At 46.9% G+C, this 1,153,433-nt stretch overlaps 1 protein-coding gene and 1 non-coding gene across 5 annotated transcripts; both read left to right on the top strand.

Annotated features, from left to right (window-relative positions):
* Positions 1-225,215: 225,215 nt before the first annotated feature.
* EML2 (EMAP like 2) lies at positions 225,216-736,574 on the top strand. Of its 4 annotated transcripts, XM_069644710.1 has the most exons (22): positions 225,216-225,614; positions 327,039-327,221; positions 422,471-422,600; positions 487,266-487,379; positions 591,243-591,271; positions 594,956-595,085; positions 595,956-596,105; positions 601,047-601,116; positions 601,202-601,312; positions 602,289-602,384; positions 606,796-606,930; positions 623,554-623,653; positions 624,551-624,705; positions 629,341-629,466; positions 637,886-638,017; positions 641,617-641,684; positions 647,234-647,322; positions 674,932-675,029; positions 707,306-707,393; positions 710,767-710,862; positions 720,475-720,605; positions 736,196-736,574. In XM_069644710.1, the coding sequence occupies exons 1-22, from the start codon at positions 225,545-225,547 to the stop codon at positions 736,319-736,321; spliced, it is 2,427 nt and encodes an 808-aa protein (XP_069500811.1). In that variant the 5' UTR covers positions 225,216-225,544; the 3' UTR covers positions 736,322-736,574. The 4 variants fall into 4 exon arrangements, with proteins under 4 accessions (XP_069500811.1, XP_069500813.1, XP_069500812.1 ...); XM_069644712.1 differs by lacking the exon at positions 327,039-327,221 and having other exon boundaries at positions 225,413-225,614; XM_069644711.1 differs by lacking the exon at positions 487,266-487,379 and having other exon boundaries at positions 225,413-225,614.
* LOC138568558 (U6 spliceosomal RNA) lies at positions 671,737-671,843 on the top strand. The gene has a single exon (XR_011302890.1). It is a non-coding gene; the product is annotated as a U6 spliceosomal RNA (small nuclear RNA).
* Positions 736,575-1,153,433: the final 416,859 nt, after the last annotated feature.

Raw genomic sequence — 1,153,433 nt, 5'->3', positions numbered from 1 at the left:
GAGAACATCTGCAAGAGCCAAGTATTAGACAATTAAAGATGCAGAAAACCTAAGTAACAGTGAGTGAGCAAGTCTCCAGAGGCCAAGAAAGGTAATGACACCCAGCTCAATTGAATCAAATAGCAGTAAATAGAAGGTAGAAATGGACACATTTGTGGTCTTCTCACACATGATTCAGAAGTCAAAAACAAGGGCTATTCATTAAGCCCATACAAAGATATTGGTGTGCCTACACTCCCTTGAATGTCCCAGAACAGACAGGCTTTGAGGTCAACTACAATGGAGAAGCCTTGACTTTCGGCCCGACCGATGAGAGACGATGGACTAATTGGGAAAATGGGGAGTAGTCTGACGTTGCTTGTGGCACCTGAGTTTCGTTTTGCTCACGTGTTGCTAACGAGCGGAAAATCCTTGGTTGGGAAAGCATACCAACCAATAAGAGAGTCTATCTAGCAACATGCTATACAATGTGCAAAGACTAACCCGCTGCAATCTTTCCACTATAATCAATATTATACATATTTAGAGGTGGTTCAAGGTGTGCCCACCAGATAAGGGGTAGCCAATTAAGTTATTCATACTTATACATACTTTAGGTACATATGTTCCCGTAACCAATCCCTCCCTTCAATAGGTTCCAGTTTGCCACGTATGATGATGTCATAGATAAAGCATAGCGAGGTATAACACCTTTGTATAATCACATTTGGGTGTGAGTGAATTACTGCCTGTTATTCGCCAGATTGCCCTAATTTATTCGTTTTGCTCACGTGTTGCTAACGAGCGGAAAATCCTTGGTTGGGAAAGCATACCAACCAATAAGAGAGTCTATCTAGCAACATGCTATACAATGTGCAAAGACTAACCCGCTGCAATCTTTCCACTATAATCAATATTGTACATATTTAGAGGTGGTTCAAGGTGTGCCCACCAGATAAGGGGTAGCCAATTAAGTTATTCATACTTATACATACTTTAGGTACATATGTTCCCTTAACCAATCCCTCCCTTCAATAGGTTCCAGTTTGCCACGTATGATGATGTCATAGATAAAGCATAGCGAGGTATAACACCTTTGTATAATCACATTTGGGTGTGAGTGAATTACTGCCTGTTATTCGCCAGATTGCCCTAATTTATTTTTATGCTAATAATAATGTAGTACTTTGCCATATTCTTTGAGTCTGTCCCATTATTTGGGTCCGAGATCATTGTTGGTAATTCCATCTAGCACATGAGACGCTTCAGGGTGCTATAGCACAGAATGTTCCATGTTCAAATGTTCAAATTGAAGCTGAGCTGGAGTGTGTGAAATGGCTCGTGGATGTCTTCGGTTTTCTCTTTAACTGCTAAGTCAACTGAACAACTCAACTGCTAACTGAAGAATAAAGCCTTCCTCTTGTAACACCTGCACCCCGCATCATCTGTGAATACCCCAGGCCTATCACAACACACTGGTTGCCCTGGAACCCTGGGGCTAAGTGATTCGCCTGGACCAGACCTGCAATCATATAAATGGCAGCATAGTTGCAGGTTGCAAGTGCCAGCCAGTACTGTCCACTTGTTGGTGTAGACGGGAAGGACCGTATACACCGCTGGACAAATTGAATAGGATAATTTCTGTTGTTTGCTCACGTTCCCTCAAAATGGTGCTATTGATGCTATTAGTCTGAAGGAGGTACGGTGGGCAGGAGTAACTTTAGAACCTGCGATATTGCAAGGATGGCACCTTTTATTACGCTGGCAAATATTTGTGATTGCTAGCTTTCAGGTGCGCAGTTAATTAATAAACTTGTGTTCCGCTTTGAATTCTGGTTCCCCTGGAGATGAGCTCTCCCACCGCAAAGATGGACTGATATTGATTGAGGTAGGATCATAAAAAAGATGTTTATGCAATGCGGCAATCAGCAATGTTTGCTTTCCTAATCAGTGATTGCTATCGCCCAGAATAGAGCCGACTGTTGAGTCTTGATAAAAGACCAGGGGACCGAATTCGCTAAGATTTTCACTGGAGCCAACCCGGGGTTGCCCTAAACATCTCAGATTTGCTCCAGCTCATGCCAGGATCACAAAAGCTAAAACTAGACCAAATACCTTACTGGCCGGCATATCAGAGATGCCCATCATCAAATCATTGTGGATCACATTTGCACGTGAGCATCTCCAGATGTGCTCCAAAATCCGGCTTTATGACTAAGGTGTGAGGCAGCAGGAGCAAAGCTGAGATGCCCATGGCATCTCCTGATCTGCTCCAGTGCGCATCTTTGTGAAGCAGGTCCACAGAGTCTAACAGTGCTGATATACTGGAATAAATAAGCACACATAGGGCCTGTTACAGAAAGATGTGTTCTGGGGCAAATCTGGAGATGCACTGAGCATCTCATGTGTACTCCAGTTAAATCATACTTTATTCACCAAACAACTCCACGGAGCAAGCCTGGAGCATCCTGGCACAGCTTGGAGATGCTCATGCCCAAGTACTATTCACCGAGGTCTGATAATGGGTATCTCAGAGACGCTCCGGGTAGCTTCAGACTTGCTCTATTGTGCGGCCTTGTGAATCAGGTATGAGGGAGCATGGGAGATCTGAGATGCTCAGGCCATCACCTGATTTGCTCCAGTGCACATCTTTGTGTGTAGCGTGCCCATATTCTAACAATGTGAAGATTCCCCATTGTGAAGCAGAGAGAGACAAATGGCCACACCACAATCTGGACCAACCGTTCAGATCTCTTGACAAAATTGGTGCCGTTAGATATAAAGTGCAGCTCTACGGACACAGTAGTGGGTCGCGTGCCGTAGAGAAGGGGTGGTATGTCTGTGGTTAAGCTGCAAGCGGCACCGACAAGGCAAGCCACACCCCACTACAATGTACTTAGCTATCAAAGCACAAAACTCACTGTCCATTGACTACTTTTCCTCGGAGCAGGTCCCATGGTTTGTAAATCTTGACAGAGTATTTATTAGTCACTCCGTTTGTGGATATTTTGGGACCACATGAAGGAAGAAATAAACCTTTAAAAAAGGAAAGTATGTAGTTAAAAACTTCCACACAATGCAGTTCTTTAAAATATCACTTTAAAATGTGGTACCGTATAATTATTCTTAAATTTGACCGTTGCTAGAGTTTCACCCCAATATCGCCCCTAAATTCCTTCCCACAATTGAATCTGCCCAAATTGGAAAATCGGCTTGGCGGCTCCTCTGTCTGTGCTTTGTTCTCAGAACTGGATAAAGGAAGGCAGAGGCATCTGCTTTGCACCTCATCTAGCCTCTGGCCTCCAGGTTTCTTGACCTGGAAGGAAGTCAGAGTAAAGAAAATCCTGAATGACTCACAAATGTTTAGGCGTGAGAGTGTGCGACTTCCTGCCACAAAAACAGAAGTTAAACGAAGCTTTCATGGCTTGAGGCTTAGTTTGACATTTTGGATCACTGTTCACAATGAGCTTGGTCCTATCTAGGCCCTAATTTGATTTATTCCAAGACATTTGCACACACGCGCCCGTGCTTCAACCCTGCTCACAGATCCACTTAAGCAATTGCTCTGAGGCTCAGACTGGAATATTGGGCAATAGGGCAATACCCGAGGTGAATGCCCAACATGCTGGTGTGGGTACGCTATTTTAGTTAAATTGGCCTGTTTATCGGCCAAAGTGGGGCCGTTCGACGTCTTATTTCACTGTAGAGCTATCCGTTTTTACAATTGTTACTGAACAAATGTTATTTTAAAAACACAATTGGCAACTCATTTTTACCAAAGAAACTCCCCTTTGAGTACTACTCCAATAGTCTGCCACAAAAGGAACGAATTGCCATTTGCAACTTTGGGGCACTTTTTCATCGGATCCCGAGCCAATGTTATGGCCCACAGTCCGACCCTGACTGCCCCTTATTTCGGGGTGTTACTTCTGCACAAGACTGGAAAATTGTTTGGAAGAGAACACACAAAAGCGCTATGTAAATGACAAAATAAATAAATATAAAAGTAGCAAAACAAACCTTCTGAGAGGGGAGTTGGGGACTTGAAGGCATTTAGGAGAGGAGAAAGGGGATACGGAGGAAGAGAAAAATGATGCTTCTTACTTAACTGCATAATGTGCTGGGGCGCGCGCGCGCGCGGAGTCTGCCCGCGTAATCTCGATCGCTTTGGGAGTCGGGCAAGCGGAGTTGGAAATCGCTTCTTAAGAGGTTGCGATTACAGCAATTTGTCTCGACGAGGCGTCCTCCGGGGAGCAGCAGGAGCTACTGTTTTTATGCATTCGTCTTTTTATGGAAATATTGTGAGCGCTCACAATAAATGGGAAGTATTCGCATCTGAAGTGATGACATGCACGCAGGGCCTAATAAATGCAGGGAGATTATGCTCATTGGGTGGGAAAAGAAGGAATAAGTGGAGACAAGAAGAAAGCAAGGCAGCAATAAGAAAAACAACAAGGAGGGAAATAAAAATAGGTATGAACGAGGAGGTGGGGTGCGGGGGGGGGCTAAAGGGGTGAAACAAGAGAAAGGAAAAGAAGGAAAGAAAGGGGAAAGGGAGGTGACTGGATGAGATGAGGAGGAGACAGATGTACAAGGAAAAGAAGGCCAATCTGAAATGGGCAGGAAATAACAAAATGAAAAGAAATTAACAAACAAATGATGAGAGGCCTTTATATTGAAATTAAGAGCGCATAGGAGCAAGTTCAGAAAGGCATGCTTTTTTTTATTAAGGGAGGTCAGCAGAGTGCAGTATAGGACATCGCAGGGTATTAAGCATAGTGCGCCATAGACGCAACATAGTCCAGGGGCCCTTTCGCAGAGCGTTTCAAAGTACATAAAACAGTCACTACACGTGCAACAATAACACATATGATGGGAGTGGGCATGGTCCTTCGTGAGCCCAGCAGCAAGGAAAACGTGTATGGGCCTGCACTGAGTCAAAGGGCGTGGAGAAGGGGGAGTGCTGCTGAGGTTGACTGCAGACATGCCCATCTGGAATGGGGCATGAGCTGGAGGAACATGTGGATGGAGGGAGGGCGCACGTCTGAATGCTTGTTCCAGAGTCTAGAAGAGCACACTGCGAAGGCTTGTTTTCTAGTACTATCTTGTGTATGGGCGTAATTATAGAGGAGCACAGGGGGTTTTGTCCCCGCAACTTCTGTGGCATGCCTTTTTGTCCCCCCATCTTTTGGAGGGAGGGCAGGTGGGCTGCAATCATCAATTATGTAATTGGACAGCGCAAGCCAAGCTGGGATGCTCAGCAAGGTTTGCACTGTCTCATTACATAATGGAGAGATGCCAGGCAGCCGCGCTGCAACACATTCAGGGCTGGGGTGCCCTGCATACCTCAGTCCCTCACCCTGGCTGGCCTGACTCACAGTCAGCAGCCAGGGTGCTGAACTGGGTGTTGCAGGGCCTGGCACCTGTGCTCTCACGCTAGCAGCAGCACTTCTGGGGGCTATCGGCATAGAGCATCTCTTTCCGGCTTCATGTTCATGCGACACACAGACAGGAACTAGGAAGCAGAGTCCCGTGGAGAGTCGCAGTCTGCCCCAGATCCTGTTGTGAGAGGAGCTGCTGCGACCGTTGCTGAGATCTCTGCTTTCCAGATGTTGTCTTCCTGGCCCTTTAACACGGAGACTCCCACATTGAGACTCCACCTTAAAAGGTGCACGCGTGCGCGGAGTGACGCGCAGAGTCCCGTGGAGAGTCCCAGTCTGCCCCAGATCCCATTGTGGGAGGAGCTGCTCCGACCGTTGCTGAGATCTCTGCTTTCCAGATATTTTGTCTTCCTGGCCCTTTAACACTGAGACTACCACATTGACACTCCACCTTAAAAGGTGCATGCGTGCGTGGAGCGCCGCACGGATTCCCGTGGAGAGTCCCAGTCTGCCCCAGTCTGCACCGGGCAGTGAGGAGCAGTTGTAAAGGAATGGTGGGACCATTGACCCGGCAACGCACGCTACTCGAACTGCGTGCAGAAAGCTAAAGCGAAATAGATAGAACTCTCGCTGTGATTGACGAGGTAAGCTGTGAATTGACAATGCCAGAACTGCATCTTAGACCAGTGAAACAAGCTTTGCCCTCGTCCGTCCCTGCGCTTTCTATGTTAGCAAAAATATGTGATTCTGCTAACGGGTTACTGCCTGAACCCACCTTAAACAATATAAACTCTGGGAACTCACTGCGGGTGGAGCCAGTAGCAAGTGTCCATCTTAAAGTTGTCGACTTGCCTTTAGAAACGTCATGTGAAGAAACTGATGAACTAGTAGTCTCATTAAAAGCAAGTGTATCTAAACACATGAATGTAAGCACTGTGGTTAACAGATTCACTGAAGTCAATGAAGTCAATTGCACCAGGCCACCCGAACTTGGTAACGGTAAAAAGACCTGATTACAAACATCGCAGTGAACAGAACTACTGAAGTCAACGAAGTCAATTTCACTACTGTACCTGAACTTGTCAATGTAATTGAAATAAATACAGCTTCATTTCAATCGGCGGACATCACAGACCAAACATTTACAAATTCAAGTGACAGGAGACACAACACGTCATAACATGCTTGTTTTTGTCCCTCCTCTATCGATAGAAGAGGATTCACCAGAAACGTTAAGTGCATGTGATCCATTTTGCAAAAACTTCGAAGCTGGTCCTATGCTGCTTCAAATCTCTGAGGAAACTAAACTAACATCTAAGAAGACATCAGTGCTAAGCATCGATCGGCAAATGTTGCCGGAAACTCATGGGGATCATTTAGAAAAAAGCAGTTGCCCGCAAACTAGCAACAAGATATGCTTACCTGATGCAACAACTGAGAACAACTCATATGTAGCAATGAGTGATCCGGGCGTGGTAAATAGTGCGACGCCTGCTGGAATGCCTGTAATCTCCACAGACTCGAGAAATCTGTCGGCACTGGCTGGTGTGCAGCAGTAATGTGTTTCCTCATCCGTTGATACAATAACATTATTGAAACGTACAACTTCAGATGCTAACCTGCAAGGATTGCAAGGACTAGATTTAGCAGGCCGCGAGGCACACTTGGCTGAGTGCCTGACGTACGACTACCAATTAATTAAAGACAGACTGATTAACAGTTTTGTAACCAACTCTGCCAAAAAGAAAACAACTCAATTTAATCGTGACACTCCTGGGGGCGCCTCGCAGAATCTGTATCATCCTATTTTGGAAGCACGAACCCAGGCTCAAACGAGTACCCCTAATTTAAAAGGATTGACTCCAAGTGAAACAGTACCATCAAATATGGAGCCAAAATCGCCGGGAATATCATGTACTGGTCAGGGAGACTACAGTGATTCCTCGATGCACATGAATACAAGCTTGCACTCTACTACTACACAGAGGAAGCAGCGGCAAGACAGCAAACAGGTACATGAAGTGGATGTGGAGCGTAACAATAAAGCCAATATATCAGTGGCAGCAGGCATCCACATCCATAATAATGTGCTAGCAGCCACCTCACTAGCACTTATTCCCTTTGTTAAACTTTATGAGGATCTAAATGACTCACTAAAAGAACAAGGTGATCAATTAAGTACCTTATTGGCAAAACTTGAGAACGTGGAACACATTAATATCGCCCTACAGAAAAGATTGGAAAGAGAGGCCGAACTTTCAACTCAATGGCAATACCACTTGGGGGAGCTAGTATCAAGAGAACACGCTGATAACGCCACTCTTATGAATGCAGTGCTTGAATGTATGAAATGGTTGAGACACAATGAAAATAAGAAATGTGACCACCCCAAGACACAGCCAATAGGAAATAAACCATCTCCTACATCCACTGTCAATAGTGTGGTCTCACATGTGACTTCACTGACAGCCCCAAATGCAATGCCGATAGTTATAGTGCATTATTCATCCCTGGGCCGCTCTTCTAAATTGGCAGTGTCAAATCAAGATCCACCAAGTTTGTCTGACAGTCAGAGCGGCTTAAACAAGTCTATGGATTGTGAAGTTCAACCGGCACTAGATCTAATAAACAAGCTGAATTCTGCAGAGATCGCCTCTAACAAGCAAAAGCAATTGACTTTTGGAATTTTTACTGGGACTGCAAAGAACCTGATACCAAAGGGGTCAGAACAAAATAAAATAAAATCTAAAATCACCTCGGTCAAGCCACATAATGGTGTCCAAACCACTCTGAAGAGAAAATCATCAAACACCAAACAATTTATCAGGAACTTACGAACTCCCCAAAAATTGGGGCTCTTTGAGCGCAATAAAGAAAAGAAAAACAAGATGCAGATCCAGCAATAATTGCTAATGTAACCAAAGTACTAACTCACATGGACCAGCTGAGTGAAACTAAACTACAGACCGCAAGGAAGCAGGCCCGGTTAGACTCTGATACCCATTCCAGTTTTGCGCAAGAGGGATCAATAGATTTATGTCAATTTACTCAATTGAGTCAGTAAAATCTATAAGCCCAAATCGTCCCTTAAGGTCGAATACTCCATCTCTTGTTGGTCTTGCTTCCATACCGATCATCAGTAATAGGACAAATGATTTGTCACATGTTGATGATGCCCGTAGCGAGGGGCATGGAAGTGTGGCACAAAGATCCCACACACCTGTACCCAATTCAAGTGGTAAGACTGACAATTCAAGTCTCTCTGCAGCTGTGGAGCAAGTGATAAACAAACCAAGTCAAAACCTAAATCCCAAATGACATCGGCACAAATGAGGAACCAGAGAGAAACCAAAACAAGCGCAATTTCAAGGCCCTCTGACGTGAAGAGTTCAGTGGCATGGAAGATTCGGATTGAAAATCTCTTTCCCGAAGACAAAGATATCAACCTTAACAGAAGGAATGTGCTACAGTTACTGCATAATATTCCATCTTTGTGTACAATCACATCGGAGGACACAGTGATTGTTGAATATATATCAGAAGATTTCACAGAAAAAGTATTTCTGCACATAAGATCAACAGCAGTGGAAATAACGCTTGTAGCCGCAAACGATGAATTAATATCCTATGGTTTTGACATACAAGTCGAAAGAAATCAGTTTAAACCCCGAGATGATAGCACTTTGTCCTCAAAAGGAATTAAATCATCAAATGACTTAAGGCGAGAAGCGTCAAGGCAACAATTCAATTTGAAATCGCCCAAGTCTTTAAACGAAACGCGACATCGGGACAGAGATACCAGCATGATGAGAAGTGGAACTCATTCAAGACCACACGCGTAACTAGCACATGCTTGTGGAGAAGAACTGTGCAGGATAACTTCATGGAATACAAGAGGCTTTCACCATCTGTTTGAAGAATATTCGCAACCTTTGTCAAACAATCTTACAATTTGCCTGCAAGAAACTTGGTTGTGGGAGACCCCTGTAAAGGATGGATACACAATGCTGCTAAATGCAGCAGGAAAAAACAAGCAGGGGCGCCCCTTTTCTGGACTACTTACAATGGTGAATAACACCTATGGTTGGAAGGTTATTCAAACCCACAACCCAAACATCTATGTTCAAGGTACCTTGTTAGAAATTAATATAACAAACAAAGAGCAATTGAAACATTTGCTATTAATTAACATCTACTGGAATCCGGTCATGATTTCTACAAAAAGATACATTAATGCAGTGACATCCATGATTGATCCATGCCTAATAACACATTCAGATCTTATAATAGTAGTCTGTGGAGATTTCAATTTTTCGTGGTTTGAGGGTTCAAAAGCAAGGTCAACCTTGATCAATGCAACTGCCTCAAGAGGTGAACTTTGGAAACAGGCTTTAAAAGCAAGAAATTGTGAGATGATAAATGGCAAAGTAAAAGGTCACATTCCAGCCGGGTATACTTGGCAGAGAGAAACAAGTTTAAAAACTTTGGACTATTTCTGGATCTCCTCTTCATCGTGGGCAAAAATAAATTGTCTGGAATACATAAGACCTTCAAAAGTGATCATTATGTATTACAGTTAACTTTGTTATCGCCAAGAGCAGGCACAAAACTAATCTATAATTGCCCGCTTGAAGTAAATCAAGGTGCAAATAGATTAAGAATAAACGACAGCCAAATAAATATGCTGAGCAAACGTCTTGATGAAACTACCAATTCTGTTGCTAACAGAAAAATTACTCACCTTTACTTCAACAATTCTGCTCTACAAAGCGAATAGGGAGGAAAACGGACTAAATAAAGACATAAGACAGTTAAAAAAAATATGGGCGGTGATGTTTCAACACAAATAAGCAAGTGCAGGATGAAATACCGCAACTGGCTCAAATCATTTCAATTAAGAAGAGACCAAGAGCGTGCTGAACTCATTCTAAAACTGATTACTCAACACAGAGTAAGAGACATTTGGACAATTCTTAATAAGGGGTCACTTTGTCAAGATGCAAAACTAGTGAATGGAATCTCAACTTCGGTTTGGCAAGACCATTTTAATTCAGTCTTCAATGACAAGTTGACACTTAAAGAACTAGTAATTCCAGACTGCTTAGTGCTATGAGATGTGAATGAATGATATGATATGATATGATATGATATGGTATTTGTAACGCGCCTATACACAAGTGTTTCAAGGCGCGACGAGGCAGGGAGGGAGGGAAACAAGGGGAAGAACAGACAAACGATCCTACTAGGCCAGGTGTCATTCAGATCGCGCAAGTGCAGAGGTAAGGGGAAAAGGAGAAAGTGCAGGGGGAGGAGGTGGGGGGGAAGTGCAGTACAAGGTAAGTAGCGTAATAAAATAATAAATAAAAAGGGCCAGCTGGTGGCAAGTGCAAGGTAAGTGCAGAGCAAGTGCTGAGAAGTGCTGGGAAGGGGGGCTGTAGGGATACAGTGACAGTCCCACAGTGCAGGGGGAGCCAGGGAGGCAGTGCAAGTGGAGAGTGGCTGGGCCCTGGACCGAGGTCGCTGAGAGTGGCCCAGATGCAGGTTTAGTGCAGAACTCAGTGGGGAGTAAGCAGGTTTAGCAGGGGAGAGGGAGAGAGAAGGCAGAAGCGAAGAGGAAGGTTTTGAGGTACTTCCGGAACCGGAGATGGTTCTCCTCAAGTTTCAGGGAGGCAGGAAGGCTGTTCCAGAGGGAGGCCCCTGCTGCGGAGAGAGATCTACCCCCAGCTCGTTGCTTCGAGAAGCGGCTGACCATGAGGGAGTTGGAGACGGATGAGCGAAGGGCTCGTGAAGGAAGATATTTAGGAAGAGAGAGTTGAAGGTATTTAGGCCCCAGGCCCCAGAAGGCCTTGTGGACAATGCAGAGGGTTTTGAACTTAATCCTCGCAGCCACTGGGAGCCAGTGAAGAGATTTCAGTCCTGGAGAGATACGGTCCCTGGGCTTGAGGCCAAGGACAAGTCTCGCAGTTCTGTTCTGGATAAGTTGCAGAGGGCGGAGAGTGGAGGCAGGCAGATTAAGATAGAGGCTGTTACAGTAGTCCAGCCTTGAGAGAACCAGGGCTCGGGAGACAGTGAGCTTCTGGGGGAAGGAGAGGAAGGGAAGAATACCTCTGAGGAGGTGCAGCTGGTAGTGTGACTTCTTAGAGACGTCAGATATATGAGGAGAGAAGGAGAGTGTGGAGTCGAAGATGACCCCGAGGTTTTTAGCCTTGCAGGTAGGGGCGGGAAGGGGGCCAAGGGAGGCCGGCCAGAGAGCTGCAGGGAAGGAGGGAGTGGGTGTGCCGATGAGTAGAATCTCAGTCTTACTGGCGTTAAGGCAGAGGTCATTGGCAGCACACCATTCCTGGATAGCAGACAGACAGTCGGAGATGAGGGAAGGAGAGGAGGAGGCCGAGGGTAGCCTGAAAATGAGCTGGGTATCGTCCGCATAGCACTGGAAGTGGGGGCAGAGAGCGGCGATGCGGTGGGCAAGGAGTGCCAGATACTGGTTGAAAAGCCAGGGAGAGAGGTTGGATCCCTGGGGGACACCACAGGTGGAGAAAAAGATGTCAGAGAGGAAGGAGCCCATTTGGACCTGGGAGGGTCGACCGGAAAGGAAAGAGGTCAGCCAAGCCAGAGCCTGACCAGTGATACCCAGGTTATCACGGAGACGGTTGAGCAGGATGGCATGGTTGACAGTGTCAAAGGCAGAGGAGAGATCGAGCAGAATGAGAACACAGGGAGTGTTGGAATCGAGGTTAAGGAGCAGGTCCTCACGGATGTTCAGGAGAGCAGTTTCCGTGCTTCTGGCCGCTCTGAAGCCGGATTGATGGTCATGGAGATTACCAACAGATTCAGCATGGAGGTTAAGCTGGGAGATGGCCAGTTTCTCCAGGAGTTTGCCCAGGAAGGGAGTAATGGAGATTGGGCGATAGTTGGCCGGGCAGGAGGGGTCGGAAGAGGGTTTCTTGAGGAGGGGGTGCACAAGGGAGTGCTTGAGGGGGGATGGGAAGACTCCAGAGGCGAATGAGTGGTTGCAAAAGTCAGCCAGGGCAGGAGCCAGGGAGTCGATGTGGTCCTTGATGGTTTTGGAGGAACAGGGGTGAACCTGTTTAGACGAGGCTTTCATAGATCGGACTTGTCTGGAAACCTCATCAGCAGAAAAAGGTGGAAAAGCAGAGAAGGAGGGCGGAGGGGCGGCTGCAAGAGAGCAAGAGGAAGAGCCGGGAAGAGAGGGAGGGAGGAGAGCGGAGGAGAGCGAGGACAGGATGTCCTGAGTTTTTGAGATGAAGTGCGAGGCCAGTGCAGTGCAGAGGGCCTGGGAGGGGACAGGAGAGGTAGAGACTGCAGCAGGGTTGGCCAGCTCCTTGCAGATTTTAAAGAGTTCGGCCGAGTTATTAGATGCCTCAGAGATGCGGGCTTGGATAAGGGCTCTCTTCTTGGTGAGAACGGAGAGCCGGTATTGCCTTTGGAGCAGGCGGCAGGCCAGTTTGTCAGAGGATGAACATGAAGCACGCCATTTCCTCTCTGCCACCCTGCACTTGCGTTTTAGGGTGACGAGATCCGAGTCATACCAGGAGTTACATTTGGCTTTGGGCTTCAGGCGGATTCTCATGACGGGGGCAAGGATATCGAGAGTATCAGATATAGAGGAATAGAGCATGGAGAGGGCTGTGTCAGGGTGGGAGTCAGCCGGGGGGGGGGGAGGGGGCGAGAAGGTAGCAGCGAAAGCCTCAACTGACACGCGCTTCATGGGCCGGATGACCGAGAAGGTGGGTGGCAGTGAAGAGGGTGGCTTTGCCTGTGGGGTAGGGAGGGAGAGGTGGGAGGATAGAAGAAAGTGATCACTCCAGGAGAGAGGAGTGGAGAGAGGGAGGGAGAGGGGAAGGTCAGAAGAGATCAGAGCATCAAGAGTGTGCCCTGCAGAGTGAGTAGGCCCAGACGGGAGAATAGAGAGTGAGAGAGAGTTGCAGAGTTCGCGAAAGAGACCAGTGGGGGGACAGGAGGCATCGAGGTGGATGTTGAAGTCACCGAGAAAGAGGAGTTGGGTGGTTGAGGACAGGAGTGAGGAGGAGAGGTCAGCCCACTCAGAGAGGAAGGAGGAAATTTGACCAGGTGGCCGATAGATAGTAGCCACGGTAAGGGAATGGCTAGGAGAGAGAGAGAGTCGGTAGACAAGACATTCAAAAGAGGAGTAGGTCTGCGTAGGAGTGACAGTGGCAGGAATCCACTCAGGGAAGATAAGGGCAACACCACCCCCTGAACGGTTGGGCCTGGGCACGGAGAGGATCTTGTAGCCGTCAGGTAGGAGTGTGTCGAAGTTGGAGGCAGAGCTGGCAGTGAACCAAGTCTCAGTGAGACCGAGGACGTCGAGGTCCAGTTCCTCAAGAAGGCGACAGATATCAGAGGAGTGCTTGATGGCAGAGCGAGAATTTAGAGTGGCAATGTGGAGAAGGTTGCCACCCTTGAAAAACTTCCGGGGAGGGGTACAGATCAGAGGTACGCCCTGCGGAGGTGTTAGAGAAGGAGTTGAAGAGGGAGCAAGAGAAGGGGCAGGGAGGGAGGGGAGAGGCAAGGTAGCCGAGGACAGAGGAGGGGGGACAGCGGGAGCGGAGAGGAAGTTGATGAGGCATGGGAAGCGTCTATCAAAGAGGTGAAGGTTGGCTTGAGGGCCTTGGACCAAGACGGATCAAAAGAAAATATTGCAATAATGATACAACATCTAAAAAACTCACGTGACGCAGGTCCGGATGGGTTGTCCAATATTATGTTAAAAGAACAAAAAGAGTCCTGGGCTGAATTTATTGAGAAGGTCTTTCATTTTATATAGTCTGCAAAAAAAAAAAATCCAAAATCTTGTACAACATCAGTGATTGTGCCAATATTTAAAAAGGGCAATAGGGACGACCCTAACAACTATCGTCCTATTGCCCTACTGGACATAATAGGACACATTTTTGCTACTTGCCTACTACGCAAATTAACTTTATGGGCTACTGCAACTGGGTTGATGGATTGTTGCCAAACAGGATTCACTAAAGAAATTGGAACTGAAGTGAACCTATTGATATTGAATTTACTGAAGCTTGATACCCTAAAGTATAACAAAAAACTGTTTATAGCTTTCATTGACATGCGCCAAGCTTTTGATACCATCAACCGTGAGAAACTGTGGAGGAAATTATTATCTTGGTCTTGTCCACTTGCTATGCTTCAACCGTTGATGGCATTGCAAAATGACACCTCTACCAGGGTTCGCATCAACACAAGTGGTCACTTGATGAACGAAATAGGAACTTCCAAGGGCATAAAACATGGCTGTCCCTTAGCAGCACTTCTGTTTAAACTGTTCATCTCAGATATCTAAGGAGCATTGGAAAATACTCACAGCTTTCCTCCAAAAATAAATGGCCAACAGATTAGCTGGGCATTTTATGCTGACAACATTGTCTTGTTTGATTTAACCCAAATTGGTCTTCAGCGATTATTGACTAATTTAGTCTCATATTTACAAGCAAATGATCTTGAAATCAAAAATCATGGCAATTGGAACTTCAAATAAAAAATATAAATAATTTTAAGTGGTCAGTAGCAGGTGAGTCAATTAAGTCTGTTTCATCAATTCGATATCTGGGGGTTCAAATAAACAGATCTGTATGTGAATGGGACTGGGTGGCTGACTTGAAACATCGCATGTCTGTACTCACTATGCAAGGGCAAAAGTTACACTTTGAATACAGTAAATTCACGTTAATACTGATAAGGACCTTTTATATGCAGAAGGTCATACCTGCAATTACATAGGGGGCTGAGGCTGGCTGGAACATCAACAGCCGTCTCTGGGCTGTATTAGAGGATCAATTCTGGAGACGGGTCTTGCGATTACACCTTAGCACTTTCGACTGTGGCAATAAGAAATGAATTGGGGCTAGAGTCGATGTATGGAACAGTCCAATGGAAATCGATCGCAGCATTACGTAAAATGCATCTATTGGAAGTTGCTCCAGCATATAGGATTTTTGAATCAACAAGCAGGAATCCTCATTCAGGAAGTCTGCTGCTCTGGGCTAACAAAATCAGGAAGGTCTTAGAGGCAGCTGACATACCCTGGCAGACGGTGATGGCGACTCCACAACTCGCAAAGAAAAAATGAAGACAGTGGAATTTGATTTTGAATTACGAAATACGTAGTAAGATGTCATCGTCCCTTTATGTGGGACTGTCAAGTAATCGTTTAGACAACTTACCAAGATTACTTACAAAATTCCCTTCGCGATTACATCGTAACAAGTTTCTTAGGCTTTGCCTAAATGTATATAAAACCAAAGAACTGATGTGGAGAAGACACGATAAATGGACAAAAGACAATCTCTGTAGATTCTGCTCTATGGCAATAGAATCTTTAAAACATTTGATTATTGAATGTTCCGAAATAGCATCTCAACAATCGCGCTTTTTGGGTAGATTCGCACCTATAGATAACAGCACTGAGGAATGGTGGCCCAGGCTGCTGGCAGGTAATAACATCACGTTAATCTGTGCAGTGGTTGAATTTGTAGAGAAACCTCTGGAACATGAAATACTATCTTAATGGAATTTGAATAAGTGGGTGACATGTCTTTAATGAAATAGTTGTTGTGTCATGGTGAATTAATGACAACAGACTCAGCTTCCTGGTTTCAGTCTGGAGGCACGTGAGTGCGAAGAGGTTAGGTCGGTGTAACATGAGACGTGGCCCGGGCAACATTTGAAAGCAGAGCAGAGGTACTTTTAAAAAAAATATATATGTTTTTAGTTGTGCTTGTGTATGTTTGTTGCAGAGCTCTGTCAAAGCCCTCTGATGCAAAATACATGCAAACTTCCTAATTAGCATATGTATTGCACCAACAGAAGTGACTTCACAGAAAAGGAGATTGGAAGGCGCATCATCAGTCTTTGATACTTGGAAGCACCATGGAAGTGACTTTAGAATAAGTTGCCATAAATAAGCCAAGTGATAAATAACTTTGTGGTGCAAAATACCTAAATTGCACTATTCTCATAAGTGGAGCAACTCTATAGTCATTAGCCTTTTCCATTATAATAGCATGATACATTAACATAAGCTTTGAGGTGAATCAGAATCACTTACAGAGCTGCAGAAAAGGCACATTGTGATTAAATAATTTGCTCAGGAACACACACCTGGTTAAATGGTGAAACTGGGATGTGGACAATTTAAGCGAACATGCACATCTTTCCAGGCTTAGTTGAAATAGATCTTTATTAAGGTTTTGCTTTACATTTCATGTACTTATTATTTATATAATACATATAACATATAATTATTTATAGCAATGCATTGGAAGCAAACCACATTACATAATTAACTAGCCTTTCATAGTAAACTAACCATACACCTTATACATTGTCATAGAAATATGTTGAGCAATGGGAGTATGGCTTTAGTTCCATTCTCCCCATTCTGCATGCAAAGTCACAATAGCATCATGCAGATTAATGTGAACCTAACAAATCCTCCTTGAGTTTTAAAGCCATAGTCATTATTTCATAAAGCACGCAACATTATGCACCCTTCTCACTTCTGATCTCTCCCTCCCATTCACATTTCTAAAGGGACAAAAGTCCCTGCTAATAGTACCCCCCTACCTCCAATCAGTGTCTAATGGCTCACATTGTAATACTCTGTTGATACAGAGCAACGTGAGGAGCCTCTGCTGCCCGGCACAACTTCGGACATTGTCCTGGCAGCAGGACTCCTCTACCATTCGGAACGGGTAAGGTGTCCTGCTGCCGGGACAATGAGCGTGCTGAGCAGGAATTGCTCAGCACACATTGTCCTGCCAGCGGGACACTTTTGCTGTTGGGCACCCTCTTTGAGGTGCCGAATGGGAGAGGTGTCCCAATGACAAATGTCCCGGTCAGGCTCTTAAAAGAGCTACGGGGGGGCAGCATAACCACCCCATTGCGACTCTCCCGCTCGGTACTCCACTGCTTGGTGCCATTTGAACACAGGAAAACATACCTTACTTTTAATCAGTCAGAATCTTGTAGAAAAAATCTATCAGCACGTAGACATACAAGGTGCTGTGCAGGACCCAAGTTTGGAGATATATGGCATTTAAAAATGTATACCAATTATACTTGGTCACCCACTGCACTGCATTAACCAATGGTTTCTGCCTTTGAATGAAAGGAACAATCAGGCAAATTGCTGACATTCCAGTGAATCTGGTCCTTTCGGCCATGGCTTTATAGTTCAGCTAGGTCAAGTCAACATAGCCCAAAATTTCATGTATCAGGGGGTGATCAAGTCTGGTCTGCTCAATGGACATTGCACCACTGTTTCCATGTGTTATTGTAAATGTACATATACATTTTGTGTGCACAAAGTGTATGTCAGTGGAGGTGCTGGGTGCATTTGTGTGTGAGAGTGTGTGCAAGCATATGTGTGTTGACTTTTGTGTCTGAATGAATGATAAATAATGCATTGTTTGTATGTTCTAGTGGAATTAAGTTTGTGAATGTTATGTTGTGTCACTGGGTGCATGGCAAGATGTGTGGGGCCAATTGAATTTTAAAGATACGCCGCCAGTCTTATGAAAGTCATAACAGAGCGTCAGCAATGGACTCTTGTGGTGTAGCAGTTTAGTATTATCTCTCAGGGATTTTGGTTGTTTGACTGACATACAAAATCACGGTGGAATTAACCGTAGTCATTTTCGCTGTGAATACGTTTTTACCTCGGTACAAAAAACCAAACCCATGTCCCCTAAAACCACCAGTACACACATAAAACCCCCCACTTACCTTTTCTCCATCTGCTGGCTCTCCTGTAATCTGCAGCGTCAGATCCATACCTTTAACGTGGGTCGGATCTGAAACCAATGCTGAGGAAACGGGGGACACCCCCGCAACCGCCAAAGCCAAAAATACCGAACATGGGCTTAGGGGGCCACCTCTGCAACCACTGCTCTTCATGTTCGGTATCTTTGGCTTCAAACTAATGGTGGTGACCGAATTTGGTCAAATCTACCCTTCAACCACATTTTCTTTAACAATTTGGCCGAAACGATCCCTCAGAGCCAACATCCACCCTCTCTTCACCCCACCCCTTTCCTTCAGTTGTCATGCCCCCCCAACATTTTCAGCAAAGTTACTCCACTGGTGTTGTGCGATTTTTGAACAATAATGGCTTCTTTCATATGTAGTTCTGCTACCAGTGGTCCTTTTGCCATTTCATAGCACTGTAAATAGCAGATATAATGTAATGGTACAGCACATATTAACATGAGATGATGAAAGACTCCTGGGATTCGAACCTGAGACCTGGAGCATGACCACAGATTTCAACCGCAAGTGCTTAATGCACTGACCACGATTTTGCTTCTAATGGTGCAGGTGCAGGCTCAGATGTCAATTTTCAATTGAGATAATGAGATTATGTTTGCAGGAGCCTGCCGTGTAGACGATGCAGTGCATTTTGAATTGTATGTGAAGAGGAAGCCACCCTAACTTTCCCAGGCAGAAAATACTATGACAACTTTTAACTGGTTCTGCCATTAGGCTGGATCCTGCATTGAGCACCATCTACCAGGGGCCAGTGTTGTATCTGGTAGACTGCTAAAAGGTGTATCACCTCCATGGATGTGGGAAAGGATGCAGGACTGGATGTTACATCAGAAGTTAGACGTCAGTGGTTAGGGCTTCATCTTCTCCAATAGATTTATCAGGCAGCATGATGTTAAGGATAGGATGATGTTAGGGATGCGGGATATGATGTTACATCAGAACTCAGATGCCAGTGGTTAGGGCTTCATCTTCTTGAATACACTTATCAGGTAGCTGATGTTAGGGATAGCATGATGTTTGCAATGCAGGGCAGGATGTGACACCAGAAGTTAGACGTCAGTGGTTAGGGCTTCGTCTTCTTGAATAGACTTAACAGGTAACATGATGTTAGGGATGCAGGTCTGGATGGTGGATCAGAAGTTAGGCGCCAGTGCATAGGGCTTGATCTTCTTAAAAGACTTATCAGGTGCCATGATGTTAGGGATAGAATGATGTTAGGGATGCAAGACAGGATGTTACATCAGAAGTTAGACGTCAGTGGTTAGGGCTTCATCATCTTGAATAGACTTATCGGGTAGTATGATGTTAAGGATGCAGGACTGGATGGTGGATCAGGAGTTAGACACCAGTGGTTAGGGCTTGATCTTCTTGAATAGACATTAGGTAGCATGATGTTAGGGATACCATGATGTTAGAGATGCAGGACTGGATGGTGGATCAGGAGTTAGACACCAGTGGTTAGGGCTTGATCTTCTTGAATAGACATTAGGTAGCATGATGTTAGGGATACCATGATGTTAGAGATGCAGGACTGGATGGTGGATCAGGAGTTAGACACCAGTGGTTAGGGCTTGATCTTCTTGAATAGACATTAGGTAGCATGATGTTAGGGATACCATGATGTTAGAGATGCAGGACTGGATGGTGGATCAGGAGTTAGACACCAGTGGTTAGGGCTTGATCTTCTTGAATAGACATTAGGTAGCATGATGTTAGGGATACCATGATGTTAGGGATGCAGGACTGGATGGTGGCACAGGAGTTAGATACCAGTGGATAGGGCTTGATCTTCTTGAATAGACTTAGCAGGTAGCATGATTTTAGGGATGCAGGACTGGATGGTGGAACAGGAGTTAGACGCCAGTGGATAGGGCTTGATCTACTTGAATTAACTTCTCAGGTAGCATGATGTTAGAGATGTGGGGCTGGATGGTGGATCAGGAGTTAGATGCCAAAGGTTAGGGCTTGATCATCTTAACAGGATTCATTAAGTAGCATGATATGGGATGTGAGTCTGGGTTTAAACATCAGTGGATAGGGCTGGGTGTTCTAGAACAGGCTCAGTTGATAGCAGGATGTTAGGATTATATGGTCACATGGTCAGTAAAAGTGATTTAAGAGGGATGTTAGGATTGTATGGTCACATGGTCAGTAAAGGTGATTTAAGAGTTAATCGGCACGTCTGCACGGTATTAACACAATGGAAAAAAATACCCTTGTGCAAAAATTATATTCTTTGATTGCATTTTTGCACTTGGAAAATTGTTGTCCTAGTGCTGATATGGAACAGTATTAGCACTAAGGCAAACGTGCGCTCAAGGAGCAGCCTTAGAGAAACCTTGCACCAGTGCAAGTGCTATTAGCAACAGGACAAACATTGCCCCAGTGCAAAAAAACAATGTTTCAATCCATATTTGTACCAAGGCAATCCTTTCTTTAGTCCTAGCATTAATGACTATGGCAGTGTTTTCCCTAGTGATAATTGCACATGCAATAATGCACATTTTCTGTAATATGGGTCATATACAGGGCAGGCAGAAAGTTGGATGATCTGCCTGATTGGTTGACTTACTAAAAGGTATAAAGTGCTATAACCACAAGGCAATTAAGTGCTAAACATACATGGATTGTGGAAAGAGACAGAACATTTTTGGGTAAAATAGCAAAGATTACAATCATTGTGAAAGTTTAACAAAACCTTCATCATTCACCTCTCGACAGGAAGCTCGGTCCACACTTTAGAGAGCAACAGCTGAAAGAACCTACCCATACATAGCTCCAGACTATTAGGCCATAAGAGACATAACCACGTGTTTGTTCGCTTATCGTAGGGAACAACTAGGACAATGCCATTTACATTTAGATCTATGTTAAAGAGGATCTGGGCCATGTAGTGCCCTAAAAACAGGATCTCGCAGGCACTGAAAAGCCAATGAAGTTCCCTTAAAATAGGTGTGATATGTGCATGCTGTGGACTCTTTGTAACAGTATCAGCAGTGGTATTCAAAATCACCGGAAGCAGTTTTTGAATTTAGGTTGGATACCCTAAATACAAGACATTACAATAATCCAGCTAACCTCATATAATAGTCCAGGCGATGGTAATACAATTGCCTTGAGAAACAAGAAGTCTGATGTGCCTGAGTAGCATGATTTGATAGCTAGATGAAGAGGCAATGGGACACCATAGTAAGGTATGAGTCTAAGAGAAAACCTAGAGATTGTACAGTGCTTTGCAATTCTACTTTATTAGTTACAATATCTAAACTATCTCAGAGGGTAATACCTCAGTTGTCTTCTGATTTGAAAAAGAGAGCCAGTTGTTGCGCATCCAAAGTACAATAGACCCAAACCCAAACACGTGGTTTACAAGAATCTGATCTCGTGCCACATCCCCAAACAGTACAAAAACTGTTTGGATATGGTTTGCATAGGTCTGAAACATCACTCCGTGTTTAGCTAGAAGATCACAAAGAAGCTTCATATATATATATATATATATATATATATATATATATATATATATATATATATATATATATATGTTGAACCTTTATGGTGATAAACAAGATCCCTGAGTCACACCAGGGTCTCGCTGACTGAAAGGATCCAACGGGTCACCCCAGGCGATAGATTTAAAATATCCCAGGCCCAAGAAAGTAGGAGCCTCTGATCAACTGAAGGCTGCTGATGAATCCATTAACATCAGCATCCCTGCAGAGCCTCTTTCTAGGATACTGAGCAGGCTTTCTTTCACATCTAGCAGGGCAGCCTCTGTACCTCCTAGATGGACGAAGCCCGGATTGGCAATCACAAGGAGATCAGCAGATTCAATGAAATGCTGCAGCTGCTGCCTGGATACTTTGTCCAAGGTCATTAATAAAATGGAACATTTGTGATGGTACGATGGTTAATGGCCACACAAGGGTCTAAAGAATGTTTCTTCAAAAGGGGGGATAGCCAAGCTGATTTCAAGGAGGAAGGTACGAGGCCTTGGCTGAAGGAATTATTTTCTCTAAGCGCGAGGATTGGCGCTAAACTATCAATATTTTCCTTAACCATTTTTCAGTGACAGAGTTTATCAAGGCAATTAGCAGGGATCAGCTTCAATATAATGCCAGTTATATCTTTGGAAGATATATACTTAAAGGTACATCCATTCAAAGTCCCCAGAGAATACAAAATAGTGTCCTTAGAGCCTTGAGCATCTTTCAGTACCACTGAACAGGATAAACAGGGGTTGTTAACACCTAGGTTGTAGTCACCCATCAAGAGAATGGGATTGAACTGATAACTGCGTGAAATGTGCACAGTATGAATGTTGTTATTAAAGATCCCGAGGTAAAGAGTGTCAGCCATCAATTGGAATTTAGTCACTCAGTGAAATCTGAATAGAGGACTTACAAATCTAAGCCACACCACCTCCCCGTGCTGTAGTGCAGTTGATATTAATTATTGAATAGCCTTCAGGTAAGGCTAGTGACACAAAAGGTCCAAATATCCGTAATGGCTCATAACGACAGATTATGCATAGTTATCATATTCAAGATATCCGCTTGCCAAATAGCACACTGAGTATTGCTGAATGCATATTGTAAGATATCAATGTTATGGTTACACTCTATGATTTCTGTTGGCAAGGTGCTCATAGCGTAAGGAGAAGAGCATTGTGCCAGGGCTAGCGGGTACTATCAGTTCCTTCTAACCAAACTGAGAAGGGCAACCAAGTGACCACAGGTTTAGGAAGCCAAACCACAAGATCAACAGTGGTTATACAAGATGGAGGGGGAGGTGCCATCATAATAAGGCTATATTTAGATTCATGTGTTTAATAATACAGTAGTGACATTGACATAATTATTGTAGTTACAGGTTGATTAATACTTGCACTTCACCCTTGCAGCAATGATAATACTAACAACAATATTTAAAAAGTGGCAAGATGATATCTCTGGTACCTATTATTGTACTCCTTGTGATGTATAGAACTGGTATTTTACACGTATGAAAGATGTATACCCTGGCTGTTCAGTATGCAACACATAATGTTTTTAGTATTTGATGTTTATGACTGCAATAATGACTAACTGAATGAAGATTTTTTTTTTTAAAAAAGCTGTGTGTGGGACTCTTAAAACCCCCAAGACTCTTAGTGACTACACTGGGTAGGAGACCCGTATTGGGATTTACAAGCTACAACTCAAAGTGTTAGACCCAAGCAGGAGCTAAGCTGTTGTGGTTGAAGATTTTCTGCTGCATTGATTGTTTTGACTGAAATCTGTAGACAACCCTAATAAACCTTGGTGCAAGTATAAAAAAACATTTAAAACTACAAAAATAACAATAATAGTATCAATCATATCAACAATTAAAATATTGATAACTAGCAGTACCACCCAGCATTGCCCGGGTCTCTAGTTGACATTATTGTGTCATTACTTGCTATTACTGAAAAATCGCAAAATTGACAATCTCCGGAAATCATCTATACTGATAGCACAGGGCCAGACCCTGCTCCACCCCTGTGCAGGGTGAATGGATGGGGTTGATCACATGTCACCATCGCCAGTACACCCCAGACTGGTATGATGGCCTTGTGTCCTAACTCCCTATTTTTGCAAAAGTCGCAAAATCGGAATTTCCCCAAATCACCTATACTGATAGCAGAGGGCCGGACTCTGCCCTCTGCAGGGTGAATGGGTGGGGTTGGTCAGAGTTCACTGTTACCAGTACACCCCAGACTGGTATGCCGACCTCGGGCAAACATTTCAGCGCAACTGTTTTGGGGCTGGAGTCAACAATCGCAAATCGTCAATCTCCCGAAATCGCTGGATGTATGTGATTTCACTGAATCCATTTCACCTAAAGGTGAAATATTCAAATTTTTTCCATGCCCCCTCCACCACTTCCCCCTACCTTATCCTATCCCCCCACCCCACACCCATCTAAGTTTTAAAATGTACCCACTTACCCAACCAAATTCGAAGAATTTTTTTTCCAAAGATTTCTCATTAGGTGAAATAGGATTTGGTGAAATCTAGGTATCCCGAAATCGCCTATACTGATAGCACAGGACCGGACCCAGCCCTGTGCAGGATGAATGGTTGGAGTTGGTGAAATTTCACTATCGCCAGTCCGCCCAGACTGGTATCCCGACCTTGGGTCAACATTTCAGCCCACCAACTGTTATGGGCTGGAGCCAACCCCAAACATACAAACACACTTTCAAAATATATATTACACGGCCTGCGCTAGTGGCCGTGTAGTCATGGTTAAGTTGCTAAACCCATAGGAAGAACACTTTTTGGGTGGCTTATAACTTTGCTTCCCCGGGATGAATCCCCACCAAACTTTGCAAAAGAAGTATACGGCCAGCTGTGAATTATTTTGGCAAGTGTGGTGAGGTTTCGTCAAGGGGGGACAAAGTTATAAGGGGGTCCCCAATTTTTTTTCTTCCATAGACATAATGGAAAAACTGTTGCTCATGCCTACAGCTCAAACTGCTGAATGGATTTTCACCAAATTTGCACCAGGAGCGGCAACTTGGTCCAGAAAGCGTGCTTTTGTAAATTTGGTGTAAATCTGTCCAGTCGTTTATTTTAAAATGACCAAAAAGTAGGTCCAAAAAATGTGTGATATCTGGCTCCACTTTGCAGACCCATTTCCCTGTTTGTTCCGAGGACAGCATCTGATTGGCCTAGAAGGCGACGTGATGTCCACCGACATTGGACACGCCACCTGATTGGAAGGTGAAAAGCGTGAAGTGCATCAGATTTTTGGAAACGCCCACCATGTTGGTTTCGCGGACATTCCGGCAGCGTCCGCGGACACCGCAGTTGAAAATTATAAAAAAACACAACATTGCACTTGTCAAACTTATCAAACAATCTCTGGGTATGTAAGGGGTGATGAGGATGGGATGGGATATGGCCGTAGGAAGCCAAAAAAAGGTGTTTTTCACCCTGAAATTCCGCGAACAGGCCGGATGTTCGAGAACATCTGTGCCTATTTCTGCATTACTTGGATGGCTCATAACTTTAGCGGCACTCAATGAAACTGCATGACATTATGGAATTATATTCTAGACTTGATTCTGAATGGTTTTGGAAAGTGTGGAGCTGGACGGGGTTCCCAAAATATTGTAAAGGCTTATAAATGTGGTTTCATTTGACGAATCTGCACAAATGTTTGCAAAACTATTTAAAATCTAGATATAAATGTTTTTGGAAGGTTCGGTGAGATTTTCTCAAGAGGGGGCTAAATAAAAGCAGGGGTCTCAACATTTTTAGATGGCTTATATCTTTGTTGCTATTTGACGAATGTGCACAAACGTTTTCAGAAAGATTATTTGTATTTGTATTTTATTTATTTATATAGCGCACCTGGCCCAGGGGCATCCGGGCGCATCACTTAGGTTACAAGGTAGGTTGACATACATAATATGCATGGCAGATTGACATACACATAATATACATGGTAATATACATTATAAGGATAGACACAAATAATTTACAGTCATATAAGATTCTATAGTCAGCAAGCAAAACGGTGGTGATGGGCAGTGCCAATCACCAAATACAAAGTATGAACAAGTAGAAAGGTTTGCAGGATATAGACAAAGGCAGCTTTATATTATAGACCCAACCTTCAATGATTGTGTAAAGACTGAATGAATTTTGTCAAGTGGGGGCTAAGTTATATGACTATAGTATGTACATACATTTTGACACTTTGGAAAAAATAAAACATGGGCGGATTTCAAGCAAACACATGTAAGGAGGTTGGCAAGGACCTTAAAGCATGGTTTTGCAAATGTGGCCGTGTTTTATTTTTTGATAAGTGTTATAAGAGTGAACAACCCCAGCCAATCCCATCCAAGATCTTCACCCGCCCGTAGCTGCTACTAGGTACCACTGTGTTGTGGAATTGTCGAGATACTACCAATCAACACACTAACTGAGTTGTGGACACTGGCAGGTGCACTGACCATGTAGGTGGGGGGAGGAACATGTGGGGTTGTTAGGGAGGCTAATGGAAGTGGAAGCGAGACGTGAAAGGGACCTCGAATGCAGGACGGGCACAGCCCTAACCAGAGGCACAGGGTGCCCCTTCACCCCATCTGGAGAGATTACGCAAGCCCAACTCGTGAATTCAGGATAGAGATGCCAAATAACCAATTCCACTAACAATTTCCTCCCCTGCATACACCTCTCAAACTCCAAACCAAACACAACCACAAACCTACAGCACAACAAACTGCACAAACTTCACTACACTGCAACAACAAAACAAAAGAAAAGACATTGGGCCTCATTATGACCCTGGCGGTAAGGGGTAAACGGCGCCGTAAAAGGTGCTGGCGCCGTTTACCCCATACAGCCTCATTATGAGGTCCCCTCGCGGGACCCAGGAAGCAACGCCTGGTCAAACCAGGTGTGCTTACCGTGTCCCGCAAGGGGAAGAGGGAGCAAACAATGGGCCAACTCGTAATGGCCTGTTGTTTGCTCCCTCTACCATTCCCATTCAGACCTATGGGGGCTGAAATGGGAATGGGGATGGACCGGGTCCGGGTCCTTGGAAGGAGGAATTACCGGGCCTTCTGAACTCGGAATGGCCCGGGTATTCTGGTTATGGTTATTCTGAGGACCCGGACGCGATTTCGGCGGCAGCCATGACGCCAATAACGGCATGGCTACCGCCGAACTCGTAATGAGGGCCATAGACTCACACAACAGTACACAACGACTACCGGCCGCAAACACCCCAGGCCCAGCCAATGGACCCAGCGGGCTGAGGCCGCCAACAGCACATCACTGCACTCTTGCATTTTACCAGCCTCCTCCCACTAACTCACCCTCCCTCCCTCTTTCAGAGCCGCCAGAGTGCCAGGGGTCCACTCCGGTGGTGATAATGCGTCATACAAATGCCCTTTAACATTAACATAATTTCGGTACAACAAATCGTGGTATACCTTTGGTGACTGAGGCATAGCTTGTGGACATGGGCAGTGGCCAGATTGTCTGGGTGATGGTATAAGGTCATGACCCGGACAATCTAGCTACTGGCCATGACCGCGAGGTATGGAAAATGATGTTAAAGTGGCCATGTCCATCTGGGACTGGCTATGTGGTAAAGTAATTCAAAAGTAGGATAGGTTTGTAAGGGAAAAACAAAATGTGCTTGTGGTAATGTGGTCATAGGGTTCTGACTTTGCCTTCTGCAGGCTGCCATGGGAAGGGAAGAGTGGCACTGTACGGAGCCCCACCTTCTCTTTCCATGGTGGCCATCTTGGAAAAGGATTTTCCTTCCTACAGCGGGATGCACATGCTTCCTGCTGTAGGAAGAAAAATCTATTTTTTAGCAACCCGGGTTCCTGCTTTGGGAACCAGGGGTGCTAATGGTCTTTATTCACCATTGCAGACACTGCAATGGTGGATAATGGTCCGGAGCCCTCGTTATTTATTTATTTATTTGTTCATAATGCACCAAAGCCCGCAGGCATCAGGGTGCACACAGACACACTTCGCTTGGTCTGATAACTTGGGCTGCCTGGCCGTTATCCCCGTTCCGGTCCCTAGAACAGGGGATGAACGTCACATTATTCACATTAGCATAACACAAAATGCTATTGGAAATGGAAAAACGTATTGAGTCTGTGTACTTTACTGAGAAATATAAAGTAGATGGAGTCTATAAGATTTATTTTTAATCCTGTTTTTTAACTGTGAAAGGTGGTTCGTACAGGAACCTTTCTTTTGTTGTTTTAATAAAAATAATGTTTGCAGGCGAGGTTCGAACGTAAGGTGAGGAGGGAAATGAGGGAAGAGGCACCAAGCACTAATATGGAAGGGCAGATGGAGAGGGGAAGATGTTGCATGTGTGTTACTTCTAAGGTAGTGGGCAGTGTTTCTCATGTTCCTTCATTAAAGCTTCAAACACACATCTAAATTGCTTCCCCTTGCAGAGTGGTGTGTTGCAGTTTATACAGAGGACTGTTGTCTTCCAAAGATATTGATCAACAGCCTCTTTTATTGCTTGCAAGGTAGCTGGTGGGATCTTGTGTCCGACAGAAGTAGGTTGTGTGGTTACAGTATTGGTTAAGGAAGATGATGTCGAGGAAGATAGCCTTCTACTTGCTAAGAAAGGAACAATCTTTCTTAGAGCATTGCGGTAGTGGGATTTGGTGTGGCGGTGCATTGAGGTGGTCCCGTAGGAGTAAGGTCCAGGTTGTCCGCGACTGAGTACAAAGTTGCACTCAGTGCATTTCACCTTTGTAGCATTAGCCTTTGGTACATTCCTAACAGTGGTAAAGAACTGCCACGCCCATGATTCTCTCTGGGTGGTAGAGGTAGGCACTTCCTCTACCTCATTTTCTTGGTCCTCTTCATTGTCTTTGAAAATACTGTGTTTTTTTCATTGTGTGGGTCCTCCAGCTGGTGGTGGCTCTTGGGGAGGAGGGATGGCAATAGCTGATGCCATTTTTAAGATAAATAGCAGTTTTGCTACTTTTCTTCTAAGTACCTGCTTTGTTCTAGATTGTTAATGGATAATGAGTAAGAATAGGTGTAGGAGCTGTGCAAGGGTACATTTTGAGCTTGAAAGTTCCTAGATCAGTAGAAAATGCAGTTCCAAACTGTCCTCGAAGCAAGGACCCGAACGCGAAGTACAAACGCGTTCATGGACACGTCATCATGCCGCACGCAAGCCCATGGTCACGTGGCACTGTCCGGACGGTCCACAATGATGTCAGACGTTCGCGGACGTCAACAGAAGCAAAAAAATTTGGAAAAGTATAGAAGTGTTAAACATTATGCTAGAAGGTGGGAAATGGCATAGTTTCAAGGTGAAACATTGTAAATTGGACATAGATGTTGCTATATTGGGGTAAGTATGATATTAGTAAGTTGCAGGAAAATAGCATGCACTGGAAAAAAAAAGCATGGAATTCTCTGAAAATAAGCTGTTAAAGAGACGTTATGGTTAAGTTGCACCAATACAAATCTATACAATTCAATGAATAAACTTTGTTAAAGGGACTTTATGGTTAAGTTGCACTAATAAAAACCTATAAAGTTCACTGAAAAGCTTTGTTAAAGGGACATTATGGTTAAGTTGCACTAATAAAAACCTATGAAATTCAATGAAAAAACTTTGTTAAAGGGACGTTATGGTTAAGTTGCACTAATAAAAACCTATGAAACTCAATGAGAGAACTTTGTTAAAGGGACGTCGTGGTTAAGTTTCACTAATGTAATCCTATGAAATTCAATGAGAACACTTTGTTAAAGGGACATTATGGTTAAATTGCACTAATAAAAACCTATGACATTCAATGAAAAAACTTTGTTAAAGGGACATTATAATTACAAGTAAAACTGAAAAACTCCAGAAATGTGCCAGTTATGGTAAGCTAAGTAACCATAACTCCACCACCACCGTGCACTACCAAGACTAACACCCAGAACATCAAAAATGACATCACAAATTAACATTAACACGATGATGGCTAGCCCCTGAAACAGCTTATATAACCCCCAGACCATCATGGATGGTCCTTGTACCCCTTGGCATGCCCCCGGAGATGGCACCAGCATCAGGCTTCTCCAGGTCCCTGTATCAGCTCACATGTCAAGCTGTGGTTCAAAAATGCTTCATTGGGCTCTCATCATTAGCATGCAAACATCCTAAAATAGACTGGGAGCGGTCAGCTTTAAAAACAATCAAGTGCAGAGTTTCCTTCATTTGATTTCATGCTGCATAATTATGTTGCATATAGCGTTCAGTTGGCATACGCTGAACTGCTCCCAGGGTATCCTCACGGAGCAATGCGGCTAGCCATGTGTTCCCTGCCTGTAAAACCTGGACAGGCAATGTTGCAAGGATTCCCTCTTGGTAAGTTCTCGTGTCCTGGCAGGTGCCTTATGTAGCCCCCTTCTACATGCAAAACATCCGGGAATTCATTGCAAGGAAGGAATTTCCTTTAATTCATTTTATGGCCTAATCTCCATTTGAGTTACCTCTAAAATAAAAATAAAATATATGCTGTTCCATCTTTTTTTGCATGAAAATATTACATGAAAAACTGATTTTCCTATTCTCCAAAGTGGTAACTCATTCCCATGAATACATGACACGTTACAAGAAACCCATCTTGTCTGCATCATACGTTCTATGCTCCTCCTAACGTGAGTAACATGCACCCATGCTACACCCCCCCATCATATCGCCCCCCTCCCGTATGAATGGGGCACTTATCTCCTCTTTCCCATGCTCTTATATTCCCTCCGTGACATTCCTTTCCACAAACTGGATACCCCTGGCGGGGGCACAATACGCCAACTCTCTGACACACCTAGGCACTCTGAGACTACCACAGTGGTGATTTGGCGCAGTTATAAAACTAATAACATACCAAACCATAGCATGTCCCATGTGTCTCTTTTACTGGATGCTTCAATGCACAGACACATTGAGCTCTCCCTTCAGATATTGGATGCATCACAGCCATTTTCTTAAAGGATTTCTTAACAGCTGTGGTGCAGCTGTGCTGTTTGCCTCATCTCTGAGGCCTGCACTTGGTTGATCCATTTTCTGCTGTTCATAAATACCTCACGCCTGAATCGAGCTCCGCCGGGGTCACCACTGGAATCTTTCCTGCCTCCCCCCTCATAATAGGGAAGAGGAAGGGTACTGCTCTAAAGTCGCTCAAGGTGCATCTCAGAAAAGCACTCTGGATACCCGCCACTCTTTGGTCTTTCTTACTCCCCCACCTCACTTTTATACATTATTCATCTTCTAATGTTTGCTTAAACAGCTATAATCACCTGCCAGGCTTTCAGACCCTGGTGCCAAGAGAGAAAGGGCCAAGCCTCTTGGGCACGTGTGGGGTGGCATCTGATACAGGATTGCACGGGAAGCGTGTATATAATGTTCACTGTCCAGCTTTAGTTTTAGATCAGAAAAAGTACACTCTTAAATAAACTATTTAGGATTCGAGTTTTGGGTAGTTATGTACCTTTGAGGTGCACCAGAAGTCACTAGCACAAACTATTAGTTGGTTCGTCCCTCAAACAGTGTTTACAAAAAAGGTGCAATCTATTGGCCCCAGAGGAAAGAACAGGACAATGGTAACCTGTGTAGTAATGCTATTCTGCAGGGGAGGTTATCCATTAATGTATGATAGACTCTTTTAAATATCGGAAGGGTCCAGGCTAGTTCGGAGATCTATTTTTTGTATGCCTACCTCTCCCTTTGAATTAAAATATTCATGGTTGGACCAGGATGCACATCATGTAGATTGGCAGTGGCAGGAGGGCACTTGGAATGCCTCTTGCAGTGTCCCAGGCTAGTTTTCCTGCTGATCTAGATTACTGAAAAACAGTGATGCTGTGGTTACAGCACTTTGTTGCTTGTGGCGGGAATCACAGTAGCAGTATACGCTGTCCTTCGCCCGTGTTGGTGGCATTGAACATCACGAGTGGTTGGAGAATGATAAGGTCAACACCGGTGCTGTCGTGATTTCTCACCGCACCGCTGGATCCTCTGGTTCAGCATCTGTGGTGGTTATGCTATCTTGGCTAGAAGTGTGGTGGTTGGAAACATGTGTTAGATGGGCAATGGTTTGCAGGTGAATGTCACTGCTGGTCGCCAATACTGATCCCAATTGTGGGGTAGAGGTCAGTTCTGGGAAACAAGGTACCACTGGACAGTGTGCAGGCACATCCATGCAGCCGGGGGGATGCAGGAATCACATACCTCACAATGACTCTACGGCTGGACTTTGGTTGATTGCCTGAATGCGGTTGCGGAAACAGTGGTACTTTCTCTGTGGCTTACCAGATGCTCATCATGCGCTTGTGGTGGTATATTTGACATTTTTAGCTGAGATATGAGGCTTTCTACTGAGGGTCAGTTTCCCTTTGCAAGATGTTGGATACTGTAGTTCAGTACAGAAAGGTTTTGGCTTCTGGACAGCAGACTACTCCCTTCAGGAGGTCACAGTGATTGTATCCCAGGCTGCCCTTGCTCAGAAAGGATTGTGCACTGTGCTATGAGCCACAGTCCAGAAGATCGTTTGTCTTTGGTCCTGGGGGATCGCCAGTGAAGGTCAAAGTACTGATGTAGACCTTCCAGTACCTGTGGTTATTTGGGGGTGGGCAGGTAGGCTTAGCTACAATCATACTTGTGCATTTATTTAAAACTAGTGAGACTTGGTCATAGAGGGCCAAGTGCATCACACCCAAAGATTGCAAGCGTTCATGGAGGCACTCCTTATGTAGTCATGATAGATCGTCCTATATAAAAGCAAGGCGCCATTTCATCAATACCAACTTGGATACATTCTGACCTGGTTCCATCACGGAGCCAAAGAACTGCCACCAAGTAGGCATCACCCCTTTGACCAAGAGGTGTTACTCACCTGTGGACCACGGGGACAGGTGTGCATTATTGATCCAGTCCCACAAAAGCCCTGGATTTCTTGGGTACATATAACAATTTATTCTCTGGCAGGGCTCTGGGATCTATGAGGTTTCTTTGCATTTGTTTTGCCAAATGCAACTTGGCCAAATTGTTTTGGCCGATTTGACCAACTTTCTTTACCACAAAGAAAGCAGGGGGAGAATCCCCGCCTGCGTGCTCTATACCCTAACCTCTCCCTTCTACACATGAAACCCAAACTTAGCATCTGTAGTTTGTTGTAAAACAAAGTGGTAAAAAAATTGGCCAAAAAAACTTTTGCCAAAGTTGAACTCGGGGGAAAAGTGAGGAAGGAATAACGGTATCTGGGGACCACAGGCTGCAAGGTAAGGGTCAGTTAAAGGTAATCAGATAGGGAAATGGTGAATAATGATTAGGGAAATGTCATGCTACTCGCAGTTTAACGATAGTTAAAAGTAGTTAATCAAATCATTTGTGCTTTAATTGCAGTGAATTGCTACTTCTACTTGTTGAATATGTTTTTTACTGAATGCAAGAAACCAAGATATCTTTTAGGTTTCTCTTGTTATTTCAGCAGTTCTTCTTGGGGATGAACGTTTATTTAATTAATTAATTTATATAATAAAAATTGCAGGGAAAAACAAGGCATTTTTGGCTCAAAAATGCATACAAAACCTTTTAAGATTAATTTACAGAGTGGGGAGCAGTGTCCTTAACAATGGTCAGAGGTTGTGGATATAAGATGAGATGATGCTTGGGAGGTATAAACATGAACCAAGGACGAGGACAGTAGATCATGATATAGGAACGGGATAGTGGGTGAAGTGCTGAGTTTTAGGATAAAGTGGTGAGAGATAAGTGCCATGGGGTTGTCGTATAGAGGTAGGGGGAGAGGAGAACAGGGAGATGTGGTGGTGTGGAATGCTATGCAAGTGGTTCTTCAGAAAGGAGGATAACTAGGAGGTTAGGTTTAAATAGAGATAGAGTGCGAGTAGTGAAGAGATGGAGATTAAGGGCATTCCAGAGTAAGGGAGCAAGGAGAGGCAGAAAGCAGAAACAAGAGGGAGTACAAGGGCACAAGAGGTGGCAAGGAGGTGAGGCGAGGATGATCATAGGGTGCGAGAGGGGAAGTGGGGTGCGAGATGGGCTGATAGGTAGGGTGCAGGAAGTCTGTGTATAGTTTTTACGATTATGAGAATGGGTTTATACTTTGCACTCTGTCTCATAGATAACCAGCTTAACTGATGATGGGCTTGGGAGGTGGAGGTGAAGTGGGAAAGCTTGAAGAGTCTACAGACAGCAAAGTGGAGGACTTTGTTGAGAGGTGAAAAAAGCATAGTTGGGTAGGCCATAGTGGAGACGGGCACAGTAGATTAGATTGTAAGAGTACTAAAGAGGAGATTAGGTGCTTAGCAGTGTTGAAGTCTTATTGTTCTGATGTTGAGGAGATATGTCTAGCACAGAAGTTGTGATGGTTTGAAGATGACAGCAAGTCACCGAGCAGAAGCAGAGTGGGGAAGGTAGCCAGGAGTGAAGAATAGAAGCAGGGAAAGAAGAGATAGCCTATTTGGATGGGAATTAAAGAACTTCAGTCCTTGTGGTCCAGTTGCTGCTGGTTGGGGAGGGTGTAAGTGATAAGCATGTGTTTGCTGGTCCTTTAAAATATGTCTGTTTTCTCTAGCTTCAGTCAGGAGTGGGTGGCATTTGACCAATCCACTACTTAAAGACTTAAAGAATATTACTGAACATTTTAGAATGCATTATGGCATTAACGTTTTTACTGGGAACTAAAAAAAAATAGTGAGTTTAAAAAATGTATTAGTTGCTAATCTCGCCAGATAAGAGATGCTGTTGCTTATCATCTAACCTTGTCCCATTTGCAAATTCGTTTCCAAACATATGATCTATCTGCTTTGTTGTAATTAGCACAGATGTTTGTAAAACAAGTTAATTATTTTGAAAAGATTTAATTGCAAACTGCAGATCAAATGTAACATGGGCAGCAAAACGTTCTGATGTTTATGTATAGGCTAATATAGAAAACACCTTAACCAAGGCTGAATCCTTAATTCGGTCCCACTGATAGTCGAAAAGGTTATGGATAAACCATATGTTTTATCATATGGCAGCTTGTTCAAACATGGCAGTTCATATGTAAGTGACTGATAATGACAAGATTGGCTTTATTTCAAATGTAAAGAAGCAAGATAGTTACCTATTCGAATTCTAGCATGAACAATTTGAGAATTTCAGGCAGTGTGTTCATGTTCAGTGTTCATGTTCTGCATTAGATGCTTAGCACTGTATAGTATACTGTTTTTCAAACAATGCTGTTTGGTGGTGCTTGTGTGCTATGCTGATGCGTGATTAGCAATACCATTTTAACCATTTGAGGGCTTCAAGCTTGTAGATTTATCAGACATTTCAAGGACTGTCTGCTTCTAGTGTCATTATACATGACAAGGACTTTTAGCATTATTCCGATGTTAAATGCTATGGCTAAACAAAATTCACTGTGTGTAAGTACTTCATGAATCATTAGTGTGCTGTTGATGTTTGTAACTGTTTTACTATGGAGATAAGGTATTCATGTTTGTACCTGCAATTTCAACTGCAATTTCTTGGGAGATGATTGCCGTGATCTGAGTGTCTTTGATGTTGAGTGTGGCTGGTGTGGAGTGGGAAGCCTCCTGCATTACATTTGGACAGGTTTTACTGGTGTAGGTTGGGATGCCTTCTCCCCCTACTGTTTATAATTTCAAGAGGGCAGTTTCTTAAGTGCAAGTCTTGCATGAATGAATATGTGGATGTTTACATTTACTTATGTGTCATTTGAGGTTTTCCTTCCACCTTTGTGACCACAATGTTTGAAATGCACTCATGCATCAATCATGCATGTTGTGTTCTCTCAGGATTTTGTGATCATCTTATCCTGTGGTGGTGTCTATGATTTAAGCTAAGGACGCCTGCATCTTCCCATTCTGGACTCACATCTATCTCAACCACTGTGTATGGTGGTGTAATTTGATGGTGGAAGTTGAAATGTGTGGTATTAATAGGCCTTGGTAGTTCCAACCTTAAGGATGGTTTGATTGCTGAATACATTACGGTTAGGGTAATGTGGGCCCAGTTCATAACTGCCCAGTTTAATTTGGAATTATTTGTTCTTGACTTTTGCGCATCAGTAATTACACCACTCTTGATGTCTGTTTAATTCACACCTGTGCATTGTCACCCTGACAACAGTTTATCATCTTTTACTGCATCTTTGGCTTGTGCTTTGGTATTAATAAGTTGTCTGACTCAGTGGAGCTTGACTGTAGCCTGGCTGTCGGAAGTTAGTTTAGTCTTCGCATGGTGCAGTAGATTCGGGGGCCACGCCTGGTGAGGGTTAGTCTGTGCTCATACGTGGCAGCTCTTAGACCCGCTGGTGGCAGTGTCAGGTGGAAGGTGCATTGTTCATGTCTTGTTGGTGATTAATGTAGGAGTGTTTAACCCAATGAGGGGCGGTATGTGTTTGGACGATGCAGGTCTGAGACCGGCTGGTGGCAGCGGCAGGTGGAAGGTGCATTGTTTATGTCTTGTTGGTTATGAACGTAGCATTGTTGATGCAGGTCTACTGCCTGCAGGTCAGTCAAGCTGGTTTGGATCTCCAGACCTCTGGTCTTCCCAATGGATGGGAAAGTATGTGGGTCAATGTGGTATGGATGGGGGACGAATGTTAGCCTTTGTGTTAGGTGTCTGTTGTGTTCTCCTCCAGGGCGCACATCCTTGTGTCTTTCCTGCAGGAGCGGGAGGTATGTTAAGTTGTGTCTTCTTGGTCCTTGCTTCATATGTGTAAGAAGGGGAGATGTGTTATATCCTGTCTCAGTGCCTGGATGTATCTGATGATGTCATGGCGTGAATGTTCCCGAGAGCTTGGATTTCCACCCAGCTCAGAGCTGGGGGGAAATCCGCCAAGGCCATGATCTGGCAGACCCTTAAATACAGCAGTACTAGCGCTACCACCGCATTTAAGGGTTACCGCCAGACTCTTGATGAGACTCGTGATGATGCTCTTTATGTCTTCTTCTGAATAAATACCACTAAACCCACCAAAACACTGCGTGGATATTTATCCTTTTTCTTATCTATACCAAAGGAGGTGTGGGCACCACCTCCAACCACCCGTGACCTTGCAACTATACAACTGGACCACCCTAACCCAGAGCGAAGCGCAGGAGTTTTCCAATGCTAGGGCCCACCTGTTTCCATAAGGTCTCTAAAGTGGTCTGCTCTATGAAGGCCTCCTCCGAACAGGTACTCCCCTGCTCCTCCTGAACCATTAAGGACAACATCTCCTCTCTTGCCCCGGCCCTTGCAGACCTCTGTAATCACTCCTTCGCCACTGGCTCTTTCCCTCAATCCCTCAAGCACTCCCTTGTGCACCCTCTCTTTAGAAAGCCATCTGCTGACCCCTTCTGCCCGACTAACTATCGCCCTATCTCTATTTCCCCCTTCCTGGGTAAACTCTTGGAAAGGTTGGCCATCCCCAACTAACCCTCCAGACTGATCTTGCTGTCTGCCTTCATGACCACCAATCTGGATTCTGGGCAACCAGAGGCACGGAAACTGCTAACTTGAACACCCGTGAAACCATGCTCTCAAATCTTGATTCCAACTCTCCAGCTGTTTTCATTCTCCTCGATCACTCCATCCTCATAAAAAGACTCTGTGACACCCTCTGCATCACTGACTGGGCACTGGACTGACTGACCTCTTTTATCAATAACTGCTCTTCCCAGCTGCAATGGGGCCCTTTCTTCTCCTCCACGCACCACCCTCTCGACCTGTGGTGTCCCCAGGGCTCTATTCTATCACCTTGGCTCTTCAATATCTATCTCGCCACTCTTGCTCATTTGATCTCCTCCTTCTATCCTAATTTCCAGTGTTATGCCGATGACACACAACTTTCCTTCAAACTTCCCTATACTTCCCCCGTTCCTCCTCTCTTATCCCCAACTGTCTGTCTCAATGCCATTAAGAAGGAGATCCTCCTAATCAGGATATCTGTGCCCTCTTTTCCTCCTACCCTTTGGCTACCCTTTTTGGACCCTCTACCCCCATCTTCTGAGGCCAATAGAAAACCCAGGGTCATCTTCGGCTCTGCTCTCTCCTTCACCCCTCATATCATGGATCTTACCAAAAAGTCCCACTTCAAGATGCACCTCCTCAGAGGCATTCTTCCTTTTCTCACCTTCCCTCAGAAGCTCAATGTCTCCAGAACTCTGCTCCTTTCCAGGCTGGACTACTGCAACAGTCTCTTTCTCAATCTCCCTATCTCCTCTCTTTGCCCCCTCCAGCTAATCTAGTATAGGGCTGCAAGACTTATCCTTGGCCTCAAGCCCAGGGACTGTATCTCTCCAGCCCTAAAATCTCTTCACTGGCTCGTGGTGGCTGCAAGGATCCAATTCAAGACCCTTTGTATCATCCACAAGGCCTTGCAGGGCCTGGGACCACGCTATCTCTAACTTTCCCTCTCTAAATACTGCCATGCTCAAGCCCTACGCTCCTCTAATTCCAACTCTCTGACTGTCAAATGTTTCTCTAAGCAGAGAGTGGGGGGCAGATCTCTCTCTGCAGTTGGTGCATCCCTTTGGAACAGCCTCTTTGCTCTTCTCAGATTTGAGCCAGAACTCCTTAAGTTCTGGAAACTTCTAAAAACTCTGCTCTTCTCTACCTCTTTCCCTTCCTTGCTAATCACCCCACTGTCGCTGTGACCTGATCCTCAAGAACCTCACAGGCTCTCAGGCCCTTTCTCCCCGTCATTACCAGCACCCCCCGCATTTCATTGCCCTGCGGGCCCCTGCCTGGTGTCTCGACATACCACCCTTGAGAGCTGCTTGTACCAGCACTTAGCCTGAGGTGCTCCTCCTGGCTCCCCTTAGCACTTCCCTCTTGGGCCCTGCTCCAGCACTTGTCCACTCCTAAGCACCCCCTTTCAATTCCCCTCACCCGCACTTCTCATCAATGCACTTGCATGGCCGAATGCCACAAGGCGTAGTAGGACCATGACTGTATATACATCTTTGTTGCTTTTTGTTTCTTACCACTGTTATTAGCTCCCCTGTTCCCTTCCCATTTAGCCTTTTGGCACTTTGAAACACAATTCTGTCATATAAAGCGCCTTACAAATGATCAATAAATAAATAAAGGAATCTCTGCCTTCAGTGTTGATGACGCCACGTTCATCAACATAGAAAATGGACTTAGCCAAACCCCAGCTGTGGTGTGGAATCCTAAGGGCCTCTTTTTTTTTATTAGTTGGAAGACTAAGAACCCACGTACACTCATCATGTGTGCAAACAGCAATAGAACCATGCAGGGTGGGCCAGGCCCCTGTTTTGTCCGTTAGAAGGACAATGAAGTAGGGGAATGGGCAGAGTGACACTCTGTGAGCCATGTGGGGAAATACCTCATAAAAGGAGACAGGGCCAGCTGAAGGTACAACCTTCTTCATTCTCCCTTTACATGCTTCTCTCCCCAGGCTCTCGCACCCCCTCCTGTTCCCCCATCACACCCTGTGCCCAGGTCTTCATTTCCCTCCTATAAGGTCATACTCTGTTTAAGGAGGACTGTCCTTAATCTCTGTCTATCATCTGCCCACTGATTATCATCTTTGTGGGCTACTGCTCTTGCGGTTCTTCTGGCTTTTCGTCGTGCTGTTTTTGTTGCTATCTGGCCTCCATCTATTGTTCTTCCTTTTCTCCTGTCTCTTGCTTTGGGGACGTCCTCTGGGTCCACCTCTGCCCTTTCTTTCTTCTTGGCACTTTTCCACTTCCTGCCCTCTGCCCTCTGCTTCTCTCCTCTTTCTTCATGCGGAGCCAAAGTCTCTCCTTTTGCTTCCTGGCCCTTTCACACTCTTCCCTTTTCACCACGCTTTCTCCTGTCTCTTTCCTATTGGTGTTTCTTTCCCACTATTCTCTCTCTGCTGCGGTTGATCCCTTCTCTTCCTTTCTCTTGTTCTTGTTTATGCTGTTTCTTCTCTTCTCCTCTGTCTTTACTGTGTCCTCTATCTTCTGTATCCTCATCTTCTTATTATTATTTCCCTCTTTTTTGCCTTTTAGTCTGCTTTGTTCTGTGTATAATCAGCACGTCCTCTTGTCCTCTTATTCTCGCAGCCTGCCCTTTCACCTTTCCATCTTCGTCCTCTTTACCACTTTGCGCTTGTTCTCGATGCCTTATTCTGTCTGCTTTCATTACGTGTATCACCATTTTCTCACTTTGTTGAGTGTCTTCCATTTCCTCATTGTATTTGCTGTGTATGTCGTGTACGTCTTTTTCCATTGCTGTGACACCGTACTGTGCGTTTTCCTCTTCCAGGTCGGCGGAAGTTTCTTCTGTCCTCCATGTTTAATTTACTGCCTGCTACCCCCTCTTTTAAAACTGGGTGCGCTCCTCCTAGCTGCTTTTATTACACCCGTACCGACGCAACTTGCACTCTCTTCCATCAGTGCTTCTGGGTTTGCTCTTTGATGATTCCCCTTATCAGGAGGGTGGCTGGCCCATTTTACCGTCTGCTGTACTGCCCCTTTTCTTTGGGCACCAGGAATTGGAGGGAGAGGATGGCCCAACTTTGTTTATTTTATTTTCCCCTTGTCGCGAGATGTCGGGCCGACTGAGGTCCCGCTCGTCCTAGAGGAGGGCAATAATCGGAGGCTGGCAATGGGTGAAGGGTTGTGCTCACTGCGGGCCGGCAGCTAACCGAATCCCAGAGGCGTTGCTGGGGGGGGGGCTTAAGGGGCTATAGCCCCTGGTCTTTTGGTTGTAGCCCCAGATAGAATCTCAGGATCCCTTTCCTGTATGCCTGGCAACTGCTAGGCAGATGGCCCTTCTCCCTTCTTTGGGGCTGCCATCCATCTTCTCCCATGCAGCAGAGTGTTTAACCCAATGAGGGGCGGTATGTGTTTGGACGATGCAGGTCTGAGACCGGCTGGTGGCAGCGGCAGGTGGAAGGTGCATTGTTTATGTCTTGTTGGTTATGAACGTAGCATTGTTGATGCAGGTCTACTGCCTGCAGGTCAGTCAAGCTGGTTTGGATCTCCAGACCTCTGGTCTTCCCAATGGATGGGAAAGTATGTGGGTCAATGTGGTATGGATGGGGGACGAATGTTAGCCTTTGTGTTAGGTGTCTGTTGTGTTCTCCTCCAGGGCGCACATCCTTGTGTCTTTCCTGCAGGAGCGGGAGGTATGTTAAGTTGTGTCTTCTTGGTCCTTGCTTCATATGTGTAAGAAGGGGAGATGTGTTATATCCTGTCTCAGTGCCTGGATGTATCTGATGATGTCATGGCGTGAATGTTCCCGAGTGCTTGGAGTGTTGGTCTGTTGTCATTTGACTGTAGGAGTTCCAGCCAAGGCAGTTAGAACCATGTAGCCTGGGTGGTGGGAGCCAGTGGGCTTTACTCAAGCTCCTGTCCTACTCTGTTCCTAATCGCAATTGTTAGTATGATTTAAAGTTTTAATGGGCCACAATGGCTACATACATACTTGTGATTGTTTGTTGGTAGTTTTCCCATTTTAGAAGATTATGGAAGAGTGACATGTTGCGTATCTACTCAGCTACTTTATTGCTAATATTAGGAACTATATATTGTTTGACTATTCTATTTTTAATAGTCATATATTATTTCTCCAAGACATGTACATAATGCTAAACAACAGAGTGAGAGCATATTGATGTGTTTCTATTTATGAGTATAAAATAAACTATATTGCATTTGCAAATACTTTGTTTTTGTGGTAAAACTGTGCGGGTAAAATATTGATTGCATCTAACGTTTATTATACACACAAGGGTAATGAGCAGTGACACATAGTTACACCCAGAAGGTAGACCCATAACAATATTGTTGTTCAATTGTAAGCCCGCCGGGTACTCAGAGGTGGTAGTTTCTCTTGCACTAAATCACACAGACGTACATTTCTCCAGAGTCTTGCTTTGGTTGAAGCACTATTCTCTGCCCTAAAATCTGCCACAGTCCCAGGTGGGCCTTCCAAACAGCTTTGGGGTGGAGTTTAGGCTCTGGTGCACAGTGTATGATATAAATCATGACAAGTCCACTCTAAAATCTACCACCTTATACTACACACGCTAATCTCCCAAAGGTATAGCCAATACCACTAACACATTAATCCAATGTTAACCAAGCGGTTCTGTTTAGATGTATCTCACTCTTCCAAATGTGTGGGTAACCTTCCCCAAAACACTTTTAGCCATAGAACGTGGGCTCTGCCATCTGGATAACATAGCCCCAAGCATCTCTGCCAATTCCATAGCAACCTACCCGCGCACAGGACCCCTATACTTTATACATGCCAGGTTTTTCATTTGCCTTTCCTGCTATTGCACTAACAGACCCCCTCCCTCTTTTCTTGCAGAGATTCGTGCAGCAGGCTCAACAATATTGTAGAAACACAGTACACAAGACCACTTTACTATACCCTACTCAAGGATTGACAGCAAAAGCTTTGTACGTGGTTGCAACAGACGTAACTGGCAAATAGGTTATTTTTGAAACTTTATTCCATTATAGCTAGTGATTTGTTTTTCTGTTCAAGTTACTTTTTAAAAGAGATCTAAATGGCATTGCATAATCATTCTTAACTTACTGTTCCTACGTAAACACATCTTGACAGAGTCAAAAATAAAGGAAGCTTTAAACTCTTGTATCCTAAAAATGATGAAGAACTGTAGTTGCGGTCTTTTCTCTCATGAAGTACAATTTTAGCGCAGCATTCGGTTAACTAATACACTGTGTTTCATTTTCAACTCGTGTTTCTGCAATTAAGCTCAACATAATTGTCATTTTCATGCACAGCTCGTGCTAAACTAATGTTTATACTCAACATGACATTGTGTTCACCATGCTGAGGAGACGTCTGGAACAAATTCAGGACAGGGTTACCAGACATGAGACTCTCCATCTTGCGACTCTAAACCCCCCCTCCCCCGCCGCCCCCATCAGATCACTTGAGTATAGGAAGGAATCAACAAATAGGCCTGCTTATTGTCTGTCTGTAGATGCGACAGGTGCACATAAAATACAAATAAATATCTAATTAACCAAATAAATAATTTGATGTAGGCATGCTTAGTAAGCGCCCAATAGTGATGACCATACATGGGTGGTAAGGCTCTTTAGCATATTTTCAAATTGCAAATGGAAACTTACCTCTGCAATGCACAATGCCAATGGGATCTGCTTAACTCTATTTGAGAGCCATTTTCCTTCATTTTCACCGACCACGCGTGTGGGTAGCACCAGCTCCGTGGTCTATCTCATTCCTTCATTATGGCTGCCCTCTTCCTCGGCACTGGAGTGCCTCCGAGGGTTGCCAGACCAACAGAGTTCCACTGCTCCTTATTGGTTCGCCTTTTTAGTTCATTGGCCTACCAGGAGCCGGCAGACAAGAAAGCCAGCCCCCAGCACCAAGGCCCACACAATGCCACGTCCTGCCTCACAGCCTTTTCTTTCTGCACGCCTAAGTGCAAGGATCTCTTGAGTACCCCCTCCTACTGCCGGACGCAGCAGTGAGCCCGGAATTCTGGATGGCTTTGAGAGCAATTTCTCGAAGGTAAGCCTATTTGGGCGTTGGTGTGCACAGTGACATGCTGCTCTACTGTAGTATCAATGAAAGCAGTAGAAGACTTCAAATAACCACTGCACTGCTAATTTACCTGTTTTTTCAGCAACCGCACGGGCAGGCAGCACCAGCTCTGTGGTCTATTACATTCTTTCATTATGCCCACCCTTTTCCCTGGCACTGGAGTGCCTCAGAGGGTTGCCATATCAACGTAGTCACGTTAGCTCCTGATTGGCTCACCTTTTCTGTTCTTTGGCCTACAGGGTGCCCGCTGGCGAGAAAGCTGATCCCCAGCACCAAGGCCCACACAAAGGCCCCTGTCTTTACTTTACTTTACTTTATTTATATGGGTTCTGCCAGAAAGAACACGGCCCAGAGGCATATTGGTGCCAGGATCAAGGTCCCCTTGGAGATGTTAATAGACAATAAAAAACACAGACCCTAAACTTTCCCTCTAATGCATTAATGAGGCTTATCTAAATACGCACGTTTTTAGTTTTTTCTTGAAGCACTCCAGTGATTTGCAACTTTTAAGGTCATAAGGCATTGCATTCCAGGTCATGGGTGCTGCCACTCAAAATGCACTTCTTTTGGCCACGGCCGGATTAAATCTTGGCATTTCGAGGAGTTTAAGGTCATTTGATCTGAGGGGCCTAATTTCTTTTGTCTTTTTCAGTCTGTCCGCCACATAGTCTGGATATTGTCCTGATATACATTTATGGGTGATGGTGAGAAGGCAAAACTCAATCCTAGTCTCTATGGGTAGCAAGTGGAGTCCTCTCCAGGCAACCGAGACATGTTCGTATTGTTTAGGCCCATTATGACTCTGCCCGTCCAATTTTTACCACCTCAGTCTGGCCATCTCTCCTTCTCCAAGTCATAGCAATAGGCTACTATAGTAGTCAATATTGGAACCAATAATCGCTCTGGCCACTGTCTCACAACTTTTATGGGAGAGATGAGGTTGAATATGGTGGAGAAGCCTAATGTAGTATGCGGCCAACAAAACCAGACTACTCACCTGTGCCTTCATGGCAAGGGTTTGATCAAAAATAACCCCAAGGGTCTTTATTTTGTCCTTATTATTTCAGTTTCCAATGCGGAAGCTTTTATATTCAGCACAAGGATTTCTCAATCTAGGGCTAGAGCCTACAACCATAATTCCGTTTTATCGTGGTTTGAATGCAAGACCACTCATGCACATCCAATCCTGGATGAGGTTATAGGTCTCGTTCACCGCTCTCGTATGTTCCTTATAACCCCCCCCCCCGTCAATAGAATGAGGCTTTGGGTAGAATCTGCATAATTAGTAAAAGAGATTCCTTTTTCATCCAGCATCTGGAATAATGGCATTGTAAACATGTTATACAAGACTGGGGACAAGCATGCACCCTGAGGCACTCCGCAACTGAGCGACGCCGACTGGCCTTCTGCAATATTGCTACAAACCCTCACGGTTCTATTTCCCAAAAAGGACTGCATCTAAGCTACCGCATGATCGCTAAAGTTAGCTACTTCTTGCAATCTTTTTAGAAGAAGCGCATGATCAACTAAGACAAATGCGGCAGACAAATATAACGCCATGAGCATCATAGTGTGTCCTTTGTTTATGTTTTCCATCATGTTGGACTTTAAATCTAGGAGGGCTGATTCTGTACTTAAGCCTGGTCTGAAGCCATGATGGGGGGTTCTTCAAGTCTTCCAACACTTGCTCATAAGCCACCCTATCCAATATCTTGAGCAGGAAAGGGGAGTTTGTTATAGGTCTGTAGTTAATTGGGATCGTGGCATCAAGCCCCTGCTTTTATAGCAGACGGGGAATCCAGGCACTCTTCGGTCATGTGGGAACATGACCTTCCATCAAGGAGGCATTAACAATTTTGGTAATCGTACAGATCAGATTTCGGAGCATGCCTTAATGGCGGCAGCTGGAAAAATATCTCCTTTACATGGTGAAGGTTTAAATTTGTTCAAAATAATTCTCAACTCCTCTTCAGAGATACTCCTAAAATTAAAGAGTTCAACCTTCAGGTAGACTCTGCTCCTATCCTCTGTACGTGCTCCACCCTCAAAGGTTGTAGGAGCCAGCTTTTTTTAGAGTTTTAGTTTTATGGATGGAGGTCCTGTCCAGAGCTGGAGGGAGCCCAGCTCCTCACCGCAGCTCCTGCAACCTTTCCCCAGCCCACGCAGCACACAGACCAAACTGACTGTATACCGGCATTTCGGCATGATGAACAATGTGCCACTACTGTGCACTGCTAAGCCCACAGGACCACCTGCCCCTGGTCCACAACACTCTATCTGGTTGCCTGCTGACCTATGCTTCCCTTGTCTCACAGCCTGACTGCAAACTGTTTCCTCCTCCCACTTGACATGTGTATTTACTGTACACCTCACTTATAGCCTGCTTTCTGCTGCCTAATAGTGCCAAACCCATATCTCCCCCTTAAGAGTGCCTTAAACACCTTTACCCTCCATTTTGTGCTGTATTAGTGCTCTTTGACAAAATCAAATCTAGGTGTGCTTTTTAAATTGTTGCAGCCTCCATTCTGTGCTGTATTAGTGTTCTTTGGCAAAATCGAATCTAGGTGTGCTTTTTAAAGTGTTGTATCCTCTTTTTGTGCTGTAGTTGTGCCTTTGGGGACATTCGAATCTAGGAGGATTTTTTATTCTATGCACTGACTATATTCCTTTGCACGCCTGCTCCACTGTGCCTGCCTGGCCACTAGGCCACTTGGTGAGTTCCTGTGCACTGTGCAGCTCCCTTGCCTAGCTCTCTCTCCCCTGCTATTCCTGTGGCTCCATCTCCTGAACTCCAACTCTGGCCTTCAAACCGCTGAAACTTACATCAAAGCCACATCCAGGCAGACTTTCACAGACTTCCTCTTCACTGTCCCCTCTTCTGATCTATGGACCCCCTCATCAGGTGTCCCCTCTTTCAACTTTCTCCTCCTCACCCATTAATGGTGGCACTAGATGGGAAGTCCTCCTTGCACACATCTCATCCTCTAGGTGCTTCCTTAATGTCTATCACAATGGCACTATTATGGTCCCTGGTTCTCAACCTGCTCTTCTCCTTCCCGACCGGCACCTACCTTCACTCATAAACTTCATCCCCTCTCTTGCCACCCCTTCTTCCCCTCCCTCACTTGTCCACCACCACCGATGGGAGTACCTCGCCCCTGCACACCTCCTCGGAAAACCTTCAAAGATGGTAACCACCTTCACATAGCTACTCTGAATGCTCCCTCTGCTGTCAAACACTTCTCTGACATCTGTCTCCTTCTCAAAGACCATGACTTGGATGTCCTCGCTCTTAACGAGATGTGGTTTAATGCCAGCTCTGTCACTGCTCTTGACACTCTACTTCTTGAGTGCTAAAAAATCCTTTCCAAACCCAGACCCAACAGGACTGGAGGTGGAGTGGCCCTAATCTTCCCTGAGTGGGTCCCTGCTTCCATCATTCCTACTCAATCCTACTCCTCTTTTGAATGTCTCACCTGTAGGCTGGGGGTCTCCCCCACTTCCTCCCTCACCCTCGCCACTAACTACAGACCCCCTGTCCCTATCTCCCTCTTCCCATCTGAATAGGCCGACCTCGCCTCATCTCTTTCAACCTCTTCTTCCAAACTCCTTCTCCTTGGTGACTTCAACATCCACCTCAACTCTATTGCAACATCCAACTCTCAGTTGCGGGTCATCTGTGACTCCCTCTCTCTTACTATTCTTCCTTCCCCAGAGGTCGAAACACGTGTTGGATGACCACAAAAAAGACTATGGGCCTCATCACGAGTTGGGCGGTAACGCCGGCGCTATTACCGCTGGTGTTATTAGCCCTACCGCCAAACCCCCGGCGCTATTAGTGCCAGATCACGGGTTTGGCGGAACGGTTAGTGCCCATTCCCCATTGGGCCCATTCAGGAATTCCTCATTACCCATTGGGCCCAATGGGGAAAATTTGTGCTATTACCGCTGGCGGATTTCCCGCCGGCGGTACTAGCACCGAAAATCGGCAAATTTGCTGTGGATTTCCACCCAGCTCAGAGCTGGGGGGAAATCCGCCAAGGCCATGATCTGGCAGACCCTTAAATACAGCAGTACTAGCGCTACCACCGCATTTAAGGGTTACGGCCAGAGTCTTGATGAGACACGTGATGATGCTCTTTATGTCTTCTTCTGAATAAATACCACTAAACCCACCAAAACACTACGTGGATATTTATCCTTTTTCTTATCTATACCAAAGGAGGTGTGGGCACCACCTCCAACCACCCGTGACCTTGCAACTATACAACTGGACCACCCTAACCCAGAGCGAAGCGCAGGAGTTTTCCAATGCTAGGGCCCACCTGTTTCCATAAGGTCTCTAAAGTGGTCTGCTCTATGAAGGCCTCCTCCGAACAGGTACTCCCCTGCTCCTCCTGAACCATTAAGGACAACATCTCCTCTCTTGCCCCGGCCCTTGCAGACCTCTGTAATCACTCCTTCGCCACTGGCTCTTTCCCTCAATCCCTCAAGCACTCCCTTGTGCACCCTCTCTTTAGAAAGCCATCTGCTGACCCCTTCTGCCCGACTAACTATCGCCCTATCTCTATTTCCCCCTTCCTGGGTAAACTCTTGGAAAGGTTGGCCATCCCCAACTAACCCTCCAGACTGATCTTGCTGTCTGCCTTCATGACCACCAATCTGGATTCTGGGCAACCAGAGGCACGGAAACTGCTAACTTGAACACCCGTGAAACCATGCTCTCAAATCTTGATTCCAACTCTCCAGCTGTTTTCATTCTCCTCGATCACTCCATCCTCATAAAAAGACTCTGTGACACCCTCTGCATCACTGACTGGGCACTGGACTGACTGACCTCTTTTATCAATAACTGCTCTTCCCAGCTGCAATGGGGCCCTTTCTTCTCCTCCACGCACCACCCTCTCGACCTGTGGTGTCCCCAGGGCTCTATTCTATCACCTTGGCTCTTCAATATCTATCTCGCCACTCTTGCTCATTTGATCTCCTCCTTCTATCCTAATTTCCAGTGTTATGCCGATGACACACAACTTTCCTTCAAACTTCCCTATACTTCCCCCGTTCCTCCTCTCTTATCCCCAACTGTCTGTCTCAATGCCATTAAGAAGGAGATCCTCCTAATCAGGATATCTGTGCCCTCTTTTCCTCCTACCCTTTGGCTACCCTTTTTGGACCCTCTACCCCCATCTTCTGAGGCCAATAGAAAACCCAGGGTCATCTTCGGCTCTGCTCTCTCCTTCACCCCTCATATCATGGATCTTACCAAAAAGTCCCACTTCAAGATGCACCTCCTCAGAGGCATTCTTCCTTTTCTCACCTTCCCTCAGAAGCTCAATGTCTCCAGAACTCTGCTCCTTTCCAGGCTGGACTACTGCAACAGTCTCTTTCTCAATCTCCCTATCTCCTCTCTTTGCCCCCTCCAGCTAATCTAGTATAGGGCTGCAAGACTTATCCTTGGCCTCAAGCCCAGGGACTGTATCTCTCCAGCCCTAAAATCTCTTCACTGGCTCGTGGTGGCTGCAAGGATCCAATTCAAGACCCTTTGTATCATCCACAAGGCCTTGCAGGGCCTGGGACCACGCTATCTCTAACTTTCCCTCTCTAAATACTGCCATGCTCAAGCCCTACGCTCCTCTAATTCCAACTCTCTGACTGTCAAATGTTTCTCTAAGCAGAGAGTGGGGGGCAGATCTCTCTCTGCAGTTGGTGCATCCCTTTGGAACAGCCTCTTTGCTCTTCTCAGATTTGAGCCAGAACTCCTTAAGTTCTGGAAACTTCTAAAAACTCTGCTCTTCTCTACCTCTTTCCCTTCCTTGCTAATCACCCCACTGTCGCTGTGACCTGATCCTCAAGAACCTCACAGGCTCTCAGGCCCTTTCTCCCCGTCATTACCAGCACCCCCCGCATTTCATTGCCCTGCGGGCCCCTGCCTGGTGTCTCGACATACCACCCTTGAGAGCTGCTTGTACCAGCACTTAGCCTGAGGTGCTCCTCCTGGCTCCCCTTAGCACTTCCCTCTTGGGCCCTGCTCCAGCACTTGTCCACTCCTAAGCACCCCCTTTCAATTCCCCTCACCCGCACTTCTCATCAATGCACTTGCATGGCCGAATGCCACAAGGCGTAGTAGGACCATGACTGTATATACATCTTTGTTGCTTTTTGTTTCTTACCACTGTTATTAGCTCCCCTGTTCCCTTCCCATTTAGCCTTTTGGCACTTTGAAACACAATTCTGTCATATAAAGCGCCTTACAAATGATCAATAAATAAATAAAGGAATCTCTGCCTTCAGTGTTGATGACGCCACGTTCATCAACATAGAAAATGGACTTAGCCAAACCCCAGCTGTGGTGTGGAATCCTAAGGGCCTCTTTTTTTTTATTAGTTGGAAGACTAAGAACCCACGTACACTCATCATGTGTGCAAACAGCAATAGAACCATGCAGGGTGGGCCAGGCCCCTGTTTTGTCCGTTAGAAGGACAATGAAGTAGGGGAATGGGCAGAGTGACACTCTGTGAGCCATGTGGGGAAATACCTCATAAAAGGAGACAGGGCCAGCTGAAGGTACAACCTTCTTCATTCTCCCTTTACATGCTTCTCTCCCCAGGCTCTCGCACCCCCTCCTGTTCCCCCATCACACCCTGTGCCCAGGTCTTCATTTCCCTCCTATAAGGTCATACTCTGTTTAAGGAGGACTGTCCTTAATCTCTGTCTATCATCTGCCCACTGATTATCATCTTTGTGGGCTACTGCTCTTGCGGTTCTTCTGGCTTTTCGTCGTGCTGTTTTTGTTGCTATCTGGCCTCCATCTATTGTTCTTCCTTTTCTCCTGTCTCTTGCTTTGGGGACGTCCTCTGGGTCCACCTCTGCCCTTTCTTTCTTCTTGGCACTTTTCCACTTCCTGCCCTCTGCCCTCTGCTTCTCTCCTCTTTCTTCATGCGGAGCCAAAGTCTCTCCTTTTGCTTCCTGGCCCTTTCACACTCTTCCCTTTTCACCACGCTTTCTCCTGTCTCTTTCCTATTGGTGTTTCTTTCCCACTATTCTCTCTCTGCTGCGGTTGATCCCTTCTCTTCCTTTCTCTTGTTCTTGTTTATGCTGTTTCTTCTCTTCTCCTCTGTCTTTACTGTGTCCTCTATCTTCTGTATCCTCATCTTCTTATTATTATTTCCCTCTTTTTTGCCTTTTAGTCTGCTTTGTTCTGTGTATAATCAGCACGTCCTCTTGTCCTCTTATTCTCGCAGCCTGCCCTTTCACCTTTCCATCTTCGTCCTCTTTACCACTTTGCGCTTGTTCTCGATGCCTTATTCTGTCTGCTTTCATTACGTGTATCACCATTTTCTCACTTTGTTGAGTGTCTTCCATTTCCTCATTGTATTTGCTGTGTATGTCGTGTACGTCTTTTTCCATTGCTGTGACACCGTACTGTGCGTTTTCCTCTTCCAGGTCGGCGGAAGTTTCTTCTGTCCTCCATGTTTAATTTACTGCCTGCTACCCCCTCTTTTAAAACTGGGTGCGCTCCTCCTAGCTGCTTTTATTACACCCGTACCGACGCAACTTGCACTCTCTTCCATCAGTGCTTCTGGGTTTGCTCTTTGATGATTCCCCTTATCAGGAGGGTGGCTGGCCCATTTTACCGTCTGCTGTACTGCCCCTTTTCTTTGGGCACCAGGAATTGGAGGGAGAGGATGGCCCAACTTTGTTTATTTTATTTTCCCCTTGTCGCGAGATGTCGGGCCGACTGAGGTCCCGCTCGTCCTAGAGGAGGGCAATAATCGGAGGCTGGCAATGGGTGAAGGGTTGTGCTCACTGCGGGCCGGCAGCTAACCGAATCCCAGAGGCGTTGCTGGGGGGGGGGTTTAAGGGGCTATAGCCCCTGCTCTTTTGGTTGTAGCCCCAGATAGAATCTCAGGATCCCTTTCCTGTATGCCTGGCAACTGCTAGGCAGATGGCCCTTCTCCCTTCTTTGGGGCTGCCATCCATCTTCTCCCATGCAGCAGAGCGGAAGACCCCTCCTTCTCACTTGTGGCAGGCTGCCATTTTCCTTTATTCAGTGGGGCCGATTGCCCCACGTCAGTTACCGGGCAGATTTCCCTTTTCCTTCACTATACGGGCAACCCTTCAGCAGTGGGTGTGGCGATCCGTTTAACTCCATTCAACGGTGGGTTGCTCTTCAGTCACTGGGCGGAGTGCCCTTCTTAGGCCGACTGCCGTTTTAACCTCTTCACCCAGCCGATTGCCCTTCTGTCACTGGGCAGATTACCCCTTTTTAATTCATTGGGTGAACTGCCTTCCAGCATTGGTTGTGGCAGGCTGCCATCTTTACCTATTCCATGGGCGGATTGCACTTCAGTCACCGGGCAGATTGCCCTTCCTAATTCAATGGGCGGACTGCCCTCTAGCAATGGTTGCGGCGGACTGCTGTCTTTTCTCACTGGACCGATGGCTTTGTACACTGGGCCTCATTACGACCCAGGCGGTAAGTTACCGCCTGGGCCGTGACTTTACCACCATGGCGTAAACTACGTTTACGCCATGGTGGTTGGCGGACTTACCGCCCCATTCCGACCTTGCGGGGCGGTAAGTCCCCAATCCCCATTTACCCTTCCCCATTCCCATTTTTGCCCCATAGGGCATAATGGGAGTGGGGAAGGCGTTAATTACGCCACTGTAAATTACGGTGGCGTAATTAACTCCATGGTCCCTTAGCGCTATGGATTTTAACACCCGCTGAAAGCGGGTGTTAAGACCTCCATGGCGCTAAGGGACCTCGTAATTGGCGGTAAGGGGTCGGCGCAGCTAACGCTGGTGTAAACCCCTTACCGCCAGGGTCGTAATGAGGCCCACTGTGTTAGTCTCCCCTCGTCGACAGATGTTTTGGCCGCTAGAAGGACCATTAAGTAGAGGAACTGGCAGCGTGACAGTCTGTGAGCTATGTGGGGAAATACCTCATAAAAGGAGACAGGGCCAGCTGAAGGTACAACCTTCTTCATTCTCCCTTTACATGCTTCTCTCCCCAGGCTCTAGTAACCCCATCTCTTCCTCCCTCTTACCCTGTGCCCAGTCCTTCCTTTCTCTCCTTTAAGGTCGTCCTCTTTTTAAGAAGGACTGTCCTTAATCTCTCGACAACATCCCCTAACATGGGTGACGTGTCGTTAATAGTAGAGCCAACCTGCCCAGTGTGTAAATGTGAATTGGCTGGAGGTACGAAAGAAGACCAAAATGGCTGGGAAAAAATAAGGGGCCACATCACTGTACCTCTGCGATGACTGTCACCTATTAAGGGTTGGCATCGGGACATGTAAATAGGCCCATGGTCTGGCAGCTTCTCCACCATCTTCATCTCCTATGGATGCACATGAGTGCCGGCTCTCTGTCTTTCTGCTGTTCCTACGGCATACATGGTTTTTAAAGTGGATCAAGTGCCCTGAGTGCCCATATGGGAACCAAGCATGTCACATGCTATCGAATTCTTGAAACTTCCACATAGGGCCTCATTACGACCCTGGCGCTAATGGGGTAACAGCGCCGTAAAAGGCAGCAGCTCCGTGAACACCAGCCGTTAAAGTAGGGACCCGCAAAGGGACCTTGGTGCTAAGTACGGTACCGCAATTTGCGGTACCGTACTTAGCGCCTTCCCCATTCCCATTGAGCCCTATGGGGCAAAAATGGGAATGGGGAAGGGCCATGGAGGAAGGGGGAACTACCGCCCCGCCAACCTTGTAATGGGGTGGTAATTCCCCCTTTCTCCATGGCGGAGTCGGTAAGTTACCGGCATGGACCATGGTGCTACTAGCACCATGGTTTTCCGCCTGGGTCGTAATGAGGCCCATAGAGTCCTTTCTGTGCATGGCACAAACATTCAAACCTTAAGTGCGAATTTTGGAACATTGAGGACGGCTGATGTTGCACTTGGTGTTACAATGGTTATGCTGCCACAAGAGGACACCATGGCTATTGCACTTAGTGGTACTGGGGTGGTACTGTTACCATTTTGTGATGAATTAACTTCTGGGGTACCAGTGGTCCAGGGATAAATATCGGTTTCTAAATCATCAATCATCCCCACACCTCTAATACACCAGCAGTGATCCAAACAGATTTGAATAATAAGCAATTTATAAACCTCCTTGTCCAATTTTGGTAATGTGGACGGAACGGCAGGCTTATCTCCGAAAGGTCGTGGATCATGGATTAGTTGCAACACAGCATTGGTTAGTTGCAACACAGCAAAAACAAAATGATTACCCAATGATAAAAGGGACTGTCCAGTCAAGCTTGTATCAAAAATATAGATTTTATTTACATCACAACTACAGTTCTAGCAACACTACGAAATACAACCCACCCTTAAAGGAATGTAGAGGACATACAGTTTCAAAGAAGGAAACGGGATGCTCTCTGGATACTGACAGGAGGGTGGTCGGTATGGTTAATAACCACAACAGTTTAAGGGTTCTTGGCTCCAGCACAAAGGGAGGAATGGGTCTTAATATGTTCTAGCAGCCTTCTAGGAAAGACTAGGGGGACAGAACCACCATGTACCTTGTGCTGTAGGTGTTCTTGGTGCTCGACAGGGTCGGGTTGGCTTCAGGTTGCTTTGCAGGCTTCTGTGACAGAGAATGAGAAGGGAGACACTGCGGGTATCAGGCGGCACAATAGTACAGCGAGCAAACCTGGATGAACAGCTGCAGACTAGCCTACACAACAGTTCAGGGTCAGGAAGCATTGTCTGAGTGCTGATCGGCGGTTCTGAAGCACTGTTTGAGACGTCTCGGATGTCTTTATACAACGGCAGCTTGACAGCAGTCATCAGTGCCATCGGTTGCAGATCGAGGAACTCAACTTGCTTGAAAATGTCCTTTAAGGTGGACGTCGGTAGATGCTTGTCGAGGCACTTCTCCCAGCTACATCAATGGGCTTGTGTCATCCTTTAAGGCGGATGACCCACAGCTGTGGAGTGTGTTGCTGGCAGCTGCCTTGTCCTTGGTTGTAGGTTCAGAGACCTTCTGGAACTTCCTATCCAGGAAGCCTGATGCAGAGCATAGAAGGGCACAATGTGTGCTGGCTGGGTACTGGTTCTGGAGTGGCTGGGGGGCCCCATGAGCTCTGTATCTCCCTCTGTTTCCTGGGAGATGTTTAGGGACGAGATCCTGCTAGGCTCTTTGGATATCCTGGCCTTCCTTCACTGGCGGAAGATGTAAGGCAGACTGTACCTCCAGGCAGGGTCCAAGTATGAGTTTGTCTTTCTGCTTCTGGTGAAGCCTTCAGATGATCTGCTTAAAGAGGGACTCCAGCCCTCTTTGAAATCCAAGTGGGCCACAGTGATTAGTGTAGGCCAAGCTTACCTTAATGAACCAATACTGTGGTCCCTACCAACAATCTCCTGTATGTGTGAGGTCATAACCAGAGTGCTTTGCAACAGGAAAGGTGAAGGGATGAAAACAGGAACATGGTATGCCCCAGAACTAAAATGGCAGAATTCTTCTTTCAGCAGAAAGAGCTCTGGCCACACTCCCTTGTCATAGTAAGTCCCAACCATCTTTCTGTCTGTTGTTCATCAAATAGTCTTTCTAGGTAATTCATCTCTGTGTGGTTCCTGATTAAAGCAGCAGGTCCCCCTTGAAGATCCAGTGAGACCAGACCCTCAGGCTCCTGAAAACCACATTCTTGAACCTTATGAATGGGGTCCCCCCTAGTGAGCCTATGGTAAACAGCAGTCCCAGACATGACAGTTCACTGACATTGATACTGAGGGCGGGAGATGGCTCGAGGTTTTCACAGTTAAATATGAAAGGTGGTTGGGTTTCCTGTCTCCTTAGTTAACCTCTGCAGCCAGGCCCCATGTGGGCCTGTTTGAAGTACCCTCTATTGGTATGTGAATAGCTGCCACCAGCGGCTAGGCCTAAAAAACGAGCAGGCCAGATCCATGGAACCTTTGTTAGTTAATCAGGCTGGCCATGGCAGGGGGAAGGTTTGGTCCTCCCCCTTCCTGCAGATGACATTCCAAATAAATTTGACAGGGCGGACTGTGTCTGTAGGCTGTGTCCACCCAGAGTACAAAGACTTATGCGTTTGCCGTGGTGTGAGCATAGGAAAATGTGCGTGTATTAGCCCCACACATTTTTGTGAGGTTGGTCTACCATCATTCCATTTAATTAAAAACATTTAAAAAGCCCACTGGAGAGCGAACATCCTCACGCGGATGGTCAAATTCCTCACACATTGATTGCTTCTTATGCAGTTGCTTGCATAATTGCACCATGAATAGAATAAGCATGGCATTTGTTAATTGTCTTCCTGGAGGGTCTCCCTCATCATCACTCACAATCAGAAATATAAGGTTCCTAGCATGCCAGTTGCTTAGAAAACTAGTGACAGAAGCTTTTTAGGACACCTTTACACTCTTTGCTCAGGTGTCTACAGTAGCTTATCATCGTACTTACTTGAACAGGGAGAATATGAAAAAATACAGGTGCTCTTTTCCTCGCCATTCCCACTTTATCAGTACTTGCTTCTGTAACACTGGCTGGATATTGGATGGCTTCTTCCATTCCTAAATACATGTTACTGTTCCTTCCCCATATCAATAAGAATTGCAGCAGCAACATCTGTAGAAGAGCCTTTTTTACCTTCATATACTGCAGTAGGTCTTGGATTTTCTGCTGGTGATGAATGTTGAGAACTAGTAGCACTACTACAACTGTTTATTGTGTGAACAGTGCACTGAGATTTTTTTTTGAAGTAATAGGAGATTTTCATCTGAACTGCAGACTCCATTTTTAGTTTGGGCTATTAGGCGGTGGTTATACCATCTATAAGCCAAAACTATTGCATTTGAATACAGATAGGGAGAAATTACATATGAAGATGGACTCAGAGCTTTTAAGGGCCGTTTGTTTATTTGCTCACTCACTGACTGATCCTGGCCATGCTGATCCCTGTGGCCGTTCTCAAACGGTTCTGGCTCATCCCTGCCCAAAACACCAGCTCCTGGGAACTCTTGAGCTTCCTTTAATCAAGCCTTATCGGATTCAAACTTTGGGTATGGGAAGATTCCATTATAGGAGATTTCATCTAATTCGATTCCATTGAATTTGTTCCATCAATTTTCATCATACATTTATGTGGGAGGGTGGGTTACGGTAATAATAAATGTGGGTGATATTGAGGGAGATGTGGGGGGTCTATCCCACATACATTTGCTGTGAAATGTCTTAAACATTTTTTTTATAGATGGAATCGAATTCTTGAAATAGATTTGAAGGAATCACATAGATCCAAACTTTGCTCTCAAGGTGCCTGCCAGTCCTCTTACAGTTATTGGTGGTCATTACGATTTCCCTGGTCTGGAATAAATGCCAGAAACAATTATGGTAATTCTGGCACCCCCATTTATTCTGGAACAAGCGAAGTACAAGTTTGCCAGTGGGGGCAGTGATATACCACTGTATAGGGTATGCCACCCCCTACGCCCTCAACTGAATATAGATAACATGATAGGTAGATCAAATAATGTAACTCTCCCTTCCATCATTGCAGAAATCAGGATTAGATTGCCTTTATTAAAGGTCAAAAGTACACATGGCACTGCACACATTTCAGTTGGGATGGCCCAGGAAATAAAGGGTGCTTTAAATGTTACACACACTCTATACGTGCATAAGGATATAGATGAATAAAGGATAAAAAGTAAAATATGCATATTTAAATAAATAATAGCTCCCTGGAGCGAAATAAAGTGTCAGACAAAACTATATTTCAAAATGGATACTCAAGTGTAAAATGGTTTCCATTACTAAGCCAGCTGTGGAGGACTATGACCCATGCCAAGAGTTTTCAGACAAGTGACTGAGGCTGACACATGGAAGATAGTCTTTTGCAGTATCTCACAGTGAGGTAATTAGGTTTGTTACGTTAAAAATGGAATTTGGCAGTAAAAGCAGACAAGATTATAATAAAGCCAGATAAGTAAGGGAAGTTTTAGATACACGTATCTATGTTCTTATTGAAAAGGGCACAACTTGTGTCATACAGACCATTCTGAGAGACCAGTTCTATTACTTGGCACCATATAATAGAGTATATATGTTTCCCCAACAGTATAAGGCACTAACTAACTTGGCAGGACCACAACAATCAGATAAGAAGTAGACATTGATGCGATTAAGGTGTTCTTGGCAGGAGTTGAGCACTGTCATCGTTGGGTCCAGCCAAGTTTAAAATAAGCTTATCAGTTCCATGCATCAGAGAACATTGTGGATGCCAGCTATGCTAATGTGAGCTTGGTGTACACCAGATAAGCCATCCAATGATAGTGAAGGAATGTTTTGTCTCTAAGGGTGCCTATCGGAAGCATGCTTTGACCATAGAGACTGTGTTTGAGAGTGTGTGTCTTGTTATTACAGCCAATAAAGACGGCTGAAAACTCCCAGGCATCTGATTTTCTGTCTGGATCAGTGAAGTGTTCCTGGATGCCTGGAGCTTGATGGAGGATGGGGACCAGGGCCCTCGGTTCACTGCAGGCCTGACCTGCTGGTAGTTTAGGCCCCTACTGGCAAATAAATACCAGAATCACTGGCACTGGTCCTGCTCATGCCGGTAATTCCGGACATCCCATCCCATGGAGTTCTATGCGATTTCATGGGAATGGGAACTTATCGGCTCTGCGCCACTCGTAATATCCAGGTAACACTGGGATATATCGGGCGGCAGAGATGGCAAATGCAGTTTGCCTGTAGCTGTAAACATGCTACTGGTGTAATAGAAAGGGCTTAACCAGGTCTGCCTTCAGCTACTTGATTAATAAGCACTATGAGTGTCCTTCACTGATGTTCTTTTAAAAACAAGCATTGGCAAAGCCAACAGTTTTGGCTTGTGAATAAGTATTAGCTATTTCTCAGGCATTACTATTAGATGCCCAGGTACTTGCACCGTTTTCTCACCTGCTACCATCAATGGGCACTTAATACCACTATGACAGTGCTTGGCAAGGGGCTTTCACATGCCCACACAAAAGCCCAAACTGTTGGAATTGCCAATGTTTGTTAGTTTTGGCTACAAGGTGGCGCTTTAGTGTCCCCTTGAATCCAAAACTGAGGCATAGGAGTACAGCAAGGGGTAGATGGCATACAACAAGGGACACAATGCTTGTCAGTGTTGTTTGGTTATTTACCCACCCGTTGATTGCCCATGCCCTTGCTCAACTTTATGGCCATTCCCACCCACTTCCAGCCTTCCCCACCCAAAGTTCACCCTACTGGGATCTCTTTGAGCCAGCTTAAGCAAGCCTTAACATCAAAGTTTGAGCTCAAAGTGCCTGCCAGTGTTTCTTCAAAGTAGTCTTCTGTGGATTAATGGTTTAATTGGAGATGTAAACACACTGTTGGTAATAAAAATGTCTTAGCCAGGTCTGCCTTCAGTCACTTGATTTATAAGCAGTACGCACATCCTTCATTGAAGTTCTGTTAAAAACAAGCACTGTCAAAGCCAATAGATGTGGCTTGTGTATAAGTATTAGATAAGCATTTGCAATCATACACCCAGGTACTTGCACCATTTTGTAGCTTCTACAATTAATGGTCAGTTAGTACCATGCATTTTCCATGTTTACACAAAAGCTAAAAACTTTTGGCATTGCCAATGCATGTTTGTATTTTAGGATCTGCCCTTTGTTGGCTGCTCTGTTTCTGTTTGGGATGTTGCTATTTAGATTCCTTGTGCATAAAGTAAATTGTATCTATTTAGTTTGTTGGCCATACCTTCAACGCAGGAATCACAGATACAATTGTAATTATCCAGTCTGAGTTATATAGCAAAAGGAAGATGGTAAAGGTACAGAAAACAAAAGAAGGACTATAACATTGCTGGCTGCCCATTGCTGCTATCCTCCTTTTGTTTCCATTACCTTTGCCCAGAACAAGCAAAATAGTGAATGCTGCAAGCTTGTATCTTCATAACTCATTAATGAGTGCAGCCGTTAGAGTGGTGAGCACATATATAAGACGATCAAGATTATTGATACTGGCGTTGCCTGAGGCCTAGATTTTCAAATGTTTGGAAACATTTGTTTAGTCAAATAACAATGATGTAGTCCCTATCCATCATACCCGCTCTTCTCGCTATAGATAAGTTCCTTGCAGATGCTGCCTGCTTTCAGACTTAAATAGTATTTGTCATTGAAACACACATGTCAGACCTGTCAAATGTCTCTGAATTTCACAACTTGAATTAGTATGGCCATGGGAGGTCAATGAGTGGGGAAATAGTCAAACAACACCCACCAGCTGTGTGTCCCTACTCACATCATCTCTCTCCTATCTGCACTTCCCATGACAATAGTTTTGGCATATAGGCATCACTTTCACGGCCACCTAATAGCCAACATTAAAAATACAAGGCAGGCTAGTGGTGAGTGACTGTTGCGTGGTGTAGCAGTACAATGCAAGAGCGTAGTAGGCCAGTAGGGGATGCAAACTGGATGGGACGCATAGATGTTAGGATAATCGAACGAGCAACCGATTCATACAATTATGAATGAACATGTAGTTGGAAACAGTTTTTGGGGATGTGTTAGCGCCCGCGTTAGAGGTTACGGTAAACCTTGGCGGCAATTACTGGAATGAAGAGGGCATTGTGCACATAGATTTACAGTCGGCTGGATAAATAATGCGACGTATTTTCAAAGGAGCGAGCATCCATGTGCTTTTTTAACTTAATTGTAGCACCTATGGTAATCCATTGCAACATGTGCAGGATCTGAGTAGTATGAGTTCTAAAATAGCATTCATGACGATCCTTGCAGTATTACTTTGGAGCGTTTGTAACTTTTGGCAAGACACCTTGGGGAGTCCAACATAGATTTCGGTGCAAATATCGATCTTAGCTTCCGCTTCAGGTCTCTCACTGGTGCTACGGTTGTCCTGGCTCAAGTAGGGACTAATTTGTTCCTGCAAATATAGTAGGAAGTGCTGCTTCTCACAAACCAATTGATTTGGCGAGAAAAAGCAAGGTAGGATTCAAAGTAGAAGTGAAACAATTCAGAAATGCAATTTTACCAAAGATCTTACATTACACCACATACGGAGGGTTTTGTAATTCCTCCGGTGCTGGGCAGTTTTGCCCCCATACCATCTCTGGTGCAGAAACACTTTGAACTGACGCTTGCACTGACCGACCAGTATAACAAAGAATAGTGACAAGTGTAAAGATAACATGTTTCACCAGTCAGTCGGTCAATTGTCAGAGCATAATGATATGATATGGCATTTATAACGCACTTATACACAGGTGTTTCGGCACCACTGCACAATTTCCCAGCACCCAAACCATTCCTGTAATCTCGCCCCCAATTTTTATTTTAGGACATCAAATTAATTGAAACAAAATCTTGAAATGTTCCAACACTTACTTTGGCTTATTTGGTGTAACTATTAAACGAATCTGTGGAGTAACATTTTTATTTGAAATGTATTTCATTTAAGCAGCCCTACAATCAGTGGTCGAAGTGGGTGGGAGCAATTGCAAGCTTCTCTACTTTTCTTTTTTTTTCTTAAGTTTTACTGTTCCTATACTTTTATTTTAAAAAGAAACTGTTCCAGAATCGTTTTGTTTTAAAATAAAAGTGCAGGAAGATGTTGAAACTTGCACTTTCAATGCACTGCACTGAAAGTTCCCTTAAACAGCTGGCGCATGTGTTTGGCGGTTTGGATTGAGCGTGGGAAGGGGGGCGTGGTGATGGGGTTTGTGGTGAGCAGTGGCAGGCCAGTACGGAACATAGCACACTTCGACCACTGCCTACAATATTCCTTCAATGTTCCGTCCAACGTCCCTGCCCTCTCTATGCGTCTTCTACCAGCATTTAGACAGGAGGGCCAAAAGGAAGCAAAACGCAAATCATCAATGGGGGATGGATATAGTGCTGGCCATGCACGTTTCATTTAAGCAGAAACTGAGAGCAATTCTGATGAAAGAACCACAACTCCCATGTGGCAGTTCACTCTGGATTCTTGGTTCCCTTTGGGCTTCTGTGCCCTATTTAAATGTTGAGGACTCGGAGTGGTATAGCAACAACTTCCACAAGGCAGTACTCTTAGGCTGGGAGCGCACCGGCCATTCATTTATTTGTTCTGTCGGGCTTTAACATCATATCCGTGCATCAGGCAGAGCTAGGACTCCAACTCCCATTAGACAAAAAAACCTATGCTGTTGGTGAATGATCAGATGCTGGACTCTTGGTTCTCTTTGGGCTTTGGCACTTTATTTGTTCTGTGGGGCGTGACCTACCCACAAGTTGTGCTACATAATTTATAGAACATGACACACATGGATGTTGAATAAAATTCCATCTACTTACACAGGACATTTCCAGAATCATGTTCCTGTACATTTGCAGTCCCCAAAGTTACCATTTATGCCCTAAACATGCCAAAGGTTTCAGTGCACTTGAAACTGTGAACCAGTCATTAAGGAAGATTCAATTATCATCTTGGTATGTGCTAAATTGCCCATTTCATCGTCTGCTGTGCAAGGGCTGCTCACTTCTTAATATTTCCTTTTTATAGCAATGACAAATCTCTGGAAATATTAGGAATATTTACCTATGTTAAGAACACCAGTGGAAGACCATGCAGACGTCCTATGCATCATTTTTCTGCTCTCAGGTATAGGGAACTCTGCACATTCACCCCTGCCCCATCCCCTTATTTCAGAGATGTCAAATTAAAAGAAACCAACTGTCAGATAAACAAAACATAAATACAGCAGAAATGATGTACATTTTTAAGTTGGTAGCTCAGGGAATGGATACTTGGTCCTGGTTCATAAAGCGTTTTTCAATTGGATTTTCCCATTGAGAAAAATGTTGTGAATCAGGTCCGGTGTCTCTTAAACTCCCCAAATAGTAGCGCCATGAAACAGCCAGCCATCCTTTTCCCAACCCAGAGCAAAGCAACCTGGTGATAACTACACATTTATGAGCAATGTGAACGTAAAGCTATAATAGACATGATTATTATAGATATACAAGTATTGTTTGAAAGTCCCACTGTTACACTACCTTAGAGTGGGTCTTGTCAGACAGCCAGACGTCATTCAGACTGACCCTTAATGAATGCTGACTTACAAGCCTCCCAAAGTTTCAACGTGGGCAATAAGCTCTTAGCATTTCAACGAACATACTGAAAGAAATACAACACTTTGGTTGTCACGAGGGCCAGCCCACAATGTGTCCATAAACATCGTTCACAATTTCAAACTCCTAAACAGTAACAGAAGAGTCAGTATGAATTATCTACGTTGGGCGGCATTTGATCTCCTCAAAAGTGTTGGGTTTTTGTTGACTGGTCACCATCTCTCCACTGTGGTACCACAGTCTTCTCTTCACAAATTTAATTCAAGTGCTGCTGGGATAACGGGGGAGTGCTGTCCCCTCATCTAGCAGACAAAATAAAAAGAGCCCAAAATCTGTTCAAGTCCAATGCTTAACTTTTTGCCTTATAGAGTCTGATATGTCATGGGATGGGGATGTAGTCTGGGATGTGAGAGGTTCTGAAGCTACCGTGGGGAAAGCAGTGGTGCCAGAGGGAGAGGCAGAGGGCAGAAACATTGCTTACATGTTGTTTTTACACTTATGTAAATGGACAGTGGCTACAGAATGCCATATTATGAAAGGCAGTCCTCAATCCTCCTGGCTCGTCACTGACCTTAGTTTACAAAGGCATTTAGCTGTCATATACTAAGTACTATGAGGAGGAAGGGAGAGCAGGAGGACAGGCGGCACAATTACTGTTACTTGTCAAAAGGTTAAATGAAGCTATTTGAGATTGTGATATTATACAGTTTGTTAAATTATATTTCACATGGTTTGTTTTAATTGGTTTGGATAGGAACCCAATGCAGTATCTATGTACAGTTCAGTTACTGCAAAGGATCATATTTGTTTTGTATTATGTATCTTTGAATTTAAATTTATTAACAACCGTTGGAATTGGAAGTGGGTTTTTCATTTTTACTGCAGTATGTTCTGTCCATACAGCATTTCTACCAAATGCAACTAAATGCAAATGCAAATGGAATAAAACCACAAATTGAATTGGTTAAAAAGGTATGTTGGAAATTGAAAATGCTTTTCATTTGTTAGAGGTACAGTATTAGGCAGCCATTTAAATCAGTAAGAAACATATGTACTTTTCTGGTTATTTTGGAAAAATCATGCTGAAATGTGTGTGATTTTGACAGCGTTTTTTCATAAATGTTCTTGTGGAGGGGGGGAGAACCTCCCGCCGTACCACCCTGGTCAAGTTGAGGCTCGCTCGCTGCGCTCGCTCGCTACATTGGATAATTACATTCATTATGTCCCACCACTTCATAATCCCATTAGCTGCCCCTTGCCAGTCCAACATCCAGCAGTAAGTGACTGTATGGTTAATGTAGCAAACAGATATCTCTCCAGTTGCTGCTTAAATATAATTTCTCAATCGACGCCAAGTCGTTGGCTGTCCTGTCCAAAGGCTTTTCTTTGTCTTATATGACCTCATAAAGTATTACCTAGCACTGCTGGATGAATGTTCAGGTTTTGGAGTGGCAAATCTCCCAAATGAGTATGAGCACTTTGAGCAGTACAGTTGGCAATATTAATGCTTGAAATCGCAATGCGGCGCATGCGTTCATATAATGTAGTTATGTGATGTCCAAACGTGCAATGGGCTCTAGCCCCGGATCTTTAACAAACCTAGCAATGCCCCTGAACTTCAAAACAGTTGCAGACCTCTTAAAAGCATGCCAGTGTCCTTCTCGGCCATTAATTCCATGTGACAACATTCCACAGGCGCATTCAATTTACTTGACATTGTTCCTCTTGGGCATTAACTTCACTTAGAAACATCCCACGGAGACATTAATGTCATGTGATATCTAATTGGGCATACATTGCACCAGAAACCTGCCCTCTTGGAATGCATTGCATGTAGTAGCATCCATCCAGGGGATTAAGGTCATGCCACACACTCCCTCTGTAGCATTCATTTCATGCACCTCAGAGGCTTTGTACTCACGTGGCAGCCACCTATGGAGGGAATGCCCCCAGTAACAGTATCTTTCCTGGGCAGTACTCAAGTTAGGCTGCCTCCCATTGGCTTTGTTAATCGCATGGGATTGCTCCTTGTAGACTCTCACAACCAAAAACGGAGCCTGTCCAAATCAATAGCTACGACTAGTAATTAGCAGACAATTTATGTTTATTGTGTTTAAATAGCGCTTTAGGCCAAAGCATTTTTACCATTAGGGTGACTATTGTGACAAATGAAATGAGCATCAAGCCCAGTTTGAACTGTGTGCTCAAAATAGTTGCAGGCGTACATCACTTTCACAGACACATGTGTCTAAATGAAAAATCTTTGGCCATTTTTATATTCCCAAATTGCTCTTTGATTTTATGCAAAGCATCCTGTAACTATAGTGCTATTCATCAGCATACCCTTTCCCAAAGAAGATGTATTCACAGAATGGGGCATGTTTTCTCCTTGATTGAATTGTTCGTATACTGAGTGAGGGAATACTTTATGTACAAGCAGCAATTCATTTACAAACTGAGCCAGAGAAATGCATTTAATACATGCATACTGGACGTAACCAATACCATTCAGAGTGATCTAAAAACACATGTTTGTAGTGTCTCATGATTTATTGAGTGAGTGATGTATGTGGCTAGGGGTGGGTTGACGTGTGGGTGTGAGCAATGCGTCCATGTGTTTGGCGGAAGGTGGCTGCATTATAGAAGTTATTGATGGTCACAATGCTGTTTTTTGTGTTTCTGCAACATCATCCAATGTGCTATAGCCAGAATTCTGGTATAAATAAAAGTGATTTACAGTTCCCATAACAGCATAGATCGTGGCCGCAAAATCAAAGTGATTTCACTTGGAATGAGGACATGTATTATAGATCCAGCTTTATGAAATGATGTACAGTGGCAAAGCTGCCATACATTGTGTATGCTGCTGTATAAAACTACTTGCAATTGCAATGCTGGCATATGCTGTGGCCTCGGGCATCATGAAACTGTTGCTAATGGCTCCTGTCTACCATACTGGATTTGTTGATGCATTGCCCTAGAGAACGAATTGTAAATCGTATGGGCTTCCGCCCATTTTCTAAAACATGGTGCTGTAAAATGCACCATTTCAACAGATTATTTAAAAATGTTCTTGTGGGAGGGCAACCCAATTCTCCCTGGATTACTCGTGGCTCGGTTTCTGTGCTTGGACGGGGTGAACTGTATTGGATCAGCCACCAAACCGTCAGTTGAAAATATCCCATTGCCGCACTTTCGCAGATATACTTAAGATTTGAGATGCACGTAAAAAATTACTTGAGCATATTAATCTGTACATATTATCACATCATATGTACACACACGACGACTATGTGAACACTCGTAACATACATATTATTGAAATTTTGTATGCCATGAAGACACACATCTGACAACATGCCAGTGCACCTGAAACACATGCGATGAGATGCATGCACACCAGAAAGTGCACATATTAAGGGCAGGCCCACACATGGATGTCACATCAGAGGACTAGAATTAACTGCATGCAAAGAAATATGAGCCTAAAGCCTTTCCTCGGGATTTTCAAAGGTACTTTCAAGGTTTAAAGACTGTGTGATGTGGCCAAGTGGTTGTTGCTTATGTTTGATGCAGGCATGCATTTGATGTGAAAAATATGTGAAGTTCTACAGAAAGAGTACCAAATGAGCACACACCATGAAAGTAAAAGAGACAGTTTAACAAATGTTGTGTGACTCCTGTCTAGCTAACTAGAATGGTATCATGTTTCTTGATTGCCTCTTAACTGATAGTTGGGTCACACAGGTTATTATAAATTGGTTGACAGACTAGACTGGTCGAGAGGTGGTCGACCTGTAAATCTGATCGACTAGTTTATGATAGGAGTTGGAGGGGTGATCGAGGGTTATTTTGGGGACGAGGTGGCGGCAGGGAGCAGGGTAGGATGGGGTGGGACTAGGATAAGGAGAAGGGTTAACTTCGGGATGAGGCACTGAGCAGGGTAAGAGAGGTGGTGCAATTCTGGGGTCGGTGGAGCAGAGGAGTTTGGGGTTATGGGAAGAGGAAAAGAAAGGGGGAAATGAGGGGCGGGGGACACAGACATGGGTGAATGGGTGGGAGGGGTGACGAATATAGAGTTGGGGGAGAGGAAAAAGATGCAAGAAAGCAGGGTGGAACGATGGGTACAGAGTGGAAATAAGAGGAAAAGAAAAGAAGAAAGGATGTAAGTAAGAAATAAAGGAGGAAGGGAAGAAAGGAAGGGAAGAAGGAAATGGAAAGAAATAAAACTGAAGGAATGAAAGAGAGAGCGTGAGCACAAAAAATGAAAAGAAAAGAAGCACAGCAAGTAAAAAAGGAATGAAGAAAGGAACAGAGGAAGAAAGGCAGGAAAAAAGAAGAAAAAGGGAAGGAAAAGGAAATAATAAAAAAGGAGGATTCAAAGAGAGGATATCTACAAATGCAAGAAAATAAAAGAAGCACCGTACGTAATAAAGGATTAAAAAAGGAAGAAAGGAAAAAAAGGCAGACTTAACATTTAAAACTAGACAAACAATATTTTGTAACGACCACCAGGTGGCGATCAGTCACCACCTTTCCATTTGAAATAATACATCTGCTGTACAGCGCACGGTCGATCAGTCTTATGTGAAGCAATTCTGAACGAACATTAGACATAAACCCACTGTAGCTTTGTGTGTACTTTCAGAATCAGGCATCAATTCTTTTTTTTTAATGTAAAACATTTTTTATTGGTATTTCACAAAAGGTCATTTAACGGTACATTGCCTAAATAACCTATTCATTAGTTGTTTTTTTGTGTGCATTTGGTTAAATAAAAACCTTAAGCACGCTATCTCAATAGTTTAAAATACACTACAAATGTATAATGTTAATTAAATATAAATTCATCTTAAAACAAGGGGCTCATTCTGAGCCTGCAGGTCCAGAAACAACGCTGCCAGTAAACTTACCGGCACTATTGTTTCCGGACTGGCATAGTACAGGTCTGAATGCCAGAGCCACAGTGCCTGAAAGGTCGGACGCTGCCGGGAACAGCGGCAATGGTATGCAGACCGTCACGTAAGCACCGGAACTGTTAACAACGTTGCAGGTGCTTCTGTGTCCTATGGGACACTATGGGAATGGGGAATTACAATTTACCGGCGCCTCACTCTCCGGACCGCCGGGGTTGTAATCCCCTGCTGTTACTGGCAAGTCAGGCACCAGTAAATATTTACAGGTCTGGTGGAAACCTGCTGGTAGTGCCGGCACGGCTACCGCCGGACACGTAATGAGGCCCATAGTCAAGTAAGACCAATAAAAGGAAACAACAAAGTTCATATACCTGCTCCTTCAGAACTATCAAGGACAACATTGTCTCCCTTGCTCCATCCTTGGCCAATTTCTGCAATCACTCCTTTGCCACTGGATCCTTCCCCTCTATCCTCAAGCACTCCCTTTTTAAAAAGATTTTCTTGTAGAGCGCCACAACGCCCATAGGCCTCAGAGTGCTTGCACATGAGAAAACAAACAACATAGCACAACAAAGAGGGAGTAGAAACCGCACAAAATCAGGGGGGTGGACATGTCAAAACTACTTAGGAGTTTTATTGAACAGGAGGGTCTTAATGCCCCTCTTGAAATCTGTGAGGGAGGATTTTTGTCGGAGCTCAGGTGAGAGTTTATTCCATAAGGTCGGAGCCTGACAGTCAAACATGGTACCTCCGGAGGTTTTTAATTTAAATCTTGGCTGAAATAGCTTAAAAGGATTGTGGGATCATAAACAACGACCAGGAACGAGAGTGGTAAGATGATTGGATAAATACTGTGGTGCCACTCATTGCGACATTGTGTGATCCGATATTTGACAGGGAGCCAGTGTAGATCTCTTCTGGCCTCTATGACATGATCTTTTCTAGAAAGGCCACAGACCGGTCTCACCGCCCCATTTTGAGTAACTTGCAAGCTCTGGATATTGGTGTTTGCTGTACCCAATAATAGACTATTACAATAGTCAAGCCGTGAGTTAATCAAGGTCGAAGCAATTAAAGAGCAATTTTTTTTAGATATATGGGTGAATATGCTCCTGCGCCTCCTCGCACATACAGACAGAGCAGCCTGGAGCAGGGCGTTTCAGCACCCACACGCAGGCCAATGCAGAAGGTACGTTTAATATAATAATCATGTTGATTGTGTTAGGCTCAGTGGGGCGCAGGGGACAGGGATGGTATCTTTTTACTGGACATCTATTATAGATGTCCAGTATAAAATGTCATGCCTGCCCCCTGGGCCCCCAGCACCAATTGCAAACTGTTTGGCTATTTATCCATTTTTTTGTTAAAAGTATGCTCTACAATCCAACATTTTAACCCATTATTTAAAAAACATTCACAGGGGGAACCCCCCCCAACCCCTTTATTGGTTCTCGCTCCCTCACTATGCTCGGTCGCTATGGAATTTTTGGGGAAATAGTTATGCCCCTCCACTTAAAAAAATCACCAGCCGCCACTGGCCGTCAGACTGTGTTGGAAACATGATGGGGGAACCCAGGTACTATGGTGGGAGCACAATGGGCGGGAACCATAGGATAGTGGTGGGAGCAGAGTGGGGAGAGCCCAGGGTGTGTGATGGGTTGCAGAGAGACCAGGGACTGGGTAGGAGTGGGATGAGGGAGCCCAGCGACTGTGATGGGAGCAGGTGAAGTAGCGCAATACATACTGTCCATTTGGTATTTCTGGGGGGTCCCGACCTGGCCAAATTTTGCTCAGGGGGCCCTGGCCAAAAAAGTTTGAAGACCACTGGTCTACAGTAACGTGAGAATTAATATTACTATTAAGACACAGATTATTTTGTTTGGTAGCAATAGCATGTTGATGTCACTTTGTGATTGAATTCATCATGGATCATTTGACACCAATCGTTGTTTTTATTACAGGAAAGGTTTGGCGGTGAGTTACCTCCAAATTCTTTCAGAATTTGAAAAAGGTCACGAGAACTGGAATCAGCAGATGCGATTCTGTCGTCAAAGCTTTCGGCTTTGGCATCAATGATGGTTTGTTTTATACCAGTTACTGCTTGTTTATAAACATCCAATGTTTCAGGTGGAGGGGATTTTCGCCAGTTTCTTTCCACCTTCCTCTTTAGACGCCGAGAGACTACAATGGTGTTTATAAACCATGCACTCCTAGTAGATTTGTTTTTCACTAACTTTCACCTTTTTGGGGCATGTGTGTCCATAATTTCACTGAGAGAATCCAAAATGTGTTCAGCTAGCTCATCCAACTCAATAAAGGTATCTGCAGAGCGCAGTTTATTTTGTAACTGAGAACACATCATGGCAGGTTTCACCTTTTTTAAGTTGCGTGCCATCACACACTATTTATCCTTACTACTTTCTCTAAACAAGGTGGAAAATGGTATTGCAAGCGTATATATTTGACCAAAGAGTGGTGTGACCATGGACAGACAGTAACTTCAGTGTCCAAGGCTGCTACCTAAGGGATTAGGACCCAATCGAGGGTGTGTCTGTCCTTATCCATGGGAACCTGAATATTTTGGGAATAACCCACTGCATCAAGGGCATGAAGGAGAGAAACTGCATGTGTATCTGCCCATAGGTTGATGTCACCCATGACAATCACAGGGGTGTTGGCCTTGGTCACGGTGTTGATAAGGCTGAGAAATTGTTCTTCAAAGACAGAAGAGGTAGAAGGTGGACGATATATGACAACAACAGTCAAGGAATCATGTGCATGCAGCTTAATTTTTGCTCGTAGACTATCAGAAACTTCAGGAGATGGATAGGTGTTTATTGGTGTTTCAATGCATTTTTTGACAATAATAGCCACACCGCCCCACTGCAGCCAATGCGATCTTTCCTTAGTATGGTGTGATCAGGCGGAATAGCCAATGTAGCTGCATGTGGAATGGAGTCAGCAAGATTCCGCCATAGCTAGAAAAATGCAGGAAGTGTCAGACAAATAATCAAAGACTTCGACCCATGCTTAACCAAAGAGCGAGTGTTAAGCAGAGAGATGGAGGGAAGTTTGTTTATTTTGTTGCACTGTGCATCTTTTAAGTATGGTGGTGAAAAAACAATATTAGCAGGGTCTGCAGCATTCGGTATATGGGGGAGTTCCCCAGTTGGGCTGATACGGATGACTTTACCCTAATGTTGCTGGCGGGGGCTGCACAGTTGGTCACACACTTTTTAGATGAGAAAAAATAAATGTAATTTACAAATGGGGTGCCACGCAGAGAGGACCTTGCACAGCCCTCACTCCAGTATTCGTGACCCAAACCAGAAACAAACAGCCACTAACCGGCTAGCCCTCTCGCACTGGTACTCTCGTGCCTGAAATGCAAAAAAATGGTTCTACAGGACTAGAGAAATGCTGGGGTTTGTAGTTTCAATGGCAACTACAGCTGAAATTAATTATTTCCTTGCAGCTAAGGTCGAGTAGTGCAAAAGCAAGTGGAAACAGGCAAGGAGCTCAGTAGTTGGCAGCATTATTCTAATGCTGAGGTAAAAGCAGAATATATTTTTAAAAACAAAATATTTGATTGGGAAGAGCAATAAAGGGGAAACAGAAATCTACACAGTAAAATTCGGCTGTATCCTGTCCTCAAAAAACTATCCGCTGACCCCTGCGTTCCGGGAAAACTACTGCCCTATCTCCACTACACCTTTCTAGGTCAAACTCTTCGAGACGCTGGCAATCTCCCAGCTTGTTCACCATACTGAATCTGCTGGTTGCCCCCACAACCACCAGTCTGGTTTTAGTGTTGCCAGAGGCACGGAAACTGCTCTCATGAACACCTGTGAAGATCTGCTCACTAACCTCCACACCAGCTCTCCTTATGTTCTCTTCCTTCTTGACCTTTCCTCTGCCTTTGATTTGGTCAACCATGCCACTCTGATAAAGCGGCTCCATGACTCCCTTGGCATCATGGACCTAGTTCTGGACTGGCTGACCTCCTTCCTTTCTGACCTACACACCCAAGTTCAATTGGGCCTGTTCCTTCCCACCATCTCGCTCTCCACCTGTGGTGTCCCGCAGGGCTCTATCCTTTCGCACTGCCTCTTCAATATCTACCTGGACACCCTAGCACATCTAATATCCGCCTTCTCTCCTAATTTTCAGTGCTACGCTGATGACATGCAGCTTTTTTTCAAGCTTCCCTCCTCTACCTCCTCTTCTTAATCTCTCATTCCTGGCTGCCTGTCTGCTATCCAGGCATGGTGCACTAGTAATGATTTCTGCCTCAATGCCAGTAAGACAGAGATCCTTCTCGTTGGGGCCCTTGCTCGCTCCTTCCCTCCCACACTCTGGCCACCCTCCTTGGACCCCCTCCCTTCACCTGCGTGTGAAGCAAAACACCTTGGTGTCATCTTCGACTCTTCTTTCTCCTTCTCTCCTCACATCATAGACCTGGCAAAGAAGGCACACTTTCAGCTCCACCTCCTCAGATGCATTATCCCCTTCCACACCTTTCCCCAAAAAACTCAATGTCTCCAGAGCTCTGGTTCTCTCTAGGCTGGACTGCTGCCTAACTCTTCCCTTCACCCCTTCAACTAATCCAGAATAGGACTGCAAGACTTATCCTTGGCCTCAAGCCCAGGGATTGCATCTCTCGAGCTCTTAAATCTCTCCATTGGCTCTAGGTTGCTGCGAGGATAAAATTCAAGACCCTCTGAATCATCCACAGGACTTTCTGAGGTCTGGAACCACGCTACATCCAACTCTCTCTCCCTAAATACCTCCCCACTAGAGCCCTTTGCTTGTCTAGCTCCAATTCTGCAAATCAGACGTTTTTCCAAGCAGAAGGTGAGGGGTAGATCTCTCTCTTCAGCAGGTGCCTCCCTCTGGAATGGCCTCCCTGGCCTTCTCAGACTTGAGCAGGATCATCTTAAGTTCCAGAAGCCCCTCAAGACCCTCTTTTTCTCTTGTTCCTTCCCCCTCCTCCTTCCCAGCTAATGTCCACTCTGCCTGAGAGTTTGGTTCTTTCACAGCCTTACAGGGTGCCAAGCCCTCCACTGCCCAGTCTGCCTCTTCACTTATTCTCCTCTGCTCCCCCTATCCTCATCCTGCACTTGCCCTCATGGGTCCCCATGCCTACACTTAGCTGGTTAGCCTGGACCCCGTGTAGCCTTCATTCTCTTCTTCCCCCTGGCCATGTCCACCTGGCCTCCCCGGCACTCTCCTTCTCATGGACCCTCCCACTACCTCATTTGCATGATCTGAATGTTGCAAGGCTTATTACGATCGCTACTTTCCTCCCTCTTGTAAACCCTCTCCTCTCACCTCCTGCCTTGCTGCACCTCAAAGCACTTGTGTATAGGCGCATTAAAAATTTACAAAAAATAAATAAAATCTTGATTGTTCATAACAAATACTGCGTGATTAAATCCTGGCTATTTGGGTTCATATACAACAAATATACGCCATGTCTAATATAACCAAGGTCTTGCCAATAAAGTCAGAGCTTGCTTCTATACATTAAAACCCCACACAGCTTATCACTAATGAGTTAGCTCCAAAGAGGGTGCCCAAAGAGGGTGCTCCAGAACTGATCACCGTGAACATCCTCACTAAGTGCTGAAAATGCTTGATAGCCCTTCTGATATTGAAGTTTTAAGCAGGGACAAAGAGTTAGGACATGGTGACTAGTTTCCACGGTTTGATGGCATAACCCACCTAATCTGGCCTCATACAAAAGAAGGCAAAATATTAAGCCGTAAATAAATAATGAATCTTCTTAATTTGCCATCACAGATTTTAGTTAGATATGTGCAAGGTGCATTGACTATTCATTACAACAAAAAAATGGGTTATCAATCCTTCATAGATCATTAGCACCCGGTATGGGGGAACCAGCCAATCAGCTGGCTAGAAACAAGGGCTGAAATCTACAATCTCAGCCCATGTTCCAAGCAGCCTGACAGCTGGTTCCCCTGGCCGCCATATTCCCCCATGCTCCAACCACCCCTCCCCAACCCCACTTACCTGTGTGTTGCGGTGGTGGCCGGCTGCCGCAACAGCTTCCCACCTTCTCCTGACGCTATGAAAATCGAAGAGATCCTCCGTACAGAGCCCCACCTTCACTTTCAATGGCAGCCATCTTAGCACAATGCGCGAGGCGTCCCGTACAATGACTGAAAAGACGATTTTTAGCACCCGAGTTACTGCCTTGGTAACCAAGGGCGCTAATGGCCTTAAGCCCCTGTTCCAAGGGCTTCGGTCGGGCTGTTACGTTGGGCTGCCCGGCCATTACGCCCCCCTTCCAGCCCTTGGAATGGGGGCTTAACACCACATTACCACCCACATCATTTGACATTTATAATCTGTTCATGCATTCCTCCATCTATCCCAAATCTGCTGAAATGTATAGGGACAACCATGAGAATTATAAACATGTTCCTCCATCACCACACATTTCTTCCGCATCGAGGGGTCCTATACTGGCCTCCCATTTTGTCTTGAGATGCATGAACGTTTGAGATGTCAATTACGTCATGGCTTGATATAAAGTAGAGGTAGCTATTAGGGAGGGATATCATGAAAGTCCCTTATGTGGCATTGCAGGACAGTGAGTTGAATGTAATGGTAGAATATGGTCATAGGCAGGTCGGATTTAGTTTTGAGGTCTTGGAATAAAAAAACAAGTTTCCCCTTTTTACAATATCCCCCAAAATAAGAATATTTTTGGGGATCCACAGCGTGGGCGTGCCTATGCTACACCTTTTAGAGAGTTCTGTATTGCTCCAAAGCGGTTATGAGAGTGTGATTCTACCCACCCACCCCAAGCATTTCCTTACTTCTCTCCTAACCTTGACTACTTGTTGTGTTGTTACTGGAAGTATATACATCCCTTTCCCACCATATAGGATTTGTAACCATGATACAACGCCCATCCAGACATATTCCACCCTTCTGTGGGGGAAATGAGAATTGTCATGCAGCCATTATTTGGCCGTTGCTAATTGACCCACCCAGTATTATGTCCTGAGATTAGGGAATCCTATCCCACCCTCCCATAGCAAGTTCAATCGCATTAGTAGGGCAATAGGGGATTGGGAGCCTCGTCAAAGAAGGTCCCTCAATTTTGCATCCACTCAATCAAATTCTGATTTGGGTACAGCAATGGGGGTATTTTGTAGGATGTATACCTATCTGGGAAGCATCAGCATCTTGTACAACATAGCCCTCCCCAGCAGTGTTATGAGCAATGATTTCCAATGTTTAATATCCTGCAGAAAATGGGCAGTTGTTGGTTGCAGAATGTGTTTGATAAACAGCCTCTGGTCCCTGCACATGTGTATACCCAGGTATCTGAATGTTTAATGGGGTATATTGTAGTCACAGTTTGGGGTTGACGCCAGGTCAGACCTTGTAGTAGAAAACAGTGTAGATTTTTGCCAGTTCACTGTAATCCCTCTGAGTATTCCTTTTTCTTGAACAATCTGTGCCACCCTCAGACAGGAGTGAGAGGGGTCTTCCAAGAAGATGAGGAGGTCGTCAGCATACAGCACCACTCTGTCCTCGTGTCCAGTGGGCCATACAAAAGCATTCCACGTTCGGTTGGATTGCAACCAGATTGCCAATGGTTCAATGGCCAGGGTGAACAGTAGCAGAGAGAGGGGACAACCCTGTCTAGTCCCCATCTCCAAAGGAAAGAATCTGAAAGATGTACCATTCACGCCCACCTCTGACACTGGTTTCCTGTATAGCAGTTTAATCCATCGCAGGATGTCAATGCCAAATCCCATGTGTTCCATCTCTTCCCATTGGAATGCCCATAGCAGTGAATCAAATGCTTTCTCAAAGTTGATTGAGAGGATTGAGAGTGGACTCTGAATGAGAGGGGCTCGATCCACTGCCACATGGAATCGCCTAATAGTCATTCGGGTAGACCTGTCGGGTAGAAACCCACATTGATCGGAATGGATTACCAAGGGGATAACCTTTAATAGTTGGCCTGAACCTTGGCCAGGATCCTAACTTCTTCGTTAATGAGTGAATGGATCTATATGAAGAACATTTAGTAGGGGGTGTGTCCTATACCATGATGGTAGCTCATCAAAGGTCTGGGGTAATTTACCCATTTCCTTGATCCTTCGAAGAAGGTATAGTAAAGGTTTCAAGATTGTATTACCAACTTCTTCCATACATCTACGGGGAATACGTTGGGCCCCTGTGATTTCCCTGGCTGAAGAGCAGAGATTGTGTGAGCGATCTCTTCTTCCTTAATATCATGGTCCATATCGCTTTTTTGCTGTTCTGTGATTTGAGGTAGCTTGAGGTCATTCAGAATGTTGAAATTGCCCTGGGTATGTGTTGTGTGGGGTGTCCGGTTGAGTTACTCATAATATTCTTTGGACCAGTCGGCTATCTTCTACCTTCCATCCTCCAATTCTCTATCGTATCTTGATTCATTGTTTCATTTCTCCAGCCATGCCATGAACTTCCCAGCTTTCTCCCCAGCCTCATAAATATGGCTCAGTTTGGCCCAGTGTGCTTGACATGCTGTGGCAAGTGCAAGATTGTGGTACTTCTCCCTTATCTTGAGAAGCAATTTATGTGTGCCACTTGAGTATGTGGAATGAAATTCGCCTTCCAGACATAATTCGCATCCGTTTTTTTTGTTGTGCTACAAGCAGTGCGATTGCCTGGCCCCACAGTACTGCCTTGTAGCCCTCTCAAAGTATTACTGGATTATCAACAGATGCCGTATTGATTGGAAAATATTCATCTGTTTGAGCTGTCAAGGTCTCGACAAAATCAGGGAATCCCAGGTAATAGTTGTTCAGATGCCGGTTTTTTCCCTGATCTAGTCATGACACCCCCTGTCCAAATCAGTAGTGGTGAGTGGTCTGAGATGCCACTGGGTAAAAATCTAGCCGATGTTAATCTGTGTGCCTTGTTGTGCGGAACAGACAAGTAGTCAAGTGTTGACATGGATGGGTGAAGCACAGAGTGAACAGAGAACCCGCTTGTCTGATTGTGGAGTGACCTACACGTATCAGCCATGCCCATTGCCGAGGCAAAGGTATACAGTTTAGTGTGAGCATCCATGCTTCTACCACAGCACAGAGGTAAATGCAGTCCAGTGAGTTTAAATGGTAACCATTTGTGTATCATGGTCATCGCTCCCCTGGTGCCCCTCGAGAAACCTGCATGAATAGTATTCCTGTGGATAGTCCTTCTACAAAAACATACATTCAATCCCGGCTAAGTGTGTCTCCTGAAGTAGGATGACATCAGGCATGTGCCTATTAATGAATTGTAGGACAGTCCCTCTTTTAATCCGGTCACATGAGATATTCTTATTCCAAGAAAGGAATGACAGCTCTCTCTGTCCACCTTCAATCATCTATGTTATCCCATAACCGATGTGCAAGATGAGGGTATTGAATCAAAGTCTAGTGATGATTTTGACGGTGTTAAAGCAACCTTGGTGGCCTCCCTAACCCATAACAAAAACAATGCAACCCATTTCCCTCCCACCCCATACTTCATCCAAACGCAAAGTATTTTTACCCAAACGTATACCGTGTCAGCTAGACTGGTGTAACTAGTAACAACCAGTGTCAAAAGTGACAGGAGCTATGCAGCCATCAAGGGTTTCCGGCTCCAGAGCGAGAACCCTAGATTGAAATTAAATATGACCCCAATATAGAATATCTGCATACAGCCCATCCCTAGGGGGAGGGCCATCATCCAGTATTCCAGGAGGCATGGGCCTCTCCATCCAGTGTATCCACAGATTCTTCTGACAGGGGGGCTTGAGACGGAGGATGTCTGGTGTCAGCCCTGGGCAGATTCCTGCTTGCTCTCTGTTTAGCCCGTTCCCCTTCATCCAGATGTTTTTCCATTCATGTCCATGTCTCCAGTGGGTACGCGAAGAAATGTGTCTTCCCATTCGGATGAATCTTGAGCTGAGCCGGAAATGCTCTTCTGACTCCTAAGCTGCCCCAATCCCTACTGGCTCTCACGCTAGTCTTGTTACCTGTTACGGGTTGGGACAGAGTTGCTGGTTTTTCCTGGGGTACTGGGCTGACTCACCTTGCTTCATTCACTGTGCTCCCTGCTTCGTCCTTGCAGCTCCGCAGTCACTTGGGCCACATGGCTCCGGCACAGTTGCAGGACCACACGGTCCACCTCCTTGAGGTCGCACCACTGTTGGCTACTTTCCCACTGGATCAAAGGAGGAAGAGACATTACCATAACAGTCAGTAGTGTTATCAGGGATTTCTGATAAGGACTTGGTCCCATGGGAAGAGTGGTTAGGGAGTTCCTTCATCAAGTCCTTATCCCCATGAGTGGATTCTCTCCCTGTGAGGTCCTGCTTTCCAACACCGATAGGGGGACTATTGGGTAGCGGCCTCACTTCTCTACCCTCACAGGGAAGTGCTCCCCCTGGGGAGAAGAGACGAGCTCCTGTGAATTGTCACATAACCTTCCCCTAATGGAACTGGCTTCCCCATCTAGGATTAGTGGCTGGGCTTCAGTAGATAGATCTTTTTGACGATGCAGCCCATGACCATTTTCCAATCTGAAATGGGTGGTTCCATTTTGAAACCATCTTTTTCCCAGATATCAAAGGGAGGATAAGGGAAGAAGGTTTATTTAATTTCTCTAATATGTTATTGAAATAGGGAAAATCCATACCGATTATGAATTCTTCAGGAAGTCCTGGAACTACGGTAGAATTCATTAGGATGTTCATGCCCCTAATAGTAAGGGTAACTGGTGTTCTGTATTAAGTTTCTTCATCGCCGTGTACACAGGTTCTACTCACTGGTCTCCCTATTTGCAAGTCCTCCGAGTAAAGTAAGTCTGATCGGACTGCTGTCTGTTTGCTCCCTGAATCTACCAATCCATAAGCTTTGACTCCACTAACCTTTACCAGTGTTTGGTATTTGGAGGGGGTTGGAGCGCAAAAACAGCCGCTCATTGATTCGACTTCCTCTTCATTGATAGACTCCTCATGTTCCCATTTATCTGCTGACATCCACCCTATCTCCATGGGTTCTTCCCATTAGTTTTTCGGACAGTGTCTTGCCAGGTGTCTTTTTCCCCCACAGAAGAAACACGGCTTTAGGGAACCTGGAGGCATTTCAATCACTTTGGTTTCTTTTTTCATTAGTATATTCTCTTCTAAAGATGAAAGATTTCTTTCTTCCTTTTTGCCCCATTCTCTCGAACCTGATTTAATGATTCTGGGAGATGTTTCAGGAGGGATACTTCTAGGATTTGGTTTAATTTCTTTCCTGCCCTCATCCCATTTATGCAAGGCTCCTAGTCGTTTCTATGTGAGCCTTTGCAATCTCTATGGCCGTTTTTAACGTGGGCCTACTCTGTTGTAAAATGGTTTTTTGCAAGTATGGGAGTGGAGCATTGGTGAATTGCTCAAGAGTTAAAATGTCACTTACTTCCAGTAGAGTTTTCTTCCCAAGACATTGGGACAAGGTATTCTGAACCCTTGCACGCGACGATAATGGGTTTTCAGTAGGGCCCAAAGGGATCTTTCTGAACTTTTGTCTATAAAAGTCCTCCACTTGCCCTACTCTTTTCAATAATCCCTGTTTAATATGATTGAAATAAGTGGTGCCCAACGGTGTCAAAGTTTGATACAAGGCTGGATGTTCCCCCTTCAGTAGTGGGGCTAAGTAACAGGTCTTCAGGTTTTTTGCTCCAATTAAACTGTTTGTCCAACCATTCAAAGTTTAGAAAAAAAACTTCCAAGCCCCCCGCCCCCTTACCGACATGGCTGTACAATACCGTGAGGGAGCATGGGTCAATGTTGACTAGACACTGTTCGGTCTTGCCCTTCCTGAAACCTTTCGTCAGCTTGTATTTGGAGTTTGAGCAAGCGTTCCAATAAAGTGTCTATGGGATTCATGTTGCAAGTTAGGGTGTGTGTCTTAAATGGCTCTACTGGGAGGGATTCTTCAGGAATAATACTCCTAACTAAGTCCCCAAAGGTCTCTGCTGTTAATGGAGTCTTAACTGAATGTTTTTTTAAAACTTAGTTTTATTCCCAGCAATCCTATGGGCGATTATTTGTCCTGGGGTCTTGCCATACAATTTCCTTATCTCTCATGGTCCCTCCAGCTTATGTCAGATGGACAAAGATCACACCATATGTGGTGTAGTAGAGTAAGGAGTCGGACACAGGTTTGACATGTTTCAACAAAGTTTTATTTCAGAAATAAAGAAAATAACCTACCTCTCCCTTTCTCTGAAGGGTTATCACCATCCAAACAAATACCAATTTGGGCGCTCGTCGTCAGGATGTTTCTCAAATAAAAAGTGCCCGTCCTCTGTCCAAAAACCTACTCTAATCCTACAACTAATATACAAAAGGGTTCAGCATCCAAATGAAAATAGTATCAGGAGAATAACTCCCTTCTGCTGGTAAACGGGCTCAGTCTGTATCTCTTTTCCAACAAGCCTTTGCTTTAGTTTCTGATCCAACAAAGCGAGTATGGTCAGGAGAATGGCTCCCTTCTCCCAACCCACCTTGTATAGGGTTAAGAGCTGTCTTAAGATAGTCTTTTGGAATAGTCCTCAAAAATCTCTTCATAACTTCCCAAGGGATCCTGAAAGCTTGCTTTACAGTTCCAGCAATTCTTCCCTGTCTTATGACACTATGAAGATTACTTCCAGAAAGCTCTTGTTGTCCAGTATCCTCTTTACTCTTACTTGGATTACTGCTGTGATGAGGGAGGTTCCTCCCGATGCACTCTTGACTCTTAGAAATTTAGATCTTTAGATCTCGCTACTGAGACAAGGGAGATTACTCCTGAGGCTCTCTTGACTCTTGCTTCTCTGGGTATCACTTCTGTGATGAAGGAGATCACTCCCAAGGCTCTCTTGGCTCTTGGTTCTCTGGGTATCACTACTGTGATGAGGGAAATTATTCTCAAGTTTCTTTTGACCCTTGATTCTCTGGGTGTCACTACTTTGACGATGGAGATTACTCCCAAGGTTGTCTTGAGTCTTTGATTCTCTGGGCATCACTACTGTGACGAGGAAGATTACTCCTGAGGTTCTTTTGACTCTTGATTCCCTGGGTGTCACTTCTGTGATGAGGGAGATCACTCCCAAGGCTCTCTTGACTCCTGAGCAGCCCCTAACCCCTACCGGGTCTCCTGCTACTCCCATTACCTGTTACGTGTTGGGACAGCATCGTCGGTTCTTCATGGGGTGCAAGGCTGACTTGCGTTGCTTCAGCAATTCTTGCTTCCTTCACTCCGCTCCCCACTTCATCTTTGCAGCTCCTGGAGAATTAGGGCCACTCGGCTACAGCGCTGTTGCAGGATCACGTGATCTATCGTCCCAGAAGCTGGCTTCATTCACACTCTTCCACTGGTCAGGAGCTTGCCTTACCTCGCAGTTCTCTGCCGACTGTTCTTGGATGCCCCCGCTGCTGGGGATCAGCGTTCTTGCAGCTTCCTGTTCCCAGGTTCAAACTTCCTGGGCTGGGCTGGCTTCACGCTGGCTGTTCTCTCTATTTCCCAGTCCTTTCTCACTCTTTATTCCTTGTGGCCAGGTCCTCCCGAGCATTAAGTCAAAGTCCTTCTTTACTGTTGTTGAAATAATCGTTATGCCTCCTTGGGGCCAACACTTCTCAGTACTATGGTAAGGTAACTTGTAATTACTCTGATGGTTTCTTTGGCTCTTCTTCATCTCAATCATATTAATTAATTGATCAAAAGCAGAAGAGACATTACCATAACAGAGAGTAGTGTTATCAGGGATTTCAGAGAAGGACTTGGCCCCAAGGGAAAAGGGGTTAGGGAGTTCCTTCATGGAACGGGAGTCCTTATATCCATGAGGGATGTCTTTCGCTGTGAGATGCCACTGTCCACCACCCCTGTGGGGACTATTGGGTAGTGGTTTCACCTCCCTAGCCTCACAGGGAAGGGCTCTCCTCTGGGGAGAAGTGACAAGATTCTGTGAATCGTAACAGAAGGCTGAGAGGATCGAGCAGGGAATGACTTCCTGTGTTTGTTTGTGTTTGTGTGCCTTATTTACTGTGGAATAAAATGTATATGGAAAGGTAGAAAGCAATTATTGTATCAACAATAAATGTCAAAGACAATAGTTTTGACATGTGTGCAGTGAAACGCTTTTATTTCTTGCTAATGTAGATATTGAGATCACATTCCCATTTACATTCATGATTTCCCTTGAGCTAGAGTTGCATGTTCAAATTACCATCATTTAATAGGTTTAGCCATGATATAATATATATGATATGTTAACATATGACCTATTACAGGTATTGTCATTATACAGTAAGGAACTCACATCACTGCCAGGTATTCACAAAATTTGCCAGCTTTTGCCATCAGCCAACATCAGCAAGCAAAATGTACTAGGCATTTCAACATATTGGCGTTGTACTTGCTTAATATCATTATTCTTGGGCGATTTCCATAGAGCTTCATGTAGATGGACCACTTCTAAGCTCTGAATAAATGTGCATTATTATAACCCACTGATAGTCCTCGATTCATCATCCTCAGAGTCAAGACGCATCTAGTCAGTGCCCCCAGTGTTTGAAACTTGTCGTACGACATTGCTCCATTCCCAAAACCAGAGCGTTGTACATGAGCGGTCCATCCCGCATGCAACTATTTGCCGGAGGTGCACATTATATGCCCAGGAAACCATCCCATTAGGTAGCTGTTGTCCTCACATGCCAAGGTACTCATGTATTTTCTAGATATGCCATCCTATATTCAGGTGCTTTTCCCTTCATTTAGACAACCAACAGAAACATGAGATGAGAAGGAATTCCTATTTGAAATATTGTTGTATAAATTGTCGATTTATGGATTTTAAGTACAAGATAATAAAACAGTATTTAAATGATTTATTGATTTTGGAGAGGGGGTGCAGCGTGGAGTAGCAGTGGAGAAGCAATGTAGGAGGGGGGCGTATTTGGGTGTTTCCACGGGGTGCAATGTTGTCTAGAATCTGCCCTGGCTGCCATATTGCATAATCCTGTCTACTGACCTTGCTCCAGGCCCCTTCACTGGCATTGTTCCTACTACAACAAGGTAACAGAGCCAGGGGGAGCATGCAACCGCGCTGCTTCACTGAAGCCAGTGTTTTAATTCGGAAGACAACGTTCTGTCTGTTCTCGGTGGTGTTTTCTGAACTTTATCGTATGAAACCAAAACTCCCTGCAGAAGGCACACACCAGACCCTATTATTCCGCTTATCGTGACCTGTTGGGTTTTCCTGGGGAAGGACAGAAGTTACTGCAGGATTTCGAGTAAAGTTAAGAGAGCAGCACAAACACAGCACGACAAAAAAACACAGATGTGTCAGGGAGAGCATTTTTTGTATTTGTATTGCAGTCAGTTTGAGGATAGACAGAGAACAGCGATGCAAATGGCTCAAGGTAATGGGAATATTTTAGAGATTGTTTCATTTAAACCACATAGAATCGAACTATTTGTATTTTTTTTAACTACATCTGTTGTTACGTTCACTCTAAATGGGTTCTTTTAGGTTGGGAAATAGGTGGTTAAGCAGTAGAACGACTAAGCGCCAGGAGGTGGGTGAACAGGAGTAGAAGGTGCCGGTGGGAGGACTCTTGTAGATTGGTGCAGTCCCTAAATGGGTGCATTACTCATAGAGGCAAATTACATATAATGGGATTACTCTTGTCATTGCCGGCCTTAGGGGCAGCAGCGCCCTGTGCGAATTGCCCCCCCCCCTCCTTTTTTTTTCTTTTATTTGTTTTGGCTACACAGTAACCTTACAAAATATAGAAATCTCATAATAAAAGACCATAAAATTGCCATACATAAAATCCAATACATAATATATAACAAAACATATAATATATACACATAAACAGAAAATAATAAAAAGAAGAAAGAAATAATGTTACATATCTGATAACTTTTTTCTTTTCCTCCATGATCCTTCATTTTACATATCTGGTAAGACTTAACATCTTTGTCCTTGATGTAATGCTATATTGCTATATTTTCAAGTTTTCCTTAACACTCAGACCAAATACTCCGCTCGATTGCCAACCAAGATTTCTAACCAGCATTCTTCCTTACAGTTCACATTTAGTTTTTAAAAAACGAAGCACCGCCAATTGCAGTTTAACCCTGGAGCCATGCAACATATCTATCCAGAGCGCTTCAAGATAAACACACTCGGGATTGGGCACATAATTAAGAAAGTACTCAATGCATGCTCGTCTAATTCCCACACATTGAGTCAGCAGATGTTGCAAAGTTACCTCCCTAATGTCTAGGTTGCAAAATCGGCATTCAGCCATTGCGGTAGACAAACATCGCCTTATACTTATAATTTGGCCAGTTGGCAAAACATTGAAGCGAAAACGCATGAATTCCTGTCTGAGCCCTTTACTGGGGAATTTTATGAGATAAGGCTCTGTTGTGCCAATTTTTTTGTTATTACAGACCATATGCGAATACAATTTTTTGCTTTGAGTTAGATTAACTGTCAAATTCCAGTCTGCATGTTGCAAGAGTATCTTAACCTTCGTCGGGTTACTGATAAGTAATTCTTTCGAAACCTCTACTTCTGCAAGGATTTCCTGAACCTCCCTTTCCAATTCCTCCAGTACCACAGAAGAGTCCTGGCCAGCAACCAAGTACCAACCCAGGATTCCGTACAGGTTGGAGTCCTTACCCACAAGCAATTTCCTATAAAGCGCTACTCTTCGCCAGAGTATTATACTTGACAGGGAATATAACCCAAGTTTGTAGCATATTGCCGCAAGTGGGACACACTTCGGGAGGCACCAGACCAAGAACCTTATCAAACGTGCCTCATATTTTGGAAATTCACTCCTGAACCAAGACGGGACCAGTTCCATTCCATAGCAAAACTGTGCAGTGGTCTTGCTGCGGTAACACGGTAACATCGAGAATTTCCCATATTTGTTATCAATTTTAAGGAGTTGGGATATCAGTGGAGTTCTTTTTTTATCCAAGTAAGTCCACAGATTAACCCTGGTTACACACTCAAAGATAGGGTAGCCAAGGTACCGAAAGGCATGACATTTTGAGAGTTTGGCCTGATCTAAGAACCACGCAAATTTTATTGCACTCTTCCTGTAGCTTAATCGCATGATAAAAGTTTTTGAACGATTAATAGCTAATGCATTTCCCACAGTGTATTTCTTAAATGATGACAATACGCGTTACAGGCCAAGAGGGTTAAATCAAACAGTAGTACATCGTCCGCATAGGCGGTCCAAACAATCTTAGTGCCCTCCACATTTGGGGCGGCAAAGGATGCATCTTCCAAATGCGAACCAACATCCGACAGATACAAATTAAAGATCGCTGGTGCAAATATACACCCCTATCTAAGACCATTACTTATGATGATTTCCTTCGAGAGAGTTCCCTCAGTATTAAGTCGTATCTTGATTTTGGTTTCTACATGAAGATGGTATAAGATAGCTAAGAGCTGTGCTGGAATATCTAGGGCAAACCGTTTTCGCCACAACGTGGCTCTATCAACTAAATCAAAAGCGGAGTAAAGATCAATTGACGCCAAGTATATTGGTTGGCTACCTCTTAGCCTGGTCTGATGCCGCATGATGGTCAATAAAAGCCCTCCCGCATCAGTACCCACAGCTTTCCTTAAAGCCAAATTGCTGTGGTGAAAGTACTGCCTCTTCGTCCATCCAAACATGGATGTGTTCCAGGACTAAGGATGCAAAGATCTTAGAGTCAGCATCAAGCAGGGCGATAGCTCTTTAGCTAGATAGTAAAGACCTATTGCCCTTTTATTGATGGGTACAACAAAAGACATGTGCGAAGTAGTTGGAAAAGCCTTAGATATAACAATGTCCTTAAACAGAAGAAACAAAATTTTGGCCCACAGATTCAAATTGCCCTTAAAAACAACATTAGCAAGCATATTAGGCCCTGGAGCGTGAGATGACGAGCATCTAGAAATAAGTCTTTGTACATCCTGCAATGTAAAGGGGATGTTCCATTGACATGTGGAAATATCGGCCGGAATCAGCCAATTTGTGGCAGGTGGACCATATAGGGAACCGAAATGCCCTTCATAAACAGCGAGGAGATGCATACTCCTGGTTCTCTTGCTTGCGTGCTTCCTCTTCTGTTAACCAGGTACCAAACATTTCTCGTGTTAGTTTTGGATAATGCCTCCAATGTACTTTCAGCGTCCTTCTGCACAATGTTTGCTTTTAATGTGCATGCTTTGGATCTCCATTTATTTTTTACTTTTCTAATCGCATCTCCCAAAAGAGGAGTAAACGGGAGTCTCTCGGGAGGAGTAAACGATTCCTCTCTCCTTTGAGTAGATGCATCGTGGGATCAAAAACATGGGTATGAGTGGGACCTACTTTCTTGCGTCTCCCAATCCCTTTGGGCCCGAGGATAACACCCTTGATATAGCAATTGAATTCCCCATGAGTGTACATTATGATTTTTTTTATCACAACCATTTTTGTCGTAATCCTGGAAAAATACCTTGTTCACTTTTTCAACATTTTCCCCGTGCCAATTAATTCTATTCCCAGCACAGTTGTGCTCCATCATCAGTGAGTATACATCCATAGGGGCAGCTGAAATTTGCACCTGCAGGGTCAATTTAAGGACACTGTGATCACTCACCAAAGAGGGAATGATTCTGAAATCAGATATGAAATTAAGTAAAAGCGTGCTAACAAAAATAAAATCTATAGTAGAGAACTCAGATCCATTTGTCCAAGTGTAGCAAGCCACATCCTTACTCAGATAATCATTTACACAAATTAGGCCCCAGTTCTTCAGAAAAACATTCCACTGTTGGCCCTGCATTTGCTTTCTTGATAGGCCAAAGTTCTTGAGGCAAAGAATGGGCTCCCTAAGTGCCCCCTTTGAGCATATACCAGCTTCGGAATTGAAATCACCCGTGACCATAACATTCAGAGTTTGACACAATATTTGGCACTACTGTATAACATCGTCAATCAGGTTGATGAATTCCTTTAAGTCAAGCTCAGGACTCCAATAAACATTGACTATCAGTAATTGTCCAAGAGGAACAGGAGGGAAGAAGTTTAACAACATAGCAATGCAACCCTTGTGAGGCGAGAAGAGCTTAAGACACTTAAAGGGCATGGAATTGCTCACTGCAATAAGCAAGACCCTGAGTGCCTTCCCCTTGATTTTTTTTCTGCTGGTACTTGATGCAGGCAATACCCATCAAGCACCAGAGGAGAAAGTGCCCAAGTATCCTGAAGACAGAAAATACTAGCCTCTGTAAAATGGCTCAAGCTATCAGACTCCATCCTTAGAACTTTCTTTCCCCGAGAATTCCAGGATATCACTGTGAATGGTGGCAAAGTCTATGGTTTTACATTCAGAGCTTGGATCTTGGCTAGTGATTCACTCAGCGTTTGCGCCAGCCATTTTAGATTGGTTCCTGAGGTTTAATTTTGTGTGGTGGCCTCCTCCACCCCCTCTGAGTAAGAATGTGAGCTGGTGTCCACAGGATAGCTTCCCTCTACCTCAACCCCTCGGCTAATCAATCTGTTATTGAATGGTTCTAGATCAAAGCCGAAGCAATGGATGGAATCGATTTCCGAGGCGACTAGTTCCATAATAGCCTGGGAAAAGAATACCAATCTTACGCAGTCAAACCTCAGGGGGTGGATAAAATAGACCAATTTAATGTCACCCGATGAAATCATGGAGAGCCTAGGGATTCCACTGAATAAGGTTAAGATTCTGTGGCGATTAAGTGAAGCAGGACCACCCTGTGAGGACATGGAATATAGCATGATGCTAGGCCAGTCAGTGAAAATCAGGGGGTCTCCAGTCCATTCTATTGTGCAACCTGTTATTTGTGACTTGTTTTATGGACTTATATTGACTGTGCTTCTCCCCCCCTATCAGGTAATCAGAACATGTTTTGTTTTCCCCTTCTTTCTGCGTATCATAACCAAACGCCCGTATATCAGCCATATGAGCCTTACTATTTTCCCCCTCAGAAGAATGCGCAGCTCGTACCAGATTCACCCATTCTTTAGGCAGCTGGTCGTGCATATTTCTTTCAGGAATGTATCTCATTTCATGCTGCTCACATATCTGATTTTGCTGTAATTTGGAGGATTCCTGGCAAAATTGAGTTGTCTGTATTGCCGGTACCTCATTTGAGTGTGTTACATAGGCATGGAGTATGGGCTGAGCATTAGCAACATCCCCATGCCTTAAAGGGCTTCCAGAGCTATGGGTCAGGTTATTTAGTTCTCGGCCCAGCCCTATGGTGGCTGCTGACTCATATAGGTGTTTACCTTTCGTATCACAATCGTGAATAGGTCCAGGTGGTTTGGTGTCCTTATACAATCCTTCTATATTATCCTTTTTTCCAGTTGGATGATGTTACACCAGGCCTACTAGAGTCTTCTAGCAAGTTCTTGAGGGCTTGTTTAACCAAGATTTTAATGTCCTCACTCGGAACCAGGGCGGGTGCCGAAGACAGTGAAGGATCCACCCCGTCGTTCCTTCCCATCATATTTCCTGGGGTATGGGATTCCCCTGCAATTGTTCCCACCCCTGCATTTGTGGAAGACTCCACTCCCCTTAGCACTCCTGTAAGCACTTCCCCAACCTTAACCTGCTCTTGCGATTCAGGGGGTGGATTTCTGATTACATGTTTTGAAGGTGTAATTTGTGGGGCTGGTAAAGTACTCTTGTTCTCCTCACAGCTAAAAAGACAATTTTTAATTTTTGGTGTAAAAAAGAGCTTAATGTCTGTCTTATCATTCGGGACCATTGTTTTTTTGTTACATTTTGTTTTATTTATGGTATTTTTTAGAGAGGACAACACGTCATTACTGTTTTTAGTGCCCTGTGCAGCCTTTCTCCCCACTTGTTTCTCTTCAAGTATTTTTTTGTTTTTATTTAATGTTTTCTTTTTTATTTGTTTGCGAGTCTGGGAGCTTCCCTTGTGGCTCATGGCCTCAATCAGGGTGTCGGATGCTTCTCCATAGTCGCCTTCTTCAGGTTCTAATGAATCTGAAGAACACTGGACTTGATTGGGAGTCACAGCCTGGCTAGCTTTTTTTGGGGTCCCTAATTCTTTCATTTCTAAGGCTTTTTTGCTTTCCTCATCGAGTTGTGACAAATCAATTCCCCCTTCGACAGAAAGTCCACATATATCTGTCAAATTGGCGTTAGTATTAAAAAAATTGAAGGCAGGTAAATTCTTGCTTTTTTTTCCAGGATTTTATTTTTTTAACAACTTCATTTTCTTCTCATGGAGTCTTAGTTACAAACATTCAGGTAAGGAACAGTATACTTAAATCTCAGTATTGTTCTCATCCCTCTTCCCCCCCCTGTCCGTTTTCAAGTTTGTAGTATGTCCATGAGTTTTAACATTTATAACTCCCCTGCTCCCTCTTCCTTCGGATTCCGGTATATTTCCCCTTTCAATCCTCCCTCCCCCCTAAAAGAAAAACAAACACAAAAACAAATTCAACAACAATAGAGCTGGGATCGTTCCGCTTCCGTCCACCGTTAAACAGTTTTGTTACAGTCCGGGCCTTGGCCGCGTATGTTGGCTGTGTGCCCTAGCCGCCCTGTGCCTGATTGCCCTAGCCCTCATTTTTTTCTCCCTTCGAGAGGGATGTTGGTTGTTGTTAGTTGGACATTCTGTGGAGGAATCCCTATCTCTGGGTCTCCTCCTTCCTCCAATGCCCTTAGGAGTACAGATGGACTATCTGTATTGGGGGTAGTCTGCAGGGCCTCAGAGGAGCTTTCACTAATTACCAGCTTCTCTTCTAATCTTGCAAGATATGTGTGGACTACTTCAAAATTCTCCCTTAGACTTGTAATCTGGGCACCATTAGAGGTCACCAAAACTTTAAGTTCAGCCAGACAACTCTGGAGGGCAGACAACGTGTCCTTGTTCCCTTGAGTGAGGGCCTCTGCATAGGATTTGGAGCAAGCCACAATCTCACATTCCGTTTGCACTGTCTGATCATGGCAGAATATGCCACTTTGAGCTTTGCCATGCCCCCCCATCAGAGCACATCTCTCCATCGCCAAAAGATAGCCCACAACTTTACAGGTCTTTTCTATATTAACCAGTAGCAAGGATCTAAGTTCCTGGATATCCAAGTGGGTCCGTTTGTGGCCCTTATCCAGAAGATTCAGAATCCTTGTTAATACTGGAAATTAGGCATATGTTAAGGCCGTATCCTCAGGATTAATGCCATCAAATAGCGGACCTATAAGAGGATCGGTTGTTCCAAATGACTGATTCCGTTTGGTGGACGTAGGGGAAGCAGGGCTAGAGGATTTTATAAGAGTGGCCGCCCTGCTACCCAGCCCCACATTATCCCTGCTATATGGCTCTTTTTCCTTAGCCCCAAAATTGGTGTGAAAGAATTTTTTACCAGACATGGGAATAGGCGGGGGGGGGGGAATTGGAGCCTCCTCAATAGGTTCATGCAAATGTACGTTATCAAAACCCCCTGCTCTGGGCCTAACATGTATAGATGGCCCTTTTGACAGCCTGACCCTTCTGTCAAGTTCTGCCCGTACCACCGTAGCCAGCAGGAACGTGTCGGCCCCCATTTTTGGTGTGGCTCCCTCCTCTATTTGGCCTACTGAGTATCTACCCAGATTCTCATGTACACTTAACAGGCTCTTCTGGGAAGATACAGCAGGTTGGCCTGTGTTTAAATTCTTATCCCCCATAATCTCTTCCATATGAGATAAAAAGGCATCACCCGTACAGTTTGCCATACAATTTAAAGGAGACAGCTGTTCCTTTGATTCACTATAACCATTTGGTCATTTTTTTAGTGAGAGATCAGACTGTTGGCCTCCCACCGAGAGGCTATCCATGTTGAACACAAAAACAGGTTTAGCCAAGGAGTACGTTTTTTTCACCACTTGAATAGGTCTAACAGACTTTCCGTTGCGAAGCGTGCCAACCATGCTCCAGCAAGCAGACAATATAACTGTTCTTGCTCCGTTGGGAGCAGTGACGGCCCGATCCGCAGAGAAAGTGAGACCTTACCACAAGAGGCAAATTTATAGAAACCCACAGGTTCAAGAACCCTCTGGCACCCAATACTTGTTGTTTACATGAGCTTCCAACCACAATTCCTTAAACCATTAAGGTAGCATACACCCCATAATTTGCAAAAAGACACTGGTCACATTACCATCAATTCAGTACTCACCCATGAGTGACTTCTCAAAGGTTTCCTAGATGGGACCAACCCTCATGAATTTCCAAGACTCGGACTCAAAGGTTATCCTCTAACAGTAGTACCCTAGCAGTTTCCTAAAAAGGATTCTTTCTGCTACATAGAGGACAAGTCTAGGTAAGTGCCCATGAAAACCCATGAGGGACAAAAAGAAATAATAACTTCATTTTTCTTTTTAATTGAAGCCCCCAGCGTCCCGCGCCGCGCAGCGTGAACAGTAAACAGTACTTGAGTGTACTTCTGGGTGCGTGCGCAGGTGCGCTTTTCTAGGAGGTTATATCCGCATGCAGAGGGGGCGTAGGTGCCCGGTGGGCGGAGCCAGCACGTCAATACTGGACCTAACAAAATACAAGAAACAGTATCAGCACATGAGGAAGTCTATAATATGTCTCCTAATTGGGCACAAACGTGCACGGCGTGCACAAACAATCACCTTCTTCTATTTCCTTAGTCCAGGCAACAAGGTGCAACAAAAAAAGACGTCCTCCAGACGTTCACTTGAGCAGCGTAGCACGGTTCCCAGCTCCAAGCAATAGATTACGGTGTTCATTGGAGCGTCTGAGGCACACAACACGCCACACCAGTAAACAGTACTTGAGTGTACTTCTGGGGGCGCGCGGGTGCGCTGTTCTATGAGGTTATATCCGCGTGCAGAGGGGACGTAGGCACCCGGCGGGTGGAGCCAGAGCGACAATACTGGACCTAACAAAATACAAGAAACAATATCAGCACATGAGGAAGTCTATAATATGCCTCCTAATTGGGCACAAACGTGCACGGCGTGCACAAACAATCACCTTCTTCTATTTCCTTAGCCAGGCAACAAGGTGCAACAAAAAAGACGTCCTCCAGACGTTCACTTGAGCAGCGTAGCATGGTCCCAGCTCCAAGCAATAGATTACGGCGTTCACTGGAGCGTCTGCAGCACACAACACGCCGCACCAGTAAACAGTACATGAGTGTACTTTTGGGTGCGGGTGCGCTGTTCTATGAGGTTATATCCACGTGCAGAGTGGGCGTAGGCGCCGGTGGGTGAGCCAACACGACAATACTGGACCCTTCTTCTATTTCCTTAGTCCAGGCAACAAAGTGCAACAAAAAAAGACGTCCTCCAGACGATCACTTGAGCAGCGTAGCACGGTTCCCAGCTCCTAGCAATAGATTACGGCGTTCACTGGAGCGTCTGCAGCATACAACATGCCGCACCAGTAAACAGTACTTGAGTTTACTTCTGGGTGCGGTCAACAGGGGGCGGGGCAGGAAGTGGCACTTTGTTTTTAACCTCCTCGCTCCGGCGAGGAGTTAATGATATTAATAGGGTGCATCAGCGCCCTGTTGTTGTTGAATTAGCTCCGCGGGCGCATTTGGTAACAGTGAGGCGCCTGCCATGCCTTCTGCCACTATGCCAGCTCGGGGGAGCCTTTGAAAGACTCCCCCGGGCTGGCATGGTGGGGGGCTAATGGCACCCTTTGTTGTTGAAGATGTCTGCGGTGGGGGGGCACATTTGGTAACAACGGGGTGCTGAGCACTCTAATGTCATTGAATGCACCCACCGCCACGGGTGCATTTAATAGCAACTGCCTGCCTGCCTCTCAGAACAATCCAACCAAATAGTGTCAGGACGTGTTAAGCTGCAGAGTGTTAGTGTTTCTATTTGACGGGTCACCTTCAGCCTCAGGTATAGAGCCTAGAACTAGCCGTTCACTGCATGACAGGCACAATCTGAGCAGCACTTGAGCAAGATAGAGTTGAGATGGAACTCAGCCTGCCAACCAACATCTTAAGGAAGGAGAAGTGGGGGCCCAGGGGTTCATAGCTGAGGCAACTCTTTTTCTGAACCAAAAAGTGAAGTCCTCCCAAAAACCCTTAGCACTTTGCTTAGGGGATCTGAGTGAAGCCCCCATTCTGCCTCTTCCGGTCATCTGCCAATTCCCGGATTCTTAATGCACACAGTGCACAATGTATCTATGTGAGAGATTGAAGGGGAGCGAAAGCAAGAGTGAGAGAGCAAGAGAGAGTGAGCGAGAGAGAGGGAGTAATGAGAGAGAGTGAGTGAGAGATAGATACTGACATTTGGAAAGTTAGAAAGTGAAATTGGACCTGTCTTCAGAGGCCAGTGGCAAGAGTGCAGAGGCAACCAGGGACCAGATTATCTAACATAGAAACAAGAGCAAGAAATTGAGGTCATGGGTTTAGCACTAGTTTTGCTGCTTAATTACCTTGGATTGGAGAATACAGGTTTCGTCCCAGTCATTAATATATAAAACCATTTATTCTAGGGTCAAAATAAATCAGGTAGCTTTTGTTTATTATGTTTCATGCGTAAAATAAAAAAGAAAGCTGTTTACTATATTTCGTTTTATGTTAGGCAGAAAAGATAGCACACAAATCAGTAAAATTCATTTTTGCCCAAATGAAATTATTCTTAGATAATACAGATCAGGGCAAAATCTGTTCGTTCTTTTCTTTATTATCAAGCAAAACTGGTGATCAATGAATTTGCTCAGTCTAGATAATCCAGACCTAGTTATTTGCTTACATAATATAGAATGGCACACACAGGTTTTATCTCATTCCTTATGATCTAAAAATGTTTACCTTAGGGCTTACATGAAGCACACTTTTATGTACTATGTGAAATGTGCACGAAATGAGAAATGTGTTTACTACATGTCCTTTTATGTTATGCAGCAAACATAGTAACTAAACAGCAAACTTCATTTTTATCCTACTGACATCATTTTCGAGAATAAGGATTTGGGCAAAACCTGTTTGCTCCATTCCCTATAATATAAGTAGCAAAATTGTTACTAATTTCATTTGCTCCATTTGTCTTGCAAGGGTATTATCTAAAGGGTAACATTTAGATAATATGGCCAGGGGTTGTTTTATCTTGTTAGAACCTTTTATGTTTTGTAATGAGTTCTAATGCTTTGTTATGCCTTGCCATGCCATTATCATGCATGGTAGTGCCATGTTATGCCTTCTTTCTATTTTCTACCTTACATTATACTGCTCCATCTCATCATCACTTTCTGTCCTGTTTGTTCCACTGTAGTTTTGCCCCTCTGTGCTTGTACTCCCTGGTGTCCCACTTGGATTTTGCCCCTGGTGCTCAATACAGATAGTGCTCTACCATGATTTTACTCCCCGATGTCCATTGCAACTGAATTGTAGTTAGGAAAACAGAGATAGGCTTGAGGGAAATCCCTTCATGCCTAGAAATGGAAGAGTCCAGAAATGTGACACGATACTGATTTATTTAGTAAAAGCAGGGATAAGCATATGGAGTCCACAGCTCCAAATGTACTCTCAGCTCATTACAGGCGGCAGTGAGGTTTTGAGCTGCCGTGACCTCACAACAAAAAGATACATTCCTTGCTCTTAGGCGAAATCGGATTGGTTGAACAGTATAGGCATAATTACAGTCTATAGGGGACAGATCATTTGATTGGTCTGGTTAGATCTGGTGGCTTCACCTGGCACCACCCCCCAGGTCAGTTCAACCCTTGTCAGTTTAGGAATTTTACCAGCATGTGAGCAAAAATGATGGGTGGAGAAGGTGAACTCAGAGCACCGCCTGCTTCCCACTATTGTTTCACCCCTCTGACTTCCCAGACCTTGAGCAAGGAAACTCCATTCTCCAGCTTCATGTTGTTTTGCATATTTTTCCCATCTTCTGACTTCAATTTGATGGGAACAACCTAATCTGTCTGAATGGGCTTTGTTTTCCAGCTCAAGGTTACGTGTTCAGGGACCGTAAAAATGATTTTCGGTGCTGACATTTATGAGGGATTTCAGCCTTTTTGTCTTGCAGGTGCTGTATCCTTTAAGCTGACTCGAGCCCTCTTCCCCAGTTCCCTTGGCAGGGCTGGATATGCTTCCGGGCCTGTTTCGCATCTCTCAGAAAAGTCACTGTATCAGGTCTCAGCCCTGTGTTTTGAGCTTTGCCAATTCTTTTTAATCCATCAGTGGCTTCCATTTTGCTGATAATCACTTTTTCGGTGTGAGCAAGCAGTTCATGTGTGTTGTTTTGCACCTGGCTAATGTCTCTGGAGGTGTGCCCAGCCATGTCGCCTTTTCATGATTACTTTAGTGATGTCATCCCGGTATGGTCTGTGGGGCTGCTTCAGTGGGTGGCATCCACCTACCTGGGGGTATGCTGGGTGGGGTTTGAGACCCCCTCAACAGTACCCCCTCTGGTCCAGCCACCCAGCCAGGCTTTTTATATCTCCCACAGCCAACGGGATCCTCTCTGTCTGTTTCTCGAAGGTATAGATCCATTTTCCAGCCCCCGCAGTAACGGGGCAGAGAAGCTAAATGGAATTATTCTTGTCCATTTGTGCCCAGGGCACATAGTGCGTCCTGCCCATGCCTTTATGCAACAACGGCATCTGGGTACCTGTAATCCTCCCTTATTTACATCCAACACTTCCCTTTTTCCCTTTCTGCTTGCAAATCGTCCACTGTGTCCCATTCGTCTTCCCTCAGCTCACTGCCATGTATCCGATACTTCCCGCCCGCCATACTTCCCGTCCGCCTGTCACTACCTCGCTCCGTCTCAATGCACATCCTTTATTGCTGCACTATCTAACCTAAACATGTCTCCCACCCTCCGTTCATCCATCCCACCCCCCTTATTTCTTCCACCCTCCTGTGTTGCCATCAATTGAGCCAATTCAACCTGCATAGCCTCCACTGCCTCTTCTAACTCCTTCTGAACCTTACTATCCTCGGGCTGGATAGCACTCAGTGTTGGTCTGTAGGGAGGTGGGGCAGTAGCTGGAGTTGGCACATATGTTGGGTTTGTATACCCCGTGCCTGGGCAAGTGGTGAGTGAGTAATGTCCTGTATGTGGGAGAGCGGTTTGGTTCTCATGTGCTGTTATGGACATTGCATCTAGGACGCCCCCTTCCATCAGGGTCCTTCACATCCTCAATCATCTTCCATAGATCTAATATTTCCTTTCTCTTCTGCAGTTGTTCCACCACCCATTGTTTGTGGTACTTCTCTATCTTGCCTCTGTAGATCGGTAATGCACTATACATGTACTCCAATGGCGTCCCCCCATCTTTGCAATTTGCGTGTTCAAAACCCCCAAACTTTACATTCATGCACTGCACACACTTTTATCATGAAAGTCACTAGAAGTTCAACATTCCTGCTTCCCTGTCACTCCTTGTCAACACTTCCACCTCCCCCTCTCCACACATACACACACACACACAGTTACATTATACACTCCCAAAATAAGCTATCACCGCCGGCCCACCTCTGGCCTCCACCTTTTTGTGCAAAAAAGTGTAATACACTAAAATAACAAGCTAAAATAACAAGCTAAAACCACAACCACTACTTCAACAGAGCCCACTAACTATATGGAGCTCCTACTTGTTGTTTTCCTACCTTATCACAAACCAAATGGAGCCATCATCTTCCTTCACTTGGAAAGGTTCCTCGTAAAATCTATTACATTTTCAAAAATAATAATAAAAACTAAATTTTGCCGCGTGGCCTTACCACACTTCTTCTTCATTCATACACACTACACTCCCCACACACCCTACCCCTGGTTGTTATCCCTCGCCAGGGGTGTACTCATGTCTCTGTGTTCATCTAAGCTCCTCTGCCACAGGGTCCCGATAACAGACTGCACTCTCCCAGGAACCGCGCCCTGCTTCAAAGAACAGACAGGAATTCTGTGAAAACAGCACCTGCACATCTCCCTGGGACGCACGCTTGGGACTGGTTGCTGCAGGTGGGCGCATCCCCCTCAGAGAACCGGGCTGGAAGCCTCCGTCGTCACGGGGGTCCCTGGGATCATGTTGGGGTCACCAAATGTAGGAACGCCCCTAGGTGCTCACACCAGAAAAAATACAACCCGCTAGGGAAAATGGCCCAATACACCTCTTGCAAGGAAAACAAGGTTTTTTCCAAAGAAAAATGGAGAGTGCCAACAAAGGACTCTGCTGCCATGGAACGTCCTAGCAAAATATGCAGGAGCAGCACATTAAGGAGTTACACAGCATCATCAGTTACATCATCACATAAAGTAAAACCCTGCGTGGCTGGTTGGTGAGACCATATACATAGGAAGCCTGCTCCATAGGGGATGCCAGGCCATTGGTCGCAGCCCCTTCTGTCCGTCTTCTTCCATGTGGGTGAGACTGCATTTGTCATTGGTCATGAGGTGGCGGCTAATTGGAAATTATGTTCAGGATAAACTTAGATCTCTATCTATGTAGTCGTGCACCTGGTAAAAGCAGACAAGGGCCTGAGGGAAAAGCCGAGACCATACTAACTTCCACACTTCACTCACTCCCAGACAGGCCGGCACCCTTCCAAGGTTTTCCTCCCTCGTTCTGGGCTATAATGTTATCCCTCCCTGCACCTCGCAGCACAAATCATCTGACCCAGACGTGAAGGCAAGAAAGCCCTGCTTTCTGATCTTTTTTCGATCGATCGGGAGTCTAACAGATTTATGATAAGTGGTCTGGGGCTGGCTGGTACCTTGGATACTATAACTTAGCATTGGGACTAGTGGAGGTTGGAGGCCTGTGCCCTCCTTCTCATGGGATCGTATCGTACAAAGACGCTCAGCCCTCTTCCCATGGCCTTGCAGGGCACATTCTTCCCAGAGCGCAAAGGGTGGCAACTTTTAAGACAATGAAGTGTTTATGGATATATGTGGCTCTGGCCTTTCTCATCAATGTCCGGACACAACTTATTCCTTTCTCCTTATTTGCGGTCTGGACCTGTGATGATGGCTGCTGTGGCGTGTTTGCGCCTTGTGTTCCAATATGGCTGCTAATATCTAAGATGATGTTTCTCCCTGCATGTGTACAATGTGTACGAAGCAAGCAATAATATGATAATGTAAAGGACTTTAAGAGCACCCCCCATGATCTCTTATATTACATTTCACGGCCTTTCCCTTATTCAGAACCACTTGGGCGTGTGGGAAGATCGTCCCCCTTCCCAACAGTAGCATAACTCAAGTCAAGATTTTCTTCAAGCCAATCAATCATATTTATTAATGGGGAGCCCCCTAAATGCCAATATATATTCAATAAAAGAGTAGGGTATTTATTAACATAAATGTTGTGGTCCCAGTCAAGTCTGACTACTTGTATACCGGGGTTAGGAGACTTTGGGGGTCATTATGAGTTGGGCGGTAAGGGATACCAGGCACCGGTAAGGAGACCGGTGCCGGTAATCCTTTACCGCCCAATTCTGAGGTCCCTTAGCGGGAACCGTAAAGGATGTGTGGTCTGACCACACGTCCTTTACAGGTCCCTCTAAGGGACCAGGGTGCTAATAACGGGCCTGCTATTCACAGGCCCGTTATTAGCGTCTTCCCCATTCCCATTGAGCCCTACAAGGGCTCAATGGGAATGGGGAATGGTTGGTTGAATGGGGATTTACCGGGTCCGCACAGGTCGTAATGTCCCGGTAAGTCCCCATTCAACCAGACCGGTGCCGGACCAGGTATTGGAGGCAGCCATGGTGCAAATAGCACCATGGCTGCCTCCAATCTCGGAATGAGGGCCTTTAACTCAGTTGCCTCTATAACTTTACCAGAACAAACTCCTAACAATAGTCCCCCTGAAGGATGACCCAGACTTTTTTTAGAAGCAGGAATAAGACAACGCTTGTACCCATCCAGGACTGGTTTAGCCTTAATGTTCTGCTGTTTCATAGTACTAGCATTGTTATACAAGGCTCTAACCAACAATAACCAGCTTACCTGAGAATTATCTTTCCTGTCGCAGGTTGGACGAATTCACCAACACCTGCCTCGCGCTCTTGTTAGACCTCAGGCATGTAATCCTTAAATTAGTGTCCACACCTTGCACCATTGGGTATCCCACTTAGGTAGAGGTGTTTCGGAGCCAGAAGAATTTACTTCCTTCAGGGGATTCCAAAGATTACAAGTTGATTTAGATAGAAGAGCTGAATGCTGTTGCTCCCGTGTAAAGATGGGACTCTCATTCAGAAGCGTTTGGAGATCTTGGGATCCCTCGTTGTTTAATATTGGGCTGTTATTATTCTGCTTTGGAGCTGTACCAGGTGCAGAGGGAACGTAGGTGCTGGGGCCTCATAGCAGGGTATAGATGTTACCTCTTCTTCACAGTCATTTATCGAAATGTTTGCCAGAATAGTGTTTCAATGCGAAGAACCTACCCTCTGTCTCGGATCGTTAGAGCCCATAACTTCTGATAGATCCGGAGTCGGGAGGTTTTTGGCCTTTTTTATTTGTGACTTTTTTTCACTTCAGCGCAGCGGGTGATACAGTGATTTATTCTGGCTCAGCTATAGTAAGGAGCTGTAAGAACTTCCTGGATCCTCTCTTAGAATTCAAGTTGATTTATTTTTATAAATATATATTTGTTTTAAGCCCATCCTTCCCAAAACAGGGACCCCGTCATTGTTTTCTTTTGTAAAATATAGAATAGTTTTCCTGAAGCTCATCAGGAGCCAATGAGGTATTGTTTTGAGAAACAAAAATGAAAGAGGACCCTGGCGAAGTCACATTCTCCAGGCAAAGCGTTTTGAGGCGGCAGTCGCCCCACCAAGACGGAACAGGGAAGGGAGATTAGAGACTTATTAATGAAAAAAGATGTTATTTTAGAATTGGACACATTCCCACCCGCCCCGGCGTTGATCATTTGATATCCTTAAACCTTCTTATCAGGTTGTTGGTTCCACCTGGTTTGGGAGCCGAGATAGAGCCGGCCCCATTGGTGTCCACAGGCCGGCCAGGGGAGGCTGCAGTTAAGATAGAAGGATTTTCTAGTGCGATGACTGCTTCAGCATCAGAAGTATTACTATGAGCATCATCAATGTTATTAGAAGCAGGAACAGATTTAATTTGCAGGGCATACATATCGATAACGTTTTAGAGGGGACACTTACCATGATACTTCAACAGTGCAACGGCCCCCCTCCTGCCCTGGACTGCCCCTGACTGCACCCTCCTTCGCACTCATGTCCGTGCGGCGCTCTGTGCCGGCTTGAAGGTTTTAACTTTCTTGCATGTCAAAGCCAAGTCCAATGCACACAATGAAGTGGATCGTCTTCACTGTTGAGCAAACTGCCCCTGACTGCACTGTCCTTCACACTCATGTCTATGCAGTGCTCTGTGCTGGCTTGAAGGTTATAACTGCCTTGCACATTGCAGCCAAGTCCGATGCACACAATGAAGTGAATCTCCTCCACAGTTGAGCAAACTACCTCTGACTGCACACTCCTTCGCACTCACATCTGCTTGGCGCTCTGCGCCGGCTTGAAGGTTTTAACTTCCTTACACATTGCAGCCGAGTCCAATGCACACAAGGAAGTGAATCTCCTCTACAGTTCAGCAAACTTCCTCTGACTGCACTCTCTTTCGAACTCACACCCACGCAGCGCTGCACGCTGGCTTCAAGGTTTTAACTGCCTTGCACATCGCAGTCGAATCCAATGCACACAATGAAGTGAATCGCCTCCACAGTTGAGCAAACTGCCTCTGACTGCACTCTCCTTTGCACTCATATCTGTGTTTTATTGCATTGGGTTTTGTTTTGTAGAAATGTAGGGCTGACTGGGTATTTTTACATCTTCTTATGCCTGTACTCATTGTACTCCTGCAGATCAAAATCCAATTCGTCACACAGACACCATCCTCTTGGCTTTGTAAGCCAAGCACCACTTCATAGGCACACCTGACTACTTCACGTAGTGTGAAAGGCGTTTCTCCAGTGGTGACAGCAGCCTCTTGGCTTTGTCAGACATGCTAAACATTTTGATTTGACCAGCATTTCTTCTGAGGCTGCACTGGTTTTTTTCTGGCAAACACCACTTCAGAGTCTTGAGCAGCGTTGTTTTGACAGACACATATTATTTCAGAGGCTTCATTCGCCTCTTAGCTTTAATGAGCAATCGATTCTTAAATATTTCATCAGCAAGAATTAATGTTTTCCAGATGCAGTGTGGTCGGTCATCCTGGCTGTCCGTTTGCAATCAATCTCTTTCTCTCCCCATATTTCTTGTTCAATGGAGTGATTCACCATACCAGGTATTCTCGTCATATGACAGGCAACCCACACAATGCAGTCCTACACCCCTGTACTCACACCATTTCCCATTTTTCTCGCTATCTTATGCCCAGCCACACACAGAATTTCTAATGTATTACCATTATTTTAAAAAGTACTCGCACCATTTGTGGGCTTTCGCCATAATATGAGTAAGTGCTTGGCCCAGTTGAAAGGTATTGACATTCTATGGCAACATAGTCATGACATTTGCCACCTATTGACAATATATACTCTGGGACTGTCATCATTTGCCAGGTATTGGAATTCTATCCCCAGGAACTCAGACCTTTTATCCACTATTGCTGCCACATGTCCAGGTGCTCACATTCTCTCTCAGGTATTACCATCCTTTACCATGGTACTCACAACATTTACTTGCTCTTGATATCTTTGCCCGGATACTAAGCATTGCCATCCAAGCCCAGACACATGCAACATTGTGCATGTTTTTGCTATTGTTTTCCAAGATATTCACACCATTTGTCAACTATTACATCGTATGTCCAAGTACCCACTTTGTTTGTCAGGTATTGCCATAATTTTCATATGTACAGGTTTTGCAATCAAATGACCACATGTTGACTGGCCACCAGGGGGCACGCGGATGTGGTCTGACTTCGCGTGGGCTCCGCTACTTTGGGTCCCTAGGAAGGATTGAGCCCCCACTTTGACGACCCCCCCAAGACTCTACATCGGTGTGCTGCCAGCAGAGGACCCCCCCCCCTCCGTTCACTCGAAAACCCGATTGAAAACGACCCCTGCAAACCGGAGATATACCTCCCTCAAAAAGACACCACACATAACGGCTCCACGGCCCGCTCGCAGGGAACTGCGCAACGGTCGGAGGCGGACCCTAGGCCTGCTGAACGAAGAAAGCCTGAAAGACCCAGAACCCTGGCCACGGAATTCGCACTCCCGACGACGTTCGTCGCCGCAAAGGGGACGGGACAGCCTCGGTCGAGTCGGCAGAGCTCCCGAAGAGCGGGACCTGAGACAGTGCTGAGCGGGGAGACGGTAGGCACATCCCATCTACCCCGTGAACAACGGCGCCATCACCGCGCAGCAGCGGTTCGGACCCCTCGCGCCCTAAATGTTTCACCTTGCACAAGAGGAAAACACCCCCAAAGCGTCACCGGACCTGAAGGGCACCCCGGGTAACCCATACGCGTTACTGAACCGCCTGCACCATGGGCATATGAACAAACGCACGACGGACACCCCTCCCAACGCCTAACTTACAGAGAACACCGACGTCGAAGTGCAGAGGGTAGGGCCCCCGATCCAGGGGCATGTGCCTCCTCTGACCCCAACTCCATCTCCCCATTGAACAGCATTGGTGACACTAAGAAACTTTGGGAGAACCAATGGACATTACGGAGAAACTAGCCACATTCTCCTACGTCTCGACTTCTGCCGAAAACTGTACCCATACCAAGGCGAACCCAAATCCCTCGGAGAGTGAATCAGCAGTCACCAAAGGGGACATTGCCGCCTTGCTGGGCGAAATAAAGAATATGGGCGCCAGCATTGGCTCCAAAATTGACAAGATTACCCAACGTCTAGATACCATGGAGGAGAGGCTTGAAGGGGTCGCGAACAATCAGGCATCCATAGACACTCTTGAAGCGCAACTTGACCAGCGGATGACAGAACTGGAGCAACGAGAGGAGAGCTTCAAACTCAAGCTTGATGACTTGGAAAACCGGAAGAGGCGGAATAATCTGAGGATTTTTGGAATCCCGGAACGAGAAGGGGAGACGGAGAGCAATCTGAAGAATACCCTGCACGACATCATCAAACTCTTAGTTGCCGATGATGCAGCTGATGAACCTAAAACGGAGAGGATACACAGAGCCAGAGGGCCCCCAGGCGGACCAAGATCTGTCCTCGCTCGATTTCACTGCTTTCAGGACAAAACACGGATCCTCAAGAAAGCAAGAGGCAGTGACTCAATTACCCTCCAAGCATCCCGAATCTCGATATACCAGGACCTATCATCCATGACCCTGGCACTCCGACGCATGTGCGGGCCTATCACCAAACATCTGAAAGAAAATAACTTAAGATACAGGTGGGGTTACCCCTTCTCTCTGTCCTTTGACTATAACGGAAACAAAATCAAGCTAAGCAGATTTTGCTAAGGGGAGATCAAGGCGTACATCTCCGAACTCCTTGGATCAAGCGCAGAGGAACACGATCGGGGAGACCCACGTCACGAAGAAAGAGGATGGCGTAAACAGAGCCCAGAAGGAAACGTGTCAAGGGATCAAGGAAATTTCGGAGAGGTAATACCCCCCCAGGGGGGGAGAACTGGTGAACTACAACACTGGTAAGACAACATATACTCTAATACATATGTCCATGGCCTGAACTGTGTAAGGATGTCTAGGCTCAAAAAAGATCCAGACCATGTAAACAAAGATGGGGGTGAATGGGGGCTCAATCAAGATTATGATGTTATAATGGTCTTGGAGACCCGAAGCAATGGTCCCTAAAGGTGGTTCGATGCAGGACCAGTGTCTTTACCTGGGTCCGCACGGACGCCGTCAATGTGGGAAGGGTGGAGGGTGGGGGGGCTGGGCAGACGAGAAATGTACAGTGGATGAAGCATTACCGGCAACATAAAGGATCACTCAAGACGACGTGAGACCTTATGACCAATATATTTGCTTGACACGGGTCTCGGATCCACAACCGAAATACTCTGATAATGGCGCCAATTAAAGAGCAGAAGGGTAGGGAGTCCCTAAGGATAGGAACACTTAACGTGAAAGGCCTCAACTCGCTGACCAAGAGATCACTAGTGGCAAGGGAATTCCGTAGATCTCAAATAGACATTCTCCTTCTACAAGAGACAAAGTTTGCCAAGGGGGAGGAGAGAGGAATACTTGGGAAAAGAGGGGGAAAGGAATTCTGGGGCTCAGGCCCACTCAGGAAAGGCGGAGTCGGAATCCTGATCAAGAAAGGAATCAACTTCGAAGTGGATAAGACCTGGTCCGATGTAAGCGGGCGGGCTCTCCTGATATCTGGGACAATCGCAAAGGTCAAAGTAACAGTCGCAGTAATATACTCTCCCAATGCAGGACAAGCCAAGTTCCTAGAAAAGACAATACCCAAAATAATGTTGGAAGCATCCAGCCAGGTTGTTCTTGGAGGAGACTTTAAACAGTGGGCAGACCCGACCCAAGACTGGGAACCAGGCAACCCAGAGATAAGAAGCCAAATGAGAAGTGAACGCACTGGACTTTCAGACATAATGGAGATATATGACCTGCAAGATGTGTGGAGAATTAAACATCCTGATGAAAGGGGCTACACATTTTACTCCAATCCGCACAAAACATTCACCAGGATTGATTACCTGTACCTCACCAAGGACCTCCTTGACACCACAACGCTATCAGAAATAATTCCGATGACATGGTAAGACCATGACATGGTCCTGTCAGATATAAGTTGGGCACACTTACCTGTTTCATGAGGGAAGTGGCGCTGTAATGAAAGCCTGTTGAAAGATTCAGTATCTAAAATTGAAATGGCAACTGAAATTGAGGAATACTTCAAATTAAATAACAATGGGGAAGTCTCCAAGCAGACAATATGGGAGGTGGGTAAAGCCACCTGGAGAGGCATCCTGATACGAGAAGGATCTACCAAAAAAGAGAGAGAAAGATCATTGAGCACAGACTAGGTCCGAAATATGCCAACTGGAGAGCGAGAACAGGGAACACCTGGGCACGGACTGCGACAACATCAACATAGCACAATGTAAAAGGGAAGAACTAAAACTATTGGAGCACGAACAAATTGCACGCAAACTCTGATTCCTCAAGCAGAAAATCTATGAGAAGGGGGACAAGGCCGACACACTATTGGCAGCCAGACTCAGGGAACAAAGGGCAGAACGGAAAGTCAAAGAGATAATTGAAGAAAACCCTACGAACCCCACAACCCCCCACACTATCCGAGAGAGTTTTGCCAACTTTTATGAGGCGTTGTACACCTTCGAAGTCACCCCAGGGCGATCAGATACAGAACACTATCTCTCCCAGATAGATATGCCCAAAATCTCGTACCCCGAAACTGAGCTCTTAGAATCTCATATATCCGAACCTGAGGTCCAAGAGGCAATTAAAAGACTAACTGTGGGTAAATCCCCTGGAGAGGACGGTTATACCGCTGGGTTTTATAAAACCTTCAGCAACCAACTAACACCATTCCTGACAGAGCTCTTTAATGAGATATTAGAAACAGGGACGGCCCCCAACTCCTTTACGAAGGCGCTCATAACAGTGATCCCAAAGGAGGGAAGGAACCCCAAACTTTGTGCTTCATACCGCCCAATTTCATTGCTCAACTTGGATGCAAAAATTTACACCAGGGTACTAGCCGCTCGATTAGAAGTACTGATCCCTCACCTCATACACAATGACCAAGTCGGATTCATACTGGGTAGGCAAGGGGCTGACACCATGCGCAAAACTCTTCATCTCATCCACTCATCACCAGAACTACCAAGTGACCCTGCCCTACTGTCAATAGACGCACAAAAGGCCTTTGATAGAGTGGAGTGGGAATTCTTGAGGGCAGTCCTTCGCAAGGTGGGGATAGGGCCGAGATTTAGGAAAGGGATACAAGCAGTATACTCATCCCCAATGGCATCTATCTCTGTTAAAGGGGAATATTCCAGATGGTTTGACATGGGACGTGGTACTAGACAGGGGTGCCCCCTCTCAGCTATACTTTTTGCACTCTCCCTAGAACCCCTTGCCCAAAAGATACGATCCGACTCCAGAATAGAAGGCATACGATTGGGAACAAAAGAATATAAGATAGCACTCTATGCTGATGATATACTTTTACACATTACCAACCCCTCTGTATCTGTCCCTCATGATCTCCAACTATTAGAAGAATATGGCAAACTCTCCGGGTTTAAGGTGAACAAGACTAAATAAACATTGTTCCCTTTGCAAGGAACGAAAGAGGAAAACTAAACCAAGTTCTTGCCCTTAGGCCTCAAACTCGAACACTCTGCCTTTAAATACTTAGGCATCCAGATCACCAAAAACATAACGGACCTATACAAAGCCAACTTCCCTCCCCTCCTCCAGTGCTTCTCGGCCGATCTGAACAGGTGGGACAAACTCACGATTTCGTGGTTAGGGCGGATTAGCGCTATTAAAATGGTATGCCTCCCCGATTCCTGTACCCTTTCCAGATGTTACCTATCGAGATACCAAATGCGTTTTTTGATTAAGCTAAAAAACTTATGCTTAGGTTCCTCTGGCAGGGAGAGAAGGCAAGGATTGCATTCAACACTCTAAGGCTCTCCAAAGACAAAGGAGGAGTAGGTCTCCCCGACCTGCGAGCATACTACAAAGCCTCACAACCACGCATCCTTATCCCACACTTACGTGATCACAACCATCTACAATTGGTCCACATGGACAACCATTACTTCTCGCCGGCCACTGTGTCAGAATGGCTATGGACCCCTCACAAAAGGATACAACAGAAGATTAAGGGCCATCCGATACTGAGTACCATCTGGAACATCCGGCAACCAAGCAAAGCAATGAACAAGATCACTACCTGGCCGTCCCCACTTAGCCACTTATGGTTCCCTGGTATAAACGATCACATACCTGAGGTAGGAAGATTCCAATCCTGGTACGAGGCGGGACTCGAAAGGGTAGGGCAACTCCAGCAGAAGGACAAATTCATTACTCTCCCAGACCTAACTGATGCCCTAGGGATAGGCCCATTGTCCACCTTCCAATACATCCAGATAAAAGGAGTCCTCACAAAATCTGCATGGAAAGAAAAACTGCAGAGAGAACTCACCCCATTCGAACAACTCTTGGATTCTAAGTCTGAAATGAAGGGTTTGATATCGGCTATGTACCAAGAACTTATCGAAGCAGGCACCGGGTCCACGGAACATCTTAGAAGCAGATGGGGGAGAGACTTAGGAGAGGAGATAGGCCCAGAACAATGGGAAATGATATGCAAAAACGCATCCAAGACGTCCTTATCCAGCCAATATAAATCACACGCCATCAAACTCCTACATAGATGGCAATACGACCCACTCAAATTGTCCAAGATGTTTTAGACTCTGAGCCCGAAATGTTGGCGAGAATGTGGAGAAACTGCCGACTATTGGCACACGTGGTGGAGCTGCCCACACATTAGAGTATTCTGGGAGGAAGTCCTGGCATGGATTAAAGACATAGATGGCATACAAAGAGACGTTGATCCACGTTTGGTTCTCTTTGGAATGGAAAAGCACGAGGATGAATGGACTAGGTCAGGGGTCTTGCCCCACACCTATTATTAACAGCCCGTACGCTGCTAGTAACAAAATGGAAATCCAAAAAGGTTCCAAGTAAGAAGGAATGGATCAATTTGTCAACCAACATTTATACAATGGAAGTGATCACGGCATCCCTGCATAACAAAGCATCGCAATGCGAGACCTTATGGTCGGAGTTTCGAAGCAAACACCTCTCCGAGACGACGGACTCCCAACCCGAAGACACTACAGGATCTTAAATGAACCAAGAATCCCAAAAACATTTAATACAGGACAGCTAAGACCCAAGAATCAAGGAAACCTCACAATAGTGAACCGAACATTACCCGCTATGAACATGTCAACAGAGAAAAGATGCCGTAATGATGTCTGCCCAACCATGGGGACGGAGAGGGGTGGGTATGGAGAATGTTATTCTGATTGTTACTACTAGAGATCGGAAACGAACACAAGGACGATCAACTGTATAATGAGACTCTAGTTTTGTTCTTTTGATGTAACCATATGCTAACAGAGTTGTAACAATTGAAACACTCAAATCTTTTGTTCTTTTTTTGTTTTTATTTTTATTTTTATTTCAAAATCAATAAAAGCAAACTTAAAATAAAAATGACCACATGTTCACAATGTTTGTTCCAGGCATTGCCAACATGCACCCAGCATTCTTGGGATGTGAGATGCTGCCAAGGCTGCGAGTGAACATGGACACATCTCTCCACCAGCAGCAGGTGATAACATTAATGCCCCTGCTTACCCCTTGCCACTTCATGCACTTCAAACATACTAAGTGGTAGAGAGGCTGCTCAGTCAGGAGAAGTAGGTGTGGGGTGCAGGAGCCCCTTGCCTCATTCTCCTGTCAGCTCCCTCTCAGGCGAACCCCTCTTTCTCACACTGCCCACGTCCTGGTATGTCAGGAGCAGTGGGAGTTGCATTCTGTAAGCAGAGGCTCCATGTGCAGAGATGAGAGTATGTCTGTTTCTTCATGGTCATGGAAAGGGAAGACAGATATTCACAGTTTTGATAGAAAGGAACACCAGAGAACAGCGTGGGTCTAATGCTCCCGCAGTAGTGCTGGAGGCGAGGGAGATCTTTACGATAGTGGTGTACTTTAGCATAGGCATTTTATTTTTAGGATTATGATCAATTAGTATCTACCCACAATAGTGCACTCAGTGCCCTGTCTAATTAATACCCTCAATGATGAGTAACACGTGATTGAGTGTGTTACCACTGGTTGGTTTTATTCAGTGTTCTAGGAATATTACCACATATTCCATAGTTACAGACATTTTGGTATGTGACTTGGGTAACAGGTTACATGCAGTTCATGTGCATGAGCCAACAATTACCTTTGGCACACGTGCCTCTATGTTTTGCCAATCCTAGGGCTTTTTCTAGGCTACATTTATCAGTTCCTCTTTGTTACAGCAATATTGAGGTTAATATATTGATATGTTGCACTAATTTATCTCGGATTTGCCTGTTCATTAAATGCATTTAACATTTCATTTTTAGTATCGTGTTAACACATTCCAATACATAAACATCATAAGTAACATGTACAATGGGATTCCATCTGTTAACTGACTGTTACCCCTCTTTGTCTCCGCGTGGAATTCGGGATAGGTCTCAATCTTGTCCCTTTCAGTGCATGAAGAAATAGAGGACCTTCAACATCACATTTTTTAGACAGAGACCAAATGGCATGGGAGTACGAACCCCGCCAAACAAGTAGCTGGACAGTTTACCAATTAATCTCTCTGGTTACTCCCCCACAATTGAAGAAGTCTCAGTATTAGAACAAGGATTAGGCTTCGTACCAACGACTGCGTACGATAGTTTCACTACTAGATTAGAGATGCAAGTACTAATGCGTAAAATACATCTCAAACAATATTTCAAAGACAACCCGTTCGAGGTAGAAAATCATAACAGTGGACTACACAGACCATCATCCTTTAGTCTTCCAACCACAAGCTATAGTCCAGAATCGATAGTATTTGAAAATAGAATACTGTAAGAATTAAATACACTAGAAGCAAGATTAGAGAAAGAAGAAGGCTTTTGGAATTTCTCAAAGAAAAAACATATAGCAATTAAATCACTGAGGACTAATAATAGATGAGATACGGATGAGCGCGTAGTGCGGATGAACAAAGGGCTCGATGTGGAGTGCATGGAATGAATTGGATTGCATAGAATGCGTGATTTACATGTAATGGTTTTGAAGTCCATAAATCGCTTGAAAGAACACTGATATGAATGGTTTTGAGCGCTTGAAATGGTCGTAAATGCGTAGAACAGTCTGAGTACATGGAACGGATGGCGTACATGGAACCATTGGAGTGAGCTTGACCACAAGCACCTAGGATTAACCACCATATCACATCTCCACACTTACTCTCTTCCTTACACCACCACTCATCTAGAACACAGCGATACTATGACACCATTCATTATAGCTGTTCTCATACCATCATTTTGCCTCATACTTCCCATCACCCTAACTAAACACTGCTGGTTATACACCTTCCAGCCTAGGCATTCTCCCCAGGCCTAACACAGCCAGTATCGGTCTGCATAACAAGCTGCCAGAACGAACACATACTCTTGATCTCTCAACCACCACACCTACCACTAAGAAGCAGCTATGACACGAATATCACACCAGCTGCACACATATCTGGTGCTCGCATGTACCTTTTCACTCCCTCTACCTCTCTCTACTGACTTGCACTTCGGTTCCCGAGGGCGTTCAACCTACCAGCACCTTGAGACCATACCAATGGTACATAAGGCGCTATATAAATGCAAAATAACATAGCATAACATAAGAAGAGCAGATAAAGGATAAAGGAGGAGCCATAGTGCTACACAACCGTGCAGATTATATTGATGAATGCAATAAACAACTTAGTGATACCTCCTTCTACAAAGTGTTAGATTTAAATCCGACTGAGAAGCTACAATCATTGATATCTAATAAAGTCTAAAAAGCATGTCCTCGTCAATGGATCACTAAAAAAGAAGCAGAATATTTAATTATGATTAATCCTAGTATACCTACATTTTACACCCTATCAAAAGTTCATAGAACTCTGGTGAAACCACCAGGTAGACCAATCATTTCAGGCATAGGTTCCATATTAGAATCACTAGCCAAATTTGCTGACCATTTTCTTAAGGAATTTGTTGTTGAAATACCCTCTTACATACAAGATACTACAAGTGTAATCAATGTAATTGGAGAGTACCCGTTTGATAACCAAAAAGATATACTAGTGGGTCTAGACATTATTATTATTAAACAAGAGAGAAGAAGGAATGACTCCCAATTCGTTTATAATGTGGTGTACGAATATGGCCCTGACAGAAAATTATTTTCTGTTTAATAATATCTTCTATCAACAGATTCATGGAACAGCCATGGGATCGGCTGTGGCTCTGACACTAGCCAATCTATATGTCGAGAGCTTAGAAAGAAGTCAAATCAGTCAAATCAGTTTTCTAATGATTTGGCACAGAGATGATACAAGTCTACAAGCATTTTTTGAATGGCTCAATATCCAAAACCCGTTTCTGAAGTTTACTAGCAATAACAGTAAAACGAAAATAGACTTCTTAGACATTACTATTTATGCGGACACTGAGAATAAAGTTTTGAAAGTCAAACATTTTCATAAACCTACCAATAAGAACTCTTTGCTCACTTACAATAGCTTTCACCCCAAACACCTATGTGATAATCTACCTTTTGGTCAATGTTTATGTTTTAAAAGTAATAGTACTAATAAGGTTGAATTTAACAATGAAGCACTATCAATGAAAAGCAACCTAAAGGATAGAAGGTAACCAAAGAAGCTTATCAAAAGAGCATTTAAACGTGCCTCCTATAACCATTGTGGAGCTCTATTAGAATAAGCAAAACAAAGGGGGGTCTGGGAGTCTCTCTACCAGCACAAACACGGCCCAATGACCTGTTCTTGGGTGGATGGCCCCTGGGAGAGTCTCAACAAAGTCTTTAGCTCATTGTCCCTTTCACAGAGAAGACATATCCCTGCATATACTGATATGCATTTTGGTGCTGGACTGCTCCGGGGCAGGACAAAGACTGCTTTGTCCTGCTGCGGGGCAGTACAGCACCGAAATGCTAGGCAATTCTCCTCTGAACAAGAGTACCAACAGAAACCCCATACACATGTTTCAGCCTTGTTGGGCATCATCAGTGAGGTGGAGCTGTGCCTCTCTGAGAACAGTGAGCAAAGGGTCCACGTCCGGATTCCCCTGGTAACTTAGGGTGAGACCCAAAGTTACTAAATATGCAAAACAAAGAGGGGCCTGGGAGTCTCTCTACCAGCACAAACACAGCCCAATGACCTGTTCTTGGGTGGATGGCCTCTGGGAGAGTCTCAGCCAAGTATTTAGCTCACTGTCCCTTTCACAGAGAAGAAATATCCCTGCATATCAGTCTTTGTCCTGACCAGGGGCAGTCTAGCACCGAAATGCTAGGCAATTCTCCTCTGAACAAGAGTACCAACAGCAACCCCATACACATGTTTCAGCCTTGTTGGGCATCATCAGTGAGGTGGAGCTGTGCCGTGCTGGTAGAGAGACTCCCAGACCCCCCTTTGATTTGCATATTAAGTAACTTTGGGTCTCACCCTAAGTTACCAGGGGAATCCAGACGTTGACCCCTTGCTCACTGTTCTCAGAGAGACACAGATCTGATTTTGATTTTAACAAGGAGCTAATTGAATCCTTTTTCTCCTTTACATTCAATTTGTATGGCTCCCTGTACATTAGAGTGTATACATTTGGTACTTATATACCTTCATTGAGTTTATCTAACTAGGATTGACCGTAGTGTATTGTAACCTGGTGTCCCCCTTTATATTAGCTTGCCAAACTTCTACCAGCAAGTATTTCTTTCCCTCCCTCGTGTATTACCTTGGAAACTCTCCTCTCCAAAGCATTTCCTCCCTCTGGCTTAGGGTTTTGGTCCGGTTCTGATATTCTCATCTGCCAGCCAGAGGTCGCCACCCTGCCCTCATCCCCTGCCCCGGACCAAAACATTCAGCTCTTTTCAGGCCCTTATTTTTCGCTATAGTGCTATAGTCTCAGCTTTGAATATGCCCTCCCTACAGTAAACTCTGGCATTGTATTGTCTTCCTAATTGATCTTGTCACTCTGATTCCCTGTTCTGCTAGCCTCATTTCCTGTTTTTGCCCATGTTTTATCAGGTGTTTGGTTTTCCATTATAAGGATCCCAAGCTGGCAGTAATCACTCTCCCTTGCTTGGTAGCAGGGTCCAATGATCACCTGTGGTGCCAATTTGGCATCCGGTGGTGGAGGTGTTGCTGAAGCTGCATGGCTCTTTGTGCAATATTCTACTTGGGCAATAGCTCTCCCCGCGGTTATTGTCTGGTGCGAGCTGGCTCGTTGTTTGCATGAGCAGGAATGAGGGCTGGAGAATTGCATAGCGCCTGCGTGCACTTTCGCTACCTGTTACTCTACCAGGCCCTGTGAGACAACACTTGCTTCCGTATGGCACAACACTTGCTCTAACAATGGAAGGTGGGTGCACTGGGCGACTACCTTAGATAAGGAGCAGCTAGGAGGAATGGGAAGGCCGCATTGAGGAAAATTAGGGCACAACCATTTCCTGGGTCTGGCCTGACTTACCCGAATTAAGTTTGGGAAGCAAAGACATCCTTTCCTTTTCTCCTGCCCTTGGCCTTGAGTGTGTGAATACAAGTGCAGGGCATACATTCCAGACTTTACACCAGGCCTTGGGAAATGTGGAAGAACTGATGGAGGGGAGTTGTCGGATGGGGAGGGAGGGCCGGTGTACAAGTATCGGGTAGCACTTCACCTAGCTTGTGGTCGTCTATGGTCGTCAGAGTCCCTCAGACTGCCCATGCAATCATCACAGCTATACATTTCATGACTGCAATCTATTTTTCAGGTGGATTCCAGGGAAGGGAGAGACATCTTTGCACAGATACAATTAAAATAACATTGCATATTTAGGAACACAATTTTAGCCACAACCGCTTTTGGTAAAATCCCATGAAAACCTTATATACAATAATGTACAGCCAGTAACATGCATTTTGTAGCCACATGTTTTAAGCTCTTGCTTACCATCTAGAATACATTGATTATCTCAACGGTGGTGGCCATATGGGAGTCATGCAATAGCTGAAATGTTGGATATGTATTTGCACCATTAGTCAACATGTTACACTTGGCCTCATGTATTGCAAAACTATCCCCCCATACCCCCTCCCAGGCAATAAAGCCACGAGGGCCACTTCAGTTCAATACAGTGAGTGTAATACTGGCGTCATAGCACTTAATGAATACAGGGTGCTGGCACTTGGTAGGATAAATTGCACCTGAGAGGCAGTGACCGCCAGAAGACCCCAGCGGTTGGAGTTCAGATGAAAGATCAATGTTGGCGAATTTCCCGAGGGAATTCTCAGCTGTGATCTGCTAGAAGAAGCCAATATCCACAGCAGAAGCGATGTGCACTCTGATCCATGTACTGAAGGATAGCGCATCGACGCACGGGCAACATTCACAACAGAAATGTTTATGGCAGAGAATGAACTTTCAATTTTCGAAGCACTTCACCAATGGAGTGCTGCATATAAGGAACTAACATCAAACTGGCTTCAAGACATTCTCTGAATAGAGACAGCTTCCAGGAGGGATGTGAAACAATGCAGCAAGCCAGGCGTTGTCCAGAGTTGCTGCAATGTGTACCACCTGGCAGCAATCTAGAAACTAGCATCAGCCATTGGCTCACCTAGGCCTCTGCTGCCTCTCTGTGCTCATTCCACATATGAATGGCATTGCAATATCTTCTCTCCTTTCATTTTTCACACAGGGGACTTCTACTGCCAAGGGCCTGTATTTTCGTCCTGGATTACACAGACAAGTAATTGGGCCTCATCACGAGTTGGACGGTATCCCGGCTGTAATACCGCCCAACTGTAATAGCGTTAGTGCCCTCCGATCACAGGCTGGGCAATAACTGTAAATCCCCATTTCCCATTGGGTTCAATGGACCCAGTGGGGAATCTTCAGCGCTAATACTGCGCGCTAAAACAGCTGGCGGTAATACAGGGCGCTAAAAGGGATTTTCACCTCCAGAAAAAAGTTGGAGGTAAAACGGCCCAGTTAGCGCCCACATTTTGACAGGGCCAGCCCTTAAAAGCGGCGGTAATACCTTTACCGCCGCATTGAAGGGTTACCGCCCAACTCGTGATGAGGCCCATTGTAAGGCCTGAGTGATCCCTGCAAATTATTTCTTTGCATTTTGGGTGCAAAGAAAGGGGTGGAATTGTCTATCCACTTGAATAGCACAGTGTAGCGGTACTATTGTCCTGCGTCATGCAATGGGAAGTTAGAAAACCCCCAAAAAGGACCAGGATCGATGTTGACGTGTGCAAAAGGTAAACATCATCTTAACTCCAAAATATAAAATCTAAAAATATCTTTATTGAATCATCTACAATGCAAAGGCACATAAAAACATATTTTTGCTAAGAAATTACAAACATTTCACCAGTCATATATTATTCACACACCCACACATACTCAGTTAAACTTTCTCCATGCGAACAGCGACTTGAAAAACATTGGATTGACGGTTAATAAGGCACATACACCCTTCCTGGCTACAAAACATAGAATTAGATAAGCAGTGTCATGGAATTACATTTTCTCCACAGGTTGCATTGAATACAAACACATCCTAGTAATTTACAATGTGTATAGGTTTTATGATGTGGACTTTTATGCATACAATAGAGTTTGCATATATGTAAATCTGGCTTCCTTATAAAGATTGTAAATTACTAGGATGTGTTTGTATTGAAGGCAACACGTGGAGAACATGTAATTCCATAGAATAGAATTGTGAATAGAATTAGCATAGAATTGTGAAACCAAATAGCTTCTGAATTGGGGTGAAAGGAGCATCTAATGGGCCAAAGAAAGGTAAAATAACTAGCCAGCCTCTTGGACTCATAGGAAGTGGGTAGGGGGTTGACAGTCCAATGGGCTAAGGGTCCCATTCACGACCAGCTCTCAAAACTGTTATCCAGTCACCCCAAAATTCGGATGCTGACTCCACTCCTGCCTGGATACAAGTAGGGATGTCATTTCATAAAAATGCCTGGGGTAGCGGAAGTGACCTCACACGACCTTTGACCTCTGATGACATCACAGGAAGTGATGTCATTTGACCCCAACCCAAAGTGATATCATTTGAAACAATGGAACACAACATTTCACCCCTTGACAAAACAGGAAGTTTCATCGAAAACAATTGGTCGACAGGACATTTGGTTGACGTAATTTCGTCGAAAACCAAATGGTTGAATTTTTTTTTTATTTATATATATATTTTTAAGGTTGTAGTTTAGGCAAAAAAGGGTTTTTTAAGAAAAAAAGGGGGTTGGGGGGGACCCCCCCCCAAAAAAAAGGGGTAAAAATAAAAAAAATAAAAATTCGACCATTTGGTTTTCGACCAAATTGGTTCGACCATTTGTCCAGTCGACCAAATGTCTGGTAACCAGATTTAGCAACATTATTTTATAAGTGGGGGGCCAACGACTAGCCATACCTCTGTCTGCTCAGCTTCATCCTGCCCTTCTGCCCTCCCTGCAAGATTACCGGACTAGTTCTGATGACGACTGCCTCACTGGGCAGCCAATACACTTACACCTATTCAGACCTATCACCTCATCCCCACCAAACATGTTGCTGGATGGCCTTTCTTGGTAGCTTAAATGGCCTTAAATGACATACAGTATAATTAAATAATGAAATTAAACACTGACAAAAAGCACTCACCCCCCAGCCTCCCACTAACCCCCTGATAGTCCCGATACTGTGAAGGTGGTTAACCATTATCACAAGAACAAGAATAGCCGTAACAAATCAATAATATAACACTACTTTCATGAATACAAATGAAAGGTTCAAAAAGACCATATTGAAGAACTACCCAGAAATCCTCAGGGCCAACATGTGCATCACCCTTAAAGCGGTTGTACCGGGACTGCACAATGGCGCGTCTTGACACTTTCATGAACTGCCCGTTCACTTCAAAAATCTCAGAGATTCAGTGGTGGAGGGGCGCAACTTGGACTCTGCGGGGCAATTCCTGTACCAATAGAAACTTGCCATAAGCTTGTATTGATGACTGAAACCTTCCAGAATTTTCTCAGATATTCCGCAGTATACAAAAAACTAGAAATAGTTTGGTTTCTACCCTTGGCCTAATATCTTAGAATCTTACATCTGTAGCCACAAAGTTAGATCAACTACCTATAGCCCCTAGTGCGAAGACCACCTTTGCAATCGCACACATTTCAACAGCAGAGTGCTGCCCAATGTCAGCACCTTCTGAACGATCCCCTCAACCGCCATCCAACGCGCGGCAGAAGTTCACACCCACAAATCAAATCTAACCCGGTAAACAAGCCAGCCCAGTCTGTGGAGCATGTTCATTACTCAAAAGGACACCAGTTCTCAAAGGAAACTGAGATTAAACGCTCACACTCTATTCACAAACAAAGTCTCAGTAGAGCCCCAAATCTGGAGATATCACCCTCCACCTATCAAATCTTTCCGCCCCCGCACCCCCATACCATTCAAACCTGATAAGACACCAAGAGGTGAACCTCTGTGGCTGAGCCATTCCACATGAGTAATAATCATTGGTATTGTATCGACACTGTGTATGCTTCAGATTGTGAAAGATAACATGGCACACGGACGGCCACATTGATATAACTGTTAAAGAAAGATCAAACTCTGTTGTTCATGGCAGAGAAACCCGTCTTAAATCCACTCTTCCTGAACCAATAGACATTATGGCTGCACCTGGTTTTTGCAATTTTGATCATGAGAGGGGTCCCTTTTGCTTCCTGGTAACACCTTTTTCTGCACGCAATGACACTACCACTAAGAAGGTGCTTTCAGTATACCTCACCTATTCTGCACACATAAGTATGTAGCACGTGATAAATCTTGCTCTATGGTCCAGTATTCATTCTCTCATGTTTTGAATGTCACCAAATTCCACAATTCTCTACCATTGCAAGTCAGCAGCTTTGGTGGAAACAGCAGCTAGACTAGACAAGTCAGGTCTTCTTTGAACGTTACCTTAGGAGCTATCAAATTCTCATTGTTTTTGCATTTCTTTTGAATTGTTATTATGGTTTGTCAGGAAACCTTGCAGAGCCAAATGAACACATTAACATGAAATAGAATACATACAAGAAATTGACCAAATCCATAAAACAAGATACCCCAACAGAATGATTTCAGTGTCAATGCAAAACACCCAGAATCTCATCAATACAATGTAATGCAGGCATGGTCAAAGAAATCTGTATTCCAGCTAACATTTGTGACCAAAAAGAGTCATGATTATACAACCGGAATCTATCTAAAAATGTATTAAAATGTGTATATCTTATCGATGACGTTTGAGGACAAATTAGCAGCAGATGTTCCATGGTTTCAAATGAACACTTGTCATTACAGAAACTACAGACCCTGCACATTCTCTCAGTTCCGTTCCTAGCCCCTTAAATCTCTATAACGGGTAATAGGTTTAGGCGCAATCTGAAGAATTTAGTTCTCCACGTGGGTGAGGGGAAAACTCATACAGGGTAATTCATGGAATTTCGCACAAAAGTGTTGCACGCGGCTGGCGCACAGCGTGCCCGTGCGAATGTCTGCGCCAGCCGCGTGCGCTAAAATCGATTTGCGCGCACAGCGTATTCATGGATTTTCACATCCAAAACCAGCCGTGGCGCAGCGTGGCGCAGCGACCCTGCAGCAGCGCCAGTTACGCCCCCAAGAACGCCCTCGCGCAAGGAAAAGCCTTCAAAATCCCCAAATAATCGCAAAGGGCTGCGCTAACCCTGGACCAGTTCACAGGGCTGGCAAACAGCAAACGCCAAGCGGGGAAGTGTATTTCAGTGGTTCGCGGGAAGTTCCACACGCGATTGTCCTGTGTACGTGTGCATCAGGGGTGCGTGGGAAGTAACACACGCAAAAGCAGCAGGGTACGTGTATTTCAGGGGTGCGCGGGAAGTATCACACGCAAAAGCAGCAGGGTACGTGTATCTCAGGGGTGCGCGGGAAGTATCACATGCAAAAGCAGCAGGGTACGTGTATCTCAGGGGTACGCGGGAAGTATCACACGCGATTCCATCAGGGTACGTGTATTCCAGGGGTGAGCGGGTAGTATCACACGCAAAAACAGCAGGGTACGTGTATTCCAGGGGTGCACGGGAAGTATCACACGCAAAGGCAGCAGGGTACGTGTATTCCAGGGGTGCACGGGAAGTATCACACGCAAAAGCAGCAGGGTACGTGTATTTCAGGGGCGCGCGGAAAGTATCACCAACCCAGCCAACCCACATGTCACATTGCACTACTGCCCACCAACGCATGTCCCCCTGCACCCCCAGCCACCAGGGGCAGCCTCCACCAGGCCCCCACTCATGTCCCCTAACCCCCCACCCCCCAGCAGTGCAGGGGCAGCCTCCACCAGGCCCCCACTCATGTCTCCCACCACCCCCACCCCCCAGCCACCAGGGGCACCCTCCACCAGGCCCCCACTCATGTCCCCTATCACCCCCACCCCCCAGCAGTGCAGGGGCAGCCTCCACCAGGCCCCCATTCATGTCTCCCACCACCCCCACCCCCCACCCACCAGGGGCAGCCTCCACCAGGCCCCCACTTATGTCCCCCATCACCCCCACCCCCCAGCAGTGCAGGGGCAGCCTCCACCAGGCCCCCACTCATGTCTCCCATCGCCCCCACCCCCCAGCAGTGCAGGGGCAGCCTCCACCAGGCCCCCACTCATGTCTCCCATCGCCCCCACCCCCCAGCAGTGCAGGGGCAGCCTCCACCAGGCCCCCACTCATGTCTCCCATCACCCCCACCCCCCAGCAGTGCAGGGGCAGCCTCCACCAGGCCCCCACTCATGTCTACCATCACCCCCACCCCCCAGCAGTGCAGGGGCAGCCTCCACCAGGCCCCCACTCATGTCTCCCATCACCCCCACCCCCCAGCAGTGCAGGGGCAGCCTCCACCAGGCCCCCACTCATGTCCCCTATCACCCACCCCCCAGCAGTGCAGGGGCAGCCTCCACCAGGCCCCCACTCATGTCCCCTATCACCCCCACCCCCCAGCCACCAGGGGCAGCCTCCACCAGGCCCCCACTCATGTCCCCTATCACCCCCACCCCCCAGCAGTGCAGGGGCAGCCTCCACCAGGCCCCCACTCATGTCCAACTCATGTCTCCCACCACCCCCACCCCCCAGCCACCAGGGGCAGCCTCCACCAGGCCCCCACTCATGTCCAACTCATGTCTCCCATCACCCCCACCCCCCGGCAGTGCAGGGGCACCCTCCACCAGGCCCCCACTCATGTCCCCTATCACCCCCACCCCCCAGCATTGCAGGGGCAGCCTCCACCAGGCCCCCACTCATGTCCCCCAGCCAACATGTCACCACAATCTAGATCCCTGGCCCTTATGGTCAGCCTCCAAATGCCAAACACCCACCCGAGTATTGCATCCACCAACTTAGAAATGGCAAAAACATGATAGAACCACAATTGCAAGTTTGCAAATGAACACATGTCCCTCACATACACCCAATGGGTATCAGTGAATGGCAAAACCCATATCATGATATGCATGAAACCAATGAGATGATACTACACATTAAAGTTTGAAGAAAAAATATGTATTAAACGCAACAGAAATTGAATCAAAAATAAAGAAACAATAATTGATTTTTTTTAAAAATAAACCAGCAGCTACGTGAAAAAATGCAAAACCACAAATCATAATGCAAACGAAAGGTGTCCAAAGTCACAGTCCACAAAAGTTAATCCAATGGAAAATTAAAATCGAAAACCATTGCTCCATGGTGAAATCATTAAAAAAAATGAAAATCCAAAACTCAACTATATACACATAAACAATTCAGGGTCCATGATCCCAACCGAAGAAATGAAACCTATCTATTAACACTACCTAAAAAAATAAACTATATACAAAAATGTGGGCCATTGTCCAAAAGGTCCAAAAAAAATGCTAAACCAAAAGAAACCTAACACTAACTACAGAACTATTTACAAGGGCAGCGGGCTAGTCCGATGGCTCACTTCGAGATGTTCCGGGCCAGGGCATCATCGAACTCCTGCTCAATGTCCCAGAGGCGCTCCTCCTCCATGGCCCCGAGAGTCCGCAGGGCCGTCCGCATGTTCCCCCCAAACTCCCTGCGGATTGCCTCGAGGCACTCCGCACGCCTCAGGGCCCTCCGCATGGAGTTCTCCGCCCTGACCATCGTGAGCCGTGCCCCTTCCGTACGCTGCCGCTCCGCATCTATGGCGTGGCCCAACCGCTGCCACACGGAAGACACTTCCCGTCCTGGGTCCTCCTGCCCTCCGGCCGATGCCTGCCCCTCCGATGTCGAAGGCCCCGAGCCATCATGGCTCCCACCACGTTGCTGCTGCTGCTGCGCCTCTGCCCGTGCACTGCCTCCTGCTGCCTGCACATCCTCCGCTGGCTGGGGTGCAGTCGTTGATGTGGCCACCCCTGCTGGACGTCCGACTCCCAACTGTGGCAGGGATGCCTCCTCCACCAGCCTGGCTGCACCGTCAGAGGCAGCTCCACAGGGCACCCAGGTGACTGATGGGTGGGAAGATGGCACGGAGGACGACTGGCGCATAGGGGGTTCAGTTGAGGAGGGGGTCTGAGCAAGCCCCATCAAACGGAGGAATCCTGCCTGGGTGACCTGTCCCAGTAGGCCGACACGGTCAACGAGCCATTCAAGATGACGTGCAGTCTCCTCATGAAAAGACTGCAGGTCACCTCGCATGGCCCGGTGACGCAACGCCACACCAGTCAGGACAGGCTCAACCCGGACCCGGATAGCCACGTCCGCAGGCAGAGGAAGGCCAGTTGTCGTGAGCTCATCCCCTGCCTGAAAACGGGTCTGGACGTAGGCATCCCTGCTGGTGCAAGATGATGCAGTGACAGGATCAGGGACAGGATTGCACACAGGCACCTCTGCGGCGACCTGTGCTGCCTCCTGTCCCTGGTCCTGCACTGCACCACTAGCACCAGTGGAATCCCCACCTCCAGACCCCATCTCTGTTGCTTGCACGTCCTCCTCCTCAACCAAACCCCCCACCAACCTGGATGACTCCGTGCCATCTTCCCCCGTTGAGCCCTGTGGGGTCCCAGCTGCCCCTTCTGCTGTCGAGGAGTCAAACTCCGACCTCCCCCCGGCAGCTGCGGCCTGGGACGCGGCACCGGACTCCTCACTCCACGACGAGATCACAACCTGGGAGGGGAGCCGGGCCTTGCGTCTCCGGCTGGCGGTGCGATCCCCGCCCCTGTGCTCCACAGCACCTTCTCCGCCCTCTTCATCAGTTGACGCTGCAGACAGGGAGAAATGAAACACAGGCATCAGGGCACTGTACAATGGACACATACACACATGACAGTTGCACATGAGTGGCATTGGCAAACCTCAGACATGGCATCACAATCGGCAACACACATGTCATTTCAACTTGCACAAATGAGCCATACCACAGCCACATCGCAACTGCCAGCACCATCCATACACATACAACATCATGAGCAGGCAAAGGCGAGCCAGACATCACATGCAACACAGGGAGTGCACTACACATGCACGCACACCACCACACTTGCATGCATGTGTACACCTCAATCAACTGTCGCAGTGTTCCGATGGGCATCCATGTCACATCTGCCAATCAGGCTTCCACATCCCGCTGTCACATGCATCCATGTTGCATCACTGTTGCACCCTTGTCAAATACACACACATGCACATGTACACAGTGCTGCTGAAAACAACATACATGCGTGACATCACGACCCTGACCACTTACATACACATTCATCCAAACATGTGTGCCCACGCAACTGCATTTGGCATGCAAGCTTACACACACAAGCACCATCCATGTCTCACACATGACAGCCCTCGCATGTGTTAGCCGCACGGCCCTGTACACCCCCATCCATACTCGGCCCCATACAAACATATGTGCAACCGGCACACTACTGGCACATCACCACACACACAGCTTACAATCATGATGCATGTGCACTTACCGCTCGACTCCAGACGAGTCTGCCTCTCAAGGACCTGGACGTGGAGTGCTGGGGATATGCGTTCCAGGACCCTCATCTGATCTTCCGACAAGAGGCCCCGGCGCCCCTTAGCATCCGCTGCCTTCAAGAGGCGTCGGGCCTTGTTCAGGGTCCTGGACCTGAAGTCCTCCCAGCGCTTCTTGACATGTTGGAAGTCGTGGACTGCCACCCCCTGCGCGTTGATGGCAGTCAGGATGTCCGTCCAGATCCGAGTCCGTCCTTTATGTCGGCGCGCACACTTCCGTAGAGGGCATCATACTGCCCCAGGACTTGCTCCACCAAGACACCAACTTCCCTGGCACTGAAGCTGGTGCCCCTCTGCCTCTCTGGCCGGGAGTTGTCAGTGGTGCCAGATGTTGCAGTGCCCGACATGACAACCCCAGAAGCAGGAGTGGGTGGGCAACTGGGTCCTGGGGCTGGGCTGTGGAGCGATGGAATCCCAGTCGGGAGTCTTCGGTTCCAGCAGGGGTGGTCACAGCAACAGCACCCCTGGCTGATGTGCAGGCAGCAAATGGCAGGGCATGTGGGGAGCAGGCAGTCAGGCAGCAGCAGATGGCAGGTGGGAGCGAGCTTGGGGCTCTGGGGGGCAGTAATTCGGCCTTGTGGGCAGGAGCGTGGTCTTCCGTGTGCTTACGCGTGGCCAGCTTGATATGGAGTGATTTTGCACGTGAAAATCTTGCAAGTCTGCTTGTAAATCGAGGAAAGGCCCTTAGTGCGTATGCACGTCAGCACGCATATGCGATTTCATTGGACCAAAGGCCCTTAGCGCATAAGCGCGTCTGTGATGTGACGCACGCGGGTGTTTCCCTCATTACACGTGATGACAGAGCACACGTGGATTTCCACCAATCGCGTATGAAACTTCCTGCGCACCCCAGAAATACACGTACCCAGGCCAATCGCGTGTACGCTCACTTCCCTCCGATTACACGCGATGACACTCGGACGTGCAGTTTTACCACGTGTGCTCGCATATGCGATTTCATTGGCCCAAAGGCCACCATGCGCAGCTGTGACGTCACGCGCATTGCCGTAGAGAATGGCGCGTGTAAAAATAAAAAGAGATACACGTCCGAGTGTCAAAGCGCGTAATTGGTGAAAATGGCCTCATCGCGTATGCGCGTCTGTGACGAGTGTATAAAAGGTACGTGTAGAATGCCATTTCCTTGTACGTGCTTTTCGTGGAGAGCAAGTCGGTGAAATCTGTACTTCTTGTCGGTTCACACGCGATTTACTTCACGGCGTTTCCAGTTTGTACTCCCTGTTACCTCTGACAGCTTTTTCTCTTTTCCTCTTTTTCCTGGGCCTGTTTCCTCAAACAGCGTTCCCTTCTACTGTTGTCCTGTCTCCTCAGACAGCGTACAATTCTTCTTTTGGCGGGGGTGTTGCCAACGCGCACACGCGCATATTTTTCATGCTTTTGTTCCTGGCAGACGGTGAGTCGCGCATGTATTTAACATCTGTGCTTGCCCCGTGTGTCGCGTACCCCTTCAGAGGTCATTCTAGACTGCGTGTGACACGCATACGTTCATTCTTGTGTTTCTGGGTGCCACAGCGTAGAGCAGGTTTATTTTTACACGCACGTGTTCTAGGAGGGGTTGCGTGCACCTTACTTCCCTTTTTTGGGGTGCCTGTGCGTTGCGTGACCCGTCATCTTTCCCCAGGGGTGACATACAGCCTTGCTAGAGCACTAGGGTACGATTACCATCTGGTGCCCATCCTCTTTGACCCCCAATTGCCCAGGACAATAGTTGACACCGACTCCCATACGCACAATAACATCAGTGCCATGGCTGGGAGGCGAACAAGCCGTAAGGGTGGCAAAGGTGGCCGAGCCCCAAGTGGTGGCCGTGGTGGATCCGGTAGGGGACGTGGCCGTGACTTGCAGGGTGCCCCTAACCCCCCATGTGTGGAGGAGCAATCAGGGACACCCATGCTCCCCCCGGTTGAGGTTAACGTGGCTGACACCATCCATGCTCAGCCCTTGTTGGACCAGCCCACTGTGGAACCAGACCTGACACAGGGTGACTCCATGGCTGACTTCCAGGTCAACAGGTCTAAGCCACGTGCGCCGGTGAACGTTGGTGTCATCAGGCCACGTGGATCAGGGGCAGCTAGGTCATCTGCTGCCCCACGTAGGCAGGCTGGGGAGGCTGCAGGGGCAGCTGCGGCTCCATCCACCCCACCTCTCACACACCCAGCCAGGACAGTGTCGGTCCAAGTCCATCATGCTGACATTCCCCCTGACACCATCACACTTGAGCTAATGCCTGCACCAACTCCCATGCTGAGTGTGCAATCCCATACTCCTAGTATAGAGTCCACTGGGGCTCCTGCCCCTAGTGTCCAAAGCGGCGTAGGACACTCAGGATCCCCACCACCTTCCAAGCGGAAGAGAAAGAGTGCTCGTCCAGTAGAGGGTGATGCCCCAGACACGGCTACACATTCCGGCCCGTCAAGGAAGCCCAGCTTCAATGAGGCCGAACTGAATGTACTTGTAGAGTACGTGTCCGCACATGACCGCGAAATGGTGATTGTTGCAGGATCCAAGACCACACCTGCACAATGTCAGGCACACTGGCAGACCATTGCGGACATCATAAGTGCCCTTGGAATCGTGAGGCGCACAGCTACTGAATGCTACAAGTGGTGGAATGACCTGAAGCGCAGGGCAAAGAATAAGCTGGCCTCAAGTCATGCCGCAACTCTAGTGACTGGAGGTGGGTCTCCAGCAGACGACATACAACTCACTCCACATGAGCAGGTTGCTGGGACCTACGTCACGGAGGAACAGATCCAAGGCGTGGGAGAACTGGCAGATTACGAGGCATTGTCCGGTGAGTGCACATGCATGTGTGTGTCATCCATGTGCATGGTGTGTGTGGGAGGGCTTCTGTTTGGGTGCCAGGTGAGGGTGTGTGTGCCTGAGTGGTTTGGGTCACCCATGTGCCTCTTCCTATATATTCTGCGCACCAGCATTTGGGTATAGCAGCACCCCTTCTGCCAACATTAGACATCCAGCCCAACACCACGCCAGTTGCCCTTGGAGTGTCATCTTGCCACAACATTGTTGCTTATTTACCTCTGTTTATTCAGGAAGATTGTTTGCATACCACCACTTTTACTCGGGATTTCTCAGTCCTATTGTCACATGTCTGACATGGCTATGGTACAGTGGACTGGCTTAGTTTCCTGGACATGATTTGTTTAGACATGTCCCTGTGCTATAGGACCATTTTGGACTGGCAGCTGCAGGTTAAACATTTGAACCATTTCAATGAAAAAATCAATTACATTAGCAAACTGGACTGAATGAACAATTGGTGACCTCCTCTCCATCTTCACTTCATGGCTAGGGTACATGCCATCTGTGTGATGGCATGTGTATTTGACCTGCCAATCACTGGCCAATGTGTGATGCCACTGCTAGGCAGCATGCAGCAAATGTGTTCATCTTCCATCTTGGTGTCATCAATGTGTGCCATTTGCCTCCCCTTCACACGCAGTGACGGTGCATGCATGGGAGGGTTTTAGTCATGTGGGACATGTGTCAATCAAGTACTTTTTCTGTAGCCTCTCAGCCCTAATTGTGTGCCATAGTGCTAATGCCTGTTTCCATTTGTTTTCTTTTATGTCTTTGCAGGGGATGACGCACTTGATACTGCTGGGGTTGTGGAGATGGTGCCGACCCAGGAGGGGTCTGCGGGCTGACCGACCACCAGTGAGGGACGTGGTGTGGTGGTGGGTGAGAAACCACAACTGCTGCAGGTCGTGCTCTCAAGGGGTGTCTCTGGCTGCACCTCCCCCGAGCTGTATTCAGGTGTCGATTCGGATGATGAGACCTATGTGCCGTCGCAGGTGAGTGTTCCTGGGAGGGATACTGTTCTGTCCGACCCACCTGCACCAGGGTTAGAACCCTCAATGGGGATGTCAGTGTTGGCAGGTACGCCTTTGGTGGTTACGGATGCAGGGTCACACTCCGTGACATCTGATCCTGTTCCTGGGCCAGCAGATAAGAGGGGAAATGCAGTCCTGCAGCCTCAGGCAGTGCCGGCACAGCAAAGCGTAGTTCGCCTTGCCCCAGACAGGTGTGGTGCCCGCCGAAGTGGTGGCCGTCAGCCACCTGGCAATACCGCATGGGAGCAATCCATATAAGGTATGGCAACCCAACAGGCAGCATCATCAGAGATGATGGCTCAGGCCATGGATAGGGTGGCCACTTCCATTGTCCCCCACGAAAGGCTGATGGAGCGACTACAGCAGGCAACCGACTCCATCTGCCAGTCACACAGGGAGGACATGTTGGCGTCCGACAGGGACAGGCGGGCGGCACTGGCCACTCTGCAGGAAGCCATTTCCATAGAGTCCCAGGGCCACAGGGAAGCCCTGAGGGTGGAACTCCTTCACCTCAGGACGACTCTTGTTGAGCTTGAGGCTTCAACAAACAGAAGGACAAAACAGCAGCTGGAACGTCTCACACGTACGCTCTCAGCTGAGATGCAGGCAACTAGGGCGGAGGTCCGGGCATCCCGTGAGTTGTTGCATGGGGACCTCCGCACACTTATCCTCCAGAACGAGACCTACCACACCCGCATGCTTGCAGCCATGGAGGAACAGACTAGGGCTTTGCGTGGGCTGCCTCCCATAGTGCCACCACCTCCTGATGCAGCTGCAGAGGGTGAGGAGAGTGACAGCAGTGATACTCCCACAAAAGGGTAGCCGTGTAGGCCATGAGCCCATGGAGGTGTTTTTTTTTCGCAAGATCCACACAGGTGGGTTTTGGTGTGCACCCTGTCCTCGGAGCTCCTGGGTGGCCTCCCCCACCCCCCCGGGCCCATTGATGGCCATTTTTGATTATATTTTATTTTATTTTTTTTGTGACAGTGTGTGCCTTGTGTTGCTCCCGTGGGCATACGCTGCATTGTGGCTGGGCACATGCAGGCTTGTCATGAATTTGGTTCAGATGCTTGGGTTTTTGTGACACACACCCCTCCTGCTTCCCGTTTCCATGGGCTTGCAAAGGGTGTGCCCAAGTGACATTGACGTACATGGTAACATTGGACTCCCATGAGCTGTGTGGGCAGTCTGTAGTCAATACTGTGTATACATTCATAGTGCATATTGTTGTTGTATTATACACTGCATGGTGTATTGATATGTGCCTCTGCATCCATCTCATCCTCCTAATTTGCAGGTCCATTCCTCATGTCTTCACAATGCGGTCCACCTTGGAACTGGAGTCCATGTTGTAAGCAGTGCACCTACACTCTTGCGTGGCGCTAACACTGTATACTTGGAAGTGTTCGGAGGGCTGGCATCATCAGGTAGTGAGGCTAACAAATTTTTAAGTCTGTAATGTCATGTTTAAGGTAGGTTGGAAGTTGTGTAGGTGATTGGTATTCTTGGTAAGTATTTGGTAATGTGTGTTGTAGGTCCTGCATTACTGTGAGCATTTCATGTGTGGACATGTTTCCATTAGGGACACTGTAGCTGGTGACACTTGGGGCATGTTGTGGGGATTAATTTGTTTCCTCTCACATTGCATGACATGCCATGGTGTGTTGTGTGGCCGTGCTGGGGAGGGGTTGGGTGACATGGCACTGTTTTCATGTAGTATTTTGCGAGTGCGTATTCATTTCTGCAGCATGGAAGTGTCTTTTGATGACACTGCATTGGTGGTGTTTGTGTAGGTAGGGATGCACACATTGTGACACTTCCACATGAACAATCTCAGGCTGCTATGGTTCTGACAGTTGACTGTCCCTTTGTTCGTCTTAATTGTCAGGTCGAGTCATCATTGCTTATCAGATGGTATGTGCCAGGGCTGTGTCCACTCCACTGGGGTGTGATTTCTATGTGAAGTAATTAGCCACCAGCTGCGTACGGGCTGCCTCACCCCCTGCCGTCTCCCCTCCCATGCGCAGCGGGCGTGCATGTGGTTGGGGATGTGGGGGCACCAGCATGTCCACAGCCAGGCCCCGGCGTGTTGCAACATTGTGCAGGACACATGCTGCCACTATGATCCTGCACACTACTGGGGGCGCATATAACAGCTGCCCGCCAGAACTGTCAAGGGACCGAAAGCATGACTTGAGCACTCCGAATGTGTGCTCCACTATGCCCCGGGTTGCAATATGGGCTGTGTTGTATCTTACCTCTGGAGGCGTGATGGGGTTCCGAATTGGCGTCATCATGTGGGTGTTCAGAGTGTAGGCACTGTCCCCTGGTGAGGAGGTGATGGGTATCATTAGTGGGGTAGTGACATAACTCTGCATCTGACATGTATGCATGTGCAGTGGCATTCATACTCACCAAGCAGCCATGTATCGCCATGCCGCCCAGCTTCTAGGTCCCGGCTTAGGGTAGACATTCGGTAAATGAAGCTGTCGTGGGTGGACCCTGGATAGTTGGCATATACTGAGGTGATGATTCCCTTGGCATTACATACTACCTGCACGTTGATGGAATGCCAGTGCTTGCGGTTCCTATAGATGTGCTCAGATGCCCTGGGGGGGACGTAGTGCCACATGGGTGCAGTCAATGGCACCTAGCACTTTTGGGAATTGTGCCACACCCTAGAAATCGAGGGTGGCAGCCTGCCTTTCTGCAGGTGTCCTGGGCAGGTATATGTGCCTACGGACTGATGGGTGTGCAGTGATGATGTTCAAGACCTGGTGTAGGCAGCGTGACTACTTGGCCTGTGACACCCCACCCACTATGGCACTTGTCCGCTGAAATGATCTTGTGGCCAAGAAGTGCAGTACATTGAGGACCTTCTCCAGGGGGCTGAGTGCTTGGGAGCAAAGGGTGGGTTATGTGAGGTCATCTTCCCACTCACTGACCAGGTCCAGTATTATGTGTGGTGGAAACCTGTACCTCCCATACACCTGGTCATCAGGCATCACAAAAAGGCTGGTTCTGGGAGTGAAAATTCTGGCCCTCACTATCCTCCTCCTCCTCCTTTGGTAACCCACGGCCACTGCTGCTAGGAACGGTATATTCATCCTGGCGTCTGAGCTTGTTTGTTGTTTGCACGCACTTTTATGCTGCGCGGGTCGACGTATGCCTGCTTCATGCTGGCGTACGTGTTTCAGGATTGGACCATTTATTTTTTGGCACGTCGTAGGCGAACGTGTGAATCTTCCCGCCCACCCCAGGAATACACGTAGCACGCTCTCCCAGGCCCAGTCGCGAGTAAAAATTCCCGCCCACCCCTGGAATACACGTACCCCACTATCACAGGCCCAGTCGCGTGTGGAAGTTAACGCGCACCCCGCAATACATGTACCCAGGCCAATCGCGTGTGGAACTTCCCGCGCACCCCGAAGTACACGTACCCAGGCCAATCGCGTGTGGAACTTCCCACGCACCCCGTAGTACACGTACCCAGGCCAATCGCATGTGGAACTTCCCGCGCACCCCGAAGTACACGTACCCAGGACAATCGCGTGTGGAACTTCCCACGCACCCCGTAGTACACGTACCCAGGCCAATTGCATGTGGAACTTCCCACGCACCCCGAAGTACACATACCCAGGCCAATCACGTGTGGAACTTCTCGCGCACCCCGAAGTACACGTACTGTGGACCAGCCCACTGTGGAACCAGACCTGGCACAGGGTGACTCCATGGCTGACTTCCAGGTCAACAGGTCCAAGCCACGTGCGCCGGTGAACGTTGGTGTCATCAGGCCACGTGGATCAGGGGCAGCTAGGTCATCTGCTGCCCCGCGTAGGCAGGCTGGGGAGGCTGCAGGGGCAGCTGCGGCTCCATCCACCCCACCTCTCACACACCCAGCCAGGACAGTGTCGGTCCAAGTCCATCATGCTGACATTCCCCCTGACACTATCACACTTGAGCTAATGCCTGCACCAACTCCCATGCTGAGTGTGCAATCCCATACTCCTAGTACAGAGTCCACCGGGGCTCCTGCCCCTAGTGTCCAGAGCGGCGAAGGACACTCAGGATCCCCACCACCTTCCAAGCGGAAGAGGAAGAGTGCTCGTCCAGTAGAGGCTGATGCCCCAGACACGGCTACACAGTCCGGCCCGTCAAGGAAGCCCAGCTTCAATGAGGCCGAACTGAATGCACTTGTAGAGTACGTGTCCGCACATGACCGCGAAATGGTGATTGTTGTAGGATCCAAGACCACACCTGCACAACGTCAGGCACACTGGCAGACCATTGCGGACATCATAAGTGCCCTTGGAATCGTGAGGCGCACAGCTACTGAATGCTACAAGCGGTGGAATGACCTGAAGCGCAGGGCAAAGAATAAGCTGGCCTCAAGTCATGCCGCAACTCTAGTGACTGGAGGTGGGTCTCCAGCAGACGACATAGAACTCACTCCACATGAGCAGGTTGCTGGGACCTACGTCACGGAGGAACAGATCCAAGGCGTGGGAGAACTGGCAGATTACGAGGCATTGTCCGGTGAGTGCACATGCATGTGTGTGTCATCCATGTGCATGGTGTGTGTGGGAGGGCTTCTGTTTGGGTGCCAGGTGAGGGTGTGTGTGCCTGAGTGGTTTGGGTCACCCATGTGCCTCTTCCTATATATTCTGCGCACCAGCATTTGGGTATAGCAGCACCCCTTCTGCCAACATTAGACATCCAGCCCAACACCACGCCAGTTGCCCTTGGAGTGTTATCTTGCAACAACATTGTTGCTTATTTACCTCTGTTTATTCAGGCAGATTGTTTGCATACCACCACTTTTACTCGGGATTTCTCAGTCCTATTGTCACATGTCTGACATGGCTATGGTACAGTGGACTGGCTTAGTTTCCTGGACATGATTTGTTTAGACATGTCCCTGTGCTATAGGACAATTTTGCACTGGCAGCTGCAGGTTAAACATTTGAACCATTTCAATGAAAAAATCAATTACATTAGCAAACTGGACTGAATGAACAATTGGTGACCTCCTCTCCCTCTTCACTTCATGGCTAGGGTACATGCCATCTGTGTGATGGCATGTGTATTTGACCTGCCAATCACTGGCCAATGTGTGATGCCACTGCTAGGCAGCATGCAGCAAATGTGTTCATCTTCCATCTTGGTGTAATCAATGTGTGCCATCTGCCTCCCCTTCACACGCAGTGAGGGTGCATGCATGGGAGGGTTTTAGTCATGTGGGACATGTGTCAATCAAGTACTGTTTCTGTAGCCTCTCGGCCCTAATTGTGTGCCATAGTGCTAATGCCTGTTTCCATTTGTTTTCTTTTATGTCTTTGCAGGGGATGACGCACTTGATACTGCTGGGGTTGTGGAGATAGTGCAGACCCAGGAGGGGTCTGAGGGCTGACCGACCACCAGTGAGGGACGTGGTGTGGTGGTGGGTGAGAACCCACAACTGCTGCAGGTCGTGCTCTCAAGGGGTGTCTCTGGCTGCACCTCCCCCGAGCTGTATTCAGGTGTTGATTCGGATGATGAGACCTATGTGCCGTCGCAGGTGAGTGTTCCTGGGAGGGATACTGTTCTGTCCGACCCACCTGCACCAGGGTTAGAACCCTCAATGGGGATGTCAGTGTTGGCAGGTACGCCTTTGGTGGTTACGGATGCAGGGTCACACTCCGCGACATCTGATCCTGTTCCTGGGCCAGCAGATAAGAGGGGGAATGCAGTCCTGGAGCCTCAGGCAGTGCCAGCACAGCAAAGCGCAGTTCGCCTTGCCCCAGACAGGTGTGGTGCCTGCCGACGTGGTGGCCATCAGCCACCTGGCAATACCGCATGGGAGCAATCCATATACGGTATGGCAACCCAACAGGCAGCATCATCAGAGATGATGGCTCAGGCCATGGATAGGGTGGCCACTTCCATTGTCCCCCACGAAAGGCTGATCGAGCGACTACAGCAGGCAACCGACTCCATCTGCCGGTCACACAGGGAGGACATGTTGGCGTCCGACAGGGACAGGCGGGCAGCACTGGCGACTATGCAGGAAGCCATTTCCATAGAGTCCCAGGGCCACAGGGAAGCCCTGAGGGTGGAACTCCTTCACCTCAGGACGACTCTTGTTGAGCTTGAGGCTTCAACAAACAGAAGGACAGAACAGCAGCTGGAACGTCTCACACGTACGCTCTCAGCTGAGATACAGGCAACTAGGGCGGAGGTCCGGGCATCCCGTGAGTTGTTGCATGGGGACCTCCGCACACTTATCCTCCAGAACGAGACCTACCACACCCGCATGCTTGCAGCCATGGAGGAACAGACTAGGGCTTTGCGTGGGCTGCCTCCCATAGTGCCACCACCTCCTGATGCAGCTGCAGAGGGTGAGGAGAGCGACAGCAGTGATACTCCCACAATAGGGTAGCCGTGTAGGCCATGAGCCCATGGAGGTGTTTTTTTTTCCGCAAGATCCACACAGGTGGGTTTTGGTGTGCACCCTGTCCTCGGACCTCCTGGGTGGCCTCCCCCACCTCCCCGGGCCCATTGATGGCCATTTTTGATTATATTTTATTTTATTTTTTTTGGGACAGTGTGTTGCCTTGTGTGGCTCCCGTGGGCATACGCTGCATTGTGGCTGGGCACATGCAGGCTTGTCATGAATTTGGTTCAGATGCTTGGGTTTTTGTGACACACACCCCTCCTGCTTCCCGTTTCCATGGGCTTGCAAAGGGTGTGCCCAAGTGACATTGACGTACATGGTGACATTGGACTGCCATGAGCTGTGTGGGCAGTCTGTAGTCAATACTGTGTATACATTCATAGTGCATATTGTTGTTGTATTATACACTGCATGGTGTATTGATATGTGCCTCTGCATCCATCTCATCCTCCTAATTTGCAGGTCCATTCCTCATGTCTTCACAATGCGGTCCACCTTGGAACTGGAGTCCATGTTGTAAGCAGTGCACCTACACTCTTGCGTGGCGCTAACACTGTATACTTGGAAGTGTTCGGAGGGCTGGCATCATCAGGTAGTGAGGCTAGCAAATTTTTAAGTCTGTAATGTCATGTTTAAGGCAGTTTGGAAGTTGTGTAGGTGATTGGTATTCTTGGTAAGTATTTGGTAATGTGTGTTGTAGGTCCTGCATTACTGTGAGCATTTCATGTGTGGACATGTTTCCATTAGGGACACTGTAGTTGGTGACACTTGGGGCATGTTGTGGGGATTAATTTGTTTCCTCTCACATTGCATGACATGCCATGGTGTGTTGTGTGGCCGTGCTGGGGAGGGGTTGGGTGACCTGGCACTGTTTTCATGTAGTATTTTGCGAGTGGGTATTCATTTCTGCAGCATGGAAGTGTCTTTTGATGACACTGCATTGGTGGTGTTTGTGTAGGTAGGGATGCACACATTGTGACACTTCCACATGAACAATCTCAGGCTGCTATGGTTCTGACAGTTGACTGTCCCTTTGTTCGTCTTAATTGTCAGGTCGAGTCATCATTGCTTATCAGATGGTATGTGCCAGGGCTGTGTGCACTCCACTGGGGTGTGATTTCTATGTGAAGTAATTAGCCACCAGCTGCGTACGGGCTGCCTCACCCCCTGCCCTCTCCCTTCCCATGCGCAGCGGGTGTGCATGTGGTTGGGGATGTGGGGGCACCACCATGTCCACAGCCAGGCCCCGGCGTGTTGCAACATTGTGCAGGACACATGCTGCCACTATGATCCTGCACACTACTGGGAGCGCATATAACAGCTGCCCGCCAGAACAGTCAAGGGAGCGAAAGCATGACTTGAGCACTCCGAATGTGCGCTCCACTATGCCCCGGGTTGCAATATGGGCTGTGTTGTATCTTACCTCTGGAGGCGTGATGGGGTTCCGAATTGGCGTCATCATGTGGGTGCTCAGAGTGTAGGCACTGTCCCCTGGTGAGGAGGTGATGGGTATCATTAGTGGGGTAGTGACATAACTCTGCATCTGACATGTATGCATGTGCAGTGCCATTCATACTCACCAAGCAGCCATGTATCGCCATGCCGCCCAGCTTCTATGTCCCGGCTTAGGGTAGACATTCGGTAAATGAAGCTGTCGTGGGTGGACCCTGGATAGTTGGCATATACTGAGGTGATGATTCCCTTGGCATTACATACTACCTGCACGTTGATGGAATGCCAGTGCTTGCGGTTCCTATAGATGTGCTCAGATGCCCTGGGGGGGACGTAGTGCCACATGGGTGCAGTCAATGGCACCTAGCACTTTTGGGAATTGTGCCACACCCTAGAAATCGAGGGTGGCAGTCTGCCTTTCTGCAGGTGTCCTGGGCAGGTATATGTGCCTACGGACTGATGGGCGTGCAGTGATGATGTTCAAGACCTGGTGTAGGCAGCGTGACTACTTGGCCTGTGACACCCCACCCACTATGGCACTTGCCCGCTGAAATGATCTTGAAATGATCTTGTGGCCAAGAAGTGTAGGACCTTCTCCAGGGGGCTGAGTGCTTGGGAGCACAGGGTGGGTTATGTGAGGTCATCTTCCCACTCACTGACCAGGTCCAGTATTATGTGTGGTGGAAACCTGTACCTCCCATACACCTGGTCATCAGGCATCCCAAAAAGGCTGGTTCTGGGAGTGAAAATTCTGGCCCTCACTATCCTCCTCCTCCTCCTTTGGTAACCCACGGCCACTGCTGCTAGGAACGGTATATTCATCGTGGCGTCTGAGCTTGTTTGTTGTTTGCGCGCACTTTTATGCTGCGCGGGTCGACGTACGCCTGCTTCATGCTGGCGTACGTGTTTCAGGATTGGACCATTTATTTTTTGGCACGTCGTAGGCGAACGTGTGAATCTTCCCGCCCACCCCAGGAATACACGTAGCACGCTCTCCCAGGCCCAGTCGCGAGTAAATATTCCCGCCCACCCCTGGAATACACGTACCCCACTATCACAGGCCCAGTCGCGTGTGGAAGTTAACGCGCACCCCGCAATACATGTACCCAGGCCAATCGCGTGTGGAACTTCCCGCGCACCCCGAAGGACATGTACTCAGGCCAATCGCGTGTGGAACTTCCCACGCACCCCGTAGTACACGTACCCAGGCCAATCGCATGTGGAACTTCCCGCGCACCCCGAAGTACACGTACCCACGCCAATCGCGTGTGGAACTTCCCACGCACCCCGTAGTACACGTACCCAGGCCAATTGCATGTGGAACTTCCCGCGCACCCCGAAGTACACATACCCAGGCCAATCACGTGTGGAACTTCTCGCGCACCCCGAAGTACACGTACTGTGGACCAGCCCACTGTGGAACCAGACCTGGCACAGGGTGACTCCATGGCTGTCTTCCAGGTCAACAGGTCCAAGCCACGTGCGCCGGTGAACGTTGGTGTCATCAGGCCACGTGGATCAGGGGCAGCTAGGTCATCTGCTGCCCCGCGTAGGCAGGCTGGGGAGGCTGCAGGGGCAGCTGCGGCTCCATCCACCCCACCTCTCACACACCCAGCCAGGACAGTGTCGGTCCAAGTCCATCATGCTGACATTCCCCCTGACACTATCACACTTGAGCTAATGCCTGCACCAACTCCCATGCTGAGTGTGCAATCCCATACTCCTAGTACAGAGTCCACCGGGGCTCCTGCCCCTAGTGTCCAGAGCGGCGAAGGACACTCAGGATCCCCACCACCTTCCAAGCGGAAGAGGAAGAGTGCTCGTCCAGTAGAGGCTGATGCCCCAGACACGGCGACACAGTCCGGCCCGTCAAGGAAGCCCAGCTTCAATGAGGCCGAACTGAATGCACTTGTAGAGTACGTGTCCGCACATGACCGCGAAATGGTGATTGTTTCAGGATCCAAGACCACACCTGCACAACGTCAGGCACACTGGCAGACCATTGCGGACATCATAAGTGCCCTTGGAATCGTGAGGCGCACAGCTTCTGAATGCTACAAGCGGTGGAATGACCTGAAGCGCAGGGCAAAGAATAAGCTGGCCTCAAGTCATGCCGCAACTCTAGTGACTGGAGGTGGGTCTCCAGCAGACGACATAGAACTCACTCCACATGAGCAGGTTGCTGGGACCTACGTCACGGAGGAACAGATCCAAGGCGTGGGAGAACTGGCAGATTACGAGGCATTGTCCGGTGAGTGCACATGCATGTGTGTGTCATCCATGTGCATGGTGTGTGTGGGAGGGCTTCTGTTTGGGTGCCAGGTGAGGGTGTGTGTGCCTGAGTGGTTTGGGTCACCCATGTGCCTCTTCCTATATATTCTGCACACCAGCATTTGGGTATAGCAGCACCCTTTCTGCCAACATTAGACATCCAGCCCAACACCACGCCAGTTGCCCTTGGAGTGTCATCTTGCCACAACATTGTTGCTTATTTACCTCTGTTTATTCAGGCAGATTGTTTGCATACCACCACTTTTACTCGGGATTTCTCAGTCCTATTGTCACATGTCTGACATGGCTATGGTACAGTGGACTGGCTTAGTTTCCTGGACATGATTTGTTTAGACATGTCCCTGTGCTATAGGACCATTTTGGACTGGCAGCTGCAGGTTAAACATTTGAACCATTTCAATGAAAAAATCAATTACATTAGCAAACTGGACTGAATGAACAATTGGTGACCTCCTCTCCCTCTTCACTTCATGGCTAGGGTACATGCCATCTGTGTGATGGCATGTGTATTTGACCTGCCAATCACTGGCCAATGTGTGATGCCACTGCTAGGCAGCATGCAGCAAATGTGTTCATCTTCCATCTTGGTGTCATCAATGTGTGCCATCTGCCTCCCCTTCACACGCAGTGACAGTGCATGCATGGGAGGGTTTTAGTCATGTGGGACATGTGTCAATCAAGTACTGTTTCTGTAGCCTCTCAGCCCTAATTGTGTGCCATAGTGCTAATGCCTGTTTCCATTTGTTTTCTTTTATGTCTTTGCAGGGGATGACGCACTTGTTACTGCTGGGATTGTGGAGATGGTGCAGACCCAGGAGGGGTCTAAGGGCTGACCGACCACCAGTGAGGGACGTGGTGTGGTGGTGGGTGAGAACCCACAACTGCTGCAGGTCGTGCTCTCAAGGTGTGTCTCTGGCTGCACCTCCCCCGAGCTGTATTCAGGTGTCGATTCGGATGATGAGACCTATGTGCCGTCGCAGGTGAGTGTTCCTGGGAGGGATACTGTTCTGTCCGACCCACCTGCACCAGGGTTAGAACCCTCAATGGGGATGTCAGTGTTGGCAGGTACGCCTTTGGTGGTTACGGATGCAGGGTCACACTCCGTGACATCTGATCCTGTTCCTGGGCCAGCAGATAAGAGGGGGAATGCAGTCCTGGAGCCTCAGGCAGTGCTGGCACAGCAAAGCGCAGTTCGCCTTGCCCCAGACAGGTGTGGTGCCCGCCGACGTGGTGGCCATCAGCCACCTGGCAATACCGCATGGGAGCAATCCATATACGGTATGGCAACCCAACAGGCAGCATCATCAGAGATGATGGCTCAGGCCATGGATAGGGTGGCCACTTCCATTGTCCCCCACGAAAGGCTGATGGAGCGACTACAGCAGGCAACCAACTCCATCTGCCAGTCACACAGGGAGGACATGTTGGCGTCCAACAGGGACAGGCGGGCGGCACTGGCGACTCTGCAGGAAGCCATTTCCATAAAGTCCCAGGGCCACAGGGAAGCCCTGAGGGTGGAACTCCTTCACCTCAGGACGACTCTTGTTGAGCTTGAGGCTTCAACAAACAGAAGGACAGAACAGCAGCTGGAACGTCTCACACGTATGCTCTCAGCTGAGATGCAGGCAACTAGGGCGGAGGTCCGGGCATCCCGTGAGTTGTTGCATGGGGACCTCCGCACACTTATCCTCCAGAACGAGACCTACCACACCCGCATGCTTGCAGCCATGGAGGAACAGACTAGGGCTTTGCGTGGGCTGCCTCCCATAGTGCCACCACCTCCTGATGCAGCTGCAGAGGGTGAGGAGAGCGACAGCAGTGATACTCCCACAATAGGGTAGCCGTGTAGGCCATGAGCCCATGGAGGTGTGTTTTTTTTCGCAAGATCCACACAGGTGGGTTTTGGTGTGCACCCTGTCCTCGGACCTCCTGGGTGACCTCCCCCAACCCCCGGGCCCATTGATGGCCATTTTTGATTTTATTTTATTTTATTTTTTTGGGACAGTGTGTTGCCTTGTGTGGCTCCCGTGGGCATACGCTGCATTGTGGCTGGGCACATGCAGGCTTGTCATGAATTTGGTTCAGATGCTTGGGTTTTTGTGACACACACCCCTCCTGCTTCCCGTTTCCATGGGCTTGCAAAGGGTGAGCCCAAGTGACATTGACGTACATGGTGACATTGGACTCCCATGAGCTGTGTGGGCAGTCTGTAGTCAATACTGTGTATACATTCATAGTGCATATTGTTGTTGTATTATACACTGCATGGTGTATTGATATGTGCCTCTGCATCCATCTCATCCTCCTAATTTGCAGGTCCATTCCTCATGTCTTCACAATGCGGTCCACCTTGGAACTGGAGTCCATGGTGTAAGCAGTGCACCTACACTCTTGCGTGGCGCTAACACTGTATACTTGGAAGTGTTCGGAGGGCTGGCATCATCAGGTAGTGAGGCTAGCAAATTTTTAAGTCTGCAATGTCATGTTTAAGGTAGGTTGGAAGTTGTGTAGGTGATTGGTATTCTTGGTAAGTATTTGGTAATGTGTGTGGTAGGTCCTGCATTACTGTGAGCATTTCATGTGTGGACATGTTTCCATTAGGGACTCTGTAGCGGGTGACACTTGGGGCATGTTGTGGGGATTAATTTGTTTCCTCTCACATTGCATGACATGCCATGGTGTGTTGTGTGGCCGTGCTGTGGAGGGGTTGGGTGACATGGCACTGTTTTCATGTAGTATTTTGCGAGTGGGTATTCATTTCTGCAGCATGGAAGTGTCTTTTGATGACACTGCATTGGTGGTGTTTGTGTAGGTAGGGATGCACACATTGTGACACTTCCACATGAACAATCTCAGGCTGCTATGGTTCTGACAGTTGACTGTCCCTTTGTTCGTCTTAATTGTCAGGTCGAGTCATCATTGCTTATCAGATGGTATGTGCCAGGGCTGTGTGCACTCCACTGGGGTGTGATTTCTATGTGAAGTAATTAGCCACCAGCTGCGTACGGGCTGCCTCACTCCGTGCCCTCTCCCCTCTCATGCGCAGCGGGCGTGCATGTGGTTGGGGATGTGGGGGCACCACCATGTCCACCGCCAGGCCCCGGCATGTTGCAACATTGTGCAGGACACATGCTGCCACTATAATCCTGCACACTACTGAGGGCGCATATAACAGCTGCCCGCCAGAACAGTCAAGGGAGCGAAAGCATGACTTGAGCACTCCGAATGTGTGCTCCACTATGCCCCGGGTTGCAATATGGGCTGTGTTGTATCTTACCTCTGGAGGCGTGATGGGGTTCCGAATTGGCGTCATCATGTGGGTGCTCAGAGTGTAGGCACTGTCCCCTGGTGAGGAGGTGATGGGTATCATTAGTGGGGTAGTGACATAACTCTGCATCTGACATGTATGCATGTGCAGTGGCATTCATACTCACCAAGCAGCCATGTAACGCCATGCCGCCCAGCTTCTAGGTCCCGGCTTAGGGTAGACATTCGGTAAATGAAGCTGTCGTGGGTGGACCCTGGATAGTTGGCATATACTGAGGTGATGATTCCCTTGGCATTACATACTACCTGCACGTTGATGAAATGCCAGTGCTTGCGGTTCCTATAGATGTGCTCAGATGCCCTGGGGGGACGTAGTGCCACATGGGTGCAGTCAATGGCACCTAGCACTTTTGGGAATTGTGCCACACCCTAGAAATCGAGGGTGGCAGCCTGCCTTTCTGCAGGTGTCTTGGGCAGGTATATGTGCCTACGGACTGATGGGCGTGCAGTGATGATGTTCAAGACCCGGTGTAGGCAGCGTGACTGCGTGGCCTGTGACACCCCACCCACTATGGCACTTGTCCGCTGAAATGATCCTGTGGCCAAGAAGTGCAGTACATTGAGGACCTTCTCCAGGGGGCTGAGTGCTTGGGAGCACAGGGTGGGTTATGTGAGGTCATCTTCCCACTCACTGACCAGGTCCAGTATTATGTGTGGTGGAAACCTGTACCTCCCATACACCTGGTCATCAGGCATCCCAAAAAGGCTGGTTCTGGGAGTGAAAATTCTAGCCCTCACTATCCTCCTCCTCCTCCTTTGGTAACCCACGGCCACTGCTGCTAGGAACGGTATATTCATCCTGGCGTCTGAGCTTGTTTGTTGTTTGCGTGCACTTTTATGCTGCGCGGGTCGACGTACGCCTGCTTCATGCTGGCGTACGTGTTTCAGGATTGGACCATTTATTTTTTGGCACGTCGTAGGCGAACGTGTGAATCTTCCCGCCCACCCCAGGAATACACGTAGCACGCTCTCCCAGGCCCAGTCGCGAGTAAATATTCCCGCCCACCCCTGGAATACACGTACCCCACTATCACAGGCCCAGTCGCGTGTGGAAGTTCACGCGCACCCCGAAATACATGTACCCAGGCCAATTGCGTGTGGAACTTCCCGCGCACCCCGAAGTACACGTACCCAGGACAATCGCGTGTGGAACTTCCCACGCACCCCGTAGTACACGTACCCAGGCCAATCGCTTGTGGAACTTCCCGCGCACCCCGAAGTACACGTACCCAGGCCAATCGCGTGTGGAACTTCCCACGCACCCCGTAGTACACGTACCCAGGCCAATCGCGTGTGGAACTTCCCGCGCACCCCGAAGTACACGTACCCAGGCCAATCACGTGTGGAACTTCTCGCGCACCCCGAAGTACACGTACCCAGGCAAATCGCACGGCTGGGGGCTGGGGGTGATAGGGGACATGAGTGGGGGCCTCGTGGAGGTTGCCCCTGCACTGCTGGGGGGTGGGGGTGGTGGGAGATATGGGTGGGGCCTGGTGGAGGCTGCCCCTGGTGGCTGGGGGTGGGGGTGCAGGGGGACATGAGTTGGACATGTTTGGGGGCCTGGTGGAGGGTGCCCCTGCACTGCTGGGGGGTGGGGGTGATGGTAGACATGTGTTGGTGATCAGTAGTGCAAGGTGACATGTGGGTTGGCTGGTGGGCATGGCCATGGTGGATGGGTTGCCTGTGGGACATGGGCAGGGGTGCAGGGTAGTCCCCTGTGGTGTGGGCTGCCTGCAGGGGCCGTGGAGGGTGTAGAGGGAACACCTGGGAGGACCCACATGGCCAAATCACGTGTAGCATTCCCCGGCACCACCGAAATACACGTACCCTGCTGAAATCGCGTGTGAATCTTCCCGCGCACCTCGGAATACACGTATCCAGGCCAATCGCGTGTGGAACTTCCCGTGCACCCCGTAGTACACGTACCCAGGCCAATCGCGTGTGGAACTTCCCGCGCACCCCGAAGTACATGTACCCAGGCCAATCGCTTGTGGAACTTCGCGCGCACCCCGAAGTACACATACCCAGGCATATCGAACGGCTGGGGGTGGGGGTGATAGGGGACATGAGTGGGGCCCTGGTGAAGGCTGCCCCTGCACTTCTGGGGGGTGGGGGTGGTGGTAGACATGGGTGGGGGCCTGGTGGAGGCTGCCCCTGGTGGCTGGGGGGTGGGGTGCAGGGGGACTTGAGTGGGGGCCTGGTGGAGGGTGCCCCTGCACTGCTGGGGGGTGGGGGTGGTGGGAGACATGGGTGGGGGCCTGGTGGAGGCTGCCCCTGCACTGCTGGGGGGTGGGGGTGGTGGTAGACATTGGTGGGGGCCTGGTGGAGGCTGCCCCTGGTGGCTGGGGGGTGGGGGTGCAGGGAAACATAAGTGGGGGCCTGGTGGAGGCTGCCCCTGCACTGCTGGGGGGTGGGGGCGGTGGGAGACATGAGTGGGGGCCTGGTGGAGGCTGCCCCTGCACTGCTGGGGGGTGGGGGTGATGGGAGACATGAGTGGGGGCCTGGTGGAGGCTGCCCCTGGTGGCTGGGGGGTGGGGGTGGTGGGAGACATGAGTGGCGGCCTGGTGGAGGCTGCCCCTGCACTGCTGGGGGGTGGGGGTGGTGGGAGACATGAGTGGGGGCCTGGTGGAGGCTGCCCCTGGTGGCTGGGGGGTGGGGGTGGTGGGAGACATGAGTGGGGGCCTGGTGGAGGCTGCCCCTGGTGGCTGGGGGTGGGGGTGATGGGAGACATGGGTGGGGGCCTGGTGGAGGCTGCCCCTGATGGCTGGGGGGCGGGGTGCAGGGGGACATGAGTGGGGGCCTGGTGGAGGGTGCCCCTGCATTGCTGGGGGGTGGGGTGGTGGGAGACATGAGTGGGGGCCTCGTGGAGGCTGCCCCTGGTGGCTGGGGGGTGGGGGTGATGGGAGACATGAGTGGGGGCCTGGTGGAGGCTGCCCCTGCACTGCTGGGGGTGGGGGTGGTGTTAGACATGGGTGGGGGCCTGGTGGAGGCTGCCCCTGGTGGCTGGGGGTGGGGGTGCAGGGGGACATGAGTGGGGGCCTGGTGGAGGCTGCCCCTGCACTGCTGGGGGGTTGGGGTGGTGGGAGACATGAGTGGGGGCCTGGTGGAGGCTGCCCCTGCACTGCTGGGGGGTGGGGTGATGGGAGACATGAGTGGGGGCCTGGTGGAGGCTGCCCCTGGTGGCTGGGGGGTGGGGGTGGTGGGAGACATGAGTGGGGGCCTGGTGGAGGCTGCCCCTGCACTGCTGGGGGGTGGGGGTGATAGGGGACATGAGTGGGGGCCTGGTGGAGGCTGCCCCTGGTGGCTGCGGGGTGGGGGTGGTTGGAGACATGAGTGGGGGCCTGGTGGAGGCTGCCCCTGGTGGCTGGGGGTGGGGGTGATGGGAGACATGGGGAGGGGCCTGGTGGAGGCTGCCCCTGGTGGCTGGGGGGTTGGGGGTGCAGGGGGACATGAGTGGGTGCCTGGTGGAGGGTGCCCCTGCACTGCTGGGGGGTGGGGGTGGTGGGAGACATGAGTGGGGGCCTGGTGGAGGCTGCCCCTGGTGGGTGGGGGGTGGGGGTGATGGGAGACATGAGTGGGGGCCTGGTGGAGGCTGCCCCTGCACTGCTGGGGGGTGGGGGTGGTGGTAGACATGGGTGGGGGCCTGGTGGAGGCTGCCCCTGGTGGCTGGGGGGTGGGGGTGCAGGGGGACATGAGTGGGGGCCTGGTGGAGTGGAGGGTGCCCCTGCACTGCTGGAATGTGGGGGTGGTGGGAGACATGAGTGGGGGCCTGGTGGAGGCTGCCCCTGCACTGCCGGGGGGTGGGGGGGTGGTAGACATGGGTGGGGTACTGGTGGAGGCTGCCCCTGGTGGCTGGGGGGTGGGAGTGCAGGGGGACATGAGTGGGGGCCTGGTGGAGGCTGCCCCTGCACTGCTGGGGTGTGGGGGTGGTGGGAGACATGAGTAGGGGCCTGGTGGAGGCTACCCCTGCACTGCTGGGGGGTGGGGTGGTGGTAGACATGGGTGGGGGCCTGGTGGAGGCTGCCCCTGGTGGCTGGGGGGTGGGGGTGCAGGGAGACATGAGTGGGGGCCTGGTGGAGGCTGCCCCTGCACTGCTGGGGGGTGGGGGTGGTGGGAGACATGAGTGGGGGCCTGGTGGAGGCTGCCCCTGCACTGCTGGGGGGTGGGGGTGATGGGAGACATGAGTGGGTGCCTGGTGGAGGCTGCCCCTGATGGCTGGGGGGTGGGGGTGGTGGGAGACATGAGTGGGGGCCTGGTGGAGGCTGCCCCTGCACTGCTGGGGGGTGGGGGTGATGGGAGACACGAGTGGGGGCCTGGTGGAGGCTGCCCCTGGTGGCTGGGGGGTGGGGGCGCAGGGAGACATGAGTTGGACATGTTTGGGGGCCTGGTGGAGGGTGCCCCTGCACTGCTGGGGTTGATGGGAGACATGTGTTGGTGATCAGTAGTGCAAGGTGACATTGGGTTGGCTGGTGGGCATGGCCATGGTGGATGGGTTGCCTGTGGGACATGAGCAGGGGTGCAGGGTAGTCCCCTGTGGTGTGGGCTGCCTGCAGGGGCCGTGGAGGGTGTAGAGGGAACACCTGGGAGGACCCACATGGCCAAATCACGTGTAGCATTCCCCGGCACCACCGAAATACACGTACCCTGCTGAAATCGTGTGTGAATCTTCCCGCGCACCTCGGAATACACGTACCCAGGCCAATCGCATGTGGAACTTCCCGCGCACCCCAAAGTACACGTACCCAGGCCAATCGCGTGTGGAACTTCCCGCGCACCCCGAAGTACACGTACCCAGGCCAATCGCGTGTGGAACTTCCCGCGCACCCCGAAGTACACGTACCCAGACCAATCGCGTGTGGAACTTCCCGCGCACCCCGAAGTACACGTACCCAGGCCAATCGCGTGTGGAACTTCCCGCGCACCCCGTAGTACACGTACCCAGGCCAATCGCGTGTGGAACTTCCCGCGCAACCCGAAGTACACGTACCCAGGCCAATCGCGTGTGGAACTTCCCGCGCACCCCGTAGTACATGTACCCAGGCTAATCGCGTGTGGAAATTCCTGTGCACCCCGAAGTACACGTACCCAGGCCAATCGCGTGTGGAACTTCCCGCACACCCCGTAGTACACGTACCCAGGCTTATCGCGTGTGGAACTTCCTGTGCACCCCAAAGTACACGTACCCAGGCCAATCGCGTGTGGAACTTCCCGCGCACCCCGAAGTACACGTACCCAGGCCAATCGCGTGTGGAACTTCCCGCGCACCCCGAAGTACACGTACCCAGGCCAATCGCGTGTGGAACTTCCCGTGCACCCCGAAGTACACGTACCCAGGCCAATCGCGTGTGGAACTTCCCGCGCACCCTGTAGTACACGTGCCCAGGCTAATCGCGTGTGGAACTTCCCGCGCACCCCGAAGTACACGTACCCAGGCCAATCACGTGTGGAACTTCTCGCGCACCCCGAAGTACACGTACCCAGGCAAATCGCACGGCTGGGGGCTGGGGGTAATAGGGGACATGAGTGGGGGCCTCGCGGAGGTTGCCCCTGCACTCCTGGGGGGTGGGGGTGGTGGGAGATATGGGTGGGGCCTGGTGGAGGCTGCCCCTGGTGGCTGGGGGGTGGGAGTGCAGGGGGACATGAGTTGGACATGTTTGGGGGCCTGGTGGAGGGTGCCCCTGCACTGCTGGGGGGTGGGGGTGATGGTAGACATGTGTTGGTGATCAGTAGTGCAAGGTGACATGTGGGTTGGCTGGTGGGCATGGCCATGGTGGATGGGTTGCCTGTGGGACATGAGCAGGGGTGCAGGGTAGTCCCCTGTGGTGTGGGCTGCCTGCAGGGGCCGTGGAGGGTGTAGAGGGAACACCTGGGAGGACCCACATGGCCAAATCACGTGTTGCATTCCCCGGTACCACCGAAATACACGTACCCTGCTGAAATCGCATGTGAATCTTCCCGCGCACCTCGGAATACACGTATCCAGGCCAATCGCGTGTGGAACTTCCCGTGCACCCCGTAGTACACGTACCCAGGCCAATCGCGTGTGGAACTTCCCGCGCACCCCGAAGTACATGTACCCAGGCCAATCGCTTGTGGAACTTCGCGCGCACCCCGAAGTACACATACCCAGGCATATCGAACGGCTGGGGGGTGGGGGTGATAGGGGACATGAGTGGGGGCCTGGTGAAGGCTGCCCCTGCACTTCTGGGGGGTGGGGGTGGTGGTAGACATGGGCGGGGGCCTGGTGGAGGCTGCCCCTGGTGGCTGGGGGGTGGGGGTGCAGGGGGACTTGAGTGGGGGCCTGGTGGAGGGTGCCCCTGCACTGCTGGGGGGTGGGGGTGGTGGGAGACATGGGTGGGGGCCTGGTGGAGGCTGTCCCTGGTGGCTGGGGGGTGGGGGTGCAGGGAGACATGAGTGGGGGCCTGGTGGAGGCTGCCCCTGCACTGCTGGGGGGTGGGGGTGTTGGGAGACATGAGTGGGGGCCGGGTGGAGGCTGCCGCTGCACTGCTGGGGGGTGGGGGTGGTGGTAGACATTGGAGGGGGCCTGGTGGAGGCTGCCCCTGGTGGCTGGGGGGTGGGGGTGCAGGGAAACATGAGTGGGGGCCTGGTGGAGGCTGCCCCTGCACTGCTGGGGGGTGGGGGCGGTGGGAGACATGAGTGGGGGCCTGGTGGAGGCTGCCCCTGCACTGCTGGGGGGTGGGGGTGATGGGAGACATGAGTGGGGGCCTGGTGGAGGCTGCCCCTGGTGGCTGGGGGGTGGGGGTGGTGGGAGACATGAGTGGCGGCCTGGTGGAGGCTGCCCCTGCACTGCTGGGGGTCGGGGGTGGTGGGAGACATGAGTGGGGGCCTGGTGGAGGCTGCCCCTGGTGGCTGGGGGGTGGTGGGAGACATGAGTGGGGGCCTGGTGGAGGCTGCCCCTGGTGGCTGGGGGTGGGGGTGATGGGAGACACGGGTGGGGGCCTGGTGGAGGCTGCCCCTGATGGCTGGGGGGTGGGGGTGCAGGGGGACATGAGTGGGGGCCTGGTGGAGGGTGCCCCTGCATTGCTGGGGGGTGGGGTGGTGGGAGACATGAGTGGGGGCCTGGTGGAGGCTGCCCCTGGTGGCTGGGGGGTGGGGGTGATGGGAGACATGAGTGGGGGCCTGGTGGAGGCTGCCCCTGCACTGCTGGGGGGTGGGGGTGGTGGTAGACATGGGTGGGGGCCTGGTGGAGGCTGCCCCTGGTGGCTGGGGGTGGGGGTGCAGGGGGACATGAGTGGGGGCCTGGTGGAGTCTGCCCCTGCACTGCTGGGGGGTGGGGGTGGTGGGAGACATGAGTGGGGGCCTGGTGGAGGCTGCCCCTGCACTGCTGGGGGGTGGGGGTGATGGGAGACATGAGTGGGGGCCTGGTGGAGGCTGCCCCTGGTGGCTGGGGGGTGGGGGTGGTGGGAGACATGAGTGGGGGCCTGGTGGAGGCTGCCCCTGCACTGCTGGGGGGTGAGGGTGATAGGGGACATGAGTGGGGGCCTGGTGGAGGCTGCCCCTGGTGGCTGGGGGGTGGGGGTGGTTGGAAACATGAGTGGGGGCCTGGTGGAGGCTGCCCCTGGTGGCTGGGGGGTGGGGGTGATGGGAGACATGGGGAAGGGCCTGGTGGAGGCTGCCCCTGGTGGCTGGGGGGTTGGGGGTGCAGGGGGACATGAGTGGGTGCCTGGTGGAGGGTGCCCCTGCACTGCTGGGGGGTGGGGCTGGTGGGAGACATGAGTGTTGGCCTGGTGGAGGCTGCCCCTGGTGGCTGGGGGGTGGGGGTAATGGGAGACATGAGTGGGGGCCTGGTGGAGGCTGCACCTGCACTGCTGGGGGGTGGGGGGGGTGGTAGACATGGGTGGGGGCCTGGTGGAGGCTGCCCCTGGTGGCTGGGGGGTGGGGGTGCAGGGGGACATGAGTGGGGGCCTGGTGGAGGGTGCCCCTGCACTGCTGGAGGGTGGGGGTGGTGGGAGACATGAGTGGGGGACTGGTGGAGGCTGCCCCTGCACTGCTGGGGGGTGGGGGGGTGGTAGACATGGGTGGGGGCCTGGTGGAGGCTGCCCCTGGTGGCTGGGGGGTGGGAGTGCAGGGGGACATGAGTGGGGGCCTGGTGGAGGCTGCCCCTGCACTGCTGGGGGGTGGGGGTGGTGGGAGACATGAGTAGGGGCCTGGTGGAGGCTGCCCCTGCACTGCTGGGGGGTGGGGGTGGTGGTAGACATGGGTGGGGGCCTGGTGGAGGCTGCCCCTGGTGGCTGGGGGGTGGGGGTGCAGGGAGACATGAGTGGGGCCTGGTGGAGGCTGCCCCTGCACTGCTGGGGGGTGGGGGTGGTGGGAGACATGAGTGGGGGCCTGGTGGAGGCTGCCCCTGCACTGCTGGGGGGTGGGGGTGATGGGAGACATGAGTGGGGGCCTGATGGAAGCTGCCCCTGGTGGCTGGGGGTGGGGGTGGTGGGAGACATGAGTGGGGGCCTGGTGGAGGCTGCCCCTGCACTGCTGGGGGGTGGGGGTGATGGGAGACACGAGTGGGGGCCTGGTGGAGGCTGCCCCTGGTGGCTGGGGGGGGTGGGGGTGCAGGGAGACATGAGTTGGACATGTTTGGGGGCCTGGTGGAGGGTGCCCCTGCACTGCTGGGGTTGATGGGAGACATGTGTTGGTGATCAGTAGTGCAAGGTGACATTGGGTTGGCTGGTGGGCATGGCCATGGTGGATGGGTTGCCTGTGGGACATGAGCAGGGGTGCAGGGTAGTCCCCTGTGGTGTGGGCTGCCTGCAGGGGCCGTGGAGGGTGTAGAGGGAACACCTGGGAGGACCCACATGGCCAAATCACGTGTAGCATTCCCCGGCACCACCGAAATACACGTACCCTGCTGAAATCGCGTGTGAATCTTCCCGCGCACCTCGGAATACACGTACCCAGGCCAATCGCATGTGGAACTTCCCGCACACCCCAAAGTACACGTACCCAGGCCAATCGCGTGTGGAACTTCCCGCGCACCCCGAAGTACACGTACCCAGGCCAATCGCGTGTGGAACTTCCCGTGCACCCCGAAGTACACGTACCCAGGCCAATCGCGTGTGGAACTTCCCGCGCACCCCGTAGTACACGTACCCAGGCCAATCGCGTGTGGAACTTCCCGCGCACCCCGAAGTACACGTACCCAGGCCAATCGCGTGTGGAACTTCCCGCGCACCCCGTAGTACACGTACCCAGGCTAATCGCGTGTGGAACTTCCTGTGCACCCCGAAGTACACGTACCCAGGACAATCGCGTGTGGAACTTCCCGCGCACCCAGGAACACACGCACACGCTATTTTTCACACAGCGGGTGTCCGTGTTTGTCGGTACCCCTTTGCACCTCATTTGTTCTAGAGGGCCACTGTATGGCCCATTCATCATGGCTGTATATGGGTGCTTTTTGTTAGCGCACATTTTGGCGCACATTTTTTTCAGTCGCAGGGGCGCTACCGCCTGCTTTCTTGTGGCGTACTTGTTTGGCCCTGTGCGCGTCTTTGACCGTGTGCTGGTTTGCCCTATTCGATTCCATGAATACGGGTTGTAGGCGAGCGTGTGGGCGTTCCGCGCACTTGCCTCCTGTACTTCCCCCGTGACGCCCATATTTTCACGCGTTTTTCCCCATTCCGAGTGTTACGCACCGTGTTCCGCCTACTTTTGCGATGTGCGCCGCGCTATGTGCGATTTCGCAGTGGCCGTGGCGCACGCTGTTGGATGACCTGTGCGCCGGCGTGCGCGGCGCACATTTTTAGCGCACATCCAATGTTTTTCTCGCGCACGGATTTCCATGAATCGATGTGCGCTGGTTTTCCTGCGATTTTCGCACTTGCACTGCGATTTTCGCACTTGCACTGCAAATCGCACGTTTTGGTACCTCTGCGCGGGAATTTTCGGCGCACATTATTTCCATGAATCGACCCCATAATATGTAATTCAGGGACTGACACAGATTCGCATTACTTCTGTCTGGTCTGCAGGTAACTTCACCGTTCCCGACTTGTACTAAGCCTTCCGCCATTCGTCTAGCACTATTCATCATGAGAAGTAAATGGGATGTAGAGCATAGGTTAAGGAATGGAACAAACCCTGTGGTTGCTGACAGGAACCTCTACAAGGGCCACCTAATAAGGTAACCAGTCTTATAACTGGAGTGCAACTGACTAACATTAATGGCAACGTCATTCAGCTGTGAGTTGTTTCTGCAAATAGAACCATCACTACATACCTGCTGACAAGTTTGATCTGCAATATCAAAACACCAGGTGAAGAAATGGAGTAGGGTATGGCCTGCTATAATCTAAGGATTTCCTCAATGAACAGCTGCTGGGGAACTGTGATGATGTGGAATACTGCCCGTAGATCTCGCAGAAGGGACAAAAAGAAACAACGCTTGTTCGTAAGTACTCCAACTGGAACTGCCAACACGCTCAGACATATGGAGCCATCGCAGGGATTTAGGCACCTACCAGCTGGATTCTCTCTCGACCGTGGGAAGAGTGTCTATCCATAGAGATGTCTGGCAGACTAAGAATGACTCAGGGGCCAGCTTGTTCATCATTAGCATCCCAGATATAACACTGGATGTGTGGCTAGGTCTTGGAACTGTTGGCAGCTCTGGCCCTTGAGCCTCCCCTACTTCAAAGCATTTAGAAATAGAAGCCATGTCAGATAGAAGCAGTGAGGGAAATGATATGTTGTGATGGGTTAGGCCATTGGTTTTCATTGGATGGGGCAGAGTTAGTTAGTGCAACTCACAGCTGTGTATGAGTAAGTGAGATGCTTTCCTGAGATATCCACTTTACACTACAAACATGCACCAAGACGCACATCATCTATTGTGCCACTGAGAAGAAGAGGTTGGTAGTTCTTGTTTGTAAAATACCTTTTAACTGGACATCCTTATCTCACAAGATTTCCTGAATCTACCCAAATCATGTCAGAAATACAGCAGATTTCAGATATTGACAGGCACGCGCACATTATAGAGGCAATCCATGATACTGAGAGAAATGCTAATGTTGGGAAGCGGGGGTGATCGTCCCAGGCTCCCCAGAGATTCAGGGTAAGGCGGAGGCCTCAAAGTGTGTTGTAGATGCTTGGGGAGACTGTAAGGGGGAGGAGGGTGTTAGGTAAGAATTAGTGCAGTCCAACTGGTATGGAACTACACAAGACTTATCTCTTGGTATTAGCTAACCCACCTTTTAATATACGCCTGCACTACACAAGTTGGTAGTTTGACTGAGCAGCCAGGCTTATCTTAAGAGGGCTATTGTGAGCTGTAGAGATATATGATGAAATCAGTAAATACAGGTATCCAAGTAAACACGTACACACTTAAAGTTAATTAATACATATATATATATTTATAGAAAAAGATATTTAAAGCAGTCTTTAAAAAGCAGTAACTAGCAGTAACATTAATTCGAAGTTAGGATTCAATTCAAAAAGTGAACAATAAAGCAGCTGAGTAATTTTTCATATGTTACACATTTTCCAATACCAAGGGTGGCATCATTTGAGGTCAGTATAACACACATTTTGTATCACCTTTGCAGTATTGAGTTATTAAGGAAGGAAATGTTAGGGTTGTATCAGAACAGACTGATATTCTGTGAAAACAGATTCACCCAAAGTATTTTATTCCAGCATTAAGAGTTTTCAACAATTAGAACCTGTAAGGGAACAAGCACTACCAAAGCCAATAGGTTCAGAAGGAGGCCTTTAGTGTGCCAGGACAGCCAAAGTCAAAGGCCAAAGTCAAAGTTTTGAAGCTTTTCTTCTTAGAAGAATTTTCTTAAATAGTGAGAATTCAAAAAGAATTCACAGCAACTCAGGAGGAGTCAACTTTAGAAAGCACAAGCTGGAAGGCCAGTGCAGGTGAGTTGAGGTAAACTCAAAGTAGGGTTCAATACCACTCCCAAAGGAAAGAAGGACCCCAAATGGCAAAAGGATATTGTACCCCAACCCCCACAGTACCTTTGGATTGAAGACTTTGTTCCAGCTGCATGTCTCCTGGTTGCAGTGCAGCAGACCCTTATTCCTGGTCCTTGGTTGTGGTAACAAAAGGGAGGATGTCTGGCAGGCTCCTGCAGCAGCACCCGAGAGAGGGACTCAGTAGCAATGGATTTCCTTCGATTCAGTGGCTCTTTGTGGTTTGGGTGCCTTTTTCTCAGTGCCAAAGAAGAACAAACAGCTAAGTTTAGAAGTTACTTGATCCCTCGGTCCAGGACTTAGTTAAGGGGAGTCTAGATGTGTATATCCTGCTTCTGTAGGGTTCTCTGGATGCACACAAAGTTTTGGCTGGATTCACACTTCAGAAGAAAATGCACACATAGATGGTCGTGGTACGCTGTGTATTGGGATTCTGCAGCCTTGTAAAGTTGCAGCAAGTCGGGGGTTGTGCCAAATAGAGTTTGTCCTGAGGTAGTTGGTTCTACCAGCCTAAGGGAGGAAGCCATCATGCACGGGCTTTTCCTGTAGATTTGAAAATTGGGTCAGAACTGCTGCAGGGCTTCACTGGGCACTTTGCGGTCTAGGAGTGTGCTGCTGGTGCCTTCTCTTGTCTTCTGCTTTGGATGTGGTCCTCCATTGGTAGACTCTGCATCTCATCCTAAAACCTTTGCTTTTTATGAAAGTTCCTATTCATTCACAGCCCTAGGCTGTCAAACACACAGCAGGGTGGCTCTCCTCCAGGACAGCCAGCCGGCAAATGGAAAACTTGGTTCACTCAGGCACACCTTGAGACAAAGGACAGGGAAGTTCCGGGACCCTGCCTCACTTCCTGCCTTTCCAGACACACTGGAGCCTGGGCAGGTTTCGGGGCTGAAGCCTCCCAAATGCAAAATAAACAATGGACTCAAACCTGATTCAAACTACAGAGTAAAAGCCTCGAAGAAACTAACTGATAAGAAATGGCGAAAAAAGAAGACAGGGCCATTTTGTGAAAATGGTCACCCATGGGTGCTGTACTGCAGCTGAAGTATCAGCCTCCAGATACATGTCACCAGGTAGTTAAAAAGCAACCACTGCCACCAGCCATTCAAGTGAGTTAGTGTAACAAAATGTTATATGAGGAATGGGTTAAAGAAGTTACTATGTTACCCCCCAGCACTCCACATAGGGAGGTGTCTGCTGGGCCCATAAAGTAAAGGTGTGTAAAACTGGGGTCATCTTATCATCCTACTATTCTTGGGAACAGTAGTTCACCCAAGAAAATGTTGTTAAACATTAAGAGAAGTTCAAGGCACATCTCAGTGGCACTGCATAAAAGTTGTTGTGTGCCACAATGCAAAAAGCAGATGCCTATGGAGTTTACCAGACTACATATAACAGTGAGAAACATAGAAAATCAAAGTCAGGAAAACACACAAGTGAGTGTCAAAAAGGTCCCACTCACTCAGGAGTAAAAATTAAAAAGCATGGAGTCCAGTAAAAGAGCTGGGGGTCTCTAAGGTTAAAGGAAATTGGCACAGAAATGAACATTCTCCCTAGCAGGGGGTTCCACTAGAAACTGCCTCATGGGCAGGTTAGTCCATGTGTCGGTTAAGGGTTTATCAGGAGTAAACTGCAATTTAAGAAATAGCAGCCATATTGAAATCGAGGCCCAGGCCAAGAACATGGAAATAAACGTGTGTATGCGGGAATAGGTTGTAGCATGGGTAAGGGTGAGGAAAGCCAGAACTGCATAGATTCATAACCCTTCTATCGTCTCATGCTGCCAGCATTCGTATCCCAGGAGGAAAGCGCCCTGCAAGGCCATGAGGGGGCTGAGAGGTCCCAGTGGAAAGCTATCCCATGAGAAGGAGGGCACCAGCTTCCGAACTTCTCCAGTCCCAGCATTAAGTTATGGTGCCCAGATGACCCGTCCCAAGACCCCAGTATTGCCAGTATCACCTAGTTCCAGACCACCGACCATAAAACTGTTAGACCACCAATAGATCAGAAAGGATCACATAGCAGGTATGGCTGTGCCCCCCACTAACACATGTGATTTGTACTGCAAACTGCCGGGAGGGGCAAAGCAACAAAACCTAAAAACCAGAGTGGGGAAACTTGGAAGGGCGCTGACACATCTGGGATCGAGCTGGGGTTTGTAATTTCTAGTGACCTTGAAAGTATCCTCCGCGCCCATGTCTGCAGAACCAGGTGCACATTACCTTAGAGATAGAGAATGCATTGTTTTCTTGTTCCTAATTGCCAATTAAATGTAATTCTGCACCCGATGAAGTACCAGACAAAGCCAAGGTGGAAGAAGATGGACAGAAGGAGCTGGGACCAATGGCCTGGCATCCCATATGGAGCAGGTAGCCTATGTATAGGGTCACACCAACCACCCATTTGGATTTGCAACCTATCTCACTTATGTCACTGATGATGCTGTGTGCCTTTTTAACATATTGTTTATGCTGATTTTGCCAGAGTGCTCCGTGGCAGCAGAGTCCTTTGCTGGCGTTATTTTTGTCTGTTTTTGGAAATAAAGCTTTGTTCTCCTTGTAAGAGGTGTGCTGGGCCTTTTGCCCTAGTGGGTTGTATTGTTTTTCGTGTGAGTGTTGAGGGGTTTCTCTACATTTTTGGTGACTGCAGCGTGTACCCAGGTTATCCACTAAAGCGGAGACTTCAAGGCCGCATCTCTGGAGAGGCGGTGCCCACCTGCAGTGACCAGTCCCAAGCACTCAACCTGTAGTAGTGTACAGGAGCTGTTTTCCTGTCTGCTCTTTTGAGCAGGGTGCGGCACCTGGGAGGGTGCAGGCCATTTTTGGGACCCGTTGATGGAGGAGCTCAGGTGAACATGCAGATGTAAGTACACCTCCTGTGAGCGACAACAACAAAGGGCAAGAGTAAATTGGGAATTGTGGCAAGTTTGAGAGAAAGGAGAGGGCAAAAGACCACGTGGCCATTTTGTATTTTTTCATGTTATTATTGTTCCAAGGATAACAAGGGGAGAAACAGAAGTGTGGGATTCTTTCCAAGCTAGTGGAGAAGGTGGCACCATATTTTTGTTGTGATAATGGGATACAAAAGTAGGAGCTATGTATAATTAGAGAGCTTGGATTTGTGTGCCCAATATATTTCGGGTGGGGGAAGGAGATGATGTAGTGGTTGTTATTTTGGTTTATTAATTTCGTTTGTTGTTTTGCTGTATTGAAATATTACTGTGTATTAGGTGGAGGTTGAGGCAGGGTCTGTGGAAATAGCGTTGGTGTTGGCTGTGAGGAGTAAGAGAGTGTGCACGGGGTGGGAGTGTGAACAGGGGGTGACTGGGAAGGGGGAGCGGAGGACTGGTAGTGACACTATGACAAAATTGTGCATGGTGTATAATTTAAGAGTATTTGAGCATAAGGATTATGAATATGGGAGTAATGTTTCAGTTGGAGTAAATTTGCAGTGCTTTGCCGCTGTATAGGAACAAGATAGAAAACTGTCATAAGCAGTGGGTAGGGGAAACGAGGGGAGGGATGTCCCGCCCATGGCCTGTGCAGGAACAAATGACAGGGGGATATCGGAACATATGATCATGTTTCTGACTGCCAAATACAAGGGTAAACAACTTCAGAAACAGAAAGAGATTCTAGATTTATGGATTTACCCAACATATGTGTCCTCACCCACCACCACTGCACCACCTCCACATCGACCAACATCCAAAACCACAACAGCAAATCACAGAAAGAGTTAGTGAAGGCGTTAGAAGCGAGGTAAGTAGAACTGGCACGGTTTAGGGCATTAAGGGAAGCAGAGGGCAAACAGGGGTGTGGCTTGGATGAGTGGAGGGCTGGAGACATTCTGTTTAGGTTAGATAGCACTGCAATAAAGGATGTGCATATTTAGAAGGGGAATAGTGGTGACCAAGGAGTAGAAAGTGCAGGATATAGGGCAGTGAGGTCAGATACATACGCAACCAGAGACTCGTGTGAAGGAGAATGGGATACCATGGATGAGCTAGAGGAAGAGGACGAGGCTCAGGAGGCACCAGAAATCACACCAAGTGTAGAGGACTTGTGGGGTCCGTGACTGCAGACTAGATTTAGGCAGTTAGCAGTGGCTAGGAAAAAGGGAAGTGAAGGAAGGAAATCACACAGTCGTCGTTATTACATGAAGGTCCTGGGTGGGTGCATTATGTCTCCTGGGCCCAGATGGGCAAAAACAACCTGATTAAAGTGCTCCATCCTCTCACTGTGGGGGCTGGGAAATGGATATATGGATTCGAGAAACTGGCAGCTGGGATCCCTTTAGCTGTGGGAAACATGAAGAGCCTGCTTGTGCAATTGTAGAAGATCAGGATGGGGACGTGTGGGTTAAGGCTGGGTATCCATGAGTGAAAATAGGTGATGATGCACACGATGGGAGACCCTTCAACAATATTAGAGAACAAGTGTGGGATGCGCTGTAGCAGGACTATCACAGCACACCGGACTTGCAGTCCATAATGTAGTACATCATGGGGGATGATGAAGACCCTGCTCAGTACATTTTTAAAGTGCAGGAGATGTGAAGAGCAGAGGTGGGAGACCCGTGTGACTGATCAGTTCCTCTTTTCTATTGTGTTATTAAAATTGGATTACCCAAAGAGGTGCAGAAGGCGCTCAAGAAGATAGTGGGTATCGAAGCGAAGGGGTGGCCCGGGATACAGACTATATAATTATACATCACTGTAAGCAGATAAAAGAGAGAGAGAGAGAAGGAAACGGCACAGAGGCTGCAGGCAGAGGAACCAAAACTGGTACAGAAAAAGGTGGCAAAAATAGCAGTAGAAGGGGCTGTAGCGACAGTTACTCATACAGAGGCAGTGGAGCAGGTAGCAGTGTGAGCAGAGGTGAGAATCGCTGCACTTTGGCAAGGAGGAGGACAGGGGCAATTGAGCGGTGGAACTCAGCCCCGATATTCTGAGTGGCATCAAGGAGGTTAGCAGCAGGGAAGAGAGAATTTCATAAGGGGGAAGAGGAGGCTGAGATGGGAAACAGGACCCGGTCTGTGCTGGAGCTGCAGAAAGTAGGTACACTTTGCATGAGAATGCAGAAGTAGATTGGGAGCAGGATACAATCCATATGCCCTTGCTGGTCTCATACGACAACAACAACAACAACAGCACTTCCCTGTGCCCCCAATAGCCACTTCCATCCCATATGAAATACACCAGGCATACACATAGTTACCACCACAATCCCCATGTATGCAACAGCAGGCCCCTTCTGGCACCCCAAACCAGACCACACCAACAAACCAATCGTATGGTGCGCACATGCCCGGAGGCAATGCCGTCCCCAATAGAATGGTGGCTCTGTACAGAGGGCTAAGTGTCATGGGAGGTAACCCCTTCACCTTCCCGGGAACCAACACATATCCTGATTAGGACAGCCCACAGAGAGCTCTTGCATGCCTGGTCCTGTCCATGACTACCTACCCTGACGAGGAATCCTTGGTGTGTGCTGAGATAGGAAATAAACAGTTAATCTTTATGGTCGACACAGGGACCTCTAAATAGTGCTCCGTGAGGGAAATTTCACATTATCAGGTGAAATGCTCAACACACAGGGATTCTATGGGGCTCTAGTGATGGTTCAATATACAGAAGAGGTAGCTCTCAATATAGGAGGAAAAGTGGCACGTGCACCCTTACTAGACTCAGAATACTCCCCAGTAAACTTGCTGGGATGTGACCTCCTCAGCAAGTTGAATATGACCATTTCTTTCACAGATCAAGGAATAGTGTGTGCTGCCCTGGGGATGTGCGCCATAAGGGTGATGGAGATAATACATGCGATGGAAGGAGAGTATTGCTTGACTCAGTGCCTCAGATTGGTAAGGCATGCTGGAGGGTACCATCTGATTTAATCTTTCGGCTCGCTGCGACCCGAGAGCTTGTGGCTGGGACAATTTTTCTGTTTGATCTGCAAAGGTTGGAGGTGTGTGCAAAATGGATTGTCATAGTGGGGACTGACTCAAATGGGTGTGAGTGGCACACTGTATTGTGTATTGAGCCTACGGTGACAGATGCACAATTGTTTGAGGATTGAGCTGATGACGGAGAAATTGTGTTGGTGATCTGCATCCCCTGTGAGATGCAGTATTGTAAGGTGCAGTGTTCATTGATGGTCTTTGCCACCCCACCCTCATTTATTGAAAAAGATCTAGAGCAGGTCCCAGAGAGGCTGTGGACAACCAGTGCCCATGATGTTGGGCTCCTGCCGGGGGTGGCCACTGCACGAATAACACTCAAACTTGGTGTGGTGCTGCCCCGAGCAAAACAATACCTACTGTCGAAAGAAGCAGAGGAGATGCCATTTCCATGCTCCTGAATCAATGAATTATTGTCCCCTCCACCTCCTCATGAAACACAGCGATTTATCTGATAAAAAGGCAAAAGGGGGGAGCTGGAGAATGATACAGGATGTCTGCCCCCAAAATGACATTGTACAGGCAGAATTTCCTGTAGTTCCTAACCCTGTGATAATTCTGTGCAGCATCCCCAAACAAGTATCATATTTTACAGTCGTGGATTTAAAGAATTCCTTCTTCTCCATACCTCTGCACCCAGACGCACAGTATCTCACCACGTTCACACATGAAGGACATGGTTCGAACACACAAGGGTACTGTGAATCCAAGTGCACAGTGCTATCATTCAGTATGTTGATGATCAGCTAGAATGTAGTGACAACGAACAGCACTGCCGGAAGGACTCTGTCACTCTCCTGCAGCTGTTAGCATACAAAGGCTACAAGATCGACAAAGCTAAGCTGCAATATTTTCTCCTAGAAGTGCTTTACTTGGGCCAAATGATATCTGTTCATGGTAAGAAAATCAAACCAGAACGTGCTGCATTGTTGCGCAATGCCCCTTCCAGCAACCACTATTAAGGAAATGCAGAAGTTCCTCAGGCTCTGCAATTACTGCTGAGCCTGGATTCTAGATTATGCAGCATACACTATGCCCCTTCTACAAGGCATCAACGAAGCACAAAAAGATAACATGGACAGAGGACATGCGGATCAGTTTCAATGACCTAAAGGAAGTCATATACCTAGGCGTTCTCCTCAGGCCTAACACAGCCAGAATCAGTCTGGTATCACCCTGCCAGAACGAACACATACTCCTGATCTCCCAACCACCACACCTACCACTAAGAAGCAGCTACCATACAAGTGCCACACCTGCTGCACACATATCCGGTGCACACACGCACCTTATGGCTCTCTCTCTCTCTCTCTACTGACTTGAACTACGGTTCCCGAGGGCATTCAACCTACCAGCGCCTTGTGATCATACCAATGGTACATAAGGCGCTATATAAATGCAAAGTAACATAACATAACGTAAGCCCTGCCCTAGTATTAGCAACTCTTGACTACACACAAGAGTTTGACTTGTTTTCCCATTCCATTGAAACAACAACAATAGGATCCACTATGCTATAAAAATTCAAATGATTTAAAGATATTACAATTAGTTAGAACCTATTTATATGCTGAAAACAATCGAGTAGATAGTATTTTATGAATTTATCAATTTTATTAAAAATAGAAAAAATAAATTGTTATTAAAAGTGAAAAGACATTTATCAAGGAGACCCAAACATGGAAAAAAAAACTATTTTGTGAACATAAAAAAACAAACACAATTATCATTGAGCAGATAAAAATAAAATATTAGTCAACAATGAAGAACTAGTGAAAATAGATAGATCATAAAGTAGAGAAAATTAATCAAACCCAAAAAAACTTGATGTTCAGATGCTACTAAACAGAAAAAAAGAAAGAAAAAGTTTCACAAGTAATAATGCTTAAATTGCCACTTTGTTCGTCAATAGAAGCATTTTCTTAGTTTGAACAATTATTTGTTTTTAGTATGTTTCATAAGCAGGTCTGCCGATGTGTTAGTGTAAAAATAATATGAATACACATCAGAAAATGTATCGCAAATGTAAGACAGCCCAGCCAGAACTCCAGGATGGTTGTAGGTGATGTCCCCGGCCTTAGAAATCCATTTACCATGTGAGTGTACAGTCCCCAAGGACAGCGGCAGCTACAGGGAGCCCCTTCAGGGTCCCCTTCCCTCCCCTGAGGGAAATTCTGTAACACAGTCCATCCAGCGCTTCAGGATGGTTGGGGTGATGTCCCTGGCCTTGGGCAGCTGCTTCCCATGTGGTTTGACCGTCCCCAAGCCCAGCAGTGGGTCCAGGGAGCCCCAGCAGGGTTCCCGGCCTTTCCCAGAGGGAGAAGCTGTAACACAGGCCAGTCAGAGCTCCAGGAAAGTGGGGGGTAATGTCCCTGGCCTTGGGTGGCTGTCTCCCATGTGGTTTGACCATCCCCAAACCCAGCAGGGGATGCAGAGAGGTCCGGCAGGGTTCCCGGCCTTTCCCAGAGGGAGAAGCTGTAACACAGGCCAGTCAGAGCTCCAGGAAAGTGGGGGGTAATGTCCCTGGCCATGGGCGGCAGTCTCCTATGTGGTTTGACCGTCCTCAAGCCCAGCAGCGGGTCCAGGTTGCCTGGGCAGGGTCCCAACCTTTCCCGGAGGGGGAAGCTGTAACGCAACCCAGCCAGACCTCCAGGGTGGGTGGGGTTCGTATCCCTGGCCGTGGGCGTCTGACTCCCAAGTGGTTTGAACGTCCCCAAGCCCAGCATTGGTTCCAGTGAGGCCCGGGACATTCCCTGTCCTTTCCCAGAGGGAGAAGCTGTAACACAGGCCAGCTAGAGTTCCAAGAAAAACAGTGGTAATGTCCCTGGCCTTGGGCGGCTGTCTTCCATGTGATTTGACAATCCCAAGCCCAGCAGCGGGTGCAGGGGAGCCCAGCCGGGTTTCTGACCTTTCCCAGAGAGTGAAGCTGTAACGAAGGCCAGCCAGAGCTCCAGCATAGTCAGGGGTGATGTCTCTGGCCTTGGGCGACTGTCTCCCATGTGGTTTGACCATCTCTAAACCCAGCGTTGGTTCCAGGTAGGCCCGGGACAATCCCCGTTTTTTCCCAGAGGGAGAAGCTGTAATGCAGGCTGGCCAGAGCTTAAGGAAAGTCGGGTTAATGTCCCTGGCCTTCGGTGGCTGTCTCCCATGTGGGTTGACCATCCCCAAGTGCAGCGGCAGTCCCAGGGAGCACCGGCAGGGTCCCCCTCCCTTCCCGGAGGTAAATTCTGTAACGCATCCCAGCCAGACCTCCAGAATGGTCAGGGGTGATGTCCCTGGCCTTCAGCACCCGTCTCCCATGTCTGTCAACAATCCCCAAGCCCAGCAGCAGTTCCAGGGAGCCTCGGCAGGGTCCCCAACCTTTCCTGGAGGCTGGGCTTGGGTATAGTCAACGCACATGAGTAACGGGTGCCCAAGGCCTGGGACATCACCCTGACCATCCTTGAGCTCTGGCTGGGTTGCATTACACCTTCTCCCTCTGGGAAAGGATGGGAGACCACCGAGGCTGCCTGAAACCGCTGCTGGACTTGTGGATGGTGAACCCACATGAGGGATAATCACCCAAGGCCAGGGACATCATCCCTGATAATTCTGGAGCTCTGGCTAGGCAGCATTACAGAATTTCCCTCGGGGAACGGATGGGAAGCCTCCCGGGGCTCCCTGGGACTGCCGTTGGACTTGTGGACGGTCGACACTTTTTCTTTTCTGACTAGGTAGGTGCATCCACACATGTGAGGTACTGTTTTCATCCGGACAACTGTGGGAATGTGGAAAGGTAGGACATGTGTTGTTGGTGGCATGTTTCAGTAGTTTCCAGGTGGGAAATGTCTGAAAATTGTGTTTTTTATCTTAAATTTGGGAATTTACCGGGGCTTGTGGGAAATAAATTCTGGGGCGATTTGCGCAAGTCAGTCCTCTCTGGATTTCCACGGTTGTCCTAATTTCTGAAATGCATGGGGTACCCTGTTTTACTTGGTGGCTGTGACACCCCAGGCTCAAATCTGTAGGTTGTCTCCCCAAACCCTTTGGGGGATAGCAAAGTTTTAGTCTTTTCCCTTTGCGCCCAGGTTGGTGCACCCACACATGTGAGGTACCGTTTTCATCGGGACACATGTAGGAATGTGGGAAGGTAGGACGTGTGCTGTTGGCAGCGTGTTTCGGTGGGTTGGCAGAGGGAAATGTCTGAAAATATAATTTTTTCGCCAAATTTCAGACTTTGCTGGGGATTGTGGGTAATACATTCTGCAGCGATTCGCGCAAATCAGACCTCTGTTTATTCCCACGGGTGTCTTCTTTTTGGAAAGGCATGGGGTTCCCTGTTTACTTTGGTCACTGTGACACCCCAGTCCCAAATCTGTAGGTTGGCTCCCAAAATCCTTTGGGGAATAGCAGTGGTTTAGCATTTTCCCTTTGCACCTAGGTAAGTGCATGTTAGGAAGAATTCTCCTTCTAGGGCTAATTTCCCTCACCTAGTCAGTCCCCCAGCAGCTTTGCTGGATTTCTCGGAGTTTATTTTTTCCACCCGGTAAGAGTGTACATCCTTTTTCCACTCTTACATGTGTTTTGGCCTATGTGGCTTTATTCATTGTGAGATCTTGGGCACTGGAGCACACCACTCCAGGTGCCCCTGTTCTTGTACGGGTTACACAGCACCTTTAGTGTAGTAACCCAGGGTTGTCTTTAAGGCTTCCCTCTGACTCCATTTCGCTGGGGCTGACTACTGTCCCCCAGAGAAAGGTAAAGTTGCTATTTCCGTAATTTTTTCCACAGACCCAGTACACCCCATTTTACATGGAGTACTGGAAAGGGCTAATCTGTACCCCTTTTCTGTCTGTACCTCCCTGAGCATTGTTTTGCTCTTTTAACATTTAGACTTGGCTGGTGGCAGTGGTATCTACCCTAACTTTTCTACCGTGATTATATTAGATAAACATGTGGTACCTTTCTTGGCTATTATATTAGCCTCGAACATAAACCCGCTTGACCAAATCGTCTTTCTTTTGGCTACGGTTGGGTTTATTCACCATTTCTTTTTGTTAAAGTCCTTCTTGTGTTTTACTTTGTGCGGCAAACTAGGTTCGCCTTCTTTGTTCACTGTCTTTTGGCGGGATTCTGTAGAGAAGCCCTCCTCTTGGCGCCGGGGTGTCTAGGTAGACTGAATGTGGGGAAGGGGTGTAGTCACCCCCTGCACAGGGTATCCTAGGAAACCCAAGTAGCACTTTGCCATGATTGGCTGAGGTGGTCTTCCCGGCTGGACAACCCCCCTGCTGCGTGATTGACAGCCAGGCTGTGTGAATGGGGGTTTTGCGCATTAAAGGCAGGTCTATTGGGCTAGAAGTCAGAGTCGCCTCTGGAACTACAAGGAATCGAAGAGAGGCGGAGAGAACGACGGCTGCTGCAACTACCCCGTCCCGGTGAAGCCCTGCTGCAGTCCTGAGCTATCTTCCCTTGAACGACTAAGAGGAAATCCAGTCCGGACTCTTCTTCCCTTGAGCCTGGTGGGGATAACCAGCTCGTCTTCTTCAGCCAGAGATCTCCGCCGTGGTCGAAATCGCTGCACACTGCTGTAGTGGTCATATAGCCACCTGCTGAGCCTCTCCTGTTTTTAAGGTGCACACCTTTTCGTTGTCGCTGCTGCCGGCTTCATCCCTGCGTGGTGCAGACCACCTTCAGAGGTCCTCCTTCACAACAAAGCTCCAGGAATCGTGGGTCTGTGGGAAACCAACAGGAACAACTGCCAGGGCACCAGCTGCATCGTTGGAATAAGGTACTGTGTCCTACTCAAGGAAACCGGGTGAACCCCTTTTCATCATCTTCAAGGCTCGTCCTTGTCTTCCCTCCTTCTTATAACTTTTGCTTCCGAACATTTGACAATATCCAAGTACTTTTGGGCTACGCTGAATCACAAACTGTCTAACGGTGTGATCTTCGGCACAGGTCTCCGGTGTCACCTAAACTTGACTCCGACCCTTTGACTTTTGAACTCCTGTTTCTGAGTGTTTCTCGATACTGCCTGCCTAACCTAAATATTGCCTGTGATTTTTGCCTCCAACTCCCTCTGAGTATCTGAGGTGCTAAGTGTGCTTTTGCCCCGGTAGCATTTCATGTCACGGATACGCGTTTATTAAGTAGACCGAACTGTCAAAAAGTGACCGCAACCGTATCTGCGGTATCGTGTTTTGTTCATAACACCGGTTCATTCAAACACAGGGTACTTACCTTGAGACATACTGTACAAAGTGAATTGGTTAGTTATAGTATATTTAACGTGTGGTTTTGTTTAAAGTTTAATAGAGTTGTTGTGTTTATAACTGATGGTGTAAAAATAAATGTACTTATATTTTTTACCTGAAACCTTGAGTCAGTGTTTGCTTGAGTCAAAGTAATTGTGGTCCCTTTGTGTAATCTCTGCTACTGCTCATATATTCTTGAGATAAGCCTGGCTGCTCTGCTACTGCTACCACTATAACTTAGTAGTACAGGCTTGTACCAAAGGTAAACTTGTATTGCCACCTGTGGTCTTAATTGTGTGTAGTGGTCCCTAAGGGCACTGCACAGGATTCTGCCTAACACTGGTGTACAGCGGTGAGGATTTGGAAGTAGAGTGATTACACTTACAGGCCGATTCATGGAATAAATGTGCGCCGAAAATTCCGGCGCAGAGGGGCCTATACGTGCGCTGCGCCGAAAAATAGCGAAAAGCACAGGGAAACCAGCGCACGTCGATTCATGGAAGTCCGTGCGTAAGAAAAGCATAGGACGTGCGCTGAAAAAGTGCGCGGCGCACGCCGGCGCACAGGTCAACCAACGGCGTGCGCCACGGCCACTGCGCTATCACTCCGAGCGCAGCGCACAGCTCTAAAGTAGGCGGAACACAGGGCGGGACACTCGGAATGGGGAATAAAATGGGGCACAACACTCGGAATGGGGAAGAATGTGGGCGGCACGGGGAAGTACAGGAGGCAAGTGCGCGGAACGCCCACACGCTCTCCGGCAACACGTATTCATGGATTCGAACAGGGCAAAACAGCGCTCGATCAAACCAGCGCACAGGCCCAAAAACGTACGCCACAAGTAAGCAGGCGGTAGCGTCCCGACGCACTTAACGAAAGTGCGCCAAAACCTGCGCCAACAAATACCACCCACATACAGCAATGGGCCATACCGTGACCCCAAAGGACAAATGAGGTGCAAAGGTGTACGCCATTAACACGGACACCCACTGTTCAAAAATTCGCACGTGTGTGTACAACGGGTTGCGCGAGAAGTCACTCGCGCGATTGCCCTGGGTACGTGTATCCCGGGGTGCGGGGAAGTCCCACACGCGATTGCCCTGGCCACGTCGATACCAGGGGTGCGTGTGAAGTTCCACACGCGAAAAGCCAGGGTACGTCAATTACAGGGGTGCGCGGGAAGTTTCACACGCGAAAAGCTAGGCTACGGGAATTCCAGGGGTGCGCGTGAAATCCTACACGCGAAAAACTAGGGTACGTCATTTACAGGGGTGCGCGGGAAGTTTCACACGCGGCTCCGCTGGGTGGGTCCTCACAGGTGTTCCATTCACACCCTCCACGTCCCCTGCATGCAACCCACACCACAGGGGACTACCCTGCACACCTGCTCATGCCTCCCACCACCCCCACCCCCCCGCAGTCAGGGGCACCTGCCAGAAGGCCCCCACCCATGTCTACCACCAACCCCACCCCCCCCCCGCAGTCAGGGGCACCTTCCAGCAGGCCCCCACCCATGTCTACCACCACCCCCACCCCCCCAGCAGTCAGGGGCACCTTCCAGCAGGCCCCCACCCATGTCTACCACCCCCCCCACCCCCCCAGCAGTCAGGGGCACCTTCCAGCAGGCCCCCACCCATGTCTACCACCACCCCCACCCCCCCAGCAGTCAGGGGCACCTGCCAGAAGGCCCCCACCCATGTCTACCACCACCCCCACCCCCCCCGCAGTCAGGGGCACCTGCCAGAAGGCCCCCACCCATGTCTACCACCACCCCCACCCCCCCGCAGTCAGGGGCACCTGCCAGAAGGCCCCCACCCATGTCTACCACCACCCCCACCCCCCCAGCAGTCAGGGGCACCTTCCAGCAGGCCCCCACCCATGTCTACCACCACCCCCACCCCCCCAGCAGTCAGGGGCACCTTCCAGCAGGCCCCCACCCATGTCTACCACCACCCCCACCCCCCCGCAGTCAGGGGCACCTGCCAGAAGTCCCCCACCCATGTCTACCACCACCCCCCCCCCCCGCAGTCAGGGGCACCTACCAGAAGGCCCCCACCCATGTACCATCCATGTCCACCTTCACCTGGGTCACAACCCCACACAATCATGACCGTAATGGACAGTCTGCCCTGCAAGAATTCCCAAACAACTATCCCATCCACCCACATATCAAACACAATGGCCCTCATTACGACCCTTGCGGAAATCGACTGACCGGAGCGCCACAGCGTAAATAGCGTTTCCGCCATTGCACGAAGGAGCAAAGTGCGGCCCATTCCGACCCATCGGGCACGAGCACCACGGCATGGCGGAAGTGCAAAGTCCGCGATGGCGGAAAAGACCCCAAAACGGCCCACACCGCCGCCGTACGGCGCCCCAGGTGCAATACCGCCACCACTCTTAGCGGTCACCGCAGTGTGCGCCTACCGGAAAGTACGGTGGCCGGAAATATACGGAAACGGGAGTTAAAACACGGGCCCGGAACGGGAAACATCCCGGCGTACACCTATAAATACACTAAAACCACACAACCACTAAAAACACTACCCTGAGACACACCCCACCCCGTCAACCACCCTAGCGAAACCAAGAAAAATGGGAAAAGCAGCGAAGAAAGCGTGCGACCGCAAGCGGCAGGTCCACTTCTCCCGTGAGGAACTCACCGTGCAAACAGAGACCCTCCAGGAGAATGCTGCCGTGGTCTTCTCCACGCAAATGACCAGGACGGCACTTGCAAACAAGAAGGCCATATGGGCTCTGGTTGCACAGCGGGTAAGTGCGGCGGGGACCGCACCCCGCACCCCACAGCAATGCCGCAAGCGATGGGACGACCTGCGGATACGCGTCCGCAGCATACTCTCTGCCAACCGCAACATTGCCACAGCCACCGGGGGAGGTCCTGAATCACCCATCAAGTTGACCCCCTGGGAAGAAATCTGTGCCTCCACCATCGGAATGGAGAGCATTGAGGGAGTCGGAGGGATGGAGAAAGGAGTGCAGACATCCGAAGATTCAGGTAGGTGGGCCAGATAAAACAATCCACACAGTCCATCCATGTGAAGTACCATGCGTCCACATAGTGCAACAGAAACACATGTCCAGGAGAACGTCCACACACATCGGCCTGATAGCGCACGTTAAAACCCACAATAAATACATAAATAATTAAAAACCCCTAAAACACCCACTACATGTGCAGCAGGCACACCCTAACTGCAGGCTGCCAAACAACTGCACCCTCACTCCACACACAAATGAAAGCACCTCCAAGGCCCCGACCCAAATCACCCTCAGGTACCACCCCAATGCATGTGATACAATGCCATTCCAATACCCACAGACCCATTAATAACCCTCGCCCTCCTTTACTCCACCACAGGGTCCGATCCAAACGACGAGCATCAGGACACCCCTACCAGCACACCTGCAAAGAGGGCCAAGACCAACGGCCAAAGACCCTCCACCTCAGCTGCACGCATCAAGACACGGCAGCAGACCAAATCAGGTGGCAGCACAGAGGAGGGAACATCAACAGGCACCCCAGCAGCCAGCATGCCCACAACACCACCACCACAGGTCCCCCCAACGGATGCCACAGAAGGCACTGCCTCTGGTGGCAGCAGCACCATAGGTGACACCCCATTGATGGCAGCATGCTCCGACACAGAAGACGGGGATGTCGAAGTCAGATCCATCCATGACCTGTCCCAATCCCCCTGTCTGTCCCATCCCGTACAACATGAGGATACCACGCAGGGGCACCCACAAGACGACGACTGGCCATCCCCCACAAGCCCTGTGGCAAGGCAACATGAGGTCAACAGCCCCTCTGTGACACCCCCGCAAATGGCCATGGCCCAGCAGAGGCAACAGTCCCTCGACCAGTTAATCGTGCAACAGCAGCAACTGGCCACGCTCCTCAAGGACCATGCCGATGAATGTGGGGGCACTAAGGCAGACATAGAAACATCAACTGAGACACTTAGGGCAGAAATGGAGAGAAGTACAGAGACACTAAGGGCACAAATGGAGAGTAGCACCGTGAGCCTGAGAGTACAAATGGAGAGTGGCACCGAGAGCCTGAGAGTCCAAATGGAGAGAAGCACCGAGAGCCTGAGGGGGGAACTGCATGCGACGTCCAAAGACGCATGTGCCGAACTTGCCGCAGTGCGCCGTGTGCTCACTGAGCTCTCACAAACCCTTAGGGACATGCATGGACGTGAGCAGGCAGAGACATCATCCGTTGCAAATTCCGTCCAGGGCAGCACCCAACGTAGATCTGGGAGGAACCTGCGCTCCACAGGCAGGGGTGCCCCTGATACCCGCAGAGGGGGCTTGCAATAGCGACAGCCCACTGACAATGAGCATCTTTGGACACTGGTGTTCGGGGGGGAGGTAGGAGGGTGGAGGGGGTGTGTTGGGCTCACTTGGGTGGCGGGTCGATAGGGTGTTCAACATGATATCACATATGCCATAAACAGTGCACGATCAACCAATGAGATGTGTGGACAATGATCTTTGTGTACTAGGCCATCATAGGCGTACAGTCCATATTGTGCATGTACCAGACACACACAGTGCCACGAGTCCCGTGTCCATGTATCAGCCACCAGGCATGAGTGCTAGAAGCATACATCAATGAGATGCTGACGAATGTCACGGGCCTCCTGTGCCTCGCAGACTCCTTGAGGTGCTGCCACATCCCCACCCTCATCATGACCATCATCCGGTGCTTGCAGTTCTGCGTCAGGGGGCATGGGCACATTTCTACGTACGCACATGTTGTGGAGCATGACACATGCCATCACCATCTTTGCAACCTTCTCATGGCGGTACAGGAGTGCCCCGCCAGACCTGCTGAGGCAGCGGAAACGGCCCTTCAGTAGGCCGAATGCCTGCTCAATGACTACACGGGTACGTGAGTGGGCATGGTTGTAGTCCTCCTCATGCTGGTCCCGTGGGTTCCGGACTGGTGTGAGGAGCCATCTCTTCAGTGGATATCCAGCATCACCTGTATGTGGACGAGAAACGTAGGATGTGGGATGCCATTGATACGTACGCACACCCCCCCCCCTTCCTGCCAGTACATTGCCAAATCACATACCCCACATCATCATGCATGCAATGAGACTCACCGAGTAGCCAGGATCTGTTCCCTGCGTGTCGCTCCATGTAGCGTGGTATGGTAGAATTCCTCAAGACCATGGAATCATGGGCTGATCCAGGGAATCGGGCACAACAATGCGTAAAGATCCTGTTGGAGTCACACACCATTTGTACATTCAGGGAATGAAATTGTTTTCGGTTGCGGTACTGGGCCTCCATGGCATGTGGCACGACCAATTCAACATGGGTGCAGTCGATGGCACCAATGCAACCCGGTATGCCGGCAAGTGCATGGAATCCCACTTATGTGTTGGTTATTTCCTGCTCCGAGCGTGGTAGGGAGATGTAGTCGTCTGCGTGCTGCAGGAGGGCATCGAGCACTTGGAATAGTGTCCGTGAGAACAGTGGCTGAGAAATGCCATGCAACTGTCCGACTGTGTGCTGGTAGGTGCCTGTGGCCAGGAAGTGGAGTACAGACACCACCTTCAGTAGGGGTGGGATTGCGGTTGGGCTATCTATCATGCTGACTAGGTCAGCCTGTGTCATGTCCACAATGGCGGCTATGGTGTCCCGGTCCAGACGGTAGAGGGTGTGGATCTGCTCATCAGTGAGGTTGAACGGATGTGCTCGGAGGCGTGGGATTGCGGGCTGCCTGCGTGGTGGTAGTGGCTGTGCTGCTGGGCCTTGCTGGCCCTGCCTTGGCCTCCTCCTCCTCCTGCGTCTCCTCCGTGCGGCTGGTTGTAGTTGTTGTTCGTCTTCTTCTTGGAGTCGGAGCACTTGCAGTGCTATCAGGTCCCCCAGGGCCAACATCGCGAGTCCTGCCGGTAGCATTTCGCTGTGGTTGTGGGAGGAGACTGGGTGTGCAATTTATGTGTTTCCAGGCTGTATGGCCTCCACCTGTGGTGATTGATTCCACCTGTGCAAACTGCTCTCCCCTTTGGCCGAGCACGTCCCGCGCACTACGCTGCAATTCGGGGAATGGTATCTTGCTATTGCAATCATGTATTTTTACCCGATGGGCGTGTAAGATTGGTTGATATGTTCATTCTGCTGTGGTCCCATTGTTTCCCATACTATCTGTGCAGTCGCGAACGGACTTGTGAAGGGTCAGTGGAACGTAGTACTCGAGTAACGATGGGCCCTCATGCATCACTGTACCGAGTTGCAACGACGGGCGGGGCGTCCCATTTGTGGGTGAAGGCAGTTGCCATTTTCACACACAGCCGCACTCGATGGAATAATTAGTGATTTCAAACGGCCACAGATGCCTTCTCGACGTGATGTTGCAAATGAGGAATTCGAAGGGCGGCGCTTTCGGTTTCCAGCTAGCGGCGAGGAGATGCCCACAGGTCTGACTGCAAATATAACGTTCTATTGTTCTATGTCCTTGAGACAGGGCCCATGGCGAGGGAGCAATGATTGATATGAATAGTTTGGAATGCGCAATAGCTACGTGGGCGATGAGGCCGGCCATTCCCAAATACATGTTACTTCACAACACTGGATTTACGGGCTGGGGCACTGTGGATTTAGCAGGCTGCATTACGCACAGACTCAATGGACGTTTCTAATGTCATGTGAGTAATTATTCAGGCGTTTTGATCCCGGGATGTGGGAATGATGAATGGATGCATGGGCAGGTGATTTGATGCAGAGTTTGCCATGTACAGGGCTTCTTGGGATCTATCCGCCTCCCCTACGCTATGTGATGCAGGGCTGCCATAGTGGGACCATCGTCTATCTGGCCTTGTTGAGCCCTCCCTGTCTCGACGCGCCCTCAGACACTTGTGTCCATGCACGTTAACATTCCCATCTGATGGGTTCTGTTTTGGCAGACGCATGCACAGGTACACTCGTTCGTGATGGTGTTTACACCTAGGTATAGATGGTTATGAGTCGCAAGTGGCTTTGGGGTGGTGATGATCCTTTGGAGTGGGCTAGCATGCATATGGCTGTGGATTTCGTGTGCTCATTGAAGTGAGTTGTTCGAATGTAGTTCTGATGGCCATTCTGTTCTTGTTCTTTTCTTTTGGTTGACAGGTATCTCCTCCCCTTTTGCCACTGCCATCTGTATGCCACTCCTGCAGATGGATTTTACTCCCGACACCTGCTGCTTCGTGTTAATCGGTGGAGCAGCATTACGATCTTATGGGACGATCGCCAGTGGCCCACATGCCCTTACGCAGTACTGGTGGCTCGGAGCAACATTTCGGCCTTTCAGCTGGACTAGTGCCTCCCCATTGGGACGGCCCTGCGGTTGTGTGCGCTTCCTTTTTGCCTTTTCGTACGTGATTGTGGCTCTGTGTACCATGATGGGACAGGGCGTCACACAAGTAGTGGCTGGTCATTTCTTGCGGATGCAGCCCACAATGGTGAAATGTGTTTTGGAGTTCATGGCCTGATGGCTGTATGGGCTTGGTGATTTTGTTGTGCATTAAATTTCTATTCTGATTTGGCCCGTGTAGCGTTTTTCTTTGCAAGTGATGTGGCATGTGCCTATATGTGGGGCGATGTATTGTGAGGAGATCTGCATTGGGTTCCTGCTTCGGGGTTTAGTTGCGTGGTACTGTGCTGGGCGCGTTTGCCTACTGAGCCCGTGAGGTCAGGGATGGGGGCTGCCTATATGACAGTTTGGATGTTGTCATGCTCAGGGGCGGGGGATTGGATTTTGTGTGACAGATGGCGGTCAGCCAGGTGGACTGGTGGAATGATGTGATTTTCGGAATGTTGCTGGTCACAGGTGCCTGTGTTTGCGTGCGTTTCTTGGTGGGGGACTGTGGTCATGTCCATTGGGATGGCTTCTGTATTCGTGCCATCTGTGACCTGCAGCTCCCATTGGCCCCTCTTGTGTTGCTTTTGTTCGTTGGCATGCATGGGTGCTTTGTACATTTCACTGGTTGCATTGTGACTTCATTGCACCTACAGGGAGTTGTACTTTGTGGGCAGGGAGCGGTGTACAGGCACTCAGTGGGGCCGTTTACGGTTGATTCGCGATGCCGTACTTCTCGCCATGGCGGAATGGTCCATTCCGCCATGCCTGATGGCGTTAGGTACATGTCCGCTGGGGTCGGAATTGGCGTACCGTTGCACCATGGTGGTGTTTGCGGTTTGGCATGGCGCGCGCGCGCGTGCTTAGTGCAGTTAGCGTTGGCGTTCACTACGGTGTCGCTAATGGCTTCGTACTTTGCGGTGACGGGTCATAGTCGCACCGAGCGCTATTCGATGGCGGTATTGCATTTCCGCCATCGTTTTCCCCTTTCCGCCAGGGTCGTAATGAGGGCCAATGACATGTGACACACCCAATGTAAATCATATGAATGAACACATGTCTGTCACACACAGATGTTGCAAGTGAATGTCCAAACACCCCACATGTCATGCATGAAAGCAATGAGATGATACAACACATTGGCCCTCATTACGACCCTGGCGGATTTTTTCCGCCATCGACGGACTTTCCGGCCATGGCGCAAAGTCCCTTTACGCCATGGCGGATGGCGGACTTACCGCCCCATTCCGAGGTCGGCGGGGCGGTAAGTCCCCATTGACCCATTTACCCTTCCCCATTCCCATTTCGGCCCCATAGGGTATAATGGGAGTGGGGAAGGAGTTAATTACGCCACCGTAAAATACGGTGGCGTAATTAACACCAAGGTCCCAGAGCGCCATGGATTTTTCCGCCCGCAAAAAGCGGGCGGAAAAATGACCATGGCGCTCCGGGAACTCGTAGTTGGCGGTAAGGGGTCGGCGAAGCTAACGCTGGCGCAGACCCCTTAGCGCCAGGGTCGTAATGAGGGCCATTGAAGGATCAAATGAAAATGTATTAAAAATAAACAAGGATGGTAAAAATAAAAAATAACAATAAACATGCAATGCAAACTAAATAATAAAAAAGTACAACCAAAAAAATCAGGAACACTAATTAACAAAAATAAAGTAAAATAGGGGTCCAAAGTCAAAGTCCAAAATTAAATCCAAGTACAAATGAAAGAAGAAACACATTGCCTCATGTGAAAAATTAAAACAAATATTAACATCCCTCAAACTATCAACATGATGATCCGGGTCCATGAGCCCTAATAAATGAAACCTAACTATTTACACTAAGTAAGAAAATGTCTATATACAAAAATGTGGTGCATTGTCCTTTGGCAACCAAATAATAACATTAAAACAAAGGAAACCTAACTACAACTAAACTGCAGAACTATATACAAAGGCGGCGGGCAAGTCCTGCGGCTCACTGATTGTTGTTCCGGGCCAGGGCATCATCGAACTCCCGCTCGATGTCCCGGAGGCGGCCCCGTTCCACAGCCCCGAGGGTCCGCAGGGACGCCGATGTACCCACCTCCAACTCCCTGCGGATGGCCTCGAGGCACTCGGCCCGCCTCGGGGCCCTCCGCATGGAGTTCTCCGCCCTGACCATAGCGAGCCGCGCCTCTTCCGCCCGCCGCCGCTCCGCATCTATGGCATGGCCCAACCGCTGCCACACGGAAGCCACTTGACGTCCAGGGTCCTCCTGCCCTCCGGCTGATGCCTGCCCCTCTGATGGTGATGGCCCGAGCCATCAAGGCTCCCACCTTCTTCCTCCTGCTGCTGACGTGCTGGTGCCGGTGCCCTGACACCTGCTGCCTGCACATCCTCCATTGTTTGGGGTGCTGTTGTTGCGGTGGCCACCCCTGCTGGACTCACGACTCCCGACTGGGGCAGGGATGTGTCCTCCACCAGCCTGGCCCCATCGTCAGAGGCAGCTCCACAGGGCACCCAGGTGACAGGTGGGTAGGAAGATGGCACGGAGGACGACTGGCGCATAGGGGGTTCAGGTGAGGAGGGGGTCGTAACAAGGCCCAGTGTATGGAGGAACACAGCCTGGTCTCCCCGAGAATGGGTCCGGACGTGGGCAACCCTGCTGGTACAAGATGATGCAGACACAGGACCGGGGACAGGATTACACACAGGCACCTCCGCGGCCTGTGCTGCCTCCTGTCCCTGCCCCTGTGCTGCACCACTAGCACCAGTGGAATGCCCACCTCCAGACCCCATCTCAGTCCCTTGCACGGCCTCCTCCTCCACCAAACCCACCACCAACCTTGATGACTCCCTGCCATCTTCCGCCGCGGAACCCTGTGGGGTCTCAGCTGCCCCTTCTGCTGCCGAGGAGTCCAACTTCCTCCTGCGCCTCCTGGACCTCCCCTCGGCAGCTGCGACCTGGGACACAGCACCGGACTCCTCACTCCCCGACGAGATGACAACAGGGGAGGGGAGCCGGGCCTTGCGTCTCCGGCTGGCGGTGGCATCCCTGCCGCTGTGCTCCACAGCACCTTCTCCGCCCTCCACATCAGATGACGCTGCAGGCAGGGAGAGACAGGAGACAGGCATCAGGACACTGTACAATTGACTCACACACATAACAGTTGTACAAGAGTGGCATTGTCATACTCCAGACCTGGCATCACAATCCCCAACACACTTGTCTCCTCAACGCACACACATGAGTCATTCAACAGCCATATTGCTACAGCCCGCTACATACATTCACATACAGCAGCATGAGCAGACAAAGGTGAGCCACACATCACATGATACACATGGACTCAAATACACATGCACACATGCAAAGCACACATCCAAGCATGTGTACCACTCCGCAAACTGTCAGTCATGAGATGAACATCCATGCCACATTTGCAATTCACTCTCCAACATGACAGTGTCACCTGCATCCATGTAGCAACACTGTTGCACCCTTCACAACTACACACACGCACACGCTGCAGACTAATGCACCTGGAATCAACATCCATGTGTCACACCACAAGCATGCCAACTCACATGCACAGTCAAACACATGTGCCCACACACAAGCATTTGCACTGCAAGCACACACACACACACATGCACCATCCTTGTCTCACACATCACAGGCACACATGTGCTTGTCTCACAGCCCTGCACACACACATTTATACATGGCCACACAAAGACATGTGCAACATGCACACTCCTGGCACACCACCACACACACAGCTTACAATCAGTATGCATGTACACTCACCGCTCGACTCCAGACGGGTCTGCCTCCCAAGGACCTGGACATGGAGCGCTGGGGATATGCGTTCCAGGACCCGAAGTTCATCTTGCGACAAGTGGCCCCGCCGCCCCTTGGCATCCACTGCCTTCACGAGGCGCCGGGCCTTGTTCAGGGTCCTGGACCTGTAGTCCTCCCAGCGCTTCTTGACTTGATGGAATTCTCGGACTGCCACCCCCTCTGCGTTGATGGCAGTCACAATGTCCGTCCAGATCCTGGTCCGTCCTTCCTTGTCGAGGCGCATCCGTCCGTAGAGGGCATCATACTGCCCCAGGACTCGCTCCACCAGGACACCAACTTCGGTGGCACTGAAGCTGGTGCCCCTCTGCCTCCCTGGCCGGGGGTTGCCAGTCGTGCCAGATGTTGTGCTCCCTGACATGGCAACCCCAGAGGCAGGAGTGGGTGGGCAACTGGGTCCTGGGGCTGGGCTGTGGAGCGATGGTACGGCTGTCGGGAGTCTTTGGTTCCAGCAGGGGTGGTCACAGCAACTGCACCCCTGGCTGATGTGCAGGCAGCAAACAGCAGGGCACGTGGGCAGCAGGCAGTCAGGCAGCAGCAGATGGCAGGTGGGAGCGTGCTCGGGGCTCTGGGGGGCAGGATTCCGGCCTTCGGGGCAGGAGCGTGGTCTTCCGTGTGTGAACGCATGGCCAGCTTGATACAGAGTGAATTGGCACGTGAAAATCATGCACGTCTGCGTGGAATCCGAGGAAAGGCCGCGTAAGCACGTCAGCACGCGTACGCGATTTCATTGGTCCAAAGGGCCAGGCGCGTAAGCGCGTCTATAACGCACGGCCGTTTCCCAACCCGCGTGATTGGTCCAAAGGGCCAGGCGCGTAAGCGCGTCTATAACGCACGGCCGTTTCCCAACCCGCGTGATTGGTCCAAAGGGCCAGGCGCGTAAGCGCGTCTATAACGCACGGCCGTTTCCCAACCCGCGTGATTGGTCCAAAGGGCCAGGCGCGTAAGCGCGTCTATAACGCACGGCTGTTTCCCAACCCACGTGAAAAAAATACACGTGCCGCGCGAGCGCGTCAGCACGCGTACCCGATTTCATTGGTCCAAAGGCACACAGCGAGTAATCGCATATTCAACAGCGCGCGTGAAAAACGCCCGGTTACCATTTACATCTGGATACAATTACAATATTAATAACGTACATTTAACCTGGTAAACCTCGAGCATGTAGTCACACACGCTCGGCCACGACACGTGCAAAATTACAACAGGCAATACGGAAAGACGTACGCCTGCAGGAAGCAGGCGTACGTGACCAGGCACGTCTAAATATTCACGTGAAAACATCCTACAAGCTCAGTGCAAAGATGAACATACCGTTCCTAGCAGCAGTGGCTGTGGGTTACCAAAGGAGGAGGAGGAGGAGAGTCAGGACCAGAATTTTCTCACCCAGAACCAGCCTATTCGGGATGCCTGATGACCAGGTGTATGGGAGGTACAGGTTTCCAGCACACATCATACTGGACCTGGTCAGTGAGTGGGAGGATGACCTCACATCACCCACCCTGTGCTCCCAAGCACTCAGCCCCCTGCAGAAGGTCCTGAATGTACTGCACTTCTTGGGCACTGGATCTTTTCAGCGGACAAGTGCCATAGTGGGTGGTGTGTCACAGGCCACGCAGTCACGCTGTCTACACCAGGTCTTGAACATCATCACTGCACGGCCATCAGTCCGCAGGCACATATATCTCCCCAGGACTCCTGCAGAAAGGCGGGCGTGCATCCAGGAATTCTATGGTGTGGCTCAATTCCCCAAAGTGCTTGGTGCAATTGACTGCACCCATGTGGCTCTACGTCCCCCCAGGGCAACAGAGCACATCTATAGAAACCGCAAGCACTGGCATTCCATCAACGTGCAAGTTGTATGCAATGCCAAGGGAATCATCACATCAGTATATGCCAACTATCCCGGGTCCACCCACGACAGCTTCATCTACAGAATGTCTACCCTAAGCCGGGACCTAGAGGCTGGCCGGCATGGAGATACATGGCTGCTTGGTGAGCATGAATGCCACTGCACATGCATGCATGTCAGATACAGGGTCATGTCACAACACCACTAATGATACCCATCACCACCTCCGCAGGGGACAGTGCCTACCCTATCAGCCCCCACATGATGACCCCAATCCAGAACCCCACCACGCCACCCGAGGTAAGGTACAACACAGCCCACATTGCAACACAGGGCATAGTCGAGCGCACATTCGGAGTGCTGAAGTCACGCTTTTGCTCCCTTGACCGTTCTGGCGGGCAGCTGTTATATGCTCCCCCACTAGTGTGCAGGATCATAGTGGCAGCATGTGTCCTGCACAACGTTGCAACACGCCGGGGCCTGCCCGTGGACATGGTGGTGCCCCCACATCCACAACCACATGCACGCCCGCTGCGCATGGGAGGGGAAAGGGCACGGGGGGAGGCAGCCCGTACGCAACTGGTGGCCAACTTCTTCACCTAGGAATCACAGTGCTGGCTAGTGCACACTGCTCTGGCACATACCATCTGACGATCAATGATGACACTACCTGACAATGTCACAAAATTTCTTGACAATAAACTGTCAGAAACACATCAGCCTGAGATTGTTAACATGGAAGTGTCACTATCTGTGCACCCCTACCTACACATACACCAGCAATGCATAACTATGAAAAGACACAACTCCATTCATCAAATATGCATTGGCACAGGCGAATAGCTACATGACAACATTGCCATGTCACCCAATCCCTTCACAGTCCCGCCACAGAGGACACCATGTCATGGTATGTGAGAGCAAACAAACTGACCCTCACAACATGACACCGGTGTCACAAATTGCAGTGCCCCAAATGGAACATAGCCGCACTTGAACAGCTAACCGTGATGGAGGCACTACTACACACCTGTGTAAGAGTCATTTCAATCAAATTACACACCAACCCACCCTGAAGCCCACCAAAACAAGACACAATGCATGTAATCAATGGTAGTCTCAATACCTGATTGTGCTGGTATGTCCTCACCGTCCAGATGTACAGTGATGGCGCCACGCAAAAGTGTCACTGCACATCTACCGACATGTAGTCTGACTCCAGAGAGTATGCCCGTGTGAAGAACTGTGTGAAATACCTGCAAAACATGAGTAACATATGTAAGTTGAGGCACATATCAAACCATCATGCATAGTTAGGTGCAACAACAATGTACACTATGAATGTCTACACAGTATTGACTATGGACTGCCCAACAGCTCATGGGAGTCCAATGTCACCGTGTAATTTGCTGTCACTTGGGCACACCCTTTGCAAGCCCATGGAAACGGAAGCAGGAGGGGTGTGGATGCCAGGTACCCAAGCATCGAAACCAAACTCAGGACAAGCCTGCATGTGCCCAGCCACAATACAGTGTATGCCCAGGTACCCACACAAGGCAACACACTTGAAAAAGAAAAATATGATAAGAAAAAATGGCCATGAAAGGGCCGGCGGGGAGGGGGGGGCCACCTATGAGGTCCGAGGACAGGATGCACGCCACAATCCACCTGTGTGGATCATGGGAAGTAAAAACACCCCATAGGCTCGTGGCCCACACGGCTACTCTGTTGTGGGAGATGAGTCGCTATCGCTCTGGCCAGACCCTGCAGCTGACTCAGGAGGTGGGGGAGCTGCCTCAGAAGATGGTGTGACAATGGGAGGCAGCCCACGCAAAGCCCGAGTTTGCTCCTCCATGGCTGCAAGCAGGCGGGTCTGGAAGGTCTGGTTCTGGATTATAATCATGCGGAGGTCCCCATGCAGTAACTTCCGGGATGACCTGACCTCCGCACGAGTTGCCTGCACATCAGCCATCTGCAGGCGTACAGTTGCTGTGTCCACCCCTGCTGGAACTGAAGACTCCCGACTGGAAGAACACCACTCCACAGCCCAGCCCCAGGACCAAGTTGCCCACCCACTCCTGCCTCTGGGGTTGCCATGTCGGGCACTGAAACATCTGTCACCACTGGCAACCCCCAGCCAGAGAGGCAGAGGGGCCCCAGCTTCAGTGTCACCGAGGTTGGGGTCCTGGTGGAGCGAGTCCTGGGGCAGTATGATGCCCTCTTCGGAAGTAGCCGCGCCAACTATGAAGGACGGACTCGGATCTGGGACGACATCGTGACTGCCATCAACGCGGAGGGGGTGGCAGTCCGCGACAACCGACATGTCCGGAAGCGTTGGGAGGACTGCAGGTCCAGGACCCTCTCAAAGGCCCGGCGCCTCGTGGAGGGGGGCCGGGGCCACATGAGTTCGATCCAAATGAGGGTCCTGGCACGCATACACCCAGCGCTCCACTCCCAGGTCCTTGAGAGGGAGACCCGTCTGGAGTTGAGCGGTAAGTGTGCAGGCATTGCTGTGTGAGACAGTGCATGTTGCAGTGTGCTGGTTGTGTGATGCTGTATGTGTGGAATGGGCCTTGTAGGCATGTATGTGTGCAGTGTTGTCATGGCGATGCATGTGCGACCAGTAATTTGTGGATCACATGGTTGTTGTATGTGTTGCTATGCAACCTGAGGAGGCCTATGCAGATTGGACACATGTGAGCATGCAAGTGTATGTTCGTGGACATGGGTGAGGGATGGATGCCGATGCCAGGTACATGTATGGTGTCGAGGTCGGTGTACTTGACCTGCATGTCTGTGACTTTTGAATGGCATGGATGCATGGCACATGTCTGTGACACTGTACAGATTCACTGATGCTGCCTAATCATCCTTGTATCCACTGTGTTTGTGATGTACGAGGCCACATGGATGTGACAGAGGTGAAGTGTGTGCGTGTGATTTGCATGACCAATGATGCATGTGAGTTCCATGACATCGTACTTTAGAAGAGTGCAGTGGACATGTATGTTGATGTGCATGCCATGGACCATGGGTGTTGCGTGTGTGTATTGCCTGACCCATGTGTTGTGGAGGGACATGATAGAAGTGTACTTTACCATTGCCAGTCATCTGATATTGCTTCCTGTGTAGGGGACCATTGTACAGTGCCCTGATGCTTGTGTTCTATGTCTCCCTCTATGCAGCGGCTAGTGATGGAGAGGGCGGAGACGGCGCTGTGGAGGTAGACGGCGGGGATGCCCCCACGGCTGCGGCGGAAGGGGTGGGTGAGCCCCCACAGGGGCCAGCTACAGCGGAAGAGGGCAAGGAGCCATCCAGGTTGGTGGTTTCTACAGAGGAGGAGGCGGCCGAGACTGAGGCACACCTGAGGCCTGGTGGGGGCATCCCTGCTGGTGCAAGTGGTGCAGTCCAGGGCCAGGGGCAGGAGGCAGCACAGGTCGCCGTGGAGGTGCCTGTGCATGTCGCTGTCCCTGACCCTGTGAGTGCACCACCATGCACCAGCATGGATGCCCCGTCCCAGGCCCGTCCGCAGGTGGAGGGGGTGTCTATGTCATCTGACTCCCCTCCACCTGCGGACGAGGGGACCCGTGGGCGCATGGAAAAGGTCCTGATTGGGGTCGCGTTGCGCACGGGGGTCATTCGTGATGACGTGCGTGCTTCCCGGGAGGAGCACGCACATCATCACGAAGAGCACCGTGCCGACGTGGCCCAGTTGGGATCTGCCATTGGTGCGGGTTTTCTGCAGGTGATGGCCAATGTGTCGGGCATCTCCTCCTCTGTGGAAAGTATGCGCCGGTCGTTCTCCTTGCCGTCTTCCGGCCCAGTTGACACCAGGGCCCCCTGTGGACCTGCCCCGACCAATGCAGCCGGCTCAGTGGGGATCCCATCCCTGCCACAGTCGGGAGTCGGTGGTCCAGCTGGTGTGGACACCATGGCAACTGGACCCCTGCAGGTGGAGGATGTGCCGGCATCATCAGGCAGGGCACGTGCATGACGGCGTCGGTGGATACCATCAGCCTGGATGCCGTCGTGCTGGCAGAGGCAGTGGCTGCAGAGGCAGCGGCAGCGACGTGGGAGGCGTCATGGCTCGGGGCCATCAACATCGGAGGGGCAGCCATCGGCTGGAGGGCAGGAGGACCCTGGACAGAATGTGTCTTCCGTGTGGCAGCGGTTAGGCCACGCAATAGATGCGGAGAGGCGGCGGGCAGAAGAGGGGCGGCTCGCTATGGTCAGGGCGGTGGACTCCATGCAGAGGGCCCTGAGGCGTGCCGAGTGCCTCGAGGAGATCCGCAGGGGCTTGGAGGTGGACACTGCGTCAGCCCTGCGGGCCCTCGGGGCCATTGAGGATGAACGCCTCGGGGAGATAGAAAGGGAGTTCGATGATGCCCTGGCCCATAACATCTCTCAGTGAGCCGCAGGACTGGCCCGCCGCCTTTGTATATAGTTATGTAGATAGTAGGTTTCCTTTATTTTTATTTATTATTTGGGTTGATTGGACAATGGCCCACGTTTTTTGTATATAGTTAGCATTAGTTAGGTTTTGGGTAGGTTTCATTTTATGGTTTTTAGGGATATTGGACCCGGACAATCATCTTTGTACATAGTTTGTGGATATTTTCGATTTTATTATTTGGACCATGGGGCAATGTGTTTGTTTTTGATTTCCATTTTGATTGACTTTGCACCCGTTCTTTTGGATTTCACCTTTCATTAGATTTTTTTTGTTTTTTACCTGTTACTTTGTGTATTCATTTAGGTGTTTCTTTTTTTTTCCTTCTTACATTTTAATACATTGTTCTTTTGATTCTATTGTGTGGACTTCTCTCATTGGTTTGTTGACTGTCACAATCTGGGTTTTCACAGTCATGTGTTGCCATTGTGTGAGTCTGACGGACTTGGACTCATGCGCATACTGCTCATTGGTTATGTATCATGTAATGGGTATTTGATTTTTGAATGGATGTGTACCTTGGATGTGTGTATGGACTGGGGTGACATGGGGTGGGATGTGGTTGCCCATGGGATCCTGGGATCTGTATTGTGATTTCCTATTGGCAGGGGAACATCTGTGTGGGCCTGGTGGAGGGTGCCCCATGACTGCTGGGGGGTGGGGTTGATGGGAGACATGACTGGGACATAAGTGGGGGCCTGCTGGCAGGTGCCCCACAGTGCTGGGGGGTGGGGGTGGTGGGAGGCATGAGTGGGACATGGGTGGGGGCCTGGTGGAGGGTGCCCCATGACTGCTGGGGGGTGGGGTTGGTGGGAGACATGAGTGGGACATAAGTGGGGGCCTGCTGGCAGGTGCCCCACAGTGCTGGGGGGTGGGTGTGGTGGGAGGCATGAGTGGGACATAAGTGGGGGCCTGCTGGCAGGTGCCCCACAGTGCTGGGGGGTGGGTGTGGTGGGAGGCATGAGTGGGACATAAGTGGGGGCCTGCTGGCAGGTGCCCCACAGTGCTGGGGGGTGGGTGTGGTGGGAGGCATGAGTGGGACATAAGTGGGGGCCTGCTGGCAGGTGCCCCACAGCGCTGGGGGGTGGGGGTGGTGGGAGGCATGAGTGGGACATGGGTGGGGGCCTGGTGGAGGGTGACCCATGACTGCTGGGGGGTGGGGTTGATGGGAGACATGAGTGGGACATAAGTGGGGGCCTGCTGGCAGGTGCCCCACAGTGCTGGGGGGTGGGTGTGGTGGGAGGCATGAGTGGGACATAAGTGGGGGCCTGCTGGCAGGTGCCCCACAGTGTTGGGGGGTGGGGGTGGTGGGAGGCATGAGTGGGACATGGGTGGGGGCCTGGTGGAGGGTGCCCCATGACTGCTGGGGGGTGGGGGTGGTGGGAGACATGGGTGGGGGCCTGGTGGAGGGTGCCCCATGACTGCTGGGGGGTGGGAGTCATGAGCAGGTGTGCAGGGTAATCCCCTGTGGTGTGGACTGCATGCAGGGGACGTGGAGGCTGTACAGGGAAGACCTGTGAAGACCCAACGATCGGAGTAGCGTGTTCAACTATCCACGCCCCCCTGAAATGGACGTAGCCTGGGATTTCGCGTGTGAAACGTTCCCGCGCACCCCTGAAATGGAAGTAGCCTGGGATTTCGCGTGTGAAACTTCCCCGCGCACCCCTGTAATGGACGTACCCTGGCTTTTCGCGTGTGAAACTTCCCGCGAACCCCTGTAATGGACGTACCCTGGCTTTTCGCGTGTGGGACTTCCCGCGCACCCCTGGTATTCCCGTAGCCTAGCTTTTCGCGTGTGAAACTTCCCGCGCACCCCTGTAATGGACGTACCCTGGCTTTTCGCGTGTGGGACTTCCCGCGCACCCCTGCAATTCCCGTAGCCTAGCTTTTCGCGTGTGAAACTTCACGCGCACCCCTGTAATGGACATACCCTGGCTTTTCGCGTGTGGGACTTCCCGCGCACCCCTGGAATTCCCGTAGCCTAGCTTTTCGCGTGTGAAACTTCCCGCGCACCCCTGAAATGGACGTAGCCTGGGATTTCGCGTGTGAAACGTTCCCGCGCACCCCTGAAATGGAAGTAGCCTGGGATTTCGCGTGTGAAACTTCCCCGCGCACCCCTGTAATGGACGTACCCTGGCTTTTCACGTGTGGGACTTCCCGCGCACCCCTGGAATTCCCGTAGCCTAGCTTTTCGCGTGTGAAACTTCCCGCGAACCCCTGTAATGGACGTACCCTGGCTTTTCGCGTGTGGGACTTCCCGCGCACCCCTGCAATTCCCGTAGCCTAGCTTTTCGCGTGTGAAACTTCACGCGCACCCCTGTAATGGACGTACCCTGGCTTTTCGCATGTGGGACTTCCCGCGCACCCCTGGAATTCCCGTAGCCTAGCTTTTCGCGTGTGAAACTTCCCACGCACCCCTGTAATGGACGTACCCTGGCTTTTCGCGTGTGGGACTTCCCTCGCACCCCTGCAATTCCCGTAGCCTAGCTTTTCGCGTGTGAAACTTCCCGCGCACCCCTGAAATGGACGTAGCCTGGGATTTGACGTGTGAAACTTCCCGCGCACCCTTGAAAATCGCATGGGCCGCTTGCCGTGATGGTCCAGGGTTAGCGCAGCCCCTTGCGCTGGTTTGTGATTTTTATGAGATTTCCCAGCGCAAGGGGCGTTCCTGGGGGCGTAACTGGCGCTGCAGCGAGTCGCTGCGCCACTGTGCGCCACGGCTGCCTGGGGAAGCTAAAATCCATGAATACGCTGTGCGCCGGATTCGGTTTTGGCGCACGCGGCTGGCGCAGACTATCGCACGCGCACGCTGTGCGCCAGCCGCGTGCGCTACTTGTGCGCTGAATTCTATGAATTACCCTGTTAGAGTGCTGCTATTGCTTGGGTTCAACTAACCACAAGGCTAACACCACTAAATCTATTTCATTGAGAAATCATGTCAAATATGGAAAACTACACTGAAGAGAGTCTTTTACTCTATACTGCTGAGGTTCTTAGAACCATGTGTAGGAATAAGAATCTCTCTGGTAAAGGAAAGAAATCTGAACTGGTTGCAAAGTTAATGGGAAAACGTCTGGAGAGTGGGTCAGAAGGGCCTACCACTCCAGCCAATGTGGATTTTGATGTTTCTGATTCTGAGAGTGTTAATTTAGAAGAAGTTTTTGAGTCCTTGCTAGGAAACCCTACAACTCATTTGCCTGCTCAGAATGCACAACCTCTGTCCACAGGGACCCCCACAGGTCCTACACTTACTCCTGAATTTATTGCACTTGAGAAAATGAGACTTGAATTAGAAGTGAAACGTATTGATGCACAAACTGCCATGAAACATCAAGAGTTAAGGCTCAGAGAAATGGAGCTGAATCATGAACTAGAAATGAAGAAACTGTCTCTAGAAAATGCTTCTCTCCCAGAGTCTTCTAGGTCTTCCAGCCCTAAGAGACCCCGTATGCCAAAGGAAATGATTGGTATGTATGAGACTAAACGTGATTTTTTGGATTGGTAAGTAGCACTGTTTGAGTACAATCATGGGATTCAAGGTATCTCAGGGAATCAGTTATTCCTTGGCTTTTCTCTAGGCTTCCCCCTGTTGCAAGTGATGCTGTAATGGAGTTTGGGGAGGAGGATAAGCAGGATTATGAGTGTGTGAAGCTAGCATTAATAACTAGTTTTGGGAAGACCCCTTCCCAGTATCTTAAGAGGTTTAGAACCCTCAAAAAGCATGATGGTACCCTTTGGGCTACCTGGGTGTGTGACTGTTTGAAAAACTTAGATGGTTGGGTTAAGGGTTACAAAGTGAACACTTATGAAGGTTTGAAGAATTTTGTAATGTTGAAGTCTATTTTTGATGCCTGCTCTCCTGAGCTTAGACAGCACATGGCTGATTCAAAGGAGATAGATCCTAAGAAGTTAGCTAAGGCTGCTGACTTGTGGGTTGCCAACAGGGCTACTCACAAGGATTCTGGGGCAACTCAGAAGAAGGAAGACGGAAAGCAGTCCAAGAAAGACAACAAGGAGAATTCCAATAATTCCAATCCAAAAGAGGGCCCCAAACATAACCAGGGTAAGCCACAAGGTAGACCGAATCAGGCTAGTGTCCCATCTGGTTCCACACCAGATGCAGGTCAGAGCAAGCCCCCATTCCAGAGAGCATTTGGGAAAATGCTTTGTTTGTGGGTTGCCTGGCCATGTGAAAGGAGATCCCAAGTGTAAGGGTAAACCTTCAGGGATCAACACTGTCTCCTTAGCCTTCTCCCAGGTGGATGAAGTACCTATGTCAAGTGGAAACTTTCAGCTACTAGCTGATGAGCCCATGAGAGTCTCAGATAGTGTTTCTTTAGTGTCCTCGGGTCTTTGGGAACAACAGAACTTAGATGTCTACATCTCAATCCTAGATAATACTAAAGAGTATTACAAAGATAGTGTTCTTGTTAATGGTCAGGAGACCCCTGCCATCAGAGACACTGGAGCCAGCATAACTGTGGTTGGTGAATGTTTTTTCAAGGTGGAGGATGTTGCTAAGGCACCCAAACACCTAACCAAGTTAGCTGGAGGCCCTGTGCAAATGGTTCCCCAGTTACCAGCTCTCATCCAGTGTAATGACATGACTGTCAGGATACCTGTAAGTGTGCAAAATAACGTACCTGGGAGGGTTCTGTTGGGTAATGACCTTAAAACTCTTGGAGTTGTGTCCAGTACCCCCAGGCCCCCCAGCAGAAGGAAGCAGGAGCTCACAAGGTCTGCAAGGGAGAGAACCTTAAGAGGCTCTCCTGGGGACATGATAGAGGAAGCTATCACCCCAAGTCCACAGGACTTACTTACTGCCATTGCAGGGCAGGGAAAGACAAAAGGGAAACCTAAGTCTGCCAGCAAGAAACCAGCAAGCACTCCTGTGCCCAGGAGGACATCTCCGAGACTGTCCAAAGTCACACCTGTGACTCCCACACCAGCTGAGGCTGAGTGTGAGGTTCAACCCTGTATGGTCAAACTAGATACTGAGGGATCAGATCTAGAAGAGGATCTTACCTTGGTAGGAGATCTTGACCCTGTTGACCATCCTGAGCTGCAGTCTTTGCTGGCAGAAGGTGGACCCAACAGGGAGGATTTCAGCAAGGGACTAAGAGAGTGTCCTACCTTGGAAGGTGTTCGCCAACAGGCCACTTCTCAGCTCAATGGGACTGAGCCTGGGAAGTATAGGTTGCACTGGGAAGATGGCCTCTTCTACAGTAAACCAACTGAGTCAACCCCTGGAGACTACAAAAGACTGGTAGTACCTCTAGTGAACCGACTCCAGTTTCTGCAGTAAGCCCATGAGGTACCTTTGGCTGGTCACTTAAGTTTTAAGAAGACCAAGGAAAGGCTATCTCTGCACTTCTACTGGCCTAAAATGGGTACAGAAGTAGACAAATTCTGCAGAAGCTGCCACACTTGCCAAACCTCTGGCAAGAGTGGGTCCAAGAATGTGGCACCCTTAGTGCCTCTCCCAGTGGTGGGAGTCCCTTTTGAGAGGGTGGGGATTGACATTGATGGTCCTCTTGACCCTCCCACATCTTCAGGAAACAGGTTTATCCTGGTTGTAGTGGACCATGCCACTAGATTTCCTGAAGCCATACCTATGAGGACTGTTACGGCTCCGGCTGTGGCTAAGGCCCTACTTGGTATTTTTACCAGAGTAGGTTTTCCTAAGGAGGTGATATCTGACAGGTGATCAAATTTTATGGCCCACTGTATGCAAACCATGTTGAAAACCTGTGGAGTTACCTACAAGTTCTCAACCTCCTGCCACCCCCAAACCAATGGAATGGTAGAGAGGTTCAACAGAACTATGAAGAGCATGATAGGTGCTTTAGAAGAAACCCTTAGAAGAAAGTGAGACCTTCTAATGCCATGCCTTCTCTTTGCTTATAGAGAAGTCCCTCAGGAGGGAGTAGGATTTAGTCCCTTCGAACTTCTCTATGGCCATCCAGCCAGAGGTCCATTGGCCCTGATTAAGGAGGGGTTGGAGAGTGCTCCTTCCCCCAAGCCAGTCAGAGTGACTGGCTATGTGATAGGTCTCCAGAGGAGAAGGTCACACATGATGGCAGAGGCAAGTGATAACTTGAGGGCTGGTCAAGCTCTGGTCAAGCATTGGCATGACCAGAAGGCTAACATGGTTGAGTTTACGCAAGACCAGCTTGTTCTTGTTATGGTCCCCACAAGGCAGAGGGCCTTGCAGGACAAATGGATAGGACCCTTCAAGGTTGTGGGTAACCTTGGAGAAGTGAACTATCTGGTGGATTTAGGCAACCCTAAGGAGGCTCCCAGAGTCTTTCACACCAACCATTAAAAGGCTTATGTCTCTAGACCTGACATAGGAGCTCTGCTTCTAGCTTCAGCTCAGGAGGAGGAGGAGAGTGAACCTCTGCCTGACCTCCTCAGAGGCTTACCTTTAGATGAGCAAGTGGAAGGAGTTAATCCCTCTTCCAATCTCACATCTGACCAGCAGGATGAGTGCAAGTTGCTGTTAAATCAGTTTTCCTCCCTGTTCTCACTTTCACCAGGCTTGACCCCTTGGGGCCAACATGACATAAACACTTGTGACTGTTTACCTGTCAAAAGCAGGGGGTACAGAATGCCAGCCAATATCAGATCCCACATAAGGAATGAGGTCAACAAGATGCTTGAGCTCGGGTTTATAGCGCCCTCTACTAGCCCATGGTCTAGCCCAGTTGTGCTTGTACCAAAGGCAGGATCCAAAGAGTTCAGATTCTGCATGGACTATAGAGCTCTAAATGCAGTCACCACGACTGATGCCCATCCTTTGCCTAGGACAGATGAGCTGGTGGATAAACTTGGTGCAGCCAAGTACCTCAGCACATTTGACCTAACGTCAGGCTATTGGCAAATAGCCCTGACAGACCATGCCAAGGAGAAAACTGCATTCTCCACTCCAGCTGGCCTCTACAAATTCAAGGTGATGCCTTTTGGATTAAAGAATGCACCTGCTACATTTCAGAGGATGGTCAATCAAGTTCTGAATGGGATGGAGGACTTCTGCATGGCATACTTGGATGACATTGCAGTGTTCATCCCTACATGGAAAGAACATATTGAACACCTAGGTTATGTATTGCAGGCTCTGGAACAGGCCCATCTGACCATAACGGCAAGCAAATGTCAAATTGGTCAGAGTTCAGTGGTCTACCTTGGGCATGAGGTAGGAGGAGGTGAAATAAGGCCATTGCCTAGCAAAGTACAACCTGTACAAAACTGGGCCACCCCTACTACTCAAATCCAAGTGAGAGTCTTCTTGGTCTCACTGGGTATTACAGGAACTTCATAGAGAACTATGGGACCATAGCTTCTCCCTTGAATGTCATCTCCTCTCCCAAATTTCCTAAAAAGGTCAGGTGGAATGAGGAGTGCAATCAAGCCTTTGAAGGACTAAAAAAAAGCCCTTTGTTAAGCTCCAGTCCTAAGAGCTCCTGACTACCACCAACCCCTCATTGTACAAACTGAGGCTTCTAATGTAGGTATAGGTGCAGTCCTTAGTCAACTGGATGAGAAAGGTAGGGAACACCCCATTTGTTTCATCAGCAGGAAGTTAAAGGATCCTGAAACAAGGTGGGCAACAATAGAAAGAGAATGCTTTGCTATTGTGCGGTCACTGAAGAGGTTTAGACCATACTTGTATGGATCTACCTTCAGCATTCAGACTGACCACCAACCATTGAGATGGCTGATGCAAATGCAAGGGGAAAACCCAAAATTACTCAGATGGTCATTCCGCCTAAATGATTTGATTTTTCCCTTGAGCACAGAGCAGGAAGTCACCACCAAAACGCTGATGGTCTCTCTAGGATGTTTGTAACTGACTAGAGGTATGAGATCCATCCAGGGGTGGATTAAATCCTCCTGTCCCTTAGTCTGGGGGAGGCGAGTGTTAGGGAGAATTCTCCTTCTAGGGCTAATTTCCCTCACCTAGTGAGTCCCCCAGCAGCTTTGCTGGATTTCTAGAGTTTATTTTTTCCACCTGTTAAGAGTGTACATCCTTTTTCCACTCTTACATGTGTTTTGGCCTATGTGTTTTTACTCATTGTGTGATCTTGGGCACTGTAGCACACCACTCCAGGTGCCCCTGTTCTTGTACAGGTTACACAGCACCTTTAGTGTAGTAACCCAGGATTGTCTTTAAGGCTTCCCTCTGACTCCATTTCGCTGGGGCTGACTACTGTCCCCCAGAGAAAGGTAAAGTTGCCATTTACTTTACATAGTCATTTTTTCCACAGACCCAGTACACCCCATCTTACATGGAGTACTGGAAAGGGCTAATCTGTACCCCTTTTCTGTCTGTACCTCCCTGAGCATTGTTTTGCTCTTTTAACATTTAGACTTGGCTGGTGGCAGTGGTATCTACTTTAACTTTTCTACCGCGATTATATTAGATAACCGTGGTACTGTTCTTGGCTATTATATTAGCCTCGAAAAATAAACCCACTTGACCAAATCGTCTTTCTATTGGCTCCGGTTGGGTTTATTCGCCATTTCTTTCTGTTAAAGTCCTTCTTGTGTTTTACTTTGGCGGCAAACTAGGTTCTCCTTTTGTGTTCACTGTCTTTTGGCGGGCTTCTGCAGAGAAGCCCTCCTCTTGGCACCTGGGTGTCTAGGTAGACTGAATGTGGGGAAGGGGTGTAGTCACCCCCTGCACAGGGTATCCTAGGAAACCCAAGTCGCACTTTGCCATGATTGGCTGAGGTGGTTGTCCCGGCTGGACAACCCCCTGCTGCGTGATTGACAGCCAGGCTGTGTGAATGGGGGTTTTGCACATAAAAGGCAGGTGTATTGGGCTAGAAATCAGAGTCGCCTCTGGAACTACAAGGAACCGAAGAAAAGCAGAGAGAACGACGGCTGTTGCAACTTCCCCATCCCGGTGAAGCCCTGCTGCAGTCCTGAGCTATCTTCCCTTCAACGACTAAGAGGAGATCCAGTCCGGAGTCTTCGTCCTTTGAGCCTGGTGGGGATAACCAGATCGTCTTCTTCAGCCAGAGATCTCTGCTGTGGTCGAAATCCCTGCACACTGCTGTAGTGGTCCGGATAGCCACCTGCTGAGCCTCTCCTGTTTTTAAGGAGCACACCTTTTAGTTGTCGCTGCTGCCGGCTTCATCCATGCGTGGTGCAGACCCCCTTCAGACGTCCTCCTTCACAACGAAGCTCCAGGAATCGTGGGTCTGCGGGAAACCAACAGGAACAACTGCCAGGGCACCAGCTGCATCGTTGGAATAAGGTACTGTGTCCTACTCGAGGAAATTGGGTGAACCCCTTTTCTTCTTCTTCAAGGCTCGTCCTTGTCTTCCCTCCTTCTTATAACTTTTGCTTCCGAACATTTGACAATATCCAAGTACTTTTGGGCTATGCTGAATCGTGAACTGTCTAACGGTGTGATCTTCGGCACAGGTCTCCGGTGTCACCTAAACCTGGCTCCGACCCTTTGACTTTTGAACTCCTGTTTTGGAGTTTTTCTCGATACTGCCTGCCTAACCTAAATATTGCCTGTGATTTTTGCCTCCAACTGCCTCTGGGTATCTCAGGTGCTAAGTGTGCTTTTGCCCCGGTAGCATTTCATGTCATGGATACGCGTTTATTAAGTAGACCGAACTGACAAAAAGTGATCGCAACCGTATCCGCGGTATCGTGTTCTGTTCATAACACCGGTTCATTCAAACACAGGGTACTTACCTTGGAACATACTGTACAAAGGGAATTGGTTAGTTGTAGTATATTTAACGTGTGGTTTTGTTTAAAGTTTAATAGAGGTGTTGTGTTTATAACTGATGGTGTAAAAATAAATGTACTTATATTTTTTACCTGAAACCTTGAGTCAGTGTTTGCTTGAGTCAAGGTAATTGTGGTCCCTTTGTGTAATCTCTGCTACTGCTCATATACTCTTGAGATAAGCCTGGCTGCTCTGCTACTGCTACCACTATAATTTAGCAGTACAGGCTTGTACCAAAGGTAAACTTGTATTGCCACCTGTGGTCTTAATTGTGTGTAGTGGTCCATAAGGGCACTGCACAGCATTCTGTCTAACAGTGCACCCACACATGTGAGGTACCATTTTTGTTTGGACACCTGTCGAAATGCGGGAAGGTAGCATTTGTGATGTTGGCGCGTGTGTTAGTGGGTGGGCAGAGGGAAATGTCTGAGAATTGTGGGTTTTTTGCCAAATTTCGGACTGTGCCGGGGATTGTGGGTAATACATTCTGGGGCAATTCGCGCAGGTCAGAACTCTGTGGATTATCATGGGTGTCTTCTTTTTGGAAATGCTTTGGGTTCCCTGTTTTCCTTTGTGGCTTCTACCCCCTATGCCCAAATCTGTAGGTTGTCCACAACAGCGAAGTCCCGCAAAATATGCTCTGCCGAAAGACTTGAGATGACCAGTGGTTTAGCCTCTTCCCTTTGTGCCCAGGTAGGTGCACCCACACATGTGAGGTACCGTTTTCATCGGGACACCTGTAGAACCCCGGGAAGGTAGGATATGTGTTGTTGGCAGGGTGTTTCGGTGGGTTTGCAGAGGGAAATGTCTGAAAATTGTGTTTTTTTCACCAAATTTCAGTCTTTGCCAGGGATTGTGGGCAATACATTCTGGGGCGATCTGCGCAAGTCAGACCTCTGTGGATTACAATAGTCTCTCTATTAATAATGTTGATCCAAGATCACTCTACTACTACTATAGGAAACATATTATTTTATTCTAAAATGCGCAAAATAATTTAAAATCTGCCTTTATTCTCATGTTACACTAATCTGTCTCATATATATTTCATGTCTATCCCTCCTCATTCCTATGCATTTTGATCACATGTTCACACATTTTTACTTTTTCTGTCTCAGATCACACGTTTTAAAATAGAGATTCATCATCATGTTTTCCTTTTTTGTTAACCGTTTTTTCTTCCTTATTCTTCACGTATTTTTAATGCACATATATATATATATATATCTCCACCAGTCACCTCCTACCTTATTTAAGAATCCATTGTTTACTTATACATATCATTTTCATTACAACCTGCATTTTTCCGGAGCCTTTAACACCACAAGCTTCTTAATTCAAAGACACTTATCATTTCTCTAAGCTTCCCATGTTTTTGCTGGTGACTATAAAATAATGTCACTGTTCGAAAAACAGCCCCAAATTAAAACCTAAATAATACATTTAGGCTAAAACTACATGCATAATACTTTACCTATCTTTTGCTGAGATATCATAAAACATTTAAAAATGTCATAATTTCATGGTCTTCATGGCTCATGAATAACTAAGGTGCAACTGCTCTGAGAACAGAGCTACCTAACTCATACTCTGCGTGTCTCTTGTTTTTTTTTCTCAAAAGCTATGCAAGCTGTTCTGGTGTCTGCGAAGGCTAATCACTCAATCCTGCTGGCTGACTCTTATAATTTCTTTCAAATTGTATTCTGCATCCCAGCAAGGAATGCTGTGTCTTTTGAAGTGTTTGTAAACCGTGCACTGCAATATGTGCATGTTTTTTGTCAAATGTGCACACATTGGGCTTTAAAATAGATATTATGTATAGCTCTATTTTCCTTTCACTTTAGGGCATGTCATGTTTAAACTAGCTTTCTTAGTTTATCCAAGGGAAGGTAATATCACTGTTATTTCTTCAAATGTAACACACAACCCAGCCTGGGTAGTGCTTTATCTCCTATTTGGCACAAAACACAGAACAGTATGCTTTCATAGCCAGAAAATGCTCGCAAATAGAAAAACCCATTTGCAGACTTTTCCACTCCCTTCTGTTCATGATCCACTCCCTTCGTTTGTACTTTCTGTCAGTCAGATTTATATTGTTCTTGGTTGTCTAGCATCTTTAGAGTCTTATCTTCATTTGTATATTAATTTTATCTACTTTTAACCCCTTACCTGATGTCAATCCTTTGTTTAAAAGATGTAACAAAATTGTGTTTTATTTTTTTATTTTGGCTGTCTTTTATATTCTATTAATTTAAACACACAAAAGCTTTACACAAACATATACATGGACACAGCAATAACTTATGACTGGCACCAAGCGTTTACTACAATTTACTTAAACAACTTCACAGTTTATCACATTTCATAGCTTCATACATCAAATAATAACACAATGCATATTAAGAACCCCCATGATCACCTCCTCTATTCCCTATAATCATTTGGAGTAAGTGGTATTCTTCCTTCTCCTCCAATTATATTTCCCCGTACAGAGTTCAAGACATCACCTTCCACGGTCCTGACTGTGGGTATCCTCTCTCTTACTTTTCTGAGTGGAATTTGAGATGAAGTTTTCTATCTCCCTTGAAATAGGATTACCTAGGTGTTCCATAATCTACAACAAATTCCTGTTACCCCACTTATTTAGCCGGTAAGATAGCTGAGCAGGTTGAGCACTCACTGCTGCGATTTAAGTGTGATCTGCAGTTCGCAGGTTCTAATCCCGACAAGGCTAACTCAGCCTTTCATCCTTTCGAGGTTGATAAATGAGTACCAATTTCGTTTGGATGATATTGTATGTAAACATGTGCTCTGTACAGTGCTTTGGATTAAGGCGTTATGTAAATAACAAATTAATATCATTATTTACATAAATATATATCTTTTTTTTCTATCTCTGTCTTCCATATTATGCATATATATTTACCAGAATCCATGTAGGTAGGCTTCATATCTCCACGTGCATTATGCTGACGAGCATGAGAACATACTCTGACAAAATTAGATCACACTGCAGGTTATCACTCATCTATCACTTCTCCTGGAATCTCCCCTGCTCACCAGCACTCTGCATGTCAAGAGAAAGGGGTCTTGGACTGTTGTCCCTGTAATCTTATGAAAGACCTAGGGCCCTACATTGGGCGCCAAATTGAATAGGGCCCCCCCCCACACACCCCACGCCTCCATCAAACATCCCTGGATTCTCATGCTCTCATCCACTAGGCAGAGACAGGAAAAAAATAGAGGCGCCTGGGAGCCCAAACATATCTTTATTCATCAGAGAATAGAACACAATCAAACGCATGTCTGCATCCAACCTATCTTTATCGATGTTCCAAGATTATGTAACACTTCTATGCAAATGAGCAACTTTGTGAATAGTAGGCTTTGTTAGGGCAATTTATTAAGGAAGTGTTTTTGTGGGGCTAGCCGCAAGTGCAACAAGACATTGGGCCTCATTACGAGGTTGGAGGTAGCCTTGCCAGTTTTACTGGCAAGGCTACCTCCATAGTAGCATTAAAAAAATGGCACCCACGAATGGGCAATTACTGGGGTATTCCGGCACCACCGCACCCCGTAATTGGCCATTCGCGGGTGCCGGTGCCGGTGTATCCCCATTCCCATTTCAGCTCTATAGGGTTCAATGGGAATGGGGATTCCTGTAGCACCAGCACCATTTATAACAGTGCCGGTGCTACAGGCTTAGTGTGCTCAAGAGGTGCCTTTCATTCTGCCAGGGCAGACCTGGCGGAATGAAAGGCACCAGTGGCACAACTCAGAGTTTGCTCATCTGGTAACAACAGTACCGGCAAGCATAACGGTACCGTTGTTACTGGACCAGCAACCTCGTAATGAGGCCCATTGTACATTCCAGACCTCAGAAAAGGGACTGCTTCTGTGGTGGATAAGTACTGGGTCTGTTGTCAGCAAGCGTTTTTGCACCTCCTGCTACTATGGAAAGGCACTTGCTTGCTGGCCACATTGCACTCAGCTCTCGTTGTGGTCCCTGAAGAACACCTAATAGAGTGTCTAAAGGGCTTCTCCACCTCATCAATGGCATCAGTGACAGATGTTCCTGCAATGGTTCCACCACCACCACCCAGATTTCTTGTAGCTTAGGTACATGGTGCACCTCACAGTTACAAAAGACAGTGCCATCCAAACAGATGATCCTGACAAACCATGCATGGTCAGTGCCTTCATTCACCAGGCACCACCACAATTCCCCTACCAGACATCGAGAACTATGTGGCGCACTGGGTATACATAACAGGGGATGGAGGGTATATTTATATGACATGTACCCCCGAACAATATGCACAAGCAGGGGAAAGTTTACTGTCCATGTGTAGAGCATGGGTACCAAAGGAGGGGACACCACCATATTTGGAGGACGAGATATTGGAAAGTGAAAGGATAGAGAAGGAGGGGAAAGAGAGACTTGCCTGGGAGTTAGTTAATATGGGATTAAAGAAAGGGGGGAGTGTAGAGAAGTGGGGGCGATCGTCCCAGGCTCCCAAGAGATTCATGATAAGGCAGAGGCCTCAACGTGTTTGGTAGATTCTTTGTTGAGACTATAGCGGGAGGTTGGTGTCGCTAGAAGCTTCATCATGAGGAAGTTAGTACATGTGTGGGTTTAGGGTTAATCAGGGGTAAACCGCCAATTTAGAAATAGCAGCCATATTGAAATTGAGGCCTAGCGCTGCGCTGCAGCCGGGGAAGTAGTCCCAGGGCACAAACAAGTGTGTGGATGCGTGGAAATAAGTGTGTGTATGTGGGAATGGGTTGTAACATAGTCAGCGGTGAGGAAAGCCAGAACTGCAGAGATTCATAACGCTTCCATTGTCTCATGCTGCCAGCATTACTATCCCAGGAGGAATGGGCCCTGCAGGGCCATGAGAGGACTGAGAGCTCCCGGCAGTAAGTTATCCGAGGAGAAGGAGCAGCTTTAAGTTATGGTGCCCAGATGCTCCCCTCCCAAGACCCCAGCATTCCCAAGTACCAGCCAGTTCCAGCCAGTTGAAAGTATCCTCTGCGCCCATGTCTGCAGAACCAGGTGCACATTTGGTTAGAGAAAGAGAATGCATTGTTTTCTTGCTCCTAATTGGCAATTAAATGTAACTCCGTGCCCAATGATGTACCAGGAGGAGCCCACGTGGAAGAAGATGGACATGAGGAGCTGGGACCAATGGCCTGGCATCCCTTATGGAGCATGTAGCCTATGTATAGGGTCGCACCATCCAGCAATTTGGATTTGCAACCGATGTAATTTACGTCACTGATGATGCTGTGTGCCTTTATAACGTGTTGTTTGTGCTGATTTTGCCAGAGCGCTCCGTTGCAGCAGAGTTCTTTGCTGGCATGACTTTTGTCTGTTTTTGGAAATAAAGCTTTGCTCTCCTTGCAAGAGGTGTGCTGGTCTTTTTTCCCTAGTGGGTTGTATTTTTTTCTGGTGTGAGCGTTGAGAGGTTTCTATACACTTTCAAGCTGTGCGTGGGAAAGCCGTCTGGTGCAGTGTTTCAGACTTAACAAATGCTATGATGAAGGAAATAAAGAAAAGGCCATTTTGCTGCGTTGGAACAGTCTTGATGATAATGCTTATAATAAATGGCCTTCTAATTAACTGTTGTTGTAAGTGATGTCATAATAAAGGATCACTTCATGTGTATTGTACTACCACATTCCCAGAAACTCCTGCTGTGAAATCATTAAGTATAATGTCAAGAATTCTGGTAATAATGAATTTGATAACATCACGCGAGGACCTGCTTCGATCCTATATGCACACCCAAGATCAGCGCACGGTGAAAACCGAATTGAAGCTGCCAACAGTACACTAGCTCTGACATTCCTACACCCGCTTCACCCACTAACCCACCCCCCACCTTTTTCTTTACAGATCCGCCTGAGCGCATGGACACCAACTCCGTTGGGGATGGTGCACTATATAAATACCTTTAACATTAACATTAACATTTCAAAATTGATTATCTGATGAAAATAAATGTCTAGTCACAGTATTAGTAAAGGACAGTCTGCATTGACCCGGTTCGCATAGATATGAACTTCTTCATTATAGGGCATGAAAAAAATGAATGAAAAGTCATTTTGATGTGTAATAAAGTTGGTTGCACAAGAAGAACGTGAGGGGCACTGTGGGGATATACAATCAAGCTTGCTTTTTACATGTTTTATGCAAAACTGTGAACACAAAAGACAGAGATAATATGAAGCATTGTGATGAGACCTCAGCTGTCAGGGCTGCTGGCACAATGAATAAGATGCTGACTCTGTTAGAGTGACCTTGCCACTGGTAAGCAGTACATGGTGGACTTCAGCCCCCATAAGCAGGACAAAGGTGGGCATAGCATTTTTAGAAGTATCGCCTGGCATGTGTTATGATCTGAGAAAGCAGCAGATAAACCTCTCTATTACTGCTCACATGGACCTCCTTATGATGGACTAAGTCAACTGAGCTACATGAGCATGGACAACGGACAGGTGGGAGAGCACTCCCTAAAGCAAGGAGGAGGAATCTTCCCAGGATTGTAACAACTCCAAAGCCTAAGGGATAAGGGAGGTCAGTGATAAGAGGCCCAACACCAGCGCCTACAAGAATATATAACTGTGTTTTAACATAAGGGACAGTTATTTATTCAGAGGCTCAGGAGGGGAAATACTGCTGGCTTTTGTATTGCCTTGCAATGTAATAAACTGACACTCCTGCTAGACTTGCAAATGTTGTCTTGTGGACTCTATTTTCTTCCACATGGCCCGCTAACCTGCAATTTGTGGTAAAGGGGCCACATGGTCTGAACTCAGATCAAGCCCAGTGGATCTTTCAGGTGGCTTGTGGCACCTGGGGCATTGCTGAATGACATGCTCTAGCCAATGTGCTATTGAGCGTAGCAATACTGTAAATAATTAAAGACAATGGAAATTCAATGAAAAAAAAAACATTGTTGAAAGGGAGTTTATGGTTAAGTTGCCCTAAAATAATTAAATAACTATGGAATATCAGTGGAAAATACATTGCTCAGCAGAGGTTGTGGTTGCAGCGCAAGAAAACAAAACCTTAACAAACTTTCCAGGTGTAGTTTCTAAAGCAATCATAGCTGTGCCACCGACATTGAAAATAAATTATAACTCAGCCACTGCCTTGCACTGCTAATGACGTCATATATGCTAATAAATCAGCTTTTTACTAACCAAGGATAATTAATGTGGGAGACCAGAATTTCCAGTACCAGTGGCTGTCGCGCTTACTTTGCACACATGAACTGAGAGCATGAGGCAGGTTTGGATGAGAAAAGCACTGGGCAGTATAATGCATATTATAGGTGGGAGCAGGAATGCACCCCAACGCAACAAGAAATAATGTTTATAGTACTGTATGAGTAGGACTAACAGTAAAGTAATTTAAGTAATCAGGGCAACGTGACATGTCTTTAATATGCATGTGTGATGACATCAACTGCTCTTGGCCATTGTTTGAAACATGCATGTGTCTTATTGTTATACCTGGTGTGAATCCAAGTTTCATTCTCTGAAAGAAATGTACACATTCAGTGAATTACAATTTCAGACTTTGAAAGTAGTTTGAGGTTATAACTGAATATATTTTTATGAGAGGTTGGTCGATGTTGTTATCAAGATGAGGAGTGGAGATTGTTGTTGTTCAAAAAGAAAGAAAATCACAGAATCAGCAGAAGAAATAACCTTTACAAAGTCGGTTGTTTAACAGTCTATACAGCAGGAGGATATTTCTCTCTGGCATGTTAATGTCATTGCTTTTCCTGCTCTTGGCTCAAGTAAATCACTGCTGCAGAAGCCAGAGGAAACAAAGTGAAGGTGAAAAGCAGCTCACAACAACTCAACCCGTACAAGCCATGGCTCATAGTTTAGTGTCACTGGGCATGGCACCTGCCAAATGGTTTTTTCTAGGGGGAGGACAAAATGTTCATCCTCACCCCCATTGACTGAAATTCTGTGTCCTCCAAAAAGGGGAGGGCATGCAGGTAGTTTGGAACTGATTAGAAAAGCTAGATTTTCAAATACAGAAAGTGTGGGGTGAAATAGCCCTGAACACCATAAGTAAAGGCCGGAGTCAGTATGAGGGCTCCCCAAAATGAAAGGCCTGCTTGACTTGATATTGGAAATAAGGCGTTGCAATTTCAAAGTGAAAAGGAGTAAATTAAGGCTTCAAAACTCGGAGAGGCTTAAAAATGTTCATGGCCCTACCAAAGGGAAAGTCATGAGAAAACAATTGCAAAAAGTCTCAGATGGCTGAGGTCCTGTTGTTAGAAATGACAGCATCAGGAATGTCAATAAAAAATGACCACATTGTGTGCAAGCCTGCGATGCAGAAAGGAGCTTTCACTGTGACAGAAATAATTCTATATGTAAAAATGGATTTCTCCCTTTCAATTAAAGATATGCTTCTTAAAAAGGTGTGCAAGAGGTGCAACACATGAACTGGAGTTCTAATCATAAGGAGCTCATAACAGAAGACTCCTTTAAGTTACAAGAATCTACAAGGAAATGTGAAATTGCAAAAGAATGAAAGGTTTCACGGCTGGAACTTATCCCAAGTAACATTGCAATTGTGTTTATAACATTAACATTCTAAGCATTCAAAGGTACAGCTAAAGTCTTGACATATATATTTATGTTGCCCTTCTGTCACCACTGTTTGCAGGTAACCACTGTGCGAGGGTCTTACATGTTGAAATTGCACAATTCTAGGAGTTGACTTAAGAGTAAAAGGCTTAGCATGGGGGAAAGCCTTTGTCTTGGTTTCACTTGTGCTGTGGGTTCTTCAAGTGTGAAACTAAATTCCAAAGGCCACGTTATCAGGGGGACGAGATGAGCAATTCTCCTGCTTCCCCAAGTTTTATGGCTAAAACCACTCAGGCCATCATAAAACTGGTCATCAGCCCTTTGAAGTTATGGGCTACTCTAAACAACAGAGGTATACTATAAAAGAGCAGGGGGTCCTCTTTTTAATCGGTACTGTGTGGATGAGGACCAGAACACATAGGCAATAAACGGGTTCCACAATACAGCTACCCATCTTTCACACACCCAGGTCGTAGGTGTCCACACAGGAGAAATATAGAGCTCTGTCTTAAATAATTTAGACATAGATACAGGATCCAGTGAAAAAATACATATTTTAATCAATATACACAGAAAATACAACAACAACATAATAAAAACATGTAAAATACAAGCAATATGTCTAATTGACAGGGATACTGTCCAATTCGCATATCTAGCTTGTCAGACTGAGATGAAAATAGAGAGGGTTAACATATTTATATTTGGTTGCAAATGTGCTCCTTACTTTCAGTAATAACCTCACTTCCTGTCCCTCTCTCCAGGAATAGTTGACCTATAGAGGTAGATATGCGAATTGGACAGTATCCCTGTCAATCAGACATAATGCTTGTATTTTACATTTTGTATTATGTTGTTGTAGTATTTTTTTTTATATTGATTAAAATATGTATTTTTTCACTGGACCCTGTATCTCTGCCTAAATGATTTAAGACAGATCTCTATATTTCCCCTGTGTGGACACCTGCAACCTGGGTGTGTGAAAGTTGGGTAGCTGTATTGTGGAATCTGTTTATTGCCTACTCTAAACAACAGCCTCCCTCTTGACGTCAGAGCTAAAACCAGATCTCTTCTATTGGTGGGGGCAGAGTTAAGGAGGAGTTTCTCACCCATTGCACAGAATATGAGATATGTTGTTTAGGAGACAACTGGGAAATATTAATCACACATGATTCATGTTCGGATTTCAGAAAAGCGGACAGTGAGGTGCTTCTAATGAGCCAGAAATGATTTTGGTGAGACCAACATACCAAATGTTAGGAGGAAAAATGTGATTGTGATCTCTGTATAAACATGTCAAATGTGATCAATATTCTGTCCACCGTTTGTCGGATTTTTCATTAACATAGTTTGGGAGAAAATAAGAAAATACTGTAGCTTTGCATCAATAGATCGCACCGACATCAAACAAGGTTAATGCAATTCCCTGAAAATTGTAGTATTAAAACATTCTGACATATGAGTCATAATATGATCAGAAAGAGCATTTGTCATACAGTGAGGTTTTCATGTGCAAAAACCTGACCCAGCCCCTTGTCTAAATTAGATGATGGATGGGATATCCTCCCTTGGCTTCCCAAAACACGCCCACATTCTCTGGACCTATCGGCCCACAAATGGGAGGGATCCCTTGACCACTGACCAATCAATTCTGCGAGAAGTATGACAAATCAGTGATGTCATTTGCCTTATAAACAGGTCACTCAGCCTCAAATCAGGACTCTCCCTACCAGATCTTGAGGTGAACAGCTGACCAAATTTGGAACCATCCTTGCAGAGTTGGGCCTAAGTCTTAGAGTGAAGCCAGGATCTGGAGTGGGACCTTTTCGGAGGTAAGAGAGGCCTTGACTGACCCCTTGATTGTCCCAGCCGTGAGGTTCTGGTGCCCCCTTGATGTCCATCTAGCCCTCCTCTGTAAGTATATACATCCCCAGAAATAGATGACATAAGCCATATATTATTGAGCATTGCCATAGAGATTCCCCCACGGAAAAATCCCCTATTTGCTTTGTGTAAATCAGTCATTTTTACCATGAAAAGTATTTCACTTGTCTGTGCATTTTGGTAATTGCTCCCATTGAAAGTCCTTTGTTTGCCTGTATATTTAAATCTTTATCCTTTTGCAGAAACCTTTGTATGTCCATGCATGTCAGTCATTTGCCATTGAAAGAATTTCAGTTGCTTGTGTTGATCCCTAGCATATTTTGTTTCAGTAAATCAATTAATTCCCACATTATTTCACAGGATTGTAATAGTTGGCATTCGAAACTATCTATTCCTTCCCAGTGCGTTTTGAGTCATTATAGTTTTAAAGGGTTTCCCCAAAGAATCAAATTCATTGCACGCTAAAAATGAATTTGTCTGTATGTTTAAAAGGTGTTTTTGCAGAACAAATTTATACTTGCATAGGTCATTTCAAGCCCAACCCGTTTCCTATTATGAGTAATCCTTTTGCCCAGTGCCTACCTGTTATGTGACTCTGTCATTTTAACTGAAAACCGATTTTCCTATGTGAGTTCCCCATTGCTTAAAGTGTGGCTGTCATTTGCAGCCATAGTAAAAACGAGTGTCATTTGCATTTTACTTTTCCTGGAAACATCACTTAACCTGTATAAAACCATTTTATCTAGTCAATCCCTCTTCCCCTACCATGGTTTGATAATGGATTTACAATTGCATTCACTTTTTATTTTTTCATGTGTTGCATGCATTAATATTGAGTTTCCTATTGTGTGCTAGCTAGTCTGTTTTGAAGCCCTATTTGTCCCCTAAATGCAAGCAGCATGAAGTGCCCTTGTGTGCTGTCCCATAGCAGTTGGCCCAATAAAGTAAAAACCCATTTACCTGCTGCAGAAAAAAAAACTGTTCCATTAATTGCTGGCTTCATAGTGTTTCTGAAAACCCCATTCAAAATCCAATTTTAACCTGGTGTTCTCAGTCCTTGCCACTGTCTTCCCTCCCAAGCTGAGAAGCCTAGTGGAGGACTAGGGGGGTGAGGGATGCTGGGACTCAAGAATCTTTTGTGTGCGCATCCACTTTCTGGTGGGTTGCATTCATTTCATGTTTTGAATTGTTGATTGTAGTGCTAAAACCCATAAAGTAAATCTGTGTGCCATTCCTGTTTTTGTTGTCTTAGTGTGTCATTTGATTAAGAATACTCTGAAGTTTGTGTTGCCGCCCCCTAGCGGTCATTGTAACTGTTGATTAAATCTCCCATTAATAAATAGAAGATTAATTGACAACAAAACGGCCTGGTCTATTGTGAAAAGGGGTGCTGGTGGAGGTTGGGTGCGAGACGGGTTGGAGGCCTCCTTAAAAAGGAAATTGGGATTATGAGAATAAAATGAGGTTTATAAAGAGATCCCTGACTTGCTTGGGCTGCATAATATATTGTGACAAACATGGGTGCTCGTAATCCAAGATTAAGAAGTGTTTTCACCCATTACAGTGTAGCACGGCAGACTAGCCCATTGAATATAGTGTTACATTTAGTGGATAGTAAGCTGTGTGACATTGTGAAGGCACCAGCCAAACTTGTACCTTAGAGGTCAGGGCAGTGTGTCTAAAGTAAAAATATTGGGAGCATAAACTAGGCAGGAGCAGGGTCGAGATTTTGCCATTGCATAGATAACTCATCAGGTGCAGAACACTTTTCACAATGAGCACTGTGGAAATGAACATGGCTAGGAAGCACCTTCTGTCCAAATTGTTCATTAAAGGAGAATGGGCAGAGCAGGGACATGAAGCCTGGCAATCTAGTATGATGAAAAAGGTGACCTTCATAAATAAAGATGTGTGGCAAGACAAGCGGCCTGTTACATTAAGCCCAGACAGATTTATACATGACGCAGACCACCAACGATGAGCAAACCAAAATGGTCCAGCTCACTGCCTATATGTACTTCCACATTATGATCATGGAAGAGAGGTACCAGGAGAGTGTAGCCTCTGTGCAAAATCAATCAGAGCTTTTAGATCAAACACACAGAGAGTTAAGACAGGTAGAGGAGAAAGCGCTACAGAGCAAAGATTCTGAGTTAGAATTAGGAAATACCATTCAGCAGCTAAAGGAAAAGTTGGCAGCACAGCAACAAATGAATTCAGAGTGAGAGTCCCAATTCTCTGCACTGAAAGAGGAGCGCCAAGAAGGGGTCCAGAACCTGAAAGAGAGTCAATTAAAATTGAGTGAACAGGTGACGCACAATAGAGCCTGCTTAACAGACATGTGCACCTTTCAAAATCAGATCCTGCAATTGGAAGAGGAGAATAACCGGTTGATTATTAAAGAGGTCCATTCCCAAGTGGATTTTGACCAGGAGCGCCAGAAGTTGAGCGCTATGAAACAGCAAAGAGATCACCTCAGTGAAAAGAATAGCATGCAGTGTCAGGAAAAAGATGCCCTGTGTCAGGAAGTGTGTCAGTTGAAGGCAGACCTGGAGAAAGGTGAGTCATGTTTTCAGGAACTGACTGACATAAAAGTACAAAATGAAGAATTAATGGGACTCATGAAACAAATAGAATTTGACCTAGAGCAGATAATCCAGGTCAAAAATGCACAGAGTGAGGAGATTAGTCTCCTGCAAAGGAAGAGGTCTGAGTATTCCCAATCAATGCAGGATTTCCAAAAAGAAAATGAGGCTTTTTGTGAGGAGAATAAGGGACTCCAGGGCCAAGTAGTAGCACATGGTCAGGTCATAGAAGCCAGACAAGCCCTGGTAGCAGAGTACAAAGCTCAGGCCTCTGCATACTACCTGGAAATAGGGGCTGAGAAAGATCAATTAGAGAGATTAGAAAAAGAACAGGCTAGATTTAATCAGGCCTTAAGGAGCCCCGAACAGATAGGGAATGGAAGGGCAACCTCTGATTATGGCGGGATGCCCTCTGTACGAGGGGCCTCAAGCCAACTCACCAACTTGTATGCGCAAGGCACTGCTAACTTCATGCCTATGAGTTCACAAGAACCAGGGAATTTGAGGCAGCTGGACTCAAATAGGTCTAGCATGATTGAGCCGGCAGCCCAACCCCATCAGAGATTGATGAACATGCCTCATTGCTTGGGTTTCAAAATATTTTGGCAAACATATCTGACCAGGAGGACTCTTATGAAGAGGAGATCAGACCAGCAGAGACACAGGTTATGAAGGGACCATCTGGTCCACTTTGCAGATAAAGAAGCGTCCTGAAAACCTCCACCCATTCAGGGAGGTGGGGGGAGTTCTCCACCAACCCCAGAAGAAGGAAAGCGTCAGATGAGTACTCCCGTGTGCAAAGAGGGAGCCCAAGGGAAGTGACCCAGAGAGCCCACAATAAAGCAGGGGAGAAGGGACTAGACCCTGTCATTCTGGGAGAGACTCCCAGTCTCAAAGAATCAGGGAGTGCATAGAGGATAGGGACGCAACAACAAATAGTAGCAGCTCTGAGTCTGAGGGTGAATGGACTCAAAAAAAGAAGGCTGCCAAACAAAAGAGAACTCTGGTAAACAAAACAAAAAAACATCCGACAAATAAAACCCATCAGAAGTTTCATGACCCTGTACCACAAAAATGCCAAGTACTCAGTCTGGAAGCATATAGAGCTGCATGACCAGATAATGACATAATTTGGCATTAACAATGACCATAATTCCATGGAGTTTGTCAAGTGGACATTCTCCCCAGAATACTCCAGCTTCTTTGCTGGTCTGGAGGATCAACATCATTCAAGATGGTCTACCTACAAGACGGCCATCTTGAAACACTTCTATGTGCACAGGAACCCCCAGGAGGCTCACAAGGTGGCCTACAACCTGCAGTGCGGAGACGATCAGGCACTGACAGAGTTTGTGCAAGAAATGAAGCAGGCATTTGCCCAAACCTCTAGATGGTTGCACACAAACAGTAGGGAGTTTATTAATACCTATTTTCATGCCCTCCCGAAATACATCATGACACAACTGGTTAGGGACTTCTATGATGGAAGGACCCTGGATTGGGTAATAGAATGGGCTACCCTGATCTATAAAGTCCAAAAGCCAGTGGAAAGTAAACATTCTCTAAAGAATCCTAAACAAACCAACGCCCCGCTGCTGCCAAGATGGCAGAGGTAAAGAATACCCCCAGTTTGGGACTAGAAATGGGGGGGCTAAATATACTACTAGCTCTAGCAAACCAAACGAGAGGCAGAGAAGACCCTCTTACCAGTCTCAAGCAGGTGGTAGCCAGGCAGGGTACCCCACAAATGGGTCACCTGACTATGACAACTGCATTAGCCCAAGGTACAAGGGGAACAGACCCATCTTGGAGTATGTATAGACTCCCCCGGCTCAAGGTGGGTGATCCAATCAAGTAAGTATGACACAGTAAATTTTCCTCCAAACTTTCCCCCACACTTACCACAAAACTTCCCTCAGGAGGGCAGTAATCTTCCACCCTCCAGTTTAGGTTTCTTCCCTAGGTACCCTCCAAACGCCAACTTCCAGAATAATCTTCCTCTTTCTCCCCACTTTCAAGATTCTAGACCCCCAAATCAGGGAGAACGGAGTCCAAGGATGGAGGGCTACCAGGGAAACCCTAAATACCCAGGCTACTCTGGGATAAGGGATAGCTACCCTTCCCGAGAGCAGCAAAGGTTTGATTCTAGACCCCCATATCAACCTGAGAGAATGTCACAACTGGAGCACCAGGTCCAAAGCTTGACCCAAAACCTGAGTCGCATGTTGAGGGCTCAGGAGACTCCTCACCAGCCTTTGCAATACCTCCAAAGTGACAGAATCCAGGTGGGGAACGTGAGTAATTCCAGAATTACTTCCTGGATTCTGTCCATGCAAGGCTTTCCTGTGGAGGTCAGATATGCCCAAAACAAGAAGAGTCCCCTTGCACAAGGTTTGACTGACTTGCATGAATGTGCTCAGGAAAACTGTCTCGAGGATGAAAGTCTAAAAACCCAAGACAGCAAAGAGGCATACCTGACTTCCCCGCACAAAGTCTATGAGGAAGACACGTGCCAGGGAATGCCCACAGTTTATGTGGACGGGTGCTCCTACCATGTTGATAACAGCGGAGAAAAGGAACGGGTGATTGGCGTTGGCAATGCCTGGGTGAATGATGCCCCAGAGCCCTCCGCTGGGTACAAGATTGGCCCTGAAATAGTCAGTTGGCAAAGTTGATGGCGGTTCATCAGGCCATCTTCACTGCCATGCAACATCGACTCCACAAAATGGTAATAATCACTGATTCAGATTATGTCAGGAATGGGTTCGTGGAGCATATGATAAATTGGAAAACCAGAGGCATGCTGTGTCCAAACAATAAACCGCTTCAGCATGGCAAACTAATACAATCCATTGATGATCTGGTCACCTCTAATGAGAATACCATCTACTGGAAGAAGATCAAGTGTCATTCCAGAATAGAGGGAACAGACAAAACTGGAAATGACCTGGCTGACCAGTTTGCCAAAACCGGAGCCATCCATGGGGATCTCATAGAGATCGAGTCCCTGTTGGGGGAAATCCAGGTCGCTGTCACCTGGTCCCAAACACTTGCCCAAAATGAACTCTCAACTGCCCAGTGGAGTAGGGAAACCCTGAATGCTGATTTGATTATGCCACAAAAAGGGGATCCGATTATTGGGAAATGTTATCAACACATTGAAGAGCCTGTGAATTTTCCTATAACTGAAACTGATTACATCGGGAAAGAGGACCTCCTGGTGTTGATGAAGTTTCCCAAAATGTTCCAAATCCAAGACGGTTTGTTGGTATGGAGATCCATCTCTGGATGTGACCAGTGGGTAGTACCTACCTGATTCCGAAGCCTGATGTTAAGTCACACCCATGACACGGCCACAGCAGGTCATCGGGGGTTTCATACTACTTTGTAAATCTTGAGAGAGGTCGCATACTTGCCACACATGGGTCTGGACATCGACCAATACTTGAAGGAGTGTCTTGTGTGAGCGCAATTTCAGCCACGTTCCCTCACACAACGATCTCCCCTACAGAAAAGGGGGATGACACTGCCTTGGTCAGATTTACCAGTAGATTTCATTGGGCCCAATAATTGCTCCTCTAGAGGAAACAAGTAAATGTTAACCATGACATGTTTGTTTACCAAATGGGTGGAATGTCTCCCAGCCCCAAACAGCAGCTGCCTTGATGATCAACCATATATTCTCGTGTTTCGGCCTTCCCCAAAGGATTGAGTTGGACCGAGGAAGTCACTTTACCAGCAAAGTAATGACAAAGATGTGGGAGATACTTGGGGTATAGAGAAAACTCCATATTGCCTACTGCCTAGCCTCTAGTGGGGAAGTTGGGAGGTACAACAAAGTTTGTGGCAGACTCTGGGCCTAGTTGGGACATCCGACTACCACTTTTCCTGATGGCCATCAGGTCTACTCCATCTTCTGTGACAAAAATGTCTCCATGCGAGCTAATGACTGGATGAAAAATGGTGCTACCTAAGCATCTGCACTACAGAACGCAAGAGCAGACTCTGATTAACGCGTCCACGACACATGAGTATATTGAGAATTTGAGAAAACACCTTCAGCATGCTTTTGTGTACGCTCAACGAAATCTGGAAAAATCGGCAGATGGGATGAAAAGCCACTATGATTTAAAGACCACCAAGAAAGAATATCAAGCAGGAGACATGGTCTACTTGTACAATTTTCAAAGAAATCAGACCAAGGAGCACAAGTTCCTTCCCTCCTATTGTGGCCCCTTTGAAATTGTAGATAAAATCTCACCTGTCGCCTGTAAGATCTGAATCCCTAAAGGAGAACAAATGGAAGGGAAATAGGTGCACATCAATCAGTTGAATAGCTGTCACCCCAGGCAGAACTTGCAACTGATTGAAGAGCCCAGTGAGGGTAGAGCCCAGCAATTCTCAGAGGAGTGAAGGTAGGGAATTGGAACCCGGATAAAGAAAATCATACATTTACAGGGAGTAGAACAATTATTCTTATTTTGAAATGTTTATTGGCAATAGATATGTAAAACAAAAGGAGTATTTGCAATGGATATGTAAAACAAAAATGTGTGTTTGCAAGGTCTATGTCATGAAAATGTGTGTGCAAATGTATATTTTATATGTATCTCTCATGCTGTTTTGTTGTCCATTTTCATGTCCCTACCAGGGAAAATGGTATTAAATGAAATACTTAATCTCTCCGTTCCTATTGGCAGATCTATTAACTCCTTGCCTCTACAGGCCAGTGGGAACCCACCGGAAGGGGAGAGTACCAGGACCCAAAACCTAAAGGAAATATCAAGATGTGAAGAGAGTGGGGGGAAAACCAGTGCACCACTCCATCAGGACCAGGAATAGAGCAGATGTGCTCTGGAGGAGAGTCCTGGAATGAACCCAGGAGCAGGCGCGCTCCAAAAGAAATCCCTGGGTCGAACACAGGCCATCATAAAATGAACACCCCACTCTCTCCTAGATCTTCTCTATGAATAAAGTCACGATAGAACTAGGAGGGGGGAATTTGTGGGGTGAAGTAGCCCTGAACGCCATAAGTAAAGGCAGGAGTCAGTATGAGGGCTCCTCAAAATGAAAGGCCTGCTTGAATTAACATGGAAATAAGGCCATGCAATTTTGAAGCAAAAAGGGGCACATTTAGGTGTCAAAACTCAGAGATGCCTAAAAATGTTGATGGCCCTACCGAAGGGAAAGTCCTGAGAAAACAATTGCAAAAAGTCTCAAATGGTTGAGGTTCCATTGACAGAAATAACAGCATCCAGAATGTAAACAAAAATGACCAGATTGTATGCAAGCCTGCGCTGCAAAAAGGATCTTTCACTGTGAGAGAAATAATCCATTATGTAAAAATCTGTTTTTCCTTTCAATTAAAGATATGCTTCATAAAAAGATGTGCAAAAAAATTAACTGGAGTTCTAGTCATAAGGAGCTCATCACAGAAATATCCTTTAATTTACAAGAATGTACAAGAAAATGTGAAATTGCAACAGAATGAAAGGTTTCACGACTGGAACTTTCCCCAGTAACATTTCAATTATGCCTATAACATTAACATTCTAAGCATTCAGAGGTACAGCTAAAGTCTTGATATATATATTTATGTTGTCCTTCTATCAGCACTGTTTGCAGGTAACCACTCTGCGTGGGTCTTACATGTTGAAATTGCGCAATTCTAGGAGTTGATGTAAGAGTATAATGATTACAGTGGGGGGAAAAGCATTGTCTTGGTTTCATTTCTGCTGTGGCTTCTTCAAGAGTGAAATTGAATTCCAAAGGCCCCGTTGTCAGGGGGAGGAGATGAGGAATTATCCTGCTTCTCCAAGTTTTATAACTAAAACCACTTAGGCCGTCATAAAACTGGTCATGAGCCCTTTGAAGCTCTGCGCTACTCTAAACAACAGCCTCCCTCTTGGCGTCAGAACTAAAACCAGATCTCTTATATGGATATGGGCAGAGTTCAGGAGGAGTTTCACACCCATTGCACAGAATATGAGATATGTTGTTTAGGGGATAACTTGGGAAATATTAATCACACATGATTCATGTTTGGATTTCTGAAAAGCTGACCGTGGGCTGCTCTATTGAGCAAAAAACGACTTTGATGACACCAACATATCAAAAGTTACGAGGAAAAATGTGATTGTGATCTCTGTATACATGTGAGAACCATGGAAATTAGAAGAAACATGTAAAATGTGATAAATATTTTGCCCGAGGAGCGCCTGATTTGTCATTACTATAGTTTGGGAGAAAACAAGAGAGAAAAAAATGTGGTTCGCATAGGTCGCACAGACATCAAACGAGGTTTATGCGATTCCCTGAAAATTGGAGTATTAAAAAATACTTCAAAAACAGCAAGCTTTGCTCACCCCCTTTGGTGTTTAATATCCACTTGACAAAGATTCGCAAAAAACTGTCAGATTTAATTTAGACGGAGGTGCGTAGACTTAAAAAACAATACATATTTTAATCTTTACACATACTAAAACATACAAAAAAACATGAATATAAATCAGTCTTGTATAACAGAACACAATGATGTGCAAATATGAATTCATACAATTCTAGAAATAGAAGTGAGGTTAGTACTACAGAAATTAAGTGATATAATCGAAAGCTCTAAATTGTCTTTCTCAATATCTTTTGAGACAAATGTGTTTCAATGCCTTTTGAAACAAATGTGTCACCTGGTATATTTTGTTTCAGTAAATCAATTAATTCCCACATTATTTCACAGGATTGGAATAGATGGCGTTCGAAACTAACTATTCCTTTCCAGTGCCTTGTGAGTCATTGTAGTCTTAAAGGATTTCCCCAAAGAATCAAATTCATTCCACGCTAAAAACGAATTTGTCCGTGTGTTTAAAAGGTGTTCTTCCAAAACGTATTTCTACTTGCATCTGTCACTTCAAACTCAAACTGTTTTTCCTATTGTGAGTAATCCCTTTGCCTAGTGCCTACCTGTTATGTGCCTCTGTAATTTTAACTGAAAATTGATTTTCGTATGTGAGTTCCCCGTTGCTTAAAGTGTGTCTGTCATTTGCAGCCATAGTAAAAACGAGTGTGAAACCCATTTACCTGGTGCAGAAAACAAATTGTTCCATTAATTGCTGGCTTCGTAGTGTTTCTGAAAACCCCATTCAAAATCCAATTTTAACTTGGTGTTCAGTACTTGCCACTGTCTGCCCTCCCAAGCTGACAAGCCTAGTGGAGGTCTGGGGGGGTGTGAGGGTTTCTAGGACTAAAGAATCTTTTGTGTGCACATGCACTTTCCGCTGAGTTGCATTCATTTCATGTTTTTAATTGTTGATTGTGGTGGTAAAACCTGTAAAGTAAATCCGTGTGCCATCCCTGTTTGAGTTGTCTTAGTGTGCCATTTGACTAAGAATACTCTGAAGTTTGTGTTTCCGCCCCCTGGTGGTCATTGTAACTGTTTATTAAATCTGTCTCGGGTGCGAGACAGGTTGGAGGCCTCCTTAAAAAAGAAATTGGGATTGTAAGAATAAAAAGCATTTTTATTGTGCGCCTCATTCATTTGCAAGGGAAGGAGATTCCTGACGGATGAATGCGTGGAGCCGACAAATACATAGAGCAGATGAGTGTGTGGAATGGATGGACACGCAGAGCAGACGAGTAGTATTGTCAAGCCGACGAGCAGTATGTTGTGCCGATGAGTGGTTGGACCGGATGAGTGTTGTGGACTGAATGAGCATCTAATCTGGACGAGTATATAGACGCGGAAGAATGTATGTGGTGCTGTTGAGTCTGTGGAGCGGATGAGTGTACAGAACAGATGACTGTGTGGAGCGGACGAACGCATGGAGCAGTTGGATTTGTAGAGCGGGTGAGTATGCTGAGCGGAGCAGTATGCTGAATGGATGAGTATGTGGAGCTGAGGAATAGTATGTTGAGGGTATCAGTGGGTAGACCTGATGAGTGTGTAGATCAAATGAGCGTACTGAACAGAGGTGTATACAGAGCGGTTAAGTATACAGAGCCTACGAACGCGTAGCCAGTCAAAAGTACAAGCGCGGGGTAGACTGGAGTGCATGTGCAAGGACAGGAGTGCATATGTATGGAACACATGAGCATGCGTGAAGCTCACTGGAGAATGAAGGACAGACTTGAGCACGCAAAGTGAACCAGAGTACATGAATATGTCGAGCAGACATGAATGTGTAGGACAATCCTGAACACCTGAAATGAACAAAAATGCATAAAACGGACCTGCCCGCACGGAACTGGGTGACAAACATAATATGCTTTGGAATGCAGGGAACGTTTGAAAAAACATACATCATACCACACCTCACGCTTACTCTCTCCCTTACACCACCACTCAACTAGAACACAGAGATACTATGACACCATTTGGTATAACTGTTCTCATATCTACATCTCCCGCTCACTCCACATCATTCTAAGTAAACATTGCTGGTTTCACACCCCACATCCAGGCGTTCTCCTCAGGCCTAACGCAACCACACTCGCTCTGGATAAAACCGGCCAGAGCGAACACATACTCCTGATCTCTCAATCACCACACCTACCGCTAAGAAGCAGCTGCCACTTGAATTCCGCACCAGCTGCACACATACCTGGTGCGCACACGGACTTTTTGGACTCTCTCTACTGACCCAAACTTCGGTTCCCAAGGGCGTTCAACCTCCCAGCGGCTTCAGACCATACCAATGGTATATAAGGCGCTATATAAATGCAAAATAACATAACATAACATAACTTGCTTGGGTTGCATGATATATTGTGACAGAGCCGGCCCACTAAAACATACTTGGAGATCCCAAGGTTGTTTATGAACCTAGTGCAGACTGCAGCTGCCTGTGCTACCTTCCTTCTAAGTGACCCTTGCAGTCTGTGTCTCTCTGAGTGAAGGACTGAGCATCCGCAGAGATAAAGAGACTCATTATTTCGGGGTGGGAGCTTTTGGGGGAGATGTGTTTGCAGAGTTATCTGTTAGAAGACGTTTGGGAGCCTGTGTGGGTACCAAACTCTGCCCATGCACAGGGTGAGAAAGGGGAAGTATACTGTGAAGAAAGCATAGGGCATGATCAAGAGTTTAGCGGTAGTAGTCGTAAAACATTCCGTATTTTCGAATACCATCTGTTTTACTACTTGAAACCATTTTGAGTTTCGCTACTAAAACTAATGTGTCTGTTTTCTTTTGATTGGAGGTAAAAATCTCCTCACAAAAGCAGTACTGTATGCAGTAAACTACATTCTGCAAATGCAGATGCCCATGGAGTCATATGGACTCTGAAATTTGGATAATAGCAGAAAGGCCTGCTTGACTTGGAATCAAGCGGACCGTTCTGTGTACCTGGTATTTTCTGTATTCCATAACTGTAAAATAGTTTGGCAGTATTACCAAAGGTAATACCGACAAACTCTTAATTAGGCCCATAGATGGGAAAATCTGTTTGGGATGTCCAACTCCAGGCCTTGAGGGCCGGAATCCTGACAGGATTTCCTTCATTAATATTTATGAGAAGAAAATTGCAAACATTAGAATCATTGCAAGAAAATTGATCTCATGAGTATTTGGGAGGGGTATCCTGAAAATCCGGCATGTTTCCGGCCCTCGAGTCCTGAAGTTGGAAGGGTATCTACCCTATGTTCTTTTATGAGGTAACAGGGAGAAGGTTATGTTGTATTACAGTTCTGCTTGTTATGGCCTTAGCACTGCATTTATCTGCTTGTTAATTCACAGGGGGAATAACACTTTTTAGGCATTTTAATAATATGCACCCACCAGTGGTTAAACAACACACTGTGGTGATGGTTAGATCCACAATGTTATTAAATATTTGCTAATTGATGCATTTGGTTTCAGGGGGCACCTGGGGTTTGCCCCTATCACCTCAGGTGGAGATACTCTTACGCTGAGTACTTTTTCCCATTTAATATAATGCCCACACACCCAGGTAGACCACCTAAGGGACTGTATAGCCTTTCTTCTGTTTCCTAACTGGTAGCTTCAGACACATCAGACGCCATTGATATTTACCATAGGAAATCATCCAAGGGCTCACATAAACACATAGAAAGGCTGTAAGCATTGGCACCAGGTAATATTATGATAATTGTTCTTTTATAGCGGGCTTAATACCGGAGACCAATTTCTAAACACCAGACTGGGATTTGAATCTGTGTTTCTATGTTCTTGCTTCCAAGACAAACACGTTGCCCCTGAACTACCCTTGCAGCCTAAACATAGGCCTGTGAGTCTAGATCCGCACTAACAATGCATTCTCTAGTGCTTGAGTGGCTGTGGCAGTCAGCCTTGAAGCCAGCAGAGCCTGTGTGGTGCTGGTAGGGTAGTGCAGGGTCTCCAGTTTGCTAGCACAATCCCCAGCGCTAAATGCCACCTGGCTTGGACCTCACACCATCCGGCTGCCCCTCTCCCTTTGCTGGAGTGATGTCTCCTCCTCTTACACTGAAAGGTGTAAGAACAATGTTAACTTCATGGTGGCCTCCATAAGGAGCCTGATTAAAGCTCTTCTGACACCTTGCTTTGTAGATCAGAGAGTACTCCTGCCAACATGATCCAGCCCCCTACCCTGACTTTACCAGGCCTCCCCAAAAAATGCTTTGGCCTGCCTGCTGTCTTTGATTTACAAATGGGGAAAATAAAGGTGCATAATGTTTTTGCTTAATATGTTTTTAGAATGTTTTATATTGTGTGAGGATTGTTTATTATGTGATTTTTAAAGTCAACTCTAAAAAGCAGAATAAGCTGAATATTAACAGGCATCACCATAAACTATGTGGTATGTGCAAAAATGCCTACACTGCACACTAGGATCAAATCCTATCTTCACCACTCAACCAAAGATTGCCATACTGGGTAATCATTTAATTTTACTGTGCCTTATTTGCAATGTATAAAATAGCACTGCCCTAAAAGACAATGGCCCTCATTACGACCCTGGCGGAAATCGAAAAACGATGGCGGAAATGCAATACCGCCATCGAATAGCGCTCGGTGCGATCATGACCCGTCACCGTAAAGTACGATGCCATTAGCGACACCGTAGTGAACGCCAACGCTAACTGCACCAAGTACGCGCACGCGCGCCATGCCAAACCGTAATTACCACCATGGCGCAACGGTACGCGAATTCTGACCCTAGCGGACATGTACCTAACGCCATCAAGCACGGCGGAAAGTACCATTCCGCCATGGTGAGAAGTACGGCATCGCGAACCAACCGTAAACGGCCCTACTGAGTGCCTGTACACCACTCCCTGGCCACATTGTACAACTCCTCGTAGGTGCAATGAAGTCACACAATGCAACCAGTGAAATGTACAAGTCATCCATACCTGCCAACGAACAAATGAATCTAGGGGCTCCAAGTGCCTTGTGAGTGGCCATCCATAATTGCCATGGCACCATTGCCGCACTGATGCAGCACAGGCATGTGAAGGGTCAAGTCCAGCAACATGAACAGAAAAATGACACAAACAAAAACAGGCCCCCCCATCGACTGACACCAGTGTAAGGCAATATCCAAAGCAGTATCCTGAGTGAGACTGCACCAGCCCTGTACTCCTGCCAGTAAACAAACCAACCATCAGCATAAGCATGTACCACACAAGTGGGCAGAGTGACTGAGCAGCCAGGCTCATCTCAAGAGGGGCCAATGGGAGCTGCAGGGCACAGATGGCACGAATACAGAAGCCATTCAAATGGATATGACCACAGTCTCCCTCCAAGAAACGCACGCAAACACAGGCACCTGTGACCAGCCATATTCTGATAATCACATCATTCCACCAATCCACCTGGCTGACCGGCATCTGTTACACAAATGCTAATCCCCCGCCCCTGAGCATGACATCATTAAAACAGTCATATCGGCAGCCCCTATCCCTGACCACACTGGGCTTCGTAGGCAAACGCGCCCAGTACAGTACCACGCAACTATACTCAGAAGCCGGAACCCAATGCAGATCTCCTCACAATACATCGCTCCACAAATAGGAATATGCTACATCACTTGCAAAGAAGAACGCTACACGGTTCATATCAGAATAGAAATTTAATGCACAACAAAATCACCAAGCCCATACAGCCATTAGGTCATGAACTCCAAAATAGATTTCATCATTGTGTGCTGCATCTGCAATAAATGACCAGCTTCTTCTTGTGTGACGCCCTGTTCCTTCATGGTACACAGGGGCTACATTCACGTTCAAAAAGGCAACATGGAAGCGCCTAGAACCGCAGGGCCGTCCCATTAGGTAGGCACTAGTCCAGCTGAAAGGCCGAAATGTTGCTCCTAGCCACTAGTACTGCGTAAGGGCATGTGGCCCATTGGCGATCGTCCCATAAGATCGTAATGGTGCTCCACTGATTAACACGAAGCAGCAGGTGTCGGGAGTAAAATCCATCTGCAGGAGTGGCATACAGATGGCAGTGGCAAAAGGGGAGGAGATACCTGTCACCCAAATGAAATGAAAAAGAATAGTATGGGCATCCGAACTTCATTTGAATTACTCACTTCAATGATCACACTAAATCCACAGCCATATGCATGCTAGCCCACTCCAAAGGATTATTTCCACCCAAAAACCACTTGCGAATCATAACTATATATATCGAGGTGAAAACACTATTACAAAGGAGTGTTTTTGTGCATGCGTCTGTTAAAACAGAATCCATCAGATGGGATTAGTAACGTGCATAGACACAAGTGTTTGAAGGCGCGTCGAGACAGGGAGGGTTCAACAAGGGCAGATAGACGATGGTCCCACTATGGCAGCTCTGCATCACATAGCGCAGGGGAAGTGGATAGATTCCAAGAAGCCCTGTACATGGCAAACTCTGTATTAAATCATCTGTCCATGCATCCATACATCATTCCCTCATCCCGGTATGAAAACGCCTGATTTCATACTCACATAACATGTGAAATTTCCATTGAGTCTGTGCGTTATGCAGTCTGCAAAATCCACTGTGCTCCAGCCCGTAATTCCAGTGTTGTGAAGTAACATGTATTTGGGAACGTCCGGCCTCATCGTCCACTACGCTATTGCGCATCCCATACTATTCATATCAATCATTGCATTCTCGCCATGGCCCCTGTCCCAAGGACATTGAACAATAGAACGTTATATTAGCAGTCAGACCTGTGGGCATCTCCTCGCCGCTAGCTGAAAACCGAAAGCGCCGTCCTTCGAATTCCTCATTTGCAACATCACGTCGAAAAGGCAACTGTGACCGCTTGAAATCACAAATTAATCCATCTAGTGCGGCTGTGTGTGAAAATGGCAACTGGCTTTACTCACAAATGGGACGCCCCGCCCGTCGGTGAACCTCGGTACAGTGTTGCATGAGGGTCCACCGTTACTCGAATACTACATTCCACTGACCCTTCACAAGTCTGTTCGCGACTGCAAAGATAGTATGTGAAACAATGGGACCATAGCAGAATGAACATATGAACCAATATTACACTGCCATCGGGAACAAATACATGATTGTAATAGCAAGATGCCATTCGTCGAATTGCAGCGTTGTGTGCGGGACGTGCTCGCCCAAAGGGGATTGCAGCTTGCACAGGTGGAATGAATCACCACAGGTGGAGGTTATACAGCCTGAAAACACATAAATTGCACACCCAACCCCCTCCCACAACCACACCCACTCCGAAATGCTACCGGCAGGACTAGCGATGTTGGCCCTGGGGGACCTGATAGCACTGCAAGTACTCCAACTTCAAGAAGAAGACGAACCACAACTACTACAACAACCGGCCGCACCGAGGAGACGCAGGAGGAGGAGGAGGGCAAGGCAGGGCCAGCAAGGGCCGCCAGCACAGCCACTACCACCACGCAGGCAGCCCGCAATCCCACGCCTCCGAGCACATCCGTTCAACCTCACTGATGAGCAGATCCACACCCTCTACCGTTTGGACCGGGACACCATAACCGCCATTGTGGACATGACACAGGCTGACCTTGTCAGCATGATAGATAGCCCAACCGCCATCCCACCCCTACTGAAGGTGGTGTCTGTACTCCACTTCCTGGCCACAGGCACCTACCAGCACACAGTCGGACAGTTGCATGGCATTTCACAGCCACTGTTCTCACGGACACTATTGCAAGTGCTCAATGCCCTCCTGAGGCACGCAGACGACTACATCTCTCTACCACGCTCGGAGCAGGAAATTACGAACGCAAAAGTGGGATTCCATGCACTTGGCGGCATACCGGGTTGCATTGGTGCCATCGACTGCACCCATGTGGAATTGGTCGTCCCACATGCCATGGAGGCCCAGTACCGCAACCGAAATCAATTTCATTCTCTGAACGTACAAATGGTGTGTGACTCCAACAGGATCATTACACATTGTTGTGCCCGATTTCCTGGATCAACCCATGATTCTATGGTCTTGAGGAACTCTACAATACCACGCTACATGGAGCGACACGCAGGGAACAGATCCTGGCTACTCGGTGAGTCTCATTTCATGCATGATAATGTGGGGTATGTGATGCGGCAATGACCTGGCAGGAAGGGGGGGGGGTGCGTACGTAGCAATGTCATTCCACAAACATCCTTTATTGTCCACATACAGGTGATGCCGGGTATCCACTGAAGAGATGGCTCCTTACACCACTCCGGAACCCACAGGACCAGCATGAGGAGGACTACAACCATGCCCACTCACGTACCCGTGTAGTCATAGAACAGGCATTCGGCCTACTGAAGACTCGTTTCCGCTGCCTCAGCAGGTCTGGCGGGGCACTCCTGTACCGCCATGAGAAGGTTGCAAAGATGGTCATGGCATGTGTCATGCTACACAACATGTGCGTACGTAGAAATGTGCCCATGCCCCCTGACGCAGAACTGCAAGCACCTGAAGATGGTCATGATGAGGGTGGGGATGTGGCAGCACCTCAAGGAGTCTGCGAGGCACAGGAGGGCCGTGACATTCGTCAGCATATCATAGATGCATGCTTCTAGCACTCACGCCTGGTGGCTGATACATGGACACGGGACTTGTGGCACTGTGTGTGTCTGGAACATGCACAATATGGACTGTACGCCTATAATGGCCTCGTACACAAAGATCAATGTCCACACATCTCATTGGATGATCGTGCATTGTTTATGGCATATGTGAAATCATGTTACACACCCCATCGACCCGCCACCCAAGTGAGCCCCACACACCCCCTCCACCCTCCTACCTCCCCCCCGAACACCAGTGTCCAAAGATGCTCATTGTCAGTGGGCAGTCGCTATTGCAAGCCCCCTCTCCGGGTATCAGGGGCACCCCTGCCTGTGGAGCGCAGGTTCCTCCCAGATCTACGTTGGGGGCTGCCCTGGACGGAACTTGCAACGGATGATGTCTCTGCCTGCTCACGTCCATGCATGTCCCTAAGGGTTTGTGAGAGCTCAGTGAGCACACGGCGCACAGCGGCAAGTTCAGCACATACGTCTTTGGACGTCGCATGCAGTTCCCCCCTCAGACTCTGGGTGCTTCTCTCCATTTGTACTCTCAGGCTCTCGGTGCTTCTCTCCATTTGTGCCCTTAGTGTCTCTGTACTTCTCTCCATTTCTGCCCTAAGTGTCTCAGTTGATGTTTCTATGGCTGCCTTAGTACCCCCACATTCATCAGCATGGTCCTTGAGGAGCGTGGCCAGTTGCTGCTGTTGCACGATCACCTGGTCGAGGGACTGTTGCCTCTGGTGTGCCATGGCCATTTGCGGTGGTGTCACAGAGGGGCTGGTCACCTCATGTTGCCTTGCCACAGGGCTTGTGGGGGATGGCCAGTCGTCGTCTTGTGGGTGCCCCTGCGTGGTATCCTCATGGTGTACGGGATGGAACAGACAGGGGGATTGAGACAGGTCATGGATGGATCTTACTTCGACATCCCCGTTTTCTGTGTCGGAGCATGCTGCCATTAATGCAGTGTCACCTATGGTGCTGCTGCCACCAGAAGCAGTGCCTTCTGTGGCATCCATTGGGGGGACCTGTGGTGGTGCTGTTGTGGGCATGCTGGCTGCTGGGGTGCCTGTTGAAGTTCCCTCCTGTGTGCTGCCACTTGATTTGTGCTGCTGCCGTGTCTTGATGCGTGCAGCTGAGGTGGAGGGTCTTTGTCCGTTGGTCTTGGCCCTCTTTGCAGGTGTGCTGGTAGGGGTGTCCTGGAGCTCGTCGTTTGAATCGGACCCTGTGGTGGAGTAAAGGAGGGCGAGCGTTATAAATGGGTCTGTGGAAATTGGAATGGCAATGTATCACATGCATTGGGGTGGTACCTGAGGGTGATTTGGGTTGGGGCCTTGGAGGTGGTTTCATTTTTGTGTGGATTGAGGATGCAGTTGTTTTGCAGCCTGCAGTTAGGGTGTGCCTGCTGCACGTGTAGAGGGTGTTTTTAGGATTTTTAATTATTTATGTATTTATTGTGACTTTTAAAGTGTGCTATCAGGCCTATGTATGTGGACGTTCTCCTGGACATGTGTTACTGTTGCACTATGTGGACACATGGTACTTCACATGATTGGACATTGTGGATTTGGCATTGTTTTATTTGGCCCACCTACCTGATTCTTCGGATGTCTGCACTCCTTTCTCCATCCCTCCGACTCCCTCTATACTCTCCATTCCAATGGTGGAGGCACAGATTTCTTCCCAGGGGGTCAACTTGATGGGTGATTCCGATCCTCCCCCGGTAGCTGTGGCAATGTTTCGGTTGGCAGAAAGTATGCTCCGGACGCGTATCCGCAAGTCGTCCCATCGCTTTCTGCATTGCTGTGGGTTGCGGGGTGCGGTCCCCACCGCACTTACCCGCTGTGCCACCAGGGCCCATATGGCCTTCTTGTTCGCAAGTGCCGTCCTGGTCATTTGCGTGGAGAAGACGACGCCAGCATTCTCCTGGAGGGTCTCTGTGAGCACGGTGAGTTCCTCACGGGAGAAGTGGACCTGCCGCTTGCGGTCGCACGCTTTCTTCGCTACTTTTCCCATTTTTCTTGGTTTCACTAGGGTGGATGACGGGTTGGGATGAGTCTCAGGGTAGTGTTTTTAATGGTTGTGTGGAAATTGTGTTTTTATAGGTGTACGGCGTGCTGTTTCCCGTTCCGGGACCATGTTTTTACTTCCGTTTCCGTATATTTACGGTCACCGTACTTTCCGATTGCCGCTCATTGCGGTGACCGCTAAGATGGGTGGCGGAATTGCACCTAGGGCGCCGTACGGCGGCGGTGTGGGCCGTTTTGGGGTCATTTCCGCCATCGCGGACTTTGCACTTCCGCCATGGCGTGGTGCTCGTGCCCGATGGGTCGGAATGAGCCGCACTTTGCTCCGTCGTGCAATGGCGGAAACGCTATTTACGCTATGGCGGTCAGGTCAGTCACTTTCCGCCAGGGTCGTAATGAGGGCCAATGACAATTTCCTGCATGGAGCAAATAAGCATGCTTTTTAGCTCATTTGAATATCTGTGAAGCGTTGCTGTGTGGCTCTGATCTGGAGGTGAATGTGTGGTGAATGCTACTAGGAGGTGCTGTAGAGTCTGTCTTACTGGCTAAATTGGCGTATTATACATTATAGTGTAGAACTGGCAAAGTCGGCAATCATGATTGTGCGAATTAATGATGTTTTCTTCTTTGGAACATGTTCACCATTGAAATAAATACTTGTTTAAATGTCTTGGCCACTTTGGGGATCTTTGTTGCAGTCGCTGTTGTTGTCAAGCTTCCAAGATGACAGAGGCACGCCGTATAAAACCACTCTACATTTTTTTTTATTTATTGTGATATTAGTTTAAAAAAGTAAACCTTAAACAAAGACAGTTACTAAAAGGTCAAATAGAATACAAATAAAATTATCTATAGTACTTTATCAGACTACAGCAATTAATTTTCAAGCGAATAGATTATAGAAAAATTGGGAAATCACATTAATAAAGTGCTAGTGCTATTGCAACATTCTACAAAGTTTCTTAATCTAGAGTAGATCATAAAAGCACATGCCTAAAAAATATATACCAATAACAAAAGTAAAAAACAAAGCACTGTACCAGCTAATAACAATAAGATTAATTCTCTGTAAAAAGGTTAATACTGCAATTGTTAATGGAATTTCTTTCCCACTAGATAAACGTAACCAAAAGTCGTGTTCCAGCAACCAATCCTCTGAGTTAACAAAAGTCCTGAATAATGTACTGCCTATATGGTGTAGTCTAGAACACTGAATCATCAGATGTTTTCAAATGTGGATAGTATTGGGTTGCCGACAGAAACAACATGTTTTTTCTCCAATGTAGGCAATTTGGAGCATAAGGCCAGAATTTCTCACGTTGGAATGAGGTTCATTCTAAACCTCTAAAAATGAGAACAACTAAACCACTTTACATTGCATGACCTATAGCCGACTGGAGTGTCAGTGAATTAAAAACTGATAAAAAAAATATACCTACGCTCTGTATTGGCTGAAACAAGGCTATTGGATCTTATATTTTCAATTAGTATGAAGCGAGGGTAGATTAGATTGTAACTGTCAATCTGATTGGCTCTTGCCGGGTCGTTTCCCGCCGCACAAACACGTACCTGCTGCCGATAAGCACTGCATCCTGTGAAGTTCCTTCCATTACTCTGACTGGCTGTCGGCTATGTGTAGTCCCTTCGCTTCATTCCATGGCGGCCATTTTCATTGTTTAAATTTTTTTTTTAAATATCTTTTTCATGGCCCCGATGGAAAGGGAGAAGGGACTACGTGTTGTCCCTTCTTTCTGATCCATGGCGGACATTTTAAAAAAAAATCTCGAGTTGCGAAACGGTTTTCACGGCGTTTGCCAACTCTTGAAAAAATACTGTTAGTACCCCAGTAAAACGTGCTGGAGTACTAATAGCAATATTACACGGGCGGGGGTGCATTCCGGGGACTGGTAATGCCCCAGGGCTTCATTAAGGCCCCCACTTAAGGGCGTTACCTTGCAAGGTAATGCCCCCACCCTGCCTGTGTAATATTGCTCAATTGAGAGTAAAATTGACAAAAAATAGATAACAAAGCATCAATAAACTCTTTTGTGGCAGAACGTCAAGGCAAGTGCACTTTCATGAAGATGAGATAATGAACGTGAACTCTTGTTTGCATTATTTTTGTCTGATTTGTTATGTCTACGTATTACTTTTAGGTACTTTAATTACAAGTTAATAAAACCAGCTATTGTTTATGCTTCAGCCATGTTATGTTTTGGCAGGATTGCAGTCCAATGGGAAGGAACAGGGATGGAGTGGCAGGGTCCGGGGTCAGGCCAACAAATGGGCTATTTACGAGGAGCAGGCCGGCATCCTGAATGTGTGAATACATCCTGAATTCCTGCAAATCTGATTGGCTTGGGCAGATACTCCAGGCACATCCCGCCATTTTGGCGAATTCATGTCATTGGGCCTCATTAGGACCCTGGCGGATTTCGCGGTGCTAAATGCACCGCGAAGCACGGCGGAAAGCCGTCGATAGCGCCATGGGGGTTGGCGGATTTACCGCCCCATTCCGACCTTGGCGGAGCGGTAAATCCCCAATCCCCATTCTGCCCTTCCCCATTCCCATTCTTGCCCCATAGGGTATAATGGGAGTGGGGAAGGAGTTAATTACGCCACCGTAAAATACGGTGGCGTAATTAACAACGAGGTCCCGTAGCGCCATGGTTTTCTCCGCCTGGTAAAACCAGGCGGAAAACGGCGCCATGGCGCTAAGGGAACTCGTAGTACGGCGGACGGGTCCGCCGCGATTAGCGCTGGCGGAAACCCACTCCGCCAGGGTCCTAATGAGGCCCATTGCCTGAGCCCCAACAAGAGATTTGTGAAGTTGGCACCCATGTCTGTAAGTGATACACACAGATATATAGTTTCAGACAGAGAAACGCACATATTGGTACTAGACACACTGATATACAGGTACACATAGCTATACACACCGACAAGCGTGTAGAAAGAGACACACACAGAAAGTGACACCCAGACATATTCACAGGCAAAATGACACCCCGAGACAGTGCCTGGGGTAAACAAACATACGGCAACACATAGATAATGATGGGGGAATTGACACACACATAGAAACACACTTACACAGATAACCACAGGCAGTGTCACACAGACATGCACTGGCAGTGACTTAAAGAAGCACAGTGAAGGAGAACGCAACACTGTCAACCTCAAACTGACATGCAAAGATGCAGACCGTGAAAGATACTGTACGTACAGAGAGATAAATAGACGCTGACACCCTGGCGGACACATAGTGACACACTGACAGACACATGGTGGCACAGAAAGACCCTCAGAGACAGTGAGAGATACAGGCAGTGACGCACAGAGACACGCTGACACACTGGGAAATATATAGGCATGGACACACGCAGACACATTTCTAGAGACACACGGACAGTCAAACGCACACCGTGAGTGGAATACAAATAAACAGAGGGAGACGTAGACAGTGTCACGCTGACAGACATATAGTGACAACATGAGAGACACATACTGGCACACTCCTTCAGAGACAGTGAGACATACAGGCAGTGACGCACACAGTGACATTGAGGGACACTCTTTCAGAGACAGTGAGAGGTGCAGGCAGTGACGCGCAGAGACACACTGACAGACACATAGTGACACACTGGAACACATATAGGCATTAACACACCCAGACACAGTGTTCGAGACAGAGGCATGAAATAAACCGAGGGAGACACAAACGTCACACTTGCGGACACACGGTGACACACGGACAGCCATACGCACACACTGCAGGAAGACACTGACAGCAGTACGGGAATGGACATTGACGGAGATAGAGAGTGACAGAGTAAGGAGAAAGGAGAAATATTAATGAGATTAGACCAAAGGAGCGTCTTTTCTTTGACTGACTCCTCCCACTGCTGCCTCTAGACATTCCCTCCTACCGGCACCGTCCCTCCCCCATCCCTTCACACCTAATTGGCCAGCAGCACACTTGGATGCCCTCTCACTGGCTAAACTCGAATGCTTTCTTCTGTGGTGTTCATTCATTGGCTCCCTGCACGCATAATCAGCCAGCGCTCCATCCATACCGAGCATCATAGACACAGGGACCAGAGAAGAGCAGCTGGGGGTGGGAGAAATATTCTGCCCCCCACCCCCCAGATATCAGATGGGCAGAGGGGTAGTTTAGGGGGTCCTGCCGGACAGGCACACCCTCGGGCAGTGGCGAGCCTCAGCGGATGCTTCTCAGCCTCGGACCCCTGAGAAGATGCATCCGAGAGGCGGTTGCTATGGCAACGGCAGGCTCGTGAGGACCAGAAGAGTGGAGTGAGGGAGAGAGGGGTTGTGCGAGCAGGTGAAGGAAGGGTGGAGAGGTTCAGAGCCGAGCAGGGAGGGGAACCGAGTCCGGGTGCTGAAACGCATATGATGGCGGAGCGGACCCCCGTTGCCGGTGGCATCTATGACACCTCTCCGCTGCTACAGTACTGCAACGGTAAGTTAACAGCTGCTCCCCCGATACATGTCAAGAGAGGCGCCACCCTCTGCATCCAAATAACAGTAAATTAAGTGTACCCCCATTTCTTCATTAGTCAACAATCGTAAAATGTAAATCAGGAAAGGCTCCCGCTTCCCGACGCTTACAAGTCTAAAGGCAAGATTGGCCGAAGTAAAACAGCTCAGTTGGCTGAGCACCTGCTGCAGGGATTCCACCCTAGCCCTTTATGCTTTGATGAAAGCCATTGCCAGTGGGTTCGCTGTGAGTGACACCTATTGTCTGAGTGGCACCAGCACCCCATGTTTCGGGGTGTGTGCCAGGTATATGCTTCGTGCCATGCAGAGAAGGCAGTGGCCCTTGGGGGCCAGCTGCGCCTGTGATCCATGCGAGACTCGCAATGCCTTGCTCCGGACACCCCCACCGTATTTCAAGATCAGTTGTTCCATTGTTTGGCCCGGCTTCTGCCCGCCCACCACTGTGTGCGTGCCAGGCACCGGACTGGCTTTGAAAGGTGACGAGACGGTTTATATGCTATTGGGTTTCACTCACACACCACTTCCAGCTCTCGTGCCGCTGCTGGATCTGCCAGGAAAGCGGGGTGGGTCTTTGTTAGTAGAGACTCAGGGGGGCAATGCAAGATGTGCAGAACATTATCACCCAGGCCCTGTGTGCAGGTGTGTTTCTATGGGCGGGGGCCCTTATAGCACTTACCCCTACCGCCCCCACCAGATTGTTTCTCTCTCTTCACTGCACTTGCACGATCTGTATGTTACAAGGCTTAGAAGGACCGTTGTCTTGCTGTATAAGCACCTTATAAATATCCAATAAATAAATAAATAAATAGGTGATTTGTGTGGAGGGCACCCAGAAGGGAGCCCGATGTCCCCAGTGCGAGGCTGGATGGACTGGGACTGTGCTGTGCAAACTGATTGGAGACATTGGAGAGTTCTAATGATTTCAGTGAGTATCAGTTAGGGGTGGTCAATAGTGTGTGTAACTTAATTGATAATAAAGATATGGTGGAAAATATGAATTCCACAACATTAAGGAGGCACAAAGGCGGTAGAGATACCAAGGAGCGTTCCAAGTACCACAGCCCAGATCAATTCCACAAGTGGGGGAACACTCTGGAGCAAATCACAGGGGGACCCTTAGAAGCAGATTACAGAGGATTGTATTTAGGAGAGTATCACAGTGGGACACCTAGGAGCAAATCACAATGGGTACAGAGATGGTCACCTAAAGCAAAACTACAGTGGGGGAACACATTGGAGCAATCACAGGGGGACCATTAGGAGCAGATTACAGTGGGTTGTATTTAAGAGAGTATTACAGTGGGACACCTAGGAGCAAATCACAATGGGGGAACAGATGGTCAGCTAGGAGCAACACTACAGTTGGGGAACACACTGGGCCAAATCCCAATGTGATTACACACTGATGCAAATCACAGTGAGAGCAATGACAGTAGGTTGTACTTAGTTGACTATCACAGTGGGGAACACCTAGGAGCAAATCACAATGGGGAAAAGGGGATCCTCTAGGAGCAAAACTACCATGGGGGGAAACACTGGACCAAATCCTAGTGGGGGAACACCATGAAGCAAAATTACACCAATGGAGCCCGTTGGAGCAAAATCACAATCCCGGAGCACCCAGGAGCACATCCTAGTGTGGAACATTAAAGGGCACATTGCAATGGGTTGCACTCACAGTAGATACATTTGACAGCATGGAAGAAGAGTGGGGGGATTCATTTAGGACGATGTCCCCTACCTGTCAAAGCAACGCCCTGTGTCTGTTCCTAGGAAGGGTAGCAGGTCAGGGTGTTGGCGACAAGGCAACACAGGTGCCAATCTTATCTGTTGCAATTTGTCATCTGTTCTGGAAATACTATGCTGAGAGGCCTAGAGTTGTGTGAACTTCTGGGTCACGTGGTCTCCGTCATGCTCAATAGGCGTCGTGCATCACAAAGGCGCTGGGTAAGGGGAGAGCGCCATGAGCTGGATAGAGGTTCCTGTGGGAGCACGGGACTTTTGCATGAAATAAAACAAGCACTGGCAATGCCAACAGTTTAGGCTTTTGTGTAGGCATTGGTAAGTCACTTGCCAGGCACTGCCAAAGTGTCATGAACTGGCCATTGTTGGTAGCAGTCTGAAAATGGTGTGAGTACCTGAACTTTTAGTAGCATTGCCTGGCAAATGCCAAATATCTATACACAAGCTAAAACTGTTGGCTTTGCCACTGCTTGTTTTTAACAGGACTTCAGTGAAGGACACGCATAGCACTTATAAATGGTGTGTCTGAAGTCAGACCTGGTTAACACATTTTTATTCCACCAGTTGTGTGTTTACAGCTCGACTTAAGTCATTAACTCACTCTCAGAAGACTGCTCTGAAAAAAATACTGGCAGGCACTTGAGCGCAACGTTTGATGGTAAGGCTTGATTAAAGGGAGCTCAGAGTTCCCACGAGGAAGTGTTTTGGGAGGGAGTGGCATGGGCTGGGTAGGAATGGTTATAGGGATTAGTATGGCCATGGTCAGTCAGTGGGAGGGCAAATAGCCAAACAACACCTTCAAGCTTTGTGTCCTTCCTCATATGCTATTTCTACCCATTTGTACACCAATGCAATAGTTTTGGATTACAGGTGGCGCTAGTGCCACCTAATAGACAAACAAATGAAAAGAACAATGTTGTAGATTACAGAGGAGGCAGGTCTTTAATCGTTACATGTGCGGTTGGAATGAGGTAAGTGGGGCAGTGAATAATTTTGGTGGTGTTTGCCAGGGCTCATCCCTGGCACTTATTTTTGAGCCCCGGTACTTATTGTCTCAGACTCACTTTAATTATGAAGTGGTGATAGTCAGTGCATCCATCAACCACAAAGAGGCGTTGAGAGCTACAGTGTAACCCCAAATATGTCGACACTGTGGGGAGCAGCTATTTATTTATTTATTTACTGGACATTTGCATGGCGCCTATACACAAGTGTTTCTTGATGTCAAAAGACAAAGGGGGGGGAGGACACAGAGGAGAAACAACATCAATAAAAGGTCCTACTAGGCCTTGTGACATTCAGACCATGCAAGTCCAGTGACAATAAGTGCAGGGGGAGGGGATAATGGGAGGAGGGAGGGGCGTAATGTTGGAAGGCTGGGGCCCCAGGGGCTGGACGAGTGCTGAGGGGAGCCTAGCAAGGCGAGTGGCAGGGGAAGCAGGTGTAAGAGTCAACTAGTGAGAGGATGGGGTGGACCAGATTCCAGCTAGTCAGGGAAGGGTGCCTGAGGGCGAGTGCTGGTTATGTGGTGCTGGGGTAGACTGGATGAGGAGGGCCTGGCCCCTGTAAGGCACATAAGGGACCAGGCACTAGTCACAGCAGCAGATGGACATTAGCAAGGGAGGGGGAGAGGGAAGGAGGAGAAGAAAAGGAAAGTCTTGAGAAGTTTCCAGAATTGAAGGAGATCCGGCTCAAGTTTGAGAAGGGCAAGAAGGCCGCTCCAGAGGGAGGCTCCTGCCAAAGAAAGAGATCTCCGTACATTCACTGCTTGCAGACACGTCTTATTTGCAGAGAGTTGGAGCTGGAGAACCGAAGGACTCTAGCAGGGAGGTATCTTGGGAGAAAAAGTTGGATGTAGCTGGGGCACAGGCCCCAGAAAAACCTTGTGGATGATGCAGTGTTTTGAATTTGATCCTTGCAGCCATCAGGAGCCAGTGGAGAGATTTCAGGGCTACAGAGATGCGGCCCCTAGGCTTGAGACCAACAATAAGCCTCGAAGCCCTATTCTGGATTAGTTGAAGAGGGTGAAGGGAGGAAAGAGGCAGATTGAGGAAGAGGCTGTTGCAGTAGTCAAGCCAGGAGAGAACCAGAGCTCTGAAGACATTGAGCTACCGGGGAAAGGTGAGGAAAGGGAGAATGCCTCTGAGGAGGTGGAGCAGAAATGTGGACTTGTTGGACTTGTTGGCAAGGTTTGTGATGTGAGGGGAGAAGGAGAGAGAGGAGTCGAAGATGAGCCCAAGGTTTTTTGCCTCACAAGAGGGTGAGCGCAGGGGGCCCAAGGAAGGTGGCCAGAGAGTGGGAGAGAAACAGGGAGCAGGTGTCCCAATGAGAAGGATCTCGCTCGTACTAGCATTAAGGCGGAGATCATTAGCAGAGCATGAGGCCTGAATAGCAGTCAGGCAGTCATGTATAAGAGAGGAAGGAGACGAGGTAGAGGAGGGAAACATAAAGGAGAGCTATGTGTCATCAGCATAACACGTGAAGTGAAAAGAGAAGGTGGTGATCAAGTGGGCAAGGTAGATATTGAAAAACCACGGCAATAGGATAGAACCCTGAGGGACGCCACAGGAAGAGAGTGAGGTGGCAGAGAGGGAAGGGCCCAGTTGCACATGGGAAGGTTGGTTAGAAATGAAGGAGGTCAGCCAGGCCAGAGCTCGGTCTGTGATGGCTAGGGTATCACAGAGACGATTTATGAGGATGGCATGATTGACAGTGTCAAAGACAGAGGAAAGATCGAGAAGGATCCGAATGGAGGGAGAGTTGGAGTCTGGTTTGAGAGCAGGTCTTTACGGGCATTCATGAGAGCAGTTTCCATGCCTCTGGATGCTCTGAAGCCAGACTGGTGGTTGTGGAAACAGCCAGCAGATTCGGTGTGGTGGGTCAGTTGGGGGATGAACAACTTCTCAAGGACTTTGCCCAGGAAAGGGGTGATGGAGATAGTTAGCTGGGCAGAAAGGGTCAGGAGACAGCTTTTTTAGGAGAGGGTGCACACACAAAGGAGTGCGTGTGGGGTTGTGGGAAAGAGCCAGTGGCAAAGGAATGATTACAGAAGTCAGCCATGGCAGGGTCGAGAGAGGAGATGTTGTTCTTGATAGTTCTAGAAGAGCAGGGGAGCACCTGGTTGGAGGAGACTTTCATAGAGCGGATCTCATCTGGTGCAATGAGAGAGAAGGAGGGGAGTATGGGGGAGGGCAGGACGGGGGCTGCGGGAGGCAAGAGCAGTGTTGGGGGGGGTGGCAGCAGTGGTTCCCATCCGCAGTGGCACAGGAGTTCTAGAACATTTCTGAGCCCTGGCACTTATTCTTGTATAAAATAAGCACTGAAGCTGAGGTAGACCTTGAAGATCCCTGTGCCATGTGGGCCTGCCTGGGCCAATGGGAATTGAGCAGAGGAAATGATGCAGGTAATGCTTGGGATAAAGGATGGGAGAGTGCTAACGCCAGTTTCCTAAATGTGGCTTCCAGTTGGGCCAGGAGAGAAGGATTTAGAAGTGCTCAGGTGTACCATCCAGGAGAGGGGGCAAAGAGTGGTATTCAGGAATGTTGACCATGACACGTACATAGTCGAGTGGATCAATACTGTTAATGTAGCTCAGTGAGTCAAGCACTCACTCAGACTAGCAGTCTGGGTTCATTGTACACGACAGAGGGTTGACTCTTGTTAGCGCCAATTCAGACCTCTCACGAGGTTTTTAAATTGCATCCCATTGAAACAGAACCTCCTAATAGCTACTAATAGAGTGCTTAGAAGCAGCAGGAATCCATCAAGTAGCGTAATATTAATCCACTATATAACTAATCGAGGGGCATGTAGGAAGCCCATTGTAGAGCTCCAGGAGCCACAGCTAAGAGAGGGTGCCAGCACAGACCCGGGGAGCGTCACAAGAGCCGGCACCAGGTGTAATGGTAGCACTCTGACACCCTCTGGGTTGAGCCAGCGCTGTACAAAACTTTATATATATATATATATCTAGGGAGTGTAGGCACGTGCACGTTTTGCCCAAGGCCGGGTGGCAGTCGCACTATGCAGAACTCTAAAAAGAAAAGGAGCCACATGGGTCGTTATGGAAAATGCTGGAAGAGAGAGCACTTTCCATCACGTGCCCACGCCCACTTCACCCTGGGCAGTCTTCAAGCAGCCCAGGGGGGTGTTGCTGCCAAAGGGCCAGTGCTGCCAGACTGCCATCATTGCAATGTCTTCTATTTCTGCCAGGCTTTCTATCCCTGTCATAATCTCCCAGGAGCCCATTCCCAGAGATGGCAGACCCCAAAGATCATCATATACTGAGGCTGGCACAGACACTCTGCATCCCTCTGCTAATCCCCTCATCCTAGGCATGCCAGGCTCTTTATCCATAAAACTATCCCCTTATCCTATATCTGGGCTCTGAAACCTGCGGCTCTCCAGATGTTTTGGACTTCGACTCCCACGATTCTTCACCATTGACTATGCTGGCTAGCACTGATAGAAGTCATGGTCCAAAACATCTGGAGAGCCACATGTTGCAGAACCCTATCCTAGGGGCACCAGGCTCTGTATCTATACGACAATACCCTTATCCTAGGGGGGATAGAGTCTCTATCCACAAGACAATTCCCTTATCCTAGGGAACCAAGCTCTGTTTCCATAAACCAAAACAAACTATCCTAGAGGTGACTGGATCTGTATCCATAAGACAATCCCCTTATCCTAGGGCAGGGGTCTACAACCTGAGGCTCTACAGATGTTTTGGACTACGACTGCCACGATTCTTCACCATTGACTATGCTGGCTAGCACTGATAGAAGTCATGGTCCAAAACATCTGGAGAGCCACATGTTGCAGAACCCTATCCTAGGGGCACCAGGCTCTGTATCTATACGACAATACCCTTATCCTAGGGGGGGTAGAGTCTCTATCCACAAGACAATTCCCTTATCCTAGGGAACCAAGCTCTGTTTCCATAAATCAAAACAAACTATCCTAGAGGTGACTGGATCTGTATCCATAAGACAATTCCCTTATCCTAGGGCAGGGGTCTACAACCTGAGGCTCTACAGATGTTTTGGCTACACATCCCATGATAACTCACCATTGACTATGCTGGCTAGGGCTGATGGGAGTTCTAGTCCATAACATGTGGACAGTCAAAGGCTTCAGACCCCTGCCCTAGGGGCACCAGGTTCTGTATACAAAAACAATCCCCTTATCCAAGGGTCGACATGATCTGTATCCATAAGACAATCCCCATATCCTAGGGGGACAGAATCTGTTTCCATAACAAAATCTCTGTATCCTATGAGCACCAGGCTCTGTATCCATAAGCCAATCCCCTTATCCTATGGGTGAAAGTCTCTGTATCCACAAACAAGCCCCCTTACCCTAGAGCATTGGGTTCTGCATCCCCATGACAATCCCATTACCCTAGGGTTGGCAGGCTTTGTGCCCAAGTGCAAATACTGTTATCCCATCGATTTCTAGATGTAACAGGCTTAATATACCAGTGTCAAAACCCATATGCCCAGGGTGACAGGACACATTTCTCTGTGCCAGTCTACGTGACCCCTCGATTAGTAGGGATTGCACGTTCTCTATACTTGTGCCAACCCCTATATCCTTGGGGATGACAGGTTCTGTATCTCGATGGAAACCCCCTTGTCCCATACATTAGTAGGTATGGTAAGTTCTGCATTCCTGTGCAAAAATTCTTAGCACTCTATTTCTGGTGGTGATAGCATTTGGATTCCTGCCCGGACTCCTGTGCCAATCCTGTATTTGGGTTGTTTGATCGAAGTGCAATTATTCGCGGCGGAATTGACTGTAGTCAATTTTGCCACAAATTGCTTTGCACTTCTGCCAAACTTACCCTAATTTCCCTTACAGCACCCCACTCCTAGCCCCACTCCCCTACTTACCTGCTTGATTGCCTGCGTTTCCACTGTGGTGTCAGATCTGTCCCTCTAACGTGAGTCAGATCCCACGCCGCAATGTCCCTTTTTCTTTTTTTCCTTTTTTTCTTTTTTTTTGTGGGTACCCCGCCTCCAATGTTCGGGAAGTGGGAGACACCCCCGTAAACCCCCAAGGCCAGAAATACTGAATATGTGGAGTGGGGGACACCCCCGCAAATCCCCACTGCACATGTTTGGTATTTTCTTTATAATCGATCGAATGGTACTGGCCGAATTCGGTCAATTGTACCATTCGATTGATTATATACGTACAAATTGGCTGAGACCCCAACCCTCTTACCACATCCATTTGTAGAGGCATCAGATTCTGTAGCCCTGTGCCAATCCTCTTACCACATCAATTACTAGAGGTGTTGGGCTCTATATCCCTGCGCCAATCCTCGCATTACATACATTAGTGGAGGTGGCAGGCCTGGTATCTCTGTACCAATCCACTTACACATCCATTAGTAGAGGTGGCAGGCAATATACCCCGGTGACAATCCTCTTATCATATCAATTACTAGAGGTGCCAGGCTCTATACCAATGTGCCAATCGTTTTATCACATCCATTAGTAGAGATGTCAGGCTCTGTATCCCTGTGCCATTTGTCTTATCACATCCATTAGTAAAGATGTCAGGCTCTATATCCCTGTGCCAACCCTCACATTACATCCATTAGTAGAGGTGGCAGGCTCTATACTCCTGTGCCAATCCTCTTATCTCATCAGTTACTAAAGGTGCCAGGCTCTATACCACTCTACCAATCCTTTTTATCACATGCATTGGTAGAGATGTCAGTCTCTGTACCCCTGCGCCAATAATGTTATCATACCCATTAGTAGAGGTGTCAGGCTCTGCATTCCTGTGCCAATCCTCTTATCACATCCATTGGTAGAGGTGTCAGTGTCTGTATGCCTTTGCCAATCCTCTTGTCATCTCCATTAGTAGCGGTTTCAGGCTCTGCATCCCTTTGCCAATCCTATCACATCCATTAGTTGAGGTGCCAGGGTTTGCATCCCTGTGCCAATCATCTTATCACAGCCATTAGTAGAGGAGTTAGGGTCTGAATCCATTGTCAATCCCTTTATCACATCCTCTAGTAGAGGTGTCAGGCACTATAACCATGTACCAATCCTCTTATCACATGCATTAGTAGAGGTGCCAGACTCGGCATCCCTTTGCCAATCCTCTTATCACATGTATTAGTAGAGGTGCCAGGCTATAAGTCACTGCACCAATCCTCTTATCACATCTTTTAGTGGAGGTTTCAGGCTCTGCATCCCTGTGCCAATCCTCCTATCACACCCATCACTAGAGGTGTCAGACTCTATATGCATGGCCAATCCTTTTATGACATCCTCTAGTAGAGGTGGCAGGCCCTGTATCTCTGAGCCAATTGTCTTATCACATCCATTAGTAGAGCTGTCAGACTCTGTATCCCCCTATCATTCTCCTTAACCCGTCCAGCCTTGGGTTGACACACTCTGCATCGTGTGCCCATCCCCCTAGTCCAGCACGTCATATGGAGTACATTACCTTTTTGTTGTTTATTTTTTACCACAAACAGGTATATGGTACGCTGGGGTAAGGTGTATAGTGGGGTGGTGAGCGGTGGAATGGGTGGATCGCGGGGACTCCACCACTGTTTGTGGTGAAAAAAAGAGTCAAAATCGGCCCCAAAAAATCAGAGGAAGTTGCCATTTGTCAAAAAAAACACAGCAATCATAGAACCCTTACAAGAGCGTGATAAATATTTTCAAGGGAAAATAACTTCTAGGATCCTTGTCTTACATGTTTTTTACCATCATTAGAAGCAATCGAAGAGATCTGGGGGTTATTCTGGCTATCCAGGTTTTGGCCAACTAAAATCACGCAAATACAAATTATTCTGTACAACAACTCTATCCAGCATTGTGAGCTAGTTTGTTTAGAAGTTTCTCATTATCTGAACCACATAACACTCTCTTAATATAGCGTTAATAACTGATCCGGCAGACCAGGTCGGGTTTTATCGGCACAGGGCCTGAGCTAAAGACCCGAGCAAAGCGAGGCCTGCCGGAGAGGGTCTTAAGGCTATAAGCACCATGGGCTTCCAATCCGAAAAACTCGGGGTGTTAAAAAAATGTGTATTTTCATTCAACAAACAGGACGAGTGGGGGCATCTCGTTCATTGAATTAAAATACGGTGGCAAGATGGCCACCATGGATGTGAAAGGCGGGGCTCCATACAGAGCCTCTCTTCCATTTCCATGGCGGCTATGGAGCAATAAAAGCAGCGCCGCGGCGGAGGGTGCGCTCGTGAAGAAAAGTGATAACTATGGTGGGGGAACCAAAAAATAAAGGAGAGGGGAGGGTGGGGTGAAGATGGCACGGCAGGGCCGTGAAGGCAGCCTCCAGGGTCCATGGAACATGGCTGAGATCAGCAGTTTCGGCCCGTGATCCAAGGAACGTGATTGGCTTCTCCCCCCACCCTGGGTGCTAATTGAGTATAATCTATTCACAGTAACTGCATATAATCGTGCCTGCTGTGAAAATATATTAGCTCTCGAGGGAGAGGCACCAACCAATTAGGTGACCAGGAATGTGGCTGCAATCTGACAGAATCTGCCTGTACTCCATCCAAGCTACCTCTTCTCCCATACCTGCTGAAGTTCTTATTCTCCGCTGGTGCCCCAGTGGCTCTAGCTGCATTTCAGCCTCGGCAGGCCTCCCGCTCGCCCCCGGAAGCACCCTCCAATGTCCAGCAAATGCCCCCAGTCCTGTATCTATTCCCCCGAACCTCAATCGCCTGCGCGGCTCACTGCTACGTCTCGGGAGGATAGCTTAGGGGCAACGTGCTCGCCTTGGAAGCAGGACGACACGGAGCAACGCAGGTTCGATCCTCCGGTCCGCACTTAGAATCGTATGGGTATTAAGCGCGCTATAAATAACATATCATATCGCATGGCTGCCCACTTCCTGGCAATCAAAGCAGTAAAGACATTGATACATATTACAATGATTCGTTGTTGGACATCTTGGTTTGTAGCTTCTTTAGAGAAATGATTGGGCATGTGTGATCAGCGCAGCTGTGATATCATTAACAGAGTATTAGCACCCCAGACGAAGGCTCTGGGATGCTAATCACCGCCCTATTCAGGGTGAACTTTGGTGGAAACATCCCTAAACCCTCTCCCAGGCCCTCGATTTAGGCTCAGGGTGGTGGCCCGTTACCTCTCCTGTTTGCCCCCAAATGAGGGGAGTCCTCGCTATAGTGATTTCTGCAACATCTTGCCTACACGTTCGACTTGAACAATATCCTAGGCCGCAGAAGAGCTGCAAGGATATCCACGAGAAAGGGAGGGGCAGCGTAACCTTTCATTCCCATTGCACGAGAGCTCAGATATCGAGAAATTTTACCAACAATATGTATTTTTGGCAGACCAAACGGTTTTCAATTGCTAAAAGGTGTAGATGACGTCAACTTTAATCGGTTGTCTCGGGCCTTGTAGGTTAATTTTACTCCATGATGTAATTGAGAAATCCAAGACTGTACTGGGGATAGTGTGAATGTCCCACAATGCCACGAGTCGAGTTCTCGCCACCATTTGAAACAGTAGGGCCATATCTCCCAAGATTCATAGCAAGGTGTCGAGTGTCTTACGCTTGATTTAGATTTAAAAATCATGTGTTACTAGATTTGAATAATTATCCAGCTTTATCTGTCACTGGTAAGAGAAAGGATATATTCTATGAAGGTGCAGTTCTCAAGCCTTTTTGCTTCGCCTTTATGCCATTACCAAAAATAAAGTGTAAAATGAAGCAACTGCAACCCCCCCCAGATGCTGTGGTAATATTAGGAGATTTGGAAGTCACCCTGATTTCTGTGAACCCAGAGTAAGCTACTAGTATCCACCACACCTGCTGTAAAAGTCTTGAAGTCATATGGAATGGGGAATACACTTCACCCGGCCCATTTTAACTATACTCTTAATGTAAGGTACCATATAGTTAAAGCAAGAATTCTGCTTGTGAAGTAGTGGTCGAGTGTAACTTAAGGTTTAATTTGCAGTAGAGATGGGGGAGTTAAAGAATTCAAGAGTAGAGCAGACCCGGAGCGATCGAGCTGGCTTGGGTTTAAGAGCCAAACACGAGCTCACAAAAGATGTATGCCTGGCCTCCTGATTCTACACCGACAAATACAACACTCACACCTTTCATTTTGCCTCTTCAACTGCCACATTAAAAATCCCAAATAACACCTGGCATCCTCCTCCCTGCGCCCACAAATCCAAACCTGAAGTCCTACCCCCCCCATAACAGAAAAACAGTAGGTGGCAGCTCCGTTTTGAAGTTAAGGCATAGTAAATTTAAATTGTTTGTCCATGATTACATACTTTCAGTAAGATGGGATGTGAGAACATTCTGCATTTTAAACATTTGAACATATATATTGTAATCTCTCTCTAATATAATGTGCGTTTATGTGTGCCGTTAAGGGGATCAATTATGCTGTTCCATAGAGATAATTTAAAACGCCAGAAATCACATTATAAACCAACATGAAAAATATATAAACCTTTCTTTAAGTAAAAAAGAGTGATTATAGCGTTATCTTTATTTTCAAAATCCTGGATGTAACTCTGCATATAGCAGAATGCTAAATATTGTCGCCATGAACAATTCCCTTGTTTTGCCACTGTACTCACACTACTTTATCACAGAACAAGAAAATGGTGTGAAAATGTCAACTACTTGCAGGCATTGTTTCACACAGATGTCGAGCTTTTTATTGTGCACAGCTTTTACCCGGTTTAAGCGCAAAGGGATCTATCCTCATTCTCTGAGAAGGCATCATTGGGTGTAACAGGCAGCGCCCACGTGCCCTGGATGGTGGGAGAGTGAGACGAAAAACGAAAGGACTATGTGTTAGGTGGAAAGCCTCGTGCCTAGGGAGGCATCCCCCGTGCCGAAGACCAGTGTGTCCTCCCTCCCACCATTCCGTTACAACTAGGTAGTAGGTGGAGTCCATGTTTCTGGCAGACTCCTTATGCAGTAAAGAAAAATGCCCCAGGCAAGCCTCTTGGCCACAAAAATGTGCAGTACATTGCATATTTCACTTTTACGTTAGGAGAAAAATAGGACTCAATGGTGATAGAGGAATGAGGAAGTTAAGGCACTCTTCAGTCTGTGGTGTGCGGCACACAAATAATTCATATTTGCAATAACTTTGGAGCAAACGCTGTAGTTTAATTATATATATATATATTGTGATACAGGACTTAAAATATGCAAGAAAAAGGAAAGACAAAGGGCCTCATTACAACTGAGGCGGAACGGGTTAACGGGCTCCGCTAAAGGAGGCGGCCCCGTTAAACCCATTCTGCCTCATTACAAGCTCCCCTCGCGGGACCCGGTAGGGAACGCCTGGTCAAACCAGGTGTCCTTATCGGGTCCTGCGAGGGGAAGAGGGAGCAAACAACGGGCCGCTATGGGGGCTCAAATGGGAATGGGGAAGGTCCGGGCCCGGGTTCCTGGAGGGAGGAATTACCGGGCCCTCTGAACTTGGAATGGCCCGGTAATTCCCCATTCCGGGGACCCGGACCCGATTTTGGCAGCAGCCATGCTGCCAATAGCAGCTTGGCTGCCGCCAAAGTCGTAATGGGCCCAATATGTCAGGGAAAGATAGGATTGCACTACAGGAACTACAAGATCTTCATAACTGCATCATCAAACCCTCTGACAAAGGAAGAAATATAGTTTTAATGAATCAAGCAGACTACATAGCAAGGCATATAAGCAACTAAATGATAAAAAGTGCTATGAAAGAATCGATGCAAATCCCATCAAAATATTGGAAAACAAGTTAAAACTGTTCCTTGACAAATGGGAAAAGGAGGGAATCTTGACGGAAGAAAATGACAAGTTCCTGCTGACTACAAACTCCACTACACCAACGATTTATTTCCTCCCAAAGGTTCACAAGAACATGCAGAAACCACCTGGGAGGCCAATTGTGTCCCTTATAAGTTCGGTCTTTGAGAATATGTCAAAATATATAGAAAAAGTCCTGTTTCCGTTTGTCAGTTCTCTTCCATCATATATTAGAGATACTACTGATTTCCTAATGCACATTAATGAGACACCATGAGAATCGCATTATATGATGGCGACTATGGATGTTGTAACTCTCTATACATTGATAGGTCACACATTTGGGAAATCGGCTTGTCAGCATTTTTTGAACACCAGGTCGCTGAACTATCTTAAACACACGCAAATGGTCTTACAAATGATAGATTTCTATTTGACGAATAATGATTTTCTTTTTAATGATGAGTTCTTCCATCAAATCCAGGGAACTACCATGGGCACTACATTTGCGCCATCATAAGCCAACCTTATGATGGGTGCCTGGGAGGAATGTGAAGTATGGTCAGTAATGCCCCTGTGGCTCAGAGCTTATTGCTTAATTGTTGTATTCATTGAGCGCGGGCATAACCTGGGAAGCAACAGAGCAAGTCATAGTGGGATGGACCTATGCTATGTTCATTGCAGGTGCGCTTTGCGTTTTAAGGTTCTCTTTTTAATTGCTGTTAGGTGAAGATGTTGACACTTTCCCTTTAAATGACCATTATTAGTCTTGTGGTAGTACCACCCAACAGAAATAACTCCAAACAGAATAAACGTTAGACAATGCACTAAGTGAAGGGTCAACAAACTTTTGATTCATGTGGCCCCTTCTCTTAGCCACATTTTGGAGTTCATCGTATTCTGTTGAGGACCCAAGTTATTACTGCATGTGGTAATGCTTTTGGGGGGAGGAAGTCTCCACCACATAAAAGTAGCCAGAAAAGAAGAATTTCTGAATGGAACTTGGAATTTCTCAGCATGATAAAACTTGTAGTCTGTCCAAATACCACATTGTTTAATCACTATCGCCAAACTCGTAATGACCTCTTTTTCTCTGGTGTTGTTGGCAATGTCTCCCCATGAAGCCTGCTAATAATGATGGGAAGGGAGGTGTCGACGTTCATAATTTACGTTATTGAAAAAAAAAAACATTGGCCAGGAGGCCCAGAAAAAACTGCAACCAATTAACAATATACCGGATAGATTTGTGTTGAGAAAAGTAACTGACTGCGTTGGTGGTGTCAAACTGCATTTGTTCTTTTTCTTTGTGCCTTTTCCACCAGTAACATCTGATCAAGACGTTGACCAATGGATTGTGCATTCAAAGAAGAGTTTGGATAAATCTCCAGCCTGATAAAAACATGCAGATATAACATATCAATGATATGATGTGTTATTTATAACGCACTTAATACACAGAGGTCTCTAAGCACGGACCCAGGGATCGAAACTATGCTGTTCTGTGTCATTTTGCTTCCAAGGTGAGCACATTGCCTCTGAGCTATCCTCCCGAGACAAGGATTTTTCAATTTTCATGGCAAGCTGTCTCAGTTTTTCCCTGAACATTACATAGACGACATATCCTGTCCCCTCTACGGATCTTGCGTAAGGGGCCAGTTGATGCTAAGACTGGGAGTTTGTTTGCTCTAAGTAGAAGGCGGAATCTGCCTAACTCAGGAGATGGGCACATTTTCAAATATCTCTCTGGTACTTCTAATTTGTGCACAAGGTACTCACAATAATTTCCTTACAGTTGCTTCGTGTGGCCAGATGGCTATAATTTGCAGACCAATCCCAGAACTCCAGTTTTTCTACCAATCGCTTGCTTAACATATGATAATCTTCCGTCCAGTCAGGTTGCCAGTCTATTAATTCAAAAGTCTTATATGCTAGAGAAACAAGCCCACTACGTACATTAGCGTCGTTTCTCTCTCCCAGTAAGTGTATTAGAGGGCAGATTAGTGCGGATCTAGCTTTTAAATACAATAAATAGCACCTCTTCAGGATCAGAGCGACTAATGAGGTTAGGCCCATTTCCAATCTGATTATTTCGATTGGCTCGCTGGGGCCAAGTTCCAGCATCCTCCTCCAAAATGTGCCTTCAATGATTTTCAACCATGATAGACCTAAAATACATAGCGTCTCCAACCCATGTAAAATGGACGCAGAAAAGAACTGTTTATAAAGGGTCACAATCCCATATAGGCTATAGCCTGAGGCTTCCCTAATACATTTAGATATCATGTGTGCCAAGGCTATAGCTGATCGCTTCTTCCCAGTTATTGCTGCTGCATAGTTACCTCTCGATGTTAGTTCCAGGCCCAGTTATTTAAAGCATTCCACGTACTCAATACGTTTCCCTGCCAGCTCCATCCTAGGAGTAGTGGTCTGTTTGCAAGCAACGTGCATCAGCTTGGTCTTTTCATAATTGATTTTTAGTCCGAAGCACTGTGCATCATTTTGCAATTCTACTAGGGACCTTCTTAGGCCAGAGAGGGTATGGTCACACAGCACAAGGTCGTCAGCGTAAGACAGGCAAAAAACCTTTTCGGCAGAAACTCTCGTCGGGCATAGATTTACGTGGCTGAGATATTCAGGTAAATTGGCCAAATATATATTAAAAGTAAGGGGACCATTGCGTAGCCTTGTTTCACACATTTGCCTATTCTCATAGGCGCAGAGATGGCACCCCTACTACCCAACCTAACCTGGGCGGATGCATTCTAATGCAAGCCTCGAACTACCGCAAGGATTTCTTCGGACAGCCTAAATCTTACATTTTTGTCCACAGTTTGTTTCTGTCGACAGTGTTGAACACTGCCCGTAAAATCAATCATAGCTACGCAGAGCCTGGGATGTTTATTGTTCTAGCTGTCCTAATAAGAGTGTCCATCCACCAGAGGCAGTGGGTCATACTCGAGCCCCTCCAAAAGCTCATCTGGAAGTTGCGCAGCAAGTTTGAAGAGCAGGCCCACTTTTCCAAGTCATCCAGAATCAATGTCACCGGCAGGTTTCATGGCCTCCCATACATTCCCCATGTCCTGGGCCTGGGGTACCGCTCCACCATGGCATCTACCTCATGCCCAAGGTCATAGTATCTACTTTTGCACGATCTCACCATGTTGGCAGTTGCAGCAGTAGAGCAGACAACTCTGCTAACATTTATACTGGGTATTTTTGATCGGTTTAACGTATTCAAAATCTTTTGTGTGCTGGATTCTCAAGGGTAAAATCTTACGGATTGTGTGTAATGGGATTAGTGTTGACCGCCCTCTAGTGGACGCTGATTGTATTGCAGCCATATCTTAAATTATTGTACAATTGCCTCTTTTTTCATGTATTTTTCTCTTTGACTTTTTTCCATCAGGCTTGTTTCTCCAAGTGTTTTTGTTAGACTGTTAACATTCCGAAACAGACCTTCCTTTGCAGAACAAAAACGCTAATGTGCAACCCCGGCCTTCCCATGTTTACATGTTCTTATAAGGAGAGACAGGAAAACACCATGGCGTTTATTTCCTTACTCTCACATGTACATGCTGCAGTGGTGGTGTGCCTGGCGCACAATGAAACGAACTAAAAGTCTAAGTGTAAAAACAACGGGCAGTGGTGTTAATGACAAAAGAACGGAAAAGGGCAGTGCAATCCCGGTGTGCTGTACAATCGGGGAAGTTTGAAGAGCAGGCCCACTTTTCCAAGTCATCCAGAATCAGTGAGGCAAAGATTTTGCCTGAAACATCGAGCATAGCAAGAAGCCTAAAAGTGTTGCGCAGAGATCTCTTGCCCCTCTTATAGATGGGGACAAAGATAGAGCTACGTCAGGATAGGGGAATGTTCCCCTCTTTGCAAATTTTAGTACAAAGTATATGCAATAGTTTTGCCTGCCATGTGGGGGTGCTCTTCAGTACCGCATTAGCGAGGCCATTAGGGCCTGGTGCTCTTGATTGCTTGAGTCTGTGAATGTTTGTTTGAATGCCCCCCAAATCAAAAGCAAAATTAAATCGTTCCCTGGGGATATGTTCTCCTGCCTCAGGCTCTCTGGACGCCTTAAATGTGTCGCCTTGTCCTAATTTTTTCAACATATTTTATCCAGGCATTTTCCCCTGTTACTTGTTTAGCCTTGGGGGAATTAAATGACTCAAGCAATGGCCACATTTTTCTCGTGCCTTTGGACATGACCACTGAGATTATGCATGGCCATTGGGCATTTCTATGTGAGGAGAGCCAGCCCGTAACCCATCTCCTGTACCTACGGTTTACTTGACGTATAGCTTGCTTTGGAGCATGTGGAGCGGGATTGGTTTTCTTTATGCATCGAATCTCGCCCCTCATTACCCTTTTTGCATCTCGTACAGTTTTATCGTTGTGCAATTGACCATTGTAATTGGGGCGATATGTGTAGTATCCTTTCTGAGGGGTCAGTTTATTCATATTACTCTGCTGTACTGACCTGTAGCTCTGTGACTATGTAACTGTAACCTTGTAACTTGTATGTTAGCTAAAAGTATTCTTGTCTTCGCGCCCTGATACCTTCGGGTCTGGCGCGCGCTACAAATAAAGAAAGAAAGAAAGAAACAAACAAACTCTTCATCCTTCACACTATGCGATCAGCGTCTCGGCCAGATGCCTGACGCATCAGTGCTGCAGAGTCTGAGAAGGCACGTTTCCTTTCTAGATTTTGCTCTGTCCAGGCTGGGGTAGACTGGGAACCAAAAGAGGCCCTGGAAATCATTTTGAAAGTGGCCCCATATTACATATTTTCAGCAAGCCCAATGCTTTTCCTATGGGAACTTTTGGAAATACCACTCAAAAGAGGCCCAGGGTGCAGAGGCCTAATGAGACCTCTCCAGAGTTCCCTATAGGCCAGTCTACCCCTGCGTCCAGGTAATTCTGTTACCTCCAGCGTCAATTGCACGGTCCCCAACAGAACGTGAATCGTTCTGCGGATTTCAGCCTTCCCAAGAAGTAATCTAATGTGGATAGCTTAGGCCCCTTTTTTGCAAGTGTATTTGCCCGCCATATCCCGAGTCAGACATATAACTATTCCATGCATTCAGCGTCTCAGTCCATGCATTACCCTTCTGCGTGGCAGTGCTTCCAATTTCAATTTCCGGTCTCACCGTTTTGTCCGTTATTCTGGATCAGCCAGGACAGGACGCCCGTGATATTTTCTTGTAATGACGTTTTCACTCTTTTCCTCGCTATGTCACCGGCAGGTTTCATGGCCTCCCATACATTCCCCATGTCCTGGGCCTGGGGTACCGCTCCACCATGGCATCTACCTCATGCCCAAGGTCATAGTATCTACTTTTGCACGATCTCACCATGTTGGCAGTTGCAGCAGTAGAGCAGACAACTCTGCTAACATTTATACTGGGTATTTTTGATCGGTTTAACGTATTCAAAATCTTTTGTGTGCTGGATTCTCAAGGGTAAAATTTTACGGATTGTGTGTAATGGGATTAGTGTTGACCGCCCTCTAGTGGACGCTGATTGTATTGCAGCCATATCTTAAATTATTGTACAATTGCCTCTTTTTTCATGTATTTTTCTCTTTGACTTTTTTCCATCAGGCTTGTTTCTCCAAGTGTTTTTGTTAGACTGTTAACATTCCGAAACAGACCTTCCTTTGCAGAACAAAAACGCTAATGTGCAACCCCGGCCTTCCCATGTTTACATGTTCTTATAAGGAGAGACAGGAAAACACCATGGCGTTTATTTCCTTACTCTCACATGTACATGCTGCAGTGGTGGTGTGCCTGGCGCACAATGAAACGAACTAAAAGTCTAAGTGTAAAAACAACGGGCAGTGGTGTTAATGACAAAAGAACGGAAAAGGGCAGTGCAATCCCGGTGTGCTGTACAATCGGGGAAGTTTGAAGAGCAGGCCCACTTTTCCAAGTCATCCAGAATCAGTGAGGCAAAGATTTTGCCTGAAACATCGAGCATAGCAAGAAGCCTAAAAGTGTCGCGCAGAGATCTCTTGCCCCTCTTATAGATGGGGACAAAGATAGAGCTACGTCAGGATAGGGGAATGTTCCCCTCTTTGCAAATTTTAGTACAAAGTATATGCAATAGTTTTGCCTGCCATGTGGGGGTGCTCTTCAGTACCGCATTAGCGAGGCCATTAGGGCCTGGTGCTCTTGATTGCTTGAGTCTGTGAATGTTTGTTTGAATGCCCCCCAAATCAAAAGCAAAATTAAATCGTTCCCTGGGGATATGTTCTCCTGCCTCAGGCTCTCTGGGCGCCTTAAATGTGTCGCCTTGTCCTAATTTTTTCAACATATTTTATCCAGGCATTTTCCCCTGTTACTTGTTTAGCCTTGGGGGAATTAAATGACTCAAGCAATGGCCACATTTTTCTCGTGCCTTTGGACATGACCACTGAGATTATGCATGGCCATTGGGCATTTCTATGTGAGGAGAGCCAGCCCATAACCCATCTCCTGTACCTACGGTTTACTTGACGTATAGCTTGCTTTGGAGCATGTGGAGCGGGATTGGTTTTCTTTATGCATCGAATCTCGCCCCTCATTACCCTTTTTGCATCTCGTACAGTTTTATCGTTGTGCAATTGACCATTGTCATTGGGGAGATATGTGTAGTATCCTTTCTGAGGGGTCAGTTTATTCATATTACTCTGTTGTACTGACCTGTAGCTCTGTGACCATGTAACTGTAACCTTGTAACTTGTATGTAAGCTAAAAGTATTCTTGTCTTCGCGCCCTGATACCTTCGGGTCTGGCGCGCGCTACAAATAAAGAAAGAAAGAAACAAACAAACAAACAAACTCTTCATCCTTCACACTATGCGATCAGCGTCTCGGCCGGATGCCTGACGCATCAGTGCTGCAGAGTCTGAGAAGGCACGTTTCCTGGCTCTTTCTAGATTTTGCTCTGTCCAGGCTGGGGTAGACTGGGAACCAAAAGAGGCCCTGGAAATCATTTTGAAAGTGGCCCCATATTACATATTTTCAGCAAGCCCAATGCTTTTCCTATGGGAACTTTTGGAAATACCACTCAAAAGTGGCCCAGGGTGCAGAGGCCTAATGGGACCTCTCCAGAGTTCCCTATAGGCCAGTCTACCCCTGCGTCCAGGTTATTCTGTTACCTCCAGCGTCAATTACACGGTCCCCAACAGAACGTGAATCGTTCTGCGGATTTCAGCCTTCCCAAGAAGTAATCTAATGTGGATAGCTTAGGCCCCTTTTTTCCAAGTGTATTTGCCTGCCATATCCCGAGTCAGACATATAACTATTCCATGCATTCAGCGTCTCAGTCCATGCATTACCCTTCTGCGTGGCAGTGTTTCAGAGCAGCACTGACGCGCAATTCACATAGTCAGTTTCCAGAATGGCCGGTTTACTGCAGCACTGGGCATTGAAGTTCCCGCCTGTTATTATTGACTTCTGAGCCCCACATGCATCAACATCACAAATTATTTCTGCACCAGAATCCATGATATTCTCAGTGAATTCGAGGCAGGGGTGGGAAGTTGGGGGGGTGTAGATATTCATGGTAGTAACATTCATGGCAAGGTTAGGGAGGGATACTTTCACCGCCAACATAGATGGGTTTCCTCTTGTGGGCATGATTCGATTAGCCTTAATACAGTTTTTCACACCAATGATTAAAAAAAACCCTGGGAGGAATGCTCAGGGGCAACGTGCTCGCCTTGGAAGCAAAACGAAAGAGCACCACAGGTTCGATCCCCGGGTCCGCACTTAGAAACCTCTGGGTATTAAGCGCGTTATAAATTACCTATCGTATTATATCATATGGGCGTCCTCTGGGGACTTTTTTTGGCTGTAACCTGAAACATTTGAAACCCATTTATGTTAAGCTCCGAGAGCAACGGGCACTCATGCAGCAAAAACACGCCATTCTGTACTACTCATTTTAACGTACACACGTGGTCTAAGAAATGAGTAAACCCTCGTGTAATGCAAGACCTTAGCTTCCAATTTCAATTTCCGGTCTCACCGTTTTGTCCGTTATTCTGGATCAGCCAGGACAGGACGCCCGTGATATTTTCTTGTAATGACGTATTCACTCTTTTCCTTGCTATGTCACCGGCAGGTTTCATGGCCTCCCATACATTCCCCATGTCCTGGGCCTGGGGTACCGCTCCACCATGGCATCTACCTCATGCCCAAGGTCATAGTATCTACTTTTGCACGATCTCACCATGTTGGCAGTTGCAGCAGTAGAGCAGACAACTCTGCTAACATTTATACTGGGTATTTTTGATCGGTTTAACGTATTCAAAATCTTTTGTGTGCTGGATTCTCAAGGGTAAAATCTTACGGATTGTGTGTAATGGGATTGGTGTTGACTGCCCTCTAGTGGACGCTGATTGTATTGCAGCCATATCTTAAATTATTGTACAATTGCCTCTTTTTTCATGTATTTTTCTCTTTGACTTTTTTCCATCAGGCTTGTTTCTCCAAGTGTTTTTGTTAGACTGTTAACATTCCGAAACAGACCTTCCTTTGCAGAACAAAAACGCTAATGTGCAACCCCGGCCTTCCCATGTTTACATGATCTTATAAGGAGAGACAGGAAAACACCATGGCGTTTATTTCCTTACTCTCACATGTACATGCTGCAGTGGTGGTGTGCCTGGCGCACAATGAAACGAACTAAAAGTCTAAGTGTAAAAACAACGGGCAGTGGTGTTAATGACAAAAGAACGGAAAAGGGCAGTGCAATCCCGGTGTGCTGTACAATCGGGGAAGTTTGAAGAGCAGGCCCACTTTTCCAAGTCATCCAGAATCAGTGAGGCAAAGATTTTGCCTGAAACATCGAGCATAGCAAGAAGCCTAAAAGTGTCGCGCAGAGATCTCTTGCCCCTCTTATAGATGGGGACAAAGATAGAGCTACGTCAGGATAGGGGAATGTTCCCCTCTTTGCAAATTTTAGTACAAAGTATATGCAATAGTTTTGCCTGCCATGTGGGGGTGCTCTTCAGTACCGCATTAGCGAGGCCATTAGGGCCTGGTGCTCTTGATTGCTTGAGTCTGTGAATGTTTGTTTGAATGCCCCCCAAATCAAAAGCAAAATTAAATCGTTCCCTGGGGATATGTTCTCCTGCCTCAGGCTCTCTGGGCGCCTTAAATGTGTCGCCTTGTCCTAATTTTTTCAACATATTTTATCCAGGCATTTTCCCCTGTTACTTGTTTAGCCTTGGGGGAATTAAATGACTCAAGCAATGGCCACATTTTTCTCGTGCCTTTGGACATGACCACTGAGATTATGCATGGCCATTGGGCATTTCTATGTGAGGAGAGCCAGCCCATAACCCATCTCCTGTACCTACGGTTTACTTGACGTATAGCTTGCTTTGGAGCATGTGGAGCGGGATTGGTTTTCTTTATGCATCGAATCTCGCCCCTCATTACCCTTTTTGCATCTCGTACAGTTTTATCGTTGTGCAATTGACCATTGTCATTGGGGAGATATGTGTAGTATCCTTTCTGAGGGGTCAGTTTATTCATATTACTCTGTTGTACTGACCTGTAGCTCTGTGACCATGTAACTGTAACCTTGTAACTTGTATGTAAGCTAAAAGTATTCTTGTCTTCGCGCCCTGATACCTTCGGGTCTGGCGCGCGCTACAAATAAAGAAAGAAAGAAAGAAACAAACAAACAAACTCTTCATCCTTCACACTATGCGATCAGCGTCTCGGCCGGATGCCTGACGCATCAGTGCTGCAGAGTCTGAGAAGGCACGTTTCCTGGCTCTTTCTAGATTTTGCTCTGTCCAGGCTGGGGTAGACTGGGAACCAAAAGAGGCCCTGGAAATCATTTTGAAAGTGGCCCCATATTACATATTTTCAGCAAGCCCAATGCTTTTCCTATGGGAACTTTTGGAAATACCACTCAAAAGTGGCCCAGGGTGCAGAGGCCTAATGGGACCTCTCCAGAGTTCCCTATAGGCCAGTCTACCCCTGCGTCCAGGTTATTCTGTTACCTCCAGCGTCAATTACACGGTCCCCAACAGAACGTGAATCGTTCTGCGGATTTCAGCCTTCCCAAGAAGTAATCTAATGTGGATAGCTTAGGCCCCTTTTTTCCAAGTGTATTTGCCTGCCATATCCCGAGTCAGACATATAACTATTCCATGCATTCAGCGTCTCAGTCCATGCATTACCCTTCTGCGTGGCAGTGTTTCAGAGCAGCACTGACGCGCAATTCACATAGTCAGTTTCCAGAATGGCCGGTTTACTGCAGCACTGGGCATTGAAGTTCCCGCCTGTTATTATTGACTTCTGAGCCCCACATGCATCAACATCACAAATTATTTCTGCACCAGAATCCATGATATTCTCAGTGAATTCGAGGCAGGGGTGGGAAGTTGGGGGGGTGTAGATATTCATGGTAGTAACATTCATGGCAAGGTTAGGGAGGGATACTTTCACCGCCAACATAGATGGGTTTCCTCTTGTGGGCATGATTCGATTAGCCTTAATACAGTTTTTCACACCAATGATTAAAAAAAACCCTGGGAGGAATGCTCAGGGGCAACGTGCTCGCCTTGGAAGCAAAACGAAAGAGCACCACAGGTTCGATCCCCGGGTCCGCACTTAGAAACCTCTGGGTATTAAGCGCGTTATAAATTACCTATCGTATTATATCATTTGGGCGTCCTCTGGGGACTTTTTTTGGCTGTAACCTGAAACATTTGAAACCCATTTATGTTAAGCTCCGAGAGCAACGGGCACTCATGCAGCAAAAACACGCCATTCTGTACTACTCATTTTAACGTACACACGTGGTCTAAGAAATGAGTAAACCCTCGTGTAATGCAAGACCTTAGCTTCCAATTTCAATTTCCGGTCTCACCGTTTTGTCCGTTATTCTGGATCAGCCAGGACAGGACGCCCGTGATATTTTCTTGTAATGACGTATTCACTCTTTTCCTTGCTATGTCACCGGCAGGTTTCATGGCCTCCCATACATTCCCCATGTCCTGGGCCTGGGGTACCGCTCCACCATGGCATCTACCTCATGCCCAAGGTCATAGTATCTACTTTTGCACGATCTCACCATGTTGGCAGTTGCAGCAGTAGAGCAGACAACTCTGCTAACATTTATACTGGGTATTTTTGATCGGTTTAACGTATTCAAAATCTTTTGTGTGCTGGATTCTCAAGGGTAAAATCTTACGGATTGTGTGTAATGGGATTGGTGTTGACTGCCCTCTAGTGGACGCTGATTGTATTGCAGCCATATCTTAAATTATTGTACAATTGCCTCTTTTTTCATGTATTTTTTCTCTTTGACTTTTTTCCATCAGGCTTGTTTCTCCAAGTGTTTTTGTTAGACTGTTAACATTCCGAAACAGACCTTCCTTTGCAGAACAAAAACGCTAATGTGCAACCCCGGCCTTCCCATGTTTACATGATCTTATAAGGAGAGACAGGAAAACACCATGGCGTTTATTTCCTTACTCTCACATTTACATGCTGCAGTGGTGGTGTGCCTGGCGCACAATGAAACGAACTAAAAGTCTAAGTGTAAAAACAACGGGCAGTGGTGTTAATGACAAAAGAACGGAAAAGGGCAGTGCAATCCCGGTGTGCTGTACAATCGGGGAAGCCTCCCGAAATAACTGTACACAAACACATCTAGGGGCCACAAATGCCGAAGGGCAGATACCGAAAAGAAAGCATACATTAAACAAATGTGCCGTTAAACACAGCATACCATTTTTTTTTCTGTGAGGAAAGACGCACGGTGCTCATCTAATATTCCCATTGGGGAGCAGTTTGTCAGTGGCCAGTATCATGAGTGTGTGTGTGGTTTCCATATAATGCCATTAGCAATTGCCTCTCTAGTGATCTCCTTCTGTAGATGTTCAGTCTCCTCCTATCTCCACTGATAAAGGCTTCGGGCTTGCTGTTCCCAACTAGTCTCTTCCTCTTTAAGGCCTTTCTCGCTTTCATGCTTTCCACTATTCTCCCGCCCTTCCACATTACCCCTTTCTGTCGTATTCCTGATGCTCTCTCTGGTCTATGTAATCTTAGTCTCTTAGGTCCCTGAGGACACCCCTTACTTCTCTCTCTATAGTGGTATCCTTCTCTCGTTCTTCCTTCCTAACCAGTTGTTTTCCCTTTTCTTCCAATACTTCACAGTTCCCTTCTGTTTCCCTCTCTTGCCAATTTCCTAGATGGTACCACTTGTTTCTTTATCCAAGGTGGTACCCTCTCACTCTCTTCCCAAATAATCTCTTCCCTTTTTTTGAATATTCCAAAGCTCTCATCTGATCCACTTAGTCCCTATTCCCTAATTTACTCATTACATGTCTATTTGGCAATCTCAAGCCTTCTTTATTTGTCCACACTTCCCACAACTTACCACTCACCAGGGGTTCTTCCCTGCAGAATGCCACCATTACACTCTCTTTTCTTTTCTTTTAATGGGCCTTGGTACAGGGCTCCCAGTGTCTGCTGGTTTCTTCCTGTTGGCTCTCCCCTACACTGGTAACACTGGTAACAGACACATGCCTGCTGCCTTTTAAATGGCATGCGCTCCTTCCCTTCCATGGACTCCTGCATGATCGCCTGCACCTGTGCAGATAGGGATGAGCTGTTTCCTGATTGGGTCATGTGCTCATTGTCCTGTGGCCTGCCATGGGACTGTCCTAAAGTAATATCAGGCACACCGTCATTTTGGATCCCACACTGATCTGAGCTGTGTATGTGCTTTCCTTCCACTTCACTAGTATCTCTTCTGAGGCTATCTGCTCTTCTGTGGGTTTTTTTGTGAACCCAGTGGGCGTTTCACTTTCACAGAAACCTTCTGGTAAGTTCGGTGAAAGGTGTGTTACATGTTTACACTCTTCCAGGTTTTTATGGAGAGCCGTGCCACTATTTTTGACCAGGCAACCCTCACGCAAGCATATTCTGCGGGTCCCTCAACGCTTTGCATTTTTTCATTGAATATCACAATGGCTATGGCAGGGGACAAATGTCAAACTGCCAGCTACTAGCCTGGGATCAAAGTCACTTGGCTTCTCAGTGCTCCACATGCACACAGCACGCCATGTCTTACTCAATGCAATTATCACTAGCCAATAGTTAGTGGCTAGTGGACATGTTGAGGCCTTGTTATGGATAAGGAGTAAGGCTTCAGGAGAATCCTTCTGCGAGTCCAACAAGAAATGGCCTAATATAAACAGAGTTAGGGCTAGGATCAAACTAAGAAGTGATGAGCTTTCTACTTGACTCCCCACTTCTTTTGGGGCTGTAGTCTGGTGTCTGTGCCTCTCTTTCCTTGGTCAAGTTCATCTCCCTATGTAGTTCAAACAGTCACTCACAGTCTCTGGGATGTTATATCACTCCCAACACTTCGTTCGGTCTTGACCCAGGATATTTCTTTGCTGGACCAGGATCATTCAGGCCATATAGAGATGGTCTTCTTGGACTCTGCTACCAGCACCACCACTATGGCACCCTTAGTGTGCCTGATAAGGGGCAGGTGTCAGACACTTCATGAACAACTGGATCCAAATGTGCTTTCTTATTACCTTTCTCGCAAAATGTGTTTTTGGTAGGCCCTTTATAATCTCAGACAGCCCTGATGCTTGTTCCTTTGTTTTGCATTGTACTGTTTATAACTGGAATTATGCCTACCACCTGCTATGCCAAAGCTGGAGCAACCTTCTGGCTCATGTGCTTCAGCCAAACTCCACTCCCTGTACTCCTCCCTTTATTCTTTGTTCATATCCTTCCTCTACATCTCTCCTTTGTACTCCAGATGTATTCCTTTCTCCACATAGAGCACTCTACGAATTATTATTGAGTGTCTGTCACTTGGGGTATTTGTTTTCCGCCGGCTGCAATGTGTGGCTCAGGGAGTCCTGGGGACAGTAGCGGCTGAGACTCTCCTCTTGGGCCAGACAGCTGACCAGTTCCTTATCCTGCCTCAGCGGTCAGCTCTGTGATGCGGCAGTGGCCCCAGCTTCTGCATCATTAGGGGACCATCTACTAGCCTCTCACACATAGTTTTACAAAGGTAGCGGGCGCCCCTCTCTCGCAAGAACAGACATGATAACCTGTTCAGTGGTTATTAACCACTTGAGAGTTCGCAGCCACTGCTTTTACTCACTGTGCCTTTCACAGATGGGTAATATCCATTTGCATATCAGTCTTTGTCCTGCCCAGGGGCAGTCCAGCACCGAAATACAATGGCAATTCCAATCTGAACGAAAGTACCACCAGCAACCCCATACACGTGTTTCACCCTTGTTGGGATCATCAGTGAGGTGAAGCTGATGCCTCTCTAAGCACAGTGAGAGGGAGACCACGTCTGGTTGCCCCCAGGAGACCTAGGGTTACCAATCCCAGGTTCCTTAACAAATAGTTTTACAAAGGTAGCGGGCGCCCCTCTCTCGCAAGAACAGACATGATAACCTGTTCAGTGGTTATTAACCTCTCACACATGCCTTTGTTACACTGTGTACTAATTTATGGCATATGCATTCTAATACTATCCATATATTAAATGATCGACAATATCTGGACTTGAGTTTTAATCAGCTTCCTAACCCGATTAAGCATGTTCATCTACAGTGTTGTGGTGCGCACATTTCTGGAATAGGGACTGACAGTTCTCAAGGCGCAAAAAATAGATATGCTGTAAAAAATGGTGTGAGAGTAAAATCCCCCGTATCCTGCTTTATTAGTGGAATGGTCTTCAGAAGTTGGTGAACATGGTAAATACAATGTGGAAAGCATGTTTTAGATTAGGAGGTCACTCCCCATCGAAGCAATATGACTAGAATTGGTGCTAGCAAACACTGAATATAAGGATTATTAATATAGGTTGCCAGAAGCATGGCACACTTTGTAGAAGGCCTCCTGGATCTCCTGCAATTACAGATAATGGCGAGGAGAAGTAATGCTGAAGTAAACATTGCCAGATTATTCTGCATGCTTAGGGACAAAGCTGATATTACACATGGTACCGTTTTGAAAACCTTAAAAGATGTAACCACAACTGCTAGCCTGGTTGAAACACAAAATGATCTAATAGATTATATGATAAAGATATACAGTGATTTTATGTAGCTTGGGTCCGAAGAAAAGTAATATTAGGAGTCTGGGAGAATAAACCAAATGATGACAGAATATGCCCATATAGGCGTATGACCATAACCATGCGTTCCTTAATGTGTCCTAGTACTAGCCTGTTCCAGAGGCGTTGCTAGGGGGGGGCAGACATTAGCTTAGCCCCTGATCTTGTCCAGACCTAGCAACACACCTGGCCTGTTCAGTTATAATAAATATCTCTTGAAACAGGTATTTTTACATTCGCGAACTTGCACTGATATGATGTCCTAAATGTGTTCTATACAGCACCAGACAATATATCTTATAAAAATGAAGCCTACTTTAGTAATGTTAATCATATGATCAGTGCTGTAGACAAGATACATCCAGAGAGCTAAACTATATTCATTATTTAGTTTTGATGTTTAGAATGTAACTTTTTCCTAGGATCTTTGTTTTTAACATTAGTAAGGTTTCTGTGCAAAGCACAAAGAATAGAAACTAACTGCGTCCAACGTATCATACGCTCATCTACCACTCTTTTTGTCTCCCTCGTTCTCGCTCTGTCTCTCTCTTTCTCTGTGCTCTCTGTGTTTCTGTCTCTCTCTGTCCCTCCCTGGCCCACCTCTACGTCTCTGTCTCTTTGTACTGGGGTTAGAGTCGTGCTGCCGGGAGCAGATTTGATTAAGCCATCCCCTCCTGTTGCTGACAGATACGCAACCACAGGAAATATCTTGAGGGGGCGTGGCTGCATTTATTTGAGTTAGTTATTAAGAGAAAATTAAAAGGACATGTTTGTAATTATACTAACAGTGAAAACTGGCTCTATTAAAATTTTACAATGCTTATTTCTGATACCCACTTCCAGTACATATTTCATTCATAAAATGAACGTTGTAATTGTCTTACTGAGCAAAACATATTATCCAAACCTAAAATAACCAATATGAACAATTCTCTTATAGGAGGTTATGATTCCAAGATGGACTGTCTGGTACACTAATATCGGATTCTTTACCACTTTGAAAATGGGGAATGGGGCAAATAACACCAGTGTGGGTTCTAGCCTGCTTTGCATGAAATCAAAGAGCATGTTGGTAACATAAACATTACCACAGATTTTCAGAAGTTGATGATGCACACTGGGCTTGGCACTCATTTCATTGTCCACAACACTCACTCGTTCAGTAAAAGGTTTGTAACATTGGACCACATATGCTGATTCTTACAGCTTCTGAATTTGGATGTGAGGATAGAATGGACGAGACATCAGTTACTTCTCTTGGGTCCACAGGCCCTCTGAAAGTAATGTTCCCTTTCGCTGTTCAGAATTGTGGTTCACTGGGTAAGGATATATATCATATGGGTAGTTTTGAACTGAGATAACAGGCAAGGGCCCTCATTACGACCCTGGCGGAAAGGGGTTTACGCCGGCGTAACCCATGGCGTACCTCTCCGCCCGACTACGAGTTCCCGTAGCGCCATGGTGATTTTTACGCCTGCTTTTTGCAGGCGGAAAAATCCATGGCGCTACGGGACTTGTTGTTAATTACGCCACCGTAATTTACGGTGGCGTAATTAACGCCTTCCCCACTCCCATTATACCCTATGGGGCAAAAATGGGAATGGGGAAGGGTAAATGGGGATTGGGGACTTACCGCCCCGCCAAGGTCGGAATGGGGCGGTAAGTCCGCCACCCCCCATGGCGGAGTTGGCAGCTTTGCGCCATGGACCATGGTGCAAATTGCACCATGGTCCTCCGCCAGGGTCGTAATGAGGCCCAAGGTGTTTCTATTCAAACCAAAACTATTATATGTTTCATGTTCAGACTGTAGTCTTTGGAAGAATAGACTCTGATTACTCTTTTGGTAGTCTATATCCCAAGGATCTACAACTGGCCAATGCACAACGCAAGTCGAATTTTTCCATCATCGCAGAATTTCTGCCTTTTCTTAGAAGATTGTTCTTAAGTTATGTGGGTGGTTCGGTTTAACTTTACTGGACCGCCTTACAGAATGGGAAAATGCCTTACTGCCAGTGTTCTTTTACAATGGTCCAGATGGTTGGACGGATACACTGACATATTTCTTGCCTCAGCCTATTCACTGCACTTTTCCTCCAATTCTTCTAAATCCAATGTTCTTAACCAAGATCAGGAGAGAGGATGCAAGTGATCTTAGTATTTCCATATTGAAAAACAATGTCCTTGTCCTGGTTTCTTCTTTCACTCCAGCTGCCCCCAGTGCCCTCCACTCTCAGGTCTCCTCTCCTCTCAACCCAGTTAGGGCAGTGGCCCCACTTTAAGTCTAGAAGTTGCAAAGATAGGAATTTGGTGGCTAGGTCTTTCCAGAGATTGGATTTATGTGGTCCAACATTCCTGATGTTCTTCTATGCAGAGGCCCAGCATCCATCACTGGTCTATATGTAATAAGTGATGTGATAGCAAGGGCAGTAGGCCTTCAGATTGTGATTCATTGTTGACTCTTCACTTTACATAGGAAGGTGTTAAGTTGGAACTAGCCATTGCATACTGAAAGTACTATGAGAAGGTATAAAAACTTTTGAGGACGCCCCGGAAGGGTTATGTAATGTTATGTCATATCAAATGTATGTGCGCTCACACTTACGTGCTTGAAAAGACACCTATGCACTCGCTAGATTTAGACTTAGGACAGCGGGTGAGGGGCTGATTACTTTAAGGCATAAAAGATGTGTTTTTAGGAGTTCCCTGAATTTCAAGGAATTCCAATCCATCTGGGTTGCCAATCATCAGTGTTTTCATGTTAAATAGAAAGGCTCCATTGCCCTTCCTTTGGTTCTGAGAGTTTTGTAGCATCCTCCTGTTCAGTTTGCAATTAATGGAAGTCTCCTTGCAGTTCTCCACACTGAATGTGTTTGCTCTCGGTTGCAATTGTATCAAGCAGCCATCGTGTGGGTTTGGGGGACTTTTTCATAAAGAGTCCCTATTTTAGAGAGAGTTTAGTCCTTCAATTAAATCCCTGCTTTCCGTCAGCAATTTGTCATTCTTTACCGTTCAGCAAGGAATTATTTGCAAAGCTGTTCATCTAGGAAACACACAGCCTTGACTCCAGACGGACATTGTGTGGATTTGGCTCACATATGACTTAGACATAATGGCATATCCAGTTATTTTTACTTAGCCCTCGATGATGCGACTTGTTTAATGACCCCCCTAATAGATCTGTTGCCACTCAAAACCCAAATTAAGAGTTGCAACATCTAGCGCCAAGTTATACATTATGCATGAAGGTGCTGTGTCCAAGCTTCTGCCCTCCCAGGTGTATTCTGAAACTGTCTCATCATGATGACATTGACGGAATAGGCCTAGGGATTGTGTTTCAGAGGGCTAATCTATTTATGGATGGTTGCTGAACATTTCCAATAGTGTAAAAATAGACCTCTCAATAGCACAATCTATAATTAAAAAAATGTTTGTTGATGCACAAGGAGTTTGTCACACCTTCTGATAATTGGTTTGATGAATACATTCCCTTCAGTCAGCGTGTTCTCCCAACATAGAGGAGAGTTAGAGAGTGGGCATCTCCAGTTTGCACTCCCCTCTTTTAGTGCTATTTAATCCAGTGGATGCCAAGCTAGGGCCCCTGGGGCATATAGTGTGTTTATAAAATAGGTCTTAGTCTGTCACAGTTGTGATAACTAATATTAGCACCCAGGGCGGGGGGAGCAACCAATCAGGTTCCTCGGATCGCGGGCTGAATCTACTGGTCCAATCCTGTGTTCCAAGTAACCCGATTGCTGCTTTCCCCGCCTGCCATCTTCCCCCACCCTCCCTTCCCTTCTTAATGTTAATGCCCCCAGCTGCATTTATCTGATTACTGCAGCTGCTTCCTCCTACTGGTGTCCCTACTGGCCGCCATGGAAATGGAAGGGCTCAGTCCTGAGCCCCGTCTTTCTGATCCATGACAGCCATCTTTAGAGAGTATTTTGCCTGAATGAAAGGGACGCCGTGAGGCATCCCGTTCATTCAAACTAAATACTTTGTTCTTACCGCATTGGTAACCTGAGGTGCTAATAGAAATAATCACCCGTCCCACGGGTTGGAACGGGTGAAGAACGGCATCGGGGACCCTTGTTAAAGGCTTGAGCACACTCTGGCTCTGTGCCGTTATCCCCCGTTCCAGCCGTGGAACGGGTGATTATTGCTATATTGAAATTCTGGTTGAAATTAGTTTTCCTTTTGAAAGGAATTGGACTGAATGGAGATTGTGTCCATTTAGCAACAATGCATTGGAAATGCTGATAAGACCCTTCACTTATATATATTTTATGAAAACTAACTGGTGCGTGTGAAGGCCTGGTTCTCACTATGGCGCATCAGCACTCAATGGTCATGCAGCGATATGCAGAGACTGCTACGTGCACGCGCTTCAGTCTCTTTCATTCAAGTTGCCTGATGATGCAACAAGCATCAGTACTCTACCTAGCAACACAACATCGCTTCTCAACAAAACAGACTGAAAGTCTCTGTCAACATTTAAACTTGAATAACATAACTGTTACTACATCTCAAGGTAACCGTTTTTGGGCGGCAAAGATGGAAATGATACTTTACTCATACGTCACAAAATCTTTGAACCGATGGGGTAGTTCTCTCTCTGACCTCTTCGGAAACCTGGAGATCCCCAAAGTTGCTGATAGGCCCTCAACCAGAACCCTGATGGTATTTCAAAATGAGCATCGCAGTGATTATGATCAGTACCCACGGACTAACATTGGCATCCTGCCAAAATTCTTGATTCAACACCATAACTTTCTTCCGCAGTTGGTGTAGATCAATGGTATTCAAACCTTTTTATGCAGAGCCCCCCCTTGAGTAAAGGTATTGCTGATGAGCCCCCCTCTGCCCCTGATGCCATAGCTGCTATATTTTCGGTATTGTACAAAAGGACAGAATACCAAAAGTTCGACTCCCTAAAGTCGGACCCCCAATTTTCTGCATATATATATATATGTGGGGGGGTAAAGTGTATAAAGAATTTATAGGGGTAAGGTAGAGGGCTGTGGGGGGTCTCCCCCCACATATATATTTGCGGAAATTAAAAAGAAAAATAAACCTTTGGGAGTCGAACCTTTGGGTTCGGTAAAATCACACAGATCCATATTTTCTATTATAAGCAGTCACCATGATCCCTTTGTGAAGAGGCTCACCTCACGCCCCCCCCCCCCCCATTGGGCATCCTTCGGGTCCTCCTATGGGGGCCAGCCCAGTTTGAAGATCACTGGTGTGGATCAGACTGCTGGAAAAAGAGTATCATCGCCAGAGGTTGTAATGTTTCTGATGCAACTGCAGTTCCCCGTTATGTTCTGACATCCTTGACCTGCTGTGATCATGAAGCCCTTTATCAAGATTGCTGTTCACGGGTTCGTTCCTTAAGGCAGGCTTCATGTGCGTGTGCTGTGAAGTTTCTTGCTTGGAACTTTATCCCCTAACCAAAGACTTCCTTTTGCTTCTGATGCATCTCATGATCTGTAGCAGCAGCGGGGGATGTGGTAGCAGCCCTGTCACTTGTCCCCACATCAGCTGTCGCAAAGCCCATCGAGGGGTGAGGAGTCATCCGGTACTCCCTCGAAAACTTGATAAAACGTCCTTTTCATTCTGAGCCCATGACCCAAATGTCTTGTTCAATGTTCTAATTGAACCCTCAACGCGACCATTGGCACTCAGCCCATCAGGAGTAAGCCACTTCTGCGTGATATTCATTTGAGTAGGACAATCAGTCCCATCCCTGGAAGGGTGGCCCATTGTCTGTCCAGGTAGACCCCAGGCTGCCATGGGCCTTGAACATTTTCTCAATTACTATTATGACTGCTGATGCCGTGACTGAGGCCAAAGATTCAACGTCTGGGTAGCTAGACCATTCCTCCAGGGCACTAGACATTGTTTATCTAAGTGAATAGTGTCAAACTCTATACAGACACAACACCAGGGTGCTCAGCTTATTGTTGGCGCCTGAATCAGCGGGAGTCGATTTCGTGGGCTGGTCGCCCGGCAGCATGCGCATTTCTTAATGACTTTGCCTAGGCATACTTCTATGTCAGAAAACTAGAGTTACTTGCTCAAGCGTGACACTGATTTTGCTCGTCGTTGATGCCCAACATGTGCAAGACTAATGACCCCTATCTATCAGGGTGACTGGTGCCACTCTTCTCTAGTCTGCCTTCTGGTGAAATCGCGAGCTCCGTACAAACTCTTCATAGACATTGTATCATTCTTCTTGCTACATTCGTGCAATTGAACTGATATTGGAGTCCTCCACTATCCTGAGCTAATGGTGTCTTTCACCAATGTAAGAGATTCACCATCCAACTTCCTCTGTTTCCTCAAGGGACATTGAGACTGGAATGACGACTCTGGTGAGCATCCTTGATCGTCTACCATGGACTCCCAGCCTCCTTTGTGCTCTTGTGGGTGTCATGAAAGGTAGTGCATGGGGTTGTCACCTCTTAGGACATACTTTGGTGTTAGGTCATACTCCTGTAATTGGAGGAGCCAGCACTTAATTCTTGCAGGCCACATGAGTGCTGTTCCACCATGATTCGAGATTATACGTTTGCAATCATAGTGATTGCATGTCCATATATGTGTACATACAATGGCAACAGCCTAATAGGACTGCCAGCACGTCCTTTGATTTGGGAGTACCCTTGTTCAGTGTCTGATAAGGCCGTGCCTCGGTTCGCAACTGGGCGAGCCATTCCTAACGTCTCTATATGCACTAAAACAGCATCCAGCCAATGTGGGCTTGCATCTTTCATGATTTTCATCTGCCTGAATGGATCACAAAATGCCATTGTGGTGTCCACATTAAGTGCTGCTTTGGTGCCTTGAAACACCTGATCTGCTGCCACTGTCCTCGCCTGTGCCGAATCGTTCTCCGTAATGCGATTGAGAGGCTCTACGATTGCATCAGGTGGGACACCATACTTAGAAAACCTCAAACTTCAGAGGGGTTTGTGGAGTCTGTCCTGATTTAACATCCTTCAGTTTTTTAGGGTCCAACCAGAGACCGTCCTCCTGACAAATATCTGAAGAACTCAATCTTTGTGGTCAAAAGGTCATACCTGACGCTTTTCAACATGAGGCCATGAGAGTGTAGTCTTCTGAAGATGAGCAACAACCGATCCATTTGTTCAGCCTCCAAGCTAGCATACAGCGGGATGCTGGTGTTAACATTCAACACATCTGAAAGTCTGGCCAGCACACTTCCACAACAAATGACATGGCAAAACTGAACCCTGTGTGTCGGTACAGGCCATTGTGTGTGCAAAATGTGGAATTGCAGCTTGAATCAGGGTGGAGCATCACCTGATGGTAGTCTGCATTCAAGAATCTGATTGAAAACATCTTGCCCCCATTTCAGTCCAATAGAGCCTGGCTGTTTTGGTTTTGTAGCCACTACTATGGGAGATCCCCACGGTGTGGGGCCAGACACCTTTTCAATGATGTCCACTTTTTCCAGAATCTGCGGTTCAATCTCTACCTCTTTCTGTAGACGAAGCACAGGCTCGGGCTGGTCTAGAGGGAAATAGGGCAATGTCCGAACCAAAAACACAAAATGCTAGTGTGGGGCAGTTTTTTGGTCAAAGTGGGCCACTATGTTAGACATTGCGGGCCAGTTTGATAACTTCACTATGTGGCTGGTAGTTTTGACCATTGTTGCTGAATAAGTATTCTATAAATTGCACAATTTGCATCACATTTGATCAGAAAACCTTTTATCATAAAACTGCACTACTATTCAAACAGACTGTCACAAAAGGAATGAATCGCCGTTTGCAACAGTGGGCCACTTTTTCATTGGTGCAGAGAGAATTATATGCCCCAGTCTGACCTTGGGGAAGTGGTATGCGATGACGCCAAAATGCTACCAGCTGCATGGTGCCACTGATGTGGGGCCCGACTGCCTGTCCCTTTGAGCAGTCCACGCCCTGACATAGCATGTGATATATTTGCAGCATGATGATGCGTCCTGGATGTATGCTCCAAATATGTCTGTAACACACATTAGGGGCGTTTCCTTCCCCATCAATGGGACATAGAATCTTGCTTGCACTCAATTGCTTTCATGAGTGACCATTGCTGCAAACACTCCTTCCCGTGGTATAGGCTTTGTTCCCCCAAACGTGAAGGGACAGACCTTTTGTGGAAGTCATTGTCTAACAGGGTGGTCTGGAAAGAAAATTACTTTTGGCCTTCATGTTCACTGAGGCTCTGGTATCAATCAATACGTGCACTGCTCTGCGCTATATCATCAAGCCCCATCTGGGTTGATAGTGCCTTCTTGGTTTAGCCATTGGTACAGTAGAGATGAAGAATACCTCTTCATCTTCTTCCTCCATTTCGGCCTCCAAAGTGTCAGTAGGGGACATCTCCACCAGCGTGACTGCCCCTGTTGTGTGCAAGACATGCATTGAGGGTCTGGTACCTGCAGACAATGGAAAAGTGATTTGGCTTCTCACATCTGTCACAAGACTTTCCTTTTGAGGGATACCTTCTTGGATGTGAGGGTGATAACCCACTTACATCACAAGCGCCTGATGCTCTTTAGGGTGTCAAAATGAAGCCCACTTCTTTCACATAACGTGCCAGGCAAATTGCGGTACCGTTATTAGCTCCTTCCCCATTCCCATTGAGCCCTATGGGCGCTCGAATGGGAATGGGGAATGGTTCCCGGAATGGTGTTCTAACAGGGTGTTCTGGAAAGAAAATGACTGTCGGCCTTCATGTTCACTGAGGCTCTGGTATCAATCAATATGTGCACTTCTCTGCCCTATATCATCAGACCCCATCTGGGTTGAAGGTGTCTTCTTGGTTTAGCTGTTGGTACAGTAGAGATGAAGAATACCTCTTCATCTTCTTCCTCCATTTCGGCCTCCAAAGTGTCAGTAGGGGACATCTCCACCAGCGTGACTGCCCCTGTTGTGTGCAAGACATGCATTGAGGGTCTGGTACCTGCAGACAATGGAAAAGTGATTTGGCTTCTCACATCTGTCACAAGACTTTCCTTTTGAGTGATACCTTCCTGGATGTGAGGGTGATACATCACAAGCGCCTGATGCTCTTTAGGGTATCAAAATGAAGCTCGCTTCTTTCACATAACGTGCCTTCAACGATGTTTGCATGTAAGGTCCCCTTACCAAGTTCCAGAATAAGTTGCAAGGTGTTACCCATTTCCCCAATAACTTGCCGCTGTAGCTTTGCTGAATAGAAATCCTGGGTGAGTTGGGTCAGAACTTCATGATTCGCATCTATGAGGGTGCACATAAATGCTAGATTTCATACGCATGCATGATATGCGTGTGTGGAGACATTGGGCCTCATTACGCGGTAGGCTGTAAGGGATTACCGGCACCGGTACGGGCACCGGTGCCGGTAATCCCTTACCACCCTATTCTGAGGTCTCTTAGTGGGTCCCTTCCTTATGGAAGGGACCCGTTAAGGGACTTCAGAGCTAATAACTATTAGCTCCTTCCCCATTCCCATTGAGCACTATGGGGGCTCGAATGGGAATGGGGAATGGTTCCCGGAATGGGGATTTACTGGATCCTCCAAGGTTGGAATGACCCAGTAAGTCCCTATTTCGGGAACCCGGACCCGGAATGCGGTAAGGGGGTAGCCATGGCTCTAATAGCGCCATGGCTACCGCCTACTGCGTTATGAGGCCCATTGTCTTTTTGACAGGCTTGCTGCAACTGAAAAGGCTCGCTCTGGCCTATAGGGCAATAGGCCCATAGCCGAATCAAAAACATTTGGGCCAGTTTGATGAGTTAATTCAGTCTGCGGCTAATAGTTTGACCAGTGTTACTGAATACATATTCTTTAAAATGCTAAATCTGCATCACGCTTTATCAGAAAACTCCTCATTGTTTACTATTCAAAGCATGTCTCAAAAGGAATGAATAGCCATTTGTAACTGTGGCCCACTTTTTGATTGGTACCCAAGACAACAGTATTGCCCAGTCCGAACTTGAGCTGGAACCTGCCACAGTCTGCGTTGATGAGCAATGAGAAATATTCTTAGAAGGAAGTCTTTACAATGACACATGAGTCATTTGCTGGGTGTAATGGCTTGAAACCTTTCTGTACCACCTTACTAGCCACATATGACTTCTTTGCTTTGTCGTTGTCCTCTCTAGCAGCCACAAAGTACATCTGCAACCTCTCAATTCATAAATCCCACCACAGTCCTTTACTGGATGAGCCCCCGAAATGTCAAAGTCCTCATTGGCGATTTGTGGAGCCTCAACCCCATTGCACGTGCCATGCCTCTATTCTGTAGTGAAGATGTAGAGTCTGGCTACATCATTGTCATCACGCGTGTTATATGGTCACTTCTGATATATATCGCAGCATACTACTAGCTTTGTAAGCAACACCCTTTCCCTGTCACACAAGTGTTCTCAGCAGGAGGGCTGCCAGCTGTTTGGCTGCAGAAACCTTTTAGTGTGGTCTCGGACATGGGTCTTCACTAGGGTCAAAGGTCATGCAGGGCCTTCGGCATAAGCACACCACATTAGAACCGCTGGCCTGTCCACACCATATAATATTCACCAGAACACCCTTCTGCAGGCTTCCAGGCAGGGATGTAATTTCACCAAAATTCCACGGGTAGCAGAAGTGACATCACACAACCCTTGGCCCCTGATGACATCACAGGAAGTGATGCCATTTGACCCCACTCCAAGTGACATCACAGGAAGTGATGGCAAATGCCCTTCAGATTATTTAGATGCATCTGGCACCCGTGTTTCCAGCTGCTCTCATTTCAGCCAGATATAAGAACCGAGGCACAGAGGGAGGCATGATTTGTCCGCGATTACACTTTTGGGGAATGCCATTTTCCAGAATCGACGTGGGGTCTATATGTAAAACATCCATAATGAGTATTTCTAACAGGGTAACCGAAATATGTAATGCAGGCTACAGCTAGTGTATGAAACATCTGTAGATCGATTGGCACAGAAGTATGTGTTATCTGTGGCGTTGACCTGGGGAGGCGTGCACTGCTGTTTAACCAGGAGAAAAATGTTGCACGAGCAACGCCTGAAAATTAAATCATTGACCAGGATTTAGTTTCAACAAAATTCCCTTGTTATAAATGTACATATGATTCACCTACCTAAATCTATTAGATTGGTCTGTGTGCACAGAGAGGAGTGCACCTGATAATGTTATCTTTGCTGCAGTATAATACCTGGGAAAGGTTCTTTCAATATACCCAAGACCCCCCATAGTTTTTATATCTAAGCGTAATACTGGGTGCCAGATGTACTTTAAAAGAAAAAACATTTAACGTAATATCACTGCTGCAAACATAAATTCATAGCACCACACAGTTTTTTCAAATTGAAAACACCCACAAGTTGCTTCTCACCCGGGGACTCCCTGGCAGACTTCAAGGCAGGCACTGCACACTACCCCTTTGGTGTACCCAGTGGTGCCCAATGGCGTAGCACACAATTTGGAAGCTCCCCCCAACCCTGAGCTCCTTAACAAAGCACAGGGCACGCCACACCCTGGCCCGGTCCGGACCAGCACGTGTGCGCAATGTCCATGATGATTATGCCGCTGCAGGGGCATGCGCTAAAGCAAGTGAAAGAAGTAAAAATGTTTTTCAATCAAAGGTTAAATCTTTAACATAACATAGAGAGAAGGGGGCGGTGCCCGGTCGGCAAATATACCAGCCACCATTGGTGGTTAGTAAGTTGTTTTTGGAGGGTGTAAATATTTGCCACAAGTATGTGATTGTGACTGAGCATAGCGAGGGAGCCCGAACTAACGAAAATGGGTTGGGGGGAGGGTCTCCGGGGGATTCTTCTCCCCCCCCCCCCAGAGTAAATGTTTTGAATAATGGGTTAAAATGGTGCATTATACAGCACACTTTCTGGGAAAATGTGGGTAAAAGGCCAACCATGTGGGTAAAAGGCCAACTATCGGTTTTGTAGGGTGTAGGGTAAATCATGAAAAAACGTACAATAGATGCAAGTCATCAAAAATGCACAGGGCATTTCCCAATGCATTACCATGCTGGTCCCTGCAACATATGCCAGTTTAAAAAATATGTGTATGCTGGCTGTGCCCATACATTTCCATGCTGGCTCCACCAACATATGCTACTATTCCCATATGAGACCATATTTATGTTTGTTTTAAGACGTTTTTCTGTCAATATATGCCATTACTCCTATGTAAGTACATACCCCCGTTGGTTTGGCCATTAAAAGTGATGTCACAATAGGAAAACCTATCCAAACTGGTTCCAATGTAAGCCAGTCTAGACCCATAAGAACACTTATCTTGCTTAATTCATCATAGATGCTGAGTTTATAAAAAGTCAAGCTGCAATGACGAATATACAGGCCGATACACCAAAGCATCAGTCTAGCGAGGTAACGCTACTTATCATTATTGCTTTTTTAAAGATGCTGAGCTATAAATGTCATGCCACAGTAAGCAATGGCTAGACTGACTGCACCAAAATGCCAGTCTAGCCAGGGAATGGCACACATGAACTTGCCTTTTGCCCAAAAATACCAGTAAAACATGTAAAGTCAATAAGGGATGTGGCAAACATGCTCCAGTGATCTCCCAGGGCCTTACACACACATGCATCCCCTTTCACCCACTGGTCCCTCACCCATATATCTCCTTTTGCACTCACTCACACTGGATTCACCACACAGGCACTCACCAAACCCCACCCAGAACATTCAAACACACACCACCACATGTATGCTCATTCACTCACCAGTCACTCACACACACCTTCTATTACATGCACTCATTGCATTCTCTACACAGGCACACATCCACCCACCCACCCACTACATTCAAAAACACCCATCACATCACTTCTCATTCAACCACCATTCACATACATACATCTGACACACACTTCACAGATGCAAAACACACATCAAATTACAAAAAAAAACATTCTTACCTTTTTCTTGCAGCTTCGGTCTGTCCTTCCAGGGCCCCTCGGCTCCTCCGTGCTGCTCACATGCAGGAATTAGGAAGCTGTGAGAACTTCCTGGTTCCTGTATGTGAGCTGCAAGGAAGCCGAATGTCACAATCAGCTCCGACCCTTACTGAGTGTCTCCCCGTCCCAGCCTTTACCCTGATGGGTGATGACTGTGCCGGGACCCACCAGACCCTGTGTGGCGGGGCTCCCCGTGCTGCAGGAGGGCCCCCTACACCAGAAGCACCAGTTTTTTTGGCCAAATATTTTTTTTTAATTTTTTTAAGTTGGGTTTGCAAGGGCGCCCCCAGGGGTTGCAACTGTGACCCCCAGGGGTCTCCATTGCGACCCCTGGCAACCCCCAAATGACGTCCCTGCTTCCAGAGGTTCCACGTTAGGCTGCCAGGCAGCAGTGTGGCAGTCAAACTGGGGCACACCTGTAGGGAAGAACAGTTAAGGTGCAGCTAGGAACCCGTTGTTTTGGGCACGGATGAGGACACTTGGCGGCCCAGTCCGGAGACCTTGCTATAACACAACAGCGCTTATTCAATGATATCGCAGTGCCTCTAATGCTTGCTGACGGCTGGCAGCAGGCAAGAGTGCCCCAGTGTTCATGGATATATCCCATAGCACGCACAGTCCCCAACCTCAGTCGCATCCCGTTAGCAGGCTCCATGTGTGCGCACTGGCAAGTACAGGCAGTGGTCTGCATAGCAGCCACGTGGCCTGTTTATCCCCGGTTCGCCAGAGGCAGCACAAGTTCGGGTTCACTGTGTCCCACCTCCAGCTGGACCTCAGAGCACCGTACCTCCGCATAGGGCAGGTTCACGTCACGTAACGTCACGTCGTGTGTAGAGGCATGGCTCGAGATGCCTCGTTGTGGAGAGGATGGGGACCGTGCCGGATGAGGGATGCGTCCGCATGCGGCGCAATGGTGGGGGTGCTGAGGTGACCTGGCGCCCGGCCAAGCCGCGGAGGCAGGGAGCCGCGCAAAGTCACTCCGTCAGGGGATCTCCCTGACAGAGAGGCGGGGACGCTGCGGACTGGACGGCGTTCAGGGAAAACAGGGCGACGGCGCAGAGAGGGTAGGAAGCGAGGCGGGGAGAAGATCCGAGAGTCCGGGAGCGTTCCAGAAAGAGATTGGCAGAGACAGCGTGAAACAGGCACAGAAGACTAGACAGATCATCAGAGGGCAGAGGGAAGGAGACTGCAATGTGGGGGTCACCCGGAAAAAAGAGAGAGGAGACTGAGGGGGAGATACAGAAAACAAGATAGGAACAAATAGAAAAAAAGGAGCGGGGGAGAGGGACAGACGGGGGAAGAAATAGTTAAAGAGCAGTGGTGCCGAGTGATGGCGACACATAAAGTGACGGAGATCAGGATGATAAACTAGACAGGGGTTGTACCTTCAAAGCGAGCGAACGAGAAGAGAGTGGGTGGCGGCGAAGGAAGAAAGGTGGGCACCTGTAGTAGCAGTGAGAGGAAGGAACAAACAGGAGAGGAGCTAGCCTACAGTGTTGCAGTTAAGTCACAGCAATGGGGAAAGTGACCGAAAAAGGGAGACGGTAGGAAAAGGAGAGACAGAGCGAAAAGTCAAGAGAACTGTGGGCGCGAGGAGCAGAGACAACAAGGCAGACCAGTGGAGGGAGAGTGAGGGGCAGGGAGCTAGACAGGGACTGCTGAAAGATAGAGGTGGGGAAGAAGACATTGGCCGGATAAAAAAAGAGTACCGAGAAAAGGGAGAGCTTGATGAAAGGCGGACCATGCAAAGCAAAGGGGAAGGAGCATAACACGAAATAGAAAGTTACCAGGGGGGCAAGAATATACATATAGTCCCAAAAGGAGGTTCATGAAGCACATGGAAACACAGGCCGAGGGGGCTGCTTGCTCCACGCTCTGCTCCAGCATGACAGGTAAGTCGTGCAACTAAACACCATTTCATGCTGGTGTTTCTGATGGAAACCGCAATATAGATGTAATACCGTTTTACTGCAGCGCTAAAGATTCACGTTTTGCAAAGGTTGGGGCTGGGCTGTACCACAAGATGTAACGAGTTCTGCTCATTTCTTTTTTTTCTTGGGTAGTGGGGTATTCATATAGTACGCTGCTGGGTAGGCGGGGCTTGCTTGCATCAGGACACGATCGTGTGCAAGTGCAAGGTGCAGTAGTGCCCAGCCGGTGCAGACTCGCACTGCAGCGGTCCACCGAGAATGCAGGCTCAGATCCCAGCAGTGCAGAGGTGGCAAGTGCAGACTTCGCTGTGCAGCCAAGGTGCTCAGACCGTTGCAGAGCAAGGGCAACACACGCGCAAACTGCAGCGGTGCAGGGAGGGCTCAGTCCACAGCAGTGCAGAGTGCTAGCGGGCTCTGACTGCAGTACAGCACAGCCAGGGCAGGCTCTGGCTGCAGAAGGGCTGATTCAGACTGCAGCAGTGCTCAGGGAACAGGCTCGGATCGCAGCAGATCACACAGATGGCAAGCTCAGGCTGTACATGCTAGGCGAAGGCAGGAGTGTTTGCAGTCGGCAGGTTCAGGCAGAGGCGGTGCATAGCAATGGCAGCCTCAGACTGCAGCTTTAGGAGGAGGCCAGTCCCATGTAGCAGCACTGATAGGATATGGCATTTATAACGTGTCTGCACACAAGTGTTTCTAGGCGCTGCACATATATGACAGGCGTTGACAGCAGTAGCACACAGATATCAGGATGAAACTTCAGCAGAACACGGGATGGAAGCACACATACTGCTGGAGTGTATCGAGTGCAGTTTAGTGCAGTGCATTGCAGCAAGCACATACATGGAGCCAGCTGGAGAGTGCACAGCGTACAGGGTAAACATACTTGAGAAAATACTGTAAACTCAGACTGATTGGCAGTGCATACATTTGAGACTCAGACTGCAAGATTAGAAAATGAATACTCAGGTGTCCCCCACCCCCGAGAACATTTGTGGGTTAAAATGGTGCATTTTAATGCACACTTTCATGTACAATTGTCTAAAAGCCACACGGTTTGCAGTTGGTTTTGTATGGTAACACACGAAAAAAGCCAATGGATGCAAGTCACCAACAGTGCACAGGAGCATTTTCCAACTAATGTTCATGATGGCTTTGACCCCAACATATTGTCATGCACCAGCCCTGGAAGATCTTGAGTCATTGGAAATACTACTAACATGGTCCTGGTGGTTCCATGTTGATGGTCTAGTCTATTTCCAATATGGCCACCGTAACCTATAAACAACAGTGCAAACTGGTGCTCGGCTCGTTGTATCAGTAATTGTTACGTGCGCTGCCAGTTCTTGCCCACGCGACTTGCCTTGCAGAGATTTTCTCCCTTCTTCTTATCCTTCCTACCTGTCTATAAGTTCTCCCTAATTTTTCCACACGTTAGGATCTTTCAGGTTTTCTGATAAGGTAGTGGGAACTTTTTGCACTATTCTCTCGTGCACGTAGCGTTCACTATCTTTGTTAGAAATGCTACCTCCGTTTATGTGTCTTACCTCGGCTATCTCCCTTAGCCTCCTCCTGCTCTGTTCTATTACCGCCTTCCTCAGTAACGTGAGTCTTTCTGTTTTTGATCAGTTCTTTCATCTCTCCGTTCTTGCTTTCTGGGTTTATATCTTTCTGTGAACCTTTTAAGCGAATTGTTACCGGCTCGCTGGGTAACAAAGACTATTCAGATTACTGCCTGTACTGCTGATCCTCCCTATCACCGGTTCTTAAAGTGGAAGTGTCCTTTCCTGATATCCATGACCACTCACCAAGTTTGAAGAAGAACGGAAACATCACTCAGGGTTTTTTAGCCTTTGGCTTTTTCCCTGTCCTAGGGGCGTGATCCTCGGGTATCCCCAAGATCTGTATACAATCCAGATCAAGGTGGCCACCTAGGGAGCGCGTCCCTACTTACATCAGAAAAAAGAGAAGAAGTCAATAGAAACTAAAAGACCCAAGAAGAAGAAGGAAGCAGCGAAGTTGGAGGAGATACTAGAAGATACAGGTGAGGAGGAGTTAGGGGAAGGGGATTCAAGACATGACACATATGCCAACATAAACAGCATTTTCATGCTGGCTGTGCCAATACATGTCCATGCTCCCTGCACCGATGAATGGCCAGTATTACTATTTAAGAATATACTCCTGTTGGCTTTGACATAAAAAAAGCCATGCCACAGTAAGAAAATATGTCCAGACCAGCTGCACCAAGGTATGCCAGTATGACCACGATAGAACACTCATCATGTTTGCTTTACTCATGCCATCAGTAAAAAAACACATACAAAAAGAGGTCAGGGTGCCCTGTGCAAGAAAGAACACAACATGATAACCTGTACTGAGGGAATGTACCCACTCAGAGTCCGCAGCCACATGCTTTAGCTCACTGTACCTTTTGCAAAGGAGGAATATCCATTTGCATATCAGTCTTTGTCCAACCCACTCGAGCAGTCCAGCACCGAAATGCTATTGCAATCCTCCTTTGAACAAGAGTAGCAACAGCAACCCCAGTACGTGTTTCGGCCTAGTCGGGTCTCATCAGTGAGGTAGAGCTGTGCCTCTCTGAGCACAGCGATCAAGGGGTCCACCACTGGATAACCCTAGGTAACTTAGGGTGACCAACCACAAGTTCCTTTTACACACAAAAAGAGGTCAGGACACCACTCTGCAAGAAAGAACACAGCATGATAACCTGTTCTGTGGGAATGTACCCACTCAGAGTCCGCAGTCACATGTTTTATCTCACTGTACCTTTCACAAAGGAGGAATATCCATTTGCATATCAGTCTTTGTGCCGCCCACTCAAGCTGTCCAGCACTGAAATCCTATGGCAACCCTCATTTGAACAAAAGTATCAACATCAACCCCAGACACGTGTTTTGGCCTGGTTGGGCCTCATCAGTGAGGTGGAGCTGTGCCTCTCTGAGCAGAGTGAGCAAAGGGTCCACGTCTGGTTAACCCTTGGGAACTTAAGGTGACCAACCACAAGTTCCTTTTACATACAAAAAGAGGTTAGGGCAAACCTCTGCAGGAAAAAACACAGCATAACCTGCCTCAGTAAGATAATGTATCAAGACTGGCTACACCAATGTATGCTAACCAGACCACGTTTGCTTTACCCTTGACGTCCAGTAACAAATACCATGCCATAGTAAGATAATATATACAGACTGGCTGGACCAATGTAGGATGGTCCAGCAAGGTAACACCATATCTTTTTTATTTTTGTATTTAATTGTTTATGGTACGTTACATATCGTTACAATATTACAGGGTGCTTTATTGTTTCCACACTATGAAATTCATTACAAAACCTGCACTTTAAATAATCACTTGATAGCATTGTCCTTCTAACTAGGACTTCCCATCTGAAAAGGATATTTAAACAAAACATTAAAAACAAATCTCTCCCTTTTCGATTCAGGAACACACTTATATATTTTAGCCTTTTGATGTTCAAATCTAAGGTTTTCCAAAGATGAATAATTATGGACCTTCTCAATTGTTTCACTCCAATCACATAGAAACAAGGCTTTTTAATCAACATCCATTTTGATGGAATATCTTCCAATAGATAGATGAGTTGTTCAACCATTGTAGTAAATACATTTCTAAATTGGGTCAAAGTTCTATTAGAACCTTTTCCCAACAAGAAGCCCAAATCCTTATATGAAGAATTTTCTATTGGATCCAAAAGTCTCTACATTAACAATAGGTATTTCCAATCTAACCTTGCTTGTAGGGAAATTAAACCCAATTCATATCTTAAACAATGAATTGGTACACTGTTTGGAATATTCAATGTTTTCCTCCAAACTGTAACTTCCACACGTCCCAATTTCTCATACACCCATTATTGCAATATTTTCAAACCTTATGGCAGTTTAGGGACCACTTTGCCTGCGTAGAAAAGCACCAAGGATTTAGCTCAAAACATGCCATATTTCCTATTGAACCAACGCATCTGCGAGCCAAGGGACTCTGCCTTCTTTTTCAAATAATAGAGTATCTGACAGTAGAAGGTTTATTATCAACAGGGTTGCCTAGATAAATAAAGCTATCTGAAACTTGAAATGTTTGCTTATTTAAAAACCACTAATAATATACAGATTTCTTAATGATCTTCATTTTGCTGAGGTTAATAGCCACATCATTTTTCCTACAATGGACCGCAAATGCAGTAATTAGTTTCTGCAAATCCAATTGGGTGCAATAAAAGAACATGATATTGTCTGTATACGCCATCCATGTTTGCTTTACCCTTGATGCCCACTAAAAAGGACATGATAATTTGTTTCTGCAAACCCAATTGGGTGCAATCAAACAACATGATATCATCCGCATACACAATCTCATGTTTGCTTTACCCTTTATGCCCAGTAAAAAATACCATGATATAGTCAGAACACATGTTCAGGTTGGCTGCACCAAAGTTGGCCAGTATAGCCACTTAATAACACTTATCATGGTTGCTTTACCCCTGACGCCCAGTAGAAAATGCCATGCTACTCTAAGAAAATATAACCAGAATGGCTGCACCAATGTAAGCCAGTCTAGCCATGTAGTAATACTTATGTTTGCTTTACCCTTGTTGCCCCGTAAAAAATGCAATGCCGCAGCAGGAAAATATACCCACACTGGCTTCACCAATGTAGGTCAGTCTCTCCATGTTATAACACCTATCATGCTGGCTCATGCTAGCTTTACTCTTGATACAGATAAAGTATGCCATATCATGCCACAGTAAGAAAACATACCCAGATTGGCTGCCCCAATGTAGGTCAGTCTAGCCACATAATAACACTCATCATGTTTGAATATCCTCGAAGCCCAGTAAATAATGCTATGCCACAGTGAAAATATAAAACCATATTCACTACACCATTGTAGTCCAGTATAGTAATGTAATAACACTCATCTTGTTTGCTTTACCCTTGACTGGCTTCACCGATGTAAGCCAGTTTAGCAACAGATTAACCAACACTCATCATGTTTGCATTACCCCTGATGCACAGTACAAAATGCCATGCCACAGTAAGAAAACATTTGTCTGCACCAATCCAGGCAGTCTAGCAAAGTAATAACATTCAACATGCTGGCTTCACCCTTGATACCAGTAAAAAAATCATGCCACAGTAAGAAAATATAAATTTAATAGCTTGTTTTAAATATCGGTTACAAATAAACAATACAAATTAACCAGGCTGGCTACAGTTGCCAACTGTACAAAGGTAACATGCCTTCCCACCCCAAATCAGAGGCCTGCTCCCTGGCACACACTCAACAAACAAGCACACACATTTATCTAGCTTCCTTACAAATTCACACGCACACCATTACAGCATTAATACATTATCTTTCACCCGCACACCCGTCTAACATTCACTCTCTCTTTCACACATGCGCTCATACAACATAGACTCTTTCATTCACACGCACACCCCAATAAAAATACACTCATTCATTCACACTTAGCCATGCATGATGCACACATCCACACGTTTGTTTCCCTTACATGCAGCCCTGGTTGAGAACATGTTCTGTCTCAGGCTCCAAAGACGGCTCTTTGAGTCCCGTTCAGCACAAACATAAAGCAGGAAACAGGCAGAGCTTCCTGGTTCCTGCACATTCGTGAAGGAGTGGTGGCGGCACTCCCAGCTTAATGTCCCAGGCCCTCTGAATGTGTGCAGAGGAGCAGGACTGCCCTCCTATGCACCTTCAGACCCGCAGTACACAAGCTGACATCCCAAATGGACCATGCCGTGCTAGGGAAGTAAAACGCCACCATATTTGCAGGGCCCATTGGACATCCACGCTGGACTACGAGAACTTTCTATCAACGTTAAAAAATACAATAAAAAAAAAACAATACAATAAACCACCAATACAAATTAAGCAAAATACTTCTGATATTGTAAATGCAAAGTCCTATACCTAGTTTCTAGTTTCATGCTTTATCAATAGTTTTAAGAAGTGCCAACCGAACCTTCCACAAATTCATAAGTGCTGTGGTTAAGGTAGGGGTATTCCCCAACATACACCTGCCCCTAAAGGAGGGATTCTCTGTTATACCACAGTCATGGACAAGGCAGCGTGGCAAACCTCACCGGTCTGGTCTTATTTCCGGATACATGGTAAGAACATGCTTAAGTGTCTGGGCTTCATAAGGGTCGAGGCAAAGGCGCAATGCTCCCTCTATCCCTGGAATTTGCTGCCGCGCACCCTCCACCACGTAACAGGGGAGATGGTTAAATCGAACCTGCATGAAAAATCTTCTTAGATGAGGACTAGGGCACTTCAGCAAATAAGGCTGGGCTTTGCTGAACCAACGACGAGTAGTTAATTACCTGTTCCAAGTTGGTGCGAAAACTCCAGAGCTGGTACTTTCTATAAAATTAACAATCCTATGTGTATCCAGAGATACACGGACCTCACATTCTATTCTCGTGGCAAAGTTGCTTATGTATTAGCAACAGGTCGCTAAGGCTGAAGCCACCACTGCATTGTATATATAGCATGATTGCCCCAAGTTCCTGACGAGCCTTCAATTCTATAGCAGCCATCATTGTGTGCGTAGAAGAGATTAAACTGCCCAAGTAAGTGTCAACTGTAGTCCACTCCACTGTCACATTGTCAACTGCGTTTACTGAGTGAATTCCTGTCGTGGGAAAGTGAAGGTGAACCAATTTGTGACGTCACACCAAAAGAAACATGTAAAATTAGTAGATTTCTAATTCAAGAATCATCCACTGTATTCAATTTTACTCTCCTGTTTTGGACTGACTAGTACCCAAGGGGGAGTTTTTTGATGAAATGGGATGCAAAGTGTGCATTTTAAAGAATATCTATTCAGCAACACTGGTCAAAACTGTTAGCCCTATAGGCCAGTCCGAGCCTGTCCCTGACACTGCTGCCATGCACAGAGTATGCAAGCATGAGCACACTTCTGCGCAGAAAAGCAGAAGCAGGCAGCGACGCGACTAAGAGGTTCTGCATAGGAAGCACCACTAGGTTACCTATAAAGTTGCCTTTGCTGGTCTTACCTTGATGCGTTATTTGTGCCATGTGCCGGCCAGGCTGTTTAACTGGCCTATTCCGCTGCGATACATTATGGTGAGAAACACTGCATCCATCCTCCACCTCGTCTTTTAAGACTACATTAGACTCTGCAACTTAACTTTGGGCATGCAGACAAATTGACATCGGGAACAGCCCAGTGGTCGTAGTGAGCGGGAACGATCGGGAGCAGCATTCCACTACTTTTATTTTTTATTGGTAATAGTTCCACTACCGTTTGCAACCATTTTCACCATTCCAACTGTTCTTTGTGAAGTTAAAGCACACTTCTCCACTTTACTATTAGATAGCAGTTACAGCTCAACTGAAATATGTTTCAACTTAATTGGCTATCAACCAGCATGACTGCAACCCTTGAAAACTGGTTTGCGCATTGCTCCCTTCCTGCTCCCTTCCTGCCTACTCTCCCCCGCCGGGGCACAGCTCCACTACTTTTTTATGGTATCCTTCTCCCACTGGAACAGCCCTTTAGCTCTTAAATTCTCGTGAAATACAGAATGTACACAAATGTTGTCGTGTTTATGGCAGAATAAATGGGCACACATTAACCCCATGTTTTCCCAACTTGCCCCACGTCTCCACACACGGAACTCCGGCGATTCCCTTGCCACAGCAGCAACAGATCATCATCCCCGAGCACCAGTGACTGCCAGTCTCAACACCTGGCCCACTCCAGCTGTTACATGTTCAAAACGAAAACAGCAGCAGGAGCTCCAGGTACCTGGCCTCATTATACTAGGGGATCGCCCTTTAGAAAGTCTAACACCACGCGTGCAACAGACAGAGACTCGGAATCCCATTTCCATCGGCTGCTGCTTGACATTTAAATGGAGCTCGTGCAGATGTCTTCATTTATTTCATGGGGATAAGACTTAAAATGGAGACCAAGTAATGATCGTCCAAAGCAGGAGTGCAGACGAGGCCCGAGTACATGCAATGTAAATCAAAACTCCGGAGTCACGTTTCAACATTATTGGTATCACGTGTTCCTCACAAGTCTACGAGGGCAGCATTGAAGGGAATAACAACCCCCTCCTTCCTGGCATTGAATATCAACAGAGTCTCTCAGGTTTCCCCAGCTCGCGTTTTAATGCGTCACCTTCCTTCCCCGAGTGGATAAAAGACTTCCGGGTGAAGCCTGCACTCTCCTCTCGGAGCTGAATACACACTCGCTGAAGCCCGAAAGCCTGCGATGCACAGAACACAATTCAATTCTGTGACAATGGCTGCTGACAGCTGCCAATATAGGCTGCAGCGCGTACCCTGCCACCTTTGCCACCACTGGCCACAATGCAATATTTAACTGCCATGAGAAGGGCATTGGAATTCATGGGTCGGCCCTATCCCAGTGTCGGTCCTTCCTAATGAACCACACAAATTAAGTTAAGCTGAGCACCCTGCACTGGATGTCCAAAAATACCACCTGCCCACTTATGTGAACATTACCCCTCGCAAACATCCCCTTAATCATTGCAAGGTCCTCAGATGCCAGCAGAGGCGTTCCTAGACCCGGGTCTTTTGGTTGTAGCCCCGAACAGAAGCTCAGGGGCTACAACCAAAAGGCTAGCTAGCCCTGAGTTTCTACACTCCCGACATTAGCGTAGCCCCAGATCTTTTGCAGACTTAGCAACACCCCTGGACGCCAGCATGATTGGAACCCACAAATGGTGTGTAAGCAGACGACACCCCGGTCCGTCTTAATCTTCAAGAGAGATGGGGGAACCTTCATGTAGCCAAAGACTGCCTGAAACTTGTGCAGCCGGGAATATGTCAGAAATGGCTCTGGGTTACTGAACTGAGGCTGTAGATCACACGTCTGGGATAAGTGGTCAACTCCTGTTCTATGCTTACTCATTATGTAGCCCTCCAGATGTTTGGACTACGACTCCCATGATCCTTCAACATCGAATAGGCTGGCTAGGGATCATGGGAGTTGAACTCCAAAACATCTGGAGGGTCATTTAATTAGTAACCATGTCCTATGCCCTTCAGTTGTCTTGAGTCTCAATGACCACGCCCCACATCAGTACCAAAGGTAGGCAATCTGTGAGTACCCTGTGTTGGCAATTTCGTCTTTGACCTGAATATAAATGCAGGTACAGAAACACCTTCCAGCAGCTATGCCCTATCCGCGGGGGTGCACCGCCTACTGCTGTTATACCACAAAATAGTTTTGATCCTAGCAATGATAAATCGCTGAATACTATAATGTCTTATACACTCCTGGCAAAAAGTCTGTCCAAGCTGTATAAACCTGAAATGCTTTGACCATATCACTCCTACACTATGGGCCCTGCACATGCTATTAATCAAGGAGCAGGTGCATTCTAAGACCATGTGCTAGGCAACATGGATGTACATGGTCTCCACCGAGGCTAGCTCTCCATAGTCTGCCAGCCCAAGTAGAGACCCTGGAACAACATCAACAGCTTCCTTACAATCCACCAATCCAAGGATGGCAGCAGAGCCCTTCATGCGAGGTGCTCAAAGTTTGGGAATGTCCTGCCTTTAAGAAAGGTTCTGTACATCCAAGAGTGGCTCAGAAACCCGTATGTTCTGTATAGCCTTCGACCCAGAAGAAGAATGAATCGCCATCTCTTCTAACCCCGGGCATGTCAGTCCTTGGTTACCAGCCCGCAACAACTTATGTTCAAGACCAACTTCGTCACCAATGCCTGATCCTTCCGAAAAATATGTAATTTGTAATTTTATTGGATTGTATAAAGTGCTATACGCCAAAGCATTGAACCAAATTTAATAACCGAAGGATATCCCTTCAAAATACTTCCTCTTTCAAAGAGTTTTTTTGCCTGAAGCATTGACATGCTCTCCTGTCTCCATGTCAGAGTATTAGACTCGACTCAGCAGACGAATAGTGACACTCCCTCAAAGGCTTCCCCCACTTTTCTTTCATCCCCACCTAGCGCACTGAAGCATCCAAAGAGTTGCAAGACGCGCTTCACAAAAAGTAAATGAAATAAGTAACAGGTGGTACAAAAAACACACTTGTTCGCGCTCAATTGAGGGACCTCTGAAGAATCAAAGTCTGAGTTAGACAAGCCAGTATTTACATCTATCACCTGGAAGCTGATCATGGTACTATTCAGCCGTTGCATTAACCTGCTCAGTTATCTCACAGACATTGTAGGCATATTAATTGATATATATCAAGTGTGCCATTTGGCACCTTACCATTTCCAGATCAATAATGAATATATCTTTCTGCTTTAAGGAAATGGCCAGAACGTGTCCATCAGAGCCCAGAACCATGTTTGTAATCCTTTCCCAGTTACTTATTGCAATGGGCGCTGCTCTTTAAAGCTACCAGGCCCTGGCATCCACTGTATTCGCATACACATGGTTTTCTCTGGGTGTGTTTTGGACACCCATGCAGGGGTGAACATGTCAGGCTGCAAGCTACTAGCCAGCCATTAAAAGTCACACACCACCTCGGTTGTATACATACAATACAGCACACCATTACCAGCCACTAGCTAGTGGCCGGTAAAATAGCTCAGCGGGTTAAACACTCGTTGCCGTGATCTGTGTTTGATCTGCAGGTCGCAGGTTCAAATCACGGCAAGACCAACTTAGCCTTTCATCCTTCCAATGTCGATAAATGACTACCAATTCCGATTTGGTAAAGATAGTAATGTATGTAAACATGTCCTATGTAAAGCGCTTTAGATTAAAGCACTATATAAAATATAAATTGTGGCAAGTGGTTTCTGAAGGATAGATCAGGGCCAACGTGCTTGGCTTGGAGGCAAGGTGACGCCGAGCAACACAGGTTCGATCCCCGGGTCCGTGCTTAGAAACCTCTGGGTATTAAGCGCATTATAAAGAACCAGTTATAATAAATGCACATTTTGCAGCCTCATTGATGTGTGTTATGGTAAGTTATGATTTGTTCTGAGATTTGGGAAAGCTTGAGTCTACCGAAACTCCCAATGTTCAAGTGATTTGGAATGTGACCGACTATGTTTGCCTAGGCCTTTTCAGAACAGCGGTCATACATGAATATGCCATTTGTAAAGTTTCTCATTAGGCTGTAATTATGAGGGCTGATTCAAAAACTACGGTAACAGAAATGCAGTGTCCCAACTGGCCATTTGATCAGCAAGGAAATCTCCAGCGACAATGATGTTTGTACTTGGAAATTGAGAGATAATTAAAGGGTGAATGCTCTAGAAATCAGGGATGATGCCTATCAAACCAATAGGACTTTGCTGGTAGACCTCTGGAACTGTTAGATGCCTATTAACAAAGCCTCTGGGAACCAAGTCACCTGACAAGATGATATGCGAATGAGGATTACTCCCACCCTAAAAGTGGCAGTCCAGACCGAACTGTTAGGTCACTTCCTGTCTTCACAAGACCACAGACACACCCAGACCTCTTTCAGCTTTCATCAGTGAACTGTATGTTGGGCATCTAGGAACAGCATGCTTGGAACCCATGTCTGGGCATACGTACCACTCAGAGTGCCATGCAACTCTGAAGAGTGATAGCTTGAAGGTTTTACGTTAATCCAGACCACTGTCATTGCAGTGGGCAGCCGTCCAGACCATAATTTGTATGCCTACCATGCCATTACAGAAGGGGGGAAACCATATGCAAAGCAGGCCTCGTTCCACCCCCAAAAGAGTAAGTCCAGCCAGAAATGTTAGGTCATATTTATGAATTTGATGCATGGAAAAACATACAGTTCAAACATGTTTCAGCTTTATTGGGCATTATCAGGGGGGTGTAGCTATTGGGTTTAGGGACAACAGGTTCAAAACCCGATGTCCAGCCTCAGGTAGCTTCACTGGCTGCCCCTTCAAACATGCTGCATGCCCAAGACAGCCTTCATCACCTATGAAGCAGCCTCAAATAAAACACCACTCTACATGGCCGAGAAACTCTCCATCTTCGGCCAGCGCACCACCAGAAATCACAACATCGTTGAGCTGGAAAACTAGAATTGCTCGAGGGAAAAGGCAAATAACAGACCTTTTCCTGCTACACATCATGCCTCTGGATCAAGTTACCAATGCAGATAAGACTTGCCCCCTTCATCCTACACTTCAGGAAGGACCTTAGGACCCTATTCTTTAAAGAGCATCTCACCAATCGCTGATCGCTCCACTCAACCCTAATTCTTCCCCTATGGAGCTCCCCACTCTCCTGATCTCCCTGTCCATCCTAGCATTTCTGTTACCCCAATATCCTTATTGCTGCACCTCTATGTTCAGTGATCCGTTGCTTCCCAGCTAGGCTTGCTCTTTATAAATCCCACACATTTACACACACATGCAGCAGTTGTTATGTTTTCACTGTTCGTGTTGCTATGCTTTGACAGAACCACGCGTACATGTTTTGTCAAGGTGTTTGCGGAGTTATGCATCCTTTGTACTAATGATAAACTGAAAAGTAAAGCGAGCTCATATTCTGGTCTGGATTGGCTGGGCAGGTGCAATCAACACAAATAACATGTGTACAACAAGAAGATGCAGTGGCCCAAAAAGCATCCCATGTGGAACCCCCATCTAGGTTATGGGGAACTCAAGAAGTGAGAGTTTGCCGTAATGTATCTGATGGAATCGTACGAGGCTTGTACAATGGCAATCGACACCGCTGGCGCACACCCTGTGTTGTGTTGTGTTATGTTATGTTAATAGGCCTTTACAGTGCCCCACATCACCACTGTAGTAATTTCAGAGTAACTAGGCTTGTGTGCGGTGTGGCATACTGTGCCCACACTAGGGGCAACCAGACCTTAGTTTGCTGGTGGAAAGAAAAGGAGCAAGGAGAAGAAAAGAGGATGGGGAAGTGGGAAATTGATGTTAAAAATAAAGGGTGTGTGGAAGGCATGAGGGGAAGGACAGTTTGTGGTAGCATGGGTGCATGTCTGTCCTGTTATGTGGACCATGGTCCTGCAAAAGTTAGGAGGTGGGTATGCCCTAAAGTGTTGTAAAGATTGGGTTGTGTTACCAAGGCAGATTTGCAGAAATTGAACTTAGTAGACAATGTAATGTTGGATGCATGAGTCGAGGTGACTGTGGGGAAAACAACAGACCCAGGCCCCAAAAAGAAAGTGGCTCACATTCATGAATTGCAGTTAGTTTGTGAATGTTTACAACAACTTGTTAGAGTAGTAGCTAGGGTGCATTCCTGCGCACATTAGTGGGGAATGGTGCATGTCGCAGCCTACTGGGCCAGTACCGTTGGTTAAAACTACCAGCATCACAGTGCATGGACTGAAGAAAGTGGCCCGCATTTGTCCATAAAACCAGCCCACACTAGCCTGTCTCAATATGTCTGTTCAAGTCTGTTTACCAACAAACCATGGATACTGACAGCATGCAAGAGAGTGGACACGAATAGGAGGGAAATGGTGGACAGGCGCTGAGTTCATGCAGAAACACGGACAGGCGACTGGCCCTCTTTATTCCTTCTGCAACGGGGTACAACATCTGCCCATACCCGTGACTGAGCCTGCATCACCTTGTGTATGGCGGCATCGTCCATCATGGCCGCCGCTATTTCGAGCAGCTGATTCACCTCCCATAACCATCGGGAGCTCCATCTGATTGGCCGCCTGCAAGCTAAATTGCCCTTGGCCCAGGTGCCGGCAGGTGAAGACGGCCCACTCAAAGGGCCCCTACAAGGGCAATCTGCAAGCCCTGTCTGGGCCTCTTTATTCCTTCTGCAACAGGGTATAACATCTGCCCCTGCCCGTGCCCCAAGCCTGCATCCACCTTGTGCATGGCGGCCACGTCCATCAAGGCTTCCGCCATTTGGAGCAGCTGATTCACCTCCCATAACCACCGGGATCTCCATCTGATTGGCCGCCTGCAAGCTAAATTGCCCTTGGCCTGCGAGCCGGCAGGTGAAGCCGGCCCGCTCAAAGAGCCCCTACAAGGGCAATCTGCAAGCCCTGTCTGGGCCTGTCTGGGCATGGCAGGGCCCCCTGCCCTGCTCGCTTCTTTCCAGAGCTGCGATTTGCCATTGTTTGGTCCATCATTCCATGTTCGGGTAAGCACCTTCTTCTTTCCCCCTCTTAAAATGGCTTGGTGGGGTATAATCAGATCCCCTTCATCTCTTGCCCGGTCTTCTGGCAAGATCCCCCCCCCCCCCGAGACGGCCCCTTTGCCCTCTGTCTTGCTCCAATCACTGCCTGCAAGCTATCTCCGCTCTCCCGTCTTCTCGCAGCAGCAGGTAGAACGGAGTTCTTCCACCTAGGCAGTCTGGCTTCTCCTCGCTCCTCCTTCGATGCCTCCACAGTAACTATAATCTGCCCTGCACCGCCCCATTGACTCTTCTACAAGTCTCACTGCTACCTTGCTTTTTTGACTAACTGTTCCTGGGTGGTGCTGCCCTCACCTCTGAGTGCGCAGAGGCCTGGACCATCTATCTATTATATTGCCTTCCTACTTATTACCTATCTTTTATCCTACGTGCTTGCATTGCTGTGCAATTCCATTGCGGCCTCACTTGCACTATCCGTAACCCAATACTTTGGCCAGCAAAATGTGTCTATCTGTGTGCTACTGACAATTGCGTGCGATTCTGAATCTGTCAGGCCTCTTCCGCCTCCACCTTTATTTTTGAAGTCAATTCTTGTGCTTTGCAGTTGCTGCTGTGCTAAACTATCTATGCCTTCTTCACCCCTCTTTTGAAATTCAATCCTGGGTGTTCTGACTCTGCTTGCTGTGCTTAAAGGTAGTCCCTTAACCTATTCTAAAAGTCAAACCAACTCCTTCTACCTCGCCTATTGCTAATTTACTGGCAGTGTCAAAAAGTATGCTTTTTTTCCTCACCCATTGGATTGTCAAAACTGTCTTATCTGCTAACTGCTGTTTGTGTTAAAAGTATGCTTTTTTCCTCGCCTATTGGAAAGTCGAATCTGCCTTTCCACGAATTGCTGTTTTTTGTTTAAAAAAGTATGCTTTTCCGCATCTATGTGAACCTCAAAGTCGAGTGCTCCACTATTGCTTCTGTTTTAGCCTTTGACCCCTCTCCCATCCCTTTCCTCTCTTTCCTCTTCCCTCCTCCAATCGTACTCCCCTTGTTACATGTGGTAACCCTAGCCTCACCCCTCACTCTTGGCCTGATCGTTGCATTGCTGTGAGTGAGTTCTCGTGCTCTGGCCTCTCACCCCTCTCCCCCTGTCCTTCTCCACCCTTTTACCCTCAATGGCCCTCTCTATCTCCCCCATTGTTATACTAAAGAACGTAATGGAAGTACATATGACAGATTCACTAACCTGGATCAGCTGTAGCTAGGCACTGCCATAGAGAAATCCTCCTCTGGGCCCGGCGCCTCCCCTGCTGATAGACAGCAAGTGAAAGGCCAGTACCCCCAGGGAAACCCTCTGGGGAAGAAAACCCTGGTCGAGTGTAGTCTTCGGTGGTGTTGAACGGGAGGTTGTGATGTGAGGCTCTGGAGCTGAACAGGACAATGGGCCTCATTACAACCCAGGCGTTAAGGGGTTAACGGCGCCGTAAAAGGTGTCGGCGCCGTTAAACCCTTAACGCCTGATTACGAGGTCCCTTTGCGGGTTGCACTTTAACGCCTGCTTTTAGCAGGCGTTAAAAAACCAACCCGCAAAGGGACCTAGGAGCTAATTAAGGCACCGTAATATACGGTGCCGTAATTAGCGCCATCCCCAGTCCCATTGAGCCCTATGGGGCAAAAATGGGAATGGGGAAGGGCCATGGCGGCATGGGGAATTACCGCCCGCCAACCTTGGAATGGCGCGGTATTTCCCCATTCCACCATGGCGGACTCGTTACAACACCGGCACCAACCATGGTGCTAATAGCGCCATGGTTTAGCGCCGGGGTTGTAATGAGGGCCAATTTGTTCAAAGATGCTGGAGGGATGATGCTGATTTCCCTGGATGAATAGAAGAGGGGACATTTTAACAGGTGTATGCTTAATAGGAGTAACAGAGGGATAAATAGAAGTAAGTGCACCCTGGATGAGGCTTGTAGTATCCTGGATGACTGATGCTAATCAGAAGGGCCAAGTCCTTGAGGTCTGTGGGAGATACTGCAGGATTAAGCATTCAGGTATAGCAACCGGAGCGTGAAAAAGGAATGCAGAGAAGAGAGAGTCCTACCTTTGTAAGGCTAACCCAAGATTCATGTGTAATATCCCTCCGTGTTGTTGGGAGAAGGCAATAATGGATTCCGCAGTTACTGTAAGCTAAGGGAAGGGGAAGAATCAAGATTCGATACCGGGCATGCTTGATTGTAAAGAAGGAAAGAAAGCTGTGCCATACCCTTTCCAAGCGCCGGAGCGTGAAACCCGCTTTCTTCTGGAGATTGGCAGAAATTCTGGAGGTCTGGCGTCGGCAAAGAGGTGGATCTGAGAATGTAATGAAAACTCATAAGAGTGTTCATATTTGATGCGTCTTTCTATCACAAGAGGTAAGAAAGTTTGTACCGTTGCTTGGAAACGCAACAGCGTTCCAGGAAGTATGTGTTCCAGGATCTCGTGTGTGAAGAGAATGTAGTGAAAGAGTGCCAACGGGCTGAAAAAGATAACAGTTAGATAGAGCCAGGATGTTAGAAATATAGAGGGAAGCAAGGTGTACCTAGTGCACAAACTTACGAAGCGTCCTCTGATGGGAGTAGTGACGCGAGGACCGCAGGACTGCCTAGCCTCAAAACAGCTTCCTGGTAGTGAAGTGGGTGGAGCCAGACTCCCAGGAGGAGTAGAAACTGGAATGCTGCAAACACACAAGGGCGCCATGTTGGGGGGACCATAGATAGCCATACCTATCCTTCTCCACCGCCGGCAGAGGGACCAGCGGAGCCTGCCAGTCCTAACACCCATCTTCTCTAACTGTTTCTCTATCATCTATCCTACCCCTCTGTCAAAGACCGGAATGAACATGTTCAAGAAGGATCTCTTGGTCTCCAATCCTGGACTTCCCATCGCTGACACCTATGTCAATGCCTCTTCCAGGCAGACCCTTGCTGACATCCTCTTTGTCGTTCCCTCTTCAGATCTTTGGATCTCCCACATGGTCTCTGTACTCTCCCCATTCTCTTCCTCCCCCATTAATGGTGGCACCCGTTGGGGGGTACTCTTGGCCTCCTTCCTTTCCTTCAGGGTCTACATTAATGTCTATCAGAATGGCACTGTCATGGGCCAGGGCTCTCAGCCCAACCTCCTCCTTCTTGATAGGCGTCTCCCATCTCTCACCAACTTCCTCCTCCCGTCTCCCGTCTCCCCTCCTTCTGTCATTCTCCGACATCTGCCTCCTCCTTGAGGATCTAGACCTAGACATACTTGCTCTCACTGAAACATGCTTCATGGAAAGCTTTGTCAAGAGTTTCAACACTCTCCTCCCTGAGGGTTACAAGATCCTCTCCAAACCCAGGCTTAACCGTCCCAGGGATAGAGAGGCCCACATCCTCCCTGAGTGGGTCCCTGCTACTATCATACCCACTGAGACATATTCCTCTGTCAAAGGACTTGTCTGCAGGCTTGGTTTCTCCCCTGGCCTCTCTCTGACTCTGGCCACCATCCACAGGTCCTCTGGTAAGGTCTCCCACTTCTTCTCTGAGTGGGCGTACCCCTCTTCCTCTCTCTCCTGAACTCCCCCACCAAACTGCTCTTCCTCAGAGACTTCAACTTTCATCTTGACTCCTCTGATGTAGCCTCTGGTTCTTTCTGCAACCACTGTGACTCTCTTTCTCTATCCATTCTTGCTTCCAGCCCGATGTGCTCTGCCGGACACACCTTTGATGCTCTATTCTCCTCTGACCTCCCATTTCCATTCCTCTTGTTACTCCTCTTTCCTGGTCTGATCATTCTCTCCTGTCCTCTCACTTGGACATCCTTAGTCCTCTGGTTAAGTCAATGCCCACGCTGCCAGCCTCCTTTTCCTTCATTCCACAAATGAAACAAGTGCCTGCTGCCGGTTTTCAAACCACCTTCATTCAACCACCTACCGCTTCCATTGACTCTAACTCTGGCACCAAACTCTCTAACCTTTAATTCTCCATTAACAACTCTCCGGACACCCTTGCCCCTGCCATGAGGATCCACATGAAGCCTGCCTCCAAGTGCAACTCCTGGTACGATTCCAATTTGGTTGTTCTGAAACGTAAGTGCAGAGTGGCCAAGTGGAAATGGCAGGCATCGAGCACATCCTCTGACAAACTAACCATCTGCTCTAAGAAGAGGGTGTATATTCAAGCCTTCATCTCTGCAGCCACTAACAACACGCCAGACTCTTCAAAAGTTGCAAGGAACTCACAAACCCTAGTGCAGTCTCCACTTCTCCTCTGTCTTCCCTTGCACTCTGCACTGCTCTGGCCTCTTAGGTCATCTCCAAAACTCATGACATTGTCTCCAAAACTCACTGCTATTCCACAGCCTTCTTCGTCCACCTTCCCTCAGGCCGCCTTTGCCCCCCTCTGCTGCCCTCCTCTACTCCCCTCTTTTTTTCCTGTAACACCTAATGAGTTTTCTAGATATGTCTGGTCTACGAAAGTCTCTTCCAAACAGGTGGTCCCCTGCTCATCCAGAACAATCAAGGACAACATTGACTCCCTTGCTCCCGCCTTGGACGATTTCTGCAATCACTCCTTTGCCACTGAAACCTCCCCCTCACTCCTCAAGCACTCCCTTGTGCACCTTCTCTTCAAAAAACCTTCTGCCAATCCTTCTTGTCCAGCAAATTACTGCCCTATTTCCAGCACCCCCTTCTTGGGCAAACTCCTGAAGCAGCTGGCCATCTCCTAGCTTGTCCGCCACACCAAATATTTTGGTTGCCTCCAAGACCATCAGTCTGGTTTTAGAGCTACCAGAGGCAAATAAAATGCTCTCCTGAACACCTGTGAAGACTTGTTCACTAATCTCGATTCCAGCTCTCCTTCTGTGCTCATCCTCCTTGATCTCTCCTCTGCCTTTGATAGGGTCAATGATGCCACCCTGCTGAAGTAGTTCCATGACACTATAGCAATCACAGATCTGGCCTTGGACTGATTGACCTCTTTCCTCTCTGACCGGCACTCCCAGGTTTGACTGGGCCCTTTCCTCTCCACCATTTCACTCTCCACCTGTGGTGTTCCTCTGGGATTTATCCTCTCGCCCTGGCTTTTCAATATCTACCTTGACCCTCTAGCCCATCTGATCTCCACCTTCTCTCCTAACGTTTAGTGTTATGCTTGTGACACGCAGCTCTCCTTCAAGCTACCCTCCTCTACCCCATCTTCTCCCTCTCTCATTCTTGACTGCCTAACTGCTCTGGTGCACTACTAACGATCTCTGCATTAAAGTCAATAAGAGATTCTTCTCATTGGGAACCCTGCTCCCTCTTTCCCTCCCCCACGCTGGCCACCCTCCTTGGGCACCTTCCCCTCACCCCCCTGCAAAGCAAAAAACCTTGGCGTCATCTTTGACTTCTTTCTTTCCTTCTCACCACACATCATGGGCCTGGTCAAGAAGTCCCACTTTCAGCTGCATCTTCTCAGAGGCATTCTACCCTTCCTCACTTTCCCTCAGAAACTCAATGTCTCCAGATCTCTGGTCCTTTCTAGGTCTGACCACTGCAACAGCCTCTTCCTCAATCTGCTTAATTACTCGCTTTAAACCCCCTTCAACTAATCCAGAATAGGACTGCAAGACTTCTCCTTGGCCTCAAGCCCTAAAATCTCTCCACTGGCTCCCGGTTGCTGCGAGAATCAAGTTCAAGACCCTTTGCATCATTCACAAGGATATCTGGGGCCTGGGACCCCACTATATCCAACTCACTCTCCCTAAATACCTCCCCACTACAGCCCTTCGCTCATCTAGCTCTAACTCTCTGCAAATCAGACACTTTTCCAAGCAGAGAGTCGTGGATAGATCTCTCTCCTCCACAGGTGCCTCCCCCTGGAATGACCTCCCTGCCCCTCTCAGGCTTGAGCTAGAGAATCTCCTTAAGTTCCATAAGCTTCTCAAGACCATCCTATTCACTTCCTCCTTCTCCCTCCTCTCCCCTGCTAATGTCTCCACTGCCTGAAACTGGTGGCCTGGTTCCTTCTGAGTTCATACATGGCACCAGGCTCCCCTCCTAGTCTACCTCTGCCCTTCTCCCGTGACCCTACCCCCACCAACTCTCAACCTGCACTTGTCCTCCCAGGCCCTTGCCTACACTCCCAGCTGGCTTTTAGTCCTTGGTGCCACTCCATACCCTAACTTGCACTAATTTGTGGTTTCCCCTTCATTCTCTGCTTTCTCCTGGCCCTGAGCACTGGGCCCCCAGGCACTCTTCTTCTCTCATGAGCCTTCCCACCCAACTCCTGCACTTCCCCACTTCTCTTCCCCCATGCACTTCACGATGCATCACTTCCACGATCTGAACGTCGCATGGCCTGCTAGGATTGCTACCTTTGTTCGATCTGCTCTTCCCAACCCCACGCCCCGCCATGCTGCGCCTCGAAATACTTGTTTATAGGCACATTACAAGTGACCAATAAATAAATAAATAAATCAGTCTCGCCACCTGAACGGGAGGCAGTGCTGACATGTCGTGTCATCAGATGCCAGCCAATTGGATAAGGCTGCTGGGCTGCTTTCCATTAATTTGCATAGTTCAGTACTTAGAAAAGTCTTTACCTTGGCTTGCCCCGTTACATCCAGGCTGTCTCACAGACAAAGGGGAGGAATAGGGGCCAGGCTCAATGGAAGAGGTACGGCGCATGCAGTAACATCACGTGCATGCCTCGCCCCACTAAAGCTGCCTCTGAAAGGTGCAGCTCCTCCGTGCCAACTCATGGACGTCTCCCTAGGCCCCTATGTGCATAAGTGGGACCCTTTTCCTTGTGCCATTTAAAAGATGGACTAAGTATGTAAAGTCCTTCCCCCAGCACCGCTGAACAACATCATGCACGATCCCCATTGGACACAACCTTATGCCCCAGGGCTAATCTCATGTCTTCTCCATTCTCCCCAGGGAGACTCGACCAATTAAAGTAAGGCAACGTGGGGACTAGAAAGTGCCCAAGATTAAGGCACCCCCACCGCCTTCATTTCACGCTTTTGTTCTGGAACCTGCCAGTACCTCAAATGAACATCGTGCTTTCTTATTCCTCCCTCAAATGCCCGCCCCCTGTCTCATGTCAGCTATCGATAATGACATTGGGCCTCATTCTGAGATTGGAGGTAGTCATGGCGCTATTTGCGACATGGCTGCCTCCAATAACGGTACCGGCACTGGTCTCGTTCAATGGGGACTTACCGGTGTAGTCCGACCTTTGCGGGACCGGTAAGTCCCCATTGAAAAAACCATTCCCCATTCCCATTTGAGCCCCCATAGGGCTCAATGGGAAGGCGCTAATAACGGTACCGCAATTTGCGATACCGTTATTGGCTCTGAATTCCCTTAATGGGTCCCGTCCATAAACCAGGTGTTAAAGGAGGGACTCGCTAAGGGAACTCGTAGTAGGGCAGAAAGGGATTACCGACACCGGTCTCCTTACCGGTGCCCGGTATCCCTTACCGCCCCACTCGGAATGAGGACCATTGTGTTTGCTGTTTATAGATTCATGCGTTTATGATATGTAATATGTCTGCTGTAGATCTGTGAGAGTCAGGGAATTCCGCCGTAGGGCGGAGAAGGGCAGAGCCTGGGGGTCTGGCCTGGCTCTTAGGGGCAAACCAATCCCTGCAAAAGGCCTGTGTCAGGGCCTGTGGGTCAAGAAAAGTGGGCTGGGGCAATAAAAGAAGCTAAAAGTGACTGGGGCGTTGGAAGGGGCTAAAGGGTGTTTGGGCAAGAGAAGGGGGTAAAGAAGAATGGGGTGTAGAGACAATGCTGGTGTTTTGGGGAGGGCACAATGGCTGGGGCAGGGAAAAGAGATGTGGCCCTTTGGGAGGGTGGGGGGCGCTTGTGTATTTGGGATGGGGAGGGGAACTGAGACAGAGAAAAGAAGATGGTGGTACTTGGGGGGGGCAGGGACAGCGCCAGCGTTTTTTTAATGGTGAGGGCACGGTAGATGGCAAGCAGAGTGAGAGCAGAGGAGCACAAACAGATGGTAGGCAATGCCTACCACCTCATACTTGCCAACATTTTGTGTCCAAAAAGATGTAGGATTTTGCAAGTTTCAGAAATAATGCTGACATCACAGGAAAATACAAAACATACATTGTTGGCACCACTTGAGGATTCTAAAATACACAACCATACAAACAACACAACATGGAAAGATCTACACATGTAAAAAAATGTATGCTTCTGAATGGTAAGTTAACACCTAATTCAACTACCTAACTTCACAGAAGGTTATCACACAGAGCTGGTAGGCAACATTTGTCACTGCTCTGTAGCAGTAGCCTGGGAGTACATACACTGAATGACAAATAGGCAGATGCTGTGTTATGGTGGTACGCTACAACAAACTGATACCCTCCTCCGTCTGATAGGCAGATGCTGTGTTATGGTGGTACGCTATGACAGACTGATACCCTCCTCCGTCTGATAGCAGATGCTGTGTTACAGTGGTACGCTATGACAAACTGATACCCTCCTCCGTCTGATAGGCCGATGCTGTGTGGTGGTGGTACGCTATGACAGACTGATACCCTCCTCCGTCTGATAGGCCGATGCTGTGTGGTGGTGGTACGCTATGACAGACTGATACCCTCCTCCGTCTGATAGGCAGATGCTGTGTTATGGTGGTACGCTATGACAAACTGATACCCTCCTCTGTCTGACAAACTGATACCCTCCTCCATCTGATAGGCAGATGCTGTGTTATGGTGGTACGCTACAACAAACTGATACCCTTCTGATAGGCAGATGCTGTGTTATGGTGGTACGCTACGACAAACTGATACCCTCCTGCATCTGATAGGCAGATGCTGTGTTATGGTGGTACGCTATGACAGACTGATACCCTCCTCCGTCTGATAGGCAGATGCTGTGTTATGGTGTTACGCTATGACAGACTGATACCCTCCTCCGTCTGATAGACAGAGGCTGTGTTATGGTGGTATCCTACGACAGACTGATACCCTCCTCCGTCTGATAGGCAGATGCTGTGTTATGGTGGTACGCAACGACAGACTGATACCCTCTTCCGTCTGATAGGCAGATGCTGTGTTATGGTGGTACGCTACAACAGACTGATACCCTCCTCGGTCTGGTAGGCAGATGCTGTGTTATGGTGGTACGCTACGACAAACTGATACCCTCCTCCGTCTGATAGGCAGATGCTGTTTTATGGTGGTATGCTACAACAAACTGATACCCTCCTCTGTCTGATAGGCAGATGCTGTGTTATGGTGGTACGCTTTGCCCGTTGCCTTCACTGGTGGTTCACGGAAAGTCATTCCCGGCAAGAGTGCAGGGCAGAGTCACGTACGTAGCTGTCAGGTCAATGGAGTCATCTGAGCCGATTACACCGCACAGAGAGAGAGACAGACAGACAGATGAATGTGCTGCATGCTGTGTCCTGTGCGTCTCAAGCAGCCTGCCTTAGAGTCACATACATTAACGGCCCCTGTAAAAAGCAGTAGGATCTGTCACCTAAATCTGTAGGCGGTAGGACTGCTTAAAAAGCAGTAGCCTACTGCCTAAATCAGTAGGGTTGGCAAGTATGCCACCTCTTTGTGCTCACTTATCCTAAATTCGCCACCAGCCGTGGCTACATAATCTCTCCGGGAAGAACTTCTGTTCTGTCCCAACCAATCCATGGAAGTCAGGCGGGGAGTGGCTACTGGCACTTACAGGAGTGCATTTGTTTCAAAATTATTTTTTAAACACATTTTTTTTTTTCGGGGTGAGAGGCAGCCGGCAGGGCTCGTGGGTGGCCCCTGCTTTGCACAGGCACTGATGTGAGAGGAGGGTCAGGCTACAGCCCCAGCTGACCTGGGCCACTCGAAACCACACTGGGCTCGCCCAGCTCTAGTCTGGTGTACCAAAGACCATCTGGCCGAAAGGGGTTTTAACAAAACTCAAACTTTCCTAAGAGTGCTGGAAGAACGCAGAGTGAGGGCTCCAGAGTGTATCCAGTTACACTGTTTGTGCAACACGAAACAATCTTTGACAGAGGACATAGGTATGGTTTCGAATAATGTCAATACCCAGTTGGGTCCTTTCAAATTTTTCAGTTGAAATGGGCCCCGAAAGCGGCCCCATTTTGGTAGTCTTTTGACTCAGAAACATACAGGGTAATTCATAGAATTTCGCAGAAAAGTGTCGCAAGCGGCTGGCGCAGAGTGTCCGCGTGCGAATGACTGCGCCAGGCACGTGCGCTAAAACCGATTTCCGCGCACAGCGTATTCATGGATTTCAGGCTTCCAAACCAGCCGTGGCGCAGAGAATCACAGCGACCCTGCAGCAGCGCCAGTAACGCCCCCAAGAACGCCCTCGCGCAAGGAAAAGCCATCAAAATCGCTAAATCATCGCAAAGGGCTGCGCTAACCCTGGACCAGTTCACCGGGCTGGCAAACAGCAAACGCCAAGCGGGGAACGTGTATTGCAGGGGTGCGCGGGAAGTTCCACACGCGACTGGCCCCGTGCAAGCAGGGTACGTGAACTTCAGGGGTGCGCGGGAAGTTGCACACGCGATTTCAGCAGGGTACGTGTATTTCAGGGGTGCGCGGCAAGTTCCACACGCGATTTCTGCAGGGTACGTGCATTTCAGGGGTGTGCGGGAAGTTCCACACGCGATAGTCCCAGTGCGAGCAGGGTACGTGTATTTCAGGGGTGCGCGGGAAGTTCCACACGCGATAGTCCCAGTGCGAGCAGGGTACGTGTATTTCAGGGGTGCGCGGGAAGTTCCACACGCGATTTCATCAGGGTACGTGTATTTCAGGGGTGCGCGGGAAGTTCCACACGCGATTGGCCCAGTGCGAGCAGGGTACGTGTATTTCAGGGGTGCGCGGGAATTTCCACATGCGATTTCAACAGGGTACGTGTATTTCAGGGGTGCGCGGGAAGTTCCACACGCGATTGGCCCAGTGCGAGCAGGGTACGTGTATTTCAGGGGTGCGCGGGAATTTCCACACGCGATTTCAGCAGGGTACGTGTATTTCAGGGGTGCGCGGGAAGTTCCACACGCGATTTCATCAGGGTACGTGTATTTCAGGGGTGCGCGGGAAGTTCCACACGCGATTGGCCCAGTGCGAGCAGGGTACGTGTATTTCAGGGGTGCGCGGGAATTTCCACACGCGATTTCAGCAGGGTACGTGTATTTCAGGGGTGCGCGGGAAGTTCCACACGCGATTTCATCAGGGTACGTGTATTTCAGGGGTGCGCGGGAAGTTACACACGCGATTGGCCCAGTGCGAGCAGGGTACGTGAATTTCAGGGGTGCGCGGGAAGTTGCACACGCGATTTCAGCAGGGTACGTGTATTTCAGGGGTGCGCGGCAAGTTCCACACGCGATTTCTGCAGGGTACGTGTATTTCAGGGGTGCGCGGGAAGTTCCACACGCGATTGGCCCAGTGCGAGCAGGGTACGTGTATTTCAGGGGTGCGCGGGAATTTCCACACGTGATTTCAGCAGGGTACGTGTATTTCAGGGGTGCGCGGGAAGTTCCACACGCGATTGGCCCAGTGCGAGCAGGGTACGTGTATTTCAGGGGTGCGCGGGAATTTCCACACGCGATTTCAGCAGGGTACGTGTATTTCAGGGGTGCGCGGGAAGTTCCAGACGCGATTTCATCAGGGTACGTGTATTTCAGGGGTGCGCGGGAAGTTCCACACGCGATTGGCCCAGTGCGAGCAGGGTACGTGTATTTCAGGGGTGCGTGGGAATTTCCACACGCGATTTCAGCAGGGTACGTGTATTTCAGGGGTGCGCGGGAAGTTCCACACGCGATTTCAGCAGGGTACGTGTATTTCAGGGGTGCGCGGCAAGTTCCACACGCGATTTCTGCAGGGTACATGCATTTCAGGGGTGCGCGGGAAGTTCCACACGCGAATGGGCCAGTGCGAGCATGGTACGTGTATTACATGGGTGCGCGGGAAGTTCCACACGCGATTTCATCAGGGTACGTGCATTTCAGGGGTGCGCGGGAAGTTACACACGCGAATGGGCCAGTGCGAGCAGGGTACGTGTATTTCAGGGGTGCGCGGGAAGTTGCACACGCGATACCAGCAGGGAATGTGTATTTCAGGGGTTCTGGGGAGTACTACACGTGAATTGGCCGTGTGGGTCCTCCCAGGTGTACGCTCCACAACCTCCACGGCCCCTGCAGGCAGCCCACACCACGGGGGACTACCCTGCACCCCTGCTCATGTCCCGCAGGCAGCCCATCCACCATGGGCATGCCCCCCAGCCAACCCACATGTCACCTTGCACTACTGATCAACAACGCATGTCTCCCACCACCCCCACCCCCCAGCAGTGCAGGGGCAGCCTCCACCAGGCCCCCACTCATGTCTCCCACCACCCCCACCCCCCAGCATCCAGGGTCACCCTCCACCAGGCCCCCACTCATGTCTCCCACCACCCCCACCCCCCAGCATCCAGGGTCACCCTCCACTAGGCCCCCACTCATGTCTCCCACCACCCCCACCCCCCAGCAATGCAGGGGCAGCCTCCACCAGGCCCCCACCCATGTCTCCCACCACCCCCACCCCCCAGCAGTGCAGGGGCAGCCTCCACCAGGCCCCCACTCATGTCTCCCACCACCCCCACCCCCCAGCAGTGCAGGGGCAGCAGGCAGTCAGGCAGCAGCAGATGGCAGGTGGGAGCGTGCTCGGGGCTCTGGGGGGCAGTAGTTCGGCCTTCCGGGCAGGAGCGTGGTCTTCCGTGTGCTTACGCGTGGCCAGCTTCGTACGGAGTGATTTGGCACGTGAAAATCCTGCACGTCAGCGTGAAAACCGAGGAAAGGCCCTTAGCGCGTAAGCGCGTCAGCACGCATACGCGATTCTATTGGACCAAAGGCCCTCAGCGCGTAAGCGCGTCTGTGACGTGACCCGCACGGGTGTTTCCCACACAGCACGTGATGAGAGAGCACACGTGGAAAGACTGCACGTCAGAGTGTAATCGCGTGTGATTGGTGGAAATGGCCCTACACGCAGAAGTGACAAAGCGTGTAATTGGTGGAAATGGCCCTACACGCAGAAGTGACAAAGCGTGTAATTGGTGGAAATGGCCCTACACGCATAAGTGACAAAGCGTGTAATTGGTGGAAATGGCCCTGGCGCGTACACGCCGCGTAAGTGACGCTGGACGTGTGGGCCTGTATAAAAGGTACGCGTAGAACACCATTTCCTTGTACGTGCTTTTCGTGGAGAGCGAGTGGGTGAATTCTGTACCTCTTGTCGTTTCACACGCGATTTACTTCACGGCGTTTCAAGTTCGTATTCCCTGTTACCTCTGACAGCTTTTTCTCTTTTTTCTCTTTTACTGGTTTACCTGGGCCTGTTCCCTCAAACAGTGTTCCCTTCTACTGTTGTCCTGTCTCCTCAGACAGCGTACAAATCTTCTTTTGGCGGGGGTGTTGCCAACCAAACGCGCTCCTTTTTCACGCTCTTTTACCTGGCAGACGGTGAGTCACGCACGTCTCTAACATCTGTGCTTGCCCCGTGTGTAGCCTACCCCTTCAGAGGTCATTCTAGGCTGCGTGTGACACGCATACGTTCATTCTTGTGTTACTGGGTGCCACAGCGTAGTGCAGGTTTTTCTTTCTGCACACGTGGTCTAGGAGGGGTTGCGTGCACGTCATCTCCCTTTTTTGGGGCTCCTGTGCGTAGCGTGACCCGTTATCTTTCCCCAGGGGTTACAATCAGCCTTGCAAGAGCACTAGGGTACAATTACCATCTGGTACCCAACCCCTTTGACCCCCAATTGCCCAGGACAATATTTTACAGCCACTCCCATACGCACATTAACATCAGTGCCATGGCTGGGAGGCGAGGATTCCGTAAGGGTGGCAAAGGTGGAAGAGCCACAAGTGGTGGCCGTGGTGGATCCGGTAGGGGACGTGGTCATTACTTGCAGGGTGAGCCTGTCCCCCCATGTGTGGAGGACCAGTCAAGGGCACCCATAATCCCCCCCCTCCCGTTGAGGCTGATGTGGCTGACACCATCCATGCTCAGCCCTTGTTGGACCAGCCCATTGTGGCACCAGACCTGGCTGACTCCATGGCTGACTTCCAGGTCAGCAGGCCTATGACACGTGCGCTGGTGCACGTTAATGTCACCATGCCACGTGCATCTGGGGCAGCAAGGTCATCTGCTGCACCAAGTAGGCAGGGCGGAGAGGCTGCAGGGGCAGCTGCGGCTCCATCCACCCCAGCCCTCACACACCCAGCCCGGACAGTGTCGGTCCTAGTCCATGCTGCTGACATTCCCCCTGACACCATCACACTAGAGCCAATGCCTGCACCAACTCCCATGCTGAGTGTGCAATCCCACACTCCTGATACAGAGTCCACCAGGGCTCCTGCCCCTAGTGTCCAGAGCGGCGCAGGACACTCAGGATCACCACCACCTTCCAAGCGGAAGAGGAAGAGTGCTCGTCCGGCACAGGCTGATGCCCCAGACACGGCTACACAGTCCGGCCCATCCAGGAAGCCCAGCTTCACGGATGACGAACTGAATGCACTTGTCGAGTATGTGTCAGCACATGACAACGAGATGGTCATTGTTGCAGGATCCAAGACCACACCTGCACAACGCCAGGCACACTGGCAGACCGTTGCGGACATCGTAAGTGCCCTTGGAATCGTGAGGCGCACAGCCAATGATTGCTATAAGCGCTGGAATGACCTAAAGCGCAGGGCAAAGAGTAAGCTGGCCTCAAGTCATGCCGCAACTCTAGTGACTGGAGGTGGGTCTCCAGTAGTAGACATGGAACTCACTCCACATGAGTCAGTCGCTGGGACCTACGTCACGGAGGAACAGATCCAAGGCGTGGGAGATTTGGCTGATTACGAGGCATTGTCTGGTGAGTGCACATGCATGTGTGTGTCATCCATGTGCATGGTGTGTGTGAGGGCTTCTGTTTGTGTGACAGGTGAGAGTGTGTGCGCCTGAGTCGTATGGGTCAGCCATGTGCTTCATGCAATACATCCTGCGCAGCTGCATTTGGCCATAGCAGTATCCCTTCTGCCAACAGTAGACATCTAGCCCAACTGCACGCCAGTTTCCCTTGAAGTGTCACCTTGCCACAACATTGTTGCTTGATTTTTCACTGTTCATTTAGTCAGATTGTTTGCATTCCACCACTATTACTAGGCATGTCGCAGTCCTCTAGTCACATGTCTGACATGGCTATGGTAAAGTGGAGTGACTTTGTTACCTGGATATCATTTGTTCAAACATGTCCCTGTGCAATTGCACCATTTCGGACTGGCAGCTCCAGGTGAAGAATCTGACCCGTTTGAATTAGAAAAGCTATTACATGCGGGAACTGGACTGAATGAATAGGTGCTGCCCTCCTCTCCATCTTCACTCAATAGCAATGGTACATGCCATCTGTGTGATGGCATGTGTGTTTCACCTGCCAATCACAGGCCAATGTGTGATGCCACTGCCAGGCAGCATGCAGAAAATGTGTTCATCTTCCATCTTGGTGTCATCAGTGTGTGCCATTTGCCTGCCCTTCATACGCAGTGAGGGGGCATGCATGGGAGGGTTTTAGTCATGTGGGACATGTGTCAAACAAGTACTGGTTCTCTTGCTTCTCAGCCCTCATTGTGTGCCATGGTGCTAATGCCTGTTTCCATTTCTTTGTGTTTATGTCTTTGCAGGGGAAGACGCACCTGATACTGCTGGGGTTGTGGAGATGGTGCAGACCCAGGAGGGGTCCGAGGGCCGACCAACCACCAGTGAAGGACGTGGTGTGGTGGTGGGTGAGAACCCACAAGTGCTGCAGGTCCTGCTCTCAAGGGGTGTCTCTGGCTGCACCTCCCCCGAGCTGTACTCAGGTGTTGATTCGGATGAGACCTACGTGCCGTCGCAGGTGAGTGTTCCAGGGAGGGATTCTGTTCTGTCTCACCCACCTGCACCAGGGTCAGAACCCTCAATGGGGATGTCAGTGTTGGCAGCTACGCCTTTGGTGGTTACGGATGCAGGGTCACACTCCGCGACATCTGATCCTGTTCCTGGGCCAGCAGATCAGAGGGGGAATGCAGTCCTGCAGCCTCAGGCAGTGCCGGAACAGCAAGGCGCAGTTCACCTTGCCCCAGACAGGTGTGGTGCCCGCCGACGTGGTGGCCGTACGCCACCTGGCAATACCGCATGGGAGCAATCCATTTACGGTATGGCAACCCAACAGGTAGCATCATCCGAGATGATGGCTCAGGCCATGGATAGGGTGGCCACTTCCATTGTCCCCCCTGAAAGGCTGATGGAGCGACTAGAGCAGGCAACCGACTCCATCTGCCAGTCACACAGGGAGGACATGTTGGGGTCCAACAGGGACAGGCGGGCGGCACTGGCGACTCTGCAGGAGGCCATCTCCATTGAGTTCCAGGGCCACAGGGAAGCCCTGAGGCAGGAGCTCCTTCACCTCAGGACGACTCTTGTTGAGCTTGAGGCTTCAACACACCAAAGGACAGAACAGCAGCTGGAGCGTCTCACCAGTACGCTCTCAGCTGAGATGCAGGCAACGAGGGCGGAGGTCCGGGCATCCCGTGAGTTGTTGCATGGGGACCTCCGCACACTCATCCTCCAGAACCAGACCTACCACACCCGCATGCTTGCAGCCATGAAGGAGCAGACTAGGGCCTTGCGTGGGCTGCCTCCCATAGTGCAACCACCTCCGGATGCAGCTGCACAGGATGATAATAGCGACAGCAGTGATACTCCCACAATAGGGTAGCCGTGTGGGCCATGAGCCCATGGAGGTGTTTTTTTTTCCCAGGATCCACGCAGGTGGGTTCTGGTGTGCATCCTGTCCTCGGACCTCCTGGGTGGCCTCCCCAACCCCCCCGGGCCCTTCAATGGCCATTTTTGATTATTTTTTATTTTTATTTTTATTTTCATTTTTATTTATTTTATTCCCAATTTTTTTGGGACGATTTGTTGGCTTCCGTGGTTCCTGTGGGCATACGCTGCATTGTGGCTGGGCACATGCAGGCTTGTAATGTATTTGGTTCAGATGCTTGGGTTTGAGTCACACACACCCCTCCTGCTTCCCGTTTCCATGGGCTTGCAAAGGGTGTGCCCAAGTGACAGTGAATTACACAGTGACGTTGGACTCCCATGAGCTGTGTGGGCAGTCTGTAGTCAATACTGTGTATACATTCCTAGTGCATATTGCTGTTGTGTTGTACACTGCATGTTGCATTGATGTGTAACTCATCTTCTGTGTCTACCTCCCAATTTGCAGGTCCCTTCCTCATGTCTACACAAGGACCTCTAGTCTGGAGATGTGGTCCATGTTGGCAGCAGTGCACCTACAACTCTACATGGCGCCAACACTGCACAGTTGGTAGTGGTGGGAGTGCAGGCATTTCCAGGTGGTGAGACTACTAATATTTAACATTAGTGATGTCATGTTAATGGCAGTAGGTGCTCAAGTTTGTTGTTGGTCCGGCATTACTGTGAGCATTTCAGGTGTTGCAAGTTTCTCATAGGGACACTGTACATTGTGACACTAGTGTCATGTTGTGGGGATTACTTTGTTTACCTGCAAATAGCATGACATGGCACGGTGTGTGGTGTGGCGGTGCTGGGGTTGGGTTGGCTGACATGGCACTGTCCTCTTGTTGCATTTTGCAAGTGGGTATTCATTTTAGCTGCTTGAATGTGTATCTTCACAAAACTGCATTGGTGGTGTCTGTGTGGGTAGGGTTGCACACATTGTGACACTTCCAGGTGAACAATCTCAGGCTGATATGGTTTTCACGGTTCTTTCTCCAGACATTCAGGGTCAGTGTCAGGTTGAGTCATCATTGATTGTCAGATGGAATGTGCCAGGGCAGTGTGCACTCCACAGGGGTGTGATTTCTATGTGAAGTAATTAGCCACTAGCTGTGTACGGGCTGCCTCCCCCCGTGCCCTTTCCGCTCCCATGCGCAGCGGCTGTGCATGTGGTTGGGGATGGGGGGGCACCACCATGTCCACGGCCAGGCCCCGGCCTGTTGCAACGTTGTGCAGGACACATGCTGCCACTATGATCCTGCACACTACTGGGGGAGCGTACAACAGCTGCCCTCCAGAACGGTCAAGGGAGCGAAAGCGTGACTTCAGCACTCCGAATGTGCGCTCCACTATGCCCCGGGTTGTAATGTGGCCTGCGTTATATCTTACCTGGGGTGGCGTGGTGAGGTTCCGAATTGGCGTCATCATGTGGGGGCTGAGAGGGTAGGCACTGTCCTCTGTGGAGGTGGTGATTGGTATCATTGGTGGGGTTGTGACCTTGCTCAGTATCTGACATGCATGCATGTGCAGTGGCATTCATACTCATCAAGCAGCCATGTATCGCCATGCCGCCCAGCTTCTTAGTCCCGGCTTAGGGTGGACATTCGGTAAATGAAGCTGTCGTGGGTGGACCCGGGATAGTTGGCATATACTGAGGTGATGATTCCCTTGGCATTACATACTACCTGCACGTTGATGGAATGCCAGTGCTTGCGGTTCCTATAGATGTGCTCAGATGCCCTGGGGGGACGTAGAGCCACATGGGTGCAGTCGATGGCACCTAGCACTTTGGGGAATCGTGCCACAGCGTAGAAATCCAGGGCGGCAGCATGCCTTTCTGCAGGGGTTCTGGGCAGGTATATGTGCCTGCGGACTGATGGGCGTGCAGTGATGATGTTCAAGACCTGGTGTAGGCAGCGTGACTGGGTGGCCTGTGATACACCACCCACAAAAGCACTTGTCTGCTGAAATGATCCAGTGGCTAAGAAGTGCAGTACATTGAGGACCTTCTCCAGGGGGATGAGTGCTTGGGAGCACAGGGTGGGTGATGTGAGGTCATCCTCCCACTCACTCACCAGGTCCAGTATGATGTGTGGTGGAAACCTGTACCTCCCATGCACCTGGTCATCAGGCATCCCGAAAAGGCTGGTTCTGGGTGTGAATATTCTGGCCCTGACTATCCTCCTCCTCCTCCTCCTTTGGTAGGCCACGCCCACTGCTGCTAGGAACGGTATGTTCATCCTGGGTCTGAGCTTGTTATTTTTTTAGCGCGCAAATTAATGCGTTGCGCGTGTTGTAGGCGAGCGTGTGACCCGCGCACCCCTGAAACCCAGTACCCAGTCCAATAGCGTGTGGAAATTCCCGCACACACCGGGATACAGGTGCGCTGACGTACTTGCGTGTGTAAGTGTCCGTGCACACCTGATATACACGTACATAGGCCAATCGCATGTACGCGCACTTTTGTCCAATTACACGCGATGAGACTCTGACGTGCTGTCCAATTACACGCGATGACACTCTGACGTGCAGTCTTTCCACGTGTGCTCTGTCATCACTTGCTGTGTGGGAAACACCCGTGCGGGTCACGTCACAGACGCGCTTACGCGCTGAGGGCCTTTGGTCCAATAGATTCGCGTATGTGTGCTGACGCGCTTACGCGCTAAGGGCCTTTCCTCGGTTTTCACGCTGACGTGCAGGATTTTCACGTGCCAAATCACTCCGTACCAAGCTGGCCACGCGTAAGCACACGGAAGACCACGCTCCTGCCCAGAAGGCCGAACTACTGCCCCCCAGAGCCCCGAGCACGCTCCCACCTGCCATCTGCTGCTGCCTGACTGCCTGCTGCCCACGTGCACTGCCATTTGCTGCCTGCACATCAGCCAGGGGTGCTGTTGCTGTGACCACCCCTGCTGGAACCGAAGACTCCCGACTGGAATTCCATCGCTCCACAGCCCAGCCCCAGGACCCAGTTGCCCACCCACTCCTGCCTCTGGGGTTGTCATTTCGGGGCAAACACCATCTGTGACCACTGACAACCCCCGGCCAGAGAGGCAGAGGGGCACCAGCTTCAGTGCCACCGAAGTTGGTGTCCTGGTGGAGCAAGTCCTGGGGCAGTATGATGCCCTCTTCGGAAGTTCCCGCGCCGACAAGGAAGGACGGACTCGGATCTGGACTGACATCGTGACTGCCATCAACGCGGAGGGGGTGGCAGTCCGGGACTTACAACATGTCAGGAAGCGCTGGGAGGACTTCAGGTCCAGGACCCTGAACAAGGCCCGGCGCCTCTTGAAGGCAGCGGATGCCAAGGGGCGCCGGGGCCACTTGTCGGAAGAACAGATGGGGGTCCTGGAAAGCATATCCCCAGCGCTCCACGTCCAAGTCCTAGAGAAGCAGACCCGTCTGGAGTCGAGCAGTGAGTGTACATGCATCCTGATTGTGAGCAGTGCGTGTGGTGATTATTCGGCATTGTGCCGGTTGCACATCTGTTTGTATGGGGTCGAGTATGGGTGGGGGTGTACAGGGCCGTGGGTCTGACACATGCGAGGGCTGTAATGTGTGAGACATGGATGGTGCTTGTGTGTGTGGGCTTGCATGGCAAATGCAGTTGTGCGTGCACACATGTTTGGATGAATGTGTATGTAAGTAGACATGTCCGTGATGTCAGGCATGTATGTTGTTTTCGGCTGCATGTATGAGCACTGTGTACATGTGCATGTGTGTGTATTTGTCAAGGGTGCAACAGTGATGCAACATGGATGCATGTGACAGCGGTATGTGGAAGCCTGATTGGCAGATGTGACATGGATGCCCGTCTGAACAGTGCAACACTTGGCAGAGGTGTAGACATGCATGCAAGTGTGGTGCTGTGTGTACTTGTGTGGTGCACTTCCCGTGTTGCATGTGATGTCTGGCTCCCCTTTGGCTGCTGATGCTGTTGTATGTGTAGGGATGGTGGTGGCAGTTGCGATATGGCTGTGGTATGGCTCATGTGTGTGAGTTGCAATGACATGTGTGTTGGGGATTGTGATGACATGTCTGAGGTTTGCCAATGCCACTCATGTGCAACTGTCATGCGTGTATGTGTCCATTGTACAGTGCCCTGATGCCTGTGTTTTGTTTCTCCCTGTCTGCAGCGTCAACTGATGAAGAGGGCGGAGAAGGTGCTGAGGAGCACAGAGGCGGGGATCCGACCGCCAGCCGGAGACGCAAGGCCCGGCTCCCCTCCCGTGTTGTCATCTCGTCGGGGAGTGAGGAGTCCGGTGCCGCGTCCCAGGCCGCAGCTGCCGGGAGGAGGTCCAAGAGGGGGAGGTTGCAGTTGGACTCCTCGGCAGCAGAAGGGGCAGCTGGGACCCCACAGGGCCCAACAGGGGAAGATGGCACGGAGTCATCCAGGTTGGTGGGGGGTTTGGTGGAGGAGGGGGCCGTGCAAGCACCAGAGACGGGGTCTGGAGGTGGGGATCCCACTGGTGCTAGTGGTGCAGTGCAGGACCAGGGACAGGAGGCAGCACAGGCGGCCACAGAGGTGCCTGTGTGCAATCCTGTCCCCGATCCTGTCCCTGCATCATCTTGCACCAGCAGGGATGCCTACGTCCAGACCCGTTTTCAGGCAGGGGATGAGCTGACGTCAACTGGCCTTCCTCTGCCTGCGGACGTGGCCATCCAGGTCCGGGTTGAGCCTGTCCTGGCTGGTGTGGCGTTGCGTCAACGGGCCATGCGAGGTGACCTGCAGTCTTTTCATGGAGAGACTGCACGTCATCTCGAATGGCTCCTTGACCACGTCAGCCTGCTGGGACAGGTCACCCAGGCCGGATTCCTCCGTCTGATGGGGCTTGCTCCGACCCCCTTCTCAACTGGACCCCCTACGCGCCAGTCGTCCTCTGTGCCATCTTCCCACCCATCAGTCACCTGGGTGCCCTGTGGAGCTGCCTCTGACGGTGCAGCCAGGCTGGTGGAGGAGGCATCCCTGCCACAGTCGGGAGTCGGAGGTCCAGCAGGGGTGGCCACATCAACAACTGCACCCCAGCCGGCGGAGGATGTGCAGGCAGCAGGAGGCAGTGCACGGGCAGAGGCAGAGCAGCAGCAGCAGCAACATGGTGGGAGACATGAAGGCTCGGGGCTTTCGACATCGGAGGGGCAGGCATCGGCCGGAGGGCAGGGGGACCCAGGACAGAGAGTGTCTTCCGTGTGGCAGCGGTTGGGCCACGCCTTAGGTGCGGAGCGGCGGCAGGCGGAAGAGGCGCGGCTCACAATGGTCAGGGCGGAGAACTCCATGCGGAGGGCCCTGAGGCGGGCCGAGTGCCTCGAGGCAATCCGCAGGGGGTTGGAGGAGGACACGGCGTCGTCCCTGCGGACCCTCGGGGCCATGGAACTGGACCGCCTCCGGGACATCGAACAGGAGTTCGATGATGCCCTGGCCCGGGACACCACGGAGTGAGCCGCTGGACTTGCCCGCCGCCTTTGTATATAGTTCTTTAGTTTTAGGTTTCCTTTCTTTCTTATTATGATTTGGAGTCGACGGACACTGCTCCACTTTTTGTATATAGTTGATTTTTAGGTAGGTTTTTTAGTAGGTTTCCTTTGTTCAGTTGGGCTCATGGACCCTTGGTAGTTTTTTACATAGTTCTTTATTGCATGGAGATTTTTTAACTTTTGACTTTGGGCAAATATTTTTTGGATTCTGATTTGCAGTTTTGTGTTTTTATACGGACATGCAGCTTTTTTTTTCTCATTCACATTGTAGTTCGTTTTCTTTCTTTAGCATTCTTTATTTTATTCAATACAATTTTGTTTCCGTACTTCACTGTGTGGTATCATCTCATTGGTTTCATGCATGTCATGTTGTGTGTTTTCCCATTCAATTGCAACCATTGTGTGTGACGGACATGGGTTCATTAGCTTAATGAACATTGGGGGTGTAACATGTGATTTCCATTTCCATGTGGGTGAATGGGTTACTTGGTAGGGCTTTTTGGCTGTGGAGGCTGTCCATTACGCACATGATTGGGGATTGTGAGGACCTGGTGGGGGCTGCCCATGGTGGCTGGGGGGTGGGGGTGGTGGGAGACATGAGTGGGGGCCTGGTGGAGGCTGCCCCTGGTGGCAGGGGGGTGGGGTGGTGGTAGACATGAGTGGGGGCCTGGTGGAGGCTGCCCCTGCACTGCTGGGGGGTGGGGGTGGTGGGAGACATGAGTGGGGGCCTGGTGGAGGCTGGCCCTGGTGGCTGGGGGGTGGGGGCGGTGGTAGACATGAGTGGGGGCCTGGTGGAGGCTGCCCCTGCACTGCTGCGGTGTGGGGGTGGTGGGAGACATGTGTGGGGGCCTGGTGGAGGCTGCCCATGGTGGCAGGGGGGTGGGGGTGGTGGGAGACATGAGTGGGGGCCTGGTGGAGGCTGCCCATGGTGGCAGGGGGGTGGGGGTGGTGGTAGACATGAGTGGGGGCCTGGTGGAGGGTGACCCTGGATGCTGGGGGGTGGGGGTGGTGGTAGACATGAGTGGGGGCCTGGTGGAGGCTGCCCCTGCACTGCTGGGGTGTGGGGGTGGTGGGAGACATGAGTGGGGGCCTGGTGGAGGCTGCCCATGGTGGCAGGGGGGTGGGGGTGGTGGTAGACATGAGTGGGGGCCTGGTGGAGGGTGACCCTGGATGCTGGGGGGTGGGGGTGGTGGTAGACATGAGTGGGGGCCTGGTGGAGGCTGCCCCTGCACTGCTGGGGTGTAGGGGTGATGGGAGACATGAGTGGGGGCCTGGTGGAGGCTGCCCATGGTGGCAGGGGGGTGGGGGTGGTGGGAGACATAAGTGGGGGCCTGGTGGAGGCTGCCACTGCACTGCTGGGGTGTGGGGGTGGTGGGAGACATGAATGGGGGCCTGGTGGAGGCTGCCCCTGCACTGCTGGGGGGTGGGGGTGGTGGTAGACATGAGTGGGGGCCTGGTGGAGGGTGACCCTGGATGCTGGGGGGTGGGGGTGGTGGGAGACATGAGTGGGGGCCTGGTGGAGGGTGACCCTGGATGCTGGGGGGTGGGGGTGGTGGGAGACATGAGTGGGGGCCTGGTGGAGGCTGCCCCTGGTGGCTGGGGGGTGGGGGTGGTGGGAGACATGAGTGGGGGCCTGGTGGAGGCTGCCCATGGTGGCAGGGGGGTGGGGGTGGTGGGAGACATGCATTGTTGATCAGTAGTGCAAGGTGACATGTGGGTTGGCTGGGGGGCATGCCCATGGTGGATGGGCTGCCTGCGGGACATGAGCATGGGTGCAGGGTAGTCCCCCGTGCTGTGGGCTGCCTGCAGGGTCCGTGGAGGTTGTGGAGCGTACACCTGGGAGGGCCCACACGGCCAATTCACGTGTGGTACTCCCCAGAACCCCTGAAATACACATACCCTGATGAAATCGCGTGTGGAACTTCCCGCGCACCCCTGAAATACACGTACCCTGCTGAAATCGCGTGTGGAACTTCCCGCGCACCCCTGAAATACACGTACCCTGCTGAAATCACGTGTGGAAATTCCCGCGCACCCCTGAAATACACGTACCCTGCTCGCACTGGGCCAATCGCGTGTGGATCTTCTCGCGCACCCCTGAAATACACGTACCCTGATGAAATCGCGTGTGTAACTTCCCGCGCACCCCTGAAATACACGTACCCTGCTGAAATCGCGTGTGGAAATTCCCACGCACCCCTGAAATACACGTACCCTGCTCTCACTGGGCCAATCGCGTGTGGAACTTCCCGTGCATCCCTGAAATACACGTACCCTGCTGAAATCGCGTGTGGAACTTCCCGCGCACCCCTGAAATACACGTACCCTGCTGAAATCGCGTGTGGAACTTCCCGCGCACCCCTGAAATACACGTACCCTGCTGAAATCGCGTGTGGAAATTCCTGCGCACCCCTGAAATACACGTACCCTGCTCGCACTGGCCCAATCGCGTGTGGAACTTCCCGCGCACCCCTGAAATACACGTACCCTGATGAAATCGCGTGTGGAACTTCCCGCGCACCCCTGAAATACACGTACCCTGCTGAAATCACGTGTGGAAATTCCCGCGCACCCCTGAAATACACGTACCCTGCTCGCACTGGGCCAATCGCGTGTGGAAATTCCCGCGCACCCCTGAAATACACGTACCCTGCTGAAATCGCATGTGGAACTTCCCGCGCACCCCTGAAATACACGTACCCTGCTGAAATCGCGTGTGGAACTTCCCGCGCACCCCTGAAATACACGTACCCTGCTGAAATCGCGTGTGGAAATTCCCGCGCACCCCTGAAATACACGTACCCTGCTCGCACTGGGCCAATCGCGTGTGGAACTTCCCGCGCACCCCTGAAATACACGTACCCTGATGAAATCGCCTCTGGAACTTCCCGCGCACCCCTGAAATACACGTTCCCTGCTGAAATCGCGTGTGGAAATTCCCGCGCACCCCTGAAATACACGTACCCTGCTCGCACTGGGCCAATCGCGTGTGGAACTTCCCGCGCACCCCTGAAATACACGTACCCTGCTGAAATCGCGTGTGGAACTTCCCGCGCACCCCTGAAATCCACGTACCCGGCCAAATCGCGTGTGAGACTTCCCGCGCACCCCGGTATACACGCACACGTATTTTTTGTCAGCGGGTGTCCGTGTTTGTGGGTACCCCTTTGCACGTCATTTGTCCTGGAGGGCCACAGTATAGGACATTCATCATGGCCGTATATAGGTGCTATTTGTTGGCGCACCTTTTGGCGCACATTTCTTACAGCCGCAGAGACGCTACCGCCTGCTTTCTTGTGGCGGTCGTGTTTGTGCCTGTGCGCTGGTTTGAGCGTGCGCTTTTTTGCCCTATTCTATTCCATGAATACGTGTTGTAGGCGAGCGTGTGGGCGTTCCGCGCACTTGTGCCCTGTACTTCCCCCGTGACGCCCACGTTTTGGCAAGTTGTTCCCCATTCCGAGTGTTACGCCCGTGTTCCGCCTACTTTTGTTGCGTGCGCCGCGCTATGTGCGAATTTCGCTGTGGCCTGTGCGATTTTCGCTGTGACCTGGCGCACGCTGTTAGATGGCCTGTGCGCCAACGTGCGCCGCGCACTTTTTTATCGCACATCCGCTGGTATTCTCGCGCACGGACTTCCATGAATCGACGTGCGCTGCTTTTCGTGCGATTTTTGCACTTGCACTGCGATTTTCGCTATTCCACTGCGATTCGCACGTTTTTGCCCACTTGCGCCGCGCTAATTATTCCATGAATCGGCCTGTTTGTGTTTCAGCTCTCCACTGGCTGGCTGGCTCTGGTGATAATCTGCAGCTATTCTTTTAACTTACTTATAAATGTAAGTACCCCATAGGTGCCTTGGATTCTTTTTACACATTGTTGGGCAGGGGGCCTCCATGTTGAAATGGGTACCCACCAGCACCAGCCCAACACATCTTCAGGAAAGAATTGGGCCAGAACAAGACAAAACACAAGCGGAATGCCCTTCCAAAACAACTGCCCCCATGTTGCTAGACAGCAGTCTTATAACACATAAATATATTCCTTCCTATATTACTTTCATTCTGGAGCTTTAAATGTGCGCTTTTCAGCACTCGCTTTACAAACTGCGTTTGCTGGACCCCTTCTGTCTGTCACTTCCCTCAGGGTATACAGAAGTGTTCTTATTACCTTGTTGCCATTTAACACAGATTTTTCCACATCAGCCACTTGCTGACAAAGAAGGATGTATAGTTTTCTGTGGGCATTTAGTGTTTCAGCTCTCTCTGGCTGGCCGTCTGGTGGTAACTGGTGGCTATTAAACATTGGGTGTATTTCTTTGTCTCCATTATAATGTATGCACCCCACAGGCTGTTTTCCACTCTAAGTAAGGGGTCTGCCAACTATCATATTGAAACAGGCCCCCATAGATCTTCAACCAGGCCTGATGATAAGTTATCACGTGTCAAGAATGGCATGGCATTTTTAAAGACAAAGCTAACAGGACTGTTTTATTAGGTGGGGATACTGCCATATATTGGCTGAGCCAGCATGGACATGTTTTCCTACAATATCATTACTAGCAATATGCGCAAAGCAAACTTGAGTATGTTCTTATAGTTCTTACACAGGAATACTGGCATATATTGGTGCTGCCAGAATGGAAATGTGTTTGTTCAGCCAGGATGAAGTTGCTTTTATACTGGCATACATTGTGTTATCCATTTTTACTGCATAGTGCGCCATTTTAACCCATTATTCAAAAAGCTTTTGTGAAGGGGATCTCCCCTCCCCTGATGAAACCTGCTTTTGTTGGTGTGGGCTCCCTTTCCATGCTCAGTCACTTAGGCTTATTCTTAGGGAATATTTACACCCCTCTAATGAAAGAACTCACCAGGTGCCACTGTCAGGTTCAGTGTGCTGGTCTCCAGGTCAAGCCTTTTAAGCAATATAAGTGCTGTCAGGTTTTGATGTGAATACAATGTGCATAGGGTGTGCTTGTGATGTGAAAGTGATTAAGGTGTGGTTTTGGAGTAAGTGTTATATGAATGGGATGTGATTCTGATGTGGTTGTGATAGTGATGTGGACATGTGCAGGCTTGAACTACACTGGTGCAGGAAGGAACGGGATATGCCTTTGAGCTGGGGTACCCTTTTATTGCTCACGTTGTAGAACCATTGGAAAAGTAGCATGTTGGTACTGCTGCTGCGCCAATGGTTGGTATAAGCATGGACTGCAGGACCTGATATTCTGGGGGGTCACAGCAGGCCAGTGGGTATGGCGACCCTGCTCACAAAATATTTAGGTTAACCCTTGTATACCAAAGCAGAGTTAACCAAATCCACTCACACTAATTTGCTGGAATACTAGGGGTCATTCACATTTTATACATATGAAAGCTGGTCTGACCAATCTAATCGTGACTGATATTTTCATGTGACAGGAAATGTGGCTTGCTTCCACATTCGTTCTATATGCATATATGTGTCTTAATAGACTGGCCACTAAGTGACGGGTTAGCAGACCTATTGCAGGTTTGATTATAGGTGTTAGGAATATAATGCAGGGCCAGGAGTTGGGTGTTGAGAAAGCGTGTGATGTTGCGTATAGATTTGCCACATGAAGGGTTGTGCTGGGCACCGCTAGTTGAGACATAGGAACAGCGTGGGCTTCGCCTAGCACAACGATTGCCCTTTAAGTGAAAGTTATACATTCATCAATATTGCATGTGTGAATATTTTTTATAATTACACAAAAGTTGACAGATGTACAAACAAATATATATATATTATAATTGATGTTCTTAATGTAGTCTCTGTATGTTATAACTCACACAGGACTACAAATGGTTTCCATGATGGCTACAGGGTCAGTTTAGTACCATGCAATTTGCCAAAGGGAAAATGCATACAGCAAATACAGGTGAATACCCGAGGAGGCCATAAAAGTAGCCGGCCTTTCCCAGCATTACATCTCTGTACGCTACGCAAGCAGGGATTGTCCTTGTAAAAATGACTTGCAGAAAACGGCAGAGTAGTTGTTCTTGGTGTTTTATTGCGAGTAGTGACATATTCGTCAGCCTTAAGTGATTTAAGCATAATAGGGCTTGGGGAAAATGCTATTCTACAATACCTGAAATGTTGAGGTTGTCTGTTTTTTTCTAGTACACTGGGTAAATATGTCAATTAGTAAATGTAATATAAATCCATTATTCGGTCAAGATATAGTTAAGTGCAGTTGAACCTTCAATGCACTAATCAAATCGAAAATAAATCCAACCAAAACTCAGCAAATATTTTCTCAACATTAAAACCTTAAATAACTCCAACAAAAATATTGAAACTATAGGTTTACATTGTTTCCCCAATATTTAAATCCAAATAAATCCAGTAAAAATGTGTGGCTGGCAATTAGTGTTACTGGATTGTATTTACAGAGAAACACGTTGTTAAAATTCCACAATAAATCTTCCAATTTAAGACAAAACAATCCTTGCTTTTAAAACAAATCCCAAATCAATCCAGTAAGAACCCATGGCTGCTAATTGGTGTTACTGGATTGTTTTTACCAGAGAAACAGTCGTAAACAATAAATAAATCCTAAATAAAGCCAAAAGAAATACGAAACTTGAAAAAAAGACAGAAGTAATCCAAAAAGTGGATTTTATTTCTGCTACGGAAATGCTCCAACAGAGTTTATCTTGCCTGATCACTGCCCTGTCTGAACCCCCTGACTTGCTAGCAGTCTGCAAGATCTGCTCTGGAACTAATCTAGTGCACTCTGTACAGATAACCTGCCCAAGCGAACTAAGTGACTTACCAAAGAACCCAAGCCTCATATGCACAAACATGCACTGTTTTCTTTTAGGGGGAGGAGTTTGACAAAAGAAATGAGCATAGCTTAGTATGCATTATTTACTAAAAGGGTTTTATCCCTGAAGTACTGTCATAGTCATATTTTAAATATAAAATGATGTGGTCATTTTTATGTTTCCAAAATGCTCTTTGCTTTTATGCAAATCACCAGGGCTCAGTCACTTGTGTAGGTGCACCACACCCCCAACTGCACTTGATTCAACCCTCAGCCCCGCTCACAACAACGACCATTCAGGAAGGGGGAAAGGGTTCCCACTGTACATCTTATCAATTTCCAGCACTGGCACTGTATTAGAGACACAGTATACCACAGAGCTGCTGCTTGTGGCACCATGTAAACGCCAAATCAATGTTATTGGTGGCTTCCATGGATTTGTGAAAGCAAACACTACTTTGGCTAAATGCCTTTGCAAATCTGTGTGATCTATCAGATAGCCAGGCATGGGGGGCGGAGGTCAGGGGGTGCCCCACTTGTGCATTGTTCCTGCTCTCCTCTTGAATCCCGGCACCCTTTCAACTCGCACCACCAGCTCTGCCCTAGCAAGGGGGCAGGAAGCCAGGTGGCGCAGGAGAAAGGGAAAGGGACACTAAGCTTCTCGCGTGTTTCTGGCACCTTCCGTGAGCTGGGGCGCAGGAGAGGAGTACCGTGTCTCTCTAAACGGCAGGGCTGCCCCAGGCTTGGGGAAGCCCGGGGGCAAACATTTGGTGCTGCCACTTTATTATTTTTTGCACTGGATCAGTTATGGGTACAGAAAGCTGAAATTGGATTGGTACTATGATAGCAAATAAAACTATAGCAAGCCATATTCAAAGCATTAAAGGGACAGGCTACTATTTGCATAGAAAAGTCAATCAATTAAAATCATCAGCCACCATTCAACACCAATACATTGGTGGAATTTTAGCCAACTCTGTGTCTCCATGGCAGTGCAGAAGATGCCAAAAACCCACATGCCACAAAATGGATCCAGTAAAAACAATGTGTAACTGGCTGTTAAAAAGAAGACTAGAGTCTCCAATGGAGTTTTCACTTGAGGGCCATGAGTGTGTGACGTTCCAGCCACGCAGATCACTTGACTCCTCACTGTCTATAAGCAGTGCCATGCACACTTACCACGCCTATTAAGAACCCTCCTTCGGAGCAGACATACCCTCCTCTGCAAGATAAGTGTCCAGAGGAGGCATACATCACATTTGGACCACAAATATGCCCACTGCTCACTCAGAAGTATCACCATGTTGGACTCTTAACTGCCCTGAATCTGCTGTCCTTAGCCACACTGTGTTGGTGCTACATAGCACTGTAATTGAATATGGTGGAAACAGACTGACCATTGACCGTAAGCTTCATCACCATGTGTAAGGGTTGGATGCCTAATGTTATTGGCAGATTCCAGCCGATGCCAGGCATATTTCTGCCAGAGTAGCTTGCTGGCATGTTCAAATCCTCGTACATGGCATGGCGGTTCAGGTCACATTTCTCAATGAAAATAATTGTCTTTACCAAGCATGATGGAAAGGTCTTCATAGGGTGTGTGCATGTGTGTCATTTTCTATGTACAGTCTGGCATAGTTTAGGGAGTCTCCGTGATTATCTAACACTCTCTCTGGTCCTAGCGTTGCAGCCAGGCATCCTTGAAAGGCAGTCATTTGACCGCAGTCACTCTGAAATGATTCCATATAGACACTTCCCTGAATTTGACGCAATCTTGGTGGACATTTCTGTTATTTGGTTGCACATGGTCTCTACTGAATCCCGCTGTGGCAGCTATTGCTTTGACATTGGACCAAGACAAAAAAACAAGGAGACTTTTAAAACAAACTGAAAAAGCGCACACACAACATAGCCCACGACAAACCATGGCTTGATTGGCTTTGCCGCCTTATTTTAAAAAAAAATGTATTCATTTTTATTTTATTTTTTATTTTATTGTATGCATTTTATGCTGAATTTTATACAAAAATACCTGCAGGACTCAACTAAGTTAAGATCACAATCAAGAAACCTTTATTAAACCAGGAACTGCAAAGATTTTAAGAAATTATATGTAGGTAAAAAGTTATGTCTTCCATAATGTGCATTTTGAATGTACATGGAGACTGAAAGTGATATTTTTAAATATTAATTGGCTCTTCCCTGTGAAATGCTAAAACCATAACTGTGAACTCCAGATGCGCTTTTAAATGTGCAGAAACGCCCACTGAGTTGCGCAAATGAACAAAAGAGCGGGGGAAGGGCATCTGAATGAGCGCATCTCAACACTTGCTCCCAAAAAAGATGTGAGAAACTGTCCCATTGTGTCCAGGGAGGCAACTGCTAATTTTCCACTCTGGCGTCAGAACCTGGCATATGTCGTGATTATCCAGGGAATGATAGTCCCCTCCCCCAACCACATGATGTGAGGTAATTGATGATTTAATGGCATTACTTGGCATATGTTTTATGTACCTGGCCTAAGAAGCTACAATCTGGCAATTAGTGTGAGCACCTAGGCAGTCGGCAGCAAAAGGGAGTAAATGCAAATATCAATCCTGGGTACATGGTGGCAATAAATTGCAAAATGCATGGCTATTTGGGCATACGATGCAATTGCCTGGCAAACTGAATCTCTAAATGACATGTGATGCTAGCAATGAGTGACAATAGGTTACCTAAACTTGTGATGGCAAAACCTGGCATATGATGGCAAGGTCTTGCAAGTGATAGGGCTGCCTATCCATTTGATGGAATAACATGCATGTGATGTACATAACTGGGCCTATCATGAACTGGAATAAAAGTGTGGCTTGTGGTGGGAATGTCTAGCCATATGATGTCAGAATTTGCCATATGATGTCTGTACATGAGTTTACAATTGGAACACCTGACAATTGATGTTAGTACACAGGCATATGAAGGCAATAGCAATGGGGGCGTGGCTTGCTGCGATGCCGTGAGGAGCCTCTGATGTGAGCTCCCGAGTACGATCCTGCAATAGATGCACTTTTATCAACGTTTCACTGAAGATTTTTGAATATAGGGTGTCGAAAGTTGTTGTGCGCAGTTCGCTGGATTCCATTGCTGTTCTGTGCATCCTACGGCGAGGTATTTCGAAAACCCATAGCCACGTGGGCATCCAACATGGCGACCGGTGTCGGTTACTCAGCGGCTGATGTGTGACTTCCAGTGGCGTCCGATACATGCGCCCAGGGACTGTGATAGCGTACTGGGGCTGGCCACTGATACTGTGAACATAGATCTGCGCACTCCATGAGACTGAACAAGCAAACCACTATACGCCCGCATTTGAACTGCAGCACTCGCCGAGGCTGCCTGGGTGATTACGTGGCAAACCGGCATGCTGGCTGGAGCACACCACACTTACTCGGGCCATGACCGCGGAGGCAAATGATGGCGTGGTCGCTATGATCTCTCTGTGCTACTGAACACTGTGGCACATGGCGTGTTGCAGCTGCAGTGCACCAGCGGCGGGGGAGAGTTTTGGAGACACACCGGGTTGGAACAAAGAGACTGGCCCTGTCGCAGGTGCCGAAATTGCTGCAATTGGATCATGCGACCCCAGGGAAGATGGCGGACACTGTGCCCCACAGTTCACACATGGTGAACAGGTACATGGGGAAGTGACTGAGTAGCTGTTGAGGCGGCTCTGGCGAGTGGAAGTGCCTGTGCCTCTCTGGAACTACCTGAAAGTGCCAGGTCACTGTGCATGACTAAGAGGAGGAGGATTTTGGTTTCTACCTGATGTGGCGCTTGGCGAGGTGAAGGGCTCACCAGATGAATCATTTGGCGCTGACATAACTGCCCATTCTGATAGTGGGCTAATCTGGGTGCCCTTGCTGAGTGGTTGGTGGTCATGTTTATGACCATATGGCAACACCAATGCATATGGATGGTTAATGCTGTTATGTGGACAGTTGACCGCCCCTATCCCCTTATACGCTGGACTGTGCATCTGTGCTATTACCTGAGTTGAAGCCACCACACTACTTTTCATGAACCCTTATATTGGGCATAAACATTGGGACACCTGTGGCTGATCTGCACCTTACCACAACCCTGGGCTGACTAGGGATCCTGGACTGCAATCACAGGGACTTTGGTGGTGTTCTGGGATGAACGAAATGCCCTTGCTATGCCAGACACCAAGATGAAAGGATCCCAGAAGAAGACTATCATGGATTTATTTGGCCCTAAAACCTCACAGGGGAACCCCCCTCGGGCTCCTGCTGATACAATACAAAATGAAGTTACGAACCCGTTAGAACAGGAAGACAAGGTCTTGGCTGCAATTGCGGCACGGCACACCTCCCTTGACTACAAAATAGAGGAGGTTAAATTGATGTTAACCTATTGCAACAGGATGTCATAGCTTTATCCTCCAGGGTCGCGGATAACGAAGAACAACTCCTGACTGTGAAAACTGACACCGACACCCTGAAGACCACAGTGCAAGACCTAGTGTGCAGAAATAAAATCCTGGAGCAACGAGCTGAGGATGCTGAAGGTAGGTCCCGCTGCAATAACGTACACATAATGGGGCTCAATGAGGGGGACGAAGGCCTGGATCTGACACGGTTTATTAAAAACCTCTTGATACAAGAAATAGGCGCTGGACAACTCTTTCAAGGGTTCACAGTTGACAGGGCGCATAGATCACTCGCCCGCAGCCCACCCCTGGTTGCCCCACCTCACTCAAAGATAGCTTGCATATTTCAATTCCGGGACTTGGAGATTACCCTCAAGTTTTCCACAGAAGGAGGCTAAATTAAGCATGGCGCATCTCAACTAGCTATCTATCCGGATTATACTCCACTGATACAGAAGAAAAGAAACATGTTTGCACCAGCCAAAGAGGCTCTGCAATCTGGGCCTAAAATAAATGCTACTATACCCGGCGAAACAATAAATAGCTATTTTGTTAACATCTCAAGGAGGGTAATCTATGGATGGATGAATGCAGCACGGCACCTGGCCCAGAGAGGAGACAAAAGGCTTCTGGGGTTGGATGATCAATGTTTGGTAACACCCTCAGAGAATACTGTTCGCGGTACATGTATCTGTCACCCTGGTCAACTTTGTGAACGTTGCTACTAAATTAGTGTGATGTAACACTGCTTCGGGTGCCTGCTTTGAGGACTCATACATGACACTCCGATTGCTTGATACAGCTCGGTGACCACTACCCCGAGGCAGTTATGCCATAAGTGGAGCCTGATATGAAGCTCTCCACTATGCCCGCGGACCCATGGTGCACTAGTGCTCTTGGGGGGTGGGAAGGCTTGAACATACTTCTGTTGTTGAGCCACATGTTCTGGTTTGTGGTTACTTGGGTTTAAATCTGTTTCCATTGGGCGGGACTAGGGTGGAGATGCTTGGAGGTCTACTGGGATGGAGTGCATGGAGGGAAGGGATGGTAAGATGATGGATGGGAGGGATAAGAATGTGGAAGTGTTGGTTGCATTAATAACGCTTGGCTGTCTCAGGCCTGGGAATGGGAATGGTGTCTCCCCTTTATTTAGGAGCAATGTCACACTTTAGGATTGTGTCTTGGAATGTCCGTGGAATATCCTTCTACTGGAGGCGACTTCGGATCGCTTCATATTTACAAAGGAAAAGATCTTCATAGCATTATTGCAGGAGACTCACTTATTGAATGACAAACTCATGAAAACCATTTCAAAGTAGGGAGGGGTTGGTTAGTGTTCACAATATTCGAGGTACGCTAGAGGCGTTATGGTTTGGGTGGCTGGAACGGTACCATTTAAAGTGGTCAAGGTGGAAACAGACAACATGGGTAGATTGGTAATAGTACGAGGATTTGTTGCACAAAGAGAGATTTGCATAGTGAATTCTTACACCCCTAATAATGAGGCCACTACCTACTTCTGCACACTATGTACTAGACTGACCCCTGTTAGGGATTTGTTTTTGATTTGGGGGGGGGGTGAATTCTACTGTGCAGTGGACCTTGTGCTGGATAGGTCGGATCATACATTTACACTGCCCTCCCCATCTGCCAAGTCCCTGTGTACCTTGCTGCAGGACCTGTCTTTGACAGATGTGTGGCGAGCTATGCATGGTAACAGATGCTGCTACTCCTTTTATTCCTCACCACACAAAGTCCACACCAGGATTGACTATATATTCTCCAGAAGGGAACACCTAGATGAGTTTGTAAGTGCAGAATATGCTGGTAGGACTATCTCTGACCACTCACTGTTGATGGTTATTGGGCCCCTACGGGCTCATTGGCTTCCATCCTGATCTGGCACATGCCAACGCATGCCCTCATGGATGATATTTTTCAGGGACATCAGGCTGATGCAATACAGAATTATCTGGAGGTGAATGTGGGTATCGTTGATAAGTGGAGTACGACATGGGAGGCCCTTAAGGTTGTAGTGCGTGGTGAGGTAATAGTTAAAGCGGGAGACATCAGGAAGACTTTGGCCTTTGTATTGGGTGAACTGGAAGCTAAGATACAAAAGATTGAATGGGGGAGACGAAGATGACCCACTCGAAAAGATTTTGCTTCCAATGCACACCAAATGCTCCGAAGCATGGGGGCACCTTAGAAAATTCTACTATGCAGTATACACCTTTAGAATGCATGGGGAAGGTGACAAAACGGGTAAGATGTGGTGTGGCTATGTAAAAGCAAACAGCCAAGGCACATGATTACTGAGGTCTTGGACAAATGCAGAGCGGTTTGGAGATACCAATGAGCTATTAATGATCTTTTCAGCAACTTTTATCTGGGAGTCTACAGCGCTAGGGATGGAATAGATACTGCTAAAATCCAATACACCTTACCACACATTACCCTGCCTAGAGTTACAACAGAGCAAGCTGCAGCTCTGGGGGCATCCATAACTGAGAACGAACTGCGCATCGTTATACAGTCCCTAGAGGCTAGCAAAACACTGGGGGAATATGGATTGATATTATATGATATAATAATTCATTTATAACGCGCCTGTACACAAGCATACAAGTTTACCAGTTGAATATTATATGTCCTATATTGACACCTTGGTGCCGGTACTCCTTCGAGTATGTGGAGAAGCATATGAGTCTGCCTCCCACCCACTAGTATGACTGAATCTGTGATCTTGCCAATCCTTAAACCTGGCAATCCGCTCTATTTGTGTGACTCATACAGACCATTGGCAATGTTAAATCAAGATGTGAAGATCCTGATAGCTTTGATTGTTAGGAGAGTTAAACTGGTCATTGGCTCTATAATACACAGTGACCAGACAGGGACCGTACCAAACAGGAGCACATCGTCCAACCTACGTAGGCTCGAGGCCCCCTATGCAGTGATATCCTTAGATGCAGTCAAGGACTTTTACGCAGTCTATTGGCAGTGGATATGCGCAGTCCTGGAAGGCTTTGGTCTTGGTGATGGATTCTCTCATTGGGCCAGACTGCTTTATGATACACCTGTGGTCAGGGTGCGCACTGGCAAACACATATCTGCAGCCTGGAATATTGGTAGAGGTGTTTCTACATAATGAGTTTGCAGAGGCTGGCATACTGGTGGATGGGACACGTCACTTGGTGTTGCTGTATGCTGATAATTGCCTCTTATATATAAATAACCCTGCAGAGAATCTACCTATACTATTAGATGTACTAGACAACTTTGCAAAGCTTACTGTCATCACCTTTAGCAAGGAAAAGTCCTAAATTGTTCTGCTTGCTGCACTATGTAAGATGAGACCAGAAGACCTACCGCGGTTAGGAATCAAACGGGAAACCCAGTCATTTAAGTACCTGGGGGTCAACCTACGCACCTGCTTGCCAAATGCATGCAGACAACACGATGCGTGCTATGCAGGGGATGGAGGCATCTAAGAGTTTTTAAGATCGACTGACACTTTCATTGATGGCAAGGGCTGCATTGGTCAAGATGGTGGCACTCCCAAAACCGCTATATTTTTTCACTAATATTATGTACATGATCCCACGCTCCTTCTTTAAGTCATTAAATTCACTTGTAAACAGATTTCTCTTGGGACAAAATCGCCACAAGATCGTGCTCTCCATGCTGCAACTTAGACATGTGGACGGTGGAATCCAAATACCTTGGTTCAAGTTATATTACCTGGCGGCACAAGCACAGCATGTAACTAAAGCTAAGTGGCTGGCTGAAGAGGAAACCCTGGACACCGCGCTAATGCTAGGCGCAGTATAATCAATACTTCTGAAGGAGTATTGTGGATTGCAGAGTGCTGTCTACCGGATAACCACATATGTTAGACCTAGGGAGGAAAATATGGAGTAGGATGGGAAAGATATTGGACATGGGGCAGGCATACTCTACGAACATACCCCATAGCGGCTACAATATGTCAAAGCAGATGTGAGTTACCTATATTTCGGAGGGGGGAAAGAATGGGCCTTGTTACCTGGGGAGATATTTTCAGAGATGGCATCATCAGAGATTTCACTGATGTGATGGAGGAATATGGGATCCAGAAAGGGCACTTCTTGGGATATATGCGACTTACTTACTTTGATAACAAATGATGGCCTTGATGGCCCGAGGAACCCAAATGTGAGGAAATGTTGAATACACTGTATGAAGTAGATGATGGGTGGAAACCTGTAATGTACCTGTACCAGAGTTTGCTCGCAAGAGTGAGCACCCGGGTAATGTGAATAAAGGGCACATGGGAGGAGGACTTGGGATGTGTGATGGAGGATAGGCAGTGGGACTCAGCATTGCTGTTTGTAAAGAAAGTCTCTAGAAATGCAAGGTTTTGCCTGTTACAGTTTAATATCCTCTATAGAACATATATGACACCTCAGAAAGTGGCAAGCTTTAATAAACAGACACCCCCTGGATGCCCATGGTGTGGGTGAGAAACAGAATGTAAGCATATGTTTTGGCTGTGCCCTAAAGTTCTCTCCTTTTGGCTCCAAATGCAGCTAGCACTGGAGAAAGCTGGGGTAAGGAGATACGATTGGACCACTGTGGAACGCTTGCTTGGCATTTACCCAGGTTTGGACACGGTTAAATATATGCTTAAAGCTATGGACCTGGCTTGTGTTCTTGCAACATGTAGACTTGCCATGTCATGGAGAAATAGCTCTGGCCGATGCTATGCAACATGGTGGGGAGACTGGCTGAGATGGTCTATGGTGGAGACGACCGATGGGGGGAATCCCGCTCGGATGATAAACCTCCAGGTTCTTTGCCCTGCTCTTGCCCTGTATGTTGTTTAATTGTATTGTTTAATGTTTTTGTTTATTTGCATCTTCATAAAATAAAATAAAAGATTTAAAAAAGAAAATGAAGGCAACAACAAGAACATGGGAGTACTTGGCCACTTGATTGCAATAAAGACATTTTCAGCATAAAAATCACAAAGTATTGACTTTGCCCATCTTGTTTTCATCAAGTGCTTAGTGCTGCTACTTAAGCATAATTTAAATGCTGAACTATTTAAATCATCTGCTTGATGTTTGCAGACACATCTACAAACTGGACTGAAAACTAATCTCCAGGGCATCGTAATATGTCACATGTTGCCTCCAAGTACTTCGGGTCATGCGGCCTGTGACATAGTTCCCCTTCATGTGAGCCCCTTATTACATCACCTTTTGTCTGTCTGAAGGAGGCGATGCTTGTTCTAGCCAGACCTATTTCTGGGTGTGCAGCAGCATTCACCGATGGCAGCAAGCAAGGCAACCACAAGAACGTGCAGTCTAGCAGAGGAAAGCACGTGCCATCAGGCTTTTGGCCTCAATGAGGTATACTGTCACGCAGCTATACACAATTCAACATTAAAAATGGGCAACCACGAAAAACACCCGTTGCACCAGAGAAGGTTTACATGTAGAAGTCACGTAAGACCTCCATTCTCCCCATGATAGACAGTGATGCCATGTGTGGTCTGCTCTGTCACCCACAGAAGCACACATGCTATGATAGTGGGCAAGGCTCTAATCTGTGTCCTATTTGGAGATATCTTCGCGTTGCATCCCTCCGAGGTTGGTGCGACGAGCACCATTTTTAAATGGTTAATTGAGGTAGTGCATAAAAAGATATTGGGCCTCATTACACGGTAGGCGGTCAACCATGGTGCTATTAGCGCCATGGTTCATGCCGGTAAAATACCGGCACCGCCTTGGCGGAAAGGGGATTTACCGCCCCATTCCAAGGTTGGAGGGGCGGTAAATCCCCCTTCCACCATTGCCCTTCCCCATTCCCATTTTTGCCCCATAGGGCTCTATGGGAATGTGGAAGGCGCTAATTATGGTACCGCAAATTGCGGTACTGTAATTAGCTCCACTGGTCCCTTTTGCGGGTTGGTTTTTAAGGCCTGCAAAAAGCAGGCGTTAAATTCCCCAACCCGCAAAGGGACCTCGTAGTAAGGCGGTAAGGATTTACCGGTACCGGTAAAATACCGGTACCGGTAAACCCTTACCGCCTAGCGTGTAATGAGGCCCATTCTGTCTAAATCACTTTGTATGAAAATGATATATAAAGAACTCATTATGACATTGTTATTGGCAAGTGACTTGTTTTGGACACACTTTTTTAGACGGGCCAATACAACTGCGTACAAACAATTTATTGGCTTGACACTTCTGGAAAAATGTCAAAATAAATAACAGGCTTCTAGAAAGGGATAGATAATTTGCAATTTTCTTTGCTGCTTTTCCAGGCAGTTTCTAGGGCAACGCTGCATTTCGTATGTGTCTTGTTTATTCAGGTGACAGATATAGACTATTTTGCTCCCCTCTGCTGATGCTGCAATTTCCTGAAAGATGAACAAGGCTTTTACTCTTTTGCTTTCTGTCGAAGTCTTTTTCTTCTTCATAGAACACACAGAGGTATTTTGAAGATGTTATGTTGGGCAGCGCAGGGAAAATTGCCTCCAATATTTGTTATCTACCATGTCATATTGGTGGCCAAGGCGCTTTTCGCTAGTAAACCTGTGCCAAACCCTGAATGACATGGATGTATACTGTATTCAGGATTCACTGAGTCTATTGAACGTTTAAGAGATTCGGGTGCTCCGGTTTGGGCAGCCCAATTCACCTGACTAAATGAGGACATTGTTTCTGGAGGTCTTGGTCAGCCGGGGGATCTTTCAGAGAGGAAGGCAGGCGATATCCATTGCTGTTTGAGAGCTGGAGCATGTTACTTTAGCCAGGGGCTTTGACATATTGATTTTAGGGGTGCTTTTAGGCATTGCAGAACAGAATATCATTTTATTTTTAGCCGTGCTAGGAATTTGGGAATTTATTTGAGACAGATTTCACTTTGTCTCGCAGGCCCATCACCAATTAGCTTGCATATTGTGTGCTCCGGCGGCTTGATTGAAGTCATGCTCACACGTGGTTTGGTTTAGTGCAATAGCTGACACGAACGCTCGATCTATTTCATTATTAGCACACTTTCACAAAATAGGACACGTATTTGGTGTCTGCAGGGAAAATATTGTTTTCAGGGTCTTGCTTGTAACTTAAGCAGTGGCATTAGCGGCAGGGTGATCGGGCGTGTGATGCAACACGCCACCTGCAGGGTCTTGCTAATCACTCAAGCAGCGGCGTTAGCAGCAGGGTGATCAGGTGTGTGATGCAACACACCACCTGCCTGGATGGAGGAGGAATTTGAGCTGGGGTAGCACAATAGCTGGCATGAGCATGTGAATTTCTTTTATATTTATTAGCAGAATTTGAGGAAAGGTGAAAAATGTTTGTGCCACACTTGGGAAAAAGGTTTGGATGGTCTTATTAATCACCTAGTTGGTGGCATTAGTGGCAGGGTGGTTGGATGTGTGATGCGAACCACAACCTGCCAACATGGAGTAGGCAGTGCTCCAGATGAAATTTTGGAGTGTGAGTTTTTTACTCCCAATTTTTTAAGTTGGGAGTAAAATGATTTTTAGGGAGTATTTGATAAGCTAGTAACCATGTTATAACTGTAAAAAAGAAATGTTTTGTAAGAAATATTTCTTTTTTTGCCCAGTTATGTAAGCACATTAAAAGATATATTTTTACCTTTTCAGATCTGGCAGTCATAATTGTAGAGTTTCTTCTTGAGGCAAATCGTTCCTCTACGGATCCAGCTTTATCCATGGAGCTGTGAGGGTGAAAGCAGAATGATAGGATCCTATGTGTGTTTCCTATTTTTGCTGGGAGTATTTTTACTCCCTAATTTTATTTTTTGGGAGTATTTGCCTATTTTTAGGGAGAAAAAGTGACTGATACCCCCTTATCTTTAAGACTGGGAGTAGGAATGTGCTTTAGTGTGACGTGATTGACCTCACGCTCACTTACTACTTACTTTAGCGCAATAACTGACACAAGTATATGAATTCCTTTCATTATCAGTGCACTTTGAGGTAAGGGTAATGTGTAGGAGGCGTGATAGGAACACACTCTTTGTCGAGTCTTGCTAATCACCTATGTGCGTTCAGCCTGCCTCACTTTCCTGCAGCCAAACCCAACCCATGAAGGAAGCAGAAAGTTGCAGGCTCCTTACCTATGCGTCCAAACTCACTTTCCAGCTAAGAGCTCACTTGAATCTCACCTGAACATTGGTTACAGCCAAAGAGTTGCACACGCAGTGAATCTTGGCACAGGCTTCCCGATCTCACCTAAAAAGTGCAAGCGTCTGGATTTACGCACAGGCTATAGTAGAAGCACCTCAATCCAGCTGTTGAGCCTGCAGGCATTTGGGGATGGGTTTTTGGAAGATTCAGCCCGACCGATTCCGTAGGTTTTCGGTCCAATCTGTTTGAGTCTAGTCTATTGGTACTCACATTGTATTTGTGGATCTTCCAGTAGTTTGCGGTATAAACCACTGAGAGGTATTTGTCTGCTGGCTCGGCACTTAGAAATTGAGCCGTCAGAGATCTTTGGTGGCATTGGTTATTTTGGCCTTTTGTAGCTGACCTTGTAGAGGGTTTAGGTCAACCCATCTTGTTATGGGCCAAGGGCTTGAAGATGCACCATGCATAGTGAGCTGCAGCGGGATTCCCCCATCCGGCACACATGGTTTGCATAGTTTGTGTGCATATAACCTGGAGCTGTATATTATCTTTGTGCATTTTGTCCCATTCTGTTCTCTTTTGGTTTAAGGCCTGAAGTCCCATGCAATAGGATTGTAAAAATCATGACATCAAATAATGGTATATTCCTTTGACTGGTGTAGATAATATACTGAAAGCTTGTTCGGGTAACGGGTATATTGATTGTTGGCATGTTCCTCTTGTGCTTAACCTGAGCCTCAGATTAGCATCTTCATGATGAGTTCGCCTTCTCTGCCATCAAGAAAGAATTACAATTTGTTTTTTGCATTTTTGTTTTTTCTGAAAGAAGATCAGTTGATTTCCTTTAAGAGTCCACGTTTTGCATTACTCGTCTGGGATGTTCTGGTGGTGGTCGGTCCTCCCTTGGTAGCCTCTGTGATGCCCCAAGTCATCTTCATGGAACATGTGGTTTATTCCTGAGCAATTCAGCATCAGCTCTGAGACCAGGGCCTGGGATTCATGTATCAGGTTTTCTAGATAATTGAAGTAGATGTTGAACAATACTATGTTGGCACCATCTGGTTTCATGTTCTCATTTGAATCCCTGCCTTGTGTGTCCACTTCACCTGGCAGCTCATTGAGGCCAAATGGTCGGACCATGTTTCCTTCCTAGAAAGTGCAAGCCCAGAATTTGATGTAGCAGCCGTGGAACAGGCAGCTGAATGAATACCAAACTACGAACCTGCCCACCCTGACCTCAATGTGTCCCAAAACCTCAAATATTGTAAATTCACCCTCAAATGTAGTGCTAATGATGTTAATACTACTTGTATGGCTGCTGGGGCACCAGCTTGGACCTGCCCTTACTGTGACCCCAGAGAGCTAGGAACCGTTGTGCAAGTGTGTCCATTGAGAAAGTCTTAGAGCGAGCTATATGCCAAGAACTGCCCCCTTTCCCCATGATAAACCATATGTCACAGTAGAGACTCCATTTTGAAACTTCGTGTCTCCAGAATATCACTCTGAATGTGGCTGCTGGGCCCAGATTTGAGTGACACGTGCACCTGGGTGAGATGCACCAGTGTGTGAGGCAGGTCACACACGCTGTCGCCTTGTCTTGTCTTGTGTTACACTAACTACTAATGTGAACCGTAATTTTGCCATATCTCTAACACATCTTGTTTATACCTTGGCAGCAAACACAGTTGACAGCAACCAGGGTTTTTAACTGTCTTGTTTTGTGTCTGTCTTTTCTTCCCTTCCCACCATGCCATCCACATGTCTTTTCTTTGTGGCTCTCACTTTTGACTCATTTGCTTTACCTTCATCATAACTGTTCACCTGCTCACTCTCACCTTTCCCATTTATTCCCCCTTGCTTCTCTCTCAATCACTTACTCCCATGATTCCCTCCTATCTGCCTCTCTCGCCCCAATTCCTCACCCCATCTCTCCATCTCCCTTCATGTTTCTGTTTCACTGCCCCGTTCCACGTCAATGACCTACACTCATCTACGTCATCACAATGCATCGCCATTCTCGCCACCACTGCCTCCCTCCACCCCAGATGATAACCTGTCGGGTACCAGTGGGATGGAAGTGGACGACCGCATCTCCTACCTGGAGCAGCGGCTCCAGCTGCAGGAGGATGAGATGCAGGTGCTGAAGGCGGCCCTGGCGGACGTGCTGCGGCGTCTCAGCGCATGTGAGGATCAGGGGGCGGTGTTGCAGAAAAAGGGTTCATCTAAAGGTAGGTGGGGCGCACACATGTGCGCTCATGAGTTGGCGCGTAGTGAAGGATTGTTGCCATTCCCAAGTTTCACTTGCTATTGTTGCAGTAGGCTGTTCCCCAAGTTTGACGTAAATGCATTTACGGTGCCCCAAATATGCTTCAGTGCTGGACAATGCTATTTTATATGGAAAAGAGGGAATAGTCTTCGAACTACTTGCAGTTACAATAGGGCCTCTGACCTCTTTCTCTTCTGGTCTTATTTACTACATCTCCCATGAATCCTCATCATTGACCATGCATGGTTTGAGCGGAGCTTTTTTACAAATTGCAGTAGATCTTAAGGTTGCAGATCCCTGAAAAAGCAATCTATCAAGGACCATCCTTATCCCTTTGACTGTGATGTGAAATGGTCTTAATGTCGTAAGCAAGTTCGATGGGATATCATTATCTATTACACACACATCGAGACAGTGTATTTTGAAATAAACAATTCGCAATCAATGGTACCATTAGTTAGATATCAAAAAGTCATTTTTTTATAAAAAATGTTAATTTAGTATAATACAGCTAGAGGTAGCTTTGTATACATAGTGGGCCTCTTTACGACCCAGGCGTTAAGGTGTTAACGGCGCCGTAAAAGGTTGTGGCGCCGTTAACCCCTTAACGCCTTACTACGAGGTCCCTTTGCAGCTCCCGACCTTAACGGCGGGTCTGTACCAGCCGTTAAAGTAGGGACCTGCAAAAGAACATTTAAGGTCATTTCGGTACCGCTAATTTGCGGTACCGTGATTATCGCCTTCCCCATTCACATTGAGCCCTATGGGGCAAAAATGGGAATGGGGAGGGGCCTATGGTAAATGGGGAATTACCGCCCTGCCAACCTTGGAATGGTGTGGTAATTCCCCATTTCACCATGGCGGATTCGGTAAATTACCGGCATTAACCATGGCGCTAATAGCACCATTGGTTAACGCCAGGGTCGTAATGAGGCCCTCTGTGTTAGGTCAGAAGAGGGACACAGACTCTGATTAGACATTTCACTGGTAAGTTTATTAAAGACAATGGGCCTCATTACAAGTCAGCCGGTCCGGAAAGAACGGTGGTGGTAAATCCACCACCACCGTTCTTTCCGGATCGGCGGATCTCGAGTTCTGCAGGTGAGAGGTGTCACTCCCGCCAGGTCTGACCTGGCGGGTTTAACACCACCCGCCTGCAGGCGGATGTGGAAACACCGGCACCATTACAGCATGGTGCCGGTGTTTCCGCTTCCCCATTCCCATGGAGTCCTATGGGACTCCATGGGAATGGGGATGTACCGAATTCCGCCTCTGAAATTACCGGGTCACCGGGGTTGTAATGCACCGGTGATTCTGATAATCACGGAGGCGGAATGGTAATACGAGTCCGGGGGTAACCTGTTGGTTTTTCCAGCTCGGTTACCGCCGGACTCGTAATGAAGCCCAATGAATAAAGCCTAGCTTCCCCTAAACTATAAGGCATCCTGCTTAACGAAACTAGCTAAGGTGCTCATCAGTCGTCAGTGAATGTCTTGAAATCAAACTGTCCATCGTCCACTCTATGCCTGTCTGACCCTACCACTATCTTAATAGCTCAAAATCAGGAGAATGTCTTCCTTGCCCTGAGGCGTGTTGGTTTCACACCAATTTGTTTCGATAGATGATCTTAAGATAGTCTTCAATGACAATTTTATTCAGTTCGTAGAGTTCATTCCCTATTGTATTGTGTTTTTGTCTCTTCTCTAGTTTTCCTTTTGAAAGAATGGCTCTTTTCTCTTTCTATGGTAAATTTATCAAACAAGTATCTTTGATTTATGGAGTATTTCTTATTCTTCTGAACAGTTCACAGCCTTTGGTTTCTTCCTGTTCTTTGCCTTTATATAGATTTACTATGCTCAACTTGTTCTCAGGTTTCTGTTTTAGGACTTGGCCCTCTACTTTGATTAGGCCTTCTTGGCCTTGACTGATATAAATGGGGTTACTCCCACAATATTTCTCATTCACTCCTCTTTGTACATAATTTTCAATAAAATTCTCTCAACTGAGACGAGTATGAGTATTCCAACACTGCTTCTCATTCACTCTCCTTTCTGATCTCGTATTAGCTTTCTCTTGACTTTGACGATTATGAGCATGCCAACAATGATTCTCATTCACTCCCCCCGGTCTCCTGTTGCCCCTATTACCTTCCTTCTTAGGGATAACATCACTGGGGTTTACTGTTGTTGAGGGTCGGCTCGCCTTCTCTCTAGTTTGGTATCTCAGGCATTTCACCAGCTCCTCTTCGATCTTGGCGTCACAGATGACCATACAGTATTTCATATACTGGTTTGTTCTGTGTCTACCGTGACAGAATGGTTTCAGCATTTTTTCAGCATTGTTTCAAGGGCCCTCTGTCCACCACTAATGTCCCCTGGTCCCGCCACCACTCTCAGGCTCTTTCTCTCGTTCTGATTTGGAACGCCAATCATCCAGCTCCACCTCTCCTGCCTTTCTCGCTACAGACTGTAGCACTTCTGTCAATTCTTACCCTCGTACGATTGCAGGACGTGGCGCTTCTTGCCTCTGCTTCTCCTTGGAGTAAGTGTCTGAGATCTTTTGTAATTCATGAGCTCTTTCTTCGCAACTCCAGGCCCCTCCCCTATTTTGAAATTACTTAGCCTATGGGCTTCCCCTCCGCAAGTCGGTGTTCCTTTTTCTCTTTCCCCTGTGGATTCTCTTCTCCTCCGTATATCCTCTTCTTTGTCCCAGTGGATAGTGAATTTAAAGGGAGCTCTTCTATTTCCTTTTGGCAATAGCACATACTGGTTTTCACTTCACATATATTTTCAGGAGAAAGGTTTGAAGATGTTATTTTGGGAGGTCTTCCAGGGAGTTCATCACAGGAACGGGAGTCCAAGTCCCCAAAGGGGATGTCTCTCCTGGTAAGGTCCCACTTGCCTCTACCCTTATTGCAGAGCAGGCTCACCTCCCTAGCCTCAGAGGGGTGCTCAACATTGGGAAGAAGGGACACATTTCCATGATTCATCATAATAGATACAAAAGTACAAACTTATTACACATAAAGGAAAAATAAGACAACGACAAAATACAAATATATATACATATTACATGGATTGGATAATCGGCTTGCGTCATGTCCGCGGACATATGACATGTTCTTTGATTGGCTGGGATGAAGCGTGAGGTGCGTCAGATTTTTGGAAACACCCACCATCTTGGATTCGCGGACTGCGGCCGGTTTCCGCGGACATCGCAGTAAAAACATTAAAAAACACAACATTGCACTTGTCAAACTTATCAAATAATCTCTGGGGAGGTGAGGGGTGATGAGGATGAGATAGAATATGGCTGCAAGAAGCAAGAAAACAGGTGTTCTCGCCACAAAAGTCCACAAACAGTTCGGATTGTCACGCACAGTCCTGTGAAGTTCGGGGACACTTCTGATATTTGGGGGCAGTTTTTGGATGGCTCATAACTTTGGCGCTACTTAATGAAAATGCATGAAATTTTGCAATTATATTCCTGACCTGATCCCGAATGAGCATGCATGAGTTTGGTGGGATTCTGTCGAGAGGGGGCAAAACTAGAGGGGGTGGGGGGTCCCAAAATTATGTAAAGGCATATAAATGAGGTGCCATTTGAAGGATCTACACTTAATTTGGCAAACTGATAATAGATCTAAATATATATGTTTTTGCGAAGTTTAGTAGGATTTTGTCAAGATGGAGCAGAATTAGAGGGGGGGTCCCAAAATATTGTAAAGGCTTATAAATGTGGTGCCATTTGACAAAGATTATAGATCTAGATATAAATGTTTTCGTAAAGTCTGAATGGATTTTGTCAAGTGGGGGCTAGGTTATATGACAATTGTATGTGTATACATTTGACACTTTTGAAAAAATAAAACATGGGTGGATTTCCAGCAAACTTGTGTAAGGAGCATTGGCAAGTACCTGAAAGCCTGGTTTTGAAAATGTGCCCGTGTCATAATGTAAGTACAAAAAAAAGTGATATATCTTTGGTGACGGGTGTGGGCAGTGGCCAGATTGTCCAGGTCATGGAATAAGGTCATGATCCGGACAATCTGGCTACTGGCCATGACCATGAGGGACAACACATGGGGTTAAAGTGGCCATGTCCACCTGGAACTGGCTTTGCGGTGAAGTTATTTGAAATTAGGATAGATTAGATAGGGAAGAAAAATGTGCTTGTGGTAACAAGGTCATAGGGTTCTCTTTTTGCCTTCTACAGGCTTCTATGGAAAACAAAGGGGGGCCCTGTATGGAACCTGCCTTCCCTTTCCATGGTGGTCATCTTGGAAACAGGCTTCCATGGAAAGCGAAGAGGCCAGGGCTCCTGTATGGAACCCCGCCTTCCCTTTCCATGGTGGTCATCTTGGAAAAAGATTTTCCGGCGTCCGGGTGTGTTAGTCTTATCAGTGCACAGTGGTGGCGCGAGTTATGGTTGCTTAGCTTAACATAACTGACGAATTTCAGGGGGTTTTCGGTTTTACTTGTAACCATAACGTCCCTTTAAGAAAGGTTTTTAATTGAATTTCATAGGTTTTTATTAGTGTAACTTAACCATAACATCCCTTTAACAAAGTTTTTTCATTGAATATATGTATACTCATCAATATAACTTATTATTTAAAAATCAGAACAATTTCATTCCACACTCTACAAACTAAATCAATAAATATTTCTGCCCATGCATTTTCTTTCCTTTCATTGTCAAACAATGGCACATAATACTCTCTTCATAGTGCTTCATACACATGGAGATGGTCTGATTACAATATAATAATACATGCTTTTATGTCTCTATTACTCCAGTCTTACAAATGTACATTTTCATGAGGATAATGGTATTTTGTGCCTTGCCCCAAACACCTCCATAATCAGGAGTTCATTAAATTTCATACTTAAATAGGTCCTTCTAGCTTGTGCATTTGTGCATTAGGAAACACATTAGCATACAAAGGGAGTACCTTTAGTGGAGGATAATGAGCAATAACGAGGATAATGAGCAAGACATTCATACAAATCAGATTTAGTGGCGATATCTACACCAGCCTGTTCATAATTAATCACTCCAAACAGATTTTTAACACTGTACTTAAAGCATAAATCTGATCTGTCATGCTCCCCATCTGGGTGTAACATCATCCAATGATTAAGTGCAATACAATTGACCCCAAGTAATAAACACATATCCTCTGTTTAATGCTATTTAGAAATATTGTCCTACAGTCGTTATAAAGGTAAGAATTCAGGTGGTAGTTTTTGTGATACAGAGAATAGGTTTTTAATACAAACAGTATCACGACTACAGGCTTATTTAATTTTTTTAGGCCCAAAATGTCTGCCCCATAGAGCGTAATAGGGCCCAGTTTTGATTTGAAGATATCAATTAAATGTTTCATATTATATCCACAATGCTTATGAGAGAAGATCTTCATTCCTGCCAGTGGTTGTTTAACACTATATTCTATATTTTCAAAATGAGATGTCCATATAAGCTTGCTATCAATGATTATTATAATTTCCTCTGTCATTTTCTCTTGACTGTTCTATTGTTCCTCCCTGATGTTTGATCTTCCCATCTCCCTCTTAACCCCACTCTACTATTTCTACAACTCCTCCATTTGTCCCTTGTTTTCTCTGCATGATATTCCATCTCCCCTGCTCTTTCCTCTCTGCGCTGGCTTCCTTTTCACACCCGAATACAAAAAATTCAATTTTCTATGTCTGTTTTTCAAATCTCTCCGTAATCTTTCTCCTCCTTATCTCTCCTCCTTGCTCTCCTTCTACTCCCCATCCTGCTCTCTGTGCTTGCAATCCCTCTTTCTTCTCACTGTCCCTCCTACCGTTGTGCCAGTTCCGCTCCCGCTCCTTTACTCATTCAGCCCCTCTCCACTGGAACGCGCTCCCACTGGTTCGCCTCTTTCTTCGTATCTCTGTTTCGAACCTGCCTTAAATAACATTTTCTTTCCTCATGATGACTTTATTTTGAACTGGAGGCTCTGTCCAGCCCTTTAAGATGAGTAGCAGTACCCTGGAGATAGATGGGGATGCAGATTGTATTCATACATCAATAATCAAGAAGACACAAATAGTTTGGCAAAAATGTGTCTGTTTTTATATCAAGTATCTAAAACAGGGAGTACAACGAACATCAGCAATCGCTCGATACTCTCACTCTAACTACTTCATAAAAAAGCTGGGTTGTTATACCCATAACTGGTCATCATTGACGTTTTGACGTGGCAACCTACAAAAACCTATCGGGAGGTGGGATTGGTTCTAAGTGAATACTAAGCATAGGTTCTATATCTGTATGGAGTAACAGAAAGAGGTAATTGGATAGTTAACATCAGGTGGGCGACTAAGCCCTCCCTTCAAAATGGCCACTATGAACATCACTAAATGTACGACGTCCAATTGGCTACACACACTATAGACCCCAACTACATGGTCCCCTACAATTGGTTGGCTTCTAACCCCCGTCAGTATGTTTCCACCTACGTGAGCAGCACGCAGACTGAACAACCAGGTGTGGGTGAGCTCGTTTTAGCACCAGCTTTCCACCAATTAAAATATCATCCATCATCACCTTAATGGTTCAGTGTCAATTAGTGCTTTGAAGTTAGCCTTGAGTTTGTACTGTTCTCTGAGAATTTTTAAGGAGTATGGGCATTAGCCTGCCCCCGCGCGTAGGTGTGATCATCTCGCTCGTCCAACTTCCTTCTATCACATGACTGGACACCATGAAGTTGAGCCTTTTCGTGTATTCGATTTTATTTTCAATAGTCCTCTGACGTCTTTTGGTTTTGCTTGACCTCTCTGAACAGGAGCTTCTGTTCTTTCACGTTAATTATAGCCAATGTCAGCCAATTCCAGTTTGATAAGACCTTGGTTTTCTTGGCTCAGTCAACTCCTTAGCTGAGCTCTTATTTTGTTTAATTCATTTGCTTTTCTTGACTGCGACACTGAAATGAGGCCTTCTGTTTTGTTCAATACTGCTTATATACGTAGCGGAAACATCCATCTTTTCTTAGTCCATATGTCTATACAAGTATATATGTATATGTTTGCGCTTGCCGCGGTCTATTCTATTTAAAAGCATGTGGCTAGCTCCATGATTGCTTTGCTTCTTGAGTTTCATTGCATCTGTACACGTTTTAACAAAGTAAGTATCTTCATCAGGTCTGTGGCATAAGTCTTTTCATCTTGATCCCAAGATGTCACTTATGCTTGGTACTTCTTTGTTATTTATAAATTGTCTGCCTTTCTGGTCCACTTATCTTTCTATATGGGTGTCGATTCACCTTTATCTGACGTCACCATTCATCCTTGTCATTTAGTTTCTTTGTTTCTTCAGGAATCTCGTTCAAATGGCCATCATATTGTCTTGGATGCAAGTATGGTTTCCTCAATGGGTACTTTACCTCCCATATTCTCTTAGGTATAGGTATTCCTATGGGTACTGTACAGAGTCCACGTTCTTCTCTTTGCTGGTTTAACTGCTCAGTATGCGTCACATACTTTGGTTCATGCGTTTCAGGTAATGTAGTCGGGGCAGTTGGAGTGGGGGTATATGGCTCCTCCTCTACACTCCCCATTCTGGGCGATTTATCGACCACACTCACATCATCTTCTATATCTAGACATCCTGGTCTGAAGAGATGCTTCTTAGAGTATCCATATTTGTATAATAATAATAATAATAATAATAATAATAATAATAATAATAATAATAATAATAATAATAATAATTTAGCATTTATATAGCTCTATGAACCCTCAGGTATCTGAGCGCTGCTTATTATTACCCACAGTGTGTGGTGCTCATTTATCAACCTCGGAAGGATGAAAGGCTGAGTTTGGTCCTGCCGGGATCCGAACCTGCGTGAGCAGGCTCTGCACATATGTCAAAGCGAGCGCTGTACTCGCTGTGCTATCGGACCAGCTATGACTCCCTTATTACTCCCTTCAAGCATCCAGCTGTTTTCACATGCTCATCCTTGTTCCATGTCATGAACATGCACTGTCCACTTGGACTGCAATAGATCCATCTTCCCACATATTTCTTATGGTCCTTTGGATACAGGAACTTTGTTCCCTCAGGTCCATGGATACTGGCCTTTACAAAGTCTCTGATTTCTTCATCAGTCTGATCTTTAGGCTACCACTCTGGTTCAACATCAGTCATGATCTTCATCCCTATGGCTTTCTTTGCTTTCTTCTTGCATTGTGAGATTATTATTATGGTTTCCTCAATGGGTACTTTACCTCCCATATTCTCTTAGGTATAAGTACTCTTATGGGTACTGCACAGAATCCACGCTCTTCTCTTTGCTGGTTTAACTGTTCAGTATATATCACATACTTTGATTTATACGTTTCAGGTAATGTAGGCGGGGCATTTGGAGTAGGGGTATTTGGCTCCTCCTCTACAATTTCTTTTCCCCATACTGACTTTTGATTAACTGTTTTTATTGTACAGTGCATTGGTGTAAAGCACCATATCTAAATACAAATAAAAAACAAAATTCCTAAATATGTGTAGTTGGACACTACTTCCACATCAGCATTGTTAATATGCCAACAACATCTTGTTTTTTTAATTATACAATGAAAGGCCATACTTTCTGTCTTCTTATTGTAGTTGATTCTGAAGGCCTTTAAGGGTGCAGTCAAGTATCAACAGGTTATCGGCATAGTCTCACCATTATAGCTTAGTATTATCAACTCTAGATGAAAAACACTCAGTCTATTTAAGAACTAAGTCTACATCTGCCAAATGTACATTAAACAGAGTGGGCACCAATACACAACCCCGTTTGAAGCTTGTATATGTATGTATGTTGTCAGTCAAAAGGCCACTCCGATTGACCTGTGCAGCCACAGTTATATCATCATGTAGGGATATGATCATTCATAGTAATCCTTCAGGGATCTCCCACCTACTAACTTTAGTCCAAAGTACTTGCTGATTGACCGTGTCAAAGGCAGCACTAAAGTCAATGAATGCTGCATAGGTTGTGCAATTATGACCTGATATGATATGTAATTTATAACGCGCCTGTAGAGTGTTTCAAGGCCACTTGCCTTGGTCCATTCTATCACATCTGCTGGGGCTAGCACATGTCCTTTCTTTACAATATACAAGACCCCACACAAAGTGGTGGAAAAGACATCACACATGTCTTCCTTGCCATTTCCGGGATGTAGCAATTGTTGTTAAGAGGGGAAAGGGTCTGTAGTAGAATTTACAACCATGTAGAATTCTGCCATGGCCAACATCAGATGCTCATGTATGTGCTGATACTGTGACAAATCAACTTCCAGGGCACCGGTGGTCCACGGATGAATATTGGTTTCTAAACCATCAATCAGCCCTACACCTCTAGTACACCAGAGGGGACCTGAACAGATTGGAAACACAATCAAATTATAAACCTCCTTGTCCAATTTTGGTAACGTGGACAGAACAGCAAGTTTATCTCTGCACGGCCATGGATCGTTGATTAGTCGCAACAAGGGTGAAAATACAATTATTACCCAATGATAAAAGGGACCATCCAGTCAAGGTTGTATACAAATATCTACTTTATTATTATCACAACAGACAGTTCTAGCACACTACAAAATACAACCCACCCTTTAAAGCAGGCTTGTCCAACCTTTTTGAATGTGGGGCCGAAGCATTCACTTTTTGTCACCCGGAGGGCCGGCGAGCCAAAACTGAACACCCTGACCCAAAGCAGTATATTCAAAAGCGATGGTGTGTGACCTTTCACACAATAGCATCAAAGGCATAGCCATGCAGTCCCAAAGATAGCTTTTGGGGTCGGGGGCAGTGATGAAAGGTTAGTTTCTTGTGATTTCTTCCAGTGTGTATGTGTTGATATTTCTCGGAAATAGTGGGGGCGACCGAGCGTAGCGAGGGAGCTATAACAATATAGGGAGGGTTTGGGGGGGTCTCCCCCCCCCAAGGTTTTTTTTCCATATATGGGGCTGAAATTGTGCATTTTACAGCAGGAAAAGTGACCAAAAAGCCATACGTTTACAATCAGTTCTAAAGGGGAACATGTACATTCCATGTCACTAACAGCAGACAAGAACATTGTAGAACACAACACATTTTAATGATCAATGTGTCCACAGTGTTAAGACAGCACTGTCACTGATGTAACACATTGACATGCTGGTTGGGCCCAAAATATGCCTCTGTAGCAACATGTCTGTGCTGGCTGTTACCAATTTAGGCCAGCATTGCCCTCTACAAAGCATGATTGATGCTGCCTGAGCATGTGCAGTGTGCCCAATACATATGCCAGCTTATCTCTGTAATACACATTCATTACTTCTGTGGTAATGAAAGAAGCATAATCCAATTCCAGGGGGCACCTGAGGCAGTAAAAGTCCTCTGCCACGGCCCGGTTTATTGGTCGGACCCAACATTGCAGAAATCAATTAAAAACATTGAATAAATAAATCGGGCAGGGGAGCCGACTTATGAATTTACCAGGTGGTGCCCAAATATAGGAAGTGACATAACCAGCACTTATATGACCGCATTTGCACGTAGTCGCCAACTTGGTGCTGGGGGGACGGGGGGTGCAGAACAGTGGAAACATTGGCTAGCATGTATTGCATATACTAAAGGCAAGTAAGAAGGAGGTTTAAGCCTTCCGGTTGCATCCCAGTAGGCCAATACTGCCCCTACTCCACCCCTCTATAATCATCCAGGTTGTAGTAGCCCTCAAAAGGCAGAGCAACACAACTAGGATAGAAGAACGAAATGCCATCCCATCCTGTGAGTGTGTCAAACCTCAGAGCAAAGACTGTGCGTGTGCCTTGGAGCACAATCTCACTAATTTGGTGCAATTCGCGCAAGTGGGTGCATGCGAATGCCATGCGTGTGTGTGGGCTGCATACCCCGGATCACTTGCTCACTTCTTCACTGTGAAACTCTGTCCAAGGCAGTACTGTCCCAATGGTGAGAAGTGTCATATTTTCACATTAACTATGCTTAAGCACTTTGGGTTATTTGAAGTGCTGCTACATTCGGAGTAATTCCATCCCTTTAAATATATTAGCTCTTGTATAACCACAACAGTGTTGATTTATTCTGATGATGATGAAGATGATGTTAGACTTGCTCAATAGTTCTGGTTCTGTATCATTAAATGTACTTCAGATCTTTGGAGTCTCGGGAGGATAGCTCAGGAGCAACACAGGTTCGATCCCCCTGGGTACATTATACCTCTACATCTGTGCACCCCTCTTACCAAGAGGGGTGCACAGAGGGGTGCACAGATGTACAAATACACCCAACCCAAAACGATTTTTAGAAATTGAGGGACAGACTTGCTTTGCATCTGTGCCTCCATTTCTAAAAATCGTTTTGGGTTGGGTGTACCTCTACATCCGTGCACCCCTCTTGCTAAGAGGGGTGCACAGATGTACAAATACACCCAACCCAAAACGATTTTTTAGAAATCGGGGGACAGACTTGCTTTGCATCTGTGCCTCCATTTCTAAAAATCGTTTTGGGTTGGGTGTACTTCTACATCTGTGCACCACTCTTGCCAAGCGGGGTGCACAGATGTACAAATACATCCAACCCAAAACGATTTTTAGAAATTGAGGGACAGACTTGCTTTGCATCTGTGCCTCCATTTCTAAAAATCGTTTTGAGTTGGGTGTACTTCTACACCCGTGCACACAGATGTAGAAGTATACCCAAACCAAAACGATTTTTAGGAATTGAGGGACAGATGCAAAACAAGAGCATCTTGCTTTGCATCCTTCCCTCAATTTTTAAACATTGTTTTTTACCCGGCTTTTACCCGGGCCGCCAGAGAGAGGCACAGTATGGATGGAACAAAGGACCATCCATACTGCGTCTCTTCTCTCCGGCCTGGGGGGCCGGAGCACCCGCATACTCTGCGCCCTGGCCTGTAACTGCCTCTGGTGCTGGAGGCACCAGAGGCAGTTACAGACCACGGCCCGGTTTATTTGTTTATTTGTTCAATGTTTGTTGGGTCCGTGGACCCGATTAATTTATTTATGCAGAAATAAATAAATTAATCGGGTCCACGGACCCGACAAACATTGAACAAATAAATAAATAAACCGGGCCGTGGCAGAGGCAGTAACAGTCCTCCGCCACGGCCTGGTTTATTTATTTGTTCAATGTTTGCCGGGTCCGTGGACCCAATTAAATTATTTATTTCTGCAATGTTGGGTCCGCCCAACATTGCAGAAATAAATAAATTAATCGGGTCCATGGACCCGACAAACATTGAACAAATAAATAAATAAACCGGGCTGTGGCCTGTTACTGCCTCTGGTGCCCCCCCTTTTAGGGGGCACCAGAGGCAGTAACAGTCCTCCACCACGGCCCAGTGTATTTCTTTTATTTGTTGCTTGTACAGCCTCGCGGGCCACATGAAATGGCTTGGAGGGCCACATTGTGGCCCGCGGGCCGTATGTTGGACAACCTTGCTTTAAAGGAATGCAGCTTACAGCTTAAGAAGGAAAAGGGATGCGCTCTGGATACTGACAGGAGGGTTGTCGGTAAAGTAATGAATCGTAATAGTTCAAGGATACTTGATTTCAACTCAACGGGAGCAAAGGGTCAAAAAATGTCACCAGGGCCCTTTGGAGAAGGACCAGGGGGACAGAATCACAATGTACCTTGTGCTTGTAGATGTTCTTGGTACGCGACAGGGTCGAGTCGGTTTCAGGGTGCTTTGCTGCTTCTGTGACAGAGTTCAAGATGGAGACAGCTTCGGGTATTAGGCAGCAGGCAGTTCACCGAACATGGCTGGACTGACGGCTGCAGGCTGGCCTTCATGGTGGCTCTGGGTCAAGAATTGCTGTCTCAGTGCTGGTCGGCGGGTCTAAAGCACTGCTCGATGCATCTCGGATGGTGTCAGCAACTGCGGCCTAACAATAGTCAGTGGTGCAGTCGGTTGCAGCTCGAGGGGCTCGACTGGCTCGAAAATGTCATTTAAAGCAGACGTCGGTAGATACTTGTCGATACACTCCTCCTAGCTTCTTCACTGGGCTTGTGTTGTCCATTAAGACAGATGGCTCAAAGGTGAGGAGAGTGTTGCAGGCAGCTGCCTTGTCCTTAGACTCTCTGGCCCTTCCCACCTAGGAAGCTTGCTGCAGAGCCAAGCAGGGCATGCTGTGTTCTGGCTGGATACTGGTTCTGAAAATGCTGGAGGGTCCTCTGGATTCAGTATCTCCCTCTGTTCGCTCAGAAATGGTTAGGGGAGGGATATTGCTTCCCTCTTGGAGGTCCTGTCCTTCCTTCACTGGCGGAATATGTAAGGCAGACTGTACTTTTAGCCAGGGTCCAATGCTGAGTTCTTCTTGCTACTCCTTGCAAAGTCTTCAGATGATCTGCCCAAAAGAGGGGCTCGGCCCTCTTTTAAAGCCAAATGGGCCACAGTGATTGGTATAGGCTAAGCCTACCTTAATGGGTCCCAACCAACAATCTCCTGTATGCATGAGATCATAACAAGAGTGCTTTGCAAAAGAAAAGGTAAAGGGGTGAAAACATGTAATATTAAGTCCCACCCATCTTCCTGTATGTTGTAGATCAAAGGGTCTCTCTAGTTCATGGAGCTCTGTGGTTCCTGATTAAAGTGGCAGGTCTCCCTTGAAGCTGAGCCGAGAACAGACTTTCTGTCTCCATCAATCCACATACCCGTACCTTCTGAATGGGGTCGCCCTCCAGGGATGACTACTGTAAACATGCAGTCCCAGACATAGCACTTCACTGCTTTTGATACTGAGGGGCGGGAGCTGCTTCAGGTTGACATAGTGCATTTCAAAGGTTGTTGGGGTTTCCTGTCTCTTTTGTTAGTCCTGCGACCAGGCTTCCTGTGGGCCGGTTTTAATTAACAATGATTAGTATGCAAAGCTGCCTCCATCAGAGTTAACAAAGGACAGGGCGGATCCATGGAGCCTTTGTTTGTTAATTAGGCTGGCCATGGCAGGAGGAAGGTTTTTCCCTCCCCTTCTGAGATGCCTTGATATACTCCTGGCTGTCATATCCCAACTAAATATGACAGGGGGCAGCGCCTGTAGACTGTGTCCACACAGAGTACACAGGACTATGTGTATGTCATGCGGTGAGCATAGGAAAATGTGTGCATATTATCCCCACACATTTTCCGGAGGTTCATCTACCATCATTCAATTTCTTTAAACATTTTAAAAAACCCAGGTGAGCGCACACCTACCGTGCGGATGGTTGAATTCCTCACAGATACTGTCATATTTAATAATTAACCCCCCTCTAATAATTCCATTCTGTTGCCAGGACTGGACCCTAAGGGGAGGGAAGGCTGGCAGGCTAAAGATGTATTCTCTATAGGTTTTGTTGGGGAGACATGCATGAATAGCTCAGTGATGCGGCAAAAAGTAAGGATGGAGAAAATGGTTATGTTGATGAGTGCAGGTTAAATGTGTGGCGGTAGGAATTCTCTGTGTTCAGGGTAAGAAAGGATGCTGGGCAGGTACCCTATATGGGAAACCTCAGGATTTAAATAGCTGCAGTGGATGTGGTGTGAGTGTTAATAGTAGCAGGGGAGGGTAGGGGTCTGTCTGCGTTTTAAACGCTAGGCTTTGTGGGCCATCTGATAGTGAATGAGTCTGGTATAAAACATGCAGCATGTTGTCAGCGAAGGTGTTATTGAGGTTGGAAACATAGTGATGCGCAGAAACGCTATTGGGTGCTCAGCAGTATTTGCAGACGCAAGGTGCTGTCCTTAATTGGTTGAGGTCTGTCCATGAGATTGTGGATAGGGATTGTGGATTATGGATAGGGATTATGTATGATAAGATATGCGAGTTGTGGCCTGCCCATGAGAAATATAGTAGACCAGCTCCTTGCACAGCTGTGGATAGGTGGGCTTACCAGTTGTTTAAAGAGCCATGACTTGAGCTTTTTCAGAAAGATTGGCGGTCCTCTTCGAAGTGAGATTGATTGGGAAGTGAGTTTCAATATTTGGTGGCCATTAAGGAGAAAGAGGAAGATCCCTGCCTTTTCCTACTGAAGCTATAAACTACTTCAGCTGCATTACTGGACCATTGAAACCTCAATAGTGTGCAGTGTTAGAATTTCCTTATAAAGGAAACTGGACCATTTCAATGGTAAATGCAGGAGAGATGCAGAGGATTGTGAAATATACGCTTTTTCAGAACCGGGAGGCAATGGCGAATGCACAGCACCGGGGTAATGTGTTCAAAGCGTTTCTTTCTAAAGAGTAATCTGACTGCTGCAATTTGGACTTGCTGAGGTTTTTCCATGAGGCAGAGAAAGAGGCTACTTGTGTAGTTCTGTCTTGAGATAACTAGTGATATGTTGTTATAGATTATAGAACAGACAATGCATGATGCGTCATAGAGTGCAAAGTTGGAAAACTCAACTTCTGGCAGTGGCTCTCACCTGTGGCTCAAGAGTGAGACTACTGTCTATTGTGGTTCTGATGATCTTTAAACAGAACAATGGTACTGTGCATTGGCTCATCTTGGCTCATCTTGTCGGACCAAGGGATTGTGGGGGTGTTTGATGCTGATGCACTGTGAACCATGAGTTCTGTTTTGATGCTTCTGCACTGTGAACCATGAGTTCTGTTTTGATGCTGCTGCACTGTGGATCATGAGTTCTGTTTTGATGCTGCTGCACTGTGGATCATGAGTTCTGTTTTGATGCTGCTGCACTGTGGATCATGGGTTCTGTTTTGATGCTTCTGCACTGTGGATCATGAGTTCTGTTTTGATGCTTCTGCACTGTGGATCATGAGTTCTGTTTTGGTGGGGTTCAGTGTTATTCTGTTGCCATTGATGCATCCATCCGTGCAATGCATGCTTTTAGGGCTGGTGACTCTATTGAGAGGTTGTTTGGGCGTTTGTAGATGCTCTGTGTGTCATCTGGGTATTTTTAGCAGGTGAGAAGAGCCAGGCTGGTGAGATCCAACAAGTCAGGCATGTAAATGTTGAACAGGAGAGGGGAAAGACTGAATCCTTGAGGTACTCCACAGGTTAGTAGACAGGTTAGTAGACATGGGTGGGATCCGTAGGGAGCCATGATTGTAGTTTCATGTTTCCCTTTGAGAAACTAGGCGAGCCAGCACAGCACAGATCATGTATTTTATTCCCATGTCCTCTATTCTCCTTAGAAGAGTTTCATGGCTGATGATGTCAAATACTGCCGAGATTTCAAGAAGGAGCAGTGCTCCTTTGGAGTTGTCATCTATGCAGTACTTTAGTGTGTCCCAGATCAAGCAGAGGACTGGTTGTGCCTCTCATCAGCCTAAAATCACCTGAGCCTCATGGTACAGCGCATTGTTTCTATTTAGAACTAGAGCTTGTGGTATGTACATTTTTCCTGAACTATTCCAATAGAAGGAATGTTTGAGATGGGGCAGTAGCTTGCAGGTTCATTTGAGTCAGTCGTGAGCTTTTTGAGAAGTGGCCTGAAAAAAGCTGACTTCAAAGCTGGTGGAACACATACAGTAGTGATGGAGCCATTGAGGAAGGATCAGATGACAGGTGTCAGCTCTTGCTCTTTCATGATCGATTTCTATAAGTTCAGGGGCACAGGTCTTCTGAGGATCCCACTGGGTTGCACGAGTCAATAGTTGGCAGTAGGCTTTGCATGCAGAAGAGGTTCTACCATGTCAGGGAAGGGGTGCTGGATGCAGTGGGTGTTGATTCTTGGTCAGATGGTGTGGTAGTGTTCCTTGGATATCCAAGTACTCTTGGGTTTATATGATCTTCTTTTGGAAATGCACAGCAATTTGGTTTCAGAGTTCTTGGGTCAGTGTTGGGGTTCTGTTACGGGCTGCTGGCCCGACGAATTCTTATATGATCTTAAATATTTGCTTTTGGCTGTGTTGTGACTCTACAACACGTACAGAGTAGTATGCTTTCTTGTCTTTGATCAATTTTGCTTTCTAGAAATGTAACCGCTGGTGTTAGACAAGCCCATCTGCTCATGGGTTGTTTTTCCTCCAGATTTATTCCAATGTTTCATTTACTTTCTTCATGTTGTTTCATGTTGGAGTGACCCGTTTAGCACATTTTTTCTTTTGTGAACTTTTAAATGGCTTATTTGGTGCTATGCTGTCCAAGGCGAACTTTATTCAGCTGTGAAGGCTGCGGAGCTGCTCTTCTGGTGTTGTAGTTTGTGGATACACTTTAACGGTGAGCTTGTTTCCTACAATTGTATCCATTGGGATGTTAGGTCGCTTGGTTTCCCAGGGTCTAATTAGGACTCTGGGTCCTTCTTATACCATGAGTGGGGGCGCCTTTGTGAACATTGTAAATGGGATGGATTGCTGATCTCCCCCAAAAAAGTAAACTTGGTAGCAGTTTATGATGATGTTCTCAATGCAAAGATGACATCTAATGTGTGACCAGCTATGCTTAATCATTCGCGTGGGATGTAAAATGGCGACGTTTACTGTAAGTTACCTTGTGGTAGGATTGTCCTCTTCCTCAAACCAGATGTTGAAGTCTGAGTATAATGTGAGTTCTTCGCCATCCAGCGATAGTATTGCAAATCCATCTGTAAGTTTGTCTCCAAAGTTTGGTCTCTAGGACGTGATCTGTACATGAGAAAGGAGCTCAGTTATGAGGTCATGTAGATTAAGAGAATAAGGGCGAGTGTTTTGCAGTCTGGGATGTTGTTGATAGTAGGCGTTGAGACTTGGAAGAAATCTCTGTAGACTAGTGCTGTCCCTCCTCCTCTCCCATGGGCACAAATAGAGCTTTTCACCTTATAGTTGGGCTGGATGTTTTCGTGACTAACTGATGAGCGTTCGTCAGAGAGACAGATCTCTTTGATGAAGAGTAGGTCTTCTTGGCCCTGGGGGAGGAGGATGACAATGTTAGCGGGGTGTTTGACAATTGAGCGAGTGTTTATCAAAAGTCATCTGTTTCTTAGCATTTTCTTGTGTGTCTTGTTGGTGCATTGTGTCCAATTGGTTGATAGGTGGGGTCTTTGTGACAGGGCTTGTTAGAATAATGCTGTGACTTGTTGCTCCATGTGCTGTTTGTGGTGACCTGCTCAAAGTAGCATTTTTTGGGTGGGTGTTTCAGGAGTTGTCTGGATAGATAGGCTGTTAGTGGTCTTTGAATATGTAACACTGGGTCACCTCTGGCAGTCCTTGTTGGCTGATCTAACAGTGTTGCGATGGTGTGTTCCATTGTGTTCTTTCTCCTTTTGCTCTGATTATACTGTCTTTGCAATGTCTTGGCATGCTTGATGCGTCTTTGGCTGAAGCTGCTTGGTTTAGATGAGGTAAAGCCAAAATACGGTTGGTGGGGAGTGGGCTGGTGAGGTGGTAGGAGTGGCTAGTACAAATGGAAAGGTATGGACACAAATATGTGGACAATGTTTGAATTATTTATAAAAGTAAATAATTATTTTATTAAGACGAGAACACCCTACCATAGTAGCTATAGAAAAAAAACAATGAACATAGAAACAATATAGTTTTACGGTAACAAACTGTACCCATTCATGCATTTTAGTTTCAACCGTTAAAGTACAAAGGTTTCAGGTACAACATATATAGAAGTATATAGTTGGCCTTACTTTACCATTGGGAAGCTGAGGTGGTCCTTGCCTCTATTAAAAATAATGTCACACAGAAGTCGAAGGCCACTCCCAGATGTCCCAAAATATTCATGGGAATGAAGGAGGCCCGTGTTAGTCAACAACGAGTCATTTTAGATGAAAAAAGGACCGTCCCTCGACAGGGCGTTTTTAACTGAGATAAACCCTTTAAGTCGGAATTACATTCTGAGTGCCCAGAAAGGGGGTTTAGCGTGCCGTGCCACTTTACGTGGCCAGAGAGGAATAGTAAGTACCCTGTAGGAGTGTTGTAGTTTCTTGCGGGGGCTAGCAGGTGACCATAGAAAACAGTGAAATCAGCAATGCTACCCTTTAGCCCTTAGCTCCTTAAAGCGGCCCTCATGGTGCTGATCCAGGAGGTCCCACATCACAAATGGAAGTTTCCAGAAATAACCTTTTTGGCTATAGAGTAGCAAAGTAACAGGATATAAGGGAGTCAAAGTGCCCCTTGTGCCCTCTGTTCGATCAAAGTGTTGCACTAGCAAGCTGGCACCTTTCCTGGCTCCCAGGTCAATGTGAACAGGCGTGTTTGGGAAAGCAATGGGTCTAAGGCTCTGGCAAGAGGGCTGTAGTCTTCAAGCAAGCTGCAGCAGCCTGCACGTGTAGCGCCTGGAGGCTTAGTACATGGTTGAGAGTGCTGTGCCACCGAGATGCACCCCCTGTCTATTGACCATGGACACAATGTTACTGCATTTTCAACTACTGCAATGGTGGTTGTTAATATGAGGGATTGTGCTAGCCCCCAAGATGGGGAGCCGTATATACCCTTTAGCTGCAACTTCCCTAACATCTGGGCACACGTACCCCTGGGAAATTCATATATTGGCCCCATCCTTGGTAACATCAGTGCCGTCCTAAGCGCAGACTAAAATCATCTGCTCCATATTTTGCCAGGACAAAGCATGGTCTCATGTGAGCTCACATCTGGACACAGGAGGGGTGGGCGCTGCAGGCTGATTAAACAGAAATCAGGGACATTGTGTCCTTGACAAGTCTCCCAGTCCTTTGAGTGTTCAAAGAAACTAAGTGGGTTCATCCCTTGTTGCCCAAAACGTTGCCGCTGAGCTCTTCCAGGCCAGCGCTGCATATTCTACCGTTCAGGTCAGAATCAGTCCTCTAGGATGTGATTGGGATGGTTAGTGTCCTCACTGGTTGTACTGGCCTCTGGTCCTTCATTATGAGGGAGAAACCCCCAGCCCAAGTAAACTACCAGTCTTGTCTTGGGGGAAAGGTGAGTGACATTATGGAACACACTAAAACCTATCTTTTGTAAAATATCCCCCTCCACCCCGTCCCCCAATCCTTGTAGGCGTCTGAAGCTATGTATTTCTCAGATTAACTCACCTCTTCTCTAACGAGAGTAGGGTCAGCAGAAGACCCCTCTTTTTTGACAAGCCATTATTGAGATCCGAAATCTACAATGGCCACCTCAATTGAGAAAGGAACCTCACTTTTTCCTCCAGGCATAAAGACTCTGTAACAGTTCTTACTTGACACCATCTGGCATTCCTTAACCGTGTGAGTGCCTTGGCCCTTGGGTAGTCTAGAATGTTAGGCCTAAACAAAATGTGCTGCCCTGAGGTCCACAGGACTACACGCCCCTACTCCCCCAAAAAGTTAAGACACACGAATGTGCCAGATGTGAAAACAAGACTACTTGTTTAGGGAGCATACATATGTTCTGATGGCACTCAAAGGGTTCATTCTGCCCATGAGACGCCTGCGTGGGCAGTTTCGGCAGTCCCAATACTGCCCACTAACGTAGCAATGTCCTGATCTTCTACAGGTCTGGGCCATTAGTGTAATGTACCAGAGCAGCCTGGGCCTGTACTATCAAGGGCTAGGAGCTGTGTGTGGTGGGAGGGAACCTCTTACAAGCACACCAGTAGACACAATAAGACACAAAAGCTTTTCTAAGAGCAAAACACACTAAAAAGGTAGGACTCGAAATATCAGAACAATCAACTCATATGTAAACATGGTTGCAGTCTCATTCCAGACTGAAATGGTTTAGTTTACCTATGAATTAAATGTATTGCCAACAGTATGTGTGAAACAGTGGTGTTTGTAAAAAAAGAGTCAGTTACTTTAACCATTGGTGTGGTCTGTGACCCTCCCCAGTGTGTTGCCCCTTTAAGGGAATGTGTCCCTCCCCTGTGTATTGCCCTTTTGACAAAGTCATGACCCAAGCTACAATTGGGTCAATTTCACACTTGAAATTAATGGGCAATTAGAAGTCCAGGCCACCATCAGGTGCCCAGAAGCAGATGCCAATGACTGGCGCCAATGTTAGTCTAGGAATAAGAACACAAAATGAACACGTTGGCATGAAAGGTTTGTATTTAAATGCGCAGACTCGGGGCCTCATTTGAAGTCGTGTTTTGGTGTATAAAAAATAATTGAAATAATCTCAGACTACAGCACAAATGAACTTGGCTCTTTGGGGATTCGCTGCTTTGTGTGTGTTTGGCTGCAATCCACGTGTCAAATCCAAAAGCTGCACTAATGTGACAGCAGTGCTGCGTCTCAGGGCATCTCGTGGTAAGCAGCCAATGTGTTCACTCACACACTGGGCTGCACCCGTGCATCCCATGGGGACAGCAAGGCCATCCTGCGCTCTGACTGGAGTTGCGGAATGCTTAGCGTCATCATTCCTTAATGACAATGACTTATTGCACAAAAACCCAGACTCGTTTAGAGTGGAAAAGGTTGCTTTAATGTGACAGATCAAAGCTTACAAATAACCACTTACCTGGCTCCCTGGCCTTACAAACTAACAAACTGTTTTAAACAAACCAATTAATAATTAACACTTTCATTTCCCCAACAATTAAATAATTAAATAAATAAATAAATCCACTTCCTCCCTAACCATCCCTTTGGTCCCTACCGTCTCGTTACCACTTCTCAAGGCGTCCCGTTTTCTCCCTGGGGCCATGCCCCTTCAGGCTCAATACCTGTTCCCCCGGGGTAGCTCGTTTGTGCAAACAGCACCACCCCCATCCTTTCCCGCACCATTCCCCCATTGTGCTTCCCTCCCCCCACATCTAAAGGGGCCATTCCCCCGGCACCAGAAAAACCCTCCACCGAGGTGTTCTTAATGCCCCACCCCTACCAGTTCTCCTTACTTCCAACTCCTTAACATGTCTCCCACCAACGAGCTCAAGTCCGCCAGATAATGACTATTCCCGAAAACTGACAAGTGGACACCATCCTCTCTAAATATCATGAGCCCTTCATAAACAATGTCCATGTGATCCAAAACCTGTACCACCACCGAGGCGCAACAATTTACCATCTCTCTGTTAATCCCCTTCCTTGCACGCTCTATCGCTCCCTCACTTCTTGCTCCCCTCCAAACTCTCTGCGGCAACAACTTAGTCCAAACTATAGATGCTTGAGGCCACATTTCTCAGACCCATAACAAATCCCTTTTCATTTTCCTAAGAAGAGCCACTCCCGTATCTTTTACCAGGTCATTTTCCCCAGCATGAATAATCACTCCATCTGGAGACCCGTAGCGTTCCCTCAACCCCGCCAACATAGGAAGTAACTGATCCCAGCGAAGACCCCCTAAACCGGACCATCTTACCAAAACATTTTTATAGCTGGAACCCAATTGTCTGCCAAAATCCCTTTTCTCAGCTTCTTTCCCTGCCCACTTAACAATAGAGTGCCCAACAATCCAAATTTGTGCAATCTGCCCCGGCTTCTGAGCAGCATCTGAAAAAGAAATTACAAAATCACTTACAAATCAACAACAAACTACTAAATGCAATTTTCCTGCTAACTTTTGAAAACTCCATCAAACATCCCCTTTGCCCAAATCCCTGACATACCCTTTGTATCTCCCTGACTTCCAACTCCCCAGACTTTTCACCTTCTCCTCTGAATAAGCCATCCTACTACCTTCAGATGCTGCCCCCATCTTGAATGAGTTCCAAAATCCTCCGCCTTTTCCCCCACTGCTACCAGAGCTTTTCGCAGTACTCCCAGAACTTGTTGCATGTAAGTGATTTCAATCCAGCACTCCCATTAAGTCAAATGCCTACTATGGGATACCCAATGGAAACCCTTATTTATATATTTTTTATGTCAAAGTTCTTTTAATTCTGCATGATGTACCTTTATATAAGGCCCCTCTCTTTGACTACCCCTGGCCTCACTGAGCCAAGAAGAAGGTTTGTTTTGCAAATTAAAAGATTTATTTGAAGAATTGAACATATATAGATTACACTTTTATGAATATGAATAATATCTAAATAGCACATTTATGAATATGAACAATGATCAGCAATGGGTAATATTACAATATCAACAATCTCTTTAATCAATTAGGAGTAGAAATAGGAAGAATAACGCAGCAGAGAATACTATGTATGGTTCAAGGAAATGCACTGATAGGAAAGAATGCAACACAGAAATAAAACTTGATGTGAACTCAATCAAAGACAATGGGATTACTATTTCCCCCTGTTATTACTCACTCCCCCCAGTATGCAATATGAAGAGATGGAACGAGGGCACACAGGTATCAGGAATAACAATCCACAATTGCAGTTTCAATCCCACCTCCTCCCAGCAAGCTTAGAGAGAACAGGAATGCTTCAAAAACAGGTCAAAATGCTTTTGAGTGTGATTTAGTAATGTATGGAAAAATGCTAAAAATGATTTTAATTCACTAAATAGTATTCAGAACTAGTGAGAGTTGCTTTGTATTAGGTCAGGTAAGCACTAGCGATGATGGTAGAATGATTAGCAGATTGAAAACGAAATTCAGCAGTTAAAAACAAGAAACAGCTATTTTGACATGTGGTGAAATTGAGCTAAATTGCAAATTCGCTGCAACTTTTCCGCGTTTGGGAAACGCGATTACAGTAAAACTATCAGGAATTGGAAAGTTAGAAAGCTGAGGATGCTAGCTTCAAAATGACATTTAAATTTTGTTTATAGGCCGTATTGTTCAAAAGTTACAGAGGTTTTAATAAAGGTAGATTTTTCAGAAACAAAGTCAAGATTTCAAAATGAAAGATGCGCTGTTGAATATTTGGAACAAAGATTTCTGAACACTAGAGAGTCTATGGAGCCGCAAACTACACAACAGCCCAGCCATCTACGGATGGTTTCTGTCTGAACGAGACGATTGCCTTTCTCCAGAAAATATATATTAGCGCCAAGATGATTATCACTACAATTATCAAGGATTATGTGGAGGAGAGAAGAACTTAGGATAGACAACAGAGATTCAATAATGCAGTTATGAATGAATTGGAATGGTTGAATTGGGTTACTTAATACTAAGAGGTTGGTTATGGACAGTTCTACACTAAATACTTACAACTATGGCTTTGAAATGGAATGGGCCCGTCAAAGATCTGGTCAAAGGTTTGGACTTCACTCGCCACCGGACAGGATCAGGGCACCTGGACTCTGCTCTCAGCAAGGCCCTCTGGTCTGCGAGGCCTCTTGGACTGGATCTGACGGGTTCTGGATTACAGCTGTGCTCTGCGGGTCTGGATCTGGTTCTAGCATGGGGTTCTTAGCTAGAACAGCAAAACAGCTCAGCCAGGCTGTTGAATGGTTTAGCTTGGCCCAGTGGAGGTTTAGGGGTTAGAATCAGGTTGCAAAAGATTCTGAGGCCTGCTGAAAAAGGGTTCAGCTTCTTGGGTTAGGCCTCTCTGCTTCAAAGTTCTAGAGTTTGGTTCTAGAGTCTGGTCTCTGGATCTATGTCTGGAGCCTGGATCTTCCTGCAGGGTGCTTCTCCAAGAAATCAGTTGAGGAGTGGAAAAGTGTGTGTGTGGGTCCTCAACAGTCCCTATTTATCCATTTCCAAAGTGGGTGGGGAGGCTGATTATCTATGCCCAACCCTCTAAGGATCTGATAAGTCAGAGAATTTCCTGTCCCTGATTTGAGAAAGGAGCAGTGTGTCATCCTGTGTCATCATGTGTCATGTTTATGGCTTAGGGAGAATCCCTCTCCTTTGTTTCTGTACAGTATATCTTATTTTTCATAAACAACATATTTACAATATGCACAACTTGGTAATATTACATATACACATCACAGATTAATTAAGGCACGTCTCTGTCCAAGTCCCATGTTCCTACGAGCTCTGGTTCATAAATGACAACTTTTTGGCGCTTTTGGTGGGTTTTTTAATGTTAGTTCTGCACCAGTTTTTATACGTGCATACACATCCCACCTGGGCACATTTCTGTAATTTCTCATGTTCCTAACATAAAAACAAAGGCTACAATATGAATAAATTCCAGTGTTCAGCCTCAGAACATCGCACAGATTCCAAATTAGTCTTAAACTGTGAGTGAATTTTTCATTTTAACAATCTCTAAGTTTCATATTTGTGTCAGTTCGGTACAATATTTTAGAAGTATTTTCCTTTAACATATATTTAATCCAATGTCAAATCCACATTTTCAGTCTGGCCCACCTCCAGAGCTGGGCTGAGTCAGAGGGTCACATGGCCTTCTTCCTGCCAGAGCAGTCTGTTGTCAGTCACATCCGAATTAGCATTCCTATTCAGCTCAAGGACTCCATTGTCTGCACTCAGAGCAACAGGCCAGGGTTCCCCTCCCAGTTCCTTTCCACACCAGCCTGCCATTTTCTTAGCCCAGGGCAGGGGGAAGTTTCCTTTGTTCAGGGGGAAGGTGTGGAATGTGTTTGAAGCACAGTGTGGGAAACTTTAACTTTTAAACCCAATGTCTGAAATTGTCTTGTCTTAAAATATAACTCACATTTTTGACAAATACATCAACCAATTTCTTACTTCAAGCCTTTTCAGAATATAGTTTTGAATTGTATCCACCTCTTAGGCTTCTGGTAGCAAGTCTTTCTTTGGCATAGTTTGAGTTCAGTGTTCAACTTTACACAAGATAGGTTTTAAATCGCCGGCTTCTGACAGAGGTGAGTAACGGTATTACACCCATTTTTGACAGATTTCTTCCAGCAAGCACTCCTCAAAAGTGGAGTTTGTTCAGATAACATATACTTCTGTGGACATTATATTTATGTGGATTCTTGAAGTAGAATGATGTTTAGCACCCCACAAGGAGGTTGGGGTCCTTTGGGTGGTTTGTGAGCCTTGATTTTTGCAAATTTTTGACAATCAAGAAAATGGATTTCCAAACAGCTCTGTGTTTCTTTTTGGCAATCAGCATTGCTTTTTCAAATGATTTCAGGCTACATTGTGGGTAGCCCAATGGTGGGTTTTGGCAGTGATCTCCTGTGCTCACTAAGATAAGCAAAAGTGGATGGCGGCCTATTTTTCAGATTTTTAGGTGATTTTTAGCGAACAGCATGCTTTCCAGTGGCCATTTCTGAGGTTTCTGCTGCCAGCAATGCACAGTAATTTTGCAGGGCGTGGACCAGTGGGTTGAGACATCCCACAAGCCCCACTCTTGCGATTGGCGTTGATCGTCCATCAATGGAAACTCGCAAGACTGGGATGTCAGTCTCATCTCTTCTGATTCCACCAATGGCAAAGTTCAGCATCTTTTCCTCCATCAGGGGTGGATCGATCGGTTCTCCTCGCCAGTCCTGATGGGAGTATTGAGCGATACTCCGGGCCCCTCGGATCTTTCCTCCCGGTCCCCGGGGATTCCTCCTTGGTTAGTCTCCATGGTTTATCTCTCCTAGGATGACAAAGCAAAAACATATTTGTAGACATTTTCCCACCACTATTAATGTAGTGGGGCGGACATATACATTTTATAAATCAGGAGACATTTGCATTATTGTATTTTATAGCCTATATAGGGAATATTTTAGAGTTGTAATTTTATGGAGCTGGAGTGGCCCCCGCTGGGGTTCCAGAAGACTCCTCCAGTTGCTGCAGAGTGTGCCTAGGATGGCAACACTTTAGTTGATTAATATGGACTCACTTATCTTCCCCTTCGGCCAAACTGCCTTTGGGGATGCGGATCTTGTAGGCGACTGGTGAGATTTTGTCTACGATTTCAAAAGGTCCCCTCCAGTAGGGAAAAATGTGCGTTGTTTGGCCTGGTTCCTTTGGAAATTGTATAAGTAGACACGGTCTCCTACATTGTATTCTTTTCTGGTAGTCTTTAAGTCATAGTGGGTCTTCATGCTGTCTGCAGATCTCTCTAGATTTCGCTGAGCATAGGCAATAGCATGTTGAAGGTGTTGTCACGACCCATTTCCTTGAACCCCCCGGGCCGGCCCATGGGCAAGGAGGGGTCTTGGTTCAGGCCCCCAACAAGTTTAGGCATCCTTGGCCAAGGCCCTCTTGGGGCAAGTCCTGGCGCCTTTGGCGCCAGGCTCATACTTAATGAAACTTGTGCTTGGTGCTGGGGACTACTTTTTCAATGCCACACCCGATTGGAAGAACACGCTTTGCGTTACTTTGCGATCCAGCAACGTGACGCTCACCGTGTTCTGCAGCATCTGCAAACCTCGGATGAACTGCACCTGAAAGGACAAAAGGACATCGTTATTAGCAGCAGCTTACCTGAGATTCCGCCTTTAGCTGTCCACTGCTCCTGCGAGCAGCATCCAAGGAACAGCGTGCCTCCTGGATCGTCGAACCTGCAAGAGAAAAAAGAGACATTAGACAATACATTTGAGCCGGCAGCTTACCTCAAGTCACCCCTCGATCAGCACCGCTCTGGAACTCCTTGCTCCGGTGAACACCACAACCTGCGGGAGCAAAAGACAACAGGTTAGCAAAGCAAGACATCATCATAGCGCTGCGCAAGCACTTACCTACCGCATCAAGGCGCTCTAGAAACAACATCACTCGCCGGTGAGTCCAAAACCAGGCAACGTTCCACAGCGGACTTCCGCGCACCTAAAGAGAGAAAAAAGACATTAGTAAATCAAGGAAAGGCTTACAGTATACAGTAATAAGACCTACCTGAGAGACTCTAAAAGGGCAGCATCAGTGAAGTAACTAGATCGCATTCACCCAGAGAGGACAACGCGCCCCTGCCAAGAAGGCAGGACGGAGAGCACGCCAAAACCCAAAACAAGGTGAGGAAAGGTCCGGGAGGGGCCGCGGGCATACCGGGTGTTGGGAGGCTCTAACCCCTGTTGAACAGACTTAACATTGCCCACCTGTTTTCCAGGCAGAACTTCCCCGCTGATAAATCCAGGGAGCGACCGAGAGGGGTACCAGAGTCCCGGCAGCTGAGTGGCGTCCCCGTGAATACCAGGTGAGCGTAACAGGTGTTTCCTTAGATTTTCAACATACTCATGTGTTGTGGAGGCATTGATCAATGTCTGCTCTTGGGTCCTGTAAAGCAGATGCTGGGAAAGCACCATCCTGCGTCCAATCATCAGCTCAAACTGCAACATTTTTGTTGCAGATGAAGGGGTAGATCTAATGGCCATTAGGACAAGAGGTAATCAAATATCCCAACTTGGCCCAGAATCTGCCACAAACTACAATTGTTCTGTTGTATCATTCTACTGCACCACAAGAGGCTAGCCGGTAAGCAATGTGTAACTTCCTTTTAACCCCAAGTATCTCCCACATCTTGGTCATTACTTCGCTGGTGAAATGGCTACCTCTGTCTGACTCGATCCTTGGGGGTAGTCCAAAACATGAAAAGATGTGGTTGATCATCAGGGCAGCTGCTGGTTCTGCCTTGCAGTTTTGGGGCCGGGAGACATTCCACCCATTTAGTAAATAAGCATGTCACGGTCAAAATGTATTATTTCCCCTAAAGGAGCGAATCACGGGCCCGATGAAATCTACTTGCAAATCTGACCATGGCAGTGTCAACCCCCTCTTTTGAAGAGGCGCACAGTGTGAGGGATGTTGGCTGAAATTGTGCACACGCAAGACACCCCTTCAAGTATTGGTCGAGGTCCTGCCCCATGTGTGGCCAGTATGCAACCTCTCTTAAGATTTCAAGTGTTGTATGAAACCCCCTATGACCGGCTGTGGCCTCGTCATGGGCATGACTTAACATCAGGCTTCGGCATGAGGTAGGAACCACCCACTGATCATGGCATGCTAGAGATTTCCTCACCAACAAACCGTCTTGGATTCAGAATATTTTTGGACATTTCATCAACACTCTGAGGTCCTCTTTCCCAATGTAATCGGTATCCGTCAGGGGAAAGTTCTCCGGGTCCTCAATGTGTTGATAAAACGTACCAATTATTGAATGCCCTTTTTGAGCCGTAATCAAATCAGCATCTGGGGTCTCCTTACTCCATTGTGCAGTTGAGAGATCATTGTGAGCATTTGTCTGGGACCTAGTGATAGCAGTGACCTGGATTTCCCCCAACAGGGACTCGATCTCTATTAGATCCTTTTGGATGGCCCCGGTTTGGCCAGCTGATCAGCTAAGTCATTTTCCAGTTTTGTCCGGTCCCTCTACTTTGGAATGACCCTTGATCTTTTTCCAGTAGATGGTCAAACCATTCTAGGTGACCAGATCATCAATATTTTGAATTAACTTCCCATGTTTCAAGGGTTTGTTATTAGCACATAACATGCCTCTGGTTTTCCAATTAAACCACGTGCTCCACAAACCCGTTCCATACATAATCTAAATCTGTGATTATGACCAGTTCGTGGAGTTGATGTTGGACAGCAGTGAGGATGGCTTGATGCACAGCCATCAACTCTGTTACTTGACTACTTCGGGGACCAATCTTGTACCCAGCGGAGGGTTCTGGGGACTCATTCACCCATGCATTCCCTACGCCGGCCACAAGTTCTTTTTCCCCGTTGTCAACATGGTAAGAGCATCCATCCACGTAGACAGTGGGCATTCCCTCACACTTGTCTTCTTCAAAGACTTTGTGTGGGGAATTAAGGTATGCCTCCATGTTGTCCTTGATTTTTAGACTTTCATCCTCGAGACAGTTTTCTCTGGCACAATCATGCAAGTCAGCCAGACCTTGCGCAAGGGGACTCTTCTTGTTTTGGCCATATCTGACCTCCACAGGAAAGCCTTGCATTGATAGAATCCAGGAAGTAATTTGGGAATTACTCACATTTCCGGCCCGGATTCTGTCACTTTGGAGATATTGCAGAGGCTGGTGTGGAGTCTCCACTATGATCTGTTCCCCCGGTATAAACGGGCGGAAATTCTTCAATACCCACACTGTTGCCAGGAGTGCCTTCTCACAATCGTTGAATTTTTCCTCCACAGAGGATAAAGTTTTACTCGCATAGGAGATTACTTTATTGACCTTGTCATGCTTTTGGTATAATACTGCAATCAAGCATGTATTAGAGAACCCTGTCTCCAAGATGAACTCCTTGTTTCTGACAGGGTAAGCTAGGCAAGGTGCTTGTGAGAGGCTTCTTTTGAGTTGTCTTACTGCCTCGGCTTTTTCTGGACCCCACTCCCACTTGACCAACACCTTCAAAAGATGAATCAGGGGTCTGGTGATCTCTGCGTAGCCCTCAATGAAATTTCTACTGTAATTAGTCAGTTCAACGAGGCTCCTTAGTTCCCGCAGAGTTGTGGGGTCTTTCAGTTTCTGGAGTGCTTCCACTTTCTTTTCCTGGGGACAGAGACCCTGAGGAGTAATCTCATGCCCCAAGAAATTGACACTGGTTCTACACCACTGTGCCTTTTGAAAGGAAAGTTTGGCTCCGGCGGCCCTCAACTGTGTCAGAACATAACGGATCTCCGCTATGTGTTCCTCCACAGTTGAGCTTTTGATGAGAACATTATCTACATAAGCCAGGTTACCCCTCTCACCCAGGTCGGGCATGGCCTTATGTTGAATTCATTGCCGGAGTTGATGTATCCGAAGGGCATCCATGTCCATGTGTACTGCTGGTCCCCAAAGGTAAAAGCCAGCTTGTATTGGTCCTCCCTACTGACAGGTACAGTCCAGTATCCATTGGTCAGGTCAATTGCAGTGAATACCTGTGACCCCTGGATCTGGGCCAGCCCTTGGTCAATGTATGGAAGAGGCCATCGGGAAGTATGGACCCGTTTGTTGAGCTCCCTAAGGTCGGCGCAGAGTCTCCACTGGCCGTTTGGCTTCAATATCCCCAGCACCGGCTTGTTGAAGGTGCTGTGGACTGGACGATTATCCAATGGGACTCAAGGTTCTTAATTATTTCAGTAAGGGACTCCATGGATACGAGACGCAAGCGATATTGCTTCACAAACACTGGAGTCATGCCAGGGTCCGTGGGAATTGTTGTTGTGTGGATGTCAGTGCGACCACAATCATATGAGTCCACCGCAAAGAGATCTTGAAAATCCAAGAAAACTTGTTTCAACTTTTGCTTCTGCTCCAGAGTCTCACAGGCATCAGCTAGGTTGACTCTCTCTTCAACTATCTGCCTGAAGCCTGGAAAGACTTCTGGTTTCGCTATCTCAGCGGCCTCCTCCAGCTGGGTGGAGAAGTCCCTGGTCAAAGTGCTGATTTGGACTGGTGGCTCCAGGTGGGAAAGGCAGCCCTCATGGACCCGGAAAATCACCTCATCCCTCCTGAAGTCACAAGTCACATCTTCCTTACCATAAGGGCAGGAAGTGTACACTAGGAAGTTCCCCCCATGCCGGGTAAAGATCCTGTCTGGTGTTGCGTTGTCATCACTGTCACTGTCAAAACAGTCCTTGGGGATTGGTCCTAACAGTTCATTGCCTAAATATATGGAAAAATGTCGGTCATCAACCGCCATTCCAATAATGGTGCCCGCGGCTAGAGTGATATTCTTTAAGTCGCTGTTATCCACCTCTATTGGAATGGTGTCATGTTCTATGTTGACTAATGGTGTTGGGTTTACCCCCAACCCTTGCTGTTGGAGAGAAGCATTTAAATGAATATAGGCATCAGGGTTTTTCCATTTCTGTCCTCTTTGAACTTTCACTTCCAGGGAGAATTGTCGGGTCCTTTCTGGGATGGTGACTTCCTCTCCAATCTGAATTTCAACTGCATAAGGCAGCAGTTGAGCTGACCTAAATGCTTTCTCTGGATCATCAAAGCCCACGGGATTATCCGTTAATCGGGACCAAGATTTGAAGTTTATTAGGTCCAAACTAATGGCAAAGCGATTGAGAATATCACTGCCTAAGTAAAAGGCGGCAGTGACGTCTTGCACGACCCAACAATTATGAACTATGCTCTTGTTGCCTATGGAGATTATGAGCATACACCTGCTAGGCAAGAGATGTTTGGAATTGGGTGTATCCACATCCATTTCCCATTTGTCTATGAGTCTAAATGTGGGAATGGCTGGATCTTTTGGCAGTTGGCGGAACATGGCTTCGCTGATGAAGCTCTTACCGTTGTTCACACAAACTCGGGCAAGAACAGAGTCCTTCCCTTCATTTAACTGAACAGGGATGAACAACTGCTCTCCAATTTGCTGAATATCAGCCAGGCTCTGAGCTGATTTCACATCTTTCTGGCCTATAGGAGTGGGAATTTCTGATTGTGGATTGGTAAAGAATTTCAGAGTGTTTCCTTCCAGTGTGGAATGCCACCTTAAACTGGAAGGAAGGTTGATTTTCAGAAATAGAGAGGACCCCCCCATCACCAGTTTGTTGTCCTACTGCTATTACTGTCACGTCTGGAATTTGGTTGTTCTGGAAGTGAAATTCTACTTGGTCACATTTTTGTTCAACCTTGTGGCATGTGCCGTTTAAACTAACATGGTTGACACTCTGTTTCAATTTTATTGGTCGGCTAGTCTGGGTCCAGAGGACCTTGTTTACACAGTCTATTAGGGGTGACAATCTTCTCAGGAGGTCATTCCCTAGTAAACAAGGGGTGCTCTCTGGAGTCACAAGTATGACCGGGTGCTTCACCTTGTGCCGCCCAATTTTAATGTCCAAATCCGCAGTCCCCTTGATGGGAATTTCCTTCCTGTCAAAGTTCTCCAGCAAGAGGGGTGAGAGGAATTTTAATTCTCCCCCCTTCCTGAATTCAGTTGATCAAAGGGCTTTTTGGACAAAAGGGTAGCTTGGGATCCATTGTCCACCAGTGCCAAAATTGTACCCTGCCCCTGTATTTGTACCGCGGCATAGTATCTTCCCTCCTTCTCTGCAAGGGGGCACAGATAATGTACATTTTTGGACAACTGGTGGGCTAGTATTTTAGTTTTGGACATTGAGAGAGAAGAGATTTGGGCAGAATTCTGTGGGGAGTCTTGGGAATCTGAAAGGAAAAGGTGGCAACTAGAGATGGGAGAAATTTTGAGTTCCTCTGGTTCTGGCCCACCCCCCCTCCCACACCCCCTTTTTGGAGGCAGTCACCAGGATGGGTTTGAACCAGGGGATTTTGATGTTGTTGGTTCTGGGGTTGGATGATGGGCAGCGCTAGCTCAGTCCCCACATCTACACAGTCTGGATTTGAATCCTTTGGGACCCATTTTTCTTTGGCAGGAGTTCCCCCATCTCTGAAGGAGAAGATCCTTTTCCCAGGATTCTCTGAGGATCCCTCTCCTTCAAATTGGAAGATCTGTACCTCCTACACAAAGTGGGTCTGTTTGGGTTCTTTGTTTCTCCCCCCCTCCCTCTACTCCTTGGGTGGCAGGCTTTCAGGGGCAGGAGATTTTTGTTTCAGTTCCTGGGTTTCCAGGGGCTGTTTACAAGTGGGGAAGGAAGCTTCCTCCAAGGCTTTACACTCCCATTCCCCTTGTGCCTCCTCCCTGGGAACTTGTGGGTTATCGGGGTGCTGCCCCCGTGATTGTTCTGGAGCACCAGGTCCAGAGTTTCGGGCATTCTGCGCCGGCATCCTCATCTGAGGGTTCTGTTGAGCCCTCAGCATGCCACCCAGATCCTGTGCCATGTTTTGGACCTGGCGCTCTAACTGTGAAACCCGCTCAGGCTGATACAAGGTTCTGTTTTCTCCCCTGGGCTGATCCCGGGAAGGGTAGCTATCCCTTCTCTGGTAATACCCCGGGTTGGGAAGATTTGGGTACCCCTCCACCCTTGGCCTCCCCTCTCCTGGATTAGGTTGTCTGGGCTCAGGAAAGTGGGGAAAGAAGGATAGATTATTCTGGGGTTGAACATTTTGTGGATACCTGGGGAAAAAGTTCTGCCCAGGATTTGGGGAATTTCTGCCCTCCTGGGGAAAGTTAGGAGGGAAGTTCCCTGGGTTAAGTGCTTGGTTGGATCCCCCCCCCTTGGGCTGGAGGAGTCCACACATAACCCAGGATGGGTCTGTTTCCCTTGTAGCGGGGACTTACATAGTCAGGGGAGTGAGGGACCCCATTTGTGGGACTACCTCCTTGACTCCCTGTCTGTGACTGGCCCGATGGCCTTCTGGGCTTGGAATTATTCTTTTGTGCAGGCAAGTTTTTAGGCCCCCCCCATCTCCAAATCTAAAATGGGGGCAACCTTTACCTCTGCCACCTTAGCAGCAGTAGGCGTATTGGTTGTTTTGGGGCTTTTTTGCGTATTTTTGTTGTCTATGGGCTTTTGCACCTCATTGATCTGGGTGGCCTGCTCAATGACCCAGTCTAGTGATCTTTTCTCATGAAAATCTCTCACTAGCTGGGTCATGATGTATTTTGGTAGAGCATGGAAAAAAGTATTAACAAATTCTTTGCTGTCCGTGCGCACCCTTCTGGTAGTTTGCGCAAAGGCACGCTTTAGCTCCTGCACAAATTCTTGTGGGGCCTGATCCTCCCCACATTGCAAATTGTAGGCTGCCTTGCGAGCCTCTTGGGGATTTCTGTGAACAGAAAAATGCTTTAGGATGGCCGTCGTATATGTGGACCATCTTGAATGATTTTGGTCCTCCAGCTCTGCATAGAAACTGGAGTATTCTGGGGAGAATGTCCATTTCACATACCGAATGCAGCTACTGCTGTCTTTCAAATGGAAAATCTCCATCATTTGCTCAAAGAGCTCTAAGTGTTCCCAAACAGAATACTTAGCGTTTTTATGATAAGGAGTGAATACGCTCCTTATTGCCTTGAACTGTTTTAAGGGGACCTTAAGCAAGGCCCTTTTTGCCTTATTGGCCTTCTTGGTTCGGGTAACCCTGGTCCATTCATCCTCTGACTCAGAGGCACTGCTCCCAGAGGTGCCCGTCTGGTCTTCTAGGTTCTCCCGGATTCTGCAAGCCTGGGAATGGCTGGCAGAATGTTGGGACCTAGTCTCCTGTGTCCTGGGGTGCTCAGAGGAGTCTTCTGATTCCACCTTGCTCCCCGGATTTGATGGGTACCCCCCCACTGTCTTAACTGGGTAGAGGTTTTCAGGGTGCCCTTAGTGGGCCTACTCTCCTGGGGTTCCCCACTAAACTTCACAGTACTTGGGTGCCCATACCTAGATGCCTGCCCATCCATGCCTGGGAGGTGCTGGTCCATGAGTCCCATACTTCTGACTGGATAGTAATCTGCCATCCCCGTCGCCCTGGGCTCATGTGCGCCAGGGGACATGGGGGTGGCAGAGTCCAGGGACTGGGAGAGATGAAGGCCTCTGGTACTAGGGTTCCTGAGGTTATGCTCAGGTGTTTCCCTTTCCCAGCTAACCTCATCTCTATCAGCCCCTGCTCCCTGTTGCCACGCAAGAGCCTGAGCTTTCTGTTCCTCAATCAAGGCCTTACTAGTCTCTATCAGTTTCTCTTGCATGGCTACCTGTCGCTGGAGCCTATCATTGTGCTGACAGAGAGCCTAATTTTCTCTCTGTGCTTCCTGGTTTGTCTTGGAGTACTGGGCCAGTGTTTGCTGCAGGAGGGTTATCTCCTGAGTCCCATCCCTACTGGCCTGCTCCTTTCTTGCCAGAGCATCTTCCACCCTCATGGTGTGTTCTAACAATCTATCATGCTCTTTTTGTAGTTCACCCAGTCCTTGGAGGGCCAGGTGATTTTCTTCCAGTTTCCCTTTTAAGTGGCAGACTTTCTGGCCTAAGGTGTCCCTTTCCTGAGCAAGACTCTGCCCCTGTGCCGCCAGGTCGTCCCTTTCTCTTTGAAGGGTACCAGCTTTCTGGCGCTCTTCCTCAAATTCTGCTTGGGTGTCCAGTTCTTTCAGAAATAATTTGTTGCTCTCTGCCTTCCCCCTATCTAGGTGGCTTTGCAGGGTGACTACCTGCTCTGCGCATGCCCTGTTGAAGTCCAGTTGTTGCTCCAGCTTTTTCTGGCTCTGCTGTAGGGAGCCCAAACCTTCTTGTTACTCCTTCTATAAGGCCAGAATTCTGGTTTCCAGGTCTGCCTTTTCCAGCTGCAGGATACCCATGTCCTCTGTTATTTTAATTAAATACTGCCTGCTTTCATTTTCTGACTCCTGGCTCCTCTGCAGCCTCTGCTCAGAAGAGTCTAGATCAGATTGGGCCTTTTCTAATGCCATCAGTTGCCTACTTGCCAGATCTTGGCCTTCAGCATATTGATCCTGCATGGCTCCAATAGACAAATGTAGATATGCCGCTATCTTGGCAATCTTGTTGTGCTCATCCTTGGCCTTAGTGCCATATATAGTTCGCTCAGGGCCACATGTAAGGGACCCTGGTCTCTCCATGTATCTGACCCTGTTGCAGTGATCTGTGGTGTGATTGCCTGCAACCACACATTCTGGTCCTGCTCAGTCCACTCACCTCTCACAAATAACTTATGTAAAAGGTGCTCTCTAGCTATCTTGATGTCTACCAATGTCGCCATTCTGGAAATTGCCTTCCTGACTTACAGAAGTTAATTATTTTATTTTGCAAAACAGACCGTTTCCTTAGAGCGTTCCCTTTTGAGGGGTGCTTTTACAGTGTCACACAGCGTGGTAATCCAACAGGATTTATGTATCCTCTTAGGTAGCACACTGCATTAAGCTGCACAAGTGGTAGTTCTAATCCAGAATTCCCGGCCACGAGCCCCAATCTGTAAATGATTTCAATCCAGCACTCCCACTAAGTCAAATGCCTAGTATGGGATGCCCAATGGAAACCCTTATTTATATATTTTTATGTCAAAGTTCGTTTAATTCTGGATGATGTACCCTTATATAACACCCCTCTCTTTGAATCCACCCCGGCCTCACTGAGCCAAGAAGAAGGTTTGTTTTGCAAATTAAAAGATTTATTTGAAGAATTGAACAATATATAGAATACACTTTTATGAATATAAATAATATCTAAAAAGCACACTTATGAATATGAACAATGATCAGAAATGGGTAATATTACAATATCAACAATCTCTTTAATCAATTAGGAGTAGAAAAGGTAAGAATAACGTAGCAGAGAATACTATGCATGGTTCAAAGAAATGTAAGGATAGGAAAGAATGCAACACAGAATTAAAACTTGATGTGAACTCAATCAAAGACAATGGGATTACTCTTTCCCCCTGTTATTACTCACTCCCCCAGTATGCAATATGAAGAGACGGAATGAGGGCACACAGGTATCAGGAATAACAATCCACAATTGCAATTTCTATCCCACTTCCCCCCAGCAAGCTTAGAGAGAACAGGAATGCTTTAAAAACAGGTCAAAATGCTTTTGAATGTGATTTAGTAAAGTATGGAAAAATGCTAAAAATGCCTTTAATTCACTAAATAGTATTCAGAACTAGTGAGACTTGCTTTGGATTAGGTCAGGTAAGCACTAGCGATGATGGTAGAATGATTAGCAGATTGAAAATGAAATTCAGCAGTTGAAAACAAGAAACAGCTATTTTGACATGTGGTAAAATTGAGCCAAATTGCAAATTCGCGGCAACGTTTCCGCGTGCGGGAAACGCGATTACAGCAAAACTATCAGAATAGTTGGAATGTCGTTTTGGGTTCGTTAGAAAGCTGAGGATGTTAGCTTCAAAATGACATTTAAATTTGTTGTGGTTCAAAAGTTACAGGGGTTTTAATAAAGGTAGATTTTTCAGAAACAAAGTCAAGATTTCAAAATGAAAGATGTGCTGTTGAATATTTGGAACAAAGATTTCTGAACACTAGAGAGTCTATGGAGCCGCAAACTACATGACAGCCCAGCCACCTATCCAGAGGCGCCTCCGGATGGTTTCTGTCTGAACGAGATGATTGCCTTTCTCCAGAAAATATATATATTAGCGCCAAGATGATTATCACTACAATTATCAAGGATTATGTGGAGGAGAGAAGAACTTAGGATATACAACAGAGGTTCAATAATGCAGTTATGAATAGGTTGGAATGGTTGAATTGGGTTACTTAATACTAAGAGGTTGGTTATGGACAGTTCTACACTAAATACTTACAACTATGGCTTTGAAATGGAATGGGCCTGTCAAAGATCTGGTCAAAGGTTTGGACTTCACTCGCCACCGGACAGGATCAGGGCACCTGGACTCTGCTCCCAGCAAGGCACTCTGGTCTGCGCAGCCTCTTGGACTGGATCTGATGGATTCTGGATTACAGCTCTGCTCTGCAGGTCTGGATCTGGTTCTAGCACAGGGTTCTTAGCTATAACAGCAAAACAGCTCAGCCAGGCTGTTGAATGGTTTAGTTAGGCCCAGTGGATGTTTAGGGGTTAGAATCAGGTTGCAAAAGATTCTGAGGCCTGCTGAAAAAGGGTTCAGCTTCTTGGGTTAGGCCTCTCTGCTTCAAAGTTCTAGAGTTTGGTTCTAGAGTCTGGTCTCTGGATCTATGTCTGGAGCCTGGATCTTCCTGCAGGAAATCAGTTGAGGAGTGGAAAAGTGTGTGTGTGGGTCCTCACCAGTCCCTATTTATCCATTTCCAAAGTGGGTGGGGAGGCTGATTATCTTTGCCCAACCCTCTAAGGATCTGATAGGTCAGAGAATTTCTTGTCCCCTGATTTGAGAAAGGAGCAGTGTGTCATCCTGTGTCATCATGTGTCATGTTTATGGCTTAGGGAGAAACCCTCCCCTTTGTGTCTGTACAGTATATCTTATTTTTCATAAACAACATATTTACAATATGCACAACTTGTTAATATTACATATACACATCACAGATTAATTAAGGCACATCTCTGTTCAAGTCTCATATTCCTACGAGCTCTGGTTCGTAAATGACAAATGGCGCTTTTGGTGGGTTTCTCAATGTTAGTTCTGCACCAATTTGTATACATGCATACACATCCCACCTGGGCACATTTCTGTAATTTTTCATGTTCCTAACATAAACACAATGGCTACAATATGAATAAATTTTAACAATCTCTAAGTTTCATATTTTTGTCAGTTCGGTACAATATTTTAGAAGTATTTTCCTTAAACATATATTTAATCCAATGTCAAATCCACATTTTCAGTCTGGCCCACCTCCAGAGCTGGGCTGAGTCAGAGGGTCACATGGCTTTCTTCCTGCCAGAGCAGTTTGTTGTCAGTCACACCCGAATTAGCATTCCTATTCAGCTCAACGACTCCATTGTCTGCACTCAGAGCAACAGGCCAGGGTGCCCCTCCCAGTTCCTTTTCACACCAGCCTGCCATTTTCTTAGCCAAAGGCAGGGGGAAGTTTCCTTTGTTCAGGGGGAAGGTGTGGAATGTGTTTTAAGCACAGTGTGGGAAACTTTAACTCTTAAACCCAATGTCTGAAATTGTCTTGTCTTAAAATATAACACATTTTTGACAAGTACATCAACCAATTTCTTACTTCAAGCCTTTTCAGAATATAGTTTTGAATTGTATCCACCTCTTAGTCTTCTGATAGCAAGTCTTTCTTTGGCATAGTTTGAGTTCAATGTTCAACTTTACACAAGATAGGTTTTAAATCGCCGGCTTCTGACAGAGGTGAGTAACGCTATATTACACCCATTTTTGACTGATTTCTTCCAGCAAGCAATCCTCAAAAGTGGACTTTTTTCAGATAACATATACTTCTGTGGACATTATATTTATGTGGATCCTTGGAGTAGAATGATGTTTAACACCCCACAAGGAGGTTGGGGTCCTTTTGATGGTTTGTGATCCATGATTTTTGCAAATTTTTGACAATCAAGAAAACGGATTTCCAAACAGCTCTGTGTTTCATTTTGGTAATCAGCATTGCTTTTTCAAGTGATTTCAGGTTACTTTGTGGGTAGCCCAATGATGGGTTTTGGCAGTGATCTCCTGTGCACACTAAGATAGGAAAAAGTGGATGGCGGCCTATTTTTCAGACTTTTACTGCGTAATTTTGGGTGAATTTTAGCGAGCAGCATGCTTTCCAGTGGCCATTTCTGAGGTTTCTGCTCCCAGAAATGCACAGTAATGTTGCAGGGCCTGGACCAGTCGGTTGAGACATCCCACATGCACTGAAAGTGTCTCCCCCTTCTCATGCTGGAAAACCAAACTGTCCTACCCCCACAACGCTCCTTCCAAATCAAACCTGTCCAAACCAGGCATAACTCCTTACTCCCTCGACCCAGCAAAACCCAAGAGCCCTTTCCTTTTTGATCCGTTTTAGACCTCCTGATCTTGATGTCCAAACCTAACTCTGTGAACTGGAAATCCTCCCTTTGCAGCCCACCTACCCCACTTTTTCCCCCACCAGCTCGGAAACCATAAAGGCCCCAAAGAATAGCCAAGTAAAACAGGTTGCGAACAATTCTCCTTCCCTGGCCGACCAACAAATCCTCCCCACCGCCTGACACAACCTAGTTAACAATTCTGCTGATACCGGTCTCCTCTTACCTTTTTCCCTCTTACTTTCCCTTGCACATCCTTCCAACATCCTGTTTGCCATTTCTCCACCGCTCGGCTGAAAACCCCAAAACCATTTCCCATAGAAAGCAATCCCTGCCAGTTTCCCCATTATAGTTGACCTAGACCAGCCCCTATCAATGCACCTCAAGAGGAAATGAGTCACATCGTCTCTTCTCCTTTCTTCCGCATCCCCCCAACCTTTCCAACTACAAGCTCCCCCTCCTATAAAATCCTCCCAAGCCCTCCTGTATGCCTCTCTAGATGCCGGAGCAAGAGAACCCTCCACCAATGTAGGAGATCTCAGCCTCCTATTTTCCACAGCACCTCTGGAATCCGCTGCCCCTCCTGATCCGCCTCTGGAGCCAATCCATGGAATCTCTGCCATTGAAAACGAGATAATGCATCAGCGATGCCATTATCCTTCCTTGGCACATGTGTTGCTTTGAACACCACATTCCATTCCATGCAACGCAGAACAAACTCTCTCATCAGCCTCACCACCCTCTGATCCTTTGCTGACTGCCGATTCACTACATGAACCACACATTCATTGTCAATGTTGAAATTCACTTTCTTGTTTTGCAACACCTTCCCCACAACTCCAATGCAACCAACAAAGGAAAGAATTCCAGGAATGCAATGCTCCTTCCCTCCTTCAACCAAAGCGATGGCCACTTCTCCGTGCACCATTTTCCTCTCCAAAACACTCCAAAACCTCCTGCACTTGCTGCATCTGATAAAATCGGAACTTCCCAAGACACCGGATCTCAATGCAACCACATGGACACTCCGTTAAAGCTCTCCAAAAAATGCAGTCAGATTCTACAATCTTCCCGCATTGCACCTGATACTCTTATCCGATGATGTGGGTACTTTGCTCCTGCCATAGACTGCGCCATGTTTCTGCAAAAAGTCCGCCCTGGAGCCACCACCTTGCATGCAAAATTCAAATGCCCCACCAAACTCTGCATTTCCACTAGCATCAATTTCTTGGCCCCCACCGCTTTCTCCAGCAATCCTACTAATTTGCTCACCTTGTCGTGCGGCAAGCGTGAGGTCATCGCTACTGAAGTTCAGTCCCTAAAAATGTCAACACCACTGCAGGCCCTTCTGTTTTGTCTTCCGCTAGAGGCACACCCAAATCCCCCATCAAATCTTGGAACAACTTTAGCATCTCTGCGCACTCTCTTTCTACTTCCGCCCAGCTAATAAACAGAAAATCATCTAGGTCAGGATTGTCCAACCGTTTTGAATGTGGGGCCGAAGCATTAACTTTTTGTGCCCGGTGGGCCGGCGAGCTAAAAGTGAACACCCTCACCCAAAGCAGTATATTCAAAAGCGATGGTATGTGACCTTAGCATCACAGGCATAGCCATGCAGTCCCAAAGATAGCTTTTGGTGTCGGGGGCAGTGATCAAAGGTTAGTTTCTTGTGATTTATTCCAGTGTGTATGTGTTGATATTTCCCTTGAAATAGTGGGGGCGACCAAGCGTAGCGAGGGAGCTATAACGATCTTGGTAGGATTTGGGGGGGTCCCTTCCCCAAGATTTTTTTTCCAAATATGGGGCTGAAATTGTGCATTTTACAGCAGGAAAAGTGACCAAAAAGCCATAAATTTACAATCAGTTCTAAAGGGGAACATGTATATTCCATGTCACCAACAGCAGACAAGAACATTGTAGAACACAACACATTTTAATGATCAATGTGTCCACAGTGTAAGACAGCACTGTCACTGATGTAACACATTGGCATGCTGGTTGTGCCCATAATATGCCTCTGTAGCAACATGTCTATGCTGGCTGTTCCCAATTTAGGCCAGCATTGTCCCCTACAAAGCTTGATTGATGCTGCCTGAGCATGTGCAGTGTGCCCAATACATATGCCAGTTTATCTCTGTAATACACATTCATTACTTCTGTGGTAATGAAAGAAGCATAATCCAATCCAATAATTGGTCGCAGAAATAAATAAATTAATCGTGTCCACGCACCCGACAAACATTGAACAAATAAATAAATCGGGCAGGAGAGCCGACTTATGAATTTCCCGGGGGGTGCCCAAATATAGGAAGTGACATCACCAGCAGTTATATGACCGCATTTGCACGTGGTCGCCAATTTGGTGCGAGGGGGCGGAGGTGCGAAACAGTGGAAACATTGGCTAGCATGTACTGCATATACTAAATTCAAGTAAGAAGGAGGTTTAAGCCTTTCAGTTGCACTCCAGTAGGCCAACACTGCCCCTCCTCCACCCCTCTATAATCATCCAGGTTGTAGTAGCCCTCAAAAAGCAGATCAACACAACTAGGATGGGAGAACGAAATGCCATCCCATCCTGTGAGTGTGTCAAACCTCAGAGCAAAGACTGTGCGTGTACCTCCTACCTTGGAGCACAATTTCACTAATTTGGTGCAAATCTCGCAAGTGGGAGCATGGGAATCCCATGTGTGTGTGGGCTGCAGACCCCGGATCACTTTCTCACTTCTTCAGTGTGAAACTCTGGCCAAAGGCAGTACTGTCCCAATGGTGAGAAGTGTTGTATTTTCACATTAACTATGCTTAAGCACTTTGGGTTATTGAATAGTGCTGCTACATTCTGAGTAACTCCATCCCTTTAAATATATTAGCTCTTGTATAACCACAACAGTGTTGATTTATTCTGATGATGATGAAGATGTTGGACTTGCTCAATAGTTCTGGTTCTGTATCATTAAATGTACTTCAGATCTTCAGAGTCTCGGGAGGATAGCTCAGGGGCAACGCGCTCACCTTGGAAGCAAGACGACATGGAGCAACACAGGTTCGATCCCTCTGGGTATATTATGCGCATTATAAATAACCAATACAAATAAATAAATCTGCTGAGAAGTGCTAGGGCCTTGTCAATAAGAGTGTAGTAGCTCAACTGAGAAGTTCTGATGTTGTCCCATCAAAAGTATAGCAGCCCCACTAAGATGAACTAGCATTGCCTCAACAAAAGCATAGTATTACAATTATAGAAGCCCCGTTTAGCAAGCTAACTGAGGAGTACCAGCATGGCTCCATTTCAAATATGGCAGCTCTAGTAGAAAATAGATTACACAGCCCTGCTGAGAAGTGCTGTTACTGTCGCTTTAAAAATATAGAAGCCCATTAGCTCTGCACCATTAGGCTCTGCAAGTACTATCCCATTGAATGCTATTACACTGAACAAGGTCAACAGTATGGCAAGGTCCATACTGGGTTCTATGTGATAATTCTGCATTTTGAAGAACACATACAAAAGACCAATTTATTTCGGCCGATTTGTGTGGTCAAAAGGCCGAATTATCACATTCTACTGCCCACCCACCCCGCTAAACCCCCTAAGAAGGTGATCCCACCTCACCCCACACTCCCACCCTCTCCCACGCTGTTACCTTCCTTAGAATTCAGGGGAGTTACCTCCCTCAACGCCTCCATTCCCCGCCCATAGCATAGCATTCACCCTCACCACGTACACACTCAGAAACATGCAATCAGTCTCATTTGCCCTCTCCCTGCCACCTCCCCCCGCAGATGCAATGCAAGAGGGGTGCACAGATGTACAAATACACCCAACCCAAAAAGATTTTTAGAAATTTAGGGACAGACTTGCTTTGCGTCTGTGCCTCCTTTTCTAAAAATCATTTTGGGTTGGGTGTACCTCTATATCTGTGCACCACAGAGGGGTGCACAGATGTACAAATACACCCAACCCAAAATGATTTTTAGAAATTGAGGGACAGACTTGCTTTGCATCTGTGCCTCAATTTCTAAAAATCATTTTGGGTTGGGTGTACCTGTACATCTGTGCACCCCTCTTGCCAAGAGGGACAAACAGATGTATAAATACACCCAACCCAAAACGATTTTTAGAAATTGGGGGACAGACTTGCTTTGCATCTGTACCTCCATTTCTAAAAATCGTTTTGGGTTGGGTGTACCTCTACATCTGTGCACCCCTCTTGCCAAGAGGGGTGCACAGATGTACAAATACATCCAACTTAAAAAGATTTTTAGAAATTGAGGGACAGACTTGCTTTGCATCTGTGCCTCCATTTCTAAAAATCGTTTTGGGTTGGGTGTACTTCTACATCCGTGCACACAGATGTAGAAGTATACCCAAACCAAAACGATTTTTAGAAATTGAGGGACAGATGCAAAACAAGAGCATCTTGCTTTGCATCCGTCCCTCAATTTTTAAACATTGTTTTTTACCCGGCTTTTACCCGGGCCGCCAGAGAGAGACACGGTATGGATGGAACAAAGGGCCATCCAAACTGCGTCTCTTCTCTCTGGCCTGGGTGGTCTGGGGGGTGCGGAGCACCCGTGTACTCGGCGCCGCTGACACCGGGCCATGGCCTGTAACTGCTTCTGCAGTTACAGGCCACGGCCTGGTTTATTTATTTGTTCAATGTTTGTCGGGTCCGTGGACCCGATTAATTTATTTATTTCTGCAATGTTGGTCGGACCCAACATTGCAGAAATAAATACATTAATCGGGTCCACGGACCCGACAAACATTGGACAAATAAATAAATAAATCAGGCCGTGGCCTGTTACTGCCTCTGGTGCCCCGTTCTAGGTTTATTTATTTGTTCAATGTTTTCTGTACAGCCTCGGGGGCAACGTGAAATGGCTTGGAGGGCCGCATTGTGGCTCGCGGGCCATATGTTGGACAACCGTGATCTAGGTAATGCAGCACACTTTGACAACCGGAACTGCATGAAAAAACCCAGTGTAGGAAGGAACTGAAACTCTCAAACAAGGCACAAGAAATTGCACACCCCATTGGCAAAGCTTTGTTGATGTATATCCTGTCCTCAAATTTCAGACCCAACAGCCAAAAATCCTCCGGGTGCACCGGCAACAACCTGAAAGCCGTCTTAATGTCACACTTGGCCATGAATGCCCCACACCCCGCTTACCTCACCAAATCCACTGCCTGGACCACACTTGCGTATACAACCCCGCATTCCTCAGGGGCAATTAAATCATTGACAGACATGCGCTCAGTCCATGACAAATGGTGTATCAATCTGAATTCCAGAGGGGCTTTCTTAGGCACAACACGCAGCAGAGATACCACTAAATCACCCGGCAGATCATCAAATGGCCCTACTATCCTTCCTGCCACTATTTCCGTGCCCAATTTTTGTCTTACCACCTGCACATTTTCTTTGGCTGACTTCAAATTTTCCGCCTACCGGTGCACCCTTGGTCCCTGATAACCCAGCCTGAAACCATGACAAAAACCCTCAACCAAAATCTTAGCCCCTTCCCTGTCCGGATAAAACTCCAACCACTTCTCCAGCACATCCAACTTAACTGGCGTAAAAGCCTTTCCTCACAACCCCTCTGCCGGCTCCTCTCCCCCTCCCCCTGTCTCCTTGTTGGAAACACTGAGTGAGAGAGTGTTTCCCTGCACATTTTCTACATTCATGTCTGAACCTACAGAAATCCCTTGTGCAGCCGTCCTTGTTAAATGCCCAACACGCTGCTGAGGACTGCCCTCTGCCTCCGCCCCCACCCCCTCCTGGGCGGGCCGACCAAGAAAGGGCTGGAAAGGGACAGGCAGCCCACTTGCTGTGTGCAGAGTCGGAGCAGGCCTCATTGGCGCCATCCATTGAAGCCATAAATCCATGTCTATCGCCCCCCAAACCACCTGACTATCCTCAGCCATTCTTGCTCTGAATTCCTCATCATAATGCATCCACGCAAAGCCTCCGAAACTTGTAAATGCCTTCCTAATCACATCCATATATTTTAGCAGAGCCACGCACCGCTCCGGGAATTTCTCACAATATACACTGGCATAAATATTAAACGCTGACGTCCAATTTTCAATTGTCACCGGTACTCTTGGGCACGAGGCCAACTCTCTCTCCTCTTCCTTAGAACCCTCCTTTGCTCTCACTTCCCTATGAAGCAGCTTAAACACGTCCACAAATTCCCCTGCCTGAATCTTATCCTTAGTCGCTGCCATCAAGTGTGCCCCCAAAGGTTTCGTGATGCCCATGTAAGGTAGCTTTTTCTCCTTTCCCTTCACCTCAGCTTCTTTCTCTTTTGAAACCTGTCCCTCGAGCGCCAACGGCTCAACCAGTTTGTCCATTTGTACCTCCACCGAGCAATTTCCCTTGTCACTCACCATGGCTCCAATAGCCTGTACACCAATCTCTCTCCTTGCCCCTTGCAGACCATACCCTTCATTTCCTGCCCCCGTTCTTATATCCCCCCTCTGCCATGCACTTGACCAGTCCCTTTCCCGCTCACCCCTTTCCGACCTGCCATCGCCTGTCTGTGGTCTGGCCTCCACTCCAATGCTTCTCATCTCTTTTCTTACCGGGCTCCTACTGCAGGGACAAAACATGTCAGCAGTCTCACCCAGCCAATTGTTCTCCCGACCTCTTGCCCCCCAAACCTCTTGCTCCCGTCTTTCCCGAACCCACCTAGCACCCCTTCTCTCATTCCCTCCTCTCCTTACCGCCATATAACCTTCACCCTCCCACTGCCCTACAAATTCCTCAATCCCAACATCATTACCCCTGAAATACCATTGCTGATGCAAGCTCATGCTCGGGTCGCGTAGATCCTCCTCCTGTGAGCCCGGGGCGTCCGCCTGTCACTCCTTTGGCGTCTTCTCGACGGGGCCGCAGAAACCCCTTCCTGGTCCTCTTCTCTCGGGCGAGGTGTGCTCTCCTCCACCCTGTGATCCTCATCTCTAGGGGCCGTGCTGCGACCTCTAGACTGTCCTCGCACTGACCGAGGAGGGGCCATTCCTAAACCCTCTCCATATTAATCCTCTCGAACAACGGGGGCTGCGCAGCGCCCCCCGCTAACCATCCTCCTTTTCGGGGGGGGGCGTTCCGCGCCCCCCCATCCTCACTAATCGATGGGGACCTCCTTCTCCTTCTCCCACCTGCACTCTTCCGCAGGTATTTTCCACCCTTGCCCCTCTGTCAGGATGCCCCGCTCTGTGCCCCATCACCCCCACTGACGTGGCTCTCTTGTCCTGCCCCTATTTGGACACTCCTCATATCCTCCACCTCCTCCTGGTCGTTATTAACCCCAACCCTAACTGTTTCCTCACCCAAATGCATTTCCCCCCTGGAAGCTCTCCTATCAATCTCCCTACTCAACTTTCTGCCCCTGGATTCCCATGCCTCCCCTCTACCAGCCGCAGGGGTGCAAGCTACCACTGCTGCTAGAGCCCCATCTGCCGCTGCTCTGCGCTGCGGCCTACCCCCACCTACCTCTACTTCTCCTGTAACCTCCCCCACCACCCCTTCCAATTGGGCCTTAGATGCCCTGCTCATAATTTCCAGGGCCTCCCTCAGAGCCCTAGCATCAACCAGGCCCTTCTTACTGGCTCCCTGGCCCACCATCGTGCACCAATAATCTGAATTTGCACTAAAAATATGCCCCTACTAGCTCAACTAGCTAACTAAGCCCCCGAGCCAGCACCTAAACACGTACCAATACCCCTAGGAATGGGATAACCCAGACAGAAAATAGTGCTGTTAAAAACTAACCTCCCTGCAAAAGTAATTAAACGCTATATAATTCATAGTTAGTAATATACAATAATAAATATTATCATATATGAAGAAACATTTTTTTTTTTAATCACCCCCACCTAAATATTACCCTTGCCCTTACAAATGCATACTCTGGCACCTAAATTGCCATAGGCACAGAACACAGCAAAAACCAGCAGCCCAGAAACACTTGTGCCGAAAAAACGCCCGTAACACACTGCCCCCCCCCGGCAGCGTGTGATCCACACCACACTGTAAAGCACACAATAATGTACAGCCCCTGCCCCCGCTGTCCTGTTCCTCCTCTCAAGCGTATGTGCAAACTAGATAGCCGAGAAAACACCCGGGCCCCAGACTCGGAGCTGCAGGCTGACAGAAAAGGAAACTTGCTGCCAATAAAGCGAAACGCTTCAAAGAGAAACGCTCGCCGGCACCTTTTAATCCTCCCCCGAAACAGAGACTTGAAAAGTATGCGTGCCTGGCCCAGATGCGCACCCCACCCACCTCCTCGCCCTTGGCCGTGGACAGAAACGTTCTGCACCACAGGAGACCTACACAGCTAAATAAACAAAACAACTGGGCCACACAGCGGCTCCTGAAAACGGACCGCCAACGACGCTTGCCTGCAAGCAGGTAAGAAAGGCAAGAAAAATTGAAGTACCTTATTTACGGTACTTCCGCTAGAATTGTTTTAATTTTTTTTTATTATATAACTAACTACCTACCCAACAACCCACTAAGCTACACTGCCCTACTCCTCACCTCAAACACCAAACCCCCCTCACAGGCCCCACTCAGGGAAGGCTCGGGAGCAGGCGACAGGACTTCTCAATCTTAAGTCCCCAACCGTCACCTGCTTCCCAAACCTTCCCTGACCCTTAAATACCCCTGGGAGAGGCGCTCTGTGCGGAGGCCACCTCGCTGGCCTGTGCAGGTTCATAATAACCCCGGGATGAAATGCTTTGCGTTACCCCCGGGGCCCCCCTTCGCACGCTATTCTCTACATAGTGGCGTAGGACCCTGTTCAGTGCTTTATAGCCAGTAACTGATGTGACTTCACTTTCCACAGGGAGGCGGTATGGTCTTTCACAATGCAGCAGATGTGCAAACTAGTGCTCACCTGGCCCACTAATCAACCTTCTTGTCGACATCAGTATAACTTCACTTCCTGTGTTTCACTTCCTGTGTTCGCGGTGTTTGGGATTCACTGCCCAATCTGATATGCAAAAGAACACATACTCATAATGAGCTGTTGGGTATAGGCAAATTCTGAGCAAGAGAGCTGTGACGTATAGTCTTGATTCTGAGTGCCTGTGAAGACTATATGCTGACTGTTATAGTCCACAAAGTCCCCTACAGGAAGTAGGGACAGCTTTATCTATATAACAATATCGCTAAATACAACTGGCTATTACATTTTCCATTCCGTAATCCTGCAAGTAATGGGTGTTACTGCCCGTTTAATGTTTCTTTCTGAATCTGCACTACATCAGAAGGATGAAAGGCGGGGTAAGCCATGCTGGAATTCCAACCCGTGTCCTTTAAGTTGGACACAGTTCACAACAGCAGAGCACTTAACTCACTGAGCTATCTGACTTGCATCTAGTAGAGTAAACGTCGTGGAATCGACAGTGAGGCCTACAGCATGTCACTGAGTATGGAGTGTCATTATGGACTAACAGTATGGAGTGATGTGTTAATTCACTTTAATCGCCACTTCAAGTGTGATCTGACAGCATTTCTAAATCACCTTCCCCACGTGCACCTCCTATAGATTTTCCAGTAATATAGCTTTCTCCCGTCTGTTTTCCTTTGGAGCTTTCCTGCTACTGTAGTTACCTCTTGGCCGTTGGCTACTTGATCCTCAACCCTATCTGATCCCTCGCTAGCCCGTGCGCCCCTATCACTCTCCCTCCCAGCTACTATTTGGGTTTACTTTTGCTAACACTGGCTCCTCCCTACGGGCAGATCCCTAACTTGTGGTGATTCCTTGGCACTTTTATATTGAAATAAAGATGACTGGTCCTGTTATAACGCCATGACATGTTTTGGAGATTCTATTATTGGCGTCAAGATCACCTCTCCCTCCTGCCCCCCACACTATTTACTCCCCAATCTTTCTAAGGTCTTTCGCTACTGACCTGCCGGTCAATTCTTAATTTGGAGCTTCTTTGAAACCTTCCCAGTCCCCAGTACACCCTCACCTATCCCATCTATCCACCCCCCTATTGGTCCGTCCTTCCTTCTCTTGTCTCTTGATGCCATATTTTTGATGATCTGCAGGACAGTTCCCTGCTCCACAGTGAACTCGGGTAAGGGAGTCTGGATGGATTCTTCAAGCAACCCTCGTGTGTAAGCCTGAAATCGTACACAAACCCAGGGGTTGAGGGTTGAAGAATACATGTATTACGTCTCAGGTGGAGGGTTCAAGAATGCATCAACTCCCCCCTCGGGTGGAGGATTCAAGTATACATCAACTCCCAGTGGGGGGAGGAGCTCAAGAATGTATTGCCTACCCCTCAGGTGAAGGGTTCAAAATGACCTGAAGTGAAGGGTTAAAGAATATATCGACCCCCCTTGCGTGGATGGTTCAAGAATACATCGACTCACCCACTAGTGGAGGGTTCAAGAATATATCGAGTCACCCTCAGGTAGAGGTTTCAAGGATACATAAACTCACCCTTGGTTGGAGGGTTCAAGAATATATCAGGTCATCCTTCGGTGGAGGGTCCAATAATACATCGACTCATTCCTGGGTGGAGGATCCAAGTGTCAGAGTCAAACTCCAAATTTCCCTCTTCCTCTTCTAACTCCAACCCTCCAACCTCCTCCTCACCTGTGGCGATGGTTTCCTGGGGCTGTTCCAATCTCTTCTTCCACCAAGCAGTTTTTTTTGACGGAGGATAGGGCCTACCCCGGTAGGAAGCCACCCTGACCTGGTACAATAAGGTCTAGAGGGGGCCTCTCTGCCGGAGCAAGCTAAATGGGGGAAAAAGCCTGATGGCATAAAAAAACCCCTAGCAAAGCTGTGGTAAGTAGGTCCAAAGATGAGGTAAGGAGGACTGATGAAAACGAGAGCTGCCAAAGCGGAAAGTCCGAAGCGCTGGAGTCAGACGAAATACTATGGGAGGCCAAGAGGAGAGAGAGTAACGAACAGAGTGGGGGACCAAGGGGGGACCAGTAGAGTAGCAAGGAACAAAGGAGGGAGAGGGAGATGAACTGGAGAAAAGGGCAGGCAGACAAATAGAAGGACCGAAATGGGTACGGAAAATACTAGCGTCTCACCCGGAGCCTGACGCGAGAGGGTTGCAACGCGCAGACTTCCGGGTGTGACGGGAAGAAATAGGCGTACCGCGGCAGACGCCGCGGAAACAACTAGACCGCTGAACACAGTGCGTGGTGGGACGTGAAGGGGTGGCTAATGGCCGCCCAGTCTCCACCGCAACCAAATACCCCAACATTGGCGGCGCATGACAGTATGCCCCCTTCTATACCTGGACCACCCAGGCTTGCCTGGGTGAAAACGATGGAACCTCTGGGTAAGGAGGGGGGCATGAACAAAAGACCCCGGTTCCCAGGAATCCTCTGAACGGGGATAACCCTTCCAAGCCACCAGATATTCCAGTCTTCCCCTTCTAAATCTGGAATCCCTAATGTGGGAAACTTCATATTCTTTAGGAATAGGGTCGGGATCCGAAGGGAGATGTAAGTTTCTATTTCTGGGGGTATTGGGATCAGCCGAGCGTAGAAGAGAAGAATGGAAGACCGGATGTATGCGTCGCATATCTTTGGGAAGACTGAGCCTAAAGGCTACAGGATTTATCCTCTGTGAGACCTTAAACGGCCCCACGAAACGGGGGGACAATTTTGTAGGATGCAACCAACGAGGCAGGTATTTAGTGGATAGCCATACGCGATCCCCTTCCTTCCACAGGGGACACGGCTGGCGATGTCGGTCGGCTTGCGACTTATACCTTTCCCTAGCTGAGGTCAAACTGACCAGGGCGCTCTTATGGGCAGTGGAAATGTCGGCTAATGTAGACTCGATGGAGGGTATGTTGGTCGGGGAACCGAGTAAGGGAAGAATTCCTCGGGGATGGAGACCGTAGGTACAAAAAAAAGGGCTACGGTTGGTAGCCGAGTGTACGGAATTGTTATAGGCAAATTCTGCAGTGGGCAGAAGGGATACCCAGTTGTCCTGGTGGCGATTTATGTAACACCTCAGATATTGTTCTAGAGTGGCATTGAGCCGTTCGGTTTGGCCATTGGTCTGGGGATGAAACCCCGAGGACAGTGCTCTGGTAATCTCTACGCGATGACACAAGGCTGTCCAAAATCGAGAAGTGAACTGACTCCCCCTATCAGAAATGATCCTATCAGGAAGTCCATGTAGTCGGAATATGTCCCTGAGAAACACCTTCCTTGGATAGGATAAATCCCAGATAGGAAATTGTGTTGGTCTTGAAAACACACTTCTCTGGTTTCACCATGAGGCAGTTGGCCCGAAGGCGATCTAGTATACTTCGTAGATGCTGGTCGTGTTCTTGTGGGGATCGAGAAAAAATCAGGATGTCATCTAAGTACACAACCGCAAAGATAAAAAGGACTTCAGAGAATAGTCGATCCATGAAGCGCTGAAAAACAGCTGGGGCATTCACTAAGCCAAAGGGCATAACCCGATACTCATAGAGCCCAAAAGGTGTACGGAATGCCGTCTTCCATTCATCACCCTCGCGTATTCGGAGAAGATGATAGGCACTTCGCAGGTCTAGTTTAGAAAAAATGGTAGCCCCCTGTACTTCCTCCAGTATGTCGGCGATAAGCGGCATAGGATATCTATCTCTTATTGTGACCTTATTGAGACCCCGGTAATCGATGCAAGGCCTCAATTCTGCAGAATCGCGCTTGGGGATGAAAAACAATGGGGCCCCTGCGGGAGATCTTGAAGGTCGGATCAATCCGTTGGTCAGGTGGGCATCCAAGTATTTTCGTAGAGCTGCCTTCTCTGTGAGAGACAGTGGAAACATCCGCCCGAAGGGGACTAATGCGTCTTGGGCGAGTTCTATGGCGCAGTCCTCTGGACGATGCGGGGGCAGCTCTAGTATCATTCTTTCAACAAAGACCTCGTAGAACTCCTCTAATTCAGATGGAATGCAACAGATGTCACAGGTGGCGGTAGATTCGGGCGCGAGAACCTTCACTATTTCCTGTGATCGGTGTGGCATACAGACTTCCTTACAAAATCCAGACTCAAAGGTAATGGTATTCCTGAACCAATCTATGGAGGGGTTGTGTCTCCTCAGCCATGGGATACCCAGTATGACTGGAAAGTGGGCTGCTCGAATAAGATCGAATTTCATACGTTCAGTATGATGTTGCATAACCACATTGAGTGTTTCTGTAGTGTGAGTGATGGGACCAGAGGAAAGCGGGGTCCCATCAACGCCTTCTACCTTCTGGGCATCCTCGCGTTGAACTAAAGGAAGACCTTGTTGATCGGCCCAAACGGTATCCATAAAGACTCCAGCGGCACCACAATCAATGAGGGCTAAAGTAGTTAGCTTTTTGGTAGACGTTTGTATCTGTAAGGATACCACCATCAAACGAGAGTCCATAGTGTCTCCTTGGGGAGTGACTGCTAAGGTTACATAGGGACGAGAAGATATACCTCGGAAACCTGCCCCCTTCAGTTCCGAGGTCTGTCGTTTCCCGGTTTCCGGGGGGGAACCGCTGGACAATTTCGTAGTAGATGCCCATCTGACCCGCAATACATACAGAGACCAGTGTCTCGCCGTCTTCTACGTTCTTCAGGGGTTAATGGGGATCTTGCGGCTCCTATCTGCATGGGTTCTTCCTTGCTTGATGCTGAGGGTAACAGGTGAGAAGGAGTTCCTGAAGAGGGTGAGGTGACTGGGGTGCGCAGCTTCCGTCTTTCAGCCCGCCGCTCACTGAGGCCGGAATTCTATCTGGAGTGCTATGGACATCAAATCTGAAAGAGAGGTGGGAAGTGCCAGACGAGCCAGTTCGTCCTTTAATTCTTCTTTTAGACCCCGGCGAAATATTGTAAATTGCGCGTGTTCCGGCCACCCTGCCTCTGTCGCTAGGCGTTTGAAGGACGAGATATAGGTCCTGTGATCGCTGCTACCCTGCTGAACGTCTAGCAGTTCTTCTGCGGCAATATGAGTTATCTCAGCCTGTTCGAAGGTCTGTTTAAACAAGGTGACAAAGGCGCCATAGTCCTGGAGTACCGGATTGTTGCTGGTTACTAGTGGGGAGGCCCAGGCCAGGGCGTTTCCTGTTAGATTGGAAATAACGAACCCCACCTTGGTGTGAGCGCTGGCGAAAGTATGTGGGCGAAAGGCAAAATAAATGGCACAAGATTCGAGAAATTCCTTGAGACGTTTCGGCGATCCGTCATATTTACCAGAAGACAAGGACATGGGGGGGAGATCAGTCTCCCTAGATTCTCGAGCCGTAATCATTTGTCTTAATGCTGCATTTTCAGCTTTGACATTCTGTAGTTCGACGTTCATTCCTTGTACGGCTTGAATCAGCTCTTGCAGCTGTTCTGGGGTAGCCATGGTCTTTTTAGGGCGTTGCAATCTGTCAGAGTCAAACTCCAAATTTCCCTCTTCCTCTTCTAACTCCAACCCTCCAACCTCCTCCTCACCTGTGGCGATGGTTTCCTGGGGCTGTTCCAATCTCTTCTTCCACCAAGCAGTTTTTTTTGACGGAGGATAGGGCCTACCCCGGGAGGAAGCCACCCTGACCTGGTACAATAAGGTCTAGAGGGGGCCTCTCTGCCGGAGCAAGCTAAATGGGGGAAAAAGCCTGATGGCATAAAAAAACCCCTAGCGAAGCTGTGGTAAGTAGGTCCAAAGATGAGGTAAGGAGGACTGATGAAAACGAGAGCTGCCAAAGCGGAAAGTCCGAAGCGCTGGAGTCAGACGAAATACTATGGGAGGCCAAGAGGAGAGAGAGTAACGAACAGAGTGGGGGACCAAGGGGGGACCAGTAGAGTAGCAAGGAACAAAGGAGGGAGAGGGAGATGAACTGGAGAAAAGGGCAGGCAGACAAATAGAAGGACCGAAATGGGTACGGAAAATACTAGCGTCTCACCCGGAGCCTGACGCGAGAGGTTTGCAACGCGCAGACTTCCGGGTGTGACGGGAAGAAATAGGCATACCGCGGCAGACGCCGCGGAAACAACTAGACCGCTGAACACAGTGCGTGGTGGGACATGAAGGGGTGGCTAATGGCCGCCCAGTCTCCACCGCGACCAAATACCCCAACGTTGGCGGCGCATGACACCAAGATAACATCGAGTCTCCATTGGGTGGAAGGTTCAAGAATATATTTACTCACTCTCGGGTGGAAGGTTCAAGAATGCATCAATGCACACTCTGGTGAAGGGGCCAAGAATACATTAAGGTGATGGGTTCAATAATGCATCAGCTCACACTGGGATGGAGAGTCAAAGAATACATCGACTCACCCTTGGGTGGAGGGTTCAAGAATACATCGACTCCCCTTTGGTGGAGGGTTCCAGGTTAAACTGACCCACCCTCAGTTTGAGGGTTCAAGAATACATCAAATCACCCTCGTGTGGAGGGTTCAAGTATACATCGACTCCCTCTCAGGTAGAGGTTTCAAGAATACGTCACCTCATCTTCTGGTGGAGGGTTCAAGAATACATCAACGCACTCATGGGTGGATGGTTCAAGAGTACATCAAATCCCCATTGGGTGGAGTGTTCAGCAAAACATAAACTCACACTTGGGTGGAGGGTTCACAAATGTATCAACGACACCTCAGATGAAGGGTTAAAGAATATATTAACTCCCCCCTTGCATGGAGGGTTCAAGACTACATCAACCCACCCTTGCGTGGAGGTTTCAAGAATACATTGATTTATCCTCGGGTGGTGGGTTCAAGAATACATCAACTCACTGTTGGGTTGAGAGTTCAAGAATACATCGACTCACCCTCGGTTGGAGGATTCAAGAATACATCAACTCACGCTTGGGTGGAGGGTTCAAGAATACTTTCACTCATCCTTGGGTGGAGGGTTCAAGAATACATCTACTCCCCTTCAGGTGGAGGTTTCAAGAATATATTGACTTCCCCTAGACCTTTCAAGTGTTTTTCTTAATTTTGAGGTGTCATTGTTAACTCGGTTCTCATGCTCGGGGTGGAGATGGGGGCTGGTTTGGACTGGTGGAATAAAATTGCCTCGGGCACCAATCAAAAAGTGGGCCACACCCGCAAATGGCATCTCATTCTTTTTGAGACAGACTGTTTCAGTAGTCCCCGAAGGGGACTGGGTTGTTAAAATGTGTTGCAAATTGTGCATTTTAAAAATTATTTCTTCATTCAAACTGGTCAAACTGACTAGGTGCAAGCTGAAGTGCATCATCAAACTGGCCCACATTGCCCATAAAAACGATGCAGGTTTTAGCAAAAATACTGACCCACACTAGCATGCTAGAACTTCGGGCATTGCCGATAGCCCTTCAGACCAGTCCTACACTGGCAAGGTTGGAGGAGATACGCTGAGTGGTTTCTTCCGCTCCTTTCGTGCGTGTGGTGCCGCTTCTTCTCAGTGCAGCTTCTTTTGAGTAGCAGTGCCGTCTCTGGGTTCTTTCTTGGGGCAGACCTCTGTATCTTGTAAATCCAGACATAAAAGGGGTTCCTAGTGTCTGTAGAACCTCGCCACTCTGACGTCGACTGCCATCAAAGGAAGGGCAGCGCAGTGCAGGAATCAAGAACTTGAGGTCTACCTCAGGGGGGGAATTACCCTTCGCATCTGCGTACAAGACGTAGCACGACATGACGTCATACTAGCAGTATCACAATTTAACGGTGAGTGCCTGGGGCATTGCTGGGACTAGTGCATAGAGACTAAAACATAGCCGAAAGGGGAGAGGCAGCGAACGATATAGCTAGATAGAGAGAGGCATAGTAGGAGAGTTAGAGACAGACAGAGCACGCAGAGGTCAAGTCCTAAAAATAATAGTGGGGGGACTCTTTAACATACGCAGTTGGGTGTGACATCACCACAAATGTGCATATCCCACCTGTATCAAGGTGACATATGCACATTTCATTCAATTGGCTTTCCATAACCATACACATTGCACAGAATGGATGGTATTTGCCATTCATAAAATTAACACCCACCAAAAACAGAGGATATTTTCAACTAACTGTGTTTGAAAATGTTAAAAGGTGTGTATTTTTTAACTGCATGAATCAATATCAATGTTTGCCCTGGAACATGCAGTCCCAAAATATGCCATGTTATATTGTACTTTTCATCAGGTTATATGGTGCAATGGTGAAGTGCCTGGCTTTTGACCCTGGCGACTGCAGTTCGAATCGCCAGGTCGGCATAAATTCAAAGAAATCAGTAAAATGTTTTTATTTTACACACAACCTATAAAATACCCAGGGGGGGACTGCGTCCACCCTCTGAAAAAAGTGGGTGGACTCCGTCCACCGGCGTGTAACCTCGACTTTAGCCCTGAGAGCATGCGAGATTAAACCAGGGTTGGCTGAATGGCTATTAGCTCCTGGGAGTAGCTCAGTTTTGTCTTTGCTTACGCTGACTCACCTGCGCTGTTCTAATGCCACTGGGGCTGTTCACATTCACTTTCCAACTCGGTAGGTAAACAAACCTGCCCTTAGTCAAATCAGAAGCAAATGAGACTTGGTATTGCTTACACTCTGACTGAAAATGTCTAGGCCTAATGAACATGTGGCAAAGCAGTCCCAGTAATCTGCACACTTACCTACTAGAGGTTGGAGGGCTGCTTAGTCTGGGAATGCTAAATGGAGGACTTGGGGTTGGTGGCACCTATTGTCATCAACCTCCAAAATCAGTTGTACTATTTGTTGTGCTCTGAACCTCTTCATAATGTTTGGTTAACTCTTGTCAGAACCATACTCTATCACATTCCATTTTGGTGTCCCAACTCCTCCATAGATACATTCTGTAGCATTGATCCATGGTCTGCAGAGGTCGAGGTGGGCAGGAACAAAAGGGTACGATCTTCCTCTCGAAATCAGCTATCGTTCTCTTAACTTTGGTTACCTGGAGCACCCTTTCTGGATGGCAGGCAAAAGGCACTTCTGTTTTCCCCAGGCGGAGATAGATATGATAGGTTATTTATAATGCACTTAATACCCAGAGGTTTGTAAGCGTGGACGGGGAATCGAACCCGTGTTGCTCATGTCATCTTGACTCCAAGGCGGGGCACGTTGCCACTGAGCTATCCCCCTGAGCCGATTTACAGTTCTGCTGAGAAGGCTGAAATGTCACATCTTGATGAGTTATCTTGCAGACGTATGCTTTCTTTTAATTATTTGAATTGCATGCTTCGGACAAAAAGCCCATCCCGGAACTAGCACTTAGCACTGCATCTGCAGTGAGCAGAGTCTGTCTTCTGCATTTGAGCACGCTTGACTTTAAATTGCAGCATGCACAGCTGTGTGTATGTTTGTATCAGGGCTGGCACTAGGATTTGCCGGGCCCTGTGTGGCAAAAGATGTGTGGGCCCTGCTAAGTTGCATAAATAGTGACATCAGTGATATCACAGAATGAGTTTTTAGTACGCAAAGGTATAATGCGAAGTTAAATTAAAAACATGCTGCCATGCGTGAGGTAGTAGACAAATACACTATGGCGTCCAGTATATGAATTGTCAATATTAACATTTGCTTATATGACAATATCAGGAGTGAGGCATTTTTTGGAAATAGCAGACAGCTGAATACCTTGTACAGACTTCTAATTTTGGCAGATAAGGCATAGTGTGATAAAAGTTGCCGGAGCACTCACTTTGGTTACGTGGTGAAGGCCGGATTGGAGAGCAATCTACAACTCAGGAACTTGAACACATCTCTTCCCAGATGTGATTGATAGACTGTGTGCAAAAGGTCTTTTCAAACTTTGGTTTAAAAACACTATATGTGAAAGTCATTGAAAAATATGCTGATTGTGTTTTCTTAACTGAAACTAACGGCTGTTTTTGCAGTAGTTTCGCAATTATTTTTATTGTGTGTATATTTGGGCAGATTGTTCAAATTAGCACTATGCTTTAATATCAGATACCGATTATTTGGACTGTAAATAAAAAGAATAGCAAATAATAACTACATTTATCAAGTGCTGCTCACTACTAAGGTAGTCTCATTGATGCACCCCCTCAGCATTGATTAGAGGGAGTGAGTAGGCCAAAACTGTTCACCGGGTGTAGAATAGCAGGGGATCCTATAGCAGAAAGTTGCAAAGGCAACTGTGCAGGTTGGGAGACTGTTGCTGATATATTATACATTTACACTTTCCTGTAAATCATGTCTTCTTTTCTATCCTCCGTCAACACGTGCTGTAAAATGCAGTGTTTCGACATGGGGATGAGTACGGCTCCCGCACTTCACTCGGTGTGGGAACCTTTGCCCCCATAAGGAAAATCAAAAGCTGGCACCCAAAAATATACGCACAGCAAACATATCTTAAAGTGAAAGATACAAATGCAGTACACTTGACCTTTCCCCTTAGAAGAAAGTGCAGCAGGACCAAAGAGCATTGGCCTTTCAAAAAAAGTAATCAACAACAGAAAAATAACCTGAGAGAGGAAATCTTTCATTAAATATGCTGGTCAAGTATAAAAGGTGCTCACCTTTTAAACCCAGCAATATGTGGTGAAATACTCCCTAGAAAACAAAATCCCAATACGGGCATGTGCTTTGATGATCATTTTATGTGTCTTGTGGGTAAGTGTCTGTCACTGAAACAAGACAACCTGGGTGAAATCCTGGTAGCCAAATGCTTGAGCAAGCTTGTCGTACTTAAAAAAACCCAAGGGGGTCGTGTACGCCCTTTGCAAAATGTTATGCTGTCCACCCACATCTATCCTTTACTTGTGCCCTGAAAAGTAGCACAGCACCACAATAAATGAAAAATAACTGCACCTGTCTCCAGGATTGCAACCTCTCTTAACACCTCCTGAGCAAATACTCACTTGCCCTCTCATCATAACCCCCCCCCCCCCCATCCCCCCCTCAATCCCATGTCTGGCTTTCAACCATACTCTGCTTTATAAATATGACTTCAAAAGTACACCTACCATAGTAAGGTACCCATTCAAATATATAAATCATTACAGCAATATATTAAGCAAAAAGTGTACAATTGTGGCATCATTCCCCACTCTTAACTGGGAGACTACAAATACCAGAATGACATTCAGCAAAATGCAAACAAATGGCCTTTGAGTTTAAAAAAATGTATTGTCAAGAAGCATAACAACATGTCATATGTGAAAAGGTTACCTGTTTGTGTTTGACAAATGCAGGGTTCATATTTGATGTGATGAAAATATCACATTCTATTAAAAATAAACTCTTTTGTGCGTTAAATATGAACATTTGAAAATAATGTAGCTAATTTACAACTTTTCTGTTTGAAATATTGTAATTGACTTGGAGGAGAGCACATATTTAGGCAGCTAGCTGGTGCTTTGTGTGTGCTTTCAGAATGCAAATGCCTATTTGCATTTCTTAACACAGAAACGTTATGAAGAAGTGGGTCATCATTTGTAAATCGCCCCCGCTTTTATAAAAAAGTGATAAGTATTCATTAATGAGCCTGCAGCATCTGATGGGCCGCTGGGAACGGGTGCTTCTCCCTAGAGAGACACATACTGGCGCCTTGTGGGGCCCCTCTGACAGCTTCTGACATTGGGGCCCTGGGCCTCCGCACAGACTGCCCATGTTAATGTTAAGTTAAGTAACTCTTCTAAGGTGTAACTCGCCCGAAGGCCTCAGTGCGCAGCAAGCCAGGGAACGGTCAGAGAGCCAGAAGAGGACACCAAAGTCATGAGACCAACCTAGTCGTTAGAGTTTCCTCGGGCCGGCTCTGGTTTATATATAGGTGTGTGTCTGTGTGTGTAAATATATGTGTGTGCATGTCTGTAATGGGGTTGGCCAAAGTCTGCCATATTCCTTAAGAGATACAAATGTTGGGTGATTAGAAAGGGGAGGGGTGTGTAAAGCTGCAAGCTGTGGGGGACAATGACTGAAAGTATTTTGCTAATTTAAGATGCATTTTCTTTCATTGTGTTTCTTGATAGTACATTTTTAAAACAGAGTGTTGAGCGGTGGAGTGGAGGAGAGGCAGGGCCCATGTGTGGCGTTTGTATTCGGAGGGAGAGCGGGCAGGTAAGAGAGGTTTGGGAGTAAAGGGGGTTCTGAAGAGGGGAACATAGGTAAACTATTTTTTGTGCACTTTGACCTCTGATAAGGTGTAAAGGATAGTCTTGGTTAGGAAATAGGGCGAACATGGTTCTAGCACAGCCTGCGTTAGAGAGCACGGTGAAAGATACAGAGAGGAATAAAATATAAGTTCTCATTTACAAAATACAACACAGGATACCAGCCTGCTATATCTGCAAAGAATCCCAACACCTTTCACCACAAAGCAGCCAACAGTGGCTTCACACACACACACACACACACCCAACATCAACTGACACTTCCAACCTCCACACTCACAAAGCAAACACATGGTTTTCCCTATGGACACAAGGCCCTCGATCTGCCTAACACAACACACCGAGAAAGCTGGCACACACACATCATACTAAGTTACTTGTGATCTGCACCATCAACACAAAGCCCCTCAATCTTGCTTTTTCCCTCGCATTCCAGCTAATCACATCCACCCACATCCTTTCAGAACACCTGGAGATAATGCAAATGGCAGCTGTGTGCAGTACACATTCTAATAACATGACATAACATATCCATGAAGGTATGAGCATAGCAGTCGAAAGGGAATGTGTGATTGTTAGACTGAGACATAGCGGAAGAGATGGCAATATTCTCTGATCATCTCCAGAATGTTGACATCACAGAAACATTTTAGTGACTAACAAGAACAAAATACATGTGAGTTACAGAGACAGTCACTGCACCTAAAGCCCAGTTTGTTCCAAGGGGTGACACAGGACATGTGAGAGCAGATCAGGTGGACCCAGTGGAACATGTGAACTCAGTATTTCTAGTGGGGGGTGGAGGGTCCATGGACAGGATTCCACATCTATCTCATAGCTCAGTGCTAGGATCACTCCACCAGGAGGCAGACGGTCGAGCGGTCCAGCGAGTGAGTCTCTGAAAATTGTGGCGATAGATGGAGAACTAAACAGTTCCAAGAAGATAATGAAAGGCTATTAATGAAATCAGCGCCCTCTTGGTTGCAACAGGAAGAAGGTGTCAAATTCTCCAATACCGGTCTAGGGAAGAAGGGCCGCAGTTTTCAAAAATGATGGCCCGGTTCCTGGGTCTTTCCACATCTTCTTGCTCTGTGGCAGTAATGCCCTGCAGCCACGGTAACTGAAAACACAATTAAGTGTCCGCCAGTGGCCAATGTGGGAGCCGTACAAAGGGGCTTCATTTGCTTGGAAGCAGTTTCACAGAAAGCGGCTGAATCTAGTGCTTTGTTATTTGTACTTGAGCAGCCCTGAGAAACTTGCTGTTAGCGTACCAAGGTCCTCAACGAACCTCCTGTAGCATCCAACCAGACCAAAGAAAGCAGCAGGTGGCCCCTTAGCAGTGTTTTTGAGTTTGGCGTGCAGATGATTAAACTTACAGAGTCTGAAATGGGTCAGGGGCCTAACAATTCCTTCAGGATGAAACAGGCTTTCTCAGCCTTACCAATCGGGCCAGCGTCTAGGATCTTTGGGAACATGCTGTTAATATTAGGGCCAAGGGATGAAACTGGCCATATCATCTACTTATGCGTCTACAAGAGTATCCAATCCTCTACTACCCAGGCCATTTTGAGATGCATTGCCGAAACAAGGACACATGGGAAGTTATAGCAATAGGATAAATCAGCCACTAGAGGCAGCAAATTGTCAATATCTTGGATACAAGTTGCCTTTGTGAAACCTTAAGGAGAAGCTCCCAGTTCCTCAAGCCCTGGGACATCGCTGGCCCATTCCTTAGGCCAAAGGGCATGACTGTGAGCTGGACCTGGAAATGGATCAAGCAAGAGCTGGGGCTTATTGTAAAGCTTGGAGGGGAGGAGCCAAGGAAGGCATTTGGTAGGAGCGAGAGCCATCAGGCTTTCTGCAAGGCTCCTTCATTCTCCTTGCAGAAAACCGGCACGCGCATCGGCATCAGCCATGAAATTCCAACAGACCAAGAACGGCTTATACTGAACTGAAACATACTCCTAAAGGCCGGATCTTCATTACATACCTGCCTTGAGAAGGAACCTTCGGGTTCGAAACACGTGTCGGCTGACCATCCTTTAGACTATATGGCTACTTTATGAATATTAAAGAAAACACACCTTGAAACAATGCATTCAGCGTGAAAATCTTTGTAGTCACAAGATCCAATGAAACACTCTTGCTGCTAGGTAGCCAGGATCTCCTAATAACTTGGTATGAAGCCTTTATAATGAATCAGAAAATAACGACAGTGTTTTCGATATTTTCATTATTTTATTTTAATGAACTATCCAACACTTTCCCCAAATCCTCTAGAACTGGAGTTAGTATATACAATTATACCAGTCCTATAATGTGTTCGGGAGGGTGTTTGGTGCATTTAAATTAAATAATGAAAATATCAAAAACACTGTCGTTATTTTTTCATTCGTTATAAACACATGGAACCAGGTAACGTAGGGTGACCAACCCTAAGTTGCCCTCTGCGAGAACAAACACAGTCTGCAGCCATACTTTATCTCAATTTACCTTTCGCAAAGGAGGAATATCCATTTGCATATCATTCTTTGTCTGTCTCACTTGATCAGTCCAGCACCAAAATGCTACGCAATCCTCCTTTGAACAAGAGTCCCAACATCTACACCAGACATGGGTTTCAGCCTCATCAGTGAGGTGGACCTGTGGATCTCTGTGTACAGTGAGCAAGGGGTTCACTTCTGGATAACCCTAGGTAACAGGGGCCCCCACCCTAAGTTCCTTAAACATAGACAAAGAGGTACAGACCTTCTAGTGCATATTTTGAGGTACTTGGGCTCACACCCAAAATTACAAGGGTAATTCAGACATGTACCCCTTGCTCACTGTGCTCAGAGATGCACAGATCCACCTCACTGATGAGGCCTGACTAGGTCAAAACATGTGTCTGGGGTTGCTGCGTGTACTCTTGTACAGAGGGGATTTGCCTAGCATTTCGGTGCTGGACTGCCTTTGGGTGGGGCAAAGACTGATAGGCATATGGAAATGTCTCCTCTGTGAAAAGCGCAATGAGCCAAAGCGTGGTTGAGACTCTCCCCGGGGCCATCCACCCAAGAACAGGTCAATGGGCTGTGTTCGTGCCAGTAGAGGGACTTCAGACCTTCTTAAGCATGTACACATCTACCTTGCCCTCACCTAATCTCCACACTGTACATACTATTCTATTACAAAGAGTTTCACATGGAATGCACGACAATGCATAGTCCCTTAGAATGAGAAGCCTCCTGCAAGAAGGGTTCTAGGCTAGTCAGTTATTGGAGGCTGGCTAGCGAATGGGACTTCTGTTACCTTATGTGACAGAATAAAGCCTTTAAACAACACACATATCTCCTGTAACTCATGCAACTATTTGGCCATCTAGACAGCAGGACCACCGTTTACACGCATATCTTAACTAGGCTGGCTGCACCACACGGTTTGAAATGCTGCACCACTGGGCTATAGACTACAACATGGCAAACCGACCAGCAAAGATGAGTACCTGACGTCTTGCAGGCATTCAACCTCACCTTCACCCCTCCAACTTCTCATGCAACCCCCACAGGCACCACAGCCCAGCAACTTTACACCATCTGCACACATAGGGGAAACTCCATATGGTTGGACCCTCCAATACAGCCCCCCGCCACAGGCAGGGTGTCAGTCATCATGGGTGGGGCCCCATGGACCGCGAGGAGCACCACCAGGTCGCTCATGCATCTTTTGAATGTTGGCCAGAGCTGAACAGTACATGCAGGGCTCCAGACGCTGCGAGAACTGGGAGCAGCTCTGGATCCCATGCCATTTATCCACAGATTCACTGACTCGTGGGTGATCTGTACCATGCAGATATGAGTAGGTTGAGCATCAACAATAGTGGCTAACATTACAGACATGTCTGCAGACATTTGCATGTATTGCTACTCCAAAAATATCCACAATCTGTTTAAATATATTAGTTCCATAGTTTTGGAACGGCAATCTAATCGGCATTAAACCCATTTTTTACCACATGTGCCACATGTGTAGCCTCTGGTATTTTGTGCTACCTTTCCTCGGTCTTTTACTTGTTTTTCTCCCAATCAGGCTTAAACTAAAGTCTGACGGATAGTATGGCTCAGTGTTTTTGTTCTCTGCTTTAACACTCCATATATCTCCTAACGCAGGGATTCCCCAAGTATTTTATTTTATTTGGATTTGTGTCCAGTGCTGTCCCAACTCAGAGGGTCTTATAGCACATTACAAGGTTTAAAGGTTCAGAAAGTGGGAGGTGAAACAGAAGTAGCAACATTTTTCAGGGCAGAATATGAAGAAAGGATAGACAGGCTGTCATGACCCATAGAACTTGCCCTTTCTGGACTTCCTGGTCCTTATCGCGACAGGGCTTGTATTCCCTGTTACTCCCAACATGGCCGTGCCAAGTGACTTGCCTCGCACCAGCCTTTACGTCGGACACGGCTCGTTCTATAAATTGGCCACGCCCCCACGGCCCCGCGCGTCTCAACGCTATCATTAGGTAGTGACTAGACGTGTGTGTGCTGTTCGGCGAATCCACTATTCCTAGTTTCCTGGTCTCTTCTTCCTTCCTTCCACCTTTTCCCTCTAAATCTGCTCCTGGAATCCTCAACCCTAGCGACCGCTACTTTCTTCCTGGACATCCTGGAACTGCGACCTTCCTGGAACTCTGAACGCGCTCTGGAGCCGGACGAGACTCGAGGGAGCCTATACAAGACTCGATCCGTCCACAAGAGGAATCCTCCTGCGGAACAGAGCAAGAAGCGATCCCATGTGAGACGGAGGGAGATTTATGACACAGGCGATGCTAGGGGTGGTGGTGTGGCTCGATGGATTAGGTGTGAGGAAAACAATACCCCCTATTCTTCCAAAGACAGCACCATCCCTCTGTTAGTCATGTGGTGGGCTGGTGGTGGCTTTGTCACCTGTGTAAAATTCTTCCACTATGTATCTGGCTGGATCCTTTTTTGTCTGATCTTCTCCATTCATCAACATAATTGTTGTAGGTGTTGCTTCGAAGACCTGAAGAGTCACATGACAACCCCATGCCCCTCTTTGTGCATGTCAGAGTAAGTGATCATCTTTGGCTATTGTCAGCCTGGAACCAGTTCTGTCTGGCATGTGCAGATGCTTGTCTGGGACAGTGTGGATGCATTCCATTGTTTGAGAGACTTTTCTGGAATGCAAAGCTGGGCTTGGAGAAATGGCCTGCCATAGGCTGACTGTCCTTCTGTTTGAATTATGCTTGGTGTGTGATTGGGTGTAGCGTTCACTCATTGGTTCCCAAGGGGAGTAAAAGCAGACCTCCTTGCCAACTCCCCTAGACTACATTTGGATCTCAGAACCTGCACTCGCGAAGGCTTGCTGCTTGAGGAAGGACCAAAACTCTGCATCAGCACTCTTTAATGTCCCACATAATCCTACAGTTCTGCCTCTCCAAAAAGAAAGGCAGTGCTTCTTTCCCCTGATCAGTCGTGGACAACTGGATCACAGCTCCTCTTCATTGGCCTAGTATCTCTTTAACTCCTGACTGTGCCTGCATTCGCGGACTCAGAAACAGGCGCTTCATCTCTGCCATGACCCTGAAGACTCTCCAAGCTGAACCAACCTGAGAATCTTAGCCAAAGGACCCCAGACAAGTGCTCTGGTTCCATCACTCCTCCCCTCACCTGGGACGCTCCCGAGGCTGTGCTGCCTCAAGTCCTGAAACCTCATTGCTGAACTGGCCTTCCCAGTCAACGTTCCATGGCAGGATCTTCTCCTGTGTGTCTTCTTCATTCTTTCATCAATACCCGTTCTTTATTGGGGCCTCGCCAAGCTGTCCCCCTAACTCTGAAGCCAGATCCTGTGCCTGACGATGACCTGGGAACCGTGCACTGACCGCCGACTGCAGCTTTATTGCCTCCTCTTTCTCTGACCCCTGACCCAGAGATCTCCAAATTGAGAATGATTTTCTTTCCACAGGGCTTGGTGGTCCCATCTGCACACGTTTGCTGTCACTGGAATCCTCAGTGTTCCCTGAACAACGTGGACAGAAAACACCTCTGGAAATCGCCAACCACTTCCTGCAGAGCTGGTGCCAGGGCATTGTGCTCCTGAACGTCCAGCGCTGCTGGCGGGAATGGTATTTGTTCATCCTTGGGCCTCTTCACCTTCACATACTCTTGGGGTTCTCCTGCAATGGAACTCCAGGAACTGCTTCTTGGGGGATCTTTCACACAGAAGCAACTCTCTCCCGCCAAAGGCTGCCCGCATTTGCAATACTGGTCCCTCTTGGTGTTCTGTGAGCTTGCCTGACTGCACCAAACAGTATTTCACACACCTCTTGCTGCTGTTTCTTTTACAGGAAGGCCTTTAGACTCTAAAAGGACGCTTATTCAAAATTGATACTTACTTGCTACACTGTGACCTTTCTGTTTTACAAAGTTTTACTTAGTGTATTGTTTTTCTCTTGGTCTTTCCTTAAAAATAAAGATTATATTTGTATACAAATATAGTGTGTGTAACATCTCTTATTTTGTATGCAATGAAAGTTGTATACTGTACCCGTGAACCCCACACTCCACCCCTTTGGAGTTAGGATTGGGCTTCTTTGCCATGACTACCACTTGAAGAGCCTGGCGAGGGTCAGGGAATCACTAGTAGTATCTGGGTGAGGAAGATGTACCAGAGGACCCTGATGCCAGGGCCTAAAGGAACATCTCCCTAACACAATCCTCAGCTCTGGCATCATTATGGGAACCCTGTGCGGGAACTCTAGAGCTGGGCTCCCGTGCTCGTGCTGGTTCGCTGATATTACTGGCGACCAGAATGAGAAGACGCGGTGACAATCCACTTGCAGGTGCTTCCTGCAGATTTTGCATGCGTACGGCATGCACACTGGCATAAGGTCTTCCAGTGATGGAGTTTGAGTGCGGTAGGGCTAGATGCCAAATTATTGGTGTTTGAAATATTTGATGATAATTCAATCATTTATTTATTTTTATCTTTGTATAGCGCACAACCAGCCCTTGGGCATCGAGGCGCTGTTATTTGAAGGGCACTTAGTTACAGGGAAGGTACAAGTGGGTTATACATTTACATGTTGTACATTTATACATTTTTGAGCATAGGTTATAATTACACATTGCAGATTAACAAATGATGCAGTATGCAGACAAGTGAGGTTGGAGTGGTGTTGGTCAGACGAAGAGCATGGTTTGTGTGATTCTTCAGCTCGAAGAGTTGGTGGTAGGGCATTCCATTGTAGGGATGCTAGGTACGGGAAGCTAGCGCCGCCTGCTCTAACTCTTTTTACCAGAGGCACCGTGAACATGTTTGAGTATGGTGTTCTGGTTGGCCTTGTGGAGGTAGAGGGGTGAATCCTTTGTGATAGGTAGGCAGGTGCGGAGAGGTGGATGCACATATGGCTTAGTGTCAGGGTTTTGAATATAACCCGTTCTTTTATTGGGAGCCAATGGGCTAGTTTTCTGGCGGCAGTGATGTGTTATCTTTGGGGATGCCTAGAGCTGCACGCAGTGTGCTGCTCAGATGACTTGCATTTTTTCAAGGTTTTTTGCAGATGACCCTGTTAAGAAGCAGCTCCCAGCCTTCTTAGGTTGACATGCTAGGTTTATTACAGCTTCTCAGGACACCTTCACAAGCAGTTATATAGTCCTGAAGTAAGTTACATTAATAGGACAGAAACACTGGCAGCCCATCACCCAGGCTTCAGGCTGACTACGTGCCCAACATAGAACCTTCCCTCAGGCATTCCGACACTCAGACACAAACACTCCACATGACATCACAACATTCCTTCTGTATTCCCACTACCAAGCTAAGCCAGACACAACAGTCCCTAAGAAGAGTACATTGCAATAGTCCAGCCTTGAACCGGTGATAGCTCTGGCTATGTTGGTGCAATTCTCCTTAGAGTGGAATGGCCTAGCTGCGTTCATGAGTTTGGCATGATAAGCTGCTGAGGAGGAAATTGCATTAACGTGTCTAGTCATGGATAGATTGGAATCCAGATATACTCCCAGAGTTTTCACTGAGTCAGATACTGCGATCCTGATGGAGTAAATAGTGAAGTGGCTGAACGGAGTGTCAAGATTCTTGAGTGTGTCAGTGGATCCTATGGTCTTGTCTGAGTTGAGGCATAGTATGTTGGCTGCCATCCATGTCTGAATGGTGTTGTAGATGTTGTTGAGTGTTGTGGAGCCTGTGTCATAGTTGCCTGTGAGTGTGAGGAGGATCTGGGTATCGTCCGCGTAGTTGGTGTAGGAGATACCAAGGGCGTCGACGATGAGGAAGAGGCGGCGTGTAAAGATGTTGTAGAGTGTGGGTGAGAGTAGGAGCCTTGAGGCGCCCCACATAGCATGATGCTGGGTGAGGCAGAGGCTAAGTCAGACAATACTTGCATGGCCCTACCTTGCAAGAAGGAGGTGATCCAGGCAGTGGCGTTGGGGGAGAATTTGGCCTTGGACGTGAGGCGGTGGCATAGGACATTATGGTCAACAAGGTCAAATGCAGCAGAGAGTTTGAATAGTAGTAGTATGGCTGGTTTAATTAGGTCTCTGCTATCGTCCATCTGGTTTTTGAGGTCCAGTAGGGTGGTTTCTGTCACATGCCCAGGGCGGAAACCGGATTAGCGCAGCCCTAGGAGTTTGTCCCCCTCAATTAATTGTTGCACATGCAGGTAAGCAGCTTTGTCCAATATTTTCAGTAAAAATGGGATGGTGGTAATAGGCCTGTAGTTGTTAGGGGATGTGGGGTCGAGAGTGTTTTTTTTTAAGAGGGGGCGGACCCAGGCTTTCCATTTGGCAAAGGATGCATTGACGAAGGCTGTCAGGAATGGAGCAAGAGTATTGGCACAGTCCTTGATGATTGCCGCAGGGCATGAGAGACCTTTACAGTTAGATGGCTTTATGGTTTTCATAACTGATATTCCTGTACAAGAGGCTGCTACTTCTAACTCATGCAGTTAATGAGATTAGGCTCTGCTAAAGATTTGGATTGTGAGCGTGGAATGGCATCCATGTACATTACACCACATCAAAACGGGGACATGACCCTGCTTTAATTGGAATATTGTAAAAGTACTTTAAAGGGAAATTGCATCAGGCATCTTCAAATTGGAAAAGCAATTAAGGTATGTTGTTTCGCAACCTGTGATTTAGTTAACTAAATGCCATTGATTATAGAACAGGCAAGTATTCCTGTTTGATACCTCCTTCAGAAATTAAGAATTACACTCAGCAATGTACAGAGATCAGGAAACCAAGCAATTTCAGAAAATAATGCTCTTGTTTTACAGTGAATTGTTTTCACCTAACCATCCCAAATGTGCACACCCTCTCCCCTGGAGGAAGAAGTGTAACAAAGAACGTAGTACAAGTGTGACTGAAGGGGGTCTTGGAGAGAGGGAAGGAGTGCTTTCATTGGAAAGGAAAAACATAGGTGTTAAAGAATGTAGGGTGTGTGGGTGGGAATGGGCAAAATAAGGAAGCCCCTCCCAGGTGTGTTTTTCTTGGGTTTTTGGGTTCTCGTCAACCAAAACAGATTTCACTTTAGATGCTTTTTTTTCCTGCATTAAAGAATCCCTCACACATTGTTTCAATGCTTAGCAGCTCAGCGGGAACTCAAATAAAGTCATCAGGTGTGAAAGGAGGCCAAGTAGAATAAAGAGCTTCGAAGGTCAAAAATAAGAGTTCCGGAACTATGAAAATGGTTGTAAATGGAAGTGGCGCAATTAACAGTGAAAAATAAAACTAGTGAAACTCGGCTCCCATTGGTTCCTGCTCACTTCAACCTCTGCCCTCTCCTCAGGCAGTTAGGGTTTCATGGTGCAGGGTATGCATCTTCGAGGCATCGATGAAATCTCAAACAGTGAAAAATCAGAGAACAGGATTGAAATACGATGTTTTTGCAAATATTCACAAAAATCAAAAAGAAACAAGTATTTAATCCTATTTTCTTTATTTACTCCTCCTTCACGTGGTTCTGTGTCCCTTGGCCGAGATTTTTGAGGTGAAATGTACAAGGTTGAAATAATAAATGAAATCGGATTGTATGCTGGCTTTGGATTCTTGTGAGTGTTGGCATGACGACTGCCCGTTTGGCTGAGACTCCGTCCCCCGGCATTGGTACGGAAGGACCACCACCCACAGAGCTGTTGGAACTGTTGCAATACGATTGTTCCATACATGTTTTGCAGTTTGTCTTTTTGATACACACGGTGTGAGCTACGAGTCCCCTCTTGCTGGGGCTCCATAGAGATGCAGTCAAGAACCTCTGCCATGTCTTGTGGAACTTGATGTTTCAATGATGACTAGGGCTTCCATTGACTTTCAGCTTCAGATACAAAGAGGAAATCGGTGCAGGGCAGATGCGATGGGAGAGAGGGGTCTGGGCTAAGGGAAGGAGGAGCACCTTCCTCTAGCTCTGCCCCCTCAGACATCATGAGGAGGGCACTTGGGAAGTCTCCTTTAACCCCTGTAACACCCTTACTCTGCCAAAACTTTAAACCACCGTGGCTTTCGGATAGCACTCCTGACACTGTGGGAGTGAATGTATATTTCTTTCACCATGGCCATTGGTTAGAAAATGAAGCGACTGTCTTTCGTGTGCCCACAGCCATAGCCTGTGCATCCGTCCATTTTGGACCCATTACATAGCAATAACTCACTCCTCTTTTTCCCGCAGAAAAGTGTAACATGAATCTTGCTTTGTTTTTGGCATAAAAAGGCCGCAGATTTATTTCCCACAATATCATAAAAACACACTTCACACATTAGTGGAAATAATTCCAAAGATGCGGCGACTGCTCCGTGTCCAAAACCTGCTTCCCTCTTTCCTTCCAAAAGTCCAGCATAGGCCCAACTCTCCCAACCCTTTGCACCTGAGCCTCGCCTGCCCATGCAGGTGTTCGTGGGCGGGGAGAGTGCCGTTTCCTAGGGGGAAGCTTGTTGTTCCCCCCAGACGCCCCTGCCGTTTAGGCTCCCAAAGGGCACTGGTCCGAGAAGAGCGAAGACCCTTCCAGCTTTCTCCTGGCTCATCCGGAGTCTGTCTCTTGTGTTTGGTTGCCCAAACATCGCCACGCCACGGGTGGGTTACCGCCCACCGTGGCTCCCCCCTGCTTCCTTCCTTATATTTCTAAGATTTTTGTGCAAAGGTTCCAGTAGAATAGCTCTAAACCCATTGGTGACAAATGTACTCCGTCTTTAAGAAAATACTCTGGAGAATTTAAACTTATCAAGCCATGCCTGATCTAGCCAAAGCCCCTGCCCCTGCAGAATTTTGCCATTGCACCATTTAGCTTTCGTCTGGACCTCGCCACGGCTGCGTGATTATCCGCACCCCTCCATTCCGGCCTTGGGATTATCTCTGACCAAATGATTTCTGTTTCTCCCAATTGACTTGCCAGCTCCTGTAACGAGCCCATCATTTCTCGCATCAGAGCCCCCCTTCCCAGGCTTGTCAGGTCGTTACCTCCCAGGTGTATGACCAACACCTCCGGCTTTTGCTGCTTCGCTAGCAGTCTGCGCACCTGCAGCTGTGCCCATTTTCCATCCCTGGCACCCCGTGCCACTCAATTCGGAATTCGCCTCTGTCAATTCTTCCTGCTCCGCCGACCAGCTTGCCCCTGCCCTTGACACAAATGAGTGTCCTATAACCCAGACCGTTCTCTTTTTCCTGCGGGCTGCTGCTGGTGGGGAGAAAAAGTGGCATGTCAATTTATATTTTTTCCTGCCTGATATATCTCTTACAACACCCCGACTTCCATCTGCCAATCTGCTTGATTGCTCTTTCCCCCATGCCCATGGCAGCGGCCGACGTGGCTGCACCAATCCGAAAAGAGTGAGTCCCAAAGACTCCCTTTGTCTCCCCAATTCCCTCCAGTGCCATTTCCATAACCCTTCTGAATTGGAAGCGGTTTAGCGCCGCCCATTGTGGTGAATGAGCAGCGGCGCCTACTTTCCCGAGGGGTGTCTCAGGCTGAGAAAACCTGCCACCGCCCTGACCGGGCATATTGGACTGTCCATGATGGGTTGGAGGGTCACTGTGTACCCTTTGCCCTCCTGATCAGTTTTTGATCTCCTCACCCATAACGCCAGATGTATACCTGAACAATGCACATCTTTCAACTATAAAAAAACCCTCCCTTTTGCATCCTTGTTTTCTGGCACCAGTTTGCTCACCCTGAAGGCCCCAAAAAACAGCAGGGTAAATGCTGCTTTAAACAGTGCTACTTCAAAACCCCCGTGGCACACTATGTCCAAGTGTGCTACTATCTTTTGGAGCTTGACAATGTGTATGGGCCTCCTCTCATCACTCTTAGGTGTTCCCTGTTTGGCCCACCCCGTCATGGCTGTCACAATGTAGTGTTCCTTAGTGGGGTCTTCTTTCCCTTCTAGCTTGTAATAATGGGCGATGGCTGCCAAATGGTAAGCCATCCAAGACCTGGATTTTCCTTCGTGCCAGCCCCAGCCCACAAAGGCCCTCACAGGTAGCTCCTGCTGACTCCCCGTTAATACCACCTGTTTGAATGCCAAGTACCGCTCCCAGCATGCCTTGTATCTACTTGCTGTGCCCGGAGCTAGCGCCGTCTGGATCAAGGCACTCAGATTGCCCCAATCATGTCCCACCACTGTGTTTCGAACGGGGCCATCACCTCGTCTGCTCCTGGGCAACTCCCTCGGAATTTTTCCAACTGCAAACGAGAGAGAGCGTCAGCGGCCGTGTTCTGCACACAAGGTATGTGTCTTGCTCGCACCTCAATGTTGCATTGCAGCATGTATTTGTTGAGCTCCCTTAACAACTGCAATACCCTTGTTCTGCTGGCAGAACCTTGGTTTATGATCTGGACTACCGCTAAGTTATCCGACCAAAGCATGACTTTGCTGTTCTTTAGTTGTTCCCCCCATAGTCTGAATGCTACCACAATGGGAAAGAGTTCCAACAGAGTGATGTCTCTGGTGACCCCTTGCGGATGCCACTCTTCTGGCCATGCCATGCCGCACCATGTGGTGTCCAGGATTGCCCCAAACCGCAATGCCCCAGATGAATCTGTGAACAACTTAGAACTGTCCTTGTTGTTCCAGTCCCCTCTCCACATCCGGACCCCATTGAATTTGTCAAAGAATATGTCCCACATGGCTAAGTCCTCCCGTACCTCTGCCCCCAGCTTCACATGCTGTAACCCCACCGTTTTTAGCTCCACACTCCTTGCAAACACTTTGTCCACTGGGATGACCTTCCCTGCAAAATTGAGGTTACCCGCCAGTGCCTGGAGTTCTCTCAGGGTTGCCTTGTTCCTACCCCTTAGGCTTTTGATGATATCTTTTAGCTTTTGAACCTTTTCCTGGGGGAGCCTGCACTCTCCCTTTGCTGTGTCGATTTCGATCCCCAAGAAGGTCAGACAAGTCACTGGTCCCACTGTTTTCTCCCCTGCTAGCGGGACCCCCATTGTCTTCATCAATCTCTGGAATGTCACCATGAGGGCCCCGCAATTGTTGGACCCCTTCTTACCAATAAACAGAAAAACATCTAGGTAATGTACCACCGCTCCTTCCTGACACTCCTGCTTTACCGTAAACTCTAAGAAAGTGCTAAAAGCCTCAAAATATGCATAAGAAATGTCACACCCCATAGGTAGACATTTATCAAAGTAATACATGTCCTGCACTTTGAACCCAAACAAATGTTGGCTTTCCTTGTGAATGGGCAGTAAACGGAATGCAGATTCTATGTCCGCCTTCCCCATGAGGGCTCCCTTCCCGGCAGTCCTTACCACTTCCACTGCATCATCAAAGGATGAATAATGTACCTTGCATAGTTCTTTGCTAACCCCATCATTGACTGACTCCCCTTCGGGAAAGGAAAGGTGGTGAATCAGCCGATACTGCCCTTTCTCCTTTTTAGGAACCAACCCTAATGGGGATATTACCAGGTTGTCCAATGGCGGATTTTTGAATGGGCTTGCCACCCTGCCCAACTTGACCTCCTTGGCAACTTTCGCCGCCACAACCTCTGGCATTGCTAGTGCCGACCGCAGGTTGACCACCTCTGTACCCTTCTTTACTTCTGTGCATGCGATTTTAAACCCCCACCTGAAACCTTCCCACAATAGTCTAGCATCCTCACAGTTATGATAAATATTTAACCACAGAGTCATAGCCTGTAATTTGACCGGGGTTGGCAGCCCCTTTTTAATGACATTTTTACACAACTGCAGTTTTGGTCTACACAAACTGCTCTCATTCTCATTCCCTCTTGACCTTCTCCTTTGCTTTGGGGCTGCTTTTACGTTTCCCCTCGTTGGTTGATTAGTTGCGATCCCTGGCCCTCCCCCCCCGGGGGTGCTTGAAGCAGCATGTTTTTCCAAAGGGGCAACCCTCCTCTGAATTGACCCTCCAGCATTCAGCTTGCTCCCCCTGGTAGCTGGCTCTGCTGTTCCAGGAGAAGTACCTGTGAAAGGACGACCTCCCCCGCCTAGTGTATCCCCTCTCCCCCTTCAAACTTGGGGTTTTTCCCCTGGGGATTTCTCTCCCCCTTCCCCTGGCGGGATCAGTTTATCCAAGAACCCACCCACATCCATTTCATCCCAATACAAAGCTGGCCAAAGTTGCATTTTCAAACGAAAAACCTGATCATATTGCAACCAACCTTCCCCCCCATGCTTCAAATACAGGTCATGGATGTACTGTTCATAGGCAATCATTGACGACACATCTTGTGGGTACTTTTCTATCATAATGGATGTGTATACCTTGAATGCCTTTAGCCAGTTATGTATGGATGCCTCTGTCTCAGGTTGCTCCTTGTCCCTCTTCTCCTTCTCTTTCTCAGATAATTCCTTTAACCCATTACCCAGAGGTTCCATTCCCTCAAAATCCAAAATTTAAATAAATTCTTTCCTCCATACCCTCTCTTTAATGGCCCCTGGTATATGCCATGATAAGGAATTCACTGTCACCCTGACTGGGCCAAACCCTGGCATTGCTCTCCCATACCGTGTCATCATAGGTCCCCACACCCCTCCTGCCCTACATTGGCATTAGGACCCGGGAGCGGACCTGCTCCGGCAACCCTTTTACCCCACCAGGGTGGCGCCTGGGCAGCCCCTGCCATTGGCCCACCTTCCTGCGCTGCTGGACTGTGTCCCCTCATGGGGTTTGCACTGCTGCCTGTAGTAGCCTGTTGACCCTGTGCAAACTGAGCTGGGCTGCCTTGACCTAAGGAGTTTACATTGGCCATTGTATTGTCCACATGACCCAGTGCCTGTTGCGCTGCCCCTCCTGCAAATGCTGAGTTTAACCATGCCCCTGACCACTGGCTTATTCCCATTGACAACCCATTGTTGTTGGGGGTCCCGGTCTGGTATCCCCCTGTGCCCAGCCCACCTGGACCCAGTGCCACCCCTGTCTGTTGAATTACAGCTGCCCCGTTGCCCACCTGATTAAATGCATTTACATTCCCACTCAGTACCTGCCCATTACCCCCGTTTCCCCATGCTTGGATACATTGCATTAGCACACCTTTTACCGCCTCCAAGGATGCTGGTCCATTTTCGCTTGCAGCCACCGGTTTGGTTGCAGGCGTGCTGGGTGGACCCTGTTCCCTTGGTGGCTCCACAGGTGCAGGTGCCGGTATGGCTACAACCTCCTGTGCCCTTCCCTTGTTCTTAGACTCAGCGGTCCTGGGTTTCTTGCCAGTTGCTGCTTGTTCCTTGCTAGCCTTGGCCTTCTGCGTCATGGTCCTCTTTCTCTTCCCAGCAGGCTCCTCTTCTTCTTCCACCCGTTCCTCGTCTTCCAGCTCCTGCAGTTCCTCGTTGTCTGGGTACAGCAGCGGGCAGGTAGGCCCTTGACTAGGCCCTGCTTGCTCTTCTTCCTCTTGTTGTGGTATCATGGCTGCCATCCAATTGGGGCCGTGTTTTGCTGCTGCCAACTTGGCCATGGCCATAAATGCCTCTAAGTCCGTTGCCCCCTCTGTTGATCTGCCGACCCCCTTGCTCCTTTGCACACACTACGCCTCCTGTGTTGTTTCCGGCCCCCGGCTGCTGCGAGTGCTTCCTCTTTAAGGCGGTTTGCGCTCAGCGAACCCGCCTGATTGTCGGGATTCTAGCCTGGTAACACGGGTTGCGCTCAGCGAACCCCGTTCGCTGCTTCCTGCTGTACGGGCGGGCTCCCGTGTCCTGTTCAGCTCTCCATCACAGGAGAGCGTAGTGGGAACGGTTCGGCTGCCCCTGATGGAGTTTGTTGTGTGGGCAGCTGCCGCTCTCTGCTGTAAAGCCTGCCGTGTGGCTGAGCCTCTTTGATGGCCTTGCTCCGCTCCCTAGTATTGGAGAACTTGTTCGCGGCTGCGCGTAAACACTGCCGTGTGCCTGAGCCCCCTTGATGGCCTCGCTCCGCTCCATAGTATTGGGGAATTTTTCTGTGGCCGCCCGCTCTCCTCACCTTCCTGCTTGGAGACTGGGCTTCTTTGTTCTTAAGCCCCGATGCACGTCGCCTCTCCTGGCCTCTGCTGCTGCTGGTGCCTGATCTTCTTTGCTCCTGCGACCCGCCGCACGCCGCCTCTTCTGGCCTTTGATGCCGCTGTCCGTTACAGGACTGCTGGGCTCCTCCTCTGGCTCGCTCCGGTACTCTTCCTGCTTCTGTGAACCGCCGTGCCGTAGATCCTTCCCGATCCTGGTTCTTCCACTTGTGGCGGGCAGCTGGCAAGCTGCGCGGGCGCCCGATGCGACGCTGGCTGCACGGCAAATTCGAACACCTGTCGAAGCTCCTTCCGCAGCGAAGACTTCCTCCACGCAGTCTCCTGAAGTCCTCGTCACAAAGTCCAAAACGCAGTTCAAAACGAAGTCCTCTGTTGGCAGGCGGGCGTCCCATTGCCAAGGCTGGATGCTGCCTGCAGTGGGAAGCCCACTCGCTATAAAGGGGGTAGCCCCTCCCCTTTCCATTGTTGCCCTTTCGCGGGCTTTTTTCCCTTTTTGCCGTGCGCTGCTCCGTTTCGCAGGCTTTCCCCTGCTTTGCAGCGCTTCGGCGGGCACCTCCCCTCCATCCTGAGGAGGGGGGGAGATTAGGAGGAGGACACCGCCCGTGTTATCGGAGGGCCTCCTCCATTTTGGGAATTTTCGTCATCACTGTCATGTCACTGGCCCCACTCATCTGAGCTGATGGATGGACTATGGGCGTGCACTCTCTGTGGGGCTAGGATGTGTACCCGTTTCTCCATACCTGGTACTCAGAGATTCAGACTGCAACACGGAGCATGGCCCCATCCTTCCCATGGGGCCAGTGGTGCCTGCACAGTTTCCCTAGTCTTTCTCACGCTCTCCCTGGGATCGGCTCCAAAGTGAGTTCCTAAAGAGGGGCTAGTGGGATCAGGAGCTCCTGTGCTCTTCCAAGTTGCTCACTCAAGTGGTGTGTGACTTGCTCTGCACCTGTGGACGTAGCCCCAGTGCTTCCCTGATTCCACTGTATCAGAGTGCACTTCCATCATTTGGGGTTGCAGCCTATGATGATATGATATTTTATTTGTATCGCGCTCATACACAAGTGTTTCAGAGCGCGTCGAGGCAAGGGAGGAGACAGGGGAGGACAAAACAACGATCTTACTAGGCCCAGTGACAGTGAGAACGCGCAAGTGCAGGGGAGAGGGAAGGGGGAAAGTGCAAGGGAGAGGGGAGGAGTGGAAAGTGCTGAGCAAGGGATAAAACAACTGGTAGTTCAGCCAGCATGGTGGCAAGTGCAAGGTTAAAGCGCAGACAAGGGGTGCCTAATAAGTGCAGGTAAGGGGATTGTAGGCTTGCAGATACAGACCCAAGTGCAAGGGTTGCCAGGAGGCAGTGCGGGTCTGCGGCTGTTTGGGCAGGAACTTGGGCCCAAAAATCAGAGGGTAACCCGGTGCCCGGTGCTGAAGCAGATAGATCAGCACGGGAGAGGAAGATCGAAGGCAGAAGCACGGTCTTGAGGTGCTTCTGGAAACAAAGATGGTTCTCCTCAAGTTTCATCAGGGATGGAGGCTGTTCCAGAGGGAGGCCCCAGCCGAGGAAAGAGATCATATTTGGGGGCTGCATCTCTCTTGACATTAGACTTTGCCAGAGATGGTCTGCTGGAAAAGCCAGCCACAGTGGACCTTGCCTCCTTCTTGCGTGTCTTCTGGTAAGCCGACTCCTTTTGTCACTAAAAACCTTACAACTGCCTCAATCAAGCTTAATAAAGACTGCCTGACGTAGGCTGCAGGCAGTCCTGTCTGGAAAAAGTTTACTGCCAGTATGCCTTAAACAGATTTAACCCTTTCCTGCCTGAACTCGGGTTACCAAATATGTCAAAGAAGCTTACCTGTTTGGGTACGGATTACATAAAAACCAGCTTAGGCCTGGTAAGCGCCTGCTTCATGCATGAAGCAGGATCATTTCAAGCCTCCTGTTTCTGTCTGAACGGGAATTACTTCATTTTTACTGCCTGAAACTATGTTAAGTAGTCCACACCTTACGGGATCTGATGCTCAGACCACACGAACCCTTCAGATACTGGAAACCCCAAGCATCCTGATCCATACTGGTGATGGGTGGAGTAGGTTCTTCGGGATGGGAACCAAGAAGTAATTTGTCCAGTACGGTGATTGCGGGCAGGACAAAGCATATACTGTGTGTAGTGCAGCAGGATGGAGAGGTCCCTTCTGACGAGTTGTGCTGATGGGCTGTGGGACCCACAAAAGCAACATGAAATCATCCACACTTTGATCTTCAATCATAGCCACCTCCCATATTCCCCTGCTTTCACCAGCTCCCCGTTCCCACTTCCCTTTAGGCAGCCCCCGGTGATGTCTCCAGCTGGTGGCCTCACCATTCAAAGGAGGTAGCATGGGAGCGGGAAACAAGGGTTTTCAGCGAGCAGTGTGTGTTTAGGCAGAGGGCTGCCGCTGAAGGGACTGTGCAGGAACCATGTGTAGAACAGGGAGCCGCCAGCAAGGAATCCAGCGTAGATCTCCACGGCTCCATAAAGGCCCGGCTCAGAGCAGGAACGAGTGCAGGAGGGAATGGGAAAGGAAATAATGGGGTCCAGGAGCTCCACCAGGCCCCTAAGGAGAGCCGGGCCCTTAAACATGGGAGCAACTTGCATAGAGTGGCGTGCCAGGGTCGGACACAGATGCTGCATAAAACGGAGCTTCTGGTGCCGGAGCGGATACCGGCAGGAGGAGATAAGGGTAGCTGGGCTCGGACTGGGACCCGGCTGCAGAATATCCCATCGCAAGGGAACAGGGGTCAAGGATTGTAGCCATAGGTGGATTCCCCATGTAAAGAAGGTAGTGAACTCTGTAAAGAAGGTAGTGAACTCTGTAAAGAAGGTAGTGAACTCTGTGAATGCTGGCGGCAATGCAAGCGAGCTGGTCCTCCCAGAGCAGCCCTCCAAGAAACAGACTGAAGTCCCCTCCTGTCTGAAGCAGGCTTACTTCAAGGCAGTCTTAAACACTGGAGAGCACTCACTCAAGGCAGAGGTGCTTCTACTCCATGAACCCTCAAGGCGGGATCACCCTCTGCCTACAGCGAAGAGTTGGCCTTGCCGTCCTGCAGCACAGAGAAGCGCATTCAAGCTTCGCTGCTTCTCCTCACAAACAGCTCTATTCAGGCCACTTGGCACTGCTGCCGAATGAGGTCAAAGCCAAGGCCGATGAGAGCCAACTATGCAAATCCGCTGTCAGCACCTTCAAAAATGATGCGCCAACATTGAGTGTTTCTGGACAAGAGACCAAATGTCTGCTGCCCGTTACTCTCCAATGAAAGGCTAGGACATCATTAAGATGGTTAAGAGCACGCGCTTTCCCACAGTTATGCATTGCTCTCCCAAACGAAATCAGCTCTTACATTTTGGGATAACTGTTTAGTTTTGGTTGATTGGTGGCATACAGCCACCCACTGCTGTGATGAACATGGTACAGTAGGGGGCCGAGGAGCTCGACTGGACGAAGCACTGTGTTCCAAACATGCATTGGCGAGTGCAAAGTAGTGCACTGGAAAGGTATTCTCATAGGACGAATTTCTGTGGAGTGCTTGCTTCTTGAGTCATGGGAGAGCAGTGCTGTTGTGTTACAGAATAAAGAATGAAGTGATTTGCAGCTCTGAAGGAATTGTGTCACTTCCCACCTCAGCATCACCATGCCTGGCCATTAATAGGAGCACTTGGGGATATAATGGCAATGGCTGGCAGATGGTGAATGCGCGTCAAATGCTAATGCAAGTCCTATGCAAAAGTCAAAACTATTGGCCTTTTGATGCTTGTTTTTACTGAGTTAAGGTCTCTCGGTTTATTTTGCTTCTTAGGCCCTGATGTGCAAAGGTTAGGGCAATCAGCACTGTGGACCTGATCCTTTTCTAGAGGTTTTTAGGCCACTGATTGGGAACACTTTGCAATGTAGTTTATTTCTTTGTATTTATTTATTTAACATTAAATATCCCCAAGAACCACTATTCATGGCTGGAGTAGTCCTGATGAGAAGTGCTTTACAAGCCTTTTTAAAGTCATGCTGTAGTAGTCCATACATTGTACGGCTAGTGGTGGGAAAGGATCTGGAATCAGCAAATGGGAGCAGCACCGAGGAGAGATTATATACACTCTTAGCGGTTACGTATAGATATGCATCCCCTGGTGACAGTGATTGGGGATCACTGGGGCGGCAATTGTAGCACTCTCTGTGTCCCGCTCCGGGGAGTGAAGGCGGTTCTTATGGGGGCTATTGAAGGCAGCCACTGTTAGAACGTCCAATGTTTCTCCAGTGATGAGAGTGAGGAGTGTGAAGAGGTGAAGGCGGGAATCTGCACAGGATGGATGGTTGATGGTTTGGTTGAGAAGAGCTTTAGAGCATAGAGTGTGAGGAGAGGGGTTTTAGGGGATAGAGTTAGTGGTATATGTGTGGGTCGAGTCCACAGATGGATTTAATACACGAGAAGAAAGAATTTAAGAAGAGAGCAATTTTGCATTGCGTGAAAGGGCTGTGTTCAAGGTGCTAATTCAGCACCATATAGGGGGACGCACCTACCAACTACGGGAATAAAGAAGATGCACCGGGAGGGTGGCCACATGGGGAATAATACGGACACTCTGAACCACAGACACACTGTATAAAGGACTTCACCAGGAATGGTAGGGGGTAACGATGCATTGGATGTAAACTTGATCCAAAACACTACTTTATGATTAGATAAAGGTGGGGAGGTACAAAAATAGCACAATCACAAATACGCGTAGTGGGAAATCCATCGTGACAGACCGGATCTGGGAACTTTCCATTTAAAACACATGACCACAATGACAGGGATGTGCAAAGGGAGGAGAAGGCTCAATTTACTCGTCATATGAGAATTAACAAAACCGGGCGATGGAACTGCAGGGTGCCCAGCTAAACAAGCCTCCTTGCACGGTAGCAGGGAGGGAGACTCTGTTCCAGTAGGCCGGTCACATGACCGCCGATGCCCATCGGCAGGCGGCAGTGGGAAGGGAACACTGGACAGAGTGGCATTACCGGGAGGACCAATCAGACAGTAAGTTCCTGAGGTCTGGTGAGGTGGCCAGCCCTCAAAGTAACTACCACAGAGTCCGCAAAGGTCATTATCTAACAGGTATCATGTGAATGTCTGCTTTCCCACCAGCTGCAGGGTGCCTTGTGTCCCGTTCTCAATGGTGCTGACCAACGGCAGTGTATTAGAGTTACGTTGGTCAGCACAAATGTTGCTTCATTAATAACAAGATGTACAACATGGGGAGATGAGGTGATGGAAAACTATAGAACTGTTTGCTAAAATGATGTTTTTCACTAATTAATGTAACTATCGATGAGCAGGAGACTGCAAACTAATCAAATTCTAGGGAAGCACAGAAAAAACGAATACTCCAACTTTCAAGTGTTTCTCCTGACTTGCGACTATTGCATTTCTTGTTATAGAACTACTGTTCATAGTCCATTCAGATGTCAGCCTCTCGATCAGAGCTAATCCACTGTGCTGTTTGATTTGTGCTCATCCAGCTGTAATAAACAGCGTTGCTTCTAGCCCAGTTTGTGCTCTATTTTTGAGTATGTGGTTTTTATTACATATTGGCGGACCCCTAACTACAGGGTCATGGGCTAGGTGACCTATCAGGGCACATGTCATGCCCATCCTACGCTAGAGACGGGTTGAGAGATTTGGGGGGTCAAAGTCCATGAACCCCCTGAACATGCCTTGCATCCTTCTAATGCTGGCAGCACTGTCTTGCAGCCTCTTGCCTGGCCAGAGTTCTTTTGTATTCCTTGCAATACCAACCAGCTGTAGAAACCCATTCGGTAGCAGCAGAGAACCCTGCGAGTGGAAACCAGGATGTGAATCTCGCTACTCCAACTCCAACCAAACTACTGGCATGAACACCAACTTCCCGGGGCTACAGGCAAGAGACATGTGTAGCAGGCACTAATAAGACTGGGACACAAAAGCACCATGAACACCCTAGAGTGGAAAGGGGGTGGGACCAAGTGGTGTTTTTACTACTATGGGCCAGTGCAAACCAGCATCCGGGGAAAAGAAAGAGATGGATTGGCCAGAGCAGTCAGGTGCTGGTAGGGCTCAATGGGGGAAGTGCAGGAGTCAGTAGAGGAGGGCGGACCCCATATATATGACCCACCCTCACAAACATGGATGAAGGGTGTTCGAGTCAAGTTAGGTGGAGAGTTGGTGGACTGCGAGAGATAGCAGCAGAGTGCTAAGGAGTTGTTGGAGATATTGGGAAAGAGTGCAGATATTGTGTGAGAAAGAATGGTGCCAAGTGTGAAAGAGTGGAGTGGCTGTTGAGTGAGTGGGTGTTAGAATGAGGGATCGTAGAGAGACAGAGGGCCTCATTACACGGATGGCAGTAAGGATTTACCCGCTTACAACGAGGTCCCTTTGCGGGTTGGGGGATTTAACGCCTGCTTCTTGCAGGCGTTAAAAACCAACCTGCAAAGGGACCCAGGGAGCTAATTACGGTACCGCAATTTGCGGTACCGTAATTAGCGCCTTCCCCATTCCCATTATGCCCTATGGGGCAAAAATGGGAATGGGGAAGGGCAATGGTGGAAGGGGGAATTACCGCCCCGCCAACCTTGGAATGGGGCAGTAATTCCCCTTTCCGCCAAGGCGGTGCCGGTATTTTACCGGCATGAACCATGGCGCTAATAGCGCCATGGTTCTCCGCCATCCATGTAATGAGGCCCTCGTGTTGGAGATATGAGAGAATGAGAGTAGCAGGTGAAGACAGATATTGGGAGGCGAGATTGATAGAGAGAAAGTGAAAGAGAAAGTGGAAGCGAAATGGAGAGGAGGCATGTGTAGAGCGAGAGGTTGGAAGATAGGAGGGAGTAGCAGAAGGGAGGAGAATGAGAAGGATCAGAGGGAAAGAGAAGCAGAGAGAATAGGGGAGGGCAGCAGGACAGAGAGAGAGAGAGCGATAGAGAGAGATAGGAGAGTGTGCATGATCAGAGTGACAGAGAAGCAGAGAATAGGAGGCAGCAGGACAGTACGAGATAGAGAGGAGGAAGAGAGTGTGAACAATCAGAGTGAAGGAGCACAGAGAATAGGAGGGGGTAGCAGGAGAGAAAGAGAGACAGGGGGGAGAAGAGTATGAAAGATCAGAGTGTCAGAGAAGCAGAGAGAATTGGAGGCAGCAGCAGGACAGAATGAGAGAGAGAGAGAGAGAGAGAGAGAGAGAGAGAGAGAGAGAGAGAGGAAAATAGTGTGAAATATCAGAGTGACAGAGAAGCAGAGAGAATAGGAGGTGGCAGTAGGACAGAATGAGAGAGGGGAAGCGAGTGTGAAAGATCAGAATGACATAGAAGCAGAGAGAATAGGGAGGGCAGAAGGACAGAAAGAGAGAGCGATAGAGAGGAGGAGAGTGTGAAAGATCAGAGTGACAGGGATGCAGAGAGAATAGTACGGGCATCTGGACAGAAAGAGAGAGAGAGACAGAGAGACAGAGACAGAGAGAGAGAGAGAGAGAGAGACAGAGAGATCAGAGTGACAGAGAAGCAGAGGGAATAGAAGAGAGAAGTAAGACAGAAAGAGTGTGGGAGAGGAGGAGAATGTGAAAGATCAGAGTGACAGAGAAGCAGAGAGAATAGGAGGGGCATCAGGACAGAAAGAGAGAGGGAGAGACAGGAGGAGATTGTTGAAAATCACAGTGACAGAGTAGCAGAGGGAACAGAAGGGTGCAGTAGGACAGAAAGGGTGCGAGAGAGGAGGAGAGTGTGAAAGATTAGAGTGACAGAGAAGCAGAGATAATTGGAGGGAGCAGCAGGACAGAATGAGAGAGAGAGAGGAAAAGAGTGTGAAAGATCAGAGTGATAGAGAAGCAGAGAGAATAGGAGGGGGCAGCAGGACAGAATGGGAGAGTAGGCGAGTGTGAAAGATCAGAGTGACAGGGAAGCATTGAGAATAGGAGGGGCAGAAGAACAGAAAGAGAGAGAGAGATAGAGAGGAGGAGAGTATGAAAGATCAGAGTGACAGAGACACAGAGAGAATAAGAGGGGCAGCAGGACAAAACGAGAGCGAGAGAGAGGTAGAGTATGAAATATCAGAGTGACAGAGAAGCAGAGAGAATAGGAGGGCCAGAAGGACAGAAAGAGAGAAAGAGGAGGAGAGTGTGAAATATCAGAGTGACAGAGAAGCAGATAGAGTAGGAGGGGACAGCAGGACAGAACATAAGAGTGAGAGGAGCAGAGTGTGAAAGATTAGAGTGACAGAGAAGCAGAGATAATAGGAGGGTCAGCAGGACAGAAAGAGAGAGAGACATGAGGAGATTGTGGAATATCAGAGTGACTGAGAAGCAGAGATAATAGGAGGGGCAGCAGGACAAAAAGAGAGAGAGACATGAGGAGATTGTGGAATATCAGAGTAACAGAGAAGCAGAGAGAATAGAAGGGGGCAGTAGGACAGAAATAGAGTGCAAGAGGGGAGGAGAGTGTGAAAGATCAGAATGACAGCGAAGCAGAGTGAATAGCTGGGGCAGAAAGATAGAAAGAGGGAGAGATAGAGAGGAGGAGAGTGTGAAAGATCAGAGTGACAGAGACGCAGAGAGAATAAGAGGGGCAGCAGGACAGATTGAGCGAGAGAGAAAGAGAGGTGGCGTATGAAAGATCAGAGTGACAGAGAAGCAGAGAGAATAGGAGGGGCATCAGACAGAAAGAGAGAGGGAGAGAGCAGGAGACTGTGGAAAGAGTGACAGAGTAGCAGATGGATTCGAATGGTGCAGTAGGACAGACAGAGAGCGTGAGCGAGGAGGAGAGTGTGAAAGATCAGAGTGACAGAGAAGCAGATAGAGTAGGAGGGGACAGCAGGACAGAACGGAAGAGTGAGAGGAGGAGAGTGTGAAAGATTAGAGTGACAGAGAAGCAGAGATAATAGGAGGGGGCAGTAGGACAGAAATAGAGTGCAAGAGGGGAGGAGAGTGTGAAAGATCAGAATGACAGCGAAGCAGAGTGAATAGCTGGGGCAGAAAGATAGAAAGAGGGAGAGATAGAGAGGAGGAGAGTGTGAAAGATCAGAGTGACAGAGACGCAGAGAGAATAAGAGGGGCAGCAGGACAGATTGAGAGAGAGAGAAAGGGAGGTGGCGTATGAAAGATCAGAGTGACAGAGAAGCAGAGAGAATAGGAGGGGCATCAGACAGAAAGAGAGAGGGAGAGAGCAGGAGATTGTGGAAAGAGTGACAGAGTAGCAGATGGATTCGAATGGTGCAGTAGGACAGACAGAGAGCGTGAGCGAGGAGGAGAGTGTGAAAGATCAGAGTGACAGGGAAGCAGAGAATAGGAGGCAGCAAAACAGAAAGAGAGAGAGACAGGAGGAGATTGTGGAATATCAGAGTGACAGAGTCACAGAGAGAATAGGAGGGGGCAGCAGGACAGAACGAGTGAGAGAGAGAGCGGAGGAGCATGTGAAAGATCAGAGTGACAGAGAAGCAGAGAGAAAAGGAGGGGCAGTAGGACAGAAAGAGAGCACGAGAGGGCAGGAGAGTGTGACAGAGAAGCAGAGAATAGGAGGCAGCAGGACAGCACAGGCGAGAGAGAAGGAAAGTGTGAAAGATCAGAATGACAGAGAAGCAGATTGCATAGGAGGGGCAGTAGGAGGGAAAGAGAGAGGAGAAGAGTGTGAAAGATCAGAGTGACAGAGAAGCGGAGAGACGTGGAGGGAACAGCAGGACAGGATGAGAGAGAGGAAAAGAGTGTGAAAGGTCAGAGCGACAGGGAAGCAGAGAGAATAGGAGGGGCAGGAGGACAGAAGGAGAGAGAGATAGAGGGGAGGAGAGTGTGAAAAATCAGACTGACAGAGAAGCAACGAGAATAAGAAGGGCAGCAGGACAGGATGAGAGCGAGGTAGAGAGGAGGAGGAGTGTGAACGATCAGAGTGACAGACAAGCAGAAGAATAGGAGGGGCAGAAGGACAAAAAAGAGAGAGAGAAGAGTGTGAAAGATCAGAGTGACAGAGAAGCAACGAGAATAAGAGGGGCAGCAGGACAGGATGAGAGAGAGCGAGGGAGAGAGGAGGAGGAGTGTGAATGATCAGAGTGACAGAGAAGCAGAAGAATAGGTGGGGCAGAAGGACAAAAAAGAGAGAGAGGAGAAGAGTGTGAAAAATCAGAGTGACAGAGAAGCAGCGAGAATAGGAGCGTCAGCAGGACAGAATGGGAGAGAGAGAGGAGGAGAGTGTGAAAGATCAGAGTGACAGAGAAGCAAAGAGAATAAGAGGGGCAGCAGGACGGAAAGAGAGAGAGAGAGATGGGAGGAGATTGTGAAAGATCAGAGTAACAGAGTAGCAGAGAGAATAGGAGGGGGCAGCAGGACAGAACGAGAGACAGAGAGGAGGAGAGTGAACGATCAGAGTGACATAGAAGCAGAGAGTATAGGAAGGTGCAATAGGACAGAAAGAGAGTGCAAGAGAGGAGGAGAGTGTGAAAGATCAGAGTGACAGAGAAGCAGAGAGAATAGAAGAAGGCAGCAGGAAAGGATGATAGAAAGGAAGAGAGTGTTAAAGATCAGAGTGACAAAGAAGCAGAGAGAATAGAAAGGGCAGCAGTCCATAACCAGAGAGAGACGAGGAGAGTGTGAAGGATCAGAGTGACAGAGAAGCAGCGAGAACAGGAGGGGCAGCAGGAAAGAACGAGAGAGATTGAGCAGGAGAGTATGAAGGATCAGAGTGACGGAGAAGCAGAGAGAATAGGAGAGGCAGCAGGACAGAACAAGAGCGAGAGAGAGGAGGAGAGTGTGAAAGATCAGAGTTACAGAGGAGCAGAGAGAATGGGGCAGCAGGACTGAAAGAGAGGAAGAGAGTGTAAAAGATTGGAGGGAAAGATAGGCAGAGAGGGAAACAGATAAGAGGGAGGAATAGGGGATAGAATTAGAGAAGGAGAAATGAGTAGCATGGTGTAGAGAGAGGAGGAGGAGAGAGAAGGATGGAACAGGTGGAGTACCAGAGAGAGAGGAGGGACAAGAGTCGGGAGAGGCAGAGGGAGAGAGGGTGGGAGAGAAGGGCGGCACATCGGGAACATCATATTGTCTGGAATCAACATAGTTGGGGTTCCTACAGAAAACCGGAAGGTAGTAAGATATAAAAGGCTACAGCCGTTAGGCCCTCACTTGAAGTGTAGGATGGGTCTAGATAGTAGGGGTTACCTATTACTACCCTTGCCTTAGACCCCTTGGGGAGATTAGAAGTCTGTGCTAGGGTGGAGGGAACCCACAGCAGGTCGAGGGACAGACCATGGACTCCCATTAGTCTGGCCTTCCTACAGGTCATCATCGGCGCTGAACTACTGAACCCAATCCTTGCATTCTTAAAGACATCTTTGATAATGGACAGGCAAACTGCGTGAAGGGGGCTGGGCAGTGGTGGGCAAGGATCATGTAAGGTTATAGGGTCTGCAGTGTTGATAGGTTTGTGCAATGAAAATACTGTTCAAATACAATTAAATATGCTGAAGTAAATACACAAGATGAGCGTTGGCAGTCATTATGTGGTTTGTGGAAGCAATTATAGTTGCTTTAAGCACAGACAGGGGCTAGGTGGGGAGAGAATAAGTGCAGAAAAAGGTAAGCATAGAAACAGAGTGTAAGGCTAGAGAGATCTTAAGCGCAGACAGATTTGGCCTCCAGAAAGTTGAGCTCAAAGGCAGGGGTAAGCACATCACTTAGAGAGTTAGGATGCACACAGTGACGTTCAAATTAAAGAGAAAAGTCAGCAAAGCCAGTGGAGATAGGCAAAGAGAACATCCAAGGGCTCTTTACTGCAGGTTCGAAGCATCTCCACATACACGTTACTGCAGGTACAGAGCACCTCGACAGACACTTTACTGCAGGTACAGATCAACTCAACTCACACTTTACTGCAGGCATAGAACACCTCCACGGATAATTTACTGCAGGTACAGAGTACTTTCATAGACACTTTACTGCAGATACAGAGCACATCCATGGACACTTTACTGCATGTACAGAGCACCTCCACAAACACTTTACTTCAGTTACAGATCAACTCAACGAACACTTCACTACAGGTACAGAGTAGATCCATGGACACTTTAGTACCGGTACAGAGCATCTCCACGGGCACTTTACTGCAGGTACAGATCAACTCAACTCACACTTTACTGCAGGCATAGAGCACCTCCATGGATACTTTACTGCAGGAGCAGACCAGCTTCCACAGACACTTTACTGCAGGCTTAGAGCACTACCACAGATACTAAAGTGCAGACACAGAGCACCTCCACAGACACTTTACTGCAGGTACAGAGCACCCCCATGGACACTTTACTGCAGGTACAGGGCAGATCCATGGAAACTGTACTACAGGTACAGAGCACATCCCTGGACACTTTACTGCAGGCACAGAGCATCTCCATGGACACTTTACTGAAGGTATAGAGCACCTCAACATACACTTTACTGCAGGTTTTAGAGCCCTTCCACAGACACTTTACTGCAGGCATCGAGCACTTCTACAGATACTATGGTGCAGACGCAGAGCACCTCTACAGACACTTTACTGCTGGTACAGAGCTCCTCCATGGACACTTTACTGCAGGTACAGAGCAGGTCCATTGACACTTTATTACAGGTACAGAGCACATCCATGGACACTTTACAGCATGTACAGATCACCTCCAGGGATACTTTACTGCAGGTATAGAGCACCCCAACAGCCACTTTACTGCAGACATAGAGCACCTCCATGGACACTTTACTGCGGGTACAGAGCACCTCCATGAACATTTTACTGCAGGTATGGAGAACCTCAACTGACACTTTACTGCAGTTAGAGAGCACTTCCACCGACACTTTACTGCAGCTATAGAGCAGTTCCATGGACACTTCACTGTGGGTACAGAGCACCTCCACGGACACTTTGTTGAAGATACCGAGCACTTCAGTGGACACTTTACTGCAGATAAAGAGCACTTACACTGACACTTTTCTGCAAAGGGTTTGATCCCCTTTGCGCTTCAATTCAAATGACTGTGGACTCTGTTTTGCTAATGTTTGCGTATCATGAATTATTCAATGAATATCTATGAATTCTTATTTTCTGTACTGTGCTTTTGTTTGATGCAGTTTTATGTTGTAATTTGGCACCGTTAACATATTTTGCATGGTGGTGTTTGCATATAACTAATAAAGCAGCAACAGCCAACAGACATGAAATGGAGCGTCATGCTGAACACAGGGGTGCCAGGCACAGAGACAGGTTCAGCTAAAGGAAAGGCACAGAGGATAGCTTTAGAGAGTGGTTGAGCACATAGATCAGATGCAGGAATGATAGAAGTGCAAAGAGTGGTTAAGCGCAGGGATATCAGCTGCAGGGAGCGCTTAGGCACAGAGATCAGGTGCAGTGAGATTAGGCACAGGGGATGGGACGCATCTGGAGACTGACTGTAGTAATAGCTTATACAATGACACAGCATGCATAGGCTGGACTGCAGATAAAATTTTTAAGTGGTCGTATTTCACTCCCTAATTTTTAAGTATGGAGTGAAATGATTTTTTTAGGGAGTAAAACAAGTAATTCCTTTGCTAGTCGAGTTTTTTTAGATGAGAAAAAAAATCTCTAAAACAGATATTGTTTTGTAGTCCATGTTTCATTGTATCTCGTATTTTAACTTAAAGCTCCTCTTCAGATTCAGAAGTAATAATAGAAGAGCTCCTACTTATGTTACTACTTTCTACTGGTCCCACTGATAAGCAGATACTTGTGGAGCGGAATGGGGGGAACAGGGGACCACAGCATACAAGCAGCTCAGCCATTTCACTGAAGCCAACAACCTCCTGGGCCCTGCCCAATCTGGCTTCAGACCGCTCCGAGGACCAGAGTCCTCCCTAGTGTCCGTCTGGGATGACCTAAAAAGAACAGCGGATGCAGACGGTTGCGCTGTACTCACTCTTCTTGACTTCTCTGCCCCTTCGATACCATCGACCATACCATTCTCTTAGACAGGCTACACTCTTTAGGAATTAAAGACACTGCCCTCACTTGGATCTCCTTTTTTATCTCTAATTGCTCACACATCATGCTGCTTCACCCTTTCACCTCTACTTCAGTACCAAAAGGGGTCCGACAAGGAGCATCCCTAGCACCCTCTTCAACATCTATCTAAATCCACTCCCCGCACTCATCCGCTCCCACAATCTCACCTGCTACAACTACACAACGATACCCACATCATCCTTAAAATCCCAATATTGCCAGGCTCCAACCATCCAGATCTGTCATCATGCCTCTCTGAAATTGACTACTGATGACGACCAACCATCTCATCCTCAATCCTATGAAAACAGATATCCTAGTCTGTGGGAAAACAGTGTTCCTTTCCCAACCTATTCCATGGCCTCAATTCCTAGACACCCCACCCCTGGAAACCTCAACTTCTGTGAAAAACCCTGTATGCACACTGGACACTTATTTATCCCTCTCCCAACACATCAACTCCATATCCAGAACTTGATTCTTCCATCTACACATTCTCAGGCATATCTTCCCATACCTCACTTATCCTCACTGTTTTTCTGCCATCATCTCCATCATCCACTCCCGCCTAGATTATGCAAACTGCCTTTACCTAACCGCACCAGAGTTTCAGCTAAGGAATCTAAACCTCTGTGGCCCACCTGCTCATTAGCCTCCCTCCCAGAGAACGCATCATATCCTACACTAAGAGTCCTCTGTTGGCTCCTTATTGGTCGACGCACTACCTTTGAAGCCACATGCATCACTCACTGTGCCATCCACAACACCGGCCTGGAATTCCCCCAAGACAAAGTCAATCGCTACCAGCCCTCAAAGACACTCAGATCTGGTACATCATCTCTCCTAGTTGTCCCACATTACAACTGCACCACACTGGGCGGATCCTCCTTCTCTGTCGAAAGCGCCTATCATCTGGAACTCTCTGCCCCTGCACATCGACAACATTGACAATCACTTAGCATTCAGAAAGACCCTCAAAACCTGGCACTTTCCTTCCTCCTCTTGAAACCCTCTTGCACTCTATACTGTTGATACGTGCACAGAAAGACAAGCCCAAACCCAACAGCACACCTATTCACCCAAACCTTCAGGTATGCCTGCAACGTTCGCAGCGGCACACCGTGGCAAATTCTGCCCTCCCCACCCACTGACGATCGTACATCACTGCTCAAACTTTCAATCTAGGGAGACCACAAATGGTGAGACCAGCCAATCGCATTGGACCTAGAAATACGACATTAAAGATGAACTCCACCCGAGGTTAAGGTATATATATCTTGCACTACAGCCACCCATCCATGCACTGTAGAATGGAGCTTTGGCTATGCAATTCCGGTCCAGCAGCTCCAATAGCCGTCCACACTGAAACCCCTGACATATCCCAACACCTCTGCATTGGTATACAGCGACAACCACCAAAAAATTTCAATCTAGCTGGGCACACATCGAATCTCCGGCACTAGCACTCTATCCTAAACTACCAACAGCACCTGCCCATGTGCCTGACCTCCGGGCTGCTTACTGGAGCCTAGCCAGTCCACCTAAGTTCTAACCTGGCTAAAGGCACACATGCATATTTAATTTAACTCTCAGAATCTTCCACACATGGACTACAGTCATGGAGGGTGTTTCAAGCACCAAGTGCACTGGGGCCATACAAATGGGAGAAAGGGCACTATATAAATGACCAATACAATACAATTCATGATTTTTTGTTGCAAGTATTTTACTCCCTGTTTTTATTCTTATGAGAATTTTCCTGTTTTTAGGGAGTATAAGTGTCTGGTACGCAGCCTATCTCTAGTGATGGGCATAAATTACGCATGGGGCTTTTTCGTATGAGCTGTAACATCAATGGGAGATGTAAAAGCCTTGTGTACTATTTTTAGCAATTTGCGTGGTGCAGAGGTGAGCAGAGCGCAACTTGCATTTCCGCCGCCCCCCTTCCTCTCCGACATACAAATGCTCCAGCATTTGCACCAGCATGCATTTTCATGCCGGGCCAACCGCTGCAGATCCCTATGCAGCCTGCTGTCTTTTTCCACCAGCATAAAGCAGGCAGACTCCATAGGTATCCATTGTAAATGCTGTCTATCTTGTTAACATGGCAGGCAGCGTTTAATTAATTTGGACGGCGTTACGCAAAAGTGCAGGACAAAAGGAGGCACACATGCTTGTACACCGCCTTTTGCCCTGCACATTTGCACTCCACTGTGCAAATGGCCAACATTTGGCAGCAGAGGTCTGTTTACATTGAAGTGTCACTGCCAAATTACAGCGATTTACAAAATGATCCCTTAAGAGTGTAGGTGTAGGGAGATGTGATAGACTTATAGAGCAGTTGCAAAGAGAATGAGAGCAAATAGAAATAATATGTTCAAAAGTGAGATTGTGTTAAGAAGTGGTGAGAAGTTGAGGAGAGAGGTTAAACACAGGGAATTCTTATGCGCACCGGAGAGTCAACTACTGAGGCAGTACTGAGTGGATCATTAACCATTAAACAGAAATGGTATGTGCATGCTAGGCTGAGCATAAAGGGATTAGGAACAGGGAGGTTTCCTGGAGAGGAGGTATGCATGGGGGGATTAGACATGAAAGGACATTTATCCCAGAGAGATAAAGTGCAGAGATAGAGGCTAAACACAAGGTATAGTTGCGTAGATAGACACACATAAAGGTACCTTGCAACTAAACATTGTAAGAAGACACAGAGGGAAACACAGAGACTAGAAGTAGAAAACAATTCGTTAAGCACATCGAAATCAGGTGCAAATAAAGATTAACACAGACAGAGTTGGCTGGCTATGCAATGGGTTAGACACAATAGAGTTGAGTTGCAGAAAAACGATTACACGTGGGAAGATTAGGTGCATACAGAGGCTAGGCACACATGGTGAAGCCATGTGAATATTAGGTGAAGAGATTGGATGAAAACATGGGATCTCATATTCAATGAGCTGTAACCTAAAGCACAAGCCCTGCAGGAGACTTTTGCGCATTTTGTTTATGTTACGGCTCATTTTCCACAATATATGTGGTTGAGAGGACGCGCAGGTCTTAAGTTACGATCCAGCCTCACCCTCCCTCTCTGCCATACATGTACTGCACGCATTCGCACCAACATGTATTTTCATGCCGGCGCAAAGGTTGTGGATTCCTATGGAGTCCGACTGCATTTAACACCAACACAAATCAGGCGGACTCCGTAGGAATGCATTGTAAACACCACAAGCACGCGTAAATCGCAGGCGGCGTTGACTCATTTTGCACAGCATTGTGTGAAAAGTTGGTGTCCAAGAGTATTTATGCCACTTTTCTGCCCTTAACTTTTGCACTCCGCCGTACAAATGTTGCAAATTTGCGCTGAGGGGACCGGCCTACGGAAACGTGTACACATAGCAGGGCATCTTTGCACAATGTAGACAGAACTCAAAAATGAGCTCCATGGCGATTGGCTCCAGAGAGAGGTCAAGCATAGAGATATTAGGTTCATAAAGAGAATAGGCACAGACAGACGACGACAGTGAAGCAATGTGAATATTAGGTGAAGAAATTGGTTGAGGGTATGGAGACTGGTTCCAGAGAGAGGTCAAGCATGGAGAGATTAGGTGTAGAGATAGAGAGCGCAGGGGAAGAAAACAGACACAAGGAGAGAGAGATGGGAGTAATGTGTAGACCCCCTTCCCTAGAGTAGAGGTCGAGGAGCAACAGAGAGACTAAGCTAATCATTGGATGTATTCTTTTGCTTTTCAGTCTACCAGCTCCTGAAGGGGTTGCCCACCAGGCCCTGCATGACCAATGGAATTGTACCCCCGAAGAGAACGGGCTTCGCCACATCGCCCTCCTCCCCCAAGAAGGAAATGGCGCCATACTCCTGCAGAAGGTAATCATGCTCTAACTGAAAGGCCATCGTTGCTTGCCTCATATCTGAGAATCCTGCGCTTTCAGACCCGTTGCTTTGCCCGCTGCTAAAGGTCTGGCGATGAACATCTGGGGTACGCTGGTGAGACCCTCACTGCATGCTGTAGGGAACTGGGATGCTCCCCATGCCCCCCACCCACGCTGGGAAAAGCTGTCCCTTACCTTTGAATACTCCAGTCAGGAGCTTTGTGATGCCTTAGATATCAGCAGCAATAATAAGCTTGCGTCTGGGTCTTAAGTATTAGGTACCCTAAACCAGCAGACCAAGCACAATCACTGGAACTGTAAAACTATATATGGCAAAACACCCTAAATATTAACAGCTATATACCTCAAATGCAAAGGGAAGTTACCAACACAGTAGATGTAACAGCACATCAATTCCACATCTCTCTGCATCTAGCTAAAATGGATGATACGGTACATCAGAGCCACTAGAATAATCCTTAGGGAGAGATATTCCCTACACCGAGTATCCTGCTATCCAGAGTGAAACAGCTCTGCAGTAGGCGGCCAGTTCCAATGTCCCAGGATCTCAGGGTCTCTGGAACTCACAAGAGATACAAAGTTACAAGAGAGGAAACGGCCTTACTTTTTAGAACCATTATTAAGGAATGTGACCCATGTGTGTTCTCTAGTTGAAAGATCAAATCAGCTTCTGCTTCTCACTGATGTACTTCCTTCCGGGCACTAACAAGCCAGGAAAATTGCCCCCTTTATCCCTGCATGTACTTATGGGGAAGGATGCTGGTGCTGGATGGATGGATGCTGTGGAAATGTGTCTGCATCCTAGTGTTATTTGTGTGTGTGGGCATCTTAATGAGACTGGGCTCTTCATGTTGCCTTCAGAGGACGAGGTCACCCTCCCTGGTAGGCATAAGTGCCCTCCAGTACAGGATTCCCCTGGAGTGGACTCATAGCTAAGGTGGAAGCAGCCCCCCAACGTACCGAGGGGGAAGCTGGAGACCAAAGAGGGGTAACATTTTGGGTTCAAGGAGAGAGCGTGAGATCACTTCTAATTTCCCTTCAGCAAAGTCATGGAGACTCTGAATGAAGCTGCCGGAGTTGGGAACCATATCAGGGGTGTTTGTGCATAGGGGTGGCTCCAGCAGCCCCCTGATTTCCCACACATTACAAGGCTCCAAATACTTGGAGACGTATCTTAATTTTCCTCCCCCGCCACTTGAGTGTGGCTGTTGGCTCCTTTTTCAGAGGTTGCCATCCAGGAACCCAAATCATGTGCCAACCTTTCATCCTGAAATGGTGCAGAATATGCAGACACAGGGATGGCCTCCAGGGGGGTTTAGGAGGTGCCCTGGAGGCCTAGGAGAAAATAGTTAGATCGTGTTGCCTTTCACTGACACATTCTGCAAAATCTACAAAGGGTCAGAGGCCACCCACGTAGGAGCAGAGGGGTTAGCGGAAGAAGCTTACACCAAACTGGGTAGGAAGGGAGACAGGAATGAGAAGCAGAGGCGGAAGCAGCTGAGGGGGTGGGCGGATAGCTCCTGCAGGGGCACCTTTGCCATTGTACTGATGGACGGTTCTTGTCGCTTATCAATCGTATTGTTCATTTCTACTTACTCTCTTGCATTGAATGCTTTAGGACTTACTTTACTGTAATATTTATGCTGGTTGTTTTTTTTGTCACATGTTGTTACATGTCTCATGTATAGTTCGTTTAATTAAAATGTTGTGAAATGTCTACATTTGAAACCAAACCACAAAAAAGGAAATAAAAAGTGGCCCCAAGATTCCAATCGATTGATGGGTGGACCCTGACAGGGGGGGTGCTGAATGTTTTCAGTGATGGGTCCTACAGGTTTCCTCAAAGTAGCATGAGCGACAGAGCGACCAAGTGTGGCGAGAGAGCCCTAAATAATTAATGGGGATTACCCCTCCCCACCCACCCCATAGTACTGCATATGATCAAAAGTGACCATTACTGGCATACCAGTTTGTTGCAGCAGCTTCATGCATGTGATTTAACGGGACAGTTTCTGGCATAGTCTGTGCCAGTAATGGTCACTTTAAATAATATACCTGCAGTGCTTCATGCAGATAATTTAAAGTGACCATTACTGGCATAGATGGGACAACCAATCTTTGTCACTAATGGTCTGTTTAAATCACATGCATGAAGGCTGAACCGTCTCATGTATATGATTTGAAGTGATAATTACTGGCATAGATAGGACAACCTATTTATGCCAGTAATGGTCACTTTAAATTACGTGCAGGAAGCTGGTGCCACAACCAGCGGCGGCTGGTGGATTTTCTAATTGGAGGGGCGTAAATATTTCCCACAAATATGCCACAGCAACCGAGCCTGTACTAACCAAAGAGGTTTGGAGGGTAATATTGGGTTAAAATGGTGCATTATACAGCACACATTCCGTGGATAAACTGTGGAAAAAGCCCACCAGCTTGCGATTGGATCTGTAGGGCATCTCCAATCGAAAAATGCAATACATGCAAGTCACCAACAGTGCACAGGAGCATTTCACAATGCATTTTCATGATGCCTTTCCCCACAATATATGCCATTATAAGAACATCTTTACACTGGCTGTGCCTATGCATTTACATGCTGGACACTCAATTTTACCAGAATTCCTACATAAGAACATACTCATGCTTGCTTCACACATAATGCCAGCGATGATACTATAAGAAAACATGCTGACACTCACTCTGCTAATATATGGCATTGTCCCAACAAAAGAACATACTCCATTTGGCTTTGCCTTTAGAAATGGCATACCAAAGTAAGAAAATATGTCTAAACTGGCTGCAGAATGTATTCAGTCTAGACACGTACTAACACGTATCATGTTTTCTTTATCCCTGATGCTTAGTAAAAATGACATGTCACAGTATGAAATAGCTAGACTGGCTGCACCAAAAGTAATACAACTTGACATGCTTGATTTATTATAGATGCCCAGTAAACAAAATGGTCATGCCACAATGAGAAATGGCTAGACTGGCTGTTCCAAAATTATAGTCTGGTCAAGCAATAACACTTAAAATACTTGCTTTATCAGATACCCAGTAACAAAAAGTCCTGCTGCAGTAAGGAAGGGCTAGACTGGCTGCCCAAAAATGGCAGTCTAGCCCAGTAATAACACTTAACATGCTTGTATTATCATAGATACCCAGTACAAAAAAATCATGCCACAGTAAGAAAATGCTAGACTGCCAGCCCCAAATGCCATTCGAGCCACATAATAACAAAACGTTCATAAAAGAAAGGATATATATATATTTTTTTTTTTATTTAAAGTTGTGTTTAGTTTTACATAAAGAAAACTTTTACAACATTGTCATCCTCATACAAAATAATAAAACTGAGATTTATAAAAACAATCATTATTAAGATCCAAATTCATCATTTTTTTTTAGACGACTGTTTGAACAATTATTAAAGTAATATTCATCAACCAACAAGTTGCTTAAGTCGATTTTTCTTTTCCAGATTAGATCATAAAATAAAACCTAACTCAAACATGGGAATTTACAAACAGCATTAATTACATTCCTTTTGTGAGGCTTTTATGCAATATTTCTACCTCCAGTAGATAGTGATTCATTTTCAATTGATAGTGCGTTTTCGATTTTCCCCAAAATGAGTACTTAGGATAGTATGAGAGCCATGCTCTCTCCATGCATACATCTTTCACAAAAAGAAGATTTCGAGATGTCACAATCTTTCGGAGCATATATCCCCAGGTAATAGTTTCTGTCATTTTCAAAAAAGGTACAATCAACCACAAGATGTTTCAGGATTTCGGCCGTTCCACAATCACAGAAGCGACAATTCAAGTTAATTAATTCACCGTCGTTTTTATTCCAATGTTGGATTCTCTCAAGTGTGTGACACTGGTTCAATTTAAACCTCATATAAATTTGACGTATCTTTCTAGATGGACATTGAGAAAGATAAGAAGATCTCAGTTATCTCTTCCTTGGTCTTTCCGCATATTCCAAATATGTCATATATTTATTATTGCAATCCAAAATTGCAGACCAGTCACGATCCTATAGATTTCGTTTGACTTTTCGAAGGTGCATGACAAGGTCGGAGATCGAGCAGTCAGAATCATCTAGAATGCTTTTCATTTCGATATCATACCTAGCCAGGGATTTAAGTTTTTGAGTGTCGAGTATCTCCTTTAGATCAAAATAAAGGGAATTATGATAGGGTGCCTTGATATCTGCATATCTTGACAGTTTGCGCCATGACCATCTCGCTGCTAGAGATGACAAACCCATTTCATGTCTAATGATTGAGTTAGGGACCGATGGAGATAATCCCAAAGTACGTTTCCATAGGTTGCCCTGTACAAGGTTTAGAGTTGCACCCATATCCAGAAGGCATAAGTCCAATCCATATAGAAGGATTCGTTCCACTTTCAACAAGTAGAACTCAAATAGCTGTATTAAGGAAAACTCACAATATTTTCCGATTATCACCTTCATCATGGATGCCAAAGGGCGCACCTTCATATTCAAATGAGTTTGCCAAAAATGTTTGGAATATTGATCATTTAGGGGGTAACCAAGATAACGAATTGATCTTGCACATTCAATTTCATATCCATCCAGTTGCCAAGTGTATGATTTCGCTTTTTTATAGATGCGAAAGATGACAATTTGCGATTTAGAAGGGTTTAGCAACAGGTTATGTAATGCTGCAAATTTGAAAAATGTATTTAGTTTCAATTGTAGCCCGCTAGGGGTTCGATCAATCAGTACGATATCATCTGCAAAACATAGCCATGATATTTTTAAGTCCCCAAGTTTTACGGGAAACATGCCAGTCTCATTCCATAGCTTATCCATATCGCAAAGATATAAATTAAACAATGTGGCGCCCATGTTGCATCCTTGTTTAACCCCGGTTTCGGTGTCAATGGGAGTTGTGAGAGCACCAGATTTGGTTATCCTAATTTGAAAAGTTGTGCTATTATGTAGCAAGGCAATCAATTGTACTATCCTTTTAGGAAAACCCAGTGTTAATAATTTGGTCCAAAGTGCTTCTCTTATGACTGTGTCAAAAGCACTACTCAGATCCAATGCCGTCATATAGACTGCACCGGTATCAAGTGTTTTAGATTGCGCAAAAATATGTGAGATAATGAATGCATTTAAGGAGGTAGCCATGTTCTTGTGAAATCCAGTTTGAAATTTTGAATAGATGTTCTTTGTTTCTATGAAAGTTGGTAGGCGCTGCAGTAGAATGATGGAAAATACTTTTTCTGAGGCATCCATAGGTGCTATAGGTCGAAAATTGGAGGGCAGCTCTGGATTCCCTTTCTTATATATTGGAATAATGATGGCGTTTAGCCATGACCGTGGGATTAAGTTGGTCGCCAGGTTGTAAGAGAATTTAGTATAGAGAATGGCACCCCAAAAGTAAGGATCATCTTTTAAGATACAAGCAGGCAAGGCATCCGACCCGGCCGCCTTTGAGGAGTTGAGTGAATTGATTGCATCAATAATTTCCTCCATAGAGAATAATATACATTCATTACATTTATAGTGTATTATTCCAGAGTCAAAAGTGTTGGAATTGAGGGGGTAGACTATACTTATTTTTAATATAATCCTGCCATATAGATGCTGCAATCAGGGACCCTACGTCGTGCACGGCGACCCCTTTTTTATTGTTCAATATTGGCCGAATGTTTCTAGTATTATTGGTGATGATACACTTCATCATTTTTTGATTGGCATATAGCTATAGATTCATTTTTGTGATTTTTAGCATGTGGCTATATTTCAATTTTATCATTTTTTTGGCTTCATAATACTTTGCATAATTTAATGACAGTCGACTTAAAGCTCTTAACAAATGATTTTTTTCCCGTTTGATTTGGGCAATTTCAAGAATATATCCTCTAGAGACATTTAGCGTATTCAGTAGCGCTCTTTGCGTAAGGAATTCTATATGCGTATTCCATTCTTCTCTCATGCGAGCATTAATAGACACATTTTGAGAGTGAGGCACCCTAATTACATCTCTGTGAGATAGTTCTCTGCACATTTTTGGATGCCAACCAACCGAGGTCTGCGCACGATGAAGGGTCACCAATCCCAAAGCGGCTTCTTTGCTTAAGATTGCCAATTCACATATAATGCTGATACTGATCAGATTATGATCACTCTGAGTATCTTCAATAATTAACACATTGTTGACCATAGTGATTAGTGAAGTAGAAACAAAAAAGTAGTCAATATATGAGGTTAGAGGCCCCCTCGACCATGTCCCTCTATGAGTAAAACAACGCATCACCTTCAAAACAATGTGCATAACGCACAGGGCAATCAGCGGACAAGGAGCAGAATTCCTACAAAAGAAAATAAAAGTCTACAAACCAACGAGACCCCTCCGATCAAACAACGAAATCCACCTGGAACTCAAACCATACCTTAAGAAAAAACTTGGAGGCACCTCCTTCTACCACTTAGCCGCAAAAACATGGAACAACATCCCAAAAGAAATAAGAAACACTGAAGATCACCTAAAATTCAGGAAATCACTAAAAACCTGGCTCTTCAACACCACAGACTAAATCTGGAAACCAAAACCGGAAAAAGGATGACTAAGCCGGAAAGGACACGGACATCCCTGACCCGAGAGGGTAGCTTCCATGGCACCTGGACGGGTGACACCGGATAGACTGGAACACAGGCGGCACGCACGGAGACTGAGTCAACTATCTCAGACAATCCCACCAACACTTTCGCCCACCCCTTAGTTACCGCCAGGTACCACAGTAGTGTGGAATTCTCGAGACATTGGCAATCACCACACCACCTGAGAGGTTGATATTGGCAGGTGCACTGGCCACAGGCGTATGAAGGGAGGAAGGGAGGATAAGGGGAGCTATGAGAGAGCATGTTAGAGGTGGGGGCCAGGGGAGTAAGGAACCTTGTATACCAGACAGAGCCACATCAGGGGAGACTACGCAAGCCGAGCACCTCAATTCAGGATGGAGACGCAAACTAACCAACCCTACTAACAATTTCCCTTTCTGCATACACCTTTCAAACTCCAAACCAAACACAACCAAAACCTACAGCACAACAAACCGCACAAACTTCACCACATTGCAACAACAAAACAAAAACACATATGGCCCTCATTACGACCCTGGCGGATTTTTTCCGCCATCGGCGGACTTTTCCGCCATGGCGTAAAGTCCGTTTACGCCATGGCGGATGGCGGACTTACCGCCCCATTCCGAGGTCGGCGGGGCGGTAAGTCCCCATTGACCCATTTACCCTTCCCCATTCCCATTTCGGCCCCATAGGGCTCAATGGGAGTGGGGAAGGCGTTAATTACGCCACCGTACATTACGGTGGCGTAATTAACACCAAGGTCCCATAGCGCCATGGATTTTTACGCCCGCAAAAAGCGGGCGGAAAAGTGACCATGGCGCTATGGGAACTCGTAGTTGGCGGTAAGGGGTCGGCGCAGCTAACGCTGGCGCAAACCCCTTACCGCCAGGGTCGTAATGAGGGCCATAGTCTTGCACAACAGTACACGATGACTACCGGCCGCAAACACCCCAGGCCCAGGCCCAGCCAACAGACCCACCGGGCTGAGGACGCCAACAGCACATCACTGCTCTCTTGCACTTTTTCTGCTTCCTCCCACTAACTCAACCTCCCTTGCTCTTTCAGAGCCACCAGAGCGCCAGGGGACCACTCCTGTGGTGATAGTGCGCAGTACAAATGTCCTTGCATCGCCAATCGGGCATGCAAGGCTGGGGGAAGAACTGTCAAGGGGAACTTGTGTTTCACTTTGACAGTTCAAGCCAGCAGAGGAGCACTCCTGGGCTGCCCAACAAGCAGCTGAGGGAGTGCTTCCTGGCTGGCACCGCTCTACCATGATGGGCAATGGTTCTGGTGGGTCCTCTCCCTCACATCCATTATGGATGGCATATAGATTGGTTGTGTCAGCAGCTTAATGCGTGTGATTTTCAGGGACTTTTACTGGCATAAATAGGTTGTTACAACCTATCTATGCCAGAACTCTCTGCAAGGGATTTACAGTGACCAACCATACTGGTTAGTCACTGTAAATCCCTTGCAGAGATGATAAAAACACATGCACATGCAGACACACTCTGATCCAACATACACATGCATACATTCATGAACACACACACATACAATGCATTGCATTTAAACACATACATACCATCAAACATATATGCATATACACACACATACATGCAATAAATACTTACCTGTTCTTCAGGGGGACACGCCCAGGCAGCACATGCAACACATCAGGTGCACCCAAACCGTGCCAGCGCCTCATGTGGCAACACCAGCGTGGTTGCCACAGCAACCCTGTGAGTGGCATGCTGCACTCGTCAGCAAGCCACTCAAAAGTTTTTTTTTTAATATCATCAGGGCTGGCGGTCAGCGCACTGACCACCAGCCCTGATGATATAACAACAAAAAAAGAACCTGTTAGTGGCGTTTCCCCACCCGCCCACGCCCGTCCCCTCTGGCTCTGCCCCTGATGGGGTGCACTGCAGGAGTGTTACCCCAGCCTGGCTATCCTGTATGACATCCATAACTAATGGTCTGCCGATGGGGTTCAAGTTCCCACTACTACAGCCCCATAGATCGATGATACAGCTCTTTTACTGCTATAGAGAAAGTTATGTCCCCTCTTAGTGAGCCCTCCAAAACAACAAACTCAAAAGTAAAAAAGGCCCTGCTTCGGCCTGGTCCTCACAGCTAAATGCAATAAAGGGAAACATCAAATTCTTCTAAAATAACCAGGCTGTGAGAAGGTCACGAGCCAATATTATAACATCATCAGGAAGGACTTTCACATCACTACCTCCGCTAACAAGAGTATTCAGTAACATATCCAACTGTCCAATTTAGGAGTGAATATCCAACCAGGACAATCGCATCACAAGCCAGAACTACAACATCATCAACTCATGTGGTGGTCAAAGCAACCCTGCTAGATTGTGAGAAGGTCACCAGCCAGGACCATGACACACGAGGAAGACAGAACAATGCTGCCAGGCCTTGGGAACATTGCAATACCTGAATAGCTAACAAATCAGAAAGCCATGCTGTGAGAACTTCACCTCCCATGGCAATCATATCTCTAACCCGGCTCAAGAGTAAATGAAAGCATGTTTAAAATGCTGCACATAGCATAAGAGTGGTCTGCAGTATTTGGGGAGATATCACACGTGGGTGGAGGGATAGCAATGATCCCGGAGGTCATGCATCTGAAAAGGTTGGAAGGTGCAATCTGGTGGCCACCTCATGACTGAGCAAAACAATAATGAGAATCGTGTGGTAGCGTGACCTCCAGGAGTTGTCATAGAGGAGTCTGGTTAAGCTAGTCCTAGGCGTCAGACAAACAGAAAGCAACAGTGACAATGGGAGTGAACAGTGATGCATCAAGCAGCTAGGTTTGTCCGGCGGCAGTATAAAGAGCGTCATACCCATAAGATGAAATTAAGAAGTGGGTGTTAAGACCTCGCCGAAACTGAAGGACACAGGTCAGACTCAAGACATGTTAACAAACTCGAACATCACTCACTGGAAAGGACATCTTGAGAAAGATAGAAAGTGTTTTCTCACTAGGCCTATGTACAGTTCATCTGCCCAAATTGTATTGGTGTGGGTAGAGCGAATGGCAAACCAGCAACATTGCTGAGGAGTGGAATAGGTCGTCAGCACTACTCCCCAGAAGTGGAGATCAGCACATACAGTTATGCGCATGTAGTGTGCTGTCCAAGTCTCTACATTCACTCACTGATTCACAACACTCAACTGTTAGAGACCCTGGCGCTACTGCTTGAGCCCACAGTGCAGATAGACGTTCACAAGGTACAGACCTACAGAACATAAACTGAAGATGGAACCACACAGACACAAATAAAAGTGAAAACCCAGAGAGACCCTGACTCTACAGTCTCTGTGACGGAGCACAGGCCTAGGCAGCCATGTCTAAGCATTCATTGAAACCTTCTTGTTTTCCTGGGAATCCATATCCATTGTATATTATTCAAGATTGCTTGAATCTTATTCGGGTAATATACCCCTTTCTTCAAAGACATCATGGATACCCCTCTTTGAAAAACCTATACTAGATTGTGACTAGCCTGACATTTACTGCCCAAAAGCTAACATTCTCTATGTAACCAAAATATTGGGAAAAAACAGTAATTCACTCCAGGAATGTGTGTACTTACACGGACTCCTGGGGGAGGGGGAATCAGGTTTCCAACCTTTTTATACTACAGAAACCATCGTATTGGGCTTAAGTGGAACCTGGACACTTGTCATTTTCTTCTAGTACTGTTAGACCTTTATGCGGCTTTCGATTCCTTAGAGCACCACAGTTAATTCAAAGGCTATGTTCAGTGGCAACAATTTCTGACACAGCACTGCTGTGGTTCATATGGTTTTTTAAGCCACTCCTATTGTCTTTCTATAGAGGAGATTTTTTTTTCCATGAAATTATGGTGTTCCGCAAGGCTCCTGTCTTTCCCCCTCTGCCATTCAATCTTTATGTGAAACCTTTCCACGATCTGCTGAACAAGCTAGACCTTCAGTTTCATTCTTACGCCGATGATACCAAATTATTCTACAAACTTTTAAAATTATGCTTAAAATTTTTGGGGATCTCTTTTTTTGGTCTTAATCGACTTCAGACAGTGCCCTCCGAAAATAAACACTAGATTAACTCCAACGTTCTTGGTCTGAATACCAACAAACCGATTTGAGTATTATTCCCTCTCCTCCCCCGTTTTTCTCAAAAACCTTTCTGCCCTCTTCTTTTTTTGATTGATTCCTATCCAGTTTATGTGCTTTCCAAAATGGAGTAGTACCTGACCCTTATTTTGAAATGCTTGCTGAAGTCAATTTGATTACTAGCAGTACCTGTTCCTATCTCCAGTTAGTCCACAACATTAGGCTGTATTTACACCCTGAACGTACGAGTACCAAAGATAGATTTATAAAAGGCTCTTAGTTGGACTACTGCAGCTCTCTGTATTAAAGGGGCTCCCACAATCAGCATTTCACAAACGTCAGATCCCTTAAAATAACACAGCCAGAATCCTCACTAATACTACATACAGAGCCCATTTTACTCCTGCCTTCCTCCATCTCCCTGGCTGCGGGTTGCAGCCACAATCAAGTTCAAATTGGCCATACGTGTACATAAATGTATTCACGGTTCTGTCCCCAAATACCTGTGTAAAATAATCATCAAATTCAGTCCCAATCGTCTCCTCTGCTCCGATACATTTTTGCTTCTATCCATCTCTTTATTCAAATTACTCTCGGCTGGGGTTAGAGGTTTCGCTGTACTCTCGGCTGGGGATAGAAGTTTCACTGTCCTTGGCCCTAGAACGTGGAATGAACTTCTGCTTGAAATTGAAGCAGTGTCTAATCTCCACTTCAAACATTTTCTGAGAACTCATCTTTTTTTCCACCATTTTCTTAACTAAGAATACAGGTATATAATCTGGTTGCTTCCTGGTGATTCCATCAGGGATCTAATGTTCTAAGGTACTTTGCGCTTTGTAAAAGAACCATAAACATAACTTTCAGTGTTGCAGACGTGAGACAGCAGTCTCGGATGACAATGTTAATAGGGGAATAGACAAAGAAGGTCCAGTGTCAGAGTGGTGAGACCAAGAGAAGAAGCACTCTGCATTTAGTGAGACAGGAGAGACCAAAAGAATCAGACTTTCTGGACACTGACGGAGAAGTCTCCCAGAGAAACCACCATTCTCTGCTGGTTGAGTACCAATGCGAGATCCAGATAGTTTAGGTCCTGCGGAATTAGTATGACTTAGATGACACCCACAGAACCCAGACTCTGCAGACAGTGCAAGAGGGGAAAGACCGGGAGGCTAGACTGTCATATGTGCATCCAGTATGACAGAGCTTCCCAGGGAGACCAGGCTCTGCAGACAGAGATGCTTCTGTACAGTAGTGTGACAAAGACGAGTACAAGGACCCAAAGATGCCAGGATTTGCATCCACTGTGACACAGGAGAATCGCTGAGAGGCCAGTCTGTGTTGCTAAGGTAATAGGGAAGAATATGAGCATGAGGGGGCAGGCCCTTCTGCAAATTTAACCAAGGAGTGTGATGGCCAAAACTATCAAGCGGGCACATGTCAGGTCTGAGATATTCAGTCAATCGTTGGAAGGCGATCGTTGGAAGGCACCTGACATCCCGGCCCGTCACCACCTGTAATATCACAGTGGCACCAGGATATCAGGTGGCAGAATGGTGTTATGAGGTCAGCAGCAACCTGCTGGTAGCACCAGCGGGTTACGGCCAACATCATAATGAGGCCCAGTGTGCCTAGTTTAGCTTTCCATACACTCCTATTTAGAATGGCAAAAAGGGAATATTCCATGTAGAGGCTGGTGCTACAGCCCATTGTGACATTTGTCGACTTCTCTACTGCAAATGCAGCAGCGGCCAGTGCTTGTTCGCGAGGATAGCAGCCTCTCATCACTGGATCTAAATGTCCACTGTAATAAGCTATAGTTTGTGATCTAAGTTAGTCTTCTGTGTGAGCACTGCTGTCAATACTGCTCCATTTGTGTGTAAAAACAAATAACATTCTGCACCATAATCAGGGATCCCCATGACTGGAGCCGTGCAAATTGCCTCTTTCAATTAATCTAATGCTTTTGTCATCTCCCCTGTCCACGTTAGTTTGCTTTCCCCCCCTCGGAGCCTCCTTAAGCCCATTTAAAAGAGGTCTAGTGTACGTGCTGTAATTTAATAGCCAGGCCCTGCAATAGTTACAAACAAGCAAGAATTGCTGCATTTCCCTCACCATCTTTGGTGGCGGTGTCCTGAAAATTACCTCTGCTCTCTCTGGGGTCACTTTTATGCCTTCCTGGGTTATTAGCTGTCCAAAGTATTGGACCACTGTCTGGCAATACTGTAATTTTGTCTTGTCTATTTTGTAGCCCTTTTTTGCCAAAGCTGTTAACAACTGCACCAAGTCCTTTCTGCACTGTTCTTCTGTCCTGTTGCATATTAAGATGTCATCCACATATTCAATGACTGTGCTGTGTAGATGTACATACCGCAGGTCCATTTGCAGGACCCTGTTAAATATAGAAGGCGATTCACAGTACACAGTCTTGTATGTTTCCATCCTTTATTTTTATATAGAAATGATGTCAGATCCTATGATTCTTTGTGGAGTGGAATAGAGAAGAATGTGTTCTTTAAATCTATCACCGGGAAGTGAGTGGCTTTTGGCGGGATGCTACATAATATTGTCGCTGGATTTGGAACTAATGGAAATTCTGCTTCGACAATATTGTTTAAAGGGTGTAAATCCTGAATAAAATGCCAAAATCTGCCTGTCGCCTTCTTCACTGGGTACATATCTGTGTTACATTGAGATTCGGATGGCACCAAAATTCCCTACTGCACTAGTGTGGAAATTGTCTCGAAAATACCTTTGTCTGCTTGCCTAGATAGAGGCCATTGCTTTGCTCTTGGCAAAATTGCTCTTGGCTTGAGCTTGATATTAACAGCTCCTACCCCTTTCAATAGGCCAATGTCATATGGGCTTTTGGTCCACAGTACGCTCGGTATCAGCGCCAAATGTTTCTCGAGAAAGGGCTGTGGTGCCTTTTTCATGAGGGCCATTCCTGCAGGACTTCGCCGTAATGAATCCTCATCCAGTATGTAATATTCATAAAGAGCACTGTTTCAAGATCTGCATAGTCGTCCTTAAATGATTCTTTGTCCATCAAGTCAGTCAGTCTGTGCCCTTCTTCTGCAATTACTGCTCTCTACACTCACCCTGTATCATCAGTCCTGTGCAGTACTATTCTCTCTTCTTTTACTATAACTGTCTCCAACTCAAGTGGAAGCACTTGTTCATCTTCTTTATCTAAGGACATTTCTGGTCTAAACACCACTTCTTGGGCAAGCGAATCAGCTTGCCCTGTATCCCTGGAAGCCATGCTAACAAGACTTCCACCCTATATTGAAATAGCATGGGGTCTAAGGGCACCCATGTCTGCACCGTCTGACCGCAAAATGCATGAATACCTTTCTGCGCATTCATATATTGAATTCCCGGGGTAGAACAGACTATCCCTAGCTCAGTAACGGAGATGGCCATGTTGAGTTTGCATCCCATTATGTTTTCTGGCTTCTGGCAGGAATGTAACAACGGAACATTGAGGTCATGTTCCCCAATTCGTATTGGCAATTCATCAGTAAATAGAGCCAAATCTGTTGCCCCAGAGAACACTTGAGCATTCATGGCAATGGCTGACATTGGGTATCTCCCTTCCCTAATACAGGACCTGGTCACCCCAGTATCTACGAGAAAAGAAAAATGTTGGCACCTATGGTTACACCTACGCACGGTTCCTCATTCGGGTTGGGTGTAACAGGTAGGATTGAACACATCAAGTCAGTCTGTAGGCTGTTCTATTGTGGGTATAAAGTCATCCCTGTCCCAGTGAAAGGATTCCCTCATACTATGGTCACTCCCCCTAGTCTCTGTGTGGGGGCCTGCATTGCAGTGTCTGCGTGCCTCACGGCTCCACTGTTCTCTTGCACCGGTGCTTGCAAAACTGCTTTTGATGGCTGTGTGTACACCCGAATCTACGATGTATACGTGATAGGCTGTTGTGACTGTACCAGTGCATGCTGTGCCTGCACAATTTGTGGCACATATGTCTGTGTTTGTGTGTGATCTTGGGCAAAGTAATCGGGTTGCTCAGTATTGTGTTTTGGCAGGTATGTCACACACTATTCTCTTGTATTCCCTCTCTGCTTTTACACACTCAGCATATATGGCCTGTCTTCCCATACATTCAGCACTGTGGTGGACCTCCCATGGGTCTGGGCTGTCCCCTGTTAAATAAGTCTCCTCACCGCAGGGATAGGTGCCCTCTCCTCCCCCCTGGGCAAGCCTCCTCTTCCCTGTGGCCAATAGTTATTGGCCCCCATGTTTGAGAAGCTTCCCTGATACTGAGTGTTCGGAGTATCATCTCACTCTCCGCTTGTCAACATCACCCCTTCCATTGGATACTTTGGCAGTTTTTTTGGAACTAACTTTGCTTCCTCCTTTTTTCTCTCCTCGCGTTTCTTTCTTCCGTTCTCCTGCATAAGTCAACAATAATGCAATATAGTCAACTGAATTTCTGCCCATGTCTTCACCACCACCGACACTCATTTTCTTTATTGCTTCTGTACCCTGCCTTGGTATGCGGTAGAAAAAAAACAGAGTTTTGTCCAACGGTTAACACGTCTCAAGATGCCAACCTTCTTGTATCTCCTGAATATATTTAAGTGGGTCTTCGTCCTCACGCATTTTGCATGCCATGATTGCGCTTATGTCAGATGTGTCTAGGTACTGTAGCCCGAGCACCTGCCATACAGCTGCTCCCCAATTATTGAATGGTGCTCCATCATGCGCTGTATTCTGTGCTGGCACTCTGGGATACCCTGCTTGCTTCCAAACATCATGAGCTACTTCCCCAAGAATGACTGAAAGTAAACTCTTCATGTCACCCACTGCCAATGTCATCCATGCCATCAATCTTTCTAGCTCATACATCCATTTACCAGATCCTGCAGTTAAAGATGGTAGTTTACACCTCAAATTATCATTGTCCATCTGTTGCCACAGTATATATTGCGGTCGTCCGCCACCCTTTTCTAGCAACGGAAACTGTGTCAGCCCCACACCTCTGTCATGTCTCCCTATACTTTTTGTAATGGTAAATGCTCCCATCATGCTAGTTCTCCTTCGTCCGGGTAATGCCCTCAACCTGTGCATATGGGGTAACTGTGTCTGCGCCTTGCAAACTGCCTTTGGAGCGCTCAAGGTGCTCCTCAAGTTCCAGCTTACCCCTTTCTGTGTCTTACCCTTGGTGCCACAGTCTCTCCTGCTCTGGGCTTACTCCCTCTGAGGAGCTGTGTGGCCTCCTCCCTTTGTCATTATCACTCGCCCCAAGGTCTTTGTCTGATCCCATTGTCCCTAAGCTATCATCACTTTTTTCACCCCATTGTCCTCAAAGTTGAGCCTCCTTACCATGTTCTTCCCTTGTTGTCTCCCCTCTACTCTGTCCAAGGAGACCCCTCTTTTTGGGGACCCTGCTATGCTTCTGCTTGCCTTAGGGGCAGAAGCACTATCTCTTTTACTCCTATAAAGTATCCCAATTCTGCTCCATATTCCCTCCTCCTCATCGTCATTTAAACGTCTGGGTCCTGTCATTATGTCCTTCACCTCCTTGAGGCATCTCTCTCTACTTCTCTCTCCCTCCCTCCCGCTCCTGTCTTCTGTCTCTCTCCTCTTCCTCTCTGCGTCAGCGTTCTTTAATAAGTCTTTCAATTTCCATTTCCCTTTTTTCCCTTCTTAATTGCTTTTGCCTTTCCTTCTCCTCTTCCATGTTTTCCTTCACCTTTTCTTCTATTTCTTTCTGTCTTCTCCTCTTTTCTCTCTCATCTCTTTAGGCGTTACTTTCTCTGCCTCCTTTCTCCACTGTTCCTGTTCCTTCCTTTCCTCACTTTCCCTTTTGCTCACCTCCTCCATTATCTCTGCCCATTCTCCATCCTCTTCCTCTTTTTCCCTTCGTTTCTTGACTTCCTCCCAGTGATCGAAGTGGGCAGGAGTGGTTGGGAGCGGGCTACTCTACTTTTCTTTTTAAAGGTATACTATTCCTATACTTTTATTTTAAAAAGAAACAATTCCAGAAAGATTTACTTTTAAAATGAAATACTTCAGTGCAATGCACATTCCCTTAAACAGCAGGTGTGTTTGGGGGTATGGATTTTGCGTGGTAGGGCGCGTGGTGATGGGGTTTGCGGGGAACATGTGCAGGCCACAGGGAACATAGTTCCACTACTTCTTTTCATACACTTCGACCACTGCTTCCTCTTCAATGTCTCTGGGCTCTGTTACACCCAGTCCATCCAATTTAAGCAATATCTATCCTCCCACTGTGAGAAACCTGACAGCACTCTCACAACCACTCCCCAGGGATCTTCTGCTCAGGTGGCCAGTGAAGGGCTTTTGGATCCCGACCCTGGAGGTGGATAAGCAAGGGAGGATTACCTGGGTGGAGGGTGCTTGGGGATTGGGGAGAGGGGTCCGGATAGTGAGACATGATATCCCCCCTTCCCTCACACTGACTTATCCTCCCTTCCCTCAGCCTTCATAGGCTACTTCCATGCATTCCCTATTTTTCCCTGTAAGCACCCACCAAGTACTGAGAAGAGGAAGAAGCAACTAGGAGTAATTCACACTTCATATTACAAACACCACTCTAGTACTGAGATGAAGAAGAGGGGTAGGAAGACATTCAATATTGAAGGTCAGGAATGTCCCATTGATTGGGTTCATTATGGTCAGGCAAGGCAAGCCAGTGACTCACACCTGAGGCCCCTTAATAGGGCTCAGGTATATAAAGAAGGAGAGCCAAGCAAGCAAAGGGAGGAGAACAGTCATGGTGGAACGAGATCAGGAGGTCTGAATGCCGACAACAATCCTGGAGGACCTGCAGGACCCGGAGCGACCTAGACGTGTGGTGTTTGCAGGACCGGGAGCCCTCGAATCAGAAGGCGGGCAGCTGGAATTGCCAAACAGCTGAGAAGAAGAAGGGACCCAGTCCGCATCCAGTTGGGACACCGGTGTGTGCAGAAAAGTGCCTGGTGAGTATGCGGTGCCCAGGCAGTCTGCTTCCCGACTACAGAGAAGGTGAGCAGGGGAGCAGCAGGACTCCCCGCCGTGGAGACACGAAGAGCCGGTGCTTATCAGAGGACATGGGAAAACCAGAGCACTCCGAGGGGATTGCAGGCAAGCAAAGGCCCACAAATCTAAATGAATATGAACTATATTGAATACCGAACTGAACGGAAAGTGCGGTTTGAATGGAACTATGTTATACTGCATACCGAACTGAATTGAAAGTGCTATTTGAGTAAAATCATGAACTATAGAACGAACATTTGAAGTTAAACAGACACATTGAATGTCAAACTGTATGTGAGCAGCACTGTGAGCAAAACGAAAGCATATGGAGAATTGAACAATCCCTTCAGCTTTCTAACAATCAATGTGAGAAAGAACCATATGTCGATGGTAAAGCAAACAACTGATGCAGAAGAGTGTTACACTAAACAAAGAGAATACAAGTGTGTGAAGTCAGAAGCCTGATGCAGAAGAGCCTGTGAAGGGGCCAAACAAGGCTACGGGAACTTATAGTTGCGTGACCTGTGATGGGTGGACCGCATGGTCTGACAACTGCACCCAGACCAGGGAGTTCCCCACTGTGAAGATTACAAACATCACAAACAAAGTCAAGGAAAAGCATAAGGGTTCCTGGTTGCACAACCTGTTATGGGTGGGCCGCATTGTCTGACAACTGCGCCTAGACCAGGGAGCCCTAAATGGTGACAAACAACAGACCTTGGGAATAAACCATGGAGAACTGTGAATTGAATGCTAAAGCAAGCTGGAAGTCAGGTGAAGTGGACCTGTTGTTTTTTGATTGTGAACTGTGCAATTGAAAGCAGTATAAGTGTTACAGTGAATTCTTGGTGAAGGAAACCCTGAGAACCGAAAGAACTATGAAACTCTGTCTTGGGGAAGGGAACCTCAAGATCTCCTTATTTTTGTGTGAACTGTGCTAGATTGAACTTGGGAAAAGGGATCCTCAAGACCCCTCTTTTGCATGAATTATGCTAGATTGAAATTGGATAAGGGAACCTCAAGACCTAGCGGAACATTGGTATTACAAGCAGCTATCAGAACTGTGAAATTGGGATAGATAACCCAAGAGGAACTGTAAGCGAAGAACCACTGAGACTTAATTTCGAAGAGTGTTTTGTTGGCTAAGAAGAACCCCACACCACGTTTTTGTCTTGATGGGAGGGCAACCATACGTTTTGACAGAGGCAGACTTTTGATTTGGACTAACAGACACAGACTTCCCTTAGTTTTCCTTATGCATGGGAAATTCCTACCTTAGTTATAAAGTTAGGCCTTACATCATCCTGATATTGAAATAAAACATTCTTTGAAACTTGAAATCTGTTGTCTGTGTCATCTCTTGATACCATGCCTGTCTCACATATGGTGTCAGGAGGGGATGCAGCTCAACCGATACAGATTGGGGACACTAAAATATGAAAGTCTAAGTGACAGAGCATCAAGTCCCACGGTAGACACAAAAGGCTTCATCGGATTTGATATCTGTAGTAGCAGGAACCATTACTCCTGGGTAAAGAAAGCTACTCCCTTCTGACTTAGTGCTTATACCACCAACTGGAACCTATATACAACTGCCACCCAAGTCAGGGCTCGCCTGGAGGCAGAGGCGTTGCTAGGGGGGGCTGCGGGGGCTATGGCCCCGGGTGTTTTGGTTGTAGCCCCGGATAGAAGCTCAGGGACTACAACCAAAAAGCTATAGCTAGCCCCGAATCCCACCATTCCCGACATTACCTTAGCCCCTGATCTTTTCCAGATCTAGCAACACCCCTGCCTGGAGGTTTGGGATAGATGTCCTGGCTATTGCAGAATCATGGGAAAGATGTTTTTCAGGTCCAACCAGGGGACAAAATCACCCAAGTGATACTTGATAGGGCAATGTTTCCCAAATTTGGGGAAGAGAAAGAGACTGACAGGGGTACTTTGGGTTTCGGGGAAGCAGATGAAAAACCTACCGTTTCTCTACCTCTAAACCTAATAAAGAAGAACCTGATCCCCTGCCTGATTTAGCCTTTACCCAGGGAAATGACCCTTTGTTGGCCAAAGCCTTTTTGCAGATAAAACCTGAATCCGAGGGTCAGGGAAAAGGTATACCTTTTTTCCCCCTAAAACATGGGTTGCTATATACAGTGGACACTATCGCCGAAGGCTTAACAAAAACACGATTGGTGGTTCCCAAGAGCCACAAGCAAGTGTTCCCGTGAAATATATCCCACTCTCACCTAACAGGAGGGCATCTAGGACAAACCAAAACTCAGGCTCACATAAGCAATACATTCTACTGGCGAGGGATACATGCTGACATTAAGATCTTTGTGCAGGCCTGTGAGATTTGCCATCAAACTAGTACTCACATACCACCACTAACTCCATTAAAACCCTGACCCATAATTGAAATTCCCTTTTCAAGGCTAGGGATGAATATAGTATGTCCCGTCAAACCTTCTAAAATAGGAGAGAATGTGCATTGGCAATAGTGGACTATGTCACCCAGTACCACAAGGCCTCCTGCCTGAGAACTAATACAACACAGCACATTTTAGAACATCTGCTCATCTTCTTTTCCTGGTTTGGTTTTCCAAGAGGAATACTAATAGACCAACGTCATAATTTCCTGAGTAAACTTATGGGACCATTTAAGTAATTATTGCATATAACCACCTTGCGTACATCTGTGTACCACTCACAAACAGATGTCTTGTGAAACGGTTTAATAAAACTCTTAAGACCTTTGTACGGAAATGAGTGTACCAGGATGGGAAGATTTGGGACCAGATGGGACCAGACGATTCCTTGGGTTCTATTTGCATTCAGGAAAACAGTTCATGCCTCCTTTGGGTTTTCTCTATTTGAACCGCTTTATGGGTGGGAACCCTGGGATGTCTTAGGCATGCTGAGAAACCTTGGATGAAAGGGACGAGGCTTCAATACCTCTCTCACAAATGGCATACTGACTTACAGAACATATGGCAGCCGTCAGATCCTTGGTACAGATGCATATGTTTAAAGACCAGGAGCACCAGAGAACCTCCTACAACCAAAAAGTAGCATTGGGATCTTTTTCTATCAGACAAAAGGTCTTAGTACTTTTACCTTTGTCCGATAATAAGTTGGTTTCAAAATGGCATGGACCATATGAGTTAGAAGATCAGATGGGGCTCTGCAATTACAAGATCTCTGAGACTGATTGGTGCCTAAAACCACAGGTTTATCATATAAACTTACTCAAAGAGTGGAAGGAGAACCCCTCTGAGGTCATTGCTACAATACAGTCCTGTTTGGTAGCAAAAGAAGTAGAGAATACCACCTTAATTCCTTCTGATCTCGTGAATGATCAGAATCAAGATCTTGTTGATCTAGTGAGCCAATTTCCGGAGAAATTCTGTGAAGAGCCGGAATGAGTGAAGGATATGTACTATCTCATTCACACTCCCCAGGCAAATTAGTACATTTAAAACCCTATCGACTACCCGAGTCTCGATCAAATGTCATCATTAAAGAGGTAGAATAAATGCTCAAAGCCAATATAATAGATCCTTCAAACAGTCCCTGGTCCTCCCCCATTGTCTTTGACACTTAGCCAATGCCACATATTGACGGTATCATAGATAGATTGGGTAATGCTGTCCACTTGTCAACTCTAGATCTCACCAAAGGGTACCAGCAGGTTCCACTATTTGGAACTGACAAAGAGAAAACTGCATTTGCCACCCTAATACAACTATTCCATTTTAAGGTCCTGCCCTTTGGATTACATGGTGCTCCAGCAACATTCCAGAGAATGATGGACCGAATTTTACATCCCTACTCGGACTTTGGCAGAGCATAAATTGACAACATCGTAATCCACAGTAGAACATGGGAAGACCACGTTTACCATCTCTATACAGTCATGGGAGCGCTAACGAAAGCTGTATTGACTGCCAACCCAAAGAAATTTAAACTAGCCAAGTCTGCTGTAAAATATCTTGGGATTTTTGTGGGTAATGGTAGTGTACAACCCCAACAAGAAAAAGTAAGAGTTGTTCCTAAAACCACTACATCAAAAACTAAACGGTATTTGAGAGCTTTTCTTGGGCTATTATGGTGTTATCATAGGTTTAACTGACATTTTCTGGCAAAACCTCTGGTCTTACCGATAAACTAAAAAGTGCAGAGCTCAAAAGAGTCAAATGGAATGAACAAGATGAGGTCTCCTATAATAAGCAAAGAACTGTAGCCATTCGATAAACAGAGAGGGTCTGATTCACAAAGATGTACATGGGAGTAATTTAGGAGAGGTCGATGTACATCTCAAATTTGCATTGGCTATCTAATTCAAAATCCTTGAACTGGCTAAATGAAATTCTGTCGATGTCTGGAGCCTTTCAGAGATGCAACTGAGCAAATCTTTGTGAATCAGTTTGCACATGAGCATCCCTAAGATGCTCCCCGGCTTCCCCAGTTTTATTCCAGCTCAAGACTTTGCAAATATGCTATAAAGTGGCAGATGCAAATCTAAGATGCTCACCGGCCAATCCTGTCTGGCCTCTGTGCAGATCGTTATAAATAAGGGTCAAGGGGCCTCATTCCGGGTTTGGAGGCAGCCATGGCGCTGCTAGCGCCATGGCTGCCTCCAAAATCGTGTCCGGGTCCGGCCTGGTTGTATGGGGACTTACCGGGTCATTCCGACCTTGGAGGACCCGGTAAGTCCCCATTCAACCAACCATTCCCCATTCCCATTTGAGCCCCCATAGGGCTCAATGGGAATGGGGAAGGCACTAATGCTAATAGCAGGCCCGTTATTAGCGCCCTGGTCCCTTAGCGGGACCCGTAAAGAACGTGTGGTCAGACCACACGTTGTTTGCGGCTCCCACTAAGGGACCTTGGATATTGGGCGGTAAGGGTTTTCCAGCACCAGTCACCTTACCGGTGCCCGGTATTCCTTACCGCCCAAGTCGGAATGAGGCCCAAGGTGCCTCTAACAGCAAGTTGCTATACAACAGCTGTCTTCTTTTTTGTTTTACAATGCAGTAAAAAGTATCAACAAGTGAGTTTGTTTGGCAGTGCCTTTAAAGATAACACACCATTATGTAGTAATTCTGAAACTATATTAAGAACTAATGAACTTACTGTATTTAGGTATTAGAAGGAAAGACCATGGATTCCCCCAGTAACCTGCAGACCAAAGTTTGATCCCCAGGCATTGCTCCACGTGCATGTGGATACCAAAGGAACTGGATGATCTGTTAACAATGATTAATAATAATATGTTCTTCTATAGCACTACATGCCACACTCCTCCAGCTCCTAAGCACTGCAATAACAGGTGTTGTTATTACGCCACTTTGAAATGTGCTTCATTTACCGACCTCCGAAGGATCAAAGGCCAAAGCGGCCCTGCTGTACGGTTCAAACTTGCAATGCTGCGCTCATGTCCAGAGGCGTTGCTAGGGGGGGCCAAAGGGGCTATAGCCCCTGGTCTTTTGGTTGTAGCCCCGGATAGAATTGCAGGAGCTACAGCCAAAAGGCTAGCTAGCCCCCAGTCCCCAAAGTTCCAACATTAGCTTAGCCCCGGATCTTTTCCAGACCTAGCAACACCCCTGCTCATGTCAGAGACCAATGCTTTTCTCGTGTAATTATCCGCCCGTAAGAATTTCTTGCGTGAACCCATTTACGGAGGAAATGTCCTACTGAAATAGCATCTGCTCTGTTGGATGGACGTTTTAGTGCAGCTAGTTCATGCACGCAAGGCAAATTTACATCTCTTTCTTGTGTCTGAAGCCAAAAGGTGTGGGATGAGTATGTAAATGATTGACAAAACGTCCTGGGGGCGAATACCAAAAAGTCAACCGGTTGCCAGGATCACAGGTGCACTAAATGGTTTTCTCATGATGATTTCCACATGTCTGTGGGCAGGTTTACCTTTAGCAGTAAATCTGCTTGCTAGTGGCACCTTTTAGGGCATGTAGCATTATCGTTGCAAAACATTGAGCATGTACGTAACTTTGCCTGTTTCTATTTTGTCCTAAACACAACAAAAAGCTCCAATTTGCTCTAAAGTTGCCAAACCGCTGATTGCCTGAATGCATGTGCGATTCCATAACATACTCCTCCAACATCAAACTGAGAACGTTAGACTTAAACGTACTGATGAAAATAGACGGGACGAGGAAGGCCTTGCTGAACAAGACTTCCATTAATTTTTTTTTTTTTAAAGATTTTATTGAATTTTACAAACAATCAAACAATATAAACCAAACAAACAGTGCATGTTCCAACAGATTCATTACACTTTTCTTAACTTCTAACCACTACTCCCTCTAACCCAACACACTTGCAAGACTATTGCATTAAACCTTCAGTTTCCGCATCCTGTGGTTCGGTCCCCTCCTCTACAGGCTCAGCCGGGTCAGCTAATGACCCGAATAGTTTGGCTATCAGTGATTTCCAGGCCATCAGTGACCCATTCTCCTCCTCCCACCCAATGCTACTCGCTTCTTGCCATGCCATGGTTTCGGCTTCCGCCCATTTTTGCAAGTCTTTCCACCACACCTCTATCTTCGGCACATGGCATGACTTCCATCCCATGGCAATCTTTCTTTTTGCGAGCACATAAGCCAGGTCCCTCAGCTTACTTACATGCCTGAACTTCTGTGGTCTGGGGAACCCCCCCAGCAGACAGGCCCACACCGTATCCACTACTATCTTGACCCCTCTTTCTTCCAGTTTCTCTTTCACTCCCCTCCAGAATCGCTCTATGATCGGGCATGACCAGAACATATGCACCATGCCCGCGTTCTCCTTATCACACTTGGGGCATGCTTGCCGCCCTGCATTTTCAAACCTCGATATCCTCCAAGGCGTCATATAGGTCCTGTGTGTTATGTACAGCTGTATCTGTTTCAGCCTCGTGTTTCTAGACACCTTCTTATGATATCCTTGCACCTGTTCCCACATCCCATCTCCCATTGGGGCCCGACCTCCATTTCCCAGTCTAGTCTCAACTGTGTGACCTCCTTCCCCACTTTAGACATCAACATCTCATACAGTCTGGAAATCTCGTGGCCCCCCCTCAGCTATGTCATATATCACGTCTATGGTGGCGTCTAATTCTTCCTCCAACACACTTTCAGGCCATGTTCTCTTAATCCTCTGTACCACTCTATGATACGTGATGTACTGGCCTTCGTGCAACCCAGTTTCTTCCCGCAGCCCCTCAAAAGTAATACTTGAGCCCTCCTGCCAAATATCACCCATCATTGCCACCCCAGCCGGTTCCCAGTGGGTCAAAAGTATCATTCGTAGCTGAGCATCTGCCCCCGTCAATGCAACCAATGGTATCTGCGGTGAGCATGGGGACGGGTCCTCCATCATTTGGCATGCCCTGTGCCACACCTTCCATCCCAGTAGCATCATTTTAGGGCACCCCACCATTTCCGCCCTGGGTACCCACATCATCTCTTTCAAATAAAAAGGTGCACAATCACCACCAAACAGCCTAAGTTCAGAGGTCTCTTCATCAGAGAGCCATTTGGCAACATACTGCAACTGGCTTGCCACATAGTACGCCTCATAGTTGGGCGGCTGTATCCCTCCTTTGTCATGGAAGTTCTGAAGCTTCCATAACGCCACTCTGTTTCGCGTGCCATGCCACAAAAAGTCCCTACATATGCTATTCAATTTGGTGAAGAACTTCTTAGGAATCAGGTACGGTATGTTCCCGAAGTAGTGTAGGAGCCTCGGCAGGACCACCATCTTTAGCATTGCTCCCCGCCCCATCATCGCCAAAGGCAGCTTTGCCCAAAACTGCATGCACTTCTCAATTTTCTTAATGGCTACTTCTGTATTACACCTATGCTCTTCCTCCACAGTGTGATATATGTCTATCCCCAGGTACCGAAATGTACTAACCGCCCACGGTACCTGCAATACTGGTAACCGCTCCGCTGGAATCCCCATGTACCCCCCTAATGGGAACAATCTAGACTTCTGGGGGTTCACCGCTATGCTGGACAGCACAGCGTATCTCCTGAGCACTTCCAGAATGTACTGGAGGTTTTCTTCTGGGAATCGCACGTCCAGCAGCATGTCATCTGCATATAGGGAGATCAAATGCTGCTCCCCTTTCACCTCGATGCCTATGGTGTCATATTGCTGCCTCAGATATATTGCCAGAGGTTCCAGGGCCAGTATGTAGAGCATAGGAGACCACGCCATCCCTGTCTAGTACCCCTGCTGAGCTGCCACCTCTCTGATATCACAGATCCTGTCTTAACTCTTGCCAGCGGTTCGCTATATAACATTTTCGTCCACCTTACATATCCAGGCCCTAACCCGTAGTGCTTCAGGGCCGCCAGCAGCCATGGCCACTTGACGGAGTCGAAGGCCTTGATCGCATCCAAGGACACGGTTACCATTTCCTCATCACTTTCTCTGCCAAACTCAATGATTCTCTGGAGTCGCCTATGATTATTGGTAATGTTTCTATGAGGGACATAGCCGGTTTGATCCGGATGTATTAATTTGCTAATGACCCTCTTCACTCTATTCGCTAGGACAGCAGTTAGTATCTTGCCGTCTTGATTCAGCATTGACACAGGTCTAAAGGAACCACAGCTGCGCCCAGGTTTGTTAGGTTTAGGCAGAGGTACTATGACAGCCTCTCTCAGTGACTCCGGTAAGCGTCCCATCTCGAACGCTTCGTTTATCATCTCTAGCAGCGGGGGGAGGACCTCTTCTATGTATACTTTATAAAATTCACTTGGGAGCCCATCTGTCCCTGGGGTTTTACTAATAGGCAGCTGCCTCACCACCTCCCTCAATTCTTCCAGGGTGATCGGGGTGTCCAATTCCTCTCTCTCTCCTCCTCGCTTATCTTGGGCAACCCCATATCCTCAAGCGTTTCTTTCACCATAGCACGGCTACTTTCCCCATCTTCTCCATATAATACTTTATAATAATCCACAAACGCTTGATTAACTCCCTCCTGGGTGTCCTCTACGCTACCGTCTTCTCTCTCTATAGTTCTGATTGTGGCTCTGGGGGTCTCACTCTTATATGACCACGCCAAAAGTCTCCCCGGTTTCTCACCTCCTGCATGCTGTCTCTCTATGTATTATTTATAATTAAGGTTACACAATCTCTCCCAATATTCCGCACATTTTTGCTGTAGCCTAAGTATCAATTCTAGCTTCTCTGCTGTACCGTCTCCGGCCTTTAAGGCCTCTTCTAATTTTTCTTCTGTCTCCCGCAGTTCAGCTGAAACCCCACCTTGTAGGCCCTTGGATTTCACTATGGCCGCACCCCTCATGACAACTTTGAAGGCCTCCCATAGTGTTCCTGCAGAGTCCACGATCCCAGTATTCGTTTCAAAATAGTTTACAATCTCCTCCCTCAAATCCTCTCTAAAGAAGGGGTCCCGCAACGCCTCCGCTCGTAGGCGCCATGTCGGGATCCTCCTTCTCGGGGGGCAGTATTGCCACGCAAGAATCAGGGGCGAGTGGTCCGAGAAGACCCTGGCCCTATACTCTATGTGTGCAATCTCCGCTATCATTTCAGGTGATGCGAAGACATAATCCAGCCTCGTTGATAACTGCTGTGGGGCAGAATAATGTGAATATTGCCTTTCCTGGGGGTGCCACACTCTCCATACATCTTCCAACCCAAAGTCATCCAGCAATGTCTGTAGCGCCCTGGCTGCAGGGGCCGGTCTATCCAATTTCCCCTCCGATCTGTCCACCCTCGGGTTCAATACGCAGTTGAAGTCCCCTCCCCAGATCACCGCGCTTCCTACACATGCGCTCAGGTTCGCACTCAATGTCCTAATGTACGCCGCTGTGTTCTGGTTCGGGGCATATGTGTTAACAATACTTATCTCCCTGTTCTCCACTAGTCCCCTCAGCATAACCATCCTTCCGTCTGTCTCAGCCACCACTTGCAATCGCTGAAACGGGACATGTGGCGCCACCCATATAAGTACTCCTCTTGCGTAGGCAGAGTACGATGAGCCAACCAACACCCCCTTCCACTTTCCCGCGATCATGTCTATCCTCTCTCGTGTAAGGTGGGTTTCCTGCAGCAATGCAATATCTGTTTTCTGCCTACGCAGGTACAACATAACCTTGTTCCTTTTTAAGTAGCTATTAAGCCCCCGCACATTCCATGTGAGTATTTTAAGGTCCCCCATGGCCTGTTATAGTCCCATTCCCTCTCCCCATGTGCAGTTTGACTTTGAATTCCAATCCAATCTGTATAGGCTCGCATCCCATTCTAAATTCCCTTTAACCAAAAACACATCAAACTTCCCGCTCGGCCTCCCTCCCACCTCCCGTCCCTTCCCCAACATCACCCCCCCCCCCCAACTGTTGCCCAGCTCCATCCCTGGATCTCAGGCTAACCCGCATCTAGCTCTTTCTGGCTCTCACCTGTACTCGAAGCTCCGCAGGGTGATGCCGCCCTAGTGGCCAACCTACTATAACTACAACTATAATTCGGGTGGTAGAGTGCTTTCGCCCAGCCGCTCCTATAGCACATCGGATAACTACACATTGCTACACAATTTAAATATATGTACCCGCCACTATATTCCAGTCCATCACGTCCATTACAATCAGCAGTATTTTATCGAATATCAGCCTCCTACAGCCACACCCATTGTTCTTAGCCTTCGTCTAGGCGCCCCTGGGATGTTCACACGCCGCCTTAACAGTATCCATACCATATCCCAGTCACTTATCGTGTCCATCTTGGGTCTCTTCCGTGTCTTGTTCCGGGCAGCCCCGCAGATCCAGCCATGTCGTTGCTTCTTCCAGAGTGTCAAAAAAATACATTTTGCTCTTGTGCTCTTATCCCAGCCTCCCGCAGCCTCCTTTTGATGGTCACATAGCTGTACCGTTACCTCTGGACCAACATAGTATAATCCGGGTACGCCGTGATGGTGCTCGAGGCCCTTTCGATTGTGCCGCCTTTTCGGAAGTACTCCAGTATTTTCTCGCGGTCTTTGTAGTTCAATATTTTGGCAATTATCGCCTATGGAGGGGCCCCTGGTCTCGGCTTCCTCATAAGGGCTCTGTGTGCGCGCTCCACTGCAAATCCCTGCGAGAGTGTGCCAGCCCCAGTTCCTTGTAGGAGTACGTTCTCAATGTAGTCAGTCGGGTCCTGGCCCTCTTCACCCTCTGGCAAACCCACCACGCGGATATTGTTTCTCCTCGCTCTCCCTTCCGCTTCTTCTGCTCGAGACTCCAAGTTAGCCACCTGTTGCTTAAGGACATGGATCTCCTTTGCATTGTTAGTGCTGGTGTCCGTGTTAGTTTTCACCGCACCTTCCAGGCTGCTTGTACGTTCCGCCAGCCCCCTGACATCTTATCTCAGCAGGGAGACTTGAATGCCCACTGCTTCGATTTTAGCCTCCAGGGAAGTGCGCAGGTCCAACATTGCAACCGCCCAAGAGTCTTTCAGCTCCGTAATGGCCTCTAAAATCTGATGATTATCAGCCGCTGTGGTGCCCTCAGCTGGTGCCATTGGGCCATTGGGTGCGATGGCCGCAGGAGACTGTTGTGTTTTTTCAAAAATATCCATTGTGGGTTGTTTGTTCTTATTCTTGCCCACGGCCCCTCGCGCCAATATTTTCCGGCCTTCGTTGGGCCTCTCTATCGCGATTCAGCGTCCGCGTGTCTCCCCGACCGTCTTTTCCACTCTTATCGTCTGTTGTGGTGATCTTCGAGCAGTCGCGCCATCCGCCGCCACTCGCCACAGCTTGTTGCTCATCAATGCCGAACGAGCGCTTCTCGTGCCTGTCGTGTTGCGGCCTATGTTTTCACACCTCTGCTGCCCTCGGGCTCCTGCCGTCTGGGTCAGCACCCAAGCCTTTGCGACCCAAGGCTCACCGCCACAGGGGTTTCGCTCCGTCTCCACTTCGCCATCGTCATTTTTTCCCCGTGGCCGCCGCCTCTATTCGTCCTCTTCGGGTGCTCTAGTTTTGTTTCCTTTGTTGTCGGCCATCTTGTGTGACAATGGACCAAACAGCCGCCATCATTCACCGAGCAATTCCTCCAGAATCCCACTTACGATTCTCTCAGTCTTTATACAGTAAGCAGAACACACGTTCCCATGCATGTGTGATCAATTCTGGAACCAGTGGCGTGTTTTTAAAGGTAGTTTTCACGGATCATCTGTCGGATCCTCCGGAGCTGCACGGGAAGCACGTCCTACTCCATGGCTGCCAAAGCCACGCCCCTGACTTCCATTAAGTTATTTGTAGAAGCTAAGAATAGTGTGAAAGATCCACATTTGTATGTCACTTTTTGACAATTTTGATAGATGAGATCTAATTTGCCCTTGTATTTTGATGACAAAGAAAGTCAAAGAACAGCCCTTATCCCATTAATTTGAATGCCAAGCACACTTGTATTCAGATGCACAAATAGCGCCTTCTCCTTGAGAGAAGATCTTTGCTATCCTGAAGTAGAAGCTTCACTTGAGAAATTAACCCTCTGGCCCTTGCGAGGCATCATGAAGAGTGGTAGCTACCCTTTTCTACCCCTTTCTTTTCCAGATCTGCTGAAAACCTTGCTAAAGAACTCCCTTTGCATGGATGGTTGCAACTTATCGATACCGTCTCGAAGGGTCATGTTCACCGAACTTGATGTCACTGTTTATGGAAAAGCCCAGGCTCCTCTCATTAACAGGTGTCATATTCGTAATAAGAAAATAGAACATCCATTGTGTCTTAACATTTCAAATACAGGCATCCTTTTTTTAATCTTGCTTCCATATCAAATTAAGAATTTTAGTTGAAGGATTAACTACATTCAATATACTTACCTCGCAAGAACTCTAGACCAACCAATGCCTTTTAGGCTATATATTTTTCTGGGTAAAGCTAGTGGTAACAATAACCTTTGGAGGGAATCAGATTACAATATTTTCTTTACCCCATAAATACTTTTTTTTAAAAAAAACGTTATTCATAATTTCACACAGTTATAGCACATACACAAATGTTGAGAGTATTTATCATTACATCATATTCAATTACATTCCATTTGAGTCTGGGTCCTCAGCTTCGGCTTTTTCTGATAGTTACTGTTTATATCTAGCCCATATGTTTCTGGGTCTCGAAGTGGGTAGTACCGAGTCTATATATAGTTCCTCTGTATCATTTGTCCATAACATATCCCGGTCCCAATCTGCCTTGGTTGGCAGTATAGTGCTTTTCCATTTCAATAATATTGCCCTCTTGGCTATCAGTAAACTCAAGTTCAAAAGTTTCTGCCATGTTGGGTTCATCTTTCCCACCGCACCTAGAAGACACAAGTGGGGTGACCATTCAATGAGCTCATCAGCCATTTCGTCTAAGGCTGGGCAAATCTCTGCCCAGTAGTCTTTCAGTTTTATGCATGCCCACAGCATATGGAAGATGTCTGCATCTTCGGTTTGGCACCTCGGGCAGGTTCCTGCAGTTGTGGGATAGATGCATTTAAGTCTAGCAGGCATATAGTGTGTCCTGTGTACTATTTTATAGTGTATTAGTTTGTATCTGGCGTTACAGGATATGTGTTTGGTCAATGTGCATATCTGTGTCCATTCGTGGTCCTCTATTTGATGTCCCAGGTCTTGTTCTCACTTATTTCTGGCGTTATGGTTCCCTGCTGGGCGTGTTTGAACAATAGTTTTATATAGGGCCTCATTACGACCCAGGCGGTAAGGGGTTTACGGCAGCGTTAACAGCGCCGACCCTTACCGCCTGAGTACGAGGTCCCTTAGCGCCATGGCGCTTTTAACACCTGCTTTTAGCAGGTGTTAAAATCCATGGCGCTAAGGGACCATGGAGTTAATTACGCCACCGTAATTTACGGTGGCGTAATTAACGCCTTCCCCACTCCCATTATGCCCTATGGGGCAAAAATGGGAATGGGGAAGGGTAAATGGGGATTGGGGACTTACCGCCCCCGCCAACCTCGGAATGGGGCGGTAAATCCGCCAACCACCATGGCGTAAACGTAGTTTACGCCATGGTGGTAAAGTCACGGCCCAGGCGGTAACTTACCGCCTGGGTCGTAATGAGGCCCATAGTGTGGAAGCTGTGACTTTCCCCGTTCCTCCTGTAAATATATATCCCAGCCCCATGTTTATCTCTGGTTCTTCTGGAAAGGTGGGCCACGCATTTTTGATAGTTGCTTCTATGCGCATGTAATGTAACTTGTGTTTGGCTGTATTCCCTACTATATCTTTAAGATCTTCCCACGTCACAAAGCGTTTGTCAGGGAATAGCTGTCCCCATTGGACGATACCTCTAGTATTGCAGTGTGTAGCTACCTCCCCGTCCAAGGTGAATGGCATATGGGGGTCACCCCAAATCGGCATGCTCAGATGGTATAATTTGTCTGTGTCCTATATATCGGCAATTCTGGCCCAAGCTGTGATCGTTACCTGCGTAAGGTCAATGGAGATATGGTGCTTGGGGCGTGATCTTGTCATTTTGTGAAGTATTGTGGTGAATTTTGGTGCACGCCGTTTTTAAGGTGAGCCTACCGGGCCGAGGAGGTTTGTGGCCCACTGGGCGGCTTAATGTGCCTGTGCTGCTAGGTAATAGAGTTCTAGATCTGGTGCCATTAGGCCGCCCCGTGGATATGTGTCAGTTAATGTCCTCCAGTTTAGTCTGGGATTTCCTCCCCACACAAACGTGATTCAGGCGCTTTTCATTTTTGTGACCAGTGCGCAACCTGGTCAGTCCGGCACTGTATTGAATAGATAGAAAAGTTTTGGGACTATTATCATTTTTATAAGGGCAATTCTTCCCATCATTGAGATAGATAGGGCGCTCCAACACATCATCTTCGCGCATAGGGTGTCAGCCAATGGGGGTCATTACGACCTGGGCGCAAAGGGATACCGGGCACCAGTAATGACACTGGTGCCGGTAATCCCTTTGCACCCTATTCCGAGGTCCCTTTGCGGGTCCCATCCATAACGCCTGGTAAATACCAGGGTCAATAACGGTACCGCAATTTGCAGTACCGTTATTGACGTCTTCCCCCTTCCCATTGAGCCCTATGGGGGCTCAAATGGGAATGGGGAATGGCTTTTCAAATGGGGACTTATCGGTCCCGCAATGGTTGGAATAGACCGGTAAGTCCCCATACCACCAAGTCGGTGGTGGTACCGGTATTGGTGTTAGTCATGGCGCTAATAGCTCCATGACTAGCACCAACCTCGGAATGAGGGCCAATGTGTTGTAATTTAAGGCTCGGGACAATTGGGCGGTCCTAGCCACGTAGTCACGTATGCTCCTAGGTATTGAATATGTATTGGGCTCCAAATGAGGCCATGAAGGGCTTTGGGCACTATTGTGGTTTTTGTGAGTGGGAAAATTTCAGATTTATTGGCATTGAGCCTTAGGCCAGAGAAATCCCCAAATCTCTTGACTTCTGCCAGGACCCTACCCAGAGCACGATCCAGATTTTTTAGATACAGAAGAATATCATCAGCATATAGTGTTATAATTTGTAGTTTACCCTCAATCCACAATCCGTGTGCACTGTAGCGGACCCTGAGAATGTCTGCCAAGGGCTCTATCACTAGGACGAATAAGAGTGGTGACAGCGGACAGCCTTGTCGGGTGCCTCCAGTAATTCGAGTATGTCCGTTAGGGTGCCGTTCACTCTTATCTTGGCGTAGGGGCGTGTGCATAATATTTTAATCAATTTAGTGAAGTTGGGGCCAAATCGATAATTCTGTAGTATCCTAAATAGGAAGGCCCAATATACTGTATCGAATGCTTTTTGCATGTCGAGAGAAACCGCTACCCCTGGAGTTTCTGCGGGAATTGTCGCCAGGATTTTGTGGCACTGTCTAATGTTCATTGCCGTGGACCTACCTATAACAAATCCGGCTTGGTCTTCGTGGACCATACAGGGCATCAGTGGGGTTAGTCGGATTGCCAGTATCTTTGCGAAGATCTTAGCATCCGTGTTTATTAATGATAGCGGCCTATACGAGCCGCATTCTTATGGGGGTTTCCCTGGATTCAGGAATAGCGTGATGACCGCCTCCCTGGTGGTTTTGGGTAATTCCCCTTTAATTAAGGCTTCCGTCCATACTGCGTGTAACATGGGTACTAAAAGTTGACTGAATTCTTTATAAAATTCCACCCCAAGGCAATCTGTGCCTGGCGCATTCCCATTAGGGAGCGTTTTTATTGCTTCCGCTATCTCGGCCTCAATGATTGGGCTTTCAAAGGTCTCTCTAGTGGTGTCAGCTAGTAGTGTCATTGGAATTTGGGAGAGATATTGATCTATCTCCTCTTCAGTAGCATTGCACTGAGGGGAGTATTGCTGTTTGTAGAAATCATAGAATGCTTCCTTAACCTTTATATTTTCCGTGGTCACTGTGCCGTTTGACAATTTTATGCATGGGATAGTGGTCGAGCCCCTTTCGCCCCGTACTGTTCTGGCCAGTAGCCTTCCCGGGCGCTCACTCTCCCCATATCGTCATGCTGCCGCCGGTTTGTCGAAATAACGGATCTCGCGATCCGCTGCTTCTTTCTGTTCGTCTAGTTTAGTTTTAATCTCTGAACTCAGTTGTGATGATGGGGACTGTGCGTAATGGCACTGTAGAGTGGCAATTTGTGTTTCTAGGTGTGTTAAATTGCTACGGATATCTTTGAGGACTCCAAATTCAGTGGACATTGCATTGCCTCTTACACAGACCTTAAATGCCTGCCATAGTATTGCCTGACTGGACACGGAGCCCTCATTAATGTCAAAGTATTCCTGTATTTGCTGGGCCAGTGCCGTTCTATAGACCAAGTCTTGGAGAGCCGCTGGTTTAAATCTCCATGGTGGTCTGCTCACTGTAATTTCAGAGATTTGTATCATTAGCTGAATTGGTGAGTAGTCTGAATATCTTCTAGGGTAGATATGGGCATCTGTCACCCAGCTCAATGCATCACTGGCAACCAACCATAGGTCTATTCTGGAGAGCATATCATGCACAGTGGAATAATACGTGTATTCCCTTTTAGTGACGTTGAGCACGCGCCATGGGTCCCTTAGGTTTAAGTCAGCCATGTGGATGAGTATCTTTTGTGCTGATTTGGACAGTACTCTTGGTTGAGATGAGGTGCGATCTAAATGTACATCTAGAATGGTGTTGAAGTCACTGCCACATACCAGATAGGCTGTGGGGAATCTTGCCAGTTTTCCAAATAGTGTAGAATAGAAGTCGGGGACGGCGTCATCTATATTTGGACCGTATATGTTAAGTAGGATTATCTCCCTGTCGTGGAGAGTGCCACGGACCAGCACGTATCTTCCCTCAGGGTCACACTCGGAGGTGAGACAGGTGAACGGCAAAGTTTTATGTATGAGGGTCGCAGCCCCCCTCGCCCGACTGGAGTATGTTGTGTAATACTGGTGTGTCCCCCAATTTGGGACAAGTTGCCCAACTTGCTGACGTCCTAAATGTGTTTCCTGAAGGAAAACTATCTTGGGGCCCTGCCTATTAATATACACTAGTATTTTCCTTTTCTTGGTCTGGGATCCTAGGCCACGGACATTCCAGCTCAACATTCTTATGTCATCATTACCTGTATTAGCCATCATCTAAGAAGTGGATGTAATTATGTGCAACGTGTTCCATTTCTGTTATGTACTTAACATCGTTAGTGCTCAGTGCCTGTGTGCTTTTTGTTATGATACTCTTCTCTTTGTATCTAAGCCCCAACAAACTTACCCTGCACCCTCCCCCCACCCTCATAGCTCCCCGAACTTCAACTATGCCCGCCTTTCCCTCCCTTCTCCCTCCCATTAACGTCTTGTGCACCTGCTACAGGGGGTCTGTAGCGATATCCTGAGCCATCGCTGTTTATATTCATTCACAGTGTGGCCGGTTACTTATGATGTTGCTCGCACTCATACATACACGAAGGGGGGGTAAGCTCAACACCATGATATGCAGGTCAACTCGAATTTGCCCCCTGCATGGCCGCCCGGAGGAGGCCTTCATTTGCCCTCTGTCTATTATTCGCTATTTTTGCATTCGCTGTTGTGTGGTTTCGGGGTTTCAAGAGGCTTGCTCAGTGCTTGAGTGTTGGGCCGGTGCTGGAATGTGTGTTTACACAAAGTTTGCCACCTCTTCAGGGAATGTGAAGAAATAGGTTTTGTTTTGATGTTGTATCTTTAGCCTCGCCGGGTATAGCATGACGTATGGGACCTGTCGCTCTCGCAATAGTTTCTTAACTCCAGTGAAGAGACGTCTTTCCTGTTGCACCGCCAACGTGAAATCCGGAAAAATACATATAGTGTTGGCTTCCCATCTCAGTTCCTGTATTTCTCTGGCAGTTTTCAGCACTAAGTCTCTGTCCCTGTAGTTTATCAAACGAGTTATGATAGGTCTCAGGTATGCACCTGGTTTTGGCTTTGGGGTGAGTGACCTGTGTGCGCGCTCCACGATGAACATTGCAGACCATCCGGGATCTCCTAGGAGGTTGCGTAAAAGATTTTCCACTGCCTGTTCCATGGGTCCTTTCAGAGGCTCTTCTGGCACGCCGATTATGCGAATGTTGTTCCGTCGCGATCTAGCCTCTAAATCTTTGCATTTTGTTGTCATCGTTCCCAATTCTATTGCCAATGTGGACACTGTGGACTTTAAGACTTCCAACGCATCTTCCGCGCCAGAAATTCACATTTCGGCTTCTGTGATACACGTTGTAGTTTTGTCCAGTTGCGTTTTAATGGAGGTGACATTTGCTGTTATTCCGTCTAGTTTTTCATTAAGGGCAGAGAACCCTTGCTGCATGGCCAGGAAGACCGCCTGTGGGTCCATCATTGGTACTGGGGTGTCTGGCTGTTCTTGTGGAGGTACTTCTTTAGACATTGTGGGTTCTGTTTCTTTCCTTGTTGTTGTCGTGTACTTTTCCATTCCCCTTTCCCTTTCTTGGGACCAAAGCCTTTGGGCATCGTTTTTTAGCTCCTCTGGGATTAAACCCAAGAAGCACCTTCTTTTGGGAGAATCCTGCGCCTTGCAGCAGTGGAATGGTGGTCTATACAGGTCTCGTGGGGTGCTTGGGTCAAATGTCTTTGGCTTTTTTTGCGTGCCTTCTAGTTTCTGTTCTGCTTGTGCTCCAGCTGGGTCGTTTGCTGCCCCCGTCAGTTGTTTCTCTTGTGGGTTTGTCGACGTCCCCTATATGGTGTGATTAGTGGGTAGCGGGTTGGCTAGTTCCTTGGGGAGTTAAGACTTGCGTGTGTCCCGTCTGCTCTTCACCCAGGCTCCACCAAACAAACGTAAAAGTGATTCGATGGGAGTATGGGCTTGTTGTGCCTTGAAGTTATGACAATGGTGAGCTGTATTCCGGGGGCCCTCCTCGACCACTCAACTGTGATCAGTTTTGAAGATGTAGCTACCTGCGCCCTTGCGCAATGCGCAAAGTCAATATGCCTCTGAGTTGGTTTCGGGTCCTTTTTGAACACTGTCCCTGGGCTCTGTTTATTTCTTCTCTCGGGGCAGCAGTTTATGGGTACCCCAGTGGTCTGATTAGGGGTCCCTGTTCCTTGTAGGGGAAATCTATTACTTAATTCCTCTTTCCTAGTGAATGTTTCTGATTGTTTTTAGGTTTGCCAGTTCGCTATATGTGTCCTGTGCTGTGGTCAGCAGTCTTCAGTAGTAGGCTCAGCCTGGGTTCTAGTAGCACTGAATTAGCTATACCCATTATTACACGTCCATTACAGGCAAGACGTGTCTAGTGTTGCGGCGTCTCCCCCTTGAAGCGAGGGATGCTTTCCTTCTGACAGCACCTGGTGTCAACCCGCCCAGTTCAATCTGGGGGTCTTGAGGATGATGATATTTGTGGCCGCGGTAGCTTTTGTGTTGTTTCCCTCTTATTGGGAGGAGCTTTTATGTTGTGCGCCGGGGGTTTGTCTGCAGCAATATTGTGTTTCCATTTGATAAGAGCAGTCTATAATGATCAATACGGGTGGAGGGACCCTGGCGTGGTTTAGAGGGGGTCACCAGGCCACGTTGGATGGCTGACTAGTCTCCAGGCAAGTGAGGCCTGCTCTGGTGGTCGCAAGGGGGGGCGCCCTCGCGTATTATACGCCAGTGTTTCGGTTGCCAGAGTACAAGGGCCGGGCACCTGCCAGCTGGGGAAGTGATTGGGCTCTTCCCTCCTCCTCCGGAGCTCTCGTGTGGCAGGGGCCACGGGCAAGGCGCCTGAGGGACAGGCCGCTACGAGAGCATTCCCATGGCATGTGTCCCTCTCTCCCTACCTTCCGCCAGGCGTGCCCCGTGGTCCTCGAGCTCTGCTCTGCCCCCACCTCGGAGGCTGCGTGTCCTGAGTCAGCGGGCGCTCAACGGAGACCGGCGCGCCGGCGACTTTTCAGGAAGCAGATGTGCTAACAGCCAGTCCTCCGGCCCTCGTGTTGTCACGGTGCTTGGCTCCTCCTCTCGCTCTGCGACGTGTGTCAGGGATGTTCTTCCTCCCGCTGCGTAGGAGCTTCCTCTGGGTATATCTCCGGAACCTCACCAGCAATTCAGCCCAAACTTCACGAGTGCGGTCTTCGGTCGGCGACACGCTGTCGCTGATTTTCACACTGAACCGGGTCTTTTAAGCATTTATCGCAGCATTGTGGCCCGGGATGTCGATGGAGCTCACACGGGAGAGGCCATTTCTCCTCGTGTGCAACAGCGCTCCCACCACCATAAATACTTGAAATAATATATTGTAACCTGTTTTCACATAGCAGTTCCAATCCAGTGTCTTAACGTTGGTTCTGTAAAGCACCAACACGATACTCAAATGATGAATGAATGCAGCTGTGCGTTTTGATGAATACTGCTAACAGTTACCTTCTCATGGATACTGTGAATTTGGTATATTTCTTACCAGCTTATTAATATGCTTCGATATCCAATTTTAAAGTACCTGCAAACGACAAGGGGGCAAACCCACAACAAGGTTGAAGATCTAATGTGTCAAGCATGTTATCCCCTGTGCCATCTGGAACAACCTTTGATATAGTCAGTGTTTGCGTCTTACTCAAAATTGGGTAAACGCTTGTCAGATCCTTGTGTTAACAAACTATTATGGTTCATGGTCACAGATGGGCTCCTATATTTGTCTACATCATTAAAAGACAAACTGGTCCCCTCTGAAGACCTAAGGAGATCTTGTCTTGGGGGAACATATACTCTATGCCTGCCACGCCAATGGGCAAGGTCTTAAACTGGGTCATGTGATAAATGCTAAGAATCTATCCATTTCCATAGCCCCAGATAGCCTTGCAGGGAAACAGATTTCTACACCGAACCAGTCACAGGGCTTTCCTACAGAAACTGCAAACATTCCCAGAGGAACTCTTCAAACACTTTCAGCAGAAATTATGTATCTTTATTTAGATAATACGCAACCTGCAGAGCAAAGTAAATGCTCTACAGGTTGTCCAAGAACTAGAATTAGCCAAAACATGTGTGGTGATTAGACAGCAATAGTGGTAAGTAAATCATTAGTGCCACTTCGTTGGGATATTTTAAATTGACCCTACTGGGAAAATATTATCTTACTACCAGATATAGCCAGCATTGCCTGGGCTAAAAAGTAAGCAAACTTTTTACATGGTTTTCCACCTGTGAACAAAGAGACATAAGAATTGGCTAAATAGTTCTGTATTCTTTACCAGTGCATAGTCATACATGTGATTAGCATTGTCACCGAACACCTCAGTATGCACAATGCTCCATGTCTTTCCAGTGGGGGCAGAAACAAGAAGATGACCTGCGCTTGCCTGGCCTTTCCCTTTCACAAGTCTTGTTTGGCATGGATTTGGTGCATCTTGCTGTCATTTTGAAGCATGTCTATCTGCATCAAGCTCGTGTCTGGTTTGCCTTTGTTCTGGGGTTGTCACCTGCTGTCTCTGTGCTGCCTGTCTGGCTGCATCAGCTTGTTGTCTGGCTTGTTTCTTTGTTGGTCTCTAAAGGTAGATCCTCTTTTTGGGTGACATGATGATTGAATTACTGTTTTTTTCGTCACTAGGGATTTGTACTTCTTGAGGCTCAAGAAGAGTAATTGGCCAGATCTTGTCTTAATGTACTCAGATTTCTTGTACCAATCTTTGGCGCATGTTCAGCTTTTGTTATGGTCCTATGTTGAGCAAATTGTTAACTAGTTCTATGTTCATCCCCCAGGGGCACCGCTTCAGCAACTTTAAATTAATCAAAATGATCATTAGTGGGAATTTTGCCCACCAGGGGCGCCTTTTTAACAACATTCTACCACTCCATTAGATCCATTAAATAGTTTTCCCCTAGTAGACTCCTTTGGATCGCTCTAGATAGTCCCCCCTCGATTTCTATAGCGGACAAACAGACAGACAGACAGACACATGTTCATAGATATATATTAGATTTATTATATTTCATTAAAACATTTAGATGGCATTGGTCGTACGCAGAGAGTCTTGGAGCACTTTACACAGTTCTAAGGCAGGAGGTGAAAAATAAGTTGCAATGTTGGTTAGTACAGAAGATAGGAAGATCAAAACAGATGAAGGTTGATTGTATGAACTAAACAGCCTACACTGTATTGTAACTAAAATACAGTACTAGATTCATTATGTGCAACACAGAACTGGAGAGGCTGCTGTGGAATGCCACACAAAATGGCCACTGCGCTGCAGTGACAATTGATGACCACCAAATGTAGGGGAAACTGCAATCATGGGCTGAAGTCGTAGCTCCCAACCTTCACCGCCCTGATGGACCCGTTTCTGATGTAAAATAGAGCTGCTGCAGAAATGTTCAACTGTAAAGTGCATGCACTGAGTACTAAAATAAGCAAACAGAACCTAAAGAGACACACCTTATGCTACAGTGTTCTTAACTTGCTGTCACCGTGCTGGCAAGGGCTGCACATTCTGATAAATCTAGACTATGCAAATCATACAGTAGACCATTTAAATTATACTGACTAAAAACCTTGATCCTTGACACACTTATGAAGGGAAGCTCGTGCAAGAATCTAACACTTTAAAATGTGACAGAGGAACCAGAAAGAGAGTTATTCCACGGTGGGAAATAATGTCATTGATGTACCCATCAGAGGAATTCTCGTTGGCAGCAGAAGCAGCTGTATTGCAAGTGATCCACTGGGCTGCAGCAAGCAAGGCAAGCAGCAGAACTGGCATGGAAACAACCCTGCCTGAAGTGCCGATGTTCAGCCTTGATTCAGAATAAGTCCCAGGGTTGAGCACCTCACAGCCATGGCACAAATCAAGCACTGCCAACACTCGATTTGCATAGATCACGTGCACCAAGGTGGAAGGCATTTTCTCATGTGGTTTTCTCCCTGTGAACTTTCCTTTACTCAATCTGCAGGTATTTTATCGACACTTATCGGGAGCTTTCTATTGCTAGGTACTCTGATTAATTTGAGATAAGTCCACCTAAATCTCAATTTTCACAAAATAAAACTGATCAAGTAAGTGGGTTTAATAATCCCCAATGTATCAGCCAGAATGCACATGTTGCAAGTCCTGTGGATCGTTGAGTAGGTGTTAAGGCTGGTTAAACCTGTCTTAATACCTTCTTTAACGATCCATAAGCATTTGTTTTGTTATGAGATAGTGGGGCGGGGGCACAGAACAACCATGTAACCTCTGCCTCCCACCCAGAGCTGGTAAGGAGCTGGGGGTAGGGATGGGTAATCTGGTACCCGGGCCTGGTCTTTCAGGTGTGGCCCGGGAAAGGAGGAAATCCGCGCTGACAGCATGGGCTCCCTCTCATCATGAAACCACACACTGAGAGCAGCCACGACGCTCAGCGCAGCGCTCCCTGAAGAGAGGGAGAGCAGTGCTGACAGCCATCCCATGGTGCCATAGCTCTCAGTGTAGTGCTCCCTTTCTTCACAGGAGCGCCACACTGACCGTCAACAGTGCCTGATGGTCCAAGACCACAGTGAACGGTTTCCCAAACAAGAACAAAGGAAAATGATCACAGGCCCACACTACAGCCAGTCTGTCCTTCTCGGTCTTGGAATATGCCTGTTCAGTTCTCGAGAGGCTCCTGCTGGCATATGAGACGATTTGGCCCCTGCCATAATCGTCTTGGTCAATTTGAGTCAGTATTCTGCCCAAACCCATAGGGCTGGCATCAACAACGAGTTCCATCTATCGTGATGTGTTGAAATATGCCATATTCTCGACGGATGCAATGCACTGACGGATTGTTTCGAAGGCTTGCTGACAGGGTTCAGAAATGGTATTTGTTGTTTCGTGACAGCTCTCAACTGTTCACTTACGGATGCAAAGTCTTGAATATAATGAGTGCAATAGCTGGCAAGACCCAGGAATGATCGTAGATCTAATACATTAGTTGGAGGGCTCGCGCTGTTGAGTGCCACTACTTTCTCTGGATCCGGGGTCATGCCTTGGGCCGAAAACACGTGTTCAAAGAAACAAAGTGTGCCTTTCCTGAATTTGCATTTGTCCCTATCGAGCGCGAGGTTGACCGCTTCCTACACCATACATACTTTTGCCAGCGTGTTATCATGTTGTTCTTGGTCTTTCCCAAATACTAGTATATTGTCACTGTAATTTAGGCAGTTGGAAATGTGTTTGATGACGTTATGTATTTCCTCTTGAAAATGTTCTGCAGCGGATGATACCCCAAAGCTGAGGCACTTATATCTAAAAAGGCCCAGATGTGTGTCAAACGTTGTTATGTACCTGGACTCTTTGTTTAGTTCCATCTGGTGGTACCCATTATTTAGATCCAGTTTAGAGAATACTGCGCCCCGTTGAGCAGGTGCACCATATTTGTGATCCACAGGGCCAGGTGTTGTTCCCTCAAGATGGCCTCATTTGGTTGGTGCATGTCCGCGCATATTCTGATATCATGTGAATCCTTTTTTGGGACTGGCAAAATTGGGGACACCCATGGGGTGGGTCCAAGTGCTGGCTCAATAATGTCCTGATCAAGTAACTTATGTAGTTCATCTTCCACCTGCCGCTGTATGTTTACCGGGATGCCATGGTAGTGGTGAGCTACTGGGCGTACCTCCTGATTTATGTGTAGGGTGATCTGTTAGTTTTTTAGTTTGCCCAGACCTTTGAAGAGCATCAGGAAAAGCTATTACATTTTTGCTGATGGATCAATGCATTAGTGTGCCATGAAGTGGTAAACTACATGTATTAGTCCCATGTCTACTGCTGTTTTAAAGCTTAGAATGCACCCGCTGTTTGTGGCGGCTTCCATTATGTGCATGGACTCTTGCATCGATTGGGTCTCGTATTTCCATTGGTCCATGAAGTAGCCTTTGCACAGCAACAGCATCTTAGATCCATATGGATTTTTACTTTCGCAGGTTTTAGTTTCGAGACATGCAGTAATTTGCCGTAAACCTCGTGGGTGATAACATTTACTGTTGCTCCTGTATCAACTAGGAATTTGGCGGGCTGTCATTTACTTGGAGGGGCAGTAGTTCCTTTGCGGTGGGATTTCCTAGCGTGTAGAGATATTCTCTCTTCCTTGGTTCTTCATGTGGATGTTCATTCTTGTTTTATCTCAGAGGAGGCAGTCATGTTATTTTTTCATAGTTGTAGGGGGTCCTGGGGTTCATCTCGTGCTCGACTGCGGTACACGCGACACACCGCCTTGAAGTGGTTGTCCCCTCCACATGCTGAGCATTGTTGTCTTTGAGCTGGGCATGTGCCGTTGTGAGGAAATTCATATACGTATCAGTAGCAAAAGGGTTCCCCATTTCCTTTGATGAACGACATGGTTTCTACCTTGTTGACGATCTCAGTCTGCCCAACAGAGACTTTCACGTTGCCCATGGTCTCTACTTGCAGGGCTAATGCCACATTTGATTTTGCGAGGCGCAGAATATCGTCCAGAGAGCGTGGTCTTTGAAGCATCCTTTTACTAAAATCTGAACATTCGCATCTGGCCATGGTTTGAGACCTCAGTGCCTCTTTGTTGGAGTAATTATTGAAATCACAGTGCTTTAGTCAAATGCAGAGGCGTATTACGAACGCGTCCATAGATTCCCCTTTGTTCTGCTTGATCGTGTGGAATATGTGTCGTTTGTAGTACACGTTGGTGTGTGGTGTAAAGTAGTCTGTCAGGGCTGTTCTTAAATTCACGTACGTGTCAGTTGATCCTGCCGGGAACTCATCTACTTTGTCACGTACATTGGGGCCAATAGCTAGCATTAAGAGACTGTGCTTTTTCTCCTCTTCCAGTGGACCTATGGCCTTAATGTACACTTCAAAATCTCTCGCCCATCTTTTCCATCTGGGTCCAAGGCTGCTGATCTCAGACAGATCAAAGTGGTTGGGCAGTTGCATGGTGAGATTGTCTTGCACTCTCGAGGTTAGTTCCCCAAGTGGCGTGATGGGCACAGTCCAGTGTTCTTCCTCCGACATTGTGACTGTGTATGTGTGGGTGAGTCAACCATTAAGGCACCGGCTTGATATTGTATTAGTACTGCTGGCAGCTTGGATTGTGCACTGTGGCCTCGAGTGCTTGTGGATGTGCGGTAATGTGACTGTTCTGATTTCTGCACTGCAGACAGGACAGGCCAACACCTCCCAGGCCCTTTTGTGGGACGGGTGGTAGGCGAATTACGGTGTTATGTGGTGATGAGACACAGTCTTGCTGAATTTTTCTGACCTGCCTGAGTTAGTGTTCCTCCTTGCTGGCACGTTCGTTTGTTTCCTTGTGTGCCTTACCCTGTGTGTGTGTCCTTGATATCAGGGCACCTGCCCTTCCAGCCGCAGGGATGGCAACTCGTGTGTCGTGCACCACCTCCTGTTATGCAGCCAACCACTGAGCAGCGGGCTGTGTGCACTCCTCTCGCTCCTTCCTTTCATTTCCCTCTCTGCCACCACCAAAGTTCACAGCGTTGCGGCCATCAGGCCAATCACGGGGCGTCGCACCAGCAGGACAGTGCTCCACCCTTTTTTTTCGCACATAGTTTATCACACATAATGATGGCACTCTGGCACAAGCGGGCTGACCACCCTCATCGCCAGTTTGGTGTCTTCCATTCCCCCACACGGTGCTTCATGCAGACTTCGTGCCCAATGAGGCACGAACATGGATCAACAAGCAGCAAGTCTTTATTCAATTATGGTGTGGCTCTATCTGCCAATTCATTCATTGCCCCTCCCTTTCCGCTCACCCCGGGCGTCCTGGCTCCCTCCCCGATCACGTGATTCCGCTTTGGCTTCATTTCACGACATTACAGATCCCTCTGACGCCATTCAATGACTTTGTCCACCACCAAAGTAAATTGACACACTGATCTTCTGGCAAGCAGCACTCTGCACTCGCTGAGAGAGGGGGAGGGGGGCTGGCACGGTCACTTGTTGCTGTTTCCTTGGCAGGATTTCTCAGGAGCGGAGCGCTCATCAGGAACGATATCATCTGCTACACCCTCTGCATCAGTTCATAGGGTTCCAGCCGTCTCCAAAAAGGACACCTTCAACAGATTCCTGGGAGGTAGCACAAAGCTCCAAAACTAGGTGGACATCGCGAATATGGCCTCCTCGAGCCCATCATGGCTGTAATGTTTTTTATTAATCCTAACCTCTGGACAACCCTTCAAAACCTAAGGCTGCCTTACCATTGCAGAAGGTGAAAGACTGTATGCAAATGAGGCTTAGTCCCACCCAAAGTAGACATTGTAGCGCGAACTGCTGGGTCGCGTTCCTTCTGCACAAGACCACAAGCATCCCCAGGCATGTTTAATTCTCATTGTGCATCGTCAGTGAGGTGTGGCGTTGGTCTCAGGGCACAGCAGGTTTGGGACTCACATCTGGGCTTACACGTCCCATCACTCCAGGGATGACCTAAGAAAAAGTAAGACTGATGGTTTAAGATTTTGAAGTACTCAGTATCTAGCATTGCCCTAGGCAAAAAAAACCTAGCAATCGTTTTTCAGACTAGATTACAGAGGGTAAAGACAATGGGCCTCATTACAAATTTGGCGCTGTGGTAAAGAAATCGGTGGTAATTCCGTTACAGCCATTTTTTGGGGTTGTAACAGAATGACCTGCTTTTTTGCCCCACCGCAGAACTACAACTTTGACCTTAAAGTGGAGGATTTTCCTCCAGCATCATGCTGGAAGTAAATAAGGTCAAATTTCGGTGGAATTACCGCAGCAAAATTACCGCTCACAGTAATTCTGCCAAAATCCTCATGGAATACTACGGACTCCGTAAATGGGGATTAACACCTCCCTACAGTTGCGCTGAAAGTAGCGGTGCAGGAGGTCCTTTAGAATGGATGCCCACGGTGGCTAGGTTCAAAAGAAGCAGGTTGCAGACAAGGTGCATACCCTGTTTTTGTTAACTCTCCACCTAAGAACACTCTTTGGTGTTCCGTGTCCTCTGTTGGGTCCTTTAAGGAGCTGGTACTTTTAATGATGGACATGGAAACAGTATTCATTTGGCTTTCAAACTCAAGCCTTCACTTCATTTCCAGCACAGTGATTGATTCCAAATAATTGTGTTTACATTATTTACGAACATTAGCGAATATTTGAGAGCATTTTTTCTTCATATGAAGTTTAATGTGTGAGACTCAGGTATCATTTTGTAAAAATCTGCCTTTGGCTGAAGTTACCTTTGTGCTCCCCTTTCTCTTGTTCACGTTGCCTGTACTGGAGGCCGTTAGACTTAATGGATCTCCTAGGTTTTGTAATCAGGGTTGGACTTCCCCAGAAAAGAGACTATCCAGCTTATAGTGATTTTCTTTTTGCCCACAGCAAAAAACAGAACATTTGTCATTTTTAAATGTGCTGTACAATTTGTGAAACACTGCTAAATAGGGGCAAAATATTCCATTTGACGCCTCTGACATTGTCAAATTCTGATATCCAGTGCCTCCGACAGCAGCAGTGGACGCAAGCCCTGCACACCGTTTATAAGAAGGAACTCGCTTTGTGGGCAATTGTTTTCAATCTAGAGTCACAATAAAAACAATGGATATGGAAATATGTACCTATAACCATTTTAATTAAGCATATATTTTACCACAAACTATCCTTTTTCTTTTTGCACAATTTGGAATTCACTGCCACAATAGGCAAGAGCACCAAAAACAGGCATTGACCAAGGGAACAGTTTTGGCATTCATGTAGGCATAGGAGAGACGTTTCCAGGTACTGCTATGCTGGCACTATCTGCGCATAAAATGACAACGGCTGGCAAATGGATTTAGCACCTGAGTATACAGTGACAGTACCTGGCAAATGCCTATCGAATGCCTAAACGACAGCCAACACTATTGGCTTTGCCAATGCTTGTTATTAACTGGAATTCAGTGCAAGAGCACACATATAGATTATAAATCAAGTGCTCGAAGACACACTTGTTTGAGATATTTTTATTATACCGGAAGACTGTCTCACATATGCCATAACCTTAGGGAAGACTGCTTGGAAATAACATACACTTCCCCTTAGAGGTAGCACAGAGTTAGCCCAAAGAGATCCTGGGCGAAGATTGTTATAGATTGGGAGGGGAGGGAGTGGTTGAGAATGCTCATAGCAAGTAGCATGGCCATGAGTGGTCAATAGAGGGATAAATATCCAAGCAATACCCACAACATGTGTGTCCGCCTTATATCCCATCTCATTCTTATCTTCACTTCCCATGCCAATAGTTCATTTTGTAATCTGTGCTTAAAGCGCCACTTAATTTGCAACTTCTGACTCCAGAGCTCTCAAGTTTCAAGTTGCAATGTGTGAGAAGGGGCATCCAGTCCTGTTTTTTTTCCCTTTGGATTGTGAGACTTGTAGTTTTTTCTTTCCTATTTGAAATTTCAGAAAACTACAAGTCCCAGAATTCCAAGGAAAAACAGGACTTGATGGCCTCTCACTCCCTGCACATGGCCAAAGGAATCTTGAGAGGTCTGTGAATCTGGCCTTTTTGCCATTTTAAAAGTTACACATTTCAGCTCAGACTTCAATATCGGTGAGCTCAAACATACTTTAAGAAAGCATTTTGATTTGCCTCCGTATGCAAACCAATGGTTAGGGTTGTATACTGTTATTTTCCCATAATCATTTTCCCCTCCGGTCCCCCCACTCTCTAAAGCAGGGCAAATTGACAACATAAAGAGTTGCTGTATATATTGTTGTTGTTACATAGCTTTAATCTGCATGAGAACCATAAAAGGCATAACATACATTACAAATATGGTTAGGATTAATACAATAAAATCAGATTACAACAGATAAATGAATAAAACATTAGCAGCCATATATCAAATTTAACCATACTAATTACAAAAAACATTCCAACAAACTGTGATAAGCTCATTCCTTTTTTCCCAACCATGCTACAGAGTAGATATTAAAACGCAAATGCATTTAGGCGACATTCAATATCCATGTATTGCAATCCTAGTCCTCTAGGTCACACATATCGTACCTTCCTATACTTAACAAAAGGTACCCTATTCACCAATCAACAGGTACATTCGACCACTAGCAAAATGAGTATGGAGTAAACACATTGGGCCTCATTACGAGTTTGGAGGCAGCCATGGTGCTATTAGCTATTGGCTGCCTCCAAACCGGGCTCCAATACCGGGTTCCTGCAATGAGGAATAACCGGGTCATTCCAACATAGGAGGACCCGGTCATTCCTCCTTGCAGGAACCATTCCCCATTCCCATTGAGCCCCTACAGGGCTCAATGGGAATGGGGAGGGAGGTAATAACGGGCAGATTTTACCAGGTGTGCGATCCGGGTCCCGCAAAGGGAACCTCGTAATCGGCGCTCCCGCATCGAAGGGGGCCGGTCCCTTACCGTCCCCTTTATTACGGGAGAGCCAGGGTCGTAATGAGGCCCATTGTCCCATTGATCACTGGTCAAATAGCCACTCAGGGGCTGGTGCAATGCTTGAATAGCATGCAATTCCCAATATTTACAGGATACCACAGATAACATCATGCTATGCCAAGCACTCTAACAGAATACCCACTGGGTTATTAAACCTCATTATCACACATCCAACGTTAGAAATGTTTACTCACAATTGAGAAATATTTCAGGAAAGGTTGTGGAAAATACAAGGATATGACATGTGGCCGCTCAACAAGCAGTACAGAGAAATGTGTATAGGCTTCGACAAACTAGGAATGGAGCGCGTAGCGTGCAGCAATCACATTTGCATTAAACTATGAAATAATCAGGGGGGGGAAGAATTTAATTTTGAAAGCTGCCGCTGTGCAAATGTCCCACTCAACACAGAAACAGCATGGTCACTAATTCGAAAATCAATATTCTGGGTTTTCTTACCCATTGTACGCTAAAAGTTTGGACCAATAATTACCGAAGATATTCAGGTAACGAAGGTCAGGCGTGAATAGGACAGTCTGATATTGCATTGGATACAGCTTATTTACTGAGAAACAAAGTGATGGGCACTTAATAAATGGTTAGATGTAAAAATACATACACTGAAATAAATGTAATGATGTGTGCAGTGGGCCCTTCTGGTTTAAAGTCACTCATAAGCATTTGCAAATCAAAACATGCTATAGCACCCACAAAGCATGTCGGGAGTAGCACATTTTAAGGTGTGGAATCTACCTTATGTAATATTCAAATTACATCAAATTACTCTCACGCTGTCTCATGTCAGCGTAGTAAGAGAACATTGGGTAATACTGTTGGCTTTGTCAGTGCCTGTTTTAACAGGACGTTAGTTCAAGGAACAGATATAAATCAAGGGGCTCAATCTACACTTGGTTAAGACATATTATTACATCAGTCGTGCATTTTACAGCTGCAATAAGACATTAACTCTCAGCAGACAGCTTAGAAACAATACTGGCAGGCAATAGTTTGATGTTACTGTTTGATAAAGAGAGATCAAAGAGATCTCGGGGGATGTGTTTTGGTCGGGAGGGGTAGGTACTGCGCAAAAATGGACATAGTAGTAAGCATGGCCATGGGAAATCAATGGGTGGGAAAATAACCAATCAACACCTACAGCGTTGTGTCCCTCACATGCCATCTCCCTTCTAGCTTTAGTTTTGGATTTGGGTGGCACTAAAGCGCCAGCCTCTAGGCAAAACTAAAAAAAGATTCTCTTAGGTGTGTATGTATCATAGATTATGTGGCAGATGAAGCATTTTGAATCTCACTCTGCCAGATACATTGATCCAAATGACCAGCTGCACTGTATGCTCAGTCATCAAACTAGGACACATTGGCTCTCAAATGTAACACAAACAAGTGGCACACAGTGGCCTACGGACAGTCAGTTCATTTGTGTACAAGACTGCAGATAGTTGTTGGGAGTCTGACAGAGTGTACAGATGAACTTGGCATGCAGTCTTAAGAATCCCCCCTTTATCACTCTGAAATTGTATTGATTTTTGGTAGGCACCGTGAGGACCTACCACCGCAACTACCACCAGTACAAAGGTGTGCAGCTGTATTACTGAGGAATTGTAGCCATATTTCCTAGCAGGGTCAATATTCTAATAGTACACAAACTGTTACTTCATCATGAAGACATTTCAGAAATATATACCTTTAAAGGAACCGTGCCAGTACTTCTCAGTAGGACTAATACACTTTTTCATTGAGACAGTACATACACTTCTCAGAGGTGTTGCTATACTGTTGACCTCACTGTACTGACACTAGTTGGCTGTCTCGGAGGAGTGTCAAAGGACTCTATAGAAGTAGTGCTTGAACACATCTCTCCCCCTTCATGAGCGGGTATAATTTCCTGGGGGCAGTGTGAGGCTTGAATTGCAGCAGGTGACATCCTGCATAGTGGGTTCAATCCGGCACCTTTCATGGCCTCTGCATCTCACATGACTGAAATGCAATGAAAAGTGTGCCTGACCTACCAGAATTTCAAAAGCACCAACCTCTTGAAAAATCTCCTTATTTGCATAAAGAACAGAACTCTCATTATATCGTAGGGCTCAAGCAATGCTAGTCACAAGTTAGGCAAGTGTTAAATGCTACTAACACTGGCCATGTTCTGCGGTCACCAGCCTGGTGCAAAGCATACCTCAATCAGTTATTGCACCTACTGTGGGGATCTAGGCCTAACATGTAGGTCCAAGGTTCTATTCCTGGTAAGTTTGCTTTGTGAACTAATGTGTCTTCTTCACAAATATATGTTCAAACTGCAGATCCTAGGTTTGAATGACAGCTGCATTGATCTAACCTTCCATTTAATAGAGCAGTAGGTACTTTTCTTCAGATTTACTATACTTTAAAAAGAGATTGCAAGGTATGTCTCATCAAAATGGCTATACTTTTAGTCAGACAGTACTGCTCTGTCCCCAGTTCCAGAATGGACAGCATCACTGTCTGTATTTGTTTTCACCCGGCAACAGCTACTTGAGCCAATTAGATTGATCAGCGTCACCATCTGTTGGATATTGTGACTAATCAGACTAGCTGGAACACCTGGATTGTTATGTGCAATTTCTGGGGGTCCTACCTGGATTTGGGATCACCAAGAGTGTCAGTATGCCCCTTGTGCACTGTTCCACTACACTATGTGGAGTAGAGGTGTGCCGCCTCTTCTTCTAAGACAGATCCGCCTTTTACAGTCGAACTGCTGTACTTTTTATCGGTCAGTACTCCACTTTTCAAATGGCTGCACTCTCCAAAAAGGACAGAAGAAGGACATCTCAGCATGGCTGCTATACATTTCATGTACAATTTAATGTGACAACCCTTCTCGGAAGCGGTACTTTACTTTTAGTAGTTCATCACTGGCACTTATTTAAATTTACAGCATAAAGTCCAAGAATGTAACTAACATTGCACATGAGCTCCTTCTGATCCTCATGAGCCAGCAGGGTGAACACTGATATGGTACTAGAACCACAAATTTCACAACCTCTGCCATACCTGGCATTGGACTTAGCTGTACAGATCTTTAAGAAATATATCTTATGTTACAGCATAGTACAGCTGTACTTTTCAGTTTCGGTTACCAGTCATTTGGTCGAAAACCAAATGATCGAATGCCATTTGGTCGAATGCCAAATGGTCGAAAAAAATGGTCGATTTATTTATTTTTTTATTGTGGGGGGTTCCCCCCCAACCTCCCTTTTTCTTTATTATTTTTTTTTTTACCAATCAAAAAGAAAAAATATATATAAATAAATAAAGAAAAAAATTCGACCTTTTTTTTTCTCAACCAATTGGTATTCGACCAAATGGTTATTTGATCTTTTATTTTCGACCAAATGACAGGAGACCTTTAGTTTCATGTGCCTGTACTGAGAGAAGCATATGATTCTCCCTCTATGCTGGATAGGCATCTTAGGTAGGATGCTTTTCATTTAATATCACATGCCAACTGTCTGCGCTTAGAAGATGCTCTATCGCATAACACTGAGATCATGCCACTGACCAGCACCACATAATGGACAGGCACAGGTTTAATTACAATTCACTTTCATGCACTAGCCATTTGACTTATGTCACACTCGTGATTGATGAAATGTACTGTCATCAGTGCAAAAAGAGGAGCCCTAAACACTCCGCTCTATTGCATTTGCGTTTTACCCCAAGAATTAAACACTTTCATCCATTCTTTACAACAGTCAGAGCTTTCTCTAAATATGTAGCGCATAGTACCTAGTCACTATATTATCAGATTCAGACCTCGGTATAAGCATGCAGTGTGCATTCTCTCTGCAAATGCGTGTATCAATTAATTCTGTCCAAGCAAAAACCATGTGAAATCTATGGACTTACTTACATAGGGAAAATGGTGCCAGAGGGTTGCCGTTGTCTGCTGCATGCATGCACATATGTAGTTTATGCATTCATTTAGTGAATTACTGATCTGTCTCCTCCCTACTTTGTGATGGATCAAATTGGGCAGAAAAAGCCTGACCAATAAGTCACTGTAGCAGTTCGGTTCTTTACCACAGCTATTTTACCGTGACCTGAAGGAGCGCTTAAGAGACCATTTCAGTGGTGAACCTGCTCTCAAAATAAGGCACACATCCATGCACATCTTATATTGAATATATGTTTGTAAGATGTGTTTCCAAAGCACCACTGGATGAAATCCTTTCAAAAATACATTGAAGGTATTTCCCCACACCTCACAGTTCTGCTGAAGGCATTTAGCATATTGGCTACACCTGCTGGCTCAGTAGCTTCAGGAATGTTCACACCCCTATGGTTTTGGTGACATGACATCATTAACCAGCACCCCCACTCTGAAAATTGTTCCAGCACCACCTATGGTAAACCCACGTGACCAAGTGCCGGTAAGAGAGTTTGGCAGTAAACCACAAGATTTACTGCCAAATTCCCACCAAACCCATAATGAGGCCCACTGTGCAAATCGTATGTGGAGCCACCTCAGGGAAGTGGATGTGGTGGGAGAACCCAATGCACGGGCTCTGGAAGAGACAGCCATTCTCTCAGGCAAGGCAGGGGGACAGCATAGAAGCAGGGCACATTATTTTCCTTTAGCAATTGTTCAACAAGTAACAAAGCAAGCACATGCCTACAAACAAAATACATGATGCACAGCGTGAAGCATCAATTTATACATCCACAGTTTCACTGGGGCGGAGGTAGGCAAACATGACATCGATAATATGCAAACTAGGACACCCATTGCTGATAAAGTGAGCAAACATCCCTTAGAGTCACTGACTGCAGTGAATGACAATACAGCTTTCCTGAACACTGGCCACTAACTTAAATCACACATGCAGGAGGTGTGGTAGTATGGGGATGCATTGTGCAGGTAGCAGCTGTGCTGTGCTGAGTGCAATAGCGTTTGCAGTGCGGCTTGAACCACCTCTCGATGCCTCTAGTGTGGTGGTGAACTTGGGGTAAGAGTGAATACACTGGTGCTCCAGTGCAGTAAAAGAAAGCAGGCTAGAGGCACAATGTGGTGCAGCAGCCAGCACCTTCAAGCAGACCATATAGTGTAGCCTAAGGATGACGCTTAAGGAGGAGGTGGGGGTGTAGTGATCATGCATGCAGGTGCTACTGTGTAGGTTGAGGGTGTCCACGATCAGGATGCAGGTACAGCATATGTTGTTTTTCGAACGGTTGCAGATATGGGGTGCAATGTGCTGTTACAGGAGGTTAAATTGGTACATAGTGTACTTACGTCGCCACTCAGTTTAATGACATATGCATTATAGGTATATTTATAGAATTCCCACAGTTACAAAGTTACTATTGTTACACAGGATAGTGAATGGGCCTCGTTGGTGATGTTTTGTAACAGTGGTATGACAGCCTCGACTCCGCCATGTCATGGCAGCTCTGTACATTAGAGGGGGAGTGTAATTGGGGACAACAGAGAGGTGTTACATGTCATACGCCAACGCAAGGCTCTATATATGCTGAAAGTGATAACTCTGCATGGTTGCCACTTGTGCCTACTTATCTATTATGCAAGTTGTTCCCCCTTTGTTATTATGCCACTGTTTTTTGTATTATTCAATTATACAGCTCTTTGTCGAAAGCACTTCATAAATCCAAAAAAATAAATAAACATCTATTGAAAATTAATGGTGCTTTGTCAGGAGGCACCCAGGGCTAGAAATTAACATGGATAAGCAGGAGCTACAAGCAGCTCCTGGGTATCCAGCAGTAACCGGTCACCAGGAGCCACCACTGGGGAACGAGGAGCTAGTACACCGCGTTCGTTACGCACATCTAACTTCTGCATACAATGCAAACATATAATTGTATCCATTATTTATGACCCCTTATGCTTTAAATGTCATATAGATGTGCCCTAATGTTTACTCATAGATTGTCCCAAATGCACAGAGCTAAATTCACATAGTTGTGTTTCTTTGGCATTGGTTGGCCTCAGGAGCCAAAAGTAGCTCCCGGTAGCTGTTGGTTTTAAGCTCACCAGGCCAAAGCAGCTAAATACCTCCCAGCTCCCCTCAATTTCGTACCCTGCACTGTATGAAGGGCATATTGATGGCTGGAACGGTTCCATTTCTAGGTGCTTTACAAAGTCATGACACAGTAGTACATACATTAAACCGGCTGGTAATGGGAAAGGAGCTGTACACAGTGCATGGGGACAGCACAAGACAGACTTAAAGGTCATCTTCGGTATTTGCAGATATATACAAATATGCAACCCACTGGTGACAGTGGCTGGGTATCCTTGGGAAGCGAGGGGTTGATAGCACTCTTAGTCTCTAAGTTCTACAGTTCCGTCAGCCAACTCATGTCCCCACGATTTCCCTCCAGCCCAGCACAGTGATCACACACAGATGCCTGAACATGCTCTGCTCCACCCATTGGAACGTCCTTGGCCAGCCTACTGGTCAGGGTGTGGGCAGTGTGGGCTGGGCAGAAGCCACTGCTGGTTAGGGAAGCATTGTCCTGTTCCTGGTATAGGTGAAGGAAGTCAACATCCTCAGCCAGGAAGCATTTGAAGAGACTTGTGAGGATCAAAGGGGGGTTAGTGGAGGTCATGAAAGAGGAAACTGCCACCTGTTGATCAGATGCAAGGGTGGCTGGTCTGTCAAGGAGAAATGCCTCCAGACTCACTCTACCCTTGGTAATGTCACACAGGAGGCAGCCAGCATACTCAGCACCCCTTGCAAAAGATAATCATGAGACTTCGGCTGTTTGCATAATAGAGTAGTGGGTGGGAAACTGGTAAGGGGCACATGGGATTCCCTTTTGGACTGGGTGAGTGGTGCTAAAGACAATGACGTATAATGGCGTCCCTGGTGATCATATCACCAGCATTGACATGCATGTCCCGGGAGCAGTTTGCCATTTCATCCTTGCTCCCATTCGGCCTGGCGTTCCTTGTCCTCATCCTTGGGGTGGAAAGAACACATTTCTCCTTATTGCATTTGTATGTAGCATGCAGCACAACACAGGCATGTGCAAACCTTGGCCTCCACCGGACCAGTGGCGGCATCAGCAGTTATTGAGGACCCTGCAAGGCCACTTCATGTTGTTGAGCGTCTTTGTCTGATCCGTGTTTGATCTCTGCTGCGGCGCAGTGATTGGTTGCCTCCATAGTCTCATTGGCCACAGCAGTTGTGGGAACCCAGAATCCCCCGTGAATGGAGGAGCAGGCCTGTCATCCTGGCTTCTCTGGTGAAATCAAGATTCATTTGCAATGAGAATACCAGGGTGCTCTCTTCTCACTGTTATGTCCTACACGCCTGTGCACCTTCCATTCACCAGAAGTGTCAGTTCATGTACCTTGGCCTCAGCATGCAATGGGTGCAGTGATGATGTGGCATGTAGGCTGTGCATGTATTCACCTGCTGAAAAGAGAGGAGAGGCACATGCCAGGGGACATGCTGCCAGTAACGCCTGTGGCTGCCTGGTGTCTTGTTTTCATACCAGCTTCTGTGTAGAACTTAGTCCTCCATTATGTGTGGCATCATGGGTAGGGAGTGCCCTTGTTAATGCCACACAGGTGTCGAAAACCGGCCCAGTGCCTCACAGCTCCCACCAATATCTCCCTCAGCAGGCAGATGGTCCATGCCAATTTCGGCCACTAACCAACCCCTTCCAATCCCCTGAAGCCCACCTTCCTTTTCAAATCCTCCAGAGCACGTGGAGACCATCAAAATGGCAGCGGTGCCCGGTACAAATCACAATAACATGCCATAACATGCAATTATGTCTGGACCAGCTCTAGCAACAGTAGAATAGGAATCAAGCACAGCCATCGCAAACAGAGTCGGCATAGCAGGCCATGTGTATATCAATGAACTGCGACATTTGCCGCTTCTGGAAGATCCACTCTCTGGCCTTCCATGGCACAAGCACCGCAAGTGCAGTAAAGGGGGTTATGCTATGTGTGGATGCAGTCAGGCATCGGGCTGCAGTTCATCTTGTATTTAGGCCAACATGTCGTGCACGGGTAGCCTGATCTAGACGGGTTGTGCCCTATGCTTGTTGCACTGTCGGGTAAATGGGCATCAGCCTTGGCTGGTAGAGCCTGGATGCTGGTCTCCTCTTCTGAATAGGCCTATGGACAGCATGGTACTCCGCTTGGGTCCCCTGGTGCAAATCTGCAACTTCCAAGATGGAGATTTGTCTGAGGGCATCATACAGTACTGAGGCCACATCCTCAGTGAGATGACAGGTGAAAAGGGTGTGTTTGCCATTTGCCTCTTTTATGGTGGACCCCTCCTGACTTCTGACTGGTTGGCTGGTGTAAAACGTGCAGACATGTTCTAGCAGCTTGCTGATGGCTCCAACCTGCGGGATTGGATTATTCAGGTTCAGGCAGTGCATCTGATTGGTCTATCTCCATGCAGGCCAGTCACATAGACTCCGAAACTAAGGGGTGGGTGCGGGAAAATGTGCACATTTTAGGCACCTGCTCATTTTCCTGGCATCTGTCTTTAGAAGTTTGAAATTCTTGGCAATACGGATTCTGGTCTGGCAACGCGTAACCAGAAGGCAAACTCGTTGAGCCAGTGCCAATACGCGCAGGGTAGGGGATGACTGTGGAAAGGGGCAGCTCCTGCTGTTCTGGAGTTTACTGCTGGCAGTGTGCAGATGCTCGCACGCCCTGGGGCTCACAGGGAACACTTGACACCCCAGGAGGGGAAATACACCCCCGTAGACCCATCAGACCAAGGGCTGTGTCCGAAGCTTCGTTTTCAGTTTTCTCATTAGATCAAATGCAACGTGCGCATCTCCTTCTGCAGGATTGATTTTGCGACAACAGAATGTTTTACATGTTCATTATACCATGCAGAAGTGCCCTATGGGGCTGCACATTCATGTTAAATGCCCTTCACACAGGGCACAGTCTGCTAGAACTAGAACTGAGCGCATCTACAAAAGGGAATTCTGCTAAAAACTACAACAAATAAAACTTTCGGAGCTCATACCTAAGCAGGACGCTCGAAGTGAGAATCTGGAGCAAGGGCTTTCAATACATTTATTTGGGGATGCACAAATGTTATGGCCATAATTCATAGTAACGAGAGACTTGCACGTGTCAAACAATATCTACAAGCAGGGGACTATCATGCACATGCTGGTCTGTGTGGGTTTGTGTCAGAAGGAACACAGGGTCGTTTTCAGAAATCGCAACGTATGCCTTGTCCGGTATCAACGAATAAACCAGTGCTGGTGTTTAGGCATATATCACATTGCATTCTGGTAGATGTAGTTCTGAATCTATAATGTGTACAGTAATATGACATTTAATTTGTTCCTAAGGACTTGTAGAACACGAGCTGAGAATTTTGATTCAGCATTTGTTTTAATAACCAGAGTATGCATGCAGTGCTGATGTTAGTTGAAAATATTGGTTAGTCTTTTTTCACATTAATAGTTGTATTAGGCTTTGGAGTGTTCTGCAATGTTCATGCAGTTTACTGTGGTGTGCAAGAAGAGAAAACATTAACTTATGGCAAGCGCGCTTTTCCGCTTGCATTTTAGACTCTCTCTCGTGGAAAGATAAGCACCACCTACAAATACTCTTTCCAGGTGGTGCCGCCAGAGCGGGTAATGGAGGCGTAAATGCATTATGCTTGGCATGTGCGTCTTAATTTCCTGCTCCGCCCCATTTCAAATGAGGGCGATAGAGGGAAAAACAGAGACACATAAACACTGTGCCAACAGAGCGATTAAGAGACAGAAATGAAGCCGCAAAGTCGATGACAAATAAGGTCTGTGGACAGAGTAAGTACAAGAATACTTAGAAGAATCCAATCTAGAGAAGTACAGACATCATAAAGCAGATGAGTGTGCTAAAGAAAGAGTCCGGCATTGAGAAGCTAAAACACACACTCCAAACAATAGAGGCAGAGGAGATCGACACAAAAAAACACAGACATAAACAGGCCCCTGGGCAGAGAGAGAGTAACATCCAGAGAAAAGAGCGGAGAGCAATCAAATGCAGAAGCAGCGCCCCAGCCAGGTATGGAAAACCACAGAGACGAACAGGGCAGCAAAAACTCCATAGAATAAAGAAACAAACACACACACCAAAGTACAAATAGCACACAACAGTGAGCCGAGGCACGCGGAGTGGCGTTCAAACATACATCAATGCTCCATCATGAGGCGTCAGGCCATTCGCTTGATTGAACCCCTGTGAGTCCTAGTCTGTCTGCATTGCTGCCTTAAATGTTTCTGTGTATGTCTGTGTGTGTGGCCATATCCTTCTGGCTGTCTTACTATTTTCCTCTCCGTCAATCTACAATCTACAAGACTTTAATCAAAGATATTCCCAAATTGTTGCAATCTTCAAGCTACTGAGCCCACATATTGGGCCCTGCAAAATCCTGGTGGGCCTGGGGTTGGTAAAGCAGCCGTATCCGGACGGCACGTACGGGCATGGTCCGGAGGTGGAGAAGGATGGTTAGTGCCAGAGGCGTAGCCATGATTGTCTAACAAGTGGGCCCTGAAGCTAATGTAGTTGGGCCCACTGCAGTCACAAGAACATCTGTAAATGCCCACACAGCGCTGCTGAGTGGGCATTTACATGTTTTAGCTGGGCCTTGCCCACTCAGGCCCTACCCTGTTTACACCTCTGGTTAGTGCAAGCGAAAAGAAAGTGAGCCAGCCTCGCTGTGAATTGTTTGTGATCAAGACCATCTGACGTGGAGCAGAGTCTGCACGCGGGCAGAACCCCAATCTGGGCTGCAGCTGAGCAAGGCCCAGAGCGGACACGCTGTAGTCACACAGGCAGCATGACGCCAGGGACTTCATTTAGGGGTCGCCAGAGGTCGCAACTGCGACCTCTGACGTCTCCTTTGCGACCTACGTGGTCTCCCTTGCGACTTCTTAAAAAAAAAAAATACGTTTTTTGTTTTTGTTTTTGTAATTAAGCTCCTGGGCTGTGGCCAGCACCATGTGGCTCTTTGCTTCTGGAGTGGCTGGCTTTCTTGTTCAGGCCCCTTAAAAAAAAAGAAGAAAAATAAGAACAGGAGTGCCACAAGTCTAACACTTTCAGCACTAACCCTAAATCAGAAAGAATAGGAATACCAAATGATGTGCCTTTCTGGAATTCTATACAATAATTGCTAGACTCATTGAAGGTTTATTTCAGGCACACTTCAGGGGGTGAGTCACTGATTTAGTCTGTTCTTTAACGCCTCAACTCAGCCTGTCACCCTTCTGAGGTCGATAAATGACTACCAACAAAGGTTGGGTGACATTGGGTGTATATTTTTTCTATATAAAGCGCTTAAGTGTAAGTGCTATATAATAACACAATAATAACACATCATTGTCATTTGGTCATGGAGGTCTGCTTGCATTCACAGTAATTTGGTAATACGGGTCCATACACACTGATGTTAACGATACATATGGCGATCCATTCTTTAATGAAATGTATATCACATTATAGTGATATCTTAACCATATTTTTTGTAGAGTAAAATGCTATGTGATGCCACTTCCTGTTTTGTCAACGAGTGAAAGGTCGTGTTCCATCGCTTCCCACAATGTCACTTGATGTCATCAGGGGGTCAAGGGTCACGTGATGTCACTTCCGCTACCCCTGACATTTTGGTGAAATGACGTCCCTGATGACGACCCCCTCCGCACCGGCATACCCAATTTCACCTTTTATATAGAGCTTAGTTTACACAGTCAAACACACTATTGCAGGTTTACATTGGGAAAATGAAGGTTTGGGAAAAGTTGAAGAAAGACTAAACTCCCAAAAAAGGAAAAAGAAAGCTTAGTGTTGGAGAGAAAACACTGTGGCCAGGCACACACTAAGCGTGAGGTCTGGATGTGGGTGTTATCACTCGGTAGATCCATGTATCTGCCTCTGCTGAACTCTCTTCCCCTCCATCACTCCGTTAAAAGGGTGTGAGGAGACCCGGACGTTGTCTCTCCGAGTAGGTCTGCCATCATTGTATCTGTCACGCTTCGCGTGTCCATGCTTTGTCTCTCTGAGACTGCCGCCTAGCATTATAACTGACGCTGTTTACGTTTCAATGCCTTTTCTCTCTGACCAGGTCATCTATCATTTTATCTGTCTCACTTTGGGTTTCAGTGCGTTGTCTCTCTTACCTTAGGGTGTCTATGTGTTGTCTCTCTGAGCATGCCACCTGTCAATGTATCTGTCTTGCTTTGTTTTTCAATGGTTTGTCTCTCCGAGCATTTCACCTATAATTGTATCTGTCATACTTAGGGTTTCCATGCTTTGTTTCTGAGCATGTGACCTATCATTGTATCTTTCTCCCTTTGTCTCTCTGAGCATGTCACCTATCATTGTATTGGCCTCTCTTTGGTATCTATGCTTTGTCTGTCCTTGCATATCACCTATCATTGTATATGCCTTGATTTGCGTTTTAGTGCTTTGCCTCTGAGCATATCACCCATCACCATATTTGTCTCAGTTTGAGTTTCTGTGCTTTGTCTCTCCATGCATGTCACCCATCATTGTATCTGTCTCGCTTTGTGTTTCAATTCGTTGGCTCTCCTGGCATGTCACCTATCATTGTGTCTGTCTTGCTTTGGGTTTCAATGCTTTGTCTCTCTGAGCAGGTCACCTATCATTGTATCTCTCTCACTTTGGGTTTTAATAATGTGTCTCTCTGAGCAGGTCACCTATCATTGTGTCTGTCTTGCTTTGGGATGTCTATGCTTTGTCTCTCTGAGCATATCACCTATCATTGCACCTGTCTTGTTCTGGTTGTCTTGATGAGAGTATCCTTGTCTCCATTTGGTTGTGTCTCTTCTGCCACTTGAAGTTATCTCGTTTGTTTTTGCCCAAATGCGTATCTACCTCTCCGAACTCACTTGCCATCAACCTGTTAAACGTTGTGTCTTCCTGGCTATCTTCTGCTCTTCATTTCTAGTGCTGTGTGGCTCTATAGAGACATTCCCCGTGTCTACAAAGGTCTAATCACTTTTCTTTTTTAAAATCTACCAACGGTTTGAAGGAATCGTATAACTCTCTCTGTGTGCCCTTCCAGTCATCCATCGATCTTTGAGTGCCTTCATACTGCTGTCTGTCTGCTTTGGTTTCCGTCTCTTCCCTCGCCTTCTATGTGACTTCTATGTGACTCTCTCACCATCTGTCAATGAAGGTGTGTGCACCCAGTGATGCACGTCTCTCCGGCTTTCCACATGTAGGTGCACATCTACACACTCTCCCTTTTTCTGCCAGTTGACGTCCTTCTTCTATGTGTGTCGATGTATCTGCAACAGTTTCTTGCTTTTAATCTGTCTCACAATCCTGACGTCTGTCTCTCTAGACCACTTGCATCTTAGCCCATGGTACTGGAACCTCCTAGAAGGCCATGGCTAGCTTGACCTCTTTAACCTCATGAAGAACTCAGTGGCTTTCCATATAATGAGTAATCTCACGCTATTAGTCACACCAAGAGCAATGCCTAGGGTAACCAGATAAAAAAGAAAACGGGACAGGACAGAGACATAGAAGTAGGACTGCAATAAAACTGTAGTCCTACTTCTATGTTGCTGGCTTGTTGCGGGGGGGGGCGCGGGGGTGTGCTCACAGGTGCACTCCTCTCATTGGAGGAGAGCGCCGGGGACGGGAAGGGGGAGGAAATGGGGGCATGAAAAGCATTCACTCCCCCATTTACATGCAGGAAGAGTTACGCCGGGAACTGATTTTGAGATTTCGAAATCGGGTGCCAGCAAAAACTGGGACCGTAGCCGGCCAGCCTTCCAATCCCCGGATGGGGTTTGAAAAATGAAAAAACTACCGGGACCCCAGGACGGCAGGTGATTTCCCCGAACTGTCCCGGGAAAACCAGGACATCTGGTCACCCTAGCAATGCCAGACTTATTGGAGACCACAAATATTGGGGTTTTCCAATGAGTAAATATGAACCCTTCTTGGAATCCACTCAAAGCCCTCTTTGGGTGCACAGGGTGCTTCTTACGCTATAGTCTCATCTATGGGCTTCACTGCAAATACAAGACCAGTTCTTTCCTATTAAGAGCCCATTATGTAAGGGTGACCAGACGCCCCGGTTTTCCCGGGACTGTCCAGGTATTTGCTGCTCTATCTCCCTTTCTCAAGATTATTGTTTCTATTGGAAACTGCAGTGGTCCTGTTTTTTTGTAGTATGTCTTCATAGCTGGCAGGCAGGAATGCACAATCTCGCACAGAAGAAATGTTGCATTTTACCACTAAAGATAGTGTTAGTTTGTAATGAATTATGATATATGTTTCTTTGAACAGTAACACTTAAACCCCCTTCTCCTCCAATTGCTATTGAAGTGTAGTGCCTTGACAGCCACTTTCAAGAGTTAGTCCTGCTTTTATGTTAGTTACCCTGTCCTGTTTTTTTGACTTCTTAAATCTGGTCACCCTACATGCTGTCCTTGTTTACTTATGTGTGAATAATTAGCAAGTGTGCATATGATTTTCGGAGACCATGGGCCTCTTTACGAGGCTGCCGCTGGTATCCATTTTTTTCCGGCACCTTCGAATGGGCAATTACCGGGTCATGCCGAGTTTGCCTGACCCAGTAATTGCCCATTTGCGGGTGCCGGTAATAAGGGACTCCCCATTCGCCCCCATAGGGCTGAATGGGAATGGTGAGGGTAGTAGCACCGGTACCGTTAATAACGGTACCGGTGCTACCATCCTGTTCTGCTTGCGGGTGCCGGTACGGCCTCCAGGTCAGACCTGGTGGCTGCAAGGGCACCCGCGAGCAGAACTCCTAGTATGGCGTTATGGTAGCAACGGTGCCAGTAGCAATACCGGTGCCGTTGTTGCCTTGCCGCCAGAATCGTAATGAGGCCCCATTAGTTTGGTCCGTGCAACATCCTTGTGGGGCGGGAGGATATCTCAGGGGCAAGGCGTTAGTCTCCGAACCAAGACATCACATAGCCACACATGTTCGAATCCCGGTATCACTATTAGAAAGTGGTCTGGTTATAGACAGGGCAACTAACCAGATTTAAAAAGTAAAAAACCGGCACAACTAACATAAAAATAGGACTAACTCTTGAAAGTGGCTGTCAAGGCACTACACTTAAATAGCATGTTATAAAATAACCATTAAAATAATAATCCTTGAACTTCATGGCAGTAAATCAGAATCCATACTATAAGACCAATATCCTACAATGTTTGTAGTCAAAGCATCACCTTTTGATGAATTCCTCACATTGCGTAGGCAACTAGAAAATGCAATACAAAAAAAACGTTGAATTACCAATGACAAGTTTTTAAGAAAATTGGGGGACTTTGTTCAATGCTTAAAAGACGATAGAAGGCCCTATAATTGTAGTCGTGACTACTGAATCCCCTAGAAATGTAATGCTTGCCTTTAAATAATCCATGAATGTGGAGGTCAGGCTGATTTGCTGAATTCAATAAGAGACTTGGTGGGAATGGCACTGGCACCCAGTTAAAGGTGAATAAAGTTCACAATGGTGGTCTTCATAAATCTGTACATGGCTCAGCCCCAACTCACTTCAAAAGTACTTCATAACCTCAAGCTGAAATAATAAGTACGGGTGATCAGAAATAAGTCCCAAGGCTCAGCCTGGCAAACACCCCTAGAAATGAAGCACTGGGTAGTCGCTGTCTCTCACTGCAGTGTTTGGAGCAGGCCTCAACAACACCATCTTGTTTCAACTGGGACTTCACGCAGACTGTTCAGACCCTTTCTATTGGCTTCACAGCATGTGCTATACAAAAGCCTACATGTATAAAGCAAAATATGAATATAGACATGAGCGAGTGTGTGTATGCGCGCGCGCATACGCACATCTTTCTATGTCTTTCAGTCTGTGTTTCCCCATGCCTTTGGCGTTTAGTGTGCGTCACCCGTCTGTGTGCTTCTCAGTTCCTATTGTCTTCTGTCTGTCTCTTTGTCTGTGCATAAACCATATTTCCAGCTCTCATTCTCGCCATTTTACCCCCCTTCCCCTCTCAGTCTCCGCAGATGCTCCTCCCCTGAGCGCCTGTCCTCCGTGAAGCGGGAGAGTTTTGCAGATCAGAGGAGCCGCACCACCTCCTCCAGCAGCTCCGGCAGTGGAAAGCGTGATGGGTTTGTACTCTCCACTTGTGTGTCATACACCACTAATTAGCAGAAGGCAGGGGGTATCTTTCCTAATGAGGCATGTGGGTGGCTATAGGGGGGTGGGGGAGTGGCTGTGGGGCACCTACTCCCCAATGTACGAAAGGCTCAACCTTGCAAAGGCCAAAGAGGCAGTAGCAGATTTAAGGCAAAGGGCCCCGTGGGCAGCACCTTGCACAGGGCCTTAAGTGGGCATCTCAAGGAGGTGGATCTTAGGGTGGGAGTGGTTAATTGTGGTCACGAGTTCACAATGGCGAACTTTGGGGACAAAAGCTATTTTTAATAAAGTTGTCTTTATTACAGTTACCTGGATCTAGGGGTCTGACTAACTGGAAACAGCTAGGCCTCCTCAGCAGGCTTTGCTATCAATAGTAATATTGGAGGATCAAGCCTGAAGTTAATATTGGTAATGAACATGTTTCAAGGCTAAGGGCGAAATAGAATTACAGCTTATGGCAACCACAACATTTCCTAGAAAAATTGCTCTAAGAAAACTAGTTGGATCCAATGTTTGTAATTACAACTGTGGAAATGTTTCACAAAAGTACAACAACTTGTCGAAATATGTCTTTAATAAGTAAACATGTCGCAGTACAATAAATTCAGTATTGTGCAAAAAATAAAAACAGTTCCTTTATAGACATTCTTGTGCAATAAGTGAAGTAAAAACACAATTGCCAGCTAAACCTCATAAAATAATGCAATAAGAAGACGTCAATAATGAAGTGTCCATTCATATATTGCACACCACAAAATTCTCTTGTTTTACATGGGAACACCTGGCATCCAGGATGGGGAAAAAAATGTAGAATCACATTCTTTTGCTTGACCTGTTTCTATGATGTATATATATTGTCAAATGCATTTATTATGTGATTTGTGTACTTTTCAAGGCATCGTTAAACAATTATTTACCCTTTTGATTACCAAGCCTTAAAAATACAGATATGAAGTATACCTGGGAAGATATGTGGTCAAGTTCTTACATCTCCACCTGGAACAGAATCTTGGTTTCGCTACTTTAAACAAAGTGTTTAATCCTGGGCAAATCATGCAATCTCATTGTACCTGATCTACCAACATTGGGAGCCCATAAAAGCAATTCAGTTTTTAACTTTTGTTATGCACTCTCAAGAGTCACTAAACTCGAGTTAATGATCATTTTTGGTTATGTAAATAGTGCTTCACCAAACCACTATATATAGAACATATTCACATACAATAATTACCCAACTAAAGTTGGCACTGATTTATCGACCTTGGAAGGATGAAAGGCCGAGTTGGCCTTGCCAGTATTAGAATCTTCGACCAGCAGATATCACTCACACACCCACCACAGAAACAAGTGCTCAACACACTGAGCTACCCTGTTACATAATAATGTACTGTCCATTCATATTGCACACAGCATAAACTTTGCTTGGCATATATGTGAAAACCTTGATTCAGGATGAGCAAAATAAACATCTCACATTCTTTTGCTTTACCCATTTCCATAATGTATATACATTGGCAGCCAATAAAAGCAATTCAGTTTGAAACTATTCTGGTTGGCCACCCCATGTGCCACCCCACTATCCTAAACTATGATCATTATGTGTGCGCGCTCGTACTTCATGCCTCCACTACATAAGTCGGTGCCCCACTTTGGGACACCCCAGCCAAAGGAGCCTGGACAGCCACTGCAAAGCACACTTTAAGCATTTGTGCGGCAAATTCGTTTTTTGGGGGAACAAACTGGGAGGAAAGTCAGCTGTCAAGGCCGCCAACAAGTGGTCTGTGGACCAAGTGAATCGACACTTCTGTTTTTGCCCCTCTCTGTGCCTCAATGATCCTACCGGCCCCACTGTTTTACCATTGCATCACCTCCTGCGGCCTCATAGCCATTGCTGTGGGATTTGAGTAAATTATGTGGCGCCATGCAGCGCCAACTTGTTACTATTCTCCCCCAATCAAGCTGTTTTGTTAACGGATTGCGTGTGGAAATCCTGAAGAACAGTTTCAAAACAGCTTGAATGTTTCCCAACGCAAAAGCAAGAGCCCCACTGTAAAATGTGTTAAGATTATCTCAAACAAAACAGTTAGAAGCTGTTCATGCTATTTAAATACCAAAGGATGGGGGGGTAGATTTCCTTACCATCCCTTTACAGGTATGTGTCGCAGGTGGGATCCGAACATGGCCCACAGGCCTCCCATGACCTAATGAATGCATTTAACCACTACACCAATGTGGTTCTTTTAACACGGCGAATGCTGTGGCAGAATGTGTCCTTTGTGTTCCTTCCTCACTAACATTTATTTTATGGGAATGGATGCCACTGGCTAGAGTCACATCAGAAAGGGCCTTGGGGCCTGTGTCTCAGAGAGAGGCAGGGAAGGAAAGGGGTGGGGCCGGGCTGGGCACAGGGGCCCGCTCGCCGTTTGTCCGCCTGGCAACCATTAAATCTGCCTCTGCAAAGAGGTCAAATATCATTGCAATGCCTCACAAAATTGATAATAATAATAGGATATTAAACATTTTCTACAAGAACCCTATTATTTAATTGATTGAGTGGGGAAGAGAGGTGTGTTTATGTTTTTAGTGCAAGATTGTGGGGTTGTCAGTCGTGCTGCGCTTTACTCAACCTCCACACTATCCCTGTAATGTGAGCAGGCATCTCTGACATGCAGCATGTGTTTTCCCAATAAACTTGACATGTTAGCAGTGTGTAAGCAGGATGTCCAGATTAGGCATGCATGTTGAGACTAGATTTTATGCAGGTGCCAGGTCGGTGTGTGACACTTCAACATGTCGTGGAATTAGCTGCAGAAAGGTGGGAGATCTCTCAACTCCTGTTGACTCGAAAGAGGGGATACAAGAAAATTGAACACATCATAAAATGGTCTTAAAAAATGAAATACAGAAAGGGAGTATCGCTTTCAAACGTTGTGCATTGAATTGTCTGGTTACTTCTTTGATCTTTTGATAAGTGTTGAGATGCCCCTTGAAGCCACTTCACAGCGCTAAGTGCGCCAGTTGAGTCCTTCCTGGCCCAGCTAGAAGGCTGCTGATACTGAAAGATCCTGCTCCAATGGTCACTCCATGCAAGGTTTAGGATGAACCCCCCCCCCCCCCAGCACAGCTGGCACTTTGCAGATATCCCGAGCAATGCCTGCCAGACTTGGAGAGAGGTCCAGGCAGCCATCTCCCGTGCCCCACAGGGCAGAGACCCCACTGACCGGCAGCTCATTATCTCACGCTCTTGATCATCACCTCCCAGTTGCTAATTTTCAACAGCTCTGCCAAAAAAGGCATCATTACAAGAGAGTCTTGCATAAGAGGGCTGCAATAGAAAGGCCCCACCACCAAGAATGTTCTATACGGGTCAATGAATGTCCCTTTTAATGCGACCCCCCCACCCCCATGTGAGCAGGACCAAACACCAGGGTTGGTAGAGAGGAGAGTACAGACTGGGCAATAGCAGCTAAAGAGTAAGGCATATATCACAACATCAGCGCCCCCATGCAGAATAGACAAGTGCACATAGTAGTCACTGAGTAATAACTGAGAGATGCTGTTGCAAAGATAGATTGTCTGTCATGAAGGTGTCCAAAGAACTTGGAGACATTTCCGCTGGCTTTGCTCTTAAATGCGCCAATTGGTTTAGTTCGCCATTGCTCCCTGTTGTGGTTGCTGGGCCAGTAGTAATGGTAATGGTAATGTTTATTTGTAAAGCGCCTGTACAGAAAGCAAGTGTTTCAAAGCGCTCAAGGAGGGAGTGAACAAGGGGACAAACAACAGTCATTCAGAGCCCTTGAATTTCTGAATGATACAAGTCTGCACAGGCAGAGCAAGTGCATATATTACAGTGAGCAGTGTAGATAACAGCAAATAGGTCTTGCAACGATTCTGCAGTTTTTCCAAGTGCAATTGAGGTGCCACCATGCAAGGAGGGGAGACAAGGGAAAACAGACGATCTTCAAGGCATGGTAGGTTCAGATGGTGCAAGATCGTGCAAGTTCACAGACGGTGCAGGAGAAGGGAAGGTGGGGCACAAGTGCAAGTTCCCAGACGGTGCAGGTGAAGCGAAGGTGGGGCACAAGTGCTGGGGGGGGAGGTCCAAGGAGCAGTGGTAAGTGCTGAGAGATGCCGCTCTCATGCGTTATTGACCAAGTGCAGTAGCGATGGGGCAAGTGTGAGGCCCAGAGGCAAGTGCGGGAGGACCGGCAAGGGTGCCAGGGACATGTGAGACTCTGAGGTACACCAGGCGGCCAGCCAGCCAGCCATCGAACGAACGAGCTGTGCGGAGAAGGAGGGAGAGAGAGGTTAGCAGGGTAGAGGGAGAGAGAAGGAAGGAGAGAAGAGGAAAGTCTTGAGGAGTTTCCGGAACTTAAGGAGATCAGGCCCAAGACGGAGGGTGGCAGGCAGGCTGTTCCAGAGGGAGGCCCCTGCTGAGGATAGAGATCTCCCTCCAAGTAAAGGGAAGGCACTACACTGGCACAACCCCTGGCAATCATTTGCTTAGCTATCATTCAATGTGGCCATTGATTCTGCTCTCATAAAGGAATCACAGTTTCGTGTATTCAGTGGTGTGTATGTTTCTACCTCGAATATCCATTTATTTTTAATATTTTCAATCTCCTTTTGGCACCGAGTAAATCATCAGATGATCAGCTCAAAATAAGTCGGCATGTGTTTCACATCTATAGATGATGCTTCCTAAAGGCTTGAAATGCATGGAAAATGTAAAGAGAAATCAAGGAACAGAAATAGATCTGCAGTATTACACATACATTGAGAAAGTACATAAGGTATACACCTAGTCTTGAGATAGGATCAGAACTGCAACTAAATAGACGTTGGTTACCAACCAGGGATCATGTGATGTGTTATTTGAGTCAACAAGAACAACCGTGAGACTCCATCCTTGGCAAAAATGCATGTTCCTATTTTTGTATTTATCTTGGTGGGAGAGAACAATATCTTCAGGGCAGGAGTTAAGTATGCACGGCTTAATTATTTAGCATGCAGTAGTGAGCTTGTTAAAGCAATGCCAGAATGTAATGATATTTCCCTGCCACATTTTTAGTCCTGGAACATAATACACTGTCAATATTCTCTACATGTACACAGCATCAGAAAGAACCACGCACATTTCCGAAACTTTGAACACATCGTCACCCAGACATCTAGACCCATTAGCAGAACGGATGAGGCAGAACCAAGAGAGGCAAAGTACAAGAACCCAGGGCGGCCTGTAGCCTGGTGGGCTGCAATACATACATGAATTTTATTTTTTATTTATTTGCATTTGTATAGCGCACAAGGCAGCCCCTGGGCATCGCGGCGCTGTTACTTGTAATTACACTTGGTTACAGAAACAGAAAAATACATTACAATTCTTGTGGAGCAGGAAACATTTCATAATGCATACATAGCGGATGTGAGCAGAGATTTTCCCGTGGAGTGGGCATTGGGTAGATGAAGAGCAGTGTTTTTACCGCTTTCCTGAATGCCAGGTGTGAGACTTCTCCACGAAGTGGAGGTGGTAGTGCGCTCCAGTGTGTGGATGCTAGGTAGGGGAAGCTGATGCCACCAGCTCGTGCTCTTTTGAATCTGGGCACTGAAAGATAAGCATAAGGTCCCATGTGTATGTCTGGTCTCTACCAGTCCCCATGCCCTCCAGGTGCCTTCAGGGTCATGAAAGGGCTGCCTGCAGGGGTCAGTGCCACGGATTAAGAGACAAAAGCAAACTCGGGGACAGCATAAGGAATGTTAGCAATGCAACCGCCTATCCCACTGACCTCTTACAAAAAGGCACCTCTTGACCCACCTTTGTAAGAGGTCAATGGTGGGACACAGACTCATAGCTAGCATTCATTTTGCTGCACCCGCCTCTCCTTTCGTTTGTGGTGCTGAGCCCCGCAGGCAGCCTTTCATCGAACGCGCTGTGGAAATGTTTGCTGCAGATGTTGGCGCTAGTGGGGAGAGCCACGGATCAGAAGAACATATTAGAGAATTCCTGGGCTCTGCCCCAGACCAGTTAAAGCCCTTCTTCTCTGACTCCGTCTCCTACTAGAATCGTATGTACATTGTACTGTATAGTATACAAGGCTTGTATAAGAGTGACGTAATAAACATATAGAGTGATGTTCGATTATCAGCAAACACACATATAATGAGAGAACGTTTTAAAATATAGGGGGAGAACCCGAAGTAGCATTAATACAGTGTGAGAAACGTCTATGCAGTGTGAGTAGCGTCTGTGCAGTGTGAGTAGCGTCTGTACAGTGGGATTATGAATAAGTCCGTTAAAAACTGTCAGCGGAGTTTTGAATACATTGGTTTTCGATGCCTCTTGAAAGTAAACGAGAGTGGGTGTGAGTCTAACACTTTCTAGGAGACATCCCATTTCCTTGTATGCACTAAAGCTTCGTTTATGTGTATTTTAAGAGTAAGCCTCCATTTTGTGAAAGAGTCCAGAATAGTCAACATCAAGGGTCGTGCCGCTCGCTCTCTTCGTTTTCCTAAGGAAGCTGGAAACTTTCCTATGCACTGAGCATAGTTGATCTACTTTTTCTGTACATTTGCTTAGTCTCTCTTTGCCCATTCCCTTTCCTATGGAGTCATGTTGATACACATTTTAATACTTTTCGGCAGCACTGCACTACCTGTTGAGCTAGAACTGCTCTACGTAAATAAAATCAGAATTTCACGAAACCCTGGGCAAACTCTCATGGCAGCGTCCCTGGGCATGCCTGCATTTGTATGGTCTACTGGCACTTCAGAGTTCCCATGGGCTCCGCAGCACAGCTGCCCGAGACTCAAACCAGAGACGCGGAGTACAGTGACGGAGGACAAGTCTTGGGAATTTGCCAACACAAAGAGCGCTTCAAAGTGGATTTAATTTAATTTATTTATTTGTTTAGTGTGAACCCAATCATAAGGGAACAGAGAGGTTTTAAATCCACGTAAGGTTACCTCAAATGTAGCTCCTTTCAATAAAGTTTAAAGAAGTAGCCGAGGTGATGGGACGTGCGACAAGTTACCTGAGGGAGTGTGGGGTTGTTTGGGAAGAGGAAGCCTGGTGATGGAGGCTTGATATAAGTTACTGTAGAGTGTGGGGTTGTTTGGGAAGAGTGTTCCTGGTGATGGAGGCTTGATATAAGTTACTGTAGAGTGTGGGGTTGTTTGGGAAGAGTGTTCCTGGTGATGGAGGCTTGATATAAGTTACTGTAGAGTGTGGGGTTGTTTGGGAAGAGTGTTCCTGGTGATGGAGGCTTGATATAAGTTACTGTAGAGTGTGGGGTTGTTTGGGAAGAGTGTTCCTGGTGATGGAGGCTTGGTATACGTTACTGTGGAGTTGGTGTGGTTTGGGACGAGGGTTCCTTGGTGATGGAAGGCCTTCCTGCGACTGCCACAGCGACCACTCAGCACTCCTGTGATATGTCCGACATGCTGTAGCATGACTCATCAAAGGACTCCTCAAACCCTTTTTGAACTGCACTGGATCCTGCTGCAAGCAAATATTACCTTCAATCCGGCTGCATTATCTACTAGGTCATCGCCCTCAAGTCCCCATGCTACCTTGATGAGAAGGTCAGCTTCTCTGGAGACCTATGATCCGTCAAAAGCAAGAGCTTGATCTTCGCTGGTGCAAGAAGGAAAGCAACAGAAGACAGGCCCTCTTTGAATATGCTCCAGACTCTGGAGCCTCCTCCCTGTCAAAACCACACTCACCCCCTTGCTTCCACAGTTCAGGAAGGAGCTCAAGACCCTCCAGTTCAAGGAGTGGCACATCCTTAATGCTAAGATCCACCCCATCCACCCACAAGCCTGAAATGGATCAATCTCGTCGCCACTGTGTCCAGTTTCGGTGGCTTATAAATCCCTGCTATCTGCTTCCCTCACTGCGTACTTCCCCCAATGACTTGTAAAGCGATCATTGCTTCCCAAAAATAGGTCTGTGCGCAATAAATACTCTAATAATATAATATTAATAATCATAATCTGTATCACACAATGCCTAACATGCTGCTTCAAGGCACCAGGTATAGTATGTAAGGGGAGAAGGGTAATTGGGTGTGAGGGATAGGCCAGATACCACCAGGCCTTTCTCAGTGATCAGACAATCGTTTTCAGGAACTATGAGTGCAAATTAGATGCTGTGTATAAGCGGTAGTTGAGGGTGACATTGTCTGATCGATTGTTTATATTAAACACATTTTTAGTACTCCGTCTGGACGATTGCTTTATGTAATCAGCTTTCAAGGCCCTCTTAAGCCTTTGATTGCTTTGCTGTATCGTCAGATCCATTTGCAAGTTGTTACACTGGATGTGGTCTTGTGTGGAGAACAATTTCTTTCCAGTCTTCTGGTGATATTGGTTTGGAAACTCTGACATGCAGTGGATCTTAAAACCCTCCTGGGTTGGCACCTGGTTTGGAGGTTGATGGGTAGTTGGGCCCCGCTTTCCGAAAGCAGTTGTAGGTGAAGACAAATGACTTGAGTTCAACGCTCTTTTCAATTGGAATGGATTTCAGAGCTGGGGAGATGTGGTGGCAGTGCTTTAAAGAGATCTTTTCGAGATTAGTTGTAGTTGGCTGGTATGGGTATTTGATCATCACAGGTAGAGAACATTAAAGTAGTCTACTTTGCTCATGATCAGTGCTTGGATCATTTGAATCTTGTGCTGGAGATCCAGGAAATAGGTGATCTTTTAAGAAGTTGAAGTCGAAAGTGAGCGCTCCTTGGAAGTATATACATTTTTTGACTAAACAATAAGTTTGAGTCTTATTAAGGTCCATTGCTTTTCATTAGAGGGTCGGATGGTCACCTATCAAACATGGCAATTGATACGACTGATGTGTTAGAAGTTCCTACATTAATTATCTCTGTCTTATTCTTTTTTTAAACAGAAAGTATTGACTCTTAACCAGGCAATTGTAAATTTGCAGCAAGGGCTTTTGGGTGGTTAGTAACTCTGAAGGTCTACTGGGTGTTGCTAGCATAGATCTGGAGTGATCTGCAGTGACTCTGCGTAAAGTTCTGCTGGCGAGTGGTCCTATGTAAATGCTGAAACGCCACGGTAAGATGGACGATGTCTGATGGTTATAACGGCAAAGGAAATGTCCCACTTTCACAGGCGTTGATTGGCTAATGAGGAGGAACTCAGTCCCTTCGACCCAGAGTATGTTGCAAGTGCCAAGGACGAGTATGCTGGTCCTTTTTGCATAGACTTGCATAATAGCCTGGCACTTAAGGGGTTAATCTATTATTAGAATCTTACGGTCAACAATGTCATCAGCTATCATATCGTCACACATGATTAGTGCAGCATGCTGTTTGCTATCCATGTGGATAACTCCATGTCTCTTTGATGTAAGAAAATGTTAAACCATTACTCCAATTGTAGCGAAATCCAGATTGCCAGTCATGCCATAGGTTATTTGATGTGAGGCAACTCTGTAGCTGCTTAGTCGAAAGTCGCTCTAGAATATTGGTGAGAGGGTAAATTGGTATTGGGCTCTGAGTTTGGTTTCTTAAAGAGTGTTGTGATCAGCACATACTTTAGGAGTTCTGGGTCTATTAGGCTTTGAAACAAGGCTTTGAAAAGCTTATTGATGAAGGGAGCAATTGTAAGGATCTACTCCTTCAGGGAGGACGCTGGCCATGGGAGGAAGCCAGTTACCAGGTCGTTCATGCACCATTGTGATGGTTGTTCCTTCCTAATGATGTAGAACGAGGGAATTGTGGATACTGTGGGTGTGTTATATAGTGTTACAAAGTATCATCAAAAGCATCAGACCACTACAAGCGGAGAGCGAGGGTTACAGATGCGGATCATTGAGGCGGAGGAGTCACAGGTCTAAGGTACTGAAAATGGAAAGAAATGTATGGAAGAGTTTCTTGAGCCAGGTACTACTAAGGTGAACCTCACTGCAACTATTTGGCAGAGTTTATTTCTGCCAGACCTTCCTCACTCAGGTTTGGGGATTATATCCGGACCTGGTGGTGGAGGTGGCTTTCTGCACATCTGACACGTTATGGGAGCGTGCATAAAAGCCAGCCAGGGTAATCCCACATTTTCCCTCATGATGTGCACTTAGTTGGAAGATGCCACTTAAGGACTCTCTTTGATTACATGGCTATGAAAGAAAGAGCATGGAAGTCCTTACAAAGGAACAAAGGCCTGGAAGCTATCAGACATCCAACAAAATGTCTCTCCACTCAATGAGAGATTGGTGAATAGCATGTGTTACATAATACTATAGGCCCGAATGCATCATAGTGCGATGCAATCCTATTTTTCAGGCAAAAGTATTGGATTGGGAGACCATGGTGGCTCAGGACCACCACTTCTTTAGTGATGCAGGCTCTGAAGGGGGTACACAGTGGATCCTCAAGTTCCCTAGTCCATCCCCAGCCTTGCTTGGACTCCACACACTGCTGACACAACACTGTAGTTTACCCTCGGTGTGGGAAGTTGGGGAGAGTAGCAGATTTTTGGCAAAGGATGAAATTGTTCGCTTCACCGGCTTGGGGAACTGCTGCTAAACTTCCCACCTACATAAGGATGGGCCAGACAATAGTCCATGAACACTACTCGAGCAGTGGTCTGTGGGCCTTGCAGGACCCTATCTATATAGGCCAAGATATTTCAGAAAACAAAACCTGTGCATGGCTATTGAATATATGGTACTCAGGATCTCCCAATTAGATTGACCTGCCTGTACATTAAATCCAAGATGGTGGATGAATGCTTAATTGCAGTGGCTTGCAGAGCCGCGACGCGGACCACCAGCCAAATATTGACACCTTGCACATCGGTTGTTCAGAAGAGAGAACCCCAAAGAGTGTTCACCTGTTACCCACACCCGAACATCATTGAGCATTTAGCCACCCCCAGCCCACTCTATAAAGGTGATCAAAGGGAAGTGGGCTAACTAATTATGTGGCAGCAGGAAGTATGGTTGACGAGGTGTAGATTAGTGTCCTGCAGTGTGGTCGCAAAGAGAGTTGCAGAGATATTGAAGCCCTGCTCAAACAGCAATAAGGAAAAACAGGTGGAGGAGGGGAAATGAGCATGTAGGTGCAGCAGGGAGGATCAAGAGCGGAGGAGGGAGAATGGGGGGGTCAATGTGAAAGAGAGAATCAAGGGCAGAGGTGGAAGAGAGAAAGGAGAGCAGCGGTGAAGGAGGGGTAGTCAAGAGTGAAGGTGGTAGAGAAGGAAAGGAGAGTGGAGGTGAAGGATGGAAGGACAAGGATGCAGGAGAGAGAGAAAAAAGGCGAGCACAGGCAGAAGGAGAGATTGAAGAGCAGAGGAGAGAGCAACACAGGAGAGTGGAGGAGGAGCAGGAAGATAGTGTGTGGTGAAGAGTGAGTAGGCAAGGGAGGGAGTGAGGGGGCCGGGAAAAGAGAAGGTGAGGAAAAACAATGAGACCAGAAAGGGGGAAGGAGGAAATAGGTAAGCGGGTGAAGAGGATGATTGTCCGAAGAAGAGGAGCAGCAAGAGGGAGACTACGCCAAGACCACATTTCCAGTGGAGAATCATACGTTGGTGAAGGAGTAAATTAAGCCATAGTGAATACAGCAAGAAGACCAGATGGAGGGAGGGGGGTGGTTGTAAACCAGAAAGATATCTCACGATTGCTCAAGAGTTTGATGCCTGTCCTCTGCTCAGATGACCTCGGGCACCTGTGGTGGGGCAAGGTAAACTATATGTCAAGGAAGAACCATTAAGGTATTCTGATGCATCCAAAGAAAGGCAAGACAGACTGTGTATATGAAGACTAGACAGAAGAGCTGGGCACTATCACACCCCAGAGACTCTGGGTGATGGTTTTCCCACAGAGAAGGCTGAGTTGACCAGAGGGGGGGGGGAATGAAGGGCTGAGGGCCACGGTCCTAACACGCATTATCTAGCTCTGCTTTCTTCAAGAACCCCACCCCGTTGCCTCAGTTAATACTAATCCCATATTTTCTGCTTTTTCTAATAAAGCTGTTTTCCCAGGGAGCACACATTCTGGAGAATGCAAAGGAACCATGCATGATGATGTGTACGCAGGCAGCCTCATGACAATGAATGATGCCACGTTTGCGTTTGCATCCAGTTACGCACCGCAGCCAACATAGCGACAGCGGCCTCCAAGGGACTGTAATCCTGCAGCCCCGATTCACAATGTAGCTTCATTGCGACCCCTGTCCCTCAAAGGACGGCTTTTATAATATGCTAGAAAGTGTCCCATTGTGAAGCATCCTTCGGGGATTCAGTGGGTGGTCCCTTGAGACCCCTGACCATACCCCTGAAGGCTGAAGACCCCGTATCTAAAGTGAAGGATGCCTGCCTATGAGTCGAGCACACATGTCTGTGCAAAATGTGTTTGGACGATTTGCAAACTTGATGTAATATAGCCCCACTGTGCCCTCCAGAACTGGAAATATATTCCAGCAGCTACATGTACATAAACTGCATTGATGCAGGTAATTGTGCACTGTGTTGATCCACTTTGCACTAATGTGTGCACTGACCAGTGCAACAGCAAGATTTACACTGACTTGACAATGAAAAAACGTTTTGTATTGGCTGGTCAGTCACAGTTGCTTGGCATCAATGTCGGACCAAAATGGTGGCTCCAGATCAGGATTCAATACCTTGACATCCTCATACTCTGGATGAAGCATCCAGAGGTGGACATGATGCCCCATATGACACTCCCAGACATAGGCATATGGCATCGAAAGGTCTAGCTCACTTTTTCCCGATTGGCATATTTGCCGAATTCAGTTTTGCTGCATTGTTTAGCCAATTCTTTTTACCACAAACAGATTTATGGTAAATTAGGGTAAGGTATTTAATGGGGTGGGTGTAAGGGTCCAACCTGCTGTTTGTGCTAAATCTGGAATCCATGGCAGGAGAAGTCCAGAGCGAACAGAAACCAAAGAAATGAAGGGGCGAGGAAGCGCAGCAAAAGCACCAGACAGAGGAGAGCAAAGAAGCCAAAAGTGCAGGAGTCAGGAGGGACAGGAAAGGCGAGTAAGAGAAAACTAGTGTCTACCCTGTCAGGAGTAGGGAGGGTTGCAATGCGGCAGTGGGAACAGATGATATCCCGATTAGCGGATGCCATATTGGAGGAAAACTAGACTGATAATTATGTTTACAGAGTAACTTGATGGATTTGCTTGTCTCCTCTCCTCCAATGGTGCCACAGTGACCACTGCGTCACTGTGACATCTATCAAGAGTGGGCTTGAGAGAGTTCAGGGCAGAGAGGTAGAGTTTCAGGTCCTCATGCGAGTGGGTACGTCTCTATTTGCGGATCAGCCAATGCATGTCTTTGTGGAGAGAGCGTGTGAATGGGCTGACCCACGGCTGAGTATTCTGAGACTTAGGGGTCAAAGTAAACAGTATAAACATAATTTTCATTACAACCTAATTCTCTCAGCAACACTGTTTCTACTTTTTGACTCACCTTCTCTCTCTCCCTACTTCTCTCAGCTTTGCCTTACATTGTTTTGTTACCATAGGTTCTCATTATGTAACGCTTAGCATCCCCAAGTTGCTCTTTATTACTCACTTCTTGCCCTCCTGCCTCTGAATGCATATCTTCTCCCCCACCTCCCTCAGTTCTCTCCTTTACCCCATTTTCCTCATGATCTTTTGTCTACATGCCTTATCACTCACCCCTTCTCTCTCCCGATCTCTCTGCACCTCCAAATGTATCAGTCCACATTGTCATCACCTTGTCTCTTTTGTGTGACTATTCACTAACCTTAGCATGCTTTCTATGTCTTTTCAGGCTGTTTTGTGCATTCTCTCATCGTCCCCCAACTCTCTTGCTCTTCTAGCTGTTTGTATGCCTTTCTTTCTTTGCCTTTCACTTATTCTTCTCTTTTTCCCTTTATGTTAATTATTAAAATTCACACTGACTTTTGTTTGTTTCGTTCATTTTGTCAGTTATTCCCCAATTCATGTCTTTACCCTGTTACGTTTGTTTCAATCTCCCTCCTTCCTTCCATCTCCTACTTTTTCTTTGATTTCTTTGTTCATGTCCTTGTTTCCTTTCATGCTTTCTTTTTCTCTCTTTCATTTTGTATTGCTTCCCATTAGTGTTATTATTTGGTTCACCCTCCCCTTCGTTTCTTTTCTCATCCATTCTTTCACTATTGTAGCTTTTCACTTTCTCTCTTTATTATTATTTTACTGCCCCTCCTCTTACCATTCCCTAGGCCATTCCCTAGGCATGTCTTCCACTTTATCAGTCTCTCTTTCATCTTCTTTGCCTCTTCCTTTCCCTTCCTCCCTTCCCTTAACTCAATGTTTCATGTCTGCCTTTGCTTCCCACTGCCGTTATGAATATCCCTTCCCTTTCCCTCCCACTTTTTTTCCCTTCTTTTTCATCATTTGAATATTTGTTTGCTCTGCTTCGCTGCCTTTTTTGTTCCCCCCTCAGCCTCCCCAATCCACAACTCCTTGTCTGTGGAAGACCACTTTCCCCTGAGTTACATGTGTCATTCTGCTGGGAGGCCTGCCATGCTTAGGTCAAAGTTGAAGTGATGTAAATAAAAACGGAAAGGTTTTCGAACGTAAAGGTGTTCATTTCAGGATGGATTGGTGGGCTTGGGCACCCTGAAGGCCATGATCTGCACCCTATTGGCCTTTTTTCTGTTCGCTCATCATTTTAACTCGGCTCGATTCTGTACTCTTACCCTAGGCCAGCTTCATTCCTGCCCCTGCCACCTTGTGTGTCTGTCACTTGAACTCTTGTCTCTCCCATCCTCCTCATGTTATCTTAAGTCATGGCCTTTACATCATAAACGGTGTGTGTCATTTGGGCTCATGCATGTTCCCTCTTTCCCATCACCGTTACTTCAATCCCCTCGACCCTCTTATTATTGTGGTGGATCAGAATGGGGACTTGGACACCTACGCATGGATCAAGGATTTTTTTATTTTCTCTCTCTCAAAGTTATAGCCTACTCTTTCCCTACTCTACAAGATCACTCCCTATTCTAGAATAACAGAAATTCAAAAGGGTGCTGGTCATGATGTCTACACATAAATAAGTCCTCAGTCAGGAATCGTATTCTTCCTAACCTCTTTCCATGTCCTACATGTCCTACGAAGAAAATAGAAAACAACAAAAACCCAGCGGAGATAGGGGGTCATTACGACCGGTAATGACACCGGTGCCAGTAATCCCTTTGCGCCCTATTCCGAGGTCCCTTTGCGGGTCCTTCCTTAACGCCTGGTTTTAGCGTTAAGGACGGGACCTGCAAAGGGATACCGGGGTCAATAACGGTACCACAATTTGTGGCACCGTTATTGCCGCCTTCCCCCTTCCCATTGAGCCCTATGGGGGCTCAAATGGGAATGGCATTTCAAATGGGGATTTACCGGTCCCGCAAAGGGCAGAATGGACCGGTAAGTCCCCATACCACCATGTCGGTGGCAGTACCGGCATTGGTGCTAGTCATGGCGCTAATAGTGCCATGACTAGCACCAACCGCGGAATGAGAGCCATAGATTAGGGAACTACTCCCTTGACAAGGGGTGGCTGCTGGCTTCCGACCCCAACCCTTATACCTCTTTATGATAGGCCTCCTGCTTATGTTTGGAGTCCAAGTTTACACAGTTCTTGGTGACTTGAACATTATACAGGTTCCCCACCCCATGACTCTCTAGTCCCCGTTTGGGTTTTCTTTCAGTCCCTCTCTCCCCCACTGTAGGTCTTCCTCCTTTTTACTCCCCGCATAGGAGTTCTTTCAGTCTCTCCCCACTCTGGGTTTCTGTCCTTCTCATTCCTCACTTGGGAATGCGTTCAGTCTCTACCCAGTGTGGGGTTCTTTCTTCGGGTTCTCCCCACTCTAGGGTTGACCTCATTCTCACTCCCCACTCCAGGGTTTCTTCCCGCTATCCCCACTCTGGGCTTTCTTCCAGCTCTCTCCACTTCTGGGTTTTTAGCGTTCTCACTCCCCATTCTGGGGTTTATTGTTTTCTCATTCCCCATCCTGGGGTTTCTTCTGGTCATCCCCACTCCTGGCTTTACTCATTCTCACTCCCCACAGCGGGGCTTTACTCATTCTCACTCCCCACAGCGGGGCTTTACTCATTCTCACTCCCCACTTTAGGGTCTCATTCTGCCCTTCCATCCTCTGGGGGTCTTCCTTCTCTTCCTTGCTCGCCTGCCTCCCTACACCTCCTCAGGAACCGTTGCGTACCTGGTTACTGACAGCATGGCTACTCCAGAGGGGCATCAAGTCGTAACAGGTTTCCTGGTGAATCCTTCCTCCCGCTCGCTCAGCGTGGAGTCATGTAGGCAGTTTCTCAGCTGCCTGGTGGTTCGGCCCTCCAAGGGGTTTGGTCCTCGTTCTCGCCACTTCTCCGGACTGCTCCAGCCACTCATTTGCCTTTCCTTCTGTTGTGAAGGCACCTCGCGGAGACAGGTAAGACTTTTTAACCAGGATTTATTCAGGTTAAGAGGCAAAAGACCCCCAGCACATCAGTAAAATCTGATGTAGGCAAAGGGCTCTCTCCAACTGACAAACATAGAATGCTGGGGAAGGAACACATAGCTGGGTGCTTTATGACATCATCAGAACCAGGCAGCATTGACACTTCTAGCCATTAGCATTGCATGATGTGTCCCCTTCCCCAGTCATAACAATTATAACAACAAAGCGTAACAATAACTTCACAACACATCTCCCTCTTTTTCATTAAAGATTTCCACCAACTTTTTTCATCTTACACATGACATCTTTTTACAGTAGCGATACGGCCCTTATTCCAAACCTGACCGCCTGCTACACGCACCGCACCTTTCAACACCGCCACAACTCTAACTGGGTCGGAATACAACAAGTCACCCTTCTTTCTTACCACTCCCTTCTTAATCCTCACCCAGTCGCCGCACTCCACACGCAATTCCTTCTTTCCTCTCCTACTATTTTCACCCATGACCCATTCAGTCTTCTTCTTCTTGAGGGACTTTCTCACCTCTTCAATGACCACATCAGACTCCCTGCTCCTGCCTAACCACGGCGGACACGCCATGGAGTAAGGTTTTTGACCCCTCATAAGTTCGAACGGACATAAACCGGTGGTAGCATGAGGTGCCATACCCAATGCCCACATCTTATTCTGTATAGTTGCCACTTTGTCAAATCCACACTCTTCCCCCATGCAAATGCTCTCCATGACACATCTGTTCAACCTCTCAACCACTCCATTAGTTTCAGGATGGTACAGAGCTGCCTTCTTATGGTCCACACCACACTTTTCCAAATACTTGGGAAAACATCCACCAGTAAATTGCGTCCCGTTGTCTGTAAGGACACTTCTCGGGAGACCCTCACTTGCAAATATCTCTTGCAAAACCTTAATCATACTCTCTCCTGATATCTCCCTCACAACTTTGAACTCTATCCACCTAGAGAACAAATCAACAACTAGAACCACAAACCTTCCCCGACCATATCCTAGATCGACAGTTCCTAATATGTCCATAGCCACCTCACTCCAAATCTTAGATGGAACACCAACATCAATTAATGGTTGCTTTTTGGCTTTTACACCCGTCCCACTTCTTATACAAAATTGGCACTCACTCAAACGGGCTTCAACTTCTTTATCAAAACCTGGCCACCAGTAATCTGTCCTCAATACTCCTTTTGTTTTCGCAACACCAATGTTTCCACTGTGCGCCAGATCGATAATCTTTCCTCGAATGCCCTCTGGTGCTACTGCCCTCTCCCATCTAAATAATATCTCATCCGCAAAAGACAATTCATCCTTCACTTCCCAAAACGGTCTTTCTTCCTCCAATAAAGTTGATTTATTTGGCCAAATAGCCGCGACCACATACGATATCACCTTACTCAAAATCACATCCTTCTTTATCTCATCCAACCATTCTTGCTTGGATACAATGCCTTCCGTACTCACAAACACCATCTCCATGTTATCAGCTTCGATCCTATCCTGGGAACTAACCTTTACTCTAGACAAGTTGTCTGCCAATGTGTTCTCTCTTCTGGGAATCACCTCCATAACAAATTTGTGGACTTGCAACCTGGTGACCCATCCGGCCACTCTTCGTGAAATTTTGTCCAGACCTTTCATCTCAAAGATTACTTTCAACGGTTTGTGATCCGTCCGGATCACAAATTCCACACCCCAGACAAAACTTTTAAATCTCTCTACAGCCCAATAACATGCAAGAGCTTCCTTTTCCATAACTGAATAACGTACTTCTGCACCTTTTAGGCCACGAGAAGCATGTGCTATGATGACTTCCGAACCATCATCTTGTTTCTGTGCCAACACAGCTCCCAGACCGCCCTCACTTGCATCTACCGTAATGATAGACAATTTTCTAGTATCAAAACATCCCAAAGGTTTTGCCATATCTATTTCTTCTTTGATTCTCGAAAATTCTACATCACACTCACGACTCCATATGAAATCAGCACCTTTCCTCAATATTTTCCTCATCTCGATAACTTTAGTAGCAGAGTTTTCCACGAATTTTTGATAAAACTCTGTCATACCTAAAAATGAACGAAGTTCACTTTTTGTGGTAGGTTTCTCGATTTCCTTTATCGAGTTAATGATACTTTCCTTAGGTTTCACCCCCTCAGATGACACTTCGTGACCCAGATAATCCACCTTAGATACTGCAAACTTACACTTCTGTTCCCTTAACGTAATGCCTTTCTCTTCAAGGACTCTCAATACATCATTCAAACTCCTGTCATGTTCTTCCAACGTCTCACCACATATCAGTACATCATCTTGGAAACAAAATACTCCCTTTACAGATCCAAGCAAATGGTCCATAATCTTTTGGAACACTGATGAAGCCGACGCTAACCCAAATGGCATTCTTCTGAATTGAAAAACACCCTTGTGCGTAATGAAAGCTGTAACTTTCCTACATTCTTTCGTCAGCTCAACCTGGTGGTATGCAGACGCCATGTCAAGCTTGGAAAATATCTTCCCCTGGCCCACCATGGTTAACATCTCCCCCATGTTCGGCAAAGGGTGCCTGTCGACCATCACACACTTGTTGAGTTCACGCATGTCAATGCACAACCTCAAATCACCAGAACTCTTCTTTACCACCACAACCGGTGACAGCCACTCGACCCCTCCTGCTCTCTCAATCACATCCATCTGTAGTAATTTCTTTAGCTCATTCGTCACACCTTCTCTCAAAGAGAAAGGCACCGGCCTGAGTTTAGCAACAACAGGCACACTACCCCTTTTTAGAACAATTTGGTGTTGAAATACCTTCACCTTTCCCAAAGTTTTCTCAAAAACACCATTGTGGTCTGTTACATACTTATTTGTCTTACTGCACGGCACAGACACTTGAAGCACTTGCTCAGGGTGATTGGGATCTAATCGAATAGCTAAATTCTTCTGTTCTCTCCATCCCAGCAATGATTGCCCTTTCTTGGTAACATATACTCTTCCCCTACACTTCCTCCCTTTGAAATCGAAATCACACCATACATAACCTAGCAACTCAATGCGGTCCTGATTATACCCTCCAGGATTGATATCCGGTTCACTTAGTCGGGCCACTTCTCCGCACATCTCTTTCTCAAATACGCTTCTGGACACTAATGTAATCTTTGAGCCAGAATCAGCCATCATAGAAACTTCATGACCATTCACTTTTACAACCGCATACGGTCGCTCGCAGTCATCACCATTTTCGCCATCCATCCCAACATTTACTGTATTAACAATGACATTCTGCATTGGAATTATCACTTCCTCTTCTGACGATCTTCCCTCTTCTTCCTCATTGACGTACAGGACCTTCTTTTGGCTGGATTGCCCAAATTGGTAGTTCTTACAGCAGTTAGCATAATGACCCTTCCTCTTACACTTTGCGCATGTTGCTTTAAGGCCAGGGCACACAACTGCTGAAGCAAAATGCGTACTACTCGCACATCGAAAACATAGTCTGTCCTCTTTTCTCTCTGTCCTTTGCAATGGTTCTTGGTTTCTCTTCTCTTCCCCGACGACTTTGCTCGATTGCTTAGCTTTCCCCCTTCTTTTGCTTTTGTTATCCGCAACATTTAGGACCTCACTCTTGACTTCCTTGAGTTCCCTAGTTTCATTCTTAGATAATTTAGCGACACATGCTAAAGAGTGTTCCACGCGTTTAGCAAGATCTAGAACTTCATCAAGATTGGGGTCGTCCCTCAACCACAATTCTTCACGTATCTTATTAGATCTACAATGAGTCATGAACTGGTCGTGAATGTGTTCATCAAATGTTCCTTGAAACCTGCATGTCAACGCTAAATGTCGTTAATTTCCCACTATTTCTCGCACTGTGGATGAATAGAATGTCCGTTCTTCAATTTCTAGGGCTCTTATACACTGAATGAGCCTACGCCTGCTTGTAGCTGTGCTTCTATTACCGCGCTTACGGTAACTCTCCTTCCTGGTGTACGCGCTGCTACCTCCCTCTTCCGGGACACGCGCAGTCCTCAGCTGGCGGCGATCGGGTGCCGAGGCTCCAACTACAAGGCGGGCCTGACTTTGATCGTCTCCGGAGCGCCCCGTCGCACGCAAATCGGTCTACAGCCGGGGAAAGTAAAGCGAACAGCGTTCGCCAAACTCGCAGGGTGGGGAGCATTAGCTGCGCGGCAGCACTTACTTGGAAGGCAAAGGCGGCGATGCTGCTGTGGAAATGGGTGGCCGCTACCACGCCAGGGATGGCGGAGCAGCCACTCTCTCACCGGAAACCAAAAGCAGGGAACACTTGGTTTAGGGAGAAGAGGGGGGGCGCCGCTACTACGCCAGGGAAAGCGGAGCGGCGCACGCTTCTGGATCACTGCTGCTGGGGGTCTTCGAATCTTCAAACCTCCTGTCCACATCCCATCCTCGTCGCCAATGTTGTGAAGGCACCTCGCGGAGATAGGTAAGACTTTTTAACCAGGATTTATTCAGGTTAAGAGGCAAAAGACCCCCAGCACATCAGTAACATCTGATGTAGGCAAAGGGTTCTCTCCAAATGACAAACATAGAATGCTGGGGAAGGAACACATAGCTGGGTGCTCTATGACATCATCAGAACCAGGCAGAATTGACACTTCTAGCCATTAGCATTGCACGATGTCTCCCCTTCCCCAGTCATAACAATTATAACAACAAAGCGTAACAATAACTTCACCACACCTTCCTACATCCCTCCAGTGCATATTGCGGCAACGCACGCCAAGATTGGCGTTCCGACTCCATCACCTGCCGTGCCTCTTCTATTCACCTCGATGCAGTTAAACCATGCAGGACCTGTGGATGCTGTCTCCTGACTGGTGCTTCTCTGACTCCTCCAGGGGACAGGTCAATTCGTCCCTTTGACATTTCATGCCTTTCATGGTGTTTGGGCATAGTTATGACCAGAAGCCGAATCAGTCGTGATAAAAGGGTATATGGCATTTGTACCACCTAGTTCCTACATTTCCCACAAAGCTATTAACATTTGAGGAGGTGGAATGATGATTTGCCCTCCTTTCTGGGGTACACCTGTGCGCTAATGGGGAGTCACATCCAGAGGGATCCCACTCACCCGGTACCCTAGGGGGTGTTAAGAGTAGTTTGGATCCTCCTTGTGAAGAGGTGATAATCTCCTTGGATTCGTCACATACATATATCGTTGTGCTCTAAAATCTCGTTCTTATCATTGCTGATCTCGGACCCTTGCCTATTTTACTGCAGGTGAACCCCCACTGTTACAGCCTCTGATACCGCTCTGTTCCTCTCACATTGTCACTTTCATATCTGCCATTTCTTTCCTGCGACATGCCTCGCTTTCATTGTCAGTAATGTTTTAATGGCATCACATGCGTTTGCAGGTGCTAACTCTGCAGTGCCATAGGGATCGCACCTGTTTGCACATGAGTCTTTGAGTTGCAGCTGGTGCCCGGGGCCGAGAATCATTCTCCTGCTTTCTCTGCCAGTTCTGGGCTTTCTGCCAGAGGGCTGATCTCTTTTTTATCTTCAAGCTTTGAGACGTCACTGATCCTGCGTGAGAATTCTGCAGAGTAGCAGTATTTCGTGTCCTGATGTTTGTGGACATATAGGGAGTGGGGCTTTTTTTTTATCAGGCACTGGTCACATTGTTGACAAATACAGCCTTGGCCTGCTTTCAGGTTCTGTTTGTGTCAACCTCATTAAATACTGTTGTCGTTGGTCATCAGTTGCCTGTGTTTTTGGTTCTACTCTTGTTTCCGACCATCTCTTACTAGACACTGCTTTAACCTACTTTTTTTAATGGTTTGTGCCCCCCTCTCTCTGACTATCGGTCAGGTTTCATTCCTGTCCCACCTCGCCTGTCAATTTTACTACCATTCCACTTCAGTCCACCAAAAGTCATGCTTGCTGCCAACTTTATTGTTCTGTTTCATTCTTTAGTTTTCCAATCGTCGTATAAAATACAAGGTTACAGCCCTTATAACCCTGTTGCAACTAGGGAGCAAAGGTTGTGACACTACCAATATGTTACCATGGGAACCACAAATGCTACATTTATCTAGTATAACATTTCGGTTCATTCAATGCTCTGATACATATTTTTAGAAAGTGGGCTATACAGAAATAAGAACTTTATTTCAGTTCATCGTTTTAAACCTTTTTAAACATTTACATGGGTATTAACGTATCCAAGGTGCAGCCCAGCAATCAGATGCAACGTGGGGGGACCCCAGAATTTTCTTACACCTGGGCCACGTCTGCCAGGTGTAGCCCAGGGAGTCTTGGTGGACCACCTGCCAAAGGGGACAGCCCCTTTAGTAATATGCAACCCATGATATGCTGTGGGGATCATGGTTAATTTAATATGTGCCCCGGGCCCGGCAGTGATTGGTGGCCACCTGGGGCGTGGCGGTGCTCACGGTTCACCCCTGCCTGTCATTTTTTAAATAAGGGTAAACGAACCCTCGAGTGTGGGTCCTTTACTCTAACAGTTTTCTGTTTCGGGACCCCGGCATGGCTTCATGCGCCGGGATGCTTTCTCCCCCCCCACACATGGTTACATGCTCCCCCTGCATACCCCCCCTTTAACCGTGCTCGGACCTGAGGAAAGCCTTGGCCTGTTCTATGAATTTGTCAAGCCATGATTTAGAAGGACAGGTCACTGGTTACCACCAGTGGTCGAAGTGTACGAAAAGAAGTAGTGGAACTATGTTCCCTACTGGCCTGCACCGCTCTCCACAGACCCCATCGCCGTGCCATTCCCATTCACAATAAAAAACCCAAAACACATGCACCTGCTCTTTAAGGAAACGTCCTGTGCAGTGCACTGAAAGTGCAGGTTTCAAATTCCTCCTAGACTTTTATTTTCAAATGAAACCATTCCGGAACGGTTTCTTTTTAAAATAAAAGTATAGGAACGATAAAACTTAATGAAAAGAAGAAGAGGAGCACCGCTCCCGACCGCTCTCGCTCACTTCGACCACTGGTTGCCACCCAGTACCCTGAATCTCAGGCACCTCCCACAGTACCCCTACATTGCCAGGAACTTGCTCTAAAGAGGGAGCAAGGGAAGACTAAGAGGAACGGGCAATGAGAACCTCACACTGGACCCCTGGTGAATCATAGGTTAACTTCATAACATGTCTGCTCTCACTAGTGATACGATGGAGAGCAGCCGGGGCCTCGTTGAGGTTTTCCCCCCAGACTCGGCAAAGTACTCTGGACCAAGTCGGGACCCTATCTTCCAGAGGAGGAAAAGGTAAGAGTTCCTCTACCAGCTGGTTAGGGGCGATTGGAGCAAGATTTGGATTGGGCTCAATAGGAACACTCTCATGATGGGGTTCAGGTTCTCTAGGAGTGGGATCAGATCAGTGGGGGTAGGGACCTACGCGAGCGTCTGATCTAACCCTTGGCCTGGGTAGGTGCCAAACTGATTACCCTCAGCGTCAGTATCTTCACTGGCTTCTAGCTGGCCTTCTGATGATCTCACAGCCTCGGTAACTGGAAAAGCATCCGGGGATTGAGCCTTTGAAGGATCTTCTTCTGGCCTTTCAGCACAGAGTTGCTAGTGTCTTATTTCTGGCCCTTTGGCCGGTTCTTCCTTAGTCACCTCTGGGGTCATCTCAACCTCATCCCTGACTGGGAGTAGGTGGTTCTGGTGCAAGGTCTTGATATTCCTTGTCCATCCTTCCTCTCACAGTTGGTAGATGGGGTGCTTTCCCAGCTGATTCTCTATGATTAAAGGCTGAGACTCCAACTTGTCGCCTAGCTTTTTGCATCCTCTCTTTCCCAAGTTGTGGATCAACACACAATCGCCAGGTTGGAGAGCATGAAACCGAAGCTTGGTATCATAGCATTGTTTATTTCATTCCGCTGTCTTCTCTACAGCAGACTGGGCGAGCAGATGTGATTTCTCCAGTTGATGCTTGAGCTGTTTTACCTGGCTGACGTAGTTCTCACTACCTGTTCCATCTGCGAACACTTCAAAACACAGGTCTACCGGCAGCCGGGTGTCCCTCCCAAACAAGGATATACACTGTGAACCCGGTGGCATCATTCTTTGTACAGCTGTACGCATGGGTCTGGGTGGTGTGATGATTCGCCAGTTATCGTCGCTTAGGCCCAAGAGGGAGCCCTTTCCCATGACGATAGGAAGCTGCGGCCGCTTTCCAATAGTCCTCCTATTGGTGGTTTAAAGCGGGAGGAACACCCCCCTCTGCAGATAAGCACAATCACCTAGGGTACAGCCTGCTGGACAATGTCACACCTCAACCTTCCTTAATCCCCCCTCCATTTCAAACCACTTCCTTGAGAGTAGCCGCATGTATTTCTGTAGTGTAGGAGAAACAGCCAAAATAGAAAGTACCAGGATGAGGAAAACCACAGAATACATGAAGATTACTGACTGTGCTAGTACTGGTACAAGGTGGCCCAGAGAATGCATAAAGATCAACCTAGCAAGAACAAAGAAAGACTTTGACAATCCGCCAGGGCGGGACTGGCAGCAATGTATAGGAAGAGAAGGAGACAGTTCAAGCCAAGCTGGAGAGAAGCAGCAGGCATTGTAACCGTACAGAGCGGGAGTTTAAACTCCTGTTGGCAGACCAGGGATGCCGGAGAACAGAGGGCGCTGAAACACAAAGCAGGAAGAGAGAGCCGAGCAGTCCAGTCCAGTAGAGCACAGAGCCGCTGTGGAGCTGCAGAAGTGGAGGAGAGAAGCCCAAAGTCACAGGGAGACACACCCCGGTCCCAGGATGCCCCAGTGGCATACCAAAATCCCAAAAAAGGTAGCAGGAGGTACAAGAGACCTGGAGGGGACACAGGGTGGAACAGAGAGAGGCTTGAGTGGCTTTCTCACCACCCAGTAGTAACAGTCATACTATTGGGAAGGGGGGGCTGAGCATCCGAGGAGAACTTCTGTGTCGCAGTGGAGGCAACAAGCCCACTGACCACCAGAGAAGGGTCTGGGACCCCGTCATGAATATCCTAAGAAGAAAGCATCCTCATTGTAGTGGCAAGGAAGAGCCTACTAAGGCCACGTAGAGGATTTGGGACTTTGCTAATTCCACTTGAAGGGGGCAAAAGAAATATCAAGTTGAGAGATATGGGAGAGAACTCTTAAACATCTGGAGAAGGGTGTCATTCTCCTAGTTAAATGACTACAATCCCTTTTGATACACTGAAGAGATGACAGGGGAAGGGAGTCATTCCCCCTGGCTCTGTTGTTAATTATATTAGTGTGTGGAACAACACCAGGAGAAGGGAATCATTCTCCTAGTCCTGAAAGTTGAAGAAACCGAAAGCCCATTGATCTTGGTTTGTTGAAACCAAAAGCCAGGGGAGTCGGTCCTCGCGGCATCCATTTACCAAAAAACATTTCTGGGAATACCAGTCAAATACCAGAAGAAGGCAGTCATTCTCCTATAGAAGGAACTTTCTGGTGGCTTATTCTTTAGTTGTAATGTAAGGTATAGAAGCAGGTTATGGCACAGATGGTGGACTTTGATTTCAACTGACATTCTGACAGATCCTTTAGTATTAGTTTGAGGCAGGGAAACCCCTCTTAGAAGATAGGGATAGTGAGGGTTCCTTCCTTTTTTATGAATACAAGTTTTTACCAATTAGAATGCCACCCTTGTGTCAGTATCTTTCTTTGACACCATTACAATGGTCATATGCTGGCTACATCTGTTCTTCTCCTCTGGCCTCACGGTGCCCAGCATTGCAAAGGGGGCTTGATTAAACATCTCCACTTGGGCATCCCACTGAGGGTGATATGGAGTTGTAGGTGTCTTCTCCATGCCAACCAGCTCCAGCATCTGCTTAATGAGCATCAATTCAAAAGCCAGTCTCTGGTCAGAATAAATCCTGGCCGGCCAACTGTATTGCATGAAGTATTTTTCCCACAGCATGCAGGCAATGGTGGTGGTACGCTTCTCTTTGGTGGGAAACGCCTGTGTGTACTGAGTGAAGTGGTCTGTCACGACCAGAATGTTCTGTACACCTCGCCTGTCCATATCCAGCTTGTGGAAGTCGATGCAGATGAGGTCCATGGAGCCGGCGCTCTGCAAATGGTGGCAATATGCTGCAGGATGAGCCACAGTCTTCCTGGTGACACACCTGGTGCAGTGCTGGCAATATTATTTGATATATGCTGCTAGACTGGGCCAGAAAAATCTTGGGCGGACTAACTCGAAGGTCCTGTCACTGCCAAGATGTTAATGCCGTTCGTGGAGTGCATACAGTACAGCTCAGCAGAATCTCCTTGGGAAAACCAGGCAATGCAGTAGCTGGTCTCCAACTTTGCTTTCTTTGTATAGAATTCCACCCTTCTGCACAAGATTCTTCCACTCCTTCAGCATCGCAGTTTGCTAGGGGTGATAAGGGATGTCTCTGGACACATCCGCTCTGTGATCTTGCCTTTCAGGAATGGAGTGATGCCAGGATCCACTAGCTGTGACATACGGATCTCATCTCGGGTCAGACGCAGTATCTCAGAAATCTCCAAACTGGTCAAATTGCAGAAGACTCGCCTCTGGTTCTGTCTGGGTCCTGCTGACTTGCAGCCTGGCATATAGCTCTGATGCCTGCTGAAGACAACTCCTTCCATGAGGTGGCTCCAACTGTATCATTCAGTTGAGCATGAGGCATTCAATAAAGGGCATCGACATCGATGTTAGTGCGCCCAGGTCTGTAGAGTAGACTGAAATTGTATGTGGACAGTGCGGCAAGCCATCGATGTCCGGTAGACTCCTTTGCTGACTTCAACACATGTGTACGCGGGTTGTTGTCCGTCCTCACTGTGAAGGTGGCGCTGTAGAGGTCATTTTGGAACTTCTCTGTAACAGCCCCTTTGATGCCAACAATTCGAACTTGTAGACTTGGTAGTTCCAGCTCCCAATACCTCCAAACTTGCATTAATGTGCAAGGTGTAAGGCAACCGAGGATCCATGTGTGCCAGGGCTGGTACTATAGTGAGGGTCCACTTGAGCTCCTCGAATGCCAACTGGTATCGGTCAATCCACTGCTCACCAAAGGGCTACCATGGATGATATAGATGATCTGTAAAGTTGCCGGTATTCCTCTGGCTCCTCTGGGTAGGTGGATATTCTTTGGTGAGGTCCACAAGTGGTCGGGCGATTTTGGAATATCCTGTGATGAACTCCCTGTAGTAGTTACAGAATCCCTGGAAACTTTGTAACTCCTTGAGGGTCTGAGGTCTTGGCCAGGGGAGGAGGGTGTACATCGACGCTGTCCACGGAGATGATGTGTCTGATGTACATAACACTTGTCTTGCAGAACTGGCACTTGTCCACACTGACCTGTATTCCTTGCTCACGCAAGCGATACCGCACCTTCCTGAGCCTTCTGCTGAGTTCTTCAAGGGGCAATGATGCCATCCAGGTGCAACAGTAATTCCAGGAGGTTCATATTGCAGACAGTCTTTTCCATGAGGTGCCTGAAAGTGGCTGGCACTCCGGAGATCCCCTGAGGCATCCTGCTGAACTCATAAAATCCTAATGGACAGATGAACGCTGTATTTTTGTGATCCACCAGGGTGTGCAGTCATAATGTCGACATCAATAATGTCGACAGTCAAAATGTCGACAAATTAATGTCGAAAAACAATAATGTCGACAAACAAAAATGTCGACATTATTCGATATTTTTTCGACATTAATTTAGTGTATGCATAAATAAATAAATAAATATATATATATGATGTGTTGAGTATGAGGGGTGGTTGGGGGGGTGTGGGGGGGTGGCAGGGGGGTGTTGGGTGAGGGGGGGTGGGGGGGGGGGGACCCCCCATAGTAAATACAATTTTTATTTATTTAATTATTGAATAAATAAATAAATAAATAAATAATTGGTATGTGTTGAGTATGAGGGGTGAAAGGGTGGTTGGGGGGGTGTGGGGGGGCGGCAGGGGGGTGTTGGGTGAGGGGGGGTTGGGGGGGGGACCCCCCATAGTAAATACAATTTTTATTTATTTAATTATTGAATAAATAAATAAATAAATAAATAAATAAATAAATAATTGGTATGTGTTGAGTATGAGGGGTGAAAGGGTGGTTGGGGGGTGTGGGGGGGGTGGCAGGGGGGTGTTGGGTGAGGTGTTGATAGTTTTAAGGGTTTATAGTCATAATGTCAAAAAAAAAAATGTCGACATTTTTTTTTCGAAAAAATGACTTTTTACATTATAAGTATAGGATGTCGACATTATTATTTTCGACATTTTTTTTTCGACATTTTTGTCTGTCGACATTTTTTTTTCGACATTATGACTATAAACCATCCACCAGATGCATCAGGATCTGGTTATAGCCACTCCACAAGTCCAGGACCGAAAACCACTTACTCCAGGTCAGACAGTCCAATGCCTCATCCAGTGGTGTACTGGTCCGGAATAGTGCGTGTGTTAAATCAACGGTAGTCGATGCACATCCGGACATCCTAATTTTTCTTACAGGCGACAATGATGGGAGAAGCAAAGTGGCTCCTGCACTCCTGTATAATCCCTGCCTACGTGCAGAAGATCATCCAAAAGATCATCCAGTTGGCAGTGTGCATCCACCAAGTCTCCTGGGGCCAGGCGTCGCGACCACTCCCAGAAAGGAGTGTCATCAGACACCCAGATCCAGTGTTCCACTATGTGGGCCTTGCCTGTGTCCAAGGGGCTTGTAGAGAATGCCTTGGCATGCAGGGCGAGCTGCTCCCTCAAGTGGTCCTAGTACCTCTCCGAGTTCGGGGACTCTCCAAAGTCCAAGGTCTTCAGATCCAACTTTGTCTTGGGCTGCTGGCAACACTCGCTGGGGCAACAGATGTGGTTGCGTGGAACTGTTTGTTGATGGTGCATCCTGATACACGAATGGTCCTATTGGTCACATTAATGATTGGTACCTTGATGGACTTCAGGTCTGTTCCATCCGTCGTCAACAGGGTCCTCTGTACCAGTAAACCTCCTGGGAGCTCCTCACATTCTGGTGCTTCCATCACCAGGTGTCTTGGCTGTGCTCCCCGCTGAATTGCACTCTGCCAAAAACCATCACAGTGGCGTGTGCCGGGATTGTGATCTTCCCGAACCGGGTGATGCAAACATCTCCTATGGTTCCATCAGGTGGAGCTCTGAGGCGAATCTCTCTCTGCAAGTGTACCTATTGGCACATGGGGTGCATGGACAACGCGCTGGCATATCGTGGTCCACCCATCGCCTGATGCGCTCCAGACCCTGGTAAAAAAGGGTTGCTCATGGGCAGAGCCATGATGGAACTGACACTGGGCACTGCAGGATGACTGTATGCAGTAATGGGCAAGGTAGGATTTGCGGTAAGCATAGGTGGTGTGACTGGTGCACTAGACTGCAAACCTGTCCAGGTGGTTAATGCCCAGAAGGGTATGATATTATTCGGTCCCCCCCATGGATGGTAAGGGGCAATGTCTCAGTGTTGACTTCCTTAGGTCCAAAGCAGACCAGGATACTGATTACTGCTAGGCCAGGAGCTTTACCTAGGTATTTGACCTGGTTGGTGTGGGACTCTAGGTACTCCATCAACCTGAGCACCTGGTGTAGAGGTGAGCTCCAGGTGACATCACCTATAACAAAGCAATCATCAGACTTAGTGCCCTCAGCCTCAGCTCAGCTGGCTACCTGAAGCTGATCCATGGCGATGGTACCCGTCTTTGAGAAGGGGTGGCAAATCCATTAAATCAAAAACACAATGATTATAACAATTTATGCAAATCCCTATCCAAAACTTGCACACAAAACACGGGTTGGAAATAAAATGGAAACTCACAGCGGTAAACTGTACACTACCCCAAGAAGGGAAAAGGGTAGGTAAGCGGTAAGTAGGTAGGATAGGATAGGATAGGAAGGGTACAGGCACACAAAAGGTGATCTCAGCACTGCCTCCAAAAATGTAGCGGGGGGATCGAATTGGTGTAGACAGGCACACAATATACATCTTATGCCGTAACGTCTACCTTGATACGCCACTTCCCTCTTTCCAAACCCCACTTCCTTGGGTTTGAGATCACCCGGTCAGTTCCGCTGTGAATGTGGAGAAGGTAGGGGAAAAAACAGAAGGTTAGGGCAGGACACCCAAATACTGCATATGCAAGATGGAGCCCAGCAATCCAATGAAGCGTGGGGGAGGGGGCCCTGAACTGTCGTACACCTGGGCCATGTCTTGTGCCACCTGTCAAAGGGAGCTGTCCCTTTACTTATATCCAGCCCAAGAGGGCTGAAAACGTTGGACACTGCCCTGTTGTGGGGAGTGCTGTTAATGTAATATGTTCCCGGGGTCCGGCTGTGATTGGTGGCCACCTGGGGGTTTGCGGTGCTCTCAGCGCTCCCCTGCCTGTCAGGGGAGCACTTACAGGCCTGTGGCAGTGAACTGGGCACTGAGCACAGCGCCTCTTATTGCAGAGAGGGTTGAAATCATTGTCCTCGGTGCTTAAGAGTAAAGGAACCCTCGCGTGACCATGCACAAAGTTCCTTTACTCTAACTATTTTTTACATTTTGGAATCCCCGATGCAGTTTCATGCGCCGGGGATTCTTTATCCCCTCCACCCCCCACATGGGGTTACAAATAGTTCATTTAACATAGAGAACGTACTCTTTGTTTTGAAATGACCTGAATTTAAAATCACAATACAAAAAGGAAAGTGTATCACACACACACACATTATGTGATGTTATTGGTTATGTTACTGCGCTCAGCTGTCATTTGTATGGTCTTTTTGCAGTATACGACCTGCAACAAAAGAAGGGCTGGGTTTCGTTAGTGGAGACAGGGGGTTGTGGCAGAATGCAAGCTATTTTTGCCGGTGTGTTGATGCTTGCCATTCAGAAGTACCCTAGTACCGTGTGCGTTTCTGGATGGTTTGTGCCAAGAGCATTTGAAGTATGTCTAGGCAGAGATGAGCCTTTTGAGCACGTATCCAGGATGCACTGGATGGCACTGTGAGATGAGAGATGTAGAGTTGTGTTGTTTGATGTCTGTTGAACAGGGTGTTCAATTTCCGCCTGTGGGTGGCGTAGTTGGTGTGCTACTATGTGTTGGAAAGTAACATTTCCGAGTATTCGTGCTTGGCGCATTCAGTAGAGACTTCGATGGTTAGTCTGAGCCCCTATCTGGTGAGGCCGTGTGAACGCCCTGGTGCAGGTGCAGGGAAGGCCTTAGGTGACCTGGAGTGAAATGATATGAAATAATATTTTATTTACATCGCGCTCGTACACAAGTGTTTCAGAGCGCGAAAGAGTGGGCTGAAATATCTGTCGGTAGGCATCTTTCAGTGCCTGTTCCTTGATCACATGGGAGCAAAATGGGGAAGACGTCCAAGAGCAGACAACAACGAGCACAAAGTCAGAGTGGAGTGAGATACCAGTGTCTGATAACTCGCAGTAACCGACAGAGGGGAATCCACAGTGGTGCGAGATAACCACTGCAGTCATCCAGAAGTAGATAATCCTGAGATGTCTCTGTGCCTGTGATAAAGGTGATCCAGGCTAGCGACATGGTGGGAAGATAATGGTATGCTATGTGCATAGCAATGGGTGACTGACAGTCTATTATGAGTTATTAAAATCAATAATTTATAGGCACTTTTAATCTTTTGACTTGCTTCAAAGTTCAATCAAGCAACGGTGTCCAACAGTGAGGGTGTACATGATCCTGAATAAGGAATAAACCATTTTGATAATTGACACAAATGTGAACATGTGAGTGGCTGGGTCAACTGACCTGTATTTTAGTAGGTTGCTGTAAATCAGGGATCTGTCACCTTTAGCACCCCAGATAATTTGGACTACAACACCCATAGTCACTAAGCCAGCACGTCAATCCTGAGGGATACTGGAAGTCATCGTCCAAAACACCTGGAGGGCCAGTGGTTGCGTATCCCATGGCTCAAGCTTCACTTACATGTAGGGTATTTGTTTTTATCTATTTATTGGTTATTTCGAATGAGCCTACAAAACAAGTGTTTCTAAGCGCAAAAAGGCTCGGGGGTAAGGGAACAGAGGAGACAAAATGAAGTGATCTTACTAGGCCTTGTGACATTCAGAACGTGCAAGTGCAGTAACGAGAAGTGTAGGGGGGGGAAGCAGGAACAGGGCAGAGGGGCCCATGAGAAGGAGAGGGCCAGGAGAGGCCAGGGTGCAGGGGAAGAAGTGGAACAAGCTGCGTGCGATGAAGGGGGCTGGAATGGCTCAAGGCCAGCCAGTCAAGTGCAGGCGGGGGGAAGGCGTAAGTGCAAGTGCAAGATGAGGAGGAGGGTGGTGGTGGGTCAGGGGAGACCAAGTGCAGGGGTAAACTGGACATGGGGGGGGGTGGTGCCCTGTGTGACTCTGAGGAAAATTAGCAGGGTAGGGGAGAGGGAAGGAAGACGAGAAAAGGAAGGTCTTTGGGAGGATCCGGAACTTAAGGAGATCTGGTTCAATCTGAGAGGGGCAGGGAGGCCATTCCAGAGCGAGACACCTGTACAGGGAAGAAATATTACCCCCACTCTCTGATCTGCAGAGAGTTAGAGCTTGACGATCAAAGGGCTCTAGCAGGGAGGTGTTTTGGGAGAGAGAGTAGGAAGTAGCGGGCCCTAGGCACCAGAAAGCTTTGCGGATGATGCACAGGGTCTTGAACTTAATTCTTGCAGCAACCGGGAGCCATTGGAGAGTTGGAGAGACTTAAGTGCTGAAGAGATGCGGTCCCTGGGCTTGAGGCCAAGGATAAGTCTTGCAGTTCTATTCTGGATTAGTTGAAGAGTGGAGGGAGGAGTTAGGCAGATGGAGGAAGAGGCTGTTGCAGTAGTCTAGCCTAGAAAGAACCAGAGCTCTGGAGACATTGAGTTTCTGGGAAAGGTTAGGAAAGGGAGTACTTCTGAGGAGGTGCAGCTGAAAGTGGACCTTCTTGGCAAGGAACGAGATGTGAGGAAAGAAGGAAAGGGAGGAGTCGAGGATGACACCAAGGTATTTTGCTTCACAGAAGGCTGAAGGGCAGGGTCCCACTGAGGGTGGCCAGAATGTGGGAGTTAAAGAGGGAGCAGGGGTCCGAATGAGAAGGATCTCTGTCTTACTAGCATTCAGGCAGAGATCATTGGTAGTGCACCATGCCTGAATAACTGAGAGCATTCAGGAATGAGCCAAGAAGAGGTGGGTAGTTTGAAGCAGAGCTGCGTGTCGTCTGAATAACACTGGAAGTTAGAAGAGGAGGTGGCGATCAGATGGGCTAGAGGGGCCAAGTAGATATTAAAGAGCAAGGGAGAATGTATAGAGCCCTGGGGTACACCACAGGCAGAGAGTGAGATGGAGGAGAGAAAAGGGCCCAGTTGAAGCCGGGATGGTCATTCAGAGAGGAAGGAGGTCAACCAGTCCAGAGCCAAATCTGTGATGCCAAGGGTGTCACGAACTTGATTTATCAGGGTGGCATGCTCTACCATGTTGAAGGCAGAGGAAAGGTCAAGAAGGATAAGAATGGAGGGAGAGCTGGAAACGATACTAGTAAGCAAGCCTTCACGGGTGTTCAGGAGAGCAGTTTCCATTCCTCTGGCAGCTCTGAAACCGGACTGGTGGTCGTGGAGGCTATCAACAGATTCAGAGTGGTGGATAAGCTGGGAGATGGCCAGCTTCTCCAAGAGTTTTCCAAAGAAGGGGCAATAGAGATAGGCCAATAGGATTCGCCGGGCAGGTGGGGTCAGCAAAAGGCTTTTTTACGAGGGGGGGGGGGGTGAACAAAGGAGTGCTTGAGGAGTGAGAGGAAAGATCCAGTGGCAAAGGAGTGATTGCAGAAATTGGCCAAGGCTGGAGCAAGGGAAACAATGTTGTCCTTGATAGTTCTGGAGGAGCAGGGGAGCACCTGTAGGGATGAGACTTTCATAGAGCCGACTTGTCTAGAAACCTCATCAGGTGTTATGGGAGAAAAAGAGGGGAGTGGTAGGTGGGTTGAGAGGGGGCAAGGGGTGCCTGAGAGAATATAAGGGAGAGGGGAGTGGAGTAGTGGAGAGAGAGGAGAGGATGTCCTGAGTTTTCGACAAGAAGTGAGAGGCCAGAGAAGTGCAGAGGGCCAGGGAAGGCAGAGGAGAAGTGGAGACTGCAATAGGGATGGTGAGTTCCATGCAGATTTTGAAAAGTTCTGCTGAGTTGTTAGAGGCACAGGAGATGCAGATTTGGATACAGGTTATCTTGTTAAGTTATGTTAAATTATTTGTATGGTGCCAAAGCCCTCGGGCGTCCAGGTGCTGATCAATACAGAAAGGAGTGAGAAGGCACTCTGATATTCCAGACATTACATGAATAACCTAGTTTTCAAAAGTTTCCTGAAAACAGCGTGGCTTTACTCTTTTTGCATGGATTCAGGCAGTTCGTTCCATGATTGTGCTGCTAAGACCGGAAAGTAGCGACCTCTTCCCTGGGATCTTTTTATGCGGTCAACTTTCAAAAAATTTGCTTTTGCTGATCGCAGGTCTGTCGTAGGTTGGTATAATACCAACCTGTTGCTAAGCTACTGGGGGGCTATCCCCAACATACACTTGTGAGAAAAAGTCAATATCTTAAAGGCAAGCCTAGCTGCTACAGGTAACCAGTGTAGCTTTTTCCTAGCCATGGATACTGGATCTTTCCGTGTTCATTTGTGCACAATATGTACGACTGCATTCTGGGTTTTCTGAAGTGTTTGAATGGACTTTTTGCTCACAGCTCCAAAAAGGGAGTTACAGTAGTCCAACCGTTAGGGAATAACCGCCCTCACCAGTTTAGCACATTTCTCTTTCGTGATCATTGGTCTGACTAACCTTAAAACTCTAAAATAGTGATTAGTATTTCTTACGATCAATTGAACATGAGCATCAGCATTATGATTTGCCTCCATATAGACGCAAAGAGTCTTGACCTTGGTCGCTACTAAAATCTTACTCTCCTCTATAGAAAAACTTCCATAGGCCAGACTGAGACTCTCCCTTGCTTGTTTGGTGCCATAGATCATTAGCTCAGTTTTTGCTGCATTCAAACACAGCTAGTTTGTGAACATCCAATTCTTAATTTCCTATGTTTTTAAGCTTCACTTGATCCTCAGTATAACTTCCACTTAATTCCATAGTGAGTTGAATGTCATCTGCGCACTTGGTGAAAAAGAAGCCCAATCTCTCCAACTCCTGGCACAGTGGCTGAATATAAGCAGTGGTGACAGACATGCCCCCTGGGGCATTAACTCCCCAATACACCTTTGATCTGCGTGCCTCCAGAAATGATCTCACCCAAATTATCGCTTCCTCAGAGAGCCCCCCTATCACCCTCAACCTCTCCAATAGTATCTGATGATCTAGGATTTCAAAAGCTGCTGAAAGATCCAAGAGGGTTAGCAACCCTAACCCGCTTTTTTCCAAGGCTTTTAGCATTTGCATTTGTAGATCGACCAAGGCACTCTCCGTGCTGTGGGCGCATCTAAAACTTTATTGTTTCCTATGGAAGAGTCATGCTAATTCCAAGTTGTGTAGCCGCAACCCTGTCCACTAATTTAAGAGAAAACAAGGCATTAGTGATCGGCCGCAGATTTGTTGTATCCATCGGATCAAGACCCTGTTTCTTCATCAGGGAGTGACTGGCACATCTTTTATAAGTTGTGGAATAGTACTTTGCTTAAAGGAGGACTTAACAAATCTACAAAGATACAGAATAAAAATGTCCTGGTGTTCAAAAATGACTTTTGAAGGTAAAAGGTCTCCTGGACAATTGGTCAGATGCATGCTTTTGAGAGTTTCTTTAATTTCCTGCGTGGTTGTCTCCTTGAACCTGAAGCCAGTGGAAGATGTCCCTGACTTGGGACCCTTTGACCAGAGATACAGCTCTCGCCTAATCTATTTTGATGTTCCTCTCTAGAACTTTTCTCTATCGTCCCGTTAAGTTCCTTCTTAATCTTGTTCTGGCCGAGCAACATTTTATCAGCGAATGCTCATTGAGTTCGTTCACAGTCCTCCTTCGAGGGACTGATGTTCTGCATCAGAATTCTGGGTTTTTCCCAATGCTTAAAAACTCAAAAAAATTATTTTGTTTGATTCCCAGCCTAATTAATTAGGTCATTATAGTGATTATGTTTAACTTTGGTAATCCTTTATTTATATTCTTTTTCATTGCGTCTCCACGCTATCTTGTTTGTGGGATTTCGGTCTTTCAGTCAGGCATGCACAGCTTGTCTTCTTTTAGCCTCACAACACCCCAACAAGGAAACAAGCCATACACAATCTCACCTCAACACCACACAGCGCCTCCCAACTGAAAACGCACCTACACTCGATGACTGGTTTCTCCAAACTGAAGCTGCCAACAGCACATCACAGCTCTCTTGCTCTTCTCCCGCTCAGTCCTCCTAACGAACCCTCATTGCATTGCCGATCCGCCAGAGTGCCAAGAGACCATGCAGGTGGCAACAGTGCACTGTACAAGAACCTTTCACATAACATAACATACATGGAAGGCCGGGTGGCTTACTACCCTTTGTTATGTCATCTGGTCATTTGCAAAGCTCAAAACCATTGTGGGTGGGTGGGTGATCTTGTAGATCTATGGGCTGTATCTGATGCAACATAGTCTGGTACAGCTTGCACATCAGTGCAATTATAGAAGACCCAGATGTTATTTGTGGGGTAGGGGAATTTTTTCATGAGTGGCTAATTCAGAAGCTAATGTTGGCTTGGCTCCAATATTTGTGGTTAGTTGCTTCCACCAACCACCAATACTACAAAGTGGAAAGCTAACCAACTAGATTCTGCTACTGGCTTTTTGCTTGCTACTTTCTCAATGGCTACAGGAACATTTACTCCAAGTTCCACCAAGCCAGCAATGTTTCTTTTTGCAATCAACTTCTCAATGCATCCAGGAGCTTTGCCTTCAAAGGTCCATCGAGCAGTGTTTCTCTTTCCAGTCAACTTCTGAGCAGCTTCAAATTGCCACGATTGTCAGTGGGCCAATGCCAGGTGTATGTGGTTCTCATCATCCATCCCACTTCTTCAGTAAAGACATAACTCTGCCTGTTTCCATAACTAAGGCACCACTATTCCTCTGCATTCAAGGGTGAGGGAGCGGGTGTGTGCACCGGCTGTCCAGAGCAGAGACATCCTAATGGGTGGGTAAACAGGGCACATAGTACAGGCCCCCATTATGGGTGTGGCCCACACCTCGCTACCTCAATCAAAGACGTCAAAGCACACATACATTACCACACATAAATGACATATGTGATTATATTGTGTAGCATGCTACTGAGGCTGTGTTCCTGCTGCCTGGCTACAATTGACCAGTGCCAATCTGATCAATTAATCCTCTAATGCAGGGGTCTCCAACCTTTGGCTAACCAGACGTTTTGGACTACAACTCCCATGAGCCCTACCCAGCACATTCAATGGATAGATATCACGGGAGTTGTAGTCCAAACCCAATGGAATCGCCTTCGTAGCGTTTTCACCATTTCCTGGGCAATCTATTAACCACGTGCAAAAACCAAAATTGAAATGCATACTGATATATTTGAGTGATATGATTGATGCCAGATCACAGTACACACTTCCAGCAAGGCAGTTTCATCCTCTCCTTCCTATGGGGCTGATACAAATGTCACAGCTTTCTTTCTTTTGCTAAATTGAGACAAAAAGGTATTTTTTTTCTAGAATTTCAAATGTTCTTCTTCACATCATGACTAACAAACTGCACGTTTGCAAACAATGACTATATGCGTGTGGCCTTATCAAACTGTTTTATTGCGTGCTTTTAAATCTTTAAAATATTTTAGTAAACCCAAGATGAGATTTTTTGTGGGTTCAGATCACTTAGGATTCTGGTACTTGTAGACTTTCATTTATAATTGAGAAAATACATCTTCCATTTGCATAGCATATTTACATCAGCATTTATGTTTAAAACATATATGTTGTCATATTTGTTTATCATGCTATTTGTGACCCTTTCCGAGTAGGTCTCCAAATGGAATTATTAGACTTGAAAGCCAAACATTCACAAATAATTGCACCTTGCTGCAATGCAAGCCCTGGGAAACAGTGCGCTCATGTGCCGACATTGCAGACTGGTCTCAGATCCCAGATTAATCACTTAAATCTTCCTGAGCCAGTGGAGTAACTTTGCTAAAACTGTTGGGCGGGGGTGGCATGACATCTAAAGGACAGGAACCCCTGCCAAATGAATGGGGACAGAATGGTGTGCCACGAAAGTTGGGTGGACAAACACCCTGGTCCCTTCTAAAATTATGCCCGTGTCCTGAGCTCTTATCAAAGAGGACTCAGTGGTGACCCCCTTATGCCTTGTCCCTTAGCCAGAGGTTGCAGTGTTTCATTTCTTGGCTCCACATGTCAAGCAGGACCATGCTGCACGAGTAGTAGCGCCCCCATGAATGCCCTGAATCCTGGGCGAAGCAGAATCATAATAACCTGTGAATCTTGGATTGACTTCCTCTATGTCCCACTGTGGCCCCTATATAGAGGGCCAAAGTGCTTTCGTAATGCGGGATGTCACACTTTTATGCATGCTATTGGGTTTTAGAGAGTGTCTGTTTCAACTTATGGGTCAACTCCCCGCGTTAACCTTCTAACAAGTATATTGAAAATATTACACTGGTGAGGTTTTACAATGGGATATTCAGCTCATTATCCTGCAGTAACAGATGTCAGTGTTGCTCGTCCTTTCACCCCTCTGTGGCTGTGGACTGAAGGCATTCACAGATCTCCTCCTGCCAAATGTCCTTTTCATGTTCCCATTCTAAAGAGGTGAGTTCTCTTCTACAGGAACCATTGTCCGGGGCTGTAACCAAATCCAGAGTGACAAAAGCTACCCTCTTCAAAGGGTTCCCACATCAATGGGCTTTGATCTTCCTTCTCTCATGGCCAATGGCCATCCTTTTGAAAGGCAGGGGTTGGATGCGCATGCGTGCGATCCCAGCTTTGCCTCCAGCCATTCAAGCGTTTGATATTCAGAAGACGCTTCTTGTAGGTTCATTTAGTGCCAGCGGGTAGGGTCCTAAAAATGAAGCGTTTTTAGGGACACTGCCAAAGTGAACCTTGATGGACTTTTCTAACTGCTTGGAAGAGGCGTAGCCAGGATTCTCTAAAAGGTGGGGGCTGGGGCTAATGTAGTTGGGCCCACCGCAGTGACTTTGACATCTGTGAATGCCCACACAGCGCTGTAGAGTGGGCATTTGAAGATTTTGGGTGGGCCGTGCCCACTCAGGCCCTGCCCTGGCTACACCTCTGGCTTAGGTTTGTATATGAAGGGGAGAGGGGAAATGAAAGTCAGAAACAAGGAAAGGTGCGCTTTAAAAAATAAAGACGAGCATGGTTGATACCATTTTGAACTGTGAGCGCCACCACTGGCAAGCATTCCACAAGCCAAGGCTTTCCTGAGCTGTTTGCGGGACCACTTGGCCAGCACCTGCCTCCCTCAGGCTGCCCACCTCCCATTGCTGAATTGCTGCACACCCGCTCGGTGTGATGGCGATTCCACTTTAAAAAAACGAATATTAGCACCCCTGGTCGCTTGCCCAGATGCTAATAGCAATATACACCTCGGAGAGGAGGGCCTTAACGACTGTTTAAGCCCATGATATGCGTTAATAGCAGCATTGCTGCATTACTAGCACACACTAACTTTGGCCCAAGGGCCAAAACCAGCTGGTAATGCCCCCTCCTTCGTGTATATTGCTTAATTATAGCTGACCCAACACTTTCCAGCTTTTCAAAGGCCGGACCTAAACTGATATCACCACATAGTTCAACCTAATTCAGTGGTATTCATTTTTTTTTAGACTTCATTTCTGACCAGCTTTGAACCTGGCATGGACAGGTTGCACACATAATGTTATTAGATCTAAACCACAAATTGACATTTTGAGTGGTTTGAAAATGAAACTGCCTTTGCCCATAGGGCAGAAACACTCTTAAAATGTCACAGACTTCAAGTTGGTGTCCCACCAGCCTGCCTCTGACATATCAACAAAAGTGTTGTGGATTTGCAGAAATTCACGGTGGAAATACTCCTGCCTCGTCCGTACATTGGCTTAACTGTGGACAGCCATTGGGCCTCATTCCGAGGTTGAAGGTAAGGGTTAACGGTCACCGTTAATGGCAACGGTGACCGTTAACACTTACCACCATATTCCGAGTTCCCTTTTGCGGGTTGGCATTTAACGCCTGCTTTTAGCAGGCGTTAAAAATCCAACCCGCAAAGGGACCTTGGAGTAAATTACGGCACCGTAATTTACGGTGCCGTAATTTACTCCTTCCCCATTCCCATTGAGCCCTATGGGGGCAGGAATGGGGATGGGGAACCGGTATGGTGAATGGGGAATTACCGGTCCCTCCAACCTTGGAATGGACCGGTAATTACTCCATTCACCATGCCGGATTTCCATGGAGTAAATAGCTCCATGGTTGCTTACCATGGTGCTATTTACTCCATGGATAGCGCCAGCCTCGGAATGAGGCCCATTGTCTTTCTACAGTATAGGCCTATGGGCATGCACCGGTCACATTGTCCTTCTAGAGTGAGCATTTAGGTATTGGGTGATGTCAGGAATCAAGAGCATGGTGGTTGCACTGAAATGAAGCAACAGGACATGGGAGATACCAACTGCACCAGGCCTCCTAGCATCTGCATGTGTTGACTTTTAGAGGTAGATTCACAGAGGCAGCAGGGGGTTAACACTGAGGACATTGCTTCTGAAATGCTTTCCTCACTTAGAGACTGTCAGACACACTACGCAATGGCCCAGCCTTTATTTTAGTCCAGCCCACCTCTGTCCTGTAAGCCATATTCAATCAACACTACAGCTAAGTTAATGCCTAGTCTGGGATGCTGAGGAAAACCCTTATTGATGTATTTTTATGTCCAGTTCAGTATTCTGGATGACAACCCTTGTATAACACCCCCCTCTTAGAATCCCCCTGACCCCACTGAGCCAAGAAGTAGGTTTGTTTTGCAAATTTAAAAGGTTTATTTGGACAATTCAACAATATATATCTATCACACTTTATAAATAAATTGATAACTGATATCACAATTCAGAATATGACCGTGATCAACAATGGATAATGTTACAGGGGTACACTGATTTGGTTACTTAGGAGTAGTGTAGAGGATGTAGAGGTTGAGGTAGTTGAAAATGCTTGATGGTTTCAAGGAAATGCAATGAGGAATAAAATGCAGTACAGAAATACTTGATATGATTTTAGCAAAAAATAAGATAATCACTTTTTCTCTCCCCTCCCCTATGCAATGTAAGAAATGTAAGGAGATGGAAAGAGGAGCACACAGTTCTCAGGAATGCAATCAAATACTATACGAAATTCAGTTCCCCCCCAGCAAGCTTAGAGGAAACAGGTAGGAGTTTGAAACACAGGCCCAAAAATGCCTTTTAAATGTGATGGCAATGGATGGGAAAATGTGCCAACTGATTTTAATTCCCTCTAGAGATTCAGGGTGAGTGGGAGATGCGTGTTGGTATTAGTTCAGGCACACTTTAGCGATGCTCTATGAGTTATAACCAAGTTGCAAACGGATTTTAACAAAAGAAAGAATGGAGCTGCTATTTTGACAAGTGGAGAAATTGAGCCAAAATCGCAAATCGCGGTAAATTTTGCGAGTGCGTAAATCGTGATTGCGGAAAAAGTATAAAGTAAATTTCGTTCCTAGCCCAAACGGTTCCAGAGATACGGACGATTAAATAAAGGTAGTTTTTCGGATTTAAAGTAAACTCAAAATGACAGGTGACAGCTTGCAGCTGCAGAATTGACAGGTGACAGTTGTGCAGCTTTATAAATGACAGATGACACGATTTCTAGGAGGCAGTTCTACTTAGGTTAAAATAGTTTGGATTAGATTATTTTAACTAAGAGATTGGTTCTGCACAGTTCTGCTAGGTACTCACAATATAAATTTGAACTAGGCCTCGTCACGGATCTGGTCAACACGTCCGGCTGCGGTTCTGTCTGCTTGGCGGGTCAATCAGGCACCGGTTCTGCTCACAGCGATCTGGGTCAGCTCTGCTCTGCTGGTCTAGCCTCTCTGGATTCTGGATGTAACACTGCTTTCTGGGTACTGCTACAGGTTCTTGCAAAAAGTCTCGGCAAAACTTCAAACAGCTCGCCCGGCCGTTGAATAGTTTGGTTAGTTTTGAGGCCTGCTGAAGAGGATTCAGCTGGTGGATTCAGGCCTCTCTGCTACAAATTCTGGAGTTAATTCCTGCTACAGGTTCTGGAGATTGATGGATTTGAAGTCTGGATCTCTGGATGTGAAGTCGTCGGTCAGCATGCTCCGCAGCAAATGGAATTGAATGTCTCTACCTGTCCCAGCAGTCTCTTTTTATGTGTTTTGAAAATGGGTGTGTGCCTGGGCCTAGCTAAGCCTGCCCCTCTCTACTTGTCATTGGCCCAATTCTCCCCTCTCCCATGATTGGGGGAAGGAAATGGATTGTCATCATGATGAGGTCTGTTTATGGGTCAGAGGATCCTCCCCTGGTCAGTTTGCCCACAAATCTATATTTGATTCAAATACATCTTTCCCAGATATACAATGTGTTGAAATTACATGTACACATTATATATTCCTTATGGTCCATGCTTGTCCGCCTCTGATCTTCCTGGGGGCTTGCATTCAAAAATGACAACATTTTGCGCTTTTTAACTGGTTTTGCAATATCGGACATTTACCCAAAATTACACACATGTGCGCAAGGAGTATGGACATTAATTGATGAAGTGTCAGATTTGTACATGCAGACATTTGGAGTAAGACCCTATTTTCCGCTAGCAACCCCCCAGAATACACCACAGGGTCCTAACACCTCTTAAAATGTGCACGGAAAAATCACAAGAATAATGGTATTACTTATATAATTCTGACAAGTCGTACTATGAATTATCCATCTTTTTAAAATTATGCTCTGGTCAAAAAGGGGTGTGGCTTCCCACATCACAGGGTGGAATAACTGGTTTATCCACTTCCCCCAAGCTCAGCTGGCTTGCAGAGGCACTGCCCCTCCCAGTTTCCCCTAAGAGGAAGCTATTTTACGACGCCCCCAATATAACATTTGCTTGAGTCCAGGACAGGCCTTTGTTTAACTCCCTGTAGTCCCCAGCTGCTCCACCCCTAATCTAATCAGAGAGGTGACAACTCCTTTTGGCAAGGGGAAGAGTGGCTGAGCAAGTTTCAACTCCTGTCGGGGGTAGTTGTCAGGAAGAATCCAGTTTCATTAAGCCAGGTTTCAGCTAAATGTCACTTTAGTTCCCAGTTTAAATCAAAACTTACAATTTTTACATGTACATTAAATAATTACTTCCTTCAAGTCATTTCAGAATATAGTTTTACATTGTATCCACCTCTTAGCAAGTTTTTCCTTGGCCTGGTTTTGGTTCCTCTGTTCAGTTTTACACAAAAGTCTGGTGGTTTTAAAACGCCGGCTTTCTGATAGTGGTGAGTACTGGTAATGCAACCATTTTTGGGATTAAGAAAATGAATTCCCCACAGTTCTGAGTTGTTTTTTTGGCAATCAGCATTGCCATTCCCAATGGTTTCAGGCTACTGTGTGTGTATCCCAATGGTGGTTTTAGGCAGTGCCCTCCTGTGCTCACAACATAGGCAAAAATGGGTGGCAGCCTATTCTTCATGTTTTCCCTGTGCACTCTCTGGGGAGTTCTGGCCATCATGATGTTTTCCATGCCAGTACTGCACAGTTTTATGGTAGGGCTTGGATGCATGGGTAAAAACATCCCACAGTCCACTCTTATCATGACAACCCTCGGCCTGTGATATAAGGCCTGTCTCACAAGGCCTGTGACCCAAGGTCAGTCTCAAAGGTCTCTGAGCTAAACAGATCCCCCTTAAGGCTGGTGATCGAAGGCTAGTCCCCTAGGCCTCATAGCTCAAAGCTAGTACTGCCAAGGTCTTTGACTATGAGCCATTCCTTCAAGGCCTGTGGCTCACTGTCAGTCCTGAAATTCCTGTGAACCATGCCAGTCCCTAAAGCACTGTGATATCCGGGCCGATCACATAGCCAAGCCGCAATAGGAATGTCCCAGGACCAGGCCAGAAAATGATGTGACCCAATGCCAGTGAATCAAGAACAGGACCCATATAAATAAACAAGGCATCCAGTTCAATCACGAATCATGCTTAGGCATCCCCCTGCATTCACCTGCAGTCATAATGTGGCGCATTTCAATAAACGCAGCATTGTGTAGTCCCCCCTTGCTATCTAAATACACTGCGGACAATTCAATACAGTCTTCCTTCTTGGGTGTATTATATTATATAATAAAAGGCTAGATGTATGTTTGTCCGAAGCCGTCATGCGCAGGTGAGTCTTCCCGAATGCACTAAATGCTCCGCTAAAGGGAGCTGTTGCCTTAGGATACACAGTGGTCCAATTTTCATAGCTTCTCTAGCTACACTAGTGTATAAATAAAATACTGTTGTTATGAACCATGACCAGAAAGCCTACTGTTACTTTTTAAGCCTGCAATCCCTGAGATGAAGTCAGGCTTGTGGGCTGGTGGGATTAACCATCTATACAATACATCCGGAGAGGTGTATTTAAGTCACAGCCCCCCTGTTTTGGAAGCGGTCTATGCCTGCTGTGCCCCGCAGTCTCATTACCTGTTGGATTCATCGGCAATTGTGTTTTGTAAAATTCCATTGGAATTTTTGGATAATTGAATCTGACTCCAAAGGTGCAGTTGGGTTTCTGTTATTGCAGTGACATGGATGAGAATTGTTTCGCCTTTGCGCATGTGGCCTGGAACCAGAGGGAAAAAAATGTGCTGGTTTGCCGATGCTTCGTTGATTTCAGGATGCCTTGGCAGCGTTGATCTGGGTCTGGTACAGAGCAAGTTGAAAGGTAGGGTTCTCGAGCAAAGTGTACTAGACATAAAGATAATAATGCACTGTAAAATAATAATTCAGCATTTATATAGCGCTACGAACCCTCAGGCATCCGAGCGCTGCTTATTATTACCCACGGTGTGTTATGCTCATTTACCGAGCTCGGAAGGAAGGATGAAAGGCTGAGTTTGGCCCTGCAGGGATTTGAACCTGGGTTATGTTAGCAGGCTCTGCAGAGATGCGAAAGTGAGAGCTCTACTCGCTGTGCTATCGGACCGGACTGCGCCAGGTCTAGGCGGGGTGGATGGATTACTGCACAGAGAACATTTAGACCAGCAAGAGACGCCACAGTGCCAGGGTTACATACGGGGAAGCACTGTTTTTACTGTAGACATAGCTAAGCTTGTTGATAGAACCAGGCGGTTCTCACAATCTTTTTGTGTTGCATGCATACAACATTAAAGTATACAGATGGCACTGAAGTGTGGGATCGAAACCTTATTGGTTTAAAATGGAAACTGGAAACATTAAGAGCTTAGAAAAGACGGAGATATTTATTTTCGTCAAAAGAAGAACAGTGCTGCCTGGACAGAAATGGGGGGGGGGGTCAGGCTTTGGAGGTAGAAGCCTCACTGGCTACACCAACTCTAAATTGTACCTATCATTTTGAGGAGGCAACAAATAATGCGAAATTTGTAGCTGACGGATACATTGAATAGCCCCAGAACCTGTCTGACTTGTTCTCTACAGAAGTGGAGCATGTGGGCGCTGAAGCAATAGTGGCGCTTCCTTTGTGTGAAGGCTGGCCCTGGAAGAGTGTGGTGGGATTGGCCCTTCAACCCTCCTGGCTGACGTTTATGATTACATTGGACTAGTTCCTGTGTAAATAATGCTGGCTATTGGACCAATGTGTTTACCCTACGTCAAGCGATGGCAATGTTGCATCTGGATGGTTTTCAGATAAGGGTTCCTGGGTCCCTTCTACTGTGGTGGTGAGGTATGCATCATCTACACCTCTCACAAGCGCTGTAAGTGAACTTGGGGATATACGCATGCACCCTGCTTCCGAGTGCCGCAGTCAATGAAGAACGAAAAAGGATAGATTTGCTAATTTCTAAGAACTGGGATATTATTAAGACTAATATAGGGGGTCATTCCAAGTTGGGCGGTAAAGGTTTACGGGCACCAGTAAGGATGCCGGTGCCGGTAAACCCTTACCGCCCTATTCCGAGGTCCCTTAGCGGGTCCCAGCAGGAACAGCTGGTCTGACCACCCATTCTCTGCGGTTCCAGTTAAGGGACCTTGGGGCTCAATGGGAATGGGGAATGGTGGACTTACCGGGACCTCCAGGGTCAGAATGACCCGGTAAGTCCCGATTCAGCCAGACCGGACCCGGATTTGGAGGCAGCCATGGTGCTAACAGCACCATGGCTGCCTCCAAACTCGGAATGACCCCCATAATCTGAAACTTTGAGCCAATTTTGAGCAAACGTTTAGGTCTTCTTCACTGTAGCTCCCCTGATCCTTTCCATACGTTTGTCGGTTCGTTCCCATCTATGCCTGCTTCTTTTATCCTCCCGCCCTTTTCCGTCTTCCTTGCCACCACAGACCACTGCCTGGATCACTCCACAATACGCCCCTCTCCAGACAAGCTCTGGGGCTGTGAGACGACGGCAGTGGAGACGGGTGCAATGTACAGATCGTTAGTAATGCCACCTGCAGTTTCTAGACGTCCCTTTAGTCTTGGACCGCTTCCTCCTGTCCAGTGGCTTGGTAAAACATCTCTAGAGACTCGCATAACTGCATGTATAATTGTGGCTGCATAATGATATGCTGCACCTCTATCGTGTTCCCTCAGACAGCTCCTACTTCAGCTGTGAAAGAAAAACAGCACGGACGCCAGGAATAGTGCCCTTAACCTAAACCTACTATTGACTGCCCAAACCGTCCATTAGTTCTGGGGTGGAGGATTATTTAAAGATGGCAGCATTATTACAATATGGTGAAGGCATTTTTTGATGTTTACACATTTTTGTAAAGAGAGGAAGTGCCGTGCGTCAGACCTTCTTCAGACATTTAGTAAATTGCTTAAATTGGGTAATGTGTTGATCATGTAGTGAGTTACGAATTATGAAAGGTCTACGTCAGTGGTATTCAAACTTTTTTTATGTTGACCCCCCCCTTGAGTAAAAATATTGTTGCAAAGCTCCCACTTGACTAAGAATTATGTTGTTGGGCCCCTACATATGCCATAGTTGCTTGTTTTTTCTATTAAAAGCAGTCACTGTACTCCCTTTTCAAGGAGCCCTGCCCCCCCCGACATTTACTGGGCCCCCGTAGGGCCCTTTGAGTCACCCCCATAGTTTGAAGACCACTGGTCTACGTGAATTTTGTAAAAATGTGGTAGCCCCTTTTCTGAGAACGGACTTGGCCAAATAACCTGTTCTTCGGGATGGTTCCCACTCGAGAGGGTCTACATCCATGTCTTAGCCCTCCGTGCCTTACCAGGGAAGAGATAGCCATTTGCGTATCAGTGTGGTCGCGCTCACAAAGGCAGCAACGCAGCAATTCTCCTCGGAACAAGAGACCCAACAGCAATCCAGGGCACACATTTCTGCTTTCTTGGGCACCATCAGTGAGGTGTAGCTGTGGTGCTGCGTGTCCCTAGGCACAGAGAGCAAGGGGCCACATCTGGCTTACCCTCACTGACTTTTCAAAATTTGCGAAATGTGGGAGCCCCTCTACTGAGAACAAATTCTTCAAAATAACCTGACATATGGGATGTATCCTATTGTTCATTGTTTGCGCGAGTACTTGGGGTTCGGGCCTAAGTGTGTTGGGGTAATCTAGAGGTGGACTGCTGTGCTCAGTTGCCTAGGGTTAGCGTCACCTCACTGATGACGCCCGACAGGCAGACACAGGTGTCTGGGTAGCAGGTTGTACTTTCCTCAAGGCGTGGGTTCACTGCCCTTGTGGGTGGGGCCCGGCTGACATGCAAATGGAAATTCTTCTCTGGTAAAGGTTATGTAGTCTACCTGGCTTCAGCCGAATAACGTTTTTATTTTTATTATTGACAGGTGTATAGTATAGTAATGATTAGAGTCTCCGCCAAAGTTCATGCGTCGATTCTACCCCCACCCCTCCTGGAACCGCTACAAGCCAAGCCGTGTCATATAGATACCTAAGGGTGTATCTTTTGGGCGTCTTCTGCAAATGGCGGAATAGATTGTTACTAGACTGGAAAGCACATACAAAAGAGACAGCCCTGCCCGGGAATGAGCTAGAGACAGACTGTGTCTGGATGGTCACGAGAGGGCATCTTTAACCTAAAGTGCCTTAGTGGAATCCCCCAGGTAGCTGCCAGTCAGAAAAGCCCCTGAGCTGGCACTAACTACGAAAAAGCTCCGATTCATTAATTGCACAAAAGTTCCCGAAAAAGATCCAGCCTTCTCAATAACAGTAAGCACTAGAGGACTGTAGAAAAACATTCTCCAGCAGACACTCTGCCTAGAGCAGAGTAGCAGAGTAGAGAAGCTTCAAGCGGAGTAGTTTCCACATTAGAAGGCAACACCCCTAGAAAGCCATGCCGCGTTCATGGGTCTTCCGCAACATGTTAGTTAACAGTAATTTTCGGCAGGCAACCATATTGGGTTCTACCCATGCTCCAAGCGCCATTACTCGCTGACAGCGCACGCTCAATACGCTATAGCGAGAACTGGGCGATAGCTCTTCAGCATAAGCTCTTTCTGTGCCCCGATATATGTGTATCCTCTCGCACTGCAATTTTACAGACTCATTTGCTCCCCAACAAGTGACCATAACTATGATAGTCCAGTCTAGACTTTGATCAAGGCTTCTAAGACAGCATATCGCCAAGCGTCTCACACAAGATGGTACATTGCGATCATATGAAGGTGCAGTGGCAAAACAGGATACCACCAAGCATATCACACAAGACGGTACATAGCGATCATATGAGGTGCAGTGGCAACACAGGATACCACCAAGCATATCACACAAGACGGTGCATTGCGATTAAATGGAGGTGCAGTGGCAACACAGAATACCGCCAAGTGCATCACACAAGACAGTACATTGCGATCAAATGGAGGTGCCATGCAAACACAGCATACCGCCCAGCGTATCACACAAGACAGTACATTGCGATCATATGGAGGTGCCATGGCAACACAGCATACTTCCAAGCGTATCACACAAGACAGTACATTGCGATCATATGGAGGTGCCATGGCAACACAGCATACCGCCCAGCGTATCACACAAGACAGTACATTGCGATCATATGGAGGTGCTATGCCAACACAGCATACTTCCAAGCGTATCACACAAGACAGTACATTGCGATCATATGGAGGTGCCATGGCAACACAGCATACCGCCCAGCGTATCACACAAGACAGTACATTGCGATCATATGGAGGTGCTATGCCAACACAGCATACTTCCAAGCGTATCACACAAGACAGTACATTGCGATCATATGGAGGTGCCATGGCAACACAGCATACCGCCCAGCGTATCACACAAGAGAGTACATTGCGATCATATGGAGGTGCAGTGGCAACACAGGATACCACCAAGCATATCACACAAGACAGTACATTGCGATCATATGGAGGTGCAGTGGCAACACAGCATACCGCCCAGCGTATCACACAAGACAGTACATTGCGATTATATGGAGGTTCCGTGGCAACAAAACATACAGCCAGACCTATAACACAAGGCAGTGCACTGCTTCTTTGCATGTACACATGGAGGTGCAGTGGCGGTAGTACCCTAAATAGGTCAGGGCTTCCACTCACCTTTAGCATGACCGGCAATGGAAGGGGGCTCTCAATGCTCTTCCTTTTTTCTGAACTTCAGTCCCCTGTTCACAGTCATGGTCCTCTTGTGAATGGTCTGCATACTGTGCTTATTTGGGAAAACTGGCGGGAAACTTTGGAAAATGTACCCACCACCCAACTCACACCTATGACCAACTCTCTGACCATAACCTTGAAGTTGTTCAACAATTATAACAAACCCCAGGTAACACTAGAGTTTATACTCTCCTGTATCGCAAAAAGCTGATGAAACATCTTCCAAAACTGTGCCTGTGATATGTATGTATTTATTTATTTATCCATCTGTAATGCACCTTATGCCCAAAGGCGAACGGGCGCTGAAGACAAATACAAAACCTAGGAACCAGAACACGGCGAGAAAACAACTTTACAATAAAAGAGATGCACAAATAAAAACAGACGAGCCAAAATAAAAACGCTAAAAGACAAAGAAATGAGCCGTCAAGTAAAAATACTAAAAACAGATGCTGATTAAAAGGTTTAAAGATGCAGGAGCACAAGATCAAAAGGGGAGAGGCCCTGGCTTCTAGGTAAAATAAAACGTTTGAACGTGTTCTTAAATCGCTCAATGGAGACCTCGGACCATAGATGAACGGGCAATCCATTCCAGAGATCTGGGGTAAGATAGTCAAATGAACGTTTGCCCAATCTTTCAAGTTTGAATCGTGGCACAGAGAGCAAGTTACTATTGCTAGATCTTATCACACGGTTACATTGTTTGAAGCTCAATCTGGGCTTCAAGTAGCCGGGATTGTCGCCAAAGAGGCATTTGTGCATAATTGTCAAAAGCCTGAATTTCAGGTGTTCCATAACAGGAAGCCAGTGCAGGGATCTCATTGCTGCCGAATGTTCTCTGAACCTTACGCGTGCACTCTCCTCATCGCTTGATTCTGAACCACTTGTACTCTCGAGAAATTATGTTCAGAGATCCCAACCAGGAGACTCCCACAGTAGACAATCCTGGCTCCTAGAATTGCCTGTGAAGGCACAGCGCTGCTATCTTCTGATGTGAAAGGCCGGATCTTACCAAGTAATCGTAAATAGTAAACTGAGGAGGAAGGGACAGAATTTACATGATCCTTCATTGACAAGGTGGCGTTGAGGTAAACCCTTAGGGTTTTAACCTTCAAAAGTACCTCTGTGGGACAGCCAGATATGGTGACCGTCTGGTAGGAGCCAGAGAGTTTATTCAGGAGCAGCTCTGTCTTTGATTCATTAAGGGCCAATCCATTGCTGACCATCCATCTCTCGGTGATATCGAAAGAGAGTTAATCCTTGAAGTGTGGGAGAAAGACCTGAACCCTGAGGAACACTACACTGAAGATTGAAAGTATCAGCCGAAACTTGACCATTAAACACTCTAGCCTTTCTGTCTGTTTAAAAAGATAAAATCCAAGTGACTGCTGATCTAGATAAAAAAGGCTTTGGATAGAACTCTGCTAAAAAGAACATTAAAATCCACCAGGTCAAATGCTGCACAGTGATCTAACAGTAGGGGCAATCGGGCATGGCCCTGATCCGTATTCATGGACAGATTAGCTCTTAGATTAAGGAGGGATGACTCGGTGCTGTGATATGCCCGGAAGCCTAACTGTTTTGAGCCTAGAAGACTGTGCAATTCCAAATGTGCTTGCATTTGCAAATAAGCTACAGGGTATAAGATCTTTAAAAGAAATAGCACATTAGTGATCAGTCTACAGTTCGTCACGACATTCAGTCCCAGAAATGGTTTCTTCAACAGGGGAGTAATTCATGCTTGTTTTAACAGCTATGTGAACCAGTTTAGACATGAAAGATGAATGAACAAACCCTGAAATTGCTGAGGCAAGACTTGAAGCACAATTTTCTATCCCTTTCCAGGGGCACGGATCCCCTGGGCAGCTAGTTGGCTTAAGACTCTGTATAATTTCTGTTATTTCACTATCTGTCACTTTTTGAAAATCAAATGGAAGTATGGTGGTGGTAGAACAAATGTTAACGGGTGCCATCATGTTGGCCTTTTGAAAAGCTGCATTCTTCGATTTGGCTACTTTGTTGAACATGGTCTGTTGTATTCTGACACACCAATCTGTGTCCTTGACCACAAGATCCACTGGAATAATATCAGGCTTTTCCAACTCTTTCCAAATCTTAAACAGCTCCTTTGAGTTAGAAGATGCATTACAAATGTAACCATCAACAAAGAGTCATTTGTATCTGGTGTGATGGCTTTCTTATATTGCATTATGCATCTGTATTGTTGTATACCTCTGTAAAGCACTCTGTTGCCTGTCAAAGCTAGGTCTGCGCTCAATAAATACCAAAATAATAATAGTTGAGTGGATACCAGACTACATGTATCTTTATCCTTTCTAATGAGAGATTTCAGGCAGCGTCTATAAGCTTTATACATTTTGGCTCTGAGGACTCCTAGGTCCTGTGTATACCATGACTGCTGTCCTACTGTTCCACCAGTAACTTTGCACAACCTCGGAGGAGCAATACGTTCTGATGCCTCCGCCAAGCAATCAAAGCAGTGATCAGCAAATACATCATGGGGCGGTAGTGAGGGGTAAATTAATCAAGGGTTCAATAAACAGTGCTAGAGGGTTTACAAGGAATTCAGGGATCACAGCCTTATGAAACAAAAGTAGCCAACGCTAACGATTATTTCCCATCATGCTGAATTGCATTCATTGAGCACCTAAGAAATTGCTCCAGTGTTTTATTCGTTATTTGGATGTTGACGACAAATGCCACTTCAATCTTAAAAACTCACAAAGCACCTTCCAAAGTGTACTACAACCTGCATGCCTCTATCAATCACACAGGCTGATGGCAAGCCCTGGAGATGATTGCTTCCATTCAAAAACAGCTGTGTCCGTTTCAAAGGTGGTGGCATCCTGATGAAGCCTATAGCATGTGCCAGCCAAGAAAGCAGATTTACTTTTGCCAGTATTGTTTTGTTTTGCTTGACATTGGGACTTCAGTAGTAAAATGTGAAGGCACTGTGCTCGCTGCTTAGGAAGCAGTGCCATACACTGCAGAAATCATCAGGATTCTTTTTTTTGCAAGGCCGGAATCACTGGTATTCTTTTTTTGTAATCCCACAGCCGGTGATGTCTGGTTGACTATATCCCTTTTTGAGATTTTCATCGATATTCTCCTTTAGAACGTTCCCGTCTCCTTATAGTTCATGCATTTAGATTGCCTCCAGCCATTAGATCAATCGATGAATGACATGAGGATGTGGCAGTTGCTCACCAAACTCCTCAGGACTAAAAACATCAGCAAAATCAGCAGAAAGCTCTGCGGAAACCCCCTGAGCTGCCCCTTCATTCATCCCCACCTTAGACACCCTTTGGAAACACAAGATAACAGACATGGATTACCCCCTGAAGGGCATGTCTGCACAATGTTCTATGAGAACAAATTACACTTCTTTATTTATTCAGTACATTTCTAAGTCATGCACCATAAGCAACAGCATTGCTATATTACAACAAACCCTGGCATACCATCAATCACAGAAAATTGAATCTATTTACTTTTCCTTATTTCCAACAATGAAGTATGATGGCTGACCTGTATTGTAGGTAATGCTGACGCATCAACCGCCCACACTAGTTATGGCTTCTATTTTTCCAGTACTCTATACGCATGTGTATTATTCTCATAGGATGACTATAGCATCCTTCAGATTTCCTCACAAATGAAAATAAAATATGCAGGTTGTGCCTTGCCCAACCAGTTCTCTTAAGGAACTAGTCTCTTGAAATGCACTACCTAAGAGATTACACACATAATTCCCTGGTTGATGGTAAATTATATTTTAATCCCTTTGTCTGGTCTGTAAACCTCTGTGTTAAATATGATTTGAACGTTCTTTTCAAAGATATCCTCATGGCTCAATAAAGATCAGATTATAAAATTGGTATGTCTCATAAGGTATCCACAATTAAATCAAAGATCACATATGTTTTGCATCAAAGTTATTTGAAACATTTCCAGCAATTGGGCTTACCATGTGCAAAAATGTTTACATAACTAATAATTAATCACTTTTAATATAAATGAAAATTGGAAGTTGAAAACAAAAATATGAAAAACAGAACTGGGAGCAAGACATGGCTATGGGTGTATCAGAAAAGTAATCTTTGTCTGACCATCTGGAGAGAACTTTGGGCAATCTGAGAGTCCTAGCTGACAAAGTTTCTGGAAGGCCATCAAGTGTTGGGGTCCCCATGCATATTTAAAATAATGGAATGAGATATTTATGATCGCCATGCAACTCAACTGAACTTTCCAAATCAAAGCCTCTACCTTTTTTATTTATTTAATGTATTTATGTATTGGTCATGCGCCAAAGCCCGCCGGCATCAGGGCACAAATCAACCCCTAGACACTCCAGACAACGGGACATGACATAAGGATTAATTCAGAAAGAGACTTTTTACTGAAATAATTGATTTTTAGGAGTTTTCGGAAGAATACATATTAGAATTCTGTTAATTCCTACACCGAATTAAAAATAAAAAAAGCCTTTTATCTGGCAAGTAATTATTTAGGACACTCATTCCCAATATTCCTTTGTGGAGGTTAAGGTTGACTCTAATATTAAATGCTGTGTTATGTTATGTTCTGTCAGTCTTGCTACCGCGTGGCTTCTTCAGTCTGATGGTTCAATGGTGTAACTTGGGGAGTTCTGGATGCACTCGCACTTGATAATACAGGCCGGCATTTTGTGCCAACTAATGCCTGCTCTCTGCCGTACTGCCTCATGACTACCCACTACCCCTTTATTGAAAGCACTTTTTAAAAAAATGGCTTCCTGACATGGTTTTCTATCTTCTGTTATTCCACGGCCGTGCCTCTATGTCTGCTACTGGGACAGGATGGAAATAGAAAAGGGGCTCATTCTTTTTAAAGTGCTTTCTTAGTTTTTTCTACGGCAACAAAATCAATTTTTAAAGTTTTTTTTCTTTTTCAAAAACAGAGTTCCGCTCATCTCAGGAACCCCTTCAGTGCTACCTAAAGACCACGGCATGCCCAGTGGGCACAGTTATTTTTTTTATTTTTTATTAGTGTTTTGGTTTCACTATGTAGATTAATACAAAAAATGTAAAACATTCACATACATCATGTAAAACATAACCAAAGAACAATTAGATAAAATGGAAATAAGCAAAAAGAAGACAACTCAGTTAGAACAAACTAAGAAATAAACTATTTAAATAGTTACATTGTATCAATCTCAGACACCTCTAAAAACATCTCCCTTTATAATTGGACATTCAACATTTCAAACATGTCTAAAATCATCCAATATGGATGCAGCAGTTTTGCTATACCATCGCCCCACATTAGGGTGGCCCAAAGTGCATGATCGCTTTCCGAAGTCCTCAGGTCCCTATGAAATTGAAAATGATGATACTTTAGCGGACATGTTGCTTCACGGAACAAAATCAGATGTTTAATATTCTCTCTGCAATTAGGCTTCTTGCATAATCTGCATGTTCTATTCTGCTTCTCTATTCCTGATCCCGGCCCCATAATTTCTAGAGTCGGAAGCAGGTTCAGTCTAAATCTCATGTAGACTGAACGTGCTTTATAACACGGGAACAGAGCTATGTATTTCACAAGGTGCCTTCTTTTCCTTGGAAAGCAACCATACTTTTTTTGCAAAGAATAAGCATCCAATCGATCTACTGTCAGACACCAATCCAGATCGAAAGGTTTCCTCTTCACTGTATCTGAAGTGTCTGCTAAATTGATATCTTCTAGGTTTACCGACTCAAGTATCAATTACATACCCCTCTCGAAGGACTTTAAGGAAGGAATACACTTTTCATTAAGCAGAGCACGTAGAGACTCGGACAGAGAGCTTGGAGGAGGAACGAGCATCCTATAATATGGGCGCAATTTAGACCAAGAGATTCTGGCTGCCAACAATGCTAGCCCAAACCCATGACGAATTACACAGTTTGGAATACAGAGGGGGAGCCCTAAAGCCCTCTTCCAAATGGTGCCCTCAAGAGAATTCAAAAAATGTACCATGATCGTAGAAGGAGCATTCCAATCTGTATATTAGGCATGGGATCATCTTGGCCAAATAGTATTCCCTAAGCGGGAGCAAAGAGAAACTGCACATCGTAATGCGTGGTCTCTTAAACTGGGCAATGAATGATTTAGATTTTGCTCTCAAGTGATGCCACTCTGGGCTCCTTGTGCATAAAATTGAAGCCCAGATATCTCATTGAATTTGTTCACGGCAAGCAAGCATTTTTCAGTCCCCAGCCCATCACTTTAGGTTTACGTTTAAACAAAAGAACTATTCTAGACTGGGTAGCATTGATGGTGAGATTATTCTCTACTCTGTCGTTTTTAAAGGCTGTCAATTTACGTTGAAGTCCGACAGGAGTCAAGTCAAAGAATAACAAATCGTCAGCAAAGTCCCACCAATTTAGATTTAAAGAGCCTAATCTGATGTGATGGGAGTTTATCGATTCCCATAGATTGTCTATATATGATATGTATTTGTTGAAAAGAAGTGGGGCAAAGAGGCATCCCTTTATCAAACCTAACATGGTGTTAATTGGTCGAGACAAGGAGCCCTCTTTTGACAATCTAATTTTTACAGATGTATTTTGGTGAAGAAGCAATATTACTTTTACCAATAAAAGGGGCACTCTCTTCTTTATCAGCTAATGTCATAATATATGTCTACTCACTGTGTCAAAGGCACTGGAGAGACCTAAAGAGGCCATATAGAGTGTGCCAATAGAGCCCTCCATCACCGAGGCCCGAATATGGGAAAGAATAGCTCCATTCAAAGTAGTTCCCACTTTACTGCAGAAGCCATTTTGGCTAGGAACTAGAATATTAAGTTTGTTAACCCAGAGCTCTAGCTCATTCAGGGCCATGGGCGCAAAGATTTTACTGGTGGCATCTAAAAGAGCGATGGGTCTATAGTTGGACGGATTAGACACATTGGGCCTCATTACGAGTATGGAGGTAGCCAATGCCGCTTTTAGCACCATGGCTACCCCCATTCCGGGTACCGGGTCCGAGTTCCAGGAATGAGGAATTACCGGGCCATTCCGACCTTGGAGGGCCCAGTAATTCCCTTTCCCAGAACCTGGACCCGGTCGATCCCCATTCACATTTGGGCCCCCATAGGTCTCAATGGGAATGGGGAGGATGCTAACAACGGGCCCGTTAATGACGGGCCTGTTGTTAGTATCCTGGTCTGCTAGTGGGTCCTGCTAAGGACGCCTGGTTTTACCAGACGTACTTAGCGGGACCCGCGAGCAGACCTCATAATGAGGTGATAGACGGTTAACGGTGCCCGCAGCTCTACCGGCGCCATTAACCCTATACCTCCTGCCTCGTAATGAGGGCCATTGCCCTTTTTTTATAAATTGGAAGTATAGATGCTATGCTCCATGTGAGAGGCATCTCTCCTCTTACCAGAATTTCCTTAAACAAATTGTCCAATTTTTTTGGGAGGGGTATTTATTTTATTTTGGGTATTTATTGAGCACTGACCGAATTTCGAGAAGCAGCAGAGTGCTGTGAATCTGGGAATGTGTTTGCTGTGCCCGAGGACGCAAGAACCGTGTTTACTGGGCATGGCTGCAGGCCAGACCCATTGGGTATTGTGCACATGTTTTCTCTGACCAGAGGGCACTGTGGGTATGGTGGCTTTTTCCTGGGCCTCACACCCAGTGAACACTATTGGCGTGATAGTGTATAACATAAAAAAGCTCTTAAAAACTTAAAGTGCAGTTCTGTAATATAAACCTTTGAAGATAACGGAACATTCTTTAGTTGAAGGGTCATTATGTTTTGAACTTCACGAGCAGTGCATGGCAGCTGGAAAGTTATGGTAGCTTGGTCAACCATAACTGGCCCTTTTCTGTTTTTTTTTAAGGTTTTCAGTGGCAACCATAACTATCTTGAAACTAAAGTTGGTGTGGCTACTACTTTGCTCCCTGTGGTCCAGGGTGCGCCCACTATGGCAGAAGCAGTCTCCTGGGTGGAGGCATTGGGGTGTCTAGGGCAGTCATTTGCAAGGCTCTCTCCTGAGGACTGGGGAAAATGCAGTAGGGGCTTCAATTCTGGGAGCAGTGCGTACCCGAGAATCCTGGCCACGCCCAATAAAGGGCTTGTTTACTGTACTCTGTGGTTGTGTTTGTTTTGGTTCTTTCGAATTCATGTCTTTGTTATACCCTCGTATGTGAGGAAGGTGACGAGGTAGGGTCGCTTGTGGGTAGGGTGGCGTAATGGTATAATTAGGTATGGCAATTACCTTTACCTCAGGTACCAGACCTCGTCACTTTACTCCAAACCCTCCACTCCCGTCCTGTGGTTCGACAGCGCCCCGGGTATGGAATAGGACAGGATGTGAGGGTAAGCAGGAAGGAGTCCTTCTAGGCCCTGAAAGGGGAGTGGCTCGGAGCTTCCTCCAGTCAGGAGAAAGGAGCTGAAAAGTAAAATCGTGGCAGGGTCTGGTGAGGAGGCAAAGCCCCACAGGTGTGTAAAGTGACGAGGTATGGTAGCTGAGGTAATGGCACGCGCAATTATGTCATTCAGCCCACTCACTGCATCCGTCACACTCATTCATCTGCCCTCCCTCATTCACGCACTCACTCCACTCACCCCTCGACTCGCCTCAGGTACGCGTGGGTATTTGAGTAGCATTCAGTTGCCTAACTGGTTCACTAGTGAGTCAATTCGTGATTGTGAACGAGTTCTGTGCATGCAGGTGAGTGAGAGGGACTGTGTGGAAGTGTGTGTGCATGGCTTTCACAGGAAGCACACTGATGGGTTCAGGAGCACTCCTGTGCATAATTCATGAGTGGCCAGCAGCCGCTTATGAATTATGCAAAGTCTAGTGCCACCCCTTCCCGCACACACATACACCAGTACATGTCTGTCCGTCCATGAGAGAAAATGTGTGTGTCTTGTTGAGGGAGTTTTTTGTGCTGTTGTAAGACCGAGTAAGGAAGTGCAAGGGAGCCAGCAGGGCAGGCCACTGCAATGGCTGTGGATTTGGTGGGGGGGGGGGGGTCATTCCATTTTTGTGGTGGAGGGACCATTGCATTTTTCGGAATGGGCTGCAAGAGGGAGTGAAAGGTCACACTTGTGGCAAGGTGAGAGACAGAGAGTGAAAGAGAAGGAGAAACAGAGAGAGGAAGAGAACAAGGTTATTCATCAGTTTCGGAGCACAACAAAATTGCTTGTGTCGTTTTCTGTTCTGCTTTTGACTCGCTAAATTACATATCATAAATCTCCGAGGTTTGCCAACATTTGACTTGTTTGCGTATCCGTAACCGGTGGTGGAAATGGAAAATATTTAAAGGGGGGTCCCACGAGGGCCGGGGCAGGGCCGGAGTTTGGGACGGAGTTCCGAGGGGGTGGAGCTGGCAGTTGAACTCTGCTGAAAGGAAATGTTCAATACATTAGTTTTAAAATGGTGCAAATTCTTTCATGCTGCAACTCCGAACTGTACATCAGTACAGTTCCACTTTAAATCACTTTCATGGCATTGGAGCACTCAAAATACGGTTGGTAATGCAGTGATGTTTAGTAAATTAAGGGATCTATAGACACGCTCTACAGTAGAAGGCTACCAGGGTAGCTCACCAGGTTGAGAGACAGTTGCTGAGATGTTATATTTTTTAAACTGGTTGTTAATCGCATGACTTTAGTCAATTCTTTATATAAAAAAAACAAGTGCTATAAAATGTGTTTGGCCAGGGGATGGGTTAGGCTCGTCGCTTGCTTATATTCAGGGATGAGGTGGGGGTATTTCTTCCCCTGTAGTGAAAATCAAAAGTTGGCACCCCTGAACCCACACTTTAATTTCATAATAACTGCTGTCAGCACAAAAAAAACATTTATTTGTGATTAAGCAGTTTGACAAGCATATAACATGTTTATAAATATAATCTGTGATAAAACACAAAGGAAGGGGCACAAAATTACAGGGTATCTGTGTGGTAGTTCGACAAAAAAAGCAACACATTTGCAACAAAACAAGTGAATGTAGGTTTAAGCAGCATTTTTGAGTTTGGAAATGACTTTTTTTTCCTATGGAAAGTTGAGCAACTACTGCGGTCCAACAGGGCCAAATGAAGTAAATTGTGGGTCAGGCTTTGCGTGAGTGAGTAACCAGTGACCAGCAACATTGCGCTTGCACCCACGTTGCTAGTGGTGCTAGTACTGGTGCTAGGGACAGTGCTAGGGCCCGTGCTAGGGCCAGTGCTAGGGCCAGTGCTAGGGACAGTATGCAAGCCAGTAAGGCTATCGCCCTTTAAATAAAGCGCGATAGTGTGCAGTGCGTATCAACTTTGATTGTCATTTATTTTACAGTTACTCCCTGCACCTTGTAAGCACCTATTTAGTACTTTTGCCCTCGCTGCTGGAGAATAGGTGTTACAGAACAAGTGCCACGGAAAGCTACTCCTCCTGTGTTTGTCCCCCAGCGTTAAGATGCCGAAGCGTTGAGCATCTGGTGCATTTAGGCCTCTGTAGTGAAGCGGGTGGCTTTAGCACAAGCCGGCATGATGGCTAATCAAGTTGTGGCTGTCTCATCATCGGATGAAGTTTTGGATGATGTCTTTGCTGCTTGCGTTGTTGGACTTACCGAATCATCCGGCGTTGCTCATTTTTCTGCTCCAGCACGCAACACTCGACGAGCTGTTAGAGTCTGTCCACAAAGTATTGTAAACTTAGGGAATATGCGCAAAGGCATTCAATCTGACCCGAAAATCACTGAACTTATTTCAGCTCCCAAACAGGGACCTACAAATGGAAGTATTGACTTAACCCTTCACGCAGACTTGAGGAGGATAGCTCAAGCTGCAACGAGCTCGCCTTGAAAACAAGACGACAAGAAGCAACACAGGTTCGATCCCCGGGTCCATGCTTAGAAACCTCTTGGTAGTAAGCGCGTTAGAAACACGCAACTAAGAAATATTCCTGTAACAGCGCCTTGATGACCCCGGATTGTGTGAGCGCTTTAAAAATGCAAATAAATTAAATTAAAATGAAGAACTGTGGAGTTTGCTTCCGTGGTTAGGGCCAAAAACCATTGAAACAGTGGTTACGGCATTGATGGCGCAATCTGTTATGTTATGTTATTTTGCATTTATATAGTGCATTATATACCATTGGTATGGTCTGAAGGCGCTGGTAGGTTGAACGCCCTTGGGAACCGAAGTTCGGGTCAGTAGAGAGAGTCCAAAGGTGCGTGTGCGCACCAGGTATGTGTGCAGCTGGTGCGGAATTTGTGTAGTAGCTGCTTCATAGCGGTAGGTGTGGTGGTTGAGAGATCGGGAGTATGTGTACGCTCTGGCAGGATTTATCCAGACCGAGTGTGGCTGCGTTAGCCCTGAGGAGAACGCCTGGCTGGGGGGTGTGTAACCAGCAGTGTTTACATAGAGTGATGGGGAGTGAGCGGGAGATGTTGATATGAGAACAGTTATACCGAATGGTATCATAGTATCTCTGTGTTCTAGTTGAGTGGTGGTGTAAAGAGAAGAGTAAGCGTGGGGTGTGGTATGATGGGATATATGCTCTTTCAAATGTTCCCTGCATTCCAAGGCATATTACGTACGTTACGCAATTCTATGCGATCAAGTCCATTCTATGCACTTTTATTCGTTTCAGGCGTTCTAGATCAGGCGTTTCACTCATCCACTCTGTACGCTCATCCGCTCTGTACGCATATCCGCTCTGTGCACTCATCCAATCTACACACTCATCCAATCTACACACTCATCCAATCTACATACTCATCCTATCTATACACTCATCCAATCTATACACTCATCCAATCTACACACTCATCTAGACTGCACACTCATCCAGTCTACACACTCATCCGCCCCACACACTCATCCGCTCCACACATTCATCCGCTCCACACACTCATCCGCTCCACACACTCATTTGTTCCACACACTCATCTGCTCCACACACTCATCCGTTCCACACACTCATCCGCTCTACGTACTCGTCCGCTCTATGTACTCATCTGCTCAATGTACTCATCCGCTCTACGTACTCATCCGCTCTATTTACTTATCTGCTCTTCGTGCTCATCCACTCCACGTACTCATCCGTTCTTCGTACTAATCTGCTCTATACACTCATCCGCTCTACACACTTATCCGCTCCACACACTCATCCGCTCCACACACTCATCCACTCCATACACTCATCCCCTCTCATACACTCATCCCCTCTCATACACTCATCTCCTCTCTCACACTCATCCCCTCCTCACACTCATCCCCTCCTCACACTCATTCCCTCCTCACACTCATCCCCTCCTCACACTCATCCCCTCCTCACACTCTACCGTTCTACACACTCATCCACTCTACACCCTCATCCGCTCTATACACTCATCCAATCAACACATTCATTCAGTCCTCATACTCATCCTAATCTACACACTCATCCGGTCCTCCCACTCATCGGGTCCACAAACTACTCGTCCACTCGATATACTACTCATGCGCTCTACGTACTCATCCGCTCCACACACTCATCCGCTTCACACACTCATCCGCTTCACACACTCATCTGCTCCACACCCTCATCCGCACCACGCACTCATCCACTCCACACACTCATCCGGTCCACACACTCATCCGGTCCACACGCTCAGCTGCTCCACACGCTCAGCCGCTCCACACGCTCATCAGCTCCACACACTCATCCGCTCTACACACTCATCCGGTTTACACACTCAGCCGCTCCCCACACTCAGCCGCTCCCCACACTCAGCCGTGTCCACACTCCACACTCGTCCGCACTCCACACTCGTCCGCTCTCCACACTCATCCGCTCTCCACACTCATCTGCTCTCCATACTCATCCGCTCTCCACACTCATCCGCTCTCCACACTATCCGCTCTCCACACTCATCCGCTTTCCACACTCATCCGCTCTCCACACTCATCCGCTCTCCACACTCATCGGCTTTACACACTCATCCGCTCTGCACACTCATCGGCTCTGCACATTCATCCGCTCTACCTACTCATACGTTCTACACACTCATCCGCTCTACACACTAATCCGGTCTAAACGTTCATCCGGTCCATCCGCTCTACACGCTAATCCGGTCTAAACGTTCATCCGGTCTATGGGCCTCATTACGACCCAGGCGGTAAGTTACCGCCTGGGTCGTACCCTTACCACCATGGTGTAAACTATGTTTACACCATGGTGGATGGCGGATTTACCGCCCCATTCCAAGGTGAGTGGGGCGGTAAATCCCCATTTCCCATTTTACCCTTCCCCATTTCCATTTTTGCCCCATAGGGCATAATGGGAATGGGGAAAGGCGCTAATTACGCCACCGTAAATTACGGTGGCGTAATTAGCACCAAGGTCCCTTTGCGGCATGGGTTTTAACCCCTGCAAAAAGCAGGCGTTAAAATCACCATCCCGCAAAGGGACCTTGGAATCAGGCGTTAAGGGTCGGCGCCGTTTACGGCGCCGTAAACCCCTTAACGCCTGGGTCCTAATGAGGGCCTATATGTTCATTTGTTCTGTATAGTCATCAGTTCTATGCCCGTTCATTGTCATTATCAATCATTATCTCCATTTCTGCAGTATAGATCTCCTTACTTTCCCAGTGGTTTATTCATATTATCTACTTCACTGTTTTGATCTACTTTACTCGTTTAGTTCTGTTTGTCTTTCTAGTTTACATTCGAGTTTATTATCTGTCAATTTCTCGCATCTGGTAATTTGTTGGGTCAGTGTCATTGTGATGCTGTTAGTTTGGAGACCGGTTGCTTTTAGGGGAAGAGCCAGGTTTTCAGTAGTTTGCGGAAGGACGCTAGATCCTCAGTTAGGCGGATGTGGGGTGGGAGCGAGTTCCACAGGGTTGGGGCCAGGGCTGAGAATGATGATCCGCCTAACCTGACTGAGTTTGTCTTAGGAATTACTAGGAGGCTGGCTGAGCTTGATTTTAGGGTGCGAGTGGGATGATAAGGTTTTAGTTTGTCTTGAAGATATTGAGGTCCAGTTTTATGCAGTGCTCGATGGGAGAGACATAAGGTTTTGAAAGCCACCCTTCGGGCTAAAGGAAGCCAGTGCAGTGTCTTAAGGGCTGGGGAGACGTGGTCTCTTGGACCGAGCGCAAGTAGCATTTTGGCCGCCGTGTTTTGTGCCCTTTGGAGTTTATTCAGTTGGTAGGCGTGAATTCCAAGGTATAGGGGGTTTGAGCAGTCCAGTCTTGATATAACGATTGATTGGACTGCGGAGAGTCTGTTGGGAAATGAGAGATATGGAAAGATGCGCCTAAGGGTTTTAAGGTGGTAGTGGCAGGACTTTGAGACATTGGATTTTTTTTTTTTTTAATATTTTTTATTTTCAAAATAAAACAATACAAACCAAACTTGCAGCATTATACAATACAACCGTAAACATCAGGTAATCACATGTTACTGCACTTCAAACCCCCCCCCCCCCAAGAGCTTATCAACCTTACAGTTCTGTGTAAACTTGGTGTGGCTGGGCATCGTTTCCTTCCGAAGCAGCAGGGTCCACTTCCGTGCCAAACAGTCCCGTAATTAATATCCTCCAAGCCGCTAGGTTACCCACATCTTCTTCCCCGCAATTGCTACATGCTTCCTGCCATACCTCTGTTTCAGCCTCCGCCCACTTCTGCAGGTCCCGCCACCATATCTCTATTCTTGGCCCATGGCTTTGCTTCCAACTCATGGCTATCCTTCTCTTAGCAAGTACATACGCCAGGTCTCTCAGTTTCCCGAGATGTTTGGTGTTCCGTGGTCTGGGGAACCCTCCCAGGAGGCAGGCCCAGGCCGTGTCAATGCGTAGCAGGACCCCCTTATCTGCTAATTTCTGTGCCACTTCCCCCCAAAAGTCTTCAATCACTGGGCAGGACCAGAACATATGTGTCATGTCTGCGTCTTCCTCATCGCATTTCGGGCATGCTTGTCTACCTGCGTTCGCAAACTTGGCTATTTTCTTCGGGGTCATATATGCTCTATGCGTAATGTATAGCTGTATTTGCTGCAATCTAGCATTCCTGGACACTTTCTTATGGTATCCCATGGCCCGTTCCCACATCCCATCAGTCAGCTGCGCCCCCACCTCCGCTTCCCAGTCCAGCCTCAAATCCATCAAGTCCTTCCCCACCCGGGTCATCACCACCTCATATAATCTAGAGATCTCATGTCCGCCCTCTGATATATCATATATCGTTCCGATCAGTGCGTCCGGATCTTCCGCCAGCACCGTCTCCGGCCAAGTCTTACGGATGATCTGTACCAACCTTAGGTACGTAACATATTGGCCCCCGTGCAGCCCTGTTTCTTCTCCCAGGTCTTCAAATTCCCTAATGGCCCCATCCTGCCATATGTCTCCCAATGTGGCCAGCCCAACCGATTCCCAGTATGTCCTGATTATTTTCCTAAGCTGGCTGTCCCCCATAGTTAAGGCGACCAGTGGCACCTGTGGGGAACACGGGCACGGGCTCTCTATCAATTGGCACGCTCTGCGCCAAATTCTCCACCCCAGCAGCAACATACTTGGGGGTCCATTCAAGTCTGATCTAGGGACCCAGACGATCTCTTTTAGGTAAAACGGGGCGCAGTCCCGCCCAACCAGCCTAGACTCAGGAGTTTCCTCATCAGAGAGCCATTTAGTCACGTATTGCAATTGGCTGGCCACATAATAGGCCTCAAAGTTCGGCAGCTTGATGCCTCCCCTATCGTGGAAATTTTGCAGTTTCCATAGGGCCACCCTGTTGCGGATGCCGTGCCACAGGAAGTCCCTGCATACACTGTCAAGTTTGACAATGAACTTCCTGGGTATCAGGTATGGTATGTTACTGAAAAAGTGCAATAGCCTAGGCAGGACCACCATTTTGAGCATCGCCCCCCGGCCCATCATTGCCAGCGGCAGCTTCTCCCAAAACTGCATAGTCTCGCGGATTTTCTTCACAGCCACCTCGGTATTGTGCAAGTGTTCTTCCTTCACAGTATGATATACATCAATTCCGAGGTAGCGGAAAGACTCAGCTGCCCAGGGCACGGACAACACCGGCAATCGTTCCAGAGGGACTCCTGCGAAGCTCCCCAGTGGAAACATGCTCGATTTACCGGGATTAACCGCTATGCCGGACAGTTCCGCATACTTTTCCATGACCTCTAAAATGTACTGGAGGTTTTCCTCCGGATACTTCAGGTACAATAACAGATCATCAGCATATAGGGATATTAAATGGTTCTCTCCTCCCACCTCGATGCCAACCAAGTCATATTGTTGTCTGAGGTACACCGCTAGGGGCTCTAGGGCCAATACGTACAACATCGGAGACCAGGGGCATCCCTGTCTGGTGCCTCTACTGAGTCGCCACCTCTTGGATATCACTGATCCCGTGCGCACCCTGGCCAGTGGTTCGCTGTACAGCAGTTTCGCCCACCCCACGTAGCCAGGCCCAAACCCGTACCCCTCCAGGGCCGCCAGCAACCACGGCCACCTCACTGAATCAAATGCCTTAACTGCATCTAGGGACACTACCACCATCTCTTCATCACTTCTGTTCCCCTCTTCAATCACCCGGTGGAGTCGCCTGTGATTATGAGTTATATTTCTATTGGGGACATAGCCTGTCTGATCCGGGTGTATCAGTTTACTGATGACCCTTCATAGCCTATTGGCCAGGACCGCCGTCAGGATCTTGCTGTCCTGGTTCAGCATCGACAGCGGCCTATACGAGCCACAGCATTGTCTCGGTTTGTTAGGCTTGGGGAGCGGCACTATTAGCGCTTCTCTGAGCGTTTCCGGTAACCGACCCTTCTCGAAAGATTCGTTGAACATCTCTAGCATCGGAGGGAGTATCTCTGCCCTATACACTTTATAAAACTCACTCGGGAGTCCGTCTGTGCCCGGGGTCTTGCAGGTGGGCAATCGTTTCACTACCTCCTCTAGTTCATCCATTGTAATAGGTGTGTCCAGCTCCTCCCTCTCTTCATCACTAATCCTGGGTAGTTCTATGTCTTCCAATGTGTTTCTGATCCCTGCCTGATTTCCTCCCCCTTTGTCCTCATACAGTGCTCTATAATAATCAAAGAAGGCTTCATTAACTCCTTCTTGGGTGTCTACCTCCTCCCCGTCCTCTCTAGCTATCATCCTGATCGGAGGCCTGGGGGTTTCTCTCTTATATAGCCATGCCAGTAGGCGGCCAGTTTTGTCTCCACCCGCATGCTGCCTCTCAACATATTTTCTGTAGTTAAGGTTACAGAGCCTCTCCCAAAGCTCCGAACACCGCTGCTGCAGCTCGAGTACTAAATCTGCGTCCCCTCCTGCCCTGCTGCATTCGCGCTCCAGTTGTCTCTCCGCCTTCTCTAGCTCTGTCAGGACCCCACCCTGCAGGCCCCTTGACTTGGAAATGGTGTCACCCCGCAACACAACCTTGAATGCCTCCCAAAGTGTACCAGCCGAATCTACACTGCCCGTGTTCACCTCAAAGTACCGCTTCATCGCTTACCTGATGTCGTCCCTGAAGACCGAGTCCCTAAGCGCCTCCGCACGGAGGCGCCATGTAGGTATCCGCGCACGAGGGCGGACATACTGCCAGGTCAACACCAAGGGCGAGTGGTCCGACAGGACTCTCGCTCTGTATTCAATTTGAGTGGTCGCTATCACCACCTCTGACGTGGCAAAGAAGTAATCCAATCTCGTGTGTAAGTGCTGTGGGGCAGAGTAGTGCGAATACTGCGAGGCATTAGGGTGTTTCAGTCTCCAAACATCCGCCAGCCCAAAGTCGCCCAGCAATGTCTGTAATACTCTGGCCGCCGGGGTGGGCCGATCAATCTTACCGTCGGACCTGTCCGCCCTTGGGTCAAGAACACAGTTAAAGTCCCCTCCCCAAATAATCGCTCCCCCCAAACACGTGCCCAGACGAGTGCATAGGGTTCTGAAGTATGCAGCAGCTTTCTGGTTGGGAGCATATGTGTTAATAATGCAAACCTCTCTGTTCTCTACCAGGGCTCTGAGCATGACCAGCCTGCCCTCCGTGTCCACCACCTCCCGTGTAACTCTGAGCGGAACGTGCAGTGCCACCCAGATTAGCACTCCCCTGGCATAGGCAGAGTACGGGGAGCCCACCACCGTGCCACTCCACTTTTTCCCCACCAATTCCAACTTGTGTCGGGTCAGGTGTGTTTCTTGCAGCAGTGCGATGTCAATCCTCTGTCTTTTGAGGTACAACATTACTTTGTTCCTTTTTAAATAACTATTAAGTCCCCTGACATTCCAGGTGACAATCTTAAGGTCTCCCATGGCAAGTACGTATCTTCCTGCCTCCCATGTAGCGATTCCCAACTGCCCACGTGACACAGATGGCGTCCCGATCCAGTAGCTCCTCATATAAGCTCAAACTCCCTTTAACTATACACACAACAAAACCCCTACTTCCCTCCCCTCCCCCCCCGTACCTTCCCCAACATCACACACCCCAACTGCTGCCCAGCTCCAGCCTCAGAGCTCAGGCACCCCCACATCTAGCTTCATAAGCACCGGTCGGTGCACGGAGCCCAGTAGGGTGAGGTCACCCTAGTGGCCACCCAACTAAAACTATCGTGGGGTAAAGAGTATCGCCCTGTAAGGCTCCCGGTCAAATAAACATTAATCACAGTGTCCTTGACAAATAGTGCAATCATCTGACCTTCTTTACCGAAGGTGTCGCACCGACTATATTCAAGTCCCACGAGCCACGCCATCTTGCGACGCCATTTTACGCCTCCCGTATCTCTTCCGAGCCCTTTCTAGGCCGAACTTCTGATTCCTGGGGGCATCCTTGCGCATCGAGCCATCCCATGGCATCCTCCGGGGTCTCAAAAAACAAAGTTTTATGTGCATGAATGACCTTCAATTTTGCAGGATAAAGTAACATGTATTTGTGGCCCGCTTCTCTCAGCCTCCGCTTTACAGACCCAAAATTCATGCGACTACGCTGTACAGTCAAGGTATAATCTGGGTAAGCCGTGATGTTTGCCGCTCCTCTCGTGATCGTCCCTCCTTTACGGAAGTATTCCAGTATCCTCTCCCGGTCGCGGTAGTTGAGAATTTTGGCGATCATAGGCCTAGGCGGGTTCCCCGGAGGCGGCCTCCTCGTTAGGGCTCTATGTGCCCTTTCTACTGCAAATCCTTGAGATAGGGCCCCTCCAGGTATCTCCTTTAAGAACATGGATTCGATGAAATCCGTAGGGTCACGGCCCTCCATCCCCTCCGGTAGGCCCACGATGCAGATGTTGTTGCGACGGGCTCGTCCCTCTGCCTCCTCCGCTCTGCTCTCCAGGTTGCCCACCCTTTGTGTCAGGGCGTGCAGATCGGCCTTATGGGTGGCACAATCTGCAGTATTCGGGCCAACTTCTTTTTCGAGGGACTCTGTGCGCTCCGCCAGGGCCCTGACATCCTGTCGTAGCAAATTAACGTCCTCTTGGGCCTCTCCAACCTTGAGGTCCAGCGCCGTTTTTAGTTCAGTGACGGCCAGTTCCAGCTTTGATTCCCAGGCCGCCCTCAGATCCGCAATCGCCGCCAGGATTTCTTGGTTGGTGCACGAAGGCGTCGCGCTACTCGCAGCCAGCGCATCCTTGCTTTTGGTGGTGTCCTGGCTCGGGGACGTCCTAGTGAAGTCGTCTAAGGTGGGCTGTTTCACCTTCGGTCGCACTGGCCTGCTCGACATGACTCAGGGAATCAACAAGCTGCTCAAGTAGCAAGTGTGCGTACAGTGCACCTTCACAGCTGGGTCACCGTGCAGCTCGCTTCTATTCCTGTCCCGGACCCTGGTCGGCCATTTTGAGTCGCCCTTTGTTCCCGGCGTCTTTTAACTCATCGTCACCGATCTCCGTCGCCGTTAATCCTGTGCCTTCCAGAAGTTCACAGTGCGTGGCCAACACCTTCACACACCAGCATGTGTATCGTCGGTGGTCAGTGGTCCGTCATACTGCACATATTTGCCCGGATCGTTGTAGGATCTCGGGAGCTCCTCCAGAACGCGTCCTCCTACATGGCTCTCGTAGCCACGCCCCCAACTTTGAGACATTGTTGACTTGGCGCTAGAGTGTTAGGTCAGAGTCAAGGGTCTCATCTACTGCACCTACTTCTACTTCTATTTCTACCTCTACATTTGCCTTAAACGTATCGCAGCAGTGCGCTGCCCCCTACGACCACCCTCCAATTGCTAGCTCTCCTCTGCTGGGAACACAATTGGAGTTTCAGAGCATGTATTATATTTACTATATTATATTTACTACTAAAGCCCTCAATACCCAGCACAGTGCCCTTGAAACCTATCATGTGGGACTGCACCTGTGGTCTGAATGGAGCTCTCTTCCCATGAGAAACTTTTCCCTTGGCAACAAATAATTAGCTACTGTGGGTTTTATCGTTTCTCGTCCTTGGTGAGCTGATCCACTGTCTCTTCATGTCAGCATTCAATTTGACTGTGTGCTGTGGCCTTTCAAACACTTAATAATAGTGGCTTCTATCATGTCTGCCGTGGGCTTTTCTAAAACATGGCCAGACTGTGGTTCATTAGTACATCCAATGCCTAACCTTATTATACTCCTATTTTAGTCATGATACTACCTTTGGATATTTCAATATAATAATACGAATGTGCCTTGTATCAAAACCAATGAAAAATATGCAACATAGGAGCAACAGTTCTGCTCCACTTATGCTAATAAAATTAAAGACAGGAAAAAAGACCTATGTGCTTACATAACAAAAGCGTACGTAAGTGTGCTCTAAAAACAAAAACAAATTTAAAAAAAGATGTACAGATGTTACTGTTGCTACACGTGTGCTTTGTCTTTGTGGCAGCTATGCTCACCTGTCCCTACTTATCTACAAATTGGGAATATGTCTAATTTCTTTAGCTTGTACGTGCACCCCTCCCCGCTCTGGGCACCGTTAAATCGGTCTCTTCCCAAAGTTAAGCATTCTCTATGTTGTGCTGGTTGAGTATTAAGCCAGTTCTTATCAGTAAGTGACCTGGAAGCACAAATCAGAACCAATAACACTCCCTGTTCATTCTGTGTCAGGCCCAAGCTATTAGCTGGTGCACAAAGAAAATGTGGAAATCAACAATTATTTCTTCACAATATTTCTGACTATGTCTTGACTCCAAAGTCTTCACAATACCGGGCATTAAGCAAACATGTCAACAGAATTTGCATCTTTATGCCACCCTCTGTATTCCACACCAAAACAGCAATTTAACGTGGACTTGTGTATCATGTAGCTGCCACGGGTGAAGAAGTGTTGCTTCTTACATTTACAAGGAATTTAACTTTCACCTGCCAGCTTCCAGATATACACCCAAATCTTCTGTGTTATCATCTAACCCTTCCGAGTATACATCCAAATCTTCTGTGTTACCATCTAACCCTTCCGAGTATACACCCAAAGCTTCAGTGTTACCATCTAATCTTTCTTAATGACAATTCCGGGGTTTGCGAACCTTTAGCCACCAGTTTCCAGGAATACATCCAAATCTTTAATGGTACCATCTAACCCTTCTTTGTGACACTGCCTGAGTTCACTAACTTTTAGTTGCAAGCATACAGGTATATTCTCAATCTTCAGGTTTACCATCTAACCCTTCTTGTTCCTTTTCCCTGGCATATGAACTCTTGTCGCAAGCCTCCAGGTATACTCCAAATCTTCAGGGGTAGCATCTAACCCTTCTTCGTGCCACTTTCCTGGTATATGAATTTTTAGTTGCAAGCCTCCAGGTTCTCCCAATCTTCCTGGCTATAAGCTTCAAGGTTTAGTCCCAATATTCAGTGGTACCTTGTAACCCTTCTTCATGCCACTTCCTGGGTATAAGCTTGCAGATATACTGCCAATCTTCCATTGAACCCTCTAACCCTTCTTTGTGCCTTTCCCTTGCATGTGAATGTTTAGTTACAAGTCTCCAGGTCCTCCCAATCTTACATGGTATCATCTAACTCTTCTTCATGCCACTTCCCGGGTATAGGCTTCCAGGTATACTCCCAATATTCAGTGGTACCAAGTAACCCTTCTCCATGCCACTTCACGTACATAAGCTTCCAGGTATGCCCCCAATATTCGGTGGTACCTTGTAACATGTAACCCTTCTTCATGTCACTTCCCTTGGTATACGCTCCCAGGTTAACTCCTAATATTCAGTGGTTCCTTATAACGCTTCTTCATGTTACTTCTCTGGTGTTTGACATTTTTGCTGCTAACTACATGCCCAGTCTTCAGTGGTACCACCTAACCCTTCCTCTTGCCACTTCGCTGGTATATCTTCTGAAGCATATGTGTGACATCTAAAAGGGGATAAAAATAGATATGCATTACAGGGCCTGTGGCAGCAGCCCTGTAGATATGGTTAAATTGCTCAACTCATAGAAAGAGCACTTTTTCGGCGGCTTATAACTTTGACCCCGTTTCACGAAGCCTCATCAAACTTTGCAAAAAAAGTATATGCCCCCTCCGAATGATTTTGCTACACATATACATATATATCTGTGATGTGATATATTTCTGGTATGAATCATATCCTTAAATATGGCCAGCACTAAACCAGCTTCCTCTTTTCGCATTACCTGATCAAATTGACTAAAAATCACTTAATTGGAAATAACAGAAGCTGGTCACCATTTCTTGCAAATCCTTTCTATTCAGATACCCTCCGTCCACCGCAAATAGTTGTCCAACCTCTTTAAATTAGTCTATCATATTTGTCCAGACACTTTCTTTTCAGAAAGCTGAGCGGAACTTTGGTTTATCCCTGATTCTACTAATAGCACAAGCTCTAACAATACCAGTACCATAGGATCCATATAGAAAATATTTGAATTAGAATTTTCTTTAAATATTTCCGGGGGCCATAAATCAGTAAATACCCTTCTGCCCCCCAATAGGGCAACAAGTGCCACTCTTGAAGTTCGAGTTGACACTTTGTGACATGGATACCAAGAACCGGAGACTATGAAAAAAGAGACGGGTCCAACAATATTTCTTGTCTTCTGGGGATGACTTCCCACCATCTTCCAATCTTCTTCCAATTTCTTGAGGGAAGTCAGTCAGTGCGTCTCAGCTCAGATCAATTTCAACTACACTGAATTAACCTGTTTAGTGAATACAGGTTATATGTCTTTATGTTTTGGGACCATATGCTTCTGAAAAAATGTTACTAAACTTATAGGCAATTGTGGAAAAATAACAAGACCACCGCACTTCCTACGTGAGGCTGGCAGACTTTTGCAATGCAATATTTGTTGGTTTGTCACAGGTTTTCAAAATGTACAGAGAGATAAGTGTCGCTATTTCTGAAAGGAAAGTGTAATGTAACCGGGGTGGAGTGGGAACAAAAAGAGGGCCTGGAAATAATGTTGAAAGAGGCCCCATATGACAGATTTTCAGCAAGCACAACCCTTTTCATATGAGAACATGTGGGAATAAAATAGGTCATCACACAAAAGATGCCCAGGGTGCAGAGGCCTGCCGGTAAATCTCCAGGGTTCCCCGAAAGGCCACCCACCCCTGACTGTAACCTTATGTAAACCCCTACTATAAGGTGTGGCATTCGGCATCGGGCAAGGTGTGAACGACTATTTTAAGGATTTAAGACTGGCCACTTGGTGATGGTTACATGTAAGATTTGTTGTAGAGGGAGTGTAAGTAAATAGGTATTTATCCCAGGGATCACACCCTTCTGCCTGCGTTTGCATGTCGCACACATGTACTGTGCATGCTGCACAGGTTTGGCAGGCTCACGCTGGCCTATAGGGCAATACCCGAAGTGGTGGCTCAAGAGGCTAGTGTAGGCCACTTGTTTTGCACAAAGCTGGATCGTTCTTTGGCCAAAGTGGCCCACTTTGATGAGTTACTTCACTGTGCAGCTGGTCTTGTTGACCAGTGTTATTGAATGCATATTCTTTAAAATTCACTATTTTAAAGACATTTTACCAAAAAAACAACCCCTTGAAACAATCTATCATGGAAGTAATGATTTCCTATTTGCGACGCTTTTTCATTTGTGGCCGAGACAATTGTACACCCCAGTCCGCCCCAGTGTGTCCGTGTGTCTCTCCGTGCCACCGTTCTCTGCCCTACCCCCCTTCTGATGGGCTCGTTTGTTTCCCTTCCATTTGCCAGATGCATTTTCATGTCCATTAAAAAGTAGATGAGAGAGAGAGAGGGCGTGGCGGGACCTGCTTCCAGGAAACGGGTTGCGATTGGGCGGCTGCTAACGGCAGCTCAAACAACCCAGCCAACCCTTCCTCCCTCCCTCACTAAGCACTCACAGCCGGGACCCCGCCAGAGAGGAGCGCTTATCACTCTGCGCTGACCCACCCACAGCCAGGACCCGCCGGCGGGTGGCTTATCACTCTGCTGCGACCAGCACACAGCCAGCGAGGCTACAATCACCACACGCAACCGGGACCCTGTCAGCGAGAGAGGCTTATCACGCAGTCAGGACGGGAACACTCCGGAAAAGAACTGCTAATCCCACCTGGTAAACATGAAGAAGGCAGACAGGTAAGGCCACCCCTGCTGGGCTGGCAGCCACGGCTCGAGCCCTGGGCACCGTGCTTGATGGCGGCTGCCCACAGTCGCCCCCTGCAATGTTTGCAAACTTCAAGCTTTGCTCGCAGCCATTTTCCCTTGTGGGTTGAGCCCTCCTTTTGGGATGTTTTCAATATCCCACCACACTGCGCTCCCCTTCCCACCCTCCCCTCCTACACTACCCCCGTCGCTCTCTAGTCTCACCCCCCCCCCCCTTCTCATCTGCCCCTACATACTGCTATGATGTCTGTCCCCAGTCCCCACTGTCCGTTTGCCTCTTCTCTCGCCACTCTGCCCTCCCTCTCCTCGCCAAATTTGTCTTTCTTATTCTCGCCTCATTTCCCTTTTTTGCCTTTTATTGCTCCCCTATTTATGCATAGGTGTTTTGATGACGTGATCGTCCTGCCCGGTGTGTCCGCTTCCATTATTACAGCTCCACCTCTCAGCCATAATCAAAAGGGAATTTGCAGAAGTAGGAAACTTTAAAAAAAAAAAACCCTCTTTACAAAATCTTAGATATTCTAACTGTTAAAATGCGGATTTCTTAGTCCTAAATAAGCGCCACAACCAGGTTCTGCTTTGGGACCACTCTATTCACCTCTCGCTTCCCCTCCTAACCGCTTGCACACGGCTCCTTTCTTACGGTGCGTGCCTCGGAGCCCCAACGTCCGCCCCTCCTTCCCAGGGTGCTCCTTTCCGTGCACTTTCTGTACCGGGGTCCATAGGGTTCTGTGTCGGTTACAACTTCCATGGCTGTTGCTAGTGTTTCCCCAGAGCGGCCGGTGCTGTTTTTTTTCCTGTCAGGCGTTTCCGTGTCCCCCTCCCCCTCATTCATTTGCTTATGGATTCTCTGCGGTTTTTGCTCCCTCGCATGCACGCGCATTGCTAGCATCAGCTGTTCGCCTGATGGAGATGAGCCGTTCCCTGCGGCCCCCGCCAGCACCTGTCCGTCAGATCCGTGACCCCAGGGCTGCGGTGCAGCCTCCATTAGGGGCTTGGCCCTGAGACTCTGGCGCTGGGGTCCTCTGCCAGACTCACCTTCTCATTGTTGCCTCCATTTCTCCCACACACATAGTCTGCCAGCAACGGGGTACTGTGGTATGCAGTAACATTTTTGGGAGGGCAAGAGTGCTGCCCTTTGATTAGCCTAAGGTGCGCTCATTCGCTTCTGTGGAGGCAGGATCTTATTCGCTAATTTCAGGGTGAGGGTATTCCTTAAACGCCCAGATATCTCCATTATACCCAGTGCTGGATTAAACCCCGTGGAGGCTCTTAGGCAGATAAATGTCAGCCTATGGGTGTTGTTCGGTCTGGAAAAGATCAGTGGCTAAGCTAATGTCGGGACTGGCAGGACTCGGGCTAGCTGTAGCCTTTGGGTTCTAGCCCCTGAGCTTCTAACTGGGCCTACAACCATAAGACCCGGGGCTATAGCCCCCTCCCCCCCCTCCCCCAGCAACTCCTCTGTCAGCCCATCCCCTCGCAAATTATCTCCTAATACATATTTAATTTTCTGCACTGCTTTATTTTGCTCTCTTGTCACAGGGTCACTAAAAGGCGTGGGGGCCATAGGCCGGTGCCTACCTGGTCTAATGGGTAATCTGTCACTGATTATGCCCATGCTGACAGTCCTGGTGACCATTAGCCGGTCAAGTGGCACAGCGAGTAGAGCGCTCGCTTTGACATTCCTGCATGAGCACCACACACCGTGGGTAATAATAAGCAGCGCTCAGATACCCGAGGGTCGTAGCGCTATATAAGTGCCAAATTATTATTATTTATTATCTGACACCGTGCAGAACTGCCCTTGTCAAGGCTAAATCTAGTAATCTGTTTTTTTTTTTTTCATTTGTATAGCACCCAGAGGTATCACAGCGCTTGTACAGTAGTTGTGAGAATAAAGTCATAATCAGTGAGTACATAATGTGTGCATTGTTGAGTTCAGTTGTAAACATTTGCTACAAAGCAGTATTCGTGAGTTGTAAGTGCAGTGGTTTAGTACACAAGATTCAAGACCACGCAGAGGGTCACAAACATAAGGTTACATCTTAAAACACAAACTGGTGCAGGGGGGCTAGTTCAGGCTTTACATTTGGATCAAGACCCATGCCTGGTTCAAGTCGTCAAACCACACTCCACTAAACTGTTTCAGTTCTCCATATGTTTGCCAAAACATACAGTTTGGTGGGTGGTGTTCCCCAGAGTAAGCCCAGCAAATGGGTCAACTTTCAGATCTGTGTAAAGCAAGTAGTACTCTGCCCTTTGCTTGGGCAGTAGAGGAGTTTTTTTTTTTTAGAAAAATCTACCCTGCGCTCCCGCAACAGTTCATACTCTAGACCACGCTCCTCCACATGTGTGGCCAGCAGTGGTTTTCAGGCACATAACATCTCTGGCGAGAATGATAGGCGTGCATCCCCGCTCGTCTTCATTTCAGGAGCTGAGGCGAAATGGATCCAAGGACCACAGTTCACCCTCCTAAGTGGCCCTCACGCAAAGGTTGGAACTTGCAAAATGTCTATTGCATTGTAGATTAATGAAGGGATCTGGCATCCCGAAACACGTTGTGCTGACTAGCTTGAATATAAAGATAAATTAGAACATTGAATAGATATCTCATTGTAATATTGTTACCACATACAACTACTGTTATCCTACTATTGAGTCTGTAGGCGACATATCATTTATAATATCTACTTAATTTTGGCTGATTCTTTCAACCTTAAGGTGTGAAGGGGACGGGAGTGTCCGATACTCCTGGACACCTTTCAGTTGCCTCTTGATATCCAACCTCGTGTCAAGGTTGGGTTGCCTCCTCTGCACCCAAAATTGCCTTTAACCACTGTTTAACTACTCCTGAAAGTGGACTAGAAAGGTGTGCGTTTATGCCATGCTTATTTTTAGAATTGCCCCCAGGTGTACCTTCGTCTGCATCGTTGCTTAATGTTTCCGGGTGGAAGTTGCAGGGGATCAAAGCCTCTGGTGCTAACCCCATGCTTGACAACTTGCACAATGTCGGGACGGATGGACCACGCACGCCCAAGCACTCAATCTGCAGTGAGTCCAGGTGAGTGTCTAGCACTGCAACATCGTGGTGTCCAGTCTATTGGGGCAGTCCATCTCCACCTCTTCCCCTACCACAGCAGCTCCTTTCTGCTGCAGACGTACAGTCGTCGTTGCACGACAAGAGCATGGCTGATTGCATCCATGGTATGAAGTCACAAAGCAAACCTCATCTAGACATGAAGGTCTGACAGGCCGAAAGATAGCTTAAGTCACATTATAGACGTTAATCATCTGGTAATACTGTTTTGCTTGGCTTTGCTTAAAGCCACTTGCTTCATTGAGGATGCAAAGATATAAACATACTTTTGGCTTTGCCAAGACCAGCAGGAAGATGGATTTCCCCAACAGTAAATGATTTCCCACCCCCCCTTAATACCACCACTTGTGCTGGCCCTGAGCAACTTCCAGCGAGTTCACGTGCAAAGTCTCCAACTCCCCCAGCCTCACCCAAAGTTAAGATCTGGGGGAAGAATGGGATTTCATTACTCTAGTGCCTTTCCCACAAGCTCCAGTGGCTTGAGGTCGATACTTGGGCTCCAGGTGTAGAGAAGTTGAAACTAACTGGACACTTTTTGGGATGTAAACCACGCGCCCCAGATACCCGCATTAAGGCAGGATTCTGGGCAAAGCAGTTGATGCGCTTTAGCATCTGAGTTAGACTGTTGGTATCGGAGTGATAGCTCATGCTAGGTGAAGAATAACTCTGCACCTTCCCCCCCATTGTAGCGCGTTTCCACTCGTGAGACATTGTTCCTGATTTCTGAGATCACTCCTGCAGGAAAACCAACCAGGAGGCAGATCTGCACCACAAATATTGCACTAATAGATTTTGACAGAACATTGTTTTTGTGTGAGGAACAAAGTATGTTATTTTCCATTTCTGCTACTAGTTTCCTCGGACCCAACCGGTCTGTACTTGATGGAGAGGTGGAACCCACGGAGCCGGGCTGGAAAGATGCCCTACATTTAATCTTTGCCTACCAGTCGACTGGTAGGCAAGACCTGCTTTGCACTGTACCTCACTACCTTGGAAAGCATTGACCTGAAGAGACTGCTCAGGGCTTTGGTACGAGTCAATGTAGCTCTCCAATGCCCAGTAATGGGGCTCCACAACCTGCCTTCTCACCCACATCTCTTCACTTGGCTACCTGTGTAGGTATAGCGGCACATTTTTCAAGTCGCAGTCAGGCAGATTTTGGGGCAACTTGGCATGTTTGGATGCCGCTTTCCATCCCAGTTAGCCAAAGTTAGGTTTACAAGGTACTCCCTCCAGGATTCTTCCAGCAGCAATGGTCCAGGAACTTTGGGGTACATGAGGCAAGAAAATGGTCCACTAGCACTTCCTTGGTAAGTGGAACACCTTCCTCATTGCTGCCGGGTTTCTTGGAGGCCTTGAGGTGGGTGGAACAGTATTTACCTTTTTAAAGGCACAGTGAGTATTGGACCTCTGTAGCACGTGGTTTGGCTATTTAGAGGCCCCAATTCTATGTTGCTTTGGCATAAATCTTGTGCACTTTATATATGCCAGTCAAGTAAGAGATTTGACCATTTTTAGACCCCCAAAATGGCATTAAAATGTCATCAATTGCCTCTTTTTTTGAGCACTCCGTATTGAAATGTTGCCAGAGTGCTTGATTTGGTACTTTCATTGGCAAGGGTGAAGTCCAGCACTTCCCCAATTTCTGATTTGATTGAATGTTTGTTTGCTAACCGTGGGGATGCCAGGCGTTTCTCCGGTCTCCTTACCATTGAGTTGTTTTGCTCTTTGAAAGACCCGGCCTCTCAGTGCTTCTCCTGCTGCTCGCATACAGTAATGATTTGGCGTGTGTGTTCAGCACTCTTGCCAACATGAACCTGACTGACCCCCTTCCGCATCCTATGTAGTACATTCTCCGTGCCTGAGCACCCTCTCCAGCTTAATCCTTTAAATTTCTTCAGCCCACTGAATTCATGCTCCTCCACTGGTCCCACATTGCTGAATAGAGGGTCCCTGGAATGCCCCTCATGACCCCTTGTACGCATGACAGCCTGAAGACTAAGACATGAGAAAGGCCAGTCACTGGCTATCCCCCAGGAGGGCCAGTAAATTCTAAATATGTGAGCAGTTATTCTCTTAGACAACCGTTCAAACCCTATCCAGCCAACGTCTTCGCGGATACAGGTGCCTCAACACTGGACCTGGTTGACTGATAAATATCCAGCTATTCTGACGTCATTAGAGACACCACAACATGGTAACATTAGCCATGAAGCAAACCTGTATCCCTGCATGGAGTTGCATGTACACACATGTGCACACACAAAGAACATGCTTACACAGTCTTCTAGATGGAGGACACATACATATGCATACAGTCAGAAGTCTTTCTTATTTTCTTTCATTAGCAATTACGCAGGAAAGAAGGAGATGCAGAGCAAGTTTGCAGCCGCTTATTGCAACTGACCATATGGAACTACAGGGCTGTATAAGGAACCTGGAAAAGCCAAGTACCACTAACCCATGAGGAAAATAGTAGAATATAGAAATCAATGCATAACTATGGTAGAGTTGCATGAAGCCACAGGCCTCGTAATGAGGCACAAAGGAAAACCGAGCACACTGCTCAGAACTGGTGCTCGCAGCCAAGGTCAGAGTCGAGCTCCAAGGACAGGGAGCCACCTGTGAAATTACAGAATAAATCCCTACTAATTTCGGACCATGAAGCTAAGTTTTGCGCTCCTCACGCACATGGTGCACCCGAGCCGAACAATATCTGTTTACACGCGGTGGGAAGAGGAGCTTTCCAAGCGAAGAAGACAAGAACCGATACATTTGCTGTCTAACAACGTTGAAACCTGCAGGTACTCTCTGTCTTGGTGGATATATCAGTAGCAACAATGGGGACACAGTCATTCTCGTTGCTGTGAGAAGGTACGCTAAGCACTGATAACAGAGCAGGGTCCCAGGCCTGAGGAGACCCACTCCAGCCAATCGGGGAACACAAATCTAGGGGTAAAGTGCAAGGGCATACCTAGTTTACATTGCTGTTCTGTAGCTCCATGTTGTTGCATGGGTCCTGGTGAGCTGGCATCTTTGGTCATTTGCAGCACCCTTTTTGTAGTTGCAGGAAGGCCTTCATGACCAGGGGGCTGATTAAAATTTCTAATATGCAATGCACCTGTCTAATGCACCTTCTTGATATGCACTGCACCTGTCTAACTTTTCTTCCGTGCTACACTGCCACTTTTTCTCCATTTTAAGTGCCTCTGCATTTACCTTTTGCCACCTTTTCCTAGCTAAGCTGCAATACTCCTGTACAAGAAAGTGAAGTTGCCCTCCTTCACCGCAGCCTGTGCAATGAGTACCACCAGTATAGATTGGTCTCTGCTGCATTTTAGTGCCCTGCTGTAAGATCGCATTTAAATGGGCCTTTAGAATTGTGCTTTGACTGTCCCTCTGCAACATTCTAGCGCACACCCAGGCTGGGTATCTAAAACCCTCTGCTACTGTGTGCATATCTTGCAGAAAGCACTTCCTTCACCCATGCCCACTTGGCTGCTCGGTCACCTGGTGAGTTGTTCGTGCACTGTGCAGCTCCCCTGTCTGGCTCTCTCCCTCTCCCCTCCACTCACATGGCTCTCTCCCCCTCATGTTTCCCTCTGCCCACCACTCGCATGGCTCTCTTCCCCTTCCTCCTCTCTTTTCCCCTCCACTCACATGGCGTTCCATCTCCCCTATCGATTCTAACTGCTATTCCAACACCTATCCTACCTCTGCTGCGAACTCTGGAAGTAGGAAGTAAAAAACGTACAAAATCTCTCCTGACCTCTAATCTAAACTTACCTATTGGTGACACCTACGTCCACACTACTTCGAGGCAAACTATTATTGACCTCCTCCTTACTGTCTCCTCCTCGGACCTGTGGCGTCTACTCTTTCCCCTTTCTCCTCTTAACCCATTAATGGTGGCACTAGATGGGAAGAACTCTAGGCATACTTCTCATCCTCTAGGTGCATCATTAATGTCTATCACAAAGGCACGATCATGGCTCAAGGCTCTCCACCAACTCTTCTGCTTCTTGACCAGCGCTTGCCCGCTCTCATTAACTTCCTCCCATCTGCTGCAACCCTTCTTTCCTCCTCATCTGTCCTCTCCACACACCCAATGGGAGTACCACACCCCTGTACCTCTCATCAGAAAACCTTCAAAGGTGGTAATTGGGTTCGTTTAGCTACTCTGAATGCTCATTCTGCTGTGAAACACTCCTCTGCATCTTTCTCCTTCTTGAAGACTTTTACCTTGATGTCCGCGCCCTTACCGAGATGTGGTTCAACACCAGCTCTGTCACTGCTCTTGACACTCTCCTTCCCGAGGGCTACAAACTCCTCTCCAAACCCAGGCTCAACCAGCCCGGAGGTGGACTGGCCCTGAGTGGGTCCCTGCTTCTATCATACCTACCTTGTCCTACACTTCTTTTACATGCCTTGTCTTTATGCTTGGGGTCTCACTCACCCTCGCTACCATCTACAGACCCCCTGACCCTCTTGAACTCTACTCCAAATTCCTCCTCCTCAGTGACTTCAGCATCCACCTCGACTCTCCTGAAATGGCCACTTCATGATTCTGTGACCTCTGACTCCCTTCTGCCTTCCGGCCCAAACCACTCTGCCGGACACACTTTGGATGCCTTCATCTCCGGAGACAACCCGATCACCACTTCCCTCTCCTGGTCTGACCACTCTCTCCTCTCCTCCCACTTGGGGCCCCTCGGCCCACTGTCTGAGCTGCCTCCCGCACTGCCTGCAAGCCTCCTTCGCCATCTTTCGACTGATGAAGAGAGTGTCAGTCACTGCTTTTGCCTCCAGTTTCACCCTCCCTCCAAACCCTGCTTCTGACTCTCCCTCTGACTCTGTCCTCGGTAACCTTCACCTCTCGATCTCTAACACCCATGACATCCTTGCCCCTCCCATGAGGATCTGCCTGAAGCATGCCTCAAGTGTAACGGATGGTATGACTCCGATGTAGCCTCTCTGAAACGTAAGTGCTGAGTTGCTGAACAGAAGTGGTAGACTTCGGGCTCATCCTATGACAAACTGGCCTGTTGTCTGCTCCAAAGGCAATATTGTTTCTCTATCCGCTTCAAAAAGAGGGCCATCATCCCTGGAGCCACTAGCAACATGGCTGACATTTTCAAAATCTGCAAGGAACTTGCCAATCCAACCGCAGTCTCCACCTCTATCCTCCTTTCCCAGCCTCTCTGGACTGGGTTGGCCTCCCATTTCACATCTAATACTCAGGACATCCTGTCCTCGCGATCCACCTCCGCCATCTCCACTCCCGCTCCTGTCCCCCTGCCTCCCTTCCATCCACCCCCACATTCTCCTCCCTTCTACTCGTAGCACCTAAATTTGTCCGCCCTATGAAGGTCTCATCCAAACAGGTGCTCTCCTGCTCTTCTAGAACCATCTCGCTGACTTCTGTAACCACTCCTTTGCCACTGGCTCTTTCCCCCTAACCCTCAAGCACTCCCTTATGCACCCCTTTCTAAAAATGCTGTCTGCTGACCCATCCTGCCCGGCTTCTATCACCCTATCTCCACCACCCCCTTCTTGGGTAGAAGACCCTTCACACTGAACTTGTTGACTGCCTCCATGACCATAAATCTGGATTCTGGGCACCCAGAGGCACAGAAACTGCTCTCTTGTACACCCGTGAAGACATCCTCGTAACCCTGGACTCTACTCTCCTGCCGTCCACATTCTCCTAGATCTCTTGTCTGCCTTTGACACGGTCAACCATTTTATCTTCGGCTGCGTGATACCCTCGGTATCACGGACCGGGCACTGGATTGGCTGACCTCTTTCCTCACTAACCACCCTTCCCAGCTGCAACTGTACACTTTCTCCTCCACCACCTCACTCTATACCTGCAGCATCCACCAGCGCTCTATCCTATCGCAGTGGCTCTTCAATATCTATCTCACCCCTCTTGCTCACCTATCTCCTCATTTCCAGTGTTATGCTGATAATACACAGCTTTCCTTCTAACTCCCCTCTACTACCTCCTCCCCTCTCATCCCTGATTGTCTGACCGCCATCCAGGCATTGTGTGCGGCTAATGATCTCTGCCTTAATGCCAGTAAGACAGATCCTTCTCTCTGGGACAGCTGCTCCAGTTTTCCCCTCCTACGTTCTGGCCACCCTCCTTTGGACCCTCTTCCCCATACCATCCTGTGAGGCCAAAAACCTTGGGGTCATCTTGACTCTACTCTCTCCTTCACCACTGTTAAGCAAGATTGTATGCAGTAACCCACCTATTGGTATAGGTCTGTGCTGCACAAGCTGGTGGAGTGACTGAGCAGCCAGACTTATCTCAAGGAGGGGTAAATGTGAGCTGTAGAGCTGTAGCATCGAAATCCACACATACAAGTATCCAAATAACAGTTTTAAATAAGCCTTCTTTAAAAAGGGCAATATGCAACAATCAAAATACACTTCATACCACTTTCTCAAATTTAGAATAAGCAAGTAGATACTCGTTAGAGGTGCTGTCAATACATTTCCTACACCTTGGGTGACATCAATTACTAGGCAGTATTGGCAATTATAGATCACTTTTTGGTACTTAATACATTCTGAGGTTGTGAACAAAGAAAAGGTTAGGGGAGGAAAAAGGTTAAAGGGTTCTCAGAGCATGGAGCACTTTTCAGTCTCCCAATGAAGTGTAGATTAGATCTTTCCGAGCAATACAAGGTAAACTTATGCACCACCTATGGGGGACAGTTGGAATCAGTCAATGGGCCAGAAGAGTCTGCAGGGCAGCCAAAGTCAATTCAAACAATGTCTATGGAGCTGAGGCATGTCTTTAGATGGCACAAGTCTTTCACAGAGTTGGAGAGTTTGGAAGGAATCACATTTGGGTCACAAGCTGTTAGGTGTGTGAGTGTCAGAGCTGAAATCAACTCTGGAGAAAGCTGCTATTGCAAGTCTCAAGTGAGGCGATGCAAGCTACAGACAAGAGGCAAGTACCCTTTAGTCAGCACAGTACATTAGGTTTGAAGAAGATGCAGCTGGCATCTGTGCTGGTTGCAGTCTTGCAGATCCTGGGTCTCAATCGTGGGGACAAGATGGAGGACTTCTGGAGAACTCCTGCACTGCAGTTCACAGGTCATCGGCGGCTACGGGCTTTTTTCAGAACAGCAGCACTTCGCGGTTTCAGCTACCGGCAAATAGCACCGCCACGGTTGTTGGACACTTGATGGGCTTCACTTGCTTCTGGAGTCCAGCACTCTGGTGTGGTGACTCTGGCTTGGGACGTCGTGCTTCGGGAGGGTCCTCTGGATCTTCCTGGAGCTCTGGTCCGGCTTAAAGATGATGCACTCAACTACAAATTTCTCAACCTGTGGCAGTCAGTTCCAGCAGCAGCAAAGACGTACAGCCAGTTGGGGAAGGTCCTCCAGCAAAGTTTATTTTGGGGTTAGTTGGTCCTACCAACCCAAGGGAAGAAGTCATCCATTCCAGGGCTTCTCTAGTCTTCGAGGTTGGAGCTTCAGCACTGCAGCAGGGCTTCACCAGGCAGTTCAACGGTCCAGGAGTCCTTCATCTGATGTTTCGTCCAGTGGTCGACTTTGCCTTCAGTCCAAGAAACCTTGTCTTTTATGCAGGTTTCTCCCATTCATACATAGCCTAGCTGTCACTCACATAGCAGGGTGGATGTCCTGCAAGGACAGCTAGCCAATCAGCACTGGGTGCATTCAGGTAACCAAGGAGAATAAGGACAGGGAGTTTTGGGCACTTCCTTTGCTACCTGCCCTGCCAGACACACTGGAGCCAGAGGCAGGTTTCAGCACAGAAGCCCGCTAAAAAGGCAAAATGAACAAAAGGGTCAAACCTGGTTTGGTGCGCAGAGTAAAACCCAAGAGAGACCTCACAAGCAAGAAATGGCGAAAAAAGAAGACTGGCCGTTTTGACAAAATGGGCACCCACGGGTGCACTACTGCAGCTGAGGGTTCATCCTTTTGATAGAAACACAAAATGGTAGGAAAATTAAACCACTGTCACCAGCCCTTTAAAGTCATGAGGGTAGCATACCTTTTTTTTTACATGAGCAAGTAGGAAAAGGGGCTACTAAGTAACCACCCCGGCACTTCCACATATGATGGGGTGTACTGGACCTACATAGGAAAAACGGATAAGTAAAGCTAATTTCACTTTACTATTCTTGGGAACAGTAGTACACCCAAGAGAAGGTATTTAAACCGTATGAGAAAGCCAAAGGACTTCTCTGTGACACTGCACTGAATGTGCTGTGTCACCATACAAAAAGTAGTTGCCTACAGAGTTTTAGACTCCAAAAACAAAGCAAACACATAGGGTTAAAGTCTGGAAGTCCAAAAAAAAGGGCTGAGGGTCTCTAAGGTGGGAAGAATTTAGAACTGAAATGAGAATTCTTCATAACAACCACTCGTTTCTTGGACCTTGCCAAGAAGGCCCACTTCCAACTTCACCTCCTTGGAGGCATTCTCCATTTCCTCAGAAGCTCAATGTCTCCAGAGCTCTAGTCCTCTGTAGGCTGGACTACTGCAACAGCCTCTTCCTCAATCTCCCCCTTTTCCTCCCTACGCGCCATTCAGCTAATCCAGAATAGGACTGCAAGACTTGGCCTTCAGCCCAGGGACTGTATCTCTCCAGCCCTAAAATCCCTCCACTGGCTCGCTTTGGCTGCGAGAATCAAATTTAAGACCCTCTGCATTATCCACAAGACTTTCTGGAGGCTGGAGGCTGGGACCATGCTATCTACAACTTTCTCTCCCGAAATACTTCCATGCTAGAGACTTCCGCTACTCTAACTCCAACTCTCTGCTCGTGAAACGCTTCTCCCAGCAGACAGTGGGGGGGGGCAGGTCGCTCTCTTTGGCCGGTGCCTCTCTTTGGAACAGCTCCCCTGCCCCTCTCCGACTTGAGTCGGACCTCCTTAAGTTCCAGAAACCTCTCAAAACTTTCCCTTCCCTGCTAACCACCCCACTGCCACTGAGACTGACAACCTGGTCCTCGTGAATCTCCCAAGATACCAGGCCCTCTTTCCAGTCGACACCAGCACCCCCTCCCCCCCTCAGCACTGACCTTGCGGGCCACCTGCCTGGTGACGGCGCATCCTACCCCTGGGTCTCCTCCGTCACTAGCACTTAGCCAGTAGCCCCCTCCCTTGGCTTTCCATGGTACTTCCCTCCCAGGCTCTCACCAGCACTTGACCATACCTTGCTCCCTCCCTTCCCCGTCTCCCGCAGTTTGCACGTCCGAATGAAACAAGGCCTAATTGGACCATGATTTTATATTCATTGTTTGGCCACTGTTATTTGCTCCCATTGTTCCCTCTCCACTTTGCCGTTTGGCGCCTTGAAATTACATTCTGTTTTATAGGCGCCTAACAAATATGTGGTTCTGCAACTTCCAGCATCGCTTCACTCAACGCCCATAGCAGGAATACCCGGCCCATCCCCATCATGCCTTTTTATATGGGGACCCTATTGGAATCCATTTCTGAGGATTGCTGATGTGCCATTGAGGATTCTTCTGTGATGTGTGGGGTGTTTCAGCGCCATCCAAGCTGCTTGCTTGATTCTCTGCTCGTCAACCTGCAGTGTGGGGTGGGTCAGCCATCCAAGCTGCTTGCTTGATTCTCTGCTGGTCAACCTGCAGTGTGGGGTGGGTCAGCCATCCAAGCTGCTTGCTTGATTCTCTGCTGGCCAACCTGCAGTGTGGGGTGGGTCAGCCATCCAAGCTGCTTGCTTGATTCTCTGCTCGCCAACCTGCAGTGTGGGGTGGGTCAGCCATCCAAGCTGCTTGCTTGATTCTCTGCTCGCCAACCTGCAGTGTGGGGTGGGTCAGCCATCCAAGCTGCTTGCTTGATTCTCTGCTGGCCAACCTGCAGTGTGGGGTGGGTCAGCCATCCAAGCTGCTTGCTTGATTCTCTGCTGGTCAACCTGCAGTGTGGGGTGGGTCAGCCATCCAAGCTGCTTGCTTGATTCTCTGCTCGCCAACCTGCAGCGTGGGGTGGGTCAGCCATCCAAGCTGCTTGCTTGATTCTCTGCTGGCCAACCTGCAGTGTGGGGTGGGTCAGCCATCCAAGCTGCTTGCTTGATTCTCTGCTGGTCAACCTGCAGTGTGGGGTGGGTCAGCTATCCAAGCTGCTTTCTCTGCTGGTCATTCTGCAGTGTATTTTTCCTGTATATTTACTTTGTCATGCTGTGCTTTAAGTGGGCCAAGGCCAGCCAGGGCTGGCCCCGGCAGTCTCCAAAAAGTGTTTCTGAGCTGTGGTCCTGCCGGGGGCCCCCCAGTGCCACCATGCCCCGGCAGGACATTATCCCGCCGTAGCCGCAACGGGACATTAGCCCGCAGCGCTGCCATGAACAAAGACCGTTTGAGTGACAGAACTGTCAGCTACAGCATTGCGCACAAGTTGCAGTGTGCGCAACGCTGTAGCCCGCATTTCTTGATCCGCCCCGTCACTCGCGGGAGTCGCAGAGGGCAGAACAAAAGCACTGCCGCCGCTTCTTGGCCCTGGCGAATTCCCGGACAGCAGAGCCTAATAGCTCAGGGGATGGTGCAGGAAGTGTGGCTCACCAAGACAGCTCACCATGGGAGAAATGGTTAAGCATGTCTTTGTTAATAACAAAGGGATGCATGTCCTAAAAGCAGCCTCTGAGATGTTCTGACACACACTCTGTGTCCCTCTTTGTGCTGACAGCCTTTCAAGTGGGGGCAATTTATAAGCGATGGCTCATTTAACAAGCCATTGTTATTGCACAGTGTGCGCTTAATGTTTCAGTGTTAAAACGTTACCATGGGGCTTTTTTCAGAAGGCCAGCACAATGCGTCAGTTAGCTGACAATCTCCACATTCTTCCAAGAGAATTAACATGTTACACAGACTGTTTTAAATTAGGTCCTTTATTTTCATGTCTTTTTATTTGACACACCAAACCTTTTTTTTTTTTTGTATCTTACGTTTTAGTTGCGTATGGTGCGTGCATGGGAAGGTTAACTGTCATTCTCTTGCTTAAGTATCCCTGGACTAAACGTATCCACTCTACTTCAAAGCTCTTTTCATTTTCTTAACAAGCCAGCTGCCTACTGCGCACACCAGATGGCAACTCAATGCCACTTGGCACCTTAAGAAAGCGGGTTTTATTGTGTCACCATGCAGACAGTAGTCCATGGCAAATCAATGCAGTGATGTGTGCAGTGATGATTTGTGCACTGCACAAGTCGCCACCCTGTTGGTTAATGGCATCTATGTGGTGCTCCTTTATGTAACGGCACACATGCCTGTTTTTGTCTGATGTGTCCCATGTCCATTCAATAGCACACTGGAACGTGGTGTATGTGTGGCTCTGACTAGTATGCCATACTGTTCACATACTTAAACTCCTAAGTCAAAGAAGTTGCCTGATATTGTACCTCCTCTAGGCCAAAAGCCCACTGTACACTGCCCACCATGATTTTCACTAGCCACAGGCCAGCACTAATACAAGATGCTAATGCCAGCTCTGTTAGATAAAGCATGGGCCTGCTCTTTTTTGCAGAAATAACCACTGAGGCCTGTGTAATGGTTACGAGGTAGTGGCTGAGGAACTTTGGACTCTTTACCACGCATTGGAAGCCGGTTTTGTTTAAAATGGTTCATCAGCTTGGTCAGGCTAAAGTTTGTAAGCGGTACAATTCTTTCTGAGCCTTGCTTATTAGGATTCTCTTGTAGGATTTCCTTTCCTGTCTATAGATATAGGTCCTTAAAGATGTTTCTGTATTTGGGGCTGGGCATGCTCATACTGAGACCCAGGCCCACATACAACCTGGTAGGCATTTTAAAATGTTCTTCTTTAGGCCACGTCCATCAAGTCTTGGATCATGCAAGCCATGCCCTCGAATGAGGGCCCCCCTTCAATTTCTTACCCCACTTAAAGCACTGTTGTTACCTAATTATCCCATATTATCTTCTGCTCTACGTGATATGAATCCAACCCCTGGGAGAAGATTCCCCCCGCCCCCCTTAAAAAATAAAGAAAATGGCTATAAAGTGGACAACTGAAAAGTGCAAAATCTTGACTTAATTTTTCTGTACCCCCTCCACCGAAATGAAGTAATAGTTTAAAGAAGCAAGTGATTAGCTTGCACCTGATAGGCTGCGTCTTTCCTTTTCTTCTCTCTGCACCAAGGTAATCTCCAGTTGACATCACCCTCCCCTCGGGCAAGTGGAGCATATGCCTGTGCCTCGACTCCTTCTTGGGTACTCTAGCAGCATTTCAGGGGTCAGATTTGGCTGTAGAGCCACACCCATTGCCTCCACACCCCACGCATCCTCTCCGGTGATGCACATGTTATTTTGCGCTCTCGCATTCTGCCCACTTCTGTACTTGTGGCCTTCAAATTGTTACTTAAAGCACCGTCTCCACTACAGAATGTATTTTCCACCCACAATCATCGGGACAATTCTAACGTGCTCATGTTCAAGGATTTCAGTTACGCGATGGATGCCCAGTAATTTCCGGCTCAAGCCGGAAATGAGCAGCAATTAAAATATGTCGGGATAATAGACATATATTCCTGACTGGCTCTCCAAACTATACCATGTCCAACGCACATTACTTTCAAAGCAGATTTTTCACACACATTCTCTGTGCTGAACATTTGAATGCTTGATAATGTATTCATTAAATTATTCCACCAGCAAGGTGGAACATTTGTACTAGCCATTTGCTAATGAGTTTTGACTCTTGGCGTGTAAGAAATGGTGTGCTGTGTGTATGTGTAGAATTAAGGTGGCAACTGACTTTTCATGGCTGGCTAGTAGCTTGCAACTTTTGTGCCTCCACCATTAACGAGGTGTCATTCTAAAGAAATGTGTTTTCGCTGCACTTTGATCCTACAAAAACGTTCTCCAGGAAGGGGGATCGGGGTCAATATGCTCATCCTCAGGAATCGTATTGGGTTTTTCAGCTTAGGGGACCTATATCCTTAGTGAAATAATGACCCATTTGCTTTTAAAATCTTTTTTAGATCATTTATTGGAATTAACAGATTGCTTAAAAATATGACCATCATGCAGCAGTATTTCTTTGCTTTTAATTTCATGTCATTCCTGAAACCAGCAACGCGCGTCTGTACGCCGCCTTGTAGGGCGGCTTGTCACCTGCCAATTGTGCCGACGGCCACGAGAATGGACTTCAGGTTGTTGGTGGTAAGAAAAGAAAAAATGTTGAAGATCATATTTTGTGACTATGGTGGTTAGTTAGTCCTTTTTCTTTCTCTGCCATTCACTTTGGCACTTATAGTCTGGTGTGTGTGTGTGTGGTTTTTTTTTTTTTTTTCATCTCCAATCGTTGTGGAACACTACTTTATGAGAGCGGAAACTCCAGTTTTGTCTGAAAAGATACCTCACTAATAATGGTAGAGGTTGCATTTGATTACGTCATCAGAATTTGCAAGTTGGCAGAGTGCGTGTGTAAAATGCATTTTGAAACTGTGTGCTGGAAACCTTCGTGGTATTGAGTGTCGGCCGGGAACTGAACCCGTTCATTCCTATCCTGCCCACCTTCGACCTCGTAGTTCTCGTTCCCAACAAGCGTTGGCGTGCTCTTGGGCAGCATTGACCAGCTGCAACTCTGCATCGTCGGTTGCACGGCTTGCTCCAGCACCTTATTTATTGCGTCAACAAATCCGCTTTCTTGTTTTTTCAAAGACGTCACCAATGTCATAGAGGGACCTGCAATCAGGGTTTCTGGTTGCCCCGGGTTCTTGGAGAGGTGGCACCCTAATTGTTATTTTTCAGTGACGGGAGCCTCTGTTGGATAACCACAGATCTGTGGTTACTTTCAGGCAATTCGGAAGACTACACAGTGTGGGGGCAGTTGTGGGATGCATGCTCACCTTTGGGTCAGCGGTGACAGTGGTTGAGAGCTTCTCGAACCATGTGAGGAGTGGAGGCAAATGCACTAATGGCTGTGTCTGCAAGTGAATGTTCTTGGGGATGGTGCAGTGCACACACCATGGCTGGGCTGCTTTGTTGAGTATGTGTGTGTATGGTCATTTTCAGATTTGTTTTGGTATCGCTGTACAATGTCCACCATTGCGTTCCCTGGCCGGTTGGATTGTGCTGTTATTTTCTATCTCAGCCAGTAGCAAGGGTCGGAGATGGGTCACTCTTCTGCGGCAATGTCACCTCCCAACCTGCAGGCAAAGTCTGGCTGCAGTGGTGTTCACTGTCGGTGCGGAGGAGCATATGAGCGCCACACACCGGTCTTCTTTCCCTGGAAGCTGTTTTAGAGATGGTCCTCGTGATCTTTCAGAGCTTTACCAACAATGTCCACCATAGCTTTTTTTGGTAGGACTTCTCCTCGCTTATTCTTCCCAGAACATTTCATGTCCCGAACCTCATCCAAAGACCTGTAGATAGGAGACGGAGCGTATGCTGGCAACACATCGCCCCCCGCTCCCCCCATTATTGGGATGCATTCTTTTAAAAACACAAGGTGCAGACCAACCGAACCCAGGCATCCTCGTTCAAACGTAGTTGAATGTTTGACTATGAAACCTCTTGGATTCACCAGGATGTGGATACCACAGAGAAAGTCAGTCTTGTCAATCACTCCCCGTATTCCCCCTACCTCTGACGGCACTTGAGGCAATAACTATACAGATATCAAATCCCGTAATCTATTTTGTGTGGTCCTGTCATGAAACGTCATGCCAACTCCATGCCCAGGTGTGGCCCTATCTTTAGTGGCATGGAGTTCTTTTGAGAAAGCAATTTCTGGCTGCTCGTGGAATCTGTGTGGTGTGTTCTTGTGGGCAACCGCCTCGTCCACCAACCTGGTATGCTCCAACAGCTAATCTGGACTGGTGAGCCACCTGGACACATGATGTAACCCTACCTTTCTGGACCCAAGGACATCTGCCGTGCATAGAAGAAGCAGCCACTTTATTGGGCTCTGCTGATCAGAATTTGAAGGGTATAATTTGGGCAACATCGAGATCCAGCAGCTTGAAAAGCAACATCTGACCAGGACACTGCCAACTAAGTCACACATAGGACGTTCGATCTTGCGCTTCATTTTTAAAATGCTGTGCAGAATTGTCCCTTTTTTTTTTTTCTTTGCTTTTACAGTACTATTTTACAAGTTCTCGTTTTTGGCTGCCTACAGTGACCCCTGCCTTGGCCTCCCAAGTTTCCTGTTAAACCTCCACTAGTGATTTTCATATCCCCCTCCCCCCTCAAAGCAGTTGGGGGATGACTTCTCGTCGCCTCTCCCAGTCCCCCCACGTGTTTCCAATTATAAACATTCAAGGCCATCTCCCTCATCCACAGACATGTCTGACAACGTTTGCATTTTAGATGTGAATCTAGCCCCCCGCACCCCCCCCACCCGAACCCTACTGGCAATTCCCAAACCAATCCAGAAATTTCTCCCAAAAATTCGCCCTTCTTGAAAAAATCGCAAACCCTTCGGGGTCATTCCATCAGTAACGGATGCATGCTCTTCCTGCCATTGCTAGGCGAATGTATGCTTTTGTGTCTATGTACAGCCTCGCAACTTTCTCGTGGCTCAGCGATTCACAATCCTAAATATTTTGTAGAATTGTTGATTGAAATAGGTGGATGCTCTGGAAACTGTCGCGCATTTTGGTTGTCTGGCATCTGGCTCCTCCCTAACACCTAGGTCCACGCACTCTCCACTCCTCACCCTAACTGAGACTTTGTGTTGTGTTCCTCACCTTTTAATCCCCTGGTTGCTTGTAGATCACCTGCTGCCAATTGCCCGCTATCCGGCTCTTTTTCTCTGCTTACCTCACTGTGTTGCCCCCTCCCTCTTATTTCCCACCCCAAATATGATTGTAAGCGTGCCGTTGCTTCCAGAATCTAGGCCTGCACTTAATAAATACTATAATAATTGTCCGTAGTCTTCTCTGTAGAGGATTTAAACTGCCCTCCTTATTCATTTGGGTTATTGGGTCACCTTGTGACACCTATTTCTTGCATTCGAGTACAGATCTGGAGGAATGGCATATGAGGGGCACACAGCCTGTAGGTGTTCTTTGGTTATGTGCCCACCCATGCCATGCTAAGGCCTGTGGCCATTCCCAACCAGGTCCTGCCCATCTCCGCTCAAAAGGCCTCCTCATGGGAACTATTTGAGCTTGCTTTATTCGCACCTTGCCATCCAACCTTGCACTCGAAGAGCCTGCCAGTGTGTTTTTAAAGCAGTCTTCTGAGAGTTAAGAACTTAATTGGAGTTGTAAACCTGCTACTGGCGTTATAAAAATGTCTTGCCAGATCTGCCTTCAGCCACTTGATTTATAAGCACTCTGCGCGTCCTTTACTGAAATCCTGTTAAATACAAGCTGGCTTGTATGTGTATTTGGCACTTGCCAGGCTCTGCTATTGGGTGCCCAGGTACTCGCACTATTTTGCATATGCTTCCATCACTGGCCAGTTAATATCACTGTGGGTGTGTCTGGCAAGTGGCTTTCCCATGCCTACACAAAAGCCCAAACTGTTGGCATTGCCAATGCTTGTTTTTCATCTGGAGCAAGAGAAACCGTCCTGTTCCTGACTTGAGGAGATCCAGGAGTCTCTTACAGATGGCTCAGGCAAAGTAAACTATATACCTTTTTTACTATACCAAATTTCCGAGGGCAAGCTGCAAGGGAAGAGTTGAGGCAAAGAGGGATGTAGAGATGAGCCTGCCATACCCTGTATACGCGTTACCTTGGAGCACAAATACATGCATTTTTCTATGACGACATATCGCCCAGGTATACATCTTTGCATCCAGCTCACTCTCTCAACCCCTCAGGGCAAGCCAACTCCAGCACTGCCACCTACCTTCTCGGTTATCCAACCCATGAAGAGTGTGTCAGCTGAGGCTTTCACCGCCACTTTCTCACCCCACACCTCCTCCCTTTGGCTGTCTCACACCCTTACACAGCCCTTTCTATGCTCCACTCTGCTATATTTGATACTCTTGATGTTCTTGCCCCTGTCATGGGGATCTGCCTGAAGCCCAAAGCCAAGTATAACTCCTGGTACGACTCGGACCTCGTGTGATGCGGGAAATGCATCAGAGGGACAGGGCCTCCGCATCCTTGTCCTTTACTGCTTTTTATTGTATGTTCTGTTATGTTTTCCGCACAGGAGTTCATGTGGGACTCCTGGTGGTGCAGCTCTTTTGGTTTGGTGTACAGACCCATGGGATACCCTTATGGCACCCATGGGTGGGGGTACAACCCTGTGCCCCTAGTGCATGTTTTTTGGCACCTGTGTGTGGCCCACAGAGCAGGGTACGGGCTGGTGGCAGCTCTGTGATGAATTGACTGGTGCCCTGAGGCCCTGTCATGGGAATCAGTAGATTCCTGATGGGGACAAGATGGCCCCCGTGGCCTCTTGCTTTCCGTCACCTGTTACCTTGGTTTTCCCGAAGTCCCTGGAAGCCCTGACTCTGTCCCTTCCCCCTGACTGGCTGTTGGGTGGAATTTCCATATATGGTAGCGTGGGGAAGAGCCAACTAGACTGGCTGGAGCCTTCCCAACGACTGTATGTTGTGGGTACGCCTGAGGGTGGTACCTGGGTGAATGGAGTGTGTGACGAATATACACTTCTTGTTGTGGATGTCTGGTATCTGGTGTTTGACACAATGACTGAGACAGTCCTGCCCGAAACTAGTATGAATGCATTGTGTAGTGTTGAATGGCGTGGTACTTGTCCGAATCCACATTCTGTGTAGTGTAGTGACTGTAGCCTGATTGGCTGACTGACTGCTGAATGCCCTTCTGAGTGATTGGTTGCCTGAGTGTGACCCAGCAGAATGAATGGGGGGCGACCAGCCACCCCGTGTGTTTCCATTAATTGGCAAACCGAATAACCGTCTATTATAACCTTCTCGGTCAAACGTTTCTTGCAAAACCACAAAGTCTTACTGCTAAACTTCCCTCAACAATCCCTTGAAATTAGCAAATGCTGGAAACCTCAGATGTTCCAAGAGCAAATGCTAAACACATGACCCTTTCCCTCAAACGGTTTTGCACAGGGTTAGACAACAAAAACAAATCTTCCCTCTTTCTCGGGGATATCCACTCTCCCCTTCCCCATGGTGGCACTAGTTGTGGCCCTTGAAACATTCAAGGACCACTGAAATAATCCTCTTTATTTTCCCTAACTTGGCAAGGGTGGGGGAGTACGATTGGCAGCATTGGTGAAATCTAGATGTCAAAACCCCTCTGGCAAATCTCATCCGCAGATGATAGAATGTGCTTTCTTATATGCCAAGAGGTTAGTTATTTTGGCCACATCCCACCTATCCTAATCACAGAACTCTATTAGATCAATATCCTTTTCAATCATTTTTAAACCTGGTATGTCAATGAAAATCGCCAAGACCATAGATCTATTAAGAAAATGAAACTCCAGCTCTGTAAAAATCGCATCCATAACAAGACCCTCAGAAGACCCAGTCTAGACCTTATCCACCTCTGCATACTTTGTTAAACGCCTCTATCAGTTTGATTTCTATGTGATGTGGTATTCCTATTTGGTTGGTTCGCTTTACAGGTAAATTTGTCATGTGCCGCATTCCCAGCTGGCGTCTTTGGCCCCGTTGCCGCTTACGGACTTCCTGATTCCCGTCACGCTTGACGCTGCGTTCACTAAGCGGTCTAGTCTTTTTCCGCTTGGTTGACCGTAGCGTTATTTAACCACTCCTCTCCCTTGGTCCAGCGCGTTGCAACCTTCCACGGTCAGCTGCTTTTCTTCACTGCCGCGGTCTTGCTACATGCTGTTTACCTCTTGCTCCTCGAGCCTTACCTTTTGCACTTTCCTGTCTCTTCCCGGTCTTTCTCCAGTTCCCGCCTTCCGTTCTTTTCCTCCTCCCTCCTTTCACTCCTTCGTTCCTGGCTTTCTGCCTTTCGTTTGTTTACTTTCTTTTCCGGTGTTGCTGGAGTTTACTTATCCTGGTGCTTCCTGTTGCTGCCTTCTCCCGTCTCTCGTCTGCTTTCCACGAGCCCAGCTGCCATCAGGATACCTGCCGGTTCAAGGGTTTTTTTGCCTATTCTGGCTTTTTCCCCCCTTTTTGTCCCTCCTGGGAGGGGGACACGGTCAGGGCGTATTTACACGCTCTCACTGTGGCTTCCTCTTGTGGGAGACATGCTCGGCCTCGAAAAAAGGAAAAGGACTACACCGCACACCGAGCGCTCAGCCCAGTAGAGGAGGATTTCGACTCCATAGGTGAGGAGGTTGAAGAGATAAAGAGGGGAACTAAAATTGTATTAGAAGCTGGTGCTGACAATTTAGTCCGCTCAACACCCAAACTAGAGACCACAATAGTATCCATATCAAGCAAAAAAATGCAGCAACTAGTTCCACCAGGCTATTCCCGGATCTCTTGTTAATAAAATATTTCAATGGATAGTCACGAGGGCCACCAGGACCCTGAAGAGCTGCCTTTTGCGCCTTAAGTACACAAGGACCCTTTGGAACTCTAGGGTTATTAATACAAGAATCTTGTCGCAGTTCATACAAGGCCTTCTGGCTAATTGACCCCCATGAGTTGTAACTCCTCATTTTGTCTGTCAATCCAAGACAATTGGCATATAAGGAGCTTCAGTGACACAAGTTGACCTGCTTTTACTTTCCATAGTCTGCTGCATCCCACAATCTTTGGTTATACAATGAATGTCTTCCAAACCTGAGGCACGAAAGGGAAAGCAAAACAAAGGGGTACCCTTAGAACTCTTACTATTCTCAGACTGCACTTCCCCGTCAACAAGGAACAACCTAGTGCCTTCAATGTCATTTAAGGAATATTTCCGTCCTTTCACTTGGCCACCATGCTTTACAAATATTGGGGCAATCCTCAACCGTTTGTTTTTGTAACTGTAGGCTTCTTAGGCAGATCCTGAACCAAGTGAGATTGTAGGGATCTAACATAACTTCGAGTGGAGTTGCTGTTCACATTTTTAGCTTTTTCATTTTTAGATTTTTTTTTTAAACTTGCTTCCCAGCACACTGTTCGGGTTGCAGCGTCTCGATTTTTGTGTTTAGTGTGACTCAACTCTAGCACGAGCGCAGGGGAGACCATCAAAACCACAGACTGGTCAAGGCCTTCCTCCATAGCTCCTTGTCGCAGAAATGCCTCTACTAATTCCATATCCAGAGCGGTATCTGAATATGGGAAGATTTGCAGCGTCAACTCTGCGGAGTAAGGTTCCCCTCTCCACCATGGATTCGGGTACAGTAAGGTTCCCCTCTCTCCACCAGGGATTCGGTTACTTCTAATGTACTTTCACGTGTCATTAATAACAGTTACACAAGGAAGATAATCACTGTTATTTAAGTAATTTAAGCATGGTTTTTCGTTATTGGTTTCCATTAAAGCTAATTGATTCTGAATGCTTTCCATTTTTTAAGTGTGGTTTCGAATACTTTCTCGTGGAAAGGCAAAGAAGTAAATTCCTGCTTGATGTCCTCTAATTTGGTTACAATACCTAAAACGTAGTTTTTAAAGAAACATTTTGTTTCCTCCTTTTTAGGAATAGACTCTGTTTCTGATGCTATGCAGCTGCTCAGAATTTCTCCTGACTTCTTTGAGAATATTGAATACCTTTACGAGCGATGACAGTACGAAGTTCAGGGCGCCCAGTGTATGAGGCCCCAAGTTGGGTATCGGGGGATTAGAGTACTCGCTGGAGAGATGAGATGAAATTAAACCTGGTTCCGTTACCCTTACTGGGATGTCTGAGTTCTTGAGAGGGATCCACCTCGGAATGAAGCATATCTACCCGTTCCTCTATGCACTCCATTCGGGAAACATTTGAGGCCAAAACGGGTGGAACAATCCCAGTTGTATCCCTGTTTTCATCTGCATTGAGGTGAATCAAGGGCTTGCAGTCTTTAGGATTGCATGGGGGGGAAAAATGTATTTTCTGTATCGATGAGGCGTTCAAGGTATAATCCAAACTGCAATCCATTGGGAAAAGCAACCTGGGCATGCCTTAAGCCAACGGTTTCAGGAATTGCGACAAGAATAAATCTGCGGTCCGGGGAGAGATCAACTTATTACAGAGTGGTTCAGTTTCTGATGGGGGCAAAGAACACTGCAAATTTACTTTCCGAGGAAGCCTCTTCCTCTGCCATGGCTGTGTAGGTTCATCCGGAGTTAACAGAAACTTGGACAAATCTGCCACTCGCCGTTAAGACTTCCAAGGACCCATACACTGCCTTTCAGGGTCGTTTGCTGCTGGCACCTCTAGATCTGAAGCCCAGAACACACTGCTGCACGCCGCGCAGCGTGTTGTATATACAGCTGCCAAAGACTTCGATTTTTAACATCCTGTGGTCAGAGTGCACGAAAAGTAGTAGTTCCCTGCTTGCCTGTCCCCTCTCCCCACAGACCCCCCCCCCCATCACCACACCGCCTCCCACGTGCCATACAAACCCTTAAACAAATGTGCCCGCTGTTCAAGGGTTCGTTCAGTGCAGAGCACTGAAGTGCTAGTTTTAACTGCTTCCTGCACTTTTTATTTTTTAAAACGAAACCGTTCCGGAACGGTTTCTTTTTAATATAAAAGTATAGGAACAGTAAAGGTTTATTTAAAAAAAAAAAAAAAAGACTTAATTTATTACATAGAGTCTGGATTCAAGTGCACGTTGTGTCTCATGTACTTTTTTTATCATTGGGGCGCTAGTCCCATCAGAAAAGTGCTGGAGTTTTACTTGGTGCTTATGCATACTTCACAATACTTCACATATTGATTACATTGACAAATCTCCTACAGAAAAATTAAACTGCAAAATGACAAACTCGACAATTACACAATGGGGTCGTAAATTCACCTTGTTTTTACAATATCGACAAGTTTGCTATTGTTTTTACAATGTCACCTTTTGAATATACATATAATATATATTATTATTTTTATTTTTTTGCATGTCGCCTACTAGTTACGAGTAGTGACTTCGGGGTCTCGTCTTCATCGGGGCATGAACTAGTATGAAAAAAAAATGTACTTGATAGAGGTATACCAGAGGGAGGACCTCACGGAGTGATGCATTGTGACGCGTTACCTTCTTGGTAGCCTCCTGTTAAGTGTCGTAGCACAAAGCTGCAACTGTCACTGGCTTTGTTTTAAGAATACCCAATATAGTCCTTGGCTGTACATCTTGCGGTAGCGAGTTGCAGTAGACTGAAATGGCATTGCATTGCTTCTGCAGTCTCTCCAACATGTGCAAAGTGGATTTCCAACAAGTGTCTACTGAGGTCTCTAGGGTCTGCTGAGGCAGCTTGTGGTGCACCTGTAATTTGTGTAGGATTTTTCTTTTTTTGTGTGGATGCTAGTAGGCGTGATATTCTGTGCCACTGCTGTCCTTTCTTTTACAGGCTGACTGTTGTTCACAAAGCATGTGATGAACAGTTGTAGTACATGTAAAAAGCATGGGATGTGTACAACGTTGCCTTTTTTTTTTTTTTAAGGCAACCATTACATTTTATCCATTGCCTGCTATCAAAGTCCAATTACAAAGCCTTAGCTGCTTTTTCTTGTACCGCCCCCACTTTCTCACACAACTCCCCTATTGCATCTCCCCTTAAATACTTGCATGCAAGTATTGCCCGTGACGGACAAGTATCTGTTGCCCTCTTGCATTATTATGGGACCCCTCTTGACTGGCAGGTAATGGAAAGGTTACCCAGTGTGCCCTGATGGCCATATAGGCAATGCTTTGATCTCTGGTAAACATTTCCATAGTAAACATTGTTTTTTGGAAGCTTGGACAGCTGTAGTGCCTGTCCCACTATGGCCATAATCGTACAATTCGGATACCGCCTTGGAGAGAAAAAACAGCAGCTGGGACCTTTTCCAGAGGTGATGGGCTTTTCCCAAAAGCCACCGGAATCTAGGTTTCTCAATGAAGGGTAGGGTATGTTACCAACATAATTGGAAGATTTGGATTGAGCATAAACCTGATCATGTGACCGGTGATATTTTTGGCCGTGCTGAAATGCTTTCACAACATTGGCCTGACGCAATGTGATGCTGCTGGAATGGATCACTGAGTTACTATGGGTTTAGGCTTGGCACTCCACTGCCAAGTAAAGAAACGGCAGTGTTTTCTTTTATTTAGTTTTTTTTTTTTTTGCTTATTTATTTTTGGGCAGGAAGTGTCCTGTTGGGACCCTCTGGGCATTACTGGCTACATGACATTGGGACTCCCCACCCCTTTCCCTGGATTTCAGCCCCTTCACACATGAGACGCTTGCCTGAAATGGGCGAAACATCAATGTGGCTGTAGAAGGACAGGACAAAGCCCATTTTAAGTGTCCCGGCACAAGGAACACCACTCAAAGGTAGGGACCTCGAAAAACATGTTTCAAGTCCCTAGGATGCACAGTTTCCAAGATATTTGCACTGCAACACACTGCACTGCATCATATGGAGAGCGCGCACAGAAGGTCCCAGTATGCAGCAGGCCAACTCTCGCCTCCACGTATGCTCGGGGTATGTCGGCCAGCCACACGTGCCCCTTCTTGGTGCAGTTTACTTCAGAGTGTAATGCACAACAAGCGATAAGAAACTCGGAACAGCGGCCTACAGGATAATTGATTTTCAACAATTGATGAGCGTTTTATTGTTTGTCTACAGAACCCATGCGAAGTAACTTTTTGCTAGTGTGATCCTAAAATACCTTTTTCTTGTCTGGAACTTTCAATTTCACCTGGCCTCCCCGTTTGCAGTAGTGAATGGAATTGGAAATGCAACCTCAAGTTTGGGTGCAAAAACGTTTGCTCCAATTCCTGTGTTTACTAGTGCATGCACCGCAGAATGACTTTGGGAGCGGAATGTGTGATTGGCCAATTGGCCGTATGATATTCTGGCATCACCACTGCACACAGCAAGCGCTGCAGCTGGTGCGAATGGACCACCAGTAGCACCCCTCCCGGTTCCTCTTTCTGTACATCAGTTTGTCTGCCCCTGTGCAGTTCACGCCATCAAGAGATGGATGATCGCCAATTGCTGCTGCTGCTCTTTAACTTTCATCTATCCGTGCATGTGTTCACTTCTAGCCGCTATGTCTTGCCTCCCTGCAGATCTGTCACTTAACCCTGCTAAGTCTTACTGTTACTTTCTCCGTACCCCAATAATTCTCCAAAAATCGGGTTTCTTGTGTGTTTACCCCACACAAGCCCCCAAGCCGATCTCACTCTGTTTCTCCCCACCCTACGCTGATTCCCCCACCCCACCCCCGTACATACATGCTCTGATTTACTTTTTTTTAATAATATGAAATATATTAAAAAGAAATATGCTGAATGAATGGGCAGCAAGATGATTTAAATAGTGGCCTCGAACCATGAAGTAATTTCCTCATCCAATCTTTCTAAACCAAAATAAAAAAGCTTCCGAACTGAAAATGTCATTGAAGGCTCTGTGCTGTGTCTGCAAAGCAAATGATCCAGGCAGAATGTTTGGGCCCTATGACGTTTGTTTATTTTATTTAGTATAGCGCTCCAGACCCAGGTGTAAATGGGCGCTTACGGACAAGTTACAAGGTTACAGTATACAAACAGTTATGCAATTGTGGCAGAAATATGCCATATATAGTATGTAGAGGCAGGTAGTAAGCAGCAGCGTAACTTCCCTTAAATGCCAGTATCGCGCAATTAACTAGTAATACCATAGAGCAGTCACTCTAGCCATCTACAACCCCTTTTGAGCCTGTTTTCTAAAGGTAAGAGCTTGGCCCAACCGTGTTGACCACCTAATGAAGTGCTAAAATATTTGGTTTGAACTTTTTATGTAATCGGTTTGACCTTGGTTCAACCTTTTCGAGCCACTTGAAATTCAGGTGGTTCAAACTAATATATCCGCACAAGGCTTAATTGTGAGTCTTGCACATAAAAGAAACAGATATGATTCTGGTGGGGGGAGGGACATACTATGGCAGGTGTGGGTTTGCCCATGGGATTCAAGTAGAACTAGGTAAGTATTGGCCCCCAGTTGAACAAAAGCTGAGAATGGACAGGGTAGTGATTTTCCAATGTGTGTATCCAAAAGCTACCAAGGTCAAACCCCAATTACGGATAGTTTCCAGAATGTTTGTGCGAGGCAACGTATCGCAAGTCTTCTACAGACAATCCTGATCAGTTCGTCTTTGTAGTTGAATATGGTCCAAAGCTTGCAAGGTCCTACATTTACAGCTGAAAAACCGAGGGGCAGCCAGACATTTGCTCAAGTAAGGATGCTAACCTAATTTGGCAGGATATGCTAACCAAAACTATTGCCATTCCGAGGGTCCTCTGACCTACTCTTTTAAATCTGTGTCTCCAACCCTCCTATCCTGAGCCTGCCCAGTGTGGTACTTTGTGATAGGCTCTTGCTGTCTCTTCTCCCTGATCTAGGAACAGCTTGACGAGTACTCCGCCATGTTCTGGGCATAATGAGTAACCCAGGTCTGTTGGCTTGGTAGACTGTGATAAGGCTGGCCCCCACCCCCTTACCAAAGCCTGTTTAGTGGACTCCATCTTCCATGCCTTGGCTGCAGAGTTTCCATCAATGTGCTGCCTTTGCCAACTCTGGGCAAGCATTTGTAGGGCTTTTGTTCACGTTCAGAGCTGGCGGTAATGTGTCTGAGAGGGGATGAATGGAAAATCCTTTATTGGATCCGCGTTTGACAAAGGCTGCCTCTGGCATTTTGCAGACCTGGGTCTAAACGCATGAATGGGCTGCTAGGGCATGATGTCGGGAAAGAGGGGGGGGGGGGAGTCCCTGGGCTGTATATGGTTGCAGGATAAGGCGGCTGTAAAGATCAAAATGGGATGATGCCACATGATCGCCCCCAATACTTTTCCAGAGGTCAGGTTTCTACTCGCTGGGGAATTTCAGCATCTGAGAGGATGCTCCATTGTGTGCCTTTTAAAGTAATCATTGCTTTCTTTATTTTACAGCAAACCCAAAGATGCCATCTTCAACGCAGGTGAGCCTCTGAGCTTTGCAATGTTTCTTAATGGGAAGGTCGAGACCACGCAATGGGGGGAGGGAGGGAGTCGGGGCTGAGCCTCTGAGAGAAGGATTTGCCCATTTAGGGGTGAGAGTGTAGTTAAAAAGGTGAGAAATGATAGCAGTGGTGGGTAAAGGCGAGAGGTACGAAAAAGTATAAAGGTGGATTTATTGTTCATGAGTAGGAGATGCATTGGAGTAACTTGTGCATGAGAACAAATGTTGTTCGGTTCCAAGTTGTTGGTCCTTTTATTGTAATTGGTATATTTATAACGCGCTTAATGCCCAGAGGTTTCTAAGCGCGGAGCCAGGGATCAAACCTGTGTTGCTCTGTCGTTTTTGCTTGCAAGGCGAGCGTGTTGCCCCTGAGCTATCCTCCCTGCCTTTTATCAATATCCCTTGTGATTTGCTCAGGGCATGTGACTGTAGCACCTGCTCTATAACAATATGTAATCCGTCTGAGCAAACCATCCCATCTGCCCCCCCCCCCCCCCTGGCTGGGCAAGTGGGGACACAGTGAGATGATTGGTAACGCACAGTTCCCGGACACCACCAGTGTTTCTAGGGATTCCATTGGACCAACTACGCATATCATAGTGGAAACAGGTTAGATTGTGGTCAGATTAAAGTATGAGTTGTTTGGCACCTAAAATGTAGATTACTTTAAAGTCTCTTGGGTGCTTATCTTTAATAAATCGAGAAACATTGACGACGCTAGCCATTTGTGGGGTTCAAACAAAGAGGCTTCTAGTTTTCTGCCTCTGAACCTGATCCTATTCTATGCTTGGTACCAAGAATTGCTAGGTGTGGGACATGGGGAGGGCCTCTGGCTTTCTCTGGCTTGGCCCTCGGGCTTGATGTCGGGTTTCACCCTGGCCCTCTCTAACTTGGACCTCTACTCGCCACTAGGTAGCCTTATATGCCTTTGCGGTAGATGCCGTAGTCGATTCTTCTGATGCCATCAATCCTGAAAATGTGGTCTCTGGTGTGCACCAACAATAGCACTTGATGGCTGTATTCCCTACAAACTACCGATCCATCACTGACACGCTGTACACAGTAATACCTGTGCAAAATTGGTCGACTAGGAACTCTGGATTATATGGATGCTAACAACGTCCTCCATGAGATATAGCATAGAATTAAACCAATGAAGGGAAGCAAATGAAACGGGTAATGAATTTGGGCAACACTAAAGAATGCCGAACCTTCATCCTTCTGGATATTTTGGCTGCATATTAGGCACCCTGTCCTCCTAAGAACAGTTGCAGATCTAAGAATGGGGGGTACAGTGCACTAAAAGAATAACGTGTTTCCTTTCCCACAGAACAGAGACCGCATATGCCTCCTTCCAAATGCCCCTTCACCACCATACAATTATTTGCAGGGTATCACAAGGTTGGAGCCAACCCCCCCCCCCCGCCACCCACATACCTGTAATCTTTAGCATCTTTAAGACCCCTTTCGTAAATCGCCAGCAACATCAGTCTCACCTGATACAATTATGCTAACAAGTAACAAAATTGTCTGCAAACTAACACAAGCCTCAACTGAAAACAAAAGCAACTGCGTCTCGGAAATCGCCTCTCGAAAATAGACTTGTGGATGATGACAAACCAATTGAATCTGAACCCGAACTTGAGCAAAGCCCCAAAATAACATATCCCAGAACTATTCCTGGACTGGAAGAAATTGGAACATGTCCTCAACCAACAACCATCGAAAACCTCTGGTTTCTCATGGAGAGGTTCCTCCCCTTTGAACCACAATTTGAAGCATAGGTGTGCTGTCGCATCCATAATCAAAGATCCATTTGTTGCATCATGCTGTAAGATGATCGTTCCCGCATAACGCTAAGCCTGCCTCATCCTAATAGCCTGAAGACTTGACTACACCCAACAGTCCTTTGCTAGCCCTCCCATACAATGTTTTTAGCCTATTTATAAAGAGTAGAAAACCCAGCCGTGAATGACTCCTTAGACTGGAAAGGGAGGAATGCATCACGTTGGCATTCTGGAGCCTGTGTTGGCTCCCAGTCAAATGTAGGATCTACTGAAAAATGTACTTTCCATCCCTCGACTTTGCTTTCCATGACAGTGGCTCAGAAACGACTGTACTCCTAATGGCTTAGTTTAATGTTGCTTGAGAAGCACAGCACTGTTCAAAGAGCTGTCAAAATGCTAACCTGGCATAAGTAGGCAGGTCTTGGCAGGCCATCATGAGAACACAGTGATGGCCAAGTTGGCCGTGTGCAGCTGCCAATCGACATTCCATGCCCCTCTATGGTGGTCCCTCTGAATAGTTGGTGAACCACAGATTTCCTCCATGGCGGTGATGCTCCCAGAGTGGATGACCCAGGTGATGAAAAACCGCTCACTAGTCTGAGCAGCGAAGGCGAGAGATCACGAAAGGAAAGCTGGCCATTACTGAGAGGACCATCCTGTTAGAAAACCTTCCTTCAACATTTAATGTTTGCATTCAATAAATTGCTGAATTGCCAATTTCATACCTGGGTTCTTAGCTGCAGCTCTGTAACCAGTTTTGGGGTGTTTGATAATGACTACACACCCCTGGATGACTTGTACGCTTCAAGAACATGCAGAATATATGGTATGTGTTGGTGTTTATATTATGGTTGTGATGCAAAACCAAAGGTTCCCAGGGGTTAGGGGAAGGTTGGAGGGGGGCTTAAGGGGCTATAGCCCCAGGTCTTTTGGTGTAGCCCCAGATAGAAGCTCTGGGGCTACAACTAAAAAGGTTAGCTAGCCCCCAGTCCTGACAGTCCCGACATTAGCGTAGCCCTGGATCTTTTCCAGACCTAGCAACACCCCTGGAGGGAAGTCTTCGGGAGTTCAATGATCGTGGCAAGGAAATGTCAAAGTGTTGCGTGATGTTGAGTGGCCCATCAATGGGGGTGGGGGGCAATTGAATCACAAGAGTACATTGAAGGGCTGAGCGGGTATATAGCTGTATAGAGGAATGCTAGCAAGAAGTATCCAGGAGAAGGGCTTGGGGTGGGGGGGGGGTCTTGCATAAAAAGACGTTATTGGAATGTTTTTTTTGGCAATGGTGGATGGAAGGAGGGTTGACGGGCATGTTGTAGATTAGAAGCATATTGTACCTCTGAGATGGAAGGCCAAGAGGAAGTGCTGTGGGCAGGGCTCCAGATTCACTTTCAAATCCAACTTTTTAAAATTGAGTACAATTATTTTTTTGTGGGTAAAATGTTTCAAAACTGAATATGTTTTGGTAATATTTATTTCTTGTTACATAGTTATTCATGTACATGAAAAGATAAACGTTTACCTCTTCCAATCAGGCGCTTAAAATAGTAGTTTCTTCCTCTGGTACTACGTGCACTACTGCGCAACACATATGCATGGAGCTGTGAGGGTGAACGCAGGGGCGCAATAGCGTACATGTCTTTTTCCTAATTTCTATTGGGTGTATTTTTGCTCCCTTTTTTATTTTGACAGCATTTGCCAATTTATAGGAAGTAAAAGTGGCCAATACCCACAGCCAGCCCTACCATTAAGGGAAGTGTTTGCCAAATTGTCTAGGATTCCGCTGCCTGCATATGCTGTGGGCACTATGATGCATCTCACTCGTAAATTGTCTCTCTTTTTCTCTCTTTTTCTCTCTCTCTCTCCTTGGTGCACAGAGGATGGTTTCGTGAAGATGTTCCTACGGGGCCGCCCAGTTTCCATGCATGTTCCCGACTCCTTGGTGGCCTCTTACAGTCTGGAGGCAAAGGCGGAACTTCCCCATCAAAAGCTGAAACTTGACTGGGTGTATCCTTTTTGCAGATTGTTCAGAACTTTTGAGCAGCAAATACTATAAAATCTCTGGGAACAGTATGACTGATCACCGTTTGTGGTTAGAAGCAGGTAGAGATTGGTGTGTGTGTGTGTGTGGGGATCCATCGCCTGTGTGTGTGTGTGTGTGTGTGTGTGTGCCAGAGGCGTTGCTAAGGAGGGGGGTGGGGAGCTACCCCGGATAGCTCAGGGGCTACAACCAAAATGCCAGCTAACCCCGAGTCATGCCAGTCCCAACATTCGCTTAGCCCCTGATCTTTTCCAGACCTAGCAAAAGCCCTGGTGTGTGCAGATCCATCGCATGTGTACAGAGCCATCGCGTGTGTGTGTGCAGATCCATCACATATTGTGTGTGCGCACGCGCGCAGATCGCCTGTGGGTGTTATGGCAGGGACTGACCATCTGTAATGAATATGAGCAAATGGGTGCTTACCATCACTTCTGGGTGGAGGAACTATCCCCCATCAAGTGTTTTGACATGGCTGGGATTGACAACCATTTTTGATTCAGAGAAGAAGGATGCTAATAGTCCATCTCCTGCTTCTCACATTCTCAAAAGACTATTTGTTATCTGAATATTTAAAAAAGCTATCTTTTTATTTGTCAATTAAAAATGACACCATATGTGGGTCATGTCTACCCAGTAGTTTGCATGCCAGTTTGGGCTTGTCCCTTCAATCCCGGAAAGGGTTCTTGTCCCTTGTGTGACCACTACACCTGCACGCGTTATTCTCATGCATGGGAAGATTTTTCGCACATAGGTTTTGGGCAGTGCCAGCACCTGAGATGCTTTTTGTGTGCCAGAATCCTACCCTATTGGTGCCTCTCCTTAATCATCACCCTCAGATATGGTTACCGTGGGCGTGACTGTCGCTCTAACTTGTACCTCTTGCCCACCGGAGAGATTGTGTATTTCATTGCTTCGGTTGTGGTGCTGTACAACAAGGAAGAGCAGCACCAGCGCCACTATCTTGGACACAACGATGATATCAAGTGGTAAGCATCCTGGTGGGGGGGGCGGTTCTCTTGCTGTGAACAGATCTGGTTTGGGCATGAGGGTACTAACCCTGTAGCAGCACTTGTAATGTTATGTCTTTGGTCTGAGTAATGGCTGTGGCAGGCTGATCCAGACCCTTGTGTTGACTTTGAGTTTTCATCAGAGTACAGCTGTGCTTTGCAAGCAGCTTTGTTTGTGAACATTACACATTGGATCTAGAAGACGTGGTTGGTCTAAAATGCACACTGGCAGGTCCTTGGTGCACCCACCCACACTGGCAGCTCCTTGGTGCACCCACACTGGCAGCTCCTTGGTGCACCCACAGTCCTCTTCATCCCAATAGTCTGTGCACTGTGATGAATCTACTGCGCCTCCTTCTCCAGCATTCCCAAATACAATAGTAGGTTTTTACAGTGCTAGCAAAGAGAACACAATCCACCCTTGAGGCTGTTTAGAGCTAGGTGGGGACATGAAACACTGGCAACCACCCGTGTCTATCTTCAGCACCAACCCAGCTCTCCTTTCATATATATTCTTGCCTTATTTGAAATTGCTCTTGTCCAAAGCGTTTTTAAAGATCGACATGGCTGTACATCAATAATGGTGTGAAGAAACGTTTTGTTAGAACATGGTTTGAAAGACGAGAGCAGGAAGATGGCCCTGCATTTGTTTTTTAAAGGAGACCATTGATGGTGATAGATAAATGGGGCGGGAGAGGCACCATTTAATCATTTTGCTATGGCAAAAGGGTGCCCAATGTTTAACCTGTACAGAGGACGGGAGAGAGGCTGCAGGAAGACTGCTTGACGTTCACTCCAGACCTTTGGCTCCGCCATGCTGCACACAAGACAGGAACCAGGAAGCTAGCATAGCTTCCTGGTTCCTGTATGACATAGAGCGAGGGAGCTGGAGGCGGAGCCCCTCCTTCACGCGGCCTGAGCTGCGTACAGATCCTCAGGCCCAGCCTATGCCCCGATTGGCGAGGTCTGGGCCAGGGCCCCCCTTAGACCTGGTGTGGCAGGGACCTCGCACTGCAGTGGCTGCGGGGGACTCCGCTACGCTAGTGGCAACAAGCCTCCCGTGCCATGTACCAACATATTTTAATGAATCACCTAGAACTAGATTTTTATTTTTTCTTGGTTTTTATTTCAGGAAACTTCTGCATGATCAATGTTGCACATAAAAAAAAAAGAAAGAAAAAACGTTAAACAAGCCATGCCAATAGACTCTGCCAGTACTGCTTGAGTGTTGCATCCTTTGCCTTTCCACTATAAAACGATGTCAAATCAGAAGTATTTCCCCCCACTGCACTAGCCAGTTTGACAAACAGTTCTGCTTTCCCCACGAGACCTGATGTTCCATCGTTTCTCCTGAGAGAAGTTATTTGGAAGCCAACTGATGAGATTCACGGCAACAACACATTATTTCACGTTATCTACCTTTTGGTTTCTAACCTTGGGGGTGTGTGGCTGCAGCTATAGCAGTGGTTCTCCCCAGCAGTGGCTGTTCATGGCTAGTTGCCTTCTCTGTTGGCAGAGGGTGGGATGCATAGACCGTTACTAGCGTTAATTATTCTGCACCCAGATCCCTTCTTTTATGATCTTGTCTCAGAATTGGCCTTGAGAAATCTCTGGGCTCTGTCTAGACAGTTGGCGTCTTGCATTTCACCGTCTGAGCCACAACTTCCCTTTTTGTCAGTTCTATGGAGACCAGGAAATCCCAGAGACGGTTTTCTTTTTCTATGTAACTTCTGAATCTTCTGAATGATGATAGACTTTATGATTTGCAGGTAGTGTGCACTAGCCATGCAGTTTTGAGCTGTCCTGTCCTTGTCGGTGTTTTCAGTCGTAGTCTTCGGTTCACTGTGTCTTGTTTCTGGAATTTTGATGTGTAGTATTTCGGAGACCATGTTTGCTCTCTTGACTTGTACGTTTTCACGTTGGCCAACTCCATCTTCACGCATTGGCTTGTAGCAGAAGGAAGACCAGAAGGTACTTTCATCAAACCTATCTCCCAATTGCACACAATGCCCCATCCTCTGGTGCCAACCTTAAGAATGAGCCGTCCTCCACGTGCCTTGGAATTGTACCAATCAACTCGCTCTTTCTTTGGAGTAAGTGGTTCCATTCCACATGATGGTGAAGAGCTTCTGAACGGGTGGCTATGCCGTGAGGCTATTCCATTTGAAGAGTAACTCTACAATTTGCCTCTCCCTTCATTCTCCTACTTTCTCCTCAATGGGTGGTACCAAAAAGCGTTTGCCAGGATAGCCCCGTTTCTCTGTGGCATCAGCCTTGCCTGGGGCAGAGCAGAATAGTTTCATAGGGATCTCCAGCAGACACTTTGCCTCGAACATGAGGGTGTTTATTTGTTTTTTGTGTGCATGCATGGTTTTCGGAGCATCTGTTGAGTTTCACGGTGGACGACTACATCTTCATCACCCACAGTGGGCTTCTCCATTGTAGCCTGTGATAGTGGAATACATTTGAGTATTTCTGTACTTTTCACAGTCCCTCGGCCCCTCCTTAGATCAGCCTGACAGATCAGGCTTGCTGATTTGAACTTAAACTTTGGTGTAGACAAGCTTGTTGAACCAAGTTATCTTCTCAAAGTCCTACCCCGTGGCTTGACTTTGGAAAGCCCTCCTAACAGTTTTCTATCTGGATATTGAGCCTCTCACTCGCAGATAACATATCTAGCCCATTTGTGTCAGTATTGTCCCCGTCAACGATTCCCGAATTTGTTACGTGTGTTAGTCTGTTTGAATAACACAGTGAGACTTCTCATTTTTAATCCATAATCTTAACTCCATGCAAAGCCGTCCCCCCTTATCCACCTCCTTTTCTGTACTGGTATGGCTTCCTGTTTTTCTTTAAACATCCTCTGTTCCTTTTAGCTTTGCTTATCACTGTTACATTTCATTCCTCGTCTTCCAGTAAAGGTACCATTTCAGACGGGTGTAGAGAAAGTCAGGTTTTGGCTTCGTATCTCTTTTGCCTTCCAGCCTCTGGTTGGAGCTTTTCTTCCATTTTGTTTTTCCTCTGTACCATGTCCTTGTTGCCCAATTGCAGTTTCCTCTGTCCCAATGTGCCCATTTGTTTTCTCAGTCAGTGTTCGTTATCCTGTTGACTATTTTTAATGTTATCCGACCTTGCTTGCGTTGCTTCTCTCTGAAAGCAATTGGAAATTACAGCGTTCATTACTGATGTTTCTTGTCTAGGTTCTGTTTCCTTGCGATCATAATGGTTTGATTGCTGGTAATCGGTGTTTTCCCACACTATCAGAAATAGTTCTGTCTATTTTGACAACTTGTTCTGAATAATTCTATTTGTCACTAACGAGCTAGATATAGGGTTTATAGATTCCAATGTGATACCTTGTTGCTTTTCGTCAGCAGGCTTGTCGTACGGCTTAACCAGAACCTTTAATACTAGATTGAAAGCACTCAAGAAAGCGGGAGTGTTGTAGATATTGCTGCTTCGATTCGTTAAAATTGGTTTTGGCCCGAACAGTCACTCCTTGGATCTATTTGAGTCTTCCATCCTCTTGCTCGTGATCTCTGGAGTGGCTGATAATGTAGTTTCCTCATTATTCTCAACCCACATGTTCATAATTAAGCTTTTCATTATCTTGTTCTAGTATCTCATCGAGGCTTGTCGGAGGTCTGCTTCTAAGAGGACTATTATCAGAACTGGTTGCTATATCGCCATTCCCTTCTGTGTGCGTCAGTGCTATACTAATTTGGTCAAATATTCCTAGAGGAGTAACCGCTTCACGCTGGAGACTGTAACATACTTCTCATAATGAGTCATTTTCTATTTCATTAACGTTTGGTATAGATTGTCCAGACATCATTATTTTTTCACTCTTACAAACTTACAAACTTTGGTATAGATTGTCCAGACATCATTATTTTTTCACTCTTACAAACTTGATTCAAGTAATTATTGATGATACCCCGTGAAACATCTGCTCATTGAGTTCTAGTAGTTCCTTCTTGACTTTTCCAGATTTGTTCTGTGTTCTGCTGCGCAAGCCGTGGAACTCCACACATTGCTTTTAATTTCACATCCTTTTCTACATAGATTGTATGTTTTGGACTTCTCATTTTCTTACATTTTGCAATTAAACTGAATCAATTAAAAATGCGTAAATCGAGGTTAAACAAGTGCGCTCCTTGTTGCTTAATTACATCAGGGCTGGGTAATCGCTGGCAGCCGCTGCTCCACTGCAACAAACTGCAGCACATTGCCCTTGGAGAGGACTTTGTCACCTACAGGTAGTATTTGAATCGGTTGGGCTCGGAGCAAACAGACTGACGCAGGCGCTCTCAATGCGTCCTCCAACATAGAAACACTAGCATGCCACCCAAAACGCCTAGGAGATGCTCCTCTGCAACCGCCTGTCCTTATCAAGACCCTTCTCAATATACCTTTGCTCAACAACGTAGAACAAATGCATTTTGTAGTGTTAACATTATTATTTCCCCAGCAGTGCCAATACACCCTAGATCTGTTGTGACACCAGTTCCCAAACTGGCAAACAGCCCATCAGTTTCTATGTTGCGGACCTTGGATGAACAGACGTTTGACGCCTTTGCAGTGAACAGGATGGATGGTTGGCATACATTTGAATGTGGGGTTGAGTGCACACAATGCTTGTCCCTGTAGCTCAGGCCTGGGCATAACTATAGGTAGGCTGAGTTGTGGAGAGTGGTTTGCCAACTGGTGGAAATCTGCCTTGTTCCCATAGTGGGATATAGTACAACTGTCCCTGCTTAGCAGTGTCTTCACCTCTGTGTCATGTCTTTCTTTTCTTTTTTTTCCCTTGTTCTGATATTTAGAAGCAAAGTTTTTGCGCTGGTTCACTTCATAAATTTGTATTTTATTTCCCTTGTGCGTTTCCTGCCATTTTGTCTGCTCCCTTCAACCATTTTGCAGCCTTGCAGTCCACCCAGACATGGTCACCATAGCGACAGGGCAGGTAGCGGGAACTACCCAGGATGGAAAGGTAAAGCGTGTTAGACTTTTTTGTCTCCTCTGTTCTCCCTCATGCTTTTTTGTCATTCACTTCTCTCTCTCATCCATCTATACAGCCTCTACCTCCTCATGTGCGCGTATGGGACTCGGTCAGCCTGAACACACTGCACGTGCTTGGGTTGGGGGCCTTTGACCGAGCTGTCACCTGTGTGGGATTCTCCAAAACTGTGAGTACTGCACGCATTCCCCTCGGTTTCCCTCATTTACCCCAAAATAGGAGATTTGAAAAAATGCTGAAAGACCTCTAAAAGATGTCCTTGGAAAGTCTCCTTCCACATTTCCTGATTGTCATCCTCTCATCACTTATAGGAAGTTTCCCCTCCCACTGTACTTTACACTTGGTGTTTTGTTTGTCCATTGGTGGTGCTTACCCATGGACCTCCTTGGTTTCAATAGTAATTGGCACAGCGAACGATGAGACCGTTGCTTGCCCAAGTGTTACCTGGTATCGACCTGGGGTGATGGCTGCCAACCCTGGCATGTTGTGCTTAATACTTGACCTGCTTTTCTTAGCGCCTCCTATAAGAGCACTTTGAAACTGCAGCATTGTGTGTTTCTCCAAATTCCCCATCCCGCTCGATCAACCCCTGATACGTGCTCCTTTGCTACCACCCACCATGGAAACGGCTAAAGAAAAGAGCCTTTCTAGGAGCAGTCGGGTGATGTGGGATGGCTACACTGCCCGTCCTTGTACCCCTACAGGAGGCAGCAAGCACACACTGCTGTCTATGGCTCTCGTTGCGGCTCCTTTACCGGGCCCAGTGTAATCACTTCAGTATCCTGGGTGTTTCAGTACCTTCCTTTTTCAAAGCTGTTAATGATTGCCCCAACTTTTCCTAAAATGCAAGGCCTTCTACTATAACTGCAAGGGAGCACTTCTCAAGGAACACAATTGGAAAGATTGTGCTGAGCAGACAAACGTTGTCACTCAATTTCCACTGTTTTTAAATCCGTCTTTAAAGCACCCAAGGCTGGTACTGGCAGGACTTGCTGACTGCTGGCAGAGGACAGACCTTTCGAAGTAGAGCAGTTTACCCATTCCTTTCCGCCAGCATTATCCATGAATCTACCCGCTCTAATGGGTGCAGAGGGCCGCTAACATTACTGTTTCACAAATCCCCTTGTCTTGTGCTTATTTCTCAGAATGGAGGGGGTCACCTGTGTGCCGTTGATGATTCAAATGACCACATCCTTTCTGTGTGGGACTGGCAGAAGGAACAGAAGCTCTCCGATGTGAAGGTAGGACACTGTGGCAGCGGACACCAGCTCAACACCTCGCTGCTCTGCTTTCTTTGTCTGTTTTCGGTCTAATATAACCAATCTGAGATAAGTTGTCTGCACATAGTTGAAGGTATTGTTCATGTATGACTGGCCCTGGCAAGGCAGCAGAGAGTTGATCTTAATGAGGCCGGTGCCAGCCTTTTTCCTTTTCCTTCAGAATTACGAGCCCAATACATATCGTTTAGACAGTCATTCAATTGGAGCTTCCCTTGCACTGGTCAATTTCCCATTACATGGGAGAAAGGGGGAACACTTATTTATCTATACCATTTATTTCCATTTAAACAGACTTTTAGGGTGGTCTGAGTTTTCTCATACTCCATCTTCTCTTTACCAATAACCTTGGTGTTGTACAGAGAATAGAAGATTAAAATCCAGTAGTGTGACCAAAAAGCTCTTTCTGTCCTTTGCTACAACTGACACCCCACGAGCAAGCAGTCCAACTCAATGTATCTCTAATGTACCCCCAACACATTCTTCAGATTCACGTGCGTGTTGTAGCTCCAGTTGTCTTTATGAGCAAAGGTTTTCTCGCACACTTTGACACCCTCCTGTGAGCAACTCTCAAGCTGGGGGGGCGGGGGGGTTATGCATTTCTTCATTCAACCATTTGATTGGTCGTTTGCTTTCTTGCAGTGACCATCAATAAAGAAAGGCTTGTTCTTCCCCCAAGATCTAAATTATTTGTCTGTTTACTTCAGTTAATCAAATGCCTCAATTCATTACCTGGACAAATGTTAACCAGATATTTTGAATAAGACGGAACAGACTCCCAACAAAGACCTTACACCATCCGCATTCCTCACTTAACCTTGGGATTCATCAGATACATTTAAGTCTACAGCTCAAGGAGCACAATTGAATGGGGGGCCATTGTCGTAAAAGCATGTATGCCATCTAGGCCAAACCCACACTTGCTCAAAATCCACCTTATTAGCACCCGGCAAGGGGAACCAGTCAATCGGGTGGCTAGAAATGTGGGCTGACACCTACAATCTCAGCCCATGTTACAAGCCGCCTGACGGCTGGTGGTTATGTCATTTCATCGACGGTCGGAACTTCGATGGGTTTTTAACTAGTATTTTGCACTGAAAAAAAAGTTTATTTTTGGGGGGTTCAACCCCCATCCATTTTTTTTAATCTATTCCCAATAACCCTCCCTTATTTACACTTTCCCAATCCCACCCCCCCTATGTATTTAGATTTTGTTCGGTAAAAATACTCATAAAAAGAAACATCGAAATTCCATCCGTTGATGAAAAGATGTTATACGCAACTGGTTCCCCTGGCCATCCCACCCTCCTTCCCCTTATTTCTTTGTTTTTGTTCTACCATTTCCAACCCCCCCTTACAGGTTTGTTGCAGTGGCGCAGGCAGCTGCTGCAGCTTCCCAGCTTCTCCTGCTGACATGGAAAGGGAAGAGGGGCTCCACATGAACAATATTTTCAGTCATTGAACGGGACGCCCGAGGCAATCCGGTGTGCTAATGGCGTTAAGCCCAGGTTCCAAGGGGGAGGGGGGAAAATCCCCATTCCAAGGGGGGGGGGTAACGGGCTGGAACCCTCGTTAACAGCCCTCACTTTTCTCAGCCCGTTAACCCCCTATTCCATAACGCCACAGTGTATTAATTACTTTCTGCCCCTCCTGTAACCACTTTATTATAATTCCATGTAATCGTTTCAGCCATTCTCGGTCACAACCTCTGTATTCCTATAAAACTTGAGCAGGCACCTCTTGTGCATAGAAGCAAGCCATCCACATTTTGCTATCTTTATGATCCCCTGTTGCATTGACCAGCAAATCCGCCCTTAATAATTTTATCTGATCATCAGAGAGTGCTGCTAATCAAGATGTCAGAAGACTGAGGGAAGCTCAGTTTTAGGCTGAGGAACAATCAGAACCTGATGAAAGAACCTGTGAGAAAAACCGACCATTGGAGAAATCCTAAAATAGCAGCATCTAGAAAGGCTGATAATCGATCACTGACGCAAAAGCTGGTTGGTATGAATGCTAGTAAATACTCCAGCTCAGAATGAAAATTACTCTCTCAAACTCAAAAGTTCACAATTTACTGGACAGATACACCTGTTGTGGTAGAGTTTGACGTCTGCAAAACAGAAGGTCAATAGCTGACCTTTTATGAATTAATCTTAACCACTGGAAACTGCTCTGGGAAACCCTACTCGCCATTCTTCAGCCTGCCATATCATTACAGAAGGGGGTGGGGGGGAGACGGACAATCTGGCATTGGTCCTACTGAAAAGGTGCAGTCCAGCCTGAACTAATAGGTCACGTCCCTTAAGCACGAGACCACAAACTCACAACATGTTGTGGCCTCACTGGGTGTTGTCTGTGAGATGTAGCTTGGGTCGCTAGGCACAGCAGGCTTGAGATCCACTCCTAGCTTTTGAGTTCTACCTCTGTATCTGGTCCCTTGCAAGGTCAAGCTTTCCATCACTTAATACTATTGAAGTGTCAAGTCTTGCCAAAGTCATTTGCAACCCCTCATTTGGTTTATTTTTCAATCCTCTGTGTCTCATTTTCAAGTTATATATCGGCAAATTACAGCTATAATACTTAAATTCAAATTCAGGTGCAAGTTTGAGTGACGTGACACTAAGTGGCGTGTCACAGATGGCCTAAAAAAACACCAACTCTCGAAGAGGGTTCAAGTGTTTTTAATAGGGTCCACCGAAGAGCTATCCCCCCCCCTCTCTCCTCACCTTCCACTGGGATACCCTCCACCCTTGCCCAGACTTCCATAAATCCCAAGGTGGTCACTAGAGATGGGATTACTCCTACTGTTTAATGTCGTCTAGCTGGGTAGTGGTGAGGGCCTAGAGGCCACTGCCATATATCTCCTACTTGCTCCAGGGCCTTCTAGGTCGATCTTAACCTAGTATGTCACACTAAGAATATCAGGAAGTGGTGCCTTCCAATCGCCCAGCGATCCCTTGGTCTTTACCTCCCATGCTCTCATAATGTCCGCCCTGATTTGCTTTTCTTCCACTCTCTTCCCCTCCTCCCACTCTCTAACTCTTCCACTCTCTGTCCCTCTGATGTTCTTCTGCCTTGTGCCTACTGTCATTCTCCCTCTCCCCCTACACTCTACTCCCACTACCTACACTACTCCCTACTACATTCTCCTTCCACTGCACTCCAACCCTCCTTCTGTTCCAGTCACCTGCCTTTACCTCTCTTTCACCTTTCAGTCACGTACTCCCCTACTCTTGCACATAACCTCAGTCACTCACCATATATGCACTCTCACACACGAGTAACCTGTTTCTCACCAACCAATACCTCACTTTGCGCACACACTCTGTAATCCTTTTCCAATCTCTGCTTCACCATCCTTGCTCTTATCTCGCACCCCACCGTCTCTCTTAACCCTCCCCCGAACAACACACTCCTTTGCCTGTCCTACCCCTCATATACCCTCAAATTGGCCCTCTTTCCCAGCTGGTTCCCCAGGCCAATATCTACCTTGCTCTACCCCAGGTGCCGGATTACAAAAAATGGGAAACCACAAAAGCACATGAAAGCCCAGCCTCCTTTTCAATAGAGGGTCCACCGGCTGCAACAATGACGGCCTGCCACAAACAAAGTAAGATTACAGTTCTCTCCCTGTTAAGCTGTATGTCCCTTTTTCTGCCGCAAGGACTTCCACGGTCATGAAAATCAGGCGAGAAAATACAGGCCGGCATTTTGTACAGCAGTCATGGGGTGATCAAAAGCGGTACTCTACATTTGTAGCTGTGCACCTGTATGGAGGGGCAGAGACCAGGGCCCTCACCAACTCCCACACCCTACCTTCGATGCTGGACGGACTCAGGCAAAGACCCTGGTAGGCATCCTGCCCCAGGGATAAAGTGGGTTCCCCCAGCACAGCCCCCTCCCCCCCACTACCTGCACCCCCCCCCGCACCATCTTTAACAGGCTCGGGTCCCTGATCCTCTCCCACATGACATCCTCAACTGGCCGACACTGAAAGGGCAGACTGAAGATCTTCACCTGCAATTGTGTTCTGGTTCCCCTATGCAATAAAGTTGAAAGAGCTGCCGCATGATGGAACAGACACCAGCTGTTCCTATTGACTGCTGTCCTTCTTGCTCAAAGTATGGGGTCACTGAGAAGATCCCAGCTGATCCCTTTTTCAGCAGGACGACGAGATGTGAACAATAAAACTATACAGTAGAGAAGCAAACGTTCTTTGTAAGGACCGTAGTCTGAGATGTTTCATAAATCCATGACGCCATTCAGATGACCTAGAGATCAACTGGAGCATAAAATGCAATTTTGATGCTAAAATACATGCATTTTCAGCTGTATGGTTTTAACAAACTTCTTTTCTAATTGTATCATTCAGTGCTCCACCGACTCTGTGCTTTCTGCAACCTTTCACCCCACGGAGCCCAACCTGGTCCTCACCTGCGGAAAGTCCAACGTCTACTTCTGGACACTAGAAGGGGGAGTGCTGAGCAAGCGGCAGGGGATATTTGAGGTAAGCCTAGTCTCTGGAAGGGGCTACGTACTTGGTGATACTCGGTAGGGTTGGCTTGATCTTTTGCTTCTTTTATGGGTGAAATCATCTTGCTGTCCTGCTATGATTTAAAGAACGTGATAAGCCTTGGAACGTTGAGGCAGCTCGCAAATTGGACCATTTTGCAGGCTATATGCTCTGGTATAGCATTGCAATTCTTGATTGCCCACATGTTGTTCAATGCACAACATTCAACCCACACTCCCTGCTGCAACCCTTCTTTCCCTTTCTCAGCTGCTGCCCTAACAAACTGCTTCCTCCATGTCCCCTTTACCCCCTGCCCACATACCTGCGATTGCCATGCACTCCCCACTTCAGCTGATTCCCAAGGTCCCGTGTCTCCTCCCTTGCAGGCTCCGATCAGATGTTGAAGAAAGCCTCAGTCACAGCCGTTTACATGCATCCCCCCCTCAGGCAGATTGATGTATTTAAACAAAAAAGACAGCCGCAGGCAATTCCCTCTCAAATCACATGAAAGAACTTGATGTCATTTCCAGCAGAAATGTCTTACAAATGTGGTGAATCCGATGGACTCCTCACTGATTCCCTAGTGGTGCCCTCCTGCCATGTGGCGAGAGGACGGCAGTCGCTTCCTGCTCCTGACTCTAAGGGTGGCTATATGAGGGAGGATCACATGGGAGGGGGACATCTACCGGGAGGAGGGGATGACTCCATTGGATGAGACAGTTTTCCTCCCTTCTCCCTGAAGAAATCCCCTATAATACCCAAGTTCTTGATGGGTTGTCACCCCACAGACCCCCCCCCTATTGTAAAAATCCGAAACCCTGTCCTTTCAGTCACTCTAGCCAAAACTCCACGCATACCTCAAGCATTCATAACACCCAAAAACCTCTTCTGTTTCTGACATGTTTTTGAACAACATCATAATGCAAATCCAATTGCATCGATGGACTTCACCTCCCATGAAGCCTCAAGTACTTAGACGAAGAAGAGGAGGGAAGAGTTGATGCAGACTAAGGCTAACATACAGACTGGTTGTTTTATTCAAACTAAAGTGCCCAGGACAAGTGGAATGAACAGCTGGAGTCAAGAGACGTGAGCAGTTCCTCACGGGTGTTCAGAAGAGCAGTTTCCATGCCTCTGGATGCTCAGAATCCAGATTGATGGTCTGGTAGGCCACCATGTTTAGTGTGCTGGGTCAGTTGGGAGAAGACCAGCTTCTCCAAGAGTTTCCCAAGGAAGGGGGTGATAGATCTGAGGCAGTAGTTGGCTGGACAAAACAGGTATGCAGAAGGTTGTCTTTCAGGAGGGGCGCCAAAGGGAGTGCTTGATGGAGGAGGGGAAAGATCCAGTAGCAAAAGAGTGATTGCAGAAATCTGCAAGTGCCGGAGCAAGAGAGCCAATATTGTCCTTGATGGTTATGGAGAAACAGGGGAGGCTTGTTTGGAGGAGACCTTCATGGAGAGGACAACTCTGGTGACCTCATCAGGTGTGATAGGATATAAAGGGGGTGCTGTGAGGTCATAAGGCAGAGGGGGGGGTGGGAGGCCATAGGAGTCAGGGGGTGGGGGAGGGGATGAGAGGGATGCAAGTGTGCTCAGGATGTCCTGAGTTTTTGCAGTGAAGTGTGTGACCAGTGCATTTCAGAGGGCCTGGGAGGGAAGAGGTGAGGAGTAGACTGCAGAAGGGTTGGCTATTTTCTGCAGATTTGAGTTCAGCCGTGTTGTTGGATGCAGTATAGATGTGACCCTGGATGTGGGATCCTTTTCTTGGAGCGTATAGAGAGTTGGTATTGCCTTTGGAGCAGGCAACAGGCCAGTTTGTCAGAGGGTGAGCCTGATGTCTGCCACTTCTGTTCCGCAGCTCTGCACTTGCGTTTCAAGGCTGCAAGTTCGGAGTCGTACCAGGTGTCGTGCTTGGAGGCATGTTTCAGGCATGTTTTAATCGTATTTGTTGAACAGCCACGTTTTCAGACGTTTCTTGAAGGTAGGGTAGGAATGTTATTTTCTGATGTTTGTGGGTAGGCAATTCAAGGGAGGGGGCTGTAACGCAGAAGATTACGCCTCCTGCTCTATTTTTGAAGCATGGAGTGACGAGCAAGATGTTGCTGGATGAACACAGTGGGTGCCCATGCTGTCTCTTGGCAATACTATTCCGGTAGAGAGGGGCTCCTTTGAGGGTGCTGTTGCGCACAGGAGAAAATGGCACAGGAGAAAATGGCGGATCCTGTGTAAGCTCTGGCAGTTTCCAGGGCCGTAAGCAGAGATAAATGCTTGTTCTCTTTCCGGTTCTTTATGTAACTCGGGTGGAACGCGCAATAAAGTCCATAGAAGACCCACAAGAAAATTGAAAACTGACGGTGAAAGGCTTCCCGAGATACGAGCCCAGCTGGACTCCGGTACTGAGCGAGGCCCGGCGGCCGAGGATTGCGGGGAGGATCCCGGCGCTGGGCTAATGCGAGCGGTGCGGGAGGAAGAGCAGCCGATCCGGATTCATGGGGAGGGGGGGCGTGGGCGCTCCGAACATCTTGGAGCGCCTGCGGACCCAGACATCCTTACGGCAGCGGGTTAGGAGCAGACTCCTGACCCTGCTTCGTTCCGGCCCGGTGAAGGTAAGACGGACCCGCCCTCCCTGCCGGCACACGCACCCTCCTCTGCCGTACAACAGGCAGATCACGCAGTGTCCTTAAAGCCGCGGAGAGGACAAAAACTAATACTCCTAAGCAACGGGGGGAGTAAATACCTTAACTCAGCTGGACTGGGACACGGCGCCCTCCTTCCTACACGTGGCCTCCGGGCCAAAAAAGCAGCACACCCCGGTCGGCCTGGCTGGGCCCTTTGAAACGCTGATCTACTCAGCATAAACTGCACTAACTGAAGCCCACGCTCCCCCCACCAACCCCCTCGGGCCGCATGGTGACTGAGTATTGGAAAAGACCACAGACTTGCAGCAGTGACACTGGTGAACATAAGTGGCCCCCCAGCTACACAACCCAAGTGGCGATTAGGGCAACAGCTAAATCCTCAGTATCCACATTACGCATTTGGGGGATGTATGGGAGCCAGTACCTCACCACACGGCCCCCCCCCAACAGAAAAAGGGGGCGCAGCAGCGATCTGGCGTGGGAGTGACACGAAGGACAACGGGCTGAGGAAGGCAAGGTCCCTTCCCCTCTCCCAAGGGAACTACGGCCAGAACCACCAGACGGGGCACCAGCTGGATACAATCCTCCGTGACCACAGACCTCCTCCTGAGCAGCTGCAAGAACAAGACGAGAAGGTGGTGTCCATAGCCACTAACCGCTCCTATAGCACGTCGCCGTGTGCTGGGACTAGATCCTTGGAAGAGTGCGACGACAGCGCAGGATACACTTAAATTTGACCATAAGATAGGCCGAAGCCTCAACTGCTGAGTCCCACGACAGCCCCGACATCCCACCCAAAAGGCAACCGGGGGGGGGGCGCCTTCGCAGTAACCTTTGCAGAGAACTCGTTTGAACAGTATGATGCCCAAGAATTGTGGCCCCAAAAAGAGCAGAGGCACTATGGACAAATTTACGACCACAATGCAAAAAGACATGGCTCCCGAAGTCAAAGAGGAAATGTCCACACAGGAAAAATAAACCCCTCCAGCCACAATGATGGACCCCGAGGCAGTCTTCGTGTCATGCAGCAGGGTTTCACAGCACTCAGACCAATTAGATGGAATCACAGCGAGTGCTGCCTCCATAAAGACACAACTCGACAAGACTACCTCCCGCATGACAGAGGCTGAAACGAGGATATCGGGAACAGAGGATGCCTTGAAAACTCTGAAAAACAGTCTCTACTATGGCCATTGAGTTGGGAACCGTGAAATCCAAATGTGAGGACTTAGAAGCGAGGTCCCGCAGAAACAATATTCACATTATTGGGTCCCGGAAGATGCTATCAAAGGGACGATGGAGAAAGCGGTCGAAGACCTTCTGCGCATGTTACTAGGGGATCCGGGTTGGTCCTCCGATGTTCATAGTGGAAAGGGCACACAGGTCATTGGCCCCGAAGCCCAAGCCAGGGGCATATCCTAGACCAATCATTGCACGCATATTAAACTACAGAGACAGGGATCTGATTTTAAGAACCTCCAGAGAGAAACAGGAGTTAGGATGGGAGGCTAATGTCATACGTATCTACCCAGACTTCGCATTGGCAGTCCAACAGGAAAGAAAGCTCTTTACTGGGGTCAAGAAGATGCTTCGCGACCGGCAAGTGCAGTATGCAATGCTCTATCCCGCTAGACTTAAAATCCAACATCAGAATAAGTCATATTTCTTCACTTTCCCTGAGGAGGCTGCGAACTTTGTAGAAACACACATCCCCCCCGAACAGTGAACAATCCTAGGTGATGACTATCAAGTAAGTTGTGGGCCACATCATTGCTAACATGCTAATGAAGCGAGATGAATAGCAACGGGATAGGCTCCCTATGGAATCCCACGTCTGGGAGCAACGAAATGCAATCTTCAAACGCGTAGACACCAATGACCCTAGACATCACGAGTGAGAGCAACGCGATAGAACCGGAAATGACACTCAGACTTGTTATCGTCACGGGCACTGGAAGCACCGCACCCCCCCCCCCCCCCCCGTAGCGGGTGCTTAAGACATTGATGGGAGGGAATGGGTGGACATTTGACTGCACAGTTGAAGTTCGGGGAACTGTGAGGGGGAGTGGGGACAATGGGGGAATGTTGGGGTTTGTTATGCAATGGAGGTTGATAAAAGAAAAAGCACACTGGTGGTAAACACGAAGGCGCTAAAGCAGGCAACGGATGATTATTGGTGCACAACCATAAGCAACTACCTCATAGACAATGGGTAAAAAAGGCAGGGACGATATCAATGTGTTAAGTTTGAATTTAAGGGGCCTCGGCTCCAAGATGAAGAAAAGGAAGATTATGGCATATCTCAACAGGCAATCAGCTAAGATTATCTTCCTGCGAGAGACGCATATGGGACCCAGATAGGCCGAACAATTGATACCTAACTGGGGGGCTTTCCAGTATTTCACAACATACTCCAGTCGGGCTAGATGTGTTGCAATACTGCTACATAAAACGTTGTCGTACCAATTTATAAAAGTGGAATCTGATCCGGAAGGGATATATGTATTGCTACATGGTAATCTCTACGATAAGGAAATAGTCTTCCTTAATATATATAGTCCAAATACTGACCAACCAGACTTCTATTCCTCGCTCTTTGAGAAATTAGCGAGCTTTCCAACGGCTCATGTGATGTGCGGGGGGGACTTTAATACTATTTTAAATCTACAACTCGATCGCACATCGGCCCAATCCAGAACATTAACCAAAGCAGCGCAGTCAATACTCGCACATATGTCGCACCTGAATCTGAGGGATGCGTGGAGGACACTTCACCCGGCAATGAGAGAATACACATACTACTCCTTGGTTCATGACATGCATTCCAGAATAGACTTATGGCTAATAGATACGGGTAGCATGGCATGGGTCACAGACTCCCGCATTCACCCTAGGACCTACTCGGACCACTCCCCGATACAATTAACACTGAGAATTCCCGACAGGTCTAATGACCGTCCACCATGGAGATTTAAGCCGGCAACAGTAAGAGACCTGGTTTACAAAAATACAATGGAACCATACATACAAGAATATTTTGATATAAACGAAAATTCGGTCTCAACCCAGGCTACTCTATGGCAGGCGTTTAAAGTATGCATCAGGGGTCAGTCGATATCCGTAGGAGGAATCCTGAAAGATATTAGGGGTAGACTATCCCGATTAGAGACACAAATAGCAGCCCTGCAATCCCAATATGTGCTCACTTCGTCACCACAACTCAGCTCAGAAATCAATACCAGGCTTGAGGAATACATGAAAGCAGATCAGGAGGTCAGATACTTCGATAGACCTGCTGCGGCGCGTAGATACGGGGAGGAGGAACGTCCTGGGAGGTTATTGGCCAGAACCGTTCGTGGTGAAAGGGGCCCCACGATCATTCCCTGCATACTTACGGCGGATGGTACAGTAACCACTGACCAGATGAAACTGAAAGATGCATTTTACGCATGCTACGAAGACTTATACTCCCCACAGAGCACTATCACGGAACCCGAAATGGAACATGATCTCTCCCGAGTACCCACAACCCTTGTAGCAGAAGCCACTAGAGAATCATTGGAGGAACCCATCACTGAAATTATTGAAGCAATAAAAGCACTCCCCAATGGGAAATCGCTGGGCACGGACGGGTTGGGAGCCGAGTTCTATAAAGTATTTAGTCCTTTATTAGCACCCAGACTACATGCCGTGTGGATGGAGACAATACAAAAAGGGGAGCTCCCAGAAACCACAAGAGAGGCAATAATTACACTCCTGCTTAAGGCAGGGAAACCCCCCAAGGAATGCGGGTCGTATCGACCATTATCCTTAAACACAGATGCTAAGATCTTAGCGAAGATTCTAGCCCTTAGACTCACACCGTTGATTCCATATATGGTACACGAGGATCAAGCAGGGTTTATAACGGGCAGGTCCACAGCAACTAATATAAGACAATGCCACCAAATCATTGCCACAATAGCCCCCCCACCCCCCGAGACCCAAGGAATAGCGGTCTCCCTTGATATGCGGACATCTTTTGACACAGTTTTCTGGCCCTTTCTCTTCGGGGTGTTGCGGAATTAAAAATAAAATATCCTGACCGCACACTCAGTAAGGTCCTAGCGGAGGTGGAAAAGTTTGGCGAATACTCAGGCTTACGCCTTAACCCCAACAAATCGGAGATATTCCCGCTGACTGACAACACAGTTCAGCACCGAAACCTGCATGGCCTCATATGGAGCCCGGTCCACATCATATCTAGGTGCTCGCATAGCTAGGACGGCTCAATTGTTCCCCTCCTTGAACTACAGTACTCTGGCAGAAGCACTATGCATCAAAATGAAGCGATGGAGCGCCCTACCCATATCATTGATGGGGAGGATAGCGCTGATTAAAATGATAATACTTCTGAAACTCTTCTACCTTTTTAGTACAGTACCAGTGTGGCCTGGCCACGCTCTGTTTTCTAAAATTAATAATGCCTGCATAGCTTTCGTTTGGAGTGGACATCCTAGATTAAGCTGGAGGGCCCTGTCCGACACGTACCCCAAGGGTGGGCTGATGGCACCTGACATGGAATTATACTACCTCGCTGCGCAGGCACACTACGCTGCGGGCTGGGCCACGTCCTTCATCAACCCAGGCCCCCCAGCCCCTCCTCAGGGGAGCGCGAAGAGGTGTTGGCATTACAAAGGTTGACTAGGCCTACTCCCAAGCACTACAACACGATAAGCCCAACAAAGGTCACGATCACGGCATGGTCTAAAATTGCTGACATTTTCGAAGCTAGTAAATTATACCATCCAAGCATGTCTATCTGGTGCGACCCACATACACCCCTATCCAATGAGAGTGAAGTAGCAATGCACTGGACCACCAGAGGTGTTAAACAATGGCAATGGCGACAGCTATTCCCGGAAAAACACTTTATACCTTGGGAAGACATCAAAGATATAGTGGGAAACACGAATGCGTATAAGCAACAATATGACCAAGTGGCAGCCATCACACGCCATATGTTTCCATCATTCCCGAATGAACCTGAAATCAATATGGCACTAGGCTACATGTACACAGGGGGGGGACTCAGAAAATAACAACCTCTGCTTTGTATAGAATTATAGTACAGACACGACCGATGGTGATCCACGCAGCCAAGGGCAGGTGGGAGAACGATCTGGGGCAACTGATAGATCAAGAATGGTCCCAGATATGTTCACTAACTAAGCATTTCAAGATTTAAGCTGATTCACTATAAGATGACACATAGGACGCATTATTCCACGACAAAGCTTAAGAAAATATGCCCCACCATGCCCGGCGCCTGCCCCAGATGCCACAGTGAAAATGCAAACATATTTCATGTTATGGGACTGTACAGAACTGAAACCATACTGGTCGGAGGACTGCAGAGCTCTGGATAAGATGGCAGATCAACCGATGGAATGGTCTCCGCGAATATGCATGCTGGGGGCAGTGCGAAAAAATGAACCCAACGTGGCGTGGATTGTTTAATTTGAGTCTATTGATCGCCAAAAGGGCCATATTGATGAGGTGGAAGAATGTTCAACCGCCGACCAAGGATGACTGGAACAAAGACATGATGTGGGCTAACGATAATGACGAACTGTATATTGACTCTGTGTTGCCCCCATCCAAACCTAGGAACATATGGGCAAGGTATAATTAATATTTGGCAGAATTAACAGAACGGGAGTGCCCAACCACAGATGTAAGCTAATTGGTTTAAGTTGTACAACTACTAAATGACTGTCACCAATGTATGTGTATAATCTGTGTGCAAATATAAATAAAGTTGTTAAAAAAAAAAGAGAGGGGCTCCTTTGTGGAAACAGCAGTGATCAATAGTCCATGTTTTGAAATTTGAGGCAGGCTTTGATGGGCAGCCAATGGGCTTCTCTCCATGTTGACAAGATGTGGTCAGACCGTGGTAAGACAATGCTGTGCACAACACTTTATTTTAGAAGAGTTGGAGCTTAGCAAGTTTAGTTGCAGACGTACCCATGAGGAGTGTATTACAATAGTTCAGTTTGCTAAGAATATGTGCTCTTGCAAATGTGAGGCAGTTACTCAGTGAGAGAAATTGTCTACTCAAGGAGATGGGTTTGGAGGTATATGCAGTGGAAGAGGCTGGGGCATGTATGTGCTTATTCATAGCTAGCTCTGCATCTAGGTAGACCCCCCCTCAAGTTTGAACCTGCTTGAGGACTTGTATTGCCGTGCCATCGATGGGGAAATGAAGAATAGATTGTGTCAAGATTTTTGAGGCGGTGGGGCGGAACTACGATAAGTAGTTCTGTTTTGTCGTCATTGTGGCAAGGGTTGTGAGTGGCCATCCAGTTTTGAATAGTGTGTACACCCTGTTGATGGTAGCCGTGTCCTCTGTGTGGTCGCCAGTGATGGGGATTAGGATTTGGGTGTTGTCAACAAAATTAGTGTAGATGATGTCAAGGGTGTCAAATAAGGGTTTTAGTGTAGGTTTTGTAAAGGGTGGGTGATGAGCAGGAACCTTGGGAGACACCAATTGGGACATGGTCAGCTGCTGAATTCCTAATGAAGACTATTGAGGTATGCTCACTAAGGAAAGACTTGACCCGGGTGATGGCATCAGTGGAGAAGTGGAAATGTGAGCTAAGGTGCTGGCATAGCTTGCCATGGCCTACTCGGTCAAACGCTGCTGAGAGTTGAAGAATGGCTAAATTATCTGAATCCTGGATGCTGTCAAGCTGGATTTTGAGGCAGAGTAGAGCTGTTCCTATGCTGTGTCTGGGGCAGAAGCCAGACTCTCTTGATTCCCAAGAAGTGGTGGTGTTCTAGGAATTGTTGGACTTGGGGGAATAGGCAAAGCGTTCCAGAATTTTAAGCAATAATGGGACATATATACAAACACATTGATTACTCTGAGGGCAGAATGCAGGAGCAGTGGGTTGGGAGGTTAGTTTAACTAGGATATTGGGATGTTTTTTCCATTGCTAGAAGGTAGTTTGAGCCTTGTTTAAAATGGGGTTTAATGACCGGGAGAGAGCATGCAGAGGAGTGGGTCAAGTAGGGAAAGAGTGAACGCTTGAATAGGTAGAGTGGGCGGAGGACTGATGGGTTGTGAAGAGTCAAAGAGTTTGTGAGGGCGATTACAGTGAGATGCATTCAGTGAGGGAAGTGGGCACAAGGCCATGTATAGATGAGTAGAATGAATGTAAAGGGAGCTGTTGTGCATAGATTGCCATCCAGCATAGGCTGGGGGGCGAGATGAGCAGAGAGAGTGGGAGAGAGGTGGGGAGATGCATGGTCTGGAGGTTCCTGGAAATTGTTAAAGCCTCCATATTTGCCACAGCTTCTAATTGCTTTATGGATAAGGTTATCGGGCTGTACCACGAGTTATGGTCCTCTAAACCATGTTTAACACCCTCTCTGTAACTTAGACCTTTAATGTTGTCTTTAGGGCACATGGCTCATGGTATTGCTCTCGGGCAGGGTCTATAAAATCTTAACTACCTGAGTTGAGCGGAGTAGAGTTTATTCCAACCCCATATAGCAGAATTAAGTAAATTGCTACGATGGGCAAGCAATGTGAAGCATATTACTAATGTGGTTCCAGCTGAACAAGCCTATCCCCTAGCAGGTGTGAGATGGGTGATGCTTATTGTTAACATGGTGAAATCTGGGATAATCGTACATTGCTAATATCCTTTAGGCAATGTGGAGAACATCATGGTTGTGTTCTAATTTCTCATGAGAGGTTGAGGCATTGAACCCAGTGCTAACATTTTAAGATTCAAAGGACCTAAAAGTTGCTCTCTTAACCAACCCAAGCTAGTGTTTAATTACAGAATTCTGAAATACTTGCCAAGCTCTATAATGCATCGTCAGTGGTGTGGGATCTGATGCGGTCCTTTTACATTGTAGGGGTCTTCTCTGCTGGTTGAATGCCTTTTTTGCTTTGGAAATGGGCATTGTTAGACAGAGCTCCTGTTTTGGACATTGAAGGCCCACTTTCTAGAACCTCTCAAATTTCCCCCACCCATATATTTTTGTTTTTTTCGGACCTACAACCTACTTTTTGGCGGCCAGATGAACTTCTCCTCGAGTCTTTTTTTCAGGGCAACCATGGGGTAGTCTTAACTTGGTAGTTCGGTCACATGTCTCATTTCAAGTCCACATGGCTGCCTCGATATTCGTTCTAACCAATTTTTAGAACCGTCTAAGTCTCTGGGCTATATCCTGGGGGTGGTCTCAACAGAGTGGCAGCTCTACAGGGTAACCAGAACGGTTGGCCAACTGGACTCTTTCTCCCTAGCCCCCTCTCTTAAATTTTTGGTGATGGCCCTCACCAACTTTTAAGAGTAGTGGTACTTGAGGGTCTTCCCTGCCCCTGCAAGCTCCCTCTATTGTTGCTGGATTTTGGAAGAAGTGGGTCTGCTGACGTGCTTGAGGAGGCTCCCATAGATTCCTACTGTTTGTGCATTTATGGGCCCTCTTCTGGCTCTATTGGGTAGGTGCAGTGTTTTGGCACATACCAGAGGTCTAGGTTGGCATCATGCATCCTTCTCCTGACTTCATTTTGGGTTGAGCATTCCATGCTGGGACTGTCTCCAGGCCTATTTACTGCTTCTGCCCAGTTTCTTCCAATATCTCCCACCTTGCTGCAGGTAGCTGCTGTTGCCTGGAAGGGTAGTGGGATACCCATATGCTCCTTGGGTCATCCTGGTTTGCCTCAATCCATTCTTCCTGGGCTGGCCACCTTTGTGTACCAAGCCACCAGAGTCGGACTTCATGGGTTCCTTCACCTTCCTCTGGCCTTCTTTGCCAGTATTTTCATGGCTGGCTCAAATGGCTCCATTGTGTGAACATCTATTGCTCTTGCTCTTGCTCTTCTTTTCGATCATGGAGTTTGTTGGCTCAGGGTTCAAGCCTCTTGGCACCGGATCCTGTAAACATCGCCTGTAAAAGCAGCCCTGTACTGGGTTGTTCAGCCTCACTGGAACTGAATTTCTGGGAGCCAACACCAGAAGTACAAAGGTCTGGCAGCTCCTCTACCGAGAATGAATATTGCCAAATAACCTGTTATTCCCACTCGGTAGGGTCTACAACCACGTTTATAGAACGCCATACTTCGCATATATGTGTGACAATGTAAAAGGTGGCACCATCTTGTTACATATCGCTACTTCGAACTATGACCACATGAGTATTCAATTTTTTGGTTTAGAATTATCAATGTTTAATTGAACTTTGGCAGTAGGAAATTATTGATTATTAGCTCAGTGACCATACAAGTGCATTTGTATTGGAAGTTATTATTCCTGTTTTTTATCATTTGGCTAATGGTGGAATTGGATTCACAAGATTAGGAGTGGACAAGCTATACCCATTGGAGGGTTATAACCGTGAGCATCAGATTTAAGGTATGTGTTAGCTAACAGTACTAGGCTGCATGTGTTTGTAAAATGGTACACATGGGTGTAACGTAAAGTTTTCAACTGATAACAAGGAAGAATATTGCTTGATGAATTAGCACAATTGGAATAGGAGCTTGGAGTGTAATAACTACTGTATCACTAGTGATATCTTAATGGACAAGTTTCACATAGCATTTTGGTTATGAATTTTAAATAGCAAGGCAGTGCACGGTAGGGTGATTTAGTGTACGCTTGTACAACTTGGAATCAATTGCTAATTTAAACTAATTATGTTTCTTTATATAATACTTTTCTTACCTGGTCATCCCTCCCTATTCCCATCCCTGAATCTCGGGCTTCTGTTTGCACGATCTATAAACAATTTTTCTTATTAATCAAATTGTATATTTTCTGCACTAGAATAATGACTAATTATTGTTTTGATTTCTGTTATAATCTTGGAATATGTGTTTTTATGAACCATGAATCTAGCCCTGGTTTGAGAAAGACTGACTGGTCAAAACATGTGTCGCTAAGGGGCGATTCAATAAACAAGATTACCTTCTTACTACTAGTAATCTAAGTGTATCTTCATTGACATTGGAGGCGTTGGCGCTGGCTGTGGGTCGATAATCATATACATTATTAAATGAGGTTTGGGAATACCTTAGTTTAGCCTGACTGTGACAGCCAAGAATTGACTCTAAATAATAAGTGGTGAGCACAGAGTGGAGTCGCAACTCCCAAAAATGTGCAATCAGTCCCCCATACAGCCAACCAACACTTGAGGCTCTTCAACTGAGGGAGGATGACTACAATCCCTTATTTGGGATTCCTTGCCCTCATAGGGGGAGTGGGATCCCGCTTGCCCTGTCCCCTAGGGGTGTTAAGTTTAGTGGGCTCCCTTCTCTAATCCCAAAGGGGGTGGCTTTCACCTTGGTAGAATAGATTAATTCTCTGGATATGTCAAGCAAGGCAGTGCTCTTCAGGGAAAATAGTTGTTGCCAAAGGTAATTACGGTGTAAATATACAAGTGGAGGGCCTAACTTTAGGATTACATACAAAATCACAGGTGACTACTAAAACGTCTTTGGCCTACAACTTTCCGGACCAAAACTGGATGCAGGAAAAGGTCCAGGACAGGTAAGGACCTCCAATTTCACTTTAGAAAAGTTTCAGGTAAGTAGAAAGCTCCCATAGAAATATGCGGGACAAAGTTAGGCAACCCACCTGTATGGGGAAAAGGCAAGTAAGTGCCAGTTATACCCCATTGGTGAGGACCTGGTGGCAAGTGATCCTAGGGAGGACTAGAGGAGACCCCAATGAAAAGATCCAGCAGTTGGTTCATGAAAAAGGAGCCCCAGACGATTCAGGAAAAGCCACTCCACCATTGCCTGCAAATCATCACAACCACAGGCAGCCCTGAGCATGAGAGTCTTAAATAAGCCACCGCCAAAGGGCCCAGAGGTAATTGTAACGTGTTTGCTTCCAGAAAGACTGTTTCTATGAGGCAAAAAATCTGGTGAAGTCCAAGGCTTGTCTTTCCTAATTGCAGTTTACAGATTGCAACCACTCAGGGACTCGATTGAACCTTGGACCAACAACTGCCCCAGTGGTGGAAAAGAAGAATAAGCAGCCTTCCCACAAGGGAGTCTCAAGCCAGAAGGGCAAACAACAGAGAGGTAGACTCTGGGATGGCTAGGGCACCTGGCAAAGCAGCAGCTGGTGGCACGATGACCAAGTAAAGGGTGCCCAGCCAAAGAAGACAGTCACACAAAGAAGATAACGATGGCGGGGAGACACAATGGTCCTGAAGAGCGGGTGAGGCATGTTGCTTGAGTCTCAAGACCCTTCCAGGTGGCTCCACTTTCCAGCACCAAAGTGGGATGACCCTGGCAGCAAGATGGCAGCTTAACGGCCTGGAGATGGTCGCAGCATGGAAGGCCTGACCCAAAATGCAAGTGGAGTCCACGGGAAGACTGAGGTGTCCCAGTATGGACATCTAGCAGCAGAAAACCCAAACCCTAGATCAGCCCAGGAGCAATTTTCAGCCAGTATGGCCAAATGTGGTCCTTAAATTGTAGCGGAAGTGAAAAATGTCAGGAATTCCTTCAGTGGGTAGTTAAACCTGTTATTCTGAAAATTCGAGCAAACTGACTAGGCATGGGGCTTCCCCTTAAATGCCACCACATGCTGGCCAGAGCCAATGCACCAATTGCAATGGAAGGCAAGACACAAAGGGGTCAAGAGACCATAGTCTGGTTGGCCCCTGAAGCTTCCACTTAACTGAGACCACCCCCACAGACTGTGTTCTGGCCAGTTGTGATGAATATGATGATGCTATCACTCCTTTCCCTGAGATAGCTTCTCCTCATATGGCCAGGGGACGGCATCCGCTACCTGATCCCGACCCTGCGGGCGGCTATATGAAGGAGGACACATGGAGTGAGGTGACTCTCCGGGGGATAGCATGGCATCATCCGAGGAAGTCGCATATCCCCCCCCCATTCCCTTTTAGGGATGTTCCCTCCCTTCCACATTCCTTGATGGCATATTGTAACAAACTCCCTCAACCACTTGCTAAGCCTATAGCCAGTATTCCTCAATACCACAGGGAAAACATGACAGAAACTGGGATGAGGAAGACATGATGAGTAGTAATAACTCCTGAAGAAAACCAATACCAACAGTACAGTTGTTGGGACAATCTTATTGGCCTGTCAGAGTGCGGTACCGGTGGCAGTACAGATGTCCGAATGACTGAGCAAGCAAGAAGGAAGCCTGGTGTGCAGCATGTTCAGGGCAACTCTGCAGAGGCCCTGGTAGGACGCGTGGAAGCAAATTTTGCTTTCCGAGTGCTGAGGGAGCTGCAACCCTGAACGAAGACTGAACGCCTGTCAGAGGTATGTGCCGTGGCCGTGCGAGCCAGAGAACTACCAGACGTGGAATCTGGAAAGACGCAGAAGCAAACCGGTGAGCCCACGGAACGGATTGGGATACCAAAGTACTTTCGTGAAAGAACGCACAGGAACTAGACAGTGGAACTGCGATCTGGGACCCACAATACGAACCTGGGGTGGCGGGTGAATGGGGTAAGGGGAGAACCAAAAGAGAGAAACCAAAGGGACATTGCCTGTTAAGATCTGGCAGGGGAGTAAACCATCTTTTGTAAAGCAAACTGATTGAACTGTTTATACAAGATGTGTTCGGTATTTTTGTAAAGACATTGCATGAAAGTCCTGCATGAAAGTCCTGGCAGAAGAGGACACCAGGTAAAGTCCAGTGTATACAAGGAACTGTAAAATGGAATCCCAAAGAAGACCCAGGCCTTTGGGGATTTTGATTTGCATTTCAATGAGTAAGAAAACCTGGCAGGGGAGTATACCAGGTGTCCTGTGAGTCTGAGACCCACTCCCAAATTGCATTACAGTCAAAGGAGAGTCCCAAAGAAGAACCATGCCCTTAGGATTCTGAGTTATTTGGGAAGGGAACCATTTTCGCCAGGAGAGGATTATTCTTTTGCTTTAAAGTTTGCATTTCCTCGAGAGAAACCTGGGGAAGAGGGTCCTTCCCTGCAGCTATGAACATTGGCCACTTTTTACTTTTATGTTGGATTTGAACATGTGTGCACTTCGAGAAGCTGAGAAAATCCCCTTTGCACCAGAGTTAGTTTTAGAGTATGCGGGCAAGGATAGGATTTTGGACTCGGGACGTACATTTATTTTGGACATCTTGACACTCGACAGCCACTTAGTTTTGGTTGAGGTAGGGAAATGCTTCTTAGAATAGGGACAGTGAGTTATTTTCCAACTCATTTTCCTTTTTAATAAAAGTCTATAACCAACACAATGAGTCCTTTGCGTCCACTTCTTTCTTGGCTCTTCACACAGTCCAGGAGCCTAGCTAGTCTAAACCAGTAAAAAATATAGGGACTGCCATGTGTGGGCCAACACATAGCATACAAGTGCAGAGCAGCTATTTTAAGCCTATCCCATGGTTACCCTGAACAAAAGAAGGACCTAAAACAATTGAGAGCAAGACATTCGTACCCCAATGGCTACCAAAAAGGCATATTGGGCCAAAATGTTGTAAAATATCTTGCACCCCTGGTGAAGCAAAACTAAAGGCTGCCACCAGCCTACTGCCTAAATCCTATGTAGGGTGATATAATCACACTAGTGCACAAATGGAGTGCTTACAAAGCACTCCTGGGGAATTGGAATATCTTTGGTTATCCAGAAACATATACTCCAAATGAATCAGAAGTGTTGCAATGGCAGGGAAACTTGAATATAAGTCTCCCCGATCCGCAAAGGTCAGGGATCCAAAAATTAAAAATTAGGGTAAACATTTCTTTAACGGGCCCTAAAGTGACTGCAAAATTCCCAAAATAGAAATGTTGTCTTAACAGAAGCTCTGGCTTTCATTGCTACGCTGCTTATTGTCCTGGGTATGGTGGCACTGCTGGAGTCGATATCAGGTTTATGGTGGAAGCTCTTGGTTGCCCTTACCTTTTTTGAGCTCCATGTAGTGTATTCTGTGATGGCTACTAATATTTGGTGGTCTTTTTTTTGGTAGAAACACGAGAAGCCGAAGTATGTGCTGTGTGTTGCATTTACAGAGAATGGCGACGTCCTGACTGGAGACTCCAGTGGAAACTTGTATGTCTGGGGGAAAGGTAGGAACTGGACTACTTCTGTCCCATTCCCATGCTCGACTCTTGTTCTTGTCCTACAAATGGGTTGTTCTCTTTATTCCTCTGCTTGTTTCATTCCCTCTTTTTAATGTATTTTGTATCCCTTTCACTGTATTAGTTCATTCTATTTATTCTTGTGTTGGGTTTGATTGGGAGTGCATGTAGGACTGTGCCGCTCGCGCTGGAGAGTGGAAGTCAGAGCTGTGGTCTTCTTGCTAGTAGACCGGGAGGTGACCTGTGCTGGCTCAGCTCTGCGGCAACAAAGTGCCTTACTGATTCTTATTGTGATGAAGTTTGGAGCGATGCCAGGGCTGTGTTCTTATGGGGGTGGGGAGCAAAGCTGTACAGGTTGTGCATTGGCTGAGCAGATCTGTGGTGTTTCTACTGGAGGGCGGAGCACAGAGCTGAGCCTAGCCTCGATGATGGCGAGAGGGGCTAGAACCGTCATTCTGCTGCTGGCGGTGACTCTACTGAAATATGTGGAGTAGAGCTGTTCTATTCTTGCTGGGGGGGGTGAAAGGGTTCCTGTAGTGAACTATTTTATTCAGCCTTTCTCAAAAAATCATGTTTCTCTGGTATCTTTTATATCTATTATCGTGTGTGTGTGTGTGTGTATATGTGTGTATATATATATATATATTCCCTCTCACTGTGTCGCTTTCAAATTTGGAAAGATTCCATTTGTGCTACCAATGACCATTTTACCAGCCGTGCTTTGGGGGCTCATCATGAAGTGGGGAGTTTTTGGTGGTCATCTGGAAGCCCCGGGAAAACCGAGCCCCCACAGTGTTCCCTGGAAACAGACTGAAAATGGGTGGGTGTTCTGGAGGGAGTCTCTACTTTTGATTAAATGTGAACTTTGGCTCTTCCTCCCCACAGGTGGGAATCGCATCACCCATGCCATCCAGGGTGCCCATGAAGGTGGCATATTTGGGCTTTGTGTGCTCAAGAATGGCACCATTGTCTCCGGCGGCGGGAAGGACCGCAAGATGATCCTGTGGGACCGGGACTATCAGAAGGGTCAGGTGAATGAGGTGAGTTGCCTTAAGATATCTGCAGCAAGGCTCCATAGGGATATCACAGGACACCGGGAGACGCACAACTAGGTGTCCCTAACTGGACTGTACTGGATATTGCTGATGGGAGTAGTAGGCCAAAACATATTCTCTATTATCTATCTCTAGCTGTGTCTAAAGACTTACAATCGCCTTCAAAGAGCATGGAGACTGTTGTTGCAGAAGTCCTCTCACAGACCCATCAGACAAATCACAAGCTAGATGATGTTGATAGCCACTCTGGGAGTTGCAAATCCATCAAGGAGATCTTTAATCTCAACCAATGTAAAAGTAGTATGGATCTCTGCCTATGGGTGGATAAAGGTATGACGCAGGTATCTCCTGTTAGAGGTGATAAATCGTGCCAAACGGACCTGCTTGTCACCCAGTTATACTCACATGGTGTCACTTTCTTGGTTGATACCACTTATCCTGTATGATTGGCAGTGAGGTTAGTGATCATCGGACTGTTTTGTTTCCTCCAGTTGTATCTAGGCCTATGCCACCACTTTTTGTGTGCTGCTAAACCTCTGTTTGAAAAGACTGTGGCTGCAGCTAACCCTATTCATGGACGTGCAGCTACACCTTTAGGACTGGATATTCGTATTGCCCAAGATTAAGGCCCTTCACCTAAGGGGGCTCATTTTGGACCATAGAAACTCCTGTGAATTAACCTGAGATTGGAAACCAGTCTATAAGAAATAGTCTTGTGTTGGCTGCAAGCGAGAGTGAGTCCAGGTGACAAGACCTAAGATTTCTACGAAGGACACAAATTAAGGACTGGCTCACGGGGCAATAACAAATGCTGTATTGTCGTAGGCTGTGGTCGGAGCAATCTTCCTCTGTTCCTAAATTGCTGTAAGACCCTGAGTAATTGTTTATTTGCCACTAGCGTGATATTTGTTTTTGTTGAGTTGCATTAATGTCTCTTGGGCAGTGTATTTCTCTAGGATATTTTGGAAGTTGTTTGCTGTCTATTCTTGTGTTCTCGTTTGTGTTTTTCTGGTTTAGTTTGCACTCTGAGGGCTATGGGCGTGTAGCGCATTGTTCAAATAAATATGCACCGTCTGGTTTCCTCACCCTAGTGTATCAGCATGAAGACTTCAGAAAGAGACTGGCACATGTAACAGCAGGGCACTAGAGTGCCAGAACAGTCAACCAGAGAGACTCCTGCGTTCACTACAAGCTAGCACATTTCTCACGGGGCATGCAAGAAAATAGTGGTGCTCGCCTCCATAGCCTATGATACCAAGCCTTGCCTAGCCTCACAATACTCCACTACCTCCCCCCTTGGCCTCCTCCCCCAAACACACCCCCCACCTCACCACCCACCCCGTCCTCGTATTCACATGTATGGAAGGCCTAGTGTGGAAAACGCATAAACAAGAAAAGATCAAAAGGACTTCCAGAGAAACAAAGCAACGCACAGTGACATCAAATTTACAGGTGGGCACAGGAAGCGTGAGCGAGTAAGTGAGACCAGTAAGAAACACAAACTGGGGGAGGTGGACCGGTCTACAAGAGGAGAGTGAAATGGAATAGCTGGCTTCCAGAAACCACCACAAAGAGATGGTCATGGGGAGATTAACAATGAAACCGAATTCGCCATAGAAACAGCAAATCGCAAAGTTTCAGGTATTGACTGCTTGAGGCACTACAAGAAATACAGAAACAAGTGAGGCACAGAAACAGGATGTCAAAATCCCGAAGATCCCTCCCAGTTGATGACCCAACAAGGAGGTACTGACGGGCAATTATGAAGACGGAAAGAGGCACAGAGCGACAAACCAGCAGGGAAATGTGAAATGCCCATTGGGAGGGACTAAGACGAGCAAAGCTGCTAATCCAGAAAAGGGAAACCCTGGCCCATTAATTCTGTTGAGAAGGAATGCTGCCAGATGATTTATCGCTCACGCTACTGAGCAATGTTTTTTAGTTTTGGCTCATGGTTGGCATTAGACACGTGTGTGACACCTGGTGGTCTAGTTAGTGGGCTCAGCACTTTTGTTTCCCACCATTTGTGGAGGATTAAATGTAGAAACTGCCAAGATGTAGTGCTGCACACACATTATTAAGAATGACAAATGGGGACACAGTAGGCCTATTAATTAGTATTTCTAAATAAATTGTCGGTACAAGGGATACATTGCAATTCTGGCACAAGAAAATGCTCCTTTGGATCAAGAAACGAGTAGTGTCTTGTGGACGCTCCCGCCCCTGCACACCATATAAGCTGAGAAAAACTCAGTCCCAATTTAGTATCTGTTCATACATAGACATGAAATAAATCCATTCTAAGATGAATAGATTCGATCTTGACAGCGCCAAAGTTGAATTCATACCATGCAAAGGTGAAAGTAATAAACCATGTAATATAAACAAAATAGTGGGCTCAATGTGTTTCCGGGTCGAAGCCCCTTCTTCAGAAGCATCAATTTTCAAATAGCTAACCATTGCTCTTCATATTTCAAGTTTCCTACATCTACAAAAGACTAAATGAACACGGTTTCCTTTAGTTTAAGGATTCATGTACAGTAAATGGTACTCATCAGCTTGTACGTGCAATACAACATCACCTTAGTGCTTCTTTGAGGATCATGGAGGTAGTCTATTCTTAGAGTTGTGAAAGTGTGCTGCTAGGCTGAGCATCGTGTAATATACAGATATGTTTAAATGTATATTGAACATTTTAAAAGTACTAATTTAGGTAATATTCATCTTCTATTGATTAAGTAGCACTAGAGGTGCCTACCTTTTTATTATGGAGAGCAGTGCAATAGTGCTTGGAGCCTCAAGGGTATCGGTCGTCTGGGGCGGGTCATGGATGGTTTAGCTGTGGGTATATAACCAATTCCGTCAACTACTGAACAAGGGTAGATCGGGCAAGTCCATGAAAGAAAAGGTGGGAAACTCGCACAATAGTGGCGTCACTTGCGATGGAGGAAGAATCTTGTATTTGGAGAGAAATTGTGTCAGATCTCATCGTAGACCTGGTGTGCCTTCCACCTCGTAAACCTATAGGTAATTCCGCATCCCAGCAAAGAGCCCAAAGTTAAAGTAGTTAGCTACTGTGTTTGTGTGGGTATTACAAGCCCGAGTCAGATCCATTTGGAATATCGCTTCTCTGTTCCAGAATTAACTTTACCTCACTTGACCCTATATTTGTATTTTGGTTATATATTACGCACCTTGCCCTCGGGCATCTGCGCGCAGAGTTTCAAGAAGGTGGTTACATACATGATGAGACAGCAAAAAAAACAGATTTCAAAACAATAAGGTCAATCATTACATAGTGAATCCAATCAATGCAAGCGGTAATACATAGGCGATCTGCAGGATGTAGAGAAATACTAAAGGTGGGTAAGTTGCAAGGTAGGTGATCATGTGAGGATATGTTACGTGGAAGGCGGTGCATCGAGTGCGAAATTTTTAAAGGCAAAGAAGGTAGGTTCTGTTCTAAATGCGGTAGGTATAGTGTTCCAAATGTTGGCAGCGAGGACTGGGAAACTTGACCCTCCCCCCTGCTGTCTGAAATTTGAAACTAGGTATAGACAGCGTGTGCACATAAGCAGACCTCGGAGGTCGGTTGGCAGAATGACGTGAGAAACGATTGGCCAGGTATTCGGGCGCTAGATTGTTCTGAGCCTTTAAGGCTAACGTTTTCAGGGAGATTCTGTGCGCGGCCGCGAGCCAATATAGGCTACGTCTAATTTCAGAGATATGAAATCGACTTGGAATGTTGAGGGCAGCCCTGATGGCATTATTCTGGGTGACTTCTAACTTGTCAATGTTTCTTTGGCTGGTACCTAGATATAAGTCATTGCAATAATACATTTTTGCCATGGTTAAGGTTCTTGCAAGGATGATGCAGTTTTCAGTTGTCAGAAACGGTCTGCACGCTCTAATAAGTTTACACGTATAGGCCAAGGCAGACACCACTGCATTGGTTTGTCTGGTAAGAGAAAGTGTTGAGTCCAAATAGATACCAAGAGTTTTAGTTACTTTAGAAACTTTAATAATGTTACCATCAATAGTGAATCTAGTTTAGCCAATTTGGCATGCGAACCGAGGATCAGCAACTCAGTTTTTTCATCATTAAGGCAAAGCCCAGGATGTGCCACCGAGGCCTGGATAACTGAATAGACTTCGTTAAGTGCTCTAGCGTCAGCATTATGGTCGCCAGTGAGTGGAATGGGTATCTGGGTGTCGCCAGCGTAGTTAGTGTAGGAGACACCCAGATAGTCAAGTATGTTGAAAAGTGGCTTGGTAAACACTTTATATAACGTGGGGGAGACACAGGACCCTTGTGGGACTGCTGATCCTGAATTTTTGATCTGAAAGAAATGACTGAAGCCACTAGTTTTGTCCATGGTCTAAGTTGTGGTTCTCCAGTGTAACTGGTGGGATGCATATTATTCTATAGCAAATGTAAAGATCATCAGTTATAGGTTGATTTCTAAAGAGAAAGTCCACATTTCTGAAATAAATATATCGATTGGGGAAACTAGTCCAAAGAGCTTTTTAACCCAACGTTCATTGGTGTTGTCATTTTTTAGTGTGTGGAGGTGTTCGTGTTTTTAAATGCTCATGTGTTCTCCTTCCTCTTTCCCGCAGATTCCAGAAGCCTTTGGCCCAGTTCGTACAATCACAGAAGGAAAGGGGGAAAATGTTTACATTGGAACCACGCGGAATTCCGTGCTCCAGGGCTCCTTGGCCGGCGGCTTCACCTTGCTTGTGCAGGTAACTGACCGTACTTTGAACAGCATCCTGTCGGGTGGTGTTGCATCTCTGACTTATACCCAGTCTCCATCGTCTCTATGCATTTTCATTGGGGGTCTGGGGGATATCCGAGTGTAGTGGACTTTCAACGTCCGGTGTAGGGAAGCGCCTTATTCAGATAAGAATCGGAATGATAATTATACCTTTTTGTGTGTATGTATATGTAACTTGTATAGCTATTGCAGTGTTTGCTGCATCGGAACTCACTAAACGGTAATTTTCGACTGCCTGATTTGTCGGATGTGGATGGGTGAAAGGCTGGGCTGCCCTGCCAAACTTGGAACCTGTGTCCTGCATGCTACCCTCAGAAGGCAAACTTTTCACTCCCTGGTCATCCACTAGGGTTCCGATGATGGTGATGATGATGAGATTTGGGCTCTGGTTGGGAAGGTGTACCTAGAGCGAGGCGAGCCTCCAATCATGGCTATCCTCCGCCAAGCGGGACATTTGGTGCAGCACTGGTGCTCTTTTAATTGACTACAGGCCAGCGTAAAGCTGAACAAACTTTTGAAGCGGAATATACTCTGATCTGGTCGATCCCCAGGCGCCTTCATGGCTACAAACATTCAGCACAGCTAGAGGTGGATGTAACTGTGGCACTTATTTGTGACTCGGATGTCCTAGGACTGTAACTGATGAGCTCTTCAGAGCCCTCTCTCTGGCCAGGGTTGCAGTGATCAGTGAACATGTTAAGATGCTGGTCTGGAGATTCTGCCCGGCATGTAGAAAACCAGAGGGGATTCAAACACTTTAATTAAATGTGTCTATAGGACTCCAACGTTGGTTGTGACCGACCAAACCACCCATCACAATCCAGGCCCCTTTTCTGCTGGAGAGCCAAGGTGTAAGTCGCCGAATTGGGCGGACTTGATGAGCTATTCACACTGCTTGAAAGTACAAAAGCCAGGCTTCCTAAAATGTCAATCTTGTCCATGTCAGAAAGCATAAAAGGGCAACGTTTTTTAAGTGGATGATTAAGGGTTTGCTGTGATAATAATTCAAGCAGTATTTCATAAATGCCACCAAATTACTGTCCACTAGATTCAGGTTTTGAAAGTATTGTCTCTGGCGGTATTCTAATGAAATGCCGCCACAGGTAAAGTCCTCTTTTGGCAAAGTCTGCCTATTTTTCCCCAACCCCACAGCTGGAAGTCAAAATGTCAAATTGGCCTAGACATTTTAAAAATGTATTTTGATTGTGCAGAATGAAAGCGCGGGCACTTCCCTTCAATACGTTGTGAGCCATGCTAAGGGTGTGCAAGGGTGGGCATCTGATGCCCCCTCCCCACCTTGCCCAGGCAATCAAAGTACTGCTCCTTTTCTGCATTTAAAAATCTGCAGTAGTGGTATGAACCACTGCTATACATTATCCCTTTCCACCTTCATTTTGAAGGTGGAAATGAACATAAAAGCTTTTAAAAAAAGAATTCAGAGTTAACAGTGACTGAGGTGAAATAGCCTGAATAGGACAGACTTGCAGAAAATGCACCATCCACCTCGTAATGACCCCTTAAGAATTCCCCAGGTTGCCTGGTATTTGGTAATAATCGGAAGGTGCAGTCCTAAAGGCCGCATCCCTGATTTATTATTGAGAAAAGGTGCATTCCGTACATTGAAAGTAGTGAATATTATGCAGCGTCTACAAAGTTACGGATGAGTGCAGAAGAACCTAGTTCCAGATGGTGTCATCTGACTTTTCCTGGGATGAGGCAATAGTCTGCTGCATAGACTCTGTATGGGCCAGTTTGCCCCTTCCATGCAGCGAAGGTCACAGGAAGAAACGTGCAGAGCCTGCCGCCGAATAACCACCCACGTGGCCTTGCAGACTCCCGGTCTTGCGACTCTAGCGCCTTCGCAGTGATTGTCTCAGACTATCATGTTATCTCTCTTGCCATTCTCATGATCTAGTGCCGGCTTCTAAATTGAATGGGTCCAATCTTCTATCTAGAGGTACTCATAGCGCCTTCGCAGTGATTGTCTCAGACTATCATGTTATCTCTCTTGCCATTCTCATGATCTAGTGCCAGCTTCTAAATTGAATGGGTCCAATCTTCTATCTAGAGGTACTCACAGTGAGGGCAATCTCACTAGGTGGTAGGTAAATCATGACCGCCTGGGCATGCAGCATTTCCACAACCGTTCCAGGAGCTCGTCCATAGTGTGCGCTCCTCCCTGATGGCACAGGACTGCCTACTCCTGGAGGGGGGGGGGTGGTGGATGCAAGGGAAAGATTAAGCATGGATGACATGCACAGTGCCTCACCGTTCCAAGGACCCACATTACAACAGCGGTTGTAAATGGGAACAAATATGGGCCCTCCTATTGGTTCCGACATTTGGACTGCTGCATTGGCCCCATTAGCGGGTTAGGACGAAATTACTTAACCCGAAATGACCGACCTCACCAAAAGACCTAAAACACACACCACGAGAAGTTCTAATTACACAAACTTCTCGTGGTATGCGTTTAGGTGTTTTGGTGGCGTTGGCCTGAATAAATATAATTAAATAAGGCTCCGGTGGGGGATGGGGGGTGTCCTGTGCAGTGAGCGGAGGTTGCAGGGGACACCAACCGGCTCTGACAGAACCAAAAAAAAAATTGGGGCTGCGGGGTGACCCCCCGACATCCCGCTCACTATACTACACAGTATTTCCCATGTGGACACATCCCATAGATCCCCAATATGTACAAGCGTGTTGTTGAGACAGCCTTTTTAAGTTCATGGTAGGCCAGCCGTGACAAACGAAATGCTCAAATTAACCACATAAAACAGGCCCCATCACCCTGCACGCCCTGCCGGCTGTAATGATTTGAAAATATATAAACCAAACCAATGCAGCTGCGGTCCTCTACACTCGAAGAAACAAGTGTTTGGAGAACCCAACTAGCCGAAGAGGTTGGAAACCGTAGCCATGGGGTGCGCAGAATGATTCACAGGCATGCTCACTTGGTGCCATGTGTACACACATGAGTACATTGCGTTATAGTACATACTTCAAGCGGAGCATCTTCTATGTTGCCATGAAGGTTCAGTTTATGTATTCCTATGGGGAAGTACATGGCTGCCTCTTGTTATCTGTACATAATCGGAGCATGTGACAGGCTGAGGCGGCGCCTTGGCTGACAGAGGGGGCAGCTGCCATCCTCTGCACTGGCACAAGGACAGGCTTGGTGTTCATAACCACTGAAAGCCCTACTGCCCGAATGGGATCCGCGCTGCCTTCTCATCTCATCGGTCTGGCTAGTAACAATGACCATGCCCGTGGCAAGCTCTGGAAACAGAGCCGCCTCTTGGCACCCAAGTAATGCACGGTCTTCTTGCCCACCTTCGTGGTATTCGCTTTCTCAGTCGGATCACAGAAGCATGTGTTCACTGAGAGTTGCACACCTGTCTGCAATGGGCCCGCCACCCTCCGCGATATTGGACTGGTTGTAATATTGGACTGGCTGGCGTTTGTCGCTCTCGTTTGCCAGCTGTCTTTTGGGAACTTGTGAATTTTAACAACTTGTTGTTTCTCCATCCGCTTGCTCTTCTAGACCTTTCCTGCTTCTTTGTTTAACAAACTCTTCCTTTGCGAGGTTGTGTTTATTGTCCGTCTTGGCGGTGTCCTAATTTCCATGCTACATTATTTTTAAGGCTCGTTGTTTCTTTACCTGTTTGCGTGCTTCCTCTGTATCTTTGGGATGGTGTCTGCCCATTTCCCATAAGAAATGAAGCTCATTGAAATAGATCGCACGCTTTGGTAGACTGGGAGGCGAACCAACAGCCTGTGAGCAATCCCTGTTCTGTCCTTTAGCAGAATAGGAGAGTAGGAAGTCATCACCCCTCCCCCCCGCCCCCGCAATTGTAATTACAACCTGCATTTTTCAAAACGTGTATATTTGTTTTTATTTATTACAAAGCACATTGAATAGAAATTACATACAGATTGGTACATATCGGATGGCAAAGGCAGTCATTGTTATGGACCCTTTTTAATATCCTTGGTTTGACTGGATAAAGTGATAAAGGTGTATTATGGGATCATAATCCAAGGACCAGATGACAAAAACCTAAATAGTCGGATGTTAGGAGTCTAGGGCCAATATTTGCAAAAACAAGCATTTTGATATTCGGAGTCCGGGGCCAGTATTTACAGAATTAATGGTCCTGTAAGGTGAGCCACGTGGCCACTCCTGATAGGAAGCGGGGAGCGGGGTTACTGGTCCTCACCTGTCGCGAGCAGTGGAGTGGGACTCGTTTTGGAGAATTCCTCTGATGGAATGGCTTTGAGGGCCAGGGAGTGAGGTTGGGTGTGAGCAGGAGCAGTGGAGGTGCATGGATGCAATTCAAGATGAGGATCGGCAACTTGGGGAGCGATTTTGGCACAGCCCAGCAGGGTGATGGTGAAGAGAGGATCTTTCACTTTGACATATTGAGATGCCGGTTGCTACAGGAAACGTCACAGTGGTCTTGGTTTGGGGGGGGGGGGGGTTCCCGTGCTTGGTTGTGTTAAAAGACCTCAACGTATTTCTCTGGGGGTACTGGCCTTGTGTTATGCCCCTTTGCCTTGCTTGCTCCCAATCCCCTTCTCCCAAGACTGATGTATGTGTCTGCGTCATGTCTGACCAGAAGGTGCATCCTTCATTCACAGCAGAGTCTGCTATGCAATTGGAGGCTCCTTGCCAGGGTTTGATCCGGATTCCTTTTTTTTTTATGTCATTACATTATGGGCAAAAGCACATTCCATTGATTTTTGCAAGATCTGATAACGGAAATCCACACTATCTTATTTTTAAGAATCTATTGTTTGATGGGCGTGTAGCCGGATAGGAGGACGTCGAGGAGGAAATGCCTATACTGGTTTTTGTTTCTTGTTTCTTGCTTTGAAACTGCGTGCTGCAGCACAGTGACTGGAACCCACAGGCAGTAGGAACATGGGCGCATTGCAGCCCGCTCAAACGTAATCCAATGGATGAAAAATGCTTTAAGGGTTCTGAGGCAGTACATGTTTATACATACACTAGTCGTAGTATATGCCGTTCTAGATGATCTGAAAGGTCCACAATATATGTCCCCCTTCTTAAGTATCGGAATTACCACTGATTGCTTTCAGGAAGGGGCTCATAGGTCCCTGTGACTGATTAGTGGTAACTGAAAAGGCTAAGCGTATAGGTAACTGTCTTTGCACTTTGAAACCCTTGTAAAAGCGCATGGTAAATAAACCATCTTCTTTTGAATTTGAAAGGCATATTTGTATGCGATGGAATGAGATGTATGCACGGATTAAGAACGGTAACCAAGTTGCACCATTTACACTGGCCTCTCTGGGTCTTTGTAGACGCTTAATTGTCAACCTTCTTCCATTGCAGAGTCCCGGTGGTGGCATAAAATTGCGTATAGCATAATTACAGCACCTATTTTCAGTTTTAGCTTGTGGGGAGGCATTCGTCCTCCATTGTTTTGCTCTTTAGAAACTGCAAGGTTGAGCATGTAATTAACTGTCCATTGACACTAGTACTCCCCGTGCCCGGTGTGAAGAGAAGTGGGGGTGTAAAAAAGTAACTTCAAATTATTCCGAATGTTTGTGATAGTGGAAGGTGAAGGTGATGGTGTAGAACCGTGCACATTCCGTTTGTTAAACTGATAGCTGTTGTTGAAGTGGAAGAGCGCTGAGAGGTGCACTTTGCCATTTGGACAGCAGAGGGCAACCTATCACTGATGAATTATATCCGCTGAGTACAGAAACATACTGAAGCATTTTATGTAGATAGGTCTCACTCTGTCCCTATTCTATTTAATATGGCACAGTGAGGTGTCCCTGGAAGATGAAGGCAGTGTTAGTGGGGGTGTGCAGTCGATGGGATGCCTTTCAGGTAAGGGGACCTGCTGTTAAAAATGCTTTACATAAACTGTGAGGTCTGTGATGGATCTGACTTTAGGAAAGCACATTGCAGTGTGTGAGCCAGGTGGGGTGAATGAACTGACCCAATCAGCATCAATGTGGGGGCAGAATTCCATTTGTGGTTATTTTGCTGTCTTATTTTCTGGCACCGCTAAACATTATGCTTTCTCTGCTGCTGTTCTAGGCTATGACTGATTTTTTTGTGTTCAGAGCGACTACGACTGAATTCTCCATGTTGACGCAACTCTTTTTACTGCATTGTAAACAACCCAATTTGGGCATACATTAGTTTTGTGGAGTAGGTTCACATCATCCCCCTTATCACCTGCATAGAGCCTATCCCACTCGACTGGTTGAACCATGCTGTCAATCACCCACGTGACCATGGCCCACAACAGTCAGGATAAATACCCCCTCACTCAGTGTCGCTTATTCAAAACATTCCCGGTCAACAACCTAGACACAAACATTGAAGACTTCCCCCACCACAGGAAATGATTCAGTCCTCCTAGAATTATTCAACAGCTCTGCAATGAAACTGGTGGACACACATGGCTCTCTCCCCCACCTCCAAAAGAAAATGCTCTGCTAAGACCCAACCATCCTGCTCTCGGTACACCAACAAGCATGCCTCGAATAAACTCATTGGAGCCCTATAGAAATGGTGGCACAAAAAACATAACCAAGGAGATCTGACCAACCTCCAATCTCTCCACACTAACCATAGGTTCTAATACCGTGGCCAAAGCTTCTTACTACTCCACCACTAATGCGGCAGACTCCAACAGGAGCAAAGCCCTCTTCAAAGAAGTGTAAAGCATTGTATTAAACCATCACCTGACACAGAGGTGCCAGCAACCTCCCACAGCATTCACCCTCCTTAGGCCGCAGCATGCACACTTCTCCTCTTCACTGAATTCTTTCCTCTCCCTACCCAACACCTCCTAAAAATGCTTGTCTCCCTCAAACCTACTTCCTACTCTGATGCAATCATCCTGGCCTCCATCATTAAACATTTGGCGGGGCGGGCACACAATGCCCTCACCAGCATGATTCTTTCATCGAAGGGTCATTCCTGGACGCCCTCAAAACTGGTCTCCTCGACCGATCCCTCCAGCAAGAATCTGACCCTAGATACCTAAACCAAGATGACCTGGCCAACTATGGGCCAGTTACCAACTTCCATTTATCGGCAACATCTTGGAAAAAGTAGTCGCTGCGCACCTACTCGTTAGTCATTCAATTCTATCTGCTGGGGTTCCACCCCTAGTGTAGCATCGAGACAGCCACCATCCAGGTCGTGCATGATGCCCTCCAAATCACGGACTCTGGGGACTCCTGCCTTGTCCTCATTGACCTCTTGGCTGAATTAAACACAGTCTACCATTGAATCATCCTCTTCCTCCTCGCCCACAGGATGGGAGGACTTTAATAAGTGTTTGCAGTAGTAATTAATTTGTTCAACCTATCAAAAGCCCTAAATTACTGCAACTTACAGTGCAGCTGACCAGCCTTCCAACTTATATACCTCCATCGTGGTGACATGGCACAGTCCCCATACAGATTAGCAAGTCTCGGTCTAGAACCTCCTTTTCTACGCGGTGTGAATTGAACACCCCGGTAGTCTAAAGATGAGATTTGCATTTAGTTGTGATCTCTGATGACCTTGCATATATTTGATCTTCTATTCATTTGTCTACCCATTTTTAAACAAAGTGCCTGAATTGTATGCAGGAATGTCCACTTTGCCACTTGATGCTTGATGTTCTCCTTTCTTTTTTGACAGGACTGGATTAAACCTATTACGTGCACCCCTCAGAGTTATTTCCAGTTATTTGACAAACTATATTTGAACCTATATGTGTTTCAAGCATCCTTATTTACCCCACCTTTTCTTGAATACCTATTCTGCCTTTTGTTTTACCCTGTCAGGGCTGCTGCTCCCCTCACTTTCTCTCAAACCCTTTGTGAGGGCCTACATGGACGAGGGTGCTCACCCTACTCCTCTAAACAATGCAATTATTTAGTAAAAAAATTCATGATGTTCGAATGTTATTCAGGATTTCAAAGCAGAATGTACCTTCTGTTACAGGTTCAAAGAGAGGCTGCGTCCTGCTTCCTACTTTCTACTTCTCTTCTTGCAGCCACACGTGTTGGTTTACCCAAGACCTACACACTTTACTGAAACTCCACATGTAAAATATTCTTGAATTTAGCCTGTTTATGGTGTTCATGCTGCTTATGTTCCTGTTTTAGTTTCAGACACTTCTTCTTTCATGCTCTGTTGTCTTTCTACCATTTCTATTGCTTTCCTCCATTCTACGGAGAGACCGCCTGCCGAGACTTTGGTGAAGGGACATAGCATTAGAGTAAACTGGCATTGCTGCGCATGTTTCTGGTAGCTTTTTTTACCGATTCTCGTGGTTATGGATTAAGGCTATGGGGTAATGAATATTTCGCTGCTAGAGATTCTGATCACCTTGTGCCATTTCTAGGGCCACACAGAGGAGCTCTGGGGCCTTGCTGCCCACCCCAGCATGGATCAGTTCCTCACATGTGGGCAGGACAAGCAGGTGCACCTGTGGAGCGCAGCAACCCACCAACCTATTTGGAGCAAGGCAATCGAGGTAAGAATATGTGGGGATGGGTGGCGGGGCATGAGTGAAGGCTACGCTCTGGGTGTAGTGAGGTAGCTGACAGAGGTTCCAAAGGTGTCCTTTCAGAGGTGGTGCTTGAAGAGTCCGAGCCTAAACTCGTGGGGTGGGGCGAAGAAAGACAACTTAGTTTAACTCCTCATTCCATAAGGGGCTCGCTAGAGAAAATGCTGTTCAAGGCAGCAAGGAGTAAGTACAAATGGTAGAAGAGGAGAAGAGCCCATGTTTGAGGTGTGTTTTGAAAATGTGAGGGCAAGTGGGTGTGATGAGGTTCTGGAAAATGATAGGCAGGCTGGGATCAAAATACCACGAAGGCTGGGATCAAGCAAAGAGGAAAAAAGACTGACGAGTCACTTCTCAGATTTCAACATTGAAAAATTAAGTGTATTTGCGGAAAACAAATTTATATAGTACAGTTTGTCAGTCTAAAGGAAATGTTTGTCATTCTAACTTAGTTTTAAACTGCTTCCCAAACTCGTGTCCTAAATGTGTGTACACAGAATTGCTAGCATTATAATCTCCCCTTAGAAGTAGATAAGATTTGTAAGATCTAAATTTGACAACGAGTTGAGTCAGAAAGGAGGAACGCTGTGCTTTTGTTTTTATCATTTACCTGCAATCTATGCAATAGATTTCTCTTATACTGACCAATCGTTCATAAAGCACTGATCCTAGTACTATACAAGTGTCTGACTTTGTGATTTGTCCGGAGTGAAAGGTCGCCTATGCCTCTGCTCCATTTTAATATCTTGTTCTGGTCCAGAAAGCAACAACGCAAAGGAACTTTTCCAAGACTTTGATGCTCCTTTTTTTTTTTTTTTTCTAGCTGCAAATTCTTCAAATGGTGTGAACCATCAGCTTCCCGCAGCCCCACCCAATACTAGGGATGCTGCTTGACCTAGAATAGCTAGATAAAGAAGGCGAAATCCCCTAAAAGGAAACCGGGAACTACAACTAATGCAAGACAATCTGTTCCGGCTTGAACACATTAACTTACTTTGTACTACAAATATTCCTAACCACAGTGAATGTGTTGCTAATAGCAATGTACATTGGTGTATACTAGGGTTTAAATCTCCATCTCGGGGAACATTTAATTTAATCTCCAATTACATTTTATTTCAAGTCGGAGGCATTTATAAAGGGGGGAAATACTGAACAAAAGACAATGATGAATTGTATAGAAAAGGTGGGACTAAAATCATATCGGACACACCATAACCAAGACCTGGCTACATATTATGGTACTGACGAGTCCGGTTACTTAACATGTCTTTGCTGTAAAATAATACAAAAACAATTTGACATCCTGCTAAAACCCAAATCTCTAAAGCTGAAACTTATAGATGTGAATTTCAAGTCCAGGGTTTTCCATTTATGCAGAACGACAAATTATTGACTCGGTCTCAATTCACCTGTAAGAACATAGTGATTTTGATGGGAAACTTCAGAAGTATAGAGTCTACGGATTATATGTTTCGGCTTTGTCCAGTTAATTGTTCCTTGGGACGCAAAGAAAGTTAAAGTGGACCATGCATGTATTAAACCAAATGGACTATATTTTGTAGGGAAATATTTTGAATAACTGATTGCTAAACCAAACGGAGGGTTCACCAGACATTGGGCAGGAGTGTTGGTTTTCTTACGCACGGAAGTGATCTCTAGTATTTTTATTTTGAGGACACATATGATATGACCTAGAGTTTTTAGAGTAGTATACTCCTCACTAGTATCTACCCCTAAAAAAAATATAATATGGTTTTGATGGTTGGTTCATGCTGCGGCAGATACCGGCGCCATTTTAACTAAACTCAGTGTTTTTTTCCGGCTATTAATTTGCTGCGGGAGCACACCAAGTAAAAAAGGACCCCCTAAAAGATGAGCCCCTTTTCAGTTGTACGGCTGCCAATACAACACTGATTGCACACACAAAAAGCCTGAGGCTAAACGGGAGAATGCGTGTGTATAGACACCCAACAGAGCATGTGGGGGTTCTGCGATAGGTGGAACATCACAAAATTATTCATGCATCATAAGATTTTTTTCAGAATCAACCTGGGTGGATTCTGGGAGGCCGCCCTATTAATGAACAGTGAAAAGACACTGATGTTTATCCAAACTCTATCAACGTTGGGTAGCTGAGCAATAAGGCTTAAACGTATGAGTGTGCAGTGAGAGATGGAGATCGCCAATAAGTCAAATTAGACAGAGGTACACACTTGGGCCTTCGAACACAGTCTAAGCGACAAAAACCACAAATAATTTCTTTCACAGAACTACTACTTATACACAAGTTCCCAGTTTGGGGGTTCTGGTAGCAGGACACCAACACTTTACCGTCAATACCAGTTAGACAATTGTAAGTAGTACTGTAAGCAACTTTGTAGGATAAAACAAGCGAGACGAGAACACACAGCCATTTCACACAGACGCCTCTGGCAGGAAAGCAACACAAAGGAAATCTTTCCTAAGTGTCCACTTGGGCCATCCGACGTCTGCTAGTAACTGGGGACAGTTGGGGACAGGGTCCCATTTACAATTTAATAGCCTATCTGTGACCTCGGCAAGAAACTGCTTTGGGCATATTTGTGCTGGAAACCGTAACCGGGGGTGGGGTTCTGTATTCAAATTGACAAACTAAGGTAAATGCCAGCAACCTGGGGACAGCCGATCCACCTGTATGAAGACTCATTTAAGATGCTGCTCCGGAAAGCACAACAAGGGAATCCCCAAAACCAGAGATCATGTGGTGCCACGTTTTAGAGGGTGGCCCTCCTCATTCTATATTGATATTTAAGGCCGTGAACAAGGCATAAACTCGTTCAAAATGACTACACCGCAGGCTATCCTACCATTGGAAGGGGATCGGTGCACTCTGGAAAGAGGCGTGGTTCCAAATTGTAAAACTGCTGAAGCACAAGAGCGGCTTGCATTAAGGTAGTAGTACTTTGAAACAGTGGTGTTTGACTTAAGTCATTGCGCACATGGGAAGTGTTTGCAAAATAACCATCTGTAGTCTGGCTATACCTCAGAAGGGACAGTTTACATGCTTGGCTCTCCCCCAAAATGATTGGCTGGTAAAACATCCCTCCCTACCTCCGCGACAAAGGGCAGCAAACCATACCATGGTGTATCATTTCTAGGTGTTCACATCAAACATGAAAATCTTTGATCCACTCTCTGATTGCTCGGGCTTCAGCATGTAATCTAATACTTAAATTGGGAAACGTCCTGTCCCTCGTCTGTGCCCACTGCCCACATGTGTATCCTTGGTAAGCTTGCACGCCAGCTGCAAAATTGCCTGTAGTTCCTTCATATCTGTTATGCCAGTTTCCCCAGATTTCACATGCTATTTCCCTCTGCCCTGAAATGCTACCCTCTCCAGGGCTCTTCTGCCCCCTTCTGTGAGCATCATACGCCACCTCTACCATATTTCTTATCCCATTTCTCTTTATCTTGCACTGCGGCTATCCTCCATTTTGTACTTGAGCTGCCTCGCCTCCATCTTGCACATCAGCTCTTCTTTCATACACAGGAACTCTTACAGCTCCACCTCTCTTGTGTTTCCACAGGATGCGGCACGCACAGCAGGTTTCCACCCTAATGGCTCTGTTGTAGCAGTCGGGACCCTGACCGCAAGGTAATAAATATCCGCGCAGATACATGTGGATATTCCTTTACACTCCTGATTCGGCCCAGTACCAAAGCACCGCAGCCAAAGGGCCCAGGCCCGTTCATTGGCTGCAGTGCTCTGGTGTGTGTCGAGGCTTTGTGCGTTCGCAAGTCTGAATGTCATGTTGCATAAATGGAATGATTGCAATCATTGTGAATACATGTGCAGAATGTATTGATGAATAGAAATATTTTAGCTAGAGAACTTTCATGAGCAAAAGTACAAGGGTTTGACAGTGAGCAACATGTGCGGGTTGAACCCTTGCTGGGAGAGTGCATTGCCCATGGTTGGAGAGCCTATATGTTACAACAAAACAAGGTCCTGGTGCATCAAAGGGTTGGCCTATATAAGGTATAAATGAATTAAAATTATTTATGTGGTCCAAACCCTAAATAGCTAGTGTCATTTGTACATATTACATGCGATTAGAAGTCAAAGTCAATCCTTCACAAATGAGACATAAACATTCTTGAAAGTGCAAAGTAAAAGTTTTATGTCGAGAAAAACCAAATAAAAAATAACATACATGGTGAGGTCTAACATGTAAAAACATATGAAATCAGTAATATGAATGGTAAATACAAATTATTTGGTATAGATTCATTAACAGAGTGAGAACACTTAATGGGAAACATTAACATAAATTTGTTCTTCGTCACTTTTGGATAACAAATGAAATCTGAACAAATGAAAGTATAAAGTTGAAAAAACAGTTGTGTTAATGATAAACTGTGTTTTTTGCTAGTTGGTCATAAGGAAAACAGATGCCCCTTATTGTTGTACAGTTGTGATAAAACAAATAAATGAGTTTTTGGATTGGGTCTGCATGGTTGGAGAGCGGCAGTGCCACCAGGGTTAGAGAGGGGGCTAGAGCTGCACCGCTGGTGGCAACATTCATGTCAAGAGCCCATCCTCCAGGCTATGTACCCATAGCTGTGGGTTTGTGCATAACCAGGCGTTTTTACGCTGCGGAAAAATACTGTTGATCTGGAAGGCTTGATTTTAAGACTAGATCCAGATTTGCTTTTGAGGGATGAGTTGAATTTGCTCACAGAACTCGTATTAGACGGTCCAGAATCTACATTTCGCTCTTCCGCCCTACCTTTCATAGAGCAGAACCATACTCGTCCTGACGCCACAGTGTATTGGCCCGAGCTGCTACTGGTTTAGGAATTCAGATCTCAGAAGGACTTGGACTATGTTTTTGGGAGGCTGCTGCTTGCAACTGCATAAGTTATCAAGATAATTGACCAATGCACTCCAGTCCGAATTCAGTCCGAGTTGGCAAACTGTGCCTGCCCAGAGGCAGTGCCATGCATGATTCCAGGCAAGGGGGTTTTAGCTGATGCCCTCATAAATGCTTTACTCGCAGGGTTGAGGTGTAGACTTGGAATCTGGTATTTCATGCCGCACAAAATAACATTTATCCCAACTGGTTTTCTTGATCAAATTCCTCCTTTTTTTTTTTCCATGTCTGAAACTTTGTTTGATCAACATCCATGAAGACCTCCAAAGTGGTCTGTGATTGAGAATTGGTACTAAGGGAAAGGATTCCTGTGTTAGATTCCACACGGAGAACCATGCTTTGCAAATCCAAACCTGCCTTCCGACTTCCAGGAAACTAGATGCACTTCTTTAGTGGGATTGTAAGCAAAGATCGTTCCAACATCGTCCAAATGTTGCCCTGATCCTCTTGGGGTGAATTAGTAGACAATGAGTGTGTCCGTCCAGCCACCACTATGCTTGAGAGTAGTTTCTATTACCAGGTTAGTTATGCAGGTGGCTGTCTTTGGGCAAGTGAGTTGCACAGTAAAGTAGGACCACCCTTCCTTGGATGCTCTAAACCTGCTGGATTGCTGCAGAGGAAACCCCACAATACCCGTCAAAAATGTCACACAGGCAGACGTCCTCTTTTAACCAAGTCTCTTGTAGGCAAATTACATCAAAAGATCTTAACCAGCTTTTTCGCTCTGGGTCAAGTTGCTAGTTTCTGACCCCTGCCACATTCCAGCTTGCTAATTTCAGGAGCCTCTCTTGTGCTACCGTTAACCCATTGTGTATACCATTAGTTGCATTGTTTGAGAGGATCGTCACGAGGTCTTGGGCGTACATGGGGGACACATGCATACACTCAGATGCGTAATTGGACAAGCCATAAAAAAAACTGGTTTTCAAGCACAATTGAGTGACTGGTCCCTCTCTGATCTTGATAAGTCTATTAAAGACTGATTATAATCTGCTGGTAGTGCTTCAAAGGTCCTCTGTACCTGCTTACTGTACTGCAGGTCAGACTCCCAAATTCCCTCGTGTCATGTCCCTACAGTTCATGATGCAGGAACAAAAGTGCTGGTTTGCTGGACAGAAGCGGACATTGCAGCCTTTACAATACACAGCCTGACATGATGCACCTTGTGGAGAACAATTTAAAGGAAATATTGACTTGCAGGACATCTGACAGAGCCTTGACCAAGGTTATGGTGTTTGGGTTTTTGTTCCCTTGTGGAAGGCCTTTTAAAACTGCAGATCCGATCATGTTCCCTCAAACCCACTTTTAGATCCAGGTACAGCTCGACTGCCTCTGTGCCCTCCTGGGCGGATGGTCGTGGCCGCACTGAACCGACTGACATATGGCAGGGCTGGATACCCACTTAAGAGAAATGTACTCGTCCATGTTGTGACGGGTTATACAATATCTACAGTGCTTTCTGTAAAATGGTGCATGTGTCATAAGCACACTTCATATTTGATACAATGCTGCCACCCAAAGGCCAGCAATGCACAGTGAAACCTGTATTTGCCATTTGCTGCAAACAAAGCATGCTACTGCAAATAAATGTCAAGGTATCACACATCCCCCATATTCACCAGCGACATCGAATACCATGAAAATGGTACTCGCCCTTCATAAAATCTCCTTGCAGATGTGAGTGGGATATTCGATTTTGTGATCAATGATGAAGGGGGGGTGACGGGTAGTTACTGCGGAGATGCAATCGGTGCGGAATAACCTCCATGAGGGCTTTGAGAGCTTGAGAAGACCAACCCTAGCGTTAGACGGCGATTCCCTGGCGGCGGCTCTGGCTCTCGCAAGGTTAGGCATAACCGAGCAGTCTGGCTTCACTATTGGGCAGGGAGAGGGATTGTCCCAAAGAACGCTTTGCGCATGATAATAAATAAATGACACACTACTTTAAAAATCGAAAACCAGCACAGAAAGTTTCCCTAAAAATCCCAAACCACAATCCAAGGAGGTATTCAGACACTTTTTAAAGGCTTTTTTTTTTGTTGTTTTTATTTGGTTAGTCGAGAAACTCATTTTTTTCTTATTATTATAACATCATACAATATCATCACATTATATACAGAAAAAAGAAAATTAATAGGCCAATTCGATGACAAAATAACATAGTGTACAACATCTAGTTCAGTGATATTAAAAATGGATAAAAAGGAAAATTGAATGTAGATGGAAGTGAATTGCATTACATGTAAACTTTTGTTTAGTAATTTCCACAACACAATTGATCATAAAGGTCATTAAAATATTCAAGTCCTTGTAGTTCACCTGGAATATTTAGAAAAGTTTGTCCATGGACGTTAATGGGTCCGCATCGGTACACAGCTTCCTCTTCTAGTACAAATGCAGGTAATTCCCAGGGTTCTGGCGAGCTGCAGGGGAGGCGGTCTTCAGGCTTCCCCTACAGGAGATCTGGAAACAGAGGAGACCCTTTGAAGGAATGAAGCCCGGGAGACTCACAGGGTCTGCAGCAGGCAGTCACGGTGACAGTAAGTGGGAGGTGGTCTGCACACTGCGCCCCCAGGTACAGAAAACGACACCCGCAATGGATTCCAAGCCCAAGGGCCCCAATGATGTGGAAGAGGCTGCTGGGTACTTTTGAAGCTTTCCAAGGTTTGTAGGGCAGCAGTGAGTTGGTGTCGGGTTTTCTGTCGATTGCATGGATAGGATGGGTCCGGCGCTGCCGACAAGTCAGGCTCACAGTAGGTGCCCCTTGTGGTGGTAGATAAAAGAGCAGCAGTACGTTGCCAGAATTATGACCCTTGAGGACAGGCCAATGATGCAGGCTTAGTGTCCCTCGAGAAACGACAGCTGCAGATGTCAGGCAAGGAGGTCTATTGATGGGGCAGTCACTTGTGAAGGTTCCTTGTGTTAAAATCGTGGCTAAAATGGCCGTGGACGCAAAATATTGTGGCAAAAAGGCTTTGGTTTTGCCACTGCAATCCATGTCAAGGATGCAGGGGACACCACCGCAAACCTCGCTCCCCATAAATGGTATAATGGGGTACACCTTTACTGGGTCAAACCACAGCATTTTTGCTGTGATGTTTTTGCTGCGATTATATCACGGCATACCCTTGTGACATGGACTACACAGTACAGTCTTTTAGGGAAGCTCAGAGGATCAGCCAGATTCCCCAATCAGTAGGAAGAGCATGGCACAGGATTCCCTTGGATGGCAGCCTCTCCTCTTGCGGGTCGGAAGTCGGCAGCATAGCCTCAGCAAGGTGTCTCTAGCAGGGTCCTCCTCTAGCTTGCAAGTTATAGGTACTTTCCCTTGCATGGCTCGGGGACCGCACAGATATACACACACAGATGGCTGGGCTGTACCACAGCTTGCCTTTAACCATCCATGCACCAATCAAAGGTTTAGTGGTTACCCAATTGAGGATGGCTCAGTCGGAACTGGATGCTATTCACACAACAGGGCCTTTGAGAGTTTCTGGCAGTAGGCCATTGCCATGGTAAAAACCACACAAAACAAGGCTATAAAGGAAATGGGCAGGTTGCAGGACTTATTGGTAGCCGCGTACTCCCTGGAAAGGAGCGAAGTTACTATCAACGTGGTGAAAAGGATACATTGTTGTGCTGCCGGAATAAAAGTACACAGCTGCTACCACCTTATGACCTATGACCTATGACACTTTCTGCGTGGGGAAACTCACCCAGGGACAAAAAGGGCTCTTTATAGTTCCCTTGCCATAGGACAGCACATCAAATGTGAGTTTCAGCTTTCAGAGGTACTACCTGACAGCAGAAAAGTACACGAGACTACAGAGCTGCCAACAGGAGACCTAAAATGGATTTTTGGCAAACATGTTTGGTAGCCATGAACTCAGTAAATATAGGGTAGAGTTGTGAAAAGTGACCTGACATGGAAACGCATAACATCATAGCATCCCACAACAAAATGGCATTACATAACACCATCACAAACATAATAAAATATCTTATACACATAATTAAATATAATGAACAGCATATGCAACATGACATGTCCACATAGCAAAGCATAACATGATTTAACAGCATATATATTCCTTGCATGGAAAGCATTGCATAACATTGTATTGTCTATGCAGTCGCGAACTACTGCGTAGATGCTAAACTGCACCGAGTGCATGTGGTATGGTTGTGGAGGTGCGCATAGTGCAACCGTGTCGGCAGCCTTGCCTCTCACCAATGTGCTCTTCTTTGTCTCCCTCTGTCTCTCGCTCAGGTGGATGGTGCTGGACACGGAGACCCGGGACCTGGTGACTATGCACACAGACGGCAATGAACAGCTCTCTGTCACCAGCTTCTCCCCAGGTATGGTGTCCGTGAGCGATTTACCAGCCTTATTGAAATCTAATCCCTGTGTGCAGAGGCGTCGCGACGGAGGGTCTGGGGGAGCTATAGGCCTAGGTCTTTTATTTGTAGCCCCGGATAGAAGCTGGGGGGGGGGGGGTACTACCAAAAGGCAAGCTAGCCCCGAGTCCTGACATTAGCGTAGCCCAGATCTTTTACAATCCTAGCCACACCCCTGACCATGTGATCAGTCCAGGAGAACCATCTGCCATGATTGCGCTCGGACTTATCCCATTGAGCCGCCTTCCTGTCTGGTCGCAACTTTGTATTCAACAAGTGGCCTCCGAGATGTCATCCAGTTCCTGTGTCATATCTTCCTTGCTGCCGTCTTCACCAGATGAAGGAAGAGTACAGCTCCACCTATCCAAGTTATAACGGTTCTGTGTCCTTTCATCGACACCTGTTTTTACGACTGGTGTTTTGCCGCAGTTTTTTCTGAAAAACGTCAACATTTGTGTACAATATTTTTTTGGGGGGGGGGGATCTGCCCCAACCCGCTTAATATACCATTTTTTTTTTCATTCCAAGCCCCCTCCCTCAACTACCCCCCCCCCTCCCCTAAATGTTGATTTTACGTTTTTCAGAATAAAACCCTGCGGCAAAACACCCATCATAAAAACGGGTGTCGATGAAAGGACGCGATACTGTAATAACACAGTGCATGCATTACTCTGGCTGGCTACAACTGTGCAACTGTCGGAGGACACTTGAGGCTTTTCATAAAATTACGTTTTAAGCATATGTATGCCAGGGTTTCAAAAGGCTGATATTAATGTGAGTTTCCGGCAAAGCGCGATTAGGCTTTGCGTGTCCGTGAAACTCGGCGATATAGGTTGGATGAAAGGGTTGCATGAGTTGCTGCAGGAAATTGGCCAGTCATGTTCTCTGGGAGCAAGTGTAGATGAATGCTTCCTTGCACCCGTGAGCCCATGTTGGGATTTTAAACATGAGTCATTGTTCAATGCGCTATGGCCTTGTGTTGTGTGCTGCCTGGAATGTGTTGGGCAGGGCTCCAGGTAGCTGCACACACCACAGTCTGCATAGCGCAGTGGTGCAATGGAATACAGGATCGTAGTAGAAGCTTGGAAAGAACCTTGGAAACCATTGTCCTTTATCTGGAAGAGTGGGGTCCCTCGTTGGAAGCAATTCACCACACCTTCGTATTTTTTAAAATGTTGTTTCTGTGTCAAAGTTGACCCAGAAACCAAGTCGTCTGCAAGACCTGGTGTTGTATGATAGAGGTGGATTTTGTAAAAGAACATGTGACATAACCTCAAACTTACAAAGCCTTGAAAGAAAAGAAATGGAAACTGATGCGGATAGGTTGTCTATGTTGCGGCTGACGTGGTGCAACAGGCCTATCCTGAGCCTATGTGGAGGCCCACACATTCTCTCTGGGTCTTGGACGTATTTCAGCGGAGCTCTGAATTGCTGAAGCAGGCTTTGATGTGAACTTTTTGGGATCTGGAGTTCACAGCCAGACGGAGGCAGGCTTCTCGCGTGATTGTGGACATTTAAGGAAAATAGGACTCTGAATTCTACACCAGCCAGAATTCTTGGGCATTTGAACTGGGTGAACTAGAATTTAAGGACAGAAGTTTGGCTAATTTAGCGAATCGCCTTACTGTAAAGTTTGCCTACCATGGAGACTCGCTAGTCAGATGACTGAAATGGAGCATATTGCTAATCAGCAACTCGGCACCCCAAAAGGGCTGTCTTTCTCTGAAATGTTGCCCTGAAAAAGACCACAGCAGTCGAAACACGTGTTGGCAAGAGGGTGGAAGGGTTTCCACTTTTTATCTGCAATCCACAACGATAAATGCAACATTTGACAATCTGTATTCATATTTGTCAAGACTGTTATACTGAAGACGGGCGCATGGATATTGGCACAGTCTTGGGAGGATAGCTTAGCGGCAATGTGCTCGCCTTGGAAAGCAATACGACATGGAGCCACACAGGTTCGATCCCTGGGTCAGCGCTTAGAAACCGCTGGGTATTAAGCGCGTTATTAATAACCTATCGTGTATCATATCTTGCTAGTTCACAGCCATTGTTGCGGCTCTTGCTGCCGAAAGATCCGTACAGTGAAAAAAGGCAAAAGGCTCTTGATGGATTTCAATTGCAGGAGTCATCTGAGCTGCCTGTGTAGGCTGCTGGTTCACCGCCATTTCTGCTTTGCTCCAGTGCAAACATTTGGAAATTAGGCCTAATGGTCTTCAGTGACCACTGAGTGAGGCTGAATAGAGAAAGTGGCGTTGCCTAGGGTCTATGTTGGCAGGTGGGCAAAAATAGCTTAGTTTCATTCCTCTGGAAAATTGGGGACTTATAGGCAAAATTCGGCCGATCTACCCACCCGCAATTCGGAATTAGCAGTGTGAGTGTGCTGCCTTTTTCCTGTAAAAAATGTGGTTTTTCAATTGTCAAATGTTCTGCACCATCAGGGGCGTTGCTAGGGGGGGGCTAAGGGGGCTATAGCCCCTGATCTTTTGGTTGTAGCCCCGGATAGAATCTCAGGAGCTACAGCCAAAAGTCTAGCTAGCCCCCAGTCCCAACAGTTCCGACATCAGCTTAGCCCCGGGTCTTTTCCAGATCTAGCAACTCCCCTGTGCACCATTATATTTAGTTTTTTCCTGAAATTTCGTTTGTGTGTGTATTTTGGAGCGGAAAGACACATTTCATGAAACAAAATGTCCAAAAAGAAAAAGCATTGCCAAAAGAGGTGGTGGAAAAGATAAAAAAGAAAAGTCCAGCTGGCTATTAATTTCCTAATTTAAAGAGGTGCACCATAACACTTCCAATGTGAGGCAGCTTACACCACGCTGTCCCGCTCGCAGCCCATTTCAACTGAGAAGAATGAAAGGACGTGATCCAAAGATTGACCACTGGGAATGAGGTTTATATCTTTTCTTTCTGATTGCACCCATTTTCTTTCTCCCTTTCAGTTCTCTCCGGTAGCCCTTCCTTGTGGTGTCCCACAGGGGTCCTCCCTATCCCCGCTTCTCTTTAATCTTTAGATTTGTTCCCTTGCAGACCGTATTCATGAGGTTCAGTTTTACACATATGCTGATGATACCCCATTGCTATTCTGTTTGGACTCTTCTGTATCCGATCTCCCCTAGAAACTCAGAAAATGTCTGGCTGCGATTGGGGACTGGATGTCCAGAAATTGGCTTAAGCGAAGTGGAGAGAAAACTGAGATTCTGATAGCTGGCTCTGTTTCGAGGGAGGCAGCTTGGACCACAGATTTTTGTCTGCATTCCCTGGGACCTTGTCCCAAACCAAGTAAAGGAGTTAAGAGTCTTTGTCAAACTCGTACCTTCTGGCTCTCAGGATCTGCAAATCTCGTCTGTATGTAATACTGGTCCCCTAAAATTGAAAATCCTTCAAAAAAGTTGCCTTTTCTTCCATCTCACTCCCGAGCTAAAGTGGTGACGGCATCCATTTTGGAGTCCTTGGACTACTGCAACGGTATATATTTGGGTCAACCAGCTTTTTTGATTCAGTGACTGCAGCTACTACAAAATGCTGCAGCCCGGCTGGCGCTTGGAGCCAATCGCCTCTTTCCCCGGGCCTTCTTCAGCAGCTTTATTGGCTTCCAGTGAGAAGTTGCATTAAATCTAGGGCTCTTTGCATTGCTCATCATGCAATCCATCACTTTGGAGCCAAATACCTTCAAGCCAAACTGATCCCTAATGATCCAGCTGGGTCACTTCATTTTGCTGCTCAAACTTTTGATAGGACCCAGATTTTAAAGAGAACGAGCGGGAGGTCCGGCATTCTCTAGTCTTGTGCCGTCTTTGCAGAACTCTCTCCCTTTCCAGCTCTGGAAAAGCTTTGAAAACCTACCTTTTTCTGAGTCTTCGTTGTTTATTTTTGTTTCATAGGTTTCTTTCCCACTGGTTGCTTAGTACCTAGATGCCTGCGCACCCTAGCGCTTTACAAATGCAGTTTCATTACATTGAAATGAGACGGAGTAGAGAAAGCGCCATTGCCTAGGGCAGTGGTCTTCAAACTTTTTTGGCCAGGGCCCCCCTGAGCAAAATTTGGGCAGGTCGGGACCCCCCAGAAATGCCAAATGGACAGTATATATTGCGCGCCGTCACCTGCTCCCATCAAAGTCGCTGGGCTCCCTCATCCCACTCCTACCCAGTCGCTGGTCTCTCCCCACCCCATCACACACCCAGGGCTCTCCCCACTCTGCTCCCATCACTATCCCATGGTTCCCGCCCATTGTGCTCCCACCATAGTCCCTCGGTTCCCCCATCCCGTTCCCAACACAGTCTGAGGGCCAGTGGCGGCTGGTGAATCTTTTTTAAGTGGAGGGGCATTAAGGGGAGGTTCGGGGGGGTTTCCCCCTGTGAATTTTTTTTTAAATAATAGGTTAAAATGTTGCATTGTAGAGCATACTTTTAACAAAAAATGGGTAAATAGCCAAACAGTTTGCAATTGTTGCTGGGAGTCCAGGGGGCAGGCATTGATATTTTACTTCTATCGCGCTCGTACACAAGTGTTTCAGAGCGTGACAAGGCAAGGGAGGGGAACAGAGGAGAATAAAACAGCGATCTTACTAGGCCCAGTGACATTGAGAACGCGCAAGTGTGAGGGGAAAAGTGCATGGAAGGGGGGAGAAGTGGAAAGTGCGAAGCAGAGGAGAAACAGATAAATAACAATAAATAAATAATAAAGGCAACAAACAGTGGTAGTGCAGCCAGCAATTTGCAAGTGCTACGTTTAAGGCAGCAGACAGGGTAGGTCTGATAAGTGCAGGAAGAAAGATGGTTCTCCTCAAGTTTTAGAGTGGCAGGGCGCTGTTCCAGAGGGAGGCCCCAGCCGAAGACGGAGATCTACCCCCAGCTCGTTTCTTTGATAAACGACTGACCCTGAGGGAGTTGGAGGTAGAGGAGTGAAGAGCTCGAGAGGGGAGGTATTTGCGGAGGAATAGCTGAAGGTATTTTGGACCCAGGCCCCAGAAAGCCTTGTGGACAAGGCAGAGGGTTTTGAATGATAGATGTCCGGTAAAAAGATACCATCCCTGTCCCCTGGGCCCCACTGGTCCTAACACAATGAACATGATTATGTGTATATGCAAGGCGCTGCACATTCATACAGCAATCACTCTATCATTCACATGAGCATCCATCACCATACACTCACTCATAACGCATCCATACACATGTTTAAATAAAAACAATGAACATAAACGTACCTTCTGCATTGGCCTGTGTGTGGGTGCTGAAACGGCCTGCTCCAGCTGCTCTGTCCGTATGTGCGAGGAGGCGCAGGAGCTCCCCCTCGGACATACAGACATGCAGTGCCCCAGCCAGCATTTCCAATGAGCTATGCAATGCTGGCGAAGCAAAACGCCCCAGCACTTGCATGGCTCAGTGAGCATGTGCGGCTGGGGAACTAAACTGAACTGTCAAAGAGAAACAGTGTTTCCCTTTGACAGTTCAGCCAGCCCAGGAGCACTCCATTAGCTGGATAAAGCAGCTGAGGGAGTGCTCACTGTTTCACTGGGCTGGCTCCTTAGCTCCTCCATAATGGGTGAGGGGCCACTGGGTGGGCGCCTCTTGCCATTATGGATGAGCCGCCAGGCTCGGACAGGCCTATAGGGCAATGCCTGTACCAAAAATGTAAAATGCTAGTTTGGGCCAATCAAAATGGGCCACCATTTTGGCCAATGTGGACCATTTTGATGAGTTTCTTAACTATGCAGTTAGTAATGTTGACCATTGTTGCTGAATATATCACAATTTACTTACATTTTAACACAAAGCACCCCTTTGGGTACTATTGAAACAGTGGGCTTCATAACTACTCTGGCGGTAGCTGTGCCGGTAAAACCGGCACGGCTGCCACTGGAGTTGCATCCGGGTCTGGCACCCGCGAATGGGCAATTACTAGGTCATGCCGAGTTAGGCGGACATGATAATTGCCCTTTCGAAGGTGCCGGTAGATCCCCATTCCCATTTGAGCCCCATATGGCTCAAATGGGAATGGGGTGCTCGGATGCACCGGCACCGTTAATAACGGTGCTGGTGCATCCGACGAGCTGAGGTCAGACCTGGCGGGGGCTGTCAAGCACCCACGAGCACAACTCTTACTATGGCGGAACGGTAGCAACGGTGCCGGTAGCTTACCAGCACCGTTGTTACTGGTCCGCCATAGTAGTAATGAGGCCCAGTCTGTGACTAAAGGAATGAATATCCATTTACAACTCTGGGCCACTTTTTCATTGTTGCCTGAGACAGTTTCATGCTTCAGCCCGCCCATCCGGGCCACCCCTGCCCATTTCTTCCAATCTAAAAAAAAAAAAAAAAAAAACATCTTTTTTCATGCTGAGCTCTCAGGGCCCCCCTGGGATGCACCCGCGGACCCCTAGGGGGTCGCGACCCACAGTTTGAATACCACTGGCCTAGGGTGACCAGTGAGGTACAGGTGTGCAAAATTGCATAATTTCGCCCCACAGGAAAATGTGAGGATTGCTGCAAAATTCGAATTAAACTACCACCTGCGAAGTGGAATTTGCAATTTAGCCTTTACCCGCACACAATTTTGTTTTTCAAAATGTCATTTTTTTTAAAAATTGAAATTTTCAGTTTTGCCCTTACATTTTCTTTTTTTGTTAAACTTTTTTTGTGTTGGACCAAAAAAAACAATTTTGTGAAATCATTGAATGTTTGCACACAATAAAAATTGCCGAAAGATAAGGTGGAAAAGGTAAAAAAAAAACATTAAAAGCCCAGCCAGGTATAAAGCGCACATTTAATGTCTTAATTCAAGGATGAAAATGTGGCTTGTGCCAGAACACTTCCCCCAAACCCAAATGAAGGCTCAAAGCCCATTTCAACCAGTGGTCGAAGTGTACGAAAAGAAGTAGTGGAAGTGGAACTATGTTCCCTGCTGGCCTGCACCCACTCCCCACAAACGCCATCACCACGCCCCTCCCTCACACAATACACACCCCAAACACTGGCACCTGCTGTTTAAGGGAACGTCCAGTGCAGTGCACTGAAAGTGCAAGTTTCAACTTCTTCACTTTTATTTTAAAATGAAACCATTCCGTGACGGTTTCTTTTTAAAATAAAAGTATAGGAACTGTAAAAGGTAATTTAAAAAAAGTAGAGGAGCCCCACTCACTTAGACCACTGATTTCAACCGAAAAGACAAGTACCTCGATGCAAAGTGTGAAAGACCCCGACGCCGTCCCTGCACCTGCCGTTGCTTGATAGCAAGTCAAATAACTCAGCGGCGTGGACTAAATTTTAATTATCGACGAATAACCGTCTTTTCCAACTTGGCCACTAGATGGCACTAAATATAAAGCATGTGAATCTAAGATGTAACGAACCGCAAAAATATAGTTATGTTATCCGATTTCTTTTTCTCCCAAAAGTAGTAATTTAGAGATAATTGTAGCTGCCATGCTCTTCCAGAAATGGGGTGTTTTGGGGGCATGTACCCTTCTGTGTCCAAATCGACTTGGAATTAAATCTATATCCACCTGGATGAGGGAGGACCTGCAGTCTCCTAAGGATGCATTCCTGATCAACTAGGGGTGACTTCTTACCCACCCCAATACTGATACGGAGGCCTGAGAGGAGGCAAGTGTGGCAAGAGGGTGTGCTTCCACCAGTGCTCTTTAAAGAAGAAAATCACTCCTCTTTGTTTTACTTTACATAGTGTTTAGTTTTGCCATTGGTTGGTGCAGAATTCGCTGCTTACAAGCCAGAACTATTGTCATGGGAAGTTGATATAGGAGAATGAGATCGGGAGGTAGATCCATCTTACAGGTGTTCGGCTGTTGACCCACCCACTAAACTTCCCATGGTCTTGGTAGTCGCGATGGTAATTCTCCAAATAATGTCCCCCCCCCCCCGCACCCCTGATCTCTCTCGGTCCTTTATGAACAGTCTTCTGATAGGTAATTGTTGAACTGCAGCTACAGACCTGTTCTAAAGTAATACAACTGTGTTAACCAGGTGTCCTTTCAGCCCGTTGACTTAAATGTAGTACAAGTTTATTTCACTGAATTCCTCTTAAAACAAACAATGGGCATAGCCAACCGTTTTGGCTATTGTATGGCCAGGTACTTGCACCATTTTACCAGCTGTTGACATCTTATGACTCTGCCAGGTAGTACTATAGTGGCAGTGCCTGGAAAATGCAGGGCCTGTGACTATGCGGAAGCCGAAGCTGTTGGCTTTGCCACTGCTTGTATAACCTGTGTTTCTGTCACAGCTAGTTGTGGAATCCAGGTGCAGTCATTCAGAGCGTTTCTGGCTGCTATGGACTGCTTGAACTCCTGACCGGATTTTTCCACCCTAGAACTCGCAGAACTTGGGTGGGTTCGTCTGCTCGTGTGCAGAACTCGCCCCTCTTAAGTATATGTGTTCTGTTCTTGTGGCTATACGCGCTTTTGATACTATGACCATCCATTGATGATGTGCTGCCTTGGAAGATAAGCGCTTTGTATTCTCCTGCCATCCACCCTATCTCTACCCTGCTTTTGCTCCCAATTCTTTCCCCTTTCCTCTTTTCCCCCTTTTCCCCTTCCAGCTAAGGGCTGATGTGGAAAAGGCAGTTTCTCGTCCAGGTGCTGACATTCAACCTATGCTATATGCAGCAGGGTTCTCTGGAGACCCAGCCTTCCTGGTCGTCACTGAAGTGTCGCCTGCTTGAACATTTCAAGTTCTCGCCTTTACACTGCCTAGTGGCATGCAGCAGAAGGAACCATCGCCCATGTGACCTGTGTAGCCTGGAAGCCGTGAAAGCGTGGCCTTAGTCCCAGTAATTCCTCCTGATGTGTGCACACCAGGGAGGTTGTGTGCTCTTCAGCATCCAGATGCCATAAATCATGGGTGCGCAACATACGGCCCGCGGGCCAGTTGCGGCCCGCCATGCCATTTTGTTCTGCCCGCGAGGCACAAAGACTTTCCTAATGGAGTGCAGCCCGCAAGCAGCATCGGCCGCCCTCCATTAGGAAAGTCTTTGTTGTCTTCCGGGCTGGACAAAACACTGGTCCTCATTGGCTCAGCACACACGCACCACGCAGCTCCTAAGAGCCACATAGTGCATGTGTGCTGCACCAATGGAGGACCAGCACTACGGCTGGCGTGGGCAGTAGGGCTTGATGCCAGAAGGCATTTCAGCCTTGCTGGCCACGCCAGCCGTAGTACCACTCGCCTCGCCAGTGTTCCAGCTTACCTGCCTTCCAGCACGTCCGGTAAGTGGTCTGTTTGTGTCGGGTCTGTTCTGCTGTATGTTTGTGCTGTGTTTGTGGGGGGGGGTGTCGCGTGTGCATGAATGTTTGTTTTTGTATATTTGTGTTGTGTTTGCGATGCGGGGCTGGGGGGTGTGTCAGGTCTGTATAGGTGTTTGTATTTGTATGTCTGCACAGTGTATGTTGAGATGGAGGTAGGGGGCATGTCGGGTCTGTATGGGTGTTTGTATGTCTGTGCAGTGTATGTTGAGATGCTGTGGTGGGGGGGGGTTGTGTCTGTATGGGTGCATAGTGTATTGGTGTATGCTTGTGGGTTTGTGTGCTGAGTTGGGGGATAGGGGTTCAGGTCTGTATGGGTGCATAGGGTGGGGGCCATGGGGCATAGTGTTTGGTTGGGGGTGATGGACAGGGGGCATAGTGTTTGCTTGAGGGGTGGGAGCCATGGGGCATAGTGTTTGGTTGGGAGGTGGGGGCCATGGGGCATAGTGTTTGCTTGAGGGGTGGGGGCCATGGGACATAGTGTCGGACCCCAAGCGAGAACCCAATAATAAAGCTAAAACAGGCACAGTTAGGAGATGTACATCCTTTGCTTTTTGTGGAAACCGGACTCGACGAAGGCCATACTCCTCTTGGGCAACCCAAACAGCATAGTATAGCAGTCCAAAATAACAGAATGTCCAATCAAGGGTCAATACAATATATATAATTAAACAGACGATATGCAATACCCAAATATAAATGAATCATAACAATGGAAAATGTGTAGTACAAAATGTAAGTTTGAAATACAAATAAAAATCGTTGCACCTCAAAAACCAATTCTTTTTCCATGTTTAATAAAAATTGGGGGTTGAAAAAGCCTCCTGTCATGCCACGCCCCGCCGCGCCTACCGCCCCACCCGCATTTACTTTTTGGCCCACTATAGCCGTCATGTAAGGTACTTTCGGCCCTCTGTCAAAATCAGTTGTGCACCCCTGCCATAAATGATGACCGTGTGCAGTTTACACAATTTGGAAATGGAAGAAAGACTATTGTGACGGGTATTGTTGGCACCGACCTGCACCCAATTGGTAGATATGCAGATTCTGAAGATGGGGAAATAAACTGGAAACAGAATGATGCATGATGAAGAATTTAAGATCGGTAACAACCCAAGTACCTCTCAATATGTACTCAACGCAGGGGTGTTGCTAGGTCTGGAGAAGACCCGGGGCTACGCTAATGTCGGAACGGTCGGAACTGGGGGTTAGCTAGTCTTTTTGCTGTAGCTCCTGAGATTCTATCCGGGGCTACAACCAAAAGACCAGGGGCTATAGCACCCTTAGCCCCCCCTAGCAACGCCTCTGACTAAACGTCTTGACCACACAACATGTATCCAGCGCCTTGATGCCTCTGGGTTCAGTGCGCTTAACAATTGAATGAATAAATACATAAATAAACAAGTTTTCTATTTACAAATCTGAGGGAGAGGTGAATTGATGGGGGAGGTGGGAATCTGTGACTTTGCATAACATGAGTGTTCGTATAGTGCCTGGCCACTCCATTGCGGCGTTGCTGCGGATGATGCGTGTTTGTTGGCTTTCAGTTCTTGCGGTCACTGCAAAGAGCAGGGGCAACCGAGTTCAAAAGAAAGGCGAGAAGGAGGGAATCCATTTCCCACATGGCTCTGCTACCCTGTAGACTGTATTGGTTGGTACACTTCCACACCCCTCAAGCTGTGGTTAAACCCACTGGCATAGGCCGACATCTCTCCAAACCATAGTTCTCCCTTGGCTGAGAGATGGAAGTGTAGTATAAATCATTGGTACGCCGTACCACTAGTTCTTTTACATTTCTACAGAGCGTACCTTTAGTTTAAAGGCTCAAGAAACAAGTCCTGGACGCTTTCTCTTTATCAAATCGGCTCAGGCCGGGCTTTCAAGCACTGCCAGTTTCCCAAGTCACAGCTAGTCGGACACACACAGCGTCGGTGCCTCTGCAGGCCATTAAGGTGCTCGGGTTGCAAACGCATTCTTTTATCATTACCATACCAAAACTTTATTTCGGCATCGAGCCACGAAAGTTTACACAAAACATCATTTACGCAAATATAAGACCTCAGAGGTACAATTTCTAGAAATATTGGGTCAAATTGAGAATAATTGAATTGGAAGTTGGCTGGGTAACAGGCCGTTTTTAGCATGGTGCTCTTACTGGGGTGTAAACCTAGAAGTTGCAGGCCGAGGGGTATCCCGTTCGGGCCTTTCCCCCCAATGGGACCACATTTGCCCTCCTAGAGCACAGTCCACTGCACTGCTGGGTCCTGTGCAGAATCCACAATGCCGCTGCGTGATCTGAGACTGCATTTCCCACAACCTCTGAACAGGACCCAGTTCACCCGTAAAATTAAATGGAAACGCAGTAATGATATATTATGGGAATGGGGAGGAATGCAATAATGTATTATATTTAATTCCCTAATAATTAAATATAATTACTCTCTCAAACTGTCTCTCTGCTATTGAATCTTGAATGCACGCCCACTCTGTCTTCACCCGACAAAAGTCAGCCCCGCTTCCTCCTTCCTACCCATCTCCCCTTCTCGGTTCCTGCGAGGAACCGCCCTGTTATTTCAGACTCCTTCTCTCCTCTTTTCACAGTAGCTCAGACCTGCTGCTTTAATCCCTGTGCTATTCGTAAGGTTCACCTTTTTCTCCCCCTTATAGGCTCTCTTCTTGAATACTGTTTAATAATTTCTACATTAATCAATCGCAACTGGAGGGAATACCTGCTAAAATGCTGAAAGGCTGACGCCCACTACGCAGCTCAGCCTTTTGTACCATTCTCCCCTTCTGTGTAAATTGATTCAGTGTCTTTCATGTTTCCCCTGACCGCGTGAAGATGGGAACAGCTGTCCAGACCTGCAAGTAAACCTTTAGGCATCTGGGACCTTCACTTTATAGGTGCCCTTGGCGGGCAGGGGGTACCACCTGCTCTGTGATTTGACCGCTGGTGGTGGTATAAGGCGGAACTTCCAGAGTCCATCCAGCGCACTCTCCTCACCTCCCCTCACTCTACGCCTTCTCCAGAGAGCCCAGAACCCCATCGGCACACTACCAGAAAGACCCTTGGTTTTGAGGGCCCATTACCGGTGCTTAATGAGAAACCGGATGCATCCTTTTATTAGAGCACTGTGTGAGAAGGTGCCCGGGATCCACAAACTGGGTCATCACAGGGCTGCAATGCGCCAACACGAATTTCCAGGCAATGCAATACACTGCCACTCGTTTCGGAGGCTCTCAACAAATTTACTGGTAGAGAAAGGAGAACCGAGGGCTTGTCCATCTGCCATGTTGGATCTGTATGAGCCCAAGGTCAGCCTTTGAGCCACGTGTAGAATGCCGATTGAGCTATTCGAGACTCTTAACTGCTCAGAGAGTGCACCATACAGGAACATAAGGGGAACCGCCTGAGAGGGAGGCTGGCCTAATGGACACCAGTCAGTGGAAAGAACCCATGTTAGTGGTTTGGGGGTGTTTGATCACCTGAGAACTGATCGCGGCAAACCGTTTGAAAAAAACCAAAAAACAGCCCGCCTGCGATCACTTATCAGATGTTCAAACGCGGTAACGTGAATGTTACTGACCAAATTCGGTCAAATGTAACATTCGAACAAATAAAACCAAACAATTATACCAAAACCTAATGTATGGGTGGGCCACAAAACAATTGCCACCCTTACTGATTGCTTTTTGAGTCCTGAGCAACAGTACAATATTAGGCAGAGTCAGACCAGTGTGGTGTGGGATTTGGGATGACCTTTCAGCGAGTTGGTGTGTTGGCAGCTTGGAGTACTAGGGGGTGAGAACAAGTCACTAAACCAAACGGCAACTACCTTAAGAGCAGATCAAGATAGAAGTGATGGGAGCCTATGTGAATTATAACAGTGTGTGGAGAAGAGTAACTTTACTAGCTGGCTAGCGACTGCAGCTTACATCTGGGTGGCACCTGTAGATCCACCAGAGGTGGAACATTGAGGAAACTGGCGAGTGCTACTCTGCTGTGACCAGAGACTGGCATTGATTGGAATGCTGAGAAAAAAGAAGCGCCTGTAGTGGGCATGAGTAGTGACCCTTGGCTGGGCAAGGGGCAAACTCTTGGTCGGCAACAGGTGTGAAAATCATGTCAATGTTCAAGTCGCCCCAGGGCAAAGGGCTGGAGGTGAAAGGTCGTATGCCAGTAGAAGTGTTACCTTGCATACGTCAGGATACGGGGTGTTGACAAGGTCTTGCCCCTGTAGAACCTGCATCTACAACCCCAGCTTCCAGGAGAGCCAGGTCTTGGCAGAATGTGAGTGCCAAAGCCAAGAAAGCGGTATCCTGGAGCTCCTGAAACTCCCTGCGACTGAGTTCTTTGGAGGGCAATATCCCGAGATTGTGATTGGTACAGTAGGAACCTGAACATTGAATTAACGCTGCTAGGTCCTCTTAGTTTCGACCCGTGCACATACATCCATTACTCCTCCACCCTGTCACCTTTTGAGCTCAGCTTGCATGTTTACGTTCTAGTTGCGATACAATGGGCCCTGTAGAGGTTTGGTCACGCGACCCCTGATAACTGCCTTCCCCGATTATAGCCTTAGTGCAGATGGTGCCAGCCCAGGATGTGACCGGGGGCAAACTTGGGAGTGGATTGACACACACTATATGAAATCCAGTCTCCGCTCTGAGGAGCTGGTGTTATTGAATGTGGTCAAATAGGCTAGTTTGTTTGTGTGTGTGTGTGTGTGTGTGTGTGTGTATAGCACACTCATATTCCTTTAGAACGTGTGTTGGTTTAATTGCACAGCTAAAGCAAGTATGACTACATTTAATACCCGTGGCTTAAGTATTCTGGTGTTCTTCCCATGTGACAAATCCTAGCACTTTCTTGTCAGTTGCCTAAACCTGCTTAATTTCCTTAATAGAGCTAGGTCAAGGGAAGTGGTCCTCAAGTGGAGCCAAACCCATATCAGGTTTTCAAGATAACAGACTATGTAAATGGTTCGCATTTGGATGTATAGGACTCAAATGTATAGTGTGTGTTGTGAAAACATGGAATGGATTTGGCTTTTGAGGCCTAGACTTGGGAACGCCTGCTTTACAATAGTTTGAGTTTCCATTTTCAGGAACCAGTAGGGGCTCTGTATTCAGTAGTCCAGGGGATGGTCTAGTTGATCCTTGTTGGGAGAAACGCCCTGATATTTGACTCGGCGAGTCCCTTCATAGTTTTTATTTCCCCCTCATGGTTCACTGGCCTCTTTTTCCCAGTCCACATCTGGGCCTGCAGGGCGATGTAACTCTTCATGCGTCTGTTGGTGTTGCTAGGATTCCCCGGTGCAGGTAACCCAAATGAACCCTGTAGTCCCCATCCCTACGCCGGCCTTCTTATTGGTGGCAGCTCCTGGAATTAATGTTGAAGGCTGCTGCAGTGAATATTTATTTCAAATGGATTTTCCTCGGCTTTCAAGTAAAATCTCCCAGGGAAAAGCAAATTGTCTGACCAACTGCATTTGGTAACATGTCGAGAACACTCGTATTGTTTTAACAACCCTATGTGTGAATGCGAAATCGTGTCCCACATTGGTGAAATACAAAATGTACATTAATTTATATAGCATATAAAATGGACCTTCTAATAACCCGGAACAAACATAACATTTAATGCAAAGGACTTTTGTAAATTCATACATTTTCACAATGTGACATAATACGCACTATTTGCATTTTTTATTAGTAAAAGAACCAGGTATTTTTCTAATCCAAAATCATTTGGGGTTCTCACTCAGGGTTGGCCCCCTGTCTCTGACCTTAACCTCGAAGTGTGCTCCCACCTCCCTTAGCCCAGTCTTCCCTATTCCACCTCAATGCTTCCAGTCTGTTACTACAGCCAGTTGACCCCTATTGTCTGTGTCTATCCCGTATAATTCTAGGGGACCTAAAGGCTGTGGCTTTTTCGAAAGCTCTTCTGCAGGGCTTCCTGAGCGACCCGACGGGTTTGGCCGGATGGTTCGCTCTTTCCTTTCAAACGGTTAACTCCACAGATGTTCTTGTTTTCCCTCCCACGTGTCACTGTCTCGCACTCCTGCCTCTGAACTGACTAATCTCTCTTCTGCCTTTTTATACCACAGTTTACACGTCTTGGAGCTCCTCCCATTGTTCCTCCGTGTCACATGCTCGCATTGGCCAATCTCCAGCTAAGCTATTCCCCTGTAGGGTGGGACTTCCCCTGGATGTCTGTAAGAAGTCTTCTCGCCCACCTTCATTTACTAGCCCCACCTGCCCTACCTCCGTGTGCGGTGGCTGCTCATTTTCCCCCCCGCTTTCTCATCATGTGCTGGTGAGTTTGTTTCCAGCTGGGTTTGGGGAGGACTTCTGTATCTCACCTGCGCCCCTGCAGTCTCCTTTCACACTCAATCCATTTACGCTTTCCCCACCATTCTCTTTGGATCCGTCTTGGTTGGCGGGTCATGTTGACTGGCACACCCCTTTGGGGAAGTCCATTATCACTCCAGTCATGATTCCATTTTCCTGGTTCCGGTCCGGGTTACTCTCGTTACGGCCAAGTGCATTCTTTACATGGCGGTTCTGACAAAGATGAGACCTGGCCAGGAAACGGTTTGCAAGGACAGAGGTGCCAATTTCCTTACTCTGAAAAGTAAGGGACAGGGCTTCCTCTTACTACCTGCCACCTCTTTTGACCCCACCCCAAAATAAATATATTGGTGGGAGCCTTACCTCGGAATCCTATTTACGTTTCAGAAATGGCATGTATGATTTTAATTACTCCCCAATAATTTGGGGGTGGGGTATAAATTAAGGAGTGCAAGCGCATGAATAATTCTAAATAGTAATTTGGAATATACACCAACTCCTTTTCCAGAAGAATGTTCTCCAAATAAGGAACTAAATATTGCTTGGATTTTTTTTTTTTTTTTTTTTTAAACTTTTATTTTTGCTGGCAGAGGCAAACACAAACAGACACATCAGAGGCATATGAATAAAGTTGTGGCTTGTACATACACATACAGAACACATTAGCAAAGATGCGGCGACAGTAAAAAAAGGGAGGAGCATATCACAGGTGGCCGAAACACGGAGTCTCCGACTGAGGGACTAGGAGGATTCATCCGTTGAAGAAGTGTCATTTGAATTGAGCAAGTAACTGTTGAAGGCCGACCATATGTTACGAGGTCGAGAACGTACTGGGAGCATACACAGAAACTCCTCCTCGCAGTTTCGGGACCACGTAAGCAAGTTTAACCACTTTTGGAATGTAGGGGGAGAAGGGTTTTTCCAGTTTTGTAAAACACATTTCTTGGCTATGACACAGCTCACATTTAGGAACCTAACAGTGTCTCCAGCCCCCCCAGTCCGCCACACCCCAAACAGAACCCCCATTGGATCTGGATCAACAACAGTATCAGTGATTGCGGACAGTGTCTCTATGATTTTACTCCAAAATGTCACCAGCTCCGGGCAGTGCCAGAACATATGCAGGTGGTCGGCACCCTCCGCACCGCAGCGGGGGCACAGTCTAGGATCAGAGCGGGCAAACCTCGAGATTCTACCTGGAGTGTAATCTAACCGGTTGAGTAATTTATATTGTATGGTGCGGTAACGGAAGTTTAGGGACACCTTGCTAGTGAGAGAACACATCTTCTCCCACTGCTGATCTGTGAGATCCAGGTCTAGCTCGGAGGCCCAATCAGTACGAGCCCTGGATGGAGGGGGAGAAGCGGCGGACAGGAGGAGCTTGTACAGTGAAGAGACTACCCCGTGAGCACCACCCGAGTTAGCAATGTAAGCAATTCCAGGAGAGTCCTGGGGCTCAATGGGGAAGACAGGCCAGGCATTTCGAAAGGCGGCACGAAGTCTGTAGAACTGCAGAAGCTCCAGAACCGAGCCCGAGTGTCCCGGCCTCCACGTTTGCGGTGTTATGAACTGTCCCTCCGGATAGAAGTCAGTGAGGGCACGGTAGCCCAGGGCCTCCCAGTGTCGCGCCAGGGTGGTATCGTGTGTGGGTTCCAACCCGGGGAAGTTCCAGACGGGGAGCCATTTGTAATAGGGATGTTGCTCGTCGCAGGTTTCAAATATCTGGCCCCAAGCCTGCACCGTAGTCCGGACCGGGTCAATGGGCGAGTCTGGCACATACCGCCGGTCTAGAATCAGGGACATTACATCGGTGCCCGCTGCCGCCAGGACCTCTAGTTTGACGTGGGGACGGGGTGGAGGCCCCGGATACCAGTGGGATGCGTACTGCGCCTGCGAGGCAGTCCAATATCGCAACAGGTCCGGAGCTGTAAATCCCCCTTTGTCATAGGGTAATGACATAGCCGACCACTTTTTACGCACAGCACCCGAGTGCCATAGGAATTGAGCGAGCAGTTTGTGCAGGTTCAGGAAGTACTTTCTTCCTGGCCAGACGGGGACGTTACTAAATACATAAAGCAGCTTGGGGAGCAGTATCATTTTCACCAGCGAGAGTCTTCCGGCCAATGACAGTGGAAGAGCACGCCAGCGTGCAACCTTGGTCTCGGCCTGCTCAGCAACAGCCCGGTAATTGTCTGCCAGGAGTGAGTCCTTGGAGAGGGACACCTGAACCCCCAAGTACTTGATTCCATCCGGGGACCAGCGGAGCGGGTATTCGGTGGTGGGCTGTGTCGTGGAGCTGGTGAGGGGGAAGATCTCAGACTTAGTATAATTTATAGTAAACCCAGAGTACGTACCGATGCGGGTGATGTCACGCAGAATTGGGTCTAGGTGGGCCGTTGGGTCTCTTACAAAGAGCAATACATCATCCGCATAAAGCGAGATAATTTCAGGGGGGTCTTTCAGCCGCACCCCTTTGCGCGCATGTCTTTCCCTGACATAATCGGCCATCGGCTCTATGGCCAAGGCAAACCGAATCGGGGAGAATGGGCAACCCTGTCGAGTACCTCTGAAGAGGGGGAACAGACCGGATGTCTGGGAGTTAACTCGAACTCTGGCCACCGGTGAAGTGTATAGTAGCTGGATGTATGCTATCATGTTGGGTCCTATGCCCATATTCTCCAAAACCAACCAAGTATATTTCCACGACACCATGTCAAACGCCTTCTGCGCATCCAGTGTGACCGCAACCGCACTCACTCCCTGGTCAATGCGTGCCATTACATTAAACAGTCTTCTTATGTTATGGGATGTTGATCTCCCAGGGACGAACCCTGACTGATCGTCATGGACCATGTACGACATGACCGGGAGGAAGCGACTAGCAATCACCCTGGCAAAGATTTTGGTGTCCAGGTTCATTAGGGAGAGGGGCCTATATGATCCGCATTCGTTAGCAGGTTTACCAGGTTTAAGCAGGACAGTGATGACAGCCTCACGTAGTGACGGGGGAAGGGAACCCAGCCGGAGTGACTCGTTCCAAACCTCCAGTAGTTTGGGTGCCAGAATGGCCACGTGCTCCTGATAAAACTCGGCTGTCAGCCCGTCCGGACCAGGTGCCTTCCCTTTAGGGAATTTAGATATAGCCTCAGTTATTTCGTCCAAACGGATGGGGGAATCTAATTGGTCTCTGGTTGCGGGAGAAATAATAGTCGTGGGGATCTGCTCGAGGAGGTTGCGCATTTGGACCTCGCTATGCTCGGGGGGCTGGGTGTATAATTCTGAATAGAAGTCCGTGAAGACCTCCAAAATACGCTGGTCAGACCACAGTTCCGACCCCCGGGGGTCCTTGATACAAGGTATCTGGGCTTGGCCCCACTCACCCCTGGCCAACGTCGCCAGCGTCCTGCCGGGCCTGTCTCCCTCCCCATATTTACGAGCAGCCTGCGGGCGACTAAAGTAGTGAACTTCCCTCGTAGCCTGTTCGTTAAAGAATTGGAGTTCCTCGCCGATCCGGGACAGAATGGCAGGGTCAACGGATGCAGGATAGGCACTCTCAAGTTCGCGCAGCTTGGTTTCAGAGCGAGCAAGGGCAGCCCTAATGGCTTTGAGGGCTCCCGCCTCCCTGGCAATGGACATTCCTCTGATGAAGACTTTGAAAGCCTCCCACCGGACCCCCAGAGAGGTAGCCTGGGGTGTATTGAGCTCGAAATAAGATTGGATATCGGATAGAATGTCAGCCCTAAAGACTATGTCCTGTAAAGCCAAGGACTTGAAGCGCCATGTATTAATCGTGGAGTTTCTACCACCCTCCCCAGCAAGGTACTGGACAGGAGGAACATGTCAATTCTAGAAGAGCTATCATGGACCGAGGAATAGTGAGTATACTCACGCAGCTGCGGGTGCATTACCCGCCATGGGTCTTGGATGTCGAGGGTTGTGCTGCGCGCAAGGAGCCTGCGAGCTGCATTGGAAAGGAGCCTAGGGGCCAAGCCTGTTCGGTCCAGTGTGGTGTCTAATATGAAGTTCATGTCCCCCCCCCAGATGATCTGGACCCCGATGTATCCCAGCAATATGGAGGCCACCTGGTCAATAAAGTCGGGGGAGTCCACATTGGGGCCATATGTGTTAACTAGTAGATATTCCCTGTTGGCTATTGCGCAATGTAGGATAACATATCTCCCCTCCGGGTCAATGTAGCTCTTATGGAGCACGAACTTGAGTGACCTATGGATCATCGTTAATACCCCTCTGGCGCGGGTCGAGTAGGCGGTAGAATATCTGTGGGGGCCCCAAGAGGGTGCCATGCTCCTGGCCAGTCGGCCTTTACAGTGTGTTTCCTGCAAAAGCAGAATCTTACAGCCGTGCCTGTTGGCATAGGCCATGATCCTGCGCGTTTTAGTGTAGTTGCTTAAACCCCGGACATTCCAGGACATCACTATTGTGGACATTTCAAATGCCTAGGGTACATCCCACAGTCGCAGCCGGGACCACGTCCTAAGTGAGAAGAGTCCGCGTAGGGGGTAGCCCTCCCACCACCGTCGCCGCAGTCCAAATGTGAGATTGAGCCTTCTCGGGTGTAGAAGACCCGATGTGATGCGGCCTGCCGGTCCGCCTCTGCCTTTTCCGATAACATTTCTCAAAACCCCAACAGTGCCGCCCCCCTCCCTCACTGCCCACCCCCAACTTGCAGTGTAAGTCCCCCACCCCCCCGTGCCAGTGCCATCAGTAATCCCAACTCTCCCCAAGAAGCAGAGGTCGGAGGGCGTAATCCAACCGGTATACGCCCCATTCAAAGCCCAACAGGGGCAAATAAGCAATGACAACCAACAAAACATAAACATTGCAATCGCAAGTAGGTGTGCTGTTGCCGTGTGGGCGGCTCTTAGAATAATATGTAGGGCAGCATGTGCTGCCTGATGTAGGTTCTGCTGCGGGCGGATCTCCAGATAGGTCTCCATATCTAGCCGAATGCTGCGGGCGAGACAAGACCAATAAGTAACTAGGGAACATGGCCGGCACAGCGCCCCGGAGGGCAGGAAAGGTGCCGTTGACCCCAGTGAGGTCTAGTCTCAGCCCCATCAAACGCCAGAGGAGCTTGGATCATTGAGGGTACAGTACGCTGTTGCCATAAACACGTCCCGAGTCTCGGATTCACTGGATCAATAAATGGGTTCCGGGTAGTGTCTCTCTGGATCACTCGGCCTCGGCAGGGGCTCCCGCCGGGTTGGGGAGCGGCAGATGTGCCTCAATGAATTTCACTGCCTCCTCCGGAACAGTGAAGAAGTACAGTTTGCCATTATAGGTAATCTTAAGACGTGCTGGGAAAAGAATGGCGTAGGGAACATTCCGCTCTCTAAGTAGCTTCTTGACTCCAATGAACTGGCGCCTCTCCTGCTGCACCGCTATTGAGAAGTCCGGAAAGATCCTTATAGTATGTGAGTCAAGGCGCAGGTCACCCTTCTCCCGCGACAGACGAAGGATAAGGTCTCTGTCCCGATAATTGAGGATCCTGGCTATTATGGGCCTAGGGATATCGCCCGGTTTGGGCCTTGGAGATAAGGCACGGTGAGCTCGCTCGACAGTGAAGTATGGTGACAGGGCCGGGTCACCCAGTAGATCTTTGAGCAAGGTTTCCACTGCATCTTCCATGCGCCCCTTAAGGGCATTTTCAGGGACCCCGATAATTCGTAGATTATTTCTGCGAGAACGGGATTCGAGGTCATCGCACTTCGCTCTCACACTACGCATGTCACGAGACAGGGAGGCAACAGTATCCTGCAGCACATGTATTTCGTCCTCATTTGCTGATATCCGATTCTCTGCATCCGTGATTCTGGTCCCCGCCTGATCCACCCGTGTTTTTAATGAAGCGACATTGGCGTTGATGTCGTCCAGCTTCTCGTGAAAGGAAGCAAAGTTTTTGGCCATCGACTCCATGAGTGTAGTCAGGTCTGGGGGAGAGGTCATGGGATGGTGGTCCGCTTCCCGCTCCTCCTGCATGGGTGATGCATGATCCTCCTCTCCCCTCGGGACAGCCCTGGCGAATCTATCCATAGCTCCCCCCCTGGAAGACCCCTTGGTCTTGTTAGGCATCGTGGATTCAAGCGTGGGAGTGGCGCTGAGCAAGGACCCGGTCGTTGAGGGAGAGAGCGTAGTCCAAAGGGTAATATGGCCAGGTAGAGGTGTCAGTATATCCCAGGCAGTGGTGGAAGTGTCAGCAGGGGGGACACCCAGTGCAGGTGAGAGCAGCAGCCACCCCACAGTCACTGCACGGAATCAAAGCAGGGACCCGGGGTTTGTGATGCTGCGCAGCTGAGGAGAAGGTATGGGCACCAGGGGCACGGGCCTGGCGTATGTCCACGCAGCACGCACTCCGGGGGGCGTAGTAGGCCCAAGGGCCTCAGGCAGACAGCGGGCCAGCAGCGCGGGTATCGCCGTAGCCCAGAGTGGGACCCCCCCCCTGCACCTCACCTCGATATGCCAGCGTCCACAGGTCCACAGGTCGGCGGCTGGGGCCACAGCCGGGCAGGGGCCAGCAGCGAGTCGCAGTCGCGGCGCCGGGACCAGGGGGGGGCGACCGCCGCCAGTCACCAAGCCGCGCGACCTGGATCGGGCCCAAGGCAGTCCAGCGGGCACCAGGAAAGGCGAGCGGGATCCTCAGGGTCTCGGGTGCCGAACGCCCCCGGCTCGGCGGCGATCCGCGGAAGGCAGCCCCGGCAGGCCGCCGACAACTTAATCCATGCAGGGGGGCAGCCGCAGCTCGCCCCGCAGCTCAAAGCCCCGACCGGGCCTCCGCCAGCCCAGCGGGGACCACAGGCAGGCGGGCGGCGCACCCAGGGGCAGCGCCCCGTACCGCGTCGCAGAATTCAGCAGGCACCCAGAGGAGGAGGCAGGAAACCGGCGGATGCCGATGTCGCGAGGCCGCGGGCCGCCACAGTAGGGGGCTCGTCCGGAGGCCTCCCGACACCAAGAGAAGTCGGGACTTCGCAGGCAGCAGCACAGTGATGTAGGGCAGCGGCTCGGCCGAAATGTGGGTTGATTATTCCCCGTTGTTCGCAGATGGAAGCAGATGTCCGCCAGGCCCACACGGAGCTCGAAGGCTAAGCAGCCATCTTGGGCTGCTCCACAGCGCCACCTTGCTTGGATTTATTTGAAATATATTAAACACCGTTTGCAATTCTTGCCAAAATAACTGAAACCAGTTTTCACAAATGGGACCTATTTTTGCTCCATAACGCACACAGAGTCGGAACCTTTCAAGCCAAAACGGACTCTTCAGAATATATGAACAAAGTATTAATATCTGCTGACATTTCATTACATTCTAAACAATCTAATCACCAGACCTTCCAAACGACTTGAGAATCGGAATATACAACTGTCTGGAACAGTAGGGCCATCCCAGAGGATTTCGTCCATTTGTGGGGCCCGCATGTTAGTGCAACGTCTTAGCCTGCTCCAATGACTTCCCTGGCATTATTGCTTTTCCCTCATGGTTCAGCAACCTCCGTTTCCTACTAAGTCTCCATCCATGGGCTCCACAGCGATGTACCTGTGTGCGTCTGTGCATGGCCAGTGCCACAAAGGTAGCGTGTATTCGTATTCCCCGAGCAGGTTTCACACTGCTGCAGCACATTTGCGATCAGGAAACCTAGGCTTGTATCCGGCAGGTCCCTATCAAAATGGCTGCCTGATTTTAGAAGTCCAGTGAGCCTCCACAACAGAATGTTCCTTCCCTTACCAAGACTCCAGGATGAGAGCACATGGAAGCCATGACCAGACCTGGCTTGGTATATAAGTGGGTGTCTGGGATTCACTGGTGACTCCGCATCCTGAGCATTGGCTCAGGAAAGTTTGAGTGTGGTGATCATCGCAGATCGGGACGGTCACCAAATGTCAACAAATGTTTGAAAGATGCAGTGTGCCAGATTGGAAGGTGGATCTTCACCAAGGACCCGATAACTGTATCCTTCTAGTCATTCACTGGAACTTTCCCAACAGCAGCTGGAAGAGGTCGTTGGATATGAAAGATCAAGGGTCTGCACCTGAACTCTACAACCTGACAGCCACCTACTGTTGGGCTCTACACATTCCAGACCTTGCGTCACATGACCAGAGAACCACGAGGTTAAGTTTCCTTGACGTAGTGGACTCAGTCGAGTTCCTTATCTCCAGTGCTCCGCATTACCGCTTCGTAGCCGCTGCACGGCTTACCTTGTGTCCGAGACCCCTTCTGTCTTGGAACAGACTGGCAGTAGGTAATGTTCTCCACCGACACCTGCCCCCTTCTTAGTGCTGCTGGGTTGGTGTCTGCACTTCTGCTGCAACCTTGGCTACCAGAGGAGTTGCACTGATTCGCAGCATCTGTTACTTCCTCCCTGGCTGCACGTCTGACTTGGCCCGTGGCGGCCACCGGCACACCCGGCATTTTCAAGGTTGGGCTGCAGCTTTGACGGGTCATTTGCAATCCCACCCGAAAACTTTATGCAGGTGCTTGTCACAGTGGAGGACGTTGGGCCTGTTGTACAGCAGTGGGCACCAACCAAGCACACCCAGGGCTTGTGCTGACGGCCACGGTTTGGCAGCTGCACCTCCTGCGGTACACCCCCGAAAACCCCTGCTTTCTGAACTCTGAAACGGCTTTTGGAAAGTCCCTGCCCTAAAGCACCTTAACTAAAAAAGCTACTCCGCTTTCAGCATACATTGAAATGTAGTATGCCACAGGTGTGTAGAGAATGTTTTAAAATCTACCTGGGGTGCTCGCTTCGGCAGAACATATACTAAAATTGGAACGATACAGAGAAGATTACCATGTCCCCTGCGCGAAGATGACACGCAAATTCTTGATGCATTCTATATTTTTGAGACATACCAGGACGGAAATATACTCTGCCTGCCAAAAAAAAAAAAAGAATCTATGCGGGGGCATTGTTCCCTTGTGTGTTGTTGCATGTTCCCCAGTTGTTTAGCACCCTGCCCCCTTCTGGAGAGGGCAGCCTTGACCAGTGGAGTAAGTTTGCTGAAAATGTTGAGGGGAGGGGTGGGGCATGACATCCAAATCAAAAGGGACCCTGCCAAATAAATGGGACAAAATGATGTGCCACAGAAGATGGAGGGGGGGACATACACCCTTGCACACCCTCCCCACCCCCCCTAAAACTACGCCCATGGCATTGACTGCTCTTCCACGTGTACCCTTGGGGAGGGCTGGGGTGTGTGTGTGTGTGTGTGTCCGTATGTTTGTGTGCGTGTCCGTGTCTCCATAAAGCTAGGGTCCAGGAAAATATACCTAGCCTTTCCGCAGGATGTAGATTTAGTAGACCAGGTCCTCCTCCCCTGTCCACCTGCACAGCACTGTGTGATTTAGGGCAAATGATCACGTTGCACTGTGTTCGCGCCCCCGCGTCTGCCGTCATTGAGAACGTTGGAGTTGTAAAGCCTATAGAAAGGCCTGGAGACTTATCTAGGCATGTCATTACACCCCCAGTATTGAGCCTGTTTGAAATGACCGCAGTTTGCCTCACGTTCTGACATTATTTCTGTTTGTCCCTTTTTATTGTTATAGACTCCTTGGCTGGAAGCTCCTAGATGGATCTACCTACAGATCTGCCAGGAGTTTGCATCCCAGCCCCTGCAGCAAATGGTTTCCTCATTTGTTGTCTTTTTTTTGTAGCTACAAGTATACTGCCTGTAGAGCGACCATGTCATCTCAATCACTTGCTGGTGCCTAAAAGAACATCCTTGTTATTGGCCAGCGAACTAGCACTTAGGACCTCTGAAGAATGAATGTAACCTTTGCCTTGCAGCTTGCGCACACATCCCTGCAGGGGCGTCGCTAGTGGGGGACTAAAGGGGCTATAGCCCCTGATCTTTTGGTTGTAGCCCCGGATAGAATCTCTGGAACTACAGCCAAAAGACTAGCTAGCCCCCAGTCCCAACAGTTCCGACATCAGCGTAGCCCCGGGTCTTTTCCAGACCTAGCAACTCCCCTGCATCCCTGCAACTGCTCTCAGCCTATTGCGCGATCTTACCCGAGCTGCAACACCACCCTCTGTGTATGAAAACGGAACGCAGTATCAACTTTTATGTCTCTTTTCGGCCCAGCTGATTGCATTTAACCTCAGTGTGAGGGACTGATGCATGCGATGTCACTCCGGCGCAGAATCCCCCCAGGCCTCCATTATCCCTGTAATGAAGGCCTGGTTCGCCGCGAATCTGTGCCACACTCCCATGCTTTCCCACTATCAAAGCATCCTATTTAATCCACTGTCTGTCGGGGGTTGTTGATGGGTTATCGCATTGCTTCATACGCTGGTGTTTTTTTTTCAAAAAAATTGCATTAAAAAATCAAACTATTTGGGGGGGTGGATAAAGGTTTACAAGAGGTGGGGAGGGGGTCGTAGTAGGGTTTATAATTAAGGGAGGTGGGGATTGCAGGGGCGGAGACCCCCCAAATATAAACCTTTACATCGATTTTCGAAATAATTTCTTTAAAAAAATATTTTGAAAAAACACATGTCGATGTAGTTACATAGAACCACTTATGGTACTCTTGTTCTTTGCCTGGCATTTCGATGCAGGACTGCCCTTGAGGATGGCACCAGACTGATATGCAAATGGCATTGCTCCTCTGTGAAGGATGCAGAGAGCTAAAACATGGTTATAGACCCTCCTGAGTGGAAGGACTTCCATAGAACAGGGTTTCTGACCCATGTTCATCCTCAGTAGAGGAGCTCCCACGCTCCGTTTTAATATTTAATCCGCTGTTGTGTTTAGTTTCGGAGGAAATCCTTTCTGCAAGAAAGAAGCTTCCTTTGTCTGAACATTGTTTGTTTATTTTATTTCTATAGCGCTCCGGACCCGGCGGTATAAGGGCGCTTAGAATCTTGTCCTGCCTAGCCTTCTCCATGCTACGGAGGACTTGTGTGTCAATTCTGTGCTTGGGAAACTTGATTGTAAAGTGACATTTTGTCACATCCCTGTGTCGGTGCATTCCCTCCCATTGGGGTGTGGGGTGAGCTGTCTGTCATTCTGTTCCCCTCCACCCCCCAGTTCCCCTGCGGCATGTGACCGAGCCCAGTGAGGCGTTTCGGCATTGGATACTACCCCGTTCCTTGCTTGACCACATCTGACATAAAGGACCAGCAAAGGGAATGGGCCGGAACAAGACTGAGTGGCACTCTGACACAAAACCTCTTGCCGGAGAGCCGCACCGTGCCCCAGAAACAGGGGCTAGCACAGGACTCTTCCCAGATCCTGCACCTCAACTAGCCGACCAGCACTGAGTGCTGCAAAGTCTTCTGAAAGCAGTCTGATCATTGAAGCGCATTCTTCAACGAGCTTTCAGAAGACTCCATGCACAAACTGCCAAAGCCTCACATACAGTGTTGCAGCTGCCCAAACTGGTATACATGTCCTGCAATTTACAGACCTCTTTATCAGAGTGAATATTGTGACCAATCAAAACAGAAGAATCCATTATTCGTTTAAAGGTGTTTTCTTCTTGAATCACTATAAGACATAACATTTAAAATTGTGGCCATTATGATGTTCCATAATGCTCTGTTTTTATGCAAATCGCCAGGAATGGGTTCTATGAAGAGCTGCTGTGTTGCACTACCTGGCTGGGAGCCGTGCCCCTTGCCCCCCCTCCTTCCCACAGCCCTGCACCTCCAAAGGGGTGACCGTTCCCCCAGTACATTTTTTTTCCATTTCCAGCACTGCAAAGGTCCTGTGTCCTTGTCAGTTGATTAAACTGCGTTGCACACCATACACTTGCGTGTGAAACCAGCACGGTTCTAACATTACTGTGCTGGTTTCACACCAAGCATGGTGGAAGAGTGTGGGGCTTAGACCCAAATCATGTTCTAGTAGTTATTGCCGTCAACCCAGTATCATTAGCTGCCCTTGAATGCCCACTCCTCACCACCTCTCTTTCTCCTTTTGAACAGATGGGAATTACCTGGCCATTGGGTCACACGATAACTATGTTTACATTTATGCTGTGACGGAGGATGGCCGGAAGTACAGCCGCGTGGGGAGATGCTCGGTAAGGATTGCACCTTGCATATTTCACTGCTCTGATTACATTTGCCCATGAACAGCGAGTCCCACAAGGCTTGTGGGTGCCAGAGCAAGGCTTCCAGCCCACAGTCCTGTCTGTAGCTGTTCCGTCTGATTTGACATGTAGCGATGTGTGGCAAATCGTGCATTTTGAAGACCTATTGGAACAGTAACATTGGTCAAAACTGTAAGTTGCACAGTACAAGAAGTCATTACACAGCCGCATATGACCACCACTGGCCTGTCCAGTGGCCCATTCATGTATTTCCTGATTGCATTTATGTGACTCGGAGCCTGTGTTGCGCCATCTCCACGCCCTGCCGTCTGCGTGTAACTTTCATGCAGGGGCGGTTGACTCTTCAATGTTCCATGCAACCTAGAGAGGGATATCTTGCCAATTTTAGGACTTCTAGAAAGTTGCGTCGGACTTCTGGGCAGGGAGTTGGAAGTGAGGTCAGATGATGAAGCAAGCTTGTTGCCCAACCCCTAAGAGATCAGGACTGAGCGGGCACCACTTAGTTCAAGGTGTTTAGAGTCTTGTATTTAATATGAAGGTATCAAAAAATGTATATATTTAATGGGGTGCAGCCCACTATAATGTGCCACCGTGCTGGGCCCACGAACAAAATTGGAGAGCAAAGACCTAGGCTAACATCAATTTAATGAGTTAATTCATGAGTTTAACGAAATGATCTTCAAGAGAATTACTTGAGTGATAGTAATTTTATTATTTATTCGTTCATAAATTCCTTATATTATCAGGAATATTCTTCTTTAAGCAAACAACATATCAGCAACAAATGGCTGATGCATTATGGATATAAAAATCCTTCTTCATGGCCTATTTGCCTCTACGTTCAACTATTTGCACATTAGAAAGATGCCACAAAAGGATAGCAATTGAAATCACGTTGGTATGCATTAATTACAGGGTACCCACAAGACGCACACAAAACACAGAAAAAACATACATCGTGGAAAGAGAACATATTAGAATACAACCTTTCAAAAACATCATTATTATCTGTTGTCTCTGTCGATCTTTTACATTTCTGTACAGTATCCCAGTCTTCATCACCTTACTCAATCTAGATATTCCAATAATGCACATTATCACAATTGCATATCCCTAATTTGTTACACCCATTTAGGTTATCTGTGCCCGAGTGGTATGTTGTGTGTACGTCCGTTACAGGTGACCCATTAAACTGTATGTAAACTCATACGAGCAGCAGTGAAGGGATCTGTATACTCCTATTGGCTTCAGTTGTGATCAAGAGCACTGTTTGTGGAAAACTCGTGTCAGCATATCCCTCCACCGTGGTGCGGGTTAAGGAGTATCATGCTAGGGTGTCACCATGAGCAAAAAGTCTGACCCGGCGTCACCAGTATCTGTTATCTGGCGCATATAAAGAGTCAGCGCTGCAGTAAGCAGTTTAGAAAAATAATAACCTACAATGCTTCTGTTATAATTCATCAACTAAATTGGGTGTCACTGTTCCTGTACTGTAATCTTTTCATTGATCCTACGTGAAACTGGTAGCGTGTGTCTACACAGCGTGCTCGTACCGCAGGTGAAAATAGTACGAGTTCTGTTGCTGGGATCTTGTTGTCGTGGCAACGCCCCTACTAAAATGGGCGGTTGCATCGTGTGCCGTTGGCCATCTTGGTGTGGGATGAATTACGAATCACTCGTAATATGCAGTATAGAGGGCAATGCATGTAAAGTGAAGTTGGCAGTGTTCATGAGGGTTGTCAATTATGGTGTACATGTGTTACATATGTCATTGTCTACTATGAGTAGACAATGACATATGTCTACTCATAGTACATCATAGTAGACAATTACATATCTAACACATATTTACACCATAATTGACAACCCTTGTGAACACCGCCAACTTCACTATACATGCATTGCCCCCTATACTCCATATTACAAGTGATTTACAATTCATCCCACACCAAGCTGGCCGACGGCACATGATGCAACCGGCGATTTTGGTAGGGGCGTTGCCACGACAACACACAACAGGAAACCAGCAACAGAACTTGTACTATTTTCTCCCGCGGTACGAGCACGCTGTGTAGACACGCGCTACCAGTTTCAGGGAGGATCAACGAATAGATTACGGTACAGGAACAGTGAAACCCAATTTAGTTGATGAATCATAACGGAAGCATTGTATGTTATTCTTTTTCTAAACGGCTTACTGCACGCTGACTCTTTATACGCTCCAGATAACGGATATTGGTGACGCTAGGTCAGACTTTTTGCTCATGGCGAGACACTAGCATGATACTCCTTAACCCGCACCACGGTGGAGAGATATGCTGACATGAGTTTTCCACAAATGGCGCTCTTGATCACAACTGAAGCCAATATGAGTATACAGATCCCTTCACTGCTGCTCGTACAAGCTTACATACAGTTTAATGGGTTACCTGTAACGGACGTACACACAACATACCACTCGGGCACAGATAACCTAACTGGGTGTAAAAAATTAGGGATATGCAATTGTGATAATATACATTATTGGAATATCTAGATTGAGTAAGGTGATGAAGACTGGGATACTGCCCAGAAATGTATAAGATCGACAGAGACAACAGATAATGTTTTGAAAGGTGGTATTCTAATATGTTCTCTTTCCACAATGTATATTTTTTTCAGTGTTTTGTGTGTGTCTTGTGGGTACCCTGTTATTAATGCATACTAATGTGATTTCAATTGCTATCCTTTTGTGGCATCTTTCTAATGTGCACATAGTAGAATGTAGAAGCAAATGGGCCCTGACGAAGGATTTTTATATCCGAAATGCATCGCCCTTTTTTTGCTGATATTTTGTTGTTTGCTTAATAAGAATATTCCTGATAATCTAAGCAATTTATGAACAAATAAATAATATAATTACTATCACTCACAAGTAATTCTCTTGAAGATCATTTCGTTAAACTCATGAATTAACTCATTAAATTGAATAAATCCCCTTGGCATCCAAGGGTGTGCGGCCCACACCGATGGCTAGTTAGCATAGGTCTTTTCTCTCCAATGTTGCCCAACCCCTGTCACCTGCACAGGCTCTTTTTCTGATATTTTACTGAAATCTTTTTGGGTCTACCTCGTGGCTAACAATCACTCATTCTTCTCTCGTTATCCCAATCAATATCTCTCACAGCTGAAAGATTCAACTAAGGCCCCAGAAATTGTTGTCGTCCAATCCGGCCACAGGCATCCTGTCCCTCGCATATAGACCTCAGTCGCCTTATGGTGCTCACCAGTTTAAACGGAAGATGTTGCACCAACCCGCAGGGACGGCTCTAGTCTTGTTGGAAGAGAAAGAGCAGGGACTCTTTCTGTCTGAATTTGCCATCGGTGTTGGCTGCACACTCCCCCACTTCCAGTGTGTATGCACCTCAGTTCTGTCCTGAGCACCGCTACTTTGGCACTTTAGACAAAAGTGCTAGGCCAAATACCACTTGCCAGCCCAAACCGGTTCTCCCCAAGTCTTTTTCCGGGACTTTCTATGCTATTCGATGGCCTGCAGGATTGGAGCAATTTAATGGGACATTTTCTGTGTGCTGTGCTATTGCCGTGGACAATTGCCCTTTGCCATTTTCACTGTGGTGTAATGTTTCAGGGACACTGTGGCATAAATATGAGGGTAGTTTCTGAGGGCACTAGGAAAGTGGCATAGAACCCATTTATGGGGGCAATTGTTTGTTTATATATTTCTATGGCGCACCATACCCAGGGGCAGCAGGGCGCAGGCAGAAAGAATATGCGAGGCTTACAATGTTACAGAAATATACAGTTGAGATAAGGTTACAGACATTTGCAATTAAGGATTACAGGAAAAAGAATATACAAATCTTCACACATAGAAATATCAATATCTATACAAAGGAGTGAAATATACAGATATGTACAGGGTCTGTTTATGGCGAGGGCAAAGGCCTCAAACAGAAAGTATCCGTATCTATACAGAGGTGTAAAATGTATAATTAAATATGGGGGTTGTTGGAGTTCAAATGACTGATGAGATTCCTTCTAAAGTGCAAATAGGGTTGATCGGCTCCAGGGGCGTTGCCAGGGGGGGGCTAAGGGGGCTATAGCCCCTGATCTTTTGGTTGTAGCCCCGGATAGAATCTCAGGAGCTACAGCCAAAAGACTAGCTAGCCCCCAGTCCCAACAGTTCCGACATCAGCATAGCCCCGGGTCTTTTCCAGACCTAGCAACTCCCCTGATCGGCTCTCAGGTTCTGTGGCAATGAATTCCAAAATGTAGCAGCTTTCACAGGGAAGCTGTTGCCTCCAATGGTGGAGAGTTTAAATCTGGGAATTATCAGACAGTTGGAATTGATAGTTCTTGTTGTCTGATGGATGACTTTCTCTTTACTTTGTCCATCAGATAACTGGGGGCAGCATTGTTGAGGGCTTTATGGGTTAGGGAGGCCAACTTTAGTTTGATTTTATTGTCGGTGGAGAGCCAATTGTGTTGGTGTCTGGTAGTGGAGATGTGTTCTTTTATTAATGCCGAGGGCAGCTCTCAAGGCATTATTTTGTAGGATTTGTAGCCTATGGGTAATAGCTTTGTTAGCACCGCTATATAGGGCATTACAATAATCGAGCCTGGAGAGTATGAGTGCTCTTGCCAGGATCATACAGCTATCATTGGGCAGGAATGGTCTGCCTGCTCTTATTAATTTGCAGGTGTACGCAGTGGTGGATGCTAGTGAGTTGACCTGTTTAGTGAATGACATAGTGGCATCCAGGTAAAAGCCGAGAGTTTTTACCTCCCTGGATACTTTGATAATGTTGCCGTCTATGTTGAATTCGGCATATTCAAGGCCTAATTTGTTGATATTAGCGGGGGTACCCAGGATGATGAGCTCTGTCTTGTCATCATTCAGGCATAGGCCATGAGATGCCATCCATGCCTGAATGATGAGATACACTCTCTTCACCAACTCTCAGTCCTTGCTGTGATCCCCTGAAAGTGGGAGGAGAATCTGAGTGTCATCTGCGTAGTTGGTGTAGGTGACACCCAGATGATCCAGATGGTTGAACAGAGGTTTGGTGAAGATGTTGTATAATGTGGGGGAGACGCATGAGCCCTGCGGGATTCCGCAAGTAATAGGAGAGGGGTCTGGTGCTGCTGATGGGGAGAAGACTCTCATTGTTCTCTCGCTCAGAAAGGATTCAATCCATCTGATGGCTTCTGGGGAGAAATGAGTGGCTGAGTCCAGGTGTCTGCAGAGGACCTTGTGGTCGACAAGGTCGAATGCCGCGGAGAGGTCAAGTAGGAGGAGGAGTACTGTCTTTCTCTTGTCCTTCAGATCATCAATTTGGGTCTTCAAGTCAATGAGGGCTGTTTCCGTGCCGTGTAGTGGGCGGAAACCTGATTGTCTGGAGCCTAGTAATTTGTGTAGTTCTAGGTATTTTTGGATCTGGACATAGGCCACTTTGTCCAAGCTTTTCTGTAGAAAGGGTACCGTGGTGGTGGGGCGGTAGTTAGTGGGGATGAGAGGATCAAGCATCTGCTTTTTAAGGAGGGGGAGCACCCAGGATTGTTTTAAGTTGGAGGGGATGCTACCTGAGGAGAAAGATGCGTTTATACGTTTGGAAATGAAGGGCGATAGGTCTCTGGCTGCGTCCTTGATTATGTGTGCAGGGCAGATGTCGCCTTTGCAGTTTGAGGGTTTGAGAGAGAGTATGATTTTCTCGACCTCCAGGGTGGTAGTTTTAGAGAAGGAGAATGAATTAGTGTGTGTGCTTGGTAAAACATTAGGCGGAGGTGTAGGAGGGTTGGTGAGGTTTAAGGAGTCTTTTTTTTTTTAGTTGAATTTTATTTTGTAGGGTGTTTATTTTATTTGCTAAAGCCTGTTGGATGTCTGCGCACCAGGTCTGGTCCTTGGTGCAGGTGTCGGGTGTGGCAATGGGTGACTCAAGTTCCTTCAATATGGAGAAGAGCTCCTTCATGCTTGAGTTGGAATTGGCAATGCGGTTGTTGTAGGAGTTTAGCTTTGTATTGACGGGAAATCGTATCTAGAGTGGCTTTCGTTTCACTGGAAGGGCATAGTTTCCAAGCAGATTCACATTTTCTCTTTTTTTAGGCGGAGGGCTTTGAGTTCAGGTGTGTACCATTTATTTAGATGGATTTTGTGCTTGCTGGTGCGAAGTTTAAGTGGGGCAATTTTGTCCATGGTATTTAACATAATTTTGTTGTATTCGTGAACTAGTGTGTTGGGATCTAGATTGTCTGGCAGTGCGTTTAGCGTTGGAAGGATGGCTGGGATGATTCTTTCTACTGTTATATTTTCCTGTTTCTTGTTAGGCAGGGTGGTGCTAGTGACACAGTTGTGGTAGGTGGTCTGGCGGTCAGTAGGTTAAATGAGACCAGGGAGTGGTCGGTCCAAGGTAGTGGTGTGGTAGAGGAGATGACCGCTGAGCAGTTAGCATCAGCAACCCAGTCTAGGGTTCTTCCCTTCAGGTGAGTGGGTAGGTTGACTTTTTGTGAGAGTCCGAGTGATGAGATAGTATTGGCTATGGTGGAGGCATGCATGTCTGCTGGATCATTAAACCCTAGGTTGAAGTCCCCTAGTAGCAGTAGTTGTGAGGTGGTTTTCGCGTTGTTCGTTAGTAGGCTATGCAAATCTTCCTTGAAAGTCCCGAGCGGACCAGGTGGTCTATAGATCAGGTGGATGGTGAGGGATTGGGTGTTATTTATAGGGAATTGGAAGGTGACATGGGACCAGTTACTTAAGGCATTATGGAAGCAGCGTGGGGCACACTTTTTGGAATAGTGAAAACCAACCTCACTCTACTTGAATTGGGCAAATGTGCAATGTGTCTTGTGGAAATTGGCCCAATATGATTAACTAGGGGCATTTTAAAATGGCCTGGCATGTAATAAATTAGCATTACAAGGCTTAAACTGACAAGCTGGCACATTGATAGGCCTGTGCTATGATTTAAAGAGCAAATCCATATTTTGGAAGCCCTCTGGCTGGTTGGCAGATGTAACATACTAATATTAGCAGAACACGGGAGTATAACCGGAGACATAACCGGAGACTGACGCACCCTGAATTTGATTTACACTCAGATATGTTTTGGGAGTCGTTTGCATGAGGTATCCCCAACCTTGCATGTAATAGTTTGGATTGTATTTGATCAAACTGCGCATAAACATAGGTCCCTGTCCTTTCTATGTCAATGGACATTAGCTAAAGCGGCCGCACCTCTTGAGCAACAAAATAGTTGGCTTGTGTTTTAGCCAATTAGATCAACTTCAGAAACGTTTACACCTACGTTTATTTAGTCAGCAGTTTCAGCAAAATGCAACGTCAGAGGGTGTCTATGGAAGTGTAATCATCCTGGGTATTCCTAAATACTTGTGCCTAAGGCTTCAGAGAATCACAAATTCTCTAGCCAGAATTGTACTAAACTCCTCTACAGCTGCATTGGCTCCCCGTCTCCAAAACTGGTGAAATGTAAGGCTGTCTACCCCATAACCCCCTTCACCATAAGGCACATGACATTGACATAGAAATTCAAAACATGTGTCCCACATCGCTCTCTTCGGTCTACAAACGGAGCTCACTTCCTGAATGTCTTAGAAATGAATAAAAGCGTCTATTACTCAGAAACTTAAGTTAACCTGTTTCTCTAAAAAGTCTTAAGATCTTTCCACCTGTAGCTCCCATACTTTTCTCTTCTAATTTTTTTAGCTTTGTCCTGTGGGCCCACTACCCAGGTCCCTTCCTGGCGTAAATTGCGCTATGCAAGGAATATCACTCTTGTTACATTTCCAAATGTATCCTTTCTACTTGCATATGATTCGTGATTGACATTTTTCCAGTGGGTTATTGGGCGGCGCGATGCCGTGCTCTGTGTGATGTGGCTCATACATTTTATTCATCAAATCTACATTATTTCAGCCAGAAAAAGCTTACACACATACCATTTTTAAAATTACGTGCTTAAATCAAGCTTTAAAATACAGATTAAACTTCGACTAGACTACAAGGGCAAAGAATTATAAACATTCTGCCTAATTTAGTTAAGAGCGCATACGTCCTTTACCTCTACTGTGATGCGCAACGCCATTTCAGTACTGGAAAAGGCAACCTTACGACCGCACTAGATTTATGGGGCTTGTTCTCCAGCATTGGATCTTTCATGGATTCACATGCCTTGAATATTCCACGCTGACAGGCTGGGAATCCTCAGTAGCTTTAGTATTATAGCTTAGAATAATCATTTTAAGCTCCCTTTGGTAACCCATGTACTTTTGGGTGCATTCTGCCCCAACCAATGGGTCGAGTATCTAGCCCCTTCCAGGGGGCCATCTTTGGATTCAATGCTTGAGAGCAGGAGTTACAGGTAAGCAACATACACCTTCTTCCACATCTCTGTACTTTTTTTTAAGTACTGTTGGTCTAGAGCACGACCAGTCCCAAGCATTGCCGCACAGTAATCTCTAGGCAGATCGTGTTCACAACGCTTCTATTTGTGGATGCAACACACCTTAAAAGGGGCACACTACTCTTAATACCTTCTAGGGAATTGGTCCGGGATTAGGAAGGATTATGACTTGTGTGGCGATTGTGCTTTTTATGGTAACAATGAGGGACTCATTTCAGAGCAAGAATAGCTTACCCACAGGTGACTTGACTTTTAGGCATGAGGATGACATTGGGACTCACAGTATGCCAGAAACGGTAAAACTGGCAGTTTTTCTGAATGCCCCCAGTTTCCCCTTCTCCACCATATTTTGGGTTTCAGAATCCATGCATCGCATAAATACCTACTCTTAGATGGAGGTACATTCTCTCTTGAAGGTAGCAGTAAAGGTCCTGGTGGAAATGCAGCATAACTACCAGCAGTACTGGCATTTGTAAAGAGGCCCTTTGTACTTCCACCTGGCCTTTAATGTGAGAATCAACATAAGAACATTCCTAAAATGTACCGGACGTCATTGGTCACAAACTGGACAATGTCTGAATGGTCAAGTGGGTTGTGACTACAGTGGTAATTAAAGCATGGTTATTGTGGATAGTCATTGGCGTAATGAAGTGTTGGGGTATCTGGGTGTTAGGACTGATTTTCTATACTCTTGCCTGGTGGACAGATGTATAGATGGCCAACCTATATTGTGACAGGAACAAATCTGGGGAGCTGTAGTCAAACCAGTTTAGGTAGCAGTGACAGGCGGTCTAGGCTAAGGTCTTCAGAGGTGGTGAGCTTGTAAGGGGTCCACAATGAGATCACACAATGGGAGTCACAAATTACATTCAGACAGGATGTATAAAAATACAGTTTGTTCAGTTACGGCCAAAACACACTATAGGAAAATTGACTATTAGGAGGTAGACTTATCGCACACTCAAACTAAATTCATATATACATTCACTTTATTATAGGGCATAATACACAACAGAAACTCCTGCAAAGGAAAGGTTAGACAAGTATGGTGCACTTATGGTCCACAGAGATGATCCCTAACTAAAATTGTCCAGCCCTAAGTTGTCTGAGGCCTTTTGCTCAATAGTTCAGGTTGCAGTTCTACAGTAATTAGGATGATGTAGAAAATGCAGGCAGAGTCTCTGGGGTCCAGTGAAGGGTTCATGGGATTAGGGTTCAAGTTAGACTAATGCCCAAAACTATCCCCAACAGTCAGATGTCTTGCGCAAGCAAGCAATGGCGATGCCAAAGGTTTTCCCTCTTTGCCCGCTTCGATCACCCATCCCCCCCCAGATTACATCAAGCACCAGCCATGTGCTCTACCACTCTAATCAAGGCTCTGTGCTTTCTCTCGAAGTATGCAGTTGTTCGCCCATAAAGGAGCAAGAGAAAGTACACCTCTGATATCCACTCAATTTTGTGGAGATGAAATGTTCCTCCGGCTTTCAGTGCAGGATCCGCTATTGGCTTCTCTTTACTGCCACCTCCCTTCAAACCCATAGGACAAATGTTGGACTCCCCCTGCACCAGATGGGAAGTTGCATTACAATTTCCATGAGTAAGCCAAGAGACGAATAACCTTGGTGTGCCTTTTTATATCAATGACCACTGTTGTTGTTATGAGGACCAATACTAAGGGCCTCATCACGAGTTGGGCTGTTGCCCTTGGATGCAGCAGTAACAGTATTACCGCCACATTTAAGGGCTGGCCCTATCACGAGTTGGGTGCTAAATGGGCTGTTTTACCGCCAGCTTTTTTTTTCTGGGGGTGAAAATCCCATTTAACGCCCTGTATTACCGCCCGCTGCATTAGTGTGCGGTATTGGCACCAGAGAGGTGGACCCAATGGGGATTTACAGAAAAATGCCCTACCCTTGACCAAGCAGTAATACCGTCGGACCGGTGGGCGCTAACGCTATTGCAGTTGGGGGTTATTACAGCCCGGATACCACCCAACTCGTGCTGACGCCCTAAGAGTAAAGCTTTCTTTAATAGTATACAGTGTGAACTGAATCGCTTCTGGGGACTTCTAATTTTGACAGATAATGCTGAGTGAGATAAAATAATGTGTTGTGTATGCTGGCAGATATGGAAGAGTGGGATAATATGTTTATCTGGAATGGCACATTAAGTTCCGAAGCCAGTAATTTTGTCCAGTCTGCAAATAAGGCACTTGACTACATATCTTCTCGCGTCTAATTGGTAGAATGTTTTAATTTTTGGCTTGTAAGCATGTTTTGTTTTATCAGATGAGTTGAAAAGTGCACAAATCTCAACGCACCAACATGACAAATACATTATGTTAAGCGAAAAGATTGCTGGCGTATTGTCACCCACCTTCAATGGAAAAACAATCCGAATTTAAAGTAATAGGAGAGTAAAAAATCGGTTTGGATTGTGTAAATTTAAATTCAAAACCTAAACTGGCAACTAAGGATAGATACTGAATAATAAGTTCACCTATTTGTAATCGTCCGTCTTTATGGAAACGTGCTTCAAAATGCACCCGTGTTGGCTTTTTCAAAATATTCTTGGGTTAGAGGTTCAGGTCCACAGCCTATTCCTAATCCGTCCCTATTTGTAAGTCACGTCTAGCAACCACCCGTCTGTTGAACTCAGAGGCGTTGCTGGGAGGGGGGGGGGGCGCTATAGCCCCGGGTCTTTTGGTTGTAGCTTGGATAGAAGCTCAGGGACTACAACCAAAAGCTAGCCCTGAGTCGCGACGGCCCTGATATTAGTATAGCCCCTGATATTTTTCAGACCTAGCAACACCCCTGAACTTGAGCTGGTAGTTTTCCCTTATGGAGCACTACAGTTAAGCGCTGCTTTGGCTGTTGTCCATAGTTGGGACCCTAATCCAGTTTGAGACATTAATGCGCTTTAGATGTCCGGGTTCGTAAGCCCTTTTTTCAACCTATGCCACCCAATCACCTGAAGCTGGTGTCTTGCGAGGTCTCGTTTCTTATTGTAGATACCCCTACTTAGAGGTTGAGTGAAATTCAGGATTTGTTTTGAGATCGTGATAGTTACAAGTCCTTTGGAGACTTTCTGTTTTTTGCCTGAAGACTGTGATGGCCAGAGCTGCTCCACCCCCCTGACCTCCAAAGTAAATTGTGCGACCCTCATGGAACACTGCAACACAAGTTGCAGTGTAATGCAACTTGAATTGCACTGCAAGGTCTCGGCAGTTGCAAAGAATGCGGGTTCTATGTGATATAGACTGAACGGAAAAAAGACTAATTTTTTTTTCTTTTTTTTTTTCAGCCGAATTTGTGTCCTTTAAAATGCTGAAATGTGACATTTTCAATCCCTCCAGCCACCGGAAAGGTGATCCTGCCCCCACCTTCTCCCCCCTAAAATTTCGGGGTTGTACGCAACCCCTCCCTGACCCTGCCGAACCGAGCACATTCTGCCTCGGCTCCCATACAGTCACGCCAACACTCATTTACCACCCCTGCCCCCTCGCTTCCCCACCCCAAACATTCCCACTCCTCTCCAGCACAGACCCGCACTCACTTCTATATCTACATACACACACCCCAGTAAAATCTACTTACCCCACTAGCCGCACCTTCCTTTGTCTGGACGCCGCACCTTCCTTTGTCTGGACGCCCCTGTCAGACCCTGCGGTCAGACCCTGCGCGCACCCCTGTGTGGCAAGGGCAGGACAGTTCGATGTAGACCGTTTGATTTGGGAGGCTTTCTAAATCGTGTTTTTTTTTTTTTTTCTTAATTTTTATAAAAACAATTTCTTCACTCCACGCCAGAATTTACAATTATTAGATTCTTTGCAAATACACAGACTCTGCTCTCTGAACCCCTGCACTGAGCTGTGCATAAGGTAGTGATCGGGCAACCTGTCGGAAGGTGGCATCAGGACTATGCTTGATCATCGGGGCATAATGCAGAGCCCAAAAAGGATGGTCAAAGGTTCCTTCACCTCTTCCCCATCACAGGCTGAGGCTCTGCTCCGCTCGCTCTTTGCCCCTCTAGCCCCAGTCTGATGGACAAGCAGGGGCGGCGTGTTGAAGGGAGGCATCACGTGCTGAGTGACCCCTCCCCAGGGCCAGGCTAGAGTCCCACACAGCACTACTACTGCGTGAAGACTCTGCTGTCGACGGGAACAACTGGAGGCAATGAGAGTCCCCAGGAACAACCCAGGGGCAATTGACAGTTCTTGGGACAATTGGTGGTGTGGGGCAGAACTGCAGTCACTGAGCAATGGTGTAGGATGTGAGGCAAGATGTGGCATGGGGCAATAAGTGACTCGTGGAATTCCAATCTTTCTAATGGTGCGGCAGAATTCAGATGGGGCATGGGATAATGTGCAACATACTCTAGCGATGATGTCCCTTAAACCCCTATCACATCTACCCTCTAAACACGCCCCTCCCGCTTAATCCCTCCATCGACGACTCTGGCATCCCACACTCCGTGCATGCAGTCCTTTGGTATATGATGTGAGGCAGTAACGGACTAGAGATCTTGGAGCAGGTGGTATTTTTTGGCATTGGCCTGGGTCTTGGTGGAACCACATGTGTTTAAATGCAGAAGCTGATATACATGTTAGATGCTCATATGCATCATGTGCGCGATCTGATTGTCATCGGCCTAGTAGGATTGCTGTCTCTGTCTTCCCTCTGTTCCCCCTACCTTACCCTGTCGCGCCTTGAAACACTTGTGTATAGGTGCGATATAAATGCCTTATCATATATCATATCATCATCATTGGCAACCTAATGATGAAGGGATTTCCACGGTCTTGGAATTCTAGACGGCATCTACTGGATCACTCGCACTATCTGAACTCAAGTCCTTGCACAGCTCTGTGATGCTCGGAGGAGACCGCGTTCGTGAAATCCTACTCCATGTATTATACCCGTTTCAGCCTCGTTTATTCTCCCCTGGAAGTCCATGACTGGGGAAAAGGATGTAATGCAGATGGCTGCCAATGCATCAACTAGAAAAAGAAATCGGGTGGTCCAAGGTGTCGCATGTTGAGAAACTGCAACCAGGTACTAATGTTGAGCCCATTTAATTCACAAGAAACAGCATCACTACTGTAGGGTTGTCTGGTGACTCATGTCAGGCGGGACACCATGCCCCAGCACAGGCTTTCATTTCTCCATGAATTAATTGCCTTCTGGGAGTTGTAGTGTTGGGTCACTTCAATTGAATAACGTGGGCAGTAGTAAAACCAAGGGGAACCGAAAGGCCAGGAGTGGAGTGAGATGACCCTCATGACATGGGAGGGATCTGGCAACCGAGCACTACTTGGATGAAGACCAATCGTGCATTTGGCATCCTCTGCATTTCAGTTGAACGTCCATTTCATGACAGGTCCTCTAGTGTGTGGACTAGTAGATGTTGGTGAAGGAACAAGATATATAAATAAACAAATAAATGAACAAATGGTGACACAAAATATAACATATAGAAGTTTCTCATGGATTTACACTGTCTTCAGATTTGACGGTGAGGAACTATGTGAATTTCCAGATGTCGGAGGTGTTGCCATGTCAGCCCAGAGTGTGTGAATATCTATGGTGGTTTTTGTGGAACAGCGGTAGTTGTAAAGATTCATCTATGAGAGCTAAATTTCATTTAGAGGCACGCCATAGAACCGCTGTGGGGATGGTTCCCAGTTCTCCTGTGTGTAGTCGCCGAGCCACTGAAAGATGCATGTGTTTCTGATGTGCAGTCGCACAGCAAATGAAGGATCTGGGAGTGATCAATGGGTCCTCCGGGCCAGGGAGAACCTTTGCAAATGTATGCCAAGGACAAGAGTCCCAGACCATTTGCAAGGAGCAAACGGAGAAAGACTAAATCACCCAGAATACCCCACTTACAGATAAAACCCCAGAGTGGATCTGAGAAATAACTACACATTCCAGGGCAGCAGAGAATATTGTGAAACCCTAATCTGCCCACAGAGGTACCTTTGCCACCCAAAGGCGACAGTTATGAGAGACCTGCACCTCTCTCCCTTTTAACACCTGAGGTTATGAGAGAAGCATTTATTTATTTATTACATTTGTATAGCGCACAAACAGCCCTTGGGCATCGAGGCGCTGTTACATGTGGGGAGCTTAGTTAATGGCTGGGCACAGCTGAGAAATGCATTTACATGTTGTACATTGATACATTTAGGGTACATAGTCGATATATAAATACATTTTGAAGTTTATCAGTCTATGCTAATGAGCGTGGCGAACATCGGGTAAAGAGCGCAGTTTCTATGGCTTTACGGAATGTCATGAGAGATGCCTTGCCTCGAAGGGTAGAAGGTAGGGCACTCCAGTGCGAGGTAGGGGAAGCTGGCGCCACCTGCTCTGGTTCTCTTTACCATTGGCACACAAAGCATGTTGGCGTAGGGCGTTCTAGTTGGTCTTGTGGAGGTGGAGGGGTGGATCGTTTGCGATGGGTATTCAGGTGCGGAGAGGTGAATGCACTTATGGGTCAGTGTCAATGCTTTGAATATGATCCTTTCTTTTATTGGGAGCCAATGGACTGATTTCCTGGCAGCCGTAATGTGTTCTCTTCTGGAGATGCCTTGAGCTGCGTGGTGCGCGTTGTTCTGGGTGACTTGTAGTCTTTCCAAGTTTTTTGTGGATGTCCCTAAGAAGAGTACATTTCAACAGTCTACCCTAGAGCCAGTAATGGCTCTGGCTATGTTGGTGCAGCTCTCTTTGGGGAGAAACGGCCTAGCTGCATTAATTAATTTAGCATGGTACGCTGCAGAGGAGGAGATTACATTGACTTGCCTGTTCATGGATAGGTTAGAATCCAGATAGACTCAGAGGGTTTTGACTGAGTCTGAAACTGGGCTTTTAATAGTCAATAGTGAAGTTGCTAAACTGTGTGTCAAGGTTTTGAAGTGTGTCAGGGGATCCTAGGAGTTCTGTCTTGTTCGAGTTGAGGCATAGTCCGTTGGCTGCCATCCATGCCTGGATAGTGTTGTTGAGAGTGGTGGAGTCTGTGTCATAGTTGCTGGTGAGGGTGAGGAGGATCTGGGTATCGTCCACGTATTTGGTGTAGGAGATACACATTGCGTCAAGGATGAGGAAGAGTGGGTGAGTAAAGATTGTTGTAGATTGTAGAGAGTGGGAGAGAGGCAGGATCCTTGAGGTACTCCACATAGCATGATGGTGGGTGAGGCGGAGGTCAGGTCAGAGAATACTTGCATGGTCCTGCCTTGCAAGAAGGTGATCCAGGCCGTGGTGTCAAGGGAGAATCTGGTCGTGGAGGAGAGGTGGTGGCATAGGACTTTGTGGTCTATGAGGTCAAATGCCGTGGAGAGGTCAAGGAGTAAAGGTAGGGATGGTTTGCCTAGGTCTCTGGCATCGTCCATCAAGTTTTTTAGTTCCAGTAGGGCGGTTTCAGTCCCGTGCCTTGGAGGACTCTACTTCTTCCCCACACTACAGGGAGTCTTCTTGTGGAAAGGGGAATTCGTAACCCAGCAGAAATAATCTCCTGAAGCCAACACCTCCCTCCAAATCGATGGCAGAAACAACCACATGATACACAAAAAAGCAACGTTTTTCCAAGCTCTGTCCTACTAAAGGACTTTATAGCACACCCTATAGCCTGCTGGTTACAGGAGACCGCCAGAGTGGACTTCATGAAGGGGGAGTCTTGCAGCCAGCCAGAAGAGAAGAGGCAAGACGGCAGCACCAATTGAATAGCTTGAAGAATCAACCAGCAAAGACATTCAAAATGATGGATGACCTTGTATCCCAGTCTCCGCCACTGAGCATGTGCAAACGGAACACCCGATCTTCCAAGTCACTCCCAGAGAAGCTATTCAGTCTTAAGCCCCATATAAAGGCCAAATCCCAGGACATCAGTGAAAGGGAGTTTTGGGGTTGGAGTGCTGTAGAACTTCCAACACGAAAAACAAAATGGGTGATGGATGGAAGGTTTAGAATTAATCTTCATCTCTTGCAACCCGCAAGACCATCGTTCTTCGTCTGCCAAGCCACTGCAAATAGGGAAGGACCATATGCAAATCAGTCTGCGTCCCACCCCAAAAGGGGCTGTCCAGCCCAAACTGCTTGGTCACATCCCTTCTGCACGAGACAACAAGCATCCCCAGACATGTTTTGGCCTCATTGGGCATCCTCGGTGAGGAGTAACTTGGGTCTCTAGACCCAGCGGGCGCAGGACCCACATCTGGGCATACCGTCCCAATTGGGTTGATGATGGCAAAAATAAAGAGGTTTAGGCTGTAAGATTTAGAATTCGATTTAAACTCTAGCATTGTTCTGGCCAACCCTCCAGACCATCGTTCTTTGCCTGCCAAGCCTTCCACTCATCACTTTTTGGGAACTCCTAACAAGGACTTTGGATTGGATGAGGCACGCAACAGAAGTGAGTAGGGAGTAGCCTGGAAAGTAGAGCATGTTGGAGTGAAGGAGGAATGCCAGAGAGTGGAAAAGGATAATCCCTGGACAGCAGAGGAGGGTGGAGTGAAAGGTAAAACCCTGAGATTGAGGAACGCAAGTGAAAAACAAGAGTGGCGGTAGGGGGAAGAGAGGGGCATCTGGACCATGGAGGAAGGTGGAAGAGGAGCATACCAAAACAGAAGAGGGTGATGGGGACAACTTGCCCTAAGAAGAGAAGCTGTTGAAAGGGAAACCTTTATCCCCAGGAGGAGAGACATACGCGTGGCCTGCCACAAAGGCATCAAACAGAAAATCAGACTGCGGCCAAAGAGGAGGCAGTAATAGAAAAGGTTGAAGCCAAAGAGGGATTGAAAAAGAGGAGGAAGAAGCCCAACCAAAGTGAAAGTTGGGTAAGAAATGTAAAGACTTATGGCCCGACTAGGGAAAAGGAGCGACAAGCCAGCATAGTGGCCTGATCAAGCCCGGGCGCATTAAAACCATGTAGAGCCATCCTAACAAAACAAATGGATCATTGAAACATGATTTGATAGTACACCTTTGTAATGCCTTGTTTCAGTGCCCCACTGCCCCTCACCCCCCAAAAGGCCTGCCTACGAGCACCACATGCATGCCAGTGGCAGTAGGTTTTGGGGGAGGGGTGGAGTACAGCAGGGCCCTTAACAGCTCTGCAGAAGCTGTAGCCATGAAGCAGCTAGGTCTCCTGCTGTACAGCAACCTGTGGCCCATCACCAGGTGCAGCAGATGGACTGTGGGTTATCATGGTAGTCAATAGCTCGCCTTCCACGTTGGGCCGCAGACGATATAGGTAGAAGTGCAGTTAAGGAGTTCCTAGTGTAGGCATCCTTCTATCAGTTGGCTATTGGGTGTCGCTTGCGACACCTAGAAGCCGAAATGAGTGCATTGGAGTACAGATCGGGAGGAATGGCGCATGAGCAGGGACACCGAGGAATAGGGACCGAGTGTTTGAAGGTGTTGTTTGGTTATGTGCCCACCCATTGCCTGCCAATGGCCATGCAAATCCATATGGCCATTCCCACCCATTCCCGCCTCTGCCTGCCCAAACCACCTCCTCATCAGAACTCTTTGAGCTCGCTTTAACCAAGCCTTACTATCGGGCTTTGCACTCAGTGTTTGTTCAAAGCAGTCTTCTGAGAGTTAATGACTTAATTGAAGTTGGAAACCAGCATAATAATAAAAAATGTCTTACCAGTCCTTCCTTCAGCCACTCGATTTATAAACACTCTGCGTGTCCTTCACTGAAGTCCTGTTTCAAATAAGCACTGACAAAGCCAACATTAGTGGCTTTTGCATGCGTTTTAAGCTTTTGTCAGGCACTGTTATAAGATGCCCATGTACTCGCACCATTTTGCGCCAGCTAACAACAATGGGTAGGGAATACCACTACGGCTCTGCCTGGCAAAGTGCCTTTCCCATGCTTACACAAAAGCCCAAACTGTTGGCATTGCCAGTGCTTGTTTTTTTGGCAGGGGGAGAGGGGGAATGCAACAAACAAAACTGGATTTAATGCAGTCATCAGAAGTGTCTCAGCATGCACTAGTTTATGGGCAATTGGAGCACTGTTGGGACGGCAAAGGGGATTGACCAACAGGTGGTCTGTTTCCCTGGGGAGCACTGGTTTCCTTGATTACTTCACATAGTGTCTTTGGATATTAATTTCTCTGAACGGCAGGTCTAATAAAGATCCGAAGTTCCATGTCTTTTTGAGATAGATGTCTGCCTCATCTTGTTGAAGCGGAAACATTCAACCCGGGTAGTGGAAAGAAAACCTGTACGACGGGCAGTGCCGCCGGTTTGTGCTCGTGCTGGTGTCTGTGATCGGACACGTGAATGCTTTATTTTTTTCTGCATCTTCTTCCATGTGGAAGAGCTAACCCTACTAATGGAGCCTTGTTTAACTCTACAGAAATGGAAGCCGTCTTGCTCTTGATGGTGCTGTTTTTCTGGTCTTGTGCACTTTCTCGGGGAGGGGAATCCTATGACGCAAACTCGAGCAAAAGATGCTATTTTTGCTCCGACAAAATTAACTCTGGAAGTGGCTCCAAGAGGCCACGATACTAACTCCAAAAACAGTGATTTTTCACACCTAGTAGAACACATGCCTGGACAGTCAAGGGGCTACTCTAAGGAGGGTACTGGGTGGTAAAGTTGCATTAGTACTTTGAATTATTGCCATTGTAAATAATGGTACAGTAGAGGGCCTTAAACACTGTTACAAGACCTAGTGTTTCCCAACATTCTTCATTAATGATCGGTTAGCCCCCTTATCCAACATTCCTCCTTGGCAATGCCCACTTACAGATTCCAAACCACTTCCCCAACTGTTGTATTTTATTGTTTTGTTTTTGTAATTTTCCTATATACTAGGGAGGATGAGTTTACTTTTCATGACATGACCAAGGAGCACATGTCATGTGACCAAGGAGGGGTTCTTGAGGAAAACATAGGTCAGGGGACCCTGGGACGGAGTTGGGCAGTGGGGCATTCCTGAAATTTCATCTTTATTTCCCACTCTTGTTTGCCCACTGTTGGGTTATCGGGAGTAGTTACTGTGGTGAACCAGAAGAAGGTGTCAGACTAAGTTGTGACCTGACCAGGGTGTTCAGATAAAATCCTCTCTAGCCCTACCTCTATGATGGAAGCTCCCTACCTAACAAACTAAAACTAATGGTGCTGGTCAAATGTCCCAAAATAAATTGTCCTTAGTCCAAACCCCTACTTAATATCTGACCCTAACACTTAGAAAAAATGGAACAAAAATACATGACAGAGCAATCGTTTTTATCGTTGGACTTTGCTTGGGCCCAACTACTGGGATCTCTTTGTCAAGAAGGTTTTACAAGTTCATCAATTTTTGACAATGCGATCTTCCAGCCTCTCTGCAGGTTCTAAATGCTCAGTCTTCTTTACGTGTGTCCGCTACGTTCCCTTCTTTATATGGTAAAAAGATCTCCTTAATGCAAGGCCACCATTTCTGAATTGGTTTTTGGAAGTGTTTGTGCTTTTGGGTTAGAGTATGGGACCCCTCCAGGATTTCTCTATTCCCAGAGTTTTCTCAATATAGTTTATAGTTCAGGGCTGGCCAAAACTCTCTGGCCCTCTGATTGGCTTACTTCAGCTGAGCCTCAGTTTGGCATCTGCCCATTTCCAGTGTGCTGGTTTTCCTGGCTACCGTAAATGTCATCCCTGGCCTTGGATATAGCTGTTCGCCCCTCTATGCAGTGTTACCGCTTCAGGAGCGTTTGCTTCCTTTGCTCTGGCATGTTCGGCAGCTAAGGCATGTCTAGTGGTGATCAGGGATTCAGCCTCTCCACCGCACTCTGGTTTCGTTGTCAGTTAATGGGCCCTAGGCCCACCAGGGCTTTTGTGTTGTCGCGCCACCAGGTGAGACAGACTCTTTATCGTCTCTCTTGACTTTGTCTTGTTTGCCTCTTCGGACACCAGCCTCCTGGCATCTTGCTAGCGATTAGCTCACTCTCCACCAGTGGCGTAACACAAAATGTGGGGGCCCCCCCTGGGAGCCATGCTGAGGGGGGCCCCCCAACTTGGCAACAAATCACTGGTCGTGCCTCACTCTGGGCCGGCATGGATTATCACACTTGCGCAACACGCGCAAACGTGCTGCTGAAGGGATATGTCGCACACTGCAGTAGGAGAAAGATATACATGTGTTTAAACGCGATATACAGCACACTTTCTAAGAAATTGCCTAAAAAGCCAGTGTTTGCAATTGTTTTGTAGGGTAATACCAATCCAATAGATGAAAGTCACCAACAGTGCACAGGAACATTAATGCTTTGCTATTAAAAATGCTATGCCATTATGAAAACATGTCCAACTGCCTGCACAATGTAGACCAGTGTAGACATGTAATAACGTTACACTAGAGCATGCCAGGCCACATTTAGACATACCTAGACTGGTTGCACCAAAATGCCAATCGAAGCAATTACCATCATCAAGAAGACTACACAAATTCAAGCCTGTGGCCCAGTGGAGTAACTTTGCTGAAAATGTTGGGGGGACATGACATCTTAAGAAAAGGGGCCCCAGCCAAATGAATGGGGACAAAGTGGTGTACCATGAAAGTTGGGGGGGACAAACACTCCTGTCCCCCCCCCCCTAAAATTATGCCCATGCTGTGGCCTCTAACAACAGAGCCAAGCACTTTAAAATCTGCAAGGAACTGGTCAATCCTGTTGCAGTCTTTACTGCTCCTGTTTCCTCCCAGGCCCTCTGTATAGCTCTGTCATCTCACTTCTCTGCTAAAACTCAGGAAATACCGTCCTCCATCTCCTCTTCCTCTCCCTCTCTCGGACCCCCTTAGGCCATCTCTACCTCCCTTCCTCCTTACTCCTCTTTCTCTCTGACATCTGACGAGGTTTCTAGACAAGTTTGATCTAAAGTGTCATCCAAACAGGTGCTGCCCTGCTCCTCCAGAACCATATTGACATCCTCGCTCCAGCCTTGGCCGATTTCTGTAATCACTCCTTTGCCACTGAAACGTACCTCTCTCCCCTTAAGCACTCCCTTATGCACCCACTCCTCAAGAAGCCGTCTGCCGATCCTGCCTGCCTGGCAAACTATCGCCCAATCTCCATCATCCCTTTCCTGGGCAAACTGTTGGAAAAGCTGGCCATCTCCCAGCTTACTCTCCACACGGAATCTGTTGGTTGTCTCCATGACCTTCAGTCTAGCTTAAGAGCAGCCAGAGTCACGGAAACTGCTCTCCTGAACGCCCGTGAAGATCTACTCTCCAACCTTGATTCCAGCATTCCTTCTGTCCTCATCCTCTATCTTTTGACATGGTGAACCATGTCATCCTGATAAATCGACTCCATGAGTACCTGGGCATCACGGATCAGGCCCTTGAGTGGCTGACCTCCTTCCTCTTGGACAGCCCCTCCCAGGTCCAACTTGGTGCCTTTCTCTCTGCTCCATCCTCTCACCCTGGTTTTTCAACCTCTACTTTGCCCCTTTTGCCCACCTGATCTCTACATTCTCCTCTAACTTTCAGTGTTATGCAGATACTCTGCTTTCCTTCAGGCTCCCCTCACACTCCTCTCCTCTCTTGCTCATTCCTGACTGTATCTGCGATTCAGATTTTGGTGTGCCTCCAATGATCTCTGCCTAAATGTCAGTAAGATGGAGATCCTTCTCATTTGGACTCCTACAGCTGCTTTCCCCTCTCTCACTCTGGCCGCCCGCCTTGGGCCCTCTTCCTTAGCCATCCTGTGAGGTAAACCACCTGGGTGTCCTCTTTGACTCCACTCTCTATTCCTCTCCTCACATCTCGGATGTGGCCAAGACGTTCCACTACCAGCTGCTCCTCCTCAAAGGCACTCTTCCCTTTCTCACTTCCCCCAGAAACTCACTGTCTCCAGAGCCCTGGTTCTCTCTAGGCTGGACTACTGCAACAGCTTCTTTCTCTATCTGCCTTCCTCTACTCTCCACTGTGATGCTGGAAATGCATCGGAGGGACAGGGCCTCTGTATCCTTGTCCTTTATTGCTTTTTACCGTGTGTTCTGTCGTGTTTCCGCGCAGGAGTTCAGGTGGGACTCCTGGCGGTGCAGGTCTTTCTTTTGGTTTGGTGAACGGACCCGTGGGATACCCTTATGGCACCCATGGGTGGGGGTAGAACCTTGTGTCCCTAGTGTATGTTTTTGGGCACCTGTGGGTGGCCCGCAGAGCAGGGTATGGGCTGGTGGCAGCTCCATGCTGAAACTGACAGGTGCGCAGAGTGTCCTCCATTTTGGGATACCCTGGCCCTGCCATTGGGATCAGTTGATTCCTGATGGAAAACAAGATGGCCCCGGTGGCCTCTTGCTTTCTATTACCCATTACCTTGTTTTCTCAAAGTCCTGGGAAGCCCTGACTCTGTCCCTTCCCCCTGACTGGCTGTTGGGTGGAAATGCCATATATGGTGTTGTTGTGAAGGCCCGGCCAGACTAGCTGGAGCCTTCCCGGTGATGTATGTTGTGGGTACCTCCTGTGGGTGGGACCTGGGTGAATAGAGTGTGTGACGAATGTGCATTCTGTGTTGTGGGTGTCTAGTATCTGGTGGTTGACACAATGACTGAGACAACCCTGCCCGAAACCGGTATGAATGCAGCTTGGAGTGTTGAATGGCTCAGTACTTGTCCCAATACACATAACTTGTTGTGAGTGTCTGGAGAGAAGTGAATGGCCTGAATACCTCGTGTGCCTGATTGGCTGCCTGCCTGCATGAATGCCCTTAGTCATGATTGGATGCTTGAGTGTGACCCAGCGGAATAAATGGGAGATCAACAGTATATCTGGGGACCTCACACTGCTAGGAATCGTGTTCAGAAGCTGAAGTCCACTACGAGTAACTGGAGTAACTGACGCTTGACCTTGAAGCCCTGCTGGACGAGAAGAATGTGTTGCGCTCCTTCACAATCTGAAAGCTGCTGTGCCACCAAGGACTGTCCCAGAGAGGACCTGGTAAGGCGCCCTCTTCCCGAGCTACGAGGGACCCTCGTGCACAGCTGATCTTTGCCAAAGCTCCCTGGTAGACAGACCTACGACAGGCTGCCGACCCGAGATGGGGACTGCCGCAGAATCTCAACGAGACGCACTCGGACTGTTGTCCGCCACTGTCGACGACCGCCGTCGCCGACCGGAGCCGCCGTGTTCCTGTTTGCCTAAGAACTTCCATTGATCGGACGCTCTCGTCTGCATCGTCACCCGCTTGTCTCCCGCTGGAGAGGGCCTGACCGTCGACGCGCCGAGGAGCATCCACCGGTGGGTTTCCCACCACCGAGACGCCGACGACTCAACGCCCTTGCTGGGCCACAGTTCTTCATCATCTCTTTGCGGTCCAGAACTATCATCACCGAGGTGCCCCGCACGCCTCTTCGCCAACGCTCTGTCGTCGACGAGCACCGCTAGGAACAAAGCTGTCACTTCCCTGCCGTAGTTCACCCTGTTCCCCGTCGGACGTTCGACCCGTGACTCCTGCCTTAAAGGGAGGGCTCTCAAGAAGGGCCGTCGATTCCCCGACACCAAACGCCGAGGTCCTCGACACCTCTCGACAATCCGTGGCTCTTGCCTGAAAGGGAGTCATTCAAGATGGATCGATCGACGCATCGTCGGAGACCTCTACTCCACCAGGTACATTTGTGGGGTAAAACCTTAATAGGAGGAAGTAAGACTATCGGACAATATATGGACTGGGCTTGTGCAATATGCCTTTATTTACCGCTTGCCCAGGTAGGGGGGGGAATCTCCACACAGAACGTGCCTAGTGGTAGGGGTCAGCATTCTGCCTATTTTAACCATCTTACGTTCCTGCCTATCTCTATTGCTGGTTTCCTCGTTATTAATCTGTGTGACATTTTCACCGTACAGTTGATGCACTTTAATGAGATTGGTTGACATTAGTGGTACCACTTTAGAACTGTATATATTTATCATTATTGACTTCCAAGTACAAAGTTCGTTATTGTGATCGTGTACATACCTTTGAATATTAATTGTATAAAGACTGTGTTTTCCGTAATAGGACATTCCTTTGTGGGGGTTCAGGGACTACACTGTACTTAAGAACCAGCCTGCATCACCTCCTGAGAAGCTAGGCCTTGATTGCTCGACCACGTACCAATAATAGAGAATCTTGGCTGGGGTCCAATGTGCCTCTCCTCTACCATATAGAGAGCGGAAGTACAGACACCCCTACCAGTCTTTACATCCACCTTCTGCAACTAATCCAGAACAGGACTGCAAGACTTATCCTTGGCCTCAAGCCCAGGGATACTATCTCTCCAGCCCTGAAATCTCTCCACTGGCTCCCACTTGCTGCAAGGATCAAGTTCAAGACTCTTTTCATTGTCCACATGGCTTTCTGGGCCTGAGACCCGCACTACATCCAACGCTCTCTTCCAAAATATCTTCCTTCTGGAGCCCTTCACTCAGCTACCTACAACTCTCTAAAGGTTAGACGCTTCTCCAGGCAGAGAGTGGTGGGTAGATCTCTCTCCTCTGCAGGTGCCTCCCTCTGGAATAGCCTCTATGCCCCTCTCAAACTTGAGCCGGACCACCTAAAGGTCGGGAAGCAGCTCAAAACATTCCTCTTCTCCTCTGTTTTCTCTCTCCCTCCCCTGCTGGCCTACCTGACCTACCTGTCTGCTGTACCGACTGGTGGCTTGGCTACCCTCAGAGTCTCACTGAGTCCATACTCTTTCTTGATCAGTCACCCTTGCACTGCCTCTGGGCCTACCATGCACTTAGGGGCTGTAACTGTAACCCTACAGTCCCTTGTTCTCCTTGCACTACCCAGAGCCATGCTGCCCTGGCTGCACTCACTCAGAGCATTGCTGCCCTGTTTTTCCCCTCCCCTCTCCCTTGCACTCGCCCCCTCCCTTTCCCCTTGCACTTCTCGTTCTCACACTTGCACGATCTGAATGACACAAGGCCTAGTAAGATCGTTTGTCTTGTCCTCCCTCGATCATCCCTCCCTCATTGCGCCTAGAAACACTTGTGTACAGGCACATTATAAATGACTTATATCATATAATTTGATCAGATACCCAGAAAAATATACAATGCTGCAGTAAGAAATGGCTAGACTGGCAGCACCCAAATGGCAGGTAATTCACTTAGCAGGACTGCTTTATCAGAAATGCCCAGTTTAAAAAAAAAAAAAAAAAAATACCAAACTGAGGAATGACTAGACTGGCTGCACCAAAATGCCTCTCTAGCCACTAATACCACATATCATGCCTGCTTAGCCTGGACATGGACGGCCATTATGATTTGTTGCACAATCCTTCACGTCCCTCTTCCTTGTCCCAGAGTTTATGTATGAGGCAAAGGCTCTTTGCCTCATAGGTAAGTACTGGGATGGGGAAGAGTGGGACTAGGAGTAAAGAAGATTACAGGTAGCTAAGTCGAGCATTACCTCCATGTACCTCTACCTCATCCCAGTACTTGTGTATGAGGCAGAGGGCCTTATACATAAGTATTGTCTCATACACACTGGGACGAGGAAGAATAGGACTAGGAGTAACGTGTAATCAAGGCATTAAACACACATATTGGTGCCACACCATTGAGTTGACTGAAATTCTGTGCTATGTTGACTCGACCTGACTGACCTTCAAGCAGTTGCCAGACAGAACAGGACACAGATGTTAAATGGCACCTGGGTTTCGCTGTTAACAAGAGCCCAGCAATTGCTAATATAAAGCATTTCACTGGTAGTACCTGCATTCAAATCCCACATTTTTTAGGCAATTGAAATCGTGATGTGGGTTTAATTCTTGCATGCCAGGGGAGGGATTGGAAGGGTAGAGGGGGAACAGGAGACCACTCATTCTTACAGCAGTCCATAAGTGGGTGCTTTCAACCTTAAAGGAGAGGGTTAACTGCTTGTAACATTGAAGCTACACTAGAATAGTATCATTAAAATGCGTAAAGAAATGAAATGCCCCAAACAAATACATTTGCCCCTCCCCCACCACCCATGAAGTTAGTGCCTCTCCCAACATTTGAAGGGTTAGCCCCCCGAATGTAGGTTTTGTTGCACCCCTGAACGCAAGCACACACCATTCACCATATACACACACACACGCACACCCAGCCATCCATACATTAAGTGTGCATTCTTTCAACATACAGGCACACCCAGACAGCCATCCATACATTTAAGTGTGCACCCTTTCACCATACACTCGCACATGCACATGTCATGGGGTTGAGGCGAGCCCTAATACTTCAAAAAGCAATTGGGCCTCATTACAATTATGCCGGTCTGGAAATAACGGTGCCGGTAAGCTTATCGGTACCGTTGTTTCCGGACTGGCATATTACAGCTCTACAGGCGGTTGCCATCCCGCCCGGCAGGTCAGACCTGCTAGGCAGAACGGCACGCACCTGCAGAGTTTTCACAGAAGCACCGGCACCGTTATTAACGGTGCCGTTGCTTCTGTGGTCCCTATTCCTATAGAGTCCGATGGAAATGGGGACTTGCCATTTTCCGGCGCCTGACTTCCCGGACCGCCGGGGTTGTAATCCCCTGGTGTTACCGGGAAGTCGGGCACTGGTAAATCATTATGGGTCCGGCGGCAACCTGCTTGTAGCACCGGCACGGTTACCGCCAAACCCGTAATGAGGCCCATTGTTTCTTTTTGAAGTCACTCTGACTTCATAAAGAAATATTTCCGTTAAGGACCGAACTATAACAAATAATTTCTTTTTGAAGGCAGAGTGACTTCAAAAATAAACAATTTATTTTTTAAGTCGTAGGGCTCCTCCCTCCCCTCCCCCACCCCATGACAGGGAGGCCTCCAGCCTGGGGTCTTCCATGTCATGGGGTTGGGGAGCCCTCAGACTTCAAAAAGAATGTTTCTTTTTGTAGTCACTCTTCCTTTATAACGAAATTATTTCCGTTACAGAAATCATTTTCTTTATGAATGCATAGTAAATTCAAAAAGGAAAAAAAAAATTTTGAAAATAAATTATTTTTTTTTTCCTCCGGTGGGGCCCCCTCCCAGGACATGTGCTGGCAGGGCCCTGAGCGCCGCGGGGCTGCGGAAGCCCCTGTTACACCAGTGCTCTCCGCGCTACCGCCGGCTCCATGGTCTAGCATAACTCCATGCCTCCAGGACGTCCTCCTGTCAGACTCACTTCTGCATATGATTCCCTCTATCCATTCCAGGTTCCTCATTGTTTTATGTACGTCATTACAAACAAAAGGGGTGTGTCGTTCCTCTTTGACTGTGGAGTTCAGGCGAGACCCAGCATTACCTGAAACCAAAGAGATGGAAGAAATGTCACTAATTGGAAAATCCACAACAAACCGTCTTTCCGATTCCCATGCAGGCAGACAATGTATTCTGGACAGGGAGTGCCTTACAGGAATGGGAGTCCTTGTCTCCAAGAGGGGAGTCCCTCCCAGTGAGGTCCCACTTTTCCATACCGCTAGGGGAGGGTCTTGCTTAGTGGTCTCGCCTCCCTAGCCTCAAAGGCGTGGCGCCCCTCTGGGGAGAAGGGACAAGTAATACAGATTTGTCAATTACCCATAACAATGTGTACCCTGGTATCCATATTAAGCCCTGGCGGCCTGGGCAGCAAGAGACGAAAGTCGGGATTAAGATTGCATAGTGAAGAGGCCAGACCCTCACCCAGGTGCCCCACTAACTGGTGGTTTAGGGATCTGTGCATGTGTATGGTGGAGGCCGGGCTCTCTAGCATAGAGATCCTGGATGGGAATGGTGATGATGGGGTTGGTGCAGGGCCCAGGGTGCAGTCGGGTGTGTCCAGTGCCGCCTCTCTATAAAAATGGCTACCCTGGAGTTCATTGTGGCAGCTTACAGATCTGCAAGGGGACCATAGTTGCTGACTTTCTCGGGAGTGAAGAGCTAGAGAACCAATCCACAGACGGCAGGTGAGCAAGGTGAACATGCAGGAAAGCAAAGTGTGGGGGTGGAGGGAGGGAGTACCAAAAGGAGAATGAAAGATGAGGAGCTTGTGTGAAAATGCCTCTGAAATATGAGCAGCAGAAATTAAAGGAAGATGTCAGACCAGAAGGGAAACGCTGAGAGGACAGTGGGACAGGAGTGGGAATGTGATGGGGGAGGGTGGAAAGCAGAAGTGGAGAAGAGGCGGCCGAGACCAAAGCAGGAGGAGGAGAACAAATGTATCATTGTGCATTTGTAAACCTCGTAGCGTAGGCTCAGATGTTCCATTTCATACGTGCGAAGCTCTCGCCAATTAACGCAAAGTTGCCCCAATCGACAACTTGTGTCTGCGCTTCAACAAAACTCGGACAGATCCTACTGGTCTCTCCATGCAACGTTGAACATTGATTGGAGATGTAGGCAATGTAAGGCTTCTTTAGCACACAGGCTTTATTTTTTATTTATTTATTGTGCATTTGTAAAGCGCTTATGCATAGAGTAAATTGTGTTTCAAAGCGCCCACACAGCAACAGGGAATGAACATGGGACTGAAAGGCAAATATAACAATGAAGGCTTGTCAGCATTCAGAGCGTGCAAGTGCAGAGGGAGAGAGGGAGGGATGAGGGGGTGGGTTAAGTGCTAGGAGTAACACCGAGTGAAGTGCTAGCGAGTAAGTTGCAAGCAACTGTTAAGTGACTGGCAAAGATCACTTGGTAAGAGTGGTCATTGCCAATCGATAAGTGCAGGCCTGTGATAGCACAGGCCAGTGTGCGCCCAAGGCAAGTGGTGGCAGTGGGCTGGGCTTAAGGCGATTAGGAATGGGAGGCCAGGGCTCAGGTGGACACATAAGGGCCCTGGTCACCAATCTCTGCGACCGTAGGATTTAGCAAAGGAGGGAGGGGGTGAAGGAGGAGGTGAAAAGGAGTCTTGAGGAGCTACCAGAATTTGAGGAGATCCGTTTCAAGACGAAGAGGCAGGGGGGGGCTGTTCCATAGGAGGGAGCCTGCCAAGGAAAGAGATTGTCCACCAGCTCGCTGGCTATCTCGAGGACTAAGAGTTTTGCTGATGGAGCAGTTAAGAGTCTGGTCCTTGCTAAGAACATTGCTCTGGGAAACCGGAAGCCATGCTGCCTGTTGAAAGTGGAGGACTGAATTGTGCATATGGTCTTCTAGCCACCATTGAAAGATTCTCCTTTTGCCTTTAAGATGATGAGGGGTCATTCCGAGAGTTATGGGAAAGCTTCCTACGCCTCGGACTGATTGTGTTGAGATGGAAAGCCCACTGTCTGCACCGAGTTCACCTGCATTTACACTGCATAGCTTGTTTTCTGTGTAGGGCATTGATTTCTTTTAGGTTTCAATAGAACATTCTTAATTATATTATGGTATCTTCCAGATGTGACTGAAGACGGTTTGTTCAACATATTTGGGCTACCAGGCCTCAAGTGCCAGAAAACGATTGCATAGAGGGGAGTCAGATCTGTAATGGGACTATACATCAACCTCTTGCATTGAGCCAGGGAAGCAAATGATCGATGCAGGTGGTGCATGCGCACACAAAGGGATGGTGGGTGGCTACGGGCTCAGGGGGCAGCACGACTTAGCAGAACACTGTTCCGAGGGGCGCTTGGGCCTGGGGTATACAATATTGCTTTTCAAATGAACTCGTTTTGAATGAACACCACCATTCCTTTGCTAAATATGTAGTCGCATATTGGAAGCTTTTACACATGTGCGTTGGGTAACCTGGACTTTCATTGGGGTGTATTGGTGTATGGCAGGGGCGTTGCTAGGGGGGGGCTATAGCCCCTGATCTTTTGGTTGTAGCCCCGGATAGAATCTCAGGAGCTACAGCCAAAAGACTAGCTAGCCCCCAATCCCAACAGTACTGACATCAGCTTAGCCCCGGGTCTTTTCCAGACCTAGCAACTCCCCTGGTGTATGGGACAGGAAGGGGCGCATTCAGGGCGAGAAGGTTGGCGTGAGTTCAGGGGCTCCTAATGCCCCCTCTTCTGTAGGAAGGAGATTGGAGGCGAGCCAGGCCTGGGGATTTCAGGGGGTAAGAGACTACCAAAACCTTGCTGAAAGGAGGCAGAGAAGTTCTGACGATAACTGGGGCAGCAACGCATCAGAGTAGTCTGCAGAGTGGCAGACCAACGGAGTAGCAAAATGAGGAAAGTTATAGTGGCGGGGAGCTGGCTAAGGTTTTCAAGGGGACCATGAGCATTCAAGGGGGAGGGGTCTGGTGTGATGTGCTGGCGGGAAGCAAGCCTGGTGAGAAGGGGAGAATCTAGGGCACTTTTCAAAATGAGGTAATGACTCCATTTACATTGAAATCAAGGGCCAACATATTGATGGCCATGAACAAGCCCAGGGCATCCCGTGCCAGAGTTTGCAGAATGGCCGGACTGTCCTGGGAGGATGAGAGTTCCAGTATGGGCAACATCTCCTGCAGGGATTGGTGGGCCGTTCAATTAGAGGGAATGGCAGTTTGAGTGGGGTAGAAACCAGTGGAATATTGTGTTTCAGGAAGAGAGTCCGGGGATACTGGCACTTGCAGGTTTTGTGGACACTGATGGAAGTTGGCATGCAGAGAGCAAAGGTTACCCTCAGTTTGGCTCAAGCTTCTTGTGCCCCTTTCATCCTCGGCTGTACTGCTTTCTTGCTCTCCCTCCCCACACAACTAGCCAACTAAATGCCTGTGCATAGCCCCATCTCATGCCGTACCTGTCCCCACCATCTAGCAGGGACTTGACCACCTCGGATAACCGTGAAGGGCCATAATGCGCACACGCATAATAGCACCTCCCATTTTCCCATACTTTGGACTTCGGTCCCTCCAAGGGCGTTCAACCTACAGCATTGGGACCATACCCATGGTGAAAGGCGCTACACAAATGACACAATGAAATCTGGCAAATGAATTCAAACAGCAAGGCACTATTGGCAACCTCATACATGTCCTGCTTACCTCCTCTGCAATTGATATGATAGGTGATTTATAAGGCGCTTGCTACCCAGAGGTTTCTAAGCGCGGACCCAGGGATCGAACCTGTGTTGCTCTGTCGTCTTGCTTCCATTTGCTCTACAGTCTGCTCTCCAGCCAGCCATACAAGACATATGGCAGTGGCATATGGCAGTAGCCGCTGGGCACCTGGTGGAGATAGTCTCGAGAGGATTGCTCACGGGCAGCGCGCTCACCATGTTAGCAAGACTACGCATGAAACACAGGTTCAATCTATGGGTCCGTGCTTCTAAACCTCTGCCCTCTGCGTATTAAGCGCGTTAGCAATAACCAATTACAGTATTAATCGTGCATTGCTACATATAGGCAGGGGGCTGCCCCATAAATGGGCATTCTAGGTAGATCACTGCCTCAATGTACCAATACCAGTGGTATTGTAGTCTTCCAATATACTGTAGTGTATTTAAAAAGATGAGAAAGATATCACATAGAAGTTATCAATTGGCCGCAACAGGGTTAACATGGGGTGCAGAGTAGCGTTGAAAGGTCATTGCATTCCGTGGAAGGTTGATGTAAAGTATTGGTGCGGCCCTTTGCTTGGGGTTAAGCAAGGTGGTGTACTTGGTTAGAGGAAAAGTGTTTGGGGGGGGTGCCTGGCCTTGTACGCTGAAGCGGACTCTAGACTGGTGTGCCCAGCAGAGCCTGGTCAGCGTGCCCCTCCACTGTACAGAACTCTAATTGAGTGAGCAGCTGACGAGCTGCTCCTGGCACCAACAGAGTGGGACTGGAAATACGCTATAAATTAAAGCTGCCCACTGTGATTCCATGTGTGACACTGAGGTTTTCTGCTGCTTGCACATCTCAGCGGGTTGGGAGATGTTTGAGTGGGCAGCAGGTGTTGCCCAAACTGGTTATGCCTGGACTCTGCGCGGTCTCTCTGTCCTCATCTGACCCCTCCTGCCTTTTTTTTTTCTTCTCCAGGGCCACTCAAGCTTCATTACCCACTTGGACTGGGCCAGTGACAGCAGCTGCTTTGTCACAAACTCTGGCGACTATGAGATTCTTTACTGTAAGTACTGTGGACCTGTTTGTTTCGTGCAATGTTTAGGGTGGCCCTGGGAAGGTGGATGTAGTGTGCCAACATGGGATGCAATCGGGCACATTCCGTGTTATGTCCTGCAGGTTTAAAGGTTGGTTTGGGCATAGTTTCTGATACTGCAATGTCCAACTTTAAATACACCAGAATAAATGCAAAGTAATCGCACCTCACGACAGACTTGTGCCTCTCGTATACGAGAAGCAAGGACCTTTAAAACATCTGTATAAATAAATGGTCATGGTATTGCGATGTTTTAGTTTGGTCCAATCACAAAGCAGAATACGATGGCTTGCTGCAACTATGGTCATCCCCGTTGGTGGAGCAGTGTGTGAAAGGAAGGAGAAGGAGGACTCGGCCAATGATGGAGAGAGCTGTGATGTCGACAATTTGCCAACATGGCAAAAGGCACAGGTGGATTGCAGATGAGCGATGCTGTGCAGCCCTTGAATTCAGGTGTGAGATGTTGCAGGAATGTAAAGCCTCTTACACAACAAAGCGAATACAGCTGTTGTGATTCAGGTGCGCTCGCACACATGCTCATGTGATTCGGACATGGGAAGACTTGTCTGGGGGATATGTATAGTGTGCTGTTGGCTCTAACCTCTCTCCCTGGCTGTTCAACCAATTCCTGGCACTCCTTGCCCACTGCATGGCTGCTCTCTGCCCCAATATTCAATGCTATGCAGAGGCTGCCGAGCTCCTTTTCAGGCTACCCTCGGCCTCCTCCTTCCCTCATCTCTAACTTGTCTGTCTGATATCCAGTAGTCATGTGTTGCCAATGACCTCTGCCTTAATGCCAGTAAGACTGAGATTCTCCTCATCGGCACACCCGCTCCCTCTTTCCCTGTAGCTCTCTGGCCAGCCTCTCTGGCCCTCTTCCTAATCCCACCTGCAAGGCTAAAAACCTCAGGGTCATCTTCGACTCCACACTCTCCTTCTCTCCTCACGTCTCTAAGAAGTCACACTACCAGCTGCACCTACTCAGAGGTATTCTTCCTTTCCTCTCATTCCCCCAGAAGCTCACTGTCTCCAGAGCTCTGGTTCTCTCTAGGCTGGACTATTGTAACAGCTGCTTTCTAAATCTGCCTGCTTCTACTCTGCGCCCTCTGCAACTTATCCAGAACAGGACTGCAAGACTTGTCCTTGGCCTCAAGCCCAGGGATCGTATCTCTCCAGGACTGAAATCTCTGCACTGGCTCCCAGTGGCTGCAAGGATTAAGTTCAAAACCCTCTGCATTGTCCACAAGGCCGTCTGGGGCCTCGATACCTTCAACTCTCTCTTCCTATCTTCCTTCTCAAGCTCTTGCTCATCCGCCTCCAACTCCCTCAGTGTCAGTCACTTCTCCAAGCAATGAGTTGGTGCTAGATCTTTCTTTGGCTGGCGCCTCCCTCTGGAACAGCCTCCCTGCCTCCCTTAAACTTGAGGAGAACCATCTCCGGTTCCGGAAGCACCTCAAAACCTTTCTCTTCCTTCCCTGCTGACCTCCTGGCTGTAACCAGAACTGCACTGGCTACCTGGACACCCTCTGATCTCTGGCCCAGTTCCTTCACCCACCAGCGTCGCACACCTGCACTGCCTGCCTGGCAACCCCCGCATTTGGGGACTCCCTACCAGCCCTTGACACCTGTTGCCCGCACTTACCCATGCACTTGCCACATGCTGGCCGTTACTTATTGTTATCATCTTTCCCCATGTACTGCAGTGTTCCTGCTCCGTTCCCACGCACTTGCGCGATCTGAATGACACCTGGCCTAGTAGGATCGTTGTCCGTCCTCCCTTTGTTCCCCTCCCTTGCCTCGTCGCGCCTTGAAACACTTGTGTATAGGCAAGTTATAAATGCCATATATCATATCTGTAGTAATCTTGCAAGCAAGGCGCTTCATTGCAGCTCCTATTTGAAAATCCTAATTTGATGTGGAATCCAGCATGTTTCTGTTCAGCATTGCCAGAATAGTGGCTGGATTAGGTGGCGTGCTAAACCACTGGGCTGGAGTGACTCCAGCCCACTCCCCCATGTTTCTCTTGTTGAGCATTGCCAGAATAAAGGATAGATTAGATTCTCGGTGGCGTGCTAAACTGCTGGTCTGGAGTGCACTTCAGCCCACTCCTCCATGTTTCTCTTGTTGAGCATTGCCAGAAGTGTGTCAGGGTTAAATTCTCGGTGGCGTGCTAAACCGCTGAGCTGGATTGCACTCCAACCCACTCCCCCATGTTTCTGTTGTTCAGCATTGGCAGAATAATGGCTGTATTAGATTCTGGGTGGCGTCCTAAACCGCTGGGCTGGAGTGCACTCCAGGTTTACGTAACCAAACCATGTTCAATTCTACCTCTCTGCACCAGTGATGGCGCGGTGTGTGATGTGGACATAAATCCTGGGCGCACTTGGACCAAGTGGTAAATGGAGGGTGGGGGCAGGTGTGTGTGAGAGATTGTGTGTGTGTGAGATTGTGTGTGATTTTGCGCAACACAGAAGTGCTTGTTGGGCACTGATCAAAAAGGGCAACCCTCCAGTCCATGGATGTCTGGAGGGTTTCTAGAAGAAATGGCAGTGGTTTTTGATTCATTCACAATATTCCAGCCAACACTTTTCCGTGATGTAATGCCCGGATCCCTCGGGGTTGGGTTCCATTGATGGAACAATAGTTTCAGAGGTGGACGTTTATCCTGGAAAAGGCTAACCTCAAAATTAAGAAAATTGTGAGTGAAATATTTTAACGGCAGGGATCCATTCGTGAAGCGGCATGTGAATGGACCTTTCATTGCAGGGCTCCAATGTATGAACAATAGTCCTGCCGATGGCAGTGCTTCAGCGATGAGGCTTTGTGTGAGTGTGTGGTTATTTGATGGTAGGGCTTAGTTTCAGTGGTGCAGCTGCATGTTGGGTAGTTTCTTCGACGGCAGTGATGTTGCGTTCGGTCCTGGACCAGGCTGTGCTTGAGTGATGGATCAGATCTCTTGGTGGCAGTTTGTGGAGCATTGCTCCAGGCATGGTTGCGGGCGGGGCTGAATTTAGCAGTGTTATTAAGACCTCACCTCAGGACAGGGCTCCAGAAACTTTGCAGTGTGAGACTGTACCTTTCATCCTGAGCAGGATGGGACTCCAGTGATGTATTTGTGTGCCATGTGGATGTCGTGCTGGGAAGACTTCACTTCACCAATGGCATCCTTTCAGATGTGGACCTTCCTCCTAGGATAGATTGTGTTTCCTGGTGGAGATGTGCCTGTTATGGCTATCCATCCACTCAGTATAACCCTTTCTCTTTTGATTCGCCTCATGCTAACTGTGAAATTTGTGGTAATTGTTTATCGCTGCACGGTCTAATTGTATGTTCCTTTCCATAGGGGACCCATCCAACTGTAAACAGATCACCAGTGCAGAGTCGGTGAGAAACCTGGACTGGGCCACCGCCACCTGCGTGCTTGGGTTTAACGTCTTTGGTGAGTGATCTTCCTGGGCACCAAGCGAGCAGATCTGGAAATGAGAGGGAGCGAAGAGCAGTGTTAAGGAGGATAACCTCTGTGCCCTACACAGTTTGTGTTCTCTGCCTGAGGTCACCTGAAGTAATGCAGAAAGAGAGGCTGTTAAAGGGGTTTAGTTACGATAAGCTCTTAAGCAATCGTCCATAATGTTCACAGATCTTTGTAGCAAGGAGTGATATTGTACATGGTTGTGCAGTTCAAGAGGGCTGAGGAGTGTGTTCCTAATTGAAGACCACCCAAATAGTACAATGTTATGCTCTCAGATCCTACCGTGAATATCTGCAGATGATCGCTTCGCATTTCACACTCCTCTTCCAGCATCACCTACTCCACCATAGCCAGACTGCTGTCCTGCTGTTTCTGGGCAGTGACATTGAGGTACTTTCTGAAGAAAGTGTGTAGACATTCAGGTATTTTCTCATTTAAAGGTGAATGCCTTGCAGAGCACTGGCTTGCTGGTTATAAATTAACTGACTGCTGTGGTGGATCTCTGCAAAGAGTAGGTGTTGGTTGTGGATATCATTTTGATTGTTTTGAGGGTAGATTCTTTTTCAGGTATTTGACAAAGTCAAATGGACTTCACAATGGAAGCAAAGTGTGAATTGGCCTCAGGTTATTCAGAATTATGTACAGTACTAGGCAACTAAAAGAGGGTCAAAATGACACAAGTCTTCTTGAGTCAGGAGTTCAACAAAAGTCTTTATGGGTCTCTTCCCAGGTGTCACCCAGTCTCATTTATGAAGTTGCTCCATTGAACTGGTGTAGTCTCTCCAAGGTGTCCCAGGTACTCCTGTTGCAGCAAGATATTCCTTTGAAGCATGTCACACAGGTGGGACAGGTCTAAGGGTGCTAGAAAGGGATCTGGTTCACATCCCTTCTTTGGGGCTTGAGCCTAGAGCCTCCCCTCCCTGCCTAAGTCCCCTCCTAGTACTAAATCTGGTCTCTAGTCCTCAGGCTGGCTGCCATCTAACATCCTTGATGCTCCACTACATGCTCATTCCGACTCATTCCTACTCCCACTTTTCCCAGCTAACCTCTACGCTTGCGTTGTCCCTGTACCTGGTACTCTTGCTGCACATCCAGGAACTTCCCTCTATTGTCCTCTCGCTTCCTGTTCCTTTTTCTCTCTTCCGATTGCCTGCTCTTGCAGCATCTAGGTGCTTCCCTACTAGTGGTTTTCTCATCTGACTTAACACATGTCTGCCCCTTCCCTGCTCTTCACTCTCCAAGTACCTAACTCTCTTCTGCTCTCTCCTCTCCCTGTGCATCCAAAACCTCTTGTTTCCACCTCCTCCTCCTCCTTCCCAACATTTCCTTCTCCTCCAATTCGTGCATCTCGGTCGCCTCTGGTGCTCTGCGTCACCTCTGGTGCTCTGCGCCTCCAACACCCACACTACTTCTTTCCCAGCAAGCAGTTTCCCCCTCTCCTCCTGGTCTGTGCTTCCGGAAAAGGTTGCCTCTAGGGCCGATAATTCTTTCAATTGACGGATTGGTTAGACTGCTGAGGTTTCCTGCACTCGCGTGTGTCCTTTTTTAATTTCACTGGCTGCTTGACATCTGCATGAACTAAACATTGTAGTCTAGGCTTGCACAGCCCACAGTTTTCCACGTGTTCTGAGCCTACTTCCTTAAAAGGCCAGTAGTCTGCACAAGCTGTGTGGCAGTACCCTGGGAATAGGTCGAAAACATCAATTGTTTTGCGAACGCACGTTTTCTGTGAATTACTGGCATTCAGCACCTTAAGAGCCAATCGGGGGAAAGCCGGCCCTCTCACGAAGGCCCTCTCCTAAGGGCCCTGTCGGGAGATGGAGGGAGCACCGCCTCCCTGCAGCTACTCTGAAACGCTCCCAAATGATTCACACAGACCTGGTCCCAGGCAAAATCTCGACTTCAAATTGCCCTGCTAAGCAATATGGATCGCATTGGTCCATCCACCTTCCTCGGACATTATGGCTGGTCAAATTGTTGCCTGCTCCTATTCCTAAATGCCTAATCTTTAACCTCTAATCTCTGCACCATCTGTATTATGCATCTTGATGTGCCTCATACTGATTGCTTCTCTACTGCTTTCTTTATGCCCTACCTCAAAAAGAAAAAGGAAAACGAATTTAAAACTCTTTATTCTCCTGTGTGCCTCGAACTGTGCATCTACCATTGGTACTGCTTTTTAGTGCTGAATGGCATAATTCGAATTTAGGTGTGCTTCCATTTAATTTTGGTCTGCTTCCAACTGTGTTTCCACCATTTTGTACTGCATGCTATATTTGGAGTTTAGGTGTGCTTTCCAACTTCTTATTGATCTATACATCTGGGCATTTCCGGGATGCTCATTGTTATCATCTGCCTGGCTGTCCGGTGAGATCCTACTATTGCATAGTGCTTCTGACCCTCTCCCTTGCTATCTTCTGATCTCCTCCCCCACGCCATTCTCTGCCCCGATGGTGCGCTCTGTCTTCCCTATCTTTTCTAACTGCATGTCCATCACCTATCCTTCCTCTCTCGTGAAGTCTGGAAGAAACAAACTTAAAGGCACTCCTTCGTTCGAATCCTGGTCTGCCCTTTGCAGACACCCACATCAATGCTTCCACCAGACAGGCTTACTGACATTCTCTTTGGTGTTCCTTCCTCTGATTTATGGACTCCCCATATGGTCTCTGTTTTCTCCCCTTTCTCCTCACACATTATTGGCGGTACCAGATTCAAAGTGCTCTTGTCTCACTTTCTATCTTCGATTAATGTCTATCACAATGGCACTCTCATGGCCCAGGTCTCTTAGCCAACCTCTTCCTTCTTGCTACCCCCCTCCTGCCAACCTTCCATCCCGCATATCCCCTCCCCACCCCCCAGTGGTGGCACCCCACCCCTGTGCCCCCCCCCTCACAAATCTTTTTAAAAGGGGCAACAAGCTTCACTTAGCTACCCTCAATTATCTGCTATCAAACACTCCTGACATCTGTCACCTCCTTGAAGACCTTGACCTTCACGTCCTTGCTCTCACTGAGACGTGGTTGAAGGCCAGCTCTCTAACTGCGTTTTGACACTCTTTCCCGCTAAGGCCCCCCCCCCACCCGAGGCCTACAAGATCCTGTCCAATCCCAGGCCTTACTGGCCTGGTGGTGGAGTGGGTCTGATCTTCCATGAGTGAGTTCCTGCCTCCATCATCCCCACTCAGATCTACTCATCCTTTGAAAGCCTAGTCTGTAGGCTTTCTGTCTCACCTACCTTCTCTCTTACTCTTGCTACCATCTTCAGGCCCCTCTCAGAATGGGCTGACCTGTCCTCCTCTCTTCTTGACTCTTGCCCCAAAGTTATCTTCTTTGGGGACTTTAACATTCATCTCGATCCTCCCAATGTGGTCACTGTTCTCTTTCGTGACCTGCAACACTCTTTCCCTCACTATCCTTCCCTCCGGCCCAATCCACTCTGCCGGACACACCTTGGATGCTCTAATCTCAACAGACATCCCCCCACCGACAAACCTCTTATTACCCCTCTCTCTGGGTCTGAACACTTTCTCCTATTACCACCTTGACCTCGCCTAACCCCTGATGATGCCTCCGCCCGCACTGCCAGTCTCCTCCTCCGTCATTCGACCGATGAAGTCTGTCAGTCACTGCATTTGCCTCTTCCTTCATCCCTTCTCCGCCCACTTCTTTTGACTCTCCTTCTGACTCTGTTCTAGCTAACCTCCCCCTAACCTCCCCCTTTCTATCTCTTAACAACCTGGACATCCTTGCTCCCTCATGAGGATCCGCATGAAGCCTGCCTCCAAATGGAACTCTTGGTATGGCTTAGATTTGTCGGTTTTGAAATGCTGGTGCAAAGCTGCAGAGCAGAAGTGGCAGGTATCTGGCTCATCCTCTGACAAACTGGCCTGCCGCCTACTCTAAAGGCAATATCGTCTCTCCATCTGCTCCAAGAAGATGGCTCATATCCAAGCCCGCATCTCTGGAGCCACCAATAACACGGCTGAACTCTTTAAAATCTGCAAGGAACTTGCCAATCCTACCGCAGTTTCCTCCTCTCCTCCTCCCTCCCAGGCCCTCTGCTCTGCACTGGCCACCCACCTTTCCTCCAAAACCTCTGACATGTCCTCATCTCTTTCCCCCCTTTCCCTCCCCCCCCCCCTTTTCTCGCTTCCCTTGGCCCCTCTATCCCTGCCATGCTCTCCTTTCTCTCCAATTGCACCAGATGAGATCTCCAGCGTTGTCTGCTCTATGAAAGCCTCCTCTAAACAGGTGCTCCCTGCTCCTCCCGAACCATCAGGGACAACATCACCTCTCTCGCTCCAGCCTTGGTAGACCTCTGCAACCACTCATTCGCCGCTGGCTCCTTCCCTCAACCCCATAAGCACTCTCTTGTGTACTCTCTCCTAAAAAAGACGTCTGCTGACACTTCTTCCCCGGCTAACTATCGCCCTATCCCCATCACCCCTTTTTGGGCAACCTCATGGAGAAGCTGGTCATCCCCCAATTGACCATCCAGACTGACATGTCTGGCTGCCTCCATGACCATCAGTCCAGTTTCAGGGCAGCCAGAGGCACAGAAACTGCTCGCCTGAACACCTGTGAGGAGCTACTCTCTAACCTGGACTGTATACACTCCCTCTGTTCTGATTCTCCTTGATCTTTCTTCTTCCTTTGACACAATCAACCACCCATCCTCATAAACTGTCTCCATGATACCCTAGGCATCAGGGACAGGGCACTGGCATGTCTTAGCTCCTTTCTTTCTAACAGACCTTCCCAAGTGCAAATGGGTCCTTTTTCTCTCCTCAACCACACTCTCTACCTGTAGCGTCCCTCAGGACTCTATCCTATCGCCATGGCTCTTCAACATCTACCTGGCCCTTCTGGCCCACCTGATCTCCACTTTCTCCCCTCATTTCCAGTGTTATGCAGATGACACACAGCTCTCCTTCAAACTACCATCCTCTATAACCTCCTCCTCCCTCAGACCTGACTGCTATTCAGGCATGGTGATCTGCCGATGATCTCTGCCATAATGCCAGTAAGACCAAGATCCTTCTCATTGGGATGCTTGCTCCTTGTCCCCCACCCCCCTCTCTGGCCAGACTCCTTGGGTCTCCTCCCCTCACCCACCTGTGATGCAAAAAATCTTGGGATCATCTTTGACTCCTCTCTCTTTCTCTCCATGCATCACAGACCTTGCCCAGAAGTCAACTTTCAGCTCCACCTTCTCAGGGGCATTCTTCTTCTCAAGTAACCCACAGCTGATCCTTCTTGCCCGGCTAACAATCACCCAATTTCCGTTACTCCTTTTCTGGACAAAGTCCTGGAAAAGCTGGCCATCTCTCAGCGTAACCTCCTCTCTGACTCTGTTGGCTGTCTCCATGACCATCAGTCTGGCTTTAGAGCTGCCAGAAGCATGGAAACAGCTCTCCTGAACATCTGTGAAGATCTGATCTCCAACCTTGACTCTAACCTCATCCTACTCGATCTCTTTTCTGCCTTCGACACCGTCAACCATGCCATCCTGCTCAACCGTCTCTGCGACAACCTGGGCATCACCGATCAGGCTCTGGCCTGGCTGACCTCTTTCCTCTCTGATCAAACCTCCCAGGTCCAACTTGTGTCCTTCCTTGCCACTATATCTCTCTCTACCTGCAGTGTTCCCCAGGGGTCCAACCTCTCACCCTGGCTCTTTAACCAATACCTGGCAACTCTCACCCAATCCATTGCCATTTTCTGCTCAAATTGGTGTGCCGCCAATGATCTCTGCCTGAATGCCAGCAACACGGAGATCCCCCTCATAGGCACACCTTCACCCTCCTTTCCTGTCACTCTGGCCGGCCTCCCTTGGCCCTCGTCCTACCCCTGCCTGTGAGGCCAAGAACCTAGGGGGAATCTTTGACTCCACGCTTTCCTTCTCTGCCCACATCTCTGATGTCTCAAAGTCCAGCTTCTTACTGCACCCCCTCAGAGGTATTCTGCCTTCCCACTCCTTCCCCCAGAGGTTCACTGTCTCTCGAGCCCTGGTTCTCTCAAGGTTGGACTATTACAACAACCTCTTTCTAAATCTACCTGCCTCTTCTCTGTGCCCTTTGTAGCTTATCCAGAACAGGACTGCAAGATTTGTCCTTGGCCTCTAGCCCTGGGATCGGATCTCTCAAGCCCTGAGATCTCTTCACAGGCTCCCAGTGGCTGCAAGGATTAAATTCAAGACCGTCTGCATTGTCCACAAGGCTTTCGGGGGCCTGGGTCCAACATACCTTCAGCTGTCCCACCGTAAATACCTTCCCTCTCGAGCCCTTCGCTCCTCCACCTCTAACTCCCTCAGTTAGCCGTTTTTCTAAGAAACGAGCTGGAGGTAGATCTGTCTTTGGCTGGGGCCGCCCTCTGGAACAGCCTCCCTGCCACTGATCTGTTCTGATCTGTTCTGTATCAGCATCCTGCGCCTGGTCTCCCTCTGTCTTTAGGTCCCAGGTACCTGCTCACTCTGCCACCTACTTGCACTGCTTCTGGGCAATCCTTGCCCTGGGGTCTGTATCTGTAACCCTACAGTCCCCCCAAACCCTCTTTTTTTTTATGCACTTATTCAGGCACACCCTGCCTGTTGCCTTATTCCTAGCACTTGCCACTTGCTGGCTGCACTTCCACTGTTTGCCTTCGTTATTTATTTGCTCATGTTTTATTTACGTATTTTTATTTTTGCTTGGCACCTCTTCCCCCCCCCCCCACTTGCACTTATCCCTCTCCCTCTCCATCTCCCTTGCACTTGCACATTCTCAATGTCACTGGGCCTATTAGGATCGTTGTTTTTGTTCTCCCTTGCTCCCCTTCCTTGCCTCGTCGTGCTCTGAAACACTTGTGTACGAGCGCAATACAAATAAATATCAATATCAATTCTACCTTTGTTCAACGTCTCCAGAGCCCTGGTTCTCTGTAGGCTAGACTACTGCAACAGCCTCTTCCTCAATCTGCCGCTTTCCTCCCTTCGCCCCCTTCAACTAATCCTGAACAGGACTGCAACACTTATCCTTGGCCTCAAGCCCAGGGACTGCATCTCTCCAGCCCTAAAATCTCTCCACTTGCTCCTGTTGACCGCAAGGATCAAATTGAAGACCCGTTGCATCATCCACAAGGCTATCTGGGGCCTGGGACCTCTTCACATCCGGCTTTCCCTCCCTCAATACCTCCTGGCAAGTGTCCTTCGGTCCTCTGGCTCCAACTCTCTGCAGAACGTTTCTCCAAGCAGAGATTCCCTCTGAAACACCCCCCGAACCCCAGTTAGACTTGAGCCAGATCTTATTCTGTTCCGGAAACTTCTCAAGACTTTACTTTTCTCCTCTTCTTTCCTTCACCCCCTCCCATGCCTACTCTCTCCCTCTGCCGCTGCGACTGGGGCCTGGTTTCTTAGTGATACAGGGGCCAGACCATCCCTTACCAGTCCCCCCCTGCATCATTTGCCAGCACTTGCCTTTAGGCTCCCTTCCCCGGACTAGCCCAACTTGGTCCTCCCTGTCCTCTGCGATCATCCCCTCTTTCCCCCTTTCCTCTGGTACTTGCCACCTTGGCCCACCCAGCACTTGAACGCCCCCTCTTCCCTGGGGGCACTCCACTCCTGCACTTCTCCCTCTACCCCCTTGCACATACAACCTTGTGACGCACTTGCACAGTAGGATTGTCTCAAGGCCAATATAACCGTTTTTGTATGCATTTTTCAGTGTTACAGGATTTTTTGTAACCAAATACACTTTAAAAAAAGTGTTTATTTTGTTGGGATTTCCATGTCATCGTCCCCCACCCCGCCCTCCATCTTGTTTTGTGGCGCCTGGAAACGCTTGTGTATAGGCACAATGCAAATATCCAATAAATAAATAAATAAATAAAATAAATTAATTACCAAAACATCGCAAATAACAAAACGACAAGCTTACCTCATCTTCCCGCACTCCTTACTGGTCTGAAGCACTGTTTTTCTTTCGCTTTCGTGCTGTATCTTCTATCAGGACGGTTTATGTCAAGGGGTGTAATAGATGAGGGGCTTAGGAGTTGCAGGGGTGGCCCCCGCTTTATGTATATATAAAAAAAAATTAAAACTGCAGTACAGGAGAATTTTACAATAGTCAGGGAGTTCACGATTTACAATGCGTCGATTGTTCGATGTGGACACCACTTCAGATTGTTTCTGAGGCGAGCTATCAAAATGTTTACTTCCTTGTCCCGATTTCTCGCGAGATTTCCCAAGTTTTTTCTAGTTCAGGGAAGCTCTTTCTATTCAGCGTACAGTACTAGCCCTCTCAAACAAGGTAAATATTTGATTACTTTTCAGTTTTTATCCATTGTTTTTACAAAAAACGTACAAACTAGTCTACCTTTTTTCATTTTTGTACTGCTGCTTTTTTGTGATTCAATGTTTTCAGCGCCAAGGCTTTCCGTTGTGTGGTAATCGCATAGCTCTGTACCCCTCACCAAGCCATAATTGTCGTGGGGGGAGGCAGGGATCCTCCACATACCACCCGCAGGGCACATATCTACTTGCGTTTTGTGGTGCCAGCCCCTCCTGAATTCTCCACACCCCGAAAGACACCCTACGGGCTAAACCATTTACCCCCATCACCGGTTATTTAGGACACTTTAATTTGCAGTTCTGCGCAGATAATTAAAAGCTTGAGCGTGCCCCTGGTTTTCGCGGGAAGCGAACGATAGGAGCTATGTTGGTCCCTGTGGTGCATCCAAGTACCCCTGACTGCCTAGAAGATTTGCAGGCAGTTTTACTGATGCCCGTGTGCAGGAGATTGCAGTCAAGCGCAGTGCGGACTCTAGCTTGGGCAATGCTGGTAAGGTTTTCTTCTACTTACGGCTGAATTCTCAAATTAAGCTTCCGGTCGCAGTGGCTGCAGAGCATCACTTTATTAATTTGGCTGACTGAGTACTGTTATTGCTCCTTTGGTCGTTTACTGGTGTTGGCTGTTGGGGTTACAGTGAATGATCTAATAGCTAGGACTAAAGGTATCCGATGAAACTTCAATTAATTTCCGACTGATGACCCCTTATGTAGTTTAAGATATTGACCATTCCCCTCCAAGGCGCAAACACAGCTGAAGGAGCAGCCTTTGTGTTTTAGATCCCTGCAGCCTCCAACCTCTACAGATCCAACCCCTCTCCTGCTTCAACCCACACCTGCCTTTTAGAAAATATGGCTACCTTTTTAATTCCAGAAAAAGCTGGAGCCCATCTTTGGGTGTGGCTCTTCTGGTAGTCCAGGCTGGGCTTTGACAAGGCCGGCCGTGGTGCAAGTAACTGGCCACTGTGCTCCCACCAAAAGTCCCAAAACATGCAGACTTGAAACGTGCAGCAGCCACTGCTCTGATATACTCCCAGTAATCAACCTCTACTAGCCCTGCTTAGAGGCGGCTCCGGGAAGGAGTATCTGCTATAGGGCTCTTCTAAGCCTAGCTCCTTTCCTGCATGTTTTGGGCCAGGATTTGGGAATGCCTTTCATGTGAATAATTCATGGTCTGTGGTAGATTGGTATGTATTGATTACCCCTGTGCATGCAATGAGGTGCTGTTTGTTAATCATTCGAGTGTCTCTGCTCCTTTAGGTGTTTGGCCATTGGGTGCTGATGGAACAGATATCAACGCAATCTGCCGATCGAATGACGCGAAGCTCCTGGCATCGGCTGATGACTTTGGCAAGGTTCACTTGTTCTCCTATCCTTGCTCCCATCCGCGGGTAAGTAATCCTATGGTGCTGGGAGGCGATTGTGGTAGAAAGTATGGCAAAGTACCCCAATGGGAACATTTAATGGCTGCACTCTTGGTGGTAGCAAGGAGTCGAGTAGATTTGATCCAGGGTACATCGCTAATGGGCTTTTGATCTCCATGTGGTGCCTGTTGCTTACCTGTTGGAAAAATAGACTCTGCTGTTGAGCATTGTTAGTCATGTTTTCTGTGCTATTCATGTCTTAAGTTAGCAGTTCTGGCTTCTGCTCTCTTTAGAGCTCCTATTGCCTGGTTCCTTTGCTATTCATAGCTCTTTTCAGTCTATTCATTTCTCCTGCCTCTTTAGAGCGGTGTTTGTACTGCAAATCAGGGTTCCTTAGCTCTGAACTACTCGCAGCCCATACTGTTAGTAAGTGCTCCCAGGGACTATGGTATTGATGGATTTTTGCACCTGACAAGGATTCCTGAGCTTTGTGCCCCTCGCAGCTGATCATTTCAATAAGGGCTCACACATGCTTTGCTTTTCAAAGCTTCTGCAGCCAATCTGGCATCCTGGGCTCTGTGCCTTCAGAGCTCTTGCATTCAATCAGGACTCTGATATGGAGGGCGTGTACTGCCAATAAGGCTGTTTGGCCTCTCTGTTGGCAGAGCTTTGAATGCCTATTAGCAGCCCTGGACTCTGCATAACAGTGGGGTAAATCAGGGCCTCTGCCTTCCTAAGCTTCGTAGTGTGAAATGCTATTCACCCAGTTGAACAATAAAAAACCACAGAGCCTTGCAGTGACACATTATTAAAGATCACCTGAACACTTTAGAAACCAGGATTGCTACGCGATTGGTCTCATTGTATACCCCAGAGTGCATGGGAGCTATTCATGACATACGCCTACACACGCCAAAGCACTAGTAGTACCATCAGTGACTCTTCATGCTTGGATCCAAAGCTGTTGATCGGGCTATCGGTGAATGATTGGTCCTGGCTCTGTTGGCTGCATTGTAAATTACCAGCACTCTAGGATCTTTAGTGCTGATTCTGAAAAGGATGATTCTTTACTATCAACACTGCCAGTCGAAGGAGAGCTTAGCTATTAACACCATTGAGCTGATCAGTACTCCTATGCAGAGAGTTGAACTTTTAGTGGATGGTTAGTGGGGTTACCTCGTTGCTTTGGACATCTGTGTTGGGTGTAACTGCCTGTGCTGTCTGCTGGAGCATTTCGTGGTGGGTAACTCGCCGGGTTCTGCGTGAGGCGGTGACATGTGTCTGTCTAGTGACCTGTGGGCAGGAAGGTGGTGAGGGCCTCTCCCCACCCCTGGGTCAATACTGGTAAGGATGTGGATTGCTCTTAGGTCATCAGTGGGGTGAGTCTGCCACTGCTCACTGAGCTACTAGGGTGGGGACCCCTCCCTCCAAATCCCAGGCGCTCGCTGTCCTGTTGGGTGCTAGTTATTGGTTAATGCTCCTTCGTCTGCAGCTAGGGTGCCTGGCCCTTAGGCTTTGCCTAAGGTAGGGGTTTGGCTGGGAGAGTGTGAATCATGGGCTTGCTCCCTCCCCAGATACTTCTTGGCATGTGCCATTTGTTTGTGGCACATTCCATTTCCATTGGTGTCTTTGTTTTTCTAGTTGTTTCTGTCTGGTTCTAAGGTGAAGAGCCAGGTTGTAAGTCGTTTTTTGAATTTTACGTGATCCTTCGTATTGTGTATTTCTTTCAGAAGGGTGTTCCAAGATTTTACTGCCAGGTGAGAGAATGAGGATCACCCACGTTTTTTTTTTTCTTGTGTATGGTTTTGGTAACAGGCGAATTTTGTTGCTTCATGTCGGTCGGTAAATGGTTATTTTTTTATTATTTTTTTTTTGTAGGGATTCTGCTCCATGGCCGTGGTTGCACTTTGCGTTATGTACACCATTTTGAACGTGATTTGTTGTTTGATTGGCAGCCAGTGTAACATATTTAGCTCTGGTGTGATGTGGTCCCTTCGTGATACTTTTAGAGAAGTCTGGCCACTGCATTTTGGATACATAGCAGGTTTTCCAGCAAGTGTTCTGGGATTCCCGAGGTAAAGACTGTTTGCGTAGTCAATTCTGGACATGGTGAGCGATGTCAGTGTTTTGAGTGAAAGACAGGAATTGTAGGATTCTTATTATTCAGTCTAAGAGGAAGAAGCATGTCTTGATTATTGCGTTTACTTGTGGTTCTAATATAAGCACATAGTCAAAAACCTTGGAGTCTTAGTGGACAATTTTCGATAGTGTGGGTGCTATTCCTAGTTCTGTGGCCAATGAGATTTTACGGTTATTTTCCTTGTTTTTGGATATAAACATGATTTCTGTCTTGCCTGATTTAGTTCAAGGCTGTTTATGTTCATCCAGTCGCAGAGTTCTATGAGACATTCTTCCAGCATTGTTCTCTTCTTGTGCATTTAAGATTTGATAGATTTGTTTCTCTGCATAGTTGTAGCACGTTAAGACTCTTTTGATGAGCTTGATGAATGGAGTCGGGAAGATATTTAAGAGCAGTGGGAATAGGGATGATCCTCGTTGTACTCCACAGTGGTGTCCCATGGAGCGGGTGTGAAGGGTTTTATCCAGACAGTTTCTGTTCTGTTTGTTGCGAATGATATATTCCAGAACAGGGCTAGCTCGATTGATTTTTTATTTTTTTTTATTTATTTTTTTTCCCTATTCATTCTACTCTCTTTATGAGGATGTCATGTCTGACGAATGCTGCAGAGAGGTCGAGTAGTATCGGGGCAGAATTTGTTGGGAGTCTGCATTTGTCTTTAGGTCATCGCAGATAGACAAGGGTGCTGTTTATGTCCCTTTTGCGGGTCTAAAACCGACTTATGCCTGGTCCAGCAACTGATGTTTTTCTATGTGTTCCTGTGTTAGTTCGTAGATGTAGGTTTCTAGCAGTTTTGCTGGGTAGGGAATGTTTGAAATGGGTCTGTAGTTGAGAAGTCTTCCACTTCGCCTGCAGTGTCCTTGAGGAGTGGGTTGATGTGCACCGATTTGAATGAAAGCAGTACTTTCTCTGTTACAAGCGATGGGTTAAAGAGGTTTCTGTAGCATTACGGTGGTGCGCCCTGTGTGAGGATTGATTTGTTGATGTCTGGAGGACCAGGGTCCATGGGGGAGCCTGCTTTATTGCTATTTCTTACCAGCTTGCTGAATGTCTTTACTTATATTTGTGGGAAGCTTTGGAGTTTATTCTGTAGTTCCACAGATGGCAGGGTGGGTTGTGTGTTTTGGTTGACTGGTCTGCTTTGTATGATTTGATGGATGTTTTTTAAGTGGTCTGCAGGGTCGTTGCATAGTTTCTTTGAAGGTACCGGAGTGTTGTTGCATCCTGGTGGGTTCCTCATTTAGTGATGTTGAACAGTTCTTTTTGGGTGTTGGTGGCTTTGGTGATTTTGTTGTCATAGCTTTTCTTTTTGGCCTTTTTGAATTTTCTTTTTGTAAGATCATGTTTGTTTTTAATATTGTGATATTTTTGCCTGGTCGTATTCTTTCCTCCATTCTAGTTCAAGCTTCTTGTTCCTTTTCAGGGCACTCAGCAGGGGGTTAAACCATCTTGCCATTGCTTTCTTTCAGGATGGGGTGAAGGGTTTTTCAGGGGAGATGCTGTCTTTTGTTTCTGCAATCTATTTATGAAGTAGCTGTGTTTTTTTTTTTTTTTTGTCGGCTTCGTCCAGTTTAGTGGTTGGTGGTTTTGTGAGTTTGTTGTTCTATTAAGTTGCTAGCTTTGATGGTCTTCCAGTTTCTTTTTGTGAAAGTTGGCAGCTTTTTGGGCTGCTTGGCTGCTTTAGTTGGTAGCATGATCCCAAATTGAATGATGGGGTGGTCTCTCCATAGTATCTGTATTGGTGGTGCAGAGAAAATGCTTTTGTTGGCGAAGATTGCGTCAAGTGTATGTTGCTCCTTTAACCAACTGGCGCTGTTTCATCGTCTTGATCGATTAGCGTTTTTTGTGAGTTTGTGTTTTCTTCTTCAAACCAGATGTTGAAGTCCCTGAGGATTATCGGATGTTCATGTTGGATGGCTATGTTGGTGCTGGCTTCTATGAAGGTGTTGACGAATATTGCGTTGTATTTCGGTGGTCTGTAAACCAGTATGAATTTGATGTTTGCTTTCAGGTTCACTGTCAAGTGAAGGACTAGGGATTCACAGTTTTTGATGTTTAGTTGTTCGTCCGTTTTTATTTTTAGGTGTTCCTTGTATGTCATTGCAAGTTGTCCTGCTTTTTTTTTTTTTTTTTTTTTTTTTTTTTTTATTCCCTGCTTACCTGTCAGCACTTGAAGTTGTCGGGTAGGTAGCTTTGGAGTGTGATTTTGTAGTTGCCATCTAACCATGTTTCTGTAATGAATAGGATGTCGATACTGCCATCGCACAGCAGGTCGTTGATCTCTGTGGCATGTTTGGACATTGATCCTGCGTTGATTAAGTTGCAGTGAATCTTTTTGGCATGGTTTAGTTTGTTTTCCAATATCAGTTTTGTCTCGTGACTGTTTGCGCTCAGGGTGTGATAATTGTTCAGTGGGGTCTGTTTTGTGTTGAGTAGGTCTGCCAAGTTATGTATTGGGTTCTTGTTTTCTTCCACTTCCTCTTCTATATTTTTCTGTAGTTGAAGGAGGTGTCCCCTCGTTTTTGTGATATATGGAGTGAGGGCGTTGATTTTGTTCTTATTCCTTCTGGATGTTACTGTTCCTTTCCTGTGCGGTTCTGGTATGATGGTACGTCTCGCATCGTTGGTGGTATTGAGTTGTTCTGGTGGGTGGTCGGTCGCGAGGTATGGTGTTGGGGATAGAGACTTTTCTCAGCTTCTGGTGTTTGTTCTATTGTCGACCGTGTTTCTGGGGGTGTGTTCCGCAGTTGCGACTGTCTAGTGGATGAGGGGCCTGGTGTGATTCCATTTGGTTTATTTCTTCTCCTGTTTGTCTTTCGCGCGTTCCTGTTCTTTTCCATGGCATATTGCTGCCCTTGGGGGTAAGTTGATTTAGAAGTTTGTTTGCATTTAGGTTGCAGGGGTGGTAGCCCACATGCAACGCTTTGCAGGTTTGGGATTGTGACAGTTCTTGGCTTCCTTGCATTTGTAGGCGTAATGGTTTAGCGCTGGGTGGTCATGTGGCTTGATATGTGAGGTGGTTATGCGGTAGAGGTGGGAAGGCTGTTGGGGAAGTAACTGGGGAGTTCTTATCTTACTTACTACGGCCATGCAAACCAAATTAAGCCTCCTCAAAAACAAAATACTAGCCACCAAACAAGCCCTACCTAGTAAGCATATACCTTTCCCACCACCTACCCCGGACCCCCCTACCCTTCTCCTTCAAACCCATTCAGGAAAAAGACATCAACATAATGAGGAACATCAAACCCTCTAACTGCAAAGGTGATGCATGCCCAGCCTCCATTATCAAAGACTGCACGGAAGCGCTAGCTCCCTTCTTAACAGCCTTTGTTAATGCCTCCTTTACCACAGGGAAAGTCCCCGCCTCCCTCAAGGAAGCTTGGGTCCGCCCTCTTTTAAAAAAGCCAACTCTCGACCCCACCTCCCCCAACAACTACAGACCCATCACCACTGTCCCATTCCTCCTCAAAATATTGGACAAAGCAGCCTACCTGCGGGTTCAGCACTTCATTGAAGAGAACAAACTCCTTGGACTCCGCCAATCTGGTTTCCGCCCCAGACACGGGACCGAAACCGCCCTACTTGACCTGAAAAACCAGATGGACGATGCTAGAGACATGGGTAAACCAGCACTTCTCCTACTCCTTGACCCATCCGCGGCCTTCGACCTCGTTGATCATGGCGTCCTATGCCACCACCTCTCCTCCACTGCCAAATTTTCCCCAGAGGTCACAGCATGGATCACCTCCTTCTTACAAGACAGAACCATGCAAGTATTCTCTGACCTAGTCGCCGCATCACCAACCATCATACTCTGTGGTGTGCCCCAAGGCTCCTGCCTCTCCCCCACCCTATACAACATCTTCACACAACCCCTCTTCCTCGACGCTATGGGCATCTCCTACACCAACTACGCCGACGACACTCAGATCCTCCTCACCCTCACAGGTAACTATGACACTGACTCCCTGACCCTCAACAACCTCTACAACACCATCCAAGCCTGGATGGCAGACAACGGCCTATGCCTCAAATCTGACAAGATGGAGCTCCTCCTGGTAGGTTCCCCCGACTCGCTAAAAAATGTAGATGCCCAATTCAGTCACTTCACCATTGACTCCATTAAAATTCCTGTCTCAGATTCTGTCAAAACTCTGGGAGTCTACCTGGATTCCAGCCTATCCATGGATAGACAAGTCAACGCAATAGCCTCCACAGCTGCTTATCATGCCAAACTTATCAACGCAGTCAGACCCTTTCTCTCCAAAGAGAACTGCACCAACATAGCCAGAGCCATTACCGGCTCTAGGCTAGAATACTTCAATGTACTGTTTGTAGGAACCACCAATAAAAACTTAGAGAGACTACAAGTCATACAAAACAATGCTCTCCGGGCAGCCCAAGGCATTGCTAAAAGAGAACACATTTCGGAGGCCAGAAAACTAGCCCACTGGCTCCCAATAAAGGAAAGGATCGTATTCAAAGCCCTGACACACAAGTGCATTCACCTCACTGCTCCTGCCTACCTCTCACAAAGGATCCACCCCGTCTCCACTACCAGGCCAACCAGATCACCGTACACCAACATGCTCTCTGTGCCACTAGTAAAAAGAGTCGGAGCGGGCGGATCCAGCTTCCCTTATCTCGTGCCCACTCACTGGAATGCCTTACCTCCCACTATCAGAGGTGAGGCCTCCCTCACCACCTTCCGCAAAACTCTGAAAACTACCCTCTTCAGATAAGGCCCGTCACATCAGCATGAATACTTATCATATAAGTTTAATATATGACCAAATGCAATATCTGTAACGGCAGTATGTTTTGTAGTATTCATAATGTGTCGACAATCGCTATCTTGCCTGTACCCTGTAATTAAGTTATTGCAAGTAACAGCGCCTCAATGCCCCTGGGCTGCTTGCGCGCTATATAAATATAAATAAATAAACAAACTGCTAGATTTAGTAGGTGATGTAATACGGTTGGGGAAGTCCCAGGCTTGATAGGATTCGAGGCTTATTGTAGGGGCGCCTGGCTTTCTTGGTAAAGAGTTGCCTAAGCTTCAAAATATAGCAGTTAGAGACACGCCTAGATTCGAGTTTACTGGATAGTGGGGAAGAAGGCCTAGTTTACAAAGCACAGAGTTAAAGAAACACACCCAGATTAGATTTTCCTGGATAATGGGAGAAGGCCTAAGTTTCAAAATATAGCAGCTGTTGAAAAAAAGAAAAAAACACACCTAGATTAGTGTTTCTTCGATGATCCAGTTAAATACGAAATATAGTTATCTAGCACAATCAGGCTGAATGCAAAATAGGGCTATCTGGCACAATCAGGCTAAATGCAACATTTGGATATCTGGCACAAGCAGGCAACATGTGAAATGTGGAAGAAAAATGTAAACACTTAGGCACTCCTAGGTTAGTTTGATATTGTAATGCATTTTTAAAGGGTTAAAGTAATGATTCAAGTATGAAAATGTGTAAAATTCATGGTGTGGGGGAGAAAACTACAGCTTTGTCAACTAGGCTGTAAATTGAAACATACCACAAAGAAGTTCCCAAATGGGGAACTCCCTTCTCCTGCACACTTTCTAGGGCTTTGAATGATAGCCAAAATCTTTACCAAGCTCCAGGAAGTCTGTATGACCTCTTGGCTTGTTAGTATTCCAGTACCATTGTATACACTTTAGTCTGTTGAAACAGAAACAATTTGAAACAAAATAAATTCCATTGACCATTAAGTAATAAAGTATCATTATTTATTATGTAGATAGCCCAACGTGTTTCGAGTGTGACTCTTTATCAGGGTTACGTTTTTTCAATACAATTCTACAAAGAAATTAAAAAAAGAATCTTGGTCAATCAACTGTACATAGTAAAGTTTGAACCACATTTATACATGTTAAATCATATTCACCATTTCATCTGATCACCTCATGTGTTTTATATTCAGAAAATCTAGGAAGAGTTGGATCAAATCTCCATATTCCTTCTATCAAAGGTTTTGACAACAAAATAGATTTAAAAAACAACTGTTTGGATGATCAATTATTTACACAGAATAGACAATGTTCTAAAAGTAAATACCATTACTGGTTTTAACATGATGTCTATGTATGCACCCTTCAGATTGGTGTTTGGTCTTTTTAACTAATTGCAAATCAACACTGAATCTCCGGGGAAGCTCTTCTGAGGTCCTGCAATGACTCAGTAGAGTTTGGTTAAGAAGTGTTTAATCCTATTAAACACATTTCATAATGCATATGATAGAGCTGGCACTGTGCAGTCCCATGCAGTTCAATGGGTCAAGATTAAAACAATTTTCTTTTTTTTTTAAAACACAAGGATCTAAATAGTGTATGAAATTCATTGGAGAGATGATGCCCATTTCATCTCCTGATAAAATAACTCCTGTTTTTAAGAATTGGATTAGAGTATTATTTGATGGATGCTAATTCAATTCTGTTTCACTGTCTCTTTGTTTTGGAACTTGATGCATTGCAAGGGACTGCACAGTACTTTGGGGGTTCATTCCTTGGTCCTTTATTTAATAGTTGTCTACCACTGGGTGCGGCAGTGGCTACCATCTGGTCCAAATACTTGAATTTGCTTTATACATTAGAAACCCCTTTTAAATAGGGTGCCTTGATGTGGACTTTTATGATCCGGCATTGCCAGCACCAAAGAATTGCTGAGTCATCGATACCACTATCCTTTACTCTGCACTTGTGGGCGCTCTGCTGGTGAGGGGCCGGACAGCGAGTTGATGGGTAGACCCCAGTCAAGAGGCCTGGCTTGGTTCTAAGGCCACTAGTTATCACAAGTGGAAGTAACCGATGGCATGGAGGCTTGGATGAAGTGGAGAGAAACTAAAGTGTTGATTGGCAGCTGGCATGACTCATGTCTACGCAATCGACCCACTATGCCCAAGATCAGTGTGACGTCCCACTCCCCCATTCACAAACTGGGATTGTACATGGAGACCCCATGGACACTGCAATGGGTGGAGGGAGAGTAAAACAGTGTGCTGGCGCACTCCATGTACAGCCAGGGACAATGCCCCAAGCAATACTTCTCACCCACCAATGCAGCTCATAATTCACTTCACTTTTCCATTGTTGAGAAGCATGACTCATAAGTGACAGACCAAAGAGTAAGTGAGGGGCCACTCAGCCTGCGGGGTGCACAATGTAAATGATCAATATTTTGTTTGAAGAAAACACTGTTGTCTAATACACCATGTATGAGAGGGGCTTACTGCGCAGGGTACACTTAACAGAATCACCTCTAAGTGACCCCAATCATGGCAGCCCAAGGAATTTAAGCATCCTGATTTGACAGATTGGTCGAGTTGGTAAGCCTTGCTGGGAGCCCAGTGTTTTGGATGCTCAGTTTGCAGTTTGTAGATTTGAGATTATACATGCTCCATTGCTTCATTGCAGCTTTAATTTTGCACCAACATACAACTTCTGGCAAGAGATTAATTATTAGGTAGCCTGTGCAAGTAGACCATTGCATGCAGTCTACCTGTCGCTGGGTGGCGATTATGCTATAAGGTACTCTGTAAATGCAACCGAGGAGGTGTAAGAGTACAGTGTATGCTTGGATCCGCTGCAGTCTGGCTCTCCTTTCACAAAGGCATTGGAACCGAGCCCCAGCTAAGCACTTGGCTCGAGCCGTGAGCCTGCACCAGCTTCCCCTGCTCTACTTAGTGAACGCACGATCAAAAACGCCAAGTACCTGGACGCTCGGGTGTTCATAGTGTAGACCCTGGGGGGGCCATCCCCCACCTGCTGTAGTAGCAACGCATACTGACCATCAAAAAGCCAGGAGCAGCATTCATATTTGAACTGATTAGGGTTGTAACAGGGCAGGGAGTTCTCTGGGGGTAAATGGGGCCGGGTTTGGCAGCTTATTTCGGGGGTGGGGGGGAGGAATTGTTCAATGCTTCAACAGTACACCATGTAGTAGACCTTTTTGAGAAAAAATACTCAAACTACAGAAATGCTAATACTCGAAACAAAAAAGCTCCCTGGTTCAAAATGGACACCCTCGGTCTCAATGGTCTTTGAATGGAAAATACTCAGAAACCCTGGTTTGGGACACATAGGCAAACTTTAACACTTAAGTCAGTGCAGTTGTATAACACTCATTGCTCCATCTCAAATGAATGGACACCCTTTCTCTGCTCACCCCATGAAACAAGACCAGCATAGGTAGTGCCAACTGTTTTTGGCTTTTATGTAGACACGGGGAAAGGCATTTTGCCAGGTTATGCTGTAGTGGTATTAACTGGCCAGCTGCAAAATGGTGCGAGTACGTAGGCATAGAAGAGCAGTGCCTGGCAAATGCATAATACTTATACACAATCCAAAACTGTGGCTTTGCCAATGCTTGTTTTTAACAGGACGTCCATGAAGGACAAGCACAGTGCTTATAAATCAAGTGGCTGAAGGCAGAACTGGTTGACGTTTTTATTACACCAGTAGCTCGTTTACAGCTCCAATTAAGACATTAACTCTCATACTGCTTTGAAAAAAAACAGCAGCAGGCACTTGGAACACAAGTTTTTTTTTATTATTAATAATTGTATATGGTAAATCAAATAAAAATACCTTTATAATTTTGACAGTAATGTTTTCATCAATAAGTCACACTTTTAAAAGAAAAACATATTTTTTTAAGACCGCCATCAAAAATTAAGAACAAAGTAATCATAAACATGTCAAATATGAATTCACATAAAGGCAATTGTCATTGTGATAAATCATTTCTTGAAGGTTTCGTATATAAAACGAATTGTACAAATGCACATATAGCAATATAATTTCAAGATTTTGGGACTTAATATTTCTTTTGTGCAAGCACAAGTTATTTTTCTTTATCAAACACTTGGAATTTCACACATCTGTCTCTTGTCTAGCAACGTCACCTCCGGAAATCTTATAAATTTGGTTAGTGAAAGAGTCCAAGTTGCTCTGTCCCACCATACATCTTTGCCACAAGTTTTCCCAGCGCAACTCTGAATCAGAGAACAAATAGTCCCCAATATTCGTTTTCTATTGTATTCAAAGAGTGGACAATAGATTGTCAGATGTTTTAATGTTTCTAGAATATTTATATTTTCACAAAATCTACATTATCCAGTATATAGTTTTGGTTTGTCAGGGAACCAATGCATTAATTTTTCGTTGGTTTGAATTAGGTTTAAACAAAATCTTAAGTAAATCTTGCTTTGTGGCAAGGAAAGATCTCAAGATAACGTACATGCTGTCCCCATGAGCGAGTAAATTTCGCATATTCATAGAATGCCTTAGATTTGTTAATTTTGGCAACCAAAGTGCACCAATAGAAACTTTGATACTTCAATTTACACGACGGAAGACCTAGTATTAGATCCTCCTTTGCTATTGATGTTTCAGCCAAAATAGCATCCATTTTAACTCTAAATTTTGCAATCGAAGGTGCTGAATTTTTAGAGATCATAATGGCCAAGTCTTCATGTAATGAGGCTGATGGTGGTGACCGCATTTTGGCATAATTCGATAGACGCCAGTTCCATTTTACTGATAAGGGTAGTAGTCCGAGCTCATGACAAATGATAACATTAGGGGTTGACATGGCCAGACCCAAGACCTGTTTCCACAGCTTTCCCTGCAGGACATCCAAGATGTATTTGATGTCACATAAACAAATGTCTATGTTATATAATAGAATTGGTTACATTTTTTGTAGATAAAATGTAAGATTAGGTAGAAGGGAGAGTCTCCCAAGTATCCGAAAAATGATCCGCATCTGTGATGGAGGTAGAATTTTTTCATTTAAAAGGTTTTTCCATATTTCCCGCGAGTATGTCGTAGCGAAATTGTATCCAAGGTAGCGCATGGAAGTGGGCCTAGGGATTGATATACCGTTTAGGCACCAATTGAATTTGGCTATTTTTTTCCTACCATCTCCAAACAAAATAATATACGATTTTGTAGGATTTACCAACAAGTTGTTTTTAGTAGCGTAGCTATAGAATAAATTCAGCTTGGTCTGCAAGCCAAACGGCGTCCGATCGAAAAATAGGAGATCGTCAGCAAAACTAAGCCAGTCCAATATTAGACCACCTAATTTGACCGGGAAAATGACCGCATCCTGCCAACCTTCATCGAGATCTAAAAGATAGAGGTTAAACAGGACTGCGGCCATATTGCAGCCCTGCTTAAACCCGATCTCGGTGGGTATGGGATCGGTCATTGTCCCTGCTCTATTCATTAAGATACTATAAGTGGTCTGGTGGAGTAGTGTAATATTGGCGACCAAAGTCATAGGAAAGCCGTACTTCAGCATTTTAGCCCAGACTAAGTATATTATAACAGAAGAAATGCAGCTGTTAGATCCAGTGCTGCCATATACATCAGTCCTGTATTTGAGTGTTTCGTGCACTGATATAAATGGGAAATTATGGTGGCGTTTAGAGAACAGCCAATACATTTGCGAAAGCCCACTTGAAATTTTGGAAGTAGGGAAAATGTTGATATAAATGACTGAATAGCAATTCGCAATAGACTAGATCTTTGCAGAGGTGTCCATAAGCGCAATTGGCTTAAAATTTGCGGGATCATTTATCGCTCCCTTTTTATATGTCGGAATTATGATGGCCGAACACCAGGAACTAGGAATCGCGCCTGTTTCTTGGATCGCATCAAACTTTATTTTCAGTATGTCGGCCCATAATTCCGGGTTTAATTTCATTAGACAGGGAGGGATAACATCAGGCCCAGGTGCACGAGAGCCATTTACTTTATTAATGGCCGTTCGAATATCAGTAGACCATATGCTCTTATTTTTCACAATATTGATTAGATTTAGCAATTTAACGAATTGTAGAGGCATTGCAAATTTAGTTATTATAAATTCAACCCAACCATTTGCGGAAATCGCAGGTCCAATTAAGGATCTAAGGGTACCCCACACATGTCTAGAATCATTCTGTAAGAGATGACATAATATTTTTTGATTGTCTGCCACATATGTCATATTTGAGAGATTTTAATTTTGGTCTATGTACTTGTGAAATGAGCTGTTTCTGTCTCAAATATGTGATAGGGTCATAGCTAAATAGACCAAGATCACGTAGTTGTTTCCGTTTTTTTCTTTTTTCAAATTCAAAAGGTTCACATTGAATTAGTGGAGGTGAGTGTTGGAATTTGTTGCAACATTCTCTCTAATAATCTGTGTCATATAAGTATGAATTCTCCATGCATTTTGTGTTTCAGCCATGACTGATTGAGATCGACCTTGAGTCACTCTCAAAATAAATAATGGATCATTTTCTATTTTTTGTATGAATTTGTGGCATAATTTTGAGTTCCATTTTAGAGATACACGAGGCCGATCGAATTCATTTGCTGTTACAGTAGGGTTATAGTTAAATATGCCCATATTAAGGTGGAGTAATGACTTCAAAGCGAAATGATCACCATAGTGTAGATTGCAAATTCGTATAGGATCAATCATGGTTAGCCTCTTGGTCGTTATGAAAATATAGTCAATCATGGTCATACAGGGCCCTCTAGACCAGGTATGCTGGTATGAGTCTTTTTCAAAAGGGGCCAGTTGGATGTCCCATGCTAGAAAGTAGTCCACCCATCTCTTTCCATTTATCGATGATCGAGAACCTACTCTCTGAACACAAGGTTTTAGGGTCAGGCCTGATATAGCTAGCTCAAAAGGATCCCTGGAGCTTGTGTTTTGGGTGAGGAGGGGCAGGAAATGGATGGGAATAGCCATCGTATTAGCATGGCCATGGTTAGTGAATGGGTAGGTAAATAACCAAACAAAATCTGAAAGCTTTGTGTCCCCCCTCGTATGCCATGTCTCCCTCGCTGAACTGCAATGCAACCGTTTTGGCGTATAGGTTGTGCTAAAGCACCACCCAATACACAAAACCAAAGAAAATGTACTCTGGTTAACTCGTGCTGAGACTTTCATGAGGGTGCAGATCCTCACCTGCAAAGATTACTAGCGGAGTAGAATGTGCCAGGGAAGAGTCCTTTTCACCTGTAAAAAACGACAACCTGTCCCCATCAATCAATTGAGCGCGCTCTGTTTCCCTTCATGCCAAAGGCTTCCGTGCGATGTCGTCTGTGGGCTGTGTTTAAATGCCCGAAACACTGCACAGATACACCCCCCAGAAGCACGCCAGCAAAGGACATCTATTGGTGCCAAAGACAGGATGAAGAAGAGGGAATCCGAGTGCTGTACCCCTGGGAATTCTCACCTACAAGGGCGCTCGCATCCTTTAGAGAAAAACGGAAAACGCAACCCGCCCTTCCATTGTAACCTTCACTGTTACAACAGCAGCAATACATGTTCCGATGATGCTGTAGTCAAATATATAACTTGCTACTAGGCAATGCTGAGAAATTAATAAATATATACCCTTGTAGCGCCATCATGCCACTGGTTTACACTAGACACTGTTGAAATAGATGGGCCTAAACAGCTTGAATCTGTCGGCGTTACAGAGCCCCGGGGCGTTGTGACCGATGAACCTTGAGAACATCGAAGCCCACGCACTCATGGTCAGTAGCGCTGATGGCACTATACATGACTCATCTCTGTGCTCCTGACTCTGAGGTGTTTCTACTGTGCTCAGACATTGGTTAGCACCCTCCCTCCCTCCCCCCACCCACCTTCCGATCGAAGAGCTCTGACATCACCAACACCACGAGTGATGGCAAAAGCACAAGTGCGGCATAATTGACATTCTTAGCAACGCGACTGAGCTCAGGAGTGCAGAATCCTCGATGGAGGCGATGGCACCATCAGCGAGTCACCACCCCGAGCCCTGTGGCATTTAACTTGACTCAATATGTGACATTCATGAGTTTTACTTCTAGAGCAACACTTGGGTCCTGCTTGCCCCTGAAGCTGCCCGTGGCCAAAAGGTTGGGTTCAAGACCTTGTGCATATGGCTACCATCCTGCAGGTTCCATACTTTGGGGTTCCTGGCCAATAACGCGCGTACCCGGGGATCAAACTTGTGTTGCTCCGTGTCGTCCTGCTTCCAAGGCGAGCACGTTGCCCCTGAGCTATGCTCCCAAGAGTCTGGCGTATTCAACATGGGCCGCATGATGACTTGTCTCCATACTGTGCCGCGTTGACCTAAAGGCGTAAAGTGTACGTTTGCACATTCTACCCAATGCACCCCCACCGCTCTCTCCAGTCCCCTTTTCTGTATTTCTTGATAAGCTTCTTCAGATCACCAGGGATCTTTACTGTGCCTAGGGCCCTAGTGCATACTGCAGACGGGGCTTCCTTCGCAATGTTCCCAGATGTTGATGGGAGCTGGAGGGCGCACAGAGCCCACCGTCCTGCAATCAGGATCTACGTTACAGAGCTGAAGTGGTAAAAGTTTGTGTTGTATGGAGAATTGTGACACAATGTCAGTCGCCCTAATATTCTGCTTTTCTCTCCCCCTCTAGGCGCCGAGCCACAAATATGGTGGCCACAGCAGCCACGTAACCAACGTTGCCTTTCTTCATGATAATAGCGCCCTGCTCTCCACCGGAGGGAAGGACAACAGCGTCCTGCAGTGGAGGGTCATGTGAAGGAGCCTCCGGAAGTGGAGGGCCATGTAGAGGCACGCCCTTGGGCATATGATGACCGAAGGGCCTCAGTGCGAAGCCGCATAGCGGGGGAGATAATGGGGTACGGACTGTTACCAGTATACGGAGTATGGTGCTACTGTCCAGAACAGGAAATATTTAAGAATATAGTAAAGATAACAAAATATATATATATGCTATTTAAAGACGACCACCCGTAACATTTCTGAAAATAAACTAAGCTGGTGACACTGGAGATGTTTTTCTGCTTTCTGTAATGAAGTGTTGAGTGAAAATGCTGGCATCGGTTCCTGCTGCAGCAGTGCATGCTGCCACACCACAGGTGTACACACCTGATATGCCCACTGCATATGTTGAGGAGAGGTGAGCAAATGCAACAGTGTGATGGTGTGCAAAACAACACTGCCTTGAGAGCATCTTCTGCACCGAATAGTTGAGTATAGGTCCATTGGTGTGTCACCAGACTCTCTGCTGGGTGGGCCACACAGTCTGTGAGCTGCTGAAAAGAGAATGCATGCCAGTCTGGTGGAGTGCATGCAGACACCCTAGCTGGAATGACCAGAGCATCACGTGTCAAGGGAGGATGCAGAAACCTGATGGTAAAACTGGCGAAGAGTAAGAGCAAAGTATGCTTGAAGGATGGAAGGTACTTGTGGGCACTGTGCCTAGAAAGGTTCAGAGATGGTCATACTCTGACGAGATGAGGGACGGTGCTCTGGTGGCTCCTGGTCTACGTGGAAAGGCTGAGCCCATCCTCATCCTTGAGGACACAAGCTCGGCCCGTTTATGGGTATGCACTGATCCTGGATGTCGCTTGAGCATCCGATGCTTGGGGGAAGCGCACATACACACCGGACTCTGCATGTGCTGAGGAATGACAAGAAATGGTACGGTTTGCAAGCAGCTGTATCTAGCAAATACAATTGCATCATATTTAATGGTGGGGCGGCGTAAGAGTCGGCCAGCTATGGAGTTATCAGTACAGGCTGCAGACCTACGATGGCTAGGAGGTATGGGATTTGCAATGAACAAACCTAGGTGGGTGGCAACAGGATGATGTACAAAGGGGGCACACCGGGGAGCAGAGGGACTATTGCTCTGGGCTATGGTGGAGATATCGGTATCCAGACAACCGCAACAGTGCTGCAAACTCCCCACTGAGTGGACATGCATGCTCTTGGGGATTGATGAAAAGCTGCAGACCAGAGGTTTTTAATGAAGATATTGTGGCAAAGAAACAGTCCTTCAGGTCCGAGTGGTTCTCACGGGGATGACTCCAAAAACATGTCATCTTCTTGTCTGTGTGAGATTTGGCCTGTCGGAGTGTGGTAAACTCTTCAAGTGGGGTATAGTTTTATGGAATGGCAAAGGGCGGGGTTGTTACTTATTTACGACGAAACTATGAAAAGGCCCTGTGTGGGACACTAGAGTAAAAGAAGACCGATCTGTTGTGTTGCATATGGTGTGGGTCCACGGATCGGGGCATCTCTGGAGAAGAGTCCAATGCCAAAGAACTAGACTCCACAGCAAATTGAAAGCTTTTGGCTAGTTCCAGCTGCCCGGGAAGTGTCTGTGCCGAAAGACCTGAGCAGGGTAAAGTAATGATAAACAACCTTGCAATAGAAAGAACAAGGCTAACCCCTCTCCACGTGGCAGCACACATCAGCAAAATGAGCAGAACAAGCAGATATATTATACTAAACAATTCGAAACATCTGCTGACAGATTGACAATGTAGCGGCAAAGAATGGAGGGGGAGCCGGAGAGGTCAAGAAAATTGGAAAGCAATGGGAATGGTTCCAAGCTAGAATAAAAACCGAACCAAAAGCCAGTAATGCATACAATGTTAAAAAAGCCAGGGTTACTTGTGGAGAACCCTATGCAAGACAATTAGGAGGACGTAGAAAAAAATCCTCGGACAGCTACAATAACATCAATGAGCGGGCAACAAAATATAACAGAAGAGCCGCCTACCAGAAGAAATCAAGTAAAAAAAAGCAACGTTGAACGCGACCCAGAAAGGAATTGTCAAACAGCTCGGATCAGCCACATGACCAGGGAGCAAAAGACCATCGTTTTGATGGATGACCGGTGGTGGACCAAATAAAAGGAGCATCAAGCCAGCAGATATATCTAAATAAAAGAGCTGCAACAAAACTGCTTTCACGCTCCCAAATGTCAACGCCTGTTCTAGCATCCTCCACACCCGTGCAACACAGTGAGCAACAAAGACTGCAATGGCAAAACTGCAACAAGATATCGTTGGCAGAGGAACTGAAAGAATATGAACTGAGAACAAAGTTCATAGAAATTATGCAAACAAGAGCAACTGAGAAAAACCCTTTGATAAGGGTACCGGAAAACAAAATATGGAATGCGAGCAAAGAAAGAACAGACCAAGATGGAAAATGGATTAAAAGTTCAGTAGAACAAACATAGGGTACTCCGTATAACGCTCTTGTCACCTGCTGCAAACAAATACAGAACAAATATGAAATCAATGAACAAATGTTTCAAACGTAGAACACGAAAGACACAAGGTATCAGAGAGGTTAATAATGCTCCCAATTAAACACACACTGTTTACCACGGTAATCGGGGAAACGAAACACATGGAAATATGGCCAGAATCCGGCTGAATTGACGATCAAGACCTGTATGGCTCAGACAATGAGTGGGAGTGTCCTAATAGTTCTTGGTTTTTATCGTGGCTTTTAGAACAGCAACAGACCCACAAAGGATCAACAGAAGGCCTCCCAAAACCAAAAAACAATAATCCTCTCTCAAGCAGCTGGAGTACAAATTCACAATAATGTAATGGCTGTGATGACCACCTCAATGGCCCTGTTCACAAAGCTTTACGAAGCTATGAATGGGAGTATTAAGGATAATGCAACCCTCCTTGCGGGTTATAGGTCATTTGGTCGAAAACAATTGGTCGACTGGACAACTGGTCGAATCAATTTGGTCGAAAACCAAATGGTCGTTTTTATTTATTTTTTTTACCCCTTTTTTGGTTTTTTTTGGGCCCTAACCCCCTTTTTTTCCCACACGAAAACCCACAAAACACATATAAATAAAAAAAAAAATTTTCGACCATTTTGGTTTTCGACCAAATTGCAGTCGACCAGTTTGTAGTCGACCAAATGACTGGACACCCTCCTTGCGATGATGCACACAAAACTAATATACTTAGAATCCTTCACATCTAAAGTTCAAGAAAGGCTAAACTATGAAGCTAAAAATACCACCACATGGCAAAGACTGTGATCTAGCAAGTGCAGAACAGGGTGACAAATCCACAATGATGAGTGCAATATTGGACCTATCCAAATAGATTAGATCCCAAGTGAATTTGAATGACAGAGCACAAATCAATAATAATAAAAAAACAGAACTTGATTCTCTAACAAAGAAGAAAGTTACAATAGAAGATAGCAACTCAATCCCACTACACCCGACAAATACAAAATGACGAAGAGGAACCAGAGGCCCAACAAAGGGAGCGACAATCATGACAAGTAAAACAAACATTGAAAGAAAATGAGAAGACCGATCAGGGAAACCAAACGAAAAAAGGCAAGACATATGAAGCGTTTCACAATAAAACAAAAAATGGAAAAGACGAAACAAAATTGGTGGAAGATGAAAAATAAAAAAACATGATGAATCCAGCAATGTCCAAAGCAATGGGTCGAGAGCATTTTTAAGAAACCTATCAATTCCCCTGCGAGTGCTCAACAGGAGAGACAGAAGCGAAGAAGGTGACGTGGATGTTCCCAAAACACATGGACAATGACCTGACGCGCCTGATGTTGCAGTGAAACGAGAGACACCGCGAGTGGAAGAAGAAACAACGGATAACAAATTCATAAGTGAAACTGACCAGCTCGAAGACCCATCATACTACATTGAAGTAAATTATGGTTCATTTGAGGGACCGACTTTAAAGCCTGTCAAACGCAAAACCACCACATTGTCAGCAATGTACAAAACATCAACAAGAAAAGGGGGAAGATTTGATTAAAAGACAGGTGAAATCAAAGGAACCAAACTGCAAACAAGATTTCAAGCCGATGTCCCCGTTCATAACCCTAGCAAAAAAAAAGAATAAGAAATGACATAACAGAAAATAATAAAATGGATGAAATTAACAGGAACAAGGCCGAGAGAATACACAAAACAGCAAACACAAAGTGGAATCCAACGAAGCCAAAAGAAAGTGACAAGAGGAGTGGCGACAGAACAGGAAGATCTAAGATTTATTCTACGAGTAAACAAGGACACCTGGAACTGGAAAACATCTTTAAAGAAAGAAATGAAGTTAATTTAAATCGAGCAAATGCAATTTATCTCATGCACTCTGTTAATTGTCTTGACACATAACTTCGAATGACTTTGCAATAGTGGAGTACAAAGATGAAAAAAGAGTGGATCAAGTCATTCTTCACCTACAGTCCTCTAAAGTGGCAGATCTATTGCTTAACAAATCTACAGACCTTTGCCAGTTGGGCTTTCATCTGAGAGGTCATGATGAGAAAGAAAAGATATAGGAGAGCGACCAAGAAAGAAATAATTCATACCGAAAAACTGGGTCGGCAAACGTAGACGAGGAAGAACCAACAAACAACAAGGGAGAAAGAAACACAAGAACTAAAGTGACATTTTAAAACAAAAACTCAACATTAGACAATCGAAGTACTGTTGAAAAGGAAAGAAAATAAAATAATGGCTGAGAATGAATGGTCGTGGCTAGCAGAGGGATTGACAAAAGCAAACAGACTAGGGTCCAAAACCACCTGTATCTAGATATCATGGAACACCAGAGGCCATAAGCACCTGTTTAGTGAACTTTCGAAGAATCTTGAAGTAACCGGCAATTTTGTTTCCAGGAAACCTGGCTAAGAAAGATCCCTCTATGTGATGGATATAAGACTTGGATCAATCCAGCCGGAAAAGGGCAGTATGGAAGACCATTTGCAGGTCTACTGACGATGATAAAGACCGACAATAATCTCAAACTAGTTGCCACTGGAAATCCAAATCGATACACACAATGGTCTCTAATAAAATCAAATTTTCAACTTGAAGATGAGCCATCACAAATCTGAATCATCAATCTCTCTTGGAACCCACTGAAAATTATGAAGTCTTTTTTAAATACAGTGGAAGAAATAATTGACAATGCACAAACCACCTTAAAAAGTCCTATGATCCTAATAAGCCGAGATATGAACATTAAATGCTTAGATCATTTGGACATCCAAAGAAACTTCAGGACGAACTGACAGGACTCCCGAGTTCCAATGGAATACAGTGCTCCCGACTTATGGAAGCATACAACTTGTATCAACCAAATGAACAAACAGGAGACACGCCAGGGAAAAAACGTGGATAAATGGTTCCCATACTCCCACCTTGGACTATATACATAGATGTATCCAAAAACTATCTTTACAAAGTAAAGGGCCTAGAAATACTAGACTGACAAAGGAGTGACCACAATCTACTGAAGTTGACGTGGACAATCCTAAGCCGAGTGAAGGAAACTATCACCTTACAGGCTGGACGTCAATGAAGGTTGCAACCGGTTAAAAATTAACTCAAGAGAAATAGAGGCTATAGCGAAGAAATATCTTGATCAATGAAAAAAAGAATTGGTATGAAAACACATATTATACATTACTATAAGAATACCGAGTAGTCATAAGTGGTCTGAAACGGCCATTACTCCAGCCAAAACATGAATCTAGAAAGGTATTAGTAGAAAAAAGGAAGACTCTACCTACAGACCTAAGAAGAAGCTGGGGGAAAATCCACACTACAAAGAACATCAACAGATTGTAAAAAAGGAGTCAACCAGATAAAACAACCATACAAAAACTGCTTTATAGGATTTTAAAAAAACGTGACCAAGAGCGGGGAGAAGAAATACTAAAGGCTATGAGAAACAGGTCTTCGAAAGAAATATGGACAATACTCAATGGTATAACGCTAAATCAACATAGCCGAATGAGTAATGCAGTCACGGTAGACTGTTGGATCGAACACTGACATCCACGGCCCAGGAAACATGTGAGCAAGAGAGAAATAACTTGGAATCTTGAGCTCTCAGAGAGAGAGAGATGGCTACAATTATAGGAAAACAAAGATTATGCAGCAGCTGGTCCCGATAGCCTGACTAATGTAATCTTGAAACAAAATCCAGTGGCCTGGGCCAAACTTCTAGGTAACCTGTATAAAAACATAATTGCAACAAAACTACCAGTATCATGGACTACCGGAATAATAGTGCCAATCTTCAAAAAAGGGCCAGGATACGTTCCATCCAACTACAGGCCAATAGCCCTACTAGATTTCGCTGGTAAAATCTTAGTAACAACACTACAAATAAGGCTTTCAAAATGGGCTGAGGACGCCAAAATACTAGACCCTAGGCAAACAGGCTTCACTAAGAACACCGAACAGAAATAAATGTATTCATGTTATCCCTAGTGAAGCTTGAAGCAATAAAAACAAAAAACAATCTATTTCTCGCTTTCATCGACCTGAAACAGGCGTTCGATGGGGTCAACAGACAAACGATGGAATAAAACTGCGAAAATGGAACTGCACAGAAGATCTTCTAGAAATGATTGAAACCTTTCATGAAAATATGACGACAAAAGTACGGCTGAAAAGAGAAGATGCGCTATCAAAGCAGATAGAAACACAGAAAGGAGTTGAACAGGCTGCCCATTAGCAGCAACTTTGTTTAAACTCTACCTTGCAGATATACAGGACGCAGTAAGTGACATCAAACCTTTGCCACCAGTTTTAAATAACAGAAAACAATCTATAGTCGTTAATGCTGATGACCTGGTTGTACTAGTCCAAATCCAAAATGGCTTGCAATGAAGTTTGGAAAACATTCAAAAATATATTGAAACAAACGACCTGATAATAAATGGTGAAAAGTCAAAAATACTAACCATTGGTAATAAAGAGAAAAGGCTGTGTAAAAACTTTTAAATTGAACAGAAAAGAACTAGAAAAAGTGGGCTCGACAAAATACCTAGGAATTCTGTTTAACACCTCGCTAGCAGAAAGACCATGGCGCGATGAACTGTAAAACAAGGTTGCTGCTCAAGGAGCGATAATACATGCATGCTATGGAAAATTCACTGTAATCCCATTACGAACATTTTATCTGCAAAAAGTAGTCCCATGTCTAACATGGTGGGGAAGGAATCATAAACCTAAACTGAAAGATATCGTCCAAATTAGATGGCAATTCTTGGAGAAAGGTACTAAAACTGCCAAAAAGCCTTCAAATGACAGCATGAAGGAGCAAATTGGGACTGCAGTCTCTGCAATCAACCATAGAGTGGAAGTCATTAAATCTCCTAAGGAAAATAGAAGCTCATCGACTGGCGATTGCCTACAACTTTTTAAAAACCAAAGCAACAGGAAAAGGGTCTGCGCTGTTGACTGGTTGTGAGTCAAAATGTATGAAACCATTGGAATAAATAAACTCATTAATAGAAATGCCGATTACAAATCCAGACAAAGTGAGTGCAAAATTACAACTAGATCAGATAAACACGCGACAGCAAAAATTGAAGTACAAGTCCTTGCAAACCTCTGCATCAGAACACAGGAAGATAAATGAAATGTCAAAATACTTACAATTTCCAAGCAAATATCATAGATATCAGCAATTAAGAATTAGATTGAACGTCTACAAAACTAACAAATACCTATGGAGAACAGGTGACAGAGGGACAAATCAAGGTCAATGTAGGGCATGCAAGTGCAATGGCATGCAGGAAATAGTCAAGGACTTGTTGATGAAATGTCTTGCACTGCAAGATCCAAGAAACATATTGGTTGAGAAATATGTGAAAAACGAAAGCTCTGCCACAGATGAGGACTGGTGGCAATCAGGGCCGGTCTTTGCGTCAGGCAGCCCAAGCGGCTGCCTGATGTCAGTCAGCCTCTAGGGGGCGCTGCACCAGCAGTCCTCAGTGCTAGAATACATGTGTAACACGTTAGTTCCCTAACATTATAAAAATGAATGTGCCTGTTCATTTTTATAATGTTAGGAAACAAACGTATTACACGTGTATTCTACCACTGGCACTGCTGCAGGCTGTGGCCTCGGCCAGGGCAGTTTCTAGTCCATTTGGTGCCCAGGGTGAAACACTAGGAATGTGCCCCCCCCCCCAGCACCCCATCCCATGCGCCACTCCCACCTCTCCCCTGCGTGCCATCCCCAAACTACACTGTTAAGGAACTCCTACCCAAAGTCAAACAGTCTGTCACACGAGGAATGAATTGCCATTTGCAACGGTGGGCCACTTTTTCACTGGGGCTCAAGATAATTTTATGCCCCAGTCCCACTTAGGCGGCAGATAATGAGGACTGGGCACACCAACCAAGAGACCATGAATATGGCACAGGATGCAGTATATACAACCAACAAAGAACACAAGATGCTGAAGGGGCTTTGGAGGCAACCTAAGCCAAAAGGGCAATGACAAGGAGACACCTGAACCCAATAAACAATCACTTTAACATTCTTTGAATGGAAATCAAGGGTTATGCTTTGATACAGTAAAGTCTTGACTGTTGTAAGGATACATGGACTAGGATCATTTATTTATTCATGCAATGTTTTCCGGGTAACTGCTTATTTATTTATGCAATGTGTGTCGGATACAGGTATCCGACAAACATTGCATAAATAAATTATCCGGTTCGTAGCTTAAAGAATATTTACGCGGCAACACTGGTCAAAACTATTATCCGCATAGTGAAGTAACTCATCACCAGTGCCATGGAAGGGGTTTAAAGTGTAATTGATATATAGTTTGGAAAAGAAGAAGCAAGAAAGAAATAGCGCTGCTTTAAACTATTATTTTGGCCATTTTCTGGGCTTACAGGGACGCACCATGGGCTCAAACGGGTCGGGGCCCACGGCGCGTCCCTGCAGGGCACTCCCACTCCCCACACCCCACTGCACCTCCCCTCCCATCTCAATGCCAGCATGAAACCCTTTAGTGACTAATGGAACACCATTAGCAGTTTCCTGCCGGCATTGTAATGAAGGGGCTGGTCTTCGCTGCAGGGGGACCTTAAGTGTTTTTATTGGTGTGCTTATGCCCCCACCCCAAGTGGCGCAATGGTGGTCAGAGGGAGCCTCTGACTTCTGTAACGTCACATAGTACTTTTGTACTACGTGACATTAGAGTCGGAAGGGGCAGCGCCAGCACCTGACCTGCAGAACTTTCCCCACGTCAATGCGCCGCCCCACAAGCTGGGGAATTCCATCCCCTCCAGAGGCTCCAGGGACTGGGGCAATTGCGTTGCCCGGGGCTATTGCGCCCCGGACAGTTGCCCGCCTCGTCTGGGCCAAGAAACGGGCCTGGCCTTGGCACTCAGGCAGGGCAATTGGCAAATAAATTAGCAACATTTGTTGCTTTATTACCTTTCACCCGGCCCCGAGTGGCACCGGTGCTGTTGGCGCCAGCCAGGCCCATGGGCGCACGTGCGGTGTGCCCTCCTCCAGGGTATGGGCGCACACTGACACGGAAGTGTGGATCGATTGGGGCTGGCTGGTGTTGTCGGCCCCGGCCATTACAGAAAAGAGGAGCGAGTGGGTCACTAAATCCTGAAGTTGTTCCCGTCACAGGCATACACTGCCAAGCAGCAGCAGAATCAGCAAATACAGTTTCTGCATCCTGCCCTCACTGATTGGCCTTGTTTCAGGAAACACGGCAGTAACTACAGCCTGCCGAGGCAAGCACACTTCTTTCCTCCTGCTCCCGTCCTCGCAGGTGAGGCCTATTGCTGCATAGGCGTTTTATTTTTTAAAATGGTATTGCGGAGATGACTGGGCCATCCAAGAACAGCCTCTGGAGGCCACAAAGCTAGACACTTTTGTCAAGGCTCAAGTAGTCATGAAAAAGGAAGCAAGCACTGGTGGTGGACTCTCCTCAGGAGATCAAAAGGCCGGTTCTCGGAAGACCTGGGCAGAGTGTCACCGTCAGTAGATCTTAGACAGTTGCACGTTCCAGCAGGGTTGGATTGGTCCGTCCATTCGCTGGGCCAAAATCATTTTGAGGGAGGGGTTCTGGGGGGCCGGTACCACGTTTGGGCTGGTTTGGGGGTTACTACGCCCCCTTAGTTCCCGCTCCCGAGCATATTGTTCGTCGTTCCCGGGGCATGCACTGCTGACTTTATTTTAGTGCAAGAGTTTCATACATTTCACTGTTCGCTCAGACTTGTCTTATACCCTTCTTTGTCGTTGTGCTTCTATTGTTTGGAATAGCAAACAATATTCCAAACAATAGAAGCACGAGATGCTAGTCTAACGAGATAAACAAACACCTACACAAACGCGCCTTGTGAATGATGGTGTGAAGGATGGATGCAGGTGCTGGACTAAAAGCTGAGCGAAGTCTACAAAGCAGCTGGCTTGGAAAAGCGACTCGGCAACTACAGTAGAAACCGTCTCCATGGACGGTTGGCCCGTCTTCCGTATAATGCAAATACCCAGACTTGTAGGATGCATGCTTCACTTTCTTTGTTCCATTGGGGGCGACATGCTGTATCATCAATTCATGGCCTTTTAAAATACCCTGCACGATGCAGCTTCCGATCTCTTAACACAAACGCTGGGATATGGACATGACTAGCTAACGCCACATTAATCAAAGCCAGGTCTCTAAGAAATGGTTCAAGTGTTGGGGAATCACCTGCTCTAACTTTGTCGTGTGACCAACCAGTGCACAAAAGATGTTTCAGAGCATGCGGCTCTTGATGCCACCCATGTCTGCATTTGATACACCAGCAGCTAAACACACCCTAGGGAGGCAGCTCCTTCTGCATAGTCCATCTCTCTCCCAAGCTCAGGACAATGTTCTTTACCATAATGGAGAATGTGAAAAAGCGCAGGGCTGCAAGGCTGGGGGGTGAGGGTGGAGAGCAAAGAGCACTACGCTTGGGGTACACTGGAGATGCTTCCCCTGATACCCGCAGTACTCCAAGTCACTTGCAATGCAATTCGTCTATACACTGCACAATGTGCAAGGGCCGCTGTTATTCAAGCAGCACGCGACTAGTAATTTACAAAAAGTAAACTTAACGAGTCCCAAGAAAAGGTTGCCTTCCACCCTTTAAGAATTTGATTGTTTTTGTTTTTATGTTGGGATGGTAGACATCGATTTTCTTTGCGATCTTACAGTTTCATAGTGCTGTCGGGAGCTAAAATGAGTGATCACGAAGGAAACATTTAAGAATTGTGAGAGTTCACGAGCATGAGTGAAACAAACCCCAATACTCGAACTGCCATTTCTGTTCCACGGTAATGCACTGCAGTGTGTTTCAATGTAAAGTCCACATTGTAATGTCATAATTTTAGAACGCCACCTCCCCAACATTAACATTGGGAGCTATGTTGAATTGTACATGCATGTTAACTCTCTGCATATGTTTAAGGTAGACTTTACCACTCACATGGAGTAGTGATATTGTTTGTGTGTCCCTCCTAAATATATTTAACTTCCCGTGAAATATTTGATGCAATACATATTGCATAACTGCATGTATTTTAATGCTGAGATAGACGGGCTTGTACAGCTATCGGTGAGTATGTTGCTGGTGCTTGTTCTTGGAGGTTTGAGTAACACTCTTCAAGACCAGTTCATCACCTTTTAAGAGTGGCTAAATGTTTGAGGTTATACGAATGACATTAGTGTAGATCTGACATTGTCGATTCTCTGACTTGAGTAACAGCAGCAAACTGGCCATTGTTACTAAAAATGAAGAGCAAAAGCAGACTAACATAACCAGGCCCGTTTGGGTTTGACACTCTTATTACTGTTTTCTGAGGTTCATGAAATTCAGCAGATGCCAGCATTGACATTTTGTTAACTCATAGTCCCCACTCCCGCTGCTCAGCCCATGACACATGCATGAGATCACAGGTCGGGGGAGGAGAGGGGCGCCAACGATGCTTCCTGCCTGGGGTGCAATCTGTTGTAAGACCGGCCCTGGTGGCAATACTTTCTCGAAGGCGAAAGGAAAGTTTTGACTTGTGATGGAATTAACTTTTTAACAAAAATCATGAAAGACTTCGATGAAAATACGGAATGGAATGAAACACAAATAGACAGTTCCACAATTGAGAGTGATTGAAGACGGAGCAAAGATCGTAGTAAAATATTTATGAATAATCGATAAAGATATGGAATTAATAAATGTGTTTAAAAGTTTAAATGTAAACTAAATTACAATTTTAAAAAAATTAAAACATTTAAAAAAGGAAAAAAGCTTCTTTTCCTGGAAGATTGTCGGAGACCAGGTGCAGAACCTTATGGCCGTAGTTTGAAATTGACACCTATTGAGGGGAATAATGTAAAGGTGTCTTTTGAAGAGGGACCGATTTGTTTTCGAAAACCTTCGTATTTATACTTTCAGCAGCTTTGTGGTTGGAAAGTAGCACCAGGGACTAGTGTCCCCGGATTTCAAAGAAGTCACCTCTAAGCATTCCAGGGGGAGCACACGGTCGACTTTCTACGTAGGAGGGTGATAATTTACTTTATTAAGGAAAAAAGGCAAGCATTTGTCGACCTGTTTCTTTTTTTACTTTGTTTCTAAAATGTTGTTCATTTTCATTTGTGGGCTCATGCTGCCAAAATGTGTATGTATGCACAACAGTACCATTTCAAATGTAATATTTAAAGTGTTCCAATACTCCCATTCATAGTCGGTGAGTTACAGACTCTGGGCCTCATACAAGTGTCGCAGTCCACAAATAAGGGGGCTGGTCGCATTGTAACGGCACCCTTTCCAGACCGCCACACTACAACTCGGTCTTCCTGGGCCTTTGCGCAAGGCAGATCTGACCTGCCGGGCGCAACGGACATGGTAGGCAGAGTTGTCACGGAAGCACCGGCACCGTTGGCAACGGTGCCGGTGCTTCTGTGTCCCAATGGAGTCCTATGAGACTCCATGGGAATGGGGACTTAAACTTTCCATGGTGAGGGGTGGAAAGGCCAGCGTCTCATTCCTCTCTCCCCCCTCACCCTTGTAATGCAGAATAGACAGTGTTGATACTTCTCTGCATTTAAAAAATGCACAGTAGTGGATTGAACCACAACAGTATGTTATCCATTTCCGCCATTACGGTTACAACTGGCGGAGGTGGTATTTCCACAACAGCACACAATGCATTCCAGAAACACCACTTCTGCTAGCGATAAACTCGAAAAAGGCCATGATTTGAATAACACCACCGGAGGAGTTACTGCTGGCAAGTTTCCAGCTAAAATGTCTAATGAGAACCTTCATCTAGAAGATTAATGTTGAAAAATGCACCTTTTTGTATACTTGGCGTTGTTGTGCCTTTAGGGCCGAAAATGTAAGTTTTGAAATATTTATTTTCTTGGGCCTCGCATTTCTTGGGTCCTGCAGCCCTCGTGACACCCACCGGTCTCATCCGCCCTCCTCTCCTCTATTTGAGGTTTCCCACCCTGTAAGCCTGCGTTCCGATGTAACCGGGGCACCCTCAGTTGCCACTTTTCGCCCTATAGACCGTTCTGCCTCCTTTCAAGGACGGCAAATATTTTTTTTAAACGTGTTTCTTTTATTGGGGAAAATACTTCCCATCTTCTTCCTGAAACCACATGGCCTCTCTCTTCTCATTAGTTTTGTGTGGCTTAATTGTTTATCACTATTTCTCACTTTTGGTTTCCGAACTTTTTATTTTCCTTCCAAAATCTAACCTTTTGAAACTTTATTTTCGAATTTATTGCCGATACCGAAATAAGCAACTGCTACCTTTCCCTTGCATTCAGCCAACCTGAAGATAATGCTTTATGAAAACTTTGAATGGAGTACAGATTGTACACAGCTTTTACAAGTGTCACAAGCTGTCAAGCAAGACGTGTGAACATACATCTAATATAGCTGCATAGACGTCACAGAAGGGCCGTACCCCAAGTTAGAGGCCCTGAAGACAGAGTTAATGGTCCGAGCGCAGATGATGACGGTACGGCCCGCGAGATCTAAAAGCTATTAGAACCCAGGGCCAAACACAAAAAAAGTTTATTTAAAAATGTATATATTTGTTAAATATTATATTCTTTTGTGGGGGAACTTAAATATTTCATTTGGAATCTTTAAGTTTACAAAAAACATGAAAAGTAACATGAAGAAATGTCATGCTTATTTACAGCCCAAAATCTCTAAAGGGACACCCCTAACATTTTCCATAGAAAGGACACTTACTAAAAATAAAACGAGGTATAATCTAGTATACCAAGAACACAGAGTAGGATACCCTGGCCTCCTCTGCCTCAAAGAAGGCGACACGTCAGTCTGTATAATTACTTCATATTCGATAATTCCTGTGGCACACTTGCCAAAAAAGAAAAATGTATTTAGTGATGTTACGTCTACAAATCTCTGCACGCAGTCAAATATTTAAACAATGTATTACTATTAATACATATTAAAAAACATCAAACATTGCAATTACAAATGGACTGTGCAAAATTGCAGTCAAATGCTACTGTGCAAATGTGCAGTAAAATGCTACAAAAATACCATGAAGTGCAAATTGCATGAAAATGCTTCCTTAAAGTGCAACAATATTATAATTGACTGTTCAAAGGTGTTGTATGGGAGTGTCCTATTATTGGCAGCAAAGTCCAATTACCCTTATTTTGAAATTGGTACCCAACTATCACATGTATGATTAACAAAATTCTAATCCTAGATGGACACTCTAACCCAATGCGTACAATATATCCATGTTTAGCATGCTACATAACCCACAGGGAGTCTGGCCCCCTCCAGGATGACCACAAAGGGACGTCACACATTGAACGTCGATATTCAGATGTCGACACTACGTGTTTCGGCCCAATTAGGATGGAATACATTCATTCATAATCTTCCCTCTGATATTACAAAGGGCCTTTGTCAGGACGTAAACCAACTTAAATATTGAAATCCATTCATGCACATGTTGGAGTTTGATACTTTCTATTGTAAAGTCCTCTCTTATTTGCTGTTCCACTTGGGCATGGGCTTTATATTTTCAATTTCAAATCAGAATTGCGTCCTCGATTCCTGCCAACCACACATTTATGTGCCATCTACCAAATTTCTGCTCGTACCACTGAGGTAGATGCAGCTCTCCATATGTTGAGACTGTTTATTACCGGCTTCAGAAAGGCAGCTGCAACTTTTTTTCTTGCCGGCATCTACATTTCCGGGCTGTAATGGGCAGGCTAGGTATGCGCTTCTATTATTTTCCATGCTGTAGTTAATCTGCGGGCTATACCACTTCGTATAGCCCGTGGATTAACCAACCAGGTTAATGTAAACACCAGAAGGGTGTTCTAATGGACATTACCCAAGCACTAAAGGGGTCACTACTGCCTAACTTGCTCATGTTTATTTACAGAAAATATGAAAAGCAGCTGCATGGACTTCAATGCATACAATCTCAAATATTGATATTGATGGACAAGAGCAGAAACACTTGTGCAGCAGTATTCAGTACTGTTCCAAACATCCATGCACCCATACACTCAGTAGTAAATCTACGTCATGTGAAGCTGTAGATTGAGACTGCAAAATAAAATGTTACTTGCCCGTTGCCGTACCTTTTGCAGCTGGACATCCATTCTAGATGAAGGTGCAACTCCCCGCTTATTATGAAGGGTATGTCTGTTGTGGGGCTCGTGAACCTGCTTGGCTTCACATGCTATGCGTATTCTGCCATCTAGTGGTTGGTCTGCCATACATTTCTTATTTAAGCATGTTCTGTAAACGTAGCTACACGCACTCGGTTATGCGTATTTCATTCTCGGCACATCTTTGTGTGTATGATTTGTGGTTGCTTAAAGAAGTGGTGTAGCCAAAATATTTGCTGGTGGCGCAATGGGAAAAAACCTGCCCAATGGAAAAAAACCCTGCCGCTTATAAAACACAATTACCCACATGTCAGAAAATAATTGTGTTTTTGCTTAATCCTCATTTAGGTCGATTTGGCATCATTTATTAAGGTAATGTTAAGTTTTCATATTGGCTGGCCCATATTGTCAATTTTAATAGTATGGTTTGTTTGCTGCATCGCATTTTAAGTTTCCGCCACCACCGTGATTGTGCTGCATCAAGACCTGGCTCTTTTGCTGTCTTGTGGCAGCTCATGCTACTTGTTTTGGAATCCACTGTGTCTTTCACGCATGGATGTAGAAACAAATGAGGGCCCACTGTGATGACACTCCCCCCTTCCACCCCTAGAAGGAGTACCTTCTTCCACTTTCCTTACAAGTCTTGTACTTGGGGCGTGAGGGCCGATTCTGAGCTCATTATCAAAATCGTGTTGAAATACGACATTTCCATCACCATTTTGAGGTGGCTGGAAATATTGGAGGGGAGATGTGCTTTCCAGCAGCAAAATCTGCTTAAACCACTCGTCGTGGGGGAAACACGTGCTCCAGTGGCATTGCAAGCATTTCTTAAGACTGACACTTTTCTAATTTAAGACATTTTCCTTAAACTGTGCTGCTGCAGTCGAATAAATGCTATATTTATAAAGGGAAAACGTGTGCAGTGGAGTTTGATGGCACCTCACAGGTGCTTTATTTTAATTCCTTATTGTCATGCTAAACCAGTGCTGCTGGGTGGAGAATCCCCCCTGCATTCCTGATGGTTGCTAAGGCTGTTGTCAAGCAATCAATTGGGCACATGCAGAAGCCGAGGCCTTCATGTCCCTGCACCATATTCTTTCTTTATCAGAATATGGTGTTTGTAATTAAAGTGTTCCTCCTTCGTGGAAGAACACTTTCTTAGCGTGCACCTGAGAATTGGTCGCTGTTTTTGTGGGCTGTAGAAATGCGGCGTGCCAATCCAACATAGTGCCTCAGCATTTTTCACCACCCCCATTCCCGGATGCGTGTAAGATGTGGCGGGTAGCAGTTGTGCTTCCCTGGTGCGGAAGTGGTAGGAAACTGGGAAAGTAGCTTCTCTGTGACAATTCTGTTGGGAAAAGTGGACTAACTTTTTGTTGTTTTTCAAAACAGTCACACTGCCTCATGTGTCAAATTATGAAAATAAATGAGTTCCGAGGTAGTATGCAGAGGTGCTAGGCACGTCCCTGCATACAAGTCTGACATGCACTGTAATGCATAGGTTGTTTGGGGTAATATTTCATAGGTCCACGTGGCTTTATGCATATCAGTGTGATGGATAAGGCACTGCCAGTATGCAGTTGGTAGAGGGTGGGGGACACTGGGCTGGACAGAACACTTCTGCCAGTATGAAATCAGCAGCTGAGGAGAGCATGCTCCAGGCCGCCGGAAATGTGTTTTGCGAATGGCTTGCTGCAGGCAAGCCTTCCGGTTGTTGGAGTCACATTGTGGTTGATGTGCAGAGCAGTGTGGCCCTGTCCAAATGTGGAGGGGGAAAGTGAATTCCTGGTACAGCACGTTAGAGGGTGCTAGCACCTTTTTTTGGGGGATGCTAAACTGAGGCTGCGACTGCAGTATCTGCAAACCTGTGTTGCGGTCACTAAGAACGTTGCCACGCTGTAAGGCGAGCAGCTGAAGCAGTGAACGATCGTGGTGACTACCATGTCAGTCTGTTTTATGTCAGAATGCAGTGCTCTTCAGGAAATTGTTATTCAACCAAAGAACACCACTTTTATAATTTAGCACAGAAAGTTGGGCTCTCACTTTCGTTATTTAGAATATAGGGATGGTATTACCCTCCATAAATGTCTCTTCTTTTCCTTGGGAAATGTCCTTCAGTTCTGAAGATGTACCCCTTCTCTTGCTCGTTCTCGTTGGCTTGGTCACAAGCTTCGATGCTTGTGCTAAGTTTCCCAGAATGCAGTGTCTGAGCTCTTTTTCTTTCATTCTATCTGACCTAAGCTTTGGCACTTGGCTCTATGCTTGCCTATAAGTAGTGATGGCATTATCTTTCTCCCTGTTAGGGATATTTATGCAGCCACCATCGATGCAGGGAATTATTTCCCTCCCCAATCAAAAGCTCCACATTAATAATAATCTTTTGATCCGTCTAGTCCTATGTGTGACTCATATAGCGCTGCGTTGGTCCCTCACCCCTGTGCCACAGATAAGCCAAGAAACAGGCCGATGTATGGAAAGAATATATATTTGCTAAGTAATAGGTCCAATTAATTTCACCCAATCACTACACACACCACTTTCTCTGTACCATAAAACAAAGCTTCAATACAAAGAACTCACCTTTTGGGAATAGACATTAAAAAACACTTTTGGGTCTCATGTAACTAGAACGCAGGTCAAATAACAATTTTCACCTTCTATCACGCACGAATATCCCTTCATACCTTGGATCATTACATGCTCACGATGAAGTAGATTTGAATAACATGTACCTTTTTCTACATGCATAACAATGTCCCATACGCAGCGCTATTATAATTGCTCTGCGTACTTGAAAATGCTAGCAAGTTTGGTGTAACTCAATCACATGCACAATAATTTTGACTGGCGCTGTGTTCTTAGCAAGGCTGACAGTATTATAACACAACATGCTTTTCCCTTTTGATTTTGTATTTGCAACCCTTTTTCTTTCACCACTATGCTAGGCAAAAACTCCCTTCTCTTAGGAACCGCTTTCACACTGTCTGTAGAGAGGGTATTTTTCCTTTAGGAACTTCACTTGGTCCTGTTAGGCAGAACACTTTTCTATGTCACCAACTCAGATATTCATTTATCATTTGGGGAATCCCTCTGCTTGAAGGCAGGGTTCAGGGGAATAGAAATCAGTAGGGAATTTCGTTTTCACTGCCCCCCTCCCTTTTGGGAATTTTGGGATTGGCAAACATAAATAGGAATACCCAAGTACTTTACAGACTATATTTGTATTCACACTGGAAAGTAATGTTGACTTTGAATTTCAACACAACAGCCCTGTGTTATTTGGCAAAGTGGACATTAATTGAATTATTACTTTATAAAATGCTGAGGGTCTACTTAGTTTTCCCCACCCCACAACTGATCAAGGGCAAGGTATTAACTGAGATCCCCAACACTCAGTTCAGTTGGACACATTAGTTGCATAAAAGGTCTCTAGATTTGGTGCTCAGGAAAGGCATCAATACTTCTGGATATTCAGAGGAAATAAAGGGGTCTGGTCAGGTTTCCAACCTCAGCCATGGACAGCCGCCAGCATCATCCCTCTATTTGGCTCTCCTTGAAAAGATCCCAGCCTATGTTCTCCACCAGCCCCCTCAGTTTCCTTCAGCAATCTCCTCAGCAGTTCCAAACCAGGTAGTTTCAGGCAGTCTCCCAGGCAATGTTAAATCTGCTGATTTTAGGCAGCTGCTCCCCTGGTTTCCTTTGTGCGACACCTTATGAATCTTAAAACACCCTCACAAAAATGTCTAAAATGTTGATATGCCAGCTCATTGGTCATACGTTTTGATTGAACTATGTCCTCTACTCCCCAATGCTTATCCCCTACTCTGTGGATAGGCTCCTGGAGTTAAGCTTAAATTATGGGAGGCATTAGTCTACCCTCTGGAGATTTTGAGTGAAAAGTTGAAAGGTCTGGAAATATAAACCCCAAAGTGGAAAAAACGTTCATTTTTACAAATAAGCATTACAATCTGTATATGGTTACATTACGCTCATCCCGACTTGATGAAACTACTCTGTGTTTGCAAGAGGTTGCAATTTCAAGCAGCGGATTTTTGTGATTTACTCGCAAATATTGAGTCAGTGTTGCCAAATGTTATATATAGTTACCTAATTCACCAACCTAATATCTCCCTCCGTTTCTGCAATGTAACATTTTCTGGGGAGCTAGAAACACATTTTAGATTGTAGCTTGGTTTCCAAAATTAATGAGAATTACCAACAGATCGGCCTTGTGCTAAGCATTACCATGAAATTTGAACAATCTTTATGCAACTTTAACATTCCTGAGAAAATCCGTAAAATGTGATTCTATATGTAACACTATGGCAAATTAGATGATATACATATTTCGACTTTACTTGTACATTAGGTTTCGTTTCACCACTGAACATTAACTCTGGGCATCTGCGTCAATTGTTGATTTTGGCCTGGTGTAAAACCCTGAATCACTCGGAGGTCAGCAGGAGTGCCCTTCTCTTTCAGGCCATATGGTATACCCTGTGCCCTCTCAGCATCATGAGGCAGTTCTGCAGCATGTCATTTGTCATTCAAGTCCTCACTACACCACAAAATGAATTTTAAAATCTTGTATTTTTAAGCTTTACTTCCATGAATGGGTCTTCTGTTGACCACATAAAAGCATTAGTCCAGCACAAGTTGACTCTGAAGAAACTTCAAAGAGCTTTTAGTCCCTGATGGGGAACGGGGAACATGTCTTGTGGGCATACCCAGCCTTTCTCCATGCACAGAAACTGATGTTAGAATTTTACCATTGCATTATAAGTGAGGCCTTCTGTTTATTTTTGATATAATTGCATCTTGCTTTCAATCTTCATTCTACCATCATATGTTCACATTACTCTGGCAAGGGAAATTGTGATTCCATGTTATTATTATTTTACGCTGGAAAATGCACTCGCTTCCATGATGGCAGGATCTGCGTTTGCAAATGATCACTTTTGGGCATCGGTAGGTCTGTTATTTTTTTTTTATAGCTTTGACATTTCATCCAAGGCCCACTTAATAAGTGTATTTCTCTTTCTTTGAAAACAGCATTCTGATATGTGGCAGATGCAAGTAAAATACTGCCTTTTTGTCTGTTACTCACAGTGAAGATTCAATATTCTTCAATTCTACGCCTCAGTGGGGCTAGATGCAATGTCCTTTTGTCTTGGGCAGAAAATACCTTACATCACACCATCAACATGCACTTATGTAGTTAAAGTCAGTTTCACAGTTTGCCACGTTAGGGTTTCTTTTTCTGTTCATATATAATAAAATAGTCTTAATACGTGAACTAAATTTCCCAGCAGACAACATTGGCACAGTCTTTCTCTCAGTATTTAACATTCACTTAAACTAATTTTCCCAATATGCAGGGTTAGTCCCAAAGGCATTAAGTGATATCTCTGTTATTCTATGGCCGTCTAGTTTGGCCTCTTACTTGCCTCCTGTTGTTACAGTGTGTGGAATTCCATCCTGGGTCTCTCTTCTAGCTTTCTGCGGTACTCTGTCCCCTGGTTTGGAGTTCACGTTCTGCTGCATTACTACAGCTCTTGCCTCCCAGCACACAGTCCACAACCCTTTGGGTCTGTGCTACATCGCTCCAGCTCACATGAGACCTGTTATAGTTCTTCCGGTCCTGTGTCCCCACAGGTTTAGATGATGCTGTTTCCTGTGTGATATACAGCTCTCGCTGCAATGTTACACTGGTCTCTTCTCGTTCCTGGCCTCTCAACTGTCCTCAGACCTCCACTTCAACCAAAGTGGATCTCTGCTTACCAGCTATTCATGGAATCAACCCTGAACAGTTCAGAGTGTCTGGGGTTGCCTACACTCTTGGGGTTCATCTTGTCTGCCAGTCTTGACAGATGCCACCTCAGCCACTCTTCCATAAGGTCTCCAGCTCCTCGTGGCATCTAGATTGTCCTTCTTCTTTCCTCGTAGAGCTAAGTTCTCTGTGTGACCAGTGGACAATCTTGTGACTTATTACTCAAGGTGCTGTTGGGATCTGCAAAGTCAGCTCCTCATTATTCCACATCTTTCTCTCAAGCTGAATTCCAGTCACATAGTCTAAGGAACAGAAGTAATAAAACTGTATGTGGCAATTTTGCATTTCATTGTTATATGTTGAGTCGTTGCGCCCTTGGTTTTCATTGAGAAGGGAACACCTGTGTTTCTTCTTCCACTGAGTTCTGTAGACGAGAAACATTTTATTATTTTGATCACTTCATGCAAGCACGTTGTCAAATACCCTTTGCCTTATCTTCAACACGTTTCTTGTGGGTCATTAACTGGAGTGCAAAAGCCAGACAAAGCTGATGGTTGTCTATCTCTTGGGTTCTTTTTTTTTTCTTTCATCGATTTTCATTTGAATGTTTGCAAACCAAAAACATATGAGTGCCAAGAACCACACAAACAAAGCTCAACATGTTTCTTCTTACAACTCCTATGTCAACAACATACCTATGAGCTGTAAAGGAAAAATGATGCTTGCTTCCCTTTATGCGAATCTGCTATCTCACCTGCATCTCCCCAAATCCCTTTGTCAGTCATAAAAGAGCAAAACATGTTTATCCTTTGTCTCATGGTGACTATATTTAACTTTCCTATGTTATTTCGAATACCTCTCCATGGGTTTGTGTTCACCCTATGTTGGCAGTCCATTGGAAGCTATGGGGGGTAAAATAGACACTAGGTGGCTATCCTCATGGCACCCCTGCCCTGCTCTGTATATGGCCTCCCCCTTTACATAATTCTCCCAAAAGCCTCAGAGATTTCAGTTGTGGCATGAAGAATGCTTGGTAATAGGGACTCAGATGTGGGAGTGTGGACAATTGATCTCAATTACAAGAATGACTGAATGTGGCCTACTGTTAGTCTTATCATACTGACAACCAAAAGGGAGTTTGAGCTGATGTTAGAGGAGGTGAGAAGTAGGGCCGCAACCTCAACCAGTTCGAAAAACCCCTACTAACAAGACTGTGAAAGGAGTGATCTCAAGAACGAACCAAGCATTTATTGTTGGCCATACTGAAGTCTTTCCCTAGAATCAGAAGGTAATGGGGGCAGGGGGTATCTGGTTTGAGGAACCTCCTGTGTCAAATGACATTTGAAGCCTCTATACCTCCCCACTACAAAATGGATGCAGCAAAGCTTGTATATGGGTGGCAATATCCTCCAGAAAACTAGCCAAGATATTTTCAAGTATGCAGAGGAGAGGATACATATTGGCCTATGTGGCGGGCTTCTGTGTAAGCTCAGATGAACTGATGCACCTTTAATTTTTGGGTAAATGATCTAGATGGGATGGAGAATCCAACTGAGAATCTCCTGTTGATTTTCGTCTTGTGTGAGGAAGAGGAGAGGGCAGGATTTGGGACAGTACACACCATGACTCTGGCTGCCACGGCATGCTTGGTTACAGTGTGGAAAAGGCTCCCACTTCACTCTCAGAAAGAATGGCTCATTATAATAGGGGGCATTTAGAATATTGAAAGACTGACACACACAATATGTGAATCCTCCTGGAACACTGAAGAGTGGTTCCCCCAGTTTGGATAGGTATTTGCATTTACATAGGAAAGTTAAATATAGTCACCATGAGAGAAAGGATAAACATGTTTTGCTCTGTTATGACCGACAAAGGGATTTTGGGGAGATGCGGGTGGGATAGCAGATTTGCATAGAGGGATGGATGCGTTGTTTTTCTTTTACAGTTTACAGGTATGTTGCTGACGTAGGCGTTGTAAGAAGAGACATTTTTAGTTCTCTGGTTCAGAAATGATGGAATAAAATAATGTGGAGCTCTGTTTGTGTAGTTCTTGGCACTCACATGTTTTTGGTTTGCAAACATTCAAATGAAAATGGATGTAGACAACCATCAGCTTTGTCTTGCTTTCGCACTCCAGTTTATGACTCACCGGAAATGTGTTGAAAGGCAAAGGTTATGCAACAACGTGGCTGCATAAGTGATCAAAATAATACAATGTATCTGTGGTCTACAGAACTCAGTGGAAAAAGAGACACAGGTGTTCCCATCTCAATGAAAACCAAGCAAGCAAAAACTCAACACAACGTATAACAATGAAATGCAAAATTGCCAAATAAGGTTCTATTACCTCTGTTCCTTAGACCATGTTTAAAAGTAAAAGTGATAGGAATGGAATGGTAAGAGGAAAAAAAGACTGTCAAAGGGTTGAGGTTGCGGGAAGGGGGAACAGAATAGGCAAAGAGCTAGTGAGAGGTTTGCAATGAGTGAGAAGGCAGAACTAAGTGAATAAGAACAAAGCAAAGAGGAAGAGAAACTTTCAAGCTTGGGACATCCGGGACTCTTTTCTATTACACTGTTGCAGAACAAACATATAAAATGTGCTAATAATCACACCCTGGTTCTCACACGCCCTGTGGGCAATAAAAACAAACTGCAAAAATGCCACAAAAAATGCAAGTGCCGCAAAATTTCCTTTTTTAATGCCGCAAAATGTTCATTTTCATGCCGCAATATCCTGGAGGGTCTGACTCTAAACCACAAGAGTACCAATGGTTACATGTCATTCATGAGCCAGTTAATATACTGGCTTAGGACACTCACTCCCCTACACAGAAGGAAAACATTTTTTTTAAAACAATATCAAGACGGTCTATGTAAACAAGTACACAATATTTTATTTGTTTATACACGAAAAAAGCTTTCAATTACAAAACATCAAATCATAATTTTATAACCACTTAAACAAACAGCATAGAAACTACAGCATGGTGGTGTCCACCACAGGGCTACTTTCACAAATAGAAATTACATAAAGCAATGTGTATATTTCACTCCGTACTACTCTTTCAAACGCTACCACTCTCACACCATTTATACTCGTACTTCATCAAACATCCGACAGGTTTCTTCCCAGTCATTCAATCTAAAATCACGTTGCATGGAAATTCTTCAGGGAAAGCCCAGTGTAACTCCCACCCCAACTACTATGACACCACTTTGTCATGTGCTGTGCGCTACATGTGCACTCCAATTTCGACACCCTCTTCTTATTGCATATCTATCCTGGTCACTGGTGTTCCTCAAGGCCACCTGTGTTGGTTCTACTTTGAGAGTTACCCAGCCAGTTGCTCTTTCAATGTGCCAATAATTGCACTAGATGGATAGATGTGCATCCACCTCTCAGCTTCTATCGGATGAACCGTCTCGCTTCCTGGACCGCCACTCTCGATATTACTGCTCCATAATGCCATTAACCTTTTTAAAACTGCTTAGGAGGCCCGTCATTCGGAGCCAATGCTGCATCCCACTCGTCGAGTGATCTCCCGCCGACTGCCGTGTTCTTGCAGAAAACCGCTTCCCTGAGTGTTTCCTAATCCATTCAGTCCAACTAAAAACGTCCAACCATGGTGCAATCGTTCATCCGGTTCCCTGAAATAAAATAGTTTGTACTTTTTTACATATAACGTCTTAATATGGTTTTAAAAAAATGTTTTGCCGGCTGGGATCTTTTGAAGGAGAGCCAAATGGAGGGATGATGCTGGCGGCTGTCCATGGCTAAGGTTGGACACCTGACCAGACCTCTGCGTTTGCTCTGAATATCCAGAGGTATTGATGCCTTTCCTGAGCACCAAACCTAAAGACACTTTATGAAAGCAATTTGTTCAACTGAACTCAGTGTTGGGGATCTGTTGGAGTTTATAGCTTCCCTTGATCTGTGGGGGGGGGCAGACTAAGTAGACCATCAGCATTTTGTAAAGTAATAATTCAATTAATTTCCTTATAGCCAAATAACACAGGGTGGTTTTGTTGAAGTTCAAAGTCAACAACATCACTTCCAGTGTGAATACAAATATAGTCTGTAAAGTACTTGGGTATTCCTAGTTATTTTTGCCAACTCCAAAACTAGACGGAAATAGAATCACAGAGATATCAGTGCCTGACTTTGGACTAATGCTGCATATTGGGATAATTAGTTCAAGTGAATGTTAAAGAGAGAAAGACTGACAGTGTTGTCAGCTGGGAAATTTAGTTCACGTATTAAGAGTATATTATAGATGAACAGAAATAGAAACCTTAATGCTGCAAACTGTGAAACTGATTTTAACTACTTAAGTGCATGTTGATGGTGGGATGGGAGGTATTTTCTGCCCAAGACAAAAGGAAATTGCATCTAGTCACACTGAGGCCAAAAAGTGAACAGTGAACCTTTACTGTGCGTGACAGACACAAAGGCAGTATTTTACTTGCATCTGCCACATATCAGAATGCTGTTTTTAAATAAAGAGAAAAACTGAGGCCTACTGATGCCTAAAAGGGATCATTTGCAAACACAGACCCTGCCATCATGGAAGTGAGTGCATTTTTCAGCCTAAAATAATAAACACATGGAGTCAAAATGTTCCTTGCCAGAGTAATGTGAACATATGATGAAGAACGAAGGTTTATGGCAAGATGCAATTATATCAAAAATAAACAGAAGGCCTCATTTATGATGTAATTGTAAAATTCAAACATCAATTTCTGTGCATGGAGAAAGGCTGGGTTTGCACAGAAGACATTCCCCCTTTCCCCATCAGGGACTAAAAGCTCTTTGAAGTTTCTTCAGAGCCAACTTGTGCTGGACTAAGGCTTTTATGAGGTTAACAACAAATGACCCCATAGATCAACAGAAGACCCATTAATGGAAGTAAAGCTTAAAGATACAAGATTTTAAAATTAATTTCTTGGTGTAGTTAGGACTTGAATGACAAATGACATGCTGCCTAACTGCCTTGTGATGCTGAGAGGGCACAGGGTATACCATATGGTCTGAAAGATAAGGATACTCCTGCTGACCTCTGACTTCGCAAGAGTGATTAAAGGTTTAACAAAAGGCCAAAATCTACAATGGAAGCAGATGCCCAGAGTTAATGTTCAGTGGTGAAACAAAACCCAATTTACAAGTAAAGTCAAAATAGATGGACACCAAAGTGGGAAATATTGCGGTGGTAGAGCAATATCCCTACTTGGGATTGGACTTTAAACCTACAGACTATGAAGCCATAAAAAGACATAAGTTACGGAGAGCAAAATTTCTCACCCTCCAGGCTTGTAAATTTGCAAAGGGCTCAGCAGGATGCAGCATGGCTGGCATATTGAAAATATACCAGCAATGCTTTGTACCTGCAATACTGTATGGCCTGGAGGCATTGTCTATGCAAGATCTAACATGGCTTAATATCCTAGAAGGCCACTATTGGCATATGGTGCTTTGCCTTGGACCCTCGTGCTCGATCCAATATCTACGCTTGGAACTGGGCTTTGAGACTGGCAGGGAATAACTATGATAAAGAAAAACATCCCCGGGGCCTCACTTATAAAGAGCTGAATGAATCACTATTCAGGGAGATCGATTGGCCCTATGAAAAACTGATGCATTTGCCTTATATCCACCAATAAAAAGCATTTCAGGAAAAACTGAACAAGTGGGATTGGTGTGCGAACTCAGACCACTTGTCCAAGTTGAAGGGATATGAGGCAGTCTCGCATGTTGTACATAGATATTTAAAACCGCAGCCCTACTTACTCCTATGCCCGGCTCCTGAAGTAAGACATTTCTTAATGAGATTGAGAACCAATCAGCTACCGGTACTTACCATAATAGGCCCTCGATTGAAGATCCCACGGAAGGCCAGGCTCTGCCGTATCTACTAAGGGGTATGAGTACTTGAAACCACTAGACATGTACTATCACTCTGCCCCAAATTCGACCTTACATATATGAATGCATTTGAAAAATGGGTCCACAACTATGAGGCGATTAAGGAGGAAGAATTCTGGTATATCTGCTTGAATACTGACTCCCCTGGCCTTCAGCTAGCACTCTTTAGGGTATGGTCACAAATCATGCCCCTACTCCAGCTATAATGCCGATATTGTATCTCCTTCTTCGTCCCACCTTAATTACCAAGTCAATATATGCCAAGATCATGTGGAGTTTTAGAGTCTATATATACTTTTGTATTGTATTATTCTCTGTATATCTTATATTTTGTTCATATATATATATATATATATATATATATATATATATATATATATATGCTTTAGGTGTTTTAGAAATGTATGTGTTGTGTAAAGTCCTATTCTTGGATTATATCACAATAAAGTATTTATGTAAAGTCAAAATATGTATATCATCTATTTTGCCATAGTGTTACAAATAGAATCACATTTTACTGATTTTCTCAGGAATTATAAGTGGCGTAAAAATCATTCAAATTTCATGGTAATGCTTAGCACAAGGCCAATCTGTTGGTAATTCTCATTAATTTTCGAAAACAAGCTACAACCTAAAAAATGTGTTTCTAGCTCCCCAGCACATGTTACATTGCAGAAACTGGGGGAGATAGTAGGTTGGTTTATTAGGTAACTATATATAACATATGGCGACACTGACTTTGTGAGTAAACCACGAAAATCCACTGCTTGGACCTGCAACCTCTTGCACACATAGGAGTTGTTTCATGAAGTCGGGATGAGAGTAATGTAACCATATACAGATCGTTATGCTTATTTGTAAAAATGAAAGTTTTTGCCACTTTGGGATTTATATTTCCAGACATTTAAACTTTGCACTCAAACACTCCAGGAGGGTAGACTTATGCCATAATTTAAACGTAATAAGTTCAGCAGCCTATCCACAGAGAGGGGGCTAGGGGAGCAGAGGACCATAGTTGTTTAATCAAAATGTATGACTAATGAGCTGGTATATCATCATTTTAGAAATTTTTGTGGGCGTGTTTTAAACTATTGAAACATTGATGCAGATTTAACATTGCCTGGGAGACTGCTGAATAAACCCTGGGTTGGAACTGCTGAGGAGATCGCTGAAGGAAGCCGGGGGTGGGGGTGGGGAGGCGGTGGCAGATGTAGGCTGAGGTAATTTCAAGGAGAGCCAAATGGAGGGATGATGCTGGTGGCTGTCCATGGCTGAGGTTGGACACCTGACCAGACCTCTGCGTTTGGTCTGAATATCCAGAGGTATTGATACCTTTCCTGAGCACCAAACCTACAGACATTTTATGCAAGCAATTTGTTCAACTGAACTGAGTGTTGGGGATCTGTTGGAGTTAATACCTTCCCCTTGATCAGTGGGTGGGTCATGGGGGGCAGACTAAGTAGACCATCAGCATTTTATAACGTAATATTCAATTAATTTCCTTATAGCCAAATAACACAGGGTGGTTTTGTTGAAGTTCAAAGTCAACAACATCTCTTCCAGTGTGAATACAAATATAGTCTGTAAAGTACTTGGGTATTCCTAGTTATTTTTGCCAACCCCAAAATTCCCAAAAGGGAGGGGTGCATTCAAAAAGAAAATTCCCTACTGATTTAGGCTCCTCTGAACCCTGCCTTCAAGCAGAGGGATTCCCCAAATGATAAATAAATATTTGAGTTGGTGACATAGAAAAGTGTTTTGATCAACAGGACTAAGTGAAGTTCCTAATGGAAAAATATCCTCTCAAAGGACATTGTGAAAGCGATTCCTAAGAGAAGGGAGTTTTTGCCTAGCATAGTGGTGAAATAAAAAGGGTTGCAAGTACAAATCAAAAGGGAAAAGCTTGTTGTGTTATAATACTGCCAGCCTTGCTAAGAACGCAGCGCCAGTCAAAATTCTTTTGCATGTGATTGCTAGCATTTTCAAGTACGCAGAGCAATTATAAGAGCGCTGCGTATGGGACATTGTTGTACATGTAGAAAAAGGTGCAGGTTATTCAAATCTACTTCTTCATGAGCGTGCAATGTTCCAGTGTATGAAGGATTTTCCTGCATGATAGAAGGTGAAAATTGTTATTTGACCTGTGTTCTAGTTACATGACACCCAAAAGTGTTTAAAGTCTCTTCCCAAAAAGGTGAGTTCTTTGTATTGAAGCATTTTTTTTAAGGGCACAGAGAAAGCATGTGTAGTGATTGGGTGAAATTAATTGGACCTATTACTCAGTAAATGTTTATTCTTTCTGTACATTGGCCTGGTTCTTGGCTTATCTGTGACACAGGGGTGAGGGACCAACGTGGCGCTATATGGGTCACACATAGTACTAGACGGAACATCAAAGGAATATTATTAAGGTGGCACTTTTGATTTGGGGAGGGAAAGAATTCCCTGCATCGATGGTGGCTGCATAAATATCCCTAACAGGGAGAAAGATAATGTCATCACTACTTCTTGCCAAGCAAAGAGCCAATCGCCAAAGCCTAGGTCCGATAGAATGAAAGAAAAAGATCTCAGACGCTGCATTCCATGAAACTTAGCACAAGCATCGAAGCTTGTGACTAAGCCAACGAGAACGAGCAAGAGAAGGGGTACATCTTCAGAACTGAAGGACATTTCCCAAGGAAAAGAAGAGACATGTATGGAGAGTAATACCATCCCGATTTTCTAAATAAGGAAAGTGAGGGCCCAAATTTAAGCTATGTGCTAAATTATAAAAGTGTTCTTCTTTGGTTGAAAAACAATTTCCGGAAGAGCACTGCATTCTTATGTAAAACAGGCGGACATGTTAGTCACCACTATCGTTCACTGCTTCAGCTGGCAACGTTCTTGAATGAGAATGGAAGAACCGGAGAAAGTGTCGGTTTTGTCCAATCACATGTGTGGGTTTGAGTGTAATACAATATATGGGAGCGTTTTAGGTGTTGCAAAAACATATATAATGTGTCAACTTATGTGGTTTGGCGAGACTTGGGTTAGTTTGAATCAAAAGGGTCATCTGGTTCCCCCCTGGACGATTGTACAATAAACTTGCTTATGTACAAAAGTGCACTCGTTCCTTAAGGGTTGGGCCTGCTTAGTTAAGGTGATTAAAGGCCCATCTGTACAAATAGTATCTTCATTGGGGCCGATTCATGGAATTATCTGCGCCGAAAAACAGGGATTTGTGCACCATTCTGCCCGCAAATCCCTGTTTAACAAATGGGGATTTACGGGCAGAATGGTGCACAAATCCCAGTTTTTTGGCGCAAATAATTCCATGAATCAGCCCATTGTCGTGGCCTTCTGATGGGTATCCATATGCAAATCTCTCACCACGATGTGCCTTTGACTAGTAATTGTTGCTCCCTTAGATATTAATGCAGACTTGATGTCATCTTATGCCAGATCTGAAACATGTTTGATATTAGACTTCAAGTCATGCAACCTAGGCGCATAACTCACTCCCTCTTCTGTGTCATCATCTTAACTTTACCACAGGAAGTCTCTACCATGTAGGAGGCATAAGGAGCCACTGGTAATGCCAGATGAGAGCCTGTGTAGACCATCCACAGACTAGAGGCCACCTTCATGTCCACGCTGTCTGGTATCGCCTCTTCTGGAACCATTGAGGACCACCCCGCAAGACTTGTGTTAATGGTGTCAATGGGCACTGACTGGGGCATAGACTTCTCCTCTCCTTTCAGAGGGTACAATTTCCATATGAATCAATGCAGGCTTTCTCCAGAACCCTCCACTTCTTTAATACCTCAAGCTACACCTCCTGTAAAAGAGGCAGTCCAGTTTTTAGAGTATGTTTTGGCAGAGGCAGCCTCCCCTGCCTCTCACCTCCTGCTACATGCCTCTGTTCCTGGAAGCCCATGTATTCTGACACTTGAAATAGTACCATTTGCATTGCTTCCATGTCCAAATATTTTCCATTGGGATGTTCCTCTTCTGGATCTGTGTCACCCGAGGAGGACAAGTAAGGATAAAATTATGAAAAGGCTGATGATTGAGGCGAAGGATCCCTCTTGGTCCATTTTCTACTTCTCCCTTCCTCTCAGAGCTTTCTTGAACATGTGCAGCATTCTCTTTTCAGTGAGTCCTTTACCATGCTTTTTCCTTTTCTTTTTTCTTCTCTGCTTTTGAGAAGTGCTACTAAAGGACAAAAAACCCTCAGTGGTGCCTCTTTTCATTGTGCTTCACACTCATTCTCTTTGCCAAGATCGACTGCACACAGTGTCCATAGGTTTGAGAAACTGCCTGACATTGCTAGGTCAGAAATGCCCCATTGCTTTTCCATTCCTGGCATGCTTTTCCTAGCAACCACTTCAGCTATGTTTCCACCCTCAGAACGCCATGCTTCCAATTCATGAAGGCCGCCCCCATAGGTACTGTGAACATGCCATGGGCTTGATGAGCTGAACCGCCATGGTGGCCCTCATCCATGGCTCCGTCTATTCCCACTCATCGCTCTCTGCCTGCAACAGCCCTCAGCGGATATTGTGCTTTAGTCAAGCTGTCTGTCACCTTGCTCTGAGAGAGATCCAAAAAATCACCAAGCACGCTGCCACAAGACCCTTAAGAAAGTGCTACTCCAACACGATTGTCACCCCCAAAACGCGAAAGGTGCGTGCCGGTGGCTCCACTTTCCCCACCCAGGCAGCCACGCACTGCCTCCTCATGTAAGAATGATTGAGTCCCACCAAGCCTTCCTCAAAGCCATCAAAACCAAGCTCTTTGTATGAAATGCACCTTACATCATTATGAATCTGTATAATTCATGTCTTGTATCTTTGCCTGCATCTGTGTAACCATGAGACCTCTGGTCACCTGTATATTCTCATAATAATAAGTCCAACAACTTCTTATAACAGCGCCTCGATGCCCTCTGGGCTGCAAGTGCGCTGTACAAATGCAAATCAATAAATAAATAAATAGAGATCACATACTGCCCTCCAGCTTACTCAACCACTGTTCTTTGCACTGCGTGAGCCCTGTAAACCTCTCTACCGCAGACCCAGACTGCCAGCCCTGCTCTAGTCCTGTCTTAGGAGAGACTGGTACAATGCCCCTCTTAGCCCAACAGAATGAGGATCCTGCAATGTAAGCAGCACTGCTACCTACCTGAACCCCTGCCTAAAGGAGAAGGGAATGGCCAAAGAAATGGAAAAGGGATTTCTGATGATACCTCACAAGTAAGTACTGTGACGATGAAGAGGGAGATGGAGCTAATGTACATTTAAAGCAAACATGCCTACTAAATTAACATAGAAAACCAGATTACTAAAATACATCATATGCTCAAATAAAGAGATGACAATCTAGCAGCCTCTTGCATGTTTGCAGAGAAGAGGCAGAGATGTGCAATCCTCTTTCCTTTCAAATCAGATGCAAATGAACCCATGATTTTCATCTGCTAATGCGGTCATGAGTAGCTACTTTAAGCAGTAACAATTTCCAAAGCAGGAGGACGGATTCCAATATAATCAGATCTGCATTGCATATTGGTGGTGCAGACAGCTTTCTCAATGACTGCTGCCAGCACCTCATGAAGTGCTTTTAAAAAATGCGCCAATTTTCTATGCATTTAAGCCACATTGCAAATGCTGTCACCTGTAGACATTTTAGCCTTCATTTGTTGTTGTGCACAATGAGGCAGATATGCAAAAGCCTCTGCAATTACACACATGAGGAGGGCCACTCTGCACATCGTCCCGTTGCCAGTCAGAGAATTTATATATACCTCCAGCACAGGTTAAAGGATGGATATTTTATCAGCGCTGTGCTTCAATCAGGCCAGCATGTACACCATTAAAAAATTAAACATTGTCATGTTTTATGAGACACTATCAGTGGCAGCTCTCCACTATGGGCCGGGGGAAGCGCCTTCCTCTACCCAGTGTGGTAGGCAGCACAATTATTGGCTCGCAACAATCAAAGTGCATAAAGATGGGAGGCAGTGTGGTGTTATAATTATAATTATTTTATAAAGTGCTTAATACCAGAGACCAGTTTTTATGCACAAGACCGGGATTCGAAACTGTGTTGCTATGTGTTGTCTTCCAAGACAAACTTGTTGCCCCTGAGCTATCCTATTGGAAGACTGTCCCTGCCACCACTCATTACTGTGCTAACAGCCTAGGCATGCTGACTGACAGGAGAGGAGTGAACGATAAGTGTTATTGTGTGGCTTGACTGGCCTACATTAAATGTAGGCCAGTCTAGCCACATAATAACTCTCATGCTTGCTTTACCCTAGATGCACAGTTACTGTGCATCAAGGGTAAAACAAACATGTTAAGTGTTGTCACTGGCCTACATTAATTGTAGGCCAGTCTAGCCAGGTAACAGCACTTATCCTGTTTGCTTTACCCTTTATGCGCAGTAACTTGCATCAAGGTTAAATCAAACATAAGTGTTATTAACTGACTAGACTGTACTACATTAAATGCAGGCCAGTCTAGCAAGGTAATAACATTTACGTTTGCTTTACCCTTGATGCACAGGAAATGTGCATCAAGGGTAAAGCGAACATGATAAGTGTTATTGCGTTGCTCGACTGTCCTACATTACTGGTACCAATCTGTATATACGTTCTTATTGTGGCATGGCATTTTGAACTTGGCATCAAGAGTGATACAAACGTGATAAGTGTTATTACCTGGCAATGCTGGCCTACATTGAATGTAGGTCAGTCGAGCCACATTATAACACTTACCATGTTGGATTTACCCTTGATGTCAAGTAAAACATGCCATGCCACATTAAGAAAGTAAATGCAGATTGGCACTACTAGTATCAGTCTGCATATACTTTCTTAATGTGTCATGACATGTTTTTATTGGCATCAAGGGTAAACTGACTGTGATAAGTGTTGTTATGTGGATAACTTGGGCCTACAGTGTCAGTGTGCATTTACTTTATTACTGTGGCGTGGCATTTGTTAATTTAGACTTGACATTAAGGGTAAAACAAGCACTACCATTTTCCAATACAGGAGGACAGATTCCACTATAAACAGATCAGCATTGGAAATTGGGGGTGTACACAGCATTCTCAATGAGCGCTGCCTGCACCTCATGACATGCTCTTAAAAACACATCAACTTATTATGTATGAAAACCACATTGCAAATGTTGTAACCTGCAGACATCTGAGCCTTCTTTTGTTGCGATGCACAATTAGGCAGACATGCAAAAGCCTCTGCAATGATATAAATGAAGCATACCTCCCTGCGCATAGTCCCTTTGACAGGGCTACAGTGAATGTTGGACAATCTAGCAAGGTAATAACACTTATGTTTACTTTACCCTTGATACACAGTAAACAAACATGACAAGTGTTATTACGTGGCTCAACTGTTCTACATTAGTGGTGCCAATCTGCATATACTTTCTTATTGTGGCATGGCAGTTTGTACTTGGCATCAACAGTAATGCAAACATGAAAAGTGTTATTGTCTGACTAGACTGGACTATATTGAATGTAGGACAGTCTAACCAGGTTATAACACTTATCGTGTTTACTTTACCCTTGATGCCAAGCAAAACATGCCATGCCACATTAAGAAAGTAAATGCAGACTGGCACTGCTAGTGTCTGTCTGCATATACATTCTTAATGTGACTTGACATTTTTTGACATCAAGTGTAAAGCAAACATGATGCATTTTATTACATCACTAGACTGGCTTACATTGGCGTGTACGGTAATCTATATAAACAAACCATATGCAAAGGAAGAAAAGTGCCAGTTTAAAAACAAACATGTGAGCTGCAATCTGCACACAGCATCTAAAAAGTAACACGTGTGAGGGAATGTGCAATGTTTGCAGCCCATCTATAATAAGTGTAAATCTCAAAATTAATTGACAAAGCCAAGACAATAAGTCCTTCCAGATATCAGAAAGTGTCCTGCAATTTTTATTAAAATTGTAGAACGGTCCAATCTAGGATGAAAAGCACACCATGTCACAAGAGAGGAGAAACCCGAATGTGGGCCTTGCATTATGTGTATTTTCCGTTACAGGACTGAAAATCAGCTTCATAACAAGAAACGTACAGAGATATCAAAAATATGTTGGGAAATAACTTTGATTGCCAAGAAAAAGTCATAATGTTTTGTTTTAGGTGATAATTGCAATATGGAAAACAAATAGACTTTAAAGGACACAATTGTGTTTAAAACCAACCTGAATTAAACCAGGCCTGGGAAGGTGGATGGTTTGGTTCCCTAAGAGAAAAGTGTGAACACTGGCATTAGACGCTCTTTTTGGATCCTGGTTCATAGAGACATGCCTAGGTAATAAAAACAAAGGCTGTCCATATACAACAGACCTTAAATATGAAAGGAATAGCCCGCGTTGCAGCGGTCCCCTCTCAACAAATCAAATCTCCCATCTTTCAGGGGGAAGAAAGGTAACACTTTTAGAGACTAGGGGCCTCATTATGACCCAGGCGCTAAGTGTTTACCGGCGCCGTAAAAGGCTGCAGCGCCGTTATACACCTAGCGCCTAAATACGAGGTCCCTTTGCGGGATCCGACCTTAATGGCTGGTTTTAATGCGGTACCGTAATTAGCGCCTTCCCCATTCCCATTGAGCCCTATGGGGCAAAAATGGGGAAGGGCCATGGCGGCATGGGGAATTACCGCCCCACCAACCTCAGAATGGGGTGGTAATTCCCCATTCCGCCATGGCGGACTCCGGCATGGACCATGGTGCTGATAGCACCATGGTTTAGCGCTGGAGTCCTAGTGAGGCCCTAGATGTCTGATAAAAGGGACAGCCAGATTCTGCAATCTCTCAAGTGGGCGGGGGAGCTGAAGTCATAAATTACCTTTCCAGCATCCTAACTTAAAAGAACTTGCACCATTACAGCCACATTCACAGGCGTCATAAATGCCAGTGACACCATTTGGCTGTACCCTGCCATTTCCAATTGTGATCCGTCCCATTATATGTAAGAAAAAAATTTAATATGTGAAATGCAATCATATTTTTACTTGTACCCTTTGAACAAAATGTCATAAAGGATTAATTCATTTAATGTTCAGGGTGAATAGCTCCATCAGCTGAATGTAAAATGATGTGTGTTTGTTTATGAAATTATGTAAATTAAGCGAATGTGGTGATTGTTTGCACAGAAATGACTTGCGGCAGTGATTTAAATATCCAGGCATCTTGGCTGGAAAGCCCGTTGTTCTGATCTGGAAAAGCCAAAAACTGGTAACACACCCACCACACATTGTGTAGAGATGAGAATCACACCATTTGATTCACCTGAGTGATAGCAATCTGATGAATTGATTAATAACATGATTACATGTGAGCAATATGCTGTTCTGCAAAGTTGCAATTGCTCATGCAGACATCTCCAAGATGACATCACATCAAATGGGAGGGAATCTGCATTTGGAAGTTACTCCTACCAGACTGACCTCTTTAAAATGCCCAATGAGTATGAAGGGGTTTCTTTAGTGTGATATCACATTTGCAACACTGTCCAATCACAAACATTGACCAATTAGATTAGAGAATTATACGCACCTTTAAAGGGAGTGGGTTCTGCTCTATACAAGTTAAAATCCATACATTCTGGGGGCATTCAGTGGCTCACAAACTCACTGGCTGACTGAAGGAGAGAAAGAAGAATTGTTAACAACAGAAAGGAGAATGGAATAGATTGCTTCCCTAGATTTGAACCCATTTTGGATTATTGGCTGAACACTGTGAGGCCTACCAGGAGTTAAAGACCCAGGCTTTCTTCAGTGAAAAAGACATCAGACGAGCTTCAATACAGGAAAAAGGAGACTCTGATGTGGACCGACCTTACCTATTTCTACAGGAGGAGACTGGAACTAGTCATTAAGAGGGTTCCCACCTGTATGTGGACAGCCAACAGAAATGAATATGTAAGTGTAATATTATGTTGAAATAATACTGTAGGGAGTGATACTCTAAAGGGAAATAGATTAAATGCCTGCCCTTTTTTTATTAATGAAAGTACTGAGGGTAAGGGTGTATGCATTGTTTGCACATCCTGAGAAGTTAGGAGTGAAAGTGCTTCTGGAAATAACGTGTTGATAGAAAAGACCGAAATGGTGTATGTATTGGGAGATTTCTGACTCCGTCTATGTGCAATGGCCATGTGCAGACTAGGGGTTCAATGAGATCTCACTTTGTACATTCTTTGAATGGTAAGGGTAAATGGAGCCATTTCCTGTTTACATCACCAAGCAGAGTCCTGTTACTGGTGCTGATCCATTTAGGAAAAATGGGAAAGGGTTATTAATCACTACCCATTTTCCCGCCTTTAAGTTCTCTGGGCTTTTTACTGGCTCAGAGTCCTAATATGGTAGTACTGGCATATTTTGGTGCAGCATGCATGGACATGTATGGCGACAGCCGTTATGAAAATGTTTTCTACACTGGCATATGTTGTGGGAAAAGGCATAATGGAAATGAGTTGGAAAATGGGTCTGTGCACTCTTTGTGATTTGCATCTATTGGGTATGATATGATATGATAGGGTATTTATAACGTGCTTAATACCCAGAGGTTTCTAAGCGCGGAACCGTGGATCGAACCTGTGCTGCTCCGTGTCGTCTTGCTTCCAAGGCGAGCATGTCGCCCCTGAGCTATCCTCCCGAGACAGGTATTGTTGTGCTACCATACACATTTGATTGCACACTGTGTGGCCTTTTACCCAATTTTTCACACATATTAGACTATTACACACACACATTTGGGGTCATTACGACCCAGGCGGTAAGTACACCAACTTTACCACCATGGTGTAAACTATGTTTACACCATGGTGGATGGCGGATTTACCGCCCCATTCCAAGGTGAGTGGGGCGGTAAATCCCCATTTCCCATTTACCCTTCCCCATTCCCATTTTTGCCCCATAGGGCATAATGGGAGTGGGGAAGGCGCTAATTACGGCACCGTAAATTACGGTGCCGTAATTAGCACCAAGGCGGTTTAGCGCCATGGATTTTAACTCCTGCTAAAAGCAGCCGTTAAAATTGGAATCAGGCGTTAACCCTTAACGCCTGAGTTGTAATGAGGCCCATTTACTCCCCACCAGTTAGAAAATTCACCAGCCACCACTGCACATTATCCCTATTTTATTATAACATGACCCGTATGCCGCTTTGAAGCACCAAGCATGACCATATGGATCCTTTCCGACAGCTACCTACAGGATCTTAGCGGTATTATTTCCTTCAGGATATAGACCTGGCCCTAAAAGCTGTATTCCCTAATAGACAGGACTTTCTTAAATGTCACACTTTACTCCCAGGGGCACGTTGATTTACCTAAACAGGCCGATCTGAGTTGCCGAAAGGGCTAGGGAGGTGTCAGTCACGTGTTGCTCAGCCTGGAACGTGACTGGCTCACTCCTATCTCTATGGTATTCTCCAAGGCACCTGTGAGCCAGCTATTCCCAATAGGCCAGCCCACCTCTGTTACCGCTCTTCCTCACTAATGGCCAACAGAGCAGGCTCCTTTGGATGTGTCCAATGCAGACACAAAAAGCAATTAGAGAGATTTCCCGACATGAATGTCCTCAGCAGAGTCGGTGTGGAAACGTCAAAGTTGACCAAATGCCTGACGAGCAACTTACTCTAATTGTGTCCGACAATGTTTACTTCCCTTCCCCACTGCAGTCTGACGGCCAGTTCTACCCCTTTTGTTGAATTTGTTTTGAAAGGGAAGGCAAGAAATCATTCGACTGGTGCCGAATAGCAAGAAATTCTTCGGCGGACTAGATCTTTTCCAGACAAATTTCAGGCGAATGCCTATTAGACGACAACGTACACCCCTCGTTCGACCATATTCACGTGCACGGAGTGCACGCCAAATAGATGGGGAGGCGCTCTTTAAATCCTGTTAAAAATGGTTTTACTTGTTATATTATCCCACAACATCGAGACTCTTGAGCTTGGGTTGTGTGTCATTGGCTGCCCACCCGTGACGACATGCTTCTTCTCAAGCTGGCATTAGCCGGTCTAAGCAAACTGTGGTTTAATTAATCAACAAGTAATATCACTCCTACAACACTTCACCTATAAAAACTTGTCAACGCTCCCCCGCCCCATGGCCAGGAGGAGAGTGCTCAGGGATCCAAGTGGTCGCTCAGTGACGTAACTGAGCCGCGCCCAGCCCTGGCTCCACTTCAGCCTTGAGCCTGCAACTGTGAAGTAGGTTGCTCTCGCCTTCGCCTGACAGATATCGACTGACATGGCGGCCTTCAGCTGCCTACCCGTGTTATAGCCAGTGCGAGGGCTTCCTCCAGGAATGGTAAGGGCTGTAAAGGGCACTAGTCCCCTAATTCAGCCCAACATTCACTATTTCTTTCTTGTACGAGATTGACTGGATCTTGGCAACTGGAACAAAGAAGAACACAGTTGACTGCAGACCGATTGCTACATTGCAACCCAATGGAATGGTGCTTATGGAAGCAGGGGTACCTAATTTTGGTTTTCTCTATGAGGACAAACAATAACTTCCCACCCTTCATCCCGTGAATGAGCAAGCAACCGAGCTCAACCCCTTCCTAGGTGGAAGCAGTGCAGTTCAGAACACATTTTACAGAAGTAATTTGAAAAAACCTAAAGAACTTATAGGTTGGACTCAGCATCCTTCACCTAACCGGCTGTGCTATGTTGAAGCTTTCTGCTTTGGGCACTGCCACTGAACTTTAAAATAGAATTCAGCATTGCAGGTGGATCCCGGATACCGCAGAAAATCCCTGCATTAGCAACAGTGCAGTTAATGTGCATGGCTTAAAATCCAAACCTGTTTTAGCCCCTGCAGCATTGAGAATGCATGCATTCTCATTTGAGAATAACTAGGCGGCTAAAAAATGCAAACATCTCTATGGGAGCAAAGTGTGGTTTCTGCTCCCATTGCTACAGAAGTACTACTAATAATAATAATTTGGCACTTGTATAGCGCTACGAACCCTCAGGTATCTGAGCGCTGCTTATTATTACCCACGGTGTGTGGTGCTCATTTATCGACCTCGGAAGGATGAAAGGCTGAGTTTGGCCCTGCCGGGATTCGAACCTGCGTTAGCAGGCTCTGCACGGATGTCAAATTGTCACCTTTGCCACCAGGTAATTGACACCTATGGCCAGACCCGTTTCTTGGGGTGGGCGACTGCCCAGGGAGCACACCTAAATAGCTCCGGGGGGTGAGTGAGGGAGGGTGCGCAGGAAGGTGCCCACCAAGACTTCTGCCTCTGAGCTGGCAGAAAAAAAGTGAACATTCCTTTGTTCAAAACAAAGGAATGCACAGTGCGAACTCAGCCTCTGAGGTGCTCTGGAGACAAACACCCTGCGCCCCTTGACATTTGTGTTGACAGCCCCTTTAAAGTGGGGGTCATTTAGAAGTGATGGCTCACGAGACATTGTTTTTACACCGTATGTGCTTAACATTTCAGTGTTAAGAACTGAACATGGGACATTTTTTATTCTGAAGGCCAGCACAGAGCATCAGTTAGCTGAGCAAACCTACACATTCTTCCACGAGAATTAATGTGCCACACAGAACACGTTTTAAACTATGTTCTTTATTTTTATGTCTTTTTATTTGACACAGCAAAACCTTTTTTTGTATATCACTTTTTAGTTATTCTAGTGGCTGCTTTGGAACATGGACATGATTAATCTGCTCAGCATCAAAGCTCTTTTCATTTTCTTAACAAGCCAACCACTGCCCAGCGCACAGCAGATGGCTCCTCAGTAAAGACTTGGCACCGGGATTAGGAAAGCGGGGTTCATTGTGTGTCAGCATGCAGACAGTAGTGCATGGCAAATCAATGCCCTGATATGTGTGCAGCAATGATTTGTGCACTGCACAAGCAACCACCCTGTTGGTTAATGGCTTCTATGCGGTGCTCCTCTATGTAACAACACGTATGCCTGCTTTTGTATGATGTGTCCTATGTCCATACAATAGCCCACTGGAACGCTATGTGTATGTGGCTATGACGAGTATGCCATACTGTACCCGTGCTTAAACATATAATATAAAGCGATCAAAGTAGTTCCAGTAAGTAGTACATCGTCTAGGCCAAACACCCTTTCTACACTGCTACACCATGATTTCCACTAGTTGTAGGCCGACACTAAAAAGATAATGCCAGTTCTGTTAGATAAAGCATGGACCTACTCTTTTTACAGATATAACCCATGAGGCCTGCGTAATGGCGAGGAGGTGCTGAGGAACTTGGACCCTTTACCATGCACTATAAGCTGGTTATGTTATAAAACGCTTCATCGGCTTATTGCTGGTCAGGAAAAAGTTTGTAAGAGGTACAATCCTTTCTGTGGGTTGTTTATTGGGTGTCTCTTGTAGGGTATCATTTCCTGTCTATAGATATCATTTCCTAAATATGTTTCTGTATCGGGGGCTGGGCTGGGCATGCTCCCACTGAGACCCAGCCCCTCCTCATCTAAAATTCTCCAGAAACTAGAAGCAACAGAGGTCGTGCAACCCATTTGAGTGGCTGATGTTGCAATCATTTTATACTAAACATCCAAAACATAAACTGTCTGAATGAGTATCTATGGTTCATGGTTAGAAACATTTAAACAGTAATGTGAGCACCAATCCACGTGTCTGTTATGTATTTAGAGAATCACGCATACAACCCTTTTTTCACAGACTTGTTTATCAAATATAGAGATTTCTGATCACTGTTATATTTCTGAAATGCTCTTGTGATTTAATGCAAATCAGACAGGAACACTCATTGGTGCTATTTTTCCACCTTTCCTACTCTCATAGAGGTATTTTGAAAGAGTACACAGTGAGTGTACCAGACTGTCAATCCTGGAATAATAACCTTCTATCAGAAAATAATTCATATGGTTAGTCTATTTTTGCCCCTTGCGAAATACAAGTGAGGTGGTACAAACAAAATGCCTGCAGCACAGGGCCAGTGATCAGTAGGGAAGTCCTCTGCACCCTCCTTTCTTTAATTGTTTCTATTCTTTCCCCCTTTTCAATTCTGTTGTTTCTTTTATTGGAAATAAAAATGGAAATTTACAACCATGTCTTTTTAGCTAATAAAAAAAAGACACTGATTTTTTAGCACTGAAATAAAGACATAGGGCCTCATTACACGGACGGCGGTGGACCAAGGTGCTACTAGCACCTTGGTCCATCCTGGTAAAATACTGGCTCCGCCTTGGTGGAAAGGGGAATTACCGCCCTATTCCAAGGTTGGTGGGGCGGTAATTCCCCCTTCCCCCATTGCCCTTCCCCATTCCCATTTGTGCCCCATAAGGCATAATGGGAATGGGGAAGGTGCTAATTACGGCACCGCAAATTGCAGTACCGTAATTAGCTCCCTGGTCCCTTTGCGGGTTGGTTTTTAACACCTGCAAAAAGCAGGCGTTAAATTCTCCAGCCTGCAAAGGGACCTCGTAGTAAGGCGGTAAGGGTTTACCGGTACCGGTAAAATACCAGTACCGGTAAACCCTTACTGCCTACCGTGTAATGAAGCCCATAGCCTTCAAGCAGAGTGATGCCTCAAATGTGCACTTGCTAGAAATAAAGAAGGGCTGTTACCTCTGTGTAACATGGTGGGAAGGTGCCTCGGGGTTGTGTCATTCTACTGAAATTCCTATGATGATAAAAGAAAACCTCACTTTTGATAAATGTGTTATTGTCATCATTGAGCCTAAATTACAGAAGAACAAATTAAAAGATGAGTAATATAAAAGGCTCGAAAGGGTTGAGTTTCAGGGCACGGTTAGGGAGATGGTAAGAGGAGAAAGAGGGATAGAGGGAAACATCATGAGATGCAGATGATAGGATTGGGGACAGGGGACTGGGGATGGAGAACGAGATAGGAAAAGCAAGCTTCTTCCCACTATCACCAATCCACACCCTATCTGAGACTGGGTGATCTGCTCCCCACTGTTTCCTCACCTGGTTGCTTTGAGATCTCTTGCTGCCATTTGCCCACCTTCCCCCTCCCCTGTTGTTAGCTCCTTGCTCCCTTGTTTATCTCCTTCCCTCACTGTGTTCTTCCTCCTGTGATTGTAAAATGCTCTGTTGCTTCCTGATGCTGGGTCCACGCTCAATAAATACCCTAATAATAATAATAATAATAATAACCACCACCTTTATGTGGGTGGTGAGGCCTGCAGATTCCGCCCATCCTTTTTACAAGGGAAATAATAAGTGTGGCACCCATGGTTTTATATAGCGACCACCTTTACCGGTCTCAACGTTGTGTGCATACACGTATAGCGGTGATACAGGAGGATCATTGAAACCGGTCGACCACAGACCCAGATGTCCACCAAATAAGGGGGACACAGATTCCAAAAAGACTCAGAAGAACCACTGATCACTACAGTCTATTTAGGACACTGTAGAGTGGTTCACTATTCTATTTTTTACTAATGGCCCTTTCTATCACATAAGAGCCTTATATTATTTTTATTTAGTGGTAAAGAAAGAAGCTTCACAATTAACAGTGAGACAGTATAATTAGCCAGAAGTCACACTTGCTACAAAGTTTTATCCAAAAAACACCATTACGGTGAACAGACACACTCTACGGAGGGCAAATAAAATAGCTGCATGAGCATACAGACCCATGTGGACTGTCTGTTTTTCCCAGCTTTGTTTTAGTAATTTACGCTATGCACTAATCATAGCTAGTGATAACCAGTTTTAGAAGTTGTTTCATTGTAGTTAGAGGGAAAGTCTCTCTTACCTATCCCTTTTAGACAGGCAGAGACACAGCACTACCTAGGGCTAGATCTCAACAGGAGGGAAAGGGTGTGCTTCTAATGAGGGTAAGCGATAGGATACACAATAATAGTGTGAAAAAGCTTTGGCTGGCACCAAGTAAGCCAATGTTCGCTGTTTTGTGTGCTACTATATATGAAGGTAACAACAAGGACATGAGACCCCAGCATTGAGGTGTAATGTCGTTTGAATAAACATCCCTGTAGTATTTTGTACAGGAGGAGGATGCTCATGGAGAGGATGTTGGCACAGACACCCAGGAATTGCCCGGATTCCAGTGCTAAATTCAACAATATAATCACGAGAATCCTTTGCAGTCTCAAATGAGGCTCTATGCATCTCCGTTGAGCCACATCTGTATACTTGTGGATTTTCATTAAAGGCATGGTCTAGTAAAATTTTTTATTGTCCCTACGGGTCGGCCATGTTTTTTTAAGCCTAAGTGGCTCGATTTTAGAAAACTTTCCTATGGACCTTACCCGAGTTTTCGTCCATTAAACGCACGCGAAAACAAGCACCAGGGAGCCGCCATTTTCAGATAATCCTATCTTTTCCCCGATCGCCCTGGCTGACCTGCTTTTGCGGCACTAAATCAATTCCCCCGCCCCTGAGCCTGACATTATCAAAACATTCATATTCCCCACCTCTCCCCGTGACGTTACTGTGCTGCGGAGACAAACGCGCCCAGTCGTCTTCTATGCGACTCCACACAGAACCCGAAAACCAACACAGATCAACTCACAACACAGCGCGCCACAATTCGGAATATGAAACTGTACTTTAAAATGAAACAGCAACACGGTACATTTGGTAAAGTACATTTATTTGACATTAAATGTTTAGAGAATATTCAGCAATTGACATATGAACTCCGGAAGCCATTTATTTTATTTTATCTGTATCCGCAATAACTGTTCTGTTTCATCTTGAGTCACGCGCTGTTCCTTTATGGTACACAGGGTGTTCATTTTCGTAAAAAGAATCACTTTGGAAGCACGGTGAACCGCAAGGCTGTTCCATCAACTAGGCACTAGTCCAGCCAAAAGGTTGATATGTTGCTTCTAGCCACTAGTACAGCGTAAGGGCATGTGGGCCCTTGGCGATCGTCCCATAATATGGTGATTGTGCTCCAGTTGTTGACACGAAGCTGCAGGTGTCTGCTGAAGAATCCATCCGCCGGTGTCTCAAACAGATGGCAGTGGCAGAAAGGAATCAAATACCTGTTATGAAAACAAAAAAATGATAATTAGTCTCGCTAGCCGAACTTCATTAATATTACTCATTTTATTTATTACGGCCGATCAGAAACTATTTGCTTGCAAGGATAGTTCAATGGAGTATGTTCGTCTCTAAAATCAATGCGAAAAGTAACAAGATAAATCGAGGCCAACACACAATGATAAACGACAGTCTACATGCGTGAGGAATGATATGATATATGATATGGCATGTGTAACGCGCCTATACTCAAGTGTTTCTAGGCGTGACGAGGCAGGTGGGGAACAAGGGCAGACAGACAACGATCCTACTAGGCCAGGTGTCTTTCTGATCGTGCATGGGGAAGGGCTGTACATGATTAGTTGAATACAAATTAAATAATAGGGCCAGCTGGTGGCAAGTGCAAGGTAAATGCCGGGAGAAAGGGCTGAAGGATACAGAGACAGTCCCGTAGTGCAGGTAGGCAGTGCAGGGAAAAGTGGCTGGGCTAAGGACCGAGATCGGTGAGACCAGTGGACCTGCATGCCCATGTGCCCACAACGAACAGTTTTACTTGCTTTTCCTAGCTCTTCATTCATTCATTTATTCATGCATCCATTCATTAAATCTTCATTCCGGTATAAAAGCGTGTAAAGATTTACTTACATTATATTTGAAATTTCCATTGTGTCTCTTTGTAATGCAGTCTGCAAAACGGACCGTTCTCTTGACAACGATTTTTCGTATACTGACCTAAAATGAAACTCTGTCTAGTTTCTGAATTTTCTGCCTTATCGTCTCTTACGTTATTGCGCACTCCCTTCAAATGTAGTTCTTTCGGCATGGTCCCTGTCTCAAGGTGAAAAAACAATAGACCCTTACACTTCCAGTGTGACTTGTGGGCCTCATCTGGGCGCTGTCCTTCGCATTCTTTATTTGCAACATCACGTAGTATAGGTATCTGTGAGAACTTGAAGTTTAGAATCCGTCTATGTAGTGCGCCTCAATGTGCAAATGCGAACTGGCTTCTCTCCCAAATGCCACGGCCCGCTTGGCTGGCGCATTTTAAGTGCCCCAATTTTGTCCCCGTTGTCTGCGAGCTTTGCAGCCCAAATTGAGACATTTAATTTTTGGCAGAAGGTCAGGGAAAGTATAAAGTACCACAGGAGTTGAGTTAAAAGTGAGATTTATTGTTTGTTTGTTTTATTATTTGCAATACGCAAGCCTCCCCTCCGTTAACAGTGCGCAGCATTTACATTTACATGAGATGAGACATGAGAAAAATATATACATACACATATGTGAGGTGAATAGAGAGAATTCAAAGACGACACCCAGCTTGTTCGCCACCCATGATGGTGACGGTAGGGGTTAGGTTTACAGGTACACTGTACAATAACATTTATTAACAAAAAGACAATCGTATTGCAATTATTTAAACCGGGATTTGTACTTCACAATCAGCTGTGCTTCGGGTGGGCATGGCACAGTCACAATGTTCGGTGGCAATGGATCACTGCTCTGCACAGAAACGTCCAAAATTCCATATCTGTGCTTCTCTAACACAGCAACAATAAGGCCTTTCACAAAGTCGAACTGCATTTCATCATAAACTGGTTTGATCACCCATTGCTTACTTCGTTTTGAAAACCCTTTAGTGTAGCTAGGCATCCTTACTTTACCCCTAGTCCTAGATTGTTCACGTCTGACATTGCTGTTATGGGCCAAGACCGCTAGTAGAGTCCTATGTCTCATGCCCCGAAAGCTAAAATGCAAGCGCTTTGGCCTGTACTTTAGGCACATATTGTGGAACACCTCCAAATCTCCTGTGTGACAGAATTCTGTCAGTCCTCTCAAATCTCTTGATAGAGTTTTGTCGAAAACAATCTTCTCAATGGCTTTGTGTGTCGGTGAAGATGGAATCAACCACTTCTTCTTCCGTGCCTCCTCTGGGGACAAAGGGCCATGTTCACATTGGTGGAAATGTTCATTTGCTGTCCAGCGGTGAACGTTGGTACAGTGGTGCATCAGTGACTGCCATTTTTCAAGTAGTATTTCCACTGACCCCTCACAAGTTTTTGAGCTCCAGCAAAGATGGTTGGTGATAGAATGTGACCACTGCAAAATACTTTCAAAACCTTTTTTTTCCCTGCAGCCGAGATTTTCTTATTGATTGATTTAGCAAGATGCCATACGTCAAATTGATGTTCAATATGTGGGAACTGCTTTCTCATTGTCTTGGCAATTGAAACGTGTCTATCCGTGGCTATGAGGTCGATGTGCATTCCCCTCGATTGTAGATATTCCACTGATTTTATAAAACCTAGTTTCTCCATGGCCACTGAGGATGTACATTGTGTTACCTGCACGACCACCGAACTCACAATTTTCTTACTATACATGTCCTGAAAGTGGTAGGTGAAGTACTTGGCAGAAAATCCAGGGCTGTCGCACTGTCCATCGCCGGCTAGCCTGAAACCTTTGCCTTCGAATGTACTTGCTAGAGACAATTGTTCAATTTTCCAAGCATCACTAATGACCGGAAACAGATAATCATGTTGGTATGTGTAGTACAGCGCTTTAGAAATGAAATGGAGTCCCACAAACTGAAAGAAAGCCTCTAACTTTCTAAAACTGGAGCCACTAAAAAGTGATGCAGCTGCACACAGTAGATTGCCTGCTGGCAGTTTCCCCAGCATCGGTTGTGCAGACCATGAGAACCTATGATTTAATCCACAGGTGGCATTTATTTTGACGTTACTGCCTTTTATTTGACGAGTCACATTAATCAATGACTTCCCACATACTTTCCCTCTAATGGAATGCACACATTTCAGCATACTTATAATTTCCATCAAACAACTGTCGAATACAATGTATTTGCTCTCTTTCATTAGACTGTCATCCTGCGTCAACGTTGTTTCGGCCTTTGACGTTGTGGAGATTTCATCACATTGGAAAGTAATATCGCTGATATCAAGTTCTGATGCGTCTATGGATGCTGCGGCTGGTTCATTCTCTGTCATTTCAACATCTATTACTTCAACATTGATGGGAGAACACAACAATGTCGACAGGTTTTTTGGTGGCAAATTTTTGGCGGGTGTAGATTGTGTAAATTGATCTGCAACTACTTCAGAGCTATCTTCAATGCATTCAATACCATCTTCTTGTGGTGGTGCGGTCGCACTGTAGCTATGGTCCAATGCAACTTTGCTGTAGTCTCCAAACACAATTAACTCATGTTCTGGCCATTGGACATGAGCATCTCGTGCCTGAACACGCCTCAATTAATAGTTCCTCCATAGTGTACACGGTCTGGCAAGCCACATCTCTCATTTGCTTCACTGTCTGTGTGTGTATAGTTCTGACACCCACGGGTAACTGGAGGAGAGATTGGAAAAGGGATGTTCAGTTTAAACACAAGATGGAGTGTAGTAGAATTGACTGGAAAAAAAACATAAAATAGTCCCCAGCACAAACATTTTTTTAAAGTTATGAACTGTTTGTAACTAACCTTTTTTTGTTTTTTTTTCTTTGCAACTTTTTTGACTCGACCTTCAACATCTGCACGCTGTAGCTCCGATTCGTTTCCGCATGTCCTCCCTTCCCCTTGCGCTGCAACGACTATATTCTCTGTATCCGCATAGACAGCACGGAATGAGGCTCCATCGTCTCCCTGAAACATAGTACTTTCATTACTATGGGCCTCATTACGACCCAGGCGGTAAGTTACCGCCTGGGTCGTACCTTTACCACCATGGCGTAAACTATGTTTACGCCATGGTGGTTGGCGGACTTACCGCCCCATTCCGAGGTGAGTGGGGCGGTAAGTCCCCATTAACCCATTTACCCTTCCCCATTCCCATTTTTGCCCCATAGGGCATAATGGGAGTGGGGAAGGCGTTAATTACGCCACCGTAAATTATGGTGGCGTAATTAACAACAAGGTCCCTTAGCGCCATGGATTTTAACACCTGCTAAAAGCAGGTGTTAAAATCTCCATGGCGCTAAGGTACCTCGGAATCAGGCGGTAAGGGTCGGCGCTGTTTACGCCGCCGTAAACCCCTTATCGCCTGGGTCCTAATGAGGCCCTATGCATCAAAATATTGTTAGCATAAAACACGTGAGGACGAACACACAGGTACATCTCAATAGCCAAATATGATTTAAACATTGTGTGCAACAATCAAACAACAAGTATTCGACCAGTGATGATCTATTTCGATGGAACTGTCATTATCCATACATCTGGCTCTGCATGGACTGCCATGAATTGTTGTATTGGAGAGGAGGCATCCGCATCTCCCTGAAACACAGTACTTGCATTAGTATGCTTTTCAATATTGGAAACACAACACACACTTGGGGTCGACGGCACAGGTACATATAAAGAGATAACCGCAAATGATGCATTGTCCAAAAGAATCAAGGAAAATCCAAATATGATCACATTTCATCGACTTATTTCAACGATTCCTTTACATCTGCATCATGTAAATGAGATGTTGTGATTGTGGTGGAAGCTCCGTCGTCTCCCTGAAACACAGTACTTGGATTAGTATGATTTTCAATATTGGAAACATAACACACACTTGGGGTCGAACGCACAGGTACATATAAAGAGATAACCGCGAAAGATGCATTGTCCAAAAGAATCAAGGAAAATCCAAATATGATCACATTTCATCGACTTATTTCAACGATTCCTTTACATCTGCATCATCTAAATGAGATGTTGTGATTGTGGTGGAAGCTTGGTCGTCTCCCTGAAACACAGCACTTGCGTTAATAGGGAAGAAAGTATAGCAAATGGAATCACGTTATATGATCACGCATGATGGAGCTGTCATTATCCATACCTCGTGCTGCTGAAGAATATCTATGGATGTTGTAAATGTAGTGCATACTTCCGAAAGCTGTTGCACCGATTTGTATACTTGAATGTCAGGCTCTGCATCAAGTGCAGGGGTTGACACTCCATCAACTGCCTGAAACATAGTACTTGCATTAGTGAGGATTACAATTGTGAAAACATAACACACACGTGGGGTCGACAGCACAGGTACATATCAACGGCTAACCACGAATGAAACATTGTGTAGAACAATCAAACGACAAGAATTCCAGCTCTGATGATGATGCTCGATGGAGCTGTCAGTATCCATACCTCCTGATGTTGAAAAACATCTAGAAATGTTGTAGATGTGGCGGACGCTTCAGCATCTCCCTGAAAGACAGTACTTGCATTAGTATGGATAACACTAATTATAACTGAAAACAAACACCAGTGGACGATAACTAAGGTGTATATCAATTGGAAAGCAGTAACCAAACATTCGGTAAAATATTTACACGATAGAATAAAACTATTACTTGACATGCATAAAACAAGTATGTAGCGGATTAGCCTAGTAAGATTACCTGATACGCGCTAGAAGTGGTTGATAACTGCGACCACGTCAAGGATGTAGAATGTTCTTGCTTCAGATTCAAGGGATAGTCAAGAAGTTGTAAAGGTCAATTAATGATTGATAATGAAATGCCAATAGTAAAAATAGCCATGTAAGCCGACAGAATACTTGAAAAATGCTCAATACAGCACAGTTCCCTGTCCCCATATATATATACATTGCGTTTGTGGGTTATGAAATCGAAAAAGAATATATTGATAAATGTCATTATTCAAAAAACTATAAACTCATATCAATATCGGAATTATTACAAGGGATAGAACACCTACAATATCAATTAATCCATTCGGCTACCTACACACTACCGCAAGGCCTAAAGCTAAATCCGGACACTTGACTCACCGGTGGCGGAATGTGGACGAATAGAGTGGGAATAGCGTTTTTGCGCAATTTCCGTGTCGTTCGCCTTTTATTCTTCTTTGTTACCCAAGAAGTTGTCTATATGTCCAAGGAAAAGTGCCGGCTGCAGATGCGGTATCGATCACCCCTCTTGTCCTCTAAGACTTGTTGGACTCTACTTTCCAGCTCATCCAGTGGATATCCTCAATGTCTGACCCATTCTCTTTTTCGATCAACAGTTTTCGGGAATACATGCATTGTAGTGCCTTCAGATTTCGCATGGGTCTTCGAAGGGCAACCGCTAATCGAACAGGCAGGCATTGTTGATAAATCTGAAAAGTAAATATCTACATTATTATACAATCTTCAAGAGTAAAGATTTGATACAAAAGTAAATGAATCATACAATGATCAATGCAAGATTTGTTTTGGTCGCAGGAACTATACCAGTTCATTATGTGCTGCTTAGTATTTGCATAAATTGCAGAAATGTATAATTGATGTGACTGAAATCTGAACATGTGACTCGTCCCTTGGATGTTCTGTCTTGCACGAGAAGGAAACATGCTTACATTATAGACTGGACCCCCGAAGGATACAATCAATGACAATAGACACAGATGAAAATAAATAGATCTATTGATAGCATAGCAATGGAAACTCAAGTCAATACCAATGAGACCAATGAACATAGCACTATTGTGTACTCTACTCGAAAATAGATAGAAATTTAAAAATCTGCGAAATATGATCAGGATACATGGCCTTACCTTGACCAACAAACTGTTGGATTCAGCAAGCAGAGCAGTATGTTGCGGAAGAATAGGTGGATGGCCACAGGTAGCGCACTGATGGGTATGTTCGAAGCGGTCACAGAAGTTCACGGATAGCACGACGACGAGCAGATTAGCATAGATCTCAGTGGTTCCCAGGTAGCACGTTCAGGAGTTGACTTGCAAAGCACAAATATGTTCTCATGAGACATATCGAGTGGTTTTTAAAGTATTAGAAACTGGGGTGTGTTTGTGAATGAATGACGTGTGTATGTCGTGGAATTAGGGGGGCGGCCTGCTTGAAGGGGAGGCCTGCCTGGAGACACAGGGACTGAGGAGGCCATGTGACCGATGGCCCCTTGGCGTGGGACACCTTTTGAAGTGTACATGCCGTTTGCCACCTTGGCCTTTCGCGCCCTCTACAGCCCCCCATGCCAGCGCTCATCCCCGGGTGTGAACCGCCTTTGATAGAGGGGGGTGGGATGAATGGGCCTGGGGCGTGCAGATAAGGCACAGGAAGACTGCTGAATGGAGACACACTTATGTGTATTGCAGGGGGGCGGCCTGCCTCAGCGGAGGCCTGCCTGGAGACACGGGGTCTGAGGAGACCATGTGAACAATGGCCCCTTGGCGTAGGACACCTTTTGAAGAGTACATGTAGTTTGGCACCTTGGCCGTTTGCGCCTGTCACAGCCCCCCATGCAAGAGCGCATCCACCGGCGCGAACCGCCTTTGATACAGGGGGATGGGATGGATGGCCCTGGGGCGTGCAGATAAGGCACAGGAAGACTGCTGAATGGAGACACACTTATGTGGATAGCAGGGGCCGGCCTGCTTCAAGGGGAGGCCTGGCTGGAGACACAGGGTCTGAGGAGGCCATGTGACCGATGGCCCCTTGGCGTGGGACACCTTTTGAAGTGTACATGTAGCTTGGCACCTTGGGCGTTTGCGCCCGTCACAGCCCCCCATGACAGCGCGCATCCACCGGCACGAACCGCCTTTGATACAGGGGGGTGGGATGGATGGCCCTGGGGCGTGCAGATAAGGCACAGGAAGACTGCTGAATGGAGACACACTTATGTGGATAGCAGGGGGGCGGCCTGCTTCAAGGGGAGGCCTGGCTGGGGACACAGGGTCTGAAGAGGCCATGTGACCGATGGACCCTTGGCGTGGGACACCTTTTGAAGTGTACATGTAGTTTGGCACCTTGGCCGTTTGCGCCCGTCACAGCCCCCCATGCCAGCACACATCCACCGGCGCGAAGCGCCTTTGATACAGGGGGGTGGGATGGATGGCCCTGGGGCGTGCAGATAAGGCACAGGAAGACTGCTGAATGGAGACACACTTATGTGAATAGCAGGGGGGCGGCCTGCTTCAAGGGGAGGCCTGGCTGGAGACACGGGGTCTGAGGAGGCCATGTGACCGATGGCCCCTTGGCGTGGGACACCTTTTGAAGTGTACATGTAGTTTGGCACCTTGGCCGTTTGCGCCCGTCACAGCCCCCCATGCCAGCGCGCATCCACCGGCGCGAACCGCCTTTGATACAGGGGGGTGGGATGGATGGCCCTGGGGCGTGCAGATAAGCCACAGGAAGACTGCTGAATGGAGACACACTTATGTGGATAGCAGGGGGACGGCCAGCTTCAAGGGGAGGCCTGGCTGGAGATACGGGGTCTGAGGAGGCCATGTGACCGATGGCCCCTTGGCGTGGGACACCTTTTGAAGTGTACATGTAGTTTGGCACCTTGGCCGTTTACACCCGTCACAGCCCCCCATGCCAGCGCGCATCCACCGGCGCGAACCGCCTTTGATACAAGGGGGTGGGATGGATGGCCCTGGGGCGTGCAGATAAGGCACAGGAAAACTGCTGAATGGAGACACACTTATGTGGATAGCAGGGGGCGGCCTGCCTCAAGGGGAGGCCTGGCTAGAGATACAGGGTCTGAGGAGGCCATGTGACCGATGGCCCCTTGGCGTGGGACACCTTTTGAAGTGTACATGTAGTTTGGCACCTTGGCCGTTTACACCCGTCACAGCCCCCCATGCCAGCGCGCATCCACCGGCGCGAACCGCCTTTGATACAAGGGGGTGGGATGGATGGCCCTGGGGCGTGCAGATAAGGCACAGGAAAACTGCTGAATGGAGACACACTTATGTGGATAGCAGGGGGGGGCCTGCTTCAAGGGGAGGCCTGGCTGGAGACACGGGGTCTGAGGAGGCCATGTGACCGATGGCCCCTTGGCGTGGGACACCTTTTGAAGTGTACATGTAGTTTGGCACCTTGGCCTTTCGCGCCCCTCAGAGCCCCCCATGCCAGCGCGCATCCACCGGCGCGAACTGCCTTTGATACAGGGGGGTGGGATGGATGGCCCTGGGGCGTGCAGATAAGGCACAGGAAGACTGCTGAATGGAGACACACCTATATGGATAGCAGGGGGGCGGCCTGCTTCAGGGGGAGGCCTGGCTGGAGACACGGGTCTGAGGAGGCCATGTGACCGATGGCCCCTTGGCGTGGGACACCTTTTGAAGTGTACATGTAGTTTGGCACCTTGGCCTTTCGCGCCCCTGACAGCCCCTCATGCCAGCGCGCATCCACCGGCGCGAACCGCCTTTATATCAATATACAGTATATCGCCTTTATATCAATGATAGTATATCGTTGCTTATCAATAACAAATGCCACATACCAGAGATTCTTGTGAGCACAGACCCACACTTCAACCAGTGTATTATAGTGGTCAAGAGTGTATAATCCAATGGTAAATGTTAGTATAGATATATGTGTGACTTTTATAGAGACATAACCTACTGAAAGACTTTGAACAAGTGTGTTTCATTGCATGCATTATTGAGAATATGTTATGTTAGCTTAGATAAAAAGTGACCACCCTGCTTCACAGCAACCAGACCTTCACCCATTCGGAGCACAGATGTCTGACGTCCATCCTTGAATGGAGAGACACTTGATTCATTTCAAAAATCGAGACAACCGTTGTTAAAATATATGTGGTGTGTTATTTTGTATCTTATTTTCATGACACAAAAATACAAGACATTAAAGATTGTACAGGTCAGGTTGCAGCACAGCGAGAGAAAATCCCCTGTACTGACCGCTGTCACTCGGGAACGATTCTCTAATGGCACGAACGGCACAGGCGGGTATCACTCTTCGAACGCGGTGTCCAAGCCTCCCGTGAAGCCATCATGTAAAGGAACGATAGGCCACCAGCCTGTACCACCTGTGAAAAGGAATGAAACAAACTGTTTTTAAATTACCAAGATAAGTTTAATAAACGTTTGTTGTCAATGACAATTCTTGTAACTAATGGCATTTTACACGGACAAATGCTATCTAGACAATGCACACTATTCAACGACTTACATGCGTTATAATGATATGTAGATGTAATTTTGGATATAGTAGAAGACCATGAAATAGGAGTGGCATGACAAGCAGAGTATACTTACTCGTTACTCGGATTACGAGGATGAACAGTTGCTCGAAGTTCGTGCATAAGCACCATCATTATTCTCAACACAGCCCGTGTGAGGCGGGCTGCCCTGAAGTCTGGCAGCTCGGTGATGCATTGCAGTCGTGGCTCGCCTTCCGAAATGTAGGCCAGGCATCCCGAGTTTTCTCGGCAGCAGCAGTTCTCGTCCTCAGTTGGTATTAGCTTGCACCGATTGCATGTGCACCAGGTGGAGACGCCGTCCATTCGACTAGGCCCAGGCTCTTCATCTGTTGATTCGTCCTGCCAACTGCCGTCCGAATCCCCATCGTTTTCACCTGCTTCCCTTTCCAATAGTTCCTCCTCGGTATACTCGGGCTCGTACATGTAGGGCATTATTGTAGCCATTGTGTGTTAAACAAACTAAAATAATTTATAGCGGTGGTACTGGTATCTGTTCACACGGGCTACAAGCGGCGAAGGTAGCTGACCAGAGCACTGAAACGAGTCACAGAATACTCAAAGTAACACAGAGAGAGGAATGGAATCGAAAATCGGCTGCTGTGTGTTGTGAAACGGTCTGTTTATACTTATTGAGGAGAGAGGCGTCCTGCCATTTCCATGGCGACACGTCATTAGCTGAAGCGCAGCAAATGTTGACACGAGACGTGCTTTGGCGTTGGGAAATGGGTGGTCCAAGTCTGCTGATGACAGGCTCAGGGGCGGGGGAATTGATTTAGTGCCGCAAAAGCAGGTCAGCCAGGGCGATCGGGGAAAAGATAGGATTATCAGAAAATGGCGGCTCCCTGGTGCTTGTTTTCGCGTGCGTTTAATGGACGAAAACTCGGGTAAGGTCCATAGGAAAGTTTTCTAAAATCGAGCCACTTAGGCTTAAAAAAACATGGCCGACCCGTAGGGACAAAACAATTTTTACTAGACCATGCCTTTAAGCTTTCTGCCTTGGGTCACAATCATTGCCAAAAAGAAAAAATGAAATAACAAGAATTAGGAAAATCCTGGTGTTGCTCCCGTCACTGATCACTGAATAGCCAAATGATTATCTCTCTGTAGCTCCAAATGAGCTGCTATTGCACTTTATGTAGTGGTACAGCTGTGAAAAGAGAGACATTATACTCTAACTTTATGGTTTAAACAATGACTCTTTGCAGGCTTTTTAAGGGATGGGTTGATGAAAAACCTACAGGACCTGTGGAATACCTAGAAGTAATGGGGATGCTCCTACAGGATAAGATATCAGGATTATGGAAACCCAAATGTGGGGTTTCTTCAGGTGGTCCAGGCCTCTTAAAGGCAAAGACCCAAACTAAAGAAGGGTTAACCCATCCATACGTCCCCCTTTCCCTCCATGGATTCCCTGAGCTACTAACAATGTTCAATATAGAGGCCAACTCAAGAGTTTGACAATTCTACTCCTAACAAGTCCTTAGCCTCCTGGCTATCCTAAGCTAAAACACACATTTCTGAAGTCTTGGCCATCACACATGTTCATAAACCTAGTCTCTAATATCCAACTCTAGTCTCACACAACAAAGCAAATGTATTCCCCATGGAAGGTTTTACACTCAGCCTACACTTCCATCATCCTCTGCCTCTATCCCCCACTTTAGTCACACTATTCCTGACAAAGTACTATCTTTACTGATGAAGGATAAACCTTCTTGGTCCCCATCAGACCCTCATGCTACTCAGCTAGTCAGGCCTATTGCCACTTTAGTCCTCACCTCACTGAACTTTTCAACCTGTCCTTCAACTCCATTTGCTTTCCCTCTGTTTTCAAAACAGCTATGATCATCCCCCTCCCAAAAAAGCAAGGAGCTGACCTGAATCTACCAGCTAACTTCTGCCCTGCGGCTCTCCTTCCGCACTACTCTAACGTGCTTGCAAGGGTTGTGTTCAACCGTCTTGCCAATTTCTTAGACACCCACAACTTTTGAGACCCCCTACAAGCAGGTTTCCACTCCTGTCACTCCACGGAAACTGCTCTCATGAATGTGTCCATCTTCATCGCCTCTGCTAAGCACTCCAACCTATCCTCAATCCTAATTCTCCTTGACCTGTCTGCTGCCTTTGACACTGCCAATCACTCTGATCTCCTTAATACTCTCTTTCTTCTGGGGATTTGTGATGGAGCCCTTGTCTGGATTGAATCCTATCTTGCACCTCGCCAATTCTCTGCCTCCTGGAGCAACAACACCTCTCAACTCACTCCTCTAACTGTTGGTGTTCCACAAGGATCTGTCTTGGGTCCGCTCCTCTTTACACTCTACACCTCTGCTCTTGGGGTACTAATCTCCTCCTTTGGGTTCTTGTGCCAACTCTTTGTGGATGACACCCAAATCTTCTTCTCTTTTCCGCAACTCTCCTTTGATCTCTCTGTCAAAATGTCCAACTGTCTCTCTACGATTAAATATTGGATGGCTTTGCAATCTCTGATGCTAAACTCTACCAAAACAGAGTTGCTCGTCTTCCCTGCCAAAAGCTCTCTCTCACATATTCCTCTGCCTATCCAGTTGCCCCCTGACATTCTCCGCTACTCTTCTTCAGCTAGAAACCTCAGCGTCGTCAACAACCCTTCTCACACCTTCTCTACTTTCGTCTCCAAATCTAAAACAGCAGCTCGCCTCAACTTCCTAAATATTAGGAAAATGCATTTATTTATTTTTATTTTTTTTTTGCATTTGTTAAGCGCACTAAGCACAGAGATATCCAGGCGCTGGTTACAGTATTTACAACACATTAAGAACATTATACATCAGGTTCATCAGCATCAAAAAACAGATTGGAGGACACCATAGGGGGCCTTAAGAAAATCAGGCACATCCCTCCTTTCAACACCGCCAAGCATCTCTTAACCACTCTTGTCTTCTCTAAACTGGACGTCTGTGCCAGCATCCTCTTTGGTCTCCCTAACTATGCTTTCTGTCCTCTAGACAAGATCATTAACTTTGCTACCAGGACTCTCTTTGAACTCCCTCACTTTACACCTGCTTTCTGGTACTGTCACTAGCCGGGATGGCTGACGATGACAGGGCCAGATTTAAATTTCTTCTCCTGGTTCACAAATCTATCCACGGTAAGGCATCACTGTTTCTATCCTCTTCTATCCAACTCTGAGCCTTCTTATAATCTCTGCTCTGCCTTCTCCACTACCCTTGTGGCTCCACACCCTCCCTGGGCTTCCTCTTGCTTCCACTATTTCTCTCTTCTTGCTCCACTTGCATGGAATTCTCTTCCCCGGACATCAAAGAAACAGTCCACATGGATTTGTTCAAAACCAAGCCTACCTTCAACCCTCTGAGTTACCCTCTTAACCTACCTCTCATCTCCCTGTTAGTTAACATGTTTGCCTCGCCTCTAACCTGCCTCTGTACCTCATTCCACTGCCTCCACTCTAGCACTTCAACTATCATGGTCACATCCAGAGAACAATTGGCCGTACCGACTACCTGCACTTAAAAATATCCAATATTCATTGTCCTTAATCTATGTATGTCCACCTATGCATTGTTCCCTGTGACTGTTCCATTTACTCTCTTCCACAACCTTGTCAGAATGTTCCTCAAACTCACCCCATTGTAAAAAAACTCCCTGCTTCCCGTCAAATCTGATTTCTTATCCATTGTACATTCTTTTGTGACCGAAAGAGCAATGTTCCTCCTGTATTTAAATACATAGATACATTAAATAAAGGTTCTTGCAGGAGTTACTCATGGACTGGACTCTCCTTTAGGACTCTCTGCTGTCGCATTGTCTCTCAAGTCTGCTTCAAAGATTCAAGTTTCCCATTCTTTTGGGTTCTGGCTTCTGAGCCTTGTACCATTCACTTATAGACTCTTCCCAGTTCTGGGGTTTCTCAACAACCCCCATCAGCTCTCTTCCAGACCTTGGGTTTCTCTCAGTATTATCTGCAGGTCTCTTCCAGGCCTTGGGTTTCTTTGCTGTTCGTCTCAGTTCTGCCCCAGACTTTGGGTTTCTCTCAATATTCTTGCAGGTCTCTTCCAGACGTTGGGTTTCCCTTAGTGTTCTCAGCAAGCCTCTTCCAGATCCTATGTTTCTTTGCTGTTCACCTCAGGTCTGCCCCAGACCATGGGTTTCTCTCAGTATTAATTTAATTTAAATGTATTTATTGTGCGATATTGTACATTAATTTGACTTTTCACACAGTTAACACATTTAAAAACGTTTGAACACAATTTTAACAATTTTAAAAATGAAATGTTTTAAAACCACAATTTCCACAGGATTCATTTTATATAGTACAAAGTGCAAAGTATAAATTGCAAATCCAAGTACAAAATGCAAAGATCCAAATTCAAAATACTAAATACACTATAAAACCTAAAATGCCCCATTAAGAATTTAAAACTACCTCCACAAATTCCAAAAATCTTAACGATAACGAAATGTCATTGGTATTTAAAATTCGGATCCATAACTCCTTCTCCAGTACATGGACAGATAATTTAGTTTTCTCCCTCCACAGGGGCTGTAAAAAAGATATATTAATGCAAAGGTGCTTGAGGGTCTCATCCTCTTTTCCACAATAGTGACACAGTCTCATTCCCCTAGGGACCTTTCTCCTTGCCGCCAACACCTCCATAGTTGGGAACAGATTGAGCTTCATTCGCAAAATTTTAAACCTGAAGTCTCTCAATGGGTGCTTTTTCAGATTACCGGCCAATACGTTGACATTTTTAATTGACCAAGTGATGTGGTCATCAAAACATTGGTATTTCCGTACGTCATCCCTCAGCTGAATCCACACCTATCTATATAAATTTAATGTAACTTTATTTGGATTTTCTGTCAACTCCTTTGTGGAGGATTCAATTTGCAAATGCGCCTGAGTACAACAAACTGCCCAGTTATCAAGGACCCCGCAGTTTCCTCATACCACCATCAAATTTAAATACTCGAAAAGCGAAGCCTTTGGGGGTGTACTGATCAGGGCATATATTTATAATCTGCCCTACTTGATTAAAGTCTGGATTGGCAATTGCCTTAGCTCATATAAAATATCTGCCAGAGGCACAGAGGGAGGGTGGCGTAGCACTTTCCTCCAGAGCTTTCCCTCCATTTAGACAAAGGCGTACCATCTTCCATAGTCTGAGCCCCAAAAATCAATTTTGGCACGATTTTCTGTCTGCACAGCTTAATCAAAGGCATTGTAGAAAATCTACCAAATCTAAAATCAAATTGGATCAGCTGACTTGCGGCTGCCAGAAATGTAGGGTTTAAGTCACCATCTGGACCATTTCTGCCTTTCCCGTCGTAAACAAAAGAGCCCAAGTATTTGTATTTGTTTGCAACGCCATCAATCAACCACCCACATTTTTTCCATTTCGACCGCTCTTTGTTTAGCACCACATTTTTGATTTAGTGCCATTAATTGAGAGGTCAAATTTGAGGAAAAATGCATTAACTGTGCACAGTGCTCTTTGCAGGGGTGAAGTCAGAGATTACAATATCATCAACATACTTCAGATGCTGCAATTGTTCCTCCAACAACCTTGGGGGGTTTGTCCTCACCAGATTCCAGCATTTTACCATTAGCAGCATGCAGAATAGACATCCAGGTGCCTAGTGGCCCAAGATTCACCCTTCCTCCTTTCCATCAATCAGTGTTTTAGGGCTATGTGTCAATGTCGTCAGGCCTAGTATGATAGTCACTTGTTTTGTTCCTCCCCTCCCTTTCGGCACCCCTCTCCCTCACCTTTTGTTTTTCTCCGGCTCTACCAGAAATGTTGTCAGGCCTAGTACGGTAGTCGCCTGTCTGTTTCCATTTCCTTCCCACTCTCCCCCTCCCTTCCTTATCTATGTGTTAGCTCTTGCACTATCTGAAATGTCATCAGGCCGAGCACGATAGTTAATTTCACTTCCTTACTGTTCATGGCCTGTAAGAATGTGGTTGTATTTTCCCTTGTTCCCTCCCTTGCCTTGAAGCACTTTGAAACACATTCATTGTGTATAGGTGCTATATAAATAAACGATCATATCATATCATATCATTAGTTGGCTGGGTATGGCCTCAGAACTGTAGCCTCTTATTAGGCGGTGGTACCTCTTTGCGCCTGGCTGGTCACGTGTTGGTTCACCGTGAATCTGCTTCAGCTTCTAGCTTTTTGTGCATTTAATTCTGTGTCAGCCTAGCCACCTGCATGGGCCTCTCTTATCTTGACCTTCACGGATGGCCTGGTATGTTCTGTTGTTGGAGTCTCGTGAGCTCATGCTTTCCTCCCCGTCTCTGGTTGACCTCGTTTTGCTAAGCATGAGCCGCTCTTTGCTGAGTTTCAATTCCGCTCCTTCTCCTGCCTTTGGCTGGGTTTCGAAGGGCCTGTTAGGCCTCTGGCGGCCTGGGTACCTTTCTGCTTTCACAAAATGGAGTCGCGCTTGTATAATGTGCCTTAATGAGGTAGTTATATGGTTAGCGCTCGCCGCTCTATCTTCTACTAAGCATTGCAGGCAGTATCGATTTCTTGGCATCTTGCGTTTCAAGCCTGTTTACAGGCGTTGAACAGGACGGTTGCTTCCATCTTGTCTCGTAGCACCTTGTCCTTATGTTTTAACATTGTCTCTTCTCTACGTACATTCCATTCAATTTTGTAGTAACTCGCAGTGGCGTGTTATCTTTGATAGCTGCTCTTGTTCATTCTCGGATCTGTTCAGGCCCTTGTCTCATTTCCACTGGCCTTCCATTAAGGCCTTTGGGGTCTCTTCGTGGACCGTGTGTAGGTACTCCTCATTTCGTATCAGAGGCTAGTATGGCTGTCTAATATGGTACCGTGCTGCCCGGGGTTGTCTGATTATGGGTGCTTCAACTGGTATGGATCTTCTGATGTATACTGGGAAGAGTCTTAGTGAAGCGCTCTGTAGGTTCATTTGCTCTTCATACGTAACATACCTTGGCGAGCGCGTTCCCAGTACCTCGAAATGAGGGGAAGGGGTGCAGGCCATGTCTGGGACTTCCTTTATACGCCCCCCTCTGGTCGGATCATCGACCACTTCAGCAACCTCTTTTGCATTCATTTCTTTTGCTTCTTCAGTGTCATGCTCATCGTCCTCTGCGTTGGTACATGATGGTGTGAACGTGTTTGCTTTTTGCTTTTGGAGTCCATATTTTTATTACTTCCTTTAAACTCCCTGCTGTCTTCACATGTTCGTCTTTGTTCCACGTCATTAGCTGACATTGTCCATTTGGGCTGCAGTAGATCCATTTTCCTTCATACCTTCTTTGTTTCTTAGGGTATGTGAACTTTGTTCCCTCTGGTGCAAATTTGCTGGCCTTCACAAAATCCATGATTTCTTCATCTTTCAGGTCTCTTGGTTTCCAGCCTGGCACGACATCGACCATAATTTTCATCCCAATGGCTTTCTTTGCAATTTTCTGGCATTGTGTGATGATTATCTTGATAAAGCAGAATCCTAGCAGTACCATGGCTAGTAGGGCTCCCAGGAACTTGAATATATCAGCCATCCATTGCGGGACCCATGAGAATAGGTTCCCAAACCAGCTGTCATCGTCCACCTCATCCGTTTCATCAGTCAACTGGTTTTTTAGAGTTGTCAACATGCCTATGACCTCTGTTAGGGTTCCGTTTACTTCATCATGTGATGGTGCAAATGTGCAACATGATTCTCTGATTTTTGCACAAACACCTCCATCCATCGCTGTGATCATGTCAAGCACATATCTGTTTTGGAGGGTCATCAGCCTGATTGCTCTCAACTCTTCTTTGATCTCGTTGATTCCTTTTATAGTGGTATTGATGGTCTGCAATAACTCCCATCTGGTTATCTGCAACCATTTAGCATTCACTCCAACTTGGATGTGGGGCAGGAGTAGTGTTGTGAATACTGTTGAGGTGAGGCTGAACAGCCTATGTTCATACGGGATTGCATGGAATGCTTCCTCTGATTTGGGAGAAAAGTGATTTTCCCTCTTCATCCTGGATACCAGTTCCACAGATCTTCTTCTTCTTAGATGAGCATCTGCTTTCGGGAAACTGTCCAACTTTAGGTCATTCTTAGGGATCACTAGTGCGGGAACGTGGACGTTCACTAGTGTGCATATGCCTCCCCAGTTTTTCGGCAGCCTTATGTATGCCTTGGATCCACACGCCCAGCAATGGTCCATAATAACTGCGGTTCCTTGGGTCATTCCCGGAGCTTCAAAGATTCGTCCGCAGTTTTAATTCTCTCCCATCTTCCTTGTGCCATTGTTTCTGAAGCATAGTTTCGGGCTCTCCAGTGGCACTATCTGTAGGGCTCCCCCTTCGACCCATGTTAGTAACTTTACTAGCTTCGGCCAGAGGGGTTTGCATAACCTCTGTGAATTTGCTATTGCTTCCTTGCAGGCTCCAAGGACCATCCATGCTTGGCAGATTACTACTCCTTCTTCCCATCCGTCTGGGGAGACCACTGACCCCCAGATCTTCATTTGGCCTCTGTTCTTCCAGATTGGAGCCTCTTCTGCAGTCTTCCCTTGGACGATCAGTCTCGGGTTAACTTCCCATTTTATCCCTGATCCTTTGACGCCAGGGTTCTCGTACCTGATCACATGATTTCTGGTGTGCACTCGGTTTCTTGTTTCAATGTCCTGGACGTAGCCATCTTCATCCGGGTAATTCTTTTTGTTTGCCCATATCAACGAGGCGTCTCTTCCCATAGATTGTCCTATGGTGTTGCACATTGCTACATGCGACATACAGTGTGCTGTAGGAACATCAACTTCTACAGCCAGGGAGATCTTGGATTTTCCCATGCTGTATGGTAGTAGGGCACAGATGAAGCATTCGCCCTTCGACTGCCTTCGCCCTACTTCCTTCATATGCTGGTACCATATGTTGTTCCCGAGATGGGCTGTGCTGTCCAGGTAGTCATTAAGTTCATTGTTATCTTCATGAGGGCTTCTCTTGATTCTCAGCGTTCTTCTGTAGTTTGCTATGACTATGTCTCTGAATGCATCTGTGCTGCTTTTCCACTTTGGGTATCTCGATGGAGCAGGCTGCCTCGACTGCATCGATGTGGTTGGAGGGGGATTTGTGCTTCCTTTCCTTCCCTTTTGCAGTCTTCCATACACTTCCCGTAACCACCATTGGTTCACCAACCTCCCAACTTGTGGCTGTGTTGTAGGCTTGCGGCTTGTTCTTTATGCTGGAGCAGGTGTGCTTGCTTTTATAGTTTCTATAGTTCTGTTTGTCAGCTCCTCGTGTAGTTTTTTTTGCTTGGACTATGAACGGGAACAAATAATCTATTATCATGTGTGTCTTCTCTGTGAGTTCTTTCATGGCCACTTCTGTTTTTTCGAGGGATTTTGCTATTTCCTCCTTCTTTGGCATTTCATTTGTCTTTTCTTGGTTATCTCCACTCTTCTCTGGAATTGAGTGTTCGGCAGGCAGTTTCTCCTTCTGCGCTGCCTTCGTTGGAGGCCGTGTAGCCATTGACACTTGCCCTTGTTTGTGTGCATTCTGTGTGTGGGTGCGTGCCGTGGACAGTGCAACGTTTTCATTCATTCCGTGCTGACCCTGCCTCCAGCTTTTCTCTCCGTTCGTTACCTCAAGTGTATACATATCACTGCTGATTACATTCAATTTGAAATCATTTGCTTCATCATTAGCTTTTCTCAGAACTGGAATCACTATATAGGGTCTGGGTGCTTTTGTGGGATTCTGACGTTCATTATCCTGTGGGCGTGCTGATAGTGGGCCACTTCGTGCACCAATAAAGAAAGCAGTTCTGATTGTTAATGACAGAAAGACAATAATGATCACCAAACATATACACATGATAGGTTTGTAAGACATCTGGCAGCATTTTCTCCCAGGAAAGCGGGGGCGCCTTTCTGTTGGGGGTAAAACCAAGTTACTGTTCTGGGCCCCCATTTCGAATGAGTTCATAGTCAGTTATTTATTCCTTCTTTTGCTCTGGTCACGTTGCTGTAAAGTTCAGTAACTACTAAAGTGATGCGTGCTATTCAAATGTCCCTTCTCACGAGTGAAGATAGTAGTCTCTGGATATGCAGTACAGTTCCTGTGCTAGACTATGGAGAAGGGTTAGACTACCGTTTTAACACATCACATTCATCCTGAATTTCTATAAGGTATTACCCAAATTGTTTGTTTACAATTGTTCGAATGAACAATTAACCGAATTTAAAGGGTCACAATTGACCGTATATATATATATATATATATATATATATATATATATATATATATATATATATATATATATATAGATATTACATGGACGCGGTAGCGTCTATGCAGTTATGATTAAGTTGGTTTTTCCATAGGAAGAGCATTTTTTTGGGTGGCTTATAACTTCGCTCCCTCTGGACGAATCCTCAACAAACTTTGCAAAAAAAAGTATATGGCCCACTCTGAATTCTTTTGCAAAGTTTGGAGAGCTTTGGTCCGGGGGGGCAAAGTTATAGGGGTGGTCCCAAAACCTGTGTTTTTTCCCATAGACATAATGGGAAAAAACTTTGCGCACGTCTACAACCCAAGCCGCTGGACGGATTTACACCAAATTTACGGCAGGAGCGGGGGCTTGGTCCCGAAAGCATGCTTTTGCAAATTTGGTGTAAATCCGTCCAGTAGTTTTTTTAAAAATTACCAAAACGTAAGGCAAAATAATTAGTGATATCTCTGTTCGCTCCGCGGGCAGCGCCCCGATTGGCCGAGCGGCTTGCGTGATGTCCGCGGACATGCGACGTGTTCGCTGATTTGGACGGCGTGGGGCGTGGGGCGTGGAGCGCGTCAGATTTTCTGTGGCGCCCGCCATCTTGCATTTGCCGTCGACCGCGGACAGCGCGGTGAAACTTGGATTAAAAATTGTATTTAGTGGAGTGTGTTGGTGTGTAAGAGGGTTTGGGGAGGGTGGGGGAGTATGAGATAGGTTCAATGTTCTGTTTTTTTTATGTGCTAGACGCTTTTGTTGTGTTCGATTTGTCTGCGGACAACACGGCTGTTCTGAAATTTTGTAAATAAACTAAATGGTGGGGTGTTCTGAGGACGGATTATGTGTCCGTTTTGTTCGCAAGCAAGCTAAAATTGAGCTAAGAACACTAGTGGTGTCCTTAAATGTTCGTACATAAACAAAATGGGGGTGTCCTGAGGACGCTGTCCATATTGTACTCTGGCAAGTTGAATGTGTTCTAAGAACACTCGCGTTGTCCCGAAATGTTTGCAATTAAACAAAATGGGGGTGTTCTGAGAACGCTGTTCGTATTGTTCGTTGTCAGGTTGAAAGTGTTCTAAGAACCCTCCTTATGTCCGCTGATAGTACAATTTCCTATGGGCCTTACCTGACTTTTTGTCCACTAAAGAAACGATAAATCAGGCTGCTGTGCGCCGACATTATGTGATAATCCTATCACTTGCGCCATCGACCTGGCTGACCTGCTTTTGTGACACTAAATCATATGTCCCACCCCTAAGCCTGACATTATCAAAGCCTTCATATTCCCCGGCTCTCTCCGTGACGTTACAGGGTGCGTAGACAAATGCGCTCAGTCGTCTCCAGTCCTACGCGACTTTACACAGAACCCGGAAAACAACACACATCATCTCACAACACAGCGCGCCACAATTCGTAATATGAAACTGTGATTTAAAAGCAAACAGCAAGATTGTACAGTTCGTAAAGTACATTTGTTTGACATCAAATGTTTAGAGAATATTCAGCGATTTGCATTTGTCTTTGTTGTCGATCCGCAAAAATTCATCTTGAGCCACGCGCTGTTCCTTTGCGGTACAGAGGGTGTTAGATCAGCTTACAACACAGTGCGCTACAATTCGGAATATGAAACTGTGGTTTAAAAGTAAACAGCAAGATTTGCATTTGTCTTTGCTGTCGATCAGCAAAAGTTCAACTTGAGCCACGCGCTGTTCCTTTGCGGTACACAGGCTGTTGGTTTATGATAAAAGAAGCGAATGGTCGCACTGATAATCGGAAGGCTGCTCCAACAACGAGGCATTAGGGTACACAGGCTGTTGGTTTATGATAAAAGAAGCAAATGGTCGCACTGATAATCGGAAGGTTGCTCCAACAACGAGGCATTAGACCACTATAATGGTTGATATGTTGCTTCTAGCCGCTAGTACTGCGTAAGGGCATATTGGTCCTTGGCGATTGTCCCATAAAATGGTGAAGGTCATGAAATTGCTTACATGGAGCTGCACCTGGCAGTTAAAGAAACCATCGGCTGGGGTCTGAAAATCGTGGCATTGACAATACGGAAGGACATACCTGTTTTAAAAAACATAAATTAGTCTCACCAGCTGATCGTCATTAAAAATATTCATTTTATTTATAAGGGCGTGAAACTATTTGCTAGCGAGGATAGTGCAACGGAGTATGTTAACTTATTCCCGTTAACCCACCCTCTGTCCTCTGCCTTTTTCAGAGCCCTCTAAGCGACAGGGGACCAATTTGGCGGTGATAGTGCGCGGTAGAAAACACTATGCCACATTGAACAAACAAGTACAACTTAACCGGGCTTTAACGCCACGCTATTGTTATTATATTCCGGTATAAAATAATCTAAAGGGTTACTTACATCATATTGGCATTTTCCATTGTCTAAGCGTAGTGCAGTCCCAAAATACGACTCCGTCTGTGCCAACGATCTTTCTCATAGTGATTTAATATATTAAACTGGTTTTGTTTCAGAAATTTCATCCTTATCGTGTCTTACGTTTTTGCAACACTCCTTCAAAAGAAGTCTTTTAGCACGATCCCTCTCTGTCAAGGTCAAAAAACAATAGAACCTTATAGTGCGAGTCGTGGGCCTCTCCGGCACGAAGCAAAAAATGGAAGCAGCTGACCTTCACTTTAAACGACCATAAATTCTTAGTTTGCAACATTCTGTGTACAGCCATCTCTGAGAAATTGCTTTTTACACTCTATCTTTGTATATTGATTGCGTGCTAAAAACCTATGAAATTCAGTGAAAAAAACTTTGTTAAAGGGACGTTATGGTTCCAAGTAAAACCGAAAAACCTCTGAAATTCGCCAGTTATGGTAAGCTAAGCAACCATAACTTGCACCACCACCGTGCACTGCTAAGACTAACACCCACGACATCAAAGATGACATCACAAATGTCATTGATGACATCACTGATGACATCACATGTGTATGTACTTTTCATGAAATATGTGTACAAGGGATTCTTATTATAATGTTTGCGAAAAAAGTGTCAAGGATCATTGCAATAAATATCCTACCCTAATTAGTGCTTTGAACAATGCACTGATATAAATAGCATTCTATTATGGGGTTCTATCTAGTATACTAAGCTACTAATGAAGAAACATAGCATTGTGTGCAGCGTACAAGATGAAGGTATAATATTCGTAATGTTAATATGTTGAATAATGAAATGATAATTGTTTTCTTAATAGATTTTTGTGTACTGTGAAATATGTAATAAGTAGCTAATAAAACCCATGTATTACATAATTGCATTACTATAGAGAAAACACAAAGAGACAAGAACACATACCAGTATACATATACATAGGGTAAATAGCAGCTTTGAAACATAGAAATCATCATTTATTTGCATGAAAATAATGCTGTCTTTAAAGCTTGTGTCTTCCCCTATGTATATGTTTCATATGATGTGACTGGACTCTAAGGGAATTACTATAAGAACCTACTTGTAGGATACGTCTACAAATAAAATACAATTTTTAGTTTCTGACTGTTACTGAAGAAAACCATGTGGCCTAGATATGTCAGCAAAAGAAAAAAGAGTGAGCCAGAAGAACACTCGCGGTGTCCTGAAATGTTCGTACATAAAGAAAATGGGGGTGTTCTGAGGACGTTGTCCGTATTGTTCGCTGGCAAGTTGCATGTGTTATAAGAACACTTGCGGTGTCCTGAAATGTTCGAAAAAAAACAAAATGGGGGTGTTCTGAGGACATTCTCCATATTGTGTGACTGCTTAGCTGTATGCAATGAGGGAATGGCACAGAGAGTGAAGTGGAAATGGTAGAAGGGCTGTCCAAGAGTTACGCGGTCCGCGGACACCGCGGCTGTCCGTGGACAGGGCGTGCTACATCCAGGGTTTTCCAGCAAATCCAGCATGGAAAGAAGACTGTAGGGAACAGCCAATAAGATGTTGAGGTTGTGGATTTGTGTTGAAAGAGACTGTGTGTAGTGAAGATGGCAGAAGTGGAGAAAGTCAGGGTGTTGGTGCTTGGAGATATGTTTGTGCATGGTTTACAAAAGTATGCTCAATGCAGGCATGTTGCAAAGAGTTTTGATGTTAAAGGAGTGGCGGTGGTGTGGAGCACTGTGCCTGATTGCAATGTACACGGAATTGTACACGTTTGTGAAGATATGGGCAGGATGAACAGTCCCCATGTGGTAGTTTTGCACTATGGTGCTTTCCATTTGGGCTATGTCAGTGCCCCTACTTTGTTGGCAGATTTGGAACACTTGGTTCAAGCAGTAATGAACATCCTTCCAAATGCCAAAGTCATTTTTTCTGGATTACTACCTTAGGCAATATGGGACAATAGTTCAGTTTTTTGTCCTCAGCAAAACAATGCTAGGTGTGTAATCAACCGAGGCATGTGTGCCTTCATGCTTAGAGCTGGTATGTTCTTCTGTAATAATGAGAATATTGATTAAAGTAATGCTGTTTATTTTAAAGAAGATGGCATTTCCTTATCTTTTATGGGAAATGCCATGCTGTTTTGGAATGTAAGGGTTGCTTTGGAGAAGGTTATGTGAAGATTTTAGGAGTAAAGTAAGAAAAAAAAATACAAAATAACAGGTGTCTGTCCAGCATCTGCAAAAAAAACAAAAAAAACGGCTCTTTTCAGAGCCAACCTCAAAGGGGAAATGGGGAACACTATTTAAATTTACATTCACCACGCTCAGATTTTCGATATGTCTGCGGACATGGCGGTAGTCCGCGGACATCGAAATCACTAGCTAGGGGTTCAGTATGTTCTATGTTACATGTATTTAAAGTCAGGGATATTATGGTTAAGTTGTGCTACTAAAAACCTATGAAATTCAGTAATAAAACTTTGTTAAAGGGACGTTATGGTTAAGTTTCGCTACTAAAAACCTATGAAATTCAGTAAAAAAACTTTGTTAAAGGGACGTTATGGTTAAGTTGCGCTACTAAAAATCTATGAAATTCAGTGAAAAAACTTTGTTAAAGGGACGTTATGGTTCAAAGTAAAACGGAAAAACCCCTGAAATTCGGCAGTTATGGTAAGATAAGCAACCATAACTCGTGCTACCATGCACTGCTAACACTAACACCCAGGACATCAAAGATGACATCACAAATGTCATTGATGACATCACTGATGACATCACATGTGCATTTACTTTTCATGAAAACTCTGTACAAGGGATTCTTATAATGCTGACCAAAAACTGTCAAGGATCATTGGGATAAATATCATGAGCTAATTAGTGCATTAAGCAATGCATTGATATAAATAGCATTCTATTATGAAGTTCTATCCAGTATACTAAGCTACTCATGCAGAAACATAGGCAGTCTGTGCAGCATACATGATGAAGGTGCCATATTCATAATCTTGCCATGTTGAATAGTGAAATGATAACTGCTTTCTTATTAGAGTTTTGCGAACTGTGAAACCTGTAATAAGTAGATAATAAAACCCACTTAATACATAATTATTACAGACAAAACACAAAGAGACAACAACATATACAAATATGAGTATATACAGGAACAGTGAAGTAAACAAAAAAGCAGAAGTAGTAGCAGAAAGAGTTCATAACTTAACTAATTGTCTTTATGCAGAGAAACTATTGCTTGGATTCAAAGCTGCTACTTACCATATCTATGCGTATCACATGATGTGACTGCACCCAAAGGAAAGGAGAGTGAGTACAATGTATACAAATATGAGCATATACAGGGAAGGTAGAGTAATGAAAATAAAACTATGAGAAAGTGCTGATAACCCTAATGATTATCTTCATGCACAGAAAGGATTGCTCTCTTTCAAGCCTGTGTCTTCTGCTATGTATATGTTTCATATGATGTGACTTGACCCTAAGTCTACAAATATAGTACCTTTTCAATTTTTACTTCCTGACTCTTACTGAAGAAAACTACGTGGCCTAGATATGTCAGTAAAGGGAAAAAAGGGAGAGCCAGACATGTGATGTCATCAGCGATGTCATCAATGACATTTGTGATGTCATCTTTGATGTCCTGGGTGTTAGTGTTAGCAGTGCACGGTGGCGCGAGTTATGGTTGCTTATCTTACCATAACTGCCGAATTTCAGGGGTTTTTCGGTTTTACTTTGAACCATGACGTCCCTTTAACAAAGTTTTTTCACTGAATTTCATAGGTTTTTAGTAGCGCAACTTAACCATAATGTCCCTTTAACAAAGTTTTTTGACTGAATATATATATATATATATATATCGGTTTGGTGATATATATATAGGGGTTTTGGGGGGTTTGGCATTGGGTGCGGGGTTGTGGGGGGTTTCCCCCCACATATATGTTACAATTGACCTTCACAATTCGGTCAATTGTGAAAAGGTCAATTGTAATTCGAACAGTTGTAAAACGAACAATTCGTATACAACCTTCTATAGTAAACACTGTCTCAGGGCACAACTCCAATTTGCCTCGGCCTTGATGACATGCAGGAATCTGTTGACTGTGAAAGGCTCAAAAGATGGAACTACTAAAAATCACACAAAATAAAATGTCGTATAAATAAAAACAAAAATTAAAATAAAAGTGAACATTTGAAAAAATGATCAAAAATAAGAAAAACGAAGAAAAAGGAAAATAGGATGGCGAAGTTCTTGGGTCGGCTCCTTTCTCTCGGTCTCTCAGTGACAAGTTGAGGAACAGTGTCTCTTTCCTCTATCTGCTCCACAGTGAAACGATGACGACAAAAAATTCTATTTTGGATTTCCCCCTCCTAAGGCTCTCCTCAGCAGTGGATGTCCATAGTTACTTCTTAGTTGCGCTGCAATAGCCCTCAAGAGCCTGTTTAGTTGAGCGTTTTTTGCTGGATCACTGAGAAAAGTGGGCACATCAATGTGGTTGGGTCTGCCCACTAGTTCTGAAAAGTTTTCAATGAGGTAAAGGAAAACAGGATATGCGTATTGGCTGTCTTCTGGTGTTAATGACATTTGCTCTGATTCTCTAGCCTCTGGATCACAGGCCTTTCTTGCAGCGTGAACAGTCTTGCACTTTCCTCGATCTGTCTGTCGGCAAACAGTCTTACTGGAAACTCCTTAGGAATTCTTGCTGGAAATTGGACAGATCCACTTGGAGCATGATCCCATGGAGAAGGGTCCTCATGTGTAGGAATTTGACTGGATCTCTTAGGAAGGTGACAACGTCAACATCAGCAGACCTTCCCACCATTTTTGGATTGTCCGTGACTAGTCTGAGCATGACATGGTGGGCCAGCTGGGTATCTGCGGGTGACAGGGACATCTGCCTTATTTGTTGGGTCCTGATCACAATCCTTTCTTTTGACGTGAACAGTTTTTACACTTTCCTGCTGCGTGGATTGCAACCACGTAGTTCTATTTATACCATACTTGGTTGAGAAATTCATTGTTTCTTGGATCTTTGATAAAGGTTAGTGTATCTGTGGTTCTCCCAACAAGTCCTGGGTTCTCCTCTATGATTCCGGAAGAATAGGATATAAATCATTTCATCTATTATCACATGAGGTGGAAGCATTTGCTTTTTGTTCGCTGTGCTCGGGCAATTCGGCAAAGACCTCTGCGATGACAGTCAGTAGTTGCCTGATTATTTTCTTGTTATCTGGATCTTGAATGAATTCTGTGACACTTGTTCCTCTCCTATGAGCGACGGATATGTTAACACCACAAGTTGGAAGTAGGTAAGGACATCCCACTTAGGACTTCGACTGGACTGCACCATAGGTTTTGCTAACAGAGTCTTGATACTAGATGTTTCAGGATATTGCTCTTGGGTCTCAGAAATGTCTTATTTGCCGCTATCAGAGTCTTATAGTTTGCGTTCGCTACCTTGCGTGGCTAAAACGTTCATGTTATCAGTGTCAATGCATTTTTGGATGTGTGATTCTCTTCATTACCCTGCAACTTTGGCTGCACAGAGTGTTCGTTGATTGTCTTGTATCCCCCTTTAGTGCTCAGAGGAAATGTTCAATGTAAAGCCACGCGTTTCACAACAAGTTCTTTAGTCTTGTCTTCTCTGCTCATGCGTCCTTCTTCCTCACCATAGATCTTGTCTGCACGTGCTGAGGTCCTTTCTCGTTGTCTGTAGATTCTTCGGTGTTAGGTGCTGTAGGAGGGCTCTCTCCTATAAAAGGCTTAGTGTCATTCGGGAAGATCCAGGCTCTCCTGCCCTTGAGCTTGACAGTGGACGGGGTGCAGTCCTCTACGATGAATGGGCCATTAAACCCTGGTTCGCCCCACCTTTTTCTGGTGAAATTTCTTACGAGGACGCTGTCACCAGGGAAGATGAGGGGCACGCAAAGGCTGTGAGCTGTGCCTGCATCAGCACTATCTGTTGTGGTTTGTGCTGTGCTGTCCCCTTTCCGCCGTCGCTGCAGCTGGCCTGAAATGACAAAGGTGCTGGATGTCAAACAGTCCAGATAGGCTTTCATCTCTTCTCCTAGTACCTCCCTAGTCGGCTGGGCATCACATCTAGCCCTGTCTCGGGGGGTAAGAGGGGTCCTCATCCTTCTACCAGTAACTATTTTGTGCGGCGTGAGATGATAGTCGGAACCTGGCTGGTTCCAAAGAGCATACAATGCCAGTGGTAGACAATGCAACATCCCTTCTTTAATGTGAGCTTCAACTTGGCTATCCTTTCCTTAAGCAAGCCGTTGATTCGTTCACATATCCCATTCCCCTCAGGATGATACACCGACGATAATTTGTGCTTTATACCAAGCAACAAGCTGATCTGTTCGAAAACTAAATTTACAAAATGGGCCCCATTATCTGATCTCATTACCACGCACACCCCCCATCTAGTGAACACTTCCCTCACCAGGAACCTTGTAGCACAGGTTGCATCGGGGTGTGTACAGGGACCTGCTTCTACCCATCTTGAAAAGGGACACACCACCACAATTAATTACCTGTACCCATTACACACCTGGATCATATCGAATATAATCGATATGCAGGTGCTGGAACGGTCCATTTGATCTGGGGATGATTCCTCTCACTACTTTTAATGTGTGCCCAGAGGTGAACTGCTGGCAGATAATGCAGTTTACCATAACAAAATGCAACATGTTCCGCTAAATTCGATGTGAACCAGTCTTCCTTTGACATGTGTATGGGGTACTGAAGCTGTTCTAACGCTACCTTTAGAAGGGTGACAGGCATTACTGGTTTACCAGTGCTGTCTTGCCTCCACAGTCCATCAGAGGGGTTTAAAGAACACCCTTGACACTTCCACAAGTTCTTCTCCTCCTGAGGTGCCTCCCCTTGGAACTCAATTAGCTGAGTCTGCCCCATGTTGACATAGGCCTCTGGAGTGGCTCGTGCTACCATCATTCTTTCATGGGTACGTGCCACCTCCACGTCCATGATTGTTTCAGTTTTGGATGCAATGCGCTTGGTTTCCGTGTCCACTTCATGATTTCCGCGAGACACGAAATCCGTCCCCTTGGTATGAGCAGCGCATTTCACGACCACTATGCCCACTGGGAGCTGTAGTGCTTTTATCAGCCTGTCCAACAAGGCTGCATGTTGCACTGGTGTGCCGTCTGCTCGGAGGTAGCCCCTCCTTTTCCAGCGCGCTAGTCCTGCGTGAACTGTGGACATCACATAGGCGGAGTCACTATACACCGTTACTTCCTGGTCTGCATGGTTCTCAATGGTGAGTATCAATGCCAATAGCTCTGCAGCCTGTGCCAAATAGTGAGATGGTATTCGTGCATTAACGAGTACTTGAAACTCTCCATTTACTATGTGTTTTAGCACTGCAACGCCTGTATACCTTTGTCCGTCTTCTTGGTCAATTCTCCACCTGCAAGGGCATTTTCTTTTACCCTGGGGATCTCATCATAGAATTCTTCATAGTTCGCACAGTCGTGTATGGATTCTCCCTCTGTGACTGGCTCAGCTATGAACGTGGCAGGGTTTACAGTTTTACATCGCACTGCTTTAATTGATGGATTAGAGATAATCACCTCATAGGCGGATGCTCTCTGTGACGTCAGTGTGCCCTTTGGTTTCTCTAATATGGCGAACAGTGAGTGCTCAACATACAAAGTCATGGAGCACCACATCACAATGGATGACGCCTTCTCGATGCCGAATCCGGCAGCAGCTAGATTTTGTTCGCATGGGAAATGGCCCTTCATGACCGGGTCCAGACTCCCGCTGTAATATGCTAGGGGCTTGTATCCCAGCGAGGTTCGCTGCGCGAGCACTGCCATCATAAAATTTCCGTCAGTGTGTGAGAACAGGTAGAATTCCTCTACATAATTAGGAATCCCAAGCACTGGGGCCTTACAAATTGCCCCCTTGAGCTCTGTGAACCCTCTCTCCATTGCTTCATTCCATTCAATTTCTTCTCTTGTTGCCTGGGCCCTTTTAAGGGCCTGTAGCAAGGGCTTGGTATACGAGCTGTAGTCAAAGACCCCTGCTCGGACATAATTGCACAGTCCTAAGAAGCTTTCCATTTGTTTTATCGTGCGCGGCTTGGCCGTGTTCATGATAGCTTCAGCCCTTTCTGGGGTTACCATCTTCCCCTCATGTGAGATCAGTTGCCCTATGTACAACACCTCCTGTTGGCAGTAATGTAACTTTTCCTTGTCAACTTTGTATCCCTTCTCAGCTATTATAGTAAATAGCTGGACAGAATCGCGCCTGCATTGCTCTTCAGTGGTGCTGCATATCAGAATTTCATCTACATACTGCAAAACAACACTGTCCACCGTGATACTGCTTAGGTCCATTTGCAGGACCCTGCTGAAGATTGACGGGGACTCACAGTACCCCTGTGGCAACCTCGTACTTTTCAGGCGCATTTGTCTGAAAGTAAATGACGTCATGTCTTGTGAGTCACGGTGCAATGGAATCGAGAAAAACTCATTTTTCAAATCGATCACCGTGAAATATTTTGCTTCAGTTGGTATATTGCATAGTATTGTGGATGGATTAGGGACTAGAGGGAACTCAGCTTCGACTATATCGTTTAATGCTCGTAAATCCTGGATTAAACGCCAAGACCCTCCCTTTGATTTCTTGACAGGATAAATCACTGTGTTACAAGGTGATTCTGACGTCACTAAGATGCCCTGTTCCATCATGGCGGAAATTGTCTTTGCGATCCCTTCATCCGCTTCTCTGGACATGGGGTATTTTCGTGCTTGCGGCAAAATAGCTCCCGGCTTCAGCTTAATCTTTACTTCACCTGCCCCTTTTAGGAGACCTACGTCATAGGGCCCTGTAGTCCAAACTACTGCAGGCACTTGGGCCATGTCGTTAGCAAAGTACTCTGGGCATCATTTTCTGTGGCACCTCCCGTTTGATCATTTTGACCCAAAATATGAGACTCACTTCTTACCTTGTCTCTTCTAGGTCAGGGTGCTCTTCGAACAGATCGTCATCGGTGACATCAGTCACTCGATACCCTTCTTCAATAGCAATGATTGCACACCATTGTCTGCCTTCATCGTCATATCCTTCAACCAATACCACTCTCCCTCGCACTGCGGCAGATTGTATCATTAGGGGGAATGCTTGTCCCTCCTCTTCGTGCATGGGTATTCTTGGTCCGAATAGAAATTCATCAGGGGTTCTCATAGTTCTGTCTGCGAGGCCCGGCAATCCCGCTGTAAGCACTCGCACGCCATATGTGAAGACTTCTGGCTCCAATAGTATAGCCCTCATGGCTGCATGTCCAGAATATGCTCTGATTATTTCGCACACGTTTGAGTAGTGCATTCCTGGGGTGGAGCACACTATACCATTCTCGGTAAACAAGATGGTCATGTTTAGTTTAGTCATCAGGTCCCGACCCAGAATATTTTCTGGGGTCTGACGTGAATATACTAGAGGTACATTCATTTTGCGCTCTCCCACTGAGACTGGGAGTGCATCTGTAAAGGGAACTCTACTATGTGCTCCAGTGAAACTCTGGGTATCTATGGCCTCACCGGACAAGGAAAATGTGCCTTCTTGTATGCACGAACATGTTGCACCTGTGTCAACTAAAAAGGAATATTCTTCCCCCTATGGTGACATTCACCCTTGGTTCCCTTTTAGGGTCTGTTGTCACTGATAGGATAGAACAATCAGAGTCTCCTGTGAGCTGTCCTACTTTATATATAGGTTCGGTCCACTGCACACTTGTTGATTTCCCCAGTCCCATGATGAACTCCCCCTCCGAGTTTAATGCCCTGCAACATTTGCGGCGGTGCCTGCTGGGGTTGTCCCTGTGGCAAGTTCCCCATGTTCGGTGGTTGATCCACTTGCTGTGCACTTTGCTGCAAGCCCGCCGCCTGCTGCTGTATAATTTTGTGCACCGCCCTGCTGCGGGGAGGCAGGTTGATTTACCATGCCTGTCCCCGTCCCTCGGCTGTTTTGCCATATGCCTTGGCTTCTGCACATGCGTGCAACGTGTCCTGTCACTCCACACAGCCAACACTCTGGCGGCGGCCAGACCATTTGTCCATCCGGCATAGCTGGACCGCCCATTCGTGCATTCTGGAAACCACCTTGAACATTTTGAAAACCCCCTTGGTAACCTCGAAACCCTCCCTGATTGCTCTGCCATCCTCTACCTCCAAAACCTCTTCCCCTCGGGTAAAATCCTGTATTACCTGATTATTTTGTGGTGGGTTAGTTGCTTGTTGTGCGCTTAGTTCGGCTGGGTTAGTAAGCATGGCTCCCTCGAGAGCATACTTCGAGAGCTTTCTTTGCACCAGCTTTGCCTCCTCTCCCTTACGAGTTGCCTTTTTTTTCCAATTCTTTTCTTGCAACAATCTGCAATAATGTGCAATTGTCAACTGTATTTCGGCCCATGGTTTAGCTTCGATTCCTACCAATTTCTTGAGCTGTTTTTGCACCGGTTCTGGTAACCCTTGGCACAATATATGGTAGAATACAGGGATGGATTTTGTCCAAGATTCATGCATTTCGAGCACCCACGCGTCTTGAAAATTTTGGATATAAAGCAACGGATCCTCTGACTTTCATTTTCCGAGTAATTATAGCTCCCATGTCAGAAGTGTCTGGATAAAGCGTACACAGCGATTTCCACAGTGCTGCTCTACAGTTATTAAATGGCGCTCCGTCATGGGTGGTGTTAGTTAGGGTTACCCTAGGGTAGCCTGCTCGTTTCCATACATCATCTGCTCGTTCACCAAGTATGGAATTAGGAGTAACTTAATGTCCCCTATAGCCAAGGTGACACCCCGCATCATTTTCTCTTACTCATGTATCCACTTTCCAGCTCCCGATGTGAGCATTGGAAGCTTATTTTTTAGGTTTTCTCTGTTCATGTGTGGCCATGGAATATATTGTGGTCTTGCACCCCCTTTTTCTAGCAACGGGAATTGGAATGAACAGTCCTCCTTCTCTTTCCCCATAGCTCTGTGGTCTACCGTCAGGGTGGCATTCCTGCCTTGTCGTCTGCCTGGCAAAGCCCTTAACCTGTCTTCATAGGTAGGCGCCGACGCCCCCCTCTGACCGTGGGGTGTTTCTTCATGTCGGCTGAATTGTCCAGCGGACTTCGGTGACCTACTGACTTTGGTTCCCTACTTGTGGACCCTCTAGCATCTGACCATCATACCTCTTGGTCCCTTGGGAGATGTTTTTCGCACCGTCTCCCTTCGTCATGTGCCCCTTCCTCCGTTTCCCCACCGGAGTCAGATCCTGAATACTCCCAGTTTACACAACTTCTTGCATCTTCTTCGTTCTGCCCAATCTCCAGCCTGTCTAGGGACAGTCCCCTGCTCCCACTACTACGGGTGACATCCTCAGTGTCATATAGCTGAGTACTCTCTAAGCGCTCATCCTCCCTTTCCCCTTGGGAAATTAGTTCCAGGCCCATCTCGTTATAAATATTCTCAATCGTTTCCCCGATGCTTCTGGTGTTGAAGTCATCATCAATATTTGTCCCGCTTGTACCTGGTACCGCATCGCTTGCAGGAAAGAACTCTTCTATGTCTTCCCATTCTACAACAGGATTGGGTTTTTTAACTTCCCGTTGCAAATATTCTAGATCTCGTGCCCTCTGTCTGCACTTATGTTCTGCTTCCTCATCTATTTCCATTCGCTTCTTTGCTTCTTCTCTGGCCTTATCTACTTCCCTCATCCGTTCATTTCTATGTTCTTTTGCCTTTTTACTTTCCTCGTCTTCCAGCTTCTTTACTTTCCTCTCTTGCACACTCCTTTGTTCCTCTGACTTTAGCATGTTCTGCCTGTACTTTTCGTAGGCTGTGTATTGTGTGCGACTGAGTGGTATTCCTTGCTCTTCGCGATATAGTTGTTCTCGCCTTAACCTATCCTTCTTTCTTACCCTCTTGTCTCTTATTTCCTTTTCCTTCTCTTTTCCCTTTCTCTGCACCTCATCAGACCATTCCCTCAACCTTACGTCATCACTCCCTTTACCATCAAGTTTTAGCAATATCTGACCTCCCATCCACTCGTCCTTTGTGAATGCTAACTCGCTGTTCCCTTTCTGCTTTTTCCCCTCTAGAGAGAGAGATGCACTACTCTGTGCTTGATCCTTTCCTTTGTCTCTGCGTCTCTCCTTGTCCCTCTGGAATGCGGAGGCAAGATCACCTTCCTGCTCCTTTTCTTTGATGTCATCCCCACTGCATGCAGGCGACTTGTATGCCGGGTTGCTATTCCCCGTGGCTGCCTTAATTTCTCTCAGCGGGTAAAGACCCTCTGTCTTGCTTCCCTCAATGACTGGTTCCGGCAGGGCTAGTGGCACGGTAGGCGTCTCAACCCCCTCCGTGCATACATTTAATATCCAATCTGCGGGTGGTTCTTCCTCTTTCGCTTGCTCGAACATTTTCCAAAGTTCGAGGACGGCAAGGCGTTTCCCAAGCTTTTTTCCAGTATATGTGGCATGTAGGAAGGTGGTCATGTGCTGTAAAACAGCCTTAGAGAGTGACCCGTTCTGGGGCCACGGCATAAACATCTTATTTGCGGTGCCCTTAACCCACTCTTGGCTATATTTCTTCAGCTTTGTTGCATGCTTGGGCAGTTGCTTGCATAAATGCGCAAGCGGGGTAACTTCCTCCATTCTTAATTCTGTCACCAACAATAATTATACAACTCCTTCAATCTTTCAATACTATGAGCGAGCGCCAAAAACGCAAGCTCCAATCCAATCCTTTCCCACCAAATTTTATACCAACAATTTACTCAAAACTCATCAATTCAGTGGCGATTACCTCTGTTACAGAATCGCGTAATCCAAAAATGTATTTTAAAGACTCACCAATACAATTATTTTACATTTGACATACAACAGAACATATATGACAGATGTTTGACAGACTAGACAGACACCAGCTGGTCATACGTATACCCCTTATGACGTCTTTAAACATCATCATAGCCTAAATTGTCCCCCCACTGTGGGCTCTGGGTTCACATTCCTTCTGATCACTCTTTAAAGTGCAGGAACAAGGCGAATCTTTACGTTTTTACTTCAGGTGCCCCTCTGATTTACGTTTTTACTTCAGGTGCCCCTGATTTACATTTTTACTTCAGGTGCCCCCCTGATTTACGGTTTTACTACAGATGCCCCCCTGATTTACGTTTTTACTTCATATGCTAGAGTCATTACCCCAAATATATATATATATATATATATATATATATATATACAGTCTTTTCTACTTCTAACTATTTTATTGTTTCTCCAACACCCTCCGTTACCTTTCCCTTGCTTGCTCTAATGCCTACATGACATTTGCCAAAGTAACGGGTTTTATTGCTTCACTCACCGATCGCATTGTTTCCTCTCTGGAACTTCGGGATCACCGCCCCTTCCTCTTCCTGCTTTTAAGGTTTTCGTCTGATCCGCTGCCCGTTGGAATGAGAAGGGTTATGCTTGGAAAGGCGGGTTCCTTCAGACCCACTGCAGATTTTTGAAATGTTACTCTATCATTGTCCACGGGAAGCTTCTCAGTCCACTCAGCCGGAATGGCAAAAGGACTCGTGATATTGCCGAAGGTTCAGAGTTACTTCGTGCCTTCGGTCTACGGGTGTCTCATGACTAAATCAATCGATAATCAATAATTGATGGCCAAAACCATCCTCACGCTACCAAGTGTTCACGAGGAGAGGAATTCACTGACGGGCCCATATGTCAGCACTCACCCTCAAGAACCTGTAAAACAAGATAGCTGCACCATGTGAGGACAGAGGGTGCAGGATTCACTTACTTCGACACGACTCAATAATGAGGACTCAGTAGTTTGGCAAAAGGAACTCTCTTTAATGATACATACATCAAACAGGGAAACAAATGGAAATCAGCTGTTGTGCGATCACCGGTCTCACTCCGACTTCCACAAACTTTGGTAGAACAGTAATTCTTATAGGCTAACATCGTCACCTCTGAAGTCTAATTTCTATGAAAAATCATCATGCAACCTAATTGGTTAGGAAAGGTAATTTAAGTATAGGTGCCATATCTGTATAGACAGATAAAGCATGTGGATTGGATAACTCTTATCAGGTGGGCGTCTACACCCATCCCTCTACAACACACATGATTGACGTGACTATGAGTACGACGTCTCATTGGTTACAGTGTCTATAGGACCCTAGATTTCATGGTCCATTGTGATTGGGCAAGTTACACCCCTAAACATAAATCTCCACTTTAATTAGCAGCATGCAGAATAGTCACCCAGGTGCCTAGTGCCCCAAGATTCACCCTTCCTCCTTTCCTTCAATCAGTGTTTTAGGGCTATGTGTCAATTAGTTGGCTGGGTATGGCCTTGGAACTGTAGCCCCTTATCAGGAAAAGTTATGGCATCCTCGGGTTCTGGACGACATCAGGCGGTGGTACCTCTTCGCGCCTGGCTGGTCACGTGTTGGTTCACCGTGAATCTGCTTCAGCTTCTAACTTTTTGTGCATTTAATTCTGTGTCAGCCTAGCCACCTGCATGGGCCTCTCTTATCTTGACCTTCACGGACGGCCTAGTATGTTCTGTAGTTGGAGTCTCGTGAGCTCATGCTCTCCTCCCCTTCTCTGGTTGACCTTGTTTTCCTAAGCATGAGCCGCTCTTTGCTGAGTTTCGATTCTGCTCCTTCTCCTGCCTTTGGCTGGGTTTCGAAACTTAGCCTGTCAGGCCTCTGGCCGCCTGGGTACCTTTCTGCTTTCACAAAATGGAGTTGTGCTTGTATAATGTGCCTTATTGAGGTAGGTATCTTCTACTAAGCATTGCAGGCAGTATCGATTTCTTGGCATCTTGCGTTTCAAGCCTATTTACACGCGTTGAACAGGACGGTTGCTTCCATCTTGTCTCATAGCACCTTTTCCTTATGTTTTAACATTGTCTCTGCTCTGCATACATTCTATTTAATTTCGTAGTAACTCGCACTGGCGTGTTATCTTCGATAGCTGCTCTTGTTCATTCTCGGATCTGTTCAGGCCCTTGTCTCATTTCCACTGGCCTTCCATTAAGGCCTTTGGGGTCTCTTCGTGGACCGTGTGTAGGTACTCCTCATTTCGTATCAGAGGCTGGTATGGCTGTCTAATAGGGTACCGTGCTGCCCAGGGTTGTCTGATTATGGGTGCTTCAACCGGTATGGATCTTCTGATGTATACTGGGCAGAGTCCTATTGCAGCTCTCTGTAGGTTAATTTGCTCTTCATACGTCACATACCTTGACAAGCGCATTCCCAGTACCTCAAAATGAGGGGAAGGGGTGCAGGCCATGTCTGGGATTTCCTTTACAGGAGGGCAACCCCTCATCCCCTACGCAAGTTGTGGTGCACTATGTACTTGGCCTTTGGTCTACAATGACAAAGTACATGGAACAGTCAGCGAAAAACCTCAATGCCAGTCAGGAGGTGATGAAGCACTGGCATGACCTGAAGGCCACAGTGGCAGTCTATTCTCCAGGCCAGTGGGTGTGGATTATGGAACCTGTCAAACCCAGTACCCTTCAGGTCATGTGGACTGGGCCTTATTGTGTGCTTGAAAAAGTCAGTTAGGTAAATTATCTCATTGATGTCAAAGGACCTGAACAGATGTGCAGAGTCTTTCACGTCAACTGGCTAAAACTCCATAATAGCTGGGATGACTTTGTCATGACGTTAGTGACAGATGGAGAGACTGAGGAGGATTCACTGGATGTCCGATAATGTCAGAGACACCGTAAAGGAGGACGTTTCCAAGATGCTGTCCCTTAGAGTGATAGAGCCTTCCCACAGCCCATGGGCTAGCCCGGTGGTACTGGTCCCTAAAAAGACCAGTGGTGGGAAGACTGAAGTCTGCTTTTGTGTGGCCTACAGGGGGCTCAGTTCTGTCACAAAGATAGATGCTCACCCCATATCTCGGGCAGATGAGCTCATTGACAAACTCAGCGTTGCCAAATACATGAGTACCTTTGACCTCATGGTAGGGTACTAGCAGGTCGGTAAAACAGACAGAGCGAGAGAAAGGTCAGCATTCTCAACCCAAGAGGGACATTATCAGTACACTCTGAAGCCCTTCAGATTGAAGAATGTCCCTGCCACTTTTCAGAGGATGGTTGACCAGGTTTTGTCTGGACTGGAAAACTTCAGTGTCGCCTATTTAGATGACACTGCTGTGTTCAGCCACACCTGGGAAGATCACTCATCCCACCTGAATCAACTGCTTCAAGTGCTGCAGAATGCAGGTCTGACTATAAAGGCCATGAAGTGCCACATTGAACAGGGCACAGTGACTTACCTAAGCCACCTGGTCGATGCAGGTAAGAAACAAGCTCTCGAAGTGGAGGTACAGGCGGTAAAGGATTGTGACATCCCCACAACACAGACACAGGGGAGAGTCTTTCTAGGTCTCACTGGGTACTACCAGTCATTCATCAAGGGGTATGGGACCATTGCCATGCCCCTGAAGGATGTAACTTGCAAGAAAATGCCAAAGAAGGTAACTTGGGCCCCCGCTTGTCAAATCTCCTTTCAGGATTTAAAGCACGGATTGTACAGGGCATCAGTTCTAAAAGTGCCAGACTATGGTCAGGAGTTCATTATCCAGACAGACGCCTGTGATTTTGGGATTGGAGCAGTGTTAGCACAGCTGAAATCTGAAGGGGTAGAGCAACCCGCCGCCTACATTAGCAGGCGGTTGACAAAAAGACAAAGGAAATGTATTGTTGTTGCTGTTTTGTGTATATGTGATTTAGAATGAGCCCAGTTTTGAAAAAGGCCTAAGTAGGGCCGAAACACACGTAAACATTTGTGCAAGATAACAGAGGACACTTATGAATCAATAAAGTCTCCCATGTACTGACTACTGAGAACATGTATGATTTTGGTAGTGTTTGGTGCATCCTCTGGGACATACTACTCGTACATAATGCAGTTCATGTAACAGGGTAATTGAAATCTCTAACGCAGGCTTCAGCTAGTGTATGAAACATCTATAGATCAATGGACACAGAAGTACTCGTTATCTGTGGCATTGATGTGTTAAACAAGCCAAAAAACCACTGACATGGGGAGGTGTGCGCTGTCTGTTTACCCAGGAGCAAAATGTTGCAAGGCCTGAAAATTAAATCATTTACCAGAATTTGTATCAACAAAATTCCCTGGTTAGAAATGTATCTATGAGTCAGTTACAAATACGATAGAAAAAAGCCTATTGTGTGGATGTAAGGTGAGGCCATCTGTCTCTGTGTGCATTTTCTTTAAATTATGTGACAAGCAACCACATGTTGTCCCCCACAACGCAGAGCGGAACATAACACCTTAATGTCCCAGGCTTTGATATATGACTCTTCTTCAATCTTTTTTAAAAGGGTGAGGTGTGGGGTGGGGGGGTTCCACTTCCCTCAAGAGTGGGGCTCAATGCATCTACGATTTTCATAGCTCTATGTGTGAGGTGTGTTATACAATGATCCCTTACCCCCAGGGTCAGCCGTGAATGAAGCTTCCACAAAGCTCTTTCCAAGAAGGAGTTTGAATTGGGAGGGGCTGGGTGGGTCACTCCATGGCTCTCTCGCTTCTCAGACTCTGTGTCCAGCGCTTATTTTCTTAACCAGCATTGCGCTAGAGCAGGGTTCTGGTTGAGTTTTCAGCCCCTCTCAACCATTCACATCACACTTGAATGTGTTCAAGGTGAGCAGAGCCTAATCAGTGGGTCGTAGCACAAAATGTGCCCCCCTCCAATGCCCCAAGCTCCTTCACAAAGTACAGGGCACGCCACACACGGGGCTGGCACGGACCACCACATGTGTCCAAGAAGATGATGCTGCTGCACAGGCATGCATTACTCCAACTGAAAGAAGTAAATATGTTTTTTAATGAAAGCTTAAATGTTTCCCCTAGCGTAGAAAGAAAGGGAGGTGCCTGGTTCCCAAATATACTGGCCACCAGTGGTGGGTGGTTAGCTGTTTTATTGGAGGGTGTAAATATTTGCCACAAGTATGCAATTGCGACTGACCATAGCCAGGGCGCCCTAACTAACGAAAACGAGTTTTGGGGAGTCGAGTGGTTCTTCCCCCTCCCATGAGAATTCTTTTCGAATAATGTGTTAAAATGGTGCATTGCACAGCACACTTTCGGTGGAAATGTGGGAAAAAGGACAGACAGTTTGCAATTGGTTTTGTAGGGTGTAGGGTAACTCAGGAAAAAGTGCAATAGATAAATGTCACCAAAGGCGCACTAACACATTTCCTAATGCATTGTCATGCTGGTCCATTCAATATATGCCAGTATAGAAAACATTTTCATGCTGGCTGTGCCCATACATTTCCATGCTCGCTACATTAACATGTGCTAGTATTCCCACATAAGAACATACTCATGTTTGCTTTGAGATGTTTTTTATACCATTACTGGCACGAGGCACAAAGCTGGCTCTGCTAATATATGCCAGTACTCCTATGTAAGAAAATTGGTTTGGCCATTAAAAATGATATGTCACAATAAGAATACATGTCCAAACTGGTTCCATTGTAAGCAAGTCTAGACCCATAAGAACACTATCAACATTGCTTCATCATAGATGCTCAGTTAATAAAAGGTCATGCTACAGTAAGAATTATACAGGCAGCTACACCAAAATGTCAGTCTAGCGAGGTAATACTTCTTATAATGCTTGCTTTATCAAAGATGCTGAGTAATACATGCCATGCCACAGTAAGCAATGGCTAGAACGGCTGTACCACAATGCCACTCTAGAGAGGCAAAGACACGCATGAACTTGGCTTTGCAGGAAAATACCAGTAAAACATGCAGCATCAATAAAGGATTTTGTCAAAAGTGCTCTAGTGATCCCCATTCTCCCAGGGCCTTACACACACACACACACACACACACTCACACAAATGCAGGCATCCCTTTTCACTCACCCATACAGCTCCTCTCACATTCATTCACACTGCGTTCACCACACATGCATGCACCCACCCACCCAGAACATTCACACACACAATCACATTCATTCCTATTCACCCACTAGTCACTCACCCATATACTCGGCTCTACCTCCAACTTTCTCTTCCAAAACATCTTCCTTCTCGAGCTCTCTGCTCATCCACCTCCAACTCTCCGAGGGTCAGATGCTTCTCCAAGCAGAGAGTTGGGGGCAGATCTATCTCCTCGGCTGGGGCCTCCTTCTGGAACAGCTTCTCTGCCTCTCTCATATTTAAGCAGCACCACCTCCGGTTCTGGAAGAAACTCAAGACCTCCCTTTTTGCTTATGCTTTCTCTCTTCCTCTCCCCTGCTGATGCACCTGACTGCTCTGCGCACTGGTCACCTGATCACCCGCTGAACTCGGGCCCAGGCTCCTGCATGTCCAGTTGCCCTCGTACTACCTCCTGGCTCCCCAGCACTTAAGGGTCTGTATCTGCAACCCTACAGTCCCTTCTCCCTGCACTCTTGAGCCACCCGCTGGCTGCACGTGTGGGTTAACTACACTTCCCCTCCCCCCTGGCATGTCTCCTCTTCCCTCTTCCCCGCACTTGCGGGATCTGAATGACCCAAGGCCTAGTAAGATCGTCATTTTGTCCTGCCTTGTTTCCCCCTCCTTGTCTTGTCTTGCATAGAAACACTTGTGTACAGGTGCATTATAAATCCCACATCATATCATATCATACCTTCTCTCACATACACTCACACTGGCACCCACCTACCCAGAACATTTACACACACACTCTTACATTTCAACTCACTCATTCATCATTCACTCACACATAAACTTCTCACGTCCGCTTGCACTGCATTCTCCACACAGGAACACACTCACTCAACCAGAATTTCAAACACACACTATCCCATTCCTACTCATTCACCCACCACTCACTGACCCATACACCTTCTCTCGCATCTCCTCACAATGCCTTCTCAACACAGACACGTACCCATTCAGAACATTGAAACACACAATCACATTCATACTCATTCATCCACCAGTCACTCACTCATACACGTTGGGCCTCATTATAAGATGTGCGGAATGGGTTTAACGGCACCGGTAATAGTGCCGGCACCGTTAAACCCACTCCGCACTATTACAAGGTTCCCTCGCGGGACCCGCTGTGGATATCTGGTTTATCCAGACGTCCACAGCGGGTCCCGCGAGGCAACCAGGGAGCTAACAACGTGCCCATTATGAGTGGGCCCGTTGTTAGCTCCCTCCCCATTCCCATTGAGCCCTATGGAGGCTCAAATGGGAATGGGGAAGGACCGGGCCGGGTTCCCTGAAGGAGGAATTACCGGGCCCTCCATACTCGAAATGGCCCGGTAATTCCCCATTCAGGGAACCCGGACCCGGACACAATTTTGGAGGCAGCCATGGTGCTAATAGCGCCATGGCTACCTCCAAAGTCGTAATGAGGCCCCTTCTCTTACATCCACTCTCAATGCATTCTCTAGATAGGCACACACCCACCCACCCAAAACATTCAAACACACACTATCACATTCATACGAATTCAATCACCAGTCACTCACTCATACACCTTCTCTTACACCCACTCTCACTGCATTCTACACACAGGCACACACCCACCCAGAATATTCAAACACACACACTAGCACATTTCTTTTCATTCACCCACCACTCACTGACCCATAGCACATATATACATCTGACACGCACTTCACACATGCAAAATACACATCACATGTTTTTTAAAAGCCTTCTTACCTGTTTTTTCAGCTTCGGTCCATCACTCCAGGTCATCCTTGGCTCCTCTGTGCTTCTCACAAACAGGAACAGGAAGCTGGGAGAGCTCCCTGGGTCCTGTATATGAGCCACGAGAAAGCCAGAGGAGAGGTGGTTGGAGCTGAACGTGGCATGTGACACGTGCCACATGTCACCGTCAGCTTCAACCCCTACTTAGTGCTTCCTTCTCACGCTGCAGGCCCCGGGCCAGCCTTCACCCTGATGGGTGAGGACTGGGATGCCCCCCCAAGACCTGGTGTGGTGGGGCCCACAGCACCACAGGGGCTGCGTGGGCCACCGCTACTCCAGTGACCCCAGGAGCTTCTGTTTGTTTTAATGCAGGGGTAGCCAGGGAGACTACAGGGGCAGCAAGGGAGACCACATGGGTCGCAGCTGCAACCCTTGGTAACCCCCCAATGACATCCCTGCTTCAGACCATCAGCTAGTGTGGACTCTTTGAGAAAACTCTGCACATTTGCAGGGTCTGCTTTCCAGAAGCAGAAACCTGAGTCACTGCAAGTGTTTCTTTACACTAATGGCTCTGATGCCACCCAGGTGCAAGTTCTAGCCATGCCTCAGTCCTTAGCCCCACTTTAGTTGGTGTAAATTTCAGCTGTGCAAATTTGGGACACATCAAACAAACACACAGCTCAAGTGGATAAGGGAATTAGTGAAGGGAAAAAGTGTGTGTGGGAGAGGTGGTTGGTGAATTGCGGGGAGACAACCCCCCACCCGTGGAGAGTGCCAGGTTATCTCTGCGGTAGTTGCTGCAGCATCCAGGGGGATCCAACCAACATCTGCCATATTGAAACGGTTACTGGAAGTAATCACGATAATAATTTGGCATTTATATAGCACTACAAAGCCTCAGGCATCTGAGCGCTGCTCATTATTATCCACGGTGTTTGGTGCCCCTCTTCAATTGCTATCTTCCTAAATCAGTGTCGAGCTGTAAACCAGATTGCATTTTCCAAAATGGCAACCACTCCTTGGCTGGTGAATACCCATTAGATATATTTATAGAGCGTTGGTAAAGAGCCTCAGCCGCCACTCTCCTGTCACAGAAACAAGCTGAGGGAAGTTGACAAAACACTGCTCTGACTGAAGTAACTCATTGTCACAATGGCGGATGAATGCTCTGACAGTGAACACGGAGAAATCAAACCCATTCTAGAGAGCGTGACACCTTTCAACCTGATCCATAAATGTATGTGTAAGCAAACTCATATCAGCCCTCTCAGAGATCAGCAAGAACGATGGTGAAACAATTTGATAGCTTCCAAATTCATCCTCCATTTTGAATATTTGTTTTCTGTTTGTTGGGCAAAACAAAATGCAGTCCTCACACCATCACTAGAGATACCCCAAAATGTATCTTTTGTTTGATTCAACCCAAAATTCAAAGTCCCTGGATATTGGACCATTGGTGCGGCCTCATTACAAGTTCGGCGGTAACGCGACGGTGCTACCGGCGGGTTGACACTGAATTCGTAACACTGTTCCGCCGCCTGAAATCCCAATGCCTGGGATGTCAGGAGGCGGAAAGTGTATGTCCCCATTCCCGTGGAGTCTGATAGGACTCCACGGGAATGGGGTCACGGAAGCACTGGCACCGTTGCTAATGGTGCCAGTGCTTCCATTTAAAACCATGCCTGCAGGGGCCGTTGCCCCCGGCAGGTCAGACCTGCTGGGAGCAACGGCCCCTGCAGGCATACTTGTAGTCTAGTAGTCCGGAAAGGGTGCTGGTATGTTGCTACTGGCACCCTTATTTCCGTACTGCCAGACTTAGAATGAGGCCCTATGTCTTGGACTTCCGCATCAGGAGCCCCTAACTGCATTTCTGGTCAATAACCACACGTGAGTGATCTTCCATCTGGAAATTATTGCTTTTGTTTTGTTGACCTCTTTCTGTATGTTATGTTATGTTAGGTTTATTTATACCTTCGCACTGCTACCATTGGCATGGTATGCAGGCACTCCTGTGGCTCTGTAAGGAAAAGTGGATTGGGTAGGTTAGTGAGGGCTAGAGGGATAAGATAGATGTTGTGCTCATCTGTTGATGCGTGCAGAAACAAGAGCAACTGGTGTCTGTGCGTGTGAGCTTTCTGGAAGTGCTTTGTTTTGTGCACTGGGCTTGTTGTGTCAGCAAGGGTGGCATCTTGTGTTTGAGTTGTTTGTTGTCTGAGGTGATTGGGTTTGTAGCTTTGTTAGAGTGATGTGCGATTTGTATGCTTTGGTATCTTCATTCAATAGCCCTCTTGGCATGTGTTGTAGGTAAGGCGTGTAAGTTGTCTGAGAAAGAAGAAATGGTTAGTGGGTTTTGGGTGATCTCTGGGTAATTGTAGTTATGTTATTGTTTTCCATCCTGAATTTATCCCTTGTTTTCCTTGTTTCCAGTTTATGGATTGTTGAAGCAGGGATTGCATGACATGGGCGGTCCTTTCATGGGGTGGTTGTTAAATGGTTGGTCAGTGTTTATCTCAGTGAGTTGAATAGCCAGCTTTTTAAATGTTTCCTGAAGGTTAGGTGGCCTTCTGTCATGCTCATTTCCTTAGGAATCGCATTCCCTAGTTTGCTATCAGATAGGAAAAGGAAGTTACTCCGAATGTTCTTTTTTCGCAGTGTTTTGTTTCTATTTGGAGGTTGGTGCTGGATCATAAGTCTCCCCTCTGCTGGTATTGGGTGATTTTTGTTTGTAAGAAGTTGGCTCCATGTCTGTATAGTAATTTATGAGGAATGCAGAGGGCCGTGAAGTTGATGCGTTTCTTTACTGGTAGCTAGTGTAGACTTCTTAAGACTGGTGTGATGTGGTCTCTTCTATTTAGTATTAGGAGTAGTGGTGCTGCAGTATTTTGGATGTGGTGACGTTTACTGGTGAGGCATTCAGGCATTCCTAGGTGTCTACTATTTTTGTAGTCTATCCTTGTTAATACCAAGGAGATGATTGTGAGGTTTTTGTCTGTGAATTTGAGGCAAGTGAGGATCCCTCTTATTATTCTGAGGAGGTAGAAGCCTTTTTTAGCTTTGACTTGTGGTTCCAAGGTGAGGCCATTGTCCATGAAGATTCCCAGATTTGTATAGGACTTTTGATGTCTCCAAGTGGGTTTCCATGGTCGGAGCCATGTGAGGGCTGTCTGTGTTGGACTGTCTTCTAGTGGGGCAATTAATAGTTCTGTTTTGGTTGGGTTAGTTTGAGGTTGTTTTTTGCCATCCAGTTGTTTTTTATTCCTGTGAGGCATTATTGAGGGCATTGTCAGGGTCATTGTCGTTAGTTATCTTGAAGATGAGTTGGGTGTCATCTGTGTAGTTGCAGACTGTCAGTCAATGGGATTGAAGGAGTTTCATTAGAGGGGCCATATAGATGTTGAAGAGGAGTGGGGAGAAGCTTGATCATTGTGGTACGCCACAGGTCATATTTTTTGTGTTCGATGTGAATGGTGGAATGTGGGTGCTTTCAGTTTGGTCAGTGAGGAATGATTTCAGCAATTGTAGAGCTTTAAATACCAGATTTCTCCAGTCTCTTGATTAGGATTCTGTGCCTGATCAGATCAACGGCATCTGACATGTCAAGTAGTATGGGGGCTGATTGGGTGGTGTTGTCTGCGTTAATTTCTAGGTCGTTGCATATGTGAAGTTCTGATTCTGTTCCTCTCATGGGTCTAAAACCAACCTGGGATTGATCAGGTATTCCATTGCTTTCTACATGATTGAGTAATTCTTTGTACATGTGGTTCTCCAAGGTTTTCACTGGGAACAGTAGGTTTGATATGGGCCTATAGTTAGTAGGCTTGTTTGTATTTCCCTTCTTATCTTTTAGGAGATATTTGATGTACGCTGATTTGCATGGCTTTGCTACTTTACTTCACTTTAAAAATGTATACTGCGCACCTCGGAACCCAGAGGCTTATGGGCGCAAACTATAAACTATTCCAGTGTTTAGGGATAGGTTCATTAGTAGACGGGTGTAGAGGGCTGGTGTTTTGTGGGTGAGTCGCTTTTTGTAGATATCCGGTGGACACAGGTCGCTGGGACATCCGGCTATGTTGGTATATTTTAATATTTTGTTGAAGATTTCCTCACTTATAGGTTTGAATCCATCAAGTTTTGTTTTGGCTGTTTGGGTGCTGGTTGCTGGTAGGATGTTGCTTGTGGTCCTGTGGGATGCGCCAATGGCCTGTTGTTTTACATCTATTTTTACTCTTTGGTGGGCCCTGATGTTGTCGCATAGGGTATGCAAGGGTACGATGTTTTTGCATGAAGTTTTTTTAAATTTCCTTGATGTTTCTAAAAATGTCTTTTTGTGGGTTTGGTGCTGATTGGATTCTCGTAGAATAGGATGCTTTCTTGGCTTTCAGAACTGTCAATTCTTATAGCCAGATTTGTTGTTGGTAGTTAATTTTGTCTATTTGGATGTAGTGCTTTCTACATCGCTTTTCTAGTTTTTGGTTAGTTGTTTGAGTTCCCTTAGTTCCTCTGTGAACCATCTTGCTGCAACATTTTTGGGTGTGAGTTTGAAGAGTTTTAAGGGTGTTACTAGCTCTAACAGGTCTGTGATCTAGGTGTGAATGTTCTCTTCAACTGTGTCTGGTGTAATTTCATTTACGTGGGAAGTGTCTAGTTTGGTAGTTTCTAATATTTGTGTTAAAGTTTCAAGATCAAGTCCTTTCCCATTTATTTTGTTTGTCACTAGCAGTTGTGTGTTGGAAGGTATCATGTGGTTCAGGATTCTGATGGTGAAAGGGACCGTATGATGGTCGCTCTTTACGATTGGTCCCGGAGTCGCACTGGTCGAAAGTCCATTCTTGCAGAAAATTGCATCTAGTATGTGTCCAGCTCGGTGATTGGGGCTGCTTACTATGTGTTTGAGATTAAATGTTTTCAGTAGGATGCTAAGGTAGTTTGTTGTGGTTTCATTTTCTCTTTTGAACCATATGTTGAAGTCTCCTAGAATAATTATGTTATGATTTGTGGAAAGGTTAGCTATGGTGTCAGTGCGTTTTGTGGCAAAATTAGTGATATAGGAGGGTGATCTGTAGATCAGAAGGAAGATTACGTTGAAATGGCCATCGAGCTTGAGGTTGACTTGGAGGGATTTGCAGTCTTCTATGTCTGTTTAGGGTAGTGATGAGGAGCTGTTGTGATTTTTGTGCATTAGAGTGATTCCTCTTCCTCTTCCGGTTTCTCTGTTAGATTGTAAATGTTTGAAATTGTCAGATATGGCTTCATGGGAGATTACTTTGTTGTTGTCTGAGAGCCATGTTTCTGTGAACAATAGAGTGTCTGTGCTACCTTCTCTTGGGAGGTCATACATTTCTGTTTTGTGCGTTGCCATAGATTGCACATGGACGAGTTTGCTGTGTAGTGTGTCCAGTTTTGCTTGTTCTTTGTTAGGAGGTATTTCTGGTGTTTTGGTGGGAGCGGCGTTCTTCGGTCCTTTGGCTGTTTTTTTTTTTTCTGGTGTGCGTTTGTGTCATCTGTCCCTTTGTTGAGGAGTTCCATTAGGTTGTGCTATGGGTTTCTCTGTTCCGAGTCGTTATAATGAGATGTGTTGTTGTCATGGTGGTCTTTTTTCCAATCTCTGGTTACGTAAAGAGTGTGGGTGGCGAGGGATTCCAGTCTGGCTCCCGTTCTTTGAGTTGTCTTTCCAATACTGTTTTCTCCGCTGTCGGGTTCTGTGTTTTGCGGTGTATGGTTTGATAGTATAGTGGGGTCTCCTCTAGTGTTCCCAGGGCCCTTTGTTATGGGCTGTTTGATTTCTGATGAGGCTGGCTTGTAGGTGGAGAGGTAGTGGGAGATGTATGATCTCTTTCTTCTGATCTTAGTTAGGATCTTTACTTCATTTAGGGGGAGTTGGTGGTGATTTAGAGGTGTGGGGAATTCTGGTAGGTGGTTATTGTTGTTTGGTGTGGGTGTTTTTTTCTTTTTTGTTCTGTATTCCACCTTCGTTCAGTTGTCCTTCTTGTATCTGGGCATCTTTGTAGTTGTGGATGTTTCGTAATTTTGGAGGATCGGTGGTCTATTGATGTTGTGGTTGTGCATAAAGCTGAACCGGTGGTAGGCTTTCTGGTTGTGGAGGTTCGCTAATGTTGATAGCTCCTGTTGATTCTTATTACACAGAATATGCTGTTTTCTTGGGCATATACAAAACGGAGTCGAGCACGTTTTTTGGCTTAACACACAATATTGTTTCAGGAACAATATGGTGAACAGGGCAGTTGCTTGCCCATGTTGCCCGGTACATGAGTCCAAGGGTTCCATTCTATTTCTTCTAGTAGGGTTCTTGCAGTAGGTTGTCTGCGTGCCCTACATCTGCTTTAACTGTTCCTCTGGAAATTGCAATATTTGGGAGCGTATATACCTAACCAAATGAGAGAACCCTGACCACAACAGGTCCTGTGAAATGTCTTGGGGAAGGATTGACCTAACCGTTCTCCTTTCGGTGGTCGTATTGTGTTTATTCTACCATAGCAGCTGTCTCCCAAGCAGTGAACCGTATTCACATCGAAACGTTTTCAACCAGAATATAATGTATTCAATTATTTTGTTTTGTTTCATTGCAGTGGACCCTGGCCCAAGTACATCATCACAGGAAAGGTTTGAATGGAGTCAATATACTGCAGCCCCAGTCTTTTATAAAGAATATACTCCGCTCCAGACTGTACACTGCAGGCTACTGGTCATTTTTTAGTTTTACCTCATATGCGCGCCACTATTGAGGTAGAATTATTGGCATAGTGTGTAGAAAGAGGGCGGCGATTGTGCAGGCAGAAAATGTCTGTATGCACCCAAAAGCTGCTTATTTCGTTTTAAAGGTTTCATTTGCACCTTAATTACAGAAGACGGAGGCGCCAGGAAAGGGTAGGTGAGTCCTGGACAGGAAGTGAAATAGATGGGAAGGGGCGTTATAAGTGAGCCAGCATTTCATAATATACAGGAGGACATTCTCAGTTAACAGCTAGTAAGTACCAGCAGCTCATTTCTACATTAATAATAATAAGTGAAGTCTGAGCCTGACCCAAAGGTCCAGAAGGACTGAAAGGATAGGAAGGGAGGCAATGAAGCAAAGTGTGTGTGTGGGAAGAGGGGGCGGGGGTGGCTAAAGGTCGTAATATCTAGTTCCCTGAAATACATGTACATATTACGTAATGGCCGAAAGTGGTGACAGTACGGTTTTTACTTTGCAGTTGCAGTAATGATTGAGGCCACGTCTGAATCTCACATGGTTCCCTATCTCGGGGAGTAGGGGAGTTTCTTCTTTCATTTGACTCCAGCCACGCCTAAGGTGCCTGTGGATCACCTTGCATGATTGAGTGACATTAAGACATTATTCTTTGCTTTATAGGTTGTGTGGCAAAGCGGATCCACCCCTGCATCAGGAGAAGTCTGTCTTCCATGTAGATGAACATGTGACCTGTGCTGCATAGCTGTGACAATTGAAATAGGACATCAGAAGGACAGGCATGGTATGAGGACGAGCCCTGAAAACCCATGCATCCGAATCAAGCAGGCGACAACATGCTGAGACACGATGGTTGGATACTCAATGGAGTAAGGGCAAGGCATGAGAGGACCGGAAATGAATAACCAAGAGGCAGTGATCATGAGTACAAGAAAGAGACCACCCTGGTCTGAGGCTGCACCTGAGGATTGTCCACAAGCAGTTAGCAGTGCAAAGGGCAGGCATAGAGGAGTGACTCGCCACCTTAGGGGTGAGGTGAGGAACCAGCAGGAAACTGTGACGGAGACCTTCAGCAGACTACAATGGAGCAGGCTGGGAGAATGAAGGTGAGCGCTCGACACCGGAACTAAGCAGATCCCAGAACATGGGACCAACAACAAATAGAGAGGGGTCTGAGGCAGCAAGGGAACGATGAGCCGGCAAGACTATTGTAGAAGAGGAACTCTGAAATCCAGCGTAAACCAAGTGACTGTGAATATGAGGCCTACTAAGGAGAACAGAGACGTGGGGAGCAGAGATATGAAATTTGGGACTGCTCAGTGGCATCCACAGAGGAAAGTGAGGGATGAGCAAAGCAAGAAACAGTAAAACTGTTGCAAGTTGAAATGCCATGGGAAAGAGAAAGAAAGAGACTGGGTCACTGCAAAAGACTGTTTCCAGACCACCCCCCAATCTAATGAAAACTGAGAGAGAGAGAGAGAGAGAGAGAGAGAGAGAGAGAGAGAGAGAGAACAACTTTAAGGGAGAACATTTCAAGTTCGAATGCCAATTTAATGAAAACTTAGAAGAAGAAAATGTGAAACTTTTGAAAGTTTGAATGCCATGTTTTCACCACACATTAGGAATACTGCAAGACAGTGGAGAAATGAAAGCACCAGAAGAGTGTTGTTGTTGTGAAACACATACCAAGGAAGTTGATGTGGTGACACTAAGAAGGACTCTGAGAAGCCAACTCTTTCATGCTGGGGTTGTAGTGAGAAATAACTACAACAACGTTGAGAAACGCAACGCTTGGCAGCTGGAAGTTGTAGTATGGAATACTGATACAACTAGAAAGACCCTGTGAAGCAAGCCTCGTGCATTCTGGGAGTTGTCGTGTCAACTGACTACAGAGACATTTTGAAAATTAACCTTGCATGCTGATGGCTCTATTGAAAATCAATAGAAACAACCATCCTGGCACTGGGGAAAAATCGGGCTTGTCGGTCAAGCATTGGATTCTGCACATTGCCACACTAGCCAGTGAAGTGTTACAAGTCCCCAGTGGGATGTCGTCGGGTAGCTTGAGGGCGAGGATGCATCTGCACGCTCTCTCTCTCTTTTTGACAAGTTGGGTTTGGTGCATGAGGCATTTTGTGAAATCCATGTCTGTCCCATTCCAATTGTCTAAACGAGACAGAACCAGATACGGGGCGAATTTCTTGGTAAGGGACGGTTTTTGGAATGATGTCGATTTGTATTTTGAGTTGATGTGTGGACTGAGGGATGCATTTTCATTAGAAATTATTCTCAATTGTATTTCCATCAGACTAAGAGCCCATTGTGGAGGCCATTTGAAAAGTATGGACTGTTTGAACTCCCTGGGTCCCTCAGGTACTTGCCTTCATCTTTGCCCCCCAACCTCTCCATCAAAAACGTGATTTTGAAGACAGGCATCCTTCTGCTCCAGGCCCCTGCCCCTGTTGCATGAAATTGTAATGCAACGGAGCAGGGGCCTGGAGCGCAGGGACACCTGCCCCCTAAACCACAATTATTGAATGCAGACGGGGTAGGGGCCTCCACGTGTAGTGCCTGCAATCAAAAGTACCATTAATAAATAATGGTTCTTTGGGGGAGGATGGCACCCTGCGAAGACTCCTGCCCCCTCACTACCAATAACAATGTGCTTTTGCGGGGCAGAGGACCTTGAATAGCTGACCCCTGCTCCCATAGCATTATGATTGACTGCAGCGGGGAAAGGGGCCTGAAGCAGAGGCAAAAGCACCTTTGCTTGTTAGAGGTCAGGGGCATTCACCGGGGGCTGTCTGCCCACAAAGGCACCATTATTTATTGAATAATTATTTATTGAATAATGGTGCATTTGTGGGCCGGCAGACCCCGAAACATGCCCCCACTCCTGAACATTAAATACATGTTCCTTTTTACTTAGAACAAAGGGCTTTTGGGGGCATGAACCTCTCCTGCAGACCACTGCGCCCCAACATTAATAAAATAATGGCTTTTTGGGGTGGTGGTACCTGCCCCCTCATGACCAAAACTGCCTATGGAGCAGGTGGCCCTTGGTGCAGGCCACTGCTCCTCATGAACAAATAAAAGGCCTTTTGGGCAGAGGGCCCATTGTGCAGGCCCCTGCCCCACGAATAGTAAAGATTGCTTTTGGAGGCAGATGGCACAAGTGAAGGGTTAATCCAGTTTTTCTTGGCATTTACCCTCGTCCAGACAACACTGAAATATTACAGCACTATATTCACAGTATGCAATGCTTGCCAGAAATAAATATGAATATTATCTAAATAAGGGGCACGGATGCCCAGACATTTTCTCTAGGGGGTTCTCAGCATGCAAAGTTTGAAGAACACTGGTTTAGGTGGTTGTCAATTATCCAATCCTAGATATATGTAATGGCACTGAGATGTAGGTGTTGCCTCTGGTACCAGGGTGAGGATTCAGCATGATTTGAGCATCATCCACCGGTATTAGTATAATTGTTCGGTTTTATTTGACCGAATGTTACGTTTGACTGAATTTGGCCAGTAACATCCGATTGAATAAAACTGAACAATTAGGCTAATATATACCGAACATGTGCAGCAGGGGTTGCAGGGTTGTCCCCCGTTCCCTATATTCGGTATGTATTAGCCTTGGGGGAGGGTGGGTGTTGCAGGGGTTTTCCCCACTTCCTTAATATTGCAGGAGGTGGAACAAAGAAAATAAGAAAAAATAAGAAATAGGGACCCGGCGGCGTCGGCTCTGACCTGCGTTAGAGGGACGAATATGACGCCCCAGGGCTGAAATGCACCAGGCGGCAACTAAAGAGGTAGGTAGGGAAGGGGGATGGTGGTTGGGGGGGTGGGTTGGTTTGAGCGCATTTGGTTATCTGAGAAGTGATCGCATATGGGCTGTTCTTTTTTACAGTTTGCGCAATCACTTCTCGCCCGATCAAACACCCCCAAACCCATCCACCTACATCATAAATGTTGTGGAGCATTGTTCAATCAAGGAGGCTTGTGGCCTGGCGCAGACATTAAAAAGCCATGGAGAAATGATAGATCCTTGATGAATGCTGCGTGTCAGACTGGAAATGGTGGATTTCAAAACTGTAATGTTTATTTATATGGAAGTCTCGTAGAGGAAGTCTGTTCACGATTTTAGTATGACACCTTGTGTTTCTATTCTGTTTTTAAGCTCTGAGTGTTGGTAGCCTACTGAGTTGTAGGATAGTTATAGATTGCGGAGGATAAGCATAGCTGGGAAATTACTTTCCAAGGGTTGGAGTAATTTCTCCTTCATAAAAGGAAGACTGCTCTCTATTCTTCTAATAGGGTAGAACCTGACTGATTCTCAGAGAGCAGGTTGTTACCATTTGTAATATCTCATTCACACAAGATGCAGGTTTTGATACCTTTTATTGGTCTAACTGAAAATACTATGCAAAGACAGAAACAACGCATTTGCTTTCAAAGTCCCACATACTTCTTCATCAGACGTTGCAGAGTGAAGTGATTAGTAAAAGAAACCCACAGTACGGACCATCCTCAAAACAAAGAGATTAAAAAAAGCATTTCAAACTTCACTGGCTTAAGGAGCAATATGCCTGCAATGTTGGTCTGGAATTGCTGTCTTATCTTAAAGATCGTAAAGACTCCTGGGAGCAGGGAGTTGTTAAGTAGGCCCTGCCCCAGTCATAATTCAATAAAGCCCTTTTTCAGATGGGATCGTGCCAGCAGCAAAGGATTTAATTCTCAGTAGACTGGGAGCCGTTAGATAAACCATACTCAAAACATGCCCATTTTAAACACACTTTTACAGAAAACACAGTATTGCACAACAATGTTTATGCTAATCTGAACCTTGGGTTTTAACATGTTCTAATTGGCCCTTTTATTAAAAAGTTCAAAACATCACTTGTGCCCCATTGGACATACACACTTCCTGAAACACATGACTCCCTAAGCAAATTAGCAAAACTAGGCAGTTTCCCAAATTTCACTAAGTCTTTGACATATGTTGCAACCTTAAAGATGGACAAAAACAAGTTTCCAGGAATTACATCTTCAGATTTGTTAGCACACTGTGTTCAAGAGATAAATAGAATAACTGGTTTGCTATTGGTTAATTTCTCCGTCTTATCTTAACAACCTGTTGTGCCAGTTTCATTTTTATGAGTCACACCATTGAAAATCACATATTCTGTTATTAAATCCTGCTAACTGATCTGCACTTGTTTTCAACTGCTCTACCCAGACACCCCCTTCTGGAGTTGTGCACAGCACTTTTTCTATGTCCGCTCAGCACTCTTAACACCTTCATGGGATTCTGAGGCCTACAGCCATCTATAATACAATGGCTTATCTTTTGCTAACATACATTTTGAGATAATTATTGGTGTGTGTAATGTAAGCATACTTTTATGTCCTATATTATCCTAAATACGTATGTGCAGTGCTACCTATTTCCACTGTATTTGCCTTAAATAAGGGTAGCTTAGCTGCCCCAATAGACAATACTCCTAATGTTTAGAATTTTGGACAGGAGGGAGGGGCATTAGCCCTAACTACCATATTTGCTGGTCTGTAATCAAAAAGCGAGGGGGCTGCTCCTCTACATAGCATATACCAGTTTAAAAACAGTACACAGTTTGAGAGTTGCATTCACCAAAAGAGAGAAAAAACAACTCCCTTTCACATTTATCAGTCAAGCTAGGCCCAGGTAGTTTTATGGTGGGCCCCACAGGTTTCCTAATATTATTGATGTTATTTTAAGAGGCAAATTCAAGTGGGAGGTTTGAAAACACATGATTTTGAAACAGGTTCAATATTGCATTTTCGTCAGGTAGAGTCTAGAAATGTTGTTCACCCTCCATGTAGGGCCAGGACATTGTATGTTTCCTGGCAACACAGGCTCTAAAGGTTTAACTAGTGAAGAAAAGTAAAAGTCAGAGGTTGTGCTCAGGAGAAATCCCCACGCCCAAGTAAAGGAGGAATACAGAAATGTGACAAATTACTGCTTTAATAATAACATTTTTAAAAAGCAGGGATTTGCATGGACGTCTCAAGATTCCGTTAATATGCGCTCAACTCGTTACAAGCTTGCCATAGAGTTTTATTACATACTGACATCACAAACAAAAGATACATTTCAAAAACTTCAGATGAGAAGGGATTGGGTGAATAGTATGGATAGATATGTATTCTATATGGGATGGATGATCTAATTGGTCTGGCCACATAATGTAGATCCACCTGGGACCACATACAAGAGTTTGCACATACAAGCATTCCAGACTGGCACATTACTATTGGCTCTTGTGACGAAGTGTGAATTAGAGGGGACGTTTGGTAGGGATTGGCTATTGTAGGCATTCTCAGCCTGTGAAAGCAACCAGCACATGAGCACAATGGGGGGTGGGGAGAAGGGCCCCAGGGTGCCGCCTGTTCCAATGAGTTTACCACTCTCTGACTTCCCTGGATACAGGCAAGGACATTGTAGCTTGTAAATTCATGGTGTATTACTTTTGTATCATCTGTCTTCAGTTTAGTGGGAACAATGATCTTTGCCTGGCTCGAATGAGTGGGCTTTGCCTCCCAGGTTCCGATCATGTGTGTAGGGACCACACATTTGAGTTTATCTGCTTGCATTTATGAGGATTTTCAGCTTCTTACCCTTGTAGCTGTCCTATCTCTTCTGTTAACTTGAACATTTCTCTCTCTTTGGTGTCCTGGGCAAGGCCTGCACAATAGCTGCACTTACAGCCTAGTCTCTGCTTCTAAGTGAAATTAGTGTGTCAGGCCTCTCCCTGTGTTCTTGAGCCTCTTCACTGCCATCCATTCATTTCAAGTCGACTGTGGCTTCTTTATTTACATGGCTGTTGATGTTAGTTGTGTTTAAACGTCAGCAAGCAGTTTAAGTGTTTTCTTGTGAAACTTGTGGTTACTGCATAGCAAAGGTGTGTCCATCCTCTAGTTAAGTGAGTCATAGGCATGTTCTTTGTGTCTAAGAGAAATGTGGCCTAAGTATCTGCCTAACTTTGTGCAGGAATGCATGTGCTTCATATCTAATGCATCTACGTTTGTGTTTGTGTGTGTGTCCAGACATGTCATCTCCTCATAATCACTTTGGTGATGTCATCTGGTTATGGTCTGCAGGGCTACTTCAGTGAGTAGCGTCTGTCACCTTGGTGGTATACTGGGGTGGGGGTGTAAATGCCCCCACTACAATCCCCCCTCTGGTCGTCTACATATGGAGCACACATACTTGAAGCCCACCCCTTTGCCACCCCCCTCACGTTGCTTGAGCTCCTGTGTTCGTCCGTGCTCTAGGTTACATCCTCCTCTTCACCCTGCTCAGCTTCAGAGATCTTTCCTTCCTCTGATGTGCATCCTGTTTAGGGAATCCATCCCTTTCTATGTCCTTCTGGGGCACCGTCAAGGCTGCTGTGTTCAATGGCACCAGGGTACACATCCCTCCTTTATTTTGGGGGAGGGCATTTGCATGTGAGCTTCAGGTTCAATGGTGGTCCGCAAATACTGCTGCACCTCCTCTCATGCCATGTACCTTTGAAATGTGTCTGCAGCCTCTGTTCTCTCCAACCTTTACTGGACCTTCATCCTGGTAACATTGTGGTTTTATCCTTAAGGGGCATTCTAGGCAGAGGCCTGCCTTATATTCTATCCATGTGAGCAACTTGAACTTCCTTGACTACTCTTTGAGGTACTCATCCTTCCCTCTCTGCACCATCTCCACCTGAACTGTTAGGGGTGCTTGTGCTTTGCATCTCTGCAGCCCTTCTACCCATTCTTCTCCTACAAACGTCTGTCCATATACTAGTAGCTGGTGTTTTTTTGCAGAATTCAGGTATACCCACTACCCTTCTTCTTCCGATCTTACGGCATTGCAATTCCCTTTGTGTTACAGTTCTCGCCCTTCCTTTGTTTGGGCCTTTCAGTATATATTGCATCAGGTCATCTGCCCTTCAGCAATCCTCTATCATTGTCTGTGTTTTCATGTAACTGACCTCATGGGGGAATATCTTCAGTGTCATTCATCGTAGTATAGCCTGCTTCCTCTGGAACTGCTACATAAGTCTTGTAGATGTTCATGGCCTGGGAAGTGAGAGAGAACACATGGCAGTCCTTCCCTGAAGCCTCCCTCCCCAAATGGGTCATGTGCTGGAATTATATATTGTTAGTGGTGTGGGCCAAATTGGTTATACAAGCACTAACGTGTTTAGAATTGGCAATGACGCTCCAACTACAGAAACATATGCCACATAAAATGTACTTGTTCAGGTGCATAATGCATGCATAATACATTGTTACTTTTTTATTAATACACCACTGTGTATCATCAACATTATTTCCTATCTTGTCATTTATTTATTTTCCTCTTACGGGTGACCCTCGCCACCATGGACATTGGCAAGGCCACGTTAAGTGATGCTCCAATACCGTTCGTGGGACCCAACAGTTCATTGGTAGTTCTTTTTTTATGTCACACCCCAAAAGCATCTTCTTCCCCACCCCAGAAGCTCTTCTCTTGTCCCTGTCCCCTTTGTCATCTTCCTGGATACCATGTGTGTGTTGGTAAAACACTCCTAATGTAGCTTTGTGAAGACCTCTATATCTGGACACCTTCAAGCTGCTCCAAGTCCAGGAACCTTTCATCAAATGCTGGGTAGTAGGATAGTCAGTGCATGGGGACAACATTATTACGGTGGACATATGGGTGGAGGAGCAGACAATCAGGGGGCTTTTTTCTCGTGCCCCAGCTTCGTGACATCTAGGCGTCAGGCCGGGTCCCACAGGCCCTCTTGGGGATAGGGTCTTCTGTTCCTACTCCCGGGCTCGGATGCAGGGTCATTCGATGTGATTTCCTCCCTCTTATGTTTTGTTTAAAAGTCCCTTTGTGCCTGAAACACAAACAGAATCGGGTGAGTTTCTCAAAGTGCATATACATTTTCTTATTATTACTTCCTATCACTGCCTTAGTACTCACTACTAATACTGTTTTCTTTTATTTATCTAATTCTTCCATCTTATTCATACTTCACATGCTCACTACCCAATCCACCTTGGCCTTCAATTTCATTCATTATGTTATTGCTCTCTTAACTTCTCTGGAGGATTAGCTGTCCCATTTTCCTTTAAGCACATGAGAGAGACAAAGAACAAAAGAGAAATGACAGTAACAGAAACCCTTCCCAGTCTTTGCCACTTCTCCTCCTACCCCTTTCACAATGCTGAACTTTTCCTTTTTCTGCTAATGCTTTGTAGGCCTGCATGATCTGTCTTGGTCAAGACGTTTTCCTCTTGTCCACCTTCTTTATGCTGTGTTGGGACCATTGCTTTCTCTTGCTGTGTTGTCCCTTTAAATCAGAACTGCTGTTTTTTTGTAACCTCCTTAACCTTTCCCTACGCTAACACACCTATCCATGATGCTGAAACAAGCGCATGTGCGTACGTGTACATGCTGGTATGACATATGTGTACACAGGTTTGCCTACCATCTTTAGCCTATAGATTGCTATCCCTTTTCCGAAACTATTACTAATAAATCTTCTCATAAAACATACATTTCATAACAAAGCACTTCCATGACATTGCAGTTTAATTATATTTCCTGCATCTGATCAAAAAAAGTTATCCCTTATTCATAGCTCTCAACCATTTGTGTTGCAAAGGCGGGTGAAATCACCCGATTTTGTTTTTGGCGGGTGAGACGCCCATTAGAATGAATGGGCGTGCAGGAGGCTTGGCGGGTGAGTCAGCCCTTTACAGGGCGGGTGACACCCGCCAAAAGCGGGTGAGTTGAGAGCTATGCCTTATTTTTGTCAGTGGCCACCTTCTAAGTACCACACTTTGCCTGTGCCTTTTGCCCTATGCAAATGATGATCCACATTCACAACCCCTCTACTCCTCTTTCACTTTCTACCTGTTACTTACCCACACCTCCTTCTCTTCCCATGGAGATTAATGGAGGACTTCCTGCACTCCTTACACCTCCCCAGTACCTACCTGTCATCCTAATTCACCTTCCCTTCACTTCCACAAGTACCTACCTCTTCATGTGTTACTCCTTCCAGTTACATTAATATACTACACCAGTGAGGCTATATGAAAGAGTGACATTCCCTTATGACCCACCTAGTGACCACCAATTATATACACAATATTGGGTTACTTACTCGTGTACGTTGATTCCATGCTTGCAGGTGCGTTCCTTTCTGAACATTGTGCTTCTCCTTAAAGTCCCTCATTCTTAGCCCAAAAACTAAAAACGTCCCAGATGAGATACCCCTCTGTTTCCACATGTGTTGTGCTCTGTTCCCTCTCTTTCCTCCTTTTACTCAGTGTACATTTTTCTTTTTTTCCCTATCTCCCAGTTGCTCCATTCACCGGTATCCCTTCTTCTACTATTCCAAACCACCCTTGCTCCCTTCAATGTGTGATCCTTTCGCATGCTACCAGCTCACAATATGCATAGTACCGATGCAAATCCTCTTTGTTTCTGTCTTCAATTTTTAATTTGTACATGAAACGTATATGAAATACCCACTCATTTGGTATTAACATGCCTCCAGCTATTAAAATAGTCATTCTGCCCCTCATCAAGAGCTGTCTCGACTTCCCACTTCACTCCCTCATTATTATCCCTGCGTGAAGTCACTCTGTCCTCCCCCACCATTGCAGCTTTTGAGCTTGCTTATAGCCATTTGTCATTCTTTCTCCTCTATGTGTGCCTTTCATCTGAGTGAAATAACTGTGATAGGCTGCCCTGTGTCCCTACCAGTCATGCTGACCATATGTGTGTTTCATGAGGAACTAATTCTAATTCTAGTGGCACGCTCTTATGTCTCCTCTAACCACAAATTGCTAACATGTATGGTGCAAAACAGTCATGCTCTCCTAAAAGGGGTCTTCCCTCAATACTGCTACACTCCCTGTCTTGTGTGTGTGACAGCATTTGCATTGGTGTCTGTAGTGGCTGCATTTGTCTGTGATGCAGGTTTAACTCATGGCACTTGCGCCTGGCAGTGTGTGTGATCTTGGGCATACTGTTCATATAGTTATGCATTGTACTGTGAAGGGTGTGCCATCATCCCTCTTGAATCTTGCAAATTTTGTTAGGTCCTTCCCCTGCTCTTTGCATGGTTGAAAAATGTGTCCTAATCTTATGCGCTCGCTCTCTATCCCACATGCTCCTTGCATTTCCTGTGGTTCTGTTTTGCAAGACTAAACTATATTCATTTATATCTGGGGCTTCTTACTGCTCATAATTATGTCTGGATGTGTCAGTGTGGCCTGTCTTCTTACCTAATTTGTTGGCATGTCCAGGGACCCTTCAGGTCATTCCTGTGTCACTGCGAGTGTGTGTGAGAGAAACGCTGCTCTAGGCATCTTCCTTTTCCAAATTATGCTCCTGCAATGCATCTAAATTACAAAATTGATTTCCCTTCATTAATCATAGCGTCTCTCCCTTCCTCTCTGCGCTACTGCTTTATGCACACTGTTGTGTGGCCTTCAAAAGTGTCCTAATGCCATGTTCTCAGGTAATCCTTGAAAAAATGTCTGTCCCAGTCCCAAATCCCAAGCAGCAGATCTATTGTGTGCTTTGTAAACCACAAAGCGGCCTGTGTGATAGAATGGGTTGTCTGTTGGGTTCAATCTAAATGTTGTGTTTATGTGCTATGAAAGGGAATGAACCTTGTTGTAAATGTGCACATCCAATTTTAACCCATATAAATATATCCAAATGTTAACCAATCACCAAAACAGAAGGTGTCTTTTTCCTCATACAATATTAAACACTAATCCATTATTCTTACACACTAATTAAATACGCCCTAATAACACCACCGTGATACAATACTTGACCAAAATAACTAATATACTCTTATTTCATTGCTCTTCCTTAACTGAAAACCGCTCAATCTGAAATTCATTTTACTGAGGGTGTCAATCCAGCCGCCCCAAAAATGACCTCCACTGTCAAAAATCAACATTATCATCAATGTGTTTTATGAAAACCTTCATAAAAATAGTCAGGCCACTGAGTCCTGACTTTGGGGCAGGATTCAGATACTGTTGGGCTGGGTCCCGGCCTACTTAAAACCCTGCATTAACAATACATTGTTCAGAACATGTCAAGACAACCATCATAATACTCGCTCCACTAGCAATGTCAGTCAAAAATCACTTTGCATACCCAACACAGTATTTTACTTCATCCTGACATGGATAAGAAATGCAAGTCCTAAAATACCTGTCTTATTCAATAGTCTGCACTAGTCATATACATGCAAACACACATATATATATATACATCATCTCTAGCCTTACCCACCTCTATATATTCTAGTCCAAATCTCATGCTTCCCCAATCTATTTTTCCTGCGCGCTCACCTTATGCGCCTCAGATCACACCACTAAAAAGGATTCACCCTATTAATTAACTTACTTCATAGCCCTCTTCTCTTCTGCTCCCAAAATCACATTGTATAAACCTGCTACACTTTATGGCAGGCATTCCGTATCTTGTCAAAGGTCCACAAATCCCACCTTTTCCCAAAAAAACCTTCTTGTCCTCCCCTTCTCTGTACCACTGCCGTTTATATTCTTCTTTCTTCCCCAAACCACCTTCCCAAACTTGCCATTTTACCTTCACATGTAAGGTTAACAACCAGTAACTGCCAACAAAATGCATCTCCTTTACTTTGCATATAGCACTTGTATGTCATACTCTTCCCTACTGTATCCATGCATGCATGCATCCTCGTCATTGCTGTGCAATCAAAATTGACATTCACAAGGAGAGAACTCTTCTCTTTCTATGTCCAAATGCATATCAGCATTGCTTCTCTAATATCTTTGCCACTCCAAAACATGGCTTCTCTGGTGGTTGGCCCCATATAGCATACTTCAATTACCTACCAAAATGCCCAATACCTTGTCCTTTTATTTTCTTAATTTTATCTCATGTTACTCCAAGACATATGTTGAAAAATTCAGTGTACACTTGCTTACTAAGCTGGATCCAGCTCACCTGCTCCAGTCTGCCCTGCCTCTTCCCCCATGCTATGTGCACACAGTCTGCCTTCTGCAGAAATGTGGCCTCCTACCAGCCATTTACAAGAGCTCTTTTTTTCACATAGGGCGGGAGCGTTGTCTCCGGCGCAGCTGGACACTCTGTTAAAGCATAAGAAACACCAAAATGTAATCAAAATACACAATTGCATTACATGCTATCTGCATACCTCAGTACACACACTGTCTGCATACCTGGGTGCACCCCAAATGCCACACATGCCAGACATCACCCCCAGTCTAACCTCTGCCTGTTACGGGCCAGTCCATTCCAATGGTACCGAAATGTTTTCATTTTCCAAGACTTCAAAACCACATTGCCTTGCTACAAAACAATGGGGCTGATTCGTGGAATTATTTGTGCCGAAAAACGGGGATTTGTGCGCCATTCTGCCCGCAAATCCCCATTTGTTAAACAGGGATTTGTGGGCAGAATGGCGCACAAATCCCTGTTTTTCGGTGCAAATAATTCCATGAATCAGCCCTAATGCCTTTTCCCTTTGTTTTAACCAACAACTCCTCCCCACTGTAGGTCAACAACCTTTCGTCAATGCGCTGTGTCCTACTCACAATCTTCTTGTGACGTCACCCACCACTATGCATGTAAAACAACTTTGATATTTGAATGCACTCTTGAACCCCAAAATACACCATGACACAACACAAATACCCCATGGCCATCACCCTGCTTTTTAAATCACAGGGGATACCAACTCTTAAAAAACATGTGGTCCTCCTTCTATTCCTCTACACTGGATAAGATTCAATAAGATACCTCCTTCCATGACCTAAGCTAGAGCACCTAGACACAGGGAATCTCACCATCCGTAAAGTAAACTAACCACCTAGAAACATTTACATACACAATTCATCCTAAAACTAAGCTGACCGCCTAGAAACAGGTATCCATACATAATTCATCTGTTAAACTAAGCCAACTGCCTAGAAAAAAGGTAGCCATAATTAATTCATCCGTAACCTAGCTAATGCTTGGAGACAGGTATACTTCACAAATAACACAAAACAAATGACGAAATAGCAATTTCCCTCCCCCATATTTGTCAGATTTCAGGACCTATACATACAACTCTGTGGATCTGCTGAAGCCCTTGGGCACCGTCACTCTCGCATAGCCTGCCACTCCACCTTCTGATCTTCTGGACGCCCCATGGAGAGTAGGCAGGAATGCAGGAGAGACAGTATTTTGCCAGGGGGCGTTAGTGACCATCCTCTGCTGCCATTTGAAGCAAAGTAAAAGCCAGAGGTTGAGCTCAGGGGAAATCTTTTTTATGCTAGTGTTCATTAGAGCCTTTCATGACAGCATTTCAAATTATTTGACTTTTGTGGGGAGCTATCTCAATGCCAGGTGAACTGGACGATTTTGCCTGCCTTGTAATGTTGTCTGGACTCATGTTATCTATTTCTTGGAAGCCAAAGCTAGTTTATGGGTATTCTATGTCAAGACCGGAGGCTCGGATTATGCTTTCTCCACAACTTTACTCTTCAGCAGCAAAGAAAAACAGTACCATGAACCTGAACATGAATACAAATCTAATAAAAACTACAATAACCATGTTTTTCTGAGATTTTGTAGTCCATTTCGATTGGTCCTCAAACTGACCATGTGATAAGTCCATTAACCAATAAACAAAGTCCTTAATGCCTAAAACTCCTGTCCTCTTTCCCTTCCTCCTCTTTCTTTGCTGCTCAGCAGCGAGTTAAGTTCTTTTTTACCTGTTATAATATTGTGAGTGTTTGTGTGCATGGATTGATAAATGTTCATCTGACGTGTGACGAGCGTGTTTCTTTACTAAGGCGCAACATTTCTGCAATGGGTAGGCGGCTCTAGGGAGTTGCGGCCGCGACGGGGCTGGTGCACCGGCGGCCGCAGCTCCTCCGACCCATCAGAGAGGGCACTACATAATGGAAGGGAGAGCGCGACGGGACCGCGTAGTTCCGGCGCTCTCTCCTTCGTTCTTCATTACGAGATATATTCGGTTTGAGTGTGGATCACGAGTGAAATTGCTCTGACGAAAAGAGCTTTTATTACTGATACGGGCTAACAACAGCACGCATCGTACGAGCGTAGCATCCTGTTTAAAAGCTCAACAGTGCCCCTGCAGGCAATCAACTGATACCGCACCTAATACGGGCACAGTCCCAGATAAAACCTGTGATTTGATATTAACATTATATCTATGATATAAGCAGAACCAGGGAAGATATATATATTTTCAATTTAATACACAATCTGACTCTCTGTACTGAGAGGACCCTGGTATATATATATATATATATAATATTCATAACAATTACACTACTCCCCAGGGCCTGAGAATCATGAGTTCCTCCAGTGAAGAGGGGAAGGCTGGGGTCAGCCAAAAGAGGAGCCACTCAGACATGACTGATGTTTTCCAGAAAGCCCTGGGGGCTTCACTGGGACATAATCCTCAGCAAATAGCGCTGATGGAGGACTGGCTCCGATTCTCTCAGGGCCTGGAGGAGGTCAAGGGCCTTAAGGCATGGTTGAAATCAAAAGGGGGCAGTAAATCAGCCCGTAGGGCAGAAGAAGCCCACACCCCCCCCGGGCTCCCCACCAAAGAAGAAAGGTGGTAAAAGGAAGAGAAAGGGTAAGACGGTGCCTAGCAGGGGACGAGAGTCATCTTCCTATTCCTCAGATGAGGGACGAGGAATATCCCGAGGAAGAGGAAGTGTTATCAATATCCTCATCAGGGGATGAAAGCCATGAGGCGTCAAAGAAAAGGAAGAAGGAGGAGGATGATGGTGCCGATGAGGGGGATTTCCATCTGGAAGCACTGATCCCTCCCAGATCGTCAGAATGGGAACCCCCAAAAGAATTGCGGCATATTTAAAGAAACGCCTGAGGGCGCCATTAGCCAAAGAGGCTAGAAGCAAGATGTGGGCGGAATGCCCCAGACCACTCCTCCCTGAAGGTGCTGCCGATACACCTGTTATAGATGATAAAATGATAACTTTTATGAGCAAGTTTACAAAAGATGTGAGGAAGGGTCTTGATAGATCCTGGCGATCATGTCAGGATAAGATGCTTGATATGACGGGACCCCTCACAAAGATACTCCAGATGGGAGAAGAAGCGAAAGTAAAAGGGGAGCCGATAGACCCGGCAATCCTTATCGGATTGGCCCAAAGGGCGATATGCATGTTAGGGAACGCTAATCATGCTATAACCACAGAAAGGAGGAGATCTCTGTTAGTAAAGATCGACCCTAAATTAAGTGAATTAGCCTCCTCAGAATCCGCCATATCTGCGAAGGGAAAGTTGTTTAGGGACTCCTTTATCAAGGAGCTCACCAAATTTGTAAATTCCTACGCAGCTTTGGATAAGGCTCAAGCCTCTCTTAAGAGTTTTTCGGAAGGCAGATTTTTGGACGGGCCAGCAGAGGAAGGGGTTGTTCGGCTGGCCGGTTCCAATACAATCGATCCTACCAGGACAGAGTTCAATGGAGAGAGCAAGAGGAGCGTAAACAAACACCTTTCTTCCCATCGAGAGGTAGAGGAAGAGGCAGAAACTGGCATGGGGAACGTCAGCAAAATAACCCAGGTGAGAATAACATTCCCACGTATAAATATCCTAGAAGTAGGGAGGAGAACAGCTCAATTTTTTAAAAATTGGTTGAACATAACGGGGGATTCCTGGGTGATTCAGACCGCTCAAGGTTTTCATATAGATTTTCTAGATACACCTCAGCAGGAGAAACCACCAAGAGGGATGGTATTGAACAGGGAAGACAAGATCTTACTGGAGAGAGAATTGAGTGGGCTGGAAAGCAAAAGAGCTATACGACCCGCATCAGATCAATCAGGAGGTTACATAAGCAATATGTTCCTAGTAAAAGGGAAACACAAGACAAGACCAATAATCAATCTGAGAGGCCTAAACGGTTCTGTGGTGTACAGACACTTCAAAATGGAGGGGATACACCTACTAAGAGATACTCTAATTCAGGGAGATTGGCTAGCCAGGATAGATTTGAAAGATGCATACCTGACTATCCCCATGGCAGAGGAACACTGCAGATTTCTGAGATTCATCTGGGGGGAAGCAACATGGGAGTTTCGATGCCTACCTTTTGGCCTGGCATCGGCACCATGGTGTTTCACCAAGATGATGAAGCCAGTTGTATCACACCTCAGGGCTCAAGGGATAAGACTCATAATATATCTAGACGATATATGTCTGATGTGCCAAGAGAAGGAGACATTGAGAGAACATGTACAGTTAACAATAGACTTACTAGAAAGTCTGGGATTTATTATAAATTGGGAGAAATCCAGCTTAGTACCAATTCAGACAATGGAATTCCTGGGTTTCATAGTGGACTCAATTCAGGGAACGCTCAGTCTTCCCATTCACAAGGTGAACGAGATCAAGAAACAGCTGAGACACACACTAGCGAAGGGAGAACTCTCATTGAGGGATATTGTGAGATTAGTAGGGCGCCTAGCGGCATCAATCCAAGCGATTTTTCCAGGGCCGCTGCATTACAGAGCACTCCAGAGGTTGAGGATTTATCACCTCAGGAAGGGCGCTTCATACGAATCAAAGGTGAATATTTCCCAAGAAGTGAGGGAAGAGTTAAAATGGTGGCTCATTCATATGGATGCATGGAACGGGAGAGCCATATTTGGTTCATCCCCGGACCTGATCATCGAATCCGACGCCAGCATATGGGGCTGGGGAGCCCGATGCGGAAACCTGTTGACAGGGGGCAGGTGGTTGGATCAAGAGACGAGTCTCCACATCAACTGCCTGGAATTACTGGAAGGGTCTTTTGCAGTGAAATGAAGGACCCAGGAGAGGGTTCAATGTTCCGTTCTGCTGAAAATGGACAATGTCTCGGCAGTCAGGTATATCAACAGACTGGGAGGGACAAGATCCAGAATACTAGCAGAACTGGCAAAGGATTTCTGGGAACTCTGTCTGGAGAGGAGAGTTTCAGTGAGGGCAGAGTATCTGCCGGGCCAGCAGAACGAAGTGGCCGATTGGAACTCCAGATACCTCAGAGACGCCAGCGATTGGAAGCTGGACAAGGGGGTGTTTCAGGAACTAATGTCTCATTGGGGTCCATGCCAGATCGACCTGTTTGCATCGAGACTGAACAGGCAATTACCCCGGTTCTTCAGCTGGAGACCGGACCCGGAAGCAGACGCGACGGATGCATTTCTGCAATCCTGGGGCCATCAGAAAAACTACCGTTTCCACCGTTCTCCATGATAACGAGGACGCAAGCTCAGGTGAGACGTCAGAGAGCATCCCTAATCCTAGTTACGCCGGATTTGAGAGGACAGGTGTGGTTTCCCAGTCTACTGGAATTGACTCATCAGAACCCACTGGCTTTACCCAACATAGAATTAATCATTCAAGATCCCAGAGGCCTCAGTCACCCTTTGGTGAGGTCAGGAGGACTCAATCTCTTAGCGTGGGCGATTTCAGGGGATCTTGGATTAGGCCAGGACTTTCTGATGAAGCTGAAAACATCATTAACGAATCCTGGGCCCCAGGGACACATAAGGCTTATAGATCAGCATGGGTTAGATGGAGTAGCTGGTGTTTGGAGAGGAACATACATCCCGATGGAACGGATGTAGTTCATGTAGCAAATTTTTTAGCTCAGATGGCAGCTCAAGGAAAGGCGTATAGGACCATTAACACGACCAGGTCTGCGATATCGGCAGGGCATCCTAGAGTTGAAGGCTATGCTGATTGGGGAACACCCATTAATTTGTAGACTTCTAAGAGGAGTAAAGATGCTCAAACCTCCTAGCGAAAAATATAGTCAATTATGGGATGTGGACAAGGTCTTGAGGTTATTTTTAACATGGCCAGATAATCAGGATCTGACTCGTAAAGCAATTTCAGGCAAGATAGCCATGCTCTTATGTCTTTTAGCATGTAAGAGATCTTCTGACATTAGAGCTCTGGAGGTTAACAGGAAAAGTATATCCCCTAACGGAGTGACTTTCCTCATAACAAAGAGGACCAAAACAGGGTTGAGATCTATTTTCTATGAGTCTTTTCCAAACCAACCAAAATTATGTCCAGTCAGATGCTTAGCGGCATACGAAGATATGACGAGGGAAGCCCTCAAGGGGTTACTCAATTATTAATAGCAATTTGTAAACCATTTAAAGCAGTTAGACCGGCTACCATAGCCACAAGCGGGCATCGATATTGAGAGATATGGCGCACACTCAGCTAGAGGAGCGATGGCTACTAAAGCTTATAACATAGGTGCTAGAGTAGAGGACATTATGAGGTCTGCGGATTGGTCGAATGAATCGACTTTTAGAACTTTCTATTTTAAACCAATGGAAAGTGCAACATCGTTAGTGGTAAGTAAGCTTTGAACAAGCATAATCCGAGCCTCCGGTCTTGACATAGAATTCAGATTTTCCACACATTCGTTACAGAAAGTCATAATTCTATTAAAGACACGGAGGCGAAGGATTATCCCACCCGATCAATCGTAAGAATGAGATATTTAGATATCATGTACTGTTGATATTTATGTTTAATGAAACATACAGGATGTATAATAATTATGAAAGTGTTGTTAATGCTCAATGAGGATACAGGTTATTTACTATATGTTGAGTTTACGATTGACCCACCCTGTTTCGGTTTATAGTCACCTTTCTAATTTTATGTTTCTTTATGGATGACGACAGACATCAAACAATCGGGAATTTGAGATAGGAGAAGGAAACAAAGACGTACAGAACTCATCCTCGCAAGGACAAAGAAAGAGTAGGAAGGGAAAGAGGACAGGAGTTTTAGGCATTAAGGACTTTGTTTATTGGTTAATGGACTTATCACATGGTCAGTTCGAGGACCAATCGAAATGGACTACAAAATCTCAGAAAAACATGGTTATTGTAGTTTTTATTAGATTTGTATTCATGTTCATGGTACTATTTTTCTTTGCTGCTGAACAGTAAAGTTGTGGAGAAAGCATAATTATCGCCTCCGTGTCTTTAATAGAATTATGACTTTCTGTAACAAATGTGTGGAAAATCTGAATTTTGGTTGTACCCATCTGCCTAGAATTTAGTTGCTGTGGATTTATCATTACATCATAGATTTTGAATACTTTGATCGATTTGCTTTGTGCAACTTTGATATGATTTTAGTAGAAGGACTGTTTCTTTCATTCAATAGTTATACATTGGCCTATGTTTTGTATGCAACAAGGGATCTACGTGATTTCTTCAAAAATATTTCCTTGAAGCCCATTACATCAAATGTCTTTTTTGTAAGCACATTTTACCGCAAATCAATGTGGGTGGAGAGCCCCGCAAACTCCTCTACATCCCCCACTCTTAATTAATACCGTACCAAACCCCCATCTACATTGCGGCAAAATATGTTATAAATAATTCGATGTGATGGGCTTAGTTGAAATATTCTGCATTGTAGAATACATGAAACAAGCTCCTTTGTCATCAGCGGTTTGGGATTTGCGGGATTCCCTTTCTAAAGTTTCTGCATTTTTGTTTTAGTTCATCAATTTCCACCCATTAGTTGACTTTTTTGTAAGGAAGAATATTGATGTGTTCACCTAGGAGATCCACAATATCCAGAGAATTCGAAGGAGAGTATACAGGCATTAGCTGTCGGTATCATTTGTTTCTGGGTGTTGAAAGTTTCACTCTTTTCATAAGTCTTCCTGTGATTTAAAAACACTTTATTCTGGTATTGGTATTTGTGGGGTTAGTTGTGATTTCTGAATTGTTCAGTATTAGTTGATGGTCTGTTCTACTAAGGTAATATGGTGAGTGGTTTTTGAAAGGATATTATAATAGTATATTATGGCCATTGCATGACCATCCTTGCAGTTGTGTTCCCAGACCCAGGCTGCAAAACCCCCAGTAGACATTATTGGGCCATATTAGAAGTTAAGCAGTGCAGTAAAAAAGTGGCTTTAATTCCGTTATCTTCACTTATATTGGTGGTAAAGGAATTAACACCACTTTTACTACACTGCTGAATCACAAGTTATGACCTTGAAATGTAGGAGGTCCACTTTAAGGACAGGAATCAGTGGATTTACTGTGACAGAATTACTGCTCACTGTAAGTCCTTTGGACTCCAAATATGGGGATTTATGCCACTTTACCGCCACTTGTAATCTGCCAGTAATTTCGTAAGACCCAGTAGCTGCCACGTTAAATGATTTTAGTGGCAATTTCACAGAAATATCATGAAATTACTGCCAGACTCGTAACGAGGCCATAGTGTGTTTAAAGAGTTCTTTTATTTTTACTTTCCACACTCTAACCGTACATGAATGTCTCCTAAAATCAATGAGTTGATGGAATTTGTGTGTTCTAGGGCGTCCAACCCTTCTGATAGAAACCTAGGGTAGTTTCCTGGAGGGTGGTATATTGATGGGATATTTATGATGGTGTTTTGGTCAATGAAGAGTAGGTGCTTAGAGTGTTGAAAGGAACCACTTGGCTCGTCTTGGGGAAGATTAAAATGTGCATCTCTTGCCTTTATTCCCATTCTGTTTTTAACAAAGCCTTTATATTCTGCAGGGAGGAGGCCTGGCTCCCCCATTGGATGTGGCTCAGAGGTGATACATTAGGGCCACCATTAGCGTTTGGTTAAAAGTGGTCATACACCTTCAAACAAAGGGGTCCAGGATATTGCTATTGAAGAGAGGATCCCTGGAATGGCCCTTGTTTCCCCTATATGCATGACAGCCCGAAGACTGCGAAAAGAGAGATGCCAGTCTCTGTTTGGCCAGCCCCCAGGTGGGCCAGTACATAGTATGTATGCGAGCAGATAGTCTCTTAGACAACCGTTCAAGCCCTATCCTGCTGATGTCTTCGCAGATACCACTTGACCAGGTTGATTAATGATAAATATCCAGCCGTGCTGACGTCTTTAGCGACATCCTCACATAGAAACGTTAGTCATGAAGCAAACTTGCATTCATGCACAAAGTTACACAGACATGCACATGCACACACGAAGAGCATGCATACATAGTTCTGTAGACAGAGGACAGATACATGTACATAGTGTCAGAAGCCTTTTTCCTTTCACTAGCCAAATGCAGAAAAGCAAGAAAGCAAGAGTCACACAGAGAAAACTTGCAACAACGTATTGCAACTAACCATATGGAACTCCCGGGATGTATAAGGCCCCTGGAAGAGTCAAAATACTACTTACCACTAAGGAGAGAATACTACTATATATAGAGAGAGAGAAACCATTTGTGACTGTAGTGAAATTGCATGAACCCATTGCCTCTGAATAAGGGGTGAAGAGAAGCAGATTCTGTAGCACGAAGCACAGGGCCAGTGCTTGCAGCCAAGGACAAAGGCGGGTGGAACATTCCTGACTCCAGGGGTACGGAGTCAACTGCAAAATAACAGAATAAATCCTCACTAATCACAGACCAAAAACTTCAGTTTTGCGGTCCTCATCCACGTGACTCGCCCAAGCCGAACAATAGTCATTTATCCATGGTGGGAAGAGGAGCTGTTCCCAGTGAAGCAGACAACAACTAATACATGTGTTTCCCAACAAATATCGCAATACGCAGGCACTCTCTCAGGATAGGTGACTTTACCAGTGGCAACCATAGGGACACACAGTCTTTCTCCTTACCTTGAGAAAGTACACTGAGTGCTGTGAACAGAGCAGGGACCCAGGCCTGGGGGGGCCTGCTCCAGTCAATCAGTGAGCCCAAATCCTGGGGTGGTGTGTAATGGGCATGGGCCAGTGGTAGTCCAGCGACCCTGCAACAATGTAATAGATTATTTTGGGGAAGTCTAAGGCGAGACAACCTGACATGGAAGGACCAGTTAGGCGACTTCCACCCGAGCCACTCAATGGCATGTGCTCTTAGTTTTTTGTGGAAATGGTAGCTGTTGTGGTGCCATTGTGTAATAACAACCTGTGACAAAGGCCCGGGAGCAGTGGTTGCTGCAGAACTTGTTTCCTGTATGATCCCTGTCTGTTTTGGAAAATAAAGGACAATTCTAACTTGCCCCTGGCTGAGTCCTGCGTCATTGCCGGGGGGAGGGTTCTGGGTTCTCTGCTGAATGGTGACTGTAGCACAAACCGAACCCCGGTCCTCTGTCATACCTTTACATTATAGATTTTCAGGAAAGGCATGCAGCAGACAGCAAGCACACAATAAAAGCCAAAGGGCCTGGCAAGGTGAGTGAGGCCAGCAGGGGGCAGTGATGCTGCACCTCTTTCTTGTATGAAACTGTTTTTTTTTTTTATTATTCTTGTTTATGGTTGGGTTACCATGAACCGGTTTAGTTGACAGCACCCGGCGCTTATTATTGGGTTCATGTTGATATAGAGGAACTCGCTGGCTTTTACAGTGTTGTTTCTAAGACAAAAGGTTAAGTCAGAAGTCGCACTCGTTCCCCTCTGCCTACTGCTGCCTACTCGGCGCCCAGCGTCGCTGATGGGTTCAGTGGCACATCGCTGATGGGTTCAGTGGCACAGTCTGGCGCCATCCAAGTAAGTGTGAAACCACTGCTTGCATTTGGCCCTGCGCATCCCACGGGAGAGTTGTGTTGGTGGGGTGGGGCGTATAACAGCTCCCAGAGGTCCCCGGAGCCGGCCCAGACCAGAGGACTCAGCCATGTGAGAAAGAACACCGGTTCCAGCACATTAAATCACGGGAATATTCTGGAGCTGACTGGGTTCTGGCTTGGTTCTCATCCAATCAGTTTCCAGGACTTTCTGATGATGCACACAGACAACGGTGTGTTGGGACTTGACGACTTGAGCCACCCGATCAACGTCTCGGCCATGGTTCTTTGGTGTGGCCCTCTTGAATGTGCGCACACACGGATACGGACGCCTCTTCTGTGCAACCCATGTGCTTTTCACATACTCTCATTCTGTTTGATCTGTGCTCGCTTTGCTGGGTAATGTCTAACTCCATAACACCAGTTACCCGATAGCGATATGTGTAACCTGGGAGACAGCTGTCTCATAGCCTTGCTGTCTGTGTAACACAAAGCATGGGCTAGGCCCTGATGTCTAATGCAGGTGCCAACACGATGTGTATCAGAGGGGTGGATGTGCTAATTCCGATGCCTGTATGATCGGTGTAACTAGTACCGGTGCCTGTATGGTCTATATCTCATGAGGTATATGCCTGATGTTTAATGTATAGAATACTTACCAGGAGTCCTAGTCTTCCTCGTCACAGTCATTTACTTCTGAGGTGCACCTGCGTCCAGTGACACCTAATCTATACCAATAGCAATCAAGTTAATTCATTAATTGAAACGTCTCCTAGAGGAAGTATAATTACACCCCAGCGACTCCCAGAATTCCATGTACATGTACACACACATACATACACAAGTACTCCCATACTCCAAAATTGCAAGACATGAAGGTGGTAAGACTGTGCCGAGGAAGAATAGGACTCAGTGTAATGAGACGATAGGCCCCGAGGTGGCGGGCCGACCCTGCAGGTAACGGCCCGCAACCCGAGTCAAAGGACCGAGCGCTGTGAGGGTCCCTTAACGAGGGTGGTAGTGCCTTTACGGAAAGGGTTGGCACGCCACTAAGGGGCATATCGCCATTAGCAGCCGTGTAGTTGCCTACACGGGTTCTAATGGTATTTGCTTTTTTTTATTAAGTAAATAAATAAATAAAGACACCTTTTTTTCGCACAGTGCTATTGTCAGCAGAAGTGCGTTTTCCATATTGACAGTGCCGTCATCAACATGCGGAGGGACTCCTGCTGACAGCAGCACTGCAGCAGCACAGGCCCATAAAACAAAGGTATGTTTCTTTTTCACACCATTAGAACCCGTGTAGAAAACGACACTGGTGCTAAGTGGTGAAGGGGGAGTGGGGACGGAAGGGAAGCACCCTAAACAAATTAAAATGCTCGGAGCACGAATTGGTTTACGGCGCTGCCCAGGGTGCTAATGAAAATTATGGATAAGCAATGCAGGCATTACACCCTCATCCCTCGCTTGTCTTTCTCACCAAAGTCCTTAATGTGAGAGGATGCACCAAGCATCCAGGCTTTGTGTCAGGCATCCAGACTTGGTGCAAAGTAGAACACTAGTCCATCAATAAGGGAACACAACGATGTACCAATGATTAAGAATCCCTGCGGTAGGCACAAGAACAGGCCTGATAAAGCTGGGGCTAGATCCAACATAGAGGTCCAAGCCTAAGCAGCAGGTATGCTTTGGCAAGTCTGGGCTTTCTCTGAAGAGGAACTCGTTGAAGATTTTAAACACCATTAACCAGCAAATCCCACCATCCAACATGGAAGTAGGTGGCCTCACTTTGGTAACCTGGCCCAGAAGTACCCCAAAACTGCAAAGAAATGAAAAATAGACATTACATCTAGACAAGAAAAGGCTGCCACCTCCTCGACATCCAACAAATACGTTTTTTTATTAGACGTGGACGAGAGACATGCAGACGTCACGTGATAGGGTACAGAAGGCAAAGGTGGCCAAGAAGAAACCCTAACACACCTAAGCCGTGGGTTGTGGAGAACTCCACAAACAGCTTAAAGAAGCACACTTGAAAAAGACATAAAGGCAGCTAACTAAGGACTCGTAGTACCAGGGAATGGCCCAAGAAGGAATAAGGAAAGACCGGTGGGTCAGGCATGAAAACCACTGTGAAACCAATAAGCACAGAGTGTGCTTCATCGGTATGATTCCAAGACAAAGGGAGACAATCCATGGAGACATAGTATGCAGGGAAGATGAACACAACCTGCTCTATAGTCAAGAATCGGAAAATAAAGCTGGACCACTGAACGGCAAATGCTAAAGGCCTGATAGACCTCCATCCAATGTCTTCTATTAGTGGAACCAACCCGAGTGGGCCAGACGCACCAGAGGCTCGACTGGGAAACCCAAACTACCTTATTGGACATGAGACAATGGGAACTGGACAGCCAGGCATCTGTGATCTTCAAAGCAGTGGCAGAATCAATGAAATTCTGCATCATCAAATGACCACCAACAGAACAAGGGCATCTGTCTTCATGACCCTGTTTAGAGCATGAATAAACGGTTCCATGTGTTAATATCCCTGCAAAAATATCACCATACAAAAATATCACCATAGAAAAATATTGCCATATTTTTGCTGCAATATTAAGGCATGGAACCTGTGGGGGACACCCCCGCAACCCTGTATTATTTTAAAAGGAAAGGGGGACCCCCCCCGCAACCGCCACTCCCAAAAAACCCTAATATTATCCCCACTAAAAATAGCGCCTATAGCCGTTCCAGGGGTGGCTTGAGAGCGGAAGGAGAGCCTCCTGAGACAGTGTTGCGTGGTTATCCAGTGAGGAGACATGGGGCAGTCTCTCTTCCGGACAGGGAGTAATAGAACTTCCTCCTGATCAAAAGACAACACTTAAGCCAATACCCATGGATCATATATAAGCATGAAAACTATTACTATTGTGCTAGTTATGGCCTAAGATGCCCTGAGAAAACTGAAGGGAAACAAGATACTTCTAAGACTATCACTGTCCTAAAGAGACACACTGCAAGGACCACAGTGGTGCGACATTCCCTTTCTGCATTACTAACAGAAATCCATCACTGCTACAGGAACCAGAGAGATAGACCCTTTCGGCAAAAAGGAACAAAATGTCAGAAACGAGATGCTGGGAAGGGACAAAGTCAGAAATGTAGACTGACAAGAGGATGTCAGAAACCCCCTCCCCTAACCATGGGCCACTGGACCCTTCGATAGACAAGCAGAGGATGATAGTGAATACCTGAGTCGATCCTGCTGCTAATATGGTAGTGAATAAAATAAGCTTGGAAACTCCCATAAAAGTCCTCTTACACCCTTCATCCATGCTGGAAAGAGAATAATTAACAAGTGGCATTTCAAGGACAACATTAGTTGCCCACAATGAGGGTATTTATATTCTAGCTTAGTTACTGGAAACATTTTAACAGTATCAGCCACAAGAAAGGTCATAGTATAGATGCAGGACACGGGTCTATAATCATATGACAAAGGTGTGGAATGTACGGATGGACAGTATCATTAAATATGAAGCAGCACCATAGCCACTTAAAACACGAGTTTGGATTTTTCTGTAGGACATACCCTGAAAATGAAATTAATTTTCAGGGCAATTTCGAAATGTTGGGGTATGGCAAATATGGCAATATGCCATGTTGGACACTATGAGATTAACTGCGTTGTCCAGGATCACACTCTTTAGGCCCAGTCTACAGTTTTGGCACTTAACCAAGTTGTTTCTCAATTCTTGTCATACATCTAGTGAATATTTAACTTTTTTCATGAACTTTAAAAATACTCTGTTTTGTAGACCTGACTTAGAAAATACACAAACTACACGAGGGACCAACATGAAAATATTTTAAAATATGCAAAAGGAAATGAGTGTAGCTTTAAATTCTCCCTCACAAATGGAACTGTACAAGTATCAAAATACTAAATGATGTGAACCTAAAATACCTTATCTCGGTTGTCTACTGTATTTTTAAGATTTAAATAAACCCAGGAAAATGAAGTTTGCACAAGTTCATCTGCCTGTAGCCAGATTGTTATTCATGATGTGAAGAAGAACATTTTAATGTGTATAGAAAACCAAATCACTTTTGTTGCACATTAGCAGACCTTACTTTGAGCTTGTGGAAAGACTGACAGTGGTCAGCTCGATCCTTTCTTTCCACTCAAATGGCCCACATAAAAAGAAAGAGCAGGCAAGGGGCCAAGCAATTCCACCAGATGGTAAGAAGACAACCCCTTTCAATGAAAATAGTGCAGTACTACACAGTGAGAGAAGATGATCTGTCTAGGATCACAGTATCGTCTGGAGGGCGAAAGCTGTGCTTCGGGCCTTGAAACTTTGACTTAACTTTCTCTAATTAGGCTACGCAATTACTTCTCACAACTAACACATGATGTTTTTCCTTGGAAGTGGCTGCCCAGTTTTTTATGAACTTCTTTTGGTGGGACCAAGGTCTAGACCTGCACCAGGCTGATGCTGCATTCGTTTTTGTAGCTAATGTTTTTGGTGCAATTATGTTGTTTCAAGCACAGTACTTTTTACTATCACCAAAGTCTATATACTCAATTAGTACCCGGCGAGGGTCAATCAGAATGTAACAAACATCTGGTTGGCTTTTCCCGACCGGGAATCCCTCAGCCGGGATTCCTTTCCTTTGTTCCCGGTGGGGGCGTGGCAGCCCCTCAGCCAATGACGAGGATCAAAACGGGGCAATCCCTGCTCCGAGCCTCCACACGGCTGGAGACTGCCATCCTCCCCCACCGGGGATTCAGGTAAGTATTTACTTTCTTCCTCCCTGCAAAAAATCCCTTCCATGCCCTCCCAAACCCACTTAGCTTCTTTTTTCTCCTTTTTCTGGAGCGAACGTGCTGGGTACACTTCTGTCCCCAGCTCGTCCGCTCCCGGTGGCCACCATGGAAAGGGAAAACAGACTATGTTTTCCCTTCCCCGGCTGCCATTTTTTTTTCTGCGTTTCGAAACAGAAACAATGCTATTATTACCCCGGTCTTGCTGGCCGGGGTACTAATAGCAATAAGCCCCTTGCCATGGGGCATTACTGAGTCAGGTAATGCCCCGGGGCCTTCATGAAGGCCCTCTCTTCGCTCGGGCCTATAACTATGGGCCCCTGGGCATTACCTGACTCGGCTCAGGGCTTATTGATTAAATATATCAACCTTATGGAGAGAAAACCTTGCTTTGCTGGGATTTAGAACTGTGATCTGGCATATGAACTCAGATCTCTTTAATGAATGTTTGAGTCATTGAGATACCTTCCGAATCATCATGGAACATATCTGATTATCTGATCAAAATGCATTTCAAATTTGGTTACCAAACCTTATCAATGTATTTAAAGAAAGGTGAAAAGGCTACATAGGTTATGCTGTGTTGAATACACAGACTGTGTGTACTGCAGTGTTTACAGAATATATTGCAATTTGAATTGATCATTTCAGACTTTAATTATCAACAACAGCCAGACATAATGCTCAGTGCCTCAGCAGCACACTATAAAATATAATAAAATGTTATTTGTTTCATAAGAAAATGGCACTATATTTGGTCACCAAGTGACATGCCAGCCCCAGACCTTTACATGTGTTCACTTGATGGTGCACTGTGATCAGTATTCAAGGTCCCCCTGCTTCTGCTCTGCTAGGACCAACTTCTTTTCCTTGATAAGGAATTGCCTTGCAGCCAGCAGAGCCCCAGCGAGACTACCCTGAGACCTGGCTGAGACCTTCGGGCTAAATGAAGCTCAGAATTTGACTGAGGCGGGGGATCTTTGGGAAACCACACTACCCACCATCTGGGAAGAATGGTGGGAACAACTGTGGCTATCACTGTCCCCAACCATTACTAAGCCCCCAGTAGAATGGGGACCTGGGTTGTCGGCAGCGGATGACTTCTGGCTCCATGGCTATCCTCTGCCGCCCTCGTTTCCTCAAAGGCTTGCAGGCTCGTCAGCCTTCCAGGCTTGCTAACTTCACTGCAGTGGGGGAGTCCCCATGCTCACGAAGGGCACCGGACTTCAGTCCCCTCACTGAGCTCATGTCGAACTCCATTGTAGAAAATCAAAAATATGTCTGCCGGTGTTTCTAACACAAAATGCACAGTCGTTTATTTTGGTTGACTGAGCTGTGGGCGCAGTCTTATGAAATCCCACTGCTGCCCACTAGTTCGACAAAATGACTACTGCTCTGCCGGAGTGCATGGATGAGTAGTGGCTAAACCTCCTACTAAGCCGCACACTACTACCAAACCAGCAATAAGCCCAATCATACAGGTGAAAGAGATACAACACGACAGGCGTACCTCCTTTGCCTCTTGTGGCAAAGTGGGCCAAGAGCAGACTATACTCTTCAGGAGGGGTGAACTGAGAACAGGAGTAACCCAAACAGACCTAGTACAATGATTTGATTTCAAAATAAAACAATGTCAAATCAAGGTTTTATAAAAAATATAGGATCTTTAATGAAAACAACCAATGCAATAAACAAACTAAAACACTTTGAATCCACCCTTGTAAAAGAAACACAGAGAATGGGTGTTCATGCAGGAGCGTTAAAGCAAGAGAATTGGCAACAATGTCAATAGTGCAGGTTCTTGTAGAAACAGTTGTGAAGGGTGACTTAAATAGAAAGTGGACTAGAGGGACAGGGACTCTTCAAGGTACATTTGGTTTCTTGTCTTTGGGGGTTCAAACCAATCAGACAGGCTTTATTAGATATTGTTTTATTGTTCATTTATAACGTGCTTAATACCAGCGAGTGCCTTCTAAGCAGAGGATCAGGATTTTAATCTGGGTTGCGCTGCGTTGTCTTGCTTCCAAGACATACCCGTGGCCCCTTAGCTATCCTTCCTCTGAGTTTCCTTCTAGGAGCTTCCTCAGGCAGTGATTCAGCATCGGGTTGGTGATCTGTTTGCCTGAGTACAGCATACAGAGTGGTCCAAGCAGCAATAGCACTTGGCACAAAGCAGCTTGGGACAGGCAGGTGGTTTCCTGGTCAGCATAGCTCACAAGCAGTTCAATGCGGGAATGTAGATTTTCTAACATAGCCTGCAGGAAATTCTTGATTCTGTTAAAGACACATAGGCAAGCATTATGCTTCTCTTTGATCATGTTGAAGCCCAAGCAGCTGCATTTGAGCAAAACTAAAAAATACTGTGACAACTGTTGCTGAAATCTAAAAAATAACCTTCATAAGCAGGAAACTCTGGTCCAACTGTAGTACGTAGTCCTCAATCACACGACTCTGCTCCCCCAAAACTCTGAATCCTTCTTCTTTAAGATCTTCGTACTTTCTCATTTAACCCTCTTTCAGAGCTGCATCGCCTACTGGAACTCTGGAATTGGATTACTGCCCAAACGAACTCTGAACTTTGTTGCTGTCCCTCCTAGTGCCATGCCATTAATTGCATTTGTTGTTGACCATCCCTACGGTCGAAGAAATAGGTTGTTAACGGTGGGAGTGGATCAAGGAATCAAGGAACGCTGTCTCATGAAAAAATAAGAAATGAACATCTAAGTATTAAGCAATATTGAGCAAATAAACTATGAACTGAACAATGAAGCAAGCAACATACAATACGTTATGTACAGTACACAACCCAATGATAGCACCATTTCAACAATTGCAATGAAATACAGTAACACAAAATTCTTTAGGGTGGGAATAATGCTCATCTCTGTGTCTTTAATAGAATCAAAACTTTCCTGCAAGCTATCTTGAAAAATCTTTATTCTGTGTCAAGACCAGGGCAATCATTATGCTTGTTTAAAGCTTACCACCAAGGAAGTCGGCTGGTCAATAGATTAGAGGTAACAAAATCTCTAATGACGGATTTACTGGACCAATCAGCCATCTTCATAATATTTTCCAGACGTGTACTCATTTGATAAGCCTGGGAGGCCATGGCCCCTCTAGTTGAGTGTGATTTGAAATTAGATATATCCTCCCCAGCCCATGTCACCCATCAGGCCATAGTGGATGAGGATACAGCCATGTAAGGCTTCTTCAGGGCGATTAGCACCTGTCCACTTGGATCTGATTGTAGCCACTCTGTCATCTTTTCATATGTCTTCAAGCAGTGGACACACAGACCTAGTGGTGCTCTGAAAAGCTGGATATGAGATCATCTGGGTGTTACATTTAGTACATCCAGATATGTGAAAAACTAGGCCATCGGGAGAGTACAGTCTACCCCCTAGATCCAGTGCTTGAACATCAGAGACCATTCAACACAAAAATAGACATAGGAGTGCAGTCAACTTGCTTGAGAGTGCCCTGCATGACAGCTCTGAGTTCTGTGGCCAGGAAAGGAATACATTCAGAACCACATTAATGGTCCAAATTGCTGTGTAGCGAGTGAGAAGTGGGGCAGTCAGCCAGACTCCTTTCAACAAACATCAAAATAGGGCATGCTCCCCTAGGGCAGCCACTGCACAAATTCGTGCCTAGCAGAAATTGAAGAGCGATACACATTTATTGTTCCGTATGCCTTACCTTGCGCCGAGAACTATGTGACAAAATTCAGCAAGGAAGCTAGAGGGGCTCAAACTGAATAATAGCTCTTTTCCAGACATCAGTGAGACCATGCTGCCCAAGAGTTTGTGTAGCATCTTGATATGAAGGAGCCCAGCTGTCTCTGATAAGGCTAGCTGCTTCTCTGGGAAATCTCCTTTCAGGTCCTGAAATCCTTCAGCCCGCTAAGGTCAGTGTCCTGCTCCCTACTAGGTGATGCAGGTTCTCTTACGGGTCTGTCAAATAATGTGGCTCAGGGAGTTGAATTGGCGAATATGAAGAAACTCCCAGAAGAACTGGAAACCAAGCTTGCGTTGTTCATTTCACTGAGACCCTCTCTGCTTGCTCCTGACGAATCTTCACTAGGGCTCATGAATGGCGGGAAAAGCACAGGTCACTCTGGCACCCATTGCCGCAGGAAAGCATCTGAGACTACTGCTGCCTGGTTCAGCCTCCAGCTGAAGAAGCTCCAAAGCTGGGCGTTCAGGTGTGAGGTGAATAGATCTGTCTGGAATGGACTCCAGCTTCACTGGGGGAGGGGGAAAACTTCTCTCGTCAACTTCCAATCACTGTAATCTACTAGGCACCTGGAATCCCAGTTGGCACCTGTATTGGCCAGCTCCGGCAGGTACTCTGTGGTCACAGAAATCTGATTGTTCAGGCAGCAGTGCCAGAAGTCATTGGCTAATTCTGCTAGTGGCGTGGATCTCATACCTCTCTAGATACATTGTCCATCTTCAGTTGGAAACAGTCGCTCGCGCCGCCCTTTGTGAGTGAACAAATTGTGCCATGGTCTCTAGGCAATTTATGTGCAGGTCCAGCTCGCTGTACCACCACTTCCCCCCCTTGTCACTTTAATGTATCTTGCTTCCTAGCCCTCTCAGCGGTTGTCTGATTCTATCACCATACCTGGGGAGGATCTGGAGATTTCCCTGCCATTCCAAGCTTCTGTGTGATCTAGCCACCAGGCTAGTTCTAATCTTATTTCTTCCAAGAGAAAAACTTGCTGCGTGACCCAGGAACATCATTTGGGGGTTGCCAGGGGTTGCACCTGTGACACCAGAGGTCTCCCTTGCTACCTCTGTGGTCTACCTTGCTACCCCTTTTTTTTCTTTTTTTTAAATGTAAGCTGCTGGGCTGTGGCCAGCACCATGTGGCTCTTTGTTTCTGTACTGGCTGACTTTCTTGTTCAGGCCTCTAAAAGAAGAAATAGGGGGTTCCACAAGTTTAACACGTTGAGCAGTGACCCTAAATATGAAAGAATAGGAATAACAAATAATTTGTCTTTCTGGAATTATATACAAGAATTGCTAGACTCATTAAAGGTTTATTTCAGGCACACTTCAGGGGGTGAGTCACTGATTTAATCTGTTCTTAAACACATCAACTCAGCCTTTCAACTTTCGAGGTTGACAAACGAGTACCAACACAGTTTGGGTGGCATTGTGTGTATATTTGTTCTATATAAAGCACATAACCATAATTGCTATATAATAACATTTCATTATCCCGGGAGGGTAGCTTAGTGGCAATTTTCGTGCCTTGGAAGCAAGACAACATGAAGCAATACAGGTTCGATCCCTGGATCCGTGCTTAGAAACCTCAGGGTGTTTAAGCGTGTTATAAATACGCAACTAAGAAAAAAAAAACAATTCCGCAACACAAAAACAATTCCTGTAACAGTGCCTCAATGCCTGACGGCTATGTGAGCGCTTTAAAAAATGCAAAATAAAAATAAATAAAAAAATGATCATTTGGCCTTGGATGTTTGCTTGCATTCACAATAATTTGTTAATGTGGGCCTATACACACTGATATTAACGATACATGTGGTGATCCATTCTCGTATGAAATCTATATCACATTATAGTGATATTGTAACCATATTTTCGTAGTGTACTTAGGAACAATGCTATGTGATACCACTTCCTGTTTTGTCAAGGGGTGAAAGATTGTGTTCTATTGCTTTCTGTGATGTCACTTCAGGGTGGGTTCCAATGACATCACTTCCTGTGATGTCATCAGTGGTCAAGGGTCGTGTGATGTCCCTTCCGCTACTCCTGGCATTTTGGTGAAATGACGTCCCTGGCGGCGTCTATGAGAGATTGCACTTTAAGTGAGAGTTTTTGAGTCTCTGTAGTTCCTTGTAGTGTAAGGGACCTGATGATATAGTTTGAATGGAAGATGATGACAGTCATATTTCCCTGGCTAGCTCCATGAGCGAGATTAGCTCCTTCCCCAACAGAGTCAGAATTTCCCTTCACGTTTAGTGAACCTTCCCTGCCATGAGTTTGAGGGTGGCCTTCGTGGTGTCTACCACAAATGCCAGACATTCCATGATACGTGATGGTGTAAGCTCTGACTTCTCTGAGTTCTCAAGGAAAGCTAGTCTGTGAAAGAGATCGACCATCAACTGAGCTGGAAAAGCCAGTCTGATCAGCCTGATGCCCTGTTCTCTGAGTGATGCTGCCACTGGCATCATCAGCCTGGTAAAGCACCAAGGTGCTGAGGGCCTAAGGCACATGCTTGTGAACTCCCAAACTTGGAAACTGAAGGAAGGGCCCGTGGGGAGCAAAGATCAAGATCGGCACTGTCGGGTGGGTGTCTTTCAGATACAAACAGACTAGCCAATCCCCTGGGAGCAGAATATCCCTGAGCATGTGAATCCTTTCCACTTTGAAATGTCGGAAGTGAATAAAGCTGGTGTGCCCTGTGAGGTTGCTGAATGGCCTCTCCTTTGTATTCCTCCTTGGTATGAACACATTGCTGATGAAGCCGTGGGGGTGCTGCGTCGTAGGCTTTATTTCCTGTTTTCTCTTTTGCTATTTAAATTTTATTGAAAGAACAACACAAGGATTTATCAATATAGATATATCGAGCAAATACACAACTGTAGAACAGCCTCAGAAAACATATACCATCATTGCTAAATAACATGAAAACATTTGCAAACGAAAAACAAAAGCCAACCCGTCGTGGCACAAGATAAAGTGATATAACCAAATGGATAAGGATGAGGAATGAACCACAACATAAACACAAATTGTTCAGCACTGGGGAATTAACAGGCCAGTAAACCCAACTAACAAGTAGGTAGAGAGACTATGAGGCAAGAGCATCATAAAAATGTAAAAGACATCATATCATGTGGATTATGATGGAGTCCTGGGTTATCATTCCGGGCCACAAACTGATTGAAGGGCTCCCATTCTGCAAGAAATGTAGTAATTTCGCCTTTCAGAGTGGCTTCAATTTTACACATGGCTACAATAAACCATAATTTGACCCACCACTCCCTTATATCCGCGCGGTGGGAGACCTCCAAATCACTATTTTGGCAGCAACCAGACAATGAACCTCGTCATGAGGTTTCCGGTAACCCGCTGGTGGTACTGCCAGTAATTGTTCTGCTGGTAGGGGCCTGAACTACTGGCAGGTCAGGCCTGCCGGGTTGTTCAGTGCCTCTACCAGCAGACTTGGAGTGACCTGGTCCGGAAAAGGTGCCAGTAACTTTATTACCAGCACTTTTATTTCCAGATCGGATCACTCGTAACAAGGCCCAATGTGTGGGTTACTTAGCTGATTTGATAGACAACTTGTAATGCCTCTCGTGGTCTTCATCCCCCAAGAGAAGTACCAAGGATTCCAAGGGGAGTTATATCCCAGTAATCCCCCTAATCTGAGCCAAAACCTCCTTCCGGTAAGATTGGATCACTGCACAAGCCCACCAGATATGATAGAGAGTCCCTGAGGTCTGTGCACATCACCAGCATCGGTCGGGACAGTGGGATCCATCTTGTGGAGGCGCAAGGGGGTAATATGCCATCAAAATAACAACTTATAACTATTGTCTTTCACCAACTCTGGAGGACGTAGAGGCCCTGTCCCACACATTGTGCCACGTAAGGTCCCCTATAGGAACAGTCATCTCCTCCTCCCAGCGCAGCATGTGAGAATGCAGGAGCTTAAGATATAGTGAGGAAACCTAATGAGAAGATCCTTGAATGGAGTTGTGTCCCGTTTAGCGTACTGGGACACCTTTGTGCTGGATATTCAATGGCAAAGTTGTATATAGGTATACTTATCAATGCCCCGAACCATGAAGACCTGTTTGCACTTGTCGAAAAGTCAGGGGTTGCTCAGACTCCAAAGCTGACTTAACCGCTCCAAACCTCCCTCAACCCATCTAGTAAACCTAATCTGCTGACATGCAGGTGGGAATTCTGGGGTGTTCCATATGCGGTTAAGGAGTGAGGGTAGCATAGTGCCCTGCTACTTACGAGCCACTTTGTCCCAATATTCAATCATGATCTGAGTCGACAGGAAGAATTTAGCCTCTTTCTTGCGAACCATACATGATCTCCAGCACCAACCGTGGAATTTGAATCTTAGTGCTCTATATTTAACCAGTGCTTAGGGTTCCGGGCCACATTCATGCTATCAAACAAGGGGGCCAACTGTGCAGCATAAAGATAACTTTCTATGTCAGAGGCCCGCAGGCCACCCTTATCCTTTGCTGCCATAAAAGTACATCGGGGAACCCTCAGTGATTTATAGCCCAAATTAATCTAAAAATGGAAGTTTGTAAATCCCTAAGAGCCTGTTTGGGAACCCAAACCGGAAGGGCTTGTAAGACATATAGTAGGCGTGGTAATAATGTCATCTTAAAGGCTGTGACCTGTCCCAGCCAAGAGATATCAGATTGCACCCAACGGAGCAGACCCGCTTTGGAGGAAGAGAAAAGGTCAGGAATGTTCTGCACATGTAGCTGGGAGTTGGAAAGCGTGATCTAAACCCCCCAAATACTTAAGAGAAGTCTCAGTGCATTGGAATTCAAATGCCCTCTGGAGTTCTTGCTTTGTCTCTGGGCTCTGAGAAACATTAAGGAGAATGGATTTAGAGTAATTGATCTTGAATCCAGAGACCTGATGAAATGACTCTAGTAAGGCGGCTATGGCAGGTAAAGTGGTTATAAAAAATGAGGAGGTTGTCAGCATAAAGTGCAACCTTAGGCTGATATCCAGCTATATTCATTCTGCAGATATTATCTGTCAGTCTAATCCTTCTTGCTAAGGGCTCCATCAATAGTGCAAATAGCAAGGGGGACAACGGGCACCCCTGCCGGGTTCCCCTAGACAAGGCAAGCGACTCAGGCAAGGCCCAATTCAATTTTATACGAGTGGACAGATGGGCAAAATTAGCCTGTACCCTTTTAATAAAAAGTGGTCCAAACCCAAATCCACCTAACACCTCAAAGAGGTATGTCCAATCTATGCGATCAAATGCTTTTCTGCATCTATAGATAACACTGTCAATTTATGCCTCTGTCTTCTCGCATACTCGATCACATCTATGGTTCTCTGAACATTATCAGAGGTTTGGCACCCTGGGATAAAACCTGTTTGGTCCATCTTGACTATACCAGGGAGAACATCTGCTAAACGAGCTGGAGAACCTTGGAATAGATTCGGGAATAGTAATTTAGAACTGCAATGGGACGGTATGACGTATCGAGGGTGGGATCCTTATAAAAAGCGAGAGTAAGGATTCACCCATGGTAGGTAAAATCGCCTCCGTTTCGGTAAAACTATTAAATAGGGTGGCCAGCTGGGGGGCAAGGAGGTTGGCAAATTTCTTATAAAAGAAAGCTGAGTGGCTGTCGGCCCCAGGGCCTTATTATTAGGAAGAGGCCGTATAAACCGGGTTAGCTCGTCTAACGAGATTGGGCTCTCAAGCTTCCGTCCATCCTCAGCAGAGATGAAAGGTAAGTTGGCCTGTCTAATAAACGCTTTTTGAGCTTCAACATCCCAACTATCAGCGCTAAAAAGGTTGTAGTACCTCACCAAAATGCTCCCTCAACTCACCAGCACTATCTTACAACTCAACAATATCATTTTTAGCCTTCTAGGCTTTCAATTAGTACACAAGGAGGCGTCTGGAGATGTCAAATAATCATAAAGCCTTGAGTTCAGATCGAGCTACCTGGAGTTGTCTATAGACCCTTCGAGCACCTACTCTTTTGTATAGTAAGTCTATCAACATTATATGCTTCTCCTCTTCCTTCCTATGGGGAACTGAAAGCCACTTCCCAGCAGAAACCAAGCTAATAAGTTCACCCCATAGTGTGGGCTTTAGCGTTTCCCAAACAGTTGCAATGGATATATACCCGGTAAAGTTTTCTTGAAATTATAGGGCAATTCGCTCTAAAATGGTAGTGCTATAGGCCACATAAGTAAGCGGAGAATCATTAATTTTCCATAAAAAAGCCTTCCTAGCCCCCAACGCAAGTGTATCTACCTGAAGCATAATTGGAGCATGGCTAGAAACCACTGCCATCCCAATAGAAGTAGCGCCCATCTTCGGGACCAGAAAACGGAACACCAGAAAGAAGTCAAACCTAGAGGGGCTGTGATGTACATGGGAAAAATAGGTATAATCCCTCTCCCGAGGGTGCTGCAGTTTTCAAATGTCTACCAGTTATAAGTCCTCAATTGCTTGCTTAAGTGATTTGGACCTAGTTGCATCGGACCACTTTCTAGGCTATCAGTCTACCTTTTGCATATTAAAAAACATTATCTCAGGCACTGCATCTAGTGTGTAAATACTTGTAATCGCAAAACTCTATGAAAACAAATCACAGTAAGGTAATCAGGAATTTCTACCTTCACATCCTAGAGAACTATGTACTACAGTTACCCCAGAGTTTCTTCGGCTATGTAATTTATTGTTTATGATGGCATTGCTAATGTAAAAGTTGTCATGGTTGGTTTTAGTTTTGCTCAAATCTGGCTGCTTGGGTTTTGGAATAGAGGAAGAGAAGCGAAGTGCTCGACTCCAGCCTTGACATAGTATCAGGACCCAGAGCTGTTCCTTGACTTCTGGGTTGCTGGCAGGCCAAATCAATGGTCTCCAGGAACAAGGTGAGTCCTTCAGTTCTGCACTTCCACTCCTTTGCCCTGATTGTGTCTTGTCTTGAAAAATGTCCACATTGTTTGGTGGAGCGGGAAGGGTGGGAAGATAGCCTGTAGTCTATTTCGCACCCAACAAGAAAATCTACAACAGGGAGATATGATCAATTTCCTTCCACATTTCAAGCGATATAAATGGTCTATTTTGAAAGAAATCAATAAGCATTTGTTCTCAAGCTTTTGCATCACGCTTGTGTAAAATATTTTTAAAGTAATGGCAATTCCAGCTGTTGCAGGCAATAAAGGTGAGAACAAACATTTCTCACCCAATTTTGCAGCAATCCTATTCTAAGCGTGACAAGTACAGGCTACTTTTTAATGTAACCTTTACAGCATTCAACTCCACGCAGAACAAATGTTCGAAGCAAAGCAAGTGTGGTGATTGCTCTTTCGATTTGTACATGAGGTTGATCTGGGTGGAATGATAATAATAAGATACATTATTGTGTGTCCGAGCCACCAGGTATTAGTGCTCAACATCTGGCATTGCCAATCCACTCAGTTCAAAAGATGCGCACAATTTGTCACCCTCACCATTTTCCCAGCCCTTATGAATTTTGAGTATGTGTAGTCCCTGGTTTTATAGCCTTTTCCTGGGTGATAACACGTTAAACTTGACCTTGGGTCAGTAATGAGGCACACTGGAACCACCCCACCATCTCTGACCAGCTGTCAAGGTGAGGCGCTAAGGAACCTGAGATGTAAAGATGTTTGCACAGGAGATGGGCCACAATACGCGCAATACATAGGAATTGGAGTTTCTTGCCCTTACAGGTTTTGATATGAAAGGCAATGCAAACCTATGAACAGGTAGACCTTAAGCCATTCAGTACTAGCCCCATTCCTTGTTCCCATTCAGTGTTTGTTATTGAATATCTCAGAGTGGAGGACACCCTTCATGATAACCTGCACTTTGGATGAACTTTCAGCAAATTCCTAATCTCACATTTCTCTGGGCACCATCCCTTCACAAAATCCCTCCCATTTTTACAAATACACCTTCTCAGCAATCACTTAAATAACATTGGCAGCTCAAGACTTCCCTTAGTGTTCAGTGGAGTTTGAGTCCTATGTCCCCATTTGTCAGTCACTTTAAACATGCAGTAATTGCCTAAAGTACAGTACATTTTCCTTTGTGCTGTCCTTCCCCCCTGTCAGTCTGAAGCTCCTTCCACCCCCAGCTTTGTACACCCCCGCTCTGCCACGTGTGGCTGCCATGGGATTAAGCTCTGCTGTACGGTGACAGGCCTCATCATGGAGTACCCATTCATTTGCTCAGTGGTAATACTTTTTGATAAGGGAGCTAAACCAGCTCCACTTTCCTACGTGGGTGGTGCATTTATTGCATGTGGCGGGTGGGTCTTGATGTTGTCAGACTCTACCGAGGTCCTGCCCACGTGGGTGGAGCCTACAGTAAACCGCTGCACTCCAGCAATGAGCGCCGGATGCGTAGTATGCAGCAGCCAGAGATCCAGTTAAGTCCTGCTCCATTCCACCCTCACTATATGGTCCAGGGGGGAGTGTAGATCTCACAAGCCCCCCTGTGGTGCATGTCACTGGTGCCATCAGGGTCTTTTAACTTCACCACCCACCCTGTCAGGCTCTGGGCGGGGTGGACTTCCTCCCAAGCTAAGCCGGCATCTTTACGTGGGTCACCAAGCACCCCGGAGCCTGGGACTCTCGCCCTCCTCCGGTCCATCAGGTCTGGCCTCCGTGTGGATCGTAACCTCACAGGCCACGCCATGGTTCCGAGATGCCCGCTCACATGGCTCGGTCATTCTTCATTCCCGACCAAACCGGAGTGGCTGCTATGGCTCCCGGTCAGGGGGCACTTCTTCAACTGGGCCGCACCCTGAACGTGGCCCAGGGCTTTTGATATTTGCTGCCAGCCATCCACCTTCCTGAAGCCGTGGGGGGTTGTGGGTGCTTGAGGCCACAGACTCCCACGGAGCACTAATCGTCCTTATTTTTTCTCTTTTGTTTGTTTGTTTGTTTGTTTGTTTTATTTAGTATAGCGCTCCAGACCCAGGGGTAAATGGGCGCTTAAGGATAGGTTACATAATTACAGTAAATAATCAGTTATACAATTGTGGCGTTAAGATGCCAAATATAGAGTATACAGGCAGGCAGTAGGAGCATTTCAAGGTATGTACAATATATACAGTTGGTGCAGGTCTAAGACAATCATCTATTCAAGGTATGTACAGTAAACGCAAGTGGGACTGAGCTTAATTTATCTGGGGATTTCCTTCTCTAGAAGCCAGCTAATGACTGATCTTCTGAACAGTTGGAAGGATTTGGTCAATTTAATACTCAGTGGCAAGGTGTTCCAGAGTTGAGGGGCAAGGACACTAAAGCTTGAGCCCCCCGCTCTTTTGGCGGAGAATCTGGGCACGGTGAGGCAGAGAGTATTGGATGATCTGGTGAGTCTTGTGTTAGGCTTGAGGGAGAATTTGTTGGTGAGGTACTGGGGGGCAAGGTGATTTAGGGCTTTATAGGTGAGGCAGAGGGTTTTCAAGTCGATTTTTTGTTGGATAGATAACCATTTACAAGCTAGTCTTATGTGTGAGATGTGCTCTCTCCTGGGAATGTTTAGAGCTGCTCTCAGCGCATTATTCTGGAGGATCTGAAGTTTCTTGATTATAGCTTTGTTGGCACCAAGGTAGAGGCTGTTGCAATAATCGAGCTTAGATTGTATGAGGGCCCTCGCCAGAATGAGGCAGCTGTTTGTAGATAGAAAGGGTTTACAAGCCCTAATTAATTTCCCCGTGTAGGCGGTAGCTGAGGCGGTCATATTAACTTGTTTGGAGAGGTTGGTATTGGCGTCTAGGTAGAAGCCTAGGGTTTTCACATGGTTTACAACTGGAATGATGTTGCCATCTATGATGAATTTGGAGTAGTCAGGGCTGAGTTTCTGTAGGTTATTGGGGGAGCCGACCAAGAGGAGCTCGGTCTTCTCATCATTCAGGCAGAGGCCGTGTATGGCCATCCATGCCTGAATGATGGCGAAGATTTCGTTGATCCTGGTGGCGTCAGTGTTGTAGTTGCCAGTGATGGTGAGGAGTATCTGGGTGTCATCCGCGTAGTTAGTGTAGGTGACACCCAGATGGTCCAATTTGTCAAAGAGGGGTTTGGTAAAGATATTGTAGAGGGTAGGGGAGACGCAGGACCCTTGTGGGACACCGCATGTGATGGGGATGGGGTCTGCTGCAGCCAAAGATGAAAAAACCCTCATGGTTCTGTTGGCTAGGAAAGATTGTATCCAAGTGACAGCAGAGTGTGAGAAGTGGGCAGCAGATGAAAGGTGGTTACAGAGTATTTTGTGGTCAACCAGGTCAAAGGCTGCTGAGAGGTCTAGGAGGAGTAGGATGGCTGCTTTGTTGTTGTCCTTGATGCCATCAATCTGGCTTTTGAGGTCAACGAGGGCTGTTTCTGTTCCGTGTTGAGGACGAAAGCCAGATTGACGCAGGCCTAACAGTTGATTGGTCTCCAGGTAATCTTGGATTTGCAGGTAGGCGACTCTGTCGAGGATTTTTAGCAGGAAAGGGACCGTAGTGATGGGTCTGTAATTGGTGGGTATGGCCGGGTTGAGAGATTGTTTTTTTAAGAGGGGCAGAACCCAGGACTTTTTCAGGTTGTTAGGTACAGAATTGGTTGAGAATGAAAGGTTTATTAGTTTGGAGATGAAGGGGGCTAGGTCTCGTGCAGCATCTTTGATGATCTGGGCGGGCGATGATCTTTTCTCCTTCATATTTCTCTATATATCTTTGTCTGCCATGCTCTGTTTTTCCTTCTTCCAAATGACACTTCTAACTGCCTTTCCTTCAATAAATTCCCTTTTGAAATCCTTTTCAGGTAAGTCCATTCTTGCTGGCACGGGAGACCTGCCCATTGTCCATTGACCCAGAGTACTATATGTCCCCCATGGCGGGGGTAGATGGTTCAGTCAGGTAAGTCCAGTCAAGCACACACACATTCAAATAAAGACTTTTAAAACCCCCGTGTCCACGTCATAGTTCTTTTTTGTAGCTCTTCTTTCACCTTAACCCCAATGCACCTACCAATGCCCCCTACCTAGAAGAGCCACATTTAGCACGGGAGACACATATGCTTCTTACATGTCTGAAGAATATCTTAGGTAAAATCTGCAGGATGTTGATCAACAAATATAAGAATATGATAAGGATCAACATTTTAATAAGGGATAGTTCACCCAATAACGAAAGAGGGAGATTCGAAAATCTCGAGTTTCATCTTTTCAATTGCTTTCCAAATGTTTTCCTTAAAGGAAAGATTTATATCATTAGCAATCCCCAGATAGCTGGCACTTGCCAACTTCCAAGCAAGGCGCAGACCATCCTCAAACCTATAGGTTTTATGTTAATGGAAACAATATGGATTTGATCCATTTATACAGAAACCAATAGTTCACAATCACGTGTATGTGTTGCATTAATGGGGCCAAGATTTCTCAGGTCCCTTTATAAACAACTTCATCTCATGTGCGAATAACGATAGGAGTAGGTTGCGCGTGTGTAGGTGGAATCCTCAATCTAGGCATCGCTACCGGAGAAGCGCTGCCAAATACTCCACTGCAAAGGTGAAAAGCATAGGCAAGAGGGGCCATCCATTTTTTGTCCCTCTGAAAACTAAAATTCCCTCTGACAGACACCCATTCACCCATGTCAATGTAGCAGGTTGATTGTATGATAAAGCACTTACAGACAACAGACAACAAATGAACAATCTCTGGAGTATTGAAAAAATAAATATCCATTATATAGAATCGAAAGCCTTCTCTGCATCCAGTAGAACTGCAACTGAAGGTAGACCTGGTTTGATTAAATCTATTAGTCTGAACAGGCACTGCAAACTGCAGGATATCGTCCTACCTGTGATCAATCCTGATTGATAATGCTCTACCCTTCTAGAAATGAATGGTTGTATTCTATATGCTAAGATGTTAACAATGATTTTGTTGTCTAGACTGATCAACCAAATTTCCTGGAAAGAGGAGCACTCCTATTCTAGTTTAAGGATAGCTATAAGGGATTAATTCATGGTCACTGGTAAAGATCCTTAGGAAATAGTTTCTGTGTACACGTTTAAAAGGTGAGGATCCAAAGAGTCTTTAAGAGCTTTGTAGAATTCCACAGATTATCCCTCTGAACGAGGTGATTTCTCCCCAGGTACGCCAGTTGTAGATCTAAGTATCTCCACTAAAACAAGTAGGCCATTAATAATCTCACTTTCCCCAGTTTCCAACCAGAATAGGCCTATAGAATCTATGTAATGCTCCATTTGTTGTTTTGCCACTGTAATAAAGGAGGAATATAGGTTTGTATAGAATAGCATACATATATTAAGAATATTGTGAACTCTTTCATTAAGCATTGCTAGCGTCATCTGTTATCACCCAAATGCAGGTGTGTTGTCTATTATTACTAGCTTGCTAGATGAATGTATTAGTCTGCCATTCCTATGGGTACTCATACCGAAAACCCTCTGGGTACAGTAGCTGATTATATTTGTCTCCAACACGTTAGCTGCAACAAAAACATTGATTAACAGAACCAGCGTTGAAACAAATATCCCACTTATCATCCCCACCCTCACCCATAACCGAAAAAGGTGATAAAGGTCCATCCACAAAGGTTGCATCCATTAGCAAAGGTGACATATAGAGGGGAAGCATCCCGGGCCTAACCAATTGCCTGGCACACTTTACCATATTGCCCTTATATAAGGATAAAGGTGAATCTTCATTAATTCCTTTTTAGTTCAATATATCTGTATAGTATTTAATGATAACCTCAGACCTTTGTTGTATCAACAAGTTCCCTTTCTTTTAGTTCTGACTGACATTCTTCAGAGCACCACCATTTTACTTGTTTTCAAATCCTTATGATCCCTTTTCAGAGGATACAGGTTGCAGTGTCAAAACAAAGTCATTGGCCCTCATTACGACCCTGGCGGAAAGCAACCGACCGGACCGCCATAGCGTAAATAGCGTTTCCGCCATTGCACGACGGAGCAAAGTGCGGCTCATTCCGACCCATCGGGCACGAGCACCACGCCATGGCGGAAGTGCAAAGTCCGCGATGGCGGAAATGACCCCAAAACGGCCCACACCGCCGCCGTACGGCGCCCTAGGTGCCATTCCGCCACCCCTCTTAGCGGTCACCGCAATGAGCAGCAATCGGAAAGTACGGTGACCATAAATATACGGAAACGGAAGTAAAAACATGGTCCCGGAACGGGAAACATCACGCCGTACACCTATAAAAACACTATTTCCACACAACCATTAAAAATACTACCCTGAGACACATCCCAACCCGACATCCACCCTAGTGAAACCAAGAAAAATGGGAAAAGTAGCGAAGAAAGCGTGCGACCGCAAGCGGCAGGTCCACTTCTCCCGTGAGGAACTCACCGTGCTCACAGAGACCCTCCAGGAGAATGCTGCCGTCGTCTTCTCCACGCAAATGACCAGGACGGCACTTGCGAACAAGAAGGCCATATGGGCCCTGGTGGCACAGCAGGTAAGTGCGGTGGGGACCGCACCCCGCAACCCACAGCACTGCAGAAAGCGATGGGACGACCTGCGGATCCGCGTCCGTAGCATACTTTCTGCCAACCGCAACATTGCCACAGCTACCGGGGGAGGATCGGAATCACCCATCAAGCTGACCCCCTGGGAAGAAATCTGTGCCTCCACCATTGGAATGGAGAGTATAGAGGGAGTCGGAGGGATGGAGAAAGGAGTGCAGACATCCGAAGAATCAGGTAGGTGTCCCAAATAAAACAATGCTAAAACCACAATGTCCAATCATGTGAAGTACCACGTGTCCACATAGTGCAACAGTAACACATGTCCAGGAGAACGTCCACATACATAGGCCCGATAGCACACTTTAAAACTCACATTAAATACATAAATAATTAAAAATCCTAAAAACACCCTCTACACGTGCAGCAGGCACACCCTAACTGCAGGCTGCAAAACAACTGCACCCTCACTCCACACAAAAAAGAAACCACCTCCAAGGCCCCAACCCAAATCACCCTCAGGTACCACCCCAATGCATGTGATACATTGCCATTCCAATTCCCACAGACCCATCAATAACGCTCGCCCTCTTCTACTCCACCACAGGGTCCGATTCAAACGACGAGCTCCAGGACACCCCTACCAGCACACCTGCAAAGAGGGCCAAGACCAACGGCCAAAGACCCTCCACCTCAGCTGCACGCATCAAGACACTGCAGCAGGACAAATCAAGTGGCAGCACACAGGAGGGAACTCCAACAGGCACCCCAGCACCCAGCATGCCCACAACAGCACCACCACAGGTCCCCCCAATGGATGCCACAGTAGGCACTGCTTCTGGTGGCAGCAGCACCATAGGTGACACTGCATTAATGGCAGCATGCTCCGACACAGAAAACGGGGATGTCGAAGTCAGATCCATCCATGACCTGTCTCAATCCCCTTGTCTGTTCCATCCCGTACACCATGAGGATACCACGCAGGGGCACCCACAAGACGACGACTGGCCATCCCCCACAAGCCCTGTGGCAAGGCAACATGAGGTGACCAGCCCCTCTGTGACACCACCGCAAATGGCCATGGCACAGCAGAGGCAACAGTCCCTCGACCAGGTAATCGTGCAACAGCAGCAACTGGCCACGCTCCTCAAGGACCATGCCGATGAATGTGGGGGCACTAAGGCAGACATAGAAACATCAACTGAGACACTTAGGGCAGAAATGGAGAGAAGTACAGAGACACTAAGGGCACAAATGGAGAGTAGCACAGAGAGCCTGAGAGTAGAAATGGAGAGAAGCACCGAGAGCCTGAGAGTACAAATGGAGAGAAGCACCGAGAGCCTGAGGGGGGAACTGCATGCGACGTCCAAAGACGTATGTGCCGAACTTGCCGCTGTGCGCCGTGTGCTCACTGAGCTCTCACAAACCCTTAGGGACATGCATGGACGTGAGCAGGCAGAGACATCATCCGTTGCAAGTTCCGTCCAGGGCAGCCCCCAACGTAGATCAGGGAGGAACCTGCGCTCCACAGGCAGGGGTGCCCCTGATACCCGGAGAGGGGGCTTGCAATAGCGACTGCCCACTGACAATGAGCATCTCTGGACACTGGTGTTCGGGGGGGAGGTAGGAGGCTGGAGGGGGTGTGTTGGGCTCACTTGGGTGGCGGGTCGATGGGGTGTGTAACATGATTTCACATATGCCATAAACAATGCACGATTATCCAATGAGATGTGTGGACATTGATCTTTGTGTACGAGGCCATTATAGGCGTACAGTCCCTATTGTGCATGTTCCGGACACACACAGTGCCACAAGTTCCGTGTCCATGTATCAGCCACCAGGCGTGAGTGCTAGAAGCATCCATCTATGATATGCTGACGAATGTCACGGCCCTCCTGTGCCTCGCAGACTCCTTGAGGTGCTGCCACATCCCCACCCTCATCATGACCATCTTCAGGTGCTTGCAGTTCTGCGTCAGGGGGCATGGGCACATTTCTACGTACGCACATGTTGTGTAGCATGACACATGCCATGACCATCTTTGCAACCTTCTCATGGCGGTACAGGAGTGCCCCGCCAGACCTGCTGAGGCAGCGGAAACGAGTCTAGTCTTCAGTAGGCCGAATGCCTGTTCCATGACTACACGGGTACGTGAGTGGGCATGGTTGTAGTCCTCCTCATGCTGGTCCCGTGGGTTCCGGAGTGGTGTAAGGAGCCATCTCTTCAGTGGATACCCGGCATCACCTGTATGTGGACAATAAAGGATGTTTGAGGAATGCCATTGCTACGTACGCACCCCCCCCCCTTCCTGCTAGGTCATTGGCGCATCACATACCCCACATTATCATGCTTGAAATGAGACTCACCGAGTAGCCAGGATCTGTTCCCTGCGTGTCGCTCCATGTAGCGTGGTATTGTAGAGTTCCTCAAGACCATAGAATCATGGGTTGATCCAGGGAATCGGGCACAACAATGTGTAATGATCCTGTTGGTGTCACACACCATTTGTACATTCAGAGAATGAAATTGTTTTCGGTTGCGGTACTGGGCCTCCATGGCATGTGGGACGACCAATTCCACATGGGTGCAGTCGATGGCACCAATGCAACCCGGTATGCCGCCAAGTGCATGGAATCCCACTTTTGTGTTCGTAATTTCCTGCTCCGAGCGCGGTAGAGAGATGTAGTCGTCTGCGTGCCTCAGGAGGGCATCGAGCACTTGCAATAGTGTCCGTGAGAACAGTGGCTGTGAAATGCCATGCAACTGTCCGACTGTGTGCTGGTAGGTGCCTGTGGCCAGGAAGTGGAGTACAGACACCACCTTCAGTAGGGGTGGGATGGCGGTTGGGCTATCTATCATGCTGGCAAGGTCAGCCTGTGTCATGTCCACAATGGCGGTTATGGTGTCCCGGTCCAAACGGTAGAGGGTGTGGATCTGCTCATCAGTGAGGTCGAACGGATGTGCTCGGAGGCGTGGGATTGCGGGCTGCCTGCGTGGTGGTAGTGGCTGTGCTGGCGGCCCTTGCTGGCCCTGCCTTGCCCTCCTCCTCCTCCTGCATCTCCTCCGTGCGGCCGGTTGTTGTAGTAGTTGGAGTACTTGCAGTGCTATCAGGTCCCCCAGGGCCAACATCGCTAGTCCTGCCGGTAGCATTTCGGAGTGGGTGTGGTTGTGTGAGGGGGTTGGGTGTGCAATTTATGTGTTTTCAGGCTGTATAGCCTCCACCTGTGGTGATTCATTCCACCTGTGCAAGCTGCAATCCCCTTTGGGCAAGCACGTCCCGCACGCAACGCTGCAATTCGACGAATGGCATCTTGCTATTACAATCATGTATTTGTTCCCGATGGCAGTGTAATATTGGTTGATATGTTCATTCTGCTATGGTCCCATTGGTTCACATACTATCTTTGCAGTCGCGAACAGACTTGTGAAGGGTCAGTGGAACGTAGTACTCGAGTTACGGTGGACCCTCATGCAACACTGTACCGAAGTTCACCGACGGGCGGGGCGTCCCATTTGTGAGTGAAGGCAGTTGCCATTTTCACACACAGCCGCACTAGATGGATTAATTTGTGATTTCAAGCGGCCACAGATGCCTTTTCGACGTGATGTTGCAAATGAGGAATTCGAAGGACAGCGCTTTCGGTTTTCAGCTAGCGGCGAGGAGACGCCCACAGGTCTGACTGCAAATATAACGTTCTATTGTTCAATGTCCTTGGGACAGGGGCCATGGCGAGAATGCAATGATTGATATGAATGGTATGGGATGTGCAATAGCGTAGTGGACGATGAGGCCGGACGTTCCCAAATACATGTTACTTCACAACACTGGAATTACGGGCTGGAGCACAGTGGATTTAGCAGGCTGCATAACGCACAGACTCAATGGAAATTTCACATGTTATGTGAGTATGAAATCAGGCGTTTTCATTACGGGATGAGGGAATGATGTATGGATGCATGGACAGATGATTTCATACATTTGCCATGTACGGGGCTTCTTGGAATCTATCTATCCACCTCCCCTGCGCTATGTGATGCAGGGCTGCCATAGTGGGACCATCGTCTATCTGGCCTTGTTGAACCCTCCCTGTCTCGACGCGCCTTCAGACACTTGTGTCTATGCACGTTACTAATCCCATCTGATGGATTCTGTTTTGACAGACGCATGCACAGTAACACTCGTTTGTAATAGTGTTTTCACCTCGATATAGATAGTTATGATTCGCAAGTGGTTTTTGGGTGGTGATGATCCCTTGGAGTGGGCTAGCATGCATATGGCTGTGGATTTTGTGTGATCATTGAAGTGAGTAATTCAAATGCAGTTCTGATGCCCATACTATTCTTTTTCATTTCATTTGGGTGACAGGTATCTCCTCCCCTTTTGCCACTGCCATCTGTATGCCACTCCTGCAGATGGATTTTACTCCCGACACCTGCTGCTTCGTGTTAATCAGTGGAGCACCATTACGATCTTATGGGACGATCGCCAATGGGCCACATGCCCTTACGCAGTACTAGTGGCTAGGAGCAACATTTCGGCCTTTCAGCTGGACTAGTGCCTCCCTAATGGGACGGCCCTGCGGTTCGAGGCGCTTCCATGTTGCCTTTTCGTACGAGAATGTAGGCCCTGTGTACCATGAGGGAACAGGGCGTCACACAAGAAGTAGCTGGTCATTTATTGCGGATGCAGCCCACAATGGTGAATTATATTTTGGGGTTCATGGCCTAATGGCTGTATGGGCTTGGTGAATTTGTTGTGCATTAAATTTCTATTCTGATATGAACCGTGTAGCGTTCTTCTTTGCAAGTGATGTGGCATATTCCTATTTGGGGAGCGATGTATTGTGAGGAGATCTGCATTGGGTTCCAGCTTTGGAGTATAGTTGCGTGGTACTGTGCTGGGCGCGTTTGCCTACGGAGCCCAGTGAGGTCAGGGATTAGGGCTGCCATTATGACTGTTTTAATGATGTCATGCTCAGGGGCGGGGGATTAGCTTTTGTGTAACAGATGCCGGTCAGCCAGGTGGATTGGTGGAATGTGATTATCAGAATATGGCTGGTCACAGGTGCCTGTGTTTGCGTGCGTTTCTTGGAGGGAGACTGAGGTCATGTCCATTTGTGTAGCTTCTGTATTCATGCCATCTGTGCCCTGCAGCTCCCGTTGGCCCCTCTTGAGGTTCATTTGTTCGTTGGCAGGCATGGGTGACATGTACATTTCACTGGTTGCATTGTGTGACTTCATTGCACCTATGAGGAGTTGTGCAATGTGGCCAGGGAGTGGTGTGCAGGCACTCAGTAGGGCCGTTTACGGTTGGTTCGCGATGCCGTACTTCTCACCATGGCGGAATGGTACTTTCCGCCGTGCTTGGTGGCGTTAGGTGCATGTCCGCTAGGGTCAGAATTTGCGTACCGTTGCGCCATGGTGGTAATTGCGGTTTGGTATGTGCGCGTGCGCGTACTTGGTGCAGTTAGCGTTGGCGTTCACTACGGTGTCGCTAATGGCATCGTACTTTACGGTGACGGGTCATGATCGCACCGAGCGCTATTCGATGGCGGTATTGCATTTCCGCCATCGTTTTTCGATTTCCGCCAGGGTCGTAATGAGGGCCATTGTCAGTTTCTGGAGTGTTGAAAAAGGGAACCCTTTCTATGTTTACAAATCCTCAATTTTTCAGGGAACATCATGGTATATTTAAAATTCTTAGCTTGAAGGGCCTGTTTCACACTTGTAAAAGGTCTTTGTGAAGCCACCACTGTGGAAGAGAAGTTATGGAATATATCAACGGTATCTCTGTTGTGCTGCAAGGTGCCTTTCTCTCTTGCAAGCCTTAGAATTACATTAAAATCTTAGGAGTCTTGCTACAATGGGGTGGGGAGGTTCACCAGGCCCTGGATTAGCTGATGGGACCCTCTGAGTGCCTTCAACAGTGAAAGCTGGTGAACATGAGTCAGCCCCAAATGGTTCCTTTAACAAAGACTCAACAAACGGTTCTATGGAGCCTGAATCTTTAGTGTGGCTTACCCATGCTAATCAAATATTGTTTCTTCTTCCTAGCTTTGGAGGTAAGTTCATCTTTAGCTGTTACTGCCCTTAAAAGAGCATGTTTACTGGCAATCTGGATGTCATCCAGGTACTACTGGTTTCTGCAGTAGAGATTCTTTCTTCGGCTGAGTCCAGTCGAGCGGCGTGTTTATTATTGAGACACACCTTTAAACGATTCACATTGCAAGTCAATTTGTCTATTTCTGTGTCAAGTGTACCTATGCCTGCTTTGAGCTGAAGAAACATTTCTTTTATATCTAAACTGCCTCCAGAGTATCCAATCAAACTAATAAGAGCCCACTGAGGCTCCATACCTATGATAGCCCCACAAACCTTCTTTTTAGAAGGATTCTGGTCAAAGGAAGATTCACCTTGCTGCTTTTCAGATGTTCCCATGGCATCTACAGTCACTTTCTCCTCCCGTGTCAATCCGAGGTCTCCCTCTCTGGCCAGAGCCTCTCCTGCGAGCCCAAGGTGAACTATTATCTCAGCGTCCACCAAGCTGTGTCGTGATCAAACACACCAAATTCACCTTTATGTGCAAGAGAGTTCTCTCCACAGAGTCAAAATGATTACGAGGGTGCCGCTCCATCAGGATCCAGAGGGGCAAGCACCTTACCATGCGCAACGCGATGCATGCCTCAGTGAGCGGATCCTTTAGAATGCTGTACCCGGTGCTGGAGCCAGCATGTGCCTATGTTCGGGAGCCTCCAGCAATGCTACTTCGTGCTCAACCAAAGCATGCGAACCAGAGGTCATCTTGCTTCCTCTTATCGCATGATCCCCGGCCACCCTAAGAGCTAAAATGGCTCCGCCCAGCCAGCTACACCCAGCTGATAGTGACCACAGGTTTCCTCTCCACGTGGCCCACAGGCTGCAAGTATTTTGATGGTTCTCCCGCGGTCAGCCCGCAGGATTGCTCCATTTAAATACTTTTGTGCACTGTGCAAGCACCCAAATTAGCTAGAGAAGTATTTTTTCAGGGTGTAGGCAGGATATTTACAAAGTAGTACAGGACTATGTTGGAGCTCAACACTGCCATCGTAGTCGAGCTCTCGAGAGCCCCCCTCAACTCCAAGGGGTTGGCTGGAACTTGCAGGGGCTCCTTCACCTCCAGAGGAGCAGGATCCTAATTCCAGTGTCACGGCCAGATATTCAGCTCCAATTTTCCCTGGGGATAGTTAGGGAACTAAAATTGCCTCTGACTTAGATGCTTCTGTCTTCACCTGCCTGGCAAGGGACTTTGGGATAGGCTGTATCACCAACAGAGGAGGAGCAAATCCTTTTTCTTGTCTTAAGAGTCCAAAATGAATCAAAGAAAGAGAGGATTTCCTCTCCTTTTAAAGGAAAGCATTCACTGGGGATTGGTCCAAAGCAAGCCTGCTGCAAGGGGTCTAATCCTGACTGTTATAACGAGTTCCCTTTGTCCTATGACATCATATGTAGCACAGTGTGCTTTGCCCTCAGGAAACAGGGGCTAGAAAGTTGTAGAGAGCCCTAACATAACCAGGATGGTGGAGCCCTTCTCTCAGCCTACCTCTCCCTTCTGGTTACTTAAACTCTGCCCCCTTCCCTTGCCAGCTGACTACAAAGGTACTCCTGTGGTCAGCACCATAGCGTGAGTATAGATTTCTCGTGTCAGTGCTGCTTCTGAAGCACTTGTTTGCTGGAGACTTCCTGATCCAGGCGCCTGTGCACTGGGAGGAGACAGTTAGACTAAATAGACACCAATATACATCTGTCATTTTTTACTGGGCCCTGCTAACAGAGCTGACACTAATGTGATATCAAATTAATGTGGCTGTATAATTGTGTGTTCTAGTAGTCACCATGCCACAATCAGGCATGGCTTATATTTACAGATTTGCGTGCCACCAGATTAAGGTATACAATGATTAGATTTGGAAACAGAGGTGCAGAAGATTCAAAAGACACCTCTGCCTGCAGGAACTTTGTTTTCCCACAGTAGTCAGGAATGTACATGTGACATTTGAACCTATGCTGCAGCACTGCAGGGCTCGTGCTGAGGGCACCTGTAGGCTTTCTCGGTAAAGGCATATGTGTGCATATAATTTGGGCATGTAGAGTTTATGAAATTAGGGGTATGATTAGCAGGCCTCCCTTTCAGACACAGAATTAATTGCATCATTTTATATCAATACAAACTTGCAGGTGGTAATCCGTTGCAACTGATGAACAGCAGCACTTTCACACTCAACACACATCCCCTCTCCTTTAGTAGTTAATGTCACAGTTTGGGCCCTGGAGAAGAGATTGTGGCCTTTACTCCTGAGGCCACAGCCCATCTAAACCAGCGCACTCATGTTGTAGCAGAGTGTCTATTGCCGGCGCAGAGAGGGTCAGCAGCTCCACCGAGGGAACCACCTGATTGGTTTCCTAATGTGGGCCTGTGTTGGCAGGGCATCTATCCACCCTAACCTCATCCAAGAACTTCATTCAAGAGCCCATAGTTGAGGTGCCTAACTTGCCATGAATTGAAAGTTACCAGCTGATTACTGGAGATTTAAAAAAAAAATACGGGATTCTGGAAGAGGTTGGAGTGTTATTTAGGTTTCAGTTAAGACATTTGAAGTACATTGGCCTAGAAAGGGGGTTGTCCCAGAAGCAGCAGCGCCTCACACATTAAGGACTGTGATGAGGAAGATGGACAAGGGAGTAATGATGGAGCCTGTATGATCTGTGGAGGACGAGGGGTAAACCTGCTGTGTAATATCCGTGCTGTATAATTCAAACAGCTCTGATGCCTAATGCTTGTACGAACTGTGCACTCCGAGGCAAAGCTCTGCTGCTGTTTGATAGAGGATCACAAATGCAAGTCTTAGTCATATTGACTGTGCCTGAGCCCCGCACTATTTCAAGGCGGCAGGGCAGGGCTGGTGAGCGCCAGGGATAAGCCTACTGTAATCTGATAACGTCACAACGGTGCACTTGTTTGTTAAGGGATTGGAGTTCTGATAAGGAGAGCAGATGTCAATTGCTTTTATCATTACATGTGTCTCAAACTATCCGAGCCGGCTCTCCAAGGCCTCCCTCCCCTGACATCGCCCATTGGCAGATCTCGTTATAGTATTTTGCATGCAAGCAATGAGGGCAATGACAGTGGGTGCAGGTGGCAAGGAGACGTTGTTTTATTTAACCACCAAAATTGCATCCAGTCATTAAAGGACCAGAAGACTCCTGGTGTGGAGTGACGCCTCGCCCTCCACTCTTCTGTCTCTGCTCTTCTGTCCACGGTGTCTGCAATATTTCTTTCTGCCCCCTCCCTCGCTCCCCTACCTACAATAGTATATTGTTTCATCTACGCAATCTCAGACCCATTTTTTAAAAACTTTTACACGCATCTTATCCGCCATCCTAGTGATGCTTCAATCAATTAGAAAGAAAAGACAAGGGTTAAACATACAAAGGATAAAAAATGGGAAAAAGGAAGAAAACACATTCACAACAGGCCAACTAAAGTCCATTGTTGTTGACCGAATATTCCTTGCACAATAAATCATTGGCCCTCTCAACCGTTTTAGCTACGTTTCACTTGACACATCAATTCTCTTCTCCTATTTTATCAATGTATTTTCTTAACTTCTCCTGAAGGTCAATCCCTCCACAGATCATTCCGAAATTGTAAACATCTAGAAACATCCTCCACCAGTCTTCGGATGCCAACGTTTGATAGTTGCCTATATACTTTCCCAGGAACATTTTCCTCATAACAATTGCTTTGTTACAGTCTGATACAAGATGTTTCACAGTTTCAAGGCTACTTTGATCATTACATAGTCTACAGCGACCTTCACTCTCCCCCGTCTTCCTGTCCTATGGAGATATTCATTAGTCGGATATACATTCAATCTTATTCGCAGTAATGTGTCCCAATGTAGTTGACTTGGGAACTTCTGTCAATAGCGGGGTATCGTGTTTCTCTTCCTTTGGAGACCATTGGTGGCTTTCATTGATGAATATTTCTCTTTTCTCTCGATTGAGTGGATCCAGTCCATTTCCTTCAACTTCTCTTTCACCTTGCCAGGATTTGCTAACAATTGGGTTATGAAGAATTGAGATACTTCAGCTGATCTTCACACTTTCCTTTCCATTCATTCAGTATTGTTGATCCTTTCCCTATTCCACTTTTTTTCAGTAATTCGTACCCATAAACTGGATGTTCTTCTGAAAGTTTCTCAGCAAACAAAAACGTTTCCACAGAACTACTGACTCCATCAATTGCAGCCCTAGTTCTACACAGATCGCCACCATCAGAATACTCTTGAGGAGTCTCAGCACAGTCTTCCAAAATTTCTCTTCTAGGAATTCCCATGTTGTCCCTGATAGATTCAATGGAGCTTCCCACCCATAAGTTAGTATGGGAATCACCTTACTTATATAGAATATTCTCAAGGGCTCCATTGAGAATTTCCCAAATTGCAAATGCAAAATCCCACCCTGTGAAGCTAGTTGAGAAACTTTTTGATGCAGTTCTTCCAGTCTTGGCTGTTTGACTATCGTGTCACAGTTACCTTTTCGAGTATCTCTTTCCCAATTCTCCATTTGAAGGATTTTTATATTTTACCTTGACTTGCCCCGATCATCATGATCTTCGTTTTCCGCTGTTTATGGTAAGATCATTCTCACCCATGTACTGTTGTAACTTGTCTAACAAGCGCTGCAGTCCAATTTGGGTTTGGTCCATGATGACCAGATCGCCAGCGTATGCAATTACGTGGATTTAAGTGTTGTTTATCTTTGGGGGAAAGTGAGATGTATATTGAATTCCTTTTGGTAGGTCTGCTATGTATAATTTAAACAGAGATGCTGCTAACGGACACCACTGTTTAACCCCTCTATTTACTTTGAAGGCCGCCGTACATGCCCCTTCATTGTCTAGCCTAACACAAGTGGTAGTGTCTTGATGTAAAGCCTCGATGGGTGCCTGCAACTCTTCAGGGCATCTCATTGATCTTAGTCTTGCCCACCATTTTTGCCGGTTCACTCCATCGAAGGCTTGCTTCATATCAATGAACGCGACAAATAAGTAGGCTTTTGTACGCATAGTTTCAAGTTTTAGTGCCGATAGTATGAAAAGATTTAGTTCTGTCCCAGTCCCTTTAGTAAATCCTGATTGTCGAGGATCTGTTATTTTTTCCGTCCCAGCCCAGAGTGTCAGATGTTTTTGTAGAAATTAAGCAAACAATTTCCCTATTACGTCTAGTAACGCAATGGGCCTATAGTTTGTGGGGTCATCTCTTGCTCCTTTTTTGAATACAGGTATTATTAGACTCGAGGTTCATGATTTTGGTAGCTTCCTGTATTTCTTTATGTTCTTAAAGACTGCTCCTATGAACCTTGCCCATTTATCTGGGGCTGCTCTTAGTATTTTATTACCTAGCGAATTAGACACCATGCACTCCAAATGTATGGTACGATTATTATAGTAAAACAATTCAAGAAAATATAAAACAGGTTTTAAGGTGCAGAGGAGAAAAGAAACAGCCCTGGCATATGGGTTGTCAATACAATAGAACAAGAGTGTGTTCCTTGTTAGGGAACTTCCGTCCCCTGCACACTATCTATGGCTAGAGTAGCCCAGTAATTTTCGAATAGTAGAAATAAGTATTTCAATTCAAGTCACTGTTTTCTCTGTGGATCTGTTTATGCAAATAAGACCAAAAGTAGTCAAATCACAGTCTTTTTTCTTTTTTTCTTTAACAGTGATTTATTCCAAATGTATATGCCCAACGCTGATTTATTCCAAAAACGCGTTGCGCATATACATTTGGAATAAATCACTGTTAAAGAAAAAAAAAAGAAAAAAGACTTTGTGATTTGACTACTTTTGGTCTTATTTGCATAAACAGATCCACAGAGAAAACAGTGACTTGAATTGAAATACTTATTTCTCTTAGTATTTTATTAGACAGCCCATCAGGTCCTGCTGCTGTAGACATTTTGAATTTTTTGATGCCCAATATAACTGAATGATGTTGTGTTTCTGTTAGACTTTTGTCGGTATTGCTGTCAAAAACTTCAGGGAAGTGGGATATCCATTTGTCCTCCGCAACCCCACAACTTGCCCGACTTCACTGATTTAACGTTGTTCCGTTTATTTTCACCCACATCTCACTGGAGTTGGAGTTAGCCATTGCCTTGAGCATTCTTTCTCCCTGATCTTGTAAGCATGATATTCTATGACTTATTGGCCAGTTTTGATTTCTTTGTTTCCTAGCGTTAATCAGCAATGTTTGTTCAGCGCTGTTGAGGTGTTGCTGCGATTTCTTAATTTCTCGTATATCCTTTCTCAAGATCTTTCGTTCTTTTACAACATACTGTTATATATGTGTCTAGGCTTCATCAGTGGTTGTTTCATTCCTGTGTGGCTACCTTGTAGTCTTCAAGAAGGAAGTCATAAGAGGGATCACTCTGACCATGGGCCATTGTTTCTTGGTATCCATCAATTAAATGTATTACATCTTTCATTCAAATCTGAAGTTTGTTCCAACCTTGGTGTACCTCTATATCCAGTATGCTGGTTTTATCACCAGATTTGTGCATTTGATTCCAAGACAATTTCAAGATCTTATGGTCACTTTGTGTTTGGAGTATAACAACTAACCTATTCATTTTGTCTAGATGATTCTTTGAAATCCATATATAGTCTATGGTTGATTCCTGTAACCCATTGGACTAGGTAGATTTACTGGGGATATATCGTTCTATGTGGCCGTTCAACATACACATGTTTCTGCATTTAATTGCGTTCATCCAGTTCCTTAGAGATATGTTCCCAGTTGCCGCGGAATAACTCATTATTTTTGGACCCAGACACTTCATGTTGAAATCTCTGCAGATCAGTATCATCAGACTCTTAAATAAGACTTGTGCCGAGTCAATTAATGATAAAATTATCTTTTGCATTTCTGTAGCCTTCATTTTACAGTAGTTCCAATAGATGTTGATCACCATCATCACAGTGGATATGTTTGTCTCCTTCACTATAGATTCTAGGCTAACCCACAGAATATATGGGTTGGGAGTTCCATGGTCTAATATTCACCGATTGCTATTTTGTTTAATCAGCGTTAAGAGGCCAGAAAAGGGTCTTCCATTCTTCCCCTTTTCTGCGGGATTAATCACCACTTTATAACCGGCACATGCCGGCATTGCTTTCAGGCATGTCTCTTGTAGGCATATGATTTGAGCTTCCCTCAGCTGTGAATTCCCTGAATTAAACAAATGCTGAAAGCCTCTCGAGTTCCATGAGATCAAGAAACCTCCCGGGCAAATTTGTGGGCCTTTTGGATAGGCCTTCCTAGGATTGTTTAAAGCTGTGGCTGACCATCTCCAATCATTTATTTCTTTTGGAGGATTTTCGGCCATGATTTGAGGAGGATCCCTCCCGTTTGATCTAGCACGATTTCTTTTAACAAATGTGGCTGTGTGACTTCTGGACTTTCTGTTACCGAACGGCTAACATTGATTGTATTGACAGATCTTTTGCTTTCATCCTCTTTATCCATCTGTTGTTCTGTTTTGTCCAAAGATTGTTCATAGTCAGCCAATTCGAACCCATATCATGACCTTTCTTTACTGCCTCGTAGCAGGGACTTTTTAATCGACCGTGAATTTATATGCAAAATGACTCTGTCCGTAGTTGTTTCATCTTTATGTTCCACAATTGCAATATCATCTCATCCTATTTTGCAGAGAGAAGGAATACTATGTATCAGCTTGATGACATTTCTCCTATTTAGGTTTGTCATTTTCTTCTGCAAGTACGCATTCTAGGATGACTTTTTAAAAAAAAACTTTTATTTTTAGTTGGCAAAAGTTAGCAGCAGTTACACATAATGAGCATACATCACAAAATCAACAAATTATAGTGTGTTCCATTTCGGCGGGTGACAAATACGGGATCATTCATATAGTGCCGGGTGGCCAAGCTGGTGCTCAGCCTGATTTAGCCTTCAATGCCTGACAAGTGGGAGGATCAAGTGCCTCCTCGGTCTGTTTGTTAAGGTAGCCACAGAATGCAGTCCATACATTTCTTGGGCGTGAGTGCACAGGTAAAGACGTGATGTCTTTTTTTTTATGGAGATGCTGAAGAGATTTTCCCTCTAAGTAGTCAAGTTTCAAATGCAATTTCACTTTTGTTGCTCCCTGGGCCTCTAGGATTCCAGTCGTTGTTTTTTATCAGTAGATGTCTTTTATTCTCCTTAACATTCGAACCGATACATACTTTTTGAGACCTGTTCATAGATAGATCCATTGTTGATACCATTATGTTCAAGCCGTTCTTCCACTTATCTACATCAATCTTTCTCCTTTTTCCCTCTAATTTTAGAAACAGAGTTTCTCCCTCTTTACTGTTTCTTCCTACCATCGACTGGTTTTTATTCATGGCTGAAATTTCAAATTGAACATGTGGGGAATTGATCTCTGATACTCTCTGATTTGTTTCATCATTCACAGATCCACTATGCTCGCTTCCTTCGTTCTAAGCAATATAGAAGGAGATATTGTCAATTAAATTGTGATCACCACCATCCACTGGTTCATCGTCTTGGTAAGAGGATTCCGCACCGCTGTCTGATTCTGTATCAATGTCATTAAAATGTTTTCTTTCTGTTACTCCATCGTTTATGCCTAACTTGACTTTCTTACTAGTGGCTTTCATAACATGCAGCTTTGGCAAACGTGGTGGACTGGAGAGATTCCTCAAAAAAGCATGCGAGCCATTGGATTTCCGAAGTTTTACTTGTGGCCAGTTTTTAGTTTTTTTTCCTGTTGTCTTTGATGTCATTTTAATTTCTTTTAAGCTGCCCCTGTTCAGATTGTTTTGTGTCCTCGTTTGCCCTTATTTTCTCAAAAACAAGGTACATTTCTTTGTTCACGGACCCTTGATCCGTAACACGACATTTATCTCTTGTTATATGCCCAATAGCTTTCTGTACCAGATTTCGATTCCTAACGTTACTCTTGCCTCCAGTTGTTCCTATTATTAATGTTTTAGACATTGGGTTTCCGCGATTTGCTCCTTCTCCTTGTCCTTCACTGGATTTATTTGGACTGTTTAGATGACTTTCTTTCCTGGGTTTGGAGTCCATCGGGATAGCACAACATCCGACGTTACCAGTGTGTCCAGATATGCATTCCCATTATTTCTGATGGTTAATCATGTTCTCTTCGTGAATCTCATTTCTTATGGTTATTGGCCTCACTATATCTTTTATTGCCTCAATGCCTACAGTTGTTCTCTCTTTGACCTTCTCTGCATCGTTCGTATGATTCTCATGAGCGTTACACATGCAATCGTTGATTTCCCCCTATTTCGGGGGTCATGCATAAGTGTCTCTCCACTTAACTGTTTGCCAGCAATTGAACGGATCCATTTGATAGAATCAAGGAGGGCTTCCATTAAAATTGCATTCTCGCCATGCCCCCCACTAGCTATATCGCATAGCCTTCGCTGTCAGTTTTGGGACACTTCTGCCTCTACATTAAGCCGTTCTTCAACTTTCGTGGTAAATGTTTCCAAATGAGAGATTTTTGTTAGAATCATAGCTTGTAATGTGGCATTGTCCTTTATGTTGTCACTCAATACCTCATACAATGTTGTGAATGGTGCCATTGCAATGGTCATGGCTGCCATTAAATTATTATGAATTTTTATCCTGGTGGCAATGGACAAATTGTTCTTATGATGTCCATCTGACTGGGTGTGCTCCTCAGTCTTGGAGTTCGATGCTTCCATATATTTTGTTACGCCTTCATAAAATGGACAATTATTTTTTGTGTAGACATTGGAGCCGTGTTTGCTCCCACGATTATAGGTTTGGTTATCGTCCCTCTCACACTCGCAATCAAGGTGAATGGCTTCTTGAGCAGGCCCATGAGTACCGTAAGTTGTACCTGTTTTCCTTTCTTTGTCGTCGTTATAATCTGATCCTTCGCCATTGTCTCCTTGACTCCGTATGACCAGTTTGTTTTTGCCACTTTTCAAGGCCATTACTTTTTTGTGTTGATTTTTCTCATTTTCCAAAAGGGTGCTGCTCTCCAGGCCAGTGGTTTCTTGGTCACCGGGAGTACTTTTTTCATTGGTGTTGCATATTTTTCATTTTCTCTTGCCATTTTTTTTCTCCAGTTTATTAGATCAGTTTTAACTTGCCAACGATTTCCCCTGCCCGTGCATTTTAGTCATAAAACTCGTTCTCAAATCATGTTCCTTTAGTTCCTTTCTCTATTTTAGCTCAACTGTGATCGAGCGGTCAATAAAATGAAAGCGACGTGTCTTTCGCAATTCAATAGTGACTGACTTCATTTGCGATGCAGCTCTGGGCGTCGTCACCAGTACAGTCTGACGCTGACGACGGGAAAGACCCAAAGAAAATGGAGGGGGCAGCATGTTAACCGCTGCAGGGTCCTCACACAACCTGTTCCCCTCCCCCTGGGAAAGGAGAGGGGGCGGAATGGCGCCAAATCACCCCGAAGCCCGCGAAGGGCAAAACAAGGTAAAGGGGTGGAGCGAGCCCCTTTATAATCAGCAGGGTACGACTGCAGAGACATCTCGCTCCTGCAGTAGGACCCTGCAGACTCGCCATGCTGGAAGAAGGATTTCGTTTTGAGCGCCAAAGACAAGATGGATTTTCTTTGGTTCCAGCTCCTATGCCGGATGTGTTGCGGTCGTTCCAGCTGAAGGAGTTTACAGCGTTCGAGGTGAAGGGAGAACCAGATTCTAACTAAGGAGGCTTTTGGGGGCAGTCGTGGAGGGAGCGGTTGCTTCGAGCATGAAGAGGGAGAGAAGGTACGGAGAGAGCCGAAAGGACAGTTGTTAGAAGGGGTTGTGGATAAGGTAGTGCGCCGGGCGTACGGAGTGGAAAGTGTGCACTTTTAGCTTCCTTTATTTTATGAATGGGCGCACACAGAATTTTAAGCGGGCTCCGGGCTGCGTTGTTGTAGAAGTTCACGTGGTTGTCGGGCTGTTTGCCCAAGGGCATTATGGTATTGGCAGTTCCAACTCGGTTGAAAGCCGGCAGGCTTGGGGGTCAAATTACCCTCCCCCCATCAGGTAGCCAACAGTGGGGACTCCTGCTGCAGTCTTGCTAGCCCAGTTTCATTAGGTCTGGGACCCCCCCGTTTCACCCCACGTGGCTGGGGTCTGTTCAACGTAAAGGTGGCCTCTTAAAATTCCCCTCCCCCGTTGTTGCACAAATAACCGGGCAGGGAGTGGGGTCCACATGGTCCAGGCCGTGGGACGGCCAGGTCAATGGGTTAATGGAGTGGGTGGCCCACGGCTGTAGCTGCTTACGGGCGGCATGGGGGACAGGACTGTTGGATGCGGCAGGGCACCGAGGAAGATAGCCACTGTTAGGCCCCGGGTGCCTGAGGCTTCATAGCGCTATATAAATGCTAGATTATCGGCAATGTATGTGCAGGTAGGATTAAGATAATTGGCGGAAGGCGGTTGGATTGTATCCAAGGTATGAGCTACAACAGAGCTTGCGTTGCATTCTGGTTGTTAAAGGGTACAACGCAAATTATGCCTTGGTGGTCGGGTTACGTCTGGCATGCTGGCGGTAGGATGGAAGTAGCAAACGGCGTCTTTGGTTGTCAGGCTAGATCTGCGAGGGTGGGCGCTGGGCAGGTGCCTAGCGCAAGCTGCATTGCAGTAACATATGACGATTCTTTGGAGAGCATGCTTATTAAGAGGTAATCGCCAGAAATAGGGTCTGATGACATACAATAATATGGGGTGGCAGAGCAGGCAGGGCATGCTGGGTTTTGGGATTAAAAATTTTACTTGGCGCCATGTTTTGCGGGGCTGGGTCTGCAAAGGCACGTGGGCGTCCGGCTCGAGCTGCATTTCGGTAACAGTTAGCGATTGTGGAGGAACATGCTTATTGAGAAATAATTGCCAGAAATGTGGTCAGATGTGATACAATATTAAGAACTGCGGCAAAACCTGCGGGGCATGCTGGTTTTGGAAGATATTTCATATAGCGCCCCCTTTTTGTCCGGTGCATTTCATTAACATTTAGCGATTGCTCGGGGAACATGCTGTTATGAAATAATTGCCAGAAATATGGTTGATGTCAGACAATTTTTAGATCTGCGGTTGAACTTGCGGGGCATGCTGCTTTTGGGAGCAGAATTTTCATAGTGCACCTTTTTGTTGCGTGGCTGGGTCAGCGAAGGCACGCGGGTGTCCGGCCCGAGCAAAGGTGCGGCCGGGATCGGGAAAGGAGACTCTCACGCAGTTATGGAGGGAAGTGGGAGTGAGATGGGTATTTTTAAAGGTAATGCCAGCTCGGGGGAGCGGTTAAACGGGTATTTGGGTATTGCATCTATGAGTGCTTGTTGAACTAGGGTAGGAACGGGGCCCCTGTTTGGCATGCTGTAGTTAGTGCATGGTTCACAAGGATGGCAGCCAAGTGTCTCGCCGCTGGGTGGACCAAGCACCTTAATTGGGGAAATGCTAAAAAGTGGTGGAACAAGGTTGGGAAGCTCACTAGCAATTAGTTTAAGATATAACTTAATCTGTGACTGGGTCGGGCACCTCCTTTTTGCTCCATGGTTTACTGTGACCACAGCCAAGCACCCACCTTGTCCACGAGGCAGTTGCCGGAATAGGGGAACTAGGTCCTGTCATGTTCACATAAGTTGCGCTGAGGGCGCTACTGTCAGATACAGGGTTTCACAGGTCTAGAAGGGGGACGGACGGGGGCATAGAGGTGCCGCCGGCCAGAGGCGTGCTAGGGGGCGGGCTAAAGCCCCTGGTCTCTTGGTTGTAGCCCCGGATAGAATCTCAGGAGCTACGACCAAAAGCCCCCCCCCCAGTCCCGACAGTTCTGACGGTAGCATAGCCCGGGGTCCTTTTCCAGCCTGGTAACACTCATGCCGCCGGCGCCATGGGAAAGGAGCCCACGGTGGCAAATGGCTATTTGCTTCTCCGGGTAGAATAATAACGAAAGGGGAGTTGTTTGACATTAGGAGGAGGCAGATTGTGCATCTAAATGATTCTTCGTTATTCGGCAATAATGTGCAGTAACACTACTGGGTCACAGAGGGCAGGTTAAACGACAGGAGAGGGGAGGAATAAGCCATGGCACAGGCGATTTACCAATCAAACGACTACTTGGCTTGGGCTAACCGATGCATATTAATAAGCAGGCACCCGGCTGGACTGTTCAACAAACAGCAGGTAGTAAAGTGAGCTGGGGCAGAATCCCGACCCCATGGGTTCAGGTTGGACATGGAAGCCTGAGGTGAAAAGAGTTTAAGTGCAGTTACAGTTCCCCAGGCCACGTGGGGCATTGGTGTAACTTAGGCATCTGCATGATAGCAGGCTGGTAATTTATTCCAGGGGACACCTTACCGGGAGGAGAGGTCGTCTGAGTACGGCTTGACTGGGTGAGTGCCTGTGGGGGACTGGCAGTACCCACAAGGTTGTAATTGGCCCTTGATTACAGGCAGCGGTGGCAGGAGCCTATCGGGAAACAATAGTGGCTTGGAATATGATTTGCAGGTAAGCCCTGATCAAAGTATAATGCACCTCCAGCACAGGCATACGTAGGGCAGTACAGTTGGAATGGTCGCGCACAGTGAAGGAATACAGTAGGGGGGGTCGCTCGGTGGGAGCACTGCTACTAGGCATGGCTTTACTCATCAAAAGGCCCCGGCGCGGCTATGATAAAAGAAGTATGCTAGTTAAGGGATTGTGTGCAGCGGTGTTTAAAGGGGCATGGTTGCCAGACTTGTTTGGAGAGGGAAATGAGCAGCCACTGTGGGTTGTGTGCAACGTGTATAATAGGGTTGCCTGGGGGCTTGGTATTACGTGGGAAGTTTGTTAGGGGACAGCCCTTGGTGGGGCATGGATGCGCTCAATGCGGAGGAAGAGGGCCAGTTGGCACAAAGTTTTCTTGACACAGGTTGAGTGCCGACAAGGCAGTATAATGCCATGGTTGCATTACAACAAGGGGTGATGTTAAGTTTGGTGGGGACGGTGCGTTGGGCCAAAGGTCGGTTCTCAAACTGGGTTGGAGTGGGTTATTGTGCTGGCCGCATTTCTTCAGTGGAAGAGGACATCAGCAACATGGGGGTCCCACAATTTTGCGAAATAACACCACGTGAGGGGTGCGAGCCATGCAGTGTTAAAGCAGGCGTCCTTAAAAGATTATTCCAAGTGTACAGCCGGGTTTCAAGTTGTGTTATGTGCCACTTTGATTTGGCCGGCGGGGCAATCCGCCAGCAGCAAACCAAGTGTGTGCGGCCAGGAGAAATACAGAAGGCTGCAGCCATTGGTTTGACAGGTTTAATTCCGACGGCGGAGATACTACTAGATGGTGACGGTGTTAAACCGCAGCACTTTCCCGTGCAACTGCACAATAAAGGGTTAAATCTTTCAACTTGGCCATAGTCTACCCAGGCTGAGCGCTCCATAGGGAGCGTATCTCTTGCGCTGGGCAATGGCAACTGCCACGGGTTGCGTAGGTTGGCCATATGGCCACGGTTGCGATGGGCAGCTCGGGTCTAGGGTTGTCATTTTATGGGACATCTTAAACCTGCTGTCCACGTATCAGGGTCACGATAAGCTAATACACGTTCCTAGTCAGCATAACTGTAGAGCCACATAACACAAGAAGCGCCTGGTAGATGGGTAACTCTATATGACAACCCTGGGTGTCAGGGCTGTGGCGTACAAGACGTGTTGGGGTAAACCAGTACCTTGGGGGTGAAGGTTATGTGGGCGGTTAGGCGCCCAATTTTGGGGATACCAGGGCCTTCGGGGTGATCGAAGGGTCAGGTGGACTGTTGTGGGCCCAGTTGGGTCCACAACGGTTCAATTTGCTATCAGGGTCAAGCCCTAATAAGTAAAGTGGGGGGACTCATCAACAAACAAGGGGATGTGACATCGCCAGTAATTAGCAGGTCAGGGTCTAATAGTATTTGATAACACTGAAAGGTGTGCATTTTAACCCCCAGGAAAGTCATGTCTCGCGAAGGGTTTCGCACTTCTCGGACCAGCGCCTCTTGGGAGCCTAACGGCAGGGGCGTCTGGTTGTAACAACAAGGGCCCAGCTTCCCCCAAAAATGAAACGGCACTCTTCCCGCCCACGGACACCTGGAAGGGCAGGGTAGGCTCAGGCACAAAGCGTTGGGAGAGTTGGGCCTTCTGCGGACTTGGTCCAAAGGAATAGGGGGAAGCAGGTAACTCCTGCAAGGGCAGGCGGAGGTGTCCCAGAGCATGCCCGCCCTGGTGAAGGCGGAACAGGAGGGACAGGGGCAGAAGTGTCCCAGAGCAGGCCCGCCCGAGTTAAGGCGGAGCATGATGGAAAGGTGGCAGGGGCAGAAGTGTCCCGGAGCAGGCCTGCCCTGGTTAAGGCGGAACAGGATGGAAAAGGGACAGAGGAAGAAGTGTCCCAGAACAGGACAATGCTCTCTTTGCAGGAAATAGCAGCACAGCCGATAACCACTCAATAGTTGAAAATCGAGGGGGAAAACTGAATGGGGTCGTGGCAAGTTCTGCAGGGGCAAAGGCTTCCAACAAATCAGACATGGCCGGATCAGCTTAAAATCCCCAAATAGTCTCTTTAAAGGATGGTGTGCATCTGTCTGCAATGGGAATGGAACTCGTTTACTAGAACATATGTACCAAATTGCTGGAGTTGTGAAAAGGAGACAAGGGGAAGGGGAGCCACGGTGGGCGGTAACCCACCTAGTGGCGTGGCAGTGTTTGGGCGACCAAGCACAAATGATAGACTCCGGATGAGCCTGAAGGAAACCGGAATGGGTCTTCGCTCTTCCGGACCAGCGCCTCTTGGGGGCCTAATGGCGGGGGCGTCTGGTGGTAACAACTAAGGCTCAGCTTCCCCCAAAATGAAACGGCGCTCTCCCCACCCACAGACACCTGCATGGGCAGGATAGGCTCAGGCACAAAGGGTGGGGGGAGTTGGGGGCCTACTATGGAAACTATACAAAGGTATAGGGGGAAGCAGGTGAGATCCGACACGGAGCAAGCGCCACACTTACAGACTGAAGTTCGCAAAATGTATACAATAATTCTGTTGTTATGGAAATAAAACTGCGGCCAAGTTTGCCATTTGAAAATACTGTTTCATGCCAATACATTGCTTGGGAAGAAATGAGGCGCAGCGAAGGAATGAGCGCAAGTGGCTAATTGGCAATAAGGGCAAATGGACAAATGCAGAGATTAAATGTGTACTTCATTCTCAGCATCAGTTTTAACATTGACCTGCCTGAAACTGCTGCGAAGACTGTGAGTATGCAGGCATTTTCCTATTTTTACTCAGGGAGATAATAAAGTTGAATTGCTCCCACGCTGGTGAAACAGAGACTCCACCGCTTTCTCCAATGGAGTGCATGCAGCGTGGGTCTTCTCTCAGATCCAGAGGTGATTGGTTGACTTTATATTGCCATCGGACCTTTCAATACTGCCGAATCCTCCATTAAAATAATCCAGGGCAGAGAGTGATACTGCTGTAACTTGAGTCCGCCCCATTCTCCGGCGTCACCCACACCGTTCCGCCTCTCATATCCCAGCGCCTGTGAAGTCTAGGCAATTGATTTGCTCAACGACACTCGTATCGCACCATGGTATGCAGTGTTTGTGTTTGTGAGTGGTGTTCATGCTATGATTGTATCGAGCTGCAGTCCACATGCTTCCGCTGGTAAAGATGCGTATCGGGATGGATAAAGCCGTCGCTTCTGGAATCCGTTATGGGCGCCGGACTCGCCGTGACGCAGAGTGACTGAACTCCTACGGACGAGTCGGTATTCATGATGGCGGGTCCTGGTTAAAGGCACAGTACCAAACAGTTCCAAACAGGGATTGTGGACTGGAGCTGCAGCTCCTCTCGCCTCCCAAGCAAAACACAGAGTGACTGGAATGACAGGATGTAGGCACCAATGAAATAGTGGCCCACATCCTCAAATGACAATTTGTTCCTTCCTTGAGAGGCCATTTGAATAACACATGAAGGAGCATTCTGCACAGTTAACTTTCGTGATTAGAAGGCAGAAAGATAGTTCAATCAAATAACTGTCAACCAGTTGGAGAATTTATCTTTCATGTTATGGCTTTTTTGACATTAAGGTTTTTGTATAATCAATGATTTTTATTTATGAGTGAATTCATTCTACACTGTCTACTCATATATATTATGAATTTCCATATTGAAAGTATATCAGATGAAATAGGAAATTTCTTCTCATTGGAAGTCAGAAGAATCTGTTTGTTGAATAACTTTGGAATTAGTTAGAACGTGCATTGATATATGTCATTGCAGGTTTTGATGTTACAGTTCTGTGTACACCCCATGTTTTGTAATTATCGATTGCATGTATTTTGTACTGTGATTGGTAAGTAATATCATTTTTGGGATATTTACGAACTGTCATGTTTTATATTTCACTGCGTTTTTGAAATCATTAAAATTGTATATTCCCTAAGTGTTCAGTAAGGCTATTTTTTTTTACAATGGTTGGTGTAGGAAATGAAGAAAATCGAAATCAGAATATGTTTCCCGATTTCAAGGTGTGTGAGTCTAGCTATGCACCCGGCTGTAGCTATGTTGTGAATTCAGCCCGAGTGCCTTTTGGCTTAATGTAGCTTGTTATCATTTACCCAACATTTCTTCTGCCAGTTTCATGCCAGAGTCTGCAGCTTCTGGTGCCCACTGTCCCTCTCTCCCTTTCAGGGCTCACATTCTCCACTCCCTTGCTTTCCAAGCCTGCTCTCCTGTGCCCATGAGTGAGGGTACCCTGAGAGTGAAACTGCAGGGCGTTTAGGGAAGGTGGGGGCCAGTGAAAGGAGACTTGTGTGTATGGTAACACTTCTTTCGGATTGTTGGAATGTATATTTCGGGGTGTGATTGCATTCCATTTACTCTTTGCCTTATGAAGCTTGAGATGCATCATATGTGTGCATAGGAGCAGAGATCCATGTATGCAAAGGAGGTTTCCTTGCTTTGCTCCCAATTAAAGGACAGTGGAGACACGCCATTCAGGTAATCCCAGCATCCCTGCCCCAAATCCTCAGGTGGTATATCCTTAATGGATGCTGCAAACCAGGGCTTGTTAGCATCAGGTTTCATGACCAATCAGGTTCCCGCTCACATCATAGGAAAATTACGCAGCTAATGTCTAACCCTGTGTGCCCTTGGGGCCCAGCTTCCACGTTGGCTCTCCATGTGCCTCAACCGTATCACGCCACCTGTACATGCGCCACACGCTCCTGTTGATGACTGTCTATGTGTCAAAAAGGCCTCACATCCCACATTTGCTTCTTGCGTCTGCCACTTTCTGCTCGTGTGCCACAGCTGCCACACACCGTCCATCCATGTTCCTCAAGTTCTTTACACGGCCTGCCATGTACCCACATTTCCACTGCATGTCCATGGACCTCATGCTGCACACACCATCTGTCCATTGCGCCCAAGCTTCTAACACTGTCTGCTCACGAGCCCAAACTTCCTCACGCTGCCTGTCCATCGGCTCCAAGCACCACACACTGTGGGCCTCATTGCGAGTTGGGGCGGTATTCCGGTGGTAAATCTGTCAGAATACCACCCAATGGAATTACTGTTACTGACACATGGTCCGGTGGAATTACTGCTGGATTCCAAGTGGTGGTGGTGTTAATCCACAGTTTTTGAGCGACCATTGGACTCTATGGGGCATTTTTGGTGGCATTAACACGGGAAGAATTACTGCTGCAGTAATTCCACCGATTTTGTTGATTTTCTGTGGAAAGTGGGAGGATTTACCTCTAGCATGATGCTGGTGGTAAATCCCCCTCTCCATGGCCATACTCATAGTATGATGGTGCGGGAAAAGTGGCAGAAAAGTGGCGGTAATGAGCCCCACTGTCTGTCCATTGAGCCCAAGCTTCAACCCCAATCCAGTCATATGTCTAAAATGTCTCATCTTGCCACGTGCTCATCACATTGTCTGTCAATGGCTGTTAACTAAAATGTTTACTAAGAATTTACCAAGCATCGATTGTATATGATTAGTGTAGAATTATAACTTGAACATTCTTTTAAACCTCATTTTAACATGTCGCCTTATTGTGCAGCAGTGAGACCGAGAAGGGGGGTGGGGGATACGGGGCACGTCATGGAGATACATTTTCTGGTCTACTCACTTCCTCTCCTCTGTCTCATGAATGCACTTTGGATCATGCAAGATTTTCATGCAGGCGTATAGCAAATGGATTCATATGGGATCTGCATCAGTTGTGCACCTGGTCAAGACCAAGCGGATTCCAGAGGAATCCATTGTAAACGATGCCTATAAAGGGAATGTGCAGGAGTCATTTCCATTTCCATGAGACGTAGTGGAAAAACTATTTCCGGTCCACTCTGCCTCTTCAAAATTTAAAATTGCATGCAGGGCACCCCACAGCATGTGAACGCTAACAGGGTTGGGCCCCTGTGTGCACTGTATGAGGCTGTCCCAAACTCCTTACACTGTTTGTGCATGTGCCCTAAGCTTATAGATGGTTCTAAGACAAGGCAATCCTTGGCAGGGCCTAACCACACTTGCCAGCATGACCCATTTCAATCGGTAGGTGCTTATCCAGTCCTGTTTTTTTTTCTTTGCATTCTGGGATTTGTAGTTCCACTTTTCCCATTATAAAACTCAGCCTACAAGCCCGTGAATGCAAAGAAAGAACTAGGACTGGATAAGCACCTACCGATTGGAAGGGGTCATGTTGGAAACTATGCCTCACAAGTACAGGCTGTCACAGACCAAGGGATCAACAAAGAATTCCTATGCTCCTACTTTAAGTTAAAACCTGTTTTTCCTATATACATCAGTGGGGAGCAATGTCTGGAAATAAATTATCTCAAGAAACAGTGCAACAGAGTCCTCTGGTAACACAAATCAATTGCCAGGGAATTTGAGTCTCCATCTTGCTAAGGATTGAGGCGCTGACAGGGATGTTGCTAGGTCTGGAAAAGATCTGTGGCTACACTAATGTCGGGACTATCGAGAGTCGGGGCTAGCTAGTCTTTTGGTTGTAGCTCCTGAGCTTCTATCCGGGGCTAGACAAAAAAGACCCGGTGCTATAGCCCCCTGAGCCGCCCCCCCAGCAACGCCCCTGGGCGCTAAGTCCAATACATGAAAGCCCAGGAGAGGATGCTCCTGCAAAGTCAATAACAAGTCACTCACAGTTTCTTGGGTTTGTAGGTCTGGGAACCCTTTCTGCGAATGCTAATAATGACCCTTCTTGGCAATGGATGCTTAGCTGCGGCAGAGGTGATTTCTTCCCCATTGGTTATGACCCTGAAAGGAAGTTGGCACCACCATTTGTTGCAAATATTACTCTATGTTGCAATAGTTATATACAATTATTTGGTTCACTTCAGCATCCCCGTTGAGCTATGACAGTGGCCAAATCAGAACATTAGTGGGGCAACCACTTGTCAGACGCTGTGTGAACCCTAGTGAGAAAACTCACTTCAACTTGCCTACTTCAAACAAATTATACATTCATAAATGCTCTATACAGTACACATATTGGCGGTAGAATGATCCACTTGTAGCAGTTCACGAAAATATGTACACATAATCACATATAATATGGATATTTAATCATGGACACAGGAATGAGTATGAAATAATTGCATTTCGAATGTTTTCATCCTTCGTCAGAGAAGTCTCTCATTTGTGCCTCAATATGTTAAATCCAAAAATACATTAATTCTACATCCAATATGTGTACTATATAGAGCATTTATAAATATATAATTTGTTTGAATTAGGCAAGTTGAAGTGAGTTTTCTCACCAGGGTTCACACAGCGTCTGACAAGTGCTTGACTTCTTCCTCATTGGTCCCAGGTTGAATTTGAGGGTGCAGTCATTGTGACCCTCAGCCAACGGCATCAGGTCCCAAGAATTCAGAAAGGCCGTCTGTAGGTTGTTGTACTGAACCAGATGAAGGACTCGGACTACAGTGGATCATGTCTCAAAGTGATTTATTTAAATGAAAGGAAAATGCCTAAAGTATCCTATCGCTATGAGGGAAGTTGCCAGCCTTCTAAACCAAAAACTAAGGTTACTCGTCCAAGTCCAAATCAAAATAATCCAAAGTCCAAATCCTAGATAATTAACTGGCCCTACTATATTAGAAAATCAAACAAAAAGGAAAAAGAGAGGCTTATACAAAAGCCTCCGAGGGAGCTTCTGCCTGGCCCAACTCGCAATTGACTTATCCTCAGTCTTAAAGCTCTTTGGAAATATTTTGGTCACAGTTAACAATCTTGTTATAGGCTTTCTCAGTTAAAAATGCAAAATATCCTCTGTATTGTTTCTCTTCTTCTTCACTTATCTCAGAGTTTACCAGTGGTTAAATCCCTCCAGGACCCCTTTTTAATACACGCATCTGTATCCCACTTTGTGGCACAGGCACGCCCCAAAGTCCTATGGCTTTTAGTGGGGATTTTGGCTCTCAGTCCAATTAATAAACATAGGGCATGTGCCCGTTTGACTTTCTTAGGTTCTTATACTTTTGGTGGCTTTCCAAGCATTAACATATAGTGTTCACATCTATTTCATCGGCTTTCCCAGCCTTGGTATGAAGCATTAGTATTTCTTTCACTCCTCTCTACATAGGGCGTGTGCCCGTTAGGTTCTCTTAGATTCTCGTAATCTTGGTGGCTTCCCCGACCTTGATTTGTATCGTTCGTATGTTTTCCAGCCTGTTTAACTGGGTTGGGGTTCCGTCCTGTTCCTTTAGGCTTTCGTATGGTTGTCAACTTCAGCCAACTTGATAGCTGGAGTTCGTAGAGCTCACCAGCATCCTCACGCTGGGAGTGTTCGCTTCCCTCAGGGTTCTCATCTTGTTGGCTAACACAATTGCTGTGTGGAGCTCAGGGACCGGTGCTCCGCTCTCTTTCCCGGTCTTGGCATTGGTTGCTGGCATTACTGCTTTCTAGTGGTCACACAACCAGGAAAGATGGTTCTATTCACATCTCTGCTTCTCTCCTGACCGAAGCCTGATCAGATTGCCCACTTCGCAGCATCCAGCTAGCGGATCTTGCTGCCTGCATGCCACCGCTGGCTCCGCTGCTTGGCATCACTCTGCCCCTCCTGGATGGCTACTCCACAGAGGCCCACCTCTGCGTAGCAAGGGCTTTCCTGCATTCACAGCTTGCGTTACTCTTATGCACGTCATTGCAACAAACAGAATTGGGTCTGTGCTCTTTGATTATGGCCTTCAGATGAGGTTCAGTATTACCTGCAGCCAATAGAGTGAAAGAAGGGTCTTAGTTGTTTATAGGTATCGTTGGAGATGCATAAGTCGTTCCAATACCCATATAGACAGAAAGGGTGGTTTGGACTAGGAGTTCTTTAATTCCCATAAAAGCTTTTGAGGATGGGAGTTCTTAAGCTTGTCTTTAAGACTGGCCGCCAGGGTGGAATAATTTGAGATGAATCATCTGTAATAACCTGTCAATCCAAGGAAAGTTCAAAGGTCTCTTTTGGTCTTGGGTACAGGTGTTGCTTGTACTGCTTTTACGTTTTCTGTCTGGGGTTTAATCAGTCCATTCCTCATGAAATAGCCCATATACTTTACAGCCGACTGGGCCAGATGACATTGTCTTGGGTTTGTTGTTAAACCTGCTCTCCGGAGGGCTCTTACGATCACATAAAGGTGGTGCATGTGTTTGTGCCAGGTCTTCCTATGTATAATGATGTTGTTTAAATAGGCTCCACAGAAGCTAGAGTAAGGTCATAGGATTTTATCCATTAATCGCTGGAATGTGACAGGAGCACTGTGCAACCCAAAAGGCAATACCTTAAATTGAAAGAGCCCTTGTGGGGTGGAAAAGATGTTTTCTTCCCTATCTGTGGGGTTTAGGGGCACCTGCCAGCAACCTTTAGTTAGGTCTAAAGTGGCTATGTATTTAAATTCAATTCTGGGCATGGGGTAGTTGTCAAAAGTGGAGCTGGAATTCAATTTCCTAAAATCTGTGCAAAATCTCCACAAATTGTCCAGTTTGGCTACCAAGACACGAAAAAATGGTATATACCAAAAGGCATATCCCACCTCTCATACTATTCATCAAGTATTCTAGTATTACAAACTCCTACACATAGTGACAATATCCAATTGTTATCTCAATTTCATTTATTTGAACAGTTTTGTTCATACATAAGGAAAACACATTGAAAAATCAGAGAACATTCATACATTCTTTTTGAATTGATAGCTCCAATCTTACTGAAAAATGGATACACACACATACACAACCTACACACTGATCACTCAACCTGACCAACAATCATTCACATACGATTTCATTCATACTGTGTACATTGATGAACAATCATTTAAAACAAGGATAGGTCAAAAAAGGAAATCGGCCTAAAGTGAAATGTGCTATTATAACCATAAACGCACTGTCATTTAGAAACACTGGCGTATATCAATAATACATTTATGATACAATCATTTGCCTTATTCAATTTACATTGAGCTGTCGAGCATTTGTTGTCCACTGGAAGTTTTAAACATGTCTACTCAAGTTTCTGCTGGGTAATCTGTCTAAGTCAGATACACCAGCCATCTTCAGGACATAAAGATGAATTCGGAAATGCAATGTTGTGTGTTGTTGCACACTCATGACTTGTCTTGTGTAGCTTGAGGAGATAATCTGCTCCAAAAGGCATTTTAAGTGTTGCATGGTCAGATCCATGGGGTGCAAGATCGATTCCAGACTGTGCCAGTGTTGAATTCTAGGGTAGTGGAACGCCAAACTGTTTTATGATTTCCTTTGCCTTGGAGTGCAGAGTGAAGCTAGCGGCGATCACTGTGTCTACTTCCCCGCATCACCAGTGTCTTCGTAATGTTCAGTTTGGCCACCAAGACAATGCAGGATGACCATGGATTGTCTAAGGGTGTCATGGCCACAGGCCCCAGAACACAAAAACCACACCATCTAGTGATGGGGGCAATGGATCACTTGACTCACTTATGTCCCTTTGGGACCCATAAACACAGGGGCCCTGGCTGGACTCAGTCCTGGTGCCTTTGGTGCCAGGCTCATATAGAGATGAGAGCAGGAACACTTTATTTCAGTGCAGGAGTGCTTTTATTTTACAAGACCTTTCCAGGAGCTGAAAGCCTTTATTCCAGAGAACATCCTCATGTGTTGACTTATCGGGTGTGGCTCCCTAGGCCTGATCTTCATGTGCTGATTCATCGGGTGTGGCAGGGTGTGGCAGGCAGGCTGAACTTGGTGGGCGTGGCTTCAGAAACTCAGCTATATAAGCTGCTCCATCCTTAAATCCGGTGCTTCGCATTACTGTGCACTCACGTGCAAAGTGACGCTCACCGCCGCTTGGACCAGTTTACCTACCTTTGAAACCAGGTGTTCTCCTGCATACTCACCTCCAGGAAACCGTTGCTTCATCGCTTCATCTGCAGACTCATCTCCTGACATCCAGTGATCTTGATCCAGATGCCGCAGCACCGCACTCCACATCCACAAACTCGGACCGTGTGAAGAAGAAGAAAGATAAGGTTAGAAAATCCGTCCTAGGGCCACGCCGCATTTAAACACCGTGAACCTCCTAGTTAACAACTTACCAGCTACTGTACCGATGCAGCTTCGTTCCTCATTCCCTCCGGCTGCCGCCTCGAACTCCGCAGCTTTTGCCAGGCCGGCAACATCACCTGCAAAGGAAGAAAGCAAAAGAGCAAACATCAAAAGTGGAATGGACAGCAATACAAGACAACAAACTTTACAATACAACAAAAGCAGATGAGGAAAGACAAAGGCAAACAGGAACACTTACCTGAAGTATAGTGGCTTAGTCGCAGCAGGACTGGACTACCACGTGCAAGGGACCAGTGAAGGAACTCGATCCAGATCATAAAGGCGCCCCTGCCAGAAGCAGCAGGAATGAGTGCTCACCAAAACTGATCAACAGGTGAGTTTACCAGGGACAGCGCATCCCACGGGTACCACGGTTTGGGAGAAGGGGTCTGGAAGGGGATTAGGCGCACAAGCTGGCATACTCATGCCCCCTATTCTCCATGCAGGAGCAGTCCCGAGCAGCATCACCTATTACCACCAGTCACCACATAAGCGCAAAGGGCGATGTCGGACTCGAGCAACCTCATCCCTGGGAGGGCTGCAACCGTGCCCCAACACCTCCGCAGAGACCAGGTGAGCATAACAGGGCTCATGGAGTTCGGTCTCGAGAATGTTTCTTCTTACCTCTGGGATCCAGTAAGGTTTGAGATTCACTGTATTTCCGGAAGGTGTGCATATGTAGTGGATGACATTTTTCACTTTACCTGGTTGCTCAGAGAAGACCTCTGGAAATTGGTCTAATAGTTCACAAAGTTCTTCTTGTTGTGGAAATGGTAGATGATTATGCACGTGTTATATCTTCCAGGTCATGTATAATACCTGGACACAATATTGGTCCTCCATTTAATTCACTGTGAGAACATACCTCAGGATTTATTTTTTGGAGGTATGTGAACTTGGAAAAGCTCCATCTGATGCAAAGCTAAAATCAATATCAAGAGCTTCTGAAACACAACAACAAACTGCAGAATGACTTGCCGACCAGAGGACAAAAGCAACTTTCTCCAGAGCAAATGAGATCCCTGAGCAAACTGAACCAAGACTTGCTGACATGAGGATAAGAGCAACATCCCCCAGGGTACATGAGACACCACTTGATCAGGACACGAGTACCCCAGCTAGATATATATATATATATATATATATATATATATATATATATATATATATATATATATATATATATAATAGTTAGGTTTTTCCATTGATCCTCATGTGACACCAGTTTTGTTGATATTTGTGCAATTTGGTTACACTAAGCATGTTCTCATTTATACCACCCCATAAAGAGGTTGCGATAATAAGGAGCAAAGTTGGCACCCATGAAATTGCCACATTGTTGGCAATAAAGTGTTCCTTCAAATATGAATGTATTGTTCTCTGGGACAAACCTTTTCATTTGCCGGACCCTCTATGACTGGTTTTATTGACTTGCTGACTTACTGTACAGAAATTAAGAAAATGACTAACAGACACATTCAAACTTGTTTCATCCATAGTCATGTGTGCATAAGCAGGTAGCCATGGGATATCATCCAAAGTGTTAACAATATTTGTGGTATCACTCAGAGAGGAGAGCAGCATCGTAACAAATGATGAATTGCAAAATATCTGTCAATGAACTCTAAAGTATGCTCTGGTGACGAATAAGTGCCCGATTGGTCTCCAGGGATGGAATACTCAATGTACACATCACAAGGAACTTTTCCTGTCTGGAGCCTGTACCAGCATTATTTCAGAGGACCAGCGAGGTGCAGGATCCCTCATCACTGCAGGAGCATCCACCTTAAGGTAGGCTCCCTGCCTATTTTTAGCCCCCTGGGCTCGAAAATCCCACCCACTGAAAACTGCTCCGCCTAGCCCCATGATTACACATGAGCAGTGTAAATTATATTTTTATTGAAAAACCAACCTAAAAAGTGCATTTCAAGCGTTTTTTCTGTGCCTCCATTGGAACACATGAGGTGTTCCTGCTTCAACATGGCTGCCAACCTCCTCCTTGCCAAGAAGGCGACCACATGACATCCAGGAGAGCCCCCATTGGCCAACTGCAACTACAGAAGGTGAATCAGGCGCCGGCAGGCAAACGCCGGCCCCCCCATGCAAAGGATCCTCATCACAAGGAACTTTTCCTGTCTGGAGCCTGTCCGGAGGCACCTGAGGCCTGGGCTAAGTGCTCTGCCCATTTTCTGGTAAGCCTGTCCTGACCCTGCAGCTTGCCCACACCTCCCCAGAACCTAACCTTTCCACCAAATCCCTTCATGCAGTACACCTCATGGGTGCCTCTGCTTTTCACTGACTTTGAACAATTGCTTGCTATCACCTGGTCTATTGTTGATATATAATATCTCACTATACTATTTATCGCATTTTCCAGTATTGCTTATCCGCTTGTACTGTATCCTCTTGTGCAGCCAACTGCTACCTATTATGACCTGCAACCATATAGCCTCTACCTGCCCCACTTAGAAAATCGAATTTAGGCATTGTATTTTGTTGAACTGCTACCTATTATGCCCTGCAACCATTTAGCCTCTGCCTGCCCCACTTAGAACATCGAATTTAGGCATTGTATTTTGTTGAATTGTGACCCACTTGTGACCTGCCTCTGAACTACCTAGCACTAGTCGCACGATCCCCCTGTCATTTCTGTCACATACCAGCAGCACACACCAGCTGCACACACACACACAGCCACTCTCCACTATCACGATGCCCAAGAATGCACCTCGCAATCATAGCATAGTTTCACTCTCCCGCACTGTCCCTGCCACACTGCGCTCAGCCAGCCTAACAGCCATCCTTATAGCCCTCACTATAATGGCCTCTATGCCTCCCCACATATTCCCAGCACACCTCACCCAGCGCCCGGCACTAAATTCACATGCCGCAGCACCAGACTACAACATCACACAGTCTCGGCCACCTAGCCTAGCCACCAGACTCTGCAATCTCAGAAATCGATCACTTCCTAGGTATTTACTCTGCTCACCCACACCCATCACAACTAGAAACACCAGATTAGGCACCCGCACTGCACCACTACTCCATGCTAATATGAGCATAGGCACTGCCCCTCTCCCCCCACCACCCCAACATGCCTCTACACTACTTCACACTAAGCTCCTCACTACCACACACCACAACAAGCACACTTCGCCCCATACTAGTACAAACAAAAACATCAAAGACACACAAAACCCACCTCTTAAATGTGCACTACTGAACATACGCTCCCAACCTGCACATGCCCTCGAGATAAATGATCTACTATCCACACTTAATCTGGACTTACTTTGCATCACTGAATCCTGGCTCAATGATGCCTCCTGCCCAGCCATCGCACTAGCCCTACCCACAGGCTACACCATCCTTAGGCAAGATAGATGTGATAAGATTGGAGGGGGAGTCGCCCTTATCCACAAAGACTCACTATCCATCAGATTAGCATACCATAGTACATGGGGTGGTAATGCTGATATCCTATCAGCAAGCTTACGCTCTCCCCCAATAATCTAATCAACATCCACATCCTATACAGACCTTCCGGACTCCCAGCTGACTTCCAAGAGCACCTCTCCCATCGACTCAGCAACAACATTAAAAAGTCCTCCAAAATCCTTCTATTAGGAGACTTAAATTTAGGATACAATGATCCTAAGGATAATTCCGCTGCAACCCTAGCTAAAGAACTCGCAGACTTAGGTTTCTCCCAAAGAGTCCTCACCCCTACTCACTCCAAAGGCCGCACCCTTAACTGAGTCATGGATCACAACTGTACATCCAACATTAACTCAAAGACCGCCCTTCCTTGGACGGATGACACATGCATCGAATTCCTCATCCCCACCAACCCTAAACCTAACACTCTCACCCACGCACCACCTGCCACAATAAGAAGTTCTAAAAAACTCAACGCAGACAACTTGCGTCCCCACCTTACAAGCCCCTGCCTATCACCACCTTTCTCTCAGGACCCAAATATACTATCAGCTATCTTCAATGATACTCTCACCAATGCCATAAACTCTATAGCCCCACTTGAAAGCAAGAAGGAAAAAAAATAATTTCATTGCAACTCTTGGTTCTGGGAAGAACTCCAAACCCTCCGAGCTCAAAAGCACCAGTCACTTAAAAACTGGCAAACGGATCCAAGTGATCTAAATAAGAGCCTCCTCAAACAAATAGCCTTCCAATATAAAAAAGCCATTTTAGCAGCAAAATCCAACTCCTTCAATGATAGGATCTCAAAGGCCAACTCCCAAGCTAAAGAAATATTTGCAATCTTTAATGAAGTAGTCACTCCTCGGGCTACCGCTGACGAGATAACTAAAGACAAAACCTGGTGTGCCAGCATTCAGTCCGCCATGCTCAACAAAATAAAACTCCTCCAGAACAAAATCCAAAACCACTACAAAGCCCTCCCAAACCAAAAAGCCAACCGCCCTACACAAGACAAGAGTAGTAATCTCAATCACGCTCAATTCTCCTTCAGAAACGTCACTGAACCTGAGGTCCTTAATCTCATAAAAAACCTCAAACCATCCCTCTGCAAAGCAGACATTTGCCCTCCCAAAATCATCAAGGAATGCGCCAATGACCTAGCACCCCTTATTACTGCCTTCATTAACACATCTTTCCAAACAGGAACTGTCCCAAACAATCTCAAGGAAGCCTGGGTGCGGCCACTTCTAAAAAAGGCCACACTTGATCCAGCGCAACCCAACAACTACAGACCGATAATGACAATCCCGTTCCTCCTAAAAATCCTGGACAAAGCAGCTCACATCCAGATCCAATCATACATGGAAGCTAACTCCATACTAGGCAAAAGACAATCTGGCTTCCGTGTCGGGCATGGAACAGAATCTGCCTTATTAGACCTAAAAAAATCAAATCTCACAGATCATGGACAAAGGCAAACCTGCCTTGCTCCTCCTCCTCGATCTATCAGCTGCTTTTGACCTGGTAGATCACCAAAAAACTCACCACCCACCTTACCCATGCAGCCCATTTCTCTAATCAAGCAGCATCCTGGATCACTTCCTTCCTTGAAGGAAGAGCCATGAAGGTCTACTCTGACACAGCTAACGCAGATCCTACCACTATAAACTGCGGTGTCCCCCAAGGATCTTGTACAGCCCTCACCTTCTATAACCTCTTCACAAAACCCCTCTTCGACCTACTTGACTCCATGGGTGTTGCATATACAAACTATGCAGACAACACTCAAGTACTTTTACCCCTATCTGAACTCTATCACCAAGACGCCATGGCCCTTCACAACATCTATGCCACTATCCAAGCTTGGATGGCAATCAATGGCCTCTGTCTTAACGGGGAGAAGACTGAAATTCTCATCCTGGGCCAGACAAACACATTATCGAAACTAAGCCCCCAATACAACAACTTCAACATAGACAACTCAACCATCTCTGTATCATCCTCTGTCAAGACTCTAGGTGTTTACATTGATGCAAATCTATCGATGAACAAACAAGTCAGCGCCATAGCCTCTGCATCAGCGTTCAGCACCAAACTCATCAATGGCATTAAACCCTACTTATCCACCCCAACCGCTTGGCCATAGCTAGAGCAACTACAGGAGCCAAACTCGATTATTGCAACGCCCTTTTAGCTGGCACCACCGCCAAAAACATTCACAGACTGCAAACCACACAAAACAATGCCCTCAGAGCCGCCATGAACATCCCTAGAAGAGACCATATATCCCACGCCAGATGTGAAGCACGGTGGCTCCAGGTCAAAGACCATATTACTCTGAAAATCCTCACCATCACTCACAGGTGCATCAACAAAACCGCTCCAGCATACCTATCTGAAGCAATATCAAGGACCACATCCACTCGCCCCACCAGAGCTCAGTACACCAACCAGCTACACATACCACACATAAAGAGAGGCACAGCGGGAGGTCTAGGCTTCTCCTTTATTGCACCGAAACTCTGGAACTCACTCCCTGCCACCCTTAGAGCTAAAACTTCCATCTCTGTCTTCCGCAACAACCTCAAGGCCACTCTACTCAACTAGCAAGTGGAGGACTGCCTCCTCCACTTCTGCCATGTATAGTGTAATATAACACAAATGTAATATAACTATATTGTAACCTGTATATATATTGCTAATGACTATGTAACTACATTGCAACCTGTATATATATTGCTAATGACCATGTAACTAAGTAACTAAGCTTTGTACTGTAACAAGTGCCACAATGTCCTCAGGCTGTTGTGCGCTATATGAATACGAATAAAACAAAAAACAAAACAAACAAATGTAAGGTAATATTTAAATAATCAAAATTACTGGAAAATACACATTGAGATATGAACATTAATTTACTATTCGTACATCTTTTTGAGTTCCAACCCTCTAGCATTACACTCAGGACCTGTTGTAACTCTTGCATGGAACTGCTAGAAAATGTACAATAACTGATTCTGTAACTCAGTTGTCAGATACATAACCTACACAATACATTACAACTACAGGCCTGATTCTGATTGGGCCTGCAGTGGAACATGCACAAGCTGTCACAAATGCAGCGACCAACCTCTTCTGAATGTGTGCAACTTCAGCTAATGAAAGCAATCCTTGCCAGCATGGAAAGTGGAAAACATTCCCACCCTTAGTGAATGTCAATGGCTGCATGTATTCTGATACTTTTCTGACACATTTCAAATGTGTTAAACATGCACATAAATACGGAACCAGTCTCAGGCAATTACCACATTATGTTTTGTATTTGTATTTTTTAAATTCATGGAGCGCCTTTCGCCAAAGTTGCTGTACAATAAAAGAATCCAAAATACGGTACAATCAAAATTAAACAGATGGATACAAATGTACATCAACCGAGAAAGGAAAAGTATTTTGCATTACTTTTGGATAACTAATGATGCAAGAAGGTGGAGTTTAAGATTAGTTAGAAAAATACAAAGAGATGAGGAGGAACTAAGTGAGAGAGGGAGGGCATTCCAGTGCTTGGGGGCTAAAAGAGAAAAGGAGCAGAAACGACACGAAGCACAAGGTCGCTTAGGAACAGTAAACAGAAATAGATTCTGAGATCGCAAGGATCGTGAAGGAAATTAGAACGAAAGTTAAGAGAAGAGATAAGGGTGGGGACAAGCTGTGGGTACACTTAAAAACGATCAAAATAAAATGAAACGAGAGACGGGATTCAAAGGGAAGTAGTGATATTGAGAGTAAAGAAGAGGCAATAGAGGAACGAGGGGGTATAGAAAAAAGGAGATGTACGGAAGAGTTATAAATAGAATAAAGTGGGAAAAGATGACAGGCAAGGAGGCTGAGTAATAACGATGAACAGTAGTCAATATGAGAAAAGACAAGAGAATGTCATGCTATGTTATGTTACTATGATTTTATACTGCCCCAACTAGGATCTATGTGATTTTTCCATCCAGAAAAGTCAGCGATGGAAAAGCTTGCATGAGAACTATGCGAACCACAAAAGGTTTGCACATTTCCCATGCGAACATGCACTGAAACCCCAACTGACCCACACCCCACCCATATCCACAACATACCCACCACACACCCCCACCCACACCCTTAACACACCCCCACCCACACCTCCAACATACCCAAACCCTACTTACCTTTTCAGACGCTGTGTCCCTGCAGCACCAGTTCCCTTTCACTTCCGTGATCGGGAACCGGCGCCGCAAGGTCCTTTTTTTTTTTCAGGAGCTGCACGGGTTTCCCCCGCAACCCCCGTTCACTATACTCTAAAGTATACTCTAAAGTATAGCGAGTGGGGTGTTGCGGGGGACACCACTGTTTTTTTACTTTATTTGTGTTTTGTTTTCTTATTTTTTTGTTTTTCAGGTGTCCCCCGCAACACCCCTCTCACTATACCACACAGTATTTATACTTACCTGAAATGCTACCACCAAAGGTTCGAACTTTTGGTGTTCGAACCTTTGGTGGTAGCATTTTTCGGCTTTTTTGTACGGCCGGACCTTTTCATTCGGTCCGATCGTACAATTCTGCCAAATCACCACCTCAGTAGTTTCAGAGCACCTGATCCTTGTCCGTGGATTATTGTGCCCCTCCCCCCCTCCTGGGGTGCTCACATTACACCTACATTTCCTGCTGGGTGTTTGTGGTGAAATTAGATTAGGCACAAATCTGGCCACCTGCGCGCATGCGGGGATGACAGTGACTGATGACTGCACCTGTTGTGCTAGTACACCTCAAACCACTTTCTGATTTATTAGAGAATGGTCCTCTTTACGCCCCAGTATGTTGGAGAAGGCGTCCAGTCAGAGAAAGATTATTTCATACTAGTGTAACATGTTTCACAGGGCAGAGGATCACGTGATACACTGGATGTAGAAGCTTTCCTGAATGTCCTTGATCTGACGAAGGATGGTAAGAAACCATGTAGAAACGTCTCCTTAGCAGGAACTCTCCTAGCCACAGTTCTATCTGTGCAACAATGTTTGCAGCGCGGGCTGATCTGAAGTTAATGCTGCTACGACTGCAGGATTTATTTTCTTGGCCACTTTTTGCAAAATTCAACAGGTCGTGTTGACCTCCACTTCATCGACTTCCCACGATCTGCTGCAGAGTTAGGAATAGTCAATTTGCACTATTGCAGCGCTCTCTAATATTGAAAGACCCATTGACCGCACACATGAGCTGAATCCAATCATGTGAAAGATATCAAAGGGCAGGTGTTGCAAAATTCATTACCCCTTAATGTGCAGATACCAGCATTGTGGAGCTACTTATTTCGATACCAATTTTCGGGGCTCTTTCCGTGATGCGTTCATCTCTCAGAGCAGTAACCTAGGTGATGATAGTACGAAGGGAGCTGGCTTTGTGGTGCAAGAACGGATGTGGTTAGTGGGCAATTGTTTCCCAGCATTACAATGTCATACTATTTGAAAAGTTTAAAAAGGCATTCGCCCTCGAAGGATTAATACCATACATTTTATAAACACACCAATAAGACATGGAATATTTTCTAAATATGTGTTTTTGATCTGTGGGACCAATGTGTATGCCTGTGGTAAATAGGCCATGATGTAATTTGCAGGCAGACAGAAGCACTCAAGGCGTAAATTATGCCGCGGCCATTTTGGTCAGATTGTCTGCTCAGGGTTGGTGGCAACAGAGCATAAAGTCCACTCGACCTCCTAACGCCACCCCGTGCAGAAAATACACCAGTGGCTCTGCAATTTTGATTCAGGTGTGGAAGCTTGAATCCCTATGTGAAGGAGGGTGTTATCCCCCGGCCAGACATGTTTTAAAGGGGGTGTAGGGGCACCAAAGCACTGTCTCTTGCTCCGCTCACTGTGGCCAAAGTACACAGAGGCAAACCAAGGTGCGTGCCTTCTACTTGGCCTGTATGGATCCCTGTCTGGCTGTGTACGGGGATAGGCTGAGGACAGTCCTGGAGGCGCATGAGATTGATACCCCTCTTATAGCATTACTTTGGACGTGTACACAGATAATACAGCCAGTGTGTGGTATGAGTGTGGGGAGGAGTTAACCACACCCATGGATACAATAAGAGGGGACAGGAAGGGATGTGTCTTGACCCATCTTCTGTTTAATCTCTAGGTTAATGCCTTGGTTGGGACCCTGCAGAAAGTGAGGGCTGATGTTCCAATGATGTGGTAGAGTAAGGGCCCAGTCATAATGTTCGGGAACACCACTGTTATTATTTCTAGGATGGCCTCTAATCTATGCAGATTAATTGGTACTGATGGCAGTAATTTTATACTCAAAATGTCCTAATCAAGAATTTTATTGGCAAACTAGTCAGTCAATCAACAGAGCTCGTTCTTATTGGCTGGGGGAAACTTTCTTGAAGAAGACCTCTTCGAATAACTCAGACCCTGCTTTTCTTTGATGCCAGAGGGAGGGCACAGGGGAGTATGGCCTGCAGAAGCAGTGACAGTGGCAACTAATGGTATCCTCAGGTTCGTGAGAAGTCTGGGGACCACCCTACCAAGAAACATTGAGGCAATTTATAATGCCAAGGCGGTGTCGGCATGCTTGTACATGGCAAACGGGTAGAGATCCGAGGCCCCTCAAGAGGTCGTCTTGAAGGAGAATGTTTTCCTATGTCACCTCTTAGAGGTTCCATGTTTGCTCAGAGTTGGCAGCTGCCTCAGAGGAGATGTAATTAGGCTAAGATTACTTCTGATGTGACATAAGATTTGGATGAATCTGAAAGCTGCTCCAATTAAGAATACATTCAAAGATGTGCAGAATTTGAAGAAAGGTAGCTCTGTAAAATTGTAAATTTGCTGAAGTATGTAAGAACAGTTTTGAGGAGTCGAGGTTTGGACAAGTTCCACATTCCGAGATTATTAATTAATAAGGTAGGCAGGAGGTATGGCTCACGGAAGCACAGAAGTCAGAAACGTGTCTGAACCACATGGACCTTAAGACCTTTGAAGGGATGGAACTGTATCTCTCTTGGGTTCCCAACTTTAAATGCAGTTCTATGTTTATTCGCGTCTGTATGGGGAAATGAATGTTATAAAGCAGGATGGAAGTTTGGAGGATCCGTGAACTGCTGGATTGTTTGGAACTAGAGAAACAGAGACTCTCGTGCAGTTCCTGTTCTTTTTCCCCCGTTATTCGAGGTCAAGATGCCATAAAACAACTGCTCTCCCACCCTAGCCAGGCAGTGGCGTTTTCCATCTTGCAGTTTTTGAACAGGGCGTGGCTCTGAAAGAGGTTAAGGGAGGGAATAGATCTTAGCTGATTTTAAAATATTATTTCATTGTTTCTATGATGATGTTTTTAACCCTGTTTTGTGTATAAAGTCTCCATTAATTATCTTTCTGAAAGTGCCTTATATGGAAGAAGATGATGGTGATGAGTCCCAAAGGATTCCGTCTATTTCTCAAATCAGAAGCAACCCACATGGATTCTTTGTATTGGGGCCCCCAAAAACACCAGTCGCAAACTGCATGCGGTGTGTGGTGACTGGCTAGTTGAGGACTCCTCACCCACATTCATTTTCTGTTTCCGTTATGCTTGCCGTGAGAAACGGATATCCCTTTCCTTGCACTTCCAAATGACTCTGCCCTGTGACTAATGAGGCACTATTTCTGTTAGCAATATCTTTTTGCATATGACTTGTCCTTTTAAAGCTTTCTCCAATGGCATATCTATCTTCTCTCAACTCCATGCGACCATATCCCCAGCGTAACCTTTGATGTCTGTGGGGCGGATGCTCAGTGGGCCGGGCACCACCACCTGCAACGTGAGGTGGCACCTGGGGGCAGTGTCGAGGATTGCCTGGGCTCCACTACAACACTACTAGCAAGAGGTTGGGCATGCCACCTGTTTCTAACATGCGATGGCCCTCTGAGAAGGGATCAACGCCATATCACTAATTCTGCAGTGCCAAGAGGCTGGACCATGAAGACCCCTCTGCAAACCTAGATCCATGAAGGCTTTGATAAATCTCATCCATGGTCTGCCGAAGCAGACTGTTTACTTTAAGCGAGGGGCAGACATTGAGCCGTGAGATGGGCCCCACAAGAGCAGTGCTATGCCTGCTTGCATGCTTCTGTGTGCGTGTGTGTGTGTCACTGCTCCTGCCTACCAATGAAGAAACCAAGATGGTGAACTCACACTTTGTAGGCTTGGTCTACCCACCATGGAAGGTAAAGGTCCTTTTGACTTATTTTGCAGAGAATTACTTGAGGTTATCCGCTGACATTTCCGGCACTCCCAGTAGCAGTGACACAAGTGCAGACACTTGAGCTTAGCCTGGCCCGAAGGGTGGGGGGAAAGAGACATATAAAGCAGAAGTGACAAGAACAAGGGGGAGAGTTTGGAAGATCTGAGAAATGTACAGGAGCACAGACACAGAGGAGAGGATTTAGGGTCAGAGGAGATGGTGAAGAGGTAGAGGTTAAGGATGGGGAAGAGCTCAAAGTAGGAGGAGATTATTGAGGTGCACGAGAATTTGAAGGTGTAAAAGAGCTGGACGGTGGGGTAGGGCTCTATGGAGGAGGAGAGTTTAAAGGTACAGGAAATTGTGGTCAGGAAAAGAACTTGGAGGTGCAGGAGGAGAGAAGGGAACAACAGGAGGAAAAAAGGAGCAGAATGTTGAACAGTGAGCTAGCAAACAGTTTGAAGGAGCAAGTGGCAGAGAAAAAGACCAGAGGTGAGAAAAAAGGTGGCATCTAAGGAGAAGGGTTGAGGCCAAGATGGAGTAAAGGTTGTGGCGGGGGGGTAGGGTGCGCTAGAGAGCGCGACAAAGATGGTTGCAAGCCTGTGAGCTCTGCGCCACCTAACCAAGATCCGGAGCGATATTTGGCAGATCTCCTCACTGGAATCCTCCACAAAGTGGAGTAATCAGGGCGGAAGCTGATAGGGCATAACCTATGCATAAAACCCAAAGCAAATCGGTCCTGGAGAGTCCTGGAGGCTTCAGGGGTTCAGAGGCTGAGCCCCGTGACGAGCCTACGACATCTCCCTCGGCGGCGGAGGCCACACAGGACCAGGCCAATAGCTGAGGGAAGGGGGATCCCCACACACCGGACTCCCGCTCAGCTGTTGCAGCAGTCCCTACCCGAAACCTACAGAGGGAATTGCGCCACTGGCAGAGACTGTGGTCTCTTGATGGCCGACGGTGGGGCGTGTGCAGCGGGCCCTGGCTAGATCATATTAGGGAACAGCTGACAGAAGACATCCGCAGGGAGCCCAGAGCCCCGGCTGTCCGACGAGTACTGTAGGACACCTACCCGGCAATCATGTGTGGGACCAAAGGAACTGGGGTGTGCGAAATGCCCAGACAACCCTGGGCGTGAGAATGGGCCTCACACTCTGCAGGGATCCTCAGCAACCGTAGGGGAGCACAAGGAGCAGGAACGGAGGAGCTTGCTCATGGAGGGGATCCGGATCCAGACACCCGGCATCCCCGATGGCAGGGACAGTCCCCTTCTGAATAAGAGACCCAGACAGACCAGACTGAGGATCGAACTGTTTTGAACCCCGAATGCTCGGATAACGTCTCCCCACACATACTGGGGCTGAGGCCTGCCTGACGCAGGACACCCCACCCGCAGCACACAGAAGGGGGGGTTGGGCCTCTTTGCTCTGCAGCGGACCTCCCGCCAGGGCCCACGGCGGGGGTTGCCGGCGCAGAGGCACACAGGACCAGGAGGCAATGGTAGACGCACCACTCTCCACACCCATAACCGGACCTCTGCGGGGTTTGGGGGCCTTGCGCTGTCTTTCACGACAAACGGCGCACACACAATCCAGGGATATGCCGGACATGCTGAGTTAGATCCTGTAACGTGGGAGGGCACAACCCACTCTATACTTGGCCCAGAGGGGATGCAGTACGCTCCACAACACAGAGACGAGAGTGTTGGAGCAACGCCGAGCACCACAGACCACTGGAGGGTGTCATCGGAAGGGGAGTCACTTATCACTGTTGAATGAGGGGTCAAGGGGGCGTGCTGGATGGGGGACCGAATGGCCCACTGCGCGCCATCTCCTTGAGTGGCACAAATGCTGAGAGCGGGTGGGGCACATAGTCATCTGGAATAGACTGGGCCAGCAGAACCGAGGCCGTACCTTGGAACTGCCACTCAGTCAAAGCACCCTGGATTGCTGTGAGTGAGGCTGACCACTCATCTCACGTACCCAGCGGATGACAGGTACGGGGTGACCCTAGAGATCTGGGGGGATTCCTGCATGCCCAGGCATCACCTCCAAACACGCTGGTCATTTTCTGCGTGAGTCGGATTGCATGCAAACGCAGACCCAGAGACAAAGGTTGAAACTCAAAGGAATTGCTCGGACTGACAGACTAACACAGCGCTGCTATGACACAGCTACACAGATCCATAGGGGTGGTGCCTGACAGGTGGGTACTACTCACAACTCACAACAACTACCGCAAGCCCACTAAGGTACAAAGAAGGAGACCCTGGGAATGGGAGGGAGCCTCGCCCGGACCCTGTGGGTGGTGTTATAACAGAGTTAACCCGGAGGAAAGTACACTGGGGAGCGGCCAAGGTCCAAGGTCCTGTCCCCCCCCACGGGGACTGGGCAAATACAGACTTCTAGAGGGTCATAACGACACAGGTTTGGACAGAGTCTGTGAGGGTTAGCTGCTTGATCCAGACAGCACCGAGCTGAGAGTGGTGCGCATCCCCAACAATAACAAGCCCCATGGACATCAACAATCTGCTGTCCACTGACTTTGCTGGCTGCTGGCAATGTCCAAGTCCGGGAAAGGTGGCAAACACCAAGCCAAGTTACACTTTGAATCACCCACCTCAGTCAGGAATAACAAAGCAATGGAGGCCACTTCGGAAGCAAACCCTCAAACACCAGCTCAGGCCCCGGTGGGCGTACTTCAGGAAATTAAGGGAATGTTTATGCAGCTGCAGTCCAGCATTCAGTCCCTGGACGGTAAATTGGACACTCTACCTGCAAGGTAAACCACATGCATGTCCACCTAGACAAGCATGGTGAACGGTTGAACGAGACAGAAAGGAGGGTCTCGGAGGTGAAAGATGTCTCCACTTCCACCACCATAGAGATGTCTGGAGTAAGAAAAGCTTTGAAGGAGCTCGAAGCCAAGCAGGATGATCTAGAGTCCAGATCAAGAAGAAATAATATCAGAATTATAGGTCTGTCAGAACAAGCCGATTGGAAAGACATGGAGAACCTGATAGAAGAAATACTGTCGAACGGAAAATCATACTGTGCCTCCTATACTGTATGAATATATGTATATTGGCCTATGCCAAGCTGCTTATAAGCCACTTGCGAGGAAATCCGCGTTGCAAGGTCTTGACCTTAGATCAGTGTAAACCGCCATTTTAGGTCCAAGCAAAGTCTGAGGGTGCTACCGAGTTCTTTAATCGGTTCGAACAGGTATTCTCGGATTTCAGTGGACAAGACTTAGGCACAGAGTCAGGGAAAAGATTATTTGTGGACAAATTTGTGCGTGGATTGCTGCCTGACATCCAGTCGCAAATGATGTCTTCTGAGAGCGCTTGGCAAGCGCAGTCTCAAACAGAAGTACTGCACGTGGCTCAGTACTATGAGAATCGTGTCAATAATGAAAAGGAAAGAGTTGAAAAGAGAAAAGGTAATTTGAAGACTAAAGTATTGTTACAGCAAATTGTTAGAGGCCCTAGAGGGGGTAGTTCACAGTTTAGAGGTCAGTATATTCCACAAGGAAATACGCCCTTGGGTCCTGTAAACATTAACCAGTGTGCTTATTGTAGGCAAGAAGGCCATTGGCGTGCACAATGCCCGGTCCTTCGACAAAGGTCAAATTATACTTTTGGAAATATGGGTAGATGATCCAGAGGTCGTCCGGGTGTAGGGGGCCCTGGTAGGGGTCAGTTTGCACAGGATCCACAGCAACCTTTTTCGCAGGATAATCAGATTCCGAGTGTGGATACCAGAAACATATTCGATCATCCTTCTGCTGCTTACCTCTCTGAAGAACTTCCTTTTGACGTTATTCTGTTTCGTTAGGATTGCCCAAAGCAGGGTTTGGAACCAACGCCTATTCCCGTTAATCAGAAAGGTCCCTACGTTGAAATGATAGTGGGAAATAGGAAACATCTATTCTTGATAGATACAGGGGCACAGAAGTGTTCCATTGATCATTCTCGGGTTCCAAACATTCCACTGTCAGGGCAAACCAATGTTTCTGAAGGGTTTTCTGGCACACCAGCTGTCTGTCCAGTTTCTTCGCCGGTACCTATTTCTTTGGGTCCCTTCACGGACCACTGTGCATTCCTTTTGACTTTGAATTGTGGAGAGAATTTGCTGGGGTTGAATCTGTTGAAGGAATTAAATGCGGTAATTCATTGTTCTTCTGATGGAGTGCGTTTGACGATTTCACCACAGCAACATTCTGTCTCCCAATTCTTAACCAGACCTTTGCCGCCGGAATTCAGTGAGGTACCAGAGTGTTTATGGGCAATTGACGACAATGATGTCGGCGTTTTGCAGATCGAGCCTGTTAAAATAGTTTTGAAACATGGAGTAAAGCTGCCACGTATCCACAATATAAGAATTCAGTTGAGGGTGAGCAAGCTTTGAAATGCATTGTCTCCAATTTTGTTCATAGAGGGGTGATTGAGGAAATTGCAGGTAGTTTGTGCAATAGTCCAATTTTGGCCGTGTACAAGAAAGGTGATAATGCAATTCCATTTCGTTTCATAATTGATTTACGTGCCATCAATAAGATCGTCGTTCCACAATTTCCAAATCTGCCTGATGTGACGACGATATTAACTATGATTCCGGCTTTAGCTACTTACTTTAGTGTTGTGGATCTGAAGAATGCTTTCTTTAGTATTCCTATACATAAGGACAGTAGATACTTGTTCGCGTTCACCTTAGGGGGACGCTCGTTCACCTTTACCTGTGCACCGCAAGGTTACACGGAAAGTCCTAGCATCTATAGTAGGGCTTTGAAAGAACAGCTTGATACTCTTGAATTGCCCTCTACTTGTACACTGCTTCAATATGTTGATGACTTGCTTTTAGCTGCCGACTCTGAGAGCGCTTGTAAGGAGGGCACTATGTTATTACTTATACATCTGGCTAAACATGGTCACAAAGCTTTGCTTAAAGCGTTTCAATATCTCCTGTCAAAGGAGGGAAGAAGATTGACACCTGAACGGATTAAACTCATTTCTGGCATGTCTGTCCCAAATACACAGAAGGAAGTACTGTAGGCAGTGGATTCCCAGGTTCTCGCTAGTGATTAAGCCGATGTTGGCTTTGACGAAGAAGGGCATTTCTTCGCCATTGCCGTGGAACATGGAGCACCAGCAAGCATTTGATCTGCTCAAGACTGCATTGTGCTCGGCACCGGTTTTGGGCACACCAAACTATGAAAAGGCCTTTGTGTTGTTTGTGCATGAATGTGATGGATGTGCTTTGGCTGTATTAACGCCGGAACATGGAGGGAAGAATAGGCCATGCGGTTACTTTTCTTCTGCTCTTGATCCTGTAGCATGCCCTTTGCCAAGATGTTTGCGAGCTGTCGCTGCTGCTGGTGCGTCTGTAAAACCGAGTGAGGGAATTGTCCTAGGCCATCCTCTAACCCTGATGGTGCCTCACTCTGTAGATGTTCTATTGAACAAAACTCAAACGCAACACCTCACTTCCGCACGGTTGACGAGATATGAATTGATCTTGTTTGCTCCTCACATACAAATTAAGAGGTGTTGTGTCCTTAATCCGGCTGAACTCTTACCTTTCCCGCAAGGTACTGCTTGCAGTGACGAAGAGTCACATGACTGTCTGTAAACTACCGAACAAGAGACAAAGGGTAGAATTGATCTGAAAGACACTCCTTTGAACAATCTACAAGGGGAGCTGTTTTGCGATGGCTCTTGCTTCAAACTTCTGGATGGTACATCCACAGCTGCTTATGCAATCACCACATTATGCACGGTCGTGGAAACCAAGAGAATCACACATAACTCCATGCAGGCCAAAGAGATTATATTATTGACCCGAGCTTGTGAACTTTCCGAAGGGCTTACTGTGAACATATATACTGACAGTGAGTATGCCTTTGGGGTGGTTTACAACTTTGGTAGACTTTGGTCAGAAAGAGGGTTCTTAACTTCACATGGTACAAAGATCCAGCATGGCTCCTTAATAGTACAACTGCTCTCAGCGCTTGCACTCCCTACTCAGTTAGCTGTCGTAAAATGTGCAGCACATCAAAAGATTGTAGCTGACATAGGAAAAGGGAACGCTTTCGCTGATCAGATAGCTAGACAGACTGCCCCCGATTTCTCTGCAGATGTATACATTTCAAGAGAGACTGTAAATGCCTATGCAATGGATGAGGGTGTTGACTCTGTAAGGGATATCCAAGCTGATGCCACATTAGAAGAGTCCAAGAAATGGGCTGAGGGCTTGGGGAAACTCAATGATGATGGGTGTTGGGTGGATATAGTTGAAGGGAAATGGCTACTTCCTGACGCGTACATAATGATTATGGTCGTCATGGCTCATGGCCCTACACATATATGTGCCCAGAAACTTACAAAAATGTTGGAGAAAGTTTGGGCGAATGACAAAGGCCTTCATTACGAGTTTGGCGGTAACCATGCCGCTATTGGCGGCATGGCTGCCGCCGAAATCACGTCGGGGTCCGGGTCCTTGGAATGAGGACTTACCGGGCCATTCCGAGTTCAGAAGCCTGGTAATTCCTCCCTCCAAGGACCCGGACACGGTCCTTCCCCATTCCCATTTCAGCCCCCATAGGGCTGAATGGGAATGGGAGAGGGAGCAAACAATGGGCCATTACGAGATGGCCCGTTGTTTACTCCTTCTTCCCCTCGCGGGACCCGGTAAGCACGCCTGGTTTTCCCAGGCATGCTTACCGTGTCGCACGAGGGGAACTCGTAATGCCAGGGTCATAATGAGGCCCAAAATCTCTAAAATAGCTGAGCGATATGTTCAGAACTGCATGATCTGTTTACAGCACAATGTGGGAAAGGGAAGATTAACTCCTAGGGGAAGTTTTGTTCAGCCTTCTGTCCCCTTTGAAGTCATACACTTTGATTTTATCGAAATGGAACGGTGCAATAATTTGAAATATGTGTTAGTTGTCATTTGTGCCTTCAGCAAATGGGTTGAGGCTTTTCCTGTTAAAGACGCTACAGCCATGACTACTGCAAAAACTATGTTAAAGGAGTACTTTCCTAGGTTCGGGCTACCAAGAGTCATCTGGTCGGACAATGGTCCACATTCTGTCGCTGCTGTAATTCTGCAGATATGTGCGGCACTACAGATCGACAAACATTCGGCCAGACACGCTCAGAGCGCCGGACTAGTAGAAAGACACAACGGCATCATCAAGAACAAGCTCGCTAAGACGTGTGCCGGCACCAAACTAAAATGGCCGGACGCCTTACTGATCGTGTTACTAGCCATGCGTACAACCCCTCAAACTAAGACTGGGCTCTCTCCTTTTGAGGTGGTAATGGGGAGACCTGCTAATATCCGGAACCTTCTGAAATGACGGTCTTTGAGGAATGTTGAAATGTACTTCTTTTAGATTACTGTAGCCAGTTGACTAAAAACCTGTATTTGATTTATCACCAGGTGCGAGAGGCTTTACCTATATGATACGAGGGCCCAGGTCATAGCATTCGGCCCGGTGACTGGGTGTTGACGAAGGCATTTGAGTGATCCTCTTGCCTTGCACCTCGGTGGCGGGACCCATTCCTGGTCCTGCTGGTCACACAGACGGCGGTGCGGGTCACAGGCAGAAAAAACTGGATCCACATGACCCACATTAAGAGGATTCCATGCCCGGTGCCATACGATACAGAAAAAACAGAACCCCTCACCAATACTGCAACCAACGATCCCGAAGCAGTAAACAGCATTGAGAGTGCATCGGAGATTCTCTCTGAGCCCGCGAGGCCTGGGGAAACAGCCATTTTGTCTCCACACTCTCCAAAGGTTTTGCTTCCAGAAACTGTTGTTCCGGATCTTGCATCTTTACTTGCTCTTGATACGTCGCTTCCAACGGGAAGTGACGGCACGTTGCTCTTGGATCAATCAGTACCAGGGACAACGAGTTACAATTTGCGTCCAAGGAAATAGACTTACGGCACGGTTCGGCTGTGCATTCGAAGAAGGAAGGAAAATCATCAAGGGCTTGCTTTTGGCCCAAGTAATTGTTCGGAAAAAAGGGGATTCTGTTGGCTAGGGTTGTGGAAGGACTAAGAAGTTGCTTGGCCTGGAGGTCGCCAGCCAAAAACACTGGGGTTTTTCGTTTGAAGACTGCAATGCCTGCAACCGCTACTGCTCGTACAGGACTAATAAATGATCGTGTGACCAGCTATGAGAATGGACAAACTGTTTGGGCCCTGAAAACGTACTGCTGTTTTTTCATAATGTTAATTGGTTTTATGATAGTTATTGTTTTAGGCTTTTGGTATCTCGAAGAAGTACATCCACTAGAAACCTTGTTACCGACCGAAAATGTACCCACTGTTTCTACTCCTTTCGTGCATCTGCATACTTTATCTCCTAGAGACTCTCAGCATAGACAGAGATACTACAATAATACATTGTTACTTATCATGAATGCTACACATGCCATTTTTAATAAGTCCAATTGTTGGATCTGTTCGCATTTAGTGCAACACGGGGATAAGGGGCTAGGTTGGTATATTCATCCATTACCTTTGACAACTGCTTGTTATGCTTCTCTTAGAGCACTGTTCTTTGGCCGATGGAACGATAGCATCTCGGGGAACTTTGATGGTACTAATTTGAATAGTTTTGAGAAACGTGTTCTTATGCCCCTGGGATGCTCGCTCTTCACAAATAGGAGCAAGCTCAACGTTGCTTCAATTAGGCCTTCTGACAGACTGTCTCGTCCTTTTCAATCTTTGATCTCTTTCAAGATGGCTCCTATAGGCAATAAGAATGCCATGCCTCCTTCTTGCGCTGTTAACCATAGCCCCAATTCAGTTTCTTTATGCATACAGAGGAATGGTACTCAGTCAATGGGTGATTCTAAAGGCTGCGCCAACGTTGAGAATTTTACTGGGAAAGACAGATCTTTGTATGTAGGTGAACCTGTCTACTTTGTGTGCGGTAATGTAGCATTTCCATGGTTACCCAGGGATTGGCAGGGAACTTGTTATTTAGGGATCCTGTTAACCAGGATATTCATAGCTAGTACTGTAGAGGTTTCAAAAGCTCGTCCACGGCGAGACGAGCATGGTGACACTCCCGCACAGGTACTGGGTGATATAGCAAAATCATTTGTGCCTTTCTGGGGACAAATAGCGAACTCTGAAGATATCAGGAGACTAGCTACTGGAGAGAACCATCAACCGGACCACAGACATACTCTATAATATGACATTAGAGCAGTAAGGAATAAGATTAGTAGTACTTTAGAACCGGGTGGCATTAGATGTCATTCTGGCTGAACGTGGTGGAGTGTGTAAATTAGTGGGGTCCGCTTGCTGTGTTTTCATGCCAGATTCCTCCCCAACTATCTTCAAGGCAATACAGAATCTGCACGTCCTTAGTTCAGAAGTGCATGTTCCCGAAGGAAACTGGGATCTTAGCGCTTGGTTCTGGGACTTCTTGCAATCTTGGGGTTGGAAGGTGCTTTCGGTCTTGCTGATCATTTTGGGAATTCTGTTGTTTCTTAGTTTCTGTGTACAGTGTTTACCTAGTATATGTTCGATGCCTGGGGGGATGTTGCGCACAGGCGATAGGTACAATAGGACATAAGGTACATGCCCCAGATAAGAACTCCAAAGAATATGTGTTGAAGGAAATTCTGATAACTGATCTGATGGCAATAGATATTTCCGATAGTGATTCCGGGTGTATGGACGTTGAGACGCGGAGTTGTTCGTAAAGTGATTAGAAGTAATTTTAGAGCTTGGCATAGGCCAAAAGGAGGGTTTGTCGAACGGAAAATCATATTGTGCCTCCTATACTGTACGAATATATGTATATTGGCCTACACCAAGCTGCTTATAAGCCACTTGCGAGGAAATCTACGTTGCAAGGTCTTGACCTTAGATCAGTGTAAACCGCCATTTTAGGTCTATCCGCCATTTTAGATTCTCCCTCTAAAGTCACCCTGTGTTCTAAGATGGTGGACAGTGTTATTTCGAATGTAACATGGCCATCTTGACCTCTGTGTACAAGCTAATATGTAACTTGCCTGCAGGCCACATGTTAGGGTCATGAACTGAGACCTTGTCCTTCGTTGACTTGTGTGTAGAGGATTACATGTGCCAACGAAGCTAATCCGCGAGCATATGTTAAACACAATGTATTCAAATACCGAAATGTGAACACTTGTTTGACTACATTGTATAAAACTGTTTGAGAAGGCTCTACGAGAAATCCTAAGATATACTGTTGCCATTGTGACTTATTAAGTGAATGTATTACAGGTAAACCCTAAATGCATAGATGTATGAACTCGGCACAAACCCTAGATCCGTGATGTATTAACTTGTATTAACTTGTAGGTGGGTTGAACATCATGTTTTGGGCAGCATAAAAGGCACGACTATTCTAATGTACAGTCCCACTCACTGAGCACACCGAACCAAGCTGGAGATCGTTGTGTTGTACTGAGGGCCGATAGCTATCTGTTGCTTTGTCCTTTGAAACTGTTCAGTATAAAATAAAGATCTTTGTATCTTCCTTTGTAACCCACATTTGGTGTATTTCCTTTTGGGGTACTCAGCCTCGATATCTTCTTTTTGTTTTCACAATACTACGGGAGGCCCTAGGTCCTGGGGGCTTCTCAGAGCTGTGCATGGTGGAGAGAGCACACCAGATCCCAAGCGGAATGAAGCCCATCTCAGGCGCACCACCACGCCCAGTAATTGCACGACTACTGAACTACCGGGACTGAGACACAGTACTACGCAAAGCTAGGGGAAAAGGGGACAGTTCATTACAAAGACAGTACGTTCAGGCTGTTTCCGCACTTCTCCAATAAGGTGCAGGCATCGAGGAAGACCTTTCTGGAGGTTGAGAAAAGGTTGCAGGATCAGGGACTGAAATATGCAATGTTGTTTCCAGTAAAACAGCCTGTTGAATACGATGGTCGAACACTCCTTTTCATAATGCCTGGCGAGACAACATCCTTTTTACAACAATATAGCTTTACCGCCCACACCGATATGCTCTTGTTATGTTGAGAAAGTCTATGGTTATTTTGAATGTGTTAGGAGGTTGGGCTCACAGCGGTCCCCTGAGAGGAAGCTTACAAGTGTTTTTTTGTTCAGAAGAAAGGGAACTGCTGAATAGTTGGGCGGATCAGCACAGGGGGTGGGAGGTAAACCCGGCCATGCAGGCTAAGGAGTTAACAGTGAGAGGGGGGAGGGAGGGGACTTGAGGTTCACTGATGAATTGGGGTTGTCGGTGGGGGAGAGTGGGACACAGGATACACTCGCCATGTTTTTTACAACTTGTCCAGTGATCAGCAGAATCAGGCCACGAATACACGCTACGGGCCACCATTCAGCTAAGCAATGGGATGAATGCAGCGGAGGTGAGGGGTCAATACAAGAAATGTTAGAGATGGCCACGATTAAGTTTGGCACATGGAATATAAAGGGGTTGAAATGTCCTACTAAGTGCCGGAAGATACTACTGTATTTGCATTGACATAAAGTAGGAATAGCATTCCTCCAGGAGACCCACCTTACTTCACACATGGAATCCAGGTTTGGGAAGGCATGGGGCTGCCACAGATACTTCTTCTCATATTCATCATATGCGAGGGGGGTGTGCACACTAATACACAGCAATGTGGAGTTCCATCAAACCACAGTGGTGAAGGGTGAGGGGGGCAGAGGTCTCATCATCCAGGGCACTATCCAAGGGGAGTTATACATGCTAATTAATTACTATGGCCCGAACCCGGACACGGTAGACAGGCTAGAATGGGTGGATCGACAACTTGGGGAGTTAGCATCTGGGAAAATTGTCTGGGCCGGCGATTTCAATGCAGTGATTCAACAGGCATTAGACCAGACAGGGGCGTCTCAGGGCTCTGGGAACAGAGGGACTAGTAGGTTACAGGGCATGACCATCTTGTGGGAAGTCGCGGATGTGTGGAGAGTCTGCAACCAAGTGGTGAGGCAATACACGTGCCACTCGACTCCTCACAGCGCTGCATCAAGGATAGATTTCTTTTTGGTGTCACACTCACTGATGGACCGGGTGGTAGAGGTGGGAATACATGCGTGCACCCTATCTGATCATGTCCCCGTCACACTGGAGGTGAGCCTTCCTGGAAAGGTAAAGGGGTAAGCCCCCTGGCGCTTAAAGAGCGAGGAACTTACAATACAGTTTTCCGGGGAAGTATAGCCGTGGCAATAGATGCCTTTTTTGAAGAGAATGTGGGATCAATGCAGTCGGTTGGTACCTTGTGGGAAAGTTTTAAGTGCGTGTTAAGGGGGGAATGCATTTCCAAGGAGATAGGGATTCACAGGGAGATCAGACGGGAACTAGGATTTAAGGAAAATAGCATACGTATGCTGCAGACAGCGTCCCCGATCCCCACGGATCGGGAACAAGCCGAGATTCTGACCCAACTACAGGAATTTCAAGATCTAGCACTACGGGAGGTGAAATATACTGCTAATCAGACTAATATACGCCGATATGGGGAGGGTCATAAACCCAGGCGGACTTTGGTCAGGGCGACCAGAATGGAAGAGGGGGTGGCAAAGCGCAGGCCATTATGGATGACCAGGGGATAGACCACTTCGAAGACGTTGAAATAGTGCAGCAGTTCTTCAACTTCTATAGCCATTTATATTCCTCTCAGATACATGCCTCACAATCAGAGGAATACCTAGAATGGGTGGCCTTGCACTGGTGCTCTGAGGACCAAAGGGAGCTGCGGAACCGTCCGCTGGCATTATCCCAAGTACTGACCGCCATTAAGTCTATACCAAATGGGAAGTCGCCGGGACCTGACGGGTTCACGGCAGAATTTTATAAACATTATGCGGACAGGGTAGGCCCGCATCTGTTTGAAATGTCCCAACAAAGTCTGGAGAGTGGGAACCTGACGGACACACTGAGGGAAGCGGTGGTTGTGATGCTGTTAAGGCCAGATCAAACCCAGCAATGATTGCTCGTCCTATTGACCGATCTTGTTAATTAACTTACATAATAAAATTCTGGCAAAGACCCTGGCATCACGGCTATTGCCACTGATGCTGGCGATGGTCCGGGCAGATCAGGAAGTTTCTTTATACTGGGGTGTTCAACCTCCCACGTGCCTTGGAGGATGTTTGGGATGATGACAGCAATGTCACCCAAGGACCCGGTGGTGGCGGGTTTATTAGATGACAACAAGGCATTCGACTCGGTCGAGTGGCCGTTCTTGTTTGCTGTACTGTGACGAGGCGGGCTAGGTGTGAGATTTATCGCTATGATTAAGCTGTTGTATACACAGCCAGTAGCTAGGGTGAGAGTGAATGGCCAGATGACACCATATATGGCCCTAGAGAGAGGAACCAGATAGGGATGCCTGCTTTCGCCACTGCTTTTTGTTCTGGTGATTGAACCATTTGTCGAACGGATACGAGAGGTGCACATACACCAAGGGGTACAGTTACACACGCACACGATAGTGATCTCACTCTATGCGGATGACATGGTGCTATTCATCAAGGACTCTAAAACAAATCTAAATCTGATATTGGAGGATGTCCTAAGTTTTGGGGTAATATCTGGTCTGAGGGTGAACGCTTCCAAATCAGTACTTCTTCATTTTTAATATACCAGAAATGACTATTCCTCTCTTTTCTTTGCCCATCTTAAAAATGCATGCTGGCTGATGTCGCAACCTGGCTTGTGATCTGGGTTTATACAATAAACACATTCATCTATGTTTAATATTGCCCTTATTATTTCATGGGCTTTCCTTTCTTTCAAAAATGTATAATTCCTTTTAAAGGAGACATTTGTCCTAAGGTCGACACTCTCAGACCAAGGAGTTAAAATCAACAAATGACAAACAAACAACATGACAAATTAAGAAAAAAAACATTGAAAAATGTACATCTTCTTGTGTTGGTGTCCTTCTGTCTTCTTGGTGCATCCGTAACCGAAAAAGACCCATGCTGGCGCTGGAACTTGCTTTTTGTAGAAAATTGAAATAGAGGCAAAGTCGTTTGGGGACTGGCAAGGGGGTCAGGTTTCTCCCTAACATAGACCCTTGCTCCCTTCTGTCTACAAAAAGAGGTTTACTAAGATCATCTCTTACTACTTCCAGTCCATTTAACTATAGGCTTGTTCCTTTTGGGTCATTGGTGCACATTTTTAAAATATTTTATCAACGTATCACTCAGGCCTGTACTGGGCTTCCTCCTGCTTAGCGGAACGTTCTTCTTTGTTCTTTCGACGTCTTCCTTCTGGTCACGTAGGACCGCTGTCATCTCCTCTTATTTACTGTGCTTTGATCCTGTTAAAATATAATAAACACATTTTGCTACACGTCGCATGCTACTTTATCACCTGCTGCTTACCCTACACTAATCTAGCCTACCCCTGTTATTTGGCATCCAACACCATTTGTATTAAGTGCCTATGAGTTTTGACATAGAACAACATAGTTTGCCTATTCTATACATTTCCTTCATTTCTGCCAAATCTACCCATTTGGCATCTCACCAGTTGCCAAACGTTCAAGAGATTACTCCACCGTTACCTGAAGTGTTCTGTGTCCTTTGTCATTAGAGATTGCCATACTTGCATCTCTATGCTATAATATACTCACACCTGTTTGCACATATCTTGGGAAAATGCTACATATTAGAGTGACTGTATCCCTTATTGCCTTTTTCTGTATTCATCTGGATCCTCCTAATCCTAATAATGATCAACAGTGTAACCACACACTGCAATATGAACCAATAATCACCTCTTTCTTCTCTCCTTGTTCACTAATACTTTACCTTTATCGTATCATAATGTCTCTTCCCCTATTAAGGCTATATAGACATTCCTCCTGTGTTCAAGAAAGGCCAATAATCATCATCTATAAAATATAAATCAATACCATTATATACATTCAAATAATGATATTTTACTTACTCTCATATGTTCTTTTCGTGCAGTTCTACTAAAGGTTTTTCCCATGTAATCAAAATGACCTTGGCCCACATACTCATGAGGCCCTTCTTTAACCCCATCATCGTTTTCATTAAAATATACAATATTTTTCAATTATGGCCAAAAACCTCAAGCGGTGCTCTTTATTTTTTAAATACTGAATTTTTGTTTATTAACACTTCTTGCTACTTTAATATCCAATCATTTATTCATTCATTCATTTTTTTTTTATTGGGCTCCTTGATTTCTTCATCAAACTTTCAATTTTGGGGGTTTCTTACGCCTGTGCTGTTTAAGGTCAATCATTTATTTTCATCTTCCCCTTATTCATTTCACTGGACCCATTCCACGAGGACTTGTAGTCCACAGGACACTTGGAACTCTCCCCAAGCCTTCCTGAAATTATGGTAAATGCTACTACATTGTTGCCACATGCTATACAATTTTCCCTTTTCTCTTTTTCAGTGTACGATGCTCTTAAAGAAACACCACTTCATCTTTTGTTCACTCTTGTCTAAATATATCGTCATTAATGATGTCAATCGATCTAAACCCTTCTTTGAGAGCCATCATTGTCCTCCACGGTCCACTCTTATTGTCCATTCCCTTGAGCATTGCCATTTCCTTTCATTCTATGGCTACTGTTGATTTCATGGAGGTTATCTGTCCCCCATCTTTATCCATAGATAACCGTGGTTTTTAAACAAAAATTCATCAAACATTCTCACCACTTCCTTTGCTATGCCAAATAGCCATGTTTAACACAATGCTTATCTCTCAATATGAAAGACCTCTGGTTTTAGCACAGTTCTCGCAGAGCACCACTTGCCCTGTGTACCCCGTTGTTAGCTCCAAAAGTACCCTCAATCTTCTAATACTTCCCCTTATCCAACACCTTTCTACCTTTATTGCATGGTAATGGAGTTCCAATGTCTACCAAATAGAGCAAAGATGTTTTCCTCCTACAGCCACATTAACTCTTGGCACTTCTTGTGGCCTAGTGCCACTAACAATTCTGAGCAAATTAAGCCGCTCTGCGAGTTGCCTTACTGTGGGTGCATGCATACCCCAGTTCCTGTAAAAGGATTTCCTCTTACCATAATGGCACCTCATATCCTGGTTGTCACTATCTGTCCTGTGTTTGCATATTGCAGAATCTGCATGAGGCTCAATTACAATTGCCCTTGTAATAATTCTGTGTTGCCCTTGCTCTAGCTTTTGTTGCTTGTTGCACTCCCAGTGCTTGTGTTTTATACACTGTCTGATCCTGCAAAAATCCTTCCTTAACTTCTGAGCTATATATTAAGGGGTGTTCTGTCCTCCCTCTCACTAAGAGGTCACCTTTTAGGTCGATCTGGCCACGACAGGTGCTCTGGCGTCCTCGGTTTAGTTAGGTCCAGATCCGACCATCTAACCTTTTTGTCTGTCTAAGAACACTCCTTGGGGCCCTATGCACCAGCACCCTGCTCCCCTTGAAAGGTTTCCCTTTATTTGTCTCACACATCTTGTCCCCAATTAGTGTGGCTATCACCTTTCTATTCTCTGTTTAAAGTCACCCCGTCCAAAGACAAGGCTCTATGTTTGAAGCTAAACAGGCCCCTACCTTTAGATTTGTCCTTCCTGAATATTCTGAAACCTGCCTTGGTTATTTTTTGAAAAACCCTGCTTCCTCCGTAGGTCATTCTCTTATTTTGTGGCATGAATTAATTCCTTCTTTGGCCCATCTGCCACTGATTATTTGCCTATGATGAACACACTGTGTGCCATATTCCCAACTTTCCTTCACTTGTCAGTATCGTCCCTCCTACGGCACATATTTTGAGTATCTCTCTTTGAACCAGCTTAGCTTTCACAAGCTTTTTTTTTTTCTCTGATTGCAACAGCCTGCAAAAAATGTGTGGTAGTCTCATGGCTTTGCTTTCCACCCCCTTTTTCTTTCACAAGCATCTCTATACCCACTTCAAACAGTCTCTGTTATAAACTGTGGTGAAATATAATTACTGTTTTCACCCTTGCTTTTGTATTGCAAGAATCTCAGTGTTCCTCTGAGTGTTCCTAAAAATAAAAAGTTCAGCTATCCCTATTTCATTTTAAAAATAGCATAAGGTTCCCATTTAGCACTCAATCATATAAAACGAAAGCATTCTGTGTTTGTGTATGTTCTTTTTACAATATTATCAGGGTAATTCATAGAATTTCGCACAAAAGTGGGGCACGCGGCTGGCGCACAGTGTCCCCGTGCGATACACTGCGCCAGCTGCGTGCGATAAAATCCATTTCATCGCACAGCGTATTCATGGATTTCAGCCTCCAAAACCAGCTGTGGTGCAGAGTGGCGCAGCGACCCTGCAGCAGCGCAAGTTACGCCCCCAAGAACGCCCTTGCGCAAGGAAAAGCCATCAAAATTCCCAATTCATCGCAAAGGGCTGCGCTAACCCTGGACCAGTTCACAGGGCTGCCAAACAGCAAACGCCAAGCAGGGAACGTGTATTTCAGTGGTTCGCAGGAAGTTTCACACGCGATTGTCCTGGGTACGTGTACATCAGGGGTGCGCGTGAAGTCACACACGCGATTCCATCAGGGCAAGTGTATTCCAGGGGTGTGCGGGAAGTATCACACGCAAAATCAGCAGGGTACGTGTATTTCAGGGGTGCGCAGGAAGTATCACACGCAATTCCATCAGGGTACGTGTATTTCAGGGGTGCGCGGGAGGTATCACACGCGATTCCATCAGGGCACGTGTATTTCAGGGGTGCGCGGGGAGCACTACACGTGAATTGGCAGTGTGGGTCCTCCCAGGTGTTCTCTCTACACCCTCCACGGCCCCTGCAGCCAGCCCACACCACAGGGGACTACCCTGCACCCCTGCTCATGTCCCGCAGGCAGCCCATCCACCATGGCCATGCCCCCCAGCCAAGCCACATGTCACCTTGCACTACTGATCAACAACGCATGTCTCCCAGCACCCTCACCCCCCAGCACTGTGGGGCACCTGCCAGCAGGCCCCCACACATGTCCAACTCATGTCCCCCTGCACCCCCACCCCCCAGCACTGTGGGGCACCCTCCACCAGGCCCACACTCATGTCTCCCAGCACCCCCACCCCCCAGCATCCAGGGACACCCTCCACCAGGCCCCCACTCATTTCTACCACCCCCCTCACCCCCCAGCAGTGCGATTTGCCTGTGTACGTGTATATCAGGGTTGCGCGTGTAGTCTGACACGCAAATTCATCAGGGTACCTGTATTATGGGTCCGCGTGAACTTCCACTTGCGATATCAGCAGGGTACATATATTACGGGGTTCGCGGGAAGTTCCACACGCGATTGCACTGGGTACGTGTATTTCGGGGTGCGCGGGAAGTTACACACGCAATTTCAGCAGGGTACATGTATTCCAAGGTGAGCGGGAAGTACCACACGCCATTGCCCTGGGCACGTGTATTTCGGGGTGCGTGGGAAGTTCCACACGCAAATTCAGCAGGGTTCGTGTATTCCAAGGTGCGCGGGAAGTTCCACACGCGATTGCCCTGGGTACGTGTATTTCGGGGTGCGCGGGAAGTTCCACACGCAATTTCAGCAGGGTATGTGTATTCCAAGGTGCGCAGGAAGTCCACACGCGATTGCCCTGGGCACGTGTATTTCGGGGTGCGTGGGAAGTTCCACACGCGAATTCAGCAGGGTATGTGTATTCCAAGGTGTGCAGGAAGTTCCACACGCGATTGCCCTGGGTACATATATTTCGGGGTGCGCAGGAAGTTACACACGCGATTTCAGCAGGGTACGTGTATTGCAAGGTGTGCGGGAAGTACAACACGCGATTGCCCTGGGCACGAGTATTTCGGGGTGCGCGGGAAGTTCCACACGCAAATTCAGCAGGGTACGTGTATTCCAAGGTGCGCGGGAAGTTCCACACGCGATTGCCCTGGGTACGTGTATTTCGGGGTGCGCGGGAAGTTCCGCATGCGAATTCAGCAGGGTACGTGTATTCCAAGGTGCGCGGGAAGTTCCACACGCGATTGCCCTGGGTACGTGTATTTCGGGGTGCGCGGGAAGTTCCACACGCGATTTCAGCAGGGTACGTCTATTCCAAGGTGCGCAGGAAGTACCACACGCGATTGCCCTGGGCATGTGTATTTCGGGGTGCGTGGGAAGTTCCACACGCGAATTCAGCAGGGTACGTGTATTCCAAGGTGCGCGGGAAGTTCCACACGCGATTGCCCTGGGTATGTGTATTTCGGGGTGCGCAGGAAGTTCCACACGCGATTTCAGCAGGGTACGTGTATTCCAAGGTGTGCGGGAAGTACCACACGCGATTGCCCTGGGCACGTGTATTTCGGGGTGCGCGGGAAGTTCCACACGCAAATTCAGCAGGGTACGTGTATTCCAAGGTGCGCAGGAAGTTCCACATGCGATTGCCCTGGGCACGTGTATTTCGGGGTGCGTTGCAAGTTCCACACGCGATTGTCAGTGGTGCGTGTATTTCGGGTTGCGCGTGAAGTTTCACATTCGATTTAGGCAGGGTACGTGTATTCCAAGGTGCAAGGGAAATTCCACATGCGAATCCAGCAGCCTACGTGTATTCCGGGGGTGCCGGCCGTCCTACACGTGAATCGGCCATGTGGGTCCTCCCAGCTGTTCACTCGACACCCTCCACGGCCCCTGCAGGCGGCCCACACCACAGGGGACTACCCTGCACATGTCCCGCAGGCAGCCCATCCACCATGCCCATGCCCCCCAGCCAACCCACATGTCACCTTGCACTACTGCCCACCAATGCATGTCCCCCTGCACCCCCACCCCCCAGCATCCAGGGGCACCCTCCACCAGGCCCCCACTCATGTCCAACTCATGTCCCCCTGCACCCCCACCCCCGAGCACTGTGGGGCACCCTCCACCAGGCCCCCACTCATGTCCAAGTCATGTCCCCCTGCACTCCCACCACCCAGCACTCTGGGGCACCCTCCACCAGGCCCCCACTCATGTCCAACTCATGTCTCCCAGCACCCCCACCCCCAGCACTGTTGGCCACCCTCCACCAGGCCCCCACTCATGTCTCCCAGCACCCCCACCCCCCAGCACTGTGGGCCACCCTCCACCAGGCCCCCACTCATGTCTCCCAGCACCCCCACCCCCCAGCACTGTGGGCCACCCTCCACCAGGCCCCCACTCATGTCTCCCAGCACCCCCACCCCCCAGCACTGTGGGGCACCCTCCACCAGGCCCCCACTCATGTCCAACTCATGTCCCCCTGCACCCCCACCCCCCAGCACTGTGGGGCACCCTCCACCAGGCCCCCACTCATGTCCAACTCATGTCCCCCTGCACCCCCACCCCCCAGCACTGTGGGGCTCCCTCCACCAGGCCCCCACTCATGTCCAACTCATGTCCCCCTGCACACCCACCCCCCAGCACTGTGGGGCACCCTCCACCAGGCCCCCACCCATGTCCAACTCATGTCTCCCAGCACCCCCACCCCCCAGCACTGTGGGCCACCCTCCACCAGGCCCCCACTCATGTCTCCCAGCACCCCCACCCCCCAGCACTGTGGGGCACCCTCCACCAGGCCCCCACTCATGTCCAACTCATGTCCCCCTGCACCCCCACCCCCCAGCACTGTGGGGCACCCTCCACCAGGCCCCCACTCATGTCCAACTCATGTCCCCCTGCACCCCCACCCCCCAGCACTGTGGGGCTCCCTCCACCAGGCCCCCACTCATGTCCAACTCATGTCCCCCTGCACACCCACCCCCCAGCACTGTGGGGCACCCTCCACCGGGCCCCCACCCATGTCCAACTCATGTCCCCCTGCACTCCCACCCCCCAGCACTGTGGGGCACCCTCCACCGGGCCCCGACTCATGTCCAACTCATGTCCCCCTGCACCCCCACCCCCAAGCACTGTGGGCCACCCTCCACCAGGCCCCCACTCATGTCCAACTCATGTCCCCCTGCACCCCCACCCCCCAGCACTGTGGGGCACCCTCCACCAGGCCCCCACTCATGTCCAACTCATGTCTCCCAGCACCCCCACCCCCCAGCACTGTGGGGCACCCTCCACCAGGCCCCCACTCATGTCCCCCTGCACCCCCACCCCCCACCAGTCAGGGGCACCTGCCAGCAGGCCCCCACACATGTCCCCCAGCCAACATGTCATCACAATCTAGATCCCTGGGCCTTATGGGCAGCCTCCAAATGCCAAACACCCACCCGAGTATTCCATCCACCCACTTAGAAATGGCAATTACATGATACAACCCCAATGGCAAGTTTGTAAATGAACACATGTCCCTCACATACATACAATGGGTGTCAGTGAATGTCAAAACCCATATCATGATATGCATGAAACCAATGAGATGATACTACACATTGAAGTTTGAAGAAAAAATATGTGTTAAAAGCAACATAAATTGAATCAAAAATAAACAAACGAAAATGGGAATTAAAAAAAAGAAAGCAGCATGTCCGTAAAATAATGTAAAACCACAAATCATAATCCAAAGGAAAGGTGTCCAAAGTCACAGTTCACAAAAGTAAATCCAATGGAAAATTAAAATCGAAAACCATTGCTCCATGGGTAAATCATTAAAAAAAAATAGAAAATCCAACAGTCAACTATATACAGATAAACAATCCAGGGTCCATGATCCCAACAGAAGAAATGAAACCTATCTAATAACACTACCTAATAAATAAAACTCTATACAAAAATGTGGCCCATTGTCCAAAAGGTCCAAAAAAATGCAAAACCAAAGGAAACCTAACACTAACTACAGAACTATTTACAAGGGCAGCGGGCCAGTCCGACGGCTCACTTCGGGATGTTCCTGGCCAGGGCATCATCGAACTCCTGCTCAATGTCCCGGAGGCGGTCCTCCTCCATGGCCCCGAGGGTCCGCAGGGCCGTCGACATGTTCACCTCCAACTCCCTGCGGATTGCCTCGAGGCACTCGGCCCGCCTCAGGGTCCTCCGCATGGAGTTCTCCGCCCTGACCATCGTGAGCCGTGCCTCTTCCGCCCGCTGCCGCTCCGCATCTATGGCGTGGCCCAACCGCTGCCACACGGAAGACACTTCCCGTCCTGGGTCCTCCTGCCTTCCGGCCGATGCCTGCCCCTCCGATGTCGAAGGCCCCGAGCCATCATGGCTCCCACCTCGTTGCTGCTGCTGATGTGCCTGTGCCCGTGCCCCGGCTCCTGCTGTCTGCACATCCTCCACCGGCTGGGGTGCCGTCGTTGATGTGGCCACCCCTGCTGGACGTCCGACTCCCGACTGTGGCAGGGATGCCTCCTCCACCAGCCTGGCTGCACCGTCAGAGGCAGCTCCACAGGGCACCCAGGGGACTAATGGGTGGGAAGATGGCACGGAGGACAACTGGCGCATAGGGGGTTCAGTTGAGGAGGGGGTCTGAGCAAGCCCCATCAAACGGAGGAATCCGGCCTGGGTGACCTGTCCCAGTAGGCCGATGCGGTCAACGAGCCATTCAAGATTATGTGCAGTCTCCTCATGAAAAGATTGCAGGTCACCTCTCATGGCCCGTTGACTCAACGCCACACCAGTCAGGACAGGCTCAACCCGGTCCCGGATAGCCACGTCCGCAGGCAGAGGAAGGCCAGTTGTTGTGAGCTCATCCCCTGCCTGAAAACGGGTCTGGACGTAGGCATCCCTGCTGGTGCAAGATGATGCAGTGACAGGATCAGGGACAGGATTGCACACAGGCACCTCCGCGGTGGCCTGTGCTGCCTCCTGTCCCTGGTCCTGCACTGCACCACTAGCACCAGTGGAATCCTCACCTCCAGACCCCGTCTCTGTTGCTTGCACGGCCTCCTCCTCCACCAAACCCCCCACCAACCTGGATGACTCCGTGCCATCTTCCCCCGTTGGGCCCTGTGGGGTCCCAGCTGCCCCTTCTGCTGCCGAGGAGTCCAACTCCGACCTCCGCCTCTTCGACCTCCCCCCGGCAGCTGCGGCCTGGGACGCGGCACCGGACTCATCACTCCCCGACGAGATCACAACCTGGGAGGGGAGCCGGGCCTTGCGTCTCCGGCTGGCGGTGCGATCCCCGCCGCTGTGCTCCACAGCACCTTCTCCGCCCTATTCATCAGTTGACGCTGCAGACAGGGAGAAATAAAACACAGGCATCATGGCACTGTACAATGGACACATACACACATGACAGTTGTACATGAGTGGCATTGGCAAACCTCAGACATGGCATCACAATCGCCAACACACATGCCATTTCAACTTGCACACATGAGCCATACCACAGCCATATCGCAACTGCCAGCACCATCCATACACATACAACAGCATGAGCAGGCAAAGGTGAGCCAGACATCACATGCAACACAGGGAGTGCACTACACATGTACACCCACCACCACACTTGCATGCATGTGTACACCTCTGCCAACTGCGGCAGTGTTCAGATCGGCATCCATGTCACATCTGCCAATCAGGCTTCCACATCCCGCTGTCACATGCATCCATGTTGCATCACTGTTGCACCCTTGTCAAATACACACACATGCACATGTACACAGTGCTGATACATGCAGCTGAAAACAACATCCATGTATGACATCACGAACATGCCTACTTACATACACATTCATCCAAACATGTGTGCCCACACAACTTCATTTGGCATGCAAGCCTACACACACAAGCACCATCCATGTCTCACACATGACAGCCCTCGCATGTGTAAGCCTCACGGCCCTGTACAACCCCCACCGATACTTGGCCCCATACAAACACATGTGCAACCTGCACACTACTGGCACATCACCACACGCACAGTTTACAATCATGATCCATGTACACTTACCGCTCGACTCCAGACGGGTCTGCCTCTCATGGAGCGCTGGGGATATGCGTTACAGGACCCTCATCTGATCGTCCGACAAGTGGCCCCGGTGCCCCTTAGCATCCGCTGCCTTCAAGAGGCGCCGGGCCTTGTTGAGGGTCCTGAACCTGAAGCCCTCCCAGCGCTTCTTGACATGATGGAATAGTCGGACTGCCACCCCCTCACAATGTCCGTCCAGATCCGAGTCCGTCCTTCCTTGTCGGCGCGCAAACTTCCGAAGAGGGCATCATACTGCCCCAGGACTTGCTCCACCAGGACACCAACTTCGGTAGCAGTGAAGCTGGTGCCACTCTGCCTCTCTGGCTGGGGGTTGTCAGTGGTCCCAGATGTTGCAGTGCCCGACATGACAACCCCAGAGGCAGGAGTGGGTGGGCAACTGGGTCCTGGGGCTGGGCTGTGGAGCGATGGAATCCCAGTCGGGAGTCTTCGGTTCCAGCAGGGGTGGTCACAGCAACAGCACCCTTGGCTTATGTGCAGGCAGCAAATGGCAGAGCATGTGGGCAGCAGGCAATCAGGCAGCAGCAGATGGCAGGTGGGAGCATGCTCAGGGCTCTGGGGGGCAGTAATTCGGCCTTCTGGGCAGGAGTGTGGTCTTCCGTGTGCTTACGCGTGGCCAGCTTGATACAGAGTGATTTGGCACGTGAAAATCCAGCACGTCTGCGTGTAATTCGACGAAAGGGCCTTAGCGCGTAAGCGCGTCAGCACACATACGCGAATTCATTGGCCCAAAGGCCATCAGCGCGTATGCGCGTCTGTGACGTGCATGCGCGGGCGTTTCCCTGTACACGGGTGCATGTTACACGTCCAATGACTGCACGTCAGAATGTCAGCTCGTGTAATTGGAGGATGGGGCCTTAGCGCGTACACGCAGAAGTGACGCTGGACGTATGGGCATGTTTAAAAGGTACGTGTAGAACGCCATTTCCTTGTACGTGCTTTTCGTGGAGAGCGAGTGGGTGAAATCTGTACTTCTTGTCGGTTCACACGTGATTTACTTCACGGCGTTCCAAGTTCGTACTCCCTGTTACCTCTGACAGCTTTTTGTCTTCTTGTCTTTTTCCTGGGCCTGTTTCCTCAAACAGCGTTCACTTCTCCTGTTGTCTTGTCTCCTCAGACAGCGTACAATTCTTCTTTTGGCGGGGGTGTTGCCAACGCGCACACGCGCGTATTTTTCACGTGGTTTTTCCTGGCAGACGGTGAGTAGCACACATATTTGACATCTGTGCTTGCCCTGTGTGTTGCCTACCCCTTCAGAGGTCATTCTAGGCTGCGTGTGACACGCATACGTTCATTTTTGTGTTTCTGGGTGCCACACTGTAGTGCAGGTTTTTTTTTCACGCACGTGGTCTAGGAGGGGTTGCGTGCACATTATCTCCCTTTTTCGGGGTACCTGTGCATTGCGTGACCCGTCATCTTCCCCCAGGGGTCACATACAGCCTTGCTAGAGCACTAGGGTACGAATTCCATCTAGTACCCTACCCCTTTCACCCCCAATTGCCCAGGACAATAGTTTACTGCAACTCCCATACGCACAACAACATCAGTGCCATGGTTGGGAGGCGAGCACGCGGTAAGGGTGGCAAAGGTGGGCGAGCCACAAGAGGTGGCCGTGGTGGATACGGTAGGGGATGTGGCCAGGACTTGCAGGGTGCCCCTAGCCCCCCATGAGTGGGTGACCAGTCAGGGACACCCAGGCCCCCCCTGGTTGAGGGTAACGTGGCTGACACCATCCCTGCTTAGCCCTTGTTGGACCAGCCCATTGTGGCACCAGACCTGGCACTGGGTGACTCCATGGCTGACTTCCAGGTCAGCAGGTCTAGGCCAAGTGTGGCAGTGCACGTTGGTGTATACCAGCCCACGCGGCTCCATCCACCCCAGCTCTGAGTGTCCCAGCCAGGACAGTGTCGGTCCTAGTCCATCCTGCTGACGTTCCCCCTGACTACATCACACTTCAGCTAATGCCTGCACCAAGTCCCATGGTGAGTGTTCATTCCCACACTCCTAGTCCACAGTCCACCGGGGCTCCTGCCCCTAGTGTCCAGAGCGGTGTAGGACACTCAGTATCACCACCACCTTCCAAGCGGAAGAGGAAGAGTGCTCATCCAGTACAGGCTGATGCCCCAGACACGGCTACACAGTCCGGCCCACCAAGGAAGCCCAGCTTCAATCAGGTCGAACTTGATGCACTTGTTGAGTATGTATCCGCACATGACAGCGAAATGGTGATTAGTGCAGGATGCAAGACCACGCCTGATACTGGCAGACCATTGCGGAACTCATAAGTGCCCTTGGATTCGTGAGGCGCACAGCTAATGATTGCTACAAGTGCTGGGATGACCTTAAGCGCAGGGCAAAGAAAAAGCTGGCCTCAAGTCATGCCGCAACTCTAGTGACTGGAGGTGGGTCTCCGGCAGAGGACATAGAACTCACTCCACATGAGTATGTTGCTGGGACCTACGTCACGGAGGAACAGATCCAAGGCGTGGGAGACCTGCCAGATTACGAGGCATTGTCCGGTGAGTGCATATGCATGTGTGTGTCATCCATGTGCATGGTGTGTGTGTGAGTGCTTCTGATTGAGTGCCAGGTGAGGGGGTGTGTGCCTGAGTGATTTGGGTCACCCATGTGCTTCACCCAATACATTCTGCGCACCAGGATTTGGGTGTTGCAGTATCCCTTCTGGCAACAGTAGACATTCAGCCCAACCTCACGCCAGTTGCCCTTGAATTGTCATCTTGCCACAACATAGTTGCATGTTATTCTGTGTTCATTCAGGCTGATTGTCTGCATTCCACCACTTTCACAAGGCATTTCTCAGTTCTTTTGTCACATGTGTGACATGGCTAGGGTACATGCCATCTGTGTGATGGCATGTGTCATGTATGTGTATTGGACATGCCAATCACAGGCCAATGTGAGAACCCACACTTGCTGCAGGCCGTCATCTGAAGGGGTGTCTCTGGGTGCACCTCCCCCGAGCTCTATTCAGGTGTCGATTCGGATGATGAGACCTATGTGCCGTTCAAGTAAGTGTTTCTGGGAGGGATTCTGTACTGTCCAACCCACCTGCACCAGGGGTAGAACCCTCAATGGGGATGTCAGTGTTGGTAGGTCCGCCTTTGGTAGTTACGGATGCAGGGTCACACTCCGCTACGTCTGATACTGTTCCTGGGCCAGCAGATCAGAGGGGGAATGCAGTCCTGCAGCCTCAGGCAGTGCCGGCACAGCAAGGCTCAGTTCGCCTTGCCCCAGACAGGTGTGGTGCCCACCGACGCGGTGGCCATACGCCCCCTGGCAATACCACATGGGAGCAATCAATATACGGTATGGCAAACCAACAGGCAGCATCAACTGAGATGATGGCTCAGGCCATGGATAGGGTGGCCACTTCCATTATCCCCAAGAAAGGCTAATTGAACAACTACAGCAGGCAACAGACTCCATTAGCCAGTCACACAGGGAGGACATGTTGGTGTCCAACAGGGACAGGCGGGCTGCACTGGAGACTCTGCGGGAAGCCATTTCTATTGAGTCCCAGGGCCACAGGGAAGCCCTGAGGGCGGAACTCTGTCAGCTCAGGGCAACTCTGGTTGAGCCTGAGGCTTCAGCGAACACGAGGACAGAACAGCAGCTGGAGCGGCTCACACGTACGCTCTCAGCTGAGATGCAGGCAACTAGGGTGGAGGTCCGGGCATCCCGTGAGTTGTTGCATGGGGACCTACGCACAATTATCCTCCAGACCTTCCACACCCGCATGCTTGCTGCCATGGAGGACCAGACTTGGGCTTTGCGTGGGCTGCCTCCCGTAGTGCCACCACCTCCTGATGCAGCTGCAGAGGGTGAGGAGAGCAACAGCAGTGATTCTCCCACAATAGGGTAGCCGTGCAGGCCATGAGCCCATGGAGGTGTTTCTTTTCGCAAGATCCACACAGGTGGGTTTTGGTATGCACCCTGTCCTCGGACCTCCTGGGTGGCGTCCCCCACCACCCCCCCGGGCCCATTCATGGCCATTTTTGATTTTATATTTATTTATTTATTTATTTATTTATTTATTTATTTATTTATTTATTTGTTTTTTTTGAATCTTGATTTTTTTGACAGTGTGTTGTCTTGTGTGGCTCCCGTGGGCATACGCTGTATTGTGGCTGGGCACATGCAGGCTTGTCCTGAATTTGGGTCAGATGCTTGGGTTTGTGTGACACACACCCCTCCTGCTTCCCGTTTCCATGGGCTTGCAAAGGGTGTGCCCAAGTGACATTGACTTACACGGTGACGTTGGACTCCCATATGATGTGTGGGCAGTCTGTAGTCAATACTGTGTATACATTCCTAGTGCATATTGTGGTTGTATTGTACGCTGCATGGTGTATTGATATGTGCCTCTGCATCCATCTCATCCTCCTAATTTGCAGGTCCATTTCTCATGTCTTCACAAGGCGGTCTACTTTGGAACTGGAGTCCATGTTGTAAGCAGTGCACCTACACTCTTGCGTGGCGCTAACACTGTATAGTTGGAAGTGTTCGAAGTGCTGGCATTATCAGGTAGTGAGGCTACCAATTTTTTAAGTCCGTACTGTCTTGTTTATGGTAGGTTGGAGGTTGTGTAGGTGATTGGTATTATTGGTAAGTATTTGGTAATGTGTGTTGTTGGTCCTGCATTACTGTGAGCATTTCATGTGTGGCCAGTTTCCATTAGGGACACTGTAGTTGGTGACACTTGGGGCATGTTCTGGGGATTAATTTGTTTGCTCTCACATTGCATGACATGCCATGGTGTGTTGTGTGGCCGTGCCGGGGAGGGGTTGGGTGACATGGCACTGTTCTCATTTTGTATTCTGCAAGTGGGTATTCATTTTTGCTGCATGGAAGTGTGTCTTTTGATGACACTGCATTGGTGGTGTTTGTGTAGGTAGGGATGCACACATTGTGACACTTCCAGATGAACAATCTCGGGCTGCTATGGTTCTGACAGTTGACTGTCCCTTAATTCATCAGAATTGTCAGATTGAGTCATCATTGATTGTCAGATGGTATGTGCCAGGGCTGTGTGCACTCCACAGGGGTGTGCTTTCTATGTGAAGTAATTAGCCACCAGCTGCGTACGGGCTGCCTCACCCCGTGCCCTATCCCCTCCCATGCGCAGCGGGTGTGCATGTGGTTGGGGATGTGGGGGCACCACCATGTCCACAGCCAGGCCCCGCGTGTTGCAACATTGTGCAGGACACATGCTGCCACTATGATCCTGCACACTACTGGGGGAGCGTATAACAGCTGCCCACCAGAACGGTCAAGGGAGCGAAAGCGTGACTTGAGCACTCCGAATGTGCGCTCCACTATGCCCCGTGTTGCAATATGGGCTGTGTTGTATCTTACCTCGGGAGGCGTGATGGGGTTCCGAATTGGCGACATCATGTGTGTGCTCAGAGGGTAGGCACTGTCCCCTGGGGAGGTGTTGATGGGGATCATTAGTGGGGTATTGGCATTACTCTGTATCTGTCATGCATGCGTGTGCTGTGGCATTTCTACTCACCAAGCAGCCATGCATCGCCATGCCGCCCAGCTTCCATGTCCCCGTTTAGGGTTGACATCCTGTAAATGAAGCTGTCGTGGGTGGACCCTGGATAGTTGGCATATACTGAGGTGATGATTCCCTTGGCATCACATACTACCTGGACATTGATGGAATGCCAGTGCTTGCGGTTTCTATAGATGTCCTCAGATGCCCTGGGGGGACGTAGAGCCACATGGGTGCAATCAATGGCACCTAGCACTTTGGGGAATTGTGCCACCCTGTAGAAATCCTGGCTGACAGCCTGCCTTTCTGAAGGTGTTCTGGGCAGGTATATGTGCCTGTGGACTGATGGGCGTGCCGTGATGATGGCCAACACCTGGTGTAGGCACCGTGACTGCGTGGCCTGTGACACACCCACCCACTATGGCACTTGTCCGCTGAAATGATCCGGTAGCCAAGAAGTGCAGTACATTGAGGACTTTCTCCAGGGAGATGAGTGCTTGGGAGCACAGAGTGGGTGATGTGAGGTCATCCTCCCACTCACTGACCAGGTCGAGTATTATGTGTGGTGGAAACCTGTACCTCCCATACACCTGGTCATCAGGCATACCAAATAGGCTGGTTCTGGGTGTGAAGATTCTGGCCCTGACTATACTTCTCCTCCTGCGGTATCCCACGGCCACTGCTGCTAGGAACGGTATATTCATCCTGGCATCTGAGCTTGTTTGTTGTTTGCGCACTCTTTTATACTGCGCGGGACGTGCGCCTGCTTCATGCTGGCATACGTGTTTCAGGATTGGACCTTTTATTTTTTGGCGCGTTGTAGGCGACCGTGTAAATCTTCCCGCCCACCCCAGGAATACACGTAACACGCTCTCCCAGGCCCAGTCGCGAGTAAATATTCCCGCCCACCCCTGGAATACACGTACCCCACTCTCACAGGCCCAGTCGCATGTGGAACTTCACACGCACCCCGAAATACACGTACCCTGCTGGTATCGCGTGTGGAAGTTCACGCAGACCCATAATACACGTACCCTGATGGAATCGCGTGTGAGACTACCCGCGCACCCCTGGAATACACGTACCCAGGCAAATCGCATGGCTGGGGGGTGGGGGTGCAGGGAGACAGGAGTGGGGGCCTGGTAGAGGGTGCCCCTGGATGCAGGGGGGTGGGAGTGCAGGGGGACAGGAGTGGGGGCCTGGTGGAGGGTGCCCCTGGATGCAGGTGGGTGGGGGTGCAGGGGGACAGGAGTGGGGGCCTGGTGGAGGGTGCCCCTGGATGCAGGGGGATGGGGTGCAGGGGGACAGGAGTGGTGGCCTGGTGGAGGGTGCCCTACAGTGCTGGGGGGTGGGGGTGCAGGGAGACAGGAGTGGGGGCCTGGTGGAGGGTGCCCCACAGTGCTGGGGGGTGGGGGTGCTGGGAGACATGAGTGGGGGCCTGGTGGAGGGTGGCCCACAGTGCTGGGGGGTGTGGGTGCTGGGAGACATGAGTGGGGGCCTGGTGGAGGGTGGCCCACAGTGTTGGGGGGTGGGGGTGCTGGGAGACATGAGTGGGGGCCTGGTGGAGGGTGGCCAACAGTGCTGGGGGTTGGGGGTGCTGGGAGACATGAGTTGGACATGAGTGGGGGCCTGGTGGAGGGTGCCCCACAGTGCTGGGTGGTGGGGGTGCAGGGGGATATGAGTGGGGGCCTGGTGGAGGGTGCCCCTGGATGCAAGGGCATGGGGGTGCAGGGGGACAGGAGTGGTGGCCTGGTGGAGGGTGCCCTACAGTGCTGGGGGTGGGGGTGCAGGGGGACATGAGTGGGAGCCTGGTGGAGGGTGCCCCTGGATGCAGGGGGGTGGGGGTGCTGGGAGACATGCGTGGGGGCCTGGTGGAAGGTGCCCCTGGATGCTGGGGGGTGGGGGTGCAGGGAGACATGCGTTGGTGGGCAGTAGTGCAATGTGACATGTGGGTTGGCTGGGGGCATGGCCATGGTGGATGGCCTGCCTGCGGGACATGTGCAAGGGTGCAGGGTAGTCCCCTGTGGTGTGGGCCGCCTGCAAGGGTCGTCGAGGGTGTAGAGGGAACAGCTGGGAAGACCCACACGGCCAATTCACGTGTGGGACTCCCCGGCACCCCCGAAATACACGTAGGCTGCTGGATTCGCGTGTGGAATTTTCCGCGCACCCGGAGTACACGTACCCTGCTGAAATTGCATGTGGAACTTCACGCGCACCCCGAAATACACGTACCCTGCTGGTATCGCGTGTGGAAGTTCATGCGGACCCATAATACACGTACCCTGATGGAATCGCGTGTGAGACTACCCGCGCACCCCTGGAATACACGTACCCAGGAAAATCGCATGGCTGGGGGGTGGGGGTGCAGGGAGACAGTAGTGGGGGCCTGGTGGAGGGTGCCCCTGGATGCAGGGGGGTGGGGGTGCAGGGGGACAGGAGTAGGGGCTTGGTGGGGGGTGCCCCTGGATGCAGGGGGGTGGGTTTACAGGGGGACAGGAGTGGGGGCCTGGTGGAGGGTGCCCCTGGATGCAGGGGGGTGGGGGTGCAGGGGGACAGGAGTGGTGGCCTGGTGGAGGGTGCCCTACAGTGCTGGGGGGTGGGGGTGCAGGGGGACATGAGTGGGGGCCTGGTGGAGGGTGCCCCTGGATGCAGGGGGGTGGGGGTGCTGGGAGACATGAGTGGGAGCCTGGTGGAGGGTGCCCCTGGATGCTGGGGGGTGGGGGTGCAGGGAGACATGCGTTGGTGGGCAGTAGTGCAAAGTGACATGTGGGTTGGCTGGGGGGCATGGCCATGGTGGATGGCCTGCCTGCGGGACATGTGCAAGGGTGCAGGGTAGTCCCCTGTGGTGTGGGCCGCCTGCAAGGGTCGTGGAGGGTGTAGAGGGAACAGCTGGGAGGACCCACACGGCCAATTCACGTGTGGGACTCCCCGGCACCCCCGAAATACACAAAGGCTGCTGGATTCGCGTGTGGAATTTGCAGCGCACCCGGAGTACACGTACCCTGCTGAAATTGCGTGTGGAACTTCACGCGCACAGCGAAATACACGTACCCTGCAAATTCGCGTGTGAAACTTCCCGCGCACCCCGGAATACACGTGCCCAGGCCAATCGCGTGTGGAACTTCCCGCGAACCCCGTAATACACGCACACGCTATTTTTCACACAGCGGGTGTCCGTGTTTGTCGGTACCCCTTTGCACCTCATTTGTCCTAGAGGGCCACTGAATGGATCATTCATCAGAGCTGTATATGGGTGCTTTTTGTTAGCGCACATTTTGGCGCACATTTATTTCAGGCGCAGGGATGCTACCGCCTGCTTTCTTGTGGCGTACTTGTTTGGCCCTGTGCGCGTCTTTGCCCGTGCGCTAGTTTGCCCTATTCGATTCCATGAATACGAGTTGTAGGCGAGCGTGTGGCCGTTCCGCGCACTTGCCTCCTGTACTTCCCCCGTGATGCCCATATTTTCACGCGTTGTTCCCCATTCCGAGTGTTACGCCCTGTGTTCCGCCTACTTTTGTGATGTGCGCTGCGCTATGTGCGATTTCGCAGCGGCCGTGGCGCACGCCGTTGGATGACCTGTGCGCCGGCGTGCCCCGCGCACTTTTTCAGCGCACATCCACTATTTTTCTCGCGCACGGACTTCCATGAATCGATGTGCGCTGGTTTCCCTGCGATTTTCACAGTTGCACTGCGATTTTCGCACTTTTACTGCGAATCGCACGTTTTGCAACTCTGCGCGGGAATTTTCGGCGCACATTAATTCCATGGATCGGCCTGTAAATTTCTTCTTCTGAGTAACCATGTATATTCATAAATGCATTGTCTCTAATGCACTGATTGCCTATACTTCCATAAAATTATGTGTGCATATGTGTATGCATACCTTCTCGTGTATGTGCATGTGTGTGTGTGAGTGAGCTTGCATGTATGCATGAGCAGGTATGCATGCATGTGTGTGTGTGTATGTGTTTTCAGTCTCAATACATTTTTGCAAGCACATCCTTCATTGCTAAACACAAAAAATGTCATTTCTTCATGTATTGGACATTTTTTCAAAAAAAATGTTTTTCTCATTTATTTTTGTCATTCCCCATTAATATTCACTATACTTAGTTCAGTCATTCACTAATACATTGGCCTGCCTTTCACTGCAATTTGCACTCAAAATTATATTTTAAATCTCGGCGACGCCTTTTGATCTTGGACACATTATTTCCAATTTGTTCTCTAAATGTCTCCATATTTTAAAGACATGATGTATAGTGAGGAAATCATAGTTTCTCTACTTGGCACCTCTCCACGGTGTTCCCAAGTTTTTTGGTGCAATTCTTAAAATGTCCATGCAATACCTGTCACATGCCGTCTTTCTATTCCCAACTATTAATGTTGTCGCCACTATGGTTACCCAAAGCACTCCTCTTGTGCTTCTATTTGCCAATCTGTCTTTTTTCCTCCCAGAGCGCACAGAAGACCATTTTAATAAAGCATTTTTTTTCTTTCTACTTCTTATCCACACAATTAACCTGTGCATATCTTAATAACCCTTGTCCATTCTAAATGTCCCATTCCTTTCTCAACAAGGGACAGCTATTTGCCACATATAAAGATACCAACTTAGTGGCACTCCTTAATATGTGCTCAATAATGAAAACATCCATCACTATTCAATTTAATGATTCGCCATCTTCCTAAAATTGGCTTATGCAGTTCTCAACCAATTTTTTAATGAGGCCTTCCAGCTTCCTCATATATAACAACTTGGGCCCACCTCTAGTCCATAAATAATGCATTTTCAACAAAATTCAACTATACATCACTTCTCTAACATGCAAAATCGAATTTTCAAAATATGCATCTTGCCTAGTTAGGTAACTAGGGGTTAACTCACCTTGCAACATTTCAAATAAAAAACAGTGTTCTTCCTCAGCATCTGAATTTAACAACCATCCATTTACATGCCATTAAGGAAATTACATTTTTCAAAATATTTCCAGGTTAATTCATAGAATTTCACACAAAAGTGGCGCACGCAGCTGGCGCACAGTGTGCGCGTGCGAATGTCTGCGCCAGCCGCGTGCGCTAAAATCGATTTCCGCGCACAGCGTATTCATGGATTTTAGCCTCCAAAGCCAGCCGTGGTGCAGAGTGGCGCAGCGACCCTGCAGCAGCGCCAGTTACGCCCCCAAGAACGCTCTTGCGCAAGGAAAAAGCATCAAAATCCCCAATCCAGCGCAAAAGGCTGCGCTAACCCTGGACCAGTTTACAGGGCTGCCAAACAGCAAAGCCAAGTGGGGAACGTGCATTACTGGGGTTTGCGTGAAGTTTCACACGCAAAAGGGCCTGTGCGAGTGGGGTACGTGTATAACTGGGGTTCACGTGAAGTTTCACACGCGATTGGAGCAGGGTACATGTATTACGGGGTTCGCGGGAAGTTTCACACGCGAAATGGCCTGTGCGAGTGGGGGACGTGTATTACGGGGGTTCGCGGGAAGTCACACACGCGATTGGATCCGGGTACGTTATTTCGGGGGTGCGCGGGAAGTTTCACACGCAAAAGGGCCTGTGCGAGTGGGGTACGTGTATTCCTGGGGTTCGCGTGAAGTTTTACATGCAAAAGGGCCCTGTGCGAGTGGGGCACGTGTATTCCTGGGGTTCGTGTGAAGTTTTACACGCGAAAGGGCCCTGTGCGAGTGGGGTACGTGTATTCCTGGGGTTTGCGTGAAATTTTACACGCGAAAGGGCCCTGTGCGAGTGGGGTACGTGTATTCCTGGGGTTCGTGTGAAGTTTTACACGCGAAAGGGCAACGCCCGTGCGCGATACGTCACAGACGCTCTTACGCGCTAAGGGCCTTTGGTCCAATGAAATCGCATATGTGTGCTGACCCGCTTACGTGCTAAGGGCCTTTCCTCGAATCACACGCTGACGTGCACATTTTTCACGTGTCAAATCACTCCGTATCAAGCTGGCCACGCATACACACACGGAAGACCACGCTCCTGCCCTGAAGGCCATTTTCCTGCCCCCCAGAGCCCCGAGCACGCTCCCACCTGCCATCTGTTGCTGCCTGACTGTCTGCTGCCCACGTGCCCTGCTATTTGGTGCCTGCACATCAGCCATCTGCAGGGGTCCAGTTGCTGTGTCCACCCCTGCTGGAACAGAAGACTCCCGACTGGGATACCATCGCTCCACAGCCCAGCCCCAGGACCAAGTTGCCCACCCACTCCTGCCTCTGGGGTTGCCATGTCGGGCACATCTCCATCTGGCACCACTGGCAACCCCCAGCCAGAGAGGCAGAGGGCCACCAGCTTCACTGCCACCGAAGTTGGTGTCCTGGTGGAGCATGTCCTGGGGCATTATGATGCCCTCTGCGGAACATCACGCGCCAACAAGGAAGGACGGGGGAGGATCTGGGACGACGTAGTGGTTGCCATCAACGCGGAGGGGGTGGCAACCCGTGACATCAAGCACGTCAAGAAGCGCTGGGAGGACTTCAGGTCCAGAACCCTCCACAAGGCCCGGTGCCTCACAGAGGGGGGGGGGGGACACATGAGTAACATCCAGATGAGGGTCCTGGAACGCGTAGGCCCAGCACTCCACGCCCAGATCCTTCGGAGGTAGACCCATCCAGAGTTGAGCGCTAAGTGGCCAAGCATTGCTGTGTGAGACAGGGCATGTTGCAGTGTGCTGCTAGTCTGATGCTTACCTGTATGTGTGACATAGGCCATGTATGGATGTGTGTGTGCAGGGACATCATGGTCATGCATGTGAGACCAGTTATGTGTGAACCACATGGTTGGTGCATGTGTTTTAATGTAACATGGGGCGCTCTATGCGGAATGCACACATGAAATCATGGCTGTCTCTGTTCCTGGACATGAAGGGGGGGTGAGGAATGGGTGCTGATGTCATGTACTTGTATGGTACACGTGTGTGTGTGCCAGAGAAGTGTGTGTGTGACATTGAAACGCCATCGCTGCATGTGACTTTGAAGGCAACATCTTGGTTTACAGGTGCCCTTCTACATGGATGTTGATGTTGATTGCAGGTGCCAGGACTGTTTCTGCATGTGTGTTGTGTGCATTCACCCATGTGTTATGGAATGACAGGATGGAAGTGACATTTGACAGTGCCACTCATGTGTTATTGCTTCCTGTCTAGGGTATTTTATACTGTACCCTGATGCTTGTGTTCTATCTCTCCCTCTACGCAGCGTAAAGTGAAGAAGAGGGCAGAGACGGCGCTGTGGAGCCAAGCGGCGGGGATGCCTCCACTGGGCGGCGACGCAAGGCCCAGCCACCCTCCCAGGAATTACCATCATCCGGGAGCAAGGGGGCTGGTGCTGCGTTTGCCACAACGGCTGTGGCGGAAGGGCTGGATGAGCCCCCACAGGGGCTTCCAATGGCGGAAGACGGTGTGGAGACATCCAGGTTGGTGGTCTCTACAGAGGAGGAGGAGCCCGCTACTGAGCCGCACATGGGGCCTAGTGGGGGTAGTACCACTGGTGCAAGTGGTGCAGTCCAGGGCCAGGGTCAGGAGGCAGCACAGGTCACCGCGGAGGGGCCTGTGCATGTCGCTGTCCCTGACCCTGTGACTGCACCACCATGCACCAGCAGGGAGGCCCCGTCCCAGGCCCATCCACAGGTAGGGGAGAATGCCATGTCATCTGCCTCTCCACTACCTGTGGACGAGGGGTCCCACGAACGTATGGGTTCTGTCCTGGTTGGTGGGTCCCTACATGTGTCGCGCACTCTGGCAGACCTCACCTCCTCTGTGGAGACTATGCGCCAGTCGTTCTCCACACCGTCTTCCAGCCCACATTCCACCAGGGCCCCCTGTGGACCTGGCCCGACCAACACAGTCAGCTTGGTGGAGCTCACATCCCTGCCACAGTCGGGAGTCGGCGGCCCAGCAGGGGTGGACACCACAACTGGAAACCAGCTGATGGAGGATGTGCAGGCACCTTCAGACACGGCACATGGACAGCAGCAGCAGGAGCTGGCTCTAGGTGGGAGCAATGATGGCCCGTGGCCTTCGACATCAGAGGGGCAGGCATCGGCCAGAGGGCAGGAGGACCCAGGACTGGAAGTGTCTTCCGTGTGGCAGCGGTTAGGCCATGCTATAGATGCGGAGCGGCAGCGGGCAGAAGAGGCACGGCTCACGATGGTCAGGACGGAGAACTCCATGCGGAGGGCCCTGAGGCGGGCCGAGTGCCTCGAGGCAATTCGCAGGGAGTTGGAGGAGAACATGTCGTCGTCCCTGCGAACCCTCGGGCCATGGAAGAGGACCGCCTCCAGGACATTGAGCAGGAGTTCGATGATGCCCCGGCCCGGGACATCCAAAAGTGAGCCGTCGGACTAGCCTGCTGCCCTTGTAAATAGTTTTTAGAGTTAGGATTCCTTTATGTTTTCCTTTTATTTGTGGTCAATGGACAATGCCACACAAAATTGTATATAGTTATATTTTTAGGTAGTTAGGTAGGTAGGTTTCATTTGTTTGTTTGGGATCATGGACCCTTTACATCCTTGGACAATGGATTGTATATAGTTTAATTATGTTTTCATTTTTTTTTTGTTTTGCATTATGGACATGGAGCAATGGAATTTGTTTTTCCCAGACAATGGATTGTAAATAGTTGGACTATGGATTGATTTTTCTCTTTATTTTTGGTTCTGAACATGAAGCAATGGATTTTTTTTTTTTTACTTTTCATTTGGATTTGCGTTGTGGGAGGCTGACTTTCGACTGTTTTTCTTTCAAATTTATATGGATTGGTTATCATTTTCATTCAATCATCATTTTCACATGCTTTTTATTTCATGTTTCATATTTTGGTATGCTTTCATTTCATTTTTGATTTGATGTACATAATATATTTTAATGTTTTAGTTCCATGTGTGGGATTCGCTCATTGGGTTGATGCATGTGAAAATGTGGGTTTACACAAGCAATGCCAACCAGTGTATGTGTGTGACGGACATGTGTTGATGTACATAGTTGACTTTTGGTTTGTGTCCTGAGATCAGCATTTCACTCCTGGGGGGTGGGGGTGCAAGGGGACATGAGTGGGACATGAGTGGGGGCCTGCTGGCAGGTGCCCTGCACTGCTGGGGGGTGGGGGTGCAAGGGGACATGAGTGGGGGCCTGCTGGCAGGTGCCCTGCACTGCTGGGGGCTGGGGGTGCAGGGGGACATGAGTGGGACATGGGTGGGGGCCTGCTGGCAGGTGCCCTGCACTGCTGGGGGGTGGGGGTGCAGGTGGACCTGAGTGGGGGCCTGCTGGCAGGTGCCCTGCACTGCTGTGGGGTGGGGGTGCAAGGGGACATGAGTGGGGGCCTGCTGGCAGGTGCCCTGTACTGCTGGGGGGTAGGGGTGCAAGGGGACATGAGTGGGGGCCTGCTGGCAGGTGCCCTGCACTGATGGGGGGTGGGGGTGCAAAGGACATGAGTGGGGGCCTGCTGGCAGGTGCCCTGCACTGCTGGGGGGTGGGAGTGCAAGGGGACATGAGTGGGGGCCTGCTGGCAGGTGCCCTGCACTGCTGGGGGGTGGGAGTGCAAGGGGACATGAGTGGGGGCCTGCTGGCAGGTGCCCTGCACTGCTGGGGGGTCGGGGTGCAGGGGGACATGAGTGGGACATGAGTGGGGGCCTGCTGGCAGGTGCCCTGCACTGCTGGGGGCTGGGGGTGCAGGTGGACCTGAGTGGGGGCCTGCTGGCAGGTGCCCTGCACTGCTGTGGGGTGGGGGTGCAAGGGGACATGAGTGGGGGCCTGCTGGCACGTGCCCTGCACTGCTGGGGGGTGGGGGTGCAAGGGGACATGAGTCGGGGCCTGCTGGCAGGTGCCCTGCACTGCTGGGGGGTGGGGGTGCAAGAGGACATGAGTGGGGGCCTGTTGGCAGGTGCCCTGCACTGCTGGGGGGGTGGGGGTGCCAGGGGACATGAGTGGGACATGAGTGGGGGCCTGCTGGCAGGTGCCCTGCACTGCTGGGGGGTGCGGGTGCAGGGGGACATGAGTGGGACATGAGTGGGGGCCTGCTGGCAGGTGCCCTGCACTGCTGGGGGGTGGGGGTGCTGGGGGACATGAGTGGGACATGAGTGGGGGCCTGCTGGCAGGTGCCCCTCACTGCTGGGGGTGGAGGTGCTGGGGAACATGAGTCAGACATGAGTGGGGGCCTGCTGGCAGGTGCCCCTCACTGCTGGGGGGGTGGGGTTGATGGGGGACATGAGTGGGACATGAGTGGGGGCCTGCTGGCAGGTGCACCTCGCTGCTGGGGGGGTGGGGGTGCTGGGGGACATGAGTGGGGCATGAGTGGGGGCCCGCTGGTAGGTGCCCCTCACTGCTGGGGGGTGGGGGTGCTGGGGGACATGAGTGGGGGCCTGCTGGCAGGTGCCCTGCACTGCTGGGGGGTGGGGTGCAAGAGGACATGAGTGGGGGCCTGCTGGCAGGTGCCCTGCACTGCTGGGGGGTGGGAGTGCAAGGGGACATGAGTGGGGGCCTGCTGGCAGGTGCCCTGCACTGCTGGGGGGTGGGGGTGCTGGGGGACATGAGTGGGACATGAGTGGGGGCCTGCTGGCAGGTGCCCCTCACTGCTGGGGGTGGAGGTGCTGGGGGACATGAGTCAGACATGAGTGGGGGCCTGCTGGCAGGTGCCCCACACTGCTGGGGGGGGTGGGGTTGATGGGGGACATGAGTGGGACATGAGTGGGGGCCTGCTGGCAGGTGCACCTCGCTGCTGGGGGGTGAGGGTGCTGGGGACATGAGTGGGGCATGAGTGGGGGCCCGCTGGTAGGTGCCCCTCACTGCTGGGGGGTGGGGGTGCTGGGGGACATGAGTGGGGGCCTGCTGGCAGGTGCCCTACACTGCTGGGGGGTGGGGGTGCAAGAGGACATGAGTGGGGCCTGCTGGCAGGTGCCCTGCACTGCTGGGGGGTGGGGGTGCCAGGGGACATGAGTGGGACATGAGTGGGGGCCTGCTGGCAGGTGCCCTGCACTGCTGGGGGGTGGGGGTGCAGGGGGACATGAGTGGGACATGAGTGGGGGCTGGCTGGCAGGTGCCCTGCACTGCGGGGGGTGGGGGTGCAAGGGGACATGAGTGGGGGCCTGCTGGCAGGTGCCCTGCACTGCTGGGGGGTGGGCGTGCAAGGGGACATGAGTGGGGGCCTGCTGGCAGGTGCCCTGCACTGCTGGGGGGTGGGGGTGCAAGAGGACATGAGTGGGGGCCTGCTGGCAGGTGCCCTGCGCTGCTGGGGGGTGGGGGTGCCAGGGGACATGGTTGGGCCATGAGTGGGGGCCTGCTGGCAGGTGCCCTGCACTGCTGGGGGGTGGGGGTGCAGGGGGACATGAGTGGGACATGAGTGGGGGCCTGCTGGTAGGTGCCCTGCACTGCTGGGGGGTGGGGGTGCTGGGGGACATGAGTCGGACATGAGTGGGGGCCTGCTGGCAGGTGCCCCTCACTGCTAGGGGGTGGGGTTGATGGGGGACATGAGTGGGGGCCTGCTGGCAGGTGCCCCTCACTGCTGGGGGTGGGGGTGCTGGGGGACATGAGTGGGACATGAGTGGGGGCCTGCTGGTAGGTGCCCCTCACTGCTGGGGGGGTGGGTGTGCTGGGGGACACGAGTGGGACATGAGTGGGACATGAGTGGTGGCCTGCTGGCAGGTGCCCCTCACTGCTGGGGGATGGGGGTGCTGGGGGACATGAGTGGGACATGCATGATTGGGACATGAGTGGGGGCCTGCTGGCAGGTGTCCCTCACTGCTGGGGGGTGGGGGTTCTGGGGGACATGAGTGGGACATGAGTGGGGGCCTGCTGGCAGGTGCCCCTCATTGCTGGGGGGTGGGGGTGCTGGGGGACATGAGTGTAACATGAGTGGGGGCCTGCTGGCAGGTGTCCCTCACTGCTGGGGGGTGGGGGTGCTGGGGGACATGAGTGGGGCATGAGTGTGGGCCTGCTGGCAGGTGCCCCTCATTGCTGGGGTGGGGTGCTGGGGGACATGAGTGGGGGCCTGCTGGCAGGTGCCCCTCACTGCTGGGGGACATGAGTGGGGACATGCTGGCAGGTGCCCCTCACTGCTGGGGGGTGGAGGTGCTGGGGGACATGGGTGGGACATGAGTGGGGGCCTGCTGGCAGGTACCCTTCACTGCTGGGGGTTGGCGGTGCTGGGGTGCATGAGTGGGATATGAGTGGGGGCCTGCTGGCAGGTGCCCTGCACTGCTGGGGGATGGGGCTGCAAGGGGACATGGTAGGGGGCCTGCTGGCAGGTCCCCTGCACTGCTGGGGAGTGGGGGTGCAAGAGGACATGAGTGGGGGCCTGCTGGCAGGTGCCCTCCACTGCTGGGGGGTGGGGGTGCCAGGGGACATGGTTGGGCCATGAGTGGGGGCCTGCTGGCAGGTGCCCTGCACTGCTGGGGGTTGGGGTGCAGGGGGACATGAGTGGGACATGAGTGGGGGCCTGCTGGCAGGTGCCCTGCACTGCTGGGGTTTGGGGGTGCTGGGGGACATGAGCGGGGGCCTGCTGGCAGGTGCCCCTCACTGCTGGGGGGTGGGGGTGCTGGGGGACATGAGTCGGACATGAGTGGGGGCCTGCTGGCAGGTGCCCCTCACTGCTAGGGGGTGGGGTTGATGGGGGACATGAGTGGGGGCCTGCTGGCAGGTGCCCCTCACTGCTGGGGGGGTGGGGGTGCTGGGGGACATGAGTGGGACATGAGTGGGGGCCTGCTGGTAGGTGCCCCTCACTGCTGGGGGGCTGGGTGTGCTGGGGGACATGAGTGGGGACCTGCTGGCAGGTGCCCCTCACTGCTGGGGGGTGGGGGTGCTGGGGGACATGAGTGGGACATGAGTGAGGGCCTGCTGGCAGGTGCCCCTCATTGCTGGGGGGTGGGGTGCTGGGGGACATGAGTGGGGGCCTGCTGGCAGGTGCCCCTCACTGCTGGAGGGTGGAGGTGCTGGGGGACATGGGTGGGACATGAGTGGGGGCCTGCTGGCAGGTGCCCTTCACTGCTGGGGGTTGGGGGTGCTGGGGGCATGAGTGGGATATGAGTGGGGGCATGTTGGCAGGTGCCCCTCACTGCTGGAGGGTGGAGGTGCTGGGGGACATGGGTGGGACATGAGTGGGGGCCTGCTGGCAGGTGCCCTTCACTGCTGGGGGTTGGGGGTGCTGGGGGCATGAGTGGGATATTAGTGGGGTCCTGCTGGCAGGTGCCCCTCACTGCTGGGGGGTGGGGGTGCTGGGAGACATGAGTGGGGGCCTGCTGGCAGGTGCTCCTCACTGCTGGGGGTGGGGTGCTGGGGGACATGAGTGGGGGCCTGCTGGCAGGTGCCCCTCACTGCTGGGGGTTGGGGGTGCTGGGGGACATGAGTGGGGCCTGCTGGCAGGTGCCCTGCACTGCTGGGGGGTGGGGGTGCAGGGGGACATGAGTGGAGTCCTGCTGGCAGGTGCCCCTCACTGCTGCTGGGTGGGTGTGCTGGGGGACATGAGTGGGACATGAGTGCGGGCCTGCTGGCAGGTGCCCCTCACTCCTGGGGGGTGGGGGTGCTGGGGGACATGAGTGGGACATGAGTGGGGGCCTGCTGGCAGGTGCCCCTCACTGCTGGGGGGTGGGTGTGCTGGGGGACATGAGTCGGACATGAGTGGGGGCCTGCTGGCAGGTGCCCCTCACTGCTGGGGGATGGGGTTGCTGGGGGGCATGAGTGGGACATGAGTGGGGGCCTGCTGGCAGGTGCCCCTCACTGCTGGGGGAGTGGAGGTGCTGGGGGACATGAGTGGGACATGAGTGGGGGCCTGCTGGTAGGTGCCCCTCACGGCTGGGGGGTGGGGATGCTGGGGGACATGAGTGGGACATGAGTTGGGACCTGCTGGCAGGTGCCTCTCACTCCTGGGGGGTGGGGGTGCTGGGGGACATGATTGGGACATGCATGAGTGGGACATGAGTGGGGGCCTGCTGGCAGGTGTCCCTCACTGCTGGGGGTGGGGGTGCTGGGGGACATGAGTGGGACATGATTGGGACATGAGTGGGGGCCTGCTGGCAGGTGCCCCTCACTTCTGGGGGGTGGGGTGCTGGGGGACATGAGTGGGGGCCTGCTGGCTGGTGCCCCTCACTGCTGGGGGGTGGGGGTGCTGGGGGACATGAGTGGGGGCATGCTGGCAGGTGCCCCTCACTGCTGGGGGTGGAGGTGCTGGGGGACATGAGTGGGACATGAGTGGGGGCCTGCTGGCAGGTGCCCCTCATTGCTGGGGGGTGGGGGTGCTGGGGGACATGAGTGGGACATGAGTGGGAACCTGCTGGCAGGTGCCCTTCACCGCTGGGGGTTGGGGGTGCTGGGGGACATGAGTGGGATAAGAGTGGGAAATGAGTGGGGGCCTGCTGCCAGGTGCCCCTCACTGCTGGGGGAGTGGAGGTGCTGGGGGACATGAGTGGGACATGAGTGGGGGCCTGCTGGTAGGTGCCCCTCACTGCTGGGGGTGGGGATGCTGGGGGACATGAGTGGGACATGAGTTGGGGCCTGCTGGCAGGTGCCCCTCACTCCTGGGGGGTGGGGGTGCTGGGGGACATGAGTGGGACATGATTGAGTGGGACATGAGTGGGGGCCTGCTGGCAGGTGTCCCTCACTGCTGGGGGTGGGGGTGCTGGGGGACATGAGTGGGACATGAGTGGGACATGAGTGGGGGCCTGCTGGCAGGTGCCCCTCACTTCTGGGGGGTGGGGTGCTGGGGGACATGAGTGGGGGCCTGCTGGCTGGTGTCCCTCACTGCTGGGGGGTGGGGGTGCTAGGGGACATGATTGGGGGCATGCTGGCAGGTGCCCCTCACTGCTGGGGGTGGAGGTGCTGGGGGACATGAGTGGGACATGAGTGGGGGCCTGCTGGCAGGTGCCCCTCATTGCTGGGGGGTGGGGGTGCTGGGGGACATGAGTGGGACATGAGTGGGAACCTGCTGGCAGGTGCCCTTCACCGCTGGGGGTTGGGGGTGCTGGGGGACATGAGTGGGATATGAGTGGGACATGAGTGGGGGCCTGCTGGCAGGTGTCCCTCACTGCTGGGGGTGGGGGTGCTGGGGGACATGAGTGGGACATGAGTGGGGGCCTGCTGGCAGGTGCCCCTCATTGCTGGGGGGTGGGGTGCTGGGGGACATGAGTGGGGGCATGCTGGCAGGTGCCCCTCACTGCTGGGGGGTGGAGGTGCTGGGGGACATGGGTGGGACATGAGTGGGGGCCTTCTGGCAGGTGCCCTTCACTGCTGGGGGTTGGGGATGCTGGGGGCATGAGTGGGGGCCTGCTGGCAGGTGCCCCTCACTGCTGGGGGGTGGGGGTGCTGGGGAACATGAGTGGGGGCCTGCTGGCAGGTGTCCCTCACTGCTGGGGGTGGGGTGCTGGGGGACATGAGTGGGGGCCTGCTGGCAGGTGCCCTGCACTGCTGGGGTTGCGGGTGCTGGGGGACATGAGTGGGGGCCTGCTGGCAGGTGCCCTGCACTGCTGGGGGGTGGGGGTGCAAGGGGACATGAGTGGAGTCCTGCTGGCAGGTGCCCCTCACTGCTGCAGGGTGGGGGTGCTGGGGGACATGAGTGGGACATGAGTGGGGGCCTGCTGGCAGGTGCCCCTCACTCCTGGGGGGTGTTGGGTGCTGGGGGACATGAGTGGGACACGAGTGGGGGCCTGCTGGCAGGTGCCCCTCACTGCTGGGGGGTGGGTGTGCTGGGGGACATGAGTCGGAAATGAGTGGGGGCCTGCTGGCAGGTGCCCCTCACTGCTGGGGGATGGGGTTGCTGGGGGACATGTGTGGGACATGAGTGGGGGCCTGCTGGCAGGTGCCCCTCACTGCTGGGGGATTGGGGGTGCTGGTGGACATGAGTGGGACATGAGTGGGGGCCTACTGGTAGGTGCCCCTCACTGCTGGGAGTGGGGGTGCTGGGGGACATGAGTGGGACATGAGTGGGACATGAGTGGGGGCCTGCTGGCAGGTGCCCCTCACTGCTGGGGGCGGGGGTGCTGGGGGACATGCGTGGGACATGCATGAGTGGGACATGAGTGAGGGCCTGCTGGCAGGTGTCCCTCACTGCTGGGGGTGGGGGTGCTGGGGGACATGAGTGGGACATGAGTGGGGGCTGCTGGCAGGTGCCCCTCACTTCTGGGGGGTGAGGTGCTGGGGGACATGAGTGGGGGCCTGCTGGCAGGTGCCCCTCACTGCTGGGGGGTGGGGGTGCTAGGGAACATGAGTGGGGGCATGCTGGCAGGTGCCCCTCATTGCTGGGGGGTGGGGGTGCTGGGGGACATGAGTTGGATATGAGTGGGGGCCAGCTGGCAGGTGCCCCTCACTGCTGGGGGGTGGGGGTGCTGGGGGACATGAGTGGGGGCCTGCTGGCAGGTGCCCTGCACTGCTGGGGGGTGGGGGTGCTGGGGGACATGAGTGGGGGCCTGCTGGCAGGTGCCCCTCACTGATGTGGGGTGGGGGTGCTGGGGGACATGTGTGGGACATGAATGGGGGCCTGCTGGCAGGTGCCCCTCACTCCTGGGGGGTGAGGGTGCTGGGGGACATGAGTGGGACATGAGTGGGGGCCTGCTGGTAGGTGCCCCTCACTGCTGGGGGTGGGGGTGCTGGGGGACATGAGTGGGGGCCTGCTGGCAGGTGCCTGTCAATGGTGGGGGGGTGGGGGTGCACGAGTTGGTGGTCACTAGTCCAAGGTGACATGTGGCTTGGCTGGGGGGCATGCCCATGGTGGATGGGCTGCCTGCGGGACATGACCAGGGGTGCAGGGTAGTCCCCTGTGGTGTGTGCTGCCTGCAGGGGCTGTGGAGGGGGTAGAGGGTACACCTGGGAGGACCCACACTGCCAATTCACGTGTAGGACTCCCCGCGCACCCCCGAAATACACGTACCCCGCTCTGACAGCAGAATCGCGTGTGAAACTTCCCGCGAAACCCAGTAAGACGCTTACCCCACTCGCACAGGGCCTATCGCGTTTCAAACTTCCCGCAAACCCCTGAAATACATGTAACCCGCTCCAATCGCGTGTGAAACTTCCAGCAGACCCCAGTTATACATGTACCCCACTCGCACAGGGCCAATCGCGTGTGAACCTTCCCGCGAACCCCAGTTATGCACGTACCCCACTCGCACAGGGCCTATCGCATGTGAAACTTCCCACGAACCCAAGTAATACGCGTACCCCACTCGCACAGGGCCTGTCACATGTGAGAATTCCTGGGAACCCCAGTTATGCACGTGCCCCACTCGCACAGGGCCTACCGCGTGTGAAACTCTCCGCGAACCCCAGAAATACACGTACCCCACTCGCACAGGTCCTACCTCATGTGAAACTCCCCGCGAACCCCAGAAATACACGTACCCCGCTTGCACAGATCCTACCGCGTGTGAAAGTCCCTGCGAACCCCATAAATACACGTACCCACCTCGCACAGGGCCTACCGCGTGTGAAACTCACTGCGAACCCCAGAAATACACATATCCCACTCGCACAGGTCCTACTGCGTGTGAAACTTCCCACGAATGAGCGGGGTACTTGTATTTCGAGGGGTGTGGTGGAGTTTTACACGCGATTGACCTAGCGCGAGTGGGGTACGTGTATTCCGAGGGGTGCGCGGGGAGTTTTACATGTGTTTTCTTGGTTGGGGGGCTGTATGCTGGTCCACTGGCCTGTGCGCCATGTACTGGATTTGTGCGCTGTTCATGGCGCATGGGGCGGGGTTGGGGGCGTAACTGGCGCTGCTGCAGGGTCGCTGCGCCACTCTGCGGCACGGCTGCTTAGGGATGTTAAAATCCATGAATACGCTGTGCGCCAAAATGGGTTTTGGCGCACGCGGCTGGCGCAGATTGCCACACGTGCACACTGTGCGCCAGCCGCATGCACCACTAGTGCGCTGAATTCTATGAATTACCCCGAATGACAACCCCCATGTTACAGACCCCCTTAAATAGACATGCTTTGATTCTCTCCCTCTTTACCTCAGTACCCATATACATACCCTAATTCATAGGTGCCAAAAAATGCTCTGTCATGCTGTCAGTCCTAGCAGACTCTTCCTGGCAAGGTGTCTGGGCATACTGCAGCTTCATTTACTTACCCTTCCACACTTAACAGGGCTCATCTGCTAGTCCTGTGAGCATGTGCTTCTGTCTGGAGGACCATTGACTCTGGTAGGACAATCTTCAGAGTAGCTTTGTGCAGTCGCCAAGTGAAGACTAGGGCCCAACTCCTTCCTTGATGGCATCTGTGGATCAGGCATGCAGAGACTGGAACCATGAGACCGAGAGGGAGCCAGGAACCTGAACTGATTTTCAAACATCCTTTTTATTCAGACATCGGAAAATAACAGCTTTGAGTTCTCGGTTTTACTGCTTTGCATACATTTTGCAGTTGGCACAGTGTTACATTTCATGATGCAGTTCATTTGGATTGGGCTAGACAATTAAAGAGAAGCACTTTCCCCTTCCAGGATTGGTTGGCTGAACTGCCACTCACCAGGTCCCTATGTGATAACTACACATGCAAGATAATTAAATCTGTGTGAGATGCACTTAACCTTTATTATGAATCATTTGATGCCTTGAGAAAGAACATCCTTGACATCCTCTTCAAGGTAATTCTGGCAGACGATAGCATGCTTCCCTGCCAAGAAATCTAAATATGGGCATCAGCTGTATTGAACTGACCTTGAGCTCCACACAATTGTAGCTAGTTGAACAGCTGTCTGCTCTAATTGCAACCTTCCCAGGACACTGCCTGAACTCCCCTGACTTATCAATGACGAAATTGCTGCCAAAAAGCCTGAAAAGAAAATTCAAGATATGTCCTTCTTCAATTAACTCTTAATGAACTTCTAAGAGAGAATTATTTTTTTTTTTTTTTTTTTTTTTTTTTTTTTTGTTTTTAATTGTATCACAATTTTTACAAAAATATAGGATGAATAGTCTTCATATATCAAATGTCCGGATTCTTTTTAGAAGTGTCTTTATTTAGTAGGCTTAGCCTTAAGGGAAATCCTCCTACTCGAGCGTCAAGGATTTAAGGAAGAGTGTTACTCCTATAACGCATCTAATGTTGTTCCCGTTCGTCAGGAGTATCCAGAGGTTTTCTTCGTCGAGGGTGAGGTAATTTTTCAATGGGACTGCAAGGTATTTATCTCTTTTCGTTTTGAGCCCAGTACATTCCATTAGCAGGTGTTTTGTGCTTTCGATGGCATTTATCGATTGGCAGAAGCGGCAGGAACTTGATGGTACTTGCTTGCGTAGTGCCAAAATTTCGTTGGTTTTTATTTGGTTCAGCTTGAATCTTAGGAACAGACGACTTAAGTTCTTATCTGGAAACCTCAGTAGGTAGCCACGCATGTCGTTTAGCTTCATTGGAGCAGTTGGTAATTTTGCTGTGATGGAATACGACCAGGCCATTTCTTGGGTATGGATCCAATCTGCTTCTAAAAGTTTTTGCGACACTCGATTTGGATTGTGTATGAGTGTCTCAACAGAAAGATCCAGTTCTTCCAACATTTTCCGGTTGGATTGATCCCAGCTTACAAGCGCCCGATTGTTTCCCTCGTTAAGTTCTTTCCGTATGAGGTCTAATACTTTGACTTCTGGATTGTTTATTACCTTGCGGTATAACATCAAGGTGGCTCTCAGTTTTATTGCCAACAGTGAGGAAATGCATAGCTCTCGTCTTATTAGTGCAATTGGAGTGGATTGGGCTAGACCGAGGACCTTTCGCCAGAAAAAAGCTTCCAGTTTCTCCCAGATGGTGTTCGGAGCTAGCAGCATTGCATCCATCCCATAAACTAGGGTAGGAACAACCTTGGCTTTGTAAAATCTCACGATGGGTACAATCGAAAAACGGCCGTGTTTCTTGTCCACGGCCTTAGCTTGGGCTGTGAGATTTTTTAACTTTGTCCAGAGTGTTTCAAGCGCGGGTTTTTCCTCTTTATCGTTACTGATTACAATCCCAAGGTATTTAAAGGCTTCCACTCTTTCCAGCTTCCTTCCATCACAATGCCAGGTAAACTTAGAGTTCCACTTTGAGGATCTCCCCAGGGTAAGCACTTTGGTCTTTGCGGTGTTAAGGCATAAGTTGTTTTTCGACATATATGCTACCATGTTGTCCAGTTGTCGTTGAAGACCTATAGGGGTTAAATCCATCAGGATGATATCATCCGCGTACAGTAGACGGTCTATCTTCTCCCCTCCCATTGTCGGGGGAAAGTGTCTGATCGTAAGAGTGGAATCTTCATAATCGGCGATGTAAGAGTTGTACAGCGATGGAGCCAAAGGGCAACCCTGCTTGACTCCACGTGCTGTTACAATTTCTTCCGAGAGTCGGCCGTCTGCACTTAGACGAACTCGAATTGATGTTTCTTGATGTAAAGCCTTGATTGGATTTAAAATTGACTCCGGACAGCCTTTAGATTCCAGTTTCGCCCATAAGCGTTCCCTATCTACCTGGTCAAACGCTTGTACCAGATCGATGAAAACGATATAGATTGGGTTGCCACTCTGAAGAGCCTTTCCCTTTAGCACACTCATGAGTAGGATGTTTGTTGAAGTTCCAGAGTTTCTGATAAAACCGTTCTGGAATGGGTCCATTGCTTTTGACGAACGCGTCCATTCTTGGAACGCGTCTAGGGCCAAGGACGCAAAAACTTTCCCCATTACGTCCAAGAGGGCGATGGGCCTGTATTGGTTCGGATCGTCTGTCGCACCTCTCTTGTAGATGGGCACAATATTGGCTTTTCGCCATGTTGGTGGTATTGCTCTTTTACTGTTACAGTTGGAGAAGAGTTCGCTCATGATGTTGGCCCAGCATTCAGGATTTTTTTTTAATTCCATGTTGCTGATCCCGTCAGGTCCCGGAGCCCTCGAGTTATTTAGTTTTTTTAATTTGTCTAGGATAGACTCTTTATCGTCAGGGATAGACCATGGGCTTGTCTTTTTGTGGCGGTCGCTCGTCGGAGTTTCAGTTACATTCACTTCACTAATGGGAGCAAATAATTTTGAAAAATGATCGATCCAGCGTGCCTCGCCCACGTTGTTCTGGATGCTCTCGTTGGTATTCTTTTGTGTTCCTTTGATCAAGTTCCAGAACTCTTTAGGCTTCTTGCCACAGATGGTTGACAGCATTTGCTGAGAATCGTTCAGGTATAGCTGGTAGCGATGGTTGTGAAGCCAGCTTCTGTAGTGCCGGGCCGATTTTAGCCACTTTTCGTTGTTCTCTGAGGATGGAGTTCTTTGTGCTAATCTTTTGAGTCTTCTAAGTTCCTTCCTTTTCATTACCAGATCTTTGTTGTAAGCATGGGGATAAGATTGGTCTTTCTTCTCCACCGATGCTTTAGCTGGTTCCATTAAAAATCTGGTTAGCAGGGGTGTGTAGTCCAGGTCCAACTCTTTTCTTTTAGACGCTGTTGATCCTGTAATTTGAGAGCCAGCGAATTGGGCTTCCAGTTCCCGTATGCCCTTTGCAGATATTTTGACTCGCTTACCTTTTTCTGTTATCTCCAGTGGCAGATTGTTCAGAATCGTTTGGGATTTGGTGGCCCAAACTTCTATCACCAAGAGATTGTGGTCACTGAAAGTTGTTGGCCTGATTGTAAAGGAGCAAATCTCTGGCAAGATGTCTCTCGAGACGAATATATGGTCTATTGTTCCTTTTTGATCGTCTCGTTGCCATGAAGGAATTGCCAGATTTGCTTTGTTTCGCTGCCAGTGAAGATTGTGCATGTCTCGTTCGGCCATGATCTTGTCCAGAAAAATACCTCTCTCCCGCACGGGAGACTTTAGGTTTAGCGATGTAGAGCGGTTGCCAATTCCTTCACATATGGCATTGAAATCCCCGCCTATAATGGTACTGTGATCATCCCATATCTTCTGTGCTTCCTCAAAAGCGTTTTGAAGTTCGTTGAGGAGGTCTTCGTTGGTTGTTACCTGAGGGTTCCAATAAACGTTGACCAAAAGAATCGAGCTTTCCTTTTGATTCAGTGTGACGGATTTTCTTGTAAGAAGCACGGCTTGCATCCAATAAGGAGTTTGTAGTATTTTGAAAATTTCCAGGCCTGATCCTGCTCTAATGGCGATAATGAGGCCAGCTGATGGTCTTCCCGATTCACCTTTTCTAGCACACGTGAAAACTATGTCGTAACCATCTAGTTGGGGTTTAGTGGTTAGCCAAGTCTCCTGGAGGCAAAGTGCATCGAAAATTCCCAGATTAACATCGGTTTCTCTTGTTAAGTGTGCAAAACCTCTCGTGTTCCAACTGCCAAATCTTAATGGATGTGGCGATGGAAATTGTGTTTTTCGTTCTTTTGGCTTTCCCAAGCACATATGGGTCTTCATTCCTCTCGATCGTTGCTAGTAATTTTTGTGGTTTGACGCTTCGGTTCTGTGCCATGTCCAAGATTCCACTTCGTTTGAACTTAGTCTGTCATCGTTGTTGGGAGACCAGTTATTACAGTTGGAATGTTGGGGTCGTTTGATTCGTAGAGTGTTTTGTTCCCGGTGCGTGTCTTTTTGAGGAGTTATCTCAGATCTTTTTCTCTCTTTCTGGTTATCCGCTCCATTTCTCAAATTCAGTGGACTTCGGTTCGTTCGGCCAGGTTGTGCATGAGGCATTTTGCTGATGTATCTAGTGCTCTTTTGCGGGGTGGCCTCTGTGTTTCTCTTGACTCTTTCGGTTCGCGTAGATAGGTCCTTTTTTATGTTAGCCTGTTTGGGATCCGTTACTTCAAATCCCATGGAAAGTAGGTTTTCGGATTCTCTCAGTATGTATCGTTTAGTATTTTCCGAGTAGAGATGTATATAAGAATAGTCAGTTCTCCCGATGGTGCTTGGTTCTACTATCCACAGGTCTTTATTTCCAATCTTCTTCAAACTTGTAATTCGAGTCAGAATTTTTAGAATATTTGATCTGTTCATAGTTATATCCTCTTGCTTTGAGTTGATATTTTTCAGTCTTAACATATGGGCGGTTAGGATTTGCTTTGCTGCTTTTTTCCGTTCTTGGTCTTGTTCTAATGTGCTTTCTCCTTTTTTTTTCTGGTTCACCTCGGTGATATATTGGAGGTAAGAATCTGAGGTCTTTTTTTTTTGTTTTCAAGGCTAGAGTTACGAGCCTTTTTCCGCTCTCCTGAGTCCACCTGTCCTCGAGTGTGAGCCGGAATAGACCGGGTTTTGTTTTCCTTCCATATGTTTGTGTCGTGTCTGCGTCTCTCGGTTGATCTTTGTTCTTTCTGGATGCTAGGCCTTGAGCTCCGGGTGGATATATAGTCTACTTTTTGCGGTCTATGAGTTTTCACTGATGCTTCTATTGGAGAATCAGGAATTTCGTACATAAAGACCTTGTGCGGCGGTTCGTTTTTGGGAGAGTCCATGATCGCTCTGTGGATCTTTCTCTTTGACGATTTTGTTGGATGAATTTCGGATCCTGTCTCATCCCCAGTAGCAATACTCCCGTCTAATTGCTCCAGAACCATGAGGACTGGTTCTTTTTCCTTTGCACGGTTGGGTCGCTTTTCACTCTCCTCAGTAGTTCGAGTAACTGTTTTCTTCACTGCTCTCTTTGCAAGACCATTTTTCCTAACGTCAACCTTTGACTGCTTCGGAGGTATTTGAGAGACCAAAGAAGTGGTTGGTCTGTTCACATCCTTCTTCGAAGTTTGGTTGACAATTGATTTTTGTTGCGAGAATATTCCAAATGTAAAGTTCTTTGGCTTTACAGTGGTGTTTTTACTGGGGTTCCCCAATTTTCCCCCGGTCTTGATGTAGGAAAAGGGATTAGCTGTTTCTTGATTTGCCCCCGACGTGCCTGCTTCGTTTTCCGTCACCATATAGTTCTCTCCTTCGTCCAGGATAGCAATAATATCGTCCAGTGGCTCTTCGCCTTGTTCGATGTTGGAGATGTAGGTGGTTCTGTCATCGTGGGCCAGTGGCTCAACCGTTTCGTCCTGTCTGATAGCGGGGGCTATCTGATCCGTTTAATAATTTCAGCATGGCTATGTGAAATTCGACCATTTTGTATTTCTAGCAATCATTTTAAAATGTGCCTGACCTTGTCCCAATCAAAATGGCTGACCACTCTTCTTTTGAACAGAACTAATTTCCTGTTCAGTTTTCAGCCTAGATTTCCGATATTCATAATGTATGTGTATTTGTATTCTCTGAGATGCCCCCCACTGCGTAAGGCATTCTGACCCTAAAATTATAAATCACCCAGAAATGTGCTTTTTTTCTCTTAAAACGCTACAATTCTGATTTTCGCAATACTGGAATTATTGATCAGCCTGACAAGTTATCTGCATTCAGGTTGAGGGAGGGGGCTTTAACCCCTACTCTACAGATGCCATTTCTGACCTTTAAGTGGCTTAAGATTTAGTGTTGAGCAACAGGAGCTCCCTGAAGAGATAATTCTGTTGAGAACTCTGACACACAGTGGGTCAAACATTCGAGATCCCTAAGGATCTGCAACTTCAAATATTAACCATTTGGCCAAGTACCTGACTTAACATTTTCAATCTTGTGCTGGAGACAGGGTTGGATTGGCCCCTCGGCCTTTCGGCCCGTGGGCGGGGCGAAATTGTCCCTGGGGATTGGGGGGGCGGTTTCTGGCCATGCCTGGGCCAGTTTGAAAGAAGAAAAAAAAAAGAAAAATATTTTTTTTTTCAGATATATTTTTTTTCCAAAAAGCATTTCATCCTTCTTAGGTCGATAAATGAGTACCAACACAGGTTGGGTGATATTGTATGCATATTTGTTTTATAAAAAAAGAGCTTTGGGATGTCACTTTGGGGTGGGGTCAAATGACATTACTTCTGGTGATGTCATCAGTGGTCAAGGGTCATGGGCGAGGGGTGGGCCACTTTTTTGAGGCGAGGGGTGGGCCACCTTTTTTTGGGTGACTGGGCCTATTTCTTGTCCCAGTCTGACCCTGGCTGGAGACGTGTGTGGGCTTATGAGTTGTGAGATATCACAATGACAAAAAAGAACATACAGGAATGGGAAAGCTTTGCTGGAGTATGGAGGGGCAAAATAGACCAAAGTTTTATGATGTAACATTTTTTCTGCTTTAGTTTCTTGTATTCATATACCACTTATTTCTCCTCCACTACTGTTTAACAGTGGAAATCCCCGCTATGGGGGCAAACAGTGCTAGTAGTACCCACCACGCGCAGCCAGACTGAGTACAGTGAGGGCCTTGTGAGAGCTCAGGATTGTTATCTGCCCTATCTGCGTCCCCATAGCTGGGTTTATTTCTATTATCATTTTGATAAGATGATGGTGGCTGCAATGTAACTGATTTCTAATGGGTACTGAATGAGTAATAGCGAGGCAGTATGCTGCATTGTATTACTAATGGGGTACTGGTACAATTGATATGGAGGCAGGTTATGCAACAGATTGCTAATTAGGTACGAGGAGGAAGGAGGCAGGTAATGGATCACTGGTATGAGGAAGAGAGCGATGGTGATGAAGGGACAGATTACTAATGGTGTATTGGGACGAGGAAGAGGGACACGGGGTAATGCAACAGACTTCTATTAGTTACTGGTATGAGGAAGAGGGAAGTGGAGGTAATGCAACAGATTACTAATGGGGTACTGGGAGGAGGATGAGGGAGATGGGGTAATGGAGGACTGGGATGAGGAAGTGAGTGTTAGGGGTAAAAGATTATTGGGACAAGGAAGAGGGAGGTGGGGTAATGCAATGGATTGCTGATGAGATTCTGGATGAGGAAGAGGGAGGTGTCGGTAATGTATTGGATTACTAATGGCGTACTGCGATAAGGAAGAGAGAGGTGGGGTAATGGAGTGCTGTGACAAAAAAGAGGCAGGTGGCAGTAATGTAATGGATTACTAATGGGTTACTGGGGCAAGAAAGAGGGAGGTGGTGTTAAGTCCTCAGTTTACTGTTGGGGAATTTTGATGAGGAAGCAGGATGAGTGAGAAATGCAACTGATTACTTTTGAGGTACTAGAACAAGGAAGACAGAGCTGGGGTAATGCAATAATGCAACAGACTACTAATATAGTACTAGGATGAGGAATACATAGGTGGGGCAATGCAATGGATTACAAAGGTGGTACTGGGATGGGGAAGAAGGAGGTGAGGGAAAGGGAGTACTTGGACAAGGAAGGGGGAGGTAGGACGAATGGAGTACTGGGACGATTGTTATTGGGGTGCTGGGACGAGAACGAGAGAGGTGGGGGAATGGAGAGATTTCCACTGCTGATGTGCTGAGCAAATTGAGATCTTCGCTGTTAACTCACATGAAACACTTGTCCAATCAAAACAAAGACTATTGAAAACATGAATTTGCACCACTCAAGCTTCTGTTGCGCAATTATTTTCAGTGTCATGCAGCAAATTAAACCTTTTACAGCTAATACAACAACCAACAACAATAATACCCCCTAATGCATTCCTCCCTCATATTTTAGGATAATTAGGGAGAAATACCAGTATTTTTTTTATAATAAAAAGCAAGAATTGCTTCCTAAATTCACTTATAATACTCCTATTCCCCAACTAGCATTTACTCTGATTGCCGCATCTCAATTTTTTATATTTGTGAAATATTTGCTATTTTCTTTTTCTGCTCGAAACAAATTTAGATCCCAGATCTAGATCTCTGGAAAAACGCTATAAAAATCTACATTATCCCCATGTCCCAAACCTTCAATCATCATCCGCTTATACCCTGCCCACATGATTCCCAGCCTCAAAACTACCCTACTCAATCACCTTAGATGATTTTAGGGCCGTTTTCAAATAAATTATCGAGATCTACATTTTGATTTTTAATGTGGCGGTTTTTTGGAAATGAAAAGCTTTGGATCGAGCAATAAGTCATGGGAGAAATAACTAACTTGTCATTTATTTGGGCACACCGTTCTGTGCCAAACCGAAAATAAAATGACTTCACGAATTTACACAAACTCAACAAAAATTTTCCTTTGAGCGCTTTGTGTCCAACTTGTTTCTTATTTGGTGAAAATCTGTCCAGCAGTTTAGGTTGTGTGCATGAGCAAAAATATGACATTTTCCCAATGGGAAAACCAATGCAAATCAACCTTTTGGACCGTTTATAGCTTTTGAACTGTAACACAGATTTGCAAAGATTTTTCCAGTTTCAAATGATAACTATTGCAAGTCATGGAAGTAGGACAACCAACTTTCCAATGTCAAGCACCAGATGCTTTTATGCAAAGAAGTTATGGACAGCATCATCCTGCATTATTTTGCCTGTTCTGCTGCTTGGTCATTGGCATCAGGGTCTGGTGGGGCATTCTCAGTGGAATCAGTCATATGCTCTAGCATGTAGACATTGCTCATTGCATTGTGCCAATGTTGTGAAAGATGGCACACATTGCCACAATGCGGCATACTTTATTTATTGAGAACCTGTGACGAATACATTTCCGGGGCATCTTTGGTCGAGGGCTGAATTTCGTTTCTAAACCATCAATCAGCCCCACACCTCTAGTACACCAAAAGGGATCCGAACAGCTTGGAAACACAAGCAAATTATAAACCTCCTGGTCCAATTTTGGTAACGTGGATGGAACGGCAGGCTTATCTCCAAACGGTCGTAGATCGTTGGTTAGTTGCAGCACAGCAAAAGAACAATTATTACCCAATGATAAAAGGCGCTTTCAAGGTTGTATACAAATATCTACTTTATCATTATCACAACAGACAGTTCTGACAACACTATGAAATACAACCCACCTTGTAAAGGAATGCAGAGAAGAGACAGTTTCAAAGAAGGAAAAGGGATGCACTGTGGTACTGGTAGGAGCGTGGTCGGGATAGTAAATAAGTAAAAACAGTTTAAGGATACTTGGCTTCAGCACAATGGGTCTTAAAATGTCTATGGGGGCCTTCGGAGAACCACAATGTAACCTGTGCTTATAGGCGTTCTTTAATGCTTGACAGGGTTGCGTTGGTTTCAGGGCACTTTGCAGCTTCTGCGACAGAGTTCAAGACAGTAGACAGCTGCGGGTATCAGACAGCCACCAGTTTGGCAAGCGAGGCTGGATGGAGAGCCTGCAGGCTGGCCTACATGGCGGCTCGGGGGCAGAAATTGTTGTCTCAGTGCTTGGTGGAGTTTCTGAAGCACTGGTCAAGGTATCCTGGATGGCTTTAGTGACAGTGGCATAACAACAGTCAGTGGTCCACTCGATTGCAGCTCAAAGGTTTGACTGGCTCAAAAATGTCCTTTAAGGCGCACATCGGTAGATGCTCGTCAAGGCACTTCTCTTAGGTTCTTCACTGGGATTTTGTTGTCCTTTAAGGTGGACGGCCCAACGCTTAAGAGTGTGTTGCTGGATGCTGCCTTGTCGTTGGTTTAGGGCTCAGATACTCTCTGGCACTTCCAACCTAGGAAGCTTGCTGCAGAGCCTAGCAGAGCACATTGAGTGCTGGCTGGATATGGGTCTGGAGCTATTGGAGGATCCTCTGGAATTGCTATCTCCCTCTGTTCCCTGGGAGAAGTTAAGGGGAGGGATCTTGCTCCCCTCCTGGAGGTCCTACCCTTCCTTCACTGGCGGAAGATGTAAGGCAGATTGTACCTTCAGCCAAGGTCCAATGATGAGTTCTTCCTTCTGCTTCTGGTGAAGCCTTTAGATAATGTGCCAAAAGAGGTGTTCAGCCCTCTTTTAAAACTAAATGGGCCACAGTGACTGGTGTAGGCCAAGCCTACCATAATGAACTCATCCTGTGTCCCCTCCAACAATCTCCTATATGCATGAGGTCATAACCAGATTGCTTTGCAAAAGAAAAGGTAAAGGGGTGAAAACATGTAATACTTAGTCCCACCAATCTTCCTGTCTGTTGTTGATCAAAGGGTCCCTCTGGTTAATGTAGCTCTGTGTGGTTCCTGATTAAAGCGTCAGGTTTCCCTTGAAGCTGCGGAAAGACCAGACTTTCTGGCTCCGCCAAACCACATACTCGTACCTTCTGAATGGGGTCCCCCTCTGGGGATGACTACTGTAAACATGCAGTCCCAGACATGATATTTTACTGTCAATCGCTACTGGGGGCTTGAGCTGCCATCAGGTTGACACAAAGCATATGAAACTCAGATTAGTATGTGAATGCTGCCACTAGTTACAGGGCTCAACAAAAAGACAGGGTGGATGCATGGAGCCTTTGTTACTTAATTCAGCTGGACATGGGCAGGAGGAAGGTTTGGCCATCTCCCTTCTGATGCGGTATCGTGTACCCCGCCTGTCAGACCCCAACTAAATATACCAGGGGGAACTGAGTCTGTAGGCTGTGTCCACCCAGAGTACACGGGTCTATGAATATGTCGTGCAGTGAGCATAGGAATATGTGTGCGGATTAGCCTCAGACATTTTCCGTAGGTTGATCTATCATCATTAAATTTCAATAAAGCTCAGGCGCACGCACACCCACCATGCGGATGGTCGAATTCCTCACAGTAATGCCCAAATGTGTGCTCAGCAGTGGCTCATGTCCAATTTTAAGAAGTGTTTTTGTAGTGATTTTCAAGAGCATTCCATATTTGTAAGAAAGGTGTCAATAATCCCGGTTTAAATGCATAGGTACTGCTACCTACAAAAAATGCACTGTGATGTGATTCTAAAATATCCCCAATCCCAAACAACTCTAAATAATTCTCCTGATTATTAGTGTACAAGTAATCATTCTATCGAATGTGTCCATCTATATGGCCTGTAGGTCTGCACTTTTGGGACCATTTTCTCACACAATACATGATGTAAGGTAAAACAATAAACTGACCCCAGATTGTCCACAGGGTATGGTCACCAGTCTCAAGACTATTTCACTGATGATACCATTGCCTTTGTCTTTGCAGTTTTTAGAATCACCATTAGCAACGTGCAAGGATCTACTGTTGCACTGTAAAGGTCACCATGAAGAAAGCATACAGGACATTGCAAAGGACAGGCTGAGAAGTGTAAGGCCTAATATCTACTCAGACAAGTATAAGTCTTATATTCATCAAGCAGCCAGTTCCTTCCATGTGGAAGTATAGACACCACTTCAGGTGGGATGCTACTACTACAGAGAATGAAAGAATGCTGTTTGATCCTGTGAAGCTGGCATTTCAGTGAGTGATCAACAGGTCAGATGAACACATTATCTGTATATTTATTGAGTGCTGAAGTTTTGTGTTGCAGAACATCTGTTCATGGAAACGTGGAGGGCCTAATCCAATGTGTGCACAAACCATGCCACCCGCCACGGTGAACAGACCATAAATGGAGTAGAAGCCACACTTACCCCCTCGCATTTCCTTTAGAAGATTAGATGCAATGCATAAACAGCTTCAATTCCGCTGCCAGTACGTCAGCCCCTTGCTGGGCATTGCCTGAGCGAAAACCAGCAGATATGATGATGGCTCCTAGAAAGGATGAAGGATCGCCAAAGTGCAACACAGCTAACAACTTCACCCGCCGAGGTTGGTCCCTGCGGATGTTGCTGTCAGCAGATGAGTTCGAATGAGGTAAAGAATTAACAAGATAGTGAGAGCATTACATCTGTAGTGATGAGGAAAAGGATCACTCAGGACACCGGTGGATTGGTGAAAATGTTATTAGTAGAAAGCAGTGACACCATGAACCTAACGAACCTAACAGCAACAAGAGACAAAAAGTTCAGAGTCTCCCCTTCCCTCTGAGCCTCTGGCCTTTATACCCACCAAAGCTTATACTTTCCAACGTAAGGGGTGGTCCCAACAGAGCAAGGTTGCACACTAAATTCATCCTGCTAGCAAAGAACAAAGTCTCTTTATTTCAGCCTTTGAAACCAGCTTTGCTCTTTCATGTAAATCAGTGTTATCAGTGAAGTCACCCAGTCGTAACTTAGTAAGTCAAGGTTCCCACGTTCCTTAAAGATTCCCATACACTTTGAGGCAAACGAGGGTGTTAGCGATGTGACAACTTCCACTCCCTCGTGCCGCTTTTCTTAAGAAAGCGAGAGCCTAGATCATTCTTGCATATGCCAAAAGGGAAACATGTCAGCAGCGAAAGATGAGAAAACAAGGATTACAACAAACTAGCCTCGAGGCCTTCATTGTAAAGACATGCGCAGTACATCCTACAGTGTCTGCCTTACATAAGCAAGAATCGTTGTTTAAACATGGCAGGTTAGTTCACTATAATACTGCTGTGCCAGGCATGGGGAGTATCTAACATTTTCATTTCCTATTGTACGTCCACATTAGGCTTTCCAAATGTGCTCCTGGGACATTAAAAACATTGACTGTAAACCTGTAAATTATTTCCCTGTAGTGGGAATGCGGCAATACCACAATAGGGGTAAGGTTGTTAATTGTTACTGCCCCTATTAGGTCATGGCAGACCTGGCACAGCCATCATTGTATCATTGGCTTATGCGTCACTTTTATGACCTGCCTAGAAAAGGTCGAACTGCCTAGAAAAAGGTTGCACACACGAGAGTCCCACCTGTAGCCATTACTGCAGGCAATTTAAAACTCTGATCACGTACTGCTGGCGTAACGCTTGACTGCCAAGACCTCAGACCTGCTGTTGCCTTTCTCCAGAAGAACCATTTGTTATTGTTGAAAAAGCCTAGTAAAATACAGTTAAAAAAGGTAGAACAACTGCAAACTTTGGCAACTGTGGTATCCAAGGACGCAGACATTTCAAATGCATGGTAAATTGTTGGAAACCTTGTTAATGATGAAAGAAGTTGGTAGTATAAGCAACACGCTAAGCAGCAACACTTTCGGACAATTTAATTGATCATAACAACAGGTTGCAAACAACTACTGCGAACAACGACGCCATCCGACAAACTAGCATCACATTTGCCTTCCAAGACAATATCAAAGAAGGTCACAAACAACGACTGAGGTCAGATTTGTATGATCATATGGAAGGCTGCCCTGGGCAATGCCAATAATTATGATTGATCTAAAACTTTCCATCCATTACTTTTTGGTTTCCACACTCTAGGCACAACCAGGATTTGTGGTTCTTTAACATATAGTATAAAGGGTATCAAATTGGATTATTTGAGCGTATACTAGCAGCCTCAGGTCACATGTTAGCGAGCCACATCACATGACTAGTGTCGATCCTTATCGGACCTCAGATCCTGTTGGTCTGCGGTCATGTCAAGTGGCGCAGAGATACTTGTGCGGTGCAGTTATTCAGAGTAGAAGGTGTGCATTCTAGTGCTATTCCTCAGATACTGATGTTCAACTGCAGCTCTAGCTGCAAGATCTCGTAGTTGACAGTGTTGTAAACTAGCAGCAGGCCAAGTTTTTTAAGGCCGACTGCTTTGTTGTCATCTAGGTGTTGTAGTATCATCTTCCAAAGGTTTAGCAGTGTTGTTTCAGTGTCTCTCTGTGGTCTAAAGCCTCATGGATTATAGTGTTAGAAAGAGTTGTGATCGCTGCAGGCTTGAAATCAGGGGGGGACTAGGTTTTCCAAGACTTCTGCCTGCAGAGGAAGAGTTAGACAGTAAAGTGCACACAGGATTTCTTGCGGATCAGAGTTATGATCACCGTCTAGGAGGTTTGGGACGAAGTCAAGCGTAGCAGATGGAACGGAGGTCAGTGATGGGGCGAGCGTGGTTTCTTCTCTTTTGAGAGGATTACAGGGTTTTCGTCTGTTTAGCCGGTGGACACTGTAATTCCTATTACTGTTGTGATCAGGCTGTGTTCTTAGTGGGGGGGCTTTAATATGTTGAAGGAAGAGACTGACATACAGCCAAAAAAAGAAGTGATGCACAAGGGGTGAATTTCTGGGAGTTGCTTTTGTTCTTGATGGCTTATACTTTACCAGTGAACAGGGCGGAAATGTTATGGACTCTCTTTTGGGAAAGTGGAATGTTGTCTTTCAACTGATCATGGAGCCTTCCCTGGGGGTACAGCATCATAAGCTTTGCTCTTTATGGCAGCCATAATAAGAAACAGTAAACAAGCACACCTGTGCTGATCACGTCATGCCCTGGGGCTTTCTTGGCATTTACCTAATAATGCTTTTTTACTTCCCATAAGGTAAATACACGCCTGGTCAGTTAACCCTTTTTTATTAACTGCAAACAGGGCACAGTTTACACTCACTGATTAACCCTGTCACCATACAAAGAGGAAAATGTATGTTCATATGGATGGGCTCATTCTAGATAGTGGTGTGTAAATTATGTTTTCAATTCATGGTATGCACAAATTCTCTCCCATTCATGTTATGCAGAAATCGCATCTAATTTATGGTGTGCATATGACTTAGAAAATTCATGCTAGACAAAACTTGGAGGCATATTAATTATTAATTACAGCAGCTGTTATATAATAACTTATTTGACACAAAAATCTCTTCAATCATCTAGAATCTTTTAAATTGTACTTTGACATTTGAGACCATGATACGCTTTACTCAAAGTGCTGATTAACTTCTATACAGAGTGTGATTATATTGCCTAGACAGTGTAGAACACCATTGATACAAAGGCATGATTATATAATAAGCATTGTAGATACCTTTTATTCCGCTGAAAGACGCAAATCTCTGGGGTCTATTAACGCGGACAGCATTCCCAATATGATCCTGGCTGATAAACGCAGCTTTCTAGCAATCCTGACAGCAATGTCACCACTCTAGCTGATTCCCTGAACTCTGCTGGAGCCAGAATCCATAGCAACCATTGAGCCAACAAACCGGGGGTGGCCTTGCTATCTATCGTAACCCCAATAAATGCACCAACCTTCTCACACCGCCTCGTCATTGCATGGAAGATGTTACTGCCAAATGCTTAGTGGATGATGACACGAATATCCCCTTTCTAGATGCTTATCAGAATACTACCGATTTCCTGTGAGAATGCAGCAAACGAATTAGCAACCTGCAAACCAATTTGGATAAAATTGCTGTCATAGGCTTCCTGAACTTTGTTCTTGTCTGGGAATCAAATGAACCAGCTCATGATTTCCCATCAGCTTAGGTTTCTTTCATCCCTCTTAAAACCAAACAGAAATGCAGCCATTTCCTATTCTCAAAGAAATATTCCAATGTCACTGCTGTAGCTTATCGCTCAGTTGTGGACGCACCATGTCATTACCTGCAGTAGCATTCAAGGATCTGCCGGTACTGAATTGGAAAGGTGGGAGATTACAGAAGATGTGGAGAAGTTCAAACTCCCTGAATAATGTATTGCTAGGTGAGCCAATGTAGGCAGCAAGATTGCCATGCGTATGACATTGCCACACTTGAAAATGAACAAGGACCCGACAAGCCCTGATCAGATGACAGTCAATGTTGCCCTCTCCCAAGAACTATTTGATACGTTTGGGGCTTTCTATGCAGATACAATCCTAAACATTCAAGCAAAGCTGAACACCTGCTCAAAATAATAAGGCCTCCTCTATAACTACCCACCACATATGGATTTCATAAACTCACTCCCACCACCACCACTGGGTTGAGGTAAAGAGTCTGTCAAATGAAAGCATCCTCTAACCAGTTTGTACACGCCCAGAATTCTTCATGAGAGACCACCCAGAGACACTTGCACCCATTACCACCAATGATTTAAAGCCAGAAGAATTGAACATTTCAACTGTACCCCCACACCCGCCATCACCCTCGGAAAATGTAACACTGAGCTACTCAAAATGTCTGTTCACCCATTTCTATCACTCTTTCCTGGGTAGGATCCTCGAGAGATTTGCATCATCTCAGTGCGTGAATTTACATCATCCGAAAGCCCTTGTACAAGTCACACAATTGGGCTCTGTCCCATAAGGGGGGCAGAAACCACCACTGCATGAATTAGGGAGGACATTCCCAATGCCACGAGCTCCACCAACTCTACAGGCAGTTCTGCTAGGGATATCAGCTCTGCATGGCATTGTACATTACTAAACGATTACACAACACCTACAATACATCATAGATCTGGAAGTTCAGGGTCTTAAATGGATGGAATCCTTCCTCCAAAATCAATGTGAGAAAGCGAGATTAGGTCAGTTTCCATCCATAGCCTGTCCTCTTATCCTACAAGGACCATCGACCTACCTACAAACATCAAACAACAGAACTCTACCCCTCTACAGCCAACTGTAGCTTAGATACCACCTCCCCCAACAAAACACCCAAGCACCACGGGCACACAAGGCTTCCAAGTGGACACAAATGTCTCTGTGCCCTCGACACAGACCAGGACACAGTCACTGGGTATTTCTGACCCGCTGCAGAAAAGCTACCTTGCATTTTCCCTCCCTCTCCACTAACCTAACACCGCCCACTCTTTCAGTTCTACCAGAGTGCCTGAAGACCATGCAAATGTCAGTGGCACGTGGTATAAATCCCAGTAACAGCATTACATTGGTTTTAAGCACCTTACCTTGGATCACGTCAAAGATCACCTCAAGCCTTTATATGCAATAGTATAATTAACCTGTTAAGAGGTGAACTTAGGAATGTTCTGCCGTGGCCCATTATGCTGAGCTGTGCATACATGTAACTATTGCCCACCATTATCCTCATGTCCTGCTGCCCCGCTATTTCTCTGCCTACTCCCCACATCACCATCTTAGTACCCAGAAAGGAGTTGTTTTGCATGTTGGTGCTGCAGAAATCACCAATAATATCAAACAATTGAACTTATAGGCTGACCCACTTTATTTTATTTATTTATAATGGGCCGGCAGCCCGCAGGCAACAGGGTGCGGCACAAATACAAACAGATGAACAGATAGCACGGGAGAAGTTCATAGGGCACTGGACCGGAGGGGCCGATTTATTTGAATAACCTGTTTTTTAAGGATTTACTTAAAAAGTGCAGGAATTCTGATTTTGCATCATGGGAAGGTCTTGCATCATCCTCACTTGAGAGTTTGTGTTCTGCTAAAACAGCCATCATCTGTAGAATCAGCAGAAGTATAATCAGTGTAAAAAGACAACCCCTAGTCCATTAGAAACCACACCACCAGCGAAGGCCTTACCTGAATAGCCAATTACCGTCAGCATCATCACAAGTAACACTTCTTAACTCCAAAGTAGTGTAAGATCAGGCAGCGCTTAGTCAGTAGGGGACGCCATGCGCTGACTTTGAACTCTAGAACCTGTTTGAAAGAGGGTAAGGTAGCAAGTCCTAAGGACGACCTTGGAAGGCCAGCCAGTGTGAACTGTGTCACGGTCTGGGCTGAGCTTTAACCAACTTGGAAAAAGAGAGAAGTATAGGGGTGCACAGACAAGTTAAATAAAGGTTTGAGAGTGGAAGGATTGTAAATAAGAATGTATCAACAAGAAATAGTGTGCAAATGTTATACTGAGACTTCTGGTGCAATCAGGCTGTCGTCACAAGGCCACTTGGGGCAGAGAAAACCAAACAAATCCAAAGCTGTGTATTGCTACCCAGCAAGCCCAGATGCACTCAACAGGGACAATAAGTACCCTCTATTTTAAATCAAAATTCATTTAAACATTTGGCGCCAACAGGCGTAAATTCTACGGTGTACAAACAGCGCCTAAGTTTCTCTAGTTTCCAAAAGAGAATGTCATTACACAATTTAATGGTGTTAATAAGGATAAATTGTAAACACAGGTGTAAAATGAATGTAAGGATTATAAGCTTGATATTGTGTATAGTTGGCAGGCATACTAGGGACACTTCTCCAAAAAACCCAACTTCAACAACCCACGGAAACCAGGCCAACAATTGGCAGAAAACACCTCATCCGACGTCTCAAGCGCTGAGCTTGAAGTTCTCCCAGGGCAGAGCAGTGACACCGTCCCTGGTCCCACTACAGAAGAACCAGCAGCTAACGCTACGCCTTTTTTAGAAAAAGGCCAATCAGAAGAGGACAGAAGAAAAAACCCACAACGGAAAAAAACGACGAAGAAACATCAATCGTCAATATTTCATCATACCAGTTATCGAAAATGTAATTACAAGTCCTAAAGAAAGGGTTATCGTTTGTTCCCAACAACAATAGCACTCTGCTCGGCGAAAAAATAGACTTTTTCAAACTAATGAGAAAGTTAAGACTTAAAGTCTTCTTTGACTCACAAGATGAGGATGTAATCACTATGGAACCACACAAATTTCTTGAATTGAAACCTAAGAGTCACTTCAACCCTCCAGTTCAGAATCATATCCTTTCTACCTTTGAGAAAACTGTATTACAGGATTTGAAGAAAATTCGATTAAAAAATAACACACAAGGCAACTTTACTGTGAGAGAACGTCAGACACTTAAAAATCTCCTTGATAATCAAACCATCATTTTTAAACCAGCGGATAAGGGAGGTGCGTTAGTTCTTATGAATAAACAGGACTACATCGACGAAATTGAACGCCAACTGGATGACCAAGACACATATATGGAAGTATCCCTGAATCCTACTGAAGCAGTAAGATCCCTTATCAAGGGGATACTGGATGAGGCGGAAGCCAATGATGTCATCTCAGAAAAGACACGTCTGTTTCTTGAAAACAAACATCCCATCATGCCAGTTATTTATATACTTCCTAAGATACACAAGAGACTGGCAAATCCACCTGGACGTCCCATTATAGCTGCCACTGCAAGTCTCCTTCAACCATTGGCCCAATACTTGGAAACATTCTGCAACCTCTCATACAGGAATCTAAGACTTACGTAAAGGACACTATGCACTTTTTACACAAACTAAAAAATGTGCAATTCGTCAAAGGAAGAGATGTGATGTTCACCATGGACGTGACATCTCTCTATACTAACATCACACACGAAGCAGGTCTTGAAGCAACCGAATGGCTCCTACTTCAATCAGAGCAATGTCAAGGAGACAGACTGTTTGTACTAACTTTATTAAAATTAGTGCTTATGAACAATTTCTTTAAATTCCAATATCGTTTCTTCCTTCAGATATCCGGTAATAGCATGGGGGCAGCAATGGCACCATGCTATGTGAACACCTACATGTACTACCTTGAACATGAAAATATTCTCAGTTCACCAAGATGGTTGAGGTTTCTGCCACTGTATTTGAGATACATTGATGATATTTTTGGAATCTGGTCTGGCCCGGAAAAAGAATTGCAAAACTTTTACGAAATGATGAACTCGATTCATCCTCGTATTAAATTCACCACAGAGACAAGTGATACTGCCATCCACCTTTTGGATGTGGAGATATATGCCAGGAACAACACTCTTGAGACAAGAATCTACACCAAGAAGACAGATAGAAATAGCCTGTTGCTTGCCACAAGCTTTCATCCTAAGAGAACTGTTGATAGCGTCCCGTTTAGCCAATTTCTGCGTTACAGAAGGATTATCTCGGAGACTGCCGAGTATGAACGCCAATCACGGCTATTGGAAACTAAATTTTCATCGAGGGGGTATGACCAACTGAAGATCACTGAAGTCGCAAACAAAGTCAGAAGTACTGGGAGAGAGACATTACTGACTCCAAAACCACCCAAGTCGGGCAAAGCACTGGTTTACGTGACTACCTATTCCATGCAGAGCATGAAGATTAAGAGGGTCATCAAAAAGAACTGGAGCATGTTTAGAATGGATCCACAATTACAGCAACTGTTTCATGAACCTCCAACTTTTGCATACAGGAATAGTAGGTCATTACGCAAGAGCCTTGTCAAAGCTGAAATTCCATCTTCTAGTCCACAGAAAGTGTTTAAGGGTACCATTCCATGTTACAATTGCCAACATTGCGGAAACATCATTAAAGGCAACAGCATATCACACCCCCACTCTGGTAAACCCATTTTTCTCATACACTCGTGCACATGTGATGCTCAAAATGTTATTTATGCATTAAAATGTCCATGTGGGTTATACTACGTAGGCATGACCACCAGAAATGTTAAAGTTAGATGGTCTGAACACAAATCGAATATTCGTACTAAGAGTCTCAAGTCACCAGTATCACTACACTTTACTGAAGCACGGCACACCATTGCACAATTGAAATGTGTTATCTTGGAGCAAATCACAGCAGGAAGCAGGGGAGGTGATGTGCAGCGTAAACTGTTGCAACGGGAGATTATGTGGATTGAACTGTTGGACTTGTTGAGCCCACGTGGCATGAATACCGAATTCGACCTTATGTGCTTCGTGTAAATTTACGTGTTTGGAAATCTGTTTATTGTTATGCTTTGCTTGTAACAACATGTCAATAACATGTCATCTTAATAGCACCGCCTACCCTTTCTGTTCATGACTATTGTTATGTCTCTAATCTGACAACATGCACCATCTGAACATGGACTTTTCACATGGCGGACTGTTGTACTCATTCCATCGCTTCAAGGTTACTCTCTTTGCCCCTTCTTGTGGTTGATTTTATCTTTTTACTCGCCCGATGACCATAGTTCCTCCCCGACTGATGTTACTTGTCTAGTTATCTTTTTAACCTTCGCTTTAGTTGTCTTGTTAGCCCAGTCCCTTCTCAGAATCCTCTTTATTAATTTTTTTTCCGGGTCAGGATGCTGTACCTTTGCCCGCGCCCGTCCTTTCTAAGGATCCCTTCACGCTTGTTATACATTGTGTGATTACTTTGCTCCACTTGATTAGTTTATTGGGTTTAGACCCCACTAGTTGTATCTCCTGCTGTTTCCGTTCCTAGTTGGACCTTAGACCTATGTGTTGCCTTTTACACTTGCTGGCTGACGGCTGCTGATAGAACTTTGAACTGTGTTTACCTCCGCGCCGTGGGGGAACCCCGTAGTTCCTCTGAGCTACGGTTGCTGCCCCCACAGGCGCGATCCCTTTACACTCTTTCCATACCTTCCTGATGACTTATTTTGCGTTCCTTTGTTTAGACCCCACTAGTTGTATCTCCTGCTGTTTCTGTTCCTAGTTGGACCTTATACCTATTATTGCCTTTTACACTTGCTGGCTGACGGCTGCTGATAGATCTTTGAACTGTGTTTACCTCCGCGCCGTGGGGGCACCCCGTAGTTCCTCTGAGCTGCGGTTGCTGCCCCTATGCGCGCGTTCTCTTTACACTCTTTCCATACCGTCCTGATGACTTATTTTGCGTCCCTTTGTTTTCCTCCAATGCGATACTGCCTGGCCCACTGACCGCTCTGTCTCGGTGACATTGTCACTGTAGTTTGTTTCATTATCTCCATGATTACGCCATACTCGTTTTTTCCCATACCAAGATGGACGTCGCCTTGGTGCACTCACGCGCATGCGCGAGGTTACCAAGGCGACGCTTTTTTTTGGATTGTGTGAACAGAGTCACATCGCGCGCACGGCTGCGGCGAGATGATCTGTTTTCCCACGCATCCGAAGGTAAGCTATCTGTTTCCCTACGTTACTTGTCACACTCGGAATATCCCAGGTTCACGTTACTCGCTCTGAAGAGAGTTGCTGACTGTGTTAGTGTGCTCGTTTCTGATGTACACTTTTCGGGTTGGTGGGCAGCTACCGCTAAACTTCACGTATTTCTCCACATGTGTGGCTTACTTGATGTCTCTACCTCCGTTACTCGTTACGGTTTGCATGTATGGGCCTTCATTTGTTACTGCACTTATATCACCCCTAATTTGGTACTTTTGCCGCCCGTTTACTTTTTTACTGGATTGTTCTACTATGGACTGTTAGCCATCTGGCTTTTCTAAATGGATGGTCTTTTGATCTTACCCCTATAGATATCTCAGCAATCTGTGGCATTCGGCTACCCGTTGCTTTTTGACTGGATCTCTTTTCTTTGTCTCGGCTCTTGTATCAGCAAGGTTAGTGACTTTGACTCTTTTTACTTTGATAATGGTTTCTTACAAACTGAAGAGTTCTACTGAAAAATCTTCTTTCTTTTACTACTCCACAGAGACTGTGCTATGACTTAATGGTTATGAATATGAAAAATGAAGTCTATCCCCTGAAGATGGTTCTTTGAACCGAAACACGTCGGCCTCATTTGTTATATCTAAATATGAGACTTCATTTGTAAATTGTTGAATGGTTGAACCTATGCATTTAGAGCTTTGTAAACTGTAACTGCTATACAGATTTGTAATTGTGCTGCTCTATACGAGCTGTTTTCTATCTACGCCGTTTGTTCCTACTTGTGTTATATGGAACACCCACAAGTGCTCTCTTCATATGTAAATAGAGTACACTGATCGTACTACTTTTTGTTTATTCATGTACAATTTATTGGATTAAGAGGATTAAAATCCAAAAGTTAACTCTAATGTCTTGGTTCTGATTGTTCCATTCATTTTACACCTGTGTTTACAATTTATCCTTATTAACACCATTAAATTGTGTAATGACATTCTCTTTTGGAAACTAGAGAAACTTAGGCGGTGTTTGTACACCATAGAATTTACGCCCTGTTGGCGCCAAATGTTTAAATGAATTTTGATTTAAAATAGAGGGTACTTATTGTCCCTGTTGAGTGCATCTGGGCTTGCTGGGTAGCAATACACAGCTTTGGATTTGTTTGCTTTAACCAACTTGGGCCACATTTTCATTTGCACTTGGACTTAGCGGGCCAGGAAGAATCGTGGACTGCCAGGCCACGGTGCTCTAGCATGCCGTCTGAGGTCAAGTGTGTGTTCAGCCAATGACAGGCACTTACTATTTTCATCTATTTGCATTTCCTCTCTCCACCTCAATGTCATCCTCTGTACTCGTCATTTTATGTCTTAGTCTTATCACTTCCTTGCAGGGTGTGCACTGCCTCCTCCGCCATCTGCCTTGTTTTACTATGACTAATCCACTTGGCGCCCACTCAACCCATCTCAATGAAGCTGCTGTGGGATTTGGGCAGTGTGGCCGTCATCGAGGAAAGGTCCAGGCTCCACAGAAACACAAAAGAGAGGCATTACAAATAGCACCCAGGGAAAGGGGAGCAACCAATCAGGTTGCTCGGATCGCAGGCTGAATCTACCACCCAAGTCTGCATCCAGAGCAACCTGACAGCTGCTTCTCCCTTCCCCGCCATCTTGCTCCCACCCTCCCTTGCCTTAATGTTAAATTCCCTGCCCCTGCCACCACCCCCACTTACCTTTTTTCAGCAGTGCAGTGCCCCGCCGCTGACGCTCCTGTTCCTGCTGGCCACCTTGGAAGAGGGGCTCCGCTCGGAGGCCCCTCTGTCAGCTTTGTGGCGGCCATCTTGCGTAAGTATTTTGTATGAATGAACGGGATGCCTCACAGCATCCCGTTCAGTCATACAAAAACGTTTGCTGTCAGCACCCCGGGTTACCAGATTGGCAACCCGGGGTGATAATAGCAATAATACCTGATCCAGCCCGCTGGATCGGGTGGTAACGGCACCGGGGCCCAGGGCTACGCTCGTGCCTTTAACTTTGACCCCAGGCCATTACCACGTGATCCGGCCCACCGTTTCAGGTGTTAATGCTATATTAAAGCTCAGCCAGACATGGTATTTGTTCTCACAGTGTGAACAGGGCTTGCCTTAGCGGCAGCAGTGCCCCGGAAGGTGAAACAAAAATGTGGTGCCCCACATGCCCCTGGGCAATGTCGGTTGGGGCGCTGATTCTTTTTTTAATCTCCCCACTTCGCGCCGCAACAGGGAGTTAATTACTGGAATAGGGTGCTGATGCTAATGCATCAGCGCCGTATCCTAATGTATACCGCCCCACACCCAAGCCGAAAGCGGGGAGGTAATCACTGTGCAGTAGGCACCGATGTGAAAGCATCAGCGCCCTATTATTTTTAAATGTGTCCCACTCTGGCACTGGAAAGCCCGGCGCCAGCACAGGGGGGCACATTTAATTTCAACAGGGCGCCTGCCGTGCTTTCTCCCACCATGCTAGCTCAGGGGAGCCCTTGAAAGACTCCCCCGAGCTGTTGTGGCAGGTGGCTAATGGTGCTCCGGGTGGTCGACTCTGCGGCCCTGCCCTAAGGCCAGCCCTGGGTTTGAAGGGCAAAAACTCCAGCTCCACAACAGCTTGCAACACTATTCTGGAGTACTTAGCGGTGGAACAAGCTTGTTCACTGGCATTTGGCACCTTGTGTGGTGTGAGTAGGAGCTAAGGCGCTCAGAGAGTTGTATTGAGTATGAAGAGCAGCTCCCCTAGCGGCACTGTACCCTGAAACACTAGGCTTGGTTGCTTGGCAGGGTAGAGTGTTCTTTCTTTAAACGGTAATACTAGGCCTTGCGAGCATTCAAAGCGGGCAACCGCTTCTGCAACCCATCACCCCAGGGACACAACGCCATTCTTATTCATGCCGGAAATGACCAACACTTGGGTCACTGGAGAGGGATCCTCCCCTTGCTCAGTGCGAATACATTAATGCGGAGGTACATGGTGGGCAGGCAGGCCAATGTCCAAACTTGACAAATCTCCAAAGACTTCCCGTGCCCCCTCCTGTGCCCTTCTTCTCACAGATCCACTAGAGAATGTGTTCTTCTCTTTTGACAATCAGAAAGCCTGAACTCCATGTTTCTTAGTTGTTCTTTGCAATGTTTGAGGTCTTGAGCCAATTAGCAAGTTTAGAATGGAGGCTCTTACCACCTGTTAAGGCTGCATGGATCCACACCCATTCCCCACCTAACCAGTGACTGGTTGCTCTGCTCCCACCTGTTTTCTCCCCTAGTTGCTTGTTGATCCCTTGCTGCCAAATTGCCTGCCCACCCTCACTCTTCCATTGTCAGCTCCCCCTCCCTTGTATCTTTTCTTCCCTCACTCTGGACTTCCCCCTATGACATGTAAAGCGATCCGCTGCTTCTCAAAGCTAGGTCTGCGCTCACTAAATACCCTCATAATAATAATAATAATAATAATAATAATTCCAATCAAGGAGATATGGACAGGTTTTGTCACAGCAAACCCCGGGTGAGGCTTCCCTCACCCCCCACACGTGCTCTAGTAGCGTTGACATTGCCATCAGGCTCTATGTGTGCTAGGTGACTTCCACCCTCATCAGAGGCCTTTGTGACCAGTAACTTGAGCAGCGGGCCTTTACCACACAATAGTGCCCTCTGGTACAGGCTCTGACACTTTATTCGTGTTTGATCATTTGGTGGGCACAGATGCTGCTTTTCAAAGGCTTTATGAACCAATTCCAACTCTGTCTGTTTACCTGTGACTCTGGGACGGCAGCACCTCATAGAGGAAACCCCTTGAGATGAGGATGAATCGCCCCTTTGTTCACTAGCCCCCCTAGCCAGTTCCCCCTCCCCACCCCTCAGGAAAGTTGGAGGCATATATCTCCCCTGTCCTCCATAGCCCAAGCCCCTGGTGGTGGCATTGATCACATATAACATCAGGCCTCATTGTGCATGTGTTGCAGGGACACTTCACAGGGGATGACAAAACTCCTCAAACTAGGCCTGATCTCATGGAACTCTTTGCAATCGCTTGGATTCCTTCTTCCAAATGGTGACAGGTGCATGGTGGTCGCGTATGCCTCTCCTATGCATTAGTTCCAATGGCAAGCCCTGCAGCAATGCTTTCCCTCTCCTCTCCTCCTGAAGTTGCACTCAGACCCTTCATAGGTATTACTAAACGTAGTCAACTGTGCTGAAATCTCTTGCTGGCATCATGCAGCTATGCCCCCGGTTTTTCTAGTAACTGACCCACACCATGTGTGCGATCTCTCAGCACCGGTGCATCTCCTGCCTGTTTGTCTCGGGAGGATAGCTCAGCTGCAATGTGCTCGCCTTGGAAGCCAGACCACATGGAGCAACACAGGTTCGATCCCCGGGTCCTTGCTTAGAAACCTGTCCGTATTAAGCGCGTTATAAATAACCAATCATATTGTATCATGCAATCTGTGAGACCCCTCGGTGTCAATCTTCCCTTCCTAAAAGTCCTGTGTAAAGAAACATTTCCCACTGTGTAAATCCAGTTTTATTTATAGTTAATGTGATTCCGTTTTTATGAACTTTACACATAATGAAAACCTTTAGACATAAAATCTTATATTAATAAAAAATTTCCATATTATCTTCGATATTTTGCACAGCATAAAATTCCACTTTTATAATTGCACAAGATGCAGGTTTTGATGCTAACTGAAGTGACTATGCAGAGAAGGAACAAAGCATATGATCGGTTATATGATGTCAATATGATTATAATTATAATAGTTTTTTTATAACGTGCTTAATACCGAAGAGGTTTCTAAGCGCGGACCTGGGATTCAAACCTGTGCTGCCGAGCGCGTTGCCACTGAGCTATACTACCCGTTATCGGTCTCATGAACAAAGCAAAGATGCTTTGTTTCATCTGTGTAGTATCTTCAGTTAGTCTAATAAAAGTATCACAACCTGCAAAAGTCTCGTGACGTTCAAGTCGATGCATCAATAAAGCAGACTGTCAATGCAGTTCCCTTTCCAGACCTCCCCCACTCAAGGCCGGGGGAATGTCCCACAAGGACTACTGCAATCCCAGCTGATATGCAGATATCAGCTCCTGAAGAGCCACAGCAAGCAGACAGGGGGTCTCATTACGACCCAGGCGGTAAGGGGTTTACGGCAGCGTAAACAGCGCCGACCCTTACCGCCTGAGTACGAGGTCCCTTAGCGCCATGGCGGATTTAACACCTGCTTTTAGCAGGTGTTAAAATCCATGGCGGTAAGGGACCATGGAGTTAATTACGCCACCGTAATTTACGGTGGCGTAATTAACGCCTTCCCCACTCCCATTATGCCCTATGGGGCGAAAATGGGAATGGGGAAGGGTAAATGGGGATTGGGGACTTACCGCCCCGCCAAGGTCGGAATGGGGCGGTAAGTCTGCCAACCACCATGGCGTAAACGTAGTTTACGCCATGGTGGTAAAGTCACGGCCCAGGCGGTAACTTACCGCCTGGGTCGTAATGAGGCCCAGGGTGTCTAACTGCAGGCCTCTAGGGAAGCAAACCTGATGGGTTTTCAGGACATCCCCCTTAATATTCACGAGATACATTTATATACTTTTAGAATCATTGTATGCTAATTTATCTCATGGATATTAATGATTGATATCCGTTCCTCAAGGCCTGGAGTTGGACAACCATAAGCTAGAAGCTAGTGACCAGTCCCGCTAGCCCATCACTAACTACATTGTCTCCTTGGGAACCGGAGGGTGGGAATTTAACAATGGGCCACAGATTATTTTCAATAAGAGGACAAAGACATCTACACTACAAGTATACCACATGTCTCATAGGAAAGGGGTGCTACTCTTCACTCTCACATGTTAACCATTTTCCACTTTAAGAGGGAAAGGCTTAGATTAAGAAAGGGCTTCTCACTTCAAGCTCCCATGCTCTGGAATGGTACCCCTTGATAATTCACAGCTGAAAAATGTTAGCTCACATTCCACGTAGTTCTTCAAATGTACTCATACCAATGTGCCTTACTGGGTTAATAGTCCATGCCTGGTCCACCTTTCACCCTTCTCCTCACTGCTTTTAGGCATTTCAGCTCAGAGTATTAAAATAACCTAATGCTCCCTGCAACTTAGTGCACACACCATAACAAGACTATATAAACCGAAGTCTTCTAGTATTGACTCAAGGTAGCGTCAGCAGGAAAGCGTGTGACATTTCTCTAAGACACACCTATGGCATTTAGATAACGTGGTTTCATGAATACAATCTTCATATTGGAGCCTGGGGAACTGGGCTTAAATCCTTCCCAGGCAGGTTATCCTGTGATTATCAGCAAATCACTGTATCAAATTGAATAACAAATGTTAAATATGTGTACTGTGATGTAATCTTGGGGGCCCAAATCCGAAAACGTTCTTTGGTGGAAAGGATGGGATCCACGAGCACAGCCCCTTCACATGTTCCAAAATAGGATATGCCAGTTTCAGAGACACTGCAATGGGCAAATCATAGATGCACACGTTGAGATGCTCTTTCTCACCCATCTGAACAATTCTGAAAATCAGGGGACATTCTATGCATTTTATAGCACACGCAGAATTCACAAATGAGGTGTGCTTTAAAATGTAAGGAAAACAAACACATTCTCCTGTGCCATGACAGGCTAATGTCTGACCCTAACACGCATTTATGCTTAGGCGACATAGCAGCGCTGTGTACTGATGCTGTCCCACTTGTATTTCTATCTCTAAAACAGGGACAGAAATGCTTTATTTCTTCTTTGCAATTTCTCAATGACATGCTGTATAAGGGCCCATTACTGTGGAATTCTCTCTGAGCCAATCACATTAGTATCTGGAGCATGCTCCCGCCACTTATGTGTGCAAAGTGGCTGGATAGCGCATCATTTGCACTACTGCGCAGTTTGGGCTCGAGTTCCCCTTTTGGGGTGGGGCCAATCAGGGTATGCATATGGTCTTTTCTGTAATGGACGGCAGGCGGAAAAGGGATGGTCTGCTGGGTGGCCGAGAGGAGCACCAGAGATTATGTTTCATTCAAAACCTTCCAGCCACCACTCTTCCGTTTTGCTAATATCCTAGCCCATGTCATTACATTATCTCACTCTTTAAGCTACACACTACAAACACCTCCATTTGGGACACGTCCGCATCCCTCTGCTCTTTCACCATGACTCGCCCATTCACTGCATCCATCCCTCGCCAATAAAGCAACATTCACGTTTCTTCAAGAATTCCCACCTAGAAATTCAGCCCTAAGCTGTCCTTGCCCCGACAGTCTCCTCACAGACTCTCATGACATGGGCTCTCTGCTAGCATCCCTTAACCAAACCTTAAGGACTATAGTAGACAAGCATGGTTCACAGAGTAACATCGAATCCACCACAATAACAAAGCCACCTACTAGCAACACATTACTGCGAAAGCAATTAAGAAGCCAGCCCCAATCAAAGCCAGACAGTGGGCCTCATAACCCGCCAGTGCTACCAGCGGGATGCCACCAACCTCGTAACACCGTTTCCACCACCTGATATTCCTTTGCCACTGGGATATTACAGGTCCCGGCAGCCCGGGATGTCAGGCAGCAGGAACTGTAAGTCCCCATTCCCATAGGGCTAACGGTGCCAGTGCTTCTGTGAAAACCATGCAGGCAGGGGTCAGTGCTCCCGGCTGATCAGACCTGCCGGGAGCACCGGACGCTGCAGGTATTCTCGTAGTCTGGCGGTCCGGAAACGGTGCTGGTACGTTGTTACGGGCACCCTTATTTCCGGACCGCCAGACCTGTAATGAGGCCCAGATCCACTGATGCCTCACTCCATTGAAATGAACATTGCCATTAACAAATTCTTTGGAGAGGAGATCAATCAGTAAGTAAACCGCAGTAAGCCGGTCAAGTGGCACAGCGAGTACAGCGCTCGCTTTGACATATGTGCAGAGCCTGCTAACGCAGGTTCGAATCCTGGCGGGGCCAAACTCAGCCTTTCATCCTTCCGAGGTCGATAAATGAGCACCACACACTGTGGGTAATAATAAGCAGCGCTCAGATACCTGAGGGTTTGTAGCGCTATATAAATGCCAAATTATTATTATTAATCAACTTTGCCATCACATTGAGTCCAGACAATTCCACCACAGCCCCACAATCCACCCCCGCAGAACATATCCAAAGTTCCATCCTTCAAGATGCTAATGGAAGCGTCTCCTCAAAATGAATCTCTGCAAAGCCACTCCCTAAGACAACAGTCTTCCCCTATTCTATCGAATCACTCCTTAGAGGAGATGCACTTCCCATTTCCACCGCTATTAATACCTGCCTTCTACAGTCCTCCCCTATTCTATCGAATTGTCCCTCACAGGAAATGCACTTCCCATTTCCACCGCTATCAATACCTGCCTCCCACAGGTAGCCTTTCCTGTGGCCTTCAAGGCAGGGCTAATGCACACATGCCTATTAAAATCAACACTAGAATCCGAGCAATTCAGCAAGTGCTGCCCAAACTGGAAACAATAAAAGAAGTCAAGTTAAGTTTACTTTAAGACCCACTTTAACATATGTAACCACATACACAAATACCTATCAGTACAGGGGCGCCGCTTACTCATTTATATTTTGGGTGTGAGGGATGTGTTTCTGAGATCAGAAGCTTTCCTGTGTACCTGACTTCCTCCCATCCCACCTTTAGTTTAACATCAAAGTACAATGTATTCTGCATAGATGTCTTTCAAAAGCTAAAATGATCATATGCATTCAATAAAGATGACTTGCAAATCACAAAATCACATGATAAACCAACCTGACTCTGCAGAGAGCATATTCCTAGAAATATGTTTGGTAAAACAAACTATGATTCACTCTGAAAGGGCAAAAGTGCAAAACAGAGAATCTGACTCAGTAAAAGTACAACGAAATCCAGGAAAGTATGTTGCTTAACAATTCATAGATGCTATTCTCCTAAGTACACTGTCAAATGCAAAGAAGGGAAACAACTGTGCAGATGTTAATATAAGGGGATTCCATAGATGTACTATACCCTTATATACTGAGGGAGGGGTTGTTATCGCAGGATAATGACCCGCCACCAAGTTGTGGCCGAGGCACAGCTGTGCCAAGCGATAAAGACCACTCCCAAGGTCTATAAGGCTTTTAGCACTTGCTTATAGTAGTAGCAATGCAATTTTCATTGTGAAGTTAAAAATAGTGCTTTAAGAGTGAGCTTTGCTCACTCTTAAAGCACTATTTTTAACTAATTAGACAAACTGAGTTGGTAAATTAAATGTGTTTTTACCTTGTAGTATTTAAATAACATGGTTGTCTTCATAGGTTAAACATTTTAATTGTAACTTGGTTGAACTCTAACAGGTTTAACATGAGCATGCATTAGGTGTCATGTAAATGTAAACAGTTTTCCTATAAGAAAGTAAAATACTTTTTCTATGGTTTTTCTTTCTTTATATTAAATAACATGTTGCAACAAAAAAGATCCTCCTCGTTAGGTAGATTTTCATTTTTATGTGAGCTACCCAGCACCTTCGGCTGGTCTTGTCAATTTTTTGTCAGTTCACTTGAGCAAGTGGGAACCTTGTTTTCCACAGTCACTCATTATTTTACCCTATCTTTTGGTTCCTGTTGTATTTATTGTTATACCATTTTCCTTGTAGTAATGCTTTCCTCCAGATTTTGGGGCATCTGTCGTTGCCTTTTGCAGCACACAACACTCTCTGTGCAGTGTTGCTGGGAGCCCCTTGGCCTTCCCCTTTTATTTACAATTATTTTCCTTGTGGGAACACATGTTCCCAAGGCAGGGGGATATTTAGTATCCTTCCTATCTTTTCGATTGTGAGATGAGCACGGCCCACCTTATGTGGAGTGCTGAGGGGTCACTCTGTTTCCCCGTTCTCACTGCTTCTGTAACTTTTTGGTCACAGTGACAAGCTAATATGAATGGCTGGCAGCAGTGGTTGTATCCTGCCTACCTTTGTACAATGTGTACTCCCAGGGTGTATTTACATCAACAGTAGTGCACAGAAGAGTCACCATTGACCCAAAACGGTGGCAGGGTTCTTCTTTTGCCAATTCAATATCTCTTGTCCTTTCTTGGTCCTTCTTATACCATGCTGGGTGGGGGGGTCCTGCTTTGACTATTGTCTTTGGCGGAATCCCTTTGTGAAGCCAGCCAAGGCTGCAGTGTGTCTGTTAGGACAGGAAACGGGGGAGGACTCTGACACTCCACTGTTCTTTGTCTTCAGTGGTGCCTGCCTGCGACTAGTTCCAACTGGGAGGCTGGCTGGCTCTCAGGACAGCCAACACCCACAGCTTGAATGGTGCATTAGTGCTGATTGGCTGGTTTGCTGCATAAAAGGCATGGAGGCTGAAAGGGATCTGACGACTAGAACAGAATAACCGATGAGTTAGAAGAGGAAAGAAATCTGCAGCCCCCTCCAGGCGACCAGAGATGCCTTCTATGTAACCACTACTGTGCGAACCCCCCTTCCAAGTGTCAGGAGAACTCTGAAGAGGATTACTCTCTCCTTTAGACTGGTGGGACCAATCAGTCTTAAGAAGATCTGGATTTTGAGCCATCGCACTATAAGCTGTGACCTTCACAGGATGCACACCGCTAATACCCTGGCACCCATGGCCACTGTGCAGTGGATCGTCTTCTGAAAATTGAATCATCATGAAACTTAGGTGGACTCCTCCTGGACCTTCAGAGGCAAGATTTCACTCCTTGAAGTCCCCTCACAAGAATGCTGGAAAGAGAAAGTGAGACGACTCGACCAGTCGTTAACAGTTCTTCACTGGTGCTTTGGATAAGGTGTCAAAATCATAGAACCTGAAAGAATCCTTTGCTGGAAGCCTCTTCACTTGACTGCTGCTACGAGATCCATTCCACTGTCCCTTCTTTCGTCTGCCTGACCAGGAATCCGGTGACTGCGTCTGTCGCTGCTGCATCGTGGAGGCGTTGTGCTTCATCTTCTTCTTCACTTCTAAGGTACTGTGAGACTCTCGGTAGAACTTACCTAGAGCTGCTTTGCTGCTCCTCCGTTGCTGGAGTATTGATTTGTGTGCTTGGGAGTTCGCCCATACACATTCGCCCAGGCCTAATGCCTATGTGCCTTCAGCAAGCCGTCTCCAAAGTCCCTGACCTTTTTCCCAACAAAGAGTGTTACTTACTTGCTACTGAAGACTTCCTGTGGAACATCTGACTTTCTATAGCTTGTGCCTTACCTGTTTTGCCATCCAATCTGACTCAAAGACATTCATAACTAGATAGGGATGGACTTCTAAAGTTTTAGGCCTCTGTTAAAATTATTACAAGTATTTACCCGCTTTATTTTTTTTTTAGTTTCATCAATTTTTACCTGAAATAGATATTCTGAAGGTTATTACAAAAGTATTTTACTAACCTTTTGCGCACTGCCATTGTACCTACTATGAATTCTAAGTTGCTTATTGTGTGCTATAGTACATACCTGTCTTAAGAATTACCTTACCTTAGTGTATATATGAAATAAACCATTATTTGTATATAACATTAGTGTGTCACTGTTTCTTTGGGCCTATACTTATACTCTAAGTTCTGTGTACCTCCTGCAGCCTTTCCTACCGCCTAAGATAAGCCTGGCTGTTCAGCCATTGCTACCAAGAAAACCTATATGGTTCAGGCCTATACTAAGAGTTGGACCCTGTGTCCCAAATGTGAGTCTTCTAAAGTCCTACATAAGGTTGATTTTTGCAAAACTCACTAACAGTCCCAAAGAGGAATTATCTTGTAGAAACAAAATCTTGCCTGGAATTTGCATTGTTGTTACCCGGTCTGCTTCTAAAGACAGACTGTTCTGAATGCAGTGAATATCAGTAGTTATTGGCTGTACTCTAAACATTCTGATTTCCATGTGCTAATATGAAATAACAATTTCAAAATTTGACAGACTTGGTTAAAGAAAATATACTCCCCATATCTTTAGTAATTTTTTGGTGTGGTGTGTTCAGATAAATAGAACAGCAAATACTTTTGCCTGCAAGCCTATGATGGATACATAGCTCAGGTAGTTGAAGCCCTGCTGCAGCAATGTGTCGGTGTATGTTCTCTAAATCATAGGTTAGAACCTTGTTAGGGACTATATGGTGCTTCGTTCTTCGAGGTCAGAAAATAATTATCAATATGTCAAGTAATCACAACATCTATTAATGGCATGCTGAGACCAAAGAATGTGAAGCCTGATTAGAATAGAGGATGCATTCTGTCACTATATATTTGCAACAGGCGTACTTACCACAAACTGCTAGATCTGATCATGCACGCTCATAGGGAAATTAAGAAGGGCAGATCCCAGTCTACTGGGATAAAACCTACTGCCAGGGTCACATCTTAGCCAGAAGGCTTTGTGGTGAATTATGACGTGATGCTCGGAAGCGGCCTAACATGGATTGATTGTATATTAGCAGTCTCCATGCAAAGTAACTTCTGAGTAAGAATATTTTGAAAGCCAGTAATATTAATCAGACTACTGCCAACTTTTGTCATCTAACAGCACTCCTTCATTTACACTAATTTCTAAAAAGAAAAAGATCCAGAAACAGAGCTCCTGTGTAAACCATCTCTCAGAATTGAGATGTTCTGCTTGCCCTGGTGGTTTAGCGCATGCCAATTTGCTCTCTCACACAAAGCAAGTTTAATTTCCCATCGGAAAGGCAGTACAATACGTAGCAGATTGATTTAACCTGCCAGGGTTCTTCCTTTGCTAACTTGGGTGTGAATCCCAGACTCACCATGATCCTGGTGTACTCCCCTGTAAGGGCTTTTCCTGCTTTACATAGGTGTGAGTCCCAGATGAAATGAAATGCCTGGTTTACTTTCCTGCCAGGGCCTTTTGCTGCTTGACTTGGGTGCAAGTACCAGACTCGCTGAGTGCCTGGTTTACTCTCCTGCCAGGGCTTTTTCAATCTGTGTAATATTTGCATGCAAATGCCACGTTTCCTCTCTCTACTTGCATTTGCTCGTTCTTGTATCAAAGTAATTATACTTCTTATACTTTGGATCATCGTTCATTCTCCAGCAAAGCTTAATTCCCTTGCAAGGGTTTCTGTTAGCTGTTAACGGTATGCATTATTCAGCCTGAAGCGCCCCCGTAACCCATTCTCCTTCTCTGTGATTACTGGTTGCCTTGGGCGGCTTTGCTTACTCCCATGTCCCAACCAGCATTGGGTGCTCAGATCTCCCATGTTGCTCAGGTGTTCTGATGATTTTGAATGTCCTAGCACCTGTTAGTAACTTCCAACGACTAGACCGTGGGGTAGGTTTGCTGCTCCTGGTGATCGTCATTATCCCACTCCTCTTCCTCATCTCATCTCAGTCTTGTGAAGGGGGGAGTACAAAAGTCTCAATATTGATTATTTAAGTGAGAAGAACAGATATAAGATTGGTGGTCAACAATTAGTGGAGGTTCTTCATCCACATGACAGTAGACCATATAAGAATGGGAAGAATGTAACTGAGTACTACCTAGATATATGGGTGAAGACTTGTTCTGATGCCCTGGTCTCATTTTACCTCCCCAAGGGTTGTCCTCCCCCATGTGGTCCTCCCACAGATAGCCAACCCAAGGGTCAGAGTCAGGTAGTTTCTGCCTTTCCCTGGCCACATGAGGTGGGATTTCCCTTGGAGAACCAGTGACGAGTTTGCTAGATTCGTCAAACTGTGCAGTGATTTTATTTCATATTTTATATTATGTATAAGGCATTACATGTGGCAATTGCTAGAGAGCACCTAAAGATCTAAATGAAGATAATTATCTATGTCCATGCCAGGTGTGGGCGATGCATCCTGTGATGTCTATATTTCGGCATTCTGATATTCGTTGTGATGTTTATCATATTTTTAGTGCTGTTTTTCCCATTAGTACCGTGGGAGGGAGTTCTGCCCAATCAGGAGGCTCGGAACGCAGGCTGTACTGTATGGTACAAGCCCATGTTCCGAGCTGCCTGAGCAGCCACTAGTCCATTATCTTCCCTTCCCCACTCCCCCTTCACCATTTAGCACCCGTGTAGTTTTCTACACAGGTGCTAATTGTGTCTTTAAAAAAAACCTTTTGAAAACGTCACATTCCTCAACATGAAAAAGCGGACTTCACGGCCAGCAGCACTATGCAGGGCCAAGCCGCACATCAAAGGTACGCTTCCTTTTTTTCAAATAAAGAAAACACCATTAGCACCCGTGTAAGGAACAACACCGGTGCTAATGGCGATATTAACCTTGGCGGCGGGCCGACCCCCAGTGTCACCCTTGTTAAGGGATCTTCGCTTTGCTCGGGCCCTTATCTTGGGCAGCGGGCTATTACCGACAGGGCCGTGGTGACTCGTTTAATATTGCCCCATTATAAATGCAATGTCTTCAAGTGTCTGAATGAAAAGCAGGCGTACCTGGAAACGTTTCACTCATTTTATTGCAACAATTTCAGATATCTTTATGATCTGCTCTCAAGGCCACTTGCTACTTATCATGGCTTAAAACATGGTCACAGCTTGCAGTTATGCAATACGCCCGTAAAAAGTGCAGTTTCACCCAAAATAATGTATTTTTTTGCTTGTTAAATAAGCAGCATTGTTCATTTTTTAAAGTGTTTTTTGTATTTTATTATTTCTTATTTTTATACTGCTTTTATCCAAAGGGCTGTACAAATCAACAAATAAAAGTGAAATAATCATGAAAATAATAATCAATTCTATGCAACAACCAAACTAGTAACCTGTCCATAGCAATTATCTAGTGGAAAACTGAAATTCAATAGATGTTCTTTAAAAAAAAAATTGAACAATATTAACATGGTGCACGAACATATATCCAAAGGTAAAGCATTTAGTTTATGAGGATGCACCGTGGACGCTGTACAGAAAGTAACCCTGGAGAAGAACGTAATTTTCTACAGTGGTCGAAGTGGGCGGGGGAGGTGCTCCAACACTTTTTTAATTAAGTTTTACTGTTCCTATACTTTTATTTTTAAAAGAAACCATTCCGGAATGACTTAGTTTTAAAATAAAAGTTTAGGAAGAAGTTGAAACTTGCACTTGAGGGCGCTGGCTGAACATTCCCTTAAAGAGCAGGCACATTTGTCTGGGGGCTTGGACTCCACGTGGGAGAGGGCCCGCCAATGGGATTTGTGGGGAGCTGGGTCAGGCTAAAAGGGAACATAGTTCCTCTACTTCTTTTCGACCACTGATTGTCTAGAAGGTTTGTGTAAATAAATAAAACCAGATATATGCTGCAGCAAGAGCGTGGGCATAATTAAATAAAATACATATAATGGACCCTATTCATGGAAAAGGTCTACAATGAGAATGGGGTTCCTCTCACACTGCGCACACAAACCAATTCTCAGGCAAATTTGCAAATGTTAACAATTTTAATCAGCACTGTTGTAGCCTGACATGTGTTTCGAGCATCCGGCTCCTGTTCCACATACGGCAGCGTACACGATGTGTCCAAATAATAATTTACACAACAAATTGGTCCAGCAACAGCACGCAAATGTGGAGCCCATGACTATATTTCATCCTTTGAATCCAGTCACATTAATTTTTGGAATCCAGCTTAACGACAAACAACGACTAAGCCTCAGTGGAAGAGCGGGATGCTCGAAACACGTGTCAGGCTGCAACGTGCTGATTAAAACTGTTAACATTTGCAAATTTGCCTGAGAATTGGCTTGTGTGCGCAGTGTGAGAGCAGCCCCATTCTCATTGTAGACCATTTCCTTTGTGGGTAATCAGGCAGGCTCCCACTACTGCTCTCACCCGCAGCCCATTCGAACCCAGGAGAAGCTTTGAACTTGCGATGCACCTCGCGGGGCCCTTTCTGCCACGTTCTCTCTATTCATGGAATAATTTGCGGGGAAAATAGGGACTTTGTGGGAATTTCTGTGCCTAAACCCCCCTTTGTCGATTCATGGAATCGCATTTGCAGGACTTTCCCGGACCTTGCATGGACTCTGCGCTGGTCCAGCACATTTCTGCGTGCAGTCAAGCGCATTTCACAAGACTCCCTGTAGAGCGTGGATGGGTCCTGCGCAGTCACAAAAAAGGGGGCTGAATATTCACACACCCCATTATCGATGCAGAATGGGGAATCATGTGTGCGTGTTGAGGGGCAGGACACGCAAAGCAATGGCACGCCCACTCCCCCACAAACCCAAACAAATTCCTTAGGTCAGGAAAAGTCACACCCAAACTCTATGATCCAACTGCCACATGATAGCAGGTTTGAAGTTCAACGCGCAAGGAATCCAATGCTTATAAAGCACGAAATGCACACTATACGAACATGACACAGCCACGATGAACACTGGAATAGCAAGAGCCATAGTACATGAACACAGAAGGAGGAGGAGGAGGATGCCGAGGCCCGCATTTTAGTTACACGCACCACTTTGTTTTGCATGTCTGATGACCAGTGTATGCCAGGTACTGGTTCCCACCCCATATCATCCTAGACCTTGTCAGGAGTAGGAGAAACACCTAGTATCACCCCCCCCATCCGCTCCCAGGCCCTTACCCCCCTTGAAAAGGTACTGACAGAACTACATTTCATTGCCACTGGCTCCTTCCAGCATACCACTGCTGTACTTGTTGGGCTATCAAAGGCCACAACATCCAGCTGTCTGAACCAGGTCTTGGCCTGCATTACATCACATGCATATCTGCGTAGGCACACATATATGCTGAGAATACTGGAGGAAAGGCAGAGAGAGGGCCAGGATTTCTATGCAGTTGCACACTTCTCACGTGTACTTGGAGCCATTGACTGTATACATGTTGCGCTACGACTCCCCCGAATGACCGAGCACATATAGCAAGATCGCAAGCACTGGCATTCCACCAATGTGCAGGTTGTCTGTGACTCAAATGGAGGGATCATGCAGGCCAATTCCAATTTCCCTGGAAGCAAGCATCACAGCTACATTTGCTGGCAGACAACACTCCACTGTGCCCAGGCATTTAGATCATATGGCAACACATGGATCATTGATGAGTATGAACTGACACCCACATGCATGCATGCACGTCACACACTGAACATCAGAACATGAAAAAAGTGCTAATAACAACCGTGTAAACATGTTCAGGGGACGGTGCCTACCCACTATCACTGTTCATGATGACGCCATACCGGAATCCTGCTACACCAGCTGAGGTAAGATACAATCCAGCACATGTTGCCAGAAGGGGTATAGTGGAGTGCACATTTAGGGGGCTTAAGTCACATTTCTGCTCCCTACACCACTCTGGTGGGGTATTGCTATATGTCCACCAGTAGTCTGTTAAATCATTGTCACAGCATGTGTACTGCACAATGTAGCCACATGGCATGGTGCACCAGTTGATATGCAGGTGGGACATTACCCTCAGCCACAGGCACCACCCTTGCCCTTGGTTGGCCAAAGGGCACATGAAGAGGCTGCATGCAACTAGCTGCTGCAATCACATTTTACTTGAAAACCTATCCCTGTGGAGCCCAAACTGAAAGGCCACAGCCCTTGTGCCTTTCACAGATGAATTGGGGCATAGCCTCTGTGTCCATAACACTACCCGGAGAATGTGTGTCTGTGAGAGGCAAACTGTGTGTGTCCACCAGACATAATATAACATGCACTAAACAACAACACGGAAGCACATTCCGATACCAGCCCCACCCAAATGAATCACATTGTGGAATGAACACTAGCACGTTGAGAATGCCCATGTTTGGGCATGGGGAAGAGGGGATATCATGCGGGTAGAGTTGACTGGTCGGAGACATGTGGATTGTAGAAGCACATACATATTGAGGTGAAAACACCCTCTTACTATGCAGAAGTGTCACGTACAATACATTGCATGTGGATGAAATACAGAACATGAACTAACGCTGTATCCAACCGTAGGCCTCAATTCTCGCAGGCTGTGTTTGAAATTCAGAGCAATGAGGCCTCTTCACTTGCTTGTCTATCACATCACAACCCCCTGGAAAGTCCGGGAACATGCACGTACACACACATACACATATATGAAGTAACGACTTTGTACAATAAGATAAGACTGCGAGCAGTCAAATGGGAGTAGGGCTGTTGCCGATTGTGAAGGTTATACCCATGGGAGCCAGGGCAGAGATCCTGAGCTGCCAAAACATGAGCTGAGATATTGGACACCAACGCCACCCTTGATAGTGGTCATCCCATTTCAATCACCAGACGCCCAGGAAGAAAGATCATAAATCCATCATTAATCAGATGGATCATTGTGACATGCAGGAACCCCAGGCCTACCTCTTGGGAATAGTACCAGACATAGGGGACACAGAGAACAACAAGGTCTGTCATTTGTGCCAGGGAGAGCAAAGGGCAATGCCAACGTCAAAAGAATGGAGTGGAGAGGCCTCATGAGGGAGCCTGTCTGTCTGGGAGGAGAAATCAGTCACCTTATTATCAAGGACCAGGCTGACCCCCAAGTGGTCTACTGATCTCATGTTGATGGTCATGTGCATATCTTGTGGTTAGAATCCAAGATTCAAGATAGGGTGGAGTAATTGAAAGCCTAGTTACACAATGTGAAGAGGCCGTCACCCATGTGTGAATAAGCCGGAGGATAAAATGAGACTGCCAGTGTGAGACTGAACATTATTGAATAAAAGCAGATAAATAGGTGGTAGACAATGAGAGTGGTGGATGAACACAGTACATGAAATGCGTCACACATGATGAACTACATGGTGATAACGTGCTGCTTGCTCAGATTAAGACAGAGAGCTCTGTGGCAGTGGACTAAATGCTCAGATTCAGACAGAGAGCTCTGTGGCAGTGGACTAAATACTTAGATTCAGACAGAGAGCTCTGTGGCAGTGGACTAAATGCTCAGATTCAGACAGAGAGCTCTGTGGCAGTGGACTAAATGCTCAGATTCAGACAGAGAGCTCTGTGGAAGTGGACTAATAATCATGTTGCCATTTCCATATTTCGGATACAAAACAAATCACTTGTAATTCCCAATAAATGTGGTGCCAAGCCCTTTTCCATAGTGGGCTGTCATTTCAATGTCTGTTGTGAGGTTACCCTACATTGTCCACAACAATGCCCACACACACACAACACAGTCCCCAACCACTGTAACCTGTGCCCCACTGAGTGCCATGCAACAAATAGAAACAAGAACTGCCCAGCCATCCATCACCATGTGTCCCCGCGCCCATGCAGTCAGATCCACACACCTTTGGCAAATGCAATTTAATTACCCCACACAGTGACAAATTCCCCAACCACAACACCTACACTGCCTGCCCCCCAGAGTGCCACGCAGTGAAGCAGCAGATACCAATTACCCCTCGTCCTGGTGAGAGGACATGGTGAACACACTGATCCAGCTAGAGTCAGAATGACGCTGAGAGGACTCCCAAATAGAGATCACTGAGAGATTGGAAACCCAGGATCCCCTTGCAAGCACTCCCAATACCACAAAATGGCATCCCCTGATTAACATGGCATTAGGGCAGTGCAGTAAACACTGGCAGGGGAGCCAATGATGGAAAGTTCAAGATGACAGGATGCAGACATCTCATAGATTGCAGTGAAGACAGGATCTGGCACAAGGCAGCTGGTCAAAGAGGGAGCAGCCATAGAGGAAGGCAGGGCACAGAGGCAACTGGCCTAAAGGAGACAAGCAGACAAGAGAAAGTAATTAGAAAAGGAGGCCAAGGAGACTGCCACACAAAGGGAGTAGGGAACAGGCAAGAGGAAGGCAAGGCAGAGTTCACAGTGACTGGACTGAACCGGTACCAATGTGCCGGAAACTGGAGAGAGCATTTAGATGCACTGAGCACCAGTCAAAAGGCAGCATAATATCTAACGGTGTGCCATGCATGGAACATATCCCACTGCTAAACACCAACACCAGGCCAATGGTGCGTGCCTGGTGTCTGTGGTGAACCTGGCATCCCACAAATGGCCTGCAATGCTGGGCTCAGTGTGGATTTCACTCGGGACTCCACCCCCAGAAGGGGCAGAAGTACCAAGAGTGGACTGCCAGCATGTACCCGCACCCATGAAGTCAGACCTGCTCTCATCAGTCCAAGGAAACTAAAAATACACCCACAGTGCCAGTGCGGTTTTGCAGGGGTGACAGTCTTGACTAACGAGGGAACTTGCACGTTTTTGCAGGGGTGCAGCCTTGACTTACGAGTGGGCTTGTGCATTTTCAAAGCGGTGCAGCCTTGATTTATGAGGGAGCTTGCGCGTTTCCGCAGGGGTGCGCCTTGACTTACGCTGTCATAAGCTGTTTGTGGAACGTTGCTTTAAAATTCTTGTGGACCATCACAGTTATTATAACTTAAAATTAAAATGTGGAACTTTTAAATGAAAGAATGAATTAAGATGAACTTTCCCCCAGCAAACAATTTCTTATTAATTGCTGTGTAGCCTTTATCTGACAAGGGGCTTAAATGACAGCTCGCAAAACAGAGAGAATAAAACTGCAGTTGCTGTCAGGAATCTTTGTTAACCCCCAGTCATGACAGCCCTGGGCTCCCTGTGTCTTCTTATGTAGTGGCGATATGTGTGCAGGGCGAACAGACCACCAGAGCGACGTCAGGGTGCAGTGGGCAGAAAAAAGAAGAAAGCAGAACTGAAAAGGAGTAAAAGACTGAAAGGGAACTATAGTGATATTCAGGATGTCATTTGAGTGGCAGGGGCCACTTTATTTTAGACCCTAATTGAAAGGAGGGGACCACTTCCGCTTGCACCTACATTCAAAAGTTCCGCTCTATTCAATATGTATCCTTTCAATCACCCACTGGTAATGTGTGAAACCTAGCGGAAATCGGCTTTACACCTTACTTTTACTCTCAATGACTGAAAAAGTGTAAATGCCTCCCACAGTGAACATTTGTAATGGACATTTACAATGGATTCCAATGGAATCCGTCAGCTTTCACCAGTGCCAAAGTCAGGTGTATTCCATAGTCAAAGCAGGCGGACGTGTTAAGTCTGTTCCAATCCACAAATCCGCCAGGCAAATGAATGAAAACCCAGTGGATCGTAAAAAGTGGTGGAGAAAGTGGCTAAGATCCTTTACTGCATCTTTTTCCAGTCCACTGTTGACTGTTGGCTTTTCAGCCATGAGGGACCCTCAAGGCAAAGGGTGGACATAATGGAGGCACTGCGATGACGCAAAGTGTGGCACTTATTGCACTTATAAGATGGGTCTTGTTCATGGTATGTATGTATGCATTTATGTGATGCATGTTTCATGCATAACACTTCATCACACCTTCAAGCCATTTCAAAGTTCTAGAAGTGAAGTAGAAAGTAAGGGTTAACAGTAGGGAGGGGAAAAGGGGTGCTGTCGGTTGTGAACTCGAGGGAGAACACGTGCATTAGAATTTATGAAGCACATCTCTCCCTCTTCCCCAGAGTATATTCAGGAAGCCCCCCCCCCCACCCCCCCACCCCCCCCCGCCGTCCCTGCCAAATGGACACTTTGCATGGAGAGCCCAGAGCTAATGCTAGTCACATGGAGGAGAGCCTGGGCACTGCTGGGTGCATGCCTGGAAGGACGAATATGCCTGGGTTCTCCCTAGTATGTCAGGATGCAAACCGTGCACAGGGATGTCATTTGGGGGGCGCCAGGGTACCCAGCCGCGACTCCTGTGGTCTCCCTTGCGACCCCTGTATTTAAAAAAAAAAACATTCTTTTTTTTAAATGGGAGCTCCTGGGCACCGCATAGCGGAGGCCCCACCACACCATGTCTGGGCGGGACAGACCAGTCCTCACCCATCATGGCGAAGGCACGAGAAAGAAGCGCTCAGTGGCATGAGCGGACCATGGCATGCGGCACTTGCCACATGCCACGTTCAGCTCCAACCCCTTCTCCTGCAGCTTCCTGCGGCTCATATACAGGACCCAGGGAGCTCTCCCAGCTTCCTGGGTCCTGTTTGTGAGTAGCACGGATGAGCCAAGAGTGGCCTGGAGTGACGGACCGAAGCTGGAAAAACAGGTAAGAAGGATTTTAAAAAAACATGTGTTGTGTATTTTGCATATGTGAAGTGCGCGTCAGATGTATGTATGTGCTATGAGTCAGTGAGTGGTGGGTGAATGAGAAGAAATGTGCTAGTGTGTGTGTTTGAATGTTCTGGGTGGGTTTGTGCCTGTGTGGAGAATGCAGTGAGAGTGGGTGTAAGAGAAGGTGTATGAGGTAGTGACTGGTGGGTGAATGAGTAAGAATCTGATAGTGTGTGTTTGAATGTTCTGGGTAGAAACACAGGTGTTAGACGCAACTGAAGGTCGTATGCCACCACTTCCCGTGATGTCACTTGTGGTGTTGTCAAATGACATCACTTCCTGTGATATTAGCAGAGGTCAATAGTCATGTGATGTCACTTCTGCTACCCCTGGAATTTTGGTGAAATGATGTCCCTGGCTGTGCACTCTCCTGGCTGCTACCATTGCTGCACTTTAGAGACTTCAGTGAACTAAGGACTGTAGTCACATTTGTGAGAGTTCAGAATGTTTGGTGGGCACTGGGTCCAGAGTAGGCATGTGAGAGCTGCAAATGGCCTTGAAGCTGACCTGATGGTGTACTGGGGGCTAGTTATGGGTGCTTAGCAAAGGCTGATGTGGTGTCCATGGTCAATGTGAGTAAGGAGATGGGCAGCAGCATTCTGGGCTCATTGCAGATGGTTAATCAAGGGCATATTAGTCAAGGACCATTCAAATGGTAGTGTGGATTATGGGGACCCCATGAGGGAAGACCGGGAAGAGGCGAATTCTACAGAGGCCAGGAGGGAAAGCTCTGCAGAGGTGAAGGCTACAGAGGAGCTTCAGAGGGAACAACACATTCTGATGTCTTGAGATTCCAATGAGAGGTTGTGATCAAAGAGAGCCAAACGCAACACAACTTCACACATTTGAAATCAAGACAGGCAGATTCAAGCCTCATCCCACCACACAGTGGTATGAAGGGACTTTGCCTGGTTAAACTACCACCAAATATTATCTATATTCAGTTCTACCGGTTCCCAACCCAGCAGGAAAACAATGAACATGGTTTTCACAGCCAAACACCACAGAGAACACACTATAATGGGTTCAATTGATACGATTAAAACATCAGACAAGAACCCAGAAAAACTCTGCACAACGCAGACACACCCAAGCGCCACACATAATCACATTATTCCAAATAATATCACACTTCTTGAAAGCATCTGCCAGACGGTGTCTTCACTAAAAGTATCCTAAGCTCAGCCAATCATCAAACAGTTCGATAAGGGCGCGAACGCGTTATCCTGACATATAACATATGATAACACACATACTACTACATAAAACCTTCAACAGATGAAACCTCCAAGTGCAACACACACCTTAACGAGACAGCCATACTCCGAAAGCCCTACAGCACCCACTCACACCCACACTGTCAATTGCCGCTTGGCTGTGGCGGATGGGCAAAAGACTCAACCGCTCATGGGAGCCGTCTCTGAGGACAGCGCTTGTTGGGCAGCTCACCTTCTGCCTAGCGTTACCCAGGCAACCGGCAGCGTCAGGGGGCCATGCAAATGGCAGCCACGTATTGTAGTAAATGAGAAATATAACAAGCCTATGCTCCACATTTAGTCTCAGCTTAGATTGTATCCTGAGTCATTAACATAAACAGGCCACCAAGCGTAACCACGGGCCCGCCATCCATAACCTTGCTAGTTTTTAGGTATCCTCTACTTGGAGCAAGCAAGGGCAGTTTTGTCCAGCTCTCACTGTGAAACACCTTGTTGGGGAGCGCACAGGAGCAGAGTACGGCCCCAACCGATCTGTAAGTACACACAGCTACAGAGGAGGCGGCGGGCCTGAGTTGGCAATGTGTTTGCAGTCCTACAGTTTAGCACAGCTAATCCTTGTTTAAACAAGAATACCCTGTGCCCTCATTGGCCGGCATATCGCGCCACTGATAGGCCGTTCCGTCGGAACCACTGCACCTCCTGCCCTCTGCACCGCCATATCTTGCCTGGGGTAGGTCTGCGCCTTCGCTCTCTTCTAGAATAGGTGGCTTGGATGACGCCAGCGGGCAGCGACTGATAAGCTTTGAAAGCTTGAACCCTGCTCCGGGTCACCTGGTGTGGAACGCCAGATCATGGCCACCAAAGGCAGACCAGTGGGTGCGATGAAGAATATGGCTATGTTGTGGCGATGCAAGGGGCACAGAGCGTGACGCTTCCAGAACGGTGACAGGGTTACGTCCAGGACGCCGAGAATGACACCCGCCCGGGCTTTCCCTTGGCTGTGGCATATTCAGTGCCAAAGCCCACGTGCCCAATAGTAGTTCAGGTGGGCATACATCTCCCACATATCCAGCTCTTTCGCCCAAGGCGTGCCTCCTTGGTACACTGAGCTGGCTTTAAGAGCTCACGCATAGACGGCTTTCAGAAGTGAGCTCGCCTGAGGCGGAGAAGTCGTTAGCGCCAGGTAGTATTGCCCAAGCCCCAGCACCCTGTCTTGAGTGCCCCTTCTCTGGAGCAAAGCCACCGACTACACGGGAAACACTCTACTAGAGCCTAGGAGCAATGATGACCCACTACTTTCAGCATGCACCCCCCACCAACTACTCTCAAGGCTTCTCAAGCTCGCGCTCTCTGCAGCCAAATAATTTGCCGTTATCACTGGTGCTCAATTATTTTATTTAAAAGGAAACAACTCGCAGCGCGTCCTTTCCAAAGGCAAAACCCCCACACAAATCTCTTATGGGGGGAAGGGGCTGAGGGGGAATACCTGTGTCGGGGGGAAATTCTGCCGGGGTCGGCCGGGCCGCCCGCAGACCTCCGGGCAGGGAGGCCCCAACTCCTCCCGTGTATATCTCGGATCGAGACAGAGTATGAGGCACACACAAGGAGCAAGGCAACTTCTGCTGTTTATTATGCAAACGGCAGGGATGGGTCAAGGAGCGTACGCGTTCGTCCTGACACACACACGATCGTGGGGCTCGCAGGCCCTTTTTACTGTAATATGACGCGCTACTTGCGTCACTTCAAAAAGTTAACAAAAACCTACCGCCACTCTTAATTGGTTGCTCGAGTGGTAGGGTTAGTATAGTACACATATAGAGAATGATATTAGTGGTCAAGGTGTAGTCAGGTGGTATATCTGGGTTGTCCCTTCAATTAGATACATAAGAATTGTTACATGAAGACCCCTGAGGATTGGCTAATGTTACTGACGTCTGAGATAAGAGCCCCATGCTCTGATTGGTGCATCCGTGAGCTCCCCAGCCTGGGACCACCGTTGTTCCCAGCTCTCGGTGTACCCGTGTTTGCAACAATGTTTCAATATGGGTACATGCAGACAATGTGAGGATTTATTCATAGGTGGGAGCTGACCGTTCCCACTGTAGCAGGTGTCCATTGAGCCTTTCAAGTGTCCCGGCCTGTGTCTCGTAGTGCGGGACCCAGACGCCCTGTCTCTCCTGGGTTTTGGCATCTCGTCAGGTTCGGCTTGGTCACGTGAGGCGGGACCGTGTTTGAGGCAGAATTCTGCACAATTAATATTGTTTTTCCACTGTGTGTCTGGTTTAATTTGTAGATATGATTCTAACGTTGGTACGCGGAGTGCGAGGTTGCAACATCGTGCCTTTGATGATTTGGTCTTGGATGTGGGTTTGCAACATTGCGACCTTGGCTGGGTGCTCCACCAGGCTCATTCTGCAGGATCAGCAACCTGACTTTTGCTTTGTTAATGTCCACGGAACTCTTGCTTGAGGCCTACTTGGGCCTGGTGCATAAGTGATCCATTTCGTGCATGGGTGCTTTAGATTATAGTGGCATATATTTCCATGACCAATATCGTGTTTCCATTATACCTCTCACGGTGGTAACGGGTTTCAAGGGAAGCATGAGCAAGCGTTATAGATGAGTTCATGATGCGTCTTGCGTTTCTGTACTCTGAAAGCCTATGTAAAAATAATAAAGATGCATGTCCGTGAATATGCCTGTCGCCTACGTCAGAGCACTGAGTATATTCTTCGTGTAGATTGGTGTGGGAATGTTAAGTGTGTATATTTATACAGATGTGCTTCCCGTTGTCTAGGTCGTCATGGCATCTCTAACGACGTGTGGTTTTTAGTCTAGCTGATCCGGGCCGCAGGTGTCGGCACGGCCAGTGCGGGCTGCTGGGCAGGCAGGTGGACACATCCGTATGTTCCTGTACCATGGTACCTGGTCGTCTGGTAACTGGACGAACTCTTCTCGCGGCGGGTGTCTGGGCCGTGACCCTCTAGGCCAAGCGCGAGAGGTGAAGGACGGGAGCCTGGTCTTCCATTCTCCCACTTCAGTCCCCCCTCTGGTCGACTTGTCGACCACAAACATATCCTTCTCGTTATCTCCTCTTACCCTCCATATCTTAGTTATCCCTCCGAGATGTCCATAATGGTTTACATGATCTTCAAACGACCAATACATGTATTCACATGTTCTTCCAGGAGTACAGTATACCCATCTTCCTATGTAGCTCCTGGGGTTCCTTGGGTTCTCGATCTTCACTGATGGTGGATCTAGATGGTTGGCGATGATTTGTGTGCGCAGCTTCTCCCTCTCTTGTATTATCACCCCTGTATGCTGACCATCATCTGCTGGCATCAAGGGGTGCATTCCCACCATTTCCAGCAACTCGTCAGTCGTGCGTGCCTTCCGGGCCTTCCAAAACCTAATTATTATCAGGGCAGCTCCAGCCAAAATAGCACATCCCACTATTATTTTCAGTCCATCTGACAGCCAAGATGGCATCCATGACCATAATAGTGAAAACCAGCTCTTATCCTTGTTCACACCGTTACTTTCGTCCATCATTTTGGAGTGCATCTGGGCCAATTGTGAAACTGCTTCTGTCAGCGTACCATTGTCAGCATCGTTGGCAGGTATGAACGTGCAGCAAGATTGTCCTATCTTTGCACAAACTCCTCCTTCCATTGCTGTGAGGAGGTCCAATACATATCTGTTCTGGAGTGCAACCATCCTTACAGCTCGCAGCTCCTCTTTAATTGCGTTGAACCCATTTACTGTTGAATTGATGGTCATCATTAGTTCCCACCTTGTTATTTGGAGCCATTTTGCGTTTGCGTATGCCTGCAGTCCCGGATGTATTATTGAGGAGAAGAACATTGCTGCTCTGCTGAATAGTCTATGTTCTGGCGGTATTGATGTTAGTTCCGTTTCCGATCTTCCCCACAGGTAATTTCCTGTCAATGGCTCTCCTTGTCTTTTTCTCCTGTTTAGGACAGTATCATTGCTGTTGGTCCTGTTTCCTTGCTCCTTTTGGAGTGGTGCAGATCTCTTTCTTCTCTTATCCCCTTCATCCATTTTAGGAAATTTCGCCACATCGACATGCTTCTTAGGTACCACTAGTGATGGTACATTGACGTGTACCATTGTGCACACACCATTCCACAGGGGAGGCAATGTATGATATGCCTTTTCCCCACAGGCCCAATAATGGTCCATTATTACTGCTGTTCCCGCTCCCCCCTCAGGTAACTCCATCACGTTTGCACAATTGGTGTTATATCCTACGTCCACCTCTCCTTTATGCTGGTAGCATACTTTGGGTGCAGTCAATGGTAGTATAGTTATCGGGTCTTCATCTTCTTCTACCCATGTGAGCATTGGTACATACTTGATCCACGTCGTCCAACATCGATGATTGTGTGTCTCGATAGTTGAGATAGTTTCTTTTGTTACCATGTTGCTGCCAATCACTCCTATCTCCCAGCTGTTGCCCAGGAACACCTTTCCTGTTATCGTCAGTAGCGGCCTTTCCCAGCATCCTTGTTTACCCGGAACTTCAGTGGCGTACCAATCACATGGTAGGTACTGCAGTGTTACCTTCTTTGTTTCTCCTTTTGCAGGGCCACTTGTTATGTACCTGAATGCTTCAGCATGTAAACTGGTCTTGTGATAACTTAAATAGGTCTTGAGGAAGTTGTTTTCATATGGGTATGAGTCTCGTGTTTTCCATGTCATGTGCACTACTGTTCCTTGAAATCTTCCTTTTGTTTGGAACAGGGCCAAATATATTACGCACTGTGCTGTTTTTTCATCTATTTCTGTGGCAACAAATGTTCGTGAAGCGCTCATGGCGTATGGTATTAATGAGCAAACGTAACAGCTATCCTCAGTTGTCTGCTTACCAATGCGGGTCATGTGTTGGTACCATATGTTGTTTGTGACGTGTGCTGAATCTTGTACATAATTATCAATACCTTTATTGTCTGAGTATGTGCTGCGTTTAACTCTATTTTGTTTGGGTGCAAAATTACTATTACCACCTGACGTAACACCTGTTGCAGCAGGGGACGGGGGTATATTAAGGTTGGGTGCAGCAATAAAATCAATAGCATAGCTGTACTGCCAGACAGAAGCAGCCAAGAACCCGGTGATCATAAAAATCCCTATTATTTTTATTACATATGCTAATTTCACCGGCATTTTGCTCTTACCTTGCTGCGGTCCTGGCAGCTTATTCTTGCGACGTTATAGTTGCCCGCCTGAAAATTCTCAAAAGTGCTGGTTATTAGATGTTAGTTTTGTTACCTTTAAGCTCTCCCTATCAAGTAGTCATTCAGTGCCCAGGCGAAGAGCTGCTCCCACGCTACTCTAAGTGATGGGTCTCTTAGGACTGGTAAGTATGGGTGGAGGTGGGGCATGTGATATTCTATGGCCAGGAGGAAGGCTGTGTAGTATACACGTACCCTTCTCCTTTTTAAGTATGTTGGCCTCTTTATTTCGTATACAAATTGGTGTGACAATTCTTCTGGGTAGTTATCGTCTGGCAGCACCATCTACGCCTGTACACTGAACTTGTTAATTAACTTTTCTTAACAATACAATATTACGCAGTTCCTGTATGTGCGAGAGAAAAAGAGAACATTCACGTGTTTACATGTGTATTAGTGCAAGCATGTCCTTCAGTTTTAGTTACAACTGTACTTAGCAGTCAATGGGGGGGGTTTGTGCTCAAATGGCGGAAGTATTTTTACTCTTTGAGCGAGTGATCATGGGGTGGGCAGTATGGGGATCACTTCCTTCTTGGTCAGTTATTGTCTCCGAGGGAACAATTGGGTCGTTGTCTGTGGTTGAACTTTCTTCCGCTGTAGGGGATGTGGTTGCTGTTCTTCCAATTGCTCTGTCGTTGGCGCTGGGGCGGGTCTGCAGTTTGTAGATCTTTACGTCATGTAGGTGGTTCCAGGCACGCTTATCCTTTAGTTTTACTGCTCTTGTTGATACGTCCTCTACCAGATGGGGGCCAGTGAACCTCTTCTCATGCCACCTTCTATTGAAATTGCGAAGTAGTACGTGGTCACCTTTGGCAAGTTTGCAGGAGTTCTCTTTTCCCAATTCCGTACTTTCGTCTTTTTCTTGATTGCTGGTGGACCCGCCCCGTGTGCGCTCGAGCTGTTGAGACACAAACACGACACTAGTAATCAAAGAAGACACATATTGATACATTTCATCACCTAATACATTCGCTGAACTTTCGTGGTCGGTGAATGCCCTTGACGTTGGTGTTAGGGGAAGGCGCATTTGGCGTCCAGTAACCACTTCGTGTGGGGTGAGGTGGTGGTCGGACCCTGGCCTGTTTCTAAGTTCAAACAATGCTAACGGGAGGCAATACAACCAACTTTTCTTTGTTGTTTGTTGTATTTTAGCAATTGCCTCCTTCAATAAGCCATTCAGGCGTTCACATACACCATTAGCCTGTGGGTGGTATGCACATGCAAATTTGTGTTTAATGTTCAGCAGGGATGTGATATGCTGGAACATTTCGTTTGCGAAATGGGGCCCGTTGTCTGATCTTAACACCTCACACACTCCCCATCTGGGGAAGACCTCCCTTACTATGAATTTGGCTGCTCTAAACGCATCAGGGTGTGAACAGGGCCCTGCTTCAATCCACCTAGAAAATGGGCATACTACTACAATCATATACCTATTGCCTTGACAGATGTTGATCATATCAACATAGTCAATGTGAAGGTGCCGAAAAGGTCCTTCTGGCCGGGGTATTGTACCTCTTATCACTTTTAAAGTATGGCCGGCCGTAAACTGTTGACATGTGAGGCAATTGCTGATAAAATTTGACACATGAGAGGTTAGCTCGGGACAAAACCAATCTTCTCTAATTCGTGCTGCAATTATTTCCTTGCCTGTATGGGCAGGGTGATGTAATTGGCTCAGGGCGGTATTTAACAGTGCCAACGGTATTACAACTTTCCCAGTGCCACCCTGGCGCCATAGTGCGTCAGTTGGTGACATTGTGCATCCTCTTTTCACCCATACTTCTTTTTCGGCCATTGGTGCAGCCGCTTGTAGCTCCATAATCTGTGTGGCTGGGAGATGGGTGTACCCTTCTCTTATTAACATCTCCCTCGCTATTCCCCTCCCTCTCCCTCTCTGTGAGTCGGTGGGGTTCCATATCTCACCAAAATATGCAGCATATTTCGCATGTGCGTCTGCTGCTGCATTTCCTTTTGATACATAGTCTTCTCCATTGGTGTGTGCGGTGCATTTTACTAGGGCTAGTTCTTGGGGATCGTTTATTACTTCAATTAGTTCAGCCAACAAGAGGGCATGTTGTACTGGAGTGCCATCAGCTCTCCTAAACCCTCTTCTTCTCCATTTTGATAGCCCTGAGTGGACAGTGGATGTAACATATGCACTGTCGGAATATATGGTTACTCTTTTATTAAAACTTTCCTTTAATGCCAATATGAGTGCAACGAGTTCCGCCGCTTGAGCAGAGTAATGCTGTGGTAATTGTACACACTTCATAGCCACACACACCGGCGCCTCCATCATTTTTACTACAGCTGCCCCAGTCCTTCGTATCCCATCTCCTTGATCAATAGTTGATGACCCATCAATAAACAAAAGCTCACCTCCCTCTAGTGCGTTTTCTTCAACTTTCCTAGTACATGAGTATAGTTCAGTTACTTGGGTGCAGTCGTGGGCGTAATCTCCTTCTTCAATTACTTCTGCTAGGAACCTTGCAGGGTTAACCGTGCTACATCTAACAATTGCTAGTTCAGCTTTAGACAAAATAATCTCATAACCTGATGCCCTCTGTGTTGTTAGTGTGGACTTAGGTTTATTCAATATCGCAAATAGTGCATGTTCCACAAATAGTGTAGTTGGACACCCCATAGTTATTGCTGATGCTTTTTCTACTGCAAAAGCAGCTGCAGCGAGACCTTGTTCACAAGAGAATTGGCCTAACATTATAGGGTCTAAGTGACCGCTGTAAAATGCTACTGGTTTATAGCCCATGCTAGTCTTTTGGGCCAATACTGCTTTCATCACTGCTGAGTCGCAATGTGAAAATATAAAGAAGCGCCGCTCATAGTCTGGGGATGCCAGTACTGGAGCAGTTGATATTGCGTCTTTTAATTCGTCAAATGCCTCCCTCATTTCCATAGTCCATCCCAACTTTTTCTCCCCTTTATTTGCTTCCTTCAACCCCTCAAGCAGGGGTCCTATGTATGAGCTGTAATCAAATACCCATGCTCTACAGTAGTTGCACAGCCCCAGAAATTGCTGTAGTTCTCTCACAGTCTGTGGCACGGGAGTGCTTGAGATGGCCTGTGCTCTTTGTGGTGCAATCCTTCTTCCATGTTGGGATATCAGTTGGCCAATGTAAAGTACCTGTTCCTGACAGTATTGTATCTTTTCCATGTCTACCTTGTACCCCTTTTCTGCCAGTATCGTCAACATTTTTAATGAGTCCTCTCTACATTTGCTTTCGTTTGTACTACAAATTATTATGTCATCCACATACTGTAACACTGTGCTTTCCACCTCAACGTTACCCAAATCCATCTGTATTACTCTATTGAAAATTGAGGGTGATTCACAATACCCCTGTGGTAATCTGGTATGTTTCCACTTTGTATTTCGGTAAGTAAAGCTTGTCAAATCTTGTGAGTCTGGGTGTAATGGTATTGAGAAAAAAGCATTTTTAAGGTCAATCACTGTAAAACGTGATGCTTCTGCCGGAATGCCACACAATATTGTGGCCGGGTTTGCTGTTACTGGATACTCTGCTTCTACTATGTTGTTCAAAGGTCTGAGGTCCTGTATGAAGCGCCAAGACCCCCCTTTAGCCTTGCGCACCGGGTACACAGCTGTGTTACATGGTGATTCTGAGGGGACTAATATGCCATTGTTTATAAGGGCCGTTATGGTTTCATATATGCCCTCATCTGCCTCTTTTGACAATGGGTACTGTTTCACTCTTGGTAATATGGCACCCTTTTTCAACTTTATCCTTACACCCCCTATGCTTTTTATGCATCCTACGTCATAAGGGCTAATAGTCCATAATGATTTGGGCACCTTTGACATATCCTCCTTAAAAAATGGGACTGGGGTGCCTGCGGGTGCCTCAAGTGCCATTGCAATTTTCTGTGCTACTTGTTTGTGAGCCACTCTTAGCCATATTTCTACGCTCATCATGAACACCATTTCATTTTCTTCCTTTTCTTCTGAGAACAGCTCTTCATCTGACACCTGGGTCAGCCTACACCCTTCTGCTAGTGCTATCACCGCCCTCCAAGCTCTCCCTTCTTTATCTTGGGCGTGCACAGCAACATAATCAGCTGTTGCAATAATGCTCTCAATGTCCACTGCAAACACCTTCCCTTCCAGTTCATTAGCTGGTGTTTCTGGTCGGAATAGATAGGCTGCTGGTCTCCTCCATATTTTCCCTTCTATCCCTGGCATCCATGCAAATGCCATGTCAGTGCCATATTGAAATATCTCGCCATCTACTGGCTCCGCCCTAATCGCTGTCTGTCCACAGTATGCTTGCAAAATCTGTCGTGCTGCGAGCATGTTAATCCCTGGAGTAGAGCAAATTATGCCATCCTCTGTAAACGAGATCGTCATGTTCAACCTGTTCATTATGTCCCTCCCCAGTATATTTACTGGTGAGGCGCTATAATACAAAAGTGGAACTGACAGATCATAATCTCCAATAGATAACGGAACGTTATCAGTAAATGGAACCAACCCTTTAGCCCCAGAAAATCCTTGGGTGTTCATGGCTTCGCCTGACATCTTAAATTTACCTTCCCTTATGCAAGACCGGGTTGCCCCGGTGTCAACAAGAAATGATAATTTTTTGTCACCTATCTTTACCTCTATGCGTGGTTCCTCCGCACTATTAGGTGTTACTGACAGGATGGGACACACCAAGGCCGTCTGTGGGCTGGCCTATTGGGGGTACAATGATTGGCCATTCCCTGTGTAAGGGTTGTGTCCCAACACCGTCACCCCACCCAATTGTGTTCGTTCATTTTGTGGTGGTGGTTGTATTAACGCTACTTGTTGTTGTGGCGGTGGCAGATACTGTGTTATTTGTTGTTGTGGCAGTGAATAGGTTTGTTGCTGTTGTGGTTGTTGTGGTTGGCCACTCCCTTGTTGTGACATCTGCTGCTGTTGTATGCCCTGCTGTTCTTGTGATGTCCTAGGTTGTGCTTGTTCATTCCATGCTGGTGTTCCTGGCCTGACCCTACATGTACGTGACATGTGTCCTAATATTCCGCAGCTCCAACACACGGGTGGTTCCCTGTTTTGCCATGGGAAGCTCCCTGCGTTGTCTTGGTATACGGGTTGCCCTGTGGAGTAGTTATTTCTGAGTCCCCCAGCCTGTTGTTGGGTATTATATCCATATCCTCTCCCTCTCATAAACCCTCCTCTCCCTCTGTTATAACTATAATACCCAGTTCCTTGCATTGGGTACCCTCCTCCCATGTTCGGTGTGTGTAATTGCAGAGGCGGCACTTGCTGTATTACACCTTGTGGGGGCGCTATTTGAGCTTGATCTTGTGCAGCCACTACTTGCGTTGGGCTTTGGGTCATTGGTGTGGGCGTAGTTATTAGTGCCCCTTCCATTGTGTATTTAGTAAGTTTTTTCTGTACTAATTTGGCCTCTTCTGTTTTCCTGTCCTCCTCCTTTTGTTTCATCTTTCCTTGCCATGTCCTGCAGTGATGAACTATAGTCAGTTGTATTTCTGGCCATGGTTTTGCTTCCATTCCTACTACTTTCTTTAGCTGTTTCTGAACTCCTTCTGGGAGCCCTTGTACTAGTATATGATAAAATATGGCTGGTGTCTTGTCCCATTGTTCTCTAGTCTCCATGCGCCACTTCTCTTGAATGTCCTGGATATAATCAACAGGATCCTCATTTTCACCCATCTTACGGGAAGTAATGGCTCCTATGTCTGAGGTGTCTGGGTACTGCACTCTCAGTGCCTGCCATAGCGCATGTCTGCAGTTTGCAAATGGTGCCCCATCATGCGATGTGTTTGTTATTGTTACTCCATGGAATCCCGCTCTTTTCCAAATGTCATCCGCTCTATCCCCTAATATTGATATTAACAGGCCCTTCACATCTCCTACTGCTAGTTTCTGTCCTGCGGTGTGTTTTTCCATTTCATATATCCACTTACCCGCACCTCCACTTAGTGATGGGAGCCTACATTTTATATTTTCCTTATCCGTATGTTTCCAAGGTACATACTGTGGTCTAACCCCTCCTCTCTCCAGCAGTGGCATTAAATTCTGTCTTTTTTCACCCTTTACGCTCCATGATATTGAGTCTTCACACCCCTCCTCTTCCCCCATTTCTTTTACTACTTCAAATTCTTCCTTACTACCTCTTCCCCTACCTCCCTCTTCTTCCTTTCCCCTTCTTTCATCATTTCCTGTGTTCAATATGGGTATGTTTATTTGTCTGTCTTGCCTGCGACTAGGGAGGTCCCTAAGCCGACATGCATACGGTGTAAGTTCGTTCATGAAGGGCGCGAGCTTTATTCTGTGCAGAGAGCGTGCGGTGGTTGAACACGTAGGTAGTGACGTGGGAGGGCGGCGTGATGGAGATGTGGGTGGCGTGGTTTCATTGGTTTGTGTTTCCCCTATTCTTTTCGTTTCCTCCTTACTTCTCTCCAGCTCCTCCCCTCTTCTACTTATCCAGGGCGAATCTATGTTTGTTCTAGTGAGGTACAGTTTATCTAAGCTTTCCCTTTCACTCTCTCTTCCATCCTTCTCCACTCCTTCTTCCTCCTCACTGCAAAAATTATTTATAAATTCCACCCCCCACTCTGCCTTTTTTCCTTTTATTGTTACTGTTTTTAAATCTATTAAGTCTCTTTCTCCCCTTTCGTTGTTACCAACTGTCCCCCCTAGTGCTGATGTCGTTGCTACCTCCCTACTTTTGTATACATCTCCCCATCTTTCACTCTCCCTACCCCTCCCTTCTCTTCCTTCTTCACTTCTCTCCTCCATTTCCCTACTATTTTCCTCTCTTTTCCTTTTTAATTCCTCCATTACTTCGTTGCTCATCTGTTCCAATATCCTTTCATCCTCCCTCTTCCTTTCCCATTTCACCCTCTCTCTTTCTACTATACTCTCTATTACCTTCCCCTCTTCATATTTTTTAGCTGTCTCAGATATTATCCTCCTCCTCCATATTTCCATTTCTTTTTCCTTTTCTTCTTCTTCCTTCTTCTTCTCTCTCAGCACTACTCTTGATACCCTATCTGCTGCTGCTTTTACCCTTTCAGCTTCTCTCTTTTGTTCCTCGCTTCGTTCCCTTAATCTTTCCAATTCGTCCTTACCTTCTTTCCTTTTCCTCACTCTCTCTCTTTCCTCCCTCTCAAGTTGTTTGATCAGTTCATTCTGCTCTTCCCTTAGTTTTGCTAATCTTTCCTCCAAAATCTCTTCCTTCTGCCGTAGTAGCTCCTCTCCCCTCATTTCACTCTCTCTGGCACTATCCTCGTTTGTTCTCCTTACCGCCTCCTTTTCTTCTCCAGTTAGTGAGCCTCGTAATTTCAACAATATCTGTGCAGCTACCCACTCATCGTCTCCTATCTCTACAGTCTGCTCTTCTCTAATCCTCCCTTCCCCCATTGGTATCTTCCCATGAGCTACATATGGTGGAGGGCTGTATGCCGGGTTTGAGTATCCTTCAGCCGCCCTTAACCGTCCTTCTATTTAAAAAAAAAAATTCTGCCGGGGTCGGCCGGGCCGCCCGCAGACCTCCGGGCAGGGAGGCCCCAACTCCTCCCGTGTATATCTCGGATCGAGACAGAGTATGAGGCACACACAAGGAGCAAGGCAACTTCTGCTGTTTATTATGCAAACGGCAGGGATGGGTCAAGGAGCGTACGCGTTCGTCCTGACACACACACGATCGTGGGGCTCGCAGGCCCTTTTTACTGTAATATGACGCGCTACTTGCGTCACTTCAAAAAGTTAACAAAAACCTACCGCCACTCTTAATTGGTTGCTCGAGTGGTAGGGTTAGTATAGTACACATATAGAGAATGATATTAGTGGTCAAGGTGTAGTCAGGTGGTATATCTGGGTTGTCCCTTCAATTAGATACATAAGAATTGTTACATGAAGACCCCTGAGGATTGGCTAATGTTACTGACGTCTGAGATAAGAGCCCCATGCTCTGATTGGTGCATCCGTGAGCTCCCCAGCCTGGGACCACCGTTGTTCCCAGCTCTCGGTGTACCCGTGTTTGCAACAATGTTTCAATATGGGTACATGCAGACAATGTGAGGATTTATTCATAGGTGGGAGCTGACCGTTCCCACTGTAGCAGGTGTCCATTGAGCCTTTCAAGTGTCCCGGCCTGTGTCTCGTAGTGCGGGACCCAGACGCCCTGTCTCTCCTGGGTTTTGGCATCTCGTCAGGTTCGGCTTGGTCACGTGAGGCGGGACCGTGTTTGAGGCAGAATTCTGCACAATTAATATTGTTTTTCCACTGTGTGTCTGGTTTAATTTGTAGATATGATTCTAACGTTGGTACGCGGAGTGCGAGGTTGCAACATCGTGCCTTTGATGATTTGGTCTTGGATGTGGGTTTGCAACATTGCGACCTTGGCTGGGTGCTCCACCAGGCTCATTCTGCAGGATCAGCAACCTGACTTTTGCTTTGTTAATGTCCACGGAACTCTTGCTTGAGGCCTACTTGGGCCTGGTGCATAAGTGATCCATTTCGTGCATGGGTGCTTTAGATTATAGTGGCATATATTTCCATGACCAATATCGTGTTTCCATTATACCTCTCACGGTGGTAACGGGTTTCAAGGGAAGCATGAGCAAGCGTTATAGATGAGTTCATGATGCGTCTTGCGTTTCTGTACTCTGAAAGCCTATGTAAAAATAATAAAGATGCATGTCCGTGAATATGCCTGTCGCCTACGTCAGAGCACTGAGTATATTCTTCGTGTAGATTGGTGTGGGAATGTTAAGTGTGTATATTTATACAGATGTGCTTCCCGTTGTCTAGGTCGTCATGGCATCTCTAACGACGTGTGGTTTTTAGTCTAGCTGATCCGGGCCGCAGGTGTCGGCACGGCCAGTGCGGGCTGCTGGGCAGGCAGGTGGACACATCCGTATGTTCCTGTACCATGGTACCTGGTCGTCTGGTAACTGGACGAACTCTTCTCGCGGCGGGTGTCTGGGCCGTGACCCTCTAGGCCAAGCGCGAGAGGTGAAGGACGGGAGCCTGGTCTTCCATTCTCCCACTTCACCTGCACGGCTTAAAAGAGCCCCCAACGATGCTTGGCTGAACACCTGCTGTGTGATTCCCAGCAGCTTTTGGGCAGCAGCCGGAAATAGGCCAATAACCCGTGGCATGTATGTTTTAAAAAAAATGTTGTTGCTCAGACATGCTGCATGGACTATGTCATGGAAGGTCATATCAAGAGTATTTCATAGTGTGCCAGCCACCAGCGCAGGGGTCTAACTGCACCATGGCATGTCTGTAAAGTGGCACAGTGTGCTCCCGCCGTGGTCGCCCAAGAGGAATGGAAGAGGACATCAGATTGAATGTGGAGCAGAGTTCATCAAACGTGAATGACATGGAAACTGGGAATGGCGGCAGTGATCGCGTGCACGCCTGTAGTCAGTGAAGAGCGACCAAAGCATAGCGCGCATCCGGGACATAGATAATGCACAAACCTGTAAGGGCAGTTTCTAGTATGCGTACTGACATCAGTCATTGACTGACTCACTGAGCTGCCTTTCCCATAGCTTGAATATAATCCACCAATGCCTCTCCCTGCACCGTGTGAAACGTGTCCTGGTGCACCCCTTTTGAACTGCTGTTTTTATTCTCAATGTGAATGGAAAGGATGGTCGGACTAACATTGTCACATTGCGGGCTGTGCAGGCTGCGCCAGGTTTCCTTACAAGTCTATTCTTTAGTAAAGTGAAAATGGCAGCGCATGAAGCATTGAGAGCACTGAGGCAGTAAGCCGATACATTGTTTCTGAGGCCCTCATTTCAGAAAACAAAGCCATCCAGCTGTCTGGAACAAAACGAGAGAAGCCCGAATGCAAAAGCGCAACACGCTCGGTTGCCAGTACAGCGCGAGAACAAGCATTGCCAAAGTCAAACGTTTTGGCCTTTGCAGTTTGTCACTGCATTTAAAATCAGCTGGCATCACGCCAGCGTGTGCTACAGACGGGGAGGATATTGCCTCATATTTGGCTGAAGGCCCCTTACCAGCTCAGACTGCAGAACACTCAGGGGGGAGGGCAGGTGAGGGGTTGGACGAGCCGTTCACACAGGAAGAGGTCCAGTTAGCAATTCGGAGGCTCCCCATGGGAAAGGCTCTGGGGGAAGATGGATTTATGGCTGGGATCCATAAGAAACACATGGCCCAGCTCAGCCCAGACCTAGCTAAACTATAAACTGAGACCCTAACCACGGGGAAGGAGCCTCCTACGTTTAGAAAGGCATTCATTGTAGTTACACTGAGCAAGGGAAGGCTAGAAAGTGGTGCGCATCATACAGGCCGATCTCCCGTTTGAACGTTGATAGCAACATCTTCACACGAGTGTTGGCCAAAAAATGGAAGGCATTTTGCCAAAGTTGATACACAGAGATCAAGTGGTTTTTATCCCGGGAAGTCAGGGAGTGGACACACTGCAAAAGATGCTCAGCTTATGGTGTCTGCTAAAGATAGGGGAGGCAACTCATCCTTGTTGGCACTGGACGCAGAAAAGGTGTTTGACAGGATGGCCTGGGGATTTCTGCACGAGACGCTTCGGAAGTTTGGCTTCGGGCAGGGGTTTCTGAGGGGCGTCTCTGCTCTTTACCGAGATCCCACAGCAAGAGTTTTTGTTAATGGGAAGCTTTCAATCAGTTCCCCAATCCCTTGGGACTAGACAGGGCTGTCCACTGTCCCCGATGTCGTTTGCCCGTGAGCTGATTAACTCAGCCCTTTAAAATGAGTAGCAATTACCCTGTTGATGGATGGGGATGCAGATTTTATTCATACATCAATAATCGAAATTACTCAGGTAGTTTGGCAAAAGGATACCTGTTTTAATATCAATTATCTAAAACAGAGAGTACAACAAACATCAACAAACTCGCTCAATTCTCTTACTCAAAGCATCTTATAGAAAAACTGAGATTCTATACTCAAAAATCGTCATCGGTGACGTTGACCTATGTGTCACTAACGTCATCCTACGTGGCAAACTACAAAAACCTATGAGTAGGGGCGATAGGTTCTCAGTGAAGATCTAAGTATATGATCCATACTAGTATGGGACAGTGAGTGAAGGTAATTGGTTACTTAACATAAGGTGGGACAACTAAGCCCTTCCCTAAAAATGACCACTATGAACGTCACTAAATATACAACGTCCCATTGGTTACATAAACTATAAAACCCTTAATTATGCTGCCTCCTGCAACTGGTTGGCACTCTAACCTCTGTCAGTACTTTTCCACCTACGTCTAGCAGCATGCAGGCTGGCCATCCAGGTGCTGGTGAGCTCGTCTTACCCATAGCTTCCCACCAATTAGCGCACTAATCCATCATCACCTCAGTGGTCTGCTGTCAATTAGGCTTTGAAGCTCGGCCTTGAGAGTGTTCTTAGCTCTGAGAAATTCAGGGAGTGAAGGCACGCTCTGCCCTCATGCGTAGGTGTGACCATCTCATTCATCCAACTTCATCTTTACACGTGACTGGAGACCATGAAATTGAGCCATTAATGCATTTAAAATACTATTTCTACTAGACCTCTGACGTCTTCCTTTGTTCATGCCTTCTGAACAGGAGTTCTGTTTTTTCACACAATTTGTATCCAATGTCAGTTTGCTCCAGTTTGATAAGACCGTGGCTTCTTTGGCTCATCCAACCCTGTCTGCTGAGGTTCACTTTGTAATTTAATTTGCTTTTTAACTGCAATACACTAGAAATGAGGCATTCTTGCTAATGTCCAGCACTGCTTATAATACGTAGGGCAAACATCCATCCTTTACTTGATCATATACTTATATGTATATATTGGTGCTTGCCGCAATCTATTCTCTATAAAGCTAGCCTCATGATTACTTTGCTTGCGTTTCTCTTGCATCTGTACACATGTAAAATGACTTGATATCTTCATCATTTCTGTGGCATAAGCTTCTTCACCTTGATCCCAGGAGGTCACTTATCCTTGGTACTTTCTTGAAATATCTTCGTTCTCCTATATCTGCATCTTCTATATACATCAGTTCAGCTCTGTGTGATGTCATCATTCATTCTTGTCGTTTATTTGCTCTGCTTTTTCAGGAATCTCATTTAAACGACTATTATATTTCCTTGTATGCAGGTATGGTTTTCTAAATGGGAGTCTTGCTTCTAGGATTCTCCTAGGTATTGGTATTCTTAAAGGTACTGCACGGTTTCCATACTCTGGCTCCCAACATATAGGTAATATGGGTGAGACGGTTGAGGTTGGGGTACTTGGCTCCTCCTGTACACCCTTCCACTCGAACCCCTAGCATACACCATTTGGAGGTGGGGGTCAGATGTATAAACTGGGATTGTACGCTGATGACATCCTGTTGCACCTCATGACTCCAGGGGATTGGTGGTAATCAATACCATCAGGGAATATGGGAGGTTCTCAAGTTTAAGATTTTAAGATAAATCATAGAAAATCTACTCTTTTCTCTTTGGAACACAGGAGGAACCAGATGGATTGACTCTGCGAGACTTGGGAATGGAGATCTGTATGGACTCCTTGCGCTATTTAGGAGTTACTGTGACAAAATCCCTAGACGACCTACTAGAGGCGAATTATCCCACTCTTTTCGCTGCCCTTTACCTTGACTTGCAAAGATGGAGTAAGTTGACAATTTCATATATGGGGATGCTTAATGCACTAAAGATGGTTGCACTTCTGAAAGTCTTATATGCATTTCATATGCTGCCTGTTAGGGTGTCGGATAGGATGTTTGACGACCTTAGGAACAGGATACTGCACTATTTATGGCAGGGTAAAAGACGGTGAATAGTGTATCACACTCTGATCTTGCATGAAGAAATGGGGGTAATTAGACAGACTTGAAAAGATATTATAGGGTAGCACAATTAAGGGTGGTGGTACTCCATCTTTGAATGGACCCTCAAAAACAATGGGTCATACTGGAAAATCACCTATTGTGTCTGGTTACAGTTGATGAATATTTGTGGTCCTCACGTGACCAGATTGCCCAAAGGGTTAGGGATCATCGTGTGCTAACAGTGTTATAGGATATTCTGGAGAACCGGGGGAGCGATGAAGGCTGTTATGACATGGCCCTCTCTGCTTAGCCATTTGTGGGCACTGCCAGTGAGGGATAATATACCAGATCCAATAAGGTTTCAAGCATGGTATGAGCCTGGCTTGGAAAGAGTGGATCAGATGTAGTCAAAAGGAAAATTAATAGCACTACAGGACCTAGAGGTGGTGCTGGGACTTACTAATCATTTGTTTTTCCTTTATCTGCAATTGAGATGTGTCTTGATGGTTGACAAATGGAGGGAGAAAGTACAAAGGAAATTGTACCCTGTAGAGGTAGTGTTTGATCGATGTGGGGGTGGTAGGGGTTGACCTCACCACTGTATAAGCATTTGGAGACACAGGGGGCCACAGTACAAAGATTCTCGAGCTCAGATGTGAAGGAGATATGAATGAAAGTATATAGGAGGAACAATGGGTGGTGATGTGTAAAGTGGCATACAGAACAGACAGTTTTGTGTCAGTACAAAGTACATGGCATTAAGCTCCTGCATAGGTGGCAATTCAATCCAGTGAGACTTTCTAAGATATTTCCAGGTGTAGACTGTGAGGAATTCGACCATCCGCACAGGGAGAGTGCGCTCACCTGGGCTTTTTGATTTTTGTTTATTTAAAAGGAATGAATGATGGGAGATCAACCTCCAGAAAATGTGTGGGGCCATTCCCACACATATTTGCCATGCTCACCATACAGCAAACAAATAGTCATGTACTGTGGGAGTACACAGTTTACCAGCGCCACCCTCCCCTGTCATGTGTAGCTCACACCTGGAAGCTCTGGGTACATCAAAATCATCTCGCCGTGGGCAGCCTGATTAGCATTTCAAGGCCCCATGAGAGATATTTCCAGGTGTAGACTGTGAGGAATTCGACCATCCGTACAAGGAGAGTGCGCTCACCTGGGCTTTTTGATTTTTGTTTATTTAAAAGGAATGAATGATGGGAGATCAACCTCCAGAAAATATGGAGTAGGCCTGGGTGCAGGAAGTGACAATGGAGACTAGTGACCCACACCTGTCTGTAATGCAATGTGCCAACTTGGTACAAATACCCCTCTTTGGTATGAAAGGGCAGTGAATGTCCTGTCTGGAACCACTCCTTTCAGAGCAGGGAAGTATATGAATTGTAGGAGACGAAAGTCTGCCTACAACCCCCTATTTCAAAGGAGGCCCATCTTGTGACCAAGCACCACATAGGGCTCAGTTAATTAGGGAGATACTTTGATGTACAGCAGATAGGAAGATGGGTGGGACTTAGAAGTATATGTTGTCATCTGTCCCCTGTCTGTTGCCAAGTACCCTGGTTCTGACCTGAAGCATCACTGAAGATTGTTGAAGGGGACCCATGTTTGGTTCATTATGGTGGGCTTAGTCTACACCAATCGCTGGGGCCCATTTGGCTTAAAAAAAGGGCTGAACACCTCACTGATCAGATCATCTGAAGACTTCGCAAGGAGTAAGAAGAAGGACTAATTTGGACCCGACCTGAAGGTACAGTCTACCTTATATCTTCCCCCAGTGTAGAAAGGCTAGGAGTTCCAAGAAGGAAGCAAGATCCCTCTCCTAGACATCTTCCAGGGAGCAGAGGGAGATACCGGACTCCGAGGACCCGTCCAGCAGCTCGAGAACCGGTACCAAGCCAGCACACAGCATACCCTGCTAGGTTCTGACAGCAAGCTTCCTAGGTGGGAAGTGCCGGAGAGTCTCTGGACAAAGGACAAGGCCGTTGCCTGCTACCACCCTCCTGATCTTTGTGGCATCTGCCTTGAAAGGACACAAACCCTGTGAAGAAGCTAGGAGGAGTGCCACACAAGCATCTTCCAGCGTCTATGTTTTTAAGGAAAATTTTGAGACAGTCGAGTCCTGAAACCGCATCGGGCTGCACCGCTGACTGTTGTTATGCTGCAGATCCCAGAGCCGTCCAAGACGCCTAGACCAGCCTTCCAGATCTGCCAACCAGCACACAGACAACGATTCTTGGCCCGAGCTGCCGCACCAAAGAGCTTACACACGTCCAGCTAGCCTCGCTCACCAAACTGTCTGCCACCTCGTATCTGTAGCGGTCTCCCACCACTAACTCTGTCTCAATGGCTGCGAAATGCCCTGGAACCAACTCAACGCTGTTGAGCACCAAGAACTTATTCAGCACCAGGTACATTTTGGTTCTGCCCACCCTGGTTCTTCTCTGAAGGCTCCTAGAGACACTTATGACCCCTTGAAACCAAATAATCTTGAACTATAATACTAATTACTTTACCCACCACCCTCCTGTCCGTATCCAGAGTGCATCCCTTTCCTTTGTGTAATTGTCCATCCTCTGTGTTCCTTTAAAGTGGGGGTTGTAATTGTAGTGTGCTAGAACTATCTGTTGTAGTTGTGATGCTGGAAATGCATCAGCGGGACAGGGCCTCCGTATCCTTGTCCTTTACGGCTTTTTACTGTGTGTTCTGTCGTGTTTTCCGTGCAGGAGTTCATGTGGGACTCCTGGCGGTACAGCTCTCTCTTTTGGTTTGGTGTACAGACCCATGGGATACCTTTATGGCACCCATGGATGGGGGTACAACCCTGTGCCCCTCGTGTATGTTTTTGGGCACCTGTGTGTGGCCCACAGAGCAGGGTATGGGCTGGTGGCAGCTCCATGCTGAATTTGACAGGTGGTTTGAGTATCCTCCATTTTGAGATACCCAGGCCCTGCCATTGAAATCAGTTGATTCCTGATAGGAAACAAGATGGCCCCCGTGGCATCTTGCTTTCTATTGCCTGTTACCTTGTTTTCCCAAAGTCCTGGGAAGCCCTGACTCTGTCCCTTCCCCCTGACCGTTTGTTGGGTGGAAGTTCCATATATGGTGTTGTTGTGAAGTCCAGGCCAGACTGGCTGGAGCCTTCCCAGTGACCTGTGGGTGGGACCTGGGTGAATGGAGTGTGTGACGAATACGCATTCTGTGTTGTAGGTGTCTAGTATCTGGTGTTTGACACAAAGACTGAGACTGCCCTGCCCAAAACTGGTATGAATGCAGTGTGGAGTGTTGAATGGCTGGGTACTTGTCCCAATACACATAACTTGTTGTGAGTGTCTGGAGAGGAGTGAATGGCCTGAATGCACTATGCACCTGATTGGATGCCTGCCTGCATGAATGCCCTTCTGACCGATTGGTTGCCTGAGTGTGACCCAGCAGAATGAATGGGAGATCCGCTAGTATATCTCGGGCCTCTCACTGCTAGAATTCGTGTACAGAAGCTGAAGAGTAACTGGAGTGAAACTGAAGCTTGACCTTGAAGCCCTGCTGGACGAGAAGAATTGCTGTTGCTCTCCTTCACAATCTGAAAGCTGCTGTGTCTCCAAGGACTGACCCATAGAGGACCAGGAAAGGCGCCCTCTTCCCAAGCTACGAGGGACCATCGCGCACCAGCTGATCTTTGCCAAAGCTCCCTGGTAGACAGACCTTCAACAGGCTGCTGACCCGAGATGGGGACTGCCGGGGAATCCCAAAGAGAAGCGCCCGGACTGTTGTCCGCCACTGTCGATGACCGCCGTCGCCGACTGGAGCCGTCGTTCTCCCGTTTGCCTAAGAACTTAATTTGAGCCAAGGACGCTCTTGTCTGCATCGCCGCCTGCTTAATCCTGCTGGAGAAGGCCCGACCGTCAATGCGCTAAGGAGCATCCACCGGTGGGTTTCCCGCCACCTAAAGACCACAGAGACGCCGACGACTCGACACCCTTGCTGGGCCACAGTTCTTCATCCTCTCAGTGCGGGCCAGAACTATCATCACTGAGGTGCCCCGCACGCCTCTTCCTTGTAGGATACCAACGCTCCGTCGTCGATGAACACCGCTAGGAATGAAGCTGCCACTTCACCGCCGTAGTTCATCCTGTTCTCCGTCGGACGTTCGATGACCCGTGACTCCTGCCTTAAAGGGAGGGCACTCAAGAAGGGCCATCGATTCCCCGACGACAAACGCTACAATTCCAGGTACATTGGGGCTTAGAACTATTGTAGAGGGAAATAAGACTTGTAGAACAATATATTGACTGGGCTTGTGATACATCTTTGCTTTACAGGTTGGCCAGGTGGGGGGGATCTCCACACAGAATTGTGCCTGGTTGCTAAAGGCCAGTATTCTGCCAATTGTTCAACCATCTTGCTTTCCTTCCGCTCTCTACTGCTGGTTTCCTCTTTATTGATCTATGTGGCATTTTGACAGTATAGTTGATGCACTTTCATGAGATCTGATAATAATTGTGGTACCACTTTGGAACTGTATATATTTACCATTATTGATTTTCTGAGCACAAAGTGAGTAATTGTGATCGTGTGCATAACCTTGAATATTAATTATATAAAGACTGTGTTTTAACTAATACAGTGTGTGGACATTCCTTTGTGGGGGCTTGGGCACTTCACTGTACTTAAGAACCAGCCTGCATCACCTCCTGAGAAGCTAGGCCTTGATTGCTCGACCACGTACCAATAATAGAGAATCTTGGCTGGGGTCCTCTGTGCCTCTCCTCTACCATATAGAAAGTGGAGGTACAGACACCCCCTCCAGTCTTTACAGTAGTAATAATAAAGTAGAGATTGTTATACAACCTTGACTGGACAGTCCCTTTTATCATTGGGTAATTGCATTTTCACTGCGTTGCGACTAACCAACGATCCACGACCATGCAGAGATAATTCCACATTACCAAAATTGGACAAGGAGGTCTTATAATGTACTTGTTTTCCAATCTGTTTGGATCCCTTCTGGTGTACTAGAGGTTTGGGGTTGATTGATGGTTTACAAACCGATCTTCAATCCTGGACCACTGGATCCCCAGAAGTTGATTCGTCACATAGACCTCATTGTTGGAAGGGATGTGGACAGCGGGCCTCTTATTGGCATATTTGGTGGGATTGAGTGGCAGTGCAGGTTTATTGGAAAGAGATTTTGGGATGGATCCATGGGGTGGAAGGAATTACCAAGCCCCTAGACCAGGGGTGCACAACTGATTTTGACAGAGGGCCGAAAGTACCTTACATGAGGGCTATAGTGGGCCGAAAAGTAAAAGTGGGCGGGGCGGTAGGCGGGACATGTCAGGAGGCTTTTTCAACCCCCAATTTGTATTAAACACATGGAAAAAGATGTTTTTGAGGGGTAACGATTTTTATTGCATTTCAAACTTACATTTTGTACTACACATTTTCCATTGCTATCATTTATTTCGATTTAGTTATTGTATATCGTCTGTTTAATTAAATTATATATATTTTATTGACCCTTGATTGGACATTCCGTTATTTTGGACTGCTATAGTTTGCTGTTTGGGTTACCCAAGAGGAGTATGGCCTTCGTTGAGTCAGGTTTCCTCAAAAAAGCAAAGGATGTACATCTCCTAACTGTGCCTGTTTTAGCTTTATTATTGAGTTCACTCTTGGAGTGCAACACTATGCCCCATGGCTCCCATCCCCAACCAAACACTATGCCCCATGGTCCCCTCACCCCCAACCAAACACTATGCCCCATGGCTCCCATCCCCAACCAAACACTATGCCCCATGGCCCCCTCACCCCCAACCAAACACTATGCCCCATGGGCCCCCTCACCCCCAACCAAACACTATGCCCCATGGGCCCCCTCACCCCCAACCAAACACTATGCCCCATGGGCCCCTCACCCCCAACCAAACACTATGCCCCATGGCCCCCACCCCAACCAAACACTATGCCCCATGGCCCCCACCCCCAACCAAACACTATGCCCCCTGTCCCTCACCCCCCAAGCAAACACTATGCCCCCTGTCCCTCACCCCCAACCAAACACTATGCCCCATGGCCCCCTCACCCCCCTAACCTCCAACCAAACACTATGCCCCATGGGCCCGTCACCCCCAACCAAACACTATGCCCCATGGCCCCCACCCCAACCAAACACTATGCCCCATGGCCCCCACCCCCAACCAAACACTATGCCCCCTGTCCCTCACCCCCCAAGCAAACACTATGCCCCCTGTCCCTCACCCCCAACCAAACACTATGCCCCATGGCTCCCATCCCCAACCAAACACTATGCCCCATGGTCCCCTCACCCCCAACCAAACACTATGCCCCATGGCTCCCATCCCCAACCAAACACTATGCCCCATGGCCCCCTCACCCCCAACCAAACACTATGCCCCATGGGCCCCCTCACCCCCAACCAAACACTATGCCCCATGGGCCCCCTCACCCCCAACCAAACACTATGCCCCATGGCCCCCACCCCAACCAAACACTATGCCCCATGGCCCCCTCACCCCCAACCAAACACTATGCCCCATGGGCCCCCTCACCCCCAACCAAACACTATGCCCCATGGGCCCCCTCACCCCCAACCAAACACTATGCCCCATGGCCCCCACCCCAACCAAACACTATGCCCCATGGCCCCCACCCCCAACCAAACACTATGCCCCCTGTCCCTCACCCCCCAAGCAAACACTATGCCCCCTGTCCCTCACCCCCAACCAAACACTATGCCCCATGGCCCCCTCACCCCCCTAACCCCCAACCAAACACTATGCCCCATGGGCCCCTCACCCCCAACCAAACACTATGCCCCATGGCCCCCACCCCCAACCAAACACTATGCCCCCTGTCCCTCACCCCCAACCAAACACTATGCCCCATGGCCCCCTCACCCCCAACCAAACACTATGCCCCATGGCCCCCACCCCCAACCAAACACTATGCCCCCTGTCCCTCACCCCCAACCAAACACTATGCCCCATGGCCCCCTCACCCCCAACCAAACACTATGCCCCATGGGCCCCTCACCCCCAACCAAACACTATGCCCCATGGCCCCCACCCCAACCAAACACTATGCCCCATGGCCCCCACCCCCAACCAAACACTATGCCCCCTGTCCCTCACCCCCAACCAAACACTATGCCCCATGGCCCCCTCACCCCCAACCAAACACTATGCCCCATGGCTCCCACCCCCAACTTAACACTATGCCCCCTGTCCCTCATCCACCAAGCAAACACTATGCCCCCTGTCCCTCACCCACCAAGCAAACACTATGCCCCCTGTCCCTCACCCACCAAGCAAACACTATGCCCCCTGTCCCTCACCCACCAAGCAAACACTATGCCCCCTGTCCTTCACCCACCAAGCAAACACTATGCCCCCTGTCCCTCACCCCCAACCAAACACTATGCCCCCTGTCCCTCACCCCCCAACCAAACACTATGCCCCCTATCCCTCACCCTCAACCAAACACTATGCCCCATGGCCCCCTCACCCAAACCAAACACTATGCCCCATGGCCCCCTCACCCCCAACCAAACACTATACCCCAAACACACTCTCAAGCATGCACCCATACAGACCCGAACCCCCGCCCCCAACGCAGCACACACATTCTCAAGCATGAACCCATACAGACCTAAACCCCCCGCCCCCCAACTCAGCACACACACATGCACCCTTACAGACCCGAACCCCCCACCCCCCCAACTCAGCACACACACATGCACCCTTACAGACCCGAACCCCCACCCCCCAACTCAGCGCACACACACATGCACCCATACAGACCCGAACCCCCCACCCCCCAACTCAGCACACACACATGCACCCATACAGACCTGAACCCCCACCCCCCAAATCAGCACACACACATGCACCCTTACAGACCCGAACCCCCCACCCCCCCAACTCAGCACACACATGCACCCTTACAGACCCAAACCCCCACCCCCCCAACTCAGCACACACATGCACCCTTACAGACCCAAACCCCCACCCCCCCAACTCAGCACACACACATGCACCCATACAGACCCGAACCCCCCACCCCCCAACTCAGCACACACACATGCACCCTTACAGACCCGAACCCCCACCCCCCAACTCAGCACACACACATGCACCCTTACAGACCCGAACCCCCCACCCCCCAACTCAGCACACACACATGCACCCTTACAGACCCGAACCCCCACCCCCCAACTCAGCGCACACACACATGCACCCATACAGACCCGAACCCCCCACCCCCCAACTCAGCACACACATGCACCCATACAGACCTGAACCCCCACCCCCCAAATCAGCACACACAGACCCGAACCCCCCAACCCCAACTCAGCACACACACAAACATGCACCCATACAGACCCGAACCCCCACCCCCCCAACTCAGCACACAAAAAACATTCAAATCAAAACATTTATACACATCCGACACCCACCCCCGCATCTCAACATACACATAAAATGCATTCAAATTCCAACATTCATACACATCCGACACCCCCCCACCCCCGCATCTCAACACACACACAAAATACATTCAAATTCCAACATTCATACACATCCGACACCCACCCCCGCATCTCAACACACACACAAAATACATTCAAATCAAAACATTCATACACATCCGACACCCCCCCACCCCTGCATCTCAACATACACACAAAATACATTCAAATCAAAACATTCATGCACATCCGACACCCCCCCACCCCGCATCTCAACACACACAAAATACATTCAAATCAAAACATTCATACACATCCGACACCCCCCCACCCCCGCATCTCAACATACACACAAAATACATTCAAATCAAAACATTCATACACATCCGACACCCCCCCACCCCCGCATCTCAACACACACACAAAATACATTCAAATCAAAACATTCATACACATCCGACACCCCCCCACCCCCGCATCTCAACATACACATAAAATGCATTCAAATCCCAACATTCATACACATCCGACACCCATCCCCGCATCTCAACACACACACAAAATACATTCAAATTCCAACATTCATACACATCCGACACCCCCCCACCCCCGCATCTCAACATACACATAAAATGCATTCAAATCCCAACATTCATACACATCCGACACCCATCCCCGCATCTCAACACACACACAAAATACATTCAAATTCCAACATTCATACACATCCGACACCCCCCCATCCCCCCATCGCAACATACACACACAAACATAAAGTGAAACAGACCCGACACACAAACGCAAACAGACCACTTACCGGAGACGTGCTGGAAGGCAGGCAGGTAAGCGGCAGGTAAGCAGGAACGCTGGAATCGTACTACGGCTGGCGTGGTCCAAGGCTGAAATGCCTTCCGGCATCAAGCCTTATGGACCACGCCAGCCGTAGTGCTGGCCCTCCATTGGGTCAGCACACACACACTACGTGGCTCGTAGGAGCAACGTGGTGCATGTGTGCTGAGCCAATGACGGCCAGTGTTTTGTCCGGCCCGGAAGACAACAAAGACTTTCCTAATGGAGGGCGGCCGCGGGCCGCCCTCCATTAGGAAAGTCTTTGTGCCTCGCGGGCCGGACAAAAGAGCATGGCGGGCCGCAACTGGCCCGCGGGCCGTAAGTTGTGCACCCATGCCCTAGACCATATAGTAGTGCTCTTTGGGATAACTAAGGTGGGTAATGAATGGCGGGAAGCTCCCGCACATGCTCACTTCCTGCTGCTTGCTGCCAGGGCTTGTCTGCTGGTAGGATGGAAGAGGGATAGGCTTCCCACTCAGAAGGAACGGGCAACCAAAGCAAAAGACCTGATGGAAAATATAAAATAAAAGAGAAGCGCCCGGACTGTTGTCCTCCACTGTCGATGACCGCCGTCGCCGACTGGAGCCGTCGTTCTCCCGTTTGCCTAAGAACTTAATTTGAGCCAAGGACGCTCTCGTCTGCATCGCCGCCTGCTTAATCCTGCTGGAGAAGGCCCGACCGTCGATGCGCTAAGGAGCATCCACCGGTGGGTTTCCCGCCACCTAAAGACCACAGAGACGCCGACGACTCGACACCCTTGCTGGGCCACAGTTCTTCATCCTCTCAGTGCGGGCCAGAACTATCATCACTGAGGTGCCCCGCACGCCTCTTCCTTGTAGGATACCAACGCTCAGTCGTCGATGAACACCGCTAGGAATGAAGCTGCCACTTCACCGCCGTAGTTCATCCTGTTCTCCGTCGGACGTTCGATGACCCGTGACTCCTGCCTTAAAGGGAGGGCACTCAAGAAGGGCCATCGATTCCCCGACGACAAACGCTACAATTCCAGGTACATTGGGGCTTAGAACTATTGTAGAGGGAAATAAGACTTGTAGAACAATATATGGACTGGGCTTGTGATACATCTTTGCTTTACAGGTTGGCCAGGTGGGAGGGATCTCCACACAGAATTGTGCCTGGTTGCTAAAGGCCAGTATTCTGCCAATTGTTCAACCATCTTGCTTTCCTTCCGCTCTCTACTGCTGGTTTCCTCTTTATTGATCTATGTGGCATTTTGACAGTATAGTTGATGCACTTTCATGAGATCTGATAATAATTGTGGTACCACTTTGGAACTGTATATATTTACCATTATTGATTTTCTGAGCACAAAGTGAGTAATTGTGATCGTGTGCATAACCTTGAATATTAATTATATAAAGACTGTGTTTTAACTAAAAAAGCATCGCTGCAGGATTTAAGGTTCACTATGTAGAATGGTCAGCCTTCTTGAAGAAGTACAAGTAATCAAGCTTATGGAGTGGTCGAAAGAGGCTACTGTGATCAATAGATATGGGGCTGGATAGAACTCATAGTGTAGGTTACCCATGTGATAGTCTGAATAACAAGCGTGTAGTTGACAAGCTGTACCGAATACTTGTGCTGCCCTGATTAAACTTTGTTGATAGCCTGCCAGGGGAGGTGGAAGTGCAGTGGGTGTCGCGCGGGAATGACTTTTTTTTATCTCGTTCTGTATTCTGTGTCTTGAGATGTGTAAGTATTGCTTTTTGGATACATCTTCAATGAAAATCTTTAAAATAAAGAATTAAAAAACAAAACAATGGCAGGCATGACTTTGTGCTGGGATCTGTAACAAGGTACCCTGCTTTGCCCTGAGAGTGTCTGTGGGGGCTACTCAGGTGTTGGTTCCCACAATTCGCCACATGATGTAGGGCCCAGGGCAGTGAGGGGAGTGCTACATTAATAGAGTAGATGCTTTAAGCAAGGACTTAAGAAGTATACTCGCCAGTCCCAAATGCTTTTTTCACATGGACCCACTACATTGCAGTCAAGATGCAGATTTTAGAACCTCATTGTAAGAACAATGACCCCTAAAATCCTCAGCTCATATGCCCAAGGTGGTTGAATGAACACAGAGTTGAGCAAAGACCTGCCACCTCTGCTCTCAGTTGCTGACATGAGCAGTGTTACGCAGCCGTACAAGAATCCAAAAACCAAGATGGCAGACCAAATTGTAATGGCTCAATTCACAACACTAAACAAAGCCAGGAGAATTAACTTTGCAGACCTGAACTAGTTACGCCCTCGCCTACTCACCAATCCCCAAAGAAAACCAATTATGTTTCGCTGATGGCACACATTAGATGTGCTGGGCTATAATACAATTCTGTGTAAATTTGACGAAAATAAATTACCTAGGCATTTATGGTGCTGAACTGGAGACTTCCAGCCCTTTAAGATGAGTAGCAATACCCTGGAGGCAGATGGGGATGCAGATTCTAATCAAAAATCAATAATTTAGACGACACAAATAGCTTCGCAAATTTTTGTCTGTTTTAATGCAAGTAATTAAAACGGAGTACAACGAACATCAGCAATCGCTCGATACTCAACTCTCTCCTCATTTAAGAAAAAACAACATATTTATAGACCAAATGTGTCACTACTGACGTGTAGACCTACGTCATTACCAACGTCATCCTACGTGCCAAACTACAACAACTTATCGGGAAGCAGGATTGATTCTAATTGAATACCTAAGCATAGGTGATATATCTGTATAGAGTAACGGAGAGACATAATTGGATACTTAACATCAGGTGGGGCAACTAAGCCCTCCCTTCAAAATGGCCACTATGAAGGTCACTAAATGTATGACTAAATGTACGATGTCCCATTGGCTACACAGACTATAGGACCCCCAACAATAGGTCTTCTTCAATTGGTTGGCTACTAACCCCCGTCAATAACTTTCCACCTACGTGAGCAGCATGCAGACTGAACAACCAGGTGTGGGTAAGCTTGTCTTGATAACAGCTTCCTGCCAATTAAAAATACACTCCATCATCACCTCAATAGTTCAGAGTCAATTAGTGCTTTGAAGTTGGCCTTGAGTTTGTACTGTTCTCTGGGACTTTTTTAAGGAGTATGGGTACTGTCTGGCTTCCGTGCGTAGGTGTGATCTTCTCATGCATCCAACTTTCTTCCATCATGTGACTGGACATCACGAGTTAAGCCTTTTTCGTGTGTTTGATTTTATTCTCCAATAGTCCTCTGACGTCTTTTGTTTTCACTTGACCTTCCTGAACAGGAGTTTCTGTTCTTTCACATTAATTGGATTCAACGTCAGCCAATTCTAGTTCTGATAAGACCTTTGCTTTCTTGGCTCAGCCAACTCCTTAGCTGAAATATATTCTGTTAAATTCAATTGCTCTTGTAACTGCAACACTGAATTGAGGCTTTCCTCATTGCTCAAGACTGCTTAAACATATTGGAACATTCGTTCTTTATTTAATCCATATATATATCTTTGCGGTATATATATGTATATGTGGCGCTTTTGCTACAATCTATTCACTATAAGCATTGGGCTAGCTTCATGATTGCTTTGCTGCTTGTGTTTCATTGCATCTGTACACGTTTAAACGAACTAAGTATCTTCATCATGCTTATGCCATAAGTCTCTTCATCTTGATCCCAAGACGTCACTTATCCTTGGTACTTCTTTGTTTTTCATAAATCGTCTGCCTCTCTGGTCTGGTTATCTTCTATATGGAGTCGATTCAGCTTTGTATGACGTCACCATTCATCCTGGTCATTCAGTTTCTTGGTTTCATCAGGAATCGCATTCAAATGGCCATCATATTATCTTGGATGTAGGTATGGCTTCCTTACTGGGTACCTCATTTCCCATATTCTCTTAGGTACAGGTATTCTTATGGGTACTCTACAGAATCGTTGCTCTTCTTCTTGCTTTCTTATTGGTGCAGTATATGTCACATACTTTGATTCATACCTTTCAGGTAATGTAGGCGGGGTCAATGGAGTGGGGGTACTTGGCTCCTCCTCTACACTCCTCCCTCTGGGCGATTTATCGACCACTCTCACATCGTCTTCTATTCCAGACATCCTAGTCTGAAGAAGTGCCTCTTAGGGACCCATCTTTTTATGACTCCCTTCAGGCATCCGGCTGATTTCACATGCTCATCCTTGTTCCATGTCATGAGCATGCTCTGTCAACTTGGACTGCAGTAGATCCATCTTCCCACATATGTCTTGTGGTCCTTTGGATACAGGAACTTCGTTCCCTCAGGTGCATGGATACTAGACTTCACAAAGTCTCTGATTTCTTCATCAGTCAAGTCTTTAGGGTTCCATCCTGGTTCAACATCGATCATGATCTTCGCCCCTATGGCTTTCTTTGCTGTCTTCTTGCATTGTGAGATTATTATCTTGATCACACAGAATCCAAGCATCACTAACAATAGCAAAGTTCCAAGAAATTTGAACATATCTGCCATCCATTGTAGAACCCATGAGAAGAGTGATCCAATCCAGCTGTCATCAGCAATATCTTCTACTTCTTCTATCATCTGGACATGGAGTTTCGTGAGCATGTCTTTGGACTCTGTCAAAGTTCCATTCCCGTCATCGTGAGAAGGTATAAATGCGCAACATGATTCTACAATGTTGGCACACACCTCCATCCATGGCTGTAATCATACCCAGGACATATCTGTTCTGGAGAGCCATTAGTCTTACAGCTCTCAGTTCTTCTCTGATTGCATTGAATTATTTTATAGATGTGTTAATTGTCTGCAGCAATTCCAATCTGGTGATTTGTAACCACTTGGTATTTGCTCCAACCTGGATTCTTGGCATAAAGATCATTGTGAACACTGATGAGGTCTGGCTGAACAGCCTGTGTTCATACAGGATAGCATCAACGGCTTCTATTGATTTAGCAGAGAAGTAGTTCTCTCTCTTTATTCAATTTATCAGTTCCACAGAGCTCTTCTTTCTTAGATGAGCATAAGGCTTTTGGAAAACTATCAATGTTCAGGTCACCTTTAGGACCCACCAATGCAGGAACATGGCCATTTTCCAATGTGAAAATTCCTCCCCAATCTTCAGGCAGTCTGACATAGGCTTTTGAACCACAAGCCCAATAGTGATCCATGATTACTGCTGTTCCAATCTTCATTCCTGGTGCAACAAATATTCATCCACAGTTCTGATTTTCCCCCATTTTTCTTGTACCATTGTTCCTGAAGCATAACTTAGAACTTTCTAATGGTATTATCTGCAAGGTTCCTCCTCTGTCTTCGACCCATGTCAGTAGTTTAGCAAGTCTTGGCCACAATGGCTTGCATCCATTCTTTACTATGTCAATAGTAGTTTGATAACAGCCAATTACTACCCATGCTCTGCAGATCACCACTCCTTATTCCCATCCGTCTGGTGACAGTACTGTTCCCCAAATTTGCATTTGTCCTCTGTTCTTCCATCTTCGAGTGTCTTCTGCAGATTTTCCTTTGATATCAAGTTTTTAGTTCACTTCCCATCTAATGCCAGCTCCTTTCACTCCTGGTTTCTCTTATCTGATCACATGATTTCTTGTATGGGCTCTGTTTCTTGTCTTTATATCTTACATGTAGTCGTCTTCATCTGGATCTATCTTTTCAGTTGCCCATTTAAGAGAAGCATCACTTCCCATAAATTGACCTCTTGTGTTGCAAAGTGCTATATGCGAAAGGCAATGAACTGTCTGGACATCAATTTCAATTTCTATGAAGATCTTTGACTTGCCCATGCTGTATGGCAGGAGTACACATACGAAGCATTCTTCATCTGACGTTGTTCTTTCAACTTCTATCATGTGTTGGTACCATATGTTGTTTCCCAAGTGTGATGTGCTGTCTAGATAATCATTCAGTTCATAATTGTCTTCTTGGGTGGTTCTTTTAATTCTCAGTCTTCATGTAGTTTTCTATAACCACATCTCTCAATACATCGGTATAACTTCTGGCTGGTTGATTTGAAGGAACATCCATCTGGGTTCCCTGAGTAGAAGAAAGTTTGGCATGTCTTTCTTTATCTCTCTGTTTTTTCCTGGTAAAAGCTCAAATCGGCCATATAGATTCTGCTATCATCTCTGCACATGATTGTTCTGTGGGATTGGTGTCACTGGACCATGTGTGTCTGCATGCATTATCTTTGTGGGCCCAACCTTTGTCAATCCCTTATTTTGCCTGTTCCGCCAACCCTGTTGTACACGAGGGCGGAGCGACCTCTGACGGGCCCATGGGATCAGAGCTCGTCCTCAAGTACTTTTAAGACGAGATAGCTGCACCATGAGGAGGATGGGGTGCAGGATTCTCTTACTCCAACACAAATCAATAAGGACAAGTCAATGGTTTGGCAAAGGGAAGTCTGTTTAATGACAAGTACAAAAAATGGGGAAACAACTGGAAATCAACAGTGATGCGATCGCCTGTCTCGCTTCAACTCCCAAATTCTTCATTCAGACAGCAATAGTTATAGTACATTCTCGTCATCATTGACGTTTAACACTCAAAGTTTGTCATGCAATTCTATTGGTCGGGAAAGGTAACTTAAGTATAGGTGTTATATCTGTATATGGTAACAGAGCGTAAGGATTGGACAACTCTTATCGGGAGGGCGTCTACACCGTCCCTCTACAACACTCGTGGTAGATGTCACTACAAGTACAACGCCTTATTGGTTCTACTAGCTATAGGACCCTAGATTATTTGGTCCATTGTGATTGGGTGGGTTACACCCCTAGACATGAATCTCCACTTTAATTGGCAGCATGCAGAATGGACACCCAGATGCGGAGTGCCCCAAGATTCACCCTGCCTCCCTTCCATCAATCAGTACTTTAGGGCTATGTGTAAATTTGTTGGCTGAGGATCGCCTCGAACCTGTAGCTTCTTATCAGGAAAGGTTATTGCATCCTCGGTTCTGGGTGACATCAGATGTTGGTACCTCTTCGCCTTTGGCTGGTCACGTGTCTGTTCACTGTGAATCTGCTTCATTTTCCCTCTTTTCGTGTATTTGATTCTTTCTTAGCCTCGCCACCTGCCTGGGCCTCCTTATCTCAATCTTCAGTGGCTGGCGGCTATGCTCTGAAGTTTCCGCTCTCCTCTCTTCTTGGAGTTTACCTCGAATTCCCAGGCATGAGCTACTTCTTACTGAGTTTCGATTTCGCTCTTCCCTTGTGGCTTTAGCTGGAATATGAATCTCGGCCTGTTTTACCCCTTGCAGCCTGGGCTTAATTCTGCTTTTACAAAATGGAGTCGCACTTGTATAATGTGCTTCATTGAGGTAGATATATAATTGGCGCTTGCCACTCTATTCTTCTACTAAACATTGCAAGCAGTACCGTTTCCTTGGCTTCTTGCGTTCTGAGCCAATTTACAGGCATTTAGTCAGTTACGTATTTTTATCCTTCCTTCATGGTTACGTTCTTCATTCTGCAACGTTGTTTCTTCTTTTAAGTCTGTCGCACCATTATTCATAAATTTTCGTCTTGTGTGTCATCCTTTAGCCGTTGTTTCGTTCATCTGTGAGTCTGTCTGGGCCCGTGTGTCATCACCACTCGCCTTCCATTAAGGATCTATGGGTCTCTTCGGGGACAGTCTGCAAGTAGTCTTCATTCCGTGTTAACTGGTGGTATGGTTGTCTCAATGGGTACCTTGCAGCCCACGGTTGTCTGGTTATTGGCGCTTCAATAGGTATACATGTCCTTCTGATGGGTACTGGACAGAGCCTCACCGTGGCTCTCTGTTGGTTCATTTACTCCTTATACGTCACATATCTTGGTGAGTATGCTTCTGGCATCTCAGCATGGGTGGCTGGAGTGCAGGCCATATTTGGGACCTTCTCTACACACACCCCTCTGGTCGGTTTATCAACCACCTTTTCTTCTTCCTTTAGATTACTCTTACTTGGTTCTTCTATATCCAATTCTTCGTGTTATGGGTTTGTACATGATGGTGCTAACGTGTGTTTTTTTGGAGTCCATATTTTTATCACTTCTTTCAGTCTTCCTGCTGTTTTTACATGTTCATAATGTCTACGTCTTCTGGGATACTCAAATTCTGTTCCTTCTGGCACAAATTCGCTGGTCTTCACAAATTCTCTTATTTGTTCATCAGTCAGGTCTCTCAGCTTCCATCCTGGTTTTAAATCGATCATGATCTTCATCCCTATTGCTTTCTTCGCAGTTTTCTGGCATTGTGTGATGATTATCTTGATAACACAAAATCCTAGTAGTATCATTAATAGTAGGGCTCCCAGAAACTTGAATATGTCCGCCATCAATTGTGGGACCCATGTGAATAGAGTTCCGAACCAGCTGTCATCATCAACTTCGTCAGTTTCATAGATCATCTGGTTCTGTAGGTTTGCCAGCATAATTATGGCTTCTGTTAAAGTTCCATTTTCTTCATCGTGCGAAGGTGTAAATGTGCAACACAATTCTCCGATTTTTGTGCAAACACCTCCATCCATCGCTGTGATCATGTCAAGTGCATATCTGTTCTGGAGGGTCATCAGTTGGATTGCTCTTAGTTCTTCCTTAATAGCATTAAATCCTTTTATAGTAGTGTTAATGGTCTGCAATAACTCCCATCTGGTTATCTGCAACCATTTCGTATTTGCTCCAACCTGGAATCTTGGCATGAGGATTGTTGCAAACACTGATGAGGTGAGACTGAACAGCCTGTGTTCGTATGGGATTGCATGAAATGCTTCTTCTGATTTGGCAGAAAAGTAATTCTCTCTCTTCCTTCGGGATTACAGTTCAACAGATCTCCTTTTCCTCAGGTGAGCATCTGTTTTCGGGAAACTGTCAACATGCAGGTCACTTTTCAGGATCACTAGTGCAGGAACGTGGACGTTCACTATTGTGCATATGCCTCCCCAGTTTTTCGCTAGTCTTAGATATGCCTTGGATCCACAAGCCCAGTAATGATCCATAATTACTGCAGTCCCGTGAGTCATTCCTGGAGCTTCAAAGATTCGTCCGCAGTTTTGATTCTCCCCCATCTTTCTCGTGCCATTGTTCCTGAAGCACAATTTCGGGCTTTCGGGTGGCATTATTTGCAAGGGTCCTCCTCTGTCTTCAGTAATCTTGTGAGTTTTGGCCAAAAAGGTTTGCACAACCTCTGTGAGTTCTCTATTGCTTCCTTATATGCTCCATAGACCATCCATGCTCGGCAGATCACCACTCCTTCTTCCCATCCGTTTGGGGAGAGTACTGTTCCCCAAATCTGCATTTGGCCTGTGTTCTTCCAATTTTTCACCTCTTCTGGGGTTTTTCCTTGGACATTTAGCTTGAGGTTCACTTCCCATCTGATTGCTGTTCCTTTAACTCCAGGCTTCTCGTACCTGATCACAGGAATCACTGATTCCTTGGATGGGCTCTGTTTCTCGTCTTAATGTCCTGTATATAATCATCTTCATCGGGGTAATTTGTCTCGGTTGCTCATATCAATGAGGCATCCCTTCCCATGAACTGTCCTCTGGTGTTGCACATTGCTATGTGTGAAAGACAGTGTGCTGTCGGGACATCAAGTTCTACAGCCACGAAGATCTTGGATTTTCCCATGCTGTACGGTAGAAAGGCACAAACGAAGCATTCTCCTTCTGATTTCCTTCTTCCGACCTCTTTCATGTGTTGGTACCAAATGTTGTTTCCTAGATGTGCTGTGCTGTCCAGGTAATCGTTTAGTTCATTGTTATCTTCATGTGGGCTTCTCTTGATTCTTAGTGTCTTTCTGTAGTTAGCTATAACTACATCTCTAAACGCGTATGTGTGACTTTTCCTTGCTGGTGGAGACTCTGGCATTCTGTTTGATGAATCGGTTTTCATTATCTGCATCGATGTGGTAGGTGGAGGTTTTGCAATTCTCTCCTTCTCTTCTTGCATCCTTTCCTGCCCTCTATAAGTGTCTTTATTAGCCACCAGCCTGTCACCGGCCCCGTGTATGGCTGCATCATGGGCCTGGTGCTTGTTCCTTGTGTTGGAACTTGTGTGTTTGTCAGTACAGTCTCTGCTGGTCTATTTTTCAGTTCCTCATGTAGCTTCTTCAGTCTAGCTATGAACGGGAATAAATGATCTATCAACATTTGAGTTCTTGCAGTGAATTCTCTCATAGCCGCTTCTGTCTTCTCGAGGGCTTTTGTTATGTCTTCTGATGTTGGCGGTTCTCTTGGTTCTTCTCGCTTTCTCTCATTGTTTTCTGAGACTGATTGTTCGGCAGGCAGTCTTGTGCTCTATGCTGCCTTTGCTTGAGGTTCTGCAGCCATTGACACTTGCCCTAGTTCATGTGCATTAAGTGTGTGGGTGCGTGTAGTAGTAAGTGCTACGTTTTCATTCATTCCGTGCTGACCCTGTCTCCAGCTTTTCTCTTCATTCGTTACCTCAAGTGTGTATGAATCACTACTAATTACATTAAATTTTAGTTGGTTTACCTTACCATCAGGTTTTCTTGGAACCGGAATAACTATATAGCGTCTGGGTGCTTTCGTGGGACCCATGCGTACATTATCTGGTGGGTACACTGAAATTGGAATGCTTCGTGCACCAATAAAGAATGCAGTTCTGATTGTTAATGACAGAAAAACAATGATAATCACTATGCATATACACATAATCGAGCAGTATGAAAGTTGGCAGCATTTCCTTCCAGGGAAGCGGGGGCGTCCCTCTGTTTGTTGGAGGACCAGCTTACTGTTCTGGGCCCCCATTTCAATCATATCAACTGTTAAAGTTCTATTCTTTTCACTTACTCCATTATTGTCTCTCAGAAAGTTTGTAACATAAAGTGTCTTGTGCTTCGTAAGTGTCCCCCCCTTTGTGGGTGACGATTGTCTCTGGTTGTGTGAAACAGTTCCCTTGCTAGACTATGGAGAAAGATTAGACTAACACCTTTGGTAAGTCACATTCATTATGCATATTCAAAATAGGTCAATTCCCAGTCCACCCCCCGAATTTGCTTCAGTCCTGAGGACATGCTGGAACCTGTTCAATGTGAGGCAAAAATAGAAAAAATGGAAAATCAAAATCAAAGTCAAAATCAAAAATAACAGACGAAGTTCTTGTCTCCTCTCCCTCGATCTGTCCCACGGCGTAAGATGAAGTGCTTTCACTCTGTCTCCTGGATCTGTCCCTCCTTGGAAGGTTTCACTGGAATCTCCTCAGATACTCTCTTTCTCTCTTTGGAAGTTGGACAGTTCCACTTGGAGCATAATGCCAGGTAGGAGCGTTCCCATGTGCGCGACATTAGCTGGATCTCTGATGAAGGTGATGACGTCAACCTCGGCAGGTCTCCCAACCATTTCTGGAAAGTCAGTGACTAGACGGAACAGGACATTGTGCGCCAGTCAGTTGTCCTCGGGTGACAGGGACATTTGTCCTGCTTAGCTGGGTTCAGGATTACAGGCCTTTCTTTTGACGTGAACAGTCTCTGCACTTTCCTGCTGCGTGGATTGCGACCGAGTAGTTGAGCTTGACCCACAGCTGGTTCAAATGTTCAGTGTTTGTTGAATCTCTAATATATGTAAGCGTGTCTGTGGTTCTCCCGACGAGTGCTGGGTATTCCTCTATGATAGAAAAGAAAAACGTATAAGTGAGTTCATCTATGATCACCTGCGGTGGAAGCGTTTGTGTCCTTATCACTGTATTCGGGTAACACAGCGAAGGCTTCCGCGATGACAGTCAGCAGTTGCCGGATTACTTTCTTGTTGGCAGGGTCTTGAACAAAGTCTATGACACAGGTTACTCTCCCTACAAGTGACAATATGATACTACTACTAACTGGAAGTAGGTGAGTACATCCCTTGTGAGATTTCTGCTGGGAGATACCATAAGTTCTATGAAACAAAGTCTTGGTGTTGGTTGCTTCAGGACACTGTGTTAAGCTCTTAAAAGGAAAGTCTTTGCTCACAGTCTATCAGAGTCTTGTTTTCCAACAATGCTTAGGCGTGGCTTGGTTCAAAAGTTTGTATTATCAGTGTGTTGTGGCTTAGATGCACAATTCTCTTCTTCACCCTGCAACTATGATGCACAGAGTGTCTGTTGTGTCCTTATCCCCTTTTTTGCTTAGAGGAAATGTCCAGTTTAAGCCAAAACTTGCAAAGGAGTTATTTTGTCTTGGCTTTTGCTGTTCATGCGTCCTTCTTCCTCGTCATGGATCTTGTCTGCACATGCTGAGGTGTTTCCCCGTTGTCTGTGATTTCTTTGTGGTGGGGTGCAGCTAGAGGGATCTCTCCGATATAGGGTTTAATGTCATTTAGAAAGATCCATGCTCGCCTGCCTTGCAGTTTGAGGCATTACCCAAATTGTTTGTTTACAATTGCTCGATGAACAATTGACCGAATTTAAAGGGTCACAATTGACCTTTTCACAATTGACCGAATATATATATATATCGGTTTGGTAATATATATATATATATATGTATATATATATATATATATATAGGGGTTTTGGGGGGTTTGGCGTTGGGTGGGGGTTGTGGGGGGTTTCCCCTCACATATATGGTACAATTGACCTTCACAATTCGGTCAATTGTGAAAAGGTCAATTGTCATTCGAACAGTTGTAAAACGAACAATTCGTATACAACCCAGTTTGACCGCTGATGGAGCGCAATCCTCTACGATAAAAGGACCATTGAATCTTGGCTCATCCCACCTTTTCCTCGTGCTGTTTTTAACCATCACGGCATCTCCAGAGAAGATGAGTGGCGTGCATAGACCTTGAACTGCTTCTGTTTCAGCATCTCCTGCTGCGTTTTGTGATGTGCTGCACCCTTTTTGTCGTTACAGTAGTTGGTCTGAAATGACAGCAAGGCTTGATGTCATGCAGTTCAGGTATTCCTGCAGCTCGGTTTCCAAGACCTCTCTGGTTGTCTGGGCATCACATCTAGCTCTATCTGAGGGGTAAGGGGGGGTGTTCATTCTCCTTCCTGTGACTATCTTGTGCGGCGTAAGATAATGGTCGGAGCCTCATTGGTTCCGAAGAGCATATGATGCCAGTGGTAGACAGTGCAACCATCCTCTCTTTAGAGTAAGCTTCAACTTGGCTATCCTTTCCTTTAACAAAGTGTTGAGCCTCTCACAAATACCATTACCTTGCAGATGATATGCCAACGAGAACTTGTGCTTTATAGCAAGCAGCAAGCTGATCTGCTCAAAGACTGCGTTAACAAAATGAGCCCCGTTATCTGATCTCAGCACCTCACACACCCCCCATCTGGGGAACACTTCCCTCACCAGGAATTTGGCAGCACAGGTTGAGTTCGGGTGTGTACAGGGACCTGCTTCTATCTATCTAGAGAATGGACAGACCACTATACTTAAGTACCTGTACCCGTTACACACTTGAATCATGTCGACGTAGTCGATATATAAGTGCTGAAAAGGCCCATTTGGCCTGGGGATTACTCCTCTCACTACTTTTAATGTGTGTCCAGCGGTAAATTGCTGGCAGATTATGCAGTTCACCATAAGGAATGCAACATGCTCAGCTAAATTCGGTATAAACCAGTCTTCTGCGAACGTTGCAGCTAGATTTTCTTTTGTCATGTGAAATGGGTAATGCAACTGTTCCAATGCTATTTTTAGTAGGGCTGCAGGCATTACTGGTTTACCAGTGCTGTCTTCCCACCACAATCCATCAGAGGGGTTTAAAGAACACCCTCAACGCTTCCATAGGTTATTTTCGTCTGCGGTGCCTCCCCTTGGAACTCCATCAGTTGAGTCTGCCCCATATTGCTACAGGCCTCTGGTGTGGCTCGTGCTACCATCATACATTCATGGGTGCGTGCCACTTCTACTTCCATGATCGTCTCCCTTTTAGACGCCATATGCTTGGCTTCCGTGTCTGCTGCATGGTTTCCGCGTGACACGAAATCTGTCCCCTTTGTGTGGGCAGCGCATTTCACGACTGCTATGCCCACTGGGAGCTGTAGTGCCTTTATCAGCCTGTCCAATAAGGCTGCATGTTGCACTGGCGTGCCGTCTGCTAGGAGGTAGCCCCGCCTTTTCCAGCACGCTAAGCCTGCGTGCACTGTGGACGTCACATAGGCGGAGTCACTGTATACTGTTACTTCCTGGTCTGCGTGATTCTCGATGGCGAGTATCAATGCCAATAGTTCTGCAGCCTGTGCTGAATAATGAGATGGTATTCGTGCACTGATGAGTACTTGAAATTCTCCATTTGCTATGTGCTTTATTACGGCCACGCCTGTATTTCTTTGTCCATCTTCTTGGTCGATTCTCGAAGACCCGTCAACAAAGACGATCTCACCTCCCGCCATGGTATTTTCCTTCACCCTGGCGATTTCATCATAGAATTCTTCATAGTTCGCGCAGTCATGTATCGGCTTGCCTTCAGTGACTGGCTCAGCTATGAGCATAGCTGGGTTTACTGTTTTACATCGAACTATTTTGATTGATGGACTAGATAAGATCACATCATATGCAGAAGCTCTCTGAGATGTCAATGTGCCTTTTGGTTTCTCTAAGATGGCGAATAATGAGTGCTCGACGTATAACGTCATGGAGCATCCCATTACAATGGTTGTCGCCTTCTCTATGGCGAACGCTGCGGCAGCTAAACTGTGTTCGCATGGGAACTGGCCTCTCATTACTGGGTCCAGATTCCCACTGTAATACGCCAGGGGCTTGTACCCCAACGAGGTTCTTTGGGTGAGCACTGCCGTCATAACGCTGCCATTCGTGTGTGAGAACAGGTAGAATTCCTCTGCATAATTAGGAATCCCGAGAACTGGAGCCATACAAATAGCTCTCTTGAGCTCCGTAAACCCCTTTTCCATTGTCTCAGTCCATTCAATCTTTTCCTTTGTCGCCTGGGCCTTTTTTAGGGCCTGGAGCAAGGGCTTGGTATATGAGCTGTAATCGAAGATCCATGCTCTAACATAATTGCACAGGCCTAAGAAGCTCTGCATTTGATTTATCGTGAGTGGCTGAGCCATGTTCATGATAGCTTCAGCCCTTTCTGGGGTTACCTTTTTTCCCTCATGCGAAATTAACTGGCCTATGTACAGCACCTCTTGTTGTACGTATTGCAATTTTTCCTTGTCAACCTTATATCCTTTCTTAGCCAGTATAGTCAGTAGCTGGACAGAATCGCGCTTGTATTGCTCTTCAGTGGTGCTGCAGATCAGAATGTCATCCACATACTGCAAAACAACACTACTACTACTGCAATATTGCTTACGTCCATTTGCATGTTGTTAAAAATGGACGGGGATTCACAATACCCCTGTGGCAACCTCGTGCTTTTCAGATGCATTTGTCTGAAAGTAAATGACGGTAGATCTTGTGAGTCGGGATTGAGAAAAAAGCATTTTTCAAGTCAATCACTGTGAAATATTTCGCCTTGATCGGTATGTTACACAGGATCGTAGATGGATTAGGGACCAGAGGGAACTCAGCTTCAACAATATCATTTAATGCTCTTAAATCTTGGATTAAATGCCAAGACCCTCTTTTTGATTTCTTGACAGGATAGATCACCGTATTATAGGGTGACTCTGATGTCACTAGGATGCCCTGATCCATCATGGCGGAAATTGTCTTTGCGATCCCTTCATCTGCTTCTCTGGACATGGGATATCGCGCTCTTGGTAAAATTGCTCCTGGCTTCAGTTTGATTTCTACTTCTCCCACCCCCTTCAGGAGGCCTATGTCATAGGGTCCTGTAGTCCATACTGAGACAGGCACTTGGGCCATGTCATCATCAAAATATTCCGGGCGTTTCAGTGCCAACATCATTCTCTGAGGCACTTCTTGTTTGATCATTTTGACCCAGAATATGAGACTTACTTCCACCCTCGTCTCTTCTAGTCAGGGTGTTCTTCAAACAGATCATCATCGGTGACATCAGTCACTCGATACCCTTCTTCAATGGTGATAATCGCGCACCATTGCCTGCCTTTGTCATCGTATACTTCGACCAATGCTACTTTCCCTCGCACTGCTGCAATTTGTATCGTCAAGGGAAATACTTGTCCCTCTTCTTCATGCATAGGTATTCTTGGTCTGAATAGGAACTCATCGGGTGTTCTCATAGGTTTATCTGTGAGGCCTGGCAATCCTGCCATAAGCACACGAATGCCATATGTGAAGACTTCTGGTTCTAAAGGTATAGCTCTTATGGCTATGCGTCCGGAGCATGCTCTGATCATTTCGCACACGTTTGAGTAATGCATTCCTGGAGTAGAGCATACTATGCCATCCTCCGTGAATGAGATTGTCATATTCAATTTTGTCATTAATTTGCGAGCCAAAATGTTCACTGGGGTCTGACGTGAATATAATAAAGGCACATTCATCTCCCAATATCCTACGGAGACTGGGAGATTGTCCGTAAAGGGAGCTCCTGTAAAACTCTGAGTATCTATGACCTGGCCGGAAAAGGAAAACTTGCCTTCTCGTATGCACGAGCGTGTTGCACCCGTGTCAACTAAGAAGGAATATTTTTTCCCCCCTATGACAACATTCACCCTTGGTTCCCTGTTAGGGTCTGGTGTCACTGATAGGATAGAGAACATCAGGGTTCCCAGTGAGCTGTCCTAGTTCATATATAAGTTCGGTCCACTGTATACTTGTGGATTTTCTCCATTCCCAGGGTTGCCTCCCCTTCCGGAGTTTGTGCCCTAAGACACTTGAAGTGGTGCCTGTTGGGATTGCCCTTGTGGCAGGTTCCCTACACTCGGGGGTTGAAGCCCTTGTGGCGCACCTTGCTGCAAGCCTGGTGCTTGCTGCTGCACTGTGTGATTCTGTGCACCGCCCTGTTGTGGGATGGCAGTCAGATTCACCATGCCTGCTCCCATTCCTTGTCCATTTTGCCACGTGCCTTGGCTTCTGCATGAGCGTGCCACATGCCCTGTCATTCCACACAGCCAACACACTGGCGGTGGTCAGGCTATTTGTCCATTTGACATATCTGGATTGCCCATCTGCACGTTTTGAAAGCCTCCTTGGTTACTCTGGAAACCTCCCTGATTTCTCTGAAACCCTCCCTGATTACTCTGCCATCCTCTTCCTCTAAATCCCCTTCCCCTCGGGTAAAATCCAACATTACCCTGGTTGTTCTGTAGCAGTTTAGTCACCTGTTGTACATTCGGTTCAGCTGGGCTTGTCAGCATGGCTCCTTCGAGAGCATACTTTGATAATTTCTTTTGCACCAGCTTCGCTTCCTCTCCCTTACGAGTTGCCTCCTTTTTTCGATTCTTTTCTTGCAACAATCTACAGTAATGTGCAATAATCAACTGTATTTCAGCCCACGGTTTAGCTTCTACTCCTACCACTTTCTTGAGCTGTTTCTGCACTGGTTCTGGTAACCCTTGGCACAATATATGGTAGAATACAGGGATATATTTCGTCCAAGACTCATGCGTTTCGAGCACCCACGCATCTTGGAAATTCTGGATATAAATCAATGGATCTTCTGATGCCTTCATTTTTCGAGTCATTATAGCTCCCATATCGGAAGTGTCTGGGTACAGCACTCGTAGCACTTTCCATACTGCTGCTCTACAGTTATTAAATGGTGCTCCATCATGGGTAGTGTTAATTATGGTTACACCAGGGTACCCTGCCCGTTGCCACACATCGTCTGCTCTCTCACCAAGTATAGCGATTAGGAGGCCCTTAATGTCCCCTATAGCTAACGTGACACCCCCTGTCATCTTTTCTAACTTGTGTATCCACTTCCCAACTCCCGATGTCAGCATTGGAAGCTTGTTTTTCAGGTTCTCTCGATCCATGTGTGTCCATGGAATATATTGTGGTCTTACTCCCCCTTTTTCTAGCAGAGGGAATCGGAATGCGCAGTCTTCCTTCTCTTTCCCCATGGCTCAACTGTCTATCGCCGGGGTAACATTCCCGCATTGCCGCCTACATGGCAATGTCCTCAATCTGTCTATATAGGCGGGTGCTGACACCCCCGTCTGACCGTGGTGTGTTCCCACATGTCAGTCAGGCTGCGTGGCAGTCTCAGATGTCCTGGGTGCGGACTCGCTAGCGTCTGACCATCGTACCCCTTTGTCCCTTGGAGCGCTTTCCGCACCGTCTCCCTTCTTCATTTGTCTCGTCCTCCATCTCCTCCACGGAGTCGGATGCTGATTGTTCACGATTCACACAACTCCTTGCATCTTCGTTTTTCTTACTAATTTCTAGCCTGCCAGGGACAGTCCCCTGCTTCCACTACTTCGGGTGACATCCTCTGTATCATACAGCTGAGTGCTTTCCAAGCGCTCGTCTTCCCTTTCCCCGTGGGATGTTGGCTCCAACCCCATTTCATCATATATTTTATCGATCGTTTCCCCAATGCTTTTGGTGTCAAAGTCATCTTCGATATTCGCCCCACTCGTGCATGGTACTGAATTGTACACAGGAAAGAATTCTTCAATATCTTCCCATTCTACAACAGGATTGGGTTTTTTAACTTCCCGCTCCAAATATTCAAGATCCCGAGCCCTCTGTCTACGTTTAAGTTCTATATCATCAACGTCCTTGCGCTTCCTCGCTTCTTCTCTAGTCTTATCTTCTTCCCTTCTTCTTTCATTTCTACATTCATTTGCCCTTCTAACTTCCTCATCTTCCCATCTCTTCATTCTCTTTCTCACGTACTCTTTGCTCTTCTTCCAACCTTTCCAAGCAATTTCTGTCTGTACTGATCATAGGCTGTGCACTGTTTGCGACTGAGCGGTTTTCCTTGCTCTTCGCGATATAGCTGTTCTCGCCTCAGTCTATCTTTCTTTTTTATTCTCTTGCCCCTTATTTCCTTATCCTTCTCCTTTTCCCTTCTCTGTGCCTCATCAGACTGATCTCTCATTCTCACATCATCACTTCCTTTACCATCGAGTTTCAACAATATCTGTCCTCCCATCCATTCGTCTTTTGCGAATGCTATCTCATCAGTTCTGTCTTCACTTCCTTTCCATTTCTTTCCCTCTCTCTCTTTATTGAGAGGTGCACTAATCTGTGCCTGATCCTTCCTTCATCATTGCGTTTCTCCTTGTCCCTCGGGATTGCAGAGGCAAGATTAATTTCCTGATCCTTCCTCTTAATTTCATCACTACTGTACGTAGGTGACTCATATGCGGGGTTACTATACCCCGTAACTGCCTTTAGTTCTCTTAGTGGGTAGAGTCCCTCTGACTTACTTCACTCGATTTCTGGCTCAGGCGGGGCTGGTGGCGCGGTAGGCTTCTCACCCCCTTCCGTGCATACGTTTAATATCCAGTCTGCGGTTGGCTCTTCCTCCTTCGGCTGTCCGAACATTTTCCAAGGTTCCAGAACAGCAAGACGTTTTTCTAATTTCTTGCCTGTATATGTGGCATGCAAGTAAGTCGTCATATGTTGTAAGATGGCTTTGGATAAGGACCTGTTCTGTGGCCACGGCATAAACATCTTGTGGGTGGTACCTTTAACCCACTCGGTGCTATATTTCTTAAGCTTGGCTGCATGTTTAGGCAGTTGTTTACATAAGTGAGCACATAAGTGAGCGAGTGGAGTAATCTCCTCCATGCTTGAACTCAGTTTCTTAGCAATACTTTCATGCAATTTCACCACTCCCAACAATACGAGCGAGCATCAAATACCGCAGGCTCCCATCCAATCTTTCCCGCCAAATTTTTTATATCATCAATTTACTCAAGAACAACAATCCATGTGCGATTCCCTCTCAACTACAGAATCGCGTAAAACCCAAACTTTGTTTCAAACAATCAATGATACACAATTCTTTATATGTGACATACAACAGAACACGTACAGACACTTGACAGACTAGACAGACACCAGCTGGACACATATATCTCTGCCTTCTAACCAATACCCCGACATGGGATGTAAACGTTCTCCCTTAACGACGTCTTTAAATTCGGTCGTATCCTAATCGTCCCCTATTCTGTGGGCTCTGAGTTCACGTTTCTTCTGACCGCTATATTAAAGCGCAGGAACAAGGCGAATCCTCTCACTTTTATCTCAGGTGTCCTCCCCGGTATCCTCTGTTTTTCTCTCGGGTGAGTATCCCGGTACCCTCTGTTTTATCTCGGGTGTCTATCCCGGTAACCTCTGTTTTCTCTCTGTATCCTGTTTTTCTCTCGGGTGAGTATCCCGGTACCCTCTGTTTTATCTCGGGTGTCTATCCCGGTAACCTCTGTTTTCTCAATTATACTTGAGTCATTATCCCCTTATATATATATACAGTCTTCTCTACTTCTGACTATTTTGTTTTCTCCGGTGGTAACGCTATCAGCGCCAAATTTAAGGGTCCGTCGGATCACGAGTACAAATACTGCCAGCGCCATTACAGCCGGCGCAAGTACAGCCGGCTGTATAAGCGTTGGCTGTAAAAGCGCCAGTATCCATTTGCGCTAAAACATAGCAATCACGAGTCTGGCGTAGGCGCTGTTAGCACCAGAAAAGCGGCGGATAATCCGCCGAAAATACCCCCAGTAAAATGCTGGAGGTAAAAGAACACAGGGCACAGCAATAAGGGCCCAGGTGAAACCAATGCAAATCAGAGGCCTAGAAAGGTCCCACTCATGCACAACACACCCTCCCCAACACCATTACACCAGAGGAGCAGGGAGGAGACAGCAATGAGGGCCCAGGTGAAACCAATGCAAATCAGAGTCCTACAAAGGACCCACCCATGCATAACACACCCTCCCCAACACCATTACACCAGCAGGAGCAGGGAGGAGACAGCAATAAGGGCCCAGGTGAAACCAATGCAAACCAGAGGCCTACAAAGGACCCACCCATGCACAACACACCCTCCCCAACACCATTACACCAGCAGGAGCAGGGAGGAGACAGCAATAAGGGCCCAGGTGAAACCAATGCAAATCAGAGGCCTACAAAGGACCCACCCATGCACAACACACCCTCCCCAACACCATTACACCAGCAGGAGCAGGGAGGAGACAGCAATAAGGGCCCAGGTGAAACCAATGCAAATCAGAGGCCTACAAAGGACAAACCCATGCACAACACACACTTCCAAACACCATGCTGCCATTTAGAGCCGGGAGCCTTGATGTGGACATTTACCTGCTGCGCCTGGCGCTACAGAGGCCAGCCAACCAGGCCAGGGCCCTGGGAGCGCAGGGGGTGGTGAGGATGAGGAGGAGGAGGAGGAGAGCAGCACCAGCAGGGCGGCCAGCCATCTCCAGGCCCAGGCCAATACCCTGGGCCCTGACTGATGGCCAGTTGGTGACCGAATATAGGCTGGACAGGGCAACCATCATCCACTTGCTGGACACAATCCAGGCTGACATCGGCAGCCGTATAGCCATCAGCACAGCAGTACCCTGCTTGTGAAGCTTGTGTCCGTGCTACAATTCCTCAGGACTGGTAGCTACCAACACACCGTTGCCATGATGCACGCCATGGCCCAGTCCACCTTCAGTGCCATGCTGGGACAGGTGCTGGATGCACTGTTGATCCATGTGAATGAGCACATTGCATTGCCAGCCACACAGGCACAGGTGAACCAGCTGAAGGGTCAATTCCATGCCATTTCCTAAGTTCCGAATGTAATAGCAGCCCTGGACTGCACACATGTAGCACTCGTACCACCCCAGGCACATGAGGCAGCCTACAGAAACCGGAAAAATTATCATTCCCTGAATGTGCAGTTGACATGTAGCCCTGACCTCACCTTCAGCCACTGCTGTGCCCGCTACCCAGGATCCACCCATGACTCCATGGTCCTGCACAACAGTACCCTGCCAGCGTACATGGAAAGGCACCGAGGCCAAAACACATGGATGCTGGGTGAGTACAAATGTAGACCGTAATGCATGTTGAATCACATCTGATGGGACTGGTCACACACAGTGAAATCCATGCATGACAATAGGCAGCACCATCACTGCAGCATTTCCATGCATGTACCTTGCACGAGAACCCTTGGACATGTCCAACACAGTAGAACACACCCAGTCAGGATGTAAAAGACATGTAAAAGACATGTGGCAGCACAGCCACATATGGAAGGCCTACTACCACAAAGCCTCCTATGTGTGTTGCACTATAGCCTCCCACCCTGACACAGTACAGACATCCCACCCTGGCCACCCGACAGTCATGCCAATGTTACACAAAAGTCGGCACATCCACAAAAGCACTACACATAAGTAGTCTGATTAATGACAATGTACATCCCTGAAACACTGACCCCTGATTGGCCAATCACATGCCTGGAGAACAGTACATAATAGTGGCTACCAGCAAATGCAACAGCAGCCAAAGGGAATGCCAGTGAATCATGGGCTAACCACTTGTCGCATGCACAAGCAGATGGAAGGGTCCAGTGACAAGGGACAGAGTACTGTTACATTTAGAAACAGAGGCGTAGCAAGTTGTGAGTACTCCATTGATTCAATGCTGCTCCTAGCACAGCACACTCCACAATGTAATTGACCAAATGATAAGTAGGCCACATGTAATATGTGAGTGTGATGCATATAACAACTCACAAATGCATAGATACACAGCTGTATGGCAACCTCACACCATGCATGTCCTGGAAGTCAAAGGTTGGATGCCAACATTGTAATGAGATAGCATGACCTTCTCGGCACAAACTTGAACCTGCTGAAAATGTCACTGATGACTGAGCCTTGTGCACCCACTGAACCTACCTTGTCCCCAGACCTGCTTTCTCTCCCCTGCAGGTGATTCTGGATATCCCCAGTACACATGGCTCATGACTCCTGTGCGTCATCCACACACTGCAGCTGAGCGGCATACAACATTGCCCATGGACGTACACGCATCTGCGTGGAGAGGGCATTTGGACTGCTGAAGGCACGCTTCCGGTGCCTAGACCATACGGGAGGGGCATTGATATATGCACCTGAAAAAGTCGGAAAAACTGTACTGACATGTGCCATGCTGCACAACATTTGCTGTCACAGGAATGTGCCACTGCCCCCCGATGCTCATGTGCAGCCACCTGAGGATGGGAGTGAAGGTGATGATGTGCCAGAAGGTGTTGCACGTGCACACAGGAATGGGCTGAGGGAGTGGAGGTTGGCCAGACAAGGCTTGATTGATAATTATTTTTTGATACGGGTGACGGCTACATTTTGCACATGTCACTTGAACATTAAAGAGCACTTAATCACAATCACAACTGTCCATGCTTTGTATGAATTTTAAATGTGATTTATTCAAAGATTGTCTATCCCCCACTACCCCAGTGAACACCCAGCACACAATCCCCCCTCCCCCAGTGAACACCCAGCACACAATCCCCCCTCCCCAGTCAACTCCCAACAACAGTGCAGGTAGGTGCTTGTTCTCAGGGCACCCACAACAATGCCATTTCCAACTATGATGGTCGCGGGCGCTTTCCAGGTCCTGGCCCCTCTGGTGTGCGGGATATCAGGTGGCACAATGAACGGCGCCTAGGAAAAGGCTCAAGGGATCCCTCCGTGGGTGTAGTGGAGGTTGATGGGACTGACCCGGTTGCCTGCAGATGCTGATGGAGAAGGTTGTTCGCTTCCCTTGTCTGCTCAGCGAGTGCAGATACTGCCTCGCACAACTCCCGTACCCTTTGGCCAAAACCTGTCAGGGCTGAGGTGCATTGCTCCACCACTCTGCGTGTGCGCGCGTTGTCTCGGGCAATGTACTTGCAGCCATGCCGTATGGATTCGCTGATGGCTTTGATGTGCCGGCTCTGCACTTTGGCCATGGATTTCACTTTTGCCTGTTTGGCCTCAATTATGTCCAGACGTCCCATCACAGCTCCTCCCATGACGAAAGGTACCCCTTGTGTGGCAGGTACCAGCCTGCCACTTGTGCGCTGTTGGGGGGGGCTGCATCGGGACATGTTGGCGGCTTGGATGGGGCTGACGGGCTCTGAGTGCCGGTCTTCAGGGCTGCCATATGATGGTGTGTTGTTACGCTCACCTGGCTCCCACAGGGGCGTCGATCTGAACTGGACAGCTGCAGTCTCCACCGATGTGACGCGTAGTGCCCAGATGACGGACTGGACTGGCCCACCTAGCTTCGTTTGCTTGGCCCATAGGAATATTCTTCTGCAAATGGAGAAAGGGAATTAACCACCCGTGGAGTTCAGCGTTACCCCCCCTCACTCCCGCTGTTCTCCCAACTGATCACCTTTGATGTCCCCTCTTATAGTCTCACCTGATGCTTTCTTGAGCTGTTTCTGCACTGGTTCTGGCAACCCTTGGCACAATATATGGTAGAATGCAGGGATAGATTTCTTCCAAGACTCATGCGTTTCGAGCACCCACGCATCTTGGAAATTCTGGATATAAATCAATGGATCTTCTGATGCCTTCATTTTTCGAGTCATTATAGCTCCCATATCGGAAGTGTCTGGGTACAGCACTCGTAGCACTTTCCATACTGCTGCTCTACAGTTATTAAATGGTGCTCCATCATGGGTAGTGTTAATTATGGTTACACCAGGGTACCCTGCCCATTGCCACACATCGTCTGCTCTCTCACCAAGTATAGCGATTAGGAGGCCCTTAATGTCCCCTATGGCTAACGTGACACCCCCTGTCATCTTTCCTAACTCGTGTATCCACTTCCCAACTCCCGATGTCAGCATTGGAAGCTTGTTTTTCAGGTTCTCTCGATCCATGTGTGGCCATGGAATATATTGTGGTCTTACTCCCCCTTTTTCTAGCAGAGGGAATCGGAATGCGCAGTCTTCCTTCTCTTTCCCCATGGCTCAACTGTCTATCGCCGGGGTAACATTCCCGCATTGCCGTCTACATGGCAATGTCCTCAATCTGTCTATATAGGCGGGTGCTGACACCCCCCTCTGACCGTGGTGTGTTCCCACATGTCGGTCAGGCTGCGTGGCAGTCTCAGATGTCCTGGGTGCGGACTCGCTAGCGTCTGACCATCGTACCCCTTTGTCCCTTGGAGCGCTTTCCGCACCGTCTCCCTTCTTCATTTGTCTCGTCCTCCATCTCCTCCACGGAGTCGGATGCTGATTGTTCACGATTCACACAACTCCTTGCATCTTCGTTTTTCTTACTAATTTGTAGCCTGTCCAGGGACAGTCCCCTGCTTCCACTACTTCGGGTGACATTCTCTGTATCATACAGCTGAGTGCTTTCCAAGCGCTCGTCTTCCCTTTCCCCGTGGGATGTTGGCTCCAACCCCATTTCATCATATATTTTATCGATCGTTTCCCCAATGCTTTTGGTGTCAAAGTTTCTTCGATATTCGCCCCACTCGTGCATGGTACTGAATTGTACACAGGAAAGAATTCTTCAATATCTTCCCATTCTACAACAGGATTGGGTTTTTTAACTTCCCGCTCCAAATATTCAAGATCCCGAGCCCTCTGTCTACGCTTACGTTCTATATCATCATCAACGTCCTTGCGCTTCCTCGCTTCTTCTCTAGTCTTATCTTCTTCCCTTCTTCTTTCATTTCTACATTCATTTGCCCTTCTAACTTCCTCCTCTTCCCATCTCTTTATTCTCTTTCTCACGTACTCTTTGCTCTTCTTCCAACCTTTCCAAGCAGTTTCTGTCTGTACTGATCATAGGCTGCGCACTGTTAGCAACTGAGCGGTTTTCCTTGCTCTTCGCGATATAGCTGTTCTCGCCTCAGTCTATCTTTCTTTTTTATTCTCTTGCCCCTTATTTCCTTATCCCTCTCCTTTTCCCTTCTCTGTGCCTCATCAGACTGATCTCTCATTCTCACATCATCACTTCCTTTACCATCGAGTTTCAACAATATCTGTCCTCCCATCCATTCGTCTTTTGCAAATGCTATCTCATCAGTTCTGTCTTCACTTCCTTTCCATTTCTTTCCCTCTCTCTCTTTATCGAGAGGTGCACTAATCTGTGCCTGATCCTTCCTTCATCATTGCGTTTCTCCTTGTCCCTCGGGATTGCGGAGGCAAGATTAATTTCCTGATCCTTCCTCTTAATTTCATCACTACTGTACGTAGGTGACTCATATGCGGGGTTACTATACCCCGTAGCTGCCTTTAGTTCTCTTAGTGGGTAGAGTCCCTCTGACTTACTACACTCGATTTCTGGCTCAGGCGGGGCTGGTGGCGCAGTAGGCTTCTCACCTTCCGTGCATACGTTTAATATCCAGTCTGCGGTTGGCTCTTCCTCCTTCGGCTGTCCGAACATTTTCCAAGGTTCCAGAACAGCAAGACTTTTTCTAATTTCTTGCCTGTATATGTGGCATGCAAGTAAGTTGTCATATGTTGTAAGATGGCTTTGGATAAGGACCTGTTCTGTGGCCACGGCATAAACATCTTGTGGGTGGTACCTTTAACCCACTCGGTGCTATATTTCTTAAGCTTGGCTGCATGTTTAGGCAGTTGTTTACATAAGTGAGCGAGTGGAGTAATCTCCTCCATGCTTGAACTCAGTTTCTTATAATACTTTCATGCAATTTCACCACTCCCAACAATACGAGCGAGCATCAAATACCGCAGGCTCCCATCCAATCTTTCCCGCCAAATTTTTTATGTCATCAATTTACTCAAGAACAACAATCCATGTGCGATTCCCTCTCAACTACAGAATCGCGTAAAACCCAAACTTTGTTTCAAACAATCAATGATACACAATTCTTTATATGTGACATACAACAGTACACGTACAGACACTTGACAGACTAGACAGACACCAGCTGGACACATATATCTCTGCCTTCTAACCAATACCCCGACATGGGATGTAAACGATCTCCCTTAACGACGTCTTTAAATGCGGTCGTATCCTAATCGTCCCCTATTCTGTGGGCTCTGAGTTCACGTTTCTTCTGACCGCTATATTAAAGCGCAGGAACAAGGCGAATCCTCTCACTTTTATCTCAGGTGTCCTCCCCGGTATCCTCTGTTTTTCTCTCGGGTGAGTATCCCGGTACCTTCTGTTTTATCTCGGGTGTCTATCCCGGTAACCTCTGTTTTCTCTCGGGTGTCTATCCCGGTAACCTCTGTTTTCTCAATTATACTTGAGTCATTATCCCCTTATATATATACAGTCTTCTCTACTTCTGACTATTTTGTTTTCTCCGTCGGTAACGCTATCAGCGCCAAATTTAAGGGTCCGTCGGATCAAGAGTACAAATACTGCCAGCGCCATTACAGCCGGCGCAAGTACAGCCGGCTGTATAAGTGTTGGCTGTAAAAGCGCCAGTATCCATTTGCGCTAAAACATAGCAATCACGAGTCTGGCGTACGCGCTATTAGCACCAGAAAAGCGGCGGATAATCCGCCGAAAATACACCCAGTAAAATGCTGGAGGTAAAAGAACACAGGGCACAGCAATAAGGGCCCAGGTGAAACCAATGCAAATCAGAGGCCTAGAAAGGTCCCACCCATGCACAACACACCCTCCCCAACACCATTACACCAGAGGAGCAGGGAGGAGACAGCAAAGAGGGCCCAGGTGAAACCAATGCAAATCAGAGTCCTACAAAGGACCCACCCATGCATAACACACCCTCCCCAACACCATTACACCAGCAGGAGCAGGGAGGAGACAGCAATAAGGGCCCAGGTGAAACCAATGCAAACCAGAGGCCTACAAAGGACCCACCCATGCACAACACACCCTCCCCAACACCATTACACCAGCAGGAGCAGGGAGGAGACAGCAATAAGGGCCCAGGTGAAACCAATGCAAATCAGAGGCCTACAAAGGACCCACCCATGCACAACACACCCTCCCCAACACCATTACACCAGCAGGAGCAGGGAGGAGACAGCAAAAAGGGCCCAGGTGAAACCAATGCAAATCAGAGGCCTACAAAGGACAAACCCATGCACAACACACACTTCCAAACACCATGCTGCCATTTGGAGCCGGGAGCCTTGATGTGGACATTTACCTGCTGCGCCTGGCGATACAGAGACCAGCCAACCAGGCCAGGGCCCTGGGAGCGCAGGGGGTGGTGGGGATGAGGAGGAGGAGGAGGAGAGCAGCACCAGCAGGGCGGCCAGCCATCTCCAGGCCCAGGCCAATGCCCTGGGCCCTGACTGATGGCCAGTTGGTGACCGAATATAGGCTGGACAGGGCAACCATCATCTACTTGCTGGACACAATCCAGGCTGACATCGGCAGCCGTATAGCCATCAGCACAGCAGTACCCCGTTTGTGAAGCTTGTGTCCGTGCTACAATTCCTCAGGACTGGTAGCTACCCACACACCGTTGCCATGATGCACGCCATGGCCCAGTCCACCTTCAGTGCCATGCTGGGACAGGTGCTGGATGCACTGTTGATCCATGTGAATGAGCACATTGCATTGCCAGCCACACAGGCACAGGTGAACCAGCTGAAGGGTCAATTCCATGCCATTTCCTAAGTTCCGAATGTAATAGTAGCCCTGGACTGCACACATGTAGCACTCGTACCACCCCAGGCACATGAGGCAGCCTACAGAAACCGGAAAAATTATCATTCCCTGAATGTGCAGTTGACATGTAGCCCTGACCTCACCTTCAGCCACTGCTGTGCCCGCTACCCAGGATCCACCCACGACTACATGGTCCTGCGCAACAGTACCCTGCCAGTGTACATGGAAAGGCACTGAGGCCAAAACACATGGATGCTGGGTGAGTACAAATGTAGACCGTAATGCATGTTGAATCACATCTGATGGGACTGGTCACACACAGTGAAATCCCTGCATGACAATAGGCAGCACCATCACTGCAGTATTTCCATGCATGTACCTTGCACGAGAACCCTTGGACATGTCCAACACAGTAGAACACACCCAGTCAGGATGTAAAAGACATGTAAAAGACATGTGGCAGCACAGTCACATATGGAAGGCCTACTACCACAAAGCCTCCTATGTGTGTTGCACTATAGCCTCCCACCCTGACACAGTACAGACATCCCACCCTGGCCACCCGACAGTCATGCCAATGTTACACAAAAGTCGGCACATCCACAAAAGCACTACACATAAGTAGTCTGATTAATGACAATGTACATCCCTGAAACACTGACCCCTGATTGGCCAATCACATGCCTGGAGAACAGTACATAATAGTGGCTACCAGCAAATGCAACAGCAGCCAAAGGTAATGCCAGTGAATCATGGGCTAACCACTTGTCGCATGCCAAGCAGATGGAAGGGTCCAGTGACAAGGGACAGAGTACTGTTACATTTAGAAACAGAGGCGTAGCAAGTTGTGAGTACTCCATTGATTCAATGCTGCTCCTAGCACAGCACACTCCACAATGTAAGTGACCAAATGATAAGTAGGCCACATGTAATATGTGAGTGTGATGCATATAACAACTCACAAATACATAGATACACAGCTGTATGGCAACCTCACACCATGCATGTCCTGGAAGTCAAAGGTTGGATGCCAACATTGCAATGAGATAGCATGACCTTCTCGGCACAAACTTGAACCTGCTGAAAATGTCACTGATGACTGAGCCTTGTGCATCCACTGAACCTACCTTGTCCCCATACCTGCTTTCTCTCCCCTGCAGGTGATTCTGGATATCCCCAGTACACATGGCTCATGACTCCTGTGCGTCATCCACACACTGCAGCTGAGCGGGCATACAACATTGCCCATGGACGTACACGCATCTGCGTGGAGAGGGCATTTGGACTGCTGAAGGCACGCTTCCGGTGCCTAGATCATACAGGAGGGGCATTGATGTATGCACCTGAAAAAGTCGGAAAAACTGCACTGACATGTGCCATGCTGCACAACATTTGCTGTCACAGTAATGTGCCACTGCCCCCCGATGCTCATGTGCAGCCACCTGAGGATGGGAGTGAAGGTGATGATGTGCCAGAAGGTGTTGCACGTGCACACAGGAATGGGCTGAGGGAGGGGAGGTTGGCCAGACAAGGCTTGATTGATAATTATTTTTTGATACGGGTGACGGCTACATTTTGCACATGTCACTTGAACATTAAAGAGCACTTAATCACAATCACAACTGTCCATGCTTTGTATGAATTTTAAACGTGATTTATTCAAAGATTGTCTATCCCCCATTCCCCCAGTGAACACCCAGCACACAATCTTCCCTCCCCCAGTGAACACCCAGCACACAATCCCCCCTCCCCAGTCAACTCCCAACAACAGTGCAGGTAGGTGCTTGTTCTCAGGGCACCCACAACAATGCCATGTCTAACTATGATGGTCGCGGGCGCTTTCCATGTCCTGGCCCCTCTGGTGTGCGGGATATCAGGTGGCACAATGAACGGCGCCTAGGAGAAGGCTCAAGGGATCCCTCCGTGGGTGTAGTGGAGGTTGATGGGACTGACCCGGTTGCCTGCAGATGCTGATGGAGAAGGTTGTTCGCTTCCCTTGTCTGCTCACCGAGTGCAGATACTGCCTCGCACAACTCCCGTACCCTTTGGCCAAAACCTGTCAGGGCTGAGGTGTATTGCTCCACCACTCTGCGTGTGCGCGCGTTGTCTCGGGCAATGTAGTTGCAGCCATGCCGTATGGATTCGCTGATGGCCTTGATGTGCCGACTCTGCACTTGGGCCATGGATTCCACTTTTGCCTGTTTGGTCTCAATTATGTCCAGACGTCCCATCACAGCTCCTCCCGTGACGAAAGGTACCCCTTGTGAGGCAGGTACCGGCCTGCCACTTGTGCGCTGTTGGGGGGGGCTGCATCGGGACATGTTGGCGGCTTGGATGGGGCTGACGGGCTCTGAGTGCCGGTCTTCAGGGCTGCCATATGATGGTGTGTTGTTACGCTCACCTGGCTCCCACAGGGGCGTCGATCTGAACTGGACAGCTGCAGTCTCCACCGATGTGACGCGTAGTGCCGAGATGACTGACTGGACTGGCCCACCTAGCTTCATTTGCTTGGCCCATAGGAATATTCTTCTGCAAATGGAGAAAGGGAATTAACCACCCCTGGAGTTGAGCGTTACCCCCCTCACTCCCGCTGTTCTCCCCACTGATCATCTTTGATGTCCCCTCTTATAGTCTCACCTGATGGTTTGGAAAGATGAGCTCTCCATCCTGCATTGAGCGCAGGGACGCATAGATAACCAGTTGCTTCACTGGCTCGAAGGAATTGGTGAGTTCCAGAACAATATTGACTCTGAGATTTCTGGCAAGACGCCGTAAGTATGTAGTTCGTAAGAGTTCAAATGTCTGACTTTCACTCTTGTCCGATTCCTTGCAGGTTGCAGCTTAACCCTAGCGAAGAGTTCCTCGTGGCAACCGGTAATATTCAGGTAAGGATTTGTATTATCCAACACAGTTCGATAAAATAATGTCAGTATGTAACCTGTTGCCTTTTCCCTTATTCAGGCTCTGAGAGAAAGTATGAAGTCTCGGGGAATAATGCCTCTGGCGGTAAAATCAGGTAAGTCTATTTTGGTGAGGAGGTTTCCTCTTGTTTGTCCCTTTGTTTCACCTTGCTGTCCTTTTGTTTCCCCTTAGGGGCCGAGGTTCGGCGAGGATGCAGTGGAAGCTGCGCCGACCCGTGAAGAGGAATAGTACCCCCGGTGGTAAAATCAGGTAAGTCTATGGGAGTAACTAATATTGCCTCTGTTTATTCCCTTGGCTCACCTTGCTGTTCTTGTGTTCCCCTTAGGTGCCGGAGTGCGGCGGGAACATGCAGAAGGATGCGGTGGAATGTGAAGATGCTGCGAAGGCCGGTGAGTTCAGCGCGGCGCTGCAGCAGGCGAGGCGACGCGCATAAAATAACTTCTTTCTTCCAGATCGAAGGCGCGGTGGATCGGGAATTCAGTTGAGGATCAAAGGTATTACTCTTGTTCTAACCTTTTCTCCTTCTTTCTCCCTTTTACTAGGAGCTCCAGACTTGAGGCGGGCGTGGCAGAAGACTGGATGCAGACTTGCAGGCACAGTGAGCGTTACGCTGCTGGATGCAGAATAACGTGAAGCGTGTGCTGCTCTTCGGGCGTGGTTTAAATAGCCTCCAAAGTAGTCCCAGGTAAGTATTCCTCCCCAGCCCCACTCGAGTAAAAAATAGTCCCTAGGTAAAGTAGTCCCTTCCAAGCCTCTTTTGGCTTGGAGCTCTTGCAGCATGGTCTGCATCAGGTAAGTTTGCAGCATGGTCTGCATCAGGTAAGTTCTAATCTATGAGCCTGGCCCCTATGGCGCCCGGAGACTGACTCTCCATATGAGCCTGGCGCCATAGACGCCAGGACTGCACCCAAATAGCCCCTAGCTGGGGTTGTTGGGCTTGCTTGGAATAACTTGATGCCTGCTTCCGGGGTTGCTGGACTTGGTCTGGGTCCCCGGGGGTAGGCATCATGACATGTGTCTACATCTGGCTCTGGTGTGCGGACAAGACGCACATGCAAACGTGGGGTTTGTGCTCCCTGTGTGACTGGGCCTGGGGTCCCCTGTGGTGTGCCCATCCCTTCGGTGTCGCTGCTTCCGGGGGAATGCAAATGTCTTGCCTGATGCACAGCTGGAGGTGTCACTCCCTCATCGGGCTCTGACCCACAGGTGACTCCCTCTGCAACGGAAGTTTGCATGGTGGCTTGGGGTGAGCTAGGCGCTGACACCCTGCGGCCATGTGGGTGCTGCAGTGGTCTGGTTGGGCTGCGTTGTGGTGATGTGGGATGGGTCCAGCGTCGGTTCCCTTCCGCGCGGCCCCTTTGTGGGGTGGTGGTGCTGGTCGAGGTATGCTGCCACGGGCGCTGTGATGGAGTGGCCTCCTCACTGTCATTATCATCCTGTGAAATTCGCCGTGTGCCTGCGGGGTACATAGGGTGTGGATTGAGTTCAAGGCAACCTACATAAGTATCAAGCAGTTGATGCCATCAAGTGGGATTGTAGGCAGTATCAATTATGCATGGCACTTGCATTTTGTTCAATCTCCAGGTAGTGATTGGTGGAATGTGTGAGTGTTGAGGAACACTGCATGGAAATGTTTGTGAGCCATCATCACATGCAGGATTGGGATGCACCATGCTCAAGGTCTGGGGGTGTATTCATGCACACTCACACTCTACATAACTGTCCCATGGCTATGGATGTCTGTCCCCTGCCCCTTGTATTGATGCACTGCACGTGCAGGGGAGTCTAGGCGGCACTATGGTTCAATGGTTCAAGGGCTCAGTTATGGGTGTCTGCAGTGCCTCACACACATTTCATCACAATTATTCACTCAGGGTCTGCATGTGTGGTCCTTTCAGATGCATGCATTTGGGCTGGGACTCACCTAAAGTCGGCTCAATACCAGTGCCTGCCTCCGCTCCACCAATTCCCTCTATGGTGCCCTTGTCAATTAGGGCAGACATCTTCTCCCAGGGTGTGAGTTTGGGTGGTGGTGGTGGCCCTCCTCCAGTTCCCCTACTTGTACTCCTGTGCTGTGAGAGTATGCCACAGACTCTCACACACAAGTCATTGAGGTGCTTGCGACAGTCCTCGCCATCCCGGGGCATGCGCCCCACTGCAGACACCCTTTGGCTGATGTTCCGCCAGATCTGTGCACAGCGCTGCCCACTTGTCTTGCCCTACTGCAGTTCATCATGGTGGATCTCTGCCTCCTCCACCAGTATGGCCAGCTCCTGGTCACTAAATTTTGGCTTTCTGACCCTGTCCAGGGCTGACTTGCCCCTAGTGCGCTCCTGTGACATAATTCACTCTTCCCAGGAGTGGATGGCTTGCAGGGGCTGTGATATCCGACAGATTGTGATTTCCAAGATGGCCGCCGCTCTATTTCCCGTTCCGGCGGTGATGCGTTACCTGCGCACTAATATCGTGCGCTATTAGCACAGTATGGTGGTAGCGCACGGTGCGCTGGATGTTTCCCGTCGAGCGCTATTTGCGCTACCGCCATGTCCCTGTGCGCGTGCATGCAAACTCGTAATCTGTCGGACTATCCGCCGGGGGGCTTGGCGTTAGTGCTAATTACGCTCGCCGGTAAAACCGCTACATTACCGCCCAACTCGTGATGAGGCTCATTGTACCTTCCCTGTCAGCATGAACAAAGCTTTAGGTTTTAATCACTTCCTCAATCTGTCCCTCGGAGGAAAGTTTCTACACAGCTCTGTGATTTCTTTCAGAATAGATTTCCACCTAGATGATGATTCCTTCCAGGATCACATTCAAATTTGCAATGTTACTTGGGTCTCTAAGAAATGTCACCACATCCCTGTGTCTTCCAACAAGATGTGGGTAATCTTCAATTAAATGAAAGAACACTATACTGACCAGTCGATGAGCTGCGTCAGGTGATAGGGGCATTTGTGTTTTCCTCACTGAATTCAGGAAACTTCAAAAACTCTTTAGTGATGATTATGAGCAATATTTAACAATTTTTTGGTTGTCAGTATTATGAATAAAATCTGGAATGCGGCAAGTTCTCCCCACCAGTGACGGATACGAACGTAACACCAACTCAAAATATATAAGTACATGCCTAGAAAGGTCATCACTGGGTAACACCATGAGTGGTTTGGCATATGCCCAAATTTGGCATATCCTTATTCTTATCAAGGCTTAAGTGTGCCTCAGTCCAAAGTTAATAAGCCTTTCTCACTTTTCTTGTTATCAAGGCTTAGGCATGTAATGGATTTCAATCAGGCACACACCCAGGTCTCGCCTAGCATGTAGTGTGCAATGAAACCATTATTTATTGGTGTCTATAAGTTCAATATTCTGAATGATATACCACTCATATCACACCCTTCTCAAAATACCCACCAAGAATCAGGATAGTTTGTTAAAGTAAATATGAATTTTATTTATTTAATATTCAAATCACACATAAGTTTAATATATATATATATATATATATATATATATATGGGACAGCAATCACCTCACGGTGACAATACAATTCAGAAAACAGAAAATAAGCAAAGCAATTGAATTCACTTATAATGATGCAGAATAGAAAATGCAGGAAAAAGAACAGTTTTGGTTTGTGAGCAGATAGTGTTTAGGCTAATATTCCCCCTGCAAAGTTTTGATTAAATACAAATTAGCAATCCTACACAAATGTGAGTAATCAGCAGGTATTTAGGAATGAAAGACAATGGACCTCATTACGAGTAGGGCGGTAAGGGATACCGGGCACCGTTAAGGAGACCGGTGCCGGTAATCCCTTACCGCCCTACTACGAGTTCCCTTAGCGGGTCCCTCCTTCAACGCCTGGTTTTACCAGGCATTATGGACAGGACCCGCTAAGGGACTTCACAGCTAATAATGGTACCGCAAATTGTGGTACCGTTATTAGCTACTTCCCCATTCCCATTGAGCCCTATGGAGGCTCAAATGGGAATGGGGAATGGTTTTTTCAATAGGGACTTAACGGTCCCACAAAGGTCGGACTACACCAGTAAGTCCCCATTGAACAAGACCGGTGCCGGTACCGTTATTGGAGGCAGTCATGGCGCAAATAGCGCCATGACTACCTCCAAGCTCGGAATGAGGACCAATGTCTAGAGTTAGATGCAGTCTTCCCTCCCCCAAGAAGAGAGAAAACCGTTTTTGGCAAATGACCCTTTTAACCTGACAGGTGAAAATTGCTTTGTAAAATAATGCAAAAGGGTGCAAAAATGCTTAAAGTGATAGAAATTCTGAGGAAAGCAACACTAAACAGGTCCTAACACACATGAGCTATAATATAAAAAACAGGACACACTTTAGATCAGGATGGGATGGAAGAAGCACTTTGAAATGGGAAAAGGATATGTGTAAACTTGTGACAACTGCAAATTTGCGGGAGACTTTTACTATGTGATAATGGGACAAATACACTGTTCCGCGATACGTTTGTTAGTTCTGGATGTAGCCAAGGGTCTTAGGTATCAGTGAGAGTTGAAATTTCATTTCTATATTTAAAATTGAAGAAGTTATAGAGGTTTTAGTGATAGGCGTTTTTGCAAAATAGGCGCGAAAATGGAACAAGAATTCGGTTTTAAAAATGACAGATAAGTTTTATTACACTATATTAATGACTATGAAAAAGAGGAGGCCACACATGAATCTTCACAGCCACATGGCAACCATTCACGTGGTGGATACTCGATTTCGTTCTGGGATTTACTTTAGTTACTCAAAATCACTAAGGAGTTATGGTTTTGTAACACAGATGAGAAAAATCAGTGCAAGAAGGATTCTAACAATACTAGGGTTCTGAATGTAAAGATGGGATAGGTTGAGATTGGGATGATACAATGCAGATATACTATGGGCCACTGTTCTTCCTATTAATACTTACAGTCCTTTGTAATTAAATTGGACTGTCAGCTCTGGTCATTGGGTCGGATCAAGTCTACCAGCAGCAGGGTACTTCTGGAGGGATTGGATCAGCGGCGTGGTTCTAGCCAATTTTGGACTGCACCTCAGGCTGGATTTGGATGGGCCCTTCTGGTCACGGGACACGGCAGATTACAGGACGCAAGTTTCAGCAGGCAAGCCTTAATGGTAGCAAGCCAACCTGAATTATAATTATTCTTTTAAGTTTTGGATGTTTTGAAATTGGGTCTACCTAGCAAGAGTTCAGCAATGCTAAAGTCTAGAGTCTGCAAGGAAATCTGGATCTTCAAAGAAGTCTGGAGTTAGCTACAAGATGAAGAGTTCTGGAACAAGGTGCTGCGCGGAAATCTGGATGTGTTCTGGAAGCAGTCTCCTATGTGTTGTGAAGTTCCTATATTTATACCATCAAATGCCATCCCCAAGTTTATGGTGTGGGCGGAATTTCATAACACACCCCCGCGGCTCTGAGTGGCCACAGGCACTTGCCTTGTCCTGGTTGGCGGTCTGAACAGAGCTGTCATCTTTATGATGCGATTTAGGAACTCCTACATTGATTTTGACCACAATTTAGCTTTCCCATGAATGCACATTTTTACAATAATGCCCTCTACTAAAATCCAACACATGTATTACATTTTTTATGGTTTATCCTGGCGTCTAATTCCCATCTCGGTGAGAGCTGTCTTTCTCATTCTATAGGATTTCATCAATTTTAATCATAACAGTTTGGATTCATAATTTCTAATTCGGTACAACTATGGGTGCTTATCAGTGGATCATGTACATACAATTTTAGGCTTGCAACATTAATAGTTCTGCTACCATAAGGATTTTTTTTTGTAACTTTGGTTCCTTAAGAGGTACAGATTTCATCAATGTCCTAAAAGCATTTGCCTAAAATTAGGTTAACATCTACCAATGTTTAGATTCATACTCCTTCAGATTGCACAGTTATATAGTTTCAAACTTAATCACAAATACGAATTTAAATACCAAGAAGTCCAGAGTTTTTTTTTCTCCTTTCAACAAACAACAGCTGTCAGATCCCTTTGATCGGGGAGGTGTGTCCCCTTCCTGGAGAGGTCAATACTCAGCCTGTCCTTTGTTCTTGGCTCAGCCAGAGGCGAATGTCTGATGCGGTCTCATTGTGCTCCTTGTTGTCATTATGCGGGAACCTGTTTTCAAGGGAGTGTCAAGCTCAGATGTCAACTTTCCCAGGCCAGGCACTGTCAGGCCTCTGTCCAATCAGAATTAAATAGTTGATTAGCTCCAGACTGGGTACCTTTCAATTAAAGTCTTTTCATTTCACACATATACAATATAAGCACCGTTTATAAGGGATTTGGACATTTCAAAGAATTAACCCTTCACAAACATACTTTAAATAGGTGAATTTTACCATTTTAATCAGGAAACAGAAACACTTTAAACTGGGTTTTACAGCTAATTTTCTGATGCAGCGGTCAGTCAGTGAGGCCTGGATTCCTCTGAGGCACCTGTACAATCTGTGATTTCAGCAACTTTTCATTTCAATAACTCACTGGGGAAATGACTGAATTTAACACCAAAACAGCACTTTGAAGGTTGCCATTGATTAGGAAGCTGTATTTAAGGGCATTTTTGTTCGGATTTTAGCCCACTTTTGTGGCCTTGATTCATGTGACAGGTAACAACACCCACTGGCATTCTCTCGCAGGGAGTTCTTGCTTTGACATCAACTTTGCCTGTGTGTGGCAGGGGTGTGCAGTTCTTTTGTGGTTTATGAACCATGCACAGTTTTGCAGATTTGGCGTGCACAGGGGTTAACGCCTCCATTTTTGGCAGATTCTTTCCCCCATTAGCAACGGGATGTAGTGTGGCGCATTGCCATGGGTTGAAATATCCCACCCCCCCGACTTCAGCGTGACGTCCAGTCATGGGGGAGCCGGGAACGTGGGATTTTTTTTTTCTTCTGTCCATATGAAGAAATCTGGTTGCCTCTCCCATCAGCGATTGATGCGACACGCTCTCCTCGCCGGTTCTGGATGGAAGTGTGGAGCAACACTCCGGATCTCTTGAGTTTTTCCTCCCGGTCCCCAAGGATGTCCTCCTTGGTGATTAGGTAGATTTAATTCCAGTTCTAGAAAACAGAACATAGCACGGTTATGGAAATTTCCCCACTACTGTTCCCCGAGGGGTGTAGTGGGGCAGACGCATGCATTGAATACAATTTACCATATTCCCCACCTATACTCAAGAATGGTTTTAACCCTCTTTCCTTGTCGGTACTCAATGAACATTTAATAATTATTTTTAGATCTCCGAATTTTCCCCCTCTGGGTTTCCGGTAGGCTCTTCTATTTGCTGCAAAGTATGCCTGAGATGGCAACTCTTAAGCTGGTTTATGTGGACCCACTTGTCTTCCCTTTCTGTCAAATTTCCCTTGGGGATGCAGATTCTGTAGGCGACTGGTGAAATCCTGTCCACAATTTCAAAAGTACCCCGCCAACTTGGGAGGAAGTTGCGCTCTTTGGCTTGGTTCCTTTGGAAATTATACAAGTAGACCCGGTCTCCTACTTGATATTCCTTTTTAGTTGTCTTAAGGTCATAGTGGGTCTTCATACTGTCTGCAGATCTATCTAGATTCCGCTGAGCATACGCAAAATCATGTTGAAGGTGTTTTCTCAGATTCTCAACATACTCATGAGTTGTGGAGGCATTTATCAAGGTCTGCTCTTGGGTTCTGTAGAGCAGATGCTGGGGTAGCACCATCCTTCGCCCAGTAATCAGCTCAAATGGAGACTTTTTTTTGCAGAAGAAGGGGTAGATCTGATGGCCATCAGGACAAGGGGTAATCGAATATCCCAACTTGGCCCAGAATCTGCCACAAACTTTTGTAATATGCTCACAATAGTTTTATTGTACCTCTTAACTCCACCACTAGAGGACAGCCGGTAGGCAATGTGTAGTTTCCTTTTTACCCCAATTATCTCCCACATCTTTGTCGTCACTTCGCTAGTAAAGTGACTACCTCGGTCTGACTCAATCCTTTGGGGTAGTCCAAAACGCGAGAAGATCTGATTGATCATCAGGGCTGGGTACAAAGGGGGTTTGCTCTGACGTCTGGAATTCTGGGGTCTACTAATTGACTGCAGTAGACCTGAATTTATTCAATCATGTCACATACATACAGAATCACTTTAAATGTAGTAGTACTCATGAAATTTGAGAGTTCAGACAGGGCAGCTGCTGTTTCTGCCTTGTAATTTGGGGACGGGAGACATTCCACCCATTTAGTAAACAAGCATGTTACAGTCAACATGTACTTGTTCCCCCTAGAGGGGTAAATCACGGGCCCGATAAAATTGACTTCTGACCAAGGCAGTGTCATCCCCTTCTTTTGGAGGGGAGCATGGTGTGCGAGTAATTTTGTCTGAAATTGTGCACACACAAGACACTCTTTCCAGTATTGGTCGAGGTCCTGCCCCATGTGTGGCCAGTATGCAACCTCTCGTAAGATTTCTAATGTCGTATGAAACCCCCGATGAACGGCTGTGGCCACATCATGGGCGTGATTTAGCATCAGGCTTCAGAATGTGGTAGGGACCACCCACTGGTCATGGCCAGATATGGATCTCCTCACCAACAAACCGTCTTGGATTCAGAACTTTTTTGGACATTTCATCAACACTCTGAGGTCCTCTTTCCCAATGCAATCGTTATCCATCAGAGGAAAGTTCTAAGGATCCTCGATGTGTTGATAAAACATACCAATTATTTGGTCCCTTTTTTGAGCCGTAATCAAATCAGCATCTGGGGTCTCCTTACTCCATTGGGCAGTTGAGAGTTCATTGTGAGCATTTGTCTGGGACCTAGTGATAGCAGTGACCTGGATTTCCCCAACAGGGACTCAATCTCAAGTAGATCCCCTTGGATGGCTCTGGTTTTGACCAGCTGATCAGCTAAATCATTTCCAGGTTTGTCTGGTCCCTCTACTTTAGAATGACCCTTCATTTTTTCCAGTAGATGGTCATCTCATTCGAGGTGACCAGATCATCAATATTTTGAATTAACTTCCCATGTTTCAAGGGTTTGTTATTAGCACATAATATGCCTCTGGTTTTCCAATTAACCAGGTGCTCCATGAACCCGTTCCAGACATAATCTGAATCAGTGATTATGACCAGTTTGTGGAGTTGGTGTTGGACAGCAGTGAGGATGGCTTGATGCACAGCCATCAGCTCTGCCACTTGACTATTACGGGGACCGATTTTGTACCCAGCGGAGGGTTCTGGGGCATCATTCACCCATGCATTCCCCCCGCCGGCCACAAGTTCCTTTTCCCCGTTGTTGTCAACATGGTAGCGGCACCCATCCACATAGACAGTGGGCATTCCCTCACACTTGTCTTCTTCATAGACTTTGTGTGGGGAATTAAGGTATGCCTCCATGTTGTCCTTGATTTGACTTTCAAACTCGAGACAGTATTCTCTGGCACAATCATGCAAGTCAGCAGAACTTGTGTGAGGGGACTCTTCTTGTTTTGGCCATATCTGACCTCCACAGGAAAGCCTTGCATTGGCAGAATCCAGGAAGTAATTTGGGAATTACTCACATTTCCGGCCCGGATTCTGTCACTTTGAAGATTGAAGATATTGCAGAGGCTGGTGTGGAGTCTCCACTATGATGTGTTCCCCCTGGATAAACGGGTGGTAATTCTTCAATGCCCACACCGTTACCAGGAGTGCCTTATAATAATTGTTGAATTCTTCCTCCACAGAGGATAAAGTCTTCCTCGCATAGGAGATGACTTTATTGACCTTGTCATGCTTTTGGTATAATACTGCAGTCAAGCATGTATTTGAGAACCCTGTCTCCAAGAATAACGCCTTGTTTTTGACAGGGTAAGCTAGGCAAAGCGCTCGTGAGAGGCTTCTTTTGAGTTGTCTTACTGCCTCGGCTTGTTCTGGACCCCACTCCCACTTGATCCCCCCCCTTCAATAGATGGATCAGAGGTCTTGTGATCTCTGTGTAATCCTCAATGAGCTTTCTGCTGTAATTAGTCAGTCCAAGGAGGTTCCTTAGCTCCCGCAGAGTTGTGGGGTCTTTTAGTTTCTGGAATGCTTCTACTTTCTTTTCCTGGGGACAGAGACCCTCAGGAGTTATCTCATGCCCCAAGAAGTTGACACGGGTCCTACACCACTGTGCCTCTTGGAAAGATAGTTTTGCTCCAGCAGCCCTCAACTGTGTCAGAACATAACAGATCTCCGCTATGTGTTCCTCCACAGTAGAGCTTTTGATTAGAACATCATCTACATAGGCCAGGTTACCCCTTTCACCCAAGTCGGGCATGGCCTTATGCAAGAAGATATTAAATTAATTGCCGGAGTTGATGTATCCAGAGGGAGTCCGGGTCCAAGTGTACTGCTGCCCCCGAAGGTAAAGGCCAGCTTGTATTGGTCCTCCCTACTGACAGGTACAGTCCAGTACCCATTGGTCAGGTCAATGGCAATGTATACCTTTGACCCCTGGATCTGGGCAAGCCCTTGGTCAATGTAGGGAAGAGGCCATCGGGAAGTGTGGACCCGTTTGTTTAGCTCCCTCAGGTCAGCAAAGAAGCTGGAGAATTCAGAGGAAAATGTCCATTTGACATATTGAATGCAACTCTGGCTATCTTTCAAATGGAAAGTATCCATAATTTGCTCGTATAAGTCGAGGTGCTCCCAGACGGAATACTTGCCATTTTTATGATACAGAGTTAGGATGCTCCTAATGGCCTTGATGTGTATCAGGGGATCTTTCAGTAGGGCCCTTTTAATTTTGTTGACCTTTTTAGTCTTAGTCACCCGTGTCCACTCATCCTCTGACTCAGCGGCAGTGCTACAGGAGGTGGCTATCTGATCCTCTAGGCTCTCCCTGATTCTGCGAGCTTGGGAATGACTTACAGAATGTGGGGGCCTAATTTCTTGAGACCTGTGGTGCTCAGAAGAGTATTCTGACTCTCCCTTGCTCCCATGATTGGCTGAGTACCCCCTCCCCCCACTGCCCTAGCTGGGAAGAAGTTGTTAAGATACTCTTTGTGGGCCTAGATTCATGGAGTGCCCCATCAAATTTTACAGACTGATCCTTTGGTAGGCGGTATTTTTGAGGATCCCGTTCCCTGATTCTCCCCTCACTGGAGTCTTCCTGATCAGAGAGGCTAGCCCTAACATTTGGGAATCTGTACAGCGATACCCGCCCATTCATTTCCGGGAGGCGCTGATCTGTCAGTCCCATGTTTCCCATTCTGCAGAAGTCTACCATCCCCGTGGCCCTTGGTTTATATGAGCCAGTGGACATGAGGGCGGCAGAGTCCATGGTACTGAAGGGGTTAAAGTCCCTGATGACAGGGGTCCTGATGTTATGCTCAGGGGATTCTCTGTCCCTTCCGACCTCATCTCTTTCAGCCCCTATTCCCTGGTGACATGCCAAAATCTGACTCTTTTGCTCCTCTATTGAGGCCTTACTGGTCTCAATGATTTGCTCTTGCATGGCTATCTGTTTGTGGAGCATATCATTCTTTTCACAGAGAGCCTCATTGTCTCTCTGTGCTTTCTGCCTGGATTGGTAATACTGGGCCAATTTTTGCTGCAGGAGACTCACCTCCTGAGTTTTGTCATTATTGGTCTGAGTGTTCTTTTCCAGAGCATCCTCCACCCACCTAGTGTGCTCTAGTAGCTTCTCATATTCAGTTTTAACTTCACTAAACTCTTGAAGGGCCAGCTTTCTTTCCTCTAACTTAGTTTCTAATTGGCTGACTTCCTGGCCTAAGGCATCCCTCTCCTGACTTAGAGTGCCCCTCTGTTCAGCCAGGTCATCCCTCTGTTTTTTAAACGCACTAGATTTCTGGCGCCCCTCATCAAATTCCTCTTGAGAGTGAATTTCTTTAATAATTAATTTATTATTTTCCTCTTTCTAGGATTCTATGTGGTTCTGTAATGTGACTATCTGTTCTGCGCAGACTCTATTATAATTTAATTGATGCGCCAGTTTCTGTTGAAGAGTCAACCCTTACCTTATACTCATTTTGCAGTGTCTTTAATTTGGTATCTTGCTCTGCCTTCTCTTGCTGAAGGAGGGCCAGATATTATTTTAGTTTGGTAATATACTGCCTAGCATCTGTTTCTGATTCTTGGCTCTTCTGGAGTCCAGATTAGTTTGGATTTTTTGCAGTGTTTCCCCTTGCTTCTTTGCCAGATCTATGTTGTCTGCATGCTTTTCCTGTATTATTCCTATGTGGAGGTATAGGTAGGCCGCTTTTTTGGCAATTTTACACTGGTCCTCTTTTATTTTTGGTGCCATATATAGTTCGCTAAGCGCTTGGTGCAATGGACCCTTGTCCTGTCATGTATTTAGGTATATGGCAGTGACTTGTTCTTTTATTTCCAATAACCACACCTGTTCATCCTGTTCGGGCCACTCACCCCTGACAAACAGTTTGTGCAGAAAGTGTTCCCTAACAATATTTATTTCTACTCGGGTCGCCATTTCAGAAATATCAATTTCCTTCTGACTTATTTCAGGGTTAATTTACTTTCGCAAACAGGCCCAATTTTTGGAGTATTCATTTTGAGAGGTGCTTGTACAGTGTAGCACAGTATGCCAACCCAGCAAGGTGTCTGTACCCTGCAGGCTAGTATGTTGTGTTAGACTGTCACAGGTGGTATTTCAAATTCAGAATCGCGGCACGAGCCCCCAAGCTGTAATGGATTTCAATCAGGCACACACCCAGGTCTAGCCTAGCATGTAGGCACAATGAAACCCTTATTTATTTGTGTCTATAAGTTCAATATTCTGAATGATATACCACTCATATCACACCCTTCTCAAAATACCCCCCAGGTCACACTGAACTAAGAACCAGGCTAGTTTGTAAAGGTAAATATTTATTTTATTTATTTAATATTCAAATCACACATAGGTTTAATATATATATATATATATATATATATGTAAAAATGAAGCTTTTCAAGGGAAAGGCAACTAGTGGAATGCACTCCAGGGAGAAGCTGCAACGGGAGAAATGTCCCTGCGGCGGTTAAGAGGAAACAAAAAACACCTCTGTATTTCCTGGCAACACAGCTTACTTCATTAATGTAAATGCGTCAGGAAAAGGAACCATAATGAAAAAAGAACGACGCGTTTCACGGTAATCAAACCGCTTGATCACGTAGGTTACAAACAACACAGATGATGGACTGAGATTTACCCTCTGACAACTCTCTGATTGTGCATAGAGAGTGTCTACCTGCTTAATGCCGCTTTTTTGCATGTTTTGTCAAGCAGACATCTTTAAACACTTGAATAGTATATAATTTCCATGAGAAAGTGCAGACAGTTACCACTTACACACAAAGCATGAAAAACAGTTCTAAAATGTTTTTAGAACAAATTAACAATTTCAAAACCTATGCAATAAAGACAAAAATTATGTTGTTATAAATAAAACAAGTATCATGAAAGACATTTGTTTCTTACATGCTGTCTTATTGTGTGTTTAGTGTCTAAATTGGGCCTCATTACGACCCTGGCGCTAAGTGACAAACGATGGCGGTAAATGCTTACCGCCATCGTTTACCGCCAGGTCCGATCATGACTCCTGACCGTAAACTACGATGCCAATAGCGGCATCGTAGTTAACGCTGCCGCTAACTGCGCTAAGGGTGCGCGCACGCGACCGCCCACACCGTACTTAGCGCCATGGCGGAAAGGCACGCAAATGCCGACCCAAGCGGACATGCACCTAACGCCATCACCGAGGCCGCAAAGTACCTTACCGCCATGGTGCAAATAACGCCATCGCGAACCAACCGTAAAGGGCCAATTCAAGTGAATGCAGCTGCCACAGGTGCACAGAAACAGCACAGGTGAAGGCAATACAGACTCAGGGGAGTACAAAAAGAGCACACCCCACCCCTACCCACACCCAGTCACACTCCACAATGATGCCAATACGACTAGCAATGTTGGGGCTGGAGGACCTGATAGCAATGCATGTGCTACTACAACAGCAACAACAACAACAACAACAGGCAGCACAGAGGAGACGCAGGAGGAGAAGGAGGGCAAGGCAGGCCCAGCAAGCCCCACCAGCACAGCCAGTGCCACCACGCAGGCAGCCCCCAATCCCACGCATCAGAGCCAATCCAAACAACCTCACTGCTGAGCAGATCCACACCCTGTACCGTTTGGACCGGGACACCATCACCGCCATCGTAGACATGATACACGATGACATCGTCAGCATGATAGAAAGTCCAACCGCCATCCCCCCCCTACTGAAGGTAGTGGCTGTACTCCACTTCCTGGCCACAGGCACCTACCAGCACACAGTGGGGCACCTGCATGGCATTTCACAACCATTATTCTCACGAACACTCATCCAAGTGCTCGATGCCCTCCTCAAGCACACAGACGACCACATCTCATTACCACGGACTGCCCAGGAGATTGCAAACACCAAAGTGGGTTTCCATGCACTAGCCAGCATACCCGGTTGCATTGGTGCCATCGACTGCACCCATGTGGAATTGGTGGTTCCACGTGCCATGGAGGTACCGTACCGCAACCGGAAACAGTTCCACTCTATCAACGTGCAAATGGTCTGTGACTCCAACAAGATCATCACACATTGTTGTGCCCGATTCCCCGGATCAACCCATGATTCCATGATCCTGAGGAACTCCACAATACCACGCTACATGGAGCGACATGCAGGCCCAAGATCCTGGCTACTCGGTGAGTGCTATGTCATGGAAGTGGGCATGGGAATGACGTACCAGTGCATACTCCACCTGGCAGAAGGGGGGGGGGGTGATGCATACTCCACTGGCCTGTGAGTAACACAGAGAACGGATACAGAGGAAGGGCACTCACAATGCACAAAACCCCTCTGCATACATAGGGTGATGGCATGCAAAACAGGCCATGGCAGCAATGAGCATATACTGGTTGCATAGTGTGAATCAATTAGTGCATGTAGAAGTGAGCCAAGGTAACAGTTCCATGCCAGCCATGGTGGAACATCATGTTCCTGATCAGACAACATGACTGACACATACATTCTCGTCTACATACAGGTGATGCAGGCTACCCCCTGAAGAGGTGGCTCCTCACGCCAGTCCGGAACCCGCAGAACCAGCACGAGGAGGACTTCAACCGTGCACATACACGTACTCGTGTGGTCATAGAGCAGACATTCGGCCTCCTGAAGGCACGGTTCCGAAGCCTCAGCAGGTCTGGTGGGGCACTCCTGTATGGCCATGAGAAGGTGGCAAAGATCGTCATGGCATGTGTCATGCTGCACAATATGTGCGTCAGACGGAATGTGCCCCTGCCCCCTGACGCAGAACTGCAACCACCTGACGATGAGGATGAGGATGAGGAGGGTGCAGATGGGGCGCCACCACATGGAGGAGGCGATGTACAGGAGGGGCGTGCCATGCGCCAAAGTATCATCAACCACTGCTTCTAGCACACACGGCTGGTGTTCATCGCATGGAGACTGCACTTGGGGCACTGTGTGTCTCTGGGGCATGCACACTGTGGACTGTACACCAATAAAGCACACATACGCAATGAAAATGTCCACACATTTCCTTTTTTTGAAAGAAAAAAGTGTATTGGAACCATGAACTGTCGTGTCACACCCCCTCCCACCTCCCCCCTCCCCCCTGCACACCCCAACACACCCCCTCCCACCTCCCCCCTCCCCCCTGCACACCCCAACACACCCCAAGTAGCTGTCAACAGATGCCTGTGACAGTGTCCACAGGCCGTCACAAGCCCCCTCTCCCGGCACCCGGGGCACCCCTGGCTGTGGAGCGCAGGTTGCGTCCGGAACAGCGCACGGGGCTGCTCTGCGCAGAACTGGCAGTGGAGGATGTCCCTGGCTGCTCCTGTGCATGCACGTCCTGTCGTGTGTGGGTGAGGCCAATGACCGCACGACGCAAGGCCGCAAGTTCTGCACAGATGTCCCTGGACATGGCCTGCATGGCATCCCTCAGGGTGGCAGTGCTCTGCGCCACTTCCGCCCTTAGTGTCTCCGTGGCCTGTTCAATGCTAAACCTAGCCCCCACACATTCCGCTGCATGCTCATCCAGCATTGCGGACAGTTGATGCTGCCGTTGTGTGATGTCCTCGAGGGACGGCTGGCCGTGCTGGCCCATGGGCAGTGCAGGTGGAGTGATGGAGGGGCTGGTCCCCTCCTGTGGAGTGTGGACAGGGCATGGGGTGGAAGGCCACTCCTCTGCCTCAGTGTGCCCCTGTGTGTCGCCCTCATGGGGGCTGGCGTCTGAGAAACAGGGGGAATGTAGTTGGTCAGTGGGGTTTCTGACCTCCTGCTCCATGTCCGAGTCAGAACATGCAGCTGTTGCAGCTGTCTCCCCGATGTTGCTGCTGGCCGCTGACCCCCTGCCTTCTGTGGCAGGCAATGTCGGTGGAGGTGGAGCAGCAGCTGCTGGCCTGCTGCCAACAGGGGTGCTTGCCGGTGGGACCTCCGGTATGCCTGCAGTGGGACCTGCTTGTCGTGGGGTCTGCCTCACTGCAGCTGAGGTTGAGGGTGCAGGGAGGTTGTTGGTGGACTTCGCCCTCTTCGGCGCAGGGGTCTCCTGGTCCTCTGGGTGTGATTCTGTGCCTGTGGTGGAGCAAAGGTGGGAGGGCGTTATTGATGGGTATACGGACTTTTGAATGACAATGGTTGACATTATTTTGGCCAGTGGATGAGGCAGATTTCAGGCAGTGCCATGCAGGTTGTCTCCTTTTGGTGTGGCATGTGGATGCAGGTATGCGGGTGCCAGCAGTGTATGCAGGGTGGTGCTCGCATGTGGCTATGGGCAGTATTGATTTGTGTTGCATTTACACTCTAGGGCAACCTTGTGCTACACATGATTGGACTGCTGTGTCTATGGCATGTCTTGTATGAGGCACCTACCTTCATCGCCTGATGTCGGGGCTCCCCTTTCCATCCCTCCAACGCCTTCGATGGATTCCATGCCGATGGTGGCAGCACAGATCTCCTCCCACGGTTGGAGTTTCAGGGGGGATTCTGACCCTCCACCGGTTCCCTGGGAAAGGTTGCGGTTTGCCGAGATGACGGCTCTGACCCGTATGCGCAGGTCATCCCAGCGTTTCCGGCACTGCTGTGGGGTGCGGGGTACGGTCCCCACCGCGCTGACGCGCTCAGCCACCAGGGCCCAGATGGCCTTCTTCTTCCCAATTGCTGTCCGGCTCATTTCAGGGGAGAAAACAACACCTGCGTTGTCCTGCAGGGTCTCTGCTAGCATGCAGAGTTCCTCCCGGCTGAATCGCTCCTGGCGCTGGCGGTCACAGGCCTTTTTCACGCATTTCGGCATTTTCGGGAACTTGGGTGGGTGGGTGTTTTGTCGGGACAGGTGTCAGGGTTGGGTCTGGTGTTGTTTGGTAGGATGGCGATGGATTGTGTTTTTAAAGATGGCCGACGGGCTGCTTCCCGTTCCGGCGCGATGACGCTATTTCCGGTTTGGCCTTTTACGGCCACCGTAGATTACGGTGGCCGTAATTTACGCTGGCCGTAAATTACGGTGGCCGTAAATTACGGTGGTCGCTACTTACGCTGGCGGATGGGCACCTTGCTCGCTTAGCGATGGCGGTAGGGGCCTTTTCCGCCATGGCGTTATTAGCATTACCGCCATGGCGTAATGCTCGTGCGCGATGGGTCGTGATGTGGCGCTCTTTACGCCATCGTCCCACGGCGTAAACGCTCATTACGCCATGGCGTTAATGACGGGCGCTTCCCGCCAGGGTCGTAATGAGGCCCATGCGTGGAAACGAAAAAAATTGAATCCTGCTTGTGGCTACCTAATGAAAATCAAAAGAAAGCAGCCTTTGCAAAGTGTAAATCGGCGGCAATGCTTGTAACCTGTCAGAGCAGAGACGTGCTGTACTGCATGTATATTGCCAGACTGTTTAGATGCTGCAACTGTGTGTATCGTGCAGCAAGATTGGGTAATACTTAAAAAAAGGGCATGTTGGTAATGTTCCCTATAGATATATAGAAATATATGCAAATTGCATTTTAGCAGCAAAGATTTGTATTGACATAGCAGCAGAAAATAAAGTGCAAAGTGCTCTCCGTCCATGCATGTCACTTTATAAATGAAAGGCTCTGTAGTAGGATATTAATATGTAAATAGTAGTATTCTCATTATATCATTTAAAAAAAAAAAAATATATATATATATATATATATATAGGACAGCAATCACCTCATGGTGACAATACAATTCAGAAAATAAGCAAAGCAATTGAATTCACTTATAATGATGCAGAATAGAAAACACATGAAAAAGAACACTTTTGGTTTGTGAGCAGATAGCGTTTAGGTTAATATTCCCCCTGCAAGGTTTTGTTTAAATACAAATGACCAATCCTACACAAACGTGAGTAATCAGCAGGAATGAAAGACAATGTCTAGAGTTAGATGCAATCTTACCTCCCCAGAAAGAGAGAAAATGGTTTTTGGCAAATGACACTTTAAACTGACAGGTGAAAATTTCTTTTTAAAATACTGCAAAAGGGTGCAAACATTCTTAAAGGGATAGAAATTCTGAGAAAAGCAACACCAAACAGGTCCTAACACACATGAACTATAATACAAACAACAGGACACACTTTAGATCAGGATGGGATGGAAGAAGCACTTTGAAATGGGAAAAAAGACATGTGTAAACCTGTGACAACTGCAAATCCTCGGCAAACTTTTACTATGCCGTATTGGAGAAAAATGGGTCAAATACACATTTCTGCGATTCGTTGTGGATGTAGCTAAGGGTCGTAGGTATCAGTGAGAGATGGAATTTTGTTTCTATCTTTAAAATTGAAGAAGTTATAGAGGTTTTAGTGAGAGGCGTTTTTGCAAGATAGGCACGAAAAAGGAACAAGAATTTGGTTTTAAAAATGATAGATAAGTTTTATTACACTGTATTAATGACTATGAAAAAAAGGAAGCCACACATGAATCGTCACAGCTACATGGCCAGCGCAACCTTTCACGTGGTGGATACTCGATTTCGTTCTGGGATTTACTTTAATTACTCAAAATCACTAAGGAGTTATGGTTTTGTAACATAGATGAGAAAAATCAGCGCGAAATGATTCTAACAACACTAGAGTACTGAATTTAAAGATGGGATGGGTTGAGATTGGGATGATAAAATGCAAATATACTATGGGTCACTGTTCTTCCTATTATTACTTACAGTCCTTTGTAATTAAATTGGACCGTCAGCTCTGGTCATTGGGTCGGATCAGGTTTACCGGCAGCAGGGCACTTCTGGAGGGAATGGATCAGCGGTACGGATCTGGTCAATTTTGGACTGCACCTCAGGCTGGATTTGGATGGGCCCTTCTGGTCACGGGACACGGCAGATTACAGGATGCAAGTTTCAGCGGCCAAGCCTTAATGGTAGCGAGCCAAGTTGAATCAGAATTATTCTTTTAAGTTTTGGATGTTTTGAAATTGGGTCTAGCTGGCAAAAGTTCAGCAATGCTAAAGTCTATATTCTGCAAGGAAGTCTGGAGTCAGCTACAAGATGAAAAGTTCGGGAACAAGGTGCTGCATGGAAATCTGGATGGGTTCTGGAAGCAGTTTGTTATGTGTTGTGAATTCCTATATTTATAAAATCAAATGTCATCCCCAAGTTCATGGTGTGGGCGGAATTTCAAAACATGTCCCCACGGCTGTGAGTGGCCACAGGCACTTGCTTTGTCCTGGTTGGCGGTCTGAACAGAGCTGTCATCTTTATGAGGCGATTTAGGAACTCCCACATTGATTTTGACCACAATTTAGCTTTCCCATAAATACACATTTTTACAATTATGCCCTCTACTAAAATCAGACACATGTATTACAAATGTTTTATGGTTTATCCTGGTGTCTAATTCCCATCTCGGTGAGAGCTGTCTTTCTCATTCCATGAGATTTCATCAATTTTAATCATAACAGTTTGGATTAATAATTTCTAATTCGGTACACCTCTGGGCGCTTATCAGTCGATCATATACATACAATTTTAGGCTTGTAACATTAATAGTTCTGCTACCATAAGGATTTTTTCGTAACTTTGGTTCCTTAAGTGTACAGATTTCATCAATGTTTTAAAAGCATTGGCCTAAAATTAGGTTAACACCTACCAATTTTTAGATTCGTACTCCTTCAGGTTGCACAGTTATATAGTTTCAAACTTAATCACAAATACAAATTTAAACACAAAGAAATCCAGAGTTTTTTTCTCCTTTCAACAAACAACAGCTGTCAGATCCCTTTGATCAGGGAGGTGTGTCCCCTTCCTGGAGAGGTCAATGCTCAGACTGTCCTTTGTTCTTGGCTCAGCCAGAGACGAATGTCTGATGCGGTCTCATTGTGCTCCTTGTTGTCATTATGCGGGAACCTGTTTTCAAGGGAGTGTCAAGCTGTGATGTCAACTTTCCCAGGCAAGGCACTGTCAGGCCTCTGTCCAATCAGAATTAAATAGTTGATTATCTCCAGACTGGGCACGTGTAAATTAAAGTCTTTTCATTTAACACATATAAAATATAAGCACAGTTTATAAGGGATATGGACATTTAAAAGACATTTAAAAGAATTAGCCCTTCACAAACATGCTTTAAATAGGTTAATTTTGCCATTTTAATCAGGAAACAGAAACATTTTAAACTGGGTTTGACAGCTAATTTTCTGATGCAGCTGTCAGTCAGTGAGGCCTGGATGCCGCTGAGCCACCTGTAGAATGTGTGATTTCAGCAACTTTTCATTTCAATAGCTCACTGGGGAAATGACTGAATTTAGCACCAAACCAGCACTTTGAAGGTTGCCGTTGATTAGGAAGCTGTATTTAAGGGCATTTTCGGATTTTATCCCACTTTTGGGGCCTTGATTCATGTGACAGGTAACAACACCCACTGGCATTCTCTTGTAGGGAGTTCTTGCTTTCACATCAACTTTGCCTGTGTGTGGCAGGGGTGTGCAGCTCTTTTGTGGTTTATGAACCATGTGCAGGTTTGCAGATTTGGCGCGCATAGGGGTTAGTGCCTCCATTTTTGGCAGATTCTTTCCCCCATTGGCAATGGGATGTAGTGTGGCGCATTGGCATGGGTTGAAATATCCCACAGGCCTGCCTCAGTCCAAAGTCAATAAGCTACTGTGGCTTTCAAGAATGCAGATCTTCTGTTACTCTGCAATTAGGATGCACAGTGTTTGAATGTGTCCTTTTGCCCTTTTATTTATAGCTGAAAAGGAAGAGTCAAAATTAAGCCACAGTCCACCTAAAAGTTCTTCAAGCTTTCCACTTGTTAGGTTATGCGTCCTTCTTCCTCGTCATGGATCTCGTCTGCACATGCTGTGGTTCTTGCCCGATGTTTGTAGCTTCTTCGCAATGGGGTGTAAGCAGAGGCGTCGCTGCAGAGTAGATTGTAGTGTCTCCCAGGAAGATCCAAGCTCGCCTACCCTGCACTTTGACAGCAGATGGCGCACGCCCTCGACAATGAAAGAACTGTGAAAGCGGGGCTCGTCCCACTTTTTCCTTGCCTGATTACGAATCGGGGCTTTGTCTCGTGGGTAGATTCTTGGATGTAAAAATTTGGTAGTTTGGATTGTTGAAGTATCTCCTTCTGTGTTCTGTACTGTCTTATACTCTCCTCTCTGAAACTGTCCTGAAATCACAAAAAAACGAGATGTCAAACAGTTCAAAGAGTTTTGCAATTCAATTCCTAAAACTTCTGATGTAGGCTGAGCATCACTTCTAACTTGGGATGGAGGCATTATAGGTGTTCTCATTCACCTGCCTGTCACAATCTAGTGCGGCATAAGATGGTCATCAGAACCTGGTTGGTTTGTCAATACATTCAATGCCAGTGGTAGGCAGTCAACCACCCTTTCTTCAAAGTAAGCTTCAACTTAGCTATTCTTTCTATTAACAGGCGTTGAGCTTTTCACAGATATAATTTTCTTGCGGATAATAAGCAGAAGAAAACTTGTGCATTATACCAAGCAACGAGGTGATCTGCTTGAAAACTGAATTAACAAAGTGAGGTCCATTTTCTGATCTCATTACTTCACACACTCCCCATCTAGGCAACACTTCTTGTACCAAGAACTTGGCTGCACAGGTAGAGTCTGGGTGCATACATGGACCCGCCTCTATCCATCTGGCGAAATGACTACAACTAATAGGTATCTATATCAATTACAAACTTGTATCATGTCGACATAGTTGATATGCAAGTGCTGAAAAGGGCCATTGGGTCTTGTGATGACCCCCCCTTACTATGCGCAGTGTATGCCCAGCCATGAATTTCTGGCAAATAATCAAATTTGCCATAACAAATGCAACATGTTCCATTAGGTTCCGTACGAATCAATCTTCAGCCATAGTTACACCAAGATTCTCCCTAGTTGTATGAGCTGGGTAGTGTAACTGTTCTAGCGCTACCCTTAGTAAGGTTATAGGCATCACTGGTTTACCAGTGCTGTCTTGTCGTCACAATGCTTCAGAGGGGTTTAAAGAACACCCTCTTCGCTTTCATAAATTCTTTTCCTCTTGCAGTGCCTCTCCTTGGAGCTCCACTATCTGTGTTTTAGACATATGATAATATCCCTTGTCCACACTTATCGTCACTGTCATTCTTTCATTTACATCAATGGTTTGAATATTCATAATTCCTATATCTGTATTTGCTATGGGCTTGGCTTGAGTGTCTACTGCTTGATTTTTGCGTGAGATAAAATCTGTCCCTTTCGTGTGAGCTGCACATTTAACGAGTGCTATGCCCACTGGGGGTTGTAGTACCTTAATGAGCCTGTCCAATAAGGCTGAGTGCTGCACTGGTGTTCCATCTGCTCGTAGGCAGCCCCTCCTTTTCTAGTGCGCTAATCCTGTGTGCTCTGTCGACATCACATAGGCAGAGTCACTTTACACTGTCACTTCCTGGTCTGCGTGATTCTCCACTGCGAGTACCAATGCCAATAATTCTGCAGCTTGCGCTGGATAATATGATGGCAATCGAGTACTCACGAGCACTCGAAATCCTCCATTTGTCAAATGTTTTACTAACGCGGCTCCTGTATATCTCTGCGCGTCATTTTGATTGATTCTCGATGAACCTTCAATGAAGACAATCCCTCCCCCGCAAGTGCATTCTCCTTTAGCCTAGGGAGCTCATAACAGAATTCTTCATAGTTCGCACAATCGTGTATAGGTTCTCCTTTGGTAATAGGCTCAGCTATAAACATAGCTGGATTCACTATTTTACATCAGACTATTTTAAGTCGATATGATTACCTCATAGGCAGAAGCCCTTTGAGTAGTCAACGTGCCTTTTGGTTTTTCCAAATTTGCAAATAATGCATGTTCAACAAATAATGTCATGGAGCATCCCATCACTATATTTTTAGCCTTTTCTATAGCGAACGTGGCGGCTGCTAAACTTTGTTTGCATGGAAAGTGACCTCTCATTACTCGGTCCAAAATTCCACTGTAATATGGACAGAGTGTGTACCCCAATGTAGTTCTCTGTGTGAGTACTGCTGTCATAAAAGTACCATCTGTGTGCGAAAATAAAAAGAATTTGTCTGCATAATTGGGAATCCCTAAAACTGGAGCTGTGCAAATGGCTTTTTTCAGTTCATCATACCCGTCTTCCATTGCCTCAGTCCACAGGATTTTTTCTTGCGTTGCCTGTGCTTTCTTCATTGCCTATAAGAGCGGCCTAGTATACGAGCTGTAGTCAAAGACCCATGCTCTGACATAATTACATAGTCCTAGAAACTCTGCATCTGTTTTATTGTGTGTGGCTTAGCTGTTTTTAAAATGGCCTCAGCTCTTTCGGGAGTAACTTTTTTTCCCTCATTTAAAATCAACTGGCCTATGTACAACACTTCTTGTTGACAATATTGTAACTTTTCCTTGTCAACCTTACATCCTTTGTCAGCAAGTATAATCATTAGCTGAACAGAATCGCATCTGCACTCTTCCTCTGTGGAGCTGCAAACTAAAATGTCATCTACGTATTGCAACACAACGCTCTCCATAGCAATATTGCTCAAGTCCATCTGGAGAACTCTATTAAATATAGATGGGGACTCACAGTACCCCTGAGGCAGCCTCATGCTTTTAATCTCACTTGTCTAAAAGTGAATGATCTCAAATCTTGTGAGTCTTTGTGCAATGGGTTTGAGAAAAACGCATTTTTCAAGTCAATCACCATGAAATATCGTGCATCAACAGGTATATTACATAGAATCGTAGACGGGTTAGCGACTAGAGGGAATTCAGCCTCTACAATCTTGTTTATTGGGCGAAGGTCTTGGATTAGCCTGCACGACCCCCCTTTCCCTTTTTTCACTGGGTAAATCGAAGTATTACATGGTGACCCTGACATCACTAAGATACCTTGGTCCATCATGGCGGAATTTGTCTTGAACATTCATTCATCTGCCTCTCGAGACATGGGATATTGCCGTGCTCGAGGCAGAATTGGTCCTGGTTTCAATTTAATCTTCACTTCCCCAACTCCTTTCAGTAAGCGTACGTCATAGGGGCCAGTGGTCCATACTGAACTTGGCACTTTCGCCATATCTTCATCGAAATATTCAGGACGTTTCTTTGCTAACATCATTCCCTGCAGGATACTCTCTCAAAATCGCTTTGACCCAGTAAGTAGTGCACATTTCAAATATCACAAAATTGTCAGATCTGTCATCTCCAAACAAATCTTCATCAGTGACGTCAGTCACTCGGCAGCCTTCCTCAATGGCAATTATTGTGCTCCATCGTAGCATATAGAAGCATATAAAATAAAATAAAAATTGTCTACCCTTATCATCAGTTGCATCAAGCAAAGCCATATTTCCTTGGACTATAGCTGCTTCTAAGGCTAGGGGGGAAAATGTGCCCCTCTTCTTCATCCATAGGTATTTGTGGTCTAAATAGAAACTCTTCTGGTATTCTCATGGTTCTGCCTACCAGACCTGGCAGCCATGTTAACAGAATGCGTATCCCATAATGAAACACTTCGGGTTCCAATGGTATTGCTCAGGCGCTATTTGTCCTGCGTATGCCCTAATCATTTCGCACACGTTTAAATAGTGCATTCCCGGTGTGGAGCATACTATACCATCATCTGTAAACGAAATGGTCATATTAATTTTTGTCATTAAATCTCACCCTAATATGGTAACAGGTGTTTGCCTCCAATAAAGCAGTGGCACCTTCATATCACATTCTCTGATATAGACTGCTAATTCTTATGTAAAAGGAACACAACGTGTTGCTCGTGTAATGCCCTGAGTATTCATCGCATCGTCAGACATTGAAAATTTACACTCACGTATACACAAGAGTGTTGTACCCATGTCCGCTAGAAAGGAAAAAGCTTTGCTGCCTACAATTACGTCTACCCTTGGCTTCTCACGAGGATTCGGCATACTAGATAGGACTGAACACATCAGGTCTCCCAGTGAGCTGTCCTATTGCGGGTACAGCCTCACTCCATCACTCGTGAATGGATTTCCTCGAACAACAGTGACACCTCCTATCCTACACATCATAGGTAGCTCTGTGTTTGTGTTCTGCTGAGGTTGCATAGGAGATCGCTGCGATTGTCCCTGCGGTTGGGTACCTGTCACTTGCTATGGTTGCAAGCCTTGTTGCACTCTCGGCGCTTGCTGCTGCACTGTTTGATCTTGCACAACTCCATTTCCACTCCGCTGTGTATATGCAGGCGGATTTGGCCTTCCCTGTCTTAAAAACTGAGCATTGTGTACCACTCCTTGGCTTCTACACATACGATCTATGTGCCCTGTCATTCCACATGTCCAACATACAAACGGTTTTCTCCCCATCTGCCCATATTGCATGTTTGGATTACCATTTTGCATATTCTGAAACCCTTGATGGTTATTCTGAAAACTTCACTGATTACTCGGCCAATACCCTTGATTACCTTGTGTATTGCTCGCCAAGAGTGCACGGACATTTATTTATCACCAGTACATTTGCAGAGCAGAGCAAATACTTTGAATGCAGGTCGGCGGAACAACAACTCACACCCGCACGCGCAGTTATAGGATAATGAGCACTTATACAGCTATTTTTTCATAAAGCAATAAGTGAAAACACAGAAATAAATCACAGAGAAGATAGTGAATTAGAAAGAATACATCACCATGGGCGTAACTGAATCCCTCATCTCACCAGAAGAGGATGGAAGACCCCGGTAACAGCCAGGCCGAGAGCACAACAGCCCACAGGTATGTCGGAACAAGGCATCCCCCCTCCTACTGAGGTCTTTGTGCTTTTCCACATGACCTTTCCAGAGCTCTGCATATATGCCCTCCTCAAAAGGGGTAGCAATTTCTCGAACCTTCTGGCATTAGCGCTTGCGCATTGATGAGTGACCGTTGGCTGCCCGCCGGGCCAACCGACAGTAACCCCAAGGAGCAAAGTGCAGAATCCTGCGGGCGGGGTTTTGATTAAGTTCTGCTTTGGAATTTGACTCATTTGCTGAGCTACTCTCTGGGCTTGTTGAGTCAAAAATGTCTCCATCCCACTTATCAGGATCCCATTTCATACCTGCAGTAGCTATTACAGCTGCCACTTTTCTTTGGTTGACCCCCCCTCGTCTTTTTCTATATTTGTACCGGACCACTCTGACTGCTGCCCTCTCTGCCACAGCCTGATACTTATCAGCCTTGTCTTTAAAAAGTTTCATCTGTAATTCCTGCATCAACGCTATCTGCTGCTTGGCAGCCAACTCTTTTTATAATTGCAAAATATGCTCTTTCATTTCCAAATTTTTCTGATGTACTTTCCTGTAGGCATGCAAGAGAACCCAACCCCGCCTGTCTAATGCAGCATATTCCTTTCCTCTCTCTAATGAAATCTGTTGTAAACAAAGCATTACTTCTGACTGAGCAGCTTCTCCCAAAACATCGTACCATGTTTCACTCAGCCTAGCGCCACATGCCCACACCTGGGCCAATTTATCATATGGGCCTTTAGCCCACCCTGGGATCATCACATTGGGACATTCACCGCCAGCGGGAACGCCCTTTTTTCTGAACAAACTGATCATCATTACAGTAATTTGCAAAACCTCTTTTTTTTCTTTCCACTCTGCAGTCACTCACGCAAGCACGCACACACAAAAAAAGAACAGATTAATACAGTCTGACACTCACTGCCAAATGAAAACAAACTTTCGCTTGCAATGTAAGCAAAGCCTATCTGCGTTCAAACAGATTCTTTAATATTTGAAGCAATTCATCACAAATATCCCATTCTCGTCGCAAAAAATGTATTGCTCGCTAAGAGTGCACGGACAGTTATTTATCACCAGTACATTTGCAGAGCAGAGCAAATAATTTGAACGCAGGTAGCTAGAACAATAACTCACACCCACACGTGCAGTTAGAGGATAAGGAGCACTTATACAGCTATTTATTCATAAAGCAATAAGTGATAACACATAAATAAATCACAGAGAAGATAGTGAATTATAAAGAATACATCACCATGGGCGTAACTGAATCCCTCATCTCGCTTGAAGCGGCAGGAAGACCCTGCTGGGTACATTTGTTACCCAAAAGAGAGGTAACAGCCAGGCCGTGAGCACAACAGCCCAAAGGTATGTCGGAACAAGGCGTCCCCCCTCTGACTGAGGTCTTTGTGCTTTTTCCGCCTGACCTTTCCAGAGCTCTGCATATATGCCCTCCTCAAAAAGGATGGCAATTTCCCAAACCTTCTGGCATTAGCGCTTGTGCATTGATGAGTGACCATTGGCTGTCGGCCTGGCCAACCGACAGTAACCCCAAGGAGCAAAGCGCTTCCCTCTCCTAAAGCACCACGGAAAACAATTCCATAACTCAACTTGAGACCTTAGCGCAAGCATAGCAAGCCATAACAAACCTTTTTTATCTGGTACCAGCCGGCACCTGTGGATCCTAGCTTTCCCAGCGCAGTGTCCTTGGCAGAGGCCTGCATACCAGGCTCAGCAACGAATAACATTGAAAACATGTTTTTCAGCGAGTTCAGCTTCCAATAAGGCATGGAATAAATATCCATTATGGCTCTGAGTGCCCCCAAAATGCACTGTGCACCAGCGTCATGTTTTAGCTCAAGCATCACAATCCACCCTTGGATATTTACCTTCCATAGCCCAGTGGTAGAGGAGCCCGTCTTTGAAACCGACGAAACATCAGAACTAAATTGGGAATACATTGAATACAACAACCAGCTATTATGATAGCTAATATAATACAAATGCAAGCAACGGTGAAACGCAGTGTACCTCCAATATCAGGAATCCATGAAAATAACCAATACCACCAATTCCAAGTATGATCTTGAGACACTTGGGAAATTAAGTCCCTCAAACCTCGGATATGATTTTTAATGGATCGTGAATGGTCACTTAGATTAAAACAACACATACCTTCAACTGCGTTACAACCCAAGTTATGTTTCAGCAATAGATAATCAACGGCAGCCCTGTTTTGCAAAGTTGCTTTTCTAATAACTTTGCTATCAAGGAGCAACTCTTCTAATGCTTGAGAAGTATGATTAAGTCCTTTAAACACTAAACATGATAGTTTAATTAAAGATTTGTAACCCCCAGCAGCTAAACCCCAAATTCCCACTAATGAAAAGGCTAATGCCAAAACCTCAGTCTCTGATAGCAAATGCACATGTGAATCACAATCTAGAGATAAACCCACAGATACAAAAGTTGACCTTTTGCTGCGAGACATTGTTGGGTGTAAAGGAAACAACATTAGTCCTAATCGAGTTAAGGCACATCGACCTCCGGAAATGTTAGCTGGAATGTAAGTGTATGTGATGTTGCCACATGAGAAGATCCATCCTGTTGGAAGTTTCACATGATTTAGATGACTGGCATCTATCACTGTATGATTGCAAGACATAGTATTGTTCACACTGGTACATGTGCTTGGAACTCGTGAACACAACCTTTTTTCAAATACAGTTTGATTCTTCTGTTTGGTTAAATTCAGCTGTTGGCATTTGCCAATTTCACTTGGTCGACAGGTCATAAAATAACACACATCGCCTTGAGTTATATTGTAGGTTATAATTCATGTCAAGGTTCTCCACTTGCGATCTGTTTCCTGGAAAAACCTGCAGTACTCGTAGACGGAAAAGGACTGTCTGACATCGGAATCTTGTACCGCAGAATCATGGTGCATGATGCCAAAAATGTGCTTTAGAACCGGAACTGACATAGGCACAGCTACTAAACAAGTATTCAGCAAAGCTTCAGCATTGGGCACGTCAGTAAGGCAAAAGTTCGTAATATTGAGTACCTGTTGTGCCAAATATGTCCACATATTCTCTGTTTGGGTAATCATCAGGGAATACCTTCGCCGTCCTAAAAATATCTCTAGCATAGCTGGCATGAACATTGTTTGCGCTTGCACCTGACGTGTTTTCCGCATTCCACAAATTCATTTCTTCGGTCTGGCTGGCTTTTCGGCATCGGCAAAGGGCTGCTTTTGGACATCATTGCTCATCATCATCGGTTTCCCATGGATCGCTGGCACAGATGTGACATTTCTCATTGGTAGCAGCATGCCGTTTGACTCTCCCAAACGGAGTCCATTTAGTCCCACAATTACACCAGCTAGACACAGGATCTACAAGGCAAACCCAGAAGAGAGATATCAGTGTTGAAAATCACTCTCTTAGGTAACATTTGTCTGCAGGCACATACTGCCATTTTTCTTTACCGGGATCCATTACTAAGACTACCTGGTCTCTGCCTGATGCAATAACATCTGTGGGCACTGGTGGGCCACTTGGTCTTTCGACCCACACCTTTACACCCGGTACCATACTGTCTGAAGAGCCAAAACCACCACCCCACGAGTAGCTAACACTGTGGGAGGCTCCCCCTTTTAATCATGGACAACTTAACAGGAACAATAATCAATTGGTCCACCCGATCACCCTTGTGAATCGGTAACACTTGGTCCCTACTATTCATTAAGATGACTTTGATCTTGCCTTGGTAATCAGCGTCAATGACCCCTCCTAGCACTTGAACTCCCTTCAATGCTAATCCAGGTATAGGGGCAATCCATCCCATATGCTCTGGAGGAATTTGTACTCCAATCCCTGTTTCAATCACAACAATCCCTCTCGGGTCTAATCTTATTTCTTCATGAGAATGCAAGTCTACCCCTGCTGACTCTGAAGTCGCCCAATAAGGAGCTAAAGAACCTGGGGTAATTTCCCAGTATAATAGGGTCTTTCTAACTAAGTTGGGTTGAATCTGTAAAGCAGGAGTCATTAGTCGCAACAATGGAGTCTCATGATTATTCACAGGCCTACTGTTTAGCACTTGCACCGCATCAAACACACAATCACGCCAGCCTGCTAAACTGCCATCTCCAGATTTGCGCAGTTTTTCTTTCAACAAACCATTGATCCTTTCAATTAATCCTGACGCTTCGGGGTGATAGGGCACGTGGTAGAGCCACTCAATACTCTTTCCTGACAATATTCCTGAATTAATTTGCCTTTGAAGTGTGACCCATTGTCACTTTGAATTTGCAAAGGCACTCCATAATGCAAGGTGATCTGATCCAACAACTTAATGGTGTTCAGTTGTGTGGCACGTTTGCACAGTAAAACCATCATATATCCAGAGTATGTATCCACAATGGTGCATGCATACTGACAGCCTTTACTGATTGGCATAGGACCGATATAATCAATCTGCCAAATTTGACCTGGTAATTTTCCTCTCCGCAACGTGCGCTGGACAATCTGCGGGATAGGCCTATGCTGTTGGTGTTGGCACACCGGACATTGCAAAATGAAAGTTTTCACTACCTCTAAAGGAATACTGATTCCTTGAGCTTGTGCCCACCTGATAGTAGCCTTCTCTCCAAGGTGCCCACATTTCTGGTGAGCCCACTTGACCAAACCCTCCAAATCGTCTTCCTGAGCCTCCGCATCCACAGATGAAATCTTGGTGTGTTCATCTGCAACAGAATTAAACCAACGTTCTAATGAATCTGTAGCACAATGCACATCCACATGATACACAGTGACTTCACTTTGTGATAACATTTCCGCAATATCTTGCCACAGTTCTTTTCCCCACAACTCTTTTGAATTAATCTTCCACCCATTCTTTTGCCAAGTTGGCAGCCACGCCGCCAACCCATTCGCCACTGACCATGAATCTGTGTACAAATGACATCGACCAGGGGTCTCTTGTTTCAATGCTTTGTAGACTGCGTAAAGTTCTGCAAACTGACTGCTCTTCCCTTTCTCTGACTTTGTCTAAATCTTTTTAGTCTTGGGATTGTATGACACCGCTTTCCAGTATCGCTCGGTTCCCACATATCGGGCCGAGCCATCTGTAAACCAGGCATGCTCTGTCTGCTCTACGGTTAGCACGCGATAAGGTACTCCACACTTTACGGGAGTCTCACATTTTTCAGACACTTCCTATGGTATGTAATCTGAGGGTGGTATGTTGGCTACTTGCTCACGTAATTTTGCAACCCCACCCTTCCCTGATTTGGCTTTATATTGAATGTACCATTTCCATTTAATTATGCTAGCTTCTTGAGTGTGTCCTATTCTGTGTGTTTTAGGAGAGATCAGCACCCATTGCATAATCAGGATTTCAGGCCTCATCAACACATCATGCCCCACTGTCATTTGCTCAGTATCGACCAGGGCCCAATAACATGCCAGCAACTGCTTCTCGAACGGAGTGTATGAGTTAACAGCATCGGTCAATTTACGACTCCAGAACCCCAATGGCATGGCACATGTTTCCTGTCCTGTTTCTGCCACACACTCCAGTTAGCGTAATTGTCTTGCACAGACACATTCAATTCCACTTCGCCTTCCTTCAATGGCCATAAATCAAGCACATGCTGCACGGTGTCTTTCGCCAAATCAAATGCTATTTGCTGCTCTTCCCCCCACTGAAACTCATATTTCTTTCGTGTCACTTTGTAGAGGGGAGCCAGTATCTGCCCTAAATGGGGAATGTGCTGTCTCCAAAACCCAAACAGCCCTATGAACTGCTGAGCTTGCTTTCTGAAGTATTTTCTGTCGGGCCTTCGCCACCATCTCTCGATGCCCATTATGCCACTGAGTCCCTAGGAATATCACTGTCTCAGCTGGGCCTTGAATTTTGTTCGGATTAATCTCCCACCCTTCCTTCTTCAATTCTTCCATAATGACTTCTAACTGGTTTTGCACACTTCGCTCATCCTTGCCCTGAATCAAAATATCATCAATGTAGTGAGAGATTTATATGTCAGGTTTACACGTATCTTGTCTAAGTGCTTTGCCACCAGCTGGTGACAGATAGTCGGGCTATGTATGTACCCCATAGGTTACCTTGTGAAGGTGTACTGACGCCCGCTCCAAGAAAATTCAAACTGCTCTTCTCACTCTTCAGCAATTGACACAGAGAAAAATGCATTGGCTAAATCTACTACTGCATACCAGGTCCCCTAAAACTTTTGGACATTCTCAATCAAGACAATGGCATCTGGGACTGCAGGCACCAAGGGAGGAGTGTGTTTATTTAACTCGCGGTAATCCACCGTCATCCCCCAAGACCCCTCCCCTTTTTTGACAGGCCAGAGTGGGTTGTTCCACGCAGTAGTAATAGGGCGTAACACACCCGCCTCTACGTACTCTTTGATGGTGTCTGAAATTTCCTTGTGCCCCACGGGAATGCAGTATTGTTTCATCGCTACCCACTTGGTCGCCACAGGCTCCTGCACTCGGGGCATATCTAATTTACCTACGGTAATGGGTGTGCAGGTCAATGCACTCACCCCAAACTGATACGTTTTACCTCCAAGTGGCAAAGTCAATCCTTCTAGAATATCAAAGCCAATTATCTACTCAGGTATTGGGCGAATCAACACTTGGTATTTTTGCCTAGTCAAATTGCCTATTTTCATATCCACTTCTGTTTGTACTGCGGGGGTCTCCTTACCCCCTAGCCCGGTAATGGTAAAGTGTCTGCCTTTGAATCGTGTTGGAATCAGAGAGGCCTCCACCCGGTGTCTATCAATGCTCGCACCCCTTGCATATTTCCCGGCCCCCAAAAAATCTTAAGATTAACATGGGGCCGCCTATCAACTTTTATGCGATCAGACGCTGCCGGAGCTTGGCCGTAACCCTAGTCAAATTTTGAATGAGTGTAAACTGACTCTGCCTCTAACATTGCACTCACCACCTTCCTTAAATCAGCATACGTGGGCTGGTACGGGGAAGGAATCCCCATAGACCCTTCTTCCTGTTCTTCCTCAGGAGGGACGAAGGTGAGGTTTCCCCCTGTGGCTTAGTCACCACCTGTTTCTTTACCTGTTTATAGCACTCTTTGGCTGCAAGCCCTCTCTTTTTGTATAGTTCATACATTACCCTGGTTTCAATGCCATCAATTTCTTCTCGTGGCACACCATCTTTTAGCAAGGCCAAAAACATGTCTTTCCAGGACACTCAGGAGTCTCTGCTATCTTGCCTCCTGCCTTCAGTTCTTCTCTCACTACGCCCCTCTCTGTCCCGCGACTTGTCATCACTCTTGTCCCACTCCCCCAAGTCTGCCAATTGCCAGATGGCATTCACTACTTCATCAGTGGGTTTGCCCGTCATACCTATGAGCAAAGTCATAATGACACTTTTGTATGCAGGCGGAGCAGTTCTGATCACCATATTCCTGGTTGAAACTGAGAGCGGCACAGCTCCCATGTGTGCTGGTGCATCTAAATGAATTGCCTCCTTCATAGCATGCTCTCTGACCTTTTGAATCGCTTCTTTCAAGTGTACCACTTCTTTTCCTCACTGGGCCAGTCTGTGGTAATAGGATACTTGCGGTTACATGCCTGCGCTGCTAGTTGCAACAAAGACACCTGTGAAGCTTGTCCATCATCGTCAGGAGGCGCCCCTACCTTTAAGACCTCCTGTACATTGGTGTCAGTTGACAAAGGCAAAAAGCGCAGTGAGTCTTTGGAATCTACCAACAAACCTGCGATGCCCCCATCTAACAATCTCATCATCCATGTCAGTAAAGGTTCCCCTGACTTTTGCCTCAAACGAGTAATGATTTCCCCAACCTCCTGCTAGGTGTAATCTTCCAGTGTGGTTAAATCCACAACCCCGCCTGCAGGATTCTGTGGGTGGGGTCCGGCACGCCATCTTATAGCCTCCAATGTCTTTTGATTAAGTTCTGCTTTGGAATCTGAGTCATTTGCCAAGCTACTCTCTGGGCTTGTTGAGTCAAAAATGTCTCCATCCCACTTATCAGGGTCCTATTCCATACCTGCAGTAGCTATTACAGCTGGCACTTTTCTTTGGTTGACCCCCCCCCTCGTCTTCTTCTATATTTGTACCGGGCCACTCTGACTGCTGCCCTCTCTGCCACAGCCTGATACTTATCAGCCTTGTCTTTAAAAAGTTTCATCTGTAATTCCTGCATCAATGCTATCTGCTGCTTAGCAGCCAACTCTTTTCATAATTGCAAAATATGCTCTTTCATTTCCAAATTTTTCTGATGTACTTTCCTGTAGGCATGCAAGAGAACCCAACCCCACCTGTCTTACGCAGCATATTCCTTTCCTCTCTCTAATGAAATCTATTGTAAACAAAACATTCCTTCTGACGGAGCAGCTTCTCCCAAACCATCGTCTCATGTTTCACTCAGCCCAGCACCACATGCCCACACCTGGGCCAATATATCATATGGGCCTTTAGCCCACCCTGGGATCATCACATTGGGACATTCACCGCCAGCGGGAACGCCCTTTTTCCTGAACAAACTATTCATCATTACAGTAATTTGCAAAACCTCTTTTTTTTCTTTCCACTCTGCAGTCACTCACGCAAGCACGCACACACAAAAAAAAGAACAGATTAATACAGTCTGACACTCACTGCCAAATGAAAACAAATTTTTGCTTGCAATGTAAGCAAGGCCTATCTGTGTTCAAACAGATTCTTTAATTTTTGGAGCAATTCATCACAAATATCCCATCCTCGTCGCGAAAAATGTATCGCTCGCCAAGAGTGCACGGACAGTTATTTATCACCAGTACATTTGCAGAGCAGAGCAAATACTTTGAACGCAGGTAGCCAGAACAATAACTCACACCCACACGTGCAGTTAGAGGATAATGAGCACTTATACCGCTATTTATTCATAAAGCAATAAGTGATAACACAGAAATAAATCACAGAGAAGATAGTGAATTATAAAGAATACATCACTATGGGCGTAACTGAATCCCTCATCTCGCCTGAAGTGGCAGGAAGACCCCGGTAACAGCCAGGCTGAGAGTACAACAGCCCACAGGTATGTCGGAACAAGGCGTCCCCCCTCCGACTGAGGCCTTTGTGCTTTTTCCGCCTGACCTTTCCATAGCTCTGCATATATGCTCTCCTCAAAAGGGGTGGCAATTTCTCGAACCTTCTGGAATTAGCGCTTGCGCATTGATGAGTGACCGTTGGCTGCTGGCCTGGCCAACCAACAGTAACCCCAAGGAGCAAAGTGCTTCCCTCTCCTAAAGCACCACGGAAAACAATTCTATAACTCAACTTGAGACCTTGGTGCAAGCATAGCAAGCCATAACAAACCTTTTTTATCTGGTACCAGCCGGCACCTTTGGATCCTAGCTTTCCCAGCGCAGTGTCCTTGGCTGAGGCCTGCATACCAGGCTCAGCAACGAATAACATTGAAAACATGTTTTTTAGCAAGTGCAGCTTCCACTGAGACATGGAATAAATATCCATTATGGCTCTGAGTGCCCCCAAAATGCACTGCGCACCAGCGCCATGTTTTAGCTCAAACATCACACCTTGCCAACCTCTTCCTCAATATCCCCTTCCTCTTGGAGCATATCCATCATTTGTCTGATCAAATGTCTTTGGTCATTTACTTGTGGCACAGGTACTGCCTGCTGCGAGTTTGATCCACCCACGTTAGTTAACATTGCCCCTTCAATGGCGTATTTGGATAAATTTTTTGGAACTAACGTTGCTTCTTCGCCTTTACGTGTATCGTCTTTTTTGTGATTCTTTTCCTGCAGGTGTCTGCAATAATGTGCAATGGTTAACTGAATTTCTATCCCCACTAGTTTATTGAGCTGTTTCTGCACTTGTTCTGGCAGCCCTTGGCATAATATATGATAATATACAGGTATAGACTTCCCCCAAGCCTCACGTGTTTCAAGCGCCCATGCGTCTTGAATATTTTGAATATAAAGCAACGGGTCCTCTCCCTCTTTCATTTTTCTTGTCATTATAGCTCCCATATCGGAAGTATCTGGATATAGTACTCGAAGCACTTTCCAAATTGCGGCTCTACAATTGTTAAACAGTGCTCCATCATGCGCGGCGTTGACTGGAGTCACACCAGGGTAAGCTGCTCTCGACCATAGGACATCAGCTCTTTCACCAAGTATGGGGGATTAGAAGACCTTTAATAACCCCTGTAGCTAATGTATTCCCTCTCGTTATTTTTTTGAACTCATGTATCCATTTCCCAGCACCGGAAGTTAAATTCGGGAGTTTACATTTTATGTTTTCCCTGTCCATCTGGGGCCATGGTATATACTGTGGCCTGGCTCCTCACTTTTCTAACAAGGGGAACTGTGAGGCTCCAAACTCATTCTCATCTCTCGTCATTTGTCTATCTACTGCTGGAGTAATATTCCCACATCGCCATCTACCTGGCAATGACCTTAGCCTGCTTACATAGGGTGGGGACTCCCCCCTCTGACCATGGGGTTGCCTCTTATGTCGGTCTGACTGTGTGAGTGGCTCTGATCCCTTGGACACAGGTATCTTTAAATCTGACCATCTTACTTCCTTATCCAAAGGCAGATGTTCTTCTACATCACATATATCACTCCTAACCTCCCTTGAGTAGGTTTCCCTTTCTTTGTCTGATACTTCTTGTGTCCAACTCGTACAGCTCTGTAGAGACCTGGTTCTGGCAGTGTATTGTATTGGCCTGGTTGGGGGTGATGTCACTCTTATAGAAGGTTGGTGTAGAATGTGAAGTTAGGTATTGGAACTGTGGGGCAGTTGGGGCCAGCCTTTGACTGGGGCTGGTGGATGTTTCCTTGCACTGAATTTAAACCTAATTACCTTTTCTTATCAATCAATAAACATGAGAACAATGTATCCTGCCTTCGTCCTCATATGAATCAGAAGACTTTACATTGGCGACGAGTATCGTGGAAAATGTGACCCCACAACAGAAGGCTGAAGATACGTTTGCAGCACTGCAAGTTTGAAAGGAACGGTTACGCGTGCTGTGGAGACACTTAGGGCTGCTGCAGAAAATGTAAAGGAAGTGATCTGCTGAAGGTGTCTGGAGGAAGCGTTGCTTGAGGGAGCGACGATATACTGACAGCCTGTGCAGGATGGAAGCGGAGACATCCACCAGCCCCCATTCCCGTGAGCCTTGGGCCATAAGGTGAGATACCTATACGTGGCAACACGTTTAGGGGCGATCAGCGAAGGGGCTGGCTTAGGAGGGGCATCAGGCAGTGTGCGGGTGTTAGCACGGGCGCGGCTGCCTAAGAGCTGGTTATGGGAGGATCGGAGCTGTCGTATAGTTCGGGGGTTTTGCCAGGGAATGAGGCATATACATGAAAGGGTTGTGATTGAAGAGTTTGGTTCCGTAACACTTTGACGGGTCTGGGAGAGAGCTAGCGTGTGAGCTAGATAGAAACTGTCTTTATAGGGGAGGCTCTGAATTAGACTTTGGAGTGACGGGCTACAGTAAAGAAGTTTGCAACTAAGGAAACGTTTTAGCATATTCACAGGACTTAGATTGCCGCCACAGATGTTAGGCAATTAAGTTTGAACAGTTCTGTGGGGTCACTCAACAGAGTTTAAGTTCGCCAGCTCGGGGTCTGTTCCATTGAATGGGAATAGTGTTGACGAACAGGGCCATTGCAGATCTGATCGAGTCAGGAGTTTCAACAGAGTGATGACGTCGGAATGTAAAAAACGGCCACCCAGGCAGTTACAAGTGGGTCACATGGTAGCATGGTTCTTTCCTCAGAACTCGGGGGCAGAGAGCTGGCAGAGACAAGTTGGGTTTGTGTGTGTATCCATCTACATCAGTGGAAGCGGTTATTGGACTGCAAGAAATGAACATGTATTATGGGAAAAATGTAAGGTTATTCGAAGAGGTGAGACTTGTTACCAATGAGTCGCCAAGTGTCCCGGGGGTGGGTGGTGAAGCCTCTGAACAAGAACTGTGTTTTTCCCTGAGCGACACAGGTGCTAAGGGTGAGGCGCTGCAGAGGACGTGTCATACTGATGGCTGTGCGCACGCCATGGAGGGGAAGCGAGGAGAAGATCAGTCTGGCTGGACAGTTGAGAAAAGCATTAATGTGTTAGCGGAACTAGACCCATACTTCCTGCAGTTTTTCAGAGATCTTCAATGCTACGATTGTTAATATTAGCTTTAGGTGATGTGAGGCCTGTCTGAGAGTGACTCTGTAGCATTAATTGTCGTGGCCTCTGTTTAGTTAAGGAGTGAGTGTGAGTGCAGCAGGGGATGCAGTTTGGCATAGGAGTTTGATTGGGTTAAGCTCAGAGAGTTATGCGATGAGCTTTTAGCCTTGGAGTTTGATAAAGTTAAGCTCAGAGAGTTATGCGATGAGTTTTTTAGCTGGGTGCATGGTTGGTGTAGAATGTGAGGTTAGGTATTTGAACTGTGGGGCAGTTGGGGCCAACCTATGACTGGGGCTGGTGGATGTTTCCTTGCACTGAATTTAAACCTAATTACCTGTTCTTATCAATCAATAAACATGAGAACAATTTATCCTGCCTCCGACCTCATATGAATCAGAATACTTTACAAACTCCTCTCATCATCATCTCTATTTAATGGTAATCTGTCTAAAGACAGCCCCTTCTGTCTCATACTACCTGAGGCTTCCTCCGTGTCATACAACTGAGTACTCTCGGGACGATCATTTTTTCCCTTCCTTTGTGCTTCTTTCTGGGCTTGCATTTCATCGTATACTTTATCGATCGTTTTCCCAATGCTTTGCGAGTCAAACTCGTCTTTTAGATTTATTCTAGACGTACCTGGAAATGGCTTGGACTCGTGAAAAAATTCCTCTATGTCTTCCCATGCTACCCGTGGATTGGGATCTCTTACTTCCCTTTCCAAATACTCAAGATCGTGTGATCTCTGTCTCCTTTTGTGTTCCATGTTGTCATCGACTTCTCTGCGCTTTCTTGCCTCTCCTCTTATTCTATCTCCTCTTTCTTTTTCATATCCCCTTTTTCATATGCCCTTTCGTATTTCCTCATCTCTTCGCCTCTGTTTTCTTTTCTCTCTTATATTTTCTTGTTCATCGGCTTCTATTCTTTTCTCTTTCAGCCTTTTCTTTTCATCGGCTTATTGTCAAGCTTTCTTTGCTCTTCTGCTCTCTCTTGTTTTTTTGCTTGCTCATCTTGATATAACTGTTCTTGTCTTTGTCTATCCTTTCTTTTCACTCCTTCATTTCTCAATCACCCTTTCGTTGTCTCTTCTGTCTTGTTCGTCTTGATCTCCCCTTTGTCTTATATCTTCGATGCCTTTACCATTGAGTTTAAGTAAAATCTGAATTCCCAACCACTTGTTCTGTATGAGCGCTATCTCACCAGTTTTATCCTTATCTCCTTTCCATCTTTTTATTTCTCTCCTTATGTCTAGAGATGGGCTTGCTTGATCGCTTCTCTCCTTGTTGCGTCTCCCCTTGTCCCTCGGGACTTTGGAGATTATATCTTTCTCGGCATCTTTCTCTGGACTCTCGTCACTACTTTGCGTAGGTGACTCGTATGATGGCTTGCTATATCCCGTTGCTGCTTTAAGTTCCCTTAATGGTTATAACCCTTCGTCTTTCTTAATCTCGTCTTTCATTTCAGACGGGGGGGTCTCTTTGCCCTCTTTGCATATATTCAGTATCCAATTTAAAGGCGGCTCCTCCTCCTTCTCGTGTTCATACATTTTCCAAAGCTCTAGACACTCTAGGCGGTTTTCTAACTTTTTTCCTGTACACGCAGCATGCAAATATGTAGTTATATGCTGTAGAACTGCTCTCAATAAAGCTCCGCCTTGGGGCCAGGGCATGAACATTTTGTCTGTGGTTCCTTTAACCCATTCTGCACTGTACTGTTTAAGTTTAAGCACGTGCTTTGGTAGCTGTTTGCAAAGATGCACTAATGGCGTAACTTCTTCCATTTCTAACTTTTACTTTTCTTTTTACTACCACTTCGCGTATGCTTTAGTTACAGTTTTCAATTTTATGTTTCAATCAGCATACACTTATGAGCGAGCACCAATCGTCGCAAGCTCCAATCCTGTTACAATACAATTTTTTATTTTAATCTTGATAAAAAACAACCATCAAAGTTTAATCTTAAAATAATCACTTTTCGCGTCTTAATTTCAAGTTTCTCTATTACTTAAAACATTTCTTTTTTCAACTCTGATGTCATCACCCCTTGCAACCACATAGAACAAAACAGACAGACTTGACCGGCCACATGTACATGCACCTCATGATCCTCTCTTAGGACTCGTCTTACCCTCTAAATTCTGCTCCAATTGGAACTTAAGCTAATTCCCTTAAGAAAGTCTTTAAACTTATCTCGTCTTCTATATGTCTCTCGTAAAGGGGGCTATGAATTAAAGCTTCTGCTAGCACTCTTTAAAGTCTAGGAACAGGGCGTATCCTTATAGCCTGGCTACACCTCACAACTATTTTCCTCATATATTACTTGGCAACACGCAAGTCAATATCTTTTTCCCCATATGCGGTTCCTGAGGGCGTTCAACCTACCAGCGCTTTGAGGTCATACCACTGATACATAAAGCGCTATATAATTGTCAAGTAACATAACATAACATGTACATATATATTACGCTCTTACTCTTGCATTATATTTTATCCCACCCCCCTCCGTTAGTCTCCGTTATTTACTACGCATGCATCCCTTTTGCCACACTCTTTGGTCTTATTCACTCACCGTTTGCATGTTTTTCATCTTCGGACCCTCGGGATCCCCGCCTTTGTTACTGCCTCTTCGAGCTGCTTTCCGATCCGCTTCTCATAGATGTGGGAAGGGTTTCTATTAAAAATAGGGGTCCCGTCACACCCTTCTTGCAAGGATGTTGTCCTATTCTAACCATGATCTACGGGGAGCTTCATTTCCTGTCAGCCGAATGGCAAAGGTCATGGGATATTGCCGAGACTCTAAAGTTACTTATGTCGACGGCCAATGGTATCTTATCTAACCATCAGTCTCTGCAACCAAGTGAACTGGAGACTTCCAGCCCTTTAAGATGAGTAGCAATACCCTGGAGATGGATGAGGATGCAGATTCTATTCAAACATCAATAATTTAGATGACACAAATAGCTTGGCAAAAGTTTGTCTGTTTTAATGCAAGTAATTAAAACAGGGAGTACAACGAACATCAGCAATCGCTCGATAATCAACTCTCTCCTCATGTAAGAAAAAACAACATTTTAATAGACCAAATGTGTCATAACTGACATGTAGACCTACGTGATTAGCAACGTCATCCTATGTGTCAAACTACAGAAACTTATCGGGAAGCGGGATTGGTTCTAATTGAATAACTAAGCATAGGTGTTATATGTCTATAGAGTAACAGAGAGACATAATTGGATACTTAACATCAGGTGGGGCAACTAAGCCCTCCCTTCAAAATGGCCAATATGAAGGTCACTAAATGTACAATGTCCCATTGGCTACACAAACTATAGGACCCCCAAATACGTGGTCCTCTACAATTGGTTGGCTACTAACCCCCGTCAATAACATTCCACCTACGTGAGCAGCACGCAGACCGAACAACCAGGTGCGGGTATGCTTGTCTTGATACTAGCTTCCCACTAATTAAAAATACACTCCATCGTCACCTCAATGGTTCAGTGTCAATTAGTGCTTTGAGTTTGTACTGTTATCTGGGACTTTTTAAGGAGTATGGGTACTGTCTGGCTTCCGTGCGTAGGTGTGATCTTCTCATGCGTCCAACTTTCTTCCATCACGTGACTGGATACCACGATTAGAGCCTTTTTCGTGTATTTGATTTTATTCTCCAAAAGTCCTCTGACATCTTTTGTTTTCACTTAACCTTCTTGAACAGGAGTTTCTGTTCTTTCAGGTTAATTGTATCCAATGTCAACCAATTCTAGTTCTGATAAGACCTTGGCTCTCTTTGCTCAGCCAACTCCTTAGATGAAATATATTCTGTTTAATTCAATTGATTTGGTAACTGCGACACTGAATTGAGGCCTTCCTCGTTACTCAAGACTGCTTTATACGTAGTGAAACATTCATTCTTTATTTAATCAATATGTATCAATGAGGTATATATATATATATATGTATATATATATGTTGGCGCTTGCTGCAATCTATTCACTATAAACATTTGGCTAGCTTCATGATTGCTTTGTTGCTTGCGTTTCATTGCATCTGTACACGTTTAAACTAACTATGTATCTTCATCATGCTTATGCCATAAGTCTCTTCATCTTGATCCCAAGACGTCACTTATCCTTGGTACTTCTTTGTTTTTCATAAATCGTCTGCCTCTCCGGTCTGGTTATCTTCTATATGGAGTCGATTCAGCTTTGTATGACGTCACCATTCATCCTGGTCATTCAGTTTCTTGGTTTCATCAGGAATCGCATTCAAATGGCCATCATATTATCTTGGATGTAGGTATGGCTTCCTTACTGGGTACCTCATTTCCCATATTCTCTTTGGTATCTGTATTCTTATGGGTACTGCACATGCTCTTCTTCTTGCTTTCTTATTGGTGCAGTATACGTCACATACTTTGGTTCATACATTTAGGTAATGTGGGTGGGACCAATGGAGTGGGGGTACTTGGCTCCTCCTCTACACTGCCACATACTACCCAGAGCCGTGGGGAGAGATAGGCACTTAAATAAATCAGGGCAAAGGAGGCATGAGTGTGAACATTTGAAGAAGGGCTTTGTAAGGCAGGAGAAGGTGGAGGTGAAGAAGGGGTTGAAGTTGTAGGAAGCAGGGGAGGTGCAGAAGGGGTTGGAGGTGCAGGAGAAGGGAAGCAATGATGATAGATTTGAGGAGGTGAACATCTGGGGGAGTAGGGGACACAACTGGTGATGCTGGAGGAGGTGCATATCCTGGAGGAGGAAGACATAAAACAAGAGAAGTTAGAGGAGGTGAATATTCTGGAGGAATGGAGAAAGCAGTAGAGGTAGGTAAGAAGTTGTGAAACAGAGAGGGAGAGATATAGATCACGTGGAGCAGGAATGTGGAGCGATGGGAAGGAGCAAGGAATAGTAGTTGGAGATGAACAGATGAAATAGAAAATAAGAGAAGAGGATGGTGTGAAGTTCCGTGAGAATACACAGAAAACACAAGACTTCTGTCTTGTTGGAGAGAAGTGGGTGGAGGATAGAGCATATGGCTGAGATCAAGGAGGCTAGATGACAGCCAGCTCGAGGGTAATCAGTGAGGTCCAGAGACAATCCCATATGACCAAGTGAATGTTGACTTGGTGAGGAGGGAAATAAGAATGAGCTGGATGGTTGCAGGTTCAGCACACAACGATAACTAGGAGAGCCTAAACATGACCAAGTACCAAGAGACCCTCCTGGCCTATTGCACCCATGGAAGGTGTTGCAGAACTTGCTGTAGAAGAGCCTACAGCTTCAACAAGAATACCTGCACCAACTGGGTATTGCTAGCTACCTGTGGCCTACCAGAGAGGTAATTCACTCACTGAGCTTCATTCATTGGAACATTTCTGGACAGGGACTATTTGAACCAAAGACATTATTTTGTGGGTAAGAGAAAGAAACTGATTTGTAAGCTTGTCTCACATCTTGGACCCACCCTCCGTAAAGCAATTACCGAACAAGAGACCCTAAGAAGTGACTCCAAGAAGTCTTTTGCCAGCAGGCGGATTTACTTAGGTCCAGTGGAGCTCTACAAGCATGTGACTTGGAAACCTTTAACTATCCAGAAAGGGAATCCTGGAACAGAGTTTGAACATGCATCTTGCCCAGAGACTTATGTACCTAGGTATCATGGTTTTTCAGTGGTTCAGTAAACACACACACAGGGTAAGGGGGGACATGAGTGAGAAGTATCCCGTTAGTTGTTGAAGTTTTGTTTGTGATGCTAGATTTAAGAGAAGTTCCTTTTCTTTTGACCCAATCCCAAAAGGCTGTGAACCCTGAAAAAAAGACAGAGAATGGTATTCAATGTCCCCTGTGAGACAGGCATGGTGTCAAGAGAGATGACACAGACAACAAAGGTATAGTTCTAACAAAACCTTATTAATAATCAAGATGGTGTAACATCTAACTTACCCTATACTATAGTAGGATATTCCCTGCCTAAGTAAACCAAGGAACATCTGTCTCTACACGTCAAAAGTAAGGGTGTGTCTTTGTCAAAACCTATGCTTGCCCCCACAACTATAACTAAGCATGGTGTGGGAATCTTCTCAGCAAAAGTATAAGTGTTCAAAACTAAGCGAAGCTGCTTTCAGCTTGTTTTTTTTCTGAGTTCCCTTTCCCAAGTTCAACACAGTTCCAATAAAGGTAGATTTCAATAATGTTCAACAAAGTTCTGAGATTGTAATACTGTTCAATAAGGTTCTGAAATTAACTTCTCCACATTCAAATGGGCCACAGTTCACGAAAGGACAGTATCCTCCTGTTGGTTGAATCTCAGGGTTCCGTTCCCCAAGATTTCAATCTAACACTCACGCTGGTTTCTTCAGCTCAATGTTCAAAAAGAAAACACCAGGTCCGTTTGACCCACCATCTGGTTTGCTTCAATTGTTTCACAGTTCTTTACAGAGTGTTCTCCATTCAGGGTTTCCTGGTCTAAGTGCAATTGTCATATTACACGGTCCACCCATCACAGGTCACGTAACCAGTAACCTTATGCTTTTCCTTGGCTTGATTCCTGATGTCTGTAAAGTTCATAATATGAGACATCCTGATCTAGGCGCAGTTGTCACACTGCAAGGTCCACCCATCACAGGTCGCACAACCATAAGTCTCCCCAAAGCTGTTAGGCCCCCCATAGGCTCTTCTGCTTTGGGCTTTCACTTTCCACACTTATATTCTTTCAGTTTCATACTGCTATCTGCTGACATTCAGTTTCAGAATGCGATCAGCTGGCAGTGTGCCTTTCGATATGTTGGTTTAACTTTAAATGTTCATTCACTATTTTGCATATCATAGTTTACTTAAACAGCAGTTTTCTTTCAGTTCAGTATTCAATATATTCAGCATTCACTTGCTTTTGCTCAAATAGCAGTTCCCTCTCAGTTTGTAATTCAATATATTCAGCATGTACTTGCTTTCACTCAAATAGTAATTCTCTTTCAGTTTGGAATTGAAAATACTCAGCATGTACTGTCTTTTACTCAAAGGGTAGTTCTCTTTCGGTTCAGGAGTCAATATAGTTAGCATATACTTGCTTTCACAGAAGGTTACTTCTTTACAGCCCCTCCGGAGCGCTACGGCTTCCCCAGTGTCCTTTGACACTCACCGATTCCTCGCGGCTCCTTTCGGCAGCTTCTGATGTTCCAGCTTGGCTTCTTCATTACTGGGAAACAGACAGCCTGTTTGCCAGGTATGTCTCCGCACACACCGGCTTCTCTGCTCTTCTTCACATGCGGTCCGAGTTCGTCTGATCCTGGTTGCTCCTGCAACTCCAGCTGCACCCGGACTGGGGCGCGGACAGCTTTTAGTGTTACTCTGCTGTACCGCTGTGCCTGCTGCCCGCCTTCCAGGATGAAGGCTCCCGCTCCTGCAATGTCCCACTGGCAGGTCTCCTGGGATTGTTGCCGACATCTTGACCATCTCGTCTCTTCCCAACACAGTGAACTTTTTTCTCTCCTCCTGTTGATCCAACTGCTGTTTCCTCTCTCTCGTTTTGGGCTCCACCTTTTATACTTTTGTTCATTGTTAACTGGCTGCAAGTGAGGGGGTTTAGTACCCTCAGGTTTCCCACACCCCGTCCCCTGCACACATGCATACAGTTAAAGACCAGTCGATGTTAAAAAAATATAGATAAAGTCTAATACAATATGTTCTCAAATTCAATCTCATATTATTAATTATAAACCTTCCAGCCATCACCTCTTTTGTTTTGCTATAGTCACCCCAAGTGGGACGGATATGCCCTGATGTGGGTCCTGTGCCTGCTGGGCCTAGAAAGCGACTCCTCGCTGAGGCCTAATGAGACCAAAACATGTCTGGGGATGCTTGTGGTCTCGTGCAGAAGGGATGTAACCAAGCAGTTTGGACTGGTTTGCCCCTTTTGGGGTGGGAGCAAGCCTGATATGCATGTGGCCTTTCCCCTTCTGTAGTAGCTTGGCAGGCGAAGAACATGGTCTGGAAGGTTGCCCAGAACAATGCCAGAGGTTGAGATGTATTCTAAACCTTCCAGCCATCACCTCTTTTGTTTTACTTTAGTCAACCCGAGTGGGACAGGTATGCCCAGATGTGGGTCCTGTGCCTGCTGGGCCTAGAGACCTAAGCAACACCTCACTGATGAGGCCGAGAGAGTCCAAAACATGTCTGGAGATGCTTGTGGTCTTGTGCAGAAGGGATGTAACCAAGCAGTGCAGGCTGGCCTGCCCCTTTTGGGGTCGGAGCAAGCCTGATATGCATGTGGTCTTTTCACCTTCTGTAATGGTTTGGCAGGGGAAGAACGATAGTCTGTTGGGTTGCCCAGAGGTTAAGATTTATTTTAAACCTTCCAGTGAGCACCTCTTTTGTTTTGCTACAGTCACCCTGAGTGGACGGCTATGCCCAGACATGGGTCCTGCACCTGCTGGGCCTAGAGACCCAAGCTACTACTCACTGATGAGGCCCAATAAGGCCAAAACATGCTTGGGCATGCTTGTTGTCTTGTCCAGAAGGGATGTGACCAATCGGTTCGGGCTGGCCTGCCCCTTTTGGGGTAGGACCAAGCCTGATTTGCATGTGGTCTTTCTCCTTCTGTAATGGCTTGGCAGGGAAACAACGATGGTCTGGAGGGTTGCACAGAGCAATGCTAGAAGTTGAGATTTATTCTAAACCAGTCAGCCATCAACTCTTTTGTTTTGATCTAATCTAATCCTGACACAGGTATTGGTGTGAAGTTGTCTCATCATAGACAAGAGACCAGAAGGTATAGTCATACCAATAATTTGTGCCGTAAACGCGCCCGATGTATGGTAAAGCTGCATTAAAATCAATAAATGCAACATATACTGGCTGTTGACGACTTGTCCATGTGTGCTCTACTAAAGTTACTATAGTTGGCAGTTTATGGATCGTACTCGTTTTTTTTCCGGAATCGCATCTGGCTATGTGGTAGAATGTTATTCCCATCTATCCAAGCCCTAAACTCATTTAGCAAAACTCTTGCAAATATTTTGGATGGTATATCAAGCATGGCCGGCATACGGTAGTTGCCTGGGTTCTTCCAACCGCTTTTCTTATGTATCAGCATGACAATATTCTCACTGCAGGAACTAGGCAAGACACCCTTCTGGCTAATGCTTACAAATAACAGATGGAGCGCCTCAGCCCAAAGGATCGGATACATTTTAATCAGCGCATTACAAGTACTGTCAGGGCCCACAGCCCAGGATGAATTTAAGGTTCATATTATGCTGGCATGCTCTGGGAAAGTAGTAGCTTTGCATTCCCATTTCTCCTCGCCAAAAATGGCCAGGGGAACATCACAGGTCCTGGCACCTAGTGTATTAGATATGTGGTTCTCCCAGTCAGAGCGCAACCGACTGTTCACTAATGCAGAGACTGTTTTCACAGAATTCATCACCCGAGAGAACCGTCTATGGGTCTGATCACGAGTTGGGCAGTGTGGTAAAAATGCAGCATAATAGCGTTATCGCTGCATTACTGCACCGCCCAACTACGAGTTTGGTGGGAATTTTCGCAGACTCACTTCCCGCCAACTCTCTGCTCATTTTTGGCACAATTACCATAGCGCAATTACTGCTGCAGTAATTGCCCCGAAAATGCCCCATTGAGTCCAATGGACTCCAAAAAAATGGGGACTTACACCGCCACCGCCACTTGTAATCCAGTGGTAATACCGCCGGATCAAGTGGCAGTAGCGGTAATTACCACTCCATTACCACCATTTTTTACCACACCGCCGAATTCACAATGAGGCCCATGGCCTTATTAATTCAAAATATGGCTTTTTCACACAAATGTTTCCTCTTGTTTCTCCTTACACTGTGTGAACACATTCTTCTGTTTTGCAACCTTCTGTGAAGCACCACTCAAAGCTGCACTTTTTCTGATTTTCATGCAACTTTTAAACCTTACCATAGCTAAGATTTCTATGCGCTGGTTTCAAAATCTTAAAATCTTACCAAGCTGTTTTTACTGTGTTTCTAGAAGATGCATCTTTTGAAGCAGTTATTTTCCACCCAAGCACAGTGAGTTAGCACTTGAGTTAATGCAGATGCCGTTTTAAAAAGCTTTTTGTATTTACAATGCAGAGTGTCTTAATTATTAAAACCATGCATTTCACAGATTAGCTTGAAAGAGCCTATGAGCAATGATATCGCCAACGTGAAATGTGCTTGGGAGAGGGATTGGGAAGTAGAATTGGAGTCAGGCTCTTGGGAGGTTGTCTGGGACAGGTGGGTGTGCAGCACAGCTGTCCAGCAGGCCAGCTAATGGGTGGGTAACAGAATCCACTGGGCCCCTGCACGATTGCATTAGGCTGGAATCCACTGGGCCCCTGCACGATTGCATAAGGCTGGGTTGAGGACCAACGGCCTTGGTTGGTCGTATGATTTAGATTCAGGGAGGCTTTTGCGTGTTTTATTTGCAGTCTCACATATAGCTTCTTATTAGGTTTCCATCTGGAAATTAATTTGAGTTGAATGCACATCAATGCGTCTTTGACATTGAATAATGTTATGGCTGGTAGAGCGGCCCTTCCAGAAATCTCCTTACCCAAGAGACTGCTACACCACTCCTAGGTCTGAGTGGTGCGAAACAAAGCGATTCACAAAAGCACCTGGCGGAACTTAGAGGCCTACATAAAATCTATGAAAACCTCAATTGCGCATTAAAAAGACCCCACTGGAAAAATAAAATCCATAGTGGCCTATGGTGGGACCTTCCGAAATGGCCTGCTGGACATGGTTCTAGCAAAGTAGGACATATGCTAACCACCTAAACAGTCCCTTGCAAAAGTGGTGGACCTATGGACATGAGAGAGTTCTCCAGGTACACCCAGAGTATCTTTGGGTTCAACACGCCCGGATTTAAAGCAACAATATTTAATATGTGTTTGCTTCTACTTAGTTAGCCATGGGTAATATAAAAAGCTTATCAAGTCATTTATTTGCAAGCTTTCATAACCTTCAGATAACCTCATGAGGCACAGGAAGAAGAAAGCTCTTGGAATAGAGGACAGCTTAAAATGTCACCTCTGGAATATTTTATGGGTGTGTGTCTGTATTTCTGATTTGCGGTTTCTTCGCAAAGAACAATACACAAGGAAAGACGTGTGAGTGAGTGATTGATGAGCTGAGATCATTGTGTTGTAAATATATCTGTACAGTGGTGCGTGAGGGGCTCGAGAGGTGCTCAGGTATTCCTAAGTATTATGTGGGCTGGGTTGACCGTGGTACGATAGCTGGTGAAGTAGGTTCCTTGGAGGAGGTTGCTCGAGGGAGTAATTATGTTATTTAAGAATTCAGTCCAATGAACTAAAACAATTGCTAGTTCTTGAAGGTTTTGAATTCCTTTATGTTTCTTAAATGACCTATGCGAGTTCCTGTACCTTGGGGCCAGGACTGAAATGCGGAGTCCTCCATTCTCATTTAGATCAATGATGTTATGACTAAAGAGATATGTGCTGAAGATCAAATAGTCCAGTGAGCAGAATTATATTTTATCTTCTCCCTAATGAAGGAAGGTCCCAGACGTTGTACCCCATTGAGTGTAAACATACACACTGAAAGGTGTTCAAGTTCCACCCTGAGTGCTGAAGAGGAACGTGACATCCAGAAAAGGCATTGCTGTAGCAGAGAGAGCCCTTAGGTTTCCCATTTCCATGAATGACAGAGGAATTCTGTCTGTTTTTCCCCTTCGAATTCTGGGACTTGTTGCTTTGTATTTGCATATTAAAAATAGGACTTCAAACCTCAAGGACAAAATAGGACTGGGTGCCTTTCTTACACATGAGGCTGGGATAGCTCTGATATAGCAGTGACACTATGGGCCTCATTACAAGTCCGGCGGTAACTGAGGTGGTAAACTCGTATTACCATTCCGCCTCAGTGACTCTCGGAATTACCGCGGCATTACAACCCCGGTGTCCCGGGAATTCCGGAGGCGGAATGGTGTTAATCCCCATTCCCATTGAGTCCCATAGGACTCAATGGGGATGGGGATCATGGAAACACCGGCACCATCTAGTGATGGTGCCGGTGTTTCCTCGTCCGCCTGCAGGCGGGCGGTGTTAAACCCATCAGGTCAGACCTGGCGGGTTTGACACCTCCGCCTGCAGGAGTTGTGATCGCCCGGCATGGAAACAACGGTGGCGGCGGGTTTACCGCCACTGTTGTTTCCATACCGGGCGAGTTATAATGAGCCCCTATGTATTTTAATGGTGGGGGTCACACATGTTTCCCCGTAATAAGCGCGTGCCAGCGAGCATACTACCAGCCAAAGGGAGCACTGGGGCGTGGGGGAGATGCACGCCCCTGAGAAATGTTTTTGAATAATGCGTTTGAATGGTGACTTTTCCGTACACTAGCTGAAAAACTGGCTAAAATGCCACCTAATTGTTATCTGTTTTGTAAGGCAACACATTCCTAAAATGTCACCAATAGTACACAGGAGCATTTTCCAAAGCATTTTCTGGATGTAGTTGCTCACAATGTGTCATAGCAATTTTACTTTGCCCAATAATGCCAGTACTGTAACCGCACCACCATGCGGGAGTTGCTCAATATGTTTAAACCAGTACTACAAGATACACTTTTCTTGGCATTGCCCAATAATGCCAAAGCTGGAACTAAAATAGCATGCTTGCCTTGGATTAATTGGCACGCAAAAACACAATCATATTGGCGTTACCCATTATGTTGTAACAATGCCTGACCAACGATTATGTCCATTATGGTTGTACCAATATATACTAGTTTTCCCATGACTCCCGCCTAACAACATACTCAGTATTGTTGGTTTTGTCCAAAATGCACTCGTATGCACTCGTTTCATAGTTAAATAAACATGCACATGTTGACTGTGCCAATACATGCCTAAAAAGACATACATGTTGGTTTTGCCCGTAATGCAGTAATGATGCCAGTCTAATTAAACATGTCCAGGATGGCTGGACCAATGTTTGTCAGTAGTCCCACCTAAAGACACACTCGTGTTGGCTTTGCCCATAATGTGATAATGCCACAGTAAGAAAACATGTTCATCCTGGCCCGCACCAATATATGCCAGAAGGCCCAGATAAGAAGACACTCGTATTGGCTTTGACCATAATGCAGTATTCATTTCAGTGTAACAAAACATGTCCTGTATGGCTCTGCCAGTATATGCCACTAGTCCCATGTAAAGGTACGCCCAGGCATGTTGGTTTTGCCTATAAATGCACTAATGTCAACACAGCAAGATGACCTATCCCTGATAACTGCCAACTTTCAGTGCTGGTGTCGCTCCCCTTCTCCCACACCCTGCAGCCATAATCAGCACTTCTCCCCCATGGACACACGCATAGACCGACAAGTTATTGCATACACACATACAAGCATCAACAATTAAACATATTCAGATACAAACACTCCTAGACACACAGAAAGTGTTCCTACACTTACCTGCTCATGCCATCAGCTCACAGCCGTCACACGCCGAGCCAGATGGCTCATCTCATCTCAGGCAGCATGCGTGATGCATCCTGTTTGTGTACAGAGGAAAGAGGATGGATGGGAGCAGATTTCCTACGGCCAGCCAGACTCTCAATATTGCAGTCTATTGCTTCTGCACGGAGCCGGTCTGGCTTCACATTCTAAAATATGAAGTGTATGGAGCGGGGCGTGACCCTGCTGAGACGTGGCAGGCAGCACTACCCCATCCTATAAAACCCCCGCCCCGACTTTCTCAGCACCAGGTTAACGATGCAAGTTTAGTAATGTTAACCTAAGCCTATATCTCTACACCTAAAACAAGTCACACGGGGACGTCTCCGCTGTGCCCCAATACACCCGCTTTCAGTGGCTATGTCCCTAAATTAATCTATAACTTCACACGACAGAAATAGTTTGGTTACAGTTGTTTGCCACATTTCAGCCAAAACTGAAAAGGGAAGTGAGGAAAGCAAAATACTTCCACAGCACAAGAAGTTAGGTTAAGGTGGCTATCCACTGCTGCGGTAGTAGTTAGGTGGTCGATTAGCAGGGAAGAGGAGGCTACACGTCTCTAGTAGATAGCAACGTCATTTGGTGTGTCCCCATTCTGAGGTATAGACGAGGCTGATCAGGTGGCATACGCCATTGAGGAAGGGTCGTTAGTCTACTTACAGTTCTGTCACTTCACTCATATTTCGAGGATTTGGTGCAACTGGTATCCAGCTGGAATGACGCGTTATAGACAGAACCGCTGTTCAGGATGGGGAAACTGGTTGTATGCAGCCCCCTGCGGGGAAGAAACAGACCAGTGTCTAAATGTCAGGACAAAGGGAATAGGCACAGCCACAATTAGAACCCTGAGGGTGGGCTGGAACCTGTGGCTACACGTAAAGGGTCCCTGTGCCCCCACTTTATCTCCTCCTGGCAACTTCTTCTCCAACACCCTTCCTAATGTCACTGTTCCCCAGCCACTCTGCGTACCCTCTTGCCTATCGCTCTCCTTCCTCTCACCTCTTGAACTTACTACCATCCACGTCATATGCACCTCTACCTTCTTCTCCTTTCAATCTTCTCCAAAACCCCACCTCAGCTACAGGGTCACTATCCTTTCCATGATTTTAGCTTCTCGCGGGAATTTGGAGATGCATTTTGTCAGATTATATCTCCCTTTAGTTTCTTCAATAAGAGATTGGACATTTAAGGATATCTAGAGACATATCTGTGATGAATCAGCTTCCGAGGCACCAGTGGTCCAGGGATGAATGTCAGTTTCTAAACCATCAATCAGCTCCACACCTCTAGTACACCAGAAGGAAACTGAACAAACTGCAAAAACAAGCAAATTACAAACTTCCTTGTCCAATTTTGGTAATGTGGAAGGAACAGCAGGTTTTTCTCTGCAAGGTTGTGGATCGTTGATTAGTTGCAACACAGCAAAAATACAATTATTACCCAATGATAAAAGGGACTGTCCAGTCAAGGTTGTATAAAAATATCTACTTTATTATTATCACAACAGACAGTTCTATGCGCTACAAATTGCAATCCACCCTGTAAAGGAATGCAGAGGACAGACAATTTTCAAGAAGGAGAAGGGTTGCACTCTCGATACTGACATGAGGGTAGTTGGTACAGTAATCATAATAGTTCAAGGATACTTGGTTTCAGCACAAAGGGAGCAATTGGTCTTAAAATGTCACTAGGGTCCTCCGAAGAAGGAATGGGGAGACAGAACCACACTGTACCTTGTGCTTGTAGAATGTCTTAGTGCTCGACTGGGTCGAGTCGGTTTCAGAGCGCTTTGCAGCTCCTGCAACAAAATGGGAGACAGCTGCGGGTATCAGGCAGCAGGCAGTTCGGCGAGCGAGCCTGGACAGACGGATGCAGGCTGGCCTACATGACAGCTCGGGGTCAGAAATCATTGTCTCAGTGCTGGTTGGCGGGTCTGAAGAATTGGTCGAGGCATCTCCGATGGTGTTGGTGACTGTGGCGTGGCAACAGTCTGCATTTCAGTCAGTTGCAGCTCGGGGGGCTTGACTGGCTCGAAAAATGTCCTTTAAGGCGGACGCTGGTTGATGCTTGTCGATGCACTCCTCCTAGCTTCTTCACTGGACTTGTGTCATCCTTTAAGGTGGATGGCCCAAACCTGAGGAGAGTGTTGCAGGAAGCAGCCTTGTCCTTGATTTGGTTCAGAGACTCTCTGGCACTTCCCACCTAGGATGCCTGCTGCAGAGCATAGCAGGGCAGACTGTCTGCTGGCTGGGTACTGGTTCTGGAGCTGCTGAAGGGTCCTCTTAATTCAGTATCTCCCTCTGTTCACCGAAAATGTTTAGGGGAGGAATCTTGCTTCCCTCTTTGGAAATCCTGGCCTTCCTTCACTGACAGAAGCTGTAAGACAGACTGTACCTTCAGCCAGGGTCAAATGCTGAGTTCTTCTTGTTACTCCTTGCAGAGTCTTCAGGTGATCTGCAAAAGTGGGGCTCAACCCTCTTTTAAGTCCAAGTGGGCCCCAGTGATTGGCGTAGGCTAAGCCTACCTTAATGAACCAATCCTTTGTCCCCCCCAACAACCTCCTGTATGCCTGAGGTCATAAACAGAGTGCTTTGCAACAGAAAAGGTAACGGGGTGCAAACACTTATTGCTAAATCCCACCCATCTTCCTGTCTGTTGGGGATAAAAGAGTCTCTCTAGTTAATGGAGCTCTTTGTGGTTCCTGATTAAAGTGGCAGGTCTCTTTTGAAGCTGCGGCAAGAACAGACTTTCTGTTTCCACCAATCCACATATCCGTACCTTCTGAATGGGTTCCCCCTACACAGGTTGCCTACTGTAAACACATAGTCCCAGACATGACAGGTCACTGCCCTTGATACTTCGAGGCAGGAGCTGACTTCAGGTGGACACAGTGCATAGCAATGGTTGTTCGGGTTTTCTGACTCCTTTGTCAACCTCTAGCAGCTAGGCCACATGTTTGAAGTATACTCTATTAGTATTTTAATTAGGTTAATTGCTGCCATTATCTGCAGAGGGTAAACAAATGGACAGGGCGGATCCATGGATCCTTTGATAGTTAATTAGGCTGGCCATGGCAGGAGCAAGGTTTTGGCCCTCCCCCTTATGGGATGCATCATGTGCTCCACCTGTCAGATCCCAACTAAATATGGCAGGGAAGACTGCGCTTGTAGGCTGTGTCCACCAGAGGACATGGGTCTATGGGTATGTCATGCAGTGAGCATAGAAAAATGTGTGCGGTTTAGCCCCACACATTTTCCAGATGTTCATCTACAATTATTAAATGTCATATAACATTTTTAAAAAGCCCAGGTGAGCGCACACCCATTGTGTGGATGGTCGAATTCCTCACACTATCAAGACACAAGAAGCCAATCAAAACCTCGGCTAAACTAGTGGATGAAACTTGCAGGGCAGTTTAGAGTTTGGGCAGATGACCTTCATGTGACTGCTTTAGCCAGGTGAGTGACAAGCACAGCTCTGAAGGAGATCAACATTGATAGCTGATAGCGGCAGTATGATTGCGATGATGGTCGTTTGGGGCTGGCATTTCAATTTGCACCTTGAGCTTCGTGACTATTTGGTTGCAAAGGCCAAGAAAATAGGGAGATAATCTGAAATTTCGAATAAAACCTTGACTGGAAGTATCTCTGAAAAAGAAAATATTACTATAAAATGTTGATTTAAATGACCAAAGATTTACCGCATGGATGACCTGCCACCATGAATTGCCTGTTCAAAGACTGGAAATTACCATGAACGCCTAATCCTTCCCCAAGCATGAATGAATGCATAAGAAGGAAGCCAGTGTCAGCTATCAGTCCATGAGGAACCCAGTGCCCTTTCTCACTTGTCTAGAATCTGAGCATAGCAGAAATGCACGGCACAGACAACTCATTTCATCATTGGAATCACTGAAGCTCGGTTGTGGCCCTCTCATGCACCAATGTGATTAGTCTTCTTTACCACCGCCTTACCTCAAGCACTAACTCCCAGGCTGGAAGGGGTTTCACAAAGAAGCCCCTTTCCTACTAAGAGGATGTGTGGGTCAACGTTCTATCGTAGAGCCTGGATTCATGACCATGTTCAGAGCATGGTAAGCAAACCGGCCGTTGTGATTCTGATGCGATGACCTGGGCTACCCAGACACTGTGCTCCAGTGAGATAAAAGGTATTCAAAAGTCCAGCAATTCCATGTTCACTTAAACAATAACATCCCGTTCTTAGAGCTGCACTGGGAGGTAACGCAGCGGGCCCTAGTTATAATGGGACAAAATATAGTGAGGGCTTTAGTGAGGGCCCTGGGTTGCTACCACCCAGTATAGCCACTAGGAAGGGGAATTATTGCTGTAGACATCCCTGGACCAACACCCATGTTTCTCATAGGTTCTAAAACAACTGAAAACACAGGTGGGTCCTGGCAAACCACACAATCTGTGGGGCCAATTTCTAGTTATGGCTCTGCTTCCATGTCCATGATGTGTATGGGAAGGGCCGTCTTGACAAATCTAGGAAGTACTGTGGAAGGCAGACATGATGTGGACAGGGCAGATAAGGATGTGGGTACAGCAGCGGGTGTGAGCAGGGACAGGATGTGGTGGTCCATCGACAGCCGATGGCATGGAGGTGTAGGGGTAAGTAAATAAATCTCTCATTCTGGTGCTCTGGATTGGCTAGTGTCTCCTCCATGGGAACTAATATACAACTTACACGCTCTTTGTGCACTTTCCTTCAGTTTCTACTCTGATGGGCTCAATGTCCTGCTCAAAGGCTATAGTGGCCACTCTCTTCTGACAGTGTTTCTGCTTCTTTCAAGGGGCTGCAAAATACATGTCTAAGAAGGGAGCATGCATCTATTAAAAACAAGCAGTGGCAATGCCAACAGTTTGCGCTTTTGTGTGGGTATCGGGAAGGACATTTGCCCAGCACTGCCGTAGTGGTGTTCTGATAGGCACAAATATCAATAATCAATAAACACTCAATAACCAGAGTAACTCCAAGTGCATGAAGTAACCCAGCTTTATGTCAATACAGTCAGCTGCCGGGAGAGGGATCAATTGACATTTTCAAAATAGAGATAATAGAGTTAATAACAAAATACATCCTACCAACGTCACGTTAGTAATCACCATAAAAAACGTCTACTCTATATGGTTCCAAGCATATGTACATGTGTAAACAAACTGAATATCTTCGTCATGCTCATGGCATAATCTTCGTACATTTGACATCGTCCTTTCACTTTAGGTTTGTGATGTCCCTTATCTATGGCGTTTCGTCTATTTTCGTCATTCGCAGGTCGTCATATATTCTATATGTGAGTCAGTCCAGGTTCTTGTGACGTCACCATTCGTCTTCCATTAAGACCTTTTTGGCTCCTTCAGGGATCTGTTTCCTTTGTTGATATGGTTTTCTCACTGGGTACTTTACTGTCCAAGTTTAAGTTTTCTTAGGTGTAGGTACCTCAATCGGTGTGGCTCTTCTGATAGGTACTGGACACAGCCCCACTGTGGCTCTCTGCTGGTGTATTTGGTCCTCGTACATCACATACTTCAGCATGAACATTCCTGGTACTTCAAAATGGATGGTTGGAGTGCAGGCTGTACTTGGGACCTCCTCTACACTCCCTTCTCTGGGCTATTCATTGACCACTTTCATTTCTTCCGTTGTATCCATCTTCTTTGGATCCTCTGTATTTACTTTTACTTCATCTTTTGGGTATATACATGACGGTCTGAAGAAATGTCTCTTTGCTGTCCATATTTTTATGATTCCTTTTAGACTTCCCGCTGTTCTTACATGTTCATCTTTGTTCCACATCATTAGTTGACACTGTCCATTTGGGCTGCAATAGATCCATCTTCCCACATCATTTCTATGCTTTCTGGGATATCAAAACTTTGTTCCTTCTGGTACATGAATGCTGGCTTTCACAAAGTCTCTTATTTCTTCATCAGTCAGGTCTTTGGGCTTCCACCCTGGTTTGACGTCAATCATGATCTACATCCCTATGGCCTTTTTTGCAGTTTTCTGACACTGAGAGATTATTATCTTGATAACACAGAATCCGAGCAATATCATCACTAGCAGGGCTCCTAGAAACTTGAATGCGCCTTCCATCCATTGCGGACCCCATGAGAATAGTGCTCCAAACCAACTGTCATCATCCACTTCATCAGTTTCCTCAATCATTTGGTTCTGTAGTTTTGTCAGCATACCTATGGCTTCTGTCAAAGTTCCATTTTCTTCATCGTGAGAAGGTGCAAATGCGCAACATGATTCTCCAATTTTTGCACAGACATCTCCATCCATAGCTGTGATCATGTCAAGGACATATCGGTTCTGGAGAGTCATTAGTCGTATCACTCTTAACTCTTCCTTGATTGCGTTGAATCCCTTTATGGTCATGTTGATGGTCTGCAATCATTCCTACCTGGTTATCTGCAACCATTTAGTATTTGCTCCAACTTGAATTCTTGGCCAAAGAATTGTCGTGAACACTGGGGAAGTCTGGCTGAACAGCCTATGTTCATAAGGGATAGCATCAAAGGCTTCTATGGATTTGGTAGAAAAGTAATACTCTCGCTTCATTTGGTTAATCAATTCCACAGATCTCTTCTTCCTCAGGTGAGCATCTGCTTTCGGGAAACTGTCAATATTCAGGTCACATTTCGGAATCACCAACGCTGGAATGTCGACATTCACTATTGCGCATATACCTCCCCAGTTTCTCGGCAGTCTGATGTATGCTTTGGATCCACATGCCGAATAATGATCCATGATCACTGCAATACCGTGTACCATTCCTGGAGGGGCAAAAACTCATCCACAGTTCTGATTCTCTCCCATCTTCCTGGTGCCATTATTCCTGGAGCAGAATTTTGGGCTTTCCAATGGCACTATCTGCAAGGGTCTGCCTCTGTCTTCAACTCATGTTAGCAGTTTTGCAAGCTTTGGCCACAATGGCTTGCATCCATTTCACACTATGTTGATGGTGGGTTGGTAGTGACCGAAGACCATCCATGCTCTGCAGATCACTACTCCTTTCTCCCATCCGTCTGGTGAAAGCACTGTTCCCCAGATTTGCATTTGGCCTCTGTTCTTCCACTTTCGAGCCTCTTCTGGCGTCTTTCCTTTAGCGTTTAGTTTGGTATTTGCTTCTCTTCTGATTTCTGCTCCTTTAACTCCAGGCTTCTCGTATCTGATCACAATGTGTTTCGTTTTTCCATTGTTTCTTGTCTTTATGTCCTGGACATAATCATCTTCATTTGGATCAGTTGCTTCAGTTGCCCATTTTAGTGAGGCATCACTTCCCATGAACTGGTCTCTGGTCATGCACATTGCTACATGTGATAGACAGTGTGCTGTCGGGACATCAATTTCTACAACTACAAAGATCTTTGACTTCTCCAGGCTGTAAGGTAGGCGTGCACAAACAAAGCATTCCCCCTCTGAATTCCGTCTTCCAACTTCTTTCATATGCTGGTACCATATGTTATTTCCCAAATGTGCTGTGCTGTCCAGGTAGTCGTTTAGCTCACTGTCATCTCCTTGCATGCTTCTCTTGATTCTTAAGGTTTTCAGGTAGTTTGGTATAACTGCGTCTTTGAATGCATCCGTATGGCTTCTTCTTGCTGGAGGATTCTCAGGTATCCTAATCCATGATGCAGGCATCTTCATCTGTGCTAGTCGAGTAGAAGAAAGTCTGGCAATGCTTTCCTTGTCCTCTTGTCTTTCCCTAGCTCTGGTTATGAATGACCATATTGATTCTGCTATCATTTGTGCTTGTGAGATTTTCTCTGGGCTTGCACTCGCTTCTTTCAGTGCTGTATGAGGGGTGTTCATCAATGTTGTTTCAGTTGGCTTCCTCTCCAACGCTTGTTGTCTCTTCACTAGCTGAGCTTTCTACATTTGTTTTTTAACTTCACTTAGAGTAGAGCTTCTCATTGTTTTCTGTCCAACCTTCCTTTCTTCTTTGGCATGTGGTTCTGTAATTATTGACACTAGACCTGGTGTGTGTGCATTCATCGTTTGCATGCGTGTGGTGGTCAGTAACCTTCTTTCATTCTTACTCTGACAACCCTGTCTCTGGCTTTTCAATTTGTTGGTTACCATAAGTGTGTGTGTGTCATTGCTAGTCACATCCATCTCAAGTTCACTCATTCTGCTATCAGACCTTCTAGGGACTGGAATGACTATGTAAGGTCTGGGTGCCTTCGTGGGTTTTATGCATGCATCATTAGGTGGCTGCACTGAAATCAGAACACTTTGTGCACCAATAAAAAATGCAGTTCTAAGCGTCAGTGACAGTAAGACAATGATGAATACAATGCATATGCACATGATTCCTCTATAGGTTAATCTAAAACACTTAGTTCTGGAACAATAAGAGCGTCTCTCCTCCTGAGGGATGACAAGATTACTACTTTGGTTTCTCATCTCGATCATCTGAGGAAAGAAACTAACTCTTAATACACTTGAAGTGGGAGAATGGAAGACCAGGCTCCCGTCCTTCACCTCTCGCGTCTGGCCTAGAGGGTCACGACCCAGACACCCGCCGCGAGAAGAATTTGTCCATCTACCAGACGACCAGGTACCCTGGTACAGGAACATACGGATGTGTCCACCTGCCTGCCCAGCAGCCCGCACTGGCCATGCCGACACCTGCGGCTCGGATCAGCTAGACTAAAAACCACACGTCGTTAGAGATGCCATGACGACCTAGACAACGGGAAGCACATCTGTATAAAAATACACACTTAACATTCCCACACCAATCTACACGAAGAATATACTCAGTGCTCTGACGTAGGCGACAGGCATATTCACGGACGTGCATCTTTATTATTTTTACATAGGCTTTCAGAATACAGAAACGCAAGACGCATCATGAACTCATCTATAACGCTTGCTCATGCTTCCCTTGAAACCCGTTACCACCGTGAGAGGTATAATGGAAACACGATCTTGGTCATGGAAATATATGCCACTATAATCTAAAGCACCCATGCACGAACTGGATCACTTATGCACCAGGCCCAAGTAGGCCTCAAGCAAGAGTTCCGTGGACATTAACAAAGCAAAAATCAGGTTGCTGATCCTGCAGAATGAGCCTGGTGGAGCACCCAGCCAAGGTCGCAATGTTGCAAACCCACATCCAAGAACAAATCATCAAAGGCACGATGTTGCAACCTCGCACTCCGCGTACCAACGATAGAATCATATCTACAAATTAAACCAGACACACAGTGGAAAAACAATATTAATTGTGCAGAATTCTGCCTCAAACACGGTCCCGCCTCACGTGACCAAGCCGAACCTGACGAGATGCCAAAACCCAGGAGAGACAGGGCGTCTGGGTCCCTCACTACGAGGCACAGGCCGGGACACTTGAAAGGCTCAATGGACACCTGCTACAGTGGGAACGGTCGGCTCCCACCTATGAATAAATCCTCACATTGTCTGCATGTACCCATATTGAAACATTGTTGCAAACACGGGTACACCGAGAGCTGGGAACAACGGTGGTCCCAGGCTGGGGAGCTCACGGATGCACCAATCAGAACATGGGGCTCTTATCTCAGACGTCAGTAACATTAGCCAATCCTCAAGGGTCTTCATGTAACAATTCTTATGTATCTAATTGAAGGGACAACCCAGATATACCACCTGACTACACCTTGACCACTAATATCATTCTCTATATGTATACTATATTAACCCTACCACTCGAGCAACCAATTAAGAGTGGCGATAGGTTTTTTGTTAACTTTCTGAAATGACGCAAGTAGCGCGTCATAATGTAGTAAAAAGGGCCTGCGAGCCCCACGATTGTGTGTGTGTCAGGACGGACGCGTACGCTCCTTGACCCATCCCTGCCGTTTTGCATAAATAAACAGCAGAGTCGCCTTGCTCCTTGTGTGCGTCTCATACTCTATCTCACACCTGGGATATACGGGAGGTGTTGGGGCCTCCCTGCCCGGAGGTCTGCGGACGGCCCGGCCGACCCCGGCAGAATTTCCCCCCGACAAGTTGGAGGCACTGCTGAGATCTGTTTAAGATCAACTTTTATTTTTAGTTTTCCAGGCACTCCCGTTGCGAGGAGGCCCGGCGGTGCGGCCCCCTCTGCCGTTGCCCCCTTCTGAGGACTACAGGACCATCGCGGAGCCGCGAGAAGACCGGACAGCGCAATCCGGATATTGGCCCTCGGGAGCCGGTTGAGAAGTATCCCGCCCGCGGTCGGCGAGTGTCCAGACGTGGTCCAGACGAGGGGAGGTGGCGAGCCGCTTGGAGGGTGCACGCAGTCGAGCGGCCCTGCATCGAGAGAACTTGGTGAGCATGACACGCACAACAAGCAATGCGAAATTGTGAGGGAGGGGGAGGAAGTAAATAAGGGAGGGGGGAGGTATTGTAGAGATGTGCGGCGAAGGTTCAACTGAGTGGTGCAAATGGAATGAATGGTAGCGAAACGAGTGCGAGAACAGTGAGCTAACGTTACGCGAAAAAGGGGGGCGGGGCACGAAAACATCACGTGCAGCCGCTCGTAACAAGTGAGCTAACGTTACGCGAAGGAGGGGGCGGGGCACGAAAACATCACGTGCAGCCGCTCGTAAGACACTGATGATCTAAATTACGATTAAGAGTGAGGATGGGTGTGTGTGGTTTCCTACGACTTGACATTTATTGATCAATGAGTAGATGAGGTTCCCTATTGTTCGAGCAAGAAACTCGATAGATAGATGAGGTTCCCTATTGTTCGAGCAAGAAACTCGATAGGTAGATGACGTTTCCCTGTGGCCGGTAGCTAGTCACATAGTTGCCCAAAACGGAAGATAATTGGCTGCTTAAGCCCTCCTGTTGAGGGGCGTATCACACGCGAGGCGACGCAGCGTGCGCAGTCCGGTTATAATATTGATGAGATTACCTTGTTCCAGGAGAGACAGGAAGACAGCTGTAGGGTTAGCGGGGTAGATTGTAAGTGTATTTTGAACTTAAAAAACCATAACAAGAATATACCAGTAGCTCGAAGAAATAGGTGACGTCACCAGTAGGGATTTAATAGGATATAGTGAGCACAAGGAATTTTGAATTTCAGAGTGGTGGGAAAGAGAAGCATGATAAAGGAGCTGGTACGGAGATAAACTATAAACCAGTGGATAGAAAGAAGAAGGGGAAAGGGGCGTGGCTGCGCACGGAGAACGCCGGCCACGGCAAATGTAAAAGGGGGAGGAGAACGGAGAAACAGGACGACTGTATAATATCATCGTAAGGGGTACGCAGCCGCAGGGGGCTGCGTGCGCTTCGGCCGCAGGGGGCCGTAGGGGAAGGAATATATATTATAACATCATATCTATTATTATTGCATAATTTGTCAGAGGGTGATCGTAAGTCCCCACACTTACGGGGCGAGGTAAGCAATACAAGGTTGTATATTGTAAACTGCTAAGTAAGGGGAAGGGCAACACGGGGAGTGAAATTATGTCATACGGGAAAGGGTCGGGAGGGTGGGGGAACACCCTCACTACCCCACTACAGCACATATGCACCACACTGCCACCACATAGGGAGAAGTTAATTAAGTACAGCATAGAGTGGACCCAGGGGACAGACAATAAAATGTTAACACCATGGCCGCCTAATGGCAGTTTCGATCCATATGCCCAACATTCACTACTAAACCATCTGCACAATACATACAAGGGGAAGAAGTTAGCAAACCATGTGGAGGTGTTTAACTTATGGAGGATGTTCCAGGGGTCTAGACCAGGACCGAATGGAATGTTCACTATGGGGGAAACACCGGAAGAAAAGGAGATTAAGAAAGAAGGAACGGATGGGGAAAAGGAGTGCGAAAGAACAAAGAATACGGGGAACGAAAGACAGGGGGGAGAAAAGATTGATAAATCAGACGACATAAAAAAGGAACCGACAAATGGGATACCCATAACACCGGGAGTGAAAACAGAGGGAGGAGGGTTGTACCCTTTAAGAGAATTAGGAGAAATAGCAGGACAGTTAAGGGCGGCTGAAGGATACTCAAACCCGGCATACAGCCCTCCACCATATGTGGCTCATGGGAAGATACCAATGGGGGACAGGAGGATTAGAGAAGAACAGACTGTAGAGATAGGAAACGATGAGTGGATAGCTGCACAGATATTGCTGAAGTTACGAGGCTCACTAACTGGAGAAGAAAGGGAGGCGGTAGAGAGAACAAACGAGGATAATGCCAGAGAGAGTGAAATGAGGGGAGGGGAGCTACTAAGGCAGAAGGAAGAGATTTTGGAGGGAAGATTAGCAGAACTAAGGGATGAGCAGAATGAACTGGTTAAACAACTTGAGCGGGAGGAAAGAGAGAGAGTGAGGAAAAGGAAAGAAGGTAAGGACGAATTGGAAAAATTAAGGGAACGAAGTGAGGAGAAAAAGAGAGAAGCTGAAAGGGTAAAAGGAGCAGCAGATAGGATATCGAGAGTAGTGCTGAGAGAGAAGAAGAAGGAAGAGGAAGAAAAGGAAAAAGAAATGGAAATATGGAGGAGGAGGATAATATCAGAGGCAACTAAGAAATATGAAGAGGGGAAGGTAATAGAGAGTATAGTAGAAAGAGAAAGGGTGAAATGGGAAAGGAAGAAAGAGGATGAAAGGATATTGGAACAGATGAGCAACGAAGTAATGGAGGAGTTGAAAAGGAAAAGGGAGGAAAATAGTAGGGAAATAGAGGAGAGGAGTGAAGGAGGAAGAGAAGAGAGGGGTTGGGAGAGTGAAAAATGGGGAGATGTATATAAAAATAGAGAGGTAGCAACAACATCAGCACAAAGGGGAACAGTTGGTAACAACGGAAAGGGAGAAAGAGACTTAATAGACTTAAAAACAGTAACAATAAAAGGAAAAAAGGCAGAGTGGGGGGTGTAATTTATGAATGATTTTTGTAGTGAGGAGGAAGGAGGAGTGGAGAAGGATGGAAGGAAGAGTGAAAGGGAAAGCTTAGATAAACTATACCTTACTAGAACAAACATAGATTCGCCCTGGATGAGTAGAAGATGGGAGGAGCTGGAGAGAAGTAAGGAGGAAGTGAAAAGAATAGGGGAAACACAAACCAATGAAACCACGCCACCCACATCACCACCGCGCCCTCCCACGTCACGCCCTACATGTTCAACTACCGCGCGCTCTCTGCACAGAATAAAGCTCGCGCCCTTCATGAATGAACTTACACCTTATGCATGTCGGCTTAGGGACCTCCCTAGTCGTAGGCAAGACAGGCAAATAAACATACCTATATTGAACACAGGAAATGATGAAAAAAGGGGAAAGGAAGAAGAGGGAGGTAGGAGCAGAGGTAGTAAGGAAGAATTTGAAGTAGTAAACGAAATGGGGGAAGAGGAGGGGTGTGAAGACTCAACATTATGGAGCGTAAAGGGTGACGAAAGACAGAATTTAATGCCACTGCTAGAGAGAGGAGGGGCTAGACCGCAGTATGTACCTTGGAAACATACGGATAAGGAAAATATAAAATGTAGGCTCCCATCACTAAGTGGAGGTGCAGGTAAGTGGATATATGAAATGGAAAAACACACCGCAGGACAGAAACTAGCAGTAGGAGACGTGAAGGGCCTGTTAATATCAATATTAGGGGATAGAGCGGATGACATCTGGAAAAGAGCGGGATTCCATGGGGTAACAATAACGAACACATCGCATGATGGGGCACCATTTGCAAATTGCAGACATGCGCTATGGCAGGCACTGAGAGTACAGTACCCAGACACATCAGACATAGGAGCCATTACTTCCCGTAAGATGGGCGAAAATGAGGATCCTGTTGATTATATACAGGATATTCAAGAGAAGTGGCGCATGGAAACTAGAGAACAATGGGACAAAACACCAGCCATATTTTATCATATACTAGTACAAGGGCTCCCAGAAGGAGTTCAAAAACAACTAAAGAAAGTAGTGGGGATGGAAGTAAAACCATGGCCAGAAATACAACTGACTATAGTACATCACTGCAGAACATGGCAAGGAAAAATGAAACAAAAAGAAGAGGATAGGAAAACAGAAGAGGCCAAATTAGTACAGAAAAAACTTACTAAATACACAATGGAAGGGGCACTAATAACTACGCCCACACCAATGGCCCAAAGCCCAACGCAAGTAGTGGCTGCACAAGATCCCGCTCAAATAGCGCCTCCACAAGGGGTAATAGAGCAAGTGCCGCCTCTGCAATTACACGCACCAAACATGGGAGGAGGGTACCCAATGCAAGGAACTGGGTATTATAGTTATAACAGAGGGAGAGGAGGGTTTATGAGAGGGAGAGGATATGGATATAATACCCAACAACAGGCTGGGGGACTTAGAAATAACTACTCCACAGGGCAACCCGTATACCAAGACAACGCAGGGAGCTTCCCATGGCAAAACAGGGGACCACCCGTGTGTTGGAGCTGCGGAATATTAGGACACATGTCACGTACATGTAGGGTCAGGCCAGGAACACCAGCATGGAATGAACAAGCACAATCTAGGACATCACAAGAACAGCAGGGCATACAACAGCAGCAGATGTCACAACAAGGGAGTGGCCAACCACAACAACCACAACAGCAACAAACCTATTCACTGCCACAACAACAAATAACACAGTATCTGCCACCGCCACAACAACAAGTAGCGTTAATACAACCACCACCACAAAATGAACGAACACAATTGGGTGGGGTGACGGTGTTGGGACACAACCCTTACACAGGGAATGGCCAATCATTGTACCCCCAATAGGCCAGCCCACAGACGGCCTTGGTGTGTCCCATCCTGTCAGTAACACCTAATAGTGCGGAGGAACCACGCATAGAGGTAACGATAGGTGACAAAAAATTATCATTTCTTGTTGACACCGGGGCAACCCGGTCTTGCATAAGGGAAGGTAAATTTAAGATGTCAGGCGAAGCCATGAACACCCAAGGATTTTCTGGGGCTAAAGGGTTGGTTCCATTTACTGATAACGTTCCGTTATCTATTGGAGATTATGATCTGTCAGTTCCACTTTTGTATTATAGCGCCTCACCAGTAAATATACTGGGGAGGGACATAATGAACAGGTTGAACATGACGATATCGTTTACAGAGGATGGCATAATTTGCTCTACTCCAGGGATTAACATGCTCGCAGCACGGCAGATTTTGCAAGCATACTGTGGACAGACAGCGATTAGGGCGGAGCCAGTAGATGGCGAGATATTTCAATATGGCACTGACATGGCATTTGCATGGATGCCAGGGATAGAAGGGAAAATATGGAGGAGACCAGCAGCCTATCTATTCCGACCAGAAACACCAGGTAATGAACTAGAAGGGAAGGTGTTTGCAGTGGACATTGAGAGCATTATTGCAACAGCTGATTATGTTGCTGTGCACGCCCAAGATACAGAAGGGAGAGCATGGAGGGCGGTGATAGCACTAGCAGAAGGATGTAGGTTGACCCAGGTGTCAGATGAAGAGCTGTTCTCAGAAGAAAAGGAAGAAAATGAAATGGTGTTCATGATGAGTGTAGAAATATGGCTAAGAGTGGCTCACAAACAAATAGCACAGAAAATTGCCATGGCACTTGAGGCACCCGCAGGCACCCCAGTCCCATTTTTTAAGGAGGATATGTCAAAGGTGCCCAAATCATTATGGACTATTAGCCCTTATGACGTAGGATGCATAAAAAGCATAGGGGGCGTAAGGATAAAGTTGAAAAAGGGTGCAATACTACCAAGAGTGAAACAGTACCCATTGTCAAAAGAGGCAGATGAGGGAATATATGAAACCATAACGGCCCTTATAAACAATGGCATATTGGTCCCCTCAGAATCACCATGTAACACAGCTGTGTACCCGGTGCGCAAGGCTAAAGGGGGGTCTTGGCGCTTCATACAGGACCTCAGACCCTTGAACAACATAGTAGAAGCAGAGTATCCAGTAACAGCAAACCCGGCCACAATATTGTGTGGCATTCCGGCAGAAGCATCACGTTTTACAGTGATTGACCTTAAAAATGCTTTTTTCTCAATACCGTTACACCCAGACTCACAAGATTTGACAAGCTTTACTTACCGAAATACAAAGTGGAAACATACCAGATTGCCACAGGGGTATTGTGAATCACCCTCAATTTTCAATAGAGTAATACAGATGGATTTGGGTAACGTTGAGGTGGAAAGCACAGTGTTACAGTATGTGGATGACATAATAATTTGTAGTACAAACGAAAGCAAATGTAGAGAGGACTCCTTAAAAATGTTGACGATACTGGCAGAAAAGGGGTACAAGGTAGACATGGAAAAGATACAATACTGTCAGGAACAGGTACTTTACATTGGCCAACTGATATCCCAACATGGAAGAAGGATTGCACCACAAAGAGCACAGGCCATCTCAAGCACTCCCGTGCCACAGACTGTGAGAGAACTACAGCAATTTCTGGGGCTGTGCAATTACTGTAGAGCATGGGTATTTGATTACAGCTCATACATAGGACCCCTGCTTGAGGGTTTGAAGGAAGCAAATAAAGGGGAGAAAAAGTTGGAATGGACTATGGAAATGAGGGAGGCATTTGACGAATTGAAAGACGCAATATCAACTGCTCCAGTACTGGCATCCCCAGACTATGAGCGGCGCTTCTTTATATTCTCACATTGCGACTCAGCAGTGATGAAAGCAGTGTTGGCCCAAAAAACTAGCATGGGCTATAAACCAGTAGCATTTTACAGCGGTCACTTAGACCCTATAATGTTAGGCCACTTCTCTTGTGAACATGGTCTCGCTGCAGCTGCTTTTGCAGTAGAAAAAGCATCAGCAATAACTATGGGGTGTCCAACTACACTATTTGTGGAACATGCACTATTTGCGATATTGAATAAACCTAAATCCACATTAACGACACAGAGGGCATCAGGTTATGAGATTATTTTGTCTAAAGCTGAACTAGCAATTGTTAGATGTAGCACGGTTAACCCTGCAAGGTTCCTAGCAGAAGTAATTGAAGAAGGAGATTATGCCCACGACTGCACCCAAGTAACTGAACTATACTCATGTACTAGGAAAGTTGAAGAAAACGCACTAGAGGGAGGTGAGCTTTTGTTTATTGATGGGTCATCAACTATTGATCAAGGAGATGGGATACGACGGACTGGGGCAGCAGTAGTAAAAATGATGGAGGCGCCGGTGTGTGTGGCTATGAAGTGTGTACAATTACCACAGCATTACTCTGCTCAAGCGGCGGAACTCGTTGCACTCATATTGGCATTAAAGGAAAGTTTTAATAAAAGAGTAACCATATATTCCGACAGTGCATATGTTACATCCACTGTCCACTCAGGGCTATCAAAATGGAGAAGAAGAGGGTTTAGGAGAGCTGATGGCACTCCAGTGCAACATGCCCTCTTGTTGGCTGAACTAATTGAAGTAATAAACGATCCCCAAGAACTAGCCCTAGTAAAATGCACCGCACACACCAATGGAGAAGACTATGTATCAAAAGGAAATGCAGCAGCAGACGCACATGCGAAATATGCTGCATATTTTGGTGAGATATGGAACCCCACCGACTCACAGAGAGGGAGAGGGAGGGGAATAGCGAGGGAGATGTTAATAAGAGAAGGGTACACCCATCTCCCAGCCACACAGATTATGGAGCTACAAGCGGCTGCACCAATGGCCGAAAAAGAAGTGTGGGTGAAAAGAGGATGCACAATGTCACCAACCGACGCACTATGGCGCCAGGGTGGCACTGGGAAAGTTGTAATACCAGTGGCACTGTTAAATACCGCCTTGAGCCAATTACATCACCCTGCCCATACAGGCAAGGAAATAATTGCAGCACGAATTAGAGAAGATTGGTTTTGTCCCGAGTTAACCTCCCATGTGTCAAATTTTATCAGCAATTGCCTCACATGCCAACAGTTTACGGCCGGTCATACTTTAAAAGTGATAAGAGGTACAATACCCCGGCCAGAAGGACCTTTTCGGCACCTTCACATTGACTATGTTGATATGATCAACATCTGTCAAGGCAATAGGTATATGATTGTAGTAGTATGCCCATTTTCTAGGTGGATTGAAGCAGGGCCCTGTTCACACCCTGATGCGTTTAGAGCAGCCAAATTCATAGTAAGGGAGGTCTTCCCCAGATGGGGAGTGTGCGAGGTGTTAAGATCAGATAACGGCCCACATTTCGCAAATGAAATGTTCCAGCATATCACATCCCTGCTGAACATTAAACACAAATTTGCATGTGCATACCACCCACAGGCTAATGGTGTATGTGAACGCCTGAATGGCCTGTTGAAGGAGGCAATTGCTAAAATACAACAAACAACAAAGAAAAGTTGGTTGTATTGCCTTCCGTTGGCATTGTTTGAACTTAGAAACAGGCCAGGGTCCGACCACCACCTCACCCCTCACGAAGTGGTTACTGGACGTCAAATGCGCCTTCCCCTAACTCCAACGTCAAGGGCTTTCACCGATAACGAAAGTTCAGCGAATGTGCTAGGAGATGAAATGTATCAATATGTGTCTTCTTTGATTACTAGTGTGGTGTTTGTGTCTCAACAGCTCGAGCGCACACGGGGCGGGTCCACCAGCAATCAAGAAAAAGACGAAAGTACGGAATTGGGAAAGGAGAACTCCTGCAAACTTGCCAAAGGTGACCACGTACTACTTCGCAATTTCAATAGAAGGTGGCACGAGAAGAGGTTCACTGGCCCCCATCTGGTAGAGGACGTATCAACAAGAGCAGTAAAACTAAAGGATAAGCGTGCCTGGAACCACCTACATGATGTAAAGATCTACAAACTGCAGACCCGCCCCAGCGCCAACGACAGGTCCGTTGGACGAACAGCAACAACATCGCCGACAGCGGAAGAAAGTTCCACCACAGACAACGACCCAATTGTTCTCTCGGAGACGATAACTGACGAAGAAAGGGGTGATCCCCATACTGCCCACCCCATGGTCACGCGCTCAAAGAGTAAAAATACTTTCGCCATCTGAGCGCAAAAACCCCCCCATTGACTCCTAAGTACAATTGTAACTAAAATTAAAGGACATTGCGCACACCAATACACATGTAAACACGTGAATGTTCTCTTTTTCTCTCGCACATACAGGAACTGCGTAATATTGTATTGTTAAGAAAAGCTAATTAACAAATTCAGTGTACAGGCGTAGATGGTGCTGCCAGACGATAACTACCCAGAAGAATTGTCACACCAATTTGTATACGAAATAAAGAGGCCAACATACCTAAAAAAGAGAAGGGTACGTGTATACTACACAGCCTTCCTCCTGGCCATAGAATATCACATGCCCCACCTCCACCCATACTTGCCAGTGCTAAGAGACCCATCACTTAGAGTAGCGTGGGAGCAGCTCTTCGCCTGGGCACTGAATGACTACTTGATAGGGAGAGCTTAAAGGTAACAAAACTAACATTTAATAACCAGCACTTTTGAGAATTTTCAGACGGGCAACTGTAACGTCGCAAGAATAAGCTGCCAGGACCGCAGCAAGGTAAGAGCAAAATGCCGGTGAAATTAGCATATGTAATAAAAATAATAGGGATTTTTATGATCACCGGGTTCTTGGCTGCTTCTGTCTGGCAGTACAGCTATGCTATTGATTTTATTGCTGCACCCAACCTTAATATACCCCCGTCCCCTGCTGCAACAGGTGCTACGTCAGGTGGTAATAGTAATTTTGCACCCAAGCAAAATAGAGTTAAACGCAGCACATACTCAGACAATAAAGGTATTGATAATTATGTACAAGATTCAGCACACGTCACAAACAACATATGGTACCAACACATGACCCGCATTGGTAAGCAGACAACTGAGGATAGCTGTTACGTTTGCTCCTTAATACCATACGCCATGAGCGCTTCACGAACATTTGTTGCCACAGAAATAGATGAAAAAACAGCACAGTGCGTAATATATTTGGCCCTGTTCCAAACGAAAGGAAGATTTCAAGGAACAGTAGTGCACATGACATGGAAAACACGAGACTCATACCCATATGAAAACAACTTCCTCAAGACCTATCTGAGTTATCACAAGACCAGTTTACATGCTGAAGCATTCAGATACATAACAAGTGGCCCTGCAAAAGGAGAAACAAAGAAGGTAACACTGCAGTACCTACCATGTGATTGGTACGCCACTGAAGTTCCGGGTAAACAAGGATGCTGGGAAAGGCCGCTACTGACGATAACAGGAAAGGTGTTCCTGGGCAACAGCTGGGAGATAGGAGTGATTGGCAGCAACATGATAACAAAAGAAACTATCTCAACTATCGAGACACACAATCATCGATGTTGGACGACGTGGATCAAGTATGTACCAATGCTCACATGGGTAGAAGAAGATGAAGACCCGATAACTATACTACCATTGACTGCACCCAAAGTATGCTACCAGCATAAAGGAGAGGTGGACGTAGGATATAACACCAATTGTGCAAACGTGATGGAGTTACCTGAGGGGGGAGCGGGAACAGCAGTAATAATGGACCATTATTGGGCCTGTGGGGAAAAGGCATATCATACATTGCCTCCCCTGTGGAATGGTGTGTGCACAATGGTACACGTCAATGTACCATCACTAGTGGTACCTAAGAAGCATGTCGATGTGGCGAAATTTCCTAAAATGGATGAAGGGGATAAGAGAAGAAAGAGATCTGCACCACTCCAGAAGGAGCAAGGAAACAGGACCAACAGCAATGATACTGTCCTAAACAGGAGAAAAAGACAAGGAGAGCCATTGACAGGAAATTACCTGTGGGGAAGGTCGGAAACGGAACTAACATCAATACCGCCAGAACATAGACTATTCAGCAGAGCAGCAATGTTCTTCTCCTCAATAATACATCCGGGACTGCAGGCATACGCAAACGCAAAATGGCTACAAATAACCAGGTGGGAACTAATGATGACCATCAATTCAACAGTAAATGGGTTCAACGCAATTAAAGAGGAGCTGCGAGCTGTAAGGATGGTAGCACTTCAGAACAGATATGTACTGGACCTCCTCACAGCAATGGAAGGAGGAGTTTGTGCAAAGATAGGACAATCTTGCTGCACGTTCATACCTGCCAACGATGCTGACAATGGTACGCTGACAGAAGCAGTTTCACAATTGGCCCAGATGCACTCCAAAATGATGGACGAAAGTAACGGTGTGAACAAGGATAAGAGCTGGTTTTCACTATTATGGTCATGGATGCCATCTTGGCTGTCAGATGGACTGAAAATAATAGTGGGATGTGCTATTTTGGCTGGAGCTGCCCTGATCGTAATTAGGTTTTGGAAGGCCCGGAAGGCACGCACGACTGACGAGTTGCTGGAAATGGTGGGAATGCACCCCTTAATGCCAGCAGATGACGGCCAGCATACAGGTGTGATAATACAAGAAAGGGAGAAGTTGCGCACCCAAATTATCACCAATCATCTAGACCCACCATCAGTGAAGATCGAAAACCCAAGGAACCCCAGGAGCTACATAGGAAGATGGGTATACTGTACTCCTGGAGGAACATGTGAATACATGTATTGGTCATTTGAAGATCATGTAAACCATTATGGACATCTCGGCGGGATAACTAAGATATGGAGGGTAAGAGGAGATAACGAGAAGGATATGTTTGTGGTCGACAAGTCGACCAGAGGGGGGACTGAAGTGGGAGAATGGAAGACCAGGCTCCCGTCCTTCACCTCTCGCGTCTGGCCTAGAGGGTCACGACCCAGACACCCGCCGCGAGAAGAATTTGTCCATCTACCAGACGACCAGGTACCCTGGTACAGGAACATACGGATGTGTCCACCTGCCTGCCCAGCAGCCCGCACTGGCCATGCCGACACCTGCGGCTCGGATCAGCTAGACTAAAAACCACACGTCGTTAGAGATGCCATGACGACCTAGACAACGGGAAGCACATCTGTATAAAAATACACACTTAACATTCCCACACCAATCTACACGAAGAATATACTCAGTGCTCTGACGTAGGCGACAGGCATATTCACGGACGTGCATCTTTATTATTTTTACATAGGCTTTCAGAATACAGAAACGCAAGACGCATCATGAACTCATCTATAACGCTTGCTCATGCTTCCCTTGAAACCCGTTACCACCGTGAGAGGTATAATGGAAACACGATCTTGGTCATGGAAATATATGCCACTATAATCTAAAGCACCCATGCACGAACTGGATCACTTATGCACCAGGCCCAAGTAGGCCTCAAGCAAGAGTTCCGTGGACATTAACAAAGCAAAAATCAGGTTGCTGATCCTGCAGAATGAGCCTGGTGGAGCACCCAGCCAAGGTCGCAATGTTGCAAACCCACATCCAAGAACAAATCATCAAAGGCACGATGTTGCAACCTCGCACTCCGCGTACCAACGATAGAATCATATCTACAAATTAAACCAGACACACAGTGGAAAAACAATATTAATTGTGCAGAATTCTGCCTCAAACACGGTCCCGCCTCACGTGACCAAGCCGAACCTGACGAGATGCCAAAACCCAGGAGAGACAGGGCGTCTGGGTCCCTCACTACGAGGCACAGGCCGGGACACTTGAAAGGCTCAATGGACACCTGCTACAGTGGGAACGGTCGGCTCCCACCTATGAATAAATCCTCACATTGTCTGCATGTACCCATATTGAAACATTGTTGCAAACACGGGTACACCGAGAGCTGGGAACAACGGTGGTCCCAGGCTGGGGAGCTCACGGATGCACCAATCAGAACATGGGGCTCTTATCTCAGACGTCAGTAACATTAGCCAATCCTCAAGGGTCTTCATGTAACAATTCTTATGTATCTAATTGAAGGGACAACCCAGATATACCACCTGACTACACCTTGACCACTAATATCATTCTCTATATGTATACTATATTAACCCTACCACTCGAGCAACCAATTAAGAGTGGCGATAGGTTTTTTGTTAACTTTCTGAAATGACGCAAGTAGCGCGTCATAATGTAGTAAAAAGGGCCTGCGAGCCCCACGATTGTGTGTGTGTCAGGACGGACGCGTACGCTCCTTGACCCATCCCTGCCGTTTTGCATAAATAAACAGCAGAGTCGCCTTGCTCCTTGTGTGCGTCTCATACTCTATCTCACACCTGGGATATACGGGAGGTGTTGGGGCCTCCCTGCCCGGAGGTCTGCGGACGGCCCGGCCGACCCCGGCAGAATTTCCCCCCGACACACTCTTAGACAATTTTGTCTCTGGATTCTGTCGTTTCTGCTTGTGGGTTGCAGGTACTGAAACAATTGTCCTTCTTTGCTTGGACACTCGATTCTCTATTGTCTCTGGATACAGTTCCTTTGTTCAGTTATGATCAGTTCAGCAAGTCTCTTTATGGTGCATGTTCAAAGTACACAAGTTCCCAGTCAATGCCTCTTATTTGTTTCACTCTAGAAGACAAGTCATCCTTGTCAGTATAACAAGAGTGAAGTATCAATACCTTCTTGATCTGTCCCTCGGCAGAAAGTTTAAAATCTTCTCAGATAGTTCTGTTGATGGTTAAAAGGTTCGACCTGCATCACAATACCATGCAAGAGCATGCTCATCTGTGTAGAATTAGCTGGGTCTCAGATGAATGTGAGGATGTCAACATCGGAAGGTCTCCCCACAAGTTCTGGAAAATCCTCAATTAGGCGAAAGAAGACGTTGCTTGGCAATCTGTTATCTTCTGGTGACAGGGACATTTGTCCTACCCTTGTTGAAGTTTGGAACTGTTCAGCCCTCACTCACTGTGAGCAGTTTCTGCAATCTCGATGTGTATGTAAAGCAACTTGGATGATAGTTCCGTTCAGGATTATACTTAAACGTTCTGTGTTTGCTGGATCTTGAAGAAATGTCAAAATGTCTGTGTTTCTCCCGACAAGATCTGGACAGTCTTCAATTAAGCGAAGGAACAGCAAGTTGATAAGCCTATTCACTTCTTCTTCTGCTTGGGACATTTGTTTTCTCCTCTCTGTACTCCGGAAGCAGGAGGAACTGCTCAGCCATCACGGTGAGCATCCTCTTTATTGTCTTTTCGTTTTCAGGATCTTGAAGAAATTCAGTGATGCTGGTGACCCTCCCCACCAATGACAGGTATGACCTTAAGACTAGGTCAAAGTAACTCAGGACGTCTTTGGTGATGTCGCTACTGTGGGACACCATGAGTCAGTCCAAATAATGCTCCTGTTTGGAAACAATCTGGATACTGTATTTCCTTCCAATTTGTGTGTCCTCGATCAAAATTTGGCATATCCTTTTCTTATCAAGGCTTCAGCGTGCCTCAGTTCAAAGTTCAAAGTTGATAACCTCTGTTGTGGCTTATGGATGCCATTCTCTTCTTTACCCTGCACCTAGGATGCACAGAGTGTCCGTTTTTATGTCCTCATCCCCTGTTTTGCTCAGAGGAAATGTCCAAAATGAAACCACAACTTTGCACAAAAGTTCTTTGCCTTCGCCTTTCTGGTCATGCGTCCTTCTTCCTTGTCATGCATCTTGTCTGCACGTGCTGCAGTTCTTCCCCGTCGTCTGTAGTCTCTATGCGTTGGGGTGTGGGTAGGGGGCCTTCTCTGATGTATGGCTTGATGTCACCCAGAAAGATCCAAGCTCTTCTTCCTTGTAGCTTGACTGCAGAGGGACTGACGTCTTCCACTGTAAAAGGACCGTTGAACCTTGGCTCGTGCCACTTCTTTCTCGTATGATTCTTCACCAGGACCGTGTCTCCAGGGAAGATTGATGGAACACATAAACTTTGAACTGTGTCTGCAGTAGTATCTCCTTCCGTGTTCTGTGGTGCCCTGAACATGTCATAACCCCTGCCCATGGCCCTAACAGGCAAGGCATGGGGTAAGCTACGACCCTCCATCATGGCCTTAAAGGCCTTGCCATCTCATCCAAGACTCTCCTGGAGTCAGTCCTGGCGCCTTTGGCGCCAGGCTCATATATAAAGTGAGGAAGACTTGAGAACTGGACTTGGCAATGGACTTTTGTACAATATGGATGCCAGCGCATAGCTCAGTTCAATGAACCGTGCTATGCGGTCTAGTGTTTAGGTGTGGTCAGGCCTAGGGATACCTGGGATACCTGTGGGCTATATAAGCCACACCCTGGGCAGAGAAACACGCTTCGTGTTACTCTGCGCTTTGCAGCGTGACGCTCACCACGTTCTGCTCGGATCTTCGCCTGCCTTCCCGGAGCCACGTACCTGAAAGAACAAGAACACCATCAGTATAACACTTACCTGTGAATGAATCCTGCTCGCCATCCATCGCTCTTTTGGTCCAGAGAACACAGCATCTCGACAACGTCCCCTCGATCTTTGAAAAGGCCGCAACCTGAGAAGAAGAGAATGAAACAGCATTAGTAAGCGTTTATATTCCATTTCCGAAAATAGCTAAAAAAATTTCACGCTTACCTGGGTTCGAGTCGCTCTTGGTCAACATCCATTCCGGGACTTAACAACAACCTGCAAAAGAAAGGAAACACAGATCAGCAAGAAGGCGCTGCATGCTATGCATTACTCACCGCTCACTATTTTCCCAGCCAGCATCCATTCTGGGACAGTGCAGCGGCCTGCAAGAAAGAGAGAAAGACAGGTCAGCACAAGCAAAGGCAGATAGCGCATCGCGCTTTCACTTACCATCTCGTGCTTAGCCCCAAGCAGCACGACATTACTAATGAGCTCTTCGTGCACCTAGAGGAAGAAGGAGAGACATTAACAGGGGCAATTGTAAAGAAAAGGACAAACTGCAAAAACCAGCAAACTTACCTTGACGGACTGGAGTCACAGCAGGTCTGGACTCTTAGGGCCCGCACCAGTGAAGCAACTAGGTCGCGGCACGCCCACAACAACAATGCACCCCTGCACCGAGAGGAAGGATGGAGAGCGCATCATACAAGAAAGCAAGGTGAGGAGAGAACTAAGGGGAAAGTTGGGTCCACAAGGGAGGTGGGATCCAAGCAACAAGAGACAGTAAGATTAAACCCGAAATTCTTGTATTTCAGGCCCAATCCTCAGCCGAACAGAGTCCAAGGGAGAGGTTTGAGATCACAAGTGGTCCAGTTAGGCTGAGTGGCGTCCCCGTGGATATCAGGTGAGCGTTACAGCACCCTTTTTGTCGTCGATGCAGCTGGCCTGAAATTACAGTAAGACTGGATGTCATGCAATTCAAGTAATTTTGCATTTCAGACCCTAAGACCCTGTTGGCTGGGCATCACTTCTAGCTCTGTCTCGGGGAGTCAGGGGAGGGTGCATCCTTCTGATTGTTGCTATTTCATGCAGCGTAAAATGATGGTCAGAACCAGGCTGGTTTCTGAGTGCACGCATTGCCAAAGGAAGGCAGTGTAACCATCCCTATTATAGCTCTCAGGTTCACTTCGTACAACAATAATTTTTTATGTACATCAGTTATTTCCACATCCATTATGGTTTCGCCCTTGGATGCCATACGCTTGGCCTCCGTGTCTGCTGCTTTATTTCCTTGTGAGATAAGATATGTGCCCTTCATGTGGGCGGCGTATTTCATGACCGCCATGCCCACTGGGAGCCGTAGTGCCTTAATGAGCCTATCCAATAGGAATGCGTGCTGCACTGGCGTGCCATCCGCTCGGAGGTAGCCCCTCCTTTTCCAGCGTGCTAGGCTTGCATGCACTGTCGACGTCACATAGGCAGAATCACTGTACACAGACACTTCCTGATCTGCGTGATTCTCAATCGCGAGTATCAACGCCAATAATCTGCAGCTTGTGCTGAATAATGAGATGCTAATCGTGCACTAATGAGTACTCAAAATTCTCTGTCTGCTGTGTGCTTCACCACAGCAGTGCCTGTATATCTTTGCCCATCGTTTTGATCGATGCTTGAGGAACCGTCAACAAAGACAATTTCCCCTTCTGCCATTGCATTTTATTTCACTATTGGAATCTCATCATACATTTCTGCATAGTTCACACAGTCATCTATTGGCTCTCCTTCAGTGACTGGCTCTGCTGTGAACATAGCTGGGTTCACTAGCTTACATCGAATTATCTTAATCGATGGATTTGATATGATCACTTCATAAGCAGAAGCTCTCTGAGATGTCAATGTGCCCTTTGGTTTCTCTAGAATAGTGAATAGCGTGTGCTTGACGTACAACGTCATGTAGCATCCCATCACAATGGTTGTAACCTTCTCTATGGCGAACGCTGCAGCAGCTAAACTTTGTTCGCAGGGGAAGTGGCCTCTCATCACTGGGTCCAAATTCCCACTGTAATATGCCAGGGGCTTGTACCCCAATGTGGTTTGCTGTGTGAGCACTGCCGTCATAATGCTGCCATTTGTGTGTGAAAACAGGTAGAATTCCTCTGCATAATTGGGAATCCCTAAAACTGGTGCTGTGAAAATGGCTCTCTTGAGTTCAGTGAACCCTTCTTCCATGGTTTCAGACCATTTAATTTTTTCTTTCATCACCTATGCATTCTTTAGGGCCTGTAACAAGGGCTTGGTATATGGCCTGTAGTCAAAGACCCAAGCTCTGACATAATTGCAAAGACCTAAGAAACTCTGCATCTGTTTTATCGTGTGTGGCTTAGCTGTGTTCAGTATGGCTTCAGCCCTTTTAGGGGTAACCCTTTTTCCCTCATGCGAGATCAGTTGGCCTACATGCAGCATTTCTTGCTGACAATATTGTAACTTTTCTTTGTCAAGTTTATATCCTTTCTCAGCCAATATGGTCAATAGCTGAACAGAATTGTGTCTGCATTTTTCCTCTGTCATGCTGCATATTAGGATGTCATCCACATATTGAAAGACAACACTCTCTAATGAAATATTACTTAAGTCCATCTGCAGGACTCTGTTAAAGATCAAAGGAGACTCACAGTACCCCTTGGGCAACCTCGTGCTTTTCAGACGCATCTGTATGAATGTAAATGACGTCAAATCTTGTGAGTCTTGGTGCAATGGGATTGAGAAAAATGCATTTTTCAAGTCAATCACACGTGAAATATTTTGCCTCAACAGGTATATTACATAGGATTGTGGCTGGGTTAGGGACTAATGGGAACTCAGCCTCTACAATATCATTTATCGGGCGTAAATCTTGAATTAGTCTCCAAGACCCTCCTTTTGATTTTTTGATTAGGTTACCTGCAGTATTGCATGACGAATCTGACAGCACTAAGATGCACTGTTCCATCATAGCCGAAATTGTCTAGAAAATTCCTTCATCTGCTTCTCTAGAAATGGGATGCTGTCGTACTTTGGGTAAAATTGCTCCTGGCCTCAATTTTATCCTTACTTCTCCGACTCCTTTCAATAAGCCTACCTCATAGGGGCCTGTGGTCCATACAGAGACAGGCACCTGGGCCATGTCGTCCTCAAAATATTCAGGATGATTCTGTGCTAACATCACTCTCGGAGGCACTTCTCTTTTGATCATTTTCACCCAGAAAGTGAGATTTACCCCAACTGTTGTTTCTTCTCCATCTGCTTGCTCGTCAAACAGATGGTCATCAGTGACGTCAGTCAATCTGTACCCTTCATCAATAGCGATTACTATGCACCATTGTCGGCCCTTTTCCCTCGCACTATAGCTGTGTGTATCGTCAAGGGAAATACTTGTCCATTCTCCTCGTGCATAAGTATTCTTGGCCTAAATAGAAACTCATCTGGGGGTCCTCATGGTTTTGTCTGCAAGGCCTGGTACCCCCGCCATTAGCACACGTACTCCATATGCAAATATTTCTGGATCTAATGGGATAGCTCTCATAGATGTGTGTCCTGCGTAGGCTCTAACCATCTTGCATACGTTCAAATAGTGTATTCCTGGAGTTGAACATATTATGCCCTTCTCTGTGAACGAGATTGTCATGTTTAACTTTGTCATTAGGTCTCGTCCCAAGATATTTACTGGCGTTTGTCTCGAATATAACAGTGGTACATTCATTTCACATTTTCCTATGGAGACTGGAAGTGTATCTTTAAAAGGAACACGACTTGTTGCTCCTGTGAAGCCCTGAGTATTTATAGCATCGCCGGACAAAGAAAACTTGCCTTCACGTATACACGAGCGTGTTGCGCCTGTGTCAACTAAGAAGGAATATTCTTTATCCCCTATAACGACATCCACTCTTAGTTCCTGGTGAGGGTCTGGTGTCACTGATAGGATAGAACACATCAGGGTTCCCAGTGAGCTATCCTAGTCCATATACAACTTTGTCCTGTTTTGCGTGAATGGACTTTCTCCATCACCAGGGTTAGCTCTTATTTCAGAGTTCGCAGCCTGTCCTGCACTTACTGTCTGTACCAGTTGCATCGGTGACTGTTGAGACTGTCCTTGTGGAAAACTTATCAAGTTCTGAGGTTGCAAGCTCTGCTGCGCTCCTGGTGTTTGCTGTTGCACCGTGTGATTCTGTGCAACTCCATTTCCTCCCTGCTGTAAAAATATAGATGTATTCACCATACCTGCTCTTGTTCCTTGGCACCATGCCTTGACTTCTGCCTGTGTGTGCTAGATGCCCTGTCATCCCACACGTCCAACATATTGTCATTGGTCTGATTACTTGCCCATTCAACATATCTTGATTGCCATTTTGCATGTTTTGAAAGCCTCCCTGATTGCTTTGCCAACTTCTTCCTCTAAATCCTCTCCCTCTGGGGTAAAACCCATTATTGCCCTGATTAACCTGATGTGGATTATTGACCTGCTGTGTGTTCGATCCGACTGTGTTAGTTATCATTGCCCCTTCAATGGCATATTTTGACAAATTTTTCTGCACTAATTTTGCGTCTTCGGCTTTTCGTGCAGCCTCTTTTTTGCGATTCTTTTCCTACAGTAGTCTGCAATAGTGCGCTATGGTCAACTGTATTTCAGACC

Source organism: Ambystoma mexicanum, chromosome 2p (assembly GCF_040938575.1).
Source record: "Ambystoma mexicanum isolate Mex_15411 chromosome 2p, UKY_AmexF1_1, whole genome shotgun sequence".
Classification (NCBI taxonomy): Eukaryota; Metazoa; Chordata; class Amphibia; order Caudata; family Ambystomatidae; genus Ambystoma; species Ambystoma mexicanum.
Note: the sequence above shows the minus strand (reverse complement) of the source record. Positions and strands in the feature narration are given on the sequence as shown.

Excerpts from the sequence above, each read along its gene's own strand:
- EML2 (XM_069644710.1), top strand. The coding sequence starts at position 225,545 with ATGATGGCGGAGCGGACCCCCGTTGCCGGTGGCATCTATGACACCTCT. Across the intron at positions 596,106-601,046 it reads CACAACGATGATATCAAGTG|CCTTGCAGTCCACCCAGACA; the intron begins GTAAGCATCCTG and ends ACCATTTTGCAG. Across the intron at positions 707,394-710,766 it reads CGACTATGAGATTCTTTACT|GGGACCCATCCAACTGTAAA; the intron begins GTAAGTACTGTG and ends TCCTTTCCATAG.